General features: G+C 44.9%; 5 protein-coding genes, 3 long non-coding RNA genes and 3 pseudogenes across 30 annotated transcripts; 7 read left to right on the top strand and 4 right to left on the bottom strand.

Annotated features, from left to right (window-relative positions):
- The first annotated feature begins 6,430 nt into the window (after positions 1 to 6,430).
- Positions 6,431 to 7,362, top strand: LOC137211048 (nuclear receptor-binding factor 2 pseudogene; annotated as a pseudogene).
- Positions 7,363 to 112,044: 104,682 nt separating this feature from the next.
- Positions 112,045 to 125,027, top strand: POMP (proteasome maturation protein). Its single transcript, XM_067713586.1, has 6 exons — positions 112,045 to 112,172; positions 114,690 to 114,787; positions 116,510 to 116,570; positions 118,543 to 118,644; positions 120,349 to 120,442; positions 124,858 to 125,027. The coding sequence occupies exons 1-6, from the start codon at positions 112,170 to 112,172 to the stop codon at positions 124,923 to 124,925; spliced, it is 426 nt and encodes a 141-aa protein (XP_067569687.1). The 5' UTR covers positions 112,045 to 112,169; the 3' UTR covers positions 124,926 to 125,027.
- A 17,295-nt stretch (positions 125,028 to 142,322) lies between these two features.
- On the bottom strand, positions 142,323 to 158,455 carry SLC46A3 (solute carrier family 46 member 3). 2 transcript variants are annotated; one of them, XM_067713584.1, is made up of 6 exons: positions 158,316 to 158,455; positions 157,646 to 157,859; positions 151,456 to 152,326; positions 149,918 to 150,001; positions 145,613 to 145,769; positions 142,323 to 143,593 (listed from the first exon to the last, which is right to left on the bottom strand). In XM_067713584.1, exons 2-6 carry the CDS (start codon positions 157,832 to 157,834, stop codon positions 143,509 to 143,511), a joined length of 1,386 nt encoding a protein of 461 aa, XP_067569685.1. In that variant the 5' UTR covers positions 157,835 to 157,859; positions 158,316 to 158,455; the 3' UTR covers positions 142,323 to 143,508. The 2 variants fall into 2 exon arrangements, with proteins under 2 accessions (XP_067569685.1, XP_067569686.1); XM_067713585.1 differs by lacking the exon at positions 149,918 to 150,001.
- Positions 158,456 to 158,857: 402 nt separating this feature from the next.
- On the top strand, positions 158,858 to 167,914 carry LOC137211277 (uncharacterized). Its single transcript, XR_010937006.1, has 2 exons — positions 158,858 to 159,054; positions 159,237 to 167,914. It is a non-coding gene; the product is annotated as an uncharacterized lncRNA (long non-coding RNA).
- A 25,074-nt stretch (positions 167,915 to 192,988) lies between these two features.
- LOC137211452 (bolA-like protein 2 pseudogene) lies at positions 192,989 to 197,631 on the bottom strand (annotated as a pseudogene).
- A 9,165-nt stretch (positions 197,632 to 206,796) lies between these two features.
- Positions 206,797 to 701,166, top strand: MTUS2 (microtubule associated scaffold protein 2). Of its 10 annotated transcripts, none has more exons than XM_067713573.1 (18): positions 206,797 to 207,086; positions 222,912 to 222,999; positions 223,843 to 223,915; positions 305,543 to 305,676; positions 374,584 to 377,037; positions 381,873 to 382,113; positions 408,432 to 408,629; positions 541,746 to 541,907; positions 570,437 to 570,535; positions 590,659 to 590,870; positions 651,408 to 651,474; positions 679,599 to 679,813; positions 687,432 to 687,537; positions 690,786 to 690,859; positions 695,474 to 695,572; positions 696,665 to 696,784; positions 699,162 to 699,259; positions 700,366 to 701,166. In XM_067713573.1, exons 5-18 carry the CDS (start codon positions 374,827 to 374,829, stop codon positions 700,577 to 700,579), a joined length of 4,116 nt encoding a protein of 1,371 aa, XP_067569674.1. In that variant the 5' UTR covers positions 206,797 to 207,086; positions 222,912 to 222,999; positions 223,843 to 223,915; positions 305,543 to 305,676; positions 374,584 to 374,826; the 3' UTR covers positions 700,580 to 701,166. The 10 variants fall into 10 exon arrangements, 9 of the variants coding, with proteins under 9 accessions (XP_067569674.1, XP_067569675.1, XP_067569679.1 ...); XM_067713574.1 differs by lacking the exon at positions 305,543 to 305,676 and adding an exon at positions 252,354 to 252,386; XM_067713578.1 differs by lacking the exon at positions 305,543 to 305,676 and having other exon boundaries at positions 408,435 to 408,629.
- Positions 608,347 to 608,850, top strand: LOC137211044 (2-iminobutanoate/2-iminopropanoate deaminase pseudogene; annotated as a pseudogene).
- Positions 692,357 to 775,279, bottom strand: SLC7A1 (solute carrier family 7 member 1). 4 transcript variants are annotated; one of them, XM_067713582.1, is made up of 14 exons: positions 775,141 to 775,274; positions 767,391 to 767,723; positions 740,477 to 740,573; positions 726,904 to 727,287; positions 723,690 to 723,848; positions 721,859 to 722,033; positions 720,171 to 720,292; positions 719,444 to 719,666; positions 718,591 to 718,730; positions 715,775 to 715,877; positions 713,851 to 714,068; positions 713,464 to 713,630; positions 712,674 to 712,782; positions 706,691 to 711,412 (listed from the first exon to the last, which is right to left on the bottom strand). In XM_067713582.1, the coding sequence occupies exons 4-14, from the start codon at positions 727,271 to 727,273 to the stop codon at positions 711,309 to 711,311; spliced, it is 1,890 nt and encodes a 629-aa protein (XP_067569683.1). In that variant the 5' UTR covers positions 727,274 to 727,287; positions 740,477 to 740,573; positions 767,391 to 767,723; positions 775,141 to 775,274; the 3' UTR covers positions 706,691 to 711,308. The 4 variants fall into 4 exon arrangements, 3 of the variants coding, with proteins under 3 accessions (XP_067569683.1, XP_067569682.1, XP_067569684.1); XM_067713581.1 differs by lacking the exon at positions 767,391 to 767,723 and having other exon boundaries at positions 775,141 to 775,279; XR_010937005.1 differs by lacking the exons at positions 740,477 to 740,573; positions 767,391 to 767,723; positions 775,141 to 775,274 and adding an exon at positions 692,357 to 696,688 and having other exon boundaries at positions 709,704 to 711,412.
- A 253-nt stretch (positions 775,280 to 775,532) lies between these two features.
- On the top strand, positions 775,533 to 939,067 carry LOC137211263 (uncharacterized). 9 transcript variants are annotated; one of them, XR_010936995.1, is made up of 6 exons: positions 775,533 to 775,796; positions 775,906 to 776,119; positions 822,668 to 822,747; positions 854,799 to 854,884; positions 856,386 to 856,461; positions 939,054 to 939,067. It is a non-coding gene; the product is annotated as an uncharacterized lncRNA (long non-coding RNA). The 9 variants fall into 9 exon arrangements; XR_010936998.1 differs by lacking the exons at positions 856,386 to 856,461; positions 939,054 to 939,067 and adding an exon at positions 921,487 to 922,062; XR_010936996.1 differs by lacking the exons at positions 856,386 to 856,461; positions 939,054 to 939,067 and adding an exon at positions 876,528 to 879,718.
- Positions 845,795 to 916,602, bottom strand: UBL3 (ubiquitin like 3). 2 transcript variants are annotated; one of them, XM_067713556.1, is made up of 5 exons: positions 915,532 to 916,602; positions 858,908 to 859,016; positions 853,782 to 853,868; positions 849,638 to 849,715; positions 845,795 to 848,721 (listed from the first exon to the last, which is right to left on the bottom strand). In XM_067713556.1, exons 1-5 carry the CDS (start codon positions 915,556 to 915,558, stop codon positions 848,669 to 848,671), a joined length of 354 nt encoding a protein of 117 aa, XP_067569657.1. In that variant the 5' UTR covers positions 915,559 to 916,602; the 3' UTR covers positions 845,795 to 848,668. The 2 variants fall into 2 exon arrangements, with proteins under 2 accessions (XP_067569657.1, XP_067569656.1); XM_067713555.1 differs by lacking the exon at positions 915,532 to 916,602 and adding an exon at positions 914,129 to 914,197.
- Positions 939,068 to 1,107,435: 168,368 nt separating the features above from the next.
- On the top strand, positions 1,107,436 to 1,109,590 carry LOC137210896 (uncharacterized). The gene is made up of 3 exons (XR_010936774.1): positions 1,107,436 to 1,107,547; positions 1,107,999 to 1,108,097; positions 1,109,390 to 1,109,590. It is a non-coding gene; the product is annotated as an uncharacterized lncRNA (long non-coding RNA).
- Positions 1,109,591 to 1,153,433: the final 43,843 nt, after the last annotated feature.

Here is a 1,153,433-nt window from a genome sequence, read left to right as displayed (position 1 = left end):
CTTTAAGAAAATATGCCAATTTGTATGTACAGACCTGTTACTTTGCAACTTTTTTTTTCTCTACCAATATCACAGGATTCCTTTTTAAAATCATGTAAAACGGGCTTCCCTGGTGGCGCAGTGGTTGAGAATCTGCCTGCTAATGCAGGGGACACGGGTTGGAGCCCTGGTCTGGGAGGATCCCACATGCCGCGGAGCAACTAGGCCCGTGAGCCACAACTACCGAGCCTGCGCGTCTGGAGCCTGTGCTCTGCAACAAGAGAGGCCGCGATAGTGAGAGGCCCGCGCACCGCGATGAAGAGTGGCCCCCGCTTGCCACAACTAGAGAAAGCCCTCGCACAGAAACGAAGACCCAACACAGCAAAAATAATTAATTAATTAATTCCTACCCCCCAACATCTTCTTAAAAAAGAAAAAAATCATGTAAACCATTTTAAGCGTATGGTTCAGTAATGTTAGGTGCATTTCCTTTGATAGGCAACTAGCCTCCAGAACTCTAGCCATCTTGCAAAATTGAAACTCTGTCCCCATGAAATAGCAACTCCCCACTCCCTGCTCTTGCCCCAGCGCCTGGTAACCACCACTCCACTTTCTGTCTCTGTGAACTTGACAACTCTAGGTACTTCATGTAAGTGGGATCATATGGTATTTATCCTTTTGTGAATGGCTTAGTTCACTGAACACAATGTACTCAAGGTTCATCCATGTCATGGCGTGTGTCAGTATTTCCTTCCCTTAAGCCTCCATTATATTCAACGGCATGTATAGACCACGTTTTCTTTATCCATTCATCCATCGATAGACACTTGGGTTGCTTCCACCTTTTGGCTCTTGTGAATAATGCTGCTGGGAACATGGATGTGCAAACATCCCTTCAAGACCCTGCTTCCAATTCTGTTGAATATCTATACACCTATATACCTCCTATATCCAGAAATGGAACTGCTGGATCACACGGGAATACTATTTCTAATTACTTGAGGAACTGCCGAATAATGCTTTCCACAGTGGCTGCACCATTTTACATTCCTAGCAACGGTGCACAAGGGTTCCGATTTTTCCAAGTTCTTGCCAATACTTATTTTCTGGTTTTGTTTTTGTTTTGTTGAAGTGTTTTATAGTAGCCATCCTAATGGGTGTGAGGTGGCCTCTTCCTATGGTTTGATTGGCATTTCCCTCGTGATCAGTGACGCCAAGCATCTTTTCATGGGCTTATTGGCCATTTGTGTATCTTCTTTGGAGAAATGTCTGTTCAGTCCTTTGCTCACTTTTAAATTGGGTTGTTTTTGTTGTTGAGTTGTAGAAGTTTTTTTAATATATTCTGGATATTAACCCCTTATTAGATATACGATTTTCAATATTTCCTCCCATTCTGTGTTCTATTCGTCTTGCTTCAAAAGGAGACTTGGACCCCCTGCTTCAAGGAGGACAACTCGTTGCTGCCATTCATGTTCCAGAGCGTCTGTGGGGTGAGGCTGAGGTGAAACTTCAGCTGAAACCACATCTCTTCTTAGCTGCCCCCCTTCCCTCTCCTATTTCACTCACCTCCCTACAAATCCCTCCTCACAGCACTCTCCCAAGCTACCACTTGTACGAGAATTCCATCTGCTTGCAGGGAACCTGACCCAAGAAAGGTGGCTTGACTGACACATGTCAAGGGGAGAAAGCAGAGCTTGGAAAGTCCAACCACACACTAGCAAGGCCCTGGCAGCTGAAAGAATGTGAGCTGATCCCACAGAGCTTCTCTGCCAATGACCACTGTCCCCAGGGTCTCAGCCAAAGCCACCCCTCAAGGAATTGATGAAGAGACAAGACAGGAAATTTAAGATATTGATTTACTTTTTTTTTTCTTGCTGCGCCGCACGGCTTGTGGGATCCTAGCTCCCCGACCAGGAATCCAACCCAGGACCCCTGCAGTGGAATCGCGGACTCCTAACCACTGGACCGCCAGGGAAGTCCCTGATTTACTTTTAAAGAGAGATGATTTGCTGACTATTTGCCTATCTGCCCATGCTGCTCTACAGGACCCTCTTCCTGCCAGGCTTTTCTGGGAAGGTGGTGTGTATTTGGGATAAACCCTGAAAGATGAGATGCAGTCGGCAGAAGGTGGACGGGAACGTGTCCCTGGACAGAGGAAAGAGCTTGTGCAAAGGTCCTGAGGCAAAACCAAAACTCCCCACCACATCCACCACCACCACTAACCGGAAAAGTAGAGAGTGTCTCAGGGACCCAGAGGAAGCCAGTGTGCCTGGTGCCGGTGGAGTTCCAGAAGAAGGAGGACGGGATAAAGTTGAGAGGAAGGGAAAGGCCAGACCACGCAGGGCCTCGTAGGAAAGCCATGTGGATCTTATCTGAGATGTAATGAGAAGGTTTTAGGCATTGTGATAAAGCAATCTGTTTTCCATTTTTAAAAGATTATTTGGTTCTGGAGTCTCTCGTGTTAATAGGGAAACTTCTGCAAGTTCAAAAGAAAAATTAGTGACAATCGCAAGGGTAAGAGAATCACTTTTCCATGTATCCTTGAAACTGTTAAAAGCCATTTAAATTTCCAGGCTAGTACAGGAAAGGCTAAGGAGGGTAGCTGGTTTGTTTTTAAAAGTAAATTGACCCAAGTCCATAGGTATATGAAACCATTGTGAGATTTTAATTTTCTTTTTATATCCTAGCAAAGGATGAACATTAGCTGAACAATTTTTATTTGATTAGATCATTTCAGGCAGTTCTTTTACTCAGGAGCTTTATTTTGATAGCTTATATGCAAAAGGCTTTGGTGACCTTTGGCAAAAATCCTGTTAAGCTTTGAATCTGGAAATTCTGCTTGCATGTACTGCTGTTTTTAAAATGGCAGCTACAATTTCAAAGCCTAAGTTATTGTAACAGAAATTATTTCTTTAAATGAAAGGAGATAAAACCGTGCCTATGCAAATTCTATAAATTTAAAAGATGAATAATTTCCATCAAATGAATTTCCGTCCAAGTTTTCTGTTATATGTTCTCTCTTGAAATCTTTTTTTTTTTAATTGGAGTATAATTGCTTTACAATGTTGTGTTAGTTTCTGCTGTACAACAAAGTGAATATAGCTAGGGATATATGTATACATATATCCCCTCCCTCTCGAGCCTCCCTCCCACCCCCCTCCCTTGAAATCTTATATAAACTTGTTCATTTCTACGCAACTGAAAATATTGGGACTTCCCTGGTGGCACAGTGGTTAAGAGTCTGCCTGCCAATGCAGGGGAAACGGGTTCAAGCCCTGGTCCGGGAAGATCCCACATGCCGCAGAGCAACTAAGCCTGTGCGCCACAGCTTCGAGCTTGCGCTCTAGAGCCCGCGAGCCACAACTACTGAGCCTGCGCTCCAGAGCCCGTGAGACACAACCACTGAGCCCGCGTACCACAACTACTGAAGCCCGCGTGCCTAGAGCCCGTGCTCCTCAACAAGCCACCGCAATGAGAAGCCAGCGCATCACAACAAAGGGTAGACCCCGCTCGCCACAACTAGAGAAAGCCCGCGTACAGCAACGAAGACCCAACGCAGCCAAAAATAAATAAATAAAATAAATTTATTTTTTAAAAAATGTTGTATTTGTAGTTAATTTTGTATACTTTTGCAATTGACAATTTCCATAGTGAAATAATTATTTTTCCGTGTATCCCTGAAGTTGTTAAAAATCCATTTTATTATTTTAAGCATTTGAAATATGCTTATTTTATTTATTTTCTTTCCTTTCAACTTTTTTAAAATGTATTTTTATTGGAGTAGAGCTGCTTTACAACGTTGTGTTAGTTTCTGCTGTACAGCACAGTGAATCAGCCCTATGTATACATATATCCCCTCTTTTTTGGATTTCCTTCCCATTTAGGTCAAAAAGCCGTTTTAATTTCCAGGATTTTCTTTCTTAAAAGTTTACCCTGGCAGTTTTGCGGAGACGATGTTAAGCACGGGCAGCAGTGGAAATGAAGCCAGTAAGGACGTCACTGGGCACAGAGAGGCGAGGCGTGCGGGTGACTCAGAGCATTGTGTGGAGAGAGGCTGGGGCTGAGACGTATGTAGAAACAACAGTCCCTGCCTCGGGCGTGGGCGGTGAGCACGAGGGAGGGATCCTGGCTGGTGGCCACGCTTCCAGTTTGAGCAGATGGCTGAACCGTGCCACCAGTTACTGAGATGCAGAGACTGGGAGAGGCACTGGCTTACCAGGGCTGAAGGAATCCAGAGTTGCCCTTAGGACACATCACCTTTAAAGCAAAACATGCCTCCCGGTGGGGTCATCAATGGGCAGTTAGACGGAGGGGTCGGGAGGCTGGAGCGGTCTGAGGAATCCTTTTGGGAACGCTTAGCATGTAAGTCATGAGACAGGAGGGGGTCACGCGGGGAGAAAGGGCAGAGGAGAGGAGAGAGCCTAGAGTCACGCTGGAAGCCAGCATTTAGGAGGCATGCATGTGTCTAAGGGAAACAGGGAGAAGCCTGCAATCGATTCTGCAGATCAGCAAGAGAAGCTGGAGCAAAACTCAGCAAAGTGCAGCATCAGAGGAGCCGGGAGAAGCACGTGTTTGAAGATGAGGACTTGGGCGGGGAAGATGGATGCGAAGGTCAAGCAAGACAAAAACAGAGAAAGTATCCCCTGGATTGGTAACCTGGAGGAGCTCGGCAGCTCTGACAAGGACAGAAGCAAGGCTGGAGTGGGCTTGAGGAGTGAATGGCTGAGAGGAAGAGTCACACCGTGGGCAGCTCTCAAGAAGTTTTGCTCACACGAGGGCAAAAGTGTCGGGGGGAGAGGTGGGTAGCAGAGAAACGTGTCATCGGTAGCGGCAAGAGGATGCAGGATAAACCAGCGATGAGCTGATAGATGTTTAACAAAACCCCCTTTGGAAACCGAAACCTTCATTTGTATTGGTGTAAATCCTCTCCGCACAGCCAATTCCAAGTCACCGACACAATGTCCAAGAGTCTGCAGAATCCCTGAAAATACAACAACTGGCTCTGAGGAAGGAGGGTGACCCATCTCCAGCATAAACTGTACTGGGAGTGGTCCTGAGGAGGAGAAAGAGAGCATTGTTTCAAGACAAAAGGGAGGTGAGAGGGCGGGGGAGGGGGGTGAGTTGGGGGAAGGATGACAAGGTTCTGATTAGGAGGGAAGCCCCTTCCAAGTGCACGCCCAGGGGATGCTAGTGCTGGTGGAGTTAAAGGATCCTGTGGTGGCTTCTGAACAGGAGCAGAGGGCCAGGGAGGGGTGATGGGTGACAGGGATGTAGGGTTAGAGCCCAGAGGAAATATGCTGACCTAATCCGGGGGGGGGGTGGCTGCTCCCCAGACGCTTGGTCTGTTGAGGAATCAGGGTCTGAGAGGCCAGCGTCGTGGATGTGTCATCTCCACAAACCTTGAAAGAGGCCAAAAATGCTGAACGAGTTGAGTGGCCAGGCAGAGAGGCAGCCGGGAGGTAAAGCCTTCAGGATGTGAGGGGCGTGCGTGCGTGCGTGTGTGTGGAGTGGGGTGCTTTTCTGGAAGTCCGTGCATGACGGACATCAGAAGGAGGTGGCATGGAAGAGATGCAGGGACTTACTCAGCGGAGAGGGAGAGACATGGTCTGCATGTAGCACTGGTGACCCGGGAAAACACAACTTTTGCTTGTGGTCCTGAGGTCCGAGAGGTGAGAGAGAGAAACAGTCCCAGTTGCTAGGGCTGTACTGGAACATTCTCAGGGCGAGCCAGGTGCTTGTGAAGGAGCGGGGCGGGGCTGAGGGGTCTGCTGATGGCAAAGTGAGGCGGCGGCAGAAGCTTGGAGAGGAGGCCTGGCTGGGGACTGGGTCTGATGGGGGCTGCGCAGAGCAGTCTGTGGGTGTGATTCTGGGTGAGCAGAGGCTTGGGTTTCTGGCAGCGGCTGTGGTTAAGAGTGGCTTTGAGTCACGCGCCCTTGTTTGGGTACCACAAATTCCACACCAATATACCTGCAACATTATCAACAAGACGCCAGACTTGAGATCCTGTGAGGTGTTACCTGAGTTAACCTCTAAGCAGACTGAAATTCTCTCAAGTATCATTCAGCAGCCCCTAGTCACTGAGCCCTTAATTCCTTCACTTCGGACCTCCTGGGTTCTTGTCCAGATTCCTGGCACCCAGTTTAGATTTCTGGGCGAAAGACATTCCTGCCTTAGAGAGCTTTTCTCTCTGAAATTTCATTTCAAATACCTTTTGTATGTCCACTTTAGCTTCTCCTAAAGCTGTCCATTTGTGATCCGAAAGACTGTTTCTTTTATAGCATTTGTTTTCCCTTAGTTGTCAGATTAACTCAAAACATACTACTTCCAAGGGGGTTTTCTTTGATTCCTCCAACTTTTCTCCTAAACAAAAGGGAGGTTTAAAAACATTAGCCGGCTCCCTCTGCGCCCGCCGCTGGCTCCCGGGGCGCAGGGTGGGGCCACAGTCGCAGCCGCTGCGTCGCGCTCTCCAGCTGTTACCCTCCATGTGCCCGGGCTCCCTCTCTCCCCTTCCTCAGGCCGCTGTTTACCCCGGGGTCTATGGAAATAATGGAAGGACCCCTCAACCTGGCTCATCAGCAGAGCAGACGAGCAGATCGTTTAGTAGCTGCAGGGAAATACGAAGAGGCTATTTCTTGTCACAAAAAGGCTGCAGCGTATCTTTCTGAAGCTATGAAGCTGACACAGTCTGAGCAAGCTCATTTATCACCGGAACTGCAAAGGGATAGTCACATGAAACAGCTTCTCCTCATCCAGGAGAGGTGGAAGAGGGCAAAGCGGGAGGAAAGATTGAAAGCCCAGCAGAGCACAGACAAGGATGCCGCTGCCCAGCTTCAGGCATCTCACAGACCGTCTGCTGAGGACGCAGACAGCCAGAGCCCCCTGCTCTCTCAGAATTACAGCCCTTCCACAGAGAAACACTTGCCTGAGATTCAGGGGGTCTTTGACAGGGATCCAGACACACTACTATTTTTACCTCAGCAGAAGAGCGAGCCAACAGAGCTGTGCATTGGAAGCAAAGCCCCAAGAGATGATAAAACAATTGTAGAGGAGCAGGCAACCCAAATTGCAGATTCGAAGAGGCATGTGGAATTCCTCGTGGCTGAGAATGAAAGATTAAGGAGAGAAAATAAACAGCTAAAGGCTGAAAAGGCCAGACTTCTAAAAGGCCCGATAGAAAAGGAGCTTGATATAGATGCTGATTCTGTAGGAAAGTCAGAGTTACGGAGCTTACCACCACATGCAGAAACCGCTACAGCCTCTTCAGCCTGGCAGAGGCTCGCATCAAACACTGGGAAAGCCAAGGTATTCCAATACCCAATCTTCCTCCCTTGGATTTTCCATCTTCAGAACGTCCCCTCATGGAACTCTCTGAAGATACTCTGAAAGGACTTATGAATAATTAAAATGGAAGGTCAGGGCTTCCCTGGTGGCGCAGTGGTTGAGAGTCCGCCTTCCGATGCAGGGGACGTGGGTTCGTGCCCCGGTCCGGGAAGACCCCACATGCCGCGGAGCGGCTGGGCCCGTGAGCCATGGCCGCTGAGCCTGCGCGTCCGGAGCCTGTGCTCCGCAACGGGAGAGACCACAACAGTGAAAGGCCCGCGTACCGCAAAAAAACACAAATAAAATAAAATAAAATGGAAGGCCATAAAAGAGGTGAAAAAGAGGAAACAATACAGTAGTACAGTTAATCCAGCAAAAAAAAAGAAAAAAAAGGAAAACCACATGCAAGGGTGTCCCGGAGATGCCGCACCCAGCATCCTGCGGAGGAGAGGCATCGACAAGACTCGGAAACAGTCACTGTGAAGTATGTCGCGCATCGGATTTACTGACTCGAGCTAATGATTCCAGACTTGGCAGATACTAAACTCTTGGAGGTTCACTTTCTCCTGATACAAACCAAATGGCTACCTGGAATAATTTTTTTCAAGCAACGATTATTTTTCTTCAGGGTTAAAATGTATAAAAGTATGTTATGTGTAATTAATCTATAATGCCATAAATGATAATGCAAAACCCAAATAGTAATGGTCGCCTGAGGGGCTACCTTGTATTTGAAACATGCTTTCTATTCATGCATTGACTGTATGCATCTTGTTATGCATATTTCCTTTGTTTAATAAGGTGTGTAAGACACACCTTTCTAGAAGAAACTGTGTGCCACACTTTGCACTACTCGTAACATAATGATAACCTCAAGACTATCAGGAGAAATATTTAAATTTCCATTTTATGAAGAAAGGAACCAAATTATTAGTTATGCTTTTTTAAAAAATTACCAGTTTACATAATTAATCAGGGTGCATTTTAAGTTGTCACTTTTTTTGTTTAATGTATAATGCATCATTTGAAAACACCAAGGAAATATCCTTTTGTTTTTAATGATGCATGAGTGGAAGTAATGCTGGTTGGCAGTACTGATTGTAAGCAATCAGTAAAGTAATTGTATTAAAAAAAAATAGCCAATCGAAACCCTCCTACACTGTGGGTGGGAATGTAAATTGGTACAACTGCTATGGAGAACAGTATGGAGGTTCCTTCAAAAACTAAAAATAGAACTACCATATGACCCAGCAAAACCACTCCTAGGCATATATCTGGAGAAAACCATAATTTGAAAAGATACATGCACCCCTATGTTCACTGCAGCTCTATTTACAATAGCCAATACGTGGAAGCAACCTAAATGTCCATCGACAGAGGAATGGATAAAGAAGATGTGGTACATATATACAGTGGAATATTACTCAGCCATAGAAAGGAATGAAATAATGCCATTGACAGCAACATGGATGGACCTAGAGATTATTATACTAAGGGAAGTAAGTCAGACAGGGAAAGACAAATATCATATGATATCACTTATATGTGGAATCTAAAAGTATGATACAAATGAACTTATTTACAAAACAGAAACAGACTCACAGACATAGAAATCAAACTTATGGTTGCCAAAGGGGAAAGGGGGGGAGAGGGAGGGATAAATTAGGAGTTTGGGATTGACATATACATACTACTAAATATAAAATAGACAATCAACAAGGACCTACTGAATAGCACAGGGAACTCTACTCAATATTCTGTAATAACCTATATGGGAAAAGAATCTAAAAAAGAGTGGATATATGTATAACTGAATCACTTTGCTGTACACCTGAAACTAATACAACACTGTAAATCAACTATAATCCAATATAGAGTAAAAATTAAATTTAAAAAACCCAAAAAACAAAACATTAACCAATCAAATCTTCTTGATTCACGTACTGGTATTAGTCGGAATACGTCTAGCAGTAGTCCTACTGTTTCTATAAGTCTTTTGAAAGAGTACCAGAGGGAATACATCCACCACAAGTATTTTTCTGACTTAGAAGATTCTTTTTTTGGGGGGGGGGCAGTGCCGTGCAGCTTGTGGGATTTTAGTTCCCCGACCAGGGATTGAACCTGGGCCCTCGCCTGTGAAAGCGCTGAGTCCTAACCACTGGACCGCCAGGGAATTCCGGGACTTAGAAGACTCTTAGTAGTCAACCAAATACGATAATGCAATCTGTTTGTTGCACTAATATAATTGGTAACACGGCTGCCAACTCCTGTTTCAGAGGAAAAAATATATTATGTTGAAGACAGGATTTTAAATGCCCAATTTTATAACCTGGAATTTTCCATCTTTAGAACCTAGCCTCTAGAAACAAGAGAAACGCAATCTTGGGTTCCTGTTTTCCAAGGTGGTGGCATTTAGTGGAGTAATAATACAAATGAGAAATTCAAAAGGTTACAGGAACAGCTGATAGAAAAGAAGAGTCAATTTGGTGTGGGTGTCACTAGCAGTAACTTTTAGTTTTATTTTCCTTCAACACAGAGAGTCCTCTGACGAAATTCTCCACATGCTTTAGAATTTTTTTAAAAAAAAGCACACCAGGTCCCCAACCATTCTGTAAAAGGTGTCCAACAATTAGAGAATAATCATTTTAAATAACATGACCATGGGCATGGCTACTTCCTGACCCCACTTAACCATATTCAGAAATCTCTAAGAGCCTGAAAGATAAGGTATTTCTGGCTGTGGTGGACAGATTCCCTTGTTTTGATAATGTTTGAGGTCCACAATCTAAGCCTGTTTTGACGATCCATTTTTCTATTTACATTTATTGAGTGTCTGCACCATCAATGTTTTGGGGGAAGCCTTAATCCATGTAAATAAGTTACAAGTAGTTGTAACACAAAGCACATGTGATGAGATATAAGGAAGACTCCAAAACACCCTGGGGGTTTAGAGAAAGGGGCATTATTGCTTGCCAGGGAACAACAGAAGAAATCTTAGAGGCAGTGGAATTTGAATGATGTGTCACAGGAATAGTGAGTTTGTTTAATTTTTGTTTTACACTGGAGTGTAGTTGATTAACAATGCTGCATTAGTGTCAGATGTACAGCAAGTGATTCAGTTATACCTATACATATATCTGTTCTTTTTCAAATTCTTCTCCCATGTAGGTTATTACAGAGTACTGAGCAGAGTTCCCTGTGCTATACAGTAGGTCCTTGTTGGCTGTCTATTTTATATATAGCGGTGTGCACACGTCAATCCCAAAAGAGATGATGGGAAGAGCAGGCAGTGCAGAGGAATTAGGAGAGCAAAGATGCATGGCATGTTTGGGAAATGCCAACTACACTGGTTTGGGGAGCACACAGGACACAAAAAGAATAAAAATTAGTTTATGGCCAGACTCATACGGATACCAGGCTAAGAAGTATGGTCTCCATGGGAAAGGCAATGGGGAGCTATTTTAAGCTGAGAGCACGTGGTGCTCCCGGAAGTTAAATCTCCCAGCACGTGTCAGATGATTTGGAAAAGCAGAGATTGGTGCAGAGCTGACAGCTAAGACACTGCATGCATCCCATGTTTAAGATCTTTTCTGTTATTATTTCACTGTTATTACCATTATTATCTTTCACAGTCATTTATTCGACGCCTACCATGTACCATGCACACTTGTCAAGCCTTGAAGATACACAAGTGATCAAGACAGAATGTAAGGGAGGATAATCTTGTTGGAGTCCTCAGATAATAAGCAAGAGTAAGGAGGAAAACTTCAGATGAATCAATAGTACTATGAAACTCAAACAAGGTATCCTTCCTTTCCGGGAACAGGGTGGGATAGGTTACTTGAAAGAGCCCTCCCAGGGAAAACAACTAAAACTGCTGGGTAAAGTACATTTTTAAAAAAACCTTCTTAAGAGCTCAGATACAATAGTAAGGAATTTACTAGATTGAAATCTGTAGGAAAGAGGGGCCTGGAGAATTCAGGGAATCTTGCAGCTGCTTTTGCCCCGAGGACAAATGCAATCCGTGAGAGCTTGAATTTGGGGTTTGGTGGCCTAGAGGGGTAGAAGGGAAAATCCTAGCTCCTCGAACTGGGGGACTGGTAATGTGGCATCCTCGTCGCACCAAGCTCAATTAAGATATGAGTCAGTGTAAGGCTCAACCAGGAGTAAGGCTTCCCACCCCCATGATCTGAGACCTCATCTCTGCCAAAACCCTGCAGGACTTAGCCCTTCTCAAATATGCGATTCACTTTTTCTAGAAAGTTCTTCTGAACCATGAAGATCACGGAGACCATCTGAAGTGCACTACCAAGTTTCAGTTATTCAAATTCTCGTGTCTATTCAGAGCGCTTTGTGGACAGTGAAACAGAGCAGAACTGTGTGGGGCTCCTGGGCACAAAAGTCTTTTTGTGTCCCCATTTTCTTGTTTGCAGGAAATAGGCTTCATTCAGCCTCCCGGAGGGTAGGTTCAAACAGTTGCTAATCAGAGAAGGGAGGGGATTTGAGGAGCATCAAGAGACAATAGTGCAGCCTTGGGGCAGGGTCCCTCTTCCCCCTCAAGTGATACACAGAACAGTATCTTTGAGTTATTTTGCAGTTACTGAAACCCCACCAGGTGAAAGAAGTTAACTGTCTACTGCCCACAAGCGCATGACCCCAGACGTGTCGGAACCTGAAGGTTGACGATGCAGACTCCCACTAAGGTCACCACCAACCACTCAGAATGTCCACGAACTGATCACACCCTCTTTGAACCATTACTATAAAACTCCTCACTAATCCCTCCCAGTTGGGACACACAGTTTAGAAGGCATTAGCCCACTGTGGCACCCTTTGCCTGGCAAAGCAATAAAGCTATTCTTTTCTACTTCACCCAAACTCTGTCTCAGAGTCAATTCGGTACCAGGGTTCAGAGGCCGGATTTCGGCTGCAATAGGCAGGAGAAAAATCCACTGGAGACATTTGGTTACCCGACCAGCATGTAAGGCTCAGAAGACCCTACTCCATCCTGACAAGTAAAACACCGAACACACCGAAAAGTCAACTGCTTTGCTTAAATCTGAAAGAGAAGTGAGAATGCAGGGAAACTGCTACACTCCCCAAATGGTAAAGACACCGAGGCAGACACAGAGAATCACAACTTACCCGAGCAGAAACCCCCCAGCAAGACACTTTCTCGGGAACCCGAGCTGGGGTGGAAAACGTGAGCTGTAATGTACGAGCTGCTGGCGCCTCGGTGAAGACGAGTCTCAGGGATGAAAACTCCTGGGACACCCAGTCATCCGGGGGCCTCCACGCATTGGGGAGTTTTAGTCCCCAGAGCTCTATCCGGTTCTCCTAGTGAATATCAGAGAAAAGTTCCCAGCGCTGCTTCTGGCTGGAGGAGGTAGAAAGGAATGAGGTTGAAATACACCTGGAGCCCTCTGTTCTTTTTAACAAGGCCTGCCCTCAGGGGAAACTAGGTAACCAGAGCCTGAGCTGGTGGGTTGCAATCACAGCCTAATCAACCTGGGCAAGGGAAATACCCACCTCCAGCCCTCTTGAGCGATAAAACTGAGAAGCACCTGTGAAGTTCACAGGCTAGAGGCACAGCCTCAGAAAAGTCGATTGGAAAATGCATCTTCCGGGTCCTGAAGAGAGAACCAAGTCCCCCCATTAGACTCTGCAGCGATCACGGAATTGGGTTGGGAGTGGGGTGGGAACGAACAGTCGATATTTACATGATATGAAAGCCAAAGCCAGGAAGTGAAACCAGCAACCCCAGTGCGCTGTCCCGAAGGACGTGTGGTGTTAAATCATAGGAGCATCTTAACACCGCGGACCTAACACCGCGGCACCGTCCAGACCTGGGGGCAGCGCCTTCCTTCTGGGCGTGACCAGGCAGCACAGCGTCACGAGAGGCGGCCAGACTGGAGGGGTGGCCTTCGTTGTGGTCACGGAGGACGATTCCCACCCGCCCAACCCCCCGCCACAGTTATTCGTGCTGGAACGTCACCACACCTTCAGCGCAGGCAGAGAGAATCAAGGGTCCCGTCAGATACTTTTCCACCTGCTGGTCGTTAGCTACTTAATAAAGTGGAGGAGAAAAGCAGTTACGGGGCCTATTTTCTGAGCTATTCAGTGCGTTAGTTTACTGGCAGCCAGCACATATTACAAATGTTTACACTGTTTACTCAATGTAGCCTTTCTAATTCGCGAATAGATAAAAGGATTTTAAAAACTGGCTCTTACATAATAGTAAAGTTGATGGGCACTTGTTAGGTATTTTACACTCAGTAAGCATTACAAAAAACAAAACAAAACAAAAACCTACATACTCTGCAAGGGGCACATCATTTTGTCCACGGTATAAAAGAAACTCAGTGGGGGAACAGGGGCTTCATGGGATCCTTGTAGAGCACCCCGTCTTCCTAACAGCACCCTCCTCGTTCTCTAGTGTAATTGTTGTAATTAAGGTCCATCTCCCCTGCACACCATAAGCTCCATGAGTTCAGGAACCGTGTGAGACTTGTTCACACCTGTGCCTGCAGGGTTAAGCGAGGTATATACGTATCGGGGTGTTGGGTAAACATTGGTTGAATGGAAGAACAAATGAAGAAAAGGAAATTGAGTCCAAGGAAACAATTTGGGGGGGTAGAGATAGTTTGGTAAAGTCCTTTTTTGGGGGGAAACATCCTGGCACAATCCCTTAGCATCTCCGGGAGGTTGTAAACTGCTGATAAGGGAAGCAGATCTGAAGAGCACCAAGTGCCCTCAGTTATACTAACTCACAAGTTCATGGAACAAAATTTGCTTTAGGGTTGAGGACCTCCCGGTGGCCTCCCTCTTTCTCTCTGGTCCCAGGCACTTTGGACATCAGTGCAGACACGGCCAAGTCCAAGAACCACAGCACGCACAGCCCATCCTGGAAATGGCCCAGAAGCAGCATCGAGAAACCCCGACCATGAAGACGTGAAACTCTTAAGGGGCTGGGCCCCGAGTCCCGAGGAACACACGCTTTGCCAAGAAGCACAACAACGCGGGCCTGAGGAAGATGCAGGCCAACAAGGCCAAAGTCATGAGGGCAGGCGCTGAGGCTGTCAGGCGCTTGTAAAGCCCAAGGAGGCCAAGCTCCAGATCCCAAAAGGCATCAACCACAAGCTCAATCAACTTCCCTACCTTGCCCACCCCAAGCTCGGGAAGCATGCTTGTGCCTGCATCGGGGCTCAGGCTCTGCTGGAAAAGTGAAAGACCAAGGCTCAAACCAAGACCGGACTGCAGCTCCACCTCCAGCTCCAGCTCCTGCTCCAGCTCCTGCTCCTGCTCCAGCTCCTGCTCCTGCTCCTGCTCCTGCTCAGCTCCTGCTCCAGCTCCTGCTCCTGCTCCAGCTCCTGCTCCAGCTCCTCCACCAGCTCCTCCTCCAGCTCCTGCTCCTGCTCCTGCTACTGCTCCAGCTCCTGCTCCTGCTCCTGCTCCAGCTCCAGCTCCTGCTCCTGCTCAGCTCCAGCTCCAGCTCCTGCTCCTGCTCCTGCTCCAGCTCCTGCTCCTGCTCCAGCTCCAGCTCCTGCTCCTGCTCAGCTCCAGCTCCAGCTCCTGCTCCTGCTCCAGCTCCTGCTCCTGCTCCTGCTCCTGCTCCAGCTCCTGCTCCTGCTCCTGCTCCAGCTCCTGCTCCAGCTCCTGCTCCAGCTCCAGCTCCTGCTCCTGCTCCAGCTCCTGCTCCTGCTCCAGCTCCTGCTCAGCTCCTGCTCCTGCTCCAGCTCCTGCTCCAGCTCCAGCTCCAGCTCCTGCTCCTGCTCCAGCTCCTGCTCCTGCTCCAGCTCCTGCTCCAGCTCCAGCTCCTGCTCCTGCTCCAGCTCCTGCTCCTGCTCCAGCTCCAGCTCCTGCTCCAGCTCCTGCTCCTGCTCCAGCTCCTGCTCCAGCTCCAGCTCCTGCTCCAGCTCCTGCTCCTGCTCAGCTCCTGCTCCTGCTCCAGCTCCTGCTCCAGCTCCAGCTCCTGCTCCTGCTCCAGCTCCTGCTCCAGCTCCAGCTCCTGCTCCTGCTCCAGCTCCAGCTCCTGCTCCAGCTCCTGCTCCAGCTCCAGCTCCTGCTCCAGCTCCTGCTCCTGCTCCAGCTCCAGCTCCAGCTCCTGCTCCTGCTCCAGCTCCTGCTCCAGCTCCTGCTCCTGCTCCAGCTCCTCCTCCAGCTTCTGCTCCTGCTCCAGCTCCTCCTCCAGCTTCTGCTCCTGCTCCAGCTCCCAAAGGTGTCCAGAGCCCTACCAAGGCTCAGAGCAGAGGTGTTTTCTGCCACTGTGAGCATGGAAGGACTGGTTTGATCCCTGGGCTGCTGAGGGGGCTGGTCCTCTCCTGTGCTATTAGTATAAATAAACATGAGGCAGGATCGGTTTAAAAATAAAAAAGAGGATGGCAGGCCCCTGCTGCTGGGCGGTATGTAGCAAGGATGTGTTCTGACTGTTTTCATCTGCATCCCACCCTGTCACATCTGGTGAAGTACCATCCTGTGCAGGGTTGTATGTTTTAAATAAACAATTTCCCTGTATTTAGAGTATCGTTATTGTTACTTCTGTTGTTTTCCCCTAGAGAAAGAAGGTATTATGGTTTTCTGGTCTGTCTCCCACTCCTGCCTTCCCAGTTCATCAAATCTAAAAAACAAAAGAGGCTTTCATTCAATCACTGTTTATGGTGGGATTGGGTTCCCAAATGAACATGTCAGGCCAAAGTCATAAATAGTCAGAACTACACTAGAAAATCTTTCAAGTTGCCCATAAATTAGTGTTCTCTCCTCTCTTAGCCTAACAGCCAGTGCTGCCTTTGGCATTGGAAGGGATCACTGTGTCTTCTGTTGACACCAGAAAAGTAGTTGCCTTGTGTTTGGGGTCCATGACATAGAATCACACTCAGGAAAAACGCTCGCACCTTTAAAGGGTCAAGCAGGTGCGAATGGGCAGTAACGTGCTTCTCATCTCCCACCACGCAGGGTGGCTGCTCAGTGAGGGGCAGACTCACCAGGACTGCATGTGTCCTCCCTCCCCACCCCTCCCTCCCCGAGAAAATACGTCACCTCTTCCAGGAGCTGGTCCCTGTGCTAGGCCAGGGGACACAAAGAAAATGTACTGTCCTCACCCTTGAGGAGTCCACAACCTAGTGAGGTCACAGCCATGAACCAAAACTGCATTACAACGGATGAGGTGCAAAGAGAGACGTGCGAAAATGGTGCAGAGTAACCAGCTGAGTGGGGCTGGGGAGCTGCCCTAAAGAGCTGGCCTTTGACCTGGGTCTCAAGGGTTGACTTTGGCTTCTCTAGAAGAGGAGGAAAGCCTGGACGGCACAGCACATCCCAGTCACGGCAAGACCTGGGGGAAGAGGGATCCAGGCAGAAGATGAAGATGGAAAATACTCTGGGGGCCATACTGCACTTAGTACCAGCACATCCCCTGAGAAAAATACCGCCAGAATTGACCAGCTCCCCCCCCTCTGTACACCAGCCAGGGGAGCAGAGAATACTGAGCCTCCGGAACCCTTCCTCTGCAGGCAGCTACTGTGAGTAAAGGAAAAGACCACAGTAAACGTCTTCTCCAGACCCACCTCCCGGACAACCGCCTCTGGACAGAGTAACTGACAAGCATGGCCAGGGCCACGGGGTTCCCATCCCTCTGCCTGATCTTGTCTTCCTTTCAGCGACCTTGCTTGGGGGTGAGAAGCACAGCAGGGGCTTGACCTTTGAAAATGCCGGAAGCCTCTATATCTATTCGTCTCTCCTTAGCTGGACACCCTTCACGCTCAGACCCCAGCCATGGCCGCCCTGGCAGGTAAGAATCTCAGGCTCAATATAGTTCATGGTGTGGGAACTTGATCTAGACCAACATGTGATCTCCAGCCAGTAGGGATTTGGCAAGATCCCAGGAGAGAAAGAAATTTGTATTCTAAGCTGAAGCTAATCGTTCTGTATTATGTTGCACTTCCCTGTGACAGGCGCCCGTGTTCATGCTTGAGGCAAGATACAGCCTGAGTTAGAGCCAGTGTTAAAAGGAAGCAGGCCTGTGACATTTACAAGAAAGGTGAAAACCAAGGTTCCACAAAGAGGGGGGTGGGATCAGACACAAAGCTATTTTCTGACTCTGAGAATGTTCCAGGGAATCCTGGTGATGCCACGCCCTGCGAAATTAACGCTTCCTTTTCTTCATCCTCACAGTTGAGCCTTGTGCAAGGTCAATTGATGTCAACACTTCTCTGTTACAGGCAAATGTACAAATTCCCAGTATGTTAAATTCCCAGTATGTTAAAATCTTTGGGAAACATACAGAAAGAGTAAGGGAAGGGTCAGACAAAATGCTACCCCCTCCTCAGAACTGTTAAACAAGATTCAGGAAGAGATTTCAAAGAAAAATGTTCAAAACATCTGGCTCTTATCTGAAACATAATTAGAAATGTATCTTAACATACAAGGCATTTTTAAAAGCCGAGAGGAAGGACATTTCTGGGTGACCAAATGTCTTGGATGATGTCATAATCATGGCATGAAGAGGAATACCAAAGACTCTGGCAATATTTTGAGAGATGTGCTTTTTGTATTGTTTTGTTGTGTTTATAAAAAGTTGTTTACCAATGAAATAAGAAGGCAGAGAATGAGACTTTATCAAACGTCATTTGGAATCAAGGGATTCCTAAACCTAGGTGGTATAAAGAGAGAAGGTGGTAGATGAGATATGGTTTCAAAATGCTAATCAGTAGATGTTTTGAGACGTTTTCTTTGCATTCTCTGCCACTTCCCACTCCTGTTTGTTTTTATTTGGTCCATTTTCCACTCTGAGAATAATAAAGAAAAAGGAGCATGCATTTGGTTAGAGAACAGCAGAAGGATATAAATGGCTGTTGTCTGGCTCGTGGTCCCAGCTCACTCACCTGGCTCTCCTTGGCCAACTTTTGAAGTCCTGGCATCCAGACCTATTGCATTAGAACCCCTGGGGGCCAGACCCAGGGAACAGAATGTGCTTTTTTAAAAAAACAAAACCAAAAAACTCCCCAGATGATGCCGACTGTGCAGCTAGGTTGGGAACCACTGTCATCAACTCTGCAACATCATGAGTGAGAGACGCCCTCCCCGCTCCCGCCAGCAGCCAAGTATTCCCCAGGCTTTTGTACTCACAGACCGGGAACATTTCAAAACGCACTTGGGGGAGCCATATAGATTTTCGTTTGTCAAGATTGTAAAAACAACAGTTACCATTGACTATCATGATCATTTCATGAAATACAGGACATTTTAATATCAAAATGGCAGAAATGACATAGTCTCAGTATTAAAAATCTGATTACATATGTATTTACACACATACCTATGTACCTGCACACTTGTATATGTTTACATGTATATTTCATCATATTTCTTTCTCCCTTTTACTAAGAAGAGTTCTTCCTGGACTGCCTGGCTTTGGGACCAACTTGTATCCTATCTGCAACACCCCTTCCAAGAAACTGACACCAAAATGAGCATTTACTATATGCCAAGCCCTTGTCTTATTGGTTTACAGACATGAAATCGTTTAGTTCTCACAACCCTAAAAAATAGGTACTGTTATTATATTCATTTTTCAGATGAAGAGATCATCACAGCAGGTGAAGCAGTTTGCTCTGGGTCACACAGTAAGTGACAGAGCCTGATTTTGAACCCAGGCAATCAGATTTCAGAGCCCCACATTCTCAACCACTTTACCGTACAAGTAGCTATCTGTTCATGTATTATATTATTCAGCAAACACTTATTGAGCAACTACTATGTGCTAGGCAGCATGATGAACCCCAGGGATACAGAGATTAAGGAGGGTGAAATCTAGGCCCTGGGAACATAGGCGTGTTGGGGACACATTTATTCCTACTCCTCGTGTTTCCCCAGAAGAGTGGGCCTTCCCACTTGACTTTCCAGGAAGGAAATGAAGCAGGAACCCATCTGACTTCTCTCCGTCCCCCAACTCACTCCTGGGAAGGAGTGGCTTGGGATGGTTTACCAGATGAACCAGGAAGAAGAAACCCGGTTGGCCAAGCAGTGAGTTTCCCAGGCCAGGCTCTCCTCCCCGGAGGGGGGGGCGGGGGGACAGATGATTTGCATTGTTCTGAGGCTGCTGATGACCTGACTGAAGGGAAGTCTGACTAATTCACTGCCACCCTGGAAGCCCTACTGGCCACTCGGCTACAGAGGAGCCGGGCCCAAAGCCCAGTTCCTGCCGCAGCTGGACCTGTGGGCACTGGAGCAGCACCTGGGAGTGACTAAGGGTTTGTCTCCCAATGAAAAATGGTCATCAAGTAGAACGTAGTTTGTACTGGAGGGATCTGCGCTGAAAACACGTGCCTGGGCATCTGCACCAACATCCTCACATCCACAAGGGCCGCCAAAGGCCAAGGGTCTTGTGTATAATGCACGAGTGCCTGCAAAGGTAAACCAGGAGGCTGGGGAGCCCGGAGGAGGGGTTTCCAACCCAGACTGGGGGATGGGGCACACGAACGGAGTCCTGAAGGACCACAGGCATTTTAGACTGTGAGCAGTGGGGTGGGGGATGGAAAGACACCAGGCAGGGGTGAGAGCAAATGCAGAGGCAGGAGAGGACATGGCATACCGTTCAGAATGACCAGAGCATCCGCGGCAGAGAGGTAAGAAGTGAGCCTGGAGGGATAGGCAGGGATGGAATTGTGAAAAGCCTTGACCTCCACGCCGAGGCCTTGTGTATTTCACCCTGAAGGCAACGAGGAGCTTGCGAAGGGTTTAAGCCGCAGGGACATGATGATCACTTTCGGTAAGATTTCTCCAACGAGAGTGAGGTGAACTGGGGACCAGAGGACCTTCTGGGAAGCTGGGACAGTGGCCGGGCAAAAAATGATGAGGTCTGGAAAGAAGGGAGATGGCTGTGAGGCTGTGGAGGAGATTACAGAGATGTCGTGGATCATAGTGACTGACGAGCTACGGCAATCAGCAGAAAAGGAGACCTCTGCTTTCTGGCTTAGGGACTGAGGGTGCATAGCTGCAATTCCCAAGATACGGAACACGAGATCAGGAAGAGGATGACAGTTCCACCGCGGCCATGAGGTGCCCATGATGGGAGCTCTTGTCATGCTCTGTGGGGGCCCCTCCCGTGGGTCACTGAACTGAAGCGGTTCTGCCAGCATGCCCACAAGACTCTCCCACAATCGCCAGTGGCACCCATGAGGCTGTGCTGCCGTCCTGTCTTATGGCCTGGAATCCCGTCCGCTTGCTCTGGGCACTGACAGAGCATCCCCACCGGCTCCCAGGCGTGGTTTTGGCTTCCGCCTGCCTGGGAGTCACCAGAGGCCCCTCCTGAGCTCATTCTTCCTCTGATTAGGGAGGGAGAATACTTCCTCCTTCATCTCCACAGCAACTGGTTCCACCAGTTTTCCGGAGCATTTCTTCCTCTGCCGCTCCAGCTGAAAGCTTTCTTGATCAAATCACTTAGCCTCCTGGCAAACTCGCCCTTCCCTTCCTCGTGCAAGACACCCCAACCCCGCCAAGAAGCCACAGTCCTGCTCTCTTAAATCACGCTCCCTGCTGATCGATCTGTCTCATGGGGATGCATTCGGAGTCAGCCCTGCCTGGGGCTGGCAGATTTCCATCAAACATCTCAGTGGGTCTACTCTATTCTCAGGTCTGCCCTGACAGAAGGCACAGTTTAACGGGAAGTTCAGGTGAGTAGGGCTAACCTGGGGTCAACAGAAGTGCTTGGGGCCATGCCAGTGCGGCGTTAGAGCAACGCCAAGAATCTCCCCAGTGCCCCGGCTCAGACCCAGCTTTGACCAAGAAAGAGTCTTCAGGACCGTCCAGTTCCCCACCCTCTACCCTCCAGGATGGGGCCGAGTTTGCGAGAAGATGGCTGGAGTCTGGGTCAATCTGAAGGTCACAGAAGAAGCTTATTTTAGAACACGATAGAGAAGTTAAGTTCAGGACTGAATTTGATCTCAAACTTCCTCCTGGACCAAGCAGCTCGAGGAACTTGCCTACGTGGTTGATTGGTGTTGGTGAGGCCAGCACGGAGGAGGCCTCTGGACTGTCTCCTGGGCGCCTGGCTGTCCAGCTCCGTCTTCTATAACTTCATACTTTCCCATCCAGAAGGCTTCATGTTGGTGAGACTTGGAGTTCAAACATGGCTTGATTATAGATGGAGCCCTGGGAATGAAATGGAGTTGCTATAGGAGAGCTGGCACACAGAACCCAGACAAAGACAAGTGGCCCTACTGCCAAAATACAAAACTATCACTCTATCAACACTGCTGCTCTGGTGAGGCCGGCAGCCCGGCCAAGGGAATTACCCCAGCGTAATAACTTTCAACTCCGATCCAACTTTTCTTCCACCCCCCTCTGGGGGTGTGATGTCATGGGAGGGGTTCTGGATTGGGAAATTTTCTGGGTGCCTGTTCTCTCCCTCTTTTTTTAAAATGATTTTCAGTACTCACAATTTAGTAGATATGTTTGAGCTATCTTCTCATTTCCAGATTTTGCTTTTTTTTGTTTTTTTTCCTGAACCAAACGAATCCAGTAAAAAAAGTCCTTTGGGGTTGAATTAAATCCTTTAGGGAGAAAGTTGAAGTAAAACTAAACATTCCTGACTAGACAAAATGTATTAGATTTCTCAAAATGCTTTCGATAACATGCAGACAAATGATGTGTATGAAGATATGAAATAATATACAGCTCTTGGACAGAAGAGTAGAGGAAAACAATGCAAAGATTGGAGGCAGATGAGTTCTTCTGGCTTGAAGAGAGCCTTTTAACCTACATGCTTATCTCACACGGTTTCTCTTATCTACTGCTCTGCGCCAAACCACACCTGGTCCCTGTGGTTCCTCTGCCCCATAGGGTCCTTCGGGCAGGTTGTTTAACTTCTTTGGGCCTCAGTTTTCCCATCTAAAAATATTGGATTAAAAAAGAGATCTAAGGGGCTTCCCTGGTGGCGCAGTGGTTGAGAGTCCGCCTGCCGATGCAGGGGACACGGGTTCGTGCCCCGGTCCGGGAAGATCCCACATGCCGCGGAGCGGCTGGGCCCGTGAGCCATGGCCGCTGAGCCTGCGCCTCCGGAGCCTGTGCTCCGCAACGGGAGAGGCCACAGCAGTGAGAGGCCCGCGTACCGCAAAAAAAAAAAAAAAAAAAGAGAGAGATCTAAGGAGATTAAATGAGCAAACACAGGTGATAACTCTTGCATTTAGTACAAAACAGTCAAATTAGAATTTTTGGTAGAGCTTGCTTCAAAGCACTGTTGACCTTTCATATATTAATTTAAATGCTCCCTTTTGACTAGCATTCACTGCGTTCATCCAGCAGGCAGTTCTCAGCATCACTATGGCGTGAAGGCGCCATCTTGTTCAGTGGCTTCGTCTGTGTTTTTATCTCTCTGGTATTTTCTGTGACCCCCCCCTGCAATCCAATCAGACAATAATAAGAGGCTCTGTTTTCACCGTCCTCAGCGTCGAGAGGGTAGAGCAGAAATGTAGAGAGAACAAATACAGCCACATTCAGCTTTTATATTTCAAAATAGATCTTGAGTCTCATAGCAGAGATGAGATAAAAGGAAAAGGTTTTGAGTCTCAACAAAAACAAGATCTTGAAGGACTGAGGGCATATAGCATTTGTACCATAAATGACGTAGTTAGGAGAATGAATAATCAGATGCGAATGGGTTTTTACACTCCAAAGGAATCATCCAGACCAAATATGGGGGGGCAGGGGGAAGACATCAGAGGGAGGGGAGAGGCAGGGGATGAAAGAGTCCCTACGTATGTCAGGGGACTGTAGATACAGACGTCCTTCCGTATCGAGGATACTGGGTTTGGTGGTGAGGCTCTCTCATGCTGGTAGGGTAGGGCAGCAGTAAGGTAGAAACAGCAGCCTGGCCAGTCTGCATGGATAAGATTTAAGACAGCCCCACCAAGTGTCCTCTAGCCCTAGTGTGTCGCGTCCAAATATTTCCCATCTCTCCTTCCTGGAGAAAGGCAAAGAGATAACTGAGAGAATCAGTAACCCTGCATATGAGGGCTAAGCATGACCCACATGGACCCACTAACAGAGACCAGAAGAAACATGATTATCGCGGCCAATGCCAACGTTGGGAGATGACAACAACAGGGGACCTTGTGGAAGAGGGAGCATCTTGGTAGATGCCAGCATGAGGAGATGAGGATAACCAGGGGTCTGATTCCTTGAAGGCGTGGCATGTTAGCACCCTTGAACTCAGACCTATCCCCAGGTACATGGGGAGGGAGGGAACATTGAATCAATCAAGAAAATCCTGGGGCTTCCCTGGTGGCGCAGTGGTTAAGAGTCCACCTGCCGATGCAGGGGACACGGGTTCAAGCCCTGGTCCGGGAAGATCCCACATGCTCACGGAGCAACTAAGCCCGTGCGCCACAACTACTGAGCCTGCGCTCTAGAGTCCATGCTCCGCAACAGGAGAAGCCACCACAATGAGAAGCCCGCGCATCGCAACGAAGAGCCAACGCAGCCAGAAAGAAAGAAAGGAAGGGAGGGAGGAAAGAAGAAAGAAAGAAAGGAAATCCCAACTCGGTTTACTCTGAAGTGATTACATTTTTGCCACCAACAGAATAGGGGTGCAAGAAACAAAATTAAATTTAGTCTAAAATATTAAGTTATACAGACAGCTTTGCATCTCTGAGTTTTTGAACTGAAACTCCCATTCAATGGTCAGGTGATGGCCCTGGGACTACTGATGACCTTAAGAAAACTGAAGGTCAAATGAGCTTAAATGTACCCTAAGGCTAATGTTGGAGCAGCCACTGGGTTCCCCCCCCCCCCGGCCAGGTCCCAAGGCCAGAGTCAGGGTTCAGCTTTCCAAAGCTTCCTTTCCCTCCAGATCCCCTCCTACCCCGCCCTCCATGCACATATTCTCAGCCTCCTGTTCTCATCCCTGATAAAAGATATAAACAGAAACAAAAAAAAAGAGAACCATATGAGATGGGGAAAAAAGTACAGTACCTGAGAAGAGGGAGGGTAGAGGGACAGAAATGGAAATACAAAGAGGGAGAAAATAGAGGGATAGCATTTAAACTCTGCATGGACGCTGCTGCCATGACTACAAGGAAGGCAGCTATTAACTTTTCTTAAGGGGAGTCGCTCTCCTCTTGGTGAAAGGATGAAAATCTAAAATAATAATAATGAGAGCTACCTTGATTAATAACTGCTCTGCACTGTGCATATACATACATATATGTATAGAGAAATGTAGAGAAATGTATGGAGTATAAAGTTCAATAATTACAGAGTAAAGATTCTTAATGTCTTAAGAGACAATGTCAGCCAAAAAGAATACTCTTGTTGGGGCTAAAGAGGTATTTCCTCATGGGCGCGCGCACACACACACACACACACACACACACACACACACACAAGTATGTGTGTTGTACTGTGTATTAACGTGATTTACTTGCTTGGTTAATTTGAAAGTAGATACACACATACAAAATATGCATGTACGTTACATCGTAGATTAAAGTGATTTACTCGCTTGGGTAATTTGAAAGTAACCTTGTGACACTCCCTGAGGTAAGATGCAAAATCGGACCATAGGATGAGTGGAAATCTGGAACCCGTTCACTTTAGCTCTTCAGCATAACCTCCGGCACCATAAGTTCTGCTGCTTTCTAAAGAGAGCGGTGGTGATAAGACGTCTTCCTCGACAGAGGCTAGAGCCCTCTGATTCTCTTCCTCTGGATTTGTTACCCTCTGTATGCCTGTGTCTTAATTCCCCTGCTGGGTTGCTAGCTCCTTTTCTTTCTCCTCGTGTCCCTCCCTGACGCTGCTCTGAGACCTGGGGTGTAAGGAAGGCTCAGTAGATACTACTTGGTGGGTCGATTGCCAGCTGGGCGAGGTGACTTCCTTCAAAGCCAAGAGGATGACTTGTCTTGACACCTTATACCTTGGGGATGAAAGGCAAGCCAAAGACTGATTTAAAATGTAGGTCTGGCTGTCGGAGCAGACCAAGGTGGGGAGAGTCCAACTGTGTGGTCAGACCGCCACAAGGGCCCCCCTGCCTTGATTCCTTGGTACGTGAAGGCCTGGCGGTGTCCTCCTTTGAGAAGAGAACAGAGCCGTCGCTGAGGTGTGAAGTTCACATGTGATTTTTCTGTTGGATCAGTCACCTCAGATTCCCGTATTGCTTGCCCCCGCCCTTTCTCTGTGTCTCTTGCTGTCTCTCTTTCTCTGTCTCTCCCAACATACACCGAGTTCATTTGGGGCATGTAAAAAGGAAGAAAAGGTATGGCAGTTCCTATGAGAATGCCCCCTCCCAACTGAGCAGTTATTTTATTCAAAAGTGGAAAGATTCTTGTTTTTGAAGCAGGGTCCTTTCTACCTGAAATGTCTCTTCTCCCCCCACCTCCCTCCCCTATACATCTCTATGGCATTCCTTAATTCTGGGAATGCCACGGTTGTACGCCATTCTGTATCCTCTATTAAAATATAAATACACTCATTCAGATAGCCCATTCAAACAATGGTAGCAACCATTCACACTTTAGTATGAGTGAGTTTATCGTTACTCTACTGTTTCTAGATTTCACTAGACAAGGAGCAGAAGGGACTTCCCTGGTGGCGCAGTGGTTAAGAATCCACCTGCCAATGCGGAGGACATGGGTTCGATCCCTGGTCCGGGAAGATCCCACATGCTGCGGGGCAACCAAGCCCGTGTGCCACAACTACTGAGCCTGCGCTCTAGAGCCCGTGTGCCACAACTACTGAGCCTGCGCTCTAGAGCCCGTGTGCCACAACTACTGAGCCTGCGCTCTAGAGCCCGTGAGCCACAACTACTGAAGCCCGCGTGCCTAGAGCCCACGCTCCGCAACAAGAGAAGCCACCGCAGTGAGAAGCCTGCGCACCGCAATGAAGAGTAGCCCCCGCTCTCCGCAACTAGAGGAAGCCCGCACGCAGCAACGAAGACCCAACACAGCCAAAAATAAATAAATAAATAAAAAGAAAAGAAAAGAAGCAGAAGAAAGCATGGGCCCTGGGAAATGGGAGGCTAGAAAGAGATGTGGCTTTAGGGGAAGGAGAATTGGAGAAAAAAATGAAGCAAAAAGGTGAGGCTGAAAATACCAAAGAGAAAATTTTCTTCTTTCTGATTTTTCCCCAATGTCCTCCCCGCGCATCTATCCCTCCGATGTTGCTCCTTTTCTTTGTGTGTACGTGTAGGGTACTCCTGTGTGTACCCACAGGCGCACCAACATGATTTCCACAGTGCACAACGTTAACTGATCCTTTGAAACCCCTTAACCATTAGGCATGGAAACCATAGAAAACCTCCATTTTGAGCCAAATACCTTTCATTCATTCATTCTCACAAATATTGATTTAATGGTGCTCTGGGCATCAGTGTTACAGAAATGAACAAGACAGATCAATGGTTTTTACCTGTACTATAATGAACATGTGTGTGCCCTTTGTCTAATTAGACTGGGCTTGGGAAGAAAAAAGACACAAACGTGGCTGTTTGGCTTAGGTTGGTGGGAACGTGTGTGTGTGTGTGTGTGTGTGTGTGTGTGTTTGCATGTGTGAGACATTGAAGGTAAAGGAAATCAGTGAGTCTATTTCTATATTTATTTCTAATCATTTTGAAAGTTCAGATTACCTTGAATAGATGCCTTAATTGCTCATGCTGCAATTCAAGCCATTATCTCCTTTTCTTAAGGTCAAAATGTTGTAAATAGAGAATAAATTCCTAGCTTTAAATGCCAAAAGTTTAATAACAAAAAGCAGAGAAAAATAAAAGTATACTCCAATATATGCTTTTTATTTACTTAGTAAGTTTCACTTAAAAGAGACCGTGTTAATATTTCTTTGGGGGATTTTTTCTGCAAAGGATGTACTTACTGGCATTCTTAAAAATGACCCAGTCAAATCTAGACTGAAGGTGGATTCTACCATCAGCATAGTCATCCTTTACTGCCAGAAGGCCCTTGATATAACACAAAACTTTAAGCGGCATCTTTCTCAAGCATCTTTTTGCTAACTGAATGCTGCCCTTGAACTTGCTTGAACGGTAACCGCCGAGGAGCTCCCCTTTCCTGGCTCACCAGACAGATAGGAAGGAGGTCAGTCCCTGGCGAATCAGGGCTGTTTGTTCTGCCCCGTGCAGACAAAACCCTCAGTGTTCCCACCCAGGACTGGCTGTGTTGCTCGTGGGACGCAAAATAAAAACGACAGGCCCCTGGTTCAGAATTTCAAGGTGACAGCAGAGCATTAAACCAAATGCAGGCGCTTCTGAGTGCGGGACTCTGGGCAAATGCAGTCTGCCTGCCCTGCACCCAGCCAGAGAGAGACACAGCTTGGAGAGGCCCTGGCCACCTTCTCCTCCTTACTCCCCACCCCCAGCTCTGCAGCACTTCTGCTCTCTCCTACGCTCTGGCTCCACTCTCCTTGTCCCAGTGCATCCTTTTCCTACTTGAGCAATGTCCCTCTCTCAGCCTCCACCCCCTCCTCTCTCTCTTCCTTTCTTCCGAACTCCAGCATTTTCATCCTTCTAGATATGGCCTAGACAATCTCTAGATGCAGCTCCAAGGCCTCTTCCAAGATTAGTTCTAGCCTCAGATCCATGTGTGTCTTTCAAAACTTCCCCATTATTTCTGGGTCTTCCCCTCTTTGGTGCCCAAACAGGTTTTAATGACCAAGTCCTAACGTGTCATGCGTGTGTGATGAGGTGGGCACACAGAGGTGGGATGCAGGGTGTAATCTGGGCCTCGTTACAGGGCCAGGAAAGAATCAAAGGATGAAACGATGGTCCAACACGATCCTGGACCCACAAGACAGGGAACCACGAGGATGAAGGTGTAAACAATGGGCCCGGGAACAAGTGTTTCCCCACAGCGCCATGCACACCAGAGCTGTGAACTTCCTCTGACACATGTTCTAAAGGAAGAGGAAATGTTCAACGCATATCCCAGATCACCTTTGTGGAAACCGCTTTCAGATGGTTCTCGTCTAGTGACATGACTCACAAAACAGTCTTTATTCATTGACCCTTTCTTCAGGGCCCTCAATGAAGTGACTCACACCTCTATTTACTAGATTTTATTGGGAAGGTTAGGTGAAATCCTTTCCCCTGGGAACAGGAAGTTGTTGGTGTTTCTTATACAGATTAAACACCGCTGGGGGCACAGTAGCATACGCACTGTTGCTGGGCTGACTTCCTACCGGGGGTGCTGCGTCCTATCAGGGGCAGCAGAGTCACAGTTCTGGGGGAAGCAGAGCAGCTTTCAAAAGGCACAGTCAACATCAGTAAACACTCTTAATAACCCAAATGCCCAGAAGATAAGGCCCGACAAAATATTTCCTGTTTGCAATATTTAGAAGAGAGACCGAGGGTAAGAAAGGATTGTGGGAAGCATGGGCAAAAGGCTCAGTGACTGAGTTTTGGGAATTGCAACCCCTGATCTTGCCTATGGAGGATACTCAGGTGTCTGCAGTCAATGGGAAATACGGGGAGATCGAGTCCATTGGAGGTACCGCTAGGGTCACTGCCTGTAGCAAAAGGGCGGGTCAGGAATTCACCAGGCAGCAGCCTTCAGGCCCGGGGGTAAGCGGGGCAGGTGACAACTGCCCAAACGAAGGACTTTTTATTTTATTTTCACTTTTTAAATTAATTTATTCAATTACCCTCCTTTAGGAAGATTCACATTAGAAAGACAGGGGAATTCTCAGCTGCCTGATCCAGATCATTAATGGGAAGTAGCTATTTGAAGAGCATTAGAAATATTAAGACCAGGAACTCTTTCCTTGGATTTTTCATCCCACCCTTGCCTGCCCTGTCCACCGATGACGGCTGGTCCAGAGCAGGACTCCCCAGGGAGGATCCACTCTGCCTGTGTGCCCTGCTAACTAGAGAGGAAGCAGCAGCTAGCCAGGTCTCTGGAAAGTTCCTTGTCTGGCACGAGGGACCTTCTCTTTGTCAGTTGTAGAGAAAGGTTGCAACCTTGCCAGGTGCCACTGGAGGCTAAGAAGTATCTTCAGCTGACATCAAAGCAAGAGGCCAGCGCTACTCTCAAGACATCAGTCCTTCTGCATCCACCACCACCACCCCCACCCCCGCAGTTAATGCTACAGTCACGGAAAGGGCTCTTACACAGGTCAAGTCTGGAGACAGAGCCTGGAGTCTAATCCCACAGCTCCCAGACAGGCACTTCAACCACAGGCCAGTGGACGCCACAGTGTGTGTATCTCCAGGGATCCAGGCGACCCCCTCCCCCCAGTCCCATGGGACAAATAAGCCACACATCCCTCCCCCAAACAGCAGATACCATCTTGGGGAAAGAAGCCGGGGGAAGGGAAGGTGGTCTGAGACACTGAGCAAGAGAAGAAAAACATGACCTAAGGAAATAATTTAAATGAGCAGATGCACAAAGCCTTAACCCACATCAGGCATCCACTCAAAAATGTCCCCGTGGGCTTCCCTGGTGGCGCAGTGGTTGAGAATCTACCTGCCAATGCAGGGGACACGGGTTCGAGCCCTGGTCTGGGAAGATCCCACATGCCGCGGAGCAACTGGACCCGTGAGCCACAACTACTGAGCCTGCGCGTCTGGAGCCTGTGCTCCGCAACGAGAGGCCGCGACAGTGAGAGGCCAGCGCACTGCGATGAAGAGTGGCCCCCGCTCGCCGCAACTAGAGAAAGCCGTCGCACAGAAACGAAGACCCAACACAGCCAGCCAGCCATCCATCCACCCATAAATAAATAAATAAATAAATAAAATAAACAAAATTAAAAAAAAAAAAAGTCCCCGTAACCATTTGATGGCAGCACGAGAAAATAAGGCTATTTATAGACCAAAGTCGTTACGTTTTTGTCCACACATTAAAGGGTGCCAGGCATGAGTTAGCAACCCTGCCACACGTTTGATTATTTATCACCTACTATATGCCAGATGCTACATTTGATGTGGAGGGGACAAAACTAGCTTAAGAGAGAAGCAGACAGGTAAGTAATTATTACATAGCGCTGTTGGTGAGCTCTGTGACAGAGGGATACCTCAGTGACCCAGGAGCCCGGAAGGGAGGCATTTAACTCGGAGAAGGCTTCTGGATGGTTGAGACTCGAGCTGAATTTGGAAGGACAAGTAGGCGTCAAATGGAATTTAGGTTTTTTGTTTGTTTGTTTGTTTGTTTTTACATCTTTATTGGAGTATAATTGCTTTACAATGGTGTGTTAGTTTCTGCTTTATAACAAAGTGAATCAGCTATACATATACATATATCCCCATATCACTTCCCTCTTGCGTCTCCCTCCCTCCCACCCTCCCTATCCCACCCTTCCAGGCGGTCACAAAGCACCGAGCTGATCTCCCTGTGCTATGCGGCTGCTTCCCACTAGCTATCTACCTTACGTTTGGTAGTGTATATATGTCCATGACTCTCCCTTGCTTTGTCACAGCTTACCCTTCCCCCTCCCCATATCCTCAAGTCCATTCTCTAGTAGGTCTGTGTCTTTATTCCTGTCTTACCATGGAATTTAAGTTTTAGATGAAAAGCTGTGGGAAACACTTTCCAAGCCAGGAGGATCATAACAGACACAGAGGCAGGGAAGTGCATGACGAGGTCAGAGGACGGAGAGGATTCTATGTAGCTGAGGTGTGAGGAAAAGTCAAGAGACGATGCTAAAGTGTCCAATCAGGAAGAGATATGTGTGCTCAGCTAAGGCATCTGAATTTTGTCTTGAAAGCTATTAAAAAAAAAAAAAATCATTGAAAGATTCTAACCAGGGCAGGACAGAATCAGATTCTTATTTGAAACAAATAATTCGGGTGGCAGGGTGCAGGACAAGCACAGGAGGGCAGGGAGAGGAGAAAGGAAGGCGGAAGCCTGGTGAGAAGTGATGAGGGTCTGAACCAGGAGGGTGGAGCTGTGAACGAACAGGACTCTCCGATTTCAAACATGTTTGGGAGATGGAATCTACAGGATTTCATGACCCGTGAGATGAGGGGGGTGAATGAGGGGGACCCGCAGAGCTCTGATTGGATCGTGTTCCCGAGTGGGTACCTTGCTCCAAAGGGAATACAAGACAGCGGTGGGTTTGAGGAGGGAGGCGATGGGTTGGTTGGGACGTGGTGGATACATCTGTGGTGTTTTCCTCCAGTATCGGTCAGGGTGGCCAGTAAAAGTCAGTGCCCCCGAGAAGTGAAATCAGGACCCGGGCTTGCTGTCGGGCTGTCGTGTTGGCTGTTACTGGGGGCCTTGATAACAGCACACGCAGTGTGGTGGTGGAGATAAGACCCCACTGGCCGTGGATTGAGGAGAGACTGATGACGTGAAGCTGATATCCTTGCAGCCCTGTCTTGGTGACAAGCCCCCCACCCAGGCTGGGCACCTTCCCCGCGGACGCCCAGCTCTTTCTCATGTCAGGTACTCGGTCAGTCACTGGGGCCTGTTGATGCCGTTCCCCTAGGGTCTCCATCGCCCACCGCCCACCCCTGTTCTCCACACCACCTCCCACCTCCATTCAGTCTCTCCAGGATGCTGCCTGCCTTCCAAACAGAACCCAGGCATCCTTTAACAGCACAGATCTGATCATGTGCCCCAGGTGAGAACCTTCTGGATCGAGTCTGGACCTCAGGACTGGATCCCTGAGCTCCTGCCTAGCCCTCACTCTCCCGGGGCTCCTTCCAGCCCATTCCCCAGATACCCTCCCCACACTTCCCCGCTCAGATTGAAGTCACGTGGCCCCCTCTCTCCCCGTTCAGCTCTCATAGCCCCTGAGTTAGGGTGATGGGGAGCCGCCCACAGGGGTGGCGGCCGAAGTATCGCCGTCGCGAGGGGTTTCGGAGCTGTGAAAAAATCGGGGTATTGCGAGGCCAGAGGGCTGAGCGGATCATTTCCAAGAACGCAGGAGGTGGAGGTCACGCCACATATTCCTCATCATCCTCCGTACGCTGACGATGTCTAAACCTACGCTTCGACTTGGACCTCACTTCTGATTCACACGCCCCAAAGGCAGCTGCATGTTCACACACAACACAAACCCTTGGGTCCAAAACAGAATCCCCACCTTTCCCACCACGTCCCTTTCCCCCACTCACACCTTTTCCTGTCTTCCTCCTCGTGCGGGTGAATTACAGCATCCTCTCCTCGTTGCTCTAGTTGGAAGTCAGTCACCTGACTCCTTCCTCTCCATCGCTGCGGAACAGCAGTCATGTCATTGCACCGGGCACTCCTACCCTCCGGCGCTTCCCTGGCAGTGCGGTCGCTTCCCTGGCAGTGCTGTCACTCCCCTGCGGCTCCCGTGTTCTGGCCACTCTCCCGCTCCCTGGCTCCTTCCCACTGCACCTACAGCATTGACATGGCAGCTGGGTTAATCTTCACGAAACTAAAAGCTCTTGCTGGGCCCAGGGCAATGCAGGGCCCCAGCCTGGGGCTGGGAAGTTAATCTCCTCTTCCCACAGACTCTGCTGTCCCAACCGATGGCCCATGGTGACCCCCAATGGGTTGCGACGTCCACGCTGGGATGTACTTGGTACCCAGACCAAGGGCAAGCAAGACGCCCCATCTGGGCTGCCCACAGAGTCTCCATGGGGCTGCCAGCCCGAGGTGGGGTGCCAGTGCCTCGCTCTGCCCTGAAATGCTACGAACCTGCACCCAAGCTCTCACATGTGTGCAGCAAGGCCCCTGCCAGGGGTGGAGGGTGATGGTGGAAGAAGGGTCTCCTGCCCTCATCTCCCCAGGTGGAGGGCACAAGCCATGTGGGGGCAGGGACGGGGAAGGGGAGTCAGGCAGGGCGGGCCCACCAAGAGACAGGGAGCAGGTGGGCAAGAACTCATGCTGGGAGACAGGGAGGGGTGAAGAGGTGGGACCGCACGTGAGCAGAGGCTCCAAGCCCCCGACACGCTCTGTTGTCCCTTTATTTACAGAACACAAAGTCAAAGATAAAATTCTTAAGGATTCCAAGACAGCAACTGCAGAGCATTGAACCTCACCCTAAGTGCACATCCTGTGCAACCGCACTGGTCACACCTCTCCATGATTTCAGCCCTGCCTCTTCCATCCCCTCCTTAAAATCCTTCAGGGCTCACATCCTTTTTTTAGGGAATAAAAAAGCCCAAATGCTTTCACCTGGCTTTCACTGTTAGGACTTCTGACACACTGTTCTCACTGCCCAGAACACATTTACCCCCTCCCCATGTCCCTTGGTCTATGTTCATCAATGGGGTCTTGGTTTCACTTTCTCTGGGAAACTCCATGACCCCCCTTTTTTTTTTTTTTTTGCGGTATGTGGGCCTTTCACTGCTGTGGCCTCTCCCGTTGCGGAGCACAGGCTCTGGACGCGCAGGCTCAGCGGCCATGGCTCACGGGCCCAGCCGCTCTGCGGCATGTGGGATCTTCCCAGACCGGGGCACGAACCCGCGTCCCCTGCATCGGCAGGCGGACTTTCAACCACTGTGCCACCAGGGAAGCCCGACCCCCTTTTTTAAAAAACTTAAAAAAAATTTTTTTTTTGGCCGCACCCTGTGGCACACGGGATCCTAGTTCCCCCACCAGGGACTGAACCTGTGCCCCCTGCAGTGGAAGTGTGGAGTCTTAACCACTGGACCACCAGGGAAGTCCCTCCATGACCCTCTTGTTTGAGCGCCTCGTTTATCTGCCCCCGTGACACTAAGATCAAATGGAGAAGGAACCACACACACTCCAGAACGGGGGCTGCAATAAGCACAACTTTGAAGCTGGACCATCAGCTTCTACCTCCAAAGTAGGAGGAGCTGCCCCTTGGACTTGATAGGGCCCGGGGCGGAAGCGTTTGTGACTGCCTTTACTAACCTGCCCCTCTCCTGAGGCTGCGCTGACCGTGAGGGGTGTCATTGCCTGTGGGTCCACATCTCTGCTACTCGCCACATATGTGCCCACCGTGGAGGCTGGATTTTATCCTCAGTGCCTAACACGATGCTTGCCACATGCTAAGTGCTCAGGAAATATTTACTGACTAAATTGAATGAATGGGTTGAAATCAATCAGTGAATGAACGGAGTTGCATGCTCAGGTTATCGTAGCATTATCGTATCGTAGCTGCAGAGCCTGTGTCCTAACACCAGCGTTTCCCCCAATAAAACACCCAGCCTCTAAAGGAGAGGATCTTAACTGGAGGTCCACCGGGATTCCAAGGGAATCCATGGACTGGGTGGAAGAACTACACATTCCAAAAGTTGAACACACAATTTGATGGGTACGTGTAGTTTGGGGAGGGAGGTGATTAACAGTTTTCATCAGAAACTCCGAGATATCTTGAATCCCTAAAGTTAACAAATCTTTGCTCTGAAACAGTGGTTCTTAAAGGGAAAGCATCTTCAGCATTATTTGGAAACTTTATTAGAAATGCAAATTCTCAGGCCCCACCTCAGAGCTGCTGAGCCAGAAACTCTGGGTTCAGGAGCCCAGCGTGTGTATTGTTGGGAAGTTTTCTTGGACATTCGGTGCACACTCAAGGTTGAGAACCACTAAAGAATTAGAAATAGGATGCTGTATTTTTCCAATCAGTAGAGGTGAAAAAGAAAAATTAGAGAGAGCCCAGAAGTAAACCCTCACATTTATGATCAAATGATTTTCGACAAGGGTGTCAAGACCGTTTAATGGGGAAAGGACAGTCTTTTCAACAAACGGTGCTGGGAAAACTGGATATCCACAGGCAAAAGAATGAAATTGAACCCTTATCTAACTCCATATACAAAAATTAACTCAAGGGTCTTCCCTGGTGGCTCAGTGGTTAAGAATCCGCCTGCCAATGCAGGGGACACGGGTTCGAGCCCTGGTCCGGGAAGATCCCACATACTGTGGAGCAACTAAGCCCATGCGCCACAACTACTGAGCCTGTGCTCTAGAGCCGGTGAGCCGCAACTACTGAGCCCGCGTGCCACAACTACTGAAGCCCACACGCCTAGAGCCTGTGCTCCGCAACAAGAGAAGCCACGGCAATGAGAAGCCCGTGCACCTCAATGAAGAGTAGCAATCATTCTCTGCAACTAGAGAAAGCCCGCGCGCAGCAACGAAGACCCAACGCAGCCAAAAATAAATAATAAAATAAAATAAATTAAAAATAAATAAATAAATTTAAAAAATTAACTCAAGATGGATCAAGACCTATGTGTAAGACCTAAAACTCAGAAGAAAACATATGTCAAAAGCTTCTCGACAATGGATTTGGCAATGATTTCTTGGCGATGACACCAGAGGTCCAGGAACAAAAGTGTCGAAGTGATGAACCCCCACTAAGAACCCAGGACACCACGATTCCCGTGAGCTTCCCTGGTTAGCGACAAGCTCTGTTTGTCACATGCGCTGCGAGCAGTACTGGGCGCCACTGGCTTTCTGTCGCCATCCCTCTCCATGGTGCCGCTTGGTTAGGGAGTGTGGGCATGATTATTATGTTATCCCCAGGCCAGCATGTCAGCACTTATTATCCCATAAAATTAATTCCTTTTTTAATATGATTATTCATAAAAGGCATTTGCTTTACTCTAGGAGGTTTTTATATGGCTTCAAATTAGTGAGTCTCTTTTTTTTTTTGATAGCTTCACCCTCAAGATGCAAGAGAATTGGAGAAAGGTCAAGAGGCCATATGTGGGCTCCCCTGGTGGCTCAGTGGTTAAGAATCCGCCTGCCAATGCAGGGGCCACGGGTTTGAGCCCTGGCCCAGGAAGATCCCACATGCCGCGGAGCAACTAAGCCCGTGCGCCACAACTACTGAGCCTGCGCTCTAGAGCCCGCGAGCCACAGCTACTGAAGCCCGCGTGCCACAACTACTGAAGCCCACACACCTAGAGCCTATGCTCTGCAACAAGAGAAGCCGCCGCAATGAGAAGCCCACACACCGCAATGAAGAGTAGCCCCCGCTCACCGCAACTAGAGATAGCCCGCGCACAGCAACGAACACCCAACGCAGCCAAAAATTAATTAATTAAAAAAAGAGGCCACTTGTTAAAGAGCAGAAGATAAGAAGCAGGATATGCAAAATGAGGGTCCCACGGAGCCAGGAAAACATAGGGACGAACCTTCTGTGGGCCGACAGAGCCAGTCTGCTGGGGCTGGAAACACAGACTCACAAGCCGAGATCGCTTTGATAATCTCTTTGATAATGAAAAGAAAGCATTTGACCTAAGAGCAGAGGAGATTATATCCCCAAGAGACATTTTTTTAAATCTTTATTGGAGTAGAATTACTTTACAATGTTGTGTTAGTTTCTGCCGTATAACAAAGTGAATCAGCTTTACTATACATATATCCCCATATCCCCTCCCTCTTGAGCCAACCTCCCACCCTCCTTACCACCCCCCCCCACCAAGGGACTTTGAAGTCCTGTCTCTTTTCTGGGCTGAACTGAGTTTGGATTTCTTTAGCAGCTCCCAGGGATGGGCGGACAGCTGAAGGGAGCTTAAAGAGAGGAGCACGGAGCCATTTGAAGCCCGGCATACCAGACTTCACATTCAGTGATGCTGGGTAATGGTTCAATTTCTCTGAGACTAAACTGGCTTGTCTTTAAAATGAGAGTAACAAAATCACCTCCCCGAGTTATTAGGATGATATAAAGAGGCACAGGAGGGACTTCCCTGGCGGTCCAGTGGTTAGGACTCCGAGCTTCCACTGCGGGGGGCAAGGGTTCAATTCCTGGCTGGGGAGCTAAGATCCGCACGCTGTGCGGCGTGGCCAAAAGAAAAAAAAAAAAAAAAGAGGCACAGGAAAAGTCAGGGGTAAAATGGGAGCTCAAATATTACTTCCCCTTCACCCCAGTGTTGACTCATATGGCTTCAAACTCATTTTGTATTTCTAGGTCTCCAGCAAATGTGTTTAGTGCGGCACTAACTGAACTTCTCTAGAAAACGAAGCCTGTCCTTGCCCTGCAGCTGTCCTCTATTTGGAATCCTTCAAATCTAAAAATTCAGAAATGTTTGCATGTCCGTTCCCCTCTCTGAATCGTCCTGGGATGTCCTGACTCTTGTTTTCTCACCCGCTTTCCCTTCAGTGGTTCAGATATCCTCTCAATATTTGTGTTTGCAAAGTTCCCTCCCTGGGCCTGAACTCCCCCCAGAGTTCTCGTGGCCCAGATGCATACAGCCTGCAAGCATGTCCCTGTACCTCACCCGACACTCCAGTCTTGTTCTGCCAGCAAATATGTATGGAATGCCACTGAGTGCCAAATCCGGTGCCGGGACTGTGGTTTTCAGCTAAATTAGAAACAGTTCAGCCCTCAAGGAGCTCCCGTTCAGGGGGAGATGGATTACGCAGTGACGGTGGTACGGATGCGCTCTGTCCCAGCACCCAGGAGACGCAGCAGGCCAGGCGCTGCCTGAGGATAGAGAAGCCATCCAGGCACGAGGAGACATGCATCCCCCAAGCGGTGAGGGCCCGGCCACCTCAGAGGGCCCACCTGTGCGGGGGTCCACCAGGGGTTCCTGGCGGGCGCTGTCCACTCTGCAGACAGAAAGGGAAGCCCTCATACCCGTTGCAGCCTGGGAGTCAGAGCGGAGAGAAAAGAGCTTCTGCCAGGGTCCGGCAGCCAGGGCTCCAGCCTCATCAACACCCAGCGCTCAGCTCATGGGATGTGAGAACCGCGATGCGAAATCAGGGTGTGGAATCCGGGCACCCCAAGGCCTCCCGGGCTTGCTTGGGAAAAGACAGGAGGCGCATTGTGTGAGCTGCTGCTCACTGGGGATTCTCAGTTAAGCGAACATCAGCGTTGACTCAACACGGGGGCAGCTGCTCTATGCTCAGGCTGTTTGCCAGGCGAACTGCAGGACCCGGGACACCGAGATCCAGCAACACTGCAGAGACCAAATCGCTGGGCAGAATTCATAAACGGCTGAATAGACTGGCGTGTAAACCAACAGCCGTAACACAGGGCAGTGTCGCTCAGAAGCCACCACATGCACAGTCACTCGGCAGCGTGACATAGTGAAGAAGACACGGCCTTGGGTCAGACCTGCCAGGCTCAATCCCAGCTCAGACATGTAGTAGCCAGGAGACCAGGGCCTCAATGTCCCGATCTGTAAACTGGGGCTGCAGGAGGATTCACTTAGCCTTGATATACGGAAAGTGAAGTGCCTGGTACATAGGAAAGGTTCAATAAAGGGTCCTTGCGGGGCTTCCCTGGTGGCGCAGTGGTTGAGAGTCCGCCTGCCGATGCAAGGGACGCGGGTTCGTGCCCCGGTCCGGGAAGATCCCACATGCCGCGGAGCAGCTGGGCCCGTGAGCTATGGCCGCTGAGCCTGCGCGTCCGCAGCCTGTGCTCCGCAACGGGAGAGGCCACAGCAGTGAGAGGCCCGCGTACCGCAAAAAAAAAAAAAAAAAGGTCCTTGTTATTATTATTATTATTGCGAGCTGAGCCCAGTGAACTTTGCCCTCTCCCTCATCTTTGCGTTCTGCAACGGGTCACCAGACAAGTCCTGTGTCGGCTCTCCTGTCTGTGTTCCTCTCCCATCCCGCCCTCTCACCGGGCCCTCCCTCCAGCCTCACCTGAGGCCCGGCCTCGGCAGCCGTGGACCTCCTCTGCTCACCTCTCCGCTGCCTTCGGCCTGGACACGTGCCTCCTTAACCGCATAGCTGGTCCTCCTCACACCAGCTGAAGGGGGCCCCTCCCACCCCTGTCATTTACACAAGTCGCATTCTGCCTGGCATTGCGGTGTCTGAGCCCCTGGCGTTGACTCCATCCTGAATCAGGCACGTGAGTGCAGAGACCAGGACATTTGGATCGACTCCCGTTCAGGACCCAGCAGACTGCTCTGCATCGTAAGTGCTCACTAGGTACTAAATCTCTCTACAAAAAACAGCACGTATTAAATACGTTAACAAATAAATGAAAGTACCTTTTCCCTATACCGTTCCTTATACTAACCCACCAAGACGTGGGTGAATAAAGGTTATCTAAGCCAATTTCCCATGGACCGTATCCTCCAATAGCATGCATTTGCACCTAAGTGCCCGCGTCACTCTTCAAAGCAGGCCACCAAAACCACGTATTGTGGTCTTTGGTTTTCTGGAATCTACAGTAGAAAACAGTAGAAAACTTGATGCCACAAGTTCCATTCTGCCCTGGAATTAACAGAACTTAATTCCAGGGCGATTACAAGTCAAATCCCAATACCATAAACTCCAAGAGATCATAAAATACATCATAACAAACATTACTTCTGAGAGTCTGGCTGGCTAGGGTTTTGAAATCTCTTGGTTTGTCAGATGACACTCTGTTATAATCTAATTTCCCCTGTGGTATCATCAGCAAACTTCGTACATACTGACGATGTTGTTGGCAGGGAGAGGGGTAGAGTTGTTAGAAATGCCAGGGGGTGGAAAACATGCAAGAGATTAAGGAAAAACATACAAAGGAAATGAGAACAGAATACGCAAAATGGGGAATTGGATGAGGTTTTGGTGGCATGGTGCTCTATTCTGAGCCTGAGTTTCTTCTTCCTCTTGGTGTTTCTTTCTCCAGGCCTGGACAGACCCTAAAGATGAGAGGGTCAGCTAAGAAATCCAGGGAGCAGGGCAGGCTGACTGGGGAAATATTTGTGAACTATCCCTTACGAGGTTATTCTATTCTAAAGAACTTGAAAAAGGTAGAACCTGCTTATATGAAGGATGAACATTGGAAAATGGTTTTCTTTTCCTACCAGTTTCTACTAATCTCAATCTCTACGAATTGAGATTCCTCTGAATTGCAACTAATGATCTGCACATAGTAGTTTCTCAATAAAATACTTTTGAATTGATGTTGTGTGTGATGGCAGGTGGTTTCGGTTCTGATTCCTGCTATGGGAAGTTGTGTTTTGTACAACTGAGGGTAAGGTTCGTTTCACTTTTGAAATTGTTCTGAAACCTTCGGCTCTGTGGGGTCTGAACAGCTTTGTAATGGAGGAGCTCCAGCAGGTCCCTGTGTATCTCTTCCAGGAGTCCCGCTATGTGTCTGCTACAAGAGAAATACAAGCACTCAAAACATAGCTCATTTTACCTTGAGAAAAAAAGAAAGGCCACAGTGCCCCAGGGCACAAGCGACAGCCAATGAAATAGCAAATACCAACGAACAGCTGGAATTGGGTTTTTGCTGGGCCACAGGTGGAAACACGTTTATACCTAATGCACAGAGGCCGATGGGCTGGATTCTATAGGAAATGACAAGTAAAAGGAGGGAATGGAGCATGGACAGTGAATACTACCTGTGTTTTTAAATAATGCCTTGTGATTAAGGAAAGGTAGATTAATGACAAGTCTGGTGTTCTGAAGCACTGTTCCAGCTCCGCAGGTACACACTAGCCAATCCAACAAGAAGCCTAAAACAGCTGGATGTAGCGTGTTAACAGAATAGCGAGGACGGGGATTTATGTGGCATACTTGGCACATAGCAAACTTCAGCCTCTGCATAGCACACGCTTTTAATAAAACATGCATGTCGAGCATTTATGTCGCCCTGTTTATGAAGCACTGATGACTCTTGCTACACGCCTCAGGAAGGGAACCATATTTAGCCTAAGACCCTGCCCCCGAGGTGTTTTCATGCAGCTGAAAAGGCCACAGTCCCTCACCACACTAGGTCCCATCTTGCTGATGCCACCAGGTTTTCTGCCCTAGAAAGACCCCCGCCAAGTAGCCAGGGGTTCCCTGGAACGTCAGTGAGACCTCGGGGAGCAGAGGAAATCAGAATCTGACCTGGTGGAGTATCACTCTTGGGCCTTAGCTATTTATTTTCTCACATTCCTCCTGCCCGGCACCTTATACCTCGTCTTCTACCCCCTTCTGTGACACTCTTGACACAAAGCAGAACCAACAGACATGAATACAAGGTTACAAAGGGAGCGGGCCAGGGAGAGGTTTGGGAACGTAAGCCCTGGGCTGGGTGGGAAGGTCAAGGCTGCGGTAGCCTTCATTTAGTCCGCAGGTGGGACGGCTCAGAGGGGACTTAGTCCCAAGAGCTCAAAACAGGGCAGTGGGAGTGCTGTCCATGGGTGACAGGATGAGAGAGGGAGGTTTATACCCCAAGAGGAGTTTGACTGGAACAAGGAAAGGTTCACTTGTCTTCCAGAAGTTTTGGACACAAGATGGGCAGTGGGGGGGGCTTCCCTGGTGGCGCAGTTGTTGAGAGTCCACCTGCCGATGCAGGGGACACGGGTTCGTGCCCCGGTCTGGGAAGATCCCACATGCCGCGGAGCGGCTGGGCCCGTGAGCCATGGCCGCTGAGCCTGCGCGTCCGGAGCCTGTGCTCCGCAACGGGAGAGGCCACAACAGTGAGAGGCCCGCGTACCGCAAAAAAAAAAAAAAAAAAAAAATAGATGGGCAGTGGGGTTTAGCAATCATGCTACACAGAGAGGCTGCTTCACCTGGGTGAGGGACTTTCACTTCAGTATGTATTTATTGGAAAAGCATTTTATCAAAAATGATCATTTTTGGACTTTCCTGGCAGCACAGTGGTTAAGAATCCTCCTGCCAATGCAGGGGATGTAGGTTCAATCCTTGGTCCGGGAAGATCCCACATGCTGGGGAGCAACTGAGCCCGTTCGCCCTAGAGCCCACGTGTCACAACTAGACGATAAAGAAAGAAACAAACAAACAAAACAAACAAAAAAAGGACTTCCCTGGTGGCACAGTGGTTAAGAATCCACCTGCCAATGCAGGGGACACAGGTTTGAGCCCTGGTCTGGGAAGATCCCACATGCTGCAGAGCAGCTAAGCCCGTGCGCCACAACTACTGAGCCTCCCCTCTAGAGCCCGCGAGCCACAACTACTGAAGCCCATGTGCCACAACTACTGAAGCCCGCGCACCTAGAGCCCGTGCTCCGCAACAAGAGAAGCCACCACAATGAGAAGGCTGCACACCGCAACGAAGAGTAGCCCCCGCTCGCCACAACTAGAGAAAGCCCGCGTGCAGCAATGAAGACCCAACGCGGCCAAAAATAAATAAATAAATAAATTCATAAAAAAAAATGTTCATTAGGAGATGGAAGGTGATGTCCTCCCCTACACCCTTACACACACACACACACACACACACACACACACACACACACACATACACAAATATTTCTCACCAGGAACGTCTGCCCCCCAGATCTGGCCTCTAGTGCACATTGGCTTTATGAGAAGGCAAAGGAAGACTGCTTTATGGAAAAAAGTAAATAAGATAGTTAGGAAAAAAATTTTTTTAAATATCTACTCCTTGTTATTTCACCATTATAGCTTCATTCCCTGGGATCTTTAAGAGTTACTACTTTAAATTTTAAAAATCTTGGGTCAGAGGCAGAGGGTAGCCCATAAGCCCACCAGTAAGTAAACAGAGCAAGTTGTTCTAGAGGTTGTCCTGGGAAGCTTTCATCCTGAATTATTTCGACATGTCAGACTCCCTGGCCTGGCCTGGTGTTATCCAGGGACCCAGGCCTCCTAGGCTGGGACTTAGATATCACTGAGGTAAACTTTCCCTCCTGGCTGGCTTAGGTTCCAGGATATAAACCTAGCTAGAGATTTATATGGCCTCAGGCCCCAAATGAAAATTAGAAAGCAAGCAACATATTGGGAAAATATTTGTAATTTGTGACTAAGGTTAATTGCCTTAACATAAAAAGGTCTCTTGCAAATCAAAAGATGAACACTACAATAGAAAATCAGCAACAAGAACAACGAACTACCCTCCACCCCAACACACACACAAACGGTGCAACAATTCATACGGGAAGAAATACAACATGATAAAAAGGCAAAGAAAACCAGTTCAAACACTCAAGTAATTAAAGAAATGCAAACTAAAGCAACAGTGGGATACTTTTTTCACTTATCAAATTAGCAAACATTTTGTTTTGTTTTACTAGTGCTAAATTTAGTATTGGAAGGCGTTCAGGAAAATGGATCTCTTTTATACCTTTTGTAGGAATGTAAATTGGCACAGTCTTTCTGGGGGGAAACTTGGGATATTAGTCAGTGGCCCTTTAACCCAGCATTTCTCAATACGCGCACCACAGGGAATTGGTTAAATAAACTATGGTACATCCACATGTCACTGTGAAAAATGATGTTGTAAAAGAAACATTCAATGTCACTGATAAAAAAGTAGATTACAAATTAACATGTTTGGTACAAATATAATTGATTAAATATATATATATATATAGGCTTGAAGAATCAGATTCTTTGTGATATAAAATTATTAAGTTTGAAATGTATTTTGCTTCCATGAATGACACTACTTAGAAGTCTAAATAAAGAATTTCCCTAGCAGTAATTAGTTTGTCCTACAAATATTTATTAAAATCCTCCTATGGGCGAGGCACTATTCTAGATGAGAGATATAGAAGGCAAAGTTCTAGTCTTTACGTCCCTTTTGGTAGGGAACATAAATGATAAGTAAAACATACCTAAATAAGAGAGTGATCATTTCAAAAAGAAAATCGTTTACTGTGATAGAGACTGTCCACAGGTCAGGGGACAGCATTAGATATGATGACCGATCAGATGAAATTATATTTGAGTTGAGAGCAGACTGGGGAGGAGACTCGAGCCACAGGAAAAGCCTTCCAGGTGGGAGGGAGAGTACATGCAGAGGCCCTGAGGCAGCAACAATATTGGAATGACTAAGGAACAGAAGCCGGTTAGTTCAGTGTGGTGAGAATCTGTGTATGAAAGTGAGTAAGAGGGTGGTAAAGCATGAGGCCAGAGAACTAGGCAGGGGCCAAATCACATACACTCTTAGGCCAGGTAAGGAGGTTAAATCTTATTCTAGGGTGATGGGAAGCCATTGGAGGACTTTACTGATAATTTGATAAAATGTATTTTTTTAAGGATTAAAATAAAATCTAAACTTTTGGTAATACGCAGTTAATAAATTAACTTCACATATACAATTTCACTTGATAAAACAATTCTGTGGGATAGGTATTATTTATTTTCCTCATAGATGTTGAGTGACTTGGCCATGGCCATACAGCTAGTAGGTGGCATGATTGGGATGAGAAATTGGGTAAGTCGCTAGAAATGGAAAATTTTAAAAGTCTTGTAAAGTAAATAAGTCATGGGGATGGAATGAGTAGCATAAGGAATATAGTCAGTAATATTGTAATAACTCTGTATGGTGACGATTTTGAAATGTACATAAATATCGAATCAATATGATATACTAATCTGATACTGTATGTAAATTATTCTTCAATAAAAAAAAGAAAGAAAAAAACAGTCTGCAACACTGAGTGTTAGTCATTTGTTGTGGTGGCTAAAATTCATACATTAGCATTCCCATATGAGTACACAGAATGAACAAATGAATTCTCCTGTCGCCACCTCCCCTTAATACAGGATTTTAAGGAGGTAACCAAGGAACTCACTTGTGCTTCCCAGGTTATAGCACCAGGATTGGAAAATCTGAGACTTTGGTTGCAACACTGGGCACCTGCACTTCAGATAATCTTCAAGCCTTTTGAAAGACTGGCCTAAGTGTGCTGGATGCAGCCTTTCTTTTGAAAGGGTCACCCAGCCCCGCCTCCCTGGGTATCAGCTGTAGGAGGACCGAGATTACTCGCAAACAGAGGGACTGCCTCGAGCCATACCATCAGGCTCCAGCAATGTGTCCTCTTTCAAGTCAGGATGGGAAGAAACATTTGTCTTGGACATCGACCTGCTCTTTCACCATTCAGCCTCTGTTTGAATGGAAAGGCTGATTAAGCTGAGCCCTCTCAGCTGAGTCTTTTCCAGCTGCTGCTGAAGCCAGCCTGCGTCTCTCTGCTCCCTAATAGTGTTCCAACAGCCACTGGCTAGTTCTTCTCTGTGTGGGACATTGGAATCTAACTCCTCTCCCAGTCTGTCCTTGGCTTTCCCTGTCTCATTGTTGGGGCAGCTGCAAGCTGAAAGCATCCCATTTACTCAGTGGTCTCTGTTTTATCCCTGGATTCCCAAAATGCTGCTCTTGATTAGTTGGACGTCCCCTAGTCTACGTCTTGCCAGCCTGTGCTTACATATTCTCTGTGCAGCCTGGCTGTTCTTCTGTAGGATCCTTCACACATAAATCTCCTCTGGGATCTGAGTCCAGCCTTTTAAAATAAGAAAATGAGATGTCTAGAGTAGTCAAATTCATAGAGAGAGAAAGTGGAATGCTGATTGCCAGGGGCTGGGGGGAGGGGGGTGGAGAGTTGTAATTTAACGGGCATGAGGTTCAGTCTTGTAAGATAAAAAAATTCTGGAGATTGGCTGTGCACCAGTGTGAATGCACTTAACACTCCTAAACTGTACACTTAAAAATGGTTAAGATGGTAAGTTTCATATGTTAAAAAAAGAGAAAGAGACAATTGGATATTACATTCCTCCTGAGGAGGAATATACCATCACCTATGAAAAAGTCTTGCCAGAAAATCAAACCCATTTAAGTCTGATCAAGCCTCTGGGTTTAATGACCAATTTACAGAAAATGCAGGAACAGAGGAACATGATAAACAACATCACATGGAAGCAATCAGCAAAATCCAGACTGTGGGAAACTCTACAGGAAAAACAGTGGAGTTTCTTTAATAAATAAATTGCAAAGAAAAAAAAAGTAGAAGGAGGAGGAAACCATAGATTAAGAGAGTCTTAAAAGACAAAAAACCAGTTGCAATGCATGGAGTTATTTGGATGTTGATTCAAATAAACCATAAAAATGTATGACACAATCAGGGAATGTTTGAGAATGTTCAGGAATCTAATGGTTATTTTTAAGTCCTTATCTTCTGGAGACAGATACTAAAATATTTATGGGTGAAATAGTATAATAGCTGGGACTTGCTTCAAAATAATTTGGGGTGGGGAAGTTGGAAGGTATAAAGGAAATAAGATTGGCTGGGAGTTTATAGTTAATGAAGCTGGTTGATGGGAGCCATTACTCTATTCTTTTCCATTCTATCTTTATGTCTGACATTTTCCATAATTAAAAGTTTTCTTTTAAAAATATTAACCTTATAGTCCACTCAAAGCTTTTCTCCTCTTCCCCCAGCAGTACAGTGTAGGGGATGGGGCCACGGTCTGCAAACCCTCTCTCTCTCTCCTTCTCCCCTGCACCTGGCCTGTTGGGTCCAGACAGGGGATAGAGCAGGGTGGGCAGGGCAGCCTCCTCCGTCTCCATACAGCCTGGCCATCTGTGTGGCAGGGTCCACATGCTGGGCCTTCTCGAACACATCTGTGGGTTCTCCAGACGAGCCGTCAGCTGGCCTTCTCTGCTGCACCTTCCCTAGCATGGAGGTCAGGCTCCAGCTCAAGTGTGGGCTCTCCCAGCCACAGTCCCCACCACAGCCACCTTCAGGTACCCAGGTAGGTACCTGAAAAAAGCTTAAGTCTGGCCATCTACTGAGCTGCCTACAAAACCCATAGGTAATCCTTGTATCCTTTCTGTGTCAAATGGAGGAAATACAGCTTCCCAAGTGGCACACCTGCTCCCGGCCACCTCTCTTGCTCTTTTCTCCACATCCAGGCGGCATTAGACAATGTTTGGGCAACTTGTAGACAGAAGACAGAACTGGGGCTGTGGTTGGGATCAGGTTGGGCATATCCACTCTTTATCATTGATTATCTTGGTGTTTCTCTCCTTCATTTCTTGAATGAATAAATACATGATAAAAAGCTCCATGTAAGATATGGCCAGACTGAGCCTGCCAATAAGTTCTACCCGCCCAAGTATTCCCAGCAGGGAGAGTCTGGATTCCATGTGATGCATAGAACTGGCAACTAGGATAAGCTTGGATTTTTTTTAAATTAATTTATTTATTCATTTTTATTTTTGGCTGCATTGGGTCCTCGTTACTGTGTACGGGCTTTCTCTAGTTGCAGCGAGCGGGGCTACTATTCGTTGTGGTGCACGGGCTTCTCATTGTGGTGGCTTCTCTTGTTGCAGAGCACGGGCTCTAGGCACGTGGCCTTCAGGAGTTGTGGCACACGGGCTCAGTAGCTGTAGCTCGTGGGCTCTAGAGCGCAGGCTCAGTAGTTGTGGTGCACAGGCTTAGTTGCTCCGCAGCATGTGGGATCTTCCTGGACAAGGGCTCAAATCCATGTCCCCTGCATTGGCAGGTGGGTTCTTAACCAGTGTGCCACGTGGGAAGCCCCAAGCTTGTTTTTTTAAAATGACTATGTTTTATGAAAGAATCTCTAATTATTAAATATTTCAACTTGGGGGGCATGTTTTACAGATAGAAAGAGTTGGAATTGTGCCCAGGAGTATAAAGTTAGTATCAGGTCATCAGCACAATACCTGAATAAATTTCTTACTCTGAAAGTATCTTTCCTAGCACAAAACTAATGCACATGGAAGAGTCAAAAAACATAGCATAGCCAGCCAAGAAGAGAACGGCAGATACCACTGATTAGCACAGGTACAAAGCTAAGTACTTTGTAGATGTTACCTCACATAATCCCCACAACAATCCTGCATTGTCTGCATGATTATCTCCAACGAGAGATGAGGCAACCAAAACTCAGAGAAGTTACTTTAGTAAATGAAGGAACCAGGATTGAACACCACCTCCATTTGACTCTAAAAGTTGAGTTCTTAATCTCCATGTACTACTTATAATATAACACTAAAGGGGACTTCCCTGGTGGTCCAGTGGTTAAGGCTCCATGCTCCCAATGCAGGGGGCCCGGGTTTGATCTCTGGTCAGGGAACTAGATCCCGCATGCTGCAACTAACAGCCCACATGCCACAACTAAAGATCTTGCATGCCGCAACTAGAGTCCCTCATGCCTCAACTAAAAAGATCCCGCATGCTGCAACTAACAGCCCACATGCCACAACTAAAGATCTTGCATGCCGCAACTAGAGATCCCTCATGCCTCAACTAAAAAGATGCCGCACGCTGCAACGAAGATCCTGTGTGCCACAACTAAGACCCAAATAAATATTTAAAACAGACAAACAAACACTAAAAATATTTGCCAGGTTAGGAGACAGATGTGTACGTATATGCATACGGTAGATATGTATGTATATATATGATAAAGATAGATATGGGTATAGATGAAGACTATCTATATTTAATATTCAAGTTAAAATTGATTTCCCTTCTAAGATAAAGGATTTGTGAAAAGCTTAGTCTACATAGTTACTAAGTCCTTACATATTTAAAAAAAATTTTAGTGGGGTATGGTTGATTACTAAGGCCTTACATATTTAACACTGCTTCTAATCTATCCTAGGAACTACTTTCCAAAACCTGTGAATCACAGCTGAATTGAAGAGTATTTGGGAAATGTAGCAATGTTGTTTATATAAGTATACCATTTTATAAGTCTACTGGAGGTCCAGTGGGATTTGCCTTTGTGGAATTTGAAACAAAAGAACAAGCAGCAAAAGTTATTTAGGTAAGTCCAGATCTTAAAAAGAAAAAAACAAAAAACTTAGTGTTATACACAGTAACAAACTCTTGGGAACCATTTTAGTTTCTTAAGAATCTACCAGACGAGGCCCCGAGAAAACCTAGTAAATTCCCTGAGACACTGAAAAGAAGCCCATTCTAGTCGCAAGAATGGCCAGTAGTTATTTACTTAATATTTAAATAGATGTAGCTAAAGTAAAAGGGATGAGTGAGAGTGTAAAGTAACATGATAGATGAATGATAGAAAAGAAGAAAGGCTGAATGAAGAGTCCAATAAGGAAGCAGCCAGAGAACCTGTAAAACACAAAGACCCAGACCCACCTTACACCTGAGGGCTCCGACCTAGAGATTCCTGAACCCCAAGGCAGCCTCAAAGAAAAAAAAACAGGACAAAGTTGAAGTATCCAGCTTCCCTGAAGTCAGAACAGGGAAAAGAGGCAGAGAATAGCTCCGAAGATGCAGAACGTGTAGCTTCCAGACCAAAAGTAAAGAAAACGGCTCAGAAAAACAAAAACAAAAATAAACCAAAAAAAAAAGAAAAAACATTTAAAATGAAGCTTCAGAAGCTTAAAAAGAAAACACAGGTATGACTGTTGTAAAGTTAGGGTAAGATAATCAAGATTATATTTCATCTATATTACTTAGCCACAAATAATTGGATTTTTAATTTCTCAAGATTTAGAAGTCTCTACAGAAGAGGAGAAAGGATACTGGAGATACAAATGTGGATTTCTCTCAAAAGTGAAAAAGCAGCATAAGAAGAAACAGAAAGAGACGTAAAATGGGGGAAGAGGTTGTACCATTACTAGTACGATCAAAGTAAGTCTATGGTATAAATTCTGTTGTTGGCAATTAACATGCCCTCCAAGGTTAGGCTATGTTTTAATGGCTATGACAGTACTTGGAAGGAAGAGTTCAGGTGAATTGCATCTTGTTGTAGATGAAGAAGGTGAAACTATATGGTTCAGGTATTTGAAAGCCAAAGCTTTTGATGTAGGGGCAAGTTTTATCATTCTGAAGACCATTTTGCATTTGTATATGCATTTCCTGACACTGTAAAAGAAGGTGGAGACAGAGGAGGAGGGAAAAGCAGTACCACGCTGTAATGCCTAAAGCTCCAATGACTCAGCGCTATTTATTGAGAGCACATCATGTACTGAGCAGCGGAGTAGGATTTAGGCGATTTCCCAAGGGAATCCCCACAAGCCATATTTATATCTAGGATTTGTTTGAAGAAAGTTTAGAAGTCCCCATGGATACACTGTTTTAGCTAAATTCCTTAGCTCCCTATAATTTAAAATATATCTCTTTTGCATAAAAGTAAAGCAAAGTTTTGTTACTTTCATTTGCTAGAGGGAACTATACATTTCATGATGCTAGACATGTTTGGCACAAGATGTAAATTTCAGTTATTCATTTAATTTTTATTGAAAATATCCTTTATCTAAAAGGCAAATTATATTTCACCTTTAGGGAAGCTCGGTATCTAAGACAAATAAATTTAACTTTTCTATGTAATCAAAATACGACAGAGATTAATTCAGACCTTTTAACTCTTCTCTAAATAAAGCTAGCTGGTAATTGTATTAGTTAACTACTGCCACATTACAAATGATCCCCAAACTTAGTGGCTTAAAACAACAATGAATATTTATTATCTCACACTTGCCATGGGTCGGGAATTTGGGAAAGGCTTCACTGGTGGTTCTTGCTCAGGGTCTCTTGTAAGGTGGCAGCTGGGGCAGAGTCTAATCTGAATGCTTGAGTAGGGCCAGAGGCTCTGCTTCTAAGATACCTCACTCATGTGCCTGGCAAGTCAGTGTTGGGGGTTGGTAGGAGGCCTCAATTACTCATCACGTGGACCTCTTTACACGACTGATTGAGTGTCCTCACAACATGGTGAATGACTTTCCCGAAGCAAGTGACCCAAGTAAGCAAGACAGAGCTGCAATGTCTTTTCTGACCTTGCCTTCACAGTCACACACTGTCATTGCCACAATATCCTATTGGTTATGCAGGTCACTCTATTCAACGTGGGGAGTGCACAGGGACATCGAAACCAGGTAACAAGAATCACTGGAGACCATTTTCGAGGCTGGCTGCCACCGTCATCAAGGTACACTAAGAACCCACGATTCCAAAATAAAAAGGCGCTCATACAAAGAGCATGAAACACAATGTAGCAGATTCTGTAAAGCACGGTGTGGTAGATTGCTACAGAAATGACCCCAAAGGATTCACATCTTCCCGAACCCGTGGCCTTGCGTAGCTCCCTCTCGTATTGACTCTGAGTCTGGCCATGCAACTTGCTTTGACTAATGGGATACTGGCAATGTGATTCGAGCAATGGTTTGAAAAGCAAATGTACGTTGGGACCTGCCCTTTCGTGCTGCTGGGGATTCTTCCTCCACCGTGTAAACGAGCCCACACCCACATACACACATTATACGACCCTGTCCTTGGCCAATGTCCTCCTGTTTTCCTATCGAAACTTGCTATCAAGAAAAGGTCTAAATTCATTCATGCTGCATAGCTTAAGTGTTTTAGATCATTTTAACTTCAAAGTAACAAGTACATTCTTTAGAATTTGAAAATCTGAGGGTGAAATCATAAGGAATATGTCAGAAGAATTGTTATTGTTCCCTGCTCATGTCCTCCGACCCCTCACCTCTCCACCCTCCCAACTGGTGTTTGAGAGGGAAGTGGACCTGGGAGGAGAAGACATGACCAATGACAGAAATAGCCTCACCAGGAATAAAATACACTTCATCTACACGTCCTAAGTGTGCTCTCAGTTGCTAATACTCAGGAAGCCAAAATCCTTTCACTGTGGCCTTACTAGAATCTTTCCTAAAACGCTTTTCTCACCCCTGTACACTCCCTGGGTCCACTGCTCTAGGCTGCAAACAACGTGACAAGCCCAGCCGTGTGCAAAGAAAGGACCCTTTAAAGGCTCTTTAGTCCATACATGGTAGCCTGTTACCTTTCCCCAGAGCAACCCATTCTTACCATCGTGTAGGAAAGAACTGGGTCCTAAATGTGTTCTTAGGACCCATAGGGCCTTTTTTCTATGAAAATACTATTTAGAACTAACATATGGGAAAATGCAATCTCTATACACATTTCATTACACTTGCTCTCTTTCTTGCACCCGAATGAAACTATAACACTCACCCGTCATCAGCAGGGTATATATTTGGAATTAATTTTCTAGTAGAAGAGATGGATTTTCACTGTCCTCCTCTCTCCCTTGTGATCAACATATACATTTAGAGGACGTTCAGGGGCTCTGTATTCTAAGCAAGTAAGGTGAATAATAATACCTGCTATACATGCTTAGGGCGGCCACAGGAACAGAGAAATTCCAACAGATATGGATTTGCATATTGGTTCCAGAACTTAGGGTTTGATTTTAGGTGCACTGCTAGCCTCTCTGAGCCTCGTCTAAAGAATGAGCACGATGATACATCCCGTATTGGGTTCAGGTGAGAATCCCTAAGACGCTATGTTTAAAGCGCCAAACACAGGGCAGGGCACATGACAAAGGGTCTTGATAAATGCTGGCTTCACTCAGCTTTCCTTTTCCTTCCTTTAGTTAACATACGAACTATGGGAGGTAAAGGCATCACTTCAGTTCTGATGTTTCGTGTATTTGGCCCGAATCTGAATCAAGTATCTTTGACCTGAATCAAGCATCGTGGACCTGAAAGCAGAACATGATTATTAGCAGCTATAAACAAGGAGGCAAAGATCCCTTCGAAAAGCTTCCAGTGTCAGATGGAACTCACTGATTCAGACTAACAACTACGACTGGGCCAACCAGCCCAAGACAAATAACAAGTGTGTTAATTAGTGAAATGGGATGAATAAGGGAATGGTGCAAGAGTTTTCGGGTGGTTGTGTGCAGAGCAAGTCCAGACAAGATGGGTTTTGGATGGGGGGTGAGGAGTGGGATAGGAAATCATCACCTCGGTCCAGCTTATTGGGAAAGGCTTTGACAGAGAGGTCTGATTTTGGAATTATTTTAATAGTGGTAGGAGGGGGGTTTTGAGCTAGACGTGAAGCGGTGTTTCAGGTAAAGGGTGTGTCCTGAGAAAGAGTTCAAAGGGCAGAGAGGATCCTGCTGTAGAGGAAAGGAGACACCCAACCACAGCCAACATTATTCAAGATCAGTAGGGAAGGAGTAAATCACTGACCCATAACAAGAGACGGGTGGCATCCATGGGTGAGGCTCCTGAAATGCTGGTAGCAGTGTGAGCCTTTGCAGAGGTGCAAAAATGTTTCCATGGGCATTGGCTCATGTTTAGGGCCCTAACTTAGAGTGAGGGGCAGGGGACTTGGGGCCATTCCAAAGCCAAAGTGATTGGGACTTATTAACTTGGACAGCAGATGGCTTAAGGAGAGACCTAAATTCTCTTCATTTTTTAAACAACTCCTTTGGGAACTTCCCTGGTGGTCCAGTGGGTAAGACTCCATGCTCCCAATGCAGGGGGCCTGGGTTCAATTCCCAGTCGGGGAACTAGATCCCACATGCATGCCGCAGCTAAGAAGCCCATAAGACCCAGCGCAGCCAAAATAAATAATAAATAGTTTTAAAAAATAAAATAAAATACATGACTCCTTTGGGAGCAGTGTGGCTGCCTCTTCTTCATTTCCATTAATGGCAAAGTCACAGAAAGGTTTTGAGTTTCGGCAGAAGAATATAGTAGAGACAAGGAAAAAGTCGTGATTCATATGAATAGGAGAAAAAAGGACAGTTTGATCAGAGGACTATAAAATTGAATTCCCAGGAGTTCTTTCTGAAGAAGCGAAACCTCCTCTGTCTTCACACTACATTTGTTCATGAGCCCTCGGTCTGACATTTATGACATTCAATCAATGGACATTTGCTAGATCCAAGTTCATAAAGACAGAATGTAACCTTAGCATATCCAGTGCCCAAGGATTTGCCTTTATGTAGGTTTCAGATCCCCTTTAGCTCATGTTTCAGGAAATCAGCTCCCTCCCTCCTATACCTCAGTTCCTACTGCATCTCCCATCACTTCTGCTCCTCGCTTCTGCTCACACAGACCTTCACCTTTCTGCAAACCAGCAACTTCCCTCTACACAGGCTCACTGACTTGAATGTGAGCCTCCAGAGAGGAGAGATATTCCCCTATCACCAAAAGTGGAAGAAGGAGGTTGGAAGTGGATGGTTCTGGACAGAATTTAGAAGTAAACACACAGCTACACACAATTCTTAAAACTGATGGTATGGAAGACTGCTGTGTGTTCACCAAATTCTGTCTCCTTTTCCTCCCAGCAAACCGTAAGTCTGATTTCTGTTTCCCTTGCAGCCACTTGGGTGATATGACTGAATTTTGGGGAATGGAAAGTGGGCAGGAGTGATGCATATCACAAGTTCCCACAAGCTCCTCCAACCTGGAAAAGGATTAAGAGGCCACAGGGGCACAGAAGCACCAGATGGAAAGAACCTGGGCCCTGAGTGACTGTGTGGATGTCTCCCCCTGCCAGCAACTCACAATGGATGTGATGAGAGAGAGAGAGGGAAACCTTTATTGTGTTGGGCCACTGAGATGCAGGGGGGGCTGCTTGTTACAGTGCGTGGTCTATCTTGACTAATACACATGGAGATTAGAGGGTGGCTTCTCTTTGGGTTATAGATACACTAGTGCCCATGTTAAGACAGATCACCTGTGGGAGGGTCTGGTCATGGTGCCTGAACTATGGGGCCAGAAACGATAAAAGAAGATAAACAGATGTTTAAAGGAATTGGGGTAACATCAAGTGAAAATGTAAGATGACATCTAAAAATCTATTCCATGCCAAGTCTGTTCAACACAGAAAGAATATTCTTTTCAACAAATGGTGCTGGGACAGCTGGATATCCACATGCAAAAGAATGAAGCTGAACCCATTCCTTATACTGCACACAAAAATTAACTCCAAATGTATCAGAGATCTAAATGTAAGAGCTAAAACTATAAAACGCTTAGAAGAGAACATAGGAGTAACTCTTCATGGAGCTGGGTTAGGCAAAGCCTTCTTAGATATAACATCAAAAGCCCAACAACAAAAGAAAAAAAATAAATTGGACTTCATCAAAATTAAAAAAAAACTTTTGTGATTCAAGGGACATCAAGAAAGTGGAAGGACAACCCACACCGTGGAATAAAATATTTGCAAATCACATAGCTCATGTGGGACTTGTATCCAGAAATCTTACAACTCAATAATACAAAGACAAATAACTCAATTTAAAATGGGCAAAAAAATCTGAATAGAAATTTCTCCAAAGAAGATACACAAATGGCCGACAAGCAAGAAAATATGCTCAAAATCATTAGTCATTAGGGAAATGCAAGTGAAAACCACAACAAAATGCCATTTCACATCCACTAGGATGGCTGATATAAAAAAGACAGACAGTAATGTGTTAGGGAGGATGTGGAGAAGTGGAGCCCCCACACACTGCTGTTGAGAATGTAAAACGGCACAGCCTTTTTGGAAACCAGTTTGGCAGTCCCTCAAATTGTTAAATGGAGAGTTACCATACAACTCAGCAATTCCACTCCCTGGTATGTGTACACCCAAGAGAAAGGGAAACTTATGTCCACAAAAAATCTTGTACGCGAATGTTCATAGCAGCATTATTCAGAGGAGGTAAAAAGTGGAAACAACCCAAATAGCCAGTAACTGAGGAAAGTATAAATAGATGTAGTCTATCCACACAGTGGAATATTATTCAGCAATAAAAAGGAATGAAATACTGATATATGGTACTGCTTGGATAAACCTTGAAGACACTGTTATGTACAAAAAGCCAGTCTCAAAAGCCCACCTATTGTATAATGTCATTTATATGAAATGCCCAGATCTATAGAGAAAGAAAGGGAATTGGTGGTTGCTTAGGGCTAGGATGGGAGAGAGAAGACTGAGGTGGAATGGGACTCACCTCTAATGGACACAGAAGGTGACCAACATGTTCCTAAATTGATTGTGGTGATGGTTGCACAAGTCTGTGAATATGCTAAAAAAATCATTGACCCGTACACTTGACATGGGTGAATTGTATGGAATGTGAATTATATCTCAATAAAGCTGCTGAAAATTTATTCTGAATTATATTCTATTTGATTATATAATTGTATATGTCCATCCACAGAATGATATGATGTCCCAGTACAGAATAAGTGGGCTGCAAGTGATAGACCTCAGATTATGGTCCAGCAGGCATTGCTCAGGAAACCTGTCCTATCATCAGAGATCGCTGGGCTGGATTGCCCACAGCTCCCCAAGGCCTATGGAAACTTACGCCAGTCTATGCCTAAGAAACTTCAAAGGGTACCTTGCATTGGTGTGCTAGTAAATATTTATCAACTGACTCTCTGGTGGGGGGAAAAAAGCCCTGTTTTGCAGTGCTTTGCCAATTTCCCCGGTGTAAACACTCCCACCATGGACAATTTCTAGCTACCAACATGAGATCACTGAATGTAGCCTTGGAAAAGAGACAAGTGATAATATGTCATCATATGGTATTTCCACTATAGAGATATAATAGATGTAAATCATCTCAAAAGCTTAACAAATAGTAAAATGTAGTAAAATAACTAGGAAGTTACAAGTTTTGCACATTTCATATCTTTGTTTTTAATATAATTTATTTAATTGTAAGTTTTGTTGGCTTAATCGTAATAATGGATGGGTTTATCAACCAATTTGCAAAATTCCTGAACATGTAACCATTGGCTCTCGAGAGGTGGTAGAACTGGTCCAGGAGCCACCAGTCCCTTAGTTTATCTCAGCCTGTGATAGGTCAGAGCAAGAGAAGAGACCAATAGACAAAGTTTCTCTCTCCTCTCACCTCATCCATCCCCACCCTGCCCCACCGTTAACTGAACAGAATGCCCTGCCTCCCTAATGCAGAATCGGGCAATTCCTGGAAGACTGTAAATCTACTGGGAGTTTTGCTTTTCTTCCTATTTAAATAAAACGTCTGGCTTTATGGTTCTTTTCGCCATATTCACTTGCATCTCCGAATATTCTGTCCCACCCTCATCCCACTCCCAAAGAAAAATAACAAGGGAATAAGAAGCAGACAGGCATGGGACTTCCCTGGTGGTCCAGTGGTAAAAATCCACCTTCCAATGCAGGGGACGCAGGTTCGATCCCGGATTGGGGAACTAAGATCCCACATGCTGCGGGGCAACTAAGCCTATGAGCCAAAACTACTGAGCCTGAACACCTCAACTAGAGAGCCAGTGTGCCGCAAACTACAGAGCCCACATTCTCTGGAGCCTGCGTGTTACAACTAGGGAGAGAAAACCTGCACGCCACAACCAGAGAGAAGCCCGCGTGCCGCAACGAAGACCCGATGCTGCCCCCACACCCCCCCAAAAAAGAAGAAGAAGAAGAAGAGGGCAGGCAGGAACAGCAGCCGGTTTAGTACCTTCTCTGCTCTCTCCAGAAAGGTAACACTCTGGTCCCTTCCATTCACAATGAGTGAATTTTGAAGTTCTAAGAAAGGAGGCTTGAGTCTACCACTGCCACCCTAGAGTCAGGTGATACATGTCAAAGAGCAAAATTTACACGGAAAAGTGTAAAGACATTTTCAGGCTGTTATCTTGACAGCTTGAGGTAATATATTTAGAACAGAATCCGGGCTTGTTTTGTTTGCCTGTTTTGTTTGTCGAAATAAATAGAACCTTTTCTCTTGAGGATTTAAAAAATTATTTTACTTTATTCTATTTATTGACTGTGCCATGTGGCATGCGGGATCTTAGCTCCCTGACCAGGGATCAAACTTGTGCCCCCTGCATTGGGAACGCAGAGTCTTAACCACTGGACCACCAGGGAAGTCCCAGAACCTTTTTTTAAATTGAAGAATAGTTGACTTACAATATTACATTGTGATTCAGCAATTTCAGGAGTTTTAGGTGATTCAGCATCGTGATTCAGTATTCTTATAGATTACACTCCATTAAAAGTTATTACACACCCATTTATGGTAAAAACCCTCCAGAAAGTAGGCATAGAGGGAACTTACCTCAACATAATAAAGGCCATATATGACAAACCCACAGCCAACATTGTTCTCAATGGTGAAAAACTGAAACCATTTCCTCTAAGATCAGGAACAAGGCAAGGTTGCCCACTCTCACCACCATTATTCAACATAGTTTTGGAAGTTTTAGCCACAGCAATCAGAGAAGAAAAAGAAATAAAAGGAATCCAAATTGGAAAAGAAGAAGTAAAACTGTCACTGTTTGCAGATGACATGATACTATACATAGAGAATCCTAAAGATGCTACCAGAAAACTACTAGAGCTAATCAATGAATTTGGTAAAGTAGCAGGATACAAAATTAATGCACAGAAATCTCTTGCATTCCTATACACTAATGATTAAAAATCTGAAAGAGAAATTAAGGAAACGCTCCCATTTACCACTGCAACATAAAGAATAAAATACCTAGGAATAAACCTACCGAAGGAGACAAAAGGCCTGTATGCAGAAAACTATAAGACACTCATGAAAGAAATTAAAGATGATACAAACTGTTGGAGAGATATACCATGTTCTTTGATTGGAAGATTCAACATTGTGAAAATGACTATACTACACAAAGCAATCTACAGATTCAATGCAATCCCTATCAAACTACCAATGGCGTTTTTCACAGAACTAGACAAAAAAATTGCACAATTTGTATGGAAACACAAAAGACCCTGAATAGCCAAACAATCTTAAGAAAGAAAAACGGAGCTGGAGGAATCAGGCTCCCTGACTTCAGACTATACTACAAAGCTACAGTAATCAAGACAGTAAGGTACTGGCACAAAAACAGAAATATAGATCAATGGAACAGGATAGAAAGCCCAGAGATAAACCCACACACATATGGTCATCTTATTTTTGATAAAGGAGGCCAGAATATACAATGGAGAAAAGACAGCCTCTTCAATAAGTGGTGCTGGGAAAACTGGGCAGCTACATGTAAAAGAATGAAATTAGAACACTCCCTAACACCATACACAAAAATAAACTCAAAATGGATTAAAGACCTAAATGTAAGTCCAGACACTATAAAATTCTTAGAGGAAAACATAGGCAGAACACTCTATGACATAAATCACAGCAAGATCCTTTTTGACCCACCTCCTAGAGAAATGGAAATAAAAACAAAAATAAACAAATGGGACCTAATGAAATTTAAAAGCTTTTGCACAGAAAAGGAAACCATAAACAAGACGAAAATACAACCCTCAGAATGGGAGAACATATTTGCAAATGAAGCAACTGACAAAGGATTAATCTCCAAAATTTACAAGCAGCTCATGCAGCTCAATAACAAAAAAACAAACAACCCAATCCAAAAATGGGCAGAAGACCTAAATAGACATTTCTCCAAAGAAGATACACAGATTGCCAACAAACACATGAAAGGATGCTCAACATCACTAATCATTAGAGAAATGCAAATCAAAATAACGAGGTATCACCTCACACCAGTCAGAGTGGCCATAATCAAAAAATCTACAAACAATAAATGCTGGAGAGGGTGTGGAGAAAAGGAAACACTCTTGCACTATTGGTGGGAATGTAAATTGATACAGCCACTGTGGAGAGCAGTATGGAGGTTCCTTAGAAAACTAAAAATAGAACTACCATAGGACCCAGCAATCCCACTACTGGGCATATACCCTGAGAAAACCATAATTCAAAAAGGGTCATGTACCACAATGCTCATTGCAGCTCTATTTACAATAGCCAGGACATGGAAGCAACCTAAGTGTGCATTGACAGATGAATGGATAAAGAAGATGTGGCACATATATACAATGGAATATCACTCAGCCATAAAAAGAAATGAAATTGAGTTATTTGTAGTGAGGTGGATGGACCTAGAGACTGTCATACAGAGTGAAGTAAGTCAGAAAGAGAAAAACAAATACCATATGCTAACACATATATATGGACTCTAAAAAAAAAAATGGTTCTGAAGAACCTAGGGACAGGACAGGAATAAAGACACAGACGTAGAGAATGGACTTGAGGACACAGGGAGGGGGAAGGGTAAGCTGGGACAAAGTGAGAGATTGGCATGGACATATATACACTACCAAATGTAAAATAGATAGCTAGTGGGAAGCAGCTGCATGGCTAGTGGGAGATCAGCTCGGTGCTTTGTGACCACCTAGAGGGGTAGGATAGGGAAGGTGGGAGGGAGACGCAAGAGGGAGGGGACATGGGGAAATATGTATACATATAGCTGATTCACTTTGTTAACATTGTAAAGCAATTATACTCCAATAAAGATGTTAAAAAAAAAGTTATTACAAAACAGTGGATATGTTTCCCTGTGCTGTATAATATATCCTTGTTGCTTATCTACTTTATGCATAGTAGTTTGTATCTCTTAATCCCACACCCCTATCTTGCCCTTCCCACCTCCCTCTCCCCATTGGTAACCACTAGCTTGATGTCTATGTCTGTGAGTCTGTTTCTGTTTTGTTTTATACATCTGTTTGCTTTATTTTTAGATTCCACAAAAACAGACACATAGATCAGTGAAACAAAGTAGAGAAACCAGAAATAAACCCACACAGCGATGGTCCATGGCCAATTAATCTACAACAAAGGAGGCAAGAATATGCAATGGAGAAAAGACAGTCTCTTCAATAAGTAGTCCTGGGAAAACTGGACATATAAAAGAGTGAGATTAGATCATTTCCTCATACCATATGCAAAAATAAACTCGAGATGGATTAAAGACCTAAATATAAGACTTGAAGCCATAAACTCCTAGAAGAGAACATAGGCAGAACATTCTTTGACATAAATTGTAGCAATATTTCTTGGGATCTGTCTCCTAAGGCAAAAGAAATAAAAGCAAAAATAAACAAATGGACATAATTAAACTTAAAAGCTTTTACACAGTGAAGGAAACCATGGACAAAACGAAAAGACATCATGGGAATGGGAGGAAATATTTGCAGATGAAATGACCAACAAGGGGTTAATCTCTAAAATATATAAACGGCTCATACAACTCAACAACAAAAAAACAAAACACCCAATCAAAAAATGGGCAGAAGACCTGAACAGACATTTTTCCAAAGAAGACATACAGATGGCCAACAGGCACATGAAAAGATGCTCAACATCGCTAATCATCAAGAGAAATGCAAATCAAAACCACAGTGAGATACCACCTTACTCCTCTCAGAATGGCTGTCATCAAAAAGACCACAAATAACAAACGTTGGTGAGGATGTGGAGAAAAGGGAATCCTCCTACACTGTTGGTGGGAATGTAAATTGGAGCAGCCACTATGGAAAACAGTATGGAGGTTGCTCAAAAAACTAAAAATAGAACTACCAGATGATCCAGCAATTCCACTCTCGGGTATCTATCAAAAGAAAATGAAAACACTTATGTGAAAAGATACATGCACCCAAATGTTCATAGCAGCATTACTTACAATAGCCAAGGGATGGAAGCAAACCAAGTGTCCATCAACATACAGCTGGATAAAGAAGATGTGGTGTGTACACATATATACACAATGGAATATTACTCAGCCATAAAACAAATGAAATTCTGCCATTTGGAGCGACATGGATGGACCTAGAGAATGTTATACTTTGTGAAATAAGTCAGAGAAAGGCAGATACTGTATCACTTACGTGTGGAATCTAAAAAATAATACAAACAAGTGTATATAGCAAAATACAAACAGACTCACAGATATAGAAAATAAATAGAACATTTAAAGATAGAATGTGGGCTGCTCAAAGGCCTCCTAGGAAGCAGGGGTGAGGGTGTTCTTCTCCCTTCTCCTGATGAGCTGGGGTTCGTCCTGGACTCCTAGGCAGGATTCATCAGTACCTCCTCTGTGCTTCCACAGCTCTTGGTTTATTTTTCTATAACTGCACCCAGTCAGCACATATTTGTTGAGCACTCAGTATGTCCTAGGCAACTGGGGATATAGTTATGAAATGACCAACTCAGTCCCTTTCTGCAGGGACCTTCAAAGTCTATTGGATGTAAAGCAATTATACTCCAATAAAGATGTTAAAAAAAAAAGTCATCACCTTGTATTACGATCTGCACACACACATCTATGTCTGCTTCACCAGGAGCCCAAACAGCACAGCCAAACAGCCTTCCAGACCCAGTAGGTGCTCAATAAAATTTGCTGAATGCATGAAACAGGTTGGAGGGAAAGGTTATTCCCCAGGCCCAGGCCTCTGAAAGCTCCCAGGGAAAAATCTACCCTGAAAAAACCTGACACTCTTCTATTTGTCAGAATTGGGACACAAATTTCCCAACTGCCATCTTCCCCATGACTTACAAACGGATTGACTTCCTAACCACAAATGAGTGAATGAATACATGAATCAGTAATTTAAGAGCAGCTTAAATTTCTGGGTCAGAGACACCCTGAAAAGAGAGTAAAATGATTGTTCAAAAGATGAAGATGCCTGGAAGTGGCAGTTTCTAACTGCTGAGAAGGAGTCTATTTTTAACCAGCCATTGCATAAGAATTTAAGAAATGTCTTTTGAAAAACTGAATGAAGACAAAACGGGAACCCAGGAACAGATGGGAATGTTCCAGCCCCTTTCAGCCGTGCCCATCTATCATCTGCATGACTGCAACTATCCAGGACACAAAAACAAACACCCACAAGGAGACACGTAAACATTCAAGCACATACGTGTCTCACACGTGCAGGGCCACCTGTGACCAGGAGGACAACTGGTGTCTTTTGGTTTTAGCAAATTAGCTCTTGAAAAGAGAAAAGTATTTTATAGGCAAAATAGCGTACAGTAATTTCATAGGCAAAATTAGTACAAACTGACTGGGCTTTTGTTAAGTAGGTGCCTTCTCCTGCTATATTTAAAACGATCGCCTTGATCGTTTTACACAAATCAAACAGGGCCTCCCGACTTTGGAAGATAGTTTATCTGATGGAGTGAACAGCTCTTTTCATCTGTAAGGAAATATTGTGGAAAAGTCAAATGTTTACATCCTTTCCCAAACAGTGTTACATCCAACAGGAAAAACAAGTACGAAACATATGTAAGACTCCACCACACAACTCATCTCGCTCTCGGTGAACTGCACCCCACCACTAGACAGTCAATGGAGAGAGACACTGCTTCACCTGTAACAAGAGCAGTCTTCGCGGTCACCCAAAGAACGTGGACTCCGTTCTGCAGCCTGGCGTCCACGGGAGCACAGAATGCTCTAAAAGGGAGCGTCCAGATCTCTCTCACTTCATCGGCAAGGAAACGGAGGACTGCAAAGCTTGCAGACTTAACATGAGGTCCGGGAACACCTTTAACTACATTCAGCAAGTTGCTTGTCATCCCAGACACCTTCTCCACCTGCCTTCCTCCATTTGTTGCTGGAGGCCCACCTGTGTGGGCTTGTCTCCAATGTGGTCCCCAGATGAGCATTACCAGTAGCACCTGGGAACTTGTTAAACATGCAAATTCTCGAGCCCCACCTTAGACCTGCTGAACTAGAAGCTTTGGGGTGGGGTCCAGCAATCTGTGTGTTGCCAAGCCTTCCAGGAGATGCTGACATTTCTTAAGGTTAGAGAGACACATCCTCTAGATGTGTCTCTAACGGATACCGTTAGAGAGATGGGTTTCTTAACCTCTGGCTTCCAGCTGGGCCTCGGCTAAGGAGAAACCCTGGCAGGAGGTCCCCAGACTCACTTAAGAGGCGTGAGTTAAGGGTATTTTTTTCCCCAGGTTCCCTCCCTGTGAGATTGCCTAGGACTGGCTGCATCCATGCACCCAAGGTCACTGGACCTCTCAGGACAGTCTCTGAGCCGTGTGACCCATTCCTTCTTGACCCAGTAACTACCCGCTCCCCTGACTCTACAGGTCTAGGGGTGGCAACAATCCCTACTGCTTGCTCTAAAATGCTGCTCCATCCTTGGTGATTCCCCATCCACATCTATGTAAAGGCTTCCTTTACTCAGCCCTCCTCTAATTATCCTGATTTAGATGTGCTTCCTGGGATCCTCACCTGACACAGATAGAAAGATGCTTGCCTGGGGTGATGGGTAAGGAGCACAGCTTTTATGGGACTTTTCTAACTTGGAATAGACTCTTTCTGCTTCTCTCCAACTTCAATAACAGGAACGACTTTGGGAGAGTTCCAGATACCGTATTTACAGCAAACGAGCATAACATTTATTTATACTAAACGTGACCATTGATGTTTATTGTGTAATTTTCAAGACACAGCTGTTTCTCCCCAGAGATCACCTAGTCGGAATTTCTTCTTTTCATCCTCTCCCCTCTCACTGTTGTACAACACGGAGCTGACTCGGACCCGATTTGCTTTTACCTGCCGGTCCATCTCCTGGGGCCTCTGCTCCCAGACTCTTCCTTCCCTTTAAATTCACTCTGCCTCTTGTTTGTTGTTGTTGTTGTTTGGGGGCCTTTTGTTGAGGCGAAATACACATAACATAACACTTACCATCTTATAACCATTTTTAAGTGTATGGTTCAGTGGCATTAAGGACGTTCGCATTGTTGTGCAACCAACACCGCTGGCCATCTACACTTTTTATCTTGCAAAACTGAAACTCTGTACCCATGAAACAATAACTCCCCATTCCTGCCCCCAAGCCTCTGACAACCACCATCCTACTTTGTGAATTGACTACGGATGTCACATACGTCAAGTCTTACAGAATTTATCTTTCTGTGATTGGCTTATTTCACTTAGCATAACGTCCTCAAGATTTATTCGTGTTGTAGTATGTGTCAGGATTCCTTTCCTTTTTGGGGTTGAATACAGTTTCATTGTATGAATAGACCACATTTGTTTATCCATTCATCCATCAATAGATGCTTAGGTTTCTTCCACCTTTCGACTACTATGAATAATGCTACTATTAACAAGGATGTACAAATATCCATTCACGTCCCTCCTTTCAATCCTTTCAGGTATATACCTAGAAGCGGCACTGCTGCATCACACGGTAGTTCTATTTTTAATTTTCTGAAGAACCTCCATACTGTTTTCCATAGCAGCTGCACCATCTTACATTCCCACCAACAGTGCGCAAGGGTTCCCTTTTCTCCACACCCTCACCAGCTACTTTTTGACAGCAGCCACCCTAATGGGTGGGCGGTGGTACCTCACTGTGGGTTTTTAAAAAACGTTATCTCCTCCACCTAGAATGCCCTCCCTATATGCCCATCAAGCGCCTTGCTCAGTTGAAATTAATCTCCTCCTTCTTTGTATTATCTTAACACTTCGGACTGCATTTGAGCATCTATCACTCCCCCCTCCCTTTCTCCGGGTTTTTATCTGCCTGTCCCCTCAGGTTGGATGCAAGTTCCTTTAGGGCAGCTGCCCTGGCTTGTTCATCTTTATATCTTCCATGGTGTTTGGCCCAAGGCATTGCACAGGTTCATCCAGTTAGTGGCAAAACCAAAATCAGACCCAGGTTTCTCAACTCTCAACCAAATACTTTTTCTGCTGCTGAGGAACAGTGGAACCACATAAAACAAAAACAAACAAACAAAAACATTGTGCTGCCTTTGAAAAGGAGATCTGGCTTCCTGACATTAACGACTAGCCCCGTCAGTTTCTTACCAACATATTCCCAATAAGCATAACATCGTGCTCTCAAATACGTAGAGTTCATGCCGTGGTCCGTGAGGACCAGTGACAGGATTTCTGACAATCAGCCCTGAATTGTGGTGCACGCGAACCGACTCTCCCTTTGGACCAGATACAGGCAGGTCTTGTTTTCACCATTAGAGCTTGTCCTGATCTGTTTTAATCCTGATGTGTTTTCATGGGCTCTCTTTCCTCTGAGGGATTGATACTCCTGTGTCCTTCTTGCCTGATAAAGATGTCAGTGTTCTCACAGAAAATCCAGAAAGTAAGTTACAGGGCAGGAAGGATATCTAATCTGGTGTTGAAGTCTTTCATGATGCTGTAAGGGGACTGGCCCCAGCATCTCCCAGGCATCCGCTTGTTTTCCTCCAATCTGCGGGATGAATTCCTCAATTGTTTTGTCCTCATGTCAACTCTTTAGAGTTTTAGCCACAGGAGTCTCCGGGAGATTATGATTTAAGCCCCTGATCAAGCGGCCGACATCCTGCTGACAAGACCGCCTTAAGCTCCAACGGCCACTCAGATCTTCCAAAAAGCATCTTTCTTATCACTTCAGGGAAGAGGCCTCCCTTTGGGGCGCTGAAGCACCAAGTGGGATGTAGTGAGATCACAGGATAAAGGCGACTTCCTGCTTTCGGTCTCTTTGATTTCTTCTTTAGAGAATCTAAGAGGAAAAGAGAGAGAGATGGGAAAGCCCACGTTCCTCCTTTTCAAGGTCTTCTCGGGGAACCTGCCACCCTTAGCAGGCCTTGAGTTTGTCATCATGACGAGTTCCATATATCCCTGGAAGAGGGTTGCGAAAGTGTGAGAGGCCACACAGAGCTATCTGATGAGTTCCCACTGTAGGGCCTGGATGGTGAGGCCAGGCATTAACAGCCAAAACATCCCTGTGTGTCCTTCACGTTGCAAGTGAATGAATCATGACACGACCTGTTGTTTTTGGAGGCATATCTTGATCTCTGCGGCGGACGCTGCTGTTCTTCCTGCCGCCAGAATTCCCGTCACTACTTGTTTCAGCGGGAGCACTGAGCATCTCATCTGTGTCTTGGAGAGATGGAACGTGACACAGTTTTTCCAGGGGTGGGCTGCCATTTTTCATGAAAAATTCCAGACGTTCCCTTGTTAGACACAACTTCCTTTTATCGCCAGGCCCCCTCCTAGGGAGGCGCACTGCCCTCAGTCACTTTTGAGCCTCGTGGGACGTGGATTCCTTGTCAAAGACTTTCCTCCCACCGTAGTTGGTCCTTATACTCAAGTCTGGATTGATCCCAATCCAGGAGAAAAACATGGGCCAGTTGCTGTCATCTGATTTCAAAATACACTGATTTGGGGTCAAATCTAACTCAAATTTGAGCTTCAGTCTGTGCCTGCCTTCGGCTGCCACCGTGATGGGCTAGGAGGAGGGGGCGTTTACGGTACGGCGGTCAGGAGCGAAGCCTTCAGCATCCTACTGCTTTGTTTTCATGGCTTGTCTCTGCCGTTAGCTGTGTAACCTTGGCCCAGTTACTTGATCTCACTGAACGTCAGTTTGTTCATCTGTAAAATGGAGAGGTCATCGCATCCAATCTCCGTAACAGTCATGCCAAATGAATCCGCACAAAACATCTAGTGCAGTACCAGACACTACTAGTGAGTAGAGGATACTGGCTTTATCTGGTATGAAAGTAACTTCATAGAGTGAGCTTTTAACACAATGTAGTAATAAGAAGTCATTTCCAGGCTTCCCTGGTGGCGCAGTGGTGGAGAGTCCGCCTGCCGATGCAGGGGACGCAGGTTCGTGCCGCGGTCCGGGAAGATCCCACATGCCGTGGAGCGGCTGTGCCCGTGAGCCATGGCCGCTGAGCCTGCGCGTCTGGAGCCTGTGCTCCGCAACGGGAGAGGCCACAGCAGTGAGAGGCCCGCGTACTGCAAAAAAAAAAAAAAAAAAAAAAAAAAAGACGTCATTTCCAGGGACTTCCCTGGTGGTCCAGTGGGTAAGACTCTGTGCTCCCAATGCAGGGAGGCTGGGTTCGATCCCTGGTCGGGGAACTAAGATCCCGCATGCATGCGCAACTGGGAGAACATGCCATGACTGAGAGGTCCACATGTCGCAACTAAAGATCCCACACAGTGCGGCGAGGATCCCACGTGCAGCAGCTAAGACCCGGCACAGCCTAAATAAATAAATATTAAAAAAAAAAAGAGAGAGAGAAAGAAAATAACTCATTTCCAGAGCCCTCTGCCGTAATGAGCCTTGATCCCTGGAGCACCAGGCAGGACCCTCAGATTTATTCTCACCCCTTTACTGTTCTTACTTATTTACTCAGTTCCTCCATTGCCCAGACCTGCCCTTGTCCAAAGGCTCAGTGGCCTCCTCGCTGTCTATTTCATTCAGGACCTGATGGTGAAACTAGGCAAATGGGCAAGCTGTTTCAAGGTGTGAATTCCTTCAACACCTTCAGGGCATGTGCCAGCCCCGTGCTAGACATTAGGGATATACCTTGAGCCAGGGGAACGTGGTCTCTAACCTCATGGAGCGTACTTGGATTTGAGGTTAACGTGGTCACTCTGCTCTAGCCACACCACTTCTGCTTATTCAATGTCCTGAATATGTCAAGCACGTTCCTGCCTCAGGGCCTTTGCACTGGCTGTTTCTGCCACTTGAACACTAGGTGCCCAGACATCTTCATAGCTTGTTCCCCTAATTCCTTTGAGCCGATGATAAAACAAGCGTTCCCTTGTCGGATGCCTTTCCTAATCACTTTATCTAAAATAGGCTTCCGACCCCTATTCGTCTCTGCCTTCCCTGTTTTATTTCTTTATATCACTTATTAGCACATGACATATAACTGAGTCTCTATTTGTTAACTGCTTATCTCTTTCCACTAAAACGTAAGCTCCAGAGAGCAGAGACCTTGCCTATTTTGTTTACTACTGAATCCCCGGTACCCAGAGCCATGCCTAAGACATCCTGGGTGCTCAGATAATATTCAGTGATGAATGAGTAAATAAAAACAAATACTTAAACATGCAATTACAGGCTAATGAGCTAAGTGTGAGATTGGAGATACATAGGATGGTATAGGAGCCCATGTGAAGGGTGCTCAACTCAGAAGCAGAGGCCAAAGCAGGGGCAGGAGGAAGTTAGAAGGAACGGTCTGTGCAAAGACCCGGGGATGGAAGGGAGCGTGGTGCACTCGAGAGTCTGGGGGTCTTCAGGGAGGTCAGAACGCGTCATAAAGGGACAAGAAATAAGGCCAGAGGTACCAGTTCTCAGGGCAGGCTTTCTAGTCCCGGGGTCCCCCTGTCACCTCACACTCTCTTGGTGGCTGAAGCATGTACATAACAATCAGGTAGTGACCCAAGTGCTAGGATAGAAACTGCATATGCCTAAAACTAAAGGAAAGTAGAAGAAACCACAGGCCTGGGCTGGCATGGAGTGAAACAGGTAAAAACACGAGAACGACTAGTACTTTAATCGTATGTGACACTAGGTTCATAAATTCCATGTATTCATTTATTCTTGAATATTCTTTAAACTTATTCTTTTAACTTAGCAAATATTAACTACCTACTCTGTGCTAGGCACCGTCTAGCCACAGAGGTGATTAACCCAGACAGATGAAGTACTCCCCACCTTCATACAGCTTACTGTCCAGGGGGGTGAAAGAAGGAAAAACAAACAAACCAAGAAAACAAAGAAAGAAAATCACTGCAAGTTGTAATAAAATCTGAAGGAAATCAATAAGAAGCCAGACAGGACACCTGCCAGCGGCAGAATGGCATGAACTCTGTGAGCGGCTGACTTACCCAAAGATGACCAGGTGTGTGGTCGGGGATGCTTGAGGGAGCCGTGGAAATGGTCACAGTCATGCTTCCTGTCTTCCTTCCTGGCACGGGTGACAGTTACCTAGAAATGCTTCTGTGAGGACCTGACCAGAGAATCTTCACTGGTAGGTTATTTGGAGGGACATCCATTTTATTCCAAAACCTCTCCTTTGCATCTAATCACTGGCCATTTCTCCTTCCAAGAGGTACCAAGAACATCCCCTTCTGTCTCCAGGACCTTTGGGGCTGTCGAAAATGTCCCAGCCCACTCTTTTTTTCTTTTCCATTATGGTTTATTACAGGATATTGAATATAGTTCCCTTGCTCTACAGTAGGATCTTGTTGTTTATCCATCTTACATATCAATATAATAGTTTGCATCTGCTAATCCCAAACTCCCACTCCATCCCCCCCATGCCCCCTCCCTCTTTGCAACCACAAGTCTGTTCTCTATGTCTGTGAGTCTGTTTCTGCCTTGTAGATAAGTTCGTTTGTGTCATATTTTAGATTCCACATATAAGTGATATCATATGGTATGTGTCTGACTTACTTCGCTTAGTATGATAATCTCTAGGTCCATCCATGTAGCTGCAGATGCCAGCCCACTTTTCAGGGTCGTCACTCGGCTCCTTTGCCTCTAGTTCATTTAGGACAATAGGTATAAATGCACCCTCTTCACAGACTGTGTGGGGCATAGGGCCCCCCAAAATGCGGGAGCTCCCCTCTCCTGGAGTTAGATCAATGCAGTCAGTCAGCAACGTCTCCTGAGGCCTGCTGGGCCGACACTGTTCTAAACTCATCTTCCACTCCCCACAGGGTTCACTTTATGATGAACGGGCAAAGGGCCACTTCCTGGGGTTGTCAGACGTGGGACCCCAATATAAATGCACCCCTCATCGGGTGTGGGATTGCTCTGGTTGCGTTCGCTCTCAGGCTGCACCTGTGTCCTCCCCCTACACTCCACAAATGTCCTCCTGCCACAGAGACGACCTCGGAAACCTCCCTTCCTCCCCTGGAATCTCTAGCATCAGAAAGGTTCTTTTCCTCTCACCCCACTAAGTAGGTCTAAGTATGTTCCACCCATGACCCATTCCCTTCAATACACCTGCCTTGTGGCCCCAAGTCCAGCGAATTGTCTTGCTGTTTGTCCTTGGGTTCCTACGAATACCTGTGGGCAGAATTATCAGCAGCTTCGAAAGATCAAGACGTATCTGTGTATTTAGAACAATTGTTATGACAAGGCAAACGTGAATCCAGAAAACGAGAAAACTTACGTAAAGACACCCAAGACAGCACCTGTCCCAGAGAAGGGCTAATAGAAAGCAGTTATCAGTCAAGGATAGACTGTTCTTATATGTATAACTGAATCACTTTTCAGTGCGCCTGAAACTAACACAACATTGTAAATCAACTATACTTCAATTTCAAAAAAAGAAAAAAAATCATATTCCAGAAAAGAAGAATAGGTCGTTTTAAGCTCTGTGTTTGCTTTCTGGGGGAAGAAATATGTGAATATGGTCTGGAAGGGCGTAGGGTGACTTTTCTCCCCCAGCTACACGATTCCCCCTGGCGACAGCCACTGCCGACCGTTGCTTGTGACTTTTCCACAGGTTTTGTGAAGAGCTTCTTAATAAGTGAGGCTTTCACTGTGGAGAACAAATGACTCTAACCTGGCTTCACAGTGACTTGTGGAAACGATCGTCTTCTCTCTCCTCCTGACTCCAGCCAATCCCTGTCATCACCTGCACGTCTCCATTGCGTTATTCCATTCTGAAAGAGAAGATGAATAAAGGTAACAAAAAGGCTTTGAAGGAATGTGGCCGAGGTCAGCAGGAATCATACTTGGCTCGGAGCCCCTTCAGAGCTCTGAGCCCGAAGCCGGTTTCTCTATAATGGAATTGTTCCCTAATGAAAAGGAATTATAATGTTTGATATGATAATTATATATTGTAGAATCTATTTATAGAAAAAAATAAATGCACCATTGCTAGTACAATAGCAGAAATATATCTATATAAAGGTGGTGGGACTGTTTGTGAATTGCTTGTTTGCTTGCTTTTTTCTACTTTCTAAATATTCTTTAATGTGTTTTATAATAAAAATAGATATACTTTACAATTTGCAATACTTTGATTTAATTTTATCTGGTGTTCACTCTGCATGTGTATTTAAATATTAATTACACTCCACTGAAAGAGGAAAGGTAATAAACTCTTCCATGAACACAAACACATCGAGCAAATGAAATCCACTGTGTTCTGGCCTGTATGTTTATTTCGTGAGAGCATATACGGCATCACAGAAAGTGATGATTCTCTGCCAGGCTTGAGTGTTGGGCTTACCTGGGGATCTTTAGAAAAATCCAGAGGCATAGGTCCTGCCCACAGAGATTCTGATGTCGTTATGGGGTGTGGTCTGGTTTGGGGTTTTTATAAGCTTCCCAAGTAATTCTAACATGGAATCAAGGTTGAAAATCGCTGATTTAAAAAAAGAAAACAGGGCCTCCCTGGTGGCGCAGTGATTGAGAGTCCGCCTGCCGATGCAGGGGACACAGGTTCGTGCCCCGGTCCGGGAAGATCCCACGTGCCGCGGAGCGGCTGGGCCCGTGAGCCATGGCCGCTGAGCCTGCGCGTCCGGAGCCTGTGCTCCGCAACGGGAGAGGCCACAACAGTGAGAGGCCCGCGTACCGCAAAAAAAAAAAAAAGAAAAAAAAGAAAACAGGAGTGAACCCCACTGAGAATTTACTAAAATAAAACATCTAAGAGAGTGTCTTTATGAACTACAGCCAATCTTGCTCAAATTAGTAGAAAAATCTAGCATTGTGACAGTTCAAGAATGAAAAATACCCTAGAATTTAAAGTTTATTAGAAATAATCCTGATCTTCCATACTCAGCGTGTGCCTGGCATTTTACATATATCACCTCTAATCTGCATAAGAGCTCTAGACGTTAAATAGCATGGGACCTTAGTTCCCTGATCAGGGATCGAACCCTGACCCCCAGCAGTGGAAGCTCAGAGTCCTAACCACTGGACTGCCAGGGAAGTCCCCAGTACCCATTTTATTTTTTTTTATTTTTATTTTTTTGCGGTACACGGGCCTCTCACTGTTGTAGCCCCTCCCGTTGCGGAGCACAGGCTCCGGACACGCAGGCTCAGCGGCCATGGCTCACGGGCACAGCCGCTCCGCGGCATGTGGGATCTTCCCGGACCGGGGCACGAACCCGCGTCCCCTGCATCGGCAGGCGGACTCTCAACCACTGCGCCACCAGGGAAGCCCCCCAGTACCCATTTTAAAAGATGAGATTCAAAGAAGTTACGCAATTTGCCCCAAAACACGCAGCCAGTAACAGAAGGGGCTGGGGACTTACAACTCTGATGCAGAAGCCTGCGCTTACTTCCCACCCCACGTCACTTCCACTTAAGAATAAAAGACGCAACTGTCACGCAGAACAATGCACAGAGTATGATCTAACTTTCGTTAAAACAAACAGTTCTCAGTGTGCGTGCCTGGAAGAGACCCAGGTGATGGTCACCACCCTGCTGACCCCCTTCTGGGGAGGCAGGCCCAGAGATTTTTGCTTTACATACTTTAAATATTTCTGTTGTTTGGATGTTTTTACAAGGAGCATGAGTTCTATTTGTAAAGTATAATCTATAAAATACTAATACTGAAGTAACCATCACCAGTAGTTGGGGCTCGAGGGTGAACTTCTCAAGTCCAGTCCAGGGTTCCCTAAATCTTTGTCCTCTTCATTGTCAACCATGAGTCATAGCCCTGCCTTGGGGGGATTCACACAAAGGGAATAGTGTGTAAACTATACCTACATTATATTACCTAGAATCATGATACTAATCTATGTATCCCTGTGCCATAAAGCAGAAACTAACACAGCATTGTAAATCAACTATACTCTGATAAATAATTAATAAAAAATAATCTATGCAGTTCTTTACCCTGAAAGACCTTTAAATTTCTTCCTTATCTAAAAACCTGGCAGGACTTCCCTGATAGTGTAGAGGTTAAGAATCCGCCTGCCAATGCAGGGGACACGGGTTCGAGCCCTGGTCCGGGAAGATCCCACGTGCCGTGGAGCGACTAGAGAAAGCCCGCGTGCAGCAATGAAGACCCAACGCAGGCAAAAATAAATTTTAAAAAAAGATTAAAAAAAAACAACTGGCATTTTTGCGGATGGGGAACTGAGGTCCGACTCACGCAATACTTCCATGGCTGTTTACAGGGCTTCAAAGTTTCCGAATTCCAAATCTCCTTTCCTGGCACCAGCCCTGCTCCAACTCTGCATTCTGGGGAGGTTGGTGACTTCCCATGAAGTCACCCTGGACAACGATTAGGTCATTTTTAAAGCTTGTTTGCTCTTTTAACCGTGAGGGGGAAAAAAGTCCAAATCAGTGAAAACAAAACAGCAACCCTATGTGTCCAGAGATGTCCATGGAGAAAGTGGAGATAAACAGGCCGCACTCCTGCGTCTCCTCACAGCAGTGTGTCTCAGCTCACTCTTTAAAAGCTGCAGGGTGCCAGGCTCTGGGTTTTATCAGACCCCCTCAGCTATCCCCACAGCTCTACCAGGACTCGCTGCAGGGGACCAAGAGCCCATCGTGTGGTTTCCAAACATCAGAGCAGGCCTCGGTCACAAACAGTTCCATGTTTTTGTTTTTAGCATAAGATAGAACAAATAAACTCTGCAGACTGCTTGGTCCTCAACGGTATTGATGAGGAGAAATTGCAGATCACAGAGACACGCTTTAAATTAACAGGATGTACATGAGCCAGACGTAATTCACCGAGCAGGACCGAGGGAAAAGAACCTGCTTTGGAACACTTGTTGAAACCCTCCATGCAACTTCTCAAATAGAAACTCCAGGATTGAACTGCTACCTCTGACATAGTATAAAATCAGGAACAGCCACTTCCTGGAGAAAGTTGACTATAAGTTGAAGGGAAAGGAGAGATTGGTCTTCCCTCTGCAGGAAGCAGGGAGGTCCTTGTGGTCTCAACAGCCCTTTCATGTGAACACGTAGCCTTGAGACCGGGGTTCAGGCCGAGTTAATTAGCAGCGTCTGCTTGGGAGAAAGTTCCAAGCAGGATGCTGAGCTGGAAGGAGGGGCAGGCCAGAGCTCACGTAGGGGCCGACCTGTCCTGCTGGGCCTCTGACGACAAATGGGGTGCGGAGTCTGGGTGAAAAGGGGGTACGGGCATTGAAGAGAGAAAAGACACGTGCTCTCCCTCTCACACACACACACAGGATGGGAACACAAAACAAATGATGGGAAGTGTGATGAAAAAGATCTAGGTCCCAAGAGGGGCCAGATGAGAGAAACGCTGACGTGTCAGCAACGGGTCACATACTCGGAAGTGGGCACAGCCCGAAGTGAAGGGCCCGGTCAGCCTTCTTCTGAAGAGGGAGAAGTAACTGGTGAGGGGAGAGTGTGTGTAAAGAGAGGAGAGACGAACTTTTCGTGACTATTAGAGGCTGTTTATCAGGTAGTTGGAGCGTGTGGGGGGATGGGAGCGTCCAGGAATGAAAGTCTTCATCAGAGAAAGAGCTGAAGGCCTCAGGGCTGGTTCCGGGATTAGAAAGGATGAAACAAGATTCAGAATCAGGGGAAATGAGAGGGCAACATGGGTGGGGGGAGAGGGGGGCAGCAGCTAACACTCAGGGAGCAGCTCCTACGGACCAGGCAGCAGCCCTTACCCTTCAGCTACACCATCTCTCTTTTCTCCATAAACTTGAGGTAGCTTCTAGAAAATTCTACTCCACGGAGGAGGAATTCTGAGGCTACAAAAATTTAAGTAATAGGATCAGCTTACACAGCCATTGAAGGAGGTAGAGATGGGATCTCACCTCACTGCGGCCTTGATGCCAAAGCCCCTTGCTCTATCCCCTTCACCATGCTGTCACTCAAGGTGGGGACAAGCCATGGAATACCTTAAAAGAAAAAAGAAAGAAACAGCCTGAGAAAGTTGAGAGCAATAGGAAAGTATCAAATCAGTCTGACTGACCCTCTCAAGGGCTCTGACATCTTAAGATGCATGGCCTACGTGACATAGCGCCTGAGTAGGAGAGTTTAATATTTTGGCATATTGTTTTTCTGGGTGTGGTGCACTATTGTTACAGGCTGCACACCCAGACAACATTGTGTGAGGGTTACTGCTTACCTGGAAACTCCAGGCACCAGGATTTTAACTGCAAGATTCAGAAGGGGTCCACCCTGTGCAGGTATCTTGCTGTAATAACAGCTGGCAGCTGCCTGGGACCCAGGACTTTATGAAGATGACAGAAGGAAGTGTCGAGAATGCTTGAACCCACACTACGAATTAAGACCCATGCAGGTATTTCTAGATAACTTACAACTTGATGCAACAAACTGTGCATGATATAGAAAGGAGTTTTGGCATAAACTCCCAGATTCTTCTCCCTGAAGGGTAAGAAAAACTCTCTAGCCAGGGGTGGCTCAGAGAACGTTCTGGTCTGAAGTCCTCTACATCTCGGGTTTTCAGGTTCGGTGTTCTCCTAAGCTTATTCCACGTTGGTCTCACGTCTCTGCATGGGACTTGCTCAGATTTCACTTTATGCAGTAAATACTCAGTAATAATATTCCTAGGGAGATTTGTTCTCTGCCGTGGGCTCACCCAAATGCCTGCTACTACTGACTGCTGCTTTGCAAAGGGTTTCTCTACCAGAAAGTCTGAAAACCCATGGTTCTGGACAGTGGCATTTGGATTCTGCCCAGTTTGTGTCAGAAGAGATTGTATTCAGCGTCTTCTGATGGGAAGAGTGACCTCTTTATTTGGGACCCTCCTCTGATCGAGAACAGGGATGCTGGGACACTTGGTGTGTAGTGTATCACAAATCTTTAGGAATAAGAGTTCAGGGGGCTTCCTGTTAACTATTTCATCCTCAGTATTGTGGAGGCTGCACTACGATATGCCGCTAAAGGCCTAGACCTAGTAGGTCTAGGTCCTTAAAAGAAAACCATCCAGGTTTTGATAGTAGGGGAACTAATTTAATTTAAATGGAACGTGAACACCTTTGATGTGCTAGGTGCTACGTTCGGAGCTTCACATACATGCTTTTATTTAGTCCTAGAATGTCTTTATGAGGTGGGTGTTCTATGCCCATCTTACAGATGAGGAAACCGAGACTCTAAGAAATTAGCTGGCTTGTACAAGGTCAAGGTCACACAGCCACTAGGAGACCAGAAGATCTAGGATTTCAAAAATTTTATGGTTGGTGGTGCTAAAAACACGTAACATAAAATTTACCATCTTAACTATTTTTAAGGTATAGTCCAGTAGTGTTAACTCTGTTCATATACTGTGCAAAAGATTTCTGGAATGTTTTCACCTTGCAAAACTGAAACTCTGAATCCATTGAACAATAACTCCCCCTCCCCCCTCCCTGTAGTCCCTGGCAACCGCGAGTCTACTTTCTGTTTCTATGAGTTTGAGTACTCTGGATACCTCTTACAAGTGGAATCATACCTAGTATTTTCCTTTCTGTGACTGACTAGTTTCACTTAGCATAATGACCTCAAGATCCATCCGTGTTGTAGCATGAGTCAGAATTTCCTTTCTTCTTAAGGCTCCGCAATATTCCATTGTATGCATACACCACATTTTCTCTACAGAGCTAGGATTTTAATCCAAGTTCGGGAGGCTCCGGATCCCATGCTCCTCTCTTGTGCTGCGTAAACCACGGTCTCTGGTCAGTGCTTTAAAGAGAATTGTAAATTTCACGTTCTACATTAAATGCAAGAGAGGTGAGACAGTGGTGTCCCGGCTGCGCTCTCAGCACTGCAAGCCCAGAGGTGGAGTGGCAGAGGGCTGCCTGACTTACACGCTTTCACGGGAAGCACCCCGACCTTCTCCTCGCACCGAGCCCAGCTCGCCACTCCTCCCATCACTGCCTCCTGACACACGCCTGCTCCAGCACACGCCCGGGCCTCTCCTCTCCGGTATGTCACGTACCAAGGTCTCCAGGACGTCTCCGGCTGAATATAAATAGCCCTGAGACCTCAACCTCCCCACCCTTCCTCACCCAGCCTTCCCTGTTGCCCAACTTCCCCGTCCTGTGGGCTGTGCCAGTGTCCTGCTGCTTCTGCAAGTCTGCAGCCTGGTAATCTTTGCCGCCTCTCCGGTTTTCATCACTCACCAGCTACTGCCAAGGACAGCAGCTTCCTCCTCGGCAGCCCGAATCTTTCCCTTTCCCAGAATCCCATGCAAATTCCTCGACCAGACCCAGATGGCTTTGCACCTGCAACGTGGTTCTTCCTATTCGCCCCCAACACTCCCACCCTCCCCTCCCCCACCCCCGAAGACCGGTCTTGAATTACCTGTAACCGTTTCTCCACAGTCATCTAATCAAGGCGAGCTCAGCACCGTCCTGCTCAGGTCTTTCCCCCAGCTGCTCCTCCTTGCGTCCTCCATCTTCCCCTGACCCTCCTCGGTCAGCTTTGTTCTGCTCACGGGTATTTTCTGGGCCCGCCCCACCCCCAAGCCGTGCACCTGACCTTCACCTCCACCTCCAGCCTGTGGACAGGCACCTAAGCCACCTCGGTCCTGGGCCTCCTCTCCCGTACACTGCCAAGCGTCCCCACCCTCCTCTGCTCCCTCCTTCTCCTTGGATCGCAATCTGTGACCCAGATTCATTCCACCCCACTGTCTCGTCTGTCATTTCTGACCTTTCTCAGGTTTTGAGATAAGTAACCTGTGTCTTTATAAATATTTTAATCAACTAGATATGGATTTATCTTTCTTTTCACCTAAGTTCGCTTGAGCACGAACTTGGATGGCTCTTCATGTTCCCAAGTGGCTCCCTCGTCCTCCCAGCATGTATTATACCATAAATAAATTACGCCATAAATAAATCAGGGGCGAGGAGAGTCAGGATAACATCAGAACTGTTTTTCCAACCAAGATGAGTTCAGTGGGGTCAGGGCTGGGAAGGAGACTCAGAAGCAGTGGAGCTGGGGTCCAGATGCTGACGAGCTCCTGAGACGAGGGCAGCATCTTCCAGCAAAACAAGCCCTGATGGAGATCCCTGAGAAGTTTAGCGGGTGTCTCCGTTCAGGTCTGGCACCTAGGCATGAGGGAGGGCTCCCCGGGCCCTCAGCTAGAGCACGATCCCGAGGGAGACCACCAAAGTCTGCCAGCTACACCCGCCCCCCAGCATGGGATGCACAGAAGGACCAAAGGAAAGGGGAGCCACGTGCTGGGCACCACAACCGGGGAGGGGGCCGGGAGGAGCCTCGCCGTCGGCAAGGAACGAGGGCAACACTCTGGACCAGGGGGCGGGTCCCAGCTCATTGGAGGCCAAAGACAACCATGGAACAGACACAACCAGCTCTTGCTCTCCACCCTGTCACGGACGTAACAAAACCTTAAATAAGCCTCCCATAATCCCAATTTAATCCTGGGAGAAGGAAAGGGAAAGAGAGAAGTGGGAGGGTCCTGAGCTGACTGAGGGTTTGCCCCAAAGCAACAGAGTTTAAACCGGAAGTGACCCAGTTACTCAAATTGGCAAGAGCCAGGCTCCACCACCAGGAGGAAGCGGGGCTGAATTGCTGAGCTGGCTTCATGACGGTCTGTGGAATTCCTCTCCTCTGTACAAATGATGTGCCCAGCAAACAGCCTGCAGAAACGGACGACTTGTGAATTAGGCCCTCTGGGCTGGCAAGGGCTTTGGAGGTGACCTAGGTGGAGCCTGTCACTTCAGTGACAAGGACGCAGGACTTAAGGAGGAGCAGGGATGTGGCCAGCAGGTGGGGACCCAACACTGGCGCCTGCTTCCCCGCCTCCCCGGCCAGGCTTTCTATCACCTGCCACTGCTGCCCGGCTCTGTCCTCCTCTGAAAGCAGGAGACGTCACGCTGAGGGTTACAAGGACAGGCAAACTGAGTTAACATGACAGCATTGGTTTAAATGAAAGGACTCAGTAATGCCCAATATCCCACTGCCTGTATGTACATTAAGAATGTGAAATTGATGTGGGAGCAGGGGCGGGCAGAGTGGGAAAAAGTTTTTTTTTTTTTTTTTTTTTTTTTGCGGTACGCGGGCCTCTCACTGCTGTGGCCTCTCCCGTTGCGGAGCACAGGCTCCGGACGCGCAGGCTCAGCGGCCATGGCTCACGGGCCCAGCCGCTCTGCGGCACGTGGGATCTTCCCGGATCGGGGCACGAACCCGTGTCCCCTGCATCGGCAGGCGGACTCTCAACCACTGCGCCACCAGGGAAGCCCGGGAAGAAGCTTTTTAACATCAAAATCTAGGTGGGGCAGAGGACTTGGGGGAGTGGGCAGGTAGAGGTAGCTCTCTGCCAGGCCCCAGGTCGGGTGACTCGGGGTAAGAGATCGGGCACCTGGAGCGCCCATCCTGCCGGGTGTGAAGAGGGAGGGCCCAGGCTGGGCATCCCTGCAGCTAGAGGGTTAAACTTCAATCACTCCTCACTTGAAGAACATTTACTGTACCTTTTATAGGAAGGGTGTTTCCCCCCGCCCCAAATTATACCCATTCTCACAATTACCTAACACTTGTTCACAATTATGGAGAAGAAGCAAACCCAACTTCTTCTTACCTTTTTCCGAGTACAGTCCTGTCCCCAATCCCCCTACACTTCTAAGCCAAGGGTAGACTCTCTTAGGGATGAATTAGGGAGTCACGGATCATCATTCTGCGTGATTAAGGATTCATCTTCCCCATGTGAATGCTTCATTTCCCCCACAGAAGAACTACGTGTAGCACAGAAGCAGAGAAATGTAGTTAAAAGCTTATTATGAGTCATCTCATAAGCTTATTATGAGTACCTTTATTCCAAGTGATAAGTGAAAGCGAATACCTCTTTGGGTCTAGATGAGCACGCCTGATGTTTAAGACGCACTTGTTGAATGAAAAGTGTCTCAGCAATTATAGCTAAATGCCTCCTTCCATTTTGTTGGCTGGAATAAGCTGAAGCTAATTATGTTAATCACACCTGTCATTTATATCCAGAGTATTGCTGGTCTTACATTAGAAGGTAACAATTTTCAAGTTTGTGAAGCAAGTTTACCCCGTCAAATTGTTTCTTGCTGGCTTTTTTTTTTTTTTTTTTTTTGCGGTACGCAGGCCTCTCACTGCTGTGGCCTCTCCCGTTGCGGAGCACAGGCTCCGGACGCGCAGGCTCAGGGGCCATGGCTCACGGGCCCAGCCGCTCCGTGGCATGTGGGGTCTTCCCGGACCAGGGCACGAACCCATGTCCCCTGCGTCGGCAGGCGGACTCTCAACCACTGCGCCACCAGGGAAGCCCCCTTGCTGGCTTATAGGGGTGGGGAGAGAGAAGGGAAGGTGATAGAGAGACCCCTGGGGTCTTTGGCTCTGGGTTGATCATATGTTTGTGCTTATGTGCAAATAAACAGCCACAAATGAATCTTGAGTCACTGGGCCCAGGGAGCTAGGAAGGGGCGTGTGCTCGGTGTTGCTGTGGACTCAAGCATGAGTCTGGAGTCAAGTTGGAGGCCTGTAGGACTTTCTGCTTACAAACCCCCAGGTGATGTGACATTTACACAAGTGAGGGTACCCGGCACCACTTCCTTGCCCTGAATGTTAAAGAACAGCTAAGTTCTCTCAGGTTATTTTGTGCAAGGGAGTCAAAGGTGACAGTACTAATCATGACCATGTGACTAAGTACCATAGGAGGAAGGCATGGTGGACCCTGCTGCTTGTGAGCCACCCCCGCAAATCCATATGTTGAAGCCTAATCCCCAAGGTGATGGTATTAGGAGGTGGGGCCTTTGGGAGGTGGTTAGGTCATGAGGGTGGAGCCCTTGTAAACGGGATTCGTGCCCTTATAAAAGAGACCCCGGAAAGCTCCCTTGCCTTCCACCATGTGAGGACACAGCAAGAAGGCACCAGCTATGAACCACAAAGCGGCCTCTCACCTGACGCTGAATCTGCTGGTGCCTTGATCTAGGACTTCTCAGCCTCCAGAACTGGGAGAAATAAATGTCTGCTGTTTATAAGCCACCTAGCTGATGGTAGCTGCTATAGCAGCCCACATGGGTAAGGCAACCCCATTTGTGTGTGGTGGGTAAAACTGGAAGTGGGCAGCTGCACCCGTCAGTACATATCCTTGCTTTGTTTATTTATAATACTAACGTAATATTCACTGTGTGCTGGGCATTTTCCCTAACGCCTGACTCAGGCTCACGTTCATTCACGACAACCCTGAGCCTGGTCGCTCCCCCAGGGAGGTGGAGCTGGGCTGGGGACACTTCACGGCTGGTGGCAGTCTGTGCCCCCTGCCCCGCACTGTTCTGACCTTCCCTGAGGGTCAGCAGTGCCGGGTCACAGCATGCTCCTCTCCCTCTGGCCCTAATCACCTCGGTAACCACCTAATTATTTGTTCACTCCTTCAGCCCCGTGTACCCCGCAATGGCAGAGTCTAGACCTGTGACACTCACCAGTGTCTCCAGGACCCAACTCAGTACCTGGCACATCGCATAGGCCCTCGAAAACGAATGGCTAGATTCAAGCCTCGGTTCTATTCATCTGTAATATATGTAGAACTGAGCTGACAACAAGAACAGTCTTAGAATTAATCTTGTTTGGTTGAAACTGATACATTCCAAGTATATGAGACATTTCCAAAGTCTGAAATCGTCTAAAAACTATGGTTTTACAAAATAGCAATTTGAGATATCATCTATTTAAAATGTACTCTTTTCTAGGCAGTTATGTTAAGCATGTGACATGCATTTTCTCATTTAATTTTTATCACAACTCTATAAAGTAGATACTACTTTGTCTACTTCTTTTCTTTCTTTCTTCTTGCAATTTCAGATGCACTAGCACAACACTGGTTAATTGTAACGGGTTAACTGGTTAAGGACCACTGTCATTCCAGGCATGGCCCTCTCCTGCTCATCTTTTATTCATTTATTTATATTTTAATTAAAAAAATGAACTTGCCAATGAACTTGCCGCCCAACCCAAGAACCAGAACGTGAACAGTAACTCGCATCCATCTCTGTGCTCCTCCCAACCCATTCTCTTGTTCACCCCCCCACACAACCACTATCCAGAATGTTGCATTTCCTTGTTTTTTTCTACTGTATACCCAAATACCTGATTGCTTAGTTTTAGTTAGATTTGGACTTGAAGAAAAGGGTGGCAGGCTTTTGTTCACTGAGCATCACATTCCTTAGGTTCGTCCATGCTTTTCACAAGGGGCTGGAGTTCATTCATTTTCTCAGCTGTGTAATTTTTCCATACATTCTTCTGTTGATGGGCATTTCTGTTGCTTTCTATTCTTTGTTATTATGAAGGGCTGTTTCTCTTAGGTATAATGTCGATTCTACAGAGGAAGAAATGGAGGCACAGAGAAGTTAAATGACTTACCCAAGATCTCCCAGCCAATAAGTGGCTGAACCGGGATTTGAACCTAGGTCTCTCTAGCTCTGAAGCATGTCATCTTTCACCACTTTGTTCCACAGCCTCTATCAGCCTTCCCATAAGAAAAAGATAACAGGAAGTAAAGAACACATTTTCCTTCCTCATTTTACCGGTAGAAAGTGACCCCACCCTCGCTTTGTCCACAGGAGAAGAAAAACTTGTACGTTGAGTTAATTAGCCTTTCAAATAAAATCACTAACTCTCTTGAATGAAGCAGCTATCCACTCCTCCCCATTTCAAAAAGTGACATTGTTGGGTACAGTATTTATCTCAGAGACTACGTGTCCAAATAGCTTGGCTTTACACCTACAATCTGTTTAGCTCCTGGTTTGGAACCTAAATTCCCTTTACAGTAGAATCAATTGCATGTGCCTGTGTGTATTTCTTTTTGTTTTTAATCAAAAGTTTTAAAGTAGAAAATGATGGGAAAATAAAATGTTCGTTTCTACAGCCTGCTATAATGTTCCTAGAAGCAAGATAACTAAATTCAACTCTTTGGGTTAAAAATAGGTTTTACATGGAAAACATCTCAGTAAAATAAAAGAAGCTCTGATCATATAAACTGTAGATCACAATTTTTAAAACAGAACTGATTTTACTTACTTGTGAGGAAACTTTCCAAAGAAAATGCTTAGTTATTTGGAATTTAGAAAAAATAGGAATGAATGCAATATGTGTTTGTGTTTATACAGTTTGCTCTTTGAAAAAACAGACATTGCTGTACTTTGGGCACGAAACTGTGTAAACCTTGAATTTGTGTAGATGTTTGATGTGGACCAGATTGAGGTCTGGTTTCTACAAGGTCACATTCTGGCTCCAGAAACCTCACTGACCTGGTGCTGCCCTAAAACAGACCATCCTGTGGGCAACCCATTTCTTTTTTTTTTTAACCCATTTCTTTAAGAGATATTTCTCACTTCTATTTCCAACCTTTCTGTGTATGTGGATTTGAGGCACACAGATGTATTTACTGTTGCTTAAACATATAAAACAGAAAAGTTTCTACTCATATAACAACTTTACAGAAAGTTTAGAAAATAGAAGGAAAAAAAATCCGACATACTCTCACCATCTTCATTTAAACTCCTGTCATTGTTGTGCTTTTCCTTTTCATCCTGGCCTGTGTGTATATACATCCTCTATAGGACCAAACGGGATGTGTCTAGATTTCCCTATGCTGCCTGTCTTTGCCTGGGTTTTCCCAGCAGCCGACCCTGAGACGAGGTATTCATGCAAAGGTAGTTTATTTGGGAAGTGCAGGCAACACCACGGGGGGCATGGGTATCAACACAGGGGAGGGAGAGCAGCTGACAAAGAGCACCCTTATCAAGTGATAGAAGCTTAACCCCATAGGAAATTTGGGGACACAGTGCAAAACACGCAGCTCAAAGGGGTACTGAAGCTGGGGAACTTATACATCGACTCCCCACGGCCATTGCTTAAGGACTGCTCGGGGGTGGAGAAGGGGAGCCAATTCCTAATTAGCTAATTCCTAATTTCTGTGTGTGTGTCCATAATTGAGGGTGCTTGGGAACGACACCCCCCCTCCCCCCATCCAGAGGTGCTCAGTCTGGCGGCTGGAACTTGGTTAGAACAACTGAGAACGCTTGGTGGCACGGGTGGACCCAGAGTGTTTGCTCTACTGATTTGTTCACTTTACACTCATTACGGTACCTACCTACATGTCCTTGTTGTTACAAAGTCTTTACCCTAATGAGATTAATTTCTGCACAATATTTCATAATGGAATCATAATCTAACTATCCCTCTAATATTGGATACTTACATTGCTTCAAAATGGAACAAGTGGGTTGGCAACAAATAGCTAACTCATTTCTGTCCAAGCTCTAAAGGCTGGAGCTGTATGCCAGGGGATGGAAACATGTGTTCTTAAAGATATTGGAAGTTCTCTAGTCAAACAAGCCAAGCAGAACACCTCAGATGAAGACAGCCAAGAGAATCAGGACCAGGTAGCCCAGCAACATGTGCTCTGAATTGGATGTACTGTTATTTAGAATGACACTTGAATTGTTGGTGTGTGTTCACGTGATAGCTGTACTTTGTGCTTCAAAATGTCTAAAGGTCTACAAATTCTGTATATCAACACTTTGTATCCGGGCCATGATAGTTAGGAAGCACAAAGCTATCAAATCGTTTGGTACCAGAAAGTAACATTGAAACAAGAGACCTAGGTTTGGCTGTGGTTGGCTGCCATCTTGGGGCGGCCACGTGCATCTCTGTGTTTCACCTGGAAATCAAGGTGTGCAGCAGACACAGTCTGCAGCTTCTCCTACAGCCATATCACCCTCCCCCTTCTTCCTTGCTAACACTGCTCTGATTTTATGTAAATGCCAGGTGGAGAGTCCCTCTTCTCAGGGAAATCAGTCCTGACACAACCCCAGGGGAAAGTCATATTTGGTTTGAGTCACTTGCAGTAATTCCTTTCTCCTTAGCCACATACTCACTTTCCCAGCTTCCTCTGAGGTTCGGAAAGGCCAAGTTAAAATAATAATTCATACATGATACAACATTTTCCACGTGCCTTTAGGTACTTTGTGTATATTTAAACTCATTTACTTCTCAAAACAACCCTAGGGGCTAAGCATAGTATTACCATCCTATTTTACCAAGGAGGAAACTGTGCAACAGAGAAGCTAAGTAAATTTCCTAGGGTCACATGGCTAGCAAGGGTTGGAGCAAAGACTCTCACTCAGGCATGTTTCCAAGATCAATGCTCCTTTGTCATATGGGGAATACCCAGGCTTGTCTTTATGTAACCAGGAGTCCATCCAAGTATATGACTGAAGGAGCAAAGGTTGTCCTGTGGAGACATTGGCTTTCCTGTACCGCCTGCCTCATCACCAGTGATTCCCACAGGAGTTACCTCCTGGCTTTGAATGATCAAAATTCAGAGTTTCTCTCAAAGCCCTCACAATTAATCATAAACATTAGTCAGAATCACCTTACTGAAAGGTAGCAGGTAAGAATGTTTAAATCCCTCTTTTTCCTACCCTTTTGAGGTTAGGTTGTGTAGATTAGACTGCTTGCAGAATTGCTTTCCCTCCAGTTCCTCCCTGTGTCTCACACGAGTGCCTGCGCGCACGCACACACACACGCACGCACGCACGGCACCCATATTGGTGGTACTTCAGGACAGGCTCTCCTTCTCTTCCTGCTCTTTCAACTTCCTGTTCAGAGAAACTTTTCCTCACACCTCATCCCAACCTGCTCTCAGCTTTTTAGGTCACTGACTTGTATTTTTTCTTTAGTTTTTCTGTTGACTCTCACTTGTTGGCCCAAGGCACACCACATAATCTTTCAGGAGAGAAGGATGGGCTCTTTTCACAGAGTCCTTATGTTCTGTCTTAGCGACTGGCCAACACTGCTCCCAACTCCACAGGGCCTTTAGGTCCCACCTACCTTGACCCCAACCTCCAAAGTAGCAACTTGAGCTGGACCATCAAAGACTCAGGCAGTAACTTTCTAATTGTCAGTTGTCAGTGACATTGGGCCCTCCAGCAAGCACCACACATCCTTCATCTAGGTCCAGGTTAATAGAAATACAGTCCTGGGAAAAAAAATGATTTGAGGTTTTACTTGAAGAACCATTCTGAGTTCTCTTTGAGAAATCACATAGAATGATAGAGTGGCCAGAACATTGGTTATAGGAAAACATTGTCTCAGTGGTCAAATGGGAGAAGGCTACATCACAGAAACTCTAACCCTCTAGCTTAATCCACCCTGGACATGACCTAGAGCATTCTGAGAAGTCCAGGGAGAAGCCCCAAGAATCATCACGAATTCACGAAGAACGAATCAGGCCAGGCTGACCTTGCCTTCCCTTTTGAGAGGGCTGGTAAATGAGAAAAGCAAATCTTAACCTCAGCTCTCAATACAATCAGTGCAAGGAGGGTGGAGTTATACCTTGCCCTCCAGGGATTAGACATATATTCAGTCTATATCACTCTGTTTCTGGCTCTTAAAATATAAAAGAGGAAGCTTTAAACCGGGCAGTTGTTACTCTTAAATACTCAGAGGGCTGTTGTGTAGTAAAGGATTAGACATCAGAGGGCAGTACCAGGATGAGTGTGCACAAAACACAGGGAGGCTGTTGTGCACTCCGTATAGGGAAAAATTTTCTCACACTTAGAATGGGGTTTCTTAAACCTGACTCCTGTACAGACTCCCTCATAGAGAAAAATTATTCTTGAAAATCCCCAGGGTTTACAAATATTTTTTCTATAACTTTTTTTAAATTGAAGTATAGTTGATTTACAATATTATATTAGTTTCAGGTATACAACACAGTGATTCAATATTTTTATAGATTATACTCCACTTAAAGTTATTACAAAACAATGGCTATATTTCTCTGTGCTGTACCACGTATCCCTCGTTGCGTATCTATCTTATACAGAGTAGTTTGTATCTCTCAATTCCCTGCCCCTATCTTGCCTGTCACACCCTCCCCACTGGTAACCACTAGTTCGTTCTCTAGATCTGTGAGTCTGTTTCTGTTTTGTTATATACATTCGTTTGTTTTATTTTTTAGATTCCACATATAAGTGATAACATAGAGCATTTTTCTTTGTCTGACTTACTTCACTAAACATAATAGTCTCTAGGTCCATCCACGTTGTTGCAAATGGCAGAATTTCATTCTTTTTTTTTTTTTAAAGGCTGAGTAACACTCCATTGTATATACGTACATACCACATCTTCATTTGTCTGTTGAGGGACACGCAGGTGGCTTCCATATCTTGGCTATTGTAAATAATGCTACTGTGAACAATGGGGTGCACATATCTTTTCAGATTAGTGTTTTTATCTTCTTCAAACATATACCCAGGAGTGAAATCGCTGGATCATATAGTAGTTCTGTTTTTAGTTTTTTGAGGACCCTCCACACTATTTTCCATAGTGGCTGCTCCAATTTACATTCCCACCACAAAGTACAACTGTTTCCTTTTCTCCACATGGCTGCCAACGTTTTTTATTTGTGTTTTTTTGATGATGGCCAATCTGACAGGTGTGAGGTGGTACCTCGTGGTGGTTTTGATTTGCATTTCTTTGATGATTAGCGATATTGAGCATCTTTTCATGTGGTTGTTGGCCATCTGTATGCCTTCTTTGGAAAAATGTTTATACAGTTCTTGTGTATAAATGTTTGGAAACTTTGGAAAAATGTTTATACAGTTCTTTTAATCGGGTTGTTTGTTTTTTTTCGATATTGAGTTGTATGTATGAGCTGTTTATATATTTTGGATATTAACCTTTTATTAGTCATATCATTTGCAACTATTTTCTCTATAGCATTTCTTAATTATGGGGCGTACAACTAGGTATAAGTCCTTATGCCTACGGTTATACAAATCTGGAAATTAAGTTAACAAACCACATTTACAAATGTATAAATGAAAAGCAAACAAACTACAATATCAACAATATTGAAATAGCCTTATTTTAATGTGAGAGATGATATCATTTGCCAAAACAAAATCACCCTTCAGGACACGAATACGGTACCAATGATGGCTTTTGTCTTGGGGAGGTGTAGACCACTGCATAATTTGTGATAACTCAAACCAAACACATTTCTTTTTCTGAACCACAGACAAACCTTCATTTATGAGGCATACTATGATGTCACTTTCCTTCACTAAAATTAACATCATTTGTTGCCTGTCAGTCCAACTCTGTTCTTTACTTATTCGTCCCAAACAATTAAAGTAGAACTAGTCCCATAACACATAAACAAAAGTATGATTGAAAATATCTCTGGTGGTCCTCAGATAAAAAGTGGTCATTGCATTTGTCAAAACCCCTATGGGTAAGGGAGGGATGGATTAGGAGTTTGGGATTAGCAGATGCAAACTATTATACAGAGAATGGATAAGCAACAAGGTCTTACTGTACAGCACAGGGAACTATATTCAATATCCTATGATAAGCCATAATGGAAAAGAATATGAAAAAGAATGTATATATATAACTGAATCACTTTACTGTAGAGCGGAAGTTAACACAACATTGTAAATCAACTATACTTCAATAAAATAAAATTTAAAAAGTAAAATCCCTAGAATGTACAACACAAAAAATGAACCCTAGCAGTAAAGTATGGACTTTAATTAATAATAATGTATTGATATTGGCTCATCAACTGTAACAAACATGCTACACTGATATAAGATATTAATCATAGGGAAATTGGAGGTGGAGGGGTTAGGGGGTATGAGGTATGTCTAAACTTTTCACTCAATTTCTCTGTAAACCTAAAGGAGCTCATAAACAGAAAGTTTACTAATGAGAAAAAAGTGGTCACGGTGGCATGTTTACATATTAATTCTCTTTCAATTGTTGTCCAAATAAAACAACAAAAATTTGCAGATCTTGTTTAGAACACTTAGACCTCCAAAAATATGTCTGTGCGTTCTAGGTTCCTCACCATGGTTCAAAAAGTGCTGAAATCGGGGGTTTAGGAATGGAATGGGGTATTCTGAAAAGTTGCTAGAGCTCTTTCTTCAAAGTGTTCCAGAAAATGCCTGCAAGGTCACCTTTCAAAGACGTTCTTCTGGGGATATTTGCTTTGGGAGAGAGGTCGGAACACATGATCTCTAATTCCAAGATTATATAATTCCAGTTTTTATGAAGATTTAACCCCGAATTAATTTGCTTTTAGCTCTGCTTTTCACAGACTTCAGTGACCCAATGCCAGAGCTATAATATGCTTGAACCTGCAGCTTTCTAAGTCTTTCTCCTAATTCCCACAACCCTGTCGAAATAGCAGCAATTTCATTTAGGCCATCCAGTTGTCAACTTTTGGTCCTGGGAAAGAAAAACTAATAAACCCCACTTCATTCCAGCAAACCCAGATCACATTCCTTTCCGATGGCCTACCGCATTCCACTCCGAGCTAAGTACCATAGTTCTAGCTCTGCTTGACAACTTCGAGCAATTCATTTCCTAACTGTTCTCTTAGAGAAACCCTAGAAAACCTTTTTATTTCATGATTCCCTATGGAAAATATTTCCTTCCATGAATCTGAGGCTAGGATAGATCTGTAAAGGACTCCTGTAATTCTAAACTTTTTTTTTAAAAATCCACTTTTTATACTTTATTGAATTCACATGTGTACATCTTTGTTTAGTTTTAGCAAACGGCATTGGCATATTAGAAGTTGTAACATCATGGGCGCTGAGTAAGTAAAAACCCTTCTGCAAAGTGTTCATCGGGTCTGAATATTTAATTTCACTTGGGGTAGAATAGTTTTCCATTTGAAAGTAAGGAAGCTGGATCCTAGTCATAAAAGTGGGTGTCTAAGGGAGGAGTAGACACCCAGGTTTTCTGGTTCCCATCTGTCTCTCTCTCCCCTGCCCCATTACATCAGAGTTCTCACACTTCTGATTTGGGACTGCCAGAGAGGATGGCTGGCTGAGAGGCACGGCTTTTCATCGCCACCTACCGTCTACTCCAAGAACTGCATTAATATTTCAGACATCCCAGTCCCAAATCCATGAGTGGAGACAACTCTCCCAACCGCAGAAAGAAGAAATGTATTGGAATAGAAAGAAAGAATAAAATGCAAGAGCAAGTGAACAAAGATTCTGGGGAATCTGAAAAATGAGGCACCAAGGAAAACCTGTCTCTATCTCTATTTTGATACTTCCAAAAGGGAACCCTTATTTATAAAAGGTTACAATCAAACTCGAATAGGTTGGAATAAGGTGATGTTTCCAGTGCAATAAGATCTAGTAATTATTCTCACATTGACTTAAAAGCAGTTATTTGATAACATATTTATTGAGCGATGTAAACACCCCTGTTTTTATAATTGCTATCCCTGTGTGTTCCTTGTCCGAAAGCTATTACAAGGTTAGCATCAAGATATTTTTGAACACAGTAACAATCTAAAAAAAAACAAAACATGCCTCCCTGATGTGTTGAGATTCTTCTTTTTTCACTTCAGTGGTCATTTTTTTTTCAAACTTTCACCAGTTTCAGGAAAGGGTGGGTTAGAGTCAGGGGCTTCCTGAAACTTTTCAGAACAAGAATTCTAATTCAGTGTGTTTAGAGGGGCCCCCTGAGAACCGTGTTTTGGAACATACCAACCCCATGTGGTATTATCTTTGCCAATTTTGCAGTTTCGTGTGAGATTTATTTTTAATCTTTAACAAAGCATGCCCGTGTTTATCTTAAGTTATGAAAAAGTGTAATCGTTTAAAACAAAACTTTTAAAAATAATTAAATATACAATGAATGCTGAAACATAAAAGTCAGACAGAATGTTACCTTAACAAGAAAGAGCTTCCTAAAGATCAAAGGATTGTTGTTTGTTCTATTTGCTAAAGACAAGTAACAAGTACTTTCACTTTAAGGGATTCGGTGGCTATTTGAAGGAGGCTAGGAGAAGTCTCCATTGCCCGACCCCAACAAGATAAACGCTTCCCACCCCTCACATTCACAGAGCTGGAAAATTTACTTATTGACGCTAAAAATATATACTTCGTGTTTAGAATGGAATGCTGAGATTTGATTGAAGGCAGTACATGAATCAAGCCAATGGCATTTTGGGGGCACGTCTTTCAATCTTATTTAAAATTATGGGGGAGAGACAATACTTTGGGCTTTCCTTTATTTTGTGTATGGGCAATATGTAATCAGTGCAGCACTGAGTAGGAATTAATTGAATGGGCTTCTGTACCCATCATGGAATGCAGCTGCTTCCAAGTTCAATGCACCTCTCCTGTTGTGTTGATTCGATGCTACCTTTAATAAAGAAGGGAAGAAATGGGCTTTTAGAGCATGAAAGCCCCTTTTTCCTAAGTACCTACGGATCTGGGTTTTCTTTAAGTCAGTAATACTAGTTAAGTCACTTATGGACCGACATGTCAGAATAGGATAAGATGGAAATACACTCTCAGTTCACTTGGGGGTGGCCGGTAAGAGATGAGTGTGTATAATGGTGGTCCCTACTTTTATGAGGCCATTGTCATCAGCCGAAGCAACTTTAGATGGTGCAACATCAGGCTGTTTCCAATCTGCAGCTCTCAGGTGAGCCCTACCAAATGCTGCAAAAATACTCAAAGAGAAACGACGGTTCTTCTCATTTATCTCCTGTGTGTCCTCTCCAAAGAGCTTCAAAATATGCTCGCTATTTTTTATGAAAGCTTTCAACTAATATTTATTTTGCATGTGGCTAGATGGTGACTTCTGTTTTTTTATGGCATTGTGGCTGAATTTTCTACCCAGGAAGTAGAGCAAAATGCTAAGAACTTGAGCTCTAGAGCCTGACAAACTAATTCTGTCATCGGCTTAGGAGATCTGGGCAATGAAGTTTTCTAAGCCGTAATTTGCTCATTTGCAAAATGGCAAATGTTAACAGGAATGAACTTGAAAGGTTTGAACATAGGTCGGGGGCTCAGCACAGGGCCTGGCATTCTGTGGTAACTGTTGTTATAATCACTTGTAAGTGATTTAGGGGTCGTGTCCAAGACCCTAAATCACTTACAAGAAGCCTAAAAGATGTTAGAAGTAGTTGAGGGAAATCCCACACCACCTCTCTTTTTACCTCGGTTCCTTTCTGCTATAGTCTCACTGAACGATCTGGAAGTTCTTAGTAGAGTGCTCCTCAGGGGGCAGTCCACAGCCTCATGCTGTGAGGGGTCAAAGGAAGAAGGTCCTGCAGGGAAGAGAGTGACCCCGACAAAGGCAGACATGACAGAACATTCATACTGAAGAGGGTTTTGCTGGTCCAATCATTCTTCAGAACCCTACCTGGGACTGAATTTAACTGCAGTGTGTGATAAATATCCCATGACTCTGGGAAATCTTACAGAAAACAAACAAAAAAACCCTCTCATGGTTGGGAGAGCAGTAATGCAAATATTCCGAACACCAGACACTCCCCAAATCATGGTTTAGGAATGCGATGAATCAGCAAATTACTTTGTTTTGCTTAGTTTACTTTAATGGGCGGCATTATGGCAGAATGGTGAAGTCAGGAAGCTCGGTTGTTATTGTTGTTTTAAAAATTACTTCGTGGTATTGTTATTAGTAATTGTGATTGCTGATTGACAGTTTGTAATTATAAACCCATCAGAACAGCTGGAAAGGTAGTTCATATCTATAAGAGATAATGTTTTAAAAGTATTGAAGACAGGGCAGGGGACTAGTTACTTTAAAAGGGAGGAAATAGGATAAATTATTTGGGGTAGACTAATTCTGTTATATCAGGTTTCCAAGAGAGTTGTTTTTGGTTTGCAGAAAGACTTGAGCTTGGATCCTATCTATTAAATATGTTTCATACATAGTTTTCTATTTAGTTTCCAGTTGACTGAATAAGTGATTTTTTAAAACCCTTCCTTTCATCCACAGCATGATTAACCTTAATATTTGGACTAAGTCTACAATGCTTTTCCTCAAGTTGATTTCATAGTTCCTTTGCAATTCTGGATTCGGAAAAGCTTTGGCCTGAGTATGGCTGACTCAGTGAAGGTAGACTGTGCTATGAGATGGCCCTGCTGTATCTTTATTGGAATGCTTTTAATAGTCACATCCTGATCTGCAAATTATTGGTGAGTAGACACTTGTAGCCCCAATTCCATAACTCTACCACAAAAATAGAATTTCAGACTCTGTCAATATGAACATTATCTAGATAAAACTATATCTAGGTCTTCCCTGACAAGTTTTATGATTCAGTGCTTTGTTTCTATATACTAAAGTTAGAAACTCAGAGTGACTCACTTTTCTTTTTTGCATGCATCTAAGTGAACAAGGAAGTGAGACTGCTTCTGGTGGTGCTTTCTTTAAAAGAAAAAAAAAAAGACATGCTCGTTCTCAAGTATCCTTTTTAGGTCAGCAATTTTGAAGTGCAAGACTTATTGGTATCCCAGCGGAAAGGGCTGATGCCCTGATTTATCACGACTCCCTCTGAGTGGAGTTCTTCCATGGCTGGAGAAAGGAAGGCATTTGTTGTACTAATACTGAATCTGCTTCCTGTGTAAAATAACCTTTAACTCTGCGGAGATCCCCCATTTGAATGACCAGGACATAGTGGAAATAGAAGGAAATCCAAATAGCCCACTGGCAGCCCTTCTCTTCCCCAGCAGGTCAAGCTGCAACCCTCCTCAGGACAGAAATGGTTGCTTGGGGAGGGTTCGGCTGGGCTGCTGTTTCTTCTGTTTTAAGATGTGACCATTTTGATTGTTTAAAGATGTGTATGACACTCTGACCCATTAAGAAGCCTGGGCTCTGTCGATCAGGGATCATGAGGTGGGTGGGCCTGGAGAATCCGGGAGGGAATCTTGTCAACTATAGGAGCAGCTCTCAAACCCCAAGCCAGACTGCAGCTTCATATCTTCATTACAGAAACATGACTGAGTCTATGGTGACTGCCATGACCATTGGAACTTCTCTTTCTGTGTAGAACCTGAAGTGGGATTCCCTACACTGAACGAGGTGAAAACCCGGCAGTGTTCAACTAGAGAAACAAGCTTTTCAAGTACATTTGAATTTTTGCAGTAAAGTAGCCCAGCTCTTTAGATTCTGGGAGAGTATGCCTGCGTGATGGGGAAAGGAGGTTAATACATGCTTTCAGAGCTTCCCTGGAGCGCGGGCACTACGTGTCCTACTGCAGTACACAATCACGTTCTGTCTCAGGAAACCACACCTGAATAATGCGGTCGGTATTCCCAGAATGCAGTTAGCACTGGATGAACAGGAGAGCTTCCCACAGGTCAATCAATGGCATCTCTGCTTCCAGCTCACCTGCAGATTGCTCCTTCTCAAAAGACATGTCTACTTTCTAAAAGACAGCTGAGCTGATTGGGAGAAAGAAGAGTAAAGGGGACCAGATGTTTTGATCTCTTTCATCCTCTGTCTCACTCTCTCCTTCCTCCTCATCCCCACTTACACCTGCAACTCCCTCAAGCCAGATCTTCTGATTAATCTGGATTTTCATCTGTTTTGCCTCTTCCTCCCTAAGAATGAATGGTTTGTCTCAATGAGTACAGACCAAACCTGATGAAATAGGAGTCATGTATTTCACACGTCTTAGACTGCATTTCTGGTTCCTAAAACTCCAGCTAAGTCTGACAAGCTATGGTGTAGTAGAAGAAACACTGACTGGTACTTTAGCAGGTTATTTGATATTAGTTTGTCTTTTTTTAAAAAATTGATCTGTAGGTCAGCTATAGGTTTTTGATGAAAAATTCTTAAATATAATCAAATTTATCAATATTTTCAGAAATTTTCAAAGACAAAACACAGATTTCTCCACGTACATGATCCAAAGTGATCAGTAGTCATTTGAAAAATGTTACTGAGCACTTACTCTGTTACAATGTTTGTTGCACTTCACAGGAGAAATAAAGGATCATGTTTTAAGATTAATTTTGAATGTAACAGAATACCTGACTAAAGAGTATACATTAAGTAAAAAGGCAATTATTTTCCTACTATAGCATGAAGCCTAGAGATAGGCAATTCAGTGCTCAGTGAGGTTATCAAGGACATGGATTCTTTCTCTTCAATTTCTCCATTCTTGTGTTTGTAACCTCATAATTTGAAGATGATTCGCACAGCTCCAGATCTCATAACTGTGTTCAAAGGAGGTGGTGGCAGTGGGCGGAAGGATAGGCAAGGGTAAATGTGACTTTTTTTGAGTGTCTCCCCTGTTTTAGCATAGAAATATGCCTAACAAATTTCAGGCAGGATATATAAAAAGGCTTTCACACCAAGACACATTGTGGTCAAATGCAGACAAAGGGAAAATCTTAAAAGCAGTTAGAGAGAGAAATACAGACTATTCACAGGGGAATAACAGACTTTGGGCATACTTATCAAAAGCAATATGGATTCCAGAAAGTAGTGAAATAATATCTTCAAAATGCAGAGTGAAAATAACTGACAACCTAACTTTCTATACCCAGCAAAACTATCTTTCAAGAATGAGGGCAGGGCTTCCCTGGTGGCGCAGTGGTTAGGATCCGCCTGCCAGTGCAGGGGACACGGGTTCGAGCCCTGGTCCGGGAAGATCCCACATGCCGCGGAGCAACTAAGCCCGTGTGCCACAGCTACTGCGCCTGCACTCCAGAGCCCGTGAGCCACAACTACTGAAGCCCGTGCGCCTATAGCCCGTGCTCCGCAACAAGAGAAGACACTGCAATGAGAAGCCTGCGCACTGCAACGAAGAGCAGCCCCCACTCGACACAGCTAGAGAAAGCCTGCGTGCAGCAACCAAGACCCCATGCAGCCAAAAATAAACTAAAAAAAAAAGACCCAATGCAGCCATAAATAAATAAATAAATTGATTAAAAAAAAAAAAGAATGAGGGCAAAATAAAAACATTTTTTTACAAACTACAACATGAGAATTTACTATCACTCACCAGAGAAATTTCTATAGGATGTATGTCAGGATGAAGAAAACTCATCCCAGAAAGAAGGTCAGAGATCCAAAATAGCAAAGAAAATGATGAATACATGGGTAAATCTAAACAATCACTGGCTGTGTTAAATAACAGTAATAATAACTTAATTATGGGGTTAAGAAATAATATAGAATCAAAATGCTAGTAAAAAATGGCATATAAGTAGGAAGGAGATAATAGAAATAAGGCATTCAAACGTCTGTACTTTGCTCAAGAGGGTAAAACACTAACTTAAGACATTAAATTACACATTTGATTAGTTATACACTTTACTTAATTACACATACACATATGTATATTAAAAAGTCTAGGACATCCCGTAAAATATAAAAAAACCAAAGGTATAAGTGCTAAACAAATAAAGGGAAAAAACAGATTAAGAGAAAACAGATAAGACAAAAATAAAACATGAAACTTAATCCAAAAAAAAATTCAAGGAGATAATAAAAGAATATAGAAAAAGTAGAACAGAATTCATAAAATATGGTAGAAATGGAATCCAAATATATTAAAATAAGAATAAGGGTAAGTGGACCAAATTTTTTATCAGATTGGATAAAAAGCAAGGTCTTGCTACATGTTGTTTATGAGAGACATAAAACAAATAAGTTCATAAACGAGTTGAAAGTAAAAAGATAGAAAGACATTTAATAAATACTGACCAAAAGAAAACTTGTGTGAATATATTATCAGATAAGTAAAAAATACCTTAAGGTAAAAAGCAATACTAGAGATAGAGGTTCATTACCTATTGAGGAAGGTCCAATTCATTAGGGAGATGGAAACAATTCTACACTTGCATACTTCTAATAGCATAGCTTCAAAAAATATCTAGCAAAAAATGACAAAACAAGAAAAAGAAACGGACAAATACACCATTACTGAGGTAGAATTTAACAAGTCTTTGTCAGAAGTTGACAAGATAAAAATATCAGTAAGAATATGAATGATTTGACCATCACAAGAAACAAACCAGGTCTAATGAACATATGCAGATGCCTGTACCCAGTAACTAGAGAATACACTTCTGTTCACAGGAACAATTATAAAAACCGACAATATACTAGCACACAGAGAAAATCTCAACGAATGTCAAAGAATCACTATCTCATAGACCACAGTCTCTGACCATTACACAATTAATAACAAAAACAAAAACACTTGGAAATTTAAAAGCACAAATCTAAATTGTTCATGGGACAAAAGAAAAAGCAAAGGGAAATTAGAAAATACTTAGAACCAACAATAATGATTATATAGGAAAGCTTGTGAGATACAGCTCAAGTGGTAGATGGAGGAGGTGAATAGCTTTATAATACTTACATTAATAAAAAAGTTGAAATTACAAAAAGAACCCCCCAAATCTAAATAGAATTGAATAAAGGAAATAATTAAAAATAAGAGCAAAAATTAACAAAACAGAAAACACATTCAATAGAAAGGATCAACAAAGCAAAATGTTGGCTCATTGACAAAATTTTAATAAAACTGACAAACCTTTAGCAAATTAATGAAGAAAGAGAAAAAGCAGGTAAAATTTTAAGAATGGAAAAGGAAGTCAAAAATATAACAGAAATTACCCAGATAAAACATTACAAGCAATTTAGCAATAAATCTTAAAACTTAAGTAAAATGGAGAAATTCCTGGCAACATAAATTTAAAAAACTGACTTAAGAAGAAATTTTAAATCTGAAATTTAAAATATAAGGGCTGACACTTAGCTTATATGCAACTGTATGATCATACAGTTTGCTTAGGGCCAGGGTCATTTCTGATTGATTAGTGCAACCATCCTAATTGGTTAAGTAATTTGATTACCACCTAGCCTATAATCATTCATAAAATTTTATCAGTAGTTAAAATTTTTCCCACAGAGAAAATTTTTCCCACACCAGGGCCAGGCAGTTTTATAGGCAGACGTACCAAGATTCGAGGAATGGATAATTCCAATCTTAAACTCTTTCGGAGAATATAAAAGGAGGAACATCTCCTAACTAATTTTATGAGTCTAGTATAACTTTATACAAAAACAGACAAGAAAAAAGTTACAGTCCAACTTCATTCTTGATCATGGATGCAAAAATCTTAAACAAAACATTAGCAACTATATATATAAGAAAATAATGATCAGTTGGGTTTATTTCGAGGATGGAAAATTGTTGCACCATTAGAGAATTTATTAATGTAATTTACCATATTAACAGATTAAAAGAGGAGAACAACAAGGTCATTTCAAAAGAGGTTAAAAAAAGCATTCAAAAAAAATTTTACAAGGCATTTATAATAGAAACAAATGGAAAACTCATAGCTAAAAAGGAATAGAACATCCTTAGCCTACCTAACAAGGATATCTGCAAAAACATCTCCAGCAAATATAATACTCCACAGTAAAAACGTTAAAAGCATTTCCTTTAAAAATAAGGACTAAGACAAGGAGATAAGCTATTACCATTCCTGACAACTTTGTGCTGGAGTTCTAGTCACTGCAGAGCATCAAGAAAAATAACAAAGGGGTATTAAGGACTGGAAAGGAAGAAACCAAATTAGCATTATTTACAAGTTAAATGACTGCCTATGTAGAAAACTCAAAGAATCTTATTTATTATAAGAAATAAGAAAATTTATCAAGGTTGCTAGATATAGGGTCAAAGGCAAAAGTTAATTGCATTTCTTTGCATTTCTATATACCAGCAAAATAGCTGCAAATTTTAACTTTAAAAGGATACCATTTACAATAGCACAAAAAATAAGATATCTAGGAATAAATCCAACACAAATATTTAAGAAACTTCATGTTGAATGCTATAAAATCTTATGGAAGTATATGTAAAAACACCTAAGTAAATGAAGAATATACTGTATGAATGGAGAAGTTCCATCTTTTCCATTAAAGTTGTCAATCTTCCCCGAACTCTAAAGATTCAATAAAAATCCAAATAACCTCTTTAACTAACTCAACTTTAAATGAAAGAGCAAAGTGCCAAAGATAGACAAGTTACTTCTAAAGAAGGAAGTAGCAAGTCTTGTCCTATCATAGATCAAGGCATATCATAAAGCTATAGTTGGGACTTCCCTAGTGGTGCAGCGGTTAGGAATCCGCCTGCCAATGCAGGGGACATGGGTTCGATCCCTGGTCCAGGAAGATCCCACATGCCGTGGAGCAACTGAGCCCATGCGCCACCAACTATTGAGCCTGCGCTCTAGAGCCCACGAGCCACAACTACTGAGCCTGGGCACCACACCTACTGAAGCCCGCACGCCTAGAGCCCGTGCTCCGCAACAAGAGAAGCCACCACAATGAGAAGCCCGCGCACCGCAACGAAGAGTAGCCCCCACTCACCGCAACTAGAGAAAGCCTGTGCGCAGCAACGAAGACCCAACGCAGCCAAAAATAAATAAATAAATATAATTAATTAATTAATTTTTTAAAAAGCTATAGTTAAGACAATACAGAACTTGCAGAGATAGACAAACTAACAAATAGAACAGAAAAGAGAACCCAGAAACCCAGAAACAGATATTTGGCAAAGCTAGCATTGCAGATGAGTGGAGAAAATGATGGATTTCTCAATATGAAAAGAGCTGGGATAATACATAAGGGGAAAATAAAAGAAATTAGATCCTTATCTCACCCAATATGTGTTATGTATATTTCTGTATGTGTATACAATTACAGTTACATTAGGGACATGTAAAAAAAATGTGAAAGGTAACTGAAAATTTCTGAAGGAAAATATTGATAAGTTTAATTATATTTAAGAATGTTTATCAAAAACCTACAGCTGACCTACAGATCAATAAAAAAAGACAAACTAAACAGACAAATGAGCAGAAGATGTGAACAGGCATTTCATAGGAAAGAAAACATGAACTGGCCAATAATGTGAAAATACACTCAATTTCAAAAGTAGATATGAAAATGAAAATTATAACCACAATGAGATATAATTTTGTACCCAACAGACTGAGAAAAATGCAAAAGTTGATTAAGACCAAATACTGGCAAGAATGTGGAGAAACAGAAAGTTTATTAGCTGGAATGTAAATTACTTCAACCAGTTTGGTTAACATTTTGGTATTATCTAGTAGCTGTAAGTCTACAATGTAGCAATTCAGCTCCTGGTAGAGAAACTCTTGCACCAACAGACTTGTACAAAAAAATTATATTACCACTATTTATATTAGCAAAAAGTGGAAATAATCCAATGAACCAGTAGAACAGAGTTTTTAAAATGGTGTGTTTATACAATGAAATATTATACAATAATAAAAATGAATCAACTGTATATCAACATGGATGTATTCCAAAAACACTGCTGAGTAAAAACTGGAAGTCTCGGATGAATGATGAATATACCTTATGATTTTGTTATTACAAGGGTTAAAAACAGGCAAAACAAAATAATATATTTAAGTTACAGAGAAATTGAGTACAACTATAAATATAAGGGGATAATTTAAAACTTCTTTTTCATACATCAGGACCAGATAGTTCAAAGTTTTAAAAATTATTCTAAACCATAGAAAAAGACCTGAAAGCTACACATTTGATTGCATAAAGCCAGCAAAATCTTAATCTGATTTTTTAAAAAACAGTACAATGAAAGAAAATATAGAATGACCTCCCTTAAGATTACTAGTGCAAAAATTCTGAATAAAATCTTAGGAAATAGAGTATTTCGGAATAACAAAAGAAAAATGTATTACAACCAAGTATGGTTATTCCAGGGATACAGGGTTGGTTCAATATTAAGAAATCTGTCAACATAATTCATTGTACCAGCAAATTAATGGAGAAAATGCTTATATAAATAGATGATTAAAAGCCATCTGAAAAAGGTGAGCAGTCATTCCAAATATAAACTCTACCTAAAATCTTATTAGAAGATGTACTACTAGCATAGGCTAGCTTATCTTACAAAGAGCCCCAAACCTCAGTGGCTTCACATAATAAATTATTTCTCATCACATCATAATCCAGTGTGGGTCAGCAATGCAGCTCTCCTACAGACAGTTATTCAGAGACCCAGGATATTTCCATCAGTGGCTCTGCCATCTTCAAGGACCTCAGAATTCTCCACCAAGTCCTTTGCATCTGAATGGCAGAGAAGGGAAGACAGAGTGGAGAACCACATGGCAGGCTGAGGTAAGACCGGAAGTGTGGTAAATCTTTTCCACCCACATTCTTTTGAACAAAATTCAGTTAGACGGACCTGAATCATAATATGCACTATCACCATTATTTACACCATTATTTACTCGTTTTGGAGGTTGTAACAAGTGCAGTAAGAAAAGGAAACAACATAAATTTGAAAAAGAGATTAAATTATCTTTTGCTGATAACCTATTTAGAGACTGCAAGATAATGCTTTTAAAAAGAGCATACTACATTAGAATGGGCATCATCAGAAAATCTACAAACAACAAATGCTGGAGAGGGTGTGGAGAAAAGGGAGCCTTCTTGCACTGTTGGTGGGAATGTAAATTGATACAGCCACTATGGCGAACAGTATGGAGGTTCCTTAAAAAACTAAAAATAGAATTACCATATGACCCAGCAATCCCACTACTGGGCATACACCCAGAGAAAACCATAATTCAAGAAGACACATGCACCCCAATGTTCATTGCAGCACTATTTACAGTAGCCAGGTCATGGAAACAACCTAAATGCCCATCGACAGATGAATGGATAAAGAAGATGTGGTACATATATACAATGGAATATTACTCAGCCATAAAAAGGAACGAAATTGGGTCATTTGCAGAGACGTGGATGGACCTAGAGACTGTCATACAGAGTGAAGTAAGTCAGAAAGAGAAAAACAAATACCATATATTAACGCATATATGTGGAATCTAGAAAAATGGTACAGTTGAACCGGTTTGCAAGGCAGAAATAGAGACACAGATGTAGAGAACAAACATATGGACACCAAGGGGGAAAGCGGCGGGTGGTGGGGTGGTGGTGGTGGGATGCATTGGGAGACTGGGATTGACATGTACACACCAATATGTATAAAATAGTTAACTAATAAGAATCTGCTGTATAAAAAATAAAATTATTAAAAAGCTTTTTAAAAAGAGCATACTACAAAAAATTTTTAAAAAAGAAAAAAAAAGGGACTTCCCTGGCAGTCCAGTGGTTAAGACTCCACCCCACCTCCAATGCAGGGGTTGCGGGTTCGATTTCTGATTGATCTCACATGCCACGGGGCACGGCCAAACAAAGAAAAAAAGCATACTAGAATTAATAAGATAATTCAGTAATGTGGCTGGACACAAGATAAATAAAACAGACAGAGACACATACATATACAAATTAGTACCTGCATGCATAGAAATATAGTACAAAGAGTACAGAAGCTCTCTTAATTCACTTCTCTTTAAATGACCCTTGGGACTTATGAGGCTCTCAATTTCATCTGTAAAACCTACAGATTATTAGCTACAGCAAGATAAATGTTCTCACCTTGTGAAATAACCATTTATTCCACTTTCACCAGTTGACTGTACACTTACTAATATCCAGTTGTGCTTGCTCCTAAACATTTTTACGACAGTTGTACTATTATTACAAATAAGTAATTTAAAGAAATATTACTGAATCCAATAAACAATAATGTGAAAAGAATGAATTGTTTTTATGAAAACTAAGTTGTCTGCTTTAGAAAGATTAAACAAAGTTACAAAAAATGCTGTTGGTTTGGGTGTGACAATTATAAAAGATTGAGGGGAAGTTGTAAGATTCTGTATTTCTATTTTTCTACAAGTATTTTAAAGTTCTTGACCCATGGTAGAGAAATCCAAACTGGAAACTGTACAGGATGCATTATGAATGTAGTTTATGCCATATTATGGCATCCAAATCACTGGACCAATCCTTAAAGAACTTTGTCCTACATAACAATATGGATCAATGAATACACACACACACACGTTTTTTGTTAAAATATGTAAAATAGGTATGTTCTATTAGTCAGGATAGGCTAGGCTATGTTGCAGTAAAACAAACAAACCAAAAAACAAATAAAATCCCTTAAATCTCAGAACTTAAAATCATAAGCTCTTCACCTGGGTGGCATGCAAGGCAACTGTCTTCTATACGATGGCCCAGCATTCTAGCTACATTGGTCTTTTGGTACTTCCGCATCAACACATACTTCCACAACCAATATGGCAGGGAAGATAACGTGGGGAATCATGCTCCAACTCCTCAGTGCTTCCATGCAAAGTGAAACACATCAGTTCCACTCATATTTTCACTGGCCAGGATTAGTCAGATGGCTGTGTATAATTTTAAGAGACAAGAAAGTATAATCTTGCAAACTTGGAAGGAGACAGGGACTGGATATTGTTGAACAGTGATATCTATTACATAAGTTTCATTTTCTAGGATTTCTCAATCTTGCCAATGTAAAAACAAAACACTGTGATAGATTGTATTACTGATCAAAACATTTGCTGCCCTTCATGTTGGAATATTACTTATCTCCATCCCACTGACGTCAGGCTTGGTATTGTGACTTGAAGGGCCCTTCCCTGTGGGAGGATTATGCATCCTTGACACTTCAGTGTCAGATACGGGCTTGTGCTTTGCTCTGGCTTAAGAACGTAAGGGGGGGGAGGGGTGTGACATGGGGCACTTCTTTGTAGAAGCTTTATGAGCCAGAAGACGCTGTACCTTGATTCCTTTCTCTCTACGCCAAGGCTGCAATGTGCCTGACAGCAGTTACTCCATTAGCCTGGGTCCCAGGGTGAAGATGATGTGAAGGAGATGCTGCCAGCTTGTGGTGGGCACGTAGCGTGAGCAGAAGATTATTTGTTGTTCTATACTACCAAGAGTTCAGCTTGCCACTGCGGCATAATTGACCCTAAGCTGCATAACAGACACACTATTCTTACTGCATCAGTAAGAATGCTTATAGGAATAGCCAGAGAGAAGTGAAAATGAAAAAAACATATATTCCATTTCTAACAGTGATAAAAGTACAGAATACTTAAGGCTAAATTTGACAAGACAGGTTTATGACATATGATAAAATTTACAAAATATTATTGAGGATACAAAACATGTTAATTTCCCCAAAATTACTGTATAAATCTAATGTAATTCTAATCATAATCCCGATGGGTTTCTTTTTATTTGATAAAAGCATTTTAAAGTTCATGTGGAATAATAAAATTGACCTACAATGTTACTGCCAGGATTAAATGAGCTGAAATATGTAAAATGCTTAGGACAGTATTTGGCACAGATATGCCCAATGAATGTTACCTAACTTGGTTATTTGGAAAAATAATTAGATCATTAGAATGGAGAGTCTAAATGAGGAATGGAGAGTCTAAGAGTACTAAAATGTATCTTAGTACAAGCAAGATTTTAACATAGCCTCTAAAGGAAAATAAAATCAGACTCCTACCTTAATCCATATTCAAAAATAAATTCCATATGAATTAAAAGCAAAATGTGAAAAACTATTGTAGAATAAAATTTGAGAATAACTTTATACACTAGGAGTCAGGGAAACATTTTCAACTGACACAGTAAGCCAGAGAGTGTAAAGGAAAAGAGACATTTATTTAAAATGTTTAGGTCAAAGATACCATAAACAAAAGAAAAATATTACAACAGATTGTGGGAAATATTTCTAATGCATAAGACAAAGGTTAATTTCTATAGTATATAACAAGCACCTACAAATTTATAGGAAGAAGAAAAACTCGGTAGAAAAATGAGCAAAGACTGTGTGAACAAGCATTCCAGAAAAGCAAATCTAAATGATAAATAAACATGAAAAGTTGCTTAATCTTACTAGCAATCAGGAAGACACAAACTAAAGTGACAATGCGCCATCACTTCTAACCCATCAGATCAATTTTGTTGGCAGAAATACGAATTTATACATTCTGAATCACTGCTTTCTTTTAGAAAATGTCTCAGAACAACCCTTTAACAAATACAGTGGCAAAGGAATTACTTTGTATTCCAAGTAATCACACACAAACCACAGTATTTTGAAATTTCAGATTCTCAGGGGGTATATTTTGAAAAGACTGATTCCTGTTGCTCTTTGTATTTCCCACACTGTACGTCTCTCTCAGCTCCAAACAAAGAATTCTGCTACGACTTGTGGTCACTGGACAGTGTCTTTTGACTTCATTACCACTCTGAGCCAGGACCCCAATGAAGCCCCAGCAACACACCCCTGAACGCCCAACCCATGCAAGTTCCGGCTGTCTGCACCTGACTCCTCGCCTAGTTTCTCACAGCCCCTGGCGGTGCTAGGGTCAAGGCAACCTTGATATAGGAAATAAATTAGACCCATGTTAATCGTGCCCTGAGGCTAATTCCACCCAGTCCCCATCAGACCTTTGAAACACCAGCCATCATTTACTGAGCTTACAGTACTCTGGAGATGGCATGGAGAGCGAAATCAGGGAGCAGGTGAGCATGGAGGGGGGCAGGCAAGCTGAAAGGCTATTACAATGTTCCTAAAGAAAGATGAAAACTTCAAAAGGATATATCAGCTCCCAAAAGATGGTGAATGGGGTTTGCAGACTAAAAAGCTTTGAAAAAGACAAGGAGAGGCACATGTGCAAACAAGTGCAACAATGTGTTACAGATGCAGTGAAACAAGTATGTGTATGTGATGGGGCACAGAGTCCCCTCTCCCAGGAAGGGGGAGGGCGCTGGGGCAGAGCACCTCAGGCAAAATGTCACAGAGGAAGTGACGCTGAGCTGAGACAGTGCAATAGAGCATTCCAGAAAGAGGGGAAAACAGGAATAAAAGTGCAGGGGCATGAAAGCAGTGACATTTTCAGAGAATTGCAAGTAATTTAATATGACTAGTGTAAAGGATTTAAGAATAAGCTTGGCAGTCAGATCACTGAAGGCCTGTTTGCCATTGGACAGCGTCTGGAATTAATCCTGAAGGGCAGGAACCAGGAGCAAGTGAAGGGCTTTAAGGAGGGAAGCCACAGATTTGAATTTTAGGGGACAAAACATCCTTGGCAGCAGTAGAGAAGATGTTTTGGAATAAAGCAAGGAGTTCTTGTGGCTCAGGCGTCGGGTAATTACTTCCGTTAACTATGATACCCTATTTCTCAGGAGATTTCACTGAGATGTTTTAGAAGGAATACTTTCCTTTCTCGCTGATGTAAAGATACCTAACTAGAATGATAAACAAGGTCTTTCTTTTCCCATCTAAACTCCATTGTGTAAACTTAGTTGTACACTCTAATTTAATAAATGGAGTGAGGCTGAATGGCCTTTGGCATCGATCCCAGACACTAAAACAGTGAGAAAACAACAAAACATGGAACATAATATCTGTCCATAAATCCAATTGTATGGTTAGGGCTACGGAGCATTTTAAGAGTTATGATTTCCCTGGCCAAGTGCCAAAAAAACATACCTTCAAAAATCAGAACAGCCATTTGGCATCCAACCATGCTGACAGGATGAAAAATGTTGAGTAAATAGCCTACGTGTAATTCACCACTCTTGAAGAAGTAAAGGAAGGGTGTTTTCTAAGGCTTCAGAATGACATATTTTACTAAGTAATAACATGGTCATGAAAAAAGCCAAGAGAAAACTTCCCAGCTCACTTAGAAAATGGAGTCACTCAATTTTCTTCAAAATGATAAATATATTCTGTCATATAAAAGAATGTCTCAGATCTGGTGCATTCACAGTGGTTATCTCTGCTCTCCATTCCCTTCTTTTTGCCTTTTGTTGTTTTCTAATTTTCTGCAGTGAGCATGCATTGCTTCTAGAAAGAAAAACAGTGAAATAAACCAATCATACAATCAGAGTGACTTAGGCTGTCTTTTTCAGCTTTCTGATTCCAAAGAAGATTAATGTAAATTGCTTCTGAGATAACCTTCTAGTGTGCTTTGAATATAGGCAAATTTTCTCTCAAGTCTTTGTCTTCAAGGAATAAATTTTTGAATTTTCAAAAATACAAAAACTTCCCCTCTCAATTATTCATGCCAGTGGAGGGGAACACTGACACTAGTATTCGAAAACAGCGTCCAAGTAGAAAACAACAAGCATATGGCTATAATATACTAGGCTTTGTAAGGCACTGTACAATGTTTCTGGCAGATATGCCTTCTGAATTAAATTTTTAGTTAATATTAAAATGATTCTATGTTCCTACATGTGGGCTGGCAAATGAAGGGTGAAAGAAACAGGTCTAGAATTTAAAATTCATTGCATATAATCTACAAGATGCATGCTCCACAGGCAAATGAATAAAGACCCTCTATGCTGAAAATACAAACCGCTTCCTAAAAACACAGACCTGAAACAGGGCTATGAAAGCATGGAAAAATGGAACGCTAACCTCAGCTGTGTCTGATGCAACGCAGATGTAACACAAAACTCCTGGATTCAAAAGAGTCAACTTTCGTAAGTACTACCAAAACCCAGCTTTTCATAATCAGAGGACACTCTTTTAAAAGCAGCTCCAACTGAAATCATAGTCAGCAAAGTACTTCAGAAGAAATATGAAACATCTCTTAGGGTTAAAGAGAAGCGTCTGTCAAATAAACTCGATGTAATGTATTCCTCCATTTCTTAACACTTATAAAGGGACTTGCAAAGAAAAATGTGTAAACAGGATTTATCTTAAATGAAGCACATTGAACCTTTCCCAACACTGTAAGAATTCAGATAGTTTAAAGAGGATCTGGATGTACTCTTTATAATTTGTAGCTTCTTTTCAGGTCCTCTGAAACACAGTAACTTGCTTCCTAGTCGAGATTTGTACTCTATTGCCAAAGCTTGTAGGGGAGCAATTTCTGAAATTTACACTTAATACAACATTCTAAGTTTTAGGTAACTTGAAGAGAATATGTCTTACAAACTTTCCACACCCATTGAATTACTTTCCCTCCCATATCTCTCAGACAATGGGGCCCTCATTCTTCTACCCTGAATGCGGAGGGAAAACCATCACCACCGACCCTTGCCGCCAGCCCCTCTCCAAATCCCCCCATTCTGATTTCAAAGCTCTACAGAATCCATCTGGCTGAGAAGAAGTGCCCACAGAGGCTGGGAGGGAGAGAGGCCAAGTGGGCCTGGCCAGAAGTGGTAGCTGGCGGGGGAGAGGAAGGCTGGGCACATCACACACACACACACTCCTGATGTTAGAGGTTGTCAGAATTGTAGACTTTGTGGTGGGATGCCAGTTTTTGTTGAGTCTAGCCCTGGGGGAAACGGCATAACTGTAACCAGACAAGGATTTAGGGCCTTGGCTTACCGTCCTGAGCTTTCAGGTTGGGCTCCAGGCCCAGGAGGGTGCTTCTGGAAACTTCTCCAAATAAGTTATCTTGGATCGCCCATATCTACCTCCAGCCTATTTCCCAACCATATTAGTCAGTCTCACCTATTAGGCACAAGTATCCATTCATCCATTTTCCCCCCACTTTTCATTTAATAAACATTTATTGAGTGCTTTCTATGTGCAAGGTACAGATACGATAATGTGTAAGACATCGCCCCTGACTGTAGGAGCTTGTGGGAGAGAAACAGATAGATGTGGCCACAGATCAACACAACTGAGTGCTAGAGGTTATGGTAAAGGGCACATAGGTTGCATGAGGGCAAAAAGGAGAGAATTAACTTCTCTGCCCCATGTACTCCTCTGCTACTGTTACCTGCTCGGGCCCCGAACCCCCTGAACTCACTCGTCTTCCCTTCACAAACCCCTGCCACTGTGTCCCCTGGAACACGCAACCAAACTTCCCGGTATTTTTTACTTTGCTACAAGATCTTTGCACGTCTCAGCCCTGGCTAAAACCTAGCTTTCTCAAAGATGATGCCACTTTCCTCAAACGCTTGTCCAGTGGTATCTGCTCTTTCTCCCACTTTCGCTGACTCACGGGGCAAGAAAATGTCGACGCGACCTCTTGCTGCCGACAGTTACTGCTGATTCTTAACATTATCACTCAACTACCTCTTCTCGAAGTGCAGCACCTGCTCTGCTCCACCCTTTCTCTTCTTTTGGAGGGAAGAGGATTCAACCAAAGTCATGGGGATTTTTCAACTCGGCACGCTTTTACATCTCCTAATAACCAGCTCAGCTCGTTTGGCTGGACTCATTCGCATGCTTCTCAACCATGGTTCATCACCGGCCTGTAGTCTAGATGGGAGTTTTTTCTACATTCAACAACACACTTTCCACAAGTATTTCTGCCAGAGAGGCCTAAGAGTAAAGTCAAGAAAGACAACAAAAAGTAAAGTAAAATGGGGTACTTGTTCTCATACAAGGCACATAACAAGGCTTATTATTTAAAATGTGGGTATAGTAGGACCTACATCATACAGTAATTGAGGATTAACTGAAATGACATACGTAAAGAACTAAGAACAGGGCCTGACACATAACAGATGTTAACTATTATTATTGTATCCTCCAAACTATAATAACATACACAAAGCTTAAGCAATGATATCAAACCATTCTAGAATCAAATCTAATCTAATTCTTCACATTACTTTAGCATACTCAACACTGTCTTGTATTAACTGATGCTATAACGATGTGTGAGCTGCTCAAAACGAGGTGATCTTTCTCCTTGCTTTTGCCTTCACATTGGTCACCAAAGGCCCATTTTTAAGACTTCATGATTTTTTTAAGCTATTTTAAAACCACTTTCTAACCTCTCTTTGGAACTGCTTTCAACCCCTCAGCACTTTCTTCCCCTTTGGATTCTAAGACAGCAGTTTGCTTTTCCTTCTGCCTCTCTGACCATTTCTGTTTTGTCTCCGTGGCAGGCTCCCCTCCCTCTGGCTGCCCCTTGCAGTCTATGTTTCTCAGGGTCATCCCTCCTTTTTGCTGCTTCTCAAAGTCTTTCCAAGATGCTGTGCCACCTTCATTTATACCTTTATCGTCTCTGCCTTGAACTACTGCAATGCTCTAGGTGGTATTCTGGTGTCTGGTTTCTCCTGATTGCATATATCCCTCATTGCTGCCACCACAATAATTTTTTTTTTTAATGTCAAGTGTTTATGACAAGGCCTCCATCATCCCCTGTTCCCTGTAAGAAAAAGCCCCAAACCTCAGCACACCATCCAAGGGCCCTTCACATCAGCTCTGATCAGTCCCTCCAGTCTCATATCATCTTGGTCCACCTACTCACCCAGAACTCCAGCCACATGGAAACAGTCTTCAAACATGCCCTTCTTCAAATCCTCACCTTTCCACGTTTCTTCTTCAAGTGCCGTCTTTCCCTGTTCCCAATCTGATCCAGCTCCTTTCTCTATTAAGCATTGACCACAGCGCATTTTAAATACCTGTTTATGCGTCTATTGCCCCAGGAAAACAAAAGCATCTCAAGTACAGGGAAATGGCTTTTTCTTCTCTTTAGCTCCAGAATCTAGTATCAAGCCAATGCTCAACAAATATTTAATGACTGGGCTTCCCTGGTGGCGCAGTGGTTGAGAGTCTGCCTGCCGGTGAAGGGGACACGGGTTCGTGCCCCCGTCCGGAAAGATCTCACATGCCGCAGAGCGGCTGGGCCCGTGAGCCATGGCCGCTGAGCCTGCGCGTCCGGAGCCTGTGCTCCACAACGGGAGAGGCCACAACAGTGAGAGGACCGCGTACCAAAAAAAAAAAAAAAAAAATTAATGACTGAACTGTGAGCAATCAACAAACATTAAAAAAAACTTTTTAAAAAAGATGCAGTTTTAGAATGGATATATGTGTCTGTATAACTGAACCACTTTGCTGTACACCTGATACTAACACAACACTGTAAATCAACTACACCTCAACATAAAATAAAAATTAAATTAAAGAAATAAATAGAGATGCAGTTTTAAATTTCTCCTTAGGTGGAACTGAAAGGAAAAGGATGCAAATGAAACACTCGATCTCAAATCTCAAGGTAAACATGGATATTCTGAAGAGTGAGAAGGAAACACATAAGGACAGCAGTGCACAATACTCAAAATGTGGATTATCGCAGAAGTTCAAGGTTGTGGAATCCATGACAGTATCTACTGTCATGCGCTGCATAACACATACAACCTTATGACCTCCCTCCTTAAAATCCTTCAATGTCTTTTTAAAGATAAAGCCTCATCCTTAATCTGGCACACAAGGGCCTCCACGATAAATCTGCCTCCATCTCCTAAGCCTCATCTCACACTCCTCTCTATCTTACTCACTGAAATTTAGCCACACAGGCCTTCTTTCCCACTTGAGCTTTTGCACAAGCAAATCTACCAGCAATGTCTTTCATATTCTCTCCTCTCTAATTCACTCTTATACCTTGACTGCCAGCCCAAGGATTCCTTAAATTAGCTCCATTACATGGTGACAACGCGTGAGTCCGTTTTATCACATCACATATGGAAGGCAACAGAGTATAGTGTATGACTGTAACTATAATAGATTATGTGTCCTTGGTCATATCTATTTAAACTCTTTTATGTCTTGCTTTCAGCGCCTGTAAAACTGAGGTAAGTGTAGAACTCACTTCATAAGATTATTCAAAGAGTTAAAGGAGATAGTTCACGTACAGCACTTGGAATTGTGTTACTACATAGTAAAAGCCCTCAAAGGTCACTGATATCATACTTACTTAGCTGTCACCCTGCCCACCCCAAGAGTTCCTCTACGGCTGGAGCCCAGGAACCACACGAGCCTGTTCATTTCTGTATTCTTAGTCTCAGCCCGGAGTCCTGAACATAGCTGGCCTTCGATAAGTAATTTAAAAAAATAAAAGCAAACCGGCAAAAGCTTTGGCTTCCACATTTGCCTCACTAGCTGGATGACTGCACGCGAATCACTCATTCCACCTGGGCCTCGTTTGCCCTTATGAAAAACGTAATCTCGACCTCAAAGAGATTTTGGACGAACAGGGCGATGCATCCAGCAAAGTACACTGCCCATCTCCCAACGCCGCACAAGCGGTCGGGGCTGATAACGAACAGAGTGAACAACCGCGTCTCCCCTCCCCCGCCCTCCTCCAGCCCACACCCCCTTACGGCGCCCTCGGTCCCCGATCCCTCGGGACTTCAGGCGTGGGAGCTCCGGCCCCGTGCGGCTCCCTCCAGGTGCCCCGCACCCTCCTTCCTTCCTCGCCCGGACGGACGCACTTCCGGCGGATGTGGGTGGGGGCAACCCCGGAAACGGAAGTGAGCCGCGGGGTCGGCTGACGGTAACAGGCTGAGAAGCTGTTCGCAGAGCGAGTTGAAGATGGTGAGTGAGACCCTGGGCGACCCGAGTGGCCTGCGGGCTCGGGTCCGTGGCCGCAGGAGCAGGCCGCCGCTCCCCAGCCCGTTCCCCGGTGGCGGCGGCGGCGGGAGGAGGAGGCCGGCCTCGGGCGCCATGATTTGTCGAGTCACGGGGTCCGGGGGTTCGTGGCCGCCTCCTGGGCAGGGCTCCGGCGCTGGTCCCGCGAGCGGCGCCTCGGCTTCATCCTTTCCCACCGCCTCCTCTCTCCCATCCCCAAGTCCCCCAGTCGGCCCCGACCCCGGTCCCTTCCCGTAGTTGGCGCCGAGCCGGAAAGGACACCCCCAAAAGTGCAACGGTCTGGGGTGCGGCGCGGCCGACTACCCCTCCCCCGAGGGGAGGACCTTTGGGAGCCTAGTGCCCGACATCCTCACCCACCCCTGACCCTCGGAACTGCCTTGATAACAAACCCACAGCTGTGGGTCCCTTTTCCATCACTCAACTTTACCCCACAAACATTTTTGGGAGCTCATAGTATGGCAGGTGTTGGAGGGGGGAAAATTGGATAGTTGCTACTCCCCGTTTGTCAGTATTGTTATTGGGTCTCCTCCTGCCCCGCCCCTTCTCTCTTTTTAACTTAAAAGTTTGATGTTTGGGAGAGATTCTTGAATCGTCATTGCTCGCGACTCTGATACTACCAGTACTGCTGCTGGGCCATCCAAATCTAGAAAGTTTCTGTTGGTAAATACTGCTGAACATAGTAAAGAGGTTTAATAAACATCCTCAAGTAACCAGTGTTAATTAACTTTTCATAGATTTGTTTTCCTCTGCTACTTTATTAGAAATATCATGTACTGATTCTCATGTTTTACAGGAGGGAATTGGGAAAGTGATAACAGTAGATCCCAGAGATCAGGATCCCCCTTTCCTTTGTGTGTAGAGGAAACTTTTCTTCCGTTACTCTACAATAAAGCAGTCTGGGAGAAGGAGAACCTTTATGTAGGAAAGCAACAGAAGGTGTTTTTGGAAAGGTACAATCATACAACTCTGGTCCTGGAAAGAGTTCAGGCAGCTGGAAGGATGAGTAAACAGGGCCGGAGAGGTTCTGTGCCTTCGTCAGGTTAGTGGCCTCCACACTAGATTTCAGCTTCTTTTCCTAATTAACTGTGACTTCTATGTGGGAGAGTTGAAACCTGTTGTACAGCTTCTTGAGTTCCAGGCTTCGGACCTTGGACATTATTCAGGCAAGACATTGACAAACCAGTGAAAGGTTTTTGCTTTTCGTTTTGTTTTGTTTTTTTAACAGCTTTGGTGAGGAAAATTGCTTATCAGGCAAATCTTGCTGTGCAGAATTGGAAAATAGAACAGGCTAGAGGCAGTGCTGTTAACATTATCCAGGTGTGAGAGCCTGGACTGGGGTGGTAGATTGAGGAAACCCGGGACACTGTGCAGTACCTGACCTAGTAAAATATAAAAATAAAGTAAAACATCAATTTAAAAAGCTGGTTTCTCAGAATAGTTTCTCCTAGAAGAGTATAACACTCCAAACTACCTGCAGCTGTTTTACGGTTTTCTGCAGAATTGCAGGGAAGATGTATTTCAGCAACAAGTAACTTAAACTCAGCATCTTGTGTTTTAACTATGGTAACATGTATTACATTTTAATTGCATGTTTACTTTATCTTCATTAGATTAAGCCCTGGAAGACAGATATGTATCTTCAGTATCTAGTAGAGAACCTGCCACATAGTAGATATTTAATAAATATTTGGTGATTAAATTATAGTATAAATGAGTAGGGTGACCATACACTAGTACCAAATATACCGTGAGTCTTTGTTTTTATTTTTTTTTATTTATACCATCCTGATTAGGTACATTTATTTTTCATTGGTAGTACCCTCTTATGGGAACCAAAAACTTTCTGAAATTCCCTTTCTTTCTTAGCTCCTGTGACTACTCTCTTCTAGCTGTTCTCTCTGTTCTTAATCCCATTTTCCTTGTTCTTCCTTGTCCATAAGGAATGGTATTCCCCAGGATTCTGCCCTCAACATTTTTCATTCTGTGCCGATCATTCTAACCTAAGGGGGGATCTTTCCAATAAAAGTAAATCTGATCATGCCATAACCCTTCAGAGGCTCTCTGTCTATTTCAGAATAAAACAGAAGTTTCTTTGCATATTGAAGCCTTTTCATTTTTTCTTTTGGCCAGCCTTTACTGCTCTACTCAGACATGTAGTTAGCTGGTCATCTCAAACGACTTGTAGCTTGCTCATTTATATTTTTATACTTTTACCCATGTTCTTGTTTTACGTGAATGCCTTTCAATCTGACAGCACTCAGAGATCAACTCAGGAATCCTTCCTACCCCAAATTCGATTTTATTCACTGAACCATGTATATTCCTCTACCATAATGCTAAAGCTCATGATACTTGTCTAGACTGGGCCCTTTGAGGGCAAAGACCTTATCCTTTCTTTCCAGTGCTTAAACAGTGTTTTTTTGAACTGTTTATATTTAATAGTGTTTTTCCTTTCTGTTGTAGAATGCCAGAGGACTTGGATCTCAGCTAAAGGACAGTATTCCAGTTACTGAACTTTCAGCAAGTGGACCTTTTGAAAGTCATGATCTTCTTCGAAAAGGGTATATGGGGGAATTGGGACTTTGACTTTGTTATGGTAAAATGTGAATTATTTCTCACAGTATTCTTTAAATATTTTGATAGGCCATAAATGTATATTTAATTTAGGAGGTAGCAAGTAATACACTTTAGGGGAGGAGGGGGAGGGTAGGATTGGATGTGTTCTATAGTGGAAGAAGCATCTTATCAGAGTAGTAGGTTCCCAGGAAAGGGCATCTTCCTAGGAGATGTTACCCAGTAGCATGATTTGGTAGGATTCTTCTTTGTGCTGCTGATAACTTGGAGAGCCATTTGTCTCTTCATCTTATTAACTTTTGGAGTAATTGACTGTTCTTTGGGAGACACTAGAACATAGCAGTAAAGAGCATGGACTCTGGGTTTTGGTCCTGGCTCCGCCATTTACTAGATGTATGCCTGTGGGCAGGTTACTTAATTGTTCTACGTCTCAGTGTCCACACCTGTGAAATAAGGCTAGTAATAGCATATATGTTATTTTGAATGAGCTAACACATGGAAAGTACGTAGACCAGTACATGGCATTAGTAAGCACTGGGTAAGGCTTAGATGCTCTTATTTTTCTTTTCTAGTTTCAGTACAGTTATGCACCTTCCCTCTATTTTCTATATTTTTCTATATGTTTAGGTCTGAATTTCTAGTTCTGGTCCTTTTCCTTGGCAGATTGTTTTTCTGCTTAATCAAATAAGGATAATGCTTTCCTCCCCGCTTTGTATGTACTGTGTTTTGAATTTTTGAATTTTATATCTAATTTTCAGGTGTTTACTCTTACTGTCTTAGAATATCATTCTAATATTGGTCTCTGGGAGCAGACATAATACCTCACTATTGTCTTTTCATTCTGTAGTAAAAGATGCACTATATTGCCTTTGGAATTGGCAGTAGTATAGTATAGTCAGATTTATAAGCTAGCCAGTAACCAATCCGGGTGATTCGTTCTTGTTTTTTTTGTTTTCACATGAAATGCTTCTTTTCCTTCCCAGTTAGACTGTAAGATTGCCACGAGCAGAGCCATTATCAAATTCCACTTTGCGGATAATGTTCTGTACAAAGATAGTATTCAGTAAACGATTGTTGCAGGATTTCTAAGGTTTCCTTCAGCTCTCAGATCCTGGTTTGGACAATAAGATAGTCATCTTTGTATATCTAGGGTGATAAAGACCCGCGGCCTGGTTCTAGCTGTATATCACCTAATATGGTACTTTATACATAGTAGGTGTTTGGTAAATGTCAAACAGATCGTTCAACATGTGTTTACCAAAAATATATTAACTATTGAATATGCATTAGATCTGAACAAAAGAGGCTTAGATATTTTATATAATGCAAGAATCATGTCATCAGAGTAATAGTATTAAACATACTTTTTATTAAATTTCTTCTAGGTACAGGGCATCATTTAGCACCATTTTTGGGGGGGTTCTCCCCAGTGAATTGAAGTCTTGACCACCAGTATCTATAATAGATGCATTTAAAACAATATTCAGTAAATTTGACTTCTTGTCTTCCTTTTGGTATATAGTTCTATGAATTTTAAAACATGTGTTAATTCCCAGAACCATCACCACCACACTCAGGATACAGAATAGTTTACTCATCCCCCCAAAACTCCCTGTGCCATTTATTTATACTACAACAGTGATGGATGTGATTTTGAGCTCTAGGTATTCAGTAATATATAATCTTCCATCTTAAATGTTTATTTTCAGTTTTTCTTATGTGAAAAATGAACTTTTGCCCAGTCATCCTCTTGAATTATCAGAAAAAAATGTAAGTATGTTACCTGTGTTTTTATTTTTATCCTTTAGAAAAATATTTTTAATAATACTTGATTAAGACACTTCTGGTGTTGAGCATTTAACCATGAAAAACTTGAGGCCTTGTTTTCAATATCCTAATCTTTGAGTTATCATTGTATTGCTTCACTAAAGCTCCCTTTCTACACATTCTTCTTTGTCTTTTTTATAGACATTTCTAGAGGTTAGTCCACCTTTCCATTCCTTTCATATGTTCTCCTTTGATGATCCCATTTTCTTTTATATTTATTCCCCTGCCATTTTTGCTGTTGGTCTTCCCAAGCCCATATCTCTAGCCTTGACCTCTTTTTCAAGCCCTGCATCTCCAAGTTACTGCTGGGCACAGTAGGTGCACAGGTGAATATGACATAGTCCCCATCCTTAAGGGGCTGAAATTTTAATGGGAGGATAAGCAGTGGATAGGGGCTTCATAAAGTGTTGTAGAGGACCAGGGATGGAGCAAGCATCTGTGGAAAGCTTTCTAGAAGAGGGCATTTGAACAGTTTTAGAACAGTATTAACCAGATAAATAGGTGGGGAAAGGTTATTCCCCAGAGGGTATAGCTTGTACAGATGTCCTAAAGACAACATAAAGGATTTTTAAATAACACATTCAGAGCAAGAACAAGGAGGTGTCTTACTACTTGGGGATGATGGTGCAGTGTCACCCAGTTAAACAGGAAGCTGACCTATTCCGGTTTTTTTGTTTTGTTTTGTTTCCTCCCTCTTCAGCAAGGGGAAAGATTTTTCCTTAAGAAAGAGTAGAACAAATAATTTGATGATGAAATTGAAGTTCAAATTAGACGAGAAGATAAAGGGGCCCCTGGCTGCTTTAGCTGCATTCTGGTTTCATGCTCAGAAGATGAGAAGGTTGTTTTTCAGAGATTTCAGATTAGCCATAGAAAACATATAAATCAGGTTTATGGAAGAAAAAGCTGACACGGATAGCTCGTTTTGATGAATAAGTGAACTACATCATAGATGACGCAATAGACCAAAAGACTAGGCCAGAACTTCAAGAAAAACAAAGAGGTGAATGTGAAGTTCTGCATTTGGGTTCAAAGATAAATTATACATATTTAGATGGGGTAAACCTGACTTTTTTTTTTGCGCTACCCGGGCCTCTCACTGTTGTGGCCTCTCCCGTTGCGGAGCACAGGCTCCGGACACGCAGGCTCAGCGGCCATGGCTCACGGGCCCAGCCGCTCCGCGGCATGTGGGATCCTCCCAGGGTGGGGCACGAACCCGCGTCCCCTGCATCGGCAGGCGGACTCTAAACCACTGCACCACCAGGGAAACCCTGACTCGTTTTTTAGAAGTAGTATCAGTGCTTAGTAAGAGTATGATTCCAGAATAAAATTGCTTATTAGTACCCAACACAAATTGGACAGACTTCAGAGTTTGGGTTTCTTTTTTCCCCCAGACTCAATTACTCAGAAAGGTGGAGTTTAAGAGTTGTAATTTAATTAACAGGACCGTATAATGGGTCTGATTATTTCTTTTATGAAATCCTTTGAAGTAGATACTTTCATACTTAGAAATTTCTTACTAATTATTGTCCCTGTATAAAACTTCCTGGATCTGAGGTTATTTACACCTTTTTGCTCTACCAGTTTTGCAGTAATTCTAATCAAAAGCATTGAAATATGATTATGCTTTGTAAATACACTTTTGCAATGTGAAAAACATTCCCTTAATGTATTAGTTCTGTAAATCTAAATTTTAGGTGGTAATTTTACACCAGTGAAGGACACCTGCATGCCAGGTAAAATATAGACATACATATTCTAAAATTTGTCAAAGAAATTAGTAAAAATACTTCGTTTTTATTTCAGTTATGGTTATTGAAATCTTTCCTCTAAGTATTGTGTCACATGCGTATCAGTGCTAACTGTTTTGAAAGCAGAATGTTGAGTAACATTTAAAATTACATTGTTGTCTTTATAGTTCCAGCTCAATCAAGATAAAATGAACTTTTCCACACTGAGAAACATCCAGGGTCTATTTGCTCCATTAAAACTACAAATGGAATTCAAGGCAGTGCAGCAGGTGGGTTTATGAATGTCAATTTATATGCATCCCACCTGTGTGTTGATATCAATTGGAAGGAGCCTTCTATTTTAATAACAGCTGTACAAACCTTACCTTCTCTTCTCCCCTACAACCTATCCTACTTTCCCCCTTTTAGGATATGACCTTGATTTCTACTTCATAGAGAAAAGAAGCTTTGAAATGGAAAACTCTTTTAAATTATAGGCTCACTGTCTGAAAACTTACCTGTGTTCACTTTTCATGTTTTTCTCCTTTGGGGGGTTACACTGAATCTGAGATGCCTCTAGGAATATCCAGGTGGAGGTATCTAATAGGCAGGTTGTATATTGCTGAGTATACCTGTTGCTTAGGAAGAAGATCTTCGGAAAGGTTGTTCCAAGTGTGTAAGAACTGTCCCCCCATCTGTGCTCTGGATTCTGTCACATCCATTGATTCCAGTGATTGCTGGACAACTAACAAAGAACAGAAAAACTGAAAATTTGGTTTGGCTACATTACAGTTTGTTGGGTACAAACTATGTGCCATTGACTATATATGTATACTTTACACTGCACCATGCTACAGGTTTGAGAGGAAGGTGCTGTTATCCTAGTTCACAGATGGAAACAGGGTGACACAAGTCAGGTAACTTAGGCAAAGCCTAAGTAAGTATAAAAGCAGAATTTGAATCCAGATCTCTCTGACTGTACAGCCCATGCTTTCTCCACTGTACTTAGATACTAGTCTGCAGTATATGTATTTAATAATTGAAAAAAGTATATAACACTAGTTCACAATGGCATTGTGGTTTTTAAAGGCCCACAGGTGACTTTGATCTTCATTTCTAGTTACCACTACTGTTTTTTTTTTTTAAATTAATTATTAGTTTATTTTTTGCTGCGTTGGTCTTCGTTGCTGCATGGGCTTTCTCTAGTGGCGAGTGGCGGCTACTCTTCGTTGCGGTGCGTGGGCTTCTCATTGCGGTGGCTTCTCTTGTTGCGGAACATGGGCTCTAGGCATGCTGGCTTCAGCAGTTGTGGCACGCAGGCTCAGTAGTTGTAGTTCGTGGGCTCTAGAGCGCAGGCTCAGTAGTTGTGGCACGTGGGCTTAGTTGCTCCGCGGCATATGGGATCTTCCCAGACCAGGGATCAAACCCGTGTCCCCTGCATTGGCAGGCAGATTCTTAACCACTGTGCCACCAGGGAAGTCCCTATCGGTACTGTTTTAAAGGGTCATAACTTAAACATTTGTGTGAGCAATACAGAACAACATAAAAAATGAATAATTGGTTTACTAAATAGAATACTGCTCTCGCTGAGTTGGAATTTCTTCAGGAATTTGATCATCCCACGTTTATTAGGAACAAAGAATGGTGTTAGGCTCTAGGATTTTGCATTTCATCACGTGGTGTGTGCTTGGGTTTCCTGGACGGAAGCGAAACCCTCGAACGTGAGCAAGCCTAATGGGATTGTTAAGTGTCAGTGAGAAGCTCTCAGTTTCAGTGTATATATTTTGCATAAAGTGTTGAGGAATTTTTAAAATTTTGGTTTGGGTCTCAAATGTGAACTTGCATGTTAAATTGATTAACCCACATTGGTTAAATTGATATGTTACTTGGTTTTGTGAATTTTACAAATAAAGAATGAAGAATGTGAAATTTGGTCATGTATATTTTTTCCCCTTGGTTTTTTCTAATTTTGCCTTTTTATACTTTTCCTGAAGGTTCAGCGTCTTCCATTTCTTCCAAGCTCAAACCTTTCATTGGATATTTTGAGGGGTAATGATGAGACTATTGGATTTGAAGATATTCTTAATGGTAAGTGTCATTCCATACCTTTTTATAGAGCCCCAATAATGTACAAGACAACAGCAGCAGATGAAACGTACAGCGTCTTCATCCTCGTGGAGTTTATAGCTGATTGAATTCATTTGTGTTTATTCAGTGAAATAAGATAAACTTTAATGGTAATAACTGTTTAACTGGTTTTAAAAGTGAAAATTATTTATGGAGTTCTGAGATTATAGTCATTTCAGTCAATTAATGACAGTCATTCCTTTCATATCCTGAGGATAAAGTCTGTTGTGTGAGTCCAGTGCAATATTCTTAGGGTAGCTTAAACGAGGATTGTTGTTGCACTGTTCAGAATGTTTGTGGGATGTGACTAGTTTTAAAAACAACTAGAAAAAATCAGATCAAAGTTTTCTTTAAAAAATACCCACCCTTTCCTCCTAAGTAATTGTTGTGTTTCTATAGATGGTGAATAGTAAAGAAGAATCTGTCATTTTTAACAAAATTCTCTGGATGATTATATTATGTATGACATAAATGGCTTTTAAGTAAGAGCAATACATGCAGCATCCTTTATTTTTTTCTGGTTCTGAGGACGGTAAACAAATATAATTTTGTCCAGTATTACTTCTGTTCATTATGCCTCAGCAGTTTGGGAGAAACAGAAAAACCCAACAGGATTAAATTATATTACTTTTGCTTGGCTGCTAATGTCCGGTAACGAGATGCTGTGGATGCAACAAATCTCATGAGACTCCACTTTGAGAATCTTCCCTGAGGGAACTTTTTGAATGCAGGAAAATCTGGAATTCCTAAGCTTTTACATTGAATTTAGACCTCATTTAAAATTAGTAAGGTGATAGCTCAGGTTTATAATTATCTTTTAGTTATAAAAATGCACTCATTTAAAAATCAGGCTCTGTAAAGTCATGTGAAAAAAAGGGAGAGGGACTTACTGAGCATTTATTCAGTCAGTAAAATAATTGTTATACGTCAGGCACTGGGCTAGGCTTTGAATATACGATGGTGAAAAAAACAAAACATCCGTGCTTCCTAATGGGGGAGGTAAACATTAACAGTTAAAACACAAACATGTAGTTATAAACAGTGATTAAATTCTAAGAATAAAGGGGGTAGGTGTATAGTTTGTTGTTGGGTAGGAGGGCCAGGCACCTCTGGGAATATGACATATAAATTGATTCCTGAAAGATACATGAATTAGTTGAGCTAAAAGTAGAGGGAAGAATATTTCAGACAGAAGAAGCTGTATGCCCAGGGTCTCTAACCTGAGAACAGCCGAAGAGCTTTGAAGGGTTTATTCCACTTAAGAGCTAACAAGTTAGCCCTCTGTGGTTTCACAGATGCTGGCAGAGACAGACTCCTCGAGACAAAGGGCAGTTTGTTATTCACGGCAGTAGCAGAAGCCAGAGCATCAGCTTTTCTGTTGGGTCCCTAAGCCCCAGTTCCCACAGGGCAGCAAGAAGAGGGTTAGATGAAACCAGCATATAGAGTGTATTTTGTTACAGTAAGGGGAACCCCAAGTTCAGGGCACCTGAATCTTATAATGGGCAGTCAGCCTGCCTATTCTGTGCCCCAAGGGCAACATGATCTCTCTTTAGAAACAGCCTTGGAAAGAGAGTCCAGAACAAAGGCAGACAGTGCCTCTGCTTCCAAGACTTGTGGAATCAAGAAAGGCTCCTAGAGAATTGTCTCTCAACACACATAAGAACATGTTAAGAAGGCCCATGTAGCTGGAGTGTTTTGAGGGAAGTGGAAAGTAGAATAAGGTGAGGTTGAAAAGCCAGGCAGGTACAGAGGAGCCAGCGCCTTGCAGACCATAAAAAGTTTATTCAGAATGCAACAGAAAGCCATTGAGTGATTTTTTTTTTTCTTTTGACATCTGAAGACTGTAACTTTATTTTATTTTTTTCTTCAGCTCTTTTGTTTTCTTTCAATTTATAATCTTTTTTTTAATTTTATTTTTTCAAACGGGTTATTAGTTATCTATTTTATGCATATTAGTGTATATGTGTCAGTCGCAGTCTCCCAATTCATCCCACCACCACCCCTGCCCCCACTCGGACGTTCCCCCCGTGGTGTCCATACCCATCGAGTGATTTTAAGCCGTGACATGTGATAGAATTTCAGATTTAAAAAGATCACTAGCGGGGGCTTCCCTGGTGGCGCAGTGGTTGCGAGTCCGCCTGCCGATGCAGGGAACACGAGTTCGTGCCCCGGTCCAGGAAGATCCCACATGCCGCAGGGCGGCTAGGCCCGCGAGCCATGGCCGCTGAGCCTGCGCGTCCGGAGCCTGTGCTCCGCAACGGGAAAGGCCACAACAGTGAGAGAGGCCCGCGTACCACAAAAAAAAAAAAAAAAGATCACTGGCTATCTTATGGACATCTTTATATATTCATTCCTTGCATCTCTGTAAGGCAGCTAAGAACTAGAAAGATCCTCTGTTTAGGTAGGTGATTTTTGTCAGGATGAGATCACTGCACTGCACTTTGGGTAGTTTCCCCCTTGTGGGGACTGTGACTGTATAATTTATGGACAGTTTATGGCTTCACCTTAGGGCCTTGCCTTAGCTGTTCCTTCTGCTTAGAATACTTTCCCCCCCTCACTTTTCAGATCCCAGTTTAAATGTCACTCCTTCAGAGACTACCCAGTCTAAAGTAGTCCCAGTCACCCTGTCACCTCATTTTCATTCTTTGCTTATCACTTTTTCAGTATTTTTCTTGTCTCTTATTTGTTTTCCCCAACTTAAATACAGGCCTCGCGAGAGCTGGGGACTTTGTCTTGTTAACTCTTGTGTCTCCAGTGCCTCATAAGGTGCTTAATCCGTGATGAGTGTTGAAAGCTGTTGCTCACCACATTCTCCTCATCACATTTGACCCAGAAGGAATTTTAAAGTCTGTAATGAGGGAGTAGTGTGTTAATCTAAGCGTGATATGAAGACTAGTCAACTGTGATGAAAATCTGTATAATTCTCCAATTTACATTTTTTAAAGTGTTGGAGGTGATCAGAGTTTTGTTTGCTTGCTCATCAGGGAAGTGCTTGGCCAAGAAAAATCTGCACATTATATTTTAAGGAAGGGAAGAGAATGTGAGGAAGGCAGTAAGAAAGTCACAACTAGCCTTTTTCTTAATGCTGAAAGTGGCCTTCCGTTTACTCTAGTTCTGTCACTTTAAGATGAGGGAACTGAGACTGACCAAGAGGCCGGGTCCTCCCTGGGAGTCTCACGGGCCAGGGCCTTGCTTACATGGTGTGCTGTCTTCTGGTGCAAGTGATTTATTTAATAAGCATGTATTTTATTAAAGTCAAAAGCTTTAAAAAGCAGAGTTTAAAAGGGAAGTTGTTATTATATAAATAAGGATATTCTTTGTTTAAATATTGAAAACATTACAGCTGAGATTCAAGTCCTCCATGTTTACCCCAAACCCATTTCTCTCCCTGCTTCCCTGTTTGCCTGCTGCTTGCTTTTAGTTAGTGTATGTCCTTCCAGACTTTTTTCTGTGTGTCTTCATACAAATATATATAATCAGAAAATATCTGGCGTTGCTTTGTGTATATATTTTTTTATCACAATTGGTATCATACTGTGTGTATCTTACGGTAGTAGGTATGCTGCATCAATACATGTATTGAGTTTTCTCTCTTACTAACAAAACAGGGCTGCAGCAAACATCTTTGTTCTTTGTACTCATGTGCGGACATACTTTTTCTTAATTTGGGTTTTGGATGCCTGTTGTATACATAGCCATTTACTCTATTAATAATTGTAACAGTATCAGTTGTTGCTAAGGTTACTTTGTTGTGTGACAGATGTCAAAAGAGTAGAGATTGCTGAACTAATGTGACACAGTAATCTCCAGTCTCTTAGGAGATCCAGTGAGGAAACATCCAAATTGATGTTACTCTTGGTAATCATTATTTTAATGATTATTTATTTTTACAAACTGATTTTACAGTTTATTTCGTTGGGTATTTATTCTGTTTCTTGTCCTGTGTGGAGGAGAAGAGGCTTTGTTTGTTTGTAGGAAGCTTAATGTTGTTATTCATTTTAAAAACTCTTAGGTGCATTATTGCAGTTAAAGTAAGACTTTTGTCTGACTCGTCAATACAGACAAGAGAGTGAAGGTTTTTAAGGTTTTCTTGCTCTAGACTTCTGGTTTGTGTACATATATATTTGCAACAGAGCACAGAGTGATAGAAATAAAATGGGTTTTGCAAATTAGATTACGGATTGTTTAATCTCTTATTAGAGATCGTTCCTAGAGTCAACTGGAAAGCACTGGAAAACTTAAGAACTTTGAAAAAGAACTTATTCAATCTATATTTCTTTTACAATCACCTGAATTGAGGTATACTTGACATACAGTAGAATGCACCCATTCTAAGTGTCCAGTTCTTTAATATGTTTGTTTTTGTTTGTTTTCAGACCCGTCACAAAGTGAACTAATGGGAGAACCACATTTGATGGTTGAATATAAGCTCGGTTTACTATAATGCAGTGTGCTGTTCATGGAAGTAGAGGGGCTGCATCTTGTTTATAGTCGTTTTTTACTATAATTTGACGTGCACAACATTAAAATTACTGACACATGAGAATTTTTGCCTAAATAGTATCTGTGATCATTTGAAGTTATTTGGGTCTTTGGTTTATGTGATAATTGAAGGCACTAAAGGGAGATGGTTTAAAAACTTCTAATTTATATTAAAACAATAGCCTTCTACGTCTTTAAAAAAATGTTGCTAATTAATATCATAAAACTATGCACAGGTTCCAATTCAGCCTGTTTCCTAGTTATTTCATAAATTTAATTTTGAATAATCATTATTGGTATTTGAGCCTGCAAACTTCATAGTAGCATCTTTCAGAATAAACATCTGTTCAGTGGCAGCATTTCAAAGTAAGTACAAAATAAGACTATTATATTTTACCTTGTTTCAGTATAGTCCATTAATACTCATAAGAATAACACTTGCTTTATTGATGCTACTTAGGATTATAACTACATTCTTTGATTCTTTCAGGTTGAAAAGTATAAGTTCAGAGGTTTTGATTTTGGTCTTGTCTTTAAAGTGAAAAATTAAACAATCAGCAGATGTCAATTAAACTGTAGTACTGCATAGATTAATATATCATAAGATGCTTAAATTTAAAAAGGAAAACAGAACATTCATGTACACATACAACTATTCATGAACAAATTCAATAATAGTTTATTTAAAAATAAATCTTCCCTATGGTTGTTCTTTGTTAATAAGGTATTTTTTTATGGACCTAGTATACAAAATTAAAGATTATCAATTTCTCAGGAGTATTTTTATTGTCTAAGTCACTGATCTGTGACTGAAGGCAATGTTTTCTCCCCCCACTGGGAGTGGGGGGGGTCATTTAACAGTGTCTAGAGAAATTTCTGGTTGTCACAACTTTGGGGAGGGTTTCCAGCTGGCATCTAGTGCAAGGAGGCTAGGGATGCTGCTAAACATCCTACTGTAAAAATTGCTCCTGACCGTTGAGAATTGAGCTTAAAACTGTCTTTGCCAACACAATATTTGCCAACCCACTTTACACTTAAATTATGAGAAAATATAGAAATAATGAAGGTTCACTAATTGAACACTAATGGACGTGTTCTCTTTCAACTAATTAACAAAGTTGGATATTTCTGTACCTTAATTAGTTTTAGGAATAGTAGATACTCTTCCTGACCAGTAGAAGGTACTATGAATTAATGAACATAGTTTAAATGGAAAAACTGATGCTTTAAACACAGAAATTGGTAATCATGATTAGTGCTTATTCTCTGAAGGTCTTCATGCTTGCCCCTCTCTCCTTTTCCTCTTTTACCTCCTTTGTGTTTACACCCATGATCCTTATCCCTGGGTGCCTGTAAAATCACCTGGAAATCTTGTGAAAGAATTTTGGTGTCAGGGTCTGAATCTCAGAAATTCCAGAAGGACGAGTCTGGGGTGGATCCCAGGAAGTCTACTTTTGAAAAGCTCTCCAGGGATGAGAACCTTTGATTTATATGCTTGCTTTCGCCTTTATAGTAATATTTATTAGCATCAGTTAATTCTTCCCGTGTACCTCGGTGCTGGAACGTTTGCTAGTAGTCTCTGCAAACTGCAGTGTGTGCCTGGAGTTGGGATGATTTGGGTTCCTTCATGAGAGTAAATTTCAGGTTCCTCTGAGATACTTTGCCTAGGTGCCAGACTCTTCAGTTAGGCATTTTTTCTTTCAGATGCCGTGGGGTTTGTTTTAAGGAATTAGTTTAGTATTTTGAGGGTTTAAGAGATACTTCACAGGTTGGTGCCTGATTACAATTAATTTTACTAACACTAAAATGATAAAATTCACAATAAAAGAGATATAAACATAATTAATGGACTGTAATGTAGTTCTGTGTTACTTTTTTAAATATATATGTGAATAAAGGAATTTGTGGATTTTATTGTCTCAAAGCGGGTGGGTTTGCAAATAACTGAGCACTGTTTGGCACATCATGGGATGGCTCTTTCACTAGACATGTCTCTTCAGTCCTACCCTCTGTACAAAATATAAATGATAGGCTTATTTTTTATTAATTTTTCTTTTTGCAGTGGGTTTTATCCCTCTTTCAGGAGTACACATAAGTATAACCCAGTGCTTTCCTGCATTTTGTTACTCCTTTGAATGCAGACATTTCAAGAGTGTAGAAAATTGTCTGAACAGGTAGATTACTTTTGAAAAGCTGAAAGACTGTATAGTGTATAATCTTCCACTGGAGTCTACAATTGGATGAATCTAAGTTTAACCAAATTTTGACTTGATATTTCAATAAAGCAAAACCAAAAATGTGATACTTCATTGAACTTATTTATTTAGCTCATGATTTCAAAGTTGAAATTCAGGTTCCTTCAAGTACAACAAATCCTTAATTAAGAGCCCATACCTTGGTGGGGGCAGTGGCCAAGATGGCAGAGTAGAAAGTCCCTGAACTCACCTCCTCCCATGGGCATGTCCAAATGACAGCTGTTTAACAGCACACAGCTGTCTATGGAAACAACCTGAAGACTAACAGGAAAGATTTTCCATCATTAAAAACATAAAGAAGGGGCTTCCTTGGTGGTGCAGTGGTTGAGAGTCCGCCTGCCGATGCAGGGGACACGGGTTCGTGCCCCGGTGCAGGAAGATCCCACATGCCGCAGAGTGGCTGGGCCTGTGAGCCATGGCTGCTGAGCCTGCGCGTCTGGAGCCTGTGCTCCGCAACGGAAGAGGCCACAACAGTGAGAGGCCGGCGTACTGGAAAAAAAAAAACATGAAGGAAGCACGAGTCAGGTAGGAAGGACAGAGATACAGTATATCAGGACCCACAGCCACAGGTTGGTGAGGAAGTGGGAGGAATATCACAATTATAGAGATCCTCTCCAAGGAGCAAGGGGTTTGAGCCCATTGGACTCCCCAGCCTGGGGGTCCTCCACCAGGAAAATGAGCCCCCAGAACACCTGGCTTTGAAAACCAGTGGGGCTTATGTTCAGAAGAGCCAGAGGGCTACAGGAAACAGACTTCTCTCTGAAAGGGTAAATGCGATCTGACTCCCAGTGTAGACGTTAATTCGAAAGGACAGAGGGTCAAACCTGCTTGCTGATCTTGGATCCAGGGAGGCAGGAGGCACCTGGGACTCCCCCTGGGGAGAGATGCTGGCAGCATCCAGTTTGGGGAACTTGTTCTACCACAATAACACCAGCATTGTGAAGCACCATTTTGGAATTCTCATGTCCTGTTAGCGCCAGGGACCTATCAGTGGGCCAGCAGCAGCCCTGTGCCCCCCTGGGTCAAACACCCAACCACGTGGGAAGCCTACCCTGCCCTCCGGCAAGTACAAGCCACTGCACAAGGCACAACCTCACAACCAAATGGGCCAGGGTCCAGCCCCACTGCCAGCGCATCCACAGTGGTCAGTTCTGCCACAAGAAAAGGGCACACACAGCCTCCCTAGAGCATAAAGCTCTGGTGACCAGAGGGAAGCCTGCTGCTGGACCCCATAGAACATCTCCAACATAGGAACAGTTCTCCACGATTAGGAAAGTGGCTGACCTATGTAACATATAGAAATAAATTTGCCCGAGAATTGGGCACAATGAGGAGACAGAGGAATATGTTCCAAGAGAAGGAATAAGAACCTCAGAAGAAGAACTAAATGAAGTGGAGATAAACAACCTCCCTGATACAAAGTTCAAGGTAATGATCTTAAAGATACTCAACAAACTGGAGAGAAGAATGATTAACATAGTGAGACTTTCAACCAAAAGTTAGAAAATATAAAAAAGAACCAAACAGAGCTGAAGAATACAATAACAAAAAATACACCAGCAGGAATCAACAGTAGCTTAGATGATGCAGAGGAATGGATCAGTGATCTGGAAGGCAGAGTAGTGGAAATCACCTAAGCTGAACAGAAAAAAGTTTTAAAAAATGATAGTTTTAAAGAGACCTCTGAGACAATATCAAGCATACTAACATTTGCATTACAAGAGTACCAGAAGGAGAAGAGAGAGAAACAGGCAGAGAACTTATTTGAAGAAATAATAGATGAAAACCTTCCTAATCTGGGGAAGGAAACAGACATCCAGGTCCAGGAAGCACAGAGGGTCCTAAACAAGATGAATCCATAGAGGTTCACACCAAGACATATTATAATTAAAGTGGCAAAAAAAAAAATCTTAAAAGCAGCAAGAGAAAAGCAACTAGTTACATACAATGAAACTCCCATAAGACTGTCAGCTGACTCTGTAGCAGAAACTTTGCAGGCCAGAAGGGAGTGACACAATATATTCAAAGTGATGAAAGGAAAAAACTTAACAACCAAGAATATTCCACCTGGCAAGGTTATCATTCAGAATTGAAAGAGAGATAAAGAGTTTTACAGACAAGCAAAAGCTAGAGTTTGGTGTCACTAAACTGGCTTTACAAGAAAATGTTAAAGGGACTTCTCTAAGCAGAAAAGAAAAATCCACAACTAGAAAATGAAAATTATGAAAGGAAAATCTCACTGGTAAATGCAAACATACAGTAAAGGTAGTGGATCAGCCACTTATATAGCTAAGAGGAAGGTTAAAAGACAAAGATAGTAAAATCCCCTATATCCACAATAAGTAAAGGTTACAGAAGAAGATGTAAAATATGACGCCAGAAACATCAAACATGGGGTGGGGAGTAAAAATGTAGGTTAGTAATGCATCCGAACTTAAGAGAGAAAATAATCATATACATGTTGTTATATATGTCTCATGGTAACCAAAACCCTAAAGTCTATAATACACACACCCACACACACACACACACACAAAAAAAATTCAAACATAACACTACAGATAGTCATCAAATTACAAGGGAAGAGAGCAAAAGAAGAAAGGGACAAAAAAGAACTACAAAAACGACCAGAAAACAATTAACAAAATGGCAATAGGTACATATCTATCAATAATTACTTTAAATGTAAGCATAGGAAATTCTCCAATCAGAAGACAGAGTGGCCAAATAAAAAAAACAAGACCCATATATATGCTGCCTACAAGAGATACACACAGACTAAAAGTGGGGAATGGGAAAAGGTACAAATGAAATCTGTGGTGGAATGCTTATATCAGACAAAACAGACTTTCAAACAGACTGTAACATGAGACAAAGGGCTTTACCTAGTGATCAAGGGATCAATCCAACAAGAAGTTATAACAATTGTAAATATATAGGCGCCCAAAATAGGAGCACCTAAATACATAAAGCAAATATTAACAAACATAAAGGGAGAAATTGACAGTAACACAATAGTAGGGGACTGCATTTACATCATTGGACAGATCATGCAGAAAAGAAACATCAGCCTTAAACAATACCTTAGATGAGATGAACTTAACATGTATACATATATGAAACATCCCATCCAAAAACTACAGAATACAAATTCTTTTGAAGTATACATGGAACATTCTCTAGAATAGGTCATATGCTAGACCACAAAACAAATCTTAATACATTTAAGGAGATTAAAATCGTATCAAGCAATTTTCCTAACCACAACAGGATGAGACTAGAAATCAACTACAAGAAAAAAAAAAAGAAACCTACAAAAACACAAACGTGGAGGCTAAACAATATGCTACTAAACAACCAATGGGTCACTAAAGAAGTCAAAGGTGGAATAAAAAAAAAGATAATTTGGAGACAAATGAAAATGGAAACAACTAGCCAAAATCTATGGGATGCAGCAAAAGCAGTTCTAAGAAGGAAGTTTATAGCAATACAAGTCTGCCTGAGCAAAGCAGAAAAATCTCAATCTAACCAAACCCAAAGTTAGTAGAAGGAAAGAAATCATAAAGAGCAGAGTGAAATAAATGAAATGGAGACAAAAAACAAACAGTAGAAAAGATCAGTGAAGCTAAGAGTTAGTTCTTTGAAGAGATAAACAAAATTGTTAAACTTTTAACCAGGCTTATCAAGGAAGAAGAGAGGGGACCCAAATAAATAATCAGAAAAAAAGAAAAAAAATAAAGCTTTTGCACAGCAAACTATCAACAAAATGAGAAGGCCGCCTACTGAATGGGAGAAGATATTTGCAAGTGATATATCCGATAAGGGGCTAACATCCAAAATATACAAAGAACTCATACAACTCAACATCAAAAAAACAACCCAATTAAAAATGGGCAGAGGGGCTTCCCTGGTGGCACAGTGGTTAAGAATCTGCCTGCCAATGCCGGGGACATGGGTTCCATCTCTGGTCCGGGAAGATCCCACAATGCTGCAGAGCAGCTAAGCCCGTGCACCACAACTACTGAGCCTGCGCTCTAGGGCCCGCGTGCTGCAACTACTGAGCCCGCATGCTGCAACTACTGAAGCCCGAGTGCCTACAGCCCATGCTCCGCAACAAGAGAAGCCATTGCATTGAGAAGCCCGAGCACCACAATGAAGAGTAGCCCCCGCTCGCTGCAAAAATATCCCCCGCTCGCTGCAACTAGAGAAAGCCTGCTCACAGCAAAGACCCAAACGCAGCCAAAAATAAGTAAATAAAATTAAAAAAGAAAAAGGGCAGAGGATCTGAATAGACATTTTTCTAAGGAAGACTTACAGATGGCTAACAGACACAAGAAAAGATGCTTGACATCACAGATTATCAGGGAAATGCCAATCAGAACCACAATGAGATAACACCTCACATCTGTCAGAATGGCTATTATCAAAAAGACCACAAATAACAAGTGTTGGCGAGGATGTGGAGAAAAGGGAGTCTTGAATCCTGTTGGTGGGAATGTAAATTGGTCCAGCCACTGTGGAAAACAGAGTGGTTCCTCAAATTAACAATGGGACTACCATACAATCCAGCAATTTACTTCTGGGTATTTTTCTGAAGAAAACAAAAACACTAATTTGGAAAGATACATGCACTTCTATGTTCATTACAGCATTATTGACAATAGCCAAAATATGGAAGCAATATAAGTGCCCATCAACAGATGAATGGATAAAGAAGATGTGGTATATATATATCATGGAATAATACTCAGCCATAAAAAAGAATGAAATCTTGCCATTTGTGGCAACATGGGTGGACCGAGAGGGTGTTATGTTATGCTAAGTGAAATAAGTCAGAGAAAGACAAATACCATATGGTTTCACTTATTGTGGAATGTAAAAAACAAACCAAAGGAACACAACAAAACAGAAACAGACTCACAAATACAGAAAGCAAACTGGTGGTTGCCAAAGGGAGGAGGATGGGGGGTTGGGCAAAATCAGTAAAGGGGATTAAGAGGTAGAAAACTCTAGTTATAAAATAAATAAGCCGGGGCTTCCCTGGTGGCACAGTGGTTGAGAGTCCGCCTGCCGATGCAGGGGACACGGGTTCGTGCCCCGGTCTGGGAAGATCCCACATGCCGCGGAGCGGCTGGGCCCGTGAGCCATGGCTGCTGAGCCTGCACCTCCGGAGCCTGTGCTCTGCAATGGGAGAGGCCACAACAGTGAGAGGCCTGCGTACCACACACACACACACACACACACACACACAAATAATAATAATAAAAAATAAGCCACAGGGATGTAATATACAGCATAAGGAATACGTCAATAAAATTGTAATAACTTTGTACGGGGTCTGATGGTTACTAGAGTTATCATGACAATCATTTCATAACGTTATGCAAATGTCAAATCATTATATAGTACACCTGACACATAATATTGTAGTCAACTATATTTCAAGTTTTAAAAAACCTATACTTTTGTTGTATTATACATCCTTAAATATTGTTTAAGTATGAGAACATACTGTTAGGTTTGTTAATAGAATTTCAGCAGAGTTTTTTTTTTTTTTTTCTAGATCGAAAAAGTATAAGGGACTTCAAAATGTTTTTTCTTTTAAAGGTGAAAAATCAAGTTTTGAAAATTTAGAGTTTGCTCCGAGATCTTGAGTTTATTTCTAGAGCCAGTAGACATGCTTTGTCAGTTGTACTTTGTCTTTTTGCTTCTTTTCGGTGTCTCAACCTGGTGGAGACAAAAGCTATACTGTTCATCTCTGTGACGAAATAGAGGTCACATAGAGGATACAGCTTTGGATCAGCGAGGGACCAGAAGGAATTCAGCTTTCACTTTGGCTAGGCTTATTTACTTTGGGAGAGATGGATTGATTTTAACTCAAGACTTCAGCCACTCTTTTTATTTGTTTTCTGTATTGTATAGAAACCTTGCAAAACATAAACCAAATTATTTTTTTCACCAACTCTTATTAATTTGGAAACTTGGAGAAAAATAGAATAATACATAGAGGGGAATTGCTTGGCGGTCCACTGATAAGGACTCTGGGCTTTCACTGCCATGGTTCCGGGTTCAGTCCCTGGTCAAAGAGCTAAGATCACGTAAGCCACGCGGTGTGGCCAAAAGGAAAAAAAAAATACATAGAACACCCAGTATAACCTTCATGAGATCCACCAATTGTCAGCATACTGCCTTATTTCCTCATGAGTAGATTCAGGATAAATGTTTTTGGCAAGAAGTCTACAAAGATGATGTATGTACTTACTGTGTCATATCAAGAGCCATGTGAGGTCAGGTTGTCCCACTTACTGGTGTTGCTAAGTATGATCACTTGGTGGACAAGTGGTGGCCGTCAGAGCTCTCCATTGTAATAGTACAGTTTTCCTTTTGTAATTAATAATAATAATCTGTGAAGTAATAACTTGAGACCTTGTATACATCCTGTTCCCGAAGAACCTTTCACCCAGAGGTTTTAGCATCCATGAAAAATCTTTACCTCAGTCATTTACAACATGGTCATTGGAGACAGGAAAGGGCCGAAAAATTGTGATATTTTATTATTCCTTCTGCATTTATTGGTTGACAGATTTTTGTAAAGCCAGGTTCCCCCCCCATTTCTCTTCCTCTTTAAGGTATCCTTTGGACTCATGGATTCCTACTTAATGTTTTATAATCCATTCCTATCATTACTCTTCTTAATGCCCTAAATCTTATCATTTTAATGAATACATAGACGTTCCATTTGAACAGAAAATTACATTGGTTTTAAAGTGCTACATTTAATTTTTAGCATTACTAATTAATGTTTTTCACAGAATATTGAATATATTTGAGATACTTCAGTTATCATAATCGTAGTTATCATGGAAGTTATGACCGAAGAAATCCTATGTTAGCCATAGGGAAACACTGCTGCCCTTAATCTACTGATGTGTGGCCCGATCACATGAGAAAGTCACAAGACCAGGACAGGCAAGGGCAGCCAGAGCCTTCTCCATTTGGCACTGTGGCTTAAAAGTAGGCACTATATTATGAACATTGAAGAAAAGACAAAGGGAACTGATAAGGCCCAAGAAGCATTGCATTTTTCTTCTTTTTAAACTTTTTATCATGGAAAATTTCAAACACCTAAAAGTAGATGGAAAAATACAATATAATCTCATGTTTCCATCATCTAAGTTCCATAATTTATCCATGGCCAATCTTATTTCATCTATATTTTTTACCCACTTTCCCCCTCAATGTCATTTTGAAAGAAATTCCAAATATTATTTATAGGTGTAAATATTTCAGTTTATAAAGCTAACCTAACCACAATACTGTTATTATCATACCTAAGTTAACAATAATTCCTTATAATTAAATGTCCAGTCAGTATTCAGATTTCTGAAGGTCCAGTAATAGTTTTTAAGCTATTTTGTTTGAATCAGATCCAAGTAATTTACACGCATTGTGATTGGTTTTGTGCCAGCTGTTTCATAATTTATGGCTTCTACCTCCATTTCTTTCTCTTTTTCTTGCGAGTTGTTGAAGAAACCAAGTAGTTTCTTCCATAGAGTTTCCCACAGTCTAGTTTTTACTGTTTGCATCTTTGTGATACAGTTTAACATGTTCTTCTCACCCCTGGCTTCAGAGGCTCTCTCTTTCCTTAATAAAATGTAAACTCCAGGGTTTGGCTTTGGGTGAAAGATAGGCAAGGTCAGCACCCAGATTCCATTTCTCTTTATTTCACCTTGCACTTTGTAGGACTCATTTGTTTTATTTTGGCTGTCCAGCATCTACTCTGATAGACTCTGAGTTCTTTAGGGGAACCGCCTTTTCTCTGAGTTGTGTTGTCTTGGGGGAGGGCGTGCTGTTCCCTCTCTAGAATGCTAAGAGGGCCCACCTCTCTGCTCCTAATGCCTCCTGGGGAAGGCTTGTGACCCAGGTCAGCTGATCAAACTTCAGTCCTGGACTTGGATTCTAGAGCAAGGACAGGAGGAGAACAGTGAGGCGACCCATCACTGCCAGAGGCAGTGCCCTTCGCCCTTCGTGCTGCATGATCATTGCTGTGTCGCTGCCGCTTTATGTCTGGAGCTCCCCTGGCTCTTGATTGTTTTCTTAGGCTGTTCCTAAGCTTTTTATTGGAGCTGTGAGCTCCTACTTTTATTCCAGTAAATCCCCGTGGGCTTAAATAAACAGAAATAAACAGTACACATTGTTGCCTGCAATCGGGATCTCTGAATGATGCAGTAATAGGCATTAAACAGTTGGTGTTACAGGAAACACGTCCCCAGAGAAATTTGGGAACTGGGGCTGGTTATCTCACTGAGTCAGGTTAGGCAGTGAATCCAGGTAGGAAATCTAGCTGTCCCTGGCAGGCACTTGTAAAATAGCTACCCCATCTGGTCACATGAAGTCACACGTGCAATTTACAGCAAGGTTCTGGGCAACCAGAATGGGAAGAAGTCAGGATGGTGGGGTGGCTGCTTCTGACAGCAGTGAAAGTTTAAAGCAAGTAAATAACATATTCAAATCTCCAAACCAACCTACAGAAACCTAAAGAGTGTCATTTCTTACAGGTAGAGCACTTGGCAGAAGACAGATGTGAGTCTCCTGACTTAGTACAGCTGGTGCAGTTACTGCCCTACCAGGTTTAAAGTGTGAAAACTGGAGCACTGTGTAGGACCCCGAGAGCTAAGGGGGAATATGATTGAGGAAGGAAGCAGATTCTTCACTTAGAAGGAAGAATTCACTTCACTTAGAAGTCATCCTTTTTTTCCTTAAGACTTCCTTCACCTGAGGGGTCAGTGTATCAGGGAAGCCAGTAAGCCTCTTGCCCCAGTGCTCTTTATTTCCAAACCCAGAGCCAGTGGTTAGAGCCCAGCATGCCCCCTGGAGGCCAAACCCAAAGAAATTTAACATGTAGAAAGAATGTGGGGACCTTGCCAGTTTATGTCTACAGGAATTTCAGGGACATGTGAACGAAGAGATCTTGAATGTGCTTTTAGATTAACAATATGATGCCCTTACACAAGATAATTCCAGATTCATTTAACTCAAGAAGGTGGATGTGTTTTTAATAATTTCCCAAACTGGATTCAACACAGGCCTATACTGAATGAAGATGAGATGCCAGAAGTCCTTAGAGTAGTGCAGAGCAGTGGTTCTCAGACTTTTTTGTGCATTAGAATCACGGGGCAGCTTTTAGAATCACAGATGGCTGGGTCGCACCCCTCGAGTTTGTGATTCAGGAGGTTTGAGGTGAAGCCTGAGAATCTGTGTCTCCAGCAAGTTCTCAGGTGATGGTGATGCTGCTAATCCAGGGGCCACACTCTGAGAACTGCTGGTATAGAGGGAGGAGATCAAATACTTTGAGAGGAAGGAAGGTTGGAGTAGTTTGCCGGTGTAAATCCCCTATTCACTGGCCACCTAACTGTCTTTCGCAAGACAAGCTGGATAACATACCTTTACCAAGGCTTTCAAACATATATTAGTGCTGGCTTCAAAGCCCTGATATAGTCTTTCTTATTTAACACTATCGAGGTGTAATTTACATAGAACAGATGTACCCACTTAAAGTATACGGTTATACACATTTTGACAAATATACGTATACAACTGTATAACCACCACCAAACCACCCCTAAAAGTTCTGTCCTGTCCCTTTTTATCCCTGTCTTTCCTGATGCGAGCCCCAGGCAAACACTGACCTGCTTTCTGACATTGTAGATTAGTTTTTTGTTTTTCAAGAATTTCATATAGAGTCATGCAGTATGTAATTTTTTGTGTCTGGCTTGTTCTGCTTTGTATAATGTTTAAAAACTTATCAATGTTGTTGAGTAGTTTTGTTCTCTTTTATTGTTGATTAATATTTCATTATATGGATATAGCAATATTTTGTCTACTCATTCATGTATTGAAGGATATTTGGGTCATTTCCAGTTTGGGGCTATAATGGATGAAGCTTCTATGAACATTTATATACAAGCCTTCGTACGGACATCTGTTTTCATTTGTCTTGGTAAATAACCTAGGTGGCATTGCTGAGTCACGTGGTAAGTGCATGAACATTCCAGGTGCTGGCACCCTCATTAGTACTTGGTCTTGTCACACTTTTTAAACTTAGCCATTCTAGAGAGTACATGGTGGTATCTCATTGCAGTTTTAATTTGCATCTCTCTGATGACTAATGGTGTTGAGCATTACTGTATCTTTATTTTGTGAACTGGTTTCTCAAACCTTTTGCCCTTTCCTTCACCTTTTAAAAAGTACAGCCAGTCCCCAACTTACGATGGTCTGACTTCTGATTTTTCGACTTTTCCATCGTGCAAAAACAACTGGCATTCAGTAAAAACCGTACTTTGAATGTTGACTGTGGCTCTTTTTCTGGGCTAGCATAGATCCTCTCTTGTGCTGCCGGGCAGTGGCAGCGAGCAGAGCTCCCCGTCAGCCACGCCGTCACAAGAGTGAACAACCGGTGAACTTGCAACCATTCTGGACCCAGACAACTATTCTGTTTTCCCTTTCAGTACAGTATTTGATGAATTATGTGAGATATTCAGCACTTTATTTTGAAATAGGTTTTGTGTTAGATGATTTTGCCCAGCTGTAGGCTAATGTTAAGTGTTCTCAGCACGTTCAAGGTAGGCTGGGCTAAGCAGTGATGTTCGGTAGGTTCGGGGTATGAAATGCATTTTTGACTTATGATATTTTCAGTTTATGATGGGTTTATCTGGACGTAACCCCATCATAAGTTGAGGCAGATCTGTAGTTTGCTTACTTCGTTGAGTTGCAAGAGTTTTTTTTTTTTTAATGTATACTGGATATAAAGCATCTGTCAGATATATGTATTGCACATACCTTCTGGAATCTTGGCTTGCCTTTTCGTTTTCTTATTGGTGTGTTTCAAACAGCAGAAAATTTTAATTTACATGAAATCCAATTAATGTGAGTGTTGGTGTTTTGTGTCTTTGGCATCCTATCTAAGGAATTTTGCCTAACCCATGATTATAAAGATTTTCTTGACTGTTTTCTTCTGGAACTTTTATATCTTAACAGTGTTGTCTTCTAATACATAAGCACGTATCTTTCCATTTATTTAGGTTTTCCTTAATTTCTCTCAGCAGTGTTTTATAGTTTTCAGTGTACAGGTCTTAAACATATTTTTTAAATTTGTCCCTAGATATTTTGTGGGTTTTTTTCAATACTATTTTTAAGTGGTATTGGTTTTGATTTTGATTTTATCAGTTGCTTGTTGCTAGTATATAATCATAGAATTGATTCTTGTACATTGACTTTGTATTCTATGACATTGCTAAGTTCATTTATTAGTTCTAGTAGTTTTTTTTTTTAAATGAAGCTTTAGAATTTTCTGTGTCATGTCGTATGTAGATAAACAGCTTCACTTTGTCCTTCCCCATCTGTATGCCTTCTTGCCTTACAGCTAGGACTTCCAGTATAGTGTTGAATAGGAATTGTAAGATGGGGTATCCTTGTCTCATTTCCAATCTTAGGGGGAAAGTATCCAGTCTTTTTTACTATTAAATATCGTGTTAGCTGTATGGGGTTTTTTTGTTTGTTTTTGTTTTGTAGATGCCCTTTATTAGCTTGATCCTAGGTTCTTGAGAATTTTTATCGTGAATAGATGTTGAATTTTGTTAAATGTTTTTTCTGCATCTGTTGATATGACCATGTGGTTTATTTATCCTTAGTCTGTTAATATGATGCATTATTACATTAAGTGATTTTTAAATATTGAGTCAGCCTCACGGTTTCTGGATACCCTCACTTCGTCAGGATGTAGTATCTTTCTTATATATTACCTGATTTGTTAATATTTTGTTGTGAATTTTTTGTTTATGTTCATAAGGCATATTAGTGTGCAGTGTTGAAATACCTTTCTAGGCCCAAGATGGAGCTGCTCCTGCCTGGATGCCACATCAGCAAACCAAAACTTAGGTAACTTTCGTGTCCATAAATTCTTCCCTTGACCAGAAAGGCAGTATATCCAGTCAGCCCATCCCCAAATGCCAAACCAACTCTGGGCTTTATACAGTTGGTCCTTTGTATCCACAGATTCCACATCCTCAGATTCAACCAACCTCAGATCAAAAATATTTGAAAAAAAAATTCCAGAAAATTCCAAAAAGCAAAACTGGAATTTGCCATTCCAGCAACTATTGTATTAGGTATCATAAGTAATCTAGAGCTGATTTAAAGTGCACAAGAGGATGTGCATAGGTTATATGCAAGTACTGTGCCATTTTACATGGGGAACTTGAGCATCCGTGGATTTGGGTATCCTTAGGGGGAGGGGGAGGGAAGGGTCCTGGAACTGATCCTGAGCGATGACTTTTCTTGATCCGTGTTCTTTATCATATAAAAAGCTTCCTGCCTTCCACTCCGTTTTGCCGGTCTCCAAATGCAGATTGTCCCCTTCATGAAGTGTTAAAGTTTGTATCACCTAACTTGTCTTTTTAAATTATTTTTTTTTAGGAGTAGTTTGCTTTTCTTGTAGTTTCTTTATCTGGTTTTGTATCAGGATAATGCTGACCTCATAAAACAAGTTGGGAAATGTTCCTTGCTTCTATTTTATGGAAACACTTGTGTAGAATTGATCTGTTTGTTCCTTAAATGTTTGGCAATGAAACCATCTGGGCTGTGTCCCATCTTGATCACATTCTAGCTGCATATCATTCCCAAGAAAGCTGTCTCTAAGTAATGATCTGTAGCCATGTAAGTCCAGAAACTTCTGTCAAGTGCAACCAGAATCGATTTGACTCAAGGGACTGCCTCACGCTAATCAAATGAGACTGATTTTTTAAGCCTGAACTGAGCCAGGCGCTGTAACAAGTGTTTTATATTAACACTACTTTATGTATTCTGTAACCTAGAATCCCAGTAATTACCATGAGGGACATATCTCTCCAGTAACCAAAATATGTGTGTCCTCCATGGAGAGCAGGGGTTCAGCACAGTACTGCCCTGGGCCAGGTTCAGCTTGCCGCTTGTTTTGTTTATTGGAGCACAGCTATGCATGTTCGCTTATGCGCGGTCTAGGATGCTTTGTGCTACGACAGCAGGTAAGTGAGTAGCTGTGACAGACTGTGTAGCCCACGAAGCCTAAAATATTTACGTTCTGGCTCTCTGGCCACTTACAGACAAAGTTTGCTGACCCCTGATGTAGAGCAGTGATTCTCAACCCTGGCCACATACTGGAATCACCTGGAGAACATTTGAAAAACTACTGTTGTCCGCCTCCCACTCCCAGCAATTCTGACTTGGTTGGCCTGGGCTGGGACCTGGGCATTGGCGGTGTTTAAAACTCCCCAGCAGTTCTGCCCAGCAGCCAAGGCTGAGAACCACTGGCCTAAAGTAAGGCTTGGTATTTGTATGTGTTTAACTGCCCGCCCATGCTGATTGTCTGAGTGTGCATTTAGGAACGAGAAGCACTTACCTAGGGCAGTAGTTTCCAGATCTGAATGTGTGTCTGTCACCTGGGGAGATTTCTTTTCATAGATTCTAAGACCCCACTCCAGTCCAAGTGGATTAGAATCTCCAGAGATTTTTAAAAAATTCCTCAGGTGGTCCTGAGATACAGACATTTCTTTAAGAAAGACTGAACTTAGGGCACCTTATTGTTATTAGCAAGATTTTTGGATACTGAGTGAGTAACCAGAGGATTATTTAGTGAGCATAGGAGTGGAGAAAAGGGGTTCCTTGTGTTGTGCAGTACAGGCTATGGAGGATCCTACTGTATAGTCCAGCCTCATAGAAACGGAAATACACCCTCCTGAGTGATGAAAATATTTATTTCTGTTAGATATGGTATACCTAACTGCCCTTGTACAGTCCTAGATGAAAGGAACATGTTTTTCCTTTTGGTTCCTCTTTATATAGATGCCATAAAAACAAGTCATCCATTAATATTCTTTGTTCAGATAGTTAGATAATCAGGTCACATTACAGGAGGTTAGATAATAGCTTCCCCTCCACCCCTGCCACCCCATGTCTTGGCTAAATACCCCCATCAGCTTGCATGCTTCTCTAGGCTCCTGGCATCCCATTTGCTAATGATCTCTTAGGACAGACCCTTTGGAGATGGCTAAGCCCATTCATGCTGTGTTCTTACCCTGGGCTACCCCAGTCCAGTCCCCTTATACACTTACTGCATCTCAAATGGTCTTTGCTCAACTGAGAAACTATCTGTTAATCCTCCCACTGTATTAAACATTCCCATGTGTGTTCTCTTCACTTCAGGTGGAATGTGTAAAATCAGGGAAGGTTGAGCTGGAAGGGACTTTGTTATAGACCTTATCTAACCTCAAAAAAGTCAATCTTATGGGCAGTTAGTTGGGTACTGGTAGTGCTTATGTGTTTGGGGGGGCACTTTATACTCTTCTTGATACAATTCTCAATATTGGATTTATAATCTGTCACACCCTTCTGTGAAGAACCTCAGCAGTGCCAAATCCATCTCTGTGTAATCCTGTTGCTTAGTGGTAGCTGAATAACCATGGTCAGGTGAAGCCTGAGACTTGCCTTCCTTGTCCATAAAATGGGAAAAAGGAAGATCTGCTTTGCAGGGTTATTAAGAGGGTAAAATAACTTGACATAGCATTTTGTAAACCATAAAGTACTTTTTATTTTGTTCTGGGAAGAGCATTGTACAGGAAGTAAAACAAAAATCAATCCGTCAGTCAATCTGAGAATAGCCCAGAAGACATTAGCTAAACCTGAAGGGAATGGTCTTGGAAAAAAGAATTTCCAGTCTTTTAAATTGTGAGTGCTATTTGCTGGTCAAGCAATCATTGATTACCTTACAGGAAAAAGCCGTAAACAATGTTATGAAACAGAAGACTACCTACTTTCAAGAGATTACAAAGGAGTTAATCAGCTAGGTGTACTTCAAGACATTTGTGTTATTATATATGGAAACTTAGAAAATGGGAGATATTGAAGGACCTGTGAAAATGCCATAAAATATAAATGCATATGGGCTACATATTTTTCAATTTATTTGCAAGGCTGGCTTAATGACTATGGCATGGTATCAGTGGTTACTCTCATAATGCATTAAATATATAGCTTTAAATGATTTTTACAAGTGAAAACAAAACTCTGTGTTCATTTAATTCAAATTTTATTGTGGATATAATGAGGAATCAAAGATTGTCCCTGTCCTCAAGGTGCTCATTGTCAAGTAGGGGAACAAACATTACAAGACAAGGGAAAATGCTTGGATGGCAGTACCCAGAGAGCTGTGGGGGCCCTGCAGGGACGGGGGTGGGGGGGTGGAGGTGGGCAGGAGGGGAGGGTAGAAATGTTCGGAAGGGACACGGAGGAAGCGGAAGCAATGCCTTGGCTGAGATTTAAAAGTTTCAACGTAGGGAGGGAAGAAGGCCCAGTGGAACCTTGTGTGCAGACAGGAGGCAGGAGAGGATGCGGTGTTTTCAGGGACCATGGTGGTCCCAGGATGAGTATAAGGCAGTAAGAGATGGATACCCTTTGACAGAAAGAAGGAGTGAATATTGACTCTGTAAGTACTAGTTACTTTACATCATGATTGCCTGTTTACTCAGTTTTTACATTTCTGTAGGAACTATTTGTAATCTCTTTTTTCAGTCACCCCTGTGTTACTTATGGAAATATTATCATGCCTGTCACTGATGAAACATATTAGGAAAAGTGAAAATGTATTCATTAAAGTGCTTCCCTTTGAAGGATATTGCAGCTACTGAGAGCTTTGACTATCACTAACACCTTGATGGGCTCTAAAAAACAAAGCATTACCCAAGTAGAAGAAAATTACATTATGAATACTTGAAACTTCTATCATTCTCCTATAAGCGACTGACATCATAATTTTCAACAGTTATGCCTTCAAAATCTTTGAGAGGGGTCAAAAAGTCATTTTGCAGATGAAGAAACTGAGTCAGACAAAGAGTTCTTCTTGGTCTTAATGTGAGAGACTGGAGTATATCAGGGAGATTATTGCTTTTGATTGTATCAGATTTCTTAGTCCCATTTTATACCGATAAGTTTCAGTTTCTTTGGTAAATCCCAAAGTGGGAGGTGTCTTGAGATTTGTTCTTTTATCTACTGGGAATATGTCACGTGGTCTTCATAAAGTGCTCAAAGTGCACGGTGCTGTAAGAAGCTAGAGCAGCAACTATTTCTGACTGTTTAGTTTAGAAGAAAGGACTTGCAGCATTGATTATTCATGAAGTACTTATTGTGGAGCTAGTTTACATCCTTCAGAAGTCAAGAGTATATGATATGAGCATTTGGATTTTTTTTATTCACAATTAATCATCTGTCTGAAGTGTCTTCGCTGGATTCTTCTTGTATAAGAAGGACATAGCTTCCCGCATTCCTGCTGATGCACTTGACAGCACTGCCAAAGCAAATAAGACATCGATTAAGGCAATACATAAATAATAAATAATCTGTATTCCATCTTTTCCCTGGTTACATGGCTTTTAATAAATTACACAAAGAAGGAGGATACTGGTATTTTGAATCTAACAGGCTTGTTATGCATAGCTTTCTGAAAATAAAAATTAAAAAAATCTACATGAGTTCTTCCCCTTCCAGATCCCTAAAATGTCCATCTGTCCCATTGTCTCCACCACATAGTCCACATAAAATAGTTGTAACTAAAGCTATTACTGAAGTTCATGTTTAATACCTATAACTGAAGCTAGGATAGAAGACATCAGGAAATAATGAAAATAACCTGCAATTTTAATTTTAAAAATATTGAACAGATTAAAAAAAAATCTCAGAAGACCAGCTACATTTACACTAGATGCATTATTAAAAGCACAATGACCTTTAATCTCTCTGCACTGATTTTTCCAATTATAAAAGTTATATGTGTTCATAACAGAGTATTTATAAATATATGAAGAATAAAATTAACATGACCCATTATTCTACTTCCCATGTAATACAGTTCTTACTAAAGTCATTGTTCATGATACGGATGCACCATCCTTTACTTAACCATTTCCTGTTATTGGCCATTTTGGTCATTAAAATATTTTTTGCCATAATGAACTTGTTTATATGTAAATTTTTGACATTTCTGATCATTTCCTCAGGATAGGATTCTCAATGGGATCACTGGTTCAAATACCATGAATTTTTTTGGGAAGCTTTTGATACATGTTCATGAATTGCTTTCCAAGAACGATAATGCCGAATAACACTACTCCCAGCAAAGTATAAGGCTGATGGTCTCATCACGTGCTCACTAGCAAAGCATGGAGTTTTAATTTTGCCAATTCAATAGGTGATAGTCTCCTTTTCAAAAGATACCTAGTAAAAATAGCTTTTCATCACAGTTACAGAGGAACCGTAAATACTATTGTAGTCCTCCTAACACAGATCTAGGTATCAGCATCCCACTGAGACAGTATGTACTGAGGTCCTACTCTGAATAAGACGCAGGCCAGCCCTTTAAGGAGTTCACAGCCATGGCAGAGTTTAAAGCCTGTGTGGATAGATTCTGTTCTCCCTCCCACGCAGCCACAGCCCACAGTGCTTAGGGGAAGGCAGATGCCAGACCCTGTGCCCCACCTTCTACCCATCCCCATCACCCTGCTCTGCGGCAGCCGTGTGAAATGGGCAAGCCCAGCAGAGGCAGGTTAATGAGCTCTTAGCTCAATGCTTGGGCCCCAGAGAATGTGTCAAATATATTTGCTTGTGCGTTTTCACAACCACTTATCTAGTTGGCTTACACATTTTGTTCATTGAAAGGGACAGGGAGAATACATATTTCTTGTAAGTTTATGCCTCTGGTCTTTTTAGTCTATGTACTATTCACAAATAGAATTTTGTAGTTTGTATTTACTTGGATATTTACATTTGAAAAGGAAATCATCAAATAAGCCAACTCTCTGTAAAGGAAAGAGAATTCTTAATATCCAGTGCATGCTATCTGCTCTTGTCATTTACCCAAGGATCTGTATTAAAGTATATCTTCTTAGAGTAATCTGTGACCTTCAGGGGATATTATACTGTAGGAAGTCATTGTTTGAATGTATATATATGTATATACATATTCATAGAATATATGTGTATTGAATATACATATGAATATATATGTACTGATAATACATATATATTCTTAGACACTAAATTCATCAGTTGTTCATATTTAAAGATAAGGGGTAACTTCTCAGAGTCTCTGTCTAACCCAGTGTTTCTTTCTCTTAGTCCTGGTTGGCCACACCACTGTCTCTTTCTTTCTAAGTCTCCAAAATTATTGACAGATGTCTTCATGTCTAAAAGTTCTTGAGAAAAGTACATTCCAAGGCAAAACTTCAACAGATCTATGTAATTGCACTGGTGAGGTCAGGGAATTCAATCCATCTATCCTTTGATAAAAGGATAAAAAGTAATGACATACCATAGACTGATGGCTGGAATTAGTAATAAAACAGCGGAGAGCAGAAAGACGAAGCCTTTGTACCAAGCAACAGTGGCTGAATAAATTCCGTTGAAAGTAGAAACTGCAGTGATTCCGCCAAGTGTTTCTAAGAAAGCGAGACAAGCGAACATGGTGCCTGTTTGGGGTCAGGGTGTGGAGGGAGAGAGAGAAAAGGCTGAGTTACAAAACAACAAACAAAAATAATGCAGAAAATGGCTACTCAGTGAAAAGTGCAGCCCTGGGGGCACTGCTTGGTGAAGGAAAGCTACTCCCTCAAAATCCCTGAGAAGGCAGTCACCCGTTTTGTGGGTGAAGAAATGGAGCTCAGGAGTTCTCCCTGGACCTGGTGTGAGAGGAGCTGGAATCAGTACTTCCAGGGTCCGTGCGGCAAAGCTAAAAGGCACTGGAAGCTGAGACGTGTGGAATCTGCCGCATCTCCCGTCCCTGCTACAGCCTAAGACGCAGCCCCACCTGCCCCTGAGGTTCGTGGTGCCACCTTCCACTCTCAGTCCCTGCGCTAATCTGGGACACACCTGCAGGGGCAGGATGGCTCCCAGGCAAGCAACGTCCCACCCACCGGCCCTCTGAAAGGTCAAGTCAGATCTGGCAAGAGTGACAGGCAAGGCAGAGAGATAATCTTCTTACCATACATTCTGCAATTTGAATTTGCTCTCTTCCTCCAGAGTAACAAAAAGTTCAGTCACACGAGATTCCTGTGTGACTCATCAAGTAACTACATAAGTGCCCGGTGCTCTAGTGAAGGTTATGCCACAGTCTGACATTGAGTGATTCTTTAAAACGTATTTTTCTGTCTTACGTGCTTACAACTGGCTCCCCTCTGAGGGGACTCTGCTGTCCTTCCCGCTTGCCACATGCTGAGTGTGGGAAAGGGCAGGCCATGGAGCATTGCTTAAGAAGCCTGAAATGGCTGCATGGTCGGCCCAAGCTCACAATCAGAGAAATGGTCATTATTCTACAAGTTTTGAATTTAGTCTGGAATCCAAGACCATACTGACTGAAGAGTGAAACTTACGAAAGACAGCTGGTCATCTTGATGTGCTTTTTTTCCTCTTTGTCAAATTCTGCATCACTACAATTGTGGCTGTTCTCAGCTCTCTGTGGCTTCCGTGGCATAAGTTCCTACGTAGTTTCTGCAGACTCTTAAGCCATTGCTTGTTCCCTACTTTGCCAAGTTTACTTTTCCATGACAAATTGTAATATATTTTTCTTACAGACAGTGCAAATCCTCTAAATAATTGTGTTTGATTGGACTGATAGGAAGGAAAAGGGCAAGCTTGAGGATCTAGCTTGGTTATAGTTTACACGTCTAGACTTTAACTTTCCCCATGGTCTTGATCTTTTAGACTGTGTATTGATTTTTATCTATTTAAACTTTCACTTTATTATACATATTCTCCATACATTGCTTCAAAGTCTTCACTGAACAACGGGACACATGTTCATAAAACAAACATCTCTATGCAGAATGCTGGGTTATCAGAGATATGTCTTCTTTTGACCAAAATGAAAGTTCTGTCAATGTCAAGGGCACATATGCTTTTTTCACTGCTGTGTCCCCAGGGCGTAGCTGTGCTGGCACCTGGTAGACATTTAATATATATTTGTCAAATGAATGACTAAAAGCTTCATTCAAGGGCAATTACCAGTCATCAAGTAGCGTATGGACTTACTGCCGCTATGATTTATGACAATACAGGAAGTTAGTTTAATTGGAAAGAAGTTCTCCTAGTTATGTATCTACGTTATTGTTTCATTTTATTTCTGACCCCTTGCTACAGCCGGGGACAGGTGGTATGGTGCTAATCCTATTATGCAGCCGCTTGAGTCCTTTCTTGTTGGGAACTCGGTCAGGCCGTGCTGTGTTCTGACAAACAACCATCTCATGAAGTAGCTCTAGCTTGTTGCTGAACTTCCCTGAGCAGCACAACTTATGATTACTTCATTTCTTTTTAGTGCGAAATTATATTCCGTTGGACAGACACACCTCATTTTGTTTATTCATCAGTTCATGGACATTTGCATTGTTTATGCTTCTTGACTGTTACAGATAATGCTGCTGTGAACGTGTGTGTACAAGATTTTGTGTGGACATGTGTTTTCATTTCTCTTTGGTATATACCTAGGAGTGGAATTGCTGAGTCATAAGGTAACTCTGTTTAACTGTCTGAGGAGCTACCAAACTGTTTTGTAAGACGGCTGCACCATTTTACACTCCCACAGCAGCGTATGAGGGCTCCAGTTTCTCCACATCCTCGCCAACACTTCTTAGGGGCTTTTTCATCTTGGCCATCCTGGTGGGTCTCACTGTGGTTTTGATTTGCATTTCCCTGATGGCTAATGATGTTGAGCACTTTTTCATGTGTCTGTTGGCCATTTGTACATCTTTGGGGAGATATCAGTTCAAATCCTTTGCCCATGTTTTAATTGGATTTTCTTGTTATTGCTGAGTTTTAATAGTTTTTATATATTTTGGATACAAGTTCCTTATCAGACGTATAATTTGCAAATATAGTCTCCCATTCAGTGGGCTGTCTTTTCACTTTCTTGATGGTGTCCTTTGAAGCATAAAAGTTTTTAATTTTGATAAAGTCTAATTTATCTATGTTTTCTTTTTTTGTTGTGCTTTTGGTGTCGTATCTAAGAAACCATTGCATAATTCAAGGAAGCAGGTAGGTTTTCACATACTGTAGTTTTAATATTCCTAAGTGGTTTTCCAATTAATCCTCATCACACAATCTATAAACAGCTGTGTGAATATGTGCTACATCTTATGAGTGGAAAAGAATCAAGAAATGTATTTTCAACCTTATTGAATTATGCAGTCTTCTCCAGTGTTGACTAAAGGGCCATAAGTACAATAGCATAATTATGAATTATTCATAAACACTTGATATGAACATTTGCACCAGGCTAAGACATGGAACAAAAGAAAGCTCCAAGGTCTCATAATATTCATATGATCAAAGCAAAAGGAGGTCAACCACATATGCCTAGTATCTAACAAGTACCCAGTCCTAACTAGAGATTTAATTTTTGTTTTCCTTCTGTACTGGTCATTCTCTGTCCTCCCCTTCAGCTGTTGGATCTTCTGTGCCCTGCTCTGTGCTCGGGAGGCTGACCCCACAGATATTATGACTTGGACTTCCTTGGACTTGGTCAGTGGGGTCCCAGAGGAGAAGGCTATGCAGTTTCTTCTCTGCTCCCTCCCTCCTTGGGCCGTCCTCTCCTCTGTGCTGCCCTTCCCTGAAGTCTCTTGATTGAATCAGCTGAGTGGGATGCTGTTTTTTCTAGGACTCTGACTCAGGCCCAGCTCTGACATTTGGGGGATCCAGCGTAAGAATACAATTAGAGGCCTACAAGTTCTAAGTATTTAAAAGTTATAATTCTGGGAGTTCCCTAGTGGCCTAGTGGTTAGGATTCTGGGCCTTTACTGATGTGGCCTGGGTTCAATCCCTGGTCGGGGAACTGAGATCTCGTAAGACGTGTGGCACAGCCAAAAAAAAAAAAAGTTATAATTTTGACTAACGGACTGTTAACTAAGGTATGTTCTGTCTCCCTACTCTGAGAAAATACCTTCCTAATGATTTGGAGGTCAGACACAAACTTAGAATTCTCAGACGTTTTAGAGTTCCATGTGGAACATGACAGCCCTGGGAGAGCTGGCCCTCACCCTCCAGTCCCCAGCCTGCAGGCTGCAGCCACCCACATCGTATTCTACCTCTTGTTCTGCTCAGAAAGGGTCATTTACACGTGGGTGTAGACACCCCGCCCTGCGATTCCGAGGTTGGGCCAGACCCTCCTGTAAAGAGTCACCCTTTGGCTACCCCTTTGGTGTACAGGAGAGCACAGTGGGGTCACAGTCTACCCTCAGGAGAACAGGTCTGAGAAAGAGGATCATCAAGGCATTCACTGGATATGAGCTGTTCAGCTGGGAGTTATGGGGACCCACATACACGTACCCAGAGCGTAGCCTAGAAGGGGGGAGTGTTGTGGGCTCCCAGGGGGCATATCGCCTGGCCCTGAGGTCTCCTCTCCCCTTGGGGCGGGGCAGCTCCAGAGAAAACCCTCTAAAGCACCAGGCCCGGGGCAGGGGCTCCCTTGCTTGAATATAAGCTCTCCTAACACAGACCCTACCAATTCCAAAGGAGTTCTGTGCAGAAAAAGGGTTGTAGAATATCCTGAAGAATCAAACACTGATTGTACACAGATATGAGTTGGTACAGATCATAGATTCATTCTGTTCCTTAAGCAAATTAAACTCACCTTGTTCAGTAGAACGAACCACTTTTGATATCATGGACCGTAGAACAGAGAATGGCACAACAGTGAAAAGGAATGGCAGCCTGACTGTGAGAGGAATAGTCGCAAATTACTGGCTGAATCAGAAAACTAAGGGTCCATTTTAAAGGTGGAACACTTAATCTCTAAATACTTCATTTTCTATAAGCATCTTAACTCATTGCATCTAACGGCTGAATTAATTAATGGTAGAATTCTGTTTAATGAATTAAGATAGACTATAGACACGTCAGTTTAAGATTACTCTCAAGTTTAAGTTTACTCTTAAATTCTTATTCTAGTGCAGAGAACAAGAGTTCATGGAAGTTACAGGTCCAGATCTTTATAATCTGCCACTTGAAATGGATCTGTTTCCCTAGTTATTAGAGTAACGTCATGTTTAGCAGGTTGTGACTGTTAATAAATTTTTTGTTTTCTGTTTTTGCTCTTTCAGACTTGGCATTCTCATCGTTAAAATTCTTTTATTATATTGATCTACTTATTGGTAAATTGGTTTCTTCTTCATCTTTGTGGGTGAATAATTTCACGAACACAAGTTGCCTCTGCTCTTAAATTATGTCCCTTAATAGTAGCATTTTTAGTTATATGACAAAATGGTAAGATATTACATTTGCAGACCAATTTATGTTTTCATCATGTTTTCACATATATTAACTTACTTGGAGTTGGCAACTCCAAGGGAAACAGGGAGGGAGAACTGGCATTTACTGAACCCTTGGCATTGCACTAAGTGGTTTACAGTTATCTCTTCTAATATTCGTTATAACCCTCTGACTTAGGTACCACTATGCCCATTTTATAGATGAAAAAACAAGGGCTCAGAGTAGTTCAGTAACTTGCCCAAGGTCACCTAGTGCTGTAGATGGAAATTAAGCCCAATTCTGTTTGGTCACTCTGCTTCCCTGCAAGGTAGCAAGAGGTTAACACTGCCTTTGTAGAAAAAGACTAAATTGGATCTTTCTTGAGGTCCCACTTTAACAGATCCTTTAACCCTTTCAAACACAGTATCTCACTCAAGCCCTAGTTAAGGAAGCAGTCCTATTTGCCAGAAAGTGATTCCTCAAAAGCCAATTCATGAAATGACCAATTTGCTGAAAGATCAATTTGCAAAATCTTCTTGAATATATTCAATGAATTTTTTTAATGTATCTTTTGAGTATACTTTAGACACTTGTCTTAAAACTGTAGCCTTCTTAGCATCATTTTAAGAAATATTCAAGTTGGTGAATGCTATTTTGAAGGACTGATTCACAAGAAGAATGTTCCTCAAAACAATTTTTTGGCAAATGTGCAAATTTGGAAAATTGTGGTTATTCAACTTTTTTTTTTTCTTTAAAGTCAGTTGGTTTTCAGCTTCTGGAAAGCTAGCTTTAAACAAATTACCTTTACTTGAACTAAAATGCATTAAATAGAGAATTTTATATTAAAGTTTCTCACCCAACAGACTAAATTCATTTTATGTAAACATCAATACACAGTTCTAGGCTACATTTGTAACTTACCTAAAAACATCATCAATGTTGTTCTGGCAAAAGCAGTCATAGCCATTCCTACCATGGTGGTAAAAATTCCAATGAAGGCCATGTGAATATCTTCCATACAATAAGAAAAAAGCCATATTCCTAGGAAACTGCTGAAAAAAGAGACACTACCCAACGCTGATCCATAACCTATTAAAACTTCATCCCAGCAGAGCGGTGAATCCAATTCATAAAGGATAAAAATGGGGGAAATGCCAGCTGTCACGAAAAAATAAGTGATCATTGTAAAAAGCAACAAACAGAGCAAAGATCGTTGCTCACCAGAATTATTTTTAAAAAGCACGTAAGTTCGGTAAAATAAGTTTTTAAAGCCTTCAGTCCATGATACAGAAACATTCTGAGATGAAGGCTCTTTCATCGAATCCTCAAGAAAGAATAAAATATAAATCAAGTTAACAGTAAGAGCCATAGTAGCAATTAAAAACGACCACACAAAACCTAGTTCTCTAATAAAATAGCCAGAAGACAATCCTGTTAATCCAGTGACAATTCCAAGCAGGAAGTCAATTATAGCTATTCGAATTGTTCTTTGTTTCTTTTCTTTACATTGATCAACTATGTAGGCAAAAGAGGCTCCCAGAAGTGTGGTGTAATTGCCACAAAGTGCAACCAAAAATGTAGATGCAATCAAAAGCTGGATTGGAAAGGCAAAATAGGAAAGCAAACAGAGCCAAGCACTGTTTGCAAGAGCACCAACAGAAGACAAAATCAAAGGGAATTTTCGTCCTCCGTGGTCACTATGAGACAGAAGCATGAATGTAGACACGAGACCAGGAATTAACCCACTTATGTCCATCTGCAGATTAAAAAGAGACACTTTTTTCTGAACTTCCTGCAAATAAAGAAAAAGAAGACAAAGTGTTTACAGAGGCTTATACAATATGCCTAAAAATACCCTGGTACATACTTTTTCTTGATATTGCCAGTAGGTCAGGGATGGGGAATCTCTAGTGCATGGGTTTGATATAGCTTAAATCTTCATCCAGTTCACAAGGCAAATATCAAGAGGTGATACAATCATCAATGCTCAGTCACAATATTCAAGTACCACAGTGGAGACATTAATCCATAAAAATAAAAGTGTGTGTATTGGTGTATGTCTGCCTTATATAGAGGATCCGCAGAACCCAAGGCCTCAGGGACTGGTTATGTAATGACTTCTCCTTCTTCTGTGAACAGTTAGCACTAAGGGATCATGACCACTGTTCTAAAGCAAGAACGGTACCCTTTCCCATGATACACCTTTCTGTCTAAAGGGGAATGAATATCACATGTAAACATCGTATCTGATAGGCATTTAGATAGAGCTCATTGTCCTTTCCACGTGTCTCCACAAATATTCCTTTATTTACTAAAAATTAAGATAAAACTCGAAGAGGAGCTTTGTATTGACTAAAGATGGTAGCATGCCATGAACTAAGGAGTGAGCTAAACTCAACTTTCCTGAGGCCCCAAACAACTACGTACCACGTGGATTGGCAGATATAACAATCGTGACACTAGGTATATGATGGGAAGAACTTGGGGTGATTTAAAAGCATTTTCTTCTCACCACTTTTCTGTATTTTCCAAACTTTATATTAAAGGATATGTGCCGTTTCTATAATGGAGATTACTAAACTCATTTTAAAAAAGATTTATTCATGTAATATTTAGAAAGCACCCTAAAAACCACAAAAATATGATTAACCACAGAAATATCAGATACTGAATTAATGGCTTTTTAAAATAGTGAGCCTATTTTTATTTTTATATATTTATATAATTCAAGCCATTCCATGTTGCCAGGAGATGTTCTGGTCACTCAAACCCCAAACTTCAGTCATCTTTGCTTGTAGCCTTTCCCTTCGTCCATGCCCCCCAACACAATCTATCCTGTCCCACTAAAGTTGCTCACTTTACCTTCTTGATGGTCCCATAGTTGCCACTTGGATGACAACTCCCATTGGTTTTCACCTGGACCACCCTGGCATCTAACTGGTCTCTTCATTCAATTCAGAATATAATGTCAATCTTACCACTTTGCAGATCACAGACACTACTGCTGGGCACATGTTGCATAGCACCACAGCATACTATCGGCATGTCTCTCACCTGCTCAGAAGCTGCAGTGTCTCCCCACTGCCTGGGAAAGTCCACACTCCTTAGCCTGGTATTCAAGGCCCCTGAGACGTGGCCTGATCTCATCTTCAGCGTTATCCCCACTCTCCCCCCAGATACGGTCTATGCTCAGGCACAGTCCATAGTCAGGTCCCACTTAGATTTCCCTGAAATTCTCAAACGGGTCATCACTCCTTTTTCTGAACCTTCTCTGAACCTTCTCGTAGAACAGTTATCATTCCCCAGCTGTATTTTTTTGTGTATTGATTAAGAGCTTGAGCTCTGGAGTCAGAGGAATCTGGATTCAAATACAGTCAGTTCTGTACACCACAGTTTGAGTGGTCTTTAAAAACACACATCAGCTCGTGTCACTCCTCTGCCAACCCCCCAGTGGCTTTCCTTACACTGGAATAAATGCAAACTCCTTGCCACGGCGAGGGGCGACCCCACGTCACGGAGCCTCTGATTCATCTCCCCTTCCTCACTCCTCTCGGCCGACAAGCCATTCCACAAACCTCCATGCTACTTGCTGTTCCCTCTGCCTGATCGTTGCACAGCTCACTTCCTCAGTTCAAAACCACTTCCTCAGAAGGGCCTTCCCTGACCACTCAATCCAAAGCAACCCCACTAATCCCGCCCAGCGCTCCAGCCCCTTATCCTTGTTGTTCTTCTCCTTAGAGACTCACCGGCTCCTTGACAGGAAATTATATTTTATTCGATCTGTGCATTGTGTGACTTCCCTCCTACAATCTAAGCTCCCGGCTAGGGTGAAACCTTGTCCTCTTCACCATAGTATCACCAGCTCCAAGAACAGCGCTTCCAGGGAGGGTAGGTACTCAATAGACAGATTGATTAAATGAACAAACCATCGAGTAAAATAGGCCTCTGTAGCTTGCATGCTCTGTGTGATCCTGACCAAATGACTTGTCTCTGTAGCTTCTTCATCTGACCAGAGGGAACGTCAACAGTCCCAACCTTGCAGGCTGTCAGGAGACTTAAAGTCAATATAAGGTGCTCCACACAGGGCCCACATACAGTCAGTGCTGTTTCATTTTTACTAGGTTAGATCTTTTGAGCTCATCTTTGTATCTCCTACAGATATAGAAGCCATCAAGTAAATATTTATTGAATAAATAAATGAAACAGTTATCGTTTAATCAACTCCTCAGCAAGATGTTCCAGTGTGGGGTTCCTCCTCCCATTTCCACGTCTCCGCCTAAGTCCTGTCCCCTCCTTTTTTCCTACTGTCATCCCAACCCAGTCTGTTACACAGACTACTCACCTCATCTGCAAACCATGTTGTGAATTTCAGATCTTAACAAACTCAAAGCATATTTCAACCATAAATCAATGTTGAGACAGAAGAAATTGTGTTTGAACATTATAAACTCTGGAGAATTTTGTGTTACGTGTTATAGTAGGGTAGATGGGAGAAATCAGAGTAAAAAAAAAAAGCTATTTCCTATACAAGATTGAACAGAATGACAAGGTACTGAGACGGGGATAAACTAAGGAAAGTGCTATCAATTTTAAGGAAGGCACAATTTCATAGGCTAAAATGCATATATTCCAGTTGAGCAGAAGGTATTCCTTACCTGCTGGTAACCAGGGATTGTGTTATTAAAAGGTTTATAAATAAATTCCTGAGCGAGAACAACTTCATGATCTGTTGGGTGACCCGAAGTTGTCCCCTCCAGCGGCAGAGTCCCTATCTTGAAAGCTGCCTGAAGAGAACAGGCCACAGTGGCCAGTGTAACACTTCAAAACGAATCATTTACAAGGGAAGGAGAGGGCGGTAAGGGGCTTAAAAATTCCTTCCTCCACAAAAGTCAATAGACATCCCAGAATTCCCTACTCTCTGCCCTTTGCCAAGAGTTTGCTTCCACAGCCTTGCCACTTTGTTAAGAGGCCTTTTAGAGATTAATCTCATCGCCCAAGAGAAGTATGTAGTTGTACTTACAGTCACAGGGCTCAGAAAACTTGAAGATTTGAAAGATAGGTTAGATCCATATCCATATGAATATATATGTTATATATACCTTAACCCCAGATAGATTGAAAAATACGACTTTCATCCAAATAGACTTTCAAAATGTTAAATATAAGTGAAATCGCTCCGATTATTCTTATATTTGTACCCTGAAATTCATGACACTATCTTGCATACCAATACGTATGTAAGTGTGTATATTTGTTACGTGGGAAGGTTAAATAAAAACAGCGTAACAGAGGTTCAACACATTGTATTCTTACACACAACTGATCTTTTGGGAGAGATCTGAGAAAAATCTGAGCTGAAAAAATCATTTATTTATTTTATCAGGGGCTGACCCTGTACTATGACATCTCTTATTTTTAGGGTTACAAGAACAGTCCACAGATCTCTTAAGTGGAAGCTCACAGAACAGGGAACATTTGTTCTCGGATTTAAAGGGGGCAGAATATTCTCTGAGAAGCTGAGCAGGGACAGGATCCAGGGAAGGGGTCAGAAGGAGGTGTTCCTCTGTCCTAAGGAGCGAGTGGTGAGTGGGTCGCCACGCCCTGTCCCAGTTGTGGGTGGGATGGTTTCTGGTTCCCCAATCTTAGAAGAAGCACCTGTAGCTCTAGCACACCGACTGTAAGGCAAGGATCTAGGGCGGTATGTTCTCTTGAACATTAATCCAGTGAAACAGCAGGCAATCGATCAAAAAATTTGGCAGAAATCTTCAAAATGAGACCCCTGCTCTGGGCAGTGGGGGGCTTTCAGCAGCTGGGTTAGGCAGGGAGCGGGGCCAATACTCATCACCTGCACAGTCACAGAGGTCACCAAAGCAGCTGGACCAAGGCCCGTCTCCCGTCACTCTAGAGGGTGAGGACAGCCGACCTTTCCAGACACTCAAGTCCTCTCCTCTGTCCCTCCCACTGCTCCCAGGGGGCTGGTGAAGGAACTCACAGTATGAAATGGAGAAACTGATGAACCTCTGGAACCTTCTTACTCCCTGGAGATACATACATGTAACAGGAAACATTCTTAAAGGGAGACAAAACCAAGAGGCGAGCCCCTTGTTGGCCCTTCTGTTTTTATGACCTCACTCTAGGCCAGAACCTTGATATCTGCATGGCTGTTCAGAAATAATCTGTTCTTTTCTCCATGGGTGCAGATGACTCAGAGTCCCTTAGACTCTTTTCATCTTTTGACTGGGGAAGCAGCACCACTCTTTTGCCATCATAAAATATTCCCAAGGGGGAGAGTTCAAAGTTTACAAGTGTGGTTGTTTTTCAGGCATGGCGGTGGGGGGGGAATTTCCAAATCTGGATGCTCTCTCTGCTTTGCATTTGGACACTGGTAGACTGGTAAAGACTGCCTAAGGGAATGGAGACTGGCGCCCTACCTCCTGGGGGAGGAGGCTGGACCTGGGGAAGGAAGGGCTCTGGAGTATCTGGCTGAACATTTTCAGTGTCCTCAGAGCGCAAGTGGGTGCTCCCCACCCCCCATATCCTCACACAGATGCTCCTCAGCACTGGGGGGTCAAACTGATTTGATAACACCGAATGATGGATGACGAATGCCACCCTCACCCCATGACAGACCCTGGCGCCGGGCCCACAGTCTTCAGGGATGGTCCACTTTCTGGGGTCACTGAAAACTGGGTCATGCCCGTGAAGCGGAAGCGGGTAGGGAGGAAGTGGGCAAGGGAAAGGCAGGACCCATGCTTCACCCGCCCCCTGGCCACCAAGTACCATTCCAGCCTGCCCTGTCCCAACTGTCAGGCTTTCCGTGGGGAAGAAGAAAGGAGACAACCACGGAGGAGATGAGACTGCCCTGACATTTTCTGAGACAAAGGAGAAGAGCCAGTGTCACAGAAGAAGGGGGTTTTAAGTAGAAGAGGCAGATTAAAGGTGTCAGGAAGCTTCAGACAGAAAGGAGAATAAAGGCTTTTGGTTTGAGACTTAGGGGTTTTCGTGTGACCCTTAAGAGATCAATGTATGAGGAGTGCAGGATCCTCTTTCCTTTAAAATCCTGTTGCACATTCCCTTTTTAATACATGTTAGGAATATTTTAATTTCTTACCTCCTGGAATGTGAAAATTGGGCTGCTTTTGTTTTTTGCACACTCAGAAACATTGCTATCGGGTGCAATGCTGTAGTTGCCTGTTTCCTCCCATACTCTCCTGTACACGTATTGTGTTGTCAGTGGAGCAGTCAAAGTCATAGCAAATACACTGAAGCAGATGGCAGGTTCCACAAATGGAATCTTCATCTTGCTTGGGTAGGCAGCTGAAATTCTATTAAGAAGAAAAGGAGAGAGATAATCAGCTGCACTCTTATCTGAGAGGCTAGATTTTCAATGATGGGGAAGTTGGGGGAACTTTGTGGAGTACACAAGCAAACTAGGGAACAGAAAGCAGTAAGCACTTCCTAAGACAACAACAACCTCAGACTGTCATACTTAGCATTTTTAAGAGCTGGACCTTTAAGGACTCAACCCGCCCTTGAGATGATTCTTTAAGATAGTCTTAATAAGCTGTCTACCACTTTGGCTATCCAGTGGTCACACTACAATTCCCACACTGAATACTGCCAGCTGGTTTTCATAAGGGAAACAGTGAGGTTGCTCTGGGGACGAGACAATTACGTAATTGTTTATTATTGATTTTGCTGCTTGTGAACAGCGGACAGGAAGGGGGCCTTTAAAAAGCAGCTTCCAATCGTAAGGGTTTGTTTATGTTGTTTTAACTCACCCCACGGTCACAGTCTTCCTGCCGATCTAGGCGCGGGTCTGACCGTTTTCGGGGCCGGAGTCTCGGGGGCTGTCTCTTTTCAGGGGCTCCTGGGCAGCAAGTGCGCACGGAGGCTGGGTCTGCGCCGCCGCGCTGGGATGGGAAGGGGAATTGCCGCTGAATTCGACCAGATGCACAGGTCGGGAGACCGCAAGCCTGATTTTAAAGCAAAACAGGAGAGGGCACTTCCGCGTCCAGAGTGACAACGGTGACAGTTCACCGCGCAGCCCTCGCTCAGTTCCTGAGTGGCCCTGCGGGCTCCGCCCGGCGAGCTCCCGCGGGGCCCGCGCGCCGGGCAGCTGCTCCCTGAGCCGTCGGCGGGCTGTCGCTGGGTCCGCGGCCCGGCCTGCGCTCGCTGTGACTCAGCTGCGCCAACCGAGCATCGCCTCCGGCCCAGGAGACGGGCCTCGGGGGTGCTGGTCCCCCGCCGCCTGGGCGGTCGCTGTCCTGCTTTCCTGCGACTGGGCCCCTTGGCCGGCACCCCCGCGGGGATTGGTCCGCTCCGACGTCGCTCCCGAGCGCCCGCCCCCGGAGGCCCCAGTGGGGCCGCCGCAGCCGGCAGCCCCGGGGTTCGTGCAAGGACTCTGAGGTTAGAGAGCTTTTCTGGGTCCGAATATCACTTCTCACGGAGGCACACAGGAGATTTGTTGCAGAAGTAACATTTTGGGATGCAGGCCACTGTAGCATCCGTGCGGGCCAGGCAAGTGCTCTGAGAAACGCCGAAGAGGGGGACCGGGTAGGGACACCCGTGGAGGGTGCGGGAGAGAGAGTGCTTCTGGCAGGGTTAGCCGGGGTCTGGAATGTGGTCGCTGGCTCTTCTTGGTGATGCAACCTTGGGCTAATTATTTCATCGCTATGAACGTCCATTTCTTTATCTGTCAGGTGGTCATTAACAGCCGTACCGGATCATTGTGATGAAACCCTCGAGGTGTGCATACAGCACATCCCCGGGGCAAAGGAGGGACAGTACATTCCCCCCAGCAAGCCCACCAGGAACACACCTGAAGATGAACGAGCTGGATTCACTACTTCTTGTAAGGGGGAGGAATGCATTCACAGGGAACCACGGGATCAAAAGCTATATTTTCCAGGGCAGAGGTCTCCAGGAGAATTTTGAAATTTTATGTTTTCAGTTTAATGACCTAGAGATTTTAACGTAAGCATATTCTGAATTGTCTTGTAATCAAGTACCGGCACTTGATGTCACCTGTATTTGTATTTCCACTTATGATCACATTGGCTCCAAGTAGAAGTACTTTAGCAATGTCAGAGAAAAGAGGTGGACTAAATATATAAACGATACACCCAAGCTAAATGAAGACCAAGGATGTCATATCATGTTCAAAACGTTTTCATAGTATTCCAGTAAAACGTGTGGGAGAATTGAGTTACCACCTGACACATGAATAGACATACTGATCTCAAAAGAACCTGTGCTGTACCAGGCAGTGCTATATTCAAGTGGCAAAACCAAAACAGAATATAGTAGCTACTAGATTTTGTTAGTTTCAAGAAGAAATGGCTTTTAAGCTTCTGATAAAATCAGGAAAGTAAGATGTGGTGAAAAGATCTTAGTTACACTAAGCAATGACTGCTAAGTAGGTGATTGTCAATACTGTGCTCATAAGAGTTTAATCATACAGCTCCAAGCACAAGTTGTTGAAAGACAATATAATCTGATCATATGACCTTGGTCAATAATATGCCAAAACAGACCTGGATAGGTCTTATCTACCTGAGAAATTCATAACCTAACTTCAATGCTTGTCTTTCTTGACCTCTGTTGCCTTGGATGCCATTGAACAAATTCCTCCTTCTTGAAATATTATCTCTCTTTGGGTTCCATGACACAACTCGATCTTTCTGTCACCCTGAGAGCGCCTTAGCTTCCTCGGTGGGCTTGCTTCTCCAAGGGTACTGTTTCTCAGGTTCCGTCCCAGCTCCTCTTCTGCCCTGTCAGTCACATCCACACTTGTGATCAACCACCAGTATACCCATCACTCCCAAATCTCAAGCTCACCCAGTTCTCTTGAACTTGACACCCAGAGCTTCTACCCGAGTATTTTAAAAAAACACTGCACACTTTAAAATGTCCAAAACATATACCATCTTCCTTATAAATCCAATTCCCTCCTGAAAACCCTGTTTCAACTAATGACATCACCTGTCCAGTCAGCAAAGTCAGAGACCTGGGAATCATAACTGGCTTTTTTTGGGCTGCGTTGGGTCTTCGTTGCTGCCTGCCGGCTTTCTCTAGTTGCGGAGAGCAGGGGCTACTCTTCGTCGTGGTGCGCGGGCTTCTCCTTGTGGTGGCTTCTCTTGTTGCGGAGCACAGGCTCTAGGCACGCGGGCTTCAAGAGTTGTGGCACACGGGCTTAGTAGTTGTGGCTCGCGGGCTCTAGAGTGCAGCCTCAGTAGTTGTGGTGCATGGGATTAGTAGCTGTGGTGAACCTGTGGCATGTGAGATCTTCCCGGACCAGGGCTCAAACCCGTGTCCCCTGCATTGGCAGGCAGATTCTTAACCACTGTGGCACCAGGGAAGTCCTGTACCTGGCTTTTTGATCACCAAATGCTGTAGCTTTTATGTCATAAATATAACTGGTATGATTTATACCTCTTTTAGGTGTGTGGCTATAAGGCAAGTGGGCCCCTGGATCCAGAGCATTTGGGCTGAGCGGCAGTTTTTCGGCTTGTCCGAGGTTGGGGCTTTGTCTCGCCATCAGCCCACTGGTGAATGGAATCTGAAGGTTGCTGGGGAGGAGGTGGGCAAATCTGCAAAGAGCCCAAGGATTTCCCCCGTAAAGAGTCAGAAATCCTGACTCTTCCCCTTTGGAGTTTCAAGTTATTCTAATACTTGTGATGTGTTGGGACGGTCCTAGTAAGCCGAGTGGTGAGAAATGTACAATAATGGCCCGCAAGAAGGTGTCCACCACACTGCTGGTGCTGGTGCTGCTGGGGGTGCAGTAAAAGAGCGGGGCTGGTACGGCAGGCCCAGCACCAGAGCCTTTCCTGTCTCAGGGGAAGGCCAGTCAGGAACAGGGGAACGATGTTGCACCCTGTCCTCATCTGCCGCCTTGGGCCTTGGGGTTCCTTAAGAGAAATAACTGATTTTCTGTAAATAAAAATATCTGTATCTAAAGTTGTACTGGGAACCCAGTCTCCAATAGTGTGGGGTAACCGTTGCTAGCCTGGATTCTCCTCCCTCCCTGCAATCTGTGCCGCACTGTCTCAGTGGGTAGACTTTGAACCCTTACACCCGAGAGCCGGACTTCCTGTTTTCTGTGTCAGCCTCACCAGAGCAGCAGTTGGAAGCTTAAGCAGTCACACCAGACTTCTCAATTTCTTTTCTCCACAACAGAAATATTAAACCAGACTGACTCACCTGGATGAAGTAAGCACCTTGAGGGGGTCTTAATTTGCAAGGCGGGGAAAACTCAGAGAATGATGAATGGCCTTCTCTCAGTCAGGATGGAAGCTCAAATTTGATTTATTTGTGTAGTAACTTAAACGTGGCTTCATTTTCCACCACAGCAGGTGACATAGGATATATGTGAAAGCTCCTAGAACAGGGCCTGACACTTGGTGGGTATTCAGTAATCTTTGGATTGGAAGCTAAATCTTGCTTAATTAGACACACGTACTACTGTGTTTGAGCAGTTACAGAGAAGAACCTGACCTCTGCTTCAATTTGGCCTTTCCTTTTTTGATCCCACAGAGCGATCACTTTCCTCCTTAAGAGGAGTCAGTCCCCTTTTTACTGGGCTATGGGAGTAGGGAAGGATTTAAAGTCAGCAGAGTACGTGAAATTCAGGCACAAGTGACTCCATAATATAGGCCACGTTTAGAGGATTAGTCCTCTGCCTTCCATCCCCAGCTCCTTAGAAAGGCCATTAAACTATATTTTTACAGAATATTTAGTTACATGGAAAAATTTCCATGCTATGACAGTAAGTAAAAAAAAAAAAAAAAAAAAAAGGAAATAAAAAGTATATCGTATATCCCAATTTTGTTAAAAATACAAAAAAGTATACATATGAATGTGTAGAAAAAAGGCCATAAAGTAATGTATCAAATTTTAATAACAATTATCTCTGAGTGGTCGGATTACTAACAATTTTTGTGTTATTAAATACCATAGACAGTATAATTTTCTGTATTCTCCACATTTTCAGCAATAAACACGTATTAATTTATAATCAGAAAAAAGTTTATTTAAAAAGAAATGAGAAAAGGAATTGATAAAACAATTTCTTGTAAAATCATTATATTTGTTACAAAGCTTCAGGAAAAAAGCCCCAAAGGTTGATTCTTTTCCAAGTGGTTCTACAAGCTTTAAAGTTGAATCAGCAACCACATGGCAAACTGACATTCTTGGACTGTGACAGGTGGCCTGAGATAAGACAGGATGGATGCCAACGGCTGAAGGGGAATCAAGAGTCCTTTATCTAGAAAAGTTACTTAAGAATGGAGAAAGAACTGTTCTGAAATGGAGGGAGAACCAGGGTGAACTTTTGGGCAGCCTGGATCAACCTATTTAAAACCAGACTCACAAAACAGGGAGACTCATAGCGCATAGAAACCCTCTAGTCGGGGCCCCTAACTTTACCCGTAAGAAAACCAAACCCAAAGGGAGTTGCTGTGTTATTCTTCATGGAACGTAGTTGCCGTTTTATAGTCCTGTGCTCACAGAGATATGGAAAGGACCCTGCTTGGAATCCAGGCCCTGCTGCCGCCCATCTTTCCTCCTTCGTTTTCCTGACAGAAAATGAGTGGAGTTTTTAAGAAGGAGTTTAAGAAGGCAGTTTGGAAATTTAAGAAGAAGATTTTATAAAGGAGAAGCTCTGTGGTACGCAAGTGCCCTGGGAAGGTAAAATGTATTCTGTTATCTTTCCACTCAGCAGCTGCTCCCACCATTACCCAGTTTTTACTGCCGTGTCCTCCAGGCCACTGCACTCTCCAAGGTTATGAAAACAAGGCAGTCACGCCACCTTCTCTATGACACTGATGGGGAGCCGTGCCCGCGGGTATTTTTAAATGAAAGGAAATATAACTTGTGCTGTCAGCATTCACATCAGTCCCGACCAGATGGATTATTGTTTATTTTATTTCTCGTGTAACTCTGATCATAGATTTCTAATGCTCTGCAGAAAACCCTCAGGTTAAGGGGAAAAAGTAGGGCAAGAGAATTACCCTTGATACTGAGAAGAGAGAGGGGAAGAGGGAATAGGAAAAAAAGACAGAACACTAAGAGGGGAAAGTGTTATCACTTCACCTCTCTCCCCACACTTCCTGGAGTCTATAAGAGGGTCAATCCAATCATTGCTTCCTGGCAAGTGCCTCCCTCCTGTGACAGGCAGGATAGCGCCCCTGCTAAAGAGACCCATGTCCTACTCACTGGCACCTGAGAATAAATTACCTTGCATGGCCACAGGGACATTTCAGGTATGTGGAGTTTCTGGATGGACCCAGTGTAATCACAAGGGTCCTTACAAGTGAAAGAGGGAGGAAGTAGAGAAGTATTTGACTTTGCTACACTTCTTGCTTTGCATACAGAGAAAGGATCCATGAACAAAGGAAGGGAGGTGGCATCTAGAAGCTGGAAAAGACAAGGAGACAGATTATTCCCCTAAAGGCTCCAGGAGGAGTGCAACCCTGCTAGCACCTGGGTTTTAGCCCAATGAGACCCATTCCAGACTTCTGACCTCTAGAGCTTAAGTGAATAAATTTGTGTTGTTTCAAAAAAGAAAGAAAAAAGGAATACCTTCAGGTAATCAGAACAGGTAATCTATAGGTATTCAGGACAAAACTAAGTGGAACTCCTTATTAATGAGCTTTTTTGCTTGTTAGCTTTTCAGTTTGCTCCCTAAATATCTGCTCCCCACTGGATTCCTTCTCCCACTGTGTTCCACTCTCACCCCAGCCAGACCCCGGTTTCGTCCTGGACTTCTCCGTCTAGTGCATTCGCTCCACAAGTGCTCATTCAGACCTGATTATTCCACTTTATTCAGTCAACAGCAGCGTATCGAGGGACTGCTTTCAGCTCCAAGGCGTAAAGAGCTTGGGAGTCATCACTCTCATCCTTAGAGCAAAAAGAGCTGAAGGAGCTGAAAATCAGTGCTTCATCTTGCGCCCTTCAGAGCCTGAGGTCACAGGGCGCAGCTGCATCCCATGATCTGGAGGGACAGGCAAAGCCAGAGTCACAGCCGAGGTCTCCTTAGCTGGACAGGAGGCGCTAGAGACACATGCTGGCAGGAACATTTAACGGCAGTTTTGATGAGTTGCTGGAGGCTGAGCGTGGAGTAGCCCGAGAGTAAGAGGCTCCTGGGATCTGTCACCTAAGGGGGGCTCCATGCTTTTTTTTTTTTTTTTTTTTTTTTTGTCTACAGGACCCCCACTAGGTTCTCTTGCTGAAGAGCCCAGAATGATTTCCTTATGTCTGGCAGAGGGAGGGGAAGATTTTGAAATATGCCTAGAGCATCCTCGTAACAAAGGCCTACTCTGTCAGGGAAAAGACCTGTCCCACCTGGGGACGGGCACTTCCCTGACTCCAGCCACCTCTAGCCTTCCTATCTCACCTAAGGAGGAGAAACAAAGCTAGTAAATACTTGTGCAGGTCACAGTCCAAGGACATGGGTCCACTGAAAGACTGCTATTTAATCCCAAGATTATATAAGAATGCTTCCCCTCCGCCCACACCTGGCCACCAGCAACAGAGCTCCAGTAAAGAACAGTGGGTTACAGCTTGAAGAGCCGACCCTATTTACTGTGAAGCCTCTGGCACCCGCAGCTACAAAAGGTTAAACACAGCCTAAAACCCCAGCCAGACTGATAGCAAAGCTCAGGCTAGCGGCCTATTTAGCTCAGTTCCTATAACGTGACACGTCATGTCCAACTTTCAACAAAAAATTGCAAGGCATTTTAAAAGGCAAGCAAAAACACAATCTGAAAAGCATCAGAAGCAGACTCGGCAGATAGGGCAGAGATCTGGGCATTATTGGACAGACCATTTCAAATAGCTATGATTAATATTTTAAGAGTTCTTTTGGAAAAAGCAGACAACTTGCAAGAACAGATGGGTAATGTAAGCAGCAAGATGGAAACTTCAAGAAAGCATCAAAAAGAAATGCTAGAAATCAAAAACAAAGATCCCACAAGCCGAGTGATGCGGCCAAAAAGCAAACAAAAAAACCAAACCCCAGAAACCACTATAACAGAAATGAAGAATGTCTTTCGTGGGCTCAAGAGTAGATCGGACACAGCCAAGGAGAGAACCAGTGTGGGAGCTTCTTTGCCCTGCTGCTAAAACAAAATCCATCTCTAATATAAAACTGGCTGCTTCCTCTCTACTTCAGGGGTTACATGTTGCTATTAGGATAAAGTCCAGATTCCTGAGTGAGACCTACAGCACTGACCTCTACCTGCTTCTATAGCTTCGACTTTTACCACTCCCCACCCAGAAGGTTATGTACAGACACACTAAACTCTGGTTTAGTAACTTAATGTCCTGATGTGCTAAGTTCCCTCCTCTTAATGGAATGTCCCTCCCCTTTCCCTTCCTGCTTTTGCCATCCAGTTTATCCCTTAAGACACAATTCAGGGAGCAGTGGCCACAGGACGCCTCCCACCCTTCCCTAACATGTAAGTTAGGCGCCTTCTCTCTCAATCGTAGCAATTACACTCTGTAGCATAATCATCTGTGTTCTTGACTCTTCGGCCCTGGACTAGGCTGTGGGTTTTTAAAGGGTAGGGGCCATGTGTTAATAGGCCATGTATTCCAAGCACCTAGTACTTTGGCATAAAAGACAACCAGTGAATGTTAGACGGATGAGTGAATAAACGAATGAATGAATGCAGAAGGCTCATGGGAGGAAAGAAATGGGTAAATAAAACCAAACTAAACAGGCATTTGAATCAAAAACCAATTTCTAGTGTGTATTAGTCGGCATTCTTGGTTACAAATAACAGAAATTGACTCTGGTTCACTTAAGAGAGCAGTTTTCTGGAAGGGCATTAGGTAGTTCACAGAATCAACAGGAAGTCCGGGGAGTCATAGAAAAGAAAGACAAAGTGAAGAAGTTGCCACAGGACTGGTCACGGGGACGGGTCCTGGTCCCAGGACACTGGCCGCAGTGCTGTTCTATTGACTCCGCCGCTGTGAGAATCTCAGGGTGATAACTCAGTCGCTCTTCAAGGTTCAGAGTCTCAGAGGGAGACTCTAACTCGCCACGCTTGGGTGAGGCGTCTGTGGTGTAGTTGCCGGGGATGGGAAAGGGGAATAGCTTCTCTTCACCTTCCCAAATAGGAGTGCCATTCACATGCTCAGTAGCCGAGATGACAAAGACCTGTGGTTTCCCAGGGCTGCCGTGACAGAGGGCTACAAACTGGGAGACTGAGAACAACAGAAATTTATTTCCTCACAGTTCTAGAGGCCATAAGTCTGCAATCAAGGTGTGGGCAGGGCTGGTTCCTTCTGCGGAGGGCCTCTCTCTTAGCTCCTGGTGGCCCTGGCCGTCCTTGGCATCCTCTGACGGACAGCCGCCTCACTGCTATCTCGGCCTCCATCAGCCAGTGCACTCTCCCTGTGTCTCTGTGTCTCTGTCTCCTCTTCTTACAAGGACACAAGTCACATTGGATTAAGGGCCATCTACTCCAGTATGACCTCATCTTAACGAATTACGCCTTCAACGACACTATTTCCAAACAAGGTTTGGGGACACAATTCAACCTAGAACTCCCCGTATCTTCTACATTGGTGACTTCCTTCTAGTCCATGGGATACCAAGGGCAGGCAAGTGGGGTTCTGTCCCACGTGCAGATAGCAGGGGTGCATTGCCTGTGAAGGACGTAAAGACATGATAAAAATGACTAAAGGGTGGTTGCTTTTTATTAACAACTTGGGCCAGTGTTCTAAACAACATCAGAGATAAAATACGTCTCCCCACAAATGTGTGTTCGTTTTAAAGAATTGCTGTGTGTGGCAAAAATGTGTCCACAAATCCTTCATACTCCTCTTTTTAACAGGTGGAGCCCAATTCCCCTCTCCTGAATATGGGCTGGACTTAATATTTTTGTTTGCTAAATGCACATGTTAGTTCATTCATAATATATTTACAGTTTGAATTTAAAAAAATTTTTTTTACACAAACTTGGAAATTTTATTTTTTAAAAATTTTAAAGGTTATATTCCATTTGTAGTTATAAGGACTTCCCTGGTGGCTCAGAGGTTAAGAATCCGCCTGCCAATGCAGGGAACACGGGTTCAATCCCTGGTCTGGGAAGATCCCACATGCCGCGGAGCAACTAAGCCCGTGCGCCGCAACTACTGAGCCTGTGCTGTAGAGCCCGTGAGCCACAACTGCTGAGCCCCTGTGCCACAACTACTGAAGCCTGCACGCCTAGAGCCTGTGCTCTGCAACAAGAGAAGCCACCGCACTGAGAAGCCCGCGCACCGCAATGAAGAGTAGCCCCTGCTCGCCGCAACTAGAGAAAGCCCGCGCGCAGCAACAAAGACCCAACGCAGCCAAAAATATACTAACAAATAAATAAATATATTGGCTATATTCCATGTGTTGTACAATTTATCTTTGTAGCTTATAGCTTATTTATTTTATACCTAATAGTTTGTATCTCTTATTCCCCTACCCTAACTTGCCCCTCCCCCTTCCCTCTCCCCACCAGTCACCACTAGTTTGATCTCTATATCTGTGAGTCTGTTTCTTTTTTGTTATAGTCACTAGTTTATTTCTTAGATTCCATATATAAGTGATATCATACAGTATTTGTCTTCCTCTGTCTGACTTATTTCAGTAAGCATAATACCCTCCAAGTCCACCCATGTTGTTGAAAATGGCAAAATTTCATCCTTTTTAATGGCTGAGTATGATTTCATTGTACATATACATCACATCTGCTTCATCCATTTATCTGTTGATGGACACTTAGGTTGCTTCCGTTTTCTGGCAATTGTAAATAATACTGCTGTGAACATTGGGGTGCATGTATCTTTTTGAATTAGTGTATTTTTATTTTCTTTGGAAAACTCCTCCCCCCCCCCCTTTTTTAACATCTTTATTGGAGTATAATTGCTCTACAATGCTGTGTTAGTTTCTGCTTTATAACAAAGTGAATCAGCCCCATCACGTACACATTTTTTTTAACCTTGCTGTAAAAGCTTGAATTATGTTCAGATATTTGTCCTCCTCCACAAGCCCTCAGGTAGGTCTACCATCTCTTTTCCCATAAATAGAATCATTACTGATCTAATCCAGCCATTTCCCTCCCCTGTAATTACTTTAGCCATGGGTGTGTGATGTAATCCTGACACGTGAAGTGTCTGGAGAAGTCTGCGAGGTTGCTTCACTGTTCAAAGAGGCTACATGGAAGCACACCCTCCCTTTTCTTGTCTCAGGAAGTTGTGTGGTTGTGAACTCTGGAGTTGCTGCAGCCATCTTGTGACCATAACGAGAGCTAGTAGAGGATAAACAAGCTGCTGACAACAGTGGGCAAGGTGGAGAGATGGGAAGAATTCAGATCCCTGAATGAGTCATTGATTTGCTGAACTATTTCACAGTGGAGCAGCCTTTCCTCTGGACTTTTGCTTATTTCTTGAAACTGCAGCATAGTTGGTTTACAATTTACATCTGATGAGTTTTTCAAGGTTTGTGTAGGTCTACTGCTGCTGTTTCTTGTTTCTGTTGGTGTTTTCTCCTGGAGCTTTGTTTTCCTGAATGCCATTAGTCTTTATGCAGAGGCCATTGCCCTAGAAAAAGGGAATCTGAGGCTTCCCGGAGGCCTGGGAGAGAGGTGTTTCCTCCTTACAGGATTTGCACTTGCTACTGCCAGGTGCCCAGGGGCTCCACCAGTCAAGACCACCTTAAACCCCACACCTGGCTTGATATCCCAGAAGGGAACCTGGCCTGCAGATCTGCCCAAGGTAACCAAGGTGGGGCTGCAGCCAAGACTCCTCCCTGGCAGTTTTTTCTATTTCTTCTTTTCTCTTCCAGCCGTAGTCAACACCCAGCCTTCCTCGAGGTACGCTAGGATTGTGCGGAAAGGGAAGGTTCATCTCTGGTTCACAGTTACCTTGACGGCGGCGGGGGGGGCCCTTTGGAATATCAGCCTATAGGAGGGACTCCGGGAAGAGCCCCGCCTGGAATCCAAGCCCATGGGTTCTTGCTTTGCTTGTGCAGCAGATGCCCTGGGGCAAAGTGGCCGAGTCCCCTTGTTGCTCTGGATTCAGACTTTCCCTCAACTTTGGCCTGAGCTTTGGTGACCAGCTTATCAGCTCTTTGCTTTGTAAAGTGATGCCCTTCATATTTCGTCTAGGAAAGTGCTCTTTCGTTGAGAGGGTTACTCAGGCCCTGGAGTTATTTTTACGTTGGAAAATACATTCATTACTGTTTAAGTCACTTGAGTCGTGGTTTTCTGCTGCTTTCAGCCAACTGGGCCTGCTCATGACATCAGCACATTCTGTAGGAATTTCTGTGAGGAAGCCTGAAAGTTGGCCAGAGTCTCTAACATTAGGGTTTGGGATGCACTGATTTGGTAAGGATGTCTTAGTTATTCTGGGCAAATCTCTACAGAAGAAAAAAACCCATGTATTTATTTGATTTATTTATTTTTTAAATGTTTATTTTATTTTTATTTGGTTGTGCGGGGTCTTAGTTGCGGCTAATGGGCTCCTTAGTTGCGTCTCGTGGGCTCCTTAGTTGCGGCATGCAAACTCTTAGTTGCAGCATGCATGTGGAATCTAGTTCCCTGACCAGGGATTGAACCTGGGCCCCCTGCATTGGGAGCACGGAGTCTTAACCACTGCACCACCAGGGAAGTCCCAAAACCATCTATTTATAAAGGAGATGTTATGAAAATATTACAGCAAAATAGAAAATGAACATTTATTGAGGGCCACTAGGTATTTAGCACTTTCGTTTTGTTATCTCTGGACTGAAACTCCAGGCGCTTAGGTTAAACAGTGAGATCCTATCACTGAAGATACTACTCCAGGTAATGTGATAGAATAGAGAGGGAAAGGAAGGAAGCGGGGGGAGGGGCGGGGGGGCCGGTGAGACAAGCAAAGAAAGAGGTCTGTTCCATCCTGCTCCCACCTGGAGCAAACTCACCAAAAGCAGTTCACACCACGTTTCCTGCTGTTTGGGGCCAGTCAGAGCGTGTTGGGCCGTGAGCACGGAGGTCTCCTGGGTTTTCCTCACTGGGACACAGTCGTAGCTTGTGAATCACACTGCCAAGTTTACCGACAGTGCAGTTTACATTTGTCTTTATTTTCAAGCCGGGACCTTTAATTAAAAACCATATTTAGGGGACTTCCCTGGTGGTGCAGTGGTTAAGAATCCAGTGCAGGGGACACGGGTCCGAGCCCTGGTCTGGGAAGATTCCCACATGCCGTGGAGCAACTAAGCCCGCGAGCCACAACTACTGAGCCTGCGAGCCACAACTACTGAAGCCCGCACACATCTAGAGCCCATGCTCCGCAACAGGAGAAGCCACTGCGATGAGAAGCCCACGGACCGCAACAGAGAGTGGCCCCTGCTCGCCACAACTAGAGAAAGCCCACACGCAGCAATGAAGACCCAATACAGCCAAAAATAAATAATAAATACATAAATTTAAAATAATAATAATAATAAATAAATAAATAATGTATTTAGAGAGGCTTCCCTGGTGGTCCAGTGGCTAAGACTCCACACTCCCAATGCAGGGGGCCTGGGTTCGATCCCTGGTCAGGGAACGAGATCCCACGTGCCACAACTAAAGATCCCACGTGCTGCAACTGAGACCTGGTGAAGCCAAAAGAAACAAAAAAAACCCCCCAAACCCCCTGTATTTAGAGCCACTATAGTTGTGGGGACTATACAACTGGTTTTAGCTGGACCAGGCATGTTGGAGAGAGCCCTGGGAAGCCAGGGTCCTGGGTCCAGCTGGATTTTCCAGTGGCCTTCAGATCTTTGGAGAATCTCAACTTCTCTGAGCCTCTTTGCCCCCAGCTTTCAAGTACAGGGTTTGATGAGATGATCTTTACAATCTCTTGGATTCTGAAGTGCTGTTTTATGAATGCAAACTTATTCAAGATTTTAAAGGCTTGATATGACGGCAGGTCACTGAGATGATTCCTGTAATACTATCCTCATCCCCTGCACTGTTTTCCTCATAATCGTCCCAGGCCTTTACCTGCCTCATGGGACCGCCATGGGGCCTTGCTGTAGAGAGTGCCGTGGTGCACAGCCCAGAGCCCGCAGCACCCAGCCCTGCCTCTGAAATAAATGCCTCATGGAGAGGGAGCTCCTCACCCGACAGGCCACCCCTTCCCCGGGGACCACTCCCATCCATGCACTGGCCAAGGGGGTGTGTACCAGCCTGCTCGGGCTGCCAAAACAAAGTGCCACAGACTGGGTGACTTACAAACATGGAACAGGAGGGAAGGGGGCAGGGCCCACAGTCTCTAAATAAATCCACTTCTTACCTATCACTTTGTCTCTCGCCGAATTCTTTCTGCGATGAGACATCAAGAACCTGAGCTTCATTAAAGTGTGTGATCTCCGTTGGAAGACTGTGGGTTTCGGCCGAGTTCGAGTCCCAGCCGCGTGGGTTCAAGTCCCAATCTGAGGTGCACGGTTTCAGCATTGGCTTGTAGATGGATGTCTTCTTGCTGTGTCCTCACATGGGCTTTTCTCTAATCACCCACCCCTGGCATCTCTTCCTCTTCTTATAAGGACACCAATCATTGGATTAGAGCCCCACCGTTATGACCCCATTTAATCTTAATTACCTCTTCAGAGGTCCCATCTCCAAATACAGTTGTATTCTAAGGTTCTAGGGGTTAGGGCTTCAACATGTGAGTTGCGGGGGACACGATTCAGTCCATAAGAGGGACTGAACAACTCTGAAGGGCCGTCCAGGCTCCAGAGCTTCCTGGAGACTAGCTAAGGCCCCTGTTGCTCTGCTTCTCCCTCTGCCCAGTCCTCCACTCCCCCTCAGGGGTCCACCCAGAGCCCTTCCAGTAAACATCCTGCTCCCAGATCTCCATTGCATTCCCGTCTGTTTCGTGGGGAGCCAGCCCCAGGACACATGCCCTCCACCTTTCCTTTATTTCTCTTCTGGGGAAGACCACTTTGGTAGCATATCCAGAAGGCTGTCCTTATAGGTAAAGCTTCCTTGAAATGCTTGTCTTCTTACAATAAAGAGTGACCATCACTGGAGAGGCTTCAGTGGAGGCAAATGGTCTGACCCGGTGGGCTCTAAGGTCCCTCTTATGGGACTTACCTGTTCATTGTCACCTGATAGCTCTTCCTTAAATAGTCCACGGGCACAGAGGCTCAAATAAATGTGAAAGCTACATTTCTTGTGCCTGATTCTGTGGTTCTTAGGTCAAACTTAGCTCCCTGCCCAAGCTCCCAGCGGCCCCCAAACAGTTTCACTTTCTCTCTGCCTACCCTTCTTGTACAAATTAAGGAACGATTTCAGGTCATCAAAACTACAGAAATGAAAATTACACTGGAGTGAGTTTAATTGAGAATTGACTCTTTATTGAGCAACTGTCCTATGCGGGTCACTCCACCACGGAGAATAGGAAAAAAGTAGAAGAAAACCCTCACTCTAAAGTTGTTACAGGGAATTCCCTGGCAGTCCAGTGGTTAGGATTCGGTGCTTTCACTGCTGTGGGCCTGGGTTCGATCCCTGGTCGGGGAACTAAGATCCCTCAAGCTGCACACAGTGCAGCCAAAAAATAAAATAAATAAACTTGTTACAGAGCAGGTGGAGGGGTGAGTTATATTTGGACTGAAACTTGTCATTGTCATGGGCCACTTTGGGGAGGACTTGATGATGGAGGCCTTGGGAAATCTAGGTCCTATGACCAAAGATAACTCCAGCCACGAGAATCTCTTTATCTCTCTTCGCCTCATCGTTAAATGCAACACGCCATCCAAGAGGCACCAGTTAAAGATCTATGATAATTCTTCCGGATTTTGCAGGACAGTGACCTTGGGGGAAGATGTAGAGGAAGACTGGGTCTCCGGCTGCCTTGGACCAAGGTTTCCCACACTAACCTTGGCGCAGCTGGTGGCTTGGGAACCTCTTACAAACTCTCTGAAAAGCTTTTTGAGCTCTTTGGAAACAGATATGGAGAAAACATAAAGATTATGTTTGCAATATTTATACAAGAAGAGTAACACATTTCTCAGTTGTTCTGTTCATACTGGCAACCGCTATTGTTCACAGAACCTACAGCCTCAACAAAAAGTTAGTATATTTATGTCTGTCCTGTTTCCTCTAAGAGTCCTATATGTTTCCCTAAGAAAAAGATCCAAATACGCCACCTACACAGTGAGTACAGGAAGCTCTCAAAGGTTTAGAAGAAAACCTCTTCACATTCCAGTGCCGGACAGCGGCAGCGCATAGCTCTCGAATCCATCCCTTGCCTTCTGTCGCCTCACAGTGGAGCCTCGGCAGAGCGGTGCCTGTCTGCACTCTCCTCTGGGAGCGTTTATCTGCAGTAGACATCACAGGAGAATCTGCATCCTGCAGAGCTGGGTACCAAGTCTAATGAAAGCCCCCAGGGAGCCTTGGCCTGAATTCTGAGACGGCTGTGAAGCCCACACACTGGAGCTCTCGCCTGGCAAGACCAGGCTGCACTGTCATTTTCTCTGGGTTTGGTCAAGGTTCAAGGCTTCGGGGCATGAGGGGGTTCTGGAAGTCCACTGGGTGCTTCTTATGCGGACCTGGGGAGACCTGGGCTGAGTTGGGCTCTGTGCTCTGAAATCGGTTTAAAACAAAGAGATTCGACAGAGACTCATTTACCCTCTCTCCAGGAGTCCCTAAACTACTCCAAACCTGCCCTGGGCTTCAAGGTCTAAACTAGATTTGTCCCGCAAACCCAAGGCTGGCTGGTAGTAGCAGGTTCAGAACCCTCCTTGGGCAGCAGAACTGGTCTAGATCCTTCTGATCCACGTGCACTAGTTCAGGACATTTCCTAGATGGCTGCTAGGTCGAGTTTGGGTCTTTGCTTAGAATGTGTTTACCCCAGACTGTTAATGGTTTAATTCTCAGTTGAAGCTAATGTCAAATTACATTCATTTCTTTTTCATGACTTACATTTGTCTGTATGTCCTCTGTTGTTAGGAGTCATTTTCTTTAATTTTTTTTTTTTTTTTAGGAAAGCAGGCTCCTTTTAACCTCTGTGAGAAGGTGAGCTCTTTTGCATTTTGCAGTAAGTTCTGTGAGGAGGAAGGAGTCCAATTTGTTCACCCAGTGATGCGTAATGAAAATACATTGCATTCATATGTCAGGGTTTTCTTCCAAAGACCACTCCCAACCATCACCTCTTTGAAGTTATAGACATGAATAGACGTATATATAGATACACATATGAAACCAGATTAATTAAGGATGTAGTTATTAAATATGTGTGTTTATATATATATGTGGTATTAATACTGTGTATGTGGATGTATATATACATTGGTGGATATGTATAAGGGTGTGTGTGTGTGTGTTATGTAATTGTAAAACTTAAGCGAACTATGGTATAGGAACATTTTTGTCAATTTTGTCCAAGACCAAAAAAGAAAAAAAGAAAAATGTGTTTGTGACGTAACATGGAAATCTTTTAAAGATGAATTTAAAATATCAACTTGCATTTGAAGTTTGTGTGAGCTCCCCGGGACAAACACTTCTCTGAGGTCCACCTCTCCCCCTAGACCGTGGAATTGACTCTGACCATCCCAGAATACGGATCTCTAGCCTGTTTGAGAGGAGAAGCTGTTTTGCACTTTCCAAAGCCTTGTGCACTCCTCCCTCGGGGTGAAAGGGTTGAGGTGATAGAGGAAATCCCAACAAGCCAGGCCCACATCCTGGGAGCCTGACAGCTCAACTGCTTCCTCGCTGGGAATCTCTGGGAACTGAGTAGAGGAGCAGAAGGGAAGGGGTGGACCTGAGACCGTGGCCCTGCCTTTCACTCTGTGAGACCCTGCTTTCAACTCTTCAGGTGTCTACCCAGAAGTGGGATTGCTGGGTGATACGGTAATTTTTTGGGGGGGCCACACCTTGCAGCATGCGGAACATCCCCGACCAGGGATCTAACCCGTGACCCCTGCAGTGAAAGCGCAGCGTTTTAACCTCTGGACGCCAGGAAAGTCCGATCACATGGTGATTGTATGTCTGATTTTTTTGAGGAGCCTCCATGCTGTTTTCCACAGCAGCTGCACCTTCAACATTCCCACCAGCAGCGCACAAGTCTTCTAATTTCTCCACGTTCTCACCAACGCTTGTTATTTTCTGTTTTTTTAATACGGATTTTTTTTCTTAAAGATGAGGAACTAACTGGGTTGTAGTCAGCCTTTCTCTAAACTTGTTCTGAAGCTCACCTCCTCAGAACCATATTATAAAAATGCAGACTCCTAAGCCCACCCCAGACCAGGTGGGACCTCAGAGTGTGAGCTTTTAAGCAAACTCCTGTGAGCACCGCCTCCTGCACTCCCAGGAATGCCTCCTACACGTGGGACTGCAGAGGTTTCAGGGAGACACGACATTCAGCCCCCTAAAAACCACAGCGTGGAGGAGAACTCAAGCCACACCCATCAAGATAATCTTATCACATGGATTCACGTGGCAGCACAGATTAAAAAAAATCACAATCATTCATATTGTTTTTTCAAGTTCTCAGTCTTTTCAGCCGCGATCTACTAAAACATCAAATCGAGGTCTGGAAACATGACATTTTTAGCTAAGGAAATGCTCTTGATCAAAACCAGATTTTTACTGGTGATCCTCGAATGAAATAGCCCATTATCAGCTTCCTACAGAAATCTCCCCAGAGCTATTCTCAGGCAGCAGGGAAGCAATCTTCCCCAGGACCACTTCCCCGGCCATCACACCTACTGTGATCTGAGTCATGCCTTTTGTCTTGTGCCTGGAATTTGGGGATGTTTATGAAAATCTGTTGTAAATACTAGTCATAATTCCTCCTTTCACAAGATTCTTTATTTCAGAAAAATGAGTAGCCCATCACGTACAAACGTCATATCACTTCCAGCCCCATTGTCACCTGGAAATATTCCCTCTTCCGTTTTACTAGAGATTATTTAAAGGTTTTTGAGAACAGTGTGTCATAGAAATCCTCCAGCGAACTTAGTGTCTGGGTTGCCACCAATCATGTTAAAATACGCTTTTGCATCAGCTCTACCTACTTCAGCTTTTGAGGGCAGAAAATGGAGTTTTGTGTTGAGAAGTAAATGCTAATGAAAAGCAAAATATCCTTTTAATGCAGACTCCTTGAGTTTAACGTCTGTCTACTTGCTTCACTTAAGTTCCCAAAGCAGGTGGAGACATAATTAACACATACATCATGATGATATTTTCTTTAGCACAATAAAACCTTATTTTCAAATTAAACTGCTCTGATATTAAGCGTTAACATTTTAAGGTAAACATGTTGTGCTGGTTCAAAACTTTCAGAAAATAGAGAATAGGTCACTGGAGATTTCTTGCCAGGTGGTGTCTCTCAGCTTTCTACTGATGCCTTCAGATATGGATGTTCAACTAGACCAGATGAATATAGCAAAGCAGGACATAGTCCAGACTGCCCAGCTAGTCTCAAGCAAAACAAACAAAGCAAATGAAAAAGACAACATTCCATTGAATCCCTGTAAATAGAAATACCTGCGCACGTTGTGTAAACCGTCACTTATCCCTGTTTGTACTTGGCAGATGTTGGTGGAGGGGGAAGAGATAGTTAGAAATAAAATGGTCAGATGTGTGTGTCTAATTAATAGTGTGGGAGAAATAAGTGTACAGCTTATAGAAGCAAGTATTTAAAACTGATTTTTTAAAGAAAAAAATTATACTTTTAGTTTTTATAGGGACATACTGAAATGGAATTGTCCAAAGTAAGGGCAGTTCCATTCATGCAAATACCAGCTCTTTTGAAAGGCTCTGAGGCAGGTGAATTATTACCTGGGCATTTGGTGTCAATTTGACTGTTTGACAACAAGATGGGAAAGAAGGCAGGCTGGGAAAAGTTGGTCTTGATTTTTAGTTCTGTTCAATTGAAGATGGTAGCAAAGGCATCTTTCATGGGTAGTTTAAAACTCTGGAGAACAGAGCTTCTGAAACTAGGGTGCGTACGTATCACCCAGGGACTGTGTTAAAATGCAAATTCTGGTTTAGCAGGCCTGGGGCAGGGCCTGAGAGTCTGCATTTCGAGGAAGTTCCAGGTGAACCCTATATTGCTTGTGGGAGGAACACACCGAGTAGTCAGAGACTATAGCTCTTTGTCGTGCTGTCTTTTGGCCGTTCTGGAGCATGTTGGATCTGTACCCAAGTAACTGAGAGAAGCTTTGCATCTCTCACAGCTGCAGAGCAGAAAGCCCTGAACAACAGGAAGATGGGTCCAGCTAATAACCTTAGCCCTCTCAGCTGTCCACCTGCTTGACTCAAACCGAGTCCTTGTTTTGAGATTTAAAAGTGTGCTTTATACTTTCTAGAGGGGTTATAGAGTGCAAATGAGATTGGTATGGATGGCAGATGACTCGCCAGCTTCATCAGAGACAACAGTGTTCCCATTTTACAGAGAAATCCGGGCCCTACAGACAATATCCTCCTTTTGGGAGAAGCCCTTGGGGATGGACAGTGCCATGAACATTTACCTCTCAAGATGAGCTCCCATTTTTCTTCCCATATTCCTGGTCCTGCCTGTTCTTTTATTTCACAAAAAGTGTTAGTTAAATTTTATCAGGAATGAGAGGTCATTTTGTCCCAGTGTTCTGTCATAGAGAAATTTAGTGAGTCAAAGATCAAGGCCAAAGTCTGAAAGTCCTGTGTGGAGAGGTTGCCGCCTAATCCCGAAGTCTGCCAGGACTGAGTTTTTGCCTATTGCACGATTGCTTTCATTAAGAAACATGTTTCATTGAGTCACAGGGTTGTGGGTAAAATAGTTTCCAATTTCTCCCCTTCCTAACGTCCACATATGCCACTCCTCTGAGGCTGCAGGGCCTGCGTGCATCTGGTGACTTCAGGCTTCAGCTGTTAAGTTCTTAAACTGGTAGCTGCACAGTAGATTTTCGGTCCTTGTCTCTATATTCACTGGCCACACCAGCTCCATCCGGCCGTACCTCTTGTACACACCTACTTACCGAAACATTACCTGTCATCAGTCTTGAGTCATTCATCAAGCAGGCCTTTAGTTTGAGATCCACACAGTTAAAGGGGGCCTCCTTTTTTTTTTTTTTTTTATGATTACGAGCTCCTGTTTCTGACATTAAATTTCCTTTACTCAATGTCTTAGCCATTAGGACTGCACCTAAATAAAGAGTCCAATTTTCCTCCTCTCTGGGCACATGCTAAGTTTGTATTTTATTTTCTCTTTAAAAGTTAGGCTTATCGTGTGACTTGTGTTGGCCAATGAAATGTGGATGGAAGTTATATGTTACTTCCAGGAGGCAATATTAAATGCTTATGCACAATTCTGTTCCCATTCTTCTGGTATCACAGAAGCATTTCCCTAGAGGGATCTTCTAGCAACCCTGCAGCCGGGCCCCTGGATGGTTACGTTGAGAGGCACACCCCCATCACCAAATCCTGCACTCCACAGTACACATGTAGTATGAGCTGCAAATAAACCTTTATTGTATTAAGCCCCAGATGTGTGTGTGTGTGTGTGTGTGTGTGTGTGTATGTGTGTGTGTTGGGGGGTGTTTGTTACAGCAGCCTAACCTATTCTATCCTGACTGCTCCACTGGCATTCAGCTGGTGGTGTAACCCATCATTTGTAAGTACAGAACTGCTAGGAAACGGCCTTTAGATATCATCTTCATTTTCTTTCTTTCTTTAAAAAATATTTATTTATTTATTTATTTGGCTGCATTGGGTCTTAGTTGCAGCATGTGAGATCTTCATTGCCTTGTGTGGGATCTTTTAGTTGCGGCATCTGAACTCTTAGTTGCAGCATGTGGGAGCTAGTTCCCTGACCAGGGATCGAACCTGGGCCCCCTGCATTGGGATCGTGGAGTCTTAACCACTGGACCACCAGGGAATTCCCTTGTCTTCATTTTCTATTGTAGGATGGGGGTTGGGAAGGAGGGGACTAGTTCTTTCAAGCTTAAGAAGACAGTTATCGTAACCACCGTGAGGAATCACTTCCTCATCTCAAACAGCTGGCTGATAGGAACAGTAAGAGATGAAGTTCTTGTACGTTGTGAGGACTTCACAAATATTTATTTATTTAAAAAACACTTTAGGGCTTCCCTGGTGGCGCAGTGGTTGAGAGTCCGCCTGCCGATGCAGGGCACTCAGGTTCGTGCCCCGGTCCGGGAAGATCCCACATGCCGCGGAGCAGCTGGGCCCGTGAGCCATGGCCGCTGAGCCTGTGCGTCCGGAGCCTGTGCTCCGCAACGGGAGAGGCCACAACAGTGAGGGGCCCGCGTACTGCAAAAAAACCCACAACCCCCCCCCCGCCAAAAAAACACACTTTAATATGTGTACAGCATGTTCCTGATCATTCTTCCAACGCCCCCCTCAAGGGCACATCTATCCTGGATCTAGATATATCCAGTCTTCAATGAAAGCTGTTAAAAGAAAGACACATGTAGTAAACCAGCATCAGATTACACTCTCTCTAGAAGGAGGATTGACTCAAGTGCTCGGGGGTAATCCTTTTTGGGGGGGAGGCGAGGAATCAGGTACCAGGCCCACTTGGTTACTGTACTGTCTCTGCTCCATTTGGAAGTTAGTTCTGGAGCCCTGGCCGGCAGGTCCTGCTTGCTTCCTCCTGGCATGACCCGCCATTTCTTTGACTTGGTGACCAAAACCTTCCCCAAATCTTCCACTCGCCGTATCTCACCTCTGCTGACATGGCCAGTAGCTGATAATGAAACACTGGGTCATCCGTGGGCATTCCTTGTCATGATTTTCTCCAGTCCTTCCGGGGCTTGAAATTAATGCCAATAAAGAAAATATTAGTTCTCCCTGATGTTTTGAATGGCGGGCTTAATTGTTTAGGCTGCAACTCAGAAACCAAATATGTCAGACGGAAAAAAAATTTTTTTTAATCCTACATGAGAGGTAGTATTAGAAAGTGATGAGATTTTGGCTTCTGAGCTCAGACTGCCTGAGTCTGAGTTCCACTGTGGCACCTACTAGCTGGGTGGCCGTGGGCAGCTTCCTCAGCCTCTCTGTGCCCTAGTTTCCTCACCTGTAAAATGGGGCTATTGTTAGCGTATCTTTCGTTGGCTGCTGTTGTGAGCATTACACGAGTCAACACCTGCAAGAAGCGTGCTTGGGAAACAGCAAGTGCTTAGGAAGTGTTAGCCCAGAAAGGAGGAAAATAGCCCGACTGAGGGTACAGGCCCCGGTGTCCACTCCTCTGTGGCCTTAGGCAAGTTAATGACCTCTTTAAGCTTCAGTGTCATCGGCTGTCAAAGGAGGATAATGATAGTACCTACCTCACTGGAGTTTGGTGAGGTTGAAATGAAAGAGTATGTGTAAAGGTCTCAGCAAATAGCGCTGGGTCACCCAAAATGCTCAATAAATACCTGTTATTTTACTACTACTACTATTATTTAAAAATTTTTTTTAAAGTCTCAGCATTAAAGAAAACTCTGCTATACCTCCTTTCCAAACATCCTATGCTTTCCTCTTCTTTTGGCGGCATTTATCCAACAGTTTGAAAGATCGAATTCCTGGCGTTGTCCAGTTTTTCTTTGATGGGGTAGTTTCTTTGATCCCGGAGAATACAATGTTTATGTTGGCTGTCAACTGGGCAACGCCTAGGAATTATTTTTTAAAATGATCTCATGTAGTTTCCCAGAAATTCTCCGAAACACAAACGTTTTTAGGGGCAAAATAAATTTGAGGCTTCCATTAGTTCTTTAACCCACCTTGTAACCCATCTCCCAGAGGCTAACATCTGCCTACACACCCCGATCCTTTGCCAGAAACTGCATGGTTGTGGCATCTAAGATGAGAATTGTTTGGGTTCATTCAGCACGTTCTTTTCGGTTTGAAGTATGTTTTATACTGGAAGTTGAAAAGAATTACCTGTGTCATATTTAGACTACAGTGATTTGTCTTCCTATCCTATGTACTTACCCAGGTCTATTTCCTACTTTATTTGACAATTACTCAAAGAGCATTGATTTCAAGGCTTCTGTGAAATCTCCAAATATTTCAGAATTAGGTTATTTACTGTACCTTCACACTTCCAAGAAACACCACATTCATCTCCGTTCCTGAATCAGAAAGGTCTCTAAAAATATCTATAGGTATGGAAATAAATTTATGATGAGAAAAACAGCATCTCTTTTTATCTCTTAACTCTTAGAAACGTATAAGCAAATGTACTGGTTCAAGGCACGTATACTTCTCTCAAAATACTACCACCAAGTTTCTTCAGGAATAATGCTGTCTCACATACTTTCAGAAACAAGCACTCCTGCATGGAAAGCCTTTGCTCCTCATTCTTCTGGGGATGTTCCCCTTTTAGGAAAGTGCTGACCCATCACCTGGCTGCAGTCACACGCCTGCAGTTTCTAACAGAGCCACGTGCTGGCAAAGATCAGTGGGGACTCTGGCCGTTCTCAACGTCCCTTGTGACTGGACAGGGCTCTTTGCAAGACCAGCAATGTCTCTTCGGTTAAAAGAGTTTTTGAAGCTTCAACAAATACCAAATCACTAAAAAAGTTTGGTGGGTAGGGCTTGCCTGGTGGCGCAGTGGTTGAGAGTCCGCCTGACGATGCAGGGGACACGTGTTGGTGCCCCGGTCCTGGAAGATCCCACATGCCGCAGAGCGGCTGGGCCCGTGAGCCATGGCCGCTGAGCCTGCGCGTCCGGAGCCTGTGCTCCGCAACGGTGAGAGGCCCAACTCCGCCACAACAGTGAGAGGCCCGCGTACCACAAAAAAAAAAAAAAAAAAAAAGTTTGGTGGGATCCCCACACCACGTGGCGACCTGGCAGGATTCATCAGAAGGAGGCTGGCTAAGACAAAGTACCAGCGAAGTTGGGTTCATTCGGATCAGAACAGAAGAGGCAGCTGGGACTTCAAGGAGAACGATGAGCTGGGGAAGCGGCATCTAACGAAGGAGCATGTGAAAAAAGCAGGACATGCGAGTGCTGTGCATCCAGGGAAGGAAGGGCGGAGCCGGCTGAATGCGACGGGAAGTCCGCTTTAGTTGAACATGAAGGGATGGGGGAAAGTGATCTTCAGAAGGAAGCATGGCGCATGGATAGCCGCAGCCAGCGTATCGTAACTGAATAATTTGCTGTTTGGGAAGACGGAGAAATTGTGTGTGTAAAGGAAGCCACGATCCTGCAACTCGTTCAAAGTGTACCCCCTTTGCCCAGCCCCACGGCCCCGAGTGGGTGGCGGCTGGCGTGCACCTCCACCAGGGGTCACTGCGGTCTACGCAAATCTGGCCATTCCAGCCACGGTCCTTCCGGTGGAGCTGCGGACAGAACGGAATTATCTGAGAATGGCTTACTTGAAGGTCTCAGTTGCACAGGGCTCAGTGTGTTAAATGATGTCCTCCCCTCCGCCCCGAGGTACCATCCTCTGCATCATCTCTGCAGTGGGTGCGGTGCCCAGTTAGGCTCTTCCCAGGGGATGGAGCCCCGTCTCGCACATCCGTGCATAAACACCCTCAGCTACCTGTCCCTTACCTCCGCTTCTCCTTCTGGGCTCTGCTTACTTCTCCAGAAGGCTAGTCTGCACTGCAGCCTCTTCCTCAGACCCACTTCTCTCCCCTGCCCTTTCTTCAAAGTCTTCTTCCTTCGAGCTGATAACACTGAGTGGGGCAAACTCAGATTTCTGCAGCTAAATTTTACTGACTAGCTGATCCTCCACACTGTGACAGGGGGATGTTATCTATTTCTTCTCAGGAAACCTGAACACCTAGGTGGGAAAGGCCTGATTTCCTGGAAGAGCACTTCTGGAAAGACCACCCCCCCAGGAAATGAAATAAACTTTTTATCCAGGTACTTCCTGTTTCCTCAGTTTAAAGTACTCCCTCCCCTTGCCATACTCTTGTAAAAGAACTTCAAAGCAGGGCCTCCCAGGTTTGGGCTCCGATGCTTTTTCCTTTTAACTCTTTGTGGTTTACTCTAATTGGGCATTTAGTTATCCTACAGAATGGTCTGTGGCTATTCAAAGAACGCGATCATTAAATGCTATTCAACTAATTTCTGCTAATACTCTTGTGTGTATCCAATCTGAACACATCTGTTATATTATTCTTGTGGTTTGTGGCTTCAGAGGAGGATGCATGCCTTGTTGAGATGTCCTGTGAGATGAAAGGAACACAGTGGATGATACTATCACTTCCAAATGTAAATAGTTATATTTATTTATTACAATTTGCAAAAATGTATACCCATTACACCTTCACTTGCAAAACTATGATCATTTCTGTTTCTCCATGGCCCAGTTTCAGTTCTACATGTAATCATTCTCCTGGAGAGGCACAAACGATGATGACGTTTAAGAGTCTCAAGGTTAGGGAGTCATTTCATAGATACAAGTTTTTTTTTTTTTTTTTTAAACTTCATAAAGCTAATAGTTCTTGGAAGGAACATGTAAAGAAGCTATCCATCATGTAAACCTCCTTATAAATAAATCTGTTAGAGGTTGGAAAGATCTTAAGAAAAGGAGGCACAAGAAAGGTGAGCTATGTGAACTTGGGCAAATTCCCACCTCAAAGAGCCTCATTTTCCTTGCAGAATGGGAGAATGAAAAACTATTTCACAAAGTAGTTTGAAGATCAAAATCCAAAGGAGATGATGCATGGGGAAATGCCTCATAAAACTCAAATGCAAAGAACAAATGTCAGGTACTAATACTGTTTTGAGGGAGGCAGACGCAAAAATGCTGCAGGAGAGGAGCATGAGGATGGGTGGGGACAGGGTAGACATCTGGATGGTTGAGCACCCACAGTGTCAAAAAGAGGGACAAAGAAGTGAGGAGACCCTGAGACAGACTCATTTACTTCATGGCTTGGTACCAGGTATGGCTCTGGGGGTCAAGTCAATGATGGGTGGTGGTGAGAGGTGGTGTTTCCTAGTGCATGGGATTTGATGTCAGAAGAGCTGGCACTGCCAGTTGACAACTTGAAGACTTTGGGGAAGTTTCTCAGCTCTTATCCCTCAGTTTCTGGTCTGTAAATGGCAGATAATGATAAGTGGTATTGTCAGCATTAAATGGGAATAACAGAAAATTTGACTTTGTAAACTAAAAAGGGCTGTGGTTATTCGATTGTAGATCAGCAGTGATTGACCAGCTCAGTCTCTGAAGTGCAGCAGTGGTACCAGTCCACACCAGTAGCCATTGTGCTCCTCACCACCATGTGCTCCCTGTTTCACTTAAGAATGTCCTTAAGGACTTCCCTGGAAGTCCAGTGGTTAAGACTTCGCCTTCCAATGCAGGGGGTGCACGTTCAATCCCTGGTGGGGGAGATAAGATCCCACATGCCTTGCGGCCAAAAAACCAAAACATAAAACAGAAGCAATATTGTAACAAATTCAATAAAGACTTTAAAAATGGTCCATATCAAAAAAAAATCTTAAAAAATATAAGAATGTCCTTATGGAAGCAGAAAAATTAGGTTTATTAAATGTCAGCCCTTGAGTACCTGTCTTTTCAATATTCTCTGTTATGAAATGGAAGTACACTTAAAGTACTTCTGCTGTATGATGGTTACATGCATAAGGAAAAGTGCTCATTCAGTTGTTTGAGATGTGAGCTCAACTAGCCACTGCCTGCCCTCGCCCCCACGGAACAACAATTTTACTTAAAGAATGATTAACTGTCAAATTATTGTTATTCAGTCCTGGGTATTTGAATACCAGAATATTTCATATTGTTTCCCTTAACACAGAGGAGTTTTACACAGGGAACTATATTCAATATCTTGTAATAACCTAGAATGGAAAAGAATTTGAAAAAGAGTATATATATATATATATATATATGAATCACTGTACTGTACACCTGAAACTAATACAACATTATAAGTCAACTGTACTTCAATTAATATTTTTAATTAAAAAAATACATGGAAGTTTTAAAGTTTGATGTAGTCCCATGTATCTATTTTTGCTCTTTGTTTTATATCCAAGAAATCCTTGCCAAGTCCAATGTTATGAAGCTTTTCCCTATGTTTTACTCTAGGAGTGTTATAGTTTCAGGCATTATATTTAGCTTTTTAATCAATTTTGAGTTAATTTTTGTTCATAGTGTATGTAAGGATCCAACTTTGTGTATGTGTGTATGTGTGTGTGTGTGTGTGGTTGTCCAGTTTCCCCAACACCATTTGTTGAAGAGACTATCCTTTTCCTATTGTCAAAGATTATATATCTGAGGATTTATCTCTGGGCTTTCTAGTCTATCCTGTTGGTCTATATGTCTGTCTTTATGTCAGTACCATACTATTTTGATTACTGTAGTTTTGTAATATGTTTTGAAATCAGGACATGTAAGGCCTGTAGCTTTGTTTTTCTTTCTCAAGATTGTTTTGCCTATTTGGGATTCTTTGAGATTCCATATGAATTTTAGGATGTTTTTTCCTATTTCTGCAAAAAATGCCACTTCATAAGGATTTTGACTTTGATAGGGATTACACTGAATCTGTAGATTGCTTTGGGTAGTACAGACGTTTTAACAATATTAAGTCATCCAATCCATGAACATGAGATGTCTTTCCATTTATTTATGTCTTTTAAAATTTCTTCCAGTATTTTGTTTTCAGTGTACAAGTCTTTTGCCTCCTTGGTTAAATTTATTCCTAAATATTTCTTTTTTTTTTTTGATGCTATTGTAAATAGGATTCTTTTCTTAATTTCATTTTCAAGTTGTTCATTAGTATATAGAAGTGTTTAGAATTGTAAGTGTATAGAAATGCAACTAATTTTTGCATGTCAATTTTGTATCCTGCAAGTTTGCTTAATGTGTTTATTAGTTTCAACAGGGATGTATGTGTGTAATCTTTAAGGTTTCCTACAAATAAGATCATGTCATGCAAACAGAGATGAGTTTACTTCTTCCTTTGTAGTTTAGATGAAGTGGAAAGAGTAGACATCCTTGTCTTCTTCCTGATCTTAGAGAGAAAGCTTTCAGTTTTCCACTATTGAGTATGACATTACCTGTGGGATTTTCACATATGGCCTTTATTATGTTGAGGTAGTTTTCTCTTTCTAGTGTGTTGAGTGTTTTTATCATGAAAGGGTATTGAATTTTGTCAAACGCTTTTTCTGTATCAATTGAGATGACTGTGTGGTTTTCGTCCTTCATCCTGTTAACGTGATGCGTTACAGTGACTGATTTTACTGTCCTTGCATTCCAGGAATAAATCCCACCTGATCATGGTGTATAATCTTTTAAAAGTGTTGTTGAAGTTGCCTTGTTAGTATTTTGTTGAGGATTTTTGCATATTTTTCAGGGATATTAATCTGTAGTTTTCTTTTGCTATAGTATCTTTATCTGATTTTATTATCAAGGTAATGCTGGCCTTGTAAAATTAGTTAGGAAGTGTTCTCTCCTTTTCAACTTTTTGCAAGAGTTTGAGATGCTAGGTGTTAATTCTTCTTTAAATGTTTGGTAGAATTACTAGGAGTATAGCCTGTGGAAATAGAGTCTAAGGAATACTAAAAGACACAAAAAAAGGCAATTTGCACAAATATGTTTATCATAGCACAATTGCTGGTAGTGAAAAATTGGAGCGACCCAAGTAACCAATGCACAGCAAATGTTAAGCAAACAATAGTACATCAGTATAAAAAAAACTCTACGTAACCATTAATGTGACAAGTATATAGATTATATTCAATAAAAAATGAGCATACTCAATAGTTTAGAGTATAACTCACTGATTATAACTCTAAAAATTCAAGTTTCAATATTGATCAGAATGAGAAACATTTCAGTTGATTTTTTTTTTTTTTGGTAAAGTGGTTATGTGCACATTAACATTTATAAGTGATAGACAATCACTGCAGGACTATTCAGGTCTGGATACAAATAGGCCAGGACGAGCCATGTCAATGTTGGTGGAGGCCTCTCTGGGTACTCCCATCCACTCTCTGGCCTCCTATCTCCTCACGGTCTGGTCGGAGGGAGGAAGGTAGGGCAGGGCAGTTGTGGGGCTCCCATAGGCAAAGGCATTGACTGGGGGTCCATGAGGAGGGCCAGCAGAAATTGGGGTACCAGCTGGGGTTGCTTGGTTGACTTGGCGATATGTCACACGTCATCAGGTCCCTCTGGTTATTCCTGGATTGGCAGGGCTAAGGGTTTTGCAGTCCAATCCAACTATATTTACTCCACATTTCCTGAGTGCCTCTGTGTGCCAGGTGCTTCACGAGGCCTTGTGGCGGCTCGTGGGGCTGCATTAGCTAGGGGCCCTGCCCATAAACAGCTCTTATCTGAAGAGCATAAGCAGATACCAGGGAGTCTCCACCAGCCATGAAATGGACGGGCAGTGATATTTTAGATTCTTGAAGATAAAATGTACTGATAAACCCTACTGATTAATAAGTTGTCACGCTTTGGGGGCAATCGTTGACTAGGGCTGCTCTCGGGTGGCCTGACACCTGTGTTTCAGTGATTCATTGTGTCCCAGAGTAAGCTGGATTAAAAGGCTGGGGAGGCTCAGAAGGGAGGAAAAGTGACCAAAGCAAACCAAAACGGCAGCAACGCAAACAGGGCAACCTAGTCATAAATTGTATGACGTTTTGGAGGAAGACACGAATGAAAAGAATTCTTTTCCTGAAGGTAAATGTTTTGTTTTGTCTCCAAAGTATTGTTTCTTCCTGTAGCAAAAAAGTTAGGGCAAGATGCAACTGTCCTCAAGGTCAGCTTTAGACATTTTCCAATGCAAAAAAATTAATGAGAAGAACTGTGTTGTTTTGTTCTACATTTTTGTAAATCACTTTAATATCTGGCTTGATAGAAGACAGCTGGATTCTCATATCTGCTTCTGCATCCAGTCTGTTGTGATGTCACACATTAGGTACAACTCCAGGTACACCGGTGCGAGAATGAAAGGGAAAAAGGCAAATAAAATCATATTATTTTGAAAGTAGTTTTGACCTCTTCTATCCACTGAAATGGTCTTGGGGATGCCAGGGGGCAGTGTTTTGAGACCCGCTCTTTAGAGGATCCAACTCTTCCTGGGGCTGGAGGGGTCACACCCCCTCTTTCGCAAACCTTAGGGCACTTGAAAGACCTGTTCTTTCTTCTCTGGGTCAAGAATAAATGCAAGTTTCCAAGACTCAAAGCCACGATTGCTTTCTGAGAGGAGGGTAAGAAAACCACTTCTCATTATTTTTTAGTGAGACACCCGTGGAAATCACTCCTGCAAATCTCTCAGTTGGATTAGTTGCTACAAAGGGACTGCAGGTGGCGTTGGGTGGGGGTGGACGAGGAATGGTTTGGAAGGAACAGCACAGAGGGGGCGGGGGGTGGGAACTGAGCAGGGCCCCCGGGAGGGCTCAGGACACACGCAGGTCCCCATTAAAACTCGGCTGTCTGAATACTGTTACGCTGCCCTCTGGTTTTCTCCTTGCCTAATCTTTTCCTGAAATTTCTCTTTCACACCCACAATGGGGGCAGACACAGGGATCTCCCTGGCCTCTCTCCTTTATCCTATTCCATTTCCCTCTCTCTAGACTAGCATACCTTGCTATCCAGTTGAAATCTTAGTGCTTGTGTGGCCTTGAGCAAATTGTCAACTTCTCTAAACTTCACTTTCCTGATCTGTAAATGGGAGATTATAGCAGTATCTACCCCGGAATACTGTGCAATCACACAAGAAAATGCATGCAAATCACTTAGCACAGTCAGCATCTGGCATGCAACAGACACTCATTCACATTAGCCATTATTAAGAAGCATCTCTGGTAAGGCCCCTGTGAGGTGTAAGAACCAATTGACACTTCTTCTGTAATACAGGGCTTTACTTCATATCCCCTCCATAGTTTATTAAAGGCCTCCAAAGCAATAATAGTTCGAATTTTCTTTATATCCTACCTGGGGGTGGCAAGTCTGGGAGCATCCTCTTGTGCCAAAGGCTTCAGTATTCACCTAATTATCTTCAGCAGCAAACACTGGCCACAGTAATCCTATTGGCACAACTCCTCCCTTTCTTGCTGCTTCTCCTCATTCTTTTTAAACCAAGACCAGTCTTAGGCTCACCTGAAATTTATCATGGATCACACAGCAAGTGCAGAAATGCAGAGCCATTTCTCCATGGATCATTTCCACTCAGCTGCTTGCTTTTCTCCCTGGCTTGCTGGGCTGGGGGATGGGGGAGGGGGGTGATTGTGGCCACAGCAGCTGCAGTCCTTCCCTGGGGCTCCATTCCCCCGAGGCAGAAGGAGTTGAACCATCCACTTGGTCACAAGGTCCTCGCCACCCTTTGCCCAACTGCTCAATTCTGAGGCTAATTTGGCAGAAAACAGGACTTGCATTGAGTTAGTGAGGATCAGGTCTTACGTCCTCTCTTATAGACATTTTTCCTCATTTCTTTATGAGCTCAGGTTAATAAAGTAATAGACCTTTATTAAAAAAAGAAAAAAAACCCTTGGGGATTCCCTAGCGGTCCAGTGGTTAAGACTCTACACTTCCACTGCGGCGGGTGCGGGTTCAACACCTGGTCGCAGAAATAAGATCCCACGTGCCACTCAGCCAAAAAATTAAAAACAAAAACGAAAACAACAGCAACAAAACTTTTTTTTTTTTTCAGTTTATCATCCCAAGGTACTCAGATTTGACAACTGGATTATTTAGGGAGTTGTCTATCAGTCACTTATCCAACATATATTTCTTGAGAGTTTCCCATGTTACGGACATAATTCTCTGTTCTGGAGATCCAGCAATGAACAGGGCAGACAAGCTTCCATCTCTGATAGAAGAGGATGAGGGGCAGAAAACACACAAGGAAGCAAACCGGAAAATAGCCTGGAGGCCAGGTGTACCAGGTAGAGATTTTGGTTAATAGCAACAGAAACCGACTTTGTTTTAACAAATGTTGCAGGGGGTACTCATAGAATCGAAGGAAAGGCTGAAGAATCAAGATCTGGAAGCTCCCAAACCAGAATAACTTTGAGGATCTAGGAAACTAGAAGTGACTGACAGACGGACAGTATCTTTTCAGCACACCCACTCAAACCAGTCAGGTACTGCCTTCCCCCCCACCGCCCCTGCTTCTTTGTAGCTCCTTCTGAGTCAAGATCTTTGCCTGGAGAGAGGGCAGCTGGTTGGTCTAGCTTGACTCACATACCCACCTCTTGGGCAGGGGAGGGCAGGCCATCTGTATTGACAGTCCCTCCAAGATTCTCTCAGATGGTTAGAGTGGTAACTCCCCAAAGCAAACGTGGGGTGCTGTTGCAGAAGCAGGAGAGATGGCTCCCAAGCAGACAAAAAGAACAGCTGTGCCCCAGTTTAAAGCAGTTTCATAGGAGAAGCCTAGGTAGCGGTTTTAGCTTAGGCGGGCGTTCCAAAAATGGACGTGATTTTGGTTTGCATTAATTAGATCCATCTGGGTTTCAAGGTGGAACCAACCCCACAGTTCCCTATAATGGTGAGAATAGGATTGAGGATCTAAGTTTAGTCATTTTGAGAAGGACACTGACAATTTAAAATTTATCAGGATCGTGAAGGATCTGGGAAGCCTGATGTATGAAGAATAAAGAAGCTGCTGTAAATAGTCCAGAGCGCCTCAAAGAGAGGCTAGTGCCTCACTATTGTGCTGTAGCCTAGAGTTAAATAGGAAGTTTCATTCCCTCTCTAAACATAACTTATTATATAATCTTAGTCTATCAAAGGAAAGCTTTAAAACAGTGTCTCAAATTTGCTATTTCTGCACATTTTTGTTTATTCCTCTGTAAAATGAATTTGAGCCAGATAACCTTTGGAATCTCCTCCAGTTTTAAAATTCTGTGCTCTACAAATCTCATCATCTTTATCAAGCTGTTATGAGATAGCTATGTTATAAAAAAATTTATTATTGGTAATTTTGCTTGCCGAAATTTATTCTGTAATATTTTTGTTTTTTCCAAGAGTGTTCAATTAATCTTCATAATCTTCCTTTAAGTAGAGCAGAGTCAAATGGAACTTCTTCCATTTTAAAGATCAGGAAAGGAGAAATATAGTGGTTCATAGATATGGGTACAATACATGTCATCTTGTCTATTTACACTGATGTATTATTCTTGTCCCTTTTGTAATAATTATACATCAGACACTGTTAGAGAGTCACGTTGTGAGAAGATTATTGTCAAAGAGGAAATTTTATATTTATCCAAAAGTTATCTATGGGGCAAGGTCTATTTGGTTATTTAGTCATGCCAAAGTCTTAAAAATAGTTAAGATGATATGTGAGCATAGAACTCAATGATGAAACCTAAGATCTTTCAAGAGGAAGAAACAATTACAATTTGCAATTCAATTAGAAAAACACAATTAAAGGAATAAGAGTGTCTCTTCTCCAGCTGAATATTAAAGTTCACCACAAAGGAAAGCCTCGTGTGCAACACAGTTGTGGCTAGTTAACTACAGTATGTGGTCTGGAGTGAGTGCCAGCTCAGGGCCAGATCATGAACTCTACAGGAGCCAGAGGTCAAGGGTCACTTATGAAGCAATGCTTAGAATCACGTAACTTGTAAATGCCTGTCTATTGCAATATTTCACAACACACAATGCACTCCCTACCTTTTCCCTTGACATTCAATATGCAATTGCTCAGAAATGTCACATGCTTGGGCTTATTAATAAAGAATTATTGGGCTTCCCTGGTGGCGCAGTGGTTAAGAATCCACCTGCCAATGCAGGGGACACAGGTTGGAGCCCTGGTCTGGGAAGATCCCACATGCCACAGAGCAACTAAGCCTGTGAGCCACAACTACTGAGCCTGCACTCAAGAGCCCACGGGCCACAACTACTGAGCCCACCTGCTGCATCTACTGAAGCCCACGCACTCTGGAGCCCGTGCTCCACAACAAGAGAAGCCACCGCAATGAGAAGCCCACACACCGCAACGAAGAGTAGCCCCTGCTCGCTGCAACTAGAGGAAGCCCGCGCACAGCAACGAAGACCCAACACAGCCAAAAATAATAAATAAAAATGAATAAATTTATTTTTTAAAAAAAGAATTACTGATACGTTGACAATGAACTGAATCCAAGGCAAAGCTGACTGGTCTCTGCAAACAAGCTGAATCAATTCCCAAGGCGCTGGGCAACTAAGTTTATCTTCCTGACCCTGGGATAGAATGAAAAGGTCAGACTGCAGACCCCACGTCTGGAACAGCGTGACCTCAGAAAGAGCAGGAGGATAGACGTCAGTCTTGCTTGAGTTCTGGTCTTCTTGATTTGCCTCTGCCACGGGAGCTGTGTGACTCTGGAATCTTGTGTAAGATTCTGTACTTCTCTGGGCTTTATTATTTCACCTGTAAAAGGAGTGAAGCAGTCACTCCCCAAGGACGTTGTAAAAGTATCACAGATTAGGTGATGGGAAAATATGATGGTTCTATGCACAGTCGGCGTTCTGCTTTCAGAGCAAATCTGCATTCAGGTAAAGGGATAGTCTTTCCCATCCCATCTGCTGATCTGACAGGTATGCCCTGCAGGCCTTGCCCTGGTTATTCTTTTGTTGTGTTTTGTTTTCCTCTTTTTTTTTTTGGCCCTGATCCATAATTGAATAGGTGTGCAGGTCTGGGTCCCTTATTTCTGCTGCTCACGGGCCCACTGCGCCGGGGTCAGGGTTTTCTGCTCTAAGGCATGGATGTGCAGGAGCTCTTCTGCTGGGCAAGTGTTCACAAGCCCGTGTCTCTGAAGCAGCGGCTTCCCCTTGAACTTGGCCGACACCACAAGGACGCGGAGGCTGGACGCGCAACAGTTGGGAGTCCTGTCCCCCACTTCCACGTGCTCCATCTCCAGGTGCCTGTGCAGCTTCTCCCTGGAGGTGCTGGGCGCTGAGTTCCACTGTGGCCCCAAGCGGGGACGAACTGCAACTCGGACCCCTGCCGCACTGATATTCTTTGGTTTTTACTTTTGTCTCATCAGTGGTTGTCAAGACATATCCTCATTTCAACAGTCCAGTGTTTACACATTCTGGGCACCGTTCCAGAAGCTGGGGATACAGTCATGGACCGAAAACTCTAGAAAATTCCTGCTCCCGTGGACATTCTAGTAAGTGCAGACTAATATAATACATCAGGTGTTGGCGGTAAGTGCTTGGAGGAAAAATAAAGCTGGTTACAGGGTCAGGTCCCACTTAGAGGGGGATGGGGATGCTGTTTTAGCTGGGGAGGGTCTCCTTGAGAAGGTGACATCTAAAGAGCTGTGCGTGAATGAAGGGGGGCGTCCCCACAGTCTCCGGGCAAGACCAGTCCGGGGAGTGGGCTTGAGGTGCTTTTGGACAAGGCACCCATCTTTCCATTCTGCACTGGCCCTGGTGCTCCTTGTGGCCGGGAGGAGTGTCATCCTCCTTGGCCCTGGCCTTGGGTGGCCCCTCCTGGGGAGCCTGAGTTTAAAACCCTGCTGATACTCTTGCTGCTTTTCCTCGGGTCCTGTTGCCCTCTGCTGGGCAGACCAGGTGTTAGCGCTCCCTCAAAGTCAGTGAAGAGAGTGCTCCCAAATCACGAATTTCAAAACCCAATTTGAGGGGATAGTTGAATCATCAACGTTCTCCCTCTGGGCTTTGAAGCCTGCTGCAACTTTCAGTAACCGATTCCAAAGTGAATTGCCTTGTAGGTAGATGGGTTTTGTTTCAAAACAAGCAATCACAAACCTTAGTATCCAGACCTAAGATGTAAAGTACAGCAGAAACATAACATTTGGAACTGTTGGCAATACTGTTTTATTGCGCCATCTTGTAATATTGCTTACTGTGTATGAAATATTCTTTATAATTAAAAAGTTATTGGAAGGGACCCACAGTTTAATGGTATCTGTGTCCAGGATTTAAAGAACCTAATAACTCCAGTTTCCAAGTTCCATATATCTGGTGATTTTTCATTTTATTGGACATAGGGGGAATTACCTAGGGACTATTTATTTAATGCTTGTAAGACATCAAGAATTTAACATTTAACCATTAAATCACTGCCTGTAAGATAGCCTCTCCTTTTGGCAATGATGGTACCAGAACCATGGGAAAAAAGTCATTAAAATTGGACTTCTGCTGTCTTTAACTATTCCACCGTGTGTGTGTGTGTGTGTGTGTGTGTGTGTGCATGCACGTGTGTGTGCAGTGTATGTGAGCATCAGTGAAAGGTGAAAGATGAGCTTCCTCTGTGTGCAAGGACAGGGGTGTGACGAACACAACTAAGGTTCCTGTCTAGACTCTACTGCAGTCTAAGCGCAGTGCCACAGGCTTCATCTGCCTTATCTCATTTAAATTTCACAGCAGCTTTGCAAGAGAGGTATTATACGTCCCACAGAAAACTGAGCATCAGTGAAGCTAAATATCTTGCCCAAGGTTGTTAATCTAGTAACTGACAGTCTGGATACAATGCCCCAACCACCTGACTCCAAAGCCCCATGTCCTTCCACTATGCAGTGTGGCTGCCTGATGAATGGCTCTCATCCTGAGTAGTTCTGTACAGAACTAAAGTCCTAAGGACCTAACAGATTGTGCAATGCAGTGGCACATTTCAATTTGCAGATGGCAAAATTGCAGCCCCGGGGAATGAAGTGACCTGTTCTAAGCTGGGTATTAAGAGGAAGAGCTGGACTTGGACCCTAAGTCTCCCTACCCCTAGTTCAGTGCTCCTTCCAATATATCAATGTGCTAGGATAACTTAGCTATAGAAACTGGGGAGAAGTTTTTAATCCCCACTTTCCTATCTCCTTTGTGGTCTTTGGGCACTCCAATAACTACCTAGCGTGGGAGATATAAAAGAATGACCTGGTATAAGAGTTTAAATGAATTATATATTGGTCGTGGTCTCACAGAAAGGAAAGAGAAAGGAAGCTACCCAAATAGGCTGCCCACCATCACTTTACTATCACCCAGTGCAACCTTCCAATCAGTTGATCAATCAAGCAATAGGTACTGAGCATCTTCTATGAGCCAAGTACCAAGATGGGTGCTAGACAACTAGAAATGAGTAACTGCCAATGGGGGACTCACAGTCAAATGGGGTGAACAAACATGTAAACAAAAGTACGTTGCAATGCAAGTCCCATACATACTGTGCTACGGGACCACAGGGAGAACAGCAGCAAATTCCCCTTACAGAATCCAGGAAGGCTCCACCGAGGGACACACCTTCACTCACAGCAGGATACCTTCAATACAGTGATGCTATTCACACAGCGTTTTTCTAGTCCTTCTAACAGTGCAGTATGCCTCCTTCAATTTCAACTTGTATAGATAAGAGGATTGTAAGATTATCTAGGAAAAAATAGTAAAAAATTTTGTGAGTGATTGAATTATTTTGGTTAATAAGGAACAGAGCTGTGGGTTACTAAAAGATTGTGGTGAATTTGAATTCTCTAGAGGAATTGGACAGCAAATGAAAGTGTAATTTCAGCTTGGTTAAACACAAAGTAATTGGGATAGTTAAATTGGTATGCCAATTTAATTAAAAATTTAAAGCAAAAACAAAGCTGTTAGCTAAAAGGGTGACTATTATATAATCTTAATGAGTTTTCAATTTATACATTTTTCCAATTAGAATTGGGATTAATTTTTAGGGGTCCTAGATATATCACACTGAACTCAGGAAAAAAAATAAGAGGGTCTAGGAATGATTAATACACCTCTCTTATTCCAGATAGATTAGAGAATTACACACTTTTAAAGTTTTATAAAACAGAAAATGGAATTGATTATTTATTAAATCTCAGAATTGGGAAAGACTGTTTAGGTTCAAAAGGAATAGAAGAGCAACAGGGGGAAAAAATGTACAAACTTAACTAAAAATGAGTAAAATTTCCCTATGTGTAAGATTAAGAAACACCATCAAAATACAAGACAAACTCTAGCGGGGGCGGGGTGATAGTTACAGCAATAAACTAATAATTATATAAATTATGTGAATATTAATTTAAGTTATCTATTAAAATTATATAAGCTAATGATTACAAAAAATGATAAGAAATTCTCTAACACGCTGATAGATAATAGATGTGTTAGTCAGCTATTATTACAATATTACTGCATAACAAGTCCCCTTAAAACTCACTGGCTTTTAACAACAGCATCTATTCTCACACAAGTCTGCTGTTTGGCTGACTTAGATTGCACTGAGCTGGGTGACTCTGCTTCTTCAGGCTCCAAGTTTGCTGGGCTTGGCTCCAGGATGCAGTTTGGGTACAGGTCTGTTCCAAGTGTGCTCATCACTCTAAGGCCAGTGATTACCCAGGGCTAGTTGTCATGGTGACAGCACTAGTGCAAGAGATGCACCAATCTGAGCAAGCATAATTAAAGCCTTTTGCTTGTGTCATGTCTGCTATTGTTCTATTGGCCAAAGCAAGTCATATGGCCAAGCCCAACATCATTGGGGTGGAGAATGGTACTCCATCCACACTGGGAGGGGAAGCTGAATTAATCTAAATGATCCCAATGGGAAAAAGAAATAAACTGGCAACCCACAAAATAGGAAACCCACAATTAATAGACATATGGAAAGATGAGCAACTCTATTAGTAATATAAAACGGAAATTAAAACTGCATTGAGGTAGCACTCATTACTTATTTATAAAGAAAGTGTTAAAATGAAATCACTCACAGTAAAAATTCTTCCCAACAAGAACTACATGAAATCCAGATGGTTTTACGGATGAGTTCAATTAAATTTTCTAGAAACAAATTATTTCATCTTATGTAAATTCCTCCAGAGGACTGAAAGGGTGGAAATATTCCTAATGCACTTTAGGGCATCAAAACAAGGAAAGAACACAAGAATAAGGAAAATTGCGGTTCAATCTCACTCTTAAGCGTAGATATAAAAATTCCAGGTAAAACATTACTAAACAGAATCTAACTGTGTAAAAAACATAGCATAACATAACGAACCCCTGAATAGCATGGCTTAAATAAAAGAGAAGTTTCTAGTGTGGTTGGTCTAGGCTGGCAGACAGCTCTGCTTCAACAGGTCATCCAGAGACCTGGGTTCCTTTTACTTTGTTGCTAGGTCATTCCCGAGAGTCCTGTACTCATCTGAATCATCAGAACTGGGTCACTTCCACATCAGTGTCGTGGTCAGCACAGGAGAGGAAAAGCTGAGTCCAGGGAAAGCAGTGATTCTTTCAGTAGGCGCTACCTGGAGGCTGCACCATCACTCCTGGGGTGAGTAGAATCTCTTTGGGTGGCTGTGTGCCCAGGAAGAGATGGATGGATTTTTGGAGACAACTGGCAACCTGCTACACTAGGAATACTTTTAACAAAAGATGTGCAAGATCTATATGCAGAATATCATAAGGTCTTATTGGAGGACATTGAAGAACGCCCAAGAAAATGGAATAATATTCATGTTTTTGGAAAGGAACACTCAGTATCATGAAGTTGTTTATTCTCTCCAAATTCCAAAGAAAATCTGAAATGGAATCTTCATTAAAATTGACAGGTTCGGGCTGCCCTGGTGGCTCAGTGGTTGAGAATCCGCCTGCCAATGCAGGGGACACGGGTTCGAGCCCTGGTCTGGGAAGATCCCATGTGCCGCAGAGCAACTAGGCCCGTGCGCCACAACTACCGAGCCTGCGCGTCTGGAGCCTGTGCTCCGCAACAAGAGAGGCCACAACAGTGAGAGGCCTGCACACCGCGATGAAGAGCGGCCCCCACTCGCCGCAGCTAGAGAAAGCCCTCGCACAGAAACGAAGACCCAACACAGCCAAATATAAATAAATTAATTAAAAAAAATTTGACAGGTTCGTTCTAAAGAGTCAAGAAGCATAAGGTAGAAGAACTTGCTCTAGCTGATATAAAGACTTACAACTTTGTAGCCCTGTGCCGCCAGGGAAGTTCCTTGACTATTTTAAAATTAAGACTTCTTCAAAAAATACCATAATGTAAATGTAAATTAAGTCATTCATTGGGAGAACATATTTGTAATATATACAATCAACAGAATTAGAATCCAGAATATGCTATGAACTTCTATAAATCTATAAGATAAATCACTAAATAGAAATGAAAAAATGTGCAAAAGAGGTGGACTGGTATTTCACAGAAGAGAAAATATGTAACCATATTTTCGTAACCATGAGAAGACGTGTTCTATTTCATTAGTAATCAGGGCAATATCAAGTCAGACCACAGCAAGATGTTATTTTATACCCACAACAATTGCTTGCCAACAGTGAAGAAGTCTGACCATGTCAAGTGTTGGAGAGAATGAGGATAAATGGTATATATTGCTGGTGGAAATGTACATTGGTACAGCTGATGTTTCCGTTGGTACATTGCAAAAATATTTAGCATTATATTGAATGCTTTTTTTTTTGTGGTACGCGGGCCTCTCACTGTTGTGGCCTCTCCCGTTGCGGAGCACAGGCTCCGGACGCGCAGGCTCAGCGGCCATGGCTCACGGGCCCAGCCGCTCCGCGGCATGTGGGATCTTCCCGGACCGGGGCACGAACCTGCGTCCCCTGCATCGGCAGGCGGACTCTCAACCACTGCGCCACCAGGGAAGCCCTTGAATGCTTTTTGATACACAAGATGATTTTTATGAGATGTTCATATGGATTTATAATTTAAAAAAACCCTGAAAACAACCCAACAGGAAAATGATGGATATTATATAGCAGTGAAAAAACAAATGAATTTAAATTATGTGCCATAACATAGGTGAATCTTAGAAACATAATGTTGAGTGAACTAGCAAGTTGCAGAACTCCATTAGGTATGATATCATTTTTATAAGGCTAAAAAACCAAATTCACTAATACGTTATTCAGTTATATATACATATATGATAAAGTTATTTTAAAAGAAAGATAAGAGAATAATGGGCATAAAATACAGGATACAGGTTCTCCTGGGGATGGAGTGAGGAAGAGGCAAGAGGATAGAGGAGTTATTCAGGATGGATGCAAGTTACTGGCTGAGTTATGGGTTCACCTGTGTTATTTTGTTCTGTAACGTATGTACATGTCACATATTCTTCTGTATTTTCCAATATTATATTTAAAAACATGATAAAAACGAAAGAACTTGGATACTATTTATATTTATCAAATTTGCAAGCATTTTAAAGGAGATTAAAAGAAATGTGAAATAGCTTTTCTTGTACATTCATGATAGGAGTATAAACTGGTGCAGGATTTTTTATTTGGATCTCTCTCTATTTATGTGTATATATATATGTTGTGTGGCATATATGATATATATATGCCACACAAATATTTGATATAAGTATATACAAACACCTGTATACAATATATACACATACACACATATATAATTTGTTATATATATATGTAGTCATTAGTTAATATTCTCTAACCCAATAATTCAATTTTGGGAAAATAAAAGCTAAAAAAACCCCTGAAATTAAAAAAAAAAACACCTCAAAATTAGTTGTTAAAATTAGAAAAAAAGTTATGAACACAAAGATGTAGTTAGAAGTTCTTTTCTACCTGGGCACTTTGTCACTTTCCTTCCCTCAGAGGCACAGCCAGGCATACACAGTACCAGTGGAGGACACGCTCATGTCCAGAGTTGAGACCCACCCCCTCCAAGTTTCCATCGTGTTGTCCCATTTATTTCTTCCGCAGTCCTCGCACCAGCTGTCATTACCCAGAATGTAAATTCCCTGAGAGGAGGGACCTCACACTGCGCTGGGGTGAAGTAGGTGCCCAGTAAGCACCTGTGGAGGAATGAACACCTAGCGAAAGAGGAAAAGACCTTTCCTGGAGCAAACTGGTCAAGATATGGGAGGCCTGGAGGAATATAAGTACTTCGTGTACCAGTACTGTGCAAATTTTATAACCGTGTCTGATTTTTTTGGTCAGTATTCACTGCTCTCCAGAGAAATGACTTTCTGAGATCCTAGGTAAAATGCTAGGGGATTTCCATTCTCCTAAAAAAAGCCTCTTGCAACGTCTTCTGTGATTTGGTTTTTAGACACTATAGCATAAAATAACAATTAGGGAATCTGGGATGTTAGGAAAACTGGTTTGACTATATCAGATCTCCTGAAGAAGATTCTTTGTATGCTATAGATTGTGTTAAAATCGATGTATACATTTTTCAATAGGCTTTGCCATAATAACTGAAGCTTATTTCGCTGTAAGTACACAAAATAAGCAAAGGGAAGCAAAGAACATGTCTTTCAATATGCAGTATTTGTTATAGCCCTAAATTAACGTCACATTGTCAAGAGAGTCAAAACGCATTAAAATTCAAGTAGCATCAGGAGGATTGCAGCCATTTTTATTCTCCTGATGTTTCAGCCACGTCAATAATTGCCTGGGGGAATTTATCTGAGGTCTAGGGACAGAAATTATGATTTTTGTACCACTTGTATCATTTGAGCAGCCTCAAATCGGAGGAAAGACTGACCTTCAGGGCAAACAGGGAAAGACAGTGTGCATATGTGAGGCAAAACCCAGTCGACCCAGTTTGTGCCAGGGTCTTTCAGGCTATTAACTACAGTACTCTAAACCGTAATCAAACTTCAGGAGAAAAAAAGATCTTTAAACTCTTGGACATTAGAGCCAGGTTTCAAGAACGGGAACCAAACGTGTAATCTACATCGGAGGTGGTGCTGACAGTATTTAATAACTGAAGCCAGTGTTCAATGAACATGTTGAGGAAAGAAAGACGGACAGCTAAGTCCAGCTCCCAGCGACACTGTCAGAAGCCTGAGAAGTCTGCCTTTGGTCCTCGTCTTCCAGCTCTGCTTTCCCTGCTCTGGGTGAAAGGCTTTCCGTTCTCCCCGAAGCCAGGTTGGCGGGCCCAGAGCCGCAGTAGAGGGATGAGGAGTAGCTGGGATTCCGGAGCCTCTTGTGCGGGGCCCAGGGCTTAGGTGAAACATGCTTTCGGGCTTTGTGTGTTCCACTCGCCTGGAAGCCTGGCAGTGTTCAGACTGGGGAGGTGTGGCTCCCTGTCACTGGCTGGGGAACGCCCACACGCGACACCCGAGCCTTACACAGGACAGGCCCCAGAGCCTGGCAGTCTTGTGTCACCTGGCCTGGGAAGGAGGCAGGGAGGATCCCACTGATCCTTGAGGCAGAGGCTGTAGTTGTTATGAAAACCATCCTTTGCTTCCTGTATTATTTTGATTGTTGGTTACATTTGTTACAAATTGTGGTAAAATATACATAACATAAAATCTGCCACCTTAATCATTTTAAGTGTACAGTTCCAAGGCATATATTCCCATCGTTGTGCAGCCGTCACCACCATCCCTCTCCAGAGCTCTTTCCATCTTGCAAAACTGAAACTCTGTCCCCGTTAAACAATAACTTCTCATCCTCCCCTCCTCCAGCCCCGGCAGTCACCATTCTACTTTCTTTCTTTTTTAAAAAAATTAATTAATTAATTAATTTATTTAGGCTGCATTGGGTCTTCGTTGCTGCACGTGGGCTTTCTCTAGTTGCGGTGAGCGGGGGCTACTCTTTGTTGCGGTGCGTGGGCTTCTCACTGCGGTGGCTTCTCTTGTTGCGGAGCATGGGCTCTAGGCGCATGGGCTTCAGTAGCTGTGGCACGTGGGCTCAGTAGTTGTGGCTCGCGGGCTCTAGAGCTCAGGCTCAGTAGTTGTGGTGCACGGCCTTAGTTGCTTGCAGCATGTGGGATCTTCCCAGACGAGGGCTCGAACCCGTGTCCCCTGCCCTGGCAGGCGGATTCTTAACCACTGCGCCACCAGGGAAATGCCAACCAGCACTCTACTTTCTGTCTTGATGAATCTGACTGCTCTAGGTACCTCATATGAGTGGACTCTTATAATATTTGTCCTTTTGTGTCTGGCTTATTTCACTTAGCATATTGTCCTCAGGGTTCATCCATGTTGTTGCATTTTTTTAAATTTAATTATTTTATTTTGGAGTATAGTTGATTAACAATGTTGTGTTAGTCTCAGGTGTTCAGCAAAGTGATTCAGTTATATATATATATTCTTTTTCAGGTTCTTTTCCCATATAGGTTATTGCAGAATATTGGGTAGCGTTCCCTGTGCTCTACAGTAGGTCCTTGTTGATCATCTGTCGTATATATAGTAGTGTGTATCCATGTTGTTACATTTATCAGAACTGCCTCTTTTTAAAGCTGAATAACATACCATTATATGTACCACATTTTGTTTATCCATTTATCTGTCAGTGGATACTTGGGCTGTTGCCACCTTTTTGCTATTGTGAATACTGTTCCTATGAACAGGGGCATACAGATATCTCTTTGAGTCTCTGCTTTCAATTCTTTGGGTATATATCTAGAAGTACAGTTGCTAAATCATATTGTAATTCTATTTTTTTTTTTTTGAGGAGCTGCCATATGTTTTCTATAGCAGCTGCCCCATTTTACATCCCCACCAATAGTGCACAAGCGTCCAGTTTTTCCACATCCCTGCCCCTAGTTACATTTTAGGTGACAGAGCATATACCACTGCAACATATCTGCTTCATTTTCAAACTGCCATCATAGCTGCTTTATTGTTTTCTTTCCTTCTCTCAAGCATTTATCTCACATCGACTTTTTGCTTACCAAAAGCCCAGAACTTGGTATAGTTCTGGCTTGGGGCCTGGGGTGCAGAGAGTAGCCAGGACACCAAAATAAGCCTTAATGTTTACAATTACCATAAATTATATTGTTAGGGCATTTTGCAGCTTATAAAATGCTTTTATATTCGTTACCACTTTGATTCCTGTCCTATAAGGTAAGTAATGCATTTGTTATTATCCCCCCTCATAGATGGAGAAACCAGGGCTCACAGAAGCTCAGTGACCTGCTTAGATTACACGGCCAACGTCACATCTTCTGATTTCTGACACACTTGGTGCTTTTCTCTTCATATCGTGAGATTTCTCCAGTCCACTCCACAGGCACATGCACAGAGACCAGTGTGATTATTCTCCCTTATGGGAGGACTGGTCATTCTAAGAAAACAGTAACTTCTGACTCAAACACTTAAAACTGCAGTAAAACATGCAGTCAGTATCTGTGCTGGCCACTGCTTGTGGACCCCTGTAAATCCCCCTGGTCCCACCATTTGCTCCAGCCGCTGCTGCAGCAACCAGTTTCAAGAGGCTTAGACCAGCTTCTCTTCGGTAGAACCAGACAGAACCTCACTTTGATTCCGTCCTGGATCTCTTGTTCTCTTCCCTGAAGAAACATCTGATGTCATAACATGGAATACCTGTGGGAACGCCTCATTGCTCACGCCTGCACGCTCTGGACGGGTGGGTGAGTTACGGCTTATGGCGCCACCGCTGACCAATAGGAAGTGGAAGTTAGTGGATAAAGAGATTCTCCCTTTCATCTCCAAAGGACATGTCTGAGATGCATTCCACAAAAGGTCCTTCAAAAAGACCTGGCAGGAGAGAGAGAGACAGAGAGAGAGAGAGAGAGAGAGAGAGAGAGAGAAAACAGGAAATGGAAAATAAACAAAACAGACTGAAACACAGGATAGAATAAGAAAGTATAATATGCATTTGATTGGAATTCAGAAGGACAGAATGGGAGAAAACAATATTAGAAGATAGTGTTGGAGAATTTTCTAAAATTGGTAAAAGACAAGAATTCTTAGATGCAGGAAGCACAGTAAACCACAAAAAAGAGAAATAAAATGAAATCCACACCTAGACATAGAGAAGCAAACTGCAAAACAACAAAGATGATGAGAAGATGGTAAAAGCAGACAGAGGAGATGGGTCGCTCCTGAAGGGATAACAACTAAAACTGGCAGCTGACGTCACAGCAGCAGCAACAGAAGCCCAAAGAGAAAGTAATTGTTAACCTAGAACTGTAGACCTGGGTAACTATCGTGCAAAGATGGAAGTGACATAAGGACATCTTTAGGAAACCAAACTGGAGAGTGTTTATCACCAAAAAGCATTCACAAAGGAATTTTTGATGATGTATTCCAGAAAGAAGGATATTGATTCCAGAAGGAAGATCTGAGATTCAAGAAGGAATGGTAAGCAAACATTGACTATAAAATAATAATAACACTGTCTAATTTGCAGAGGAAAAAAATCAAGTAAAGTTTTGCATGATGTCACGTAAGATGGGCAGGGGACAATTGAAGTTTAAGTGCTCAAAAGTCCTTCATCGTTCAGGAGAAGCACAGAGATGTAAAAACTTAGACTTTCCAGTTACCTACACATGTTAGAACTTTAAGAATAATTACTGGAAGAAAATACAGAATGTATAATTTCTGTAACAGGAAATATAAAACAACGGAAATTTTCCCTCAGTCATCTAAGGGAGGCAGAAAAGATCCAAAAAAAAGCAGGACCAGTAGAAAGCTCACAGATATATGGCAGAAGTAGGTTCAATTACACAAGTAATGGATATAGTTACATAATAATTACTAAGTAATTAAATGAGGTATATTTACAGATGAAAAGGTGGATGTTGTCAGATTGAATAAAAATGACCAGATAGTGCACATTTACAGACTGGGGCCAGTTCTGAGAAGGTCTTGTCAGGACAATGGGAACTTTCAGAACAAAGGCTGCCCAGTAAATGGGTCCTGCGAAATGGCTCAGCCCCAGTACTGCCCCCGTGCTCAGTCATGGGCAGGGAACAGCTGGGGGGATGTGTGACCTGGGTGTGAGCACCGTGGTGGATCCAAAGATGTGACGGCTGGAGGCCATCAGTTAGTTATCCTCTCGAGAATTGAGAAGAACACGACATGGCCACCACAGAGAGAGGTGTCTTCACATTTTAAATAGAGGCATTGGTCCATCTTTGTAGGATTTGATGAGTAAGGGTTTAGGCAGAGGAGAGAGTGATCAGGGAGGAGGCTGGTAGCAAGAATTACAGGGTGCTGTGAGGGAGAGGGGGCAGGACCAGCCCCTTCATCCAAAGAAAGGCTTCTGGAGAACTACCTGGAGAGCTTGGCATGGATCACCCAGAGTTTGGGGACATACATGAACCCAGAGCCTCCGAACTCCTACGAGACAAGCTGTGAAGAGCAAGGCTGGTCAGAGCTACCTGTGACCGGGGAACGGGGAGGGCGTGCTGCTGTGGCCGTGACCTGGATGGACAGGGTGGAAGGCGGCTGGGTCTGCCTGCCAGGGCACGTGACCCCTGCGGAGATGCACCACCAGTGGAGAAGCTGACTCGGAAGCCTGGTGCTGGGCAAGCTCCCCACCGTGCCATTCTGGATGAGCCAGTCTGCACAGAGTTAGCCCGGGATGTAGAACAAGGCAGGAAAAGGCCTTTCCCTTCCCCATGCAGGCTTCTGAGCTTGGGTCCTGCTGGGAGCTGGTGGGTGGCGAGAGGGGAGTGGGGTAGGCTTAGGTGGAATGAGACGGAAGTTTTGACTTGGACTGGACTGGACTTTTTAATACCAGAGGATCAGACTGTTTATTAACAGCTGAAAGTGACAGGAAAACTTGAAATCTGCCCTAGATTCGTCCAGAGGAGAAGGGAGAGCTGTTAGAATATTTTTAAAAGACAGTGGTGTGATTTCCCTTCACTAAGTAGTCCAGTAATGATTCAAAAATTAACTGCTGTAAAATATTGCTTAACATGGTACTTTGGAAAAACACCTCCCCACCGCCCTTAAAAAAACCCCACCTAAATAGTGCGAGGACCAGCACCCACATTTCATTTTTATAACGGCAAAAGCTTATTCCATTGACATTTGAACCGGAGGCAGCGGAAGTTCTCTGATCTCGCTTACCTTCCACGTGCACTGCTTAGGGAAGCCGGGAGCATTTCTTTGAGACATAAATTAATATACTTATTCCTAAGAGGTCCTCTAGAACCCCTCGACCGGTGTTAGGCACATTTGGTGCTTATTAAACACAGAAATAAACCTGGTTCTAGAAAGAAACGTGTGCCTTTTCCGCAAACCTTTCCACAGGTCATCTTCGGGCTCCTCGTGCACCAGGAATCCCACCGCCGGGGCCGGAGCGGGACGCACGGCGGCCCCGCGGCCGGCAGAGGGCGCTGCGGCTCCCCGGCAGGGCTGCGGGGCGCGGGGCTCGGGTCCCGGCGTGTGCGTCTCGGGGAGGCCGGGAGGTGGTGCGCGCCTCTCCGCCCCGCGCCGTCCTCCCGCGCGGGCCCGCTCGCCGCCCGGCCGCTGTCAACGCCGCCCGCACCTCGCCGGCGAGGCGCGCGGGCTGCGCGGCGCTCTCCGAGGCCCGGTCTTCGCCGCCGCCCGCGCCGCCGCTTCTCTTTGTCCGGGCGAGGCGGCCGGAGGGGCGGCTGCTGCGGCCGGGGGGCGCCTCGGCGTCCGGTCGACGGGTCCGGCCGTCGCCACCGCGGCCGCCGCGCGCTCGGAGCGGGGGCGGCGGCCTGGGCGGTGCCGGCGCGAGGTGAGCGCGGGGCGCGAGCTGGCGTGGGCGGGCGGCGGGGACCAGGCTGGGGAGCCGGCTCCGCGCGCGGGGGCGTCCCTGCCCCCTCCGCCTGCACCACCTCTGCTGGCTTCTCCCGGCAAGTTTGTCGCCCCCGCTTTGCGGACCTCCTCGGAGGATCAGCCGAGTCCAGACCTGTGGCCAAATAGAAAACTCGAGCTGGAGGCGGAGGAGGCAGAGGAGGCGTTTGGGAAGCCGGTCCGGGATGAGAGTCTCTTGAAGGGCAGCGCTGGCTTCTTGGACATCTTCCTTGGCTCTTTCCCACCCAGGTGAGCGAATCCTCTTCTGCTCAGTTCTGCACAGGGGCGGGCTGGGCTCCGCTGCCGGCGTTCTGGGAACCCGCGCCGAGTCGGGGAGTGATTGCCGCCGGGGCTCCGGGCAGCGCAGTGTTTATTTTGGCTTCTCGGTCATCACAGCCCTTGTTCTCTCCTGCCTGCATCCATCACCTGCTCGGACTGAGGTATTGCAGCTCGTCCGGCACCTTCGCGTGCTGCCAGGTTAAACATCCTCTGTTTTAGAAGGGCTGGTAGGTGAGTTCAACCGAATCCCTCCCCGCCCCACACCCCCGGCTTTGGATAATTTGTTCTGTGTCTTCGTCTTAATTTAGTACGAATGTGTTATTTCCTTTGAGCTTTATAATGGTAAAGCAGTGAAGCGGTTTGCTACATCCATTTTTTTCATTCTGAGCCTGTGCACAGAAGGAATTTCAGGCACATAAGTGATGTTACTACCATTCTATTTTAAATACAAACACGGAAAGAAGTACTCTTGGCAGGATACCAAAGGCGCCTGTACTCTTGTTATATAAGTGCTTTTAAAAAATATTTGCTCATTGTTAAAGTTATAAAAGGGATTACCAGAGCATCTAAGAAGAGAGGGTGAAGATAAGTCAGAGCCATAATTTCTTCTTTAAACCAAAACTTTACTGGAAGATAAGCATGGTCTTAGCTGGAGATACCCTTTAAGATGATATAGGGCCGTTTCTTTGACCTCATTAGGTACAATTGTAAAACATAAAAAAAAAGAGTAGGTTTTGTAAGGGCTGTTAAGAAACTTGGTGAAAATTCTTTGGCTACTTATTGATAGTAATAAAAAAGATCCCACAGATATCCTTTATGGCTTTTAAACTAGTGAATGATTTTATTTCTTATAGCTGATGGAAACTTTGTAATTATGAACTGCCAGTTATTAAAGATTTAAATAACCTTTAATATCTCTACTTGTATTTATGGGTTTTTTCAGAGAAGAAGAAGACAGAAGTAGAAATATCAGGTATACTGAAGTCTGGGCACCTCCTCTTGTGACCCACATCTCAGGAATCTGTTCCAAGTGGTTTTTGGTGATGCTGTGACATTTGTAATGTTAAAAACTCCCTTGTGATTCTAATGTGTAGCCAGGGGTGAGACCCCTAGGATGGCTTGTTTTTTTTCAATTTGTCACTTTGTAGCCTAAGGTGTGGCTCCAGTGGTCTAAGGAAGGTAAAAAATAAGTGGTTAGAAATACGGAGAGAGAATGGTATTGAAAAGAAGATGTGTTGAGGAATTATAGCATGTACACTTTTGTATTTTGTATATCTTTCTCGATTTTTTTTAAACCTGCAGGGAATAGTTGATGTTTATTGGGGACCCATGGTTCCATGTAGACTATGTCAGGGAGTCCTGAGTGGGACATTTCTTTGTGCACAGGTAACAGTGAAGTTGAGTAGCGGTGTCAGGATATTCCTTTTTGTTTACATGAAAAGACAATCACGTCTTATTAAAGATTGTTTGCTCCATGAAATTCAAAACTCATTATGTTAATATAGACTAGCAAATTAAGTGCAAAAAAGCTTTTATTGTCTTTAAGGTCGGAAATTAACGTGGCTGCTGAATCAATGTTTTCTGTCTACTTCATGTAATTCCAAATACCCAAATCTGGGGGCAGATCTTAGGGTTGGTTTGCGAAGGCTTATGTAAGTGCTACGACTATTGCATTAAACTCTCTGTTTTGGCTATTACATAATTGACACAGTACTGGATTGTTAAAGCCAAAACAGGGGAAGGATGCACAGCCCCAGCTCAGCACATGCGCTTTTATAATGAATTGCTGCGGCCAAATTAGAGGGAACAGCAGGGACGGAGGTTTGTGAAAGAGAGATGAGAATAGCGTCTAGAGGATTGATGTAAGAGAAGACTGTTATGCTTAGCGGTTTTCTAGAGATTTTAATGCTGCGGTATAAACCTCTCTAGTCTTTCGTATCTCCCAGCAGAGGCGCATTGACTGGGAAGCTAATGATCTTAAGCTTCAGGGCCCCTCACTCCGGCTTCGTCCAAGCCCCTGGGAGGGCCACTAGCAGTGTGCTCACATGGTCACAGAAGTTTGTATTTGTAATTGTGGATTTTTTTAAAATAAGGAGGACACTCTCTCCTCCCTCCCGCGTCCCATCATAAGAATGTAAGGCTCCATAAACCCTGAATCTGCTGTCTCCTGATTATGTTCAAATGTTAACTTTGAAAAATGCTTTTTCTTATTTTAACATCTGTAGTCTCATGAAAAGACAAAAAAAGAAATCTGGCCAATATTGTAGTTGAGCTGCTGAGAAAATGCAAACTGCTATCACCCAGGGCTCAGGTGGTTACCCGGTGAATCAGCTGTGCCTTGTGATCGCACACAAACCGGGACTTTTTTGGAGCCGAGCCGAGCCGGAGGCAGAGAGAAGCTGAGACGGGGGCGGGGAAGGGAGGAAAGTGGGTTAAACCCCTTCCACATCTCAGAGACGGCTGCCGAGGGGAAAGGGAGAGAGAAGTGAACTACCCAAAGATGCTTCATTAGTAAAAAGTTAATAGGAACAGATAGCATCAGCTCCATAGGAGACTTTCCTGTAAACTCCTAGGATCTGTCTTCAATATGAATTCTAAACAGGGAGCAAACTCAGGCCTGGAAAATATCTTGCAGGAAACAAGTGCAGGCTGGGAAGGGCTAGGATAAACTATTGACTGTTCCCGTTTAGCAGTTTTATGGGTAAATGGGAGCCTTATTATGTCTGCCGCAGGAATGTTGGAGAGGGGGGTTATTGAGAAGAGTGGAGGATTTTCCCTTTTTCTCGGAAGCAATTTCTGCTTCATATCTGAATTTGGATGCTTCAGATCTTACCATCTTGACCCCTTTCCCACCGGTCCTTATACCCCCTCCGCCCACCCACCCATTCACCAAGACACTCCGCTTGACCAAACTTTAGTCAGACTCCTCTGAGCCCTCTTCTTGACTAGGCCTCAACCTTGGCCTATAGGAACTGCAACTTTCAACACAATCTTGTCGGTGTAGTGTTGTCCCCCGCCCCCCCCAGAAGACTTGAGAAAACTCTAACTTGGCTTCCAGCCCCCTGAGGTCATGTCCCGGGATGACCCATCCCCCCTTGAGTTTCTGTTTGGAAAAGCTCAAGTCTGCCACAAGGATTTACCCTTTGTTCCAGCCAACACCTGAGGATGGGCCCGATTTCCCTTTTATTCAGCATTTAGTATAAAAACAGTACAATTACAATGCATTCTCTGTCTCTTTGAGATGTATACGTGTCTCCTACAACCCAGGAGTATCCTTCTCAAGGACCTGAAAGCCGTTCCTTTGACATGTAATCAGGAAGGATAGGGCCTCCGTCTCCCGTCTCTAGGAGACGGGGACAAACTGACACGTAACATCGTTGACGATGACCAACCACCCTGCCTGCTTTTTGTAATTGCCCGCTTCCGTGACTGCTTTAGCCCTGTCTGCTCTCTCGTTCCTCCTTTAAAACGCCTGGCCGCCTCCTTGTGGATTGAAGTTGAGCTAAGTTTTATACTGAAGTCTTTCTTTCCTCTTGCAGTATATACTGAATAAATTCTGTCTTTACTGCCTTTAACTAGCGTCTAGCTTTGTTTTTCTTTAATAACATCCAACGGATACTTTTGAGTGTCTGTTTGTGCCAAGCGCTGTTCTAGATATTAGGTATCTTAGAGCAGTGAACACAACAGACAAAAACTGTGCCCCAGAGGAGCTTACGGGGCCATGGATAAATTTATGTAAAATGTGTATCGAATCAGGTCGGGATAGTGCTGTGGAGAAAAGTAAATCAGAGAAGGAGGAGCGTAGGGTGGGGAGTGAGTGTTGCTGGGACATGTAGGTCAGGGAACGCCTCCCTGAGAGTGGACTCCGAGTACAACCCTGAAGGAGATGAAGAGGGAGCCCTGTGGATGTCCGGGGAGAGCATTTCCCTTGTTGGGGAATAGCCAGTGCAGAGCCCTGGGAGGACGGAGCTGGGCTGGCGCTTATGGGGAGCAGCGGGGGGCTGGTGCCCCAGGCAGGCTCGCGGCCAGTGCTTCCCTGCAACAGCAACCCACCCCTCTAATTCTCTTGTGGTTTCTTGGGCCTACCCTGGGACCCTCCTCTCCAGCGCCGTGAGGTTGTGTCAGCGAGAGATGGTGTTACTCTTGGGCTTTAGGTGGTGTATTGGTTTGGGATCAGGTACAGCTGAGGGCCTCTCAGGGCTACTGGAATCCAGTCCAGACCATTACATAAACCAGGAGTAGGGGGAAGAGTTGGGTGTCTTCGTTGATGGTTCCTACTGGCTTGCTGGAGGAAAGGGGCCAACAGGAAAGCCTTATTTCAGCCCGGATTCCCTGCCGTCCCCTAGGAACAGATAGAACTGTGGTGAATAAAGGATGCCAACAGTGGGAACCACACTGCTCTTTCTTGGGGAATATCAAGATGTCAAGAGCCTACAGCAACTCCTGGCGTGAGACTGAGCCAGCGAGAACCCCGCGGCCTAAAGGTGTTTGGGTTGGTTAGGGTTTAGGAGGGGAGTTTGCTCATTGGTTGACGAGGCTCCTCTGTGCCTGGATGGCTGCCCTACGTGTACTAGCCAGAAAGCACGTGTGTGGACCTGGTAGCAGGTGGTCACGGATCCCTCAGTGGAAAAGGTGAGAAGCCAGTGGGGAGCAGCAGCACGTCTGCTGGAGAAAGGGATAGCCTTCCGGGCGCATGGGGATGGGTTGGGGGACAGGATACTTAGCTGTTTACTTTGTCAAGCTATGAGCTTATAACCATTTCTATCCCTGACACAGACAAAGAAATCTTCCGTATAGATTACGATTCTCTGGGTTGTTTGCTAGCAGGTTGGAGCATAACAGCAGGCTGAATGAGCACAAAAGCAGGTGGCATTAGGCGGGTGGCATGTATAGGAGATTGCAGGCGGCATTAGGAATGTGGCGTGTATAGGAGATTGGCAGGTGGCATTAGGAAGGTGGCATACGTAGGAGGTTGGCAGGTGGCATTAGGAAGGTGGCGTGTATAGGAGATTGGCAGGTAGCATTAGGAAGGTGGCATACGTAGGAGATTGGCAGGTGGCATTAGGAAGGTGGCATACACAGGAGATTGGCAGGTGGCATTAGGAAGGTGGCATACGTAGGAGATTGGCAGGTGGCATAGGAAGGTGGCGTACACAGGAGATTGGCAGGTGGCATAGGAAGGTGGCATACACAGGAGATTGGCACGTGGCATAGGAAGGTGGCATACGTAGGAGGTTGGCAGGTGGCATAGGAAGGTGGCGTACGCAGGAGATTGGTGTCCTTGCCTTTTCTCTGTGCCTGTCATTGCTTTGTGTGGTCTCTCACTTTGCAGGCTTCCTTCACGTGCCCTACCATGTTTGGAAAATGGAGGATTTAGGTTATTCCTGGGTATGTTATACTCTTCTTTAACTTTTGTGAATGAGCCCTCTTCTAATTGGCTGTTGTTATATAATCAGTCGGTTATAGACATTATGCATAGTGGTCATATTACATTGTCTTAGTCCTTTGGGGCTGCTGTAACAACATACATAAAAAACAAAACAAAACAAAACAATATACATGAGACTGGTGGCTTATAAACAGCAGATATTTATTCTCACCATTCTGGAGGCTGGGAAGTCCAGGATCGTGTTGCCAGCAGACTTGGTAAGGGCCTGCTTTTTGGTTCACAAACGACACCTTTCTGCTCTGTCCTCACTTGGTGGAAGGGGCAAGCAAGAAGCTCTCTGGGGCTCCGTTTATTAAGGCACTAATCTCACTCATGAGGGTTCTGCCCTCATGACCCAGCCACCTCCCAAAGCCCCACCTCCTAATACCATCACCTTGGGCATTAGGTTTTCAACATATGAAGTTTGGGGGGACTCAAACATTCAGATTGTAGCATATATATAACCAGTAATTTATATTTAGAAAGCTGTTGATTTTAAGATATAATCGTGTAACTGGGCACTTTTCAAGCTCTTATCAATTCTAACCTCTTTTTGGTTAATTTTCCTTGAATATTCTAGGTAGACAGTGATATCATCTGTAGGTGATGATTATTTTTTTCTTTTCTTATTTCTATTTCATGTTTTATTACCAGAGTTTAGACTAGATAGGAGAAGATATCGTTAACTCAATCTGTTGAGTGATTTTTTTTTAAACATAAGATTGAGTATTGTCCTTCAGGTAGATGTACTTTCCCTGTCCTATAGGGCAGGGGTCCCCAGCCCCTGGGCCTCGGACCGGTAGCAGTCCCTGGCCTGTTAGGAACCAGCTGCACAGCAGGAGGTGAGTGGCGGGCGAGCGAGTGAAGCTTCATCTGCCACTCCCCATTGCTTGCATCACCGCCTGAACCATCGCTCGCATCACTGCCTGAACCATCCCCTACCCGCCCCTCCCCATCCATGGAAAAACTGTCCTCCACAAAACTGGTCCCTGGTGCCAAAAAGGTTGGGGACAGCTGCTATAGGGGGTAGGTTGTATGACCCTTTAAGATTTCTCCTTATTAGTCTTGCCACTCTTTGTGCAGCTACAGACCCATTGCACCAGTAGGTTCAGTTCCCGTAGAAAAACAAAGCAGTGTGTATGCATAGTCATTAAAGGTGAGCCAGCAGTGTATACGATGGGGGCTAAGCCAGTATTAATGACAGGTTGATGTTGACTTTGGGAACTTTGACTCACCCACAGAAATGGAAAGCCAACATAGTATATTAGCTTCTATAAAGACTGTAATTAGGCAAATAAATTTGTCCAGACACAGACTAATATTGATATAGTGATTTTAAACGCTTTTCAAAAGTATTGTGGAATATAGCGCCGTGGATTACAAGAAATGGCAATAAAACAGCAGAAGCAAATAATGAACACTTAATAGGGAAGTTAAATTTTCACACTTGACCAGACTTACTGCAAAGGACTAATCTAAAAACTTAATATGAGCACTATCTCTGTTAAATGACAGTATAAGAGAAGTAATCTCAAATCATCCAGAATTAATTTTTTACCAGGCTGTTTGAAATTACTCAAAATAGCTTCTGAAGACAGGCAGTCTTCCTTTACGCACAAATAATTGTCTTCTCAGGTTGGAAATGTTGCCACATATTAAGCCAAACATATTTTTATACCAAATTCTTATATTTCTATCAGTTTATTTTCAGGAGAAGCCAATTTGAGAACTGAAATCATGCAAGAGAATAATTTTGATTGAAATGAATATTTCTAAGCTTGATGCATTTTCTATTAGTGTTGCATAATATTTTAGGAAGTATGTATGGCAGGCATGACAAAAATTACAGTTAGTTTCCTAAAGACTCTAGAAAGTAATAAAAAAAATTATATTAGTTTGATCGGTAGCTAGTAATGAGTTTAATACTGAGAGAGCTAATTTGCCTCTACTAGCAGTTTTAAGAGGTTAGTCTAATATAAGTAACTACTTTGTGCTCTACCCCCAAACGTCATACTGAATTTTTTCTGCTAGATTTTAGAGTTATCATTTTGACAACAACCCAAGATATTGTAATGGAATATAAATGTGAGTTAGAACTAATATCTCAGTTTGGAGCATGAAGAAAAGAAAGGAGATATGTGATCTGAAAATCCCCCTTCTCCAAGGTTGGGACTAGAAGGATACTTGTCAGGCAGTTGCCTCAAGCACAGAATTTAAGGGGGTACTAAAAAACTACGCAATAAAATAAATAATATTTTCATATGGTTAAAAAATTAAAATTAGTGCAAAAATTCGTAAACAAAATATCAAAAATTTAAGAAAGACAAGATCAGTGTCTGATTTTTCCTTTTGTGTAAGGCTCAGTATGTCATAGCCTGACTGATCATGTTACTGATTGTGTTTTAATTTAAAATTTTGATATTTTGTTCACCACGGATTTTGATATTTTATTCACCATGGATTTTTTTTGCATTAATTTTTATGTTTTAAAAATATCATTTATCTTGGAACCACCTCTGGAATGTTGGAATAAGGACATTGTGTAAATTCTCTTTTCCAAAACAGCAGTGAGAACAAAATTTCACTGAGTGAGGCAAAAATTGTCAAAATAAACTATTTTAGAACTCTGGAAATTGATCAAAGACTTGCAACAATCCAGGGGGTGTTTATTCAAGAAAAAAGACTGAATTGTGGTAAGAATAGTGACCTTTGTGGCATTTAAATTTATTCCCATTACCTCTTCCCAGCACCAGGGTAGCCTTGAAAGCTAAAAGCTGCTGGAGGGGACAGAATAGGTTCAGAGCTCTTCAAATGCCCCATTCTTAGAAAACTGTCACTGTATGACCTGTCTGGCAGCTCCCTGAAAAGCTCAGAACTTGTTTTTACTTCTTCTGACTCAGAACTCATTCTTTGTAAACATCCTTAGGGGATTTGTTAGAAACGATCAGTGGCAATTGTTTAACAACACAGCTTCCTAAGGTGGCTACACCTGTAGGGGTTAACAAGAGGTTGACCAAAAAACTGAAAAGGAATAATTGGGAAAAGAGATATCTGTAGAGGGCTGTGAAAAACTTTGACATATTCCTTAGAATCTAGAAGGCCCATATGCATATTCAAGTCTGTACATATGCCTAAGTAAGACTTGAGAAGGCCTTAGTCTGTCACCTCTGACTGACATTGAGGCTGTACACTAGAGTTGTAAACTGTCATCAGGGCATAGAAAGCCCATGTCAACATACAAACAGAGCCCACAGCAAAGGCTGTGAGACATATTGGTTCAAAGCATTTAAGGAAATCTGTCCCATCATTAGCTGACTAATGAAGCAAATTGGGCAGAGACTTAAGTGGCTGCACATGGTAAAGAAAATAGACTTTATAGAATTAGTACAGGAAATGGACAGATAGCATTAGGAACAACAAAAGCAAACAGCAACAACAATAAACCTCTGGTTGGAGTGGCGGAATCTGATTTCTGGAGTTGCCATATTATATTATTTAAAATCAAATTTCAGCACACAATTGCAAAACACAAAGAAACAGGAACGTATGACCACGTCACAGGGACAAAACAATTAAAAATGTCCCTGAAAAAGTTCAGATGTTGGACTTACTAGACAAATGTTTTAAGTCAGCAATCATAAATGTGTTCAAAGAATGAAAGGAAGTCATGTCTAAAGAATTAAAGGATGAGAATGATGTCTCACCAAATAGAGAATATAAATAAAGGGATAGAAATAACTTTAAAAGAACCAAATAGAAATTCTGGAGTTGAAAAGTACAGTAATGGGGGCTGAAAAATAGTTTTGAATTGGCAGAAGAAAGAATCAGTGAACTTGAAAGTAGGTCAATTGAAATTATACAGTTTGAGGAACAGAAAGCCAAATGAATGAAGAAAAATGAGCAGAACTTCAGATGATTCATTGTAAGTACCAATACAGGCATCATAGAAGTCCCAGAAGGAGAAAAGAGAGAGAAAGAAGACTTGAAGAAACAATGGCCCAAAACTTGCCAAATTTCATTTAAAAGATTAATCTGCACATCCAAGAAGGTCAGTACATTTCAGGATAAATGCAGAGCTCCACAGCCAGACACACAACAGTCAAGCTGTTAAAAGCCAAAACAAAGAAAGCAGCAAGAGAGAATGAAGTATTATGTATGAGGAATCCTCAGTAAGATTAACATCTGACTTCTCATCAGAAATCATGGAAGCCTGAAGCTAGTTGCTTCAAAGTGCTGAAAGAACAACCAGCCATATTGTTTTGCTATATCCAGCAAAACTATCCTTCAACAAAGAAAAAAAAAATAAGACATCTCAGAAAAAGAAAAACAGAGAAATTGTCACTACCAGACTTGCCCTATAAGAAATATTAAAGGGGAGCCCTCAGATTGTAATGAAAGAACACTAGACAGCAACTCAAATCCATGGAAGAAATAAGGAGTATCAGTAAAAGTAACTGATTATGTAAATATCAAGGCAGTATAAACTCCTAAGAAAATAACTAAGACATAGAAAAGAAACAACAAGGGAATTAAAATGCTATAGAAAAATATCTATTTAACACAAAAGAAGGAATGGAGGAATAGAGGGACAAAAAGACATAAGACGTTCAGAAAACAGAGGAAAATGGCAAATGTAAATACTATCAGTAATTACATTAAATGTAAATGAACTAAACATGCCAGTAAAAAGTCAGAGATGGGCAGAATGAATTAAATAAATATGATCTGACTATATTCTCACTACAGCAGACCCATTTTATATTCAAACACAAATAGTTTGAAAGTAAAAGAATAGAATAAGGTATACCATGCAAATAGTAACCAAAAGAGTGCTGGGAGTGGCTATACTAATATTAGACAAAATAGATTTTAAGTAAAAAATTATCACAAGAGACAAAGAAGGTCATTATATATTGATAAAAGGGTCAATCCATCAGGAAGACATAACAATTACACACATATGTGCATCTAACAACGGTTTCCCAAAATACATGAAGCAAAAACTGACAATTGATGGGAGAAATAGAAAATACAACAATAATAGTTGGAGATTTCAATATCCTGCTTTCAATAACAAGTCGAAACTAGGCAGAAGTTTAGCTAGGCAGCTAGGCAGAAGATCAACAAGGAAATAGAAGACCTGAACAACATTATAAACCAGCTAGAACTAAGAGACATCCAAAGAACAACCCACCCAACCATAGTAGAATACACATTGTTTTCAGGTGCATGTAGAAAATTCTTCAGAATAGACTATATTAGGCCACAGAACATACATTATGCCATAGATCATGTTTCAGTAACTTTAAAAGCATTGAAATCACACAAGGTATGTTTTTTTTTTATCATACTGGAGTGATATTAGAAATCAGTAGCAGAAGGAGATTTCAGAAATTCATAAAATGTGGAAATTAAACAATATACTCTTTAATAACCAGTGGGTCAAAGAAGAGATCACAAGGGAAATTAGAAAATGCTTTGAGGTGAATGAAAACAAAGCGTACTAAAACTTATGCCGGCAAATCAGTGCTTAGAGGGATATTTATAGTTAAGAATGCCTCTATTAACACAAGAAGAAGGATCACAAATCAATAACCTAATCTTTCACCTTAAGAAGGTAGAAAAAGAAGAGCAAACTGAACCCTAAGCAAGCAGAAGGAAGGAAATAATAAAGACCAGAGTAGAAGTAAGTGAACTAGAGAATAGAAAAGCAATAGAGAAAATCAATAAGACCTAAAATTAATCCTTTTAAAAGATCAACAAAATTGACAAACCCTTAGCTGACTAACCAACAGAAAAAGAAGGAAGGCTCAATTACCAAAACCAGGAATGAAAGAGGGAGCTTTCCATACTACACATGGTAGAGAAAGAAAAAAGACCATAAGGGAATATGATGAATAACTTTATGTCAACAGATTAGATAACCTAGATGAAATGGATAAACTTCTAGGAAGACACAGACTACCCAACTGACCCAAGAAGAAATAGAAAATCTGAAATGACCTGTTACAAGTAAAGAAATTGAATTAGTTAAAATTTCCTGCAAAGAAAATCCCAGACCAAGATGACTTCACTGGTAAATTATATCAAACAGTGAAGAATTAATAACAATTCAGCACAGTCTCTTCCAGAAAATGGAAAAGGAGGGAATATTTCCCAACTCATTTTTTTAAAAAAATATTTATTTATTTACTTATTTTTGGCTGTGTTGGGTCTTCGTTTCTGTGCGAGGGCTTTCTCTAGTTGCAGCAAGCGGGGGCCACTCTTCATCGCGGTGTGCGGGCCTCTCACTATCGTGACCTCTCTTGTTGCGGAGCACAGGCTCCAGATGCGCAGGCTCAGTAGTTGTGGCTCACGGGCCTAGTTGCTCCACGGCATGTGGGATCTTCCCAGACCAGGGCTCGAACCCGTGTTCCCTGCATTGGGAGGCAGATCTCAACCACTGCGCCACCAGGGAAGCCCCCAACTCATTTTTGAGGCCATTAATATTTTGATACTAAAACCAGAAGAAAAAAACATAAGAAAGCACAGACCAGTATTCCTTATGAATATAGATACAAAAATTTGCAACAAGATACTAGCAAACCAAATCCAGCAACATATAGAAAGGTTTATACATCATGACCAAGTGGGATTTCTCTAAGGAATGCAGGGGTGGCTTAATATATGAAAATCAGTGTAATACACCATATTAATAGAATAAAGTACATGCAAGACTTCTACACTGAAAACATCATTGAAAGAAAGTAAAGATAAGCTAAATAAATGGAAAGACATCCCCTATTCATGGACTGAAAGACAATATTGTTAAGATGGCAGTGCTTCCCAAATTGACCTACAGACTCCATGTAATCCCAACTGCTCTTTTAGCAGACTGATCCTAAAATTCATATGGAAATGCAAGGGACACAGAATAGCCAAAGCAATCCTGAAAAAGGAGAACAAAGATGAAGGACTCACACTTCCTGATTTTAAAACTTATTACAAAACTACGGTGATTAGATGGTGTGGTACTGGCATAAGTATAGACTTTTATAGATCAGTGGTATAAAATTGAGAGTCCAGAAATAAGCGCTTACATTTACGATTTTTCAACAAGGGTGATAAGACAATTCAAAGAGAAAGAATAGTCTTTTTAACAAATGGTGCTGGAGTAACTGTATGTCCACATGCAGAAGAATGAAGTTGCACCTTTGCACTGTATACAAAAATTAACTCAAAATGGATCACTGATTTGAACGTCAAAGCTAAAATAAAAAGACCTTTAGAAGAAAACATAGAAGTAAATTTTCATGCTCTTGGAGTAGGCAGTGGTTTCTTGAATATGATACCAAAAGCATAAGTAACAAAAGAAAGCATATATAAGTTGGGCTTCACAAAAATTAAAAACTTTTGTGTTTTAGAGAGTATCATCAAGAAAAAGATAGCCCATATAAGGGGAGCAAATTTTTACAAATTATGTATCTAATAAGAACTTGTATCCAAAATGTACTAAGAATGGTTGCAACTCAATTATATAAATAACCCAATTAAAAATTGAAGGCTTCAACTTGATATTTCTCCAAAGAAGATATACTAATGACAAACCTATTAAAAGATGGTCAGCATTAGTTATTAGGGCGATACAAATCAAAAGTACAATGAGATATCACTACATACCCACTAAGATGGCTAACATAAAAAATATAATACCAAGTGTTGGTGAAGATTGGAACCCTCATATATTGATGGTGGGACTGTGAAATGGTACACTTTGGAAAATTGTTGCTAGTTACTCAGATTATAAACATAGAGTTATAATATAACCCAGCAATTCCATTCCTAAGCATATACCTAAGAGAGTGGAAAATATATCCATATAAAAACTGTACACCAATTTGTACATAATAGCCAAAAACTGGAAACAATTCAGCTGTCCGGCAACTGATGAATGGATAAAATGTGGCATATTCGTACAATAGAATATTATTCATTCATAAAAAGGAATGAAGTACTGACATGTGTGAACTTTGGAAACATTTTAAGTGGAAGAAGCCAGACATAAAAGGCCACACATTGTGTGGTTCCATTTATATCAAATACCCAGAATAGGTAGATTTATAGAGACAAAATAGATTAGTGGTTGTCAGAGGCTGGGCGTAGGGAGAGTGATGGGGTATCTGCTAATTGGGATGGAGTTTCTTTGTGGGGTAATGAAAATGTTTTCAAATTGGATAGTGACAATGGTTGTACAATTTTGTGAGTATATTAAAACCACTGAATTGCACCCTTGAAAATGGTGCATTTTATGGTATGTGAGTTACATATCAGTAAAGCTGTTATTTAAAAATTTATTCATCTTGTTTACAGAGTGTTTTGGTTCCACTTAAATTTCATGCCTGAGGCAGATGCTTTGTCTCATCGTAGTCCTGACCCTGTCCTTCCCTACAGGGCTGCTGCCTCAGAATTCAGTAAAATATCTAGACTGGAAGATCAGAAACCTCAGGAAAGTTGGTGGTTACGTGTGAAGCAACAACTGATATTAGGGAAGGAGACTCTAGTGAGTTGCTCGAACTTTGAATGCAACATTCTGTGAGCTTTTAACATGTGACCAGAGTCTGTACGTCCAGCAGGGCCATGCTGTATATCACCGCGGTGCAGTCTTTGGTGTCCGTGGCTCTCTTAGCGTTGGGAAGAGTTAAGAGCATCTTCACAGATTTCTTAATAAGGAAGAGCCAGGCTATACTTTATAGAGCAGTGCTGTCTAATAGAAATACAATGTGAGCCACGATGTAATTTTAACTTTTCTAGTAACCACATAAACAAGGAAAAAAGAAACAGATGGAATTAATTTTAATATATTTTATTTAACCTAATATATTCAAAATATTATCTTCAGATAATTAATTTTAAAAATAGGGAATGGGAGATGAATGGTATAAAAAGAGATCAAAAAGTTTATTTTGCAACTGGCTGCATGTTCATACAAAAAACAAAGCAGAACGATTTATGGTAGGCAGCTCATTTAACTGGTCTCCTGGTAGGAGGGACAGTTATTTAAGCCCTTCCTGTTCATCTCAGAAGAAAACACACTTCGTGAACATGTAGACTTTTGTATCCAGGGCACTCACATGGCCTCTAGGCTGTTGGTTTTAGTCCCAGTGGCGTTGGGCGCGCCCCATGTTGCATCGATAGCCGTGGGTCTGGTTGTGGCGGTGTTTGCTGTGCTGCTGGTGGTGCTTGTAGCAGTGGGGGGATGGGTGGGAGTGGTGGTTAGGGAAGGTCCTCAGATAGATGGGTTCCTAAGTACATTAGACAGAAGTAAACCTCTCCTTCATCCCATCTGGACTTGGAGGTGTTTGATTTTCTCAGTGTGGTGTGATCTCTGCCCCCCAGCCCACCATATAAGGACAGGCAGCCCTTCTGCTTTCTTCCCCTGCATCTAACCCTTCATCCATCTGCCCTCTGCACCTTGCTCCTCACTCACTTCGTTGTTGTTGTTTTTTTGCATTGTTTACAACATTTTATTAAAGTACAGAATTGTTGGAATTAAGCTAAATAGAAAAACATAGTAAATATTTACAAAAACCTTGATAACACCACTCATCTCACACACATGTAACGAATGCAGGAAGGGCTTAACAAGTTTACAAGCTGAGGGCTTCCCTGGTGGCGCAGTGGTTGAGACTCCGCCTGCCGATGCAGGGGACACGGGTTCGTGCCCCGGTCCGGGAAGATCCCACATGCCGCGGAGCGGCTCGGCCCGTGAGCCATGGCCGCTGAGCCTGCGCGTCCGGAGCCTGTGCTTGCAACGGGAGAGGCCAACAGCAGTGAGAGGCCCGCGTAACGCAAAAAAAAAAAAAAAAAAAAGTTTACAAGTTGAAAAGTATGGGGATTTCCTCAAATTGGATGTAACAGCTCGCTGCTGAATATGGCATCAATATAATATGTAAGATCTTTGAGAGAATGCTGTCCCCGACTCTTCTGCAATCGAGTGCCTCCTAGAAATTTGTTCCTTGGGAGATTGACTCGCAGGCAGCCAGAGGGGACAAGTCAAGAGTTGAGATAATCACAATTTAGGGTCTAATTTTCTTCATCTGATTGACTGTGTTGAGGTTATATAGACACAGCCATGGTCCTCACTCTGACATGCTGTCCCTTGCGCCTGCCCTTCTTAGAGATCTGCGTTCTTCCTGTCAGCTCTTTGCCTTCCAGCCCTCAGTTTTTCTCTCTGCCACATTTATGCTCTTGGAAAAGACTCTCTATTGTTTCAAGGAGGAAGCCTAGAGGGAGTTGGCAGTAAATAGGGACCAGGTGGGAAGAAAGAGTAGAAAAGGTATTCTCAAGCCCTTCCAAATGCTGGAGGCAATTCATTCATTGTCTTTCAGGTGCCCTGAAGATGTGTTGGCTTGGAATGGAAACATTAACACCCAAACCCCTGATGCTGCTCAGAAAATGACGTGCGCACAGCGATAGGTAGTTTTGGAGATTTAATTGGTTCATAATCACTGGGTTTTCCAATTCTGTCTATTTCCTCGCTTGGAAAAATGATAAAATAGGTTTTTTTGCAGGTAAAAAATGCAGGTTGCCTATCAGTAATTTTATATGACTCAACCTAATACTAGCAGGCTTTCTGTGGTATCTATTGCAGTAGCATTTGGGAGGAAAATTTGTCTCTTTTCTACCACTGAGCAACTAATCTCCTTGCTGGACAATTTAGAGGAGAAAGTAATTTTTGCTGATTTATTTTGAAATACAGTTTTATTAAGGATTTAATTAATATTAATATTGTTAATATTGTAGGATTTACAGTTGCTCTGGCTTTTTATTTCTTCTGAATTGTAGGAGAGTCAGAAGCATAACAAGTATAAATTTGGTGCAGTTTAAGACAATTAAGATCTACAAAGTGGACATGTTTATTCATGTATCAGTGGTATTCTTCCCCTGATAAAAGCCAAGTCTTAAGTTCTTAAGATACTTCATTTATATGGTGTATTTAAGAATCAGTTTTCAGATCATTAACTACTTGAGGGATTAAAACAGAAAGAAAATTGAAGTCATGTAATCCATTGAGGATTAATCTGAATATAAGATTAAGTAGCTCTAAAATCCTAGACACAGCCAATGGAAAAGCAGTGAGTTTGTTGAAACAACTCCCATTATGAAGAGCTTACTTGTGTCACAACTACTGCCTAGATTCAAGAACTCCTGCACTAACTTTATTTTCATCGAGAAGTAGTAGTGTAATGAAGTACCTGTTTATGTTTCCCTGAAGCTTGCTCCTGTCTTCTGAATTCTCCTGTGCCTTCTCTTTTTAAGGTTTCTGCACCTGGATTGTCAACTAGGGCAAATTGTCACCAATGGCAGTAAAACTTGTTTTCTGGGGGTCAAGGTGAGTTTATGTGGATTTCTGTTCAATTTATGATTCCATTTGACTGGGGCTCATAGTTGCCTCTTAAATGTTGTATGATACTTCTTGGTAGTCAAAGTAAATAGCTGGTGGTAATTTTGGGTAAATATTATTAATGATGCAAGCAAATAAAAATGAATTCTCATACGAAAGCTTAATTCAGTTCTGCTGTTTTTAAGATGTGAGGATTATATTCAGACGTTGACTGGAACTCAAGTTCAAGCAACGTGTTTTGTTAATGATTTTAAATTCGAGGAGTGTGTATATGAGGACATCTCTTTCCTGGTGGTGATTAATCTTCTCCTGCAACAAAAGGTTATGGTGTGATGGTGAACATGTGTTTAATGATATCAGTTGACGGAAGTAGAACAAGAGGATGCAGTCGTATTTAGGGGCTTGTCTTGATTAGAGGATGTGCTTCTTGAGAGAAAAAGACCAGATTGGGAGGGAAAAAGTTAATGCAGTGCAAACAGAGTTTATTAAATGATGCATAGAAGCTTTAGTGAACGGCCAAGACCATGGAAAGTTTAAAACATTTGAGACGTTTGAGAGAAGCTTTTCTGGGGGCTGGTGCTAGTCTGTGTGGCATTCTGTGCAAATTAGGCAAAGCCATCCCTTCCACACACCTTTTACGTCCATCTGATGGAGAACGGTTGGACTGTACTGAGTTTTAGAACAAGACACTTTATTGCCATATGCTGGAAACTTGTAAGATAAATAAATTACCCATCTTTAAGTCATCAAAGTTGTAATAAAAATACAATTTTTAAGATGATGTGGATGGCGCCCCCTTGAATGTGGTGTCCTTGCACAGTTTGCAACCTGAACAACTGCCAGGCTGGCTTTGCTCTTTTATAAATTAAGTTCTGGTCCTTGAGGACAAGAGAGAAATAATAGTTTGGGGTATGGCTTTGATTGGACACTTGGATTGTTTGAAAGACACTTATCAGAGGGACAGTAGCTTCTGTAGGTTTGGAGGCCAGAGGGCTGGCCTGCATTTTCTAGGGGTAAAACTAGGGAGGGAAAACCTAAACCATGTTTTAAAGCAAATTAATGACTCAGTTCCTGCAATTGAGTGATAGTGTGTACTTTCAGATTCCCAGCACTTCTAAAGTGGTTTTATTCTGTAGATCACCACCTCTGTAACGTTCTTGTTCTTAAGGACTATTTATTTAAAAGCAGGTGTTTTTTTTGTTGTTGTTTATTTATTTATTTATGGGTGCGTTGGGTCTTCGTTACTGCACATGGGCTTTCTCTAGTTGCGGAGACCGGGGGCTACTCTTCGTTGCCGTGCGCGGGCTTATCATTGCAGTGGCTTCTCTTGTTGCGGAGCACAGGCTCCAGGTGCGCAGGCTTCAGTAGTTGTGGCATGCGGGCTCAGTAGTTGTGGCTCGCAGACTCTAGAGCACAGGCTTAGTAGTTGTGGCGCATGGGCTTATTTGCTCCGCAGCCTGTGGGATCTTCCCAGACCGGGGCTCGAACCCGTGTCCCCTGCATTGGCAGGCAGATTCTTAACCACTGCGCCACCAGGGAAGTCCCTTAAGGACTATTTAAACTTGAGTTTTTCCCCTGTAAAAAGGAGTTGCTTTCAAAATGTTGAGTGTGTCTGTAATGGCTGGCTCTTCTCTACTGATGAATTTTTGTAATTAATCTTCTGATGAGACAAAAAGCTGTTATGTTGTTGTTAGCGGGTGGATAGTGATTGATAAATACAGGGTAAGAGAGATGCACCAGTATGTTGGGTCCAGAGATAGGGCTGCAGGTGGAGAATGTGACTGATGACTGATGTATTATTGAGATTTAAAAAAATAACAGATATGGGAGAAAACAATGTAGTGCGGGTAGGTGATGGTGGTGGTGGTCGCGGTAGCTGGGGTCATGGGTGGAGGTCGTGGTGACTGTAGGGGTGGTCAGGATGGTGGCGGCACCGGGGGTACCGTGTGGGGGTGGGCGGCAGTAGCCACTGGGACATCAATGACTCACGAGAGGGAAGGGGATGGGAGATGGAAAAGATGCCAGGCCATAGAAACCAAATCTACGGCCTGGGAAAAAGGTCTTGCTTCTTGGGTGCTGGTGACAGAATTCATTGGAGGGAAATCCAAGGGGCTTCTCTTCGGGGAATGATAAACACGTTTTGTTTCTGTATCATTTGTCCATCTCTTCCTCCCCTGGAGGATACCCCTTTCCCTTAAGAATAACTACAAAGAGATCTCAGAGAATAGTTGTAACTCCAGTGAACGTTGGTGTTTATTTCCCTTACCCCTGCCACGGCCTGCATTTCTCTCCTGGGTGTGGGGGTGTGTGTGTGTGTGTGTGTGTGTGTGTGTGTGTGTGTGTGTGTGTAGTAGGGTGGGGGGTTGGTCCTCTGAATACAGAAGTAGAGGAATACATGATCAGTTATTTAATTATTTATGGTTTGGCCGTGCCACGCGACATGTGGAATCTTAATTTCCCGACCAGGGATCGAACCCGTGCCCCCTGCAGTGGAAGCGTGGAGTCTTAACCACTGGACCTCCAGGGAAGTCCCTACATGACCAATTAAGAGAACCATTTATGTGATTTATGGGAAGAGGCCTTGGTGTTATTTACCTCTGAAACCTCTCTCACCCACCCCCACCACACATACATGATTTGTGTTTTGAAGAGAGAAATGATGTGGGTTTGAAAAAGATGAGTTTAGGGGCAGAAGGAAAAGGGGAAAGAGGATTAGGGAGGTTTACATGGATTAATTCCCTCATGGATAATTGCTTAGCTGTCTGTTTCACTTTGTTTGTATCTTTATGTCTGATTTTTTTTCTTTGCCTTTGGAATACCAAGGAAAGACTGAGAATATGGAGATGTTTTGGGTCTAATATTTGGTATCTGTGGTATTGAGCTGGTAATTTCGTGTTCCATTTTTCCTTACCTTTCATTGGGAGAATGATATTTGCTACTAGAAAAGATTTGTGAAAACACTAGCTTCATAAATGTTAAAATGAAACAATGGTGTTTAAGAACAATCCAGCACTCTCATTGTCATTAATCTTCATAAATTTGGGGTTGACATATTTTATCACTCTGTGATCCCAGTAATTGTTTTCATTACTTTTAATAAGAGATCCTTTCTGCTGATTATGTAAAGATGTAGGTACGCTGCAGCAGGAGTGATGTAGACATAAAGAATAGCTTTTTAAAAGGCGGTGGTTAGTGGGTTCTCATATGGTGGAGGGTGTTAGGTTAGGTGCATAGTGCCATGTACATCACCCATTGCTGAATGGCATGGCTTTGCAGTGTTTAAATGCCAGCTCTGTCTACCATCTAGTGAGTGCTGTCTCGCTTCAGTGCTGCGTGAGCCCGTAACACTCATTGTCTCGTTTGCTCCTTGAACGCTCTGAGGTAGGTGCTGACATTACCCTCATTTTCCAGCCCGGAAGTGGTGAGGGTTGGAGCTGGACCTTGCAGCCAGCTGCACCCTTAACCATTGGGCTCTACTGCCTCGCTGGACACCCACCTGGATCCACTCCTCAAAGTCTTTCTCGTCTCTCAAATTCTGTGTGTTCCAGACTAGCCTTCCTCATCCCCCATCATATGAAGCATGATAGCATTGTAGACAGAACTGCTTTAAAATGGAGCAGATAATTCTATTATTAGCACCAGCTGAACAAGGTCAGAGGAATCCTAGATAGAAATTTGCACCCTGTAATGAGATGTGAGGGAATTGTTGGTTACAGTTTGTTTCCTAGAGACCTTAGGGGTTTTTAAAGACTATATATTTTTTTCCCACCAGAGAAGGTCCTGTGATTCTGAAATATCTAAATGTCAAATAGGACTGAAACATACTCATATTCTGAGTATGTGAAGAAACTCAGCAGTGCGTGGGCTTTATTTTCTGCTTTAAAATGGTCCTCAGGAGTAGATTAGAAGCACCAGGGTCTCAGAATCCATTATTTCAGGGATAGTGAGGTTAATCTTTTTCCTAATCCATCTTTCCCTTAGGCAGAAGACGTAGAAGTAGAGACCGGCCACATTTCAATATTTAAATCCATAGACCCAGAGCCCCGAATTTTAGGAAATTGGTTGTTGGGGGTGAGGGAGGAAGAGTGAATAAAAGTCCACGGACGATCGCATTGAGATGATGAGAAATCACTTAGACTTTTTTGTTGTTTGTTTCTAAACGGTGCATAAGACAGCTCAGTTTTCCCTGCACCACTCTCTCAAACTGTTAGACATACTGTCATCCAGCCCCTCGAGCTAGGAATTAAACCTGTGTTCTGTTGGATGCGAGGCCAGATTTCATTCAACTGGGTCATCGGGGCACACACACGGGCGTGGATCCCACTGGCACTGTGTCATCTTTGGTAATTAATGGGTAAGCCCGCCAGTAGGCAAATGAAATGGCTTCAGTCTGGCTATTAGAGGCAGATAGCAGGGAACTGTGTAAATTTGAACAGGCGTCCAGTTAGTGATGAATTACAACGGGAGTCTTGGAAGAGTTCCTGTGATACTCACATTATGTCAGATGAGTTCATCGTATTTAAATTGATCACAGAAATTACAGAAGAATTAAAAATGAATGGGTTATTCAAATGTTTTAGGACATGGCTTTAACTTGCACATTTTTCATACAATGTATACTTCCACCCCCTTCTTTCCCCCTTTTAGAAACACTGAGAACCTGCACTGACATCAGCCAGTTGGCAGTCATTTCCTGGGGCAGAAGCTTGGGACTTTGTGTAGAGAGGTCACTTGGAGAACCATTTCTAGTTCTCCTTTTGAAGGTTTAGTTTGGTTCTATGTAACAATAGGAGAATGAACTAAATGGCTTTTTAAGATCTGCTTTGGCCTGCAAAGGATTTTGTATTTAATTTGTCCTCATAGTTTTATGGTTGTTATTTATTTTATTTAGCATCCTGATCGTTAAAAATGCTATGTGTGTTTAATGTCCAGGTGCTAAGATGGGGACGTTCCTCTAGATGCCAGGATAGGCTGAACGGCCTTTTCAAAAGTTGCTGTTACCCCGTGTGGATTGGGGAGCGGCCTTGGCGCATGGGGGAGGGAAGTGGGGGTCTGTGCATTTTCTAACCTTGCTCCTGTAGGTCCAGTTCGTCACCAGAATGTGCGCTCCATGAGGGCTGGCATCCTGTTTATTCACTGCTTTTTTCCTGGCAGCTGGACCACTGAACACCTGACACATGCCGGGCGCTCAGTGAATGTTTGTGGAATGAATGAGGCAACTTGGAAGCATGTGGCTTTGTGGGGGGGGGGGTCCTTTTTCTTTCATCTCCATTGGAGGACAGGAAGACTCACACAGTCCTTCTTTCCACCGCAGAGACATATCGAGAGACCGTGGCAAGACTTATACTTCTTTTAAGAAACGGGAAAGAGAAAAAAGTCCTTTATGCATGGCATATAACTTACTCAGTGGAAGCACTGGCTTTGCACTGGAGTCCCTCCTAAGTTAGGTTCCTCTTTATGCTTTTTTTTTTTTTTAAATTGAAGTATAGTTGATTTACAATGTTGTGTTAGTTTCTCGTGTATAGCAAAGTGATTCAGTTATTCATACATATATATCTATCTTTTTCAGATTCCTTTTCCTTATAGGTTATTACAAAATATTGAGTACAGTTCCCTGTGCTATACAGTAGGTCTTTGTTTATTTATTTTACATATAGTAGTGTGTATCTGTTACTCCCAAATTCCTAATTTATCCCTCCTCCCCCATCTTTCCCCTTTGGCAACCGTAAGTTTGATTTCTATGTGTGTGAGCCTGTTTCTGTTTTGTAAATAAGTTCATTTGTATCATCTTTTTAGATTCCACATATAGGTAAATGTGTCTTTCTCTGTCTGACTTACTTCACTTGGTATGTTAATCTCTAGGTCCGTCCATGCTGCTGCTAATGGCATTATTTTATTCTGTTTTTATGGCTGAGTAGTATTCCATTGTATAAATACACCACATCTTCTTTATATAGACAACTTACCTTGGTCACTCAGGACCGGACAGGTCATCTGCAGGTGAGCACGCAGGATGATGTGGAATTTGGTGACGCTCTGGCTCGTGTCCAGGCTCTGGCATTTTGGAGTGTGTGACCGGACTTGGGTCACAGTGTCCTTACCTTGCGATGGGGTGGCGCCTGTCCTGTGGTTCCGTTAGGACCCGGTGAGGTTACGAGGGAGAGAGCACCCAGTAATGTTACAGGGCCGGTGCTTTTCCCTTCCAGAGCAGGCCTTGTTTAAAAGTCTCCTTGAAGAAGTTGACATTTCTAGACTGGCTAAATTACTTAAAAAAAAAAAACATATGTGCAGTTTGTTTTTTAAACTCCTCTCTCAGAATAAGGCATACAGGCACACCTCGGAGATACTGGGGGTTTGGTTCCAGACCACTGCAGTCCACGGAATATCACAGCAAAGCGAGCCGCAGGACGTTTTTAGTTTCCCGGTGCATATCAAAGTTATGTTTGCACTCTACAGTAGTCTGTGAAGTGTGCAATAGCATTATGTCTAAAAACAAAATTACAATGTACATACCTTAGTTAAAAAATACTTGATTACTAAAATAATGCTAACCCTCGTGGGTCTTCGTGGAGTGGCAATCTTTCTGCAGTAGTAACATCAAAAGTCACTGATCACAGATCACCGAAACAAATGTGATGATACAGTAAACCTTTGAGATGTTGCGAGATTGACCAAAATGTGACCCAGAGACATGAAGTGAGCAGTGCTGTTGGAAAAATGGTGCTGGTAGGTTTGCTCCATGCGGGGTTGCTGCAAACCTTCAGTTGGTAGAAAACACAGTTGTTTGCAAAGCACAATAGAGCGAAATGCAGTAAAATGGGGCCTGCCTGTCTTAAAGGGAGTCCTCACGGGAGTGGGCTGCTCAAGTTATGCTTTGCAGGTTAGGCGTTTACATAACCGCATGGGTCTGAACTGGTTTGCTAATGAACCGACATTCTTAAGCCTGTGTGGGAGCCGCTTGAAGGAAGACCACGGGGAAATCTCAACTGAGTTTTCGAGGTCTGCCAATCCAGGGCAGCTTTCTCCTCCGAGTTTAATTTAAAGGAATAGTAATGCTGTGTGATAACCAAAATGCATGAAAGAATTCGATTGGAAACACCTGGCTAGTTACAGGTTCTAAGATGCCTTTTGGCTCACTCAAGCATCTTAACATCACCCAGAACGTACAGATGCGCTCTGAGTCCATCAAGGCAGAAGCTGTGCATGTCCTTTAGAGATCTTAGGTCTGTTTTCCGTTTTTCTCTTCAGAAGAAATTAAATTATCCAGGCGGGTTAATCTCCAAAGACTATTATTATAAATGTGCAAATAATATGCCACTGATGAGGGAGTTTTAATAGACCACTTCTCAGAAGAACTCATGTTTTCTTCTGCTTCATGTAGAAGCAGTTCTTGTTCTGCATTCAGAAAACAAAGCCGTCTTTCAGTTATTAGGAAAATGCACACTTCACAAAACCGATGAGTTTTAATAGGAGAAGGGTATTAGGACTCATCGTCTTCCTGAAAGACAGACATCGGGAAAATGATAAGTCTGTAGGCCCCTCGCTCTATAGCATCAGTACCCTGTGTGTGATGCCGCCCCTTCCCTTCCTTTACAGGTATTCACGAGCACGTGCTCTTTCCTTACTGGACACTGTGCTGCTTCAGTGGCATGAACCATGTCTCATTCACTCCCAGCGTTACTAGACAAAAGGCCTTACATGTAAGGGGGCTCAGGAAATATTTGGTGAATGGAAATCTTGTCCCAGCAAAGCACAGAGGGCCCGATTTGTTGTTTGTGGTTCCCGTTGTCTGAGGTGGGAATGGTGTGGACGAGTTCGTGCCCCTCTTAGGTCCTGGTTGAGCCGTGGCACTGCCCTGTATCTAGGATGTGAGAGAAGCCTGCCAGACGGTCACCTAAGGTGGCTTTCTTTGTAGAGTGGGAATATGTTGAAATAAGCATGAGCGGTTTGGAGCGTCTGCTAATAAGGTCAGCAGCACTTGCGTTGGCTGGTGGCGCTTTGGTTCTCCTTGTCGGATTTAGTGCAGAGGAGAGGGTGGAATTGCCCATCTCAGAGGGAAGGGACGGGGGCATAGGAGCTCTGGGAGGGAGGAGGGACAATGGACAGTGAGTGGTCTGGAAGAAAAGGATGCCCTGCCATGGGGGAGTCAGGAGAGGCGCTCTGTGGGGTATCAGGCGTAGATTAGGTTCCAGAGGCCAGTAAGTGACTTTTGGGACTTGCAAGACGTCTTTCTATCTCGTGGCTCCTCCTCTGTTATTTGCACTGCGTCTCCTGTCTTGTCATTGCTCTGGCACATGATAGGGAATTGATGAGGAACTGGTAGGTGGTTTTGCAGGGCAGACCTCCTTTCCTCCCCGACATGGCCTAAGTCCTCCCTCCGTAACTCTTGTTAGCATCTCTGCAGACTTCCTTTCATCCTTGGCTGATTCAGCACCTGCCAGGCCCATCTCCCCCGGGGCACCATCCGCGGAACCCAGGCTGCAGCCCTGAAGAAGGCTACCACCCTGGAGTTATGCTCTCTAAGGCCAGCTGGGCCTTGTGTGGCTCCAAGCAGCTGGGCGTTCATAGTTGGCAAAGCTTGACCTCGGGTGGAGAGACGGAGGGAAGAGCAGAGCTAGGCCTGCCCCGCTGGTGGGCAGGCATTTACTGGGGCCCCCTGCCTCTGCCAGGCTAAGCCCTCGTGTTATCTGACCACTCCATATATTTACCTACAGGCTAACACCTGGATTCCTTAGCAGAAATACGGGGCTCTTCACACACGCCATGGTTCCATGTTTTATTAGTGTTTCCTAGTACATACTTCTTTTTTAGTTGAGGTGCATAAGTGTTTATCGAATGTCTGACTTGTAATATTTCCTGTGCCAGATGCTGAGGACATAAAAAGGAATAAAATTAGGTTTTTACCTTCCAAGAATTTACGATCTAACGAGATAGCCCAGTATGTAAACAATATCAAAAGATTGGTTTAAAGGAAGGTCACGGCGGGGGGGGGGGGGGGGGCGGCGTCGGGGGAGCACGGAGATGGGATTCCCGGACACTGCTTTCTCCATCCTTTCTAAGCCACTTGCAGTTATTATGTTTGCGGGTCCATCAGTATTGGTTTGATATTGGAGTTTTATATTTGCAGTACCATTTGACGACAGTTGTACTGAAAAATAATTTTAGGTACTGTAAGAACTCTAATAGTCAAAAGAATTGAACTGTACTCAGTTAACGGCACCTAGTGTGGCAGGAAAAGAGAGGAATATTTAGGAAATATTTTCAATAACGCGTTTATTGAAAACCACCTACCAGTTCCTCACCAATTCCCCATCATTTCCAGAGCCATGACAAGACAAGGAGACGCAGTGCAAATAACAAGTTTAAAAGAAAATTATATTAGTCAGAAGAGTCTTCCAGTGAGCATGCCTGTGAATTACCATTTTACAATCTCCTAGCCCTTCCGTCTCCACCGATCTCCCCGCTATTGATGAAAGAATTCTTTTGGCCTTAATGGGCTAGATCTCAATGGAGGTGATGTTGCCGTCTCTCCCAGAGGACGTTTGGCACTGTCTGGGCACATTTCTGGTTGTCACACCTGCTATTGGGATCTAACGGGCGAGGGACGCTGCTCAGCATTCTGTAATGCGCGGCACAGTCCCTCCAAGAGAATTTTCTGACCCCAAAGGTCAGTTGTGCCGAAGTTGAGATTCTCTGGGCTGGATGAATAGCCTATATTTCCTGTCTTCACTAGAAAAATTTATAAGATCCCCACTCAAGTAAGTGCCCATAAGGCTGTAAAAAAAATGATGATTTTGAACAAGAGGGGCTTGGAGACGACGTGGGAGGTGGGGAGGTGGCAGCGATGTTTCACTATTGGCCTCTTTATGGCTTTTGCTGCATATCTTTTTTTTTTTTGGTAACAAGTTTGTTTTTATTAATTAATCCATAAGATAAATTGTTTGATTATTGCTTAGCACGTTTTGGAGAACACTGCTAGTGCGTCTGGTGCGTAGCACAGACCCCGTAACAAAGTCCACCATTAACACGCATTCATCGGATGACTGCACGGGAAGCGTGTTCCTGGAGAGAGGAGCATTTTGTTTGTTTTCTCTAAACCCCTCTTGTACGTTCACGTCTAGCTAAATGGAAAATGTGCTTCCAGAGCTGATGAAAGTCATTCCAGAGATCCAAAGAGAGTGTTAGGACAGTAAAGAGAGGACACCTGGCTCTCCAAAAGGGAGACGCTTTGGACTCTAATAGCAGCTGGTTTGGAAAGCTGAACAGGCAGAAGTTCAGAAAAGCCCACTTGGTCCAGAGCCACAGAGGAATACGCTACCAGCAAACAGCTGTACCAGAAAGTAAACTCAGCACAGACCTGGAACAGGAAGGCGAGCAGGCATGATACAGAATCCTTAGAGGAAAGAGAAACCCAGCTTAGCGGTCGCACTGCCATCGGCCCCTGGCGCAGATGGAAGGAATGAGAGCGACACAGGACCTGCCTCATGGACCCAACAGTGCGGGTTCTGTTGGGAAAAGCTCTTCCCGGTTTCCCTCTCACTGTTTCCCTCTATGGACCTTTTGTTCCAGCCACGTTTCCCTGCGGATTCTGTAAACACGGCTCTTGTTGCCTCTCCCTGTGTGCTCACCGTGTTCCTCTGTCCGGATGCCGTTTGCTCTCTCTCCTCTCTGCCTTTGAGTTTTCTTTTACAAGATCCAACTCAAGTTCTCGGCCCTTTGTGAAACCCTCCCTGAGTTTTTCTGCATCAGAAATCTTTAACCATCTGAGTCCTCCCTCCCTCCACTCCTCCGAATTCAGGAGACAGCTTGCAGGCCTGGTTTATCACCAGGGCTTCTAGGGGGCAGCCGTCAGTACGTTGCATCTGGAATGTGAGGCCCAGAGTCGGGCGGGGGGCAGGGGTAGAGATAAGGAGAAAACCAGGAGGACTCACTCTATAGAAACCTCAGGTGTTTAGAAAACCCATCTGGGGAGGAATTCATCTTTTTATGGTCGTTGAAGCCGGTGATAGGAACAGAACAGCGTCCCCCTTCTGTCCAGCAGGAGCTGATTGGACGGACGCCCACCAGGCGAGAGGTTTTAGCCAGAGCCCGCACACAGCCCTCTGCCTGTTGGCTTAAGATTTGAGTGAAGGTTCTGACAGTCCCTTCAGACAAAGGGGGACAAAGAAGGGATGTGAAGGAGGCCTTATAACTTGTCCGCAAACCCCAGACCCAGAGGCAGACAAAAATGTACCTGCCATCCTAACATTAAGACAGGGTAAGTCCCCGCTGTACAGGACCCCATCCCAGTTTTTGGACCCAGGTAGAGTACAGCCAGTGCTTGTTTTCTCGGGGTCCAGGTTCAGCATGGAAGATGCGTGGGTCTCTTGCTGTGCCCTGGCCTTGGCTGCAAGCTCGGGAGAGAGGACATGCTTGCTCATTGGCTGGAGGCCACCCCATCGGGCCAGGCACTCCTGTCGGTCTCACCAGGGACTCTGTCCACATTCAGCCTGGAACTTTGCAATATTGTGCAGAATTCCCAACAGCAGTAGCTTAGAAGAACAGTGTTAAAAAGATAAATTGCCCAGAAGGTATGCTTAACATTAAAGTGTCAAGCAGTAGAAGGGAGAAGAGACTTGTGAAAATGAAGTTTAATTTTGCTACAGAGAACTTTCATTCCTTGTGCTGCATTTTTTGAGGATGTCTCTAAACCATCCCCGAGGTTGGTCTTTAGACAGTTGATTAATTTTACAGCAAAAACTCAGACAGATCCGTTAAAATTTAAGCCTCCTGCTGGGTGTTAAAATTTCATGATCATACCTGTCCTCATTACAAATATTTGTTTTCTCTTGACATGAGACCACTGGGAAGAGAAGATTTACCTTGATTTTTGTATTCCGAATATTCAGTTACCTATTTACCATGGTTTCATTTATTTCTAGATGAAAATTTCCCTTTTTTGTGTGCAGCCGAGTATGTCTCTAAGTTGCCAGAGAGGAATATCACTATTAAATGCGGACGATCATTTATTTGCAAGTTAAAGTATCTTCTGAAAAGGATGAAGGCTTCTTCTTGCCTGAAACTTGTTTGTTCCGTGAGAGCTGTGAGGTGTCTGAGGGCTGTTTCTATGCTGTGCTTTTTCCTGTGTCTTAGCCGTGAGGTATATTCCAGTTCCAGAGAAAACTTATACATATGTTGGTAGAGAAAGGTGAGGAAATGTGTCTGGACTGGACCTACGAGGAATAAAAAACCCATGACGTGTGCATAGTTTAAATGCAGGGCTAGTGATTCTGAGTCTAAATCGTATTTTTTAATGCCATCGTGTAAGCACATGCATTTGTACATTGACATTGATGGAATTCATCTTGAATGACCACGTGTACCTGAAGCGTTAGGGAATCTGATCTACAGAAAAAAGGAAATTAGAGTACTCGTTTCAAAAACGTTGTCCTACGTATGTGTGTGTGTCTGTATTTTGGGTTGGCCAAAAAGTTCGTTTGGATTTTTCCGTAACATCTTTGGGTAAACCTGAACAAACGTTTTGGCTAACCCAGTATGTGTGTGTGTGTGTACACATACACACACACAAGTGTATATATATATACACACACACGCATATAGACACGTATATTATGTTAAATAGTTCAGGAGGTATTTATTATGTGTTGGGTACTATGCAGACGTCGTGGATGCAAAGGTAAATGTGACATGGTCCTTGCCTTCCAGAAACCTGGAGTCTAGGAAGAGACAGAGACAGGTGAGTAAGCAGTTCAGGTACAGGTGGAGGGGCTCTCACCCGCGTCTTGAAGTGTGTGCAATTCTGTAGGCCCTTCTTAAAAATCGTACGAAACTACAAAAGGAGCATCAGGTAGAGAAACGAATGTTTATTTAGGCAGTGTCAGCTCCCACACCTGGGCCTTGGGAGCCGCTTCCCAGAGGAGGTGGTACTGGGGTGTGTCTGGTCTCCACGCTTGCCCCCCGCGCCTGTTCTCCCGCCAGCAGCCAGAGGGAGCCTTTGACACCCGTTGCAGGTGACATCGCTTCCTGCTCCCGGGTCTCCACTTGCTCTCCCTCCGCGCAGAACAAACCCCATGCCCTTCCTCCTTCGCCCCCTGGCTCCTAATGCGCCACCTGCCCGCCTTGCCGTTCATCTTCTTCCTGAGCCCGGTTCGCCTGGGCCACCCCTCCGCTCGCATGGTTCCTGCCCCGTGCGTGGCCTGTGGCCTGCTCCTATGCTGCGTGCCGGCTGCCCCAGCGTGGCCCTGGGAAGGGCCTTCCTGGCCACGCCCTGCATCCTCTGCCCTCTTCCTTCCGAGTTCTCTTCCTCAGAGCACCGTCACGGTGCCGCATACTCACTTGTTCCTCTGTCTCCCCCGCTGGAACGTAGGCTCTGGGAGGAGATCTGGTTCTCCGCTGCTCTCTCAGCACCTGGAGTGGGGTCTGGCACACAGGAGACCCCGGTTAACTATCTGTTAGATGACCAGGTGAATGAGGGTAACGGGGACGGTACTTGGGGGCTTTGTTCTCAGCGGCTTGCCAGAAGAGAAGTTAATGGTCTTCCAGGGCTCGAAATATTTTCAAAGGTTGAAATCGTGTTTGTTTCTGAGCAACATAAAATTTACAGAATTTCTAAATTCTTTGGAAAAAGATTTCCCTGCCAGATGTCCTCTGGGCGGACAGCATCTGATTACCTGAAATAGGTCTGATACTGTGTTGTCATGAACACCTCTAGTTTTGCTGTTTCTAATGCTTCCTTTGGATGTGATTGGAGGAGATTTAAGGTAAAGAAGTGGGAGAGGGAGGGAAAAGTTAGTGTGTGTGTGGTGGGGATGCAAGTGTAAAGAGCTGCAAAAATCCCATATAAAATGTCTCCTTCTAATTAAGCATTTGTTAAACTATCTGAAAACGGGTTTGATCGTGAAAACAGTGGCACGCTGACCGGGAAGGTGGTCTCTGTTCTTCATGATCCTGCAGGACACACAAGCCTCTTCGCTAGGTTGGCAGTTTCCAGAGTGGGCAGTGTCCTGAGTGGGTGCCGTGGGGAGGCTCCTGACACTCCTTTGTGGGTGGAGGATGAGGCAGAAACTAAGCCTTATTATGTTTTGCTCTAAGGACGGACACAGGCAGCTTCGCTTGGTCACCTGTAATGTTCCGAACTGAGGTGTCCGGAGGGCGTGATGGGAGGTCACGCCTGGAAGGAAAAAGCGACAACCTCACACCTCTGTCGCCTTTGCAGGGTGAAGTAGCTTTACAAATCACATTATCTGGTTTTAACTAAATTAACCTAGAAATTGACTATCATAGTAGCCAGTGAAAGTGCAAATGAACATCCAGAAACAGGCAGAATGGACATGGTTTCTGCTGCTCCTTGTAGGAGAATTTCCGTAGCCGAGTAAAAATTAAAATGATAACCTAAGCCTATTGGACAAGAAGTTGGCTGGAAATTCAACATCACCAAGATTATCTGAAATGTGGATTTAGAGCTGTGATTGTAACACTGTATCTTCTCCTAACTGGGTGGTAAGTCTTGTTATATTAGTTACTGGTCAGAATACAGGTATATACAATTTATAAATGAACAAGTTCACACATGTTGGGGGATGTATGCTTGAAGTGTCTTACCGTTCGGGGGCGTCCACTCAGGAAAGCTCAGTGCCCACTGCTCACAGGTCCTGCTATTCAAAAGTGTGGTCCCCAGACGTGGGACCCTTTTAGAAATGAAGACTCTCGGGCTCCCACCTCAGACCCCCAGAGTCAGCATCTGCATCTCACCAGGCTCCCAGGTGGTTTGTGGGCACATCACAGTTTGGGAAATGCTGCTCTAGGACGCATTTTATAACATACCGCTTCTGGGCTTTTGACGTCAGGGAGTGATTTCCCCACACAAGAAATCGTAGAATTAAACAAGTTTGGTTTTGAGTCTTCCTTGTGTCACTTACAAACTTGACCTCAGGCAGTTCAGTGAACATCCGAGACCCTGTTTCCACGTCTGTAAAGTAGAGAGAGCAGTACCTGCCTCCTGGGTGTGTGTAGGAACCGCCTGTACGGGAAGCTGGAAGAGGAGGGGGTCGGTGAGCCTGGATTTAGTCCCTCCTTCCTCGCCTCGGCCTCCTTAGCCTGTGAACCCACAGAAGGGGGGATGGCTTATCTTACAATTTCAGAGCACAGAGGTCTTTAAGCTTTTTGCTCAGGTACCTCCTAAAAGAGTTTGGAAACATCGCGTACACTTTTTAAAGTTAACATCGAAAAATTTCACCACAAGTTTAAAGAGTTGCAAAATAATCCCTAGGTTATTGGGAATATGGGTAATTTAAAATAAAACTGGTGGTGTCACTCTTTCCAATCTAGCCAAGGGTCTAAAAAGCCAGGAGAGTTGCTAGACTCTCAGTGGGGGGTTGTGGAGTGGGGAGGAGCCAGAGTTCACCGGCCCCTGACCTTGAACTTTGGTGGTGTCTCCAGAAGCGGCTGAGTCCCCTGGCGGCGCCAGCTCCTACCGGCGGCCCGGGCCAGGCTCACGGGGGTCCTGGCTTCTTCCTGGGGTTGCTGCCCCCGGGGCTCTGGTCACACTGGGGGGCTGCCGTTGACCCCCGGCACTTGCTCCTCCGCCTGGCTCCCTGGTTCCCAGCGGGTTTCTCAGCTCTTCGTGCATTTGCGTGACCAGTTCCCTGCATGAATGCCCTCTGTGACAGATGCTTAAAGTGGATTCTGTTTTCCCTGGTAAGAGTCTGACTGACACCCCAGTCTTTATCTCTATACCAGTATTTGGAATTGTCCCATTGTCACCTGAAGAGTTTAAAGCCTGAATCAACGCCCTAGAGAAAGATTCAGGGGGTGTGAAGGGTGTGTTTTCCTTGAAAACTGCAAGACAGGCAGATGCGAGGAGGAAGGATACTCCCAGCAGCAGGATTTGGGGGAAAAGTACATACAGGAGGTAAGGCTCTATAAACTGATTCCCTTTAAAACGGGCACCCCTGAAAAGCCTTTGTGTGCTCTGGTGTGAGGTTGGCTGCCTCGCAAAGGCACATGGGATGCTGCTTTGAGTAAATGCGGGACCGCGTGTGTCCCAAAGTCCCAGATATCCAGGGAGCCTTCTCTAGCACTCGTGGGGCCCAAACGCAGGCCAGCTCGGTGAAACGGGTGCCGAGTCTGCTGCATCCTGAGGCTGCACCTGATGGTTGCCAGGACCGGGCTTCTCCAAGGACCGGCCCTGGCCGAGCAGGGAGAGCTGCCAGGAGCCAGGGCTGGGGGCAGGTAGGAAGCCCATCGGAAGCGCCAGCAGTCACGCTGTCAGCTGGGAGCTGGGAGCGGGCTGCTCCTCTCACTGCGCCGCCAAGCGTGCTGAGGTCTGCACTTGTGTGCACCTGCCGCCTGGCTTCGGAGCTCTGCCACTTACCTGGGGACATCTCTTTGACAAATTTGGTTACAGAATGTCAAGGGCATTTATGGGCTAGCCACCTAATCTGGAAATAGCCTAAGGACGATTTATAAAACAACCGCCTTCACTGGCCATGGGACAGAGTCCTTCCCCCCAGAAGAGTACTGTTTAGCACCTCTGTGGGCTTTTTGCTGTGTTTTTTTGTGAAGTTGCAAATATATTCTGAACTTCAGTCCATATTAAAATGGAACGAGAGGGGTAGACTGAAAAATACCAAACAACAACAACAACAAAAACAATGAAAGAACTCAAAACAAACCTCAAAACCGAAAGAGGCGCTTACGCAGAGAGAGACTGTGTCCTGTGTGGAGTGCTGGCTGGGCTGGGCTGGGTGCTGTCCCCGGGGCGCGTGTTCTCCAAAATTCCTAGTTCTCACCATGAACTTATTGGGTGGATGTTGTCACTGAGTCCGTTTCATTGATGGGGGAGCTGAGAGTCGCTTGCCTAGAGCCACCCAGGTAACAGGAGGTGTAGCTGAAGTTGAACCAGGCATCCTGGCTCCAGAACCCAACTTCTCAGGCACTGAATCAACCTCTGAGCCCATTAGCCGCTCACCCTGTAAGGAGCTGTGGACATTTCCCGAGGAGGCTGCTTGCCCTCTGCCTGGCTCCCCTGGGAAGGGAGGACCTTGGTTGTTGAGGGTATTGAGACAAGGTTCAACTTACATTTGAGCAATGAATGCTGTTTCAGAGAGCCATCCTGGGTACCGATTCCGCACTTTCTCCTAGGGAATGCTGCACCATCTGAGAAAATCTGGGAAGATAATAGTTCTGAGAGACAAAGGCAGGCCTTCTTAAACTTAGAAATTTGACCTTCCAATTAATGATTCTTCTTTTTAAAAATCCAAAAGATTAAAGTCATACGGTCTGTGGGCTTTCTGGAGGGATTAAAGATCAGAGATCAGTGTTTTGGAAGCTGTTACCTGGGGAATGGGAGAGAGATCCAGAAAAGAACAAAGTTGGCTCTTGAAAGAGAAGGTAAAGCATTAAATAATGTTGGGGGTGGCCGGGTGGTGGTGGAAGCCAGGAAGCGAGAGGGCTTTAGACCAGTACCAGGAGGCAGCAAGACCAGGGAGCAGGCTGCCTTTCGGGAAAGTGGGAAGCAGATAATAGTTTTGGAAGTCAAATTACAGAACGGCCCTTTTCAAGTTTTTACATAAATAAAGAAGGAGTGAAAATAGACTTGACGCGGTGATGTGGAAGTAACAGCTAAGGGCTTGTTGGTGGAGCTTGGATGACCAGTACCTAAGGTGTTCAGGGAAAGAGAACATACACACACATGGGGCAGAGGGGATGCCTCCTTAAGTTCAAGTTTGCACAGTCTAACCTTATCATTTCACTTCGGTATTTCCAGTGTAGTAGTCATCAGTCAGTCCATCCGTCCGTCCATCCATCCATCCATCCATCCGTCCATCCATCCATCATTTACATAGATACCTTCGAGCTTCTGCTACATGCCAGGCCCTGGGCTGGGTGCTAAGTGCACTGTGGAGAACAAAGCCACACGTGGCCCCTGCTGTGTTAATGCCATTAAAAAGCCCCAGTATAGGTGATGATAGCCGCTGTGCTCAGCACTGTGCAGGGCAGCTCCGTGCTCTGGATGTCAGATGATCCGACCTAATAAAAGAACGAGAAGAAGGAGGCCATCTCGTGAGGTCGAGCCACTTCCCTGGGAGGCAGGGCACGCACATCTTCCCCAAGATGGAAATTCTTTTACAGGAAGGGTTCTCAAGTGACGTGATCCAGGGATCCAGGGCCCTTTCTACCTTGTGTTCTTTTTTACATTTATACCATGTCAGTTATACTAGGGTTGTAGCTCAGGAATGAAACCCATGGCAATGGCAGCAGCGCTGAATTGCAGACCCGCCTTTTTCACTGACCTGCTGTATAAAATAAAATTAAGACTAACATGTGCATAGCAATTAGTAGCTGGCCAAGTGCTTTCATGTGCTTACTTCAACTTGTATCTCTGCTTTATCCCAGCCCTCCTTCCTCTCTCTCTTCATCCGGGTCGGTAGGACAGGAAGGACCTTATTATCATCCCAGCAACATCAAGTGCATGTTGAAGACTTGCTGCATTGGAGATTAAAAACAAAATTATCACGTGTGCCCACCCTCTCCCCCTCTCAACCTCAGCAGCAAGAGAGGGGGACAGATACTTTCAGATACAATGTGTGAGTTTCTGTGCGGCAGACAGAGGGTTCTGGGAGTGTGGGGAGGGAACCCCTACCTCGTGGGTGTGCGGGGGTGGAGGTTTCTTCAGAGTTTTAAAGAGTGAGTAAGATTCAGTTGGAAAAGGACCCTGGGTGAGGGCAGGTTGAGACAGAGGGTGGACTTTGCTGGAGGAGGAGGTAGGAAGGCTGCAGTTGGAGAGCGTGTGCTCTAGAGCGTGAGTTCAATCCTCTGCATTCTTTGATTAAAGGATAAAACTTCCCTTTGCTTCTGGGGGAAAAAAAAAAAAAGCTGCTGTTGAAGCCAGGTCCTCCCTTTGCATCTCCAGGGCTCACTCCCTGAACTAAGCCGCATTCGGATGGGGGAGGGAGGGGAGAAGGTAGGAGAAGGTTAAGACACCGCATGTCGGGAGGGGTAGGGCAAGAGGGCTTTGAACGGGCCTCGACGGGCAGCAAATACAAGGGAACGGGCTACCTTTGGGGGAGGGGGAAGTCGATAATCGTAGGGGATTTTTTAAGGTGTCATTTTGGGCGCCTTTATCAGGCTGAAGTGCAGGGCTAAGCCCTGTTCAGTTGTCACATGTGCCCTTTACACCGACCCCCTGAATTAGGTGTCGCCGTCTCCACTGTACCTTACAAGCATCTGAGGGCCAGTGGGGTTGGAACCAGGGTGGACCTCACCCTGCCCTGCCCTGCCCTGCTGCCGTCGTCAGGCCTGCAAGGCTTGGGTGAGGGCTGTGAGCTGCCGGCGGCACTGTCCTGGGCTGGACATCTGCAGACAGTCCCCAAGCTTGTCTGGCATGGCTGGATTCTTCAGAGACACAATGAACAAAAGGACTTGGGGGACTGCTTGAGGACCTCACCCCTGCAGTATGGTCCTTTCTGTGGAAAAACATGTTTTTAGACCCATTTGTGAGCTGGGCCTGTCTGTGCGATGCTTTGCTTTCTAGGACTCGGAGTCCGTGAGCCATATGCTGGCTTCCTCAGGCCTGTGGCCATCTGCCAGCTTCCAAACTATAGTAATTAAGGCGTTTATGAGTTAGCAGCGCTCGCTGTAATACGGAGGACAAGTAGCTACTATTAAACTTAACTACTGAGGTAAAGCTTTATTTTCATAAAACATCTTGACTTTTTAAAGGCACGGGGTAAATCATCCTGTAACTGATTTAAGAAAGACCGTTTATTTACGGAGCTTCGCAGAGGAACATCATACAGAGAGGAGAGATCTAGTATGGGGAATGCGTGTGTTGCCCAAGAAAAATGTTTCTGTAGGAAAACAGCCTGCTGGTCAGCTGGGGGAGGAACGCAAGCCTTCCTGATCACTTGCTTCCCCTGGAACTTGACGGGAGACAGACTGGGGGGTTTTATTTCAGAATGAACCTTGCTGATCAATAAACTTTATTCTGCTTACTTTTGTTGTAAAACCTTGAGCCTGGGGGGAGGTGGAATTAGGGGGAGGGATTTAAATTGTATGTAGTTGTGATCAGTTAGACAAAGCGGCAGATATCTTGGACAAGATGGATTTAGAATTTGCTTAACTGCTCTTTGCTACAATGTTCTGCCATCTGTAAGGAAAGCTCCCATTTGGAGATATAATCAAAATAATATTTCTAGATTTTACTGAGCGTTCTCCTCCCTTAAACAAATACTGTTGTTTCTTCTTTCCAGGTAACTGTCTTCATTTTCTGTAAAACAAGCAAACGACTTGTTTTTTAGAGGAGAAGTGAGTCAGCATTCCTAGCAGGCAGCCCTTTGTTGGCTTTTTGTGGGAATCCAGGAATTTGATTTTCTTCCTCCTAAAAGGACAGTGTCTGAAAAGGCGTGAGCAGAGAACATCTGAGGACTCAGTGGGTACCATCACTTGAGCTGAGAGGTTGGAAGGAGAGATTTGGACTAGGAGCTAGGTCTTGACATTTTCAGACGTCGCGTGTGAAGGCAGTAGAGAGACCCAGTGTATTTAGAAGAGCAGGGAAATTAGATCGGGGCTGGGCTGTCTTGCCTTCCGTCCTAGGGAGAAGGCAGGCAGCAGAGCACATCCTGACGCTGCACTACCTGGCTCCCCATTTTAGCTTGCGATAGATGCGTACTGGGCGTAGCCCTTCATCTGGAAGTGAAGGTTTGCTGTCTGTCTGCTCCCTCCTCTGTCCTGTCTTCTCACTGCTTCTCTCTGTGTGCTGGACACTGGAGAAATTGGGACAAGTTCTTTTGGTGCTGCTTTTAGAGAAATGCACTAAGTCTATATGTGAAATCCGCCCCCCCCCCCACGCGCACTGTCTTTGCAGACGTTGTCGTTATGCACGGGGTGAAGTGTGACCGGCATTCGCTCACGTTTTGTGTCCGCCTGTGTAGCTCCCTGCTGGACAGCTCTAGTGTAGCCTCACAACAGGAACCCTCCTGGCCAGTGCCAGGTGCCTCGCTAGTTCTGTCAGCTACAAAGGCTGTTCTTATCCAAGAATCAGTCTGTTAGGGAATCTTATCAGGCCCAGAGAGCCAGCGGACAGAGGTGGTTGAGCCTCTGCCACTCATGGACGGGGCTGATCAGGGGTGGTGCTCCCTGATGGAGTGACTCCGCTGGCCCTGACGGGTGGGGGGAGGTTGGTTTCCCCAGTGCCCTGGCGTGAGCGGAGAAAGTGTCCGCCGGCCTGAGGATGGCGAGTAAAATGAGAAGTAGTAGGCGGTGGAGTGGAGCGCATTCGGACGCTGAAGTGTGTGTGAGATTGTGTAGATCAATTGCCTGTTGGATAAATGATGGTCAGCATTGTGCGGGAGGATTAATTGCGGGCAGCCTGCACACCCACGTAAAGCCCTACCAGATTATTGTTCTGCGTGTAGTTGGGGGACTAGGAGGCCAGACAGGCCTGTGTGGGTACGGTTCTGCCCCTTACTAGCTTTTCTGAGCCTCAGTTTCTCTTATTCTAAAATGAGAACAGCCAGCCCAAGGGCTGCTTTGAAGAGTAAATTAAATGGGTGTGTTTGTGTTCATAAATTGAAAACTCCCCGGCACTTAATAGGTAGTTGGCAGGCAGCAGCTGCTATTATATCAAGGCCGAAATATGATCTTTGGGAATAGTCTTCAGAAGTCAGGAGTCCTGGAGCTCTGCCCGTGTTGTTTTTGCTGAGCCGAGAACAGTGCCTGGCACGTCATGGGTACTCAGTCCCGCGGGCCCTTGGTACCCACAGGTTCTGCATCCTCAGATTCAACTAACTGGGGATTCAGCCAACTGTGGGTTGAAAATATTTGGGGGGCTTCCCTGGTGGCGCAGTGGTTGGGAGTCCGCCTGCCGATGCAGGGGACGCGGGTTCGTGCGCCGGTCCGGGAGGGTCCCACATGCCGCGGAGCGGCTGGGCCCGTGAGCCATGGCCGCTGGGCCTGCGCGTCCAGAGCCTGTGCTCCGCAGCGGATGAGGCCACAGCAGTGAGAGGCCCGCGTACCGCAAAAAAAAAAAAAAAAAAGAACAGAAAATATTTGGGGAAAAAATTCCAGAAAATTTCAAAAAGTGGAACTTGAATTTGCCACGCCTGCAACTACATACATAGCATTTACATTGTACTTACAACTAGGTACGTACATTACATTGTATAGGTATGATAAGTAATCGAGATGATTTAAAGTATACGAGAACCTGTGCCTAGGTTGTATGCAGATACCACCTCACTTTATAGAAGGGACTTGAGCATCCACGGATTTGAGTGTCCAGGGGAGTCCCGGAACCAGTCCCCTGCAGATACCAAGGGACAACTGTACTTACCGGAATGTGGAAGAATCTGGATAGGAGGCAGATTTCTGTGTGTTCAGCGACTGAGGAGTGCATGTGTGAAAGGGAGATGTGGCCACTTGGGAGACTTGCGTTGGGAAAGGCAGCCTGGGCCTGGTTTCCCTGACCCTGTTCCCAGAGATTCCCAGAGGACTCCCCATGGGTTCCCCCCTTAGATTTTTTGGGCAGCCCTCCTCCCCCTACACACCCAGCTCCCAAAAGTATGTGGGAAGGAAAACCTTTTTTATTTTCATCCTTAACATAGGAGGGAGAGTCTAACATTTACAAAAGGACTTAATCAGAAATAGACTCTGCCATACACACACACACCACACACACACACCCCACACCCCTTCCCCACCCCACACTTGACTTCAATGTACACGTGTGACAAGAAAAGTAACACTAATCAATCTGAATGGGATTATTCAACAATATTGGTGGCATAGCTGGTTTGAAATTTGGAAATCATTCATTTGGGGTGACACCTGGTAAGATATATGCCCACTCCAGGTGATTAAATAGTAAGATGACCACCAACAATACAATCAAACAGCAGAAAAACTAGAAGAAAATAGAATGTGATATTCATGAGGTCCCTGGAGGGTAGATGACTTTCAAGGATGAGAAGTGATCCAGGGATTTCACTACATGAAAGCGAAATCATCTGATGTGAAAACAAAACGTAGCCAGAGTGGAAAGTGTATTGGCTGCACATATGGTCAAGTATTAATGTTTGTTATATATACAAAGAGCTTTTCTAGGTTGATAAATAGTAGATACGCGGGAAAAAAGCAAACAATTGGGAAGAAGTGGAGCTGATAAACGTGGAAATAGGTCAGTTTCAGTGGAATCAAATAAATGCCAATGGAAGAAGCTACCCCTTTTATCTACTACACTTGAAAAACTCAATGAAAACAATACTTGGGCTGGCAAGGGTAAGCTCTCGTACGTTTTTGGTTGTGTTGGAAGTCAGTGTAAAATTTTTAGAAAGCAGTTTGACAGGCAATCCCCAAATCAATAAAGGCATAAATATCTAGTGATTTAGTGTTCTGGGAATTTATCCTAAGGAGATAGTACAAAAAAGAAAACCATCTATACACAGGATGTTTGCTGGAGTTTCATTTGTAATAGCAGAAAATTGGAAACATCTTAAAAGCTAAGGGAGTGGGACACGTCTCGTGGATGAATTCTGAAGTCATTAAAAGTGATTTTGAAGCTGATCATAATATGGAAAAAATTTATGATGTTGACTGAAAAATAGGAATACCATTTGACGTACAAAATGACTTCAGCTCAACATGTATGAAAAGAGAAGAAATATGTACTAATAGATATTTCCCATTGGAGTGATGGTGCTAACGTTTTGTTTTATAGTTTCAAACCGTATGTATTTAAGTAATTATCGTTAGGGGTGAGCAATAAGAAGAAATTAAAGAATTTCTATGAACATATAAAAGTCATTTACATGGTACTTGGCCTCCTGTTTCTGCACATTCCAGTTCTTTGTAGGCGAGAGTTTTGATAATAAGCCCCATCTTTATCCACAGATAGTTAAAGCAGAGCCCCAGGCTCATCAAATTCAAATCCTCTTCTGCTTTTCCCCCTTCCTCCAGCTTCCCTCCCTTCTCATAAGCAATTGGTTTCCTTGACTCTCAGGAACTAGCCTAGAGGCTGTTTTGTCCCCCAGACAAATAGTTGATTCCGTATTAAAATTCACTCCCTTTTCTGATTAACAAGTTCAAGTCCCATACAGCCGTCCCACTCAGTTACCATTCGTTGGTTTGAGAACACACCTCGCCCCCTGGAAAACTGCTGAGATGGACACAATCACCATCTAGCCCAGTGGTTCCGCCCTGGGTTATTATGCAGGAACCCGCAGTGCCATTAGAGGTGTGTGTGCCCCAGGGTTTGCAAGCCTTCTAACATAGCCCAGGGCTGAGGGACTTTGACCTTGGACAGGAGAGGTTAATACTAACCGCCTCAGCACTTCTGCTCCTCCGCGGTGGCTGCAAAGTGAGCTTTGTGCACCTGTCTCTGTGTTCGCCTGGAGCAGGCTTTCCAGTGAGGAAAAGAGAACTCATTTTAGCAGAAGAAGAATGTTTCACAGGTGCCACAAGGGTTTTAGGTTCTGCTGAAAACAGATATGCTTTAATATAAAGTTGATTTTCAGGCTCCAGCCCCCATACAGTTCTTCTTTGGAGTTCAGAAGTCATGGGTTAGGAGTCACTAATTATATCCCTGAGACTCTGGCTTTCTTCTCCTGCCACTTTGCCCACTTCTGAGAATCTGTGGAGATGAATTTAGGCGACCTAACCATCCTCGCCTCTCCCCCTATATATTCACAGATGCAGGAAGTTTTCTTACAAACATCTCCCTGTTGTGAGTTCCCAGTGTAACAAATGTTAACTACATAGTAACCATAGCAGGTATTTTATTATAAGGGTCATCGTTTCCTACACTATTTTATGGAGAAGACAAGGTTAACCTGACTTCCAGTTATTGGGCCAAACTACATAGATCAAAATTTGAGCTGTGCTCGTGTCCAGACGGGAGAGCTCTGGGCTTTAAGAATTTATCAAGGCAAGTGCTTGGCACCTGTAGCTACTGAAATTCCCAGGCTTCCTGGCTCATCAGGGGTTGTACTAATGGGTCAGGTGAGGAGTGTCTGCTGTAATTTACTACGTTTCTGCCGCTGCCGTTGTCACTGCTCACAGGGCCCAACTCGGCGTCTGGGTGGCTTAGTGGAACTGAAAGGCTGAAGGGGTGGATGTGGGTATAGGAGGTGCTCTGATTTCTGAGGCACTGACTTCATTCATTTATTCAATATATACTTCTTGAGTCCTTATTATTTGTCATCACTAATCTTTTTTTGTTTGTTTCTAGAAGTTTTTTTTAACAGCTTTATTGAAATATAATTGCTTTACAATGGTGTGTTAGTTTCTGCTTTATAACAGAGTGAATCAGCTATACATATACATATATTCCCATATCTCCTCCCTCTTGCGTCTCCCTCCCTCCCACCCTCCCTATCCCACCCCTCTAGGTGGTCACAAAGCACCGAGCTGATCTCCCTGTGCTATGTGGCTGCTTCCCACTAGCTATCGGTTTTACATTTAGTAGTGTATATATGTCCATGTCATCTGTAATCTTGTGTTTCTTTCCCACTCTCTTGAACCTAGCTATAAGCAGGCCAACCAAATTGTTAGAGAAGGGGGTGGATTGAGGATTAGTGGATTGAGCATAGTTCCACTATGTTCACAAACGTTGCACGTAAGACACTGTGTTATGTTTCCTGGCAGTAGTACCCTTGACTCCGGCGGGCTGTCTTGCCAGTGAATACTGTTGGTCACCAAGAGATTCAAGTCAGATGGTGGGTGGCTTGGTCAGTTCATCACCATCTCTGGAAAGCACACTTCAAGTTCCTGTAGCTTTGTTTGTTTGTTTGTTTTTTTGGTCAAGGAAGGGCAGCAACTTGGTTTAGTATTCCATTTCACACTAATAGAATGGAATAAGGGCTTTATGTTCTGTTGGGTTCATTTCTCTAAGAGTTTATCCTCTGAGTGATTAAAAGCCAAAGTGTCTGATGGAGAGTGTTGCATGAAAACATTGAAGGGAATAAGCAATCCTTTGTAGTGTCCTCAGAGCTAAACAAAACGACTGGAGACTGCCAGCCATCACCACAGCAGGGTCTTCAGTACAGAAGGATATGGGGAAAGGTGTTCACTTCTTCTTAAAACAGCTTTTCAAAATAGAACTGAGTTTCCTGCAATGCTCTGTGTAGGAGGACAGGAATTAGAGGCAACGGAATATTCTAGGGGTTCAGTAAAATATTTTGAGCCAGAATAAACCTGAGAGCTCTGGACTTCATATGAGCTTACTGTCTACTTGAGGCGGTCGTGTTTATAATGACCTTATGTAAGCTACCTCCGTCCCTCTTTTGGAGCGAGATAAAAAATTGATAAATAGTGAAGGTGACAATGCCAGGTTGTAAATGTGTCCAAATGAGTGTATGGTGTCCCGTGCACTCCTAGGAGGAGTTTGGGGTAGGGGGTGGTAGGAGGGAGGTGAGAAAGCTTTCTGGGGGAGGCTCAACTGATGTGCCAGGACCAGCAGCATGGATTCCTGAATCCAGTTTCTTAGAATAAAGCCTAAACTATTTTATAACTTATAATCCAGTTTTTTTGGTTACCTGCAAAGAATTAGGGGACTTTGGCTCTCAGTCTTATGTGAAAAGCGTAATAACAAGCAGGTGAGCAAAACAAAAATCTTTAAAAAGGCTATTCTGGTGTTTTTTTTCACCATTTAATAAATTTTAAACAAGTCATGATTGGTAGAACAGCAGTTAATGTTCATTGAATTAGTGGCTAAAGCCCGTGACTTTTAAAACCCTACAGTGGTAGCTTGATGGTGACCAAACTAAATCAAAAGATTTAAAAGGTGTGGGCCTGAAATTTTGCTTGGTCAAGAAGTTGTGGGGTTTTAAACTCACTAAGCAGAAACACCCCACTCAGATTCTTCACACCTAAGATGCCAGTTCCTTTAGGACCATTGGGCATTTTCAGCCTCTTCTGGGGAAAAATTGGGTGATTCCCAAGAGAGAGAGAAGTTGATGGACAAATAAGAACCGTGGTTATAAGTCTGTGGTCAACAGTTTATTTTCATTGTATTGTCCTTTTATTTTAAACATTTGTTTGTTTTTGCCCCCCTGTATGTAGTTGACGACTACTAGTAACTGAATTTTTTGGTTAGCATAGACACAGCTGCTCTTGGAGAATATGAAATCATAGTTGCACTCTTCACTTAAAATTTGAAATAAAATATAAGGAACTTTCAAGTGAATACAGCAAAGGAGCATGAGTGTGCATGTATGTATATGTATGTGTGTGCGTGTGAGTGTGTCTGTTTAGCCGCTCAGCCTGTCTGTGAAGCAGTTGGTAGCTTAGGAAGCAAACTGTAACAAGCTTAAGAATCACAGGTAAAGCTTCCAGGATCCAGCCTCTGAGATTCTGGCCGAGTAGCTCTGGGTTGGCATTCAGGAATCTGCATTTCTGATAAATATATATATATGTGTATATATATATATATATATATATATATATATTTTTTTTTTTTTGCGGTACGCGGGCCTCTCACTGCTGTGGCCTCTCCCGCTGCGGAGCACAGGCTCCGGACGCGCAGGCTCAGCGGCCATGGCCCACGGGCCCAGCCGCTCCGCCGCATGTGGGATCTTCCCGGACTGGGGCACGAACCCGCGTCCCCTGCATCGGCAGGCGGACTCCCAACCACCGCGCCACCAGGGAAGCCCCATTTCTGATAAATATTGATAAAGCCTGGGCTTCGGCTGTCACAAAGGCCCGTGATTTAGAGAAGCACTGCTTTAGAGGCATGAACTTGGAGCTGATGGAGCCCCTTCCATTTTCACTCTGGTTCTAGCTCCTTTCCCAGTCCTCTGGGTCAGACGCTCACTCATGTGTCAAGAGTCAAATTAAAGTGATGAAATACCCAGAAAATATGAAATGTTCATATTCAGTTGGCTAAGTGCCCAGCTGTTCTCAGCCGTTTGTGCTTCCCGGCGTGACTCTGGATTCCCCTGTAAGTGCTGGTAATGAGAGGCTGGGCGTGGTTATGCAAATTGTTTCAGCACCAAGTCTCCACTGGCTGCACGTCTTAAACTGGGAGAAAATATACCCTGTGGTGTGTGATAGTCAGGATTTCGGCTGTTGGGGGAATCTCCTGTACCGTGTGATGGATTGTGGTATTTCTAGCGTGTTCCACCCCAAATTAGCCCGTTGATTGGGCTGGCTCGGAAAGAGCAGTGTCATCGGCAACAGAGCCTCCGGTTTTCCCCGTGGGGACATCTTAGGGAAGACGGGGTACCCTAGAGTGATGGTCCCTGGGATGCTCAGCTGCTATGCTCTTTGTAATTGCTTTTCTCTTGTGATTTCCTTGATGAATGAGCCAAACTGTTTTCTTGAACACAAAACTGGAAACAAAACCATCTGAGGCTGTGGGAGAACTGCGCTTCGAACTCCTACTTTCCTTCATTTCAAAAGCTAATACATTGTTTCTGGGGGTTTCTTACAGGAGTAAACACTGGAGGAGCAGCGTCCGCGGATGGTATGTTTAAGTTTTCACGGGGAGTGCATTTGAGTGCTTCCCGAGCTAGGTGGTTCTGATGCTAATGAGCGTCTGCACGGGAGCACATGTGTGCGCTGCATTTCGCACCTGCATACGAGACGGTGGCCACTGTTACTGGTGGTGTTTACTGCACCGTCTCATTGTTTTGATCCTGTTTCAGCTTAAGTGTTAATTTATCCATAGCTCACCTGAAGCTGTGTGAATTTTTTTTTTTCTTCTGGTGAAATTCAGGCGACTGGAGTATCATTTTCCTGAACTTGAAGTAGTTGGTAAGCATAGATAATGGTAGAAGTGTGCAGGTAAGGGTGTGGCAGGAACAAAGAAGCGCTGGGGCCACCTCCTGCTTCCCGGCACATGGCCTTTGACGGTCCTGTTATTCATCTCCGTGGCATCTGTGCTTCTGCGCTGCCTAGAACTGTGGGTTAGGAATGTGCCGTGTGAAAATACTAACATGACTGATTCTTGCTTTTCAGCTAGGTTTTCACGTTTGTTTTCAGATGGTTTGAAGTAAATAGTGAGATTTATTATAAACTCTCTGCACAGAATTCTTATATTAAAAATAGTTTACATAAGATTTAAGCGGTGGTTTGCAAATAATGGTTTTAGGACAAACTATTGAATTTTCATTTTAACTTGTAGAATTTTGATTTAGCTTTTATTTTTGGTTGAGAACTAGGCAGGTAGGTTTCTCTGTCTTGTATAATTTGATAGGATTTGATAGGAGGAGGATTGGATATCCTCCTGTGTATGACTTCCAGGCCTGCATTTTCAAGTTGCTGCATCCTGCTTTTAAAAATGTATTTAATGATGGAGGGTTGATTGACGTTTTAAAATGAATTTTAAAACGCTAAGTTTTTGAGGACAGTAAGAGATCATGAATGCATCGAAATGCAGCATTTTATACCTGCTATCTGAAGCAAACATTGAAGTTACAGAAATAATCCCTAACCTCTGCAAGTCTGTGAAAATGTAAGCAAAAGTCTTAAATCGTATCTACTGTCCTGCAGTGGCAGGTGGGGGAGGGCAGAATGGTGGTGAAAGAATGTGCTGGTCTAGTCTTGTGTAAGACAGATGCCAAGAATGGGAAAATGTTTAGCTTCTAAAAGACCTTTGCCTCTTTGTATTAAGCAAACCCTCCTCTCTCTGTTACTACTCAGTAAACTTGCTTGTGGCTGTCACCCATTGGGGTATGTAATCATAGCTCTTTCTCGTCTTCCCACTTTCCCCCTCATATTTGATTTAATATTGATTAAAAACTTAAGGAAAAAAATTATAAGAAAAAAATGGAGGCGGGGCACTGTATTGACCAATAACGCAGAGTGACAGTTCTAGACCTCCTGCCTGTGCCAGGGACTTCGGAGGAGGAGAAATGTTATCCAGAACTTGGTGAAAATCTCCTGTGCAAAGTCAAAGGTTTGCTACTTTTCTGCCAAACATCACTTTGGATTGCTTAAAATATATCCAGTGGGAGGAAAGGTTAATACGAGAAGACTCACGTTGTATCAGTATTTAAATTCTCTGGTAACGCTTCAACAGGGCATTGGGGTTTCCTTCAATACTAAGGTGAAGCATATTGGCAGTTCCTGCATCAGGTGGAGAGCGTGAGTCCAGCAGCTGTGCTGAGGATGTCTCACCTAGACCCCGTCGTTGCTGTTTTGCCCCCGTGACTGACGGTGGCAGCTTCTCATCTTTCTCCTGAAATCCTGGTGCAGGGACCCAGGGGAGCGATTGCCAGCGCTGAGCCTCTTCTGCACCGCTGTCATAACCAAGATGTGTGATGTTGGCTCCGACTCCAGGGTCCTGGGACAGCTAACAGTCCTTTGAAGGGAATCCCGAAAAGACCCACGCAAATAATTCGACGACCACATAATCTTCATGCCTACTTCTAAGGAATTCAAAGCACTTTCTGTTCAAATCATTCATTTTTGTCTACCTGTAGCAGACGTGAGGGGGGCACAGGGCTGCTTTAAGGAAAATAGGAGGAGGAAATGGAAGTCGGAAGGATGGCATTTTCTCTCAAATTAAGAACCTAGTCAGTTTTGGATGTGCAGTTTAGCCGACTCAGGTGAAAATTCACACTGCAGTATAGTGATGTGTGATTTGCTACCTTATGGTAGTGTTGTCCTCTATGACAAATTCATCTGTTTCTTGCCTTGGAACCTGTATTTCTGTGGTGGTTTAACTCTCTCCCAGAGTCATCAGTAAGCAGTGACAATACTGGTGGTTTTCTGTTCGTTTATGCCGGAGTTCTAGGAAGCTCTCTATCATCCTTCTGGGTTGGGCTGTAGGGGGAGGAACAGGGTGGCCCTTCTGGTGTTAGACTGTGGGTCCTGGGTTCCATCTGCCCAGGGTATCCCTTCCATGCGGTTTGCTACTGCTTATATTTCTCCTTGTGCTAGAGTTTCATCCATTAGCAGGACTCAGGCCTTATAAAGGGAAAAATTGGGTTTAAATTAGTGCATTCTTAGCTTTTTGGATTTCAGGGACTAGAGAGCTATGGGAAAAATCTTCCAAATTTTTATTTTGCCAACGAAGTAGTTAAAAAAATCTTCAGTCACCTACCACCATCACTGTCATTCTTTTCTTGCTTTTGTTGCCTATAGAGAGTTCATGAAGGAAAGGATATTTTAACTCCAAAAAGGTAGGAAAGCTATAGTCTCAGACTATCGATCCTTTAGAGACAGAGTAAATTCAGCTTCATAAAGAGTTCACTATATGTCATCCTTTTTTTTTTAAATTTCACTGTAGGCTGACTGGTTAGAACTTTATTTCAGACCAGAGTCTGGGAAGCACTGGGCTGGGTGATCTCTAGGACTCCTCTCAGCATCCCCCTTCTGTAACTTGAGTGGGTGTAGGGTGCTCTTGGTTTCTCTTTAGCTCTTGGGTGCAGGCAGAAAGGAGGAGGTTGGTAAACATGAGTGCAGTACAGGACAATTGCCAGCAACTTCTCTTTCAAAACCACCCAGCTGTAATGTTTACACAGTGTTGATTTGCTCGTCTGCAAATCAGCTGCAGATCCTTTTCAAAGGGAAGAAATATTTAGAGCCATTGAAGAGCTCTGTAGAATCTTGACCTTGGCTTCAACTGCTACCCTAGTTGGACCTAACTCTCTTAAGTTGCTCTGGCTTTCTATGTCCTCAAAGCTAAGTAATTAAAGCTTCCAGTGAGTTTAACTGGGTAGCTCATTGTTCAGATGACTTCACATTGGTGTTGATCATAGAGCCCTTTCAAAGCTAGTAAATTCCAGTTCATTTTAACTGGAAAGTGATTTAAAAGTAATTTTACAATGGCTGTAATTTAAAAGTAATTTTACAATGGCTGGAGTTTCATTGGTCCATCTGTAAATTGCTTATCATTGTGAAGAAGGGCTCTTTTTCCGTTTTGTTAAAGGGTTTTGTTGAAAAGAGCTAGTGTCAAAAAAATTAAGGGAGCAGATCCCTGTATGTTTTGTGTCTGTTTTCTGTGCAATACAGAATCTGTTTTGGTTATCATCAGGTTTTTGAATTACTTTAAAATGTTCACCCTTGGGCCAACACAGACTCTGATTTCTTCATACACATTGGAAAAAAGTATATGGACTATGATTAGATTGAAAGTTTTACTTAAAAAAAAAAACTTAGGTCTTAGGAGGAGTCCAAATGAAATACCTCTTCTTGTTTGAGTTGTAAAACAAAAACAATCTTGATAATATTTCCATTCTCCAAATGATGACAAGTGGCCTCAGCTGGAGAAGCAGGCAGATGACGGGATAGGGGAGGAGCGGGGAAGGACCACTGGACTGGATGGCCCCGTCCCAGCCTCTCCCATCTCTTTTTCAGTGAAGATCTCTGCCGGACTGTTTCCCATCTCCTCGCAGTGGTTGCCATGGCTGTTGACGTCCATGCCCCTCATAGCAATTAAGCTTGTGGACTTGTTGGGATTTCTCAAGTTTGGTTAGATTTGCAATTGGTCAAGGATAGTGGCTAGAAAGACATAGGGGTTTGTAGGAGCAGCTCATGAGAGAGAGTAGGGTGACAAGACATTGGAGGTTTTCAGGAAGGGAAGGAAGCATGTGACCTGATTCATGGTTTAAAAAGATGACTGTGCTTATTCGTGGAGAGTAGCCTGCAGAGAGCCAAGTCGGGAGGCGTCTGCATAAGAGACAAATGGTGTGGACTCTGGTGATGGTGGGCAGCTGAGGAAGAATGGGTAAGTTTAGAATATGTTTCAAAAGTTGTGTTGATAGGGAATTCCCTGGCAGTCCGGTGGTTAGGACTCCGTGCTTCCAGTGCAGAGGGCCTGGGTTCTATCCCTGGTTGGGGAACTAAGATCCTGCGAGACATGCAGCACAGCCAAAAAAAAAAAAAAACTTAAAAAAAAAAGTTGTGGTGATGGATGTGATGGGGGAGTGGAGGAAAGAGAGGACTAGAGGAACACTCTTAGGTATTGGGAGATGTGATGCTCTTTACTTAGTTGGGGTAGTCTTGGAGAATAGTGGATTTGGCAGAGAAAAGCAAAAGTTTTGGATATGGTAACTTTGAGATTCATATTAGGCATCCAAAGGAAGGTCTGAGGGGCATAACCAATATGTGAAGAGTTAATGGCTGAGACTTTTCCAAATCTGATGAAAGACATCATAGACACAAGAAATCTCACAAACTCCAAATACACAGTCCCTTCCACAGAGTAACGATAAAACTGACAGCTGACTTTTTTGATAGAATCAATGAAAGTCAGAAGACAATGCAATTACGTGTTTAAAAAGCTAAAGGAAAATAAATACCTGCCAACCTAAAATTTTATATCTAGTGAGAATGTCTTTCTAAGACAAAGGCAAAATAAAAACATTTTCAGGCAAAATAAAACTTAAAAAAAATGTATTGCCAGCAGACCACAATGGAAGCATGGAGATATAAGAAGGAATAATTAGTGGTCCAAGAGGCCAAGGTTGAAGCTGCAGTGCTTTTTATGACCTTATGATCAGGGGTCACATACTGTTACTTCCACCAGATTAGTCACAGAGGAGCAACCCTGGTTCACTGTGGGATGGAACTGCACAGGGGCAAGAATACCAGGAGTCACGGTTCATTGTAGGCAATTTTGGGGGCTGGCTACCATGTCAATTATTTTTTTTTACATACTATAAAAAATGTTTTGTTTTGGGCTTCCCTGGTGGCGCAGTGGTTGAGAGTCCGCCTGCCGATGCAGGGGACACGGGTTCGTGCCCCGGTCTGGGAAGATCCCACATGCCGCGGAGCGGCTGGGTCCGTGAGCCATGGCCACTGAGCCTACGTGTCCGGAGGCTGTGCTCTGCAAAGGCAGGGGCCACAACAGTGAGAGGCCCGTGTACCGCAAAAAAAAAAAAAAAAAAGTTTTGTTTTAAGTGGGTTCACTCTGAGGGGTCTTGATTTGGTATCAATTATCTTAAGATAAGTAGGACCTCTCAAATCATTCTTTTATAGATGTTCTTATCATAATTGTAATTTACATGTATTTGTGAGGTTTACTTTGTTGTCTCCACCTCAAGACAATATTTTTTGAGGGAAGGAGCCAGTGTATTCCCACCAAGTAGCACAGTACATGGCACATAATAGGTGCTCAGTAAAAATATATTAAATAAATGAATTCAGTAGAAGTTATTTGTTCTTTGTTAGGGAAACTCAAAACTTAGGTTAAATAGATTCATTTTTTGGTTTTGTTTTTATTATTCTGGGTATGCCCTTACATTGCTGCTTTATTAAGCCTGTGTTTTGAGGGCTCTGTATTCATGTGATTGTTCTATTTTAAAGGATTAACTTAAGTCTATGCTATTGTGGAAGGAAAAAATATCCCATAGGTAAGTATATGCTGTTGGATTGATAAGAATTTAACTTCTTCCCAGGGAGAAAATTGTTCAGCTGAATTCTATAATTGAGCACTTGGTGTCCCTCAAAAATGTTGATGATCATTTCAACAACTTGGAGTAAGAAAGATAAAATTGTATCTTTATTTTTTTTATTTTTTATTTTTTTGCGGTACGCGGGCCTCTCACTGTCGTGGCCTCTCCCGTTGCAGAGCACAGGCTCCGGACGCGCAGGCTCAGCGGCCATGGCTCACGGGCCCAGCCGCTCCGCGGCATGTGGGATCTTCCTGGACCGGGGCACGAACCCGTGTCCCCTGCATCGGCAGGCGGACTCTCAACCACTGCGCCACCAGGGAAGCCCAAAATTGTATCTTTAAATGAAAAAAATTGGTTTCTGTTCATAGATATTAAGAATGTATCAGTAAGTAAGAATTATTCTTATTAAAAAGATTTATAGCAATTTTAAAGTGATTATTTTGTAGGTTTCCTATTTGTAATGTTCTAGAATTTGTTTTATTCATCACTTGTTTTGCCTACTAAAACCCAAACTAAAAAACTAAAGTGTTTTTAAATTCAAAAATTGATGAGACTTGCATAGGTGGCAGAATGCCGGGAAGGACCAGATTCTTAGCTGCCTACACACTATTATCCTGAGATGCTGTTATTTATTTATTTTTAAAATTATTTTTTAAAAATTTATTTTATTGAAGTATAGTTGATTTACAGTGTTGTGTTAATTTCTGCTATACAGCAGAGTGACTCAGTTATGTGTATATACGTATGTATCTATTCTTTTTCATATTATTTTCTATTATGGTTTATCACAGGATGTTGAATACAGTTCCCTGTGCTGTACACAGTAGGACCTTGTTGTTTATCCATTCTCTATATAATAGTCTGTGTGAGATGCTGTTATTTAAATGATTTCGCTAACAGCTGAAACCTGACTTCCTTTGAGGGGGTTTTAGCCTTTCTCATCTCTTCTCTGCCTTCCTTCAGAATTAAGGAGCCTCATCTTGGACATTGGATCAGTGTTTTGTTCCCCCACAGATAATAAATTCTGAAGCAGAGAGACTCTGTCCTTGAAGAGTTGCCTTCATATGCTTGTGCAGAACACCTAGTTGAGATTAGTTAAGTAATGACATTTATTAGCACACGTAAATATGGAAACCAGAAGGTGGTGTAGGATTCAATGTGACATCATCTAGAGGTGCCAGTTCCATTCCCATGTGAATGTCTTGGCTCTCCCCTTCTCCATATCCTCAAGCCATCGTAGAGAAGGCTGCAGCATCTCCAAGCTTCTCAACTCAACACACAGTCTAGAGGAAGAGAAAACGACTTCCTGGAGGTCCCACAAAGTAGGGGAAAGGCTTTTCCAAAAGGTTCCAGGGAAGCAGTCTTTGTGGATCTTTGACTTCGGTGGAGTCACAGACCCATTCCTGATCCCGTCTTTGGTGATGGGAATGGAATTGTCCTTGGAACAGTCAGGGTGAACCGTGGAGCCAGGGATGTGGCCAGCTTCTCCTGGGGGGATGCCTTGGAGGAAAAGTGAATACCTGAACAAAGTCAAGTTTATCAGGAAGGAGGGTGGATGACCGACACAGTATCCCCTACACTCCCTGTTGTGTCCCTGGTACCTAGAACAGTGCCTGGCACATAATAGGTTGTCTGTAAATGTTTATTAAATTAATTTGTCCTTTCATCTTCTGGCATCATTTCTCAGACTCTTTGTTTTCTTTTCTTTCCTGGGACATAAACATTTATACCTTGCTTATTATTATCTTACTTTTAAAAGCTATTTTAAAAACACTTATGTAAATAGCCTGTTGCTATTTCACAATTAATAGAATTATTAAAAATAACTTACAACTAAAACAACTTGAGAGGTATGTGTTTAGACAACTTTGCTAGCGTATCCCAGTCTAAGGGCTCATCTTGAATGAAACTAAAAAAGCAAATTTGATCTATTACTTATAACTTGTAAGCCAGTGGAAGTGTAACAGAGAATGTCATCTTATAATGATGGCATATGGTAGGAACCGTAAAATCTCACATTACTTGTCGATACTTGTTCAGTTAAACGAGGTGAATTTAGTGTGAGATTACTATAAATCCTGTAACTAAGGCGGTGATGATGTTGCTTTAGTAAAAGAATCTGTTAAGAAGATGCTCAGAAGCTTCCCCACTGATCTGTAGTAATATGGGTACATGTGTATTTTACCTGTTGATGTAATAAACTGTAATTCCGTTCTGATATTTAATTAAGTATGTTTAGCCTCCAGATAACGGATGCCCTGGCTGATTCTCTGCCCTGGTGCTTGTTGCCTCACAGGCAGCACAGGCCTTAGAGGTACTGGCTCCTGTGTTTCACCACATCCCAACATGTGATCCTTTGCACTTGGAAATGAAGCTACTGACCTGCTGAGTATAGAGCGTGGTCTGTGTGTTTTCTCTAGTTATGGTGCAAGGTTTGTACTTAATCATTTGAGTCATGGCTGGTGTATTAGGGTGCATGCTTTGTGGCTCCGAAAGACTTGCATTGATGTATATGAGGATCAAACCTACTTTTTGATGGCCTTTAGTCTAATGGTTCAGAATACTTTGAAACATTGAGTTTTGTGGCTTACAAAATGATGTATTTTCGTCAAGTGCCTGGTGGTGGATAGGAAAACTCAGGTGAGAATGGGCTTTTCCCCAGGACATCTCTGGAACCAGGGAGAAACAAAGTTTAATTACTATTTAAGACTTCCTTTTCTTCCCCCCGCCATTTTCATATTCCTCTGTGAGGTTAATTCCAAGTAGGAAGTTCACATTTTAGACCTGAATGCAGGGTCATGGCGTTGAGGGTAGGGTTTACTTCCTGGAATGTTTGTTTCATTGGTTGCCATGAGACTTCTCCAGGCCCATTGTTTTATGTACTAGTCGTATGAAACCTTGATGGGGGGCTCCCCTTGCTTGAGTTCCCTCTTGAAACATCCTTGCTGCAAATTTGAGAGATGCATATCTCTTGGGTAGGTATATTGCTATGTGTGTTTTAAGAGAGAGTTTTAAATGATTTTCATCGAACAGTAGAGTCCCTTGATGATCCAGCAGAGGTTGAAAATTGATGTGAGTGAGAAATTCTAAAGTGAGGAGAGAATTTCCCTTTAGTGTTGAGTGGCCAGTTGACATTGATACTTGGGATGTATCCAGGCACCATGAGCATGATAAGTGGTTTTCAGGGTCAGCGCTCTACAACCTGTGAGGAGAACAGAGATGGTAAAGGTGGATGGATTGACTCGGGTCAGTGAGCCAAGGGGGGCAAGAAGTTGAAGTTGTTTGTACTAATAATTTCTGAAGTGATAGCTCACGGGGTTGAGGCAAAGAAATGGTGCTAGGAAGGATCCGACATAGTGAAAAAAGACCGAGGTTCAGCTACTAGAAGACTCTATTCACCATTTCATTAAACATTTAGGCAACCTTTGCTGAAACTTTATTTCACCAACACTTTGTCTTACATTTCTGTTCAACACATTCTGGTTAATACTGTGATTTAAGGAAGAAATCAGTGTTCATTGTGCTTAGCTCACACCCATTCTGAAGAATTATGAAAAAAGCATTTGCTCTTGGTGAAATTGAAATCTCATTTCCTTCCTGTCTGTTCCTTGTTGTTTCTCACTACAGATCACTCAGGCTAATGAGAAAAAATTAAATGTATTTTATCAAGAACAGAATAAATATAGCAAGGTGGATCCCTGAATATTTATGAAACATAGCAGTAAATGAATAAAGGAAGGCATTAATAAATAAAGTTTGTTGTTCTCTCTTGGATTTTGTGAAATGGAAAAGCAGAGTCCAGGAATCCTGGTAAATACTCTGACATATCCTGCTAATATTTTATTAGCATGCTAATAATTTAGATCATAGCACTGTATTTCTCCACCAAAAAGCAAAGGTTAGAAGAAAAGGAAAATTAAATATTGAAAAAAATCTATGGATTTTGTAATAGGAAAAATAAATTTTGATGTAACATGCATAATTTGGAAAACTTGGGAATATATATAAAAAGGAAAAGAAAAACTGAATGTTAGTCATACTAGTCAGCAATAATCCCAGATAATGTTTTGAGTATTTTATTCCAGATTTTGTTTTCCTGTGTATAGCTTTTTTTTTAAAAAATTATTATTGTGGTTGGGGTTATTTTTAGTAAGTTTCAAGCATTTATGTTACATGAAAAGATAAGGTGGACAGTTGGAGAGAAAGATGACTGTTTCACCCATGGTTAAGAGTACAGTATGGTCTATTGTTGAGAGAAATTTTATAAAATTTGGAGTTCTAGGGCTTCCCTGGTGGCGCAGTGGTTGAGAGTCCGCCTGCCGATGCACGGGACACGGGTTCGTGCCCCGGTCTGGGGAGATCCCACATGCCGCGGAGCTGCTGGGCCCGTGAGCCATGGCCGCTGAACCTGCGTATCCGGAGCCTGTGCTCCGCAATGGGAGAGGCCACAGCAGTGAGAGGCCCGCGTACTGCAAAAAAAAAAAAAAAAAAAAAAAAAAAGAAATAAAATAAAATATGGAGTTCTAGAAAAGACTATAGTTATCTATTTGGCTTTTTGATTTAATATATTTTTATAGGACTATGCCTGTAAAAACGAAAGATGAAAGACCTAGAATAGCCAAGAGAATTTTGTCAAAGATTATAGTTGGAGGACTTAATGTTACTGAATTTGGTATCGGCCTAAGGACAGACAAAGGTCAATGGAACAGAATAAAGAGCCCAGAAATAAACCCGCACATTTAAGGTCAATTGATTTTTGACAGAGGCGCCGAAGTATTTCAGACGGGGAAGGGTAGTCTTTTCAACGCATGTTGCTGGAACAATTGAACATCTACAGGCAAAACAGTGAATTTAGACTCTTATCGCACATCAAATGCAAAAATTATCTCAAAGTGAATCGTGGACCTAAATTTAAGAATTAAAACTGTAAAACTCCTAGCAGTTTGATTTTTGTGTGTGACTTTGCACGGAAAAGATTTCTTAGGTATGACATCAAAAGCGTGACCCATGAAAACCTTAGTAAATCAGACTTCACTAAAATTAAAAACTTCTGCTTTTCAAAAAACAACACGAGAAAATGGAAAGACAAGCCACAATTTAAAACTTTCGTTCTGCAAAAGGTCTTCTTAAGAGGATGAAAAGACAAGCTCCAGACTGGAGAAAATATTTCTAAACTACATATCAAAAAAATGGACACTATCTAGAATATATAAAGAGCTCTCAAAACTTCAATAGTGGGCTTTTCTGGTGGCGCAGTGGTTGAGAGTCTGCCTGCTGGTGCGGGGGACACGGGTTCGAGCCCTGGTCTGGGAGGATCCCACATGCCGCGGAGCGACTGGGCCCGTGAGCCACAACTACTGAGCCTGTGCGTCTGGAGCCTGTGCTGCACAGCCAGAGAGGCTGTGATAGTGAGAGGCCCGCACACCGCGATGAAGAGTGGCTCCCGCTTGCCACAACTAGGGAAAGCCCACACACAGAAACGAAGACCCAACACAGCCAAAATAAGTAAATTAATTAATAGAAACTCGTACCCCCAACATCTTCAAAAAACAAAACAAAACAAAACTTCAATAGTAAAGAACAAAATATCCAGTTGGAAAATGGGCAGAGGACATAAGCATGAACAGACTTTATGGATATTTCACTGAAGAAGGATACGCAGATGGCAAATAAGCACGTGAAAAGATGTTCAGATCATTAGCCATCAGGGAAATGCACATTAAAACCACAATAAAATATTGCCACACATCTATCAGAATGGCTAAAATAAAATATAGTGACTTTGAAGGTAAAAATGGTGAGCTTAATTTAAAAAAATAGTGACACTAGCAAATGCTGCTGAAGATGCAGAAAACCTGGATCATTGATATATTTTCTGGTCAGAATGTAAAATGCTACAGCCACTCTGGAATCCAGTTTGGTAGTTTCCTATAAATCTAAACATGTCTTTACCAGCAATTGCACTATTGGGTGTATATCCCAGAGAAATGAAAAGGTACATTCACACGTAAACTTGTACACAAATGTTCATAGCAGCTTTATTCAGAATATAGAAGAAGTGAAAACTGTCCAGATGTCCTTTAATGAGTGAATGTTTAAACAGCTGTGGTATAGCCATACCATGGAATATGCTGTAGTGGTAAAAAGGATCAATACATGTGACAACTTAGATGCATCTCCAGGGAGTTATGTTGCATGAAAAAAAGCCAATATCAAAAGGTTAAATAATCTATTAATACAACATTCTTAAAGGAACAGAAGTATGCAGATGGAGAACAGATTAGTGGTTGCCAGGGGTTTGAAATGGGGGACAGTGTAGCTGTTGGGGGGTAGCACAGAGGAGCCCCATGGTGCTCAAACGGTTCTGTATTGCAGTGATAGTGATGAGATTTAGACTGTGGTTCCACAAATCTAAACATGTTATAAATTGCATTGAAGAGATGCTCACCATTACTAATCATTAGGGAGAGTAAATCAAAACCACCCATTAGGATAACTATTATTAAAATAACAGGAATAATAAGTGTTGGCCAGCATATGGACGAATTGGAACCCTTGTGCATTGCTGATGAGAATGTAAATTGCTGCAGCCATTATGGAAAAGAGTATGAAGTTCCTCAACAAATTAAAAATAGAACTACCATATGATCCAGCAGTCCCACTTCTGGGTATATATCCCAAAGAATTGAAAGCAGAGACTCGAACACATACTTGTACACCCATGTTCACAGCCACATCATTCACAGTAAGCAAAAGGTGGAAGCAATCCAAATGTCCATTGCCAAATGGGTGGATAAGTGGATGTGGTGTATCCATCCAGCGGACTATCACTCATCCTTAAAAAGGCCGGACGTTCTGAGATGCTACAGTATGGATGGACCTTGAAGACATTACGCTAAGTGAAATAAGCTGGAAATAAGAGGACAAAGGTATGATTCCGCGTATAGGAGGTACCTTCAGTAGTCAAATTCATAGAGACAAAAAGTAGAATGGAGGTTGCCAGGGGCTAGGAGGAGGGAGGATTGAGGGGTTATTACCTGATGGGCACAGAGTTTCAGTCTGGGAATATAAGAGTTTTGGTTGGTGGTGACGGGTGCACACAGCATGTGTGTACTTAATGCCGCCTGAAAATGGTTGAGGTGGTACATTTTCCGTTACGCATATTTTACCGTAATAAAGAGAAATGCGTGGAACTGCACCGCTCACGCACACACAGAAATGTGTGCATTTAACTGGTTAAATCTGCATTAAGTTTGTAGGTTGTACCAATTTTCTGGTTTGATATTTTCCTGTAGTTTAGCAAGATGTTCCAGTGAGGGAAACTGGGTGACGAATACATGGGACCTCTGTATTTTTTTGGCTACTTCCTATGAATTTATAATTATCTCAAAATAAAAAGTTCTTTTATTTTTTAAATACAAGCCCCAGATTTCCCTGGTGTACAGGAATTGGACAAAACTGGCTGTAATTATTGGAAGAGTTTGCCATTTTGTTAGGTTCTTCACCCATATGTAATTTAAGAATTAAAATTCTAAGGTCTAATAGAATTTTCCATTTGCACCTTTTTTTTAATGTAAGAGACCACTTGGAATGACTGTACTGAAATTTATCAGTGATTGATTTTTTTTTTTTTTTGGTATGTGGGCCTCTCACTGTTGTGGCCTCTCCCGTTGCGGAGCACAGGCTCCGGACGTGCAGGCTCAGCGGCCATGGCTCACGGGCCCAGCCGCTCCGCGGCATGTGGGATCCTCCCTGGACCGGGGCACGAACCCGCATCCCCTGCATCAGCAGGCGGACTCTCAACCACTGCGCCACTAGGGAAGCCCTCAGTGATTGATTTTGACTTCAGGTTATTATATTTTCCAGACGAAAGAACGAAAAAAAGAACAAATGAATGAATGGATGAATGAATGAATGAATGAATGAATAAATAAATAAATTTCTGTATAGTTGACTTTCTCTTAATAGATTTGGTTTGGGTGTTTTAAGAAAAGCATCATTCATGTTTTGCTTTTTATCTTGCTTTACAGTGATTCTTTTTTTTTTTTTTTTGGATACATCATCTGGTAAACATTAGAGAGAATTTGGTGAAAATACAGACTTTTGTGTTCAACTAGGTTGAAGACTGTTCTTGGCCCCTGAGTGATGCCAGAAGGCCAACAAGGAGGAGAGTGTCAGCAGTGTTTATTTACCTCTGTGGATAGAAAGGAGGAAAAGGAGCTGACATTGATGGTCAACATTTATGGAAGCCTGTGCTCCCACTACTGTGCAGATGCTTTTCTACGTGCCCTACTTAGGGGGGTTAAGTGTTCTCCAAAAGAGGATACTGAAGCCCAGAAAGAAACGTGCTGTTCCCAAGTTGCGCAGCTGATGAGTGCCTGAACTGGGGTCCAGACTCGCTTGGGAGAGGCAGTGACGTGCGGAGCGTGCGCAGGCTTTGGGTCAGGTTTAGGAGTGTGTCCGTCGTAACCATCCTCACTCACCTTTCGCCCTGGATGGCCCTGCCTTACAGGCAGGAGGTGTTGACAGCACACATTTGCATGGATCAGTCCTAGAGATGAATATTAAATATTATATTTCAAAAGAGTAGCTACATTACCTGTTGATTTGTTATATATTCAGTAGATATTATTGAGTCCTTCACTGGTTCCAGGCACTATTTCAGGCACTGGGCATATAGCAGTGGACAAACCAAACCAAAATCAAGGAAAATAAGTAAGAAATATATGTATGCTACGTGGTCGTGAGGGTTGTGAAAACACGTTCGGAAGGAAGGGTGATGGCTGTGCTGGGATAGCTGATGTTTTGAATAAGGTCATTAGGGAGAACCTCACAGGGTCCCCTGAAGGTGAGGAGGAGTGAGGCTGCAGACCTCTGGGGGAAGGACACTCCAGACTGAGGGAATGGCAAGTCTTACAGCCCTGAGATGCGAATCTCTCTGTGCACTTGGAGCAGCAAAGTGGCCGGTGCATCTGGAGCACGGTGGCTGCGTGGGGGCTGGGATGGTCCGGTGTGAGGTCGAGGAATGTAGGGACCACACTGGGCAGGGCCTTGTAGGCCATCATTAGGAATTTTGCTTTATTGTGTGAGATTGGAGGAGGCTGGAGGGTCTTTTTTTTTTTAATTTTAATTTTTTTTATTGAACTATAGTTGATTGACAATGTTTCAGGTGTACAGCAAAGTGATTCAGTTATACATACATATGTATCTGTTTTCTTCAGATTGTGTTCCATTATAGTTTAATACAAGATATTGAATATAGTTCCCTGTGCTATAAGTAGGTCCTTGTTTATTTTATATATAGTGGTGTGTATCTGCTAATCTCAAATCCCAAATTTATCCCCCCCCCCATTTCCCCTTTGGTAATCATAAGTTTATTCTCTATGTCTGTGAGTCTGTTTCTGTTTTGTAAATAAATAAGTTCATTTGTATCATTTTTTTAGATTTCACACGTAAGTGATATCATATGATACAGTATTTGTCTTTCTCTGTCTTACTTCACTTAGTGTTATAATCTCTAGGTCCATCCATGTTGCTGTGAATCGCATTTTATTCTTTTTTATGGCTGAGTAGTATGAGGCTGGAGGGTTTTGAGCAGAGGAGTGTTATCTTAATTGACTTAATTTTGAAAGCATCACTTGGGGGCTTTGTGGAGAAGAGGCAGAAGGGAGACAGTTCTGGAAGCAGGTGGGTGGAAGGTGGTTGCTGTAACACAGGTGGGACATTACAGAGGCTTGGAGCGGGGTGGTCGTGGTAGAGATGCTAGGTGGTCGGATTCTGCTTATGTTTTTCACATTGGGCCCACGGGATTTACTGTTGGATTAGATGTGAGGTAGGAGAGAAAGAGAGGCATCAAAAAGACTCCCAGTCCTTCGGCCCGAGTGGGAAAGAGATGGAGTTGTGAGTGCCATTGGCTGAGACAGGGTAGAGCCTGGAGGGGCAGGTCAGGAGCTCAGTTTGGGGTTAAGAATGAGCTTCATCTTTGGGTGCTGAAGATGAAATGAGCGTCGCCTGTGTGCAGATCGTCGCTGCAGCTCTTCTGAGTAGGCACAAGTAAGTGTAAGATGTGGTTCTGGCTCTCAAGGAACTTGCTGATAAATCAGGGGAGATAAAGTGCACACAACTGTAAAAAGTATGTGAAGTTTGTGAGTGACTTTAGGACTTCAGCTGAAGGGTCACCATGGGCTAGAACAGTCCAGGATTATCAGGTTGACTCTTGTGAGGAGCTGGCATTTTCCCTGGGCTTTCCAGTATTTGCTGGGCTTTGTTAGGTTAGCAAGCTGGGAAGCCAGCCTGTCTGGAGTGGTCCAGGGCACAGAGTCAGAGCATCCAGTAACAGGGCACGTTGGCCAACAGGGGGGGTTGAATTGGAGATCAGTGGGGGCTGAGGTTGAGGAAGGCCCTGGTCTGCTGGCTGGGGAGTTTGCCTTCATTTTGTAGGTAATAAGCCATGATTGAAGGGCTTTGATTCATGTAGTTGAGCTGATTGAATTACGGCCTTAGGACGTTTCATCTCTCCCATTAGGTTGCCTAGAACTCGGCCTCTTTGGTGTTTTAATTGTGCTTGTTCTCTGGTAGCTTCCTCCTTGTCAACTACGTTCCTCCTGACGCACTTGCCCCTTTGGCCCCCTGGACCCTCCTAATTCTTGAGTCACTTCCAGTCTCTGACCACGGGGCCTCCCTCATTTACTCAGGAAACATTTATTGAGAGCCTGCTCTGTGCCAGACCTCGTGCGGGACGTAGAGGACAAAGCAGGCGAGTCTAGAGGGGAACAGATATTGAATGAATGATTGTAGGTACCACTGCATCATTCCAACCTTGCGATGCCCTCTGAAGGAGGGAGCACTGGGGAAGGGGTTTAGGGTGGGCCCCCTGAGGAAGAGGCCTTTACGGTGAGGCCTGAGACCTGAATAATGTGGGGCAGAAGGAAGTGGGGAAGCATTTCAGACCACGGCGGCCTGTGCCGAGGCCCTGGGTGGGATGAGCTTCCTGCGCTCTGGAAAGAGAGCAAAGGCTGGTGTGACTGCAGGGTCATGACGGGGTGTCCTCTGAGGTCTGTCCTTGGACCTCTTCTCTCACACCGCCCCCTCTCAGGGAATCTCGTCTCTTCCTTTGGCCTCAGTCGTCACCTGGGTGATTATTTCCACCTCTTACCTCCCTCAGGACATTCAGACTTCCCTGCCAGGCATCTCCACCTGCGTGTCCTAAACGCGTGATACACTTAACGTGTTCTAAACCCTAGGAAGGATCTTCTCACTTCGCTATTTCTCTCGTACAGTCTGTGTTCTTGGGGCTCTGCTTTTCTTCATGCATTTCTCCTTGTTGCTTTTCTACCCTCTCTTTCCTATCAAAACACAGCTCAAATGTTACTCTTCTGCAAAACCTTTCCTACCGATTTATCCCTACCCCTGTCTACTGCAGCAGAATGAATGAATCCTGCGGCCCTATAAAATGCTGTCCGTTTCTTTATTAACATGATTGGTTCGTACTACTGACCATTGCATATTTCTCTGTGCTCTTAATGGGTTGAGTCCTTCTAGACCTTATTTCCTTGGTGCCTTGTATGTTATCTGGAACTTAGAGTTTTACTAAATAACTGTTTCATGAGCAGAATAAAAATAGATATTGAAACACGGATGGAAACGCTTTAAATAGGCCATTGAAAGTAGAGAGAGTCATGTCCCGTACAGAATGAGAATGTATCAAATGAAGAAAACCCATCCCTCTGATTTTGCCCTTGGCATCTTAATAAGGGGGTACTGTGGGTTATTATTCTGGTTGAAGGCCCTGCACAGGCCTTGTGAAATCTGAAAAGCAAGAGATATATATATTTTTAAACATCTTTATTGGAGTATAATTGCTTTACAATGGTGTGTTAGTTTCTGCTGTATAACAAAGTGAATCAGTTATACCTATATATATGTCCCCATATCTCTTCCCTCAGCAAGAGATATTTTGAGAGAGAATTGCTTCAACCTTTGGCTCTCATCCTTCACTTTTACAATTGCATTGTCAATGTCTAGGGCAAAGGGTAAGGGATCACCACATCCTTTGATTAAAGAAAAGATTTGGAAAGATTGATTAAAGAAAAAGAAATAAAATTGAGTGATAAATGGACATCCCCTCCCCCAAGAAAAAATGTAATTGATAGTGAAGTCTGATAACCAAGAATCTACTTGGAAGTAGTTAGTGTTTACCAACGGTGCTTCATAGAATCCATTTATTTTAATTTCTTTTAAATTCTTTGTGATGATGGAGGTGACAGGCTCATTGTTCACTTGTTTTCGGCTCTTCCTTACGGGGGTAGCTCTTCACATGCTCCCCGTTCTGTGTGACAGGCTTCAGCAAGAAAAGAAAGGATCGCATGTCGGTGGCTTTCCAGTCAAGGGGGAAAAGTCAGGGGCATTTAGGGGGTCCCTTGGCTTGCAGAGATGATTGAATTAAGACACCATCGCCTACCCCAGAGTACTTAAGCTCATTTGTACCTTAACATTTTCTCTTCCGTGCCAGCATCAGCCTTGCAGGTAGATGCTCATTATTTCTGACTTTCGAACGGTAGCCAAGTCCTCACAGGTTTGGGTGAGCCGCCTGGTTATCAGTAATTGCTCTCTCTCTGTGGTAGGGCAGCCGATTTTGTCATAAAGCTGTCGTGCGCCCTGAACGCGGGCGTGTCTTGTCTGCAAGGCTTCCCTGTTTCCTTCAGTTTAGGTCTGTGCTGCAAACGCCTGTGAAACACAGAACGGTGCCCTGTGCTTCGTGCTGGGCTTTGCATTTCAAAGGAAAGGATGCAGGAGGTTTCCTCTTGGAGAGAGGGATGCCTGGTGCCTGGGGAGACATGGGGAAAACATTACACTCTAAGATGCTCTGATTTGTGATTTTCAGCATTTGCATGATAAACAACCAGTAGTATGGAGGAAAAGCGCCCCAAAGAGAAGCAGATGGAAACCTGGCAGGACCTCACTGAAGCCCTCCTTTAGTGTGTACATGTGTTTTCTGCCCTTAAGTGGAGTTTGAGTGTGAGAAGGCATATATATTCGACTGCGGTGGGTGGGAGATGTTGGAGGAGGTTGGGTGAGGGGATGCAGGATGCTAGAGATGGTCTGATGGTACTTAACTAGGGTCTTGGCTACACTTGTCCACACCTGCATTCCAGTGTTTGTTTCGGAGGACTTAGCAAAGCAACAAAGTGTCTATGCAACGTAGCAGCTTTTTATTAGACTATAAAGCATGGCATTGTCCCTGGAACATCCTTTATTTTTGCCATGCAGCTTCACTTCTAATTTGTTCTCTGTAAGCATAGTATGGCCTAAGTTATAGGAGCTCTTGGTGGTTATAATTCTAGGAGATGGGTTGGAAGGGACCGTGTTGAAACATCTAGGCAAGTGTATTTCCAATGTCAGTGATTTGAGCGCTGGATTCATGATTTTTGCCATATTTGAGGACTACCTGTACTATTACTTAATAGGTTTTCTCTAGATTATATCCTCTGTTTGGCGTAGCTTCATCTTAAGCATAATATCTGGGTTTCGTGAAGTTGCAGTCTGGATGCTGGAGCCGGACTGTCTGGGTTCAGTCCCAGCTCCACCTTTCACGGGTTCGGTGACTGGAGCAGGGCATGCCATCTCTCCGCATCTATGTTTCCCAAGTACAAAATGGGGATAATAATAGTATGTGTCTCATCGGGGTTTTGTGGGGATTAAATGAAAAAAAAAAAAGGAGAAGACTTGCAGTAGTATCTTACACATAGTAAGTGCTCACAAAACGCTTTATTCATAGTTATATGTTTTTCTAATAAACCTGAAAATACTTAACCGTTAAAAAAATCCCTTTTATGCCAGCTAAAATTAGATTACATTCTACCAGCAGGATAGGGATCTTGCTTTGAGTAGCATTAATCTTGTCATCTGGTCTCATCCTTCTTTTTCTGCTTGATTCTTTCCTACATCACCGGGGACTAAGGCTCCGGGGATTTCAGTGCATCTTAGCCCCTGACACTCTTAAGAGCCTGCCTTAATGGGGCCCAAAACTTCCTCCCATCAGTCCTCGTTTGCCCTTTGACATCACGGGAGCAAATCTAATCTGTCTTCTCCATCACAGTCCTTTACATCATTGAGGAAAGCTGTTGTGTCTCCCGGAATCTTCTCTTTCTTTCAGCCCTGAAAGTGTCAGCTTTTCTTCTGAAGCAGCCCCCTCCCCGCTGCCTTGCTTGTCTAATGTCATCTTTTCCATGGAAGGAAGCTGTGGGAGAAGAGACTTGTCCTAGGACACCTGGGATATGTTTTGCTGGTACTAATGAGTGTTGTAAACCCTGGGAGCACCTGAGCCTGGAAACAGCCAATGTCTTTTCAGATGCAAAAGTTGCAGATGGGAAGCAGATACGCCAGTATTTCTATTAAGAGCCAGGAACATTCATCTCGAGAAGTCTTGGAAGACACATTGTTGCCTCCCTGGAAGGGAACCAGGTGGCAGGTGAACTTGCTTTTCACTGTGTACTCTTATCTTTCAAGCTGTGTACTGTGAAGCTTTCCTCAAGCTTCGTACCTGTTTAAAAAAACCTCACATGCACATACGAGAAAAGCAGAATTATAGACTCCTGGAATTGGAAGGTATTTTAAAAAAATAATAGGGAGTTCATCAATAGTAAGTTCCTGACTAAGGGAACAAAAAGATAACAGGTGCAGTGCTCAAAGGAGAAGACAAAATAAATAAAAATAACAACAAACCTTGTCTCTAGCCTCCCTCCCCTGTCTGCAGGTTCCATTTGGTCTGGCTGGTTCCTGCTTCTCTTTTAAGATCCAGCTTGGGTGTTATTCCCGCCCGCCCCCCCCCCCCCCCGGGAAGCCTTCCTTAACCCCTGAACCCTCTCCACTGGGCTGGAACCAGGATCTCCTGTCCCATTTCCGGAGCATCCTGTGCAAACTTCTAGACACATATGATTCTGCTTACCGTAGCCTAGTATCTATTTACCCCTCAAACTCCACACCCCAGACTCCTTGAGGAGGGGCTGTCTCGTTAATATTTATATTCCCAGCATCTGTGATGATGCCCGCCTAGAGAATGCATGGGCTGTGCGTTTACAGAGTGGTGTGGAGGCTGTGAAGGCTTCGTGGGGCAGCTGGTGCTTGAGCCGCCCTGAGGTCTCACGAAACACTTGCCAGGCTGAGAGGAAAGGGACAGCCCTCCAGGCAGAAGGACCAGCAAGTTCAAGGGCACAGAGGCACCGCTGAACATCCTTTTAGAACAACGGCGCACTGTAAAGAAATATTTTAATCCAAGACACATCTAATATTTTATAGCAAAGCATATCTAATGTTTACCCAAATTAGTTGAAAGCTTTGTGCTTTTTAATCTTTATTTCAGAATGAAGATGATTCTGAGTTCATTCGTTAGTTAATTTATTTGAGATTGTATTTTGAATCATCTGATGTGGATGGATGGGGGGTGTCCACAGGATTGGTTATTCTCCTTCCTGACCCACCTCTTTCCCTCCCTTCTCGCCTTCTTTTCCTTTTCTCCTCATTTCTGTAAGAATCTACAATGTAAAAGGTGTTGTCCAGACAGTTGGGGGACCTGAGTGAGGAGTTTATGGCCTTGAGATGAACAGGACTGTGTTACAAGGCAGAAGGGGATGAGCTGCCGGAGAATGCTCGCTGGGTTCTGTAGGAATGCGCAGGAAGGAGAACTTCCATCTAGGGAAGAGCAGAGGAGGCTTCTTGGCGGGGACCACATGTATTCAGCATGTGGGATTTAGGTGGGCGGGTACTTGGGCTGGTGGATGTGAAGGAGGGGGTTGAACGCGGTGGGCATTCCCAGGGGGAGAACACAGCAGAAGCAAAAGTCTGCAGGCCGCACAGCCTGGAGTGGACTCAGGAAATGACGGCGATCCACGTGGCTGGAGAGGACAGTAAGGAGGTTGATTAGCAGGTGGTTGTGGAGGTCCCTAAATGCCAGGGGGGAAGTTGGGACTTTCTTCTTTAGGCAGTGAAGGAGGGGGCTCACTGAAGATGTTTAGCCTGCAATTGGTGTATCAGAGTGGAGTCAGAGTCAAGTATCCTAAAAACCAGATAAAAACCAGTTGGAAAAGCTACTTGCTAAGTCTAAGAACCTACAGAAGCAGGAAGAAAATGATTCTTGGTCACCTGGTACTTTGAGATCTTCCAGGATCCCTTCTGGGCACAGTTTAATACAGGGAATGGCATAGGGCAGATACAGATTGGAAGTGACCAAAGGAAACAATCAGAATGGTCATCTCTTCCTGAGAGTCAAAGGTAAAGCCACTCGTCAACTAATTTGATCTGTGGTTGGAAGAGTCATGTTGCTGCCTGGTGTGAGCTGAGTTACAAGTTCATTATATCCATTTCTATTAGCGTTGGGGTGCCTGGTAATTTTTCTACGGTTTTGGTTTTGATAATGAGGAATTCTGAACCTCTTTCTGAAATATAGGAATAGAAGCGCCCCATGAAGCACAGGGCTTCCCGAGACACTGTGTTTTGCTGTTCCCTAGAGGAGCTTCGATTTCAGGAACATCGGAGAGAGACTGTATGCTTATGGAGATACCCTCCAAATGGCTTTTAAAGCTACAGCTGGCTAAATGAGAAGATAGGTTAAACAGACTTTCCATGTGAATAGAACATGATTATAGTTATTTTTATCCTCGAGTTGTGAGGCATAGTTTCTGCCATGTGCAGATTTGCAAATTTTTATGACTCAAAGAAATTTATTGTCAAGCGAGGATCCAGAGAGACATCATTTTGCCTCAAGACTTGGGATTTTGCACTTATAGCAAGTAAGTCACACTTTGTTTTTCAGTGATGGGGAGAAGGCACGTAGAGTGAGAGGTTGTCGAGAGCTTTTAAGGTTGTATCATTTGCTTCTTTGGGGCCACTCTTCACTATTTAACTTCCCTCTTTATTACTGTCCCTTCTATGGACTGAATTGTGTCATTCCCCCCTCCCCCCCAATTAATTTGTTGAAAGCTCAAACCCCCCAGTGTGATGGTATTTTAAAATGGGACCTTTGGGAGGTAGTGAGGTTTAGATGAGATCATGAGGATGGGGTCCTCATGATGGAATTAGTGCCCTTATAAAAAGAGGCACCAGAGAGCTTATTCTCTCTATCTGGCTTGTGAGGACATAGTGAGAAGGAGGCCCATCTGCAAGTCAGGAGGAGAGCTCTTAACAGAAACCAGATTTTCTGGTGCATTGATCTGGAACTTCCCAGCCTCCAGAACTGTGAGAAAATACCTTTCTGGTGTTGAAGCTCCCCAGTCTGTGATATTTTGTTGTGGTGACTTCAGCTGACTAATACAGCCCCACTAGGACAAAGACTTGTAAAAGTACACCTGAGGGTTCAAGAACATGTGATTACTACATAGGAATGCTGTGCCAGTCCCTTCTGAGGTTGGTTCTGACATGCATTTTTGGCGTGTAAGTGTCTGATAGAGACAGGCTGAGGTGAAACTGGGGTCTGCTTGTATGACAGATTCTAGTAAAGGGGAGGACACACTTTGCTTAAGAATAATAAAAACTCTTGGAGCCTGGGACATTGTACGTCCTATGTATGGAAACTTGGAGCCATTTGGGTTTTTAACTAGCTTAACATTTAAATACAAAAATTCTTGGATACCTGGAGAGATGAGCGAATTGGTTAGTTTATGATTAATATCAATTTTGGAGGCCAGAGTCCTGTAGCAATAAAGGAAGTTCCTAAGACAGAACAGTTTAAAACAGAGAAAAGGTCAAGAACAGTATGGAAGCATTTCAAAGAGCTAGAAATCCATCTGTCAGTTTTGGCTCTCCTAGAAATCACCCATGCGCAGCGGCTGAAGGCCAGCCTCGCGTGGGCCAAGGTGTGTTTAGAAAAACAAAGGAGGAAGGAGAAAGAAGCCCATATCTGTATGTGGAGGTGGTCCCAGTGAGGTTCTCGTACCTCTCAGGTCTGAAATACAGTGGGATCCCCCGAGTATGTGGTTCATGGGTCTCTGAGGCTGCAGCCCCATCAGAAGAGCATTTTACTGTGCTGAGCTAAGAGTCCTAGGCAATATTTCATGGGTTTATTTGGCTTGTTTCTTTTCTCATTTGTGCAATAATGAGCTGTGCTTCTGTTAAAGTTTTAGGATACAGAAAGATATTTTGAAGAGGTCTGTAATCCAAAAAAAATTATACACAGATATCTTAAATTTGAAACCACATAACTCCCCAGTATTAATTCAAGCAGTTAGAGCATTACATTCATTCCTTTAGATTAAATAATATTAATAGACTGTGTTTACCTACCAGGAATAGTTTAAGCAGCAGGGAGATTTAGTATATAACTCACTGAAAACTTCTTTCCTTAAAAAAGTTGATTGACCTTCTATAGGTCCATGAAGGTGAGTGTTAAGTTCTTGAAAAATCAAATCAACTAGCTAGGAAAATCAAATAACTAGCTAGGAAACTAGCTAGTTAAGCTAGTTTCCGGTCTGTGTACCGGAAAGCTACGTAGCAGCATTGGACCTGTACTGTCTAAGGCACTAGCCACTAGCGCACGTGTAAATTCAAATTTAAATGAATTAAAGTGAAACACAATAAAACATTCAGTTCCTTAGCTGCACCAGACACATTTCAGGTGATCACGGCTACGATAGCTGTGGTTACCCTGTGAGGCAGCAGGGACACAGAACATTTCTAACCACCGTAGGCATTTCCATCAGACAGGGCCGTGTGAGACCGTGTTCTCTGCCCCCACTGACTTTTACTCTGTTTCGAATCCAGGACAAAAACATGCGTGAAAGGAGATGACAAAAGAAAACGTAATCAATGTGTTATCAGCAGTGTCGCAGTGCAGCATATGATTGATTACTGGAATAATTTTGTAGGTAATAAGTGATACAAGACGTTAGGCTGAGATGGTTAGGGAAGAGGTGTGATTTTTATTTGATATTCAGGTAAGTGGTAGGATTCTGAGAGGCAGTGATGAAGTGGGAGGCATTCTGTAAGAATGTCCTGACAGTTTTGTGGGGAAGGGAGGTGAGGGGGTAGTATAAGATGTGTTTGAAGCAGGAACAGCTATATAGTTAGCAGGACCGAGGGCAAAATAAAAAGGTGGGGTCTCTCGTTAAAAAACTATTGACAATTTCCAGACCATGACAGCAGAGCATGGGGCCCCGGTGTAGGTTGCCTTCCCTGGTCTCGGGGATGGTGAATAAGCCAAACTGACTAGGTTCTACTGAGTTCTACAGATGAGTAGTAAGAGGTATGACCAGAAGCATTATCAAAACTTCAACACTTTTCTCTGTCTCACTTTTGCCATCCCAAGGCATCCCGGGTTGTTGTTTGGGGCCAGAGCCCTTCTCATCACCCGGTGACTTGTCCTCCATCCTGAGCGTGACACCGAAGACAGTGTGTTATTCTTCTGGACACAATGCAAAGCGTTGTGCACGGCCAACTCCTTCATCTCTACTGATGGCAGGCATTAGCTCTCCAAGGAAAACAAATGATGCAGTTTAGAAAGTACCAGCTGATGCCGTGCCAGCTGGGGACGTGGCGCTCATTAGCATGTTAGTCCACGGTTGTACCAGAACTGCCCTCTTCGGCTGAAATGCCTCGAAGGGATTTATCACTCCAAATAAAAAAGCAAAATAGAAATCACTGTGGAGGTAAAGGCAATGCACATACCTTAAATAAAAAATAATGCTGTCGGGAAAATAGCGCCGATAGACTTGCTTGATGCAGGGTTGACACACACCTTCACTTTGTAAAAAATGTAGTATCTCTGAAGCACAATAGAGCAAAGTGCAATAAAATGAGGTATATGCCTGTCTTTGCCTACTACGTGGGTGGTTACAGAGAATAGTAATAAAATAATACAGACTTGATGAAGATGTACACCTTTTCTTTGGCGAAGAGTTCAGATTCCCTTTATTCACACTTCTTTAATCCTTACCGCACCCACCCTGGTCCAGCGGGGTAATGTCTCAGTTTTACTTCTCTGGGCAATAAACACATTTCCTCTTGGCATGATTTAGCTTTTTAGTTTGAGACGATTGTAGACTCACAGGCAGTTGTAAGAAATAATAGAGATCTTATGTACCCTTTATCCAGTTTTCCTCAACGATAACGTCTTGCAAAGCTATAGTACAACATCCCAACCAAGACGTTGGCATTGGTGCAGCCCCCTGATCTGGTTCAGATCTCTCCACTTTCACCTGTATTTATTTGTGTCTGTATGTCCAGTTCTGTGAAATTTTATCAAATGTGTAGATTCATGTATCACGACCACAGTCAAGATTCTGAAGTCCCGTCACCACAAGGATCCCTCATGTTGACCTTTTATAACCACTCACCACCCCCCCCGCCCCCATCATCCTTAACGCTTGGCAACCATTAATCTGTTCTCCATTTCCATAATTTTGTTATTTCAAGACACATAATGTGATCATACAGTATGTAACCTTTTAGGATTGGCTTTTTTTTTCACTCAGCTAAATTCCCTGCTTATTAATCCAGATTGTTGTATCAGTAGGTTGTTCCTGTATACTGCTGAGTAGTGTTCCATGGTGGTGATGTACCACAGTTTGTTTAAAAGGTACCTGGGTAGTTTTCATTTTGGGGCTATTACAAATAAAGCTGAATGTTCATTGCTAGGCTACCATAACAAAGTACCACAGACTGGATGGCTTAAATAACAGAAATTTATTTTATTGTAATTCTGGAAGTTAGAAGTCTGAGATCAAGGTGTTGGTGGGGTTGGTTTCTTCTTTCTGTCTCTTTGGCTTGTAAATTTCCATCTTCTCCCTGTGTCATCACATGGTCTTCCCTCTGTGTGTATCTGTGTCCAAATTTCTCTTCTTATTAGAGCAGCAGTCACATTGGATTAAGGCCCACCCCAATAACTTAATGTAACCTTAATTACCTCTTTAAGGACACCATCTCCAAATATAGTCATATATTGAGATGTTGGGGCTTAGAACTTCAACATATGAATTTAGAAATAGGTAGAACTCAAGACAGCCCGTAACATTCATGTACAGGTTTTTCTGTGAATGTCAGTTTTCATTTCACTGAGATAAATGCCCAAGAGTACAATTTCTGGGTTGTATGGTAATTGCATATTTATTTATTTATTTTTTTAACTACCCAGCTGTGCCACAGCGTGGCTGGTTTATATTCCCACCAGCAAGGTATGAACGATTCAGTTTCTCTGCATTCTCAGCAGCATTTGGTATTGTCACTATTTTCCATTTTAGCCATTCTGATAAATGTGTTGTGATATCTCATTGTGGTTTTAATGTGCATTTCCCTTATTGTGAATGATGTTGAACATCTTTGCATGTGCTTGTTTGCCATCTTTTATTTCCTCTTTGGAGAAAAGTCTGTTCATGTCTCTTGCCCATTTTAAAATTGTGGCTTGTTTGTTTTCTTACCATGGACTTTGGGAAGTTCTTTACATATTCTAGATACTAATTCATTTTCAAATATGTGGTTTGCAAATCACAGACATGTAGCTTATCCTGTTATGCTCTTAACAGAGTCTTTCACAGAACAAATGTTTTAATTTTGATAAAGTCCAATTTATCAGTTTTTTTCTCCTATGTGACTATGCTTTTAGTTTAAGCCTAGGAACTCTGCCCAGCCCTAGACCCCAAAGATTTTATTCTATTTTAAAAAAAAGGAAACCCTTATAGTTCTATGTTTCACATTTAAACGTATGGTCCATCTTAACTTAATTTTGGTATAAGATGTGAGGTTTAGGATAAAGTTGATTTTTCTGCCTATGGATGTCCAATTATTCCAGCATCATTTGTTGAAAAGGCTCCCCTTCCTCCGTCAAATTACTTTTACAGGCATCCCTTGTCTTATTGCACTTTGCTTTATTGTGCTTCACAGATACTGGGTTTTTTACAGATTGAAGCTTTATATCAGTCCTGCATTGTCAGATGATTTTTTAGCAATAAAGTATTTTGAAATTAAGGTATATACACTGTGTTTTTAGAACTAATGCTATTGCACACTGTAGACTACAGTATAGTGTGAACATAACTTTTATATGCACTGGGAAACCAAAAAATGTGTGTGACTCGCTTTATTGTGATGTTTGCTTTATTGCAGTGGTCTGGAACTGAATCTGCACTATCTCCGAGGTCTGCCTGTGCACTGTTGTCCGGTCCCTGCTGGACATATTTTTGTGTCTATTTCTGGATGTATTTTTGCGTTTCTACTCTGTTCCTTTGATGAATGTGTGTGTTCCTCTGCTGCTATCATACTGTCTTGATTACTGTAGCAGTATAGTAAGTCTTGATAACCAGTAGAGTGATTCCTCCTATTACATTATTCTTTTTTTCCTAAGATTGTCTTAGCTATGGTAGATCCTATGCCTTTTAATGAAAATTTTAGAATAAGCTTATTTATGTCTACAAAAAAAAACTTGTGAGGGTTTTGATGGTAGTTGAATTAGATCAATTTGGAGAGAATTGACATCTTTACTATGTTGAGTCTTCCAGCCCATGAAAATGATATGTCTCTTTATTTACTTAGATCTTCTTTGATTTCTTTCACCAGCATTTTGTAATTTTCAGCATAAAAATCCCATACATGTTTTGTTAGGTACATACCTAAATATGTCATTTGCTCTGGAGAGATTATAAATGGTATTGTGTTTTTAATTTTGGTTACTACAAGCTCTTTGTTACCATATAGAAATGCAATTGATATTTGTGTGTTGATCTTGCTTCTAGCTTTGTTGAATTTATTTCCAAGAGGTGTTTTGTGTGTGTGTGTGTGTGTGTGTGTGTGTGTGTGTAGTTTCCTTGGGAATTTTTACATAGTAAATCATGTCATATGTAAATTGGGAGAGTTTTATTTTTTCCTTTCCAATCCAGATTTATTTCCTTTTCTTGCCATATTAAGCTGGCTAGAACTTCAACTACTATGTTGAGTAAAAGTGCTGAGGGCAGACCTCCTTGACTTCTTCCTGGTCTCAGAGGGAAAGCATCTAGATTTTCACCATTAAGTATGATGTTTGCTGTAGATTTTTTGTAGGTACTCGTTATCAGTTTGAGGAAGTTTCTCTTTGCTTCTAACATGCTGAGAGTTTTTGTCGTGAGTGGGTGTTGGATTTTGTCAAATGCTGTTTTTTGCATCAATTTATATGATTTTTCTTCTTTTGTCTGTTTATATAGTGGATTACATTGATTGATTTTTCAAATGTCAGACTAGCTTTGTACACCTGGAATAAATCCTACTTGGTCATGGTGTATAATTCTTTCTATACACTGTTGGATTCAGTTTGCTAATATTTTCCTGATGATTTTTGTGACTAAATTCACAGGAGATATTGGTCTATATTATTTTTTCTTTTTTGTACTATCATTGTCTGGTTTTGGTAACAGGATAATACTGGCCTCTTAAAATGAGCTGAGAGTTGTTCCCTCAATTTCTATTTTTTTGGAAGAGATTGTATAAAATCAGTGTTAATTCTTTAAACATTTGGTAGAATTCTCCAGTGAAACCATCTGGGCCGGGTGATTCCTTTTTGGGGAGGTTTTTACCTTATGAATTAAATTCTTCAATAGTTATAGAGCTATTCAGATTCTCTCTTTTGTATTGGTTGAGTTGTGGTAGTTTGTGGTTTTTGAAGAACTGGTCCATTTCATCTAAGATTCCTTTTTTTTTTATGACATCATGACTTCTCTGTATTTGAAGAACTTCCTTTAGCCATTTTTTAAGGGTAGGTCTTCTAGCAACACATTGTTTTAGTTTTCCTTCATGTGAGAATGTCTTTATTTATCTATCATTCCTGAAGGATAGTTTTGCTGGATAAAAAATTTGCAGTTGACAGTTCTTTTCTTTCAACACTTTTTTCTGGCCTCCATGGTTTCAGATGAGTATCCAAATTGGTGTTTCCTTATAGGTAATCTATTGTTTCTCTCTAGCTACTTTCAAGATTTTTCTTGGTATTCAGTTTTGAGAAGTTTATGATGTGTTTTGGTGTGGATTTCTTTGAGTTTATCTTCTTGGGAAATCATTGGTTTTTCGATTCTGTAAATTTATGTCTTTCACCAAATTTGGGATGTTTTCAGCCATTATTTCTTAAAATACTCCTTCAGTCCACTCTCTTTCTCCTGTTCTTCTAGGACTCCAAAAAATACAATGGTTGGACCTTTTCTTATTGTCCCACAGGTGCTTGAGGCTCTGTTAATTTTTTTTTTCAGTTTATTTTTCTCTCTCTTGTTCAGACTGGGTAAATTTTATTGTTCTGTCCTTGTGTTCGCTGATTCTTTCCTCTGTCATCCCCACTTTATTACTGAGCCCATCCACTGCGATTTTTATTTCTGTTATTATATTTTTCAGTTCATTTAAGAAAAATTTTAGTTGCTTGTTGAAGCATTTTTATCACGGCTGCTTTAAAATCCTTGTCAGATAATCCCAGCGTCTTATTTATCTCACTGTGGGTTGGTGCCAGTTGATAGTTTTTTCTCACCCAGGTTGTGATTTTCTTGGCTCTTGGTCTGACGAGTGATTTTTTCCATTGTATTCTGGATATTTTGGCTATTATGTTAAGAGTTTCTAAATTCTGTTTAAATCTTTTATTCTGGAAGGCAGTCATACTGTTTAGGTTTAGAACACAGATCCTGGCCTACTTTTGTGGGCTGTGGTTCCATTGGTCATTTAATTTTGAAGCCTGCTTAATGATCTGGTGCCACTGGGGCTCACATTGGTCCCTGCTGGTGCTGCCTGAGGGGGCGGAAGTAGCTTCTGGGCCTCAGGCCAGGACCCCTTGCACCTCTAGATGGGGGAGGAGTATCTCTGGCTCGTAGGGACAGTGACTCTTCTTGTGTCTGGCTGTTTGTTGTGTTGAGATTCACGTTACTGGTATTGCCCAGATGCCCAATGTCTCTTGACGGGGAAGGGAGTCTCCAGTCCATGGAAACAGAGGCTCGATGTTGTTGTGGGGAAGGTCCCTCTAACCTGTGCTGCCTGGCTCCGTGGTCCCTCTAGGTGGAGAGGGGAATCTTGGGGGTGTTCCAGGTACTTTTGTGGTGGAATTGCCCTTGTTGGAGCCATCTCCCCCTTCCCCCTATGTTTCTCTGTGGAGGTTGGTATTCTCACTTGACTGGGAGGAGAAGGCTTCCACCGGCCGCTTACTGTCAGCAAGGGTTCCCATCAGTACCCCTTGCTTGGCTCACGTGGTGTTGTCAGCAGTACTCCCTTTCGATTCAGGGGAGGAATGCGCCTACCTGCGCTGCCTTCTGTTGCTATGTGAGAATCAGGAAATGCCAGGCCTGGGCCGCCTTCTGCTTTTGGGAGGAGATCCTAAGGCACCGTGCTGCTCTGTTGTTCCTTCAGTCCTAGGGTCCCTAACCATGAGCCTTCCTCTGCCTTACACCTTTCAGAATTCTGCCTTGGTTGACTTTTGCTTTGTTTCCAGGGTTTATAGTTGTACTTCAGTAGAAGGGGCACAGAGAAAAGAGTCCATGCCATGTTGACCAGACTCATATATTTTTTGTTTAGCTTTCATTCGCTTTCTGTACTTGCTTTTCCCCCCTTTTGCTTGAAAAGCTTTGAGAGTTACCCTGCAAGCAAGCAGTATCCTTTAGCTCTTGGGTACAGATGTATCTGACCAAGGTAAAAACTCCAGTAGAATTTATTTTGCTGGTGTGGATTCATTTAATTCTAAAACTATGGAGACAAAAGTCTAAGCTCACATGCATAGAGAATAAAGGGGAGGGAGCTGCTGCGGCCCCTCTGTGGGGACGTGGGGCTAAGCTAGTGTGCCCTTTGCTCTGTGGCACCATGCCTGTGGTCAGTGCTTGTCCTGCCTGAAGGGGAGGGTTGTGGCCATCTGGTCTCCCAGTTTCAATCACTTGCAGCAGTGCCCAGTAGCCCTCAGCCAGGGAACTATCTTTGGATTATCTCAAAGTAATTCTTTGGGCACTGAAAAAGAATGGAAAAAGTGTGGAAATCACTTTAAGATTAGTGGGAATTAGTGGAGAAGTAGATGAGATCTCTACCTGATGGCCTTTTTTTTTTTCTTCTTTTTTTTCAAAAAAGGGTACTTGTATCGCTTTCTGCTCAGAAAGATAAACCAGCACCAAATTTGTCTTCTCAGGCAAGATGTGTTCCATTAGTAAGACCGGTTCCATTATATACTGTGCTATAAAGGAAATAATTTCATTCATTGTCCTTATCTCAGATTCTTTTTTAAAAAAAATAAATTTATTTTATTTATTTATTTTTGGCTGCATTGGGTCTTCGTTGCTGTGGTGGGCTTTCTCTAGTTGCGGCGAATGGGGGCCACTCTTCGTTGTGGTGTGTGGGCTTCTCATCGTGGTGGCTTCTCTTGTTGCGGAGCACGGGCTGTAGGCGTGCGGGCTTCAGTAGTTGTGGCTCGTGGCTCTAGAACACAGGCTCAGTAGTTGCAGCACATGGGCTTAGTTGCTCTGCAGCATGTGCGATCTTCCTGGACCAGGGCTTGAACCCATGTCCCCTGCATTGGCAGGCGGATTCTCAACCACTGCGCCACCAGGGAAGCCCCAGATTCTTTCTCTAATGATGAGAGGACAGGGAGATGAGAGAGGCCTGGATTGCCTCTGGGTCCTGGAATGGTTTGGGTCAGGTAAGGCACTTTTGGATCATTTTTGCATTGTACCCAGAATTGGAATGTTGTGCTTAATTATTCTGACCTAAGAAGCTGTTGACCATCCCTAACTTTGCAGAAGTCAATGGAACTGAAGATTCCTTAAGGAAAGAATTTGAAATATATTGATTCTGGTTCTATGCATTTAATGACTAAACAATTAATGAATTCCTGGTTAAGTTCCTGTATTTTCTGTTTTTTTTTTTTTTTTGCGGTACGTGGGCCTCTCACTGCTGTGGCCTCTCCCGTTGCGGAGCACAGGCTCTGGACTCGCAGGCTCAGCGGCCATGGCTCACGGGCCCAGCCGCTCCGCCGCATGTGGGATCTTCCCAGACCGGGGCACGAACCCGTGTCCCCTGCATCGGCAGGTGGACTCTCAACCGCTGCGCCACCAGGGAAGCCCTATTTTCTGTTTTAGATGACTCATATTTTCATTGGACAAATGAAAATGTGTTTGATACTAACACACAGTGGGTGAACATATAGTCAATTTAAATGTTTTACAAACTAACATTTGGTTGTCCTTCATGAAGACATACTAAATATCAGCTACTTTTAAGCTGCTTAAACATTTTCTAAATATCTAGCACTATGTTTTCAAAATCTTAACTGCCATCTGAGTGATCCCCTGGGCCTCCCATTTCTCTCTGGGGTGGGTCTTGTTTGTCCCACACTGAGGGCCCCTCACACTTTGGGGGAAACTACCTTTTCCATAGGACCTGGGTCTGAGTCCACGGGTCGGTTTTGAATCCAGTTCCACTGTTGACAAACCTGGGGCCTTGGCTAAGTGACCTCACCTCTGCACCTCGGTTGTCTCGTTTACACACTGGGGGAATAGAGCGCTTCTGTGGCGAGGTCCTGTGAGTATGAAATGGAACAGTGGATGCAAAGCACTGAGAACGGTATCTTGCTGCTAGCAAACACGTAGGAAGTGTTAGCTTTTCCTGTGGTGGGTGGTTATTGTTATGGTGAAACCAAAAGAAAGTAGGTATGACTGCGGGAATGCAAATAAAGACTTGAAGGTATGACCGGGCTTCCCTGGTGGCGCAGTGGTTGAGAGTCCGCCTGCCGAAGTAGGGGACACGGGTTCGTGCCCCAGTCCTGGAGGATCCCACATGCCGCGGAGCAGGGGGGCCCGTGAGCCGTGGCCGCTGAGCCTGCGCGTCCGGGGCCTGTGCTCCGCAACGGGAGAGGCCACAGCGGTGAGAGGCCCGCGTACCGCCCCCCCCCACCAAAAAAAAACAAGGTCTGACCACCTTGGAATTGTTATTCGTCACCAGGATCTTGATGCTCCGGATGCCTAATAAAATGGCGCGCATTGATATTTAGTTTGATGCTGTGTTGTTCGGGGGGGGGGGGGGGGGGGTGGTTAAACAGTCTTGCTCTGTTTGCTGTTTTCTGCCACATCTGATGCTACCCCCTTCCCCCTCCCTCCCCAAGGTGGGAATTCTCTTCAGCCTCTCGTTATTATGCTCTTCATAATAACAGTCAAATTAGCTATTGAACACACAAATCCCCATCTAATCTGTTTCTAAAAGGTATGGCTTTAAAAATAGTGAGATTTTATGATGGTGAATTTTGTTGTACTTTGTTATGAAGAGAAGATGATAATACCTAATGAGTAATGAAAAATCAGTGAAATGCATTTAGGGAAATTAAAGTGCTGACAAATTTATAATGGCTCTTCTGGTTGTTAAATGGGATTGACATGGGTTCAGAATTGGTGGTGGACGGAAATTTGTTGAATGTACTGAAATCTGTTTCCATTAAAATGACAGCTGTGTCGAAGAGCCGTCGTCACCAGGGCATTTAGTTACGGGGCCCAGGAGTGTGAAGGAGAGAGCTAATCACGTAAGACAACTTGTACTTAATTTTAATTAGGTAAATTCCCCTTCATGTTTTAATCACGTCACCTCAGTCACAGATGGTGTGGAAGCCAGTGGCAGGCGTCTTGTTGTCTCACTCTGGTTTCTTTTTCTAAGTTACTTAAAAACAAAATTAGTTCTAGACTTGACTTTTGTACTTGATTCATGCATTCTGCATTAACCTCGTTCATGAAAATAGTTTGTCAGCCATCTTTTCAGTATTTGAGATTTCGTCTAGTAACCCCCTACAAATCATGTTTACAAAAGTATACTGAAAAATCATAGTACAATTTGCAATGAAAAACAGAATCTGATGTGAGAGACTTATATCAGCGAAGTTGTTTAGTTGATAAAATAACAGTAGATCTAGAATATGATTTCCGAAGACCATTAAGGCCTTTTTAGTTTTGTGTGTGCTGTTTGTTGTATATTCATTTGTTTTTGCAGTGTGGATGTAAATGGGATTTTGATCTTTGTTGGTTTATTAGTTTCTTGTTTTACTAAGATATTGGGGGAAGGTACCAGATAATCGAGGTTTTGTTATACTTGTGGGATATAACTAGGTGTTATAGTGTTTATATGAGATTTTCTTCTACTTAAATGTGCAGCAAGTATAGCATAAAATTATTTTTTAGTTGATGCAAATAGAAGAATAATTTATGAATTTTGCAGCAGCCTGAGATTTTATGTAGTAAATATTTTTTATGTATTACTGTCTGAAAAATATTGTGCTATATCAGCACAAGGAAGATACAAAGATGTATTTTTTTTAAGACTCTACTTTTAAGTTCTCTGTAATGGAGAGACAGACAGATAAACAGTAACACAAAGCACTTGGAATAGGAAATCAGTTCCAAACAGAGATAAAATGATTTCAAGAGAAAAATCTGAGAAGTCCTGAAACTTGACATTTGAGCTTGGCCTGAAATAAGGATTTTGATGAGTAGAAAATAGATGGAATGGTCATTCCAGGCTGAGATTCAGCCCGACATGAGCAGAGGTGTGGAGAGAGAGAGTCCATACTGCTTTCGAGGAGCAGTGGGAGAACTTGGTAAATATAGGTGATGGGAGAGAGCTTTATTTAGTAGGAAATGAGTCTGGACACTCACATTTATTCACTCGACAACAAACACTTGCGTATCTTCTGGGTGCCAGGTGTGTGCCAGCTGCTTGGGCTACAAAGGTGGCCACGGTGGGAGCTGAGTCTGGAGGAGAAGCGCAGGATCTGGGGAGGTGAGGGCAGTGCCGTGGAGCGCGTACGTTTTTGGGAGCCGTCGTGTGCTTTGAGGAGGAGAGTTCTATGCTCTGACGAGAGCTTATGAAGAAATGTCTGGTGAGCTGTGGAGGGGAAGGTGGGATGGAGGAGGGGGAAGCAGAGGCAGCGAGGATGTAGCAGGGCAGGGCGTGGAGGGGACACAGCACCACCCAGGATGCACTGAGATTGCGAAGGTCCAGCTCAGCCATGAGCCGCCTCTTTTTTCTATGCGAACCTTTCCAAGAAAAAAATGATTATGGGCTGTGATCTTTAATTTTTCTTCTTTAGAATAACTTGTTTAGCCTGATGTAGTAAAAATAGGTGGGTTTATAACTGAAATTATGTATGAAATAGAAGATTGTCTTTGAGAAAACTGATGTGGTGTTTTATCCAGTAAAATGTGGTTGTCCAGGGGTAATTGACCAGCAGTTTTCTCATCATTTAGCCTGAAGGCAGACTGAGGGCTGGGTGCGTTGACTTAGCGCATGGAGAATATTGGGTGGTGGGTGGAGCCTCGCCTGCCTTGCTCTCTCCCTTTGGGGCCAGGAATGGGAGCCAGGCACAGTTCTCCATAGCACTTCTGGTTTCCTTCCTGGTGAGATTCAGTGTTGGGTCTCTCCGTTTTCATATGAACCAAAGGTAGAGTGGAAGTGCATAGAAGAACTCAGTGTACAGAGAAATGGTTGGCAACTTCACTAAGAAGAACATCTCACATATCTAAGATTATTTTAGTCCCTCAGGCATTCATAGGTTTTAATAAGACCAGCGATTTTTACTTTAGTTCAACCGCTGGTTTTTGAGTACCTGCTTTGTTCCCCTGGTGGAATTCCACCTGGAACATTGACTGTAGTGGAGTGGGATCTGGAACACCTTAAACTGGCTGGACACAGTTAACGGTGGCCAGTGTTAACTCCAGTGCCCCTGGCGGGGGGCACTCTTGTTGGGAACCATAAGGTACTTACGGGATTGGGGTGGGGTGCACCTCGGGGGCTATAGTTGACTGAAAAAAGTATAAAGGTAATTGCAGTAACTCCTGCTAGTACGGCTGAGACTCACTGCCTTTTTATAGCTGTTTGTTTTAGAAGAATTAGAACAGTCAGGTCGGCAGACCTGGAGTCCAGTGGACCTGGTCCTAGTTTTAACTGGCTGTTCTGTGACTTCGGACAAGGTATTCACGGTAGATTGAATACTTGAGTCCCCTTTTTCGCCCCCTGTTATGGCATCATACTTCACACTGTGGCCGTGGCGCCTGGTTGGGGAGCACACTCCTCCTGGCCTTGATGCTGGGCGTGGCCGTGTGACTCGCCACATGACTCGCCGTGTGACTCACCACGTGGTGAGTCTGAACATCAGCGAAGGGGACACAGGTGGAGGGCATGCAGGTGGAGGCTTGAACGGGCTGTGTGCTGGGCTCAAGCTCATGGGGGCCTCACTGAGAAGAAGTGCCCTGGAGTTGCCACCCCCATGGCCGTGGCCCCAGAGTGAGACCCGGAACAGACCCGAACCCACCTGGACTCGGTGCCTCAGTGAACGTGCAGACGTGTGCCCTGGACGATGAATGGGGTCATGAGCCACTGGGATCTGGGGTTTCGTTCTGTAGTGTTGGTGTGGCAATAGGGAACCAACACTCTGTGCTACGTCCTCTCCTGTAATCTGGTCAGTACAGTGCTGGACTCCTAGTAAGCAGGCAATACATATATTATAGCTGGTTTTAATACTTAAAGTATGAGATACACACAAATCAGTGCATATCTTCAGCACAGTGGGAAATTAACCAAGTAAAGAGGAAGGAGGTAAGGCTGTAACATTGTTTCGTGCGTTTACTGTAAACTCCTTATGGTTCCGGGTGCTTTATGTTTACTAATTTTTACTCATTACTCAATGTATGTATTAGCGTTCTGCAGAGAAATGGGCTAGCAGGATGTGTGTGTGTGTGTGTGTGTGTGTGTGTGTGTGTGTGTGTGTGTGTGTGAGAGTATGTCTTCTCTCTCCCTCCCTCCCTCCCTCTCTCTCTTTCGACTGATTGACTTATTTCGTGGGATTGGCTCAGGATAGACGGGACTGGCAGGTCTGAAATCTGTAGGGCAGGCTGTCCGGCTGGAAACTCCGGCAGCGTTTCTATGTTGCAGTCTTGAGACAGAATTCCTTCCTTCTTGGGAAACCTCATTCTTTGCCCTGAAGTCCTTCAACTGATTGGGTGAGGCCCACCCACATTACTGCTTTACTTAAAATCACTGATTATGAATGTTAATCACATCTAAGAAAGGCCTTTACAGCAACATCTAGACTGACTTGTATTTGACCAAACATCTGGGCACCATAGCCCAGCCAAGGTGACACACAAGATTAACCACCACAGACATGTGTTTATGGTATTTCTGCTGTGTGATTGGGCTGGGCACACAGAGATGAAACAGAATAGACCTGGTGGCCGCCCACATGGCATCCACCATCCAATGACTGTTACCTTGTTTTTACTGTTGCAGTAACTCTGTAAAGATGTGCCCTATTTTCCACCATATAGCAAATGAGGAAGCCAAGGTTCAGGTGATAAGTCATTTAAGGATCTTACTATGTCCATTCCCTATGCTGCCCCTCGCGGGAGATGTTTCCCAGATGATGATGGCCACGGTTCTGGGAGATGCAGCTTATTTATACGGGGCTTCTCTGCAGAAAGTAACTCATGATTCCTTGACTTCAGGCCTGGATGGCTGTTAGTCAGTTGGACTAATGAAATGGGAATTTATCGATGTAAACTTTAACCGCAGCAAACACTGAAGGCTTTTATGAGTGCACATTTTATATTAACAGATGACACTTCCCAGGAGTGGAATTAACAGAATTAGACCCCAAATTCTACCAAATACCATGATTGAGTTAAGATGCGTGCTGGAAAATGAAATAAATCTGTCACACATGCCTGTAAACGATAGATTAATTGCACACAAAAGTCAGCCTGACGTTGTCCCTGATGGAGGTGTTGACTGTTGGTGTTTATTCCATGTCGCTCTACTGTCGCATCCTGTTTTTGTGTGTTTCCTCCCTCTGCGTACTCATTAATTGGTTGTCTGTGTTAGTGTTCTTGTGTCTGTTTTCCAGTTTATGCTTCTAAAGAGAAGGGTCCTTTCTGTTTCACTCACCATTGTACCCTAAGGATACAGGGAGGGGCTGTTTAATGCTGACAATAACAGGCCAATCCTTGTGGTGAATGTGTTATGTGATTTGCTTAAAGTTTACTTTTATATTGAGTTATAACTTACATACACAGATCTTAAATGTATAGCGCAGTGAATTTGCACATATGTATGTCTGTGTAACCACAGTCCACCTCAAGGTATCGAATATTTCCAGGACTCCAGTGGGTGTGCTTCTGCCCAGCCCTCCCATACTCCAAGGTAACACTGTTCTATCACCATAGAAGCTTTTCGCCTGTGCTTGAACTTTGTGTAAATGGAATCACAGGGTTTGTTCTCCTGTGTGGCTTCTTTAGCTGCGCATTATCTCTGTAGCGTATGACGTTCGGAGTTTTTTCTTCGTTGCTGTGAGATATTCTATTGGACGGATAATCTGCACTTTATCCATTCTGCTGTTGAGGGACATTTGGACCATTTACAGTTTTTTTGGCTATTATGGATAATACTGTTACGAACATTTCTGTACATAATTTTTTGTACTCATTTGTCTTCATATATACTCAGGAGTGAAGTTGCTGAGTTGTAGGGTTTAGTTTTAGGAGAGCCTGCCAAATAGGTTTTGAAAGTGGTGACACCAACTCATCCTCCCGCTGACGGTGCGCGATCGTTCCAGTTGCTCTGCATCCTCACCAACACTTGCTCTGTATTTGGTTTCAAAATCCTTCAAGTTTTGGTTTTAAAATACTCTTCAAGTTCTCTCGAAGACATCTATGGAGTTGTGTAAGCAACTCTGCTGACAGCAGTGATGATCACGTGCTTGATTAGCTTATTGAATTTTGTGCTGTTCCTGGCAAGCCCTTTGTGTAAATTCCCACAGATTATTCTCCGATGACCTCTTGTAACGTTCCAGATGTTCGGATGCTGAGGCCGAGGTGACGTGCTTATAATTGCATTTGCTTTTCTTCTGGGCGGTGCCTCAAGACCAGACATGATTGCTGAGGTCGGATTTTGTATTAGGGAAATAAAGAGAGCTGCTCCGACTCGGCATTGCTTCTCCCTGTGTTCCTTAAGCCCCCGAGGGAGACTTTGTTAGGTGTTCTGCTGTTCCCTAATTCTGCGCTGTTGGCAGGAAAACAGGTGGAGCACACGGCACCCCTGTCAGCTCCAGCCCCGCTTGCGAGCCTGAAAGTCAACTTGATTTTTTGTAGGTGATTTTTTTCCCCGTTTACAATTGTAATATGGGTTTCCCTTGGCTACGTGTTTTACTTGGAGATAAAAAAGATTTTTCTGACTTCTGTCCTGACCTAGTTTTTGCCTCCAAATGCGCTTGTTATCTCTAGGAGTCTTTAGGGATGTCTGACTCACAGCTGAGAAAGTGGTGGTGTGGCTTTCTCCCTTTCCTGGGCGCCCGTGCCTTTTGATGAGCTGCTGCTGGAGGCCTTGGGTGCCCAGTGTGGCCCGCGCGAAGGGAGAGAGCAATGTCCTGGGGACCAGGGTACCGACCCACGCCTGGCTTTCCCTTCGCCTCCCTCCGTGCTGAGACTCTGTCCCGCCCCGCAACGTTGGTGGAGGGGGTATGCCGAGTGCTAGGCTAATCTTTCCGTCATCAGATGTCCACCTGTGGCCCCGGAGGCTTTGGAAACCCCAAGGCCAAGGATTGACCCGGTTGTCTCTGCTTTCTTCTGGGACACCGATCCTGAGGTGGTGCTGAACGCCCAGCTGCCTGAGTGGGGACCCTGTGCCGGAGGGAAGAGTGGAGAAGGAAGAGGGGGCCCATCTGTTAATATTTCAGGGTGGCATGTGACTTCACCTGCTTGGTAGTTCTAGTTCGCTCCTTTGTGCTATAAGAATATGACATGACTTTCTATATCTATATGGTATATAGATGTATATATTTCCCCGTAAGGGGGGCTGTTATAGGAGCAGAGTTTGAGTTGAGGGAGAATTGAGGGGATCAGATTCTTGTGGCTTTAGACCAGAGGAACAGGGTGGGTGCCCAGGAGGAGGAAGGCGGTCAAACCACTGGATGGACTCCCAGGCTCACATCACCATGGCGCCAAGCTGCATGTTCTGGCCGTTCGGGGCAGTGAAGGCGGATGCCGCGTGCCCTGGGAGAGCAGCCTAGAGTGAGCCTGGGTGCAGGAGGCAGCTGCCTTCTCCGTGGCTGCAGGGTTTGGCTTCGATTGAGGGGCAGCAGAGGCTCCTGTGGCCTATGGGGCCAGTACTTGGGTCGGCTAATCCCTAGGACAGAAGGCAAGGGCTTGGACTGTGTTCCGGGGAGAAGGCATCGAGTTGGGATGGCCTGGGGCCTTAGCCACCTTATTCCCTGAAAAGAAAAGCAACTTTGGTGGATGCCTAACCACTGACCCACACCTCCCTGTTTATCCAATGGTCCCGTATTCCCAGGAGTAAGGATGTTTCCCTAATCCAACCCCGTGTGCACGCAGGCTTCTGAGAATATGAAAATTAAAGCTTGATTTACTGTTAAACATGCCTGACTTCATTAAAAATGTATTTATGTTTTCCTAAAGGATTTAGTAAAAGAAGGATATCTCTATCCTCTGGTTTTTATGATATTAGTCAGAACAATAAGAATGTTTTCTTTCCCTTTTTTGTTCTTAAATTAATTAATTAATTTATTTTTGGCTGCATTGAGTCTTCGTTGCTGTGCGAGGGCTTTCTTTTTAGTTGCGGTGAGCAGGGGCTACTCTTCATTGCCACGCACGGGCCTCTCATTGCGGTGGCCTCTCTCGTCTTGGGGCACCGGCTCTGGGTGTGCGGGCTCTAGAGCGCACTCTCAGTAGTTGTGGCGCACGGGCCTAGCTGCTCTGCAGCATGTGGGATCTTCCTGAACCAGGGCTCGAACCCATGTCCCCTGCATTGGCAGGCGGATTCCTAACCACTGCGCCACCAGGGAAGCCCGTTACCCTTTTTAAAGCCAGTAGTTGGTATATCACAAAGAAGGTTAGAGTTTTTCGGGGATATAGTGTGGAGGAAACAAAAACACTGACATTTTATATTAAAAATAATTTTGCTCATTTCTCTTTCTTACTAGCATATGTAGTACACAACTGCGAGTTTCTCCCAAACATCCTGTATGGGGTCTTCAGTTCCAGAAATTAAAAGGAATTTATTATTGGAGAAATCGAGGCACAGAAAGCCACAAAAAGGCCAAGGGTTTTGCTTAATCCCTGTTACCTTTCTCACTAGAGACTAAATAAGCAGTGGGTTTCTTGGGCTACTAAAACTTTCAGTTTAAGATGTTGAAAAGCATCTGAGATAGTTTTATTTACTTTAAAATGGGAATCCATATAAGTGATCATAGTTTAATATTGTGTTTTTCAAATGAACCTGGCACTTGTTTCAATAGTGTGGGTGTAGAGTAATAAGATAAGCTGTGAAATCTCAGATTTCTACACTTGTAATTTCTTTATTCTATTTTCACATTTCTAGACTTTTCAGGAATTAACCAAAGTCATCTGGCACAGTCTTATAACCATCTTTCTCTTCTTTGTTGGGCAAGTCTGTTTTCATAGTTCTATTTCATATTCCTCTTAAACTTTATAGTCTTTTATAAAGTTTACATTTAGCTTTCATCATTCTTATGCATAAGCTTCTCAGTTGGGCCGGGAATCTAGGTTACTTGTGCCCAATTAATATTCCTTGTGTTAAGATGTTATTTCTTTTCTGTCAAATGTTAATTTTTAAACGTCAGTGTCCTTATAGCCACTGTAGTACTTTTTAAATGTAGGAGTAACATAGAGCTGAAAACTAGGCATTTTTAGCTTGAGAAATAAAGGGGGAACTACTTAAGATTATCTTTTTATTTTTTGTGTAAAAGGGAATTTTCATATTTTAATTTGTATAGCATATGTATCTAGGGCTGAGTTGGTTTTTACACTACTAATTGTTTCCGTATTTAGCCCTAAGGAAAGCTTATAGTCTTAAAAAAGCACCAACAAAGCAGTTTCCAAATGTTTGTCGAATTATTTGAAGTTGAGTATTTGTTTTATACTCTAAAGAATAAGCCTTCCAGTTAGTAACTAGTTCAGGATCAATTTTTTCTATATTGTATTTTTTCAAGTATAAATTTAAATTTGAGCTCTTCTGGCAGTGGTGGACTGATTTGTTGTAAAAGAATTCACCTGCTGAAAATAGAAAAACTAAAAAAAAAAAAAGCCAAAGCAAAACAAAAACCTGTGTTTATACGTGCATGTTCGGAGTGGTGCTATTAACAACAGCCAAAAGGTGAAAACAATTCAAGTGTCCATCAGCAGATGAATAGATAAACAAGTTATGATATATATGTAATATGGAATATTATTCAACCATAAAAAGGAATGAAGTACTGATACCTGCTGCAGTGTGTATGAATTTCAAAAACATTATGCTAAGCAAAAGAAGCCAGATACAAAAAGTCGCATATTTTATGATTCCGTTTCTATGAAATATCCAAAATTGGTAAATCCATAGAAATAGAAGATTAGTGATTTCCAGGGGCTGGGGGAGGGGGCAGTGAGGTTACTGGTTAATGGGTATGAGATTTCCTCTTGCACACATGGAAATGTTTCTGAAGTAGATAGAGGTGGTGGTTGCACAACATGGTGAATGTACTGAATGCCACTAAATTGTTTACTTTAAAACAGTTCATTTCATTTTATGTGAATTTCACCTCAATAATAATTTAAAAAAACGACTGTTTTCAAAGTGCACTGGAGAGCTACCAATGCAATAAGGGCTGTGGATCCCAGATCCCAGAGGAGTGAGCCTGACTGTTGGCACCACATTTCCCCTTGAAGCATATGCTTGTTCCAGCTGAGCCAAGCTTCTAGAAGACTCATGGGTGGCAGAGAATAAAAACGCAGTTCAGAGCCCACCAAAAAAAGAGGGGCGCTAATAAACACATCATGATTTTATTTGGAATACCTTAAGCTTATAATCTAGGAATATGATTGAGCTGGAAATAGGCCAGCCCTTGCAAAGACAGAAGCCTAGCACAATCTCATATTAAATTAAGCAATCTTCCGTACTCTAACTGCCTGCTAGAAGCAAAAGTAAAATCCCTTCTGGAGAAAGATAGCATTCTTCAGAGTCTCAAGTTATCTTTAACAGTTTTCATGCATAGTTTCTAGCCTTCAATTAAAAAAAAATTAAGTATAAAAAGACACAAGAATTGACTGAACACCAAGAGACAAAACAGACAAAAGAAATGGAACATGTAGTGGGGTTACCCTGTTATTGGAGTTATCAAACGCAGACTTTAAAATAACTGTGATTACTATATTCAGGCATAAGTTGGAGAATTGGACTGGAGCTAGAACTATAAAGGAGTAGAACTGGAAACTATAAGAAAGTATAAAAAAAACCCAGATCTAAAAAATTAACTGCAATTAAGAACTCAAGAGTAGGCATAAGTGCAGATTAGATACAGCTAAAGAGAGAAATAGTGAATTAGAAAATAGATTAAAATAATGTCCAGGCTGAGGCATGGAAATTAAAAGCAATTAGAAAAAAATGCCAAACAGAAAGGAGCATAAGAGACATTGTAAGACAATCTAGTGTACGTGTATTTAGAGTCCCAGAAAATGAGGGAAGGTAGTAGGGAGAAAGGTGCAATATTTGAACAATAATGGCTGAAAATGTATACCATGAAAACATTAACCAAAAGAAAGCTAGTGTGACTATGTCACTATTATCTAAGTAGACCTAGAGATAAGGATCATTGCTAGAGGTAAAGAGAGAATGGTAGCTATTCTAAATATATAGGTAACTAAAAAAGACAGCTATAAAGAAAAAAGTGACATAACTAAAAGTAGAAATTTCATCATATGATATTAAAAAGTCACTATCAGTCTCTTTAGAAAATACTGGGCTACATTAAAATGAGGAAATTATGCTTATTAGGAAAAGATGATTGAGTTTGAAATGGCAAGCCACAGAGTGAGAGAAGATATTTGTAAAATGCAGGTGATAAAGGTCTTTATATCCAGATATTTAAATAACTAAACATTTAAAAAGCAGTAACAACAACTCAGTAGAAATGTAGGCAAAAGGCTTGACATATCCTTCACAAAAAAAGAGTATCCAAATGGCCAATAAATAAAGAAAAGATATTCAATCCCATTTGTCCTCAGGAAAATGCAACAAGACCACAATGAAGTACCAATAAACATACCCCACAAATACTAGAATTAAAAAGACAAAAATATCAGTATTGACAACATTGGAGGTTATTAGAACTCTCATACTCTGGTGGGAGTGTAAATGGGTACACCAATTTGTAAAACTGTTAGTCAAAATTTAAATATTTGCAGGTCCTATAGTCCAATAATTCCTTTCTTAGGAATATAACCAGCAGAAGTGTGGCACATACATGCATCAAAAGACATACCAGGATGTTCGTGGCACCATTATTATTTTTTTAATTGAATAAGAGCTACCATGTATTTATTCCCTCTTACATGCTCAGTATTTTGTGTTATCTTTTTAAAAAAATTGAGGTATAATTAACATATAACATATTAGTTTCAGGTGTACAACATAATGATTTGACACTTGTATACACTGAAAAATGATTACCACAATAAGTCACCATACACAATTACAGAATGTTTTTCCCTGTGATGTGAACTCTTTAGATCTACCCTCTTGGTGACTTTCAAGTACACGATATAGTATTGTTAACTATAGTCATAGTCACCATGCTATACATTACATTCCCATGACTTGTTTATTTTGTAACTGGAAGTGTGTACCTTTTGACTCCCTTCACCCCCCTTGCCCACCCTGTGTGTTATCCTGATCAATACTTTAAGCGACACTTTGGTGTAAATCATATCTCCATTTTAAAGACATGAAAACTAGAGTCTAGAAAGATTAAGTGGATGGCACCATTATTCTTAATAGCCCCAGGTGTCCTTCAGTAAGAGAACAGATGAGCAGCCCGTGGTGTATTCTTACAGTGGAATCCTGTACGGTAATCAGTAGAGCTGCTGCTGAATACAATGACAGGGACACACCTCACAGTGTTGAGTGAATGAAGCCAGACAGACAAGAGTACACAGTGTATGAGTTCACTTGTTATCAAGGTCAAAAATAGGCAAGACAAATCTCTTGTGTAAAATGTCAGAGGAGAGCTTGTCTGTAGGGAAGATGGTTGGGGGTGTGTGGGAGGGCACTGGAGGAGGCTTCCAGAGTGCTGGTTCTGATTTGGGTGGTAGTTCTTTGGGGTTCACTTTGTGTTGTCTCATTTAACTATCTAATTCACTTTTCTGTATGTATGTTATACTTTAATATAAAAAAGTTAATATAAAGATACTTAAGAAAGAAATGTAAATTAGAAAGTTCCCACATCTGTATCACAAAAAGCTTGGAAGCATAGTGAAATCAACATAATATCCACAATTATTCTTTCGGCTTATTGCTTAGAATCCCTTCCCAAATTTACTAGCTGTGTGATTGGGGCAAGTTAGTTGTCTTGGTCAGCTTAGGTTGCTACAACAAAATACCATAGACTGGGGGGTGCTTACACAACAAACATTGACTTCTCACAGTCGAGAGGCTGGGAAGTCCAGGATCAAGGCACCAGCAGTTTCATTTCCCTGGAGAGGGCTCTCTTCTTGGCTTGCAGACGGCCACCTTCTTGCTGTGTCATCACATGATGGAGGGAGGGAGAGCTCAGTCTCTTCCTTTTCTTAGAAGGGCACTAATACCATCATGGGAGCCCCACCCTCATGTCCTCATCTAAGCCTAATCACCTCCAACAGCCTCATCTCCAAACACCATTACATTGGGGTTAGGGCTTCAAGATATGAATGTGGCAGGAGAGGGGACACATTTAGCCCACACCTTGCTCAGCCCTCTTAGTTCCTTCATTTCCTCATTGGTAAAGCAGAGGTTATAAAGTGGTATTTCATACTGTCATCTTAAGGGTCAGGTAGATGATACATTGAATGTACTCAGAGTGTTTGGTTCATAATTGATAACCTAAAATTATTCATTTCAAAAACATTTACCAAGTTTCCACTCATGTACCTGCCATTGGGCTGGTGATGGTGACACAGAGATAAATAAGACAAAGTTAGGGAACTCCTGAAGGCCTCAGTCTAGATGGCTGTGCTGTCTAATGTGGGGAGCCACCACCCAATATAGACATTGAAATGGAAGTAAAATTAAAAATAAAATTAAAATAAACTTTCTCAGTTTCACTGGCTACTGAGAAGTGCTCCATAGCCACATGTGGCTAGTGGCTGCCATGCTGGACAGCACAGATACGGGACATCTTCGTCACCATAGAAAGCCCTTCTGGACAGTGCTGGACAGGGCAGGTCAGCATATGGGGATACAGGTAGGCATTGGCAGGTGTCCTGGTACCGGTGAGGCTTGCACTGTTTTGAAAGATGAATTTTCCGGTGGGAGAATGGGGAGCTTGGCCACTCCACTACAGTGAAAGCACAAAGACATAGGGCTTTTGGAAGCTTTGACTCACCTGGAGATAGTCAGGAGCTTTAAGTAGTTCGGTGTGGCAGGAATCCCGGCTGCAAGAGATGAGACTGGAAGGGAAAGCATAGCCTGGGCCCTAAGGGCGGACGATGGCCAATTAAGGAGCTTTTTCTACAGGACACTCGAGAGGGCTTTTTATCTATGACTTGCTTATTTCTTGAGTTAATGCTTCTTTTACCAATTTACCTACAAAAACTCATATTTAGCAAAAATATTTTTCGTAGTCTTTTTTTTTTCAAACATGCAGTGGTGTTACTTTTTTTTTTGTTTTTTGTTTTTGCTGTATGCGGGCCTCTCACTGTCGTGGCCTCTCCCGTTGCAGAGCACAGGCTCCGGACGCGCAGGCTCAGTGGCCATGGCTCACGGGCCCAGCCGCCCCATGGCATGTGGGGTCTTCCCGGACCAGGGCACGAACATGTGTCCCCTGCATCGGCAGGCGGACCCTCAACCACTGCGCCACCAGGGAAGCCGAGGTGTTACATTTTTATGTAGGTGCCTGTGCCTCTTTTCCTTTGTAGTTTCTAAGCATAGAAAGTGTCACCTCTAGAGCCTGAGATATTTTCAATTTTGATTTATTTTTATATTTTTTAGTATAAAATGGTGTCAGAAATTAATTTTGTATATCTAGAATGGGGTGCCTGAATTTTACACATCCACGTAACAGATATTTGTTACAGATATATTTGTGTGTAAAACACATATATACATCCATACGTGTGTGTGCGTGTGTGTGTGTACATGCACACGCACACACACACAAATTACTAGCTAGTACTTGCCAAACCATTTATTAATGTTTTCCTTCCTGCTGATGGATTCTTTGTCACGTATTACATTTTTATATATAATGAGGTTTATTTCTGAGTCATCAGTTCTGTTCTGTTGCTCTTTCTTTTCTTATGTCCGATATAACATTGTTTATTTATGCCACAAACATTTTAAGTATCTTTCTGTGTTTGTAAATCAAAACTCATGATTACTTAGTTCTCTTTCTATATTTGTTTGAAAAATGAATTCTATGTTTGTTTCGAAGTGGAAACTCATGATTCCATAGGTCTCCCCAGTGGTCTGACACAGCTTGTCACTGAGGTCCGGGCTGGCATGGTATTTACTGAAAACACCGCTCACTTAGGAGATGTGTATCTTTAGGAAATGTATGTGCTGGCCTTGTAGTGCTTTGAAAGCCTGCTGTATACGTCATGGATGATGACTGATTCAGGGGTGCGTTCAGTACACAGCCACCGAGAGTGGGAAGGATCTTCTGTAGCAGTGTTATCATCCTTTGAGGTTCATGTTTGTGTACTTTAATATTGCCATGTTCATCTACAAGTATCAGCTCTAAGAAAAAGTTCTGTTATGGACATTTTATTGATTGGAAGACTCAGAAAGCTAGAAATAACTTGCAGGTGGAAGATGCTTTCAATTAACTGGCCTAGCTAGAATTGCTTTTCCTTTTCCTGACATTTCTGTGTGTGTGTGTGTGTGTATACACATGTGTGCACAGGCACACGCTGAGGAGTGGGGTTGAGGGTACAAGGGGATAGGACTTTTGTACGCGGTGGTAATTCACAAACGTAACCCTACAGTGGACCATAAGGAGGTGGTGGCTGGGTTTTGAGGAGATGACTTGCCTGGCGTTTGAAGTGTTCCTTGAATATATCCAGTAGCATCACCTGCTGTGTCTCATGTTCTGGCATTTTGCCTTTAGGCGGATCATTTATGTAACCAGAAAATGGTTCCGTTTTGGGGAGGTTGCTGTAAAGAATAATTAGCAATTTTCTCAAACATTTCGAAATTCAGATATTATCACTTAGTTTAAGTGGAATAGCATTTACAGAAATTAGTCAGCAGTTTTAAATTGTTGCCCTTCATTCATTCCATGTGAACTATTCCCCTGTGGAAACGACTCTCTTTGTAGAGAGCTTTACTATTCCAGGGCACCTTTGTCATGTCTCATCTTATTTGATGCTTACGACATTCCTGTGAGGTAGGTATTAATATTAACTACATTTTACATGAGGAAACCCAGGTTTACAGGGCGTAAGAAACATCCCTCATAGAGAGTAAGCCCCTTTTCAATCTACCATGTGTCGCAGATTGTCAGAGGTCTCCCAACCTATTCCTCAGGGTTTTCTATAAAATGAAAACAAACAGAATCACTCTAATAATAATGGCCATCCATCTGTCCATGATTATTCATGTTTATAAAGACTGCAGTATAACTGTGTTTAAAATTGCCCCATTGAGGAACATATTTATTTATTTTAATTATTTATTAGTTATAAGTGCATTACAAATATACAACTATAATGAAAACTGCACAAGCCATTTTATTCATACAGCTAATCATTTCCCCTTAAGTTCTGTCCTGAGGCCAGCCTATGAGTTTTGCCATATATATTTTTCCTATTGCTGTCTGCTCATGGGTTATGTGGTTTATTATAGGAGGCAACGGAAAAGGAACTCCATGCCTATTTGAATCAGCTCTGCTAAAGAAAACACATGTTTTCATAGATCAGGCTGCTTATTTCCCTCTTGTTTAGAAAGTTTCGGGCTACTCTCACTTATATTACTGCCCTTACTGAATTTCTCCTTCCCATTGGGGCTGCATTTGCCATGGGCCTCGCATGACCGATTGCTTCTCCTCCTGCCTGAGTATCCACTTTGATGCTCTTGTATTGAGTCATTGTGGAATTTACTTATGAACTTTGCAAAGTGGGTCTCAAGGTAAATTAAGATATCTTCTTGATATTCAAGCCTGTCATTTTACCCTTAGCCTTAGTTAAACAACCTCCCTCCCTCACTCTTCCTCCCTCCCTCCCTCCCTCTCTCCCTCCCTCCCTCCCTCTCTCCCTCCCTTCCTCCCTCTCTCCCTTCCTCCTTCCCTCCCTTCTCCTTCCCTCCCTCCCTCCCTCCCTCCTTCCCTCCCTCCCTCCTTCCCTCCCTTCTCCTTCCCTCCCTCCTTCCCTCCCTCCTTCCCTCCCTCCCTCCCTCCCTCCTTCCCTCCCTCCTTCCCTCCCCTCCCTTCTCCCTCCCTTGCTCCCTTCCTTCTTTTTCAACTAGGACCTAGGAAATACTAATGCCCTAACAAATCATGGCTCTTCAATTAGCCGCCAGTCGGAATAAATAATTCTGATTTTGTTTTTTACTTTGTGCTTTCTGTACATTATTGTCACTTCATTCCATCACTGCATTCTGAGATTATGAAAAGTCTTCCTAAAGACCATGCTTATTTGGACCTGATGAAAGTAGCTGGATTTCCCACATACGACGTCTTTCCCTCTCCATCCACTGCGCAATGGTTGGGTTGAGTTGGGATTAACGCAAGGATTTGTGGAAGAAGATGGTCTCTAACCCACGCTGTATCAAAGAATGATCCCTCTGCATTTTCCCTTGAAGGCTGTGGCAAGATCTTACCAAAGTTCAGCGTCCTTTCCTGAGTGCCAAGAATCACCCGAGCGGGATGTGGGTCCCGTGAGCCCCAAGGATTCCTACCTGAAAGGAAGTTTTGTTAAAGCGTTGACAATAACTAAAGTGTCAATAATGGTAGCTGCTGCTGCTGTTTCTATAGTAATTTTATATTGTTTTCATGAAATAAAAATCATTTCAGAAAATATGCAAGTCACCATTACTATGTCCCTCTGCTAGGGGACTAAACGTGTTGAAGAAATATGAGTGAGATATTCCTATGCTCAAGAAGCTTATCATTTAGTGCAGGGTATAAAAAAATCTACAAATAAGGAATAGAATGTGATAATCAGGAGAACAGAAACACAAGGACAGACTGCAGAGGGATTCATTGTAGCTGGAGGATTGGGAGTGCTCCTTCGAGGACTTGTGTTTGTGCCGGACAGCAAGGAATGAGCAGGTTTTGGACACACGGGGCTTGGGGAGCAGGGCCTTCCTAATGGGGAGAGAGTGGGGGAGATCTGCGGTTTGGGAACAGAGGGCGGTTACATTCATTTGGGGCACGGGGTTTTAGGAAGAGGTAGTAGATAAGATCAGCAAGATTAGAAAGGTGGGCTGGACCCCGATCGTGGACACCTTTGGATTGCTTCATTTGCTTTTCTCCCTCCCTTGAACATTTATAATTAAGTTTTTCAAAGCTCACAAGTATTATTATACTTTCTCAACAGAATCTCACTTTATTTCCTGAGCATTATTAGTATGGGGAATTGGTATCCCCTCCTCAGCTAGGCTGTTTCTACAAAATTACAGGATGTGTTTGAAATGTTGCTGTTTTGCTGAGAGGCTAGGTTGCTTTAGGGCTCTGATTTGCGTTGATCCTGGGGCCGTGACCTTAAGGACTCCTGTGGGCCGGGAAAGGAGGGCAGTGGGAACTGGGGAGAATCATCTCACCTCTAAAGCAGGGGCTGCTGAAATAGAGCCCACGGGTCAGTTTCGGTCACCGCTTGGCTTTGTATGCATCGTGAGCCCAGAATGGCTTTACATTTTTAAATGATTTTTAAAAACCAAGAGAAGAATGTTTCATGACACGTGAAAATTATATACGATTCAAACTCCAGAGTCCGTAAGTAAAGATCTCTTGGAACACGGCCAAGCTCATTTGTTTATGTTTTGTCCACGACTGCTTTAGTGCTACGGCTGCGTGATTTAGTGCTTGCGACAGAGACCATATGGCCGCAGAGACTAAATTTACTATCTGGTCCTTCACCTGGAGGGCTTGTAAAAAACATGAATTGCTGGACCCCACCTCCAGGGTTTTCTTTTTTTAATTGAAGTATAGTTGATTCACAATGTTATATTAGTTTCAGGCGTACAGCATTAGTGATTCAGTATTTTTGCAGCTTATACTCCATTGTTACGTAATTATAAGATAATGGCTACAATTCCCTGTGCTGTACAATATATCCTTGTTGCTTATCTATTTTATATATAGTAGTTTGTGTCTGTTAATCCCATACCCGCAACTTGTCCCTCCGCCCTTCCCTCTCCCACTTTGGTAACCACTACTGAGTTTTCTATATCTGTGAGTCTGTTCTGTTTTGCATATCCATTTATTTGTATTATTTTTAGACTCCACATATAAGTGATTTCATACAGTATTTGTTTGCTTTATTTCACTAAGCATAATATTCTTTAGGTCTGTCCATGTTGCTGCAAATGGTAGTATTTCATTCTTTTGTAAGGCTGAGTAGTATTCCATTGTGTGTGTGTGTGTGTGTGTGTATATATATATATATATATATATATATACCACATCTTCCTTTTCCATTTGTCTGTTGATGGGCACCTGGATTACTTCTATGTTTTGGGTGTTGTAAATAATACCGCTATAAACACAGGGGTGCATGTATCTTTTTGACTTAGTATTTTCATTTTCTTTGGTTATATACCCAGAGTGGAATCACTGGGTCATGTAGTAGTTCTATTTTTAGTTTTTAGGGGAACCTCATACTATTTTCCACAGTGGCTGCACCAACATTCCCACCAACCGTGTACAAGGGTTCTATTTTCTCCATATCCTCTCCAGAATTTATTATTTGTCGATGTTTTGATGATAGCCGTTCTGACAAGTGTGAGGTGATATCTTGTTGTTTGGATCTGCATTTCTCTAATAATTAAGGATGTTGAGAGTCTTTTCATGTGCCTGTTGGCCATCTGTATGTGTTCTTTGGAAAAATGTCTGTTCAGGTCTTCTGTCCATTTTTCTGATTGGGTGTTTTTTTTGTTTTTATATTGAGTTGTATGTGAGGATTGAGAATTTGCATTTCCCATTTGATGCTGCTGCCGCCGGTCCTGGGGCCACCTTTTGAGAACCACCGGTCTGTAGCAGTGCTGCTCAAACTATAGTATGCTTGGAAATCACTTGGGGAGCTTGTTAAAATGTAGGGTCTGATTCATCAGGTCTGGGGTAGAGTCTAAGAGTCTGCATTTCTAACAGGCCCCTGGATGAAGCCACGTATCCAATGTCCAAAACTGAAGCCCTTGGGCAAGTATGACTCGCATGGTCCTTTTTGCCTGGGATGCTGATACAGCCAAAGGAGCCGACTTCTTTTGAGATGGAGAAAAATTTATGTGAGTAGGTTGTGAGCGACTGTTTGGGGAAATAAAATTAATTGGAACTATAGGATGTTAAGCAAAGAAGTATGCTGGGGCTGTTTACAGTTAGTTTTCATTTTATGGGGATATTTAATTGCGTTTGCCACTTATATACATCTCTGAATAGGCAATAATAAAAATATTTTTATTTAACTAAATGTTTCTTTATTGTGATTGAGTTCACTCTCATACCTGTGGCTTACATGAGGTTTTATATTACTTTATGTGAGCCTCCTAATTGAGCCTTGAATGTGTTAATTAAAATTTCACTGGAATTTTATGTTTTGGGCATTAAGGAATATGGCTGAAAGGAATGTCTGCTTCTCAAAAGCCAGGGATGCTTTCAAAGTCCTGGCGCTCTGCTTGGTAGCTGCTTATTGATGGTTATATATCCTGAACAGAATTCAGGATCAGGGGCCAGACTGTTGCTTTGGGATGCATGGGCCAGTGTTGATTTTATAGAAGGTACTGTGGACGAAAAAATTTTGTCCGTGTAATTTTATAATTTTATTTTGATGAAGTACCAAAAAAGTTAATATCCAATGTGTTTGTGAGTGATTTATTCACTTAGAAAAGGAGTCTTCCAAGTATCTACCAGAGTTACAAGAGATCTTTTGGGCTTTGCAAAAAACTGTTTGTGCCTGTTGATGGAAACAAGTTATGAGTGAGCTCTTCTTGTGGACCTGAAGCAGCCTCCTACTTAAAAACATTTTCAAAGTATATTCTTCACATGTAAAGAATCTGGTGCCTCAGCACTAGTATCACCAACACCTCCTGGGTCTTGCCACTGTTAGTTAATTGACAATTTAAATGTTCTATTTAAGGAAAAGATGAGAAGTCAGTTTTTTGTTTCATTTTACTTTTTGTATCTTTCATCAGAGAAAGGAAAATAATAAATAATTGTACGTATGCCACTGTTTTTTCAAGAAAGTACTAGAACCTATTACTTTTTTTTTTTTAAGCAAATGGCATGTATTGGCCACATGGTTAAATTTTTATACAGAATTTAAAGACAACTTTCGAATATTAATTTGTGGAGGGTAATGGGAGATAGGGACAATTTATGATTCTTGGCAACTCGAAATTTCAGTGGGTTGGTTGAGAGTACAGTTAGTTTTAAGTGTACTGTTTATGCCTAGAGGGAAATTTTCTTTAGAAATTCAAACAGAATTTACAGGCCATCTTTTTCTTGTTCAAAGATGACAGATCATTTTCACAGTTAGCATATTTATGCAATCAAAATTATTGAGCATAATGTTAACTAATTTTCTTTAACAAAATAATTGTACTGTTGCCCTGTTGTCCAGGATTTAAGCTTTTTTTCAGAGCTGGAAATTTGTGCCCAACTCGCGGAACAACTGTTTATTTACTGGCTTGTGTGGCTTACGTTTACCTCTAAGCAAGTAATGTGTTACTGCATGGTGGGTAGGAGTGTTTCCAAATGATCCTCAGTTTCCTGAATCATTTGAAATCATCTCTCTATTTTAAGAAGATAAGGCTCAGGTCTAGAGGGAGAAGTTACAGGGAGGCAGTTTTTGGTTCTGTATAGGAAGGCATTTCATAATTCTGTAGGGCTGTTCAAAATAGCATGGGCTTGTCTCGTTAGGTAGTGACATTCCCTACAATTAGAAGTGTTCCTACCTGCCGGAGAATCTGTGGGTGGGATTCCTCTGTTAGGTGAGAAATTAGTCTTATTGGTTCCTAAGGTTTTTTCCTCATCTCAAGATGGCTTATTTCTGTAATCATAAAATTGCTGCTTCCCATGTGTTTAAATGTCAGAGGAGGAGGCTTTATGACTTTGTTGGCAACGTATTTCAGAGCACCATGGTAGACACGTAGCTTTCACTGTGATAATGTCAGCCATCGCTCGTTTCACAGGTGTGGCGGGGAGGACAGGGACCAACTTTTCCTGGGCCTGCGCTTGACTCTGTATTATAACAGATGCCACTGTCCGCTGCCCCAGCTGGAGCTTTCACATCACAAACTCAGTGCAGGTCCCGAGTACAGGTTGGTCGGGGGGTGGATCTCCTCCCCACTACCCCTTTGGGCGACCAACTTGTAAATCTTGGAAGTCACTTAACATCTCTGAGCTTCGTTTTTCTTTCACCTTATAGGTTATATGTATATTTTAAAGGGTATAAAAGAGAACATGTGTAGGTATGTTTTGCTGAAAGCTTGCTTTCAGTTTTAGGGCTTGTTGGATTCGCTGGCAAAATAAGCGCTCATCTCACACAAATAAACAGCTTTAATCAACCCTTTAATGAAAGGTGATTTAACTGAATTTTAATATGCAATCATTAGAAGGAAAGGAGTAAGATTATTAGAGAAACATAACAAGGTATACATCACCGCATTGGGCCCACCCCTACTTCCAAATCCAAACGGCAGCTGGGAAGTCCCGGGTAACAGCTCTCTGGAGCCCCAGTTGGGAAGGGCCCTGGGCCGTGCGTCCACCCCACAGGTGAGATTTCAGAATGGAGTCCTGGGGGCTTCCGTTTATAATTCCAGGCTGCAAACTGATATTATCAGTTTGCACACAACAATGCAGCTCTCGTTCAATTGTAACAATGCTGTTAATTTCACCAGGTGAGTCACAAGATTTTCCAGACCCTGGGGGACTAGCCAGGTCCCCAGGGCTCAAGAAATTCCAAGACCCACTCCCTTTCTTATGGTAAGTGCCGCTTGACTTGCTAGCAGCAATTGTTAGGTGTGCAAGCAGGCCGCGCAGTCCAGGCAGGGTCACAGGTCGGGCAGAGGCCTGCGTCTGCCTCTGAAGCCTGAACAAGACTGCTTTATTAACTTTCCCAACAAGGTAGTAGGATATGTATGTTCAAACTTTTTTTTAAAATGAGGCAAACAACTTGTTTTTCAATCTTGGCTGCATAGGACGGGGCTCTTCTCTCCATTTTATGGGAAGACTGGCCTTCCCCAGGATGGAATATTGACATCCCTTCTCCCATCCACTGAGTATGACCAGGCTTTCACGTTGAGTAGCAGGAATGTTTTTCTGTTGCATATGATTTGGGCATGAGTTTAATGTGCACCTCGGTTATTCCAAATGGGACCTACTCTCCTGCCTGGGGGCCCTGGATTTTAGTATACTTTTGGGTTTTCTCAGCCTCTCTCAGTTTCTAGCCCCACTTCTTACCAATACCTCACTCACCTTGTTATCTTTTAATTACAATATCCCATTCTCTTAATGTTTTAAAATTTTTTAATTGTGGTAAAATACACATAACATAAAATTTACCATCTTGACCATTTTTAAGTGTACTGTTCAGTAGTGTTAAGTACATTCACGTTGTCGTGCAACCAAACTCTAGAACTCTTTTCATCTTGCAAAACCGAAACTCTATCCCCATTAAACAACAGTGCCTCATTTCCCCCTCCCTCCAGCCTCTGGCAACCACCATTCTATTTTCTGTCTCTATGAATGTGACTAATCTACACATCTCATACAAGTGAAATCACACAGTATTTGCCTTTCAACACCTGGCTTATTTAACTTAGTATAATGTACTCAAGGTTCATCCATGTTGCAGACTATGTCAAAATTTCCTTCCTTTTTTCTTCACTCCCAATCACTAAATGCTTTATTTTATGTTTTAACATCTTTATTGGAGTATAATTGCTTTACAATCGTGTGTTAGTTTCTGCTTTATAACAAAGTGAATCAGTTATACATATACCTATGTCCCCATATTTCTTCCCTTTTGCGTCTCCCTCCCTCCCACCCTCCCTATCCCACCCCTCTAGGTGGTCACAGAGCACCGAGCTGATCTCCCTGTGCTATGCGGCTGCTTCCCACTAGCTATCTACTTTACATTTGGTAGTGTATATATGTCCATGCCTTTCTCTACTTTGTCCCAGCTTACCCTTCCCCCTCTACGTATCCTCAAGTCCATTCTCTAGTAGGCCTGCATCTTTATTCCCGTCTTGCCCCTAGATTCTTCATGACCATTTTTTTTTTTAAGATTCCATATATATGTGTTAACATACAGTATTTGATTTTCTCTTTCTGACTTACTTCACTCTGTATGACAGACTCTAGGTCCATCCACCTCACTACAAATAACTCAATTTCGTTTCTTTTTATAGCTGCGTAATATTCCATTGTATATATGTGCCACATCTTCTTTATCCGTTCATCTGTTGATGGACACTTAGGTTGCTTCCATGTCCTGGCTATTGTAAATAGAGCTGCAGTGAACATTTTGGTACATGACTCTTTTTGGATTATGGTTTTCTCAGGGTATATGCCCAGTAGTGGGATTGCTGGATCCTATGGTAGTTCTGTTTTTAGTTTTTTAAGGAACCTCCATACTGCTCTCCATAGTGGCTGTATCAATTTACATTCCCACCAACAGTGCAAGAGGGTTCCCTTTTCTCCACACCCTCTCCAGCATTTATTGTTTTTAGGTTTTTTGATGATGGCCATTCTGACTGGTATGAGATGATATCTCCTTGTAGTTTTGATTTGCGTTTCTCTAATGATTAATGATGTTGAGCATTCTTTCATGTGTTTCTTGGCAATCTGTATATCTTCTTTGGAGAAATGTCTATTTAGGTCTTCTGTGCATTTTTGGATTGGGTTGTTTGTTTTTTTGATATTCAGCTGCATGGGCTGCTTATAAATTTTGGAGATTAATCCTTTGTCCGTTGCTTCATTTGCAAATATTTTCTCCCATTCTGAAGGTTGTCTTTTGGTCTTGTTTATGGTTTCCTTTACTGTGCAAAAGCTTTTAAGTTTCATTAGATCCCATTTGTTTATTTTTGTTTTTATTTCCATTTCTCTAGGAGGTGGGTCAAAAAGGATGTTGCTGTGATTTATGTCATGGAGTGTTCTGCCTATGTTTTCCTCTAAGAGTTTAATAGTGTCTGACCTTACATTTAGATCTTTAATCCATTTTGAGTTTATTTTTGTGTATGGTGTTAGGGAGTGTTCCAATTTCATTTTTTTACATGTAGCTGTCCAGTTTTCCCAGCACCACTTATTGAAGAGGCTGTCTTTTCTCCACTGTATATTCTTTCCTCCTTTATCAAAGATAAGGTGACCATATATGCATGGGTTTATCTCTGTGCTTTCTATCCTGTTCTATTGATCTGTATTTCTGTTTTTGTGCCAGTACCATACTGTCTTGATTACTGTAGCTTTGTAGTACAGTCTGAAGTCAGGGAGCCTGATTCCTCCAGCTCCTTTTTTCTTTCTCAAGATTGCTTTGGCTGTTCGGGGTCTTTTGTGTTTCCATACAAATTGTGAAATTTTTTGTTCTAGTTCTGTGAAAAATGCCAGTGGTAGTTTGATAGGGATTGCATTGAATCTGTAGATTGCTTTGGGTAGTAGAGTCATTTTCACAATGTTGATTCTTCCAATCCAAGAACATGGTATATCTCTCCATCTGTTTGTATTATCTTTAATTTCTTTCATCAGTGTCTTATAGTTTTCTGCATACAGGTCTTTTATCTCTGTACGTAGTTTTATTCCTAGGTATTTTATTCTTTTTGTTGCAGTGGTAAATGGGAGTGTTTCCTAATTTCTCTTTCAGATTTTTCATTATTAGTGTATAGGAATGCCAGAAATTTCTGTGCATTAATTTTGTATCCTGCAACTTTACCAAATTCATGGATTAGCTCTAGTAGTTTTCTGGTAGCATCTTTAGGATTCTCTATGTATAGTACCATGTCATCTGCAAACAGTGACAGCTTTACTTCTTCTTTTCCAATTTGGATTACTTTTATTTCCTTTTCTTCTCTGATTGCTGTGGCTAAAACTTCCAAAACTATGTTGGATAATAGTGGTGAGAGTGGACATCTTTGTCTTATTCCTGATCTTAGTGGAAATGGTTTCAGTTTTTCACCATTGAGGATGATGTTGGCTGTGGGTTTGTCATGTATGGCCTTTATTATGTTGAGGTAAGTTCCCTTTATGCCAGTTTCTGCGGGTTTTTATCATAAATGGGTGTTGAATTTTGTCAAAAGCTTTCTCTGCATCTATTGAGATGATCATATGGTTTTTCTCCATCAATTTGTTAATATGGTGTATCACATTGATTGATTTGCGTATACTGAAGAATCCTTGCATCCCTGGGATAAACCCCACTTGATTGTGGTGTATGATCCTTTTAATGTGCTGTTGGATTCTGTTTGCTAGTATTTTGTTGAGAATTTTCTGCATCTATGTTCATCAGTGATATTGGCCTATAGTTTTCTTTCTTTGTGACATCTTTGTCTGGTTTTGGTATCAGGGTGATGGTAGCCTCATAGAATGAGTTTGGATGTGTTCCTCCCTCTGCTATATTTTGGAAGAGTTTGAGAAGGTTGGGTGTTAGCTCTTCTCTAAATGTTTGATAGAATTCACCTGTGAAGCCATCTGGTGCTGGACTTTTGTTTGTTGGAAGATTTTTAATCACAGTTTCAATTTTATTACTTGTGATTGGTCTGTTTATATTTTCTATTTCTTCCTGGTTCTGTCTCGGAACATTGTGCATTTCTAAGAATTTGTCCATTTCTTCCAGGTTGTCCATTTTATTGGGATGTAGTTGCTTGTAGTAATCTCTCATGATCCTTTATATTTCTGCAGTGTCAGTTGTTTCTTCTTTTTCATTTCTAATTCTATTGATTTGAGTCTTCTCCCTTTTTTCCTTCTTGAGTCTGGCTAATGGTTTATCAATTTTGTTTATCTTCTCAAAGAACTGCTTTTAGTTTTATTGATCTTTGCTATCATTTCCTTCATTTCTTTTTCATTTATTTCTGATCTGATCTTTATGATTTCTTTCCTTCTGCTAACTTTGAGGGTTTTTTTGTTCTTCTTTCTCTAATTGCTTTAGGTATACGGTTAGGTTGTTTATTTGAGGTGTTTCTTAAGGTAGGTTTGTATTGCTAAAAACTTCCCTCTTAGAACTGCTTTTGCTGCATCCCATAGATTTTGGGTCGTCTTGTTTTCATTGTCATTTGTTTCTAGGTAGTTTTTGATTTCTTCTTTGATTTCTTCAGTGATCTCTTGGTTATTAAGTAGTGTATTGTTTAGCCTCTATGTGTTTGTATTTGTTACAGATTTGTTCCTGTGATTGATATCTAGTCTCATAGCATTGTGGTCCGAAAAGATACTTAATATGATTTCAATTTTCTTAAATTTACCAAGGCTTGATTTGTGACCCAAGATATGATCTATCCTGGAGAATTTTCTATGAGCACTTGAGAAGAAAGTGTATTCTGTTGTTTTTGGATGGAATGTACTATAAATATCAGTTAAATATCAATTAAGAGTGCTCGCACACAGGCTCCTTGGTGGCGGCAGCAGTAGCCTTAGCATCTCATGCCCGTCTCTCGGCTCCGGGCTGATAGCCACAGCTCGTGCCCGTCTCTGGAGCTCTTTTAAGCAGCACTCTTAATCCCCTTCTCCTTGCGGACCCAGAAACAGAGGCCTCTTGCCTCTTTGGCAGCTCCAGACATTTTCCCGGACTCCCTCCTGGCTAGCCGTGGCGCACTAGCCCCCTTCAGGCTGTGTTCACGCTGCCAACCCCCGTCCTCTCCCTGCGATCCGACCGAAACCCGAGCCTCAGCTCCCAGCCCCGCCCGCCCCGGTGGGGGAGCAGACAAGCCTCTCGGGCTGGTGAGTGCTGGTCAGCACGATCCTCTGTGCGGGAATCTCCCCGCTTTGCCCCCCGCACCCCTGTGGCTGCGCTTTCCTCCGCGGCTCCGAAGCTTCCCCCCTCCGCCACCCGCAGTCTCCTCCCGTGAAGGAGCTCCTAGTGTGTGGAAACCTTGCCTCCTTCACAGCTCTCTCCCACTGGTGCAGGTCCCGTCCCTGTTCTTTTGTCTCTGTTTATTCTTTTTTCTTTTGCCCTACCCAGGTACGTGGGGGGTTTCTTGCCTTTTGGGAGGTCTGAGGTCTTCTGCCAGTGTCCAGTAGGTGTTCTGTAGGAGTTGTTCCACATGTAGATGTATTTCTGATGTATTTGTGGGGAGGAGGGTGATCTCCACGTCTTACTCTTCAGTCATCTTGAAGCTCCTCTTTCCTTCCTTTTTGAGACTGAATGATATTCCATTGTATGTATACATGTTTTTTTAATCTGTTCATCCATTGATGGACGCTTGGATTGCTTCCACCTTTTGACTATTGTGAATAATGCTGTAGTAAACATGGGTGTGCAAATATCTCTTTGAGACCCTGCTTTCAATTCTTTTAGACACATACCCAGAAGTGGAATTGCTGTGTCATATGTTAACTCTATTTTTAATTTCTTGAGGAACTGCTACACTCTTTTCCATAGCAGGTGTTCCATTTTACTTTCCCATCAGCAGTGCACAAGGGTTCCAATTTCTCCACATCCTTGTCAACAGTTGTTTTCTGTTTTGACAGTAGCCATCCTGATGAGTGTGAGATGATATCTCATGGGTTTGATTTTCATTTCCCTAATGACTAGTGATGTTGAGCATCTTTTTGTATGCTTGTTGGCCATTTGTTTATCTTCTTTGGAGAAATGTCTATTCAAATCCTTTGCCCATTTTTTTTTTTTTTTTTTTTTTTTTTTGCGGTACGTGGGCCTCTCACCGTTGTAGCCTCTCCCGTTGTGGAGCGCAGGCTCAGCGGCCATGGCTTATGGGCCCAGCCGCTCTGCGGCATGTGGGATCTTCCCGGACTGGGGCACGAACCTGTGTCCCCTGCATCGGGAGGCAGACTCTCAACCACTGCGCCACCAGGGAAGCCCATTTGCCCATTTTTTAATTGGATTATTTGTTTTTTTGTTGTTGAATTATAAGAATTCTTTAGATATTCTGGATATCAACCCCTTATCAGCTATATGATTTGCAAATATTTTCTCCCATTCTGAAGGTTACCTTTTCACTTCATTGGTTGTGTTCTTTGGTGCACAGAAGTTTTAAATTTTAATGTAGTACAAATTATCTACCCTGTTGCCTTGCTTTTGGTGTCATATTCAAGAAATTCTTGCTAAGATCAATATCATGAAGCTATCTCCCATGTTGTGTTCTGTTTTATAGTTTTAGGTCTTAGGTTTATTTATTTGATCTATTTCAAATCAATTTTTGTATATGGTTTAAGGTAAGGGTCCAACTTCATTATTTAGCCTGTGGATATCCAGTTTTCCCAGCACCATTTGTTGAAGAGATGGCCTTTCCCTCATCGAGTGTTCTTGTACTCTTGTCAGAAGTCATTTGACCATATATGCAAGGGTTTATTTCTGGACTCTACATTCTGTGACAGTGATCCATATGGTCTTTATGCCAGTAACACACTGTTTTGATTACTATACCTTGTAATAAGTGTTGAAATTGGGAAGCGTGAGACCTCCAACTTTGTTCTTCATTTTGAAGATCATTTTGGCTATTGTCATCTTTGGGATTCATCTTTGGGATTCCATATGAATTTTAGGATGGAGTTTTCTATTTTCTGCAAAAAATGTCCCTGGGATTTTGATAGGGATTGAGATTGCTTCCAGTCGTATTGGCATCTTAACAGTATTGTCTTCCAGTCCATGAACATGGGATGTGTTTCCATTCATTTGTGTCTTCTTTAATTTTGTTCAGCATCATTTTGCAGTTTTTTATGAACAAGTCTTTTGCCTCCTTGGTCAAGTTAATATTTAAGTATTTTATTTTTTGATGCGATTGTAAATGGAATTGTTTTCTTAACTTCCTTTTCTGATTTTCTTTTCTTTTCTGACATTGTTAATGTGCAGAAATGCAACTGGTTTTTGTGTGACTTTGAATTCTGCACCTTTGCTGAACTTGTTCATTCTAACAGGTCTTTTTTGTTTGTCTGTTTGCTTGTTTTGTGTGTGGAATCTTTGGGGTTTTCTACATATAAGAGCGTGTTGTCTGAAAACAGAGATAATTTTACTTTTTCCTTTCTGATTTGGAAGCTTTGTTTCTCTCCCTTGCCTAATCGTTCCATCTAGGACTTCCAGTACTATGTTGAATAGAATTGGTGAAAACAGGCATCCTTAAATTATCCTTAATTTTGAAGGAAAGCTTTCATTCTTTCACCGCTGAGTGTGATGTTCGCTGTGGGCTTTTCATATATGGCCTTTATTATGTTAAGGTAGTTTCCTTCCATTCCTAGTCTGTTGAGTACATTCTCTTAATTAAAAAAAAATTAAAGCCAGGCACCATGATTAGGAAACCAAGATGAAGGATCTGACCTGGAGATAATATCGACAAACAAATGATAACAGTTGATAGAGCCTCTGCTACTGGCTAGGGTGGAGTGGTGTTTATTGAAGGGCAGGGCGTAGTGATGGAGTGTGTATGTGCAGCACAAGCAGGTAATGCAACTTTTATGTGGGTATGCACCAGTGGTAGATGCTAGGATGGAATTCGAAAAAGAATTCCATGAAGTACTTCTTATTCCCTGTCACTGTTACACTTGTTTTTCCTTTTGTAGAAAACAAAATTTCTGTATTTATTTTTAGTTATAGACGTGAAACATATTTGCTTTAGTATCTGAAGCAATTCTGTACAAAGATCATATATGGGCAAAGTTACTGATCTAATGTTCTTTCTGAACCAACACAACCTTCCTGAGATAATCACTGTTAATAGCCTGGTGTATAGCCTCCCAAATCTTTCTCCTTGCTCCAACAAATGTGTCAGCTTATTTATAAATATAGTGATATTTTGTCTTTATCCAAACAGAATATTTTTACACATTATTATGCAGTTTGTTCTTTTAATTTAACAGCAGTTCGTGTATATCCCTGCAAATTGCTAGATACAGATCTAATCCGATCTCTTTTTAAAAATTTTCTTTTTAAATAAATATATAGGTATGAGATCATATACACATTGGGTGTTCTTTGGGATTTTTTCTCTTTCTGTTTTCACTTACTTTTCCTCTGTCACCCTAAATAACCCACGTGAATTACCCTGTGTGTATCCTCCTGTGCTTTCCTCTTTGCCCAGATAACCATATATGAACATATAAACATACGAATATATAAGGATTTGGGGGTAATTGTTTGCTTTATTAACTGGTGTCATATTAAACACACTTTTCTGTGTTAATTTTCCCGTTCAGCAACGCCTCATAGAAGTACCTCCGACTCCATTAGTATAGTTCCCATTCATTCAGTTTATGGCTGTAGTCCATGGTATGGGTATGGACTCATCTTTATTTATTCAACTGTTACCCTATTAATAAACATTCATTTTGTTTCCTTTTTTGCCGTTAGGAATAGCAGTGCAGTAAACGTATTTGTACATCTCTTCTTTTGCACTTTTTTTTTTTTTAAGAAAATGTTATAGTAGTTGAAATCTCATCAGTGTATTTTTAGCAATAGACATTGCTGGATTGCTTCCAAAATTTCTGTAACAATTACACTGCCACCAGCAATTTATGAATGTCTTTTTTTGACATTTCTGTTAGCAATAGGTGTTAATCATCTTTATAACTTTTGCTAGTCTGAATGGAAAGAGTGCATTTGAGTCGTTTTTCCTATGTTTGGTCTTTTGGAGCATGGCTTTTCTGCAAATTTCCTATTCATATGTTTTGGCACATATTTCTATTGAATTATTTTTCTTTTTTGTATCTGTTTCTAAGAGGGCTTTCTACATGTTATTGATATTAGCACTTTATTTTAAACATTTTATCGCAAATATATTTTCCAAATCTATTGTTTTTATGTACACCTTGCTTATGATACCTTTTGCTCTATAAAAGTTTTAGAAGTTCATATAGCAAAATACATCTTTTATATTTCTTTGTTTTCAGAGGGAGATAAGGTGTCCACGCGTCTTTAGGTTGCACACATAGTCCCCTAGATTTTCTCTGAAGAGTTTCTGAGTTTATTGTTGGCATCTAGCCTTTACTTTATCTGTAATTTATTTTTACATGTGGTGTAAGAAAATTATTTTGTTCCAAATAGACAGCTGACATTGCCAGCACTGTTTTTAAACTCAAAAAAATATTGAAGGGAGAGTTGAGACTTCCCTCATCAGAGAAGAAAACATACCATAACGGCTACTAGAGTGAGACAGAATGGAGACTCCAGAAATATCCAGGTGCAAGTAAAATTTTAATATACGACAAAGTGACATTTAAGGTTCATTGGTAGAGAGCAGTCTATTTGTTTTACCCATTTCCTTAAAATTTCAGGGGAAGAAAGAACTTTCAGAGCACATGCATTTTTGCTAACAATGTGGAAGAATTTTTGTGCCACTTGCCAGTAAGTTCTGCAGAAAAATGTGTAATCTTGACTCAAATTCCCAGTGGCTTGTCTTCAGTGTAGTTCCGTGAATGTGACAGTGAAAGCTCGTTTCCTGGCTTCACTGTGTGTGCTGACACGTCTGAGTTAAGATCCCAGTGAGTCATTTCTTTTCTTTTTTTTTTTTTTTTGCTACGTTGGGTCTTCATTGCTGCGTGCGGGCTTTCTCTAGTTATGGTGAGCGGGGGCCACTCTTTGTTGCGGTGCGCGGGCTTCTCATTGTGGTGGCTTCTCTTGTTGCGGAGCACGGGCTCTAGGCACACGGGCTTCAGTAGTTGCAGCACACGGGCTCAGTAGCTGCAGCGCATGGGCTTAGTTGCTCCATGCCATGTGAAATCTTCCCAGACCAGGGATCAAGTGTTGTCCCCTGCATTGGCAGGCGGATTCTTAACCACTGCGCTTCTTAATTTCAAAGCATTGCAGATGATACAGACTGCCCAAGCTTTCTGTCCTGAAAGCCAAAATCACGTTGCTGCCTTCCGTTAGTTTCTCTCCCGTTATCCCGTGCACCCGAAGCCTTTGGCAGCGTGTTCTAAATGAACGTACCTGGACTGGATCAGGAGGGGGAGGTGCTCACGCGTGCATTGATGTTCTCACTGTGGCCACCCTGGCAGGTGGCCAGTGCCGAGAGATTCTGGGTGGGGAGGTATCGGGCTGGGCATCTCCTTGAAGACAGCAGATCTCGTTTGAGTAGGGCCAGGAAGCACAGGTATGATTTTGAGCAGGTAGATATTTGGGGCCTGGGTTGGGGAGCGGCCTTCCAGGACCTCGAGCCACGGACGCAGACGTGTATGCGTGATGGTTTGGAGGAGCGGATGTGTGAGGAGAGGGAGGGAGTGGTCAGGTTTAGGCAGGAGTGAGCCGAGTAGGGTCCTAGCACGAGGGACCCACACAGGGGGCTGAGTTGTCTCTGGAAGTGTCCCTCGACGGTGGTGGAGTATATCCAGAAGTCTCTTCGTAGCCCTGACTTCATTTCTCATGTGCCCTGTTGACTGTCCCTAAAACAGCTCCCATTTCCTGAGCATCGCCAGGTACCCGAATTCATTAGGCACTTTCTATACAAAAGGGCTCTAAAGTCAGTTGATAGGTCCTGGTTTTGCAGGTAAGAAAGCTGAGGTTTGAGAGGCTGACTTTCCCTGTGTAATGGTTTCTGTGCAGCCGTGCGATTCTGACTCTGGTCTGCTTGGGTCCAAAGACTGTGCCCCCCATGCCCCCCCACACCGTCTCCTACCCCCATGTTACGTCCACGTGCCCGCCTCCTGCCGGGCATTGAACAGTTTTTGTGACGTTTCCCACAGTGTAGCTCCCATTATGGAGACTGCATCCCATGAATAATTAAATTGCCTTTAAAAATAACATACGAATACGAACGAAAGGCAGACTTCTAAGCATCTAGAGAAGGCTTTTGTGTAGCATGGCATTTAGAGAAAGGCTTCATCTTGTTCGCATTACCCCACACCAGCCAGAGCCAGCCAGATCGGAGTGTGGTGGCCCACTTAGGCTGTCTTTAATTGCTCACTATAAATAGCCTAATGATGCTGCCATAAAAGGACTCTGATATGACTGAGGGGCTCAGTGTGACCCACATATATGATGGTTTTCTAGGTGTCCGTGTCCGGGAACACTGATGCTCCTGTACGAGATGGTTTTCACTGCTGAAACGTGGGCTTAATTTCCAAGCCAGTCATTTCTTACCTCCCTCCCTCCAGATGCCATTGTCCCCATCATTCCTGTGTGCCTGCATCTGTGGTCAGGTTGTAGTTGGCACTCTGTCACTCTCTCATCCCAACCACATTTCCACCACTCACTTGGCCTGACACGGACAGACAAGTGCCTACTGCAGCCCAGTCCGATGCCTTAAGAGGACCCGCACAGGCATGGGTGGCATGCTCCCTTGCTGCCTGGGGAAGCCATGGGAGCCTGGACGCCTTGCTGTGCTCTGGGCATTGATGAGTTTTCTTGATTCCAGAACCAGACCATCTCTGCCACAGTCCTCACCAGCCTTTGCCACCTCCACTCCCAGCCCCCCTTGGGGTTCTCTCTCTCCCCAGGTTGGATGTCTTCCATGTCAGTGCAGTGTGGCTGCAGCACCAGTGGTCCTCTGGTTTTCTTTCTGCCCCACCCCTGCGTCAAGGCTGGGCTCCCACCTTTGTGTGGAGCATTCCAACAAGACCTGGCGTCTCCCCACCAAGACCTGTAGTTTAACTACCAAAGTCTCCCTTTTCAAAGACAGTGGACTCCAGTAGAACTGGAGATTTGAAAGGTCAGGAGGATGGCACCGAAAGGAGAGGGACTGGTGGGTAGCAAACATATAGAATAAAGACCCAGAGTCTAGGGGATTGTGTATGGCTAGAAAAAGAAGAAAACCAACACCAACAAACCAGACACCATAACCTAGAATATTAAAGGGAGAGCGAGGCAGTGGGTGACGGAGTGTGGGCGGCAGTCATGGGGAGACTGGTTAGAGCTGGTGGGGACAGAGGGGAAGTGACCTTCTCTGCTCACCACCCCAGAGAAGATGCAGGTAACTTTTAAGACCTGGACTCTGCAACTACCTTTCCACATGTGCTAAAAACTGTACCACATCACACAAAGAACTCTGGATTCAGAGACACCGAGTTGTCTAGACCGAAAATCAACTCAGTACTTTGGTTTACAGGTGGCGGTAACTTGAGGGTAGTATCTGGTATCCTGTCCCTTCATAGAGAGGCCGTCTTTTCCTTGTAATAATAAAAATCAGTAACAGTCATGGTATTTGGAATTCATTGAATATATTTATTTTTGGGGGGCTGCCTTGGGTCTTTGTTGCTGCGCACGGGCTTTCTCTAGTTGCGGCGAGCGGGGGCTACTCTTCATTGTGGTGCACGGGCTTCTCATTGCGGTGGCTTCTCTTGTAGAGCACAGGCTCTAGGTGCGCGGGCTTCAGTAGTTGCAGCACTTGGGCCCTAGAGCACACAGGCTCAGTAGTTATGGCTCATGGGCCTAGAGCACAGGCTTAGTAGTTGCAGCACACGGGCTCAGTGTTTGTGGCACACTGGCTTAGCTGCTCTGCAGCACGTGGGGTCTTCCCAGACCAGGGATCAAACTCGTGTCCCCTACATTGGCAGGCGGATTCTTAACCGTTGAGCCACCGGGGAAGTCCCTGCATTCATTAAATATTTATGTCTCTTTTGCACTGTGGTTTTTCCTCTCTAGAGTTCATCAAAACTCAGTAATGCAGAGGATATTTTCCTTATACTTTACACTTTCCTTATACCTTATACTTTCCTTCAGATAACTTTCCAAGGCCACAGAGGTGAGTTTAGAACGTACAGTCTCTCTTGGGACCAAGTATTCTCTCTCAGGAGCGTAGCTGGGCATGAGGTCTACAGTCTGATGTCAGGCACTGATTATGAATGCCATGGAGTTCAGGAACGTCGTGTTCTGTATTTTGTGATATGCGTGTGGGAGAAGGTGTGAGACTGAGCCCTGATGTCAGCCTTTAACCAATTATTAGCCTCGGCATCTTGGAAAAACATGCCTCTGGGACGTGTTCCCTGAGCACAGCACACTTCGTGAAACCAACAGGTGCTAGGACTGCTGTGTTAGAAGTGTCAGTTTTGGTTATACTCAAACAGTAATGAAGTAAGAAAAATTTCAAAGTGCTTATTAGGTATCTGCATTTAACTTGTTCTTGTGCTTAATTATCCCAGTAGTGCAGCATCCTCAGTTTCCAGCTTGCCTGTGAACTCAGGCGTCCTTCCTGGGTAGTGGGTTTGTCAGAGGCACCAGAAGAACATTTCCCCGGTGGTCTGTACTTGGCCTGCGTCGCCTGTTTTCCCGCAGGCTTCTGCTTGCTTGATCTGACCTTGAGGAAGGTGAAATGAATGTTACATATACAGCAGCACTTCATGTTATTGGAGACCATTTGCCGCCCAATTTCAGCTAACTGGGATATGATGAGGAAACAGCCAAAGGGACGTCGGAGTAGCCCAAGTAGCTGTCGGCAAATTTGCTGTTAAAGTGGAGAGTCTATTATTCTTAGTCTGTTTACTATGGTTTAAAAATATCTCTGAAAGAACCGTCTGATTGCTCAGCCTGCACACTGTTAGAAGTAGCGGATTAAAAGGTGTGGGGACTCTGGAGGCAGCCACACTGACAAGAGTGAGAAGTAGAAAAAGGAGCAGGCTATCACAGGAACTTCCAAAACCGGGTCAGCAGGACCCGTTTAATGTGACGGAGGAGTGCTCATCACGTAGTAAACGCGAAACGAGTCTTGTGGAATAAATAAATGTACAACGGTGGAGGTTGTATTGTTGAACCTTGTCAAAAAGGTTAAATTAATTTTAGTGGCTTACGTTTCAGAAGGATAAGGACATACATTTTTCACTTTGAAACTATTTCTATGTTTAAGATGTAATTTAAAAATTAAAAAAATTTTTTTTGTTTAAAAAGACAAGCTGGACTTCTGTCTCTGGGAAGATGTTGTAGGCATACTTTCCCCTGTTCTTCTCAAACGCAACTACAAACTTTGTACTTTATACATAAAACAAACATGAAGTGGGTCTCAAAGGTGGAGAGAAGGAGGCAGGCCAGCTAGGGACCTTGAGGAATGACTCTGTGGTGAGTTTTCTGGGCTTTCTTCTTGCCTAATCTATCCTGGACTTGGAGCAGAAGAAGCCAGCAACCCAGAACAGTCATGGGCAGAGATTAAAAGCTCTCCCTCACCCCCCGCGATGCCTGGTTTCTCTCACCAAAGGGCCACGGAAGAAGCAGGTTCGCAAGACAGAAAACTTTTAGACAGTAACCACTCTGCTCTAGTCAAGCACCATTAAAAGGTTGTGGTCCCATTCCCACCCATGCCAGCAAAGACTTGGTGGGGAATCTAGACTTTCCCTTGTGAGCCAGTAATGAGGTGCCCTGACATCCCTGCCAGGGTGGTGGCTCTGGGTAAGGAGCCTGGGATTCTGCCCCAACTTGGTAGTAACAAGACCCCCTCCCCCTCCCCAGTGTGGTGGTGTCAGAGGAGGTCTAGTGGGGTGTCATGACTTTTCCCACCCTTAATGGTAATAAGGCCACACACCCTTCCATGGTTCATTGGGGGCCATGTGGGGAACCTGGACTTCCAGCTCCACCGGTCAATAATGAGGCAGTGTCCCTACCCTCATCCTTTTCTGCCAGAGCAATGCCAGAAGGTTTAAATAAGAGGTTCTCATATCATAATACCCGAAATGTCCAGATTTCAATAAAAAAGCTTTTGTCATACCAAGAACCAAGAAGATCTCAAATCAAAAGGAAAAAGACAACAGATGCCACACTGAGATGACACAGATGTTAGAATTATCTGACAAACATTTTAAAGCAGCCATCGTCAAATATGCTTCAACAACACATGGAGGTTGTTAATGTCATTAGGGAAATGCAAACCCAAACCACAGTGAGATACCACTTCACACCCACCAGGATGGCTATAATCAAAAAGACAGACAATAAGAACCGTTGGCGAGGATGTGGAGAAACTGCAACCCTCATACATGGTGGTAGGGATGTAAAATGGTGCAGCCAGTTTGGAAAGCAGTCTGGCAGTCCCTCAGAAAGTTAAATACAATGTTACCACGTGACCAGTAATTCTGCTAGAGGTATATACCCAAGAGAATTGAAAACATATGTCCACAAAAAAGTCTGTACATGGATGTTCACAGCAGCATTATTCATAATAACTAAAAAGTGGAAGCAGTATGAATGGATAAACAAAATGTCCTATGTCCATTTAATGGAATATTATTAAGCCGTGAAAAAGAATGAAGTAGTGATTCATGCTACAACATGGATAAACTTTGAAAACATTATGTTAAGTGAAAGAAACCAGTCGCAGAAAGCCACATATTGTTTGATTCCATTTATGTGAAATGTACAGATTAGACTACTCTACAGAGACAGAAAGTGGATTAATGGTTTCTGGAGATTAGGGAGAAAGGAGCATGGGGAGTGATTGCTAAGGGGCACGGTGTTTCATTTTGGAGTGATACAAAGTTCTGGAATTATTTAGTGGTGATGAATTTTATGGTATGTGAATTACATCTCAATAAGCACAGTGTTTCAAAGAGCAATTACAAACGCACTTAAAATGAATGAAAGAAATAGGAAGTCTCAACAAAGACATAGGAGATATAAAAAAGAACAAAATGGAGATTTTTAGAACTGAAACATGTAACTGAAATAAAAAAACAGTGGATGGACTCAACAGTAGAGTGGATGCGCTCAACAGAAGAATGAAAAATCAGGGAAATGGAAGACGGAATGATAGAAATTATCCAATCTGAACAACAGAGAGAAAAGAGATTAAAAAAAATTAGCAGAACCTCAGGGACCTGTGGAACATTAACAAAAGATCTAACAATTGTGTCATCAGAGTCCTGGAAAGAAAGGAAAAAAAAAGAGAGGGTAGGCTGAAAAAGTACTTAAAGAAGTAATGGCTGAAAACTTCCTAAATTTGTCAGACATAAACCTACAAATCTAAGAAGCCTAAGGAATGCTGCATAGAATAAGGCAAATAAATCCACACCGAATATATCCTAGTCAAACTTTTGAAAATCAGACAGAAAATCTTGAAAGTAACATTAGAGAAATGACATCTTATCTATAGAGGAAAAGCAGTTAGAATGACGTTGAATTTCTCATCAGAAACTATGGAAGTGAAATCTGGACATTCTGTTTAATTCCACTGTAATTACTTTCACTGACTCTCCTCTCCCACAGTTCTGTTAAAACTTAAAAGTTCAAATTATAAAACCTCCAATTATAAAAGTATTCATTGTTGATAAATTGGGAAATACAAATTAACATAGAGAAAATGCAAATGTCCCATAATCCCACCACGTGGAAAATCATTGTTAATTTTTGTTATGTTTGTTTCCAGTCTTTCTACTGTGCACTTTACAAAACTGAGATCATCTAAGACACACAGTTTTGTGGTATACCTTTTTACTTATCTTTGTGTCATGAGAGTTTGACCACTTGGTTAAATAGTGTTCATGAATGTGATTTTTAATGGCTGTATTACCTTCCATACTATGAGGGTAAAATGACTTACGTTTGGTCATTTTGGTGGTCTGCGAATTTTTGTTATTTTAAATAACACTCCCATGCACATCATTGAATATAGATCTCTGACTGCAGTACTGAATGTTTTCTTAGGTTAAGGTCTGAGAAGTAGAATTCTTAGATTAATGAGAATAAACTTAAAATCTCTTGATATATTTTGTCAATTTGCTGTCCAAGAAAAATAATACTAGTTTATGTGATGGTAATATATGTGTATGTGTGTGTGTGTGCGCGCGTGTATTCCTAAAAAACTATCAAATGCAGCCTTCCACAGTCAAGAATCTTGACATGCCTTCTTCTCTCTTCTCTCCTCATATCCCACACTGTTCCTGGCCCCAACTTTGTGATATTTCCCACGTTATGATTTTCTGGGATAGTAGTTTTAGAATGTCCCTAATGTTTTCTCAAATAATAAAATTACTTAGACTTAATTATCTGCTTTTCTGGCTCTCTATTATTTTTTGAGTTAACATCTTCCTTTTGCCACCATTTCTATTTTTATATATCTTCCAGTATATCTTTAATATAATGTTACGGATGGCAGGACATTCTGAGGAATTAGGGGAAATGCTACTTTTTTGAAAGGAAACAACAAGAAAAACATAGTTTTCTGTTTCCAGCCAGTTTACGCCATTGATCACTATAGCTTTCGAATCTCTGGAGATTTCTTTGATGACATCTCTTGGTCTCCTTTTGCCTCAGTCTTATATTTATTATTATTTCATAGAATAGATCCACAGTTACTGGTCTTATCAGCCAGATTGGGGGAGGAGTGTTTGAGGAAAGGATTCAGAGTCCTCTCTACCCAAGCCTCACCCTGACCTCCTCAGATGTGCTGCATGGAGGGCTACGTGGGAACTGGTAGAGCGTCATGGACACAGGGTCTGTGTGTCCTGCATCCCAACCATCCTGGTCAGTGTTGCCCCAGGGAGTGTGGGGTCCAGCTTGCAGATGGAATGTCCTGAGCATCCCGTGGGGTTCTCTCTCCTGCACCATCAATTCTCCCTTTTTACTGTATCACTCCCAAAGAGCACATAGACGTGCTGTAATGCATCCTTCCTTAACAAACAAGAAAAACCCTTTCTCCTCCCTGCTCTTTCTTCTGTCCATTTCACATCCCCTTTTTGCAGGAGGGCTTTTTGAGAGTCATCTGCGGACATTGTCCTTACCTTCTCATCGCCCCCTGCTCTTCTGATCTCACTCCAGTCAGGCCCCGCCCCATCGCTCCATGGGTACTGCTCTTGCCAGCCTCGCCAGCCACTTTCATCTGGCGTCCCCAGCGGTCGGTTGTCGTCATCTTACTTATTCATTCAGGAACCTTTGCACAAACGCCGACTCCCTCCCCCTTGGAACGCTCTTTCTTGCCTTCTTTGTCACCTGTGGTTTTGCTGCGTCTTCGTGGCCACGTGTCTCATTCTCTTCCTCAGCTCGACTTCTGAATGATGGAGTGAGCCAGGGCTCAGCTGTGGGCTTGCTGGCCTTCATTTCCACTTCTCCCACATGGTCTCACCCAAGTTCTTAACTGTAAAAGCCATGATCTCTCTGAAATTTTCGTCTCTAGCCCCAGCCATTCCACAGAACTCTATACTTGCTTGGCTAATTGTTTACTTGATACCCACACTTGGATGTCTGATGGATATCTCGAAATTAACATTTCCAAAGCAGTAATCCTAAATCTTTTTTACCAAATCTGTTCCTCCGCAGTCATCCCCGTTCTAGCAAATGCCAATACCCTCCACTCTGTTCCCTAAGCCAACAGCCTTATTTAGTCCTATTGCCTCTATTTTCAAAGAAATATGTCCCCTACTTTCTTTCTTCACTGATATTACTCTAGTCCAACTACTTACTCTCCCTTATACCTGTTCCTGTAAACTGGTCTTTATTCTGCGATTAAGAGGGCTTTTGAAAATGTGAATTGGATTGTATCGTTCCCCATACGACTATGAATAGAATCCCAAGCCCTTAACAAGACCACAGTGCCTCTTCATGTTTCTTCTTCTTTCTTTCATTGCGGTAAGGACATTTAACATGAGATCTACCCTCTTACATTTAAGTGTACACATCAGTACTATTAACTCTAGGCACGGTGTTGTCCAGCAGATCTCGAGACCTTATTCCTCTTGCATAACTGAAACTGTTTGTTTTGCTTTTCAGTTATTCGAAGCTATTGATCTACATGTTAAGCTCAGAGGTTCTTTCCTCAGCCGTGACCAGTCTACTAACAAGCCCATCAAAGCATTCTTTTATTTCCATTACAGTGTTTTTGTTTTGTTTTGCTTTTGGTTTTTTTTTTTTGGTACGCGGGCCTCTCACTGTTGTGGCCTCTCCCATTGCGGAGCACAGGCTCCAGACGCGCAGGCTCAGCGGCCATGGCTCATGGGCCCAGCCGCTCCGCGGCATGTGGGATCTTCCCGGAGCAGGGCACAAACCCGCGTCCCCTGCATCGGCAGGCGGACTCTCAACCACTGAGCCACCAGGGAAGCCCCCGTTACAGTGTTTTTGATCTCCAGCATTTCTTTTTGGTTCTCTTAGGAGTTCCATCTCTCTGCTGGCATTGTCCATCTGTCCTGTGTGCCATCTGCTTTATCCATTAGAGTCCTTAGCACATTAGTCAGAGTTATTTTAGATTCCCAGCCCCTTGCATGTCTGGTTCTGATGCTTGCACTGTCTCTTCCAATTATGTTTTTTGCCTTTTGGTATGCTTTGGGATTTGTTTTTTGATGGCTGGACATGAGGTACCAGGTAAAAGGAACTGCTGTAACTAGGCCTTGAATTATGTGGTGGTGAGGCGTGAGAGGCTGGGGAATGTCCTGTGGTCCTATGATTGGGTCACTGTGTTTCCAGGAGCTGTGCCTCTGGCCTGTGAGCTTCACAAGTGTTTCTCAGTTTTTTTTCCTCCTCTTTTAGGTGGGACAGGATGGCTAGGGCGGGCTGGAGGTGGCTGTGTCCCTTCCCCAGTCAGTCTGTCTCTGAGCACATCCCAGCAGGCCAGGCTCTGGTTACCTTGTTTCCCCCGAGGGCAGACCTTGTTAGGAACAGAGGGCTCCGGTGTATTTCAGTAAGGTGCCTTTCACCTCCAGCTGCTGGGAGCAGGGGGCGCCTTTTCTCTGATATTTACTGTGGGAACCTGGTTGAGCTCCTGGCGGTAAATCTCACAATGCTGTGGGCCCCCCAGGACCGGGTCCCCCACGGCCTCTGATTCTCAGCATTGTCTGCGCCGATCCTCCAGCAGCATCAGGCACAGTTCAGGTTTTCCTGCCCCGGCACCGGCTCCTGCCGTGGCTTCTGCTGGGGAAGCCGTATGTGCCTGGCTGTCTCTCCAACCTCGGGGGCTGAGTTGTGCCCTGTGTTGCTTCCCCATCTCTTCAGGATCCAAGGAGAGTTTGTGCTTTTTCAGACTATTTGATTTTACTTGTTAGGACAGAGTGGTAACTTGCAAGCTTCTTATATGTGGAGCCAGAAACTGGAAGTCCCTAACTGAAGCTTTATACCCATCGATTAGCAAACCCACATTTCCTGCTCCCCTCCAGCTCCTGGGACTTCTAAGCGCACTTCTGTTCTCTGCTTCTGTGAGTGTGATTATTTGGGGTTTGGGTACCTGATGTCAGTGTAATCGTGGTATTTATTCTTCTGTGACTGTCTTATTTCAATGATCATAATGTCCTTAAGGTTCACCCATGTTGTCTTATGGTGCAGAATTTCCTCTCTCTAAAGGCTGAATGACATTCCATTGTATATATACACACCACATTTTCTTTGTCCATTCATCCATTGATAGACAGACGCTTAGGTTGCTTCTGCGTCTTGGCTCTTGTGAATAGCGCTGCAGTGAACGTGGGGGTGCTAATCTCTCTTCAAGATCCTGCTTTCAGTTCTTTTGCATAAATATGTGGAAGTGGGCTTGCTGGATCATATGCGAGTTCTGTTTTCAATCTGATGAGGGGCCTCCATACTGTTTGCCACAGAGGCTGCTGCGTTTTACATTCGTACCGACAGGGTTCTGACTTCTCCACATCCTTAGCAATACTTGTCTGTTGGTTTTATTTATTTATTTTTTTGACAATACCCATCCTAACAGGTGTCAGATGAATAGACAATTTCAGCAAATGCCTTCCTCCCCCCCCCTTATAAACAGGAGCATATTGAACATGTGATAGGAATACACGTGTGTTAGATGTGAAGAAATAAGCTGCTTCTTTCCCGCCAGGGGGGACTTCCCTGGCGGCCCAGTGATTAGGACTCGGAGCTTCCATTGCAGGGGGCATGGGTTCGATCCCTGGTTGGGGAACTAAGATCCCACATGCCGCAAGGTGTGGCCTAAAGAAAGAAAAGAAAAAGAAACTGGGTGTCTGTTCTCTCAAGCTGAGAAAGAAGTTGTGATGAAAAATTCAGATTAATAGTTGAGAGAAACATGCAACCCATTAGGATTTTAGCAAAAGGGGCTATAGAAAAATTGAATGGGCTGCAGTGTACCGAAATAGCATTCCCGGGTGTTTATTTGCATTATATAATGGGGTTCAGACATTACATGTATTGCTTTTGCCTCTAATAACAGCTCCACCTCATGTTTTCGTGATGCCTCTTTTATATGGAACTTCCCAGGTGCTTCACCTCATTTAGTTCTCATTTAAACATGTGAGAAAATAGAGACAGAAACTGAGGTCCCAAACAGCGAAGGGACCTGCCCGAGGTCTGAAAGCTTCCGTGACACCAAAATGGGACACAGATTTAGGTGTTCTTATCCCGTATGCCATGTTCTTTCTGTGATGGCAAAGCTTCTCTTGTCAGTAAAGTAATGGATAAAGTCCTTGGGCTGCACTCAAACAGCCACACTGGACCAGTCATGGTAGCACTGCTGCCAGGTGTTAATAGCCAAGGGTGAAGTCCCACCTATGAATTGTGACTTTAACGAGAACTTCCAATTTCGCAAGGTATAGACAGGATTGAGTCAGAGGGTGTTAAAACTGTACGTTCGGAGCGACTACTGCAGAGAAAGAAATATTTGCTTAGCTGAAACTGCTTTTTTTTTTGTGGTACACGGGCCTCTCACGGCTGTGGCCTCTCCCGTTGCGGAGCACAGGCTCCAGACGCGCAGGCTCAGCAGCCACGGCTCACGGGCCCAGCCGCTCTGCGGCATGTGGGATCTTCCCGGACCGGGGCACGAACCCGTGTCCCCTGCGTCGGCAGGCGGACTCTCAACCACTGCGCCACCAGGGAAGCCCTCAAACAGCTTTTGAAAAAAATCTCAGCATCTTAGATGTGCATAAGGAAAGCTGCCTCTGGAGGGTGTGAGAATGTGTCTGCAGGTGCGGCTATGGTGGGGGCATGGGGGACACCAGCCCTCCGAGCATCACAGCGTCACAGGCGCGGTAATGGCTGGCTTCTCTGATGCAGCGCCGCTCTGTTCTTCCAGGGCCCTCCACCACAGAGCTAGTCAGCATTATTAATCCATAGAGTAATTGGTCCCCACAGAGTCCTTCCGCGTTATTTTAGCAGGTGGCCTTGCGAGGAGTCAGCTAAAATCATGCCTGTTCAGCACCAGGCAGCGTTTCAACCACCAGAGCTTCAGAAAAAGCAGTATGTGTTTGGGAGCAGAACATTTCGATGTTTAAAAATCCCAAATGATCTTGGTGTTTTAATGTGTCCAGTTGTCAAAAATTCCAGAAGCACAGCCACGTAGGTTAGTCTCACCTTCTGGTGCACAGTGTAGTGCACACCTCCCACTGACACCCCACCTTCTAAGAGCTGCAGGCACGTTCATTTCCTGTCTTATGGGAGAAGTGTGTACCTTGAAAAGGTAACTCTATAAACTAGTTTTAAATTTTGTGAATTTTTTCAGACATACAAAAACACAGAAAATAATTCATCTTGTATGAACATCCACGTTTAAGAGATGCTGCGTTTTTGCATTTGCTGAAGGTTTTTTTTAAAGAAATGTTGTTTCAGATGCAGCTACAGCTTCACACCCCTACCTTAATCCCTTCCCTATGCGTCCCTCCCCAGGAAAACTTCTGTGCAGAAGTAGGTGTGACTCCTTTCCTTGTGTGGTGTTATCCCTTTACTATGTGTGTGTGTATCCAAAGAAATATATAGCTCATTTGTTGGTGTTTTAAGTCTACATACACTCTGCGTATGTATTGATAACTTGCTTTTTTTTAGAAGAAAATGTAACATTAATTTTAAGCTTTATCAAAATGAAGACCTGGATTTAGTTTACTCAGTTTTCACGGTTCTGTGATACGAACATGAAATTTTATTTTTCCCATCTGCTTTGATGGACATTGAGATTATGTAAACATTTTCAGTCTTAGCAAAAGCAATGCAACAGGATTTCTGATGGATAAGTCCATAGACACAGGGGAGAGGTATCCTCTAACACTCAAAGGTATCCTCTTTGAGCATTTTTCAAAGCTGTCACAGATTTATGTGTCATGAAATCAGTTTAATGGATTGCAACCCATTAAACCCATTTAACCCATTAAAAACTAATAAAGGTTCATTATGTTATATGTTATATAAATAATATCAAAATGCACTGCACATTACGTGGGTGGGTTTTGTTAGGCTTTTCTTTTAGTTAGATGTGTATGTGTGTGGGTTCACTGGGTTGTGAAGTCAAGTGTATTTCTTACTGAGGGTCCTAGTAAAGGAAGGTAAGGATTCACCACTCAGAGCACACGCTGGGTCCTGCTGCTGGGTCCTGGGCCACGTGCATCTTCAGCTCTGTTGATTGCTGCCAAATTGCTCTTCAAAGTGGCTGTATCTTAATTGCAGTGTTCCTTCCTGTTTCGCTACTTTCGCTATTTTAGCCCTGGGATTTTGTGACCAGGATTTCGTTTCTTTTTAATTAATTAATTAATTATATTTAATTTTGGCTGCGTTGGGTCTTCGTTGCGCGCGGGCTTTCTCTAGTTGCATCGAGCAGGGGCTACTCTTCATTGTGGTGTGCGGGCTTCTCAATGCAGTAGTTTCTCTAGTTGCAGAGCACGGGCTCTAGGCGTATGGGCTTCAGTAGTTGTGGCATGTGGGCTCAGTAGTTGGGGCGCACGGGCTTAGTTGTTCCGCGGCATGTGGGATCTTCCCGGACCAGGGCTCGAACTCGTGTCCCCTGCCTTGGCAGGTGGATTCTTAACCACTGCGCCACCAGGGAAGTCCGTGACCGGGGTTTCTAATTGTAAATTTAGTTTGCTTTTCCTGATTATTAGTGAGGCTGATAATAAGTCATTTCGAAGTGTTGAAAATGAATGGGGGGAAAATTTGTATTTTTTATTTTAGCACAGTCCTGGACAGTCATGAGAAAAATGACTAAGGAAAGTGAAAAGTAGAGGCTGGGGTCCTTACTAGGTTGATAGGGAAGAAGGAAGGTGAGAAATATCTAATATTTTGGTATCTGATTTTTAGGACTTTAGCCTTAGAAAGGGACTGGAATTATGTTGCTCTCTGCTGTCTAGTATGTGAGGGGAATGGTATTGCTAAGTGTAAACAGTGGTTACGCTTGGGCAGAGAGTGAAAATAGATGCCTTCCATAGCTGCAGTTTTATAAAATGCTTTACATAAAGTGTGCTGGGTGTGGTGTATTTGCATGTTTAACATGTAGGACTGTTCTTCACTGATTCAAAGAGTTCTTCTCCCCCCTAGTTTTCTTGAGTCAGGCCTCCCTCTTAGTCTGTCTTTTATTCTCCACCTTTGATCCCTGTGTGGGTGCAGAGCACTCTTGGGGCTGGTGAGTGGTACCTGCCAGGGCGTGTCCGGACTGAGAGGTGATGGACAGGGGCATGTCCTGGAGGGGGCGGGGCCCATCTCACGGGACAGCTGTGTCTCCGCTTTGGAGGATTTTTGTTTTGAGGGACTGTGCCTCCAGTGTTGCTAGATATTTTCATGTGTTTTCCAAGAGAAATTAGAAATATTTTTTAAAAAAATTAATTCTGTGAATCTGTTGATTTTGTTTTTAAAATACTGACCCACCTTTGAAAAAAACCAAAACAGTTTTGGACAAACAACCCTATCTGAATTTAGTCTTCAGGCCACTGATTTGCACTGATTTTCTGTTAGGAGAATTGAATTGTGAAATGGCTTCAGTTTTAAAAAATCGTGAACACTAAGGTTGATTCCTTATGACCTACTTTGTCATTTTGCTTGTCTCCTCCTAGGTGCATGAGTGGGTGTTGAAGGAGCTGTGAGATACAGAATTACATCCCTTTTTCCTTTTCCTTAGTACCTCCTACAGAGCTTGTTTAGTAGGTTCCTAATAAACATTTGTTAAATGAGTGAACACATGAATGATGAAAACGTACAGTTCCGGGGCTCCTTTAGAACTGACGGTCTTAAAAATTGTGGTTACTCTTTGTCAGATTTGTATTATTTCCTTAGACTTGTAGCAAACGGAGATTTCTAACAAGACTCTCCCCATAAGCAGCCGCGTAGCACAGGGAGATCAGCTCGGTGCTTTGTGACCACCTAGAGGGGTGGGATAGGGAGGGTGGGAGGGAGACGCAAGAGGGAGGAGATATGGGGACGTATGTGTATGTATAGCTGATTCACTTTGTTATAAAGCAGAAACTAACACACCATTGTAAAGCAATTATACTCCAATAAAGATGTTAAAAAAAAAAAAAGACCCTCCCCGTGTCACTCCCCGACAGTTTTGCTGTTCACCAAAATGCCACATAGCTAATTCATGATTCATAAAGAAAGCTCAGCACATTAATAGATTAGATAGTCGGTAGAATGAATAATAAATGGCAGAGCTATGTATACAAAGCAAATATGCATTGCTCTTGGAGAATCACGTAACGGGGGTTGGCCCATCTGGAGCCTTTGCTTCCCTGGGGGAAATGAGAGGACGGAGTGATAATCCTTCAGTCATTAAAGAAGAAAATGAAGTTCCATGTTGGGCATGTGATGGAGCCCAGAAAACTGCAGTGCTGACGGAATTCGGGAACAATTAACACTCTTCCGCCCTTAACTCCGTAGGCAGCCCGACTGGATTGGCAGCAGGACGACATTGAAATTGTCCGTGTTGAGTGGGTTGGAATTTTAGCCACAGCCCTTTCCAACCCTGGTGGCCAGTCATCAAGGCATGATAGTTATTTAAGTGTCTCGATTCTAAAAGCTGACTCAGAGCCATTCTTAGCTCTGCTTCCTCCCTGATCCTCAGGCCCCACCTGAAGACCTGACCCTCCTCGTGGGCGGTTTCTGGCTGCTCCCCCTGTTGGCTCGCTTCCCCCCCGCCCCGGGCCTGGGCCACAGAGGTGCACGTGTGGTCCGTGGGACTCTCGTGGTCCTTTCAGTCTCCGGGCTCCCCTCCAGCACTCCACAGTGGGTCTTCAGGCTGGTTTCTCAGCGGGAGTTTCCGGTCCCCAGGCCAGCATCACGGCCATGCCTTCCAGCCTTACCTTTGCACTGTAGGAAGGCTCTTCAGACCACCATGGCCACGGCTGGTCAGCCAACTGGAAGGTCTTTTCCGCAGTCCTTATCCTCCTTCCTCGCACTGTAATAACATCTGCTGAGTGCGTTCCATACGTTGGCACTGTTCTAAGTATTCGATGCATATTACCTCGTTTAGTCTTGACCACAGCTACATGGGGAATATACTGTAATCTCTCATTTCTGTGGTGGGAAAACTGAGGCACGGTAACATCTTGACCACCTGCGCCATTTCTTAAAATTTATTTTTTATTGGAGTACAGTTGATTTAAAACGTTGTGTTAATTTCTGCTGTACCTTTGCCATTTTGAAACTCAGCTTCTCTCTTTTTTCCATACCGGTTCCTTGCAATGAACATTTAAGTGCCTGCTGTATTTCAGTCGGAGAGGTGCAGGACTCTCTCCGTCCTGAGTTTACAGCAGAGCGGGAGAGCGTTCTAGGGTGTGGCTTCACTGTGAGTTGCACAAGGGAAAGTTGAAGTAGGTACAGGCAGCTGTGGAAGCTCAGTGTCTATCCTGAGGGTCAGGGACGTCTTCTGGGGAAGGGGCACTACAGCCGTCTGGAAGCCTGTTGAGATAAGATGGGAGCATGTTCCAGGATGAGGGCACAGCACGGCCAAAGGCAGAGGGTACAGAGCAGCCTGATGTCTGAGGATACAGACAGTGTGGCATTACTACGTCGATAGGACTGCACTAGGTGAACATTGGAGGAGGCCTTGTGTGAGGTGCTAATGAACTTGGCCTTCACTAAGTAACGTTGTGGCAGCTGTTGAAGAATTTTAAGCTTGGGATAGACGTGGACAGAATTGTAGTTCAGTAGATTGCGGTGAATTTTAGAGGAAGGATAGTGGGGGGAGGGTTCAGATCAAGGGGGATCAGTTACCCGGCTGTGGTGGCAGTCCAGGGGAGGGATAGTGAGGTACAGACTAGAGTCAGTGAAAGTATCTCTAGTAGGAGGATACTAGAGAGAGTGCATATGAGAAACATTAGAAGTTAAAATCAGCAGAGCATTTTAATAATGGCAGAAGATTGGAAGTAATCTGAATGACTGCTGGTGAAGGATGATTAAATCAGGTTCATAGATACAATGGAAAACGATCAGCTGTTACAAAGAAAAAGGGCAGCTTTGTGTGGACTGGAAGGACCAGCTTCCAAGAGAGTGGAGGTGGGTGGGAGGAGAGAGGTGCAAAAACTGTTTGCATACTGTGCTAACCCGGACTGGAAAAAAAAGAATGTGCGTACACTAACTCTGGAAGGAGGTAATTGGCTCTTCCAGGACAGATAGGTAGTTGGGGGAAGGGATGGAGTAAGGGATGTGGATTTCACCAGCACCAGGTGGGTCCTTCCATCTTTTGAACTTGGTGCCGTGGGTACAGATGACCTGAGCTTTACAGTCCTCTTGTGAATTGGGTCTGAGGAGTGAGGGAGAGGAGAGAGCCGTCCGTGACCCCAGGTTTGGGAATGTAGGTGAAGAGTCAGGTGGGGTCCAGGCTGGAGGAATGGTGACGAGATGATGAGTTGTACATACAGCTGTATATATTTTTCTCACAGTGGGATTAAGAAATTTATGATCGATCAATCTCATTACCATATCGCTTTTCCGTTTAAAATTGCCCAAAGTGTTGTTTTAAGGTATTTCAACCCAACTGGCCTTCGTTTAGACCAGTTTTTTTTGTGTGTGTGTGGTACGCGGGCCTCTCACTGTTGCGGCCTCTCCCGTTGCGGAGCACAGGCTCCGGACGCTCAGGCTCAGCGGCCATGGCTCACGGGCCCAGCCGCTCCGCGGCTTGCGGGATCTTCCCAGACCAGGGCACGAACCCGTGTCCCCTGCATCGGCAGGTGGACTCTCAACCACTGCGCCACCAGGGAAGCCCTAGACCAATTTTAAGAGAGGAGGAATTTTAGCTTAGGGAGATCCCTTTCAGCTGCTAGAGCTGTTCCTTTAGCTCCAGTGACAGAAGCAGCACTCCCTCGCAGCCCCCTGCGCGGCCGCCACCATAAACTGCAGAACTAAGTGCACATGGCTGCCCCGCCCCCTACCTCCCTGCCCTGGCCCCATCCTTCCAGAGGTTCTGTGGAAGCTCTTAGAGGGCGTCCACAAGTGGAGGAGGCTAGAAGCTGTGAAAAGCAGCGCCAGCTTAGAAGGGTTGACCCTGGGGGCAGACCTAAGATGGTGTCAGCCTGCTCTTGTGGGTGTCCTGGGTTCAGGATATCCTCAGGTAGATGGCTTAGATGTCTTCATGTTTACTGCGTATGCTTCCCGGAATTCTATACCTTATGTAACCCTTTGGGTTACTGGCCAACTTTTACTGCATGCAGATGTCTTTGGATAGGCTATGGTGCAGTTAGGCATTCTTACATTGGTCTGGGTTACCTCCAGGAGCGCTCGGTGGCGACGGGGCGGCAGGCGGGAGTGGATCAGAGGACCTCTGTGTCCCTCCAGCTCCAAGGTTCTGTGAATCAGGTTCCTGGCGTTGGGATTAAGAAGTTTGACAGATGGGCCATTTGGAACGCGGACCAGTTTGGGGAAAATGGACAGGCCTGGTGGGAGGCCATGGTGGGAGGTGTAGGACAGTTCTAGAAGTGGAGAGTTGGACTTACAAAGTGATCCCAGAGGAAAGCAGAGAACCTTTATGTGTTTCTAAAAGTCTTGTCCAAGGCTGCCACTCTTCTTAGGAGAAGGAAAGGAAAGTCTTAATGACCAGAACTTTAGCACTTATTATAATCAGTCATTCATGAGTTAAATCGACTCTGGGGAATTCACCTGGACATTTAAAGACTATAATATTTTTTGATTAAAAATTTAAATTAAACACTACTGTAAGGTAAACACTTAGTTTACAGTTTAGAGGAAACACTATTGTATTTTTTATGGGATAATGTTTTCTTAGTCCCTGACAATTTACTTATCCCTAAACTTTTAGAATATAACCGATTTGGTAAGAGGCGAGCTATGTTTACTTGCTCTCTCTTCATCGGTTTCTCGACAGAACAGAGCTGTTTGAGTTATAGGCATTTATAGCCCGTTAACAGCCTCACATGTTCACCCGCCATCATAATGTTACTTTGCGGTATTATCAGGTAAGAGATGGAAGCCTTTATTATAATCAAAATGATACAGAAGTGTTTCTCTTCACTGGGAAGCAGGCAGGGAAAAAGAGAATTAAACAAAGCAGCACTGTGCTAACTCAGTTTCTGAGCTGGCGGAGTTCAGGGTTTACTTATTTTCTTAATGGGAAATTCAAGCATTATGCATGCAGAAAGTTACCATTTTTGCCTGTTTACTGTTTTCAGTTTAAAAAGTACTGTTTTCAGTTTAAAAATTTACAGGGAATTCCCTGGTGGTCCAGTGGTTAGAGCTGTTCTTTTAGCTCTGCGCTTCCACTGCAGGGGGCACAGGTTCAATCCCTGGTCGGGGATCTAAGATCACGCATGCCACGTTGCATGGCCAAAAAAAATTAAAAAAAAGAAAAAATACTAATTTACAAAACTGACCCCTGTCAGCAACACACTTTGATGTGGGTTATAATCCATTTTCTATCTCTTTCTCAGACCAGCACGGCCCTCTGCAAGAGATTCATAGCCCAGCAATGGTCAAGAAGATAGGAAAATGACTTCTTAATCACAGTTGCACAAAGTGTGGTGACACTGCTCCATGAAATAGCATTTCTCTGCCAAGTTCAGAAAACTGTCTTTTCTCGACTACATTTCTCTTGTCACGTGCTCTTTCTTTTCTTTGAGCATTCTTCTTGCACTTGACATTTATTAGAGTATGCTAAGAACATAGAACGTTTAGTGAAATAGGCGAATGTCTGCTGGTGAAAACTTTCCCCATAGTTTAAAGAACTTGCAGCAGAGGGATTTTCCTAGTTTCATAAAACAGTTCAGACAAGGATGAACTAGATGGAGCCCTGACCCCTCACTTTGTAGATCCAGTCTTGCTTAGTGAATAGCATACAATATCCAAGGAAGCCGACTCAGAAATGCAAACTTTGTTGGATTAGGCAACACAGAAGAGTTTAAATAACATCATTTGCAAGAAGAAGAGTGGGAAAGGGAGCATCGTTTATGTCTTTGTTTTCTCATTAGAATGTAGAAATCGTATACCTGGACTTGTGTGAATTCTTACAGCATTCTTGTCCACTTAGAATCATGTCGTTCTCGTATTGGAACTCGACTGAGAGAGTGATTGCTCGTGTCTGTTGGAAATTACTGTGATATGAAGATTGTGAGTATAGTCTGTTTTAAAATAGAGACTCAGAAGAATTACAGGAATGTGTGTCCTGTGGCATGTAATTACTTGTGATCATGTCCTTTGGTTCTAAGACAGCAGCACGTCCTTGGCGCCGTGACCCAGTGGGCTCCGTGCCTGGCCCTCCAGCCTTCCCTCTCTCATGACTGGCCACTCGGACCCTGCACCATCTGCCCAGGTCATTGTCAGGGGCACTAGTGACTATTTTTTGGCTTTAAAACGATTCCAATTATCAAACATTTCTCCCTCAAAAGAATTGAACATGGCATCCAGAAGAGAACCAAGGAGGCCTTTGCTTTTGTGATGACGGGTTTAAATTGAAAAGCACATCATCAGGGCTTCCCTGGTGGCGCAGTGGTTGAGAGTCCGCCTGCTGATGCAGGGGACGCGGGTTCGTGCCCTGGTCCGGAAAGATCCCACATGCTGCGGAGCGGCTGAGCCAGTGAGCCATGGCCGCTGAGCCTGCGCGTCCGGAGCCTGTGCTCCGCAACGCGAGAGGCCACAACAGTGAGAGGCCCGCGTACCGCAAAAAAGGACATCATCAGAAGGAACTTTCTCTTGCTTCGCCAAACTACATGATGAATTTTGAAAAGGACATCACTTTCTAGATAATTTGAGGGCTTTGGGGTACGTTCAGTGTTTGAAGGGTACATTGATTGTTTTATCGATTTTGTGGATATTGGAAAGAAATTGATTATAATAAAGAGTCCATGCCATCAAATGGAGCAGTTCTTTTCCCAGGGAACATTTTACACTCTGGCCTTTTCAATTTATTTAATTATTATTTTAACCAGTAATACGCTTACGCTGTTGAAAACATTTTAAAAGACGTTTAGAGACCTTACTGCCACCTCCATTCTCATCCCACCCCTCACCCCACAGATAGACAGGTTAGTTAGGATCTGTGGGAGTGTTCCTTTATGCATATGCAAGCAAATGTACAGATATATTGTCTGCCCCCTCACCTTCTTACACAAAAGGTAGCCCTTCATACATACTGTTCTTCCTTGCTTTCTTCACTTAAGGGTGTGTCCTAGAGCTCCGTCCATATCAGAACACAGAGAGCTTCTCCGTTTCCTTTAGAGCTGCACATTAATTCTTTGGGGGAGGGGGAGGTAGGTGCACCTCATTTATGTGACCTGCTTCTATGGACGGCCACTTGGATGGTTTCTGATGTTTTTCTTCTGCGGACACTGCTGTGATCTTTTACGCGCATGTGCAGGTGTCTCCATCTTTAAGATAAAATCTCAGAAATGAGTTTGTTGGGTCAAAGGTAAATGTATCTGTAATTGTGACAGCTGTAACTTGATAGACCATAAGGTTTTTATTTAAACATTTAGGAAAAAAATTGGTCTTTCACCAGGAATGTCAGAGAGAAACTCTTTCCCTGTGGCAAAGTGTGACCAAAGCTTATCGTCCAAACCAGGACACTCTTAAGAGTGAAAGTGGCTCTAAAAATAGTGGGGCAGCAGGCAGGGGCCAGGGCTTTGCTGGCAGCCTGGACATATCTTGACTTACTCGTGGTCTCGCCAACAGAATGTGCTGTCAAACTTTCACATTGTTCTCAAGGGACCTTGAGTGGAATTAAAGTTCAAACGTAAGCATTTAATGAGGCCAGCCTTTAAAAGTAAAATTACCAAAGATGGTTGCACGACAGTGTGAATATACTTAATGCCATTGAGCTGGGCACTTAAACGTGGTTAAAATGGTAAATTTTATGTTACGTGTATTTTGCCACAATTAAAAAATAAAAATTAAGAAAAGGAATAAACTATGGATACATGAAACTGTATGGATCAGTCTCAAATTATGCAAAATGAAAGAAAGTCTCAAAAGGCTACATCTTGTATGATTCTGTTCATAAGATACTCTGGAAAAGGTGCAGCTATAGAAACAGAAGATAGATGAGTGGTTTCCAGGAGCTGGGGTATGGGGGAGAGTTGAGTGTAAAGAGCAGGGGGAAATCTTGGGAGTGCTGGAATGGTTCTATGTATTGGTTGCGGTAATCATCACACGCATGCTGTATGTGTTTGTCAAAACTTGCTGAACTACACACGCAAAGGGGTGCATGTTACTGTATGCAGGTTATACCTTAATAAAAAAAATTAAAAAGAAATGGAATAAACAAGTAAAGCCACCCAGGATTGTTTCCCTGGGCCTCCGGGAAGTTGCCCTGACTGACGGTGTTCTTTCCTGCACAAGTGCAGGTGCCCTGAGTGGCACTTGCCCGTGGGCCTCCTGCCTGGTGACCACTTGTGTCACTTGCATTTGTCTAGCTGTTGTCGGTGGCCCTGCTGCTTCAAGACATCTGGGTCTGTGAGCATCTGTCTGGCCCGCCTCAGGGACCTTGCAGATGCCAATGTCAGGGTCCCAGGCTCGTCTGCCCCCCGAGGGCATCATCACAAGGTCAACTGGGTACAAATAGGTCTGGTTCTCTGTCTACCTGGAAGGAAGGAGCAAGCCAGGGGACCGGTTCCCAGTGCCCGGACTTTCTTTGCCTGCCCTGAGTGTTCGATGTCATCTCTTCCTGGAGTCGGGAAAGGATTCTGATGAATCCTGATTCTGATGATCAGTCTTGGTGGTGACAGAAGGTGCCGGTTTTGATGGCCAAGGTGAATATCTGCTGCATCTGGACCAAGTAATTAGAACCTTTAGATGAGCAAGAACAGAAGGTCCCACAGGTTAAGTAGAGTCCAGGGTCATGAAGACAGGGAAGTGGAAAGGGTTCTGGGGGCCCTCGGAAGCAGTCAAGAGTCACAATGAGAGGAACGCTCAACATCACTAATGACGAGAGAAATGCCAATCCAATCACGGTGAGGTACCACTTCACATCCATTGGGATAGTTATCATAGAAACAGAAACAAAAACAAGTGCTGGTGAGAAGGTGGAGAAATTGGAACCCTTGTGCACAGTTGGTAAAATGGTCCAGCTGCTATGGAAAACAGTATGGCAGTTCCTCAAAACATTAAACAAAACTACCATATGATCCAGCAATTCCTCTTCTGGATATATTCCCCAAAGAATTGAAAACAAGGACTCAAACAGATATTTGTACACCCATGTTCATAGCAGCACTATTCACAAAAGCCACAAGGTGGAAGCAACCCAATGTTTATTGACGGATGAATAGACAAACAAGATGTGGTCCATCCATACAGTGGAATATCGTTCAGCCTTGAAAAGGAAGCAGATCCGGACACGCTACAGCATGGGTGAACCGTGAGGACATTCCAGTAAGTGGAATAAGCCAGTCACAAAAAAGACTGTGTGATCCACTTATATGAGGCATGGGAAGGAGTCAAACTCACAGACACAGAAAGTAGACTGTGGGGTTAAGGGGTGGGGGGAGGGAAGGTGGTGAGTTGGTGTTTAATGGGTACAGTTTCAGCTGGAGAAGGTGAAAAAGTTCTGGAGGTGGATGGTGGTATGTGAGTTTACTCAATGCCACAGAACCGTGCCCTGGAAAATGGTTAAAATGGTACGTTTTATGTTACATATATTTTACCGTAAGAAAAGTCATCTTAAAAAACAAATCAGGGCTTCCCTGGTGGTGCAGTGGTTGAGCGTCTGCCTGCCGATGCAGGGGACACGGGTTCGTGCCCCGGTCCGGGAAGATCCCACATGCCACGGAGCGGCTGGGCCCGTGAGCCATGGCCTCTGAGCCTGCGCGTCCGGAGCCTGTGCTCCGCAACGGGAGAGGCCACGGCAGTGAGAGGCCCGCGCACCGCAAAAAAAACCAAACCAAAACAAAACACAAATCAGAGGGGAGTGAGCCGAATCAAGTGAGCCTCACCTGAAAAGCCGGATGCGGGGGGGATCCTGCAGTCTCCCCAGGTGGGTGAGGCGGGGACGTGGGTGCAGAGTGTGTGCTCTGCCCGCTCGCGGAGGGTCGTGGTCATCGCAGGCAATGCACTGTCACTCCTTTGTCTCCTGCGTGCCCTCCTGGGAGTCGGGATGATACAGGTGCTGACCTGAGATGAGCAGGGACCCAGTGGTCAGGGTCTGCTGGCACACCTGGCCTTGTCCCTTCCTCCAGAGAGCCGTGGTTGTCACCTGGTCCTGCTCAGTCCTCCCAGGGAGTGTCTCGTGAGTGGCAGGGGGCCTTCCTGCTCAGCCCTGCTCCCAGCTGGCTGCAGCCGTGGGTCCTGCTGCCCAGGCCCTGAGTCTGGACGGAGGCTAGAATGGTGGGTGGGAAACTCTGTTCCCACCCCACAGACGTCCGGGGCAGGACACCCCCTGGACTTTCTTGGCCTTGGTGCCTGGGTGGCGGCAAGGCAGCAGGAAGTGGGTTTGGTGTCTTTTGGCTACAGGTATTACGTAGGGGGGCTTTGTTGAGCTCCTGAGGCTGTATAAGAAGGCCGTTCTTTTAGGGTTTAGTCATCCTGTAGCTTAATAATCTTTCTACCTAGAACGTGGGCAGAGGCCATGGGCTGGACAGAGGACACTCTGAGCTGTGGGCTGCCTGAGGGCCCAGGTCCCCCCTCCTGCCTCACTGACTGGAGTATGAGGGCCTCCACTCTCACATCCTTTAGGGTGTATTTTCCCAGGGGGCCCTGAGATCTCTCACGTGGAGATCCCACCTCTTCAGCCCTCCACAGATGCCCAGCTTCTCTCAGATACCCCATAACTGTCACTTGGGCTCAGTCTAATCGCCTGCTACACACACTCCTATTCACATGCAGTGGTCGTCAGCCTCAGCTGTGCTGTCCAAGACAGCAGCCGGAAGCCACGTGTGCGATGGAGGGCTTTCAAGGTGGCCAGTCCAAATGGAGATTTGCTGTGAATGTAAAACGCACACCAGATTTGGAAGACTGAGCATGAAAAAAAACACGTCGAAAGACCTCATCGATTATTTTATATCCATATGTTGAAATGATAACAGGTTATATTGGGTAAAATAAAATACATTATTAAAGTTCATTTTGCGTGTTGGATTTACTTTTTAAAATGTGGCTACTAGGAGATCTGAAGTTACATGTGCAGCTGTCATTCTCTCAGTCAGCACTTTACTAGAGCGGCAGCATCACCTGGAAGCTGGTTAGAAATGCAGGTTCTTGGGCTCCACCCCAGGCCCAGGGAAGCAGAGACTCTGGGGTGGGGCCCAGCGAGCTGTGGGGGCTCCACCCCAGGCCTCCAGGTGATTCTGACGCAGATCAAGTTTGAGCGACTCTCTCTCAATCAGTTTCCAAGTCGCTAGTGATTTTATGGAAAGCATGTACAGCGAAAGGCAATGAATAAGAAGGGGAGAGCCAACTGGTATCAGTGAATGAGGCGGGGGTATTCGTGAACCCGTGGCCACAGCTGAGACGCTGCTGGCCCTTGGATCTCAGCGCGTGCAGGATGGGCTGCAGGGCCCTGGGTGGCACCCTCACGAGGCGGCCGTGGTTTGGACTCTTGCTTTGCCCCGGGCTCTCTCCACTCTCTTGCCTGCCTGGCCTCTGACCCACTTTGTTTCTTTTCCCATTTCCAGCCCCAAGTCCCGTGGACCTGACAACAGAGGTTGGCTTTTTCCCTTTTCATCATTCCGTGGGACGGAGGCTTGCGCTCATCCGGGGCTGTTTCTGCTACGCGGTGCCCTTAACTTGACGCTGATGGCTGAGTGTAGTCACGTGCACTGTGCTGGGTTCTGAATGCTGTCTTCGTTCTGCTTAGAAGGGAGGGAAAGACGTTCAGAAGAGTAAGTCAGGGCAAAGGTGCTGAAGCAGCAGGGGTTTTGAAATCTCACGTAGTTGAAAGTCTCGTAGGGAAAAGTCAGAATCCAAGTGTGTCCCTCCCTTAATTTCTTTTGGGGGAAATTTTGGTTTCTTTCTAGTATAAACCAAAGGGATCTTTAGGAGAGCTCTGCATCTGTTTTTGTTTTAAAATTTTATTTATTTATTTATTGGCTGTGTTGGGTCTTCGTTGCTGCGCGCGGGCTCTCTCTAGTTGAGGTGAGCAGGGACTACTCTTCGTTGTGGTGCGTGGGCTTCTCACTGCGGTGGCTTCTCTTGTTGTGGAGCACGGGCTCTAGGCGTGCGGGCTTCAGTAGTTGTGGCTTGCGGGCTCTAGAGCGCAGGCTCAGTAGTTGTGGCGCACGGGCTTAGTTGCTCCGCGGCATGTGGGATCTTCCCAGACCAGGGCTCGAACCCGTGTCCCCTGCATTGGCCGGCGGACTCTTAACCACTGCGCCACCAGGGAGGTCCCTCTGCATCTGGTTTTGATGAGACCAAATGTATTGCATCTAACTCCCGGTCCGCAAAACAGAGTTAATGGTTTCCAATGTCACTTAAAGCTTTGCAGCTCACATTCTGTCATTGAGGGTGGGAGTGCCTTACAGATATGGGACAGTGGTTAAGAATCCCCATACCGGCTTTGACATCTAAGGAAGCTATATTTGGGTTCTTTTTGAACCTTGGTGGCCTCATTTGTAAAATGAGGATAATGTAGGTCCTTAATACTTTCTTTAAAACCCTTGGGGCCAAATACATGCAGGGATTTGCATCTTTTTCAGAATTCTGGTTTGTGCCTCTACCATGTAGAGCATGGCATTCCTACTAGGGTCTGAGGCAACATCCTGCAATCAAATACATTAATGTTTCTGAAATAAAACATTCTCACTAAGTGGGATATTGAAAAAATACTATATATAGCTTCCTATCAGTTTAGGTAACATGTTACCATCAAATGAATTATGAAAACAACCTTTAGTTTTGACACCTTTTGGTGTTCAGTATTGTGGATAAGGGGTTGTGGACTTTGGTATTGACTGTGTTGTCTGAAATAATGGAAAAAAACCCAGATTAGCAACTGTGCAGCGTTGGTTTGCTTTGGAATGGCTGAGGAATGCCCTGGGTTGGTAGGAGATTCCAAAGAGCTGATACATCGTCAACCTCTCATAGTTGATATTGACACCAGCAACCTAAGAGTACTGGACTTTGCTGTTCAGAAGGATAGAGGGGCTTTCCCAGATATTGGTGCCTAACGTAGTGGTTTTGATTTTTAGACAGAAAATAAATTATCCCAATTCAGCTGCATCCTTGAATCTGGCTATACGCATGCTACACACATTTCGCACAATTTTATTTGTGTGAAAATAAAACCCAGAGTTGATGCAAACTTACACCACAGTGTCATAGGTTTGTTTGATGATTGAATGTGACATTGTATATAAAGCAGGCAGCACAGAGCGCGGTCCTTGGTAACTCAGTAAATGTTAGCTGCGTGTTACGTTGTTATTATGATTGTACATGTTAATAATAAGTAGCACTGCCTGTTGTGCCAGATAAAATGGTTTTTATCTAAATTTGCTTCTTGTGTTTTAAAATACTTATAACAATGGAGGAAATTATATTCTTGTATTTTAAAAAGCTTATCTTAGATTTTCCCTGGATTTTAACTCAGTGACCTTGGTCAAGTCAGTTACCCTCTATGATGGTTAATTTTGTGTGTGCAGTTGGCCGGGCCATGGTGTGCAAATACTTGATCAAACATCATTCTGGATGTTTCTGTGAGGGTGTTTTTGAATCAGACTGATATTTACATTAGTGGACTTTGGGTGAAGCAGCTTGCCTTCCCTAACGTGAGTGGGCCTCATCCAATCAGTTGAAGGTCTGGACAGAAGAAAAGAGGGCCCCCTCCCCTTTCCCCACCACACCCTTCCACCGCAGCAAGAAAGAATTCAGCCTGCAGATGGCCTTGGGATTTATGGCTGCATCAGCTCTTCCCCAGCCTTCTGGTCTACCCTGCAGAGTTTGGACTTGCCAGCCTCCAGGATTGTATGAGCCAATTCATTGAAATAAATCTCCCTCTCCCTCTCTCTCCACACACACATATACACACACACACACGCATGCACACACACATCCTGTTGGTTCTGCTTCTCTAGAGACTCTGAAAAATACACCTTCTCTTGACCTCATTTAGTTTCTTAATTTATAAGATAAGAGGATGGAAGAAGATGATTTCCAAGGCTTCTTTTTAGCAGTGTGAGAAGTTATTTGGGTTGCAAGCAGCTCAGTTCGGGCTTGGGGAGTTGTCTAAGATGACTCAGGCTATCCTTTGGGAGGATGGGGTAGGAAGGGAACTGGGCTTTTGCGAAGGGGCTGGAGACACGGGGCTCAGTTCAGAGCCGGTGATGGCCCGAGGGGAAACCACGTGGAGGTGTCCACGGGCACTTGGACTGTGGGTGTCACGGGATGAGGGTGAGTCACAGAGGGATGTCAATAGGTGCAGGATATGAGAACCTACCTGCTGGGTCTCTGGGGTGCTACTCCAGGAGGGAGGAACCCACTTCTCAGGCTCAGGCCCCAGACGGGTGCCCTGCAGCTGGGGCCTCCACCCGACTGAAGTGACGATGCCGTCCTGAGTGTCCCGGAGACAGTGGCCCCAGCCTGCCTCCTCACCAGATGCAAATAGCTGGACAGAACAATTCCTGAATGTTTACCGTGTCCCCGGATGAATTTTGGTCACTGTCCCGAACGTAGGATTTTCTAACGGGACCAGCTCTCGACTTGACTGAGGTCTATTCCTGCAGAGCCTGAGCCTCAGGTGGGAAGTTTGAGCTGGAGGAGTTTATTGTTATTGTTCCCTTTGTTCCTAGTAACAGTAATAATAGCTGTGTTTACTGATGCTGGTTTAGCGTTTGTCCATCCAGTAGGGAGCCACTGGCCCCATGTAACTATTAAATTTACAATTAATTAATATTAAATAAAATTAAAAGTCTAATTCTTCAGTCACACTAGGTACCTTTCAAGTACTCGGGAGCCACATGGAGCTCGTGGCCTCCGTATTGGGCAGCGCGGGTGTGGACCATTTCCATCACCACAGAAAGTGATGCTCTAGTCTCCAGCTTTGTACACGTCCTCTTACGTACTCCTACAGTGTTTTGGAGTGGGAATTATTATCCCCATTTTTTAGGTGAAGATATTGGGGCTTAGGCTGAATACTTGACCCAAATCACAGCTCCTAAGTGCCAGAGACAGGAACTCAAAACCTGTCTCTCAGACTCTCGTGGAGTCCCGAGGAACCCGCTGTTTGGATTTGCCAGCCGGCGGGTCCTGGTGAGTCTTCCGCCACTGTGGGCCAAGGATAGAAGCCTGGGTGAGAAGGAGGGAAGAGGGGAGAGAGTGGGGAGGGGAACACAGGATTTCCAGAAGGACGCAGCATCCGAGACCATCCAGTGCAGCACAGGGAGCTAGGGGCGATGACACCATGTCCCTGGGGTTTGGTGACGTGAGGGCAGTGATCTTTGCTAGGGTGGGCTCAGTGTAGAGGAAGGGAGAAAGCTGGATTTCAGGGCTTTGGGGAGTGAATGGGAGGTGAAGGAGAGAAGGGAAAGAGACAGAGAGGGATGCTAGAAAGAGAAGTGGAATCAGAAGACAGAGGACGTTTTCAGGGTTGAGGGGGCTTGAGCCTGTTGCTGAACTAAGATAACGCCTGTCTGTGGGAACCAGGCTGGGAGTAACTTTGGGGCAGTGGTGGGGGAGTGGCGAGATGCCGGCAGCCCTGAGACACGCGCTCTGCCTGCAGGGGCAGCTGTCATGCTGTCCCAGGGGGCTGTGGCTGGGAGGTCGTGTTAATTTTCTGTTGCCAGGTTCCAGACACGTGCATTTTTTGGTGAAATGTCCCTGATTTATAAACATTTAAAAAATAGCATGGTTACTCCTTCCGTAAGAAGTATATATCCACTCAGAGAAATGTGAATGGATTTGACGCCACAGAACTATACACTTAAGAACGGTCGAAACGGTGAATTTTACATTCTGTGGATTTGAGCTACACAGAAGCACACGCACGCACACATATGTCTCTAGGCCATTTGGGCACCCAGGCTGTAAATCTGTGCTCCTGGGCTGGGGGATAGACCCTTACAGTTGGCCGTGCAGTAGAGTCCTACAGCCCAGGCACCCCTGGAACAGCTAAGTTGGAATGTGGGGCGCTGGGAAGGACCCAGGCATCAGCGTTGTTGCAGATGAATGGGTGATTCCCATGTGCAAGCGACGCTGAGAGCCTCTGGTGTAGAAGATGAGATCATTGGAGGATAAAGACCCTGAAGAGATAGGAAGGAATCACATTAAGACCCCAGATGTAGGGAACCCCTCTGCTTCTGGGACTGGAGGGACCAAGTAAGGATATGTGCAGATTCTGTTTATTTTATTTTTTTATTTTATATTGGACTATAGTTGACTTACAATCCACAATATATTAAAAAAAGAAACCCCTATACAACTTAATAGAGAAGCAAACGAACAACCTAATTAAAAAGTGGGGAGAGGCTCTGAATAGGCACTTTTCCAAAAAAGACATATAAGTGGCCAACAGGCACAGGAAAAGGTGCTCAACATCACCAGTCATCAGGGAAATGCAAATCAAAACCACAATAAAATATCACCTCACACCTGTAAGAATGGCCATTACCAAACAGACAAGAAATAACAAGTGTTGGCAAGGATGTGGAGAAAAGGGAGGGAATGCTGGAGGGAATGCTGGAGGGAATGCAAACCGGTGCAGGTACCATGCAAAACACTATGGAGGTTCCTCAAAAAATTAAAACTAGAGCTACCATATAACCCAGCAGTTCCACTTCTTGGTATTTATCCAAAGAAAACAAAATCACTATCTTGAAAATATATCTGCACCCCAGTGTTCAATGCAGCATTATTTACAATAGCCAAGACATGGAAACAAGTTCATGGATTTTTAAAAATGTGGCACATATGCCCTCAAGATCCATGCATGTTGTCACAAATGGCAGGATTTCCTTCTTTTTATGACTGAATGATATTCGATTGTATACGTGCCAGAGTCTGTTTAAAATAAAGGGCACGAGGCTGTTGCCACCGGAAGAACAGAGACTCAGCTCCTCCAGTTGTGAAGTGGAAGGAGCTGTGTGCCTGCCCGGCTGCATCACCATGTGTCTTCATGTTCCTCGTGTGTGTGCAAATCTGTCTGCTCCTTAGGAACTGGTTTGGGACAAATGTGTTATAAAGCAAACGTGTCGTAGGTGGGAGTGACCACCTTTTAGGAATCGCTTTACCTTTCGATACCTATCCCCACTCCACCACCGAAGAAGTCACAGATTATCATTTTGGAGAAAACAGCAAATTATAGAAATGGATTTGTGAGCAAAGAGATCCATCAGGAAAAAGATGAAAGTCTAACTCTACAAAGCCACTAACAAAGCTTTCAGTGAGCTGAACAAGTCCAAAATATTTACTGAATATGGACGGTTATTTCCAAAAATATAATTATCACTTTTGGTACAAAAATGTTAAAAGTCCATTAATGATCAGCTATTCAAAGAGGGAGACAAAGACCAGAGGTGTTCCTCGGAGGAGCATTTTTATTAAAGGGGAGTATATTTATGCGTACTGAAAATTAGAGAAGGTTTTGAATAATTCAGGGGGGAAATGCAATTGCATTTCCCCCCTGAACTGAATGTAGTTTCAAGTGATGGAAGCTCCGTGCCTAAAATATTAGTTTAATATGAGAACAAGCCCCTTTCCAGCACAGAGATGTTGCTCATGCAGCTTCCCTTGTAATCAAAAGCAATTGTTTGTAAAATAGCTTTGCGGTACTTGGTTTCAATTGGTTTTGGACCAGATTCTCATCAAGAGATGCAAATGCTTTCTTGTCAACAGTTTCCTCGGCTTAGATGTGTTTGCTGAGGGAGATTTGTATTGATTCCCTGTCATTTAAGATGCTCTGCCGGGCATGTGTTACACAGTTCTCGAGGCTGGGAGAGCACCGGGGACTGCGATTCAGCATGCTGGGTCAGCTGTTGGTTTGAGAAGGAGCCAGAGAATCGAGGCTGCCACGGAAAAATCGTTGCTTGGTAATCGGGGGCCTTTGGGGATGCATTCTCTTCCTGCCTCAAAGCTAAACAGTGGAAGAAGCTTATGGAAATGAGGCCGGGATAGTGACACCTTTTCAGAAAAGGGATAAACGTATAAGGACACGTTAGGGAAGCACATTAGTTCAGATATTCGGCTAAAACATTTAAAAAACATTGGCCTCATTAACGGAGTCCATCACCAGCTTCCCTCACCCAGGAAGATATCCCCCAGCAAACTCCAGGAAGCGGGAGGGGGAAACAGACGTGGAAGAGGCTTGGATTCGGCTTGTGGGTGATGGGAATAGAGGAGTCGCTGGATCCCGGTCGCCATGTGATGGGGTTGGGTCTTCTAATCCAGAGGCGTCTCTTTGGGTGCCCACAGTGGCCGGACAGGGGGTCCCAGTGCGGGAGTCTGGTGTGTGGCTGGGAGGGCGAGGATGGGCGGCAGCCACCTTGGGCCTCGTGTCGGGGTGCCTGTGAGGGGCGGGGTTGAGGTGAACAGGAGCCGGTGCCGCTGCGGTAAAGGGCTGCCGCGTGGGGATGCTGGGCCCTCACTGCCAGGTTGCCTGCTTTTCCACCTGAAGTCAGGAATCCGGATGATTTCCGGAGGATTCCCTGATTTATGTGTGATGGTACTGAGGGTAAATCATTTCATGGTGAGTCGCATAAAATGCCTCTGTGGGACAGAATGGGCCCATGCGTCTGCGGCCTCTGCCCCCTGCCCTTCTGTCTTCACCGGGGCTTGTGTGTGTGCGGGGGCACCAGAACCTTCTCCTGCCTGCGAGGCTTCACTGAGTCATTCATTCATTCGATGCTATCCGAACCAGCACAAGGTGGGTTGGGGGCCTGGGGCATTCCAGGTGGGAAGACGTTAGCGGCCTGGGACTTTGAGAGGAGCTGCGATGTTCCTGGGAGGATGTCTTTCTGTGTGATTAGAGAAGTCCATGTGGGCAAAAGGGTGTGATAATAATAAGTTCAATCGTAGTTAAGAGAATGAAGGGCTTCATGGTTGCTGGAGAAATCGGGTTGTGCCCTGGCGGCAGAAAGGAGCTCTTAGCGGAGAAGTAGCTTGGCCACGTTCGCATGTTTACAAGATGCCACCTGCTGCTGCGGGAGGGCCTGGCGAAGGGCACCTGTGGGCCGGGGCACGTTTAATTTGAGGGCGAGACTTTTAAAAATGAGACTTTGGGGGCTTCCCTGGTGGCGCAGTGGTTGAGAGTCTGCCTGCCGATACAGGGGACACAGGTTCGTGCCCCAGTCCAGGAAGATCCCACATGCCGCGGAGCGGCTGGGCCCGTGAACCATGGCCGCTGAGCCTGCGCGTCCGGAGCCTGTGCTCCGCAACGGGAGAGGCCACAGCAGTGAGAGGCCCGCGTACCACAAAAAAAAAAAAAAAAAAAAAAGGAGACTTTTTTGGTTCATTGAAGGCTGCAGCCATGTTAATGCGGGCGGTTGGGTCTGTGCTGCTGTTGGTCGTCGGGAAGCATGTACACGAGCACCGTGGGGCCGCACGTGTGCGTTAGAGACTCGCCAGTGCTGCCCAGCTCGTGCTGGACAAATGCTTTGCCTGCCTTATGAGCACGTTTTCTCTGGTTTATTTCTGTTGAGGTGGTGGAGTAGTTATGAAACTCAGGTGTGACTCTTCATTTTCTAGAACGAATTTAATTTTTTTTTTTTTTTTGCGGTACGCGGGCCTCTCACTGTTGTGGCCTCTCCCGTTGCGGAGCACAGGCTCCGGATGCGCAGGCTCAGCGGCCATGGCTCACGGGCCCAGCCGCTCCGCGGCACGTGGGATCTTCCTGGACCAGGGCACGAACCCGCGTCCCCTGCATCAGTAGGCGGACTCTCAACCACTGTGCCACCAGGGAAGCCCAAACGAATTGAATTTTGACTCTGAGCTTTTTTCCTGCTCTGGGCTGGCAGGAGATTTAATCTTAGCTTTTTTTTTTTTTTTTTTTTCCGCTTCCTCCCTTATAACTTTTTGTGCAAATGTCCTGGGGTTGGAGGCGACTCTGGCCGGCCAGGCTCTTCCTTCCCAGGCTTTGCTGCTGTGGAGCAAGGCCAGCACAGTCCCAGCTGCCATGGGGCACTGCAGCCCTCTCTCCTTTTCAGGCCTCAGAGCCTTGCGGGGGAAACCTTTCAGTTGCCCACACCCCCTCTCTGTAGTTCTCATGGGGCTCCTCCACTGGCCTGGAAACCCTTTTCTCCTCCGTGGGTTTAAGGATTTGGAAACAAAAGCCAGGAAGGGAGTACCTCACCTGCAGCATCTGTTCACCTGAGTCAAACCCCTCCTGAGGTCGAGAAGCTGACAGCCAGCTACCTGCTTGCGCGGAGAAAGGGAGAGCAGAGGGAAGAAATTCATATTTCAACAAATGCTTTCCCACAGTGGCACTTTGATGTAACTGTTTGGTTTTAGGGCCAAAAGGGAGCAGATATGAGGGCTGTGGGGGAGGAGGGGAGGAGGAGGGGGGATCAGGACCCCCCTGATCTCAGTCCCCCTGTGGGACTGAGAGCAGCCTTTACCAGATGGTGAGAGGGAGAGTGGGGGGTGGGCAGGGGACGGGGAGGGGCAGAGGGGACGGGGATGGGTGGGGGATGGGCAGGGGAGGGCAGGGAGGACAGGGGAGGGGCAGGGGGGACAGGGGAGTGGCAGGGAGGACAGGGGAGGGTCAGGGGGGACAGGGGAGGGGCAGGGGAGACAGGGGAGGGGCAGGGGAGGAGCAGTGGAGGGGCAGAGGGGATGGGGAGGGGCAGGGGGATGGGAGGGGCAGGGGGACAGGGGATGGGCAGGGGAGGGGCAGGGGGAAGGGGAGGGACAGGGGGGACAGGGGAGGGGCAGGGGAGGGGCAGAGGAGAGGCAGAGGGGCAGGAGTTGGTTTGTGCCAGCTGCAGGTGACCAGAACCCAGGAGAAGATTTGGTATTGGGTCCTGGGCTTCCTGGCCCCTGTGAGAAGACTTTCTCTGGCCCTGGACCTGGGGCTCTGGGAGCGGATGCCCAGCTCTGAGGGATGGTGTTCACAGCTCTCAACTGGGAAAGGAAGAGAGTCTTCGCCCTCCTGGGGTTAGCTGCCCGGCTGTCTTCCTGAGGGTGATCAGAGCTGTCGCTGCGTGCTCTCGATGGAGGACCTCACGGGAGGCAAGGGAGGAAAGTGGGGCCCCGCCTCGGCCTCCCCTGTGCACGGATGTCAGCAGCATTGAGACTTGTAGGCAGATTCCACTCCTGACACATTTCCAGCAAGGTGCTAAGAGTGTGTCTTTTGTAATTTGTATTTTTGGCAGTTCACAGCCTCCCCCGTAGCTCGGTTTGTGCTGGACGTTTCCAGGACTCCGTTTGGCTGTCCCTCGCTGCCCCTCTGGGCCTTTAGAAGACTGCAGTCCTGGCTGCTTCTATTGGCACCTGTGTTACCAGGCAGACACCGCAGTGTCTGAAATGCCAGTGTGGCTTGGCTAGTGGCCTCCTCTCCCCTTACTGGCTGGGAGCTCGTTAAGTGTAGGGACCATCCTATTGTCCATTTGACCCCCAGCACCTTGCACGGAGGCAGGAGAGCTGTTCTGCAGCGTCGGGGAATGGCTTTCTGACAAGGGGGCACTGTGGTAGAGACCCGAAGGTGACCTTGCTCGCCTGTGTTCTGGGTCCCGTCTTTTCTTCTGAGACCTCACATGTCGATAACCTCCTGTTTCTCTCCTTGAAAGCTTCTTCCCATCAGAGTTTAACTATGTGATAGACACTGAGAAGCAAGTAAAGAAGAAGGAAAGGAAAAAAGAAGTTGGGAGGCTGATGCCCCCTGTCACTGCGGCCACGCCCTGTGGACGCTTCTCCTCTTACGCATCCTTCCCTTCTCACTCCATAGGCACCTGGCGTGAACTCTCCTGCAGCAGCCCCTGTTGGGGTCTCTCACCACTTGTTTGACATGAAACCGACAGAACATTTTTCGCCTTTTCGCTTAGCCGGTCGGCAGCATCTGACTCTAGTGAACGCGCCTCTTACAAACGCTGGGTTCTTTTGCATTCTGTCCACAACACCAGATTCTACTGCTTGTTCTCGAACCCTCTAGCTGTTCTTTCTCCGTCTCCTTGGTAGACTTCTCTCCCCCTAAAAGGGTTCAGTCCTGAGCCCTCTTTGCTTTTCCTTCTATCTGCTCACCCTGGGTGTTTTTTTTCCTTATCTGTTTCTGTGGCGTAAATGACCATTGGCAAACTGAAGACTTCCAAATACACATTTCCAGCCAGCATCTCTTAACTTATCATCCGATTCCGTATGGCCAACCGCCTTCCAACATTCTGACTTGAAAATCTCCCACATGTAAGGTCGGCGTGTCACAGCCCGACATTCTTCCTGCTGACTTGTTCTGTCTTAGAGACCCGTTCGCTAAGTCAGTGCTGGGGGTCGTCCTTGACCTCAAATCTTAGCCACCACCAACTATTGCCATTTGACCTCCTAAGTGGCCATGAACCTGCCCACTCCCCGTTGTCTCTGCTGCCCCTTCCAGCATCCTCCCCATGCTTCTTCCCCTTCCCGCCTGCTGCATTGTATCCCATCTTTGCTCAGGACATACCGAGTGGCTTTCAGTTCCTGGCAAACTGCACTTTCTTACCCTCCAGGCCCATCCATGTTGTCCCAAACGACAAGATTTCACTCTTTTTTTATGGCTGAGTAATATTCCATTGTATATATAGACCACATCTTCTTTGTCCATTCATCTGTTGATGGACACTTCGGTTGCTTCCACATGTTGGTTATGGTAAATAGTGCTGCCGTGAACATTGGGGTGCATGTATCTTTTCCAATTAGCGTTTTCATTTTCTTCTGATGAATACCCAGGAGTGGAACTGCTGAGTCATATGGCAGTTCTATTTTTAATTTTTGAGGGACCTCCGTACTGTTTTCCCCAGTGGTTGCCCCAATTTACATTCTCACCGACAGTGCACGAGGGCTCGCTTTCTACACATCCTCGCCATCAGCTGTGCTCTGGGATTGCCTTTCACAGGCGCCTGGTCCTCTGCAGTGTAGCCTGCACAGAAGGTATTAATGAGATTTCTCTTTAACACTTCTTGTCCTGGTTCAGTCCTCATCTTTTGTCTGGTCTGGGCCAACTGTTTATTCTGCTGCCGTGGTTTCTGGTCTCCAGTCCAAGTTACCTAGGACTGCCTGACCTGTTGTCATCCTTCTTGTTCACAATTAAGCATGGGTTTCCCGTGTCCTAGAGTAGAGGCCAAACTCCTTAGCCTGACATTTGCATCATTCAAGATCTTGGTTGTGAGCAAGAGAAACCCACTCTGAAAAGGAAGCAGAAGAGGAAGGCTGTGGCTGATGCCTAGGTGATGGGCAACAGCCGGGGGGTGCGCGTTGGTGCCGGGACAAGTGAGGCAGACTGCCCTGCTGTTGCCCAACACACAGTCCCTGCTGCGCGGGTACAGCTGCTACAGCTCCTGCTCACGTGGGCGGCTCACGTCTGATCTTTCCATCGTCTCGGTCTTTGTGTCGTGTGCTCAAGGTTCAGAGTCCCAAGTGAGAGCATCCACCTGACCAAGTCAGGTTCACTTCCCTAGAGGGACGAGGGGGTAAGGGGCTCCTGTCTTTTTTTTCTTCAATGGGTGGCGATTCCCTGCCTCCACCAAGGCCGACAGCATTGAGAATTGCCCCCAAATAGGAAGTTGGTTGCGTTCCTGGCGGCCAAAAACAAAGACAAACGTCCCTACAGCAATGTCACTTAAACATTTTTGTCTGCAACCTAGAAAGGATATGTGTGCACATATACACACACACACCTGCACACACACTCATGCACACACATGCTTAACTGAAAAAAGTTCCAGGAAACAATACTTACCCATGAAAATGTGATTAAACTGATCTTCTCTATTATATTCTCATTTTTAAAAGTGCAGGTCATGTGGCACTGAATTGATTTCAGTTTGAAAATCTTGCCCTACAGCGTTCTCCGTGTGGTATATTCAAAATACTCGCAGTGATAGTTTTATGCATGAAAAGCTTATTTATACACTAGACACACCTTTTCACAGTTCCAGTCTTTAAACAAATGTTTGCAAAGTAGATCCTTGAAGAAAGGCACTTATTACTTTGACAATGAAGGGGGCAAAAAAAGAACAAGAGAAAGGAGAAGGGGGAGGACAAAACGCGAATTTGTTGTGTAATAAAAGCAGCAATCTGGGCTTCCCTGGTGACGCAGTGGTTGAGGGTCCGCCTGCTGATGCAGGGGACACGGGTTCGTGCTCCGGTCCGGGAGGATCCCACATGCCGCGGAGCGGCTGGGCCCGTGAGCCATGGCCGCTGAGCCTGCGTGTCCGGAGCCTGTGCTCCGCAACGGGAGAGGCCACAACAGTGAGAGGCCCTCGTACCGCAAAAAAAAAAAAAAAAAAAAAAAAAAGCAGCACTTTGTAGTTTCCAAACAGAATATCCAATCATATAATCAAAAAGTACCCAGTATAATAGTTCAGCATGTTTATATAGCTTTCCAGGAAAATTTAAATCAGTGATATTGCTAGAAAGCAATGGGATTTCAATTTTTGGTGTCATTTAACCAGACATGTTTCATCCAGCAAATATGAACTGAGAACCTGCCCCGGGTGAGGCCCTTTGCTGGGTGTTAGGAATGGTACAGAGGTGCCTGGGCTGGGCTCCTGGGCTCAAATTCTAGTCGAGAAGAGAAGACAAGGATGTAGAAAATAGTTGTGCCGGGTGGAGAGCGATAAGGATCCTGAGAAAGGAACAAAGGAAATGCAGAGAAATGTGGATGCGCAGTTCCTGAGGAGCAGGTTCTGTGGAACGAAGGAGGATGTCAGAGGCTGTGAGCCGGATTCCCCTGTGACCTGGTGTCCGCCCCGGTGCAGCCCACGGGGCCGTGCGGATCGACCCAGGCTGTGGACCGGAAGGGCTTTCGTGCAGTCAGGATGCCCGTTTTAGTCCCTCTCTGTTCCTAGCACTGGGCCACGTTGGCACAAAGTAGATGCTCGGTAGGTATGCAGTGAATGAATTAACCTGGTTTTGGCAACAGAGTTCCTGTGGACAGTGGTGAGAGCTCAGCCACGAGCATAATGGCAGAGGGACCCTGCACAGCCCTCCGTGGGGTCCACATGCCTGTGGGAGCTCATGGAGGGGGAAGCAGCCAGAGAGGGGCGAGGATTCCCAAACATGGCTTTGACGGCAGTGCTTGCCCATTCCCGCATCAGAAATCACAAGTGTTATCTGTGATCCAGCAAAGTTTTCTTGAGCACTTGTTAGGCAGAAGGTCTGGAAAAGGGATCTACAGATGCTAAAAGGCAAGGGCCATGCCTTAAAGAGCAGCCAGGCTTTGTGAATGAAGCAGGGTAAAGCTGGGTGGGAGACAGACATCTATAGAAATGACTGAACCGTCAGGACAGAAAGGGCGGAAGTGAGGCTCCTTTGGAGAAAGTGTTGGCCAGCGCCCTCTGGCTGCAATGAGGTGGGAAACTTGGCTTTGGCAGGTGTGAACTGCGCATGTTATGGTCTGCGTGTTACGGCTCTCTGGTAGTGATACCAGTGTCTTGTAACCCTGCTTCTTCCTATCCCAGATTAACCTGGTCCTGTTAAGCTAGTACATCGTATTCATCCATCCAAGTACCTCTCTGGACTCTTGAGACTCTGCTGAGCACAGAATCTTCTCTCCAGGAACTTGCAGCACGGAGATGGTGTTGGAAAGGAATCGTGCTGTGTCATCTGTTCTTCCAAAATGAAACTATTTCTGTGTCCTGGCACATGGCCTATAGTAACGATTTCTTTTTTTATCTGATTATAGCCAATTCTTTTAAAGATGAGATTCTGCCCAGGGGATGCTTTCACCAGTCCCTTCCTAGATAGGGAGTCAGTCTCCGGAACACAGGCTAAATATTTATTCAGTGTTGATGAGCTGTGCAAATTCTAGAATGGAGAGAAGGGTGACGACTAACCAGAGGGGAGGCGTGGCTGGGGCTCAGAATGGACAGAGTAGAGAGCAGGGAAAAGTGGAGGATGCTCAGAGCTGAGTCAGGTACAGCAGAATTCGTTCTTACGTCTGCAGGCATGACCCCCTCTGTGGCCCCCTCAAGCATGTAGCGATGAGTCTGTGCACATGTTTTTACTGCAGTGATGCAATACTACTACCATTTATTTAAGCCCCACCACGTGATAGGTGTGCTACAGACCTTCAAGCCCTCACAGCAACCCTACAAGCTGCTACTATTTTTAGCTGCATTAAAATGCAGTTGAGGAAACAGGGTGAAATTGGTGAGTGACAGCACAGCAGAGGACGGCAGGACGGGATTCAAAGCAAAGGATGCCACATTTCTGTCCCTTACTCCAGGGGACCTGCTTTATGTTTAGGGTGGCCGTGTGGCATTCTGAGAGGCCCAGAGATAGGCAGACTTTTATTAGCTCTTTCAGTGGTGATGCAGGGGGGCTGTGTCTTCTGGTAGCATGTGCTGGATAATTCGGAAATGTCCTGAGTTGCTACTCCAAAGGCAGCTGGAGAATCTTAAAATTTCATTCATATGCATCCACCACTCTCTTCTGAAATTGTCACTTCATTTTCCTAACAAGCTCTCCATTCCTTTAGAACCCTCCTGTTGAGTTCAGAATGCTGTCTGCTTTACCTGCTCAGGCCACTGGTGAATCTAGGGTCTGTTCTCCTCTGAGCAAACCAGAAATACGGTGCTTTTCCTCCTGCTGATTCAGCCACAGCTTCAGGTGTCCTGTCATCTCAATGCGAACAGCCAGTCTGTTGAGTTTCAGTGCATCTGATACCACGATCTCCTCAGATCTCATAAATTTTATTTATTTATTTAGGTATTGATTCATTCATTTATTATTTCTGTCTATATTTTGTTAATTATACTTTTTTATTGAAGTATAGTTGACTTACAGTATTGTGTTAGTTTCAGGTGTACAGCAAAGTGAATCAGTTATATATATATGACTGATTCTTCAGTCTTTTCCATTATAGATTATTACAAGGTATTGACTGTAGTTCCCTGTGCTTTGCAGTAGGTCTTTGTCGTTTATCTGTTTTATATATACTAGTGTTGAACTGTTAATCCCAGCTCTTGTAAATTTTAAATTTAAGCCAAGGAATCACTCCATAGATTTTTTTCGATGAGTTTGTAGCTTTAGATCTTCATTAAAATGATAAAAAAAATTCACACTTTGCTTCAGTTTTCTTTAAATATTCCATAAGAAACAGTGGTTTTAAAATGTTTAACTTTTACTTTACTGTAATGGTAAAAGGCTTAGAAGAAGAAGCTGCAGTCCTCTGCCCACCCGTCCCCATTCCAAATCCTACCCATCGGAGCAACCAATTTCAAATCATTTTGCTGTTTTCTCCCGCTAACTCGGCTTCTGTTTCCCTTTTGGACATCAGCACTTGGTTTTTCATCACACAGTGGAGAGGTCAGCTCTGACTGCACACTCCCTTCCCAGCCTTCCCAAATATGGGTTTCTGCATCAGCAGAAACGTTTTACATTATTACATTACATGACATTTACTGATGAGCCCACTAGTGTACTATGCAGCTTTCTCTCCTTTGGGGTTTTCCCTAAGGTTAGTGAACACCGCATGGGACATCGCTGGGTACTGCCCAGAAGTCCCTTCCTCTTCCTCTTTGCTGGTGCAGCCTGATTTTGTTCTGATGTCCACCCCTTGGCCACTTGACTCAGTAACTCCTGATGATGCCAAGCTAGTCACCAGGGCCCCGTTCCCCTGCCCTGCGAGGGGTGGCCTCAGGGGTGCTTCTGGGAAGGTTTCTTTGTTCTTAGAGAGACAAGCAAGGAAGAAACAGCCTTCCCTATCACCTGGCGAAGAGAGTGCCAAGGGCCTGCAGGACACTCTCGCTCAGCGCAACTGTCCCAGCTCAGCAGGACCACCAGCTGCCTCTTTTTACTGGGTCTGCCTTCCACGCCTACCGTTCTGCTCCTGTCTGAACCGGTGCATCTCTGGGCCTGGGCCCCACCCTTGTTTTCTTGGGATTTTCTTTCGGTCCCCTGTCCTGGATCCCCTGTCTTCTTCATTTATGTATTCATTTTGCAGAAGCATATTCTTCAGAGGTTTGGGAAACAGATGTGTTTGAATTACTGTGTGTTTGAAAATGAATTTATTCTCACGCTTGATTTGATAGTTTAGCAGGGTATGGAATTCTAGGTGAAAATCATTATTTCTTGAAGTGTTAGGATTGCTCCCTGACTTCATATATTTGTTATTACTGTTCGGGGATCTGTTGCCAGTGATTCCGTTTATTTCCCTGGAGCTTCTCTTTATTCCTGGTGCGTTCGGGGTACATAATGCTGTGCTTTGCCGTAGGCGCCATTTTATTTTCTGGGCCCTCAATGGGCCCTTATAATCTGGACACTTATGTTCTTCAGTGTTGAGAATTTTCTTGTTTTATTTGTTTGGTAATTTTCTCTTGTTTTTTCTGTCCTCTCTTTTTCCCCCTGCATTTCTATTAGAATTTAGAGCGCCTGCATTGATACACTAATTATTCTGTCTTTCTTAGTTTCTCCTTTTGGAGGATTCTAATTTCTGAGACTAATCGAATTTCTAGATTTTATCTTTAAAACCTTCTATTGATGGTTGCATTTTGTCATATTTTTAATTCCTATGAGCTCTTATATATTCCCAGACTGCCCCTTTCTATAGCATCTTATTCTTGTTTTATGGACACTCTTCTCTCTCTGAGGGAATTGATTAGAATTTTAAAATGTTTTCTTCTGTCCTTCAGCTGGTGATGGGTAAACAGACTGTGGTCCAGCCATGCAGTGGAATACCAGTCAGCAATAAAAAGGAATGAACTGTTGATACAAGTGCTAATATGAGTGAATCTAGAATGCAATATGCATTCTATATTCATATTAACAATGTTAATATAACTAACTATATTAATAAAATAATAATAATATGGTGTTATTATCTAGATTCATCTATATTAAAAGTGAAAGAAGCCAGATTTAAATGGCTACATGTACAAGGATGTAATAATGCATGGCACAGGGAATGCAGTGAATATTTCATAATAAACTTGTATGCAGTGTAATCTATAAAATATTGAATTACTGTGTTATACACCTGAAACTAATGTAAGGTTGATTGTAAGTCAGCTATACTTCAATTTTAAAAAAGGCTACATGCTGTATAATTATATTTGTAAAACATTTTGGAAAAGGCAAACTGTAGGGATGGAGAATAGATCAGTATTTGCTAGTGGGTCGTGGTGGGGGAGGAGCTGATTATGAGAGATGACGGGAGAGAAATCTGGGGGGTGATGCAGCTCTTCTGCATCTTGATTGGTGGTTACCCTATGCATTTGTCAAAACTCAGAACTGTACAGTAAAAAGAGTGGATTGTATTGTATGCAAGTTAGAACATACATTTTAAAAAGGTTTCTTCTGTTTTCTGTATTTTCTTTAATGCCTTGTCTCTTTTTCATCTGAGGCCTTCCTTATGAATCTTGTAGTTCTTAGCTGTCCATTCCTACCTGTGAGTGGGATTGGAATCCAGAGCCATGTGTTGTGCTGTGTATGCCTTTGCTCTTGTGGAGGTGTTGAGAGTGTGTAGGCTGAAGAGCTATACAACGTGCTCTCACACACACTTGTACACACACACACTCGCGCAGGTGGAATTCCAGGCAAAGGAGTAGTAGTAATTCCAGTACAAAGAAGTAGTAAATTCTTTTCCTCTTTTCTGAATCAGTTGTCTTTTTCTACTTCAATGCATCCTTGGGTTTCCTCTCCTTTTCTCGTTTCTTCTCTGGCCTCCTAGCTTCTGGTGGGGAGCGGAGAGTTTGCAATTACTTTTCCAGTATCACTTTATTCCTTTCACGTTAATCAGAGGGCCTGGCACAGGTCTCCCCGCTCCCTTGCCAGGCTCTCAGGCTGCAGGCCTTGGTCTTTCCAGGCTGGTGCGACTCTACCTGCCTTCCCGTGGGGTTGAGCAGACCATTTCCCTCACCCCAGACGCTCCCAGGACCCCTGGCCAGGCCTGTCTGCCTGGAGAGAGGTTTTCTCCTGATTTATTCACTGCATCACGACTCTATTGACACCAGCCTGCTCCCTGGAGATTTCTTTGTCTCCACCCCTTCTGAGCCTTGCTCATACTTAGTTCGGAAGAGGCCCGAAGGGTAAACCTGGATCCTATTTCTCTGGTCGGGAGGGGGACAGTCAGTGTGTAAACGTGCTCCTGCAGCCTCGGAGAGCTGCCCAGTTAGAGGAGCAGTCCCCAGACACGGGTCAGGAGCCTTCCTGGACGCTGTCAGGACCGCGCGTTGGGGGGCCAGTTAGCTTCATGGCTCCCTTTCCCATGCCTGAAACTGATGCACACATGTCCTGCATGTACGAGGTTGTGATTGTGAATCACTAAATGAAAGTGACTAATTAGCTTTTCGGCTGTTTTATTGAAAAGATGAGAAGCATGAGACTTCATGGTATTTCTTTTGATTAAAATGGATGTTTGAGCATCTCATGTTATTTAAGAGTGAATTTCTAAACTGTGCTTTTAAATATTTAAAGCATGACCATTAAAATGCATCCTTACTCAGGTTTGTGCTTTCTGGGAGTGTTTGATTTTTGTTGCTTATGGAAGTTGTCAGGTTTGATGATTAAGGTGGAATGTGTGAAGCCCCTGACCTATCCCGAAAATGCTAGCAAGCCGGCTTTCCACCCTGGGATTGTAGACTGAGTGCTGTGCAAATACTCATCGCCATGTTGCTCTTTAAGGAAGCATTCTTGAATTTTGTTGGGAATCTTACGGGTTTTTTTTTTTTTTCTATTCAAGTTTTGGTGAAATGTTGGAGGAATCACACAAGTTCACTAAAGCAATATTACTCATTCAGCTTGATTGTATAGAAGAACCAGTCATTCTCCCCAGCATAGATCATTTATTTTTCTTGTGTGTTTCTAGGCCAAGTTGGTTCCTAACTAAGGAATATATTTTTTCTTTTTCTATTTATCTTCATTTCTTTATCTCTCCCATAGAGATAAAGACATTCCAAACATGGTGCTCAAAAATGCCTTATTCATTACATAGTATAACTAATGAAAATACAGAGACTCTTAACAAAAGGCCCTGGGCCATGAACGTATATCCTTTTCCATTTAATTGTAGTTTTTTTGCAGTCACCGTGAAGTTTATTTATTTGCTGTCTGGTTGTTACAAACTTTTTTGCCTGGACTGCATCATGGTGTTAAATATTTAGCTTTATCCTTCTAGGTATCTGGCTCATTTGACAGAAGAAAGGTTATATGCTTCTGATGAAAGATAAAGGAAATGCACCTTCCGGAAAAAAGTGGTTTGAAAGAGCCCTGTTTGTAGTGACCCAGCGCAGGCTTTTGAGCTGAAGGTGATTCTCACCTTATCCCTGATGGTGTGAGAGAGACTTCTCTCTTCCTTTCAGATAGCAGACAATCCCTGAGATTTACAGCCTGCAGTCCCGCAGATCAACGAGGGTCATGTGTCACACCCACCATGAATGCTGAAGTCCATTGCCAGGGTCTGAGGCACACGGAAGAGAGTCAAGGTGTGCAGCTCGAGCACGCCTACTGCTTTGAAATAAACGCACTTGGAGAAGCGAGCTCGAGCGGGGCCTGGCAGAGGAGTTTGAGAAGGTGTTGGTCCTGCCTCTCAGCTTGTACAAAGCCACCCCCCAGGCCCAGCCCCAGCCCCCAAGAAGCAGCCTCCCTCCCCACCTGCTCGAGCAGACTTCAGGATTCTCCCGTAACTGCCTGACCCAGCGTCCGCATTGCAGAGCAGATTGGGCCATAGGTCTAGTGGGGAAGAAAGGGGGAGGGTGGATTTGTTGGGAATATTCACATAAGCCATTTGTGGTTAGAAATGAAGAAGAAGGGAATAAACTCATGAATATTACAGTGTTATATTAACACTTGGGCAGGTAAATGCATGGGAGGAGATGCTCTTTTAAGACGCTCTTTAGAGTGTGTCCTCAATTGCCTTCAGGTGCCAGGCAGGTGACATAGGCTGTGAAGCAACCAGGTGTGAGTTCACAGGCCAGATAGCCACTGGAGAAGGAGGCAGGACATGCCTTTCAAACGAACATTGGAGCTCAGTCTTTTAAAAAGTGCTCCTCACTCCTCCGTAACTCTATAACCAAAACCTCGCCTGACTCAGCACTTGGGATGCCAGTGGAACCGCTTGTGTGTGAATACACTTCCTTTCCTGTAAGTCAAGAAGGATCTGCTTTTATCTGGGTGTGAAGCCTGTCTCTCTTTTCAGTCTCCTGTTAATAAACACAAGCCCATGCTAATGGTATTGGAAGAGTTTGGGTCTCCTCTGGTATTTTGTAGATGGAGTATTAGTCTTCAATAGATTAGCTTTTCTGACTTGTCTCATGACGTAATGGCAGGGAATTTATCACCAAGTCTTGGTGGTCAAATTCAGCTGTTCTTGCTACCTTTTGAAACTGCCAGTCTTTTAAACTGGATGATGACATTTTCTTCCTTCACCAGAACGGATAACTCTTTGAGTTTTCTTCTGCTAAGAATATAGGGATTGCAAGGAGAAATGAGATCCACAGATAGTCCCATGCCTCATTTTAGCAATTATTTTGCCCCCTTTTGTCAGAAATGCTTTTGAGAGCAAGCGGTGTTTGACAGATTGAATCTTCCAAGTGGCTTCTTTCCCTTAGCCCTTCCCCACTGGGGGAGTAAGAGGTCAAGGGATCATGGGGAAGAAAGGGGGACCTGTGACCGCAGCATCACACACCCAGTACCCAGACCTTGAACGACGCAGTACTTCTGGTGTACATGCGTGTAAGGTGGCCAGCTGGAATCCTTGTAAAACTACACACACACACACACACACACACACACACAGACACACACACACACCCCTTCATCAATTGCAAGAAGGGGCGAAGACCTCATTTTCTCCAGCCTCTCAGCTGCAGTTCCTGCCCCCCTCCTTGTCATCATGTGGTCCTGAGTATTTCTCTTTAACAGCATATTCGAGTACACCCTGCCTGGCCTTTATTACCGTTGTTATTAGTTGCATCTGCATCATATCCCTTTTCCCTCAGCAGATTACCGTTTCTCCGAGGCTCAGGACCTTTCATTTATGGATTTATTTCCCACTGTTCCTCGCACTGTGTTTTTTATTGGCTGATGGTTATAAGTTGGCTCCATCTCAGAGCCCTTTCGAGTCCTGTGTCCACGAGCCCTTGTTTCCCTGGCCTTCCCGATGCCTGAGGCTGTCAGGTCCTTGAAGGGATATGAGGGGCCTGCCCTCCTCCCCCTGCTGTGACAGGTCGTGGCTGGGTGACTTTGAGTCAGTCCTGAAGCTTCTCTAGGCTGCAGTCTCCTCATAGAAAATGAGAGGGTTAAACTCATTAATGTCTCAGTTCCTTCCCACTCAGTGATTCTGTGATGAATATGTGCTCGGTGAGGCAATTACCCAGAGAGCCAAACACATTAGGAAGGGTTCAGTTACGCTACCATATTCATGCATTCAACAAAGATTTGTTGGGGTTTATTGAGGACCTACAGTGTGTAGCAGAGCCTTCTGGTCACGGGGGACCAGTGGTGAGGGGGGCTTATATGATCTTCATCCTTGTGGAGAGTATGTTTTACTGGGAGTGGAGGACAGTGAACGAATAAACACATGGAATAGCTGGGACAGACTGGGAAGGAAGCCGTGGGGGCTGTGACAGGGGACAGAGGATGAACCTCAGGAGAGCCTGAGGGGGGCGCAGCCATGCAGAGAGCCTGGCATTGGGTGCCAGGGAGCGACAGTGGCAGTGCAAAGCCCGTGGGGAGGCTGAAGGGGATGGTGAGGAAGGAGAGTGTGCGGGAGGGGAGAGGGGACCACGCAGGTCAGAGCAAGAAAGCCATGGAGTGTGTTTGTGGTGGGGAAGGGACCCCATCTGACTGATGTGTCAGGATGTTACTCTGGACACCTTGTGAAGGGAGAACGGCTCTTCAGAGAAGCAAGAATGGAGGTCGGGAGATCTGGTGGGAGATTTGTAAGTAGCTTATATGGGAGATGATGGTGGCAGTGAGGATGGAGAAAAGTGAATGGCTGGGATGAGCCGTGGAAGTCCATCTGATACACTCTTGCTGATGGATGGAGCTACAGGAAAGGGCCAAGGAAGCTCCAGGTTTCCAGCTTTGGTCATGAAGTGGGTGATGGTACCAGTAATCCAGGTAGAAGAGACCTGGGGGGGGGGGCAGGGAGACCTGGGAGGTCTCTCATCTGGCCCTAATTGCCTCGAACAGTCCTTAAAATTCTAATACCTCATTTTCTCTTGATAAAATCTATATTCTGGAAATAGCTTGTCTCTCACGTTTGCCATTAAAAATAATGGTTAAAAAGAATTTCCCTTTGGAGATACACACACAGCATGAAAGAAGAGATACAGATAGCTAAACATCATATGAAATGGCCTGTAACTTCCGTAGACGTAAAGTAATAACAAAATAAAGTAACAAGATTTTGTTAACCTGTTAACTTTAAAAATTGAGGATTTCAGGGAAGCTTAGCCTGGTGGCTTAAGAGCATGGACTGTGGATTTAAATTCTGGCTCTTCCACTTACTTTCAGAAGTTCTTTAACATCTCTCTGCTTTAGTTTCTTCATCTGTAAAAACAAGATAGTAAATTCTAGCCATAGGGTTGTTATATGGATTCAGTGCAGTAAAGCACTGACAACAGCACCTGGTAATGGTAAATGCTATTCAGGTGTGGAAAGTAAGTTCCTAGTGTTGAGTGAACTTCATTCCATTAAAAAATGTTTTTGAATCCTTGCCATGTGCCAGCTACTGTTCTGGACTTGAGAATAGAGTGGTGAACAGGGATTTCCCTGGCGGTCCAGTGGTTAAGACGCCATGCTTCCAATGCAGGGGGCGCGGGTTCGATCCCTGGTCAGGGAATTAAGATCCCACATGCCGTGTGGTACAGCCAAAAAAAAAAGAATAGAGTGGTGAACAGAGGGTGGAGAGGGGGTCGCCTGCTCTCCTGGAGTTTATACAGGAGGAGTGGAGGCAGATAATAAACAGGCAGATAAGCGCCAGAACCAGATCATCTGGGGTGGTGAGAAGTGTATTCTAAAGAGGGCGCCCATATGTCCGGTTTGTACTTGGTGTCTTGGCATTCTGTCTGGCTTAGCATTTTTGAACTCTCAGAAGCATTCCAGTTTTATACAAAAACTTGTACATGAATGTATTTAGCAGCTTTATTTATAATTGCCCGAACCTGGAAATAACCCAAATGTCCCTCAACTGGGGAAGGCATGAACAAACTGTGGTACGTAGCACAGAATCATATTTAGCTGTAGAAATGAGCAAGCTACCGATAGACCCCAGGTCATGGTGAATCTCCGATGCACGGTGCAGTGCTGCACTGTACGTAGCACAGAATCATATTTAGCCGTAGAAATGAGCGAGCTACCGATAGACCCCAGGTCATGGTGAATCTCCGATGCACGGTGCAGTGCTGCACTGTACGTAGCACAGAATCATATTTAGCCGTAGAAATGAGCAAGCTACCGATAGACCCCCGGTCATGGTGAATCTCGGATGCACGGTGCAGTGCTGCACTGTACGTAGCACAGAATCATATTTAGCCGTAGAAATGAGCGAGCTACCGATAGACCCCCGGTCCTGGTGAATCTCCGATGCCCTGTGCTGTGTGAGAAGCCAGGCACAGAGCCTGCACACGGTATAGTGACATTTCAGTGACGTTCTGGAAAAGGCATAATTGTAGGAACAGAAATCATATCTTGGTTGCCAGGGCCTGGGGGTCAGGGAAGGGTTGACTTACAAAAGGGGGGATTTTGGAACTCGTGGAACTGTTCTGTATCTTGATTGTGGTCATGGTGGTCACAAGACTGACTACTTTTGCCAAAACTTGCAGAACTGTACAGCAAAGAGGGTGAAATTTACATATGTAAATTATACTTTAATAAAACATGGAAAAAATTCCTAAGCAAGAAAGGAAACAGTTTCGCTATTTGAATGGCAGACGATCTGGTCATTGGAGTTATGAAGAGTTTTGGGAGAGCAGTGATGGAGCAGGAAGCAGGGAAATAGAGGGATAGAAGGAAGATTGACACCTTTTTTCTTGAGGGCAATATGTATTCATTCAACAAATAATTATGAGGCACCCATTATGTGCCAGGTCCTGGCATATAGTCTGGGCACAGATTGTGCCTGTAAAGAAAACAAAAACCCCTCATGGGGCTTAGAGTTGTGTATTAAAATGCAAATGTGCATTCCTGTTTATATAGTGAGTCTACCTTCAGGAATATATTGTAAGGAGGTAAGGGAGGGGCCGTAAAGATATGCATTCAGCAGTGTTCTGTGAAGAATTATTTTAAAAGGCAAAAGCTGAAAACAACCTAAAGTCTGACAATGGGGGATTGGTGGGTAAATTATGGTAAAAGTGGTCATTAAAAATGATAAAGTATTTATTACATGTATTTATGTGGGAGGTGTCTGTGATACGCAGAGTATAAAACTGAAGGTAAAATACTCATTTCCTAAGTATTAAAAACATCTGGGATGCTACACATTAATCTCTGTTTCTTGGGATGGGAGTAGGGGACTTTGATATATTTTTTACTTTTTTTTTACACAATGAAGATCCGTTGTTTTTCAAATAATTGGCAATCTAAGTATTTCCATTTGGGGAAAAAATCATTTAAGACAAACACAAAACAAAATAAATATTAAACATAATAGGCAAGGAATGAATACCCTATATTTTCTGAGTGAAACTCCGTTCTAGAAGGAAGGATTTGTTTTTTTGTTTTGTTTTGTTTTTTTAGGATTTGTTTTTTAAAGGAGGAAACAAATGCTTTTTTGTTGGCAAATGCGAATGAGGCTGTTTTTGGAGAAACATGCGACATTTTTATTGGAGAAACTTAAAATATCAGTTAGTTTAATATTTTGCTTAAATGTCAGATTAGTCTAACCGTTGAAAAGTCAGGTTACCTCTTTTCCTGGCCCTTTATAAAGGGGGAAAGAGAGCATTTCGTTTATGTGTATATTCTTCTTCACTCTTTTTACTCAAGGTAAAATAAAATAGCCTCTACTAGCTAAAAAAGAAGAAAAAAAGATTTTTTCTGAGCACAGTTCTGATTATACATTAAAAGAAAATGTGATGTACTACTCATGATATGTACATAGATAAGGAGAGTGAAGCAGGCTCCATGGAGCGGTTATATTTTTAACATAATTTGGCACGTTTTCACAGGATTCAGCACCACGGATAGCTACAGAGTCCCAGAACATTTCGTTATCATCCCCCAACCAGTGATTCAACTTTTAATCATATTGCAGTGAAACTGAACTTGTAAAGTTCATTCAGTCTGTGGTGCATCAAGTTTTAAACTATACCTATACCTGTTGAGAATAAATATATATAACATTATGAAACATATAAACATTATGAAATAGGACCCAGAACCCAGCTATTCCTAAATAATATGAATAAATAATATGAAATAGGACCAAGAGCCCGGCTATTCCTAAATGGTTACCATGGCCGAAAGCATAGAAGAGTGATAACCACAAAACTTTCTAAAGCAGGTGAATCGATTGACTTGTGTGTAAATGTTTGCAAGTCACTTCACATAAAACTATCCTTTTAAATGTGGTGGAACATCATAGACCTCAATATACGCTCATTAAAAATGTCAACTAAACTTTGAAAGTTGGGATTTTGACTTTTTTGCATCATTATTATATTTACCATTACATTTTGGGTTCATAGCCTATACATTTCTCTGTATCCCAGAGTTCTTCTGAAGGATTATTTATTGCATGGTAGGAATTGTAGCTGGAGCTTCTTTGGCAACTAAATTTTATTAAGTCAGATGGAATTGCCTTTACATTCAAAGGCACAGGGCTTGAATATTTATGTGAAAATTCACAGCTGATAAAGCATTCCACAGCAGACCTGGCAGCTCAGGAAGGCTGTATGCAGTAATTTTTCAATCTTTTAAAACCCATACCTCTTTTTTTCTTTTGCGGTACACGGGCCTCTCACTGCTGTGGCCTCTCCCATTGTGGAGCACAGGCTCCGGACGCGCAGGCTCAGCGGCCATGGCTCACGGGACCAGCCGCTCCGCGGCATGTGGGATCTTCCCGGACAGGGGCACGAACCCACGTCCCCTGCATCGGCAGGCGGACTCTCAACCACTGTGCCACCAGGGAAGCCCTATAAGTCTGGATTTTTATGATCATGTTTGTGCTGGGGTGGGAGGGATGTTTATCTCAGTAGAGTACCCTGGAGTGAAATCCAGATCCAGAGAAAACCTCTTGCCCGTGTAGATTCTGTGACTGTCTTCTGGTGAAACAGTGGTGCTCTAGGGGGGAGGAGTGAATCTGTGCAAGAAGGGAAGGAAACAGGAAACATTACCTCCTGTATATAATTTTGCCTTTTATAATTGAAGAAGGTTTTAAAATTTGCTTTTCCTGTCTTGTGTGAGCTTCCTATCCTTTTTTGGTTTCTGGTTTTGCTTTTCTCTCCTTGTTCTTACGATAGTGACTTCTCCTTTTATTCTCCCCTGTGATCTGTATAATTTCACCAATAGGCAGCTTTCCTTTTACGGCTTCCACTTTCTGCATGGATTTTCCTTTCCTGCCTCTGTCCCTGCTCTGTCACATCTTAGCTGTGTGACTTTGGGAATGTTACCCTCTCTGTGTTGTCATTTTCTTACCTGGAGAGAGAGAGAAAAAAAGCAAGGAGATGTGAAGATCTGTTTCTGGAGGCCATTACAAATATTAAATAGTTTAACTTAAATTAAAATTAAAAATTAAATAAAAGTAATTATAATTTAAAACTTAAAATTTACAAACATGTATTAGTGCTGAGAGTAATACTTGGCCCCTAGAAGGTTCTAGCTTTCCATCCTCTTTCCAATGAGCAATGTTTACTGTTTACTGACAGAGAGCACCTGTTATGTAATTCTTAAATATTAAGGTACAACTCTTTCTAGCAAGATTTTACACCTGCTTGTCACTCTCTAGCAATCACATTGTGGATTGCGGTGTCTGAATGCTCCGGTTTGGTTTGTCACTGCTGAGAAGAATGCATTTATTTCCTTCTTCCAGCCTCGATAGTTCAAACCCAAGAGGGCTCTTGGCTTCATGCTTATAATTCTGCCCACAGAGAATTAGAGATGCTTCCTTTGCCTGGTTGGCTCACATTTATGGAATGTCTTGCTCTCCATGACTTTCCAGGACGCCCATTTCCCGACCCAGAGAGCACGGTGTTCTTTTAAACTGCTGTCTTAATGATTTGCCTACATGCTTTTTGTATTTCTGTCCAGAGGCACAAGGAAAGCACCTTGAAAACTGAATAATGAAAGAAATATGGATGCTTTGAGACTCCCCTCTGTATCAGGGAATGGAGGCTGGGATCAGAGTGTCAGCACCTTGGTTAGGCTTGAGGCTGGACCTGGGGGTACCACTGGCCTACTGAAGACAGGCCTGGAAGAAGGCAGAGAAGGAGAAAAAGAAAGCAGGGTCCAGGGCTGAAGGGGGTGGGAGGATGAGGACCTGAGTGCGACAGGGACAGAACGGAAGTGCGGCATAGCAGGGAGATGCAAGTGCAAACCTGTGCACAGGTGTGTGTATTTGGACAGGATTCTACGAACATGGGGAAAGGAATGGAAAGACCTAGATCAGGATGTCACTGTGCCTTGTGTGGGGGGCGGGGGAGGAGGAAGAAGGGGGAAATAAAAAATAACTGACCAAAACCCAGCTTATAGGAAGTGATGTCATTTATGGAAGACGTACATGCTTATGTACAGATGCAAACAAGTGAAAGGAAAAGAGAGCTCCATCAGCTGAGTTCTTAGGGGTGCCCATGGGAGGCTGTCAAGTGAAAAGTTAAGTTGGGAAGATGGGGGCTGGCATGGAGAGGAGCGTGAGGGTGGCTGCAAGTTATTGGTGATTTTTCAGTCCTTTGCTTTTCTTGTTTATTATGTTATTTTGTTTTATAATAGATACATACAAATGTACATATATGTAGATATACATATATGGTATATATACACAAGTACATATTTAGTATATGTACAAATATACATGCATGTGTGGATATATACACACACACACTCTTTTGAATGTGTGAAGTAGCATATGAAACAATGATGAGGGGAAGACAACTGGGTTGCCACGTAACCTATTTTGGTAGAAACGTAGCAGTCTCCCGTGTAATGTGCGTGCGCACTCGTGCATGTTTGCACGAAGCAGAGGAAGGCGTGGAAGGCGGCTGTTCACTTTGATTCCCCACTGGGGGAATTGGGTACGAGGCAGAACCTTGGTACTCTTAAAGTCTCCCATCCCCAGGGCCTAATGAATGCATTCATCGTAGTGGATAAAACAGTGTTAGCCTTGAGTGGTTTACTGATGATCTGTGAGGCTACTTTGGTAGAAATTTAAATACTTTATTAGAGTTTAATCTCCATCAGGGCAGAAATAACATTGATCTTCATCATTCATCTTGTCATGGATTCATTCGCTCATGCTAAGAGTACATATTAAGTTCCATATAGATAGATAGATAGATGTGCCAGGTATTTCACAGTATTTTCTTCGATGCCTAGCACATTTGAAGTTTTCTTTTTAAAGTAAAAATATAGGGTTTTTGAAAGTTCATCATAGAAGGGCCTGATCTAGTGGATCAGGAAGGCTTCCTGGAGGAAGTGGCATTTAAGCTGCAAACTGAAGACTAAACGGGAGTTTGTTGGGTGAGGTCAGGGGAGGATTCCATATTCCATGCAGATGGAAGGGTATGTGCAAAGGCCCTGAAGCAGGGAGAAAGGAACATGGTAACGTGAGGAATGAGGAGTGTGGCTGCAGCCTAGTAAAGGAAAGGATGAGAGGAGATGAGGCTAGAAAGGTATGTAGGGGCTGGCTCATCCAGGACTCGCAGGCTACTAGAATTTCCTCCAGCTTTTTATTTTGAAAAGTGTCAAACCTGTACAAAGGTTGCAGGTGTAGTCGAGTGGATCTCCTGGATTTTCAAATTGCTAACATTTTTCCATGTTTGTGTGCTCTCTCTCTCTTTCACACACACACACACACACACACACACACACACACACACATTTTTCTCTTTGCTGACCGTTTGAGAGTAAGTTACAGACAACATGTCATGTTAACAAGCATGTCATGTTGAATATCATGTATCTTCCAAGAACACAGATTATCTCTGGTATAATTGTGATACTGTTACACACCCAAGAAAGTTAACATTGATTAAATACCTTTACCCAATAGATTGTCCACATTTAAATCTTGAATTGTTCCAATGTTCTCTGCTAACTTTTTTAAAGCTCCAGGATCCAGCAAGGATCATGCATTGTGTGCAGATGTCCGTTGGTGTTTGGGGGGCACGTGTAGCCCGGCTATTTTGTAGAATGCCCACCCATTTAAATTTGCCTGATTATTTCCTCATGATTAAACTCAGGTTGAACATTTACAGCAGGGATACTCTCATAGGGGATGTGAGGCCTGAGAACTCCCTAACATCCGGAGCACATGATTGCACTTTCCATAATGATGATGTTACATTTGATGGTGTCTACCAGCTTTCTCCATTGTACACATGAAATTTTCCTTTGTAAGAAATAAAATAATCTGGAGGGTGGTGCTTTAAGATTCTGTAAATATCCTGTTCCCCAACAATTTTGCACTCAGTGATTTTAGCAACTATTGGCATCCCTCGTCCAAGATAATTGTTACTCTGGTGAATGCAAAGTGGTGATTTTTCTAATTGTCTAATTTTTTGTATATTAGTTGGTATTCTGTGAAGAAGAGCCTTCCTTTCTCCTCCGCTCTTTTTAATCCGTATCAGTATGAACCTGTGAATTTTTAAAATACAAATTTAAGATTTACTGTGTATTTATAATCCACTTCTAACATGAATCGTTTTGATGTTACAGTTTCCCATATTTGGCCAGCAGGAGCCCCTGTCTAAAAGGCTTTTGAGAAGTAGTACCTGGATTGAGTGAATGAAGTAATAGTAGGAAAGTGATGAATAAATCTGTGTTTACCATGCTTCTCTTTTCTCCCGAGACTCTATATCTGTCAATCTAGCGAGCTTTTCTTTTTATTTCTCTCTAGGTCTCATGGGCTAATTGGCTCTCGTTCAGCTGGAACCTAACAGAGAAGTCATCCTGCTGTGTATCAAGACAATGCCCAGTTTTAAAACTGCTCTGAAAATGATGAAGACAGGATCGCCCAGTGATGCTGTCAGGGGGCAACAAGCAGCTTGAGAATTCCCTGTTCACCAGGTAGCAGCTTGAAGGAAGCCCCTTTCCATTAAGGAGGACTGCATGGCAGGCAGCCCCCACTGAAGGCTGGAAAATGAGCGTCCCAGTGGCTCCTAAGAAATCATGTTACACTGAGTTACGGGATGACAGAAATGGAGTGAAAAACAACAACGAGAGCGTCATAAGTCTGGGAGACACCAATGCCAACCCCGTCATGTTGGAGGTCAGCTCCTCTCCTGATGAGCCTGTGACGTGTGCCCTGACAGATGAAATTGGAAATGCAAATTCAAGGGGGCCAGAAAGTAGTACCCGTGTCCAGAAGGAGTTTCACCCCCTTCAGGGCTTTTCGAAGGCATCTCAGGTTGGCCCTGCCAGCCTGAAGGATTTTAAATTTTCTCCGATGGCTCAGAGAGAACGGAATGAAGAGCCCATGCTGGAGAGAGGCACAGATCCCCTGCAGGCCCCTCGGGGTCTTCAGGGACAATGTCAGTCAAGTTGGAGGACTGTCACAGGTGAGGCCAGCCCAGAGGTTTCGGCTCAGAGGGAGGTTGACGTTCCCCGGCATGTTCCCAAGGATAAGTTGGCCAAGACCCTTGACAATGCGGAACTGAGGAGGCATTCTCTGGAGAGAGCCGGCAGCTCTGCCGTAGCAGTGGACATGCTTACCAAGGAGTGGGCTGGGGGTCTGGCCTGGCCGCTTCCACAGCCTGCAGTGCTGGGGTCCCCAGAAGCCCCCCGTCCGGTACCCAGTGGTGGGGAGGGGCCGCAGAAGATGGGGGCAGCCCCTTCTCCAGGGCTGGCTTGTCTTCCAGCTGATGGTACCTCAGAGGGAAAGAGCTCACGTCATCCTAAACCATCTACCTCAGTAATCAAGGAGACCACCCCCTTAGAGACCCAGCCGGATGGGGGACAGATACCCAAAGTTAGCACCCAGAGCACAGAGCCTTCCGCCCACCCAGAGTGTGCTCCCAGTTCCTCTCCTGCCTCGAGAGACGTCCTGAGGAAGCCAGAAGCACAGCCAGGTCAGGGAAAGCCCGAGCCCGAGACGGAGCTGAAACGTGTGCAGCTCAGGGCCGCGCAGGAGCTCCCGTCCACCCAGGCGGACGGGCTGGGATGCCCTCAGGAGGATGGCGTGTCATCCCCAGGGAGAAAGGAGCCGTGTACAGAGGGAGCACAGCAGGAAGCCTCGGCTGCGGCGCACAGCGGGCCCCACCCGCCGGCCATGGGAAGAGGCAGGGGCGAGCAGGAAAAGAGCGGTGAGGAGGGGTCTCTCCAGCCCACCCCCAAGCCGAGCCCCGCTTCCTCGGGAGCTGCTGGGCATCAGCCCGCGGGCAGAAGTTCACCAAGTGCAGCTAGGAAACCGGGTGAAGCCCCATCCAGCAGCGTTTCACCCAGGGATGGTCACGTCGCTTTTGTTCCTGGTGATCTGACTGACAGCAGGCCCTCAGGTGCCAGAGAGGAGAGAGGGGTTCTGGGCGGTGGGAACGGGGACGGCGCTACGGTTTTTAACTCAGATCGTTCTGTTGGAGAGAGCGGAACTGGGGTCCCTGAGCCCCCCGACCCTCCAAGCAGCAGCTCAGAAGCCGGGGAAAGCACAGAGATCGCTACATCCGTTGCTGAGACTAGGAACCGTCTAGAGACTGCAGTGAAGACTGAAAGCACCCCCCAAGTAAGGGCAGATTCTCTTCCCGGAGTCCCAGCGCCCCTCCACCCAGAGACAACCGTGAATGTGGCCCGGCAGCCCGTGCAACCCAGCAGCCGTTTTCCGGACTTGGGTGCCTTGAATGTGGACGCGGGGGTCCCCCCGGCCGCCCCGCCTTCTGCCAACAGCTCCAGGTTGTCACACGCTTCCCTGAAAGTGCCTGACAAGAACCCCTGCCCTGGTGGGATCCCCAAGCCTGGCCTCACCCGTCCCGAGGACACACCCGCCTCACAGGAGGGAACGGAGGGCCCCCAGGTTGAAAAGACGGAAGAAAGGGCGGATCCCCGGCCCCTCGTTATGCCCAAGCCCAAGCACGTGAGGCCCAAGATCATCACCTACATCCGGAGGAGCCCTCAGGCCCTCGGCCAGGTGGACGCGTCTCTGGTTCCCGTGGGGCTACCTTACGCCCCGCCCTCGTGTAACATGCCTCTCCCCAAAGAGGAGAAGGCGGCAGGTGGAGACCTGAAGCCGGCCGCCAGCCTCTATGACAAGTTCAAGCCAGACCTGCAGCGGCCCCGGGTGTTCAGCTCCGGACTGGTCGTGTCTGGGATCAAGCCACCGGGACACCCCTTCAGTCAAATGAGTGAGAAGTTTTTACAGGAGGTAAGAGAATGCCACTGTGATACGGGCTATAAGCTGAACGTCCTAAAGTTTGTTGTGTATTTTCTATGAATGGTGAAAACAGAATTTCCTCTCTTAGCAAATTGCAGACTCTGATGCATGCGCTTGTACAGAAATGGACGGTTTTAGCTAGAGGAGGTCGTAGGCAAATGGACACTTCCGATGAGAAGAGTTTGATGATCAGATGAGATGGAGCTAACGTCTGAAGAGAGTCATTTAAATTCTTCCTGACATAATGCACAAAAGTTAGATAGGTGTGCATTCAAACCGGCTTCCTTGTTTAAATAAGGGAGCATAATTCTTCTAGGTCAATGGAAAAAAATCCAAAATAAATATATTGTTCAAATTAGTCAGACTTCATCCTGTGAGGGGGAGTATTTCCCTTCTGGGAGAATCTTGTATTCGTCCATGTCAAGAGCACAGTGAGTAGAAAATAATGTGTTAGGCACGGGCTCTGTTTTAAGTCAAAACAGTAATTACAACTAGCATTTAGTTGAGTGTCTACTATGCATTGGGCCCACAGAACATCACATTTAATCTTTGCCGGTCTTCACTAATCCTTGCAGTGATTCTCTGGAGGGTGGGATTGCGGTTCTTATCATTGTTCAGATGAGGAAGCAGCCTTGGAGAGCTCTGAGTCACTCATCCAAGGCAGCAAAACAAGGACAGCACTGAGATGCTCACCCACACCCACCCAGTCTCCTCACTCTGTGGCCCCTCTCAGCACTGGGGCGCTATGGCGAGTTGTGCTCCCAGAGCTCAGAAAGAAGGTTTTCTCTGGATGCAGTCTCACGGCAGCCAGAGGTCAATTAAGAGGAAAGCAGCGTCAGATCGTTTCTCTCCCCGACACCCTCCACGTCTGCTCAGGCCACTCAGAACACGGGCTGGAGCCTCTCGGATGCTCAGCTGTTAGGATGCACTCGATCTGGCTCCTTTACTTCCCGACCACCTCTCCTTCCTTCACTCTCTCTCTCCCTCTGCTGCCTCAGGGCCTTTGCACTTCCCTCTGCTCAGAATATTCTTCTCCCAGATATCTGAATGTCTTTCTCCTTCATGTTCTTTAGGTCTCTGTTCAATGATCACTTCATTGGAGACTTTCATTTGTAACAGTTCGTTAAATAAAGTAATTTTCTACCGTTCCCCCGCCCCCAAACAAAAAGATACCCTAGATTTTTCTCTGCAAAACACAATTGTGAAAGAAACTTTATTTGGAGATGTAGGCAAAAATCCTGTTACTGTTCTATCTCTTTGACCCTTCTTAATTTTTTTATGTATGTGTCCTTTCTTTGTTGCTTCCACTGTCTCCATAAAATATACAGTAATGTCTATATTAGATGCACATCCCCCCAGATATTCTCTATTCTTAATCCTGTAGAAACCACCCCAAGTCTCCAGGAAGTAGGATAGTATGAGTGTTTGTGCGGCTTTAGTAGTGCTGAGGGATTTGGGGAGACCCCGTTGGTGTGGGGACAGCAGTGCCACTGTGCACCAGCCGCTCTGAGGACCATTTTCTGCTGTAATCGGAGCATTCGAGGCCCAGGTCCTTTCCTCAGGCTACAGGATAGAGCAGAGAAGCCCCAGGGGTTGTGCTGGGCTCATTTCTGCGGTAGTCTCTAATCACAAGTGGAGAATGGGCTGGCCTTTGCCCTTTGCTCCTGTAGCTGTGACTTGGTGTAACCCAGAGAGTCCCCCTCCTGTGTTCAGCCCCCAGAAGTGGCTCTGAAGGTCATCGTGGGTCTGGTCATGCCAGGAGGATAAAATACGCTGACTTGTTTAGACTGCTTTCTGCTCTCAGCTATCCTGAGGCCTCTGGGACACTCCCTCCTATTGACTTCTTGGGGGAATCCTTTTTATTTTTTTTTAAATTAATTAATTAATTAATTTATTTTTGGCTGCGTTGGGTCTTCGTTTCTGTGCGAGGGCTTTCTCTAGTTGCGGCGAGCGGGGGCCACTCTTCATCGCAGTGCGCGGGCCTCTCACTATCGCGGCCTCTCTTGTTGCGGAGCATGGGCTCCAGACGCGCAGGCTCAGTAGTTGTGGCTCACGGGCCTAGTTGCTCCGCGGCATGTGGGATCCTCCCAGACCAGGGCTCGAACCCATGTCCCCTGCATCGGCAGGTGGATTCTCAACCACTGCGCCACCAGGGAAGCCCTGGAATCCTTTTAATTACTGGTGTAAGTGGGGGGAAGGGAGCAAGAGGGAGAGGACCCGGTGAGCTTGTGTGCTTACAGCATACAGGTGTGTGATTAGGGCTGAACCCTGCTGCTCCTCCCTGGTACCACCTCATCACTGTAGGACACTGTGCCTGTCAGAGTTCTCCAGAGAAACAGATTGTACATACAGGTACGTATATGTATGTATCTTTCTATCTGTTGAGACTTTAAGGAATTGGTGCATGCAGTTGTGAAGACTGGCAAGTCCAAAATACGCAGGGTGGGCTGGCAGGCTGGAGACCTAGGGAAGAGTTGATGCTACAGTTTAAATTCAAAAGCCATCTGCTGGGAGATTTCCGTCTTCTTTAGGGGAGGTCTTTTTCTATTAAGGCCTTCAACTGATTGGACGAGGCCCACCCACATGATGAAGAGTAATCTGCTTTATTCAAGGTCTACTGAATTAAATGTTGATCTCATCCGAAAAACAGCACTAGAGAAACATCTAGGATAATCTTTAACCACATATCTGGGTGACGTGGCCTATCACGTTGACAAAGTGAGCCGTCACAAGCCCTCTCCTTGCCGTAGCTTCTCAGTGAAGCCTCTGCATCTGCCCCATTGTCTCCCCAGCCTGCCGTCCCCTGAGAACAGGACAGGGCAGATAGGAAGAGGGACAGTCCAGTAAGGACTTAGTTGCTTGTGGTGTGTGCCTTGATGGGTTTTAGGAGTTTGTTTGAAATCACAAGGATTCTTTAGTTTCAGAATTATTTCTCTAAAACTACTGCATTAGAGAAAGAGGGAAAAAACCCATTTGGGGTTAATCTCACTGTGTTTATGACTGTACGGTGATACCTGCTGGGTTCTGTCAATAAAGATGAAAGAAAAGAGTGTGAAGCTTTTTGTAGATTCTCTTCTTTTATTAAAAATGCGTAGATTAGGCATCTAAGGAGTACTTTTCACCTTTTCAAAGAATCTTTTATCTTACCAGAGACAAATTACCCAACAAAATGGCAGGCATTGAGGTTCCTGAAATTGTTAAGGTCGTTTTCAGATGATGCAATGATGGATTTTGACCCCTGAAACCTATACAGTTTGAAAGAACAGAATAATTACTGAGATAAGACATGGCAATCCTAAAACCCTGACAGATGTAGGTTAGAAATGATAATAATTTCTTCATGGGAGCACCTGCTAAAAGCAGTGAGCAGTGACACCAAACACTTAGACACTAAAATAAAAAAAAATTGAGCAAATATGAGTATAATAGAAAAACCAAAGATTGACAGTAAGAAAGTAGAAACTGGTAAAAATTTTTATCAGCGAGCAGATGTAGAATGTTCTTTCACAGGAATATAATTTGCTGGGGCCTGAGTCCCATCTACTACTATAGCAATCATGCATATTTTACAGTGTGATTATGATAAAACTTTCAAGGCCTCATCTTCTGTTTCAATAACGTCAATTTAAGGAGAACTTCATATCTATTTCATCAGTAAAAGAGTATTAAATTAAGGGTTTATCTCTTCAACAGCCTGGATCAAAGCTTTATAGCCGCTGTAAAGAATATTGTTAGATGCCTGTGATTCCTGCATAGAGGTTTGACACGTGACATGTATTATGATTTAGAGCAGAGTTAGTTGACATCTAGGTCTTTTCATACATAGCCTCTGGCACTTTTTTTTTGAACTTAAAGGAAATAAGATTATTTCGTTGTCTTTTTTTTTTTTTTTTTCCCACTTTTAACATGAAGAAACACTGATACTATGAACAGGCTTTGTGAGTACAGAATTGCATATATAAAAGGTAGCCATCAGTTGTATTCTAATCCAAACTGTTAATCACAGGCAACAGTAACATGATGTTATGTTGTTAGATTCACCAAAGAACGAAACATGATTCCTTCATTTAATAGATGTTTGTTGATTTCAGCTCTGTGCTAGGCATTGTTCTAGGTGCTCTGAATTCAGCAGTCAGCAAGACTCTGCCCCAAAACTTCCCTTCTAGTGAAACTTGCTCAGACATTCCTGGAGGCAGCACCTTACTAGGGAAGACAATCAGAGGTAATTCACAGTCTCTCATTTTTAATTATGTAAAAAGAATGTAGAAGCCTGAAAACACATCTTTCCATTAACTTCTCTGTTCTTCCAAATAACCTTTTCCCCCTCATTAACAATGCATATTTTATTTCCTAAGTAGCCTAACACCTAACATAAATTGATAAGGTTCATCAACTTATTGTAAGACTAGGTCACCAGGAAAACTGTGCCTTTTCTCCTTAGGAATAATGAGACTGTCATAGTTCTGTGAACATTTGCTCAATTCTTTCCTTGCGTCATTGACATTTTTCGTTTATAGATTAACTCCTTGCACAAATTCCAATGATTTTGTAGTGATCAAATTTAAAAATCTGATGGAGGGAATTCTTTCTCCTCCCAGCGAAATGTAGATTCATAGAGTATTAAAACCAGCATAGACCTAAGGGATCATCCAGTTGTTGTCAACTTAGAGATGAAGACATTGGGCCCAGAGAAGGTAAGAGATGGGTGATGAAGCAGCTCAGTGGTTCCAGAGTGGTCACTGTCGGAGCCTTGGTCTCCGGACCAGGTTCCGCACTCGTCCCGTGATGTGCGGTTCTCTGAATGAGCTTCTTGTCATTTACCATAGGTTACAGAACGCCCTGGAAAAGAAGAATTTTGTTCTCCTCCCTATACTCACTACGAAGTTCCTCCAACGTTCTATCGATCGGCCATGCTCCTTAAGCCCCAGTTGGGATTGGGTGCAATGTCACGTTTACCATCTGCCAAGAGCAGGATCCTGATCGCGAGCCAGAGGTCTTCAGCGAGTGCCATTCACCCACCAGGAACCATAGCGGCAGCTGCCAGCCTCTACAGTTCCGACCCTGCAGGTAACCAGTGCCACAGGGGCTGCTTTTTCCTGCTGTACTTGTAAATAGGAATCGCGTAAAGTGATGGTAACCGCCTAAAGTATGAATGCCTCTCCTTCTTTAAAAGAGCCTTTTTTCTGTTCTTCCATCCGATTGTAGATACAGACATTTGTCAAGACTCATCTATCTGCAACTGTCATTCTCCATGTCACCCTCAAAACGATGGCCCTTGTGACCACCACCTCATTTCTTGTAGTTTCTCCTATACATGTGGTTTCTCTGATACATCCTATAGACTAGGGCTCAGAAAGGGCCAGATAGTAAATATTTTACGCCTCGGGGCCATAATGGTCTGTATTGTAATTACTTAGCATGAAAGTAGCCATAGACAGTCCGTGAATGCGTGGGTGCAGCTGTGTTTCAACACAACTTATTTTACAAAAAGAGATACAGGCACACCTTGGGTGTGCCTGCAGTTCCGGTTCCAGACCACTGCAGTGGAGCAAATATTGCAATAAAGAGAGTCATACGAGTTTTTGGTTTCCCAGCGCATGTAAAAGTTTTGTTCACGCTATACTGGAGTCTATTAAGTGTGCCGTAGCATTATGTCTACAAAAACAATGTATCCACCTTAATTAAAAAATACTTTATTTATAAAAAATCCTAACCATCATCTGAGCCTTCAGCAAGTCGTGGGAATAACATTAGAGATGACTGATCACAGATCGGTATGACAAGCATAATAATAATTTAAAAGTTTGAAATATCATGAGAATTACCAAAATGTGACACCAGCAACACAACGTGAGCAAATGCTGTTGGAAAAATGGTGCCGACAGACTCGCTGGAGGCAGGGTTGCCTCAAACCTTCAATTTGTAAAAAACGCAGTACCTGCGAAGTGCGGTAAAATGAGGTATACCTGTAGTGGGCTGGGTTTGGCATCCAGGCTGTAGTGTGTCAGGGAGACCTTTCTGCAGTACAGCGGTGACCGTATCTCTTTTTTCAGCTGTTCACACGTCTTGAGCGCCCCATCCCAGCCCCATTCTCCTGCTCTGCAGTGGCTGGCCCGTGTCCTCTCCTGATGCTCTCTGCACTCCTCTGTTTTCCTCTCTCCATCCCTTCTTCTGCTCATGTGGTTTCCTCTAGGTTTTATGTCTTATTTTATTATAGAAATAATATATACCCTTTGTCAAAAACTTTGAATATAGAAAAATATGAAGAAGAAAGTAATTGTACTTATATTTTTAGCATCCAGCCCAGAGTTAATATTATGGAAATTTTTCTTCCCGTGTGTTTCTTCATATGCATTTTTAAATAGTTGAGTTAATACTGGACGTGAATTTTGTTTTTTCCTAGTAATATCATATTGTAGGCATTTCCTATGCCATCAGTGTTTCAGAAATATTTTAATGGCCACGTAAGATTCTGTTTTGTTCATTTATTCATTGATTTAACAAATTCTGGATACTTACCAGGTGCCAGAAGGTGTAACTCGAGGACTGCAGCAGTGAACAGAGAACTCCTGCCTTTGTGCAACATAGTCTAATGGATGAAATAGACAATAAAAAGATACATGCATAATTGGAAATTGTGATAAGTGTCAGCAAAGCAAGAAGCACAGTGTTTTGAGAAATTGCAACCAGGAGAGTGCTCTATGGGTGGGACAGAGGTGCTTCGGGGCAGCCTCTCTGAGGAAGTGGGAAGAATGCACGGGGAATAACACCAGAAGTCATTCATGGAAGTTGGGTTCTGCTTATTCTACACTATCTTCAATAATGTTGCAATTTGAATCTCTGTACTTATTTGTCTTCTTTCATATTGTTTTCTCAGAATAGATTATTTGAAGTTTAATTATTGGATAAATACATATCCAAACATTTTTTAAGACTGACTTATTTTCCAGAAAATGTGTAGTCATTATTTTCACACTAGAGTTTCTGGAAGGTGCTTCTCTTTGCCACACCCTTGCCGGGATTGAGTACTACCATTATTATTACTCCTCCTCCTATTATTATCATTGCATTTCTTGTACTATTAGTGGAAGGGAACTTTTTTTTTACCTGTTTGCCATTTTGTGACTTGTCATTTACTCAGGTAATAACTGGTGGTCTTAATGGCTGGTTGTTTTCTTGGTAAGCCCTTCTATAAAAACAAATTATTTTTTAATGGTTCCCATGGTATATGTTTATTATGATGGATCTACCTGCTGCTACATAGCTGCTACAGGTCAATTATGAGTTCAGTCACTCATTCAACAATGAGTACTGTGGGACTGTTACATGTCAGCATTGTTCTAGGTGTGGGCAGAAAGCAGTGACAACAGGCAAAAATCCTTGCCCCTGTTTTAGAATTTTAGGATGGAGGTAGGCAAACTTTTTTTTTTTTTTTTTTAGTGAATAAATAAAGCACATGGTCTATTGAGAGAAATCACTAGTATTGAAGAAAATGAGACATTAGAGAAGGGGGAATTTGGGATTTGGGCCAAGAAGGAGGGAGATTCCAATTTTAAATAGGATGGCTGGAAAAGGCCTCCCTGGGCGATGACCTTTAAGCCAGTCCCCAAAGATGGGAGGGAGGGAAGAGCCAGTGCAAAGGCCCTGGGGTGGCAAGAAGGCCAGGGAGGCTGGAGCAGAGTAAGTAGCGGGAAGAGTGGTTGGGGAGGAGAGTAGAGGGGTGGCTGGCATTGAGGGAACTTGCAGAAGGCCTAAGAAGGTCATAAGGATGTGACTGTTAGTCTGAGTGAGAAGACCATTGGAGGCTTTGGAAGTAGGGCAGTGTGATCTGAGTTTTGTGGCGGGTTGAGAGCACGCTCTAAGGGGACAGTTTGTCTGCATATCTCCCTTCCCTTTGCCCCACACATTCTCACTGCCTCTGACTCTCCAAACTTTGATCTCTGTGTCTTCAACTCACTGTGACGGACAGACTGTCTTTGAGTTCCTCCCTCCTGGGCGGTTGTTGTATAGTTTCTGAAAACATTAGTTTTATATATTTTGTTTCATTTTGTAATTGTTTATGGCAGTTTCCATATCAATTAAATCTTTATGGGTGAAGTTGCTTTTACATATTCATCAGAGATTGTTGACGTCAGATGATGTTTGTTGTAGCTAATGAGAAAACTTTCTCTTTTGTGTTTGCTCTTTTAGTTTCAGACTATAATGGTTGTTTGGGGTTTTTTTGTTATTACTTTAAGAATACTTTTAAAATGTTTCTGTATATGGTTGTATTTTGTTTGCAGTTTGTGTTTAATTTTGTGCCTGGCATCACATATTCAGCACGTTGGGATTCTCTGTCACTCTTACCTTGGTTATTCTTAGATCTTTATTTTACGTGGTCACTCGAGGCTCTAAGCAACATCACACTGGCAATGAGAACAGGAGGTAGGAACAGCCCTCAATGCTGCAGCCCGTAATTTAGCGTTCACATTTCCAGACTCAGGTGATGTCCCTCATTCTGAATCCTAAGATCTGGTTTGATATGTGAACTGCATACACTGTATTTTTTTCAGGTCTTAGGTAGGAAAACACTTAGGTCTCCTATAGACAAGTAAACCTGTGACTTAAACTTCGGGAAGAATTCCTGTTGTTTCCACTCCTGTGTTGGCTCTGTGAGTACCATTATGTGTATCATGGCTTTAAAGTGGCTTAGAAGAACCAGATGTGCAATAAGTACATGCTACCCCACAAAGCATATTCTTACACAGTTTCTTTGCTATAAATGAATACTCTTTCCTAAGACCCTTAAAGTCTTACAGATCCTTTTGGTGTTTTTGGCCGTGCCACGCAGCATGTGGGATCTTAGTTCCCCGACCAGGGATCGAACCCGTGCCCCCTGCAGTGGAAGCACGGAGTCTTAACCACTGGACTGGCAGGGAAGTTCCAAAGTCTTACAGATCTTAATGTGATTCTGTCTGCTGAAAAATAAATAAACCTAAGCACTTGCTTACTTCTTAGATAATTTCTGTGTTTTTGTATACAGTGTCTTCTGACTCCACAGTCATGCGTAAACCTATGAAGTTTTACTGTCATCAGGCCTGGGTATGAAACTCAGGATGCTATTTAAGTACTCAAAGTACAACAGCAGGACGGTTACCTCCCTTTAGGTGGACGTAAAATCTGAACTAGTGAAACCTAAGATTGTATATAAAAACAATTCATTATTAGAGCCTTCACATCTAAAGAGTTAAAAAGATAGTTCTTTTCTGTACTGCCTTTTTAGTAGATTTATATGTTTTATGTTCCTTTTTCTGAAAAACATCTCTCACAGCATTATGTAATACATTATGTAAAAAATGTTAACTGGTATACAACATATCAGGATGTAATTTGTTTTCATGAAAATAACTGTACCCAGTGTTGCTGAAAGCGTGACGTTTTTGTGTCAGCCAGTGCACCCTGAAAGAACTATAATATTTTTTGATAGGGATAAAGTGTCAGAATAGAAGTTTTTTAAAGACTAGATGAGAAATACTTTATTCTATAAATAACCAGAGAAGTTCAATCAGGTAGGTTGAGACAGTTTTTCTCAACTTATATTCAGTTTTGTTATGAATTCTGCTTATTAAAATAAATTTTATTTTAGAGTTCAACATACCTCTTTGGTAATTTTTTTCAAAAGGCAGGTTGAATCCTGCCAAATTTTAAAATGTAGGCTATTAAGTTAATGTAATATATATTGAAGAACAAGTAAACTTGATTGGAACAATTTAAAAACACAAGCACAGTAGTGATTGTGGAGAACTCTGAGTGGTCATGATGATGTCAGAAATTTAGCAAATTGTGAGCATATATTCAATATTTCTAAAGGAAGAATTCTGAGGTGAGAGCATTATCCCCACTTTGTGGGGACACAGAGAGTTAAACCAGTGATTACAACAGGAAGAGAGACATACTTGATAGAGACATGCAGAATGCACGTGAGGGGGCTATCCAACTCAGCTCGGGCAGGTTGGGACTCTGGAAAGATTTTCCAAGTGAGGTGAGTTGAATTGAATTTTGCAGGATAAACAGGAGTTTACCAGAAGGGGTAATGGTAGAATGTGTATCTGTCAGAGAAAGGGGTCATCAGTTTGGGCGATTCAGATCCCTCACAGGGACCGATTACTCAGTAGGGAGGACTGGAGGATGCTTGGTAGGGGGGGGCTAGTGATGGACAGTTAGTCATTGGACACATGCGGAGTTTGAGGTTCCTTGGGAACATTCAGGTAGAAATTTCCAAAGGGCAGAAATGGGGACTGGAGAGAAGTTGGAGCCAAAGGTCAGTGTAGGAGTCATTGCCACCTAGATGTGAGTCGAAGCCGTGCAAATGGATGAGCAGGGTCAGGGCGGGAGAGGGAGGACAGAGTAAGGAAGGGGTCAAGAAGAGGACTTTGTGTCCACATTTAAGGAGTAACTGAAGAAAGACGCCTGCAAGAGGCAGGAGACTGCAGGGTGGGTGGGTGGAGGCCATTGGGAAAATGTAGCATTGGAGTCTAAGGAAGGGGGAGCTTCCAAGGTAGAAAATGGTCAAGTCTGTCTCACAGAAGACAGGACAAGGAAAAATGCAAAGAGGCTGGGATCGGAAATTAGGAAGCAGTTGGTGACCTAGTTCTGAATGAGCAATTTTAGTAAAACGTGGGGTGGAAGTCACGTCTTAGTAAGGCTGAGAAGTGAATGAAAAGTGAGGAAGTGGAAGCAATGAGAATAGACCGCTGTTTCTAAAAGTGCACCGGCGGAGGAGAGCCCCGGGTGCTCGCTGCAGGGGAAGCAGGGCTGTGTGTTGTTTTGTTTTTCAGAGCCTGTGTGAGAGGTCGGACTTAGTCGGAATTGTGAGCGAGAGGGAGTGGCCTGGGGAGAGAGGCTGAAGGGTGTGGTGGTATTAACTGTTGGAACATGGTGCCCAGGTGGGTGGCAGACAATGAGATCGCAATCCCATGTGGAGGGTGGACCTTGGAACAGAAGCAGAGCATTGATTCTTGTAAGACAAAGGAAGAGAGAAAGAGAAGAAACACAGAGTGGGTGAGGTGTTGGTTCCTGTGTTAAGAATGAGAGTAAAGAATGAAATATGCCATTTGCAGCAACATGGATGGACCTAGAGATGATCATACTAAGAGCAGTAAGTCAGACAAAGACAAACGCCATGATATCACTTACATGTGGAATCTAAAATATGACACGAATGAACTTATCTGCGAAACAGAAACAGACTCAAAGACGTAGAAATCAAATTTATGGTTACCAAAGGGCAAAGGGGGCAGGGGGAGAGATAAATTAGGAGTTTGGGATTAACAGATACAAACTACTATATATATAAAGAACAAGGTCCTACTATTATAGCGAAGGGAACTATATTCAATATCCTATAATAAACCATAATGAAAAAGAATATGAAAAAATGTGTGTGTGTATATAAGTATAACTGAATCACGTTGCTGTACACCAGAAACTAACACAACATTGTAAATCAACTATACTTCAATTTCAAAAAAAAAATAACAAGTTTTTTGGCATTGCTTAAGTGCCACATTACTATTTTTATCACAGTTTTACTTACTTTCATGACAACTATAGCATCTACCAAGAAAAATTTAAATCAGGTGGGAAAACATCCCTGTAAGACAAACTGATGAATTCCTGAGATGGTCCAAGAGAACATGGCATAACTATGGTTCCTTTGGTGTCTTAATAACACTGGATGACCTTGGGACGAATCTTGGAGGCTTCGGAGGAACCATTAAGTTTGTACTGGTGTTTGTCTTAGTATATCTCTCAATGTCACCCATTTCTACATACTGTTGAAATGGACATTGACAGTGACTATTTTTTTTATTGTGCATTCGGCCAACTAAGCCATCCCATCTTTGACTTACTTTCATTGCAACTGAGCATGCCTAAAATGCCCTGCAGAAACTTATTAAAAATGTAAGTTTCCTTGGCCCAGACCCAGAGAGTCAGCTTCAGGGGCCCTGGGGTGCATCACAGGCGTAACAACTATTCTTCTATTTATTTGGACAAACACTATTAGTATATGTAATGAATACTGAGCACCTACTATGTGTCAAGTTGTTTCAGCACTGAGGATACAACCATGAACAAGATAGAAGAGATCCCACAGGCCGTTATGATGCAGTGTGACTTAGTGCTGGGATGGCAAAGTCTTCTGGGCTCAGAAGAACATAGGAGGGGATCTAACCCCAAGTTGGGGTCCAGGAAAGTTTCTTAGGTGAAGTATGGTACGAAGGAGCAAAGGATTTGAGGTATGGGGGTCAGGGATGAGGAGGTGATGGGAGTGGATGGGTATTCCAGGCAGAGGGAATGCTACATGTGAAGATTGGTATGCTTGGGACATAGGATGTCAAAGAGGGATGAGAAAAAAGACAGAAGATTGTAATGACGTGGTAAGCTGTGTTAAGGAATTGGCCTTTTCTCCTAAGAACAAGATGGTGCTGTTAAAGGATATTAAGCAAGGGACTGATAGGATCACATTTCACTTAAAAAATATCTGTTAGACTGAAGTTTGGAGAATGGATTGAGGTGTATTGAGGTCCTGAGGGACAGGAGTGGGATGGGGTAACAAGGATGGAGACAGGGACCTTTTAAGAGACTGATGCAGGATACCCTAAATGATAGCCAAGGTGGTGGTAGGGTATAGAGAGAAGTAGATAGGTTCTAGGGGGTGACTTTGACTAACCCCCGACCCTGTGAGTCGAGTTCACATCAGAATAGATTGTGGGAAAATCCTTCAAGGATAAAAAGCAAGGAAGAGTAATGGCAGCCCTAACTCAACTCTACAGGCAAAAATCCACTACTAATTCTAACGGGACACAGCTGAAGGGGACGGACCTTGCAATTAGCTGCTCCGTTTATTTGCTTTTTAAAGTGACAGTAAAGGATGAGGATGAATCATCTAGATTTTTTTGTTTTGCCATTTTGACCTTGTTTGATATGGAATCTCAAGACTTCTGTCTGATTTCTCCTTGTATATGAGCACTCATCACAAAGCTTGTCTTCCCGGATTTTTCTATACCATGGAAAGGGGCTGTATCCTTATCTTTATACGTTCTTGTCCTTCCTTAATCCAAAACCATATAAAAACATGATTTCAAAGCATAGGTTCAGAAGTTGGAGAGTATTGAGTGGTTTGGGCAGGTAAAGTCTCAAACCGAAGTGAGGAATGGAATCATGCAGTATGTATTTACTGGACACCCACTGTGTCCCGGGCTTTTGGTTTCAAGATGCCTTTTGCTTTCTCCTGGTGCCTGCCTCTGGGACTTGCAGTCCTACAGCTTCTGTTTGCCTCCTCAGCTTAGATGTTGTTCTTCTGGAACTTCTCTTCGTTCTTTCTCCTGGGATGGATCCACGTGTTTCCTGGTTCATTTTGCTGGAGTACATCCTCGGTAATTTTCTCAGAGAGGGTTCAGGGAAAGCAAACTCACAGAGTTTTTGCCTTTCTGAGACAGCCTTTAGTGTGCATTCACTAGATCAAATATCATTTTCTAGGTTGAAAATGATTTTCTTTCAAAACATGCAGACTTCCACTGTTGCTCTAAAGAAACCTGGTGCCAGTCTGAGAAATATATATATATATATATATATATATATATTTTTTTTTTTTTTTTTTTTGGTAGGAGACCTGCTTTTGTTTCCCTCTGGAAGCTTTAGAATCATCTGTATCCCTGGTGTTTTAATTCTCTGTTTCCTGGAATTTCTATTATTTGATTTTTGGATCTCCCAAAGTGATTACTTGTGTCTCGTTTTTCTCACATGTTTTCTGTTACTTCATTCTTTACATTTTTCATTGTAGACCATCTGACTGGACTTTATTTTCTAACACTTCTCTTGAATTGTTGTTTGGATATTTTTAATTTCCAAGGATGCCGTCTTGGTTTCTGATTGCGTCTTTTCATAGCAGATTGCACTTTCTTTTTTTTTTTTTTTTTTTTTTGCGATACGCAGGCCTCTCACTGTTGTGGCCTCTCCCGTTGCGGAGCACAGGCTCCGGACGCGCAGGCTCAGCGGCCATGGCTCACGGGCCCAGCCACTCTGCGGCATGTGGGATCTTCCCGGACCGGGGCACGAACCCGGGTCCCCTGCATCGGCAGGCGGACTCTCAACCACTGCGCCACCAGGGAAGCCCCGCACTTTCTTTTATTGTTGCCATATCTTCCCAAATTTCTCTAGGGATAATTAGATTTTTTTAAAGGTAGCTTTTTTTTTTTTAACATCTTTATTGGAGTATAATTGCTTTACAATAGTGTGTAGTTTCTGCTGTATAACAAAGTGAATCAGCTATACGTATACATATATCCCCATAGCCTCTCCCTCTTGCGTCTCCCTCCCATCCTAAAGATAGCTTTTGTTTCCTGAATTCTCTCTATATGCTCAGGGGCAGATTTTCTCTTTGTTTTTCTCAATTTTTTTGTTGTTTGTGTTATGCCGGCAGCTTTTCTCGAAGTCTTTGTGATCATTCATGCTTACTATTGAGTTGGATGGGCATCAAGTCCATTTGTTCGGACTCTTTAGGAGTCTGTTTCCCCTAACCCTGGGGCTTGGCACGGGGTAGCCAGGTAGGGGTAAATTCCTGGCTGCTGGACACTGCAGGACCTGATGTGGGAGACAGTGGGGTGGAGGCTACAGTGTCTCCCTCATCATTTCAGCCTCTCGCTCCTCCTTCCTGGGATCGGAGGCTCTGCGGCCCTGGCTGTCCGGCTGGAGGTCAGCACTCGTTTTTCCAGGGCAGCGCGGCTCTCCCGTCTGCTGCAGGCTGCGCTTTCCTCTGCCTGCCAGTCGGGGGCCTCCGTCTCTGTTCCAGAAACTTTCGAAATATCTGGCTCGGTAAGTACCTGTCTCTTGTTCTAGGTTTAAATAGGTAAAGTGCTTAATAGAAGGAAGTCGGTAAATATTAGCTGTTATTACGAATTGTACCTCGTAGAATTGAATTACTCTCACTTTAAGGCACCTTTGGTAAGAAAGGGACAAAGTGCCTGCGTTCTGTCCACCACCGCGAGCTGGCGGCCTCCTTTTCTACTTACCTCTAGTCACCAGCGCCTCTTAGGGCTCTGCTCAGTAGTGTAACATGGTTGTTCCGTCAGTATTGCAAAAGCAGTGTGAGAACTGTGCTTTACATGCGCTCCATGGAAAAGACATGCTAGGTCATCAGAATCTTCTGAGTCTTTTCCTTAGCAAAGAGAGCAAGTGCTTTGCTTTTCCTCTGTTTTGCAGTGCTGAAACCATTATCAGAAAACAGATGATTCAAGTGCATTTGCTCATAAAGATATTGTTCCTTTCGATGAGCCCTGAGCCTCTGATGATTTCCCCGAGAACTACAAATACATATAGGATCCAGGAACGTTCTCCATCCTCACGTGTACCCACAGCAGTTTAGAAGCATTGGTAGGTTTAGAGTCAGTTAAAAGTAATTGACTAACGCTTCTAATTCTGTAAGATGCGCTAATACAAGGTCACCTGTATTTGACGTCTCTTTTTAAACAGCTTCTATTTATAAGCAGATCTGTCCAGCAGAAGTATGACATTGGCAGTATTTACATTACTTGTCCCTGCTGCGAATGTCCTTCTGTTTGTAGCACTCTCTCATGCCTGCTCCCCCACCGACCCTTTCCAGTTCCCTTCTCTTACACAAAGGCTTTGACTAATTTATACACCGACCAATTATGTATAGAGAGGCCAACTCTCCCAAGGCGGGGTTTTTTACTCTAATACAGTGGAAAATATGTCACTGGATATTTGTGAATCTCTGGATTAAATCCAGTCGCTTTAGGTGAGATAACAAGATCTAAACAGAAATGCAAATGCAGATGCTCAGATCCCGGTTATACTCCGATAACGCAAAAATGCTTAGTCTCAATTTTTTAGATAATTATAAGGAAGTAAAACTCAAGATTTGGGCCTCCATTAAAGACACACTGCATACATAGGTTTATTTGGTTTTGCAGATGATTTATTGCTCATTTAGCACAGAGTTCTGTTTTTACCTTTAGACCCATCTCTTTGCAACTCCAGAAACATTAACAAAACCAAACCAAAACAAAAAACTTTCACTAGTTCCCTTTCCAGCCTGGATATTAAATAATGCCAGTGAGCCAGCAATCTCAGTTAAGTTTTTCCCCTGATCATCATTCCCGGATTGTGGACAGACACACCTGTAATGAAGGGAGCAAAAGCACGGGGTCTAAGCCCCCTGCGTCCCTCTGCAGCCTCACCCGTTGAGGTGCCGCGCATCCACCCTGGGCCTTGCTGGGGTTTGCTTTGCTGCTCACAGGGAGTGGCCCACAGGCGGTGCAGCCGCTCTGCAGGAGAGCCTTCCGCGGGGCTCTTCTGACCACAGCGTGCTTCTGTTGTTTCTGCAGTGAGAAGGATCTTCCTAGAGTCCCTACACATTGCTGTGTCTTCAGGTGTGCATGACCCCAGTGGGGCATGGCTTAACCACAGTGGTTCCCTTGGAGGTTTCTCAGGGATGTCGGCCTTTTCTTATTCCTACAACAAAGAAGATTTCTCTTTACTCACCCTCCCACCTTCCTACCACTCCCCCAGCTAATCAGTCAGCCAGACCTGCTGATTTTGTAACTTGAATACATCTACTCCATCCCTGCTCCCAGAATGTCCGGACTTCTCTCCTGATCTGCTGCCCCCCAGCTGACTTCCATACCTCTAGTCCTGACATATCCCAACTCATCCTCTGCTCAGCAGATCAGTCCCTGTCCTCCTTCCTTTAACAGTCTTTTTTTTTTTTTTTAACATCTTTACTGGAGTATAATTGCTTTACAATGGTGTGTTAGTTTCTGCATTATAACAAAGTGAATCAGTTATACATATACATATGTTCCCATATCTCTTCCCTCTTGTGTCTCCCTCCCTCTCACTCTCCCTATCCCACCCCTCTAGGTGGTCACAGAGCACCGAGCTGATCTCCCTGTGCTACGCGGCTGCTTCCCACTAGCTATCTACTTTACATTTGGTAGTGTGTATATGTCCATGTCACTCTTTACTTTGTCACAGCTGACCCTTCCCCCTCCCCATATCCTCAAGTCCATGCTCTAGTAGGTCTGTGTCTTTATTCCCGTCTTACCCTTAGGTTCTTCATGACCTTTTTTTTTTTTCTTCACAGATTCCATATATATGTGTTAGCATATGGTATTTGTTTTTCTCTTTCTGACTTACTTCACTCTGTATGACAGTCTCTAGGTCCATCCACCTCACTAAAAATAACTCAATTTCGTTTCTTTTTATGGCTGAGTAATATTCCATTGTATATATGTGCCACATCTTCTTTATCCATTCATCTGTCAATGCACACTTAGGTGGCTTCCATATCCTGGCTATGGTAAGTAGTGCTGCAGTGAACACTGTGGTACATGACTCTTTTTGAATTATGGTTTTCTCAGGGTATATGCCCAATAGCGGGATTGCTGGGTCATATGGTAGTTCTATTTTTAGAATTTTAAGGAACCTGCATACTGTTCTCCTTAGTGGCTGTATCAATTTACATTCCCACCAACAGTGCAAGAGGGTTCCCTTTTCTCCACACCCTCTCCAACATTTATCGTTTCTAGATTTTTTGATAATAGCCATTCTGACTGGCATGAGGTAATACCTCATTGTAGTTTTGATTTGCATTTCTCTAATCATTAGTGATGTTGAGCATCTTTTCATGTGCCTCTTGGCCATCTGTATGTCTTCCTTGGTAAAATGTCTATTTACGTCTTCCACCCATTTTTTAATTGGATTGTTTGGGTTTTTTTGATGTTGAGCTCCATGAGCTGTTTGTATATTTTGGAGATTAATTCTTTGACTGTTGTTTCATTTGCAAATATTTTCTCCCATTCTTAGGGTTGTCTTTTTCTCTTGTTTATGGTTTCCTTTGCTGTGCAAAAGCTTTTAAGTTTCATTAAGTCCCACTTGTTTATTTTTGTTTTTATTTTCATTACTGTAGAAAGTGGGTCAAAAAAGATGATTTTGCTGTGATTTATGTCAAAGAGTGTTCTACCTATGTTTTCCTCTAAGAGTTCTATAGTGTCTGGTCTTACATTTAGGTCTTTAATCCATTTGGAGTTTATTTTTGTGTATGGTGTTAGGGAGTGTTCTAATTTCATTCTTTTACATGTAGCTGTCCAGTTTTCCCAGCACCACTTAATGAAGAGGCTGTCTTTTCTCCATTGTATGTTCTTGCCTCCTTTGTCATAAATTAGGTGACTGTATGTGTGTGGGTTTATCTCTGGGCATTCTATCCTGTACCATTGATCTATATTTCTGTTTTTGTGCCAGTGCCATACTGTCTTGATTACTGTAGTTTTATGGTATAGTTTTAAGTCAGGGAGCCTGATTCCTCCAACTCCGTTTTTCTTTCTCAAGATTGCTTTGGCTATTTGGGGTATTTTGTGTTTCCATACAAATTGTAAAATTTTTTGCTCTAATTCTGTAAAGAATGCCACTGGTAGTTTGATAGGGCTTGCATTGAATCTGTAGATTGCTTTGGGTAGTACAGTCATTTTCACAATATTGATTCTTCCAATCCAGGAACATGGTATATTTCTCCATCTGTTTGCGTCATCTTTGATTTCTTTCATCCATGTTTTATAGTTTTCTGAGTACAAGTCTTTTGCCTCCTTAGGCAGGTTTATCCCTAGGTATTTTATTCTTTTTGTTGCATTGGTAAATAGGATTGTTTCCTTAATTTCTCTTTCTGATTTTTCGTTGTTGATGTATAGCAGTGCCAGAGATCTGTGCATTAATTTTCTATTCTGCAACCTTACCAAATTCATTGATTAGTTCCAGTAGTTTTCTGGAGGCATCTTTAGGATTTTCTTTGTATAGTATCATGTCATCGACAAACAGTGACAGTTTTACTTCTTCTTTTCCAATTTGTATTCCTTTTATTTCTTTTTCTTCTCTGATTGCTGTGGGTAGGACTACCAAATCTATGTAGAATAAGAGTGGTGAGAGTGGACATCCTTGTCTTGTTCCTGATCTTAGTGGAAATGCTTTCAGTTTTTCACCATTGAGTATGATGCTTGCTGTGGGTTTGTCATATATGGCCTTTATTATGTTGAGGTAGGTTCCATCTATGCCCACTTTCTGGAGAGTTTTTATCATAGATGGGTGTTGAATTTTGTGAAAATCTTTTTCTGCATCTACTGAGATGATCATATGGTTTTTATTCCTTAATTTGTTAATGTGGTGTATCACATTGATTGATTTGCATATATTGAAGAATCCTTGCATACCTGGGATAAATCCCACTTGATCATGGTGTTTAACATGATCCTTTTAATATGTTGTTGGATTCTGTTTTTCTAGTATTTTGTTCAGGAGTTTTGCATCTATGTTCATCAGTGATATTGGTTTATAATTTTCTTTTTTTGTGATATCTTTTTCTGGTTTTGGTATCAGGGTGATGGTGGCTTCGTAGAATGAATTTGGGAGTGTTTCTCCCTCTGCAATTTTTTGCAAGTGTTCGAGAAGGATGGGTGTCAGCTCTTCTCAAAATGTTTGATGGACTTCGCCTGTGAAGCCATCTGGTCCTGGACTTTTGTTTGTTGGAAGATTTTTAATTAATGGTTTCAGTTTCAGTACTTGTGATAGGTCTGTTTATATTTTCTAATTCTTTTGGTTCAGTCTTGGAAAATTGTACCCTTGCAAGAATTTGTCCATTCTTCATCGTTGTCCATTTTATTGGCATATAGTTGTTTGTAGTAGTCTCTCATAATCCTTTGTACTTCTGTGGTGTCAGTTGTGATTTCTTCTTGTTCATTTCTAATTTTATTGATTTGTGCCCTCTCCCTTTTTTTCTTGATGAGTCTGGCTAAGGGTTTAGCAATTTTGTTTATCTTCTCAAAGAACCAGCTTTTAGTTATTGTTTTCTTCATTTCTGTTAAATTTATTTCTGCTCTGATCTTTATGATTTCCTTCCTTCTACTGACGTTTGGTTTTCTTCGTTCTTTTTTCTGTAGTTGTTTTAAGTATAGGGTTAGATTGTTTATTTGAGACTTTTCTTGTTTCTTGAGGTGAGATTGAATTACTATAAACTTTCCTCTTAGAACTGCTTTTGCTGCATCCCATAGTTTTAGATTGTCGTGTTTTCATTGTCATTTGTTTCTATGTATTTTGTCATTTCTTGTTTGATTTCTTCAGTGATCTCTTGGCTGTTTAGTAGTGCGCTGTTTAGCCTCCATGTATTTGTGTTTTTTTACAGTTTTTTCCTGTAATTGATTTCCAATCTCATAGCGTTGTGGTCAGAAAATATGCTTGATACGATTTCAGTTTTCTTAAATTTACCGAGGCTTGATTTGTGATCCAAGATATGGGCTATCCTGGAGAATGTTCCATGAGCACTTGAGAAGAAAGTGTATTCTGTTGTTTTTGGATGGAATGTCCTATAAATATCAATTAAGTCCATCTTGTTTAATGTGTCATTTAAAGCTTGTGTTTCCTTATTTATTTTCATTTTTGATGATCTGTCCATTGGTGAAAGTGGGGTGTTAAAAGTCCCCTACTATTATTGTGTTATTGTCGATTTCCCCTTTTGTGGCTGTTAGCATTTGCCTTATGTATTGAGGTGCTCCTCTGTTAGGTAAACAATATTTACATTTGTTATATATGCATCTTGGATTGATCCCTTGATCATTATGTAGTGTCCTTCTTTGTCTCTTATAATAGTCTTTATTTTAAAGTCTATTTTGTCTGATATGAGAATTGCTACTCCAGCTTTCTTTTGATTTCCATTTGCACGGAATATCTTTTTCCATCCCCTCACTTTCAGTCTGTATGTGTCCCTAGGTCTGAAGTGGGTCTCTTGACTGCATACGTACGGGTCTTGTTTTTGTATGCATTCAGCCAGTCTGTTTCTTTTGGTTGGAGCATTTAATCCACTTACATTTAAGGTAATTATCGATATGTATGTTCCTATTACCATTTTCTTAATTGTTTTGGGTTTGTTATTGTAGGTCTTTTCCTTCTCTTGTGTTTCTTGCCTAGAGAAGTTCCTTTACCATTTGTTGTAAAGCTGGTTTGGTGGTGCTGAATTATGTTAACTTTTGCTTGTCTGTAATGGTTTTAATTTCTCTGTCGAATTTGAATGAGATCCTTGCTGGCTAGAGTAATCTTGGTTGTAGGTTTTTCCCTTTCATCAGTTTAAATATGTCCTGTCACTCCCTTCTGGCTTGCAGAGTTTCTGCTGAAAGATCAGCTGTTAACCTTATGGGGATTCCCTTGTATGTTATTTGTTGCTTTTCCGTTGGTGCTTTCAGTATTTTTTCTTTGTATTTAATTTTTGATAGTTTGAGTACTATGTGTCTTGGCATGCTTCTTTTTGGTTTTATCCTGAATGGTACTCTCTGTGCTTCCTGGACTGGATTGACTATTTCCTTTCGCACCTTAGGGAAGTTTTCGACTATAATCTCTTCAAATATTTTCTCAGACCCTCTCGTTTTCTCTTCTTCTTCTGGGACCCCTATAATTCGCATGCTGGTGTGTTTAATGTTGTTCCAGAGGTCTCTGAGTCTGTCCTCAGTTCTTTTCATTCTTTGTTCTTTATTCTGCTCCCCAGCAGTTATTTCCACTATTTTATCTTCCAGCTCACTTATCCGTTCTTCTGCCTCCGTTATTCTGCTATTGATTCCTTTTAGAGTATTTTTAATTTTAGTAATTGTGCTGTTCATCACCGTTTGCTCTTTAGTTCCTCTAGATCCTTGTTAAATGTTTCTTGTGTTTTCCCCATTCTGTTTCCAAGAATTTGGATCATCTTTACTATCATTACTCTGAATCCTTTTTCAGGTAGGTTGCCTATTTCATCTTCATTTATTTGGTCTTGTAGGTTTTTACCTTGCTCCTTCATCTGTAACAAAGTGTTTTTTTGTTTCTTTTTTTTTTTTTTTTAATGGGTGGTGCTGTATTCCTGTCTTACCGGTTGTTTGGTCTGAGACGTCCAGCAGTGGAGTTTGCAGGTAGTTGGATAGAGCTGGGTCTTGTTGCTGAGATGAGGACCTCCAGGAGGCCTCAGTCTGATTGATATTCCCTGGGATCTGAGGTTCTCTGTTATTCCAGCGGTTTGGACTCAGAGCTCCCACCACAGGAGCTCAGGTCCAACCTCTGGCCTGGGAACCAAGATCCCACAAGCTTTGTGGCGCATTAAAAAAAAAAAAAAAAAGGAAGGAAGAGAGCTTCCCTGGTGGCGCAGTGGTTGAGAGTCTGCCTGCCGAGGCAGGGGACATGGGTTCGTGCCCCGGTCCGGGAAGATCCCACATGCCGCGGAGCGGCTGGGCCCGTGAGCCATGGCCGCTGAGCCTGCGCGTCCAGAGCCTGTGCTCCGCAACGGGAGAGGCCACAACAGTGAGAGGCCCGCATACCGCAAAAAAAAAAGAAGGAAGAAAGAAAAAAAGTAGCAGTATGATATGAAAGAATAAAAATCAAAATAAGATTAGAAAGATCAGGAAAAATAAAACTATTTGAAACAACTGCAACAAGGTAAAATAAAACCACAACAGAAAAAAGAAAAAAAAAAAGAGAGGGTGGGGAACAAGCCAAAAGGAGAGATCACTGGTCGCTGGGGTTTCCTCCCATCGCCTTAGGTGTCCGTGGTCCCCCCCCCCCGGTGCATGGTAGGTGCCCTCATTGTGAGGAGACGCGAATTCTGTGTCCTCCTAGTACACCATCTTGACTCCCCATTTACATTCTTAAAGTTTTTATCTTACTGCCTCAGATGTCAAGAATGTTGGACAATGATGGATGGACCTTTATCAATACAGTATTGAACCATAAGGCACTGTAATCTGATTTTAGTTGATTGAGGTATTCTAGCATTACAAAGTCATTTTTAAAGGAGAATCAATACAAAAGGAAAAGCGGTGAGAATAAATACAGCTTTTCATGTTTCCTCTAAATGTGAAGATGTGCATTCTTCAGAGGATTCATCTTTCAAAAGAAAAACGGTATTACTCTGAAAGAGCAACACATCTTTTAAGCACTTAATAGCAGCAAAATCCCTTTTGTTGTTCACACAGGAATTTGTATCTTTTTTTGGGCAAAATCTTGACAGAATACAGAGCCTTGATAAAAATAAAAGAAGTGAGCCACGTAAGCTCCTTTGCATGGGATTTGAATATTTGATCCTAGAGGTTTTTTGTTAAAATCTTCATTAATTTTCAAAGTTATTTAATTTCCCCATTATGGTCATATTCATCTGGAAGGGTCTTTGATCTGCTGTAGAGAACATTTCTTCCATCTGCCGGTTAGAAGGGGTTTTTGTGGAGGACTCACGACGACAGACCGAGTCCTCTGTCTGTCACAGGCCCTTTGGAAGTTGAAGATACTGATAGAGATTGGGAATGTCATCATTGCTCCAGCTCAGTGTAAGCCTGTTCCTGAACTGAAGACAAGATTTATTCTTTTTAAAAAAAGTTTTGTTTTAATATGACAGCTGTGTTGACACAATTCATATAGTAGATAGAATTCACCCTTTTAAAGGATACAGTTCAGTGGTTTTTAGTCTGTTCACACAATTGTGTGACCATCACCACTATCAGTTTTAGAACATTTTCATAGAAACCCTATGCCTGTTGTCAGGCCCTCCCCATTTCCTCAAACTCCAGCCCCTGGCAAGCACTAACCTACTTTCTGTCTCTATAGATTTGCCTATTCTGGACATTTCATATAATTGAATCATACTGTGTGCAGCCTTTTGTGTCTGGCTTCTTTCACTTGCCTTAATGTTTTCAGGGTTCATCCATGTTATAACGTGTATCAGTAGTTCCTTTCTTTTTGTAGCGGAAAAATATTGCAGTGTATTGACCCTCCACATCTTGTTTATCCATTCATCAGTTGATGCACATTTGTATTGTTTCTACCTTGTGTCTCATGAATAATGCGGGTTTCTTTCTCTCTCTCTTTCCCCCTCCACCCACCCGCAGTCATTTTTTCCTTTATTGTTTTTACTGGGGGCGGGGTGTCTCTCTAATCTGCTTGTATTGATGACGTTCTTCCAGAGAGCTTCAGCTCAGCATCGTCTGGGGTGGGGCCTCCCCGTGGCAGTGGTTGCTTTATAAGATTTCAGGACCCTGGGCTTCAGTAGGGTTTGAATTAACTCCTTTGCTGTCCCCAGAGACGCCGTGGGTGTTTTTCTGTATAACCCTGAGATCAGGATTTCTGACAGAGGTACAGGCGGCAGCAGAGACATTTCAGGGTCCTGCTGAGACATCTGCTCTTGGGAATGTAGACCTCAGCGCTCACATGATGGCTTTTTTTTTTGGTCTTGTTTTCCCCTTAGTGACTGCTTTTTCATGAGTGACCACCCAGTGGGCCTGCATATAGGACAGGGTAGTCTTTCCCCTGAACCAGGGATCAGTCACAACTCCATTCCAAGATGTACACATAGGTCCAGGCGAAGCTACGTGACCCAAGGCCCACTCCAATCCCATAATCCTGCTCCTAAAAGCCAATTGATGACTGACACTTCCACCTTAGGTCGGGGAAGTCTGTGTAACGGAGGTTCTGTAGGACTCATTAATGCAGCACAGAGCCCCACGGCTCAAAGCACCAGCTAACCAGCCAGCAGCAGCATGAAGCGCGTGCTCGCTATTAGTCAGCAGAGCTAGTTAGTAAGCAAGGCGAGAAGAAAGACTCCCTGTGGTGGTGGTCACTGTCTCAGTATCCTGATCACAGCACCTATTGTCGTGGCCACCCTGGAGAGGCAGTGATACCGACCAGGGTCCTTGGCCTTCCACAATCAGTAGAAATTGACTAGAGCCCAGGCAAGAAATTCAGGCAAGGCTTTATTGGGGCCCCTGCTGCAGCAGAGGGGAGCGAGAACACCACAGGTTCCCTTGCTCGCTCCCTGAAGAGGGACTGGCTGGTTCCTTATATGGGGTAAGAGCAGGGGTGTGTCAGGCTGGAGGGGTGACTTAGGGGTTTTGCCCGTCCCTTTGGTGGTGTCGAGTGCAGGAGGGCATGCACAGTCCCGTGCTTTGGCTCCCGACACCCTGTTTTTGCTCCCAGCTCTTCAGAAGTGGCAGTTGGGTTTTTTGGGTCTTTCTGTGTCTTCTTGTCTATGATTTGCCCCAAGTGCACATGCACACAGTTATTTTTAGTCCCTTATCGTTTCTTTGTATTGTTACCTGAGGAATGTGTGTCCAGGTACAAGCCCTGCAGCAAAGGGCCCCAGGTCCCAGCCTGTCTCAGTAGGAGGGACCCCCACCCCCAATTTGTTTTGGATGTCAAGACTGATGATGCCATACACAAAGCAAGAGGGTATGAGGAAGTTCATTACTCACATAATTGAGGTCTCTGGGGAGAGATCGGCAGGCCTCTCAAACATGCCTGGCATGGCTTGAGAGAGCCAGGAAAGGACACTGGCTCAGCTCTTTTTTACTGTTGTTAGAGGTTAGAGGTGGGATGGGGCAGGGTTCAGTGGAAGTGGTAGGGGCCTGTGTAGTTTGAATCTCCTCCCAGCGGCAAAGGAGGGAGCACTGGGCTTAAGTTCTTTCCAGCTTTCTCAGACGTGGGACAGAGGGGCATGGGGAGCACAGAAGTGGGTGCAGCGTTTGAAAGTTGACAGCTGTGATCAATCAAACATTGAAAAAAGAGAGTCTGACCCTTTATTACAGTTCCTGAGTATTTTATTCTTTTTGTTACTATAGTAAGTGAAATTTTCTTAACTTCGTTTTGGGATTATTCATTGCAAGTGTATAGAAATACAATTGATTTTCATGTATTGAATCATGTATTAGTTCTAATAGTTTTTTAGTAGATTTTATAGGATTTTTTTTTTAATATACAAGTTCGTGTCGTCTATAGCTAGAGAAAGTTTTGCTTTTGTTTCCCATCTGTGTGCCTTTTATTTTATTTTCTTGCCCAATTGCCTTGGCTAGAAACTTCCATAAAATGTTGAATAGAAGTGGTGAGAGCAGACATCCTTGTCTTGTTCCTGATTTGGGGGGGAAGCATTCAGTCTGTTTTCCTTGAGTATGATGTTAGCTGTGAGTTTTTCCTAGATACCCTTATTAGGTTGAGATTATTTTCATTTTTTCCTAGTTTGTTAGGTGTTTTATCATGAAGTACTGTTGGAATTTGTCAAGTGATTTTTCTGCATCTATTGAGATAATTGTGTGGGGTTTTTTTTTATTCTATTAATGTAAGTACATTGACTGATTTCCATGTTAAACCAGTCTTTCATTTTGGGGATAAATCTCACTTGGTCATGGCATATAATCCTTTTTATAGGTGGCTGGTTTCAGTTTGCTGTATATATATATATATATATATTTTTTTTTTTTTTTTTTTCTTTTTGCGGTATGCGGGCCTCTCACTGTCGAGGCCTCTCCCGTTGCGGAGCACAGGCTCCGGACGCGCAGGCTCAGCGGCCATGGCTCACGGGCCCAGCCGCTCCGCGGCATGTGGGATCTTCCCGGACCGGGGCACGAACCCGCGTCCCCTGCGTCGGCAGGCGGACTCCCAACCGCTGCGCCACCAGGGAAGCCCCAATGTACCCTACATTTTTTTTTTTTCTTGGCGGTACGCGGGCCTCTCACTGTTGTGGCCTCTCCCGTTGCAGAGCACAGGCTCCAGACGCGCAGGCTCAGCGGCCACGGCTCACGGGCCCAGCCGCCCCGCGGCATGTGGGATCTTCCCGGACCGGGACACGAACCCGCGTCCCCTGCGTCGGCAGGCGGGCTCCCAACCGCTGCGCCACCAGGGAAGCCCTGCAGGTGTATTTTGATGAGGATTTTGCATCTACAGTAGATATCAGTCTGTAGTTTTCTTTTCTCTTGATATTTTTGTCTGGTTTTGGTATCAAGGTAATATTGTCCTCACAGAATGAGTTTGGAAGTGTTCTCTTCACCCCTCCCCCCATTTTTGGATAACTTGTGAAGAATTGGTATAAATTTTTCTTTAAATGTCCGACATGATTCACTAGGGAAGACATTTGGGCCTGGACTTTTCTTTCTGGGAAGTTTTTGAATTATGAATTCCATCTTTTTGTTATAGGTGTATTTTCTATTTCTTCTTGAGTAAGTCTTCATAGTTTGTGTCTTTCTGGAACTTTTCAGTCTCACTAGATTATCTAATTTGTTGAGATATAGTTGTTCATTAATATTCCCTTATAATTATTTTTGTTTCTGAAGAATGAGCTGTGATGTCCCCTCTTCCATTCCTAATTTAAAAATTTGTCTTCCCTTTCTCTTGTTTAGTCTAGCTAGAGGTTTGTCAACTTTGTTGATCTTTGTAAGAACCAACTTTTGATTTCATTGATTCTCTCTATTGTTTTTCCATTCAGTTTCATTTATTTCCATTGTCTTATTTATTATATCCTGCTTTCTGCTTGGTTTAGGTTTAGTTTGCTCTTTTCTTTCTTCAATGTCTTTAGGTGGAAGGTTGCTTTATTGATTTGACATCTTTCTCCTTTTTTAATGTAGGCATTTATAGATATAACTTTCCTTCTAAGTACTGCTTTAGTTGCTTCCCATAAGCAACAAAAATTTTAAAAAAAGGAATAAAAACCCCAGGAGATTAATATTGGGACAATACGATTAACTAGACTACAGAACTTAGTCTGATTTCACTCATTTTTACAGGCACTCCTCTGTGTGTGTGTGTGTGTGTGTGTGTGTGTGTTTGTACATGTATATTTACTTCTATGAAATTTTATCGTGTGTTTAGAGTTGTGTTAACACCACTTAAATCCATTAACATTTCACTTCTGGAGAGAATTAGAGCTTGTACTTAGAAACTAATTCAGTCCTGTGTAACCCAAGCATGGAAATAAATCATAGATAACCCTTGTAAGGCTAAAGTCAACTTGACTAGGCTGAACAGGCTTGATATCAGGCATCTACAGAGAAGGGGGTCTACAGAGCTGAGTCAACCATAGTCCTTTGAGAAGGGATAGGGAGTATCAGGGAATCACAGGTGACATGTTTAAGGAGACAGGGGCAGGATTCAAAAATGGGCAGAAATCCAGGGAGCAGGAATTTGCCGAATGTAGTTGATGGTAGTGCAACCCACAAGGATCTTAATATGTTGTCAAATGGAGGTGAATTTCTTATGGCTTTTCTTTCCAGTTGCTGTGCATAATGAATGTGAATGGGTAGGACTAGCTCAGAGGAGCAGAGTTGTGATGGACAATTTTGATTTCAAATATACAGTACAGTCAATAGCAATGTGTTCCAAAACCAGGTACAAGAAAAATGGTGTCATTACTTTGTTACAGAGTCTCATCTCCTATGTATTCAGACCTTGATGCTACTCGATTATGTCACCAGCACCTGTCTCTGCCAAGGTATTGCTGGGCCCTAATTCTGCTGTTAAAGGTCAGGGAGGGTAAGTTGGACAATGGTAGATTGGCAATGACCATAAACTGTCTCAGCAATGAAAGTACTGAATCTGTGTGTATTGCAGGGCTGAACGTTCGTTGGAACGTTAGATGAAAAAACAGAAACAAGCAAAAAACAGAAAAGAAACAGGAAAGGAATGCACTTGTATCATTTCAATCTTTTTAAATTTAATGATGCTTATTTTATAGCCTAATATTTAGTTTATCCTGGAGAAGGTTCTGTGTACACTTGAGAAGCATGTATATTCTGCTGCTGTTGGGTGGAGTGTTTTATACATGTCTGTAGGTCTCGTTGGTTTATAGTGTTTGTCTTCTGTTGCCTTGTTGATCTTCTGCTTAGTTGTTCCATCATTGAAAGTGGGGTATTAAAGTCTCCAAATATTATTTTGAATTGTTTATTTCTCCTGTCAATTCTGTAAGCTTTTGCTTTGTGTATTTTGGGACCCTGTTTTAGATGTATATATATTTACAGCCGCTGTATCTGCCTGATTTACTGACTTTGGATCATGATAAAATATCCCTCTTTATCTCTTTCTTGTTGTGAAATGTGTTTTTTCTGCCATCAGTATAGCCACTCCAGCTTTCTGCTGGTTGTTCTTTGCATGATATGTCTTTTCCCATCCTTCTGCTTTTAAACTAATTGTATGTTTGAATCTAAAATGTCTGTCCAGCAGACAGCATATGTTTCAGTCTTGTTTTTCATCCAGTCTGTCACTCTCTGCCTTATGACTGGATTGGTTGGTACATTCACGTTTAATGTTACTGTTGATGTAGTTGGATTTACATGCGCTATTTTGCTATTTGTTTTCTGTCTGCCTCATGTCTTTTTTGTTTCTCTACTCATTACTGCTTTCTCTTGCACTGAGTAAGTATTTTCCAAGGTAGCATTTTAATTCCTGTAGTGATTTTTTTCAGTATATTTTTTTGAGTTATCTTCTTACTGATTGCTCTTGGGCTTACCATGTCATCTTAAATTATCAGAATCTACGTAATATTTATACTAATGTCAGTGGGATACAGAAATGTTACTCCTATTTAGCTCTATTCCATCTTTCTCCTTTTTACATCCATGTCTGTTACAAACCCAGTAATACATATTTTTAGTTATTACTTCATATAACTTTATGTCTTTTAGAGAAGCAGAGAACAATAATTCTAAGGCATTGACATGACATTTACTTTCTGATACAGAGGGGCCAATATTACTCGTTAAACAGTGATTATTTCTTCTTTGTCCTAGTTGAACATTTTTTTTCCAAGCGTTAGAACAGACCTGAGTTGGGAATATTCGCAGCACCAGCTCCCTGTCCCCTCTTCCCTTTGCACTCACCTGATTCCTCCCCTTCCTAGTCCTGACCTAGACGTCAGGAAACCACAGTTGTACAGATTCTGCCATCACCTGGACATACGAGTGACCATGGCCTCACTCTCGGGGGAGCTGCTGCTAGAGGAAAGGGCACTGCAGGCCCAGCCTGGCATCTGTTGGTTCTTGATGTATTTCCACACGTAGATGCTTTCTAATATGTAGACTCTTCACTGATTTTTTAGACCTTGAATTTTTTTTACAGATAGCCCATTTTAATTTTAATCTGCAACCTGGTGGAGCTTTCAGTAGATAATGAAGAGTTGCCTGACTGTAGTGTAAGAACAAGCACTCACAGTAGATGTGGCTGCAGTGAAAGTTGTTAAATGGCTCGACTAGGACAATTATACAGAATAGCAGGACGCTTGGCCCTTTTTCCTTTTAAATGTCATATTAAAGAGCATTTGTGGGCTTCCCTGGTGGCGCAGTGGTTAAGTAAGAATCCACCTGCCAATGCAGGGGACATGGGTTTGAGCCCTGGTCCACGAAGATCCCACATGCCGCAGAGCAACTAAGCCCGTGTGTCACGACTACTGAGCCCGCGCTCTACAGCCCGTGAGCCACAACTACTGAGCCCGTGCACCACAGCTAGTGAAACCCACGTGCCTAGAGCCTGTGCTCCGCAACAAGAGGAGCCACCGCAATGAGAAGCCCGCACACTGCAACGAAAAGTAGCCCCCGCTCGCCGCAACTAGAGAAGGCCCGCGTGCAGCAACGAAGACCCAACGCAGCCAAAAATAAATAAATAAATGAATGAATTTATAAAAAACGAGCATTTGCGTGTTGATAATGTTCTGGTTCTATCTGATATTGAGAGAATTCTCATAGGGTTGGGACGATCGTCACAGTAGCTATGCATGGAGCCCGGCTCAGACACGGGAGTGCTGAGATCATGCACTTATAATAATGTTCTATTATTTCAAATTAGCTGGCTTTGCACGTATCTGGGAACTAATTTTGAAGTTTAGACTAACATAAAAACAGATAATGGAAAAAGGAGAGAATGAAACCTAGCCTCAGTTTAAGCACCTATCAAGTTCTGTGTTACAAGCAGTAGTACTTACACTAACACTTCCAGGCCAGTTTTATCAACCCTGTTCCTTCCACGGGAGGAAACTGTGGTTCTTAGTGTTAGGTCAAGTGCCTGAGATTACACAGTAGTAATTGGTAGAGACTAGATTTCAGCCAGCTACACAGTTTGTGCTCTTTCACCTCGTTCCTGCCACCACTCAATGATTCTTTGTATGTGTCTCCGTGACTTACTACATAGAGTTTATAATTGCTGATGTTTGGCCACAAGGGTTCTTCACTCATCATATGTCAGAAGCAAGGTATATCTCAGCTTCACAATTCTAGGGTGACCTGCAACAGTATGTGTCCTCATTCCATTCAGCCCCTAAGCACTTTATACCTTTCTTTATGGCCATATTGTAGGGTGAGTTGTCTGTTCTGGTCTCGTCTGCCTGCTGTCTCTCCTCCTCTTAGCACCTGGCCCGCAGTGAGGGGCCTTTCTCATAAAGACGCCTTTGTGAATGCGTTGAATCAGACGGTGCAAGAGTAATTGTGGTCTGTTTATGCTGGATCTGGGTTAATATTCACAATCTGTGTCTTCTCTATCTTGCTATCAACTGAGATTTTTTTTCTGGCTTGGGCTCATTTTAGCAGATTTAAAGAAACCTTCCGGTTCACATGCTGCAAAACCCAGCCTACCCAAATCTGGACTTCGTCCCCCTGGCTACTCGCGCCTCCCGGCAGCCAAGCTGGCGGCCTTTGGCTTCGTCCGGAGCTCCAGCGTGTCCTCGGTGTCCAGCACCCAGCCAGCGGACAGCGCCCAGCCCGAGCCCAGCCGGCTGGCCAACCGTAAGTGGGGCGGACGGGTGGGCGGGCTTGCATCCCAGACAGGCAGGGCCAGCAGAGGGCGAATCAGCGTGTGGGTACAACAGGGTTGCATTTTCTTTGCGTTTAACTACGAATTTGGGTTGACTACCTTAATCTCCCATTGTTGGGACTTTAAAGATAATCTGCTGAAGAAAAATAAAAGCCTGTTTGGCACTACCGTTTTCTAAGTTATGGGGAGTTAATGTGCCAGAAAAAGACATGAAATATTAGTGGGAAAATCATTTTAGTCACCTGTGATTACCTGTCATGCCTTCATATTGGTGGAGCTCTTGATTTCTAAAAGTTCATTAAACGATGTTAAAAATAGGGAAGCCCAGCGGAGCTTCTTCTAGTCTGTGCCCAGGAAGGTCCCTGTTAGCTGAGATGGTGTCACTCCAGGCCTGGTTCCTGACACTGGTGTTGTAAGCTGCATTTTAAGGTATGAATTAATAGCGTCCGAGCACGTCGTATCAGCTGCTGTCCCTAAAGAAGACCCAAGGCTGCCCCATTTGGGCTGAGCCTTTGAGGACCAAACCCCATCTCAGCCTCATCGACTTCAAAGTCATTGTTACTGGATCTGAAGCCATGACACCTCAGATGTTGGGTAGTAAGAATTTGCCAGGGAAATCTAAGCAGTTTTCATGTGGAAAGCTGTTTTGAAGGGTTTATAGTAGTTGAATAAAGTTGGAATAAGAGACAGAGTGAAAGACGGGAAGGGGGAAGGGGAAGGGGAAGAGAGATTGAGAATAAGATTGATTTTGTATTACTTTTTTCAATTTCCTCTCTCCAAGCTTGTTTTTTCCCTATCCTTTCTCGGCTTTATAGAGCTCGTGGGTGGAACATTTGTACCTCTGTAGTTCTAAATTTTAGTCTACCTGGTTATTCCTAAAAGTAATGCATCTCGACGTGTTTGTAAGCATTTCTGAGAGGTTCTTGGTTCACTTGATTTCCTGAAGGTGCTGTGTCTCAGACCTACTTTCATATGGGGATCATTTTAGAAACCCCACTGGAATTAGGGATTGCATCATAGCACAGTGCCAGTCTCAAATTTGCAAACGCGTAACTCTTAATTTTTCGATATGTGTGTGCGTTGTTAACAGTCTGGAGGTTTTGAAATAGAGGAGTGACGATTTGTCATTTTTAGGAGTGAAATTCTCAGCGGCATGTTTCTGTTTCAGATGGAGCATGAATGATAAAAAATCTCATGGTATGTATCTTTCCAAGGAAGGAGTTAAGATTCTGATTTCTTAAAAAAAATGAACCTCAAGGTGACCTGAGGCATGTCCCCATGGCAGCCACTTTTTCAAAAGGAGAGCTGACAGGTGTGGACGGAATAATTCCAGGTGTGCTTAGGGCATTTCTTCTCACCTGTGCTTCAAAGCATACTAGCTAGGGACTCCCTGAGCAGTCGAGATAAGAGCTGTTACGTGCCAGAGAAAGTAACTCCTGGTTTAAAGATTTCATAGGAAAAGAAATATTTACTCTATTCAGAACTGTTTTCTGTTTCTAAAATGCAATATGTTAGAATTGATCTGTAATTATTTGCCACCTAACTGTATATAAAATTTGTCCTTCACCAGTAAATCACAGAAAAACTTGGCCCATGTTTGAATCGATGTCTTAGTGCCATTAACCATTATGCTTATGCCTGTTATCAGACTTAAGGTCAAGAAAACTCCTGTTCCTGTTCTTTAGCAAATAAATGATGCTTTGATGACAAGGACCAAGTAAAATACGAAGCTCTTGCAAGAGCTGAAAGTTCTTAGACAAATCCTAGGAGCAAATGTTGCCAGTTTAGCTCATGGAAACAGCTAACATGATGTCAGAGTTGGTTCCTTTTTTGTTCCTTGTCTTGTCTTTCTTTAGACACTACTTAGGGTTCATTTTAGGAATATTACTATAAAAAGGGATTGCACCACAGTAAGTAGATGCCTCAAAATCTGAAACATGATTACAATGAGGAACTATTCGCAAATGTGCGACTCATGATTTTAGACACTCACGTGCCTATAAACAGTCTGACAGCGCCCACGTGACTGTGAATGCTGTGTGGGGGACACTTTTAAGTGATTCATTGTGAACCTACTAGTGTTTTGTGGGCCACCTTGGCTTAGCTGCGACTTTTCTGTGCTGTTTTCCTGGGTCCAGATGGGCAAGTGATGCTGTAGAGGGGGGCCTGGGAGCCCCCTGAGTGCGGGTCTCAGCTGTTCCATTTGGAGTCTACCCTCCACCCCGGGCTCAGGCTCTGCACCGTTCATTCAACCCCGCTGGGCAAGGGCTTCCCAAGGCGAGTGCCCTGCTGTGTTTTCTGACCTTTTCCACGAGGCTTTGGCAAATGGGGCCGACACAGGGAAAGGAATCGTCTGTAGGTCCTTAGAACCTGAGGGTATTTTAGCATCCTGTCCACCCCTGCATTTTATAGCTGAGCGAACTGAGATCAGAATGACCTGCTCCCATCCTGGGAGCAGGAGGGAGTATTCCTCTTCCTCTGTTTAGTTCTCAAAGCTGCCATGTGTGGTAAAGACACACCCATGATGTGAAGTCCTTTCTTTCTATTAGTGAAGCAAATCTTAGAGTTGAGTTGCCTTGAGAGTCCCCTCAGGCCCAACCCACCTGTCCCTGCCCCACCCCTTCCCAGGTGTGTACTCGCTTCAGGTGATGGGGAACCTTCCATCATGTGAAGAAGCCAGCTGTTTGGTGAGCAGTTCGCATGGTGAGGCCGTGCTCCTTGTGGGTTCAGGCTGCCTCCCTGTAATTTCTTGCTAGCAGCTCAGTTTCTCTGGATTAACACGCGACCTTTATCCTCATTGTGCTGCAGGACATCACCCTCCCTTCACTCCTGTACAGGTTCATCACGTAGAGGTTATGAGGTTGGCCCATTTCGAACCTCAAATAAAATTTCAAATGACATTACGTCGTGACCCACAGCTTTTTTAAGATTGAAAGTGAACAGGAAAAAAGTAATTCTCTACCTTAAAACTTAAATTTAAGCTTAAAATCACAGTATTTGAGCAGGTCTGACCTAATATGTAGCTCATCATTTTAAAAATTCTCCAATATGCTTCAGGCAATAGAAATTTGGAGAAAAACAATTACAGTGTAATTTAGTGTTGGTAACAAACCATAGCCCAAAGTATACCTAGTTGTCAAATTAACCAGCAGTTAGGCTTATAGACTTGATTTTTCTGGTGGGTAAGGAGGTATAATTTAAAGTTAAAACCTTTGGGGGAGTGTGTGTGTGGGAAGGGAAATAGGAAGACTTAGGGTTTCATGAATTAATCATTAGTGAAAATAGATCATATCACACAAGGATAGAATAATTTATGTGGAGGATCATCTCTCATTGTGGACTCTGAATAACACCTAACCTATTGGTGCTCAAGAAACAGAAAATATCTATCAGAAAATAACATGAAGAAGGTGGCCTTTGCAGCTGTCCTTTCCAGTTTCTCCTCCTCTTTTTCTCCCTGCAGTATTCTCCTGTTTTCTTTGTGCGGTGAACTGAGACCAGAAATCATGAGACAAAGAATTTGAAAGGAGAAATAAAAAAGAAATCTGAAGGATTTTCTGTTGTTTCTTGTTCTGGTGCAGGAAAGTAGTAGAATGTTTAGAGATGTAGGGATAGAGCTGGATGTGGACAGAGAGACTGACATCGGTATAAATAATCATGTTGCATGGATATATGTGCCGACAGCCTTCTAAATGAGTTGGGGTGGAGGCTTCATTTCTGATTAGGGTGATCAGGGAGTTTCTCAGAGGGGGTTGTTTGCTGGGCGGTATTTGGGGAGGTAGAGGTGGGCTCTACCTAGGAGATCCTTTGGGAGGAGCTGTTGGTACATCCAGAAAACCTCCGGAAGCCAAGGGGTTGCCATTTCTGATGCAGCCTTGCTGGTTCATCATGGTGGGGTCTGTCTCCTTGGTGCTGAAGTCCAGTGTTTGAGGTCCCCAGGGTCTGTCCTCAGAATGCATCTATCCCAATGCTGCCATCTTCCCCTTGGTCCTCTTTTCCACAGTTTCAGCTCTTAGCACTTCGGACGCGGTACCAAATCCATATCTCCAGCCCCAACTTCTCTCCAGAACTTCTCATCTACATTTCAAATGACCTGTCAGATATCTCCAGCTGGGTGACTCAAGTCACCTCAAACTAAACGTTTCCCTCAAAATGAATCTTCCGTTATCTTTTCCAAAGTGACGCCGCCTCTCAAAGTTGCTCTATGATGTAATGACATCTATGATCTCCTGTCTACGGAGGCTGGAAATTTTAAAATCAGCCGTTACCGCTCACCATTTTTTTTTTTCTTTTTTGCCTTCCTTTGTATTCAGTGATCAAATCTGATCAGTTCTTTCTTACATTTACTCTATCCTCTTTCTTTTCTCCTCCTCATCTTTGTTTAAATCTATGTCACCTGAACTATTCCCAGTACATCCTCACTCTCTAATCCACAGGCACATGGTCCTATAGACAATTTTCTTTTGAGCCTGTTGGGAATGCTCCATGTGTCCCTGTACTCACTTCCACTGCTTTCCAGAAGTTACAGGCCCTCCGTGGCTTGCTTAGCCCCCTTCTCACCTTTCTCTCACCCAGTCCCCTGACATACACCCTCAACCAGACAACGAGAGCTGTTCACATTTTTCTCTGAGGGCTTTGTGCTTTTCTGCCTTTGGGTCTTGGTTTAAACTATTCATTTCTAGAATGCTCTCCCCTCCCACAGATCTCTCTGTGGATTCAGTCATTTTCAGTGTGATTCAAATACCATTTCCTCTAAGAAGCCTTCCTTCATCTGTGAACCTGAAGTGGTCCTTCCTCCTAGGAACTCCCACTGCCCCTTGCTTGTATCACTTTTGTGGCTTATCACGTACCATCTTGGTATAGTTATTTGTTTTTATGTCCTGTCTCCCCTGTGGACTGTCAGCTCTTTGAGGATACAGGGTATGTCTCTTAATAATTTTAGTATACCTCACACTACCTAGCATGGGCTTTCCACTAGTAGAATTTCAAGAGAAATTCTCTCCCAGTGGAAAGATTTTCTCATATGTGAGGGTATAGAACAAGAGAGACTTTTCTTTTTTTTTTTTTTTTTTTTGCGGTACGCGGTCCTCTCACTGTTGTGGCCTCTCCCGTTGCGGCATGTGGGATCCTCCCGGACCGGGGCACGAACCCGTGTCCCCTGCATCGGCAGGTGGACTCTCAACCACTGCGCCACCAGGGAAGCCCAAGAGAGACTTTTGAGAGAGGAACTTGGGCAACTTTCAGAAGTATTTTGTACCAGGAACACATTTTCAGTCTACTAGGACTTTCATACGTCTTGATAGTTGAAGTTCCATCACTGTGGTTCTCACACTTTTCTAAATTACCTCAATTATCTCTAAAATGTTGCTTCCATTGACTGTGGTGTACCCATAGATAATTTATACAACTCAAAGCATGGAAGAGATAATAGGTTATTTGTAGTATAATTATATTCAGAGCTAAATCGTTATGTGGACTGACCTACTAGTCTCACAGATGTCTAAGATCTTATATATCTCCTTGCATGTAATTAGCCATTTTAAAAGAATTAGGCTAAAACCCAACTGTTGAGGCTTTTCATGAGAGAATTTCAAAGTTTCCAATTAGTTTCCAATTAGACATCTCAATTTAGAGAGACTGGATATTCTCATTAAATTCTAGAGCTATAGTTCTTATTTTCATACTTAAAATAAATAGGTAGGTGGTCTTTTAATTATTGAATAAAATTTGGGTTCTGGAGATAATGATCTGAAGTGGAAATCACTAACCATTTTGGAAGTTAGTCAGTGAAAGTAAAGGTTAATATGAAAGCTTTTTGCATGTTCATTTCAGCGTTTATGCTTACGAACACTATAGAATTCTTCTACATACATGACGTGTTTGATTTTCTGTAACTGACATGCATTCTAAATGAGATAAGAGGGCTTCCCGGGTGGTGCAGTGGTTAGGAATCCACCTGCCAATGCAGGAGACACGGGTTCCGGCCCTGGTCCAGGAGGATCCCACATGCCGGGGAGCAACTAAGCCCCTGCGCCACAACTACTGAAGCCTGTGTGCCTAGAGCCTGTGCTCCGCAACAAGAGAAGCCACAGCAAAGAGAAGCCCGCGCACCGCAGCGAAGAGTAGCCCCCGCGTGCAGCAATGAAGACCCAATGCAGCCAAAAATAAATAAATAAAAATAAACAAATGAGAGTCGACAAGAAGCATTATTAATAACTCCTACCGAAACAGCCATCAACCTGTCTCATGTTCCATTGGCGAAGAGGGAGTCATTTTTTATTCATGGAAAAAGGAGCTGAATGGGACCTGTGAGGTTAAATTTCAGAGAAGCTATTGCCTATTTGAGATTGAGCCTTATTGATGTCCTTGTACATTCCTTTTCAAAACACTCGGACACCGATCACGTCTACCCAGAGATAAGGTTAGAGCGTAAATGTGTTTTGTTTTGTTTCAAAGAAAACTGACCATTAAACGGTTGAAAGTAAGATAAACTGGAATTGGGATGATAATAGTTTTGTATGTAGTAAACGTAATGTCTAATTGAACTGCCTCATTTGGGGGGCTTGTGTTGTTTTGTGAAGATCGGGTTGTCTACTTGCCCTTCCCCAGTCCTGAAGTCTTGCAGCATCTGTTATGGGGTGAGCATGGAACTCAGTGCTGGGGCCAGGACACCCTGTGTAGTTGTCTGGTGGGGAGATGGGGTATCCAAGTGCATCCTGCAGGGAGCTGTGAGGGGGCTGTGGCTGGAGATGGCACAGCGTTGGGGAGGGGTAAGGGGAGGAGGAACCCGAAGGACGGAGCACCTGCCCGTCCTGACCCCACGCCCCTCAAGTCCCCTTGGGCTGTCTCAGCCCTACTGCGTTATACCTTCAGATCTAATTATTCCACTCTGCGTCTAGGTAATGACAGATGGTCTGGATTTGCTGTAAAATAATCCAGCAAAGAAAAGAACAAAACAAAACTGGAGGGGGGGCAGTATAGATAAGGAAAGTTAGGCAAAAGTTTGATAATCCTTGAAGCTGGATGATGGAACTCTGAGGGTTCATTGCACTATTTACTTCCCGGTTTTGGGGTTTTTTTTTTTTTTTTTTTTGGTATGTTTGAAAATTTCCATTTTTATTTAACCTTCCGTGGAAGAAGGTTAAAATCCCATCTTCTCTCTGTATTGGTTTTCCTTTCTTAAGAGTCAGTCTATTCTTGTCCTGCCCCTAGGTTCTCCAGAACCATTTTTTTTTTTTTTTTTTACATTCCAAGCATAGCACAGGGAGATCAGCACCGAACCTAGAGGGGTGGAATAGGGAGGGTGGGAGAGAGATGCAAGAGGGAGGAGATATGGGGATATATGTATATGTATAGCTGATTGACTTTGTTGTAAGGCAGAAACCAACACGCCATTGTAAAGCAATTACACGCCAATGAAGATGTTACAAAATATAAATAAATAAAATAAAGTGACATCCTTAAAAATAAAAAGAGTCAGTATAGCATAGTGGTGAAGAATGTGGTCTCTGCAAGTGCACTGCTGGGTTTGCATCCTGCCTCTGCCACTAGCTAGTTCTGTGACTTTGGGCAAGTTACTTCCTCTCTCTGTGCCTCTACTTTCTCATTGTAAAATAATAATAATATTACTACTAATAAATAATGTCAAAAGCCACTGTAGGATTGATGAGAACATTAAATGGAATTAATGTATGCAAACAGGGCCTTGCACAATAATAATAATAACGTTCCAGTGGCTGTTTCCATCCGTTTCCCACATGCAGAAAGTTCTCTGTTGGGAGGGATTTAAAAGCTCAGACGGAAAAATTCCGTGGTGGATTAACCATGTCTGGTGTGGGTTGAAGAAACTGGTATTGATAACATCTAGGTCAGGGAGTCGACGTTCACTCCATTTCACAGTTGTTATCATCAACTCTCTCATGTACGGTGAATGCCTTTCTGAGCGTTAAACTAAAACATGCATCATTCATGAAACCGTAAGGTGGCAGTTCTAGAAGTTCATCTCTTGATTTTCATGGGCGTCTCTTACTTTTGGGCTACAAGCTTCTGGTTGTTTGGCTATTTATAAAACATAGGCAGGGAAAGTCATGTTTTTATCTCTTTATCTAAAAGGGCTCTGCCATGCCCTTAGCATGTTATCATTTAAGAGAGTACATTCAGTTGGGCTCCCTTTAAATGAAATGTATTTATGCAAGGTGACTAATACATAGCACATTAATCTAAGCTGATGGCTTTTAAAACCTCTGCTCAAAATAGAAACTGAGAGTTGGATCTGATTTTTATTTCTGTGCCTCTAATGTCTGCAGGAAACAAATGGGAACATTTGATTTTGCAGTGTGAAAAGGGCTTCACACAGCTTCTCATTTTGCTAGAGTCTAATTTCCATTGTACTAGGGTTTTACTCTGTTGGATATCTCAACCCGATTTGGGTATGTGGGGAAAAGAGAATAGTGAGAACAAAACCCAAAATAAGCTCCTGATTTTCTCTGGAAATGAGGAAGTCAAACACGTGCCACTGGTGGATTTAAATACCTATTTCCCTGGTATCTGTAATTAGGTAAAGTATTCTTTGTAAGGAAAAAAACAGAATCATTTTCACTGAATCTCGCTGTTAATTTTCCCAGTGATTCCCACACATTCAATTCCTTCTTTTTTCCCTTTCTTTGCTTCCTTCATACACTCACATCAGAATGAGTTCTTCTGGGTGTTATTCGGTGTTGCCTGTAAGTGAAAATATTTTCTTTATTGCTTAAGTAACACCTAGTTTATCCATTTTGAATCAGATATGTGAGCAAAACTGTTAGAAGTCACATAGCCCTTCAAAAGGTTAATAGTGCCGTATTCTTGCATGTTTTAGCATATTCAAGGTATTTTATGAAGAAAGGATGCTTTGAACTATGAACTGAGATAAGAAATATGCCACATTTGCATGCATAATATGTAATAAAATCAGCATTTATGGTAATAGAATAATCTTTGGGAAAGTCAGTTAACCTCAGTGGACTCAGATTTTTATTATAAAAGTTGGAAGGTATCGAATTAAATGAATTGACCACTTTTGGCTCTCAGAGCTGGGACCTTGTGGCTGAATTCTATCAATGTGTGGAATCATGTATGGTTCTTCAGTGGTGAATAATCAGAATCGTATTTGAGAAACATTAATATGGTAAAATGCAAGTTAATTAGTTTGGAGAAGAGAGACAGAGGGTGAGAGGTCTCAGTTCTGCCAAAATTAGGGATTCTTCCCGTCTTGGCCTGGCCTTATTTTGTTATTCTTCTCCTGTCATATGAGATGGACCTTTCAGGACACTAACAGACAGAGAACAGCTCAAAAGTTTTACTGCCCTGATTTTTTCCTATGAAATATAGAAAGTCACACCTTAGAAGTCACCTTGCTCCGGCCCTTTGCCTAATGCTGAGCATCTTGGATTATTGGTCCAGCATCAGAACAGAGACAGGGAGGTGCATGACTCCCAGACTCATACTGACTTCTCCTGGGAACTTGACCAACAGTACGTGCTTTCTTATATTGCTGTAATACGCACAGTCTATCATCTGGGAAGGTTCATAGAGATCCTTGCAGGGTCTTCCTTAAGGCAGCAGATGGGGCAGCACAGATCAGTAATCCCTTTTGCTTTTGATGAGAAAGAAAATCAATTAATGGTGATGTCAGAGGGTTCTTTGGCTCCCATAACAGGCAGCAACTGGGAGGCGAGGGTTGGTGGGAGCCTGAAGTAGGTGTCAGCAGTGGGCACGGAAAGAAAGGACCAGATGGAAAAGTGTCAGAACCGAGAGGGCAAGAGTGCCTGAGAGGGTGGGGTGACAGGAAGGGTGAGGGGGCCACTCACAGAACTGGGGGAGCACACTCAGGCGTAGGTAAACGTGAGCCCACCTCCCTCAAGCCCACCTCCACACCTGGCTGGCTGACCCCAGTGTCGCTACGTGGGGGGCTGCATGGGGTTCAGTTCAGAGATCTGCTTGTCAAGCAGGTCAGGACTTCGTGAAGACGATAGGGGTACGTGAGAATAATTAAACCCATGTGATAGAATTAGATACACTTACTGTGTATTATTTTTACCCTAAATATATGCAGTCAGTTTAGATTGTAAGTGGTAGGTTCTGATCTAAAGGTCTAGTTCTTCCTCCCTAAGGAACTGGTGAGAACCTTCTCCCAGTACAGCTAAGATGCTGCGATGTCACTTTCGTATAACAGGCCTTAGTCTATGGTTCCATTTATGTGCTAATTTCAAGTTGACCCCAAGGGAGGAGTTTTGTCACAGTCTTGGTAAGGAGGGTTACTTCTTCCCATAAGTTCCAGAAAATTCCCTCAGTCCCCTTTCTTTTCCACATGAGAGCACTTCCTCACTGTGCCCGTGATGTTTTCCCTAATTTGAGTGCTTTGTTCTTTTTTTAATCCTTATCAGAGTATAGTTGATTTACAATGTTGTATTAGTTTCAGGTGCACAGCAAAGTGAATCAGCTATGCATATACATATGTATAGATTCTCTTCCCATATAGATCATTACAGAGCATTGAGTAGAGTTCCCTGTGCTATGTGGTAGGTTCTTATTAGTTATCTTTTTTATATATAGTAGTGTGTATACGTCAATCCCAGTCTCCCAGTTTATCCCTCCCCGCTTCCGCCCTGGTAGCCATGTTAGTTTTCTACATCTGTGTGGAGTGCTTTGTCCTTTTTCTGTGTATTGGGGTTCCTGAGGGCAAAGAATGAGATACTTCACAGCGCTTTTTCTTAGGTAGCGTCTTAACATGGGTCGTGGATTTCTCCAGCAGAAACGCGGATGCTGTACACACAGATTTTGCATCTCCCTGCCTGCTGCCCTGGGAGGGACTTGGGTTGAGCACACGCAGCCCTGGCCTGAGCAGGCAAGGGCCATCATTGTTGCCACTGGTGTGGCAGCGGAGGGCCACCTGCAGCTCTCAGAGCCGCAGGAGGGTTGCCCTGCTCTCTTCCACCTCTGCTGGTCCCTCTGCCACACCCTCTCGTCAGCCTTTAGGGTTGGCTCCTAAATTGTGACAGCAGCAACGCAGGGATCCTCACTCCATTCCTGTACGTGTGACGTGTGTGTGTGTGTGTGTGTGTGTGTGTGTGTGTTTTGGACGTATGTGTGTATGCATACGACCTTACTACAACTTCGCCAAAAGTCACAATGAAGTGTCCCCACCTCGACCTCTTGCCCTTGCCACAAATAAATGTGATGGGAAACGGCCACCCCAGAATCTCCTACCATGGCCCCTGTCACAGAAATCCAAGGCTCGAATCTTTTCCCTAGACCTCTTTATTAGAAACTGTGTGTGGCAGGGAGATGACAAGCAGACAGCCTCAGCTGTTAACTGCCAACACCCATTTACTCTCACCTCTTTGAATAGAAAATGAAAAATGCCAACACATCTCGGGTGCCGTTAGCCCCGAGGTTTGCCTCTAAAGTCGGTGCCTACACAGGAGACTTCTGTTGCCACCAGTGAGGTTTTTTTTTGTTTGTTTGTTTTGTTTTTGTTTTTGCTGTACGCGGGCCTCTCACTGTTGCAGCATCCCTGCTGCAGAGCACAGGCTCCGGACGCGCAGGCTCAGCGGCCATGGCTCATGGGCGCAGCCGCTCCGCGGCACGTGGGATCCTCCCGGACCGGGGCACGAGCCCGTGTCCTCTGCCTCGGCAGGTGGACTCTCAACCACTGTGCCACCAGGGAAGCCCCGCCAGTGAGGTTTGCTAATGAAAGCAAATGAGCCTGGATGGACCTGTCACAGTGGTTTCACTGAACAGATATGCCAATTAAGCCAGAGGTCAAGGAGCAGGTGTTGTTTCAAGCAGGTGTTATTAGTTTGTGTCCAACAGTGGCTCTGAAAGAACACAAGAAACAGTCCAGTTCTTCCTAGTTTTTATTTCAGTTGAGGAATATATGTGCTCACTGGCTGGTGACTGATTACCTGTCCAGGAAATGTCAGTTCCCTCCGGCTGGTCCTTTCTATGCCTTGGGCATCTTCGTGCTTGCACCGTCTTCCTTCTTCCTGTATCCTTAGCTGTCTGTTGCTGCCAGAAGCCTTGCTTTACCATCACGGAAGCCTACAGTGTCCACACCGGCACCTCAGGTGTCATCCAAGTGATCGTGACCGTTCTACAAAAAAGGAGAGGATGTAAGGAAAGTCGAGGTGACATCACCACCCCAGGTTAAGTTAGTGATGAACCCAGGGCTGGAGCATCAGTCCGACGCCTCATCCCATGATGCCCGCCAGGGTGAGAGGCACTGAGTGTCGCTCCAGGAGGGTTTATTGGAGAAATGGATGCTTGTTCCACGTGTAGCTCGATTCCATCAATGAGCTCCTACGATGCAAATTGGCAGCAACTGGAATCTAGCAGTTTCCCGTGACGTTCCCTCTGCTGAGGATCTGCGGGAAGCCTAGTCCAGCTGCCTGCAGTACACGGGAGCCTGTTAGCCGTGGGTCGGTACTGGTTGCGGTTCTGTGTGAGCGATCCCCAGAGACAGGGAGGGTGGAGGTGCGAGTGTTGTGTGCTGAGCACAGAGACTGGCAGGACCCTGTGCTCATTCCCAGACTCCAAGAGAGGTGGTGGGGGCAGTGAAGGGTAGCTGGGGGTTCAGAGGACGCGGATCTAGATGCTGCCCTGGGCTGTCATCTTGGACGAGTCACACATATCTGTGGGCCTGCGGTGTCCTCCCTTTTAAGTGAGGGGTGGGACCATGGTTTCTGACATGCCTTCTATGGATCCTGTGTCTTTGGTCCCAAGACTCTTGAGCAGAAGATTCTCAGGGGGTCCAGGGCCCCGAGGGCACAAGTTTGTTGCTTCTTACATTTTCATTCGGAAACTGTAAGGAAAGACCCCTTCCGTTTCCCATATATTTTTCCTTTGTTATGATTGAAGGACATACAAATTATGCTGTCTCTATATATTGCTAAGAGAGTTGATCTTACAGGTTCTCATCAGAAGAAAAAAATCTCTAGGGGTTTGGGATTAACACACTATTACACACACTATTCTATATATACACACTATTCTATATATAAAATAGATAAACAACAGGGACCTACTGAATAGCACAGAGAGTATGCTCAATATCTTGTGATAACCTATAATGGAAAAGAATTTGAAAAAGAATACGTGTGTGTGTGTGTGTGTGTGTGTGTGTGTGCGCGCGCATATATATATATATTCAGTTACTATATATATATATAGTAACTGAATCACTTTGCTGTACACCAGAAACTAACACAACATTGTAAACCAACGACACTTCAGTAAAAAAACAAAACAAAACTCTATGAGACTTTTGATGGATCTAACTACATTTATTGTGATGATCATTTCACAGTGTATACATATATCAAATTATTATGCTGTACACCTAAAACTTGTACAATGTTATATGTCAGTTATATCTCAATGAAAAAACAAAGATCAATGCCTAGATTTCTTTCTACATTAACGTTAATAATTAGAATTATTGGAGACTTTTAAATATGTTTGCTCACTTATATTTTCTAAGCATGGGGAGCGAAGTGAGAAGAAAAGAAAAAGAGAGAAGAAAAAAGAAGATGGAAATATATCACATTTTTAAGAGAAGAGAAGAATAAAAAGAAAGGGAACAAATGGCTAATGGTCCCATTGTTATCAGAGACCAGAGGAGGAGTTTAAATTTCAGTAGGAAGTGACTGGGGAGTTCCCCACCTAAGGATGGCCTGGTGCCCCTGGGGTCTGGTGTGCATTACAGTCCCCTCCACGACTGAATTCAGTTACTTCTGGCAACGAGATCAATGTGGGGCAGCAGTAATCTCTACAACATTCTGACGAAAATTAAAAGATGAAAGGAGGCTGTATAAAATAATTAATATAGCAAGAAAAAGCAGAACCTGCTTGTCTTTGGGAAAGACTGATAACAGCCTCTTTTATAAGTTATGTCAGGTTATGGGACAGACAATACGTGGAACAAAACGCCGGATCACTTCCCGAACCGTGTGAGAACGTTTGCAGTTTCCCATCTTTCGCTCTTTCTCGAGGGAGTGTTCTTTCAGTGATGATAAAATTCCCCGTAATTCCTTATTACTTCTCAAGAGGTAACCATATAGATGTTCTATGAGACAGCTATAAGGAATAACTTGCACTCATCCCTAAGAAAACGGTGTCAGTATAAGTTGGACAGATGTTGTCAGGCGTGTATCTCTGACCATGCTCACATTCAAAAAACTCCAGAAATACCTTAAAAATTTATATTGAAATATTGTTGATTTACAATGTTGTATTAGTTTCAGGTGTACAGCAAAGTGATTCAGTTATACATATAGATAGATAGATAGATAGATAGGTATTCTTTTTTTTACATTCTCTTCCATTATGGGTTATTACAGGATACTGAGTTACGTGCCCTGTGCTATACAGTAGGTCCTTGTTGGTGATCTATATTATATATAGTAGTGAAAAAACTCCAGAGATATTCATTAATAGCCCATTGCTTTTGTCCTGTGCTGGGCGCTGGAGGAGCAAGGGAGAAATACGTGCTAAAGATGAGGGTCTGGGCATTAAGGAGCTTATACTTCTGTTATTCTTTTTTTAAAAAAAGACTTCTCTCTAGAAAACTAATTTTATATAAGGAATTATATATATATTGATTTTGGACAGGCAATATCATATAGATAAATATGGGGAATTTTTTAAAGAACTACGGTAATAAAATGAAGTTCTGTACAAGGTGTATTTAGGCTAAAGCAGGGGTGTGGAAAGAGCCCAGAAATTCATGGAGAAGGTCGTAGTTCAAGGCCCCACTCACGCTTGCACTTCTCCAAACCTCGTTCCCCACTGTATTGTGAGAATGAGAGCATGTAATTGAGGCTTGCAATAGGCTGAAGGCTATAAAATGTAGTATGAATAGGACTACTTATTATGTAACCCAGTGCGGAGCAGAAATTTGTGCTCTACTGTTGCCCCTGGGTTGGGCCCCTGCCCCTGAGTTTGGGACAGTCATCCTAGGTGAGCAGATGAGGTTCATTGGAGGGAGAGGGAGGGGCTGAGATGCAGTAGGTCTTGAAGGACAGAAGGCTTTGTGTTGGTGGAAGTGAGCGGGGGCACATTTCCCCAGAAGGAGTGATGAGTAAGGGGACTGTTAGATCAGCCCTCACCCCTGTGGGTCCTGTCACTGCCTGGGCTACATTATCTTCTCTACCAGCCACACTCACTTTTTGCTGATGACTAAAAAGGAGAATATGTTTTCCTGCTATTTCGTGCAAGGCATAGCTTTTCCCCACCCGTATTCACAGCTCCTTTGGGAGGATCTAGGTTACTTTTCTTTCCCTCCTCAGTGGCATCTGTTAATAGAGACAAAAAGACGTGTTTTTGCAATGTTGTCTAGAGTGGCTTCTCGTGCTTGCACTCATGTTAATCTCTGTCTAGCTGAGGAAGGGACATGGGTAGATTGGTAAAGAATCAGGCTGAAAACAAGAGCTATTTAATTACTTGTAGAGGCTCTTACAGGAGTTGAACTTTACATCGGCCCAATGATCAGAAACAGAAAAGAAACTAAACAATGTGACTTTCAACAAATTCCTGTCTCCACTCATATCACTGTTTCTTTCCTTCAGTCCCTTTAAGCTCTGTCAGAGGGACATACCATATAGCAAAGGAATAAAAAAATGTAGCTTTTGTGACCGGTACCTGATTGTCCTCCAGCTAGACCATCAGCTTTTCCATTGCTGGGTCTGCAGTGTTCCCAGTGCCTAGTTCTGTGCCTGCTCTATTTTAGGTGCTAAGTAAAGGTTTAAAAATTGGAAATAAGTTTAAAACTGGTAAAGATAAAATTTACTATAATTTCTAACATACGTATTTCCTTTTCTTTATCCTTGATCTTTGGATGGGTCATTTTTTTAAAGCCTATCATTTTATATTCTCTTATCAGTTCTTGGAACATTTTATTCAAGCTTACAATCACTATTCATTGATTTAACTTCTCTAATAAGTATCTCTTTAGCTTCCTTTCACCATACTTAGATTTAATGATTATGTTTCTTATTAACAACATTTACTGATGGTTACTATTAAAAGTAATATAAAATAAGTGTTGGTGGGGATGTGTAGAAACTGGAATCCCTGTGCATTGCTATTAGGAATGTAAAATGGTGCAGTCATTATGAAAAACGGTATGGCTGTTCCGCAAAAAAAATTAAAAACAGAATTACCATATGATTCAGCAGTCCATTTCTGGGTATATACCCCACAGAATTGAAAGCATGGTCTTGAAGAGATATTTGTATACTCATGTTCATAGAACCACTCATCATTCACAATAGTCAAAAGGTGGAAGCAACCCAAATGTCCATTGACGGATGAATGGATAAGCAAAGTGTGGTATATACATATAATGGAATATTAATCAGCCTTAAAAAGGAATTCTGGCGTATGCTACAACATGGGAAAACCTTGAGGACATTATACTAAGTGAAATACGCCAGACAAGACAGGACAAATATTGTATGATTCCATATATATGACTACCTAGAATACTCAAAAATCAGAGTCAGAATAGAATGTGGTTTGCCAGGGACTGGGGGAGGGGGAGTGGAGAGTTAGTGTTGAATGGGTGTGGAGTTTCATTTTTGCAAGACGAGAAAAGTTCTGGAGATGAATGGGTGATGGTTGCACCAGCTGAATGTACTGATGCCGCAGAACTGTAGACCTGAAGACTATTAAGATGGTAAGTTTTATGTTATATATATTTGACCACAATTTAAAAATAAATTTAAAAGAATCTGGTGAGAGCCAGTGATACAGTAGCCACGAAGGAAATAGAAAACTGGATCAAGTGGGCCAGGATGTCATTTTGATGACTTCAGGAAAGCTTGTAGGTCCAGTGGGGCATCTGGTGTTACATCCAATTGTGGGGGCGTCTTACGTGTAAATATCCTGTATCATTGTGAGGTCTGGGTGTGGTAGGCACCACATTCAGTTTCTTGAGCAGCTTCATCGGTTTAAAAATGAGTAGCTTCTCCAGTAGTTTGCAGTTCAACCCGAGAGACACTTGGGGTTGCCAAGCAACATGTGACTGCCGTCAACAGGAGCACATCTAACATTAATTTTATAATCGCTTAAAATGATAGAAGAAATGTTCAATCTAAATGTTTTCATTTCCACCTACTCCAACGAAAAATATAAACACCCGGATTGTCACACGCCATGCCGTTTCCACAAGGACAGCGTTTCATGCGTCAGCTCCCGCGTCTTGCCTTTTTTGTCGAAGTGTCTTCCAGGAGACCAGGGGACACCAGTGGGTATCTGGTGCCGGATTCACACTGTGAGGGCTGAGCTTTGTACATCCGAGATGTTCTGAAGTCACTCAACAAAGTAACGCCTCACAGTGGCAAACGTTTTCTTTAATGATGATTTTTTTCCCCCAATCCAGAGGACTTCCTTTGGTTAAGCTTAGGAAAAAAAAAGAAAAAGAAAAAGATAGAAGTTAAATTACTCATTGTACTTCCTGCACGGAGCATCACAACAGACCTAAACGAGAAAGCTTTTTGTTTGAAGCATTCTCGTTTTCATGCCTGAGATCCACAGAAATGGAGTCAGTAGGAAATGTTCAAAACTGAAGTGATTCAACTGGATTGGCCAAAGGTTACATATGGAAGAAAGGGGATTCTTTTTCCTTCTAAAGCCAGAGCTTTGTGTTCTACTTGGACTGCAGCCTTCACCGTATTTGACTGACTGTATCTGGGGCAGACCAAGGAGGAATATGGTTAAGCACGTGAATTATTCTGACACTCCGTTGCTTTCTCCAAATGCCCCCATCAGGTTGGTGGGGAGTCCTGGCACCCGGACTTGTTGTTTGCCTAAACTCTACTCGTGCGGCTGAGGCATCTGGTACCCGGTCATCTCAGCTTCTTGCCTCTGTGACTCCAGTGAACCTCAGTTGCACGCCGACAGCCCATCTGCTCCATCCTTCCCACCCTTTCCCCTCCTGCCCTGTTTCCTACCGTGGCTGCTCCAAAGCTCCCTGGTTCTCTGGAGTTCCTGCTTATCCACCTGCCTCTCCATGCTCACCTTGAGCTCTTTCTTTCCTATTTCTGTCCAAAGCTAAAGTAACTTCTCCATGTGTGCCCTTGACCCCAGCTCATCCCACAACCTGCAGACCCCACCTCTGGTGAGCAGGCCTGGGTTGGGATCCTGCCTGTGTGCCTAGGAGCAGTGGGGCCTTGGGAAGCTAGCTGGCCTTGCTATGCACCAGCTTCTCATCAGCAGACTGTGGTTAGCGGGCCCTGGGTCACAGGGTACCTATGAGGATTAGGAGGTGATGCATGGGAAGCACTGTGATGCCTGGCTCCAGCATCTTCACTTCTCTGCCACGGATGCTGGCTCTGGGGCCTCCACCTGGGCTCCTGGGAGCCCATTCCTGTGCCCACCAGCTTCCTGCCTGCCTGCTCCCCCCGGTGGTCCGGCTTCTCCCACAGCCCTTCTTTCCAGGCTTTCAGTCTTTATTAACATTTCCTCCAGGAGACTTACTTGATTCCCCGTCTCCCCGCCCCACTCCAGGCCCAAGTGTGAGTGAGGGTCTCCCCGGACCTCCGCTCCGTGACAGTCAGTTTTATGTGTCAGCGTGGCTGGGCTGTAGTCTCCCGAGTTCCGTCAGACACCAATCCTGGCATTGCTATAGGGGCGTTTGGTAGACGTGGTTAACATCTGTAATCAGTCCACTCTACGTAAAGGAGATTGATTATCCCCTATAATCTGGGTGGGCCTCATCCAATCATTGCAAAGGCCCTAAGTGCAAAACAGGCTTCCCTGAAGAGGACAAAATTCTGCCCCAAGACTGCAACATCGGCTCCTGCCTGGGAGATTCTTCCCCACAGGCTTGCGGTATGGATTTTGGACTCACCAGCCCCCATCATTGTGTAAGGCAGTGTCTTGAAATAGCTCTGTGTGTGTGTGTGTATGAAAATATATTTATTCCCACACTCACACATACATACGCGTGTTCATATTCTGCTGGCTCTGTTTCCCTGGAGAAGCCGCCTGGCTCAGCATTCCCTGCACGCACACTGCATCACACCCCGTTTGCTTTCTGAATCTCCTCTGCTCTGACAGCTACGTGCAGGCAGGACCCACGTTTCTCCATGTGCCAATCCCACAACTCAGTTTGTCCTGAATGAATGAATACTGGGGAAGTCCGTCAGAACGTATCATGCCATATCCTTGAGCATAATAAAAACAATTATGTAGAGAAGAATAACTCTCCTAATTGGCAGGTGATTTCCCGTCACCCCTGTAGACGGAGTCCACAAAGAGCGCTGTCTCCCTTAACCCCTGGCTCAGCCATTAAGGGACTTGGCTGTTGTCCTCACCTCCTACGTCACCCACTGGCCTCAGCGATAGAATCAGTCATTTATTTGGGTCATGATTGATTTATTCTTTCCACTTCTGTGACCCACTTTGGGATTTAGCTCTTTCATTTTCCTGCGCATGCAGCATTTAGATGAAAATAGTTCATAAACAGCTGTTCGGGGCTGAGTAACTTTTTTTCCCCACTTCACCCTTCATTAGTATTTTTCTCTTTCTATAATCGGATTCTTTGAAAGTTCTGGCAAGAGGTTTGTTCTGAAACGCAGGCTGAGGCTGCGTGTGAAGATGCTGGTATAGATACATGATGCGTTATTTACTCCAAAGTCCAGGTTTCTCTCTAACGTTATTGTGCAACATTTTTATTTTCAGTTTGGAAGCTGTCCTGCACTGATCACTGTTTCCACTCTTTCTTCGTGCGGCTGATCTGCCCAGCACAAACCCAATCCCTGCTTTTCTTCCGTATACTGCTGAGAGGGTCACCAGTCCTCAGAAATCATGTCTGGACGCCGCCAGCGTTGATGAGGACCCTGTTTCTGAGCGGGCGCCGTGGGTCTGTGATGCAGTTAGGCTGCCTGGCTCTCCTTCCACATGACATAATGTATTCTGTCAAAGTTGGAACATGCTGAAACTACGAACTCAGGCAGTTCCCTGGTTTGCTTGGATTCAGAGACACTTGAAGGAACTAAAAATAGCTTTACAGGGAGAGAAGTGTATTGGGCATTTCCCCTTTTGGAAGGACTTCTATTCACTCTGTCTCCTGATTCTTGGGAAACAGTGTCTCTGGTTCCAGTCCCAGGGGAGCCACAGTATAATCAGACAGTGGAGGTCAGTGTCCTGTGCCCTCCGAGGATCCTGTTCAGTCTTTGTGCCTCCCCAGCCCCTAAGAAAGAAGAGCTCAGCACCAAAAAGGGGGGTGGGGACTGAACCACAGGGATTTGTCAGAGCTTCGGAGAGATAGCCTCGATCCAGACTGAGAGAGCAGGAGGTGGGGTTGTAGCTACAGGGATGAGGGCAAAGAGAGGCTCAGGATGGGAAGGTGGTCTGCAATTTGAACTTAGGTCATTGACTGGGACGTTCAGCAAGGTTGTCCTCACTAGAAGATGAGCTTTGTGCGCTAATTGCTCCATGCAGGTTGACAAGGGATAGATACATGGTTGCCACACAAATTCTGTAAGAGAGTCGGGCTATTAAGCTGAGTTTCCCCATCCTGGCAGCAGCTCAGGCTGGCTTTAGTCTTACAGAAGGAATGTGAACTTAGAGCTGGACAGTGTAGGTGTGAACCCCAACCATGTCACTCAAGTTGTGAAATCACCTGTGCTTTAGTTTCCCCACGTGGTAAAATGGGATTAATAATTCCATCCTTCCTGCTGCACAGTGTGGCTTTAAAGATGGCCATTGCAAGGAAAGAAAATTACAGGCCAATATTGCTGATGAACCTAGATGCAAAAATTCTCAACAACATACCAGCAAGTGGAATTCAAGAGCATGCTAAAATGATCATACACCATTATTATCCATCACTGGGATGCAAGGATGGTTCAACAAGCCCATATCAATAAGTGTGATACATCACATTGACTGAATGAAGGGTAAAAATCATACGCTGATTTCAATAGATGCAGAAAAAGCACTTCACAAAATTCAACATCCATTTGTGATAAAAAAAATCTCATCACATTAGGTATAGAAGTAATGTACCTAAACATAATAAAGGCCACATTCAAAAAACCCACAGCTAACATCACAGTGACAAAAAGTTAAAAGCCTTTCCTCTCCGATCAGGAACAAGACAGGGATGCTCAAAATTGCCATTTCTACTCAAGAGAGTACTGGAAGTCCTAACTATAGTAAAAGAAAAAGAAATAAAAAGCATCCAAATCAGAATGGAAGAAGTAAAATCGTCTCTGTTTGCAGGTGATATGATATTAAATATAGAAAACCCTAAAGGCTCCACCAAAAAATGATTAGAACTAATGAATGAATTCAGTAAAATTGCAGGATGCAAAATCAACGTACAAAAATAAGTTGTGTTTCTGTACACTAACAATGAACTATCTGAAAGAGATTTTAAGAAAGCAGTCCCATTTACAAAAAATAATAAAAAAGCTTTTTATTAAATTTAATCAATGTATTTAACCAATAAATTAAACCAAGGAGGTGTACACTATACACTATTCTTTCAGTGTATAAAACCTGTATGCTAAAAACTATAAGACAGTGGTGAAAGAAATTGAAGAAGAAGACACAAATAAATGGAAAACTATTCCATTCTCATGGGTTGGAAGAATTAATATTGTGAAAATGTCCTTAGTACCCAAAGCAATCTACTGATTCAGTGCAATCCCTATCAAAATTCAATGGCATTTTTGTCAGAAATAGAAAAACACTGGGGGGCAGGGGTGGTGGTGGTGGGATGAATTGGGAGACTGGGGTTGACATATATACACTAATGTGTATAAAATAGATAACTAATAAGAACCTGCTGTATAAAAAGATAAATAAAATTGAAAAATAAGAATAAAACTAACCTAAAATTTGTGTGGAACCACAGAAGATTCTGATTAGCTAAAACAATACGGAGAAAGAAGAACAGAACTGGAGGCATTATGCTTCTTGATTTCAAGCTATATTACAAAGATATAGTAATCAAAACAGTATGCTAATGGCATAAGAACAGACACTCATGCATATGGGGTCAATTAATTTATGACAAAGAAACCAAGAATACAAAGTGGGGAAAGAAGAGTCACTTCAGGAAACGGTGCTGGGAAAATTGGACAGCCACATGCAGAAGAATGGAACTGGACAGTATCTTACACCATACCCCCAAATGAACTCAAACTGTATTAAAGACTTAAATTCAAGAACTGAAGCTATAAAAGTTCGAGAAGAAAACACAGGGGGGTCCTGTCTTTGGCACTGGTCTCAGCAATGATTTTTGTGGATTTGACACCAACAGCACAGGCAACAAAAGAAAAATAAGTGAGACTGCACACATCAAACCAAAAAGCTTCTGCACAGCAAAGGAAACCATCAAGAAAATGAAAAAGCAGCATATGGAATGGGAGAAAATATTTGCAAACCACATATCTGATGGGAGATTAATATCCAAAATATACATGAACTCATACAACTCAATAACAAAAACCCAAATAACCCAATTAAAAATGAGCAAAGGATCTGAATCGACATTTTTTTCTAAAGACGTACAAATGACCAACAGGCACATGAAAATGTACTCAACATCACTAATCAGGGAAATGCAAATCAAGATCATGAGGTATCACCTCACACCTGTTAGGTTATCTTTTATCGAGAAGACAAGAAATAACAAAAGCGTGAGGGTAAAGGGAACCCTTGTGTACCGTCCAGCAATTCTACTTCTGGGTGTACATCCAAAGGAAATGAAAACAGAATATCACAGAAATATTGCACTCTCACGTTCATTGCAGCATTATTTACAATAGGTGAGATACGGAAACAACCTATGTGTCCATCAACAGATGAAGAGTTGAAGAAAATGTGAGAAAAAATATATATATAACTGAGATATATATATATGTATACATATATATATGTATATATAAATTCATCCATTAAAAAAGAAGGAAGTCCTGCCTTTTGTGACAGCGTGGATGAACCTGGATGGCATTACACTAAGTGAGATAATCTAGACAGAGAAAGACAGATACTGCATGGTGTCACTTATTTGTGGAATCTAAGGGGGGAAAAAAGCCAAATTCATGGCAACAGAATAGAAGGGGCCAGGGGGAGGGGGCCAGGGGGCGGGGGAAATGGGAGGATGTAGGTCCAAGGGTACAAATGTTCAGTTGTAAGAATAAGTTCTGAGGATCTAATGGTGACTATAGTTACTAATATGGTATCATATACTGGAAAGTTGCTGAAAGTAGATCTTAAGCATTCTCATCTCAAAATAAAAAAAGGAAGAAAGAAAGTTAATTGTGTGAGATGATGCATGTGTGATTATCTTGATCTTGGTAGTTATTCCACAGTGTATACATATATCAGATCGTCACGTTGTACACTTTAAATATAGACAATTATATTTGTCAATTAAGTTGGGGAAAAATTAATGTATTCAGGTAATGCTTTAATTGACTATTTGCTGCACGCCGCATACCTTGTAAAGTGCTATACATACCAACCTGTAAAGACCCCACATCCCTTCTTTCCAAGAGCTGCAGTCGGGTGGGGAGAGCAACACTGAAGCAGATGTTTGTAAGATGCTATGACGGAGGCGTGTAGAGAGAAAGTGAGCCTCTGGGGCAAATGTATAGTTTGCTTGGGACATCAGAAAGGTGGTGGAGGAAGAGAAGACAGACCGGAAGGCACAGCAGAGTTCATGAGGGGGGACAGACAGAGAGGGAATAGCAGTGTGAATTCAGAGGCCTGATGTGCAGGAAGCCAGCAGGAATAGGTCCTCCGGGGCCCACTGCCAGGCAAGCATTTGGGCCTAAGGAAATGCATGGCCGGGAATGACTCAGATTTGTGAGTTAAATAGGAGTGCCCGAGAGGCAGTGCGGAGAGTGGGTGTGAGTGCGGAGAGGGGGAACTCAAGGAGACCAGGGAGGAGTGGTCCGGGGAGAGATTGTCGGGGCCTGTACCTGGACAGAGGCAGGGTGGAGAGGAAGGGCTGGGTGTGAGAGGTCTTCGGGATGACCTCCCTTTCTAAATTGCGGAGTGCCATAAAACGTAGGGACAAAACCAAATATCAATGCATGGAAATTAAATCTCACTACTCTTAACTTAAAAAAAAGAACTGGGACTTCCCTGGTGGTCCAGTGGTTAAGACTCTGCACTTTCAATGCAGGGGGCACGGGATCGATCCCTGGTTGGAGAACTAAGATCCCACATGCCGTGCAGTGCGGCCACAAAAAAAATAAAAAAAAATTAAAAAAAGAACTATCTTATATGTGAACTATATGTCAATAAAAAGAAAAAAAAAAGAACTGTCGATGCCTACAAGAGCAAGGATGAAGAAACATATCACTTCCCAAATCAGCAGTGAATATCTCTGAATGGTGGCATTTGAGGCAGTTTCGGTTTTATTTTGTTTTGTTTTTTCTTTTCCTTGCCACTACTTAAAATTTTGATGACAGCCATGTAGTACTTGTGCAGTTAGTACATGTTAAGGGAATGCCAGGTTGCCTTCATCTGTGTTTATCAAAAAGGACCATCTTAACAGCTTTGAGTCTTTCTGAGCCTTGACGTTTTGCTCACATATAAAAATGAACAAGGACTGAATATATTCAGTGATTAAATGGGAAATAAGAAAAAGAGGAAACCTTTCATCTTTGATGCTTTTATTTTCTAAATCAAACGATGACCCCAGTTGGAAGGAAATTGTAAATGATAAAACTGTGACTGTATTCCAACCGTGGCCCTAATCATGGGGCCGAGTAGAGCATTTCTTTAGCTTTTCTCAATGTTTTGGCAGGCACAGTTTTACAGAATGATGGACACTCTGCACACTTCCCCTGCTTTATAAATATTTAGTACCATGATTACTCATAAATCCAGGCATCGCTGTGGAACTTTTTTTTCCTGGCAGTCTGTTTTTTCATCTGGAATGACATTAAGATTCAGAAAGGACTGGCTGTCGTTTAGCTCTGTTATTTGGGAGATCTGTAGTTCTGTTTTTCTGTCCTTGTGCCAGGGCCCAGAACTTGTGGAATAGTATATTGATGTTCTTTTCACAATTGGAGTTATAACACTGAAAATTTCGGTTCCTAGTGGGGAACTTTTCTTTCTCCTTTTTTAACATCTTTATTGGAGTATAATTGCTTTACAATGGTGTGTTAGTTTCTGCTTTATAACAAAGTGAATCACCTATACATATACATACATCCGCATATCCCCTCCCTCTTGTGTCTCCCTCCCACCCTCCCTATCCCACCCCTCTAGGTGGTCACAAAGCACGAGCTGATCTCCCTGTGCTATGTGGCTGCTTCCCACTAGCTATCTGTTTTACGTTTGGTAGTGTATATATGTCCATGCCACTCTCTCACTTCGTCCCAGCTTACCCTTCCTCCTCCCCATGTCCTCAAATCCATTCTCTATGTCTGCGTCTTTATTCCTGTCCTGCCCCTAGGTTCTTCATAACCTTTTTTTTTTTTTTTTTAGATTCCATATATATGTGTTAGCATATGGTATTTGTCTTTCTCTTTCTGACTACTTCACTCTGTATGACAGACTCTAGGTCCATCCACTTCACTACAAATGACTCAATTTCGTTTCTTTTTATGGCTGAGTAATATTCCATTGTATATATGTGCCACATCTTCTTTATCCATTCACCTGTCGATGGACACTTAGGTTGCTTCTGTGTCCTGGCTATTGTAAATAGAGCTGCAATGAATACTGTGGTACATGACTCTTTTTGAATTATGGTTTTCTCAGGGTATATGCCCAGTAGTGGAATTGCTGGGTCGTATGATAGTTCTATTTTTAGTTTTTGAAGGAACCTCCATACCAACAGTGCAAGAGGATTCTCACACCCTGTCCAGTATTTATTGTTTATAGAGTTTTTGATGATGGCCATTCTGACTGGTGTGAGGTGATACCTCATTGTAGTTCTGATTTGCATTTCTCTAATGATTAGTGATGTTGAGCATCCTTTCATGTGTTTGTTGGCAGTCTGTATATCTTCTTTGGAGAAATGTCTATTTAGGTCTTCTGCCCATTTTTGGATTGGGTTGTTTATTTTTTGCATATTGAGCTGCATGAGCTGCTTGTAAATTTTGGAGATTAATCCTTTGTCAGTTGCTTCATTTGCAAATATTTTCTCCTATTCTGAGGGTTGTCTTTTCGTCTTGTTTATGTTTTTCTTTGCTGTGCAAAAGCTTTTAAGTTTCATTAGGTCCCACTTGCTTTTTTTGTTTTTATATCCATTATTTTAGGAGGTGGGTCAAAAAGGATCTTGCTGTGATTTATGTCATGGAGTGTTCTGCCTGTGTTTTCCTCTAAGAGTTTTACAGTGTCTGGCCTTAAATTTAGGTCTTTAATCCATTTTGAGTTTATTTTTGTGTACGGTGTTAGGGAGTGTTCTAATTTCATTCTTTTACATGTAGCTGTCCAGTTTTCCCAGCACCACGTATTGAAGAGGCTGTCTTTTCTCCGTTGTATATCCTTGCCTTCTTTGTCATAGATTAGTTGACCATAGGTGTGTGTGTTTACCTCTGGGCTTTCTATCCTGTTCCATTGATCTATGTTTCTGTTTTTGTGCCAGTACCATATTGTCTTGATTACTGTAGCTTTGTAGAGTAGTCTGAAGTCAGGGAGTCTGATTCCTCCAGCTCCGTTTTTTTCCCTCAAGACGGCTTTGGCTATTCGGGGTCTATTGTGTTTCCATACAGACTTTAAGATTTTTTTGTTCTAGTTCTGTAAAAGATGCCACTGGTAATTTGATAGGGATTGCATTGAATCTGTAGATTGCTTTGGGTAGTGGAGTCATTTTCACAGTATTGATTCTTCCAATCCAAAAACATGGTATATCTCTCCATCTGTTTGTATCATCTTTAATTTCTTTCATCAATGTCTTATAGTTTTCTGCATACAGGTCTTTTATCTCCCTAGGTAGTTTTATTCCTAGGTATTTTATTCTTTTTGTTGCAGTGGTAAATGAGAGTGTTTCCTTAATTTCTCTTTCAGATTTTTCATCATTAGTGTATAGGAATGCAAGAGATTTCTGTGCATTAATTTTGTATCCTTCTGCTTTACCAAATTCATGGATTAGCTCTAGTAGTTTTCTGGTGGCATCTTTAGGATTGTCTATGTATTGTACCATGTCATCTGCAAACAGTGACAGTTTTACTTCTTCTTTTCCAATTTGTATTCCTTTTCTTTCTTTTTCTTCCCTGATTGCCGTGGCTAGGTCTTCCAAAACTATGTTGAATAATGGTGAGAGTGGACATCCTTGTCTTGTTCCTGATCTTAGAGGAAATGCTTTCAGTTTCTCACCATTGAGAATGATGTTTGCTGTGGGTGTGTCATATATGGCCTTTATTATGTTGAAATATGTTCCCTCTATGCCCACTTTCTGGAGAGTTTTTATGATAAATGGGTGTTGAATTTTGTCAAAAGCTTTTTCTGCATCTATTGAGATGATCATATGGTGTTTATTCTTCAATTTGTTAATATGGTTTATCACATTGATTGATTTGCATATATTGAAGAATCCTTGCATCCCTGGGATGAATCCCACTTGATTATGGTGTATGATCTTTTTAATGTGTTGTTGGATTCTGTTTGCTAGTATTTTGTTGAGGATTTTTGCATCTGTTTTCATCAGTGATATTGGTCTATAATTTTCATTTTTGTAGTATCTTTGTGTCGTTTTGGTATCAGGGTGATGGTGGCCTCATAGAATGAGTTTGGGAGTGTTCCTTCCTCTGTAATGTTTTGGAGGAGTTTGAGAAGGATGGGTGTTAGCTCTTCTCTAAATGTTTGATAGAATTCACCTGTGAAGCAATCTGGTCCTGGGCTTTTTTTTGTTGGAAGATTTTTAATCACAGTTTCAATTTCATTACTTGTGATTGGTCTGTTCGTATTTTCTGTTTCTTCCTGGTTCAGTCTTGGAAGGTTATACCTTTCTAAGAATTTTTCCATTTCTTCCAGATTGTCCATTTTATTGGCATAGAGTTGCTTGTAGTTGTCTCTTATGATGCTTTGTATTTCTGTGGTGTCTGTCGTAACTTCTCCCTTTTCATTTCTAATTTTATTGATTTGAGTCCCGTTCCTCTTTTTCTTGATGAGTCTGGCTAATGGTTTATCAATTTTGTTTATCTTCTCAAAGAACCAGCTTTTACTTTTATTGATCTTTTCTATTGTTTCCTTCATTTCTTTTCCATTTATTTCTGATCTGATCCTTATGATTTCTTTCCTTCTGCTAACTTTGGGGTTTTTTTTGTTCTTCTTTCTCTTATTGCTTTAGGTGTAAGGTTATGTTGTTTATTTGAGACGATTCTTTTTTCTTGAGGTAGGATTGTATTGCTATATACTTCCTTCTGAACTGCTTTTGCTGCGTCCCATAGGTTTAGGGTCCTCGTGTTTTCATTGTCATTTGTTTCTAGGTATTTTTTGGTTTCCTCAGGAATCTCTTGGTTATTAAGTAGTGTATTGGTTAGCCTCCATGTGTTTGTATTTTTTAGAGATTTTTTTCCTGTAATTGATATCTTGTCTCACAGCGTTGTGGTCGGAAAAGATGCTTTATTCGATTTCAATTTTCTTAAATTTACCAAGGCTTGACTTGTGATCCAAGATATGGGCTATCCTGGAGAATGTTCCATGAGCACTTGAGAAGAAAGTGTATTCTGTTGTTTTTGGATGGAATGTCCTATAAATATCAATGAAGCCCATCTTGTTTAATGTATCATTTAAAGCTTGTGTTTCCTTATTTATTTCATTTTGGATGATCTGTCCATTGGTGAAAGTGGGGTGTTAAAATCCCCTACTATGAATGTGTTACCGTCGATTTCCCGTTTTATGGCTGTTAGCATTTGCCTTATGTATTGAGGTGCTCCTATGTTGGGTGCATAAATATTTAGATTTGTTATATCTTCTTCTTGGATCGATCCCTTGATCGTTATGTAGTGTCCTTCTTTGTCTCTTCTAATAGTCTTTATTTTAAAGTCTATTTTGTCTGATATGAGAATTGCTACTCCAGCTTTCTTTTGATTTCCATTTGTATGGAATATCTTTTTCCATCCCCTCACTTTCAGTCTGTATGTGTCCCTAGGTCTGAAGTGGGTCTCTTGTAGACAGCATATATACGGGTCTTGTTTTCCTTACCATGTAAGGAAAGCTGCCCCATTTTGCAAATAATGGTACAACCATTCTTTAGATTCATATCTATTCTCATTGGTTTTGATACTTAGCTCTAGTCCTTTTGGGTCATGACTTCCTCACTCTTGTGCTGTTAAATTTCTGACTTGTGCAGGTCTTGGGTCCCTGAGACAGAGGTGTCTGGGGCCAGAGGAGTAGCTATCCTCCCCTTCCTCTGCCATCTTCCATCAGCCAGCATTTCCTAGGTTGGATTCTCTCCACCAAGCATCACCTGTCCAGTGATTAGCAACTGTTTCCCCAAACATCCCATTGAAATGTTAGGGTGCCTGTAGTCATGGTTGTCAGCCGGGAGGGTTTTCTTCTTCCTCTGAGTTTTCACGGATGAGGAACTGCACTGGGGGCTGCTAACCAGATGCCATTTTAAACCCTCATTTTAGCTTTCCTCCCCTCACAACTGAGAGACAGAATATGTTTATGAATATATGCAGAAAATCTCTCCTGATTTCATCAAGATAAGCAGTTTCTTAAACGAGGAGAATATCTTCATTTAAGAATACGTGAGGAAAAATGTTAAATTTGGAATCTTCAGACGCTTAGGAACAAGCTATGAGGAGACGGATGCCCACAGGATGGGAAGGTCATCTTCTCAGAGGGATGACAGTTCCTAAGGAATCTCTGGGCTGTTCCCAGCGCCACTATATTTCCTGGCACTGCACACAGCTCTTGGGGTCCCGTGCCTACATGGCTTTGCCATGAGGCTGCCCTCTCTGCAGCCTTGTGTCCTGTAGGACAGGATGCCAGAGACCGTGAAGGAGAACAGGAATTAGCTCTAAATGCTGCAGCAATTATGGGATGGTTTCCTTTTGTAGGCAACCAAGTCGCTAGTGCTTGGTGGTGTCCTGAACAAATTGTTCTCTGTCCTGAGCAGTGGAGTGGGGTTCACCGGCCCGGAAGATGATCACCCAAAGGTATTTGTTTGTCTTTTCTCCTCTGCATGCCCCAGTGCCCTGTTAGGTGATTAGGAAGCACCAATCACAAGAAAATGAGCTTTTCCTCCCCGGAGCGCAGTGACCCATCACCTGCATAGATTTGAGTGGAGCCCATGCAGTGCACAGTCAAGGAGACTGTCCTCATGGGAAGCAGCCCTGTGCAAACTTGCCCACGGGAGCTGCAGGTCGTGCTTGAAAATGCAACACAGCCTGTGCCGGAGCTTCTCCCGAGTCTGACATTTATGCTTCTGGATCACTGGTGTAGCTGCTGGAGAAAGGCGGTGGCAGTGTCCCCTGGACATCAGGAGGGGAACCGAAACTGCCTCGGGGATCCCCGATCCCTTCAGGGACCAGCAGAGATGAGCTGCATTCTAATTCTGAACTACATAGGTTGCTGGCATAAAATACATTCATGTTTGCTTGTTGAGGAAATTAAAGCATAGAAAACTGAATTACATCTAATATCAAATCTTAGCCATTTTTTTTCCTGGTCAACAACTTACATGACAAGCAGAATAGAATACCTCCGTGAGACCTGTCTGTCTTCAGGTGCTTACTATGCAGTGTTGTGGAGCAGACAGACAGACAGACAGGTGGAGGTGATTTTGTAATATAGTGTAGTGAGTGCCAGGGTAGGGATAAATAGAGGGTACCCCGGGAGCATGAGGGAGGGGTGTCTCACTATGATGGAATGGGGGGCAGAGAAGCTTCTTGAAGGTGAACCTTGAAGGATACAGAGGAGTTATGCAGGCAGGTAAGGAACAGAGGGCATCCCAGGTAGAAGGTACAGCTTAGAGATACTGCTGGGGAGACACAAATAGCTCAGTTTGACTGGAACCTTTTGAAGAAGGTATAGCTATAGAAGGTACACAGGAGCCCCAGGGCAAGAGCTCTGTGTGCAGAACTAATTTTGGTTTTCCTAGACTTAATCAGAGCTGCAAATACATACTTAATAAGAATAATGTGCTTCATTTATTTTCTTCCCTTTGTACCCTTTTGGTCGAATACGCGTTGTTAATAAGCCAGGGTGGGATAAAGGAACAAGTGGCATTTAGCTAAACATGTAGTTAAGTACAAAATATGTGCAAAATCCTGCTCTAGGTGCTACGGGTGTTAGAAAAACACTCGTAATACTAGTGAAATCTTATCATATGCTTCCTGCCATCTGAAATAGCTTACGATCTAAATGGGGATCTGATTTTTTTCAGTGACATACCCTTTTGGAAATTTGTGTTTGTGTGTGTGTGTGTATGTTTGTATGTGTTTTTACTTATATTTACACATATCAGTCATTTGCTCTCAGACTTTAAAGGGCATCAGAGTCACATGGAGGGTTTTTTAAAATGGTTTTCTGGGATCTACCCTCAGTACTTGTGATGCAGTATATTCGAGGTGGGGTCCAAGAATGTGTGTTTCTAGGTGATGCTAATCCTGCTGGTTGAGGGACCACTGGTATAAATGCAGCAAAATGAAAAAGTTCAGGCGTATGAGAGGCAAAGAGTTAAGGCCTAATTGAGGAGGAAAAGGTGAATCAGAGGTTAATGTTGTACCCGCTTTTATAGGAGGAGAGAGAAGTCAGGTTGTCCTGCGTGATCCAGGAGGGCGTGTTGGCTTGAAGAGATGGTGTATAGAAAACAAGTGGAGGAGAAGTTTTGCTTAAAGGGGTGATAAGCTAGTCATCACAGTTGATGTAGAGAATTCCTGATTACGAAATAAGGAAGACATTAACAGAGGATATTAGATTGGGAAGGAAGGGTGAATGAAATGTCTAAAAGGGTCTTTAACCAAGCAAGAATGATTGTATCTTAAATATTTGTCACAGGAAATCACTGTAGGAACCTCAGAAGCAATAAGATCGAGCTTAACAAAATATTCTCCAAATCCTCAGTTGGATAAACAGAGGCTGGGAAAACCCAGAAGCACTAAGACAAGCAGAAGTCTGCTGTATTTTTCTAGCTGTAAGGTGATGAAGCCTTATGCCAGCTTTTCTTGTGGAATTACTAGTAGAAGAAGTAAAATTGAAAAAACACAGATGAAACTATGGAGAACTTATAATTTAATAAGGCAGGCAAGACACATCTTCCTCCCTCCCTCCCTCCCTCCCTCCCTTCCTTCCTTCCTTCCTTCCTTCCCTATTTCCTTCCTCCCTCCCTCCCTCCCTCCCTTCCTTCCCTCTTTCCTTCCTTCCTCCCTCTCTCCCTCCCTCCCTCCCTCCCTTCCTTCCTTCCTTCCTTCCCTCTTTCCTTCCTTCCTCCCTCCCTTTCTTCCTTCCTTTCATTTTTTCTAAATACCATTCTCCACATACTCTCAGTGCTTAATAAATTGTTGATTGAGAAAATAAATAACCTACAGGTTACTTCCAAAAACATTTTCAGCCTCTCTTTTCTTATCCAAAAAATGGGGATTACGTAGCAAGCCTACCTCTGGGCATAACACAGATAAAATAATTGGTATAAAGTGCTTTCATCATCTAAAAGTCTGAATATAATTATTATTGCTAACGACAGGATAAGAGATCAAGTTCTCGTCGTGTGGATTTAAATTGGTTCAGAGAAAGGAAATTTGTGCAGATTCCCTTCATAGAAAGGAGTTAATGGGGAGCCTCAGGAATTGGCGCCTAGCGTTTGAAGTAATTAGTTGGAGAAAACTAGCTATAGCTCATCGAAGTAGCTGATGGCACAGAATTATGTAGGCTAGTGAAAACCACGGAGAATTCTACAAGATATTCCAGAAGGGTCTAATCAAACAGTATGACCGGAAAATAGGACAGCAGCTCCATTTTAACGAAGACAAACGACTTGCCTAGAAAAGGCAATAGTTTCAGTTTCCTCAGCACGTTGATTAACCAAAAGATATTAGAGGAAACAGCGGCGTGTGGTTGATACAGACACCGGAATGCTAAGGTACCATATTCATTCATTTGTCCGTTCACTGGATTATTCACTCAGCGCACACTTCCTGACTGTCTGTCACGTAAGTGTGCTAAACACCAGGGGGAGTGGGGAACAAAAGTAAACCAAGACACAGTCCAGTCCCATTCTGTAAGCTAGCTCACAGCCCAATGAGGGGGATGGAAAGGTAAACACATGAGGCTGCGAAACCACCAGATGGGTACTTAGGTTAGTTTTTTTAATTGCTGTGTAACTAATCACAGAAATGACTTAGAACAACACACCTCTCTCCCAGTTTCCATGGCTTGGGAGTCTGGGCACAAGACTCAGAGTCAGGTCTTGGCTAGCTGCATCCTCATCTGGGGGCTCAGCTGGGGGTGGGGGGAGAATCCGTTTCCACGCTCACTTAGGTTGTTGGCAGGATTTATTTCCTGGGGCTATTTGCTGAGGGTCCCAGCTTTTGGCTCGCTGTTGTCTGGAGGTCACCTTCAGCTTCTAGATGCCACCTGCATTCCCTTGACACACGGGCTTGTCCAGCATGACCACTTACCTCCTCAGATTAGCAAGGAGAGTCTCTTCTTCCAGTCAAGGATAGAGATTTACATAACATAACCTAACCTTGAAAGTGATATGTCATCACCTTTGCCATCTTCTGTGGCTTATAAGCCAGTCCCAGGCGCCACCTGCACTCAAAGATGAAGGGGTTACACAGGGCATAAGCAATAGGAGGTGGAAATTATGGGGGTGAGGTCGCCCTGTGGACCTGTCTGCCAAGTAACACACTACAGGCTTCCTCGCAGAGAACACATCTGAGACAAATACATTCGAAGAGTCATCAAACACCTATTAACCCGCTTTTCTTGGCACTTGAGTTACATCCATGGCGTGCATGTTCAATTTAAGAAAAAAGTGGAGAATTAAATCTTTGAGAAGTGGTTACTATAATTTAAAACAGATTTACACTCCCATTTCTTGATCCAAAGATTTCAGCTCTTTACACAGATATTTTAAAACAAAAATGACCAGACAATTCATATTATAGACCATCATGTAGCCAACCTTAGCAGCTGTCTTTATTTTAGAATTGCACAGTGTTTGCCATTTCTGAACCAAGAACCATTAAGCTTTGGTAGACATGCCAGGAGAAAAATGTTTACTTGGAAACTTGAGATAAATAAATTATCCAACAAGAAAGGCTAGTTACCTCCTATGCAGATATGGCTAAATGTCCATATGGAGCTAATAGTATTTGGCTTGTCGTGTTCGCATTTCTTGGGGTAGCAGACTGGAGTGCCCTGACTGTACACAGGCCTGAGTTCCTTGGTCTCCTGTCTGTACTATGGGAAACACAAAAATCTCTGTGTCGCAGGATTGTTTTAAGGGTGAAAGATCATTTATGCAGAGTGCCTAGCACTGTATAGGATATTTCAAGTATGCAGTGCATGTTTGGTGAATGAATGGATGGATGAACAAATAACTTGATGAATTATTATTGTGGGGCAGTTTTCACTCAGGGTGGAAAAACCAATGAGATAGCAAACCAAGGACTAGCAGGTAACAACAGTTGTTGCGAATACTCTTGTTAACTTTAGCAAGGTGGCTCTAAGACCCATTATATGTTAAAAAAATCCAAATAAAGCCTATATATCATGAGGTCAAAGCTGAATCTATTACTCAGCTGATTCTAAGCCACATTCATTAACCATCAATGAAGTACATTCAAGAAAGAAGTAATGTGGGCTTCCCTGGTGGCGCGGTGGTTGGGGGTCCGCCTGCCGGTGCAGGGGACACGGGTTCGTGCCCCAGTCCAGGGGGATCCCACATGCCGTGGAGCGGTTGGGCCCGTGGGCCATGGCTGCTGAGCCTGCGCGTCCGGAGCCTGTGCTCCGCGGCGGGACAGGCCGCCGCGGTGAGAGGCCCGCGTACCGCAAAAAAAAAAAAAGAAAGAAGTAATGTTCATCTAAGAAGCCTGTGATATCATTTATGTTAAAGTCATGGTTGTCACCTTACAATAGACATCAGCTCCTCTCCTTGGAGAACTCCTATAGCTGATAAAATAGAGGCTACCAGCTAGCTGATGGTGTGTGATTTCTGCAGTCACAGTTATCTGTCAGAGCCACAATCTGAAATCAGACACTTCCTGTCTTCCCGGTCATCTAGTTGTAAAAGGAGAATTTTATATGCATAATTCTGATATTCACCATGTCTCAGTTGTCACCAATGAATCTTCCTTAAAGACTCGTGCGAAATAATCGCCACAGAATAAATAACTTCTGAGCTGTTAGGATAGGAGTTTCCTGAAAGTATGACCGGGGTGCTTTCATTTTTCTTATCTGGGAGCCTTCACGTGTGAAGGGAAAGTACCTTATATGCTTCGGAGGCTGATCATTTGTGTGACCTTGGAAGCATCCCCTAACCCTCTGCATTTCAAGTCTACACACACAGAGTGTGAGTTGTACCAGATGAGCCCCATAGTGCCTTGCACTTCAATAGTCCAAAGTTCTTTCTAAGTTGGCTGATTTGGACCAGTCGGCGGTTCCGGTGGGTCTTGCCGCTTCAGTGTACTGCAGTAGCGCAGGCCAAACGGAAGCTCAGTTGTCTGGTTAGACAGGGCAGGCTCATTGCCTTGTCATTACCATTCACCTGTTAACAGCCTAAAGACATAGTTTAAAAACTCACATTTCTGGGTTATTTGTGGTGAGGTGGATGGACCTAGGGTGTGTCATACAGAGTGAAGTAAGTCAGAAAGAGAAAAACAAATACCGTATGCTAACACATATATATGGAATCTAAGAAAAAAGAAAAAAGGTTCTGAAGAACCTAGGGGCAGGACAGGAATAAACACACAGACATAGAGAAAGGACTTGAGGACACGGGGAGGGGGAAGGGTAAGCTGGGACGAAGTGAGAGAGAGGCATGGACGTATATACACTACCAAACGTAAAATAGATAGCTAGTGGGAAGCAGCCGCATAGCACAGGGAGATCAGCTCGGTGCTTTGTGACCACCTGGAGGGGTGGGATAGGGAGGGTGGGAGGGAGACGCAAGAGGGAGGAGATATAGGAATGTATGTATATGTATAGCTGATTCACTTTGTTATACAGCAGAAACTAACACACCATTGTAAAGCAACTATACACCAATAAAGATGTTAAAAAATAAAATAAAATAAAAGCTCACATTTCCAGTTCTGCATGACAGACTCTAACTGCTAAGTTTAACTAACTGCCCTCAAACGCACAGTCATTTATTTTCCTCGGAAACAAATGAGCCGGTTCAACTCCTACCCCGTCCTGGTTCCATCCTGGCTGCCGGGCACACCGTCTCTCAGCCTCCCTACCTGAGCCCCTTCTTGCCCAACGTTACAACTGCAAATGCTCTGAAAGGGAATCCGGGGACTCCCGGTGCACAGCGCTTTCCTGCTGCGGGCTTCCATCTCCTGGAGGGGAAGGTGGCGGGCACTAGGCTCCCTCCGTCCCAGCACTGTCTCCAGCTCTACTGCTGCCCTGATGCCAGGGCCTTGGTCCCATCTTGCCCATTCTCTAGTTTTCCCCTGGCTCTTGCTGAGTGAGCATGGTCTCCCCCTGCCCACCCATCCCGCCACTTCTCCCTCCCGCTTACTTCCTCTTCTTCCTCCTCCCCTTCTTCCTTTTTGGTTTTCTTTAACAGCCTTTCACCTGAGTTGGAAAAGGATCAGGTGACGACACTGTGTCTTTTAACATTTTGGAGACTCTGGGTTTTACTTGGTAGGAAGGAAAATAGAAGGTTGTCATGCCAATCTGTACTCTCGGTTGCTCAGTCAAGGAGTTTTAAGAGCAAAAAGAGTATCAAGGTGGCTGGAAGAAGACCCAGCCATGGGCACCTAAAAGAATCGAATCTTCCCCGTTCAAAAGGCATTGAAGGGTGGCAAATAGAGGCACATTCAGATGTTGGAGGTCAGATTATTATTATTGTTTCTTCCAACCCTGGCTTTGCTCTCCCATTGTTCACTGGATCTGGCTAGAAAAATTAGGGAGAAACAATATCACTGAGTTTTGTAGACCCTCTTAATAGAAAATAAACTCTTAGTTGTGAGCATTTAAGGTTTATGGAGAACTAAGTTTTCAGCATGGATTTCCATCATGAAGTACATCGCTGTTAAATATCTGAGCTCATTTGTTTGGTTACTCTTGAATTTGCAAATGCTTCCAGTGTTTGAAAACATGAACTAATCCGTACAATCATTTTACATATCTTTCTCATAATATTGCAGAAGTTTATAGTCTTACTGGAAATATAAACGAATCAAAAGGCCGTCATCTCATGCATTATTAAACATAGGAAATCCTACCACTGGCTAAATTAATTAACCATTAACCTTCTTACAACACCATGTGTCAGGAATCAATTTCATAAGTGATACACTTTTGCAATGATAGTGCAAAATGGGATTTCTGCACAGCTAATGCCAGATAAAAAGCCAAGTGTTGGGATGTTGCTAGATACTTGTGCAGGAAAAGCAGTGCATGAAAAGAATTCAAATTACCTACCATCCTGCCATATGCTACAGCTGTTGCTTACATAATATATTTAATTGACGTCCAACTTGAAATCACTTAATATGGCTGAGCTGGATTGGATTTTATGTGTTAACTATTACATATAGTGAAATATTCCGCTGTTTTGGTGTTTCTGCTTCTTAATTCGTAACCTCATGGCTACCCCTTATATTTTGAATCTCTAATTTCTTAAGAAACTGATCATTTCAAAAAGAGAGAAAGTAGCTATTGGTATAAAGATGTAAGTCACTTTCAAATAGCCCCTTTCATCAGGGTAAGTGGAAAAGAAGGTAAGTTTAACTGATGTCAACTCCTGTTGATGGAATGAAGTCCCAAGAGTGAGCATTCGGAACACATGGATGTGTAACAAAAGACCTGGACCTATTTTTTAAAATTCCGGTTTCATCCCTCTGAATTGTAAGGATGAATTCTCGTGGTTAGGAAGGTTGAGAAACATAAAATATAATACCATCACAAGGGTTTATAAGATTTGAAAGGTTTACCTATATTTGATGAAACTGTACTTCATCTGATAGTACTAAGCATGCGTTTTCAGCCTTGAAGTGATGTGGGGGTGTCTGTAACATCCCAATAGGAAAAAGAAGACTTGAGAGAACTGTGGGGTTTGAGGATCAGACTTTCATTACGAGGAGCTGATAGCATTTGGTCTTTCCATATGTCTATATAATTTGTAGTACCCTTGGCAAAATAGAAGCACATAAAATAAGTCCAGTGCATTTGATCTTATCTGAAAACAAAGCAGAGCCATCGTGTCTCCTTTTTCAGCCAGGAATTACACTTCACTGCCTCGGCACATAAACTGTGCCCTCCTGGGAAGAGCAGAATTGAGTGAAAAGTCTAGGATAGGGTCGTAAAGTGGCTGACTCAGGACAGATGTACTCTAAGAACAGATTCCAATATTTGATCTTCAAATTATAAAATCAGTATTGAATTGTGGAAAACGTGTGTGATAGAGGAAGACCCACCAGTAATTCTAGCTGCGTAAGTCGGTTATGTGTGCGTGTGCATATATGGGGTTTTTGTGTATACATATCTCTATGATTGTAATCATAGTGTAATATAACTTGATTTCTGCTATTACCCACTTAATGGTGCATTGTAAGAAGGGCATTATTAAAGATACTTAACAACTGGTACAGCACAGGCGTTGACACAGGAGTCATGGGCAGTAGCTAATCAGAATGGACACCAGCCATAAACAGCCACTCACCCGGACCCGTGCACACTGGCTAAGTACCGTTCTTATCCGTTGCTGAAGAGTCTTCACGACGCAAACGTTAATGACTGAATTAACCACAGTTACCTAGCCCTTGCCCTACTGTTAATAATTTAGGGGCCTACCATGTTTTAATGTTATAATCATGCAATGAACAAATTATGTTAAAGTATTTATAAGAATTGGATTATAAACGGTTATAAACTTGATTAGTTTGTGGCTGAAAAGAATAAATCCTACATGAATTAGGAGTTCATGGGTGGCAGTATAGGTTCCAACACTGCTTTACCCTATGCTCCTGAATATGTCACTTTAATATATTAATATATCTTGAAATAGCTGTCTATGTTGACGTTTCAGTCTACCAAATGAAAGTGATTCCTGTTATTGAAAAAAGGCTCTCAGAGTTATACAATACAGGGCACTGAAGCGCTCATTACAAACAAAGAGATCTAGAAAGGTGTCAGATGATGGGGGGTTGGGGCAGGGGAAGAGCACGGATTTGGAACCTGGGTCTGAATCCTGGCTTTACCTCTTACTGGCTGTGTGACGTTGAGCTGGTCACTAGCTGCTCTGAGCTTCCCTCTCTTCAAATGGAACCAGCACTTCCCCTGCCTACTTTGGGGTTACTCTGATGACACAAGCAGAGAGTCTTATAAACTCCCAAGTTTGGAATGAGAAGGATTATTATTTAGTTGATGCAGAACATCTGTACTGATATCTTCTAAAAATGATTCTGAAGTTCTGTGAACCTAGAAAACTATAGAAGAACAAAAACAAACATCCATCTGCTCGGCACGCAGAATGAGAAAATCTGAAGTTTTGCCAAATTTCAGATCGCTTTTGAAAGAAATAAATCAGTCCCAATCCACACCCCTCTCCCCTCCCCACCGAGGCACCCTGGAGTCTGATACTGACAAATACACTTCTAAGACTTTCATCCCTGAGCTAACGTGTGCCTGTGAGGAACATCAAGTATTGTGTCTTTAAATACTAGGTAATGATATCAAAATGCTCTGCGTTCTGTGACTTACTCATCGTCCGTGAGGTTCACTCACGTTCACACGCACAGCCCTGCATCACTCATTTTCATGACTGCAGTGGAACTCCGCCTTGAACTCCACTGTGTGTGCTCTGTCCCACTGCTCTTGGGCGTTTGGGCTTATTCCTAGTGCAGAGCTATGATAGCCCATACTGTCCTGAGCGTGCCTGCGCACGTGTCCTGGTGCACGTGTGTGAATGTCTCTCTAGCTCAGGAGGTGGAATTGTTCGGTCACACACACACCTCCGTATCTCCACCCTTACTAAATTAGAGCAAAATACCCTCAGATACCTTGTTCTAACAATTTGCATCCTCCCTTCGTCAGTGTATAAGAGTTCCAGTGTCAGAAGTTCCCTGGTGGTCCAGTGGTTAGGACTCCAGTCTCCTAATGCAGGGGACCCGGGTTCGATCCCTGGTCGGGGAACTAAGATCCCACACGCTGCACGGTGTGGCCAAAAAAAAAAAAGAAGTTCCAGTTTCTCCACATACTCACTCATACTTGGTGTTTTTCCCTTTTTAATTTTAATAGTATCTTGAAGTGAAAAACGGGTCCACAAATAAATATTGGGGTTTTATTTGATTTAGAAAATGATAATATTTTGGTTTCAATATTGAACTGTGGTAACCAAACTAAATACCTGCCGTGAAACGATAGCAAGTGCCCACGACCTTGGGTTCTGAGGCTGATGGAAGCCCCAGCTGCAATGCCTCTCCCGGCCATGAGTGCCGCAGGCTTCAGACATCTCTTCCGGTCCTGGAGGGACTGACTTTCCCAGATCAGGAGGAATACATGAAATACTGTGTGTGGCCGCTAGTCAAAATCACCAGAGTTAGAGGCAGAAATCTGCATTTCCGACGGACCCCCAGGGGGAATCTTCACACCTAGGTTTGCTCTTCAAATGAGGTAGGAAAGATCAGTGTTGGACATAGGTCCATCACCATTAATTCAGAAAGTTTGTTAAAGGGTCTAAGAGACAAGATAAAAACAGAGAAAGAAGTTCCAAGGAAACATGAAAAGCCAGGTTAAGTGTCTCTGACTTTTAGAAACTGAACTCTGACTCATGGCGTGAGTGCCTCCGCATGGTGGATTCTAACCTCTCTGCCTTGCTGAGGACAGCACATGCCAGCACCCAGGCACAAGCAAAACCCTTCACTCCCTCACATGTCTCTGCTCCCGGGAAGCGGGACACTGATCCCTGGGAGGGACCCCCTACAAATGGATCGAAAGGCTACCAATTCTAGAGGACCTGCTAAACAGCAGGCACTGGTGCTTTTCACGTATTTTCTTATTTAATCCTCAGGATGATTCCACAAGGTAAGTTATTCCTTCCTTTTTGCCAGTTAGAAAGCAGGAAATGGCAGAGCCAGGGCTGAGCCTACGTCGGTCTGGGAAGCTTGAAATCACTGCTGTCTTTCCATACCCTGGCAGCATCAGGACCACAGAGGCAACTAGATCAGGAAAGAAAAGTCTGTAGCAGTTCAGGAGAGCTGTTCTTTGTCAAGCAAGGAAACCACAGAAGAAAAAATACCTCTTTGACTTCTGTCACACTCAGGGAGTCTCAAAGAAGTGAGGGGGGCTTCTGCGTCTTCTTCCTCTCTCTGTCCGCTGGTTCACACACACACTGTGCCCACCTCTCGAGAAAGGATGACGCAGGGCAAAGAGAAAAATAAGTCATTCCAGCTGGCTGGCTCCCATATCTGCCCTGGCCTCCTCACCCCCAAACTTCCTCATGTTTTGCCCTGGGTCTTTGCCAGATGATTTTTGAATTCTTTAAATTTCAAGACGCTCAGGAAACTCACTGTCCGAGGGTGGCAGTAATGAGAAGGAACGATGGGTCCAGGTCTGTTCTTCAGTGCATCCGGCCCATCCTCCATGCTGCCACCTCCAGAGGAGACACACTAGCCAGAGGACACAAGAGGAACCAGCAGACCCCAGATAATGTGGAAAGCTCCATTTGATAGAGCAGCAGTTTGCAAATAACCAAAATGACCGATGATACGAGATGTATTAAACAAAATTAATGCACAGAAATCTCTTGCATTCCTATACACTCAACATCAAAAAGAGAAATTAAGGAAACAATCCCATTCACCACTGCAACAAAAAGAATAAAATACCTAGGAATAAACCTACCTAAGGAGGTAAAAGACCTGTACTCAGAAAACTATAAGACACTGATGAAAGAAGTTAAAGATGATACAAACAGATGGAGAGATATACCATGTTCTTGGATTGGAAGAATCAACATTGTGAAAATGACTCTACTACCCAAAGCAATCTACAGATTCAATGCAATCCCTATCAAATTACCAATGGCATTTTTTACAGAACTAGAACAAAAAATCTTAAAATTTGTATGGAGACACCAAAGACCCCGAATAGCCAAAACAGTCTTGAGGGAAGAAAACGGAGCTGGAGGAATCAGACTCCCTGACTTCAGACTACTCTACAAAGCTACAGTAATCAAGACAATATGGTACTGGTACAAAAGCAGAAATATAGATCAATGGAACAGGATAGAAAGCCCAGAGATAAACCCACAAAACATATGGTCACCTTATCTTTGATAGAGGAGGCAAGAATATACAATGGAGAAAAGACAGCCTCTTCAATAAGTGGTGCTGGGAAAGCTGGACAGCTACATGTAAAAGAATGAAATTAGAACACTCCCTAACACCGTACACAAAAATAAACTCAAAATGGATTAAAGACCTAAATGTAAGACTGGACACTATAAAAGTGTTAGAGGAAAACATAGGAAGAACACTGTTTGACATAAGTCACAGCAAGATCTTTATTGACCCACCTCCTAGAGTAATGGAAATAAAAACAAAAAGAAACAAATGGGACTTAACGAAACTTAAAAGCTTTTGCACAGCAAAGGAAACTACAAACAAGACGAAAAGACAACCCTCAGAATGGGAGAAAATATTTGCAAACGAATCAACGGACAAAGGATTAGTCTCCAAAATTTACAAGCAGCTCATGCAGCTCAATATTAAAAAAAACAAACAACTCAATCCAAAAATGGGCAGAAACCTAAATAGACATTTCTCCAAAGAAGACATACAGATGGCCAAGAGGCACATGAAAAGCTGCTCAACATCACTAATTATTAGAGAAATGCAAATCGAAACTACAGTGAGGTATCATCTCACACCGGTTAGAATGGCCATCATCAGAAAATCTACAAACAACAAATGCTGGAGAGGGTGTGGAGAAAAGGGAACCCTCTTACCCTGTTGGTGGGAATGTAAATTGATACAGCCACTGTGGAGAACAGTATGGAGGTTCCTTAAAAAACTAAAAATAGAATTACCATATGACCCAGCAATGCCACTACTGGGCATATACCCAGAGAAAACCATAATTCAAAAGACACATGCACCCCAATGTTCATTGCAGCATTATTTACGATAGCCAGGTCATGGAAGCAACCTAAATGCCCATAGACAGACGAGTGGATAAAGAAGATGTGGTACATATATACAATGGAATATTACTCAGCCATAAAAAGGAACAAAATTGGGTCATTTGTGGAGGTGTGGATGGATCTAGGGACTGTCATACAGAGTGAAGTAAGTCAGAAAGAGAAAAACAAATATCGTATATTAATGCATATATGTGGAATCTAGAAAAATGGTACAGATGAACCGGTTTGCAGGGCAGAAGTTGAGACACACACGTAGAGAACAAACATATGGACACCAAGGGGGGAAAGTGGTGGGGGGGTGGGCGTTGGGGTGGGATGACTTGGGAGATTGGGATTGACATGTATACAGTGATGGGTATAAAATTGATAACTAATAAGAACCTGCTGTATAAAAAATAAATACAATTCAAAAATTCAAAAAAAAAAAAAAAAAAACAGATTGTGTGATGGAATACTGCATAGCTTTAAAAATGATGTTACAGAGCATTACCGTGGAGAAGGTTCATGATTGTTACTGAAAAGTTCAGGTGATACAATCCTAATTTTGTGTTTTAAAAGTTTATGTATACATGTGTTATATATGTGTGTGTGTGTAAACTTTAAAATACACATCTATAAATGTAAACTTTTTTACACAAAAACAAGACTGGACGGACATATAGCAAAAATCAGTGAGTAGTTTTATAGTAAGTTTTGGATTTATTTTAATAGTCTGTATATACCTAAGGAGCATGTATGGGTACACACATACATACTCCAAACTTAAATGTAAAACCTAAAACTATAAAACTTTTAGGAAAAAAATAGGAAAAAATCTTTAAGACCTAGGACTAAGCAAAGAATTTTTAGAGTAGACATCAAAAGCATGGTCCATCAAGGAAAAAGTAGGTAACATGCAAGTTAAAACAACAGTGTGGTCACTTTACACACCTATCAGAATGACTAAAATGAAAAATAGTGACACCACCAAATGCTGATGAATGCAGGAAAAACTAGGCAACTCATACCTTGCTGGAGGGAAGATAAAATGGTACAGCCACTCTGGAAAAGGTTGGCAATTCCATGTACAACTAGCCTTTCGATTACCATACAATCCAGCAGTTGTACTCCTGGGCATTTATCCCACAGCAATGAAGTTTTATGTTCACACAAAAAAAACTGTACATGAACGTTCATGGCAGCTTTCTGTGTAATAGCCACAAACTGGAAACAACCCACAAGTCCTTCAGTAAACAATTAAATAACTTTGGTCTGTCCATACTGTGGAATACTACTCAGCAGCTGAGAACACATTGTTGATACACAATACATATCAACCTGTGAATCTTCCGAGGTGTTGCTGAGTGAGAAAAGCCAAGCCCAAAAGGTTATATATTGTATGATTCCATTTGTATAACCTTCTTGAGAAGACAAAATTATAGAAATGGAGAACAGATTTGTAAACAGTCCAAGGGGTTGTGGCTGGAAGATGAGGAGGTGGGAGGAAGATGGGTGTGGTTATGAGAGGCCAACACGAGGGATGCTGTGGTCTCTCTCTCTCTCACACACACACACACACACACACACACGAATGAATATAGGTAAAACTAGGGAAATCTGAACAAGATTGTCTCAGTGTCCATATCCTGGTTGTTATATTGTATTAGAATTTCCCAAGACATTATTCTTGGGGGAAACTGGGTGTAGGGTATGCAGGATCTCTCTGTGTTATTTCTTATGAGTGCATGTGAGCCTACAATGATCTCAAAATAAACAGTTTGATTGAAAACATTATATAATGTTTTTTTCAACTGAGTAATTTTGTCTTTTTTTTTTTATTGGAGTATAATTGCTTTACAATGTTGTGTTAGTTTCTGCCACACAGCAAAGTGAATCAGCCGTACACATATACACATCGCCTCCATCTTGGACCTCCCTCACCGCCCCCCATCCCACCCAACTAGGCCATCACAGAGCACCGAGCTGAGCTCCCTGTGCTGTGTAGCACAGTGCTGTACAGCAGGTTCCCACTAGCTATCTATTTCACACATGGTAGTGTATTTATGTCAAACCTTATCTCCCAATTCATCCCACCCTCCCCTCCCCACCCCATGTCCACACGTCCATTCTCTGCATCTGCCTTTCTATTCCTGACCTACAAATAGGTTCATCTTTCTAGATTCCACGTGTATGTGTTAATATACCATATTTGTTTTTCTCTTTGACTTACATTTACATAATTACATAACATGTATTGTTTGTGTCTAACATTGTAGTATATATATTATAGTTTGGTATTTATAAGAAATAGATTAATTACTAATACATCACTGAAGAACTTGACCAATTGGAATACGTATATCGTTGCAAAATAAAATTAATAATTTGCTCCTCTTTTCAGCAAAACGCTATGAAAGGGTTATCGGTACTCATCGTACCCAGTTCTCCCATTCTCTTTCAAACCCATTTTCATTAAGGTTTCACCTATGCATTTTATCCAAAGGTACTGAACACACAGGGTTAACTGCAGACTCCTTCCCTGTCCCCACATCTCTTAACCCAGCAGCCTCATTTGTCCTGCTGGATGAAGTCCTCCTTGACAACTTGCTGCATGTGGCTTCCCGGTTCCTTAGAGCGACGTGGCCTGGGATCAGTGGCTGGGCCTCCTCTCTGCCTGCATGCTCTTGGTGATCTCACCTGGTTTATGGTTTTAAATTCCATTTACGTGCCTATGACTCAGTTTTATACTCCAGCTCACTCCTTCCTCTTGAACCGTGGATTCATACACCCAGCCGCAAGCCTGACATCTCCACTTGGATACCTACCAGGCGTCTTAAAATTTAGCAGGCGGCAAACCAAGCCTCTGACTTCCAGCACTGCCCCCCACCCCCGCCACAACAGAGCCTTCTGCACCCACAGCTTCCCCCTCTCAGCTGTTGCATTTTCGCTCTTCCAGCTGCTCAGGCCCAAACCCCTGACATCTGAGGCTGCCTCTGGCTCCTGTTTCTCTCACACGCCAACACGTCGTCGGTCGGCAAATCCTGGCGAAGCACATTCAGGATTAAACTACATCGTTCCACTTAGATCGCTGCCTCTGCGCTCCAAGCCTCCATTGTCTCTGAATGGGTTTCTCCAGTAGACCTATCCCTAAAGTCACCGGAGCTTCTGCAGTGATCCTTTTAGAACCAGATTAGATGATGTCAATCCTCTGCTCAAAACTGTAGGAGTACCCACCGCGAGACGCAGTCAGCCGATCTACCGTGATGGTCCCGTGTCCCCGGTCAACTCCATAAACTTCTTGGACTCTCCCCACCCTCACTCGTTCCAGCCACACGAGCCTCCTTGCTCTTCCTCGGGTCTGCCAGGCTCACTCCCACTTCTGCCTGGAGGGCTCCTCACCCGGGATCCACATCACCAGTTCTCCCAACTCCAAATCTTCACTCTACTCTCACCTTCCCAGTGAAGCCTACATTGAATCTCCTATTTAACGGTGAAAACCCTCCCCCCATTTAGCATGCCCAGTCCCTTACTTTCCAAGACACTTAACCGCCTCTTAACCTCCTGCATTAGTTTCCTAGGACTGCTGTAAGAAGGTCCCACAAACTGAACAACAGAAATCTACTCTCTCACAGTTTTGGCGACCGGAAGTCCAAAATCAAGGTGTCAGCAGGGCCGTGCGCACTCTGCAGGCTCTTGGGAAGAATCCTTCCTTGACTTTCCTACTCTTCTAGCATCCGGTGCTTGCCAGAAATCCTTGGATTCTTTGCCTCCGGCAGTATACCTCCAATCTCCGCCTCTGTCTCCATGTGGCCGTCTTTCCTCTGTGTGTCTCTCTGTGTACAGATTCCCTCTTCTTCTTAGGACACTATTGATACTGGATTCAGCGCCCACACGAATCCAGTGTGACCTCAGCTTAACTGGATTACATCTGCCACGACCCAAATAAGGTCACCTTCCCAGGTTCCTAGTGGACATACATTTTGGGAGGACACTATTCAAACAGTACCCATACCATATGATTATACAGTTGATGTATTTTGTTATTGGGTGGCTGCCTGTTCTAGAATGTAACTTTCTTAGAGGCAGAGACTTGTCTGTTTGGTCCTGAATGTATCCCAAGTTCCTAGAATGTTTCATAGCAAAGAGTAGGATCTCAGTAAATTAAACAGTACCCTTACATATCACAGAATGAACTTCAGGGGTTTACTGACACACTTCTGTGGTATTCTACACGTGAGCAACGTCATTCAACCCCCTAGACAAATGTTTATTCAACAAACAGACTACCAAGTGATTGAGTTAAAACAGAGACCTTAGTTGGCCCTTTAAAATGTTATGTTTTCTAAATCATATAATTCTGGCTCTTTTTTTTAAATTATTTATTTATTTTAAAAAAAATTTTAACTTTTAATTTTATATCGGAGTAGAGTTGATTAACAATGTTGTGTTAGTTTCAGGTGTACAGCAAAGTGATTCAGTTATACACATACATGCATCTATTGTTTTTCAAATTCTTTTCCCATTTAGGTTGTTACAAAGTATTGAGCAGAATTGTTCGCTGTGCTATAAGTAGGTCCATGTTGGATATCCATTTTATTTTATTTTTAAAAATTTATTTATTATTTATTTTTTTTGGTGAGGTGATAGCTCGTTGTGTTTTTTTTTTTTTTAACATCTTTATTGGAGTATAAATGCTTTACAATGGTGTGTTAGTTTCTGCTTTACAACAAAATGAATCGGTTATATATATACATATGTTCCCATATCTCTTCCCTCTTGCGTCTCCCTCCCTCCCATCCTCCCTATCCCACCCCTCCAGGCGGTCACAAAGCACCAAGCTGATCTCCCTGTGCTATGCGGCTGCTTCCCACTATCTATCTACCTTACGTTTGGTAGTGTATATATGTCCATGACTCTCCCTTGCTTTGTCACAGCTTACCCTTCCCCCCTCCCCATATCCTCAAGTCCATTCTTTAGTAGGTCTGTGTCTTTTTTCCTGTCTTACCCCTAGGTTCTTCATGACATTTTTTTTTTCTTAAATTCCATATATATGTGTTAGCATACGGTATTTGTGTCTCTCTTTCTGACTTACTTCACTCTGTATGACAGACTCTAGGCCATCCACCTCATTACAAATAGCTCAATTTCGTTTCTTTTTATGGCTGATTAATATTCCATTGTATATATGTGCCACATCTTCTTTATCCATTCAACCGATGATGGACACTTAGGTTGTTTCCATCTCTGGGCTATTGTAAATAGAGCTGCAATGAACATTTTGGTACGTGACTCTTTTTGAATTATGGTTTTCTCAGGGTATATGCCCAGTAGTGGGATTGCTGGGTCATATGGTAATTCTATTTTTAGTTTTTGAAGGAACCTCCATACTGTTCTCCACAGTGGCTGTATCAATTTACATTGCCACCAACAGTGCAAGAGGGTTCCCTTTTCTCCACACCCTCTCCAGCATTTATTGTTTCTAGATTTTTTGATGATGGCCATTCTGACTGGTGTGAGATGATATCTCATTGTAGTTTTGATTTGCATTTCTCTAATGATTAATGATGTCGAGCATTCTTTCATGTGTTTGTTGCCAGTCTGTATATCTTCTTTGGAGAAATGTCTATTTAGGTCTTCTGCCCATTTTTGGATTGGGTTGTTTGTTTTTTTAATATTGAGCTGCATGAGCTGCTTATAAATTTTGGAGATTAATCCTCTGTCCGTTGCTTCATTTGCAAATATTTTCTCCCATTCTGAGGGTTGTCTTTTGGTCTCGTTTATGGTTTCCTTTGCTGTGCAAAAGCTTTGAAGTTTCATTAGGTCCCATTTGTTTATTTTTGTTTTTATTTCCATTTCTCTAGGAGGTGGGTCAAAAAGGATCTTGCTGTGATTTATGTAATAGAGTGTCCTGCCTATGTTTTCCTCTAAGAGTTTGATAGTTTCTGGCGTTACATTTAGGTCTTTAATCCATTTTGAGCTTATTTTTGTGTTTGGTGTTAGGGAGTGATCTAATCTCATACTTTTACATGTACCTGTCCAGTTTTCCCAGCACCATTTATTGAAGAGGCTGTCCTTTCTCCACTGTACATTCCTGCCTCCTTTATCAAAGATAAGGTGACCATATGTGCGTGGGTTTATCTCTGGGATTTCTATCCTGTTCCATTGATCTAGATTTCTGTTTTTGTGCCAGTACCAAAGTGTCTTGATTACTGTAGCTTTGTAGTATAGTCTGAAGTCAGGGAGCCTGATTCCTCTAGATTCGTTTTTCATTCTCAAGATTGCTTTGGCTATTCAGGGTCTTTTGTGTTTCCATACAAATTGTGAAATTTTTTGTTCTAGTTCTGTGAAAAATACCAGTGGTAGTTTGATAGGGATTGCATTGAATCTGTAGATTGCTTTGGGTAGTAGAGTCATTTTCACAATGTTGATTCTTCCAATCCAAGAACATGGTATATCTCTCCATCTATTTGTATCATCTTTAATTTCTTTCATCAGTGTCTTATAATTTTCTGCATACAGGTGTTTTGTCTCCTTAGGTAGGTTTATTCCTAGATATTTTATTCTTTTTGTTGCAATCGTAACTGGGAGTGTTTTCTTGATTTCACTTTCAGATTTTTCATCATTAGTGTATAGGAATGCCAGAGATTTCTGTGCATTAATTTTGTATCCTGCTACTTTACCAAATTCATTGATTAGCTCTAGTAGTTTTCTGGTAGCATCTTTAGGATTCTCTATGTATAGTATCATGTCATCTGCAAACAGTGACAGCTTTTACTTCTTTTCCAATTTGGATTCCTTTTATTTCCTTTTCTTCTCTGATTGCTGTGGCTAAAACTTCCATAACTATGTTGAATAAGAGTGGTGAGAGTGGGCAACCTTGTCTTGTTCCTGATCTTAGTGGAAATGCTTTCAGTTTTTCACCACTGAGGACGATATTGGCTGTGGGTTTGTCATATATGGCCTTTATTATGTTGAGGAAAGTTCCCTCTATTTTTACTTTCTGCAGGGTTTTTATCATAAATGGGTGTTGAATTTTGTTGAAAGCTTTCTCTGCATCTATTGAGATGATCATATGGTTTTTCTCCTTCAATTTGTTAATATGGTGTATCACGTTGATTGATTTGCATATATTGAAGAATCCTTGCATTCCTGGAATAAACCCCAGTTGATCATGGTGTATGATCCGTTTAATGTGCAGTTGGATTCTGTTTGCTAGTATTTTTTGAGGATTTTTGCATCTATTTTCATCAGTGATATTGGCCTTTAGTTTTCTTTCTTTGTGACATCTTTGTCTGGTTTTGGTATCAGGGTGATGGTGGCCTCGTAGAATGAGTTTGGGAGTGTTCCTTCCTCTGCTATATTTTGGAAGAGTTTGAGAAGGATAGGTGTTAGCTCTTCTGTAAATGTTTGATGGAATTCGCCTGTGAAGCCATCTGGTCCTGGGCTTTTTTTTGTTGGAAGATTTGTAATCACAGTTTCAATTTCAGTGCTTGTGATTGGTCTGTTCATATTTTCTATTTCTTCCTGATTCAGTCTTGGCAGGTTGTGCATTTCTAAGAATTTGTCCATTTCTTCCAGGTTGTCCATTTTATTGGCATAGAGTTGCTTGTAATAATCTCTCATGATCTTTTATATTTCTGCAGTGTCAGTTGTTACTTCTCCTTTTTCATTTCTAATTTTATTGATTTGAGTCTCCTCCCTTTTTTCTTGATGAGTCTGGCTAATGGTTTATCGATTTTGTTTATCTTCTCAAAGAACCATTTTTTAGTTTTATTGATCTTGGCTAACGTTTCCTTCATTTCTTTTTCATTTATTTCTGATCTGAGTTTTATGATTTCTTTCCTTCTGCTAACTTTGGGGTTTTTTTGTTCTTCTTTCTCTAATTGCTTTAGGTGCAAGGTTAGGTTGTTTATTCGAGATGTTTCCTGTTTCTTAAGGTAGGATTGTATTGCTATAAACTTCCCTTTTAGAACTGCTTTTGCTGCAGCCTATAGATTTTGGGTCGTCGTGTCTCCATTGTCATTTGTTTCTAGGTATTTTTTAATTTCCTGTTTGATTTCTTCAGTGATCATTTCGTTATTAAGTAGTGTACTGTTTAGCCTCCATGTGTTTGTGTTTTTTATAGATCTTTTCCTGTAATTGATATCTAGTCTCATAGTGTTGTGGTCAGAAAATACACTTGATACAATTTCAATTTTCTTAAATTTACCAAGGCTTGATTTGTGACCCAAGATATGATCTATCCTGGAGAATGTTCCATGAGCAGTTGAGAAAAATATGTATGCTGTTGTTTTTGGATGGAATGTCCTATAAATATCAATTAAGTCCATCTTGTTTAATATGTCATTTAAAGCTTGTGTTTCCTTATTTATTTTCATTTTGGATGATCTGTCCATTGGTGAAAGTGGGGTGTTAAAGTCCCCTACTATGAATGTGTTACTGTCGATTTCCCCTTTTATGGCTGTTAGTATTTGCCTTATGTATTGAGGTGCTCCTATGTTGGGTGCATAAGTATTTACAATTGTTATATCTTCTTCTTGGATCGATCCCTTGATCATTATGTAGTGTCCTTCTTTGACTCTTCTAATCGTCTTTATTTTAAAGTCTATTTTGTCTGATATGAGAATTGCTACTCCAGCTTTCTTTTGGTTTCCATTTGCATGAAATATCTTTTTCCATCCCCTTACTTTCATTCTGTATGTGTCTCTAGGTCTGAAGTGGGTCTCTTGTAGACAGCAAATATGTGGGTCTTGTTTTTGTATCCATTCAGCCAATCTGTGTCTTTTGGTGGGAGCATTTAGTCCATTTACATTTAAGGTAATTATTGATATGTATGTTCCTATTCCCATTTTCTTAATTGTTTTGGGTTCGTTATTGTAAGTCTTTTCCTTCTCTTGTGTTTCTTGCCTAGAGAAGTTCCTTTAGCAGTTGTTGTAGAGCTGGTTTGGTGGTGCTGAACTCTCTCAGCTTTTGCTTGTCTGTAAAGGTTTTAATTTCTCCATCAAATCTTAATGAGATCCTTGCTGGGTAGAGTAATCTTGGTTGCAGGTTTTTCTCCTTCATCACTTTAAATATGTCCTGCCAGTCCCTTCTGGCTTGAAGAGTTTCTGCTGAAAGATCAGCTGTTAACCTTATGGGGATTCCCTTGTGTGTTATTTGTTGTTTTTCCCTTGCTGCTTTTAATATGCTTTCTTTGTATTTAATTTTTGACAGTTTCATTAATATGTGTCTTGGCGTATTTCTCCTTGGATTTATCCTGTATGGGACTCTCTGTGCTTCCTAGACTTGATTAACTATTTCCTTTCCCGTATTAGGGAAGTTTTCAACTATAATCTTTTCAAATATTTTCTCAGTTCCTTTCTTTTTCTCTTCGTCTTCTGGAACCCCTATAATTCGAATGTTGGTGCATTTAATGTTGTCCCAGAGGGCTCTGAGACTGTCTTCAGTTCTTTTCATTCTTTTTTCTTTATTCTGCCCTGCAGTAGTTATTTCCACTATTTTATCTTCCAGGTCACTTATCCGTTCTTCTGCCTTAGTTATTCTGCTATTGATCCCATCTACAGTATTTTTAATTTCATTTATTGTGTTGTTCATTGTTGTTTGTTTCATCTTTAGTTCTTCTAGGTCCTTGTTAAATGTTTCTTGCATTTTCTCTATTCTATTTCCAAGATTTTGGATCATCTTTACTATCATTATTCTGAATTATTTTTCAGGTAGACTGCCTATTTCCTTTTAATTTGTTAGGTCTGGTGGGTTTTTATCTTGCTCCTTCATCTGCTGTGTGTTTTTCTGTGTTCTCATTTTGCTTATCTTACTGTGTTTGGGGTCTCCTTTTTGCAGGCTGCAGGTTTGTAGTTCCCGTTGTTTTTGGTGTCTGTCCCCAGTGGCTAAGGTTGGTTCAGTGGGCTGTGTAGGCTTCCTGGTGGAGGGGACTAGTGCCTTTGTTCTGGTGGATGAGGCTGGATCTTGTCTTTCTGGTGGGCAGGTCCATGTCTGGTGGTGTGTTTTGGGGTGTCTATGGACTTATTATCATTTTAGGCAGCCTCTCTGCTAATGGGTGGGGTTGTGTTCCTGTCTTGCTAGTTGTTTGGAATAGGATGTCCAGCACTGTAGCTTGCTGGTCGTTGGGTGAAGGTGGCTGCTGGTGTTGAGATGGAGATCTCTGGGAGATTTTCGCCGTTTGATATTATGTGGAGCTGGGAGGTCTCTTGTGGACTAGTGTCCTGAAGTTGGCTCTCCCACCTCAGAGGCACAGCAGTGACTCCTGGCTGTAGCACCAAGAGCCTTTCATCCACAGGGCTCAGAATAAAAGGGAGAAAAAGTAGAAAGAAAGAATTAGTAGAAGTAGAAAGAAAGAAAGAAAGAAAGAAAAAAACAAGGGAGGGAGGGAGGGAGGAAGGAAGGAGGGAAGGAAGGAAAAAAAGAAAGAAAGAAGATAAAGTAAAATAAAATAAAGTAAGATAAATATAATAAAGTTATTAAAATAGAAAATTATTAAGAGAAAAAACAAAACAAAAGAAAATGGACGGATAGAGCCCTAGGACAAATGGTGGAAGCAAAGCTATACAGACAAAATATCACATAGAAGCATCCACATACACACTCACAAAAAGAGGAAAAGGGGAAAAAATCATAAATCTTGCTCTCAAAGTCCACCTTCTCAATTTGTGATGATTCGTTGTCTAAAGGAGGGAAGGAAGGAAAGAAAGAACGAAGATAAATTAAAATAAAATAGTTATTAAAATAAAAAGTAATTATTAAGATAAACAAAAAACGGACGTATAGAACCCTCGGACAAATGGTGGAAACAAAGCTATACAGACAAAAGCTCACACAGAAGCATACACATACACACTCAGAAAAAATGGAAAAGGGGAAAAAATCATAAATTTTGCTCTCGAAGTCCACCTCCTCAATTTGGGATGATTAGTTGTCGATTCAGGTATTCCACAGGTGCAGGTACATCAAGTTGATTGTGGAGATTTAATCCGCTCCTCCTGAGGCAGCTGGGAGAGATTTCCCTTTCTCTTCTTTGTTCGCACAGCTCCCGGGGCTCAGCTTTGGATTGGCCCCGCCTCTGCGTGTAGGTCGCTGGAGGGCGTCTGTTCTTCGCTCAGACAGGACGGAGTTAAAGGAGCAGCTGATTGGGGGCTCTGGCTCACTCAGGCCGCGGGGAGGGAGGGGCATGGAGGGCGGGGCGCGCCTGCGGCGGCAGAGGCTAGCGTGACGTTGCGCCGGCGTGACGTTGCACCAGCCTGAGGCGCGCCGTGCGTCCTTCCGGGGAAGTTGTCCCTGGATTCCGGGACCCTGGCAGTGGCGGGCTGCACAGGCTCCCCGGAAGGGGGGTGTGGAGAGTGACCTGTGCTCACACACAGGCTTCTTGGTGGCGGCAGCAGCAGCCTTAGCGTCTCCCGCCCGTCTCTGGGTTCCGCGCTTTTAGCCGCGGCTCGCGCCCGTCTCTGGAGCTCCTTTAAGCAGCGCTCGTAATCCCCTCTCCTCGCGCACCAGGAAACAAAGAGGTAAGAAAAAGTCTCTTGCCTCTTCGGCAGGTCCAGACTTTTCCCTGGACTCCCTCCCGGCTAGCTGTGGTGCACTAGCCCCCTTCAGGCTGTGTTCGAGCCGCCAACCCCAGTCCTCTCCCTGCGCTCCGACCGTAGCCCGAGCCTCAGCTCGCAGCCCCGCCCGCCCCGGCGGGGGAGCAGACAAGCCTCTCGGGCTGGTGAGTGATGGTTGGCACCGATCCTCTGTGCGGGAATCTCCCCGCTTTGCCCCCCGCACCCCTGTGGCTGCGCTCTCCTCCGCGGCTCCGAAGCTTCCCCCCTCCGCCACCCACCGTCTCCGCCGGCGAAGGGGCTTCGTAGTGTGTAGAAACCTTTCGTCCTTCACGGCTCCCTCCCACTGGTGCAGGCCCCGTCCCTATCTTTTTGTCTCTGTTTATTCATTTTTCTTTTGCCCTACCCAGGTACGTGGGGGGGGGGTTCTTGCCTTTTGGGAGGTCTGAGGTCTTCTGCCAGCGTTCAGTAGGTGTCCTGTAGGAGTTGTTCCACGTGTAGATGTATTTCTGGTGTATCTGTGGGGAGGACGGTGCTCTCCGCGTCTTACTCTTCCGCCATCTTCCCGGAAGCCTGGCTCTTTTTAAGTGAAAATTTCACTCTTGCTTGATAAGATTCTTGGTGATAAGATCCAGAGTGTATACGTACTTGTAAACAAAGTGTTTTAAGGGAAAGATGCTTCCTTTCTTGCTTTCTGATGGACTTGGAGTAACTAGAGTCAGATCAGACCCCTGAGGATCTAAAACTCGGTGTGTCTGAGGCTGGCTGTTGTTCCTTGATGCTGCCCAGGGGTTTGATCCTTGTCTGCTGGGGGTCACGGATGAGTGTAGAGAGCTGAGTGGATTCTGAAGGACTTGAAGAAAATACTTTGTGTCTTGTCTCTCCCACTCCGTACAAGTCAGATCTTGTCCAGTCCAGCCTTTGTGTGTGTGGGGTGTGTGTGTCGTGTGTGTGTCACAGGACCAGAATTAGGGTGATGTGAGTGAAACCTTCACCTTAGATGCCAAAGAACTCATCGATAAAGTAAAATAATATTTTTACGCAATATTCTTAAAAAATAATGTTAAAAATCCACAGCAAACAAAATACTGAATGTAAAAATAAAACAGGCTGTTGCTACTTTGTTTTATGACCCTAGATTATCATGCATGAGGCCAGAGAGCTGTTCTGGGTCCATGTGGCCAGTCCTTCCGTCCCCGTTGAATGGGTTCACAAGGGCTGACCATTGTGTGGGCACAGATGGAGCAAAGTGGGTACCACACACAGTCATTTTTTATTGTAGAGGAGTTTTTAATAAGTGTTTCCTCACACTCCAATATGAGTCGCATGCCAGGCTGCATGTGTGTTCACGCATGTTTGTGCATGGATGTGTTTGTATGTTCAATTTCTGTTCTGGGGTTTGGCTCTAGAACAGCTACAGCTGGTTATGTGGTGCTTGGTCAAATTCAGTTAAGACAGCCCCCAGAGTTTGACTTCATTTCAGCACCACTAGAAGGGTAGGCCCAGCCAGGCTGACCCCAGGGTGGGCAAGGTTGTTCCTGAGCCCACAGAGGACGGTGCAGCACAGTCTGTCCTGCCTACCAGAACCAACATTGTAGTCCACCCGTGGGGCACTTCTGAACTTCACGATGAATGTCGGCACACATCAGGGAAAGCATTTCAGAATAGCCTCCGTGATCTTTCCTCCACTCCAGGCATCATGAGTCCTGAATCCCTAAATGGATGAAGACACCTTTTTTTTTTTTAACATCTTTATTGGGGTATTGCTTTACAATGGTGTGTTAGTTTCTGCTTTATAACAAAGTGAATCAGCTATACATAAACATATGTTCCCATATCTCTTCCCTCTTGCGTCTCCCTCCCTCCCACCCTCCCTATCCCACCCCTCCAGGTGGTCGCAAAGCACTGAGCTGATCTCCCTGTGCTATGCGGCTGCTTCCCACTAGCTATCTACCTTACGTTTGGTAGTGTATATACGTCCGTGCCTCTCTCTCGCTTTGTCACAGCTCACCCTTCCCCCTCCCCATATCCTCAAGTCCGTTCTCTAGTAGGTCTGTGTCTTGATTCCTGTCTTACCCCTAGGTTCTTGATGACATTTTTTTTCTTAAATTCCATATATATGTGTTAGCATACGGTATTTGTCTTTCCCTTTCTGACTCACTTCACTCTGCATGACAGACTCTAGGTCTATCCACCTCCTTACAAATAGCTCAATTTCGTTTCTTTTTATGGCTGAGTAATATTCCATTGTATATATGTGCCACATCTTCTTTATCCATTCATCCGATGATGGGCACTTAGGTTGTTTCCGACACCTTTTTCTTGATCTCATGTGTCCTGTGATTGAACTCTGCTGAAAACTCCAGTTCCCATCCTTTCTTACCTGCCCCGAAAGAAGCTCAGAAAAGCCGGAGCAAGGCTGTCGGGCCGGTCCCCACTGCCGCGGGGAGAACAGAAGATCCCGAAAAAAGAATCGTTAGGCGGCATCTCCCCTTCCCGACGCTGTAAAATCTACCCAGCTCTGCCTGTAGGTGGCGAGGCAAGATTAGTGGCAGACAGAATGGGGGGCAGCTTGAACAATCCCAGACGCCTGCCCTGTGGTCCAGCTCGGAAGTGACCCTGTGCCCGCGCTGGGCTGAAATACACAGGCCCTTCTTCCTTTGCCTTCCAGGCTCCATGCAGCATTGTTTTATCTGGTGACATTTCTTCTGTCTGCTCATTTTATTTGCACCATTATTTCTGTCCTAAATTTAGCAGCCCTGGGCATTGAGCCTATATTTTTGACAGCAATTTTGGCTAAGGTGAACTGTGGTGGGAAGACAGGTGCCTTACATAAATCTTAATGATGTCAGTGATTATAAACCGCCTGAGTGCTCAGAGATGATCTCTTTATAATTGGCTATTGACAGGGTTCTTGGAGAAAAGCCTTTCTATTAGGTAATATGGTTTGAGGTATTACCATCCTTTGTTTAGGGATAACAGATATGTGGACTTAATTCGTAGCATTTTTGCACTGGAGTGGGAACCCACAAAGAGAAATGACTGCAGATAAGATCCTTTTATGGAATATTTAGTATAAAGAGTGCTTTCATGAAAAAATTTTCTGAGAAAATCCTGACACCACATGTAATTATGTATTGGTCTTATGAAATAATTTCAAAGAGGAAATAATTTTTTCCACCTTAGTACAAATAATTTAAAATCAGGTGCTCTACTACTAGTCATAAATGAAACAAATTAAAATAATTATGTGGTTTTTTTCTACTTAGGCATTGAAATTATGGAAAAGGCATTTCATTTAAGGCAGAAATGTATCATTATGAAATATTGAAAAATATTCTTAAAGGTTTAACTTTAGGAACAGGGATGAATTTCTCTGTAATCAGGAAAATGTTGGAAAGCTTGAGTCTAGGGTTTGCCATGGCTCTTAGGATAAAATCTGCGCTGCTCGGCGGGAGCTGTGAGATGACCCTCTCCTCCCTCTGGTGTCATCACATACAAGCTGCCCTCACTCTTTCCACTGACACAGCCCTGACCATCCTTCAGGTGCTTGCATACTTCCTCCTGCCCCAGGACCTTTTCATATTCTGCTCCCACCCTGGGCCTGTCCTCCCCTTTTTTTTTCGCACTAAGTAAGAGATCTCAGCTAAAGCATCTCATCTTCAGGGGAGCCTGTCCTTTCCTTCTTGACCACATTAATCCTCACCCTCCACAACCAGACACACAATACCCACTTCAGATTCCTCTCCTTCATAGCTCTTATCAGAGCTGCACTTCCATAGTTACATTTAAGGTTGTTTAATCATCTCCCTCAACCTCTGTATAGCCCGTGAGTTGCTTAAGAGCTTGTTTTGCTTGGTGTGATATCCCTTCTGTCTACCCTGATGCCTTAATAAACATTTTGGAAGGAAGAGAAGACAGTCAATGTGAGATTGGTCCTTTTTAATGGCTCTTTTATTTAACATTAAAAAAATTTCTTTTAAAACGCTTGCTGTATTTCCGATAGAAGTTTTGTGTTTTCACGAGTAGACAATGTTGCAGAGAATCTCTTTTGAGATATAGTCGACGTATAACGTTGTGTATGTTTAAAGTGTACAACGTGTTGATTTGATACAGCTAACACCTCCATCAGGTCACAGAACTATCATTTCTTTTTGTGGTGGGAACATTTCAGATGTAGTCTCTAAGCAATCTGAAGTATATAAACCAGTATTGTTGACTATAATCACTATGCTGTGCATTAGATCTCCAGAACTTATTCATCTTTTAATTTCCAATTATTCTCTTCCATATTTATTTGGCCGTCATTACATTTCCGCTAGCAATACAACGTTAACCTGTCCACTGTGCTCTGGCTGGAAGCAAACTGTTTGAGATGCAGTTCCTGCTGTTCTGAAGCATTTTTTCTTTTCTACTAAGGACAGTGGGGGATAGTTAAATGCCATGAGAAGTTGAATTTCCACAAAACTGATGCAGTGAGAAAGCATGTTTCTTACCAAAACACTCGTGTCAGGGTACAGCTACCGGGGAAAGGTGAACTCTGCTCTTACTGTCAAAAGAATGGCCTCCCACTCATCCTAATTGGAGTGAGGACACAGGATTTTAAATTTCGTAGAATATCTGTTTCTCTAGGACTAGGATTTTTATCTGTAAATATCAGTACTTTTGGATTGGAAACTTACGTTGCAGGAGCTTTGAGACACAATTTTATGGATCCATAGAATTGAAGAGAAAAATAGACTGACGTAGAAAACCAGAAAAGGTTGTAGTAGAATTTCTTGTAGGATTCTTCCAACAAATGAACCCTTCGGCAAACCTTCTTGAGATGTCATTTCTTCCTAAATATAAAGTGGGCTTCCTTGTACCCCCATTTCTAGACACAGAACAACCCATGAGTCTTCTTGCTACTGTTGATGGGTGTCTGCTCCAGGCCCGTTATCTACCTCTACCTTTCTGAAAGTTTCTTCATCCTCCAGGAATTCTCAGCAATAAATGTCCGGGATTTAAGTGAATATGGTTTATTTTTTCTATGTTTGTAACATACTTAAATACATAGGTTTTTATTTGGGAACGCAGACTAGTAGCTCTTTGAAGTGGTGGTTTTTATATGTATTTACATATAGATGTTCAAAACAAATAGATTTTATACAGACATCTTTTTAGACTTTCGCTTCTGAAAATGTTTTTTAAGGATTTGGCATTTAAATGCTTACCAGGTCAGTAGCCTACCATTATTAACAATAATATTTAATTTACTTTTAAAGTAATACAGCTCAATTGATGATTTGAAGAAAGTAACTGAATTTCAACTGCCTTTCAGTACACGTCTGTGTAATTAATTCAGTTTTTCCAACAATGTAATTTGGAAGAACAGGGGCATCTATCAAGCCGGATGTTTTACGTTTAATGTCACATATAGGTTCTTGTGTTCTTCAGATTTAATTCTCAAGTATTCTCTAGAACCAATTATTAGGGTTTTTAAAAATAAAGTACTTCTAATAATACAATCATTTTTTAAAAGCAACTCCTTTCTAAATAAAAGTAGCTTAGTGCTTTATGTAAGTTGAACTGTAATACAGTCTTCCCATATTGATAACTCAGAACCATCTGCATGGCTTCTAAATTTGACCATTAGAAAATAATTAGATTTTTTTAATTGTCTTATTTAACCAGAAAAGTTAAAATCAGAATATATTTTAGGAATGAGCCACAATAAAGAACCTAATTAATATTATACTTGCCCTTTCAAAGTCACGTGTGTATAATACCGAAAGAAATAGAAAGGGTACCTGAACAGAGAAACAAAGAGGGAAGCAAACCAACGCTTTTGTGTCCTTTTAACCAAAGTACAGAGGGACAGGTGAGATGTATAATCTTGTTGAGCTTAATCTCATTTTAAATGATATCAGCTGACATTTAGTGTATCTAGTATGACAAATTTATTTAAAGTTTACATTGATGAGCAAACTTGGAAAAAAGCCAGAACAACTCACTAAATCCCAGAAAATTTAGAGGAGGGTTTATTCTGAATGTTTTTTATGTTACCCAAATGACTGCCCTTGACTGTTGGTCATTAAACAAGAAACAATTGGACTTTCCAGACTCACGTTAGCCCTGAGCGTGACTTGTGCTTGTTATGTACGTTGATGATGTTTCACATTTTAGCTGAGCTCCACACGTTCGGGCGCTTAGAAAAGCACCTCACTCAATAAATTAGATGAGATGATAGCCCTGTTCTTATAAAACGTGTTGGATTTGACAGTGTAGCAGTCAGTGTTCTTTTGTGAATTCTCTCAGCACTCTTGCAAGGAGGGTAGTTGCCCTTCGCCTCGTCTTATAGTTGAACAGATTAAATAACCTACCAATGCCTAGGCAGTGCCAGAGCGGGGGTCAGAATGCACAGGTCAGAAATTTCTGTCTGTGCCTTTGCTTTACTTAATTTTACCCAAACAAGGAAGCACAAATTTTCAAGCAGGAAGATGGGCGAGGCCTTCAAATATGACACTACTGTCAGCCAGAGTATTTTATTTGCAGCCTCGTGAGCAAATTGCCCCTTCGTCATTCCTCCCTGAGTCTTTATTACCATTATTCCAGGATCACTATAGTAAAGTTCAAAGCAGGAGGAGAGTCAAGCTGGGAAATGCTGATTCTGCTATTTAAGCCTCGCCTCGGGGCGCGGGGATAATGCTAATGTTTTGCATACAACATCACACACGACTCCTTTCACTTTATGAATCCATGTGTGTATATGTGAAAAGAATACGTTGTACCGTGTATCATTTCTAGGTCATGCACACGTCAGTCCTGCCCATATATTAACAGTGGAATTAGCTGTGGAGTAGTCACCAGTGAGGTAACTTTCCTTTTAGGTTTGTGACCTGCCCCGGCTTTTAGTGGGACAGCTGCCTCAGTTCTCACTTCTGTGCCCCAGGCTTGTTGGGGCAAGACAGCAAGTGAAATCTAAAACAGATCTCACTAATTCTCATGAAACTGCAGAGTGAAACACAGTGGTTCGCGTTTATAAAAGCGGGATTTAAAAGGAAAGTGGAATATTAGCCCAAGGATGGGGTGCTTTTTAGGTCCTTTGGTGAAATGGCCTTTCATTTCACAGAAAAAAAAAAGAGTGAAACGGATAGCATGCGTGTGTCTAGGTAACACAGTTTCTAAGCATTTAAAAGTAAAATAAAAATAGTTGTTTGGAAAATAAAATGGTTTCGAGTGTGTGATTCATCCTTTTGCATTGGAAAATAAGAGGAGGTGCTTGCAGCAGTGAGCTTATATCAGAATAAGGCAGACTTTTAATTTATATGTGTGTCAGAAGCATTAGGTATCTGCATTGTACACAGGAGATTATGCTGGGACAGGGCAAAATTTCAGATAGGTAGATAGATAGATAGATATCTATAGATAGATAATTATGTGTATGTATTTTATACACATAAATATAATTATATATTTCATTCTCAATTTAAAGATATCCTCATTTTATCTACCTATTTGCTCTACAAGTATTTAATTTTCTGTTGTTCTCCTGAATTTGGGCCAGCAGCTGAGGACATTTCCAGCCAGTTCTCATGTGATAAACATAAGGGTTGTTCTCTTCCATCACAAGGACTGTCTAGCCAAATCTGCAGAAAGTAAAGGTGATGACAAGGAAGTTGCAGATGTGCCTGGAACAAAGATTTGATGATTTGCATGTGCCTTTCATATTGTCTCACCTCTAGCTAAATCCTCCAGACCTGTCAATTCAGAGTGTTTCCCTGTCAAGAGACCCCTGGATCCTTCACTGTGAAGAGCATGTTGATATATTAGAAAAGGTTCAAAGAAGAGGTACAGCAGGGGCTACTAAGGGCGTGGAGAAGGAAGTAAAGGCCTGATATGAATTGTCTGTGGAAGTGAAAACTAGGAAGCAGGGACAGAGAGCCTAGGGGAGGAAGATGCTCAGGTATGAGGGACCAACTGACTTAGACCAGGTGGAGGAAAATGTACAAGGATGCAGTGAATCTGAGAAGAGGAAATCTTAGCATAAGTGCAGAAAGAGCCTTTCTTAATGAGAGCTTCTAAAAAGCAAGGAAGCTTGCATTATTACCCTATTGCTATTATTATTACTATTATTACTGCATTGCTATTAACTCTGCTCCCGTGAGCACTGACACCGGAAACAAAATTGAGCACTAATGAATTGGAGCTGAATTCCCACTCGAGGTTCGTCAACCCCGCCCCTAATACTCATGCCACTCCTTATCAGCTTCTACTTCCAAGAGACCTAGAGAGCCAAGGAGACTCTGGGGCTGAATTATTTAAATCAAATGACAGATTGTGTATAAAGATGCTCGTGCACCGTAAAACTGGACACAAATGCTACTAACATAAGCGCGTTTCCGACGGAGCCCACCTATCTGGTTTCCTTACTGCCCCTCCACCCTGAGGTCCCTCAAATGGGGCAGGTATCTGCTCTCAGGTCCTGGGTGAGGCTCACACCTTGTATCAGGGCTGACAGGCAGCTTGGAGAAACGGCTGTGAAACCCAGTTGGTCCTCCAGCCCCGGACGGTGATGGCGGTTCTCTTTCCCATTAAGTGTGTGTCTCTTGTGGTTGTTGTTCGTGGTTCTTTGAAACAGCTTTCTATGTTTAGAGACCATTGATTAAAAAGAAAAAAAAGAAAAATCTTTCTAAAACGTGGCAGCCATCCCAGGCTTGCATTTGAGGGAGCAAGGCTTTCTATCTCACTCGTCTTTGCATCAGGAAATAAGATGTTCACTGACTGGTGTTTGACTTTTAGAAATTTGCTGTACCTTCTCCAGTTTCCTCTTCTCCGTGTTTAAACTGTGGATTGTGGTGCATATTCTTACAAGGAAATTTGTAAACACAGTCTCTTCATTTAGCCGCAAGACTTGGTCAGTGGGGATGGAGGGTTCTAGCGAATTAAATTTTGGGGTTAACGTAGAGCTCTTTTTGTTCAGGTTCTAGGCAAAAACCTTTCTCCAATGTTTCATTGTACTCCTTTGCCTTATAAATATAGAGCATTGGATACAATTAAATCCTGGTTGAGTGAATAAGAATCGTATTGACATAAAAAGCACAGGTAATTGGGCAGAAGTATGATCTGTTTGAGACCTTCCTCTTCTAAGTGAGCAGTGATGAGACTTGGAGGGTGGGAGGGGGAAGACAGTGTAGACCTGATATTCACAGTAGTGGAGGTGAGATCTACAAGTGGCGAGAGTCAAATGGAGGAAAGATAGGGCAGATGGGTTATATCAGTCAGGATTACGTTTGCCTGCATATGACAGAAAATCTAAAATAATTGTGACTTAAGCAAGGCAGAATTAATCTTTCTCTCATGTGAAAGGAATCTGGAGAAATCTGGAGGGCCTGTATGACTTGGTGTTAGGGACTCAAGCTCCTTCTACTATATTTCTCTGCCAACTTCAGTTCAATGCTTTTGCCTCATGGTCCAAGAAGGCTGCTTGAAATCCAGCCATTCTGTCAGCATTCCAGTCCGTAGGAAGGAAGAGGAGCCAAACACAGGCTAGTCCCTTTCTTTTCAAAGCAGTTTCTGAAAGATGCACACTTTAGTTCTGCTTACATTTCAGGCATCAGAATTTAGCTACTTGGTCCTACCTAGCTACAAGGGAGGCTGGGAAGCGTCTTTCTTCTTCCAGGTGACCACATACTCCACTAAAATTATGGGGTTCTAGTACTAAGATGGAAGGAGAAATGCACATGGGGAGACAGCCAGCGGTCTTTGCCATGAGGTTTGGAGACAATGGATGATTGTGGTATCGTGGAAACAACACCCGTTAGTAGGAATCTGTGTCTGGAATCTCATGACTGCTTTGCTAGTGCCTCCCTGTGTGACACGGCTGGGCCACTTGACTTTACTGAGCTTCAGCTCTGTCATTTTTAAAGTATAGGTGCAGAACCTGATGCTCTGTAAGGTCACTGCCCCTCAAACATGCTCTGTCTCCTCTCCTCCCGAAAGTGTTTGGTCAAAACAAGACCAAAGTGATTTACGATTCTAGGTATTTAGGGTTTAATACATCAAGGATTTACTCTTGTCCATGTGAATGCTCTTTGGCCTGTGAAGAGAAAAGGCATCCAGCAAATCAAAGCATTTAATAAACTGAATAAAGTGGCGTCATGAATTAAAAGATTAGTCAGACCTGATGTTTCACGGGGAATTAAATGTTGGCAGTGTCCCGTTCAGCATCTTCTTTGGTGCAAGATTCTTGGCTCTGACGGAATTTAACATTCTAATTTATTATAATAAGATTCAATTGCACACTCAAGCTTGAAATCGTTCAAGGAGGTAAAATTACAAAAAGAACGCTAGGCTGGGGGATTGTTTATCTCAACAAAAATTTGAGTGTCTACCTACCGCCAGGCACTGCATTAGGGACATTTCCAGCCTAGTGCAGGGTCCCACACAAGCACAGGAGATCAGGTTAAGCTGTGTACAAAGTGGAAGAGGGAAACGGAGGAGGGAGCAGAGTTGTGAGTTCAGATTGGGGCGGGCTGGGTGTGGGATGCGTGTGGGCCACCTACGTGAAAATGTGCAGCAGGGGAGTCGATATGCAGGCAGAGAACTTTGGGGTCGAGTTCAGGGTAAATATGTAGGTTGCGAAATCATCACTGTGTGAGTGGTGGACACGAGCTCACCTAGGAAGAGGGCCTGGGCTAGGGACTCAGGATGACAACGTTTAGGGTAGAGAAGAATTAGCGGAGAGAGTTGGGAGGAGCTGACAGGTAGGAGGAAACTCAGGAGATCAGTGCTTCTTAGAAGTCGCTCTATGAGGAGCAGCCCTTGTGTGTGTGTGTGTGTGTGCGTGTGTGTGCGTGCATGCGTGCACACACGCGAACAATGGTTTTGTTGACCACTGTAAACACTGTAAAGTGACTAGCATAAAATTGGGGTCATTGCAGCCCTTCATAAGTATGTGTTGACTAAAAGGATTAATGCATAGTGAACAGATGAATGTGTACAAATATAAGTAAGGAATAGAAAGTGTCCATTGGGTTTAGGTACTGAAGGGTACTGTAGGTGCGGGGTGGGGCTAGACACCACTTTGGAGTAGGTGAGCTATGAACAGGGTGTGGGGTGGAGATGCTCTGGGGCAAGAAGGGAAGGTGAGAGATTTAAGGGTCAAACGTGAAGGAGCACATTAGGAAATGAAGCCCTTGTGTGTGCTCAGAACCTGAGGGCAAGGAAGAGGGAAGAGCGTGTTTGAACTCAGAACCACGGTGACCTGCAAGCATTGGCGAGCCTGGGATAGGATGCCGTGGACAGGAGCAGGGCCAGCTCTGGGGGTGAACGAGCCATGCAGCCACACAGAGCCCGGCTCTCAGCAGGGCCTCACACTTGCTTTCATGTTCTGTTGTCACCATCTTGAAATTTTTAATAATTTTGAAACAAGGGGCCTGGTTTAAAATTTTGCTTTGGGATTGCAAGTGCTGTCCCAGCCCTAAGGAAGATCATAGAAATCGTCGAATCACATTTTTCATAGGTTCTCATCCTCATTCTTTCATTCATTCTTTCCTCTAACATACATGGGATTTGTGCCTACTGCATGCCAGACACCCTTCCGGGCAGTTCATTCTTTGATCCGGGATTTTGTCTGTGTTGGTTGCAAAATAATTGCACCTGTTGATTTTTTATTATAGATTTTTTCCCATGACTTATCTTTCTTTTCTTTACTGATATTTGGTAGAATGTGTTAAAATCAGTATCTCTCTATCCTCGATCTTTACTTCTTAGAGTCAGCCATTCTGCTGTACGGATTTGTCTGTTTGCAAATAAACATCGAGAAAGGATGCTGCTCCTTGGTAAGTTTGAACCTCAGGAAATGTAAGTAGCTGAGCTGCTTGCTTCAGTTTTCGAGTTTATTTTGTTTCCTCCTTAGGCCTAAATGTTAAGGATCTTAAGGAAATAAATTAAAATTTAAGCACCTATGTGACGCTAAACGTTTTACATATTGGTTTTACCCTCACATTTTAATTTATTTGCTTATAAAGCTCCAGTTTTTGGTCTATTGCCTATCTATAATTTTCACATGTGAGTGGAAGGGCTTAGTAATTGGAGATATTAGGGCCTTCAGTACTGTGTTAAATGTCTTCCATTTCCTTAGGAAAAAATTGTAGTTCAGCGTGAATGATTAGGATGGAAATAGCATATTGATTCTCTCCCGAAGAAGGTCAAGATGATGAATTATTCGAACCTTCTGAGAAGGTTATGGTTGCGTCGGTACTGCATTCAAAGAAATGACGTGGCTCTTTCCACTCTTATTTTGTGGCTCAAGTACACACACACATAAACGTCTTAAACTCCCCTTTGTCTGTTTCCTGAAACGGAAGTTGCAAAAAGCATATCTTTTGCATATATTACTGTCTGCTAGCCTCTGAGACTTAGACTTAGATTTGAATTGAGCTGTTTTTACCCCTCCCCCCTTAGGATGATACTTTCCTGCTCTCTTCAGGGAGTACCGCCTTCTGCACTCCCTTCCCTTTAAGGCAGACTGTAAACTGTGACGTTGTCCTTGCAAAGGCAGCCTGATTTTATTTGATTTTATATTAATTGGAAACATCACACTTACAAGTTAACAGCTGTTTCACTGTCATTTTCCCCTTAAATGAGGCTTTCTTTACTTTATTGGAAAATGTGCTTCATCGATCCCAGATGTTTCCATGCTACCTGGACATACAGTGATATGCCTGCACCATTTATTTTGCATAATGTGACATCTTGCATGTTTGGTGCACTCTTAATGTATTCTGTTTACCTCTGAGCTTATCAAGAAACCAATTTCCTGACAACAAATGAAGGAGGGTCCAATGGTAGTTTGCACATTTCTATTTACTGTTTTACCCTTGAGAAATCCTTCACACTGCTTAAGCCTCAACATTTAAAATAACCAGTGAGCCATCAGAGGCAGAACAGTAGCTGGCATGCTCTATTCATTAGTGTTTCATGGTTGTCCATATTAAATTATGGAATTTGAAAGCATTTTATTCCATGGAAACAAGGTTAGGTTTGAACTGTAAAAAGGAGTGGTACACGAATAAAAGGTTAGCCAAACTTCATTCTGTTTTGCATTCTAAAATTACTCTCGATTTGCCTAATAAATATATTGCCCTCCACTGACTAGGGACTTTGTTGTCCAACTTGGTTTGCAGCAAATTACAGTTTTCTCCTAACACCCCCATGGTCACGTGCACAGGAATTTCCCTTCTGCATAGTATTGCAGACCTTGGGTGGAATAAATTGAAGGGCTGATTCCTTTGTCCCAGGGGGGCAGATGGTGATTATTTATGGTCAGTATTTCATGAAAATTAAATTCCCTGCTGTTTATGTTTTATAAAGATTAACTATTTGCAGAGTAAATGTGAAATGCTGAACTGTGTCTGGCCAGCCTCTTTCTAGCCCCTAAATTGAAGCAGCTCACTCTTCCTCTGCTGACAGTCATTCAGCCTCTTCATACCTCAATTATATTTTCAGCCAATAATATGTTCATAAATCAAATGGATAGTTTGAATCTGAGTAGAATGTTTAAGTCTTATGTATATCCATGACCTGAGAATCGTATTTTTGAGGTTCTTAACATATCGTTGTTTAGTGCTGTTTTTAGAAAATTTACATTCTTTTATTACAAGCTGAAAAGAATTTGAAACAGAAAAATTGACACTGAAGTCCAGTATTACTTATACATCGTAAAGATAAAGTCTAAATCCTTTCTTTGAATGATGAACGCCGATTATAAGACTATGCCTCTTATTTTCAGGATGCAAAGACTAATGGACAGTAAAGCATAATTATTTATGGTTTATTGTAAAGGAAAGGGGTTTGATTCCACTGACCCCCAGGGGAGGTGGATATGCTGTCCCTCCCTCCATAATTATAGTTATTTCCACTTGAAACTTCCATAGGCAGTAACAGAGGAGAAAATGACAATACCCCATTGCAATAGCCATTAGACAAGATGTGTTCTCCACTTGATATATGTGCTAGAAAAAAAATCGCTTTAGGATGATAACAAAGAAAGCAGCCTGTGTAGGTATCTGTCATGTGTACAGACTGTCGATGACCTTGGGTAGCATTTTGGCTTGGAGGGCTACAGTATTTTGAGTGCTTGGTTAGATTGCTGCATATATTGAATTCACTAATGATTGCCTTTGAGCAAGACAGTTGAGTGTAGCTAACAGAAATAGACCTTTGGCTTTACGTGCCCATGGCCACCAATTGCTGTCTGGAAGTACAAAGCTCAATTATGCAGGGTCTCAAAAATATGCTTTTTTGGTTTTTTTTCTTGAAACTTACAACAGAGATTTGCTTGAATCCTGGTGTGGCTGATGAGCATTTACTTAAATATCATACATATTTTAAATATAAATTTATATAAACATTCAGGTACAACTGTACCAGAGACAGAGTCACCCAACAGCCTCATGTATTTGTATGTTCTCTTTATATATTTAGTGGGTTTCAATTTACAATCCCAACTTGGTCATGAAGAGAGTCATATTTTTCTTCATTTTTCCATAGCTGAACTGTGTCATTCATTGTCTGTTGGTGCAAGTGGTACATAGTACTGTTTCCAGGGCTGGGCGAGCTCTCGAGTTGGCTGGGCCATCTCCATATCTCAGCTTTCATTGGCACTACTGCTTTCCTGAGGTCCTCCTTACCTATTTTCTCTCCGAGCTTCTGCTAACGGGTCCCCATGCCCTGCATCGTGGCTGTCCCCAGTAGGCATGTGGCTCTTGACTCTCAGCTGTCTTCTGTTTACCTTACCTTACCTTAAATTGTGGGAGGACTTTCAGATCTCTTCCATGCCCAAATACCTGGGCAGGGAGCCATGATGGGTCCTCTCACCTTAAGATTTGCCCAGATGTCTTCCTCACTCTCCTTATGGCCACCATGTTGGGGCAGGGAGCAGGTTTGAGGGGAAAACCAGAAGTTCACTTTTAGACATCTTACATTTGGGATGCTAATAGACATGCAGGCAGAGTTGGCAGTTGAATATGCACATCTGGAGTTCAGGGAAGAGGTCTGGACTCTAGATAAGAATTTGGAAGCCATTAGCCTTTAGGTCATACTGACAGCTATGAGCCTGGATAAGACCACAAAGAGAGTAAATGTAGATAGAAAAGTGAGGAGAGAAGGTGGATTCATCTAAAGGAAGGAAGAAACCTGAAAAGCTACTGTAAATAATGATCATAATTTAAAGGAAATCATTACAGGCTCTAAGGCTGGGTGGGATGTTAATGCAAGGGATTGTTTAACATGGGCTCATGTAGTAAGTTACAAAGAAATGGTATGGAAGTGGAAAGAAACCTGTAAACTTAAATGTAAAGGGGGTTACGATTTTAATAGATCAATTACTGGCCTGAATTTTGTCAAAAGGTATTGTTTGAGGCAATGCCACTGGAAATACTTAGCAGGAACTGTGATAATAACCATGGAGAGGTTCTTCCTTAGAGGAGAGAGACAGAAACCCCCATCTGGATGGCTGAAGAAGGGGTTTTTCAGTTGCGTCTCCTAAAATTCTTATACCTACTCTCAGCAAACTAAATACTATACAGTGATGCTAGGCGTCCTCAACCCAGGGGGAAAAAAGCACAGAAAGTAAATATCTTTCTCAAACAATTAAAAGCAAACTTTGAAAATTTGATTATTTTTAAAATTTTTATTTGGAAAATCTGAAAGTACATTTGATTTGCGCTGTGATTCCAGTAGGTACGTTGTTGCTTCACATTGTACCTATGATTTCTGATTTCATTTAGGTTTCCAGATTTTCTGGTTTATCTCACTTTTATATAAAAACAGCTAGGTCCTTTCCTTTGAAAATACCTGTAGGACTTTTTTCCTCAGACTGAGGAGAAATTTTATGGGTGGACCATAAATAAACTCTTTAAAAATTAGTCAACAGTTGCTGTGTTCTTAGGCATCCATACTGGGTAGGTCTGTGAGGTGAACATACTTTATCCAAAAATAGGAACATAAAATATGTTACATGAAGAGAACGCTTTCTCAGTCCTAAATTTGGTTGATGCACTATTTTGTCTTTGGTTGGTTTCCAAATGAAGATGTTCTTTTAAAAAGAAAAGTGGTGTTTAATGACTTTGAATACTTCTCTGTAAAACCCTCTTCCAAGGGGGTTGAATAATTTATGAGTCTTTAATATTGGAGAGGGAGGTTATTCCTCGAAGGCTAGCTTTTCATAACCACTTTGCCATGGCTGATTGATCTCTCTACTCACAAGGCTACAGCCGCACGAAGCACACAACCCCGTGGTCACTGAACTCCAGTACTGAGCACATAAGAAGAGGCTCACAGTGACACAGACACAGACACAACATTAATTTTAGTGTATTAGAAAAAAACAAACATCCCTAAGATAAAGAAAGAGAAGTGGGATGTAGGGCAAAGGCAGAAGTTGTGTTTCACTAAAAGCAGATTAAGTTGCAGCCCTACTGTGGTAAGTCTGCAGGTGTTTAAGTTCACTCATTTTGGAATTGAAATGCCTGAAATGTTTCCTGAGAGGTTGGACTTGCATGGGTATCCATGGCCATACGTCTGTATCTTCAGATAAATCTGCAGCATTTCACACGGTAGTTCATGATCTATTTTCTGTTTTCTTTAAGCTTTTGATTATACCAACTCATCATTTTGCTCCAGGTCAGGGGTCACTGACCAGCCTGTGTACTGGCTTCCCTTGAGTCCAGTGGCCTTCTCTGGTTCAGTCCATTATGAACAGGGATACTGGGTTGTTCACATAATATTAGATTTGGCTACTGTTGGTGGGACAGTGCCCTGTGAGATGTCTCAGGGTAGGTCTTCTGACCTTATTGGTACACTCATGTCCTGGTCTTCTGATTAAAGTATAATTTTCCATAAATGATGTTCTCCTCAATATACAGATATTCATAACAGGACTTGTGAGCCTGATTGAAAAGAGACTTTACTTATATCCACTTGATTTTAAGCCTACCCATTTTAGTATCTCCTCGAAAAAATTGTTGCCTGTCCTAGGATTGAACTCTCTTCCCTCTTGTATAGGCCAGATCTGGAAGGTCCTAAAATCTTCCAGGCACTTTGATTCCAAAATGGAAAAGTGATTTGAGGCAGAGGATAACAGTTGTGCAAACAATGGGCTAACCAGAAAGTTTAAAAAAGTTGGGGAATGAGGTATCCATGGGGGGCTTGGAAAAGCTCTGATATGTTCCTGGTAATCTAGAAGGCCATGCTCATACTTAGGTCTGTGTATATTCCCAGGGCTGTGTGCATGCTCATGGAAGACCTGAGGAGGCCGTAAGCTCTCACCTCTGGCTGAACTTGAGGCGTTAGGCAAGCAGGAAGCAAAGGCTGAGGTGGAGTGTAAACTGCCTGGCTGAGTATTGAAGGCCTGTGCCAACAGCACAGAGCCACTCAGCAAAGACAGGAGACTTCTTAGTTCCAGGCATTTAAGGCAACCTCTGTTCAATCATTAGCTGTCTGCTAAGATAATAGACCCGAGACTTCAGTGGCTATACCTGACAAATGAATATAGACTTTACAGAATTCATTCGGAAAAGTCACTAAACAAACAACAACAAAAATAAACCTTGGGGAAAGAGGAAAGTCTGATTTCCAAAATTGCCAAATTATATCATTTGAGATGCTCAGTTTTCAACAAAAATTAATGAGATACACAAAGAATTAAGAAAGTATGGCCAAACACAGGATGGAGGGGGCTGCACAGAGGAGGAGGCAGTCAATAGAAACTGTCCCAGGGAAAGCCCGTACCTTGGATATATTAGCAAAAACTGTAAAGCAGATGTTTTAAATATATTCAGAGAATGAAGGGAAACCATGTCTAAATAAGTAAAGTATGAGAAAAATGCCTTGACCAAATATAAAATACCAAAAAAGAGATAGCAGTTACAAAAAAGAATTAAATAGAAATTCTGGAATTGAAAAAGTACAATAACTGAAATGAAAAATTCACTAGAGGGGCTCAACAGCAGATTTGAGCAAGCAGAAGAATCACATAACCCAAAGATAGATCATTAAGATCATCCAGTTGGAGGAACACAGAGAAAAAAGAATGAAAATAAACGAAGAGTCTCAGAAACCTGTGAGACATCATGAAACATAATGACATATGCATAATGGAAGTTCCAAAAAGAGAGGAGAAGAAGGGCAAGAAAAAACACTGATGAAATAATGGCTGAAAACTTCCCAAATTTGATTAAAAGTTTGAATCTACACATCAAAGAAACCCAACAAACTCCCAGTAGGGTAAACTCAAAGAGAATTATCTTAGACACATCAGAATTAAACTGTCAAAATCCAAAGATAAAGAGAGAATCTTGAATAGAGAAGAAAGTTGTCAGAAATTCAAGCAATCCTCAGAAATATTAACAGCTTATTTCTCATCAAAAACTGTAGAGGCCAGAAAGCAGTGGATGACATAGTCAAAGTGCTCAAAGAAAAAAAAAATAAACCAAAAATTCTATGTCCAGCAAAACTGTCCTCCAATAATGAGGGAGAAATTAAACATCCCCACCTTAACAAAATCATCACTATCAGATCTTCCCTATAAGAAATACTAAAAAGAGTCCTTCAGTAAAATAAATGACAAGGGGATTAATATAGTAAACTAGGCAATAGCTATATATTTAACACAAAAGAAAGCAGTCAGTAATGGAGGAAGAAAGGAATAAAAAGGATATAAGTAATATAGAAAGCAAATAGCAAAATGGCAAACACAAATTCTGCCTTATCAATAATCATATTAAATCAAATGAATTAAACATTCCAATTAAAGGGCAGAGAGTTGAACAGGATTTAAAAAAAAACTGTATCCAATTGTACGCTATGTACAGGAGACACACTTTAGATTTAATTTAGACACAAATAGGTGAAAATAAAAGAATGGAAAAAGATATACTGTACAAACAATATACAAAAGGGAACTAGAATCTGTATGTTAATATCGGACAAAATAGATTTGAAGATAAAAATTGTTACTAGAAACAAAGAAGAATAACATGATAAAAGATTAATCTATTGAGATTACATAGCAATTATAAACATACATGCACCGAACAACTGAGACCCAAAATACATGAAGCAAAAATTGAAAGAATTGAAGAGAGAAATAGAGAATTCAACAATAATAGTTAAAAACTTCAGCACTCCACTTTGAATAATATATAGAGCACCTAGGGAGAAGATCAATAAGAAAATGGAAAACTTTAACAATATTATAAGTCAACTAGACCTAATAGACTTTTTTTTTTTTTTTTTTTTGCGGTGCATGGGTCTCTCACTGTTGTGGCCTCTCCCGTTGCGGAGCACAGGCTCTGGACGTGCAGGCTCAGCAGCCGTGGCATGTGGGATCTTCCTGGACCGGGGCACGAACCCGTGTCCCCTGCATCAGCAGGCGGACTCTCAACCACTGTGCCACCAGGGAAGCCCAGACCTAATAGACTTCTGTGGGACACTCAACTTACTAGTAGCAGAACATACATTCTTCCCAAGTGCACATGAAACATTCTCCAGGACAGGCCATATATTAGGCCATAAAACAAGCCTCAGTGAACTTAAAAGGATTGAAATTATACAAACTATGTTATTCAATGGCAGTGGAATAAAATTAGGAATAAGCAAGTGAAAGAAATTTGGGAAATAAAAAACACACACCAAAATAACCCATGAATCAAAGAAGAATCCCAAGAGAAAAATTGAAAAATACTTTGAGATGAATGAACATGAAAACATAACATGCCAGAACTTATGGGCTACAACGAAAGTGGTGCCTAGACGGGCATTTATAGCTGTGGATGCATATGTTAAATTACATGAGAGACCTCAAATAAGAATCTTCCATGCTTAGAAATTAGAAAAAGAATATGAGACAAAACCCAGTGCAAGCATAAGGAAGGAAACAAGATTAGAGAGGAAGTAAATAAATAGAGAACAGAAAAATAATAGAGAAACTCAATGAAACCACAAGTTAGTTCTTAAAAAAGAATCAACAAAATTGAAAAATAAGAAAAAAGACTGGACTCAAATTACTAAAGTCAGTAATGAGAGAGGGGAGGGACATTACTACCAACTTTAGAGAAATAAAAAGGATTGTAAGGGGATACTATGACCATTTGTATACCAAGAAATTAGATGATGTGGATGAAAGGGACACATTCCTAGAAATAAAACTGCTTTGAGCATTAAATGGGATGTTTGTAGAGCTATTATTATAGGTATTGGCCGATAGTTATTGCTAAATAGATGTTAGCTACTGTTAAACACATAGACTTATTCATTCCTATCCATCCTTGTGTCATAAATTCAGAAAAATTTCCGTAAAGATACCTCACTTTCCATTGCAGATTACTTTACCTGTTACCAAAATTAATGTAATTTAGTTTAATTTTTGGACCAGGGTAGGTTCTGACCTGTGTTTGGAGACTCAGTTCCATAGGCTGCAGCATCGTCATTTTCTTGCTTCTGGTGTCTGCCCCGTTGTGGGTGAGGCTGGTCTAGAGGCTTGTGCAGGCTTCCTGGTGGGAGGGGCTGATGCCTGCCCACTGGTGGGTGGAGCTGGGTCTTGGCCCTCTGGTGGGCAGGGCCGTGCCACGGGGCATGTCTGGAGGTGACTGTGGGCTCGGGAAATCTCTAGGCAGTCTGTCTGTTGATGCGTGGGGCTGTGTTCCCGCCCTGTGGGTTGCTTGGCCTGAGGTGTCCCCGTGCTGGAGCGTGCAGGCTGTTCGGTGGGCCCAGGTCTCAGCGCCAAGGACCCAAGCTGTCTGCCTCCAGCCTGAGTTCACTCACCGCTAGATGGACACTCCCCAGTATGTCCAGCACCAGCTTTATGACCCCAGAGAGAGCCACAGCTACCCCCCACCTCCCCAGGAGACCCTCCAAGACCAGCAGGTAGGTCTGGCCCAGGCTCCCGTGGAGTCACTGCTTCTGCCCCGGGTCCTGGTGCCTGTGAGACCTTGTGTGCGCCCTCCGAGAGTGGAGTCTCTGTTTCCTCTAGTCCTGTGCAGTTCCTGTGATCAAGCACCACTGGCCTTCAAAGCCAAGTGCTCTGAGGGCTTCTCCTCCTGAGGCCGGACCCCTAGGCTGAGACTTACGAGCTCAGAAGCCCACGAACGCCATACTCAAGTTTTTATACCTCCAACTGTTTTAAACATAGCCCAGATAAACAGACTTTTAGCCATTTATAGCCTGCCTGCTTTCCATACACGGTAAAACTGGACCCAGCATCTGCAAGCCACAGGTAAGATAAGCCATGGGCTATAAGGACCCCAAGCTGCTGCTGCCCTTTGGAGCACTCAGACCCAGAGACTCCTGCCACACTGCTGAGCAACGTCACCAAGTGTCCTCTCCTGTTCCTCTCTCCCCCAGGAGTCCCCTGGCCTTCCTTTCCTTCTGAGTAGCAAGCCAGTGTGGTAGCCTCTGGACCAGCCTAGGCTGTGAGGGACTTGCCCTGCACGCAAGCCGTCAGAGCATCATCCAGTAACGCTTATGTGTGCTACTGCCACCTGTGGTCATATCTTTCCTTGCTCAGCCCTGAAATTCCTCGAATCCCCTACACAGGCACCATGGGGGTAAACAGACAACATGTAGATTCTGGAAGTCAGAAAACATTAGAAAGAGAAGCACCGCTGGCCAGATCAGATGCAGGTCAGCTCTGAGCCTGGGAAGCACCTGAGTCTGGCAGCCCGGAACTCAGGATCCTGCTCGGGATGCGGGTAGTGTGGAGGTCCTGGAGTCCCCAGCGGCCCTCACACCAGCCTGGGGTGCTCGGCTGACTTGTCAATTACAGGTTCACCTCATCTCTAGAAGGTGTGGCACTCGGGATCACGGGAAAGAATGTTCAGGACTTTCACAAGCGTTAGGTTCAAGAAGTTCATCATTGGGAACTTCTTAGAAACTTCTTCAGAGGATAGAAAGCCAAAAGTAATTTGTTTTGTTACGGAGATCTTTCTTGTTCCTAAGGAAGAGACGATTACAATTTTTAGTATTTATCTCACTCCGTGGAGAGACAGCCTCCATGTGTTAAATTCTCATAACAGTTCTTCATGTTATCTTCACAATATTAAGGCTATAAAGCTATCTTTGTTTTAGTTAAGTCATTAAAACTGGCAATACCCACTTAGGATAAAAATCATTTTCTCTAGCCCAGGCAAGGGGACCCTTAAAGAAATTCACTGGAGGGGGAAAAAAAAAAAGAGATTTTTTTTCTCCTGTAATTACTTAACTTGCCAATTTACTTGATTAATCTTTTGCTCTTTTATGTAGCCCAACCACATGTCTTTTTGTTTGTTTTCCTTTATTACACTTAAAATATAATTTATTGCCCATTGGATTAAGTTGGGAAGCACCATCTTACAGCTGAAGTGGACCCCAAGCAGTCGCTCTTATGGAAGGAGGGGACAGTGTCTTCAGTGATTAATCCTCGAGGGTCCACCTATTTTTTCTTCTCCCATGTGCTCTAGTAATAAGAAAAGTAACATCGTGACGGCTGACACAGTATGGCACTACGTTAATATGTGCTTTTCACATATTAACTCAATGTTTATGCCACCCATGAGTTAAGTACTTCTTTTAAAATTGAAGGATAGTTGATTTACAATATTGTGTTAGTTTCAGGTGTACAGCAAAGTGATTTGGTGATACATATATGTGTGTGTGTGTGTGTGTGTGTGTGTATCTATATTCTTTTTCTTCTATGCTTTTCCATTATAGGTTACTACAAGGTATTGAATATATTTCCCTGTGCTGTACAGTAAACTCCTGTTGTTTATCTATTGAGTTAAATACTCTTTTAACCCCATTATTCAGGTGGGAAAACCAAGGCAAAGAAAAATGCCTAGATTTATAAAGCTAGCAAATGGTAGAGTTGGGATTCAAACCCAGGTCATCTGGCTCCAGAATCCATGGTCCACATGCTCGGCCACCTCTGCTAAGCCCCAGGCTGTGGAGGTGGTCGGAACACTCATGTGTCTTGGAATTGGTTTGACCTCACTGTGGCCTTGACAGACTCCCAGGAGAGCTCAGGGGCCTGTGGGTAGTAGGCACAGGCGAGCATGAGAAGCTGCATTGATTGGACACAGCAGTTCAGTGCTGCTGGATAGAGAGGATGAACTTGCTTGGCATTTTAGTTAACTGTGCTCTCGTTCTCAAGCTAGAGCACTTCGTGTGTGTAACTTAGTGCCTTGTCATTCCAGCACTTTGGAGGTTATCAGAGTAACAGTGTCGTGACACTCTATCAGCCAAGGGCTGCTTCCCAGGCATTTCTGGACCGTGAAACCTCGCCCACAGTTAGCCTGGGGGCATTTACATCATCACCATAGTGGACGCTGGTGACTACATGTTTTCCCCTTTTAATTCAAACAGCCAGGTGTGAGCGATTTGCTCTGAGAATATATCGGCATAGCCACGTCATTACAGAAGGGCTCTCTGGAACCCTGTGCAGAGAAGCGGGAGCATATCTACAGCTGCCGCGTGGCCGGATGTCGGGGCCTAGAGGTTTCGGTCCTGGGCATCCTCAGACCCATTGCTCCGGAGTCTCAGGGTGCCTCAGCTTGTCCAAGTCGTAATCATTGTTAGTCGTACTGTTGCTGGAGGTTCAGAAATCCAGTCTGCGTTTGAGCGTGACTCTTCAGACAGTGATGAGCAGTAGGAAATGGGAAAACGTCACAGGGAATCTCAGTCTCTTGCTGGCTTCAACATTCTGTGGCTGGCACTAGGAGTTCCAAGATATCAATGTGTTTTTGTTTTTGCCTCGTTTGCATAATTGGCTCAGAGGGAATCTGATTTATGAGGAGAAGTACAGGTATAAGAACAGTGATGAGGGCTTCCCTGGTGGCGCAGTGGTTGAGAGTCTGCCTGCCGATGCAGGGGACACGGGTTCATGCCCCGGTCCGGGAAGATCCCACATGCTGGGCCCGTGAGCCATGGCCGCTGAGCCTGCGCGTCCGGAGCCTGTGCTCCGCAACGGGAGAGGCCACAACAGTGAGAGGCCCACGTACCGCAAAAAAACCCACAAAAAACAATAAAAAGAAAGAAGAGTGATGAGAAGCAGTTGTTAAGGAGAAAGGTGATAATTAACTCTTGTCTCCCTGGGTACCAGCCTAACTGAGATTTTGACATCCTGGCAGCTAGGGAATGAGCCTGTGTTCTCTATGCTTCTGGAAGCTCTTTTGCAGTGTTTGTGAAGAAGGCTAACTAATGTGCAAATGGTGGGGTGAGGACTGTGGGGTATCTGGGCTGCTGTGCCCAAGAGACCACAGCTGGACTGAGCCAGCGCTGAACATCAGACCACTCAGTGGATGATGATCCTGGGAAATCTTGGGGGTGGGGCTAAGTGTCAACCTACTGCTCCCTGATCATGAGAGCCTTCATATTCAGACCTGAAAAGAAAGAGCAGTAGCTCAGGGTACATTTTCCCCAGTGTCTCTCTGACTTTTTTGAATGGGTGTGGTTGTACAGTAATGACTGTGAAATCACATAATCAGTTTCTTATACCGGCCCCTTTACCATAGCGAAGTCTCCAGGACCTTGCAGAGTAGGACTTTGTACGGTATCTGCAAAGAAATATGTCAGTGATGTGGTGAGTATAATGCAGTGAGTTATTTCCCAAGTAGTAAATAAAGCTGGGAAGAGCTGTTAACAGCCTGCAAGTCCATAAGGATGTCATAAATCTCAGAATTTGCTTTGTGTCAAAATATTTTATTGAAGCATTGATGGTACTTGGGCAGAATTTAATGAGTAGTAAATCAGTCAAATTAAGTGATTACAGTTTGTGTGTATACGCTCATAAACTTCATCTAGGTCTTAAATGTTTTGTTCAAGTTTTCTGAGACTGGGATTTAGTGGAGGTCATGCTTGGGAAAAGGTCGAGGTTAGTAAGTATACGGAATAATAGGTGTGTAATTGTGTTCAAGGCATGAAACCTGCTTGTTAAAAAAGCTAGCCATGTCTCATTTCCCATACTCCACTTGAAATTTCAGTCGTTTGTTTTTAAACCCAAACTGGTGCATTATCTCTGAGGCCATAGTCCAGCTGCCTACAGAATACTTAGGAACGGCACTCTGTGTTTTAAATTTATTAATCCCAGAGTGGTTGAAAAGCAGAGATGGTAAATTAAGATGTAAGACAGACAGTAGGATGCCTTCGGTGTGAGAGGCAGAGGTGGGGGAGAAGATATCATCGAAGTACTGGAAGAGAAGATATAACCAAAAGATGCATTTCGTATTTTCATCCGGGATTAATTCATTGGGGAGACTGAATCAATAGCATAAGTTTACATATTAGACCAATGAGCAGAACATTGAAAATGGATTATTTCCAGCCTTGTGACTGCAGAAGTCATGTTAATATAACTTGAAGATGTAAATTAACAAACAGAAACCTCAATTAAATGGAGTTGGGGGCCCAGAAGAGGGAGCTCTCAGGACCTGTGAAACTCCTCTGCTTTCCTTTTCCCTTTTCAGCCAACGAAAAGCCATGGACTGTTTGACTTTAGCCCTCCCAATTTCCTTTCCCCTCTATAAAATTCTTCTCCTTCCCTTGCCATGTGGGGACTTGCACATGACTCGCCATGGTTGCAGACCCTGAATTGCAGTTCTCTTCTGATCCTGAATAAACCCATCTTTGCTCTAGAGATATCTGGCAGTCAGTTTGTTTCAGGTCAGCAGAGATCCCTCTGCGGTTGCTAAACAATGCAGGAGCTGATAGGAGACTGATACTCCTTGGGTGTAATTCTTGTTTTCTCAGGCAGTGATGTGGAGTACTGAGTCAGGGAAAACTAGAAAGGGGGAGAGTAGTAGAGCTCACCATGCAGTTCCATTAAGCACTTCTGGGCCAGGCATTGTGTTAAGTCTTAAGAGGTACAATAGTTAATAGGTCACAGCTCTTGGATTGGTGTTGAAAGATACACAGAGTGTCATCTTCCAAAAGAGAGAAGATTTGAAAGCCCTATGGGGGGGGAAAGCCCTATGGAAGGGCTCTCAGCTCAGCCTGGCCCGGTCAGGAGGGTCATCCCGGTGAAGGTGGGGCCTGAGCAGTTGTCGGGGGAGTGCTTCATGAGGGGAAGCAACCTAAGCAAAAAAAACAGAAGCAAAAAGCAGTGTAACGTGTTCAAGGAACTAAAAGAAATGCGTATTTTGGAAGCATCAAAGGGGGCGGGGCACTGAGAGGTAAGCCTGGCAATGGCTTCCTGGGCTGCATCAAGGAAGGCCTGTGCACTTGCTCCGGAGCCTGAAGGTGGCGCCTTTGAAGGTGACTGACGTGAACAGTGGGTGTTTTACAGAGATGGCTCTGGCAGCAGGGAAGGGAGGAAGATGAATTTGAGAATCACAGAGGCTGTCCAGATAACCCAGCTGAGATGACGCAGGCTTCACGTCCTGCAGGTGTTACAGAAAGATGTGCACACCTACATTTTGTGGATTTCTTTAGGCTATTTTTAAAAGTATTTCTTTCTTTATTTATCTTGGCTGTGTGGGGTCTTGTTTGGGCTCCTCTCTCTCTAGTTATGGCACACGCGGGCTTCAGAGCACGTGGGCTCTGTAGTTGCCGTGCACGGGCTCTCTAGTTGAGGTGCATGGGCTCAGTAGTTGTGGCTCGCGGGCTTAGTTGCCCTGCAGCATGCAGGATCTTAGTTCCCGACCAGGGATCGAACCCGTGTCCCCTGCACTGGAAGGTGGACTCTTAACCACTGGACCATCAGGGAAGTCCCTAGTCTATTTATTTATTTATTTTTTAAAGTAAGAGCTGTTGTAAACACGGAGAAAAGCATAGGAGGTAATACAAACACCCATCTCCCAACCACAAAGGTTTAACAGGTATTAATGTTTAACGTAATTTGATCGTTAAGGAGTTAAAACATTACAGTTTAGTTAGATTTTCCTGTGAACCTCTCCTCAGTCTCAGTCTCCTCCCCATATGAATTTGGTACTTATTATTCCCTTGCGTGTGTTTTATATTTTGCTACACATATTTGTACCTACACTTAAAATATAGTATGTTTTTACATATCTTACATTTTTACGTCAGTGTTATGAAACTGTATGTAATATTCCATAACTTACTTTTTCCATTCTCCTTTTTTTTAGTTTAAGGTGTACAGCATGATGATTTTTCCCCCTTTATTTACTTATTTTTAATTAAAGTTTAGTTGATTTACAGTGTTGTGTTAGTTTCAGGTGTACAGCAAAGTGATTCAGTTACACACACACACACACACACACATATATATATATATAAATCTGTTCTTTTTCAGATTCTTTTCCTTTATAGGTTATTATAAGATATTGAATATAGTTCCCTGTGCTTTATACATAGACCGTTGTTGGTTATCTGTTTTATATGTAGTAGTGTGTATGTGTTAATCCCAAACTCCTATTTTATCCCTTCCCCCTTTCCACGTTGGGAACCATCAGTTTGTCTTCTATGTCTGTGAGTCTGTTTCTGTTTAATAAATAAGTTCATTAGTATCAGTTTTCTAGATTCCACATATAACTGATATCACATGATATTTGTCTTTCTCTGTCTGACTTACTTCACTGCCATTATTTTTTAAGTATATCCATGTTGATACATCATTTAGCTTGAGCTTTTCCTGACTGTTATACAGTGTTGTGGTGTGTACTGCAGTGTGTATATTTGTACTGTGGATGAACACATAGTTTATTTCACTTTAGACTGTTTCTAGCAGCGGGCTCTGAGCAGCTGTCACAGCCTACCTCACTGAGAGTCCCCTGGAGAATTAAGCCCTAATGCCCCAAATCACCCATTATTTGTATGAATTAATTTCTTGCCTACGCATCCAGAACTGTGCTAGTTTTGTAACCTGTGCCCCCAGCAATGGAAGCGTGGAGTCTTAACCACTGGACTGCTCCTTGGGAGTTTTGAGAAGATAATCCTCCAGTCATTACGGTTCAGATGAGAACCACTTGTTGAGAAAATCTCTGAGTAGAATTGCTGGGTATGTCATAAGGTATGTGCATAGTTCTTCTTTCAACCGGGTGTGGGCAAAGGCCCTTCAAAGTGATGCTCCAATTCGCTGTATAAAAAGACTGTTCCCCATCTTTGCCAATAGTTGTTGCTGTCAGAGTTTTCTGTCTTTGCCAACTGAGGGGCGTTAATAGTATTGTAGCGTTTTAATTTTCATTTTCCTAATTATTAGTCTGTGTGAGCACCTTTTTTGAATATAATTTTTGTGACTGGATTTCTTCTACTAGTTGCTGATTTATATGCTTTCCATTTTTCTATTCAGGTATTGCCTTTTCCTTACTTATCTTATTCTTATACATTCTGGTTACCAATCCTTGGTTCATTATACGAATATCAGATATATTTTAAATTTACTTGTGGCATCTGTTTTGGACACAGGTTTTTCACTTTAATTTAATTTTAAACAGATTTATCAATCTTTTCCTTTATGGTTTGTGCTCTTTGTGTTTCATGAGAAATTCTTTCCTACCCATGCTTTTCCCCCAGTATATTTCTCTAAAGATTTAAAAATTCACTTTTCATACTATAGTTTTTATTCCTCCTGCAACTGATCAGTTGATTTTTTTTGTTTTTTTGGGTGTATGCGGGCCTCTCACTGTCGTGGCCTCTCCTGTTGCGGAGCACAGGCTCTGGACGCGCAGGCTCAGCGGCCATGGCTCACGGGCCCAGCCGCTCCGCGGCATGTGGGATCTTCCCGGACCGGGGCATGAACCCACGTCCCCTGCATCGGCAGGTGGACTCTCAACTACTGCGCCACCAGGGAAGCCCCTGATCAGTTGATTTTTATGTCTAGCATGAGGTAGAGGTCTCATTTCATTTTGTTCTTCAGAGATAACCAGGGGCCCAGGAACTGCTTATTAAACAGTCTTTGCACATGGCCAGGGTTCACCCCCATCTCCTTGCTTTTAAATGTGTCTAGGATTGTTTCTGAGCTCTCTGCTCTGCTGCATTCTGTTTGTCTCTGTGTCAGCACTGCACTGTCTTAATTACAATAGCTTTACCCTACGTTTTGAGATGTGGCAGGGAAATTTCTCTCTTTATCATTATCTTGCCTATTCTTGGACCTTTGTTCTTACATATGAAGTCTAAAGTCAGTTTGTTTAGCTAAAAAGTAAAATTCTTAGGATTTTTTATTATAATTATTCTTTGAGTTAATAGAATAATTTGGGGAGAACTAATATTTATAGTATTGTTTTCTTTTCATGAATATGCTCTATCTTTGCATATATTCAAGTGTTCTTTTGTGTCTCTCAGTAGCACTTTGTAATTTATTGATACTTCAAAAAGACCCGTCGCATCTTCTGTATGATTTAGTCCTGGGTGCCTTGTAACTTCCTAGCTGTTACCTCTTCAAATGTTTCTCCTGCTCTTCATCTGTCTCCTGGGTCGCTTAACTGTTATCTTACGTTGCTGCTTCGTGGGTGAATTCTGCAGAGCCCTCTTCTAATTCACTAAATCTTGCTTCCACCATCCAGTCTAGAGTTCATCCCACCTGGACTGTTTTTATTTATTTAAATGACTGTATCTTCCATTTCCAGACATTCTAGTTATTTCTCTTCTGGATCTATATGTTGTTACATTTCTTCCTGTTTTCATTCCGTAAAGTCTTGGTGGTTTGTTTTTTTTTAATGGGTGTATTTTATTTCTCTAAGTATGCTAAACATACTTAGTTTAAAATCTTTGTCAGACTAGTCCATGAAATGAATTCGTTCACGGTAAATTCATGTAGATTTTGCTGGCTGTGTTTCTTAGCATTAGCTGTATTAATATTTTGAGGCTTTGACTTACTCATTTTGTTATTACTGTTTCTCTTTTTCCCCCTCCACGTTTGCCTTCCCTGCTTAATGGTTGTGTCTGCCAGGCCCTGAGTTGTCCAGTCAAAACGAGGTCCTCATAGGTGACTTGAGCTCCTGTGCCATGATGACTCTGATCCGGTCCAGTGCAGTGGGATGTAGTGAGAGGTGGGACGGTGGGGGTGGGGGGGGCGGGGAGAGGCGGGCAGAGGCTGCCACGGTTCCCGTCACCAGGCTGTGTCTGCTTCCTTTAACCTCGCTAGGTCTGCAGTGAACAGCAGACTTGTTCAGCGTCCTTCACAAGGCTGGCCGCCATCTCTGATGGCCACTCTGGGCAGTGCAGTGCAGTGCAGTGTATCCCTGCCCCCATGGGAATCTGTCTCCAGACTGGGAGCCTCGTGGACCCTTCCCACGGCTTCATGTTCTGTTCCAGTCCTGATTCACAAATCTATCTCCGTTTGGAAGACGACCATGGCTACTTCTATTTATATTTTAAATCTGTCATGGGCGTATGTTTGGAGCGGAGGATATACATCAAGATGTGATCATATTTTGCCATCTTGACTAGTCCTCAAACCTGATTTTAGAAAAGATAATTTGCAGAGTGGTGTGGTGTTACCTTCACATTTGCCTATCACAACAGTGCAATTCTGCATCCTTTCAATCCCTGCTCCCATCAGTCTTTATGATCATAGAATTGAGGGTGACATTCTTTCAGTGAATCATATCATGATCCACCAGCTGAAAGATTAATTCAGAAAACATGATTAGAAAGAGACATCTGAATAGTTTATCTGAGACATAAGGCGTGGACATCAGTGACAGGATTTAAATAACTACAATGAATTCTCTTTAGTTTTCTTGTCTTACCCAATTAGCATCAAAATGTTTTTACCAGTTTAGGTAAGGCAGTGTCAGAAAGTCTAACTGCTTTGCTGGTCATAAATTATCACAGTTCGTGTGCTGACTGAAAGAATACTTTCTGTCACTAAAATACCCAGTTTCCCTTTTGGAACAAGAATGATAATACAACATTAATATTGTTCTGGGATGTACCATACTCTGTGTAATTTTTTCAACAATTTGTCAGCAGTCTAAGTAAATAAGAAATTGTGCCTCCTCTTTAATAAACTCTCTCTGTTCATTACTTCATGCTTCTAGCATACAATGTCCTGTAGAATTAGGGCTGTGTCTCCCAAGATGCCATATTAAATTTAAGTTAGTGCCGGCCGTATTTTTCCAGTGTTGCACGGAGTTAATATTAGCCTGTATCTCATCTTCTTCAGCCATCAATCTTAGAACGTGCTGATGAAGCAACCTCCTTCAGATTAAAAAGATAACATTACAGATTCTAAGTGGACCTTTCAGATTTGCCCTCATTTTTATCTCAAATTAAAATGAAAATGGTATAAAGTACTCGCGGGATAGTTCATTTTTGGTTCTGCCAAATAATATTTGACGTTATGGCCAAATTTAACGCTCAGCGTCTAAGTGGCTTTTTATGTTCTCATTTACACTATGGAGAGAAGATGTTGGCATTAGATTTTTTTTTAATTAAGTAGTTTTTTGGCTATAATCGAGACATGACAATTTTGGACATATTGTAAAAAAGAATTATTCATTTAACAAACGATTAATGTGTTTATATTATATGTAAACTTTCATTCATTAACGCTTTTTGGTTTGTTTTTATGTATTGATTGATTGGCATTAGATTTTTTTTAAAAACCCTGTCAGTATCGGTCATTTGTTTATTTATTTATTTGGCCGCACCATGCAGCATGCGGGATCTTAGTTCCCTGACCAGGGATGGAACATGCGCCCCTTGCAGGGGAAGCGTGGAGTCCTAACCACTGGACCTCTGGGGAAGTCCCGGCATTAGATTTTAAATGTTTGTAATAGCAAAGCTTTTCATGTGAAGAATTCAGAGAGCTGGACACCCTCGCTCCATCAGAGGCCACATCACTTGATACTTCGTGGAAACTCCATTTGAATTCTCAAAACAAGACCGAGATTCATTCTTTAAATGTTAAACACGACATAAACATTTTTTCCCCTACAAATCTTTAAGACTGTGGAATTCAGTAGGGATCATCAAAATCCATAGAATGTGGAAATAAATTCTTAAAAACTTGAATTGCTTTTATTTACACTTGGAACCTTTTTAATTGGTTTTTAAATAAATTTATTTATTTTAGGCTGCATTGGGTCTTTCTTGCTGCACGCGGGCTTTCTCTAGTTGTGGCGAGCGGGGGCTACTCTTTGTTGCAGTGCGCGGGTTACTCTTCGTTGCACACGGGCTTCTCGTTGCGGTGGCTTCTCTTGCTGTAGAGCACGGGCTCTAACGCGGGCTTCAGTAGTTCCAGCACACGGACGGGCTCAGTAGTTGTGGCTCACAGGCTGTAGAGCGCAGGCTCAGTAGTTGTGGCGCACGGCCTTCGTTGCTCCGCGGCATGTGGGATCTTCCCGGACCAGGGCTCGAACCCGTGTCCCCTGCATTGGCAGGTGGATTCTTAACCACTGTATCACCAGGGAAGCCCCTGGAGCCTTTTTAATATTAAAATCTTTGCTGAGGAAAGGGGATCTCTTTATGCCTTTTTAGCCAAAGAAAGAAATTCGTGTAACTAGAGATAACCACACAGATAAGCTTTGTGACTTGTCAAGCTTCGCTTAAGTGCCGCAGTTAAACCATTGTGAAGATGATGTTTGATTTTAGAGTTGTTTCAAGAAGATTACAGGTTTTAGAATGACAGCAGGATTCCTGGGTCTTCTTTCTTTTCTGCACTGTGCCTGGAACCCTAATCTGGAGGTGAGAGAGGTGGCCCCATCTCACACAGAAAAACCCCTGTTAGGTCATGAAAAGTTGAGAGAGCCCCGCCTCTGGCTGGGGGTGTCGGCCATCATTGAAGGTCTCCTTGCCGTGATGGATGGCTCTGTAACCTGGGCGCATGTGACCCAAGGCCCATTTCCTGGAGCTGTAGCAAGAGACCGAGCTTGGTGGCTTCTCTTCTAGCTGGGGAGGAACGAAGAAGCCCATCATGTCAACTTCTTCAGGCTGTCCCTAGACAGCGTCCTCTCCGGCATGCTGAGGAGACTCTGAGAACACTCTATTGCCACTTGGGCTGGGATGCTTTCCTTCTGTGAAAAACAGAGGAGGATAAAATTACAGTCAGGCTGATACTCTCATAGCCTCTGGGAGGGAAGTTACTTTATCCTTGGAATGAACTGGTGTCAGGCTTTGCTGTTGTAACTCCACCAGATAAGAGTTACGCACTATTCCTATAGGTTACGTACTGCTTCTCTCATGTGATCTAGGACATCTCAAACTTGGCAGAGAAGAGAAAACCCACAGCCTAGAGAATATTAGAGTGTAGATAGCTGAAGGTCTCATGTTTCATTGAAGCCTTATGTGTTTTCCAAAAAAATCATGCGAACTTTGCATCTTATTCCAAAATATATCCAGTTTTACATTCATAGAATTATAGTGTCACTTTTGTGAATTATTACAGCCTTTTTGAAATGCAATTTGGCATTATCTGTTAATATTAAAAATACATGTACCCTTTCACTCAGCAATCTTCTGGTAATTGGTCTCATAGAAATAAAAGCATCAGTACATCAAGATACATGTATAACGATACATATGACCACTTGTCATGGCAAAAATTGGAATAGAATGAATGGCACTCAACAGGGAAGTCATTGAATATAAACTGTGGAGCCACCACATTGTGGAATTGTGCTGCCATTAAAGAGGATGAATTGGAATTCTGCTGGGCGACTTGAAGGGATTTCTGCGAGTAAAGCAAAATGCAAGGAATACATCTAAGAGCCCATGTTTATAAAACAATGCCAGAATAACGGTATATGTTTCTGTATGTTTTGTAAATAATATTAGCATGAGGAAACAGGTAGCTCACCAGGTTACCTGTGGTAGGAGGGATGAAAGAAGGAGGAGGGAGGGGGCAAAGAAAATACTGCATTTATATAATCATGTGAAGTTAGATATGTATGTGTGATCTGTGCAATACAAATTTTAAATAAACAAATTGCCCCTCTCTTGTAAATTCGGAAGCCGACAGGCTCGTGCTAAGTGGCTTTGCCCTCTCCCTGTCTCATCACAGCATAGCCCTGGGAGCAGTGGTGTTCTCACTTGAGATACATGACCTGACAACATCCATAGTGCGAAGGTCCGAGAGGTACAAGCCACCGTGCTGCCTCCATCTGCTGGAGTGCCTGCCCTCTGGGGAGGTTCTGTTGGTCCTGCCATGACGTGAACGTGAAGGGGCTTCCTGACTGAGGCAGGCTCTGGACATTTTTAAGGTTCCCTAGACATTGGTACCTTGATTCTGAGGCTTGATTTCTGCTGGCTCTTTAAGCCTTTAAGTCATCATCTGATTTGACCTCTAGCTTTCTGCAGTGATTCCTGGTTGTTTCTCTGGTTCCACCTTTGGTTATAGGCTTTGCTCTTGTTTTGACCTCTAACTTTCATGTAATGTCTACATTTGAACCATCCCTTTACTATAAAGTACTTTATTCTCTTTTTCCTTCATTCTCTTCTTTTTTTTTTTTTTTCCGGTACACGGGCCTCTCACTGCTGCGGCCTCTCCGGTCGCGGAGCACAGGCTCTAGACGTGCAGGCCCAGCAGCCATGGCTCACGGGCCCAGCCGCTCTGCGGCATGTGGGATCTTCCCAGACCAGGGCACGAACCCGTGTCCCCTGCATCGGCAGGCGGACTCCCAACCACTGCACCACCAGGGAAGCCCAAGGATAGTTTTAAGATAAACTATATTAAGTGTTATTTCCTTTCATTGACTTTTCATGGAACATTCTGGAACAACTGTGTTATTGATAACAGCAGAGAGTCAGGTGGATCTGTTCATGTTGCTTTAAAAGCATGAATCCTGTAAGTGAATTTGGATGTTTGGGTTGGACTCTGGCTCATTTTAGCTTACTAGTTCCTTTGCCTTGAAAACAGATGCATGGGATCTTTTTGGAAGGGAATCTTAAAGGTCATCTAATCTAACCATACTTCAAGTACAATAATACTTTCTAAAACATCTCCACAGAGAGCGTGGCCAAATTTCTAAACATTTTCTTGTCACTATAAGACACTCACTGTCTCCAGAGGTAAGTCATGTTCATCTGTGGGCATTTCTTCCTTAGTTATATTAAATTTGAATCTGACCAGGGATCTTTCTCTACTCTTACTGGCAGCCAGGTGAAAATCAGATCCTTTCTTGCTGATGATAACATCATCAAGAGCCTCTAAAATGTTCCATACACAATGAGTAGCATTATGGCAAAAACTACCAGGCATCCCAGAAGAGAGGACCAAATAACTGAAAACCAAGAGGAAAAAACCCTGATAACATCACCTTGTGAGATGCTGGAAGGTTAGATTGCTGCTTCCTACTCTGCATAGTGGCCTGCACTGCAAGTCACTGAAAGCTTCAGGGAGAAAGCAGAGGGAAGGTCTGGCTCACATCTTACTATGTTTTGCTTCGTGCTGGTATGTTGGCTGCTTTGGTTGCTCTCTGATGTCTTCAAGCGGCTAAATTCTGTATTTTTGTGTGTGGGTGGTTGTCACTATTTTCTGTAGGAAGGTTGATGCACTACAAGCTATTCCTTCATAGTCAGAAGCAGACTGAACATACACGATAATGAAAAGTGTCAGTTAAACATGGGTAATTTAGTTTCATAAACTTTAAAATCAGATAACATTTTGGAGGAATTGAGGTTTCAGCTTCACAATCTGGGGACTAGAATTTGGGCCTTCATTTTCATTTCTAGAGACTAATTTAAGTATAGGAAAATGAGTTGAATTATTCATGCATATGACTTCACTAATAGTTCCTATATTTGTGTACCGCTTGTGAGTATCTCAACAAAAGAGGATCCAAATTATCTAGATGAGTTGCAGCAGCATCCAAGGATGCCAAGTCTTTGATCCACTTTTTTACCCTCAGGATTCTGCTTGCATGATGAGGACGAATTGACTTCTCAACACAAAAAAATATCTTCAGCACCACCACCTGACTTTATATAGTATTGCTAAACACCATATTATAGATCTGGTCCATCCAGCCAAGCTTTGAATTGCTGTGGTTCAAGCTGTAGGAGTGTATCTAGTTCATAATTTTATTATGTTCTGTTTTTAACTTTTCAGTGCAAAGCCTTTCTTGGTGAATGATTCAATGAACTGACTCAGATTATTCTTATACATGTTGTTGTTGAATGTTATGTAACATAACACGAACGTGTTATATTTTATGTCGTGTGATTTTACCACACATGGGAGGACTATCTTTAGACATGCTTATTACTACATTAAATTACAAAAAAAACCCAAAACCCACTTATATGCTTTTCCCAACCCATCAATATAAATAATTTCCTGCTGCTGTCTATCTCATGGGCACCATGTCCAACACTTCTTCAATCCCACCAATGTTCTCTTCAACCCACAAGTAAATGTAGTTTACAGTGCTCTCATCAGCTGCAAGAGAAGATGTCACAATTTATCTTTTTCATGCAACTTCTCCTGCAAGTTTTCCACTAATTCCTCAACACCCTGAACAACAGTGTTTCCAATCACACTTAGATTTCCACAAGGCTATTTCTGTCTGGTCAGGATACATAGTTACAGCTGTGTTCAATTAGCATTTTTATAAACTCACCATCCCTAAAAGGTTGACTGCTCAGCAGTTGTTTCACTTAATTCATTATTTCACAGTTGCAGCTATTTCATTCACTTTGTTTCTATTAGAAACAAATCTGATAGTTTTTAATAGAAACAAAGTAGAATTTTTTCCTCATTTTATTGTTTTTCTTACAAATCTTTCCTTATGCCAGCATTTATTGTGGCTTATTTAAAAATGGCATCTTATGCCGTACTCTTTCAGTGCAGACACGCATGTTTGTGTATTAAACACCTAGTATATTTCTGTGTGGAAGTGAAGAATATTACTTTCTCAGGTTTTTTATGGCACATTCAGCTTTTTGGATCTGTCTTGTGTTTTCCTGCTTTTAATATGGATAAAGAAATATTTCACTTCCTTCCATTCAAGTGTAAGAGAAACAGTGGCACAGCTTGATGACTGATGGCGGCTGACATTGCATGTTAGAGTTGGGTGGATGTTGGAGTTGGGTAGACGTTAGAGAACAGTGGAGACTGTGGCAAACTGAAGAGTCAGTGCCCTGTCTGAAGGTGGAAGCCACTACCCAACTCCAGCCAGGTGTCATTTAGTATATTTCCATATCTTCTGATTTTTTTAAAATTAAAGCAGAAATTCATATTTTTGGTGAAATCCCTCCATTTTGAATATGATGAATTCCATGATTTCCAAAAACAACGTGTGGGCCAAACATTGTGTCTGTTGAGCTGTCTTGGCTTGCAGGTGTCCGTTTGGAATCTCTGCTTTATATCCTCATAGACTCCAAGAATGTTAGAGCTGGAAGAAACTTTAGAGCGTATCAGAAATAAACTGCTGTTGAGGGGGAAGAATTCAGAACCCAGACTCCTGACTCCCATTTCAGGGCACTGCAGGTTTCTAATCTGTTGAGTTTTTGATCTGCACTGTTACTGTGAAACCCTGCTATAACCAGATAGTCAAAGCAGAAAGAGTTCAGGGAGTGGTGGGTGGTTGGTGGGTTGTAAATTTCCTTGTTTTGACCTGAATTAACTGAGCAATTCCATCCATGTTTTTCTCATTTTTACCTCAATAGATATGATGGTGGGGGGCAGGAGGGAATTAGTATTGTCTGGGTTTCTCCACATTATCTGTGACTCAGAATTAATTAATATGCTTCTGTTTTCTTTCAAGTAGGTAGAAAATTCTTCTTTCACAACATTGGGTATTCACTATTCCACAAGAAATGTCCATATTAAATGCTGTGGGAGTGAAAGCGTTCCTCACAAGAGTTAAAGTGTTTGAATTTAGGGTTGCTTTTTTTTTTTTTAAACCAAACTAGAAAGGATTTTTTTTTAAACATCTTTATTGGAGTATAATTGCTTTACAATGGTGTGTTAGTTTCTGCTTTATAACAAAGTGAATCAGCTATACATATACATACATCCCCATGTCCCATGCCTCTTGCGTCTCCCTCCCACCCTCCCTATCCCACCCCTCTAGGTGGTCACAAAGCACCGAGCTGATCTCCCTGTGCTATGCGGCTGCTTCCCACTAGCTATCTAATTTACGTTTGGTAGTGTATATATTTGACAGTGAATGTCTCTAAAAGTTCAGAGTCTCCTGTCCAGAGGGGACATGAAAGCATTGGGCCTGGGTATGAAGAAAAAGAACATCACAATTACTTTGAATAAACACCATATGAAATGTGGGCTCAGTCACATGCTGGCCTTGCTGTTGCCTTTTTAGAATCTACGTTAACAAGTTTTCACCTTTCTTTCCACTCTATTCCTTCCAGTTGTGATGTGGTTCCACCACTGTCTGGGGCCATTTATTGAGGGTTTTGGCTTTTGCATTTTGTGTGTGTTCATGTGTGTCTGGTTTATTTCACTTGCATAATATCCTCCAGGTTCATCCATGTTGTAGTAAATGGCAGGATTTCCTTCTTTTTTTAAAGTTAATTTTTATTGGGAGTACAGTGTTTTTTTTCATTGGAGTATAGTTGCTTTACAGTGTTGTGTTAGTTTCCACTGTACAGTAAAGTGAATCAGTTATACAGATACATTTATCCACTCTTTTTTAGTTTCTATTTCCACATAGGTCATTATAGAGTATTGAGTAGAGTTCCCTGTGCTCTACAGTAGGTCCTTATTAGTTATCTATTTTATATATAGTAGTGTGTATATGTCAATCCCAGTGTCCCAATTTATCTCCCCCCTCCCCTTTCCCCCTTGGTAACTATAAGTATGTTTAAAAATGTATTTGGCAATGTGGAAACACCCTGAGCCTGGCATGGTGGGGGGTAGGTAACCAAGATGTGAACTCTGCTCAGGCAGGACAGAGGAGGACAGACATGATGCCCCTAGGGGGACAGTGACGCAGAGCCCACTGGCTTCTTGGGACCGAGTCAGTGAGTGTGCTGGCATAAATGTACCCAGAAGTGTAATAGGTCAAATTGCAGTCAATGTGGATGTCATTTTAGACTTCTTTTTATGTAAGTTTGATCATCTGAAGCACAAAACTGAACAGCTTTATTACCACCAATGGTTAACAGCCATCAGCTGGTATGCCATGACAAACCGTAATTCAGAGTGTGCTGGGAGAGACGTAACTTTGTTCTTCCACCCACCCACAGACATTTTGTATTTGCAGTGATCCAATCTCAGCTTTTTAGTTCTAAGAAGTTGCTATTTCCAGGGAAACATTTCTGCCGTGATTTGGAAAGGGAGAGGTAAATCTGCCATATCGCCTGGAGGTTGATAGGAAAAGAAGGAAAACAACTTTTTTTAATGCTTTTTGGGAAGAGGAAAAAAACTGAGCCATTTTAGGCATTCCCATTTCAGAAGGTTATTCTCATCTGAGAAAGACATTTGAGAGGTTGAAATGGAATATTGCTACTGCTGTGCCTCACATATTGAAGAGAAGTAATAGGCAATTATTTTTGTAGGTTCTTCTCATAAGAAAAGCTATGTAGGACTGGGCCGACCTTCATAAGGTAAAATGGGGAATTGAGCAGTTATTCAATGAATTTCAAACAGTGTCAAGAACCCAGCATGATTTTTGCCGTAAAGTATGTAGATGGACTTTTCTAGAGTGAAAATAGCTTCCAGTCTCTGTCCCATTATGATGATAGTATGGTTTCATGTGAAGAAAAAATTCAGGCAATAGAGAAAACCACACAAAAGAATTGATTTCAATTTTTCACTTCAGAAGTATCTGTTGAGTACCTACTGTGTGCAGGTTGGGTGCTGGGCTTTCATCAGTATTCAGACAGGCACAGTTCTTGCCCCTTCTCACCATTGCCTGAGTGTTTCACTGGAAATGGTTCTTCCAGACATTGCTTGATATACATGCATGTTGTTGATGGATAATTTTGTAAGAGATCATCTCATATGATGTGAGTAGTTCTGCTGCATAATGTGATCTATTGTAAACGGCAATTCATTACTGAGGACTACATAACTGTATCACACTCTTTAAAGACTGCATAGTGTTCAGTTCTGTGTTTCCACCATTATTTAAGTAAAACATCTCCTACTGAAAAACATTTAGATTGTTTCTAAGTTATTTAATTTTTATTTAATTTAATTTTTTTGCTATTTTTTTAAATTAATGGGTTTTATTTTTTAACAGATCTGGGTTAACAGAAAAATGAGCAGAAAGTACAGACAGTTCCCATATACCCCTTTACCCTTGTCCCAGTTTACTCTATTAATAATAGGGTAAAACATCTGGTATTAGTGTGATACGCTGGTTACAGTTGATAAGCCAATATTGACAGATTATTATTAATTAAATTCAGTAGTTTGCATTAGGGTTCACTCTTTGTGCTGTATACTCTGTGGATTTTGCAAAATGTATAATGACAAGTGTCCACTGTTACAGTGTCATACAGAGTAGTTTCACTGCCCTAAAAATCCCCTGTGCTCCAACTGTTCATCCCTCTCTCCTCCCTGACACCTGAACAACTGGCAACCACTGAACTTATTGCCGTCTTCATAATTTTGCTTTTCCCAGTGTGCCAAACAGTTGGAAACATACATTATGTAACCTTTTCAGATTGGCTTCTTTAAATTAGGAATATGCATTTAAGGTCCCCCCCTTTTATTTTTCCTTAAAAATCTCATTTCCTTTTATTGCACAACAATATTCCATTGTATGGATGTACCACAGTTTGTTTATCCCTTCACTTATTGAAAGACATCTCGATTGCTTACAAGTTTTAGCAATTGTGAATAATTTGCTTTAAACATCCATGTGCAGCTTTTTGTGTAGATGTAAGTTTTCAACTCATTTGGATAAACGACAAGGAGCATGATTGCTGGATCGTGTGTGTGTGTGTGTGTGTGTGTGTGTGTGTGTGTGTGTGTGTGTGTATTTTAAGAGTATGTTTAATTTTGAAAGAAACTGTCAAACTCTCTCTTCCAAAATGGCTGTACCATTTTGCGTTCTCACCAGTGATGAGTGAGAGTTCCTGTTGCTCCACATCCTCTCTAGCATTTGGTGTTGTCAGTGTTTTGAATTTTTCCCGTTTCAGTAGATTTGTAGTGGTATCTCATTGTTGTTTTAACTTGCAATTCCCTAATGACATATGATGTTGAACATCTTTTCATATGCTTATTTGTCATCTGTGTATCTTCTTTGGTAAGGTGTCTGTTTAGATCTCATGCCCATTTTTAAATTGGGTTGTTCTCTTACTGTTGAGTTTTAAGAGTTCTTTGTATATTTTGGATACCAGTACTTTATGAAATATATATTTTCAAATATTTTCTCCCAGGCTATGGCTTGTTCTTTTATTCTGTGAACATTGTCTTTCATAGAGCATACATTTTGTTTGTTTTATTTAATTTTGGTTGCATTGGGTCTTAGTTGTTTCATGCGGGATCTTCATTGAGGCATGCGGGATCTTCATTGAGGCATGTGGGATCTTTCATTGTGGCGTGCGGTCTTCTCTCTAATCATGGTGTGCGGGCTTCTCTCTAGTTGTGGCGTGTGGGTTTTCTCTCTCTAGTTGTGGCACACAGGCTCCAGAGCACGTGGGTTCTATAGTTTACAGCATGCGGGCTCTCTCGTTTAGGCGAGTGAGCTCAGTAGTGGTGGTGTGTGGGCATAATTGCCCTGTGGCATGTGGGATCTTAGTTCCCTGGCCAGGGATCGAACCCACGTCCCCTGCACTGGAAGGCAGATTCTTTACCACTGAACCACCAGGGAAGTCCCTGAGCATATATTTTAAATTTTGATGAAAACAAACTTATTAAATTTTTCATTCATATATTTTGATTTTGGTGTTATATCAAAAATGTCATTGCCAAACCCAAGATCACCTGATTGTTAACCTTTATCCTATGTCACCGTCTAGGAATTTTAGAGTTTCGCACTTTACATTTAGGTTTATGATCCATTTTGGATTAATTTTTTTTTAAAGATGGAAGGCCTGTGTCTAGATTCAGCTTTTTGCATGTGAATGTCCAGTTGTTCCAGCACCATTTGCTGAAAAGACTATCCTTTCTCTGATGAGTCAGCCTTGCTCTTTTGTCAAAGATCAGATGACTATATTTATGTAGGTCTGTTACTGGGCTCTGTGTTATATTGTCTGTTCTTTCTCCAGTACCACACTGTCTTGATTACTGTAGTATTAGAGTACGTCTTAAAGTGGAGTAATGTCAGTCATCTCTTTTTCTCCTGTAATATTGGGATGACTTCTGGATCTTTAGCTGTTTCATGTAAGCTTCAAGATCAGTTTGTCAATATCCACGAAATAACTTGCTGGGGTTTTGATTGGTATTGCATTGAATATATAGATCAAGTTGACAAGAACTGGCATTTTGACAACATTGAGCCTTCCTATCCATATTTATAGAATGCCTCTCTGTGTTTTTTTTAGATCTTCTTTGATTTCTTTCATCAGTGTTTTACATTTTCCTCATTATAGATCTTGTACATTTTTTTTGTTAGATTTATATCAAAATATTTCACTTTTGGGGTGCCAATATAAATGGTATTATGTTTTTCACTTCAAATTCTAGTTGTTCATTGGTGGTATATAATAAAGCAATTGACTTTTGTATATTAACATTGTATCCTGCAACTTTGATATAAACACTTATTCCAGGATTTCCAGGAATTTTTTGTTGATTCTTTGGGATTTTCTACGTCATCTGTGAACAAAGACAGCTTCACTTTTTTCTTTCCAATCTCTATATCTTTTATTCCTTTTCCTGACTTATTGCATTGGCTAGGACTTCCAGTATGGTGTTGGACAAGAGTGGTGAAAGTGGACATCTTACCGTGTTCCTGATCTTATTAGGAAAGCACCTGTTTTCGCTGCATTAAGTATGATGTTAGCTGTAGTTTTCTGTAGATGTTCTTTATCGAATTGAGGAAGCTTCTCTTTATTTTTAGTTTGCTGAGAGTTTTTATCATGAATGGGTGTTGGATTTTGTCAAACGCTTTTCTGAATTTATGGATACGATCATATGATTTTTCTTTGTTAGTATGTTAAGCAGTAGACTCCATTAATTGATTGATTTTTCTAATGTTGGACCAGCCTTGTATAACTTGAATAAATCCCACTTGATGGTTAAATTAGATTTCTAGGGGTACTACCTTAAAGTACCACAATGAGTGACTTAACATAAATTTACTATTCATAGTTTTGAAGGCTAGATGTCTGAGATCCAGGTGTCAGCAGGGTTGGCTCCTTCTGAGGGCTCTGAGAGCAAGAATCTATCCCATGCCGTTCCCCTAGCTTTGGGTGGTTTGCTGACAGTCTTTGGCACTTTCTTTGTTTTGTAGACACATCACTCCTATATCTAATTTACTTTATCTCTGTCCTCTTGCGTTTTACTATAAGCAGCAAAGAGAAACCAGGCCTCACGTTCAACACTTTGCTTAGAAATCACCTCAACTAAATATCGGGTTCATTACTTACAAGGTCTACTTTCCACAGCACAGCAGAATGCAATTCAGCCAAGTTCTCTGTCACTTTTTAGCATCATTTTTCCTCCACTTTCTAATAACATGTTCCTCGTTTCCATCTGAGACCTACCAGAAGCGCCTTTAACGTTCATATTTCTAGTAACAGTTGGTGAGTCTCTGGTGAGATAGTTTCTCTTAAGGGCAGGCCTCTTTGAGAACAGAATGGGCACTGGACTTATTTCAGAATGCCCACTTTTCCCCTCCCTCTGCCGGAAGCATGGGATTTTTCTCTGATCTTCACTGTGGAAGCTGGTCGGGCATCTGGAGGTAATACTCAACAAAAGTGTGAGTCACCCACTAAGACTGGGCCCCCCTGGAGTTTTTAACTTTCGGAAATGCCCCTACTCAGCCCCTAGCAGCTCCTCAATTACGATTAAGTTTTCATGCCCCCAGTACTGGTTCCTGCAGAGATTCCTGCCTGTGGGTTTCTCCAGGAAGTTGTGATTCTCTGTATCTGCCTGTCTGTCTTTCTCTCCAACTTTGGGGGCAGCAGTTTGCCCTGTGTCCTCAGTTTTCTGATGGATCTAAGAAGATTTATTGATTTTAAGTTTTTGAGCTTTTTTCTTACTGTGTGGATGTGAGTGATGACTTCTAAGTTTCTTACATTCCGGACTAGAAACTGAAGTCTGTAAGTCTGTGTTTAATTTAGCCTTTTTTTGATTTTGTGTGTATGTGGGCTGAGTGTTTTTGTTTTTGCTTTTGTTTTGCACAATTATTAGCAATACTGCAACCTTGCATATATGACAAGTTGCCTTCTGTAGACTGACTCTTCAAAGTGGATTGAAGGTTATACAAAATACTAATTGATGTGTATTGGGCCAAATTTCCTTATGGTGAAATCACTGTACTCCCAGCAGCATGGATGACTTTGCCTGCTTCCACAGACTCTCACCAACATTGACTATTGCCAGACTTTTGTATCCTTGCCAGTTAGATAAGCAGAAAGAGAGGTCTTCTAGTTTTACCTGCATTTTTTTTCACCGTAAGTCTATCTTCTCACATATACTGGTCTCTTGTATTGCTTCTTTTGTTAATTACCTGTGTGTGTTTCATCAGTTTCTCTGTGTGGATGTTCATCTTTTTCCTATTAATTAATAAAAAGTTTACTTTAAGTTAGTAAACTTTTGTCTATCTTATATTTTGTAAATGTTTTTTCCACATGTATGTTGTTTATATTTTTAACTTTATAATAGGATTTTTGTTAAGTTTTTTACTTTTTTAATAAAGTGTGTATACCTTTACCGTTAATTCTGTTGTTCTTGTTTTTAATGTTTCTAACGAAGATTTTCCCCATTCCTGACATATTCGGTTGTTTATTTTGATTTTGGTCTTGGATTTTGCTCAGCCATATTTTCCTCTAGTCTTTAAAATATGTATCTTTGATTCACCTGGAATGGGTTTTCATGGAAAGCCTGAGAATGGGGTCAAGCTTGATTTGTAGCCAAACATCATCTAGCCAGTTGTACAAACACTTAGAAAATAGCTCCTTTTTTTTTTTTTAACTGATATAAATACCACCTTTATCACTGGCTGGGATTTCCTTCTGGACTCTCCATTTATGGATTCGTCTGTTTCATACCGTGTAATTCTATAGCATTAGCGCTGGTATTTATATAGCGTTTATCTCTGGTGAGTGTTACAACCTCTTTACTTCTTCCTTTTCTGTTTCTTACACCTCCAGCTAGTCTCACAAATTCATTCTTCAGGGTGGCCTTTCAAAGTCATTTTTTCAGGATCACCTCCCCACAAAATAGGAGTTAGTACTTCTTTTTATTATTAGCCTCACACATTTTCAGGTAAGTTTGTATATAAGTTTTTAATTGATTTGTCAGTAATTTGAATGGGATCTTTTGTGTGCTTCCTTAAACCAGTGAAACTCTTGCTGTTTATACTTTTAACTGGTCCTTTGATTGAACGCTTACTGATTGTATTTTCAGTTGATATATTTTTACCAGGTATGTCAGTAATGATATGCTAACAAAGAATTCAAATAATGATGATTATTTTTCATTTATAATGTTAAAACTTTGCTTTTACTCTCTTGTTTAGATGCAGTTTTTAAATAATATTAAATAATAATGGTGTTAATGAATACTTTTATCTCATTTTGGGCTTTGTTGGGAGTGTTTCTAGTGTTTGTTAATCTTAGTGGTTCAGCTGATGGTGTGAAATACATGCTTTTATCATTTTAAGGAATTATCTCTATTCTATTTTTATTCAGTCTTTTTTTTTCAATCAGGAATAGATGGTCAGTTTTGTCATTGTTTAAATCAATAATTAACAGACTCCTGTGATTTTCCTCCTTAAGTTTTTGATACACTCAATTATTTAAATAGATTTTTCTGATACTGAGTTATTTTCTCTGTACTAATTAATTGGCATACTAATTCATTCATGAAACCATTTTGGCCTGGAGCTTATTATAAATCAGTAATTGGCAACTTTCTCAGTGATTTCTTTGTTTTTTGGCCTATTTAGGTGTTCCAGTTAATTTCTGTAACATGTTTTCCTGCAAAACTATCCACTCTCCCTAATTTCCTAAAACATTAGCATACAGTTCTTTAAGTTTTACTTGTATCTCTGTCTTCCCCTCTTATATCCACTATTATATATTTACCTAATTTTTGACTAGGTAGAGGTTTGTGTGGTATATTGAGGTTGTTGTCTCAAAATACAATTTCTAATTTATTTATCTACCATGACTTCTTTTTCCTAATTTATTACTTTTTAAAATCTTTAGGACAATCTTTTGCCTTTCCATGGGCATATTTATTTGTATTTTTTATAACCTCTTCCATTGATTGCTTACTTCGTTTATTTTATTTTGTATTAGCACAGAAGGTGTATTTACTCTGAATATACATCTGACTGTATTCTGAAGGTTTTATTAAATAACTAGGGTGAGATTGGTCCTATTTGATTATATTATTGGCCGGAACTACAAGGATACAGAATCCTGACCTCATTCATTCACCTTTTCCCGTAAGGTCCCTAAGACTTAAGCCCCAGTATACAGAACCTAGAAAGCTGGGATGAACAGTGTAAAACACTTAATTTTTCCTAGCCAGAATAGACCTAAATAGCTTCTGATAAATAGCACTAGTTTCTAGAGACTTGTTCTATTCCATCGCTTTCAGTATGCAAGCCCAAACTCGATATAGTATTAGAAAAGCATAGTCCATGCCCATCAGCATAATGAGAAAGGGAAATAGAGGAAGATATTGTTGAGCCAGAAGAGGCACATTAGCTCAGAATGTCTGGTGTTGGACTGGTCTGGGCCATGGCAGCGCCTTTACAGTGGAGGAAGAGGAGAGAGAGAACCAGATGTTCCTTCCTCCTTTCGTGCAGGAGCAGGTGCTGTGTCATCACCCCAGCTTTCAGAAAGGGAGGTGCAGAGCAGTCACACCTAGGCTCTGTTTTTACTATTGGTCGCTAGCAGATTTGTCCCCATCAGGTCCTGGAGTGTGACCAGTTGCCAATTCTTATTCTTTGTTGTGAAGACCAGGAGGAAGGTAGAAAGATGAACACACACACAGGAAATAAGCTTAACCCTAGAGGCCAACTGTTTTCATTTGTATCCTTTGAATTTTTGTGACTTTCTGCCATTGTGACTTTGATACCTTATTTGATCCAAGACTTGTTTAAAAAAAACCATTTTAAAAAATTTCCAGTGGATCTGGTTTGCTTCTGTTTTAGGTATTTACGTTGAGTGATATAGAACCGTGAGCACCGGAAGTGATTTTAAAGGTTTTTGACATTTTGGAATTGATTGACTGTGAGCTCACGTTCTGTGCTGTGGCTTTCCAGGGCAGTCCTGTGTGCTCCGGGTCGTAGAAGCATCCTTTAGATGACTCTGTGTCTCTAACAGGGCCCAGGGGCTTGCACCAGTTCTGGGTCCTTTTTTTTTTTTTTTTTTTAAATAAATTTATTTATCTATTTATTTATCTATTTCTCTTTGTCTGCGTTGGGTCTTGGTTGCTGCACGTGGCCATTCTCTAGTCGTGGCGAGTGGGGGCTACTCTTCATTGCAGTGCGCGGCCTTCTCATTGCGGTGGCTTCTCTTGTTGTGGAGCACGGGCTCTAGGCGCCGCGGGCTCAGTAGTTGTGGCATGTGGGCTCAGTAGTTGTGGCTCGTGGGCTCTAGAGTGCGGGCTCAGTAGTTGTGGCATGTGGGCTCAGTAGTTGTGGCTCGTGGGCTCTAGAGTGCAGGCTCAGTAGCTGTGGCTCATGGGCTTGGTTGCTCCGCGGCATGTGGGATCTTCCCGGACCAGGGCTCCAACCCATGTACCCTGCATTGGCAGGTGGATTCTTAACCACTGCGCCACCAGGGAAGCCCCTGTGTCCATTTTATGGTCATTTCTCAGCCTGGGTTTCCTGTGCCCTGATATCCATCCCATCTCAGGCCAAGGAGGCTCCCATTTCTTTGGGTGACCCTGTACCAGTCCCCTGGCAAGTGGGGAGCTTCTTTGCTACTTCTCCAGGCCAAAGGCGGAATACTCTGGTCCCTGAATGTCATGATTTGGGGCAGGTAGCTCAGTCTCCAGCTCCCTGTGGTTCGTGGTCTGGACTCGGTGCCCACAGGGCTGTCAGAACCCTGGATGTTCAGGGAACGTCCAGGGAGTCATTTGGCTTCGACTCCTATTTCTGTGACTTTGATTCCTTCTTGACTTTTTATAGCTGGTGATTTATTTCCCTTTCTTGGTTTCAGCTCAACTATGCAATTAAAAATTATCTGGCTCTGTTTTATCCAGAATTTCCCCATGAGAAACAAAGGGGCAAAGGTAGAAAAGGATCCCTGTGTGCCAGTCGTGTGCACACCATTGCCTGGGAATCTGGAGTGATGATTACACTGACCATGCTTCGTGGTGCAGTTAGGGGCCTCAATTTATACAGTTATATGGCCTATACACATCTCCTTCTTCAATTAATTCACTTCAATTAAACTCAGCGAATACTCACTGAGAAGCTGTTACCGGGGTAGTTACTGTGTTGGGTGCTGTACAAGACAGAAGTAGTCTTAATCACCAGTGATTCATGGTCCAGTGGGAGGGACGGACAGAGCATGGAATGGACGGAACTTGCATTTTCTTCTGTGGTGCTTGCGGTACCTCAGGGGTCAGGCCACTTGTTGGATTCTGGGGGTAGATCTCACCAGAGTAGACAGATGTGGGAACAGTCCAAGAGGTTCTTACATTTGGGAGGAGCTCAGACTCCTTTGAAAATCTGAAAAAAAAAACCTATGGACCTTGTTCTCAGAAAAATATTCATTTTGCACATGGTTTCTGGGTTCCAGTAGCCCCTCTGTAAGACCTCATAGGGTTAGAAACTGCTGAAGTCAACGTAAGACAAAGCTGCTCGGGTTTCCATCGCAAGTCCTTCGGGAAAGAGAAGTAATTTTGTTTCAGCCCCGCAGTCAGTAAACAGAGACCACAGATGCCATGAGAACTGCAGATAATGTGGCCAGTGTTTCATCAGGATGTACGTTATTATTCCTAGTGCTGTCTAATACGATCACCAGCATCATCCCTAACAAACTATGGAGATGTTTAAAAACTCAGTGCCCGCACGGGAGAGTGTGCTGACAGCTCTGGCCTAATTAGCCATCTTCTAACTGTAAGAATCCTAGCATATAAAATCCCAACTACCTGATGTGCCGTGGTAGTGGCCATCGGCAGATTTACTGCTGTTGTAATGATGTTGGAAACACTCTTAGCGTGAGATCGAATATCTGATCTTTGTTTGCCAAGTCGAGGACACTTCCTCCCGCTTTTGCTATCTTTCAGTTGCCTTTGCGCTGCATGAATCACAAATGTAATGCTAGAAACATGAGCTTTTGCCAGTGCAAGGTAAAAAAATAAAATATTAATTTTTCTTCAGTGGGATTCTCGATGCACAGTGAACATTTCCCTGCATTATCATCTGTAGATGATTTGGTTCTGAGTGACCGCATATGATTAAAATCCCCAGGTGTGGGGAAGTTCTGATTGTGGGATGAATGTTCTCAGCAAACAAATGCAATTTTTACCTTTCTTAGAATTTTATGTTATGAAGAGTGTTTTCCATGAACTGCATTTGTTTTTATCTCGAATCTATCCTTTGATTTGCTTTCTTTTTTTTTTTTTTGAGTTTGTAGGTATGACAGTTTCATGAAAACTTTAGACATAAAATCCAACCTTACAGAAAAGAAAAATTATAATTCTTCTAAATGACCAAAGGTGCCTCATTCTTTCATTCTGCCTACCAGCTTCTTTAAAGATGTTATGTATTTGTTTTTATATTGTAATTATTGATAAAGGAGAGAAGAAAAAGCTCAAATATATTTTAAATTTGGCATGAATCAAATGCAGGTTGCTCTAATCTGAAATTACAAAGAGGAGAAGAACTTTGGACATAGTTTGAAGAGCCCCAGACCTGGGTTAGAATATCGAGGGGCTGTTCCCAGCTCTGACCTTGCCACTTTCTGTGTGACCTTGAGCAGACCACTTCCCTCTGTCAGTTTCTCTTTTCTTGTCTATAAAATTGACATATTTCTAGAGTAACTTTACTTTTGTTTAACTTTTATTATTTTTTAAAATAAACTTATTTATTTATTTTTGGCTGTGTTGGGTCTTCGTTGCTGCGCGCGGGCTTTCTCTAGTTGCGGCGAGCAGGGGCTATTCTTCGTTGCGGTGCGTGGGCTTCTCATTGCGGTGGCTTCTCTTGTTGTGGAGCATGGGCTCTAGGCACGCAGGCTCAGTAGTTGTGGCTCACGGGCTCTAGAGCTCAGGCTCAGTAGTTGTGGCTCATGGGCTTCGTTGCTCCGCGGCATGTGGGATCTTCCCAGACCAAGGCTCAAACCTGTGTCCCCTGCATTGGCAGGTGGATTCTTAACCACTGCACCACCAGGGAAGCCCCCTAGAGTGACTTTAAATGAAGATCAAATGCCTAATAGCTCAGTATAGGACAGCCCCCCAACACTTTAATCTTTTCCTGTCTTAGCCATTGTCTTATTTGTTAAGATGTATTAATTTGTTGTTTTCTTGTGTGTTACCTTTTACCTTCATGCGGACAGGGATTTACATGCCCAGTACCTAGCACAGTGCCTGGCATATGCTAGCCGACCCTCTCCTTCTTCTAGAGTCACATCCCCTTCGAAGCCTTTACTGCTCTGCCTTCTCCCTGATAGGTGGAATTAACACTCAGTCTCTCTTCAAACGCCCACCTACCCAGTACTTATTTCTGAAAAATAAAAGCACGTCATACATTTAACTGCATTTGTTTTAAGTCTCTTTCTTCCTGCAAGTCATTTAACCTCTGTAAGACAAGGATCCTTTCTCACTCATCTTCTCATCCCTGGCATCTAGGATGGTGCCCAGTATATAGTAGATGCTTAATTTTTAGGTGGATGAAAAACGTTAACATGTGGGTGTTGGCCTAGCACAGTAGGCAAATTGACTTATTCTCTGGCACTCTGTCCTTTTAGCCCCAGAAATGAGCCCATTTCTGGGTTAGCAGGGGATATGTTGGTCTGAGAGGTGTGCTGTGGCTGGGATTACTGTCCATCCTGCCTCGCTTGTACCAGCCCCATTTCAGGTCTGCTTACCCCAGCGTCCCGTTCAGTTTAGTAGTCATCTCAGATGTATGTTATTTTGATGTTTAAGAAATAATTTTCATTTTGAATGTAGTTTTAAATAAAACTGTATTATAATTTTTTTATAAATATAAATGTGTATCATTTTAATAGCTTTGTTAGCTACTAAAATTAATAGCTATGAATTTTAATAGCTCTGTATAATTTTAATAGCTTTGTACATAGCATAGAATCACCCATTTCAAGTGTAAAGTCAGTGATCTTTCGTACATTTACTGAGTGGTTCATCCATCAACATGTCCAGCTTTAGGACATTTTCATCACCCCAATAAGATCCCTCATGCCCACTTTTACTCCCAGCCAGGAATCTACTTTCTGTCTATAAGTTTTCCTTTTCTGGAAATTTCCCATAAACGAAACCGTGCAGCATATGGTCTCTTGCGTCTGTCTTCTTTCAATAAGGATTGCGGTTCGTCCATGTCATATCTTGTATTGGTAGTTCATTCCTTTTTTTTTGCTGAATAGTATTCAAGTTTATGGATGCAACTCATTTTATCTATCTGCTTAGTAGAACTGTATTATCATTTAAAACCAATATTTTGATAATATGTATTTCAAAAATTGTATAATTTAATTATTTTAGTGCCCCCTTTCCCCTCTGAATTGTGTGTTAGGATGATATCATTACCCTGGCTATAGGCCAACCTGTCTATGTGTGGTTTCCGGGGTAGAGAACCCTTGGAAGCCACACTGGTTCAACTTCTGTTCATATCAACATGTACTGAGCACCCTTGCGCTCAGTACAAGTACAGATTCAGAAACAAGTACAAGTACAGATTCAGAAACAAGTAAGACATCATCCCTGCCTTTGAAGACCTTACAGTCTGACAATAACAGCTAACGTTAATTGAGCACCTACTATTGCTGCAGATGGTTCTGAGTACATTACGTGTATTGTCTTATTAAATCCTTGCTGTAATATCTGAGGAGGAGAGTATCCTTATCATCCTCCTTTTGTATGTGAAACTGGGCCCAGAGAGGTTAAGTAACTTGCTCTGGCTTAGGAGACTGGCTAGATGGTAGTGCCTGTAACTGAGATTGGAAATGCAGAAAGAGGAACACTTAGTGGGGGCAAAACCAGAAAAGTTTGAGATAGTTTGAATTTGAGGCACTCAAGGAGAGTTGTCCACCAAGTATTTGTATGTACTCGTGTAACGCCGCAGCAGGAAGTCAAGGCTAGAGATGGAAATCGGGTATCATCAGCGTGTAAGGGGAGGAGAAATCATGAGAGGGATGAGGTCACCCTGGGAGAATGTGTAGTTTGAGAAGAGCCTTAGCTGAATCTTGGGGAGCACCTCTGTGCAGGGGGGCAGCAAGAGGCAGGCAGCTCTGCATTAGGGGGAAACGCTGATGGACGTGGGAGGAGGGACTAAAAAAGGGTGGAGCCACAGAAGCCCATGGGCGGAATGTCAAGGCAGCAGGTGCAGCTGGAAGACCCAGGAAGATGAGACCAGAAGTGTCTCCTGATACGGGAATGTGGAGGCTGTTGATTACATCTGCTTTCGGGGCATTGGAGAGCTTGGAAGCCAGTTAGCAGTGGCTTTCGATATCAAAGGGCCATGATTAGTAGGGTCACACTGGCGGCTGCTCTTTGAAGACATTCAAGAACTAAAGCCTTGGAGGCTCGGAGCATCAAGGGAGATTGTCTTTTCAATGTCACAGCCTTGAGACTCTTTATAAGCGTGAGGCAGGGAACCGAGAAAGGAAGTTTTGAAGACGTAAGAATAAGGGAACAATTCTGTGGTCCTCAACCAATAGAACCATCCGGGTTGAGGGCAGTGGGGAGGGATGCTACTTAAGAAGAACAGAAATGCTCATCCGGTTGACCTGGTAGTGGGGCTCAGACACTCATAATATACTGTTTAGCTCCCTAGATGATCCTGATTTATAGCCAGGGTTGAAAAAGCACTGGAATAATCGATGGAATGGTATTCCAGAGGAGATGGTAGGAGATGGGATTAATACGACATGGAAGAGTTGGCCTTGACCAAGAGGAAGAGTCAAGGACAGGTATATTCGTAGATGGGTTTCCAGATGTGGAAGTAGGAAGATAAAGTAGTCTCTGCCTGTTGACCTCAACTTTCTCAATTAAAGTGTGAGGCTCATAGTAAGATGAGAGGAGCTGAGGCTAGACGGCTTGAGAAGAAGGTAAAACTTTGGGATACCTGCTGAAGGGACCGGGAGCGGCAGATGACAGTGGTCCGCTGGGTGCTGCTGGCCTATCAGTAGTTAGAGACGCACAGCGCTAACACGGTTCTGATGCAAATACAAACACGGAAGGGCCGTTTCCTCTGCCAGCCTGAGAGCAGAGAGCGAGAATTGGATTCCTGACGCGGGGCTGGGATTTTGCCAAGAAGGGGCTCAGTAAGGAAGGGGTAGTGCATACGGGAGACCCTACTGATGGAAAATTTCAGGATGAGTAAGAAGCAAGTGAAAGCAGGAGGAAGCTGATTAGGAGCAAAGGAAGGATATGGAGGCTGAATGGCCGCCTCAGGTCCAAGGGAAGTGCCAGTGAGGTCAGGGGCGTGAGAAAACTGACAGGATGGGGACTCGTGCTTGGCGATGATATGGGAGTTTATGGTGTCGAATGTGGATCGGCTCCGAAGTGCGGTGCTTGGCTATGGTTAAGGTTGAATGAGGTGGATGGAAAGTAAAAGGCAGTTGAATTGAAGGTGTAAAGGAATTATTAGGCAAGAGTGTTGGACGTATCATTCATTTGGATGTTGACAACATCCTGGTAAGGGCTTCAATGGGATTGTAAAAACATGAGCCAGATGCCAAGGATTTTGATGAATAAGAGGGAATAATCATGGTACTGGAACAGGATTATGAGGACAAGGGGAGGTCGAGCCTCAGGCATGAGCCTCAAATAACGGGCAAGTTTCACAGGAATGTGGTGGCTGATTAATGGTTTTCCTGGGAATGAGGCGAGCAGAGATGGCAAAACTTCCTTCCAACTCAACTCCATAGTATTTGGCCCATGGAAGGATAAGAATTTGGTCTGGAGAAGGGTGCAGGGGAAAAGGAAGCCTTGGAAGAGATCAGTTTGGGGGAGGCAAGGAAGTCCAGAGTGTGTTCCAAGCAGAGGCTGGTGTGGAAAGGAAGAGTTTCTCAAAGCCTGACATTGAGTTAGGGGCACCTGTGTCAGGTCCTGGGGACTCGCCACGTGAGAGCTTGATTCAGTTCCCCTTCCACCCTATCACTCACCAAGGAGAAAATCTTTAAAGACCCTCTAACACTTGCTCACCTTTCTTTTCCCCAGAGAGAGAGTGGCCTCAGGTGTAGAGCTAGATTTTAACATGGTCTTGCGGGCATTCCATTGAATAGTTACCTTGTATTTACGGAAAATGTTACTGGTGTGTTTATGTTTGATATAAAATCCATTATTAAAAACGTTTTAAAGTTTTTTTTAAAAAAGAGTTCATTTTCTAAATATTCAGTAAATAATAGCAGAGTGGTGAGCAGATGTGGCAAGAATAGCCAAGGTGGTACAGGAATGACTGAGGCTTTGGAGGTATTGACCCAGTGGACAGTTTGTGAAGGACAAGAGGCAGGGGGAGAATTGGGAAGGGAGGGCAGTAGTGGCAGAGGCAAGAGGCTGAGAATGAAAACCGTGGGAAGAGAAAAGGACCTGACGTGGGGGCACCCTGAGACTGACCTGGCAGAGTTCTAGATCATTCCGATCCTCCAGAGTCCTCCAAAGAGTCTCCAGAACCAGAGAGACCCCCAGAGCTCCTCCAGTTCAGATCTCACACTGCCGCCAGACATGAGACCAGAAACAAGGCAGAGGGATGGCCAATCCAGGACATCCTTTTCCCGTCTGTGCTCCCCAGCAGCAAGCGTCCCTCGTGTTCACTGTGAAGGTCCCTATTGAAACTGTAGAGAGCCTCAGATGTAACCAGCTGAACCCAAAGAGCCCCTGCTTGGGCTTCCTCATCCCCCCTCCCTCCACCCCAGCTCTTACTCCACTAGGACCAAGGTTCCAAGCAAGTGTTGCTGAAGGGCGCTTGGGCTTTTAGGCAATGAAATCAGGCAAAGGCAACATTAAGAGGTTTTTACAGAAGTGGATAGGGGGAAACGGCTGGCGAACTAGTACTCCAGTGAACAAGGAGGAAAATAAAATATTTACGTTGAAGTGTTTGGATTATGTGGTGGAGACATTGGCTCTTACAGTTCTGCTATGAGCAGGGAACATTTCATTCTGTCACCAGAGTCCCAAAGAATTTGGTTGTGGGATTTTGGACAGGAAAATTAATGAGCTTCAATGTCAGCATCTCTTCTTAATGGCCTCAGAACAGCGCTATTGATTACAGCTGCTCAGGACAGTACGCTTCTCGTTCACTTGAAAAATGAAGAGTTGCTCTGTTGTCCTAATCCATCTTCGGAAATAATGCATTCTCTCCTGCACGGCTGAGTTCTCCATGCTAGATCATCTCTGAGCCTCACTCCCCAGGGAAGCACGTGGAGGGAGAGAATGAAGACATTTATTGTCCCTGTGACATGAAGGGTCTCACTTTCCCTCATGCTTTCACAGAGAGGAGGGAAGGATTTGGATTTTAGGCTTTCAGAAATTTCAGTTTAAATTTAATTCAAATAGGTCTTCTCAATTTGAAAAGATATTGATCAGCTCTTCCGATAAACTACAAGTTTAATATATGTTGGAAAATTTCTTAGCTAAGTACCAAGAATTTCCAGTGTTTTATTGCCCATAAATTCCAGTTTGAACACCTGTATGGGGAAAACAAAAATGATCTTCAGTGCTCAGAAGATGTGAGATTCCTACAGATCTGTGCCAACCGAGCTTTAAACCCAGGGCAGCAGGGATGCCTGGTCATCCTGGCACTCAGGCTGTGTTTTCTTCATCCGGTCACCAACTCTCTTGAACTTCATGAAAGCATCCCTCTTTTCAGTGACAGTTCAAAGTGAAGAAGAAGAAGGAGGTGACTAGATGCTGATTTCAGATTTAAAGTTGTGAGTGAGGCTGTGGTGGAAATTGGAGAAGGAACATAAGATGTTCCACCCAAGTTCATATGAGCAACACTATTTAGCATAAATTAAGAGCCAAGTTCTGTACTCACTCAGGTAGTATCACTCAGCCTCGCCTTCCTTGCCTGTGAGGTTGGGATAGAATGCCTGACATCTGGGGTGTCAGGAGGGCTTTTGGTTTGTTTGCTTCCTTGTTTGTCTTTAATTGTGGTAAAACATGCATTAACATAGAACTTACCAATTTAGCCTTTTCTGAGAGTACAGTTCAGTAAAATTAAGTACATTCACCGTGTTCTACAACCATCACCACCATCCATCTCCAGAACATTTTTATCTTCCCAAACTGAAACTCTGCACCCAGTAAACACTAACTCCTCATTTGTTCCTCCCTCCAGCCCCAGGCAATCACCAGGGCTTCTCCTTTCAGTCTCAGTGATTTTTTTTTTTTTTTTCTTTTTTTTTTTGCGGTACGCGGGCCTCTCACTGTTGTGGCCTCTCCCGTTGCGGAGCACAGGCTCCGGACGCGCAGGCTCAGCGGCCATGGCTCACGGGCCCAGCCGCTCCGCGGCACGTGGGATCTTCCCGGACCGGGGCACGAACCCGTGTCCCCTGCATCGGCAGGCAGACTCTGAACCACTGCGCCACCAGGGAAGCCCCGGTCTCGGTGAATTTGACTGTTACAGACACTCCACATAAGTACAGTTACACTCTCTGTTTTCTTTCGTGTCTGACTTATTTCACTTAGCAAAATGACTTCAAGGTTCCTCCATGCTGTGGCACATATCAAATTTCCATTACTTTTTGTGGCAGGATAATGTTGCGTTGTAAAGTATAGACCATATTTTGTTTATCCGTTCATCTGTCCATGGGTGTTTGGGGTGTTCACACATTTGGCTATTATGAACAACACTGCTATGAACATGGGTGTACCAATATCTGTTTAGCTCCCCACTTTTCATTCAATTGGGTATATACGCCCAGGTGGATTACTGGATCATACGGTAATTTTATGTTTAATTTTCTGAGGACCCACCATACCGTTTTGAAGTTCTAGTAAGAAGTTAGAACGAAGCATTTGGAATCCTCTGAACCTGGCAGTTCAAGCTTGGAATGGAAATAAAACTGGTTTGTCTTTCAGGCTCTAGGGTCCCACCTCTTGTCCAAACTAATTTTACAGGTGAAGTAATCCCCTTTCTCCAAATCAGTGGAGAAGTACTTCCAAGCGAGGGCTCTAGTTAGAGCATGAAATAACTTGTTCCCATGGACACATTGTCTTTTCTGACTGAGTTCTTAAACTAGGTCTAGCTAAAACATAAGGTAACCAAACGATAATAATAATGTATACCTTTGGGACTCGTCCTGTTAACTAGCCCTTTCTAGGAGCCAGGATAAGAGTGTCCTGGCCACACTGAGCAAGGGATGTGTGGGGACTGTGTGTTGAGAAAAGGTAAGTGGCTGGAGGGGACAGATTGGTTTAAAATTGGAGAAAATTTTAGGTGTCACAAGGACATTTCTTGATGAGATAAAGCAGGAAGAACATTCTGCCAGAAGGGCAACCTAGAGAGAGAATTGGATATTTATACTAGATGTGCTTCTTTGGGACTTTCCTGTCTTTAACACCTCATTTTACATTTTGAGTTTTTTCCCTTTCTTCTGAGGGCTTCACCCTAAGTCCTTTTCTCTTCTCCCTCCAACAATCACATCCATCCAGTGGCTTCACAGTTTACGCTGTCCACTCCCCGTTTTCCACCTCCAGCCTAGTGTCTGTTCTGGGCTTCTTTATTTGTTCAGCAGATTTTATGGAGTCCTCACTATGGGCCAGGCAGTATTCTAGATGCTGGTCTAGATGCAGATGTGGTCCTTGTTCTTGGATGTTGATGTGGAAGTGGGGATGACAGTGCAGGGAGGATGCTTCAGTAGGATGGTCCAGCTGTCCCTGAGAGCTAACATCTGAACAGACATCTAATGTCTGTTCAACATCTCTATCTGGATGACACCAAGCTCTGAAACTCAGTTTGCCCAAAGCTGAATTCATGACCTGCCTCCTTTCCCTCCAATCTGTCCCCACTCTAGAATATTCTAGAATATTCTATCAAAGTAAGTGATGCTACCATCCTCCTCCTGGGAGTCATCTGTAAGAACTTCCTCTGCCACCGCTTCCAGTCAACCACCAACTCCTGTCCATTTTACCCACTGTGTATTTCCTGGATCTGTCCTCCTGTCTGTCTTTACCACCATCTCTGTCATCTCATGCCTGGACTACCACAAAAGCATACCCCTCACTCGATAACCACTCTTGCTGTCTCCTCACTGCAGCCAGAGGGATCTTTGAAAAAAGTACATCAGATCATGAGCTCCCCTGTGAGGGCCTTTTAGTGACTTCCAGTAGCTCTTTGGTTAAAAGCCGGATATGTGATCCAGGCTCCGCCTTCTTACCGGATTCAGATTCACCAAGCATCACCGCCACCCTTTGTGCCCCTGTTTCTTGACTTCACCATCCTTCAGACCACCGACAAGTTCATCCTTCCTTCCCATCTCAGGGCCTTTGCACGGGCCGCTCCATTTCCCCAAACACTCCCCACCCCATTCACCTAACTAACCTCATCCTTCAGGTTTTAGTTTACATACGACTTTGTGGATGAGTCTTTCCAGACCTTCCCCACCCCCAGATTAAGTTAGAACTTATTCTTTTCTTGTACTTTTCTTCGGTCAGCTTGAGGATATTCATCCATCTACTAAAGAGCTATCTATCAGATAGCTTCTCTGAGCCAGGCGCTCGTAGGTGTTGGGATATATCAGTGAACAAAAGAGACAAAATCCCTGTAGACTTACATTCTAACAGGTGAGACTAAATAAATAAACAAACATAATAAACCCAGAAATGGGATAGTTTGTTAGAAGGTGACCTGGGCTCTGGAAAAAAAAAGAGAGCAAGTTGGAAAGTTGGGCAACACTGATGGTGGGGGGTTTGGTTGCCATTATGTCTAACTGTGGATAATTTTAAGTGTTATATATGCTTTTCTTTTTTTAAAGATTTCAAATGACTTTATTATTTCTTTTAAAATATTTATTTATTTATTTGTTTGTTTATGCCTGCGTCGGGTCTTAGTTGCGGCATGCGGGATCTTTTGTTGCGGTGCGCAGGGTTCTCTAGCTGTGGTGCGCGGGCTCCAAAGTGCGTGGGCTCAGTAGTTGCGGCGCACAGGCTTAGTTACCCCGCGGCGTGTGGGATCTTAGTTCCCCGACCAGGGATTGAACCCAAGTCTCCTGCATTGGAAGGCAGATTCTTAACCACTGGACCACCAGAGAAGTCCCAAGTGTGATTATATGCTTAATGTCTTCCTTGCTAAATGTTTCATTCCACTGGGGCTTACATGGTGTAGTCTTCTCCAGGCACAGAGGAGGGTCTTTTGAATGAGATGAATGAATGAATAAGTGAATGAACAAAGAAATGTGAAGACAGAGAAAAGAATGGCCTGGACCTGGACCCAGGCACTGGCATAGGAATGGAAGAGTAGATTTAAGAAATACTTCACGCAAGAGCAGGCAGTGGTGTTTGGCCACCCGGTTGACTGGATGTGCCCTAGTGCAGGGCAGCAGTGCGTCTTACTGGCAGGAGGTTGCTTACTGGGAAGATGGGTGCCATGTGACCATGAGCCGCTGCTTTAGGGCAGCTGGACATGTCCAGCGAGCTTAGCCTTCTCAGTGCTTCACTTGCATAGCAGTGGGGTCTCCATTCCAAGAAACACAACTTCAGGTCACTCAAGGAAGAACCCCACCTCAGTTTAAAAGTGTCTCTTGCCTTTGCTAAGCTTCCAATCCATTTAGCTTTCTCCCTGTGCCCCAGTGATTCCTTCCCTGTGACAGGAAAATCGAGTAGCACTTGATAGAAATATGAAAACACTGTCAGCTCAGATCCTCCACCTCCCTCGTTCTGCACGTTCTCAACTATTTGTACTCTTGATCGGGAAACACGTAACTGCCAGCTGAGCTAGTAGTCGGACTATATAATCATGGACCACTTGCTGCCTTGCTCTCCCCTCTCTCTCCCTCTCTCTCCGCTGTTCGGTAGTTTTAAAGTTACAATACCCGTGCCACCACTTAAATTTTTTTTTCACAAAATTGCTGACTTGAACTAAACGTGCCCTGTGATTTTTTTCTGAAAGATGCCAAGTTCTGAGTATCCCCTAGCTCACAAGCAAAATGATTTTTGCCCACGGTGCACACTTGCATCAGCACGAAGTCATTCCCAGGTGAATATGTTACGACTGCAGCCACTGTAATTGCACCCCATGTAGCTGGAGGCACGTGTGAGCAGAACTGGCTAAGGGAGTAGGGATGGAAGCATCCAGATGAGGGTGGGGCACGGGAGGCGGATCAGCCTTGGGCTTTGTTTTTGAGACCAATCCTGGTGCTTTTCCATTTCAGATGAGATTAAGTGAGGATCTCTTCCTCTGTTACGTGATTTTTCTGTTAGGATTGCTTGCAGCCCCCTCTGGTCCATCTGTCAAACTGTCATTACCCCAGAATTAAAATTCTGACTATTTATACACGAAGGTAAAGGATCTCGCCCATATTCAATGTTGGTTCTGAATTTCTTCTGGCTCATTTGGGGACCTTGTTCTGTGATGGTCTTACATCTGTCTAGAAAATGCCATCAAAGGCTAATTAACAGTGTCAGAAATATACCAGATTGAAGACTTCTCTTAGGACCACACTTTGAAAATCCCAGGCTCTACCCTTTGGGATTTGAGGAAGCCAGGAGAGCGCAGTTCTGTGGTTCATGGACTCGTAACTGCTGTGTGAAGCAGAGCTGTCAGCCAGAGCCTGGGGGCGGCGGGGTAGAAGGTAATGGGCGCTCCAGGTGCAGGGACACTGATTTCTAGAAGATGGATCGATCCCCAGGCATCACTCACCCCTCCAGGCCGCCAGACAGCTGAGGTTCCGGAACAGCCTTCAGTTTCTTGGCAGGTTGTGTTGAATTGTTGAAAGGACTGGGATTTTGGAATCAGACTCGAATTTGAATGCTGACTATGCATTTATTGCCTTTGTAATCTGTCCTGGCTCAAATTACTCAGCCTTAGTTTCTGCTTTTGCAAAATGAGCAGCAGATTGCACAGATGAAATGAGGGCATCTGTGTAGGTGTTTAGTAAAAGTCATTTGTCTGGTATTAGCCCTCCGCCAGTGTTAGTTTCTGTTTCCTGCAGGCCTGGGCAGTGACAGAGGTCTACTCTAGCATTAGCATCATAGGAAGCAGTAAATCAGAGGCAAAGGTCCTTGTTGGGGATTCCAGCTGTGAGGCTGTGGTTTGTAAAATGACAGGGCAGTGAGCCAGGGGGGAGCCCCAGTGACCAGCACGGGTGTATCACTGTGTCTGCCAGATAGCAACTTGGGGAGCAGGAATCTGGTGGCCAACACTGGACAGCTTGTCCTGGCATTGAAATGGGCCCCGTTGCCACCTCCTCTAAGGGAGGTTGGTGAGCCTGAGCCCCCATGCTGACTGTTCAGGGCAGGAAGGGCCCCAGTGAGGGGCATGGGCTGAGCCTGGACAGAGGGACGAGGAAGGCAAAGCACCAACAAAGGGAAGAGGGCATCATTACATTTTATTGTCATCACTGTATTTTCATGTCCTATTTTCTTTAAGGTCTGCAAATGCATGTGGCTTTGAGAACGATCGTCAACAGAATAGACGGGTATTTCACTTCCTAAAAACAGGGAAGGAAGGAAACAGAAGACTTAATTCTGGTGTTTAAAAATGTTTGACATTTTGCAAGAAACAAGCAGCATCTCTACTACTGTGGGACTCTTAAGTGGTTTGTAGTCACCATGACTTTTCTCACTCTTAATTGATCATAAACCAGCTTTATCTGCTTTGGAATGAACTTTCCTCACACCTCATTCAGGACCCTCCCAGGCTTGGAGTTGGTCCAGATCAGGGCTCATTAGCACATCTTAGCTCATTAAAGACTTGTCCAAGCAGGTATTCTCAACCCAGTCAGTGATGGCTCACCAACAGTAATGTTGGCCCCTCCCCTGCTTCTAAATGCTTCCTCTGCAGTTGCCTTCTTCTGGTCAGACCTTCACTGTTGCAGAACAGTTGGTGTACCCAGTACTGTTGACAATACATATTACTTAGGACCCTTACTTTGTCTTATTGAGCTACTGAAACAGCTTTGGCTTGCATCTTTGTTTCCAGCCTTGCCCCATTCTAATCCGTTTTCCCCATTCCACAGCCATGGCCGTCTTTCTAAAATGTATACATGACCATGTCATTCCTTATTGAAACCCCTCGGTGGCCTTTTGTTGCCTTCAGGATCAAGTCCAAACTCCTTCATGCTACCATGGGGCAAGTAGATGTACATGCAGAGGACTTGGGAACCTCAGAGCAAAATGTTATTACCATTATCTGCAGCCTTCCCAGAAGAGTCTACTATGGTTGTAACGCTTACGCTGAGTTTTAAAGAATGAAACAGAGTTCACCTGGCAGGAGGGGCATGGGAAAGGCACTCCAGATAGAGAGAACCACATGCTTAAAGGCAACAAAGCAAGAAACATCATGGTATATTCATAGCATGATAAATAGTCTAATATCAGACTTTAAGATCCAGGGAGGGAGTGGCCTTCCTTGGTCTAGTAAGGAGCTTGGATTTACTTTATAAGAAGTGAGGGAAAGCGGCGGGGGTGGTAGTGGTGGTGGTGGGATCAATTGGGAGACTGGGATTGACATGTATACACTGATGTGTATAAAATGGATGACTAATAAGAGCCTACTGTATAAAAAAATAAATTAAAAGAAGATGAAGTAAGGGATCATTGAAAATAATTCGTTTTGTTTTTGAGAAAGAGGAGGATGTGAAAGAGACTGGAGAAAGAAGGTAACATTCAGTGAATATCTACTGTGTGTCAGGAACCCTGCTAGATGCTTCATCTAGGTTATTTCTTCTGATTTGCACCAGAGCCCATTTTATAGATGAGGAAATGTAGATTCAGAAGGACTCAGCCTTTTTTCTGAATCACTCCAGCTTATATGTGGTGGATCCATGTGCTTTTCACTAGGGTAGCCAGCTCAGGGGATCAGGGCGACAGCTGGGGTGTCCTGGCCTGTCCTCGCCTCTGCTGCAGCCTCCCTTGCCCTGGGGCCCATCTCCGTGCAGCACTGTGCTGGACCAGCTCATCACGTCTGCTTGCCCTGGGGCCCATCTCCGTGCAGCACTGTGCTGGACCAGGTCGTCACGTCTGCTTGCCCTGGGGCCCATCTCCGTGCAGCACTGTGCTGGACCAGCTCGTCACGTCTACTTGCCCTGGGGCCCATCTCCACGCCGCACTGTGCTGGACCAGCTTCTCACGCCTACTCGGCTGATGCACTAGCTAGTAGTCTGTGGGAGTTTGCTAGTGTCACCTGACAAGCTACCACCAACTTATCCACTTAAAACAATACCTGTTTATTTGCTCACATATGGCAGAGCTGAGTTCTCTGCTCAAGGTCTCAAAGGCTGAAGTCAAGGTGTTGGTTGGGCTGAAATTCTCCCCTCCAGGCTCTGGGGAAGAATCCACTTCCTAGCTCATTCAGCTGTTGGCAGAATTTACTTCCTTGTGGTTGTAGGACTGAGGTCCCCTTTTCTTTCCAGCTGTCAGGGGGGAACTACCCTCAGCAACCAGAGGCTGCCCACACTCCCTGCTGCTGGTGCCCTCAACCTGCAAGCTGGGGATGGGGCGTTGAATCCCTCGAGTGCTTTGAATCTCTGACTTGCTCTTCTGCCTCCAGCCAGAGAAAATGCTGTGCTTCTAAAAGGCTAGTGTGGGGCTCCCCTGGTGGCGCAGTGGTTGGGAGTCCGCCTGCCGTTGCAGGGGACGCGGCTTCGTGCCCCGGCCCGGGAAGATCCCACGTGCCGCGGAGCGGCTGGGCCCGTGAGCCATGGCCGCTGAGCCTGCGCGTCCGGAGCCTGTGCTCCGCAACCGGAGAGGCCCGCGTACCACCAAAAAAAAAAAAAAATGGCGGCTACTGTGATTAGGTCAGGCACACCCAGGTAACTCCCTTTCCTAATATCCAGTGTGCTGTATAATGCAGCTTACTCGCTGGAGTCAAATCCCTCAGATTCACCTTCCTGCGGATAATGCAGGGCATGTACACCGGGGAGCAGGACTCTTGGAAGACATTTTAGCATCCAGCTCACACACATATCTTGATTACACTTATGTTTAGAATTTGCCTTTATTTAAAATAAAAATTTTCCTCCTTGGAATAGCCCAGGATTTCGTTCCTATCTGTTGCCTAACACTTTGCCAGAAGTCCCCTTAGGGAAGGAGACCTTAGCAGATGTTCCATTTCATTGATATTTTAGGAAACAATTTATTCCACTTCTCCTTAAGCCCCTAGGCAGCAGGCTGGCCCATTCTTTGCTTTCTGTGCACACAGCCTTAGGTGCTGTGTTCACGGCAGAACACAAAGAAGGTTCCAGTCCCCATTCCCTGTACCTACCTGGCCCAGAGCTACTGCCACTTAGTTAAGGCGAGGCTTTCTTGGAATTCTGTGCCCTTCAGACACATGTTCTGACTAATGCAGAATTCAGATTCTGCTACTGATTGAAATGCTTCTGCTTATGCACCTTAATTTATGAATTTTCAGCTCTATGAGTAATATTTATACTTATTTTTTATTTACAAACATTTTTCAACTTTATGAATTTCTAACAACGACAAAAACAAGAAGTGAAAGAGAATTCATGAGCCGTCAGTTCCTCAGCTTGTGGGAGAGCAGGCAGGAACGGATGCTGAACATGGCCCAGTGCAGACATGGGACTCCCTGCCCTCTGGGGTTGCGGGGTGACCCCAGGTGTTCACCCGTGCCTGGTTTGCACCTCATGGTTACCCAGCATAAGACATCGCCATTGTTGGAGGAATGGAGAGGAAAGCCCTTGGAGAGAGGAGATGCAGAAGAGTTGAAACTCACAAGCATGAGCTTGGGATCAGAGATTCCTAAAATCCAGAAGCCAAGAGACAGGCGTGGCTTCACTGCTTCAGGCTTAGTGTGGAGGCTGCTAGCAGCATCCTTGAGAAATTTCCCTAAGGGAAGCGGTCAGCTGAAGCCTTTGCTTACATATCATGAAATCTGAAGCATTTAAAGGGGTTGTAAGGTTCATTTACGAGTCTGTTGACGATAATTTGCAAAAACCAGTTTGAATAATGTTTGCCTGAGTGATTTTATGATAGGTTTTTCAATATTTGTGATTTTATTTTGCATAGATGATGGTTGAACAGCAGGTACCAGTCATACCTTTACCCATAACAATGAATGGAAATAGGAATTTCGATTTTGAAATTTATATTGGGAAAGACTTTGAGGAAAAGGATTGTGTCCATAAACTAAGGAAGAGCAAATGGTTTTCAGAGGCCAGGAGAGGGGAGCCTACCATTTATTTAGTGCTTACTGCATATGAGATACTCTAGACATGATTTTGTGGTCCCAGCGGTGCTTGCTCTTCTAATGTTACAAATGAAGATGCAGGGGAGGAAAAGTTAGTGACTGTCGCAGGGTTGCCGTGTTCTCAGTGTGCAGCGCTTACCACGGGCCTCAGCGACCACAGTACTCTTTCACTGGAGCCAGAAGGGCATAGCCAAAGCAAAGCAAAGGATTCTCTTTGTTTTGTTTTGATTCATAAGTCCAGTAATTATAATGCTTCAAAAACTGTTTATTTCTCTCTATAACCCTAGGATTCTTCCAAGGAATGACGTATTTGCCATTAAACCATGATGATTTAAACTGCTTGAAGAGCTTACCATCTGTTTTCTACTGAGGTTTCCCCATACAATTTCAGTTGAAAACAGTTGCTATTTATGTTATTTGGACATTAGTACAGCTCCTGGGGGTTCATGGTTTTGGACCAAGGCTGTCAGAATCAGGAGGATTTCAGTACCTTTTCCCAGTTTCTGATTGAGACAGATGAGGGTGTTACATATGGAAAGCAGGAAAGGTCCATTACTTGACAGGCATTAAAGCATTGTTGAATACTGAAGGTATTTTTTGTAGAGCCCTAGTTTAGCTAAAGAAGTAACCAAAAGTTAGCTATCAAGAATTATTAAAGAATTAGCTACAAAGCTAACCCAGCAGAATTTTAGATGTTACCAGTCTCGTTTTCCACTAAGACGAGTAAGTACTGTCTTTTCACTAAATCTTTCAGTCTTTCATTCAACTAGAGCAGTGGTTCTCACTGGAGATGGTTTTTGCCCGTAGAGGGCATGTGACAATATCTGGAGACATTTTTTGATTGTCACAACAAATCAGATTGGGGATGGGCAGGGAGAGCGGGTGCTACCGGCATCCACTGGGTAGAGGCCGCCAGGGACGCTGCTAAACATCCTACGACGCTCAGGGCAGCCTCCACAGCAAAGACGTATCCAGTCCAAGATGTAGATAGTGCCCTTTGGAAAGCTCTGGGCCAAAGGGAAAAAATAATGAAGTTGTCACTGAGGAGCAAAACCAATACTATGTTGAAAGAGAGAAAAAAAGAAAAGGAAGATAACTACCCTCTTGGACCCTAAAGGAAAAGGGAGAGTTTTCTAGCTCTCTGGAGGGGAGAGAAAATTCTTAGAGTTCAAGGGATGAATATTATTTGGATTTACAAGTTGGCGAACCTCCTAAAGCCAATAGGCTGTTCTTTTTTTTTTTTTTTTTTTTTTTTTGCGGTACGCGGGCCTCTCACTGCTGTGGCCTCTCCCCTTGCGGAGCACAGGCTCCGGACCTGGGGCACGAACCCGCGTCCCCTGCATCGACAGGCAGACTCTCAACCACTGCTCCACCAGGGAAGCCCGGCTGTTCATTTTTTAACAGGCTGTTCAGTTTCTTCTCTCTTAAAGGTTTCATATTCTCCAGAAACTACTAAGTAGAAAGGGTTCTTTTTCAGAGGGCAAGAAATCCCGGCTAGCGGTACAATTCTGACTTCTTCTAGCAGCCCCTGAAGGGTTTATAAATATATAGGAAAGAAGGTTAGGGCTCAGTTGCAACGACCCACTTTTCAACATTTGACTTGGTTTCTCAGGATTTGGACTTGGTTTGCTGCCAGACTGTGGCTTACAGAAGCAGTGTTTGATGTGGAGTAACTCATGCATTCCTCGGATGCTTCAAAACAATTAATTAAACAGATCTGTGACACAAATAGCAAACTATATTAGAGCCCCAAATCCAAGCTATGGAAGTGGAACACCTAACCTTTCTTATTGCTCTATTAATAAAAGCCAGTAGATAAGCTCTTGATCATTTCTGTAATTTCTTATACCTTATTAATAACTTCAGCAGAATTTAAATTGAGTTCAGATCAGTTGCTCTTATCTTTTAACAACTCCCATATTAAGCATATAATTAAAATGCTCCAGTTTAACTGTTTTCCCCAAGGTATTAACTACTAAAAGATTCACACAGTGATGAACCAGAGTATTCATGGATGAGGCCTCAAGCTTTTAAGTACTTCAGATAAGGAAAAGGGATTTATTACAACTGGTCTAATTGATATAAAAGAGGAATGGTAAGAAGTGGCTTTTAATTACTCGAAAGTCTCTTGAAATACCGTGTTAGCCCTTGGTCTTTTAAGTCACTAACCTGCATCAGTATTTGACCATGGTCTCTCCTTTGGGAATGTGACTTGGTAAATATTAAAGAGAATTTCTCAAGTCAAAAAGAAGCTTTAAGTCACAAATGTCCTGGGCTGGGTGATGTTGGTTTTTATCTTCCATGATTACATCTATGATTTTAAGAGAGATGGTATGATCACCCCTGGCCTTTGCTCTCTTTGTTAACCAGCTTGGTTTTTCTTAGAGTAGCTCTGTTCCCTAGAGGGGAACTAAGAGAAGATGTTATAGAGAAGGTGGCATTTAATGAGGCTACGAAAGACAGGAAGGCCTGCCCACGTTGTAGGATGTCACAGATGGGAGGGAAGGGCACCACTCATACAGGCCCACTCACTCTCCTTTTAACCTTTGTGTTCCTGGACTGTGAATCTCACCTTACCAGTTCAACTGCACCCATATTCCCCCTGTTTCCTGAGCAGACATAAAAAAAAAAAAGAGGACCCTCTTTGCTATGTATTAGAATGAACTCCAGGAAGAGATGAGGAAGCTTTTCTGGAGAGTCTGGATGGGGAGGGGTGGGTAGAGAGTAGGGGGACAAAGGTGGGGATTTTTTTCTAATCCTCTGTGATGATTTCATTGTGATCATTATTAAAAGAAGGAAATTTTGGGAAAGTATGCCTAGCCCTGGGGCCCTGTGAAAACTACCTATTGAAGCAGTGGGAACGTGTGAAGGTAGAGATGGCTGTCAGTGTTGGCATCGTCCGCTAATCTGCTTCCCTTATTGATCTGGTGGAGTTAGGGATGTCTTGAGGGTATTTCCGTAGGGCTTGCATGGGACAGGATTTCATAAAACAAGGTGCCATTAGGAGTCACATGGGACAGATGGGGCACTTGACAGAATGACAGCTGATGGTACTTGTGATGACAGCTAACATTTATTGAGTACCAGGCACTTTGCAAAGTGATCTATATGTATTTTCTCATTTAATTCTCAGGTTGGGAATTCCCTGGTGGTCCAATGGTTAGGGCTCTGCACTTCCACTGCAAGGGGTACAGGTTCGATCCCTAGTGGGGGAACGAAAATCCCGCATGCCACGTGGCACAGCCAGAACAAAACAAAACAAAAAACAATTGAAAAAGGAACATAATTCTCAGGTTAACCTAATGACAGAGGGTAAATAAATAAGCTATTTCATAAAAGAGGCTTAATTAATTAACTCTTTAAAGAGAATATTACTAGTAGGTTTCACATCAGGTATTGAATTTAGGCAGAGCCTGTGGTGTCTGTGACTCTGCTATATGGCACTATTACTATTATTATTCTTAAGACCTTGCTGTCAAAGTCCAGCCAGCAGAGCTCAGGAGGGGAGGCCCTGCAGCAGGAATCCAGAGAGTTTCCGTGGACCTAGAGGAGCCCTCTTCTACCCAGTACCTGACCTAGAGAAGTGTGTCCTGCTGCCTGATTAGGATGCTGTGTAATCCAGCATCCTGATCAGGATGCCATGATGGTTAGGATGCCATGATGTCCTCTGGTCCAGGGCTGGAATCATTTACCAGATTCCTGGAGTACTGTGTTGAGGAAGATGCTAAGGCCAGCCCTGGATTAGTGAGAAGTTAACATTCACTCTAGGTGAAGTGGGAGTAGTGAAACGCATGCCATGTGTTTCTCCTTCTTTCACTAGGACTTAGGCTACTGGGGAAAGGTGGATAGAGGAAGAACCATGATCCTTTAGAGCTGCCTCTTCAGAGCCAGACTCCAGTTACTGCCTTGGAAAGATGTGAAGCCATGAGATGTTGGTGGTTGGAAGAAAAGACAAGAGACAGTAGGCTGACAAGGCTGATGGGCTTTGAATGAGGCTCAGTGTTGGGTTAGTGGCATAAGGTCAATGTTGCCTTTACTAAGGGCTTATAGGTGCCTCATACTGTCGTAAGCACTTTATTCTAAATGTGTAATAACCCTTTTAATACAACAACTCTAATGAGTAGATACCACTGTTATCCTCATTTTACAGTTGAAGAAATGAGGCTCAGAGAGAATGAACAACTTGTCCAGGACTTGAACCCAGGCAGTCTTAACCACTTAACTGTTATCCTCTCAAACTTTACGAAACCCAGAGATGAATGTGTGAGATGAGACTAAAGCAAGTACTGAAATGATATAGAGGAAAAGTAGTAGGTAAGTGGTACCCTCTCTTGGGGAGAGGGGTAGGGGTGCTTGGGCAAAAAGACCCCGAAACCATTAAATTCTGTTTATCTTTCTGTGTGCTGTTTTTAAAAATGTTTGAAAACCACCGCACTACCATAGACAGTCCCCACCTTTTAGGCAACCGATGCCCCACCTTGGCCGTGCTCAGTGACTGCATTCGTGGGAGCTGTTGAGGAAAGTGTGAAGCTTTTAGTGTCTCTGGGCTCAGAAATTGAGAAGAAGAGTTGACTATTAAAGGAAGCACTGACCCCACGGGACAGGTTTGCACTCAGTACTTTGTTCATACAGCATATACTTCTGAAGCGTAGCCTTGTTTATGGCGGGGCAGGAATTCACAGGGTAGAATCCTGCCTGCCTGGAGTTTGTATGGTTCTTGATGTGATGGTGGGAATTGAGGTGGGAAAAATACGTTGGGACCAGATAATGCAAGAATTCGAGGGCCACAAAGAAGAGTTTGGAGTTTATGTGGAAGACCACACAGAGGTATAGGGAGGCGGATTCACTGAATGAGGGAATAGGGGAGGACGGGGGAAGACTGGGGTCCATGCCATGGTGTCCCCTGCAGGTGCTAAGGGGCTGACCTGGGTGCCCGCAGGAGCAGACAGGGATTTCAATTTGGAGTCTGTAACAGAAATGGAAGCCCACTGACTTGCACTGGTCGACAGAAGGGAGAGAGTCAGGAGGATTCTGACGCTTTAATTCTGAGTTTCCAGAACAATGATGGTCATTAATAATCAAGAATAAAGGAGGGCGGGGGCCAGTGTGCAGCTGAGAGAAATGTTTGCTTTAGACGTTACCTTTTCCCCAACCTCTCCACTTAAAGTACCCCTTTCACCCTGAGTTTGTCCTGCTCCTGTGTTTCTTTTGTAATTGGTCGCAGTTTGAGATGATTTTGTCCGTCCCTGTCTGTGCTCCAGGTGTCCCCCCACTGGAATGTAAGTGCTGTGAAGACAGGACCACGTCTGTCCTGTGCCTCCTGCCTGGGGCAGAGCGTGGCACAGAGAAGGCTTAGTCTCCTTCATTTTGACAAAGATATTTCTTTGCCGAAATGGTAAGCTAGCAGGTTTACTTTAGCTCTTTAGTGAGAAATAAAGCATCCACCTGGATTAAAATATGCAGGAGGTGGTAAATAAAACATCCAGTTGGTACCTTAATAATTAAACTAAATTTTGCTGCCAGGTGATAAATGCTGCTAAATCAATGAAATATGCATCAATTAGGCAGTCGCGCAGCCAGAACATTATACAACTTGATTGCCTGGGATTGTTTTAAAAAATCAGTGAAGAGACTAGTTTAATCATTGTAATATGGATAAATACTCAGAATCAGGAAAACATGTTTCTTCCAGTTTGGCTGTAATGCCTTCACAGTATTAATAACTGATTTGCTTTTCTTCTGCAACCTTCCCCTTAAGAGCCTCATCCTGGTCTGGTTAGTGTTCATTCCTCCTTGCCATTCTTTCTTCTTTTAAAGTTCAGTTTCACATAGAGAGTGGACTTGAGGACACGGGGAGGGGGAAGGGTAAGCTGGGTCGAAGTGAGAGAGTGGCATGGACATATATGCACTACCAAACGTAAAATAGATAGCTAGTGGGAAGCAGCCGCATAGCACAGGGAGATCAGCTCGGTGCTTTGTGACCACCTAGAGGGGTGGGATAGGGAGGGTGGGAGGGAGACGCAAGAGGGAGGGGACATGGGGATGTATGTATGTATATGTATAGCTGATTCACTTTGGTATAAAGCAGAAACTAACACACCATTGTAAAGCAATTATACTCCAATAAAGATGTTAAAAAAAAAGAATAGATAAAATTTCTGTGTATACTTACAAAAAAATAATAAAGTTCAGTCTTAGTTATTGGCCTTCCCAGTAAATGAAGTGGTAACAAGAGCATTGGGATGTGCATCGCAAACCCTAACATCTCGTCCTGTCTGCAGTCTTGGTCAGAATGATCCTTTCGAGCAGGTTGGGTAGATCCCACTCATCGCTTTGTAGGGGGCTATCAGGGCTCCTATAAATCTACACTTCCTCCGCCCAGTGCCTCAGGTCCTGTGAGGGACTTTCATTCCTTTAGTGCAGCCTTGTCTGGCCTGAATTTGCACGTGGCCTCCTCTGTCTGTGGCGTAGGACCAGAGCCGCTGAGACCCACACCTGATTTGGTGGGAGTAGATGAGAAAAGTGAAGGAGTTAGCGATGCCATCCTTCCACTTGGGAGCTTGGTCCTTCTGCTGCAGTGGATGGGATGCAGTAGTGGGTTCCAGGGGTGTTCTTTTTTGTGTTATTCGAGAGTGTGCCACCAGGAGACAGAAGCACCCTGGGACGGACGGGTTGGGATCTGCTGTAGCCACAGTGCAGGGACGCTGGATGGGAAGTAGGAATAATCACTCCTGCGTGAGAACAGGAGTTCTCAGGGGAGAGGTGAGAGCTGAATCCCAATTCGAGGAACCTGTTCCAACCAGGGGATCCAGGAAAGAAAACTGATGCATGAGAATTTTTTAATTGATTGATTTTGTAGATAATTCAAATACCATAAGATTCACCCTTGTATGCATAGATCTGGTAGTTGTTAGTATATTCACGAGGTTATACACCATCACTCCTAATGCCAGAACATTTTCATTACCCCCGGAAAGAAACCCTTTACCCATTAGCAGTCAGTCCTCTCTCCCCTGGCCCCCTCGCCTCTGACAGTCTCTAATCTACTCTTGCTTCTGTGCTTTGTCTATTCTGGACATTCCATATAAATGGAATTGTATAATACGTCGCCTTTCATGCCTGGCTTCTTTTATTTAGCATAACATTTTCAGGGTTCATCTATGTTGTGGCTTCTATCAATAATTCATTCCTTGTTATGGCTGAGTACTATTTTGTTGTATGAGTAAACCACATTTTATGTACCATTCATCTCTTGATGGACATTTGGGCGGTTCTCCCTTTTAAATTATTATGCATAATGCTGCTATGAATATTTGTGTACAAGGCTTTGTGTGGACATATGTTTTCAAGTCTCTTGGGCATATACCCAAGAGTAGTACCGCTAGGTCATATGGTAGCTCTGTGTTTAACATTTTGAGGAACTGTCAAACTGTTTTCCAAAGAGACTACTCTGTATTACAGTCCCACCAGCAATGTATGAAGATTCCAATTTTTCCACATCTCTACCAACACTTCTTATTGTCTGTGTTTTAATTATACCCATTCTACTGGGTTGAAAGTGGTATTTAATGGCTTTGATTTGCATTTCCCTAGTGACTAGTGACGTTGGCATCTTTTCATGTGCTTATTGGCCATTTGTATCAATATCTCTCTTTGGAGAAATGTCTGTTCAAATCCTGCATTCATTTTTAATTGGGTTACTTGTCTTTTTATTGTTGAGCTATAAAATTCTTTATGTATTCTGGATACTAGACCCTTATCAGATATATGATTTGTAAATATTTTCTTCTATTCTGTCAGTTGTCTTTGCACTTTATTAATAGTGCCCTCTGAAGGACAAATGTTTTTATTTTGATGAAGTCTGATTTATCTGTTTTTCTCTTTAGTTACTTGTGCTTTAGGTGTCATATCTGAGAAACCATAATCTCAGTTTTCTTCTAAGAGTTTTATAATTTTAGCCCTTCCATTTATGTCTTTGATTCATTTTTAATTAGTTTTTTTTTTTTTTTTTTTTTTTTGCGGTACGCAGGCCTCTCACTGCTGTGGCCTCTCCCGTTGCAGAGCACAGGCTCCGGACGCGCAGGCTCAGCGGCCATGGCTCACGGGCTCAGCCACTCCGCGGCATGTGGGATCTTCCCAGACCGGGGCACGAACCCGTGTCCCCTGCATTGGCAGGCGGACTCTCAACCACTGCGCCACCAGGGAAGCCCTTTAATTAGTTTTTGAATATGGTCTGAAATTCATGACTTCATGAAGTTTTTTTCTTCTTCTGCACCACACGGCTTTCAGGATCTTAGTTCCCCGACCAGGGATTGAACCCGGGGCCATGGCAGTGAAAGCGCCAACCACTTGAATACCAGTCCTAACCAGTGGACCGCCAGTGAAAATTTGAAAGACTCAATTGATCAGCTCAGGGTGTTCAGGCATGTGGGGAATGAACTGTAGGAGCTGTCCCTGGAGGAAGAATAAGAAGCTGGTTTTCTCCTAGGATTTGGTGCTGAACAAGCATCGTTGTCCTGACAGTTTGAAGAGAAAAAGGTAAAGAGATCAGGTTTATGTATAGAAATGGACCCAGATGAATTCTATAACCGTGCAGAATATAGGCCTTGCAAATTCTCACACTCTAATGAAGGAGATCTTACTTTCCAAATAGCAAGTCAATGATATGGTGATTTGGATATCTACAAAAGATGGCCCCTATCCGGCAGTGAAGCAGGACGCTGTAGTCCTTTGGTTATTATGAGCAGAGGAATCCCTTCATACTTTGGTGATGATGATGTGACATCTGATATTAATCCTTGAATACTTTCCAGGTTCCTATGAAAAGCTCATTTGCTGTGTTGCTAGCCTATAAGTGTTCATAACTAACACATAAGAGCATACCATGCACCGGACACCACTCTAAACGTGTGTTTTTTTTTTTTTTGACTAACTCTTGCATCACCTTTTTAAAAATCCACTTGCATTAGCTCTTTTAATTCTCACAGCAGCTCTGTGGAGTCAATTATCGTTATCGTCACTTACAGATGAAGAAACGAGGAGCAGGGAGGTGGGAGGGAGAGGAGGCCTGGTTGTCTTTCCCCCGAGTCTGCACCATTTATCATGTGGATGGCTCGGGACACAGTAGGTTCTGGCTGGTTGGGAATGGGATGACTGATCAGATGCGTGGACCACTCTCACTAGCTGTATCCTCCAGAGCATCTTTCCGGCTCACACAGGCACGGTGTATTTCCGGTTGTTTTCTCCTCTTACCATGCCGTGGTTTGATGTCGTCTGCATTGTTGTGAAGTCTCCGAGCAGTTACAGAATTCAGCAGCCGTTTCCAAATTCAGAGTACTTGTCATTTACTGAATCATGTGTCTTTAAGTACTGGCTGACTTAAGCTGGTTTTCAGTGAGGGGTACTGTTCACTGCTGAGCTGTCTCCCACAATAAGGGACAAGAGCAGGGTTCAGTTTTATTTTATTGTATTGTATTATTTTGTTTTGTTTTACTTTTCGGTATTCAAGACCTCTCTCAGAGGGGAGTACAGAGCTTCCTTGATGCTTCCTTCTTCAAACAGATGAATTACTTCCCAGCCTGGAGAGCAGCCGGATCTCCAAATTGACATGTTCACTGAATTATAAATTTCACGTAAGAGAATAATGCCAGGCACAAGAGCATTTGATAAAAGGGCATTTGAACTCCACAAATGCTACAAAATATTCCCCTTCTTAAGAAACTTTAATAGTTAAATAGAAGGCTCTGTGTGGAAGATTTTATGTTCAGTTCAACTTCCACTACACATTCCAGTGAATAGATGATTCTGGCAGTATGTCAGCAGGGGGCTGAACATTAGATAATTCCATGTGAAATATTTCTAGTGGCCGAGCCATTGCCATCCCCTCTCAAAATGTCCTACAACCCCCAGAGATTCTCTGAGTCCTAGGATGGGACTGGTGAGCCTGTGCTGTGATTCAGAAGCTAAGACTCACTGTTCTGCAGGTGCCCGGTGTCCCTTTTCTTGATGAGGTTTCGATCAGACACGTGCTTACTTTATTTTTCTGTTGAGGTAACACTGATGTATAACATATAGGTTTCATGTGTGCACCATTATATTTCTACCTCTGTATGCCCTACAACATGCTCACCACCAAAATTTTCGTTTCCATCCATCACCATACAGTTGATCCTTTTTACCCATTTCACTCTCCTGCCGCCAGCCTCCAACCCAGAGCCCTCTCCTATGGGAACCGCTGTTCTCTGTATCTATGTGTTTGTTTGTTTGGTTTAGTTTTTTCATTTATTTTGGCTTGGGGGGTATTTGCTTTTTATAATTTCACATATGAGTGAAATCATACAGTATTTTTCTTCGTCTGACTTATTTCACTTAGCGTAATCCCGTTGAGGTATATCCATGTTGTCTCAAATGGCAAGAGTTTATCTTTTTATGGCTGGGTAGTATTACATGGTGTGTGTGTAGGTATGTGTTTATGTAGCACATCTTCTTTGTCCATTCATCCACTGATGGGCATTTAGGTTGTTTCCATGTCTTGGTTATTGTGAATAGTGCTGCAGTGAACACGGGGGTGCAGGTATCTTTTTGGATTAGTGTTTTTGTTTTCTTTGGACAAATACCCAGAAGTGGAGTTGCTGGATCAAATGGTAGTTCTATCATTAATTTTTTGAGGAACCTCCATACTATCTTCCATAGTAGCTGCCTCGATTTCCACTCCCACCAATGGTGCCTGACGGCCCCCTTTTCTCCACTTTGTCCCCAACACTTGTTACCTCTTGTCTTATTGATAACAGCCATTCTGACAGTTGTGAGGTGATGTCTCGTGGTTTTAATTTGCATTTCCCTAATAATTTAGTGATGTTGGACATCTTTTCATGTGCCTGTTGGCCATCTGTATGTCTTATTTGGAAAAATTGAGCTCCTCTGCCCTTTCTTTAATATGGTTGTTTGGGTTGTTGTTAAGTTGTGTGAGTTCTTTATATATTTTGGATGTTAACCCATTATCAGATATATTATTTGCAAATATCTCCTTGCATTTGCCAGGTTGTCCCCTGATTTTGTCGATGGTTTCCTTTGCTATACAGAAGCTTTTTAGTTTTCTATATATAGAAAACTATATATAGTTTTTTTTCTATATATAGAAAACTATATATAGTTTTCTATATATAGTTTTTGTTCATGTTTGCTTTTACTTCCTTTGCCTGAAGAGACACATCTAGAAAGATATTGCTAAGACCAATGTCAAAGAGTGTACTGCCTATGTTTTCTTCTAGGAGTTTTATGGTTTCTGGTCTTACATTCAAGTCTCTAATCCATTTTGAGTTAATTTCTGTGCACTGTGTGAGATAGCGGTCGTTTCATTTTTCTGCATATGGCTGTCCTGTGCTTGCTTTTTAATCTGAAATTCAGGATACAGTGTACATCCTTTCAGCGGAGTTTCATCATTTTTATTCTGTTTGTGTGGAGCAAATGCATTCTCCTAGCCCTGTTTAAAACTATTTAAAACCTTGCACGGGACCTTCAAAGAACTATAGGGCATAGGTTCTCTGTTAGGAAATCACACGTTCTTTAGTTTTCCTTCCTAAATACACTTTTCTTTAGAAACCAAACAGATCTTACCCATTTTAAACAGACTTTCAGAGGGAGGAGAGCAGCCATCTCTTACTCTAAGGGGTTGAATAAAACTCCTGAGTATTTTAACACTAAAGCCACTTAATAATGTTATCATTTTGATGCAGGCCCTATCTAAATAGAATGTTATGACTATCCTTTTAAAATGATGAAAACAAAACAATTTAATCTTTCACTAAAATTCTGTATACTTCTTCCACCTGTCATTGCCTGTTTTCCACAGTAGATGGTCATGTTCCTAACTGGATAGTTTTATCCCCAACAAGTGGTAATCTCAGTATATTCAGGCTCTCTGTTTAATTTAGTAGATTAGTCCTTGCAGCTGTACCCAGAGGTACATTTAGAAGATTTATCCTTTAATAGGAATAGATGGTGGTGTCATTGTCTTTAAGAGATTACAAATGTATAAACCATAATAGGTTTGAAAAGATATAGAGGAAAAAATTAGACCACGGCCATTCCGGGCATTTAAATCTGACACAAATCCCAGGATGCCCTATCTTCAGAGCAGTCCATTGTAAACAAGCTGTCCTATAGACGCAGAGCCTGTTCTGTGTTGAATAGGAAACCGAAATGATGAATAAATATCTGCCTTCGCAGTAAACTGGACTCTAATGCAAGGTCCTCTTAGTTTGATGAGGCCTCAGCTTTTCAGACAAAAAGCTTCGTGAGTTTCAAAGGGATTCTCTGTCTCCATATTCTCACCCATCTACCTTCATCCCAAGCCTCTTCTTCTCAAGGTAAAATCAGCTGGGTTTCAGGGAGCGCCGAATACACTTCCTGGACCAGTGGTGCACATGTGCGTTCTTACTCTCGTCTCCCCTGGGTCACTCACACTGTTTCTCACTGTTGCTCATCCCCTGTGAGTCACAAAATAAATGCTTACCGTGTGTGTCTGCAGCTCCACATCCACACAAGCAGATTGTGTGTGCGTGAGCACATGTGTAAAATCTTCAGAGAAGTGAGGCTGCTCGTGGCCTTGGTGGAGCCCCTGGCGTGGGGATTTGGATGACAGACTTCCCTGCGGTGGCTAAAGGGAGCTCTTTTCCACATCTGGTCCCAGAGAAATGCTTTTCAGGGCCACTCACTAGGAGTCGGGTCAGGTTCTAAAGCAGGTGGCAGCGGTAGGATGGTCGACAGTGGCACACGGCAAGGGGGTCCATCCATTTTTCATGAACTTGTATGCTTCCACAGGTTCAGCCTTCGGGACTGAAGACCAGCCGGCTCTGAAGGCAGCTCTGCCTTCCAAAGACACACCCAAAGGGGCTGCCCGGGCGGCCCCTCCAGCGTCCTCCAGTGTGACAACACCTCGCAGGAGTTTGCTTCCAGCGCCAAAATCCACGACCACACCGGCGGGTAAGACTTGCGCTGTGGAGAAGCTCCGCAGTGGAGAGCCTCTTCTGCATTAAAGTCTTTTGAAAGTCCTTGGGTAAATCAGTTGTCTAGATGGGATGACAGATGAGTTTCAGATGGCATTTAAAATTAATAATAATAACACTACCACAATTTTCAAGGCACTTTCATATATTCCTGTGTTTAAATTCTCACAACTCCCTCTCACTCCTCTCTGTGACTGGTAGCCCATCAGACCACACAGTTTTCATTGCAAAGAAAAAAGGATCAAGCTGTTTTAGGCAAATTTGGTTCAGGGAAGCAGGCGCTGATGAAATCACTGGAAGGCCAGTAGGAGTGAGCTGCAGACTGTGCCCCCGGGAGTGGGTCCCTGATCCCTGGGGGCAACTGCTGCCTCTACAGGGATTCAGGGGCTCCATCCCCCTGCTGGTCCCAGGCCCGCACCACCCATGCTGGGATGCAGGGATCAGCGGCTACCGCAGAAAGCCTTGCTCCCGAGCTCACACCGTGCCTGCTCTATCCACACCCACAAAGCCAGTGCCCCGAGCCCTGCGCCTCCACACCCAGGAAGCTAGTGAGGGACACAGGGAATTCAGCTGACGCAAAGGTGTGACAAACGAAGGTGCTGGTCAGCAGCCCGGTGCGGCCCCCGCCCCGTCTTCTCCTCCCAGATCGCAAGCGTACACGTTTGCCCGCGGGATGTCCAAGCACGCGGCATGTGGCTTAGCTTTCCATCTTCCATGCTGTAGGAAGACACACTAAGAGGAAGGAAGCTTGGATGTTGAGCCTGAATCCATGGTAGATGGCTCACCCCTGTGGCTATTCATTGCTCCAGGTTATTCTTCTGTGCTCTTATACTCATGTACCAGTGCATATACATACACACGCAGATGGGCTTGCGTGAGTTCCTAAAAGTAAGATTGGATTGTACCCAGTTTTCTACATGTTACTTTCCTTACTCAAAGTATGTCATAGAGCTGCCCTCAGGTCAGTGTATGGCTCCTTTTTCAATGGCTGCCTGGTGTGGATATACCATGATCTATTGAACCATTCCCCCACTGGTGGACATTCACTTTGTAAACTGGTGTTTGCTGCTATAAACAATGCTGCAGTACGTGTCCTTGGTGGCATTCTTTCTACGGGATTGGTCCCCAGCAGTGGGATGGCTGTGTTTGATGCATTAATAGATATGATTAGATTCCTTTTCAAAGAGGCTGCCGTGCTTCACCTTTCCACCCATATCCCTGCTAAGAATAGATAGCATTTTAAAAATTTTTCGTCCATTTGGTGGAAGTGTTATTTTAAATTTGCATTTCCCTGACCACTTGCCCTTCAATGGAGTACCACCTTGTAATCCCCTTTGGTAAGACTTAAATTGACTTGTTTGGTTTTGCCCTTCCTCAGTGGAGGAGAAGCTCCTGGGGACAGTGACTTGTCCATTTTATTGAGCACAGTATCCCCGCTGCTGCAGTGTCCCCAGTGACTGACACGCAGTGGCTACTTAGCATCTACTTGTTAACGGTTGGATACATCAACGAATCAATGAATGAATGTCACATGGCCTTTGACTCTTGGTTCCAGTTTAACGGTTTGGCCTTGGTTTAAATAGAAAATAACGAGACAAGCCTGCACTGAGTTAAAATACAGTTGTTGAATCAATCGTATAGACCAGTGTTTGTCAAATTTTAGTGCATCAGAATCACCTGAAGTGGTTGTTAAAACACTGATTACTGGGCCTCATCCTAGCATCTCATTAGTAGGTCTGAGGTGGGGCCTGAGAATTTGCGTTTCTAATGATTCCCAGGTGGCGCTGCATATCCTGCTGGTCTAGAGATCACACTTGTGAAACCACTGTTACAGAAAAATGGACTAGGAATTTGAACAGACAGTTCTTAGAAAAAGAACTGCACATAGCTCCTAGCCATATGAAAAGAGAATCAGCATCGCTCATAATAAGAAAAACATAAAGTAAAGCTACAATAGACTATAGTATCTTACCTGTGAGATGGGCAAACATCCAGATGTTTGAAAACATACACTGTCGTGAATCTGCAGGAAAAGAGGCATTCTCATACGTGTACTGGCTGGAATATAAAATAGCTCAACTCCTATGAAAGGAAATGGGCAATATCTAATAATAAAATCACATGTGCATTTTTTCTTTGACTTAGCAGTCCCACCTCCAGAAATCTTTCCCAAAGGTAGACTGGCAAAAGCAGAATGCACTAAGTGATTCATTGCAGTGCCATTTGAAATGGCAAAATACTGAAACGACTCAGCTGTCCATCCACAGGGGACCAGCTGAATGGATTGTCATACATCCATGGAATAAGAAGACTTATTCCAAGTGACTTTAAAAGAGTAATTTGGTTGTTCCACCCTAATAGCATGTACTCTATGTTCAAAAAGAATTGCAAAAAAAAATCTTAAACTGTTTTTAGTAATTACATTATTGGTGGTAGCGTGGCTATTGCGATTCCAAATCTGCTGTTATTCTGAATGTGTGTATTATGGGAAAAATAGGATATGGGCATAATGGGATAAAGTATGAACTTATCTGAAATTTATCATTAAACAGTATTGCCGGGCTTCCCTGGTGGCGCAGTGGTTGGGAGTCTGCCTGCCGATGCAGGGGACACGGGTTCGGGCCCCGGTCTGGGAAGATCCCATATGCCGTGGAGCGGCTGGGCCCCTGAGCCATGGCCACTGGGCCTGCGCATCCGGAGCCTGTGCTCCGCAACGGGAGAGGCCACAACAGTGAGAGGCCCGTGTACCGCAAAAAAAAAAAGTATTGCCAGCTCTGTCCACTGAAAAGTTATAAACAGTGACTAGACCAATAGCATAGCGTACCCCCAGTGCCCAGACTGTGATCTCTCAATACATTTTGCATTAACAGGAGATAAGGGTCTTTGAAGAAATGGCTGGTTCCAGGTCTAGGGCAGGAACTGTAGACCCCAGAACAGACAGCCAAGAGGAATTCAAAGACTACTAGGATTCTATCAACTCGAGAGTCAGACTGAATAAGCTCCTACTGGAAGAAAGAAAGAGAGAGAGGGAGGGAGGGAGGGAGGGAGGGAGGGGGGAGGGAGGGGAGAGGGAGGGAGGGAGGGAGAGGAAGGAAGGAAGGAAGGAAGGAAGGAAGAGATTGAATATCAATAAGATTCATAATTGCAGTAGAATAATATTCATCAAATCAAAATATATGTGTATCCATGAGGTCATAATGATACAAAATAAGATAAAAACTAGTCACTTTGGTTGATGCTAAGAAACGTTTTTTGAAATTTGGTAAAGAAAGAAAAGAATAAAATATTTAAGCCACTTCTCCTATTCAGTCTGTATCTCATGATAACCAAATAGTTGGTGAGGGGAAAGTTCTCTTTTAGTGTTTAAAAGCATTCTAGTTAATAAATAAGGTATGATAGAATATCATCTTTTCAAAGCTTTAGTGTATCAGTAGGTAAAGGCAATGATCATCAATGGAAAGGGAAAACCAGACGTTACGAACTAATACTGATCTACAACATTACATGTGAGTTAGTCTCGGGGGAAAAATGAATCCGCCCTAGCCTTTAGATTTACTAATTTACTAGAAGTAGAAAGGACAAAGAAGCATATTAAATAACACCATGGGAATAAAATCAACCAACCAGACTGAAAAACTCTATAAAACAAACCATCCAACTTACTCAAAAGTAGAAATAACAACAAAAATTGCAAAAAAAAAAGGGCAGATAAACAAACATTCTGGGAGGGGGACAAAGGACATAGAGGGAGAACCTGTAGATTATAAAAAACTTAGACTTATCATCCAGTTGCAAAGTACGGATCTTGTTTTGTATCCCAATTCAAACAAACACACCAAAAAAAATTTTTTTTAAAGATAACTGAGGAAATGTGAACCAACATTGGCTCTTCGATGACATTAAGAAACTATTATTGCTATTCTGAGTATGATGGTAGTATTTGTGGTTATGTTTTTGTTTCTGTTTAATCGAAGTATAGTTGCTTTACAATGTTGTGTTAATTTCAGGTGTACAGCAAAGTGATTCATTTGTACATATACACATATTCTATTCTTTTTCAGATTCTTTTCCTTTAGAGGTTATTACAAAATGCTGAGTAGAGTTCCCTGTGCTCTACAGCAGGTCCTTGTTGGTTGTCTGTTTTATATATAGTAGTGTGTGTATGCTAATCCCGAACTCCTCATTTATCCCTCCCTGTGGGTATGTTTTCTTAAAAAGCCGTCTTTTAGAAACGCACAAATATGAAGTGATACGCTTTCTGGGATTTGCTTCAGCATAACCCAGGATGGTGGCACGTGGAGTCAACATGTTACAGAAGATGAAACATGGGTATTGCTTGTTGTTGAAGTTGGGTGATAGAGTACATAGTTAACTAGACTAGTCTCTCTGCTTCAGTACATGTTTAAAGTGTTCCATTGAAAACTGTGCAGAGAGAGTGGCTGTTTTAGCTGTTTTAGTGGAGGTAGAGCTAAGTGGAAATAAGGTATTTCAGGTGCGAAGAATAGAGGGCAAGGCAGCAACAGTGTTTAAGACCATAAAAATTTCATTATTTTTTCAAATACTTCTGCTCTGTAGCCGGATTTTGGAAAGCCATGTGATCTTGATAACAAGAATTCTCTTCCACTTTGTATTACTTTATAAAACACTTTAATGTGCTAAATATGATTTGGTCCTCACAAAAACCTAGAGTGGTGGACAAGGAAAGTATTAGTTTGCAGATGGGAAATCAAGATTCAGAGGTGAAAGGACTTGCCCCAAGTCATGTGGTGGTGTCAGGAAATCACATAGGTTGTGTATGTGTCCTGTGCTTTTTCCACAATAATATAAGTATCCCGCTGTGGAGTATAAGAATTCCATCTGTGGTCCCCCATTACCATTAGATTTCACATGTGTGAACTGGGGATGGTGGTAAACAGAAATGGTACACAGGATTCCTTGCCTCAGGCCAGGCTCTCCTTGAGACGTCTTGGTTAGAATTCGGTTGGTGATGCCATGAAAAGTAGGTGTTTAACCAGAAGGAAGAGAGGGGAAGGAATGATACTGTGTGAGGAGGGATTGTGCGTTCATGGGGGGTAAGGGATGTTCCCAGCAGAGAAAGGGTCACCATGATGTTACCATGATGTTACCAGTTTCCACGCCGAGTGCTCAGAAAGTACTTGTGACTTGGGCAGGTTGTTACATAATGAAGCAATAGACCAGTTCCTGAGGACAAGTGAGAGTCCTGCCTTTCCCCGTGTCCTAGAACAGGCTCGAGCAGATGCTCGGAGACTCCCACCTGTTTCACATCCCTTATGCAGCTGCCCCGAGGTCAGCTTCTTAGGCTCTGATGGCAAATTCCACAGGCCTCGTCCGGTAGAAGCAGCTGGCAGCTGCCCCCAGTCACATCTCTCTTTCCCTTCTCTCTCTCCCCCAGTTTTTCCTCTCTGTAACTGTGAGCTCTGCCAGCCTTGCTCTGTTACTTGCAGCCTCCTTCTCCAGGGTCTGCAGGGGTGGGAGTGGGGGGCAGAGGGGGTAGCCCCAGACTCTGGAGGACTGGGTGAGACAGGCAGTGGACAGAGCTCCCGAGCCTTAGTCAAGGTCTGCTCGGAAGCCTATTTCAATGACGCCCTAAGGCTCTGTGTTCGATTTTTCCAAAGACATAAAGCTTCTTAGATATTTTCCCATTATTGACATAAGGAGGAGGTGCTAGGGTGTTTGTTTTTTTTAAGATTTATTTTTTGGATGTGGACCATTTTTAAAGCCTTTATTGAATTTGTTACAATATTGCTTCTGTTTTCTATGTTTTGGTTTTTTGGCCGTGAGACATGTGGGATCTTAGCCCTCTGACCGGGGATTGAACCTGCACCCCCTGCATTGGAAGGCATTGGACTGCCAAGGATGCCCCAAGGGTGTTTTAGAACGAGGATTAAGCACCACCCTTTACTAGACGGAGGACCCCAGGCCAGCCGCTGTGTAGACTATGGCTGTGACCCCTGTGACATGCAGTCATCAGGGGAAGGCACGGATTGGGAAAATGAAGCAGAAGTCTCCCTTGAGAGATTTCAGGATGTTCTCTTCTAACTTGCATCCCACTCCAACACCTAATTTAACAACAAGTATAAAATTGTGGTTAAAAGATAAATTTTATTACCGGATTTTAGGTTTGCATTTGTTCCACTGCTATGAATTTTTCATTTAAATAAAATCTAGTTCCTGCTACCAAATCAACTTTCACATCACCTTGTTCTGTCATCAAGCTAATTAAAAAGCAGAAGGCAGGCGTGCAAATGACAGTTAAATTCCAAATAATTGTATTTCCTGGGACTGTGAGGTGTTCGGGTTATTTTAATTACTTAGGTAACACCAACCCTTGTTTTAAGGGCATGCTGTTGGAAACATTTCTAAACTGTGATGCTTTGCTTCTGTCCCTTGGTGATTCCAGAATCAAGATTCAAGAATAATTAGAACAGTCCTTAACCTTGAGGGGCTCAAAATAAGGTAAACAGATTTGTACACTGATAATTAGAGTGAGAGCAAGAGATCTATAATCCGATCAGCTGGCTGCCAGGAATTCATAGTAAGATGGATTAAGAAACAAATGACCTGAAGATGTTTAAATTAAATATAATAGGCTTTTAAAATTATTTAATCACTTTCTATTTATTATGTTTAATCATTTTCTAATTTATGCGTTATGTTTTCACTTTCTGATTTCAGAAAAGATACAAGGCAGCATGTAGTAAAGGGCACAGAATAACAGAGATACAAGGATAAAAATCCAAATAATAAAAAAGAGAAGAGCCTGATAAAACTGGGCTCAGAGCTTCCTGACTGCAAGGGCAAAAGAAGAAACACAATCAGGGGGAAAAAAAAAAGAGTGCGCCACTTTATCAGAAGAGAGAAACTTATTTTTTAAGCACAAATATGTAAAATTTTAACTCTGTGAATTAAAAAAAATCATATTGAACAACATAATGGACAATAATTTTAATTGTATGGTTTAAACATATCTTTTCTGATAGGAAAATAATTGGATAATATTTTAAAATTTTGGAATAGGGAAGGCCTTTCTAAACATGATGTGAAACCTGGAAACCTTTAAAAAATGATAGATTTAACTACATACAAATTTTAAATTGTCTGCAATAAAGGACATCCTAGAGGTTAGAAGGATGGTAAACTGAATGAAAATGCTTCAACAAAGTGTTATTATGAAAATCAATAGAAAAAGTACAATTTCATTTGAAAAGTAGGTAAAATATATGAATGGGTGACTTATACAATACAAGTACAAAGAGGTCAGTGGCCATAAACATGAAGAGATGTTCGAATTCACTAATGACTAGATACGTTCAGTTTTTTTTAATAAGATACCATCTTTTTCATATTGGATTAGAAAAAATAAAAAGGTTTATTACATGCCGGTGTTGGTAAGAACATGGCAAAAAAACACTCTTGTAGCATTAGTAGGAATGTAATTTGGGACAGTCTTTTGGAGGTCAGTTTGTTAATATCTATGAAAATGTAACTATCTTTACCGTGTAATCCAGTATTTCTACATCTGGGACTCTCTTTTACAAAAATACTTGCTCAAGCAGCAATGATATATGTATAGGAACATTCTCTGCAACACTGATTATAGTACTAAACAATTAGAAACAATCTAAATATCCATCAATATGGACATATTTAAATAGGTTACAATATGTATCCATTCAATAGACGCTTATTTAGTTATTGAAAAGATTGAGCTAGATCGATAGGAATTATTCAGAAACTGTCCATAATATATTGTTAAAGCAAGAAAAGCTACAGAACATGATCTCATTTTTTCAAAACCCGAAATGAAAATAAATCTTTTTTTAACGTATACCTTTTTGTATATTTATAGAAAAAAGGTGGAAAGTATCATTTAAATAGTTAATAGCTATTATCAGTGTGGTGTCCAATTGGAGAAAAATTGTGATTAGGAAAAAGAACTTGCATTTTTAAGTTTTGTATTCCTTCTATAGTTAGAATTTTTCCAAATGTTTCAGTTTTTACAATGAAATACATAAAAACAACTCAGTAAAAAATGGGATAATAATTTGCTCCCAGAAAAATGCATGAAGAATATAGAAAAAAATGAAACAATAAAATATCTCATAATCTCAGTCCATGAATAGCTACCAATAATACATATTGGCATATTTCCTTTCACTCTTTTTTCTAAACAGGTATGGATTTTTTCCCCATAATTGAGCTGATGCTTTATAGATACTTCTGTATCTTGCTTTTTCACTTAACATTATATCCTAAGCATTTTCCAATGTCATGATAAACATGTGAAAATTTAACTTTTAGTCCTGTCGTAAGAACTTCATATTGATTTACCCCAATTTGTAGGACTCTTTATCCCTTGTTCAGCATTTAGGTTGTTTTCAGTGTTTTATTACCACAAAGCAAGGAATTGCAATAAGCTTATTTTGCAAAAACATATTTTGCTGGGGTTGTCCAGACTACCCTCAGGCTTGATGATTTCCCTAGAAGTGCTCACAGGACTCAGAAGTTGTTATATTCATCATTACAGTTTGTGAAAGTGGAAGAATCCAGAGTAAAAAGTCAAAGGAAGAAAGCTCACGGGGCGAAGTTCAGAGAAAACCAGACACCAGGTCCCAAGGGTCCCCTCCCAGTGGAGTCATACAGGTGTGCTTAATTCCTTCAGCAGCAATATGCAACAGCACATCACCTGAGTCTGGTTGTCCAGGGTTTTTATTATGGGTCAGTTACATTGGCATATAGCACCTGCTGGACTGTCTAGGCAAACTGGTACCATGTGACCCAAGACCTCAGGTAGGCAGAACGCTTTCCTCAGTCAGAACATGCCAGAAGCTCAGCTCCCAGGAGCTGGCCAAAGGCCAGTCAGGAAAACAAGCCCTTCCTGGGAATGGGCAGGGCTTGAGCAATGCAGGGTGTTTTTATGATGGATTCCTAAAGGCAGAAATATGGAGTCACATTGAAATATGGCTTTACAAATAACGCAGACATATTTTGACTGTAGCTATTTCTTATAGCCATAAATCAACTAAATCAAGGAAACAATATTAAATGAGTTGTTTGGAGAGATGTTTTACTGGAGCTAAAGTATAATCTAGGAGTACATCCTTTATGAAATTTAACTCTATAATCGAGAGTTTAGAGGACCCTTAGAAGGAAATGATTGGCATGTGTTCTCAGCTGTCCCTCTAAAGTAAGAGTTGTCTTAGTTCAGTTTATGATGGCAAATAAGTCAATATTAATTTGTCTTAAGTGTAATATTCTATGTTGGATAATTGGAAGGATGCTTAAATGTTTTAGATATCAGGAATATAAATAACAAAACTATTTTGTTCAGGTCTTTTCCTTTTTTCTTTTCTTCTTTTCAAAGGTATGTTTACTGAGCATTCTCTGTGTACCATGCAGTATGCTTGGGGATTTCTATATTCTACCTAATTTAGCTCTAGGGGAAACTGGGGTTTAGAGAAATTAAGTAAACCCCCCTCCCACCCACGGTCATACAGCTTCTATGCAGCAGAACGTGAAATCAACCTAGATCTGTCTGACTTTAAAAGGTATATACCTAACCTTTGTGCTGTGCCACTTACAGATTCCTACACAGATGGAGGCCAGTTAATTACATTTTATTGAAATAACTATCATTGATAGTTAGAGGTTAGAGGTTGAATCCTCTTTCTGGGACAATGCTAGTTACTGCACGTACAGCGCCCAGAACCCCTATAATAATTCTGTATTCTGTCCATGCCCCTCTTTCCCCAGGTTTCCAGACACAGGTTGAAAACTAATGCACTGTGCTAAGCATGATCCACTCCTATAATATCATCTTCCTGTAAGTTAATAATGATCATTGCCTTCTCATTTATTTATTTATTTGGCCACACCCCTCGGCTTGTGGGATTTTAGTTCCCCGACCGACCAGGGATTGAACCCATCCCCCCTGCAGTGGAAGCGCGGAGTCCTAACTACTGGACTGCCAGGGAATTCCCTTTATTTATTTATTTATTATTATTTTTCTTTTCATTGCCTTCTTTTTTTGTGTGTGTGGTATGCGGGCCTCTCACTGTTGCGGCCTCTCCCGTTGCGGAGCACAGGCTCCGGACGCGCAGGCTCAGCGGCCATGGCTCACGGGCCCAGCCGCTCCGTGGCATGTGGGATCTTCCCGGACCGGGGCACGAACCCGTGTCCCCTGCATCGGCAGGCGGACTCTCAACCACTGCGCCACCAGGGAAGCCCCATTGCCTTCTTGACATCAGTGTGACGACAAAGGAAACTGCTGTGGATTTAGTGCTAATGGTTAAAAAAAAAGTACTGAACATCCTCTCTGTGGCTGTGTAAAGGGAAGAATTCTAGAAACGTAACCTGGGTCTTTTGGTGACTCTTTTTCTCAGAATTGTCATGAAAAGTTGTTCTGTTGTTCGTATGTCAAATACAAAATTTCACCAGGGTTTTGATCCGTATAATTTTACACAAATAATCAGGCTTTACCGATTGACTTTTCCAACTGGTTTTCAGTTGTTGTAGCAAAAGGGAAAATATTTTCAGTTGAAGTATTGATCTGATGATAGACTACTTCTAGGTCAGTATGCCTTCTGGTACTGTCATGCTGACATGATGTATAACAGAAAATAAAATTCCTTTATTCAGACTAAGCTGTAGAAGGATTTCCCATGGTTATATAGCAGATGAACAGCTGATGTCTTATTGTTTGGGTTCCTCTCGCCCTAAGGAAAATATTCTCTGGAAATAATGAGGCTGTTATTTTATGGGCTACAGAAACTCCACTTGTATCATAAAACTTAATTTTACTTCTTGAACAGGGGATTATTATTTCTGCATTAAATTCCACACATTTAGGTATTTCTGGGCATACTATAATTTAAAAAGACAAGTAGCTTGTCAACACCATCAGAATGTGTTTCCCGAGCACTTTAAGGTGCAGGCTTCCGGAAACAGCTGCTCTAGCACGTTCTCCCCTGCCTCTCTTCAGTTTGGCCAAGCATCATCTCCCCTCTCCGGGCACATCTTCAATGAAGAGATTGAGTAAGAGCTTGCTGAAATAAAATATTCTGCTCTAGGAAAGGACAGGACAGGTAAAGGGATCACTGTGCCACTGGAATCTTGGGTCTGGATGGTTTGAGAGGTTCTCCTTGCCATCGCATATGCTCTTTTAACATAAACAGCTCTAAGAGCCTATCATTTCTCTGACAGTGAGGGGATCACGGCACCTCACTATGTGGAAGCCCACGTTGACCCGGGAGTGGGACCTGAAGGAGGCAAGTTCAAAGCAGTTAGGCTGTGCTGGGCTTTTCAGTGCAGATGGTGTTATCACTTGGTGTTGGCTGTGTTCTCCCTGAGGCTGGGTCCCCGTGGCTAGCCCAACTTTAGCCCATTTGTCATTGTGAAGCCAAAGGGGAACCTGCAATGGGTTGGGGATTGAGGAGAGTAGAAGTGTTAGAAAGAACTTTTGTGGGAGAAAAATCGATACATTTGAGACCCATTCCTTTGCATGAGGTCATAGAGACAGGAAAATATGGCGGGATGATGGATGGAGTGACTGTCCATTTCATCGTTCAGAGGGTGGCATTCGTGGGTGTCCTGGAAGGCCTGTTTGCTGTTCTTTCTGGCCAGCAGTGGGGAGGTTCCTCGCAGCGGCCAGGAGGCGCTGTGAGTCACACGCTGTGACCCCAGGGTCCAGCTCAGTCACCCCGGGGAGTGACGGGCATCTGTTCATTCCACGGACGTTACAGGGCACCTTCTTTGAGTTGAGCTCCGTGCTGGATGCTTGGGGAAATCATGATGAATGAGACAGAAACAGTCTCTGTTGCTACAGAGCCCATGGTGTAACAGGAGAGAGGAACATAAAACTTGTACTTACACACGTAATTATTTAATTACAGTTATGCTTGAGTGCACAGTGGAGGCGTATCATACAGACCTACTGTAGTGAAAAACTGCGCAGGCAGAGACCTAACAGGTCAGTCGAAGTTGCCAGGCACCAATGGTGGGGAACAGCATTTCGTGCAGGTGAACACATGGATTCCCTCTTTGTAAATCTTAGAGGTTCCCAAGCTTCCCTCGCCTTAAAATCTTGGGCTAGGACTGCTAAAAACTAGACTCCTTATTAATTTTAAAATAAACACCCTCCTTTCCCCTTCCGTCCCTTTTATGGAGAAACTTGCAAGCTGTGAAGTGGTAAAAAGACAGACAGCGTGAAAAAAATGTACAGAAAATTTACAGCTGCTTCATCAGTGTCTGATTTTCCTGGTGAGTCCACCCTGGCCTTAATCATTACACAAACATTGCCCTTTAAGCAGTTCTTTGGGACAGTTTGATTTTGTGTGTGTGTGTGTGGACACTTGAGTTTAAAGCTCTGATACCCTCATCCTCTATTGCCAGTTTAGTGGCCTAGAGGGCTGTTTAACAATTATCGTGAAATGCCACAGGAGGATCCAAGTAAGGGACAGGATACATTTCCCTTTCTCTGCTTTGCCTTTCAAATTCTTCCATGGAAACAGCGGCATGGATAATATTTTGGGAAGCACTGGGGGACGCGCTCACTGTACCAGAGAGAATTCATAAAATGCCGTGACCCTCCTTGCTGTTAGGCCCCCTGCAGGCTGATGTGAAACCTTTTATGGTGTGGTGGTCCCTCCAAGGTAAGGCGCAAAACCCTAGCTCTCACTTAAGAGTGTACGCACGCGTTGCATCTCAGAGGTTACACGCCTGGTATTTTTGCCCACTCTGCTTGTCAGCCTCGAAGAGCTATGGGAGCTGGTCCAGAAGTAATTAATGCAAATGGTCCTGGAGAGCCGGTTTTCCATTGTGATTTCTGACATTTATATGCTTCAGAACTCTGCCTCCTGTACTATAAATGCATTGTTATGCAAAGTGCTACCATGGTGTAGCCCCATCTCTTAGCCTGAGGATCATGGAACTTTTAATTACATGTCAGTGTTTAAAACTTTCCAATTCATTCCAGATTTATATGTTTTACTAGCTACCTTACACTGATGAAATACCAAATACTAATTACTGTCTTCAAGCAGGGATGGGGGGAGCTAGAATAAATGCAAATATAATAAGAAAGAGACAAATGCCAGCCATCCGTTTTCTAAGATAAGTGGCAAAGAATAACACGTTTCTTGGACATTGCAGAGTCTTCATATTGTCCGTCTTCAATCCATCAATCAGCATATTTGTGTGGAGAACCGCTTTGGGCCCCAAAGCAGCCTCACTGGTAGGAGTCTAAAGCCCATGCTGAAAATGAGAAGCCTGCACACGACCACCAGACGCAGGACCCTGAAATACAGAGTCCCCCAGCCTAGCAGTAGCTCTGATTGTTGAACAGTCCACATGGCAGGTAGATGGGGAATGAATGAAAGCCGAATGCCTCACTCATTAAGTATATGCAGCTTTAAGTGATGTGACAGTACCATGCTGTGTATCCGAGCTGGGACAATGGGATAAATATTAAACAGGACAAACAGATGTGATGGTTCATTGATGAGCAACTGTAATAATAATAATGGTCAGCATTTATTGAGTACTTACTGTATGCTTAGTCATACCCACCTTTTCATTTCATCCTCACTTAAAAACCTTATGATGTGTAGGTACTATTCTTAAGACTATTTTATAGATTAGGAAACTGTGGATTAGAGAGATCAAGTAGTTTTCCCAGGATAACAAAACGAGGAGATTTACGGGTTGGGTGTAAGCCCCGGCATCCAGCTGCAGAGCCCGTACTTGCACCCGGTGCCGGTGCCCTTTCTGTAGCCCTGACAGTGACGGGCCTCTTCACACAGCTGCTGTGACCAACATCACCCAGCAGAGAACCCACCTGCTTGGGCTGCCAGCCTGCAGTGCTTCTGTGCCCATGACCTGGGAAAATATAACAGCAAGGTTACGGGACCCTTTTCTTATTCATTGGCTACATCTTTTTAGGTTTAAAAAAACAAAGATACCTTGGACATATTTCTGTCTCCACATGATTTTTGTTCCAATGAGTGGAATAACTTTACTAGTAAGCCACTGTTAATTGAGAGTTTCTACCACACAGACTTCGGATGGCAGAGGAAACAGGGAGTGAGCTTTGAAGTTAGACCCAGCAACAGCTGGGTGACTTTAATTCAGTTACCTGACTTCTCTAATCTTCAATTCCTTATTGGAAAGAGAAGAATGTGTAATTCTTGTCACCCTGATTCAGAAATGATTTAATACACTGGCACTGCACTTATAATCCATAGGTTCTAAACAAACATTTATAACAATTAAGTTAATATTGCTAATAAGTACCATGTTTGTAGGTGCCTGGCATTATGCTAAGCATTTTTAATATTTGCCTGGTGCAGCTGGAGGTCGTAGAGGGCTAGAGACCAGGAAGGTGGGACTCGAGCAAACCCTCACGTCTCATACCCCACCCTGCTGCCCCTGAACGTGCTGTACCTTTGCACACGGTCCCACGCCTGTTGTGTCCTGTCCTTCGTGGTGATTGTCCTTCATAGTTCACACCTCAGCTCAAACATAACATTCTTCGGTGAGGCCCTACCTGACTCTTCCTCTGAGCTCCCTGAGAAATCTTTAGCCAGACCACTGGGCTGGCACCTGATGCATCATCTTGTCACTACTTACATGTCCCACTAGTTAGTGAATTTCTGGACGTAAGGATTTTGTCTTTCACCTTGGACTCTCCAACAGCTAACACCCCATCAAGTACGGTAGACCCACCCAATAAATACATGATGAACAAATGAATAAGGGAATGCTTTGGATTTTTCAAGGAATGAATAGTTCAGAAAATAAGAAAGGGATGATGCAGCCTTTGGAATAAAACTACAGGGAACTAACGTGTGGGCACTCATTTAATACTAAGTAGACCATATTTATATGGGGAAAACGTTAGCTGTGAAAAGCACAATTTTATTGTGTTCTTGAATTAATGTGAAAGTAAATTATTGGATGGAATGAGACAAATAATCCCAGTCCATTTCTTTCATTTGGGCTTACCTAACTAAAACTGCCACAATGCATAAAGCCCCAGTATCTATTTGGGTAGTTTCAAAAATACAAAGTACTTTTTGCACCACGACTTACTTATTCACATTTTCTCAGTGCCTAATGGATCACGCAGTGTCTTGATTCCCCAGAACTGGATTATTTTCCACCCACAGATCCATCATATGCAGAGCTTTACTTATTTTTCTTCTAAGAGTGTGTAAGGGGATTTCTCATTACTCACTTAGGATGTGCCTGTTTATTAGGTGGGGAGAGAGAGGTACTGCAGAAGAAATGAAAAAGAGAAAGAAAATAACAAGAGGTTTCAGAATATCAGGAATTTACCTAATCTCAAGGTTGACTTCATTTTCCACAAAGGAAGAACATGATTAGTTAGTAATGATAACCAGCTCTGTTTATTTACAAATATTTACTGAGTGGGCAATTTTCATGTGATGCATTGTCTAATGGGGAACACGGACAGGTGAAGGGCTTTCAACCTATAGTGCAATAAGCTTGTAGCCACAGAGCATATTAGCAGTATCCAGAGACCTCTAGGTTGAGGTCTGGAGGATGAGTTGGAGCAGAGTTCACTGGAGAGAAGAGAAGGTAGGAGGTGGTGTGCAGTTCTGCAAGAGAAGTGACAGTGATCTGAATTAAGGAGTTGCAGTGACTACGAAAAAAAGAGGTGGACTAAATTTAAGAGAGATACAAGATGTATGTTTCATAGGATTTGGCATCTTATTGCATATAAGAAGTAAGAATGAGGGAGGGGATAAGGATGCGATCAACATTACTGGCTCAGGCAAAAGACACATCTACCGGGACAGAGAAAATAGGACTGAGAGGAAGTTTCGTTAGGTGACAGAGTTCATTGTTGGGAGTACTGAGTGTCATCTGCACCAGGAGAGATCCAAAAAGAGATATTTATATATAGGTTGTATATATAAATATACACACACAATAATAGGCATTCCATAAAAACAAAACAGAGAAATCAGAGGGGAGGAAATTAGCAAAGCAACCTTTCAAGAAAATTTCCCAGAACTGTAGGACTAGAAAAGCCTGCCAAATGCCCAGCATAATGAATGAAAAAAGACGCACACGAGGCACATCGCGAAATTTCACAACACTGGGGAAAAAAGAGGTACCAAGAGAGTAAACAGATCACATACAAAAGATTAAAATTTAGAGTGGCATCAGACTTTCCAGTAGCAAACCTGGAAGCTAAAAGAGAAATGCCTTCACAGTTCTGGGGGAAAATGATTGCCACGTCGGAATTCTGTGTGAAGCCAGTCAACTGTAAGAAGAAGTTTTCGGCCATGGAAGATGTGAAATAATTTATTTCTCATGTACATTTCTCTGGAAACTCAAAAAAAAAAAGGTACTCTACCGAAATAAGGAAGCAGACCAAGAAAAAGGAATACATGAGAGGTCCAGAAAAAAGGGATCCAGTATGGGAAAGAGACAAAGGTATTACGCGGAATGATGACGAAGGGAGATTCTGGGATGACAGCTGTGCAACAGTGCAAGAAGTTATGAGTCCAGAAGAAAATGGAGAATTGAAGCCTCCAGGGAAACAAAAATGAAACCTTTTACATAATTGTGAGAGGAGAGTTGTGACTGATAAAGAGCTCTGGGGAGAATTAGCAAAATGCATAGATATAAACAATCTAAACAAACAACAACCAAGGCTCCTGTTAAATCCAGGGAAAACAAAAAGTCATACAAGTAAGGAAATTGCTCAGTTGTGAATAATATTTATGTAATTGTAACAAAATGAACAATGAATTTTGACTTAAACAAAAATTATCGTACAGCTGTATTGAAGAGGGAGGTAGTGCCTATAGAGAGCCTATAGAGAGAAAATTTGTCATTTTCGGTAGTAGAGAGCTATTAAAATGTCTAAAATGTAAGTATCAAGAACTAGTAGTATATGGGACATCCCTGGTGGCACAGTGGTTAATAATCCACCTGCCAGTGCAGGGAACACGGGTTTGATCCCTGGCGCGGGAAGATCCCACATGCTGTGGAGCAGCTGGGCCCGTGCGCCACAACTACTAAGCCTGCGCTCTAGAGCCCGCGTGCTGCAACTACTGAAGCCCACATGCCTAGAGCCTGTGCTCCATAACAAGAGAAGCCACCGCAACGAGAAGCCCACGCACTGCAACGAAGAGTAGCCCCCGCTTGCCACAACTAGAGAAAGCCCTCACGCAGCAACGAAGACCCAGTGCAGCCAAAAATAAATAAATAAAATAAACTTATTTTAAAAAAACTAGCAGTATAGACATGTTACTTACATGTATGGAGATAAATACTAGGAAAAACAGCTTAAAAAGTTGAAAGTGATGATTATGAATTGGGCATATGGAGGGTGGGACAAGATACTGCTCTTTTTTGTTTTGCCATGTGGAATAATCTTTTAGAAAGGTACAGGTGTAGAACTATGATTTAAAAAAAATAGGTTAGAAAAAGAATGCAAAAGATGAAAAGAAAACAATAGGAGAATTGCTGGACTGGGTTGTGGCCGCAGTTATGGCTACCGACTGTAAACTTGGCACCTCCATCTGTGGTGGCGTGTGCTCAGCTGGACTAGGGGAGGGCGACAGCTGGGTTAAGGGAGGGTTGGATTCTGCAGACGGTTGTGACCAAGTGGTTCTGCTGCCTCTGTGATATTAGAGCAAGAGTGCAGACAAGAGGATAGTAGAGGTGAAGGACACTGGGGGCAACTTCAGGTTGGATAAGAAAGGAGGCAAAGACAGGAGGAGCCTGTTCAGGGTAAAGGGATTTGTTGTTTAGATTCATGAACTGATGGAGCGGCAGTAACACAGCTGGAGGATACAAGGTTGTGCTCAGAAGGTGTGGTGTGTGATTTTCAGAGGTGAAGTTCTAGGTGATGACACGGTCCAGGGTGATACCCAGGTGTCCCGATTAAAGGTGCCCGGCAAGAGTAGCAGATGTCTAAGTACTGAAAGGCTGGGATGTCAGATGAGTTATGCAGGGGTCATCGACGTTTACCCGGATGATGGCAGGACCTGGGGTAAGAGGAAGACCATGCCTAAGGGTAAGTGAGGGATGGTGACTATAATGGAGGTGACAGCAGGGAGCAGTGTTACGACACATGAGCCAGAAGTTTGGAACCTCAGGGGGAAGGGAGTTTTACGCGAGCCTGGGGGCTTCAGGTTCTGCTGCGGTGTTGGATCGTTTGAAAGAAATCTCCTGACTCAAAGATAAGTTTAATGAGCAGGATGGGGACCATTTGAGAAGCTTTGCTCTGAAAGATGAAGCATGGAAGTGGGAGAGGGAGGTTATTTACCAAAGGAGTAAGTCGTTCCACACAGTGCAGACTGAGTGAAAGAGAGGAACGTTGGGGCCAGGGATGGAAAGAATGCTGGGATTTATTGGCCTCCAGCTTTAGAGAACAAATGGCTTGAGCATTCCCTGGTCTCCTGGTCACACCCCCAAACAGAAGACCTTCAGCGTCTATGTTCCCCTGCTCCATCCCCGCTCTCTGCTCCGAGCATTCTCCCCCATACACCCTCCTGCTTCCCTTTAAACCTTCCTGTGGAGTCAGACTCACCTGGATTCATTGCGTTGCGTACTGCAGGCAGGCAGTAGGGCTCATTACGTTCAGGACTCACCGAGGCCTCTGTGGGGCAGTGAAATGTGAGCTAAAGTGAGGGCAGGAAGGCGCAAGCTTAGATCTTGCTCAGCCACCTAGTAAACGGGAACATGTCACTACCTCCACACCTTCAGTTTCTTCATCTACAAAGTAATAATACCAATAATAATACCAGCAGAGATGAGAGAGGGTTAAAGGGAGGTGATATACCTAGAAGCAACTGCGGGGTGCTGCCTGGCGTTTATAAATGCTTGTGTTAATAAACACACTCCTTGAGATGTGACTTCCGTGACAGCTCTCACCTTCTCTTCCACTGGGACAGTGCTTGGCGCCTCCTTGGTGCTTAATAATGAATGAATAAGAATATACTTGGGGGGGTTACAAAGCTTTTAAACAGATATAATATTTTCCCCCCAAACCCACTTCTTCATTCTCTTATCCTTACCTTTTCATAACAATCTTCAGAATTAAATCATCCCTGCTTTTATCCCAGGAAGTAATTAGGTCTCTGTTGTGAGTCTGATTTTTTTGTAGGTCTCTATTTGAGGACAGAGACCTCCTTTATTTTACTTTAAATTTCCAGCTACAAGGTCTGCCCTCGTGCGTGCAATAAATGGAGTTGACATGGAATGAACCTTAAACAGGTTAAATCCAGCATTTTCTCGAGTGTATTCAGATTGTTCCCTCATTAACTCCATTCTCCACCAACATCAGATATTCCTGTTGATTTTTTTTAAAAGCAGCTAAAACCTGTTTCCTCCTTTTATCCCTGCAAGCCCTCCTGAATCCTCTCTTACGCACTCTGTCTCTCATTTATACCTCATCCAGGTTCCTCTTTTATTTGATGTATTCGTATCTAGATAACATTTCCTTTCTTCATCCTATTCAACCCCTGTAAATCTTCCCTTGAAATGTTCCCTCATTCTGTTTGTCTCGTAAGTGACATCAGAATCCCTACTTCCTGATGACATAGTTCATTTTTTCCTAATCACCTCCTCCAATTCCCTTCCTGATGCTCATAGCACTCGTTGTTGCCACGCTGACCTTTCTTTTTTCTTCTTGCTCCCCTTCATCTTCCTAACATGGCTTTTCATGTTGTTTGGGTGGGGTCTGTAGGGCTGGGGGAAGAATTAGCCCTGTTACCTGTGCTTTCACAGGTGGATGGAGTGAGAAGGTTAGACGGTTGGGGGATAAAGTCAGTTACTGTGCATATTTCTTTATCCTTTTTTTCTTATCTTTTCTTACTTCTACCAAGATTGATTTGCAGGGATTTGTGGCCTATTGTGGGTGAGGTTAAGAGCCTCTGCAAATTCCCTTTGATTTTTTTTTGATGTGCATATTGTAAAAAAAAGTATATAGCATTCTTCTAACCGTTATCTTAAATTGAATTTTTCTTTCCATTTTGATGTGCTCAGTGAGGATCCTGACTTAGCCATTGACACTTGTCGTCATTTTTTTTTTTTTTTTGTGGTACGCGGGCCTCTCACTGCTGTGGCCTCTCCCGTTGCGGAGCACAGGCTCCGGACGCGCAGGCTCAGCGGCCATGGCTCATGGGCTCAGCTGCTCCGCGGCATGTGGGATCCTCCCGGACCGGGGCACGAACCCACGTCCCCTGCATCGGCAGGCGGACTCCCAACCACTGTGCCACCAGGGAAGCCCATCATATTGTTTTAAGAGGACAGCCTCGTGCTCATCCATCGCTCTTGATTGGGCAGCTTTAGTCACATTCTCACGGGTCCCACACAGGTGGGCTTGGCCTTAAGCATCGTGATGAACAGGTTGTAATAAAACACAAGGTGGGTCTTGGAATAAAACACAAACACTTGTCAGGGTCACTCAGATCACCGTGGAAGACCTTGTCCGCATGAGAAGCTGAGCTTGCACGCTATTCTTCCCTCTTCCAAGGAGCTCTGTACACTTTGCCAGGGAGCACCTTCCAGCTTAGGCCTTAGGGTGGCGTTCTGCTGCTCTATTTATGGTGAAACGCTTTAGGGCCATTTGACTGTGTAGGGATCGTCTGGAAATGGCTGACTACCATCTGTGACCATGTTTCAAATGAAACTCTATGACTTCTTGTCTGAGACCAGAGTGAGGCTGGCATTTCTTTCCCCACCTGCCGCCTTCTTCCTTCCACCCCAATGATAGGGCTCTGGATCTTGTATATACACATTCGTTTATATAGCTCTGAATCTCAGCCTGTGTAAGGTACACAAGGAGTAGTTTTGGCCAATATACAGCCCCATGAGAGATGAGTGTGTATATGTATTCATTAAGGAGCTATTTCCACTGGCTGGCATCCTGTAATTCAGGTCTTGTTTGGTTGCAAGTTACAGAAACCCAATTCAAACTGCCTTAGCAAAAAAGAAAGCAAAAGATCAGAGAGATTTTGGCTCATATAACTGATAAGTTCAGGAGATGATGCTAATGTAAGGTGAGGCTGTACACGGTACTTAAACAAGGTCATCATCAATGTTTTCCAACTCTTGCCCCTTCTTTCCCCTTGGTTAGCTTCTTGTTCACAAAGGCTCTCCCCTTTGGTCAAAGATGGTCAAAGGCAGTTCAGATTTACGTCCCACCAGCCTAGGTGTCTATCAGAAAAAGAATTATTTTCTATTGGTCAAAGGCAGTTCGGATTTACATCCCACCAGCCTAGGTATCTATCAGAAAAAGAATTCTTTTCTAGTAATTCCAGCAAAGTTCTCAAGGTAGGGTTCTCATTATCCCAGGTTGGATCTTTTTATTTCTAAGCCAAGATGCTCTGTCACACTGGCGTGATGCAGAGCTCTGATTGGCCAGGCCTAGGTCACATGCCCACCTCCAGATCCAGGCAGGTCAGCCCCACCCAACCACATGGACCAAGAGCAGGGAAGAATTGGTTCCTCAAAGGTCAGCAATGGGTTCAGTAAATAGAAGCTGGTCAGGCCAGATAAGAGACATCCATCCACTAGAGGCATACAGTCTACGCTGGGTGAAAGAAAACAGGGAAAGCTGAATGGGCTCTAAGGAAAGACTGCTATTCAAGAGGAGTTGATGAAATTAGGAAAAGCTTCATAAATGAGTGACAGGGATTCAGGGTGCTAATATAGGCCAAGTACTGAGTACCTTTTTGGTGAGCAAAAAGAGTTTCTTCATTTTTTCATTCAGGTAGACAGAGAAGGTGTGATAGGCTGAATAATGGCCCCCAAATACGTCCATGTACTAGTCACTGGAACCTATGAATGTTACGTTGCAAGGCCACAGGGACTTTGCTGATGCGATTAAGTTAAGGCTCTTGAGATGGGGACAGTGTGCTGAGTGATCCAGATAGAGCCAGTGTAATCACAAGGTCCTTATAAGAGGAAGGAGGGAGGAGGTGGAGGAGAAGGAGGTGTAATGATGGAAGCAGAGCCCGGAGTGAAGTGCCTTGAAGGTGGAGGAAGGACCACAGCCAAGGAAGGCTGGAAGCGGATTCTCCACCAGAACCTCCAGAAGGAACCAGCCCTGCTGACACATTGACAGTAGCCCAGTGAGACTGATTTCATACTTCTGACAACCCCCCACCCCAGAGCTGTAGGAGAATAAATGTGTGTTGTTTTTAACCACCAAGATCATGGTAATTTGTACCAGGGGCAAACCAGAAACTCATACAGAAGGGCTTAAGAGAGGGGATGAGCTGAATTTGAGGATGATGAGGTGGGCCAAGCAGCTGAGGGAGAGACTGAGCCCTCCAGACTACGAGACAGCACAGTGGGAGCACAGAGCATCGTAGGGGACCACGGTGTCACAGCAGGGGACACGCAGCAGAGGAAGTGCAATCCTGGAGCTTGCCTGTTCCACAACACAGAACTGGGGCTTCCTACTGAAGACCAGGGAAAGCTTTGGAAAGCTTTTATTTTATTTTATTTATTTATTTTTGCTGTGTTGGGTCTTTGCTTCTCTGCGAGGGCCTTCTCCAGCCGCGGCGAGTGGGGGCCACCCACTTCATCGCGGTGCGCGGGCCTCCCACTATCACGGCCCCTCCCGTTGCGGAGCACAGGCTCCAGATGCGCAGGCCCAGCAGTTGTGGCTCACGGGCCCAGTTGCTCCGCGGCATGTGGGATCCTCCCAGACCAGGGCTCGAACCCGTGTCCCCTGCATTAGCAGGCAGACTCTCAACCACTGCGCCACCAGGGAAGCCCCTGGAAAGCGTTTAAAAGTAAAATCACGTAATTTGAAAGGTCGTCCTGGCAGCTGTAAGGAGGGTGAATTGACTAAAGATGAATGTGAGACACAGACTGAGAAATCACTTAGGAGACTTTCCTAGTTGTCCCAGCAAGAAATGAGGAGGACTTAGCTAAGGGAAACCGTGAGGGTGGATAAAGGGGCAGAATTAGAGAGACTTAGTAACCGATTAGATTTGGGAGGATAAGGCCGAGGACTCACTAGCTTCTGGTCTCAGTGACTAGGGGGACAGGTGGCCAGGAAAGCAGATATTGGAAGAGGAGTGGATTGGAGAGGAAGATAATTAGCTCCGTGTAGGGTGTGATGATCTGGTCATCCAGTAGGTAAGTGGTCATGTCTAGTTGACACCTTGAAACGGGTCTGGATCTCAGGAGAGGTGTCTGGGCCCATCTGGATTGGAAATAACAGATTTCTATAGTCATCAGTGGGTATAATTCAGTGGTATAAGCACGCCGAATGGACAGGCTCATCCAGAAGAGTGGCCTGGAGAAGGTCGAGGCAGAATCCTGGGGCAGCTTTACTAGGCGTAGGGAAAGGACTAAGGGAGAGTGGCCAGAGGGGCAGCAGGAAAACCGTGAGACCAAAACTGGCATTGCTGGGTACTCTGGGATCTTACAGAGTAAAACGAAAGCTGACGGTATACTCAAAAAACATTTAAGCTGAGTCCAGATTGCAAGAAAACTGCAAGAACAGCTGTAAGTCTTGACTAATCGCCTTAATTTTCTGTGCCGTCAAGAGCTCCCAGAACCACACAGGAATTCTCCAGGCAGCGCTGTGTTCCTGGGGGAAGGGTCGTGGAACTTCCGATCAAAGTGATTCTCGTAGAATTGGTTGCACTAGGCTGGTTTCCTTCCTTATCCTTTCAGAGAGCTGATAGATTATTTTCATTTTGGTTTTGGTTTCAGGCCTTTTATTTTTTATTATAAAAGTAATGTGTGTGCTCATCATTAAAAGTGGAGATAATGCAGAAGCATATTAAAATAAAAAGTAAAATTCCCTTGATCCTGCTTCTCAGAAGTAACCATTATTAAAAACATTTAAAAACTAGTAAATGGAAAAAAAAAACTAGTAAATGGCCTTTCAGTTATTTTTATATATTTACAACTATAATACAGGTAACATTTTTGCATCATAAATATGGGATAATACCGTGCATACTGTTCAACAGCTAGCTTTTTAATTTATTTCTCATGGACATCTTTCCATGCCAGTATAATACAGAACAACCTCATTCTTTTTAATGGTGGCGTAGTGCTACATCATATGGTTATACAGTAGTTTATTTAATCATTCCCCTGTGTGCATTTTTGGTTATTTATACATCTCTGTTGTTGTGAATAATGTATGAAATGTCTTTAAATGTGCATCTTTTCACACTTGCAGAAGTATTCCAAAGAGAGATCTGTAGAAGCAGAATTGCTGGGTCAAGTCTGTCACTGTTTAAATTTTTGATGGAAGCTGCCAGATAGCACTCCATGAAGGCTGGATGGAAACTCTTGAGACTCTGAATAAATACTTACGTTTAGTTACCCCTTAAAGTGTGGTGTTTAGCACACACTTTGGCCTTTAACTCTTCCCTTCTGAGTTCCTAGGAGTCTGGCTGACTTTCTGTGTTCGTTGAAACCTAAAATCTGAGCAGAGGGAGGCAATAGAAGAGTGAGATGATCCATAAGTGGGATACTCTGCAGAGTGGGCGTGGCTTCAGTGGAGTGGAGTCAGGGCTGGGCTTTCAGGACCCCGCCGGTCCAGCCTTCTGTAACCCCCAAATGCCTGGACATGGCCTGCCTTGAAAAGAGCCCGGTAGGAGATGGGCGGACAGTGGGGCATAGACTGAATGGCCACGCTGTCCAGGGCAGGGTGTGTCCTCTGCTTGAAGTTTATGTCCTAGTGGGGAGGGTGGACAGTAAACAAACAGATGTGTGGATGTTTTGGGCGGTGACGAGTGCTGTGAAGAAGAATGAAGCAGGTGAGGGGCAGAGTGGCAGGTGGCAGGAGGGCTGTTTTACCTGGAGTGTCAGGCACAGCCTCCCTGAAGATTGCCATCTGCGCAGAGACCTGAATGAGCAGATGAGTGAACCAAGCCTAAGGTCTCGGGGAAGCATATTCCACGCAGAAGGAGCTCAAGCTAACGTGACCAGAATGGGAGGAAGTACAACGAGTCTGAGCACCAGCAAGGCTGGCAGTGTGGCTGGAGTGTGTGAGCAGGTGCAGAGGTGTGTGTGTGTGTGTGTGTGTGTGTGTGTGTGTGTGTGTGTGTGTCAGAGACACAGAACCAGTAGGAGATATATACGTACATACATAGCATATTTTATATAGGAAAATAATATATATTTATGTATTAATACATTTATAATACAGAATATCCTATTATATTTATTATGAATAACATATATACTATTACATATATACTTTATATAATATATTTTAATATATAATTATAATAAATATATAAATATATTTTTAAATATATAGATTTTAATATATTTATAAATATATATAATATATAAAAATATATTATATATTTTAAATATGTAATTATGTCTATGCTTTATATATACTCTTATATATAGTATATATATAATTACAGAATATAGTATAGAGTACATATATAGTATAGTATAGTATATATTATATATATTATAGAATATAGAATACATATATATAAAAAGAGATTTATTGTGAGGAATTGGCTCACATGATTATGGAGGCTGAGAAGTCTCAAGACCTGCAGTCAGTGAGCCCATGGTGTAGGTTCCAGTCCAAGGGCAGAAGACTGATGTCCCAGATCAACCAGTCAGGCAGCTGAAGTTCCATCTTACCCAACCTTCTGTTCTACTCAGGCCTTCAACAGATTGTATGAGGCCCCCTCACACTGGGGAGGACAGTCTGCTTTACTCAGTCTACCAGTTCAAATGTTACTCTCATCTAGAATAAGGTATGACCAAATGTCTGGGCAACCGTAGCCCCATCAGGTTGACACATAAAATGAACTCCCACAGGTGTCTGATGTAGCCTAGGGACCAGCACTTCTGGGCTGTGCTGTTCACTGGCCCACAATCAGTCAGTGAGCCCTTGAAATATGACCAGTGCTGGACACTGAAGTGATGTTCAGCACGTTGGTTTAAATAAAACATATTATTACAGGTAATCGCACTGGACTTTGTACATTTTACATGTTGTTGGTAGAAAATTTGAAATTACATAAGTGGCTCACATTGTATTTCTGTTGGGTAGCGCTGGTCTGTAGGGCCTTGTTAGTGTGGCGAGGAGTCTGCATTTCACTCTGAGTAGCTTGGGAGGTGAGAGGAGGGTTTTGAGATTGGGAATGACTTGCTCTAAGTTGGGTTGAAGTTCATTCACCTGCTGCCCTGGGGGCATATGCAGTAGAGGGGCGGCGGTGGTGGCAGCAGAGCCGGTGGGAGGCCTTGAAGAAGGAGGAAGGGGCAATGGTGACCTGGGCTCTGCAGGGGCAGTGGGGAGGGGGAAGAAGTGGTCAGACCTGGGAGATGTTCACCGAGGAGATCCAGCAGGCTTTGCTGATGGACTGAATGGGGGCTGGGAGCCAAACAAGGTGACTCCTTGTGTGTTCGGCCTGAGCACAGTGAGTGAAGGGTGGAGCCGTTTGCTGAGACGGGAAAGGCTTGGGGTATGTTCGCTAAATGCGTGAAGCACCTTTTTTGAGAGTAGGAAGAAAAAAGCAGTGGCTAGACATGCAAAGAAGAGGTAAACCAACGAGACCCAAACAGTTTGTCCAAAGGCGGTGAAACAGAGGAGGTGCTCACAGGTGTGTGGGAAGAGCCGCAGGAGACAGGTGGACAAGGATAGAGAGGGCTGAGGCAGGTCCGGTGGCGTCGGGAGAAGCAGTAGCCCAGTCAGGCGGCCAGAAAAGGAGACAGGGACAGAGAGCTTGGCTCCAGATACCTGCCTCCCTCTCCAAAGCCTGGAAATGATCTCTCTCCAGTCATCCACACACACACACACGCACACGCACTTGCACGCACACATACGTATAAATGATCTGTAATAGTGCTTTTAAAGCTGTAAGGGAAAAGTTGACATATTTGAACATTTAAATATTTTAAAACTACTGTACAAGGAAAGGTACTCTAAATAAGTTGTAAAAAGTGAAAGGCTGGAAAATACAATTTGTATAGCAGGCAAGGGATTAATATCCAGCATAAATGAAGAGTTCCTACACACCAGTAAGAAAAATGGGCAGAGGGTTTAATTAGGCAATTTTCAAATAAAGAGATGCACATGACCAATGTGAAAAGATTCTAAGTGTCTGGCAGAAATTGAAATGATGAGACTTCAGTGTCGGTAGGGCATGGGGCGTGTAGGAAGAACTGGCCTCCTACACGTGGTTGGGAGTGTAAATTTAGTAGCTTTTTATGGAGGACAGTTGGGCTGTGTCTGGTAACGTTGCAAATGAGCAAGATCTTAATCCAGCAAAAGTGTATCTGTGCATTTATCCTGTAAAGATACTGGTACATGCGTACAAAGAAACAAGTAGAAGTATGTTTATTATAGCACATTTAGCTATTTTAATAGCTAACACGTGCAGACACTCTAAACGTTCGTCAACAGGAGGATGGGTAAATTATGGTACATCTTTGCCCATTAATATGATGTGGCAGTTTTTTAAAGACCTATGAATACATGATATGAAAAAGATCTTCAGAAGTGTGGGTACGTAAAAAGAAATTGCAGTATGGGATGCATTTAGCTAATTAATAGCTGTATTTGTATTTGGGTAGATATACTTAGAAATACCTAGAAGAAGGTTTGGAAGCGTAAACGCCAAATTGCTAGCTGGTTACCTCTGGAAGAGGAGTAAGGGTGCAGGGCGTGGGGCAAAGTGGGAAGTTTGTGTTCCGCTTCTAAGGAGCCATCACCATCTCGAGGGTTTATTTCTGAAACGACATAATAAACTGTGCTGAGGCGGAGACGGGTCTAGGTACACCCAGGTCGGCGTTATTCCTGATCTTCCATCCATCATTCTTGGACTTTCTGATGAAGGGGATGTGACGGGGAGGGTCTGTGCCCAGCACACAAGGGAGAAACGGTGCTGTGTCCTGAGTGCCTGGTCTTAGACATGGCCCGAGCTCAGGCTGTCCCGTGCTGCTGCAGCCAGCTCTGCCAGCAGGTTCTACAAAGGCTCAGCTGCAGCAGAGAGAGAGCTCAGAGGCTGTCCAGGTCACCTCGGTGGACCAGCTGCGTGGAAATTAATTAGAGGCAGACTGTGTCCCCCGCGGCTCGACTGTCATGATGGTGGAGTCGTCAGCAGTTAGATTCGGCTGCAGCTTCCTTCTCCATGTCATGAAAATTTGTTTTGGCAGAAGGAGGCAGGCAGACTGAGGACAGCACAATTTTAATTCCCAGATAGTTTGTCAGGGTCTTTGGGGTGCGGTGACCTCCAGAGATAGGGGTGGTTTTCATCAAATCAGAGACAGCAGTGTACTTATTCCTCTGACCACTCAAAACGAAATTCCCTCTGCTATAAACAAGTGTGTCATTCCTGAAGCGCAGGGGGTGGTGACCATAGCAACAAATCACCCAAATATTATTTGTTCTCTGTGCCTTTTGTTAAGCCTCCCTTTGCACAAACAGTCTGTGTTTGTTTCAATTGTAATGAACTCTCTTTGTTTCTTTTTCTCTTTTTAAACTGTATATAGGAACAAAGAAAGAAGTACAGAAAGATCAAGATGCTAATAAACCTGCAGTTTCATCTCCTAAGAGAATGTCGGCTTCAGCCGCCAAGCTTCATTCGCCAGGTATTTAAGAAACGTGAACTGTGTTATCTGCGGAGACTTGAACTTGGAGTTTACTGTGTTCAAATGTCATTAGTGGAGCAGTGCCAGCCCATGCGGTATGAGTGATGGTTCCAGGGCTTGACACACACGTATGGATGTGTTCTGAGTCTAGCTGAAATGAACCAGCTGTTGGCATCATTTTGTCCTAAAACACAAAATGTTATGCTACGTTTAAGTGGTAGAATCTTCTCTGTGTAGGAGTATCTGCTATTCCAACAGAATATAAAATAATTTATAATTGAAAAATAGGCTTTGGAGATCTAACTTCAAGAGAGAATATTTCCCAAAAAGAAGAAAAACAGAGAAATAAATGGTAGATATCAAATACTTGTTATTTTGTTTATTTACATCCTGATGTGAATAGGCTATGTAATGTCACATGAAAGCTGAAAATGGTTTATTAAGAAAACTCATGCTGTAAGGTATCAACCCCTTTGTAGAATAGAGTGCGATATAACCTCAGAACATTTTCTTTAAGCACACAAGTAGTAGCAGTAATAGCAGCTAATGTTTGAGTTCTTACCGTCTACCACGCACAGTCCTAAGCTCTTTAGATAGATCCATGTATTTAAGGCCCACAGTAACTGGGAGACAGGTACTATTATTGCCTCTCCCTTTACACGTGAGGAAATTGAGGTACAGAGATTTCTGTTAATTTGCCCAGAGCCACAGGAAGTAAGTAGTAGAGTATTGGTTTGAATGCAGACACTCTGAATCCCAAAACTGCACTCTTAGTTGCCACACTGTTAACCAGAAAGCTTGGAGAATAGTGAACTTTTTAATATTTCTGGTAAATTAAAAATGTATAGGAAGTAATCCAAAGCCGCACACGAGAGGGTCAGGAGACAAAACCTGTTACCAATCGAAAGTTCGTGTGCGTGATGCCCAGCGAGGCCAAACAAACGGGAATTTCGGAGTTTGGAGTAGAGAAAGGTTTATTGCAGGGCCATGCAAGGAGATGGGTGGCTTGTGCCCACAAAACCCCCAACTGCTCAAAGGGTTTCAGCAAAGCATTCTTAAAGGCAAGGTAAGGGAGGGGCGTGGTTAGTTGTTGCAAACTTCTTGGTGTCGAAATCCTTTGTTCTTGCAGCTGTGGGTGTAGGTCAGGTTAGGCTGTTCCTGTAAACCTCCAACAAGACAAATGCTTTTCTCTATTCTGCAACATTTTTTCTTTATAAGAATGACCTTCTTAAAGGTCAGCGCCTTGAGAATAGGCTATCCTGTATAGTTCAGGCTATAGGCAACATTCTTTTACAAAAGGTGCAGAGCCAGCATGACTAAGCACAGGCAGCAAAGCAAAAGAAACAGATCTAATATGGAGTCAGATTTGTTCTTCCCTATTACAAGCCCAGTGCCTAAAGAGGGTGGGAGATGAGATCGGAGAACCCTTCATAAATCTGGAATTTCTGAAGGGCAACACCCTCACTAGACAAATTAGGAAGGGAAAAAAGCTCACCCTGCAGGAGGAGTCTGGCCTGTTGTGCTTTGGCTCTGAGAGAAGGTGGGAAGGGAACCAGTCCTCCCTTAGGAAATCCTCACCTCAATCCGCCCTGCCTCAATCAGGGAGCTGGAATGCCTGCTACTGCTACAGTCTGAAAATTCAACTTAAAATGCTACAGTACTTGTGTCCACTTGGTGAATAAAATGTGAAACTGCTACACACACAAGGAAATAAGCCACTGTGAGTGAGGTCCTTATATTGTAAGTAGATGGATAAATTGTGGTATTTATACAGTGGAATTCTATTCACCAATAATTAATTGTATAATTTCAGACTTGGTTAAGTTAAACTATACATGTTAACATTTTTAGAATTACCAATAAAATAGAGTTCTGAACCAGTAAGGGGAAAAGTTGAAAAGAGGGGTTAAGAAAAATTTAAATCTATATAAATGAAAGCAAAAGAGGGAGAAAGGAAAAAGAAAACAGGGAGAGGGAGAGAGAGGAAAGAAGGAAGGGAGGAGGTAGGGATATGGAAGAAATTGAAAGAATAAAATAAGGTATTAGAAATGAATTCAGGGACTTCCCTGGTGGCGCAGTGGTTAAGAATCTGCCTGCCAGTGCAGGGGACACGGGTTCCAGCCCTGGTCCGGGAAGATCCCACATGCCACTGTGCATCTAAGCCTGTGCGCCACAACTACTGAGCCCGCGTCCACAACTACTGAAGCCTGCGTGCCTAGAGCCCATGCTCTGCAGCAAGAGAAGCCACTGCAATGAGAAGCCCACACACCACAATGAAGAGTAGCCGAGCTGCCGCTCGCCGCAACTAGAGAAAGCCCGCGCGCAGCAACACAGCCAAAAATAAATAAATAAATTTTTTTAAAAAAAGAAATGAATTTAAATATGTCATAATGAATGTATATGAACTAAACTCTTAGACTAAATCACAGATTTAGATTACCAGCCTGGATTCATTTATTGAACAGTCACACAGGATTTATTAAGTGCACATTGTATGATGTAAAATCTAGCTTTAGACTGTTTTACAAAGTACACACCTAAAATATAAGAATACTAGGGAATTCCCTGGTGGTCCAGTGGCTAGGGCTCCACACTTCCATTGCAGGGATCTTAGTTCCTCAACGGGTTCAATCCCTGGTCGGGGAACTAAGATCCCTCATGACACGTGGCAAAAAAAAAAAAAAAAAATCCTAAAAGGTCGAAAATAAAAGGACTGAAATATTTATGCCAAGAAAATACGAAACAAAAAAAAGTGTGTGGTATTCTGTATTGAAACATCTTTATTTGGTATAATTAATAAAGATTAAACTACACATATTGAAAGTGTACAGTTTGGTGAGTTTCGACATGTGTATGCACATGTGAAACCATCACCACAGTCAAGACGGCAAACGTGTCCACCATCCCCTGGAGTTTCCTGGTGCCCCTTTGTCATCCCCTCCACCTAGGCCTCTGCACCCACACCCCAGTCCCCACTCTGTCCCTAAAGATTAGTTTGTATTTGCTAAAGGTTGATACAGATGGAATCATATATACTCTACTTTTATCTGACTTCTTTTACTGAGCATGGCTTTTTTGAGATCTATCCAACATGGCAATAGTCCATTCCTTTTTATTGGTGAATAGAATTCCACTGTGTAAATACCACAGTTCATCCATTTACCTATTGAGAGACTTCGGGGTTTTTTCCCCAAGGCTTTGGCTGTTATAAATTAAGCTACTATGCCCATTTGTACAAGTCTTGGTATGGCCTTCTGCTTTTAGTCCTCTCGGCACATAGCTAGGAGTGGAATGCCTGAGTCATGTGGTAGCTATGTGTTTAACTTTTTAAAACTGTTTAAACGTTTTCCAAACTGTTTTCCAAAGTGGTTTTACCATTTTATATTCCCATCGGTGGTGTCTTAGAGATCCAGTTTCTCCACATCCTTGCCAACCCTTGGTATGGTCAGTTTTTTTAATAGTATACATTATAGTAGGTACACAGTGGTATCTCGTGGTTTTAATTTGCATTTCCCTAATAACTAATGATGTTATAATGTTGAGCATCTTTTTGTTTATTTGACATCTGTGTATATTCTTTGATAAAATATATATTCCAGTCTTTCATCATTTGGGTTTTTTTGGTCTTCTTTTTATTGAATTTTGAGACTTTTTATATATTCTGGATACAGTTTTTTCAGCTATGTGATTTGCAATTTTTTCTTCACAACTTGTGGCTTATTTTGCTTCTCTTAACAATGTCTTTTGAATATTAGATGTTCTTAATTTTCATGAAGTCCAATTCATACTTTTTTTCTTTTATGGACCATATTGTGAGTGTTATCTAAAAAATCTTTGCATAACCCAAGGTCACAAAGATTCTCTCTTACATTTTATTCTAAAAAGATTTATAGTTGTAGGGTTTATATTTAAGTCTATGATCCATTTAATTTAATTTTTGTATATAGTGTGAGGTATGGCTTGACTCTCTTTTTGCAGAAGGATATACAATTGATTTCTACTCTGACCATTATTATTTCTCTTCTGCTTACACTGGATTTAATTAGTTAATGTCATTAATTTGAAGTCTTTCTGCTTTTCTAGTGTGCACTTAGTACAGTAAATTTTCCTTTATATACTGCTTTTAGATATATAATTTACAAATTTTGATATATTGGGTTTTCATCTTCATTGAGTTCACAATATTTTCAAGTTTCCCTTTTTGATTTCTTATGTCCCCTTGATTATTTAGAAATGTGTTTTTTTAGTTTGCAAGTATTTGGGACTTTCCAGAGATCTTTCTGATTTTATTTCTAATTTAATTCCATTGTGGTTGGAGAACATACTTCGGATGACTTGAATCCTTTCACATTTATTGAGACTTCGTCTTATGACCCACACCAAGGGCTGTCTTGGTGAATCTCTCATATGTGCTTAAAAAGAATGCCTTTTCTGCCGTTTCTGTGTGGAATATTCTACAGTGTCATAGTTCAAGTTTGTTGATAGCATTGTTCAAGTATGCTATAGCCTTACTGATTTTCTGTCTACTGTTCTATCAGTAATTGAGAGAAGGTTATTGAAATCTCAGAGTGTAATTGGGGACTTGTCTTTCTCCTTTCAGCTCTATCATCATTTTGCTTTGTGTATTTTGAAGCTCTGTTATTAGGTACATAAATGTTTAGGATTGTTTATCATTTTGATGAATTTTCCACTATCGTTATGAAATGAACCTCTATCCCTGGTAATATTCTTTTCCCTGAAGTCTACTTTATTCAGTATTAATAGTGCCACTCAGCCTTCTATTCATTTCAGCATGGAATACCTCTTTCCATACTTCTCCTTTTCATCTATTTGTCTCTTTATATTTAAGTTGGTTTTTTATAGGCAGTTTATCATTGGCTCTTCCATTTTTATCCAGTCTCAAATCTCTACCTTTGATGTACATTTAATGTTATTGGTTTGATTGGGAGTAAATCTACCATCTTGCTATTATTTTCTATTTATCCCACATGTTCTTTTTTCCCCCTATTTTACTACCTTCTTTTACATTACTTATTTTTTATGATTCCATTCCTCCCCTTGGTTGATGTATTAGCTACCTATATCTCGTTGTCGTGTTATTTTAGTGGTGATTTTAAGGTTCAGAGTCTACATCTTTACACATTCTAGCTTCACGTGTATTATTATATCACTTCACAAATAGTATAAGAGTTACAACAGTATGCTGCCATCTCTCTCCTCCTGGCATTTGTGCTACTGTTAGCAAACATTTTCCTTCTACGTATGTTCTGTGTATAAACCCACACTACAGTGTTATTTTTGATTATCAGCACTCAGTTTTCTTCTTGAGCAAAAGTCTTTTAGATTTACTCAATTAGTTCTCACTGCTGGTGCTCTTCATTCCTTTATGTGGATCCAGATTTCTATCTGGTATCATCTTTCTTCTACCCGAAGGACTTCCTTTAAAATTTCTTATAGTGGAGGTTTCCTGGTGATAAAATCTTCCTGTTTTTGTTTACCTTCATCTTTGAGAGATACTTTTATTTGGTTCAGAATTCAAGTTGGCATTATTTTTTTCTTGAGGTATTTAAAGATGTTGTTCCACTGTCTTTTGGTTTGAATGGTTCCCAATTTAAAATGGACTGTCATCCTTATCTTTATTTCTCTGTGCCTGTGTGTCTTTTTCTTCTCTGACTGCTTTAAAGATGTTCTCTTTATCACTGGTTTGGAGCAAATTGATTACACTATACTTTGGTGTCATTTTCTTTGTGGGATTTTTTTGTGTGTGCTTGAATTTTCTTGAGATTCTTTGATCTGTGGGTATGTACGTTTTATCAAATTTGAAAATTTTTGCCCATTATTTCTTCAAAAATTTTCCACCCTAACAGCCTTATCTCCAGGGACTCCAATTATGCATATGTTAGGCCCCTGGTAGTTGCCCCACACCTGTCCAAACTGATACTCTGTTCATTTCTTTCAGTCTTCTTTCTCTGTGTGTTTAATTTTGGCTAGTTTCTCCTGCTATATGTTTGCTAATCTTTGCCTTTCCCTTTTCTTTTTAAAAAATAACACCCAGGCTTCACTGGTGGTGCAGTGGTTGAGAATCTGCCTGCCAATGCAGGGGACATGGGTTCAAGCCCTGGTCTGGGAAGATCCCACATGCCGCGGAGCAACTAGGCCCGTGAGCCACAACTACTGAGCCTGCACGTCTGGAGCCTGTGCTCCACAACAAGAGAGGCCGCAACAGTGAGAGGCCCGTGCACTGCGATGAAGAGTGGCCCCTGCTCGCTGCAACTAGAGAAAGCCCTCACACAGAAACGAAGACCCAACACAGCTAGTGTTGGTGTTGAATGCTTCTCAGGCCTCAAATCTCTGACTTCCCACTCTGCAACCAGTTGGAGAAAACTCTGCTTTTAACAGGCTCACCTGATTAGGTCAGGCTCACCAAGGATAATCTCCCCCTTTGTATATAATGTTACATAATCGTCCTATTCACAGATTCCACTCACACTCAAGGGCGTTCTGCAGGTGTCTTAGTCAGCTCAGGGTGCTATAACAAATACCATACCGGTGGCTTAAACAACAGAAATGTATTTCTCACAGTCCTGGAACCTGGGAGGTCCAAGGTCCAAGTACTGGCTGATTTAGCTACTGGTGAGAACCCTCTTTCTGGTTTTCAGGTGGATGCCTTCTTGCTGTGTCATCATTTGGGGGAAAGAGGTAATCTCTCTCGTGTCTCTTCTCTTAAGACCCCTAATTCCATTCATGAAGGCTTCACCCTCATGACCTAGTTACTTCCCCAAAGCACCACCTCAGAATACCATCACATTGGGTATTAGAGATTTAACATATGAATTTTGGGAGAACCCAAACATTCAGTTCAAAACAGCAGGATATGCATGCAAGGGAGCAGAAACACGAGTCCAGATTACCACAGGGGAATTTCAAGCCAGCTTTGGTGAATAGAAACCTATGTAATGGATAATGGACAGACCTGGGGGCATAGTATTTTGGTTCCAGCCTCCCCTCCTTGCTTCCTTCATCCCTCTCTGAGGGTGACTCTCCTTTCTTCAGATTACTGGATACCAAAGAAGAAAGGGAACTGGACCAGTGATGCCTATATCAGGCCTTGAGCCTTCTACTGTCATCTGGGTGAGGAGTGACTGGTGAAGTTGAGGTGTGCTCCCCTCCCCTGCTGATCTGTAGATTAGCTGAGGATGGTCACTGTGTTTTATGTCATCAGTCCCATCCCCAAAACAAAACAAGCCATAACAACAAAATTCCCCTGACCTGCGTATTTCTGACCCACTTCTCTCCCCACCTTTGTAGCCAGGCTTGGGAAAGAGTCTTCCATGATCCCCGTCTTTGTCCCTTTGCTTACAAGGGACTCCTCCCGTCGCTGCCGGCTAGCGCCACACCCCACCCCGCCCAGTCCACTGCCCTGCAAAGGCCACAAGTGACCTCCTGGTTACTAGGTCTAAGTGGACATGTCCTGTTCTTTATCACATCTCTGTGGCATTTGGCATTATTGATCACTCCCTTCCTGAAACTTTCCTTCCTTCAACTCTGTGACAGCAATTCCTACTGGCTCTCTTCCTGCATCTGAAAATGCTTACACTGAGTTGCCTTCACTCGATACTCTTCTCCAAATTCTAAAGGTTGCCAGGTTGCTTGGCCCAAAAGAATAGACTGAACCAGGTTCAAATCCTGGCTCAGTAGCTCACGTGATATATGACTTTGGACAAATAACGTAACTTCTCTGAGTCTCAACTGCTTCTTTGGTAAAATAGGAATTATGTCTGTGCTGCAGGTCATGGTCATGTGCTGCACCAACGTATCAGACCTGTTACCCTTCCATGACTCTAAGCTTCTTGATAACAGAAAGCATATTTTAAAGGGACACAGGACATTCTGAGGCAGCTGTTTTGACCCTGGCATTTTGATAAAACGGCAGCAAAGCGCCCCGAGTCCCCGTGTCCAGACTGGTCTGTCAGAACATTCTGATTGAGTTTTTTTGTTAGCTGAACTGTAGTTCACATACTGTACGTTCCACTTTTTTAAAGTGTACAATTCAGTGGTTTTTAGTATATTCACAGAATTGTGCAGCTGACACCACTACTTCCAGAGCATTTTCACTTACCCCCAAAAGAAACCCACACCCCTCAGCAGTCACTCCCATCCCCTGCTTTCCGCAACCCCTGACAACCACTAGTCTACTCTGTGTTTCAGGGATTTGCCTATTCTGGACATTTCATATAAGTGGAATCATACAGTATGTGCCCTTTTCTATCAGTTTCTTTCATTTAGCATGTTTTCGAGGTTCATGCATGTCAAAACATGGATCAATATCTCATTCCTGATTTTGTCTAGATAATATTCCGCCACATGGAGATATCAGATTTTGTTTATCCACCCATCAGTTGATGGGCGTTTGAGTTGTTTCCAACATTTGTCAACTGTGGGTAATGCTGCTATGAAAATCCATGTCATTAATCTTTTCTTATGCAGTGTCTAATCTACTCTTAATCCCATCCAGTGTATTTTTCATCTCAGACATTTGAGGTTTTAATCTCTAGAATTTTTATTTAGATCTTTTTTTTTTTGTCTTCTTTGTTTCTACTTGACGTGTTCAATTGTTCCTCCAGCTTCTTGATATATGGCATATAGTTATAATGACTGTTAATCACAGGTGTCATTTCTTGGCGGGCTTCAATTGATTGCATTTCCTCCCAATTATGCGTTGCACATTTGCATGTCTGAATATTTTTTTAGCTGACAGACGTTGTGAATTTTTCCTTTTTGGGTACTGGATGTTTTTTAATCCTGTAAATATTCTTAAGCTTTGTTCTTGGGTGAAACTATGTGACTTGGAAAGAGTTTGAGCATCTTGGGTCTTTCTCATCAGCCTTGTTACGTGGTCCCGACTAGCGATCAGTCTAAGGCTGATTTTAGCACAGCACCAGGGCATGACCCTCCCGGGTGTTCAGATGCCCTGGGAATCGTGAGGTTTTCCACTCTACCAGTGGGAACAAGAACTAATCCTGGCCTCCTGTGAGCTCTTGGGAGTGTTCCCTCTAATCCTGCTTGGAATGCTTTCCCTGGCCTTGGACACTGTCCTCACAGGCTACACTGATCAGACTTGTCCAGATACTCGAGGGGTCCCTCTGTGTGTCTCTGTCTGTCTCTGTCCTCTTGACTACTCTGACCTGTAACCTCTGACCTCTGAACTTCCCGAGCCCGCAGCTCCACCTTCCCGACTTGGGGAAGCCACCAGGCTCCCCGTGGGTTTCCTCTCTGTGCCATGGCCTGGAAGGCCACCCAGGCCATACGGTCAGGTGATTGTAGGGATTGTGGGGAGCACCTCATTTGTTTTCTGACTCTGGGGCTCACTGTGCTTCATTTCCTAATATTTAATGTCTTGAAATCCACTGACTTATATATTTTGGTCAAGTGTTTTGGGTAGTTTCAGATGAGAAGGGAAATCCCATCCTTCATCTTGGCCAGAAGTAGCTATAATTTTTAATATAAAAATTAAGCAATTGCTATAATACTATTAAACCACGATTTTTCACCCTCAAAGAAAGGAGATTTACCTTCATAAATAGCACTTGTACTTCTGGTAAATAATAAGAAACTTCCTGAAGATGAGAATATTTTACATCAATTTTTGTCTAGAGCGTGGATTATAGTAACAGATTTTTCATAGTTGTCTTTGGAAACTCTGCTTGTAACATCCTTTTTTTTTTTCTCTCTCTTTTTCTATACATCGAAATAGAAAAGTCTGCTCTTTCATTGGAGTGGGAAAGGTAAACCTCTTCTTTCTAGGGTACTTATTATACGGCCGGGCGCTGCCCAATTTAGTAATTCCTGCCCTCACCCGTGCTCGGAACTGGCCGGAAGGAAATTTCCTACCGTGCTGCCGTCTGCCCTTCACCTCTCCCCACCACTAACCACGTGCAGGCAAACGAGTGCCAGTGCTAAGTAGAAGGGAGTGTGCCGCTGGGCAAATTTTTCTGAAATAAATTTAGATCCGTTTAAGAAAAAGCCTGTCCAGGACCACAAAGAATTTGGCCTGGGGTGCTCCCCGGGGTGTCATGCTGGTGCTAGCCTGCAAGAAACAGACCCCCTCCCTGTTAGGATGTGGACCAAACTCATGACGTGCTTTTCCTTAAGCTGGAGGGCTGTCAAAGTTGTGTCCTTTCATTCTTTTCTTTCTCGTTTACAAGTATTAAGATCATGGGCCTTCTCTGAGATTATAAATATGCAGGTCCCAATGCTGCACAGTTTGCTTGTTATAATGTCAGTTAAGCTTCCAGCTTTAAAATTAAACCAGGCTTTTCCCTCCATTAGAATCCTCTGGATAGTGACCAGATGACTGCAGATGAATTTTTCATGTTCTCTTTCCATTTTGAAGGGTTGTGTTCTTGCTGGCGCTCAGCCTTTGCACGCAAACTGTTTGCATTCACCTTTGTAACAATATAAGGTTACTAGCTCTTTCCTCTGGGTTGTCAGCTGTCACTGGGACCATCGTAGATTCTCTCTGCCCCTAATCAGAGTAATGCAACCAGTAGGATGTGATTGGGGCAAGACCGAGATAATGGGAGAATGTTCTGGATTTAGGGTATGCCCCCAAACCCGTGAGATCTGTCAGAGATGTTGCAGAGTGGATCAGCAGTGCGCTTGAGTGGTGAGAGCCCCGGTGAGGAATCAATACTAGAAACCCAGACGTGTCCGGGCCCCTCCTGACGCTTGCTTACTTGCATATCCACTGGGACGTGCGTGTGTCATTCACAGAGCAGGTGCTTGGTAAAAGTCGTCAGATATTTTGGTCCCCACAAAACACATGACATGAAGTGCACACGTGAAATCGTCTGTCTGAAGGTCACCGCGAGACACTGGTCTAGGTATTTCTGTTCATATATTTCACATCGAACACTTGCATTGGGGATAAGCCTCATTAACAGTTGGGAAGTTTACAAGGGTCAGAGAGTAAAAAACTAGTACTTTTACTCTTTCATTTAACGACTCCCAAACCATCACTAAGCCCCATTTTGAAGGTCTGTGTTTGTTTTGTTGTTTTGTTTGTTTTTTGAATTTTATTTATTTTTTTATAAAATAGGTTCTTATTAGTTATCTATTTTATACATATTAGTGTGTATATGTCAATCCCAATCTTCCAATTCATCCCCCCAGCCCCCCCCACACTTCCTCCCTTGGTGTCCATACGTTTGTTCTCTACATCTGTGTCTCTATTTCTGCCTTGCAAACTGGTACATCTGTGCCATTTTTCTAGATTCGAAATATATGTGTTAATATTCGATATTTGTTTTTCTCTTTCTGACTTACTTCACTTTGTATGACAGTCTCTAGGTCCATCCACGTCTCTACAAATGACCCAGTTTCGTTCCTTTTTATGGCTGAGTAATATTCCATTGTATATATGTACCACATCTTCTTTATCCATTCGTCTGTCTATGGGCATTTAGGTTGCTTCCATGGCCTGGCTACTGTAAATAGTGCTGCAGTGAACATTGAAGTGCATGTGTGTTTTTTGTTTTTTGTTTTTTGTTTTTTCTTTTGCATGTGTGTTTTTGAATTATGGTTTTCTCTGGGTATATGCCCAGTGGTGGGATTGCTGGGTCATATGGTAATTCTATTTTTCGTTTTTTAAGGAATCTCCATACTGTTCTCCATAGTGGCTGTATCAATTTACATTCCCACCAACAGTGCAAGAGGGTTCCCTTTTCTCCACATCTTCTCCAGCATTTGTTGTTTGTAGATTTTCTGATGATGCCCATTCTAACTGGTGTGAGGTGATACCTCATTGTAGTTTTGACTTGCATTTCTCTAATAATTAGTGATGTTGAGCAGCTTTTCATGTGCCTCTTGGCCATCTGTATGTCTTCTTTGGCAAAATGTCTATTTAGGTTGTTCTGCCCATTTTTGGATTGGGTTGTTTGTTTTTTTGTTTGTTTGTTTTTTTAATATTGAGCTGCATGAGCTGTTTATATATTTTGGAGATTGATCCTTTGTCCGTTGATTCGTTTGCAAATATTTTCTCCCATTCTGAGGGTTGTCTTTTCATCTTGTTTATAGTTTCCTTTGCTGTGCAAAAGCTTTTAAGTTTCATTAGATCCCATTTGTTTATTTTTGGTTTTTTTTCCATTACTCTAGGAGGTGGGTCAAAAAAGATCTTGCTGTGACTTATGTCAAACAGTGTTCTTCCTACGTTTTCCTCTAAGAGTTTTATAGTGTCTGGTGTTACATTTAGGTCTTTAATCCATTTTGAGTTTATTTTTGTGTTTGGTGTTAGGGAGTGTTCTAATTTCATTCTTTTACATGTAGCTGTCTAGTTTTCCCAGCACCACTTATTGAAGAGGCTGTCTTTTCTCTATTGTATATCCTTGCCTCCTTTGTCATAGATTAGGTGACCATAGATTAGGTGTGGGTTTATCTCTGGGCTTTCTATCCTGTTCCATTGATCTATATTTCTGTTTTTGTGCTAGTACCATACTGTCTTGATTACTGTCGCCTTGTAGTGTAGTTTGAAGTCAGGGAGTCTGATTCCTCCAGCTCCGTTTCTTTCCCTCAAGACTGCTTTGGCTATTCAGGGTCTTTTGTGTCTCCATACAAATTTTAAGATTTTTTGTTCTAGTTTTATAAAAAATGCCATTGGTAATTTGATAGGGATTGCATTGAATCTGTAGATTGCTTTGGGTGGTATAGTCATTTTCACAATATTGATTCTTCCAAACCAAGAACATGGTATATCTTTTCATCTGTTTGTGTCATCTTTGATTCCTTTCATTAGTGTCTTATAGTTTTCTGAGTACAGGTCTTTTATCTCCTTAGGGAGGTTTATTCCTAGGTATTTTATTCTTTTTGTTGCAGTGGTGAATGGGATTGTTTCCTTAATTTCTCTTCTGATCTTTCGTTGTTAGTGTATAGGAATGCGTGAGATTTCTGTGCATTAATTTTGTATCCTGCAGCTTTACCAGATTCATTGATTAGCTCTAGTAGTTTTCTGCTGGCATCTTTAGGATTATCTATGTATAGTATCATGTCATCTGCAAACAGTGATAGTTTTACTTTTTCTTTTCCAATTTGTATTCCTTTTATTTCTCTAGTTCTAGAGAAGAACTTCCCAAACTAGAACTTCCAAAACTATGTCGAATAATAGTGGCGAGAGTGGACATCCTTTGTCTTGTTCCTATCTTAGAGTGCTTTAATTTTTTCACCATTGAGAATGATGTTTGCTGTGGGTTTGTCGTATATGGCCTTTATTATGTTGAGGTAGTTTCCCTCTATGTCCGCTTTCTGGAGAGTTTTTATCATAAATGGATGTTGAATTTTGTCAAGAGCTTTTTCTGCATCTATTGAGATGATCATATGGTTTTTATCCTTCAATTTGTTAATATGGTGTATCACATTCATTGATTTGCATATATTGAAGAATCCTTGCATCCCTGGGATAAATCCCACTTGATCATGTTGTATGATCCTTTTAATGTGTTGTTGGATTCTGTTTGCTAGTATTTTGTTGAGGATTTTTGCATCTATATTCATCAGTGATATTTGTGTGTAGCTTTATTTTTTTTTGTAGTATCTGTTTCTGGTTTTGAAATCAGGGTGATGGCAACTTTGTAGAATGAGATTGGGAGTTTTCCTTCCTCTGCAATTTTTTGGAAGAGTTTGAGAAGGATGGGTGTTAGCTATTCTCTCGATGTTTGATAGAATTCACTTGTGAAGCCATCTGGCCCCTGGACTTTTGTTTTTTGGAAGATTTTAAATCACAGATTACTTGTGATTGCTTCATTCATATTTTCTATTTCTTCCTGGTTCAGTCTTGGAAGATTATACCTTTCTAAGAATTTGTCCATTTCTTCCAGGTTGTCCATTTTATTGGCATAGAGTTGCTTGTAGTAGTCTCTTATGATGCTTTGTATTTCTGTGGTATCCATTGTAACTTCTCCTTTTTCATTTCTAATTTTATTGATTTGAGTTCTCTCCCTCTTTTTCTTGATGAGTTTGGCAAAAGGTTTATCAATCTTCTCAAAGAACCAGCTTTTAGTTTTATTGATCTTTGCTATTGTTTTCTTTGTTTCTTTTTCATTTATTTGTGCTCTGATCTTTATGGTTTCTTTCCTTCTACTAACTTTGGGTTTTGTTTGCTCTTCTTTCTCTACTTCCTTTTGGTGTAAGGTTAGATTGTTTATTTGAGATTTTTCTTGTTTCTTGAGGTAGGATTGTATTGCTTTAAGCTTCCCTCTTAGAACTGCCTTTGCTGCATCCCATAAGTTTTGGATCATTGTGTTTTCATTGTCATTTGTCTCTAGGTAATTTTTGCTTTCCTCTTTGAATTCTTCAGTGATCTCTTGGTTATTTAGTAATGTATTGTTTAGCCTCCACGTGTTTGTGTTTTTTTTACGATTTTTTTCCCTGTAATTCATTTCTAATCTCATAGCGTTGTGGTCAGAAAAGATGCTTGATATGATTTCAGTTTTCTTAAATTTACCAAGGCTTGATTTGTGACCGAAGATATGATCTATCCTGGAGAATGTTCCATGTGCAGTTGAGAAGAAAGTGTAATCAGCTGTTTTCGGATGGAATGTCCTGTAAATATCAATTAAATCTATCTGGTCTATTGGCTAGTGTTTCCTTATTAATTTTCTGTCTGGATGATCTGTCCGTTGGTGTAAGTGAGGTGTTAAAGTCCCCCACTATTATTGTCTTTCTGTCGATTTCTTCTTTTATTGCTGTTAGCATTTGCCTTATTTATTGAGGTGCTCCTATGTTGGGTGCATATATATTTATAATTGTTATATCTTCTTCTTGGATTGATTCCTTGATCATTATGTAGTGTCCTTCCTTGTCTCTCGTAACATTCTTTATTTTAAAGTTGATCTTATCTGATATGAGTATTGCTACTACAGGTTTCTTTTGATTTCCATTTGCATGGAATATCTTTTTCCATCCCCTCACTTTCAATCTGTATGTGTCCCTAGGTTTGAAGTCAGTCTCTTGTAGACAGCATATATACTGATCTTGTTTTTGTGTCCATTCAGCGAGCCTGTGTTTTCTGGTTGGAGCATTTAATCCATTCACATTTAAGGTGATTATCGATATGTATATTTCTATTATCATTTTCTTAATTGTTATGGGTTTGTTTTTGTAGGTCCTTTTCTTCTCTTGTGTTTCCCACTTAGAGAAGTTCCTTTAGCATTTGTTGTAGAGCTGGTTTGGTGGTGCTGAATTCTCTTAGCTTTTGCTTGTCTGTAAAGCTTTTGATTTCTCCATTGAACCTGAATGAGATCCTTGCCGGGTAGAGTAATCTTGGTTGTAGGTTCTTCCCTTTCAGCACTTTAAATATATCGTGCCCCTCCCTTCTGGCTTATAGAGTTTCTGCTGAGAAATCAGCTGTTTACTGTATGGGAGTTCCCTTGTATGTTATTTGTCGTTTTTCCCTTGTTGCTTTTAATAATTTTTCTTTGTCTTTAACTTTTGTCAGTTTGATTACTGTGTGTCTCGGTGTGTTTCTCCTTGGGTTTATCCTGCCTGGGACTCACTGTGCTTCTTGGACTTGGGTGGCTATTTCCTTTCCTATGTTAGGGAAGTTTTCAACTATAATCTCTTTAAATATTTTCTCCGGTCCTTTCTCTCTCTCTTCTCTTTCTGGGACCCCTATAATGCGAATATTGGTGTGTTTAATGTTGTCCCAGAGGTCTCTTAGGCTGTCTTCATTTCTTTTCATTTTTTTTCCTTTATTCTATTCCGTGGCAGTGAATTCCATCCTTCTGTCTTCCAAGTCACTTATCCGTTCTTCTCCCTTAGTTATCCTGCTATTGATTCCTTCTAGTGTGTTTTTCATTTCAGTTATTGTATTGTTCATCTCTGTCTGTTTTTTCTTTAATTCTTCTAGGTGTTTGTTCTTTAATTCTTCTAGGTCTCTGTTAAACATTTCTTGCATCTTCTCAATCTTTGCCTCCATTCTTTTTCCGAGCTCCTGGATCATCTTCACTATCATTATTCTGAATTCTTTTTCTGGAAGGTTGCCTATCTCCACTTCATTTAGTTGTTTTTCTGAGGTTTTATCTTGTTCCTTCATCTGGTACACAGTCCTCTGCCTTTTCATTTTGTCTATCTTTCTGTGAATGTGGTTTTTGTTCCACAGGCTGCCGTATTGTAGTTCTTCTTGCTTCTGCTGTCTGCCCTCTGGTGGATGAGGCTATCTCAGTTTCCTAGTTTAACTGGATGGAAATCAGAATATTCTAGGCGACCAGAGTTTTGATTTTTTTTGGAAAGAGACTAAACACACGTAACTTGACTCCACCTGGCTGCAGACAGAGGTCAGTGGCATGTCTGCCTGCCTTGAACCTTTGACCTCCCCAGAAGCAATATAAGTACCACAAAGAACAGGGAAGGAGGTAATAAAATCTTCCAGCGCATGGAAATGTCCTCAGGGGATGTGGCACGGCCCTCATTTGAAGCATGTATGGTGGCTTTTCCAGAGAAGTTTGGGTGTAAGAGGTCAGAAGTGGGTCACCGTCATCACAGTCATTCCAGTGCCGACCGTGTGCTCCATGAGCTGCCTGTGATCACTGGCTCACAACTTTTCTGTCCCGTGTTCCCATTTACCCTTTACTTCCTAAGCAGGTTTGTATTTAAACTTCATCATGTGCTGGCTTTTAAGAAAAGACAGCAGAAGGAAGCAAAATCCTTTTTAATTTTTAATGAACCAGGTGAAGCTGGCTGAGTGTCATTCATCTTCTTTCAACATAAGCTCTCTGTCCCCAGGACGGTGGGTGAGGCTGTGAGGCCGTCCTTCCGTACCGTCCTGGGGATGGTCGGACATATGGGCGGACAGGAAAGTGAGTGACAGAACGATACTTCAGGGAATAACTGTAGACATATTTGACAAAATCCACAGCACAGGAAAAGAATGCTGTTTTTAGCGAGGATCAGAGCTATGCTGACGACAGTCAAATGATTATTAGTCACAGGCAAAGTTATATTTGATATATTGGGTTGGCCAAAAAATTCATTTGGGTTTTTCTATAACATCTTGCAGAAAAATCCAAATGAACTTTTTGGCCAACCCAATTTTTAAAAAGATGGCAGTTCCCTTTTCTTTTTTTTTTTACATCTTTATTGGAGTATAATTGCTTTACAATGGTGTGTTAGTTTCTGCTTTATAACAAAGTGAATCAGTTATACATATACATATGTTCCCATATCTCCTCCCTCTTGCGTCTCCCTCCCACCCTCCCTATCCCACCCCTCCAGGCAGTCACAAAGCACCGAGCTGATCTCCCTGTGCTATGCGGCTGCTTCCCACTAGCTATCTACCTTACGTTTGGTAGTGTATATATGTCCATGCCACTCTCTTGCTTTGTCACAGCTTACCCTTCCCCCTCCCCATATCCCTTTTCAACTAAAAGCGATAGAGAACTTCACATGCAACCTTGTTTCTCCACGTTTCCTTCCAGTAGTCTTAGCACTGAGGCCTGAGCATTGGTCTGTGCTGTGAAGTGCAGCCAGCCTGGAGTCCCACGCAAGGACTGGTTTCATCAGGCGGTGTGGTGTCACAGTACGGCTAAACATTGGCTTGATATGTTCATGTCAAAAGCTGATGTTAACAGGGGAGCCAACGTCCTGGCTCAGAACATCGGTTTGGTGGCCCCAGGAGTAGAAACGTGGACTGAGTATACCGGTGTTCAGTAGAACCCTCGAATATTGAGTGTGTGAATAAAACCGGTTTAATAACAACACCAGTATCAAAGTAAACACCAAGAATAGGATTTCACCAAATCCTTTCATATCGGCTGTTTACAATATAATTGCTAACCTAAAAACAATGATGATGATGGTAATAATAACAGAGGATAAATCTGACAGCCAGAAACACAGGGCAACGTGAACATTTACTAATATCCACAAGTGCAGAGGTAACTCTGTATGCTATAGATTGCAATTAGCTTTAATTGGCTGAGCTGGAAGGATGTTTTATTATTATTTTGGATTTCTAAAAGAAGTACCTTCTGTTGTAATGGTGTCAGGCCCCCGGTACCTCAACACATTACAAACACTGGAGTGTTTATAAAATCACCAGCCGCAGCGATAAAACGGCAAACGGTAACCCTGAGGAAAGTGTGCCTTGGGTCTTAGACTGTGCCTTAGAATTTAATGCAGGCAGTGAAATTTCTCACACTTTGTCAGTAGTTATTTTTCTTTTGTTTTCAGTATTGAGAAGGTGGGGATTAAGTATATATTAAGATTGATTTGCCTTCTGGAATGCTGTATACTCTTATGCCGCAAAGACAGTTTTAAAGAAGCAATAATTTCACATTCTACTATTCCATTAAGCCGTACTAGTTGAAGATATGTCATATTCCAGTCTCTGATGATTTCCTCTTTTTTATAATTAATTAATTTTTGGCTGCGTTGGGTCCTCGTTGCTGCATGCGAGCTTTCTCTAGTTGCGGTGAGCAGGGCTACCCTTCGTTGCGGTGCGCGGGCTTCTCATTGCGGTGGCTTCTCTTGTTGCGGAGCACGGGCTCTAGGAGTGCGGGTTTCAGTAGTTGTGGCACGCAGGCTTCAGTAGTTGTGGCTCATGGGCTCTAGAGCACAGGCCCAGTAGTTGTGGCGCACAGACTTAGTTGCTACGCAGCATGTGGGATCTTCCCGGACTAGGACTCAAACCCACGTCCCCTGCATTGGCAGGCGGACTCCTAACCACTGTGCCACCAGGGAAGCCCTCTGATGATTTCTTAAAAGGAGGAAGATTTGATTAAAATTAGCATGGTTACCATTAAATTAACAATCAGAAGTATTTAGATCAGTTAACAATCTTTTCCCCTTAAAAGGTGAGGCCATTGTGTGTTCTCAGGCCCATGACTCTGCTGCAGCTCACGGTATCAGGTACCGAAGAGGCCACTGCTTTCCGATTTGTTCTATATGTTACGCCCTGATGTTTTGGAGGCAGAGCGGGGAGACGAAAGAACGGTGGAAACATTAAAGTTTATTCATGATTGTGTGGTCCGTGTCCCTGTCATGTCCTCTAGGACGTGACCTGTTGGAGCCAAGGAAAGAATATTCTTGGGAACGTAAGTCCACTGGCCACCGCAGGGCTCTCTGGGGGTGTCAGGTCTGCCTGAGCCTCATGCTAGAAGTACAGCCGATCCGAGGAAGACTCTTGCTTACCCGAGGGTCTGGGACCGTGATGCAGTGCTTGTCTCTGAGCTCTTTCCTGGGCCTTTACGCCTTAATGCTTCAGCCTAATAATCTTCTTAAAGCCTCCCCAACCCCAGGCAGAGTTTCTGGTTCTTCCCTCTGTGCACCCTCCTCAACACACACCCCTAACATTTGCCCGGCAGGAACCAGATCTCAGAGGCTTTGTGGGCCGTGTAAGGAACGAGCACTTTCTTCTTACTGCAGCGGAGCGTAAGGAGTGGAGGGAGGGGTCCATGCGGGCCGTGGGCTCTTTTCTGTTTATAGAGATCATTCTGGCTTCTGTACAGTGAAAGATGAGAAAAAGCAGGGCTCCCGTTAGAAGGTGAGGGGTTATGGTGGCTGGGACTGGACCTTCAGCCGTGGAGGTGGTGTGAATGCTCACATGCAGGGCATGGGTGCTGTAGGAATTTAAAGCCAGAAATCCCTGCAGCAGAGGTCATCAGACACGTGACTTGAACCTGACCTTAAAGAAAGGGTTGAAGGGAGGGGAGGGCGTGTAGGCGTTACTCCCCGATGCCCAGTGAAAGAGTTGCTAGGTGTTAACTCTGACTTCGACCTGGATTGACTGATTGATTTCCCATTAGACATTTTCAAAGAGGAATCCCCTTGAAGAAAACAAAAACAAAAACAAAAACACAACTGCTCCAGTCTCTCTAAGCAGACCCAGAAGAATGAAGGCAGCTAGAAGGAATTGGGCCGTTTTGTCTGGTACTCTTTTTTCCAGGCCTGAAACCTTGCACTTCAGACCACATCAACAGAGCCATATTTAAAGTCCCTGTTTTTCATTTGTAACACCTAAAATGACAAATGATGGGCAATTCCTTGTCAGCTACTTGATGGAATCCTTCGGTCATAAGGAGCGGTTGTCACATTCGGGCTGAATGTGACTCACAGGTGACTGTTTTTCTTTCTAGGATACCCCAAGCAGAGGCCCACGGCCCCCCGCAACGGGGCCTCCCCCAAGCCGGACCCGCAGGCCCGAGAGGCCGAGCGGCAGCTGGTGCAGCGGCTGAAGGAGAGGTACGAACAGCAGGCGCGGCAGCTGGGCCTCGTGCAGGGGGAGCTGAGGAAGGCCGTCCGGGGCTTTGAGGCACTCGCCGTGTCCACTCAGCTTTTCTTCAGGAAGGTGAGTCCACATCTGGTGAATGTTGAAGGGCTTTCGGTTTGCGGGGAGGATGGCGGTGGTGACGGTTGTTGTGTGTGTGTGTTTCAGTTCGAGTTTGGGGTTAGAGACCAGTTTGATTTTCAGGTCATACAGCATCTCCGCCAGCACCGCGTAATGTTTTGGGTGCCCAGTTTAGACTTGAGCGTGGAAGACGTTAGTCTGGGAGGAAGGATCCATAACCTGGACTGCAGAAGGGAAAATGGTGTAAAAAAGAAGGGAAAGGGCATAAATGAACGCTTTGAAGGTGAGGTCTTGGAAGAGAATGGAGCACGTGAATGTTTGCATTTTAGACCTGAGACGGCCAGGGTCTGAACTGTCTACACCTTCAGTACAGAGGGAGCCAGGGCCACAGGGCGGTGCCACTTTGGCTGTTGAGGGGACCCGGAAGGTGCCGGGCTGGGGCCTCTCCTCGGGGCCACGCTCACAGTGCACGCGGGACAGCATGGGGTAGGGGCGTCCTCCCTGCCCCCTCGGTTCTTCTGACAGTGCAGAGAGGCTTGGTTTCCTCAGCCTGAGTGTCCAGAGGCTCCTGGGCCATCCGGACTCCGAGTCTGTTACCAGCCATGGTGTAGTTTGGCTTTCCTGCCTCTGAATGTGAAAGGGCGGCGGTGGGAGCGCGGGTCTGTCTGACTTTGTGCGTTCGTGCTCCACCCTGAGGTGGCCAAGCCCTGTTTGGGGGAGAAGTTGAACATTTACCTTTGAGGTTTAAACATTATCAGTTAGCACATCAATAACCCGTAAGGCATTAGTTTCATGTATGGACCTTCCGGTATCTGTAAATGAAAGTAAAAATGCTATATAAATGCCCCCCAACTAAGAAAATGAACTAACTAAATTTCTAACTGATTTAAAGAAGAAAATCAGAAGAATATTAACCAGCACCATGTCCGCTGGTTTTCTTTATTATCTGTACCGTGAAGTGTGGAGGGCTCTCTGACCTTTGACGATAGCCTGCAGCCTCTCTTGCCCTACAGTGTGGAAGCCTGAGCTGACCTGTTCTGTTGTTTCCTTTCTTGCTTAAAGCTTTTGGCCCAAAGAGCTAATTACCAAGTTATTGTTGTGATGGAAGACAAGACAAACAGGTTTCAGTTTTACCAATAGTTTCTGCCTCTTCCCTGGTCAAAGTGTTAACAGCAGCAGTAAATGGCCAATTTGAATTTTATGTCTTCCCTTCTGGTCTAGTACCACTGGGGTCAACCTTAAAGAGCTGCAGTTGCTGCGTTCTCACCCCTGTAAGAATTAAAGTTACAAACACATTTTTGAGGTGCCAAAGGGGCCAGACTTGCCATGGTAAATATTGAGCATTTTTCTTATTAGACAAAGAGTGACGTGTTTTCCGTTCTTCAGCTGGATGTGTATTTTCCACTGACTGTGAAGTCTTTAATAAAGAGAGGAAAACAGCGTTGTTCGTTGCAGTTCAGTGATAACATTTACTTTGTAACTCTGCCCGCTCTGGGATTGCACCTTCCATACATCATCCAGCTTCGTGATAAATCCTTGATAAAGGTTTCGTGTGGATAGATATGCCAGCAGACATCGAATTAACACATTGGTCACATGCGCTGTGTTTTCAAGTTAGAACTTTTGGACCCCATTTATGGCGTCATGGCAGAGAAGAGAGTTCCTGTGTTGAATAAGGGTCGGTTCCCTGTAGTGATGCATTTCTAGGCCCCAGGAAAATTCCTTTTGGCCCATGGACCACGAGTTTTATTTCACTGCAGCATACACATGGCTCTTCAAGCAGAGACCCAAGGGCAGGTGATTTGTAGCCATCTCCATGAGACCCCCCTACTGGCTGGAGCCGCACTCGGCATGACATTTCAGCAGGATGGATGGTGGGCACGAATTTCATTTTCTTTGCAGTAAGTCACAGCCAGCAGCTCCAGACAGGCCTCCCCAATGGCCATGGCATTTCACTTCCCACACGGTGTGCTCTTTTTTCCGTCCTTCTGATCTCAACTCTTTCTCCAGAGACACCTCAGAAGAAAAAATGGACATTTTTAAAGTCTGCAGTTGAACGTAAGTGGCTTCCACTCAGGCTGGCATGTGTTCTACATGGTTTAAGATGATTGATTTGAGAGTTTTCCAGGAATACCAGACTAGACCAGGGGGTGTGACCAGAGTGGAGCACGCGGGGAAGTGGAGGCCAGGCAACCTGGGAATTCTGATGATGGGGCCCCTACTACAAGGGCTCAGGATCCTGAGATGCTCTCATGACCCGTGTCCCTCTTGGGGGAAGCCAATGCATTATTATTATTATTGTTATATATGGGGCAATGGTCACAGCCCAGCATGGCAGCTGTGCAGGGCGTGGCCTCCATAGCCAGCCCGAAAAAGCAGTATCTCTTTGCTCTTCTGCTTAGAAGACCCTGCTGGAACTCTACACCTGTATCTTTTCTACGCTGTAGCATATTCGTCTACAAAGCAGGCGTAGTGGAGAGAGGGGACCGTGCCAGCAAGGAGCCGGTCCCACCTCCACCTCCATCTTGCATGAGACCTTGAGCGAGTTGCGGCCCCTCTTTGAGCCGTGACAGCATCACCAACGGGAGTACATCCTTGCTCCCCTCGGCTTCCCGCTGCAGAATCACCTCTGATGAGAGTCATCTTTGACTCTCAGTTTCCTCAATTTCAAGTAGGTTTGATAATAACTCTTTACAAGGTTATTGTGAGAATGGAGTGAATTAATGGGCAAAGGTGCTTTGAACAAATATTCAATAAAACATTCTTTTTGAGGACAAGGAAAATGTGACAAATGTTTTACTCTCCGGCGGATTGAATAAGACATATGTGAGGAATGTAAAGCTGAAACACAGACCACACCCCTCTTATTTCGTGTTATGTATATAAAGGATTTGGCTTGGGGTGAACTTCAAGAATAGAATTAATCTTCTAGTCCAGCTGTTCAGCTGCTGCTGCTGTATATTTTTTCCAGAATGTGCTGATGCTATTAAGTATGGGAGGTCACTAGAAAAAGGAATTTGGAGCCCGGATAGGGATCTTTCATTTCTGCCCCATGTTTCACAGCTCCTGGCAGGGCGGCTGTGAAAGCTGTCAGCTGTGGTACAGCCTGAGCCCAGCGTCCAGGGATGCTAAGATGCCACATTTAGGTGCCAACACCTACCTCACGCTTGTGCTCGTTCCAGGCAGCTCCGTTCCCCCTAACAAGGCACGGTCCTCACCACAGGCCGGACAGCTGTGCTGAAATCCGTGGTCCCAGACCTCTGGGGGGACTGTACTAATAAGTGTGATTCTCAGGGACTCTCACTTCTCAGGGTCAAGTTAAAAGACTTTTACCTTTTGCTGCCTGGTTCCCGGGAACGCTACTCTTTGGCAGCCCCTGGCGGCTAATCCAGGAGGTGGTCCTGCCTCGCCCTGTAGCATCAGGTTTTACACAGGTTACATCTGCGGGTGTATTTATTTTCGTTTTAGTTTTAATCAGATTTATTATATTTATTCTATATTTTTTCATATTGGTTTGTGTCATTTTTATCATTAACTTTATGAATGGGATAGACGATGGTTTTTAACTATTTCTTATTTCTTATTAAATAGTTTAGGCCCACAAGGCATGAAAATTTATGTCAAGCATTTGTGTACTTTCTAAGCTTAATCAAAATTAATGATGCATCAGCCTCCTTCTCCCTAAAGTGTATATATATGAATGTATATTTTTTTCTTTTACTCTTTGACGTTTTATCACAAAAATATATTGAATAATTGTGGAGAAGTATGGCAAGAATAACACCCAAATACTCACCATTTAGGTTTAATACTTAATGACATGTTTCCTTATTCACTTTATCTATGTTTTTTTAAATATTTACTTATTTCTTTATTTGGTCGTGCTGGGTCTTAGTTGTGGCAGGCAGGCTCCTTAGTTGCGTCTTGCCAGCTCTTTAGTTGCAGCTTTAGTCCCATTTTATCTATGTTTTTGTTGTTAGTTAGGGATACATATTTTTAAATATAGTTCATATACTTAACTTTTCATCTTTAATTCACTTACGTTAGTAGATTTTTATCAACCCTGCCCCGACCGTATGAAAGGTTCTGTGGAGGGTTCAAAAAAGTAGAAGGCAAAGCACCTTAATAACAATATCGCTCCTGTTTATTGACCATCTCCTATGTCCTGGACACTTTCCATATAGTATTTTAACCCGCCCTGGTGTGGACACTATTCTCATGTGACAGTCGGGGAGACCGAGGCTGAGGGAGGTTATGTAGCCTTCCGAAGACAACAGAATTGAAAGCAATGGAGCCACGATACAAATGCAGGTCAGCCCGTATCCACCTCATATTTTTCCCACAATATTGTGGTCGTTTCTCTCTCTCCACCCAGCCTTCAAGGTTTTGATGTAGTTAAGGGGGAAGAACAAAATGTGAAACAATAATCTAAAAGTTAAACACATGTAGAGGATGCTTAGAGAAAATGATCTAAGGTAATAGTCAACCTGAAGCCAGAAACAAAAATGGTGTATGTTCTGGTAGAAGCCCACCACTGTGAGTGGGAAGGGACGCCCTGGGAAGGAGACTGGCAGGGGCCGGGACGGAGAGCTGGGAGGGATTATTGTGAGTAAAGAGGAGGGGGAGCGTGTGTACGGGCAGAGGACAGTCCAACCTGGTTGTCTGCAGAGTGGTGGCCCCTCCCTATCTTGAAGCCCAGGGTAGATTAGTTAATGATTTGCGGATGGAGATCCAGGGACTCAGAACTGTTTTTGGAAGTGCGAAGGTTCCTCTGTAACAGACGGCGGCTCCTCTTGGTCAAGGTGGCCCAGATTCACCTTCCGGGCTCCATAGCTGGCTGCTTCCATCCGAGCAGGCTGTGTAGAATCCTTTTGGAAAATAAATGCATGCTTGCTTGCTTTTGCCATTTGATAACATTCGCATGGATCATCGGATGAAAGTCTGCCCTAGGACCCCAAAACAGCAGAGAAGCTGTTGTATCCGGCTGCCAGGGGAGTTTATGTGTCAGGACACTTTCCCACCGTCGGGAGCTTCAGGGCAATGATTACACCTGATCAAACCTGAAAACCGAGGGGCTTCCCTGGTGGCGCAGTGGTTAAGAATCCACCTGCCAATGCAGGGGACACAGGTTCGAGCCCTGGTCCGGGAAGATCCCACGTGCCGCGCAGCAACTAAGCCCGTGCACCACAACTACTGATCCTGCGCTCTAGAGCCTGCGAGCCACAACCGTTGAAGCCCGCGCGCCTAGAGCCTGTGTTCCGCAACAAGAGAGGCCACCGCAATGAGACACCTGCGCACCACAACGAAGAGTAGACCCCGCTCACCGCAACTAGAGAAAGCCTGCACACGGTAATGAAGACCCAATGCAACCAAAAAAAGAAAAAAGAAAAAAAAAAACCTGAAAACCGTACGCTCTCTGTTGCTCCCTAAATCCTAAAAATGTCCATTTAAATATAGTATTTTGTGCTTCTCCCCCTTATAAACAGTGCCCTGTGATTATCTTTTCTTCCTTAATTTTACCTTGAATAACTAAAGCCTTAGAGAAAAAGTGAGCACCTAGGTTGGCATTTCTGACAGTTCAGTATATGACCTGATGGGAATGTTGATGAAATAGTAAATTGGCTATTCCAACGATTGTTGTTCTAAAAGAACTTTTGTGTCCCAAAGGTCATTGTGACCACATTCCTTTGCTGGGAGAACCATGAGTGTTAGCTTTTACCCTTAGGACTTGAGCTTAAGGAAATGCTTAGCGTAACCCCCAAATATCAAAATATTCCCAATATCAAGGGATAGAACACCCCCTCCCCGCCCCAGCTATGCCAAGCAGCTCTTTGAAGTAATAAGAATCCCTGGCCTGGGGTGTCAGTTATGGAAGCCATCCCACATTCCAGGAGCATCCTCCCTATCTCCCATCCTCTCAGGAATTTCAGGTGGGATGAGCTTATTTTTGTATAGTTACTTGTGGCTCTGAATTTCTGCTTCTCTTAAATTAGCTCAGCTGATGGGTTCCGGCCATCCCACAGGCAGCATCCCTGCCTACCTGGTGTGGCTCCCCTTTGCTGGTTTCCAAGATTCTTTGTGCTTTGTGATGCTGGGAGCTCCATTAGGGAGTTAAACATGGGTTTAGATGTCAGGGGAGGAAACAGGAAGCTGTAGAAAGGAAGCTGTAGACTTGGGAGACATTTGTATAGAAGTGACATTATAGAGGGAGGAAATTGACAAGAGCATGTGTACAGAAGAGGAAGGCAGACACAGGACAGCCCCTCAGCCCAAGGAGGAGCAGGAGAGAAAGGAAACGCAGGAGATGGTGAGAAAGGCTGTTGAAAACAGGGGAAGTCCCACCTCAAAGAAGCCAAACGAGGGAGGAGTTTCTGTAGGTTGGAGTGATTTGTAATACCAGGTACCAGACAGTGGATGAAAATGACACAGAATGAGGATATATCCCAGAGTTTGGCACGCTCACAGGAGTATCTGTGAACAGGTCAGGACGACCAGATTCTCCTGGTTCCTTGACAACCAAATGGTTTAGCAAGTTTGGCCTCTGTCAGCCCGCGGTGAACGTTTCCCTGTGAGAAGTGGCAATGGTGACATCTACAGGGCATTGGCTGGAAATGAAATCTGTGCCCCCAGAAGAGTGCTTGCCAAATATTCCCTTAAATTCCAGGGCGTTTTACAAAAAGCAGGTGCCACTCTCCGCCCCTTGTTCACTAAAGTGCGAACTGCAGACCTGCCTGTTCCACAGACGTAATTGAAATTAGGTTTGATACTAAAATCACACAACTGCTTTCATTTTTCATTTTATTCCTGACAATCAAAGTACTAAGAAAGAATAAGATAGATGTCACACACTGCAAGCAGCTTCCCTATGAGATAATTCATAAAAGCAATTATATATTGCACAAACCTGAGAGTCAAACAATCTATATCTGTAATTCAGTCCCTGGAGAGCGTGAAGGCCCGTGACATCTGCTTTACCAGGAACAGAGGAAGAAACATTTAAAATTCAAATGTACTGAGCCTCTATGACATGACAGTACTCTCTTGAAAACAGAGACAACATGCGAACTGTGCTGACAAAATAAATAGGAAGTGATATCATTTCTCAAACTTTTCTGCAACAGTATTTCCCCATTATTTTTTCAGTTTGAAAGAAATGCAGGGCCATAATTTTATATCTATTTTACAGGCAGAAAGGAGGCCGAAGAAGAGGGGGAAAAAGAAACGAAGAATAAATGCAATGATCAGAAAAGTTACAAAGATATTAATCCAACTAGAATAATAATCACATTAAATGTGAGTGGTCTAAACATACCAATTAAAAGACAGAGATAGAAAGGATTTTTTTTAACCCAACTATATACTGTCCACAAGGAACCCGATTTAAATATAAAGACTCTCCTGTGTACCTGAAACTAGCCCAATACTGTAAATCAACTATACTCCAATTAAAAGAAAAAGAAAAATAAATAAAAATAAAGATACAAAAGTAAAGGGATGGAGAAAGATATACCATGCTAACTCTAATCCAAAGAAAGTTGGAATAGCAATATTAATTTCAGACAAAGCAGACTTTGGAACAAAGTGGATCATCAGAGATAAAGAGGACACTGCATTATGTATAAAGGGGTCAGTTCTCCAAAAGACATAAAAGCATGGGGCTTCCCTGGTGGCGCAGTGGTTGAGAGTCTGCCTGCCGATGCAGGGGACACAGGTTCGTGCCCTGGTCTGGGAAGATCCCACATGCCGCGGAGCATCTAGGCCCATGAGCCATGGCTGCTGAGCCTGCGCGTCCGGAGCCTGTGCTCCGCAATGGGAGAGGCCACAACAGTGAGAGGCCCGCGTACCGCAAAAAATAATAATAATAATAAATAAATAAATAAATAATTAGAATCATACAAAATATGTTGTCTGACCTTGATGAAATTAGACAAAAATCAGTAGGAGAAAGATAACAGGAAAATCTTTAAACATTTGGAAATTAAATAACATACTACCAAATAACCCGTGTATCAGAAAGAAGTTTCAAGGGAAATTAGAAAATACTTTAAACTGAAGGAAAATAAAATTACAACATTTAGAACTTTGTGGAACATGGCTAACATAGTGCCTAGGATGATATTTATAGTATTAGAAACTCAGGAAAGACAAAAAGTCTGAATCAGTGATCTAAGCTTCTACCTCAAGACACTAGAAAAAGAATTACGCTTGTAGCATGTATCATAGGGTACAGTATAGCACAAAAATAACCCCAGAGCAAGCAAAAGAAAGGAAATAATAAAGATAGGAGGAAAAATCAATGAAATTGAAAACAGAAGAATAATAGAATCAATGAAACTGAAAGCTGGTTCTTTGAGACAGTCAGTAAAATCGATAAACCTATTGTAAGTCTGACAAACAAAAAGACAAACTTACCAGCATCAGGAATGAAAGAGGGGAAATCGCCACAGACCCCACAGGTGTTAAAAAGGAATGAACTATTGATACACGTGAGACCTCGCGTGATTCTCAAAGGCATTATGCTGCGTTGAAGAAGCTACACTCGAGAATTTGCATATACTCTCTGATTCTATGTATATGATATTTTCCAAAAGGCAAAACCATAGTGATGGAGAACAGATTGGTAGTTGCCAGGGTTCAGGGATGTGGGGTGTGCAAAGGTAGATTTTTGGAGTAGTGTAGCTGTTCTATATTCTGGTTGTGGTGGTAGTTACATAAATCTATACATGTTTTTAAATTCATAGAACCGTACACGTAAAAGTCTCCCACACACACAACACAGTCAATGATACTATTTTTTAATTTTTTAAGTAAATTTTTTTGAAAAGAAAAAGTCACAGTCCATATGGTCATTTTCTTATTATCCTTTGGGTCTTATTCTTTTGAAGCTTATAGGAAAGGCAAATAGATTTAGTGTTTGGTGAGACAGATTCTCACTTCTTCACGGCAACAAGTTACATCTATAGCAGGACAGTGTGTAAAGTGTCAGTTTGTGGTGAGTCATCTTCAAAGCATCCGTCGATGTGCTCTGGCCCAGCCTCTAACTTGGTTGGCCTCTGACAGGGTAACCACTCGAAACAGTACAGCCTCGTAGTTCAACAAGGACTCAGATTCTCAGCTTCACCCTGAAAAGCCTGAGAGCCAGAAGATTTGAAGAGGGCCGTTAATCTGGGCAGCTGTTAATCTCCAGCCTCCCACTCTTCCTCAATTAGAGGGAAATTATCCAAGCTGGGAAGGGGGAAGAGTGTTCCAGAAGCATCTCAAGATGCAATCTTAGTCTGTATGCACCTGCCTCAGGATAAGTCCAAGAGGAGAGACTAAAACCCAGTGGAACCCCCATAATTTGGGGGATCCCAGGGTGATGGGGAGCTTTGCCTTGTTCGTCTCACTTGGACTCCTGGTGGTGACAGACCTCCCTGACCTCCCTCAAGCTGCAGTGGATTGAGGGTGACAGAGCAGAGGCGGGTGGAGAGCGGGGAGGGCAGAATAAGACTCCCGAGAGCTTCAAAGGATGGAGAACACCACCAACATGAGGTGGAACAGGGGATGGGCGTGGACGTGACAACGAGAGGCCACAGTGAGGACGTTGTGAGGACAGAGCCAGGGATCACAGCCCTTAAGGCATGGTTATACACAGCAGTGGGTGTGATGTGAAAGACGACACTCAGAATCCTTCCAGATGAGTCACAGCTCAAAGGCTGCCAGCCCAGGAGCATGATGGAAGGAGAAACAGAGGCCACCCGCCCCTGCCCACGCCAGGACCCACTTGGAATCAAGCTGGGGTGGCATAGGAGAGAAGAAAACCCAGGAGAGGGGGGTTTCGAACTGGAAAGTGGCTGATTTCTGTCAATCTAAATTGAGAAATTATGCGATTTAACTTTCGCCTAAAAGCAAATAGACTACCTTTCCCCAAACTGAGGAAAATCAGAGGCTTGAGGTAGAGATTACGGGCAGTCAGAGAAAAAGAAAACTGTACTTGGGAGTACTTGAATTTTTGAAGTTCATATATATAACATACCTTTAAAGAATTGTTATAACTGAAAATAGGGAGGAATGGTGCAAGTCGTGTGTTTTGACCTGGTAATATGTTCTAGCCGCCAGATGAGGCCCCCCAGGGCTATAACAACCACCCAGAGACTATACATGAGACAGTCTCTTTTTTTCAGATGGAACACTGGAGCTCAGAGAGGCTAAGTCGCAAAGGCTGCAAAGCACAGCCAGGATTTGAAGGCATCTGACTCTCAACCTGTCCTGTTTCCCTGGTGTTTCACAAGCCTCTCACAACAGGAAGAAACACAAGGGTAACCAGTCGTTCAGATCCCAGGGTACCCCTGTCCCATAGCCGGGGACATAGAGAGGCTTAGGGGACACAGTCGTGCTGGCATCAGAGTGGCCATCATCAGTCCTGACATTGGGCAGCTGTGAATCTCAGCTGACCCCGGAGAACAGTCTCAGACCGTGAACTCACCCGTACTCCGTGAGTTTGTATTGTTATTTCAAGTAACACATGTTAGCGCTTGCTTTAAAGATAACAGGGTTTAAAGTGGGGAGTTCCCAGGAGACGGGGGACTCATTTCTCCGTGGGGTGGATTTGGCGTAGCCAGTGAGCTGTCCCGTGTTGGTAGTCTCAGTCATTAACCTCTATCTGCAATAGGTAAGTTGTTCTGCTAGAAGAAGGAATGCACCCGAGATGGATGGACAGAGTACGCTTCTCAGCAAAGCAGAAGCAGGTCAGCTTAGGCTGCCCCAGAGCAAGTGCCTGCCCGGGCACAGCCGTGGCCGCCTGCTCCTGCATTCCCTTCTAGGAAAATCTACACTGATCTTAGGAGGATTGGGCCTAGCCAGGGAAGAAGGAGGTAGAACAACCCAAATGAGAATCTGTGGCTGGCTAGAATCCTTCCTGCCCCTGGGAGTCTATAGCCGGGGGACCAAAGGGGCAGATTTCTGGGCTTCTGCCCGGATACAGGTGGTCCCGGAGTTGAGGAAGAGAGGGGAAGCTCTGGGGCATATAAAGTAGGCTAGCCAGAGTGAGGAGGAAGTTTGCATCTGTAGCAAGCAAAGAAGGGCTAAAATTCCTAACACGACGAAGCAAAAGGGTTTGATGCTATATAATCAGAAGCTGTAGCGCTTATGGCATTTAGCGTAGTTACAGTGTAGAAAGTAACCTGCTAGCGTAGGGGAATTACGTAGAGGTACTGGAAGTAAGACTGCTTATCCCTCCTTGTTACTAGCTAACACTTATGTATCTTACTGTGGACCAAGCCCTTGGCAGGGGCCCACCACCCCTTGTCCCGTTTAATTCTCTCCGCAGCCCTGTGGATGGGCACTGTTGGGACCTAGAGAGAAGCGTCACTTTGCCTGAAGTCACACAGTGACGCAGAGCCAGGCTGGAGTCTGACCCAGGGGCAGGGTCCTTCAGACTTCATCACTACATTCATACTTGGTACAGTAAAGTGAGAAAGCGCCATGTAGAGAAAGCACAGAACTGGGCATCAGAAAACGGATCCAGCCCGATCCTTGTCAGCACTGCGGTCTGCAAAGTCCACAGACCCTCTGTCTGTTTCACTTTCCTCATCTGTGAAAGGAGACCGTTCTGAGGGTGAACCGAGCTAGTGTCCACGAAAGTGGTTGGGAGATGCTACCACTTGGTGACGATGACTGTGGAATCAGGAAGTAATCCTCAAGTCAAGTGCCTGCTCTGGACCAGCAGCTGTGCTCGGGACTGGGAATACAACAGAGGGCAAAGCAGACGTGCTCTGTGCCCTCGTGGAGCTTGGTGGAGGGATTGGGCACGTCTTTTAAATACAAGAAACGGTATTGGAGGGTGCAACCTCGTCTCGGAGCTCCGGGGTGCAGGCTCTGAAATGGAAGAAAGAGGGGACACGATGGCAGCAGGTGTGGCGGGGAGAGGGGCCTGTGTGGAAAATCACTGTGGAGGGGAGGGGACGTGCGAGTCCATGGAGTTGAGGGGGCGCCGATAGAGCCCTAGGCTGGGGAGCTGGTTGACAGGCCCGACCTTGCAGGGCCTCCTAAACAGTGCGAGGGAGCCCGCTCCTTACGGAGGAGCAAAAGGAAGACCCTGTGTGGACGGTGATCTGAGCAGACTCACGTTTCCAGAACAGACGGGCAGGGAGACCAAATGGGAAGCTAAGGCTGTGGTCCACACGGGCGTGGATGGTGGTGGCTTGGACCAGCGTGATGGATGTGGAGATGGAGAGATGTCCATGGTGGTGGGAGAGATGTTAGGAGGTAAGTCAGGTAAGAGTGGTGATGTGTTGGAATAAGGGGTGAGGAAAAGGTAGCTGCCAGGGCTGAGGTCAAGGTCTCTGGCTGGGGAACCACATGAATGGGGTACCACTCACTGAGATGGAAGATGTGATGGGTGGGCCCCACGGAGGTTCCTGGACTGAGTTCTCAGACATGAAGAGTTTGAGATCCTTTGAGACATCCACTGAAGATCTCCAGTAGGCTAAATAGAACTGGTGCTCTTGACGCCAGTAGCTGGTACGTGTTGTCTGACTTTTAAGAGGAAGTGGCAGAGCATCTCCTGGGGGCCTTCATGGTCTGGGTCCAAAGAGATTCTTCTTTGGTATAAAACACAGTGCTTTTCCTTCCGGAGTTGGCCTCGTTTGTGAGATCAGATGACCACGTGACACAATGAGAAATTATAAGTCAGTGTGAGACTGATGAGCAGAGCTCGGGGTGTGCTGGAAGTGAGTGCAGAGGCTTCCTGGGAAAACTGATACACGGGACACACCTGGCAGGCTGAGGGACAGGTGGGAGGGAAGACAGTGAGGCGTTTGTCTAACTTCTGACTGTCCACTTTTTTCAGTAATAGGGAAACTGACTCATGCGAAACATACAAAGTAGTTCAGGGACAACCACTTTGGGGCCTATTTAAAATAACTTGACCTATATTGTCTATAATTAAACCTGGAGTGGGATTGCGTTTTGAAAAATTCTCTTAAGCGGATTTATCCTTTTTCAGTGCACCACAGCAGAATCCCCAAAGAAAGGGAGAAAAAATATCTGTGTGTATTTATAAGACATCCTCTTTGGATGAATATATTTTGTGAGAGGAAGAGAGCAAGGGGAAATATCACAGCCAAAAGGATTATCTTCTCTTCTGTTGGAAGAGACTTTTTTATAATGAAACAAAGTCCTGATGGGTTCATTCCATTTACTTGTCCAAGTCCAGTGGAGATCCTGTGTTCATTGGACTCTTGGTATTATCCGAAACTTCTGATATAGTCAGGATTTATGCTCCCACTCAATAACAATACCAGCTTTCTGCAGTCCAGGGTCTGGTCTGTTATATTCTGTCCAGGAGAAAGTAGTTTCAGATGCAGAAGCACGTGTGTTCATGCTCTGGGTGCTCTTTCAGCACGTAGGGTGGGAACCCAAACAGTCCAGGAGAAGGGCTCGGCCCAAACTATAGAATTCCCACATCCTTGAACAGTCTGGGCCCCTGGAGAGCAACAGGACTGAAACAAGGGCCTCTGCTACTTGGGATCGCCGAGGCGCGTATTCTGTGTGGTTTGTTTCTCTCATCTTCGGTCCCGACAACAGCTCGGATACATGAGAGCTGTGCGGCCACAGCTGCCGACCTCACTCCGGGCCACACACTGCAGACAGCCAGTGCCGCCACGAGTACAGCCTGGGAATCATTCAAACGCGGCAGCGCCAGCCAGCAGTGTCCCCTCCCCACTCCTGTGTCCAGACTGCCTTAGTGTAAGCCCCTTCACCTGAGACAGTTATTCCCAGCTGAAAACGGACCACAGCTGCTGCTCAGATAGTACTGGTGACCTGAAAACATCTAACTACAGTTTTCAAAATACGATTAGGGGGAACCACCGTATCAGTTTATAACACTAGTGTTGGGACCAGATTTTAATTCCAATCCCAGTTAGATTCATCCATTCATTTCATTTTTCTTCTGGGTCTCTGGTGTGCCAGCCATGCTGCTGGGCCCCCAGGGTCCCTCAGGGAACAAGAGGCACCCTGACTTCTGGGCTGCAGTGGGTGAGCGTGAGGTAAGGTATCAGGAGCGTCGTAAGGCAGGCTGAAGATGTGTCATCATTTGTAAGAAATACAGGATGATTCTACCAAAATACTCTCCCAGCACATGTTCTTTTATGGTCTGACCAGATCATTTCCGGTTTCATTGTCCCAGTGGCGCCGAGAGTAACTCTTTCAGCCTGTCCCTGTTCTCTGAGGAGCGATGCTTGGAGCACCCCTGGGTGCTGCGCACCCCACACCCACAGGTCACTGAGTTGCCGCCCTTGTTGCCCAAATGCCCAGGCAGAGAGGGGCTAGGAAGTTTAGAGATGGCAGAGACAGCCAAGAAGGTCCCAATTGCTTCCTTCCAGAGCCTTTTCTTTACTGGTCTTGCGCTTCCCGTCAGAAAAGGGGGCTAGAGAATTCCTTTAGCCCCCTGCCCCATCACACCCACACTGGGCAGGGGCCCCGGTGTTCCCCAGCGCTGAAGTCTTTAGTGCAGGTGTCCTACTGCCTGGCATTACTGGAGCCCTCCCTCCACTGGTGGCCATCTGTCCTGTCACCCCAGCTTAGGGGCAGATGAACGCAGGATGGAGCGGCCATGTGTCAAGTCAATCAGTGACAGAATCGCCAGCACCTACACCACCATCTCATCCGGACGTGAAACGAAGTGAGACATTTTCTTGTTTGCCAGAAGAGGAGAAAGATTCTCACCCACTGGGAGAAAGACATGATTATTTTAGCTTTCTGATCAAACCTTTCCTTGCATCTTCCCATACTGGGAAAGGTAAACGGTAGGAGTGGGTGAAGGGTTGGCTGTGAGATGTGGGGTGCTTAGGAAAGGTGTTTAGGGAGAGCTTGGTTTCCAGTTGCTTAGCTGGGTGGACGGTGATGCCATTTTGCTGAGACTGATGTGGTACCTTCCACAATCTGAGGAACTGAGGTCCTATCAGTGGCAGTTAGCATTTTAAAATCCTCTTAGTGATATTTACAGCTATCATTATAAAAACCAGAAGCTCCGTTAGCCTGTCCCACCTAGAAATAGAGCACATAACCCCTATGTTTGTAGCAGCACTATTCATAATAGCCAACGCTTGGAGACAACCTAAATGTCCATCGACAGATGTATGGAAAAAGAAGATGTGGTACCTATATACGATGGAATACTACTCAGCCATTAAAAAAGAATGAAATAATGCCATTTGCAGCAACATGGATGCAACTAGAGATGATCATACTAAGTGAAGTAAGTCAGAAAGAGAAAGACAAATACCACATGGTATCACTTATATGTGGAATCTAAGATATGACACAAATGAACATATTCACAAAACAGAAACAGACTCATGGATATAGAGAACAGACTTGTGGTTGCCAAGGGGGAGGGGGAGGGATGGACTGGGAGTTTGGGATTAGCAGGTGCAAACTATGAGATATAGAATAGATAAACAACAAGGTCCTCCTGTAGAGCACAGGGAACTATATTCCATATCCTATGATAAACACAATGGAAAAGAATCTAAAAAAGGGTGGATATATGTCTATGTATAACTGATACACTTTGCTGTACAGCAGAAATTAACACAACATTGTAAATCAACTATACTTCATGTAAAATAATCAAAAAGAAAGAAAGAAAGAAAGAAGGAAACACAGTGCATATATGGTGGTGGCAGCGCTTCGCCCTGTGCACCGTTTGCTGGAGCTCAGAACTTTGTTGTGCTGCCCTGTGAAACCACAGCTGTGTGGCTCTGAGGACCCAGCACAGCCCCTGCCCCAGAGCCAAGGTGGGTTGTCCCCAGCTCTACCAGCCTACAAGAAATCACCCCGTGGTTGGGCAGCAACCAGGATGAGGGGGCTGCGGCACATCCCGGGCCTGCTCACAACCCCAGCGTGTCCCCGGGATTGGCCTTCAGTCTGCTCTCAACCCCAGCGTATATGCCCAGGGTTGGCATTCAGTCCGCCGGTGCCAGGCCCTGGGGAGCTGCGGATCTCAACAGTGGAAGAATCAAGGTGCAACCCAGAAGGCTGGCTTTGTCCTCTTCTCTTCATCTTTTACACTTTCCCTGATTCATTTTGTGGGTAAATGAGGTGACATTTGATGAAATGCAGCACTCCGAGCTTTCTAAACAGAAGAGTCCTCTGCCATCTCCCCAAACGGAAAGAATGCTCAGACTAAACTTGGTTCTCTAGGATCCAAAGTCCGGCTTCTGTCTGCACACGCAGAGCTTGGATTTCATTCTTTATTTTGGCTTCCTAGCTATCAAGACAGCTAAAAGCCACGTTCATAGCTTACAATAATCAAGTCAATTTTGACTTTCCTACTACACATCATTTTATCTTCAAACTGAGAAGTAATTAAGCCACCTTTGCAGGCATTGCAAATTGGGCTAAAAACGAGGGAAATGCCCTATGATACATGGTCTGTGAATGACTTATATCGGATTATCACCTCTGAGTAGAATTTGAGTTTGACTCTGTTAGTATATGATTTTTGATGGGCACGTTTTCGCCTTTTGTCTCCATCTGAACTGAAAAGACAGGTTCATACTTTGTGTCTCACTGTATATATCTTGCCCAAGGCTGTTGTCTTGCCCTCAGCTGTCTGTCCTAGTGGAACTGCCATCACAAAGTGCCATTGCATTTGTTTATCCATCCCTTCTTTTTCTTGTAACAGTGACGATCTGTAAATTACGCTTGTCAACATCTCCTAGACGCTGTTACATTCTGGATGGCTGTGTGCTCCTGGGCACAGCTGTTTCAATCATTGTTTCCTTTTACTGACAGAAAGGAGAAACCAAAGGTTGTTTTGACAATAATCTTTTTTTTTTTTATTAAAGAGAAACTACTAGAAGGAAGGAAGAGTAAGGAAGCATGAGGCCCAAATTATTTGTAGGAGAGGGATGTACAAGAGGGTCAAGAGTGGCTTATGAGTCAAATCAATTGATGCGTTGGACAAACAGTGCGTTTGTAAGATGCATTTACATTGAATCTGAAAAGATGTTTTGAACTGAAAGAGGCATTGGCTGGGAGCAGAGTCACTGCAAATGATGCCGTTGAAAAGGTGGGGTCTCCTTGCTCCAAGGGCACGTAGAGAGTCAGGCTGAGTTTTGCCTTATTAAGAAAATCCATAGGGCGTCCCTGGTGGCACAGTGGTTGAGAGTTCACCTGCCGAGGCAGGGGACGCGGGTTCGTGCCCCGGTCCGGGAAGATCCCACATGCCGCGGAGGGCTGGGCCCGTGAGCCATGGCCGCTGAGCCTGTGCGTCCGGAGACTGTGCTCTGCAACGGGAGAGGCCACAACAGTGAGAGGCCCGCGTACCGCAAAAAAAAAAAGAAAAGGAAAATCCATAGCGTTTATGCACAGCAGGGCCAAGATTTTTTATTAGAATGCCTAAAATCCATATTTATCATCTGTTCACTAGGCTATGCTGTACTTCCACTTAACAAACCCTTCTGGGGATGCTACCTGTTTTGCTTAAATGGCAATTTTAAGAAGACCAGAACAGACCCGTGAGACGCGTGTAGGAGCAGTATACGGGGTAGTTGTCTCCAAGGGAAAAGCATTAGCCATGTCGTCTTTGATCAGAAAGGTGATCAGCACCGCGAAAGCCCCAGCGGCCATTGGTCCCTACAGTCAGGCTGTGTTAGTCGACGGGACCATTTACATTTCAGGACAGCTAGCCGTGGGTCCTGCAAGTGGATAGCTTGTGCCAGGAGGGGTGGCAGAAGAGACTAAACAAGCTCTTACAAACATGGGTGAAATCCTGAAAGCAGCGGGCTGTGACTTCACGAACGTGGTAAGAACAGCTGTTCTGCCGGCTGACATAAACGACTTCAATACTGTCAATGACATCTACAAGCAGTATTTCCAGAGTAGTTTTCCCGCGAGAGCTGCTCAGGTTGCTGCTTTGCCCAGAGGAGGGCAAAGTGTTGAGACTGAAGCAGTAGCTGTGCAAGGACCTCTCATGACAGCATCGCTCTGAGTGGGCCCAGTGTTATTTAGTCTGGAATCTTAATAATGTTTTTAAATTAACATCTTAATTTTTACAATCTTTGTTGGGAAGCGTAAGGTTGACTGAAATATCTGAAGTTATTTTGGAAACACCATATAATAAGGGGAATTGAATGTGAATTGAAGGTTAATGATGAATCTAGTTACTGATGTTATAAATTACACCTCTATAACACTCATATTACTGGATGTGGGAGAAGAGACACGCATTACATAGTTACTCAGAAAAATAAAAGTAAAGGGAAGTGCCATGTAGGAAAGATGAGTTCCTATTCCTGAGAAATACTAAAGAGCACACCTAATTCAGTTAAACCCTGTTAATTTAATGGTGTGAAGTATTTAGTTCTCGTGTCAGATAACATGATTCTGCTTTTAGTTGAGTAAAATTAAAGCACTTAAGTTTGAATGGTAGAGGTAAAGGAGAAGAAGCTGACCAAATTTTATATAGATAATATTTTTCTAATGGAAATAAAATAGCATGCAGATTTAAAAAAAAAAAAAAGACCAGAATATAACTCTTTGTGTCAGAATTCATTAATACATTCATTATGTTGGGGGAACACTGTCATGTCATGTTTCCAAAACATAATGTCTTTTGGATTGTTTTAAAATTGCTGTCCTGCAAAATTCATCAGCAGTACACTGAGAAAAGGAGAAGAAGTCCTGGTCTGTCCCTCATGCTGTCAGAATTGAAGTGAAGTACATAACACCCATCCAGGACTCCTACACTGACACAGTTTGGGGGTCTTGCTTTCCGAGCTTCATGAAACTAATTACAGTTGTTTGTGGACTAATGAACTTGTATTTTTGTGGTCTTGTGCTCATCTGTGGGAAGGATGTCACTCAGTCACCTCCTGTGGGAGAACACTGCCAGACATTGATGAAAGACTCCTTAAAAGAACAGTCACATAGTTTGCGTCACTTAGAAGCTTATACTCCAAAGAATGAAAGAGGACCACATCTCAAAACACCAGGAAACACAAACAAAGGGAACCTATAATGAGTGTGTAAAAAGTCCTGGTCTATATGTTTCAGTTCTCTGGCATTTGAATCTATATAGGTAAATGATGTGTTGAAAAAAATCCCAGAGTCACTATTAGCTTAGCCTGGAATAATGCCTGGTATATAGTAAGCATTCAATCATATTTGTGTTTTTTTTAAATTTTTTAAAATTAAAAAAAATTAAATTTGTTTTAATTGAAGTATAGTTGATTTACAATATCATGTTAGTTTCAGTGTACAACATAACAATTCAGTTTTATATATATATAAAATATATGTATTATGTATATATTATATATATATATATTCTTTTTCAGATTCTTTTCCCTTATAGTTTATTACAAAATATAGAGTATAGTTCCCTATGCTATTATACAGTAGGTCCTTGCTGGTTATCTATTTTATATATAGTAGTGTATATATGTTAATCCCAACCTACTAATTTATCCCTCCCTCCAGCCCCCTCTCCCTTTGGTAACCATAAAAGTTTGTTTTCTATGTCTGTGAATCTCTTTTTGTTTTGGAAATAAGTTCATTCGTATCTTTTTTTTTTTTTTTTTTTTTTTTTACATTCCACATATAAGTGATACCATAGGACACTTATCTTTCTCTGTCTGGCTTACTTCACTTAGTGTGATCATCTTCAGATCCATCAGTCATATTTGCTGGATGAAATAATGACATGAAAAGGATTATTACGAAGTGCCGTACAATTTGTAACCTTTGAAAATGTAATGTTAGGAGTGGAGGTTGTGACTATCACAGTGCTTGGTACAGATTTGCTGTTTTAATAAAATTAAATTCAGGAAGGATTTCCTGTGTAGCTACCATCGTGCCTGCATGGAATCCAAAGAAGGAATCCAAGTCAGCCACGTTCTTAGTGGGTTTGGGGGGCTTGCTTGTAGCGCCTCTCGGCAAAATATTTTCTCCACATATGTCTGGAGAATTGGGACATGGGAACCACATGTCTGCAATTCCCCCAAATCAAACGTTTCTGGGGAGATGCTAGGCCAGTGACGAGGGAGTGGAGCAAGGTTTTCGTTCTTGTTCACTCACTGCCCAGGGGGCAGCCTCTGTCTGAGACCTACATCCAGTTAGGATACTTGAGGCCGACCACACTTAATTATGGTTTGTTTTCATCCTTGTACTCCTTAGCCATCACATAAAAGCCAGCCCTGCTCCCTCGTCCATGACTACCTCATCCCTTTTATGAACTTGTCTTCGGTTCAGTTTCCTAGAAGCAGAGCTTGAGACAGGGATCTCGGTGCCTATGAGTTACAGGGAATTGTGCTCTAAGAACACCCATGAGGGAGTCAGGGTAGGGAAATGGCAGGGCTGCTAGGATCATGCTGAAACCTGATGAATGGGCCACAGCAGTGTTTCCGAGAGAGGGATATGCTGCCCCCTCAACGCACAGCAGCCTCCAAGGCCATGTTTCTCTCCTGGTGTCAGGAAGTTCAAAGTACAGTAGTTGGTCCTTTACTTTGGAGGAAATGTTCTCCCTTGCCACAGACTACCGGACTCCTAAAAACTTGATTGACGTGCTGGCCCCTGTATCTTTGAAGAGTTCTTCCCTTACCTTCGGGAGCACATGATTCTGACCAAGACCTTCAAAGTACTTGTCATTCTTTGCTCATCCAAGTGGAGTAACACAGTTTCATCAATGTCCTGGACCAGTGTGATCTTCTGCAAATGTTCAGATGGCCTAAGTCCTTTCAGACTTTACTGTGACAGAGAGCAGAAGTATTAACCCAGCCCTGGGACGAGGCTTCCATGAGTAATGGTCATTCCCTGTGGCGTTAGCTGCTTCAGATCCTCTGTTTTGATCGGGGTGGAGGATGCATCCGCCAACTCAGTAGCCACAAACCACACACCAAGGTCCGTGTCCACCTGCTCTAGAAAGTATTACCACATCAGGCACGTTGAAGCTGGTGGGTTAGGTTTGTGGTGGAGCTGTATCTCTCACCATGTCCATCTGGGTTTTTCTAGGGGCCAGGCTAGTGAATTGAGTGGGGTATGATGAGGACCACCAGCCCTGCATCTGTTAAGCCTTTGGAAGCGGCACTAACCTCTGCCATGCCTTCTAGGATACAGTCGTGCTCGTAATGTCCTGTCTTACCTGGGATGGGAGGGGACGGTTTCGTGGACTGCTGCTTTGACTTTCCTATTACAGTAGTTCTTACTCCATAAGTCAAGGAACCAACGTGAGGGTTCTGCTAAGAATGTCTATTCTGATCATGTATTTAGGAATTAAGGAAATATCACTGAAGTCCATGGACTTGATGGCTACAGCATGACTTGAACCTGGTCTAGGACTCCATCAGTTACCTGGGTCCCATGTGCGCCTATTCTAGCAGGGGTGCCTGATAGTGCTTAGTACCAGGCCACTGGGTGCCAGTGTCTGCCACGGCCCTGGATCCAACATCCCTCAGGAGGTCTGGGTATTCCCCTTTCTACAATACACAGTTAGCCAAGTCAAGACTGTAGTTTCTTTGCTGAAGGACTAGAGGAATCACTATACATATGTGTGTCGTGGTGTTTCAGAGTCTTGGGGACCCAGTTTCTTCTTCAGTAAATGGGTTTTGTGTCTGAGAACTGATTTCAGTCTGGAAGCTGGACAAGGCATCCTGGCTTTCCACTGGGGTGACTCACCTCAGTCTTTGGCTTGCCCACTCCTGGTTTCTTTTGGTTGTATGTCAAGCAGTGCCCTGTTGGGTGCCCATATGTCTTGTCTCCAGGAACACTGTGTTCTCTTCTGTAGGTCTTGCAGCTCACCCAGCATACTGTCCTCAGAGTCTGGCTGATGGCTGAGTGCTGCCACATGGCCTTGGGCATCCTGGGGTCCTCTTATTCCCATGGATACTGGAAAGTCCTGTTTTGTGACAGCATCTCCTGCTATCAGCTGGGGCTTACAGAGGAGAGCCTCTGCTGAGCTTCTTGGTGACAGCGGTGTAACCCCTGTCACCTTAGTAAAAGGTCCTCCTGAGGACCATAGTCAGCTGGTGGGTCTTCCAGTCTCCCAGCTTGCCCAGTTCTCCAGCTTTGTGTCCCTTCCTCCGTGGGCTGCTGTGGCAATTCTGAGGTCCCTTCTTCATTTCTTGTGGGCTCTCGCTTTTTCCAGGCTTCTCTGGGCCGGATCCCAAACCCTTGCAGGGAATGAAATCTTTGTCATGGAGAGTGCCATATCAACAGTCTCCCCGTCATCCAGCTTCACACTCTGCTCTTCCCCTCGACCCGCACCCTTGGGATCCACTCCCAGGCGTATTCTCCTGTTCCTGCCGGTCCTTTGGTTTTTAATCTCTCTCCTCCCTCTGCAGGCCCAGGACTTTCTGGTTGGCTCCTGCTGAGATCTGACCCTAGTTATTAGTGTGGTCACCACCAGTGGAGGTGGGGCAGACCTGAGGAGGACAAGCGTGGTCCTCTAAGGCACCCGCTTCATTTGGGAGAGGTGTGTGTGTGGGGGTTCTGTTCACCAACAAAGCGGGGATAATCACTTCTGCAGCCCGCAGCATTTAGGGAAATATGAGCACATCTACCCAGATACCTTCATACTGAGTGTCGAGATCCCACCCCTTCCCCCTCAGGGCTTTGCCTGTGATGTAGGAGACTTACCAGAGCTGAGAGTCTTCCTTCTCTGAAAGGACATGCCTCTACTCTTAGATTAGATCCTGAGTCTAGTTGACGGGGATGAAGGGTTCCTTATGTGCTGCCATGGAGACCTCTGGCTCTCATACTTAGCTTCGATTGATGCTTCGTTGCCCCAGTCTGTCCTTTTCTCTTCAAAGCATCAGCAGTAGCCACCCAGTTTCGTGGTCCCCCAAATCCCTGTATCCCTTCAGATCTCACAAAGCCAGAGACAACGCACGAGCCAGTGTGTCCTTCCCCCCACACGTCCTTTCCCAGTTCAGCACACGTGCTGTAGAATTCCAGGGACCATCGCTACTCCTCCTGCCCCATCATCGCCAGGGGCTGGTGGATGGTTCACCTCCAGAATCCATCCTGAGGGTCTGCTTCCCAGCACTACTTCTGGGACCACCTGCTTTACATCAGGCTCCCCAGAGGCAGAGCTGAGATAGAGACTCAGGTGCTTGCATTTATTGAGGGTGTAATCGTCAGGAAAAAGCCATTAGGGAAGCAGCGCAAGAAAAGGGAAGCAGCTGAGCAAGGGTGTGGCCTGGGTGAGGTCTAGTCATGCCTGATCCACAAAGAGCCTCAAGGACATAAATTGCCCCCAGCGTTCTCCTGTCCAGAGGTTACAAGCTTTAGGACAACCACATTGACCTTCTTCTAAAATGTTCTCTCCATTTCCTTGCCTTAACTAAGGCTCTTAACTGTGCACATACCAACTATTTCTTGTGTTTCCCACCCAAACCTCAAACTTCATCCTAGTCTGAGGCTGTGTCTGCCTGCTACCCCTCCTTGCCAGGCTCAGCTACCAACTTCTCAGATGCTCTCATGACCACCCCATCAAGCCCCATTCATCAAAGACCGTCAGGCAGGCTCCCCATCTTTGCTACCCCGACTCCTCCCACAATTACTGTAGATTTTACCAACAGCTAACAACTAAACCTCCAATTCTTGGGCCTTCTTAACTCCCGATACCTTTACAATTCCACTTCAGCTATCTGCTCCATGAATAGGTCCTGGATTCCGCCTTCAGCCAGATCCACTTTATACCCTAAAGTGTCATATCTCGTTCTGACCAGTCTGCTTTCTCTGCCCAGCTCTCATCTCTGACTCCTGCTAATCCTCTTCTTCAACACACAAAGACCTCCCTCCAATTGCTAGGGCCGTCTGGTTTCTTCCACTGTGTCAGGACCCTTCCTATCTCCATTCCCTCCATGACCCAGGGCCCCTTGGCTGAAAGGTGAGTCCCTAGACCAGCAGCATTAACAATGCCTGGGAACTTTGGAAATGTTTAGTCTCCGGCCCCGTCCCAGACCCCCTGAATCAGAATCTGCATTTTAACAAGATACCCAGGTGATCTATATGCACAGTAAATCTAAGCAGCACTTCTGTAAGCTGCTCTACCTGCAGGTTCCCTAACTGTTGTCCTTCTGCCAGATCCACCCAGCAGAACTCCGGTCCTACGAGGACACTGCAGTGTGGATACTCCCAGTTACGAGCCATGGCTGATCTGTGCCTCCAGTCACGGTGGAGCGGTCAGGCTGTTGTTTATCAACCCTTTTATTTGTTTTTGTCATCTGCAGTTTCTCTCAACAGCTTTTCCACATGCTTACCATTTCCTTCAAGCCCTGATTCAAACCCCGACTCCTCTTTATAAATTAAACTAGTTTTGTTTAATATGTATTAGAGTAAAATATTTGCTCATGTTTTTAATCTCTTTGAATGTAATTGTTATATTTTGTTAATACAAATTTTTTCCAAGAAAGAAAGAGAACTGTGGAACAATTAGGAATTAGAAAGAAAAAAAAAGCGAACAAATGGAACAAAAACCACCTGTTTGCTTGTGTTACCGTTGCAGATATCTGTTCTATTACTGTACTTCTCTGTGAGTTTGATGTTTTATATTTTCAAAGGAAATTTAAAGATCATGCTGGTGCAAAGAGAATTTAAAAGTTTCCCTTGATAATATGTACACTGGCCAGCCCACGTGTCTCTCATTATACCCTTTGCCTAATCTGAAAAACTGCAAATCAAGAATTTAAATTTGAAATGACCTTGGGTCTGAATAAAAGAAAAATCTCCTGAGAGGAATGCATTCTCAACCCAGACCTCAAAGAATTCTTGCAGACAGAGTTCCAAAAAGAGGAGCACACAATTTTTTAAAAAATCACGAAACATGCACACAAGAAGTCCCACGTTAGAGCCAGCAGAAAACAACAAACAACAGAACCACATACAGAAGATTTCATTATTAAAATTATCATAAACAGTGTTCAAAACAAAAGCATGCATAGAGGGAAGTCCAAGAAGGAGGGGATATAGGTATACATATAGCTGATTCACTTCATTGTACAGGAGAAACTAACACAACATTGTAAAGCAACTTTACTCCAATTAAAAAAAAAAGTCTGCTTAAAAAAAAAGTGTGCGTAATATGTGGGACTTTTAAATTTTTATTTTGTTTTGGAGTATAGTTGATTAACAATGTTGTGTTAGTTTCAGGTGCACAGCAGAGTGATTTAGTTATAGATATACACGTATCTGTTCTTTTTCAAATTCTTTTCCCATTTAGGTTATTACAGAGTATAGAGCAGAGTTCTCTGTACTATACAGTAGGTCCTTGTTGGTTATCTGTTTTAAATATAGCAGTGTGTACATGTCAATCGCCAACTCCCAATCTATCCCCTCCCACCCTTCCCCACTGGTAACCGTAAGTTCATTCTCTAAGTCTGTGAGTCTGTTTCTGTTTTGTAAATAAGTTCATTTTTATCATTTTTTTTTTTTTAGATTTCACATATAAGCAATATCATATGATATTTGTCTTTCTCTGTCTGACTTACTTCACTTAGTATGATAATCTCCAGGTCTATCCCTAATGCTTCAAATGGCATTATTTCATTCTTTTTAATGGCTGAGTAATATTCCATTGTATATATGGAATCACATATATCACATCTTCTTTATCCATTCATCTGTTGATGGACATTTAGGTTGCTTCCAGGTCTTGGCTATTGTAAACAGCGCTGCAATGAACATTGGGGTGCATGTATCCTTTCAAACCATGTTTTTCTCCAGTTATATGCCCAGGAGTGGGATTGCTGGATCATATGTTAACTCTGTTTTTAGTTTCTTAAGGAACCTCCATACGGTTCTCCATAGTGGCTGTACCAACTTACATTCCCACCAACAGTGTAGGAGGATTCCCTTTTCTCCATACCCTCTCCAGCATTTATTGTTTGTAGACTTTTTGATGATGGCCATTCTGGTGCTGGGAAAACTGGACTGCTACATGTAACACAGTAAAATTAGAACATTCTTTAACACCATACACAAAACTCAACTCAAAATAGATCAAAGACCTAAATGTAAGGCCAGACACTATGAAACTCTTAGAGGAAAATATAAGCAGAACACTCTTTGACATAAATCACAGCAGTATCTTTTTGGATCCACCTCCTAGAATAATGGAAATAAAAACAAAAATAAACAAATGGGACCTAATCAAACTCAAAGGCTTTTGCACAGCAAAGGAAACCATAAACAAAATGAAAAGATAACCCACAGAATGGGAGAAAGTATTTGCAAACAATGAGACCAACAAGGGATTAATCTCCAAAATTTACAAATAGCTCATGCAGCACAATATCAAAAAAACAAACAACCCAATCAAAAGATGAGCAGAAGACCTAAATAGATATTTTTCCAAAGAAGACATACAGATGGCCAAGAGGCACATGAAAGGATGCTCAACTTCGCTAATTATTAGAGAAATGCAAATCAAAACTACAATGTGATATCACCTCACACCAGTCAGAATGGCCATCCTCAAAAGGTCTACGAGCAATATGTGGTTTTAGAAGAGAGTCAATCCAAAGTATGACTCAAAGACGGTAAAAAAAAATCACCAAAGAATCAAGTAGAAATTCTCGAACTTGAAAAATAATTAATTGAAATTTAAAACTTTATGGTTCAGCTACAGAAGAGATAATTCATGAAATTGAAGATTTGAAGAAATTACAGCGTGTAGCCCAGGAAGACAAAGACAAAGAAATGGAAAATAGCAAAGGTTAAGAGACATGAGGTGGTGGGGGTAAGAATGAAATAGGCCGACATATGTAATGAGACTTCCAGAAAGAAAGAAGAGAGAGAATTAGAAGAATCATCATTAAAAACTATCATGACCAAGACTTTTTTCAGAATTAATAAATGACACGAACCCTCAGACTTAAAAAGAACAATGAATCAAAATAAATAAAAAGAAATTCACACGCACATACTGTGTGGCATAATTGCAGAACACAAAAAACAGACAAAGATTTTTATAGCAATCATAGGGGCCAAAAAAAAAAAAAGAGTATCTACAAAAGGAGCAACACAAACTGGGGAGAAACTCCATAGCAACAAGAGTGGGGAGGAAACAGTGGGGTAAAGTTCTGGGGAGAAATGACTGGCATTCCATGTTAATAAAACTTACTCCCAAAATGTGGACAAAATAAGGACATTTGTAAACAAGATTTACCGGGGGGTCGGAGTCAAGATGGCAGACTAGGAGGACGTGGAATTCGTGTCTCCGCACAGCTAGGGCCCCTACCAGGCACTAGTGGGGCACCACGGACACCTAAGGGGACAGGAGGAACCCCCAGTGACCAGTTTGCAGGCTCTTGGTTCCCAGGCTGGACGTTGGGCCTGAGCTCCTGTGGTGGGAGCTCCAAGTCCAAACCGCTGGACTAACAGAGAACCTCAGACCTCAGGGAAGATTAATCGGAGTGAGGCCTCCCAGAGGTCCTCAGCTCAGGACCAAGACCCGGCTCTATGCAACTGCCTGCAAATGCCAGTGCTGGATGCCTCAGGCCAAACAACCAGTAAGACAGGAATACAGCCCCAGCCATCAAAGACAAACAAACAAACAAAAAAATATGTTACAGACGAGGGAGCAAGGTAAAACCTGGAAGACCAAATAAATGAAGACGAAATAGGCAACCTACCTGAAAAAGAATTCAGAGCAATGATAGTAAAGAAGATCCAGAATCTCAGAAACAGAATGGAGAAAACACAAGAAACATTTCACAAGGACCTAGAGGAACTAAAGAGCAAACACACAGTGAGGAACAGCACAGTAACTGAAATTAAAAACACTCTAGAAGGAACCAACAGCAGAATAACGGAGGCAGAAGAACGGATAAGTGAGCTGGAAGATAAAATGGTGGAAATAAGTGCCAGGGAGCAGAATAAAGAAAAAAGAATGAGAAGAACTGAGGACAGACTCAGAGACTCTAGGACAACATTAAACACACCAGCATGCGAATTACAGGGCTCCCAGAAGAAGAAGAGAATAAGAAAGGGTCTGAGAAAATATTTGATGAGATTATAGTCGAAAACTTCCCTAATATGGGAAAGGAAATAGTCAATCAAGCCCAGGAAGTGCAGAGAGTCCCATACAGGATAAACCCAAACAGAAACACCAAGACATATATTAATCAAACTATCAAAAATTAAATACAAAAAAAAATCAAAAGTAGCAAGGTAAAAGCAACAAATAACATACAAGGGAATCCCCATAAGGTTAACAGCTGATGTTTCAGCAGAAACTCTGTAAGCCAGAAGGGAGTGGAAGGACATATTTAAACTGATGAAAGGGAAAAACCTACAAGCAAGATTACCCAGCAAGGATCTCATTCAGGTTCAACGAAGAAATTAAAACCTTAACTTCTCTAGGCAGGAAACACAAGAGAAGCAAAAGACCTACAAAAACAAACCCAAAACAATTAAGAAAATGATAATAGGAACATACATATTGATAATTACCTTAAATGTAAATGGATTAAATGCTCCAAACAAAAGACATAGACTGGCTGAATGGATACAAAAACAAGGCCCATAAATACACTGTCTACAAGAGACCCACTTCAGACCTAGGGACACATACAGACTGAAAGTGAGGGGATGGAAAAAGATATTCCATGCAAATGGAAACCAAAGAAAGCTGGAGTAGCAATTCTCATATCAGACAAAATAGACTTTAAAATAAAGACTATTACAGGAGACAAAGAAGGACACTACATAATGATCAAGGGATCGATCCAAGAGGAAGATATAACAAATGTAAATATTTTTGCACCCAACACAGGAGCACCTCAATATATAAGGCAAATGCTAACAGCCATAAAAGGAGAAATCGACAGTAACACAATCATAGGAGGGGACTTTAACACCCCACTTTCACCAGTGGACAGATCAACCAAGATGAAAATAAATAAGGAAACACAAGCTTTAAATGATACATTAAACAAGATGGGCTTCATTGATATTTATAGGACATTCCATCCAAAACCAACAGAATACACCTTCTTCTCAAGTGCACATGGAACATTCTCCAGGGTAGACCATATCTTGGGTAACAAATCAAGCCTTGGTAAATTTAAGAAAATTGAAATCATATCAACAATCTTCTCCAGCCACAACACTATGAGACTAGATATCAATTACAGTAAAAAAAAAAAACTGTAAAAAATACAAACATGGAGGCTAAGCAATACACTACTAAATAACCAAGAGATCGCTGAAGAAATCAAAGAGGAAATCAAAAAATACCCAGAAACAAATGACAGTGAGAATAGGACAGCCCAAACCTATGGGATGCAGCAAAAGCAGTTCTAAGAGGGAAGTTTATAGCAATACAATCCTACCTCAAGAAACAAGAAAAATCTCAAATAAACAACCTAACCTTACACCTAAAGCAATTAGATAAAGAAGAACAAACAAAACCCAAAGTTAGCAGAAGGAAAGAAATCATAAAGATCAGATCAGAAATAAATGAAAAATAAAAGAAGGAAACAATTTATAAAGATTAATAAATCTAAAAGCTGGTTCTTTGAGAAGATAAACAAAATCGATAAAGCATTAGCCAGACTCATCAAGAAAAAAAGGGAGAAGACTCAGATCACCAGAAATAGAAATGAAAAAGGAGAAGTAACAACTGACACTGCAGAAATACAAAGGATCATGAGAGATTACTGCAAGCAACTCTATGCCAATAAAATAGACAACCTGGAAGAAACGGACAAATTCTTAGAAAAGCACCACCTTCTGAGACTGAACCAGGAAGAAATAGAAAATATAAACAGGCCAATCACAAGCACTGAAATTGAAACTGTGATTAAAAATCTTGCAACAAACAAAAGCCCAGCACCAGATGGCTTCACAGGCGAATTCTATCAAACATCTAGAGAAGAGCTAACACCTATCGTTCTCAAACTCTTCCAAAATATAGCAGAGGGAGGAACACTCCCAAGCTCATTCTACGAAGCCACCATCACCCTGCTACCAAAACCAGACAAAGATGTCACAAAAAAAGAAAACTACAGGCCAATATCTCTGATGAACCTAGATGCAAAAATCATCAACAAAATACAAGCAAACAGAATCCAATAGCACATTAAAAGGATCATACACCACGATCAAGTGGGCTTTATCCCAGGAATGCAAGGATTCTTCAATATATGCAGATCAATCAATGTGATACACCATATTAACAAACTGAAGGAGAAAAACCATATGATCATCTCAGTAGATGCAGAAAAAGCTTTTGACAAAATTCAACACCCATTTATGATAAAAACTCTCCAGAAAGTAGGCATAGAGAGAACCTACCTCAAAATAATAAAGGTCGTATATGATAAGCCCACAGCCAACATCATTTTCAGTGGTGAAAAACTGAAACCATTTCCTCTAAGATCAGGAACAAGACAAGGTTGCCCACTCTCACTACTATTATTCAACATAGTTTTGGAAGTTTTAGTCACAGCAATCAGAGAAGAAAAATAAATAAAAGGAATCCAAATTGGAAAAGAAAAAGTAAAACTGTCACTGTTTGTAGACGACATGATACTATACATAGAGAATCCTAAAGATGCTACCAGAAGACTACTAGAGCTAATCAGTGAATTTGGTAGAGTAGTAGGATATAAAATTAATGCACAGAAATCTCTTGCATTCCTATACACTAATGACGAAAAATCTGGAAGAGAAATTAAGGAAACACTCCCATTTACCATTGCAACAAAAAGAATAAAATACCTAGGAATAAACCTACCTAAGGAGAAAAAAGACCTGTATGCATAAAACTATAAGACACTGAAGAAATACAAACAGATGGAGAGATATGCCATGTTCTTGGATTGGAAGAATCAACATTGTGAAAATGACTCTACTACCCAAAGCAATCTACAGATTCAGTGCAATCCCAATCAAAGAACCAGTGGCATTTTTCACAGAACAAGAGCAAAGAATTTCACAATTTGTATGGAAACACAAAAGACCCCGAATAGCCAAAGCAATCTTGAGAAAGAAAAATGGAGCTGGAGGAATCAGGCTCCCTGACTTCAGACTATGCTACAAATCTATAGTAATCAAGACAATATGGTACTGGCACAAAAACAGAAATATAGATCAATGGAACAGGATAGAAAGCCCGGAGATAAACCTACACATATATGGTCACCTTATCTTTGATAAAAGAGCCAAGAGTATATACAATGGAGAAAACACAGCCTCTTCAATAAGTGGTGCTGGGAAAACTGGACAGCTCCCTGTAAAACAATGAAATTAGACAGCCCTCAGAATGGGAGAAAATATTTGCAAACCAAGCAACTGACATCGGTTTAATCTCCAAAATATACAAGCAGCTCATGCAGCTCAATATCAAAAAAACAAACAACCCAATCCAAAAATGGGCAGAAGACCTAAATAGACATTTCTCCAAAGAAGATATACAGATTGCCAACAAACACATGAAAGAATGCTCAACATCGTTAATCATTAGAGAAATGCAAATCAAAACTACAATGAGATACCATCTCACACCAGTCAGAATGGCCATCATTAAAAAATCTGCAAAGAGTAAATGCTGGAGAGGGTGTGGAGAAAGGGCACCCTCTTGCACTGTTGGTGGGAATGTAAATTGATACAGCCACTATGGAGAACAGGATGGAGGTTCCTTAAAAAACTAAAAATAGAACTACCGTACGACCCAGCAATCCCACTAGTGGGCATATACCCTGAGAAAACCATAATTCAAAAAGAGTCATGTACCACAGTGTTCATTGCAGCTCTGTTTACAATAGCCAGGACATGGAAGCAACCTGAGTGTCCATTGACAGATGAACGGATAAAGAAGATGTGGCACATATATACAATGGAATACTACTCAGCCATAAAAAGAAATGAAATTGAGTTATTTGTAGTGAGGTGGATGGACCTAGAGTCTGTCATACAGAGTGAAGTAAGAAAGCGAAAAACAAATACTGTATGCTAACACATATATATGGAATCTAAAAAATAGTTCTGAAAAACCTAGGGGCAGGAAAGGAATAAAGACGCAGATGTAGAGAATAGACTTGAGGACATGGGGAGAGGGAAGGATAAGCTGGGAAGAAGTGAGAGAGTGGCATTGACATACATACACTACCAAACGTATAATAGCTAGCTAGTGGGAAGCAGCAGCATAGCACAGGGAGATCAGCTCGGTGCTTTGTGACCCCCTGGAGGTGTGGGATAGGCAGGTTGGAAGGGAGATACAAGAGGGAGGGGATATGGGGATATACGTATGCATATAGCTGATTCACTTTGTTGTACAGCAGAGACTAACACACATTGTAAAGGAATTATACTCCAGTAAAAATGTTAAAAAAAAGATTTACCCGCCTACAGACTCTCATTAAAGGAACTTACAAATAACAAAAATGAGAAAAAATAATCTCAGAAAGAAGGTCTGATTTGGAAGAAGAGATGTTATGTCTGGAAATGGATGTGTTATAAGCAGTCAGCACTTAATGAGGAATGAAGGAAGAACCCCAGTAAAACAGTGGGCGGCAATAAAGAAGAAATAAGGATACAGACTGCCTTGGAAGAGCTTATGAATTGATTGAGACCTTAAGAACATCTCCGAGTGGCACAGAAATGATGAAATGATAAAGACCCAAGGTTCTGGAAAAGAGGAGATTGTGTGATGTTATTACTGCGGCATATGTTTAATAAACTGAAAAGACCTAATATCTAATCAGAGAAGATAGTAATCTCTCCTGGAATCTCTGAAATCTGGCCTTTTTTCTTCCATGGACTGAATAGAGGGTCGTAGGATGGCCCTTTGTCAACAACAGCCAGAGTTAATGCTGAAACGTCATCATTAGTTATTCATTCCTACGAGTTAAACAAACCCTCTCCCTAGGATATAGTATGCATAGCAGTTCAGAGGTGCACCTGGTGCTTTAGCAGAGTGGGCCTGGGTATCGTTTTTAAAATTTCAAATCTTATGCTCTTTGCTATTACTCAGAAGAGATGGGGCAAGCCCACTTTCCACATCTCCTACTTATCTTTTTTCCCTTTGGTTGTTTGTCTTTTGCATGTTGATTTATGATAAATTATATATTAGAGACGTTAGCATTTTATCTATCATAAGCGTTGCAAAAATGTTCTTTGATCTGTAGATTTCTTTTTACTTGGTTATGCTGTCTTTTAACATATATAAGATTGCTTTGCTCTGTAGTCAAGTCTATGACTATTCCCTTTATGTCTTATGGGTTTGATTTCATACTTAGGAAGACCTTCCATCCCCAAGATGATAAAGATACTCATATATATTTGCCACCAATACCGTGATAGTTTTAATTTCAATGTTTAGATCTTAAATCCATATGAAATTTGCTTTGGTATGTGGTTTGAGGTAGTGGGTTCACCTTTTTGTTTTTCCACGTAAGTAGTCTATTGTCTTAACACCACTGATGGATACTCCGTTACTTCCCATGGATTTGAAATGCCACCTTTATTATATTATGAGTTCCAAAAGGTACATTGTTCTGTTTCTGCCTCCTTTTGTTCCATTGATCAACTTACCTGGGCCAGACCAAACTGTTTTAATTACTGTAGTTTAGTTGATAGAGATAGAGATATCAAGCATTTCCTCATCACTATTTAAAAATAAATTTCATGGCTATTCTCAGGCATTTTTCTCTTTCAGTTGAATTATTAAAACAACTTGTCAATTTTAATAAAAAATGGCTCATTGGGATTTAAATTTTAATTGCCCCGGATTTGGAGATTAATTTGAAAAGAATTGACATCTTTACAATATAGGATCATTTAATCAAGAGCAAAAAATGGTATTACCTCATTTATTCAGGAATTAAGTTGTGTGTGTGTGTGTGTGTGTGTGTGTGCATGCGTGTGCACACACGCACATGTGTCTGTGTCGATATCCATACGTTTTCGTATTGGTACTGTACATTTCTGAATATGAAATGTGTGCATGGGTTTGTTCCTCCTTTCAACTTTCCGCCCACAACCACCTATATAAGAATCACCAGTGATATGCGAGTGCCTTTTGATTATGTCACTGTGCTGGGTACCCAAACCCCAGCACCTTGGCCCCGACAAATTTGACCATCAACAGACAAGAACTCTGCCCAGTGGCATGTTTTGTCCTGGAGAGTGTCTGCTTGAACCAGTCAGAGCCTCTCTCTTAGGGATTTTGTTTTGAGATATAGCAATAGAATCCGCAGGGGTAGTGGAGTCAAGAAGCTGAAAAAGAGAAAGCAGTGAGCAAAAGCCAAGAGGCAGTATGAGTAAGCATAAAGCACGTGATAAAGAAAAGCATTTAGAGGTGATAGTGGGCATCAGCTGCAGTAAAGCAAATACAAAATATAGGAAAAGCTGAATCATGCGTATGGCAGAGTTGCGAGTGTGGGAAGCAGGGAACACCTGTTACTGAAGGATGAGACGATCACTGGGGCAGCCTCTTGAATCGTCGTATTATCGAGCCACCCAGAGCTGTTTTGTCTCTTGTGTATTCCAGTCTTCTATGAAGTTGGTCTGTGATATTGTTTTTCACTTCTCTGTATTTCTTTCCAATAAATGCCCATAAACTTAAAGCTCAGCTTTGGGAGGGAGGGCAGGGAGTTAGATGCATGTCCTCAAGCTACCATCTTAAATGAAAAACCTATTTCTCCTACTTAGCAGAAAACCTTCTTCGTCATGAAGAATAAGACTAATAAGCACGATCTCCCTCACTTTCTCCCACCCCTGCTCTCCTGCAAACATACCTCTCTATTACTCCTCCCTTGTTTCTCACCAGTCTCAGGATGAGTAGCCCCTTCGTCTGATTCAAGTTCAGTGTCTTCTCCCCCCACCTCTTGACCCCATGCACACAGGCTTGTGCTCTTGATTATAATCCCTGGCCTCTACTCTGGGGGCTTTGCTCGTCAACCACCCTCCCTACTTATTTCTTTAGTTCCTCCTTCCTTCCTGACCCCTCTCACCCTATAACAGGTACAGCTCCTGTCACGCCCCCTCTCTATCTGTGGTCTGATCTTTCTGCTCCTTCACCCATCTTAATCAGCTTCCTGTGGGTGCTGCATTCATGGAGGGCATCCCCAATGATGTCCGAGTTGCCGGTGGTAAAGGGTATTTTTCAATCCCTATCTAGACTCTCTTTGCTGATCATTTTGGTTGTGCCTTAATTCTAGAAACTTCACTTCCTTAGCCTCTGATATCACACTCTTCTGATTTTCCTTGTTTTCTACCACTTCTTACCATTTCTTTTCTCTCTTTCTTTTTAAACTGAGCTCCTCTTTTTTATCCCATCCCTGGATAATCCTGTCCTGGTTACTAGGCTACTACTAAGGGCTGCCCAGACTCTAGCCCTGAGCATCCCAATGTGTACATCCAGCTTCCTGCTTGTTTCCGCCCAGCTGCCAAGAACATCAATTCAGCAGATCTCAAACAGTGTTCCCGGGCTTCCTGTAATACCTTCTCCTACCCTTGTTCACTCTATTTCATTTTGGCACCACCATCACCTAAACTAGGAAACTGGTAGTCTTCTCTGTTGGTGAATTCCACGTGTCACCTTGACTAGGCCATGGGGTGCCCAGGCATTTGTTCAAACGTTATCTTGGTGTATGTGTGAGGATGTTTATGGATGAGATTAACATTTGAAATGGTAGACTGAATACAGCAGATTGCCCTGTCCGCTAAGGGTGGGCCACATCCAATCAGTTGATCCAGAACAGACTTTTACTCAGAAAGGCTGAGTAAGAGAGCATTCTTTTGCCTAACTGCCTTCAAGCTGGCACATTGGCTTTTTCGTGCCTTCAGACTCGATCTGAAACATGGGCTATTCCTTGGTCTTGAGTAAGCCCGCTTTCCAACTGGACCTGCACCACTGGCTCAGGCCTTTGAACTCAGATTGGGAGCTACACCATCTGCTCTCCTGGGACTCCAGCTTGCAGGCGGCTGACTGTGAGACTTCTCAGCCTCCATGACTGCATCAACCAATTCCTCAAAATAAATCTCTTCTTATATTTAAAACATACGTATATATACACATGCATATGTATATACACATGTATATACATTATACATGTCATACATTTTCTGTGTAACTGTGCAGATGCATATATATAGGATATGTAACTGGAGATATGTATATATCTGTTGGTTCTTTTTCTCTGGAGAACCTGGACTGATACACCCTCCTTGCCTTATGCTCTCCAGTTTTTTCTCATGAATATGTATACTTACATCTATATACCTTTCTTACGTCTACTTATCTTGTCTCTCCAGGACACTCCATCCACAGTCAGTCTATCTAGTACTTCACCTGTCTCAAGTCTTGATTGCTTGAGAAGGAGCTACCTGAAATACCAGTCACCATGTCCCTTCCCTATTAAGAACCTTCCAGCAGCCCTCCAGGGTCACAGGGTCAACAAAATAGAGCCAAGCTCCTTGATTTGAGCGTCTAGGCCATTACCTGTCCCCTGCCTGCCTCCCTGGCTTTATTTCTTTCCACAGAAATCCCATTTTAACATTGTCCTTGGAGCCACCGGAGGCTTCCCTGGCTTACTTACCCCAGACGGAGACCACCGAACGGATAGATTCAATTCTGTGCTAATGCCTGAGTCAGCCCCGTGTCCTATCAGACTCCCTGAACCACCTCTAGACTTTAAACCTACATCATGGACAGAATGAGGAAGGGGAAGAGGTTGGGTAGAAAAAAGATGTGCTTCATTCTTTTTCCCTTGGGACTTGTCCTCATGACAAATCAGAATGTGTAAAGCAAATAGCTGCCCCGTCACCAAAAAGGAGATGTGCTCAAAGTTGTGCTTGTGGCTAAACTTCTGATAAACGTGAAATCCGGGTTTCCTTCTGCCTTCCTGAAATCTTTCTGCCCTGTCTCCTGGAATCCTTACTTAACTCCAAATAAGAGGTCACTGGAGATTCAGTAATAGCATGTTTTGTTTTTAAATGTTACATTGAGTTACTAAGCTTCAAGAAGCTTTTCTTGTTGTTCACCATTGCTATATTGATTGTGGAACTAAATTTTTTATCTTTTTTAAATACTGACCAGTAAATCTTCAATTGTTTTTCATATTTTCAGGAAAATAAAATAATCCAGCTTATAGTCAATGACGGAGGAAAAGTGCCTGGTTTTTTTGCCACTGAGGAGTAGTTTAATGTTCTTGGGGGAATTTGTGATTAATTTCATTTGAGTAATCAGCACTTATAATCATGTTAAATAGCATGGCTTAAGCATTTTGATTTGCTGCTTAAATAATCTTATCAGAATCCCGACAGATTTTTTTTCAGCTTTAAATCATATTGACAACCTGTTCTTGACTTTATTATCCAAATATGAGGGTGAGGGCTTTTAATATTTATTTATTTGGTTGGGCCAGGTCTTAGTTGCAGCAAGCAGGCTCCTTAGTTGCGGCTCCAGGGCCCTTAGTTGTGGCTCACTAGCTCCTTAGTTGCAGCCCGCAGGCTCCTTAGTTGTGGCGTGTGAACTCTTAGTTGCAGCATGTATGTGGGATCTAGTTCCCTGACCAGGGATCGAACCCGGGTCCCCTGCATTGGGAGCACGGAGTCTTATCCACTGTGCCACCAGGGAAGTCCTGAAGGTAAGGGTTTTTAGAAATTTTATAAGCAGCAAAAATTTTTAAATGAAAGTGTCCAGTTTAATACTGTTTCTTATTTATTGGAACAGAAACCCAAATTACATAGCACAGCCCACCCAAAAAAGTTAGCTTCTGAGGTTCTGTATTTTAATCCTGCAGAGTATAAGTGACTTATAAAACCTTTCAGAAAAGAATTGGCATATTTAGTAGTGAGAGAGCAGAATCGTCATCTCTGCAGGTTTGCCATGACACTGGAGAATGTCTTGCTACAGGTGAGGTTCTTACGCATGTGAAGTACTCCAAACATACAGAAAAGTATAAGGAATTATTTAATGACAGGTATGTGCTCGTTATCTAAGTTTTGTTTTTTGGTTTTTTTTTTTGCGGTACGCGGGCCTCTCACTGTTGTGGCCTCTCCCATTGCGGAGCACAGGCTCCGGACGTGCAGGCTCAGCGGCTGTGGCTCACGGGCCCAGCCGCTCCGCGGCATGTGGGATCTTCCCGGACCGGGGCACGAACCCGTGTCCCCTGCATCGGCAGGCGGACTCTCAACCACTGCGCCACCAGGGAAGCCCGTGTTAAGGTGTTTTATCATGTCAAGAAAGGGTCCTTCAACTCCTGTTTTCTTGAGTGCTGTTAACAGGAATGGGTATTGAATTTTTGTCAAAGTCTTCTTTCAGCATCTATGGAGATAATTATATTTTTTCCCTTTGATCTATCAATATTGATTTCCTAATATTGAAATGACCTTAAATTATTGGAATAAATCTCAACTGGTCATGGTGTATTATTTTCTTTATATGCTATTGGATTCTGTTTGCTAATATTTTTTTTTCAGTCCTTTTGTATCAATATTCACGAGTGACGATGATCGGCAAGTTTTTTTCTACTTTCTTTGGAGTCTTCATCAGGTTTAGGTATCAAAATACTCAATTTATTAAAAGAATTAGGAAATTTTCCTTTATTTTTGCCTCAGTATTTTGAGCCAGTTTTCTATTTGCTGCTGTAACAGATCACCACAAGCTTAGTGCTTTAAAATAAAACAGATTTGTTATCTAACTGTTGTAAAAGTCAGAAGTCCAGAGTGGGTCCCCCTGAGCTAAGATTGAATGCAGGCTGCATTCATTTCTGGGGGTTCTAAAGGAAAATCCACTTTCTTGCCTGTACCGGCTTCTAGAGGCTGCCTCTAATCCTCAGTTCACGGTCTTCCACCTTCAGAGCCAGCAATGGTTTTTCTCTTATCGCGTTTCTCTGACATTGACTCTCCTACCTCCCTCTCCCACCTTTAGAAGTGCCTGTGATTACTTTGGGTCTTCTGGATAATGCAGGGTAATCTCCCTATTTTAAGGTCAGCTGATCAGCAACCTTAATTCTGCCTGCAACTTTAATTCCTCCTTGCCATGGAGCATAACATAGTCATAAGTTCTGGGGATTCTGACATAGACATCCTTCTGGCGAAGGGAGGCATTATTCTGCCTGCCACAGTCTTCAGTGCTCTAGATCAATTTATAGAACACCGGAACAGTCATATCTTTGAAGGTTTGATAGAAGACCACGGTGAAAATATCTGGGCCTGTTGTTTTTGTGTGTGTGTGGTAGTGCTTTAATCTGTGGAAATTTGCTCTGTTTAAACTTTTTCTGATGGGCTCAATTTTGGTTATCTGTATTTCTTTAGAAAATTATCCATTTAATAAAGGATTTCAAATTTATTTGTATAGCGGCCTGTTACAACTTTTAATTCTTGTTTCTGTTTTCTTGTCATTTCTTATTTTGTTTGTACATTCTCTCTTTTTCCTTGCTCAGGTTAGCTAGTGGCTTGCAATTTTGTTAACTTCTTTCAATTAAATCTACTGGTTTCCTATTCTCTACTTCATTAATTTCTGCTTTTGCCTTTACTCTTTCATTCCCAGGGCTTTCTTTTGGATTACTTTGTTGTTGTTTTCAGTTTTTTCAGCTAGGTATATGAGTCATTTATTTGCATCCTTTCATTTTTCACTTATGAAAGCATTTCCAGCTATGAGTTGTCCTCTCATAACTGCTTTAAATGTATCCCATGTGTTAGGGGTTTGGTGATTTGTTTTTAAAACTTTAAAAAATTTCAATTTGTATTTTCTCTTTCACCCAAGAGTTGTTTAATGGGATTGTTTTTAGTTTTGGGTTTTTTTTTTTGCGGTACGTGGGCCTCTCACTGTTGTGGCCTCTTCCGTTGTGGAGCACAGGCTCCGGACGCGCAGGCTCAGTGGCCATGGCTAATGGGCCCAGCCGCTCTGTGGCATGTCGGATTTCCCGGACTGGGGCACAAACCCATGTCCCCTGCATTGGCAGGCGGACTCTCAACCACTGCGCCACCAGGGAAGCCCTGTTTTTAGTTTTGATTAACGATTTCTCTTTTCATTTCATTGGTTAATAATCTCTACGTTTATTGCGCTGTGATCAGAGTATTGCTTGTAATATTTCTCATTCATGGAACTTACTGATGTTTCTTTATGATCAGTTTTTATGCGTGGTTCAAAGGCTCTTGACAAGGTATATTTGCTTAAATTATCAAAATATAAAGTTCAGTATATATCCAAAAGGCCTACCTAATTGATTCTGCTTTGTTTGTTTATCCACTTGATCTGTCTTGAGCTGGGAGTGGTAAATCTGCTTCATAAAGTTGGTTACTTTGTTATTTGGAGCATAGATATTCATAAGTATTTTATTTTCATTGTAAATTTGGCTTTTAGCATTAAAAGGTGCCCTTCTTTGCTGTGTTTAACACTTTTAGGCTTGAATTCTTATTTGTTAGATATCAAGATTGCTGCTTCTGCTTTCTTATTGTTTTCATTTTCCTGGAATACCTTTATCCATCCATTTATATTTTGCCGTGCTGAATCATTTTGTATTATATATCACATGAATACAGCATATAGTTGGGTCTTACGTTGTGAGCTGAATTGAGAATCTTTTTCTTATAATTGGTGAAATTAGCCCATTACACGCATCGATATGGCTGATACGTTTGGTCTCAATTCTATCATAATGTTTTATAATTACATCTATTATGTTCTGTTGATGTGTTTCTTTTTCTAAAGCTGTATATTCTTTGCCCTTTAAGGTTAAAGAATGGAATTTAGGAACATTTTATTTTTATTTTAGTGGTTACCTTTACACTTACACCTTTTTCAGTGTTCCCAGTCCTGTTTTCTTATCTAACCTTTGACCATCTGGTTTGCCAGTTTTTAATTGTATCCTTTAACTCCTACCTATTGCCTTCACAGCAGCCAAGGAGCTTAACTTAACCTTCTTTATCCTCTTCCTATTTTCTAGTTTTCCTCTTCCTAGTTTTCTTTCTTACTAGTTTTTTAGTTGCATTATTTCTTTTTAGTTGTCACGACATATAGAATTTGTACATTAGTCTTCCATCCTCGTACTCACGTTTGGTTTTGTCTTAGATCTACAATTCTGTGCATAAATCCTTACGTCAGTCCTTTTGATGAAAATTTCCCAGTCATCTCTCAGTTGAATGACACACAAACTCTAGGCTATTCCTTCAGAAAGACTCATAGGTACAAAATTCCCTACGTCCTTGTGTTTTAAACTTTCTCTATAGCCTTGATACTTGGGGAGCTTGACTTTTTAGAAAGTCCTTGTTTTATATGTTCTTTCATTAAGTTGTTCTTTGTTCGTCTTTAAATACTGCTCCATTGTTGTCTTACTTTGAATATCTAACATTTCTGCCCTTGTAATTAGGTGATCTTTTTGCCTAGAGATCTTGATTTTTTTTCTAATCTCTAAATTCTAACAGACTTAGTAGAAGTTAAACATCTTAGCGTTGTTTAAATCTGGGCTACTTTTCCCAGGTACCCAGTGTGTTTTTTCAAAATGAAGATTCAATTCTCTGAAAAGCTTTCTTACAGTGTTTTTTTTAACATCTTTATTGGAGTATAATTGCTTTACAGTGGTGTGTTTGTTTCTGCTTTATAACAAAGGGAATCAGCTGTACGTATACATATATCTCCTCCCTCTTGTGTCTCCCTCCCACCCTCCCTATCCCACTCCTCTAGGTGGTCACAAAGCACCAAGCTGATCTCCCTGTGCTATGAGGCTGCTTCCCACTAGCTATCTATTTTACATTTGGTAGTGTATATATGTCCATGCCACTCTCTCATTTTGTCTCAGCTTACCCTTCCCCCTCCCTGTGTCCTCAAGTCCATTCTCTACATCTGCATCTTTATTCCTGTCCTACAGTATGTTTTTTAAGTATCATACCTGTTCCATTATTTTGTTTTTTCTCTTCAGGAGTCTAATAATATGAGTATTAATCCCTCTTTATCTGTTTTTCATTTCCCGTATTTTCTCCATGGCCCTTTTTTAATTCTTTCTTTTTCTCATTTTTATTTTCTTGTTTGCTTTTCTGCCTTTTAAAGTGCCTTTTATTAAATTTTCATTTTAATTTATCTTGCTTTGAGTACTTTGTAATTTAATCTTTATCTTTGAGATCACTGTCTTTTTCTTCCATTTCAAAATTCAATCAATAGCAGAGGTGTAAGAGGTGGTCAGATTCTTGGGCTATTTTTCAGGGAGAGCTGACAGGATTTGCTGCTGGACTGTATGTAGGATTAGAGTTCATTATATTATTTTCAAAGAATTGTGGTCACCTTCACTGCAAGTGCAGACTTTTTGCAAACATCATGTATACTCACTAGTTGTGAGGCACCTACCATTTCCTTCCCTGAAGTGGTCGCATATTTGAGAATCTGGGCATATGATGTAGCATAGAAGCTATGGAGCCGAGCCGTTGGTTGGAGGCCATGTGGCAATCTCCAGTGAGCATTGCTGATAACGTTTAGCGACAGACCCACACAGGTAAATGGCCAGGGTCTTCTCATCAGTGGAAAAAGAGAAAGAGGAAAATAGTAGGGGGGTTGGGAGAGTCAGCTTTCTCCCACGCTTAGGCAGTAAAGATAACAACGCGCAGTGGCACGCTTAATGTCTTGTACTTCTTCAGAGCTGCAAATCGAAAGAAAGGTCCAGGCGGATGTCAGAGCGGTTTCTCTGTCTTTGCTTGATGATATCTATGCAGTTGGGCCTGAGGATTAATGTTCTGCAGGGGTCGTAAACACCCCCCACCAAACATTAGAGCAACAGCTGTGTTGTTCCCTATTAGCAGGTCTCTATGTCTTGAAGTTCTTCAACTTTAACTAGGATGAGTCTGCTCAACGTTTAATGTATTTATTCAACGTGTACCGGTACTTACTGTGTGCCTGGTGCCGTGCTGAGTGATAAGGATGCTGTCAGGTCCTTAGAGGCTCTCTCGGAGCTGGTGACCTTATACAGGAAGGCAAACAGGTCAGAGAACTGTTTGATTGCCATGGTGAGAGGTGCTACAAAGGAAGAGTAGAGGTTTCTGGGAAAACCTTCACCTAACTGAGGTGCTGGGGACTAGTCTTAACAAAAGGAAGAAGCCATATGCCGAGTTCAGTGAGTTACACATCATTCCCATTCCTGCAGTGATCCCGTCTGTCCTTGGAGAGGCTGCTGCTTCATCATGGTATAGTAAGAAGGGCTAGGGCACTGGGATAGACACCTAGGTTGGTCACAGACACCATTCCAGTGTCCAAGTCCTTTCACCCTTTCTTTATAATGGCCAGTCAGTCGCACTGCTGATGGATATTCAGCTTGTGGTCCACAGTGACCACCCTTCTTATCTAATGTATGTCAAATAGACAGATGCACTTTGCAGCTTTGCCAACTGTTGCCCATCTCTGTATCTGATTCTATCAGTTATCCAGTCTTGTCCAGCCTCTTTATCCAGCTAGTAAAGGTCATTTTGAATTTCACGGCTCTTACAAGAGTAGACAGCTCTTCTGAATATAATGCAGAAACTTAAGGAGGATACCTCTCCTGCAGTCATCCTAGTCACTGACTTAAAAGGAAAAAAAATAAAGGTACTGTCAAAGACTAACAGATTCAAAACAAAAAAGATTGTCATACCTAAATAGCAGCCTTCCGACTTGGGTATTACAGAAAAGTGACAGCTCTTTTGACAAGTATCTAAGAACAGAATAGTATATATGTCATTTGTTTCTTTTTTTTAATACTCTTAATATTCTAGATCCTGGTTATTACGTGAAAGGTGTTTCAGAGCATCTATTGTCTGTATGCAAATGATTGTAACCATCAATTACTTCCAGTTTCAAAATTTCTGTTTCATATTTTCGCTTTCCAGCCCGTTCCCACCTCATTAAAATCTCTAGATGGCTTGTGTCTGGTAAATGCTGTGCCTATTTTCCTGGCGTCCCCTTTGCTGAAATCCAGTGCAAGAGCTGCAGCCCATATTTTAGATGCATGGAGACAGGAGGGGCATGGGCGGCGGAACCACAATAAACAGATGGTTGCCTTGACAGTCTGTAAGAGGCTCTCTCATGATCGTTTTTCATGGTTTTTCTTTTGAAATAAGTAGTGAGACAGACATACAGTTCTGATCTCGTTGACCTCCTGCACATGGCCCATGGCTGACAAACGCACGAAACAACAAAACGCTTCTGCCAGGAAGCCACGATCACTGGGTTCCACTCCTGCGAGGTCCTTCCCGCGTCCCTTGAGGCAGTGGTCACGGAGACCAAGTCCCGAGGCAGACTCCTGGTGCCGTGGGTGTGAACTGAGGGAGGCACAGCAAGGGGGCGGGATATTTTGGGGAAGGCAGATGTAAACAATTATGATTACATGGAGCAGAATGTCATGAGCAAGAGCAAGTACACACAGTGATGTGAAATCAGAGAGAAGGAGAAAATTCACTGCAGTGGAAGGATCAGGCAGAAGAGGTGAAGCGGCACCGAGGGGACAGCGCAGTCGGGTTTGAGCCGAGGGAGCCTTGCGTCTGATGGGTGATTGGGGCTGGGGGATAGGTCAGGAACTCCAAGTTCAAGGAAGACAGAGAAACAAGAATCATAAAACTGACTATTTTAACGTTGACTTATGCCCAAGGTTTCTACTGTGTCAGTTTAAAGTTATTCGTACATTGGTTTGTAAATGTACCTTAAAAAAAAAAAAAAAACACTACAGTAGAGGCTCTTGCTCCAAATTCTGAAAATGTGGGGCAATTTCATAAGTATGTTTGAATTTCTTTTATATTTTTATATACTCACATCCCTCATCCAGATTATAACACAGACTTACAATTATGTAGGCCTTACAGATAAAAGCACAGTGGTAAAGACACAGCTTCGGAGTCAGATCTGAGTTCAGGACCCCACTCCATCTTTTCCTCGCTTGATGTTTGCATGGCAGGATGTCCGATCTCTGAGCCTCATTTTCCTCATCTGCAAAATGAAGACGATAATAGGGCTGATTTCGCGTTGCTCTTTGAGGGTTACATGAGCTGTTTGCATGCAAGCCCTAAGCACAGTGCCTGGCATCTACTAATGATCAGTTAATGTTCATCATTATTTATTGCTCTAAAACATCACGTGTTTATGAGGTTTTCTCTGAAGAGGTATCCCAGTAGACCTTCTTATAACTTTTCTGAATGTTTGTTCCTACTCCCATGCAAAAAAATATATACCAGGAATAAAACTCATCTCAAGCTTTTTTTAAATATTAGGAACTAAAATGTCCCAGATTTCATCAGGCTGCGAGGTCACAGCTTCCTTTGTGCTAAATTACAATAGTCTAATCCCCCATTCTATATGCCTTCAAGAAGTTCAGCCTTTTCTTCAGATATCTATGCATTTGGGGAACTCTTTAGAAAATTCCTATGCCGGCCCTTGGCTTGGGCATGTTGTATAGGCCAGTTGATCTCCCCCAAATTGAGTTTCATTGAGCACTTTTTCTCATGTAAAGGCCCCAAGAGAAGGAGCTGTTACTGTCTCATTCCATCCTAAGGCCCCATCTTGATTTCTTCATGACATCTTCCAAGGACATTTTGTCTGAGGGAAGGACTACTTCCTTCAAGGGAAATCTCAGTCCAAACAGGTGGCCCTCAAAAGACAACGAACAACACGGGATTTGTGATGTGTAACTCCCATCCCCAACTAGAAGGAACCAGGGCACCTGGAGGGGAGGGATGGCTGGTCCCAGATCTGTAGCAGGAAACATCCCAGGTGAGCCTAAGATACCGTGTTGTGTCAGAAAGCAAGAAAGGGAGACGAATGAGTTGTGTCAACAGGACACAGGGGCTATTAAGAAGGTGCTCCCATTGGTCAGAGATGAGATAAACTGAGCATCTAAAAAGGGTAATAAATGCAATCGACTAAAACACATTGCGTATATTAACATAAAAACATGAATTTATAATGATGTTTGGAAGAAGTGAGAGAAAGCAAATAACCTCATTGGGTACCATTACAACCCCAAGTCTTTATTCAGAAAATTGGCACTTAAAGGGAAAGGAGTGAGCATTTATCCCATCTTTCCTGTACATCCTGTATTGCTGGGAATTGAAATCGCCCTAGTTGATGAAGAAAACTTCTTTTCTTATATAAAAATTCTAGCCAAGAAATGCAAAAGGATGATAGAGTCAGAACATCATGTTGTAACTCCTAATGAAATAATCGATTCAGGTAATAATCATTAATGAAAGCATTAGATGAGCTGATGATGGGGAACTTTCTAATGGAAGAGATGAAGCCATCACATCTGATTCACTGTAGTGTCACTGACGATGGAACCCCCAGTCATTGTGTGCTTCCCGATGGGTTGCAGGGTCATGTCCACAGTATCACATCCGAGGTATTGTTGCCCAGGTACATTCAACCTCGAATCTCATCGAGCCGCAAGAACTGAATTTTATTTACAGGGTTGTAAGAACAAGGGAAATGACACTACACGGAAGCAAAGAGGCAAGTCCAGAATGTGGGACATTCTATAAGCCAAACAACCCAGTTTCTGAACAAATCAATGGCGGCAGGGAGATAGGAAGGGGAGGGTGGGCCCTACTGGTTGATAAAAGAGGCCTAGGAGACTTAACACCTAATGTAATATGTGAACCTAGTTTGGGTCAAGAAAACCAACTGTAAAATAATTTTGTTTCAGAGAAGCCAGGGAAATGTTATTACAGACTAAGTGTTAGATGCCAAGGATATATTGTCAGTTTTGTTCGGGGTTTTAACGGCATTGTGATTATGTGAAAATGCTCAGAATTTTCAGCAATGCATACTAAAATATGTAGGGCTTGACTTTAAAATACTTTAACAAAAAAAAAAAAAGAAAAGGGACAAGTGAAAATAAAGTTTCAAATCTTGATAATTGCTGAATCTGGGTGATGGACGTATGAAAAAAAGTTTAAATAAAAAAGGGATAGATGTAACATATGCGCCAACATCTTGGTAACTGTTGAAACTGGGTATATGAAGGTCCTTCATATTTATCCCTCTGTTTTTGAGTACATTTGAAGTTTTTTCACTGACAAAATAAAGACGGTGTAACTCTAGGACACTGGTACATTTCTCAAAATCTGGGTTGTTTGCTCTGAGATCTCACCATGTGTGCGATTTGAGCACAGCCAGTCCCGGGCCCCTTGGCGCCCTCTGTGCACAGGAAGAGAAGCTGAATCCATCTTTCTTTGGGCAGCCTCGCCTCTCACCCTCTCTCCTGTGGGCAGCAGCGGGAGCAAGCATGCTCAGACCTTGCACAAGAACAAGCAGTCATTTTCTAGGACGGTGCAATCTAAATCCTAATTTAGAAGGAAAGGGTGTCCTCAGGTGCAGAAAAGCAATTCTGCCTGAAGAAAGCCTTCTGCACGCGGCGCTGGCCAGCTTCTTAGAGCCCCCCTGCCCTGCTGCTCCACCCACAAGAAAGGCTTTGCTCTGTTTTCATGTGATCAGAAACTTACTGTGCAAGGACTGCCTACGCCCAGGGGAGTGCACGCCACCACTTCTTTATTTTTATCTATCGTAAAATGCACATGACATAACATTTACCACTTCAGCCACTTAAGTGTACAGTTCAGTACCATTCAGTGCAGTCACATTATGAGGCTCCAGCCTCTAGAGCTCTTTCCATCTTGCAAAACTGAAGCTCTGTCCCCAGTAAGTATCTCCCCATTCCCGCCTTTCCCACAGCCCCTGGCAACCACCGTTCTACTATCTGTGTCTAGGAATTCGACGACTCTAGGGACCTCATGTAAGTAGGATCATACCGTATTTGTCTTTTTGTGACTGGCTTATCTCACGTAGCGTGAGGTCTTCCAGGTTCATCCGTTGTAGCATGTGACAGGATTTCCTTCCTTTTTAAGGCAGAATAATATTGCGTTGTATGGATGGGTACATTTTGTTTATCCCTTCATCCATCGATGGACACTTGGGTTGCTTCCCAAGTGTCCTGGTTTGTGATCAGTGCTGCTATGAACATGGGTGTACCAAGGCATCGCTTCTTGCAATATCAAGTTTTTCTCCCATGGTGTCAAAAGCCTCCAGCAACAGCTCTCAGCCCAGGTTGAAGCTCAAGGTCCTGTCAGCTCTTCTCTCTCCGAGAGGTCTGCCTGAGCTCACTGCCAGAGAGGGCAAGCCTGTGTGAGAGGGAGGCACCTGTGTACCTCCTGACATCAAAGAGCCCAGGCGGTGGCCACTGCCTTCCCCTGATACACTTTGTCTGAAAACAATAAAAGTAATACATTCTGGCAAGATGGTAAACAGTGGAAATTCACTCCCTCACCCCTATTTTCCATTCCCCAAGGATCAGCTGCTGTTGGATGAACGGTGGGATTTTTTCCAACAGATTTATTGTAGACATATACAAACGCATATGTGTGTATAGTTCTGCTTCATTTTTCATAAAAGTTTCCATACACTGGAAAGGTGCTAGATATCGAGGGTGTTCCCATTTTTATGCTGTTACAAGTGATGCTAAACTGAATATGCTTATGCATACACTCTCGTATATATGTGTTACCGTAGGATAGAAGTCGATCTGTTGGGTCAAAGTGTATGTACATTTAAAATTTTGATAGAAACAGCCTAAAGAATTATACCAGTTTACCTGTTAGTGCTAAAGAAAGATTTGAGTTTATTCTTTCAAGTTCGGGACAAACATTCTGGTCTGTTGTTATTTAATCACCAAATACCCTTGACCTCTCTGCAAGCAATCTAAGTCGCCTGTGCTACTTAATTAAAATCGGCTTGGAAAAATCTCAAGTTAGTAAGATTACCTAATTTTTACTATTGTCTGCTTCCAGTCTTAGGTAAATTTAATGGGCAAAAATGTAATTGTATACTTCTGCAGACAGTAAATTTCAGGATTTCTCCCCTGAGATATCAGGAAGTATAAAGTTAATTTCATAAATATTTGCATCTCTCTCAGGATTACACAAACATATTTTTAAATACCACGTTTCTTTTGAAATTAAAAAAAAAAAACCCTTCGCTCCCACCCCTGTCCCTTTTTGATTTTGAACTTTTTGAAAAATTACAAATCGTCCAGAAAGATCCAGTCCGCTAAGACTTTTATGCTGATATGCCCACGAGATATAGCTGCCCACACCCCAATTTTAATTACTTAAGCCACTTGAATGGTTTGGTCTGTCAAATAAGACAAGCGATTTCACGATTGTATTTCAAATATAAAGATTTCCTCCAATGGGGCAAAACTGTTTGTGGCACACAAATTTGAAAAGGAGCAATGGGTGGTCCCCTCCGCGCCGCCCCCCTCCGCCCAGGCAACGATGCCCTGAGAGGCGGGTTACATGGAGGAAAGGCCGTGTATTATGCATCACGTTTATAAGCGTCTTTACTTCTCGGGAAAATAGAAAGCCAGTATTTGAGCAGAGCCACGTCTCTCGCAGTCCTCTCTGTGGTCCTCAGCCCAAGCATCCCTGGAAAACCAGCCCTTTTGTGTTTCCTGCGTCCTCTCCAGGCGTGGCTGCGTCGCGCTGGGGCGCGACCGCGCGAGGGGGAGGGCCGGGAGCGGCGCGCCGGCTGTCCCCTCCGGGAGGTGGCATTGGTAAATGCTCGATTGTTACGCGACGATTGATTTGCCTCACTCTGAGGATTCCAGTGGCAAAGTGACCCTCCCTCCAACTGTCCCCTCCCTTCCTGGCTCCCGCCCTGCCTCTCCCCGCAGCGGGAACCCAACGCGGCCGCCCCGCGTTCCTCCTCCTCCTCTCCTTCCTCTGGTTCCCGGATTCCAGAAGTTATTAGGAGAAATAAGGTAGCCGAGGGGACCACATGGAAGTTGTGACAGCTCCCAGCGGCGCGCCCCTCTCGCTGGAGCCATCACCTCGCCTTAGCGATTACCCGCCGACACACTGAATGAAGGAGGTCCCCTTGCCAGCCAGCCTGCCGAGATGGGCCACTGCTGCTGCAAGCCTTATAACTGCCTTCAGTGCCTGGACAAGACGGTACTTTGCCTTCCCTGTCTCTCTCTCCCTCCCCTCCTCCTTCCAAAGGGCAGAGAGAAGGCCAGAGCCAGCGCCTCTGTCCCTGTCCCCGGCATGCGTGTGCACTTGTCTTGTGGGTGAGCATGAGGCCGCCCTGACTGGCTCCCGGTGCCGAATGGGAGCGGTGTTGGCAGAAACACCAGGGTCTCCCATACTCTGCAGTGCCTTACATAATTGCCTTCCTGCAGTCTCAGATGTAACTGTTGCATTCTCCTGAAACAGGAGGGCTCTGCTCCAACATCTTGAAATTCAAACTGCCAAGAAATCCTTGGAATATTCTTACTGCATTTTAATGTACCTGCGAAATCTAAGACGGTCCAGTGGGGAATTTAGATTAGCTAGACGTGTTTCCCTTGGCCAACTGGTAACTTTGAAAGTTTGCCACTCTTTTTGACAAACAGCACCCATCCTTGTAATTTCTGTTCTTAAGGTCAGAGAAGCAAGCACCGGCCCAGTTATTCTCTCTGTACGTGTTTGCCTCACGTAGGGGTGAAGAACATAGAGGTGAAAACTTAAGAAGCTGGAGAGCCTGAGGGTGTGTTCCAGTTTTCACTGGAAGGAAAATTCACAGCCAGGGAATGGAGAACAGAGTGTGAGCAAGCATTGTATGACAATTCCGACACAAAGCCTCTTTGCTTTTGACATTTGCCTGTGAGCTTGCAGAGGGATTAAGATATGCTTTGAATTTCACTATTAGAAATGTGCTGGCATTCCTAGTAGTGATATAAAATAAAATATATCACTCTTGTCTCTGTGGTATATTTTATTATCACACACATCTGGATTTCTCCAAATGCATGAAATGGAGTTTAACGAGAGGTTGAAGTTGCCTCCTTTCTACTCATGGGCGTCAGCTGTATGGCTTGAGGTATAGTATGTGACCAGGTGAAGGGAAGTGAATGGCTTAATATAAAACACATTACGAGGAGGTCACTTGGGAACATCTTAGTTATCAGTTGTGTCTATGAACCTTGACGTAAAGGAGGGTTACGTACCACCTAGGAAAGTTAAACTGATGCCTTACAAGTCCCCTGGTCCTTCTCTTCCAGTAGAAATAACTATCTCAGTGGGATTGGCTTTTGCTACCATGACTAAGAACTGAGATATTTATGTACGCATTTATGTGCTTTTGACAAGTAGAAATATGCAACATTTGCACTCAGTTATCTGCAGATCCAACGTGGAAGTGATTAAGCCCTTTTTTCAAGAGAAATGGTCACCAAAAGGTGTTGAAGGAAGCCTTGTAACAGTGATTATTATAAAAGGGAAGGATTTGCTACAAGTACAACAATATTATAATGTTCATATTTCTAAGCTCTGGTACAAAAGTTTTCGAAATAGTAGCCGATTAAAGGTCTTTTTAGAGAAAATATATTTTGAAGTGAATCCATCCTCCTCTTTTGTTTCAAATCAAGTTGTTGAAAACTATTATCCCTGTGTCAATCTTTAAATTGGAGATTTTAGGAAGATAATTAAATGTTATTTCATCGCAGTGTGATGTTTAAGTGACTTGCAAATGTTTTAGCTTTGAAACTTCAAACTTAAGGCAAATTATTCTTTCCTGATGCAAACTTAAAAGCTTACACAGCATTTATAAACTTTCTCATTAAGTTTACACCCTCATTTCTTGATGTTTCTTGGTATATTTTAGAATGGTATTCCCATTGGTGGTTTTATAGATGTATGTTCATAGGTGCTCATTTTAGGAATTAAGGGCTTTCCTTTTTTCATTAAAAAATTTGTTGTTTTATTTAGTTACCCACCTTTCAGCGTAACTTCGCAGGCAGTATGCCAAAATCATTTGTTTATTCAATAGTTACCTATTGGGCCAGGCATGGTCTACTAGGACTATTATGGGATTCCATTCCAAACTCTGGAAATCAGTTTACTCTTTAAGTCCCACAATAAAATCCTTCAGTTTGCTGATCAGCTCTGACAATCCCAGCATCAACCTGGTTTGAAAGAGACCTGATATAATGGTCGATAAAGTTGTTTCTGATTACTTTAGCCCATTTTAATAAACCATAAAAAAAGAAAAGAAACATTCCCTTCGAACTCTGTATAGATACAAAATAGAAAACTTTATTTTGTGAAGTAAAAATGTCTTTAACAGTTTGATCGTAGTGCGGCTAAAGATGTTTTGAAAAGAGTGGGGAGACAATTGTAGATAAGTCATCAGTTCAGAGATTCGCCAAGAAATGTTAGTCTTTTTTTTTTTTTTTTTTTTTTTTTTTGCGGTACGCAGGCCTCTCACTGCCGCGGCCTCTCCCGTCGCAGAGCACAGGCTCCGGACGCGCAGGCCCAGCGGCCATGGCTCACGGGCCCAGCAGCTCCGCGGCACGTGGGGTCTTCCCGGACCAGGGCATGAACCCATGTCCTCTGCATCGGCAGGTGGACTCTCAACCACTGCACCACCAGGGAAGCCCCAAGAAATGTTAGTCTTAAGATGCTTCTTTAACATGAATTTATTGGGGGGGGGGGCGGAAAGTAAGGAATCTTACCTAGAGTATAAAATGCATAAAAAGTTGTTAAGTGAACAAATAGTTTTTAAAAGCTGATCATGCCTAGGCATTTTAACGTTAAAAACACCTGTAAAAACATCGACGGTATTTCTTACTCGTTTGCTCTATGCCCAGTTATTATGGGGACTAGCAAAGAATTCTTAAAAGGCACAGCCTGTCCTATGGAGTTTACCAGTTATTTGTTTGGTTGTATTTCCACTTTTCCAGAGAAATTGCAAGTGAGGTAGGCAACAGTAACACATACAGGGCAATTCAAGCATTAGTACAAGACTGGAGTATCATTAAGTGAAAGTCATGTGGTACTGATCCTGCCTGTTTCTGGCATCCAGTGAAAGGAGAAGTCAGTGCTGGAATCAAAGGCGAGGTTTCTTGGAAGGAGTGGATCCTGACTTGCACGTTGAGGAATGGGGTAGAGTTTTGAGAAGGACTGTACCTCTAAGCAAAGAGTGCAGGGGTGAAGATGTTTTAGCCCACTTTGGTGAAAGATGAGAGTCAACATGGGGACACAGAAGCACATAAGGAGTGTGGGGAAATGTTTTCTAGGCTGAAAACCAGACCCAGTTTTTTTAACTTGAGTTAAGAAGTAGGGATCCATCTTGGGATTTGAGGGGCGGTCTGTAGAAAGACTCGTTCTCTACAGTTATTTGGAAGGGACAAGTATGACCCAGGAAGGCCCCTGGGACACCCAGATGGATCCCCAAGAGTCCATTCACCAGCGGACTCAGTGTGGTCCAGGCCCAAGCCAGCAGCTCTGCACATGCAGACACTTCCCAGAGTTGGTCACTCTTAGGAACGTTGAGGTACTAAGAGAAATCAAGTAGATGTACAATTAGAACGCCAACTTGTTTTTTAACAATGAGTAATACACCTGACAAGCAAGCGAATGATTACAAGCCCGATAAACATGGGGTTTCTTTTTAGAGTCAAAGTCTAGCCTCATAAGAAGCTTTGATGAGGATGGAATGTTATTTAGGCATCCAGTGACCTCATGTCCCATCCCCACTTCAGCCTGAAATCACGTGGGAGGCTGTGCGATTGTTACTCACCCTGGTGACTGCCTCTTCCAGTCTCCCTTTGCTTTGCTCCCATTTCTATGACCCGCTCTTGTCTTACTGCTTTAGGTCCGGTCCTTTCCCTTTAGGGGTTACTTTGCATATCTCTACCCTAACCTTTTCTGTGTTGCTTATCATCTCAGAGGCTAATCTTACTTACCTTTTCTCTAAATTCTTGGTAGGGGTGTGAGTTGGGGGAAGGCACCTCACTGCTTCTCCCAGGTATGCACGGGTGATGGGACAGTAATAAATTTGGGAAGGTCACTCAAAGACGATAGAATCCAGAAAGGTCAAGAGACTTCTTCGGTGAGACGTAAGTGGATTAAAAATCATGGTTCTGGCTAATTTTCCTTTCTTTTGCTTGCTCTGGGATCCAGAATTTTCCAGCCTTACTTCTTTCGATTCACATTTCTTCTCCTTGGGCCCCACAAGTCTCTGTCCTTCCTAAATGTTCCTAGGTTATCCAGGTTTGTTCTGATGCCCCCCTATTAACTACCGCCTCTTAGGTAAGCTAGATGTTTTGCGGTCGTCAACACCCAAGCATGCACAAAGGCAAAGGCTGGAATGATGCATCTTAAAATTTAGTCTGGTTTCTTTTGAAACCAGTTATGGCTTTGCTCATTTTCCACGCGACTAGACACTGACACGTATTTAAGAATATTAAATGTGAATGATGCTTTCCCTTTGACCAGTCTATATTAGATTTCATTTCCGAGTAGAAAAGCAGACATAAAATACAGTGGGCTGTGTTAATTATATGTGAAAGAAATAATACTTATTGATTAAGTCAAAGCATGGCCTCAATGCTGCCTTAAAGCCATAATAACTGAAATGAATAAAAGGTCAGTTCACCTCCCAAAGGAATTTTCCACAGAGCTGTATTATGAATCTGGCCAATCTTCACAATAATACTAATATTGAAAATGAATGCAGTATTCACAAAGGGTGAAAAGAGAGCAACACTGAAGACTTAGGTGTTCTGTTGATGTCACCTGGTGGCTGGTTCATTTTGAAATACAAAAGAAAATGTTTCCCTATTAAGACAAGTTCTGCCGTGTAGAATTAAACCCTCAGCTGTAAACTCATGAGTGAGAAGCAATATTGTTTCTGGGAAGAATGAAAAAAATCCCTTAACCTCTTTGTCATTTCATGTGTAGGTATATGACTTAGGATTTCAACAGTTCATAATAAAAAGGATCTGGATGTTTCCTCAAATACCAGAATTCTGTAGATATTTTAATTTTTCACTCCCCGTTAGGGTTCTTTTGTTTAGCCTGGGAAAAAGTGGCCCAGCTCACATGATTGAATTTTCCTGATCTGCACCGATTTCAGGGCAGGCTAAAAAGATAGGAAAGATTAGTTGGGAGACTTTAAGCTTACATATATATATATTTTTTTAATGTACATACATATGTCTCTCTTTAAAAATATATATCAGGGCTTCCCTGGTGGCGCAGTGGTTGAGAGTCCGCCTGCGGATGCAGGGGATATGGGTTCGTGCCCTGGTCTGGGAAGATCCCACATGCCGCGGAGCGGCTGGGTCCCTGAACCATGGCCAGGCTCCACAACGGGAGAGGCCACAACAGTGAGAGGCCCCGTGTACTGCAAAAAAAAAAAAAAAAAAAATCAGATGGGGAAGAGGGAGCTGATAAAAACACTCAGAACTACAGTGAATTTTATGAAGTTGTCATCAGTACGCTTGTAGCTGATCGAGCATTCTTTCAGGGACAGTCAGAGACCAGAAGCAGACACTTGGCAAGAAAAGGCAAAGGGCCCCTCTGATGGGGGTGACAGAGGTTCCCAGAAATAGCCCCAGGTGCTGTCTTGTGTCGATGGCCCTTCTGGCCTTTGCCTGGGCTGCTCCCTTCCTGGGCCCCCTGCTTACGCATCCTCCGGTCTCAGGAAATCTCCAAGCCAGCCCTGCCTGGTTGAGTTGTATCACATTGTTTTGTAATTGCTTATTTATTTACTGACTCTCTGGGAGACTCTTAAGCGTCTTGAAGGCAGAAGTATCCTGCCTGGCCTGTCTGCCTGCCACATAGTAGACACTAAGTAAGTATGTGTAGTGTTGGATACATTCCTGTTTCTGGATCATTTGGGGTGAAAGCACCTCAGATTCACGCAGCGTTTTATGTGTTGATTATCATTCAAAACAGATCTGTTCAATTTTAATCAAAACCAGGCTGTCCTGTCGATTTCTAATTGGGGGAGGGGCTTAGGTGGCTGATGCCTAAGTAGGGTCACGTGGATGATGATAACACAGATGGGCGTTTTCCCTTCCGCCACCACCAGTCACACAGGCAGCAGCAGCCCCAGAACAGACAGCCCCCCGTTGACCAAGCATGTTAGGATGACAGAGTGTGGCAGGCTTGCTTGGGGCTTGGCCACACATCCAGTTGCTCGAAGTTAATGGGCTGATGAGCGGGTTGTACCCTTTGCCAGGCTTCTGTAGCTAGGAAAGATCAAAGGCAGCGTTTCTCCAGAGTTTGCAGCGCCATGTCTAAGAAGAAATGTGGGCTTCACTGTAGCAGACCTGGTAGGACAAGAGGTGGAGGGGAGACTCGGATGTTCCGTGGGGAGAGCACATCTGGGATTCCGTCTGTGAGCACAGCGGACCACACCAGAGACACTAGAGGACTCGGACTGCAAAGGAGAGGTGCGTGACAACATAAAAGAGGCGGCTAAGAAACACAGCTGCTGGTGAGGGGCCGAGATGAATGTTCTCCAAGTGTCCGTTTCTAGTTAAGCCCGTCCTGGAGTAAACAGTAATTTTAGAGAAACGGGCGTCTTCGACTTGACAGTTTCTGGACTGTATCACTAGGGGAGTTGGGATGCCTAATGCTGAGTTCTATTTTTAGCCCATCGGACTGAACGCAGGGGCTCATGTGCTTGGCACCAGCGAGGAATTTTCCACTCATTCCCCATGTAGGGAAGCACTGATCTGACACTGAGGCCTCGAGGAGGCCCTGCTTGTATTTCAGCCCTCCCACTGCATCATGACTCCGGACCTGGCTTGGGGTGGGGGAGGGGGGATGGTGCATGAGAGCCCTCGGAAGGGAGCCTTTGGGGCAGCCTCACTCCAGACATTGAGCAGAACCTCAGGGCCCGGCAGGAAGGCTGCTGGGCTCCGTTGAGCCACAGTGGCTGGAAAGGTGACTCTCGGAGGCAGGGAGTGGAGAGTGGAAATTCCCTTTAGGTCCCTTTCTTGCCTAAGGAGCAGTGTCCCTGAAGTCTCAGTTGTTGACTCATTCCGTTGCAGGGCAGCATCGCATCATTCTGCTTTGGTTTGCAGGAAACAAAACGTAACGTAATTGATGCAGAGAATTCACAGATTAGAAGAGTTGATATCATTTCAAAATCAAGCACTTAAGGAAGGAGGGCTGCAGCCAGACTGCTCCGGCTGGCCTCCGTGAGCAGAGCCGTGCCAGCGCCTGCAGGAGGAGCACGTTGGGAGGCCATCGGGAAGGGCTTGAGAAAGCTGACTGAGGAAAAGCGAAGTAGCTGCCCTCTCCGATGTTACCGCCACACAGAGGCTAGAATGGAAATGAAGTGCAACTGACAAATCCACACCAAGGACACACACAGCGAGGGCCTGGGGCGGGTGGGGTGTGAATGCAGCCAGGCAACACTTCCATTGGAGCAGTCATGGGGGTGGCGCTGCCTCTCCTCCAGTTAGACGGGGAGAGCTTCGTGGTAATGAGAGCTCGGATCCAAGCTGAGGATGGGTGCAATTGGGATCTCGGTGTTGGGTCTAGGTAAGCACGGGACAGAGGGGAGCTTCTCCTTGTGTTAGTGTTTGATAAAGAGTGTGGAGCCTGGGTGAAAACTCCTGCTTGGCCACTTCCTGGCTGGTTGTGCAGGTTACTTGGCCAGTTACCTAACCACAGAACCCCAGTCCCGTCCTCCAGAATGGGAAATAAAACCCAGGACCTGCTTGACAGTATTTGGGGGAGTAAGTGAGCAAAAGGGCTTACCCAGCACTGTGCCTTGGCATCTAGGAAGTGTTTGGTCAAGGTTGGTGTTAATACTGACGTAGTGATCAGCAAACCTTACCCAAGCTCGTTTTCCGTGACATTTTAGCCACCAGGTTTGTTGCTTGTCTTTGTCTATTTGATGACTCTGAGATCAGTTGGTTTTGTCATCTGTGCCTGCAGAAGGTTGGGGGTGAGGGGGGCCTGGGTCTTCATGGATCGTCTTCCTCTCTGCCTCTCAAAAGGGAGAAGGTGCAGGGTCTCTCACCTCCCTGGTTTCCCTCCTATTTCCCCTGCATCTCTTCTCCCTTCCCATCCTCTTCCCTTTCCTCTCTTGCGTCTTCTCTTTCATTCTCTCACTTACGTTTCTCCTAAAGCAAAGATGGGTGGGCAGGCCTGGCCACAGATACCAGCGGTGGCTTTTCATCTAAGTGACTCGAGTCTGAAGATCTTCATGAGCATCATTACCATCTCCAACTGAGGCCTGTCCTCCTCGCTGGACCTTCAAGCCACTCCGTCCCCAAATGCCTGATTCTTCCGTGGCTGGAAAGCGGGGTGTGATGGGTTGTGACGCAGGATCCCTCTGCACGGGTAACATCCACCCAGGGCTTCGTCCCAGGGCTTCTGCAGGCGCTGAGGGAAACGTTGGCTTTGGGTGAAAGATTAGAGTCAGTTTGTTGTTTTTTGTTACATTCTAGTCGATCCCTGCCTAACCTCGTCTAAGTCTTTGCAACTCTCAGCGGCCCAAGAGTGAATCCTTGGTGATGCTATTTCTGGACCAATGAGGACAATATTTCAATTTTCTGGCTGTGCTTTGGAAATTGAGGATAGGAGCGTTCAGAATTATTCTTTTATTTATTTATTTATTTATTTTTAATTTTATTTATTTATTTATGGCTGTGTTGGGTCTTCGTTTCTGTGCGAGGGCTTTCTCTAGTTGTGGCAAGCGGGGGCCACTCTTCATCGTGGTGCGCGGGCCTCTCACTATCGCGGCCTCTCTTGTTGCGGAGCACAGGCTCCAGACGCGCAGGCTCAGTAATTGTGGCTCATGGGCCTAGTTGCTCCGTGGCATGTGGGATCTTCCCAGACCAGGGCTCGAACCCGTGTCCCCTGCATTGGCAGGCAGATTCTCAACCACTGCGCCACCAGGGAAGCCCCAGAATTATTCTTGATAGTAGAAACAAGTTAGTTTTTTCACTAGTTTGAGATTATTTCAGGGTAAATACTGAAACTTACCCTCTCAGGAATACCAGGTTTTCTTAATTTGTAGTAACAAGTCAGCCGGCTGTATTACGCTGCTGTTAGACCGAGCACCTGTGCCTGTGATCAGTCTGACTAGACACTTTGCCTGTTCTGAGTTCTCTAGTCTTTGAACTTAGAGTAGAATCAAGACAGAGTCAGGAAGTTGCTTTAAAAAAAAAAAAAAAAGCAGAGAACAAGACATATGCCAACTCTAAACACATTCAGGCACTCAACGTGGAAAAGCACCTGTCATCTATAGGATGTCATCCAGTGGCAAACAAAATCAAAGGAAACAACAGAGTTGTAGTAACAGCTAGCACTTGTATAGCGCTTGTAAGTGCCAGGCACCGTTCTAACTGCTTCACGTACGTTAATTTATTTAACCCTCAGGACAGCCCTGTGCCGTGGGCGTGGCATCGAGGCAGTGTCACGTAGTGATTAGGAGAATGTACACTTTCAGGGTGATTTCCAGCCTTCAAACTCAGGGAAGGCGAGGATGCTATGGGCTGGGGTGAGGAGGGAGCTCCATGAGTGGGATGGGGGTCCACTGTCCCTCAAGTAGTGTATGGTTGCTACATTAGTCTTAAGAGAAGCATGACTTACTCATTGTTAATGCCTGTGACTAAAATAGCTCGCAGCTTATTATGCAAGTAGAGTTTTACCTAGGCATGACATTCTAACATTGCTTAGCAAATGCCCTTTGGATAACCTGCGACCCTGCCATCAAGCCAAAGTAGCACACGTGTCACCGGGGTCTAAACGCAGCAGACACAGAGACAAGATCGTGACAGCTGTCTGTTCCCATTCGGCACAGGTTGTCCAGAGGTGCTGACATCGAAGTCAAAGCAAGTTTAAGAAAGGAAGAGCATTCACGAGGCCCTGAGGATGGCTGTGCTAGATACTTGGTACCCATTTTGGCCAAAATTCCCTCTTTGGAAACGTTTGCTTTGGGAGTACATTCTACATGATGAAGGAGCCTTTCCTTGAGGGCCTGTACTTTTGGCATCTGTCACTTGAAGAGAATTTATGTACCACATCTTTCCTAGTTATTTTTAGTAGTGATAAAAATCACAACAAATGTAAATATTGGTGCTGACTCATGCCTCCAACTCATCTATTTTATGTCATAGTATGTGTTTGATTTGAAAACAGCTAAGCAATCACTTAGTGACAAATGGCGTTCTTCACAGTAAGTAACACTTCGAGTGTGAGTTTTCTTCGTCTTCCTTCTACCGATGCAGAGAATGGAACAAAAAACCTTGGACACTTAAGTTTTGGTGTTGGTCTTATTACAAAGAGAAATGTTTCATGTTAGGTTTTCTGCCCATTATTCATTAGGTAGGTAACAGTGCATGTATGGACAAAAGGGTAAGTTTAAGGGGACAGCTGGGAAAATAAGCATCTGTCCCTCAGAGAAATATGGTATTTTCATGGTCAGAAATCTCGTAATAGTGACAATAATTAAAAATATATAATAATATATAACAGCAGATTAATGTGTAGGACATAGACATGCAAAGAATTACTGTAGGTTGAGGTATACAGAGTGCAGTACAGGTATACAGAGTGCAGAAATAATACATGGGTATTATTAATATTATTATACGGCAAGCTTTGCGATTTGAATGTGATACAAATGAGTGAGTCAGACATGGCTTTGTACGTTTTTTATATGCTTATATAATGAGAAAATTATCTCCTTAAGGGCTCAACTTATAAATATTTGCTTAATATGATTCATCAATTGAACATGTGAAAGTGCTTACTTAGCCTAAAACGAGGGGACTCTCGGTATCCATTTTGTTTTTTCAGAATGAAAGTGCCCTTGTGAAAGAAAAAGAGCTGTCAATCGAACTTGCAAACATCAGGGATGAAGTTGGTAAGTAGGGCATTGACAATGAGGAACGTAAAAAGTGTTTTTCTGCTATCTGTGAATGTATAACAAAAGCAGTTATGTCTCAGGTAATGACCAGAGCACACCTGCCTGGACAAAAGGAAGTATCATCCCCAGCACAGTGGTGGGTTCTTGTAGCCTTGCGGGGAGCTATGATTTCTATGTCATGTCTCCGTTGTTATACGGGCAGCTTCCTAACAGTTCACGGTGGAACTAATCAGGCTTGAGTCTGCTCCTCCCAGATGGCAGCACATCTCTCTGTCTGCCTTGTGTGGGGTGACAAGCACCCCTCCGTGTCACGCCCCACCCCTGGACAGGCACAGCTCCAGCAGAAGCAGCTCAGCTTTGGTGGGTAACTGAGGTGCTCCCTGTAACTTGCTTCCTGCCACTGTACACCCTGCCGTGAAATACTCTGTGATCTAGAACACGGATCTGGATGGCTTAGAAAATGCTAGGGTTCATGTTGAAACTCCTTCTCTTTGATACGATGGTGTAGTTCTGGCTGACCCGCAGGACACCTTGCCAATGACAGGAAGATCCCCAGAGCCTGGGATGTGGTAACCAGCGCCCCTCCCTCTGTGCTTTCCCGAAGCTTCTGAGTACGGCAGGAACCACACGGGGATCACGCTGGGATTTTGTGTTTAAGCCTTACTTGATTTCTGCATTAGTGCTAAGAACAGAACAAGAATTCATCTGCCAAATGAAAAAGCCATGGGGGGAGGGGAAGGCAGCACCACGGCCTGGGCCCTTCAGCCCAGCATTCGGCCCCAGAGGACACTTTAGCAGCGAGTTCCTGAACCACTGGAGAGGCTGCATTTGTGAGAGGGAAAGACGGGAATATCAGGATCGTCTGTTAACCGTAAAGTCATAAATTCCAGTGTCTTGACCTGCAGGGTATTCCCTTGAAGGGAAAGGGGTATTGAGCTTACAAACCAGACTTCCCAGTGATCCTGTAGAGAGATGATGAGTCCTGTCTTCTTACCCCCCAGCCTTATTTGGACCTCTTATAAGCTGAGTCTGGGGGGGCGGGGTCACTGGAGGGGAGGGGCCAGGGGTGCGGTTCTGACGGGGAGATGGAATTTCTAAAGATTGTAAATTTGACATAGAAGAAAACAAAGAAGCTGCGAAAAGTCAGAATCCTTTAGGGGCACTTCTACAGATCCCAGAACAGGGCTGGCCTGTCCCCCACATTCAAAAATCGCTGCTTAAAATTCTTCACGACCATTAAAATGCTGCCCTAAATTCTACCGATACCTGCTCGTAAGTACCCGTCAGCTTTCTGCACCCTTGATGTGAAGAAATTCAATCAAAGGTCTTCAGCCTCCAGCCAGAATCAGCTTTGCTGGTGGTTCCCAGCCCTGGTGCGTGTTCGAATCACCTGGAATGCTTTTTAGAACATCGATTCCCGGGACCTTCCCGAGGGCAACAGAATCAAAATCTTTGAGGGTGAGGCTGAGGCATTGCTTCATTCCCCAGGTGTTCCTTAGGTGCAGTTTGAGAATCACTGAATTGCATTGAAGGAAGAGGGGTTTTGATTTGGATCGGGAACGAGGCCGGGGAGTGGGAGGCTCCCGCAGGCCAGGGCTCCGGGCAGCAGGAGGGGCCCAGGCAGAGGAGCCAGGCGGGTGAGGGAGGGTGCCGAAAGAAGACAGATTCCACCTGCTTTGATCTCACCCTTAGGGTTGGCCTGGCTCCCGGGAAAGGGGAGGGAGGTCCCCTTCCCTTCTCATCCTCCTTCCCTCGCCTTTGCCGGTCAGGCTGGGTGTCCATCCTCTGAGTCCGCTCCCATCTGGATTAGATGAGCTTCCGGGAACTAAACACAAAAAGGAACCCCCTAGTGTGTTCGCTGACACAGTTCACATTTACAATACATTTCCATCTGTGACTTCTCTGGGGGAGCTACCACAGAATCTTCTAGAAGGCGTGTAGTTAGAATCCCTCTCAGAGATTTTGAGATGTGTCATCCCACACTGATGGAATCTCTGACCATAGTAGTTTTTAAGTAGGAAACTTCTGGCAATTGACTTACAAGTAAACTTTGAGGACATCTCCAAATAAGTGGTGTTTTCTTTTTTTTTTTAATTAATTTATTTTTATTTATTCTTGGCTGCGTCGGGTCTCTGTTGCTGCGCATGGACTTTCTCTAGTTGCGGCAAGCAAGGGCTACTCTTAGTTGTGGTGTGCAGCCTTCTCATTGTGGTGGCTTCTCTTGTTGCGGAGCACGGGCTCTAGGCATGTGCGCCTCAGTAGTTGTGGCTCATGGGCTCAGTAGTTGTGGCTCACGGGCTCTAAAGCGCAGGCTCAGTAGTTGTAGCGCACAGTCTGAGTTGCTCTGCGGCGTGTGTGATCTTCCCAGACCAGGGCTCAAACTCGTGTCCCTTGCATTGGTAGGCGGATTCTTAACCACGGCGCCACCAGGGAAGCCCAAGTGGTGTTTTCTGAGCCCACTTCGGGCATCAGGTGTGTAGGAGATTTTTCCACATGGAGAACACTTGCTGGGTGTTCAACAGTTCAGTTCAGTTTTGACACTAACTCTCCGAGTGAGTGCAGACCCCACAGGTGAAGGGCCAGTCCCACTAGACTGCAGGTGCCAGTCCTAAGTCCCAGGAGCCTCTTATACTTCTGACCAACTGGCTATAAATTCAGGGGTTCCCATTCCCATCCTAGAATGACTTGTACAACTCAGGAAAACACTTTACTTACGTTTACCAGTTCATCATAAAGGATACAACTCAGGAACAGCCAAGTGGAAGAGACGCACAGGACAAGGTGTTTGGGGGGAGGGGGAGGTACGGAGCTTCCACACCCTCCCAGGACAGGTCCCTCCCCCAGGAGCTAGCTGTGTTCACTGACCTGGGAGCTCTCTGAATCAAGAGATTTTATAACCCCTTCTCCAGCGTCTCCTTTCCCTAGAGGTTGGTGAGTGGGGCTGAAAATTCCATCCCTCTAATCACCTGGTCTGTCCTGTGACCAGCCCCATCCTGAGGCTCTCTAGGGGCCCCCCAGTAAGTTACCTCGTTAGCATAAACTCAGAGAAGGAGCTCATCGTAAATACAAAGGCACTCCTGTCACTCAGGAAATCCAAAGGGTTTTAGGAGCTCCAGGGACAAAAAGCAACGTATTGTTCTACCACACCTAGCCCAGGTACCTCGCCAAGGCTCTGCCCAGTTCCTTCATTTAACAAGCTTCTGAGCACCTTGATGCAGCAGGCAGCTTCATAGCATTTCAGAGGTGATCCAGGTCTTAATGACTATAGTCTATACACCGCATTTGTGAGATCGGTAAACTGAGACATGGTCAAAGATCTTGGCTAAAGTTGGGACGTCTGTAAGAAGTACCAAGAAGAAGACCTTAGTTCTCCTTAATCTCAGTCCATTCGTTCATTCAACAGATATTTATTAGGTGCCTAGTATGTGCCAGGCACAGGCTAGGCAGGGTCCCCATGGATAGTGAAGTGGTCATAGCTTGCAGGGGGCACCCCTCTGAGTGGGGGCTGAAAGGCACCCACATTGCAGCCGCTCACCAAGCCCTGGACCCCAGCCTGCGGTTGCTGCCACCCACAGGAAGGGATCTTTTTTTCTGGTTTGCACAAAGGCACCGTGTGGACTAGCTATGACCTGGTGCCGTATACGGACAAGTCAGTGGTGGATAAGACACAGCTCATGTCCTCGAGGAGCTTACGACCCAGGACTCCGTGCAGGAGGGGCCATCTGAGAGGGGCCTGTACAGTGACTGAGGCTCGGGTAGATGCACGTGGGAAGGGAAAGAGCACAATTACTGAGCACCAGCTGTGCCTGCTGCCCCCAGTGAATGTGCCCTGGACCTATAGGCGCCATGACCATTTGGGGGCATTACCCATCCTGTGTACCTTTGGAAAGGAAAACCCATTCCTCCTTCCATGGATTAAAAACACTTATCGCACTTGTCACTTAAGAGTTATAAAACACTCTGTCGTAAACTAGAATCAGCTACTCTTCGCCTTTGAGTGTTTGGGGTTTTACCAGTTTTTGCTATTACGCTACAGTGAGTGTACTGTTTGCAAATTACTTTTCTCCTCTTGTGTTATTTTGTTGGAATATAATCTCAAAAGTGTGGACCAATAATTTGGGTAGGATTTCACATTTGATTTAAACTCATCTATATGTGCAGTGTCCTGGATATTTATTCTGTAAATCACTGCACAAGATTATGGTGGATTTAATCTCAGTGTAGCTAGGGTTGCCTTATAAGAAGGGAATTAAATCAATTTCTCTCTCTCTCTCCCTCTCCCTCTCTCCCTCCCTCCCTCCCTCCCTCTCCCTCTTCCTCTTCCTCTCCTTCCCCTCCCCTCCCCTCCCCCTCCCCTCCCCCTCCCCTCCCCTCTCTCTCTCCCTCCCTCCCTCCCTCTCCCTCTCCCTCTCCTTCCCCTCCCCTCCCCTCCCCTCCCCTCCCCTCCCCTCCCCTCTCCCTCCCCCTCCCCTCCCCCCTCCCCCTCCCCTCCCCTCCCCTCCCCTCCCCTCCCCCTCCCCTCCCCCTCCCCTCCCCCTCCCCTCCCCCTCCCCCTCCCCCTCCCCTCCCCTCCCCCTCCCCTCCCCTCTCCCTCCCCCTCCCCCTCCCCCCCTTCCTCCCTCTCTCTCTCACACACACCTGAGAAGGGACACGTAATTGCCAGTCATATGCCAAGATGTAGTTTGGGATGGAGCTTTTTGTGGTCCAAGGGTAGAGTCCCTGTGGAGTGGCTGAAATTTCTGTCATCTGTGGTATTTGTATCTCCTATGAAGACAGGGATCTCTAGTAATCCTCCTGAAAGCTTCTCATCTCAGGTCACCCTCCAGGGTTGATGGCTCTTGCCTTGTCTTTGGAGTTGGCCTGAATTGGGTCTATCCTTGGAAAAGCCTTCCTCTAGCTGTATTGGTTGTGGGATGAAGGGGCATTTCGGATCTCCAGGAAACCAGAATCCAGCATCACATCCAGGGAAGGAGGAGTAAAGATGCTAGAAACATATTTAATATATGATTTTTTAATAACATCTTAAAATTTCCCCAAAAGTACAGTTATTAAAATATGAGCCCTGATTTTTGGATAAAGTGGCATTCTCCAGATTTGGAAGTCAAATACTGGATCCTTGAAGGTTCATCCTTTACATTTGTAGATGCCGAGATAGATTTGTGAGATGTTCTTCCCGGAAGCAGATTACTTCCTTTTGAGACGTTACGCTTCAGGTTGTTGACCACCATCAGGTAGATATTTATGGTCTTCTCTCCAGCAAAGCTGCCTTATTAGAAAACCTGAGCTATAAGAAATGCGAATTAAAAAAATATGAATTAGATGAACTCCACAGAAAAACATGCAATAAATAGCTAGGTTCAAATGAGGCCTCTGGCTCACACTCCTTACTTAGCCCCAGTGCTCTCACAGGCAGACCAGAGCCCTGCTGAGATGTACGTGCAGACACAAGTTGGACCAACGCTAACAGCACTGCACATCTCCCACCAGATTCCTTCCTCGAGGCCGCTCAGAACTGTGACTGTCTGAATGTGCTGTGAAATTGCCTCTCATCTTTGAAGCTCTCAGTCACCCAGCCGCCCTCCTCCTAGCCTTCTTTACCTGCCACTGCCCCAGTCCCACTGCTGATGGACAAAGCTTCTCTCTGCACCCACGTGTGGCTCTGTCACCCCTTCCTCTCTTGAACTTGTTAGCTCTGCTCTGGCGCTTCCCGAGCCAAGGCCATGGGCTTTTAGCTTTCTGGCAGCCTCAGACTTAAGATGGACTTTGCTTTTTCGTCTCTACTGAAAACTTTAAAAACACTTAACATGAAATACAGTTTTAAAACAGAAAGCGGTAATTAACAAAGCAATCCTTCTGTTAAAGTTTCTCAGGTATTGTACAGGAAGCTAAATGGTTAAATCCCCGTTTAGATTAAAGTTAGCTTATTGAAACAAAACATCATACCTGAATGTTTTCTATAACATGAAATAAAGTCATACTAAAGACCTCTGAGAGCTTGATATAAAGGTATGATAGAAATCTCAGTTTATGACAGTAAACACTGACTTGTTATTACGTTCTTAAGTTACTAAATAGAATGAACTTTTCAACTTATTCTCATTTATAACTAGCAACCTAAATATGTTTACACACACCATTGTAAGTGTATCTGTGAGATGACCTTCCAGGGTTTATGCATAAAATGTGTCTTCCAATTTATGATCATAATCCCTTGGATTTACAAAGCACTTAGTACTTACCAAGCTCTGTCATATGGTATGTTTTATTTATTCATTCAAACAGCTCTGTGAAGTAGGTGCTGGTGTCTTTTATAGGAAATTGAGGCTCAGAAAGGTTAAGTGACTTCCATAAGAGCACACAGCTGGGATGGGACAGAGTCAGGTCTTAACCCAAGTCTAGAATTCTTCTACACATCGTATGTAACTTTACACATCGTGAGTAACTTTACACATGGTGCGTGACTTTACACATCATGCGTAACTTTACCACGGCATCCCCAGCTCCCCCACCACCTTTTTTTGGTAACTTTTAATTTAATAGATTGAAAAATCAGATAAACAAAATAGTTTTGTATCCCAGTTCTCTATGACTCCCACCCAAAACCATGATAGATGCCAGTATGAATCTGTCCAAACGTAGATTAAATTATATAACAGTTAATTCATCCCTAAGCTATAGCCATTAGGATCGGATTCAGGAACAAATAACAAACTCCCTAAACAATGGTAGCTTAATCAAGCTAGATGTTTATTCCTCCCTTATATGAAAGTCAGGAGGTAAGCACCCAGAAGCAGGTGTGGTTCTGTTCCACAGAGTCCACAGGGGGCCCAGGCTTCCAACAGCTCAGTGTTCACCCATCCCCAAGACAGTGGTACTTCTCCTTGTGGTCCCGGGTGGCAGTGGTCAGCACTGGGTGCCACGTGGTCATCATATCTCTAGTCCAGTAGTAGGATGGAGGAGGGAACGAACGAAGAAGCAGAAACAGTGAGTCAGCTCCTCTTGGGGAAAAGTTTCCCGGAACTTATATCTCCTTGGCCAGACCTAAGTCACAGGGCAAACCTAGTCACAAGGGGACTGGGAAATGTGCTCTTTTTTCTTGGTGACCTTGCCCAGATATTTTGTTACTGTGGAGGAAGGGGAGAGCTGTGCTGTGGAGCCTCACTTGCCTCCGTCAGTAAGATGGAGGGAATAGTCCTGTCGCACGAGCTGAATGAGAGCAAAGGATCTAGCAGGATGTTTGGCAGAAAATTGAGGGCACAGCATATGCTAATTCCCTTAAGTTTCAGATTAGATTCTGTTGTATTCCTTCCCCTCACAGCTTTAAAAAAGATGAGTTAAAATGCAAAACCCAAGAGGACACCTCAGAAAAAATAACTAATCTTGGGATCACAAAAATAATGTACATTTTCTGATTTATAAAAATATCTCTTCGAAGCACGCCAATTAAAAGACAGTTTGCCAGATTGGATAAAAAAGCAAGATGCAGCTATGGGCTGCCGAAGAGAAATCCACTTCATATATAAAGATATAGATATTTAAAAGTAAAAGGATAGAAAAAAGATATACTATGCTACCACCAATCCAAAGAAAATTGAAGTGTCTATGTTAATATCACAGAGTAAACTTCAGACCAGGAGTGTTACTAAGGATGAAGATGGCCATTACATAATGATCAAGGAGTCAGTTCACCAAAAAGACATAATAATACTAAATATCTGTGCGCCTAAAAATAGAGCTTCAAGTCACATGAAGCGAAAACTGGTGGAACTGAAAGGAGAAATAGACAATTCCACTATTACAGTTGGAGACTTCAGCCCTCCTCTCTCAGTACTGAGAGAACGAACAGGCAGAAAATCAGTTGGATTTAAAAGACCCAAACAACAGTATCAACCAATAGGACCTAACTGACATTCATAGAAGATTGCATCCAACAAGCAGAATGTACATCCTTTTCAAATACACGTGGAACATTGACCTCCATGGACCATATGCTGAGCCATAAAACGAACCTCAACAAATATAAAAGAATTGAACCATACAGACTGCTTTGGACTCTAACAGAATCTGACTATACAGCAGTAGCACAAAAATACCTGGAAAACTCCAAACACTTGGAAATTAAACAACACACAACTAACACATGGGTCAAAGAGAAAACCACAAAGTAAATTAGACATTTATGTTGAATTGAATGAAAAAAAAAAAACACAACCTCTCTGGAATGCGAAATTCTCTCTGATCAGCAGAGTTGAATCTTCTTAATCTTCTCAACAACTTTGGCAGGGGGGACCCAAATACATATTTACTATTTAACTATCACTGTCCTAGGTTCTATGGTGGGGTGCAAATAGTGTTATTTAGAAGATTTGATCTAGAAGGTTTGGTCTGCTGTCAGAAATTTGAGTGTGACAGTAGAGATTCAAATATACTGCTTTCTTTGCAAGATGGACCACTCAGCGTGACGAGGTCTGGGAGTTACCTGTCCCTCCTATAGGAAAATGATGTTCTGAGCTGGGAAAAATTCAAGCCAGTGATGTCAACTGCCATGATTAGATTTTATCCCAGTAAATGTAATTTTTAAAAGTCATTTTAGTTTCTATCTCAAACAGGTGCTTACCCATGCACAGTAATATCAAAACCACAAACTCCCTTAGATGTACCAGAGACTGGGTTTGGTTGCCATGGAAAGTACATCATCAGCTACAGTTCCACAAAGCTGCTACTTTCTTTGAGACAATGATTTATTCTAACTGGCAGCAACACATTTTTTGATATTTATAAAATTCTTTGAAGTCTATAGGTATAGCACCTTTTAGTTATTTTATATGGAGATGTCTGTTTTGTGATGCTCTGAAATATTTACTCCTTTATGAATAATGTTAATATTTTTAAATCTGGGGGTTTAATCCTTAACCTGAATTGACCGAAAAAAATAAGGATACCAAGGGCTGCCCGTAAACTACCCTGCGGACAAGCAGTGTCTTGAAACTTGGAGTCAGCAGCTTCCATACAATTGTGACTTCATAATAAATCCAATATCTACAGTGGTGTATGGTTTACAAAGCTCTTTCACATATTATTTCATTTAATCCTGACAACAACCCTAGGAGACAGACAGGTAAGGTAGATAATACCACCACCGTTGTAAAGGTGACTAAATTGTGGCTATAGAGAATGAAAGCAAACCCCAAATCACGTAGCTACTAAGGATAATGGAGCTGGGTCCTTACCTTGTTCCAGCATGACCATAGCATGCTGCCTTTGTGTTGTAAGATTTCAGGTGGTGTCTTGGGGAAGATAAGAAAAAGCAGAAAAAGACGTGACCTGCTATGTAGATTTAACCTGAAAATTGCTGAAGAGCATCTTGCAAAACACAGTGCTTTAAATGACAATCACATACAAATTATGCAAATGTAATCACCGCCCACTTGTGAGTTTCCCGTGCACTTGGATCCCTCTTATTTTTCTTTGTATCTTGAGCCCCATCCCAGGGCTTAGCGCATTAAATGGGAACCATTCATTGCTTCATTGTATAAACTTGACTGAACCCAGGAGATGCACCTGTTAGTGTACCAGGAGTGGAAGATGGATGCGACATGGTCGCTGACTTCAGGGGACACCTGGGCACTGGGGAGGCAGATGCAGAAGCAGGTACTTAAGACCCAGGGTACTGAGTAAGGTGCTGGAGATCTGGGAGTTCAGAGGATGGTTTGTAACCCAGTCAGGGGTCCAGGAAGGGCTTTTAGGGGTAAAACAGCTGAGCTTGAAGGCAATGGAGGAGTCATTGAGGAAGTGCTTCTTCTACACTTGAGCAATTATATCAACAGCGTTAATGACGTCATTGACTCAATTTCTCCTTTGGGAGATGGGAAAAATAGTAAAGACTGGTTTTCCATGGGGTGACCCCTAAACCAGAGGAATAGGGCAAATGAATTTATCTGTGAAACTCTTTAAACTACTTGCATACAAAGCAGGGCAGTGTTTGGGATGTTAGACTCCAGTGAATCTCTCTTCATAGATTTTTTAGACCTTTGGTTTTTCTTGTCTAATGCCATTATGAAATTACTCTCACTCATTCAGGTAACCACAGATACCAGGTCCAGCTTCAAGAGTACTGGCAATCTGTTTCCTTAATTTGGCAGTTAATTTGAATCAAGTAATATATAAATTGCAGTATATGCTTATGTTATGTTCAGATCACTCTTTTTGATTAAAATTGCAGTTTTTCAGCCAAATGTCAGGTCTTCAGGAGGTTAATTCTGGTGAAGATGATAACTAGACCAGCTCTGCATTGCAAGGAACCGTGTAAAGACTTACTAGGTTTTGGTGATAATGCATCTGATTCTGATCTCAGGGCCCCTTAACACAGCTGTTTTCTTAAAAAAAAAGGAAAAGCTAGTGCTGAAGAACTTGGTCAGAATTTAGCTAATCAGAATGATGGTTCCAGATGGACAGACCAGGCTGGCACCTAAGTGTGGGCATCGGTAGTGCCCCAAGAATGGCTCTGACTTCCAATGAAACGCCTTTTAAGTAAGTTTACTAGAGCCTGATATAGAAAACGAAAATCCCAATTTATTAATTTACAATAAGTAATGATATGTCTCCTTATAGGCACATCTACCTAGAAAGCTAAAATTGTAATCAGAGGACAGCTTAGTGGACCAGAATCAATCATGTGCTATTATAATAATGGCATCTCACTGAGATAGCCTTGGGCAGCCATCTGCATACCTCTTTTGTTCCTGGGACCTGAGTTCTTAGCCAGGGATCCCCATGGGAGGAGATGGAAGCCTATTAGGATCACCTGGGAGCTTCTACCAAGTACCCATGCCTGTCCTGCTTCCAGCTATTATAGAGTAACTAGTACTGGACTTAACATCCCACTGTACACAGCTATAAGACACAAAATATATAAGGCAGCTGTTTCCAAGCAATAGACAGCACAGGCCCGTGATCCTTGAAGAAAAGGGATCACACTGAGTCCCCTGTTGGCCCCAGCTTTCTGCCTGGAGTCACTTACCAGACCACAGCACAGAGAGGTGCTCCAGCAGTGACCGCCATGTTGCTGAGCTGAAGAAGCAGTTACCAGAGATCCAGTGATTAAAGCAGCTAAAAATCGTGAGGCCATCGGGACTTCCCTGGCGGTCCAGTGGTTAAGATTCCGTGCTTCCAGTGCAGGGGGCGCCGGTTCAATCCCTGGTCGGGGAACTAAGATACCACATGCCACGTGGCCAAAAAATTTTTTAAAAAAAGAAACAAATCATGGGGCCGAGCAGTGGAGAGCAGTAACCTATGCAGAGGAGGCCCCAGGAGTTTGCACAGGGGGTTCCCGGGTGGTCTTAGATGAAGCATGGGCATCACATGTCTGGGGAGACCTGGCAGAGGGCAGCTGCTGCAGGACTGACATGGGTGAGGGCAACAGAGGCTGCATTGTGCTGGGAGACGTTGGATTCCAGCCCAGCCAGGGTGGAGAGACCTCACTGAGCACCTCGAGACAAGACCTGAGAAAGGCCAGGCTTTAGGAGTAAGGACCATGACCGAGAGTAAGGGTCTCTCTAGGAAACTCAAGTGGACCCACCCTAACAAAGACTAAAACCAAGTGTGGTGGAGTCAAAGGCATCCAGTAATTCACCTGCCTGCCTACAAAACTCAACACCTGCTAAAGGAAGACAAAATAGTACACGCTTCCTGCAGTATACCATCCATGATGTTGAACACTTATTTTTAAAACTTAGACCTGCAAAAAGCAGGGCCCATAGTCAAGGGGAAAAGTAGTCAATAGACATGCGTGTTGAAATAACCCAGATGTCAGAACTAGCAGATGTGAAATTTTTAAAAACTGTCATAAACGTGTTCAGGCACTTCCAGAAACAGAGGAATGTAGTGAGTAACCAGGTGGGGAAGCACAACAGAGAAACAGAAACTACAAGAGAACCAAACGGAAATGTTAGAGCCCAAGAGTCGAATCTGAAATGAAAGACTCACTGGCTGGGCTTTACAGCAGGTTGGAGACCGCAGGAAAAGGGGTCAGTGAATTGGAGACAATCAACTGATACTATCCAATCTAAAGAACAGAGAGAAAAAAAAGATTAAAAGAAAATGAACAGAGTGTCAGGGACCTGTGGCAGTGTAAGAGATGTGTAATTGGCTTGTCAGAAGGAGAAGAGTGAGTGATTGGGGGAAACCTTTTTGGAAAAAATGATGTGCAAAGACATCCCAAATTTGGTTTTTTAAAAGAGCAACCTGCAGACCCAAGAAGCAGTGAACCCCAAACAGGATAAATGCAAATACACACATCACACCAAAGACAGCCTAGCTAAAGACACACATCACATACAGAGGACAGGGCTGTGAGTGACAGTTAACCTCGCCAGAAACAGACCGAGGCAGTGGAATGACGTTTGAACTGCTTAAAGAATAATAAAAAAAACAAAAGCAGAAGTCAGTATCCAGAGAAAACATCTTTTAAAAATGATAGAAACTTGGAATTATAGGAAAGAAATAAGATTGTCAAAATGGTAAATGTGTGGATAAATATAAAAGATTACTCATTTTGTTTTAAGGTGATTATTCTTTTTTTTTTTTTTTTTTGCGGTACGCAGGCCTCTCACTGTTGTGGCCTCTCCCCTTGCGGAGCACAGGCTCCGGATGCACAGGCCCAGCGGCCATGGCTCACGGGCCCAGCCGCTCCGCGGCATGTGGGATCTTCCCGGACCGGGGCCCGAACCTGCATCCCCTGCACCGGCAGGCGGACTCTCAACCACTGCGCCACCAGGGAAGCCCTGATTATTCATTTTGTTTTAAGTGTTCAGCTTGATGATCTTTGTCTGTGAATACATCCATATAATCACCACCCAAGACAAGACCTAAGATGTTTACATCACTCCCGAAAGTTCCCCCAGGCCTCTTTCTCCAGTCAGTTCCACCCCCTCCCTACCTCTGAAGCCACCACTTCCGTATTTCTGTCACCATAGATTAGTTTTGCCTGGTCTTGGATTTCCTACAAATGGGATCAGACAGTGTATGGTCCTTTGCGTCTGGGTGTCTGGGTGCTTTTGCCCTGCATGAGAGATTCATCCACGTCGCTGAGCATGTCAGTAGTTTGTTCCTTTTCATTGAGTCGCGTTCCACTGGCATGCATATGCCAACATGAATTATCCACTCTTCCGCTAATGGACATTTGGGTTGTGTCCACATTTTGCTGTTATAAATAAGGCTGTTACGAATATCGTCGCACAGGTCTTCTTGTGGACAGAGATGCTTTTCATTTCTCTCAGTTAAATTCCTACACGAGAAATGACTGGCTCATAGGACAGATGTGAGTTTCACGTTAGGAGAAGCTTCCAGTTCTGGAAATGGCTGTTCCATTCTTGCGCCGTCCCCCAGAGTGTTTGAGGGTTCCAGTCTCTCCACATGCTTGCCAACATTCGGTGTTGTCAGTTATGTTGTTGTTGTTTTTGCCGTTAGAGCAGGTGTGAACAGTATCTCATCGTGGTTTTAATTTGCATTTCCCTGACCACTAAGGAAGTTGAGCACTTTTATGTGCTAATTAGCTATTGGATATCTTCCATGAGCCGTCTGTCGCCCACTTTTTCTTGCGCGGTTTGTCTTTTTGCTGAACGGCAGACGCCCCCTTCACCTGGGCACGCAGGTGCTCTCAAGGCTGCCACACTCCCACCTGGCCCACCCTCTTCGTGCTCATGATTTGTCTTCTGATTCCCAGCACTTAAAGACTGACTCAGGATGGCCTCAGTCTACAGCCTCGAATATCAAGAATAGAAAGCAAACCTATTCCTGAAATATGAAGCATTTTAAGTGTCGTTCTTAAGATCAATTTGAGTGCCTGTTTTGCATAAACATGTTCTCAGTGTTTTGTCCCGAGATCAGTAAGCTATAATCCAAGAACTCAAAGAGTTTGTAACTAGTTGGAAAAGCAGACATGGCAGTGAATGATTATAGCATGAAATAAAGTTAGTGGCTCTCTCCTTAAAAATCCCTTTTTGCCCCTGATGCTGTCCTAAGCCCCCTTTCCTCGCTCTCCGTGGTCTCCCTGGTGATCTCATCTACCCCTATGGCTTCAACTACCCCCTAAGCAGTGCCCTCCCGAGACCATGGCTCCAATCCTGGTCTCTCCTGAGTTCACCTCTTGGTGAACCACAGGCAGTACAGCTCTTCAGGAGCAATTAATTTCGTCTCCACGTACCCCACGCTCCCCACTTCAAAGCAGAACCAAATCGCCACTTCTCCTGTCACAGTCCTAATTTATTTCAGGTACAAGCTAAGCTGCTGTAACAAAAAGGCACCCAGATTCAATGGAATAAATAAGAAACAGGGGTATTTTTCTCTCGTGTAATTGTCCGCAGACAAGAAGCCCCAGGTTTCAGCCTGAGGGAAGGAGAAGGAGGGAAAGTCAAGGGCAAGCAGCTCCCTCGTAAGAATCTGGTCTAGAAGTTGCCACATCACTTCTTCACATCCCTTGACCCAAGGACAGTCATGTGGCCCCATGGAGCTGCAAGGGAGGCTGGAAGATGGCGTGTCCAGCAGGGCATCCGTTTCTGCTAACACTTAGAGAGTATTTTGAATAAAAGAAAGAAAGGGAGATGGGGGACAGGTAGGCTCAACCACAGTTTGAAGCTCAGTTACTGACACCACAGTTTGCAGAGGAAACCGGTACAGAAATGAGGGGCATCGCCGACTCTGCCTCTGCGTCTGCTTCATGCTTGATGTCCAGGAAGTCCCAGGTTCTGTTGATTCTAGCTCGGAGGTCCGTCCTACTTCTGTCCTCTCCTTTTCATTCCTGTAGTGACCTCATCTCTCCTTTTGCAAATGCCTTCTCACTCATTCCCTTCCTTTCCTTCCTGCCCCTAGCGTCCATCCCCTGTCACTTCCCCGATTAAAAACCATCAGTAACCAGAAATGCTTGTGACAAAAACAGCACTCGCCTCTAGCTAGAGCGTCTAACATGCCTCCCAGACCTACTCTGAGACAGCGTTTTTGTTTGGTTCTGTTTTCATGTCTGCCTCTCTATTCTTCTTCTTCTTCTTTTTTTTTTTTTTTTGGCTTTTTAAAGCATTGAAGCATAGTTGATTTACAGTGTTGTTAGTTTCAGGTGTACAAAAGGCTCCTGGGTGATGGAGACACAAAGAGCTTACAATCTCCAGCAATAAATAAGGAACCAGTCGGGCAGTGCTTACTGTACATGACAGGCTGGGGTGGGAGGCAGCTGTTAGATGGAGGTGAGACCCTGTAAGAGAGGCAGAGTCACCGCGCACACAGGCATGAGTATGGAGAGGTTGGGCTTGGCTCTGGACCAGCAGGATCCCGGCTGTGCTGGTGGGGGGCCTGAGTAAGACTGTGGGTATCCCCAGTAGGGGACATCTGGGGACCATATCAGAGGTCCATGTTATAGCTTTTAAGAAAGGTTATAACGTATTTCAGTGAAGTAAAATCCTCGGTTATTTCAGAAGAGGTTCAGTCATTCTTGGTCAGTCCTGTTATTGTCTTTACACAGTGCTGAGTTAAAGACCTCCTTCCTCCAAGTGCTGTGGCAGGAGCATGGGCTGCAGGGTCCAACAGACTTGGTCTTAGTCAATGCTCCTGTGCAGGAGATTAAGCCCTCTTAGCCTCAGTTTCCTCATCTGTGAAATGGGGGTTGCATTAGGACTTACCTCCCAGCTTCTAGTGTGAGGTTGAAATGGGATAATTCAGAGTAAGTGCCAGGCTCAGCATCGTGCCTGGCCTCTATTATTAGCTGTTTATTGTTTTTGGGGGGGGGGGTACATAGAATCACTGAAATATTACAGTAAGAATATTTCCCACCCTTCATGAATGCTAGGGTGGGACCTAGCATAAAGAAACAGCCATGGGCTTCCCTGGTGGCGCAGTGGTTAAGAATCTGCCTGCCAATGCAAGGGACAGGGGTTCGAGCCCTGGTCCAGGAAGATCCCACATGCTGCGGAGCAACTAAGCCCATGTGCCACAGCTACTGAGCCCGTGCTCTAGAGCCCGTGCTCTGCAGCAAGAGAAGCCACCGCAATGAGAAGCCTGCACACCGCAACGAACAGTAGCCCCTGCTCGCTGCAACTGGAGAAGGCCCTGGGTAACTCAAAAGGGGTGTGGCTTGCCCAGGCCGCTGTCTCCTCTGAGGGAAGTGATCCCCTGGTACTCTTCAAGCCAGCATGTATTTATGGAAATCTGCCCGGGCCTGGCATTGTGCTGAGATGGGCGTCCATAGAGGAAGGCTGCACGGGGTCTAGCTAGAGTAATAGACAAGTATTAATGCTCATCATAAACATACTCTTGAGCTATCATTAATTGCCTAAAAATTTAACTTCTTCTGTGTCTATGCTTAAAACTGGTGGGTAGAAATAATTCGAGGTGGTCCATTTTGTTCCTTGGAGTCGACTTGATGTATTTGGAAGTAGTATAGCAAAAGGATGGGAAGAGTTCATGGGGAAATGCACATGGGAAGAGTTCATGGGGAAATGCACATGGGAAGAGTTCATGGGGAAATGCACATGGGAAGAGTTCATGGGGAAATGCACATGGGAAGAGTTCATGGGGAAATGCACATGGGAAGAGTTCATGGGGAAATGCACATGGGAAGAGTTCATGGGGAAATGCACATGGGAAGAGTTCATGGGGAAATGCACATGGGAAGAGTGCATGGGGAAATGCACATGGGACGAGTTCATGGGGAAATGCACATGGGAAGAGTGCATGGGGAAATGCACATGGGACGAGTTCATGGGGAAATGCACATGGGACGAGTTCATGGGGAAATGCACATGGGACGAGTTCATGGGGAAATGCACATGGGAAGAGTTCATGGGGAAATGCACATGGGAAGAGTTCATGGGGAAATGCACATGGGACGAGTTCATGGGGAAATGCACATGGGACGAGTTCATGGGGAAATGCACATGGGAAGAGTTCATGGGGAAATGCACATGGGACGAGTTCATGGGGAAATGCACATGGGACGAGTTCATGGGGAAATGCACATGGGACGAGTTCATGGGGAAATGCACATGGGACGAGTTCATGGGGAAATGCACATGGGACGAGTTCATGGGGAAATGCACATGGGACGAGTTCATGGGGAAATGCACATGGGAAGAGTGCATGGGGAAATGCACATGGGACGAGTTCATGGGGAAATGTACATGGGAAGAGTTCATGGGGAAATGCACATGGGACGAGTTCATGGGGAAATGCACATGGGAAGAGTGCATGGGGAAATGCACACCTCTTTAAAAACTAGATTCTGTAGATTTCAAACATCAACCCTTCATCGATAAACCCTCGAACAACAAGTAAAGAGTCATAAGTCTGGGAAAACCTCCGAGAAAATGTCCCAAATCCCATGGAGAACACGGAATATCCAGGCCATGCATTTGACATCCTAAAGGAGGGAATGACAGTATTTTAACTCACCACCATCAAATGGACTGAAATGTATTATCTAGCAGCCCCTTGGTCTCCATCCCCTCCAAAAGCAAATAAGGGGAATGGGGCCCCCAAACTGGGATAGAGGGTGGAGGTCAGCAACACGCCGTGGAATCCCCGCCAGCTAGGAAGCTAAGGAAGGGACAGGGTCACAGGAGTTCACTGGTTAGAACCCTGTAGGGTGGGTTCTAGCCAGTGAGAAGGGGTCCAAAATCTCAACTGAAGCCTCTGTTTAAACATTTTTCAGGAACTTATTGAAAGCGCCTTCTAAAAAGGATGTCCAACTTAGAGATAATGTTCACTGTTCAATTTATGTAACAAATATTAATTTGAGGTAAAATTAAAGGGTCATTTTTCAGTACCATTTTGGACAGGACAAAAAAATATTAAAAATATTAAAAGCAGTAAATGCTCACTGGACCCACTATCTGGCCTGTTCAAAGCCAGCCGTCAGAGCGGCTCCCATGGTGTGTTAGATGAGCCGGCACCGGCTTTGCAGCCCAAATTAACCTGGAGGAGAGGAAAGAGCAGATTCTGTGCAGAATCATCTCCCCAGAAAGCCGCTTCCTGTTTACGGGCAGTGGTGTTATTAGTTCTTATGTAGATGGCATTGGTTTCTCTTTTCAAAACTCATCATTATAACCATCCTCTTACATCCATTTCCTCTTTCCTCCTTTGCCCCCATACTTGCATTTTTCTCCTCTCAGACCGAGAAGGTTACTTCTAAGCATTGCAGTTACATTCACACACAGGATCGGTCATTATCCGTTTGTTGAAAGGCTCATCCTTTATCTTAAGGAACACATAGAAATGGCACAAAGTAATTTATGACTCGAAAAGCACCTTAAACTAATTGGGATTTTTGTATCTGTTTCTCCTTATATTTCTTTGTTTCCATTCTCCCAAAACATAAGAGCAGTATTACTATTACTATTCGAAAGAGCACTGCTGAGATTCAGAGCACCTGGAGGGACTTCCACCTCCCGAGTTCTCGCTGTGTCAGCTTGGACAAGTGATTTAACCCCTCTGAGCCTCCATTTTCTCTTCTATAAAATCAGAGCAAAAATGCTGGCTTCCCCCAGCTTTGAAATTTGTTGCAAAGATTTAAACAAGTTAATATTGTGTGTTAAAGAGCTTCATAAATGAAGACACAGAAACGTCAGTCGTTGATATTGCTACTAATGTCTCCTGTCGCTGGGCACTGAGTCATTCTGCAAAGCACATTTTCTCTGCAGGTGAAGCTTCTCTCTTTAGGGCTCCATTTTGGAGGGAGATCATCATAAAAATGGTATACCCTTCCCTGTCTTCTTCAAGAGAGGACAGTGGGCAAATATAAACTCTTCTTGATGACCCTTGGTCACCATTCCAATATCCATAGAATTCTAGCATGCCAGGGCGGAAGGGGGCTTAACACTAAAGGTGCCTATCTTCATCCGCTCGGGCTGCTATAACAAAATACCATACGTTGGGTGGCTTAAACAGTGAACATTTGTTTTCCCACAGTTCTGGAGGCTGAAGTCCAGATCGGGGGCTGGCTGGTTTCTGCTGCGGCCTCTGTCCTTGGCCTTTGGGAGGACATCTTCCGCCTGTGTCCTCACCTGGCCTCTGAGACATCCCTGGTGGCTTTTCTTCTTGTACGGACACCAGTCATGTTGGACTAGGGCCCCACTGTAATGGCCTCATTCTAACTTAATCACCCCTTCAAAGACCCCATCTCCAAATAGGGTTGCACTCTGAGGTCCTGGGGATGGGGGCTTCAACATGTGACTTTAAGGCGAATACACTTCAGCCTGTAACAGTGCCTGACCTCCTCATTTTACGGATAAGGATGTGGAGACCCAGAGAGGTTGAGTGAGTTGCCAAAATTCCCACAGCTCGTGTCCGCAGAGCCTGGGACAGAGGCTGGCCTGGAGACCAGGGCTCCTTCTGCCTCCCCCGCCTTACTGAGTCTTGCCTTTGTCTCCTGTCCCTTCCGGGTGTCATCTGACCACTTCTGTTCTGGGCTCTCACTCCCCAACCCCTCCCCACTCCTTCTAAATCTGTTGGAAACTCTGACAGTCCGGATTCAGTGTGCAGGAAGGGTTTCTTACTGTGTGGAAGTTTAAGTTGTAAAGGGGTGGGGTGTAAGTGGGCACTTCAGGACACATATTTGGGGATCTTGAGGCTCCTATATATATATAGTCATCCAGTTTGGAGGCCGTGTTCCCAAAATTTGACCCCCAGGTAAATGTTAATGCACTCTAAAAAGCCACCTTGATGAGAAACCTTTCCGTATTTGTTCCATAGCATTGGAAACGCCTAGCAGCTAGAAAGTGCCCTTCATCTTACTGCATCCCATGCCTCTCGTGTTCTCCCCCGAACCATTTACACACCCTCAGGTAGGGAAGCACATCTGTCAACCTGTGCCCGCCTCACTGGGGGAGATTTAATAATGAGAGTTTATCCTGAGGTCTCATGCTTTTAAGACTTCAACACTTATAAAATAGGCCACAGCATATGCCCACGCGAAATGAAATATTATCGTTAATGATTGAAGTGTCGCAAGGCTTGTCAAAATTCAGCAGTCCTGAATTTCACATTTTTCATACTAATTGACAGCATCCAGAAGGGCCCTTCTTGAGTACCGCGAACCAGAGGTGAATTTCACCATAACGTTTGTGAACCATGGGCCCTTATATGTACATGAATCCGGCTATTAGTTCAGTAGAGATTTATTTGGTGCTTAATGTGTGCCTTTCTCCCCGGTTCGACTCCTTCTCTGATGTTTGCCTCTCCTTAAACGGCACCACCGTCCCCAGTCGCTCAGACCAATAGCCTGAGTCATCCTCGATGCCGATTCCTGGCTTTCCCTCACCTCCCTCGTCCAATCCAGGAGCAGATGAAGGTGGCTTTGCCTCCCAAATGCCTCGCACACCCATCCAGCCCTCACCAGTCTGCATCCCCAGTCCCGGGCACCGTTATATCCGCCTGGACCCCAGATATGTCCTCCGCGCGGCTTTCCTTGCCTCTGTCGGGCAATTCTCCATGCAACCACCAGGGGGCTCTTGTAAAAGCTTCATGAGCTCTTGTTTTCCCCAGTTTAAGACTGGCGGGGGCGGGGGAGGGCGGTCTTCCAGTTAGAGGACTACAATCCCCACTCCTCTCCGGGGACCACGGGCCCCCGCGTGATCTGACCCCGCCTCTCTCCATTTTCACCTCCCCCCACTGGCTCCATCACGGGTCCTCGAGCCCCGTGTTGTCTTCCTGTTCCTTAAGTGAGCCGAGTGTTCCCACCTCCGGACCTTTGCTGTGGCGGTCCCTGCGCCTCGAAACCCCTACCTCTAGCTCTCTGGACGCCGCCCCTTCCCCGTCGTTCACATCCACCTGGGTGGTGTTTTCTACGGCACCTCCTTCATCCGCCGGTCGCCGGAATCTGACCCCGGCCCTAGCCCTTCCCTAGCGTTGCTCTCATTTAACGTCCTTCACTACAGTTGTCTCAGGTTTTCACGATCTAACTTTTTGCCGTTTAAAATTTTTGCTCGCGTCTGTCTTTGCCCACCTGACAGCGTGTCTGATTCACCATGGAACTGGGCGTGGCCCGTAGCAGGTGCTCAGTAAATTCAATTACTGTCTACTGATGTTCCACCTGCCTCTCTGACCGGGCCCTGGGGATACCGCACGGACCTGCAAAGATGCCAGGAGACCCAGGACTCTCCGCCTGGCTCTTTCACTCCCATTTCTACTCCTAGTCTCTGAACCTTTCCTCCATCTCAGCCCCTCCTTTTCTCTCTTGTTGACATTTTCATCAAAAAGAAGGTCCTAAAGAAAGAGAAAGAGAGAGCGGGGCAGTAGAGGGCAGTGTGGCCAGGATCTCAGGCAGCGCGTTTCATGGACTGAGCCTGCGGCCTCCTGTGGGTCATTGTGATTTGACAAGTGTGGACAGAGACCTTCGCCACCAGAGGGCTTTCCCAGGCATTATAGCTCCCCCTGGTGGGCACTGATTTGTTACAGGATCACTGCCATCAAAAAAAAAAAAAAAAAAAAACCCCAAAAAAGCTTCACAAAGACGCTCACAGTCTTTAACCCCACGTAACTCTGCTCCTAGAAATGTGCCCTGATGAACAAAGCAGAACAGTATATGAGTGACACAAGACAAATGTCCGACAATAAGGACATGTAAATTACGGTGCGTCCACATGAAAGTACAAGGTAGCCGTAAAAATATTAACTAGGAAGACATGGAAACTTCCTAACAGAATATTCAGAAGTCATACCACTGCAACAGCTATGAAGGGACAACACAAAGGGAAAATTTCATTTTCTCTTTGTGTAGTGAGTTGCGGGTAATTTTTAAATTACATTTTTTCCTTGAAAGTTATTTTGTCTTTTCAATTACTCCCCATCTCTCAAAGAAACAACTTAATCTTTTATCTACTGTGAGATGTCCTGTCACTATGTAACGATACTATTATTTTACTAGGGCTACCGTACAAAGTACTGCAGGCTGGGGGACTTAAACAACAGAAATTAATTTTCTCATAGTTCTGGAGGCTGGAAATTGAGATCAAGATGCCAGCAGGGTTAGTTTCTTCTGAGGCTTCTCCTCTTGGCTTATAGATGGCTACCTTGCCTTCCCTCTACAGGTGTCTGTGTCCTGTAGACTCCAGTCATATTGGATTAGGGCTGACCCTAGTGACCTCATTTTAACTTAATGACCTCTGTAAAAATCCTGTCTCCAAACATGGTCACATTCTGAGGTACTGGCGGTTAGGACATATAAATATAACATATAAATAAATATAATATATATAATAATATAATATATATTATATAATATATATAATTATATAATATATAATATATATTATATATAATATATCTATTCTAATATATATAATAATATAATAAATATACCATATAGATTCTGGGGCACACAGTTGAGCCCATAACAGTGACTGTTACAGTAGTACTACGTATTTGTATACAGTCTCATTCCTTCATATTTAGATGGCTTATTTTATGATTGTTATATCTAAAGCACTTCCTGTGACATAAAAGGCAGTATAGTATCATTCCTTATGCTTTATCATGAGTTAGAGCCAGATAATTTTCTCCAGTTTAAGTCTAGTGCTGTAATTACTAATGTTTGCTGCCTCTTTGGTAAACCAATAACAAGTTGTAATTATTCAAGGGACATTTGGGGCAATTGTTTAAAGAAAATTGATCTTACTCACTGGGTTTTTTTCTCTCTCATTTGATTTATGAACTGTGGTATATATGTATATACTGGGTACACACACTCTCTATTCATGCATACGTACATCTGTGTGTTCCATGATTTAAAACTGTACAACAGACTAATAATCTTGTTTTTGCTTTTCAAACTCACGCTTATGAATTAGAAATGTCATAATACTCCTGGCCTGTCATAATCCTGTTCTTTTAGAAATTATTTTCTCAGCTTCTCAGTTTCTAGGGATTTATTATTGTGGTGTTTGCCTCTCACACTATAAAGTACCAAATGTTTTCTCATGAATAGAAATAATGAAAGCAAGACTCCAGATGTTACCCATTAAATTAGCCTACGTTAATCCCTATCTGCCCCAATAGATACATTTTTCAAGATTTACCAGAGGCAAGAGGATGTTTATTTCTTTAGGGACTCTGTTACTGGAGCTCTTTCCCTGGTGCCTCAGCTGCGCTTCTTATCCAATATCTTCTGCAGGCCTGGGGCTTATGACATGGGGTCATTTCAAGAATAGAAGTGTCACCTCTCATATATAATAGCGCTTGGGAATTTGGGGGTTGGTGCTATATGTGGGAAAGTGATTACGTTGCCACTTCATAGACAGCAAAACTGAGGCCTGCCAAGCTCATGATTTGTTTAAGGCAACAGTACAGTTCAGGGACAGCAGTCGGATGAAAATCAGTCATTTCTGACCCCTCAAAAGAGTGCCAGGCCCATGAATCATCCTGCCACGAACACAAATAAAATCGCACGTTAGATGGAAAAGTCCTGTCCTTTCTGACCACAGGCTACATAACCTTTTAAAACCTAGTCTTCTCCTTAGTCATGGTAGTAATTTTTAAAAATGTTTTAACTCATAAGATATGAAAACACGTAATAGGATTTTCTCAAATACATACTGTTGCAGGTGTTTTGTTGGGCAGTGATCCCTGTAACTGAAACGCACAGCCTCTAAGGGAGGGTCAGAAATACAGATGCATTTCCATTCCAAGTAGAAGTACACAGTCATACTCTTTCTGCATCTGGCCTTTTTTGTTTAACGGTGTATTACAGATCATTCCACGATAACATGAAAAGATTCACCTTATTTTTTTACTGGTTACCCGTATCCCATGGCACGTAGGATTTGTCCTATGTGAATAGTGGATTTATCATCATTTATTTAACTAGCCCTCCACTATTTCCTGAACGCAAATCGTGCTGTAGTAGTCATCCTTGACCAAATTTTTTGTGCCCTTGGGAAATTGTTAGGTTAAAAGATAGGTGTCATTTAATTTTTCCTCCAATGTAACTGATTTGTTATTATTCGTTTCTTTACCTTTTTGTTTTATTCCATCTATGCGATCTATATAGTCAACTTACTGTTCTGATTTCCTAAAGATACTGATATTAGTATATGACAAATACATTTTACCCATACAAAATAGTACTTGTTAAAGAAAAATACATGATGAGCATTTTTTATTATCTTCATTTGAGTCTTATTTGCTATTTCTAGTTAAGAAACAGTAAGAGTGGTTCTCAGGTTCCCTTAGCCTCCACAGATATCCGTGTGTGCGTGTGTGTGCACGCGTATAAAACAGTGTAGTGGTGGAATTTTTATTTTGTCAGCAAACATCGTCATCATTGTTACACAGAATCTCAAAATTCAAACGTGAACTTTTCCTCTACAAAAACATCTAAATTTATCCCCTGAGATATTTTTCCTGTCATGTTATTTTGCAGATTTTCTTTCCATATTTGGTAAGAACTTTATTGAGGTATAATTCACGTACCATAAAATTCACTCATTTAAAATGTGAATTGAAAACAATTCAGTGGTTTTTAGTATAGTCACAGTTATGCAGCTGTAACTATAATCTGTTTTAGAACATTTTCATCACCCCAAAAAGAAATCCTTTGGCTGTCACCCTTCTCAAGCTCCCATCCCTAGCTTTTAAATTTTGAAAGATACTTGTGCCCCCCAAAGCAGCTCTCAGTTATACCCCCCCATCGGTCCCTCGAAGGCCGGTTTCCTCAGACCCTCCCTGTATTATCAGAATATTTCATTTGATCAGCCTCATAGGTGGACAACATCTCCTGCTTCGATCTGCACGTATTGAATCATGGATGGTGCCGACCATCTGTTCTCATGTTTCTGGGCTGTTTATGCTTCATCTCTGCACCGCTTTGTGGACCTATTTTAAATACAAACAAACATGTTGTTGTCACTGCTTCATTTTGATCCCATCCACCGGGGCAGGATGCATGGGGCAAAGACGGCTAGGAAGTTAGTTCTACGGAAACAAGAGCACCCTCCAAAGAGGCCCCCCATGCACCCAGAAACCCGCCCCGGGGCTCGCTGCCCGGGACTTACCCGTCATTACCCTGTGCCCGCCCCCCGCCATTCTTGTGTTTTGGATGACACTCCACCCTCCCCCAATGTAGGTAAAATAATTGCTCCTTGGCGGGGTGGGGGAGGGATGGACTGGGAGTTTGGGGTTAGTAGATGCGAACCATTACATATAGGATGGGCAGAGCACAGGGAACTATATCCAGTCTCCTGTGATAAACCATGATGGAAACGAATAGGAAAAAGAGTGTCTGTGTGTGTAACTAAGTGCTTCTCCGTTGGCCTCAATCTGGCTTTGTCTCAATCCATGAAACACTGTTTTTTAATGGACGTTCCATGGTGTTTGTTCTGTTAAAACCCAGTCACCCTAGGATAAACCTGTCTTTATATATGCACCTCTTCCCTAGTCTGTGGATCCTGATAGCTTTTTCACTAGCTAGGGTCCCTGGTGAAATTCTAATAACTTCCCCAAGTTGGAGGGTCTTTGGGGAAAGCTGGAGCTCTGTTTCAGCCGGGGCTCAGACTCCTGGGAACAGGTGATTCCTCACCACCACCTCCAGGCCTGAGCCACTGTGACCTTTAGCTCCTGGTAGGTTCTTTCTGTGGGGACTGTAGCCTCCCGTGACCTCACTACCAGGGACCAGAAAGCCTCAGCCCGAGTCTGCTGTTCCTGCTGTATTTGTTAGCGATTGAGCAAAACGCCCTTTCACTACTTGTGGTGGGAAGCCCGGTGCACGCCCAGCCATTCGTCCTGAGGTACCTATACCTGACCGGAAGGATTTACTCACAGCAGGTGTGACAATAAGATATATGTTCAAGGGAATCCCTAGCATATTTGACACCCAGGATTTGTGACACTCCCTCCTCTGTACCACAAAATCATTTTCAGGATAACGCCGTGATGATCAGTCAGAAGCCTAACTTTCCTGACTCACTCTATAAACAATTAGAAAAAAGAAATTTCAATTTAAAGATGATTCGATTGATATTCACATGAGAAGCACACAGTGCCAAGTCTGTGATATTCCTGCCAGGCCTACCTGACCTGAATGTAACAATGAGGAAAGCTCAGAGAGGCCAAATGGAAAGACTGGCCTGTCATCTTCAAAAGTGTCCAGGTCCTGAAAATCCAGGGAAGACTGAGGAAGTATCCCAGACAAAAGGAGACTGGGGATAGTTAAATGCAGCTCGTGATTCAGAACGAGATCCTTTTTCTAGAAAGGACATTATTAGGACAACTGGTGAAATTTTAATGGGTCTGAGCATTGGAGGGCACTGTTGGATCAGTGTTGATTCCTGACTTTGATGACTGCATTGTGGTTACGTAAGAGAATGTCCTTGTTTGTAGGGAATATATGCTAAGGAATTCGGGGTTGATGAGACAGCAGTCAGCCTCTGATTCTCAAATGGTTCAGGGGGAAAACGTCATTTGGACAATAATGTCCTTGTACCGTACTTCCGACTTTTCTCTGTTTGTGATTTTTTTTTAAATACAAAAATTGCTTTGAAAAACCTCGACGGTAATTGTAGCAATTGCTTAGAATGTAGACCAACCAAAAACTTCGGAGGAGTATTTTTTCACCAACATGCTTTAGAGTTGCTGGCACAGGTGACAGCAAAAAGCAGAGGGCTTTTCAAGTCAGTGTGGTTATTGCTTTAAAATTCCCTGCAGACGGTGCGTCCTTTATGGGGGTTCCCCCCACCCACCCTCAGTACACCCTGATTACACTGGCACATCCTAACAACTCTTCACGGTTGTGTGTCAGAATCCTCCAAACAATGATGGGACACAGGACACAGGGCCAGGTGAAGCCCTGGACCAAGAAGGCCTTTGGGGACAGCGTTAGGCTGCTGGGCTGGCCAGACTGTTACACGCTGTGCACACAGGGCAAGATCCAGCCCGTCCACAGCTCATTTCGCCAGGGAACAAATGTCTTTAAACATCCCCTGTGCTAATTAACAAACCTTTTGAGAGCCGAGTGTGGCAAAGAAACCGTTGAATTAGCTGCACCTTTAGGGTGGGACTTCTGATTAGGGTGTTTCAAACGCCATGTAACTACCTTGGATGAATGGTCCTGATCATAACAGCCACCCCTAGTGTGCAGATTATCCTGAACCAGTACCGATACTGCTCACTCAACTTCAGAGTAAGCGACAAGCCTCCCCAGACTGCAGCACAGAGCAGGGAGCGTAGAGGCCCCAGTCTTTGTGGAGCGAGTGAGGTGTCCGTCCACTTTGACGTCTGCGTGCGTGGGCATCGTCACCTCCACGGGACCTAAACAGACTAGCTTGTCAGGGAAGGCTTTCTCCTTCTTGGAAGCAGTTTGCAGTTGAGGAAGAGACTTTGAAATGAGAGCAGTCCGCTCTGGCCCAGGGGAGGCACGAGCTCTAAGTGCTGTCGCAGCCCCTCCCCGCGAAGCAAACCAGAACTGCGGCAGGGCGACCCACCCGTGCAAAGGGGCGTTGAGTGGTTACCCGTCCTTCCTCCAGTGGGGAAGGATGCTGCTGGTGAGGTCTCGGTCACTGAAAGGACCCGCACGCACACTTCCTCTGCGATTGTCCCATGCGGCATGTCAGCCTGCAGAGAATCCCGTGCATCCCGTCTTGTCTCCAGCCTCCAGGCGTGCCCGGGTCTCAAGCCTTGATGGGTGTAAGAGACCGTGGCCCTTGTGAAGAGTTGACGTGCTGGGCTCCCGTCTGGGGTTTCTGATCCACCAGGGTGTGCCTAGGAGCGTACATTTGTAACAAGCACCCAGTATCTGTGATGCCCATGGTCTGTGGACCCTCAGCGAGCCCTGATCTAGCGGCAGAAACATGCGGCTTGTGGTCAGAAAGCCCAGATTTGCCTTCGCAGCTCATGCTTCACACGCTGAGTGGGGACCTTGGGCCGGTTGCCGGAGCTCCCCAGGGCCCAGGTTCACCCCCAGCACCCAGGGTCTGTGTTGGGGATCAAATGTGGTAGGGAGGAAAGCACTTGACAAACGGTGAAGCTCTGCAGAAGGATGGCGACCTGGCCTTGGTCCTTACGTCCACCTTGATGTGGTACTCGTGGGGGCTGCAGCGCTTTCGGTGCGTCCTGGCCAGTTTTTAAAGTGTCACTCTCCCTGTCCCCAGCCTTCCATGCAGCGAAGTGCGAGAAGCTGCAGAGAGAGAAGGCGGAGCTGGAGCGGCGCTGTGAGGATGAGGTGCGCAGGCTGGGCTGGCGGCAGCAGGCCGAGCTGCGCGACCTGGAGCGGCGGCTGCAGCTGCAGTTCGAGACCGAGGTGGCCCAGCTCCAGGAGGAGCACCGCGCACAGCTGCTGCGGATCGGGTGTCAGCACCAGCGGCAGGTCAGTCTGCGCCCCGGCCCGGGCCCTGTCCTTGCCGTCGTCGGGAGACGTGGGTGGGAGGTGGAGGGGAGCCGGTTTGGCCAGGAGTCCGTGCAGCAAGCAGGTGAGCTTCCGGTCAAGCCCGCTCTCCCCACCTCGTTTCTCTCCTCTGTCCCCTCCCGTCGTCCCCCGCAGCCACTCTGGTCTCCCCGCCTTGTGCTCCCAGGCACACTCCCACCTCCGAGATTTTGCTCGCTGTGCCCTCTGCCTGGAATGCTCTCCCTCTAGAAACCCCATGGCTCCCTCTCTCCCTCCCTTGCAGACTTTTCTCAGTGAGGCCTTTCCTGATCCAAAATCACAGCTCCTTCCCCACGTTGTGCACACTTTTCCTGTTTAGTTTTTCCTCGGCACTTACTACTACCTAATGTATGAGAACTTTTACTTTGTACCCTATTGATCTTCTGCGTATTCCATAAGGACAGTGATGATGACAGACACATGTGTATCTAGCACGTGCTGTGTGCCAGGCCCTGCTCTTCCCTCTTTACATGTACTAACTCATTTAACCCCCACGATAACTCTTAGAGGGAGTACCATTATTGTCCCCATTTTACAGGTGAGAAAACTGAGACCCGGAGGTTAAATAACTTGCCAGCATTCACGCTTATGAAAGAGCCAGGGTTGGACCCAGTCTGATCCCAGGGTCCGTGCTCTCGAGCACTGAACTAGAGTTTTCTGCCGGGTTTACTGCTAAACCTCTGGCGCAGGACTGCCTGCCTGCGCAGAGCGAGCCTTCAGTGTGTGTTTGCTGAATGAAAGAAGGATTCCGCTCATTAACCTTAGCCCAGCAGTCTTCCTAGAGAGGGTCATTCATCCTGGCATAGCTGGGGAAGAATTCCCAGGGAGCCTGTCAGCCTGAAAGCAGGTAGGAGCCTGGCGTGCCCATCCCCACGGCCAGCTGCCGTGTCCGTTACCGTGTTGGCGCCGGTGTGACAGGCAGGTTAAGACGAGACCACCCTGCTTCCGAGAGAGCTCGTTTGCCCCTCCCTCTTCTCTTCCTCCTAAGTCCCCAAGGCTCCGACGCCTTAATGCCCACCTTCTAATTGTGTATCGTTACTCCTGGTCTGCTCATGGTATCCCTAAGGTAAACTGGCATTTGTGAAGAGCTCACTTTACATCTCAGGCTGGTGCCGAGTGGCCCTTCACTATCATGAACGTTTGGGCTGCCTCCCCGGTAGGTAATCTGGATGGCGCTGGTCCCCAGAGGCTTGTGAATCATGGCGGGCATGGGAGAAATCTCAGAGTAATAATAAGTGCTATTGTTGGGATAAACGGTCTCCTGTTTGACAACACTTTCTTCTATTCAGCATCTTGGGTTAGTCATCCCCCTTTTTCTAGAGGCCTGTGGAAACCAGACGCATCTGCCTGCTTGAGGTGGTACAGACTTAGAGGCTGGGAGACAGATAGGTTACAGCTAAGGTTACCTGCTGGGCTAAGATTAGAAGACTAGATTCAGCACCTTGGCTTCTCAGCTGGCTTTAAGTGGACATTTGCACGGCTGCCGTCTTTAGTCTTACCTGCTTCGTGGTCCCTTGATACAGCTCAGACCTGGTGCAGATACTGGCTTGTTCTGTGCCCTGTATCCTGGGGCTATTCATTCCCAATTTTACACAAAGAATGTATTTATACCCATATTCACTGACTTTGGGTCCAAAGTTCTGGGCTGGTTGAGAAGATGCCAAGAGATGGAAGGAAGGGCAGGAGGTGGTCCCCTGGCAGAAGGATGAGCCTCTGAACAAACGCTCATGCTGGGGTGTCGTGTGTGGGAAACCGGGAGGCCAGGGCCACTGCCGAGCGGAGCCCGTCCGCCAGTGGAGGGAGCCGGGGCAGAACCTCGCTAAGTTTTGTCGGTGCAGGAGCCTGTGCTGGGGGGTTGTGGCCTCATCTGCCTTTGAGCTGGGACAGCGGCCTTTTAAAGATTTCATACCGGGAGAGATTGGAGGCCCTGACTTTCCCACTTGAGAGTGAGTTACATGAGCCACTTATGTATATTTTAAAAGTGCTCCGTCTCCTGAGAGCTCTGATCCTGTTCTCCCTGATCCTTTACAGCTAAAGTGATTCATTTGCTTGTTCATCCATCTAAGCAAAGAATAGTCAGTGAAGGTCCGCCGCACACGCGGCCTCATGACGTCACACTGCAAGGGATGCCAACATTTATAAAACGTGGACTTGCTTGTTCCGTAGCCTCGGGTTATAGATCCAGGGAAGTTCTGAGGCACTTTCTCCAGAAACTGTAATACTGGGTGGGAAATGCAGATTCTGTGTTTAGGAACTGAGAGTTTCCTTCCAGATGGGAGGATGAGGGAAAGCTTTATGGTGGAAAGAGCATCTGCACGCTTTACATTCGAGTAAATCATTCCTATAGAAACCCACTGGTTTGGGGGCAGGGGGAGGGATGGATGGTTGAAATCTACGTATCACTCAGGCTCCTGATTCTGGATGTTGGCTCCTGCTGCTGGATGTTGGCTGTTGTCTTGACCTTCAGCTTCTCCAGCAGGGAGCGCGCAGGCAACCCGGAAGAAGGTGAAGTGCGCATCAAGCCATATTCTAATTTCCAGGTAGAGTAAATGCTCATGTATTTGGTCCAGGAGGGGGCTCGGTGCCTGGCCGCAGTGGGGGTCTGGAACGTCCGTGGTTCCAGCGATCTGTGCCGACCCTGCACACTCAGGGCCTCTTTGTGGGGGACAGTCGGCGTTCGGCAAGGCTGACCCATAGATCCTGCCATCTCGAGCCTTAAAACTCAAGTTCACCAATGGGGCCTCTCCTGGCGCCCCGGTGCCCCGGCCGGCAGCGCGGAGGCTGCTTCCGTTCTGACGCAGGAAGTTCTGAGGCTTTTCTCTGATCAGGAACTCCCTCGAGAAGGCCGGCTGACCTCTGACCTTACCGCAGGATGCCCCTAGGAAGATCCAGCCGTCCACTTGCCTCGAGCGGCAAAGACCATCTCTCTCTCTCTCTGTCTCCACATGGGAGTCACTGGGGAGCTTCTGGCAAAGCACTGCTCCTGCCTGCACCCCGCGCTGATGGAATCAGAGTCACGGACTGGGGCTTCCCGGGGCCCAGAGCTGCAGCTGTCTGGTGTCGGGGGATGTGCAGGGCCTCCTTCTTTAGCCCTGCAGGGGTATGAGCAGGGGCGTGGCCTGGCCTCCTGGCTTTCTTACGTGCCTTTAAAGACATGCTAGGACTCTTATCTTTAAAGTCGGATTATAAAGGTGTTTCATCAGATCAGTGCTCATTCTAGAGCTGGCCGCACACTAACAGAAGCCAGGTTTCCCAAGCTTCCCTATCTCAGGGCACACGAAACAGATTTTTCAACGTAAACACAAATGCTTTTCCTTTTCTGCTCCAAAGGTACTCGCCCACGGGGCCTGGTGTTCAGTGATCAGACTTGTGACCTTTGACCCTCTCCCTCCAAGACCCTATGGTAGTTTGTCTCTCTCCCTGACCCGGCCCGGAAGCCCCTCGTGCAGGGCCCCCTGGTTCCTAAAGGCATTCTGGATTCTGCATTTTGAGCAGAGACTCCTTTCCAGAGGAGCAGTAGTGTTCAGCCTTTGGCGTTTACGTTGGCTTTGTCTCATATCCGGGACACACTTTGTAACCTTTCCTAAAGAAATCATCCTTTTAGACTTAACTGGGAGGCCCAGCGTGCCCACACTTAATCAGACCGTGCAGAGGCCACTTCGGCCATCATCTCGCATTCTGTCCCATATCCGTCCCGCACGGCAGGTGCACAGCTGCCATCAGCGAAACCACACTCTCTGATCAAATAGAATGAGGTCCCGAGGGCCCCTCTGTTTTCCGGCGCCAGAGCCCCGCCCATCGCAGCCCAGAGCCTCCGGACACTGGAAAGAGGCAGAGCCGGGAGATAGAAGCCTCTGTGAACACCTGCCCACGTGGTGGGCGGCAAAGGGGCAAAGGCACAGCCCGGAGGGGCATGAGGTCAGCCCAGGAGCTCTGGCAGGGCTGGCTGCCTGCTCGGAGTCGGTACCCGGGATGATGTAGCAGGGATGCAGGGACAGAAGGGATGGTGAGTCGTCTTGTTATCCGGAAAGAGAGTCGTTCAGAGAGCCCTGGAGAGAAAAGACAGGGGCAGCTCCCTCTGTCTCATCAGATAGGAAGACGCGTCGCAGATGGGGGCAAATGGGAGTTTAATCTGGTTTTCTTTAATGAGGAAAGCCGAGACAATGTAAAGGCCATGCGTCTTCATTCTAAATGGAAGTCTTCTCTCAGTGAATTGCCGAAGGCTCCCATAATTGCATTTTGCAAATGGCTGAATGAAGTAAGCCCACAGCTCTATTCTTACCCATCGGAGAGGGCGGCTTCCCAGCCCTTTGCTTTGCTGGAACTCAGCTAAACAGCAAACAGCTGCAGGAACAGAGCCTGGTGCAGGGACCAGCTGCTGCTCTGTACCCCTGGGACTACTTGATGGGCACATGGACAGACCTCCGCAGCCAGCTCAGAACTTTGTCCTCCTGGAAGAGGGAGGAGGCTGGCCCAGCAGAGATTTTGGGGGGACGGGGGCACCCAGGGTTCTAAAAGGAAGAAGATGAAGGTTCACCCAGCATAAGTTTGCTGTGGCCGGATAATGGCTTAGCGCCTCTGTCTCGTTTTCGGTGATCTACAACGCAAAACATATCTTGTGTGTCCCTTGGGTCAACTTGTCTGAATCCCCTCAAATGCCTGCCGACCTGGAGGTCTTCTCAGGCTGAGAGCTCGGACGGGCTGCTGCCCCGTGCTCTGGAAAGAAGCCTAGAGCCATAGAGGAGAAGCCATGGGGATTGAAACTGGGATAAGAAAGGGGACGGCCAACAGTGCACGGCCCCTTCCTTGTAGAGGGAACAGTCTTTAAAAACCATACGCATGTCTAGAAACCTCAATCACTCGAGAGTAAGGACCATGATGCCCAGATTTTGGCTCACTGACTCTCACTGGTTTCCTTCAGAACATCCTGGGCTTTCCTCTCATTGCATGTGGAGGAATTCGGGGATCAGTATTTCATCCCCAGAAGCCCCTCTGAGAGGCTGTAACAGACAGATCACACCCTTACATCATCCTTGGTATATTGGGTGTGGTATTCCATCACCACTAAATCAAAGACCTGACTCCACCAAGGCAGGAGGGCATGCGATGAAGCGCCACCCTTGCTGATCAGAGCAGACCCACCGCCAGGACGAAAGGGACTCTTCTGGAACGTAGTCCCGGCATCCATCTCTCTTTTCTGAAACCACCCGTGGCAATTTGGGTAAGAACCCAATAAATTAGAATCATACTAAGGACGGATGAAAGATTCTTCTTTCTACTGAACTAACATACCTCCAAACAATGTGTGGGTACTTGTTTCTAACGGAAGTCACCAGCGGAGCATAAGGAAAACCAGTTCCATTTTTTTTAACCGATGATTTGTTTTTCCAAGAGACTGAAAGTCTTTGGACAAAGATTCCATAAAAAACCTTCATATAAACAGGATTTGGGCAATTAAAAACTGCAGTAATCGGCCTTTCTGCTGAGTGGATTCATAGCTCTGAGCCTCGAGTGAAGTATTGTTTAATCAAGAATGGCCAGTAGGTAAAAGTGAACCATCGCATACCATGTCCATTTTCATGGCGTAATGCAGCTTTCCGAACGCTGTCAAGTTCGTTGTTGGTCTTGGCAGTGATATTTCTGTTTTAGTGGATGACACTTCCTTTTACCATAGGAGACAGAAGTCGGGCCAACTTTCCCAAGCAATGATGGTATCCAGAATGGGAATCTATCCCATTTTAAAATACAAACACTCCCATGCATCCCCTTCACAAGCGGGCTTCCTTTCTTGTGAAGAGTTCTTCCTCCTTTTACAGATCAAAGATCAGCCTGTGAATTATCCCCAGAGAAATGAGACCCTCTGAGAGGTGGCTGGACAGTGTTCTGAGCCGGTCCGCCACAGAGCTTCAGGGCATGGGCAGGTGCGCTGGTTCAGTGTTGTTCAAATGCTAGGTTTTGACACCTTAGTACGTTGTGAAATGAATTTAGTGGTTTGTAACTGCATTTTGAAAAACAACAAAGGAACATAGAATAAAAATTTAAAAACGAGATTACTGCAGGTAAGAGGGGAAAGTGTCATTTTGTGAAACTTTGGTTTCACACACACGCCCCGTGTATGCATGTGTGTGTGTGTGTGTGTGTGTGTGTGTGTGTAACAATGTACAATGGTGTTTTTACAGTGGGTCACCGACAGAGAATTTGGAAAAACATTGTTCTGGTTTGCTATCACAGGGAGAGGTCGTCTTATGCAATGAGTCCTGTAAGTCATACATTTGAAGTTAAAATAACAGCTGCAACAACAAAAGTAACAAAAGCAGTAAAGATGGAAGGTGTGTGGTGGGGCCAGAGATCAGGAAGGGGGAAAATAAAAAATCCTGGGCTGGCGTAGCACAGGGAGATCAGCTCGGTACTTTGTGACTACCTGGGGGAGGCGGTGGATAGGGAGGGCGGGAGGGAGGGAGATGCAAGAGGGAAGAGATATGGGGTATATGTATATGTATAACTGATTCACTTTGTTATAAAGCAGAAACTAACACGCCACTGTAAAGCAATTATACTCCAATAAAGATGTTAAAAATATATCTATATAATGAAAAACAGTCAAAAACAAAAAAAAAATCCTGGGCTGGCTGCACTACCTGTGATTAAACTCCTGGAAATGTACCATCAGCCAGAGAAACAGCAGCTTCTTGGGAGCAGGTCCCACAGCCTGGGCAGGGGGAGGTCTGCACCGTGATCCGGGGGGCAGGTTCACGGCTGGAACAGGGGTGGCGAGCACACACACACACCTGCCCACTTGCCTTGGGGCTGGTGAGAGGGTCCCTGGGCACTGGTTGCTGGTCTTGCGGGGGGAGGCAAGGGCAGTGCGTTTCAGAGCTTCGCCATGGATGTCAGACAGCCCTGTGCTGACTGCTGGCTCTGCCATTTACTAGCCTTTGGGCAAAACACTTCAAGCCTCTCTGAACCTCAGTTTCCTCGTCTGGGAAATGAACATGAAAACATTTACTTTATCATATTGCTGTGAGGCTTGAGTGGAGAAGCCGAGAGTGTAGCTTAATGAATGTTAGCTCCCTCCAGATACCTCGCGTGCGGTAGCTCCCACCTGCTGCCAGGAAGCAGAACGGACCTTCTGGTAGGGGAGGACCGTCTTCTGTCCCTTATTACCTCACGGAATGCTTGGTGGAAGGGGAAGGAATGGGGTGGAAGGAAATGGTCCAGAGGGGGCGCAGGGCAGTAAAGAGGTGGCTTCGGCAGCTACCCACCCCACCCCGGGAGCTGCTTCCCGTTGCATGAGCGGCAGGGCTGTGGCAGTGACTTCCCTGTGACATCCCCTGCCCCGCCGCCCCTGACTCCGGGACTCCCGCGTCACCAACAAATCCTGGCTCTGCTGCCTCGGCACAAGGCTGGAGGTAGCCGCCATCACAGTAGAGTGTCCTGCCCTTGATGTTTGGGCCACTGACATTTCCCCTCGTTGCAGTCCACCTCAGTCCTCCAAGCAGCGAGGCCATTGGAGCCCCCGGTCCCCGGCTCTCTGTGTAACCAGAGCTGTGATCTCCTGCAGGTGGAAGACATCACCGCCAGCCATGAGGCGGCTCTCCTAGAGATGGAAAACAGCCACACGGTCGCCATCTCGCTCCTGCAGGATGACCACGACCACAAGGTGCAAGGTAGCTACGAGGCTTGGTGCGCGCAGTGGGCGGGCAGGGTGGGCTGTGCGCACTGACCCTCTCCGGCTGCAGACATGGGGAGCCCTCCCTTTCCCTCTTGCTTCCCTTTCCCTTCTTCCTTCCTTTCCTTCCTGGTGTGTCCTTTGTGTTGCTTCTTGGGTTCAGAAAAGACAGAAATCCAGGACCCGGGTAACTACAGTAAGTCCCCTACGTATGAATGAGTTCCATTCCGAGAGCGCGTTCGTAAGTCCAATTCGTTCGTAAGTCCAACAAAGTTAGCCTAGGTACCAACTAACACAATCAGCCATATAGTAAGTACTGTCCTGTAATAGGTTCATAATACTTTTCACACAAATAATACATAAAAAACAAACAACACAAAAGTAAAGAAAACATGTTTAATCTTACAGTCCAGTACCTTGAAAAGTACAGTAGTCCAGTACAACAGCTGGCATCCAGGGGCTGGCATTGCCCGAACAGGCAAGAAGAGTTACTGACTGGAGGGGAGAGAGGAGGTGGGAGATGGTAGAGCTGAAGGATCGTCAGCAATAGGGGACGGAGGGCCAGCTGCAATGTCACTCACGCCTGACGTTGATGGAATGCACATTCGCATCTTTGAAAGTTCGCAGCTTGAAGGTTCTTTTGTAGGGGACTTACTGTACTTTCCTCTGAAGCCAATCCTCTCAACCCTGCCTGAATACTGGAGCCTTGGTCCCAGAGCAGGGTTTGGTAGCTGGTCTGGGTTACAGCCTGGGCTTGTTAAAGCTCATAGGTGAATGTAACAGGTAGCCAAGCTTGAGACCTACTGTTCTACAGTAAGTGTAGAAATCCTAGGCTTTGTCTTGTTTTGTGGCCTTATAACCATCCCACAGGTGTGGTGTTGTCACGGCCACGCCAGCATCTGATTGGGCCTGGCTCTCCACACCTTGCACTCAGACCACATTCACCATGGATGTAAGTGGACTCTCAGGATCTTTCTTTTTACATTTTTTATAACTTTGACTTATCTTTGGATACGTAGGATTTTATGTGGGTTGTAACAATAGCGACAGCGTTTAAGTACTACTAAGATTTTGACTGTGAAAGAAGCTTTTTACACGTTAACGTGCATTTACGTCATATAGAGAATTTGTTTTTCAATTTCCCCTTTCCTCATTTTTTCCTCCCCAGTCAGCTGATTGTTCAAGTATATGAAACACAGTTAATTTAACAATAGATTAATAAATTCCAAAAATTTGAGAATTAATATCAGAGTTTTAAAATTATTTTAAAATGTTCTTTGTAAACAGCAAGGCCCACTGTGCAGTAGTCAATACTCATGTGATTGCCCCCTCGAGCACCAACCCCACCGCCTCTGGGAACTACCCATACGTGGAAAAGTCCAAGCTGGACGCAAGGGAGAGGAATTTCCTGAGAACTAGTTAAATGCATTACCTGTTCCTGAGAGCGTGTCTCATGCTTAGAGTACCAGCTCCCACCCCTGGATGCACATTGGAACCACCTGGAGAGTTTTTTAAAAATACTGATGTGTAGCTCCCCTTACAGAGGTTCCGATCTAATTGCTCTGGGGTGCAGCCCAGGCATCGGGATTTTTTAAAGCTCCCCAGGTGATTCTAATATGTAGCAAAATTGGAGAAGCACTCTCTTAGAGCACAGTCTTAAGCATGGGACAGAGTGTCAGGACCTTAAAATAATGAAATACATTATGAGTACATAGATAGTCGCCATGGTTTATGCCACCTAATAGATACGGACTTTTCTTTGCTTGTGAGGTATAGGGTATCTGAAAATGCCCTAAAGCCCATCACTACACTGTAGGAAAATGGTCTCAGGAAAGGGAACAGGAACGGAAATGTTACAATGAGTGTTGCCTTTTGTTTCCGGATTTTCGTATAAATAGACTTGGTAGATTTTTCTGACTAATGAAGTCTCGCTTAGACGCCACATCCAGGGCCTTTGAATTACATATAATGTGATACAATGTAGGCGTGTGTAATGGTAGCTAAAACCTTCATTATTATGGATGGTGCTCTCAATGCCTATTAAAAGTAATCATCTAGACAAAGGCAGGTAGACCAGAAACCCACATGGTTTTATGTCAATAAAATAAGCACAAACTTTTTTCTTTTTTCCCAAATGTAAATTTCAGCTATAACAACTGGATTTCTAAGAGACCTTTAACCATCATTAGTTAAAAGATTGGGTCAATGGAAACCACAAAGTTTTTCTTAATTGCAGCTTATGCCAGCCGGAATGATAATTATTGGTCTCCAATACTCTCCTGTGCTAAGCATATGATCCAGGTTGATTAATGAGACCTTTCCTCTCTCCAGTTATAACATGAAAACAAATTGCTTGTGTAGCTAGAATGAGACGGGCTTCACCCAGCTAATAAGACTGTTCCCATCTGGAGGAAAATAGAATCCATTTGCTTAATAACTCTTACATGACATCTCTTGCTGCCTATCTTGCAAATTATCACTGGAATGACACTTTTCACGGAATAGAATTGCTCCAAACTCCCCAAGAGGAACCAGTCCAATGAGTCCTTCCTTCTGAGTGGCTTAACATCGACTCTTTGCTCAAGCAAATCCTAGCATCTGTGGTTTCCAGAGTGTGGCCCAGAGGCCACCAAGGTGACTTCGCAGGCACAGCACTGGTCCCGTTCACCTGTCCATTCTCCAGCCCATGCCCCGCTCTCCTTGGAAAGGTCCCTGCTTCAGCCCGAGATTGCGGCTTCGTGGTAGAAAAGAAGAGTGATCCTGGGAGGGAAGAAAAGGGAGATTTAACATTAATTACCTAGTGGTTTTACCATTAGGAATAGTTGGAGAATTCAGTGAGTGCTGTGAATGGAGAATCTGACTTGGCCAGGGTGTTGGTAGAGCTGGGTATAAAAGTGAGAGAGAGAGAGAGAGAGAGAGAGAGAGAGAGAGTGTGTGTGTGTGTGTGTGTGTGTGTGTGTGTGTGTGCGCGCGCGCGCGCGCGCGCGCTCTGTTTGCTTCCCTCCCTCCTTTCTTTCCTCTTAACCCTCGCCCTTTCTCCTATTTCCTTCCTCATCCTTTCTCCCTCTCTCCTAAATAACATTGCATACAATTTCAAACTAATGGAGAGGTCTCCTTAGGCTTAAGTCCGCTATATACTGGTGTCCCTTACTCACCTACGTCACTAGTCTTAGCGTGGCAAAAGAATCTTGTTTGATCCCTTTTCAAAAGAAAGATCAACCTAACAATTTGATGTCTTCTCAACAGAACTGATATCTACCCACGAGCTTGAAAAGAAAGAATTGGAAGAAAATTTTGAAAAGCTGCGGCTGTCATTACAGGTTAGTGTTTCCTTAACTCCAACATCAAGGTAATGACAGCATTGTTATTCCTGTCCACAGACATTTATCCAGCACCTACCGTGTACTGGATCCTGTACTAAGCATTGGAATACAGGGGTAAATAAGACCTACTCCCTGCTCTTAAGGAGTTTACTGTCTACTCAGAGCTGTGATACAAATAGTGGCAGACCAGCACGGAAGGTAACACATACTTGCACAGAATGAATAATACCGTTAGCGCCACAGGGGTTCCAAGAGACGGCCCATGTGCTTGCGGTCAGAGTCATGTTTGGGGAAAGGGGAGGATTAGGGAGCAGAGCATTCTAGGCAGAGGTAACGGGGTAAGGAGACTCATGTAGGGCAGAAATCACAGGACATGTTCTGGGAATTGTAAAAGCAACTTCAATCCCCTGGAGATGTAACGAAGCTTCTTGGCGTCCCGCTTGAAACCTACACAGAGTGTGGGTCTCAGATGCCAGGGGCGCTGCCTGGCTTCCTTCTGATCTCGGAGGGGAGAATGGAGGTCTCTGCCTTCCAGAGACCCCAATCAGCTGCTTCTGTGAAAAGATGTTGACCGCCCCCAGCCCTAGAGAGGGGCTGCCTGGGAAGCCAGGGGGAGGCTGGTGGCCCTGCTTCCATTGCCAGCTGTGGACGTCCCAGTCATAGAAAGATTACCTTTTAAATATCAGGGACATTCACATCTGGAAATTTGGGAGGTGATTACCATAATTCTAATACAAAGGCAGGAGTTTTGTTTCTTCAGTGGCTCACTTTCCCCAGGCAGTGTTTCTCCCACAGAGCCTGCCCTGCCGAGAAAAGAATCTAGGATTATGGAGTGTCGCACTATTGAGTGTACTATTCAAAAGTTTTTAAATGGGAAACCACCTGCTGCAAACCCACCCCCGGTCCGTCGATCCATGGACCCATCGGGGGGCCTCACATGCCCACGTGCTCCCTGTGTGGCTTGTCCTTGGCAAATTAACCCCAAACTTCTTTGTGTACCCCACATCCCACACCACCCAGATACATTACCCTTAAGGAACACAACCCAGGAAGGTAACAGCCATACTGTGATGTATCAGAAAACCCCAAACGGTCCAAAACCAAAAGAAGGGAGAGTTCTGCTTCATCCATGAGTCTTCACTTTGCCACTCACATCACACAGTCATGAATTGTGCACATTTTAGTGGTAACTCATGGGCAGAATGCATTTGAGCTGGAGATTTTCTGGTGTGAGGTGGGTACAGTTGCTTAGGCCAGTCTCCTTGGGCTGCTGGCAGCTAGAGAAACAGGTTTGGGGTAAAAGATCTGAGTTTGAGGTTTAAATCCCCACTGTACCTTCTCTTAATAGCTTTGAAATCTTGGACAGCTACATAAGCTGTAAACCTTAGTTTACCCATCTGTAAAATGGGGATAATGCCAATTCCTTCCTCAAAGTGTGAGCAGCTTAAGGGAAATAATATGTGTGTCAATGAAAACATTAATCAATAGTCAATCCAAGAAAGAAATGGAGAATTTTATTTGAACCAACCTGAGGATTAGAACCCAGGAGACAGTCTTTATGTGGTATACAATGGAATACTACTCAGCCATAGAAAAGAACGAAATTTTGCCATTTGAAGCAACATGGATAGACTTGGAGGGCATTCTGCTAAGTGAAATACGTCAGAGAAAGACAAACACTGTATGATGTCACTTATATGTGGAATATAAAAAACACAACAAACTAGTGAATGTAACATAAAAGAAGCAGACTCACAGATACAGAGAACAAACTAGTGGTTACCAGTGGGGGGAGGGCACGTAGGGATGGGGGAGGGGAGGTGCAAATTGCTGGGTGTAAATAGGCTCGAGGATGTGTTGTACAACACGGGGAATATTTTGTAATTGCAATATTTTGTAATAACTGTAAATAGTAACCTTTAAAAATTGTATTAACTTTTTTTTAAAGATTAAAAGACAAAAGCGCTAAGGACTGTCCCTTAGAGGTCAATGCACAGTTATATAAATTTTTGAGGCAAAGGGTCTTACATCAAAGTAACATATTGACAGTGTACGTAGTCCAACAGGGCAAGTAGTGGGTCATCGTGACCCCTTACAGGATTGAGAAAGGAATGTTATCTCCTAAGGAGTTACCTTGCTGGCTCCAGGAGAAAATTGCTTTTTTTTTTTCCGGTGAGCAGGCATTCCTGTGTCTTCTAAGGGGATCTAGTTAATGTATAATGCAGATGCACCGTGCACACTAAAGAGGGGTAGTGGCCCAGATGGGCAGAGAGAGAATTTTCTGTTTAAAAATTTTCTGATCCTGCCTTAAAAATAAATTGATTTCATCGTGTGTAAAGGGCATAGAGCACTAGGCAGCAGCTAGTGCTATTATAATAGTTTCAGGCGTTGTTACATTTGCCATCATCATCATTATTATGGGGCCGTTGGTTAACTCCAAGTGGTCCCTGCCGGGCCAGGTCACCAGCTGGGTCTTGGTGCTCTTACCTTGGCATAAAGTAGCCAATCCAAGTTGAAGAACAGCACGTCCTGTCTGATTGCTGGGGCACCATTGTGTGCCTGAGGATCTGTTTTGAATAATGGCGAAGAAAGCAGAAAAAACACTGTGATAGTTTAGATGCCGCCTAGATGGTACTTGCCTGAGTGTTGCACTGTTTCACATTTTAATGGAGGACAAGAGGCTCGAGAGGAATGCTTGCTCTGACGAGGCTTGTATAGGAGGTGGGTAGCACTCCAGTCATTTTAATTTTTGCAATAAAATAATAGCTAATATTTATAGAGCACTTACTGTATGCCAGGTACTGTTCTAAGTGTTAACTCACCACCATCCTCTGGGTTAGGTATTATTATTACCGTACCCATTTTACAGATGGGGAAACCTGGACACAGTGGTTAAACTACGGAGCGCTCCAGTCATTTTATAGTCACGTTCTACGCATGCGTGCTGCGGCCCAGCCGGCTGTCCTGAGCCCTGATTTACACTTGCTGGCTCATGTGCCTTCCAGCTCCACTGACACTGTCTTGCCCTCATGCAGCAGCAAGTGCACTTAATGGCACTGTGGGGGGCTTTTATTTCTTAAAAATGAAATGGAAGTAACTGGAAACAAAAAAGGAGAGAAGGAAAAGGAACCCGCCAAGGCTGGGTTCTCTGTGATGACGAGAAAGCGGTCGAGCCAGCACGTGCTATGTGGCAGTGCTCTCGTGTGCAGTTCTATCGTTGACCGCACCCAGTTGCTCACATGTGGTGAGCGGGGCCATCTCTCTTGCCAGAAGTGTTCACGGGAAGACCTCAGTCCCTGGGTTTTAATGTTACAGAAGTGGTGATGGGGGTGGAGAATTTTGGAACACGTGGCACCAGCAAGGCACCGTCTCTTCCCTCTGCTTGGGCGTCAAGGCTCTGCCCGGCTCCCTTTGCTGCCCGCCGCCATCGGTCAGGGCCGGGGCTGCGGGGAGAGGGCTCAGCGTGGTGGCACCTGCGCTGGCAGCAGGGCTGGGGCCCCGGGCCTCCCCACACACGCCTCCATTCTCTCCACCTTCACACACAGAGCAGCCCCGTGGCGGGCACGTGCTGGGATGGGGGTCAGGAGGGCCCTCCGGGTCGGGGGGGAGCGTCTGAACGGGACAGATTTCACTCACGTGGCAGCTCAGGCCAGGGGCCTGCCACCCAGGGGCGCCGAGCGGAGGCCAGAAGAGGGCCGGGGGTGAGCGGGAGCTGGCTGTGGGGGAAGAGCGGATGTAAGGTGGGTTGGGGGCAGCGAGATGAGAAAGGCGGATGCGGAGGGTGCAGATGCTGCGTCAGCGGCACTTGGTCCCGAGGGCACGGGGTTTTACGTAGGGGGGTGAGGGGCTCAGGCTTGCGCTTTAGAAAGCTCCCCCTCCCCCGCGCCCCGACCCTGACTCCCCCTTGAGGACAAACGAGTTGCCGGGTCCGGGACAAAGTCAGCGAGTGGCTCCACCCGGTGGAGGGAGTAGGATCAGGAGTGTGTGTGGATCCGGGGACGTGACGCGGGAGGCCGCATCCTCCGGGCCCTGCCATTGCTGTGTTTAGTGTGGGGGGAGGGGCTCGGGCAGAGCCAGAAGTCAAGGTTGGTTCGACAGCTTCTGGCTTGAACTTGACAGATGAGCACAGTTCTTCTCTGAGATGGATTAACCGTCCTTCCTGAAGCGGGGGGCTAGAGCCCCCCCAGACTAAGATGCCTCTCTGCTGATGGGCTGCTTTTGTGAAGTCAGATGATAAATTATTAAACGCCTCCGCTCCGCAAGCTCCTTGCTTTCCTGGGGGTGGGGGGCGAGGACAGCTCTCTGATCTCAGGAGGCGCTGAGTCGGGCCACCTGCTTCGAGTGCCCCACCAGTGTGCGTGCACTTTCCGTGGGACAGAAACATGCATCTGTCAGTGTTCTGTGGTCCATTCTGGACAAGGCACGGAGGCAGGGAGACTGGGGGCCTCTCCCTGCTGCATGCGAAGGCCTTTTGGTGGAGCCCGGTGGGGGGGACCTCTGATCTGGACGCCCTGTGAAGAGCCCCCAGGGCAGGGTGGTGGCCGTCATCACCGCCTCCCAGGTGCCACGTCTGCAGGGGACCGGGCTGGACGTTTCGTGTGTTACCTGCAGGACCAGGTGGACACGCTGACCTTCCAGAGCCAGTCTCTGCGGGACCGAGCCAGACGCTTCGAGGAAGCTTTGAGGAAAAACACTGAGGAGCAGCTGGAGGTATCATGCGCTTCCGGTCTCCCAGCACCCGCAGGGCCCTTGCAAGGCAGTTCTGTTGGACTCCAGGAAACCCGGGGCTCCCCCAGCAGTCACCCCAAAGGCAGGGCCCCTGTGCTGATCTGACGCCAGAGCGACAGCGGTCAGGGCCTCCCGGGATTTTAAGCATGTGCCTGTCAGCACCTGTGCTGAGTCGGGATGGCCCTGGGTTCTCCATCTAAGTGTTATTCTTGCCTCATTGCACACGGCTCCCCAGCCCCTGTCCCTGGGCTGCTGTGACGAGCTGGAAACACCCCACCCTGGCCAGGCCCCATTCCAGCCCCACGTCCCGTTCCCTCCCAGTGCCGCCTGCAAGGGAGGCATCCCTGAAGCCCCAGTTGGTAGGGTGAGGGGTTTTTCCTCAGGCTGGCACAATTCCTTCCCTCTGATGTAAGGTGCCAGATAAAACACACGAGGCAAAATACACAACAGCCAGTTACACGTGAATTACAGATCAGTGAGTTTCTTAGTAACAAGTATGTCTCATGCAATACTTACGTGAAATTCCAACATAGTTGAACATCCTGTCTTTTTATTTGTCACATCTGGCAACCTTATTCTCACATTTACTTTTCTACAACAGCCTTTTCTGCTTCTTAAACCACTTTGCTCATTTGCTATGCATGGCAGGGGGCGGGGCCTTCCATGGGCACAGTTGGGACCTTTCAATCCCCACCTGTCTGTTGAATCAAGTACTCTGCGTGAATGTTAAAAGCCAATGTTGAATGTACTGGTTTTGCCCGCTGAATTCCCTTGGGGCGATAGGCTGGTAGTATCCGGCCACCCCAGGATCCGACGTTTCAGGGAACGACGGCTTCATCTCTCCTGCTCCCCAAGGAGCTGGATTTTCAGTCGCTCCCCCAGTGGAAACTCGTGGGCATCGTTATCAGGAAGGCTGTGAGCACTGTCTCCCTCTCGCCCTCTCGCTCTCATTCTCCAGTGCCCGTTAGGAAGCTTGTTAACGGATGACTAGATTGCACTGAATTCATGGTGCTGGTGGATACTGGGCTTCGCCGGGCTGCCTGGTAAACAGCCCCTTGCTCTCTGCCCCTGTAGATTGCATTGGCTCCTTATCAGCACCTGGAAGAAGACATGAAGAGTCTGAAGCAGGTATTAGAGATGAAGAATCAGCAAATACACCAGCAGGAAAAGAAGATCATTGAGCTGGAAAAGCTGGTGAGTCGGCCTCTTACCTTGGGAGGCCCCAGTAACCTGCATGATATCCCTGCTGCCACGGTGGATGTCAATATTAACAGCACCCACGGCCCCATCCAGGTGGGGGCCCTTACATGTCCGTTGCTCACAAGTGAGCAGAAAACGCCTTTCTTAGGAAGCCAGGAGTTCCGAAGTCTCAGAGGTGGCCTCATTTGTAGAAACCCGGAGGCCGTCTGATGCCCCGCCCGGCTCCGCATCCACCTCTGTGACGTGCCAGTTCCTCCCCCGCCCCGGGGCAGGTGTGCGGTGAGCCTGCATCTGTGGAGCGTCGCTTTTGTGCACCAGGCACGGCGCAGACACGCTGTGCGCGTTTGTTCTTTAACCCTGACAGCAATCCACTGCGTAGGTGCTGTCAGGAGCCTCCTTTCACAGATGCGGAGACGGAGGCTTAGGATGAGGTCCTGTCTCACCCAGGGCCAAACAGTGGTCCAGCCCAGGCGTGAGCCCTGGGCCAGAGCTCCAGGCCCCGGCTTTCAGCACACGCTCTGCCTCGCCTTTCAGCCTGGCTCCCGCAGAACTAGCAAAGGGCACCCCTGTGGGGGAGTAGAGCAGCCAGAGTTCACTCCCCGCCCCTGTGGGTGCGAGGGCTGAAGCCGAGACAGTCATCCAGAGTCAGCAGCAGAGAAGCCTGCCTCCAGGGAGATGCCATTCTGAGGGGAAGGTTGGCCCAAGGGTCGCAGGTAGATTAATTTTTTCTTTTTTATTGTTATATTTAAAATAAATTTTTGATACTCTAAAAGGAAATATAATTTCCTCTAAAAGGAAATTATAAGATATAGATAAGAAAATTTAAATGACATATTTCTACACTGTTAATATTTCCAGAGCCTTTCTTCTGTACAAGTGTACACACCCTAATATACGACCCACACATACATACGAGTGTTTTGTATCCTGCTTTCTTTCAGTTAGCAAACCCTCAGCTTACCATCTCAGTAACTGATCACCTCCTCTAACTTTTCAAGTTCTCCGTATGTCTCGGAAATGTCCTTGAAGCCGCTATATCCAAACCAGGAGCTGGTCCCAGACCACCTGTTGCATTCACTCGGCACGTCCCCTCTCCTGATCTAGCACCATCCCTCTCTGGGGACATCTCTCGCTGCACGGATGCCTGTCAGTCAGGATAAGGGCAGACGGGGGTGTGAGTGCCTATTGCCAGCATCAGAGGCAATGCTGGCGTCCTGGCGCCCTCCAGCAGCCCAGAGCTTCCCAGCAAGGCCAGAGCTAAGGCCAGCGGGGGGCTCGCGAACAGAGTCCTCCCGTCTCAGCCCTGCAGCCCTCCTCCTCCAGGCAGGGCCACCTGCATCGTTATCTGGTCAGCCACAAGCCTCCGGGCTGCTTTGGCTGTATTTAGCCATGCTCCGGGCCTTCTGCAGGTACACAAGAGTTCTCATTCCTGAAATCTTTCCAGGCAGAGGGGTGGGTGGGGGTGGGGGGAAGAACTGATTTAATCACTTCCCATTTCCTAGGAGGGCCTTGCTGAAGGGCAGGGGCAGAGCCCAGTCCTTTGGCTCTGATGCCTAAGCCTGAGTCATGGAGAAGCGGCGGTTTTCTTTAAAGATTCCTCTAGCATTTATTTCTCAGTGCATCTTAGAATGGAGCTCTGCTTCGGCTAGGTCTCAGGCCCTGGGGACACACCGACAGAGAGAGCGGGGCGTGAGTTGCAGAGGAGTGGCAACCACAGAGGATGTTCTCTTCTGATCGTGTGCCACGCTGGGCTCGCGCTGCACGTTCCCGGCTGCCCAGAGCCTCAGAAGGAAAAGAGCGTGTCCATGCTGTTTGCATTTCCAGCCCTCCATTAATTCAGAATGTCGTAGAGTGCACACAGGCCTGGCCAGAGATGCCAGTGCAGGGCAGACGGCCTGATGGGAAGAACCGGGGGACCCATCAGCCACACGGGGTCCAGGTGGTGCTCGCAGCTCGTTTCCGACAATGGCAGGGGTCTGGGGACACTCACTGTGAGAGATATATTCTACATAGGAATCCAGTACAGGCACACACGTAAGTTGTAGATATACAGTACATACGATCCACTATATACACTAATATATACACACATAATACACCTAAGAGGGAAATATATACTGTATCTAAAATACATACAACAATACTTCTACTACACACGGTGCACTCTGGTATTTTCTATTCTGTTTTGTTTAAAAAAGAAATGCTGGTCACGTCCCTCTAACCTGATTTTACAACCGACTGATGCATTGCAAACCGCGGTTTGGAAAACACTGTTCTTGATAAAGTTCCAAAGCCCAGAAGCCGAGGGCATTGGTCTGCCATCTGTCCATAGGGCCTTGCTGAGCAGCTCTTGACACTGCATCTTTTATAGGCAGAGAAGAACATTATCCTGGAGGAAAAGATCCAAGTTCTCCAACAGCAGAATGAAGACCTCAAAGCCAGGATCGACCAGAACACCGTCGTCACGAGGTAGGTGGGCCTGGGCGTCGGAGCTTCCAAAGCATGTGTCGCCGACAGGATGGCTTTGCTCTTGACCTTGGAGCGCTCTGCTTTTATCCTCACCCCTCCGAGCCCCAAGGCTTCCCCACACAGGCTCTTGGCACTCCCCGCGCCGAGGGCAGCATAGAACACACCGCTCTGAGCACCCAGCCGATGCCCGGGCTCCGCAGAGCGGTGGGTCCCACCTTGGTGGAAATGAGTGACACCAGCCAAAGCCTGGGGCACAGCTGGGAGGTGACGGGGATGTTTCTGGAGGAGGTTTTGGAGAGGCTGCCAGCTGGGGGTTCCTAGGCTAAAGAGAACCACCGTGTGAGCCGACGCCGAGCTCCGTTGCGGGGGCCTGCGGCTGCTGCGCCAGCGCTGGGCCAGGTGGTCATGGCAGAGGAGAGCTGGCCTGGCCAAAGGGCAGCAGGGAGGGGATGCACCAATGCAGCTGCTCCCCAGGGACACTGCTTCCATCTTGGTGCTGCCTTCCTTGCTCGGAGGGCCCCAGGAAGGGAGATGGGGGGGGGGCAGACCCACTGCTGTCACGACAGAGGCACAGAACGCCTCGGTTCCTTTTTCATTTAGCATCCATTAGCCGCAAACATCAACTAAGCATCCGTTACGCACCAGGCCTCAGACTGGGTGCCGGGCACTCGAGGAGGACCGCTCTGGGGCCTGTTCTCCAGGGCTCCCGGTCCAGCAGGCGGCCAGATGCACAGACCAGAGGTGATGGCTGCCAGGGAGGCCTGAGCCAGGGGCAGGGCGTCCCACACCAAGCTGCACTTCCCGCTCTCTCTCCCGGCGGCTTCTGCTCTCTCCCCTGGCCCCCAGCGCCTCCCCTGACCCGGGCAGAGGGGCTGTGGGCAGATCGGCTGTTGGCGGAGGGTCTCTGGGAACGGATGTGTGGCTGGGATGAGTAGCAATCGCGTTTCAACCCCGCTTCTTGGTCCCTGGGGTCTGGCAGGACCCTGTTCTCCCCGCGGGCACCCACCACCTACCCCCTTTCCCTGCAACCCTCGGCCTTGCAGACCTCAGGTTAAGTGCCTTCCGGCGTGACTGCTGCTCGACAGTTGCTTGTTCTCCCCGTGCAGACAGCTGTCAGAGGAGAATGCTAACCTCCAGGAATACGTGGAGAAAGAAACACAGGAGAAGAAAAGATTGAGCCGAACCAACGAAGAGCTGCTTTGGAAGCTGCAAACGGGGGACCCAACCAGCCCGATTAAACTGTCCCCCACGTCCCCCGTTTACCGAGGCTCCTCCTCCGGGCCCTCCTCTCCCGCCAGAGTCAGCATGACGCCCAGATGACGCCACCATGCTGCGGGTCGAGCTGCGGCGCCTGGTCCACGAGGGTTTCCGCCTCGAGGGAGTGGTGACCGTGGACCGGCCCGACTGACCCTGCGCGCATGCCCAGTAGCTGTATAGCTGCATCCTAGGCAGAGTCCTTTTCTGATCCTCGTGTAAGACTGTCCTGGTACTGGCACTTCGGAAAGTGTAAATGGTAGCGTCTGATGTGCAAACGTTTGACAGTAGTTAGAGCCAAAAGAAAGAAACGCCAACTGTTCTTGAGCAATGAACTTTCACTGCAGAATATCAGGTTAGTTACAAATAGCTCAGTTTTGAATATCCATTGAATAATCATTGTGTACTGCACCGATATGTGTGTATATTTAGATATACGTATATACACATGCAGCGGTTCTGAATTGCATTTTTTATAACATGAAGTGCTGACATATTTTGGTGAAGGTCAGCAGTTTTCTAACTCGTGCCTAAGAATTATTGGGAAATGAAAATGCATTTCTATCTACCTTCCCGGGAATATTTCTACCCAAAATAGAAAAAGGAAAAAAAAAAAAGATACAGAGAAGCAGCGCCTTCCGACCTACCACCACGTGGTACTCTGTTCAACACCAGCACCGGCCGTTCACGAACGGTACCTGCCTTCGGAACAATCGGCTTCTTAGTCCACATGATGTGAGGTCACCATTACTCCGTCCGCGAGTTTCAATCATTAATACTTCTGTCATGAGCGGATAAGGGGCAGCAGTGGGAAACCCGGAGGGGGTGAGGAGTTTGGCAGGTGTCTCTCATGACAGTGGATCATCTATAGTCTTGTAAACACAAGTTCTGCTTTTTTTCCCTAAATGGCATCTTGGAATCCATCATTAAGCTCTTTCATCTTTGGGAAAATATGGAAGCACATGACCTTATAGGTTGAGGGTGAGAGTGACCTTGGAGTTGGCCAAGACCATTCACGCTCCGTCCTCAAGAAGGAAGACCGCTGATAGGGTCTGTGTTCTGACTAGGCGTAGGGTAGGAAAGCGTACTCTGCCATCCTAGTTGCTTTACTCTGATGTGATGCTGAAAATGGTCAACCCACCAAAATGTGACCCTCAGCCCCACTTCACTGGCGCCCCCTTCGGCCTGGTTCCGTAACCCAACCTCATTCCTGTACCTTGAGAAGCTCAGGGGTTCCAGCAGGGGCTTCCAGAAATCCTGGGGGTCAGTTCCAAGCTGTGCTAGACCATCCCGTGGCCTCCCAGAAACCCAGGTGCATTTTCTGCCGGGTGATCGAGCAGTGCCACAGCTGACAGAGGTCCCGTCCCTGGCCCAGGAGGTTCTTCCACACAGAGGAAGGAGCCCGGGAAACAGCCAGCCAGCGGTGGCTGGCTTCTGGACTGGCGTTTGGCTCTGAAACGGTAGAATTAGAACCTGAGAGGTATTCCTGTAGTGCTGTGGACGATTAGAAGCAAGACACACAAAAGAAAGAAGCGGTTTCAACAGTTGATATGGTGATGACAAGGATGCCTTTGTTCACTGTTTGTGACGAAGACCCTGCGCTTTTCTCCCTAAGGCCCCTCAAAATGGTCCTGAGCACAGGACTGGCTCTGAGCTTACCCGAGGCGGGCGGCCTCATGTAGGGTTGCTTCGTGGGCCAGAGCCACAGAGCAGGGAAGAAACGGCCCACGCAAGGGCTTGGCTGGCCCAGAGCCCTGCCTGCTCTGTGAATACGGGGCCGGCGTAAAGACAGACCTGGTCTGTGTTCCTTGCGTGAGTCAAGGTTGGGCTTCCCGGCCTCGTGTACATCTCATTTCTAGCAAACCTCCAGGTGTTTGCCCATCCTGGGGACATACGCAGGAGTATCCACTGAAGAAACATTTTTTTCCTTTAGTGGCTCTGCATGATGCTGTGATGTTGAGTTGGGCCTCCCATTAGAGTAGATCATGCCACGTTGACGAGACACACACGTGTTTATTCTTCTAGCAGGCACACCTGCAGACACGATCGCTCAGCCCTCTGAACTAGGAGCTGCTTCCCTAACGGCACTTGCTAAATGCAGTTACGCAGCAATACAGACACCAGTGTTATGTTAGAATGGGGTCCAGTGTGTTAGCCTGTTGCAGTCAAAGTTGTAGTGGTGTTAGAACGAAGCAGTCCCTCACCAGGCGACTAGAGTGTGGCTCTAACCAGCCCTGACCTTGGGTGCTTGAGCTAATTCCCCCCTTGCCCTGGCTTCATTTCCCTGTCATGGACGCCCATCATATACGGCTCCTATCCCAGAACACGAGAGGTGGCGGCCACCGGGCCCCTTCTGTGCCTCTCCAGCCCCCACACTGTTAGGACTTGGACCTCTGTCTCCCTGGCGTCCACCTCCCAGGCCAGAGCTGCTGCCACGCGGAGATGCCGCAGTCTCCCCGCCTGCCACTCACAGACCCGCGAAACCGCACCAACCTCTTCCTGGCGCGTGGGACCCCGTCGGCGCCCTGCCCTCCCGCCGCCCAGCACACACCCGGCGAGGTTCTGGCGGGGTGGGACACCTGGTGGCCATCTGAATGGGGTCGCTCGTTCCTCTTACGGCCCCTGCGGGTTCTGTGTTGCCGATTTGTGTTTGAAGCATATTAAAATGAACCTGAGGGACCTCTGTGACATGCACTTGATGTGACCGTTGGCCTGGCCCTCCCAGGCTGCAGGAGGTCCGGTGGGGTCAGGCAGGGAGGTCAGAAGGCCGGGCTCCCCTTGTGGGTGCGCCGGCTGGCCGTCACTGAGTCTCCCCCCGCTTGTGTGTGCGCCGGCTGCCGTCACTGAGTCTCCCGCTGCTTGTGTGTGCGCCGGCTGCCGTCACTGAGTCTCCCCCCGCGTTGTGTGTGCGCCGGCTGCCATCACTGAGTCTCCCCCTGCCCTTGTGTGTGCGCCGGCTGCCGTCACTGAGTCTCCCCCCCCCAACCCTTGTGTGTGCGCCGGCTGGTCATCACTGAGTCTCCCCCCGCGTTGTGTGTGCGCCGGCTGCCATCACTGAGTCTCCCCCGCCTTGTGTGTGCGCCGGCTGGCCGTCACTGAGTCTCCCCCCGCCTTGTGTGTGCGCCGGCTGGCCGTCACTGAGTCTCCCCCCGCGTTGTGTGTGCGCCGGCTGCCGTCACTGAGTCTCCCCCGACTCGGCGGACTCAGGATCCCTGCACCCATCTTCCAGCCCGGATCCTTCAGCAGCCTTGCCCAGGCTTTGGGGGCTCAGCGGCTCTGCTCCGTCTCCCCCGTCCTGGGGAGGCCCGGGTGGGTTGGAGGAGGTTGGAAAAAGGACACGAGATTGAGGCCAGTCCCCTCACCATCAGCGTCGAATTCAGACGTGGACCTATTGCTTCTACCCCAGAGTGAGCTCGGTCTGTCCTCAAGCCCGTCCCTTTGCACCCGGCTGGTCACAGAGCTCTCCTCTCAGAGCACTGGGAAAAGGCCCACCCGGCTTAGGGGCCCCGTGGGCACAGCACTGCCTTGTCATGCGCTTTCTCATGCCCTCGGGGTTCTCGGGGACCAGGCCACTCCCTGAACCTAAACACGCTCACTTCCCCCACCAGGGCCTTCAGCCTCGGGGCCTGCCCTGCCTGGGGTCGCAGGCTGGTTCCCTGTGGGGTTTGCAGGGACCTCCGGAGACTCCAGCCACTCTGCCCTCCCGAACCACTGCCGGACAGGAGCCCCTTGGCAGGTGATAGAGCCCCTTGAGTTACTCCGGACCCGCCAGCACCACTGCCGGACCCCCTGGGTCACCCACGTGTCCAGGTTATCGGCGACGGCTGCTATTCATGATCTGCTTGTCGACCCGTCCCCACCTGTTCGTTTTTTCTGGGGTCTTGTGCCACCACCTTTATCATACCCACCCTGCGTTGTCCTCCCCGTCAGCACAGCTGCTTAACAGAGGGGCGCTGGCGCCCGGCCCACGGAGGAAACCAGGGTGGAGGGGCCTCGCATCCGTGGAGAGCTGTGTCCCGCACAGCTGTCTTGCCGTGGCAGAGAGCCCTTTGAAGTCAGCGCTCGGTCCCCGCTGTGCCAAGGGAGGCCACGGCCGGCTCTCCCTGCCTGTGAGGCTGGAAGGAGTTGAGGAGAGCGAAGCTCAGGTAGAAACCGGGGGGGCAGGGCGTCCCACCCGCTGCTGGAGGCTGTTCTCACTCCGTGGCTGCATCCTCGAACGGGCACCCTCGCATCGCGTCCCTGCATCCCTTGTAGGCAAGAGGCAGGGTCCTGCCCGCTGGGGCGTTTGGGTCAAATGCTCTAAACAGTCACCACCACCATCACAGGCTAGAGCTCATTCGCTTAAGTTTGCTAAATTTTTTTTTTTTTTTTTTGAACCTGTCTGCTTTTCTCAAACCTCTTTAAAAACAAAAGCAGGACACCTCGGGTTTCTTGAACGCCCAGCTCTGTTCCTTCCCCCTCAGCATGGGGGACATGCAGGCGAATTTGCCTCCCTCACCAAGTCTGGGCGAGTTTTCCAGAGACAGCACCACGCGGGATAAAGTGCGGTGCAGCCTAAGCTGGGCCCTCCCGTCCCTGCGGGATGCCCGGGTCCCTCCCCACAGACCACCCGGACAGGCTCAGCTGCTGCTGTCTTTCACCTGCACCCAAATCCACGTAGCAAGGGCTGCGTTAGCAGACGCTCAACAAGTAACCGCACGGCTTCAAGGAGTAAAGATGTAAAGCGTCCGTGGGAAAGTCCGACCGCGCAGCTTCTCCCGGCTCCGCACCTCAGTCCTGAGTGCCCGCGGATCGATGATGAGAAGGAGGCCAGAGCTCACGTCATCAGCGGACGTACCACCTGCTTTATTCCCGAAGCCTCTCTCACATCGCATTTTTTCTGGACGTATTTATGGCTTGGTGGACAGGCTTATACAGTAAAGCGAAACGATGCCCCTTGGAAGAGGGGCGGACAGGGCTACCCCGGGGAGGTGTCCCCACCCTCCCGGCCGTCTGGTGGCTGAACAGCACCCCCCCCCCACAAGGAGTCCGTGAGATTCCTCCCCTTTGCGGAGGCTGGGCTGTCCGTCTGACTCACCAGACGTGTTTCATCACCAACTTGTGCTCCAGGTAACTCCCCACCCCCAGGCCTCCGCCCCCGCCCCGTCAGGGTTTCCTAGGAAACTGCCCGGAAGCCTGGCGGGGGCGCTTCAGGCGCCCGCCCGCACCGGCCGCTAGGCGGCAGTGTGGCGCCACGGGACTGGCCGCACCGCGCCGAGGCGGGCTCCCGGGAAGACTTGCTCGGGGGCGCCCGGGGAAGCCGGCCCGTCTACAAGTCGGGGTCTGGGCTCACGGGCGCCTGCCAGTTGTCACAGATCGCCTTGGGGGCGGGGGAGGGCGGGGCGGCTGAGGGCAGGAAGGGGCACCCTGCTTGCGTTCGTCCCCGCAGAGCCCTGGGGAAAAGGAGGGAAAGCGTCCACGCGGTCCAGGCCTGGTGGGTGGTTCACCGCGCGGCCGACAGATGCCCCTCACGTCCCTGATGCTGAGCGTGCGGGGCCGGCAGCAGACCTCCCAGCGTGATCACGCCAAGCCTCAGGGCCTGGGAATTCAGGCCCCCTTGACTGCGTGTGCCTCCTGTGTAAGCAAGCGCTTCCTTTCTCAAGCGGGGCGGGGGGTGGTGAGAGATCAAGGATTATGAGAAGAGCTACAGCTACAGCCCTCCCCATACCCTCCCGCTCCTGCGCGCACCCCACCCTCCAGATGGGTGGCGGGCGTGTGGCGGGCAACACAAGGCCAGTGCCCAAGGCAGAGGGGTTTGCTGCACTGACACCCAAGTCCTGCAAACGAGCAGCGTCATGCCCCGCAGACCCACTGGCAGGGAGACCTCTGGGCCCAAACCCAAGCCAAGTCCGGAAAAGAGTGCAAGGTGGGGAGACAGCATCAGAGGATCCTAAATGAGGGTCGAGGGGTTCCCTGGCAGAGGCGCTAAAGCCGGAATGAGGATTTCCACCAAACGGCTGAAGGAGAACGAGGCAACGCGACATCCTTCCGGTTGTGGGGAAGCAGGCAGATTCTCAAGAAGCAAAGAGCAGGATCTGAACTCCCTGCGGGGCACCCACCCCGGGGCACCCCCCCCGCCCCCCCCCGCCCCCCCCCCCAGAGCTGCCGGAATTCCTGAGCTCACACTGAGCACGCCCAGGCCATAGACGGAATTTATTAGGATTTGCGGAAGCATGAGAGGATGTACCACAAAACAGCCTGACTTTACAACATGAAGTACGGCATCAGTGCACAGTGTTGCCAGCAAAACTGGGATACAGAGCAGAGGTTCACATTTTTTAAAGGCGATGGACAACATCTACTCTTGTCCTTAAAATAAAAACGGGGGGGGGGGACCAGCAGAGGCCAATCTGATTTGCAGTTAGCGTCAGAATCTAAATCTAGTATCACAATTATAAGAAACTATAAGAAAACTATTAGAAAAATAGAACATCAAACAAGCAAAAATATTATACAATTTACATAATAAAAAACACAATTCTCTTAATAATGGCTCCACGTTCAGTAGAAGAAAGAGTACTGAAGAAACCACAGCTCTTCAGGTTTGATTATAAACCAACCCTCAAGAAGACCATCACCCTTTGTGCTCCTTAGACCCATCAATGCTGAAAGGCACAACGTAAGCAGGAAACTTATCTTAAATATATAACTTCTCCAATGGGAAAATAAGTCCCAAACTTAAAAAGTTTGTCATCAAGAAACACAAAATCATACACCTTGTTAATAATTTAACAAAGCCTGAATGCATCTCCCCAGCCCTCCTCCGCGACTCCGGAGAAATCCCATTTGGACTTCAAGCCAAGGTCTTCCATCTCACGGGGGTTTTCAGCAGTTCAACACACTTACAAGGTGGCCCGGGGGGCTCGGAGAACTGCGCCCCCAGACCCTTGGCCAGTCCACGCCCCTCTTGGAAGAGCACTGCCACCCAGCGAAGCAGCGGGCACGGAAAGACTGGGCCATAGTGATGAACGGGAAGGTCAGTTGCCTTTTTTTTTCTGACTTAACCTCCCATTAGGTATTGTAACTACGATGACGAGATACAGAATGTATGTAGCTTCTTGCACCACTGGGCCAATAAAGCATTTCATTACCCAAAAAAGTCCACAAGAGTCTGATAAAATGTACATCTTGCTCTCCCTAAGGAGCCTCACATACAATTCTCTCATTCCCAAGGCAAACATGCATTTTAAATTACACCTAACAATTATGCACAACATATATTCAGTTCCGTCTGAAGTTAACTCACACAAGCGTCACACACCTGCGCCCAGAGTGCGGCCATGCCGGCCATGCCTCTCCATCCATCCTACAACACTCGGGCCACTGGGCCCAGCACCAAGTCCCCTCCCGCCTGTCTCCAGGGGGCTGGTTCTCGGGTGCCAACAGAACAAGCGGCTCTGAATGTGTCAAGGCGGGGCGTCCAGGTCAGGAGAGACAGGTCCCAGCGTGAAGCCAGGCAGCTTTTCTCCAGCAGCGAGGCCCCGTCAAACGCCCGTGGGCTCGCCGACAGTCTGGGTGGCGCCGTTAGGAGACGTGTCCACACACCCGATGCTGACAGCTCTGCCTACAACGTCAGGCTAGACGCCATCCTAAGCGGGACGGCAAGACCTGTCAAATCACCCTGCCTGCCTGGAGGACGAGGTGGAGGAGAGGAGGCCAGGTACAGCCCCGTTCCCCCCCCCCCCCGCCCCCCGCCTCCCGCTGTCCGCCCCCCTGACGCCATGCACAAAGCACAGCAAACACGTCGTGAGGCTCCTGCTGGGCCCGCGCCCCTCTCAGGTGTGAACAGATGTGTCAGAGGTGTAGAAGGGAGCGCCGCGGGCCCAGGGGCTCTGGGTGGGCACAGAAGCCTCCGCAGTGCTGCTGCAGTCGCCAGTGGACACGGCAGGGCAAGGCCCGTGGTGTCCAAACTACACGGAACCAGGAAGCCGACCACCTGATGGACACGGACTCAACGGAACAAAACCTAGCGTGGGGGAGACGCACGTGACCCTGACGACAGTGTAAACTCTGCAGCTTCTGCAAGCCGGCCTGGAAAGGTGCTCCGTCCCGCGGCCCTCTGGGTTTGTAAAAGCAAAGCCGGCCCAAAGTCGGGCAGAGGAGATGCGAGCAGGTGAGCCGGGGGCCGTGCGGAGGCTCGAGCTCCTGCCCGAGGCCCCCATCCCCCACCCCAGGGCGGGGGGTGGCTCGGGGCCCACTGCCTCTCCGGAGACCCCGCACCCCTCACTCTTTGGCACAGGTCCCGGGGACCCCGCGTGGGTTTTCACAAGGCCGTGGACACGCAGGGAGGGGACCGCGGGCGGCAGGAAGGGGCGCTTCCCCATCACAAGCGGGTCTTTCCAATGTGACCGTTTGGGATTGGTGCACAGATAAAAAGAGACGCGGTATCCCCGAAGGGCGCGTCACTGGAAATGTGGAACTTCTGACTCTGCAGGAAAACGTAGCCAAGCCGTGGAACCGAGTGCGGGAGGGGCTGGGATGTGAAACCGTCGGGAACTTCCGGCAGTTACTTTTGGCCGTGTGTCTGTGTCCGTGTGTCTGTCTGGCAGGTCTCTGTGTGTACGTGTTTGTGCGCGTGTCCAGCTCAGGGCCAGGAAGGAGGGGTGTGATCAGAAGGCCCACTGACTTCGGAGGCGCCGCCCCACGCACAGAAGAGAAAACCCTCGGCAACGGCATGAAGACCCGCTCTCAACAGGCCCCGTCCCGGGACCCCAGGTGCTCTTTCCGGGGGGGAGCGCGGGGGCCTTCTCAAGGCAGCCACTGCCCTTCTGCGCGGCGCCTCGCGGCTCTGGGTGAGGAAGGGGACCACGTGTCAGGACGCGCTCGCCCCGTGAGACGCTGAGACACACCTTCTTGGCTGGAGAGCCACGAGCGCTGCTGGCGGAAACATCAGTCGTGCAGTCTGCTGGGGGGCGTCGCACGGGGAAACGTCAGCCAGAACGAAAAAGGGAAAGAACACCTCAACCTGCCACCTTTCTGGGACACCCTCTCTCCCTCGCGCTCTCTGCCTCTGTGGAAAAACAGCAGACACATCACGCAAACCAACGGCCAAGAGGCCCCAGAGGACGGCAGACACCAAACCCCACAAAATACGTTACTATTTATCACAATGTTGTACCAAGCAAAGCACCAAGCTACATAAATTAAATACCTTTCTTTGGAAATCCAAGCTTTGGGCTCTTACAGTCCTCCCGCTGGAAGATTCACAAGTGACACTGAGAATAAAGCTACCATGAGCGACCAGAGCGGCCACCAGAGCCTAGAACGAAGGCCGACCCTGCCAACTGGCTGCTTCACTCATTCTTGCATTTTCCTCCAAGAACTTTTTGGGGCAGAGGGAGAAAAGCCGAGTGCCATCAGTTCATCAGGCTTCTTTCTACCAGGTTTGTGACAAAGGCCAGAGGGAGAGGATATGGGGAGAGAAGCTTCCAAAGCAGCGTTTACACTTCCCGTGGAGTCCAACACGCCTGCCCCTCACCTGCCAACACGGGCCCTTCCGTCTACTGAACTACACTCTCTCGGGAAGGCAGACTTGGCCCGGCTACCAGAAGAGTCCCCAGGGCCTCGGGAGGGAGCGCCGTGTGCACAGGGACACACAGACACCGAGGCAGGGGTGCGGGGCAGGGTCACCGACCCGCACACAAACCCGCAGCGTCTGGACGACACACACCCACACGAGAGGCACAGTAACGTGACCCCAAACCGTGTCACGTGCAGACCCCGCACCCTGGACAGTTCGGGGTGATCGCTCGGCCGTGTGCCGCGCCACTGTTAAGCGCCTGCTGAGTTCAGTGGAGTGACCGATTCACAGCGGCAGACAGGAGGACTCCACGTGAGGATAAGACACGAGAGGGGCCAGAAGCAGCTGCAGGGCCACGCCGTCACTCAGGATGAGCGGACGCCGGCCTCGGAGACCTTGAGACCCAAGAAACCGACCTCCGAGCGGCAGAGGAGGACTCAGGGCGGAGCCAGGACCACAGAAAGCGCTGTTCTCCGCTCGGCTCACTCGAGGCAGGTCCTACAGAAATAGTGTCACATTCCAGTTACTCAGGACTCGGCCGGCGCTGAGAGGCACCAGAGCAGCAGGAACCGGCCCGGGGCCTGGGCTGGTGGCCGCAGGAGGTCCGGGTGGAGTGGCCACTGCCCTGGCCCCGCGCAGAGCCCGGTCCCGTGGCCCGAGTGTGCAGTGTGCGAGGGGGGCCGGAGCCCCTGCCTGGAAGGAGGGGGGGGTGGTCACAGTCCTCACGGGCCCTCCGGAGACAGCTCAGCAGAAGCAGGAGAAGGAGACCGTCTAGTTTTCCTTCCTAAGTACACGCTGTCCTCAGGCTGGGGGCGGCACAGCTGGGCACAGACCGTGTCGCGGTGCTCAGCTGGCATCTGGGGCGGCTGTTCGGGGCTGGGCGGGGAGGCGGGGACTGGAGTGTCCAGCACAGTCCCTGGAAGGGAGGCCGGACCGCTCAGGTGATGAGAGGAGGTGACCTCCATTCTGCCCAAGGCCACAGCAGCAGGGGCGCCCGGCCGGCGAGGAGAAGGACTGCTGTCTTGCTCAGAGAGAGGCTCAGAGGCAGGTGGGCAGCCTCGGCCCCGTGGCCCCAGCTGGGAGCTGCCAGGTGATGGGCCCAGCGAGCCGGCCTGAGCAGGACACGCAGGCCGCGGGCCGCCCCATCGCGGCACTGTGCTCTCTGGGTGCGGGCGGGTCCCGTGCATGCGCAGGGGGAGCGAGGTGCTGCCGGGGCCTTGGGGGCAGGGCTGTGCGTCACTTGCAATGATCCAAGTGACCGTCAGGAGTCCTTGCTGGGTCGGCGGCCAGGGACGCCTCCTCGCTGTGCCAGAGACCATAGCCAAAGTAGATGAAGAAGCCTGCGGGCCGAGGGCAGAGACCAGGTGTGAGTGGGCACCGTCGGGTCCCGGGAAGCAGTCCCCGCAGCAGCCTCTGCAGGCGGCCCCGCCAGGAGGCCTCGGCAGGTGGCGGCCCCAGGCAGGGCCCCCGTGGAGGAGGGCGCGACTCATCGTGCAGGGTCGCCTCTACGCTCAGCAAAGGCGCATCCTTCTGGGCAGCCTCAGGTCGGGGGAGCGGCTGGGCTCGGGGCCCCGGGGGCAGGGTGGGCGCTGGTTCCACAGCCTCATCTGCTGCCCACCTGGCGGGGTACCCCGCGGCCGCTGGTGGGGGGCCAGGACAGACCCTGCAGGAGTCACGCTGTCCCCGCCACGGCGGACTTCCCAGGGCACTAGGGCTCCCCAGGCTCTTCGCGCCATCTGTACAGCCCTCGTTCTCCCTACCTGAGTGACTTAGACATTCAGGTAGCCTGGGACTGCGTGCAACCCGTGAATTTAGTCATTCCAGTGAGTGTCAGGGGCCACAGAGGTCCGTGCTCCTAACTGTCCCCCCACCCCGGGGCCACCTTTGTGCCAGTGACACAGGAGAGCAGGCCTTGAAGGAAGGACCCAGCCACCAAAAGCCCTGGGACCCAGGAGCGTGTCGGGGATGCTTGGAAGCGGGCGTCATCCGCCTCTGCCGCCTCCACTCCCTCAGTCACTGGGGCTGGGAGGTTTGGCCGCAACACGGCCTGGAGGTCACTGCTCTCGTCAGTGGCCCCGACCGGTCAAGGCCAGTCTCCCGGGCCTCGGCCCCCGGCCTCCGACACTACACAAGGAACCCGGGTCCACCTCTGCAGCGCCTGCTGTCAGAGGCCCAGAGAGGGGCCACGGTTGGTGCTAAATGGGGCCAGCACCCAAAGGGTGACCCCCCTGCTTCCCACAGGCCCAGCCAGTCCCCACGGCCCAGTGTTTGGGATGGACAGCAGACTCACGGGCTCGTTCTGAGAATGTTAAGCTCTGGCCCGAGATAACTAGTTCAGACAAAGGCTTTAAAGTTATCTAAAACGGAAGGGAGGACCCACAGCCTACCAGGAGCTCCTCACTGTCAGAGAGGAAACCGCTGACTACGCGTGTTTTCGCTGTGTTTTGAAATCTGAAACGGGGGCGGCTGGAGGGCACAAGCCATCCAGCCAGTAGCAGGGAGGACGAATGAGCAGCTCAGCATAGGCTGGCGGGGCTGGGGGCCTCCAAGAGTCGCTGGGACATCACGTGCTGGTCACCTCGAAACCCACAAGTCACGTACCTATCAGCATCCACACTGCAAACCGGACCCACGTGCCTCGGTCCAGCTGCATCATGAGATAGACGTTCACGAAGATGCTCAGGACCGGCAGCACCGGCAAGAAGGGCACCTGCGGAGACAGGAGGCGGGGCGTCAGGTGTGACGCGATGGAGAGGGCGGGACAGACGGCTCTGCTCCACTCATTTAGGGAAACTACCCAAGAAAGGAGCGCACCCGAGGCTGATACGGACGGCCAGGTCTACGTGGCGAGGGGCTGAGTGCCAGTCCCCAGTCCCGTACCCACACCCCGTACCCCCAGCACCCCCCAAGTACACCCCCGCAGGCAAATCCTAGTAGGTGGGAGTTTGTCCTACGCTACTAATCGCCAAAGTGAGCTGTCGTCTAACTTCCCCGCTTACTCCTCCCCTGAAGGGGCCGGAAGAGGGGCTTCTGCTTTATTTCTAAGGCTGAACTGCCTTATTATGCGTAGAATCTAAAAATGCAGAAGCCCTGGTCATCCCCAAGGCTTGGTGATGACATGCGATCCACCAGGGCCAACGCTTATTTATGAGAAGCCCAGAGAACGCAGGGCGCTACCCCACCTGAGAGCCAGGGCCCAGCCTCTCTCAGCAGGCGCCGTCTGTGCCCGGGAGCCCCAGGCTCACATCCCTCGAGGCCGGCCAGCGAGCACCTCCCTCCGCCCACCCAGGCCTCGCAGAGCCCAGGCAGGCAGGGCGGCCTCCCGGCAGGAGCGCCAGCCTCACAGCCTCCCGGGGGGTTCCCTCCAGCCCGGTCAGGCCGAGCTGCTCACCTTGAACGAGAGCTTGGTCTTGCTCTCGGGCTGCCGCCAGATGATGGCTGTGACCACGCAGCAGAGGAAGGCGGAGCCCACGAGCACGAAGACTGCCCACAGCTCCCCATTTACCAGGGCCCCGTTGCCAAGCACAGCCACCATGCAGAAGGTGATGACCAGCAGGGCTAAGAGGGGGAGAGAGACGCACTTCAGTCATTTCCCAAGTTCCCACACACAGACATCCTCAGCTCTCCCCAGAACCCGTGGAGAGCGAGGCTCCACTTCTGCAGGCACCCACCCCAGTTAGGACAGAATGACGTCACGGTCCAGGGCAAGTGCGGCTCTTCCCCACCCGCGAGGATAAGCAAGACCCCAAACACCGCACAGGGAAGGGCAGGCTCTTACCTATGAGGCTGGTTGAGATGTTCACAATTAGCCCAGAGAATTTGGAAGGCTCTGTATTTTGCGGTGAGAGTACGGTTTTCAGAGAAAATTTTTCTGCTTCTGGTAAAAAGCCCATCTGGGAATCGCTGGTGCTCACCAACTCGTTCTGGTAGACTGGGTCGAGCTCGTCACTAGTCCTGGCCATCTGGTATACCATGTTAGGCTGCTCCGGCTGGTACCTGTGAAGCAGCAGTTTGCTTGACCGTCGTAATGTGCTTTAATTAACAAGCAAAAGGACACACACTAACTCAAGTTCTTAGTAAGCCTTCAGAGGTAAGCTGCCCAGGACACAGGGCATAAAACGGGAAGAGGGTGATCAGAATGGTACATTTTCCCGCAAACAGAAAGAGAGGAGGAGACCCAGGCCTCACCTTCTGCTCCTACCTCTCTGGGCAACACCCTCCTTGGTGTCTCTGTTATGAGGCAACTTGACCTCCACCATGACCCAGCCCAGAGGAAGGTCCCAAGAGTGTCTCTTGCTCTGAGAAGTAGCACTGGCCCTTGGACGCTTAAGATATTAGGCCACTTCCAACCAAACTATGGCTGTAAGGGGGCTAACAGCACAGACAGAAATAGAAAGCAATTACGTTAGGACCCTGTCTGGTGCAGAGAGCCAGAGAACTATGTCTGCAGCCTGATGAATTCGAGAAACTCTGTTTGTAAGACTTCACTGGATCACTTTATTTTAAAACTCCCAGTGCCTTGGAATAAATAACTCTCTAGAGCTGGGTGAAGGACCATGACTTTCAAGACACGAGCCACCTGCAAGTGAGATACTCATTTTAAATGAGGCTCCGTATCTTCCCAGCCAAGATGACCAAAGGTCGGATCCTTCCCACCCGCTTTGCAAAACGGAGCGCTTTACGAATTATTCTGCATATAATCTAAGAGCGAATATAAAGATACTTAACCGCTTTTTTCACTGACTCACTCATACAATACCATTCGGTCTGTTAAGACAGTGGGGTGGACCTCAGAGATTTTAGCACTGAGCTCTTGGGAAGGAAGAAGGGGTGGGAAACTAGCAAACTAGCTCTAGCTGACTCTCCAGAGCCAGGTAATTAGCTGTAGAGCACGTTAGGGATGGAATCAGTGTCCTGGCAAGTGTAAAGCCCTGAGAAAGTGGGGGGCTCTCCCCAGGTGACCACACTGAGCACCTGCACAGGTATCTGTTCCCATCATGTACCCTCACCTGGGGTCGTTCCTGGGAGTGAGAAAGCAGAGCCCTGTCTCCCAGAGCAAAGGGAAACTGGAGCAGGGGTGTGCTTGAAAGGAGGGGCACCGAGGCAGCGGAGGACCCCAGGACACCAAGCCTCGGCCCAGAACTGCTTTATTAGGGCCCTCCACGGGGCTGGCCCGGTCCAGACAGGACTCCAAGCCAGAACCGGGAGAGTCTTCCTGAACACTGTCAGCTACTCCGGGACCTGTAACGGCACTCACTCCTCTGGGGCCGGTGCACTGCTGCCACGGGAGCACCACACTGACCCACGTTTCACAGGTCCTGGATTCTCCCAGTTCCCACCAGGGCCTGACCCCAGTCCTCTCTGTCCCAGAACCTGGACCAAATTGAAATCGTTACCCTAAGCCTTCAAAAATTCTGATCCAAGGATCCAGGCCCAACAGTCGGGTTGATAACCTGTCTCTACCCTCCCAACATCTAACCAGGAAAATCAGGGCCCATGAGAGAGACAGGTGGGGCCACCCCGGACTCTTCAGGGATATTCTCTGTAACCAGGCTTTCAACCACCAGATGCCACCCTCTCCCAGGCGGGTCCCAAAGGAGCTGTCCGCAGCCTAAAGTTTACACTGTATAAACCATTGACACAAACTACTAAAAAGAAGGCTGGCAGTGTGCCTGTCCTGGAACCCAGAAAGCCGTACCTACCGTAAGACCAACACACAGGCAGCCACCAGAGAGTAGGCCAGGAGGGTGCCAATGGACATGAGGTCCACCAGGTCCTTCAGGTCGAAGAGGAAGGCCATCACCCCTGGGGAGGAGACGAACGTCAGGACCGAGCACGACCCTCCACAGCCGGCCAGAACCACAACCCCACCTGCGACCCAGGCTGTGTGAGGCGTGCCGCTTCTACTTTCCCCCTTGCTCTCCCCGGCCCTTTCCATGGAAAAACACTTAAAGGGGAGAAAAGCTCAGGATTAACCATATACGCAGCTCTCAACAGACAGTAATAGTAATTAACATTTATGTGGAGAGTACTTTTATCAACATGATCCTTTCTGACCCTCATGGCAATTTTGCCAGCCATCCCTACACTAAAAATGGAGAAAGTGAAGTTGAGACATGTTAACAGACTTACCTAAGGTCACACAGCTATTAAGTGGAAGAGTCAGGCTCTAAGCTAGCTTCTTATGGCTCTGAGTCCAATGTGTCTTCCCCTACACCATGCAGACGTATAGACAGACATGTATATCTATCCATCACCCCATCCACCACCCATCCACCATCCATCCATCCATCACCTACCCATCATCTACCCACCCATCATCCATCCATCAACTACCCACCCATCATCCACCCCTCCATCATCCAGCCATACACCATCCACCCATGATCCATCCACCCATCCACCCATCATCCACCCACCCATCCATCCATCCATCCTCCATCCACCCACCCATCCACCACCCATCCACCACCCATCCATCCGTCATCCACCCATCATCCATCCATCCATCCTTCCATCCGTCATCCACCCATCCATCCCTCATCCCTCATCCAATGGCACTCGTGAGCACGCCAGTCCCTGGGTGCTAGGTATGTGCCACTGAACAAGGCAGACCAGACAGCCGCTGGCCTCCCCAAGCATTCACCGGAGACTCGCATCAGCAGGCAACAGTGGTGAGGAGGCGGCTGGGGGCAAGTCCACTGCCCTCAACAGAGGATTCTAACCCAGAAGATGGGCGTGGAAAGCAGTGTTATTCCCAGACAATACAGTCCCTTCACCATGACCCCACTTCCAGCAAAACAAAACATGCATGCTTCTTTGAAAATCTTCTGTAGGTCTTTATGAGAATATGCATGGCTGTTCACGTGGGTGTATGTGTCGAGTTTCCCATTTAAAAAATAACTTGGCTGCATCTACTTTGGGATATTTTCAAATCACATGCAATCAACACAAGTTGAAACATAAACACTAAGCCGTAACTTTCCCACAAATATTTCTCAAGCCCACACAGACCACTGCAAGTAAAACAAATTCAAATTGAGGCTAAAAAACAGAATTAAAGAGCAGTGAGGCCCTTCTGGATAATTAGAAGAGGAGCCCCCTGTGTGAGCTACAAATGCCTACGCTCCCACTCAGAGGAACTCGAGCCAAACTTTTTCCATGTGAGGTGATTTTAGAAAACTAAATACTTACCACCCCCGCCAAACGAAAAGAAAAAGCAAACCCTTGGTTTGGCGATGTGAGTCACTTTAAACATTATAGTTTGATGTCCCTTAATCAGCACAGGAAGGAAATTAAGGCCAGTCTTCAATACAATCAAATTACAAGTAAATACTGAAAAAACACTATTTCCAATTCCTTAATCCCTTAAACATACTGGTCACATTTTGACACATGGTGCCCCTTAATCTGCCCACGGCAATCACCCTCAAGAATGCAGACTCACATAACGAACGTGTAAAATAAGAAAAACTGGCTTTCCTTCATTAGGTAATGTTAATCCAAAAAACTATACGCACACGTTGCTAAGGGCGTAAACGCTACTGACGACAATTCACTCTGTAAGATGGTCATGCGCCTCACTCAAGGCTATTTGACAAGTTCCTGTGATGCAACTGTCACTGGTATCCTGTGTCGTCATTTACCAAGAAGACCCACTGCTCTACTCATGGGCTGGAAGGAACCAGCCATTTTGGCCCCAAAACAAACCAGGAACCAAGAGGCAAGCTCTGCACTCACCGGGCAAGAGCATCCTCACTTTACCTCTCTGAGCCTCCGCTTCTCATCTGTGTGCACCTGCCTCCTGGGCTATGAAACGCAATTCAATGAGGAAACATAAAAAAAAAGCACAGTCTCCTTGCGGGGCTGCCATGGCTTTCATGGCACACACAGAGCTCCGAGGGTTCTCTAGCCCCCGGCTCTCCTCTCTCGGAACTGTCCTCTTGGCGAGGGACCCGATATGCGGTCAGATCAGCCTCCTCTGGACCTGCCATTGTTTACAAACTCAGGGCGAATGGCTTCACCAGCCACACCCTCAATGTCCCCTGGGGAATAGGTGACACGCTTTATAAAGCATCGATCATAAGGGATTCTTACTTCCCAGAGAATTCACAAGCTAAGACGCACGGATGGTGAATTTCCAGTACCAACAAAAAGTCACCCGGTTTGTACCGTGTAAAATGTCACCCCACCAAGGTCTGCTCGGGGACATTCAGAAAAGGGGAAAGACGCCGGGCTTTGAAGGGACAGCGTGTATTCTAAGCTCTGTCCAATGAAACGATAACAATTTAAAAATTCAAATTGTTTGAGAATTCCATCACATGCTCTGTAAAACTGGCTTCTGCCTTTTGTCAAAAAGGCACTTAGTTACCTTGAAATAAACCAGGTACAAGAGTAAAAACCCAAAGTTAAAAAAGACCAGTTATAGCGTCTCTCAGACCAGCACAAGTCAAGATATTTCCCTAGGGAGTAATGACTCCACTGTTAAAATACTGGCACGTGAAATTCCAGTTCTTACCGGCAATGGCACCTGAGGTTAACGTGGCGATTATTGGTGTTTTGGTCCTATCGTTGATCTGGGCCAAAAATTTAAACAGCAGCCCATCTTCAGCCATGGCATAGATAACTCGAGGCATGGGAAACATGGACCCTAAAAGGCTAGATGGGAAGAAAAGCAGAATGCATCCGTAAGATATCTCATGGGAATAAAGGCACCGTAACGCGCCATGCGTGTTTACCACCGAGGAGAGGCAGCTGTCTCCAACCTGTGAAGCCCGCACCTAAAAGACGGACTCAACACACCAGCCCCCGGAAAAGCACTCACTGCAAAGGCTAACAGGAACGGGAGATGTGTGACGTAAACTAGCGTGGCAGCTAGACAGTTTTATGGAAGAGAAATTTTGTATTTATTCCCGTGATTATTTCTAGCTGAATCAAGCAGAAAATAAAAGCATCGCTGCGTTCATGAGGATTTCTCTGTGGTCAATCCGTTTTTAGCAAATACTTCCTGTGTGTCCAGGCCAGCAGAAAACATCAAAGTGTTTCTCATTAAAAGGCACGTGCTCCCCTTTTCAAGGTAGCCTCTGCTTTATGGCCAAACTAAGGGCCAAAAGACAGCGTTCACAGAGGCGGCCTGGTCCAGTGGCCACAGATGGGGACAGAGAACCAGGACCTTGCTGAGTAGACAGTGCTAAAATGTGGGCTTCAGGTTCTTCGAGATGAAATGTCAGTAACACCAACAGCCCTTGGGGTGACCGACAGCAGCACGAGGGGAGAAGCCACACGATCAGGGCTGGGGTTTGGCTCTATTTCAAGGGACAAGAGGAATATTCACAGCAGACCCGCCTTCCCGGGAGTTTCCGCTTCCTCACCTGGTGGAAAGGGCACAGAGGGAGCCGATGGCCACTGCGTACTTGGCGCCCTCCCAGCCCACGTGCTTGAAGGCGTCTGGCAGGGGGCTGTCCTTGTCCAGGCAGAAATAGGGCATCATGAGCGTGAGGGCGGCCGACACCCCGAAGTAGGCGACGAAGCAGATGAGAAGGGACGCGACGATGCCCACGGGGATGGCCTTCTGGGGGTTCTTGACCTCCTCCCCTGCAAGGAGCAAGGGGTCAGCTGGGGGGCTCGGGACCACCCCATGGCATGCGGCCCTGTGGGGACCAGGGCCTTCCCCCGGCACCACAGACCACGACACCCACAAGCCCAGGGACAGTGTTCTCGGCCTTCACACTGATGGTCGGCAAGGAAGACTCGCCGCCTTTAGCAGAGAACACGCGGGAGGCCCGGGAGCCCGGCCTGTTCAGTCACCAGGACGACAGTGTTTTTAGCGGCCCTATGTCTCCCGGAGGGTGCACAGGTCTGCAATCAGCCGCAGCTAATGCCATCCTCCCGGCCCGCAGGGGACTGGTGGTCTCGTTCAGGGTGCCACTTCCCGTCAGGCCTGCCACTCGGGGAGTGATGAAGCGGAAGATTAGCAGGAAGGTGCGCACGCACACGGTACCCAGGAGGGAGAGAGCGGCAACGGGCACGCACGCGCCCGGGAAGGGAAGCAGCGACCTGGCCAGGTGGGCCCGGGTGGGCCGAGGGGGGCGGGCGTACCTGTGGTGGCGATGCAGTCGAAGCCCACGAACGCGTAGAAGCAGGTGGCTGCCCCCGACAGGACACCGGAGAACCCGAAGGGCATGAACCCCCCGACGCCAGGTTTCCCCTCCTCCGTGTCACTGGAAGAGAGAGCCACGGTCAAGAGGCCAGCACCCGCTCCGTGGTCCCCAACAGGAACCATCCCAGCTGCCCCCCTGCGGCCGGGCCCCCCCCACGGTGAACGGTCCTGGGACAGCGGTCACAGCCGCCATACTCCTGGGCGACGGGCCTCCCTGCTTTTCACAGCCAGGGCTGCAAGGGGCCACCAAGCCCTCTCCAGACGCCCCGGCTAAACACTGATTTGTGTGGGGCAGGGACCGCAAGGCAGGGTGCCCGTCAGGAAGGGGAGGAACCGGCGACCGCAGCCTCTCCCCCGGGACCCCCAGAGCATGGCTCAGCTGCCCGCCAGGCGCGGCGGTCCCCGCCCGCCCAGGACCAAAATGCAAAGTCCTGCACGTTTACCAGCAGCTCGTGTCTGAAAACAAGCATTTCCAGAGATGCCGCGGTTAGAAAGGGTGAACTGTCTCGGTGGAGAAAAGCCGCCCCTGCCTCCCGTGCACCAGGTGAAGGGCGCGGGTGCCTGTGCGGGTGGGGTGGGTTTTCCGGATCTGAGCGCACTGTCCTCACGCTCTGTCCCCTCGTGGGAGAGCTGGGCCATGCCTGTGCCCACAGCCCAGATGCAACCAGGCGCACGAAGACGGCGACCTCAAGGCTGACGGGACAGCCGGGCGGATGATCTGGTCCCTGAAAGCCACCGTGTGGTCTCGCTGGCCAGCCCCGCCCCCCGACTGTTCATTCCAGGACCTGAGACATCATTTTAAAGCCACTGCACTGTTAGGAAGGTCTCTTCATCAGAGCCGTTTAACCTTCAGCCACAATTAAAACAAAATGAAAACTCCCCACTCTCCATCCTAGGACCCTAAAATTTACCCAAAAATCTGACAAAAGAGATCAGAAAGGCCCGCTTCCACGTTTGGCTTTTGTTTCCTGGATAAGATGAGCCTGTCGGTAAGGGTGCACCCAGAGGCCTGGGGAGCTGGCCAGGCACCTGCCTCCAGCCCTGGGTGTCCTGAGCCCCAGATACGGAAGGGAGATGGGGCCACGGTCTCTCAGGGCTGACGCAACACAAGCTGAGTGAGAGTGAAAGAGATTATCATAATCACATTCTGATACTTCAGTAATTCTGAAAACCTCTGAAAAAAGCCTGTGAGGAAAGTTCCACGTATTACTTCTTTGTTCTAGGGCATCAAATAGGAAGGAATTTCCAGATAAAGTGGCTCCCGCCACGGTGCTGCAAGAAAATCTTTTCTGAAAGCAAAATTCAGAGCTTGATCATGAGAGAAACATGAGGGGAAAGGGATTCCTGAGTGAGTCTGACCATGGGCCCCAACCACGCACAGTCCTGGAATTAGAACGAGGATGCTGTTTCCCCGACACCTTCCTTAGTCAAGTACAAGGAAAGAAAACTTAACCCAAACTTCAAACAAATCAAACACCCTCAGCTACCTGACTGCCAAAAAAACAAACAATAACAAAACATTCTAGTTCAAATTACACTAAAAAAAAAAAAAAGACTCGTATTGTCACAGCCGACAGCATCACCAACCTCATGACTGTCACGCACCCAGACACAGAGCAACACTCACTTGTTCAGGCAGAGGTGGCCAGATGTGTTCTGGAAATCCTCCTCCGTGAGCTGCCAGTTTTTAATGGATCCTTTCACGAATCCCGACACCATGATGAAGCCCAGGACCAGAACGTTGACACACGTGAAGACCTTGTTGACCATGGCCGACTCCTTCACGCCCAGGGTTAGCAGTCCTGTAAAGCGCGTCAAGAGAAACTCTCTCAGTGTGAACCTCACGCCAGGCACGTCCTTCTGGGACGGGGACGGGGACGGGGACGAGAGGGTGACTTAGGAAGAATCCAAGCAGCGTCAGACCTCCGAGGAGGAAATGGGGCTGAATTCATTCTCATTCTAGAGGCAGGGATCAAAATAACCAAGGTCTGCGGGGGTGCTGAACAAGGCCATCAAGGCTGGCCTTCCAGATCCCCTCTGGACTCGAGACGCCGGGCCAGGGGCACCAGCAGAGGCGGCGACGTGTCAGCCAACGGCCCCCGAGAGCAAGGCCCGCCCTCCCCGAGGAGGAAGAGAGCCCTCCCTCTTCCTGAACCTCCATCCCCCAGAGCCACCCTCGGGGGCAGGATTTCATTTCCTCCAAGAGACACTTTGCTCGGATTCTCGGGAGGGTGAGAGTTTCCCAGAAGACGAGTCATGCGCTCACTGCTAGGGGGCGCTAGCAGTGACAGCCACCTGGGCTGTGGGACCCCTGCCGCGTACGGGTCCTCCTGGGACTCAGCGCACAGAGAACAACGTATAAGCTAGACTAGTGCCAGCTTGTAAACTCCGGATAAAGACGACACCGAATGATAAAAACCCACGGGAGCCACATGACACCACTGCCACAGGGCACGCTTCTGTGGTGAACTCTCGGCTGGGCAAGAAAGAGGCAGCGAAGGTGCCTGGTGACACGTGACCACTGACCTGATTGGAAACTACTGCCCTGCCGTGTAGGTCTCTCATACGTTTTAAAACAAAAGACGCTCTACGTAATAGACTGAATTCTGAAAAACAGGCATTAGGACAGAATTGAGCAATTCGTCACAGGGAACACTTCTCCGCCGTGTTTGTTCTTCAGCGTCCCTCCCTCTCGTGTTTATGAAAATCTCACTCGTGCAGACTTAATTTCTGATACATGTTCCTGCCAGCTGGACCAGAAATACTGCTGAGACTGGCCTGTGCGGAATGATTTCAATTATGTGGTGTGTAAAATACGGCACGTTGTTTTTAAAACCCATCCAAGATTTTCTAACCTCAAAGGAGAATTTATCTGCGTTTCAGCTTAATGTTTACGTAAACAAAACTCCCATCCTAGTGGCTGACTCGGATAAGTGTCACTAAGAAGCTGCCGTCAGCTGTGTTCAAGCCATGTCTGCGATTTTAAAATCCCGTACCGGCAACTTCGTGGTGAAGCTTATTTATTTGAAGGGTGTTCTGCCGGCCGTTGGGTGTAAACCACCCGAGCCTTCGCCAACACTGAGGCCCTCATTCCTCCCCATCGCCCTGGCTGACCAACGCCAACTTTCCTTTTCCAAGTAGTCATCCACTGACTGCAAAAACTTGTATTTCTGTATCAAAAAGCCTGCAGCATTAACAAACTCTTATTCCACAGTTACGCAAACACCTGAGATTCTCTTTTAATTAAATGACACGTAACTCGACCGATTCAAGAGGTCAATCCTACGTGAATCTCTAAGAAGCCATTTTGACAAAAAAGATGTCTGTATCAATTACAAAAAGGAGAAGAAAATGGGGGGATGGGAGAAAGAGAAAAGGAAGAAAGCAACTTAATGGGAGCCTGTCCTACACCTTGGACCCCTCGCTCCAACCCAGTGCCTTCCGGTGTGTGGCTTTACCTGTTAAGATGAGAATTATGATCACGGCAAATATGTCCGGGTTTTCGGCCAGCACCCCGGGCGCGTTCAGGGCCATGTGCGTCCGCGAGAACTCCCCGATGGGTTTGCCAATCAGCTCGTCAAACGTTGCGCTCCAGGCTCTGGCTACGCTCGAAGTACCTGCCACGAAACACACCGTCAGACGAAACTGAAGGGAAACAGTTAACGGAGCACCTGTCACCAAGCTCGGCACCGGCGGCACTCACGTAGGGATCGCAGCCGGCGCACGGGGGTCCAGCGGCAGCCGCCGGACCCCGGGATGTGCTGACTCGGAAGTGAGGGTCAGTTAGTGTTTGCAGAGACGTGAGAAGTGGAGCCTGGCAAGAAACCCGTTTTCCATCACAATCAATACGACGTGTATAGCATGCGTTTCGAACGTACATGTAACTCAATTACAATAAAAGTCTAACAAACTAATGTTACCCTGAGCACAGAGAGGCACTCTGACAGTACTGACTTCTACTTATTTGATCTCATCCGACAAGAACTCCTGAGGGCGAACCGTTCAGGTGACTTCACGACCCACTCCTGGGCTGCAGTGAGCAGGGGCCACGCTCCTCAGGAAGCGCCTCCCCTAAGACCCCAGCAGCAGAGCCGAGAGGCCTGCCTCCCGCTGCGGGGGACTAAGGGTGGCGGCTCGGGGCTGGCTCCACGCCAGCAGCGAAGTCCCCGCTCACCCCTGCCTCTGCTGCTCCGGGCCCGGGCGGGCACCACTGACGCGGGCCGTGGCCCCGAGGGTCTGCCCGACGTGCTGGGTGCGGCGTCCAGCACCCCAAAGGCCAAGAGCAGCTGACTGCTCGCTGTCTCTGTCTCTTAATCTGAATAACGGCACTGCTCTTCCAGCAATGCTTCCCGGGAAATGTCGCTAAAGTTCCAATATCCACAAAAAGTTTCTTTATCTTCAAAGGGGGCCCTGCTGGTGACCGTGGTCTGGATCTTCCACAGAACTTGGCCAGAGTGACCTGCAGGACTCCATTTCACCGTCTGGTCTCACGCTAAGTGTTCTTCCAACAACTCAAAAAGGAAACCACATTTCTTCATCCCGAGTAGCCAGCCTATGACGAGTTCTGTCCTTCGAGGCCACAACCCAGTGAAGCAACAGGTCACTACCTCTCCTGCCCCAGAGGCCAGCTCGCTGCCAACAGGGCTGCCCAGCGTTTCCTGCCAGCCTACCCCCTCCCCACCCTTGAATCGTGGCTTTTAAAAGAAACACATTTGATAGAAAAGCTGCCCTTGCTCAGGAGGTGAGGCCGAGAGCTGCCTGCAGTAGCACGGGGGTGCGTCTCACACGACACCACCACTCTGGCCAAGACCCCGTCGCCACCTGCTGGTCCAGAAGCTGCAGGTGCTTCACGTTCACCATTCTGTTTTATTCGCAGGTAAATCCTCTGGAAACATAACGGCCCCTTTAAAATAGCTGCGTTCCCACCGAGAGGCTGCAGCTTGTAAGGACGTGTATGGTTGCAAGTTTTGGTGCTGCACTGAGAAAAACGTGATTAGGAATTTTATTTTCCAACCCAGAAGAGTAAGCTCTCGGCAGGTGCTGGAAAGAAAGGGAGGGTGTCGCCCAGGGAGCCTGGCGGAGCCCAGGCGGAGGCCCAGCACCACACACGGCTTCCCAGAGGGCAGGCACGGGAGCCAGCGGGGCCCACGGGGTTCAACGCATCCCACGCCCCGGTTTTCTGATATTACTTCAAAGAGCTAAAGCAGAACTGGAACAGTTAGTGGCCATTTGTATTATTTCTGTTTGCGAACCGGCCACTCGTATCCTTCAGTTATTCTGACATTCAGCCGTTTGTTTCTTTTAAGTGGATGTATTCAGCTTCGGCTGTAATCAAAATACAAATAACATAAAGAGAATAACACTGAAACCTATCGAACAGAAAAGACTATGTTTTTGGTGTTTTCGTTTGTTGGTTGGTTGTTTCTAACGCTGACGCCAAGTCCAGAGTCAGCAAGGACGTGAGGAAAAGGGGCCCTTGGCCGTCAGGAGGATCGCAGGCAACACAGGCCTTGAAGATACGCAGGCCCGCTGACCCAGACATTCTGCTTCTTAGACCATTTTAAAGGAAAAAGCACAGCTTTTTCTTTTTTATGCCAAAGTCATTAAGTTACTATTTATAACAACAACACAGCTGGAAACAATCTAAATACCCCACAAAGGCACCCAATCAATTATCTGTATATAAATCTATATAATGGTACATCATCAAGAATATTACTGTGGGGCTTCCCTGGTGGCACAGTGGTTAAGAATCCACCTGTCAAGGCAGGGGACACGGGTTCGAGCCCTGGTCCGGGACGATCCCACATGCCGCGGAGCAACTAAGCCTGTGCGCCACAACTACCGAGCCTGTGCTCTAGAGCCCGCAAGCCACAACTACTGAGCCCGTGTGACACAACTACTGAAGCCTGCGCACAGCAATGAAGACCCAACGCAGCCAAAAATAAAATAAATAAACGTACAGAAAGAAAAAAAAGAATATTACTATGGAAAAATAACTAACGCTATGAAAAATGTACACTATATATTGTTTTACAAGTACAGAGACACGCTAGACAGAAAAATATACATTCAGGTTCACAAAAATATTAACCGTGTTACATCCCTAAACTCTGTGAACGGAGGTCACCCTGCTCCTCCACAGGGTCTAACATTGAGCGGGATGCCGGGCACAGAGGAGGTACCTGATAAACGTTCGCTGAAAGGATGAATGAATAAGAGAATTAATTTCTCCAGGCTGTCAGAGTGGGTAATTTCCACTTTCTTCTTTGCGCTCTTCTTCATTTCCTAAATTTTTCTGTATCAGTGATGTATTTACTCAAGTAATCAGAAAAAAAATACTGAAAGAGACTACGTCCTTTTTAACTAGATACAAACACCCTACTGATTCTGTGTCTGTCGTGCTAACAGGACTGCCCTCCTTGCTGGCCTGGCTTGTCCCCACTAAGGTCATCCCATGTACTTGATCATTAAAAAGCAAGGGCAGTGATGCCCGAGGGTGGCCTCCGCCTTGCGTTAGAGGAAAAGGGAAAGTGTGTAGCAGTTCAGCGAGGCGCAGGTGCCGGGGAGGCGCCAGACTGTGTGTCTAGGGAGCCGAGCGGGGCGCGGCCCACGGCTGGGGTGGGAACAGCCGAGGCGGCAGGGGGCAGGCTCCGGGCCTCCCGGACCTACCGATGATGTAGGAGAGGATGAGGTTCCAGCCGGTGATGAAAGCCCAGAGCTCACCCACGGTGACGTAGCTGTAGAGGTAGGCCGAGCCTGTCTTGGGGACCCGAGCGCCAAACTCGCCGTAGCAGAGGCCGGCCAGCACGGAGGCCAGCGCGGCCACCAGGAAGGAGATGACGATGGCGGGCCCCGCGTTCTCCCGGGCCACGGCCCCGGCCAGCACGTAGACGCCGGCCCCCAGCGTGCTGCCCACCCCCAGCGCCACCAGGTCGAACGTGTTGAGGCAGCGGGACAGCCGGCTCTCCTCCCAGCTGCAGTCCACCACCTTCCGCCGCAGCATCTGCTGCCCGACGCCCACCAGCGCCTTGCACCCCATCCTGCGGCTCAAACCTGCCGAGAGAAAGAACAAAGTGTGTGTCAGCGTCGCCCCGCTCTCACCATCAACCCTTCATCACAGCCGGACGGCGAGGTGCGCCCGTGCCGTCATCTACAGCTAAGGCCTCGCACGTCACGATTCCACGGCCCGCGGTCACAACACCCACCCACGGCTTCCCGGTCTCAGGCGTAACCAGCGGGAGAAACGCCCGGAGGCCCACGCGCCGGCCGACTGGGCTCCGGTCACTGAGCCTCCACACTGATTTCAGTTCTTAACCAAGAGCCTCCTACGGGCAGAAGGAGCACGAGAGGCACACATTGAGGACGTCGTCCCTGCCCTCAATAACCGTGCGATTTGCCAGGAAAGGCAAGACGCCATTCCAAGTGGGCTGCTGGGGAAAGAAAACCAAACCACATTTTAATTTAATTATTAGGACCCAGAGGCCTTGAGTAGCAATGACAACGCCGTTTAGAGACCTTCCTGGGATCCTCTGAGACGGCAGGGGTCAGGCCGCCTCCACTGTAACACAGAGTTAGGTCCAGAGCAGAAAAGCGCTGAATTGCTAACAAGTTAGGGCTCCTTGTAACCGTCACTACCCGGGGAAGCACTTCCCTGGACCAAAATGTTGGCCCCAAGTGCTGTGTGATGCACTCCTGATCACACGCCAAGAGGGGGCCCCCGTGCACACACGGCTCCCGGCCTCCGACTCTCACACGGGACACACCCAGTGGGGGTCCCAGGAGGCCACCCACACCGTGAACAGCATCCCAGGACAGTGATTTAAACGCTGACAGACACGGCCCCGGCCAGGTGGCCAAGGTCGACATCAACAGTGACAAGTTATAGTTGACCATATGATGTGATAAGAAGGGCCTTTACCTCTGACAGCCTCCTCCCCAAACCCATAAGCCCAGGCTAACCCTGAGAAAAAGATCAGACAAATCACAGGCGAGACGAACTCTCTTCGAAACACCTGACCAATCGTCAGGAGTCATCGAAAACAAGGAAGGTCGGAGAACCGTCTCGAGCAGGGGGAGCCCAAGGAGACAGGACGCCACACGTCACGTGGGAGGGGATGGGATCCCGGAACAGAAGGAGGATGGCAGGGAAAACTAAGACGGTCTGAATAAAGTGTGGACTTCGCTGTATCAATATCGGCTCGTTAATCGTAACTAAAATACCACACTAGTGTAAGATGTTAACCAGAGAGAAAAGTGGGTGCGGGGCACGTGGGCACTCTCTGTACTAGCTTCAGGCCTTCCTATAAATCTGTAAACGTGTGCTAAGATAGTTTTCAGACAACAGCATCCGCAGAGATAAGCTATCACCATGACTTTTAGCTCCTAAAAATTCATCTTTATGATCCATTGGTATTTACTGACCTACCTTTGCTGTAAGCAAGTCACTGGAAAGCAAAACGGTCTGAATGGAGACAGCAGGTCCAGCCAAGTCCACACCCAACCACCTGGCGCCCTGGACCGCCCGCCCACACCCTTGTGGCCCCGCCCCCTCCCAGCCTCAGGCCAGGCCCCCGTGGGTCATGTCACTGGCCGGCTCCCGGTCACAGAGGGACCAGTGGATGGTCCTCTCTGCCAGGCCAAGAGGAGAGATAAAGTTTCTCAAGACTCAGTTTTTAGCTAGAGTGGGCAATCAACTCATCCGATCCGACCTCCTTCTCGTAAAGACGAGGGAAAACAACTCAGACACCCAGTGTCAGACAGGGTCACGAGCTCGGAAGGTGCGGGGGTGGCTCCACATCTGGGTCTGGCGTTGGCGGGGGTGGGGGGCGGGAAATGATATCACCGTCAGTGAGGTGGGGAGGAAGTGGGAGGAAATGAGGGAAAAAGACCTTGTTAGTGGAACAGCAGTGGAGCAGGAAAATCACAGACACAGGGGCTGATAAGAGCTGAGAGGGCAGGGACAGACCAGGAGACACGCAAAGGAGCAATGGCGCCCGGGGGGTTTCCGGCCACTCACGGGCCAGCTGCCGATGCTCGGTCGGGCAGTGAGGACCTGCCGGGGCTCCGGTGCTGTCCGGGGAGCCCAGGGCGCGAGTCCTCCCGGGCCTGCCTTTCCCTTTCTTCCTCCCAGGATTTACCTGGATTCATTCAGGTCAGGCTGTGAACAACAGCAAAGCCTTTACTAAACCACTGCTTGGATAACAAGTCAAAAGGGCAGATGCACCATTTCAACACAACCCTTAGCAGAAGAGGAATGTGTGAAGATGCGGCACACAACTGCTCAGCATCATCTTGGGGAGGGAGGGGAGTATTTTAAGAAGCCAGGAACCTTCAAGGGGAGCGGAGTGTGAAAGCTCCCGGTTACTGGCATTGTTTCCAACTTGCCTGGTAAATGGGACTGACATTTGGAGAGAGCGCTGACCTGCTCGCGTCCTCTCCTAGATGTAGTCGTTGGTTCATAACAGACGGATTCTCTCCCCTAAACCAAGTGCAAAGCAAAGACAGTGCAGTTAAATAGCGTTTTCTTTCCTCAGCTTCACAGAGGAAAGTAACCCCAGGGCCCAGGAGGCACCTGCCTCCCTCTGAACGACCAGACACGCTGTGCCCTGGGCTCTTTGCAAGGGCTGGGTCCACAGCGCACACGCCTTTCCAGATGTGCTGCCGTCTGGAGCAGAAGCAAGAGCTGCCGGAGTGACCCGACTGGGACGCCTGGCGAGGGGCACACTAGAGCCTGGGGATACTTTACCGAGAGCCCGGTGACCTCACTTTAGGCCGGAATGACCCCCCTGGACGCGCAGCTGCAGTGCGTGTGCCACATGCCCCTGGGTGGTATCACCGGCACAGGCGGACACCCTCTCCAAGAACCCACTCACTAACCCTGGGGGGCCCCCGCACCATCTTCAAAATAAAGGGGGCGGGGCATCAAATTCTGTAAATTTAGATACCGATTTTAGACGCAGGTTTTCAACCGTATGTGAACGGGACTTCTTGGTGGAGCCCACAAACCGAGACTCCAGGGAGGCAGTGGACTTCTAAGCAGGGACACAGCGCCCCCGTTCCTCACGAAGGGTCCTGGGCTGTTCCTCCCTCACAGGAGCCGGAGGGAAGTGCTCCGGGTGCCAGTGGACGGGAGCACAGGAGGGCCCGTTAGTTCCACCTTGGTTACTTCCTCGGAGCTCCCTGCTGTCTGGGGAAAGGGCAAACCCAACTTCCTTGGAAGCCACTGGCACAGAAACGCAGCTGCTGAGGCCCAGCGCTGAGAACGAGGAAAATGCAAGTACGCTGTTTCTACTTTCCAGGGTGGGAGAAAATGAGATGCTCGCTAACCTTGTTCAGGTTTATTTTAAAGAAATGTCCTTTCTGTCTCCTTGGGAGTCGTGCAAAAACTGTTCTCCGGGTGGCATCGCCTGGCGGCATTTTGTACACATTACGGCACGACTCATTCACGCCTGGACTCCTAAGGTGGGCACTCAGCCAGCAGTGAGACCAAATGAAACTTCTCCGTGTGAAACCCATCTAAGCACGTCAACACCGGCAACGTCAGGGTCACGCGGACTTCCTGCTGCTGGGATTTACGCAGTCACCAAATACTTGGAAAGGATTATCTGGAAATTACGTTACCCTCTCACGTGGGGAGGAATTTGTGCAACAGTCGACACCTACACTTTCAGTTTTTGACAGAAATCCTGTAACAGCAAGAGCCTCAGCTCTGTCTTCCTCCCGATTCATTTATTATTAAAGAGCACTTACCTTATGTGTTATCCTCTCAGAAAAGCAAAGAAAATCTGCCCCTTTCCCACAGAATTTCTAACCCCAAGTTTTATTCTGGTGATCACTATATAGCAATAGGAGCCAAGTGACCAATGGTCCCGACTGCAGAGATAAAGATGCTGTGTTCAAGGCGTCTGACAAAGGTGGGCAAGTGGGAACTGGATGATTTTTTTTTACTCTCAAACGTCATGACAGTCCCATCACTGAAAAAGTCCGCTTAATGGCTCGTGGGAGGGAGGGGAAGAGGTCAGACGTAGGCTGCGGTAGACACTAAGTTCATAAATCCTTTGGGGAAAGTCTTAATATTGAAATTTTATTGCCCATACTTGTGCTTTTCCTTTAAGCGATCTTTACAACGGTCCCAGACATGGGAGCCACCTAGAGTGACATCTGCCCTTCCCGTGGGAGAATGATGCACCGTGGTCCACACGTGTCCCGGGCTAGAGAAAGTAGGTCCTCGCTAGGGCGCTCACCTGTGGGACACACAGACCGGGGGGCCGACGAGTCAGCAAACTCACTTCAGCGCTCCTACGGCCACGTGGGGGACTCCCCCCAGGAGCCCACAAGGCTCTAGAGCGCATGCAGGTTTCACAAGGAAGGGAGCAGAGGGCCCACGACAGGGCCCTCTCAACCAGATGTGGTCCAAGGGGGTCCAAAAAAAGCGTTTCGGGACATGGGCCATCATGGGGACGGAGACTCACGGCAAGGAACAAAATCTGAGTTGAAGGAAGTTCTTCTCCAAGCCAGATTCACAGCCCCCAGATGTCAGGAGGACCAGGTGCAAGAGCTTAAAGTTAAAAAAAAAACTGTGGCGTGGAGGGGACCAGCCAATGCTGATGGAGACCCAACGTGTGGGCACGTGGAAGGAGGGAAGGAAACAACAGAAGGGAACGAAAAGCACAGGGGGGATGGGGGGGAGGGGACAACACAGCGGGGAAGGTCTGCGGTGGGTGACAGGGGCCGGCCGGCTCACACCCCACGTCCTCAATGGGCAGCAGGAGCCTGTCTGCCTCCAGGACCCAGAGTCTCTCTTAAAGTCCCTCAAGATCTACACTTGTCTGACCCCAGGCAGCACGGCCATGCTGAGGATAAAACTGAATTCCTCCAAAATTCGCAGATCTCACAGCTGTTAAGATGCCCTGTGCTGACACGGCCAGGTTTAGGGAAAAGCATAAACCCGGTCCCAGCCCAGGAAGCAGAGCGTCAGGGCCGGGCCGAGGGGTGATGGGGCTCCTGAAGAGGGGTGTGGGACCAGGCTTAACGGTCCGTCTCAAAGACCACCACCTCCACGGGGAAGAAAAGGTCCACTCCACCCAGCGAGGACAGAGGCCTAAAGCCCGCAAGGCGCTTGGGCCTGTCTCTGCTTCCACTGAAGACACTTTGTGCTTGGCTGAAATCCACAACCAATAGGTAATGTGGTCTCCACCGGCATGGGGGGCACAAGGCCCACCATCCTCGGCCTTACCAGAAAGCCAATCCCCAGGACCCCTGCCCCCGGGCTGACCCTTCCTACCGATTCAACAGAACGAACTGCAGGACGCGCCAGAGGCCTCTGAGGTCCCGTAAACTACGGCAGGTATGTTCTGCACCTCAGTCCTAACTCCCAGCCACCAGGCCCAGGAGGGCGGCCCTGGGGTCCAGCTCAGGCACGCACCCACCCCGCAGAGCAGCTTCCAGGGGCAGATTCCAATGCAGGGATGCCACAGGGAACTGGAACCGCTGACCACGGGCACAGCGCCCCCTGTGGGCCAGGCACCAAGCCACTGAGGGGCAGGGAACCCCGTGTGGCCCGGGGGCCGAAGCGGTCCCATCTCCCGCGATCGCGCCTTGCAGAGGCCCAAGCAGACAATCCCAGGCTGGGAGCAAGGATGCGGCACCAGCTCGGGGCCTAGAGCGAGATCGTCCAGGTACGAATCCGCTACCAGATGGGGTGCAGACAGTGAGTGTCTTCAGTAGTTCTCGTACCGTGGGAAAACGTCAAATTAAAAACTACATGGTATGATCCCGATGAGGATAAGTGGAGGTGGGGTGTAAATACCAAGATATTAACTGAGACTACCTTCCGGATCTTTTCTATACTTGCCATGTCATCTATGGCAGTGAGATGCGTTACTTCCTAAAGCGAAAAACAACAGCAACAGCTAACACGTGGGGGCACCAGCCAAAGGGAAGCTCCTTTACATAAATGACCTTATTTAATTCTCACATCACCATATCCAGCAGGCAATACTTTGCATTCTGGAAATAGGGGGACCCAGGCAGACTAGAACTCAGTCATTCCCAACCCTGGCCGCCCATCAGAGTCCCGTGGGGACAGTTTTTAAACTAACGATGCCGGCCCAGCACAGATCAAGTGACTTCTGTGAAGTTCTCCCAGGTCACCTGGTGGAGGGCAAGCAAGCCAATCAAAGATGGAGTCGGGGCTCAGACCCACATCTTACTGCCTCCAGAGCTTTGAGCTGTCCTCTGAATTAGGATCTCCTGGGTCCTGGGGGTGTGCTGGGGGGGAGAGAGGCTGTGTAAGAAAGAAAGGGGGGGCTTCCCTGGTGGCGCAGTGGTTGAGAGGCCGCCTGCCGATGCAGGGGATACGGGTTCGTGCCCCGGTCCGGGAAGATCCCACATGCCACGGAGCGGCTGGGCCCGTGAGCCGTGGCCGCTGAGCCTGCGCGTCCGGAGCCTGTGCTCCGCAACGGGAGAGGCCACAACAGTGAGGGGCCCGCGTACCGGAAAAAAAAAAAAAAAAAAAAAAAGAAAGAAAGAAAGAAGGGGGGACAGATGGCACAGCTAATGGCCAGGGGGAGCGGTCCCCCATCGTGGGGTGGAGCATCCACACGTCCCACTGCAGGGCCCCATCTAGTCACCCTCCGTCCCCCCAGCAGTGCTTATGGGACCGGTAACACGTAGAGTGCCCACAGCACACACGCAGTCCTATCGCTGACTTAAATTCAGGAAACTAACAGGACACGGGCTGTTTTTCCGTCCTTCATCTTAGGTCATACACTCGGCGTGACCATCAACGACTAACGAGGGTCTGTCCATCGAAGGAGATCTTATTAGCTGGATATTTAAGGGTGTGATTCACCAAGGAGCTCGGTTCTGTTTCTCTAAATGAACACACAGGCAAGAAGATGCTAGTTGGGTTAAAATCTAACCCAAGCGGCGTAGTCTGGTCTATGAAGCCTTGAAATAGTTCCGGACGGCCCCTCCCATCATGGGGGGTGTCCCACCCCCAGCCCACCCCGCTCCACTGTGGGGACAGCTGGAGTCCCTGTCCCCTCTGCCCAGGGCTTTCGTGAGGCTCAGGTTCCTTGTGTTAAACTAGTCCGCGTGGCTGGGGCCTCAGTTTCCACATCTGAAAGATGGGGTGGCCCTGCGGCCCTGCCCGTGCAGGAGCTCACGAGGACTAAATGAGGTAACGATAAGCACGCTGAGAGGAAAATCCCTCCAGTGCCGAGCCAGCACTGCTCCTTCCCTTTTCAGTCTCAGCACCTGCCCGTCGCCTCTGCCTCACAGAAGCAGGGGGCACACACTCCCGGCAGCTCTGCGTTCCCGCCACAAGGCAGTCACGAACTAACACCTCGCCAGACGCTGTGAATGCTGCCTACTTAACCACACTACTTTCCAACACTGTTTACCCAAATCCAAGAATGACAAGCGCCGAGCAGCCGGCGGAAGATCCAGCAAGTCCTTCTTCATGAAAACCAGACACAATCTGGAAACGTTTCCTCCTCAAGCCAGCAGGATGTGTGTGATTAGAGAGTCTTTATGTCTCTGGACGGCATTTCCATCACTAGGGAGGCCACGCTTTATCAGGACACATGCCCGGTGTTGTGTGCAGAAACACGTTACAACAGAAATGCGAGTCCCGTCAGGAGCTCCGAGCTCCTCTGACACATGCCTTAGCCAGACTTATTCTCCAGGATGTAAAGAAAACAAAGTTCTCTCCCTGGTTCACAGCGACGTGAAACCGAGCGACGTACAAACTCTGGGGGGAGGGTCCAGGGGGAGACTCGTCGCCTCGGCCCTCCAGCGCAGGGTCCACAGGGGCCCGGCCCTGAGCTTCATCAGGTCGTGCGCCTGTGAACTGTGAGCACTTCACCTGGGCCTTGACGACCATTACCGAACTGGCTCTCCAATCTCAAATGGAAAAGAAATGTCTGAAATACATTTCCCCTAAGACAGGACTCAGACTAACTCTCAGAACATTGCCTCTTCAATTCTCTAGGCCTCTGAGGCATCCTGAAAGGTCAATTAGTTTTCAGTGGCTCCTTCTAGAAACGTCCTCTTTCAAAATGCCCCAGGACACCTGGCATCTGGAACCAGAGCAGGCAGGGGGTTCCTGCCAGGCTGATCTAATTCCGCTGCACAGTCAGACCGTTCTTCTTCCATGTACTCAGTTACTCACTCAACAAACCCTAACACACCCAGGCAGCACACCGATTTACCCGTAAGCCTGCGCCTACCTTAATCCCCAAACGCCTGTAATTTCCTCCCTTCCCCCAGTCTTCCCACCGTCACAAGCAACTCTGAAAAAACTCGGCATTTCCAGAAAATGCACTGGTTCAAAAGTAAAGAAGGTGTGAAAAATCAGGGACAGTTTCCCAAAACTGAGCTGGAGAAGAGACTCTTGGGGAGCTGGGGTCCACTGGAAACCAGCACTGCTCTACACACACCAGCTCTTCGCCAGACACACACACGAGGTCATTTCGTCCTCACCAGAAACCAGCACAGGTTTAGGAAAAACCAAGTGGTTCATAGGTTATTCCAAAGCTGGGAGAGAGGAACTTGTAGATCCGTGTTTCTGTGCTATGCACTGTGCGGGACATACGTGAATTTTAAGGTTCACCTCCCACCTTTCAGCAGGTCACACCCTGACCTGCCTGGGAGACGAAGCTCAGGCCCACTGCGCCGCAGGTGACCCTGGCCAGACTGCACAGGTGAGGCTGGGCCGGGGTGTGGGGAGCTGGACCGGCCAGGGCCGTGCACCTAGGAAAGTCACGGGTGGGCAGCTGAGGGATTCACACTCGAGATGCAGAGGAAGGGCATCAACAACATACACCGGGAGGATTAATCAGGTCTCGTGCAGGACAGACTAGAGGGTAGCGGCCTTCTGTACCTGGGTAGCAAATCGATGTGTTACCTTTGAGCAGGTATTTTAATCCAACTAACGAAGCCCCTTGCGCAAGCAAACGCTATATTCTCTCATATGCACCAGCATTTGTTCCCCGTCCCTGCTTTCTCCCCGAAGAGCCCTGAACTATTCCCAGCACCCACGCCCTGGTTACCATGGGGATTATCTGCGCGGGGTGGGGTGCGCCCTGCAGGAATAACCCTAGTAGGAAATGCATGTTTTATGATGGGTCTTGCTGGCGTACTGGCAACCTACTTTCACTGGTGGCCAAAACTTCAGACACTCACCCCCAAGAGAAAAGCATTTACGATTTGAAAGAAACACCACGGCCTCCCTCGTGGCTCGCCACCTCACCTGTTTTCCTGCCACAAGGTTTTCTCTCACGTCACACACCTAGAGGACACGTCCAGTGGGTGGTAACAGAACGCCTCCGTTACAGAGAACGTGATGCCGTTTAGCCCAAGTCACTGTGAGGCATCGGAAGCAAAGGGCCAGTTGCACGAGGGCCTGTGAATACGGGAATGCAGGACCGAGTGATCAAGGGCCAGGAGAGAGTGGACCAGAGGATAAGGCTGAGCCCGAGACGGAGAGAGCAGCCCAGAGCGCTGGACACGAGACCAGAGCTGGCCGGTGGTGCTGAGTGTGAAGCGGCTGTTTTCCTGCACGTCGGATGGACCGTGTGTACACCATACGTCACAGGCAGAGCCCCCAGCTCTGCTGTAATGGACGCTCCAGTGCAATAACCTTAAGGACAGGCTGTCCCCCCAGAATGTCACCCGAACGGGACCCCAGGGCCTCGCCATAAGCCAACGTTCAATATCCGGACTGCAGTGACCTGAAATTCTCCCTTCTCTGGTCCCACTTAGTGACACTTAGAACCCACATCATCAGAGAACGAGGAAACACAGCACAGACTTCTCCTATCGTCTTTAAGGAAGTCTTAAAGGCTGAAAATAGAAGTTGCAACTTATGCCCCAAGTAATGCTCTCTACATGCCCCACTGCACAGAAAGCCCCACGAAGAGGGCGCCTGCCTTCTTCCTAGAAGTTCACAGCCGCATCAGTCACCTGAGACTCAGGGTCACATTTTCCTATACAAAAATGGGACAAAGCCACCACTGGGCTCAAAGCAGCTCACAAAAGGCAGCTTAACCCGAAACGTTCCTGAAGTGCATCCGAGCTCTCTGGAGCTGCCCACTGCCCAGCGGGGCCAGTGAGGGCACGAGGACACCGACGTGGGTTGGGAGGATAAATGGATCCTGCAGAAGTTGTGATCCTTTAATAGATGTAAAGTCATGGGTCATTGTGGAAAAAAGAAAGGAGCAAAACAATTTTTCACCAAAATGAATATCGGGTGGGAGCACATTTACTCCCTCCTCTCGGGGCAAGGAAAGGTGATCTGCGGTGGACGGTGTCTAAGGTGGCCCGTGACCCACTCCCCCTGGTGGGAGCGGGAGTGGGGTGGGAGCTGGGGCTTGCCTCTCCCAACAGAACCTGGCAAAGGGGAGGGATGTCACCCCACAATTATGTGACACTATTTAAGGCTCTGTCTTACCAGCTTGAGGAAGTGAGTGGCCACATTGGGAAAACCCAAGCGGCAGTCAATGTGGCCTCCAAGTCAGCCAGCGAGAGACTGGGGCCCTAAGTCCCAAAACCATGAGGACGTGGATTTGGCCAACAACCCAAGGAAGCCCGGACACAGATCCCATCCCCAGCTGAGCCTTCAGCTGAGAACCAGGTCCTGGTCCACAGCCCGACTGCAGCTTCGCGGTGCTCCAGGCACCTCGCTAGCTAAGCCACGCTCTGACTCCCGACCAGATGAACCACGAGAAGACAGATGTCTTAGGCCCCTAAGTCTGCGGTGTGTGTGCAGTGACAGCTGACTAATCCATGGTCCAGACGGCCATGAGGTAACAAGTGAGTCTGCATTCACTTTCTCTTTAAACCTTCAAGGACCCAAAAACCAGAGCCCAACGTTTCTTTAACTTTCTCTGCTTCAGTGATGGAGTTAACCTTTAATTCACCTGAAACTATTGTTTCTTGGTTAAGGCGGAATGATTTGAAAGGAATTTCCTCTTTCTGCAAGAATGGTGTACATTAAATAGCTATTATTTTCACTTTTAAAAAATGGTGTTTCTACCCTGTGCCCCTCTTTTAGGACTTGCAGGAGCTACAAAGATAAGCACTATGCTGTCCCTGCTCTCAGGGTGCTTGCAGCCTGGAAAAAAGGCCAAATTAGCCATCCATCCATCCAACAAGTATTTATCTGACGGACACCTACTATATGCCTCTCCCTTCCCTGTGCTGTAGGGAAAGAACAAAGTTCCCTGCTCTCCTGGCAGGAGAAGACAATACAACAAACCAAAGAGCACAAACAGGCGGCAGAGACCCGAGCCCTCCGGAGACACGTCACCTCCGCCACCACCTGGCACCTGGCCTCTTCACTCAGGAAGGGCGCCGTCACGGTGTGGCCGGTGGGCTGTGAAGTCCCCTGATTTAGACACGGTTCAGGATCTGCCCAAGCACTAGGAACCATCCAGGGCCTCCCCAGACACCTCATCACGGCCCTGCCGACCCGAGAAGCCAGCAACCTGAGGCTCTTCACTCAAATGTGAACACTCCCCGCAGCCTGGGTACCAGGTAACAGAGGAAGGGGCTCTAGGAGAGGCTGAGCAGCAGAGAGGAGGAGATGCAGCGTCAACAACTCTCACTTAAGCACTTCTACTAAACAGGTGCTGAAGAGGAGGAGGAGACCAGGCTACTCAAGGCTCACGATGGGCCGCGCTCCCCCTTCCCTGCTGCACGGATCTAACCTGACTCTTCGGGGAAGCGCGCCCGGGAACCTTTGCTTCTGACATTTACAAGCTGCAACAGCCTCGTAAACAAGGTGCTCACTCAGAGCGTGGACCTCTCGGGAAGGAGGAGCTGGGGAGCCCCGCCCGTCCCTGCGAGGCGCCTCCGTGAGGCAAAGGTCCCGGCAACACGTCCGCCAAGCCGCCTGACGAAGGACTCAGAGGGCTGCAGATCCTGATCGCGTGTGCGCTCTTAGCACGGCTCCACACTCGGAAGGAACAACATGAACGGCCCCAAACGACTGGAAGATCGCAGGGCGGCGGGGGAGCCAGGTGCAGAGCTGAAAACCCCTTGTGATAAATGAAACAGTGACGAAAATGACCGTCTCCACACTCAGCGAACCTGTTTTCTTAACCAAAACCTAAGCAGAGCAACAGCCTTCCAGCATTTTTCTAGTAGAATCCCTTCCCCAAACTACACCCTAGGCTAAGCCCAAATACAAGCATCAGGGGAAGGGGGACCCGCTCTTATGTAAAGGGACAAGGGGTGAGCAGCCCCCCTGCTGGCCTTGACCTTCCCCGCCCTCCATGCCTGCTCCTGTGCCCCGCCCCTGCCCAGGACTCCAGGGCTGCAAGGACCAGCCCGAAATACACCGACCTACAGCGGGTCGTTATAGCCCCTAAACCCAAGAATGAGCTACAGGAGAATTCTTAAGGACAAGAGTGACAAGCAGAGGAGTGAGAGGCACAGGAGCAAGACAAGAAGCTTGGGAGCAGAATGGAAAGTGGAGCTGGCCCTTGACCTTGAGAAACCGCAAAGTCTCCCAGAGTCAAAGGCAGACACGGAGCAGATGCATCACGGCCGAGGCTCTGTGGCCGCCCACGGGGCACAGTCCCTCCAAGGGCTGCAGACCAGGCGGTGCCCGGAGTGAGGGGACACCTTCTCCCCACGGAGCCCTGCACCGAACGCCTTGCTGTCGCAGGATGTTAAGAGGTCTGTACGAAGCAGAAGTGCAGGTGAGAATTCAAGAACCCATTAGAGTGAAAAGACAAACCTTTCCTGGTGAGTCAATGGGACGGAAGAGCTGGATGGGCGCGGCAGTGAGACATTAAAAAGACAACTTAGGGGGGCTTCCCTGGTGGCGCAGTGGTTGAGAGTCCGCCTGCCGATGCAGGGGACACAGGTTCGAGCCCTGGTCCGGGAAGATCCCACATGCCGCGGAGCAACTGGGCCCGTGAGCCGCAACTACTGAGCCTGCGCGTCTGGAGCCTGTGCTCCACAACAAGAGAGGCCGAGATAGTGAGAGGCCCGTGCACCGCAATGAAGAGTGGCCCCCGCTCGCCACAACTAGAGAAAGCCCTCGCACAGAAACGAAGACCCAACACAGTCAAAAATGAATAAATAAATTAATTAAAAAAAAAAAAAGACAACTTAGGGCTTAGTTATCAGTTAACTTAAAAAGCCAGCGGCCAGCGAAAGCCCTAAATGAGTAACATTCCAGCAAAAAAGAGCAGACTCCCCTGCCGGGGTGCTGACAGGCAGACCGTACCTGGACTATGGCGTGAGGACTGTCACCTTGTCACCCGAGGATCCCTGGGTCCTGGAGCGAAGACGTCTCAGGAGGGACGAGACGGGGCTGCAGGCTCCTGGGAGGCAAGGAAGAGACGTTAGACTCCATCTGTTTTGACCCCAGAACCTCCAAGCCTGCGGCCATCGCAGGGAGGAAAGATTCTGTTTAGCTCAGCATCCGGAAGGCAGACGAGGTCCCACCACGTGGACAGAGCAGCACGCAGGGAGCACCGCTGGGGAGAAGATGGGAAACCAGACCAGACGGCCTCCAAACCAGAGGTTCTACCCCGCCACCGCTACAAACGTGGGGTCATATCTAAGTAAGGACGACAGCAAAGCATCTTCCAGACAGGCTACGCCCACACATCCAGGACACAGAGGTGGAGCTGTGCGCGCTCTGCGGCCCTGCGAGGGGCCAGCCCGGGGAGCGAGCGCTCTCCTGACGCTGGCACTGAGAACTGAGGTCAGCAGGGGCAGAAAGCCTCAGCTGCGTCCTCCAGGGAACGCGGGGCTCCAGTCGGTGTGACCGGCCGCTCTCCTGTCCTTGCCGGCGCTTGCAGTGTCAGGGCACCAGCGCAGAGCACACGGCACTAGTGCACCACCCTTGCGGGCCCTGGGCAGCCACCTGCCCGTGACTTCAGGTGGGCCACACGCTGCTCTGACGCGGGGCGTGCTCTGTCACCACGTGCCGGGGGAGCGGCCTGCAGTCCCAGAAGGAATGAATGCGGTGACGGTCACTCCTTACAGGGGCATCCAGGAAGAACCTCCTGGACGAGTGGCATATAAAGTCCTCTGTTTTCCCAACTGCGGGGTTCCTACTCTACACAGGCTCACGCGCTCACCCACCCAGGAGCTGGCGTGCTTTAGCCAAGCTTCCTGCATATGACTCTGCACCGATGTGAACCCAGGTGCGGATTATTGCTGAGCCAAAAGCTCACGTGAAGATGCTCATCAACAGCTCAAGCTGCATCACTTCAACGCAGCAAAGCAGGTTTCCAGCGGCTGCAGCCAACCGTTCCACCCCACCAACACCTTCTGTATATTCATTCTGTGCTAATGTTTCAGTCTTTGCCACTTCCCACTTTGAAAATGTCCAAACCTACATGAAAGTTAACGCACATATTTACACACTTTTCATCTACATTTGCCAATATTTAACATTTTGCCACATCTGCTCTATCGTTATGTAAATATACACTTTTCTCACGAACCATTTGATACTGAGCTGTAATAGCTAACATGACACTTGACCTCTAAGTACTTTGGTAACTCCCAAGGATGAAACTCACCCACATAACTGTAACGTCACTTGTTAGAAACCGAATATTCAGTAGCCTCTAAAACACAGCCCACGATCAAACGTCCAAAACCAACAACATACTGGCATTTGTCTGTCATGGGCCAAGTACCACAAGGGCAGTGAGAGAAACGAAGATGAGTTAAGGCCCAGGTTCACAGCCCAGGGGGAGACGGACACACAGATCCTTCCTGGGAGCTGGGCACAAAGGGGGAGCTGTCTCACACGCGAGTCTCTGTCTTGGCAGAAGAGAAAGTGGTCACTCCACCTGAAGACCTCAGGACAGGTCTCTGCAATCTGGGGCTTTGCAGAGCACGAGGTTACCCAACCTACACGCAGAGAGTGGGAACGGAACACAAAAACGGAGAGGCTAGAATATGACAGCCAGAACAATGCCGCCCAACCCCAAAATGTCCAAATCCTACCTCTGGGAACTTGTGACTACGTCAGGTTACATGACAGAGAGGTTGCAGAAGGAACGAAGGTGCTCATCAGCTGACCTTGGACGAGACGCTCCCGGGGTGGGTCTGATATGTAATCCCCAGGGTCCCTGAAGGATGGGGGAGGGAGCGGGCAGCCTCCAGAAGCCCACAAAGGCAAGGAACTGGATTCTCTCGAGAGCCCTAAGAAAGGCACACACCCTCCCAACACCTGGACGCGAGCCCAGTGAGACCTATTCTGGACTTCTGACCTGCAGAACTGAAGACTAACATTAGGTTGGCCAAAAAGTAATGTGTCACGGAACATCCCGAACGAACTTTTTGGCCAACCCAGTAAATTTGCGTTGTTTTAAAGTCTTTTTTTTTTTAACGTAGAGGCTTGAAACAAGGCTGGAAACTGTCAAAGTGCCAGGGGCTGGGGCCAAGTCATCGAGTCCAGCTGCCGAGAACCATGATAGGATCTGTATTTTAGGAAGAAAGCCCCGGAATGAACGGAACAGAATCCGGAAGGAAAACAACTGGCGATGTTTGTTGCCAAGGACAGAATTTGAGCTTTCAAGCAAGAATCCTAGAACTGTGGAAAACCGGTACCTGTCACCAAGATCTCAGTCGACAGCTTCCCCAAACTTAGAGTTTTCTGAAGACTTCGGTGGTGATGTTAACAGATGTGTTTCTAGTAAACACATACGATGAAATCTGTCAACGCTTAGATCTGGGTCATTCAGTGAAACAGTCACATCCACCAAAACAGAATCACAGATGGGTAAAAGATTGATTAAGTACAAAACAGACCCATTTCAGAGTACAAAAAGCTCACGGACATGGTTTCAGACTCCACGGGGTACCAGCTACCACCTGTCGAGCTTCTGTGCGGTACCAAAAACTCTCCACAATCACCTGAAAAGGCTACTGAAGTACGCTTCCGCTTCCAAGTACAGATCTGCGGCCACATTTTCTTTATGTATTTCAACTAAAACAACACATCAAAACTGAATGAGGTATAATCAGACATAAGAACCAAGTGGCCTTCTGTCAGGCCGAACATTAAAGAGATTTGTAAACATGGAAAACAACACCACTCTTATTAAACTTTTTTTGTTTTGGAAACTAGTTTTCCATAAAAATGTTTTCCATAACCAATGTTACTTGTTAATGTAAAATCGTTTATTGTTATTGTTACTTTTTGCAGGACTAATACGTAAATATTTTAAGTTGTTCTGACTTTTAATTTGTAACATGATACCTACAACCCACATAAGCGAAAGTTCTCAACGATTTTTTAAAAAATTTTATTTATTTACTTACTTACTTATTTACACTTATTTATTTTATTTTTTGCCACGTTGGGTCTCCGTTGCTGCGCGCGGGCTTTCTCTAGCTGCGGCGAGCGGGGGCCACTCTTCGTTGTGGTGCGCAGGCTTCTCATTGCGGTGGCTTCTCTTGCTGCGGAGCAGGGGCTCTAGGTGCCCGGGCTTCAGTACTTGTCGCACGTGGGCTCAGCAGTTGTGGCTCGCGGGCTCTAGAGCGCAGGCTTCGTTGTCCCGCGGCATGTGGGATCTTGCCGGACCAGGGCTCGAACCCTCGTCCCCTGCACTGGCAGGCGGACTCTCAACCACTGAGCCACCAGGGAAGCCCCTCAATAATCTTTGAGAGTGAAAAGGGTCCTGAGATCAAACAGCTTGAGGACCGCTGCTTCAGGGATGCCGTACGGCGTGGACCCAGCCAGGCTGACACAGGCCCCACCAGCGGAGCTGCCCTCCTGCTTCCTCAGGCAGGACGAGGCAGCCTGAGAGGGGGCCTCACTCTGCTCATTTCCCTGTCATGGTATCAAAGCAGTTAATGCCAAACTTCAGTGCTAAAGAAAGGCCTGCCGTACGTTACACCAGGCTGAACCCACCAGGATTAATGGGATTGGAATGCATAGTCATAAAACTCATTAGCACTGCTTTTCTTTAATCCAAGAATGTTTCAACCGATTTGTTCTACTTCGGATTTGAAATCTCACTTGTTATAAACAGGGTAGTGAGAATGCTACAACCACCTCATACCTAAAGAATGTGATTTCACTCCGTTCATAAGTACAGCAAGCAGCATTCCAACACCACCCTTGCTGGGCTTCCAAGGGCACAGACACTGCACAGGTGTGACCAATGACACCACGTGGCTCTGCGTAACAGGCGACACCCACACACTGATGGGAAATACATACATAAAATAACCCGAAAACATCAGCCAACGTACTTCCACTGAATAATTTATAAACCCAAAGGAATCAGGGCTTCCCATCAAGTACATTGATAGCAACTACTAAACAGGTTTTTGGCTTTATTAAACACAGTGCCCAACTTTGGGGCGGCTTAAATAGCTGCTTTGCCTTTGAATGAGTTTGTGTATTGTTCTTCATGCCACAAATGTCTTTGAGTGCCAGATACACTTCTAGAAACCAGAGATGCAGCGGTGAACTAACTAGACCAAAATCCTGCCTCGGCAGAATTTACATTCTGCGACTAGGAACACGTCTTTGAAAAATAAGGATGCATGAACTATCAACAGGAGGTAGCACGCTTCTGAGCTCCTAAAGCAATTCCATGAAATTATTAGAAATAAGATGAGCCCCCCCATTATACGAGCGACTGCTCCAGCCCATGAGAAGGTCAGATATGAAGGTCATTGTAAGGAATGAAACTACAAGAAGAGTTCAACGCAGTTAGGGGAATTCTGTTAAGTCTTCTGACTGCAACCAAGCACTGTGGCAAGAACAGAGCTCCCTGGCTGGCCTCAAGCCCCTGGAACAGACAAGGACCTCCCAAGGGGATGCATGGGGGGTTGGAAGCCTGGAAGGAGGGCATCTGTAGTTTGAAAAAACAAGTATTTTAATTAAATTTTTTCTTTGGTATGAATAGTTTTGAAATTTCAGCACGAGATTTTTGTTTGTTAAAAGGGAGCATGGACTCAGAGGCTGACGAGTACCGCGAAGAAGTTAATATCCTTCCTGTTCAAGGAAAGAGAGGGATGATGGACTCAAAGCCTGAGTGGGGGAGAGAGGCCTCCAGGCGTCACCCAAGGATCCAAAACTGTCCTCAGAGACGCTCGCACTTTGTTCCCCTTTCCGTTATGACCCTGCAGGACGGGCGCCATGGGGCTGCTTCAAGAACTGACATCACGGCAGCTGCTCCTGCCATGCGCCGAGAGCTGGTGACTCCGACATGGCCTTCCAGACCACCAGAACCTGGGAGCGATCCCCTCTGTCCTGAGCCTTCCAGTCCTGAAGCTCTGCATTTGGCATTTATCCAGAAAGGAGCCGACTGTCGTAGACTGAAATAATACACTCACGAGGGGCTGACCTGGCCGGTACCAGAAACCACAGTACTTTTACACGTCGTGTCCCCAGCCTTCCCCGTGACCCACACCTCCTGCCGCCCAGGGCTCTATGACGGCAGGCCATGCTCTTGTTCACAGGTGGTCAGTGAGAAAGGGCTGGCTTCCACCTGAGGACAGGGGGCTCGTGATGACGGGAGGTCTTACAGCTATTACTAAATCCGTTCCCCAGAATGGATTCCAGCGTCCACTGAGAATGTGACTGTATCACCTCTTCCCGCAATTTCCACTGTCCACCCTGTTTCCACCTTTACTGGGGACCAACACCAGTTTCTGTCCACCCGCTAAGGCAGCAATAACATTTAAACATAAAAGCTGTTTGAAAGACCTCACAATATATATAGCCACCTGTGGTTCCACAATGCTTATTAGGGGGGAAAATGTTACAAACTCTAAAGGAAATGTGGTCAAAGAAGTAACAGCAAGATATTAATCCCACTCCCAACCCTTCAATAATTAACATTACTCCCGCCAGTTCTGCACCAAGGAAAAGACCACAATTTGATAGATCATCCTTCCTTTGAGACGCAAGATACTCCACGACAAGGACACTGAATCCTCCTCGGCTGTGTGCTGCGGCAGGCCAGGCGAGGCCGTGCTGCCCACGGGCGTAAATCTCCCGGGGAGGAGGAAGGGGGCATCCAGAGAGCCTAGGGGGCTGGGGGCACCGAGTCGGGGGCTGTAGGGTAGTGGTTCTCAACTGGGGGTGATTTTGCCCCCCAAGGACCACTTGGCCATGTCTGAAGACAGCTTTGTCGTCACAGCTGACGGAGGGTGGTGCTGGCATGTAGCGGGCAGAGGCGAGGGACGCTGCTGGACATCCTCCAGCGCCAGCACAGTCCCCACCAACAGAAGGGTGCAGAGCGCCGAGGTGGGGGGAACCTGCCGCGCTGTGTAGAGCTGTGAGTGAAGTGCTCCACAGATGCAGTTTTTTAATAAGCGAAGTGGTTTTTAAAATATTTTAAAGTAATGTTTTACTCTTAAAAAACCTACAAATAATGCCTGCGATTAAACATGTATTCACAAGAAAGCAAAACGTTGTCACCACGTCGCTGGAAAACCCTCGATGTCCCCAAACCAGGGCTGAGAATTACCAAGAGGCAAGCAGACAAAGGAAGAAGTACAAGATGAAAAAAACATGCCGAGGACTAAGACGAGCTGTGCTTCTTAATCCAGGTTTTTAGAGTGAACCGGACCCTGAAGTTCTGCGCGAGCTCGTTCATCCTGCGTCACATGGACATGCTCAAAAGTCCGTGGGGACGGGACCGCTGGCGGGGGCCCCCTGAGAGAGAAGGGAACCAGGCACCCGCCACGCGGTCCCGTCAACGCTTCACAGGTGCGGTGCGGGGCTCAGAACAGGTTAAGTACCTCGAGCGGCTGTCAGGCTCCACCGCCGCCCTTGTTATACCGTGTCAGTGTCTGAGAGGGGAGGACGCCCAGGCTCTGCGGTTCTGGAGGAGCACAAAGAGGGGGCGCGGTCCGCACGCGAGGACCGCGGCTTCCGTCCCAGAAACGCTCCGCCTGCCAGTGAGCAGCCAACCTCTATTTTTAACACCTGACAATCTGAGAGGCGAAATCTTACCTTCTAAGAGTTGGGCAGGACCACCTGGCCACCTAACTCAGAAATCGCCGCAGACTGTAAAAGGGAAAACTGAGCAGGGCAGGAAAGCGGTGGGGAGAGAGAGGAGGGGGAGCCACGGAGGGCTCGCTGACTTTCCATTCAGTCATTTCCCTCCGACACGGCCACCCAACTCCATCTCCGGTCCAGCAGTAACCGGCAGGCATCTGCCGTCAGGTGTCTCCGCAAGGACGGCAGCAGCGATCGTGGCGGCTGGCGTTTACTCTAGGCGCCTACTCGGTCCCGCCCAGACCGAGCTCTGACGTTTACACAGCTAGCACAACCCACTGCTCTACGGAAAAGCAGCTTCCTAAAGCAGGTAGAAAGCAGAGCCCCGGCTCAAACCTCAGCGCGTCTACCACCACTCTGAGGCTCCTGAATTACCTTTCGCGCTACTGAAACTCTGCATGAGGCTTCTAGTAGGTCCCCGAGGACAACGGGCCATGTGATTACAGTAAAACTTTAATTAGACACAAAGATGACCCTCCCACTTCGCAAGCACAGTCAGAGGCAGTGGAATGAGGAGAAATCGTTTTCCGAAGACGACCTGGCTTTCAACCCCTGACTACCTGAATGAGCTTCTGCAGATTACTCTGAACCCCAATTTCCCCACTTCTGCAATGAGGAAACGACTGTCAAACTCACAGAACTGCTTAAAAATCATTGGAAGTTGAGATTATGCCTATAAATACATCAAGCACTTCTTAAAATCAATTCATTGTTGAAGGCTTTCTCTGAGTAAGTGACGTAACTTCAGAAATACTTTCTCTTCATTTCATACTGTTTCCCAACTGTGCTGGCTCCTGACTGGCATTTTGTTTGTTTGGGGGTTTCTTTTGGCCTCACCGTGTGGCATGCGGAATCTTAGCTCCCCGACCAGGGACTGAACCGGCGCCCCCTGCGTTGGGAGCATGGAGTCTTAACCACTGGACCGCCAGGAAGTCCCCTGGCTGGCATTTTGGAATCTCTCTGCCAAAGAGCTAATGGGCGACACCAACAGATAGCATGCAGCCAAGGGGAGCTGTTATCTACAGAAATCCTCCCACTTAAGCGAAGAATTGTTTGACCCGTGACTGTCAGCCCTTAATTACATGGTGCGTCAGTATTTTAAAAGAACTGTCTCACGAACCAGCGGTTGGGGTCCACGATGCTGCCTGCCCTGGATGTGGACATTTGAGGCTTCTGTCTGCCAGTGACTTAACCCAAAGAGTTTAATAAAGGAGAGTCTTTGCCAGTGAGGAAGTGACGTTACTATTGCTGGGAAGGTGAAAGAGCTACTCTACAACACAAAAACTGCAGGGTTTTCTCCAAAACAGCAGCAGAGAGAGGAAGCCGAGGGGAATTTCAGGATGGAGTCATCAGGGGGGCAGTGGTCAAGGTGGAGGCGTGGCCGGGCTAAGGCAGGAAGGCGGGCGCCCATCGGACAGGACAGGGGGGTGGGGGTGGGCAGGGAGGAGCACAGCGGTCCCAGGAGAGTGGGGCCCAGCCTGCCAGGAGGCCGGCAGAGGGAGCCGAGGTCAGGGTGCTGCTGCCCACGGTCCAGGCTGAGCTTCTGCAAGATCTCTTCCGGCTCAACGATGGTTTCCCTGGAAACACACATTCTGGCCTCACACCGATGCATTCTCCTGAGACTCAGAAAATATAATCCACGGCCCTTTGTGCTCAGGATCCCCTCAGGCCACCTGCCAGGGCCCAGGCAGATCTGTCGATCACCAGGCAAATAAGCCTGTGTGCTGGGAGAGGATGATGTCCCTCTGCCACGCCCAGTGGGCGCCCCCCAGGAGGCAGACTGCAGCCCCCCTCTATTTCCCTGCTCCCGGTTCCTGGGCAGCCTCATCAAGTTACCCCTCCTGCCCCTCTTAACCAACACTTTCTATTTTTAAAGCCATAGCATCAATGCAGAGACAGACCCTATGGTCTGGGGCCAAGGACCCCTCACCCGTTCTCACTCTCAGAGGGCAGTGAGTGGGCTCATTACTAACCCACCGCTTTGCCAAGTCCAAGTCTAAGCCACTTTCCCTTCCTGGGGCCCGAGCGATGGTGTCTACTGTGTCATCAAAGTCTACGAGGAGGAACGTGATGATTACACAACAAGGTGAATGGACTTAATGTCACCGAAGTGTATACTTCAAAATGTACAATAAAAAATAAGTAACAGGGCTTCCCTGGTGGCGCAGTAGTTAAGAATATGCCTGCCAATGCAGGGGATACGGGTTCGAGCCCTGGTCCGGGAAGATCCCACATGCCGCGGGCAACCAACCCCGCGAGCCACAACTACTGAAGCCCACGCGCCTACAGCCCGTGCTCTGTAACAAGAGAAGCCACCGCAGTGAGAAGCCCGTGCACCACAACAAAGAACAAAAGCAGCCAAAATAAATAGATAAAATGAATTTGTGTATATATATAAAAAAGTAACATTCAAAAACTAAAAAGAGGGCTTCCTCGGTGGCGCAGTGGTTGAGAGTCCGCCTGTCGATGCAGGGGACACAAGTTCGTGCCCCGGTCCGGGAAGATCCCACATGCCGCGGAGCGGCTGGGCCCGTGAGCCATGGCCGCTGAGCCTGCGCGTCCGGAGCCTGTGCTCCGCAACGGGAGAGGCCACAACAGTGAGAGGCCCGCGTACTGCAAAAAAAAAACTAAAAGGATTCCTCAAAAATCTGAAGTTACTGCTATAGGACCCAACCACTCCTAGATATATAACCAAGGTAGATGTAAAAAAACTTGTATACAAACACTTGCATACAGATGTTCACTGCAGCATTATTCATAATAGCCCCAAAGTGGTTAAACAACCCAAATGCCCATCAACAAAATGCAGTCTACCCATACAAGGGAATATTATTCCGCCATAAAAAGGAATGAAGTACTCATTCATGCTACAGCGTGGATGAACCTTGAAATCATTACGCTAATGTCACAAAAGGCCATGTACTGTGTTAGTTCAGGTATATGAAATGTCCAGAATAGAGACAGAAAGTAGATGAGTGGTTGCCTGGGCGGGTGGGTGGGTGATGAAAATGTTCCAAAATTGTGGGAATGGGTTGCCTAACTGTGGATCTAATAAAAACCACTGAATTTATACTTCAAATGGATGAACTTTATGGTATTAAATTATATTCAGTAAAGCTGTTTTTTTTAAAAAAAAAAAAAAGCCGAGAGGCACCCAACCCACAAGGAACTGCCCAGTAACGGCTTTTCTGTTAAAGGTGCCCAGGCAGACTCTACAACTTCTATCCAAGTTCAGCTGCGAAAGCAGCACTTTGTCCCCCATATTTTAATTCTGCTTCAAGTCAAAACTCTGCCATTCCCCACCCCACCCAATCAATAATTACAGCTCTGGCTGCAGCTGATAAGACGATCTCCACTCTATCTGCACAAGCCATTTAATATACGTAACAGTCTTTCTGCTTTGAGAGTTTCACGAACGTGAAATCAGCTCCTGTTTAATAAGCCCTAACTACACGCACTGCCTCCGCTTTTGTCCCGTTACACTGAACGCAGGCTCCAGTTTCAATACACAGCTTGAATTTCCACGGTGACAGGGCACAGAATAGCAAAACTGAGGAAGGCTGCAGCAGGTGTTGGCTTAAATGATACTTAGTTTAAGCTTCCAGCTCACACAGGGCCCGGGGGAGGCGTATCCCTCTCGCTCTGCGTGTGCCTACGGTCCAGGACCTCAGAGGAAAGTGAATCAGAAGAAAAGATCATCAGGCAGCGAAAAAATTAACAAAATTAACAAAGTCTCTTAGCACCAGCACAGTATCTTCTAAGACTGTCACGGCGCACTAACAGGACGAATAAATCACCGGTGAGGCAGGGGAAAGCCAGGCCCAGCTTGGGAAGCTACAAGGAAAAGTGCACAGGAGGCGATTTCTGGGGGGCGCTTCCCGTACCGAATGTTCAGAACACTCCCAAGGCTCAGCTGCAGACCTCTGTCTGCCAAGGCACACCTGGCAGGTGAGTTCACACCACCCTCCTGGGCGTTCACAGGCTCCGGGTACATCTCCCTGCGGGCAGGTGTCTGCCTGCCCCTCTCCTCCCACGATGTGGCCGTTGACAGCACGGTGGCTCTGGAGAAGCCTGAGCAGACAAATGAGCCTTGGCTGTGGCCAGGAGAGCAGCCCGGGTCCGGGAACGAGAAGCCTGCCTGTGCAGCCCTGCCATTACCGAAGGGTATCAGGCAAGCACCTCTGAATTTCTGTACTCCGATAGACTCAATTCGTCCTCCTGGGGCTAACCACTGGCTGTGTCGCTGCAATTCTACACACGAAGGCAGGCAGAGCAACGTTAACTACAAAGAGTGGATGGTGCCTCCCAGAGGCTCCCGCTCAGGGGGCCCTGCTCCCCGGGAGGGGCACCGCACACCTGCCATCGATCAGCCGGGACTCAAGTCAAAAATGGCTCTGTTCTCGTTTTCTCCACCAAACTTACACAAAATTTCTTCTCGAGGAGCTTCTTGAGAACATTTTCATCTGTGTGAAGTGGTCCCAACGCGCTGCACATGAAGTAGGAAACAGGAAGGCCGGCGCTGGGAAGGAATTACGAGATGATCTACAACATTCCGAACCAGGCTCCCAGCACACCACCCTCAAGAGTCTCTGCTGGATCTGCGTGCCTCATACTGTTGTCATACTGTTCCTTAAAGGAATCCACCTTTTCATAATTAAAATGTTTTCAGAAAACCTGTATTCTTCTCATAAATGGAGCACCACCAAAAGATCTGAAATCAGATACGAAACTCAGCTCCGTCATCCCACGGGAGCGCCGTCTGCTTCCTGCGGGGACCCTGAAGGGTAGGGCCTGACATGTAGTGAGCGCCGGGCGTGTCAGCATCTAACAGACGTTAGAATTTAACGCACTATTACGATAAAAATGTTCGCGTTCTCCCTGAAATCATCTTGCACGCAGAGCACACCCAGCACGCTCTGGCCCACGAGCTGACGAACTGTGGCACCTTGGGCCCATTTTTGTGTTGACCCTGAGTTCAGAGTGGTTTCTGTTAAGTTGGTTGAAAACAAAAAAATAAAAAAGAGGAAGAGGAAGACGCAGATCATTATTCAACAGAGACCACGTGCAGCCCAAAAAGCCAAAAATATTTGCTACCCAGCCCTCTTCAGCTCGTTCTCATTACACCCCTACTTCGCCAATGAGGCGACCCGAGACCAATTCCGCTGAATGACTCAGATCCACGGCACACAGGTCTTCAGGCTTTTGACAAAGGAATTGCACCCAAGAGGCCATCAGTTAAACGCTTTCAAAACGGGCCTCCGTCCAACCACTTCAACGTCATTATAAGGAGTGAGTCTCGTCTACAGCAAACCAGATGGGGGTGGGAGCAGGGCCGGGACACAATTCCTCCACCTGTTCTCGCCCACCTCCTCAGCCCCCACCACTCCACCCCTCCCACCAGGCACTGAGGCTCACCTGTGTGCATCCTGATCCCTCCGGCACCAGCAGGTGAGGGAGGAGACCCCCGGGATGGAAGACCCCTCCGCACCGCCAGCTGCAGCCCCCTGGTTACCCGAGACAGGCCGCTAACACGCCGGACCACCCCTGCCCTGTCCCCGCCTCTGTAAGCAGGTACCAAACTCACTTCACACGACCCGGTCTGAGAGTGCCCTGCTGCCCGCAGGGGCCCTGATGGCTGCGGCCTCGCAGGCAGTGAGCTCTGGATGTCTGCAGCTGCTGATGTCCCGTCAAGAACGCGGGCAGCCAGGCCACCCCACCGACAAGGCCTCTATTATAGAGCTGCACAGCTGGACGGGCCTTGAAGCCTCTGGTGGCCCCTCCTCCCCCTAAAGGGCGCAGCTCCGGGGCCAGCCTAGACCCCCCCTCACTCTCAAAACTGCCCAGAGTCTAGTGATTCGTTATAACAACACACTGCATTATAAGAAGGCATTTTTAAAAAATCTTCAATTTAATGAAATCTGAGCAGCTGGTATGTCACAGACATGTCCCAGTCACATTACACAAAGTAGGTTAATAGAAAGAAGAGGTCAGGACGGGGGGCAGGTTTCCTGACATAACGCGGAAGCTCTCTCACAGCCTCATTCTCGCACTGCGTGGCCTGGCCCACGGAGTGAAAACACCTGGTAGCTCCTGCCTGAGCGTGAACCCCTGGGCAGGTGTGGTCACAATGTCCTTATGGCACAGAATGAAGTGGCCACCGTGCCCGGCGGTGCCTCTTCTGAAGGTCCTCTGCCCTGACCTCAGCATGAAGAGACCACAGGGATCCGGGCACCCGGGGGAGCTGGAAGCTCGGCTCACGTTACTATCTGTTGAACCAAGCACATGCGAGATGGACACACCTTTCCTACACCCCATTTTATCAGAAGTCCCAGCGCCCCCGAGCTGGGTGCGCTCGGGCACGCGTCACTACCCGGTTTTCTGATGGAAAGACTGCTCCGTTTCAGCCTCACCACCTGAAAACCGGGTAGTGAGTCTTGCCTCCCCTACGCCTCCCCACCCGACCCCTGCCTGCTCCCGGCTGTGGAGGTCAAAGAGCAGAGAGGGAAGAGCGAGGTCAACGTCTCAGACACAACCAGATTCAGAATATGGCGGGCAAGTGACTTACCTTCCCCGGGCTCCCTCTCCCTTCGCATAGATACCTCCCGGCCTGGGGCAGGGCCAAGCGGATTAACACGTGCAGGGCCCTGAGGAGCAGCTGGCACACAGGAAGCACTGATTAGTACTAGTTTCTTAATCTGTAAGAGATCTTACTATCAACCAGCATGTAAAGTGCTTTGAAGATTAAGCAGGTACTTCAAATGACAACTGTTTTTAATTACATGAAGGTATCCTGTAATTGACCGTGCACTACGCAAGCATACAGTTTAAAAAGTACTGGGTTGGCCAAAAAGTTTGTCATCTTATGCGAAAACCCGGACGAACTTTTTGGCCAAACCAATAAAAATAAGCTTACTGTTTGACTTATTTCCATCCGTACCAGTTCAGATGGTTGAAGGTTTGAGGGCTACTGCCTCAAAATACTTAAATTGACTTAAAACTGTTAAAAATATTAAGTATATGAAATGTACAAAGAAATAGACATACACATTACAACTAATATTGAGTTTCTGACCACTGATTTTTGTTTCTGAATCTGTAAACATTCCGGTTTCTGTAGCGCTGACGGCCGCCGTCGTCTGCCGTCATCCGCGGTGCGTGGGTCGGGGGCTGGCGGTGACCGTGGCCGTCCTGGTGTCCGCTGTCATTTAGGAGCCAGGGTGGGGGGGCTGCTCTGGGAGCCTGCTTCGCAGGCGAGCAGGTCAGATGGTGCGGGCTGCGGGCTGACACCACTCCACCCAGGGGCCTCTTCACCTGTTTGGCTCTCGGGCCAAATCCGGCCACTTTAGGAAATGAAATGCTCTGTTTCACCTGCCCTGCCGCGGGGACGGCTGCTTCCACTGCGAAACCCCTGGCGGAAAGCGATGCCCAGTCGAGAGGCCACCTTCCTCCCGCCAGGAGGTCTGGACGCGCACAAAGCCCAGTTATTTGTTTTGCCAAACTGTATATACACTGAATGGAAATGTTTGTTTTCTGTGTCCCACTCTACGTCTCAAGAGACAAATGATTAAAGAAGAAATTCAAGGGCATCTTTTTTCCGCTCATCGCCTCCAACCTGGTTATATTAAGAGCCCCACTTCCTGCCTTTTAACTTACGTTTCTGTCGGCCTATCATCCACTCTTCTTTGTTGACCTTCACGTGTACAATGTTGCTTCAAAACCCTTCTTCAAAGGAAAGGTCAGAGTGAAATGTCACCGGGAACGATGCCAGATGGCCAGCAGCCAGGGGCACCCGCTCCCAGAGCTGAGCTTACCTGTGGGGTGTGTGACCCGGGGACCAAAGGCAGGAGGGACAGCCCGCGGCTGGACCCCCTGACCTACTGCCGGCCACGCCCACAGCGGAGAAGCCCAGTTCACCAGCCCGGACCCCCAGGAGCCCCCATCCAAGAGCTGCTTACGGTGCGTCCACCGCACGCACACGCTCTGTTGGAACTGTAGGTGACAGAGAAAGCTCCGTGCTCCTTGCCCTGGAGGCTGGTCATGTAACAGGAGAAAGGACATTAAAAAAAAACACAGAGTGAACATGTAAGAGGATTCCCAAAAGGTGGAGGGTTGGGAAGCTGAAAGAAACCTCTAAGGTTACTGCACAGGACAAAAGATGGCTGTGACAGATGGGGAAGGAAGGACCGACAGGATGCAATAAGTGACAACAGTAGAAGCAAGAGATGGGAACGAGTCAAAGGTAACCTAAGCTCTCAAGCCTGGGAGACTGGAAGACTGAGGACTCGTAAAGAGGCAACGCCAAGAACACACGTTCGGGTGAAGAATGCAAGTCCAGGTTTGGAAGCACTGAGTTCGAGGTGAGGGTGAGACCAAGGGAGACGCTGTGACCTGTCATTCTGACTCCACCACTCACTCTCTCAGCTCTGGTTTACAAAATACAAGTGATCCCAGGCTCACAAAAGCAGCGCGTTAGCAGCATGGAAGGCCAGCGCTGGCTCACGCTAGAGAACTAAACTAACCAACATACCAACTAGAGACAAGCAACACATACGCACAACTGGCAAAGGCCAACTGAGTACGTTAACAATTCAAATCTGCAAAACCTGATCTAGAAAAACTGCACTCGGAAGGAATAAATGGCACAAAAGAAACAGTGGCTGAAGCTAAATTCACCAGAATCTGCTGTGGACACACGGCTGACAAACGCTGGCAATTTAAATGCAATGTAATTTACCCTGACGAGAATAATTTCAGAAAAAAGCAAAATTTGAATGGTTTGTCTGTGCTCTAAAAACTTAATGACTTAAACTGAAGTTCACTCAGGGAAACGTTTTCATCCAAAATTCATCTGTGATGATATTTCTGACAAAGTATTTATATTCACAAACAGAGTCAAAACATCCTCAGAACAGAACCGTGTGTCAAAATGCCCTGTGTTCAGCAGCACAGACACCCGGCACACAGCGGGGCACGCGAGCCGCTGAAGCAAAGGCTCCAGGTGGGGCTTGTGCAGGGGTCAGTGCTGACAGGGGGCTCGGGGGGGAGCTGGCTGCTAAGAGCCCTGTGGGGAGCAGGCCCACGCTTTGAGCCCAAGGAGGAAGCATCGCTCAAGGGAAGGGGCAAGAGCAACCTTAGAAAGAGTCCAAAGCAGGACTTGCCTGGGGGTCCAGCAGTTAAGACTCCGCGCTTCCAATGCAGGAGGCACGGGCTCAATCCCTGGTCAGGGAACTAAGATCCCACAAGCCGTGTGTGCAACCAAAAAGTCCAAAGCAGCTGGACTTTCCTGAAGTGGAGAAAGGGGCGTGACTCCATGTTTCTCCCTGAGGCCCACACCCTCACCTCTCAACGTGAGCCAGGAGCCAAAACAAGGCCAGAGGAAATACAGGACGCCCACCTGAATCAGAATTTCACATGAACAACGAATAACGGCTTAGTGTATCATAATTACGTCCCAAATATTGCCAATAGATATCTTTTCAGTATAAAAAAAGTTGTACTAAAAAAGTATCCATTGCTTACCTACAATTCAAATTTAACTGCATGTCCAAATTTAACTAGTCATCCGTCCAGCATTTTTAGTTGCTCAACCTGGGAACCCTCGCCTGGTGTCCACGGCCCAGGCCTGAGCACCTCACCTCCACCCACACCCTCCGTGCCCCTGATCACCAGCCCTGAGTTCCGACGGCCTCTCTGCAAAGGCCTTTCCGCAGACGAAGCAGCAAGTAAAGACCCCCCCCCAGCATCCGTATCTACCGAGCCTCCCCCCACACACCCATACTGTGCATGGAGGAAGCTGCCACCACAGACGCAGAAAAGGAGAGAGTCTGCGGGAAGAAGGGAATGGCCAGGCGTGTGAAACATTTCAGAGACAACGGGGGTGCGGGCTGATGACAGACCACTAGAGGGTCTAATGAGAAAAGGCTGTCTAAAAGCGAGCAGTTCCAGTAGCAGCTTAGCTTCCAGAGGGGTGAAAACAGGTGCTAGCTAAGAGCCTGGCGTCCTCTCTAGTCAGCTGAAGCATAAAGACACGGCTTCTCACCAACGGCTTGCATCTTCACGGTGCCTGCAGAGAATGCCACAGAATGTGCCCTGGAAGGACCAGCCAGCACTTGGGTAACTCAGGCAAGTGCCTGTGGGCAGCCAATCGATGCTGCTGCGTGAATGAATGAATCCACACTTCCTCGAAGAACTTGTTCTGAAATTTGAAATCGTACATAATTATTGAAATATAATATAAGTCCAGGGCCAATCTTCCATTCCCTGGCACGCACCGCGGGAGCTGACGTTCTCTGCTCTTCCACTAGTCATGCTGAGGATTATTTGTAGGGCGGGTCACGAGCATCTGTGCTGGGCCCGAACCAAACAAATGAACCAAAAACACCTGCCATTCCACGTGATGACGCACACGTTAAGATTCACAGGCACAAAGCCGAGAAGCAAGGCCACCACTTCCCAAACAGAAGTCAATCTAGTTCCGAACCCGTTACTTTCTACGCCCCTTTGTGGAACTGCCGTGGTCGGTATTTAGTTACGGGAGCGCTTAATCAAACAAACATCCAAGAACACCGCAATTTTCTTATTTATACATAAAAGTATTATTCAACCCCACGCCAATTTCCCTTGCTCTGTGCTCGAAGAAATCCCAAGGACGCCTTATCACAGCAAAAAACTTCAAAAAAAAGAGGACGACATATATTTTTAAAAAGAGAGTACTGCATATTGCTTCTAACTTAGGATAAATCCCCAGCATACTTTGAGTTTTTATAAAGGAACTTTTATTTGCTTTGCTACTATGAAGTTTCCATTCTGCTAAAAGCCCCTAATTTAGAATTTACAAACAGATCGAGCCTGGACAAAGTGAACTGTGCTGAGCTTTGGGACACAGTATCCCCTGGCATCGAGCAAACGTGCTCCACGGCTCTGCTGCTAAACGTTTAGGTATTTTACGATGGAGTAAAAAACCTAAGCTAAGAGCGGGTTTAATGCTCAAATTAAACCAAAGGCTTTTCATACCAATGCCTGAAACGTTTAAATTCAAATGGAGTCTGTGTTCTTAGTACTTGTTTTTTTCAAACCTGGCCCAAGGGAATGTATCTCTGTCCTCATGCGGGGGGGCGCTGGTGCCAGCTCCGGTTATCTGCCGCTGCCTTGCAACTTCTAAGGAAGGACCTATCCACCCACAGCTCACCGTTCAGTGCTGGAGATACACGTTTTATTATTAATTTTCAGCAAACGTCATTAATGCTCAGGGTTGCCTAGCGCTCCTGTGAACAAGAGCAAACACTCACAGGACCGGCAGAGTCAAGGAAGACCATGCCTTCTGCAGGTGGAAAGAACCACACGACTGTCTCAGCTGAGACCCACCAATGTTCTAACAGCAGGGAGACAGTTACTCTACTGACACAGTCCTAACACTGGGGGTTGGTCACTGCACCATATCTTTGGTTTCTTGGGACCCCAATTCGCCCTAAAGGCTGACACCAACAATACCAATCTCAAATGAGACCTACAGTACTTCGTGGGGCTGGGGAATGTCAGACTTGGAAGGAAGGTGTTCCGGGTCACCTGCTCCTCCTGTGCCGATGGCCTTACCTGAGGCCATCCGCTGAGGACCCCTGTCAGATGAGGGCACTGTGGTCTTTCCAGACGACAAATGTGCCGTGTCTACCGACGTTAAAAGTCAACAGAAGAACGAAAAGTACAGACAAGGGGAAGGAACACCCACTGGCCAAGCACTGAGTGCAGCCCCGGGCTGAGGGCCCCGGTCGGCCACGCCCCCTCGGTTCCCAGACGGCCCAGTGGGCAGCGCCCATCCGAAGGACGCAGGCCCTGGGCTGGAACCCAGGTCTGTCTGGCACCTGGTGCTCCCACTTCCCATTCCGGCGGCCCAGGTGAGAGGAGCCCTCACCGTGGCTGGTCGTCTCCACTGCTGATTTTCATTATCGATTACCTACATTTAAATGCCAATATGAAACTTTACAAACTCTCAACAGAGAAACACAAGGCCAATTCTAGAATTCAACTACAATTCCCTACATAATGTGGTCTGCCGTCACTGGGGTCTGACGTGGCTAAGGTACGGTGACCTTGACAGTCAGATGGGGCTGAAGGCGCCCTCGCCGGGCGCCTCTCCTCCGTGCCACCTTCTCTGTGGCTGACTTTGCTCCTGGCAGCGTCCTGTTGGCCCTGACACCGTGCTCCCACCCAAGTGGGTCAGGGTCTGCAGAAGCAGGGCACCACGCTCAACCGGCCCCCGTGAGCCAAATGCGCCCCACCGGCTGGGAGAGGCTGAGGGGGACACGGGATGGCCAGGGAAGTGAGGACGGGGCACTGGCTGGAGGGGAGTGGACGGGAGGGAGAGCGCCCTGCAGAGGGCAGAGCAATACTGCAGAATTCGGTTCCAAGAGGGGGCTCCTAATTCAGACGAGAAGGCTGTGCCCATCCTGGGCTGTGTCTCACTTCACAAGGACCACAGAGCGTAAACAAGACAATGCAGACGGCGTCTTAGGCACCAAGCTCGCCCTGCTCCTCTGAAAGGCCACGCAGGCCAGACTCAGAGAGCCAAGAACAGAAGAAATTATATCTCGGTCAAACCTGGTCTACTCTGGCCGAGAGTCCTGTCTGTGGAGAAGCTCACAAAGCAAACTTTGTACGTAGGCATATCCCACGATAGCATCTCCAAAGATTCGTGATAAACGCCAGCTCCACGTGCCAGCCAGCCGGGGATAATGCCATCCTTCTTGCGTCCACTTCCCTTTTCGGCCTCTGCTCCTCTGGTTCTGTCATTGAGCAGCTGCGGAAAGCACTATGTGGTTTTTCTTTATGCTGAGGGAGTTGAAAGTCCTGACCAGGGCCGAGCTGACCGCCAGGGCTGGTGGGGAAATCCACGGCTCGCCACGCCATGGTCTACGGGAGTTTCAAACTCGGGTCGCATCTCTTTCTGCCGGTGCTGCCAGACTGGGGGCGGGGGGGTCCCAAACCTTCCACGTGGCCCTTGTACGAGCTGAGCTCTCCTCCATCCCCAAACAAAAGCCAAGGCTTCGCTGGGATTTGCAGACTAGAAACTTCCCCTCTCCTGTAATACAACCCTTATCGGATTTCTGTCCAGAGAGCAGATATTTAAGACATCTGAATCGTGGCTGTACAGTCGAAGTCTTTTTTGCAGATCTGACCGTTTGCCATCCTTTGTCTGCCACTGACCCTTACATGAACTCGGTGGCACAGCTGAGTGTGCACTGCCCAATACAAGGGCAGGTTATTTTCATATACACACATCTGCATATCTAAATAGGAAAGCTCTGTCATCTCCGATCCTGTCCACTAAGGCAAACCCAAAGGACCTTGGGCAGAACGCCCTTCCTTAAGGGGCTCCTTGAAATAGAGGCCCAGGAAAGGCACCTGGTGTCTCAGGGTCTGTCTCCAGGCTGGTCCACCCCAGATGCAGCGAAGGATGCCTGGATGCAGAGACAAACCCAAGTCTGGGACATCCGCTCTGGTCTGCTATTTCTTCCTGGAAGACAGGGCACCATGAGGACCCACCAATGCTAGAAAAGCAGTGACCCTTCAGTATCGCCCGCATCGGCTCCCTGTCTCAGCCTGTCGAAAGCAGCGAACCTTAAAGAGCCACGTTTGCCCTTTTCTCTGCCTGCGGGGCCTGGTGGCAGGCAGGGAGCCTCTGTTCTCTCTCACATCTTCGAGACCACCTTCGTCTTTATTCCACTGCCAAGAAGTATGTCTCTTGGAGGAGGCGGGGAAGAAGCAGAAACAAGGACCCTGAGAAGGATTTTCCAAAAGAAGTGTTTCCAGTGAAAGACAGCTCTTTCCAGAATCACAGGCCCAGAGCTTCAGCTGGGCTCTGCGGCTGACGTGGCTCCATCCGTACTCGAGCTGGGCGGGTTAACAAGGGCAAAGCTCGCTTTCTTTCTCCTTTGACGGCGCCTGTGTATATTTTGGTGTGTGTGGCCGCCTAATCCTTTTGAAAGATAACCTCTCTCAAGCTTCCTCTCTGGTGAGATAGCTTGGAAATGAAACTTCTCATGGCCTATCCCGACATTCCAAAACCCGCAGGAGACGCCCCCCACACACATCAGCACCCGGCTGCCCCTGCTAGGAAGTCCTTGCCCAGGACTACGGGTAAGCGGCCGGCAGTGTTGCATCAGACCGTGAAATCCTTGGTCCAAGGCTGCTGCTCGCTCTTGCCAGAGATGCGCTGAGGAAACACACTGCTCTGACCAGCCTGGGCTCTTCTGGGGGGCTCCTAGGAGGGGGTGCGAATCTGATGGACCACGTGGAGGCCCGCGACCAGGTGCTTTTTTTTTTTATAACAGCCACTCTTCTCCTTCTGGTTGCAACAGGTCACGCCACTCGACATTTCTGGGCTCATACAGGCCAAGTGACACTTCTCAGTCAAAATCTTTGTCAGCGTCCTAACACCGGAGCTTCTGGTTTCTACTACCTTGGATCTCTACTGTTCCTACTCAACAACAATTCTTACAGTCTGGACACCAAACTGCTGCACGGAGCTCTTCAGAGGCTCCATAGTCACAGAATGTCACCACTTCCCGCTTAGGGCTGGAAACCCCAAAGCGAGTATCCTAGTGCCACCTCTTCGGACTCCAGAAGCAGAAAGCGTGGCCCTGAGGGCTCGGCCCCGCCCAGGGTCACTCGGTCCGAGGCTGGGCTGGCAGCAAGGAGGTCTCTGGACTTCCAGGCCAGTCTAACCGGTGGGGGGGGGTGGGGGGGAGCGGAGAGGCCTGCCTGGGGCACTTGCTGGGGAGGGGGTGGTGAATCCACAGGGGGACATCAGGGCTGGGCAGCAGGGGATGAAGGACTCCAGCTCTAGCCCCCGTCCATCCATCCCGGCTCCCCTGACGCCACCATGCCTGACTCCCGGCTCATTCAAGAGCTGGGAGGGACCGCATCCCTCTTCCGAAAGTCACCCCTTGTCACCTCGAGACGACCCACAAGCAGGCGGGGAGCACGTCTCCTGGGCTGGACGGCACTACCTTCCCCTTTACAGACATTCCCCACACCTTCACACACACACACACGTCTCAACTTCCCCACTGGCTGCTTTGCTGAGCTATCAAGACTAATGCCCTTCGGCTGACGGCCTTCCCCTCTGCCAAGGGGACGAGCGCGGAAAAGCTAAGGGATTCCTCACGGCCCGACCACAAGGTCTCACCCATGCAACACACCGCTCATCCTGCCACCCGGTGAGACAGATAACGGGCAAGTCTCTAGAGACTGAAAAGTGTACGAAAGGTGATTATAAGACACTCTGCACGAGACGCCATGAATTAAATCTGATTTTCCCCAAGAAAATGCCGTGGTGGGATTTCATAAAGCAATACATGCAGGAGGCAAAATGCAGACACTACCAAAGGCCACAGAGTCAAGGACAGGGTCAGCCCCACCCCGACCCCTCAGACCCCACCATCACCACCGCCGTGCACAGCCCTCCAAGAACGAGCGGTCTTGGCTCACGGTTTTTACAGAAGTGATCACAAATCCCAGATTTTAAAGAAAAACGTAAATGATGTTTCCATATACTACTTAACAGAGAGCCTTCCCGTGAGCATATGAATGAACGAGCCAGATAACACGGCAAAAAGAAAAATCAAGTACGACTGAGTGTAGTAATACTCCGCTCCCATCACTTCTTCCCTCATTATTTCCCCTGTGACAAGGAACATTTAGATCAATTCAAAGGTCAGGGGCCGAGGCCACACCTCTGGGGCCTCTGGGCTGCGGGAGGAGGATGGACCCACACCTGAGCACCCGACCGTTCCCGAAACTTCCTCAGAGGCAAACGGAAGGAAACTGCAAGGGGCTTAACACCTGCAAGTCCGCCCAAACCCACACCCTCCCTCGCCAAGCAGCATCCTGGTCTAGGGTCTTGGAAGCAGGGAACCCCGGCACCCCCAGGCCCCATCCCTCCACACGGCTCCCCTTTAATTAAAGGTCCTGACACCCCCTCTTCCATTAAGAGCTTCCTGACCAAGAGAGAACAAGTAGCAACCTCTCCTTAGCCCCTTCCACCACCCCGCAGTCTCTGAAGCCTCCGCAGCTAATTCACACCTACTGCATTACAGCAGTCACCACCTCAGGTGGGCTCTTCACTGGGCAGAAACCTCCAGAGGCTGAAGCTTAACCCTTTCCACACCAACCCTAACTAGAGCTCATGGTTTCTGAACACCAGGCAACGTTCTAAACTCATTTTACATATCTAGTCATCAGCACAGCCTACAGCATAGGGACTGCAGCTCTCCCCATTTTCTAAATGGGGAAACTGGGAGCTGCAGGTGTTCCCACACACGGACTCCTAAGACGGGAGCTGCCAAGTTCTGGTGCCTCCTTCTACGTACGCGATTCCTATCGCCTCTGCCCCTGCTGGGAGCTCTGCCCCTGCAGCCTGAGTTTCCACTCCCTATCTGCAGTTGGTGGCAAACAGAAAACCCGGCTGGTCAGGGATGAATGCGCCCCACGCCCCTCCCACCCCGAGGGCCCGGGGAAAGCAAGCGCTTGGGTTCCTGAAAAGACATCTTTTGAGCATCTACTCAACAGCAGGCACTGGTGGGTCCAGGAGCCTGGCCTCAAGGGGCTTGCGGTCCGACAGCAGCTGAGGTCTCCTTGACGAGGTCCAGTTGCCAGTAGTTTGACAGGTGCCGGCTACTCCCAGAGAACCCAGGAGCTGGTTAGAAACTCTGCCCCAGACCTTCGGAAACAGATCTGCAGGTCGGCGAAATGCCCAGAGGGGATCTGTGCGCAGGCACCTGTGAGCCTGTGAGATGGGTTAGACACCTGAGGTCTGACTTTAGGATGTGAAAGGCACTAGGACATCATGCAAATTGAACTTACATACTTATGCAAAATGTATTCCTCTTCTCCATCCTGCCCCTGCTGCCACATCTGTCCAATCCTACCTATGCGCGTTTTAGATGTGGATGGAGGGGTAGCTGTCCTAACGAAGAGGCAGTATGCACAGTGCCATGGAAGCGTCTCCTGTTTTGTGCGCTACCTTCCCAGCCATGGTTAGTCTTGCCCCTCGGTTTACAGTTTTATATTTATTAGCGCACACTTTGCATCTGTAGGTCCAGGTACTAAGGCGAGGTCTAGACGAGCAGGGCTGTGGCCCTTAGGCCACACGCACGATAAAGTCGGCCCGGAAGTCCTGCTGGCTGGGGGCAGTGTAGCGCGCCGGCCCTCGTGAGCTGGGGACAGCGCTGCTCGCTCCCACGCAGCGTCAGACTGGAGGGAGGGCTCTTCTGCCTCTATCCCTGCTGCCAGGGCCACACACCTTGCTGGAAAGAGACACCCTGTGAGGGCTCGGGTCAGAGCCAGCAGCCCCCGAAGAGGCTGCGAATCTCCCAGTAACCGGGGGGCTCTCCAGGGCGACTCAGCAAGAGCTGCCTTGCGGATGCTCAAGGCAGGACAGTTCACAGGCAGCCAGGAACTGCAGGGAAGCCTGAGGAATTCAAGGTGGCAGAGCCCTTGCCGTGACTCATCAGACCACAGACCTGAGAGCCTTTCAGTAACTAGGCCTGAGTCCTAGCACAAGTTACAGCTGGTATTCTCCAAATTCTGACTGCATCCAATTCTGAGGCTAGCAAGACATTCTTCCCAGTTCAATGTGCATTACTCAAAGAATTAGTGAATATTGTTGCCTAATATCTCCCAAGGTTGCCCTCTAGGGAGAAAGAAAGGTCTTCCAACAAAAGATTTCCTTTTAAAACCAAACTTGCTGCTAAAAATTTGAGGTTATAGACTTATGGGGGACATGTTATACCATTACAATTGCAGATAATCCCCTATTTCACATAATATTAACATATATAACAGCATAAAATCAAGTTCATGAGGATTCTTCTCAAATACTAACAACAGTGGTAATATTTGTAATTTATAAATGAATTTTTAAAAGACTACAAGTTAAGCACTCTGAACTCTTACAATAAACTTACTGAGAAGCACAGCAAATAAAAGAAGTTACAAGAAACAAGCCCAGATATTTGTACAGTTTCAATAAACTAGGTGATTTATCTCGTTCTAGTTCTGTTGTCACTGTGCTTTTGTTCCACAGAATCAATTCCCTTGATTTACAATTGTTCTAGGAATTATATACAAAGACTTATTAAAGAATATTAATTTTCTAAGCAAAAAAAAAAAATTCAAACGCTTCTCAAAAAAGAGAACAAAATGCATTCAACCTTTTCCAGAAGAACTATTTAATGGTACAATTGCTATTGCTAATATTATAATCTCAATGCCCTGTTCAATTCTAATCCATCAGACCTCAGAGTCTAAAAATTAATATTTCTGTAAGACTGACTTTTCTCCCTCTTCTTCCTACAAATCCTCAACTCTGAAAGAGAAGGCTCACCTTTCAGGTGGACTCTTCCTCAAATCACACTGAAAAAAGTAAACACACACAAAAAAGGTCAAAGTGCTGAAATTAACAAATGTTTGGGCCATCCCTGAAAAAAAACACACAGCCTGACCAGGCCACCTTCAAAACATCAGAGTGTGAGGTCAGCTTAGGACAGAGCTACCCGGGTTTGCATCAGCAGCAAACCACACTGGGAATTCACACAGGTCTTGCCTTGTGTCCCTATTTGCCTTCTAGGGAATCATCATAGATAATAATGTCCACTTCGGTCAGAAGCCCTTAAATCACCGCAAAAAGAAAAAACCTCTACCCTCTGACTGTCTTTGTCTAAATCGGTGTGGACAGAGAATTCCTCCCAGGCCCTAGTCCAGTGAGTGTAAAACTCAGGACACCACAGAGGAGGGGAGGGTGGGCATGGAGGCCAGCACGCCCACGCCCAGCAGTGTCTGCAAACTGCAAGTCGCCACCAGGATTTTTTGCGATGCGATAGAAAAGAGTAAAAATCATCAGCGTGCAGCGCAAGTACGAGAATGAGTACTGTTTGGTGGGAAGTTTCATTTTAATCTGCATATAAATACGTACTTCCCTGTGTGTGCACCTGAGCAGCGTTTCCGTTATTTCCTCTTGTAGACTGCAGCCAAAGAAGCTGACAGCCGCCACCCTCGGGAGAACCGGGGTGTGGGCCCCAGCAGCCCTACCCCAGGCCGAAGGGAGCCTCCCCAAGGGGCTTCCAGAACCCTGTGCAGATCGGGCTCTGAAACCTAAGTGCCTGTGTCCTTCTGAAGGAGGAACGAAACGATCTCACCAGGGGGAAGCACGGGCGGCTGTGACACGCAATCGCTGAGACCAGGGCCATCCTCAAAGCCAACCTGAGATGCTGTGTTACTAAAGAACCTTCTGAATCAGAAACAGGGCGATGTACGGCCTACTAGGATATCTTGGTGGTACTGATACTAGAAAATGAGAAACTCTCCCCGGGCAAATCAGGCAAAATTCTCAACAACAGGACAGGTCAAGCCGGTGAAATGGTACACCAGCCACCAGCACCTGAGAAGTTGTCTCCTTACCCCATCTGTGAAGGAGCCTAGCAGCCAACCCAGGAAAAACTTATCCCAATACCCTAATTTCAACAAGACCCGATTACTCCAAAAGCAGAAACATCACAGTCACTCATTCATAGGGTGATGTGTATCAAAGTACAAAATGTGGTACATGTTTGTAGCCAAAACCCTCCAAAATAAACCCCAAATCGAGATGCCAGGACAGAATTACAATAGAAAATCAAAATAATTTATTGTTCTTTCCACTTGCCAAAATGTTACTACTTAGCTCAAAGACACCCCGCCTTTAAACTATACTGCTGTTTCACTAATTATAAAAATAATCCATACAACGAATATTTGCTGAGCACTAATTCAGGTGCTACACACCTAGCAGTGAACAAAACAGAGCCTGATTTTCAGTGTTTTCTTTCTGTACAAATACATGTATCTCATTAAGAGAACACTGATTATGGAAAATTGTGTCCAGATTTTTTTCACTTTTAATAGTAAAGTTTTTCCCTTAAGATCAAATGTTCCTTGAAAACATCACTTTTATTGGCTACGTGGTATTCCACCGTGGATGGTGTCATAATTTACCAAAGGACATTTCTAAATGCTGACCACAGGATAAAAACACAAATGAGAGAGAGAGACACAGTCAAACACAGCATGTTAGATCCAGATTTAGGACCTTAAGGGGGTAAAAGAGGGAAGATACAACCTTACCGATCACGGACCCCGGGCAGTGGACATGTACACGGTCACGGCTTCCCCGTGCGCCACGTTAAGGCCTAACTTGTGAATCTCCCTTTTTTATAAGCCCCACTCCCTCTTTGATCCAAGAGAACATTGTCTGCACAGAACAATACGTTTTCATTTCAATTTCCCTTCTTCTCAGGAAAGGAAATGTTTGCACTTCAAAGGGTTTCTTTGAAGAGCAGCCTCCGGTGCTGGCCCGTCCAGGTTAGGAGTTCCGTGGCCCCAGCGGGTGTGCAGAGTCTGGGCGGCTGCCCACCGCAGTCCCTCTCCAGGCCACCTCCTTCAAGGAGAGGGTCTAGTGCGGGAGAAGAGAAAACAAACATGGAAAAATACTTGGGGCTTTTGATCATGGCTTTCAGAGGCCCTGTTCACACACAGTGTAGGTTTCACAGCTCAGGGAAACTGAGGTACGAACCATGGGGAGCCGGGTTCTAAGAACGAAACCCTTCCAGAAACCAGCCCCACCCAGCGAGGGCCCCTTCCAGAGCCGGGGAAAGAGCGGAGTCTCAGGGGTACTGCTGGTGATGACAAAGGGGACGGCTTTGATAAACGAAACACAGAAAGAAGAGCCACACCTCCCCCAACAGTCTGGAACCTTCCCCCAGGAACTTCTGGGCTAGCACAGAACACAACTCACCATTTAGAATCTCTCCTCTTATCGCGCCCCTGGCCCGCTCGCGGCGGCCGGGAGGCTCAACAACCCTATGAAATAACCGCAAGCTACAGGCCAGGAGGCCAGGACCATTCCTCCCCATCAGGGCCCCTGCCCATCCCTACCCTCTGCTTCGTCTGGGCGGCCAGGGCTACACAGCAGGCAAGCGAGGGCCTGCCACGTTTCTTTTCAAGGCTTGAACAAGTTCTGGGGATTTAATAATCATCTCCACCCTTCCCCACCCCGAGGGGGTTACTTTTGCCTGCTCAGGTGGGCCGACGGCCAGGTGGTGGGCAGGGGCTTGAAAGGCATCCGCTCCAGACAGGGCGCCTGCTGCTCCGGCAGCCCGAGGCCTTGCTCCGGGCCCCCGCCCTGTGTGTTCAGGCTGCGGGTCTGCGGGACCACGTCACCCTGAGCTGAAGTCTTCCGACCAAGCGCCTTCCTGCGAGCCCTCTACCCTGGCCGGGCGCTCAGCCGCTCTGCCGAACTATGGGTGCTGTTTATTTTCCTTTATTTTACTTTTCTGTAGTTTCCAAATTCTTCACAATACACATTCTAACTTTTAGGGACATTTTTTTTCTTAAAGAGGCTTATAAGGTAGAAAATTAGACCACAGTTCCATTGAAGGAGCCTCTCCTGAAAACAAACGAAAAAACCCAAGAAAACGAAAAACAAAAAACCAGCTACCTACATGCATATGTAAAGGACATTATTTGGACAACTGGAAGTTGAATATGGACTGTGGACTTGATGATGTCACAAATGTTAAATTTCCTGATTTTGATGTCGTACGGTGGTCACGTAAGAGAATGAATGTCCTTATTCTTAGGAAACACACTGAAGCATGCCGGGGTAAATAAAAGGACATGATGTCTTCCACTTACTCTCAGATGGTTCAGGAAAAAATGCATCCGTGTGTGTAGACAGATTAACTGATTGACAGATAAACAGAAAGAAGGAATGAAATGTAGACAACCAGTGAATCTGAGAAAATTGAGGCGCTCCTTGTAACCCCTGCAACTTCTCTTTAAGTTTGAAATGCTATCCACAAAAAGTTGAAAGAGCAAAGGAAGAAAGAAGAGAGGCAGGAAGGGACGGGCACGAGTTTCCCCACTCCACCTGCCAGCACCCACGGCCTCCCCATGGGGCCACGGGGGCCCTGCCAGCACACAGTCTCTCCAGCGTAGACAGTGCCTGCTGCTACCCTGGCTCGGACAGCCCCCAGCCCCGGCTTCCTGAGGGCGTCAGGGAAGCACCTTCCAAGAAAGAAGACCCCTTCCCACCTCCCGACACTACAGAAGTCAGCAAAGTGAAGATCCTGGGAGAACGGCTACCGCCACTGGCCTTGAGAAGGAGGGAGAACCGAGAAGGGAGCCACTTATCCCTACAAACCAGACGACCCCCTGCAAAGGGCCCTCCCCCCAGCGGCGGAGGAGAGGGAGCAGAGACGACCGATGGAGATCAGTGAGGCTGGGCTCCCATGGCCCGGGCAGGAAGCCCCTCGTCCAGCCAGCTCCGGCAATGCCAATGTCAGACTACTGACCCAGGAGGAACGCAGCCCAGCTTCTGTCACACTTCGGCACAGCTGTGTCAAGGACCCCAGGGCTCAGAGAGGAAAGATCGGCGCTCAGAGGAACCGGGGCAGCTAGAGAGAAACAGCAGGCTGCCGCCCAGTAGTGGCACAGCCGGCTCCCGCGCCTCCAGGACTTACTTGGAACCAAGAGGCGCGTGGCAGCCCGGCATCTCCAGGTCCGTGTGCTAACCTCAGGGCCCGGCGTGGCCCCGCGCACACGCGTGCCAGACCACGGTTCCCAGAGCGAGCAGCCGGAGCCCCAGGCACAGGCTGATGCCCACAGCCCAAAGCACGTGGGTGTTAGGGCCCTGGAGCCAGGCCCCAGGTGCAAATCCTAGCTCTGCCACTTAAGACCCACCCCTGTGCCCATCGGCAACTTGTGTCACTTCTCAGGGCCTCCATCGCCCCATCAGCCAAACAGCAGGACCAACCTCAGGGGGCGGCTGTGAGGATTTAATGACAACAAAGAAAGTGCGGAGCGAGCCCCACGGTGAGCACTAACAAGGGCTTGGAGTCTGGATCTTACTCAGCCCCAGGGCCTCTCCCTTCCTTCCTATTTGGTGTAAGAGACTTTGGTTAATGGTACTTGGTAGGCAGATAAGAAGATACAGAGGAAGAGAGCATTTCCAAGCCGACCTTAAAAGGTCACCCCCAGCATCTTCATGGGCAGGAAGACGACGGTGACAACAGTGTGATGAGACGCCGGTAAGACGTTTGCTCCCTTCCCCTCGCCGCTGCCCCGTGATGGGGCCCCCATCCCACGCCAATGCACTGGGGCATCTACCTCAGCCCTCAAAGGAAGGGATGAAAAAAGGTGGGAAAGACTTGGCCCCAGTTTTTAAACCCAAAGCGCTCGGGGTAATTTGGACCAAATGTCTGGGGTCAGGATGGACGAGGGCAGACACCCCCAAAACACACAGACGCACACACTCACACGCACGTGCACACAGACACAGGCAGGCCACCCCTGAGGATGGGACCGTGAGCTCTGCTTCCCAGAGGCGTGAGGAGGGGACAAACCCAAGGCTGTGGACCTGAGACCTGCGGGGACTGGCCTCCCCAACACCCCGGTGCCACGCCACCCTCTGCAAGGCAGACACAACTCCAAGGAGAAGGGACGACCTTTTGACACCTTGGCAAAATGGGAGGGCAAATAAAGTTGTTACAGATTTTCTTCTCCACGCCAAAATCAAAGAACTGTGCTTTGTTTCCAGTAAAACAGCTAACGTTTATACGAAGCACCTGGTATGCGCCAGAAGCTGTGTTAAGTGCGGAACCTGGACGATTGCCTCATTTAAATCCTCTCAATCCTGTAAGGTAGGCACTAGAAGCCAATTATTATGCAGGCAATATGGAAAAGGATTCAAACGTGGCTCCAAGAAATATCTTAGAAAAGGCACTGATCCTGTAAGCGGAGCCCACTCCGGGGCGGGGGGAGGCCCACGGCACCTCCTTCGTCCCCGCAGTGCGTGGCCCGTCAGGGAGAGCAGGGGGCCGCCCGGAGTCGGCACGGCGAGCGGGTCTCCGCGATGCGGGGCTCCCTGTGCGCCCAGCACGTGCGGAGAATCAGGACCCACTCCTACGCACGTGGCAAAGTACCTGGCTGTTCTCACAGGCAAGAACCTTATCTGCATGGGTCTTCTGAAGAAAGCACTACGGCAGGAAGACAGAATGTTTCAGAAACAACTGCCTCCAGAGGGGAAAGGTGACTCAGGAAGAAGGGAGACGGTGTGGAAACACACGCTGTCCTACCGGACGAAGGACATTCTTTCTCCCTCCTCAGTATAAATCCGCCTCTTGGTAGCCCCTGAAGGCTGAACGGAGCTTGATTTCTGGTTGCCTTTATCAGAAGAGAAGGCTGGCAATGGAAAGAACCTATTTTCTGAAAGAATCTAAATGGACTGATCTTTATTCTTTCAAAGAATATTCTGCACTTCATGTTTACTGGCTTCATCATTATGAGGCTGAGAGGGCGGGCTTCCCCAAGCTACAGGCAGGGCAAGAGCACGTCTGCAGGGTTCCGACAGCCCAAAGGACATACTGGAGGCTGCACAGAGACGGCCGCAAACCTGCACCGAAGACGCCTCGGATGGCGCCCTTCCCGGCACTGGACCACCCGCCCCGGCTCCTAGAAGCGGCGTCTGCATTTCAGGGCGATGACCTCAGGCTGCACTGAAGCTGGCCTCTAACTCCACACAGCTCTACCCTCAGCTGACGTGGTCTGTCCACCAAATCTACCGCCTGGAGGTCCCCAGTGCTAATGACAACAACCAGAGGAAAAGCCAAATGGAAGACTCGGGTGTGGCATGACGAGGGAACCCCGTGCCAGAACCTATCCCGACGTGCAGAGATGTCTCTCCTGCAGCCTGTGTCCCCGGGTGAGCGAATCCTGACCGATGGGTGAAGCAAACAGCTTCGGCCGCTGCTCTGCCGAGGCCAAAGGTCTGAAGGAACGTCTTCGGAGCCCAATGAAGACAGCAGTCCACCAAGTCCTCTTACCAACGTGCTGCCCGTCCTTCTAGCAGATTCACAGGTGGCAAATGCACTAACCCCCCCCCATGATAAACCGGGGCTTGCTTTGAACAAGTGCAGGGGTAGTTGCTGTCAAAGCGGCTTTGCAGTTGGGGGTGGGGACATGATTACAGAGAAAGAGAAGCCACTGAAGTTCCCACAGGGCCCACAACCTGCCACCAAAGCTGCTACTCTTCTCTTGACTGGAACAGACCTAAAACCTTGGGCAGATACAACCTTGGCCTGGGGTCCAACGCCAGGGGCCTCTGGCCCAAGAAACCCCCGGCAGGCAGGCCTCCTGAAGGCCAGGAATGAAAAAGTAGGCGCGCCCCAGGGCTGCAGACCCCAAGCGGGCCACGGGACAAACCCACGGCCAAGATGCCCACTGGAGGGCGCAGGGGAGATCAGGGAGGCCGCAGGCTTGCCGGGCGGAGGGGAAGGAGGCCCCACGCTGCGGCGGCACGTGGGCGCAACAAGGCAGCTCCGGCTCAGCCCCGGCCCGTGAGGATGGAAATGTCTGGAAAAAGCCGGTTGTGACTTTCACCGAGTCCTTCCCGACACGATCTCCTCAGCCTTCCCCACCTCACTAGCACAGTGGCTCCGCTCTACGTGGAACCTCATCCGGCCTTTCGCACCTCACATGGAATCTTCCTTTAAAATCCACAGACAGAGCAAGGACACCAGCCTGCAGACTGAGCAGAACTCAACCAGCTCACATTCCTACCGTGTCCAAGCTGCCACCATCTCTCTCTCTCACAGAAACGACATATGGACACTCTCTCTCGTGCAGAAATAAGCTGGGCTTGGGGTTTTTTCCAGACCTAAGTTACCAGTCTCTGCTCTGGCCTCCCCCCTTCTGCGCCTGCCCGTCCCCCATCTCTTCTCCACCCAGGAGCTGAAGTGGCCCTTCCACTCCCTGACAGCCACCCAGCACTCCCCGCTTCTCTGAGAAAAACAGCCTGCCAGCAACAGGAGCAGACAGGGGTGAGGGCCCCAGGCTGGAGAAGAGCACCAGGGCCCGCCCGTCCGCAGGTCCCACCTGGAGTGAGGACCCGGCCCCAGGTGGAAGGATGGCCATCTCAGAAGATGCCTGTGGCCTAGACACCTCCAGGGTCAGAGGAAAATGTTTCTCCCCATAACAAGGACACACCCATTCCTGTTTCAAATTCCTCTCTGGGATTAATAAACCAATACCTTCAAATACATAATTAATAATGTAAGGGAATAATTTAATAAGACATAATGCTGGGCCCTCCAACGTAATTACATATTTTTACTGGCCTGAGTAGACAAGAAACGACAGACTAGAACACTCAGTAAACATGTGTTTAAGCCCATCAAAGAATGGAAGCCCCAACCCAATACAATTAACGTGTGTCCTAAAATGCAAGCTCCTCGAGGTCAGCAATCTCGTCTTTCAAGCCTTTCTTCCTTTAAAGCAAATAATTATATGCATAAGAGCACCCATGTGGTTCAATCCAGATTTAAACAACTGAGTACATTTCTGATCTCTATTAATTCTCATCCTGTTTCTTTAGTCAAAACCCCTTTGGCACTCTTTAAATTTTACCTGTAATAATTAAACATGAACTTAATATGCTAAACCTTTAAAAACTATTTTAATCCATTGTTGATTTTGTCCCCTAAGTTTCTATTCTGACTGTGACGTAAACAAGACTTTTTTGTTTTAATCACAGAAGGGTGTGTGCATATAAAAATAATAATTTCCACTGAGATCAACTAAAAACATCAGGGGATATTTTTGTAGGTATCACGGTTTCCCATTATCGGAACCAAACCTAAGTGGCAACAAACGTTAAGATGAATCCCGAGTAAATTATAATTCAAATGAAACACAATTAGGAAATTCAGCCAGAGGCCAAAACACAGTCCTGGTCACAGTTTTAAGAGCTCATTTAGGGAAATACACCTGGGATTGAAACCCTCACCCCCTCCTCTGTTTACAAATCTGGAGTAAAACCTACTCCAGGTTACTTCTACACGTGAGAGCCTGAGGGCGGGTACTGGGCAGTGTTCCGTTTCTTCCGGAAGGCACTTGTCTGGCTGTCCTAATCATACAAGTCAAGCACCACTCGTCTCGGGTTCTCACAGCCACTGAAAAGGGGAAGGTAGTAGTACTACAGCGCCCTGCTGCCGTGTACACACTGGTCTTAGAATGACTGCGGGACCCGCCTGGCCCGGGAAGTTTCCTACTACGTAGAAAGGAACACACTGAGAATAGGTTGTCTCGGTGAAGCCGGAAAAACTGCCTCCTGCTCGAAACCATCTGGAAGCGTTGAGCACCGGCCTCTACGGGCCAGATTGGGTCACAAGGAAGCCCCCGGCGGGGGGGACTTCCCCGAAACAACTCCGGGGACCCGGAAGAGAGGTGGAGGCGGGCCAGGGAGTGTGCAGGGTTCCAGAGAGGAAGAAACGTGGGCGCCGCGGCCAGCTTGCGGGTGCGCGACGCCGTCCTCGGCCGGCCACCTGCCGCGGGACCACCCTCAGCCGCCCGGCGGGCTCCCCACCCGCGGCCGATAACACGTCGTGGACCTCGCGGCGGGGCGGCGTGCTCCGCTCCGCGCCATGTAAGGGAAGGTCTCGGGACGCCTGCCGGGCCCAGTGCCCGCTCCCCGTCCCCACGCCCCCGCGACCACCCGCGCGTCCCGGCGCCCGGTGCCCCGCAGGGAGCGCTGGGCCAGCACCCCGGAGGCGCCAGGTCGCCCACGCTTCCTCACGGGGTGTTGCATCATGCACCACGCCGCGCCTTCAGCGAACCAAAATGGACTCCGTGGCGGAGACAGCCTCATGGGCACCGGCCGCGTACACCCCCGTCCGCCCTGCCCGCGCCCACCCGGAGGATGCCAGGGCTCCCCGCGCGGGCTCCGCGCCCCTCCCCGCGCCGCCGGAGTCAGCCCCCCAAGGTGACCCGGACCCGGGCAGCTGCCCCGGCGCCGGCGGAGGACGGGGACTCACCGGGCCGGCGGGTGGCGGGATGCAGGCAAGACCGCGGCTGGACTGACGGACGATCGACCAAGGCTCGGCGAGACTGACGGACGTCGGGCGGAGGCGCGGCGCGCGGGGAGCCGGAGCGGGAGACTCGGGTAACGGACGCCGGGTGGCCGCGCGCCCCGCCGGCAGCTGACCTGCCGCTCACACCTGCCGGCGCTGAGTGAATGGAGCGTTGAGGGCGGGAGCGATCGGGAGCCGGTTTCATCAGCCGCGCCCCGCTCCCTGCGCCCGCCCCCAGCGCCCCGCCGTCCGGCCCGCTCGCCAGCGTCACCGCCTGGCACCAATGGCAGCGCGGCGCGGCGGCGGCTCCGGGAGCGGGCGGCGGCGGGGGCGGGGCGGGGGGCGGGGCGCGGCGTCTTCGCGCGCCCCGCGCCCTAACCTGGGATTCCCCCGCGGGTGGGCGGCGCCTGCCGACGCGCTGGTGGTCGCCCCGCCTGCGTGCGGCCATCCTTCGGGCAGCGGGAGCCAGCCTGTATCCTCGGGTCGCCGCAGCCCCCCGCGCGGGCCCGACTGGCGCGGCCGCCGGACTGTCCACCCGACCGCGGGCCCCGGCGAGCGGACCCCGCGCTCGCGGCCAGTTTGCCTCCCCCAAAATGAGAAGATTGGGGAGGCACTTCAAGGTTGGTTTTTTTTTAATTATGATAAATTTTCATTTCTTTGTCATTGGAATATTTTATTGCTGTTCTCTTACTTTCAACAAATAATGTATCCTCGCCCCTTGTCCGGAAGGGCCGGAAGCCTGAATCTGCCTGTGCCCCTGGCGGTAGGACGAGCACCTGGCCGGCGGGCCTGTCTCCGCGGCTACTTCCGGAGCTACTCTCCCCGAGATGGCAGAAACTAGACCCGGGTCCCACCGCGCTCACCTCACAGGCTCCCTCTTGGCGCCCCAAACCAAGCAGAAGCCACAGTCTATAGAGATCCAGTAACCTGTGACATGAGAGAGGTAAGTAGGTCATAGATTAACCCCGCCAGCCTCCTCTCTAACTTTGCAGGAAAACAGGAAAAACGATAGCACTGTGTCCACGGCCTTTGAGTCCTTTCCACGCTTCCTACCCAACCCCCCTCCCCCCGCAATGTCCTTGGTCAGTGATGGGGCCTCATTATCAGCCACAGGGTGCGATACTCTTGGAATTACACTAGCAATTTATAAAGCATATAACTGCAGGGTGCTACTAGCTTCAGGAGCGTTTTCGTGAACACATAGCAATGGGCTAGTATTTGCAAGGCACTTTGGAGTGTTTGGTATCATAATCAGTGACTACATACACGTTGTTTTAAAACAGAAAATTTCAGTTTCAACTGTTCGTTGGTGAAAGGATGCTCTCAAGTTGCATTAAGGAGGTCTCCTGTGCTGGGGCTCTTCCTGAATCCCACACAGCCTCCTTAACCCGCTGACGCTGCCATCATAGGATTTCACAGAGGGAAGCCTGGTGTGATTCAAGGACCACCCGCTTTGCCTTTGCACTCGATTTGGATTTGAATCTGAATTCTACTCTTTCATTCCTTTATGGTTTTCCACAAGCTATTTCACTTCTGTTTGGAGCTTATAAACCTTTTATTCTTAGCAGAATATCCCTTAGTACTTGAAATATGATTGTGGGATTTTTTTTTTTTTACTCTTGGCAGGAAAATAGAATTTAATAGATTGTAGAGATGCTCTGCTCGGGCAACAAGCAGACGGATCATAGAGTTAGTATCTGTAAATTCTGAGAGCAAGTGTTCCAGGCCCTGATGGGTGTATGGGTAGAACTCAACCAAGATAATTGTCAGCACTGTGGTCCGTTTAGCAGCCTCACCCAGCAGACTTCGTCTTCAGTAAAACTGTAGGAGACCGTCCATGACAAGGCCTGTAAGCAAGCAACTTGCTGGCAGAAAAGATTCAGTGTGAACCAGGGGAAGAATAATGATGCTCAAAGCCTCAGCAAAAAGTTAGGGGAAAATGTCGAAAAAACTGGCTGAATTTATAAATAAAGCGAAATCAGGCAGGTTAGGATCACACGCAGGTCCAGAGGGATCATGAGTGACAGGCCACCCTGATGATACTCAAAGAACAGCGGATCCAAGATTCCAAAGACTGTTAAGGAAAGGAAATGCTAGAATTTAAGCCCTAGGAACACCATCCAGGGTGAAGGTGGACAGACCAAGTCCCGGGCCAGCACCGTTAGGCAGGATGGGGTCCAGAAAACGTAGAGAATCAGAGTCAGACAGATGTGGTTTTGGGACTAAACTCTTACCTCCTGCTAGCTGCTGGCCTAGGGGAATTGTGTTTGTCCTCTTTTAACAACATACTTTATGATGCCAACTTCTGGAAAAAGCTAAATTATGAAGACATTAAAAAGATCAGTGGTTGCCAGAGGCTTGTCGGGGGAAGAAGTGGGAGGGATGAATAAGTAGCGCACGGGGATGTTTAGGGCAGTGAAACTACTCTTAACGATACTGTAAGGGGGCTACACGTCATTATACGGTTGTCAAAAACCACAGAATGTCCAACACAGACAGTAAACCTTTATATTAACTACAGAATTTAGCTAATAATAATGTGTCCACATTGGCTCATCAGTCATAGCAAATGCACCACAACAATTCAAGATGTTAATAATAGGGGAGGGCTTCCCTGATGGCGCAGTGGTTGAGAGTCCGCCTGCCGACACAGGGGATGCGGGTTCGTGCCCCGGTCCAGGAAGATCCCACATGTTGGTTTCCCTCCCCCTCATCCCGTACTGGAGGACTCCTCTGGGCACAGATCAGATGCCAGTGGCAACACTTCTGGATGGCTTTCATTTTAATAACAGGTGGCCAGCCCCACTGCAAGCACTCTGGGACCCCAGGTCCAAAACCATCCTCTAGAGAAACATGGTATGCGTGCCTCAGTCCAGAGCCTAAGGATACATCATCAGAAGTGGTGTATTTCTTTTCTTTTTCTTTTTCTTTTTTTTGCGGTACGCGGTCCTCTCGCTGTTGTGGCCTCTCTGGTTGCAGAGCACAGGCTCCGGACGTGCAGGCTCAGCGGCCATGGCTCACGGGCCCAGCCGCTCCGCGGCATGTGGGATCCTCCCGGACCGGGGCACGAACCTGCGTGCCCTGCATCGGCAGGCGGACTCTCAACCACTGCGCCACCAGGGAAGCCCTAATTAATTGTTTAATTGTCTGTCTTCCCCCAACTAGGCTGAAACTCCATAAAGGCAAAGCCCTTTTCTACCTGTGCACTGCTGTGTGCTAAGCAGAGTGCCTGCACAGAAGAGGCATTGACACATTAGTTAAATGATGAATAACCAGAGGGGATTCCAGATGAGAGGCAGAGATTCTTCATGAAGCAGTGATGGGAAGGATAAAGCCCCACTATCTTTTCTCAGCGCCTCCCCAACTGGCTACAGATTGGAAATCTTATTACCCTCAAAGACAGCTCCCCGTTTCCTTGTCTCCTATCCTCCTCATTTCTCAGAGACAGATGCTATGAGATCATTGCAGTCTTTTGGAGATCCAGGTCCCCAATCCCATAATATAAGGCTCTATTCAGGAGAGGAGAGATATGAATACTTCCAAGGAAGTACTCTTGGGCACATCATTTTAGTTAATTATCATCATCTCATCAAACCATCACCTTATTGAATACTCCCAAAGATAAATCTTTGTGTTCTTATTAACCATTTCCCTAAAATAGTAGGAGACCAAGGATAATCTGTCCCTGACTTCTTCCTTGGAGATTCGTGTTTCCACAAGTCACAGCCAACCATAGTTTTAAATGGTCAAAAACAGAAACAACGACTTCTCTGTGTTAAGAATCACTCAATTGCAGGTAATCCATACCTGATTCAAACAACTCTAGGAAATCTTTTAAATTTATTGTTACATAACTGCGAAGTTTAGGATTTGCCAGGTGTACGTATGTCTGGAGCTAGGTTTTCAAAATATATCTCAGTCTCTCTATCTCGCAGTTTTCCTGATGGCTGTATTCTTTGCCAAATCTCTCCATTGGTAAAAGCAGTGGTTTTTGAAGTGCGGCGAAGAAGGAAACCCCTTCCAGCATCCATTTCAATCCTACAAAAGGACCCCAGTAGGCTCTGCTTGGGTCGCATGCCCAAGCTTACATACCTCTCCCTGATTCCTGCAGAGTGGTGTTCTCTTGTGGGCTAGCCTGGGTCACATACCCACCTCTGTGGGGCAGGGGGACAGTGCAGAGAGGAGGTTGATTGGCAGTTCCACTAGTATCACAGAAGTAGAGGAAGAGGTAGTCCCCACAGGGAAGGAATGTGAGGAGACAAGAAAGAAACTGGTGTCCACTCTATTTCCACTCCCCTGCTCGTTCAGATGTCCCCCAGCCCATCCTAGAGGCATCTGGACCACGTGTTTTTCGTGTGTTACCACCATCCAGCTGCAGCGACCACTCCAGGCACATCTGCCCTGTCTCTGAGGCACATATGCCCTTGAAATAGTGATTTCATTTCCTTTGGATAAATACCCAGAAGTGAAATTACTGGATCCTATTTTAGCTCTATTTTTGATTTCTTGATGAATCTCCATACCGTTTTCCTTAGTGGCTATACCAATTTACAATCCCACCAACAGTGCACAAGTTTCTTCTCTTTGATAATAACCATTCTGTGTCATTGCTTGCTCTTCTCTTGTAGACAGCATATAATTGGACTTTTTAAAATTCATTCTCCCAATTTCTACTTCTTAATTGGAATGTTTAATCCATTTACATTTAACATAATTACTAGTAGGTTAGGGCTTTTGTATGTCATTTAAAATTTTCTTTATGTCATGTCTTTTTCCCTTTATTTCTTCATTACTGCCTTCTTTTGTGTTAGATAAAATTTCCTAGCATACCATTTAAATTATCTATTGTTTCTTTACTATATATTTTTGAGATTTTTTTATTGGGTGCCCTGGCAATTAAAATGAAATTGTAACTTAGAACAATCTAGTTTGGATTAATAGCAATTTAAACCGTCTGCTAAACTTTTGCTTCTTTATATTCCATTCCCTCCCTTTTCTTTATACTTTTATTGTCATACAAATTACATCTTTACACACCGTAAGCCCAACAAGATAGTTTTATAATTGTTGCTTTGTACAGTTGTCCTTAAATCCAAAAGAAGAAAAAAAACTACAAATGAAGACACATTTGTACTGTCTTTGTAAAACCCATGTATTGACCTCCTCTGGTGTTCTTCATTGTTCATTTGGATTTTAGTTACCGTCCCATCATTTCAGCCTGGAGGACTCTGTTTAGTATTTCTTGTAGGTCAGGTCTGATAGTGATGAAGCCTCTCATTTTTTCGTCTCCTTCATTTTTGAAGGACTAGATTTCCTAGATGTAGGATCTTAGTTGACAGTGTTTTTCTTTTAGTACTTTGACTATGTCATCCCACTGCCTGCTGGCAACCATGGTTTTGAATGAGAAGTTAGTTGTTAACCTCATTGAGATCCCTTGTGCAGGACGGGTTTGCTTTCCTCTTGCTGCTTTCATCAGTGTCACCTTTTCTTTGGCTTTTTAGCAATTCGATTATGGTGTATTTGGTATAGATCTCTTTAAAATGATCTACTTGGAGTTCATTGAGCTTCCTTGGTGAGCAGATCGTTTTTCATCACTTAGGAAGTTTTGGGCCATTGTTTCTTCAAATATTCTTTTTTCTCCTTTCTTTTCTTTCTTTCTTGGACTCCCCTTATGTGTAGGCTGGATAGTGTCCCACAGGTTTCTGAGGCTCTGTTTATTATTCTTTATTCTTTTTCTTTTTGTTCTTCAGACTGGATAATCTCAATTAGTCTATTGGTGGTTTTGTCTGCCTGTTCAAATCTTCTGTTGAGCCCCTCTAGTGAAGTTTTCATTACAGTTTTTATACTTTTCGACTCCAGAATTTTCATTTAAAAATAATTTATATCTCTTTATTGACATATTCTATTTTGTGAGATGTCATTCTCATACTTTATTTCTTTCAACATGGTTTCCTACATGATTGATGACTTTAAGTCTTCGTCTAGTAAATCTAACATGTGCCCTTTCTCGTGCACAGTTTCTTTTGTGTGCTTTTTCTCTTGTGAAAAGATATTCTTCCTGGTTTTTTTTTTTTTTCATGTCTTGTGATTTTTTGCTGAAAGCTGTACATTCTAGATAAATAATGTGCCCACCCTAGAAATAAGATTCTCTCCTTCCCAAGGTTTTTTTGCTGTTGTTCTTGCTGTTTTCTGTTTATTTGTTCAGTGACTTTCCTAGACAAATTTTATAAAGTCTGTATTCTTTGTCATATATAGCCACTGAAGTCTCTGCTACTTTGCTTAGTGTTCAGCGAATGATTGCACTAAGATTTCCTTATGTGTCTTGAACCAATGAGTCTCTCATCCTTTCTCTGGGGCTTCTGTGTGTGTGTTGGGGCATGCTTGCCAAGTTCCCACAGGTAGCTTACAGCTCTGCATTAGCCTACACTTCTTGCTTGTGCAGACCCTCAGGGTCAGCCAGAATTGAGAGCTTAGGGTCTTCTCAGTTGTTTCTTAGGCATAGACACAGCTCTAGGTATGCACACAGCCCTGTGTGTGTGCTTGTGGTCTTCTAGATTCCCAGGAATATATAGAAACTTTTGAAAGCACCCTGTGGATATCACGTGTCCAGTGTTTCCTTTTAAGTTTTTTTTTCATAGCCTTTTGTTAGCCTCAACTTGTAACACTTCCTTAAGCAACTGCAGTGTTAAACAATTAATGCTGATTGTTTTGACAAATACCCTGTCAGTAGGGCTGTTCTCACAGAGGGAGTTCTAAGTCACATCAAAGAAAGAGATGCCCTGAAAATGGAACTTTTCAGCAGGCTGTCAGACAGGTCAAATATTGACAGTTCTTTGGGAATGGCCCTTTTGGGAGCTCTGCACTCATTCTGCCCCCTCTAGCGGCTGCTAGGCTGCTAGCTCTCAGGCATATTCTCTTTGATCTTCAAGGTTACTGAGAGGGAAAGCATCATCTCTGCAAAGCTTGGCAGTGTCTCTTGATTGATGAATGTTACTAGACTAAAATTAGGACTTCTGTCTATTAAAGACACCACTAGGAAAATGAAAATGGAAGCCAAAGAGTGGAAGATGGTATTTGTAATACATATGACTGACAAAGGATTGTCACAAATCTGTAAGAGCAGGTTAGACACAGCTGAATTTTTTTAAAAAATTGTGAACAGAAGGAATTATTTGGAACACCATCTAAAAAGACAGAGATGCAAAATATAAAACTATACCGAAAATAAGGAAGTAAGAGTAATAAGTCCTAACATATACAAAGAGACGATTTTCAAAGACATGTAACTAGGATATTTTCAGAAATATTGCTAAGATTTAAATTCTAAAATATCAGAATGCAAATGAACTTCAAGTAGGGGAAAAAGTCCACAACTAGAAACAACATAGAGAAACTATAGGACATGAAAGACAAAAGACCTTAAAAGCATCCAAGAAAAACCAGATTACCTATGAAGAAATGGCAATGAGAGTAAAATTTTATTTTTCAGTGACCATGATATCAGAGCCAGTGAATTATTTTCACTGTGCTCAGAGACACTGAAGAGTTACCCACAGTTCTCTACCCACTGACACCATCTTTAAGAACAAAGGTTAAATAAAAACATTTTCTGACTTAATAACTAAGAATGTTTTTCTCTAAAAGACACTCATTGAAGGAAATACTAAAAATATGTGGAAAAAATACCTCAGATGGAATGTCTGAGGGACAAGAAGAAATGGTGAGCAAAGATATTGCTAAATATAGATACAGATGGTATAAAGTAAATAAAGTAGCGTCTAACTTAGGGGTAGGGATAATAGAGTAGAACTAAAATAGTGAACAACTGGATGTGTGGTCAGATTTGAATGGTGCTTCGTGATTAAGAGATGCTAAATCCAGATTTCTTTGGTTTGAATTCTGACTTTGGTACTAATTATCTTGTGGTACCTATTACCTTGCTTTAGGCAAGTTAATTAACACCTCTGTACGTCTATTTACTTCTCTTAATATGAGGATAGTAATAGTATCACTCATAGGGTTACTGGGATGCTTAAATTTGTTAATATATGTGAACCACTTAGAACAGTGCTTGATACATGGCAAGTGCTTCATAAGTGTGAGCTATGATTATCAATAAAGCATTCTCAGGTCCTTGTGTTGCCAGGTGAAATACAGAATCATGGTGAGAGGCTTTATCAAACTTCTTTTGACAGCAGTGATTGAGAAAATAAAAATACTATTAGCAAGTTCGTTTTCATTGACTCATAAACTTTGTACCACACTAACTTAAACTACATAGACTTTTCAAAAATCTATTTATTGATCTACACGATAATTCCAAGAAGTAAAAACCTGACAGGTTGTGGCAGACACTGCTAGCGGCCTTCGTGATGTTCAGCCTGCCTTTCTTACACACAGAACACTGGTTTCCTGTAGAGTGTGAATGTGTCCAGCTAAGACACTGACTCTCCCAGATGTCTTTACAATTATATGGCCGTAGCCCCTAGTTCAGATCGTTGAGATTTAAGTGAAAGTCATTGGGTTGGATTTCTGGAAAGGCCATGTCATGCTTTATGCCTTTAAAGCTAATGTGCCTTGAACCAGTATGTTTCTGTCCTTTCACTCTGTGTGTGTGCTCCTCATGCCTTCAAAGCTCCCGTAAGAAGTTGACAACTCTGCCTTAGCTCTCACTTCTTATTTGTACATAGCGTGAAGGTCAGCCAGAGGTGAAAACTTACAGCCTTCTCAGGTTTTCCTGGGCATGTGCACAACCCTTGGCATGAACACAGCCCTGCACATGCATGTGGCCTTTTAGATTCCCAGGAACGTACAGGAGATTTCAAATGTCCCTTGTGAACTTTTTTCCAAATAATCTATTTACTCAGAGAGAATTCGCTAAAAATTTCTGGGAATTTAAAAGTGGACTTTGACAGATTGTTTCCTAAAATCGGCCAAGAAGAACAATAAAGTGGAATCTTCTATGTCATCAAAATGACAGTAATGATAATAGGGTGGCATTATTCAGAAATATATAGCATGATGGGAAAAGAAGTCCATAAATAGACACAACACACACGCACACACTTTGCGTATGATATAGGCTGCACTTGAAATTAGTAGGGAAAGGATGAATTATTCCATAAATAGGTTGGAATGATTGGCAGTTCATTTAGGAGAATAATAGATCTTTATGTCATTCCTTACACAGGAATAAATTCCAAATGGTTTAAAGATATAGATAGATAGATAAATGTGTTAATAATCTTAACGTGAGGAAAGATTTTTTTTAGGACAAAGGAAAACGAGAAAACAAAGGCAAATCTTGACAAATTTGACTATCGACGAGTTAAATACGTCCTCATAGTGAAAGTCCCCACAAATAAAAGTAAAGGCAAACAACAGGCTGATTGACAGTTCTTATCAAATATGTAACAGAAAAAGAAAAAACTAAATAATGGGATCCTGTTTTTAACCAATTAAATTGGCCAAAGAGAAGAAGCTTTTAGGAGGTTGATCGTATACCATGTTAATGTGGAGGTGAAGATACAGTCATACTCTCCTTCACTGTTAGTAAGAGTACAAAGTGGTAGAGCTGTTTTGAGAGAGGCAATTTGACAGGTTCTAACAAAATTTTAAATGTGCGTCACTCAAATACAATATTCTCACCTCTAGGAATCTGTACTGCAGAATATTCACACGCTCCCAAAGGGGTGTTTGCGTGAGGCTGTTCACTGCCCTACTGTCTGTGGCAGGACCAGGAACCTGAATGCCCTTCACTCCTCTGTGTGTGTGGGGGTGGGTGGGTGTGTGTGTATATGTGTGTGTGGGGTGTGTGTGTGTATGGGTGTGGGTATGTGTATATGTGTGTGGGGTGTGTGTATGTGTGTGTGTGGATGTGTGTATGTGTGTGGGGGGGTGTATGTGTGTGTCGGCGGTGTGTGTGTGTGTGTGTGTGTGTGTGTGTGTCAAAAGAGGGAAGGGGGTTACAGAGAGAAAAAGTCTACAGTAAAGATTCAAATTACTTCACAATTATTTTGGATGGTGAACTTCTTTCTTTAACTGTTTTTGGTGACCCAGAGTGATGACAGGACAGCTTGGCTTTGTGGGTAAATATACCACAAGAGGGACTTTAATGTTTCATCACATATGCTTCTGTATTGTTTACATTTTTCAAGTGATTTTTTAAAATAACAGAAAAGAAAAAGAAAAAAGCAAACTACAGAGCTCTGTACTATGCTCCAGTTAGGGTTGAGGAACTCCACAGAAATAGCTGTGTGTTTGTTTATATGTCACGGACGTCTGATACAGGTGCACACCCAACTGTTAACAGCTGAGTGAAGGGGAGGCAGGGAGAGGGCGGATGGGGGCCTTTTACGTTCAGTACGCTTCCGTTCTGTTTGATGTTTTTACAAGTTTGTTTTCTGCTCTTGAAATTTTTAAAAAATGAACAAATAAATAAAACATGTCAATAAAGGGAAGGGGAAAGAAAGCCAGTTGCTTTCCAGCAGAAGGAAAGAAGGAAGGAAGGAAGAGGTGGTGTTTTCAAGACTGGGGAAGCGCAAGGAGACAGGAGTGACTCAGAGGCGAGAGAGGACGTGGGTCAGCCATGCTGTGACGTCCCGGGGGGTGCGGGGAGGGGGCGCGCCACATGCATGGTGTACACCTCCCTGCAGTGGGGGAGAGACGCAGGGGACCGGGAGGGAGAAGAAACAGAGATTTTGAGCTTGGCCGTCTGTGTGAAGGGAGACAAAAGGAGGGGTCCAGCCAGAAAAGCAGGGACCAGAGCGCATCCTGAATAAATACCAGAGGGAACGGCCGTGTTCTCATTTTTAGACGTGTGCTCCTCAGCTTTACCAGCAATTGTATTTCTGTGCAAACCAAAACCGTTTTCTTCAGTTAATGTCCTTTAAACCATGGCCACAGGCTGCCTGCGCCTTACTAAGGTGATTCATAAAGAAGGACCCTTCAAAGCAATTGGCTGTCTTATCTCTATCATCTTGTATTTCTGCAGCAGGACTTGGGAATTAGCTTTCACCATAGAAGGGAGTGAATAGTATTAGAGAAGAGAAAAATGTTATCTGTGACAAATGCACGTGGGATAATAATACGATTTTAATTGAAGGAAGACTGGCCTGAGAAAATGCACAGGAAGCGTGCTGTTTGTGTAAAGTGTCCCTAAAACCCGGGCAAAAGCTCTAGTCTTTGTGGCTGTGATGCATAAAGAAATCTTCAGGGTGCAGGCTGAGTTAAAACCAGCTAAACTGGGATGAATTTGTGTTGTGGGAGAGAAACATAATATACAGGGGACTTAAGAACCACCAAAGCTCTTGCTGAAGGAGACACCTATGGTATCTCTTGTTGTGTTCTGCTGCTTATTCCCTTTGAGCAAGAATAAAATTACTGTATTTTTTGCTCTTCAAAAATCTTCTCTGGGCTTCCCTGGTGGCGCAGTGGTTGAGAGTCCGCCTGCCGATGCAGGGGACGCGGGTTCATGCCCCGGTCCGGGAAGATCCCACATGCCACGGAGCGGCTGGGCCCGTGAGCCATGGCCGCTGAGCCTGCGCGTCCGGAGCCTGTGCTCCGCAACGGGAGAGGCCACAACGGTGAGAGGCCCGCGTACCGCAAAAAAAAAAAGAAAAAGTCTTCTCTGCTTGCCGTTTCTCTGGTGCGATTGGCCAGCATATTCTGATCCACGGAAAGAGGAAGGCAGTGGGGCCACCCCTTCCCCTCCCACTGCACAGGGGAAGGGCTATTGAAAGCGTGCAACGCGAGGCTGTAAGACTCGCTAAGCTACATATATCAGTAGTTTCTGGAAAGTGTGTGTGTGATGGTAGCTTCTCATGTAGCTGGCTTTTTTCCAAAGCCATGCACCTCGGGGGGTCATTCTGTTCTCAAAGCGTGTCACGTGTCCAACCGCAAACAGGGCTAACTTGATTCTCAAAGACAAGTGGACAATTTGAGGTTTTCAAATAGGGAAAGCTAAAAAATAAAACCCATGAGAAGTAGTCTGTGAGATGCCATTAAATAGACCTGGATGCTAGTGGCCACCAAGCGCCAAGTATTTGAGAGGCGGTCCTATAACCACCCAGTATAATGGTCTGGATAAGAACGAGATCGTATTGCCGGAAATTTCAGGGTCGTAGCAGATCATCTTGCCTCTTAAAAGGTGAACTTTCGTGAAGAATTTTGCCTGTAACGGATGGCACGGAGCTGAGAACTGTCCTACCGAAGGGTCATCACAGTTCACTCTGGGGTTTTGACACGTCCTCTGTCTCTCGAGGCTGCGGGAATTGCTGACGTCCAGTCCAGCTTCCAAGCACTGAACTCCCAGGACGAACTTGATCTTGTTCGTGAACCGAGGGTGGCAAATTAACACAACATAATTTTATTCAGCAGAGTTGCAGGAGTTAAAACAAGCAGAACTGGCAAAGATTCAGATGAAGAAGCGTTCCTGTGTTCGCTGGTAGGTGTGTGAGTTGCTACGGCTCGTTTTGGCAAGCAGTCTGGCAATGCTCGTGCCTCGATTAACTCATCTCTCCCCAGCAGTGAAGAAGCAAGGCTCCAACGGGGGCAGAGGCAGAAAGCAATTTTCTCTCCTCTCCTTTATGGTTTCTTCCTTGTTCCCAGCTAAAGTCTCCAGCAGCTTACATAACCTTTTCTGTTGCTTTTAGATTTTAAAAAAAAGCCTCTGGTCACTTCTGTTCACAACATTGAAAGTGTCCAGCCCCGTGTAAAAGTCAGAACTGTGGATTTTACGTCAATCTTTTCCCTGGGCCTGGCCTGGTGGCGGCTTCTCAGCTGCTTCCCTCCATGGCTCCACGCCTGCAACCTGGCCCAGGTTTCTGACCCCGCCAGGCTTGGAGGCCGGGAAGGACAGGAAAGGGCTAGGATTCATGAACATTGAGCTCACGGCCAACAGCACTGTAACTCATGCCTGAACAGAGCTTCTCTGATACATGTGACATGTGGCACACACAGTCATCCTGTGCTTAGGATACTAGACAGCACTTCATGCTGTGCTTGGGGGCGATTTTAAACAGCAAAATCATCAACAGAAGCACAAAAATATGAAAAGTGTGTCACTGAGTAGACAGTGAAGAGGACAGTGTTTACGATATGAGAGCTGGTGCTCCACCGAGTATCACCTCGGCCATCCTCAGCTGTGAAGGTGCATGTCAGTGACAAGTATTTTGCCACTCTGCTCTTGACTGTGAGTAACTGCAGAAGCCCCACAAGCACTGATTTTAGGGTTACAAGTAAATGTTAGCAAGTAAGCAAATTTCCAAGTACAGAATCACGAACAGTGATTCTAGTTCCATCGTAAACAAATGCTTCTCAGATCATGCTCTTCCAAAATGTCATCAGTTTCTTACTGGGAATCTGATTTTATAGGAGCATATGCCAGAAATCTACTGCAAATATCATACTGAATGATGAAAAATTAGAAGCATTATTATTAAAGGAGCAAGAAAAGGCTCCCGTCCCATTCATTGTGCTGGAGATCTTTAGTCAGAGTGATAAGAAAAAGAAAAAAGATATGAATACTGGGAAGGAAAGACAAAAATGTCTTTGATTTAGGATGATGCGATTATCCGTCCATAAAATCCAAGAGAATAAATTAAGACCTAGTTAACCAATAAGAGTGCATCAGGGTGGACAGGTATAAAATCACATATGAAAAGTAATAGCTTCCCTATATGCCAACCAAAAGCAATTAGGAAATATAATTGAAAAAACGAATTCCATTCATAACACCAACAAAATCTAGGAATAAACCCAACAAGAGAAATGTAACACTTATGAGCACAAAAAAAATAAGACTTATTAAAGGACAAAAAAGAACCTGAAAAAATGGAGAATTAACCATATTCCAAGTTCAGATAAGTCAACATTTTTTAAATGTCTGTTGTTCCCAAATTAAACTGTAAATTTGTTGCAATGCCAGTCAAAACTCCTTTCCCCAACCCAAATCTTACAGCCCATGTCAAATGTTTTCAAAACTTCATCTGAAATTTTTGAGAGTATGCACCAGACCAGCAAAGCCTACTTTGAAATAGGAGGCCAATGAGGGTATCAAAGCACATTATAAGTTATAGTATTTAAAAATGTAACTTAAAGGGAATTAATAAACAGATCAATAGAACATAATATATAGAGTCCACAAACAGACCTATGTATATATAGGAATTTAGTAAATAACAAAAGTTATACTTTGGACCAGTCAGTAAAAAATTTACTAAATGATGTTGGAAAATAAATGATGCAAAAAGGTCTTTGCAACATACAATAAAAGACAAGGGATGAATAGACAGAATATACAAGTAATTCTTACAAAGCAGTAATGCAAAGTGCAAAAGAAAAGTGGGCAAAGGACGTGAAAAGACATTTCAGAGGAAATCATGCCAATGACCAGCAACTAAATGAAGAGAGAGATCCTCAATTTCAATAGCAATCAGAGAAATGCAAATTAAACAGGATTGAGACATCGTCTCCAGCCGTAGTTTGGCAAAATTGAAGAGACTGATAATAGCAAGTGTTGATGAAGAAGTGGAGAAATGGTATTTTCCTGCATTAAAGGTGGTTCAGCTCTTTTGGAGAGCAACATGGCAGCGTGAATTAAAATGTTAAATATACATACTTGGTGAGCCAAAGATGCCTTTCTAGGTATCTAATATAGAGACACACTCTCACATATGCTCAAAGAGATATTGATGGTAACAATGAAAAATTGGAAGCCAACTTAAGCGTTTGTTAGAAGCGGAATGCTTAAATAATCTATCATACTTTGATGCTGTGGAGCATTGTAGCAATTTTTAAGGAAACCCATATCAATATATACCAGCATTATAATATCTCAGACATATATCGTCAAGTGAAAAAAGCATGTTGCCGAAAATACATGCAGTGCTATGTAATATATGTTAAATTAAAAATCTGCACAAACTGTTCATTTCTATCTTTATCTGCATAGGTATGCATGTAAACACATGGAAAAATGTCTGTAAGCACACATGCCAGATTAATAAGCAGATGCTACCTCTAAAGAGGTGAATGGGATCAAAAGTGGTCATCAAAGAGACTCTTGCTTTGTTTTTTAATTTTTAAAAATTTCGTTTGTGGTAAAAAAAAAAAACCCACATAACATAAAGTTCAGCATCTTAATCATTTTCAAGTATACAGTTCACTAGTGTTAAGTATATTCACATTGTTGGGTAACAGATCACCAGAAATTTTTTAGCTTGCAAAACTGAAACTCTGTACCCATTAAACAATTGCCCATTTCCCTCTGCACGCCGTCCTGGTACCCACCATTCTGCCTTCTATCTCTATGAATTTGAGTACTTTGCATACTTCACGTATGAGGAGTCATACAGTATTTGTCTTTTTGTGACTGCCTTATTTCACTTAGCATGTCTTCAGCGTTCATTTATATTGTAGCAAGTGTCAGATTTTCTTTCCTCTTTAAGGCTGAATAATATTCCGTTCTCTATATAGACCACATTTTATTTATTCATTCATCTGTAGATGGACACTTGGATTGCTTCCACCATTTGGCTATTGTAAATAGTGCTGCTGTGAACATGGGTGTACAAATATCTCTTCAAGACCCTGCTTTCCTTTCTTGTGGGTATATACCCAGAAGTGGGATTGCTGAATCATAATGGTAGTTCTGTTTTTAACTTTCTGAGCAGCTGCCACACTGTTCTTGTTTTTATTATCTAAGTATTTCACAACAAGAATGTACTTACGTGTTCTTCATGAAATTAAGGGTAAAGGAAAAAATTAGTCTGGATAAGTGTGGTTCAAAGGACACCGTGCATAAGTAAATGGTGGTTTTGGTGAAACTAAGAACGGGCAAATGTGGTGGTCTCTGTCTTAGCAAAACGCCTGTGAGCTGGGAGTGTTGAAAACTATGGGTCTAGCGTTGACTTAGCATGCCTGATAGTTTCATTGTTCTCAAGTATCTGCTAGCCTCGCCTGGGGAGGCTTATGCCTCCCCACCCTACAGATAACCCTCCGGCCATCTGACTTGCGTTGGCCAATGAAACGTGAGCAGAAGCGCGGAGAGCCAAAGCGAGGTTTTCTGTGTCCTCTTCCCGTGTCCTCTTCCTGCTGTGACCACCATCACCATCCCAGCCCAGGTTGTAAAAGCAGTCGGGGTCCCAACGGGAGGTCGTGTGCAGCAGAGCTTCAGCCACACTTTGATGCAAGTCAAGCACGAGTGAGAAGTACATCTTGGGGGTTGAAAATGACTGGATTGATTTATTTATTTATTATTGACGTATAGTTAATTTACAGTGTTGTGTTAGTTTCTGTTGTACAGCAAAGTGATTCAGTTATGTGTATATATATATAAAACTGAATATATATATATATATCTTCTTTTTTATTTTCTTTTCCTTTATGGTTTATTACAGGATATTGAATATAGTTCCCTGTGCTATACAGTAAGACCTTGTTGTTTATCCATCCTATATATAATAGTTTGCATCTGCTGATCCCAAACTCCCAGTACATCCCTCCCCCAACCTCCTCCCCCTTGGCAACCACAAGTCTATTCTCTATGTCTGTGAGTCCGTTTCTGTTTTGTAGATATGTTCATTTGTGTCATATTTTACATTCCGCATATAAGTGATATCATATGATATTTGTCTGGCTTACTTCACTTACTATGGTAACCTCTGGGTTTATCCATGTTGCTGCAAATGGCATTATTTCATTTTTTATGGCTGAGTAGTACTCCATCGTGTATGTATGTGTGTATATATATAATATACATATTTGTGCGTATATATACATATTTGTGTGTGTGTGTGTATATATATTATATATATATATATATATATCTCACATCTTCTTTTTCCATTTCTGTCAAAGGACATTAGGTTGCTTCCATGTCTTGGCTATTGTGAATAGTGTTGCTGTGAACATTGGGGTGCATATATCTTTCTGAATTAGAGTTTTCCCCCAATAATGCCCAAGGGTGGGATGCGTGGATCATATGGCAACTCTGTTTTTAGTTTTTTGAGAAACCTCCAACACTGTTTTCCATCGACTGGATTTATTTTTGGTATCACAGGACAACATGGTCTGTCTGCCTCATGCAAGACGTTTATTTAACACTCCTTGTCTGCACGAGGACTGTGGACTCCTAGTGGGAACAGGAATCTGTAAATCAAGGCCCCTTCTGAAGACATGTATGCACCGCTGCAAAGCCAGGGAGAAGGCCAGCGCCATGCGTGCATGTCGCATTTCAGGGCAGGGGCTGAGATCCACAGAACTCCAGGGTTTCTGGGATTCTTTGGAACAGTTGTTTCAAGTAAGCATCAATCCTCAACTCTGAGTAATAATGACCTAAGAGTATGGTTTCACTGTCTCTAAGAAGACACACAATGTCAAGATGAGGTCTGTGAAGTGCACATTTTCTCTTGAACTTGCTACGTGTAATGCTGAGAGTTCCCCCGGAGTGCGCTGGTTAATTAGCATTTTCTTAATTAGCTTAATTAAGAATTAATTAGCTTAATCTTTCAATCTTCTTTATGAGCCAGAAAGCATTGTGGATAAAGCATGGTACACCGCCGGCTAGGAATATGGGATTCTAGGTCTGACTCCACCAGTGACTAACAGGATCTAGGCAAGTCCTAGCTTCTCTGACCTCATTTTTTTCTGTTTATAAAATAATTCTGGCTCATCTATATTATCAGATTTGTTAGGACAAATTTCATGACCACATCGGCATGAAATCTGCATGAGGTTGATACTGAAATGGATTAGGCACACTTAATCAAGATGGTGAAAGAGGAGGCTGGAACCAGGACAGAAAACCCATTCCCACCCCAGCCAAGGGTTTCCCCGTGTGCCGGGTTTGCTGGGGAGGTCAGGGAGAGAGGCTGGCAGCCAAGGCATTTTGAAAACATAGCTTTTATTTGAAATTCACGGTACATTTGGTTAAATTTAACTTTTAGTAAATTACGTAACATATTATGATCTATGTAATTATATATCATATATTACGATTTTGGATGGATAGATAGATAACGTTTTAGTTCTTAATGGATTTTTTGGTCTTTTTAAATTTTCTGAGTTAGAGGAACTCTCTGGATGGTGTTAAAGAGAGAGATATGAACCAGATGGGGCTAATTCTGATATTTGGAGCAGTGAACCATTTCTGGTCTTTACCCTGCTCTATGGTAGATGGGTGGGCTAGACCCAGTGAGCACCTCTCTTTAATCGTGGAGCCATAGAGGGACTATTGTGGCCTGAGGATGCCATCCCTTCACACCTAACCCTTTTCACGTTGACGTGTGGAGCTGATGCTGCCGATTGGCAGGGCACTGGGTACTTTTTTAGATACTATACGTGTCATATTCTCGGTACAATTTTTAAATTGAGGGGAGCTGCAAACCTTATCACCTGGTACTAACATACAGGTAAGTGGACATACTGAGCATTATTTAAATTACATTTCTTTCAGGCAAACAAACAGCAACAGCAAAAACTCGAAACAATAATTGATTTAAAAAAAGGGGGAGGGGTTGGAATGATCGGAAATGGAATCGTCACCATTGGGAAAAAGTTCAACTTGTGATTCTTATTTATATCCAACCTTTGTGAGCATCCTTTCGTTTATTTACATAAAATCAACTTGGGCTTCATCAACTCTGCTGAGAAAAAAAAGATGACATGTACCTGTAACCACCAGCAAGCGCTCTGGAGAGGACAGGTTCTTAAATTACGTCATTAATTTCCAAGATATATGCATCACATTTGTGTTTGCAGAGCATAAAAATGTATTAGAGGAAGCCCAATTTCACGTGCTAATAAAAAAGAACACAGAAGATCTCATTCACTAGCAATCTCTCTTCCTTTTGATTTACAACTTTTAGGGAGCAACGGTGTCATTCAGCTGCAGGGTCACAGGGCCGCCTTCTGGTGGAAATACAGAGTAGAAGTGAGGAGGGAGGGGCATGGGGGGCACTTTTGCTCTACTGACAGTGTTTGATGCCTTAAGCTAGGGGATGAGGACATGGGCATCTTAATTATTCTTTATTCCTTTTCTTGGCATATCTTAAATATCGCGATAGTATATTATTTTTAAGAAAAGAAGACCCAATTCTGAGGGCTTTGGGAACTAATTCAGTCATCTTAAGTTACTTAGGTCTGTGTACCTTTTTGGCTCCAGTGAGAATTATTTTATACAATTAGGGATAGGAATGTCGGAGAAGAAAACTTGAATTGATTAGGGGGACAGCTATGATCTTAGAGAAGGGAACCATGGCTTGTTAATCTTGCCCTAGACTGTGTGCCCAGAGACTTGTCTAAGATCTTCAGAGCGAGGGAGCTGAGGGGCAACAGTCCCCAGCTGCGGACCTGGAACACCAGCATGTCCCTTGCTGTAAGGGCTGGTGGCTGAGAGGTGGAGCCTGAATGACCCGGGCACGAAAAGGACAAAGCCCAGCAAAGAAGCTGGTTTTAGAACCAACGCTGACTCCCAAGAGGCCTATCGGTCACACCTGAGATGAAATAGTTTCTGCCCCGGCCGTGGGTTGGGTGACTCGCTGCTAAGGGTCAGCATGGATGACACAGGAAGGACAAGGCAAGGCTGTGGTCCTAGGCACAGCCTAGAGACAGGTCCCCCTTTACCCCAGGGGCAGTAGTGGGAGGTGTAAGTGTTAAATCTTGGGGAGCCTGCCTTTCTGTGGCTGCTTTGGGGACAAAACCTCTTCCTCCTCGGACCCCTCGGGAAGGGGAATCTCTTAAAGCGAGACCCGTGACCTGGGACAGCAGATGTGTGAACTGAGACTCCACGCAAACAGGGGTATCACAGCCAGGTGCCCTGTCCTCAGACCGTGGCGGCCTGCTATCTCTGGGTGCTTCCAGGGTCCTCTTTGGGAGTGCGTTTGCTTTCTCTTCCTTCTTAATGTATCTAAACCAGAATCCCTCCGTGGGGATTTTCTTCTCGCACAACTTCTTTAAACTGGGTGTAATAATCCGCACCCCGAAAAACTCACCCTTTTCAAGTGGACGGTCTGGTGGCCCTGGGGTAGACTGGCTCCTTCAGTTCTTCCTCTGCGGGCTAGTCTCTGTCGAGCCTGTTTGGGGGAGCGGCTTCTTCCTGTGCGTTTCCCCCGGCAGAGAGGGAGGCAGGCCTGCCATTCACCGTGGCTGCCTGCGGCCTGTGGTCCCGCGTTGGCTGGGGCTCTGCCCACCGGCTCCCCATGTGCTGAGAGCACAGGCTCGCGACGTCTGAGGCAGGGAGAGAGCTAACCCACGCACACTCTATCGATTTTTCCCATCGTCTGGGTTCCTTTGACTCCCTCTTTTCCCCTAGGGGAACAGTTAGGAAATAGCCAACAACCCTTGCAGGCAAACTGAGTTTCTGAATTTATTGCATTCCGAAAACAGTGGAAAAGAAATCAAGCATCGGGCCTCAGAAGGATCAGGCAGAAGCAAGTTATGTTCCCGTTTGATGGTGAAGCAGCCCGGCAGTCCATGCCTTTGGGGATAGGACGTACACTGAGAAGGGTGTTCCCTGATGTTAGGAAAATAATAGGCTGGCATGCGCGCGTATCTTCCTCCTTGAGACTAATTAGAAAGTTCAGGAAACCTAGTCAAGGAAGGAATATCTGGTATTTGCCTGGTTCTCTGCACAAAATGGTAATCCGATGGTCAGGAATAACTATGGGTGTACATATTTTCTGAGAATACAATAAACAGAACTCTAAATTTACAAAACATTAAGAAGTAAAGAGTAGTCATTAGCTTTCCAAAACCAATTGGCGTTTTTATCCTGCTGAAATTCTGTTGTAAGGGATGAAGCTAACAATAAATGGGTCAGAGACTACAGAGCTTTCCGTGCTAAAAATTCTGAGATTCACATGTCAATACCTCAGAATGTAGAGCAAGACAGACCCTCAGAAACTAAAGGCTCTCAATCAGGGTTATATGATTACCCAGGATCATGTGCCAAAATGTATCTTAAATTGATGTTGTTGGAAATTTCCCCCATAAAAGCTAATGAAAATGATAGCTCCTGGAGTTCTAATAAAGTTGAGAGGTTAAGAAAGATCCTAAATTAGCTTTCCTAGTCTTAAGACACTGCTTGTCTACCATGGAACGGTGAAAAACCACCAGCCTCGTGAACCAGGGCATTAGTGTGAACCCACATCCCCTGGGAACTTGTTAAACATACAGAGGCCCAAAAAACAAAAACAACAACAGCAAAAACAATAACAAAAACCAAAATACAGAGGCCCAGGTCCCAGGCCACAAGCTCAGTCGGTAGATCTGGCGCCCTCGAGCGTTCGGAAGCACACCAGATCTGAGAAGCCTAACATAGTGGCAACAGTTGGAGTTTGAAATCAAGTAGACAGTTGAGACTCAGAGGCCACCATTCCGTGACCTTGAGCAAGCTGCCGCTCTCTCTGAACCTTAGTTCTCTCAACTATTACGAACTTCCTGGGTTGTTGTGAGGATTAAGTTAACGGCCTGTTTATCTCCGTGTTTGCCACCTAGTGGATGATTAATAAATGTTTCTTCCTGCATGAGTTTACTAGGACTGCCATAGCAAAATACCACAGACCGGGTGACCTAAACAACCGTCATTTATTTTCTTACAGTTCTGGAGGCTGGAAGTCCAAGGTCAAGGTATCAGCAGGGTTGGTTCTCCTGAGGCCTCTCTCCTTGGCTTGCAGACAGCCATCTTCTCGCCGTGACCTCTCGTGGCCTCTTCTCTATGTGAGGGTGCCCGCATCTCTTCCTCTTCTTATAAGGTCATCAGTCCTGTAGTCCCCTTGGATTAGGGCCCCACCCTTAGGCCATCATTTAACAGCTCTGTAAAGCCCTTATCTCCAAATACAGCCACACTGGGGGCTAGAGCTTCAACACGCGCGTTTTGGGGGAGACACAATTCAGTCCCGAACACTTCCCTTCACCCTATCTTTTTACCTGTGCTCTTGCCTTTTTCCTTTCCCATCACCGTCAGCAGTAGTTTACGTTTGAATCACCTGTAACTCAAAAGAATCATTTTACAATACTTATGAAAGCGCTGGTTGAAGGTGAGGTGAGGACGGGGTGAGGTATTCTGCCGAAGGCATTGGCTTCATGGGAATCCAGGCCCCAGAGCCCTGGTCCAAGAATATAACAGGGGCTCTACTCTTAGCTAAAGGGTCTGGTTACTCTCACTAGCTCGGTTTCATTTTTTTTTTTTTAAAGTGACCTAGATGGAGAAGGCGCAGAGTCCCCCCTGTCTAAATTCTCAGTCCTCAATTTCCAAATTCTGAAGGGCTGTTTTTTTCTTCTTCTCCTTCTTAAGATAGATCACAGCAGAGAAGAAGAAAAGTCTTTTCAGATTTCATAAGCGAAAGCTTAACTTTGTGACATATCATTTCCTGACAGAGTGGTTATTTAGCGCCTATGTTTAGAGTCCATAATATTCAGTTTCAGATGTGTGAGGCCTCGTTCCAAGCAAGCTGCCTCGCCCTTCCCTGCTGCTCAAATGTCTCCTTCATGGTTGCACACAAGGCTCCACAGAGGCTGGCAGCCTCCTAATAGAATCTGTGATGTGAACTGCATTCATGCTGATGTTACAAGGCAGCACCTGGCCGCCTCAGATCCTCCCTGATGTAACTGGCAACACACTGAAATGAGTCAGTCTGTGAGTCACTCAAGAAACCTTCAGCGACTGCATTGTTCTCTTATTCATACTCCAGTGAATTAAGTCTTCTGACCTGGACTATGAATTTTAGCTCTTTCCCAATTAAGTTCCTTGGCTCTATGTTGGTTTTTCTTCCGTGAAACTGAAGCAGCCTTCTAAAAATGTGTGCATTTATTATGTATGTTCCTCTGCCTGATTTAAAATGCGCCACTCTGATTACTCTGAACTGTGATTGAATGGAGAAGCCTGGGAATAGGTATGTATTCATAATGAATTTTTCCTTTGCTACCTCGGGCGGAGATTAAGGCCTCCATTGAGGGGCACTTCTGATGCGATATTGACAGGACCGTCCTGACCACCGCAGTGGGCTGAGGCAGCCCAGAGATCCTCACTTTCTACCCTTCTCACTTCTTGTTTGTCCAACGCTTGGGAAAGGCACTGTATGGTTCAGTTCTAAAATGTCCGAGCCCAAGGAGATCCTGGCATCTCTGAATTCAGTCCCCTCTCTCTTCCTCAACTTCTGATTAACCAAAGTCAGACTACATAGTTTTCCAGTGTCCTCCATCCTGAGGCAAGGTGGGCTTTCCTGGGCCTGGGCTCAGCCATGTGACTTACGTTGGCCAACTGGATGTTGACAGAGTCGATGCAAGGAGAACCGTAGACAGTGCTCGTGCGATGGGGCCAGCTCTCTGGCGCTTCTGCTGTTGCTGGGAGAGGAACGTGTCTGGTAGCTGCGGGTCCAGGAGGAGGGAAGACACGGCACGTGTGACCAGCTTAGTCTCAGCTAAGCTTTTCCTCTGCAAAGCCTGGAGCGGCGCTCCCAGCTGCTCTGGGCGGACAGTTCATTCAGGACTTTAAAAGTGTTGCTTTGCTGTTACTGTAGTTGCCTCTAGTGCTTTACATCCTTCAAAGTAAGCAGGTGAAGCCATCTGTACTTAGTGTGGGACTGGGCTGCCGCGTCTGTTCTGCACCCCTGGACCATGGAAACCTCTCCCCCGTCGCTCCCCCCCCCCTTAGGGGTACGTGAATGCTGCTTATTACTCAGTGAGATGAATGGTGAGCAAAGGGGAACGTTCTTGGACTACCTGATGTCTTTTTTTTTATATAAATTTATTTTATTTTTGGCTGCGTTGGGTCTTTGTTGGTATGCGTGGGCTCTCGTTGCGGAACACAGGCTCTAGGGGCGTGGGCTTCAGTAGTCATGCCTCGCGGGCTCTACAGCCTGTGCTCTGCAACGAGAGAAGCCACCGCAGTGAGAAGCCCGCGCACCGCCATGAAGAGTAGCCCCCGCTCGCCGCAACTAGAGAAAGCCCGTGCGCAGCAATGAAGACCCAATGCAGCCATAAATAAATAAATGTATTTAAAAAAAAAAAAAAGAATTCCTCTTAGAAGTCTTCATTCGGTATTAATAATTCAGCTTCTGGTCTGTTTTTGCTTGTATTTGCAAAACATATTTTGTTCATTTCTGTCACATTTCCCAGTCGGTAGGTCTGGTAACGGGCCTTTCGGTCAGTATCTGGTTGGCTTTTATTGTTTGCCGCTTGTAACCTCTTGTGTTCCTGGGACTTTGGCTCCTGTGTCGTCGTCAAGCTCTGCCTTGAGGTCTTGTCTGTGCTCTCGCCAGGCCTCCTCACCTGTCCTCAAGTGCACTCCCTCCAGCCATGACCACTTCAGATTGCGTCACCTCCACCCGTACGTGGCGCCGTCACTACCTGCTCATTCCAAACTGCGTCCCCAGAGCCTCTCACATGCCGGCACACGGGAGTTCTCAAGAAGTATTTTTTTAGTGACTGATGATAGGTGTAGGATCAGTTAGGTTCATCCGTAAGGAATAGAAAACCCAAATACCAGTGGCCTAAAAGGAGTTTCTCTCTCCCTTATTTAAAAGTCCTTAGGCCTTTAGGCATTCAGGCCAGAGCTGGTGAGCCTTTGCATCCGTACAGTCTCAGGGACACAGGTTCCTCCCACATCGTCATGCTGCACGTCCAGGGCACGCTCCTTGTCCTCATGGTGCCAGACGGCCCACGTCTCGGGCCACAGGATGGGAGAAGGGACAAAGAAGAGCCGGCAGGGTCTCTGAGAGAAGGTTTCTGGAATTGCCAAGCAGACAAGCACTTCTTATGTAGCGTTAGCCAGAAGTTAGTGTCAGGGCCACGCTGCCTACAGAGGAAGCTGGGGTGTGTTGTCATAATGTGGATAACTTGGTGCCCAGCTGAAAAATTCTACCACTGTGGAAGAAGAGGAAAACACGCTGCGGAACCTTTAGCAATTGCAGAACGCTAACGACCTGAAAAGGCATAGCGTATTCGTGGAAACAAGGGGACTGGTGGAGCGAGCGGGTCGTAGTATGAGCAAGGTAGCATGGTGGGCCAGCTACAGAGACCAGGAGGGCTAACCTGGGAAGTAAGGCCAAGACTTCGTATATTATCCTGTAGTCTGTTTATCAGTGAGGGTCCGGAGAGGAAGCAGGCACTCCTCAAAGGGGTGAAGTGAGTTTAATGAAGGACTGTCAAAAGGGTTAGAAAGCTCAATTAGGAGGCTATTATGGTAGTTCTGTAGTTGCTTTCCTTTTTTAAAAAAATCAAAACTCACAGTAAGAAGTATATATTTATATTGTTATTTTTATATTGTTCATCAGGTAACACACACACACACATAAAATCTGAAGCCCATGAAACAATACTTAACCTTACTAAAAGCAAAGCACTCTGCTTTCACTTAGAAATACTGGTTCTATATTGTAATCATTTCACAATACGTGTACATCAAACCCTCACGATGCACACCTTAAACTTATACAGTGATGTGTGTCAGTTATTCTTGAATAAAACTGGGGAGGAGGGCTTCCCTGGTGGCGCAGTGGTTGAGAGTCCGCCTGCCGATGCAGGGGACACGGGTTCGTGCCCCGGTCCGGGAAGATCCCACATGCCACGGAGCGGCTGGGCCCGTGAGCCATGGCCGCTGAGCCTGCGTGTCCGGAGCTTGTGCTCTGCAACGGGAGAGGCCACAGCAGTGAGAGGCCCGCGTACCGCAAAAAAAAAAACAAAAACAAAACAACTGGGGGGGAATGCTCATTCCGAACCATTTTGTTGATTTTATGAGTCACTAATGAGTCACAACTTTCAGTTTCAACAACATTAGTCTAAGAGTGTAGTAGGCAGAATAATGCCCCAAAGACGCCCACGTCCTTTGATTTTGATTGAGGACCCTGAGATGGGAGGTTATCCTGCACGCCCCGGGGATGGGGGCCCCGCGTTATCACAGGGGTGTTTATAAGGGGAAAAGGGAGCAAAAAGAGATGTGAGGAAGGAGACAGTGTCCTAGTGGGGCAGCTGGCCGTCGCTGGCTTGGAGGACGGAAGAAGGGGGCCACGAGCCAAGGAATGCCTGCCGCCAGAATGTGGAAAATGTGAGGAAACACACTCTCCCCTGGAGGCTGCATGAGGAACGCTGTCCTGTTAACACCTTGATTTTAGCCACTTTTGACCTCCGGAGCTGTGAGGTGATGAATGTGTGTTGCTTTAAGCTGTCAGGTTTGTGGTGATTCATGACAGCAACGGCAAGAAACTAGTACGAGGAGGGAGGTGAAGGGAGTCGGAGTGAAGGCAGTGTGGGTGTGGGGAGGGAGGAGAGATGTGGCGTCCAGCTTCTCTCTCAGGGTGGAGGGCCACTGCCCTGAGACGAATCACAGTTTTCCTTCGTCTCATGTGTTATAATCCTGGGAAAGTTAAAATGAATATCAAAGACTTAGAGGAGGATAGAAGTCTGGTTTAAAACGCTTTGTTTTAGCGACATGACCATATGAATTCAGGGCAGATAAATAGTGTGCCGTAAACCTGTGAGCGGATCTGGAAGACGGATGGGGCCACCCAGATGGTTTCTTCATTTAGTCCCGGCTGCCCTAGGAGGTTAACCTGTGACCAAGTGGCTCTACACCTCAGAGGGAGAGGATGGACTAGTCAATAAATGGTCATGGACAGCTGTCAACATGAGAAAACAAAGTTGGACTCAAATGTGGAAAGCAAGACGGTAAAACTTTTAGAAGTATAGTAGGATAGCTTTATAACATCAAGGAACAGCATAAAGTCCAAGCTATACACCCAAAACAAAAGGGGAAACAGATTCATTCGATTATATTAAAATTTAAAAACTTGAATACAACAGAAGTCTCCGTAACAACGTGATAAAGCCAACCAGAGCTGGAGGGGACTTGTAAATACAGATATCTAATAAAGCAGCAGAGCCTAGAATATCTTAATACCTCTACACATCAATGAGAGTCAGCCAACCCAGTAGGTAAGCAGGCAATGGATGTTAGCTGACAGTTCACAGAGGAGGAAACCTGAGTAGCCCATAAATATACAATGACACGTCCTACTTCACTGGCCATTGAAGAAATGAAAACGAAAATGAGAGGCCTTCCCACTGTCATCAAATTAGCCAAAATTTTTAAATGTGACAATGTCAAGTGTTGGAGAGGATGTGGAGAAACAGGAACTTTCATACTTTCCTGGGAGGAGTGTAAATGGGTCCAAGCATTTTAGAGAACAATCTGATGGTGTCTGGTGAAGATGAAGATTCCTAGAGATGTTCCCTTGAGAAACCCAAGCACGTGCACAAGGAGACCCACAAACTCCTCTCATTTAAGCATTGTTTAACCTGGAAACAAAATACCCATCGTTACAAGACTAGACAGATAAATAGTGATATATTCCCCCAAAGAAGTAATATATCATAGCTGAAAATGAATTAACTAGAGCCTTGTTGTGTTACCATAGAGAAATCTCAAAAAACATAACACTGAGCCAGAAGATCAGGTTGTAGTAAAATACATACAGTAACATCGCATGCAAAACAGTATTGTTTATGCACAGAAACATCAGTGTAAAAATCACAGAAACAGACACGAGAATGGTAAGCACCGAACTTAGAATAGTAGGTCCAGGAAGGAGGGAGGAGAACGGAGTCAGGGAGGGTGGGAACACACAGGAGGCTGTAGCTGTAATGTCTGATTCATACTTTACACTCATTATTTTATACTTTATACTTTTTGTGTGCTTGAAAAGTTTTATTTAAAAAATCAAACCCTTCACCATGGCAAAAAAGCCGCCTACAATACTGCCCCCTCTGTGGCCTACAATACTGCCCCCTCTGTGGCTGTCTTTGCCAACCTTTTCAATCTCCCCATCCATCACTCCCACGTGCTGTCCTACTGAGCTCTCGGTAGACCAAAGTTTGTGTTGTTTCCCGAGCATATTTCTTTTCACAGCTCCGTGCCTTTACTTATGCTGTCCCCTCCCTCTGGACCCCACCTGGAAGACCATTCATCCTTCCAGATTCATTTCATGTTTCATCTCTGGTGTTCTCCAAGGTATGCTTCTCAAACCCTGATGTGCAGAGGAGTCATCCTTAGATCTTGTTAGAGTGCAGGGTCTGATTCTTCTGGTCCACGAGGATCGCACTGAGTACCGGGCCCTCATGACCCCATCCTCTTCCAGCAACATTAGGAGCTCCCCACTCTAGAGTCCCATAGCTTCCCCTACATTCCCTTCTGACAGTATTCCTTGCATTGTTCTGCGTCTGCTTTCTTTTTTAAAAATAGATATCCATCTTTTTCGTGAAACCCTTAAGGGTAGTAATCTCCTAAGAGTATTTATCCTGCCCTGGACTTCACTGTACTGCCAGCACCTAGCATTCATTGGCTGAATATTTGAAGCATTCCCACGTTGAAAGTATAATTGTCTTTTGCACCTCAGGTGAAGCCTTATTAAATCTTTTCAAGCGTGTCTGTTTAAATTGTGTTTTATGTCTCAGGCCAGTAGCAACAGGTATGTAGGGCAGTAAATGCATACCGTGTGCAGATCAGGTCTGAAGAAGTTCCTAATTACAGTGCTCATCGGAGAGGGGAGCTGGGCGCTGGGAACCCTTAAAGATGTTCAGATCCCTTCGGGCAGAGAGAGCTTTGGAGATGCGGGGGATTTAGTTACTTGGTCACAGGGCATGGATTTTGCTCTAATCATTAAGATGGCTTAGGGGAGCTTTGCAGACCTGTCCTAAGAAAACAGGCTCTCTGAGAACAGGATGAGTGGAGGGGCAAACCAAGGGCTGCCCGCTGATTAACTCTAACGGCCTGACCACGGCTCGCCCTCTGCGCTGCCCGTCCCGTCCGTGGGCAGGGAGCCCGCCTGGGTGCGCCCGCGCGGCAGAAGCAGGCCACTGAGCGGAGGCGGGTGGAGCCTAGCCAGCTGGCACCTGCCCACCCGATTCCAGTGCTGGCGGTGCCACTTGGTGGCCATGCCACCTTGAGCAACTTCCTTCACCTTTCAGGGCCCGGGGGTGCCGGATTTAACAAATAAAATATTGCGTGGGAGGTATGTAGACTAAAAAAGCATTCCTTGTTTATCTGAAATTCACATGTAATGGGGCATCCGTATTTCATCTGGCAGCCTCCTCTGGGCCTCGCTTTCTTCATTTCTAACATGGGGATGGTAACCTTATGATCCTTATAAGGTGGTGAAGATGAAAGGATTTAATTTACGGAAAGTGCTCAGAACGGAGCCTGGCTCAGTGTACGTACTCACTGCGGCGACTTTATCGTTACTCTTTTGCAAGTTCTAACTGGTCTAACCCTGACTCCGGTTCCTTTTCCCACCTTCCTTCCATGTGACGGCCGGAGATATCACTCTAAAATATTGGGATGGCCAAAATGTTCGTTCGGGTTTTTCCATAACATCTTCTAGAACTCTGAGCATGCATTTTCAATTCTACTGCACATCTCATGGCTTCCAAATCCACGTTCGTCTCTCTGGGGTGACCTTTGTGAAACGAAAATCAGAATGGAGTTGGTGTTGCTAAGAGAGCTGTCTACAGTGTGGCCGCTGAGGCTTACGCACGTCTCAGCCGGGGTGGAATCTGAACTTTTGACCGCTTGTCCTAACGAAGACATCCAGAACATCCGCCAGAAACTCAAGATACGTATCAGACCCTTACCCTCCTCATGATAGCCTATCTGCTTATCAGGCCCCTACCCGGTCCCTTATGAGCAAATATTCATTTCTTGGGTCGGAGAACAGCCTCGTGGCTTTTGCCTTTATAAGCCCCTGACTCTTCGGTTTACCCGAATCTGTGTCTCCCGAATTGCAGTTCTTAAGACCCCCAAATGAAGCTCTTTGTTGTTAAAGGCCTTGAGATTGGTTAGTGTCCAACGCCTTCAAGACTTGCACTCCCTCACCTTTCCGGTCCCTGTTTCCACCAGCCCTGCCCTCTGTGCTCCCTGATGCCCGGCCTCTCCCTGACCCCGTTCCTCCCTCTGTGTCCTTCCACGGCTGCCCCCTCGACCTGGAATCCCTGTCTCCCCTCGGCCCCTGATCAGTGGCCTCTTATCCTCTGGAGATCTGCTGAAGAGTGCCTTCTCTGGAAACTTCTCTAAGCCCCCATCGTGAGCCTCCCCCAGTCGTCATCCACCTACGTATTTGGGTTCTCCTGCCATACTATATTATAGTTATTTCCTTTTCCATGTCATATTTTCTCTAACAGGATAACATCTGTGTGTAAATAAATTTTAATCCACAGCCTAGAGCTTTTAGTTAGTATCTGAAGTATCTTGGTCAGGAACTCACTCATCTAGGGTGGTGATCAAACATGAAAAGTTCACCACCCAGAGGGGCTGCAGCAACTTCCAGCATCCTTGTTGCCGTCTACGCCAGAGGCCTTGCTCTTTGGCTAAGGGATGTGGAAGCAATTTTTCACTTCTAGAACGGTCAGTATCCAAAGACTTGTACAGGCACTGCTGTCCTGTCACGGGCAGAAGCGAGGGAGCCTGAGGTCTCACTCCCCCTTGGCTGGGGTCTTCCATTTCCTGGAGGCTTCTGCCATCTGATTTGATTGAGCTGACTTATTGTCGGGATACAGTTGCATTTGCCTCTAGTGAAGCTTTCATGCAAGGTGTCCGTTAGAGAGCCTGAAAGAACAGAGTGCAGGGACTTCACCAAAATTACGCCAGAGAGACTGGTTGGAGTTCTACCTGCTTGCTGACAGAAGTTGCTTCACGTTTGGGAATATGGCTCTTATTGCAACACACCACCTGGTGGGGGTGGGGTGGGGGTTGGCAGGAGGCACCTGCATCCTTCCATGCATCCTGGGTCATTGAAGCCACCGTCATCCACCAGAAAGGACCCGACCAACATGAAACCAAGTTGGTTCAGTCTGCAGTACCTCGTCTCTCCAACTAAAGGTGAGCTTGAGAGCAGGGGCCTGTATTCATCTCCTTGGAGACTCCGGCCCCTCCCTCTGCAGCTAGCACCACAGGGGGTGCTTGTACCGAAGGAGCAGGAAAAGGCCAAGACCCTTCATTGCTGAGCCAGCTTTAAAAACGTTGAGGACAGACTCAGACATCAGTCAGCAAATAGGGTTGAGATGAAAACATATAGGAAAACAAAGAATACACAAGAAAGGTACCTTTTTTTTTTTTTTTTTTTTTTTTTTGCGGTACGCGGGCCTCTCACTGTTGTGGACTCTCCCGTTGCGGAGCACAGGCTCCGGACGCACAGGATCAGCGGCCATGGCTCACGGGCCCAGCCACTCCGCGGCATGTGGGATCTTCCCGGACCGGGACACGAACCCGTGTCCCTGCATCGGCAGGCGGACTCTCAACCACTGTGCCACCAGGGAAGCCCTTGATGTTTATTTTAATCTTTATTAGAAGGACCAGTTCTGACTCTGTGATGTTTGTGATTCTCTGTGGCTTTAGTTCTGTAGCCTCAACCCTGAAGAAGTTATTCCACTTTTCCAAAAGCCTCACTTTTTCACTTTTAATTTTATTATTATCAAGAAAATGATTCCTCTCTATTTCTAAAAGAAATCCAGACAGTCAAATATTTATCTTTATTTTAAAAACACCTTTTTAAATAAACTTTTATATTTTGTAATAATTCTAGTTTTAAAGACAAGTTGCAATACAGAATTCCTATATTTCCTCCATGTGGTTTCCACTAATATTAGCATCTTTCATGATCGTAGTAGGTTTGTCAAAGCTAAGGAATTAACATTGGTCAGTACCACCGATTAGACTCCAACCATGTTTGAATTTCATCAGTTTGTCCATTAATGTCCTTCTTCAGTTCCAGGATCCAGCCCAGGATCCCACCTGGCACTTAGTCTTCGCGTCCCCATAGTCTCTCCAGTCTTTGACAGTTTCTCAGTCTCTCCTTGTTTTATCACGACCTTGACAGTTCTGAAGAGTGCTGTCCAGATATTTTGTAGAATGTTCCTTAATTTGGGTTTGTCTGATGTTTCCTCATGATTAGACTAAGGATCTGGGTTTTGAGGAAGAATACCGACTGGCAAAGTGCCTGAGAGGGATTTTTTTAGATTCCTCAATGCCTTTAATGCTAACGGGGTGATGGGTGTGATGAATTCTCAAGAGGGCAAGCTATTTCTTACAGAAAAAGTTTCAAGGAAAAGATATCAAAAGGTACCTTTCTGCTGTTATAAACATTACCACAGTAAATATCTTGGAACGAGACAATATAGTGAATAATTAAGACTTGTCAAAAATTAATAAACAGAAACCTCAATGAAAAAGAGTCAGGAGCCCAGAGGGGGAGCTCTCACATCCTGTGAGAACAGCAGAACCCAACAGGAAGAAGGAAGACTCCGCTTCTTCCCAGGCCAGGGCTCAGCCAATGAAAAGCCGTGGACTCTGTTTACTTTAGCCCTCCCAGCTCCCTCTTCCTCTTGATAAAAGCATTTTCATTCCCTTGCTGTGCAGGGACTTGCCCCCGTAGCTCACCATGGTTGCAGACCCCAAATTGCCATCCTCTGCTGATCTCAGATAAACCCACTTTTGCTGGAGAAATATATCTGGCAGTCTTTTTGTTTCAGGTCAACAGACAGTAGACTTTGAACTCGCTCTGTGTGCAAATTCTGGTTCTGGCCACCCCCCCCCCCCAGTACAACTTTGAGCAAGTTCCTTGGTATCTGTGCTGTTTCTTTCTATAAAAGAAGGAATGCGGTACTTATTATTTATTATTGTAAAATATACGTAACATAAAACTTACCATTTACCATTTTAAAGTGTATAGTTCAGTGGCATTAAGTACATTCACACTTTTGAGTAATTATCATTACCATCCATCTCCAGAACTTTTTCATCATCCCAAACTGAAATTCTGTATCCATTAAACAGTTCCCCGTTCTGTCTTCCGTCCAGGCTGTGGTAACCACTATTCTACATTTTGTCTCTATGGATTCGACTCTTCTAGGTATAATACTTGTCCTTTTGTGTCTGGTTTATTTCACTTAGCATAGTGTCTTCAGAGTTCATCTATGTTGTAGCATGTATCAGAATCGAATTCCTTTTTAAGGCTAAATAACATTACTTTGTATGTGTACCACATTTTGTTTGTTCAGTCATCCGACAATGCCCTTTTGACTTGTTTCCACCTTTTGGCTGTTGTGGATAATGTTGCTGTAAACATTGGTGTACAAATATCTGTTCCAGTCCCTGCTTTCAGTTCTTTGGGGTTTATAACTAGAAGTGGAGTTGTTGGATCATGTCACAATTTTGTGTTTAATTTTGGGGGAAACTGCTCTACAGTCTTCCACAGTGGTTGGACCATTTTACATTTCCACCAGCAACGTGTGAGAGTTCGAATTTCTCCACATCCTTGCCAATATTTATTCTCTGGGTTTTTTTGGAGGGGGACATGGGGTGGATAATAGCCATTGTAATTACTGTGAAGTGGTATCTTCATTGTGATTTTGATTTGCATGTGTCTAATCGTTAGTGGTGTTGAGCCTCTTTTCATGTGCATATGGGCCATTTGTATGTCCTTGGAGAAATGTCTATTCAAGTCACCTCTTGACCACCAACCACCTCTGTCTTGAGACTCTTGTCTGCCTTTACTTCCAACACCCTGCTTTCCTCCGGTTCTCCCTCCAGCCCTCTGATCAGTCCTCCTTTCTTCTCACGCATTGTGGCAGAGCGTCTTACTGTTAGTCCCCTAGAGGTCCCTGACTCTTCCTGTACTAGTTTAGCTCATGCCACCTTCTCAGAGAATCTCATGGCCGATGTGAGATTTGAGGAACTTATTTCCAATGAAGACATCGGGTATTTAATTAATACGTTATAAATAAATAAATAAAGAGGTTCAGTTAAAAAGCCAATTAAAAAAGAAAAACTGAATACTAAGAAATACTCAGGTAATCAAAAGAAATCAGGAAGGGCAACAAAGAGAGAGAGAGGTATCAGATGGGACCAACAGAAAAAAATAGGAAGGTATTAGACTTAAACACAAAGATCTCAAAAGTTACACTAAGTTTAAGTGGACTAAATACTTCAATTGAAGGGGACTGTCAGGCTGGATAAAGAAAGCAAGATCAAATTTTATTCTATTTATAAGAGATGTATTTTAAATATAAAGGTATAAATAGGTTAAAATTATGGGAAAATATATAACATATACACCAATCATAAGAAAGCTTGAGTGTCTATATTAATATCTGGATTTCAGACTTGCCTCACCTGCTCCCACAATCACATATTCCTTGCAATAAATCTCTTAATGTATCTCCTCCTAATTCTGTTTCTCTGATTCAACCTTGAATGACAGACACTGATACCAAAACTAGTTAACAACAGGCAGTGCACCCGGCGGACCCACAGATCTGCTCTTGCTTCAGTGGTGTTTGGACGGAACAGACCCAGGGATGCCCCTTCTTCCAGCCTCCGACCACCTTCCAACCTCTCTTCTGAGAGAAATTAAAGAAGATCCAAATAAGTAGGTTGTCCACAGGTTGGAAGGCGATATTGTTATGATGTCATTTCTCCCCATATTGTTCTATAGATTCAATGCAAAATCCCATTCACATCCAAGAAGGCTTTTATTGTAGAAATTTACAAGCTGATTCTAAAACTTATAAATAAAGGGGACTTCCCTGGAGGTCCATTGGTTGGGACTTTGCCTTCCAGTGCAGGGGGTGTGGATTCGATCCCTGGTCCAGGAGCTAAGATCCCACATGCTTCATGGCCAAAAAACCAAGGCATAGAACAGAGGCAATACTGTAACAAATTCTATAAAGACTTTAAAAATGGTCCACATCAAAAAAAAAATCTTAAAAAAAATAAAATTTATAGAGAACAGGGAACTTAGAATAGCCAAACAATTTTGAATGAGATTCAAAGTTACTATAAATTAACTATAAACTGTCAAGTAGTAACAATTCTGAACAAAATGTCAAGTGTTACTATAAAGGTGCGTTAATCAAGAAAGTATGGTATTGGCGTAAGGATATACCTAGACATCAGTGGGATTAATAGACCCTCAATGGTACATGGTTAGCTTGTATTCAGTATAGCTGCCAAAGCAATTCCATGGGGTAAAGTCTCTTCCGTACATGGTGCTGGAACAGCTGGATGTCCATATGGAAAAAAATAAATCTTGACCTTACTTCACACCATACCCCAAACTAATTATGAAACCTGAATGTAAAAGCCAAAACTATAAAGGTTTTAGAAGTATGCATAGGAGAGTATCTTTGCAAGCTTAGGATAGGCAAAATTTACTCAGATGAGACACAGAGAACACTAACCAATGTTTTCTTTTATGAAGCATTGACTTCATAAAATTCAAATGTCCGCCCATCAAAAGCCACTGTGAGAAAATTAATAGGTAAGCCATAGATTGGGGAAAAAATTGTGATAGGTAGATAGGGATATCTATAAATAGATCATAGATATGATAGGTAGGTAATAGATAGGTAGGTAGGTAGATAGATAATAGATAGGTAGATAGATAGATGATAGATAGGGACATCTGTAGGTAGATACACAGATAGATACCTGACAAAGGATTTGTATTTAGAACATATCAAGAACTTGTGCAACTGAATAATAAAAAGATTTGCAACCCAGTAATTGAATAAATGATCCCGATTAAGATATTGAGTTCAGAGTTCACTTTATATATAGTCTCTGGAGGCAAAGAAATGAAAGTTGAATTATACTATGAGAAAATCCACTCCCTCATCAATAAGGCTCTCCAGGCTTTCAAAATAACCACATAAATTCAAGATACAGTATCACAATTCCAGTCACCTTTGGTGCATTCTGTACAGAGGGTCTACACAGACCTTTGGAAAGATTAGCCGGATAACCCTCGCGGTTTCCTTAAAGCACAGGTGAGGGAGTGAACAGTTCAGCTTAATCCCATAAAGAGAGGAAACTGCGGAAGATCTGCTCCTGAGCGGCAGCAACCTTGACTCCAGGCAGACACACAGATGTGCGCTGTCGCCAAGGTGGGACCAGCTCTGCCAGAGCTCGCCTTTCCCACCCTTTCTGATTGACTCACCCGCCCGCCCACTCAGCACTTAATCATGCCCCCCTCTATGTGGAAGTCAGGGCTTGTAGCTTGACTGTGGGCTCTCCTTCGAGGAGCCTCTGGTGACTCATTTCCTGCTCCAGCACAGGCTGGGAGCCCAGGGTCTCCACGCCTGCCGTCTCCTGCGCTCCCCTCCACCTTGCCCGCGGCTGCCCTTGACGTTGCTATAGAGTAACAGTAGTAACGTCTCTCTGCGAAACCCCAGTGTGGACTTCTGGGCCCCAAAGCTTCACCTTCGTGCCGCCCTCGGAGCCGTCGCGTGTGCTGGTGCCTCACCCGCAATGCCGTTCCCATCCTTCAGCTACCCAAACAGCAGCGCCGTTGGTAGCCACCATGTCCATGAGGTCCCCCCCGCATCCTCTCTCCTCCCAGCGCGTCATCCTCTGCGCTCGGGAACTTTACAGTGTGTACCACTCAACAGCTTTGTCCTCCTCGGAGAATACAGACAAGAAACTTGTAAACACATAAATAAGACAATTCAAAGTACAGAGAGGCGTTGTGAAGACAAGAAAACAGGCTGCTTGACTTGCAAATGAAGTGTGGTGGCATAACCTCTGAGGAGGTGACTTCTGAGGACAGACCTGAGGGATGAAAGGGAGCCAGCCTTGCACAGATCCCGGGGAGAATGCCTCTGCCGGGCAGGCACAGCAAGTTCAAAGGCCCTGGGGCGGAATCCTTGGGGCATTTGAGGGAAAGAAAGAAAAGCAGCGTGACCGGGGTGGGGGGAGGGTGAGTGGGGGTCAGTTGCGGGTAGGTGGACCAGGTCCGTCCAGGCGGGGCTGGGGGAGGTGAGGAGAGGCAGGTTGCAACCTAACTGTGGAACAAGGACAGGAGTGAAGGGTGGTGTGCTGGGCCGTCTCTTGAGGTCGCCGGGACCCTACTTGTGAGAGGCATTTGGTCTTTTCTTCCACGGCCTCAGGAGTGGAGCTTTATCTGCCAGGCCTTCTGCCGGAAGTTCCACAGGCCACCCTGTTGGAAAGAAATTAGTTCCCATTCAGAGGACGCCGAGAGGGAGCTGCGGATTGAGAAGGCGGTAGACAGAAATCCTTCCCGATAGCCAGGACGGCGGTTAGGAGACAAGGCAGAGGATTTTCTAATAGCTTCCTTCCTCTTGGCTTCTTAGAACTAGAAAACCAACCTTGCAATTTACCTAAATCAGACCGTCAGGAGAAACTCTCAGTGTCTCTGGGTGCTTGAAAAGAAAGAAAAAAAATCTCTAATGGCAAATAGGTGAGAAAGTGGAAGAATTCCTGGGTTGGAAGTGAGTGGTTCACAATTCAGTTTCCAGTCCATTAGCACTGAGCTTTGAGAGGCCAGATAAAGGGGTGTGATCGGTGAATTTCCCCTCTCTTTATAATCGTAACCAGAACAACAAGCATGTTTTGAACACACCCTGGGAGCCAGGCACACGTAACGTTAAGTAGCTTACCTGGAAAATTTACAATCTTCATTTTTCAGGTGAAGGTCGGGAGGTTGAGGAATGTGCCCATGATCGTGTGCCTGGGCAGCAGAACAGCTAGGACCCAAACCCTGATTCTCGACTCTGGGGTCTTAACCCCTGCCTCTGGGTGGCTGTGCACTTTCAGCATCTGCTCCTGGCCTGCCGGGCGCTGGCAGAGCTGCTCCCTGGGCCCGGCAGCTGCCCCGAGGCTGGTCCTGTTGAGGCAGAAGCCGCCACCCCTTGGGGAGCTGGCCGCCACCATCAGGGCTGAAGGCCGAAGCAGAAGGGAGACCCAGGATTGGCAGAGTCAGGCCGATCCCTATTTATGCTCCCCTTAGGGGAAAAGGTGGGGAAATTGTGGTTTTTATGAAAGCGTTCACCCTGGCCTCTCGTTGGCTGCACACCTGAGCGCACCCAGCCCTCTCCAGGAGCTCCTTCCTAGGGGGTGGCTGAGATGTGAGCCGTGGAGGAGAAATTCCTCACACTGTTTGTTAAAGTAGGTTCCATCTCTTAGGTGGTGTGACCCTCAAGGCTGAGCGTGTAGTCCGAGCAGAGGCCCTAGACACGTGCTTTTCTAGATCCAAAGGTGGAACTGAACTGGCCAGCAAAATCAGTTTAAAATAAGAGCCAGATGTGACAGGGAGGGGCACCCTTGGCGAAGGCAGTTTGCCCCCAGACAGTCCCATGGGTTGGCGCTCCTCCAGGTGTGCCCCCTCCAGATGCTGGCATCCCATGGCAGGCCCGGGACCCTGATGTGCCTCTGTGTGGTGGGTGGAACTGAGGCCCCCAAAACGTACGCCCAAGTCCCAACTCCCAGAACCTGTGACTGTAGACTTAACCTGGGAAAGATGCCTTTGCAGATGTATTTAAGCTTAAGATCTAGAGATGAAATCACTTTGGATTTAGAGTGGGTCCGAAGTCCCATGACAGGTGTCCTTATAAGAGCAGAGGGAGGTCTGGGACACGGACACACGGGGGAGAAAAGGCGCGAGAAGATGAAGCAGAGGCTGGAGTGGTCAGCCCAAGGCAGGGCAGCTGGGAGAGGAAGGCAGGGGTCCTCCTCTGGGGCCTCCAGCAGCTGCAGGGTCTGGCCAGCACCTTGAGTTTGGACTTTCGGCCTCCAGAATCATGGTGGAGAGGGGAATCTCTGTCGTTCTAAGCTGCCAGTTTGTGGTCATTAGTAAAGCATCCCTAGAAACTGACAGAAGGTTCTACTGCCCCTCATCATGAGGCCTGACTCACTAGCTACACTGCACCCGCTCCATCCCCAGGGCAAGGGGTTCCCTATTTCCAGGGAGAAATGCAACCGAGAAGGGGAGGCCACCTCTGTCCAGTGTGCTGTCCCTTGTAGCAGAGCCCTGGGCCGGAGACGGACGCTGGCCGTGGTCCAGCTTCAGAAAGGCCCCCGCTCGGCACTGGGGTGGACCCCTCCTCCCGCCGCACTCTGGGCAGCTTCTGGGGGTCCAGCCAGGCCCCTCGACCCTGCTGGCGGGTGCGGAGAGGTGGGGCGCAGGTCGGTGTGTCTTCGCTGCTTCCCTCTCTCCTCTTCTTCCCTCTCTTCTGGAGCTCTAGGCTCCGGAGTCACCCGGGGGTTCTCCCGGCCCTTCTCCGAACGGGCCCTGATGGAGCCGCTGCGTCCACGTCGCACAGGCCCGTTTTCCTCGTTGACCCGCCTTGAGTGTTGAGTGATTCCAGTTTCTTTAGTCACATGTCTACCAGCAAGTCCCACAGAGGGCTAATCCCATCTTTTCCGTGTGGATTTTTCTAGTTTCGCTCTAAGCACAGTTTCCAGGTTCTCGAGGGGTGGGAGGCACCGCATGGTTGGGGCTCCATGGGGACACCCACCAGGGGACAAGCTGGTCCTCTGAGCTGAGTAGCCACAGCGAGATGCCAGAGGGATGGGCAGGTTCGTCCTTACTGCTCTTTTTCTCCTGTGTCTGTGTGTCTGTGTGCGGGCGTGCGTGTGTGTGAGACTGAAAGTGCGTGTGTGTGACTGAATGTGTGCGTGTGTGTGAGACTGAATGTGCGTGTGTGTGCATGTGTGTGAGACTGAACGTGTGTGTGTGAGACTGACGTGTGTGTGAGACTGAAAGTGCATGTGTGTGAGACTGAATGTGTGTGCGCGTGTGTACACGTGTGTGTGAGACTGAACGTGTGTGTGTGAGGGACTGTGTGTGTGTGTGTGTGTGGAGGTAGGAGCCAGTCACTCGCCACCACAGTTTCTTCTCACTAAATGAAGGGAGACTTTGAAGTTCTTACTCTTTTTCCTGTCGGTGCTAAAGCCTTGAGATTCTGTGGAGCTCGTCCCAGGAGAATTTAAAACCAGAAACAGCGAGCCCGCGAGTGCTTTCAGCAGCTCCAGCTTACAGAGCGCTCCAAACCCACAAGAGAAAAAAGAACGCTTTCAGGTCCTCTTCCTCTTCCACTGGCGTCTGCAGCAGCCAGCGCCTTCGGCACAATCTCCTGCTCCCTGGGAGGCACCACTCTTGTGGTTTGGTTTCACATCTGTCCTTGAGCCGCCCTCCAGCGGGTGAGGCTGCCGCCTGCAGCGCGGGCCTGAGGCCGGTGTGAGCTTCGCCCTCGGCCCGGGAGGCGAGTTCCCAGGCGGCCCCCTCGCGGCTCAGTGCCCCCTTTCCTTGACCACGGTAAAGAAGGACAGTAAAGCCAAGGACTTGCGTTGCAGAAGGAAATAGACCCAGGGGCGTGCAAGAGCAGGGAACGCCGTGATGAGGGCTCCGCAGCACATCTGCGCAGCTCCGTTTCATTCACTCCTGGATCCCCAGTGGTCCCACCATCCCAGACTCGCAGGATGTCGGAGGAATTGGGATCGCTCACGTGAAGATGTTGTGGCCTCACGTGCCAGCCCTCACGGGAGGGCTTTGCGCTGCTTTCCCTGCCGTTCCTCCTTTGCTTTGTCTGCCCTGTCTCTGTGGATGTGGTTCAGGGAGCGGGGAGGGCGGATGAGTAGGGATTGATCGCCCAGAAACGGTCCTTCTTATGACGCTGGGCCCCCCTTGGTCTTGTCAAGCTCCATCCAGTGGAAAGACCAGCCCAGGTACAGACCCCACCCAGTGGTTTATGGGGGTTGATGTGTAACTCTGGTACACAAGGCACACAAGGTTTTACGGAAACACCCGAAGGAACTTTTTGGCCAGCCCACTACACTCAGATACAGTCTAAGAACAGTATGGTCCAGCTGCGATCTCGTCCTCCTAGGCGCCTTCATTAATTCATTACACTTGAGAAACAGTGACTGTGTGCCTTCCGTGTGCCGGCCCTCGTTCAGGATGCTGGGGGGCGCACAGGTGAACAGACCCGCCGTGGATCCTGCTCTGGGCCCAGGCGGTTGGCTTCCTTTCCTAATGCTGAGGAAGTGCCCAGGGAGGAGAACGCGTCTGTCTCCTCCCCGCCCCAAGTGTGTGGATATTGGGGTTCAGTGCCTGCCCCAGCTCCCACGTTTGAGCGCCCCATCTCCACCTTTGGTCTGCAGGGAGCCAGAGCTCCACCACCCCTGCGCCCAGCAGGCTTCTGGCCCCGGGCCTGGCCTTGCTCTTTCAGGCGTACAGCGCCCTCTGTTGGTGACCCACATGTAATACCCTGGCCTTCAGCTGGGACACCGTGCAGCCCTGGTAGCCTTTTCTGCTCATCTGAGCCCGGTGTGTGCTGTTCACCCATCCAGCCATCTATCTGTCCGTCCAAACAGCCACTGCTGAGTGCCAGACCCTGTCCGAGGGGGTGAGGATATAAAAATGTAAAGATAAATTTTCTGTCTTCATCACAAGGTAAATTTTCAGTCTTCTCCCAAGTTTCAAGTTCAGCTCCGTTCCCCTGAATGAGGATCCCAGTGCTGGTGGCTGGATGGGGCCTGGGATGCATTCCAGGTCCCATTATCTCTTTCAGAGGATGTGGCCTGAGGGTCCTCTCGTCAAGTGGACCCTTCGTGGTTGTCCTGTGCATCCTACAGTTTCCCAACCTAACTGGGCAGATCTGTCCCCACTCTGACTCTGTGCTACATGTAGAATAATGGGCTTAATTCCCCTGGGGGGACAAACTCCTATCCCCCAAAACTACCTCCCCCACCCCCGCCGCCCTGGAACTCCTCCCTTCCCCTCCCTAATGGGAGCCCACTGGCCATGGGCGTGAGCAAAGCCGGGCAGGTCCCAATCAGGATCTCCTGCCACCTTCCCTGCAGCCACCCGCTGCCGCTGGGCTCTGTGCGCCTGCCATCCCCACCTTCAGGTTGCTGGTTCGCCACCAACCCCTCCATCTTCTAAAGGCAAATGCACACACCTTGACTCTCAGCGGTGACCGTGGGGAAGCTCACACTCCCTTTCTTGCACCAGCAAGCCTCAGAAAAACGCAGGCGTTGTGACTTGGGGCCCCCCAGAGGCCAGCAGGGGTTACCACATGCCCTCAAAGTGAAGACAACCTCTCCTCAGAGGGACCAGCCTTTCAAGTACAGAGTGTTTCTCGCCGGCAGAAACACAGGGCCCAAGACTTTTTCTGTCTTTCTCTTCCGGTATTTCTGCGGTTTAACTCTTTTTAAAAAATATTTTATTATGGTTGATTTACAATGTTGTGTTAGTTTCAGGTGTACAGCAAAGTGGATCAGTTATACATATATATATATATCCACTCTTTTCAGATTCTTTTCCCATGTAGGTTATTACAGAATATTGAGTAGAGTTCCCCGTGCTATACAGTAGGTCCTTGTTGATTGTCTATTTTATATATAGTAGTGTGTATATGTTCACCCCAATCTCCTGATTTATTCCTCCCTCCACCCCGGTTTAACTCTTTTTAAGCTTTTGTTTCAATATAGCGGCTTGAATTCATATATTATACAATATATTATACATATAATTATACATATATTATACAATATATTCATATATTCCTTGTATGAATATATACAATTCATATGTTTATATATTACATGAATTGTATAATATATGAATTATACATACATTATACAATTCATACATTCATACATTATACAATATATAATATATGAATTCATATGTGATATAATTCACCCATTTAAAGTGTATGATTCCATGGTTTTAGTATATTCAGAGTCTTGTAACCATCACCACAATCAACTTTAGAACCTTTTCCTCCCCCCAAAAAGAAGCCTGTCGCCCCCATTAGCTGTCACCCCCCACTTCCCCCCAGCATGCCGAGCCCCTGGCAACCACACACCTCCTTTCGCTCTCTGTGATTTGCCTGTTAGGGATAACTCGTGTGATTGGAATCACATAATATGTGGCCTTTTGTGTCTGCCTGGCTTCTGTCACAAAACAAGCTCTTTCTCCTTATTTCATCTGCAATTTAATTAGACTGATAATATCAACCTAAACGGGACACTTGTAGAGTGAGAGCGGTGCCCTTGATAATTACCCTGTGACATCAGGCACGCACATGGGCCACCCCTAGTCAAAGCGGCAGAGGCGTGAACGTCCTGCCTTCAACTGGAAATGGTTGCACCTCACATCCACTGTGAAGCCACCTGCCTCCCCTTCCCTAAATCAAAATTCCCCAATCACCCTCAGCAACCTCGGGTCTCACCAGGAAGTGAAGTTAATTTAGTTGTAGAGTTGCTAATGCTCTGTTCACAGCTGAAGCGTGCTCGTGATTTATGGGAGAAATAAGACTCATTTCCCCCAGAGATGAAAACTGGCAGTTGTATTTTTCATTTTGGAAGCATGGAATTTGACTGCACAGGGTGCAAACTGCAAAGGAAAGCGGGCGCAGAAAACACAGCTTTGTCATGACAAACATGAAAGGGATGGCACGAACTGTGGGCCTTCAGGATGAGCCTCTCGGAGGCCTAATCGGGTGGGTCACACGTCGCAGCTCTGAAAAGGGCAGCATGACTATTCATTGTTGGGCTGTTAAAGGCGCCTGGCTTGGAGTCATCTCTCGCCGTGCCTGTCCCTCCCAGGTTCTTTTATGTACTCTCAGAAAATGGTTTCAGTGTTCGTAAACCAATGAAAAATTTATTATTTTTACATCATAAGTATCTGCTGGGTGGAGATAGAAGTGATGCCTTTAGGACAACAGCTTCTCACGGTCGCTGCTGACTCATGAGCACGCGGTACGGTTCAGAAGTAGATGTGTTTAACTATCGATGCCTGCCCCTCACCCCGCCTTGCTGCAGTAAGGCGTTATGAAATAAGGCGATCTCTACCACCAGACACCTGCATCACTGTCATCAAACGAGCATTGATGGTCCCCCCACATGCAGGATGCTCTGCACCATGCTGACGGGGCTGCAAACAAAATACACTTGGGCTGCCCTGGAACGCTACACACACAGACACGATTATATATAGTAACCAAGAAGCCATCTTCTCCAAATCTCTGGCTCCCATCATGCCCCTGCCTCAGCCTCGAGCCTGAATTCTCTAAGGAACCGAGTGATGGTTCTGTGATTTGTGTTCTGAATTCACTACCCAGGTCGATTGAGGGCCACCTGTCAGTGTGGCCAGGGATCACCCCCTGTGGAAGCTGGTTTTGATTCCCGCTCTTCAGATGCAGGGAACGTCCTTGGAGCCAGACGTTGCGTCTAGACGCTTCCAAGCCAAGGAGGACCCTCATACCAGTGCGGTTCTGGGCCCCAGATGCCCACGTGCTCCTCTGGTGTCCCAAGCAGCTTTTGTTTGTGTGTGTTTTGTGTCTGAGCTCATCCATCTGGCTCCCCTTCTGCCACCTTTTCTTCTGTTTACACCCACAATCTCAATTTGTCTTCCAGCTCTTTCCAAACCAATTAGGCTATGGACAGATTTAGTCCATTTCTAGGCCAGATGCTCAAATACATCCTTTTCTGCATTAAAAATAATCTAAGTAGGCTCCCAGCCAGCGCAGGATTTACAGACCCTGGAAATTCTAGGAGAAATCCGCAGAAATCTTTCTGATTCTGGCGCAATCCCCACATTCATTCAGCAGGGGGAAAAAAGGCATTGATTTCATGGGAGCATGGAAAGCATCTTAAGTGTTGGTCAGAGCACCCAGTCTCTCACAGTGAGAAGATCTGGCCTGGACCACCTGGTACCTTTCTTTCCCGATGCGATATTCCTCTCCAGTGAGGTCACGCACCGCTCCTGGGCAGGGCAAGCCGCTTCTCCCAGCATTTGTGTATCCATCCCCTCCAGCCGGGGAAGCTGGGGTTTTCTTGTCAGCACTATGCTCTCCACTTTGTTGCTTATTCGGGTGCTGTTTATACAGATACGTCATATTCTCTATGTGTGTCGCGTGTTTAAGCTAGGACCATCATTTCTCACCTCATCTTAAAGCTTCAGGAAAGGGTTTGCTGATGAAATGGGTATGGTGTTCCAAGGAGAAAGAGCTCACGTCATCATGCCCAGGGGAGGAAAACAATTCCTTAGCTGGAGCCCAGCGGAGAGCTTGCAGAGCAGGTGTTTGTGCCTCTGGGAAAAAATCATACGATGCTGCGGGTTTCCTTGCTGACGGGAGAGCTGCCCACAGGCAGATACCTCCTGGCCATTCATGCTCACACAGAGGCCTCCCTCGGCTTCCCAGGGAGAAAAGCCAGTGTCAGAATCCAGTGTGCGAAAGACTCCAGCCTACTTCCAGGAACCTCAATTAGGTGTCGTAGGTGAGGCCCCGGAATCTGCAGGTGAACTGGATGCAGGAGTTGCCAGCTGCAGAATCTGGCCACGCTGTACCATGGCCTCCCTGGATCCCCCAGGATGCTGAGCTCCAAACACAGGTGCTGTCGTGCTGCCTGGAGGTCCAGTTGGGAGCCTCAAGGGTTAGAGCAGAGGGGGGACACATCATACCTGGGGGCCAGGTGGAGCACCCTGCGTGCAGCCCATGGGCACCGTGAAGGGCCCCTCATCAAACGTACAGGCAGAGAAACGCTGTCCCAAGTCACCCCACAGGAGCCATGGGTCCAAGCGTCGGAGGAAAAGAGAGGGGTCAAATGTCACCCACGATTGTCCCAACACCATAGGTTAACCCCGAAGGTCAAGGCTTCTCAAACAAAACCAGCTCTCATTTATAGATTGAGACTGACATTGCCCCTAACTGCATTCTATACTGTATGTATGAGCCGCGTGGTGTCATTTACTGAGCATTTACTCTGGGCCACAAGGTGGGGCATCCTTCCTGTGGGAGGCGATGGCGTGTGAAGACCCTGAAGAGGACGGTGCTCCCCCCGCCAACCCCACCATCGCTCTCTCCTCGAAGTGTGGTCTGAGGCTGGCAGCGTCAGCATCACCTGGGGGGAGCGTGTTCGAAATGCAGGCTCTCAGGCCCCCAGCCCCCCTGAGTCAGAGTCTGCCTTCTAACCAGACCCGCAGGTGATTTGAAAGCAAGTTAACAATTGAGACGCACCGTTCCGCTCCTCCGAGGACCCGTGGAGGCTCCCATCTCCCCATCAGTGATGCTTTTTCTTGTTTCTGTCTGAACAAATAAATGTGCCTCAGCCCATACTTTTTTTTTTCTTTTAAAGGCACAAGCCCAGATTCCTATTAATAAATAAATTCCCAGTGAGTGATTTCCAAAGCCAGAGGGGACACGGCATGGCTGAGCTCCAGGGGGAACGGGTGTCGACTGCAGCAAATGGCACCGTCCCCAGCACCGCCCAGGGTGTTTTATAAACGGCCAAGTCTATCCCCTTATTAAACAGCCGCCCCCGAGCCCCCAGCCATAGAAACACAAGGCCCGCATTTCCTGACGCTGTGGACTTGGACGGGGCCTCCTCTGCGGCGGGGAAGCCAGTGGCAACGGGAGCCTGCAGGGACCCGGCTCTGTGCCCTGCTCTGAACACAGGCATGTTGGAGGCCGATGGGGGTGTGCCCAGGATGGGGCCATCGGCCGGGCTGTGACAGGCCTCCGCTGGTCTCACGCTCCATCCAGGATAAAGCAGGCTTGAGCTTTACCAGCTCCCCTGGGTGACAGATTAAGTGTGACCCGTTGGACGGAGTGCTCGTCTCAGGCTGGCGGGGAGAAGGCTTCCGTGCCGGCCTCAGGGCTGGAGCTACTGTGCCTTAACCATCTGTCTACAGCGGTGGCATCGTCCTCACCTCCCACCTGTTCTACCAAAGAGTCAAGGACCCTAGGGACCGGATTTCAAACACTTCCCTGTGGCCCGGGCCACATCCAGAAGTTCTAAGGATGTCATCTAGTCCTGATACAGACTTGCTTGGTATGGGTCTCCTGCGGTTGCTATAATCAGTATTAGAATCAAGGTTAGAAGTCGTTGCTGAGAAGTGGCGGCAAGGCAGGAGGCTCGTCAACGAGCCCGTCAGCGTCAGATGCAGAAACTGCTGCGAAGAAAACGTCTTTGCTGAGTCCTCAGCCTCAAAGTGGTGACAGTGTTAACTCTCTCGCAAGGCTTTTCAGAGGAACAGAGGAGGAGATATCAATGCAATTGCCTCGTGCGTATTAGGGATGTGGTAAATGCTTGTAGGATCTGGAACCTTCCTCTTTACCACTGAGTAGAACATGGAATAGGGAAAATCCATTTTGGAGTCAATCCCCAAGGCTCGGTTTCCGGCACACGACGTGGGTATCACGTGAAGGCGATTTGACCCAAAGGTATTAGTGTTCATGGCGGAGCTGTGCTGTGTTTACAGGGGGCCCTGATGCAAGGCAGAGGCTCAGCTCCGTCACAGCCTCATCAGGAGACAGTGGAAACTCAAACACTATGGATTCTTTCCTGCCAGGCTTTTTTTTTTTTTTTTTTTTTTGGAGTGTAGTCACTTTACAATGTTGTGTTAGTTTCTGTTGTACAGCAAAGTGAATCAGCTATACGTATACATATATCCCCTCTTTTCTGGATTTCCTTCCCATTTAGGTCACCACACAGAGCATTGAGGGGAGTTCCCTGTGCTATACGTAGGTTCTCATTAGCTATCTATTGTATACATAGTTGTGTATATATGTCAGTCCCGATCTCCCAATTCATCTCATTCCCTCATCCCCCCTTGGTATCCATACATTTGTTCTCTACATCTGTGTCTCTGTTTCTGCTTTGCAAATAAGTTCATCTGTATCATTTTTCTAGACTACTCAGCCATAAAAAGGAACGAAGTTGGGCCATTTGCAGAGACGTGGCTGGACCTAGAGACTGTCATGCAGAGTGAGGTAAGTCAGAAAGAGAAAAACAAATGCCGTAAAATACCGCTCATATGTGCAATCTGCCAGGCTTTTCTGGAACACCGAACCCCCTTGATCTGTCTACCTTCCCACCTGTGGGCTCACATAAGCCAGTAGAGGGCAACCTTCCCCACGGGAGGTGTTACCTAAGGCAGGGCCAGCTGTGTGGACAACTTGCGATTTTCCCGCGGGCAGGTTAGTACCACATCCTGTCAGCCAGGCCTGTTCTGCTTTTTACAGGGAAACAGCTGCCTTCTTGTGCCCAGCCTCTCCCAACAGTGTGTCATCACAGGCCACTCCTGGGCCGCTAGGTTCTGTGTGGTGGTCAGAGGCAACCAGCGGCCCCGCTCAAGAGAATTTAATTCTCACCGTATGTGTAAGGGCCGACGCAGTAATTTTGCAAACATTGTTTAAGTATTTGGGAACGTTTTGTTCATTAGACAACCAAAGTGCTTAAAAAGAAAATTAAACATATTTTCATTATAAAAGCACTATGAAATGTCCAAGGGAATTTAATTAGCCAAAAGTTCTAAAGTCCTTTTGTAAACAATTACTTGAATTTAAATAGATTTCTAAGTGAAATCATAAGATTTGTTAAGTTCGACTGAAAAGCTTGAGAAAACCTGGGTTTTACAATGCGTTACTTTAAAAAAAAATTGAACACTGTATTCATTTTTAACACCAAAGTCGCCTGCTTTGGTACTCAGTCTCCTTTCAGGACCACAAAAAACATGCAACAGCAAAGGTGCATAGGAGAAACCGGGTGATGTGTTTCCCCAGGGAAACATGATTTTTCTTACCTGTTCTGAGTCTTATTCTTTTCCCACTGGATCTGGTTTTGCCCTTTGAGGGAGAGAAGAAAAGTGTGAATTCAGTGTGTTGTCAGAGACGGACGATTTCACACGCTGAGCTCTATTTTTCTGCTAGAAAGTAATTCCTTCCTCCCTATCTCCTCCTAATAAATGATCTTCCATCTTGATTCTGTCTCCCTGAGATATGTCATCTACTTCTGGATCCGAAAGCTCTATGACTTCTCTTCCAAACACCGGTCCCCTGACTCAGATACTAGCCGTCCCTAGGATGGGATGCTGTCATCTCGAATTCAACACATCTCTGTGATCTCCTGTGCCTCCTTTTTCATGTCACCCGGCTCAGAACCTCAGGCATCTTTAATGTCTTTGCCGTGGACCACTTTTATTTAATAAGATCATTCGTTCTTAGAATTTCCTTACCACCGCCATTACCGTTAGAGGCCAAGTCCTTACTTCCAGACCACAAGAACTTTTTTTTGGAGGGAGGGGGATTTTTTTTGATTGATAAATAATTCACATCCCATTGAAATTCACTTGCTTAAAGTATACAGTTCTGTGTGTGGTTTTTACTATATCCTCAGATATGTACAAATATAACCACCACCCACCCCCAGAACACGTTCATCAGCCCCCAGGGAAATCCTGAACAATGACTTTTGAATGAGCTGTATTGCTGCTGGTCTTTGCACTCAATTAAATACACCTAGAGGTGGTTTGAGGATTAAGCCATGTTCGGTTCAAATTCCGAGAGCGCCATGTTGTCCTTAGCCGAGGTGACTGTGGTGTCATGTCTCTGAACCCCAGCAATACGACATTACTATTTTTGTGGCCTTAATATTTCCCGTGCCCAGTTTTATCATCTGTAAAATAGGATAACAATGGTACAGTATGAGAATAAGATAAACTGGCATGACGTGAGCAATCAATGGACATAAGTTGTTATTTTATAAACTTCTCATCCAACCATATAACTTTAATGCATCTTCTTAGAATTTTAATTTTGAGATGACTGTAAATTCACATGCCATTGCAAGAAATCATACAGAGAGATTACTCAGTTTTCCCCAGTGATACCATCTTGAAAAACGATTGTCCAAATCACCACCAGAAAATTGACATTGATGCGCACAAGATACAGCATTTCTGCCATGACAAGGATGCTTCATGTTGCCCTTTCATAGCCCCCCACTCACTCCTTAGCCCCTGGAAATTCTGAATCTGCTCTCTGTTTTATCATTTCAATCATGTTAAGTCAATGCGACCATAGGGTGGTTGGGATTGACTTTCTTCACTCAGCGCAGTTCCCTTGAGTTCCATCCAAGTTGCCGTTTGTAGACGCTGGGTTCACTTTCCTTGCCGAGTAGTGCCCTTCGCTGTGGATGGACCACACGTTGTTTGACCATCTGCCCCAGGTTTCCAGATTTTCACCATGACAATAATGCGTATTTATTCAGACTTCACTGCTGAGAAAGAACTCTTTCGTAGATCTCACCTGTCCAATACAATAGCCCTGGGAGACAGACCAGGCCATGTTAGCCTCACTTTATAGTGAGAAAACAGATTTGCCCAGTGTCACATAGGTTGTGCATGACAGAGCTGTCCCTCAGATCACCCGAATAAATACCCTGTGCTTTTTTTCACCATATCACTCTGCTTCCTTTATAAACTCATTCATTCAACAAACGTTTCCAGAGTGCCTGAGCTCCAGGAACACAAAAATGACAAGACACTGTCCTTCCAGAGCGTATGTTAGAGGGCAGTCAGGAATTCAGATAACAAAATAACAACCCAGAAAGGTAATGACTGTGATGCTCAAGGTGGGAAAAGAGAAGATGTGTTTGAATATGTGTTTGGGGGCAGCCTCACCAGGTCCCTGCACGTTGTGGGCATGGGAGCTGGTGACAGTATCATGCAGTTGAAGGCAGTGGTATGTGTGTGCTGCTGTATAGAAGGTTCCACTGAAATTTCCCATGGAGTGTGACAGTTCCCTGAAGGTCATTGGCTGAGGACAGATGCAGCCTGGGGCCAGATATGCTAATTTCTGTGACTATGCGAGTCCCCAGAATAAGCAGAGCCTTGTACGCAGAGACCCAGAGAAATACAACTTTCCTCGGGTGGCTTCCGCAAGAGGAGGAGAGACGTTCGCATTTGCCGAGAGACCCGGACCTCAGACCCTGGAGAAAAAGGGACCCTAAGGAAAGCACTGGGTCCACACAGGAAGCGAGCCCCAGGGCTTCTCAGACCCACACCGCGTCTCCAGGACAGCACACAGCAGTGGAATTCCCGCCACCAGTTTCAGAAATGACGCTGAGAGCAAGCCTGTCTTCACAAAGCTAGTCATCGTGTTGGGGAGACAGACCAACAGACACACGCGGCGTACCCAGTGTGACGGGTGCCATTCCAGGGCCCACAGGGTGAGCGCTGAGGACATGTGACAGCCCAGCAGAACGGTGCTGCAGGGCAGGCGGGACATTTGAAGGAATGTGGGAAGAGTTAAGAGCTAAGGCATAGCACCCCTCATCAAGTTTGTTGCCCACGGCCTCCCACCCCGTTCCTATCCGGGCAACACTAAAGAGAAAGCAAGAGCCCTGGATTTCTCAGCTGGGCAGGACCAGCTACTTCAGGTCACAGCCCTGCCCTCGGGGGCTTATTCTCCACAGTTATTGGCCGGCCTCGGAAGCATCCTTCCTCTGCTGCAAGAAAGGGCTCTTGTTCGCTGCTGAATGGCTTCGTCAGCCTGCTTCCTGCCCACATCAGCTTGGAAGCCCAGAGGCTTCTTTTCGTTTTTGAACCACCTCCACCCCTTTAAGTTCAAACTGATGACGCCGCCGTCAATTCAAACCTTATAAACATGGTATGGGTTTCCCCGGAATCAGGAGTTTATAAAAGTCACACTCACAAATATTTTGAGATGGGTCCCTGTCTGGCTTGGGATTAGATTTAGGATGCTGTAGGGTAACACCCTTAAGAGGCTTAGAAGTCCTTTGACCAGCTGAGAGGTCTCGGAGACATGCCATTAAATATTCCTGAAATCGTAAAAGAGAACCACATCCTTGAGAGGACCCTTTTTTTTTTTTTAATTTATTTATTTATGGCTGCGTTGGGTCTTCGTTGCTGCGTGCAGCCTTTCTCTAGTTGCAGCGAGGGGGGCTACTCTTCGTTGCGGTGCGCGGGCTTCTCATTGTGGTGGCTTTTGTTGCAGAGCGTGGGCTCTAGGCACGTGGGCTTCAGTAGTTGTGGCTCACGGGCTCAGTAGTCGTGGCTCACGGGCTCTAGAGCGCAGGCTCAGTAGTTGTGGCGTACGGGCTTAGTTGCTCCGCGGCATGTGGGATCTTCCCAGACCAGGGCTCGAACCCGTGTCCCCTGCATTGGCAGGTGGATTCCTAACCACTGGGCCACCAGGGAAGCCCGAGAGGAACTTTTACCCTAAGGCCGTCTTACTTTGAGAACAACTTGCCTTCTGGAAAGGCTGGGAGTGTGAAGCAGTTTAATTTTGAACCCAGAAAATCCTGGCTTCTTTATATATTCTCTAAATTATATTTGAAAACTGAAAAATTCTTCTTCTAGTTCATTTCTCTTTATCTGTCCCTTATCTGCTGAAAGAAATCAGTTGACACTTTCAACCTTCTGCCCAAAACTTTCTTGGCCAAATCGCTATCCATTAGCTATGGCTGGTTTTATTTTCCACATTTCCACACTTGTCACAGTTGAGCAGGTGACAGCTTTGCTAAACTTCCCACCACTACATCACACGGATTTTTTTTCCTCCAGCTTCCGATAGCAATTTCCTCTCTGCTTTTACAGGCCCGACAACGATCTTCCTAAAACTCTTTTAAGCCAGTGCCGTACGGTTTACGTTTTTAAATGTCAACACGCCGTTCCTGGTACCAGTTTCCATTCTGGTTATCTGTCGCTGTGTGGCACACTGCCCGAAAACCTGGTGCCGTAAAACAGCAATATTTTCTTCTCTCTCACGGTGCTGTGGGCTGACTGGTCCCAGGTGAGCGGTGCTCATGGGGGTCTTTCCTGTGATCGCAGGCAGATGTTGCTGGGGGCTGACGTCGAGGATGTGAGACCAGAGAAGAAGGTCAGGGTTAGACCGTGACAGATCAGTGTGCCTGGTTAAGGAATGTTAACTTTAAAACATAGTCAGTAGGGATTCCTGGAAGAATTCTGAGCAAGGAAGTGAGGTTATTAGCCCTTTCCTAAGAAAATAATGAGAAGCCGAGTGGGAGTGGAGGGAGGGAGAGGCCGGAGAGGCGCAGGTTGTTAGAAGGCCTGGGGGTGGGCAGAGGCGGTGGGGTGGGGGGAGAGATGAAGTTTAAGGGTAAAAGTGATGTCCAGGCTCGTCTGCTTCTCTCCATCAGTCCTGGCAGCTTCTGCTGGGGGCTGCACCCAAGTTCTCCTCTTCAAGACTCTAGGAGTGTGCTCAGGGTGGAGAGTGCTTCCAGAGGGCACTTCGTGGGGCTCAAAGACCACGCTACCCCCGTGTCCTTGTCACGGGCTGAACTTAACTCACGCCCTCTGCTGTCATCTCACTTGTCAGCTTGATTCCAACTTTTGACGACTCTTTCCTCCCCGAGATACTCTCTTCCTTGCATGCCGTGTCCAAGACACCCCATTCTCCTTCTTCTTCTGCCCCCTGCCTGCTTCTTCTCTGTCTCTCTGCGGATGTGGCATCCTCTACTTGGCTATTCCATGTCAGAGCCCCTCAAGCTCAGCCCTGGGCTCTCCTTACCCTTGTCTTGGAAACTTGACTCTGAACTCAAACGACTTCCAGTACTTCTTTGCTCTCATGACTCTTGTAACAGTTAGGATTGGGTTTGACTGTAGATGAGAGAAAACTCCAAGTATCAGTAGCCTAAATGCTATAAAAGTATTTCTTTTCAGGGATCTAGTCTTCTTGTCGCTCTGCCATCCTCAACCTAGGACTTTTACCTCATGGTCCAAGATGACTTCTTGGGTTCCAGCCATCACAACCACATTTCTGTCAGCAGTCAGGAATAAGTCAGGAGGAAGGACACACCCTTTCCTTTAAGGATACTTGACAGAAGTCATACCTGGCACTGCTTATACTTCATTGGTTAAAGTTTAGTCAGGTGACCACCCTGGCTCAAGGGAGGTTTGGAAATGTATGGCCAGCTAAAAATTAGATGTTCTAAAACTAAAGAAGAAGGAGTAAGTGGATGGACAGCAGGTTCCAGCTAGTCTTTGCTACATCTCCCAGATACATACCTCCAAGCCAGACTTTTCTATAGCCCCTGCCACTTTGGTACTCAAATCTCAGGACCAAATATCCAAGACTGAACTCATGATCTCTCTCAAATGTGTTCCACTTCTGGTATTTCCTTTCTCGGTGAAGGGCACCCCAGTCTCTCCAGCCGTGCAAGCCAGACACCTAGGCGCCGTCGCTGGCTCCTAGGATGGGTAGCGTTAATCGTTCACGGTTCATCCTTGCCGTGGCTTCCCTGGGCAGAGTCCGATCCGCTGGCCCACTGCCTTTGGGCTTTGCCGTTCGGCATCCTGGGGCTGGTGGTATATGAGCAGACACTTATTAGGCCTTGTCCAGCCAGAGGCTTGAAATGTGCTTCTGTGTTTTGGCCTGGCCTCTTGCCCTTCTGACATCCACCGTGGAAGAGCTTGGCCCCAGGTAACTGCAGATTCTAGAACGAGAAATACATGGATTGCCTGCAACCCGAAGCAGAAATGCCCCCAACCAACCTGCAGACCTATAACAAGAAAAATGAGTATTGTAACCACTGAGAATTTGGGGTTGTTCGTTATCCAACATTACAGTGGAAAACCACTGTAACTGTGTGTTATTCTACTGCAGTGGAAACCTAATTAGTAGAGTTACCTTGTACTTCCATATCTGCTCCTCCATTTAGTCCTGTCAGTTTATCTCGGTAATATCTCTAGAATCTCATCACATCTCTCCAGCTCCAGGACCACCATTACCTTAGCCCAAGCTATGGCCACTTTGCCTGGGCCACTGCAAAGCCTCCCGCCTGGTCCCACACCTCTGCTCTGGCCCCTTGGCGTACAGCTCTCCACCCTGCAGCCAGACACCCTTTGGAAAAGGTCAATCTTAGTTATTTCTTTATTTGCTTGTTTGCTTGGTTTAGGTCACGCCTTGCGGCTTGCAGGACCTTAACTCCCTGACCAGGGATCAAACCTGGGCCCACGGCAGTGAAAGCGCCTTGTCGTAACCGCTGCACCGGCAGGGAATTCCCGCCAGTCTCATTTTACAGAGGGATGGGGCTCTCCGCTTTCTTGTCCCAGGCGATTCTTTTATTCTCATTCATTTACAGATAACAGGGGGTTTCCCTATCCACGGGGCCACTGTTCCCCATACCCAGGTTACTATTTCACCATTATCTCTTGGGGGAAGAACTTTTTTAAAGTTTATTTTATTGAAGTATAGTTGATTTACAATGTTGTGTTAATTTCTTCTATACAGCAGGGTGACTCAGTTATACATATATGTGTGTGTGTGTATATATATATATTCTTTTTCACATTCTTTTCTATTATGGTTTATAACAGGGTGTTGAATATAGTTCCTGGTGCTCCGCAGTAGGACCTCGTTGTGTTTCCATTCTCTATATAATAGTTTGCATCTGCTAATCCCAAACTCCCAATCCTTCCCTCCCCCACCCCCCTCCCCCATGGCAACCACAGGTCTGTTCTCTACGTCTGTGAGCCTGTTTCTGATTCATAGGTAGGTTCATTTGTGTCATATTTTAGATTCCACATATAAGTGATACCATATGGTATATGTCTGACTTACTTCACTTCGTATGATAATCTCTGGGTCCATCCATGTTGCTACAGATGGCATTATTTCATTCTGCGTTATGGCTGAGTGAAATTCCATGGTATGTATGTACCACGTCTTCTTTAGCCATTCATCTGTCAGTGGACATTTAGGTTGCTTCCATGTCCTGGCTATTGTAAATGGTGCTGCTATGAACATTGGGGTGCATGTATCTTTTTGAATTAGAGTTTTCTCCAGATGTATGCCCAGGAGTGGGATTGCAGGCTCATCTGGCAACTCTATTTTTAGTTTTTTGAGGAACCTCCATACTGTTTTCCATAGTGGCTGCACCAATTTACATTCTCTTGGGGGGGAGAACTTACATGTGTCACGAGCCTTTGAACCGAGGGCGACAGTCTGAGTGGGCTGAACAAAGGATGATGTCACCCTTGCTGGGCTCATGATGAGGGGAGAGCGGGCTGTGAGGAAGATGACCCCTCAGCCCAGGCCGCCTCCTGGCAGCGTGCTTTCCCGGGTGTAGACAGGCTGCCACGTGGGCTAGGGTCCCACCCGGCCCTCTGGCGCTTCTGGGGCAGAGGTTGGGCAGTCCGTCCATGCCCTTCTCTCTGCGTGGTTCCTACAGGCTGGCCAGTCCTTCTGGCCTCGTGCGCACGGTCCCCACCCACCCCCGCCCCCATACCGTCCAGGTTATGATCTACTCACTTTGGATGAACTTCATCCCCCGATCTCTTCGGGACTTTGCCTTTTGGTTCACTGGACGCTCTGCTCTTACAAATCAGAGCTCTGGCTCTCGCAGCTATTATCTCTGGACTGGAAGCCAGTGGCCAAACCTTGACCCCGTGTTTGTCTTTGCCATCCAGGAAAGCACAGTTTTACTCCTCCCCAGGAAGAGCCGTGCTGATTTAGGAGTGCAGAAAAGAAAAGCACAGGAAGACATGAAGCTATTTGAAACATATTTCAATGCATGATAACGTCACTGTCTGTCTCCACTTAAAACTACTCGATAGCTTCCTGCTGATCTTAACACAAAGAATAAAATCTTAAACATGGCCCAAAGAGCCTAAGTGGTCTGGCTTTGGCCTTCCTCTCCAGCTAACCGTCCACTCCAGCCCCTCCAGCCTGCTGTCTGTACCTTGGGAGAGCCACGTTCCCTCCCCCGTTGAGGCCTCCTTCCTCTGGGAAGCCCCTCTAGACGCCCGCAGTCCCTGTGACAAACTCCCGTAGCCTCACTCCTTTAATTTCAGGAACTTCTTTCGTTTGCTGGATTATTTGGTTGCCCTCTCTCTCTCTCCCTGATTCTCTGAGCTGTGAGAGAACTGGCACGTAGTTGTCTTTTTCGTCACTATTTTCATTCTTTTCTGGCTGCGCCATACGGCTTGCGGGGTCTTAGTTCCCCGACCAGGGATCGAACCGGGCCCCCCCTGCAATGGAAGCTCGGAGTCCTTAGCACTGGACCGCCGGGGAATTCATTATTTTCATTCTTCAGTGAATGAGTGAATGGGATAGATGGATAAATGGATGGATGCAGGGATGGTAGTTACTGGTTAAAGACAATCGTGCAACTCTGGGTCCTAATCCAGATTGGTCTGTCAGAGTATCAAGGAGCAGACACAGCCTGATGAATGGTCGGAGTATATATAGCTGCCTATTTGAAATAGAAAAATTAAGTCCTCCCAAATCACCTGGTCCCACCTCCTGGAAATTTTACCAGTCAGGGTTATCCCTTTGTGCTGGTCCTCAAGAAACTTGTACTAAAATTCCAATAATTCTAGGAGAGTTCAGTCCTCACGAGCTGTATTTTAGGCAGCAGAATTCACGGCTGAGCCCTGAAGATCAGGGAGAAAGAGGATGGGGAAAGAAGAGAAAGGGGGAGGTGGGGAGGGAGACACACCGTGAGTGAGGCCCTGAGACGGAGTCAAGCCCGCGAAGGCGTCATCAGCTTCACACATTTGCCAAGATCCCACCCTTTTATGCTTCACCATCCAGCAAAAAGTCATTTCGCTGTTTTGAGTTTTTCCCCCGAGGCACAAGGATACAAAAACAAACCAGGGAAACTTCTTTAGAGGTAATTGGAAGCACATGGGTATGAGATGTTTAGCATTTGAATATATCCTCTTGGAAAACTCACTCATTCATCCGTTTACTCATTAAAGAAATACTATTGTCGATCACGTGCCTGGCCCCGGGGAAACTGGAAATAGAGAAAGAACCAAACAGACTGCGTTTCTACCCCCATAGGATAGAGGGAACTTCCCACAAGGGCTTTTAGAGAAAAAGACATGCGTTCTTCTGGGTCCACCCAGACTACCCTGGGCTTGTAACTGCCTGGGAGCCGTGGGACAGGGGGGATCTGGGGAAGGTTGGGAACTGGATGACATTGTTGAGAGGCACGAGAGCATCGAAAGGGAAAGGAAAGAATATTCTCTTTTCCCATCTTTGTAAATCTTTGGTGCCAGGACCTGGGCAGATGAGGGGAGAGAGGGATGTGGTTAGAAGCTGGACTCCAGGAAGTGTCACCAGTGTGGTTTGAATTACGCTAATGGCCTGATGCCAGCCTGTAGCTTTGAAGCTTTGCTGCAAATAGAGGAAAGATGTCTGATCTGCAAAGGAGAGTTTAACTGGCTGGTGATGCGAGAATCAGATCTGCGGCATCTTATTTCACTTTACTTATTTCCTTTTGTTCCCGGTATTCAATTTCTACCCTTCTGCAGTTACGTAAGAGCTGGACTCTTCATGTTCCAGCATCCTGCCCTTAATGAAATTCCTTCTCTTCCTTTTCTTACTTTTCTTACACATTCTTCCCCCCAGGCCATTACAGAGGGCACGTACAAAATACAGCGATTCTGCGATTTCAATAAAAAGCCATGTAATCTCTTCCTAAAGCACCGCTCTGCTTTGGAAAAGTCAGTATTCCTCCATTGGCAATTTCCCATAATGTGGTTAGTTTAACAAAATTTGAAAAAGCCAAAATGTTGTGAGAACAATTGCATTCTTCCAAATTCTCCTTAATTTCCTACCCTCCAGTGTTTCTTAGACTGTTTCACGTCTTACCTCATTGTTGGCTAAGGGAGAAGGTCAAAAAAAGCTGGCCTTGAACCATTTCAGAAGAAAGGGTGTATCAGTCAGGGTGGCTTGGTTGTAAGGGATAGAAACTTTCCGTGAGTGAGCCCAAGTGGAAAAGGCATGGACGGAGGGTGTGGGGCTTGTTAGCAGAGGGACGGGAGGGCGCCTAGGCAACAAAAGGAGCAGATGTCCCCCGTAGAGGCCCAAAGCAAGCGGTCCCTTCCCATCCCACACGCAGCTGGACAATCATGAGGATGGTGGGGACGCAGCTGCAAGAAGAGGTTCTCCTGTTCGGAGAAGGTGCCTGGGCTGAGGGCTTGAGTGTGCTTAATGGGCAGAATGCTCGTCTTCTTGCCCCACGGTGCGGGGCCCCGTTCTGGACTCCCCTGCTTGGCAAAAAGGGAAAGCTTTCAGCAGAGCTGTCTACAAGAGCTGTATGCACTTCCTCCCCAATGGAGCTTCCAGCCACCCGTCTCTGCCCTGGAACTGTGCATGGCTGGATTCCCCACAGCCTCCATACTGCCAACTCCAGTGGACTTTCTGGTCCTCCTGTTGCTCTACTGGACACTATTCCCTCGGCATCTCTGATACGCCCCGTCCTTGCCCTGTCCTTGCCCCGTCCTGCGCTGGCCTCTCCTTCGTGCTCTTCTGCCAGCTTCTCCTCCTCCTCTGGCCCCCTAGTTGTGGGAGTTGCTCAAGGCTTGGCCCTGGGCCCTCTTCTGGTCTCTGTGTTCTCCCGTTAAGCGGGTCCATCAGTAACATTCCCGCTTAGGGGTGCCCCGGGCACCTCAGTCTTAACATACAAAACATTTATTTTCCCACAGTTGTGGAGGCAGGAAGTGCAAGGTCAAGGTGTCCGTAGGGCTGGTTTCCTGCCCCCCCCACCCCGTTTGCAGACGCCTTCTCCCTTTGTCTTCATGTGGCCTCTTCTCTGTGTGCACGCGCGAATCGCAGACATCTCTCCCTGTGTGTCCTAATCCCTCTTCATATAAGGACAGCAGTCATCTTGGATTAGGGCTCCAGCCTAGAGACTTCAGTTTAGCTTTAATCACCTCTTTGAAGACCCTATGTGTGTACAGTCGCACTGTGGTCCTGGGGGTTAGGACTTCAACGTAGGAATTTGGGGATGGACACAATTCAGCCAAAACACGGTATTTTTATGATCTTATTTTATTTTATGGGAATTGATGCTGCCTGCCTTAAACACAACACAATTTTAATGAACCCCACTTGGACAATAATTTTTCATGACCATTTGAACACTGATTACAGACTTAATTGGATACATTTTCTAAACAATTTAAACTAAAATTATAGTCTTACCATGACTGACCGTTTGAAACTTTCAGTATTTTCATTTTAAATTCTAGAGCGGACGGCTTACGTACCACAGTATGTTAGTTTTAACAACTACATGGTTTTACACTATAGAAAGGCTACAGACACACTGAAGATGGCTTTGACAATCTGGTGATATCACCTGCATCTTCACTAGGACACAGTTTAAAGGTTGTACCCAGTACTCGAAGGTTTCCTCTGAGGCTCCTTCCTTCCTGCTCCCATGGAGCTTGTCTCGTGTTTCCACTGCCTCCTCAACTGTGCCCAGCTTGCAGAATACTGTATGTGTTCCAGTCTGGATTGTGGGTTAATCAAACAAAGACTGTGTATCCACACGTCTTTCCATCCCTCGGCATCTAGCGAAGGTGCCCCCTAGCAGGTGTTATGGTTTGAATTGTGTCCCCCACAGATTTGTGTGTTGAAGCCCTAACTGCTGGTCCCTCAAAATGTGACCTTTTTTTGGGAACAGGGTCATTACAGATGTAACTGGTTCAGATGAGGTCCTACTGGAGTAGGTTGGGTGGGTCCCTGACACAATATGACTGGTGCCCTTATAAAAAGAGAAGTTTAGACACGGACATAAGATAAGGACAGACATTGGGACTCTGTTACAAGCCACGGGACATCTGGGCCGGAGGCATGGAACAGATTCTCCCTCCAGCCAACCCTGCTGAATGCTTGAACTTGGACTTCTAGCCTCCAGAACCGTGAGGTAATCTCTGTGTTTAAGGCACCCAGTTTGTGGTACTATGTTATGGCAGCTCTAGAAAGTTGAAAAAGTGAGTATCAATAAACACAGTGAAAAGGAGCCTTATTAAAAGTGTACTGGGGGAATTCCCTGGCGGTCCAGTGGTTAGGACTCAGAGCTTTCACTGCCTGGGGCATGGGTTCAATCCCCGGTCCGGGAACTAGGATCCTGCCTGCCACGCCAAAAAAAAGTGTACCCAGTACAGCATAAATTAACACAGCATTGTAAATCAACTATGCTTCAATAAAAGTTTTTTAAAAAGAAGAAAAGAAAAAAAGTGTACCCAGACAATAGGCATCACTGGGCCATTTGGGTCCCCTTCCTAGAAATACTTGTTGACTTGATTCTCTTTGGTTTCTTTGTCCCTTTTGTGCTCTCTCTCCTCCTGACAAGGCTGCATGGGCTCTTTTTTTTTTTTTTTTTAACATCTTTATTGGGGTATAATTGCTTTACAATGGTGTGTTAGTTTCTGCTTTATAACAAAGTGAATCAGTTATACATATACATATGTTCCCATATCTCTTCCCTCTTGCGTCTCCCTCCCTCCCACCCTCCCTATCCCACCCCTGCAGGCGGTCACAAGAGCTGATCTCCCTGTGCTATGCGGCTGCTTCCCACTAGCTATCTAGAGGCATGGACATATATGCATGGGCTCTTACGTGACGGGCAGGAGGCCTGTTTCTTGCACTGCACAGGGTGCCTCAATCTCTCTCCGACGAATCAAATATTCTTTGAGCGCCTCTGAGGCACATTTGCCTAGAGTAATGCACACCCAAAATAAAGGCTCAGATGAGAAGAGCTTTATGACCCAAGCTCACCAGCACAAACTTATTTGCAGACACATATTTTTAACCAGCTCAGCAGCTGTCCCTGGGCCGGGCACAAACTGTACAGCGATGCTGCGTTTCTGGCTTTCACATTTGTGTACGATCTTGGAGACCATTCTCGACTGTTTACAGCTACAGCTACATTTCTTACTTGGGAGCCCGTTGTGGGGATCCCCACAGCAGTTTTGGGGAACTGAGACAGAGAACCAATTTGCATTTGCACTCATGCACATACCCCCTCCTGTCAAGTGCTAGGTTCTGAGTGTCCTGTTGCTTAAAATTCAGGTGTCCTAGCAGCTAGGGGCCAGGATCCACAAAGCTGCCACCTTCACATTGATTTCTTTGTTCAGTAGGGATGCCTTGCCTCCCAATGCGTCCAGAAGAAAGAAAGCAGCTGAGATGGGTCCGTGAAAAAAAAAAAGGAAAAGGAAAGAGGAAAGGAGGGTCACATCTTTTGAGCCCTTACGTGTGTGAGTTCTGGGCAGATAGTAGCTCATTAAATCTCAACACTGATCGAACCACTGGGACACTGGGGATGGTACGTCTATTTCACATGGAGCGGTGGATGTTAGAGGAGTTAAACGATGTGCCCACACCCATTAGACTGGTTTATGGGGGCGCTGGGATTAAAAGCACATCTGTCTGACTCTTGGGCTTGTGTTTTTCCACATTACCGACAGAGGTTATGTCAAGGCTGGGCAGCTGGGTAGACAGTAAACAGAAAAGGAGGCTAAGGGTTATTAACGGCTGTGAGTAGGTGTAAAACAGAGCTAAGAGTTTTAGGACAACCAAGGAACAGGTTGCTGAGCTCTCGTCCTATAAATAGGTCAAAGCAATTCATCAAGACGAAAAACGTTTTGAGAAATTTGCTACAAAGATCTTTTGTCAAAAATTAAAAAAAAGATCATGAAGAACCTAGGGGCAGGACAGGAATAAAGACGCAGACGTAGAGAATGGACTTGAGGACACGGGGAGGGGGAAGGGTAAGCTGGGACGAAGTGAGAGAGTGGCATGGACATATATACACTACCAAATGTAAAACAGCTAGTGGGAAACAGTTGCATAGCACAGGGAGATCAGCTCAGTGCTTTGTGACCACCTAGAGGGGTGGGATAGGGAGGGTGGGAGGGAGGGAGATGCAAGAGGGAGGAGATATGGGAACATATGTATATGTATAGCTGATTCACTTTGTTATACAGCAGAAACTGACACACCATTGTAAAGCAATTCTACTCCAAGAAAGATGTTAAAAAAAAAAAAAGATCTTTTTTCATTATGCTGTCAATGTAATGATGTATAAGGCCTTCCACCATTCAGGAACTGTCTAATCGCTCCCTTGGAGAGCGGGGCCACGCTGGTGTGGGTTCAGCTGGGGATGTGTCTAGGGGTGTGGGCAGTGTTGGGAGGTGAGTGGCATTTACTAGAAGCAGGGCCTGGACACCAATGAGATGCCAGGCCAGAGTCAGAAGGAACAGGCCAGTGCTGGGTCTCCAAGCCCCGTGAGGCTGGGCCCAAGGGGGTGTGTGTGTGTATGAAAGATGGAAGCAGTGCTTGAACGGGTCAAGAAGGTGGAAATAGAGTGCGTCCGGGTCATTCCCGACCCAAAGGCCATCTGCTCCTGTGCTTTGTTTCTTTTTAAAGTAGCACCCGTGGCCTCTGGGGCGCACGTGTAAGGCACGCACGGAGAACAGGCAGGAGTCGTTTCCAACTGGCCGTTTTTGACATCCACCCTTGATTAGAAGTGAGAGCACAGTTGAGCTCCAGGAAGGCTCCCTGCGGGTGGTTCAAGTGATGGGATGTAGCCCCTGGACGCAGGGGATGCTGAGAACAGCTGGGACAAGTGGGCGTAAAGCAGCTGAGGGTCTCCAGCCTTCCCATGCCCTGGGATGGCTGCAGACCTGCCTGGGACAGGACCTGGGAGCCAGAGCGGCCTGTTAGTCTGAAGAAGGGCCATGTGTGACGTCACACAGATGATGTCACCCTGCCCTAAGGGTTCTGTCTGGTCCGTCTCCCCAGGCTCAATGAGCAGACGCCCCCTGGCGCTGACTCCAGAGCCTGCGATGTGACCCAGCACGGGGACTGCTCTGTTCTCGGGGCCTGGTCGTCAGCCTCCGTGGGAATGTGTACTGAGACCCTGTCATGGACCCTCACCCATCAGGCCTGCGCTGCAGCCTGAGGCGTCGGCAGACAGGTTGGGTAACGGAATATAGGCAAGCTGTGTACTTTGTCCATGAAACAGGGCCCACACTCTAAGGGGGACCCGCCTTCTTGGAAAAGAATTCTTCTCCCCATCCCTCGGGGCCTGGCCTTGCCAGCTGCAGGGATTTCTTCTTCTTCTTCTTCTTCTTTTTTTTTTTTTTGAAGCTTTATATCTGTTAGAAGTTCCAGAGTCAGGAGAATCACCACCAATATTACACAGGCTACCAGGAAACTGCTGACACTCGCACTGAGCAGAGATACCTGCCACACAGCTGCTCCCTTCCCACGGCACGGCTTCAGCCAGGTAGACCCTCCCTTTGGAAATCTTCGTCCAGATTTGACAGGAGCTGCGAGCCCGCCGTGGAGAGGTCAGCCACAGCCAGGGGCATTGCTCCCGTGCAGCTGGTGAACGTTGCCTGTCGGCACCAGCTGCAGGGATTTCTCTCCAGCAGTTCAAATACACAGTCCACACGTGCATGGCCAACCTTGGAGGAGAGGTGTCAGGAAGCAAAGAGGCCACAGGATTTGAAGTCAAATGTTTCTGAGAGCAGCTCGGCTCTCTTGGCTTGGGAAGTAGCTTGTCTTTGAGTTTTAGAATCTTAACTTTTGAATTGGAGGTCAAGGTGGTGCTCACGTGGTGCAACCTCCACATTTTATGGCAAAGGAAACTGAGGACAAGTCCATCCGGGATCGCCATTGGATGGGAGAGCTGAGGCCCTAAGCCTACTCTGACCCTCAGGGCTGGGCTTCTCTGTCCCGTAAAGAGGACCAGTGGGGACACGGGGTCAGAGAAGCCCCAGGGGAGACAGATGTGCTCTGGATCTGGAATTAGAGGACCCAGGGAGACAGTTACATCGCAGGGGAAAGCAAGAGGGCGGGTGAAGGGGTAAGTGCATGAAGGACAGACGTGAAGGGTATCTTCCCAGAGCCAGTGAGGGCACCAGGCTGATAGGTTTGGGGGGAAAGTGAGAAGTAAAGCTGGGTAGCGTATTGGTCAGAGCGAAGGATTGCAGAAACCAGGGTCCCTCCCAGCTAGTTAAAGCAGAAAGGACTTCATGGTATATATCACCTAGAGAATGGAACAGATAGACAAACAGGCTCTAAGCTGAGCCTCCAAGAGTGAGTCCCTTTCCCACGCGGAAGAACTGGGCTGCCGGGAGGGCTGAGGCCTCCGTCATGATCAGAAAGCTGCCACACTAAGATGCTGCCTGCAAACTAGAAGTCACTGCCTCCAAGCCAGAGTGCACGGCCCCTGTGCCATTTGTACCAGCAAAGCGGATGCTTTGTGCCCGGCTCCTCTTCCGACACACCCCAGCTGTGAATCAATCTCCCCGGGATGCCTCCGAGAGGAGGAACTTAAAACTGGACCTCTAGCTGCAAGAGAGTCAGGAGAATGGATCTTAGCTTTCACTTGTGCAGCTAATGCAAAAGGGTTTGGAATGAGTGTTGAATAAGCCAGTCCCCGGGATTCGCTGCAGGTGGAGAGCCCAGAGCCGCAGGAAGGAGACCTGTGCCAGGGAGCTGGGATTTTTGTGGTCAGAAGTGAGGAGTCACTGAGAAGTTGTGGGCCCCAGAAGCGTCATGAAAAAAGTGATTTTGAAAAGATTTATCTAAAAACATTATTCCAACCAGATTTGTCACCAGGAAGTCTTAGGTAAAAAAGAAGATATAGGAGATGGTTGCTGTGATCTGCTAATAATCTCAGAGATAAAGAAGGCCTGGAGCAGGGACAGCAGGAGCAAGAAAATAATAACTAACAGTAAATTGAGACTATTCAGTGACTAATGAGACAGGTAACAAAATGAACCACAAACTCTGTGAGCAGAGACTGTCTCACTTGTCCTTGAACTCTTAGTGCCTCCCCCAGTGCATGGCTTACAGTAGATGCCCAATGAATGGATCTCAGGTGAGCGAGAAAGACAAGTCAAGATGGTAAATGATCATCAAAAGGCAGGTGATTAAATAACTTTAAAACAGTGAGACAACAGATTTTGCTATTTTTCCCTCTTTTTTTTTTTTTTTTTTTTTTTGCGGTACGCGGGCCTCTCACTGTTGTGGCCTCTCCCGCTGCGGAGCACAGGCTCCGGACGCACAGGCTCAGCGGCCATGGCTCACGGGCCCAGCCGCTCCACGGCATGTGGGATCTTCCCGGACCGGGGCACGAACCCGTGTCCCCTGTATTGGCAGGCGGACTCCCAACCACTGCGCCACCAGGGAAGCACCTATTTTTCCCTCTGTGACCGGCAACTAGAAAAGCACTTTACACAGAGTGTGTGGGGGGAGAGACGGAGGGGTGGAGGAATATGGGAGAAAGTGAAAAATAGAGCTGATTCTCTGGCAGAAGTGAGGGACTAAGACGGTGCCTGAGTTGGGAGAATAATCCGACCCTGAGGGTCACCCCAGGTGGGAATGCACAACACCCTCAGCCGGGCGGGGGGACACCAGCTCCAGACCCTCAGTGACGCATCAGCAGAGCGAGCAGGGGAAGCTTCTCCAACAGAGCCTGCACACCCCGCAGCTGAGTTTTCTTTCTTTTCCTTCCATCCCCCTCCCCCCCACCCATTTCCACAAACTCCACAACATCATACTTAGAGAACTAAAGTATAAATTTCTTAAAAAGCAAAGGACTGGACCCAGCTGAGAATCAAAGTGCTGACATCAGAAGAAAGATGGAGGTCATCTCAGTGACTGCACACGGAAAAGACACCAATGTTAAAGCAGAGAAGATAACACATCCGGCCCGTGAATGGTGAGAATCCAATAGAAGCACAGTTGGTGTCCCTGAAGCAGAGGATTGACAAGAGGACCAGAAGATGTCCTGAGAGATACGTATGAAAAATTTCCCAGGCAGAACTGAATCTGCAGGTTAAAAGCACACTCCACATTCTTGGAGATTTTGACACCGAAAGCTCTTTGCCAAGGCATAGCCTGGAGAAGCTGTTGAACTTGAGGCTTAAACAAAGAAATCTCCAGGCATCTAGAAAAACACAAATCAACTACAAGAGAGACAAATTAGACTGGCCTCAGAATTGTTCACAACAGTCAGAGCCTGAGAACATTGGAGTAATGTCTACCAAGTTCTGAAAGAACGTGCAGCCTGAGATCATTCCACCCCATCAAGGTGTCATTCAAACGTAAAGGTAACAGACAGACATCTTTAGGCAGTGCTGTGAATTTTCTTAAAAAGATATTTTACAATAACAACTTAACCCACTGATAGATGACTCATGATTTAAAACCATCAGGACTCGGGAAGCTTTGATGAAAGATTGGTAAGTGAATATGGAATCCATTTAAATGTAGAGTTAAAACTGAATAATTATGATACCACATAATTAGAGAGCAGTGTATGTGTTAGAAATATGGGAAGTATTAAAATAATCATATAACTTAACAAAATTCAGAGGGGGTCAGACGGAAGAAGTAATACCTCTTTCATCTTTCAGAGAAAGGAATCAATTAGTATTGTCTGAAACTGAAACATGAAGTACTAAAGATAAATAGTAACCCCTTCTTTTTCTTCATAATCACTTTCTTTAATCCTAGAGGGATATTTAGGAAAAAACCCTCTGGTGGTGAAGAAACTTTTATGTGACAGTGATTCTTTGAGTTTCATTTCCATGTCTTTTGTTGAATGCAACTAAAATTCAAAACAGCTTCTGTTGTATGACCCCAGGTTTATAAAGCAGTTTTGCTTACGAACCGTCTCTGCTGTCAACATGAACCGAGAACATTCAGATCATGTTCTTATTTGTGTGTGATGGGCTTGGGGTGAAACTAAAGTGAAAACACTTTTCACCTCTTCATGTTTAAGACTCTGAATTCTTTATAATAAGCATTTTTAAAAATACAGAAACAGTGCATTTTATTTTATTATATAATTTATTACCGTAGAAAGGCTGGAGGGAAATCGCCAAGTCCCTTCTGGGGGTGTGTGAATGTGCGTGACAGTCAGTGGTGCAGCCCCACCTGCAGGAAACGTCCAGATTTCGGAGTTACGGGTGGGGTTTCTGAGCTTCCTCGCGTCGTGGCCCCGGCTCGCTTTGCAAGCCTCCACTTTCTCATTGCCTCCCTGTCAAAGTCAAGTCCTCCGTGCTCCAGCCACACCGAGCTACTCACAATTTCCTCGCCAGCGTGCCCGCTTTCATTTCTGGGCCTTTGCATTTCTGTTTGCTCTGCTTGCATCGCCCTCTGCCCATTTTCTCTGAAGCTCTGCCGGGCTCCTTTTCCTGGGTAAGTCCTACTCATGTGTTTGAAAAAAAGTTTTATTTTTCTTTTACTGTGGTAAAATATATATAACATAGAATTTACCATTTTAATCATTCTTAAGCATACAAGCCGGGGCATTAAGTGCATTCACGATGTGCAGCCATCCCCACTGTCCACCTCCAGAGCTCTTTTCATCTTCCCAGACTGAAACTGTGTCCCCGCGTCCCCATCCTTGCCTTCCCCCAGCCTCTGGTCACTTCTCTTCTACTTTCCATCGCTATGATGCCTATTCAAGGTACTTCGTATAAGTGGAATCATACAATATTTGTCCTCTTGTGGCCTCTTATTTCACTTAGAATAGTGTCTTCAAGGCTCATCCGTGTTGTAGCATGTGTCAGAATTTCCATCCTTTTTAAAGTTGAATAATAGTCCATTGTCTGACGATACCACATTTTGCTTTTCTATTCATCTGTTTGGGTAGTTGCCACCTTTTGGGTACTGTGAATAATGTTGCTGTGAACACTGATGTACAAATCCTTCTCATTTTTATGGATTCCACTTCGACATTATTTCTTCCCGTGGGTATCGCGGCTGGGATGCTGGGGGTCTGGCCTCGTGGTCTGGGAGCGGGTGGTGGTGGTGAGCATGCGCAAAGGCACGCAGGGAGGAGGGGGTCTAGGGCGATGCGGCGGGAGGGGCGCAGGGGCAGTACTACTCGGCGTGCGCAAGGTCTCCTAGAATCCAAAGCGGCTGGGACCCGTATTCCCCGTCTCCATCCTCTCGCCCGGTTTCCATTTCTACTTTAACTCCACTTACTGCAGTCTTTCCACCGTATTGTGTTCTCGGTATTTAAGTGGTTCTGGTTTTGGTCATTGGCAAGAATTAAGGAGACCATTCCGAGCCACGAGTGTTCTGATTTAGTTCAGCTGATGTGAGCAACCCAGGCGTCAATAGGAAAAAGTAAAAAATTAAAATAATGAAAACTCCCCCGGTGGTTTCCGGCATGCAGCCAGGGTCGGCACCCAGCAGTGTATCCCTGCCATGTTCTTTTTGTTTTGAGCACAGCAATCCTGTACTTTCTATTTCCGTTCAACCCCCATTCATTCCAGACCTTTCTAACACCATTCTCAGAGGTGTCTGACACTTACTAGATTTCTCCTTGATTTACATAGCCAAACACCCGGTTCTGCTCATGCTGTTTAAATTACAATGGGAGAGCTGACTTGTGGCCACAGTGATCTCTTCAGTGTCTTTTTTCCTTCCTCATCGGGATAATTTGTGACTACATAGTGATTTACTTGTGAGAGATCTGCACGCAGAATCTTCCTATTTTTTCTCCTTTTCGTAAGCTACTTCTTCATGATGTCTAGAACACACATGCGTGCTGGGCCCTCCATTTCCGACATAAGGCCCTCTGACAGCTCTGATGGGCGGTCAGATGAGTTCTTGGGCCAGTCAGTGCTAAAAATGTTTATTTTAAAATAATCCCTACAACCCTACAAAATAGGTATTATCCTTACTCTATATATGAAAAAACGGAAGCCCAAAGATTAAGTAACTGGACCTCGAAGCCAGGCCTGATTCCAAAGCCCTGCTGGTCTCGGGCATGGCATCCCGCAGTCTGAGGGCTGAATGGCAGTTATCAGTCAAAATGGAGATGTGTTCATCAAATTTTTAAAAACGCTTAAGAAACACTGGTGGAAGGTCGCACGCTAATTAGTGGAACTCAGTTAAGCAAAGCCCCGGAGAGAAAACCTCGTGATGCAGAAGGGGACCATGAGAAGGGCCAGGCTCCAGAACGCCGGAAAAGCCATCTTATCCAGCAGACAATTGAGAACGGAATAAATCCCCCTCTTTTATTATCACATGGAACATGTGGACAGTCTAAAAAGCAGCACCGATTAAAACCTTGAGGTTCCAGTTCCGTGTGTGGTCAGGCACTATTCCCCTCTAGATCCTGTTCCCTCCTTGTTATTTAAAAGGAGCAAAGTGTCTTCTACTACAACGTAGACTCCCCTTACACCAAAATAAGGCTTGAGAAATGTCTGTAGAAAATAAAAATCAGATACTGAACAATGTCTGAATGTGTAATAACTACACTCTAGAATCAGTTGAGTCTCTGCCTCAGACTCTTTTGGTTTTAAAACAAATCACTTCCAGAGCCACGTTAAGAAATATACGTTTGTTTACCCAATTCCTTTTCTCCCCCCGCCCCCCGCCGTGCCACGCGGCATGCAGTGGAAGTGCAGTCTTAACCACTGGATCACCAGGGAAGTCCCCCAGTTCCTTTTTTTATTGGTTGAATCAAAGGAGAGATTGACATCCCCTTTCCCCAAGTATTGATTTACCATGCCTACTGTATACTTCTTGAAAGTTGGCATTTTGAAAAAGAGGCAGAATAAAAAAAATTGAAGGACATTTGATGTCATTGTCAAGGGCCACAAAATAATAAATGAAGTATGTTTTCATATTGTAGTACTGGCTTAAACTTCACCGAGACTTGGACGTTTATTTACTTTTGTCCACGAACTCTTTCGGAAGCCAGTCCCCACCCCATCCCCCGGTCTGTGAAAGGGCTTCACACACGCTGTATTCTTCCGAAGAAAGCGCGCTCGGAGCCGCAGAGGGGAGCCGCAGCCAACCACCCGCTGCCCACGTCCGAGAAGCCCACTCTGCTAGGTCAGGGAAACCGTGCCTAGGAGACAGCCAGCAGCCTGCAGTTTTGTTTCAACCACAAGTATAGGTTACACGTCCTTCTTCAAGCCCTCCTCCCACCCCTAGTCACTCTGTTTGGCTAACCAGTGGCTATATTGCAAAATAATAATGGGAAAAAAATTAAAGAGATGCCTGCAACAGTTACCAGTAAGGATGGTGTGAAGGTACACAAAATTTTGGTTGATCACTTCTCTTTGGTTTCGGTAACAGAGAAGAAAAAAAGGCTGACATAATGCTGATTTTACTGAGGAATGTAATAAAATAAATGGAAGGAAAAAAGAGAAAAATAGTAGAGACAAAGAATATTTCTACACCAAAATTATGAAGTCATTTAAAAGAAGGGAAATATTCTACAACAGATGAAGAAAGTTTTAATTTCTTTTCACATTAAACATTGTTCACCACAGTCAGCTAACAGAAATTATTGTAACATTGGTCAAGATGACATAAAACAAAGGATAGATGTTTGTCATGAGAAAACCTCATGTAATGTGCGTGATGATGTTAAATACTACATTTTTCATGACAAGATACAACTTATCTTGAAGAGGAACCAAATAAGTCAGATCAAGGAGACATGCTGAGGTTTTAATAAAGAAGGAAAGCTTTGCCTTTTCCAGAATACTTCAAGTCTAGGACAATTTAGGTGAAAGACATGAGTTAAATACCAAGTGCTGGGCAGGGTCACAGGCCCGTAGCTCAGGTTTTATTTACAGGACTGGACCTCTGCGGCTCTCGCCTTTCAGCAAGCAAGCTGTTTGCGGCAGAGGGACCGTCAATGGGATATGATCGATCCGTTTTAACCGGCAGGCAGTCCAAGGAGCTATTTTCAAAGGGATGGTTGAGTATCTTCATGTACACACTATTAAGGCATCTACACTTTTGGTGTTTCCTGTATGTAATTTTACTGCAATTTTCAAATTCTTCTTTGCATTTTGCACAACAATGATATCAGGTATTGCGAGACATAATCCTCTACTGATGAACCAGTTCATCCATTTTGCAAACTCCAAGTTGAGGTCTTGTGAAGGGAAATTTATAATGTGGGAACACACAGAAAGATATATTGAAAACCAATAGAGAATATGGTTAACCATAAAATTTCAATCACAATTAAATGTAGTCTTTAACTTTGGAGAAACAGAAGAATAATTAGAATTAAAATAGGTATTAAAAATAATTACCAGTAGTTTGTATTAGGAAAGAATATAGCCATAAATGGCTTAATTGCCCAATTAAGTAACTACCAGATTCTTCTTTAGTCCACACTAACAGAATTCACATGTGAGTTAGTCAGCAAAGCATATAAATGTTCGACATCTCTTGAATAGAACATCTTAGTGATAACAGGGACTACATAATTCTACCCATTGTCGTGACTGTGCACAAATTAACCAGGTTAAATACCAGAGATACATTGGGATTCGTCCCAAACCTAACAGTAGAATATTAAACAAATTTTTTAAAGATTCAGAAATAAAAACTGAACAATTTTAACATGGATGAGACAGTGCTTAAACAATTATCAACCTAATCAAGACCTTTAAAATTACCACCAAAATGCACTACAATATTTTTTTTATTTAGTTTACAGAAAGGATCTATAAGTCCAGGTTGCAGAAGGAAAATGTTCAGTGCTATTTACATTCATTTTAAAACTCTGCTCTATACAAATTTAATTCTGATCAGTATGAACAATATTTTCGTAGATCTACTGCAATATAAAGCCTTTTCGTCAAAGCATTAACAATGAATAAAATAACCTGATTACCTTTAAACAAAGCTGACCGTTTGAAACGATTTACACTTACTATTTGTAAGGGCCGTGGACACTCATTTCAGTACAGAACATAACGTCAGCCTGCAAGTTCATTTTTATAAAGGCTAAAGTTATTTATATGGAACATTGTTCTATATACTACACGCCAATCTATATTTAAGTTCTATAGTTAGGTATTTTATAAGTTTTTTATTAAATATATTCTACACGTATTTGTAATTTCATCCAGGAAGAATTTCTTCCCAGTGAAAAAATATAAAATCTTTTATATTTTTTACAGGTTTAGATGAAACTAGCTCATGCTTTAGTGCTGTGCAAATTGTTTTTAGCATATCAATTTTTAAATTATTGGTACAAAACAAAACAATGGCATCCCTAATCAAGTGTGCCTTGAAAATCAGCTTTTGACTTTAATACAATTGCAAGCACTAATACCCAATGCAAACTACATAAAGAAACAAAATTAGTCCTATGGAGAATTTTTTAATTTTAAGAATTCATCTGAGGTCTCTAATGAGTAACTGTGACACTGGACACAGAGATGAGCAATAATTATGGAAAAATTCAATTTGCTGATATTCAAATACACAAAAGTGATGAATAAATGAGGTTTTCTAATATTTCTGTGCAATCACGGAGGTCTACGAGTGACTGGAATTTACCCCTGCGTTAAGGCTAGGACGCGAGCTCTCACCCATCTTGTGCTATGTGAACCAGCCCTCCGTCACTGTCTGACTAGAGTGCACATGTTAAAGGAAAAACAACTAGTCTCATCAGCCCTCTGCTGAGTAATTTCAACAAGAGGCACGTTTTGTTTCTTCACTTGTTGCAGTGAGAACAGTCGCACTCAGTGTAGGATTCTGTGCCAGTGCAGCCGCCACGGCTGACTTTGGTAGCATTCACCCAACATTTCAGTTTCTTTTCCATTTTTTACTCTCATGTTAGCCCAGTAATTAACTTCATTAACTGCTGTGTCTTCCAGTGTGGATTGTATATGTGAGTATATTTCTAGGTACCATAAACCATGTTATAAATTCTGCTGATGAAGAAAATAACCGTCAGTCTTTTTTAGTGCACACTGTATCTGGAACACTTGATTTTGTTAGTTCTGGTAATGAAAATTTTTGTGGCAGCAAAATCGTTTCTGCTATGAAAGATAACTTGTTAACTTTTCCCCTGGAGATTGACTTGCATTCAAAAATCAATACATTTTAAAACTGCTCAACATAAACAAAAATACTGGACATAAAAAATCATAGTGAAAAATGTTCTTGGTTCTTTTTACTTTCATGAGAAAAGATGACAGTGTTCATGTGATAGTTCAGGTCCACGTATTTATAGGCAGACTCTTCCTAAAGGTTCTGAAGCGACGTTGGGTCTCCTCTGGCCCAGCAGCATGAAAGACAAAGACTACATCACACCACACCTGGCAGACACTGTTTACAGGATCACACAGCAATTACTCTCTCCAGTCTTTTCGCGATTCCTCTGACCTAGGGAAGATGAAGAGAAGCCTTGTTTATAAAAATGCATGGGGGGACTCCCCGGGGGGGGGCTTCCCTGGTGGTGCAGTGGTTGAGAGTCCGCCTGCCAATGCAGGGGACACGGGTTCGTGCCCCGGTCCGGGAAGATCCCACATGCCACGGAGCGGCTGGGCCCGTGAGCCATGGCCGCTGAGCCTGCGCGTCCGGAGCCTGTGCTCCACATAATGGGAGAGGCCGCAGCAGTGAGAGGCCTGCATACCGCAAAAAAAAAAAAAAGCATGGGGAAAGGGGCATAATAAGAAACAGCAAGCATAGTGAGAAACAGGATTTTTCTGCTTAATGTTTGCATTATTTTAAATTAAAAAGCTATAGTAAATACCCTTTTAATTTTAGCCTGTTTCCAAAATGTCTGGTTATTTGCTTACTAACAAGTTCCATCCATAAACTATGAATAGTTTCTGGTGACTCGTTAGGTCTTAGCAATCGTCCACAAAGTCACCTTCCCTCTCCACTGAGACCCAGCTCCAGGATGGATGGTAGCACCTCATCCTGCACTATCCTCCACAAGCCTTCCCGGAAGCAGAAGGCTTCCACAAGGCAAGCAGATGGCTGGGCGGCGGGCGGGGTGGTGATACCTGTCTTCACCCCCAAAAGAGGCCCGCAGAGGTTTTTAACATAAGGGCCCACTTACCTACCCAGACACCCTAGAGATTCCACAGTCCTGCCCCTCCCTCTCCTCTCCCCCAAACCAAGATACACACATAAACACAGAGGAGAATCAACGGACACGCTGATTTGGTTTGACTGCTAAGGACCAGTCACCATAAACTATGAGAACTTCTTCCCCTCAGAATTTCCGAGAAACGCGGAGCCACTTCTGAATGGCTGTGGCTCGAGTGAGAACCTTCTCGAGCGCACGGCTCACCTTGAGAGTTGGGCTCTGGCAGTGTCTCTCTGGCCACCAAGTGCATCACTGTTGTTTTGCCAAAAGGAAGTTTTAATGCTATGTGAAAAGCAGAAGACAACTTGTTACATATACACCAACCTGTTGAAATCACTAACCAAAATTGAAACCATTTTAAAAATTGATTGCTTTTTGTATGACTTCCTCAACAGATGGCATTTCTTACCAGAGAGAGCATCTCTTACAAAATGAAATTAGGTTCATATTATCAGAAACAATTTTTATAATTCAGAAATTATTTAGCTATGGCTATCAGCTTGACACATATATACACATTGTTTAAGGAAGGGGACAAGAGAAAATGCATAACTGGTTAATATTGGATAATCTTTAAAGGAGAGAAGGAATTTCAAAAAGGTTTTAAAGAATACTTTTTCTAAATTAGGGGGAAGTTTAGATTAAGAGACATTTGTTTCTAAACCTAATTATGTTTAGTCACATAATAAAATTCCTGCACCAGACAGGCCACTATAATGTAGAAGCAGAAGAAATGACAAACATAATTTTAAACATAATAATAATATAATAATTTTATTATTTTTAACCTTATATGCTTCAATTAGAAAATAATTTTCTTAAAAAGGTTACTTTAAAAGAATCACTGTCTTGGCATTATTAGTAATCACTGTTTTCTAATCAAGTCTTTAAAAGGTTTTTCTCATTTATAAGTAATAGTTTTTATTATGAAATATTTCAGACACAGACCAATATAACGCACCCATGAACCACTGAGCAAAAGTTTCATGGCAAATCCCTTTGTCATTCTGTGTATAAAATTAGAAGCAGCCGGTAGCTCTAACATCTGGAGTTGTTTCCATAGCCGTGATGTTTTAGTTCTGACGTTTCAAGCTAGTCTCTTCACTACAAGCTTAAGGCAGGCTTAGATCATTACTTAGCAAGCACTACCCTCCTACCACTTGCTCTTTAAACCTGCTCTATAGGATGATGGTTAAAAAGAGCCCTAATTATCTTCAATATTCCTAATATTTCATGTAATCAAGGTGAGTTTCCATCTTACTTAAAGCTAGCCAGCCACTACTTGGTCTGTTCTCTTAATTTCTGAAGTTAAAATGAAGCATCGTGGCCCCAAAATACACACTAGGCTGAAGAAAAAGGAGGGCCTTTATTGGATAATCTCCTGGGCCTGACTTAACACTGAAATGCAAACAGGACTTTATATGATGAAACATTTCACTAAATGTATTGGGAGAGCCTGACTGAATTTAAAATGTCCACATACCAAGCTGTGTTCCACTCTCACACCACCTTCTTGACTCCAGTAAGCCAGACCTGGGTTACAATTGCACCCTGCTACTTACTGACTGTAAGATGAGTTTTGAGAGTTCTGTTGACCCCTCCCTACGCCTCAGCTTCCTCCACCTAAATTGGAGATAGTAATTCTATCACCTGCCCCCTACCACTGTATTGATTAAAAGAAACAATCCAAGGAAAGTGCTTACCTCGGGGCTTGGCACAAAAAACATTCCATAAATATTACCATGATCATCATCTTTTTGAGCAGCCAGGAAAACAGATCTCAGAGAACAGGTAAGTGAACTGAGATGTAAATGTGGAGAAATGTGGGACAGGCCTAGAAAGCTGCTGAGGGGCTTACTGTTTGAAGCCACAAATTTGATTGACGGGGACTTAGTTTTCTTCTCCATCTGAATTTTAACTAGAAATTGTAGACATTGATACTAAGAGAAGGTAAAGGAAGAGGGATACCAGATCCAAGATGCTTTCTCTCCTTCACTGTGCTGCTTCTGCTTTCTACTGGGGCACTGCACAGTACCCAGAAGAGAGATTCTCACCCTTTACAGAAAAATGACCAGGGACGGCAAATCGGTAGTAGATTGGGAGACAGGGCGGGGGAGAGTGGGCATGCAGAAATCTGCATTTAAAAATAAGTATCCGATGCCCACAGAGCAAGTCTCAAGCCGTGCAAAGCAAGCCTAGGCCTTCTCCACACTAGCCATTCAACTGTATGACCCTGTGTGCCGTCTCCTCCTTATCCACATTCAACAATACAGGGAGACAGAGCCTTCCCTGGTGGCGCAATGGTTGAGAGTCTGCCTGCCGATGCAGGGGACACGGGTTCGTGTCCCGGCCCGGGAAGATCCCACATGCCGCGGAGCGGCTGGGCCCGTGAGCCATGGCCGCTGAGCCTGCGCGTCCGGAGCCTGTGCTCCGCAACGGGAGAGGCCACAGCAGTGAGAGGCCTGCGTACCTCAAAAAACAAAAACAAAAACAAAAAACAGGGAGACAAAGAAAAACAGCGACCAAAAAGCCACAAATAGTTCAATGTTATTACCCAGATTTACTGATCAACTTAAAAGGTCTAGGTTATATTCCTATGCTCTTTGTCTAAATCACTAAGACCAGAGATGGTTTGTTCTTGAAAAGATTGACAGCAACATAGAATGAGAGTAATAACGTAAGTCAATCTGTTAATCGGTCAAAAACAAATTCAAAAAAAAAGTCAATAGTTTGATTTTAACACAAATTCTATTATCTTTAATATGAAGTTGGAACTTTGGGGCCACAACAGAGAGGTAGTTAAAGAATTAAGTTGATAAGAAATTGCTCATGTAGATCAATACTCAAAGGGAAATGGAGTCTCAAGAGTCATTCGTGGAGTCAATAGATTAATTCAATCAACATTGACCCATCAACACTACAAGAGCTTATGTGAGGCACAGACAATCAAAAAAAGACTAAAATATGGTCCCATCCTTAATGAATGTAAAATATAGCCATAGACAACACATTAAGAATTGGTCCATGTAACTACACAAAGAGCTATAAAGAAGTAATAATAACAATAACTACAAACCAAAAAAAGCTATATTTTAAACGGCAGATACCTCTCAGTAGATAGCAGCACTTTTTAGACCAGTGTTATCAATGCCTCCAAAACTTGGCTGTGTGTAAAATTACATACTGAAACACTCCATCTACTTGATATTGTCATAATAATCATTTGCATTCATCTGCTCCAAGTCACATAGTATTTTAACAGTGAATTGTATGTGTTTCTACTATGTAATACCAGAGCACCTTGAAGGAAGAGATTCTTTTTCAACCCTGTATCTTTAATTGTTTAGCAGTGTTGGCACATAAGAAATAAATACATGCTGAATAAATGAATGAATGAACGAAAATATTCTACCTTTAAGGAAGAACAGATTAAACATTTCGATTATTAGGTTTAGAGGAAAAAAGTCATGACTATATGTAAACAAAGATATATTACAGTAGATCACTTCCTTTGCCTACCTATTTCTAATTCTCATAATATATTTGAAATACTTGTACTTAAATAAAAACAAATCCTGCTGATGGTAGACAATGTTCCACCCAGAAGGGGGCACTATTGAGCTACATTTCCCCATTCACATATAAAGAGCAGTAATAGCTAACAATTAAAGTGTTTACTATGTGCCAAGCACTGTTCTATGTGCTTTGAATTTATAAACTAATTCAACCCTCCCAACCTATGAGGTAGGCACTATGGTTATCCTAATTTACTGATGAGGAAACTAAGACAGAAAGCAGTGAAGTAACTTGTTCAAGGTTACAGAGCCAGTAAGTAGTGGAGCTAAGATGCAGTGTAGACAATCTTGCTCTAAAATCTGCTCTTTCAGTCACTACACTACAGTTTCTCTAATGTTACTCACGTACCTTTATTCCTGCATGATTAGCAATTACATCAGTTAGAGTCAAACTGAAAACATACCTTCAGTATTCTATTTGAAAATTCATTACCATAAACTTTTCCTAGTTTGTGTGTCTCGCTTTAACTTAAAAATATTACATCTAAATTATATTATCCAGAAGTACACTTAAATTACATTTATAAAATATAGGTATGGACTCCCATCTGTAATGGCTTAGAGTTTATTCTACAAGGCAGTAAACACTTAATCATAGTGCTAAAATTAAACGGAATGAAAAATGTAAAGAAGTAGACATATCAAAAATTAGGCAAAATTCACAGTTTGAAATTATATATTTTTAGTAAGATAAGACATTAGCATTTAAACAAACAAATGAATAATGCTGCCATGAGACAGGCATTAAATCCCATTACAAAGGTAACTGTTACCTCCTAATGTGACATTTCCATGTAGAAATCGTCCTTGATAAATAAGGCGTAGAATGTTTGGACTGCTGACCTGCTCTTCTTCCCAGTCTGAAAAGAACCAGGGAATTGTTAGGTGCATTTCAACATAAAATTAAGGTATTAGTGCATTGTTCTAAAATTCGGCTCCAAATCAGATAGAATACATCAGAGAAGACGCTTGGCGCTTCCTTATAATTGGAACAGTCACGACCCACTTAATCACTGTTCTTGCTGTTCTCGTTAAATAGCAAGAGCTGCTTAAGGCTAGTTTTTGCTTCCTAAAGAACACTAAACTGTGCCAAAATATGGTCCTGAAGTTTAAAAATGAAAACAAATGAGTTGGGGAAAATCTAATCCTAGTTTAAAAAATGTCAGCTGAAAATGTTAATAACCAGTAATTAACAGAAAATATTATAATATTACCTTTTAAAATATACATTTGAGGCTGGAAACAATAGGTTTAACAAAGATTTTTAAAAGAATTAATATATTGATATAGAGCATAACAAAAAATTATACCTCAATAACTGGAAAACAAACATTTAAAAAACCAGAACAACAAAAAAATTAGGTGTTTACTTTTGGGTAATGTTGATAACTTTATCGTTTTTTTGAAGCCAATTGATAAACATTACAGAAGACACAACTTTAGTTGACTTTACCCAAAATTCTCAGTATAAACTTGAAAAATAACATATTAGAAGGTGCTATATAAGTATGAAAGCTAGGATAATGTACAAAGAAAATCAAAAGAGAAACTGGTAGGTAGAATGAATAACAGAATATTTCATTTTAGTGTATAACTTACATTATAGTAAAATATGGAATATGATTCTGTTAAAATAATGGTTTGAGAACAGTAGTATCATGACAAGGTATGGGGTTAGTAATTTTCACTAGCTTGTAGATACAGAATTTGAAGCTCTGATTTTGAAAGGTTTGAGAATTTCATCATCATCTTCCTCAAGAATTCTAGTATCATGTGTTTGTTTCCTATAGAAGCTCCTGTTCTCAGGAGATGATAACTGTCAACACACAAACTAGTTTAAAGTAGCCTGAAGAGCAAGGGACAGAAGAGAAAGGAGGTAAGTAGAGCACTTTTCTTCTTGTCTTTTTTTGAGTGTTCAAAATGATGAATATGAATTTGATAAAACCAGTGCCTGTCAGTGACTCAGCACAACAGGAATGGGTAAGGAGAAGTGAAACTCATTCATTCTCCCCCAGGCCCCCGTCTCGTCCCTCCCCCTGGGGGTGTCTCTGTTGCCTTCTGACTCCAGGGCTCCCAGGTCCCTCTTCTCCAGAAGAAAGAATAAGTTGTCAGTTGTTAACACTTTCGTATGGATTACTTTGAATTCATCACACCCAAAATTATTGTTTAATAGAATATTTCTTTTTCCTTTCCTTTAGCATTGTTCATTTTATTCTGTCACGATAATTTCTACCTAATCTAATTTTACATGGGTCAAATTGTATTTTGTGTTAAATGTCCTCAATGTCAAAATGCCAGGGTTAAAATATTCTCCTATAATTTTTCTTTTTAAAATAATTTTCATTCAGTTTATTCAAACTAAAAAAAAACGTTTACCCATCTCTCCCCTCCCCACACCTTGTGCAACCACCAATCTGCTCTCTGTTATCTATGAGCTTGGCTTTTTTTGTTTGTTTTTTTTTAAGATTCTACATATAAGAGATATCATCCGGTATTCATCTTTCTCTCTCTGACTTATCTCACTTTGCATAATTGCCCTCCAGGTCCATCCATGTTGTTGCAAATGGCAAGATTTCACTCTTTTTCTAATGGCTGAGTAATATTCCATTGTGTATGTGTGTGTCTCTCACAATCTCACTATGCATTCATCCACTGATGGAAACTCAGGTTGTTTCCATATCTTGGCTATTGTAAATAAAGCTGCAGTGGGCATAAGGATGCATATATCATTTCGAATTAAGTGTTTTCATTTTCTTCAGATAAATACCCAGAAGCAGAATTGCTAGACCATATAGTAGTTCTATTTTTCATTTTTTGAGGAATCGCCATACTGTTTTCCAAAGTGGCCGCACCAATTTACATTCCCACCACTGTGGCTGGGAATGTAAATTGGCCTCCTTTTCTCCACATCGTCACCAACACTTGTTATTCCTTGTCTTTTTGATAACAGTCATTGTAATAGGCGTGAGGTAACATGTTGTTATGGTTTTGATTTGCATTTCCCAGATGATTAATGATGTTGAGCATCTCTTCTTGTGCCTGTTGCCCATCTGTATGTCTTCTTTGGAAAAATGTCTATTCAGATCTCCTACCCATTTTAAAACTGGATTGTTTGTTTTTTTTGCTGTTGAGTTGTATGAGTTCCTTGTATATTTTAGATTTTAGACCCTTATCAGATATATGAATATTTCTGGTCAAGATAGAAAGACAAATGACAGTAATTGTCTAATTTACACAGAAAAAAAAATTCTAAAAATGTTTGAAGTATTTTTTTGAGATGCAGAAACCTGACGCCACGTATTTCTTTGTCCTACACAGAGTGTCATGATTCTCATGTGCTTCTGTGGTTTAATATGCTATCTTCCTTTCCTTCTCAGAGGATCTGAAATTTAAAAAGACCTGTAGAAGAATAATGCTTACAGGAGGAATTTCAGCTACTAGCAACATATATCAGTGGGTTATTTTTTGGAACTCTGACCCAATAACACTATGTGCCTGACTATTCCATCTATTAACAATATTCCACTAAGCTGCACAAGAATATACCAGAGGAAACCAACTCCTTCCAAAAATACATTGCACAAAGTGCTTCCTCCTACTGATTTAATATTCACTACGCTTTTATTACCAGCACCAATAAATATTTACATCTGCTGACCTTTAGTGCATTATGTGATACAAAGCAGACCTAGATTTTTTAATGTTTTATATAAAATAAAAATTATTTATTTTTATTCCCTGCAGTGTCTAAAACTGCTGAGTAGAACTGGCAAACTGAGGAAAAGATTGGGTTCAAAAACCTTTTCTATGAAAATAAGTAACGTAGAATTGATACAATTTCCAACACTGGTAGATGGTTTGGGAAACTATGTTACAGACCTGCACGTGAATCTCACCTTTGTTTACCATTAATCAGGATACTTTAAGGAATTGAAACTACTTTTAATGTCTAAGTCAAACAATCACGAAGGTGAAACTATTTCCTTTACCTCAAGTTATGGCGTAACCCTTGCAGCCAGGGTTGTAGTGTCCTTTTCTACAACACGCCCACAGATGTCAAAAGCCTATCTTCACCCTCCACCCCACAAAAGTCACAAAAGGCATCTTTACACTTAGTACAACATCACCACCACACAGGTATTTAAAAACGCTTTCCATACTCTTACTTATCTACCCTGTCCGGCTATGAAGAAAATCCAGTATTCTAAGAACGCAAGTTTAGTTTACTTCAGCTCTTCTGAAATTCCTTCTTATCTATGACCTCTAGCTTCAGTCTCTTCCTGATTTAGGAGCTAGTGTTGACGTGTTCCTTGGTTATCAGTGAGAAGAAAGATCCAGTCATTTGAAAGTGTTTGTCTAAAGCAGAGTATTTCTTAAACTCAGGTCTATGAATCCACAAAGACAGGTTCTTAGGGTCTCAAAGTCCTCTTCAATAAGTTCTAGATTCTGTTTTCATTTTAATGATAATCTGCAAGAGATTATCTAGATAATTCAAATAATTACCTTACAACCAAGTACAGCCTTGGGATTTTAGTGCCCATGTATGCATTTAAGTTTATGATTGTACTGGTGCCAAGCAGTACTTCTTTGTCAAGAGGTTAACAAGAAAAGAACAGAGGTTGACTTAATACATAAACGATGCATTCTTGTTAAGTGAAGGCTGAATGACAATTTGGTACACTGTGTGAATGAAGGTTTTGTGGTGAATCTGCAGATAACTGGGTTCTCATACAGCAAGCAGTAGCAGAGGCATGCCACACTCAACAGTACCATATTCATGGTGCAAGCAGTGAGTTAGTTTTAGCAAAATATATCATGTGGCACACTGAAGTTGTTAATTTGAACATTACCGGTTTTAGAGTTATATTTGCATTTTCTTTGTAGATCTGTTTTAGTTTTATGGTTGTATGCAAGTTAATAAGGATAAAGAGTTAATTGAGTTATATGTCTCTATCCTTAAAAATAAACATTATAACAAAAATAAGTCAGCACTAGGGAATCTACAAGAATTTTCTTCCTGTAAGGAGTTCCATATATATTTTTTAGGTTGAGAAACACTGACCTAATTGATTCATTTTGTATACACTGTGTTCTTTGTTAAAACAAGTCTTGTGATTTAAAAGTCCAAGCTGCTTTGGTAGTAAAATTAAGTGAAATCAGCTGAAACAGTCATATCACTATGGTACATGCCATTAAAAGGGTCAAGATGACTTGGGTTAAGTTTAAAGGAAGAACATAAGCTAAAGACTCACTTGAGGATGGCAAGCCAGTCTTATTACATAGAAAAGAACCAGAGGAAGGAATAAGACATACACACACCCTGCCCCCGTGCCCAAATTCTGTTTGTCATGGATACTGGCTTGAAAATGCAACGTATAAATGGATTTTATACCTCCTTGACCTTGTAGTAGTTCAGAGAACACAGGAAGTGACATGAATTAGAAATTAACTTTGTGTCAAGCTCAATTTTAAATAGGCTATGTATAGAATAGACCAAAGAGAACGTATTATAATTTGTTAAAGACAGTTTTTCTTTCCTTTTATGTGTGTTTTGTTATTAATAGGGTTACTGATATGAAAGTGTGTATGTGTGTGTGTGTGTGTGTGTGTTAGCTACCTTGTGTATTCTTTAAAAAAAATAATTTTCTTTTATCAATACATTAAAACAGCTCTAAAGCCAACCAGGGACTTGATGCACTGGCTCCATTATCATTCTGCAGTGAGGGAGCTGAAAAGCAAAACCCAGGAAGGATGCAGCAACCCCCTTAACTTTAAGCCTTACCCTCAATCATTTGTTTGTTCTCTTTTATTTACTTACAACTTTTTCAAAATGTTTGTGAAACAAGGTAGGGCATGAAGAATTAACATTATTCATTCCCAAGAGAAAAATACCACTTACCCATTGGCCAATTGTCATACACATGCTTTGCAATGTCAGAAGCAGAATCATTAGGAGAAAACAGGAACTCTTTTGTTTTCCCGCTTACCAAGATGAGGCGCAAGTTTATCTGAAAGAAGACAATGATTCTTTTAATATAAATCTTGCAATTTTTAAAATAAAATAATCTTTTCATTTCAATAACATTCTCAGTTATTACTAATGCCATTTTCTGGTTTTTATTAAATTATAAAAAGATTCTTTTTAAAGAATGGGAATTTGAGACATGATTTTATTTCCATTATTTAATATATATATGTGGGGGGGGTAATTTACCATAATAAACGAACAAAGGAAAACCAAAATTCATTATACTTAACTACTCCAGCAATGCTCAGAATTGGACGTTTACAGGTTATCACTATAACTATAAAATACACATTTTCCATTGAAAAGCTAATAGAAGTGGTTACCCTGCAGATCACATCACTAAACAGGAAAAATAGTTACTTGCTAATCTGCTTCTTAGGAAAAAGAAAGAGACAAGAATTATATACAACTGTTTATCCTATAAAAAATTTTCAAACCTAAACAAATGAACCAGCAACTATAATTTTAAAGAACTTTATTAGAGTTAATAGAGGAGTCAATAATTGTAATTACTTTAATCCCAATTACATGATCGCTCATTTCTGTGGGAAGGGGAGGAGGCGCCATGTGTGACAAAGAACACAGATTCACCCTCACCGGAAAACCTAATCTGGACGAGAGAGCTACAAATTTTGAGATCCACTGGATTTACAATTCCAAGTCAATGTATTTTGCAAAAAGTTCACTTTTTCACTTTTGTCTTTATCCATAATTAATGATATTATTTAAAACCACGATATTCATTAATTTCCCCTATAAGTTCCAGGAATACAAGTGCGGTTTTCTATACCTCCAGGCGTCTGTTAAGAGACCAAATAACACCTTCCTAAAACTTCCAGTCCTGAGCTCAGCGCTGGGACTAGCCTAGCTTCTTTATATAGAGAGAACAGAGAATGTCATTGTACCAGTTTGAATTGCGCCAGGTCCTAGGTTACCCAAGCTCTCCTCCTCAGTTACTAACATTTTTTTTTTCTTAGAAAAAAAAAACCCAGAAAATCTTTAAGATGACAAAGCCTACAGTGAAAACACTGGTGCCTACTGCAGCAACACCAGGATACCAGGTCACTGATTTACTATCTGCCACAACAGTGGCCATTGCCACTCCCAGTGCCTCACCACTTTGAAAATGTACTGAAAGTTATAAAATGCTATACATGGGCTTCCCTGGTGGCGCGGTGGTTGAGAGTCCGCCTGCTGATGCAGAGGACACGGGTTCGTGCCCCAGTCTGGGAAGATCCCACATGCCGCAGAGCGGCTAGGCCCATGAGCCATGGCCGCTGAGCCTGCGCATCCGGATCCTGTGCTCCGCAACGGGAGAGGCCACAACGGTAAGAGGCCCGCGTACCGCAAAAAAAAAAAAAAAAAAAAATGCTATACACAAACAATTCTGCATTCAATGGAATGCAACTGGATTCCATAGTAGATGGAATAGAACTGGGTTCTATATTAGAAACTGTATTCTAACTGTATGTACACTATATCTCAATTTTTAAAGTATTTTAAAAGATAAAAGAAAAAGAAATCTACATTTCAGGTGAAAAGCCCTTTCGATATGTCCAATATGAATTTTTGCTGCCTTTTCTAATTAAAATGAACTTAGACCAAAGAACTTAATACAGGAAGAGATCTGATGAAATCACACTGCTATAAAGAAGTAATTTGATTCAGAAACTCTAAGTTCCATTAGAAAAAAATTCAAGTAATAGTTTGCAAACATGATTTTATTGTAAGAAAGCACCACCTTATTCATCTCCTATAACAAGTAATGAGTGATTCCCAAAGCAAGAAACCTAACATCTACACAATACAATGTGAATTTTAGTTCTCACACATATATCACTATTCAAGGCTGTCTCTTTACGTGTGAATATTGGTAAATATATATTTGCTCTGAACTTATATGGAATCTTTTAATAGCTTCAAACTACTATGTAACATCCCTTCAGTTATTAATGCCCAAGAAATTATGCCCTTCATAATGGTTCAGCCACATGTGTCTGCTTAACCAGAAAGAAATATAATTAAATTCAGGCTTCAGAATATTTAATATAATTAAATTATAAATATATATAAATTAATTTAAATATATAATTTAAATATATATAAATATATATATATTTTATATATATATAAATTTAATATATATATAATATATATAATATATATTTATTTATATAAATATATATAAATTTAATATATATATAAAAATTAAATTATAAATATATATAAATTAAATTATTAAATATAATATAATATAATTTAATATAATTAAATTCAGTTATGTAAGTGATATGAACCTACTATTTCCTGGAATCAGCTTTTAAGTTTAACGTTCATTTCTATTGAGCTTTTCTTCAAATTATATTTTAAAATAGCAAAGAAAAGAGGGAAGGAGGACCTAATCCTTATCTTCTGTAAAGGTTACACTAATGCATACTTTAGATTTTCCCTAATATCCATCAATATGGAAATGGAAAAGTAAATGATAGCACATCCTTACTATGGAAATTTCCCACAGTCATTAAACGACATAAGAGATAGATCTGTATGATTTGACATGGCAAGACATCCACAATATATTAAACAAAAACAAAATAATCCACATACCTCCACCCCATAAATACATAACACTAAGTGCATTCATGCTGCAAAGTTCTTGGCATTTCCTATTTTAAAACTGATATAATCACTGTCACTAATAAACTGATATTTCACTTTCATATTTAAAAGTCAACGGTCTAACAAATTTATGTTTATCTAGATGTTCAGAATGTTGAAAACTTTTGGCCTGTAGATGTGTTTGACACAGGTTAAAAAATATTTTTTAAAATGTTTACAGGTGGGCATGAACTTTTCAGTTTGACACATACCCTACTAATCTCAATATACGCACACTGGTCTGCTTCATACACTTATACCTGGCTGGCCCCAGAAAACATTTAAGTTTATAATTCGTGGTAAAGTTTGAAAGTGGCTTTGGGCTACAAAATGAGAACAGAAAGCAGAGTAAGACTTTAAAACCTACTTAGAGGGAAACTAATCACCCCTTTGGGTGGGGAAAGGGGAGAACATGACAACTGCAAGAATAAGTCTAAAAGTACATCAACCTAAGAATTTATCAAATCTTACCGTTAAACTATCTATAACTGACAGTAGCAGTTAAAGACTGCATTTGGAAAGAAGCTTAAGTCCAAAATTAAAACTAACAGCAATAAACCCACAAAATTAAGTGGCTGAGTAAAGTTAACACATTGCCTGAAACACTTCCACTGCCTGGAACAGTGCCTGGCACATAGTAGGTGTTCAACCAGTATTTGTTGACTCACTAATGTTTCAGTTTCTTCAGTTTGAAGACTCAAGTAGAGATGTAGACTAGATAGGTCAGCACCAAGATCAAAATCCAGGCTTCCACATTCTGGGCATTTTATTAAATGACAAGTGTAGTAAGTAGAATGAGAATGGATAGTAATTTTGTGGTAGTGACACGGACATGTGGCTATTTCACTGTGTAGAACCCTCAGTGTTTAATTTGTCAGGGTCTGGATCTTAGTGTCAGCAATATGCCACAATTTATATAAATGCTATTATTTAGTAAGGTGCTCTGAAAAGTGAAGTTAATCTTGAGCTACCATATTAACATGTATATTGTGCCTAGTTTTCAAATGAAGATAAAGACTGGGTTTATTGATACGTTAGATTAACAGATGAGTCTGGACTTGTTCCTATGCTTACATCTATGTGACAGCCTTGTCCCTAGACTAGAAGCATGACTCCATCTGCCTCAGTATGCAGTCAAGTGTATCTTAGGACTGTAACACCAAGGGAGGAAAACACTGAATTCCCATCATTTCCTTTAGAAGAAATCCTGAAAGCAATCACCCAGACAAACATCTAGCTACACAGGCTGGTCAGCAGTTAATTGTTCTTATATTATAGTTAGAATCTCTCAGGCTTATTCAGATAAGTGATGTCAATTATAGCTCCCCTCAGTAAATGTATAGCAATTCCTACAAATTTCTTTGTAGGAATTTTCTTTTAGAAGATTATGTATTAATTATTTAAATACTCATTAATGAAAGACCTTTTTACTTCTTTGAAGCCAAATCAATCTATAAAATACCTTAAAAGAACCTCTGCTCATGAGGTAGTGGGATTCTCAACACATCGACGGATTACAACACTCTTATTTACAGCTTAAAATGTGATATACTGATATACATACTTATCTAAAAACAAAACTGTTAATTAGGACTCAATGACTTGGTATGAGACGGAGCTCCTATTATGTAATGAAATCCCCAAGGGATGGCACTTAGGTCATCCAAATGAATTATATATTTTATAATTACTTTTGAGGCAAAACAAATCAAAACAAGACTATTAGTGTGGCAGAACTACCATGATAATTTCCCGTAAGGCCAATGGAAACAACAGAAGCTCTTCCATGCATGTAATTTCAAGTTAAAAAAAAAGTTTTCGGTCAAATTGATTGCCATTCCTATTTGTGACATTATATCAATTTGGAGAAATCTCATCTAGAGCTTAATTCACTCAACAATTTGTTTTCAACTGGTCAGGATGGAAAAATTTAGAGGAAGGAAAGAGGGGGCATGGAAGATGGGACTAACTGGAATATAAACGGGCAATAGGAGATGGACCATGCCCTGTAAAAGAAATATGAAAATATGACTGTTTTCTACAAAAAGATCAACATGTTGATCAAAAAAGGAACTCCTGACTTCCCTGAGAGTCTCTGAGGAGTAAACTGAGTCCTGGGGCACGCTACTCCACTTCCTAGGGAAGCACCTTTGCCTCTGCAGTGCTCATTCCTGCCTTTTTTGCTAAAGGATGAATAAGTGGCCGGTGGGAAAGATGTTAGACTTTCTTTGAAAATCACTTTTTAAAAGCTCTCAATTTATCTCAAGGGGATTATACCCAGTTAAAAAAAAAAAAAAAGTCAATCCAAAAGGCTACATACTGTATGATTCCACTGATATAATGTTCTTGAAATGACTACGGTAGAGATGGAGAAGAGACGAGTGGTGGCCAGGTTTTAGGAAGAAGGGAAGGCAGTGGCTGTGTTTGTAAAGGAAGCACAGGGATCCCGGGCGTGGAACTGCAATGTGTGCTGCTGTGTAAGTGGCACATGAATCTGCACGTGTGATACAACTGCACAGAACTAAGACACAGACATGAATGAGTGCACGCAAAACTGGAGAAATCCGAATAAAGTCTGTGGATTTTATTAGCGTCAATTTCCGGTTGAGCTACTGTACTAGTTATAAGATACTACCATTAGGGAAAAGTAGGTGAAGGGTGTATGGGATTTTTCTGTACTATTTCTTACAGTTGCATGTGAATCCATAATTACCTTGAAATAAAAAGATGTAAAAACAAGCGCTCAACTTGCTAAAAATTGATATGGTATTATGTTTGTCTCTACTTATTTTTCTTATTTTCATTTGAAGATGAAAAGCGCTTTTTAAAACAGAATCTTGTATTAAAATAGCTACTTGATCTAGAGGAAAAAATATAAACCGACCATTGACTTAAGACAAGGTATGAAGTTGAAAACAGATAAGCATTTCTTTTCTAGAGTTACGGATTTTTATAAATGGCATATTTTGAATTTTTGTTAACTGTATGTTAAAGAAAAATGGAATGAAGGAGGAATGTGTTCATGTTTCTACACAGGACTGATTTAAAACAAATTATTCAAGTAACTGCAGTGCTTAAATATGATAATTATGTATTTCAGAAACTTTCTTTTAGTTGTTTTATTCAAACTTTTCTGAAACAGACACTATGTTCGGTGCCTGGATTACGAAACATTTAATATGAAACCCCTGGAGGATTTCACACCCTTGAAGCTATGAGACATGCAAACATGATTATGGAGGACAGGCGTGGCTACAAAATGCTCAACAGATATTTGCTGAATGAACATAAAAGGGGACAGAAAGGAGAGCCTGTGAGCTGGAGACTCCAGGGTCGGGTAAAGAAGTAAAAATGCTACCAGCTTGCCATCTTTTGCGTGGCTTACTACACAGGCACCTAGTTAGCACTAGTCTAGCCAGGCTCTGATGCAGCTGTTCCTACCCACATTTCAGAGCTGTGGGAAGCAGTGTAGAGACCTTAGCAAGTGGGAAGCTGAGAGCTGAACCCAGTGCACTAACAACCCAGAACCCGCTGTCTGCCATTCTGCTCAAGCAAACCAGGTGGTCCTGGCGAATTCCTCACCATGGTCTCCATGATTATTCTCTGTCATCTAGATCACACTTGCCCCCACTATGCCCCAATGACAGGTACCTTCTTTCAGTTCCTCAAAATCGCCCAGTTCTTCCCTGCCTCAAGGCCTTTACCCAGGTTGTTCCTTCTGGTCAGAGCGCTCGGTGCCCCATGCTCCCTACCCGAGTCCACACACACTCTGGGCTTATATGTTTGAGAGGGGATGGCATAAAAAATTCTCCCAAGCCTAACCATCCTGGATGAAACGATAAAACTAAATTTTTGAAAGAAGAGCAGGAAAAGAATTTCAAAATAGAACTGAAGAAGCCAAGACAGCATTCCTACATTCTACTGGAATGAAGGAGCAGTCCTGTTTGTGAAGAAGTTAATATAAGGTCAGGCATTCATGAAAACAGATTTTAACTTCTAAGAAAATACACCTGAATTCTTGTCTCGGAATTTACTTGTATTATGTAGTCATAAACTCAGGTACACTGAGACTTGCTAAATGGATTAAAACTATGGGATCTGTTTCTATCTTCCTTTTAACACTTAAAATGATGTAGAGTCTAATATACATGAAATATGAAATCTTTAGAGGTAAAAACTCAGTGGGATTCCTTATTTTTAATTGTAGAAACACTTACCTACCCTGAAAAATAGGTAAAGGGGAGGTCAGAGAGTTCTCTAGCTTAAGTCCCAAGTAAAACTTTTACAACATCTCATGTTACGTGGAATGTTAATTTCCAGAACTTGACTCATTTAAAAACGTAGGAGAACTACATCCCAAAGCAACACTTAACGCTTTTTGAATTACATGAACCCATCAACTGTTTATATTCATTATTTTTTGACCACTGAACATGAATAAGAAGCTGCTGGACAATAAAAATGAATTGATAATAATAGTGAATTAGCCTACTTGCTTTCTATATAGATTGACTTTTTTTTCCATCAGTGAAGAAACAAAGAAAATGCTGAGTTCTTATAAGTACAATTTAAAATCAAACAATGTAGCTTAAAATTTGTGCAGCATTTAGTGCCTGGCACATCTTATCACAAGTCACCTATTACCATCGTCATCACAACCATCATCAGTTTAGTAAGTCATGTAACACTAACCACATGGTGCTCTTTCTTTAGATACTTTATAATGTACATTTACTTTAAAATAAGTTTGGGAAACTTGGATAAAATTAAAATTCCATGAGAAAACTGGATAACATATTGAGAATTCTTGAAAATTATTCTTAACATTATAATTTTTCCTTCAAGTTCTAAATCCTATAAACTTATAAAACATGGTAGTAATGGAATTAAATTATGATTTTGCATCACTTTAAAACCTGACTATAGGATATGCCTTTAAAGCTTGCCCCTAAATAGGATACAAACTAGCTGCTTTAACAAGATTTCAATATGAAATAGTAGCAGTCTGATTTCCTATACATACTATCAACTAAACAGCAACTCTGAATGAAAGTAAAGCACTCTCTTTGGGACACTGGGTTTGTATACAGGGAAACCCTTGTTTTGAGGATTTTTAGGTCTTATAACTCACTTTAATAAGAACAACAGTTCAGTACAATTGTTTCTGTCAACCAAGCACTTAATATATTAAATTACAGACAGGAGAAAGGGAAATGGCAAAAGCAAAGCAATAAAGGACACTGGGGAAGGGAGAGAACTTTTTCTATATTCATAATATATATTTTCATGTATTTCAGGAAGGTGACAGGTTTTTTCTGTGCCCATCTCTCCTTAGTGGAAATACAATGGTGTTAAGTTTTTTGGCTAACAGCCTAAAATCATGAGAGAAGAAACTAATATTTATTGAATACCAACTAAGTACTAGAACTTTTCCTTACATACATTGTATTTTGGCACCTACTATATAGCACTGTCTCTTCTCTCTAATCACCTAGCTACTCCGATAAATCCAGGTATGACACAGCATGAATCTTTCAGACATCTATACTTCTTACACTTGTCTTGGCTTTGCCATTATTTGAGGTGTGTGCCAGGTTACATTTGAGGTTCCTGTGGGTGTCAACTCCCAGATGCTCTTCCTCCTACTTCTTCTAAGCTATTATCAAATTCTCGGTACTATAAATCCTATGCCTTTTACAGTATTCCTCAATCATTCAACTTTTAAGATTGCAGGGAGTCTCAGGATTCATCCAGCTCTTAGGAAACAGACAAGGCAAAAGGCCCTGGAAGCCTAGCTAGTTAGTGGCAAAGCAGAACAGGAACACAAGCCTCTCTCCTAGGTCAGGGTTTGCTCCAGCATAACTTCAATGCCTCCCTAAACCACCCTCCCAGTCTCCTCTAGAGCTTTCAAAATATTGGACTTACGTCTTATTCAGATAGGCACTCCAGAAGGGCTTGCTTTTCTCTTCGGAGTCAGGCAACTTTTGAGGCAAAAATACTCCTTATCTGCTACATACTAGCTGAAAACTAATCCTGCATTTCTCTGAATGATGGAACTTCTAGAGAATATAAGTAAATGTCAAGAGGAAAAGAGTTTTCATTTACCGTAAAATAAGTCTGGAAGTGCCAGGTTAAAAAATTCAAACAAGGTATCTGCCAGGAGCTTGGGGAAGGAGGAATGTGGAGTTACTGTTTAATGAGTAAAGAGTTTCAGTTCTTCAAGACAAAAAGAGTTCTGGAGGTGGATGGTGGTGATGGTTGCAGAACACTAGGAATGCCTTTAATACCACTGGACTGCACATTTAAAAATGGTTAAGATGGTAAATATTATATGTATTTTACTACAATCTAAACACACACACAAAATTTATAAAACAAAATTCAAAGTTTCCTCACTGCAAAACTTCTCAGAATCTTTCATGTGCCAAAATGAATTTGTGAATTTCCAAGGGGAACAGGGGTCTATATCAGAGTATTCAAGACTTCTACTTTCAGCTGATATTCCCAGAGACTGAACACACAAATGTCTGTTAAACAAGCAACTAGGCTAGATGCTGCAGAAGATACAAAGATGACCAGTAGCTCTCCAGTACTCTGAGTTTGCTCTCAAGCATTCACCCACCTCCACAGACAGTGAGGCTAAGGCAGGAAGGTCACTGAAATTCAAGTTTGTTTCCTTGAATGGCACACAGGAGTAGTTTGTGTGACCACTCCAGCCTACCTCGCTCAGTACGGATTTTCAAATTTGTCGGGCGTGCTGTGTTGATGCAGAGCCTGATTTGCATGGAACAGAAAATCAGACATCAGTTCTATGGCATATTTTATCACCAAAAAATGCTGAAACAGTTTTAATTAAAATTATCTACACCTGCTGTTAGAGGATGTCAAAATGACTTTCCTCTTTACAGCGTAACTGTGAATTAAATATCTGCATCACTGTCAAATGAAAGGACAGTACATATCCAAAATGGTCTTTAATATTAGAGTAAAATTCACATAAGATGGACCCATTAAAAACACACAATTGATAAATCTTATCTTTCCCATATACTTTTTTAAAAAATTAATTAATTAATTTTTGGCTGTATTGGGTCTTCGTTGCTGCATGTGGACTTTCTCTAGTTGCAGCGAGCAGGGGCTACTCTTCGTTGTGGTGCGTGGGCTTCTCACTGCGGTGGCTTCTCTTGTCGCAGAGCATGGGCTCTAGGTGCACGGGGTTCAGTAATTGTGGCTCGTGGGCTCAACAGTTGTGGCTCGCGGGCTCTAGAGCGCAGGCTCAGCAGTTGTGGCGCACAGGCTTAGTTGCTCCATGGTATGTGGGATCTTCCCGGACCACGGCTCGAACCCGTGTCCCCTGCATCGGCAGGCAGATTCTTAACCACTGTGCCACGAGGGAAGTCCCTCCCACTTTTTAAAAAACATGAGGAAAATGGTTTAGACTTGATGGTCTGGCTGTGGCTAGAAAAGAAAATAATTTTAATGGGTGCCTTTGCCCTAAGAAAGAAAAACTTAATAGTTCTCTGAGGGATTGTCCCAGATGACTGTTAAAGTCCCTTCCAGCTCTAATATATGATTAACATTAAACAAAAAGGGCATGTTATTTAGAAATATAACCATTTTATTATGCATAATAAAAATGCATAGGATATATAAACATTCACTAATGACCAAGTTATTCCTATCCGTCACACTTCATATTTGAATTAACAGAGATGTAATGATGTAAACCCACTGCCTTGATTTCCTCGTCACATCACTAACTCTTATCTTTAATTCCCTATAAACCAGTGCCTATTGAAGTCACACTAGTGAACTGTACTCGTGAAGGTCACCGAGGGCCATCTAATAAAAAACATCAAGTATAGATAGCTTCCTCTCATTTCTCATGTTCCTTAGTCTTTCTGCAACATTTGGCACAGTTTAACTCCTTCCTTCTTGAAAATCTTTCCTTGTTAGGCTTCTATAATTCCCAGAATGTGTTTTCTGGAACACTAGCATCCATTAAGTATTCTGGGGGAGAAAAGGGTTCAAGTGATCGGATAAATCTGTAAAACATTACTTCATATATTCCCCTCTTGGAGATTTGCCAGGTATGCTAACATATTAAAAACCCAGAGAATTCGTGCAATGAACAAATTCATTTAACTTTCAAACAGTTGTAGTTTTTAACCACAGAACCAATTTTCTTTCCCATATTACCTGTTACCATCCCACAGATCTAGTGTTCAGTAAAACATACTTTGGAGAATACTTTTCCTGTTCCTTTGAACCTCTTTTTAGTTGTTCTCTTTCCTCTTGCACTTACTCCAAATACGGGCTTTCCAATGTTCCCTCATCAATCTTTTCTTTCCAACACCCTATCCAGGAGACATCCTCATCCACACCCAAGGCCTCAGCTGCCCCTGCTTGGGACACCCCCATTCTCCATGGAGGACCACTTTCACTTCTCCAACTGTCGGCCACCATTTCTAATTAGAGAGCCTGCTGTCCCCTCAAAATCATATGTTTAAATTTGAACTTATCCCTTCCTAAACAACAGGTTTCCCTCCCAACTTATTTATTTCTGCTCAGCTCTCCCGGTCTCCCAGTCACTCAGGCTTGAAAGCTCAGAGTCATCATTTACTCTGCCCTGTTTTCTCCTCTCCCCTCTCTGTTACTAAATCCTTTCAGGTTCTCTCTGCTGCCTCTCTCACCCCCAATCCACCCTGCACATTCCCAAACATTTTTGGCAATTAAAATTGTCAGTGTGCTACAGGTAGCTAACATTTACTTATCACTGGAACGTGCTACACAGTACTTTGCATGAAAGTATGCAGCTCGTGAACGTACAACCCTGTGAGACAGGTACTACTGTCTCCATCTTATAGATGGTAAATGGGGACACGGAGGTGAAGTAACTTCTCAAGATCACATAGTCACGGTCGAAACTTCTCAGTCCAATCCAACCACAGCTGTCCCTCGGTATCCACCGGATTGGGGTTCCAGGGCCGTGGCGGATACCCATATCCCTTACACAAAATGACATAGTACAGTAAGTAGGCTTAGGGTCTCTGTACCCACGGATGCGGAACCCACAGATATGGAGGGCTGACTGTAATACTATTTCCCTAGGCAAATTTCTACTCCAGCCAAATTGATATATTCATTATGAATCCTATCCTGGCGAGAATCACAAGAATGACTTCCTGATTCCTCTCTTTCAGTTCTAACGTCTCCTTTGAAGCCTATGTGACAACTTCAGCCTACACTGCTCATTCCTACCTCAGAGTTTCTACCCAATCATGGGTGTGTACTGGGGTGGCCCTATGTGTCCACGTTTGCCTGGAAGAATTGTGATCGTTGTTGTATAATTGTTGTCTCGCTATTATGATGCACAGTGCCCCCTTTTACTCGCAGAAATATCTCAATCTAGACAATAAATAATAAGGTCATCCTACATATATCATATCATTTATTGTAGGAAGATACAGTTTATGTCGTGTCTTAACTCTCCAATTAAATCATGGTCCTTGAGGGTGGCAAAATCAATCTTAAAACTTCATAGTTCTCTTCTTTCATAAGTTGCTAACTTAACATACACAAGCACAGTTGCTTATGTGTGTGCGACAAAACAATTTTGGAGATGAGCCTTTGGCTGGGTTTTGTTTCCCAACTAAATCCTACTTTTAGCTCTAAAGACGAAAATTGCATTTTAAATTAATTCATATAGTTAACCTCAGTCACCGTGCCTGAAAAATACTATGTATTTAATATACTGGAAGATGAATGAATAATGTACCAGAATATGCCAGACTACAGCCAACATTCCTAAAATATTTCAATAATGTAACGTAACAGGATACTTCAAGTATAACCAGGAAGTGGATCTACCAAGAAAACAATACCAAGAAAAATATGTATTCTAATGTTTTTACTATTATACACAGTTAGGTGATGATAGACTCACTGTTTTCCACACACAACTATCATGGACTACGTGCCCTGAAACAGCCCATAGTGATAATAAAAAACAGTTACCCTGAAGAGGGAAAAAAGAAAAAGACATTTTAAAAAATCATCCTATTCTTTACAGTATGTTTGTAGTCAACTCATTATTCAAAAGTGATAGCAAACTCTCCTGTTTAAGAAGAATACATTCTGTCTGGCTATGAAGACGACGATTGTTCCAGGCTGCCTGTGCTTCACAGGCCTATTCAGCTCACACAGACAATTTGCATCAACCTGTGCCTAGTGATACTGTCACTCAGTGGTGCCCCAGATAGCCACAACCTCATGTGCTCTTAACATTGAGGTTCTCATTTATAAATTAATGTCTCTGGAATACTCATGAATTCTTCCTTGAATATAACTGTTTTATTCATTATTATTTATTAAATTTTAAAACCATAATAAATGATTTTACGTAGGTTTAGTGTGACAAAATTATTTAGCAGCAGAACTCTACAAAACAAGCAGGAAATGAAAAAGGCAGACATGTAAATGCATCAACGTCAGCATATAATATTAAGTACAATTATGAGGAAAATATAGCACAAAATTCTGCATCTATGCAGGGTGTACCATCTACGCTAAGAACGTTATTAATTAACGCAATCACTAAGTGTTCATCATTGGGGGTGAAGGCATCGTGCTAGTCATTTAAAAAAACACAAGAACTGTATGTTCATAAAAGTTGTTACTGAATATAAATATAAATCCAGCAGCATCAAAACATTTAGCATTACAATACAGAGAGCAAATGCAGTGGCAGCAGATGGTTTCAAAGAGGGGAAATAAAGAAGAAAACTACACAGTAGTAAAGTACAAATTAAAACTAAAAGGAAAAATTTTACAAAGAAATAGTTAAGGAAAAGGGCAGATGAACTCCTGGGAAAAAGTAAATGACTAACAGAGAGCAAAAGAAGGAATATTTATAAAGAGGAAAGACTGTTATGAGCAGATTAGACAATTGTCTAGAAACATGGACATGAAAAGAGTAGAATGCATCTTTGCCAGAGAAACAATTCAAGAACTAAAGAACCCCTGGCACTGAGCTAGAAAATATCACTTACGCTTTCTGCAAATTTAGAAACTTAGGTTCAGAGTTAAAGAAAAATTGTCTAAGGTATAAAAAAACAGAAGATAGTTAGAAATCCAAATAAATTGGCGCAGGTCAGTTAAGTATGACTATCTTCTGACTTGGACTATATGCTATACGCTGAGCAATGCTCTATTTTTTAAATCAATAAAATAGCCTACGCTCATGTCTATTAAACAAAATCCACAAGAATAAGTGAGGAATTTCAGAAGTTTCTAACATATATCAACAATAGCTCAGAGTAACGAACACCATAAAATAGATACAAAAGTCTGGGAAAGATATATAATGAGTCTCTTGATCTCTCATTGTAAGAACTTAATAACAGTGTTCCTATCACTTTGATTTCTTATATTAGAGCTTATTTTCAGAAGATTCTTGACGTTAATGTTTGAACAATTACCAATCCCTAACATACTGTCCTTACTCTATCTTCCGTTTTAGAAAGTACTAATAGGGCATAAAAATTGCTTTCTTAGGGAATATAAAAAAATTATTTTTTCCGTTTTCTTCAAAAGTAATTCCACAATGCTATGCATTTGATTATGCTTTCTTGCAGCAGTTGTGGGGAAGAACTAAATGCATCAGGACTACAACTAACAAAGGCAGAATTCTACCCAAAGTTACTGTTATGATTATTACCTCCTGGAGCCCAAACAGTCTTTCTTGGCACTCCTAAATGATAAGACTGCAAACACTCATTTCACATTCAAGTATTCAGGCTACTCACTCATGAATGGAATTAGTGGTTTTGATCACATATACATAAATTTTTATGTGCACAGGACCTCATGCCTTCGAGGAACAACTCTCCTGGTAGTGACTTTAATCTAGCAAATACTAAGTCATCTGGATCCTAACCACCTCTCATTTATAAGCTTTGATGTCCCAAGGCTTCACGTGTAAATCCACTGTTTGAAACCTGGATTACATTTCTATAGAAAAAAGGCTATTTACGGCAGTTAGTTTCCCAGCGAATTCCTAAGTCTATTTAATCTATTGTAATAATATGACTAAAATACACCTAATATGCAGTGAAAAGCAGTAACATTATTAGTAACCGCAAACACCCATAACTCTTACTGTGTGCCAGATCATCTTTTAGGTGTTTTTCCTATGTTGACTCATTTGATCCTCACACCAACCCTACGGGAAAGTTACTATTACTACGCCCGTGTCTACAGAGGAGGAAACTAAGCAGAGACTAAATAACCTACCCAAACCTGGTTAAGAAGTACCAGAGCTGGGTTTCAATCCAACCCTGGTTCCAGGGCCTGCACTTTCAGCCACTAGGCTAAATTTCCTATAATTATTGACAAGTTTTAGTTAGTTCAGCCTGCAGAGCATCCAAAGTTTTAAAAGTACATCATGGTTTTTTACTTCAAATGACTCATCTGACACTTTAAAAGATTCTTCTGAGGCTGGTTTCGTTACTTCACTCAGTCACTATTATTTAATGAATTATTCACATATGTGCACGTAGAATTTACTTCAGGATAAGTGTTCGTGGTCAGAGCCCCTGGTCCCTGGCTGAAGCCCCTGGACTACTCCATTTGTCTCCAAAATGTATGCTTCCTAAATAAACAAATCTGAGTTGTCCTGCTTTTTAAAAATAAAAGTAAAAACAAATCAATAAATAATCTCTATCAGGAAGTTAAACGGAGGAACAATTACGATGACTTCTACTAACCACTCCAGAAATACACTAAATTGAATAACTCTGATTCCTGTTCTTAATGTTGTCTTCTATGTTGTATTTACTGGGGGCTTGATAGCATCATCTGTTCATTTTCTGTCAATTTCCCCCTCCACTGCTCTTGGCAACACCAATCTTGGAGCACCATCTCCTCACCCCAGGAAACAAAGGAACTACTAACAGAGGTTCAAATCCAGAAGATTCACTGGTGCGCATACAGGACTAGTTCTGGACTAGCTGTTCTGTGAAGACAAGAAGGCAGGGGCAGGGGCGAAGGGCTGGAGGATGGAGAGAGCGCTCAGCGATGACTCAAACTACAGAGAAAGAAATGAAGAGACAGGGTCTCCAAGTTAGTTCTAGCTTCTAAAATTACCTTTAATTTTTATTCAATTTACAAATCTGTCAAAATGTATCACTTGACTTTTGATTAACTTCTTAAATTTTAAACTGCAATTATAAATTCAATAGATTTTTTTCCTTTTTACATATTTCAACTACCTGATAGCAAATCTTCCCAATTACTTAATAATTTCTATAAAACTAATAAAATAAACTTATAAAAACATGAACCTTAAATTCTTGTCAATGTCACAGTAATGTAAATACTTATAAGTGTTTATCTTAGAAATCACAAGCAAAAAAACATCATATCAATTACATATTTTACATTGTAAGTACATTGACTTCAGCATCATTTAGTCAGCCATCAGAGAAATCAAAATCAAAACCACAATAAGATATCATTTCAAACCCACTAGGATGGTTATAACCAAAACAATAGACAATGAGTGTTGGCAAAGATGTGGTGAAACTGGAATCCTCAAATATTGCTGAGGGGAATGTAAAATGGTACAGCCGCTCTGGAAAACAGTTTGGCAGGTCCTCAAAACGTTAAACACAGAGCTGTCCTATAATCCAGCAATTCCAGTCCTAGGTATGGTGATTCTCATTATACGCGGTAGTTCTGTTCTACACAGTTTCATGAACACTGAGTAAGAGGATACTGAGCCACTACTATTAGGGTTAGGTTGTGAGCCTCTGGTAACAATTTCATCAACCAATGAATACATAACCTGATTTTATATGTGTTTCTGTTTAAAGATACCTTAAAAAGATGTTTACACAACTCTGTGAACATTCGAAAAAATCCACTGAACTGTACACTTTTTAAAAGGGTGAATATTATGGTATGTGAATTATTTCTCAATTTTTAAGAATTGGAATTACATTGAACCTCAATCTAATTGAGTCTCTAGACTTCAATACCAGTTTACAGGAAAACTGAGGAATAGAGGAAGAAATAAAATAACACTATGAAAAAGCAAAACTTAAACCAAACCCAAAATGCAGTACATTGTACAAGACATATGTCCAGCTCTTCCAACAAGTCAATGGCATAGGAAGAGAGAGAGAAAGGGGGTTAAAGAGGGAGGGAACTAAGAGAATAAAAGATACTCAAATGACATAATCATATGCAACGTGCAAACCCTTTTAGATCTTAATTTGAACAAACCAACTCTTAAGTAAAATAAGGGAGATCTCAATACGGACTGCAGAGTAAATGTTATTAAGGAATTACTGTGCTAATGAAGTCATGATTATATAGATTCTTATCTGTTAGAGATTCATACTTAAGAATTTAAGGAAAAATGACCAAAAACCTGGGATTTGTTTTAAAATACTCTATTAAAAACAACTTGTTGGGGGAGGATGGTGGTGAATAGGTATAATAAGAATGGTATACATGTTCTTAATTGTTGAAGCATGGTAATAGGTACATAGGAGTCCTTTAGACTATATTTTCCACTTCTATGAATGTCTGAAACTTTCTATGATGAAAAGTTTTTTAAATTATAATTATAAGGCAGTCTTATTATTCAAAGACGTCTAATTCTCTTAACTATGAAAACTACACAAACTGCCAAATATGGAGAGATTGCTTATTTGTGTATTCTTTTTAAACTTAATTCAAAATCTTCCAGGAAGTAAAAGACATTTGTCTAATAAAAAAATATACCGTCACAACCAATTTTGGGATAACTTTCCCATGAAACTTTTAGGGCTACCATCTCAGCTGTTAAGATTTCTTCAAGATCAGAGAGGCCCAGGGACAGACCCTTGCCTGCAACCACAACTGCCCACTGAACCTGCAGGATAGCTGCTGCATCAATGACGCCAGAACTTAGAGAAGGAGACAGGTCCCTCAGCAGCCTGCCTCCAACCTAAAGGATGTCTTCCTGACCTCCAAACGAGACACTGACCGTTACCTGCCAGAAAGTTGTCAAACATATACATACAAATCATCTGCCTCTGCAGTCAACAATTATAATAAAAAATGAAAAAAACTCAAAATAATCAACGATCCGTTCAATATGAATAGTGCCGCTACCTTGAGTGGGACGACTCTGACCCTTAGATTCAGGTTTACTATTAATGTATATATGCTTAATTTTTCTGTTTACTCAAAGAAATCTATAACTCTACTCGGGTGGCTACAATACTGATTAGATGTGGCATTTATCTGAATTTTAAGATATGTGAATGTCTTCCCATGTAAATATATAAGAACCCTGAACTTGGTTTGTATGTATTCCATATATTTTCTACCTTTTGGAGCCACAGTTCTTTTAGGTGATAAACTAACAAGGATATAATCTTGGCTCTTTTTCATGACTTGGTCTGAATTCTGATCACAACTGGTAAGGCCATTCTCCTAAAAGGTATTATTTGCAGATTCCTTCAGCTTTTTAATTAGGTACTGTTCTAAATTCAGCGGCTGTTCCCCAAGGGTTTCCTATTCTAGATTTAAGGAAATGACAGGAAAATTTTAGGAAAAAACTTGAGGGCAGGAAGTCCCTGCCACGTAAAGAGAACATGTAAGTGTCTCTTTTCTTTAACAACTGACATTTCAATTACAGTGCCATGGAAGAAGCAGTTCATGTACTTACACATTAATCATTTACATATTTATTAGTAGAAATACCTTACGAAAACACCACCTAATCAAATAGGCTCTAAAGACAAAAAAAATCTTAACGTGTTTTTCTTATTCCCCATATGCTGTGTTCTGTGCACCCGTGTGTTCTGTGCACCCATGTGCTCTGTGCACCCGTGTTCTGTGCACCCGTGTGTTCTGTGCACCCGTGTGTTCTGTGCACCCGTGTTCTGTGCACCCGTGTGTTCTGTGCACCCGTGTGTTCTGTGCACCCGTGTTCTGTGCACCCGTGTGTTCTGTGCACCCGTGTTCTGTGCACCCGTGTGTTCTGTGCACCCGTGTGTTCTGTGCACCCGTGCTCTGTTGGTTGGTCTTTGTTTTGTCTCCCCAACAAAACTGTACATTTCTTCAGGTCACAAAAAAGGAAAGGAAGGAGGAAGAGTATATGCTAGATGCTTTGTTATTTTGTGAATGAGATGTAATACAGTCAACACAAGCTTAGTTGGTGAGTAAAATATGTTTTAGGAGTACAGACAGAATCTTAGAATTAAAGGAGGGTAATGTCTCCACAGGACGTTTTCATCAACATATGGTTCTCTGGTGAATACCCCTCATCTTCTTTAAGGTCTCCTAACACGTTTACGTTAGGCCAGGATAGTGCTGGAGACTACTACTCTCCTAATTCCCTCCTGACGTTCCCCAATATGTTTTCAAATCTGTTATTTAATTCACATTACATACATTACCTACATGCATCAGGGAGGCACTTTAATGACTGTTACTTTACCTGTAATGGCTACTGCAAAGATCAGATAAAATAAGTATGAACATTTACTCTAAATTCTAAGACCTTAAAGTGCTGTTAGTCTCGTATTTATATATAAGGAATAATTCGCTTCAGTCGAATAAAATGGCTATCCTTCATTTGTCCTTTTCCTAACCTTGCTCAGTGATTTCCTGCCTTGTATATGAGGTTTGCCATACATTTAGGCCTATTAATCCTTTGAGCATCAATTAAACATGTAACTCCTATTTAGACTATAAACTCCTTAAGGACAGGAAACACAAGAACTTCAATTCCTTCTGTGTCTGTACTTCCTTCTACTTCCTCTCACCATTGGCCAGTTTTTTACAGAGTGGGTATTTGTGGCAGCATTATTAAATATCCTTAATGAAGGCATGGTACAAGTACGGAACCAGCTAATCATTCTCCCTAAAGTGCGTCAATAAAATCATTAGGGGGCCATTAGAGAGGAAGAGGAAAATACCATGATTACCAGGATCACGATGCTGTCTCTAACAAGCCATAGCAACCACTGAAGAGGTAACCCTAAAAAGCAGCAGCTGCATTCCACATGCTTGCTAACAATCCTTATTCCAAAGACTCAAGGTCCTCTGAATGTCTGCAATCACTCTACAAATGTTTCAGTCTTTAAACCATTATTATTTTCATAATTTAAATCTGAATAAGGTAGCCTGAAGCATGTACAATTAGAAAATAACGTGGAAAACAAACCACTTCTAAGTGGTCTTACTATGCTGCAGCACAGCTATTATACAACATATATGTGAATTACTTCTGAAATGAGGGAATTCAGCAAAGAATTAAAAAACCTGTAAGACTTATCAAACTACCATTCTAGTAATTTTTGACATGCTTGATATTATTGTTGGTGGTGATAACAATAGGATTTACTACTTACCATGTGTCAGAAAGTGTGCTAACTATAATTATATAAAGCAGATATTATCTTTATTTTCCAGATGAGCAGACTGAGGCTTAACTGAGGTTAAATATCTTGCCAAAGTTAAGTGGAAGGTTTTTCCAGTTCACTGTACAGCCTGGGTTTGGTTATCAGACCTAGCACTTAATAGCTGTGACATCCCAGACATATTACTTGACTGTTCTGGGAGCTAAGTTTCTTAGTTGTAACATCACTACTATCAACAACTGTTTCATACTGCAGAGTCTGAAAAATGTTTTGATATATATTAAGTTACTGGATATTCACACCACCCTCATTTTCTCGTTCTGCAGATGACTTACCCAAGGTCACATGCCTGGTGGCTAGATCAGGGCTTACATACAGAGAATACCCTAACTACTCACAACCTATTCTGAAGCTCAAATGAGACAGTATGTGAATGTATTTTGTAAACTCTATATCTGTTTGTAAAAATGTAAACTAGCATCTATTGTCCATGTTCTCTGATTAGGGAGGTACTGATTGTATTCAATGATCTCGAAAGTTATATCTAGATGTAAAACTGCAAGTTAGAAGAGTTTTTTTCTTTTGCTATTAAAAAAAAACAGATTCCCACCATCTAAAGACTATTAACATTTTTTTTACACAGTATGATCACGCTCAATAGAATATAAATTTTTTCTTTTCCTCAAGATAATGTTAAGAATCTCTCCATGGTATTAATCATGCATTCAGCCAAAAAAAAAAAAAAATAGCACCTACTGTGGACACACTGGGTATGTAAACAAGCAAACAAACAAAAGATAACCTGTAAGAAAGTGCTATAAAGGAGACAAGGCTCTAGAACAGGGAGCTTTAGGCAGGTTTCATTGAAGGGCTCTCTGAGGAGATGATACTTACACTGAGACCTAAACTAGCAGCCAGAAACACAAAGAATAGGCAGTAGGACACTCCAGGCAGTGGGAACAGCGTTTATGAAGACTTCAAGGAAGAAAAGGAAAAACCTGTGCATTTCAGGAAAGAGAACACGAACGCTAAGGGCAGCCTAGCAGCCGAGGAAGGCTGGTACAGATGAGGCTGAAGGGCACACGGGCCAGATCCCACACAGGCCGGGAGGAGTCTGAGTAGTGCTCAGAATGTACTGTGAAACCATTTAAAAGTTTTAAACAGGGAGGCACATGATCCAAGTTCCACTGCAGATCACCTTGGCTGTTGTAGGATAAAGTAGCTAATAAGATAAGAAGAGAGCCCAGCCCGAGCCCTGAAGAAGGCTAACATTCAGAAGGCAGATCAGAGCTGGCAAAGGAAACTGAGAGGGAGGGGCTGATGAGAGAGCAAGACAGCTCTGTGTGGGGTCATGGGAACCAAAAGAAAGTGTTTAAAGGAAGACCAGATGCTATACTACTTTAAGTTCTGCTGAGAGGTCGAGTAAGATGAAGACAGAGAAGCGTCTTCTGGATTTGTAACCTAGAGATCACTAATGACCTAGAACAGTTTCAGTGGCGTGCAGTCTATTCTGTGCACAACCTTTGTAAATATTTAATGACTTCTTATATCCCACTGAGTGAAAACACAGCCATTTTTCCTACAAAAGTGAGTTTTCTCCATAGGAATTAGATGTTTTAAATTCAATTAAAGAACATGATTTACCTTATTTGAACCAATATTGTTTATAATACAAACTATGATGAAGAACTAGCACTCTGTAGGAAAAACCAGCTGCACACAGGACACACGGGGACACAAAGCTACTCTGTTTGAAAGGCTGGCTACTATGCTGGTGGTGTGTTTTTTTGCTCACCGTTAACAGTTATGAATTTCCAGCCTCTACAATAAAGGCCTGAAAGAGATACTCAAATTTCCAGCACCAATGTACGCATGGGCCCTTGACAACTTCAGGTTAATGGGGTACAGGTTAAAGTACCTGGGGAGGAAGGGCTCTTTCTCAAATAAAGTGCTGCTCAGGAAAAGCCTTTTGTCCTTCCACCTTTTCACCACCTGGAACATAATGTGATGTTCGGAATTACAGTAATCTTTAGACCACGGGAAGGAAATCCACAGGCTAAGGAGAGTAGAGTGGAGTGACAGGAGGAGCCTGGTTCCTTGAGGGCAGTCTCAGGCCACTGTATTAGCCCTAAAAAGCCACCTTCCAGATTTCTTGCTGGAGGAGGCATGTAAACCCCTCACTTGTTTTAAGCCATAATAGCTAAACACGATGCTAGCAGGTACATGATATGTTCATTTCATTCCTTCCTCAGTAAGAGTATTTTGAAAAGAAGCAATGTTTAATACAAGAAGACATCAGAACTATAGCAAATTCCACTGCAACTAGGAGTGGCATGTGATCTAGTTGTGAACAATGAGGTACAAGGAAGACTGGTGGGGGCTCCTAGGAAATGAAACCCTTTGCTGATAAGAAGAAAGTGCTGAAGGAAAGTGGTAGCTGGGCTGTCCCTGCCATGCCCTCCACACCACGCTTGCCCTCTGCCCTTCCTGCCTTTTGAACTGGTTGTGATATCTGGAGCCACATGTGATCCTGAAGCCACAGGACAACAAGCACAAGGATGAAAAGCCCATCTCCAATAATGGGAAACCCTGGCTGCTGGACGGTACCACCAACTGCTAAACCAGACTGCCCTTCTCCAGATTTAAGATAGTTAAGCGTCTTTATTGATAAAGTCATTTATTATTTACTATTTTTTTAAGTTTTTTTTCTTTTTTCCCCCCAGCAAAAAGCATTCCTACCTCCTTTCAAATAGCCAAGTGTAGCATTTCCTCCTTTACTCTGGCTTTGCATCTCCTTTCCAAGTTTCTTCTCCAGTATAGGTTGAAATTGTACTAATGTGCCTGTCCTTGGAATGCTCTCCCTTCTAAATCTTATCAATTCTTAAAGGGCCTAACTGAATTCCTGTGTTCCTCAAGAACTGTTCCAAAGGAGCCACAGGGACCATGTCCTGATGCCCACAATTCTCTCCAGTCATTTACTGACAGTCACTCACCATTCTCCACCCCCTTTACTTTATTCCCCACATAAACCCTCCCGTTCAAATCAGCGCAGCAATTAGCCAATTCAAAATTCAATCTAAGAATTTTCAGGCTGCAAATGCAGAATACCTTCACTGTGGCTCTTTTGCTACTCTTAACTGAAAGCCTAGTTGTAAACTCATGGTTACGTTACTTTAAGTATATGCAACTTATTTTCTCTTCTGGATCAGTAATTCTTAAGTATAAATCTGAATGTATCTGTGAAACTTTTCCAAAATACATACACCAAGAACCATCCCAAACCTACTGACTCATTTCCGAGAGCACATGTTGAAGGTCCCAGGTGACGCTGATATGTACCCCTGGGTAAGATTTTTCTGCTGTAGGTATCCTACAGCTGCACTGTTCAACAAGGTAGCTGCTGGCCATACGTGGCTATTGAAGACTTGAAATTAATTTAAATTTAAAATCTGATGTGAGATTCAGTTATAGGAAAACTTTATGTCTGGAATGTGGGTGTGTGAATTTACTTTTGAAATGTAGATTTTATGAAATCTAAATACAGACGGTATTTCCAATGAAAATTTAACATCTGAATTGAAATGTTTTATAAGTAGATTACAAAGACTTGGTACAAAAAATGTAAAATACTATTAATAATTTTATACTAGTTACATGTTAAGATGATAAATTTTGGATATACTAAGTGAAAATATATTTAAATAATTGATTTCCCCCATTTCTTTTACTTTTTTAATATGACCACTAGAAAATTTTAAACTATCTGTATTGCTGCATTCTATTTCTGTTGGACAGTACTGTTCTTTAAAGAATCATTTTTACCCAATTGTGACCAAGAGTTATGCTATTTAAAACTCTCTATTACATTTACTTGGAGAGAGCTACTCACTGTGCTACCCAATGTCTCCTTTAGAAAGGCATGTGTAAGTCTGAAATTTCTCTCAGACTTCAGTGTCAGGAAGAAAATTCCTTTTCCTAAGCAACTGGTATAGTTTTATTTTAGGAACAATGCTAATCTTATTACAACTGAGGCACCTCTTCTTGCTCTGCCCACAGGAAGCTCAGAGCCAAATAAGAGGCAAACTTTATTAATTGTATAGACTCTTCAGGAACACTTCTCTACCTAGTGCCCAGATTTTATTTTTCTTTTAGAAAGTCACAAATTTTTTTTTTTTTTTGGCAGTGAGGCAGGAAATAACCTTCAATAAGCATCAAAGCTTAGATAAACACTAAAAACAAAACTTAGTTAAATTAAATATAGAAAATTGTATTCAATTCTTTAAACTGTTATTTCTCATTTTCTAATTTACTCTGCATAATTCATTCTTTTCAATGAAAATAAAGCAACCTTTAAACAACACATCACAATACAGCTGATCCTAGAACAACATGGGGGGATAGGGGTCTGGACCCTCTGAGCAGTTGAAAATCCGAGTGTAACTTACAGTCGGCCCTCCATAGATACAGTACCTCCGTATCCATGGTTCTGTACCCATAGATTCAACCAACTGCAGATCGTGTAGTACTGTGGTTTTTACTATTTTTAAAAAATCCATGTGCAAGTGGACCCATGCAGTCCAAACCCATGTTGTTCAAGGCACTCTCATATACTTTGGAGAAGGAGAAACAGAGTCACTTGTGAAATAAGATGAAAATCGTTAGAGGACAAAGGTGCCATTAGTGAATATTAGTGACACCGTTCTGCTTTATCTAATGAAATAATGTTCAGAGTCACAAAAGAAGGAACCCAAATCAGGCTCCTTGAATTCACTCATGGGAATTCACTCCTATTAAGCCTAACCAAAAAGGAAACAGCAGTTTCAGGTCTAACTTAGAAGGTTTAAAAAAAAAAATTATGTGTTATTTGACTAAAGATTTTGTGAAATTCTCTCATTCATTTACAGCCAGTATGATAAGTATAGATTGTTTAATTACCTCAGATATCATAAGCGCAAAAAGATCTTTCGGCAGATACCTATTTTACTAAGTCCTTAACTAAACTGCGCATACCAACTGGCTTACAGATGTTACCAAGAAGAACAAATTTATATTCTACCAAACAGAAAACTTAATCTAGAAATGAAACTCATGGTAACAATCTGAAAGCCTGCTAAAAGCTTCTATTCTTCACATGAATAGATCATTTCATATAGGTATACACCAACTATGTAATAAGAAACAATAATAAAGATTTTAATTCTGACTTTCCAAGCCAAATTTTCCACATGGGTAAAGGGGAGAAAAACTAATACTTTTTCAACAATCCATCAGAGTCACTGAACACCTACTCTTTTTCAAGCACCATAACAGGCCCAAGATACAAGGCTGAATAAGATGCACAGGTCTCATGCTCTCACTGGGGAAACCAGAGTGGGATTAAGCAGGGCCGAGGGGGGCTGCTGTCTAGGAATTCAGGTCTATAAGGGACACTAAAGCACCGCTGGACTATACGGTCCATGTATGGCTAAGGTCAGCTCAAGCTCTAAAACTGAACAGTATAGAGATTTTTATCAGGAATAATAAATGTTATCATCTAAATTTTAAATGCCCTTTAAGAAGCTCTCTGCTTTAGAAAATTCATGAATTAAAACTACCAAAACTTGGGAAATGTTTTGTCTAATTCTTTTTTAGAAAATTGACCTTGCTTTAGCAAGCAGAAATGAAGCCGTAACGTATTTGTTTCTATGTGGAAATGTTATGAAAATAAAATTAGTTTATCCTTATTCCATTAAATACATGTTGAGCAAACATTTAAAAAATATTATTATTAGTTCCTAACCCACATGAACTGACCCAACCCCAGGCAAAACAAAGTAGCAAGTGAAATGTCAATCCAGTGTAACTCAGCACTACAAGAAATCCTGTGTCATTCACAGGCACAGAGCCAACAAGCACCAACACAGACCTAAAAGGCCTAGAACAGCATCCCAGAGAAAAGGGGCTCCTACACCGAGATCTCAAATAGGAGTTAGTCAAGTGGAAAGTAGATGGGGGAAATACGTCTTATAATACATGGGCTTCAAACCTCTGAGATCCTCTAGTCTGGAGGCTATAGAATTGTAAATACACATACTTTGAGAAGTTACCATGAATTACCAATCTGCCACGGAAAAAGGAATCAAAGAGATTAAAATTACTTTACCAAGTTAGAAGTTTGCTGAATAAATTTGGGAGGGCCAGAAGTCAAGGCATATATTTAACCCACTGCAAAGCTAAAAACATCCTTGTTTTATTCTCAGTCTTCTGAATACTATTTAATCCCCAAATATGTACTATCTTCTCAATTCAGAACCACAAAACAAAAATTCAGGCAACATTACTGGCATTTTGTGGAAATTTTCAGGAAGCTGTGCTTCCTGTACTGCATAGAGATCTAACTCTAAGTTACTAGATGAGTTCCACACCTGGGCAAACAATTGGCTTTATCATTCACAGGTTGGTTACATGGATTCCAGTCCAAACAGAAAAGCACGCAGCGGAAGATGTCTGGAAAACTCTCTTAATGCAATAAAGGAAAACCCATACAGTCCTTTCTTAACTTTATCTTCTGGGGCCAACTAATCTATACATTTCTAATGGAGATAAGCTTTCAATATTTATCAAATAACCAGTCCCTGCATGGAGCCATTATAAATTTCATTTATCACACACTGATGCCTTTAGGACCTATTAGGTAGGTGCTCAGGGACATTTTCCCCTAAACTTTCAGAATGCTTGCTAGGAATTCTCTTTTCAGTATTATTTAATTATGTTAATGTTACTATTATTATGTTACTTTTTTTCTTTTTTTTTGTGAGGTACGCGGGCCTCTCACTGCTGGGGCCCCTCCCGTTGGGGAGCACAGGCTCCGGACGCGCAAGCCCAGCGGCCATGGCCCACGGGTCCAGCCGCTCCGCGGCATGCGGAATCCTATTATGTTACTTTGCATAGAGTCCCTTCTTCTCCTCAGTTAAAGCACTGAAGGTATTGAACTTACTAGATTATGAAATATAATCACAGAATTTAGGGAATTTACTTTTAGAACCAACTAATAGTAAAGAGTTTTTTATAATAGAAGCTGCCTGTTGTGGCTACCCAGAGAGCTTCTCTCTTGCTATGGGCTAAGATAATCAGCTTTAAACTGTGTCTAAAATAAGAGCAACTATGCCATCAATGTTGACCTCTGGAAATCTTGTAATCAAAATCAATTTGGTTATAAGAATTTGATTATAAAAATTGCTGTCTAGAGGCCTTCATTGTTATTTTCTTGGTCTTGGCTAAACTCTGCACAGCAGAGATTGCTATATAGCCACTAGGTAAATTAGGGGTTATCTATCCTATGTTGTATTATATCTTGATTCAAGACATGGAACATGAATTACCTTGGCTGCATGTAACGATCCTCAAGAGCAGGACAAAACTGTGGCAATGCTGCTATGCTGTGTCCTCTTTATCCCTGGACATTTTGTGCTGAGGACTGTTCAATTCCAAGCTACAGTGCTAAATGCTAAACCACTTCGATTTTTAAAATCATACGTAGAAGGTGAATACATGAATTTAATTTCTTGTCTGCTTTATTTTATTCATTCTGGAATAAAGGAACGGAAGCATTTTCTAGTTTAGACTTTGGATGTCAACACGGGGAAAGGCTACTACTACATAGCTCAGTATGCTATAATGTTTAAAATAAAAATATAAATTTCAATAAATAAATTTCAGTTCCTCTGTTTACTTTGCCTCCTGTTTGACAGATCTGCAGAAGCAGCAGAAACCTTGAATTTTTAAAAATATGATTTCAGTTGTCCAGGCTTGCTCTTGTGATTTAATCACTGCCACAGTCCCCTCCCCACTCTTGGGGGTTGGGGATGTGTGATGAGGAGGATAGTTGCAGTAATTGTAATGGCAGAATGGGTCAGGGGAGGCACAAGGAAAGGGCCATAAACAAAAGAGCTTAAATGTATTAGAAAAAAACAGGGTTTCTAGAGGCTTGTGATGTTTTGAATGTCAACCTGTAATCCAACTCTAAAAGCAGAAAGTAATCATAGGAGAAAAAAAAATCGCCAGCCAACGGAAGGTCATCAAGGTTGTTAAAAGGGATATTCAAGTGCAAATTCACAGGTACACATGTACATGTACGGATACACTTGCACATGTGGCCAATCCCTACTCGGATCCAGAACTGGGTCAGGGTTTTGAGAGATGGGAGAGCAGAGAGCTGCATGAGTGGCAACCAGACATAAAGAAATGCCTTCTCTGTAAGCCAAGGATTCCAAATGAAACTTGATTCAGAGAATTTTTTTAAACTTTTGCTTTTATTCAGTTCAAGGGTTATAGAAAAATAACCTCTAGCTTGAACTGTTTGCAAATGTTTATTTTTAGCTCTCCATTCACCCTTAACTGCATAAAGGAGTGAAGAAAAGGAAGAAGCAAAATAAAGCTAAAAAATAAGAAAATAGCCATACTTTACCTCTAGTTCAGATATACTCACAAGCTTTCTAATTCATGATCAAGAAGTCTAAATTTGGACTAAGGAAAAAAGATACTATCACACACATCCTCTTCAGTCAGGAAGAGAAAGTTAATAGTATCTGCAAAGCCTTCAAACCACAGGAATTCAGAGACACTTAACACCAATTATTTAAATGACTACTAACCTATTGCAGAGCAAAGGAAAAAGAGAACAAACTGTTTAGGTCACTGACCAGACATATAAACACTATTTTCTTCCTTTTCCTTCCGATAAAAAAGGAAGATAGCAACCTAATGATTTCCCAGATTAAAGCCAATCAATCACCTGAAAGCTATTGCTCTGTCCAAGAACTATTTTTAAATCTTTAGGCAATTTTTTTAGCTTTCAAAAATAGTTTCTTACTTACTGAAAAAAGTCTTACTTCACATAATATGTATGTCACAAGTGCGCTTGTGCTCAACGTTAGTGGCCAATGTTTAAGTTTTTATATGCTGACACCAAAGTCAGAATACATTTTACTTCTTTTAGAGGTAAGAGAGAAAAACTGAGAACTCTAAGAATATTGCCTAAAGTAGGATTAGAAAAGAACTTTGCTATACTATGCCTTCAACATTTCTCAATGTTCGTAAGACAAAAATCACTTTAATGCTAAACAGATTTTGAAATGTTAAATTTTTCAGTGCCTTCAGTTCAAAATTACTAAAAGGTAGCATAAAAACTTGTCTTTATATGCTTTTATATCTGTATGATTGATAATATTAGGTAATTATTGCTAATTGTGAAGCTGTGATGATTACTGTGGTTGTTTTAAAAGTCATTATCATATATTTCATATATACCAAATATCACATGTAACATGATAATTGGGATTTGTTTCAAAATCATTCAAGAAAAGCAAGTAAACATGACTGACTATGAGCTGATAATTGTTGAAGCTGGAATATGGATACATGGGGGTTTCATTATACTCCTCTCTCCATTTCTGTAAATATCTGAAATTTTTCATAAAACTTAAAATAAGTGTTTACAAAATCCCACCTAAGGGACTCTTAATGTTGTCATCTAAAGGAGTTGAGTCAAACTGTAAAGCTGGTCATTTAGCTTTGGGACAGAAAATGAGAAATATTCATAGTGTAACACGGAAGAGAAAGGCCAAGTAAGGTGTTTTGTTGCAGTATGCATCCATACCAGAAATCCGGGAATAAAGAAACGTGATTATAGAGTTTAAAAGAAATACAGCCACCAGTGAATAAAAGATTCCACCAAGTCCATGAACTACGGTGGGTGTTATAATGGTACTTTTACAAATCCGGAAGAAATTAACCTACCTATCCACAGAATTAGAAGACTTAATATAATAAAACAGTTATATATTTTCTGTAATCCATCCTGGATAATTACTGTTTATTTACAATAATGAATTAAACTACTAGGGCACTGCAAATTATACAGATTTATTTTTTATGAGCAGTTTTCCAAAATAAAATAAAATGTACTCTTCTTTCAACCAGAAAGAACATCATTTAAAAAAAAGGAAAGTTAGAAGAGAATTATATTAAGTAATTTAGAGAGAAACAATTTAGAAAGAATTCAAGAACCCCCCCACCCCCACCAAAGAATTAATGAGCAACATTCATTAATGTTAAAGGCTGATTAAAAGGCCAGAGACCTCCATCACAAGGAATAACTCAAGGGTAATAATCCCTTTTCCCCACTCCCTACCCCCCAAGTTTTTCTATAGACAACTGCAAGGATAAAATGTCAACCACTTCAGAAATGTGAAAGATTCTACAAATAAGCTTAATAGAATGATTTACGGTATTTGGATAAGCCTAACAACGTCTCCTAAACTTATAGTATTCCCCTTACATGGTATTTTCTTTGTTTTCTGGAAAGAAGCTTCTCTAATGAAGATAGCGGTATGTTAGTGACCCTGCAAAAAAGATGTACCAGAGATAAGCAGGATCTCACTGAGAGGTCCTTAGACTTTTTATAGTAACATAGAATGAATTCTGGATTTAGACTACTCCCAGATTCCTTGCAGTCTTAGAGTTTATTTTACATTCATGGTTCCTATATTTGAAATAGTATTAGACATTTAAAAATATTAAATTCAAGGTTGTTTTTTTTCCCTTGCGTTATCTTCCACTCCTTTGTTCTTTCAATCTAAAGAATCAGATATGGACACTGTTCAAATCAACATGCTAGGCTACAACCATGATATAAACAATAAACTCAACTGCATAATAAAGATATTAAAGGAGACCCTTTACCTGATTTGCTATTATTTGTTAAATAAATGCTCCCTTTTTGCTCTGCAATCTTACTACATGTGTACATAAAAGAAACTGGCTCATTTCTAATGTACATAGTAGTACTGAATAATACAGTACACCTTCCCAGAATTCCAGAGATGTTATACTCACATAACAGGCTCTGGAGACAGAATACCTGGATTTGAATCCTGGTTCCATCAGTCACCAACAAATTGCTTAATTTCTCCATGTTTCAGTTTCCATATTTTTAAAATGGGGATAATAATAATTCCTAGCTCATAGCATTGTGGGGAAGTTTTATTGAATTAATGTGTGTGAAACACTTGGAATACTGCCCACCTGGGCACTCAATACTAACTAAGCTAAACTGTATTTACATATTGGAAACAACAGAAACTAGACAAGAAGGCTTATTGACTTAGGCTCCAAAAGGACCTTGTTATAAAAGACTGAAATCTGAGCAATGTTTCAGTATATCTGATACTACTTGTGGGTTTTTTTTTTAAACCTATTGTTTGTAGTACCTGATTTATTACACTAAATTCATCAGAGAAAAGTGAAATACCTCCCTTGTGACGTAACAAAGCTGTAACACGTATCAGGACTGAAACTGTGTTTATTATTTATAACTGTACAAAGTCATCTCATAGTAGTCACGGTTCTTGGTAACTAATCAAATTGCTCAGGAAGCTATTCTGACAAAGTTTCTTGGTAGGTCCAACTTTAAAACCTTTAAAATGAAGTAAGAGATGGTGCTACTATTGCTTTGCAGATATTAAATTTCACCTGGGGCTTGAAGACTCAGTCCTTTCCAAAAGAACACGCTAATTTCTTTGGCTGAATTCTCTACCATTTTCTATTGTGAATATGTATTCCACAGATAGCAAAGTTTAGTATTCCAATAAAAATCTTTCAGAAAAATTAATATTTCTCTAATACAACGCCATAATATAAACTTTGACTTTCCTTAAACCTACTTTCAGTTTATAGTATTGTGTACTGACTTTGTAAAGAAATACATATTCTGAATTTTCTGATTGCACATAAAAATCCCCAAAATAGAATCATCAACAGTGGCTCTCAAGGAATTCAGATGAAATTAAGAGTTTTATAAATAGTTGCCAGGTGATTGCAACTGGTCTTCTAAAGTCCTTTGTTAAATTACTTAAATTAGAAGATCTAGAAATCTAATCTCATTCAGGACTGTTGAGAAATAGTGTTGATGTTCTTAATTGTGATATAATTAACAATAACATCACTGTAATATGCTGTGTTGGTTGAATATATCTGGCAGACAAAGTAGCTTATGAACTGGCAGAGACGGAACTCAATAAGTCAATGACCTTTACACAAATGTGATTTCTAAAGAGTAAACAGAACGTATAAATTTTGTAAATCATACACTCAGAGACTTGTTTTTATTTTATTTACTTTTGACAGGTGGACTGGAGAGTAAACTATAAATAGAATTTAAAGTATACTATTCTTTTAAAAAATCTTGCATACCATAAACATGTATATAGACGTTATCTTTATATCATATATGTACTTCCAAACCTAGAACAGGATAAAGCAAAGTACTAATTGGAGAAGGGAAAAACTTAAAAAAAAAAAAAAGGTTGAGTCCTTTTGTAAGATCAGAAAGCCTTTAAGCATTCTTGCAAAACTCAAATATAAATAAACTCAAACTCCTCCTTCTTTGATTCTACTGAGATAAAGTGCTCTGATTTAGGTGAGTTTTTGTTTTGCTTTGACTTTAGGGGAGCTACCAAATAAAATTAGCAAAATATTTCTAGTCAATGGCACTCCATATTAGACTCCACAGAATCCCCAGAAAGACGACTGCATTTTAAAAAGCAAAAATGGGGACTTCCCTGGTGGCACAGTGGTTAAGAATCCACCTGCCAATGCAGGGGACACGGGTTAGAGCCCTGGTCGGGGAAGATCCCACATGCCGCGGAGCAACTAAGCCCATGCGCCACAACTACTGAGCCTGCGCTCTAGAGCCCCCGCGGCACAACTACTGAAGCCTGCGCACCTAGAGCCCATGCTCCGCAACGAGAGGCCACCGCAGTGAGAAGCCCACGCACCGCAACAAAGAGTAGACCCCGCTCGCTGCAACTAGAGAAAGCCCAGTGTGCAGCAACGAAGACCCAACGCAGCCAAAAATAAATAAATTTATAAAAAAATAAAAAGCATAAATATACACCCCTAAGTTCATAGCAGCACTATTTACAATAGCCAAGACATGGAAACTACCTAAATGTCCATCGACAGATGAATGGATAAAGATGTGGTGTAATGTATGTGTGTATGTATGTGTACACACACACACACACACACACACACACACCACAGCCATAGAAAAGAATGAAATGATACCATCTGCAGCAACATGGATGAACCTACGGATTATCATACTACGTGAAGTAAGCCAGAAAGAGAAAGACAAATACCATATGGTATCACTTATATGTGGAATCTAAAATATGACGCAAATGAACTTATCTATGAAACAGAAACAGACTCACAGACATAGAGAACAGACCTGTGGTTGCCGGTGGTGGGTGAGGAGGGGGTTGGGGGAGGGATGGAGTGGGAGGTTGGGATCAGCAGATGCAAACTATTACATAGAGAATGGATAAACAACAAGGTCCTGCTGTATAGCACAGGGAACTATATTCAATACCCTGTGATAAACTGTCATGGAAAAGAATATGAAAAAGAATACATATATTTGTACAACTGAATCACTGTGCTGTACACCAGAAACCAACACAGCATTGTAAATCAACTATACTTAAATAAAATAATTTTTAAAAATATAAATATAAAGCAAAAGTGGTACCCATTAAAATATAAAGCTATTTTATTCTTTGGAAAAAACCGGAGACTTAAAGGTTTCTTAAGAGTAAACATAACCTTATGAGTGAATGTGTAAGACTACACATAGCTAAATTTGATCTTTAAGACCTCCCCAAATCAGAACATTTCAAAGTGAATCATCAACTGTATACATACACACATTTACATATACCACACAGAGAAAAAGTCTAGAGGGTAGAGAGCAAAAACATTAACAGTATTTATATTAAGTAAAAGAATTTTATAAACGGTATTGTTTTCTTTAAAATGTTTTACAAGTTTTTCAATAATCCTATTGCTTTCTAATCAGTTACGGAATTAGAATAAAACAATAACAAACAAAACAATGAAGTTTACATTTTTAAAACTAAATACATAAAATAAATAGACTACGGCCAAGAAAGGGCAAATAAGACAAGCTAGATAAACACCTGCTTTTAGAAAACACTGGTCAAGTACATGGAGACATCACAGAAAGGATAAATGTCATTCATCTTACTGTGGAAGATCAGTTATATTTCATTGATTGCTAAGTGGCAATCACACTAACCTACTTGATAATGCACAATTATGATTACCTTTCTAAGTAGTTTATCTTAAAAAAAAAGTTACGCCTTAGCTAAAATTAATACTATAGGACCACATAGGTAACGACTATGTTTTCAAACAGATAAGAGTAGAAGTGGGTACTACTGTTCCTGCCTTTGTACTACCTGATGTACCTATTCTGGAACATCTCCCTTCTGTACTTTTGATTATCTTTGGTGTTATGTCTCAGGTAACTATAACTTACTAAGTTATTCAAGTCATCTGGGAAACAAGAAAGGGTTTTACAGTTTCAGGGTAGACTGCCCTCCCTTTTGTCCAACTGAGATGGCCACTTGAACTAGTCCGGGAAGACTTCAGCTATATAGCTAGTGGTTCTACTTGAGAAAGGAGATTTCAGATATGACTCGTGTGTTGGAATAATTTGAAAATAAAAATACAATAATAAGCTTACATCTGCACTCTGCACTATAAACAACCTAAGAGTGAACCCATCTCTACTTCAGAATAATGATATTTATGGAAAAAGTTTTCCCAGTTTCTTATTTCTCTTGGCTGCCTGTCCTAAGTCCCAAAGGAGTAAGGCAGACAGCACTCTGGGAAATGAAAGAGCTGTTTGCTTGCTTCCTATGCCAGCTAGGAGTCTGACAGTACCTCTGCGAGGCGAGATGTCTCAATTTTTTAGTAAACCTGTCTTTCTCTGGGTATGAAGAATTAAACAAGAAACATCAAAGCATGAACTGAATGGCGGCTACTGAACCAACAACCCTACTACTAGGTAATAAAGAATATCCCTGTGCAGGATTAAAAAGGATCAATTTCAGAGCAAAAAGCAAGTATTATTAATGTTTGTCCAGATTATATATAATAGCAAAGCAAAATACTGTGAAAAACAGAAAGGTTGAGAAAAGGTAGATATGGACACAAAACTGAAAAATAGTAATGACTTCAAAAAAAAGTGGACATGTTGAATTCTTCTATGTCTAGCACTTCAATATGGAAGAAAACTCTGTGAATTATAACAAAAGCACTGTTTTGTCCACATTAAAATATTTGACAATGAATTAAGATCCACACAACCTTCACCAAATTACACAAAATGGACTTTAGTTGGTCCTCATCCAATCCTCCTGAAACCTCTGCTGTTGTCCACCCCTACTCCTCCTTGGGTTTTCTCCTTGCATGGCTTTCATGAGCGTCAAACTTTTAAAAAAGTTTATTTTTCCAATAACTCTGTTCCTTTTCCCATTTTAAAAACTCTCCTATCTCTAAATAGAGGCATTGTACGTTTGGGTTGTTCCCCATCTCAATGAATTCACGTAACCTCATATCGGTATTTTTCTTCAATTTAATGCACACTAATTTCTATTTTTAGCCCTCTCTTCTTTCGTGAGGGCTATTCCAGTAAGAATGTGGAACAGCCCTCACGAAAGAAGGCTCACATTCTTAAGTAAGAGGGCTATTCCTCTTACTTAAGGAGAGGTCAAAGATGACTCCCAGGTACCTATACTATTTGCTCTTTCTAAAAGAATTCCATTAGCTTGATCGTATGTCTTTCTATGTCATGTAGACTAAAACCCAGAAAGTTAAAAGAAAGGCTGATGACAGTATACACAATGACAGTAGCAAAAAATGAATGCTGACACTGAGAGAACAAAAATCACAAAAAGTAAAAGCAAAAGCTTAGCAATTTGGGACCATTTGAAATACAAGCCAAAGAAAAAACTGTCAGAGATGTCTTTAGTCCAGTGAGAGAAATAATTATGTAAACTATATAACTGCACTGTCCAATACAGTAACCATTAGCCACATGTAACTACATTTAAATTAATTAAATAAAATTTAAAATTCCATTCCTCAGTCACACACCACTTCGCAAGTGCTCAATCGCCACATGTAGCTAATGGCTACCTTACTGGACAGCACAGATGAAGAATACTTCGATCACTGCAGAAAGTTCTATTGGACAAAGCTGCAGTGCTCATTCAACATTCACTGAGTATTCCCTATACAACAGGCACATGCTAGGGACAGAAGTATAGAAAGATGAGTAAGATAAGGCCTCTCTCTGCCCTCAAGGAGCACACAGTCTGTCTAGTGGAAGAAACAAAAAATATTTACAAGTGCTAGAATAGAGGTAATAACATTTATGAGAGAGTAATTGATTAAGAGGCTCAGCTCTGAACTCCAGACCAATTAGCTGGAATTCCAATCCTTTTATCTGGGTTCTCTGTGGACCGGGCCTTATTCACCTGGTGTTATGAGGATACAGCAAATAATGCTGAGACTCATCACTACCTAGCATTCCTAGGCTCATCGGAACCAAGATGCTGAAACCTAAACAGGATTTACGTTAGCTTTGTCCCCCTGGACTTGGTGCTTCACACTGCTGGCAACGCTTGAAGGAGAAAACCGTCCTGCTACTCTGCTTTTTTCCCTTGGTCCCTCCCAGGAAACAGCTTTGCCTCAACTGTCCCTTTGGTTTGGAGCTCCTAGCACGTGCTATACTTATAATGATGAAGTCCTTGACCAAGTAATTAAGGCATTACCAAGGAATTAACACTGCAGTCGAGAACAAGTATTCAGTGGAAATGAAGCAAGAAGGGAGGGGAGAGGTGCTCCTAAGCAGAAAGGGCAGGCTAAGCAAGGATGAAAGAGAGAAGCATAAATGTTAACTGAAAGATCTGTGGGCAAGCAGAGGACTGATTCATTACAACCCAAACACAGGGCACACACAGCAGGCAACAGCAGGAGATGAGGCTGGATTGAAACCCAACTGCTAAGAGCCTTAATGCCACCACCCAAGGAGCCTGGCCTGTGAGTGATAACCAAGCGTTATTAAGTAGAACAGTTACATGATGAGATCTGTGTTTTCAAAAGACAAACCTGGGAAAAGGGTGAAAGGCAGATAAATAGCAGTAGATAAAGAGGAACGATACCTGTATGAAGACCTGGCTGAAGGTAGTGGAGATAAAGAACAGGAAATTCATCCGAGAGACATTAGAGAAAACTGGTTAGCTCTGACTACTGACAGGATGGATCTGGTACACTGGCATCCGATGTTTGTTGCACAAGTTAGTGGGAAAGATACTGATCTCTTAGATGACAGAGAAGGACAGAAAACGAAAACCATGAGAAACACAAAAATTTAAGGGAAGGACTGGCAGTGAGAGAAACTGAAAAGGAACAAAGAAATCAAACGAGGCCATAATCCTTCTGCCTGGAATGTGATTCCCCAAGATAACTGGATGGCTGTAGCTCCTTCAGACCCTTGTGCAGATGTCGACATCTTAGTGAGTTCTCCCCTGATGGCATGATTTAAAACTGAACTGCACAGGAGTTCTCTCTCAGCACTCTCCAACCCCCTCTCCTGCTTTATTTTTCTCTGGGGAAAAATACCAACATCTATTATACTATATATTTTACTTATTTATTGTGTTTAATGTCTGTCTCCCTACTACTTAAATGTAAGCTCCATTAGGGGAGGAAATTTGTCTGCTTCATTCACCACTGTACACCAGAGCCTAAAACAGTGCCTGGCATATAGCACCTGCTCAACAAACACTTGCTGATTGACTGAATGATGCGAAGAAATAAAAATAGCAGGATTACTACGCATATACTGATAAGTATGGAAGTAAACTGATATCTAACTTGGAAATTATATTGATTATATTGAGTGCTAAAAGTAAAAATCTATATAACAGTCCTTTAAGTACAAAAGGCTCAAACATATTTTCTTCAAATATGTGTTTCATATATACTATATTCAAATATATGTAATTAATTTTAACATAGGCTTTCTGTTTACTCACAAAGTAATGAGAGAGACTTTATAGCTTGAAAAATCACTCACAATACTCGACAGCCACACTGCAAATCCACCACTTCAAGTATTTAAATCCTATTAATACCTTTTCAACTTCCATTACAAATTTCTAATTTCCTTTCTGAAATTTTGGCTATTTTAAAACATTAAGCAAATGCAAGAAGCTGAAGTTGAAATACCAGAATGTCAGTATAAGCACAGTCATTAGCTTTAAGATATAATGAAAAGGATATGACATTAAAAAGGTAAAGAATGGTCAAAAGTTAGAAATGCAAAAATATCCAAGAATACAAAAAGGCCCACCTAGCTGGCTGGCTTCAGGAAAAAGACCAAATATCATTAAGTCTCACTTTCCTCATCAATAAAATGCAGCTAATACTAGCACCTACCTACCTGATAAGCTTGTTCTGAGAGTTTTTGTTGGATTAAATCTGTTTCAAGTAATTAACTTGGCACAGTGTAAATGTAATTTACACAGAGTAAATGTAATTTACTCCTTTAACCCACAAATATTTATGAAGAATACAGAAGGCATCATACTTACTGGCTACAGTGGCCAGTGAAAGAGATATACCTATCCTCGTAGAATCTAGGACAACTAAAATAAATCTAAAGACAAACAAACGAATTACCAAGTGTGACAAGTGTCACAGAGGAAGCCTATGGGGTCCTGAGTCAGAAACCAAGGGAGTGAGAGAATTCAACCTTAGATGTGGGCAGAAAAAGTATCTCTGAGGACAGGCAAGCTAAGAAGTCATTACCCATACATGTAGGGCACAAAAGTACACGGATAAGGATTCCCGGCAAAGGGACTGATACGTACAAAGACTCAGCCCAAGTGTGGGAAAGAGCTTGTGGCCTCTGAGGAGCTGAGAGGACGCAGTGTAACTGAAGCACAGGAAGCCAAAGGAGGTAAGATCATAGAGACAGGCAAAAGCCAGATGATGCAGGACTCTGAAGGGCCACTGTAAGGATCTGTGACTTGATTCTATGGGACTTTATTCTTCAGTGGAAAGCTGCTGAAGTTCTCTGGTTTTCTTCAGAGGGACAGATGATCCAATTTACACCTCATAAAAATCACTAGAGCTATTTTTGGAAAGTGTAATACAGGGGAATGTGAAAAGAGGTAGAATAATTAGTTCCAAGACTAATGCCATAATCCAGGAGACAGCGATGGTACTTGCAATATGGTGGTAGCAAGGAGATGAAGAGGACTTGATGGATTCCAGATACAGTTTGAAATGGATTGAATTTGGGGGATGAGGGAACGGAAGAAATCAAAGATGACTCCTAGATGTCTGACTTAAGCAAATGCTTGGCTGATGGTGCCATGGTAAGTAACACAGTTAAGAATTTAATTAATTTTAGCTATTCATAGCTACTATTAGGATAGAAGCGAGAGGAAAAAAACCTGGTGATCCTACAGCCAAAATAGAGGGAGGGAGGGAGGGGACACTAAAGCACAGACAGAAAGGACAATTAGGTCAAGCTGTGAGGGAAGAGCAATATCAGACCAAACTTCCCACTGAAAACAACTATAAAAGTGACATAAAATACCAAACAAACTGAGCTATCTAAAGGAACAGAGAGAACAACCGAGAGAGCCAGGACGTCAGGAGCCTTGAGGAGGGAGACACATAGAAGGTCCCCACTTCTCCCTTGAGGTATTTGCCGATTACCACTACGGGGTATACAGGCCAAGCAGAAAGCAGCATCTCGGAGCTTCTGTCAGTCCCACGGGGCTGGGAAGACAAGAATCGGAATTCTGTACCACACCAAAGCAGCTAGGAATTGAGGATCCCAGATAAAAAGGAACCACAAAGCATGAGCCCATCATTCTGCTCAATTTTTGCCCTCCAGGAATGTGCTGAACATGGAATGAAGTGCAGGAAAACTCCTCAAAAAGATGTTGCAAAGAGGCTAAAAGCTGAGCAGAACTTTCATCAGCCTCACAATACTTAAAATTCAGGGCTTGCCAAGGAAGAGGCATCTTGGTAAATACTTCAGACTTTTAAATGAGACCTCAAAAGAGCTACGTGCTAAGAGGCTGTTTGAATTTCCTGATTACCCGGAATTCAGGCTTATGTCTTATCAATCACTGATGAATCAAAGTGATCAATGTTGTCCTAACTGCCTGCCAGAGAATATTAATAACATTTTTCTGGGACTTCCCTGGCGGTCCAGTGGTTAAGACTCCACACTTCCACTGCAGCGGGCACAAGTTCGATCCCTGGAAGGGGAACTAAGATCCTGCGTGCCACACGGTGCAGCCAAAAAAATAAATTTAAAAATTTTTTAAGAAATAATATTTTTCTATCTGAAGAAAGATAACATCATTCTGATCCTCATAATTTTTCATCACAACGTTAATAAAACATTACCAGGCATACTGGAAAAAAGGATCAAATGATAAAAAGGCAGACAACAGAAATAAGCTCATGGGTGATGCAGGTATTAGAGTTATCAGACAGAAACATTACAACAATGTTTATATGCTCAAGAAAATAGGTAAAACACTGTGAGAACTTGAATCTGTATAAGGTTTTGGACTGAAAATACAAAAACTGAAATTAAGAACTCAATAATTGGGTATAACTGGATATTGGACAGAGGAGATATGATAGGTAAACTTGAAGATAGTTCAGCAAAAATATCCAGATACACAGAGGGGGTAAAAATAGTATGAAAACTGTGAAATGACCTAACATACGTGAATTCATAGTCCAAGAAAGAAAGGAAAGAATTAGGGCTTCCCTGGTGGCACAGTGGTTGAGAATCCACCTGCCAATGCAGGGGACACGGGTTCGATCCCTGCTCCGGGAAGATCCCACATGGCTCAGAGCAACTAAGCCCGTGTGCCACAACTACTGAGCCTGCACTCTAGAGCCTATGCACCGCAACTACTGAGCCCATGTGTCACAACTACTGAAGCCCATGTGCCTAGAGCCCGTGCTCCGCAACAAGAGAAGCTACCGCAATGAGAAGCCCGCATACCGCAACGAAGAGTAGCCCCCACTCGCCGCAACTAGAGAAAGCCCACGCATAGCAACAAAGACCCAAAGCAGCCAAAAATAAATAAATAAACTTATTTAAAAATAAAAAAGAATCCCAGCTTATGAAGAGGGTGTGTAGAAAAGGGAACCCTCCTACATTGTTGGTGGGAATGGAAGCTGGTGCAGCAACTGTGGAAAACAGTATGGAGGTTCCTCAAAAAACTAAAAATAGAACTACCATATGACCCAGCAATCCCACTACTGGGCATATACCCTGAGAAAACTGTAATTCAAAAGGACACACATGTACTGTAATTCAAAAGGACACACATGTACTGTTCATTGCTGCACTATTTACAATAGCCAGGATATGGAACAACCTAAATGTCCAATGACAGACGAATGGATAAAGAAGATGTGGTACGTATTTACAATGGAATATTACTCAGCCATAAAAAGGAACAAAACTGGGTCATCTGTAGAGATGTGAATGGACCTAGAGTCTGTCATACAGAGTGAAGTGAGACAGAAAGAGAAAAACAAATATCGTATATGTGGAATCTAGAAAAATGGTACATATGAACCTATTTGCAGGGTAGGAACAGACAAAAAGACGTAGAGAACGGACATGTGGACACAGTGGGGAAAGGGGAAGGTGGGACGAATTGGGAGGTTAGGAGTGACATATATACACTACCATGCGTAAAATAAGTACCTAGTGGGAACACGCTATAAAGCACAGGAAATTCAGCTCAGTGCTCTGTGATGACCTAGATGGATGGGATGGGTGGGGGGTGGGAGGGACGTCCAAGAGGGAGGGGATTATAGGTATACATGTAGCTGATTCACTTCATTGCACAGCAGAAACTAATACAACATTGCAAAGCATTTATACTCCAATAAAAAAAATAAAAACTATGATGCATAAAGAGATTCATCTTAAGCTATAAGGACAAAGAAAGGTTTTAAAGAAATAGCTGGAAAGAGAAGTTAAAAAAAAAAGGTACTATATAATATCCAAAAAAACCAGACTTTAAGGCAAAAATTATTACTAGAGATAATGATAAAAGGATCAATCCAACAGGAAGATACAACAAATTTATTTGTAAATTTATTTGCAACCAAGAACTTGGCCTCAAAATATATAAGGCAAAAATTTGAGAGAACTAAAAAGACATATAGATGAATCCTCACACAGTTGGAGATTTTAACACATTTCTCTCAATGAAGTGATAAAAAAGACAAAGAAGTTGGTAGTGATACAGTCGATTTGAACATGATTAATAAACTTGACTTACATGATATTAATCACACCACACTTAATTTGCTAACACTGACCAGAAAGCAAGTGTCAACAAATTACCAACAACTGAAATCAGAGAAAGAATGATCCTAGACCACAGTACTATTAAACTAGATATCAACAATAAGAATATAGCTAGAAAATCCCCAAATGCTTAGACATTATGCAATATACTTCTAAATAACCAATGCATCAAAGAAACCACAATGGAAAATTTAAAACAATTCTAATTGAGTAATAAAAATATGATATATCAGACTCGTGAGATCCAGCTGAAGTTGCACTTATAGGGAAATTTCATAGACTTAAACGCATACATTAAAAAGAGAAGACTGATCACTACTGATTTGAGTATCCATCTCAAGAAACTTTAAAAAGAACAGCAAATTAATTTTTTTAAGAAATAGAAGGAAAGAAATGAAAGTAAAAGCAGAACCTAATAGAAAATAAAGAACTTTTTAAATCTGAAAATTGGCTCTTTGAAAATCAATGGTGATCAAGAAGCAGCACAAATTACCAACAATCAGATTTTAAAAGCACATATCATTACAGATACTACAAACATTAAAAAGATAATGAAATGATACTGTAAAAAAATGTAAGCCACATTGGAAAATTTAGATAAAACAGACAAATGCCTTAAAAGCAAATCTTGTCAAAATTGACAAAGAAGTAATAGAAAACGTGAATAGTCCTACATGAACTGAAGAAACAGAATCAATAATTCCCACAAGAAAACTCCAAATGGCTTCACCAGTGAATTCTTCCAAACATTTATGGATGCAATAAAATCAATTTTCACAAACTCAGAGAACAGAAAACATTTCCCAGGTCACTTTATGAAGTCAGCATAACCTTGATACCTAAAAGTGTCAAAGACTTTACAAGAAGTTAAAAATTACTCGTCAATCCTTTTCATGAACAAAAATGCAATGTAAACGAAATATATTCTAGCATATTAAGAAGATAATGTATAGTGAAAAAGTTAGGTTTATCCAGAAATTCAAGGATGCTTTAAAATTAGTAAATGTGTACCCTCCCCCACCCCCCCAATTTTAAACACATATCTAAACACACAGCAACTCCATTCAAGCATTTTATCCTAAGACAATAATCAGACAAGGCACAGAGATATACTCTAAGATATGTATTATGACACTGTTTATAATAGCTTTTAAATGCTATATGAATATGGAATAGCTAAACAATTTATGTACACTTATCAGAATCAGTTCAAAATTATAATATGGTTCTATAACTTGTTTGTATGGGTAACCGTTAATGATATATGACTAAATGAAAAAAGCAGGATACAAAAGCAGGAGTATTTCTAAGGCAAAAACACTAATTTTATATGAAAGTGAAGAAAATTAAACATATCATGAGAGAACATTTTGTCTAGGCATAATGAGTTGCCATCTTAATTTATGTTCATTAACAAAAGATATAATGAGTAACTTAAGACAATTTTCTTCAGCAGAAAGAACACTTTCTTCTCAAAATCTAGTCAAAGAAAATTGCCCAAGTATATATTTTATTTAGACCATAAAAAAATGCTACTAGATTTGAATCTATCAACAGAGATCTGCATCATACATAAGCAGTTATACTAGTATGAAGACAAAAACAAAATACCCTAAAAGCACTAAATCAATCTATGTGTTGTGTGTGTGTGTGTGTGTGTATATATATGTGTATATATATATGTATATATATATAACAATAATAGTCTGCATTCAAAGTGGTAAGTTTATAGGAAAAAGTTCTATTGTATAATATAAATATAAGAGGACTCAAAATTCCAACAAGTTTAAAGAAAACTCCCTTTAATTTTAGCAACTAATAAGAAAATCCACCTGCATTAAAATCATTCCAACCCAGAGGTTACATAGTATTTTGCAAGGATACCTGGAACACGGTTTTGGGAGGGAACCTGAGGTATTTTGCTTAGGAAGGAGTGCCTAAGGGATTTAGCACTGTCTGCTCAGGTATGGTAGGGGGCAAGGGCTTAGTGTGTTTATCACTATTGCCATGAGACCCAAATTCCTACCCTAGCTCTGCATTTTCCTAGCTACTACTGATTCCAAAGAAGTTCCTTACCCTCTCTGAACCTAAGTTGTGAGAAAGTAAAAACAGCTCTGCTGACAATCACACTGTGATGCCTCTAAAAGACAGAGACAGACAAAGCCAACAGAAGACCAACAGGTAATAAACTCTCCCAGGGCCACTCCACAGCTCCAAAATGACTAACACTCTCCCCCAGCCCCCTTCCTTTCTCCTGACTCCTGAACAAAGACAGCTGAAAGATCTGATTACCAACCCACTTCCACTTTGTGTACGCAGCATTCAGTCCAGAGCTAGTCCCCACTTCCCTGCTCTCTCATCAGAATCATTAGGCACAGTGCAAACTCCAGCAAGAACCTCTCCGGACACCCTTTCAGGAGATTGCGTGGCCGCTCAGGCACAGGCTCCTCCTCGCCGCAGCAAGTCAATAAACCTGACTCGTTCCACTACAGATGTATTCCTGGTGGTCTTCTCCTGGTGGGTAAATAGCTGCTTCTTTTTCTATATACCAACCTATTTATCCAGGGTCACTGAGAGGATTAAACTAAATGTTATCCTGTAAAATGTCAGCATCTGCCTGGGAAACTGCTAGTACACAACAAATGTTAGCATCTCTCCCCTATGAGCTCAAAATAAAGCTACACATGTAATTTTATTTTTTTAATCATCTACCTAGTTCATCCCTGCAAGAATCTGCATCTCTGCAAAACACAGCTAACAGCCAAAAAAGATAAGCCCTGAAGTAAACAGAACTCTAAGCAACCAAAACAGACATGATCGAGTCCATGAAATAAAGATTATGCACTTTACCGTAAGAACTCCTAAAAATCTCACTTGGACACCATTTGCTCATTTTTAACACACTTTATTCTAATAAACTTTGAAAATCTGGTTTCCACACCCACAGCAAATTAGAATCAGCAACTGTAAAAAGTTAGAGAGGAATAGGTACTTACCACAGAAAAATGTAATTGCTTAACAAGGCAGGAGATGGGAAAACTATAAATATCAAACAGAACTTAAAATACTTAGAAATCTTAAGTCATCTTACACACAACTTCTAAAATTTTTTGACTGAACATCCCAACTATAAAATACTTCAGCATATACTCCCGATATATATATTCATTTATAAACCATATATTTTATGTCTATTATAAAACGTATACTAAAACAGAATTAAAATATTAAAATATTGTTTTAATTATTAACTATTTTAAACATTATCTGTTTTAATATTGCAATCACTAAAAATACTATTACTGTCAACATACTAAGTAAGAGCACTGTTACTGAATACGCCTCTTTATTTTTTAAAATCTTGCTTTCCCCTTTTGTAAAGTTCAATGTACTCTGAAACTTGGTTTTAAGAGAAGTCAAGTCATAACTGAAAAACCTAGCTCACAAATGCATAGATCCATGTAGAACACTATGTCACTTACTGTTTCACAAAATCATATCACTTTTCTACTGTATCACTAAATGTGCACAAGTCTCTGTTAAAAGTCAGTTTCTTGATGTCAATGTTATCACAATTTTATTTTACCTGATGTCAGTCAGATATTTTTGCAAACTAAGGAAAATGTGTTGCTTTTTACGTTTCTAATAAACGGGTCTAAAGCCCACTGAAATTTTCTATGAGGAAGATTTTTCAACAGACTGGAAAAATCGAAACATGTTTTCAAATGTTCTCTCCATAACACTTCTGAAAAGCAGGTATTTTTTTCACTTACTGGTTAAAAATATCAATTTTGCCTTAAAGAGACAACTAATTGTTTTCTAAAAATTATTTGCTGGGCTTCCCTGGTGGCGCAGAGGTTGAGAGTCCGCCTGCCGATGCAAGGGACACAGGTTCGTGCCCCGGTCCGGGAAGATCCCACATGCCGCGGAGCGGCTGGGCCCGTGAGCCGTGGCCGCTGAGCCTGCACGTCCGGAGTCTGTGCTCCGCAACCTGAGAGTCCACAACAGTGACAGGCCCGCGTACCGCAAAAAAAAAAAAAAAAAAAATTATCTGCCAGGTAGCATACTATTGATAGCTTCTTGCCATCATGGAAAAGATCAGTATCTAAAATGTTCATCTTTTGTAAAATAAAAATGTGTAATTCAGCTTTGAGTTCTACAATTCTTTAAGTACTTTGACAGTGAACCTCTGCTCCCCTATTTTTAAAAGTAACTATATAATACACTATGACAGAAAAGCTGTAGAAACTTTGAGAAACTCATGGTGCTGCTTTTGTTCTCCACATTACAAAATTCCCACACCTTCTCCCAGCAAACCATGCTCATGAGAACGTGGACCTAGAAAAGCCTCGAGGCTTTTTCAGATCCTATCCATATTTTAATTCAAAACCTCAATTCTTCCCTCTTTTTGGAGCACAAAGTAACAACTAGAAGTTCTAATATTTTTATTCTCACATCGCAACTGACTTGCCTCATCTCACTTTGTAAATTACTAGTAGTGAAGGGGCATAAGGCTTCACAATCTATATTAGATGCTGAGGGTATGACAGCTATGGTTTATAGAATAATGATTACACAGTGAAGGAGTCAATGAACTTCATTGAAGTGAATCAATATTATTCAAATGATGGCTCTAAGTCACGGAAAGTAAATTATGCGTAGCATATTACACGTAAGCAAATAGGACAGTAATCCAAAATAAATTGGGATATTCCCCAAAACAACCTTTAGGTATTCAAAAAATTTACTGATTCAAAAAAATGTATTACCCAGGGTTTTTAGTTACCATGAATTCTAGTCACTTTCAGTTTTTCCCCCCTCAGAATGAGAGGAATTCTTAGAGCATATTTAAGAAGTATATACTTCAGTCTCCTAAATCATATTTACTGTTCCATGTTATGAAAACCAGTAGAGCCATCAGTACTTTATCGATCATTTAAAATAACGTCAAGCCTTACACTAAAAATATATTTTTCATATTCCAAGTAGTAATAGAAGCAGACATCACAGACTTCATATTTAACACCATTATTATAAATAGTAGTAGTATGGGACAATATTTACCTTTCCCATAAGTAACAGAGAGAGTAATGCTTTAGGAGTCAAGAAAACTCTCAACAGTTTTTTTTTTGTTTTTTTTTTTTTGCGGTACGCAGGCCTCCCACTGCCGCGGCCCCTCCCGCTGTGGAGCACAGGCTCCTGACGTGCAGGCCCAGGGGCCATGGCTCACGGGCCCAGCAGCTCCGCGGCACGTGGGATCTTCCCGGACCGAGGCACGAACCCGTAGTTGTCCCCCGCATCGGCAGGCGCACTCCCATCCACTGCGCCACCAGGGAAGCCCCTCAACAGTTTTTAAATGTCTATTCTGTTTTAGAAATTACAGGAGATCTAATAAAGGTAAGACACATATTCATGTAAATTTGACATCACGTAAGAATCTGAAATACACTGACAGAAAATGGTTCACAGGAAGGAAAGATCACTGTGGAGTAGAATGAACTAAAAACCGTTTTCACAGGAGAGGGACATGAGCTGGAGTAGGATTCAGAGCTAGAAAGGAAAAGGCATTCAAAGCAGAGGGAAATAATGTGTCATTTGTTTTCTCAATAAAAATGCCTAATTCAGAACACCACATTTAAGACACATTCAAGTAAAACAATTTAGAGAAACACTCCATAAGAGATATGTTAATTAATAAGCCGTTCATCAAGTCACCTACGTGTGTGTGTGTGTGTGTGTGTGTATAAGTATATATACATAAATGGTACTATCTACCCTTTAGCTTCATAGAACCCCCCAACTTATACTGGGAATAAGAAGTTCCACCAAGAGAACGAAAAATTAAGAAGAGCTGTAAGTAAAGAGAAAATCTGTGCATTACATCTTTTGGGGGGGGGATTTTTTTTTTTAACATCTTTATTGGAGTATAATTGCTTCACAATGGTGTGTCAGTTTCTGCTTTACAACAAAGTGAATCAGCTATACACATACACACAACCCCGTATCTCCTCCCTCTTGTGTCTCCCTCCCACCTTCCCTATCCCACCCCTCTAGGTGGTCACAAAGCACCGAGCTGATCTCCCTGTGCTATGTGGCTGCTTCCCACTAGCTATCTATTTTACATTTGGTAGCGTATATATGTCCATGCCATTTTCTCAGTTCATCCCAGCTTACCCTTCCCCCTCCCTGTGTCCTCAAGTCCATTCTTTACATCTGCGCCTTTATTCCTGTCCTGCTCCTAGGTTCTTCAGAAGCTTTTTTTATTATTATTTTTAAGATTCCATATATATGTGTTAGTATACGGTATTTGTTTTTCTCTTTCTGACTTACTTCACTCTGTATGAGTTTCTAGGTCCATCCACCTGACTACAAATAACTCAATTTCGTTTCTTTTTATGGCTGAGTAATATTCCATTGTGTATATGTGCCACATCTTCTTTATCCATTCATCTGTCGATGGACACGTAGATGAATGGATATTGTAAATAGAGCTGCAATGAACATTGTGGTACATGACTCTTTTTGAATTATGGTTTTCGTCCTGGCTATTGTAAATAGAGCTGCAATGAACATTGTGGTACATGACTCTTTTTGAATTATGGTTTTCTCAGGGTATATGCCCAGTAGTGGGATGGCTGGGTCATATGGTAGTTCTATTTTTAGCTTTTTAAGGAACCTCCACACTGTTCTCCGTAGTGGCTGTATCAATTTACATTCCCACCAACAGTGAAAGAGGGTTCCCTTTTCTCCACACCCTCTCCAGCATTTATTCTTCATAGATTTTTTGATGATGCCCATTCTGACTGGTATGAGGTGATACCTCATTGTAGTTTTGATTTGCATTTCTCAGTGATTAGTGATGTTGAGCATCCTTTCATGTGTTTGTTGGCAATCTGTATATCTTCTTTGGAGAAATGTCTATTTAGGTCTTCTGCCTATTTTAGGATTGGGTTTTTTTGGTTTTTTGATATTGAGCTGCATGAGCTACGTGTAAATTTTGGAGATTAATCCTTTATCAGTTGCTTCATTTGCAAATATTTTCTCCCATTCTGAGGGTTGTATTTTCGTCTTGTCTATGGTTTCCTTTGCTGTGCAAAAGCTTTTAAGTTTCATTAGGTCCCATTTGTTTATTTTTGTTTTTATTTCCATTTATCTAGGAGGTGGGTCAAAAAGGATCTTGCTGTGATTTATGTCATAGAGTGTTCAGCCTATGTTTTCCTCTAAGAGTTTTATAGTGTCTGGCCTTACATTTAGGTCCTTAATCCATCTGGAGTTTATTTTTGTGTATGGTGTTAGGGAGTGTTCTAATTTCATTCTTTTACTTGTAGCTGTGCAGTTTTCCCAGCACCACTTATCAAAGAGGCTGTCTTTTCTCCATTGTATATTCTTGCCTCCTTTATCAAAAATAAGGTGACCATATGTGTGTGGGTTTATCTCTGGGCTTTCTATCCTGTTCCATTGATCTAGATTTCTGTTTTTGTGCCAGTACCAAAGTGTCTTGATTACTGTAGCTTTGTAGTATAGTCTGAAGTCTGGGAGCCTGATTCCTCCAGCTCCGTTCTCAAGATTGCTTTGACTATTCGGAGTCTTTTGTGTTTCCATACAAATTGTGCAATTTTTCTTCTAGTTCTCTGAAAAATGCCATTGGTAGTTTGATAGGGATTGCATTGAATCTGTAGATTGCTTTGGGTAGTATAGTCATTTCCACAGTGTTCATTCTTCCAATCCAAGAACATGGTATATCTCTCCATCTATTTGTATCATCTTTAATTTCTTTCATCAGTGTCTTACAGTTTTCTGCATACAGGTCTTTTGTCTCCTTAGGTAGGTTTATTCCTAGGTATTTTATTCTTTTTGTTGCAATGGTAAATGGGAGTGTTTCCTTAATTTCTCTTTCAGATTTTTCATCATTAGTGTATAGGAATGCAAGAGATTTCTGTGCATTAATTTTGTATCCTGCTACTTTACCAAATTCATTGATTAGCTCTAGGAGTTTTCTGGTAGCATCTTTAGGATTCTCTATGTATAGTATCATGTCATCTGCAAACAGTGACAGCTTTACTTCTTCTTTCCGATTTGGATTCCTTTTATTTCTTTTTCTTCTCTGACTGCTGTGGCTAAAACTTCCAAAACTGTGTTGAATAACAGTGGTGAGAGTGGACAACCTTGTCTTATTCCCGATCTTAGAGGAAATGGTTTCAGCTTTTCACCACTGAGAATGATGTTGGCTGTGGGTTTGTCATATATGGCCTTTATTATGTTGAGGTAAGTTCCCTCTATGCCTACTTTCTGGAGGGTTTTTATCATACATGGGTGTTGAATTTTGTCAAGAGCTTTTTCTGCATCTATTGAGATGATCATATGGTTTTTCTCCTTCAATTTGTTAATATGGTTTATCACATTGATTGATTTGCGTATACTGAAGAATTCTTGCATTCCAGGGATAAACCCCACTTGATCATGGTGTATGATCCTTTTAATGTGCTGTTGGATTCTGTTTGCTAGTATTTTGTTGAGGACTTTTTGCATCTATGTTCATTAGGGATATTGGCCTGTAGTTTTCTTTCTTTGTGACATCTTTGTCTGGTTTTGGTATCGCTGATGGTGGCCTCGTAGAATGAGTTTGGGAGTGTTCCTCCCTCTGCTATAGTTTGGAAGAGTTTGAGAAGGATAGATGTTAGCTCTTCTCTAAATGTTTGATAGAATTCACCTGTGAAGCCATCTGGTCCTGGGCTTTTGTTTGCTGGAAGATTTTTAATCACAGTCTCAATTTCAGTGCTGGTGATTGGTCTGTTTATATTTTCTATTTCTTCCTGGTTCAGTCTCAGAAGGTTGTACTTTTCTAAGAATTTATCCATTTCTTCCAGGTTGTCTATTCTATTGGCATATAGTTGCTTGTAGTAATCGCCCATGATCCTTTGTATTTTGCAGTGTCAGCTGTTACTTCTCCTTTTTCATTTCTAATTCTGTTGAGTCTTCTCCCTTTTCTTCTTGATGAGTCTGGCTAATGGTTTATCAATTTTGTTTATCTTCTCAAAGAACCAGCTTTTAGTTTTATTGATCTTTGCTATCATTTCCTTCATTTCTTTTTCATTTATTTCTGATCTGATCTTTATGATTTCTTTCCTTCTGCTAACTTTGGGGGTTTTTTGTTCTTCTTTCTCGAATTGCTTTAGGTGTAAGGTTAGGTTGTTTATTTGAGATGTTTCTTGTTTCTTGAGGTAGGACTGTATTGCTATAAACTTCCCTCTTAGAACTGCTTCTGCTGCATCCTATAGGTTTTTGGGTTGTCACGTTTTCATTGTCATTTGTTTCTAGGTATTTTTTGATTTCCTCTTTGAGTTCTTCAGTGATCTCTTGGTTATTTAGTAGTGTATTGTTTAGCCTCCATGTGTTTGTATTTTTTACAGATGTTTTCCTGTAATTGATATCTAGTCTCATAGCATTGTGGTCGGAAAAGATACTTGATACGATTTCAATTTTCTTAAATTTACCAAGGCTTGATTTGTGGCCCAAGATATGATCCTGGAGAATGTTCCATGAGCACTTGAGAAGAAAGTGTATTCTGTTGTCTTTGGATGGAATGTCCTATAAATATCAATTAAGTCCATCTTGTTTAATGTATCACTTAAAGCTTGTGTTTCCTTATTTATTTTCATCTTGGATGATCTGTCCATTGGTGAAAGTGGGATGTTAAAGTCCCCTACTATGACTGTGTTACTGTCGATTTCCCCTTTTATGGCTGTTAGCATTTGCCTTATGTATTGAGGTCCTCCTATGTTGGGTGCATAAATATTTAGAATTGTCATATCTTCTTCTTGGATTGATCCCTTGATCATTATGTAGTGTCCTTCTTTGTCTCTTGTAATAGGTTTTATTCTGAAGTCTATTTTGTCTGAGATGAGAACTGCTAGTCCAGCTTTCTTTTGATTTCCATTTGCATGGAATATCTTTTTCCATCCCCTCATTTTCAGTCTGTAGGTGTCCCTAGGTCTGAAGTGGGTCTCTTATGGACAGCATATATACGGGTCTTGCTTCTGTATCCATTCGGCCAGTCTATGTCTTTTGGTTGGAGCATTTAATCCATTTAAATTTAAGGTAGTTATCAATATGTATGTTCCTATTACCATTTTCTTAACTGTTTTGGGTTCGTTATTGTAGGTCTTTCCCTTCTCTTGTGTTTCCTGCCTAGAGAAGTTCCTTTAGCATTTGTTGTAAAGCTGGTTTGGTGGTATTGAATTCTCCTAGCTTTTGCTAGTCTGTAAAGGTTTTAATTTCTCCATCGAATCTGAATGAGATCCTTGCTGGGTAATCTTGGTTGTAGGTTTTTCCCTTTCATCACTTTAAATAGGTCCTGCCACTCCCTTCTGGCTTGCACAGTTTCTGCTGAAAGATCAGCTGTTAACCTTATGGGGAGTCCCTTGTATGTTATTTGTTGTTTTTGCCTTGCTTGGGCATTAAATCTTAATACACCCTTTCTTCAAAGTTAAAATTTTTCTATTCTCTAGACCTTTAACAAGCATGACATTTTCCCCTGGCATAATCTATATCTGTCATTTTAACTTGGAAAAGTGATAAAACTTCAGTTTGAAAAGAAATTCATTTTAATAATTTCCTGTCCACTAGAGGGCTCCCACATTTCTTCCACAAATGTTACAGATATGACATTACAATAAAAATATTCATTAAGCACTGAAAAAACTCAAATTATCATTAGCTCACTTAACCCCAGACTAAAAATGGTTACATCTGCTACAATTTTACATTAATAGTTTTAAAAGATACACGGTTTTCCTGTATTTTATCATCTAAAACATTTTGAATAACCAAAATTGCTTTGCCATTATTCTCACACTAATTGTCAATGTCTCTCCTAGGTAGGGTTTTCAATTTTACAGATATCATAAAGTATACTTTCAGTCCAAAGCTCTAAATTGTAGTTCAAATGTCTTATATAATAGTTTTATAAATACAATAATTTATTTCTTGATAACTTTCCAAATCCAGAAAATTACCAGCTTATCCACCCAGCCTTAGGCTTTATTACTAACAGAAAGAGTAAACATTTTCTTTCAGAAAAACCTAAGTCATTAACATAATTCATGCTACAACTATAAACAGTGAATATTGCCCATCATAAACTATGATTTGCGCTGAGGCGAAAAAAATGAATCATTTAAACACAATGTATTATAATGATATTCTGTTCAGATATTTTCAGATTTTTCTCACAAATAAGTTATTACACTGGAATGTTAGTAAATCTCCTAGTTAAAACTCAATCACTCTTAGCAAAGGAAAAGCCAACATTTTAAGTAAACACATTTATATAATTTATAGGACATCTTTACAGAATGTTCATTGGAAAAGTATCAACTGCAAATTATTCTTTGTAAAGAATATAGCAAATCCATTCACGGGGGGTACCACTCCCACCCATCCTCAAAAGACTGACTTGCTAAATTTGGATTGTAAGAAAAAGAGACTACTTATGGTAAACAAAAAAATTTACTGAATGTTTAAAAATAAATTTTAAATGTTATATTTACAAAATAAAAAAGTGATGCTAAAAAACCGATTTTAGAGTCAAAATAATTGCCGTAAGAAGACTTTACCAAAAACATCAAATGATTTAGCAATTATTATAGCTCATTTATGAACTATCTCCAATGAAAACATGACAGGGGTTATAACTTCACTGCCCCACCTCGTCTCCTAAACAGGATTTTCCTATACAACTGACAGGCACCGTTAACACGTGAAACAGCGTAACATTCGTTTCTAAATAGCACATACGAACTGTCGCCACTGAGAAACTTGACATTTTTACTGCATCTAGCAAAAATGTATGTATTCGTACTTGCAAGAGTGTGTATCCTGATCACTTTAGAGTTGTACTTCAAGGGAAATGTCAGAGTGTGGAAAGAGGTGGGAGTGGACCGGCTGACGCTCTCCAAGAGTGGTAAAAGTCTTCTCACTTTAAGTCACAGATGTAAATGCAGATTGTCAATTACAGATAATAAAAAGTTGAACAAATATGAAGCATTTAATCGACAACTTTCAACCAGTATTTATCATGTCATATTTCAAAAAGTTGAGGATTCTAGGTACATATCAAATAAAGGCACTTCTTAAGCAAAAATGCAATGTAAGTACTAGCAAATGAAGGTTTAAAAGGTTTTAACGCTGGAAAAAGCCCTCAAGACCTCCAACAAGTTGGACAGCTAGAAAATGACACATAAAAAATATTCAGAACCATCTCATCTGAGCTGTACCTTAGATACACTCTGAAATAGCATCACCAGGGCATTATATGTTTATTACATAATACTGCTTTGCCCTTGCATATCACCTTTAATCACGGGATCTCAAAGCACCAAAGAATCATCAAGGCCTTAAAATACAGTCTGAAACGGAAATAGTTGTATTTTATAACTGCAGCTATTAATAAAACCTTGCACTACTTCCCGGTCCCCTGATGCGAACACTAGCTTCCAAACCTTCTCTCTGACTTGGAAACAGTATTCCCCAAATCATCTCAATTTGTGACTGATGCTACCCGCATTCCAGCTTTTCTTCATCACTGGGCCTAAATAAAGTTGTGGCACTGTTTTAATGACACAAATCTATTTCACGACAACTTCTGTGACAGATAAATAGTACGAAGGGTGATCATATCTCACAGTGCGCATGATGATATAAGATGGAGGCTTTAGAGAGAGAGCCAACCTTTGCTGGAGGTGATGAGCCCACAGAGCAATTATCCAACAGAGGAAAGAGCATTTTCCAGCTCCGTCCAGAGACCTCTCCAGGCAACTTCGCGAGTAGGGTGGAGGAAATCAAGTCCAGCTATCCTTAAGCAGGCCGGAGACTATTCTCCGGTGTGCACACCAGGAGGGAAGGGAAAACTAAAAGTACAGTGCTCGAGTTTTAAGAATCAGGAAGGAGAGTGTAAGGTTGCTATGTGGCCACCCTAGAGACAGAACACTGTGGTTCCTTTGCATTTAAATAGTGCACTAAAAGGGAAATCAAACGCTAGCAAAATGTCTTTAAACCAAGGTCAAATTATGCCAGTTAGAGCCATTTAATTTTTATTTTACAGCCTGTAAATGAGGTTCACTCTTATTGAAACATCTGTCATTTTAAAATTTAATCACCAGGAAAGTTCAATTTTTTTTCGCTGAAATATACAAACACTCAAATGTTAACTTCATGTAAGTGAGCATAACTATGTTAACTTCAATTCTTTCATAAACAAGATTATGCACCTTCCTGTTAATTGCATTACGTTTGTCCCTAGGACAGCAAAGTGTAATTTCACACTCATACAAACCCACCTCCCAGCACTGTAAACCTACACAGTTCCTGTTAGTCAACAGTCTCATATCCTTAACCTTTATGCAGAGTACTTTTTGTTTCAGGTTCTTAACATTCCAGTATGAAGGCTCAATCAATAATATGTTTTATGAGCTTTTAAAAGTCCAGTGATGTAATACTACTAAATATTTGGTACTAAAAGTCCTGGAATATTCATTCAAAGTACCAAAATACAGCCAGCCTAGATTTGTGAAAATTCCAAAACGTCTTAATATTTCTGTTGCCATACTTGCTCACCCATACGTTTCAAAAAGCTCACAGCAAATTCTGGTCAAGTTTCTCTCCAAGAGATAACACGTCCCTGTTTTTGGAAATATCAAGCTTGTACCTACTGCGTTAATGATCAGTGCCACCGAGCACGATCCCCGTTTTCCTGTCCACCTCTGTATCTAGCAGGGACACCCGTCCTGAGCTCTGCCCACTGCCACTGACGTTTTCAGAAGCTTTAAAGACACAAGTGTTCAGAGGCTTCTAGCAAAGAAGAAGAGATTTTCTCCACTTCAGGCTACCTTGCTACATGTTCCCAACTTCTCCATTGTCTTTAATCATTTAGAAAACACAAATGAGAAAAATCTGCATTAAAAGCAGTACTTTCTCAAGAGGGACACCAGACCCTCCAACTTCTCCAGATCTCCCAGCACCGTGGCTTTTCAACAGTCCCCCGCAAACCTTCACCCCACGCCTGTATCCTGATTTAATAAGACTGGAAACCACAATTAAATCAAAGGGTGTCGTAACTCTTATCCTTCACTTACCATATCCGCCGGGACATTACTGGACATCTTGCCGCTTGATATATATACCCAGATGTTTACGCCGAAAAAAAAAAATCAAGAAGAGACAACAACAAACAAAAAAGAGAAATCTTCGAGCTACAGAAATCAACCTTCACGATCTTGACTGGTTCGAGATGTGCTTCCCCCTAAAATAAGTTCTTTTGCAGCCAAAGTGCCGGCCGGGCCGAGGTTCCGAGAGAAGAGGAACAATCGCCGGGAGCGGTGTGGCCAGACCAGGAGGGAACTCCTGGGGTAGCAGCCCCGTCGTCGTCGTCAGCAGCAGCAGCCCCAGGACCGGCCGCGCCAGGTGGACCGAGCCGAGTGACACACGGACATGGAGCGGGGTGGGAGGGGGTTAAATCGTCTTCCTCCTTTCCCAGCCCGGCAGTGATTCACACTTGCTCCCAAGTCGAGTCTTCATTAAGCAGGAGGAGAATGCCCCGGCGCCGCGGTACACAGATAACTATGTGGCTACACATGGACGCGTCCCCCGGCGGACGGCGCGGGGAAACGGCTCAACTCGCGCGGCCGGGGTTGCCAGCCGGGCCGCGGAAACCCGCGCTCAAGGGCATTTAACTCGTTGGCAGCCGAAGCGCAAGCCCGGGCCGGAGAGCCGGGGCGGCGAGCGGGGAAAGCGGGGCGCTCGGCCCGGCAGGAGACCCCACGGCCCGTCGGGGCTCAGGCCGCGGGCGCCTCCGGGCAGCCGCGGGGCTCAGGACACATAGTCTCCGGCTTCCCGGCGCTCCTCTCTCGCCTCCGCCTCCCCCGGCTCCGCCTTCCCCTCCCCTCCCCGGCCTCGCGAGCTCCCCGCGACGCCGACTTCGGCTGGGCTCCGGAAGAGCCCGGGTCCTTCCTCTCCTCAGCCCGGGAACCGCTTCCTCTCAGAGCTCTGTCTCTCCTCCTCCTCCTCCTCCTCCTCCACTTTTCAGTACCCAACGCCGCAGCCGCCTCCTGTCATCGCCCCTCAAGCCAACATGGCGGCGGCGGCGGCGGCGGCGGCGGCGGCAGCTGCCGAAGCGCGAGTCGCGGACATGGGAAGAGCACGGCCCCCCCCCTTCGCAGCCACCGCCCCCGCCTTCCTTCTCCCCCTCCCCCTCCGCGAACACCAAAGGCGTCACTACGGAGACCACCCTCGAGCATCACGGGAAGTGTAGTCTACACCGGGGGGGGCGGTGCGGAGGGAGCGGGCCGCCTAACGCGTCCTCGCCCGACTCCGAAGCCACGCCCCTCCTAGCAACAGTTGCTAGGAGAGGAAAGCTCGCTTTAGCCAAGCTGCTGCAGGGAAGTTAGAAGATACCTGCTACCAGAAGTGCTGTGATCGTGCGAATTATTGGGCGAAAATTATTCTGCACAGGGAAATTCCCTCGTGCACAATATACACGCAGAGTTAAAACATGGTTTACCTCCAAGCAGAACCATTCATTTTTAAGGATAGCACGCTCTCCACATCCTGCAATCTCAAAGCATTTTGTATAGTGATTTCGTCTAGGTCTCTCCTCAACAATACATTTGGAAGATCAGAAGCATTGATTTCCAATAAGGTCATAGAAGTTCAACAAGAGTAAGGATATAGTTAAGCAGGGAGAATGTTGGAACATATGTTTCTTGAAGACCCAGGCCCATAAAGCTACAATCTAGTTAATTGAAATTACCAAAAACTGCATTAGATGCAATAGTGTATGAACCAAAAAGTGTATTAGATACGATAGTGTATGAGGCTAAATCTCTATCAGGAAATAGCTACTACAAACTACATGAGGATTCGCCAGTTTACCAGGCTAGCCCTGAAATTCTATTTAACTCAAGATGTAATTGAAAATTTATACACCTGCAGTGATTAGCAAACAGCAGAAAATAATACCATTAATGAGAGACTTAGATGAAGAATACATCTAGCCCAGATTTAGGAACAAAATGCAGAGACCACAAATGTCTATCTGACTCCCTATACATACCTCTCTTAGGGTATTTTAGGAAGGGTCGTCTCAATGAGACACCTGTATAAAAATGCCAACAAGGTAAGAGTCTGACAGCCACCTCTCCAACCTACAGTTATGTGACCGCATCTGTGAAACAGTCTTGTCTTCCTTCCAGGGGTAAAGTAGGGGCACTTGTGAGGATAAATTCATGTAGGGAAAATAAATCACTTTGTGAATAACAATGCATCATTTGATGTGAAACGTTACTACTTATTCATTCAGCAAACAAACACACCAGGCACTCTGCTAGGCACCAGGAGTTCAAAAATGAATAATCCAGGCAGTGTCCCCCATTGTCTAGGAGCCTGTGTCATTCCCCACAGCAATCTCTCCAGTCAGGTGTGTCTCATCATGATGGAAACTCACAGGACGTTTAGAGTACCTGCGTCTTGATTAGCCCTGCTGGAGAAATTCCAAGCCCTCCTGGAGGCCTATATCATCCTGGGGTGAGTTAGCGTAGTAACCAGGGAGGAGGAGGGTAGATTGAATTCCCAGAGAGACCAAAGGACAGAAGAAAAAAGAGGCCTGAATCTTGCCCTGATTAGGCTTCAGGACTTGGTATAGATATTTCTGAGTCCATAGCTACACGATTTTCCTTGGCCTCATTCTCCATGTTTAGCAACCACAGAGGCCTCTCTAGCAGCCCTCCAGGAAATAAGGGCAGCTGAAGATGTTTCAGTGAGTTCAGAAGGAATATTGAAGGCTGTTGCTCACAAAGTTAGTCCTCCACCCTACTCCAAACCCCAACTTTCATCCAACTACTGCCCTGGCCAAGGCTCTGCAAGAAGCAGAAGGTGGCAGGATGTATAGAAGCCTCAACTCACTTCCTCTGCTGTTTCCCAGCAATCGTGCGACGACAGGAGACATAATGACCACCACTGCCAGCCCAAGACCTTGGCATCTCTGATACATGGTGTTGCTGTTTGACACTGGTTACCCCAGCCACCTCCACAAAAGGCAGCATCTTTCAAAAGTAAAGTCCCTGCACCTGGCTGTATTTCCAGTCTCTCTTCTAAGAGAGGCTGCGACATTATTCTCCATAAGACTCATTATAGCTCTTGCCTAATAGAGTTAAGGCACAAGGGAGCATGACTGGACACAGTTGCAGACTTTTCCACTCTCCTCTCTTTCCTCTGTACTTCCCGACTCAGGTGGGTGAGAAGAGAGACTGGAAAAAGAGCCCATCTGTTCCCGGCAGGAAAGGATAACATCTTCTTAATACCTTCAATCTACTCTCAGCATCAATTTGAAGGAAGCAAGTGACACGGCATTTTTGTATTACAAAAAGTAACTCTATGGGAAATCAAAAGACCTGGCTTTGGGGATGAATTTGCTGTGTGACCTTTGACAAGACACTTTGCTTCTCTGAGTCTCAATTTGTTCATCTGAGGAGGTGGGACTAAAATCTCTAAGGCCCCTTCTAAGAGTCTGTGAAGTCAAGTCCTGGAAGAATAACACATGACACCCATGACCTGTTAAAAATATCTCCCCCAAGTGACTGCTCATGGGTATGAGGGGTTTTTGGGGGGTGGAGGGCAGAGTGTGATGGAAATGTTCTAAAATTAGATTATGGTGATGGCAGCATAACTCTGTAAATATACTAAAAACTATTGAATTGTACATGTGAAATGGGAGAATTTATATTTTTTTAAATTATAAATACACATAATTTAAAATTTACCATCTTTACTTTTTGGGGTGCACAATTCAGGGGCATTAAGTACATTTACTCCATTGTACTACCATCACCACCATCCATCTGCAGAACTCTTGCATCTTGTGAAACTGAAACTCCAAACCCAATACACAACTTCCCATTCCCCCTCCCCCTCCCCCCAGCCCCCGGCAACCACCAGAATACTTTCTGTCTCTATTAATTTGACAACTCTAGGTACATAATATAATTAGAATCATACAGTACTTGTCCTTTCGTAATTGGTTTATTTCACTTAATGTCTTCAAGGCTCATCCATGTTGTAGCATGTGTCAGAATTTCCTCCCTCTTTAAGAGGAAATAAATACTCCACTGTATGTATGTACATAGTACATTTTGCCTATCCATTCATCCATCGATGGACACTTGGATTGCTTCTACATTTTGGTTATTTTGAGGTGGATGATTTTTATGATATGTAAATTGTATGTCAGTGAAGCTGTTAAAAATATAATCTCCCCTATCTGCCATGTAAGGGGTCTGAAATGATTTCCATCTTAGGATCATTCCTTAAGGGTCTTCACAAAAAACTCTGGAATTTAAACTAGAGAGAAGCATTATTTTCTATAAGACCAGTAACCTTTAATCAGGTATTACTTTGCTTGATTATCTCATTATGCCATCCATTGTCATTTATTAAAGATCTGGGGGTAGGAAAATGCCACAAGGGGCAGAGAAATGTTTGCAACAATGCCTGGGGGGTGGAGACAAGGGTTGTGGATATACCATACTCTGTGGGCAAAGTGGAAGTAAGAACTTTGAGAACCTCCTTTGCCCTCTATGTCCGGTTTTACCCAAGACTGGCCTGGTCCCCTTTGGTCCCAGTGTAAGAGACACATCAAGGTTTTGCTTTGTAAAATTATACTACATTTCTTTCTCATGAGAAAATCTATATGAAGCCCCCTAAAACCAGTGTGAAGACTCCCATCATAGAAGGGTTCTCAAGAAATGTCCATTTCCTACCACAAAAAAGGTCGAGGTCTTTTCTCTGAAACTAGATGTAATTTGCTAGTTACTGGTTTAGTAATGGACTTTCCCCCTTTAGTCTTTACTCTTGCTGCAGCAGAATAAATGGACTATGTGTGTTTGTAGATTTGAGAATCGTGCTCTGAAGGCGTTTGGGAGATGAAGAAAAGAATTATATTGTGTAAGGCAAGGGAACAGGCCGGACACGTTGGCTGACCTATTTTCACTCCTGAGGAGCACCCCTACACACGTTGCAAATATGTCCAGCCTTTTAACCGTACACTCCCCTAACCAGACATTCTCAACCCAGTTCCCATAAAAATCACTAGGAACCACTTAAAGAGACAGATGCCCCAGCCCTTCCCCAGAACAACTAAATCACACTCTCCTGGACCGGACCTGACACCGGTATTTTTCAAACCTCCCCTAAGTGTTTTGATTGTGCAGCCACAACTGAGAAACACTGTGTATGTCAAATTCCTTCAAGTTCAGCTTCCTTCCTTTGCCTCAGTCTTGTCTTAGTAATAAGAGTGATAACCTGTAGGTACTGTGATTGGTAAAGGTGGACACAGTCACAGAGATGTAAGGAATAATCATAAGCCCACTGCTCTCCCCTCCCCCGCCCCACTGTGTTCATTTACTCACCCAGACCTTGACCTCTCCTCTGACGCAGCCCAAGTCTCTTTATCTCAAGACATTTCCCTCTGCTTAGAGTCCATGGGAACCAGCACTGGGCAGTTCGAAAGCACAGAGGAAATGAGGCAAATTCAGCCTGGAGGTATCTGGAGTTGAACCAGGTGAAGGCCAGGTGAACAGCCGGGGTGTTCAGGAAGAGCATACACACACACACACACACACACACACACACACACACACACACACACACACACACGGGTTGAGACGCAGACTGGAAGCCAAGGAGTCAAGGAGGGGAGGTGGCTGAAGCCCAGATTGCTGCTTGGGAATGGGGGAGGGGTGAGGCAAGAAAAGGGCAGGAGAGAGAAAGTGGAAGCCAGTCACCAAGCACTTTGCAACTGAGGCTAAGCAGTTTGGATTTACTCTGATAGCAAATGGAAGCCATTGAAAGGTTGTAGATGGGGGAATGCCATGATGAGATTTGTTTTTATAGGAGGATGGAAAAGGGCCTCTGAACTCCAACAGTACCTTTTATCTGTATGTTTTGGGTTAGTTGTCATGGACCCACGTAATCTAAAAACTCTTAGGCGGTCCTGAAGATGATCAAAGCCCAACTCTTTTTTTCTTTTTTTTTTCCAGATCAGAAAGACCAGTTTTATAGGAGACCAGGACTGACTCCTAATACAGTGCTTGTTACTCTCTCTTCTGCTAACAAAGTTCCACAAAAACAAGGAGTCATTCTACTACATAATACATAATCAACCCAGTATGTACTTTTCTCTTTTATTTTTAAAATAAAGAGCAATGCCAATATTATAGAAACTTTGGAAATTAGAAAAACTATTTTTGTTTTTTGTATATTTCCTTCCAGGTTGTTTTATGTACATAATTTCACATATTTGTGGTATGCATAACATTTTCTTTTCAATATTAAATGAAAATTCATTTTTTTTTTGGCGGTACATGGGCCTCTCTCTGTTGTGGCCTCTCCCGCTGCGGAGCACAGGCTCCGGACGCACAGGCTCAGCGGCCATGGCTCACGGGCCCAGCCGCTCCGCGGCATGTGGGATCCTCCCGGACCGGGGCACGAACCCGTGTCCCCTGCATCGGCAGGTGGACTCTCAACCACTGCGCCACCAGGGAAGCCCTGAAAATTCATTTTTTAAACGTTAAAATGTTTTAATGCTACAAATGGCTACCTAATCTTCCTACTCATTTGTAACGGTTGCATACTATTCCACTGTGTCCATGTACTATAATTTATACAATCATTTTCTGTTTGGGGGACATAAAGGTTGCTTGCAATTGTATGCTCTTTGTGCAAATAAGTCTTTCTGCATTTTGAATTACTTGTCTAGGGGAGAGTCCAGAAACTGTTATCATGGAGTCAAGTCTATAAGCCTCCCCATGGCTCTTGAACTGTGCCTTCAAGTTATTCTCCAAAGGGTTTGCCTGCTTAGAATGCTGTCTGTGAATATGAATACCAACTTTACCATCATCACCACCCCAGCCCTTATGTGTATCTGTAGCTGTACTACCTGTTTATAATACGCACGTATACCTTGCGCACAACAGCAGTGCACAGTGGTGACTGGGCAGTCAGAGCTCCACCCCGCTACCCCATCAGCCCTCCTCTCCTCCGATTAAAGACACAATCCAAGGAAAAACAGGTATTTTCTATGTAAGCACAGCTTCAACAACACACCCACACCCATATCCATACACACACACACACACACACACACACACACAACCCCAACCAGATAGGAGACCCCTCATATTTAGAAATTTTGGATATGTCCCTGACTGTATATGCTATTTATTAGGTTAAAAAAACAAATCCTGTTCCTTGTGGCTTTTCATTTTGCATTGAGATGATTTCTATCTGGTTGAGCCTTTTTCTGTGTGTAAGAAATAAACATTTTTGAACGTTCATTTCTTACACACAGAGAGCAAGCAGAAACAGGACAGCAAGCACAGTACAGTCTGGGGCCAGTGTGGATAAAGCCCAGGAGGCTTACCTGGTGCATAGCTGGGGCGATCCCTCACGTGGGGAGGATGCATCTTCCCTCCAGCTGGGCATGGGTGACATGACCGTGGAGTTTTAAGGGTCATTTTGGTATAGATATCAATCAGATAACATAAAGAAATTAGTTTCTTATTTACAAATAATTTATCGACATAAGACAGCTCCTGGGCCACCACATCATGAGTGAAGGAGGTAACACCCAGTTTTGCTACAGGTTGGCAGCTTTATTTCTCCCTTGGGCTGCAGCCGCCTTTCTACCTGTTTGGATCGTGGGTCTTCAACTATCTGTAGCCTCCTTAAGGGCCTGAACTGGGTTTTATTCATCTTTGTAGCCTCAACGCTTAACATAGTGAATGAATAACACCCAACACCCTTGCCAGTAAGTGCACGGAAGAGATGAACCTTTATGTTCTCTTCCCAGTTCCATGATTTTGTAAAGTCGGGGATTACCTTTTGATGTTCTATTCAGACCTAGAAGTATGCCTCATTAACGCAGAAATGATATTCAGGCTCAGCTCAATTGCTTTCCCACGACTAAGAGAATATGCCAACAGAAAGACAATTTTTGTGTGAAGGCTGGAATTCGCTTTTGAAAAAACGAGAGTTATGTTTTTTAATGGTCACATAGTTCTAGCAAGCTTTTGCAAACATTACAGCCACGGGAGTTGGGCAGTCTGAGTTCATAGGCCACTAGAAAAGTAATACCCGTGTTTGACCTCTCGCTGATGTCCCACAATGCCTTTCTTCCTGATCTGACCCCATGTTTGCCCACACTATTGAATATCTAAAGCTAAAGTTGGAAGGAACCTTAGTGATGGCATCATCTTCAACTCTTTTAACAAGTGAGGAAATAGAAACTTTTTGAGAAGCACGCACATTTTCTCTGTACTTTTCAAATGTACATGAGAATGAGTTTCCTCTAAGATGTTCCAAGAAACAAAAAGGCAGAATAGTTCCTAGTGGCATTATGTAATTGTTGAATTATTATATAACTCTGTGTTAAGTCATGACAAATATACCAAATGAATATAAAATGTATCATCAAATTGGTATCCTAAAATACAATCATTATTCTTGGTTTCCACTGTCACAGAAATCAGCCCACCATCACAGGATTATTCAATGAAGAAAAAAAAATTTTTAACGCCAAAAGTAATAAAACTCTATTCAATTAAAAAAAAATTTTAAATCCTGCATTAGCATTACACTCCCATCAGTGTAGGCAAAACAACTGTCCTTAACACTAATCTTGTGGCATGTGGCATGAACTGGAAATTCTGTTGCTTTTGTACCCCAGTAACCTCCACCATAGTCACTGGGCTTTTGTTTGTTCATTTTTATTTTTTTATGGAAGTTGCTTTACAGTGCTGTATTAGTTTCAGATAGTCATTGTTTTTGACACGAGTTTTTTGATTGATTGATCCATAATTATTCCACGCTGTTCAAATTGTGTTTTTCTCTTTTCACCAAGGCAGATAGTGACCCTGTCCATCATTAATGCATTGCACATTATCTTACTATCTAAGAGAGCAGAATGAAGAATCAAAGAAAGATTTCTCCAAAGCCTTGTGTACGCCCTTGAAGGCTTCCAGTGTATCACACTGACAGGGAGGTTGCCAGTCGGAATGGCTGGGCCAAAGAATGGCCTCTGTCATGACTGATTCAGTCCTTGAGTCAGGCCTTGTTGGACAACTGCCCTTGTGGTTGAATTTCACGACCGTGTTTCCTACACTGAATAACCATCAGTCTCATCCTCCATGCCGATCGGGGACTTCACAGAGGGGCCGGGACCTAACCGTCTCACAAGGGGCAGCAGCGGAGAAAGAACTGCCATGTTTAACTGCACATCTCATCCAGCAGGCCGGGAACCTTCATGCCACATCACCATCTCACCTTTGAGGGTGACTCATGTGTCATTAATTTATCACACAACCTTTGACTTAATACCACAGATAAAAGAGAAAACCTAAAATGAACTTAAATCAACAGATTATAGTGAAAGAGACAGGGGAAAATAACATATTGGTTGTGAGTGTGGGCCCTGGGTTTAAATCCTGGCTCTGCCTTTTACCAGATGTGTAAACGTGGGTGAGTTACTTGATTTTCTCATCTAAAAAAGATTATGAAAGTAAAAAAGTGCATACACAATATATAAATTTAAAAGAGAACTCTTTCTAGCACATAATAAGCTCTCAGTACTAATCTACGATTATAATTATCATAATGAAATGGGATACAGTGATAGAGGCTTCAAGTGTTAGTGCTACAGGTTTGTCTCAGTCTACTTTTTCTGCTATGCTAGGATTTTCACATGTGATAGTAACTCGACTAAACCAACTTCTCTTAGGGCGAGTGTTCTCAGCTATTTGTTCATGCTCAGCTCGGATCCAGCAACACTGTCGGCCTCTTGTTATAGAGACCAATGGAACCACATTTATGAAAAGGTCGGCCTCATGACTAGCAGAATAAAGCAAGTTGAACCTGGAATTTGAACCCTAAACTGTGACCTCATGGCATCTTCCTTCACAGACAAAAGGAGTCAAGTAAGAAATCTCACAAATTTGTATCCAGCCCTTAACCTGTAGCATCCATACTCTTCCCTCATCAGCTTGGGGGAAGCCCTAAGCCTCTCCTTCTAAGAATCAGCCCTCTACCCACCCAGGAGCCACTCCTTCTGTCCCCAGAACACTGTTCCAACAAACAACCCTTCTCTTGTCTTCCATCTTCCGTCTCTCCCTCTCCCAAGGTTCTTCTGCCCAGGGTGACCATATAACATGTTGTCCCAAATCAGAAAAGTTAAAGAAAAGGGGGCATTGTTGATACTTGCACAGGGAAGCTGGGACTACCCCAGGCAAACTTCTCCTTACCATGGAAATATGCTCAAATCTCTCCTATCTTTAAAAAGAAAAAAAAAACAGGCTCTCCCATTTCTCAGAATTCTTTCTAATTCCTCCTATATCTTGTTCCTCCTTTAATATCAACTTCTTTAAAGTATTGAGCATGTCCCATACACTCCTTTTTTTTTTTTTTTTTGCGGTACGCGGACCTCTCACTGTTGTGTCCTCTCCCGTTGCGGAGCACAGGCTCTGGACGCGCAGGCTCAGCGGCCATGGCTCACAGGCGCAGCCGCTCCGTGTCATGTGAGATCTTCCCGGACCGGGGCACGAACCCGTGTCCCCTGCATCGGCAGGCGGACTCTCAACCACTGCGCCACCAGGGAAGCCCCCATACACTCCATTTAACCCTCACTCAGGGCTGCTGCCAAGAAAGCCAATCAAGTGAAGGACTACGGGGCAGATGGTTCTAGATATCTCTCACTTAAGGGACGTATCGTGCATACACATCTAAAATCCTAACCTTCCCTGTATGCCATCAGAGCACATGGTAGTTGCTCAGTAAATGCTGTGAGTCGGATAGTTAAGCTGCAGATACTAGGAAAGTTCAGCGGCCGGGCTCTGCATCTCTTAGGACTCTCCTACTATCCCCCTGTTAAGAAGACATTGCTTTACAAGATTGGTCAGATTGTCATGGGGAAGCAAGGAAAACAGAGTCAGCAGGGAATGACCGTGTTTCTGATTTGTAACCAAAGCTGCCACTGGCTCCTGGGTATGGCCAGTTCTGACAGTTTCAACGTTCTATGGGGATTTAGAGAGGAATTTTCTGGTTTGACCTCGTGGTTAGCTTTTTCATGAAATATTCCTCTGTATGTTTCCTACAATTATTTTCACCTTCATCACTTTTCCATCCCTGATCTTATACCCACGTGACATTGAAGTAGGAACGTAAGTCTTCGGTGAGATCAGGATCCCAGGAAGAGAGAGTAACATGGTAATTTTGTTAAAGCCCCGGAAGCACATTTCCCAATTCTACTTAGTGAATTTGTGTCTTGCCATCTTTAAGCACACTGAAATCACAAGCATTTGGATTTAGCTTGAAAATGAAAACACACGTGAGTTCTAAACCAGCTTCAAAACTGAGGAAAAAAAAAAGGTTATTTCCTACTTATAGAAAATCTAACATGAGAGATATCCCTAAAACACGTTACTTTGTAAGTTCTTCAAAACCCTGCAGCAATTTGCACAAAAGTGTGCTTGGTGATGCTTACGATGCACACAATGGTAGCCTGAGGATTTGAGAAGTGAAGCCCAGCCATTTCCATTATCACTGAAAAATCTCCGTATTTCATTACATTTTAGCAAAGTCATCTTTTCCCTAAATCCTAGAAGCTCCAAACACACTTCACCCCCAAATATTTCTATGTGCTACAGAGAATGCATGGAGAACATAAACAGAAGAGAAGGGGAAGAGACAGAAGCAGTACACCCAGGCATAACATTTGCAAAAGAGTTAGCAGAAAACTAGGCAACAAGCACAGATGCCACGCGTGCCCCCAGGCGAGAGGCGGAGGAGAGTAACTACTCCCTTTGCCAGCTCTGCTTCTTCCCTGAGGGGCCCAGGGCAAGGTCCTTGACCCCCTCCGTCTCCTCCTAGCTTTCAACACTTGCATTTGTGGATTATGCCTAGGCTGTTTAGTTAACTTGCCCAAGGGGAATTACACCAATTACAAAGTCATGGATGGGAATGATTTTCCCTTGCAATTTTTCATACTGCACGGGGTTTTAACCAGGTAACAGAATGGGCAAAGAACATGGAATGTTCCTCCACAAACTTTCCAGACTCTATCCTGTGTCTGCCTGTTTTCAGGATACAGAAAGTGAGGACAAGAGACCTCACACCAATCAGAATGGCATCATTAAAAAGTCTACAAGTAACAAACGCTGGAGAGGATGTGGAGAAAAGGGAACCCTCCTACACTGTTGGTGGGAATGTGAATTGATACAGCTACTATGGAGAACAGTAGGGAGGTTCCTTAAAAAACAAAAAATAGAGCTACCATACGATCCTGCAGTCCCACTCCTGGGCATATATCTGGAGAAAACTCTAATTCAAAAAGATACATGCACCCCTATGTTCAAAGCAGCACTATTTACAATAGCCAAGACATGAAGCAACCTAAATGTCCATCGACAGATGAATGGAGAAAGAAGAAGTGGTACATATATACAATGGAATATTACTCAGCCATAAAAAAGAATGAAATAATGCCATTTGCAGCAACATGGATGGACCCAGAGATTATCATACTAAGTGAAGTAAGTCAGACAGAGAAAGACAAATATCATATGATATCACTTATATGTGGAATCTAAAAAAAATGATATAAATGAACTTATTTACAAAACAGAATAGACTAACAGATATAGAAAACAAACTTATGGTTACCAGAGGGGATAGTGGGGTGGGTAGATAAATTAGGGGTTTGGGATTAACGTATACACACTGTTATGTATAAAACAGATAAACAACAAGGACATACTGTATAGCACAGGGAACTATATTCAATGTCTTGTAATAAGCTATAATGAAAAAGAATCTGAAAAAGAATCTGTATATGTATGTATAACTGAATCACTTTGCTGTATACCTGAAGCTAACACAGCATTGTAAATTAACTACACTTCAATTTAAAAAATGGTTTAAAAGAGAGAGAGAGAAGGAAAAGACAAGAGAAGAATATAAAGAAAAGGAGGGGGCAGCAGAAGGCGAACTGAATGGTACCAGCTCTCCTAGGCAACCTCCACGTGTCAGGCACCATTTGGGACTTTACATCCTTTATTTCATGTAAGCTTTATAACAACCCCGTGAGGTCACATCGTTTTGCCCAATTTTACAGATGGAGAAGAGACTCAGGAGATAGATAACTTTCTCAAGGTCCCTGGGATTCAGACTCAGATCTGTTTAATTCCGAGAAGGATTAAGGAGAAGGGCAGAGAACAATTAGAAAAAGTACCATGTGGCAGAGTTGAGTTAAAACCTTAGAAGGGGGCTTCCCTGGTGGCGCAGTGGTTGAGAGTCCGCCTGCCAATGCAGGGGACACGGGTTCGTGCCCCAGTCTGGGAGGATCCCGCGTGCCGCGGAGTGGCTGGGCCCGTGAGCCATGGTCGCTGAGCCTGCGCGTCCGGAGCCTGTGCTCCGCAACCAGAGAGGCCAAAACAGCGAGAGGCCCGCGTACCACACACACACACAAAAAAACCTTAGAAGGACATTCACTCTCTTTAGCTCATGCATATACACTTTTCTTCCATAAAGAACAAAAACAGATAAATAGCTTTAGGGACCCAGAAATAAGTTATTGGAGTCATAAAATGCTGGCTTTTGAGTTTAGTTTCTTCTATGGATATAATTTATCCATTAAATCCACTCCTGGGGTTCTCTTATTCCTGGAAGGGTGTTCCTACTTTCTGTACAAATACGATTCCAGGTAGCTGTGCATCATGACATAGTCAAAGAAATCAAATAAAACTTTGCCATTTATTTAAAATCAAATCACACGACTCACATTTATTAGTATAAAACGGTGGCAAGCTTAAATGCATCTCCTGACACTATAACATGCTTGGAGGCCTGAACAGATCTTGTGCCTTTTTGCTATTCTTTTTCTTGCAGGCTCCATCCCTTTAGGACATGAGCAAGTGGCCCAAAGCTCATTTTTTAAAGTGTTTTAAGAAGCACTTGTCAAATTTCAAATTCAGATTTCCTTGCAGGCTGCACGTGGAACAAATGAAAGATGGTTCTCTTGAAACTTGAGTGTGCTTCCCCTACACCTAGTGGTTCTTTGGGGCTTATCGTGTACAGTCGTTAAATTAAAAAACCAGTTTCCTGTGAATAAGGCTATTCCTTTGGAATATGCTAAATAACAGTTATAAAAATATTTTGGAAAAAAAAGGGCCTCCCTGGTGGCGCAGTGGGTGAGAGTCCGCCTGCCGATGCAGGGGACACGGGTTCGTGCCCCGGTCCGGGAGGATCCCACATGCCGCGGAGTGGCTGGGCCCGTGAGCCATGGCCGCTGAGCCTGCGCGTCCGGAGCCTGTGCTCCGCAACGGGAGAGGCCACAACAGTGAGAGGCCCGCGTACTGCAAAAAAAAAAAAAAAAAAAATTTTGGGGAGGGTTTTGTTGGCATTGGAGGCTGCTTTTTTTTTCCCCCAAAAGTTAAACTCCAATTATATTTCAGCATACGTGCATTCTTTTCATGGGCATGTGCTGTTTTGTTCTAGTTTCTGTGGTAAATCATATGTGCGAAGTCTCAAGTTTATGAATAAATCATATTAACAATAATTCTTATGAGGCTAAGTACAAAATTAAAAGTCTTGATTAAAAACCATCAGTACCTCCATTGTCGGGGGGGGCACTGTGGTTCTCAGAACAGCTGCCTGGTGCTCCCCGCGCTTTACTAGGTTGGGATGCCTTCGAGCCGGCAACCTTATTCACCCTTTATTTATAGCACTATGGGTGTGTTTATTTCCATTCTTGTAAAAACTTTCTGCTGATGGCAAGATACACAAAGCTTTCAGATCAAGGACAGGGACCTACCATTTTTGGAACCGATCATGTTTGGGATGATTCATTATGGATTCTTTAGCTAAAGTGGATGGTCTTTTTTCAGCCTTTGTTTTCAGCACAACTAACCTAACTGGCTGTGGGTCTGGAATTCACTTTATCCGCACTGACGAGTAAATGAATACATGGTCCTGGGTGGAGGGTTGACATTTCTAGGTTCTGATCAGCCCATGTATTCTAGTCTGATTCTAGAATCAGAGGAAAACTTAGGCACATCCTGGAAGGGTTAATCCACTAGGTCTCCAGCTTGAGTTCCTTCATGTCAGGGAATCTGAAAAGATGGTGATGGGGGAGAGAGGAGGGAAGAATCCTTGAAATAATTTCAACTCTTTAAAAAGGTTAATAGAAGTTGTATATTTGTCACTGATAAGGCTGCTCAGGAGACTCAAATGTCACATTTCTGGGATTTTTGGCTGGAACATGATGGCATTGATCATCCCATGGAAAAATCTATTAATAAAAACTTAATAAATGCAGTTTAGGAGATGAAAATCTTTCAGGAAAATGGGGTGCATTGGGGAAAGATAACAAAATTATGCAAAACCACTAACTGGGGCTTCCCTGGTGGCGCAGTGATTGAGAGTCCACCTGCCAATGCAGGGGACGCGGGTTCGTGACCTGGTCCGGGAGGATCCCACGTGCCACGGAGCGGCTGGGCCCGTGAGCCATGGCCGCTGAGCCTGCGCGTCCGGAGCCTGTGCTCCGCAACGGGAGAGGCCACAACAGTGAGAGGCCCGCGTACCACCAAAAAAAAAAAAAAAAAAAAGATAACACTTAATAATCATGAGAGCCATTCAACAGATACATACACTGTACCATGTACTGTTCAAGATGAATCCTGCCTGAATTAGCTTTCTGACCCATTCTCACATGAAACTAGATCATCACTACAACGGTACTTTGGAATATCTATTTGTATCAATACATAAAATCAATGCCTAATCAGTATCAATACTTAAAAGGCTTCTTTTACTCTAATCTTTGCAAAAATAACAAAAGGATTAATTAAGAATGACTGAGTTCAGAAAAGGCATATAAATGAATTTGTCTTTTAAAACTTGTCAAAAATCACAAATACAAATGTAATACATCTTCATTAGAAAAATGTGAAAGGACATAAAGACGGAAAAATAAACTCCATCCACAATCCTAACCCTAAATCTTCTCCTACCCCACACCATTTGTCTTGTTTTCTACATTTCTTGTAAATATTTGTACTCAACCTATATATAAAAATTTCGAATCTTGCTCTTCTTTTTTTAACTACCATAAACACTTTGCAAGCGTCACAACTCTTTGTAAATATCATAGTGAGTGACTGCATATCATCCCATCATAAGGTCATGTAACAACATATATATTTATATATATATATATATTTACATTTATTATTTTTACCTGAGCTGGAACAGGTCCTTGAATATGACTTTTATATCCTCTCTCTTGCTAAACCCAGCATCTTGGGAAGATCCTAAGGAACAATTGTCCAAGGTCCAGTTATAATTAAGAACAAAAATTAAAAGTCCTTAAATTGTATCATTAACTCTTAGTCAAAGTTGAATGTATTTCAAATGTGCATTGATTTTCTTTCTTTTTGATATTTATAGCTCAATCTAGCATCCTTTAGACCCAGGTCTTTGGGCTCTTGGCAATTGGTAGAGATTTATATTTCGACTATGTACACAGTAGAATAAATATATTCATATAATTGGTGATCGATGTTTCCACCTCCAAAAGTCTTTAATGCCAGCTATATCTTTTTTCAGTTGAACTGTATTAGACTTTATTTAGTTTTTCTTTTTTTTAAAGAGATTTCACAATATCCTTGAGTTGCCCTGGAATATTACATAACTAGGGTCTTGGAGTCAGGATGAAAGTTATGTTAATATCACATCTTACGTGACAGGAACAACATTCTTCTGGTGTTTTGATGAAGCAATAGTTTTGAGGAATGAAAAGGGAAAAAAAGATGATCTCTGGTGCCCACAGAGCATCTGGGGGGTGTGGCGGGGTTCTGAAGGGTGGGGGGAGTCCGGGGCAAGCGAGGAGCAAACTAAAGCATTGTGGGCGCAGGAGGCAGAGTGTCCGCACACCAAAGGACCGAGAAAAAAAAAAAAAGAAGAAGAAAAGGAAAAAAAAAATGCCATTGTTTGCCTGGCTGATTTTAAAGTCTCATTTTCATGGAATGAAATTCATTTAAAAGTCATTATAAAGCAGTTTTTAGTTATTACATTCTAGTGATGGAGGAGTTTGTAATGTATTCATAGAAATAATTAAATGTTCATAATAGTGCTCTTGTTCACCATTTCTGAAGACAGCATTCTTTTAAACTATAAAAGCTCAGAACCCACCTATTATCTTTGATTGATCCCCTGAAATGTCCTCTCGTTCAGTTTCAAGTAGTAAAACGCAGTGAGGATTTGGAGAACCCAAAAGGGAAGTTCATAGAGGTTGACTGAGCTGAACAGTCAGAATTAGAGGTTTTCTTTTTAAAATGCATTACCTTGAACAACATTCAATTAAAAATCTTGAGAAAAAATTAGGTAGATGGAGAGGCACAGCCTTTAGGTGGGATAGATTTCTTTTTTCCCCCTAATTCCCATGTTGCTTGGGCTAAAGTTCCAGAAAGGAACCCTTAAAGGCATGAAGGGTCTAGGCCACCCGCCCAGCCGTCTTTATGGCAGGGGACATGACTTTAAATTTCTCCTGTCTTGGTTGCAGGAAGGAAAATTCTTTCTCTGCAAAACCTACTCCCACTTCCACCATCAGATTTCCTCCGATTTGTAGAAACTGTATCAGCATTTTGTGAAGGTGAAAGAGCTCTGAAATAAAGGGCTACGTTTGCTTTGAAGGTCCGGCGGGGACAAAGCAAGATTCTTTTTCTCCCTGGAGGATTGGATGGCACAATAAAAGACAAGAATGTGAGTGAGGGGCACCAAGGAGAAATATAAAGGACACAGTCCGGCCCTTCTTGATAGAGCTAGCTTCCTATTCTCCTGGTTAGAAAAACATGCTTCGCCAACTAAGTTTGTCCTTTTCCATCTCCGTGGTTTTGTTTTACATCAATTTACAGATTTCCTTGCTCTGCCCTCATATCTCTTTGTGCTGGATTCTCCCACTCTTGTGACTGCCACTCTGTGAACAGAATCAGTTGTAAATTTATTCCTACTTTTTCAGCTCTGTGGAATATCAGGGGTTTCTTTGTTTGCTTGTGTGTTTTTGTAGGATGTAATCTCCCAAATAGCCTGGTAAATTTTAAAAGAAAATCAAAGATATTCAAACTTCAGCCAGGCAAGGATCTCGACCACCCTTTTCTGTGGCACAGTGGCTCCCAGGCCACATCTGTACCTTGCGTTCCCCTCCATTTACAGCAAATTACCCTTTACACACTAATCATCAGCACTGCCAAAACCAGAGTGTGATTGGAGCAATTGACTCTTTTATTGTTTAAATTAAAATTAAGCCAAAAGACCAATGCTCAGAGTAGCAAATAAAGCAAGGTCTACCTGTTTTAAGAGAGTCTGAAGGATTACATTCCAGATCTGCAAACCCCATGCATTTGGGAGTGATTATTTGCTTTGTAAAAGAATTTTTGACTTTGCAAAGGAGCCACTAGAGGATTTGCTTGAAAGCTCTATTGCGCTGAAAATCATTTGGTTTACTTACCTTTAATTTACACCAAGGGCTCTTCTCTTGGGTAAAGGCAGAGATATCCTGCAAATGGCCAAGGATGCCAACCACTTACTAGAGAAAGTCTGACAGGTATTACCTGTTAAAACTGCTGACTGGGTTGGTGGGAGTTTTTAAAGAATGAATGACAGGCAGACATCCATACATTGCACTAAACTTTGGAGAAGTCCCCACTCTGGAGAAGCAGAATGGTCTTGTCTGTCAATGGAGACCTGTTTGACTTGGTGAGGTAATTGTAAGTTGCTGACCTTAGATCTTGGCTGAGATAATCAGGTTACTAAAGTACACAAAGGAGAATTAGCTCTAATACAGAAACTTGAGACAAGAGTTTAAGGGAGGGTCCAGAATAATTTAAAAACTGTGAATATTTTCAAAGAGTTCCCATTGTGCATCTTAAACTCATCTAAATGGAAAAACACGAGGTGAGTTAATGAAAAATGTGGAATGCTGGGATCATAGCTTAATTGTACAGTTTTGTTCAAAATAATAGATTAACAGTTACCGAGCACCACACACCATGGCCAGCCAGTGTGCTGCGCATTTTCTATTTCATTGAACACAAAGTCATAAATTGATGAACCCAGCAATTTAAACCATGTTTAAAGGCAACGTTTCTTTAAATCTGGAATTAGAAGCAAAATCTTACTCACTTTAGACTGGGCTTTTCCTCCTAATGGCAAGAATTTTACATTTGCAGAGGGCCAAATTATGTTGAACTCATGGGTAATTAAATATTGACTTTAGTGCATCTAAATTATTGCTCATTTTATAAAAAGATTAGAATTAGGCATTATATATGCGTGATATGGCTTAGAAGTAAGATTAAAACCTAGTTTCTTTTTCATTTATTTCCTCAAATAGCTTTTTAGTGGAAGGGTTTCTCTTTCCTTCGTCTCCTTGCATCCCAAAAGATTTTGCTGAAGAAGGAAACCCCAGGCTCTCTGGTAGGCAGCAACAGAAGAGAGCTACGGGTCATTCCTGCCCAGTGATGGGACTGGCTTTCCCACTGTAGAGAAGAAAGGGCACCCATTCGAGTCCTTTTCCTCCTAACCAGTGCCGAATGCCTCAAAACTGAAATTTCACAAAAGACGTTAACGGGAGTAAGTTCTGGCCAAACAATTGCCTTTGGTAGTTCTGAAAACTCTCTCTGAAGTTGGCATGGCTCACACTGCCCTCACTGGACCTTTCCGGTCCTCATACCTCTCTACCCACCTAGTTCCTTACTCACCTCGGCTCTATTTTTAGGCATCTACATTGTTATTTCAAGGACTGATTTATAGCATGACATCATTGTTAGTTACCTTCAGTTGATGTTGTTCCTAATTGTTGCGCTCATTCAGTCTTGTCTCCCCCGACAAGACAGTCATGTCACCAGGTGACTCACACTCCCCTACGGCGCCCAGGAAATCACGAGTGCAGCACATGTGCTCCGGCTCTCGGCTCTGCGTCAGGGGCTTGGATCTCTGACTTGGTGAGCTTAGGTGGTAAGGGCCTGAAACAATAACAATTGTATAGTAAGGGACTATTTTTTAATACTCACATATTTACTTATTCAGTATTAGACCTTTCCTGATGGTTTCTTCCTTGATAGGCAAAAATTACATTTCTTTCTCCTCTTTCATCTTCTCAATATACTTGAAAGGTCATAATTCTACCAATATGTCATAATTCTACGAATATCATATACTGCAGAGCCAAGACTTATACACCATAACTGCAGTTTCTTTAGAGCACAGCGTTATACTGTTGAAGTTTCAAACAGCCTCATCTCTTCCCTGGTTATAATCCCCAATGCTGCATCTGGTCGTTCACATTTTTGAATTTCTGCTTTTTCCTGGTTGCCTCCCTCTCAGAACTCTCTGCCCTGCTCCAACCTGATTTCCAGCCTCGTCAACCTGCTTTATAGTTATTAGTCAGGCTTCCCTTCCACCCCATCGACACTGGATCCGCTTCTCCCAAATCCCTTCTAATTTTAGTCCCTAGTTTTGCCTGAGTCCATCCTCCAAAATCTGGGCACATTGCTTGTATGAAGTAATGGCTTTATTTTACACTTGAGTTGGAATTGATAGTTTTGCTGGGTGGGGGACATTTCTTCACGTGAAAAGAAGGTGTTTTGATAGTTGTGGGGTTTTTTGGTAGTATTTTTTTTTTAACTCGTTTCCTGCCGGGGGTCCATTGTTGCAGCAGTGGGATGAAAGAGAGAGGGAGAAGGAAGAGGATGGCAAGATAAGGGCGCTGAAAGGAAAGATAAAAGGTCACCGTGAGGTTACTTGCTCCCTGCTCTCCAAGGCCCGCCTTGCATTTCAAGGCACTGCTGTCTTCAAGGAAATTGGTTTTCAATTACACGTCTGTCATAGCTGTTGCTTCGGGGTCCAGGACACAGGCTCAGATTACTGTATTTGTTCTGGAAGCGATGCCAACGGAGGCTCAGAAAAGTGATGTTTATTCAGGCGGTATTCGGGGACCCAGGTGGGCTCCTGTACTTCCTCATTGCCTATTTCCCTGGCTGTTAGCCAGCTCTGAGTTATAATAATTTAGAGAGAAGCTATATATAAGCCACCGAAATAACAACAACTTATTACCGTTTCACAAATAATTATTAAAGTTGGCTTTGATGGTTTCAAGAAGTAAAAAACATAACGTTGTGTCAATTCGTGGTAGCCCCATAATTTCCAAATGGAAGGATATTGAGGGGTCACAGTTTTGTTGGAAGGACCAGAGCTAAGGGACTTATCTAGAAGCAGTGTTTCCATGTGGCACGCACTGTTTTTACTTAGATTGTCTACTTATTTGGGGTAGCAGAGGAATAGCTGGTGGAGAATTTAGGGAGAGTCTAAGACTTTCCAACACATATTGTTATGTTGGACGCGGGGGTCTTTTTCAAACATTGTTTCCAATGTCCGTGGTAGGAAAATCAAAAGAATACCATGTCTGAAATTTTAAAAGTTTTCAAACTGCAAACTTCCACATTCCCTCTCACCCAGGCTCCATGTATCTTATTTTGAACACCATTGGCATAGTTTTACACAAGTGATCAATATGAGGGGAAAGTTGAGATAAGTATCTGGGAATCCTAATTGAATCTGATGTGCTATGCGTGTAAACTTGGGGCTGCCTGACAGTTTGCAGAACTATATTTCTTGTATCAGATGTCAAGAAGCCTGCCTGCCTGAAAATACCTACCATAATTACCTGCTAGGGTACGCCTGTTAGTCATTCCTTGAGTCTAGTCACCCAAGACCTTACTAGAATGTTATAGTAGAATAAAAACACTCATTACGTCCCATGAATAATTTAGTATAAATTTAATTCTTGCATTACCTAGTCGGTCACCTGCCTGATCCCAAGGGAATGGGATGTAGGATTGGTAAATCTGGATAAATGAAGAGTGACTAGAAAAATTGCAAAGCATGGGTGCTTCAGTGGAGGACATCAGTGCAGAGGCAGACAGAGGGCATCAGAGGACAGTGGGTTCTGGGAGAAGATTCATAGAAGAGGGCCCAGAAGATGAAAAATCAATTCACCTAGTCACTATTTTAACTATGGCTAGTTCTGTATTTGTGGCATATAGTTAGGATTAAATTTGGTTGTAAGTAATATGTTACAGTGACTTAAGCAAGAAAGATTGTTTTTCTCTTATGTTCTGTAAGTCCAGAGACCATTATTTCCGAGCTAGATTGTACTTCATAGTTTCAGGAGAACCCAAACTCTTTGGTTGGTTGGTTGCTTGCTTGTTTTTGCATGTATAGTTTCCATTTTCCACGTCCGTCACCTCATGGCTCAAGATTGCTGCTAGAGCTCCAGCCATTGCCTCTACATTCTCATCAACAGAAAGATTGAAGGAGAAAAGAGGGGTATAACCCCTCTCTTCCATTTTCACTTATATCTCTTGGGCCGGAACTTAGACATATGTGGTCTCTATTTTGTATCGTGAGCAATGTATTCTATTACTGTGGGGAAAGAGGAGAGAATCCTGAGTCCCTGCCACAGGTTTACAGCTCCCATCTATGCTGGTTCCACTGCTGGGTTTCAGTCACACCTCAGCATTTCTACCAATTTTGTAGGCAGTGCTGGCTAGAAGTCTGCTGTGTGTCAGTGAAGTAGGAGACTGGAGAGGCTGTCAGTGAGCAGCAGAGATGGCAGGGTGCTGAGGGAGCCATCACTCAGGGACATGGCCACCAGTCACTGGGCCTGTGGATGTGGCACTCTGTCGGGGAGGAAAGAGCCGGGTCACCAGCAAGAGGGAGCCTGAGGAAAAAACAGAAAAAAGAAACAACGCCACAGCTGCCCCTGTGAAATTCAGCTCGGCTTTTTCACAAGCACATGGAGCACATCAGGAACTCTCAGAAACACTGGGAGACAGGGAGGCGGACCTTGCTTTGGACCAGGATCCGACATTAACTATCAGCGCAAAAGGAAGTGAAGCACCGGCTACAGTTAAAACCTTCGATAACTCACAACTGAAAGCAAAGTTCTTTCTGTGAGTTTAGGTTATGATTTGGGTAGAACTTCGAGAAACTCGTTTCTTCACATGTCTCTTTTCCTGCTTGGGAAACCTGATGGTGGTTTAATTAACCCCAACTGAATATCAGCATCAGGTAAGGTCTGATCTGGTCCTTTTATTAACTCTGTCAGATACTAACATCAAAGCCTCCATGGGCTTTGTGATTGTGAGTATTACATTCTGCTCTGTTTCTTCCTCTTATGCATTAAAAACTAAAGACAGTTATTTCAAAGTTATGGTCTAAAAATTAGGGTTTTCATGGTAATATTAATTTATTTCCCCATTTTCCATGTCCTGTTCTAAGATTTTGCAATGATCAGGATAATTGGAAGTTTAAAATACCACGGTCAATAGGACCGGTTTAATGTTTTGTTTTGTTTTTTTATAAGAACTTAGATGTTCTAATTTTGTAGCTTTCAGTGTTTTATGGCTTTTTTATTGCCTCTGCAAAGGTTCTGTCTTAATATATATGAAAGTTTTTAATAGCTGCATCCGCTGACATCTATTTTATTCCTATCTTACAGAAACAAGTAAGCATGCAAAAGATGAGATTAGAACCTTGCAATATACACAATTGAAAGAACACTGGTGATGTGAATAACACCATTCAAGCTTAATGGCCTTTCTTTCCCTTACCAGAGGGCATGGATCATTATATTTGCATCTGAAGGTTGTGTACTTAGAATAGCTCACTGCTTGGGCACAGAGCGTGGCAGGTGACAGACATTGCTAGATGTCTACCGTATCATTCCTTCTAGACTTGCTTTTTTGGATAGAAACCTGATGGGAAGATGAAATTTCTCATCCTCTTTTGTATGGAGGTGCAGCCATGGGACTAAATTCTGCCCAACGAGGTTAAGAGGGAACCTCCTAAAAGGATGAAGGATGCCCTCCTTTGATTTCCCTTCTTTCTGTCACTTGGAATGTAGATTTTTAGATCATGAAATGATGGAGTAAGGTTGTTGAAACAAGAGGACAGAAGGAGCCTGGATCCCAGAAGAGCCCTCATATTAATCCTGGAGGCAAATTCTGTTTTTTTACCTAAAAGAGAAAGTTCGATCTGGTGTAAACACTACTATTTAGGATTCCCTCAATTAGGCACCTAAGATGAATTCTAGTGGATGGACTGGGATTCTGAAACATGGGATGGAGGATACAGATGAGAGATAGCAAAGGCAAGAATCTTGTATTCTACAAGTTGTGGGTCCTAGTTGGGACTCACAGTCACCTGTCAAGCTTCTAGACCAAGGAAGATTCGTCAACTTTTCTATCCTTTGCAGAGACCGGACAATGCTAGAGCAGGTACACGAAATAGCTGTTGAATAATGAATCAATAACCCAATGAGTGAAGAAAAGGAAGTCTTGTTGGGGGTGGGGAACGTGGAAGGGACGATTTTTGCTCATGAGGCCAAAAATACATGAGAAAACTTGCTTTGTGCACTTAAAAAATTAATTTTAAATTCATGATGGATGAATATGCTTCAGAGTGATTCAAATGCTAAGGTAGTCTTAAAACTATTCTTAAAATTGATTATCTATAATTAGCCCATCAGGTATGTGTTGAATATCTATGGGTCCAGCACTGTGCTGGGTATATAATACTGTAGTTTGTATTTTAAAATGATTTCTCATTTGTGATATATGATATACGATGAGGCGCTCCGGAGCCTCATCCTTGCTCTCTCTCACCTGTAGGGTTATTTCGAGGCAGTGGTAAGTCAAGGGAGAGCATCAACAAATACTCTAATTACCCTACAGATCTGTCTTTTTCTCTCCTGCCCACCTGTGTAGCCCATGCACCTTGTCCCAGTATGGAGACTAAAGAAGATACCTGTAAAGGCCAAAGGAATGAAGCTCTAATGGTGGAATGTCAGGCATCTTGCCAAATAAAGAAACTAATATAGTCTCGCTCTGTCCAAATGTGTTGTAATGAAGGTGGAATTCTACTGTTTCTAGACTCCTCTTTTCCATGCTGCTCTGAGTTCCTCAACCTAAATCTTCGCTGATGACCCAGTTCCCAGTGTTTGTGACTTTTTGGAGACCCAGATAGTCAAAGTTGCACTATAGGTACTCTGGAGTCATCTGAAAGAACTGTGAACCACTCCTGGAATTATCTCCAGAGAATACTAACAGGATTATTCCAGATTCAGTGATTTCAGTTTCACATTACTTGGATTGGGGGAATTTGGGGAAGATGCCAAAGTCAGGTTGGTCACGCCTTAGGGTTGGGATATGAGTAGGAATGTCTCTAAATCAACCCTGTTCGGTAGAATTTTATGCAGTAAAAGGAATGTGGCTCTTGTGACTGAGGAATTGGATGTTTGTATTTTATTTAGTTTTAAATGATTTAAATAGCCACATGTGGCTAGCAGCGACCACATTGGAGTCCATAGTTCTAGAATTTTGTATTCCTAGTTGTTATAAATGTGTCTAGAGAGCAAGGATTTAAAATCTTATCCAAAGGAGAATGCTAAGGTCGGCCAAGAAAAATGCTGCCAGGACGGGTGGTCAGGCTCGAGAGGCGATTGCAAGGCACCAGATCTGAGTGCAGAGGACCAACTGGGGCCAGAGACGGACAAGGCCAGGTGGAGACAATGAGGGTGTGGGACACACAGGCAGCTTCCCCTCAGCCCCCAGCTTGGGACACTTTGCCTACAGCTGTATTTTTTCTTTATTTATTTACTTTTCAAATTTTCATTGGAGTTGATTTACGATGTTGTGTTAGTTTCAGGTGTACAGAAAAGTGAATCAGTTATACATATACATGTATCCACTCTTTTTTTTTTTTTTTTTTTTTTGCGGTACGCGGGCCTCTCACTGTTGTGGACTCTCAGGTTGCGGAGCACAGGCTCCGGACGCGCAGGCTCAGCGGCCATGGCTCACGGGCCCAGCCGCTCCGCGGCATGTGGGATCTTCCCAGACCGGGGCACGAACCCGCGTCCCCTGCATCGGCAGGCGGACTCCCAACCACTGCGCCACCAGGGAAGCCCTCCACTCTTTTTTGTTTAGATTCTTTTCCCATATAGGCCATTACAGAGTATTGAGTAGAGTTCCCTGTGCTCTACAGCAGGCTCTTATTAGTTATCTCTTTTATATATGGTAGTGTGTATATGTCAATCCTAATCTCCCAATTTATCCCTCCGCCCCATCCCCTGGTAACCATGAGTTTGTTTTCTCCATCCCTGACTCTACTTCTGTTTTGTAAATAAGTTCATTTGAACCCTTTTTTCTTTAGATTCCACCTAAGAACCCTTAACTTGCATTTGATTGCCTCAGCCTTCTTAGAAGGTTCAGGCCTGACGTCCAAGCAAAGTTTGGCCATAGAGAGAAATTTGAAGATCACATGTCAGAAGCCCGCAGATTATACTGTGTTGCCATATTTAAATACTAAGCTAGATTTTTTTTAGGTAAAATTTTCTTTTGCTAATATGTTACTTTGGGGTTCTCCATGGGGTCTTTTTTTCTCCTGATATGAGAAACCTTCTTTTGTCGCAAATCAACCAAATACCAAAAGAGAAAATCTGGGATGAAAGCAAAGGTATATCGATATTTTTCTGTTCAAGGTGTTTGTAATTTTATCTAAATACTTATAAGTTAACTTTCCCATCTTTAATTAAGAAAGTATGTGAAACTCTCTTTGAAAAATTCATCAGAAAGCCCACCTGACTGTGACTGGCATTTTCAGTTGCTCTGGAAACAGGCTCAAGACTGTTGCATTGTTTCAACTTAATGGGACAATACAATAGTCCAGTGTCTTTCAGATCCGCTGTTTCGTGTGTCTTTAAATTTATCACTATAGATACCGGGTACAATTAACAAAGACTTTGGAAGGAGGGATCCTGAGAGCATTGACAACACTGAATCATGCCTTTCTAGTTTTTCTCAATGTGAGGCTTTCTTTGGAATTGTAGAAAAAAGTCAGGAGGAAACGGAACCCCACAGGGAACTGGTCTTTGAAAATCCTTAAAGCGAAAGGACTCTTCTTAAAGAGTTCTTCTTTCTCAACCAAGGCTCAGAAGGGTTAGACTACTGGGCTCAGGACGTTTGGGGAGAGAGAAAAACATCGACGCTCCTTCAGTCTTATACTTGTGAGAACAGAAGTGATCAGGCTCAGATTCGTGCTTGCTAGCCAAGCAGACAAGTAGCAGGAGAATGAACGCTGTGGTTAGGAAGTTGCGTCACTGGGGTTGGGGTGGAGGCAGGAGAGCCAATCCCGTGCATGGACACTGTGTGATTGGCAGAGAAGTCAACCTATCCAGGTGTGTTGGGGAAGAACAAATTTTCAGGATAAGTATTCACCATCCAGGAGAACTCTGATTTTGCTAGCCCATTTTCCTGGGTCTCGTTATGTAGATTCCTTCGGTGTTGGTAAAAGAAAGGATGGACTGATTTATACAGGAAGGGGCAGAGAACAACTCTGTGCTAACCCTTGCCCCACTCCTGACACACTGAATTAGAAGGTCTGCAACTGAGGTGAGAGCATTGTGTTGAAAGAGATTCCCAAGTGATTGTTTTCTTCATGCTTGCTAAAGGACCATTGTTCTAATCGATGCACCCATAGAATAGGTCAGATCTGAAGAAAAAGGTACATTTAGGAGTAGGCATGGCAGTAGTGTATATGGGAGGAGGTCATGGATTATGGTATCACAGATAAATAAATGGATTTTGGCAGGCGGATAATAAGCGGTGGCTGTAGTGCAGAGCGTCGTTACTCACGGCGGGGTCTGCGCGTCAGCAGCATCAATGTCATCTGAGAACTTGTTAAAAAATGCAGAACCTTGGACCATATCCTAGACCTGTGGGATCAGAATCTGCATTTCAACGAGGTCCCCGGTGTCGTGGGAAAGGTGGTCTAGGATTCTGGTGGTGGGAGCAGCAAAATACCGTGGGATGAAGAGGCAAGGCTTGGGAGCCAGACTGCCTAATTCACATGATCCTGACATCCCATGCAGGCTGAGCCCATGGGCAAGGTGCACGAGGACTCTGTGTGCCTCAGCTTCCCCATCTGTAAACTGGGTGCAGTAATATCCTCGCAACTCTGGGCTGTTACAAGGAAGAAATCATAAATCCAAGTAAAGCACTTATCTAGAAGGTAGTAGGTGCTCAGTAAATGCTAGATCCTAGTCATCTTTCCTTAGATGGAATGATGTTGGACCAGTCTCTTCACCTCTCTGGACCTCAGTTTCCACGTTGAGGACATGAGGGCAATAATCAGTAGTCACTGGGCTGCAGTGAGGGCTATCAGAGACATACGTGTTCTGTGGTCTGTAAACACATCTCCAGATGTGAGGATGCTGTCGTCGACCGCCTGTCAGAGGGAGAAGGGCAGGTACGAAGGCGAAGCTTTCAGCCAATCCCAGCAAGAAGGCAAGACCTCCCGAGGGGAAGGGGACCACCGAGGTTTTTCTGAAGCCCATTGAGAACCAGACCACCCTCAAATATGTGATAAGGTAAAAGGTCATTGGGCTCAAGTCATCCTGTCCTCTGTCTTATTCTCTCCCCCTCCACCCATGGACCGGATCGGACCACCCATGAAGAGATGTTTGTGCAGTGGCTGGAGGGTAAATGACATCTTTGTGCAACCCTGGCTGGAGTGTGGCAAGGAACAGCGGGGGTGACCATCCCCAGTTCTGTCCTAGAGTCCTCCGGACTTCCCTCTTTCTTTCTTGTCCTAGACAATCCTTGGGCAAGCTGACAACTCAGACTTTGACACTTTGGGTCCTCTTTTTATTTTTTTTATATATTTATTATTTATTTATTTATGGCTGCGTTGGGTCTTCGTTGTGGCGCACGGGCTTTCTCTAGTTGCGGCGAGCGGGGGCTACTCTTCATTGCGGTGTGCGGGCTTCTCATTGCGGTGGCTTCTCTTCTTGCAGAGCATGGGCTCTAGGCGCACGGGCTTCAGTAGTCGTCACACGTGGGCTCAGTAGTTGTGACACACGGGCTTCACGGCATGCGGGATCGTCCTGGACCGGGGCTCAAACCCGTGTCTCCTGCATTGGCAGGTGGATTCTTAACCACTGCGCCACCAGGGAAGCCCTGGGTCCTCTTTTTAATCTTGACTTTCTTCTGAGGGTGCAGCCCAGCAGATCTGGGATACATTCCATCATTTGCAGAACCGAGAGACATAAAATCTTTTACACTCACTTCCTGTAGCTGGCTTAGGGCCTAAGGGGCAGAAAAGCTGACCCTGGATTTATTGCTGCTGCTGGGAGACTTGGGAGGTTTCGGCAGCAACATCACATTTTTTTCCCATCATGGCTCAGCTGGATGGAAGCACTGTGAGTGTGGCTCAGTCCCAAGTGCCTCGGGACACTGTCAGGGCCAAGGAGTTAATGCAGCCACTACAGGGGCCCCTAGAGGCCTCCAAAAAGGTCTGTGTGAGAATATGTACCAGTTGGGAAGGAGCAGAATGCACGGCGAGTCATCGGGTGCTGACTGCTTCTTCCTCGTGCGATCCCCGCCTCAGCACTTGCCTTCTGCTCGGAGGACCGCGTCCACAGCACCTCTTTCTGTGTCTTCCTTGTCCTCGAAGGCAGCCTCTACAATTACAGTTGCAAAACCTAAAGCCCAAGTGAACACCTGAGGAATGTAAGCTGTGCCGAGCAAGTCTTTGCTTTTCCCTTTCATCATCCGTTGCCCCATCTAGAACCATCTGTCAAGGCTTTGACAGCAGAATGCCCCCCCCTCACAGAGACAGCATAAAACTTGAGTTTAACCAGAGCAGAAATGCTGGTTCTGACCCTCTCAGTCATCCGATCTCCTGAAGGAAACCCCCAGCCCGGCCCTGCCCGGCCTGAGCTATCCCATTGTGTCTTTCTAGTTGGGGAAAGGACTCTTTCTGTCTCAGGAACAATGTTAGTCGCTGTTCAGAAGAAAGCACATTTGTGATGGTCCAAGATATTAGATAAGAATGGCCTGATTCTCCCGAGGCTCTCTGGGAAGACAGAGTTCTGAAGACTGACTCAACTATTTACGACTTAACATGGAAAGGACTGGATGGTTTGCCAGAGAGAAGCAGGCACCTGCTGGTCTCAGCACAGGGCAACTGCAGACCCTCTTACTTGACAGAAGACAGATGGCCCGGTGAGAGGGTTGGTTGTGTAGCAGGGCATCCGCGCGCATGCGCGTGCGCGTGGGTGTGCGTGTGTGTGTGTGTGTGTGTGTGTGTGTGTGTGAAGGTCCTCTCCCCATTACCCTCTGAGAGGGTCCCACGTCAGGAGGTGAGTTCTCAGAAGGAAGGAGGGCACCTGGGACATCGTGCCCATTCACTGGCCCAGAGCGGCTGACTGGACCCCACTTCCTAGGGCGGTGCAGCTTCTGGGTCCTTCCGGGGTGTTGGGGTCCCTGACCCTGGCCAGTGTGGAGGGGAGGTCCTGCAGTCCTGCTCGGAATGGAGCAGGTGGTGAGGCCCCTTCCCCGGGGAGCATCAGGCTGCTCTGAGACAGTTTTGTCCTTCAAAACAAAAGGGTCCCTTGATGTAAAAGAAAACGCTGGTCCTAACTTCTTCGTTTACTCTTGGTGGGTAACAAGCCTCCCATTCACTTTCCAGAGGGTCTCTTTCTCTGGGGCCTCAGAGAAGGCGCATTGTTAGGAGACTGGAGGATGGAAATGTGGGCCAGTGAGGGCCGTGCTGTGAGCTCTCAGGGCGCTTAAATACTTGGAAACCAGCCCCTCCCTCCCCTTTCAGAGAGAAGCTTATTCAGGTTGGAGATTCGGAGACTTTCTCTTTTGTGAGGTAGACTCTTTTGATCCATCAACCGTGGCATTAGTTTCTTCTCAAACCAGGTGAAAAAATGACTGTAATAAAAACAAGTCTGGGTTTTCCTGGTTTATGATACATCCCGTCACTTGGACGCATGCAATTAAGTCTTCAAACCCCCTAGACATCGTTCTCTAAAGAATAGGGGAATCATTTGAGGACAGGTGATGAGTTCCTCGAAACAGAAAGGAATGTGTTCTTTGGGTACGAGCAAAACTTCAACTCGTCCTTTTTTTTCTGGAGGAAAAAAAGTCTCTGGTTTAAGGTCTCCTTAAATCACTTCGGCAGAAAACCAGTTACATTGGCACAAAAAAGAAACCAATTTTCAAAAGGAATGAAAACACTTAAGATTGAACTACACCCTCCCAGTCCTATTTTTTCAACTCTCATCTGTCTGTGGGTGACTCTAACACCTGTGTCTGGATGCTTCTCTCTGGACTCCAGATCTACCTTTCCAACACCTGCTGGATTTGTCCACCAGTGGGTATCTTGCTGTCCCCCAACTTGAATGTGTCCCACTCTGGACTCCACCCTCCCCTTTGGAATACCACCTCCTCTTGATTCCCTTGTTTCTGCTGATGGCATCAACTCTTGTAACCAAGCAGGACCCTATGGGAAAGAGAGCCCCTCATGTCCTCTGCCTGCCTCTTGCTTGTAGGAAAACTCTAGCCTCCCAGGCTTTTCCCAAATTCCAAAGAGTAAATTTAATCAGAGAAGTGGGAAAGTGCAAAAAGAAAGGAAAACAGTCAAACAAGACAAAATAATAATACATTAGCCATTAAACAAAGTCAAAGACCTTTAGTTCCACCTCAAGGACTGTAGATAATATTCTGAGCCATGTCCTTTGAGCTCTTTTGCAGATACTAGAATCTCCACCATGTGGAAGAAGTTAACTGTGTGCTGCCCACAAGCATGTAGACCCCAGACTGGTTGGAACCAGAAGGTTGATGACGTTGACTCCCGATTACCTCCCCACCAACCAATCAGAAGAATGTCCACGAGCTGTTCACACACCCCACAACCCTCCTGCCTCACCCTGTCTTTAAAAACCTTTCCCTGAAAGCCTTCAGGGAGTTCAGGTCTTTTAAGTCCTGCCTGGACTCCTTGCTTGGCACCTGCGATAAACGCTTCACTTTCCTTTACCACACTGGGTGTCAGTAGATGGGCTTTACTGTGTAATGTCAAGAGGACCCAAGTTTGGTTCAGTAACATTATCATTGTGAATGTTGTCAATTCTCTCTCTTTAGTGATTCAGAACCCCCACCCCCACCCCCCGGTTCCCACCACTAACAAACATGATAGTGAAAGACCTTATCACTGCTTCCTTTGACAATTGCTGCAGGCTTCTCCCTTGTCCAGCCTTTTCCCATGCCAATCCTTGTCCACAAATCATGCAGAATTAATTTTCCTAAAGCACAGCTATAGTCATCTCCTTGCTGTAGTGGACATTTGTCAGTAGAAGCTGCCCAATGTCACTGAACATCCTCCCATATTTTGGGCTAACGTCTTCCTAATGTAGAAACCGCACATCCCAGACTCCCTTGCAGCTAAGGCTCAGGTTTATGATTTCAGGAATCCATTCTCCTGTAAATGCATGTGGGGGGTTGGATCTTCAGGAGTGAAGGTGGGATGTGTTTTCATGACAGTACCTCCTGTTTCCTGGCTTCAGAGCCAAAATGTTTAGCTCACCTGAAGTTTCTATAAGCTACCTAATCTTGTGTGGAAATTCCCAGCTCGGACTAGGCAGAGTGGATTCTGTTGTTGGCAACTAATAAGCAAAAAATTAAAAATAAATATTGATGGCTCCTCAGTGCCTAATCAAATAAATAGCTGCTCCCCAGCCTGGCATCCACATTTCTCTGCAATGTCTCAGAGCAACAGGACTTTCAAGGCCATCAGACTTGTGTTTCTATTTTCCTACTTGTGCTGCCTTTGTTAAGTGCATTTCCTCAGATTTTATGATTTTCCCCCTGTAATCATAGTTTCCCTGCATTAGCTTCTACTTTGGTTTAACAACCGAAATAAAATAACCACCAGGAACAAGCTTTTTATGATGAGGACATTCCAAAACTTAGTGTGTGGCTGTCTCCTCTTTGATTTTTAGACACTGAGATCAACAGCTCCCAAAGGCCCCAAATTATGCTAATATATGTCCTGTATAAATATAAAACCCATCAAGTCTTGCTTGGGAGAAAACTCTACAACATTAAAGGGGAACTTTATTAGCATCAAAAAAGCATTTTTGACGATGTCTTTCTACACACCTTTCATTTTTTTCTCATATTTTCCTATCTTTGACTCTGTCTATACAACATCAAATGAAAGTGAAAAATTCAATCAAAGAAGTTTTTCATGTTACGCAGATAAAACATCTGGAAGATTTAATTTCTTCTTTTCCATCCTGTGGATGGTCTGGTAGAGATTTAGTCTGTGTCATTTACCAAGACAGCTACTTCCTCATCTCAGTCCATCCTTCACCTTCACATGAATTTTTAAAAATCTTTAATTTTTGAGAAGCTCTTTTCCACTTTAGAAAGACAAAGGCTTCACCAGACCTTTGAGGATGCCCATAGAAAGGGATGCAATATTCATTGCTAACCCGCCTCTTCCCAGTCTTGCTTTGATAATGTTGGAGATGATGAATTGAAGAAAAGCATATTTGGATCAGAACAGGAAGGTCCTGACTTTATTAAGCCCTATGAATATGGAAGTAATTGTCAAAATCAGTCCTGGACCCTCCGCTGGACATGGTTCACGTGAAGCCTCCATAGGCATCATTGTTCACTGACTGCTGGAAGGGCCTACTGCTGCCTGTGACTGTGGCCTTGGATCTGATACCATGTTGCTGACATTGACTCTGAGCTATATTGTTCTCATTAGTAGTGACCACCTTGGTTTCCCAACTGATTGGAGCTGCACTGCCCTGCTTCAGTGTTGATGGTCGACGCTCTATATGAGATCTAGTCACAGTTTAATAGCTTCCCTTTCCTTGGCAAAGAAAACATTTTTCTAAGATCTACAATTATCATTGAAGCCAAGTTCATTTAGACTCATTGTCCTTCTTCTTCTCCCATTCTCACTCCCCATGCATGCTACAAACATCACTGTGAACTGACAGTGTCAACCATGCCACTGAAAACCAAAGTGTTGCAAGGTAAGAATGATGAGAACCCAGAACCTTTACATGATCAGATGACAGCCTTTTGGATTACATTCTTAAAAGATTTTAACGATATCAGCCTAGTTTTAAGAATGGCAAACACCACGAAATTCTACTGTCAACAGTTTGCATGATAAGTCTTTACTGATTGAATTTTAAAGAGGGAATGAAAAGCTTTGAGGGGGTTTGTTTTACCTAAATGAATTCAAGTTTTCTTTGTTCTGCATAGTTTAACTGCCATTACCATAAATAGGTCATTGGTTTTGACTTCATGAAGCTATTGCAAGTTCCCATGATAAATCCCTGTGCTGACATTTTATATCATTATATAATAATAATATATAATATAGTATATATGTAAGAGCGTTTATATATTTAAATATTTATAAAGATATAAATTAAATTATACTGAATTAAGATGTTTAATTATGAATTAAGTATATTTAAATATATAAATATTTAAAGATATATATTTAAAGCTTCCCCTCTAGTGTGGTGAATGAAATATTTAACGCCAATTATTATGGAACAGTTACTTATTGGCTAAGAGGGAGTAATGTTTGCATTCACTCCCAGCTTTGTTAATCATCTGTCTCGTGATCGCCAGTTTGCTGGATGTGATGATTTAGGGCCTGTTGGAGTCTGTGAGATTTTACAAAACACGTGTTCACCGTCTTTCAACACATTTCAGGAAGGTCAGGCTTGACCATACAACCTGGACAACCGTGTTGCTGGGGCAGATTTAATTTGTCTCCTGGTAAATTATCTACCCCATACGTTGAACAAAACTGGAAAATCTTGTCATCTGGTTGCCAGATGCTTTAGAGAAAATTGAGATGAAAACACTGAAGTTCAGTCAGTACTTTAACAATTTCAGTTTTATTATTTTACAAAGCTTTTCAGATAGGGATCAAGCCTATATATATGCTTGATATCTATCTATGTATCTATCTATATTCTGACTCCCTTTTCAAAAGTTTATTAAAATCCACTGTCTTTCAATTTAAGGGACTAGAATACTACTCAAGTTGCCATCTCTTGGAAGCCCAAGACACTCAGCAGGCGTGAAGTGATCCTAAACATAACCCTTTAATATTACAGATTCTGTGGGGCTGATCTCAAAAGACTGAGGAATAACCTGGGGTGAACTTTATGTATCTAACCATTTGTATCCTTAACAAGAAGATGAAATACATCAGAGATTTACCGTTTGGGCTGAGAGCCATGCTCAGGACGGGCCCACACTGATTACACTCTGGGAGTAATTGTAAGCTGTCTTCACACTTGAACTCTTAGTGAGGTGAATGCATTTTCTCTTTCCTTTATGAGGCTATCATGAGCTTTGTAGTGTCTGGTAATTAAGGACCATGATGACATAGTGGAGGCCCCTCAAATGGACACCCCACGTGAAGCTGAGCAACATGGTGGAATGGGCTGGGAACTTACGGCTGGAGATCCTGGACTTGAATGCCAATCCTGCCACTTATGAGTGGTTTGACGTTGGACAGGTCTCTCAGTCTCTCTTCTTTATCATCTGCAAAAGGAGGATAATCACACGTGCTTTCCAGGCTCTTGGACGAATGAAACGAGATAATACCTGTGAGTACATCCGGCACCTGGTGGGTCTTAATAAGCCTTAGTTGAACCCGAATCTGGACTCAAAAATCACCAAACACTGGACAATGTCAGTGTTGCCAGCACTGGACCAAATTAGTGCGCCTCCACCCTGGAAGAAGCAGGGACTCTCTTGGTTCCTTGTTTACCTTGGAAATTCCAGTGAACGATGGGAGGTTCGAGGCATCAAGGTTTAAGGAGACACGATTCGGTTTGGAAGTCTCCGGGAAACCTTGGCAGAAGAACTTGCTCCGCCTTCCTGGGTACCCTTCAGGATGGACGGGGAACTTCTCAGACCACTCTCCCAGAGACCCTTCCACATTGAACAGGACTCTCAGGCCTATTTGTAGTGCTCTAGAATCCTTTGGGATGTTTGGGGGCTAGAATGAGCTTCCAGGGGCCGAGAAATCGTCTTTGGTCTGAAGTTGCTGGAGTAACAATCTTTTGATCACCCTGAGCAACACAAGATCATGTCTTGTCACCCAAACATAATGGAGCTTGTCTTACTCTTTAAAGAATCACCACTTCCCTAGTGCAAAGGCTTCCTTGTGATCTGAGGAGGCAGGGCTGGAAGGAGAGGGTCCGGGGAGGAGACGGTCACTGCTTTGGCCGGAGGGTCGCTCACTTAATAGAGTGGAAGGAGCATGGACTTCACAACTGCACAGCATCAGTTGTCTTAGCTGTGCAACTTGGCCAAGTTCTCCAGCATAAATAAGCCTCAACTTCCTCATCTGTATAGGGGGTAGAATGCCACCTATCCACAGGGTGGCTGTGAGGATTAAATGAGATCACAAGTGTTAAAGAATCCACACACAGTAGGCATTCAATAAATCTCAGTTCTCCTCACTGACCCCCAACTATCTCCCTCATTTTTTCATGTGGTCTCAGACCGTGTGCATGTGCCCAAACCCCTCTCCCATTCACGGCTCAGTCCCGTTTTCCTGGGGCTCCATTCCTACAAGTCTCCCATATCCCACCTAGTTTCCACATCCCAGCTTCTTTTCCCTTTGGTCCTTGAGATGCTCCCCTGCTAGTTGCTATGTCCTCTCCGGCACATCCCATCCCAGTATCTTCTCGGGCAACCCCTTTGTGGCATTTCTGCTCTGGCTTCTCCAGGTGGCCGTGTGCCTTTCGTAGCACTGGGGTATCCCGTCTCATTGGTCCTCAGTAAGCAAGTGGGCGGTGCCAGGCAGAACACCAGCTATTAGGCCAGGGTGGTGCAGAACCCCTGCCCCTCTGGCTCGGTGGAGAGGACAGCGTTTCCTGCCACTAGCCGGGTGTGTCTGCGGGTGTGTGTGGGTGAGGGCACTCACTGTCTGCACGTGAGTGGCCTTCTCCTGGCAACAGGGAGAGGAGAAGGGGAAATAAAATGCTGGGTCATGACTACAGAGCACCTTTCTTATTGCTGCATTTACCTCCTTGATTCTCACCATGGCATCCAGGGACCATGCAAACAGATAAAGGCGGGGGAAGCAGAACAGAGGGACCAGATACAATAAAGAGGGAGAGGCGTGCGGGTAATGGGTGAATTGATATGATTTCATATACATTTATATCAGCTCTTCTACCCAAACCCAGAAAGATGTCAAAATGTGGGAACAACCAGAGCCTGGGAGAAAACTGAAAGAAATCCAGGCTGGAATAAGAAAACACCCTTTAATACTCCTGCCCTTCCTTTCTGTGGGGGGATACTGTGCTAGAGAGGGCTGCCAGGTACATCTGTGTCAGCACTGTTCTTCAAACTGTAGGTCCTGACCCAGCAGAGGATCAAGAGATCAACTTAGGCTGAGAACCAGCATTCTTTAAAACTTTTTGATTGAAGTCTAATGTATACAAGCACATACATAAATCTTAAATGTATAGCTCAGAAATTTAAAAATATATGTATATATGCATAAAGCCAATACCCAAATCAAGACATAGAACATCTCCTGCAACCCGGGAGGTTCCCTCCTGTGACATCCAAGTAAATACTCACCCACTTCCCTAGAGACAACCACTGTTTTGACTTCTATGACCACAGCTTAGTCTTGGCTATTCTTAGTCCTCATATAAGTAGAATCATACAATTATACTCTTTTATCTGTCTTCTCTCACCCGAATGTTATGCTCTTATGGCAGTAGTTCATTTTTTATAGCCGTGCGGTAGTTTATTGTATGAATACACTGCACTTTAAGGAATTAATTCTACAGTTGCACATTTGGTTTATTTCCAGTTTTGTGCTGTGACTTTACAAGTCCTTTGGTGGACATGTTCACTCATTTTTCCGTGGGTAGATTCCTAGGACTGGAATCGCTGGGTCTGAGGGTTGAGGCATGTTTATTTTTAGAAAATACTACCCAACAGTTTTCTAAAGCTGAACTATCCAGTGTGATAGCCGTTGGATGTAAGCTCTCCTTATGGCTATTTAAATTTAACTTCAAACAAAACTTTAAGTTGAGTCCTACAGTTACATCAGCACAGTTCAAGTGCTCAGTAGCCCCTGGTGGCTCGTGGTCACTGTTTGCACAGTGTAGACAGAGCCCATTTCCATGCTCAGAGAACTTTCTCTGATGTTCCAAACTGACTTCCAGCATTTCTCAAAACACGAAGTCAGGTAGAACACATGAGAGTGCATTCTATCAAGTAAGGGTTACTATTGTTTCATGAGTCTTTTGTTTCAGCAATATTTTTGTGGATGTGTGTACTCGGTTGTGGTGTGAAGTGTATTTCTCACCATGGGTCATAGTAAAGGCTCTGTCGAGAGGCAGGTTTTTGTGACCTTTGGCTAGAAACGTGGAGGGAAGATAAAGAGGAAAGGAGAGGTTGTGAGGGAGGGGGATACATAAGGACTTTTGTGGACCAAGTGGGATTTTTGTCAGCCTCATGCTTCTTGGTTATGTCGTACAAGACTGCATAGGGTACGGATTAATTTCTGGAAGTATATGTACTTCCTGTAAGTTTATTCTTCCGAATGAGTAGGAGAGACAGGCGCTGTTTAGCGATGGATGGTCTCAGCTTTCCATACTTCCCAGCCTGAGGCATCTACTCGCTCCATGAGACTTGACTGGCCCTGCGTGGCGCTGGCTCACAGGGTTACTTCAGTGACCCACTGGGTACATGCAGGATGTTATGAACCACCGCTGCTGCCCAGAAGAGAGCTGCTTCTGTCAAGTCAATGCCAATGAGAATGAAATGTCAGATTAGCTTTGCAGGCCTTCAAACTCTGATGTGTGCCATTTGGTCACCTCGTCTTCTGGTGGTAAAGTACATTGCAGATGTCCTTTGAAAGCTCATTAAATAGAAGCAGTGCCCCAAATTATGGTGATTGTACAAGATGTTCTCAATATGACATTATTTCTTTAATCAGGGAACAGTGACTCCTGCATAGTTTTAACAGTGGAAAGTGTTCAATCACCAGAAACAGAAAATCAAGCAATTATTTCAGACTTCTGAGCAAAGTCACAGAAAACTCTTGTCAGTTCCAGTACCCTTGTATAGGTAGCATCAAATTCTAGTCTGGTCCCCAAGAGCCCATCTCAGGCGATGACCCCACGTGGGTCTAGGAGGTACCCGTGGTCTTCAGAAAGCCTTCGACCCTGGGTCACCCTTGGTCCTAATGTCCCTGGAGTGATGATTTGATTCCAGAGGCAGGTTGTTCCACGTGTGTCAAAGCTGCCTGGAGATGCCAGGTTACACTGAGAACACAGCATCACGCCATCTGAGCATATGTTGTGAAATCAGCCTCACTGAATGGACTGTGAAAATTGGGTATAAAGATCTTTCCCCGTCCACTGGCATCTTCCTTCTCTTCAAGGATATCAATAGCTAAGCCTTTTTTTTTTTTTTTTTTTTTTTCGGTACGCGGGCCTCTCACTGTTGTGGCCTCTCCCGTTGCGGAGCACAGGCTCCGGATGCGCAGGCTCAGCGGCCATGGCTCACGGGCCCAGCCGCTCCGCAGCATGTGGGATCTTCCCGGACCGGGGCACGAACCCGTGTCTCCTGCATCGGCAGACGGACTCTCAACCACTGCGCCACCAGGGAAGCCCACTAAGCCTTATTTTCATAGACGTGTTCTTGAAAAGTCATGTACGTTAAATTTGGATACACTGAATCCTAGTTCCCCTGGTCTTCTACTCCAGCATCAGTTTTATAAATGCTCACACCTGCCTGCTCTTCAGTGAAGAACGGCTCCAGCAGGTATGCTTCTCAGCCTGCCTCCGCCTGCTGCCACACAGGGGATGGTAAACAACCCCTTGCAAGTGCTGGGTGTGTATGGGCTGGTGGTGAGATGCCACTATTTAAAAGCATCTTATCATTAATTATTTTATGAGTTTGGGTTTTCAAAGTCGTTTCCTTAAAATGAGGCATGCCTGTATCATTAATTCCAGTCTGATCAATCATGTGTCCCATTGTCCCCACATCACATAGAACTGGTGGATCCCACTGCATTTTATTGAGCCCATCATCCTAATACTTCATTTTCAATGGCAACTGTTGACTCAACATATGATCTAAATTCAAGGTCTGAGCCTACAGCTTAAGACTCCTGGCATCCAGGATACATCAGAGGTAGGGAGTATGTTGCAGCAGATCCTTTGCTGCCTCTCTCTCGAGGCCAGCCCAGGTATCCCCCACGCATCACAGCCCTCCTCGCTCCTGGGCTCCCATGTGGCTTCAGAATCGTTCTCAACACAGCAGTTCAGGCCTCCACTAATCAACATTCAGAATTCATGAGATGAAACTTACTTGCCTGCTCTGGAATCTATCATTTATGGGTGAATTCTCCTTCAATGAATCTTAGGCTGAAAAGAAATCTGATTGGTTTAGACTGCTTTGTCTGAGCCCTGGCCAGAGCACATTTATAGAAGATAGAATCATGTGTTCTTTAGTCGGATGGATTGTCACAGTTTTATCCCTTCGCTGTTGGTGGATCAGAGGGGCACCAGAGCATGAGAGAGTCAGAGGGACCTGAATTCAAATCCCGGTCCTGCAGCTTACTTGCTGCATCACCCTGAACAAATGACTTAACCTCTCTGAGCTTCAGTTTCCACAGGTGCAAAATGGGATAAAATCTACCGCAGAGAGTTGTTGCGAGGTTCTATCAGGAAGTATTAGTATAAAGCTTAGCATAGTGCAAGCGCTGAATACACGGTAATAATTATATTATTTTCGACTGCTGTGACTAGTTGTAGGTCTTAGGTTCTCCTGTGTTGGAATTTAAATAAAGACATGCGTTAGTCATAGGAAACATAACCTCAGTCCTCCAGTTGGGACCTACAAGGAGGGTGCCACAGTAAAGGCAACGAAAGCAACCTCAGCTGGATTGTTTTTGCACTTTCTCTCCAAAACATGGCTATTCGGATGGGATCCAAAATTAAACCCTTAGGAGACAGTAAAGTAAGCAGACAGCTGTTGCTGCAGAGCTGCATTAACCTCTCAGCCACGCCCCTTGGATCAGCCTCTCCAGAGAAGTAGAAAACATGTGAGACGCCGCAGATTCTGCAGCAGAACAAGAATATGACCTGGGAAATCCTGGAGGTGGCTCATATCACGGGCAGACCTCTTCCCACACAGCTGTGCCCAGGCCTGTTAAATTTGATAGGAGGGCTGGCTCATAGAATTACTATTTTCTCCGCTAAGTATAATGCTGTGAGGAAAAGAGAAGGGAACTCAATAAAAGAAACGAGTTGATGTCCTTGCTAAGTAGGAAGTGTTGGTTCTAAGTGAGCCGTGTGGCTCTAGCTACCTGTCGGATGGCATCTCCCACAGCCATCCAGAATACCTTTTGGCAAGCTTACGCTGGGCCATGAGGACCGGAGTATAGCCATGTCATGAGAGCACAAGCCATTCTGATCAGAGAACGTCAGCAAGAAAGAGGAGAGATATTTTTACTTGGGTCCTTTCAGTTGAGTTCATCCTAGAAGCCAATGGAAACAATTCTTCAAATCACCACCATATTGGACTGAGAACACATATTGTCTGACATCCTAAGAGAGTAATATGACTGAATCTCACGGAGGTAAACACTGCAACTACCACAGAATCAGGTGTTTGGTGCAAGGAAATAGCTTCTGGAAAGCCCTGTCCACGTGGTAAGGGGCTGCCTCACACTCTGTGCTTCCCTAGAACGATGAGCTCCTTCCACACACTGTTCTTACCTCTTTTACTTGAAACGCTTGTCAGTAATCCTCCCCACTCTCCTGTAACACACGCATACACGAGCTCAGTGGTTCTCAAACTACAGCAGCCCTGGGAGCCGCGCAGAGGGCTTGTTCAAACACAAATTGCTGGGCCCCGCCTCTGGAGACTGTAATTCAGTACTTTTGGGGTTGATCTGAGAATTTGCATTTCTAACAAGTGCTCAGGGGATGCTGATTTGCTGGTTCCTGGCCCACATTCTAAGAACCACTGCTTTAAGGGCTCGTGCACAGAGCTGGGGTTAATGGTTGGCTGTGTGAATGAATGAGTGAGTGAGTGATGAATGAATGAATGAATGGATGGATGGATGAAAGTCCTCCTTAGCTACCTCTTTAATGTCCTCAGGATTCATATTTTTGTCCTATAGGGATCTCCTCTGCAAAGTGTACTTCCTACAGTAAAGGAAGGCTATTTTTTTTTTTTTCTATTTGAAGACAGTCTTTTTCATCCTACCAGGCCAAATATCCCGTGATAAGTAGTTTAGTCTCTCTTGCTAATTCCAGGGCACACGGAGTTCTCAACTGTGAAGGTGCCAAAAGTTCTCTGGATTCAAAGTGTGTCTGTACAGATGGACAGATTGGGGAGCCAGACTCTTCATTGCTTTCTCTGCTCTAAAAATTCTCAGCGTTTCATTTGAACACATCAAAGCGAGCTGGGATGAAAGACAAAATGAGCTTGACACTACAAAAATGGTGCCCGCTTGGGCGCCATGACACGTGAGCACGACAAGGGCTGGTCTTGGGCCATTAACCAGCTGGGGCTTCACCTGGAGAGCCTGCTGCTGCTGGCCTGACTTTTGGCCTTGGTGTGAGCATTTTTCACCCAAATTGGGCCACTTCTTATCCTTGGTAACAGGGTAAGAGCAGGTTCCGTCAACCGTGGTTGTTTCCCAGCTGTCTGTAGACGTGTTCCACGGCACCAGATTTGCTCTTTGATCATTTTAACAATTAATTATATTACATTTTGCCATTGTAATCGACTGACATATTTCTAGAGAAGAGTAGAAAAAAGGGATAAATCACTTCCTACCACTGTAAAAATAACCCTGTTGACATTGACATTTTGTGTATTTCTTTTCAGTTCAGTTTCTATGCTCAGGATTATTTGTTTTTAATATATATGTGATGAGTCTGTATCTGTATCTTCTGCCAAACACACTTTCTGCAGAAAAGGAAGCCTTTTTGTCTTTAAAGACTTTGCTTTTTATTCTCCCTCACCAACTGACCTGCAGTGGGTAGTTTAGTCTCTCTTGTTAATTCGGGGCACATAAAGTTCTCAACCGTAAAGGTGCCAGAAGTTCTCTCTTTCTAGCTTAAAAAATGATTTTATAAAGTAGATTTGCAATTTTCCCACTTTAAAAAGCTGATTTTGAAAACGTGATTACTTAGAATCTTAAGCTGATTTTGTATTCTTTTTCCATTTAAAGGGAATGTGATATATATTTCCCAGTGATAATATAAACTCCTATAGAATTACTTTAAAAGTCTCCTTTTGACCCTCCTTACTTAGATCAGCTGTAGCCAGAAAACAAAACTAAACTAAAACCCAAAACCAAGACAATGGTAGGACAGGAAGTGTGAAAGGCAGCACTGAATTCTATTCAGTGTACACCACCAAGGCTGTTCCAATGAGCCAAGGAAAAACGGCATCATGACTGTGAAAAACAGACTAATTGGTTAAAAGTTAATCCTGAAGCCTGATCATTAAGTCTAAAATAAAATCAACTTTGAGGCTCAAGTTATCAAGTTTAGTGAGTCTTCATTTATGCAGATGCCTAGATGCCTACTTCCTTTTGGGTAGCAGAAACCAAGATGGCAGGATGTGTTCTCTCGTTCAGGTGGAGACGTGTGATTTCCAGTAGATCTGAGTTCAAGTCTTAATTTTCACATGCAGGGGATGATTCCTCTTCCTTAGATTGCCTTCAGGTAGCATGGCACTGCTAGAGGGCAATTTCGCTTCCCATCAAGGGCTGGTAAGCAGACATTTCTGATAGCACAGGGTACCAGCTAGGGGTTGGCTGGCGCTCTTAAAGGAGACAGTAACACTGCACCAGAGCTATTAAATATGATGATAAAAATGTAAACAAGGGTCCCCTTTTTGTGGAAAAATATGAATTATTTAATTCACTTCCAAAAATTAAAAAAAAAACAAACCCAAAGATTTTTAAAAATGAAAGACAACTTACTGGATGAATATACACATACACATAACATGTATGCTTAATGTTTTTAGAACATGGAAAGAATATGCATCCCTCAGACAGTTATGAAGATAATAGTCCTATCAAAATAAAGTTGCCATCACTGAGACCAAAAAAAGATTCCTTTGGCACGTAAAGGGTCTAATAAAGTTTGTTCCAGTTATGCTGGCCTAGCGTGAGCTGACCGCTGTGGTAGTTTGCTAGGGCTCCATAACACGGTACCACAGACGGGGCAGCTTGAATAACAGAAATCTATTCTCTCCCAGTCTTGGAGGCCGGAAGTCTGACCGTCTGGTTTCTACTCCCAAACACATTTCACTCCCATTCCAACATCCCTCGGCAGTGGTACCACCCAAATCAAATCCTGTGTTGAATATGAGGGGCAATTCCTACAGCGGTCCAAGTGGGACGGATTTGCATTCATCCTACTGTTTGACTTTGCTTTAGACCGACGGACTTGAGAGGCTCGTATTCACTGACTCTACTTTATCTCTGATTTCTTAATTTTTTGAATATTTTGTGATACTTCACCAATGTATTCTTGGTATGTAGAATGAAGAGTATATCTCTGTCTGACCCATCTCTCTAACGAGATACACGTTATCTGTCTGACGTGAGTGTGCCTTGGAGGTGATGGTGGATGCTTCGTTACTAGCTTCTGAGATTTATTTGGAGAATAGAAGTCGTTATCCTTTCAAAATGACCCTCTGAGAAAAGAAGGCTTTCTGTAGGCTGAGACTGAATCACCTGCATTTCTAACTAATCCTCGAAGGTAGCTTCTTACACCCTCGCATCTGACTGTGGGCAAGGGCAGCCCTAGAAACTTCCATCTCTTGTTCCCAGAGTTGTGGTCAGAGGCCATGGGAAGATCACATCCAGTATTATAACAAAATGAGTAAGGACATATGTGTAAAAAGTGGGGCGGGCTTCCCTGGTGGCGCAGTGGTTGGGAGTCCGCCTGCCGATGCGGGGGACACGGGTTCGTGCCCCGGTCCGAGAAGATCCCACATGCTGCGGAGCGGCTGGGCCCATGAGCCATGGCCGCTGAGCCTGCGCGTCCGGAGCCTGTGCTCCACAACAGGAGAGGCCACAACAGTGAGAGGCCCGAGTACCGCAAAAAAAAAAAAAAAAAAAAAAAAAAAAAAACGGGGCGAAATTTCCTTGAGCTAAAGTAATAAACACTCTGAACTGTCAGAGTTAGCCAAACCAAACCAAACCAAAATAGCTTCAGGTGAGAAAGATAAATTCTCAAAATCTGCATATGTCTAAAAGCTGCAAGCTCAGTACACACCATCAGGAGGAGATTTCCCTAGGGAAATAATATCTTATTGGTACTACCTCTGAACAAGTCAGAATCGTTAAATGTGAAAAAACCTGCCACCTTGTCCAAATGCTTTCCTGCTACCAGGATGCGTGCAATTGAATTATGCAGAGAGACTATCAATCATGTATTTATTCGGCCTTTCATGATCAAGTCTGAGTTTGGGGTAAATCAAAGTGACATCATGACCCCCAGGGTTTCGTGATGGAGGTGATTGAGTGACCCAGTCGTTGGGGGTTTTCTGAGTCCCAGTGTGAGACGGAGTCTCCCGTTTTACATTCAGAGTCACAAATGCTCCCACAGAGCCATGCTGGGAACATACAGACATTTAAACGGTTGGCCTGGTGTTCAAAAGTTAAGCGGCTGAAAGCACAAAGCAAAGACTTAACAGCAGGAAGCTGAGTGAAAGTGTTCGCTTGGCCGGGCGTTGAGAAATGCGTCCCGATAGGGGGAGATGCAGAGATTTTGGACAGGAAGCCCTGCGCCTCCCCACAGTGTCACTCAGGGGAGCGGGTCCCCCACCTCCACCCAGGCCACCTGCCACCTGTCACCTTATGGCTGGCTTCTTGCATCCAGTGTGGAGGAGAGGCACCCGGGCGGGTGATTCTCGGCTCCAGCCTGGCATCCTGTTGGAAGGCAGAGGCAGACGGCTTTTGAATGGTCACTGCCATACATTTCCATTCACCTGTTCTCATAGCTGCTTCTTTCTGCGTTTCACACATCTGCTCTCGGTGAACCCTTGGAACACCCTGGCCAGGGGCATTTCAGGGTTAACAGCCTCACGAGGAATCAGGGGAGAAGTCAAGCTCTGTGTCGGGCCAGTGCAGGACTGACCAGGGAGACCTGAGCTCTCTTATCAACGGGGCCATCACATCGTTCCAGCTTCAGGAGCCGATGGTAGATGTGGGGCTCGCCGCAGGCCAAGGTGTGAGAGCACGTTTATTCCTAATGCCCTTGTTTCTCTTTGGCTCTCCTCCCCTGTCTTCGTGAGCCCCGGTGAGTACAACTATCACCCTTGGGCTACCCCCTGGTTCTCTCCAAACAGCAGCATAAACCCCTGCCGTGTTCCACATTCCAGACTTCCCCTGATTTCCTGTCCCTGTTAAAACGCGCTTCCTCTACCATGTGACGGTGCTGTTCCGCAGCGCCACCGCCCTATAACATGGGTGTGCTTCTTCGGGCCTCTTCATTCTCTGGAGGTGGGCAGGGGGACCAAAAACTATGCCTTCTGTATGCTTTGTGAGATCTTTATATATAGTATCTCACTGAGTACTTTTGACCATCCTGGAAGGCAGGGGATGTTAGCCCCATATTCCAGAAAAAGCTCAGAGAGATCAAGAAATTTGCTGAAAATTTCCCAGCCAGTCCGGAGGGGAACCAGGATTCCAGCTCAGCTGGCTCAGAAGAAGCCTGTGTTCTTTCCCCACTGGCGCTGGTGGGGTCATGGCTGACATTCCCCCGTGTCACACCTCGGGGGGGGGGGCGGGTCTGCTGATATGGTGCAATGGTTCCGGGCCTCTGCAGAGGTAGCTAAGACCCCAGCCCTGCGCCTTCCCCTGTTTCCTTCGGCTCCAGTTATTGCTGGTAGCCGCCTTCTCTCCACCCAGGGAGTCTTCAGATATCACAGTTGCGGGATTTGTGAGGCTGGCACGTGTTTCTGGGATCAATAAATTCAGTCTAATGGGTTTTAATGCATTGCCGTGAAACGCACCTACCAACAGCGTGGTTCTGGGAAGACTGTGTCCGTGGCCTCATCACCGGAAGAAGGCTGGGTTCCATCCTGTCACCTCGGCGCACGTGTGAGCAGGGCCTCTGACCTGCACAGCCGGGGCCGGAGCACCTGAGCGACTTTGGGGGGCAATGTTCTTCCTTATTTCTGTGGACTAATCAACACTGAGAGTTAAAAGGCAAAGTGAAAACACACCTGTCTGGTTGATGATGCAAGAGATCCAAGTTTTTAAAGAAATGTCACTTCAAATGTGAAAAGCCTGAAAATTATTCTTACTCTTCTGATCCATGATAGGGATTTTAAAACACTTTTTTTTTTTTTACTTTCACCGAAAAACTAATTAGCAAAGTTAGTTTTAAAGTGAATGCTCAGTTGCTGCAAGAGCAAGAAATAGATTTAGCATCCATGCCACGTTCCCCAAACGTCACTTCCACCGTAAGTTTCGACCTTCTTGCCCATTAATAATTTAACCAGAGTTGCTAGTAGCATAAGCAGTGGATTATTTCTTTCTGTCTCTGCCCAAGAATATGATCTAGAGGCGGTGACCATTCTAACCTGAGGACTGAGAAGGAGGTGGCTAGCTTCGATAATCTAGACTGTTGATCATGAATTATGGAACCCATGTATTGAACAGATATTTATTTGGCGTCTACCACGTGGCCCTTGCTCTGTTACGATTTCTCTTTCATCACGGCTGTGCTGCAAAATGACCCGAGGACCTGGTGATGCACTTGGCCCTCGAGGAGCTCCCAGGGAGGGGCTCATGAAAGAAGGAATAAAGCATGGAAGGAAGGAGAGGTAGTAAGAATGTGGGACTTCTGCTCCTTCTGAGGCCACAGTTACGAGCTTGGGATGTGGGATGAGGACTTCTCCAGGCTCTTCTAGGAAAGGTAAACAGAAAACCATAGTGAAAAAGAGTAACTCAAATGGCTACTTGTGATGGCCCTTGCCTGGTGTCGGAGCAAGCATAGGATATGCTGACCGTGTGTAGCTGAGGGGGAGGGGACGAATCGGAAGCGGGGAACACGTAGGAGTGGGCAACGTCAGCTGGTTTTTGTTCCCTCCCAACATCCTGGTCCCCACTCTGCCCGGCCGGGCTAATGCTCACTACTTCCTGGATGAGTGCGGTTTGGTACCCTCTGGGCTGCTCCTAGGCTGGCCGACCTGGAGTCCCGGAGGTGCCTGCACCGGGAAGTGTCCCAGGGAGGGACCAGACTGCCCAGTCTGGAGGCTCTGTGGACGGGCGTGGCCCCCGCAGGCTGGCTCAGGGGTGACAAGTGCTGACCGAGCCTCACCCCATTCTGCCCCGTCCGTCGTCTGGAAGGAACGGCTGGGCGAACTTTACCTCCCGAGGTTTCTGGTCATGACTGTCTTGCTACCAGCTGCTCCCACCTGGAACCACCCATTTATTCCCAAGCCAAGAACACCACACTGGCATTGTTTCTAATAGAAACAGGGTATAACGTCATGCCTTCATTTGATCATTCCACCAACAGGCACAGGGCACCACTGTGGACCACACACCATGCTTAGTTCTGGGGAAGATGGCTAAGAGAGGTCCCCGATATTAAGGGCTCAAATTTACAAGAAGGGACAGACATACAAATTTTTAAAAATCACAGTAGACTGTTACATGCTTGTTGATTTCATTTATATGACATTCTGGAAAAGGTCAAACTAGAGAGACCAAAAACAGAATAGAGATTGTCAGGGGCTGGCGGAGGGGTAGGAGTTAGGGGGTTGAGAGTGTCATGTGACTACGTTGGTGTTGGTTACAGTTAAATACTAACTGTACTTGTTAAAACTTGCAGAAATGTACACTAAAAAGCGTGAATCTTTCTGCATGTACTGTAACAATATTTTTAAAAATAAAAGAAATCTCAGTAGAACACGGTAAGTGCTGCGATAAATAGGGTGATGTGTGAAAGGTGCAAAGGAAGAAGACAGCAGCTCTTCCTGGGAGGTAGGGGAGGTGGTCAGAGAAGCCTGGACAGAGAAAGGGGGCAATTGACTTGCGGTTTCTGAAGATGGCATGAGTTTCCAGAGAGACGGGAGGAAGAGGGCATTCCAGGTAGGGGAACAGCATATGTGAAGGTACAGAGGCCGGACAGCAAGCCCCCTGTGTCCCGTGAGCTGCTGGTCCTTTGGTGCCCCCGATGCATGGGCGGGAGTCCAAGTGCGCCATTCTAAATGTGATGCTGAGGTTTCGGGACGAGGACTTTCGCCTTTCAACATTTTAAAAATTGTGCTAAAACATATCTAACATGGAATTTGCCATTTTCATCATCATTAAGTGTGCAGTTCACTGACACTAATTACCTTCACAATGGTGCGCCGCTATCACCACCATCTATTTTCAAAACCCTTTCATCACATTACCCCAAGCAGACTCTCTGTTCCCATTAAACAGTAATTCCACACTCCTTCCTGCCCCAGGCCCTGGGAACCTCTAATCTACTTTCTGTCTCTAGGAATTTGCCTACTCTAGATACTTAACATGAGTGGAATCATATAATATTTGTCCTTTTGTGTCTGGCTTATTTCACTTAGCATACTTTTTTGTTGTTGTTCATGAAGTCTTTGGAAGACACTCAGGTGGTGGAAGTCTCCACCACCTCTGAAAAGGAGGGACTCAGGACAGGGCTGGCATTCCTGTCTGTGCGGTCCTGCACATACTTTAGCTCCACTTGTCAGTTCAAGGTCAGACGCGGTCAGTGACACTCCTGCACACCTACAGCTCCCCTGCACCTCCATGGGGCCCTGGTGTCTGCCGAGGGCCCCCTCCACACTGATCTGTGGCACCCAGCCTTCTCACCCTCTACCAAACTGCAAAAGGAATTTTTTTTAAAGTCTTAAGAAAATAAGTGACCAAGAATTGCAAATGAGGCAACCCAAGGAGAAGGGTTTGGAGTTAATTAGCCCTTGAACTGTCAAACCCAATTGCTTCCAGTGAGTTCTGACATTTCTAAGAATAATTAAGGGCTTGGCTGTCACATTTCACAAAGGCCCAATCACGACGCAGGCAAGTTCCACCTGCTGTCCCCGCACGATGTCCGATGTCCAGAGACACACAGAGGAGAATTAGATGCAGTGCACATTGCAGATCTTTGGGCAGAAGTGTCATGTTTTTGAAGAACTTTTCATATTTTTGGCCCCGAAATTTAATGATCACCATTTAAGGGCTAGATATGAGTGGCAGAAGGGGCAGCACTTTAAAAATGTCTGAAATCACGGATGATAATAACAGCTACCACTTACCAAGTACACTCTTCCAGGTACCACAGGAGCCTCGGAGGTAGAGACAGATATATTATCCTCAATTCATAGGTGAGGAAGCTGAGGCCCAGAGAGGTTACAGGGTCACAGGGTCAAGATCTAACCCAGGCAGTCTAGCTCCAGAGCTGGCGTTCTCAACAGTGGGACTCACATCTCCTGTCTCCAAGCCATCCTGAGTTACGCTGTCAGGGGACCCACCAGCCTTGCTGGCATGCATAATTAGCCTTGTCAGAAAGTATTTATTAATCACAAACTGACATGTGATTCTGGTTCCTTGCCCACTAAGCACTCTTTTTCAAGCAAGACACAATTCATCGATAATCTAACTCGTCTCGTACTCAAGTGACCGCCTCATCGTTATCTCCCACCACTTTCATTCACTCATCCACTATGATTTTGCCTTTATGTTCAAGGCACTGTATCAAGTCATGTGAGAGAGACTTGTTAGAAATAGGGTCTGTCCGGGAGGGCCTTACTGTGAGGAAATAACACACATATAATACTTATAATAAAAGGTAGTATAATACAAGATAAAATATAGCACAGGGTACTATGGTGCAAGGTAAAAAGTGCTCGATTCCACAAGGAAAAACCTGTAGCATTGCTATGGCTGTTTGGAGGAGAGAAATAACCTCTTGGATGTGTGTGTGTGTGTGTATGTGTGTGTGTGTGTGTGTTGTTCAAGGTGGGGAGAAGTTGGTGGAGAGAAGGTGGGGGGAGGAAAGGAGGGAAATCAGACAAGATTTTAGGAAGAAAGTAATGAGACAAGCCTTTGATATAGGCTGAATTGTGTTCCCCAAATTCACATGTTCAAGTCCTAATCTGCAGTGCCTTAGGATCAGGCTGTATTTGGAGAAGGGGTCTTTAAAGGGGGAATTAAGTTAAAGTGAGGCTGCGGGGTGTGTGTGTGTGTCCTAACTTAAAATGACTGGTGACCTTATAAGATGAGCAAATCTGGACACAGACAGACACAGAGAGAAGACAGCCGTCTACAAGCCAAGGAGGGGCCTCAGCAGAAACCAGCCCGGCTGACACCCTGACATTTGACTTCCAGGCTCTAGAACCGTGAGAAAATACATTTCTGCTGTTAAAGACACTCATTCTCTGGTACTTTATTATGGCAGCTGGAGCAGATGAATATAAACTGGAAAAAGAGGATTTGGACATGGGACGGATGGAAAGGAATGGGGGGGACATGTGGGGGGACAACTGGACTTTATTCAGTGGTTAATGGGGACCCTAGGCAGGTTTCTGTGCAGACACGACATGACCCGCAGTCCTTCGCTCCATTCAACAAACACTGACTGAGGCCCTGCCCCATGCCAGGCGTCGCCAATAGCAACCTGAAGGCTGCAGCTGTGAGAAGATGCCTTGGCACCTGGCTCTTCATAGGCTGCACGGCTGGGTGGAGACAACTGGAAAATGGGTTAAATTGGGGAGCGTGTGGTGGAGGGAGACTAGTTAGAAGTCTTTTATCCTGGCCTGACTCAGTGCCTTTCAATCTTCTTTTGAAAGAGTCCAACTGACACCCTCCCCGCACCCTCCCCGGGAGGTGTCCACTCCTCCCACCCCTGGCCTGTTCCCAGTCATAAGTAGCAGTGTCAGCACGTCTGCATAGCTCCACCGGCCAAGAAAATGTGGTTAAACTCTACCGTCTGCATTATGGGAACATGACTTTTTACAATTTCTTTCAAATATAAACATAAAATTGTTATCTTTTCCAAACTCCACGTTCCGCCAGGAGATTCTGAAACAACCCTCCCCTTAGCTCCACTCAGTGTATCGCTGCATCCACCACCACAGAAAATGGTCTTTTGATGTCAAACAGCATCTCCAAGGGATGGTGATTGGGAAAACAGAAATACAGAGGCAATCCCAAACAAAATGCATCTGCGGCGTGTCTACAGTGACAAGTCTTTCCTCAGCGTGGTAGGCAAAAGGATGGCGTCCCCAAGGATGCCCGTGTCCTAACCCCTAGAACCTGTGACTCTATAACTTTGTATTGCAGATGGGATCAAGTTTACAGCCTTGAGATGGTGAGCGTAGCCTGCATTGTTCAGGTGGGCTTAATCTAATCACATGGGGTTTTAAAAAGAGAGACCCTTTCCCAGCTATGGCCAGAGGGAGAACGACCATGGAGGAATGGTCAGAGAGATGCAGTGTTGCTTGCCTTGAAGATGGAGGCGTGAGGCCCCGAGACAAGGAATGTGGGCAGCCTCTGGAAACTGAAAAGGGCAAGGAAACGGAGTGTTTCCTAGACTCTCCAAAACAGGAACATGGCAGGGCCAACAGCCTGATTTTTTTGCCCGTTGAGACTCACGTTGGAATTCTAACCTACAGAGCGGTAGGTGTAACTTCGTTTTGTTTTAAGCCACTGACCGTTGTGGTGATGTGTTATAACAGCAATAGGAAAGGAATGCATTCTGTTTGCTGGGACTGGACCTGCTTATTTAAACAGTGTATCTTTTCGGGGTTGACCTTTTAGTGTCTTCCAATTCATGGATGCCCTTACCTAGTTGGTTTCATTTTTCCCACCAGATTCTAAACTCCCTAAGGGCAGGGACTGAGTTATTCATCCTAGCATCTCTAGTGCCAGGACAGTAGATGCCACATCGCAGATTTCAATAATGAAATGAATTAAGTGATTGTCTGAAAGCCCAAAGCAGCCTAGGGCTTCCTAATGCCCTAATGGGACCTCCAAAGTGAGGCATCAGTGCTTCTTTTCAGACATAAAGGGGTCAGATCTGATGTCTCCATTGATGTATATGTATGTCATTATGGTGAAATGAATTCCTGTGAGCTGTAACCAAGACAACAAGAAATCCCATTCACGTGGAGACACTGGTGAGTCATTCAGACAAGCGTCAGTGAAGGCCTGGCTTCCCAAGACAATCTTTGTACAATGTCACTCCAGGCCCCTTTTCATGAAGAGCGTTTATCAACAGGGCCTGTTCTAAATGGCTCTGCCTATGTGACTCATTTCACTGGTCCATCCAGCAAAGGCATGGAACTCAGAAACAAAGCTTTTGTCAGTTTGGATACACGCCTCATGAAATTATGTTTATTTTTGGAAAGAAATGACCATTCACAATTTTTCACTGTTGGGTAGAAAACTCCGTAGTTGCTTTCTAGAAAAGCTGATGGTGGCCAGTTACAGTATAAAGAACGCAGCCTCCTCCCCATGTCGTCGGTAATTCTTCTCAACTGTCATTAGCAGAAACTGGGAATCAGTGGGGAAGGGAGTCCAGAGGAAGCCCTGCTGGCCAGGACCTGGTCTGCTACTGCTCCCGCCAGGGAAGGCCACCCGCCTTCCCTGCTGCGCTCTGCACACTCCCTGCTGTCCTTGAAGCTCACAGCCTGGGCCGGCGCTGAGATGCTCCTGCTAGGGTGGCTTCTGCCCCTGCTGCAGGAAGCTGAAGGGCATGGTGAGGGTACAGCGTCAGACCTCGACCCACCCAAGACTGGGAACTTTGAGTTGATCTGGAGATTTTATTTCTCCTCTTCTTCTCCCCAGACCCACTGGAGACCAGAGTTTTCCCTCCTGCTTCCAGCCCCTCTTCTGAACCATTCTATACCCAGCCCTGATGTCAGGTAATAGGTCCAACTATGGCTTCAGCTGTCCCCAAAGTGGCCGTCTGAAAGTGTCCCTTTGAGGACCTTGTCTTCCAGCCAATGACAACTCCCTTGAGCAATACTTCCTTGGCTGTCAGCTTCAGGGTTGAGAGATTGCTCGTGCTTATGTTTGCGGCCCGGGTGTGCCTTCTCCTGGCCTTCCTTCCAGCTGCTTCTCAACTGCTCGGTGCAGGCGGTGACTCTGGCAGGTGAGGGTCCTAAATTTGTCCTCAGGTTCTGAGAGCACAAATTCTCTCCTGACCACATCACGGCAGTCATCCAGCAGGGATTTTGGTGACTCCCATGTGCCCGGCGACCTGAACATGCAGGTTCAGGTCATGAGCAGTGAACAGGAAGTGGATGGTAGGATATTAGCGCTGGGCACTTGCCACGCGATTTATTTTCCTTGGCTCGTGTTTGCATGTGTCTATGACTACGGTTCTCTGATAGGAGCCTATCAGAATCAAGCAATATTTAATGAGTGATTAATGCATTTTATCTGCTGGAACATAGGTTGGCCAGGAAAGAAAGTGGATGGGCTGACATTTGGAACAAGGGTATTTAGAAGGAACCATTACCTAAATCATTCCAAATCCTAAACTATTCCCAACCACGGTGGTCCCACGCTATTGGGTCACTGGAGAGCTGTATGGAGATCAGAGCAGGTGCTCTAGAGCAGGTTGTGAGGCAGGAAGAGCCTGCAGGTGAGGAGTCTTAGGATCCCCCAGGTAAGGTGAGCCCCGCAAGCACAACCTTGCCACGGAGAGGCGAGCCAGGTGCCGAGGACTGGCAAGGACAAAAGCCCTCATTCAGTCCAGGTGTACAAAAGGGTCAGGACTTAGGGGGAAACCTGACATGAATATTCCACTAAAGAGGCAACATCTCGGGAGAAAACCAGGAAGTGATAGATGGGAGAAGATGGGAAGACGGAATCTCTTAACTCCATCAAGATGGGGTAAAGGTGACTGAGCGGTAGAACCCCCAAGAGGAGGAAAATAATAGAAATGCTCACCCAAAAAGAGCATGTTAGAGATCAGAAGTCAAGGATTTGAGAGGAAGCCAGGAGTTTGGGAAGCAGAGAAGCAGCTTGGAGTGTATGTGGGATGTCCCGTGAAGCGAGAGTGTTATCGTGTGTGAGGTTTTTCACAATGAGTCAAGGATAGCTTCCTGCTGTCGACCTGGATCAGCCACGTGACCAAGACCCCCTCTTCTCGCCCAAACTCCTCTTCCCTCCTCAGTTTGCCCCCGTGTAGGTTTCACACTATGGAGAAGTTGGCAATTAGACTTTAATATCCATCTATCTCTATGGACCTTGTTGTCAACAGAAGGATCTTTATCTGAAGAGCGTTTTCCCATGGGTCATATGTTAAAACCTGCCAACTCTAATCTATGCAGTTCAAAAACACAGAAAAAAACAAGATGTACAAGCTGTTTTCTTTGAGCATAGTGAAATAGAGAGCTTAAAGGTGTCTTTCAAGTGACCCAGGTCCAAACCAATAATCCAGTCCTAGACAGAGAAATCACGATGGCATCTTGTTAAAGGGGGTACATGACGGTGAGCCAGAGGTCCGCAAAGTCACAGGATAAACCTGGGACATCATAACAGGGAGGGGTGGCTAGATTATGGGAATGCAGAAGTTACGTGAAATTTTAAGATAAAACACAAAACTGCAAAGAAATGCAGGCATTTCATTGGCCACGTGGGCCGCACCCCAGAATCCTGAGTCCCGGTAGAGGGTCTCCTTTAGAAAGTCTGGAAAGTTCTGCCCTCTGGAAACATAAGGAAGTCACACCTAGCCCAGCTTCCTGTGTCCTCATTCTCTTCACTCCTGCCTTGGTGGGAAAGTTTGATACCCTATGTCGTCATAGCCATTGAGAAAACATACAATATTTAAACACATACGTGAGCAACAACCCCAAATGTGCAGGAAATATACCAGACTCTCTTTCATGTGAAACACCTATAACAACAATCACAGCTCACACAGAATAACTGACACATTGGGACACTGGTGTGGCCCCACCCAGCTAGGGGTGCAGCTCCTGACAGTAAAGGTAGGTTTTGTGGAAGAGAACAGAGTAGCTCAATGATGGTGAGACAAAACATTGGGGCTGTGTTTGCTAAATATCTTCCCAGGCGTCTTAGGCATGTTGTCCTTCTTCTTGGGTCCACGGATTGCCCAGTGTCTTAGATCTGCTTCTTTCCCTGTAGATGACATTTCCAAGGCTCCCATGACACTGCGCCATCACATACCCTCTGCGGATACCTGTGGGGGTGCCCTGTTTCCTCCTAGATCTTACTTAAGATACCACAGTTTAGGGCAACTTATCTTCTTAGCCTTCTACTGCTTCTTCTTTTTTAACCTTAATCAGACTGGGCTCTGTCCCAGCTCTCAGCTGCTTTCTCAGATTTCCGGGCTCTGTGCTTTCTCCCTGAGTTCTCCTCTTGCTGCTACAAACCCCAGGCATCACTGGCCCTCGGCATCCGGGGCTCATTCTTCAAAGCTCAGTTTATCTCCTCTATGAAGCCTTTACGAGTCCTCTCTTTCCCATCGTTCCATCATGCTTTGCAGCTCTGAGACAGCTGTCATCATTTGTGTATGTCTTTGCTCCTCTACTGGAAGGTAGCAACTGGAGGGTCATTGACTATGTCTTACCCATCTTTGCATTTTCCATGCTACTTAGGTACCCGTGGCTTCCACATATTAGAGCTCAGTGTGTTGGCCTTGGACAAGTGGCTGCATCTCCCTGAGCCTTGGTGCCCTTATCTGTGAAATGGGGCTAATAACAATGTGTCCTTCACAGGGATGAGTGTCAGAATGAAGTGAGCTCATTGGCACATAGCACGTGCTCCTTGCTACTACTGTCAATAGTATATCAGTTGTACCTTATTCATTTCATACTGAAATGATCTCTTTTCAGTGCTTGGGGTCTCTCCCAACTTCCTCATTTCATGAAGAAAATAGTGCCTACGAGATTTCGGTGTTCTCAGCCCTGCCTATGTACCAACACCATCTGGGGAGCCTTTAAAAAATACCGAAGCCTGGATTCTACCTTCCAGAAATTCTGCTTCAGTGGGTGGAGCCCAGCCACCAGTGATTTTTATTCCCTGAGTGTTTCTCACGTAGGGCCGGGATCGAGAAACCCTGAAAATCATTAGAGAGTTTACCACTTCTGTAACAGATCCTTTCAGTCCTATTTCTAGAGCAAAGAGCTGGAATCTTAAGGGAGCCAATCTCCTGACTACGCCACTATTAACACCCAGAGACGTACATTTCTCCTTGTTCTAGAAATCTTCCACTGTTCATTCTCTCTAAGATCCCGTGATGACTCAGCGTTTTAATATTTCTTTGGTGTCCCTCTCCAATCCCAAAACAGTCAAGTGCTGGTTCAAGATAACTTAGTGCATAAAGTGCTAGGTGATAAAAACACAGGGTAGTGACACATAGGAGAGGAGGAGGGATATACAAAATCCTTCCAACCCTCCAGCTCTCATTTTTCCTCTCTGGCTTGTTATGAGAGATGGGCTCCGTCCCAGCAGCCACGAGTGGGCAGGGCCTCGGAGAGGGCACGGGAGGCCACGGTCTGCCAGCCTGTGCCAGTGTGAGCAGAGGCTACACGGACAATTGGGCCATTATAGCAATAAGGAGAGGGCAACTGCCGATAGAGAGATGCAGATTTCTGTTTCTTGCTCTCCAGCCTTTTAAAAGCCTTTGTGCATAATTATATGTATAAACCTTGTCGTTCTTACTGGGCATTGAATTTCAACGGGAATTAGGCCAAAATCAGGACTGGAGAAGTGTCCCCACTGTGGCCAACCTGGGAATGCTTCGTCAGTCCCGTCCTGCTGACTCAATTCTCTCTCTGAACTGCAGGACTTATGTAACTTTAGTATAAGAGTCCAGCCCCGTGGTTCTATTGCCAAGATGGAGAAAAAGAAAAAAAAAAAAAAAAGGCTGATTAAATTCGAGACGTGGAGGATAATGCCAAAAGGCAGAGGAAATGTGATCTCTGAGGAGAGAGAAAGAGAAATGTGTGTATGTTGGAGACAGGAGATACGGATATTGGGAAAATGAATTCTGAGGGTCAGATGACTTCTGTGAAGCAATCGCTCTGAGGAATTTATACTGTTTCCCTGACCCCTGGTCCTGGATGGCCTAGTGATCGCTGTTGTTTTTCCAATAGACCCAGAATGTGACTTAAAACCTACATGAAAGGCCCATGAAATTGTTCAGGTGATTCTGAGGACAGGCCCCATTCGCCCCAGAGCCTGAGTTCCAGCTGACATAGAGGACACAGCACACCCACTCCCAAGAGGACCCACACCCCAGATCAGACTTGGAGCTGATGCCACAACCCCGAAATGCCCTGGGCCTCAGTCCAGACGTGTTCAAGCTTAAAGGTGCAGTTGGATGGGACCTTGGACGTAAGTTTTACTGGTCAGGAAACTAATGCCTGCAGAGGGGGAAGCAAGTCACCCAGCTCACATATCGTGCTTGTGGCAGAGACGCAACCAGCCGCTGAATCTTCCAACAGCTCTGTGTCTGCCCGCTCTAGCTCTGAGCTGGAGAACACTGGCTTAGCAGCAGAATGGCACAAGGTGCTGGAGATGAAGACTCTTCCTGGGCTATAACCCCCCGGCCCTTCCATTTTGGGGGGACACTTTTGGAAATTCTGTCTGGGCACTAACTGCACAAACAAAACAGAAGAGCAAATAGAGACGGAGGATACCAGCCAGGGAGGACATTGTTAATGCATGAGGTCACCGGCTCCAAGTGCAAACCACCTATGGAAACAAGGTTCTTGTGTTGCTTGCAGCCAACAAGGCTCTCCGAGGCTTCGAGTGGCAGCAGAGAAGACGTGTAGAATCTACAAAACATTCTGCAGCTCTGCTCAGCTCTTCAAACTCAAATATTTGTGTTCTATCGGGAAGTGGCTCAGAGCACAGGCACAAACCCGCTAAGTACGTGATTCTGGCACCAGCTAAGCGCCCCAGCGTGATTCAGGGTGTCCCCGGTCTTAGGCACGCCTCTAATCAACACCGTTCAACAACAACAGCACCTGCGTCAGAACCAGTCTAAAGCTCTTCATGGGGCTCTGAGCCCAACCCTCCCGTTTACTTACTCCCTTTGCCCCTGGAGCCAAGAGTGGTCCAGCGCCCCCTGCTGGTGACCTGTCTTGCTCCTCTTCTGCTAGGTTTAGGAGCCTGGGCTGCCTTACCCCGCAGTGAGTCAAAGACTTTCTGTTCCCCATTTTACAAGCCACCTCTCTCTGCTTAAATGCCCAGTGCCTGGGGATGCCATATCTTTTCTGCTTCCCTCTGCCTTCCTCTCAAAAGGAAAAAGAATTTCATTTGGGAGTCGTTGGGGCGTGGATTATGAAATCCTTCCCTCACATCCCGGGTGCCATGGGGATGCATGAATTCGTGGCTGGCGGCAGGCGATGCTGCCGTGAGCTCCATGTCCATGCCATCGCCTCTGAGCACATTAGAGCCTTTAGTCAGTGTGCTCACCATGCAGCTGAGACTTGGACAGGTTTGCCAGCTGTCTCCTCAGATGGAAGGCAAACAAACAGAGTGGAGAGAGCCTGGCCTGCTCCTGAGGCTCTTGGCTATTCCAGTGGGGGGTTGGGTGGGGGGGGGTGGAGGCTGCCCTCCACCCAGCAGGGCTCCCTGATGCCTCTCTCAGGGAGGAAGAGCCTTGAAGCTGCTTTACTTCCCCAGGCCACTCCTTCATGCCTGCAATTCCTGCTACAGGAGAGGGAAAAAGCCTTTCACTTCACAACTGAAAATAAGACTTAAATTCCCATACTCCTTTGATGAAAAAACAGTGACACTGGCCTTCCCTGGTGGCGCAGCGGTTGAGAGTCCGCCTGCCGACGCAGGGCACTCGGGTTCGTGCCCCGGTCCGGGAAGATCCCACATGCCGCGGAGCGGCTGGGCCCGTGAGCCATGGCCGCTGAGCCTGTGCGAACGGAGCCTGTGCTCCGCAACGGGAGAGGCCACAGCAGTCAGAGGCCCGCATACCGCAAAAAAAAAAAAAAAAAAGGCACTCAAACCCATCTAAATTGGAAGTTGCTGATTTTAAATCCTTTACTCAGATTGATAAGAAAAAAGGATTATGTAAGAGCTGGACATAAACTCTGGCTCTTTCATAATTTTGCTCAGGGCTTAGCCTTCTTGCATTAAAAAAATCTATTCACCACACTGACAGGGGTAGATTTTCCCCTCTCCTCTCTGGATTGTCTGTTGTCTTCCTTAGCTATGCCATGCGGCTTTCTCAATCCCACCGCCAAGTTGTCTGTGAGCCCAGCTTTCCAATGGGCACTCCTTAGTACTGACCAAATAGTGATGAACTTTAAGGCGTCCCCTAATCTGTGAGCCAGTGGAGATCTAGCGGTCAAGTCCAACGCCCTGCTTTTACAGACAAGGAAGTTAGGGCTGCTCCTGTAAGTGAGAGGTTGGCAGGGCTGAGACCACAGTCGGTTTTGCTCGGGGATTTAGTCCAGGTTTCACAACTCCTTCTCTGGTTCTCTCAGGAACCACCAACAAAACTGCACGTCCATATTCTGCTCTGTCTCAGGCTTCTGGGTTCTGACTCAGGAATAGCCAAAAGGTTTCCTTTCCAGCGTTCTGTGTAATGGAAACCCTGCTTGACGAATTACGATCCACCTCTCTGGGATTCCTGAGTCTCTGGCATTAATTAAACATAGAGAGCATTTTCCTTCCATAAAGTAGGAGAACTGTGCCATATAGATGAGTCACACGTTGATATTCGGTAAAGGCGAAATTCTCTCACTGTCAGAGAATTAAAGAACCCGGAAGGGCAGGTTGAAATCTAGAACTAACTCCTGTCCTTGGGTCTGACTGTGGAGAGGGACCTTGACGCAAGGGTTTATTTACGCTCTAGTTCCCTGTACAGGGTGGGGTGGGGAGACGGGATGTGGGTTCTGTTTTAGAAAGTGTGCGTGGCATTGGCGGACGGGCTGGAGGAGGAGACTAGAGGAAAAGTGTACATATGCACACACACACACATGCATACACACACACATGCACGCATACACGCACACATACATGCATACACGCACGCCTGCGGTTGCCATGGGCCTGGTGTTTGTTCCCACTGGCTGGCTCAGCAGAAAATATGGCTGAGTTGCAAGACCATGTTTTGAAGGTGGGCGCTGGAAAGAGCAAATACATTTTTCAGGTTCAGGAAAACACCAGCCAGGGAGAGCCAAGGGAGGAGAGGAGAACAGATTTTTTTTTTCTAGTAATAACATTTAAAGTCAGAGCTCAAGTTCACCTGTTAACCTTGGTGATGTTGACTTACCCTGCTGGCTCTCAACGCCCAATGACCGAGGTGAACCCAACTCCAGCCCTGGAGGCACACCCTCAGCTGGCAGCTGTGACGTAACTCTTTGTTTTCAACACATGTTCTGAATACCCCAGGACTGACCAAGCAGGACTGGATTGAGAGCAAAAATCTCCAACCTGACAGTCACTGTGATATCAGGAACGTTTAGGAAAGCCATAACTCAGGGCTGGTTCATAACTTCTTGGAATAAGTGTGCTTGCTTCAGATGATATGTAATCAGCAGACGGCAGCTACGGATGCGGGAATAATTCAGGGGTAACCAGGGATCCTTAGATCTGGAAGAAGGAAGAAGCAAAGTCAAGGTTTTCTTCAAAGGTTTCACAATTTCCTTAGATTTTAATGCAGCTTAAATTCCCAAAGTGTAACCAAGGACATTGCCATAGGAAATAAATTAATTCGATATTGGCCAATTTAAACAGAATGAATTCACAAGCTGCAGAACCACAGATGGAATTAGATTTGATTATTCTGACTTAAGAAAACACATTTGGAGAGAAAAATAATATGGGTTTATTGTGAAATTAGAGTTGTATAAATCAGATAGGTATTGAAAGATTTAGGGAAAGATGGTACTTTTTAGAAACAGAGTCCTAGGATCCCCAGTCCATATTTTACAAATACCAGCGTTGTTTCAATTTTGTCAGTGGGTTTAAAGAACTTATTTTTTAAATTCTTGAAACAACATTAGATCTTTTAAGTTTTTTTTTTTTTTTTTGGTAAGATGCCATGGCGCCTTTGTAGAAAAGAGAGAAGGGGTGATTACAACATCAGACCCAATCATCGTTGTTGAATTGGATTTGTGAACTTCCAACTCAGAACAGGTCTGGATTTGCTTTATCACTTCCGCTGGCTCCAAACAGTGGGGCCTCCTCCATGGGGGAGGAGGGTGGTCACAGAGATTAGAGATAATTGTTCCCTCAAGTCCCTTTAAGTTGGGCTACTCTTTAGAAAAGTTCTCATTTAGCGTAATCTCTGTAAAATAACCACCATTTCATTATTAAACTCATTTTCTTTTGGCCAGATGCCCCCCAAATGCTTTCAAATCACAAGTAGGTTGGTGAAGGAGAATATGGGGAAGGAATCAGTGCCTAATATTTTTAAATTTTTATGGATTTTTCTCCTTCAAGAATTAAGAATATTGGAGTTGAATTGGAGTTGTGTTGAGAATTAGCTCATAGTGAAAAATGGTGAATATTCCCATAAGCCCTGGGTCACAGGTGCGGAAGCCCAGACCTGACCAGGAGAACCCAAATAAGGAGCCCAGCAAAGGGTGGACCCTGAATGCATGGGGCAGGGCAGGGCAGGGAAATGGGAATGAGGTGTTTGGGAAAACTGTCTAGATTTTATCCCTATATTTCTTCATGTATTCAATTCAGTCTATTAAAAAGGAGTTCTGCAAATGAATTTTTTTCATAAAGAAGCTGATTAGAAATAACCATTTTTTAAATTTTCGAAGCTATTTTTTTTAACCTGATATAACCAGAAAGCTTGTTAAACTGGGGATGCTGAGTTTGTCTGGGATGACAAGATTGGGAAACGTTAGATAAAGCACCACTTTGCACCCGCCAGAAGACTGATTTTTGTTCTCTAATAATAGTGTTCACATTCCTAAGACAGATGCACTCAGTCCAGCTGGCCGAGAGGAAGTGGGGAAGAGGAGGGCAAAGCCCAGATGCAAGGGAGCTCTCCGTCGGCACACTAGCTTTGTCTTAGCCTGATTTCCCTAGAAAGCAGTGCCTGATGCAAAAGCATGTGTGCTTCCACTCCACGGGGAAGTGTCATCCCGAGGAGAGAAGTGTCAAGGGTCAATTATCAGTTGTGGAGGAGGGTGTATCCTGGTGCGGCCATCTTCGGGAAAAACAGAGCTTGCGTCTTTAGCCATGGAACCATCCTACGCCCACGTGGGACGCTCCGTACCCAAAACCTGTTCTGGTTGGTGTTGCTTTCGGCCGTTTCTGCTGTCACTAAGCTGCAAGAACTCTTACCACATCCTCGGCATCTTTTGCAAAGGAGCATCAATTATCAGTGATAATAGAATGCAAAGAAAGCCATTGATTTTGAGCTTCTAATGTATGATGTGGTTTGTTCTTCCTGAGAAGATAGATCCTGCTTGCGCTCAAGAATCCCCCTCACCCCAAAGCCTTGTCTCTCTTACTTCAGGGCTGCTGCGCCAGCCACTTCCCTGAATTGGAGCATCTGATTGGCTACTCCGTGTTATAAAATAGGCGGAATCTGGACTCACCGCTTTATGCAGAGTTCTGCCCCACTTTCTCTGGGATCCCACCCTGCCCCCCGAGTCAGCCAAGGCGTGGGTTTGGGTGGAAACATCTCTTCCAACTGTGAGGGACCATGGTGACACAAAGGTGGCCACAGTGCAGATTGAATGTCTGGGCTTCTTTTGAGCTGGATGTGTGAGTTTTTAAATTTTATTTATTTATTTATTCGTTTATTTATTTTTATTTTTTAGCTGCACCGTGCGGCATGTGAGATCTTAGTTCCCGGACCAGGGATTGAACCCGCACCCCATGTATTGGAAGCTTGGAGTCTTAACCACTGGGCCTCCAGGAAAGTCTGGTTGTGTGAGTTTTTTTTTAAAGAACTTTTTTGGTTTTCTGATGGTTACATTTGCCTACAGATTTAAGGTTTTGCTTATGAACTGATTTGCTTTATTTATTTATTTATTTTTATCGATTTATTTGTTTATTTTTGGCTGCATTGGGTCTCGTTGCTGCGCACGGGCTTTCTCTAGCTGCGGCAAGCGGGGGTTGGCTGCTCTTTGTTGCGGTGCGCGGGCTTCTCACTGAGGTGGCTTCTCTTGTTGCGGAGCACGGGCTCTAGGCGCGCGGGCTTCAGTAGCTGTGGCTCGCGGGCTCAGTAGTTGTGGCGCAGAGGCTTAGCTGCTCCGTGGGATGTGGGATCTTCCCAGACCAGAGATCGAACCTATGTCCCCTGCATTGGCAGGCAGATTCTTAACCACCGTGCCACCAGGGAAGTCCCTGGATGTGTGAGTTTTAAAGCCAAGTTTCCAATGTTTCCGGGCACGGGGACGTGTGTGTGAGCAGAGGACTGTTCCTGTAGTGGGGAGAGAGGACAACTCTGGGAGCTGCAGGCTCTGACAGCTCAGGAAGGGGTGCATCTGATGAGAACCTCAGGGGAGCAGCCCTGGTCCTTTTCGGCCTCCTGACTCACTAGTAATACTTGGCCTGTTCCTTCCACCCCCAGGGAGCTGTGCTAGGGTGTGTTTTCAAAATGCACGGGGTTCCTCTGATAAAAGGAGTACCCTGAGTACAAAGTATTATTGTCACGTATTACACAATGCGACTAAAAATAGGATGTGCCGATCGGCAGGAGGGCAGGATGTCTCTTCAGCGTTTGCCTGGGACAAACAAGTGGCCCAGTGGACGCAGCAGCCAGGAGCTGGTGTGCAGCTGAGTGGCCTGAGAATAGGTGAGGAGACAGAGGGAGAGGGGGGCCTCAGCTGGGGCTCCTGGTGGGGCACCCCCGGGTGACAGGGCGACATGTGAGCCTTGAGCCAACCAGGGAGTCTTGCCATGAAGGACACGTGCCCACAATTGCCACCAGCCCGGCCAGGGATGGGGCAGGGATCAAATACTGCAGATTACAGGGCACCCGAGGAGCTCAGCTGCAAAGCGCAGGGTGGCAGAGCTGGGCACTGAGGGCGTCCCAGTTGGGAGGTGTCACTCAAGGCCAGAGGGCCGGAGTCTCCTTTGGGTTTTTTTCACAAAGCCCCAGGGCAGGTCGTGGTACTCTGCCATGCCCACCGTGCCCTGGCTGTTCTTCACCGTGTAGGAGACAGAGCAGTGAGAGCAGAGCATCCCCATCCCAGACCCTGTGGTCCCCAAACCACTTGTACTGAGTGGGGGCTGGTGTAGCCCCACCCCGCTGCTCCGGCCCCTCCCTCTTCCCCCCCCAACCCCGCAGCTGACTGTATAGGTGTTTGGAGGTGTTGGCTCTGAAGTGTTAAAAATAAAACCGGGCTTTGCACACTGGGGCTTCTCATTATTGTGCTGACAAACGAGCCCTGCAGCAGTTTTCCACCTATCCGGCTAAGGAGCTCTCATTTGAGCGTTTCGGCTGGACCTGGGTGGGGTGGAGCAGATGCCTCCTGGGACCGCCTGTTTTGGGAGCTGATCACGTTTCCACTCTGGAAACCTTTCCAGCCTCCCTGCCTAGGGAAGCCCCAGCGGGGGGTGGGCGGCGGGCGTGGAGAGAGGCTGGCAGGTGCCAGGGGAGAGCGCAAGCTGAGTTAAGGTCTAGGTGTGGAGGGAGGATCGGGACCTTCCTTCAGCAGCTTCTGACCCCTGTGAAATGTTCCCACTGGAAAGGGGGAAGCTCTGATGGGTGCTAAGCTCAAGATGCCTTGCGTGCTAACGTGGCTTTCTCCAGCACTGTCCCGGTGACATCAGAGGTGGTTCTGGGCCATGAAGCAAACTCTTCGGGGTTTGGCCAGTTCTTTTTCGGCCGGGTTGAGTGGTCTGGCTTTCGTGAACCTCAAAAAAGGAAGGGAGGGGAACAGCTCAGTTTCTCAGTGGAATAAGATGACATTGGTGGCTGGTACCCAACTCCTCACCCCTAACTGCCTGGTCTGGCCTCCTGGGTAAAAGGATCAAGGAGTGACTAGAAGCTGTATCAGGGGCTGAATGGAGGAGGTGGGATCCCCCAAACCCAGCTGAGAGACTCCGTGGAACATCCCTGAAGTCCTGCCCCCTCTCTGGAATGTCAGTGCCGTGAGGGCAAAGATGCTGGATTCAGGGCCTGGAACGAAACTGAAGCACAGAAGTGAAAGAATGAATGAGTCTGGTATTCTTCTCGTAGTTTCTTTCATTCTCACGGGCCCTCAGGGCCCCCCAGGTGTCTACTCCGGAATCTCTCCTGCTCACTGAGATTCTCTCGTCTTCTTAGCGTTTTTGCTACCCTTCTGTTCCACTTCTAATTAATTACTGGTCTCCAGCCAATACAGTTAGCCCTTCCCTATCATGCTCAATGCAAACCCACTAACAAGGTCAAACTTTGCTCCAATAAAATATGGAAGTGTAGCTTTTCTTCTCTTTCCTCTGCCTTCCCCACCACTTAAAAACCGTTATCAGGGAAATTTCCAAACATACAAGAAACTAGAAAGGCTAGGGCAGTGACCCCACCCTCCATCATATACTCAACATTCATCAACATTTTGCCAATCTCGTTTCACCTCCCCTCTGCCCTTTTCCGTTTGGGGGAATATTTAATCCTCTAACTTTCTGAGTGCAATTAGAGAGCCTCCCTTACCTTCATGCCCACCATTAACGTTTCAGCCCCATCAGGACGGGGCCCATACTTGCTCCGTTATGTCTGCATCCCATGTCACTCAGTCCTACTTCTGTGTTGAGAGCTGTTTGAATTACACAGTGTTTACTGCATGAAGTGCTGTGGTTTAGAATCCAGTTTGGCTCACTTTAGATGAGCTATAGGGTCTATATTTTTTCTCCTTTCCCGTTTTCCTTCTTAAGCGGAATATTAGAGTTGCCCAATTCCCACCCCCATCCCATAGCACGTTGCCTTTTCTTCCTTTCTTTTTCTCTAATCATATCCTGAAGCATTTTACCAGCACACTTTATTATCTAACCACATGTCGCCAGCCCAGGAGACATTCTGAATATTGACAGCAATAATGAAATAGCCCAGGTCCAGACTAGCTCTTCTCTGTGAGATGCTCATGTACTAAGACAGACCTACTAGGCTCTGTCAGGAACGTTCTCTGTCTCCTTCATGGCTGGAGGGACAGAGGCAGATGGAAGGACAGATGGGGATAAAGAACTCCCTGGCAGCATCTGGAAGGTCCGCCTACACACGGAATGGACAATTACTCCTTGGGTCAGAAATGTAAAACTTGTTACATATATATATACACATATAAACATGCATACAGTATATATATATATACATATATACATACTATATATATATTATATATCTTTCTTATTTCTCACACTGTGTACAAGCTCAGTCCTGGGATGCTTTTGTTGACCTTTTTTTCTTAGCCAGAGAAGAAGATTGATCCCCTCCTTGCCAGTGCCCAGCAGGTGTGTGTGTGGCATTATTTGGGGGTTCCACGTGTGCCCTTCCCTATAGCTAACCAGAGCCAGGGGCAGACAGGTGGGGCCCAGGGAGTTGGGTTCTTCGCTTTCTTAAGTCAGAACCGAATCATCCAAACCATCACCTCTCAACCCAGATGGTGGCTGGTGTTCTGTGAATTTCGATCAGCACAAAAAGCACATCAGCCCGTTGGGTTCCAGCGTCCGTTTTCCCTTTAATAACCCAGCCCAGCTCAGCTAGGGAATGTTCTCCAGTCTCATCCTGTCTGTGCCCAGACCTTCCCCACCCTCCCCAATCCCCCTAAATGTGAATAATTCCAGGAATGGGAGCCAGTTGTCAGGGCCAGCGGACACGAGGGTACCAAGGGGGCGGAGCTGGCCCTGCCCTCCCCTAGGTCCTCTCTTTAATGGCTCCACCTCCTTTAGTTTCCCCTCCTTCCTGCTGCTTGGAGGCTTGGGGAGATACCTCAGCCGGGCCCAGACCTCAGCCCCTTCCCACGCCTTTCCCTTCCCTGGGCTTCCTCACTTGCACTGCGTGTTTAGTGCCCCAGATCCTCAGGGCAACGTTCAGTCACAGGGCTGCTCGGACACAGCAGTCACTACAACGACACAAACCTACGTTCATTTGTCAACCCTGCCCAGGTACCCTGTCTTTCCTCGTCATAACAGCCGACATTTTTTTGAGTGCTCACTACCTGTCAGGTACTTTATCTGTATTAACTCACAATAACCCTAAGAGGTAGGACTACTGTTGTCCCCATTTTACAGATGAGGAAACTGAGGCACAGAGCAGTTCAGTCATTTGCCCAAAGTCACACAGCTAATAGTTATCAGGGTGGGGATTCAAATCTGAGATTCAAGTCTGACTCAAGAACCCAAAGTTCTTTCAAAGTAAACCTGAAACTGTGTAGAATTACATATGACATGGAAATAATTGAATAAGGTTCTGGCTCAGGTGGTGGCATTCTGAGGTTTTCCTTTCCCCTTTTTCTTTTTCTGTTTCTATTTTTTTAATTATAGGATTGTTCACACAGTGACCATGTCGAGAGTAAATATGATGGTGGATCTGTAGATAACGTGGAAATGGAGGTGACAGTTTTGGTTAGGTTGCTTTGCTGTGACCTACTAACCTCAGGTAGGCAGGCACCCTTAGGTCTGGTTGAAGATCTTGCTTAAGTCCTGTAAAGGAAGACCAGAACTCCTGGAATCACCCAATGTGTAACTGTTATGGAAATACGATGTGCAAAATCTCTAAAAAGAGAGGATCCATCTTTAGGGATCTGAGGATCAACTAAAATCGTAAGAGAAGGTAATTAAGAGGGAGAAAGATCTGTGACTATGAGTTGGCCGGGAACCAAAAAAATGAAAATATCTGCAAACTCCCCACAATGGATGAGGCATTGTGAGTGGAAAAGGGCATCCTTCCTGCCTTTACAATAGCTCAGAGGATGTCCTAAGCAGGAGAAATTCATTAAAGACGGAACTGCCAAGGAGTATCTGGCACCGGGCGTTGTGCTTTGGGAGTTTTCAGGGAGCATCAGTTAAATCAGTGAGGGATGAACAGACGGATGAAGGTGGGGCTTTGAGGGAGGACTCAGGATGGTAGAACTAGGATGTCACCGGTGAGACCTCGCCCAAACCCACGCGGTCACTGCCTCCGCTGTCCTTCCAAGATGTTCTGGGCATAAACTGAGGGCAGGGACTGTGTCCATGCCCCTTGGTACCCTACCCTCTAGGTACAGTACCTGGCGCATAGCTGGTGCTCACTATACATTTGTTGGGAAAAATCAATGAATAAATGAATGAAGGTGGCCACTGAGTTCTCCGGCTAAGTCACTCAGGCGTATGAAGCTCGACGAGCCGCTTATTCCTCTCCCATCGAATTCCCCCAATTGTTTTGCCAACGTCTCCATCTTCCTTCATTGCGTTGCTCGGATCTCTCAGCACGGCCTTCCTGCACGGTGTCACCAGCTGCCTCAGCTCTAGGGGAGAAATAGCTTCAAAAGAGTGGTAACCCTTACTCATAAGCATTACACAATGTCTCAGCTGCCTCCCATGGGGCTTCTGGTCTCCATCTTGGTTCCGTCTAAGAATACCTTTGGTAGGGGTGGGGGAAGTGGGATGGGTGGGATCATGGCGCTGAGCCATGGCGGTACTGGCAAGAAGATGGGCACATTTCTGGTTCTGCTACTACTTCCCTCTGGGCTCTGGGACAAGCTCCCTCAGCCCTCTCTGCCCCAGTCCCCTCAACCACAGAACAGGGGTGGCTGCACCTGGCCACCTGCCAGGGTTCCCATGAGCCAGACAGATGGAGAAGCTCTTTGAAAACTTGAATCTTCTCTTTAGAAATGCTCTCTAGCAAATGAAAATCTCCTAGGGATAATTCTTTTAGCTTTTCTTATAACTCCCTTCTTTTTAAGGCTTTTTTTTTTTTTTAATGGGAGGGGAAACAAAAAAAACAACTGTGTACTATCTCCCCTTCCACATTTTTCTAGTTATGATTTTTTTTTAAAAAAAGCAGCATTGGGGGCTTCCCTGGTGGCGCAGTGGTTGAGAGTCCACCTGCTGATGCAGGGGACGCGGGTTCGTGCCCCGGTCCGGGAGGATCCCACATGCCGTGGAGCGGCTGGGCCCGTGAGCCATGGCCGCTGAGCCTGCGCGTCTGGAGCCTGTGCTCCTCAATGGGAGAGGCCACAACAGTGAGAGACCTGCGTACTGCCAAAAAAAAAAAAAAAAAAGCAGCATTGTTCTCTGAATTTCTCAGCAACTGAACTTTACACAGTAGGTGATTCTCAATTCACAGTTAAAATTCACATGCAAACCGATTTTCTGAACCTAATGGCTGTTCACACATTCAAAAAGGCTTCGTTTTTCTGTCTTCATGTCACTGTTCACTCTCCACGTCCTCCGTACTTGCTCATCAGTCTCTGAGCAAATCTCTGGGCAACTCCTCCCCACAAGGAGCTCCTCCAAATCAGTGTGAAACCCTTAATTTAATTAACACCATTACAGTTTCCCAACAAGGATAAATGAGATCAACCACATTTACACCAGGAAGGAAGGAAATTAATTTTACCCAAATGAAAAAAGAGAGAAGACCTTGCAAACCTGGCAAATTAACAGTTGTCTTAGAGGAGATCACGGAAGACCCTGAATCCAGAGGTCGGGAGGTCACGTATCCTGGGTGGGCTTCAAGATAACTGCAGAAATCCCAACGGCAACAGTTCAGAAAAGACCCAACGGGCAAGATATTCCTTAAGGAAGGGAAAAGGATGGGAGCATGAAAAGAGGGAATTACATCATTATCAGAAATGATTAAGTTTGGCGCTGGTGATTCACATGTTAATAAGGCATCCCCAGAGCTTGTCTCTCAGCTGCTTCAGACTTTTAGTTAATGTGTCGTGCAAATCATGATCAAAAGAAGATACCCAGTATTTTCTATTTTCTATCTTTTCTATTTTTAAAACCAGATTTTTAGGGGACAGAAGGGAAGGGATCCAGGACTTACAAGAGATTTAATGTAAAATATAAACTAAGGTGATTAAAACAAAATGGATCCTGTCTCATAACGCTGAGGGGTACACTTGGACCGAAATGTGCCGATTCATGTGCAGGCTGGCTGGAGGCTAGCAGGTAAAAATCTGGGGGAAAGAGGCCTAGAACTCATCCCTGACCCCAAGCTGGGAAATATGCCAACTGCATTGTGTTACTGTGGGGGAAATACCCCACCGTGATTCTAGAATTCAGTAAAAAGAAAATTGTATTCAAGGGAAGGAGAAACAGTCATCTTGTTATGCTTCCCCGCTAGACCTCAGGCAACCACATGCCATCTTGATTACTGTACTTTTCAAAAGATACAGAAAAACTTGACACAATCTGGAAAGAGTGACACAAGGGAAAACACAGAACGTGTGATGGAAAAGAGGTCCCAGAAGCGAAGGTTAAAGAATCAGGACTATTTAACCTAAAGAGGAAAGATCCAGTGGTGAAATACCATTGTTTTCAAACATAGGACAGTTTTTTGGCAGGAGGAGGCTGATCATATGTTTCCTGAGTGTGTGGAGGCCAGGACAAAAAAAATGCAGATGAAAATCAGAAGAGTAAATAGATCCTCTGATGGCTTTCTGTTTTCCGCAGACCAAGGCAAAGCTCCGGGATCTCAGTGCACCTAGGGTCCTATCTTGTGTCACTGCTGCCCCTCACTGCAAACCCACGCCGAGCACAGCCTCTGCCCCTGCTTCGCATGTCTTCCATGTGTTTTCACTAGTAGCCAGCAACCGTGAATCTCCTCTGGGGGGTACCCACTCCTGTATCTGGCTCCGCCACAATACCGGGAGCTCTCAGCACAGCGCTGGATCAGAGTTCGAATCCCACAGAGTGTTGTTAAATCAGTGAAGAATTTAAGGAAGTAATCCTTAAGGCCACGAACAAAGACAAGGAGAGAGATGTCTAATAAGGAATTTCAAAGTGAAAGGCTGGCTGTTGTGTTCCAGAAATTCCTCTTCGTCTCCTGAACAGAGTCTTCAGTAAAATCTACAGTGCTCACTAATACTTTGTGAAGTGGATGTTTCTCTTTGGGGACGTATTTCAGTCATAATCCTGCTTCAAGGTTGATAGGGAGTGAAAACTCGTAGATATTCAGCATCCGGGTAACACTGGAAAACCCATTATGCCTTCTCTGAGAAAATCCTGCTGTTTATATGTAGATTCTAATCCCTCCACAGGAACTTTCTTGATCTCCTGTTCTCGCTGATCCAAAAAAGGATTCAGCAGAAAATTAGGTTCTACTTAGTATAGCTCTTTTCCTGTAGTCGGTTTACAATAAATTCTTGAGATCTTATGGTAATTAAACAACATGCCTATTCTGGGGTAGTAGCAACTCAATTACAGGGGGCCCCTCTGTATCTTCGGGTTCCACATCCATAGATTCAACCAACTGCAGATGGAAAATATTTTTTTAAAAATTCCAGAAAGTTCCAAAAAGCAAAACTTGAATTTGCTGTGCACTGGCCCCTACTTACAAAGCATTTACATTGCATTAGGTATTGTAAGTAATCCAGGGATGATTTAAAGTCTGTGGGAGGAAGCACATAGGGAGGATGCTAATACTACAACTTTTTTTTTTTTTTTTGTGGTACACGGGCCTCTCACTGTTGTGGCCTCTCCCGTTGCGGAGCACAGGCTCCGGACGCGCAGGCTCAGCGGCCATGGCTCACGGGCCCAGCCGCTCCGCGGCACGCGGGATCCTCCCGGACCGGGGCACGAACCCGCGTCCCCTGCATCGGCAGGCGGACTCTCAACCACTGCGCCACCAGGGAAGCCCTACACCTTTTTATATAAGGGTCTTGAGCATCTGTGGATTTTGGTATCCCCAGGGTCCTGGAACCAATCTCCTGAGGATACCAAGGGATAACTGTATTCTGTTACACTGACCATCCATGTGTTGGCCTACACAGCTGTCTGGACTTTTTATTTAGAACATATTGTCCTGGGAGCCACATAGCTTCCTGGGAGGGTGAGGATGGAGAGTCTCCAACAGCTATTCAGCATCTCCACTTGGACTTCATTCACAAAGACCTACAGAGTAGACAGTGCTAAGCTAGCCCCTCTGCCACCATCGAACTCTTTCAGTAAACTCTATTTTCCTGAAACCACACTGCATTCTGTGAGGCTGGAAGGGATCACAGGTAATTTTACCTAGTTCATGCTTCTTTGTCTGGGAAGAACGGAGCTCAGCCTTGGTAAAGAGCTGGGCTGTTCTCTCTCTATAAAATCCCCACGTGCTCCTTTTACATCTTACCTTTTTATTTGTTTCCAAACCACATTCCTCTCTAAAGCAAGCCTTCGCTGTGTTTACTTAAAGATACATTAGAACGCCGTGGTTTCCCATGGTGTCTCTTACCCATTTGCCAAAATTATGCAAATTAAGAATAACCCCAATCTGGCTGGAGTTGCTTGGGATTAAGAAGTAATTGGATTGTAATATGCTAATCTGTATGCTAATATCTCTCCCAGAAGATAAAGAGACCCCAAAATGCTAATGTGAGATCCTTTCCAGGAAAGAGGATTGTGAGCTGGGGGCAGGAGGAGGGAGGGGAGCCCAATGGGCCAGGGAAACTGTGTGAGGGTTTTTGTTTATTTGCTTCTTTTAAAATTTTTTTTAATTTTTTAATTGAAGTATTGTTAATTTCCAATGTGATGTTAGTTTCAAGCGTACAGCAACGTGATTCAGTTATACATACATATATCTATGCTGGGTGATTAGGTGCTTTGGAGAGGGGCCAGAGCAGGGCTGGGACCTCGCTTTGCAAAACTTAAGAAAGAAATAAGGGGGTGACCATGCAAAGTGCCTGGAACTGTGACCCTCTGTTTGGGAGCTGCCTCGGGTCCTGTTCCATCCACCCTCGTGCAATCCTTCCAACACGTGATTCCGCCAGCGGGAAGCTCTGAACTTCTGTTAAAAGCTACACATTGTTCTTTCCTGATCACCCATGTCTTTTTCTCAGACACCTCTGAAGCCCTTTCATGTCTGCTCAGAGACGTGAAGGGCTGCTTTAGCTCCTTTTCTCGCCCTCCCTCCACCCGGAAGTCATACGTCATTACTGTCAGTGGATGGACCCCACATACACCACAGAGGTCAAAGGCTCCAGCCAGTGAGTTTCAAAGGCTATCAACAAAAACCGCCGCCCATTAGGAAATAATGTCAACCTGGACCAAAGGAAGCCATCTTCAAGGCATGCTCTGCTGATGCCCCGGCTTCCGGTTCCCAACTCCCTGGTCTCATTTGTTCTGAGGCAAAGTACATTAAGGCTGGTGCTGTTTAGTTGCACTAATGTAATGAAAAGGTGGCAGAAATGTTGGGAAACCTCTGAAGTCCCGTTAACTGGATTGAGACTAGAACCCTGCTTCCTACTCTGGAAGCTGGATCTAAAGCCAGTAAAGTAAAATCACCCCAAAATGTAGATAATGTGCCGTGTGGTTACTGTGGGTGTCAATGATCAATGCTCAGTTTCCTTCCCAGGGGCAAGGTTTCCAGACGCCTTTCAACAAAGGGAATGGGCTGTTCCCTGGTTGTAGGAAAAGAGGGCGTTTGTTGATCACACATCTTTTTAATCAGTTATAGACACAGATGCTTCCCCAATTTTTTTCTGACATAAAATTACTCCTCTAGGGATTCCCTGGTGGCGCAGTGGTTGGGAGTCCACCTGCCGATGCAGGGGACGCGGGTTCGTGCCCCGGTCCGGGAAGATCCCACATGCCGCGGAGCGGCTGGGCCCGTGAGCCATGGCCGCTGAGCCTGCGCGTCCGGAGCCTGTGCTCCGCAACGGGAGAGGCCACAACAGTGAGAGGCCCGCGTACCACAAAAAAAAAAAAAAATTACTCCTCTAAACAAAAGTGTTCAGCATATAAATTCAGGAGACAGATTTCCTTACCCAGGAGTGTTTTCTTCCTACTTTCTGTATTGTTGGTTCAATGTGAATTACCCTGAAAAAGACCACCTCCAAAGCCCTGAAAGTTCTCCTTAAATCATTTCACCCTGACAGGTTCTCTTAGTTTCAGACAAACACAATACCCAGTGAGGTGCTATAGGTGGGCAAAACGCCACAGGCGTTAAGCAAGGCTCGTGTTAGTGCGTGTTCTTCCTGTTCATACCAGGGCTTTGCATGACTCCATGCTTCTCTCCAGCAGCAGCCAGCCAGCCGTCCTCAGGAAATCCATTGCCCTTCCCTGGCCCCAGCTTGCCTGTCTGTAAAAGGATGGCTGAGCTAAGTGTGTTCCCAGGTCCCCTCTGGTCTAAGCTCCCAGGTTGATGACGTGTACCCAGCAGGACTACTGAGAAGTAACAGAAAGGCCTCCCCTTTCCCGCCTGACGACCCTGCTGGGCGCTCTTGGCTTCAGAATTTGATGTTTCTATCTCCTCTCTTTTCTGACTGGTAAAACCCTACTCTTGCTTCAAGGCCTAGTCAGTCCCAGGCAGCTGTTGAGGGAAAGCGACTTTCCTCGTTCTTACCAGCCCTTTCCCTGTCAGGAGGGGAGCTCAGAGGGGCGATGCACAGGCAGGAAGCGGAAACGCCGAGACGGTGGTGTACCGAAATTCCGAAAGGCTCGAGGGACTGTTTGAGAGCTAAGGGCAGTCTGGAAGCTGGGAGTAAATGACGGGTGTTATTTTCAGCTTCTGGGTTAAATGGTTCATGTTCTCTGGTTGGTCGTTACCCTGAGCTCTGAAGTTATAGCCTTGGTCTCTCGATGATCTGTCTCTGCCCGACTGAACAGGTGCAGGCAAGGGGGTCTGGTGTTCTCTGAGGGCCCTTGACTTGGGACACCCCAAGTATTCCTGTGGATTTCTCCACGTGCTGACGTACCCGGGACTGGCCAGTGGCGTGTGTCTATCCCACCTGGCTCTGCAAGCCTCACGATGGGTGGTTTATGACCACAGGAAACGGGTATTTGCAACTCAAGATGAACCTATTTCAGTGGATCCTAGGTCTAGAGAAAAAGGCTTTAACTATTAAAGAAAGGGAGATGCTGAATTCCCCCCACCCACACCGTGGCTCTTTCCCCCTTTCCTTTAACCACTTTGGCCTGATGTCCTAAAGGGACCAGACATGGGTTCCTGGGAGGGGTCTCTCTCTCTCTGCCTGTCTCTGTCTCTGTTTCTCTCTTTCTCTCTCTCTTACACCCCTCCACTCCTCTCCCCACACAATCCAGTCTCATGCATAATATTTTTTTCAGTTGCTCTTAAAAATGTACTCAGCTACTGAAAATAAACTCCTACAATTTGCTGCAAGTTTTCAGACTTCTTTAGCTCCCAAGCAGACACGAGAGCCTTCAGGAATCTGCACGCGGCTGCCCTGCTTGTTCTTAGAGCCTCACATTCTCCATCCACCCCCCACCCCCCTGCAGAGGTGAACAGTCGGCGACGTGTGGAATATTTAGGTCTTTCCTTTCCTTTTTACTCAGTGCCGCCCCGCAGTGTGTCATCTCCTTGGGCTTAGTATCTCTCCAGAAAGTGGACAAGATCAAGGAGAAAGGGAGCGTGTAAAGCCAAGGCCTTCCTGCCCCAGCTCTTACAAAAATGCCTCAGTGCTGGAGGATTTTGAAAGTCATAACAGAAATATGATATTGTGGGCTCCTTTCTAGATTTCATTAACTTGTGTAAGAGTGTTTCATGGTAGTCCAGAAAAAGAGCATCTGTTCATACCTTCAATTTCCTAATGAATGGAGTGTCGTGAATAAAGAAAGTCCAGAGGAAATCTGTTGATAAAAAAACGCTTCTTCCCTTTATGTCTTGCACTGATGCTCGGTGCAGGGTCGAGGACATAGCAGTAGCTCACTAAATACATTCCGCTCTTTTGGGAATAGCTTCTCATCAAAAGTATATTTTATCTCATCACTTATACGTGGAATCTAAAATATGACACAAATGAACTTATCTACAAAACAGAAACTGACTCACAGACATAGAAAACAAACTTTTATTTACCAGAGGGGAAAGGGTTTGTCCATCCCAAATGCACAAGATGTCAAGAATCCCCATTCCAGGATTTGGAATCGCCTGGACAGCTAAAGTAAAATGAAAACTCATTTCCTTTTTGATTTCTTCTGGGACCTAAACATATCCATTTTCTTGCTTTCTGAAGGTTTCCTCTCCTCTGTTTATTTAAGGGACTACCCTGTTGCCTTTTCAGTACGAGGTGAGGCACAGCCCTTGCAGATTTCTACAGACAAGCGGTCTCAGTGTGCAGACCACTGTGCTAGCTGTAGGCATCTAAGGGAAATGACTTGGGCAGCCCAGTACGAACCTGGCTGAGGGACCAAATTAGCACAACCGTTACTCCACCCGGTAATTACCAACCTTTCCTTGAATACTTCTTGGGTTCAGAGTCACTAACGGCTGGAGCAGACTCCAGGACTCCCTAAATATCAGTAATTCCAGCTCCCTCCATGGTGTGGGCCTGGGGAGAGGGGCGGAGGGCTGTTAGAAGTCACATGACCTTGGAAAAAGAAGTGCTTTGACAATCATGGATACAGGGGTGGACAATAAAATCTGCCTCCCTCTTCTCTTTTGGAGCAAATAGTTGCTAGTTTAGATAACTTGCAAGCATTTTCCCAAGGCCTGGTTTGTGATAAACAGGACAGAAACACCCCTGGAAATGGCTCTCCCCATAACCCGTTCCCATTGCTGGTGCCCGGGTTACCGTTAAGTTCAATGGGCTTCTCTCTACATCCGTTCTTTTGTGCCAACATATTGGAATGATAATAATCCCACTCTTGTGCTTGGAGAGTAGTTCTACCAACTAGATTACAATAACAAGCATGGTCACCCAATTCCTTTCTTTAGAGGGAAAATTCCTCAAAGTCCTCTGGGAAATGTAGGGGTTTTCCATGATTGGAATGAATTCATGGTCATCTAAAGAAACAGGACACAAGACATGTGAGGGGTTTATGTATCAAGCAACAACCTTGACTTGTCCTGGGAAGAAACTCATATAACGCATTCGTTCTGCCGTCCAACAGACATGAACTGGGAGTTGACTTCTCCCACAGTCTGTGCTTGGTACTTGGTAGAATTAAAAAGTAGAGATGTCTCAGCCCAGGTGGGACCACTGAGGCTGGAGACCTCACATTCCAGGTGGCAGGTAGGGGGAGAGGGGAGGGGCTGGGGTTAGAGGAAGAGGCCAGAAACGAGCTTGGGATGCATTTGAAGAAAACAGTTCCCTTATGTCGATATAGCTGGTATTGTGACCACACATTTAGGTCCAGAAATAGAGGCACATTAGCATAACAGGGGAGACCTGGTTTACCTGCATTTCCTTTAAAAAAAATACCTCGAGTCTTCCTTTGGCCAAGAGCTTAATGGGATACAGTAGAGTGATGTGGTACCTTTGAAAAGCTAATATAATTGTAGGCTCTATTCAATAGAAATACAGTGTCCATATCATAAGTAATAGCAACAATGTATGTTGGTCAGATAACAATTGAAAAGCACGTTCCATTCAAGGCGCTGCAATTTAAGATGAATCATAAGGTGCAATAATGTAACTAGAGAAGAAAGGTATAGATGCTGGGCTCTGGAAATGCCAGGCATAAACTTGGGGGGGGAGGCTCTGAGTGTTTAGCTTGGAAGGGAGAAAACCAAGAAATAATAACTGTTTCCAAATATTGGAGGAGTTGTGGTGAGGGAGAAGGAATGGATGGGTTTTATTTTCGTGAAAGACAGAATTAGAACAAAGAGTGAATAAATGTCAAGGGAAGGGCTGAGGAAGTAAATAAGGAAGGAAGTGGCCTGGAGGAGACTTTAACTCAGTATAGGAAATCAACTTTCTAAAAAAAGCTTTCTCTCAAACTAAAGTGCTGGGTGTGGGAAATGACACTCTCCAGAGATAGAGAGCTCTTTGCTGCCCACGAGAGCATAAGCAAATGGACATTTGTCAGTACTTTGAGGAGAGAGTTCCAGGGTCTGGCAAGATGTTTGCTGTCTAAGGTCTTATTCATCTCCAAGATGCCAGGTTTCCATGATGGGCCAGACCTGAAGTGGTCCTGCTAAGAACCACCGGAAGCCTAACCACGTGGAGCCCAAGTCCATACGCTTATCGATCAAAGTACTTTTAAGCAGACGGACCACTCTAGACTCTTTAGTGAAAGCCCCAGCCTTTTTCTCAGGGCTAGTTCTAGAGCAGCGACCTTTCCCTAAAGTAACAACGAGGCCACGAGTAAGATTGGCAAGGTCTTCACGAGATGCCTGCTCCTTCTGAGACAAATATGAATGAGAAGCGTTGCTAGGTTACCAGTGACAGCTCCCATCTACGATTCTAGGTGCAGTTGGGGAGAAATGATGCCGAGATATGCAAAAGACAAAGAGCGAACAATCAAAGAGAAAAAGGAAATATGGACTCCATCCAAATAGAGTGTTTCCTCCAGGTGCCGTCTATGAGAACAGGCTGTCGTTCTTGTGCTAGTCCAGAGCAAAGATTTAGGAAACAGAGACACACACAGAATGGTAATTCAAACTGGTTTATCAGATTTTCTAATAATAAAACGATTCATTTCAGTACAAAATTTAATACGTGGGAGTATAACATTTTCAACAAAATGATTCATTTGCTTGCTATACCAAGAGCTCTTTGAGGATTGGGACAATCTTCTATGTATCTTGGTACCCCTGGAGTTCAGCACAGTGTGTGGCACAGAGTAAAAGTTGCTATAAATGTTTAGTGTACTCTACAGAAATGTGTTTTTTGGGTGGTCGATAGGTTGAAGTATCTGAACAAGACCACAATGATTTCTGCTTTCCCTGGTCTTCTGTTGCTCTAGCAAAACCGTCCTCTGCTCTCGGTGGAAAATTAGGCTCCGAAGCACTTGGTTCCAGCACCTTCCATGGCAACCTCAGTTTACTTGTTCACTAATGCACTCATCAAATATTTATTGAACCCCTACTTTGTGTGAGGCACCGTGCTGGGGCTGAGGTACAGATAAACAAGCCCACGAAGACCCCTGCTTCCAGAAACTCCCCTCCCGTGTCTGCGGCTGGGAGAGTCATGGCACTGGGAGTGAGTTCCTAGTGTCAGTTCAACAGAAGAAAAGTTTCTTTTTCAAATGACCAGTTGAGATACATCGATGTGGTAAATGGAAACAACATTTAAAAAAAAATTTTATTGGAGAAGAGTTGATTTACAATGTTAGTTTCAGGTGTAGGGCAAAGTGAATCGGTTATACATATACATATATCCACTCTTTTTTTTAGACTCTTTTCCCATATAGGCCATTACAGAGTATTGAATAGAGTTCCCTGTGCTATACAGTAGGTCCTTATTAGTCATCTATTTTATATATAGTAGTGTGTATCTGTCAATCCCAGTCTCCCAATTTATCCTTCCCCCTGCTTACCCCCCGGGTAACCATAAGTTTGTTTTCTACATCCATGACTCTACTTCTGTTTTGTAAATAAGTTCATTTTTACCCTTTTTTTAGATTCCACATATAAGCGATACCATACGATATTTGTCTTTCTCTGTCTGACTTACATCACTCAGTCTGACAATCTCTAGGACCATCCATGTTGCTGCAGATGGCATTATTTTGTTCTTTTTTATGGCTGAGTAATATTCCACTGTATATATGTACCACATCTTCTTTATCCATTCATCTGCCGATGGACACTTAGGTTGCTTCCACATCCTGGCTATTGTAAATAGAGCTGCAATGAACATTGTGGTACACGGCTCTTTTTGAATTATGGTTTTCTCAGGGTATACGCCCAGGAGTGGGATTGCTGGGTCGTATGGTAGTTCTAGTTTTAGTTTTTTGAGGAACCTCCATACTGTTCTCCATAGTGGCTGTATCAATTTACATTCCCACCAACAGTGCAAGAGGGTACCCTTTTCTCCACACCCTCTCCAGCATTTATTGTTTGTAGATATTTTGATGATGCCCATTCTGACTGGGAAACAACTTTTAAAAGAACTTTGTCCAAGAATCTCTGTGATTTGTTTTCCCTTTGATCCAAAAATATGTTAACAAGTACAGCTGACCCTTGAACAACGTTGGGGGGTGGTAACCCATGTATAATTTACGGTTGGCCCTCCGTATCCACAGCTCCTCCTGCATCCGAAGATTCAACCAACCATGGACCATGTAATGCTGTAGTATTTACTATCGAAAACAATCTACATATAAGTGGATCCTTGCAGTGAAAACTGTGTTGTTCAAGGGTCAGCTGTATAAACATAAAAAACACCCTGCCCAGGAAGGCTGAGTAATCCTGACAGGACTCAATCCAAGCTTTAACCATTTTTTATGTCAAAAAGTAAAAATGATTACAATCAAATACTATTCACGATTGACTTGACCAAATACACTGCTATGAAGAGAAATTGTTCTAACTCTCAGACCTTCAGAAGCAGAAGCATTCTCTCTGGACCTGCCACCTGGAGGCTCATCAGTGGTTTCAAACAGATCAGCAAATAAGGAGAGATTTGAAAGGATCACTGCAGCCACACGGTCACAAATCTGAATGTAAACTGGGTCATCTTTTTTTAAAAAAAATAAATTTATTTATTTATTTATTTTTGGCTGTGTTGGGTCTTCGTTGCTGCGTGGGGGCTTTCTCTAGTTGCGGCGAGCGGGGGCTACTCTTTGTTGCACTGCATGGGCTTCTCATTGTGGTGCCTTTTCTTTGTTGCAGAACACAGGCTCTAGGCACGCGAGCTTCAGTAGTTGTGGCACAAGGGCTCAGTAGTTGTGGCGCACGGGCTTAGTTGCTCCGCGGCATGTGGAATCTTCCCGGACCAGGGCTCGAACCCGTGTCCCCTGCATTGGCAGGCGGATTCTTAACCACTGCGCCACCAGGGAAGTCCTGGGTCGTCTTCTTAAAGGGTTCGATTCTTCGCTCATATCCTCGGACAAGAATGGTAAAAAGATGATTAGAGGAACAGAAAAGGAAGAGTTGAGAAGAGAAAGCATGAAGAAGAGAAAAGCCAGCAGAACTTGAAGGTCAATTAAAATAAGAAAAGCCTGGAAGAAAGGGCACGTTGGATAAGAAAGGAGCGGAGGAAGTGAGAAATAAAGAAAAAGAGGAGTTAAAATTTTTCAGAATCACTAGACTCTGGCTCGAACTTGATGGAAAACAGGCATTTCTTTGCTGTTGATCTGCGGGGGTCCCTGCTGTCAGGCTGCAGCGGCCCCTGATGTTGGAGGCCAGTGATGGATTGAATGTCACCAGTAGGATGATGCCCAGCACACGGCAGGCATCGACGCTGGGGTAGCCTGAGTGCAAAGGAGACCTAAATACAGAAGCAGATGTCCGAGATGCACTTAGTGTCTTTAACGTATTCAGTCCCTCTGAGATGCATCCCTGGGAAACATTTTGTTTCCTCTTTCTGGATGGGTAAAGCAAGGCATAATATGACCTAATTATTCCCCCCCACACGCACATTGTGTATTTTTATATAAAGGCAGCATGAAGAATGAACTGGGCAAGGTTTAGCCCAAGTGCTGCTGAGGCAGGAGGGCTCTTCAGAAACCCATACCCCCTCCCTCTATATAGGGGCTGGAGGAGTCCACAGAGAGGAGAGGCATCAGAGCCTCCCGCCTGCCTTACATAAATATTGAAAAGACTGATATGATCATGTTGGCAAACCGTTCTGCGCTCCTGAGAGCGAGAGAGTTACGAGGCTGTGATTTTATTATGCATAACACGGCATGTGCTTACTGCTGGTGAGCTCAGATGCAAACTGCCTGTGGGTTGTAATTTCACTCTGCTCCTTCCCGCTCCTTCTGTGTTAGGGACCAGCAGCTTAGGTTTCTATATTGGAAAAATCAGTTTCTTCATCACCAACAACTCTAATACATCAGAGGAGAATGATGGAGGAGAGAAAGTTCGATAACAGCGGGTCTGTTGCCCCAGTGAGATTTGCCCAAATGGGACGGTTCAGCCCGTTGAGCAGGAAATCAGACCGACAACGGACCTGGTCTCCACTGAGTCGGGATTCTCTCTAAGCAAGACACCACTGAGCAAAAAAATCAATAGCAGGAAAAACGAGATCAAACCATGCTCAGGTTTCAACACCGTGGGGAAATAACTGGGAGAAGGAAACTTTATTAAGACTGCTCCTCCAACCCTACCCATTCCTTTGAGGCATCTCTGCTTTAAACATTCCAGTCCGTTCTGGGGAGTGGAGGACATTGTAGGGCAGATTGATCCTGCACTGAATAGCCATTTAGTTACGTATTAGATGTGTAACAAGAGACGGAATTTCTTGGCGAAGTGCGTCAAAGGGTAACCCCTCCAACTCACACCCTCCAGACAGGTCCAAGACTGACTGGGCTGCTTCCGAGATTGAGAAGAAACTAGACTATTATCCACAGTGGAACAGGGACTCACCAGAAGAAAGGAAGAGCAGTCACAAGTGACTTGGAGACATGATGCAAGATGGGCATTGTTTTTTATGTATTGTACTTAAATCAACCACAAACCAATGACTGCAACTACTCGGTGCTATGCAAGGAAAAAAAAAAGGTTTTCTGGTCTTTCTCCTCTGTCTCACTCTTAATACGCCTCGGACAGCTGTGAGCCCCTCCCTTGTGCTCTAACACTTTACTGCAAAGCTCCAAATGGGATCAGAGATGCACCGTATTCAAGGCGACGCAATTCAGCAAGTCCTTATTTTTACTTATTTAAAATGAGTGGCTGTTATAAGCCCAATGCTTTCCTGAGTACTGTGGGGTTAGAAAGGAAAAATACTCTGCCCCTGTATGTACTGGAACTTACAGACTCGCCGACACGCATGAAGGTATTAGAGACTATATCACAAAGTAATAGCAACCCAGTGCTGAAACGCATACGCTGTCTCTCCAATCTGGAAAGATGGCCCTGAGACTGACACGCCTCCCTTGGTGCCCTCCCCCACCCTTATCACAGTCCCATGAATCCCACTGGGCCCAGTGCCCACCCAGTCGAAGGGATGGTCTCACCTCTGTTCTTAACACCTGGACTTGAGGTAGGGAGTGTGTACACAGCCTGCATTTCAGTGGAGCCCGAAGGAGAGTCAAAGAAGCTCATTTGGTAGCAGCGAAAGCCCCAAATCGGTTAAAACGCTACCATTTATTTTACGTAAAAAAAAAGTCATTTTTTACCTAAAGAGGCAAAAGCCCGTACATCTTCGTGCCTGTTCTACCAGCTGTCCAGGTCCTCACCTGTCAAGGAACTGCAATAGCACTCAGCACCCAACTCCAGCAAGGCTGCACGATGGGGGCCCGTGAGGAAGACTGAGACGAACTGACCATCAAACACTCACACAGACTGGGTAAAACAAGCGCCAAGAACCACCGGGCAGTTAGTCAGGAAGGGATGCAATACCCTGCCTCCCGCTCACCACGCAGACCCTTTCATTGGTGCTCTGCTGAGTACTCCCCGGCCTCTAGGAACCTGACCCGCCACCTGCCAGGTCCTGGAACCTGCTCCAGGTTACAGAGCAGGGCCATTCAGTCCTATAAAAACAAGGCCTCCAAGCCCACATAGGCACAAAAATCGAGTCACGAAAACACGGCACTGAGAAGATGAGAAGGACACAGTGCCGACAAAGATCTGGCAGCTCTTAGTGGACCACACACAGCAGGGGAGTCAGCTCAGCCTGCACCACGATTTTAAGAGGAGTTAATGAGCTCCAGGTGAGCTGCCTCTAAGGGCTTCTGTGGCCCGGAGGAAGATTCTGTTATGCATCCCCAGACTCTGCCCTTCTCACCTCACAAATGCATGTCCCTGGTGTCAAGGGACGGGTGATGGGAAGTGATGGACAGACTGGACAAGGCAGCATCTCTGATTATTGAAAGTGGCAAGAGGGACCCGACGGCTCTCAGCTAAAGCACGCAGTTGGATCACGGGTTCCCCTGGGGCTTCTTCTCAAGTCGCCCCCTGAGCTCTGCCCCCAGCTCTTGCCCTAACTGCGGTCCGGGGGGATAAAAGCTCCTCCCTTCAATGCCCGCCCCCTTCCCCTCCCCCAGCCTGCAGGCCCCACCCAGCAGCCATCGCGAGTGGTACGGAATCACTGAGGCCCTGCCCAGGGACCTCTGGTAGGGCTTTCTAGCAAACAGGCCACTTCGGACGAAAGCAGCCCAAACAGCTGAGCAGTTAGAAGTGACAGCAGTCACCAACGATGTGTGGACCCTGTAGGAAACGGCAGGTCGGTAAATACTCGGCAGCCACACTGCACACTCTCAATGCAGCCCCGATCTCTAACAGTGGGTGCTTGCTCGTGTATAAACGGGTCCTTCTCCCACTCGGCACCCAGCTGCCTTGAGCTAAGATGCTGATCGGCTCCACGAAAGACAAGTTCAAAGCAGCACCGAGCCCAGGAGCCTGGAGAGCAAGGGCCAGAGCCTGGGGTCCTGCGGAGTCACCCGGGGCCTTTGAAAACCCCAGACCAGTTAAACCAGAACCTCTGGGGGGTGGAACTGGGGAATTAGGATTAAAAACATTTTTTAAACTTTTACTTGGAAATAATTGCAAACACTGAAAAGTTGCAAGACTAAGACATACTCCAAAGAATACCCACATGCCCTTTATGCTTGTGAACATTTTAGCCTTTTTGCTCTGTCATTTCCCTGTCTCTCTTTACACACACACACACACTGTTAAAAAAAATTTTCCTGAACCATTTGAAAGTGAGCTACATCACGTCCCTTTGTCCCTCAACGCCTCAGCGCATCCTTCCTACAACTGGGGCCATTCTTCCACACAACCACAGTACAGGTTCAACAGCAATAAATAGAACATTGACACAATACTTTTGGAATCAGTCTGTGTTTTACTGTCAGGTGAGTTCCGTGTAGCCAAGTGAGAACCCCTGGGGCCACTACCACTCACCCCAGGATCTTGGTTCCTCGTAAAGGAAGCAGAGAAGAGGTTGATGGCCCAGGTCTCCCAGTCACTCAGATTTATTTATTTTTTGAAGGTTATTTATTTAATTAACAGTGGAAGACTACAAAGTAAATGTTCCTCATTAGTTAACTGGTTAAATAATTTTTTTTTTTCTATTCTCATGTCCTTATTTTTTCACTCAGATTTATTAACAGAGCAAACTGGCCACCGCACTATTGGGACCCAGTGGACACCTGGGTCTGGGGGTTGCATCTGGAAAGCTCTGACTCCCCTTTTTTTTGTTGTTTTTTGTTTTGCGGTACGCGGGCCTCTCACTGTTGCGGCCTCTCCCGTTGTGGAGCACAGGCTCCGGACGCACAGGCTCAGCGGCCATGGCTCACAGGCCCAGCCGCTCCGTGGCACGTGGGATCCTCCCGGACCGGGTCACGAACCCGCGTCCCCTGCATCGGCAGGCGGACTCTCAACCACTGCGCCACCAGGGAAGCCCCCGACTCCCCTTTTTTCTTCCATCTCCCCCCTTACTCCATTTCCCCCTGAGGGACGTCTCTTGTGACCCGGCTTGTTTCATAACCAGCTGGTGATTTACTAACAATCTAATATGGCACGACGGCCTCTCAAGGAATGACCCTGGGCTTTGTTCAGACTGCTTCGGGACTTTTAAAACTAAGATGATCTCTCTGCTTTCTGGTAATTCAGGCTCACAGCCTTTGAAGGCGAGTGTGGTGCCTGATTTTCTGTGTCAACTTGACTGGGCCCTGGGGTGCCCAGATACTGGGTTAAACATTATTCAGGGTGTGTTCTTGAGGGAGTTTCTGGATGAGGTTAACATTTGAATCGGCAGGCTGAGTAAAGCAGGGTCATCCACCCATTTCTGGCCTGAGTAGAACCAAAGACTCAGTCTCTCTGCCTGACCGTCCTCCAGCTGGGACACCCGTCTCCTCCTGCCTTCAGACTTCAACTTGGACTGGAGCGACACATGGGCTCTCCTGGGCCTCCAGCTTGCAGACTGCAGACCTTGGGACTCAGCCTCTGCCACCACATGAGCCAATTCCTTATAATAAATCAGATACATCTGTTTCTCTGGAAAACCCAGACTAATACAAAGAGTGAGCTGGATTTTTCCAGAAGGGAAAGGAATGGGACAGAGAACGTTGAAGAGTTAATTTCCAAACTGGAAGGAGGTAGTTGGGTACTCAGAGACGGGGAAAGAGGATGGTGGGCTGCAGGTTCTCCAGGGACCTGACCCCTCAAGGTGTCCCCTCTACGGTGGCACATCCTTAGGTGGGTGGGTTGTAAAAGGTCCAGGTGAGGCTCCCCTAGGGCTGAGCCTGGTCCAGGGTGGGTGGAGCTGCCAGCAGACCGCCAGCCCTTGAAGGACCACTCTGACCTGGCTGGGGACCAGCAACTGCAGCTACTGTGCCAGGCCGGCAATGCAGGACCAGCTCCACGGGCAGCCTAGGTGCCCTCCAAGAGACGTGGCAGAACGAAACACCCTTAAAACCCCAGGAATCTTATATGGCCTTGGGAAGGGAAGGAGGCCAGAGAATGACTGATACTGAGTTTCCAGCCATGTTAGTCGGAGGATACCCTGCTTTCCGTAAGTGTCACAAGGCAGTTGACACCTGGAACATGCATATAAGGCCAAACTCCATCTCCGTTTCCCAGTATTTGCCTAGGACACATATTTCCCATGTAGAAAATTCTCTCTTCCTCATAACATTCCTTTAGATATCAGGACGTCATCAGGAGGGTTTCATAGACTGTTCCCTGGAGGAGGGGGGAGGGAGGCTCTGAATCCTCTGCAGTTGATTGGATTCGAAAATGTGCATTTTTCTGGGGAGGGAACCCGTACACCTGATCAGATCCTCAAAAGAGGTTGGACCTGAAATAAAACCACACACCACTGTAGCAGAGTGAAAAGGTCCTTTAGGGCAAATTGCCTTCTTTCTGGTCCATCTTCCCTGAATTGGTCACTCATTCATGCATTCATTATTTTTATTTATTTCATTTTTTGCCACACGGCGCGGTCTATGGGATCTTAGTTTCCCGACCAGGGATCGAACCGATGCCCCCTGCAGTGGGAGCGCAGAGTCTTAACCACTGGACCGCCAGGGAAGTCCTTCATTCAGTATTCTTAGAAGCCCTCCCGTTCCGCAAGTCCTGTAGCTCCAAGTAGAATAGTCTGCACAAGGCTCTTGCTTCTGGTCTTTGCTCTGCCCTTGTCCTTTGACATGGGGCTGGCTCTGGCTTGGCCTTACCATGTCCTCCTGCCATGTAGCCTGGTGACCAGAGCTTCACCTTGGTTCCCTCAGCCTCATTTCCTGGTTCTCTCCCCTGCAAGCTCTCTGTGTGCCACCTTCCTCTCTGGAACTCCCCACACCACCTGTCGCAGCTTCCCTGGACATGCTCTCTGCCTGCCGCCTGCCCCTGAGCCTCCCTCCAGAACATCTGCTCCCACAGCACTCTGCACTTTCATTGCCAGAACACGCCTCACATGTTAGCGTTTCGTTGTCTGCTCTATGCGCTAGATTAAATTCCATGAGGGTAAGAGCCGTGTCCTGTTCATTGCTATATGCCCAGTACCTATTAGCACCTAGTCCCAAGTCCATAACTGGTACCTGGGACGTATTTGTGGAATGAATGAATGAATGTCCAGTATCCAGGTCCTGCCTGGCTGTCCTTAGCAAGATGGATCCCATCACCAAGTAAATAGCATCACTTGCACGGGCCTGGACACAAAGCATGCTGGGATCACAGCAAGGTCAGCAGCTGGAGAGCCCAGCGTTCTGTTCCCAAAAAGGCCAGGAGCATGCTGATTTCTCAGGCAGGCATGGTGGGCCAGTCTTTTGGCAGGAGCACTGCAGGGGGCTTTCAAAAAGCTCTCTTCTTGAAATCAAGAAGAGCAACATCACTGCAGTGAAGGAGTGTCCCACCACAGACAGCTGTAGGATCCTCAAAGGGGGCCTCAGGGATCTTCATTGAAATGCAGATTTTAGAGTCCTGCCCAAGACCCCTTGAATCAGTGTTTGGGCCCGTGGTCCAAGGCTGTGGCCTCTCCCGTTGCAGAGCACAGGCTCCGGACGCGCAGGCTCAGCGGCCATGACTCATGGGCCCAGCTGCTCCACGGCATGTGGGATCCTCCCAGACCGGGGCACGAACCCGTGTCCCATGCATCGGCAGGTGGACTCTCAACCACTGAGCCACCAGGGAAGCCCCAAGGCTGTGCTTTTAAACAAGCTTTATGAAGATTGCACTTGGAAAAGCTCAGAGCTGTAGAGTGGAAGCAGGACCCCACCTTCTCCAGCATTCTGGCATGAGCAAAGTTGGAAAGCCAGACCCCAGCCAAGCTAAGTGGGATTTGAGGTTGTTTGTAGAAAGCATGGTTAAAATTTTGGAAGCAGGCAGACCGTTTTTTTGTTTTTGTTTTGTTTTGTTTAGTTGTATCTGTAGTTGATTTTATTGAATGCTTTTATTAATTTTCTCCTTGATCCTTTTTTACTTTAAAAATTAATAGACTTAATTTTTTAGAGCAGTATTAGATTTACAGAACAATGGAGCAAATAGTATAGAGTTCCCAAATACTCTCCTTCTCCGTACTCGGTTTCCCCTTATTTTTTTAACATCTTGCATTAGTGTGGTATGCTAATTATAACTAATAGTTACAATTAATGAACCAATGTTAATACATTATTATTAACTAAACTCTATAGTTTATGTTAAGGTTCATTCTTGGTGTTGTACATTCTGTAGGTTTTGACAAATGCATATCAGGTATTCGCAATTATAGTATCCTACGGAATTGTTTCACTGCCCTAAAAATGCCCTGTGCTCCACCTGTTTGCTCCCATTCCCTCCCCCAAAGCCTCTGGCAACCACTGATCTTTTTACTGTCTCTACAGTTTTGCCTTTTCCAGAATGCCATGTAGTTGGAATCCTACAGCATATAGCCTTTCACATTGGCTTCTTTCAGTGAGCAGTGTGCATGTAAGTTTCCTCCTTGTCTTTTTGTGTTGATAGCTCTTTCCTTTTTATTGCTGAATAACATCCCATTGTATGTATGTAGCAGTTGATTATCCATTCACTTATTTGAGGACATCTTGGTTGTTTCCAGTTTTGGGTAATTATGAATAAAGCCGCTATAAACATTCTTGTGCAAATTTTTGTATGGACACGCTTTCAACTATAGTGGGTAAATACCAAGGAGAGTGATTGCTGGATTGTGTGCTAAGACTGTTTCACTTTGTAAGAAAGTGGCTGGACCATTTTGTATTCCCACCAGCAAAGTATGAGAGTTCCTGTTGCTCCACACCCTCATCAGCACTTGGTATTGTCATGTTTTTAGATTTTAGCCATTTTAATGTGTGTGGCGGTAGCTCATTATTTAATGTGCAATTCCCTAATGACATGTGATGTTGAGCATCTTTGCATAGGCTTATTTGTCATCTGTATATCTTCTTTGGTGAGGTGTCCATTTTTCATTTGTTTTAAGAGTTCATTGTATATTTTAGATAAAAGTCCTTTATCAGATATGTGATTTGCAAATGTTTTCTCCCAGACTGTGACTTGTCTTTTCATTCTCTGAGCTGCGTCTTTTGTAGAGCAGAAGTTTGAAATTTTAATAAAGTCCAACTTACCAATTTTTTCTTTCATGTATTGTGCTTTTCATATTGCTAAAAACTAAAACTCACTGTGCTTTTAATTCATCACCAAACCTAAGGTTATCTAGATTTCCTCCTAGGTCTTCTAGAAGTTTCATAGTTTTGCATTTTAAATTCATATCTATGATCCATTTTGAGTTAAACTTCATGAAAGTTACAAGGTCTATGTTTAGACTCCTTCTTACCATAGAGTTTGGCAAACTCAGCGTATGATTTTCTTTCTTTCTTTATTAAGTCCAGAACTTTCCCCTTTTCACTTCGCGCTTCTCTTTGGCGTATCCGAATTGAGCTTTGGGGACATTAAGCAAAATAAGTGTTACCTGAACACAAGTACTGTGACATTGTGGCAGTTGATCTGATAACCACCATGGCTGCTAAATGCTGGACCAGATGTGCTGGACAAAAGGACTCCTGGGTGGGATGCTGCAGGACAGTTTGAGATTTCATCACACTACTCAGAAAGGCACGCAATTTAAAACATGTGAATTGTTTATTTCTGGAATTTTCCATTTAATATTTTTGGACTGCAGTTGGCCCTGGGTAACTGAAACCGTGGAAAGTGAAACCCCAGATAAGGGAGAACTAGTGTAGGTAAGATTTTTTTCTCCCTCTGGCTTTTTTCAAGAAGTTCTTTCTGACTTTGATTTTCTGTGGTTTGACTATGATATACCTAGGTGTGGTTTTTAGGTATTTACCCTGCCTGGTGCACTCTGAGATTCCTGAATCTTTGGTTCGGTGCCTATCTTCACTTTGGAAAATTCTCAGCCATTATTATTTCAGACTGGGTTTTAAATCCTGCCTCTGCCATTACTAGAGAAGTGATCCTAAGTGAGCTATTTAACCTTTCTGAGCCCTAGTTTCCTTAACTCTGTAACGGGAGTAACAGCTATGTGTTACAGGATACGGTGGGGCGGAAATGAGGTCCGGCTTCGCACGGTGTCTGGCATAGAGTGGAGGGGAGCTGGTGGTTAGTGAGCGCCATGCAATAAAGGGAACTGTCGCTGAGCGGGCAGGGTGACGGACCTTGAACATCAGGCCCACAGACAAAGTCCCTGGTTGGTACTGAAGCCACTCATATGCTTCTTAGACTGATTAGGAATTCACTGAAGGGGAGGTGGGGGGCCCAGAGTGAGCCCCAGAATTGACAGAACTTCCTGGAATCTAGGCATCTTGGAATCGCCCCAGTCAGTTGCCAGGCCCACTAGTAAACCCCAGATATTGATATTTTCTCTAGCTGTAATTATGGGCTTGGGTGTCCAGAGCAGTCTCACAAAATAAAAGTTTTATGAGGGCGGAAGTCAGGCTACCCCAGCCCAGGCTCAGAGCTGGCTTCATGAAGACTATAGCTCTGCATCCAGCAATGGTCTAGTGAGGTCTAGCCTGGAGGTCCTGGGGGACCCTGCCTGAAGCTTCCAGCCTGGCACACCTCAACTCCCACCCCTAGACTGTAAAATTCCTGAGGTTGAAGGCTGCTACTCCAAGGGTCCTTGCAAGCCTTCCTCTGCAAGGACAATAACTGAATATTCTTGCGTGGGAAGAAGAGGGATTCAATTCAAATGGAGGCAAAGAAAGAGATGGAATACAAATGTAAAGAGTTTTTAAATGTTCAGCATGAGAGCCAAGGCAACCTACCTTTGATTTACCTGACTTCAAAACATGCACTCTGGGGCTCCCCTGGTGGCGCAGTGGTTGAGAGTCCGCCTGCCAACGCAGGGGACACGGGTTCGTGCCCCGGTCCGGGAAGATCCCACATGCCGCGGAGCGGCTGGGCCCGTGAGCCATGGCCGCTGAGCCTGTGCATCCGGAGCCTGTGCTCCGCAACGGGAGAGGCCGCAAGAGTGAGAGGCCCGCTTACCGCAAAACACAAAAAAACAAAAAAAAAAAACCAGGCACTCTGAAAAACACTCAAATAGGCTTCTGGCCAAGATGGAATAATGGAGACCAGATTTATTTTACGACCTGAAATAATGAAAACCATATGACACAGGCATGTCACTCTGTTTACCCAAGAGAAATGAAATCATATGTCCACACACATTCTGGAGCACGGATACTTATATTAGCTTTATTAGCAAAAGCCAAAGGATGGAAGCCACCCAAATGTCCATCAAGAGATGAACGGAAAAACAAATGATGGTGCTTCCATACAGTGGAATACTACTCAGCAATAAAAAGGAATGAACTATTGACCCATGCAGCAACATGGATGAATTTTAACATATTTATGTGGAGTGAAAGAAACTAGACAAAAGTAGAGTTCATACTGAATTATTTCTTTTATATAAAATACTTGAAAATCGAAACTAATCAATAGTGACAGGAAGCAGATCAGTGGTTGCCTGGGGAGTTGTGGGCAAGATGGGAGTGGGGAATGAGAAGGTGGGATTACAAGAGGGTCGGGGGGAAACTTTAGGGGGTCATGAGTATGTTTATCATCTTGATTATGGTGGTGGTCTCATAGGTATATCCAAATGTCAAAACTTACCCCATTGCACACTTTAAATAAGTGCAGTTTATTAAGGTCAACAGAGCTGTTAAAAAAATCTTTTCTTGTTCCAACATTATCTTTTGCTGTTTTCCCTCTTTAAAAAAATGTTCAATTTGCTAAATAATCAAAGAAATGAAAATTAAAGCTAACATAACCATCTCCAGTATATGGAAAAACTTTATAAACATAAAACATGGACTCAGAGAAATAGACTCTCTCCTATGCCCTTGTAAAGGAAAACGACTTCATTTATTCACTGCTTACTGAATACTTCACTTCTGGTCACATAATGCGGCAGTTTTCCCATGCCAAGCAATTCTGTGACATCAGCTGAGTGTCCTGCAGTTTAACCCAATTCTGGTGCTATCTACCTGTAGATGCCACAGATGAAGGGCTCGGTCCCACAAGACTGGCTTCCCTTCCCCAATTCAAACATCAATCGCAAATCCAGGTTGTCCCCTGGGATTCTGACCAATTGGCTATAAATCAGACATTCTCATGACCCCATCCTCAGGTTGATTAATTTGTTAGAACGGCTCACAGATCTCATGAAACAGTTTACTTACTAGATTTCTGGTTTATTATAAAAGGATGTATCACAGGAACAGTCAGATGGAAGAAATGCACAGGGCAAGGTATGCGGGGAGAGGCATGGAGCTTCCACGCCCTGTCCGGATGGACCAACCTCCCAGCACCTCTATGCATTCAGCACCCTGGAAGTTCTCCAAACCCTACAGTCCGGTTCAAGTATTTTTTTTTTTTTTTTTTTTGTGGTACGCGGGCCTCTCACTGCTGTGGCCTCTCCCGTTGCGGAGCACAGGCTCCGGACGCGCAGGCTCAGCAGCCATGGCTCACAGGCCCAGCCGCCCCCGCGGCATGTGGGATCTTCCCAGACCGGGGCACGAACCCGCGTCCCCTGCATCGGCAGGCGGACTCTCAACCACTGCACCACCAGGGAAGCTCCGGTTCAAGGATTATTAAGGAGACTCCATGACTCAGGCAAGATTGATTAAATCATTGGCCATTGGCCAATTGAACCTCCAGCCCCTCTCCTGTCTCCCAGTGTTGAGGGGTGAGGCTGAATGTTTCATGAAGTCCCAAGGTTGGCTCTGCTGGCAACCGGCCCACTCTCTGGCCTTTCCAATAGCCGCCTCTTTAACATAAACTCAGGTGTGCTTGAAATTTCTTATGAATAACAAAAGGGACCCACTTCACCTTTATTCCTCTGGAGCTATTTCAGGAACTGGAAGCAAAATTAAATATTATACGAAAGATGCCCCTATAGCTCTTTGATAGGAAATGACAAGGGTTTTAGGTGTTATTGCCGGCAGAATATGCATGTCTTATTATGTCACAATATCACAGCCCTCATGCATTTTTGGTGGGAGTGGTGGTAGGCTCAACACTGCTGAGGGCAATTTACCAACATATATTAAAAGCCGTAAACTGTGCCTAACATTTTAAAATGTGCCAGCCAATTTTAGGGATTAGCTCCGAGGTTACCTCTTGTCTCAGGATGTGAGAAAGACATAGTTTCAAGGATATAAATTACAGTCCTGTTTATATTTGCAAAATATTTGCAAATAATCTATATATCAAACAATTTGAGATTGACTAAGTAATAATATAGTCACACAAAAATAGGTGCTCCACTATTTACAATAGCCAGGTCATGGAAGCAACCTAAATACCCATAGACAGACGAATGGATAAAGAAGATGTGGTACATATATACAGTGGAATATTAGCCATAAAAAGGAACAAAACTGGGTCATTTGTAGAAACGTGGATGGACCTAGAGACTGTCACACAGAGTGAAGTAAGTCAGAAAGAGAAAAACAAATATTGTATATTAACACATATATGTGGAATCCAGAAACATGGTACAGATTGCAAGACGGAAATAGAGACACAGATGTAGCGAACAAACGAATGAACACCAAGGGGGGTGCAGGGGTGGTGCAGGGGGGATGAACTGGGAGATTGGGATTGACATATATACACTAATGTGTATAAAATAGATAACTAATAAGAACCTGCTGTATAAAAAAAATAAAATTGAAAAAAAAGGTGCTCCGGAAACAGACATAGAAACAGTTGGGGGTGCAAGATGTTGACTTGGGTCACTGTCTGTGAGACAGGACGGGAGGAAGCAGGATTGGTCAAGAAAACAGCCAGGCGAAGGCTGGGCCGACCCAAGGGGGCTCAGGCTGAAATGGCCAGGCTCTCAGAACCGCCACGTACTCAGTCACTGGGAGCAAGTAAGACGGCAGGCTGGGTGGTCCTCGGCAGCCGAGGCCACCCCGCAGGAGCTGGGAACGGGACGGGGTGTGCTGACTGCACTCAGCTGGACAGCACGTCCTTCTTCCAGGAGCATCTGGACCGGCGTGTCCTTCCTTGTCCACCACCATCCTCAAAGCCTCTGCTTCCCGGCCCCTCTCATCCCTTGTGCTTGCTGTTCTACTTCTATTGTCTCCACTGACTTTCAGAGTCAGTTTCTTTATGAAATGTTTACTGTACAGTTATTTGCAGAACTCTCCGGAGGAAAGAAATGCTATCGAAATTTAATTAATGGGAGAGACAGTAAGTAAATAAAATGAGATTCTGAGAGAATTCAGTGCACGGGAATGACGAGTACATTCATTGTCGCTTAATTTGATGGGCTGGGCAGAAGAGGGGGAAGAGTTCCCTCCTCTCCCAGCGTCCACAGGATGAGCCTCTGCAAACCAAGAGCAGGGTTTTCCTCTCTGGGTTGGAAGTCAACGAAGGAGCTTCCTGCGCTGTCATCCTCCGTGTGGATGCAGCCAGAGGGCCAGGGGATGAACGTGTCTGTGTGTATGTGTGTGTGTGGTGGGGGGAGTGTTTATTACCAGGACGAGGACACAGGACAACCTCTCTCTGCTCTCCATCTGGGGCCAGCCAGTAGACAAGCACAGAACCCATAAGGGAAGGAAGAACAGTGGTAACAACAGTAACATCATTCTGGGTCAGCAAAGCAAAGGCTAGAACTACTACAGAGGAGAACTGACACTTATGGAAGGAGACATCGGCAGGTGGCTATTTCTGTCTGAATCTCCATTAGCATCTTATTATCAGGCAATGAGTCAAATGCAGAGCTGTGGTCTGACTGCTAAAAAAGAATAAAATAAAATAAATTAAAAGTAAAATAAAATAAGATAAATGATCAATGACAACCTTTTCAAAATCCAGAAATTCTGCCCACGGCAAATAGTAGCAAGGATGTTGGTCAATAAGATCTTTTATTTTGCTGGTACGTGATCATAGCATTTGGGAAGCAATTTGGCCTTCTCTTGTAGTGTTGAACATTTGCCTTCCCTATATTTCAAGCCATCCACCCCAAGATTATACCCCCGAGAAACTCTTGCACATGTGCCCAGGAAATACTGTGGTATAGTGTTCATAACACTGTTAGTAGGAGCAAAAAACTATGAACAAAGAACCCAAAGGCCCATAAACCAGTGAATAGATAAATAAACTATGGAATATTTTTTGGCAATAAAGTGAAGCCCCCGATACGTGCTACAAATGTGGATGAACCTTGAAAAGATTTTGCCAAATGAACGAAGCCAGTCGCAAATTATATGACTCCATGTACATGAAATGTTCAGAACAGGCCAGTCTATAGAGACAGAAAGTAGGTTAGGGGTTGCCAGGGACTATAGAGGGATTGGAGAAACTAGTGAGTAGTGACGCCCCCGGTGAAGCAGCAGCAATGCCAGTGGTCTCTGCCCGCCCAGGACATCCTCTCCTCGCTGGTCTTCATGGCCCAAACAGTCTGCATTTCTCACCCACGAGGGGGAGGCATCTTTGGAGAAGCTTCGGGGAGCTTTTGCGCCCCCCTGAACCACAGTTTGGGGCTTTGTCAGACAAAGCACTCAGACCAGATTAGAACGTCTTTTAGGGAAGGGTAGCGGGGAGCTGGGTTGAGTTCAATAGTCTTTCCAGGCACTTGTCTTCCATCAATTCTCCTTGAATAAGTTCAGTGTTCACAATGGTTCTCAACCCAAACACCTCTTAATCTAGTTTAATTTCTGTTTTGGAAGGAGAGCAGGAGGAAATGCTTCAAAAAGTAGGCACTAATAGACCCTGAGGGCACAGTCCCTGCGGTGGCTGCCTAGCACTTTCACGCTGTGTCCTGAAAGCAGTCCACACTCTCTGAGAGCAAAGGAGGCTCTGTGGACAGAGACACCGAGTCCTCAAAGACACCGGGACATCAGGATCACAGTCTCGGAAGGGAAGAACATGACCCTGAGTCTGACCCACATGCCACTGAGTGTATGGACCAATGTGTTTCCAATATGAAATAGTACTTATGAGCGAAATAAAGGACCCGTTCCTTTTCCTCCAGAAACCTGTGTTGCAGCTGGTGAAATGACACCTTTAGACGAGGTTCGCTTCCATATCACCACTCAGGATTTGTCAAGGACCCCGCCCTCCACCCTGAGAGCAGATACTCCGGCTTCAGAGTTCAGGAAACGTTCTCATGAATCGCAAGGCCGTGTTTTCTTCCTCGATACCATCCTGCACTGTTTTCACTATTGTTTCTGTCTTTGGCACCTGAGTTTCAGAAGACGCAGTTCAGGCAGAGCTCGGGGTAGGTCTTCATGGTTTAGAAAAGATTCACTCAACTAGACGTGCAATTATTAGCATCGCGATGCCCCCTGTGAAGGAGCAGCAACGCCAGTGGTCTTGTTATTCGGGCTTTTGTTACGAGCAGACACAGGCGCTGGACGAAGGCCTGGGAGCCCCTCCCGCTGGTCTGGAATTTGCAGTGTGGACAGAGTTGGAGCAGCCCTCTGAAGGCCAAGGCCTGCCCACCAGAGCCAGATGGGGGTTGGACTGGCTCACATATGTGAAAACTTTGAAATGGAGAGGATTTGACCTTAGGGAGACAGATGCTGCTTCCCTTGCCTAATTAGCCATTTTGGAAGAGAATCTAGCATCTTCGGTTCTGGAAGAGTTTCCAGGATGAGGGAACTCTCCAAGCCGCCCCCAGACATGCACAGGCACTGCCCAGAGCCCACAGCTGCGGCGGCGCAGGACCAGCCGTCTACCTGGCGGAATTCAAGGAGGCAGATGTGCTCTTAAGCCGTACACTCGTACCCAGGCACAGGTCTCCATGGCAACCTCTCACACTAAAAGAAGGACATTTGTAAATGTGCATTTTGCAAGCCTTCTTTTTTGATTCGAAATATCAGCCTTTTGAGAACAATTTGCTTTGCCAGCTGTGTCCCGCTGTGGGAAGAGAGGGGGCACGGGCCGTCTCACCTGCCCCTCTATTTCCTCAAGGTCCTTTCCTTCTGGGCTCACTGAAATCAAGTGGCAAATGCACACTGTGCTTCCTTTCTGGGCCCAGTGCCCTGCGAGGAGCTGGGGACACAGAAGGAGGGAGGACACACCGTGCCCAGGGTCCCCTGGCACATTGCATCCCCACCACCTGGTCACAGACCCTCAGGGGACCTGAGCTCCGCGTGTCTGAGCCTTGGAGATTCACCAGGGTGTGTATGAGGCTCACCTGTGGACCTTTAAAACGCACAGCGGGCTGATCCGGCACGCTAGTCCTTTGGTATTTACCCAAAGGAGTGAAAAACTTATGTCCACACAAATACCTGCACATGTACGTTTGTAGCCGCTTTATTAATCATTGTCAGAACTTGGAAGCAACCCAGACGTCCTTCAGTAGGGGAACGGATAAACGAACTGTGGTACGTTCGGACAATGGGATATTATTCAGTACTAAAAAGAAATGAGGAGCAAACCATAGAAAGACATGGAAGAAACTTAAATGCATGTTGTTAAGTGAAAGAAGCCAGTCTGAAAAGGCTACATACTGTATGCTTCCAACTGTATGATATTCGAGAAGACGCAAAGCGAGAGAGACAATAAAAAGATCAGTGGTTGCCAGGCCTTTTGGGGGGCTGGGGATGGAGGTGGAAAGGGATGACTAGGCGGGGCACAGACGGTTTTTAGGGCAGTGACAATACTTTGTACGATACCGTAATGGTAGATACGTGTCATTATTATACATTTCTCCAAAACCACAGAGTGTATAACACCAAGAGGGAACCCAAGTGTAAACTGTGAACTATGACTGATGATGATGTATCAGTGCAGGTTCATCAGTTGTAACAGATGTGCCCCTCTGGTGGCGGATGCTCACAGTTTGGGAGGCTGTGCACGTGTGGGGACAGAGGATATATGGGACATCTCTGTACTCTCCTCTCAATTTTGCTGTGAACCTAAAACTACCCTAAAAAATAGTCTGAAACAAAATAAAGGACCACATAGTATATGCTCAATAAATAAATAAAGGAAGGACAGAAGGATGCAGTGAGAGACAAAACAGGCATTTCCTCTTGATCTCTCTCAGCGATTAACCTGTTGGTATTTAATTTCCGATGCTATGGCCAGCTGGTTCTTTGAGTCTCTAATCGATTTGGTCAAAGTCACTTAACTTCACTCTGTCATTGACAATGAATAAAGAACTTAAAAGCAAGCAAACACACACACACACAAAACAAAAACTGCAGCTGCCCTTGTCCTATTCCCAGGACTTCCTAGACCCGAGGTATGTTTAAAAGTTCTTGCGATGACTGTGACATTCACCCCTAGGCAAAAGCCATCAACTACGTGTTTCCTAGAAGACAGGCTTAGCCCCTCCAACGAAGACCTAAAGTCACAGAGGCTCAAAGAGATGGAATTTCATCTTTCTCTCATTTAACGGTCCAAAGGCAGGCAGGCAGGCAGCCCAGGGCAGGGGGATCGCTACTCCTCAGGCGGCCCTGCAATGCAGGCTCGTCTTCGTTGCTGCTCCAACACCTAGAGAGAGGCTCTTGCCCGCGTGGCTGAAGCTGGAGCCCCTCTTACGTGCCCACTCTCCAGCCTTTGGGGCGGGGAAGGGAAGAGAGGTGGCTGGGACCTGAAAGAGTGACAGGTCAGCGCACACAGAAACAAATCCCGCCCTTCCGGCAAGCGAGGTGAGGAAACGCAGTCTTTGGCTGGGGTCCATGAGCCAGCCCTGCCGGAGGTTAGGAAGGGGAGAATGGACACAGGGACACACCTCCACGTGCTGTTAGAGGATGGCTCAGACTTTGCTGCATATTCGAACCATGTGGAGAACTGTGACAAATGTTGACGCCCAGGCCACACCCCAGGCCAGCTACATCACAATCGCTGGGGGTTGGACCCAGGTGTCGGTACTTGTAAAATCATTTCCACAAATAACATTTTTGAGACCTGGAGCCGACAGAGAAACATCATTCCTAGGAGAGCATAAGGAAGTTTCTGGAGAGCTGCACAGACCATTGGGTTCTGGAGGGCGTAGCTGTCCTGAGTGGTCTGCAGATGCAGGAACGTTAGGCTCTGCACTGCCCAGTCGGGCCGGGACACAGCTCCACCTCCGGCCATACCTCTCAGACTGGGTCTCCGTGAGTGGCGATGAGTCCACAGCCCACAACGGGGAACCTCATTCAGACGAGTCACCTGCTGGTGGTCTAAGGTGACCAGCAAATTCTGCACACATCGTAGAAGAGGTCATACTGATGGTAACCCCGTGGACAACACACTCTTTGGGATAAACCTGCCTAGAGCTATCGAAGTGTGATGTGCAAGGGAGCCCTGACCCACAGCCCAGCTCCCACCACGGGCTTTACCTCCCTGGGCCTATTTCCTCAACAACAAAATGTGGATGATGATAATACTAAGGCAACATTTATGCGGCACTTACTGTATGCCGACCGCTTTCTGGATGCTTAATATATATTAGTGAATTTAATCTTCTCTGCAATCTTATAAGACAGACACTATCATCATTCCTATTGTATAGACGAAGAAACTGAGCCATGGACAGGTTACATGGTTTTTTTTAGTTTAATAATACATTTATCAAAAGCAGTTCTTTTCACAGAAAAACCATTATCATCTGGTTTGGGTGTGCTATAAAAGAGAAACGCCATTGTTCCCATCAGCGGCTACTTACAGTACTCCCCATAAGCAGGTGTCAGAGTCCACCTGGTGTTCAAATCCAAATTATAAGCACAGTGCTGAGAACTCCCAAGACTCCTGCAAACCTCAACCTTCATAAAAGGGATGGAGCAGCAGAGACAGTGCCCAGGCGTGGCACAGACGGTGATGAAGATTCTCTACTGTGAAGCATCTCTGGTACTTTCCAGAGCTTTGCTGTTTTCAGAATCTTTTTTTTTTAATGTTTATAAATATCTGTAGCCATATTCTTCACTGTCAATGTGAGTTATCAAATGTATCCAGCAGGGTATGTGGATACCCTGCAGATGAGTGGCCAAGGCAGGATTTGAACCCTGGGGACCTGGCTTCAATGTCCACGCTCCCAGGTCCACGGATCCACTGCCCCGTGCAGCTTAGTTCAAGGCCTTGTTGTGGGGATGAAATGGCGTGACGACTGCCTGGTAAAGCATGGGTGAGGCCCCTAGTACATGTCCGTTATAGGGTTTATTATTAGTAAAGTCAAAAGTTGATCCTTAGCTGTCACAATGAGCATGTCTACTGTCCCGGGATCTAGCAGAGTGTCTAGGACCTGGTGGGCACTCAGTAAAAATGAGTACAATGTAGAGTTCTTTTCAGAATCCCTCTTTCCCTCTGCCTCCGACTCTTTCCATCTGTCTCTGTCTCTCTCTCTCCTCTGCCGTCCTTAGTGTTTAGAGCCAAAGATGTTTCCTTTGTGCTTATGGCCTGGAGAGGCAGCGTCAGGGGCCCGGGGACGCGCTGATGACCACAGCCTGTGCTCCAGGGCGAAGTTCCTCTCCCTTCGGCCACGCCAACCATTTCTGGGCGCTGCCTTTGGATGCAGTCATTTCTTTGTTGCTTCTGTCTGAAACTTCACAAAATTACTCCCTTCGATTCACCCCAAATACTATTTCTTGTCCTGAAATAGCATCTTAACAGACTCACCGGTGTTTTTATCCCCCTGGGCTGTAAATTCCCCAAAAGCCACAGCATCATGAGAGTGAGGGTGTTCTTAGATCTCGTGGAGGCCGGGCCCCTGGAGCCAGAGGCAGAGAACCAGTCTCAGTTCACACAGAGGTGACGCAGGATCAAAGCCAAGCTCAGGTCAGGGGACAGGCTCAGCCCAAGGGAAGTCCTGTCCTCACAGCTGTGGGGTCCTTCTCCTCGACGTGCTCACCTCCCATCCCATCTGAGGTACTCAAGTCCTCTGTGGACACTTTCCCGGCCTCAGAGAAAAGCATGGCTCCTCCGCTGCAGAGGTGGTCAGGGAAAAGGAAGGAGGTGAATGAAATCGGTTTTCAATTAAGATGCTCGGGGAGGGTGAACCTCACATCAGGGCCTTGATCTGGGGCTTCCAACATCTTTTCTACGAGCCCACAGTGAGTGGTGTGGAGAGAGGCTCTCACCCACCCCAAAGCCAGGAATCAAGCCGCCACCTCCTGCAGCTATTTTTATCTTTGGAGTTTTTCTGAGCCTGACATCTTACTCAGGGTTAGTCAGAGCCCTGAGAACGCAGCTGTGCGCCCCGTGCTGCCTCAGCGCTCGGGGGCAAAGCCAGGGGAGCTGGGGTGGGTCCGGGACCCGGGGACAGCTGTGACCCGAGGCCTCGTGATCCTGTGGGCTCAGAGAGAAGCCTCCTCAGCGTGTGTGAAGTGTTGTCTCCTACACTTTAGTTCACCTTCTCCCCTCCCAAAGCCATTGCTCTGTGGGTTCAGAAGAGCGAGGTCAGATAGAACGCAGGTGAGAAAATGAGGGATCAGAGGGGATATGTCCGAACCAAAGTCAAATCCGAGCCTTCCGACCCACCAACAGGGCCCAGTACGGTCCCACGTGGACAGATCCGGCACCGTCCTGTCGCCCCCCTGGATGTGATCAGGGCTGACTATGGGCCCAGCAAAGGCTCTGGGAAAGTTTTGATCCGTCGGGAACCAAGTTTAGTTGAAATTCACAGGATTGAAGTCCTCCATAGGGCCTTTTCTTATTTCTCTAAAATGAACAGTTGCTATGTCTCAACAGACACACGATACATGCTTGGCTTCAACAGGAAAAGAATTGCTTAAACTAGAACATAAAAGCGTAAGAAACGATGTTCTGTCGGAGGGAGAGAGAGGCCCCTGCGTCGTGGGGATGGGTTCTCCTGTGCACGTGGTGATTCGGTGAGCTCTTCTCCAAGGCGGGGAGAAACCTGCACTGTTCCAGAAAGTGCCGGGCCATTGTGCAGGCTCCTAAGAAATTCAAATTACATTGAAATATAGTTAATATCCCAACGTCCTCTGACCCTCTTTCTTCCTGTTTTGATCAGAGGGTTTCAGACCCATCCCTGTTTGTGGAAGAATTTTTTTAGTTCTTTCTCTGTCTCACCCATGCCTCCAAATGATTCCATCAGTTTAACGAACAGAAAAAAACAAACCAGTAATGATACACAGAACCCCTCACTACAACAGTGCCCCCTGGAAAAAAAAAGTTTATTGGGCTTTTTATTTTAAACCATTTATCCAGTGGTTGCTTTACTGCGAATTAGAATCACCTGGGGAATTTAAAATACTCTCTGCACCCTGGGCACTGGACTCAAACATCAGAATTGTTTTTTTTTAACTCTTCAGATGATCCCAAAATGCCACTGAGTTGAGGACCAGTGATCTGAACCAGTACGGCTCAAGTTCATGGTTCTAACGAGCTCCCAGGAGACGCCAGCGCTGCTGGTCCACAGACCACACCTTGAACAGATGCGGCCAAGGTGTATTTCTTGCTCCCTGATGCCAAGTGACTCGTGGAGAAATAGAAAATGTTGAAGGCAGCTTAGGCAAAATGGACATGGGGAAGCGAGAAAGCTCCTTTGATTGTAGAATATCCCCCAGGTTGTTAAGAAATGACTTCTAGACTTCCTACATAGATGGGGTTGACAGCTCCAGTTTAGGGGAGGACCTGGACTTCCATAACCTAGAATGTTCCAAACCGAAAGGACCTGGTAGGTCATGGGGTCCAGTGATCCCCAATCCTGGCTGATTTTCAGAATCACCCAGGAACTTTCTAAAAATTTATATAGTCCTGGACTCCACCCGAGTAGCTACTCATTCAGCATATTTTATTTTATTTTATCTTTTAATATTTATTTATTATTTGTTTTATTTATTTTGGCTGCATCGCGTCTTAGTTGCGGCGTGTGGGATCTAGTTCCCCAACCAGGGATCGAACCCTGGCCCCCTTCATTGGGTGTGCAGAGTCTTACCCACTGGACCACCAGGGAAGTCCCTCATTCAGCTTCTTTAAAAATAGCCGATTTGAGTTCAGACAGATTTGGGAACCACTGGTCTAGTCCACCCCCAGCCTCACCTCCTGCCCCTCACACGTACATATTTTATGGAAGAGGAACCCCGGGCATGGGATTCTCTCTGACAAATTGGCATTTTTCTGCTATGAGAACTGACCAAGCCAGAAGGAAAAAAGAAGCCTGAGTGAGCAATAGGGAGACCTCCTTCCGGGTCACAGCGTTTGGGGAGCTGGATTCTGCCTAATAAATTCAGGCGACGTGTCTGCCTTGGCTTTCGCGGGCTGACAGGCTAATTTTATGAGACAGTAAAGACAACGGCCAGGTACATGGTGAGCTGCTAAATAAGGAGGCTTGGCCCAGCTGGAAGGGAAGATTTTGTGTTTGCCCAGAACGCACGCCCACACGCAGGAGAGGGCAGCGATGGCCCCCCTGGGCTGCCCACCCCTCCAGCGGAGCTGGGCGTGGGCGCTGGTCATGGCTTTCCCTCCTCCTATGATTCTCCTGTGTCCTTTCAAAGACAGAGGGGGACGGTTTTTAAAGCCTCACGACAAGTCCCAGCCCCAATCCAACCTATGAGTAGAAATACTTCTGCCTGCTCCCCTGGGACTTGCGGCAGCCCCACCAGCCCCCGTCTCGTCAGGATGCTCCCATTCTACCTGCCTGTGTCCATCCAACTCTGCTCACAATGAACGTACGAGGGACATGGGCTACTTCCAGGTCTGTCTGACGCTCCACACCCAGACCTGGGGCCTGCGTGTCCCCAACCCTGCCCAAGATCCACTGAAAACTCCACCCGAGTAGCCCTTAGAGGCCATAATTATTCATGTGATTTTGTAAAACCACTAGACTCTTCCCTCTTTGAATGTTTGATTGTTTTGTTAAGTTAGGCATAAATATTCAATTTGAAGTCTGAACCCATATTTAATCATTCATCCATATGTTTATTTCTTGAACACATGCATCAGTAAACACCATATTGGTGTATCTTAACGCCGCAGTCCTGTTGGGTAGGTATGATGGCTGCGTTTTACACAGAAAGAATCTGAAGTTCAGAGACTATGAGCTATTCCTTCAAGATTGCACATCTCGAAAGCCATTTAACTGAGGTTTGAGCCCAGACCTCTCTGGCTTCAAAACACCTTCTCCTTCCCCCAAATTCGCCTCCGAAATGACCGTCCCTCTCCTTTCAGAGACAGAGGAAGGCTGCTAATTGTAATTTTGTTTTGAATTTTATTTTACTTTATTTTTATACAGCACGTTCTTATTAATTATCTATTTTATACATATTAATATATATATGTCAATCCCAATCTCCCAATTCATTAATTTTTTTAATGAACGATTTTTTACGGCAAAGACAGGAGAAAGCCGAAAGACCTACGCCAACAGAAAGTGGTTTCATCACATAACAACTTACTATTCATAACTGGCTAGCAGACCCATAAGTGGGTAAGCTAAAATGTATACATCTGAATTTCTCTGAGACGCTTCCTGTGACTCTCCAGTCTAATGAGGGCGCGAGGTCGAACACTTCATAGACCCCGAATTTCTCCTCTTCTGCATATACCTGCCTCCCTTGTGCTGTGACAAGGGCTCGTTCTGCACAGGCTGCGCGGCTGTTTTGGGAAGGACGGAAGAGCAGAATGACGAGAGCGATCTGCATTGCATCCCTTTTGGAAGGGCTTATACTTCCAGGCTGTGGCCTATTTCTTGAAAATAAGCTTCGTATTTGGCAAGCGTTGTAGATTTCCGGAGAAGCTGCAAAGAGAGTACGGAGTTCTCACTCTGTTTCCCCTCATGTTAGCATCTGCATTACCATGGCGAATTATAATGTCCGGTGATTTTTAAAGTGATTATGTTCTGTCTCCCTGTGCAGTATGGATAAACAACTGCTGGTCACGCAGCCACGAGGGGTCTTGGGAGTCATGGCCTCAGTGACCTTGATCCCCCGGGTCTGAAGTCTCAGGGCGGGGTGGGGAGGGGTGAATAATCGGATGGCTTTGCAGGGGTTCCTTGGGAGGATTAAATGAGGCCATAACAGTGAAAGTCCCCAGCATGGTGCCTGGCACACTTGTTGAATATGAGCCTTGTACTGTGCCTTGAAGCAGCGGTTTCCATCAGGCTGTGTGGTTCCCTGTTTTGACCGTGTCATTCCCCAGCACCGCTGAGCCATAGCCTAACTTGTGTTTACTTAATATACTCTGAATATTTGTCTCCTCCCTGCTTCTGTCCCTCGTCCTTTCCCCATAAATCCTGTTTGACAAATTCAGGCCAAGGGCAGTTATCCTCAACGGAGAGATGGCTTCCTCTTCTGGAATTGCATATTTCAGAGCCGCTGGCCGGGCCAGGTGGTCCCAGCCAGGCTGACGAGCAGCCCTGATGCACAGCTCATGCCTGTTGAATTCTCAAGCCGTGGGGGAAGAACACGGACACTGTAGAGATTACCAAGGAGGTACAGAGTGGAAAACATTTCCGCATCGGTCATGTTACTGGCGGCCAGAGGAAGGTGGGGACAGAGAGGGGTTGGCCTTGGGGGGAGAGAAGGGGAGAAAACAGACATAATTAGAAAATGTGGGTTCTAGACATTTTCCTCCCCTTCCTGATTTATTTTATGTCCCCTGAGCTGGATGCCAAAGCTGGCACACGTTTCCAGAAATGAATGGGGTGCTTGAAGGCTTCAGAATGAAAGTGACAGTCTTCACGTGCATACTTGCTGACGGAGGCTGCCTGCGTCTGCTGTCTGAACAAGGAGCCTCCTCTGTGCACATCTTACCTCGCCCACGATGTCTTGGAAGCCAGCAGATGCCCGGAGGGAACCCGCTTGGGGCTGTGCCTGTATAATGAGCCTTCTCTTTAAGGCGTTCTTTCTTGTTCATCCCATTCCATTAAGAAGATTCCACTCAACATGAGTAGTTGCTAAAGCCTATTAAAAACAACTGTCCATATTCCTTAATTAGCACAAGAGAATGTGAAATTTTAAAAATGTACATGTGTTATTTTTTTCTTTTCTCTCTCTCTCTTTTTTTTTTTAGCGAACAGGGTTGTCCTTTGATGTGCGTCTCTCCTTGCATGCCCAGTTTTTTAACTGAGCGTGTAAGGAGATCCCACTCCCTGCGTTTTGGGCAGGAGGACCATGCGGGTGGAGGGAGTCTGGGCTGTCTGCTCCTCAGCCAGGCAGAGCAGACGGCCAGGAGAAGCAGGAGAGGGATCTTTCTGAGGCGGGAGAAACAAGACAGAGAACTGTCAAGCTCCCACTGACAGCTGCTGCTCAAGTCGGATGCGGAAGGGATCACACACAGCCAGCATCGGAAGCCATCAGGGAGCCAGAGGTTACACACCAGGATTCTGAAGGGAATTATGGCTATCTTGAAAATGATCACGTATAGAAGGTTCTAGAAATCTAGGTCTTCTTTTTTTTTTCCCTGCATTGGACATCGCTTGAAAGAAGTCATTGTTTATCGTGACCAAGGTGTTTCTATCTGCTACCTGTTGAAATCAGGGTTGACCTACACTCCAAAGTGAGATACAGAAAATATAGATGTTTCTTGGCACACAGAATCATCGGTATGTGGGGAAGGGCTTGGAGTTTTACCTGTAAGTTGCAAAACAGTGATTTTGCTGCCTGCGTCTCCATTCCTTCCAGGCAGATGCAAACTTTTGCAGATGGGATCTCCTGTCTTCATTATTTTCTTTCCTTCCTCTTTTATTTTGCATTTTCTCTCCTTTTGCCCTTTCTCCTCTGAAAGGTCCAGAGCCCTGAAGAGAAGGGTGAGAAAGGAGGGAATGGTCAAGGGTTACGTTTCAAAGGAAGGACACAGAAGGGAAAAGAGAGTAAGAACAGCTTTGGCCCAGGAGTTAAGAAAGCTGAACTTGAGTCTGAGGTCTGACACCAAACAAGAACAACAACAACAACAACAATTTAAAATAATAATAGCGCTTATTGCATACCAAGCACTTGCTACCACCAGCATTATCTGGACTTTGAATTTAACCTGCCAATTGAATGAGTGAAGTGGGCGCACTCCTGGTGCCCACGTTGCAGACGAGCAGACAGTTCTAGATCTCTAAGTGGCCGCCTATGGTCACGCAGACCTCAGAGGCCGAGCTGGAATTTGTGATCACGATACTGCGTCGCCTCCCTGGGGCACGGGGGCAATTAATGTCCATCCCCTCAGTCTCTGCACAACGAGACGTTCTTAACAGATGCTTTAAATCTCCTTCCAGGCCTTCCTTCAATCAATGCCAGTGCTACCTTCTTCCACTAGCCATCGTCTCAAGACTTGATACAAGAATGTGGCACCCCTGGCTACTTGAAGCCATTGGAGGCAAAGGGGGAGGTGAGCGTTTCACACCCAGTGTTGCCTCGTCACACCGCTTCCTGGGCCCTTTGAGAGGAGCCTTCACATTTCAAGCAAAATATTCGTGTTCAGCAGGTCCCAAGCAGAAGACCTTGCTGAAGATCCCTGCAGATGAGCGCTGCCGCTTAACGGAGTGTAGGAACGACACCAAGGTGCCTGGAGAATAAAGCAACCATGGATGAACCTTGAAGACATGACGATAAGGGAAATAAACCAGACGCAAAAAGGCAAATGCTGGACGATTCCACTCATAGGAGGTACCTAGAGAAGCTGAATTCACAGAGACAGAGCGCAGAATGGCGGTTACCAGGGGCTGGGGGAGGGGGACGGGGGTGGTGGTTAGCGTTTAACGGATGCAGAGTTTCGGTTTGAGAAGATGAAAATGCTCTGGAGATGCAGAGTGGTGACGCTTGTGCATGTGCTTAATACCACTGAACTCTCTGCTCAAAAACGGTAAAATGGTACATTTTATGCTGTGTCTATTTTCCCACAATCAAAAGAAAATAAATGACTATATCAAAAAGTGTCTTATTGTTTGTTTATGACTGTATAATAGGCATTTGTTGAAAATTAAATGCAGAGAAGTATAAAAATCAGATTAAAATTACACAATTTTCACCAACTAGATTTAACGATAATTAGGACTTCTATCCAGTCTTTTCCCTTTGCAGCTATCTAATATATATACAGAAACTCAAATATTTGAGTTCATACTGTATAAACATTATTTGTTCATTCCTTTTCACTTAACATTACATTCTGAGCATTTTCTAAACAATTAACGTTTATTTGTGAACATGATTTTATAATGGCTGCATCCTAGTTCAGGCATGCTGTAATTTATGTAGCACTCCCTCTGTTTTTGGACTTTTAGGTTTTGTTGATTTCTTACTTTGTAAATAGCATTAAAGCAATCGTCCCAGGACACCCATCTTTGCCTGCCTCTGATCATTTCCTTAGGACACGTTCCTAGAAATAGAGTTACTGGGTCAAAGGACAGGTTATATATTTGAAAAATTTGTTTCACTATTTCTGTGTGTGTGTGTGTGTGTGTGTGTGTGTGTGTGTGTGCGCGCGTGTGTGTGAACTAGTTTCAGAAGCCCTTTCCCTGCCCTTTGTTTGTCTGGGGACTGTTTGAAGCCCTTGGAATCTCATCCTCTTTTAGATGATGCTGGCTGAGTGGTCCTCACATTCCTGATCCCTGAAAACCGCCTTTAGGGAAGATGTGTTTGAATTCTGATCAGACTTTAAACCAAACCTACAGATCTGAGCAGAGGAGTCCTGTTGGGCAAAAACTGAAAGAGACGGGGTCTGAGGTTTTGTTTGTGCAAACATGGCTCGTTTCTCACAGGAAGGTGTGAGATTAGGGCAAAGCTCAGCTGCCCAAGCTCTGTCCTGGCTGCTCACTAACGTATTCGGTGCACTTCCTGCTCTGAAGGAGAAGGAAAGTGAAAACTTGCTGGAGCTCCTTGGCTGCTGGTCCACAAGGGGTTAAAGGTAGCCTGGACCACATCGACCTCTGGGCTTCCCTGCATTCTGTCACTTACTCCCAAGGGACGCACACAGACCCACCCTAGAAGGGGAAACAGCAAATCTCTGATCCCCAGGCGATTTTTGGTTTCAAAAGTCCTCCTTGCATCTTTTCATCAGGGTCTGCTGACTCTTTTCTCACCGTTTCCCGACTTCTCTGTAATTCCCTTCCATTCTTCAGAGCTCAGCTCAAATGCGATTTTCACGTAGAAGCTTCTGTGACCCTTTTAAACTAGATCAATACCCTAACGCACTTTTTTCATAGAGCTTTTCACAATTTGTAATTATCCTGATTTGGGTAATCATTAGGTTGATGTATCATTTAATGTCTTCATTCAACAAATATTTTTTAAGTGCCTCTGTGCGCCAGGAACTGTACTATTTGCTGGGATTACAGAGCTGAGCAAAATAGATTTGGTTCCTTTTCTTGGGGAGCTTACAGTCCAGTGGGAAATACACAAGTAAAAATCTGAGTGCAGTTTTCAATAAGGGCTATAAAGGGAATGAAGTTGGTGCAGCGACAAAGACTGGTGGACGGACCCCATCAATGGTGTCATCCTGAAGCCCAGACGGAAGACGGAAGGATAGGAGGAACCAGGAGTGGGAAGAGTCAGGAGGAAGGAGGGAAGCAGCAAAGTGTGCCCGGGAGCTGGTGACATGTAGGATGGTGGTGGCCCTGACAGTGTTTCCCAGAGTGCAGTTTGTTGAGAAGTGAATGGATGGTGAGGAATTAGGAAGTATGTGCATAGGAAGAGCAGTGTGGGCTGTACAGGGGGATAGAAAAATCAGGTGGATGGAGAGAGATAAGAAGGGCCAAGGGAGGAATTGAAGTTGGTTTTCCAGAGTTTCTTTCTTTCTTTTTTCAAATGGGAGGTAGTAGAAGGTGTTGATAAGCTGTGGGATGACTCAGGGGGAGAGAGGGAGAGATGGTGCTCAGAGAGGCAATAAATGGAGAGCTAAGTCCTTGAGGAGATAAGATGGGATGGAACCCAGAGCAGAGATAAATAGATAGGGCGTTTATAGGAGGAGAGTCACCTCATCAATTTTTAACACTTTATTATGGAAAATTTCAAACATATAAAAGTAGAGAGAACAGTATAATGAAACCCCATATACCCATCACCCCAGCTTCAACACATAGCCAATCACATGTCATCTGTATCCCATTCAATTTATCACCCCTTTCCCAGGTTATTTTGAAACAAATCCAAGACACTTTAACTTTTCATCTACAGAGACCTTAGTAGTATCCCTAAAAATAAGGACTTAAAAAAATTACAACAAAACTATTATCACACTTAAAAAATAGTGATTTCTTAATGTCACCAAGTACCCAGGGTTCAAACTTCCCTGACTGTCTGTTATATGTTTTTTATTTTTTACACATGACTTGTTCAAATCAAAACCAAACAAGGCGCACACGCTGAATTCCGTTGATATGGTTTTTTTTTTTTTTTTTTTTTTGCGGTACGCGGGCCTCTCACTGTTGTGGCCTCTCCCGTTGCGGAGCACAGGCTCCGGACGCGCAGGCTCAGCGGCCATGGCTCACGGGCCCAGCCGCTCCGCGGCATGTGGGATCTTCCCGGACTGGGGCACGAACCCGTGTTCCCTGAATCGGCAGGCGGACTCTCACCCACTGCGCCACCAGGGAAGCCCATTTTACTAGTTTTAAAGGGAGACAAAAGGAAAAGGTCAGGTAAAAGTGTGAGTGTGTTTGTAGATTTGATATTAACCAGATGTTTGCCCCTCCAGACTCTACCGCCACGAGGGCAGGATGACGGCTCTTTGTTTCCCACTTGTATTTCCAATGCTGAGCTGGGCTTGACACTGAGAAGGCACTCGCCAGTGTACAACGAAAAGGATGAATGAATGAATGAATGAAAGGGTGAATAAAATACAAAAACTGCCCTTTTGCCCATCTTATGACTGCACTGGGGTATATTCAACCTCTTACCTTCATTCCGTCCTTCACCTCTCTCCAGGCTCAGACCTATACTTAGGGGAGCCATTTGGAAGTCGAAATTAAACTGTGAGTTGGAAACAAAAGAAAAAGAAGTCACAGAAAGGGCTTGTCTACTGCCACGTCCGGAAGGTTAATGAGCTGTGCTTGTCAGTAAGGGGTAGGGGTAGGGGCAGCAAGAAAACGTTAGCATTTGTTGACAGCTGCTGGGAAGACTGGCTTCGCTGGTGGGCATTAGCGCAGGAATGATGATGTGCTAGTTTAAGGGAGAGAACAGCCTCCATGTTAAGTCCCTCCCTCTCCATTCCGCCCCATTCACAGACTCAGCTGACGGCAAGTTCAGGCTCATTGACTAGAGTCCCCCGGTCAAGGCCACAGTTCCCTAGAGCATTCCTGGCTCCAGCCAGCCCATGCTCACCTGGCTCATAGAAACAGTCCCGCCCCACTGCGCAGGACCATCTCCGTACTTGGGCATGGACTCAGCGGAGAGGCTTTTTGACTTACAACCCTCCCCGCGTTGTTGGACTCTCACTTCTCCAGGAGGGACCCCTGAGGGAAGGAACTCTGTCTTTCCTTTCTGGATACTAGGCTCCTAGCACCGTGTCTGGCATATTTTATTTAGTTGCGTTCATTCATTCATTTATTCCGCTACCTCATTTCAAAAAGGATTCAAGGCACTGTCAGCTACTGCTGAAGGTGTGTGCTAAATGAATAAATGCAGGTACATCGGAAAGAACAAATGAATGGGTGATTCCTAGACATTTCCATCACACTCTGAACTCCTCCTCAGGATAAACTCCAGTATTACAAAAGGGGGTGGCCAGTGCAGAGCACAGGGAGCTCTTCTGTCCCCGGAACGAGGCATTCCCCAGCTTATAATACGAACCAGCACTGCAATGGCTCTTTGGACCTCTACTGATGACCCACGGCCTGCCGTAAACCAAACCTCCCGTGGCTTTTTCATATGAACCACATCTCTGCCTTGCATTTGTGTGGTCAACTTTTTCTTAACCTGCTGAATATTATTCTTTTAGATATAAAATAGATAGATAGATAGATAGAAAGATAGATAGATAGATAGATGATAGATAGATAGATTTAGCAATAAACTGTCAATTCAGAATATTAAGTTGGTTTGAATCTAGTTTGGGTCTTCCAATGTGTTGGCCATTCCTCCTAGTTCTGTGTCATCTGAAAGTTGGTAAGAACGTCTTCACTTACTCTGAGTTGTTGGTAAAGCCTTATGACCAGCCACATCTCACCTTTAGGATTTCCGGCCTCTGAATTCTTACAGACATGTTGCGCTAATCTTCTGTCACTTACATGGAATTTCTCTTTCTCCATTTGTCACGTCCCTCCTAAAAGATATCATGAGAACTTTGCAAAATACCCCCTGAAACCCAGCTGTCCTTTCTCTACGCCAACCCTGGATCTATCAAAATGATTTTGGATCATTGAACCATGGGGTTGGAAACATATGTTAGAGGTCGCACAACCCAGTTCTTCACTGATGGGGAAACAGAAGGCGGGAGTACCTGCATAAGTACTCACGCTGAGCACTCACACAAGTACCTGCACTAGTACTCATAATGAGTACTCAGTACTCACATGAGTACTCCTTCATTCAGGTCAGGGAGGTGCTCAGTGACAATGTCTTGACTTGAAGCCTGGGCTCCTGACTCCACATACAAGTGACTTTACAAAATGTCCTGCCACTTCAAGGGAGACCATGCAGACTCCTAGTGACTGCCCCTTGCTTTTGCTCACAATCTGTGAAATAAAACTCCTCCATAATGTTAGGAGGCTTTGTGTTGATACCAAGAGAATTGAAGCCAAGGGAACATCCAGGGCTTTAATAAACTAAGTCTCTGGATCAGACATGTTGCATTCCAGAATACAAAAACAACCTATGTGATCCTGAAAACGTGGCAGGCAGTGTTTGGGAAAGTCTGAGAACAGTTTCTGGAGAGGATTGGAATTGAGTGGACTTTGAAGAATAGGAAAGATTTTGATAGAAACAAAGTGCCTTAACATTGGGGAAACTGGAGCCACAGCAGCTGGAATGCACGTTCCGGACAATTACAAGAAACAAAGGGATGGTATCAGCTCACCTAACTGGAGAGGACAGGGGTCCACCAGGACCGCCAGATCCACGGGCTCTAAAGACATGATGTGGGTGTTTCTTTCCATCTCTCAGCTCTGCTTCGTGCGCTAGCTCCTTTCTCAGGGAGGCTGCCCCAGCGGCTGGTGACAGCGGCTATCACAATCCTAGTGGGGAAAGGGCATCCTTTTGCCAAGAATCCCAGAAATGTCCCAGGGAGGGCTCTCATTGGCTCCCCTGAACAGGGTTGCCAGATTTAGCCAGTAAAACTACAGATGCCCCATTACCTTTGAATTTCAGGTAAATAATGAATAATTTCTTAGTGTAAGTATATTCCATGTAATATTTGGGAAATTATTTATTTTCCAAATACCCAAATTTAAATTTGAATCAAATTTAATAACAGCCTCTATTTTATCTGGCACCAATCCACATGGCCAGGCAGGTGAGGAGCTTAGCTCGTCCACCCTGGGTCGTGTGCCTGTACCAGGGATCGCAGGAGTGAGGTCACCCTGGGGCAGGGGACAGATGGGCCCCAGGGTAAGCAGCTTAGTTCATTCCCTGTGGACAGAAACTCCAATATATCAATAGTAGGACAATCGAGAGAGGAGGCTGGGCCCTGCCCAGATAAGAGATAAAAGACGACAAATTCCTCATTCTCGAAATCAAGGAGACCTCCCTGACTACACATGCACAGAAAGGGTCCTTGGAGATCAAAAAGGGAGGGGGCGCCACCCCATAGTAAGTGATGTCAACTACCCATAGGCCTCTTCGCTAGAATCCATCTTGGATAAGAGACATGGGAGGACCCTGACATGGGACGTACACATGGGAGGACCCTGAGGTATACGAAATACAGGCTCAGAACCAGGCAAAGCAAGATGATTGGCCAAAGGAAACCCAGAAGAAATGCCCCATAAAAGTTATTCAAACTACCACGAGGGTGCAACTCCCTCTGAGTCCACCCGTATGTCTATCCACACATACTCTCTTTCCTCCTAATAAACACTTTGTTTCACTACTTTCCACCTCTGCGTGGAAACTCATTTCTACGCAGCTGACGGGCCAGGGCCTTGTCACTGGCCGCTGGTCCCTGGTGGTCTAGTGGCTAGGTTTCAGCACTCTCACGGCCGCTGCCTGACCTCGGTTCTGGCCGGGAACCGAAATCCTGCTTCAAGCCGTTGTAGGCCGAGGCCATCGGAGATGAGCCCCATCCTCACTCCATGGACCGGGAGTGGGGAGTGGTCAGCAATCAGATGCTTTCCCACAGAGGCCCTGCTTGTGGGGCAGACAAAACAGCAGATGCTCACTGTACTCAACTCCATGGACAGTAACAAGAGCAAGATAAAAGGGCGAATGGGACTCAAGCAAAAGAGTCTTGCTTCTCTGTTACCCCACAGTAATGCTGGGACTTCACCACCTGGTTTTTCTGGGTCCCATGACTCATGCCCACTAGTCTGTAAGCTCCTAGAGAAAAGGCCTATGCGTCTGTTGTGCATCACTGCAGTCCTGTTGCTAGGCACATAGTAGACTCTCAATTAAAGGTTATTGAATGCCAGATGAATGAAGCATTACAAGTCCTTTATACTTCCTTGGGCAAATTTAATTATTCACACTAGATGCAGTTCTTCAAAAGAGACCTTCAAAATGTTTTCACGCGAGCAAGGACGAATGCTTTGATAACAATAGCAATGCTAACATGCTGTCCTTCCATGGGACCGTATACCTCTGGCTCTCTCTCGATGTTCTCTGAAAAGCTCATAAATTTCATGTGATAGTATCTCTGCAAGACAGATGAGTATTTTTCCATTTTCCATATAAGGGAGCTGAATCACCAGAGGCTGGGTCATTCCATCAAGACCACAGATAGGGTGGATAGAATCTGACAGAGTTTGGGATCCCCATTTTGGGCTGTTTCTCCATCTTCCTGAGAACTGTGTTTTCGGAACCATAATATTTTCTCTCCATACTGTAGCATTTCAGCTTGGAGAAAGCAGGCCAATTCCTGTGGAAAGTTAAAGTGTCTCTACAAGTTTGTTTCTGGCAAAATGCACAGTGGGTGTTCTTTCACAGGTGGACTTAGAACGTGAAGCAGGGGGAGCTGGAGGAGAAGTCGGCAGACCTGGGGTTCAGTCCTGGCCCTACCAATCAGCCCAGGTCCCCTCCTGAGACAGACTGGGGACAAAGGCTGCTCTGCCTGGTGACCGCTGAGAGCTTTCATGTACCAGATGCTTTGCAGAGTCCCTCCCTGGAGCAAGGGGGGGGGCCCATCTCAGGGACAGTTTACATACCACAGTCATCACAGTTTCCAATAATTTTCTGACAAATGGAAATAAAATGTCTTGAGGAAAAGCCTTCTTGTTCTAATTTGCCCAAAAGTTTCACATGTGCCCCCAAAGCCTTCCTCGTCCTGTTATAATCCCCGTCTTCCAGAGGAAGAAGCTTTGGCTCAGTTTTTACCCAAAGTAAAATACAGTAGCTGACAGGGACTTCCCTGGTGGTCCAGTGGTTAAGAATCCGCCTTCCAATGCAGGGGACGCAGGTTTGATCCCTGGTCAGGGAACTAAGATCCTACATACTGTGGGGCAACTAAGTCCCTGCGCCACAACTAGAGAGCCCGCATGCTGCAACTACAGAGCCCGCACGCTCTGGAGCCCTCGTGCCACAACTAGAGAGAAGCCCATGCGCCCCAACGAAAGATCCCACGTGCTGCAACTAAGACCCGATGCAGCCAAAAATAAATAAATAAATATTTTAAAAAGATATATACAAAAAAAAAGATATATACAGTAACTGACGGAGCTGGGATTTAAAGCCAGAGTGTCTGACTCCAAAGCACTGTGCTGTTTCTGCTACACCAGCACTGCCTCTCAGAGGGGTGGTAGGGCAGGAATGAGATGGTGAGTGTTAAAAAGGGGCGTGCCCCCCAGAGCACCATAAAACACAAGGAATCACTGTTCAGATTCGCCTTTGAGCAGGACGGTTCATGTTACCGCTGGGCTTTTCCTGGCGGGGGAGAAGCCATCGTGCTATGTGGCCTTTGAAGAGCATCCCACATTCTACCGGGACAGGAGCGCCCAGAGACTGGAGCCGCATCTGAATCAGACGATGCTGACGGGAGAGAGCAGTAATGGCCATGGCTCACAGTGGGTGCGGGTACCATATCTCCCACCATCGTGTGCACAGGCACCTCTCGTGCACACGCTCCCCTCTTTGCGGACAACAAAGGGCTTAGGTGAAAGTTACATTGGCTTTCAGCGCCCAGCCCCATGCTCAGTTTTGCTTGCCCTGTTCCTCGTGGGCTCTTCCTCGTGGCCTGTGCTTCGTGGCCTGTCCTTCGTGGCCTCTCCTCCGTGGCTGCTCTTGTTCTCGCTCCTCTGTCCTGGCCGCCCACCCCCTAGCGCTCCTACCATGGATGTGCTCTGTCTGCCACAGGGGCCCCCCAGCCTGTCCCCTATATGATTCTGGCCTTTCAGATGAAGCTCAGAAGCTCCACGGGCCTTTGGCATTTCTTTTATGTGTGAGGAGTTCAAGAATGTAAGCAATATTCACTTACGTTACCCCCAAGTGACTCAGAGACAGCGTGGAGGAAGATGCCAGCTTCCACCACGCGGCTGCACTGGGCGGCCCAAAGAGGGTTTAGATGGTGTAAGGCCTCCCTCCCCTAGAAAGTTCCATCCGGTGCGCCCCAGAACTAGCCCCAGAAATATAAGATCTGAGCAGAAACCAGGCGCTTGCTGTGCACACCCAGAACCCCTTCCTTGCTGCCTCTGTAGGCGCTTTGCTGCCCTACGCCCTCCAAGTTACGATTCCTGGAGCTGCCACCGTCATGCAGGCGGCTGCCAAAGCCCCTCCCCCAAGTATGTGTCAGCTGCCCGGATTGAAGGCCGGGCGCGGCTTTACCTGTTTTCTGTACTAGCCCAAGGCGAGTTCCCCCAAGCCCCACTCCTGAATGCCAGAGATATGACATCTAAGCCTAGAAACTAAAATGATTTTCCCTCCCCTGGTTCTGGTCGACAGAATCCGGCTGACCATGGCTCGGAAGTGTAGAGCAGAGCAAGGGGCAGGGCTGAGGGCGGGCCTGAGCATCGCCCACAGTTTGAGAGGGGGCCCTGCACCTGGCCGTGAGCGGACAAAGCCGCTGACCAGCCTCTGAGCCGTGAACTTCCAGCAGCGGCCGGGCCCCGCACACCGTGGGCGCGTGGCGAGCAGCTGTGGACTTGAAGGCTCCAGATGCGTGAAAAGCGGGCTATTGTCGAAGCAAATCTACCTCATCTAAGATGTCCTGCTCATACAACAAAAAAGGGGACCTATTCTGACTTTTAAGGGCTATTTTCAGGAGCCAGCGAAGTGGAGAACTTCAGGGGTGTGCAGCCATGGCTTCACTCTGGGTCCGACCAGTCACTCGTCTCCTTTGTAACTCAGAGGAACTGGAGCCCACAGTCCCTAAGCGAACCCAGCCCTGCCGCGCTGTGACACTGATTCTAAAGTCGTTTAGGAAACACGTGCACACCTATGTACCTAAGTACGTACATATTTTTTTTCTTCGTAAAGTAGGCTAATTAGTACTTTTCAAACTCTTAGAGAAAGTACAAAAAAAAAAAATGTTTTAAGTGACCAAAGGGCTTTTGTGTTAGCACATTGTGGGGAGGCCCTGTGGCCTGGTGGAAAGAGCTGTAAGTAAGAACCCAGAGAGCTGGATTCGAGCACTATCTCTTAGACCAAGCAGTTCTGAGTGATTGGACATGTGACCTAACGTCGCTGAGTCTCATATTCCTCATCTCCAAAGTTTTTAAAAGCTGGATTACGAGAGCTCTGAGGTTAGTCACTAGTGGTTTTATCCACACATAGGATCTGCTACAACCTTCTCCGTAGCCCTTTCTCCAAGATGAGTGAGGGGTGACCCACCGGTTGAGCACCTGAGCCATGCAGGTGCCAAGGGTTGCAGGCGGGGACGAACCAGGACCTAAGGGTGGTGCAGAATTGGAGGTCCCTACCCACCTCTAGGAGCATTTCTTTTGATTTTATTAATTGTCTTTTATTTAGCTCATATAAGAGCCAATTCCTGCCTCAGAGTCAAGACACAAAAAAGAAAACAGTGCTAGATGGGGTGAAAGACGGGAGAAGCCCAGCATCCCTTGGGGCTCCCAGTGCCTCCTGCCCAGTGTCATGGAGGTTGTTCCCAGGACAAGCCCCAGAGAGTCTGCTTTCTTGGATGGAGCTGAAATTCTTTTTAAAATGCCCTACTCCAATGAGGAAGATGGTGCCACTGAGCATAAAACATACAGAAGTGTGCAAACTAGCAAGAAGGGAATTGAACGAAAAGTTTTGGAATTCTTAAGTAAAATGTAGAGGAGGATAAACAGGACCAGAAAGAGGGAAGAAGCAAGGGAGCAGAGAATCCAGAAAGCGACAGGAGGCGGCGGGGAGCTAGCTTGGAGGCAGGCTGAGCCTCGAACAGTCAGCCCAGCATCCTCCGCCTGCCTCCAGGGAAAGGCCCTGAGCCAGCGGACTGTCTTGAAATCGGAAAAGCAGGTGACAGGAGAAGGAGGTGGGAATCTTGTGCTCACTCCCCAGGCACTGCTGCGGAGGGAATCCAGGGCAGGGGGAGATGCCTAGAACAGGGTCTTCAGAGGGAGTGTCAGCCTTTCCCACATCACTCACTCTCCGGGTACCACCCAGGGGAAACAGCTCCCTTGTCATCAGCTCTGATGTGTATCAGTATTTTTTAAAAGATTTTAAAATACTATTTTTACCCAGAGCACTTTTTTTTCTTCCAAAGGAACAAAAGGATCACAGCCCACATGCTCCTCAAACTGGCAGCCCTGAGAAAAGGCAGGGCTGGGATTTGCATATGGAGGGAGCTTGTACCCCCGCCTTCCCACCCCCTCCTCATTCCCACAGAAATGAAACCAAAAGGAACGCCATGGGCTTGCTACCGTCACCCATCCTGAGATACACGAGCAAAAATAGTATGAAAAGGTGAATGATGGGGCTTCACAGCTAATGTGATCATCTGTAGTAGTTTTGGTCATTAATAGTATGATGGTTCTAAGAATGGAAGGGGGTCTCTCTCTCTCTCTCTCTCTCTCTCTCTCTCTCTCTCTCACACACACACACACACACACACACACACACAGCCTGGTAGCCTGGGTTTTTCCACCACAAAGGAGTTATGTTCTGCTCTTTCGTATTTCAGATTTCCAACGTCCCTTAAAATTTCAGCTAATTAAGTATTAGTGGGTCATTTGCTAGTTTAGGAAAGGCTGACACTTCCACTCCCTGTTTTTCTTGTCTTTCTTTACTTCAAAATCACTAGCACTTAGGGATCTTGTTCAGAAACTTCCACACGGGGTTCTCCTCCTTGTTCTCCCGTGCGACTAGCTCAGCGTTTGATAGTGAAGGACTCACCTCTGATGTGTGTGTGTGGGAGAGCCATGTTTACATATATATATGAGGATTGTTTTTAAAGAAAAAAATCTCGTGAAAGCCACACAAGAGCCCCCGGTCTATCTTAGCTTCTGACTTTCTCTTAAAGTGGAAAATATGAAGAATATTACTCATACACTCGTTTTAGAAGTGGAAGACAAAGGGAAAGCAGATGATTCATTCCAACACCAGAGACAAAGAACAAACAAACGCTAGAGTGACTTTTCTCAGGCCTCTGAACTTTGGGTGAAGGACTTGGTGGTGTCTGCATGTGGGAGCTGCACGGGGCACCCCCCAGAGCCACTCAGCCTCGCTGCCCTCCCACCCGGAGCCCGTATTCATCTGGGAGATCTTGGATGGTATCTGCCTGGGACCTTGCACACGACCAATGGGGCATCTTGGCTCTGTGTGGGGTGGGTGTTCCTTGGGTACCTGCTTCCTGGCGCGCTGGGAGTTCCTCCCAAAGGTCACAGGAACCCGGGGTCTTCCCCTGCTGAAGGTAATGCTCTTCATTACCACTTTCCTCCTGGCATCATCCCTGATGCTCTGGAAACGGTCTCGCCCATCAGAGGCCGAGGGGCCAGGTGGACAGGGCCTGGCTTAGCTCCTGAGACTTCCTGGGCCCCCAATCCACACAGCACTTAAGGCACAGAGAAACAAGAGAGGCACTGAAAATTCATGACCAAAAAAAGTACAGATATGACTTAAGGAACACCCATTATTGGATATTTGCTGCAGAGGAAACAATAAATCAAAGTAATGATCCTTAGAGCAGGCACCTGATAACATTTTTTGTAAAGATAAGCCAGTCTGTCTTAAAGAAGGATATTAAACAGATCCGTCAACCCCAGGCAAAGCTATTGCTAAATAAACTGACAATTAATAGATAGCCTGGAAGATAAACACTGTTCAGGGAAGAGTCGCTAAAAGGCCGGTATTTTAAAGGGGGGTGTTTACTTTAGGAAACAGAAAATGAAGTTAAAAGATTAAGTACCAGATAGAAAACGCTCCTTCCAGGCCCCAGCCCCAAGTGTCTGGTTCTGAACTGATGCTCTGCCTCTTAGAGCTGAAATCTTACCTTGTGAATCGCTTTACCAGAAAAATCACCTCTCTTTAAAGGTCTGATTTTTTTTTTTTTTTTTTTTTTGCTGTACGCGGGCCTCTCACTGTTGTGGCCTCCCCCATTGTGGAGCACAGGCTCCAGACGCGCAGGCTCAGCGGCCATGGCTCACGGGCCCAACCGCTCCGCGGCATGTGGGATCTTCCCGGACCGGGGCACGAACCCGTGTCCCCTGCATCGGCAGGTGGACTCTCAACCACTGCGCCACCAGGGAAGCCCAAAGGTCTGCTTTTTAAAAGGTTAAGCCACTCTTCAGTGTTTTTCTTTTAAATGCAATAAGGTCTTTTTTTTTTTTAAGTTGAGATAACTTTCCAAAACACATAATAGACACCTGGAAAGATGGTATATTACTATAAAATAACATGATTTAAAGCAGTCTCCTAGGAACACACCCGAGCCCGTACATCTGAAGACTTGTTTATTGTTATTTGTTCACAGCCAAGACAGAAGGTCAACCTGAGGTCAAACTCAGGTTCATCAGCACATTCATTAACTGTGGCTGCCGGTTGTAAATCTATTCCAGATGTTAACTGTTTAAGTGGGAGCTTCCTCGTGATGATTTCTGATCGGGAATTGCTGTTTCACAGCCATGTTCTGATTTCTACAAGTGTCTCTTTTTCCAGTTTGCTGGCGAGCGGGGACCGGGCAGGTGGAGTGCATCCTGGCGCGGCAGGGCGATCGCCCCATCTCTCCACCGGCCGAACCTCCCCGTCGCCACAGCACGGCCTCCCGTTCCTTTCCTAGGAGTGCTCTTTTTTTTTCTTTTAACATCTTTATTGGGGTATAATTGCTTCACAATGGTGTGTTAGTTTCTGCTTTATAACAAAGTGAATCAGTTATACATATACATATGTACCCATATCTCCTCCCTCTTGCGTCTCCCTCCCTCCCACCCTCCCTATCCCACCCCTCTAGGTGGTCACAAAGCACCGAGCTGATCTCCCTGTGCTATGCGGCTGCTTCCCACTAGCTATCTGTTTTACGTTTGGTAGTGTATACATGGCCATGCCTCTCTCTCGCTTTGTCACATCTTACTAGGAATGCTCCTGACATGAAATTACTCCTCGTCACCGCAGCGCAGCTAAAACGGTCTCCACGCCAACTCGGGGCCCCGCGGACCCCTGGGAGGGCCTCGAGGACGCAGCGGAAGGCTGGTGGGCCGCATCTTTAGCCGCCTGGGCCTTCTGCATCCCTCTTCCCCAGCAGTCAAGTGATAGCTGCTCTCCTCTGCCCCGCGAGCATCTTTCTTTCCTGCAGGATTAGACAGCAGGAGTGAGTCAGGGAAGGGAGCCTCTCCCCTTCGCAGCTTCAGTCTCTTCCCAAGTCCCTGGGACCTTTGCTTTCTCCAGGTCCTGTACACACACCGTGCACGCCTGAGTCCGGGACCCGGAAGGGGTTCCCTGTTTCTTCCACTTCTGCACCCAGTAGAGCCAAGGCGCGGTTTCCTGTGGTGTTACAGACAAGCCGTGTTCTGTTGCCACTCCCTCTTTAGGCCTTTGCTCTGCCTTTGGGTGTTTTTTTGTTTGTTTGTTTGTTTGCGGTAGGCGGGCCTCTCACTGTTGTAGCCTCTCCCGTTGCGGAGCACAGGCTCCGGACGCGCAGGCTCAGCGGCCATGGCTCACAGGCCCAGCCGCTCCGCGGCATGTGGGATCTTCCCAGACCGGGGCACGAACCCGTGTCCCCTGCATCGGCAGGCGGACTCTCAACCACTGCGCCACCAGGGAAGCCCTGCCTTTGGGGTTTGGATGGCTGTCCCTATCGTCACCGCGATCCTCGATCCCGGCAGCTACACTCTCTGCCTGACTGCCACCCCGAGCCCGTGCCCTCCGCCCTCCGGCCTTGTTGCTAACCTAATCCCCTTCCTGAGAGCACAGCACTGCCTCCCTGTGGGCGCCCTTGCAAATTGTCCCAGGATGCCCCTGCCTGACATCCAGGTCTTGAATTAGGCTTGGGGTCCTTGGCCCTGGGCTCTTCCCTTTGAGGGGACTCTTCTCCTTCATTCCGGAATTCCCAAGGTTAAATATTTGTCAGAACTACCCAGAGGATGTGATGTCTCCTGCCAGCTCTGTCTCTGGTACCAGCTGTTTCTCTGAAGCTGGATGGGTTCCCCTGACTCAGCCCGACAGGTGGGCTGCCTCCTTGCTCCCTGCCTGCCCAGTGGTGTGAGAAGTCACAGGGCTGGACCCATGGCCACCCCCGGCCTTCAGGGAGAACATCACACATGAGGACACATCCGTGCAGCCTGGGACTGGGCAGTAACGGCCCAGCCATCTGACCATTTGGGAGATTGGGCTCCTGCCTCATCTCCTGGAGATGAGCCCTTCCCCCCACCCCCACCGGTTTCTGCAGTAGTGTTGCACCGGGATGTTCCCAGATCCGCTGACAAGGGACTGCAGACGTGGGCACCAGGTCAGCGCGGACCGCTGGCCAAGCTTCTCCAAATGTGCTTCCTCTTGCAGCGTCAGCATTCAGATTTGGTCTTTGGGGTGTCCTGATACCGTTGAACTTTTTCGTACCCTCTCCTCACTCGAAGATGTTCTTTCTATTGGGAGAGAGAGACTATAGCAGTGTTCTGAATAATAGTGGGACAGTCACCGTTGTCCATGGCAACACAGCTGCATTAGAACGCGCTGTGTGGTAAACAGAGTGAGTCTGAATCCTGTGGATGTGGGCTTATCGCACCTGGGGCAGGGGTGGCCGGGTTGGGGCGGGGGGTGGTACGGCCTCTCGTGGAATCTCTGCTAGATCTCTTCTGCCAGTGGACCTGAACCTCTACGTGAGATCTTGACCTACATTATAGAGAAAGAACCCGGAATAGATGCCCGGAGAGCATTTGTCATGATGAAGGAAGGAAGGGAACCGGCTAAGGGCCAAGTTCAGGCCTTATGTGCGTCCTCCGTGTCATCATTTCATCCTCCCAACAGCCCTGCATGGTGGATAAGTTTAGCCCATCTCACAGATGAGGAACCCAAGGCTTAGGGAGAATCCAGCCACGGGCCCAAGGGCTTGAGCACCGGCTGTGCACTTCACAGCTCTGTGGCCCGGGACAGCCCCGTGGGTGGGACAGCAGCTTCCGCTGCTAATCCCAGTGGGGATTAGAACTAGGCCCATCTGACTCCAATGGCTGTGCCATCCCACTGCGTCCTGAGCCAATATGCTTTCAGGACCCGGCATCTTCTGTCCTTCCCTCTCCTGCAGGCGCCAATGCTCTAAACAGCCCAGGGTTTTCCGAAGGCACCTGGCTTCAAGCCCAGCGAGTCTCAGGGGTGAGAAGATACTTGGGTTCAGCGTGTTGCTTGCTGACACTGTAACTTATAGCAGGACGTGGAGTGGGGAGTATCTACGGACAAGCGTTTGGTAAAAATAGACTTTGATCATAAACAGAGACTTCTAACCCCAGGTGTGGCCAAGAGGAGGTTTAAAGATGGGAAAGTGGACACGGCCGTAGACCCTGTGAACCTGGGAGAACATGACAGGCTGCTGGGGACAGCCCCAGGGTCACATGGGAGAACGTCCCCATAGGGCCTGGCCACTTGGGTCCAGGACCAAAGCAATCAGGTCGGAGATGGCAGGACCCCGAGCAGGAGAAACGCGATGGTTTCATCCCACCCGCAGGGCTCAGCTTTGCCTGTTTTCAGGCGGAGTGACTGCGCACAGATTTTACACAGGGGGGGGCGGTGGGAAGGGGCCGGGGGGCGGACGGAGCGCCAGAGTCAGCGGCCGAGCTCCCGCGGGGGTTTCTCAGCACCGGGAGCCCAGTGCGAGCTCACAGGAGCCTGAGAGGTGTGGGACCCACGATGGGCTTCACCGCAGTTTGGAACCGTCTCCCAGTGCCTTCCACGCTGAGGGTCACGGGAAGGGGGCTTGTGCGGCAGCGAAGAGCACGCGGGCTTTGACAGTCACAGCCATGGCTTGAGCTGAGCTCACTCACGACCACCAGTGAGAGCTGAGCCTCGGCTTCCTCGAGTGCAATGGCGGGGGTGGGTGGGCAGTGGACGTTTTCATCAGGGTCTTGGCGGGAACCAGATGGCACTCCGCGAGTGGGATGGGGGAGGGTGCTGGAGCACCCAGCTCTGGGCCTGGCAAGCGAGGGAGGCCAAGGTCAGCTGTGTTGGAACTCGGTGAGAGACAGAGGTGGGAGAGGACACCCCCCCACCCCCCCAGCCTGCGGGGAGGGGAGCAGACGCCCTGGTCCCTCTTCCTGCCCTGCTGGCTCCTATCTGTACCTCCCAGGGGCCAAACCCGGTCAGAGCCAGAGCACGAGAGGCCTGAGTGAGGCAGCCCGTTGGGAGCAGCCCCCAGGACATGGGAGAGTTGGGAGGGAAGCGGGGAGGACGGAGCCTCGGGTCCAGCGCAGACGAAGCAGGACTTTGAACTGTAACTCACGGAGTGTCCCACACTCTGTGCCACACCTGAAGCTGCAGACGTGAGGGCTCACAGGCACCGTGGTTGTGGCCTGGTTGGGGAGCCAGTTAGTTGTTCAAAAAAGTGGAAATCATCACATAATTGCAAACGATAAGAGGTCATGTGAAGAAAAAGTCTAAGCAATAAAGAGAGTCCCATAGTAGCCCCAGACGGAGGGAATCCGGAAAAGATGTGTCCAGACGCCACTCTCAGGACGAGGTTGGAAGGAGACGGGGAGGTCATTTCAGGAGAAGGGACGGAGGGTGAGTTGGGGAGGAGAACGTCCCGAGCACAGGCTCTGAGACGGGGGTGGGGCTGTGCCTACCTGACTTTGCGGCCGGTGAGGAATATGGTCGATAACATGAGCCCTGGGAGGCCGCTGGGTGGGAGAGTGAGTCGTGCACGTTTGTGAAGAATCAAGCTGGCTACAGAGACAGAACTAATTGGAAGGTCCAGAGTGGATGTAGGGGGACCAGTCAAGAGGCTGCGGCAGGGACCCAAGCAAGGGTGACAGCAGCTTGGCTTGAAGCCGTGGCGATCGCGCCTTCGTCCCGCCATCCATCCAGTTAGGACTGTCTGTGCTCCGGGCACTGTCAAGGCCTGTGGATGGAGCAATGAACAAGACGATGAGGCTTCCATCCTCACGAAGCTTAGATTCGAGTGGGGAAAGATGTGACAACGGCTGGGAACAACGAGAAGATGGAATCAGGACATACTTAGGGGATGCAGCCAATGGATCTCAGGTACTGGGTCAGGGAATGGGAAGTATGGAGGAACACCCGGGTTTCTGACTTACACCCCTGGGAGAACAGTTGGGCCATTCCCGACCTAAGGGACTGCGATGGAGAAGCGGACTTTGGGGAACGAGTTCTGTTCTGGACGTGCTGGGCTGGAGCTGGCTTTGCTGCATACTGCATTGCAGAGCAGCCAGGGTACCTGAATGATGGAGGGTCTTGGAGGGCACTGCGCAGAGTCTGGTATTAGGTGCTCAGTGAGTGTTAGCAACTCTCACCCTGTCTGTGAAAAGCTCAAGTAAGAAACGTCTGTTGGAGGATGTCAGTGGAGGTGTCTGAAACAGTTGGACCCAGTGGCTTCTGTTCTGCTGGCGTGGACCAACGAAACCTCCCTAGAGCAGCGTCTGACATGCTGGAGGACTTGGCCCTGAGGGGGACGTGAATTATATCCCCCTGGCCCTGGCAGTCGGCAGCTAGGTCGGTTCTGAGACAGACCTGAATTCCACAGAATCTTTGAAACTCTCAGATGTCTTAGGATCCCCCCAGAACGATCGCAGTGGGAGAAGTCCCAGGGGTCGGTTCATCTTGGAGTTGTTCCTGGTGGGCAGCTGGAAGAAGTTCCAGGTGGCTTCAGGTCAGTCTGTGCAGCTCCAGAGCCTGGAATGGCTGGAGTCCCTGGCAATTTCCTGGGTCTGTTCTAAAATCAGGGACTTCTCAGGGGAGTTTGGGGCCCGACAAAACACGCAGGGTAAGTCACTGCCCAGCCAACTGCGCTAAAACAAAGTCTGCTTAAGATAAAAATCAAAGAGAGCCTTGGAGCGAGAAAAACAGGGAGAGGGCCTCAGAGGAGAGCAACACACAGCCTAGGGGCATCTCCGGAAGTGCGCAAGGCTGGACCCATTGATTGCCTTGTGCCTTGTTTTGGGTAAGCACTGTTATGGCCTTTTTTTTTTTTTTTTTTTCCCTTGCAGCATCTGATGGAATCAGCTTCTGCTCACAGGCTGCCAATCCCAGCTTCTGGGTTAAAATAGGACAGGCCCCTAGACCCTGTGAAGCCTGGTTTATCACATCTCCAGTTGTAGCGGCCACTGGGGATTCCTTGCGAAGGAGTGGCTTGGGCTGGCATATCTGTGCTTTGTTCAACACCGAGCTCGTCGCGTTCTCCAAGGCTCATTTGTCAGCATTTATTGAGCATCTGCTATGTGCCAGAAAACATGCTCAATAGTGAGGCTACCACAGAACGAACGAACCCGCAGGTGCAGGAGTGGGAGAGGAAGGTGCAGAGGAAGGGTGGAGAAGAGAAGGGAGGGAGAATTTTACCCATTGTCTTTGCTGCTCTATTGATTCAAACCTCAAAAAGGAAAGAGGAAAAACACCTGAGGCCATAATAGCCCAGAGCAGTATCAGTATTGATGTCAGTTTTATTTTTAAATACGCATAAATAGAATCAAGGATGCTTGCTTCTGGAATTTTCTAGGTGAGCCGTCAGAGATGATAGCATCTAGGGCATGGTTGATACCCAGCAAGCCTTAGATGAGAGTCAGTCCTGAAAACATTTTTCTGCCTTTAGCACAGGCAGGCTGAAGGGATACATTGGCTGTAGCTAGAATTCTTTTTTTCCCCTCCTTTCTTTTATAGTGATTTTTAAAATTTGACTTCAGAATTGGCCAGAAAAAGCATCTCAACCAATGTTGTGTATTTGAAAAAGATGGCAAATCACTCGACGGAGAGATGTATAATTCAGGCCACTACTGAATTATATGCCTAGAAGCCAACAAAGTAAGTACTTTGTTGCTAAGGGGATTAATTAGTTAATGTCTATAAAGGGCTTTAAAGGTGAAAAATACTCTATACATGTAAAGTATTATTAATGTCACCAGTAGTTCTACTGCTTTATATTAGGTAGGAAGGCTTGTTCTTTAGTCTGGTTATGGGTTCTTATGGTGAAAATGAAAAGGAGAAAAGAGAACAGCAAGAACTTACAAAAGACCGCGACCCGCTGGCTTTTGTTTATTTTAAAGGAACTTCCATAACGGAAGAAGGCTTTCTTGACATGAATGTGTGCTTACAATTCTTTTCATTTTACGTGCTGGCATCACATCCCCCTGCCTCCTGAATCTCTCCTGCTTTCTTGGGCAAGTGGGTGGAGTTTTGGAAAACTGGGTCTTGCAGAAGGAGAGGTGGCTGTCGTCTCCCACGCAGTGTCAGGCTGAGAGGACGAACAAACGGTCCAGCCTGCCGGGGGGGGTCTTTTTGGTGTGCGAGTGAGATCTTGGGGGCTGGCCAGTGGCAGTGATTTTCCTCACTGTGACCTGTAAGGCACTGCGGGGTTTGGTGACAGCACAGCCAGGTGTGACCCAGGTAATTCCTAAGGGCTTTGGAACGTGAATCATTTTTATTAACATAGTAGCTAAGGTGGGTGAACTAGAGGGGGGTGGCCTTCCCAGAGGCCTTCCTCTGGGAGCCTCTGGTTACGCCTTGTGCCAGTTTAGATGCTAAAGCGCTGAGTCAAGGGGCCTAGGGACCTAAGGTGGCACCGATGGGGAGGAGGCAGATCCCTGGAAGGTTCTCAATGTTCAGCAGTAGGTGCCGACCACCTGGAATTCTGGAGGAAGCCCTGGAATAGAGGACAAAACAGGATCGGCCAGGCCGGCGGTGACCGCTAACACTGGATCCCTTTGCCACGTGTCCAGGCCCTTCTTCCTTCTCAAGCGCATATGATGGGCCTCCCCAGGTGTTGTTGCAAAGTTACACACTTTGTGAGGCTCAGAGGAAGTTAGGAGAAAGGCATGCGTGTAAAGAAGATGAGGAAGAAAGCAAGGCGGGCAGGATGATGGAAAGCAGAGACATGCCAGAGGATGGGACGGGGTCTCGCGTGGAGCTAACCACTCCAGTCTCCAAGTGAGGTCTCGGCCAATAAGGGGCCTGTGCACATATTTCATAGACCAGGGGCTGAGGATCCGTTTTTGCAGCTGGAAAACAAATGCACGCAAGAAATCACACGGCAGAGAGCTAGCGGTTTAACCCATGTTTTGTGAACTCGGCTGCACTTCTGAGTCCCTCTCTTCTGGGTTTTACACGGGCCCAACGAAAGGTGCTGTTTGGGGAAATGTGGCGGAGCCTCAGGCATCTTCACAAATAAAACCATTTTTCAAAATACCAGGATCGTTCCCCTAGTTTGACCGCTGCAGGGCAGCCATTCCACCCGTGACACCCCTGCCAAAGGTAGAACCCTCCAGCTGTCTTTTGTTCTGGGCTTGGTATTGAAGCTTCTCCAGTGACTGTTTCTTCCCCGTCATTCTCCAAGGCTCCCGCATTTCCTTAACAGCCAGAAAGACCCACAGAATGACGCCTGCAATCTCCTTGTCTTAGAATATTTAACCATCACTCCTGACATGCAGTATCTGTGTCATTTTAACACCTGCCTCATGGCGGGAATACTAGAGTCAGGGAGAAGCCCGGGTACCAAGATGCTGAACCGAGTGTCAGGAGGAGATGGGAAGGGATTGCCAGAGGCAAGCGCCTCCCAGAGGAAGGAGAGTGGTGGCAAACCAATGGCTCCCTCCACTGTCGATGGGACTCTGCACCCCCCGTCATGGGAAGGTGGTCCGTAGGGTGCTGGGGTGGCAGAAACTGGGAGGAAATCACTAGACGGAGGTGTATAAGCCTCCTTCAGGATGCCCATTTTGGAGTCAGGCTGGAACCATCTATGCTCTAGTTCCCTGATTGCTATAGCGTTCAGTTGGGTATCATAATACCAATAAAATGATCATGAATCCAGCAAGGCAGACAGACCTTTGTTTTCTTCTAAGATTGCCCAGAACCCAAAAGGGACCTGGCTGCTGAAAAAGGAGCCCCGCCGCCAGCGACAATGCCAATCTATCACTCTCCCATCACGCCTGCATCTCTTCCTCCTGTTTCCATGGGTGCATTTCAGCAAAGCTGCCAGGAGTGACCGTGTAGCAGTGGAAACAGAGCTTGTGTTGTGCATGTGTGTACGTGGGTGTGTGCTTGTGTGTCTGCATGCATGCCTGTGCACGCGCATGTGCCTCTAGAGTGTGCGTGTGTGCACTTGTGTGCGTGTGTGTGCACACATGCCTGTACCAAGGGCGGCAGGCACCAAGGGCAGCGTGGAAGGCTGAGCAGCTGTGCACTGGTGTCCGCCTCACCTGCCCACGAGGCAGAGAACAAGCTGCGTCCGCTGCTGGTAACCTGCTTGCTTCTGGGCCTCCGCCTTGACTCCTTTCTATTTGCACTGTCTTCGTTGTCATTGTTTCATATTTTTCTGTCTAGGTTTGCTCTCCCAAGTGAGTTTATAAATTGCTCGAGAACAAAGGCCATGTCATATTCTGTGTGTGATTGCAAGACAGCTCCTCTGGACCTTTGCTCAGACTCTCCCGACCGCCAGGTGATGCACCACGGCTGCCTGCCTTTTGGCTCCTGGAGTAATAAACGGGCCTGTCTGCAGACCATCACGGAGGGTCCAGACCCCAGCAGCCCGCCCTCAGTAGGAGGGCAGTCTCTGGCAGCGATGCCCGGCAGGCGGGACACACCAAGCCCCCCACTCTGTGCTCTGGGCACAGGGGCTGGGACTTCAGTGTGAGCATGTTCGATCCTTTCACCCCGTCCCACCCCCCAGGGGACACACGAGGGCACTGTGCTGCCCCCTCTCATTGCCCCCAGCTCCATTCTCCCCCTTTCCCTGCTGCTCCGTGCCTGGATGCGATCCCTGAGGTCTGCAGCCTATAGGTGCTCTGGCCCTCTTGCTACCAAGTGGGTTCAGCCCTGGGAGACCAAAGGTGGGAGGGGAGAAGAGGTCAAGGCGTTTGTCAAACGCACTCCCTTGCCCTCCCCCTCCCCCTGCCGTCCTGTCCCGCCAGATGAGATTCCTCCTCCTCCGGGTCCAGCTCCTATAGGGTGACCCTGTCAGCAGAATTCTCTTGTGGGCTCTACTACTTCCTCTCTCGCCCCTTCGGGCTGGGGCAGCAGCGGCTTCTCCTCTGACTGCCCTAGGAGTCTGAGCCCCCGCAATGGTCCCCTTAAGCCCGCCCACCCTCAGTGAAGAGTCTCCTCCTTAAACTCCCCTCCGACGAATCCTTTTAATGTGCCCTCTTTTGTCCTCACCCACCCTGCAACTTAACAATAAAGCCACAAACTGCGAGCACCCCGGGGGCGGGGCTCTGCCTGCTGCCTTGTTGCTCCCCAAGCTTAGCAGGTAGGTCACCGATGGATGTTTGTTAAATGAACACGGAATGGGTGATGCACGGATGAATCGCACGTATGAATGTCTGGTAACCACAGGGGAGTCAGTGGTGTCTTAAAGCAAAAGAACAGAATGCAGAGGGGACGAGAAGGGCCTTCAGCAGGAAGGGCGGTGGAATTCTTGACTATGATGGCCGCGGCATGTCACTCGGCCAAACCATGTACGGTGTAACGCAGTTTGTAGCTGGAGCTCCCCGTTCCAGCCTCAGGAATGGCTGCGCAATTGTTGGAAACGTCCTCGGGCTTCCTGGCAGGTAGAGGCCACACGATGTTTCTCTGGAATGCTGACGTGGCCTTCAAACGCACCTGGAGAGGGGATCGCTTCCCTTCTGAAGCCGGAGCAGGCTAGAAAGAGGAAGAGGGACAGCAGCCGCAGAGCCACGAGGGCGGAGGAGGGGAGGAGGCTGTCCAAGTGGAACGGCCCGCGGACATTTCTCTGGCCTCCACGAGAGCTGCTGAGCGTAGCCCATCGGAGAGAGGGCGGATTTGGAGAAGGAATGGACCACGTTCATGACGGGAAACTTTTCCTAAGCATGCTGCACATTCCCTGTGGAAGAGCAGAAATGCTTTTCAAGCAAGGCTCCCTTTGGGTAACTCCTTTTGCATTACTGCCTAGGAAAGAATTGCAAACGTAGAGGTAATGAATAAACACGTCCTGTCATTGGAGGGTTTCAGGGCAGGTGGTGGAAGGGACTCTATCCGACAGTCATCCCGGAAGGAGGTTCCAGGCTCTTACTCTCTACTACAGGAAGTGAACTCACTCACGGGATAAATCGGGTCGGATCCCCACAGTGTCCCTCCAGGTGCCCGTAAAGCCACGCCCTCCCTCCGCTCCAACCAGACAGTGTTCCCATCACTGGGGGGAGGTGCGGTACGTGTTAAGACAGCCCCACGAACAGCAAAGGCAATGAATGTTGATCACAATGGACTAGGCTCTGGCAAGGATCTGTTTTGTCTGGATGATTTAAAGCTCTTTCCTGGTCAGAGGGCATCCTCAGCTCCACCAAAGTCTCAGGGGAACTTGGACTCATGATAGTGGTGCGCGTGGCCGTATTTATTACCCATTCACTTACCCTTTAGGGAACCCTTTTGTGGCCTCTGTGAGTCATGATATTTTCTCCTCTAGAAGAATCTCATCTCTATTGAGCTGGACATCTACGATGGGAACCAATTCTATTATAGGTATATTTAAGGAAGATGATTTCCTTATCTCTCTGAATAGCACACATCATATGAAAGCTCTTTGTTACAGCATCTATCTCATTCTTAACCTACTTATTAATCAATTGATCAATTTGCCAGGCACTATTCTAAATGTTCTGTGTGGTTTAACTCATTTAATCCTCTACAACCATGGTTTGGGTATTATGATCACCTACATTTTTAGACTGAGACTCTCTGAGGCTCAGAGAAGTTAAGCCACTTGCCCCAGGTCACACAGCTAGGAAGTGTCAGTGATGGTTTTCATACTCAGGCATTCTAATTTCACAGCCAATAAATACTCATCCACTACATTCCCCTGAGTTTTTGAAAACATCTTTTATATAATATGGTTTAACTGGGAATAGAGACTACCTGGGCACTGTCCCTGAACAATGTCTTTCTACACTACTTTGGTTTAGTATAATATCTTTAGAAAAAGTGATCAAGTATGGGGTTAAAAGATGCAGCAGTCCATTCCAGCAGGGAATCCATTCCTATCAACGGGAAGGGTGCTCAATTCTCCCAGTAATCCCCCCTGAAGAATGTGAAGGATACCTTTGACTAGACTTTATAGGGTCTTTGCCTTGGATTCCTGTCACTGAATACCTCCTGTGCATTTTAAATTACAATTTGTTCTAAATATTTTGTAAAAGCTTTCAACCAGGGCTTCCCTGGTGGCGCAGTGGTTGAGAGTCCGCCTGCCAATGCAGGGGACACGGGTTCGTGCCCCGGTCCGGGAAGATCCCACGTGCCGCGGAGCGGCTGGGCCCGTGAGCCATGGCCGCTGAGCCTGCGCGTCCGGAGCCTGTGCTCCGCAACGGGAGAGGCCACAACAGTGAGAGGCCCGTGTACCACAAAAAAAATAAAAAAGCTTTCAACCAGTTTCCAATACTTTTCTTTTGAGTATATATAATTTCCATACAGTTTAAACAAATGAAGAGAAACAGAAACAAATTGTTAATGATTTATTTATATATTGCTCACAAGGGTTCTCTTTTGGTCAGTTTAATGATGAACTGTCTCCAATATTTATGAAAATCTGATGCTCAATCTTTGGGGTTTTCCTCTTGTATTATCTACAGAGATAGAAATCCTATATGGGCAATAAGAGTTATAAAGAATTTCCTTGCCATGGAGTGAGCTGTACATAACGAATTGAGTTTGAAATGTACCAATGTGAAATCAATTGGATTAGAAACTTTATTTCATTTGCGTTCAGATTCACTATGAAGTCAGAACATTGCTGGCTTGATCTATTATGGCTTCTAAGACCACACCCTCCTGTGGTCCCTCATAAGCTCAACGCCATGGCTCGGGGCTCAGTAGGGGCTGTCTCCCCTACACCCCACCCCCACTGTCCCCTGCAGTCTGTGGCAAATGACATCGACAGTTCTTTCAATTCAGTTGAACCAGCCTTTATGGAGTGTCAGGCTGTATGCTTGGTGGGTTTGGGGATGTTTTTGGTGGTATATAGTGAGAGATGTGTCTTATAGAACTAGGAGTTACTAAACTCCAATATGTTACTAAATTTATTGATTGTTATTATTAATAATTTATTGTTTACAAAGCAGTCTACATATATGTCATTGTCCCATCACATCTGTCTTTCCAGGTCTATTGCCCTAATCTTATTATATGGAAAGGAAACGGAAGCTGGAGAGGTCAAGGAACTTGCCCCGAGTCGTCGTGCAAGTCCTAACATCAACAGCAAAGTCCACGGAGTCTCTGATGCTGCACCTGGCACAATAGATGCTTGGTAAGTATCTGTTGAAAAAATCTATGAAGCAGTGGATTGGTGGGAGGTGGGCTGAGAGGATGATTTTTACTTTGTTTCCACGTCCATTGAAGGGAAGAGATAGCTGCCCGAGACGGGAGAAGGGATTTCCTCTCTTCAATGCCAACCACCCCTAGGCTATTGCCCAGAATGAGTGCAGGCGCCATGTATTCAATAACGACGCAGGATGCTGTCTGTGCAGACTGATCAAGGAAGTGGAGTACAAGGTAGGTTAAAAAAACAAAAAAAAAAGAAATCAAAAGAAATGAAATGGGCTCCAAAGGCCTTGCAAACAGGACTCAGTCCGTATTTAAAAACCAATGACACAAAAAACCATTGCTCGTGGAAATGATGGAGGACGATTGTCTCCTGGCCAGGACGGCACAGACCACCCTCCCCACGTGGCCCCAGAAATGTAGTCTTCTTTCTGCCCAGCTGCAGGCAGCTTCAGCGGACCCTGGCTTTCTCAGGATACCTGCAACCTTGGTGAAGTCAACAGATATAAGCTGGAAACCAGAGGCCAAGCCCAATCACGCAGAAGCCTTTCACAAGCGATAGGTCTGAAAGCCAGACCTCTGTTTTCAGTACTGTCACGTGACCACTTATGAATGGAACCTCCTTGGAAAATGCCAGGGAATGCCTTGCTTCCACACTATCAAAGGACCAAAATGACAATATAGCATTTGGGATCTAGGTGAGAAGTTTCCCATGTTGGAACCCTCTTCCTGAACTGGGTGACAAGGCAAGATCCCTTTAACCTTGTGGACAAAAGGTAATATGCACCTAAAAGGTTTTTTCTTTTTAATTTTTCTTTTGAATTTCACACCATCATCAGAGTTATTTCCTAAAATTTAGCTCATTCCCTCCTTTCAAAACCTCACCACTGTCCATGGGATAAAGACCAAACTCTTGGGTGTGGCCTTCAAGTCTGTCTGTTCCAGCTCTTTACTCTCCCAGTGTCATCTCCCTGCCACATCTACCCTCGGTCTACTTTGCTTCCAAAAAGAGCCCAAACAAACCCACATGGCCACATGGCTGTGTCTCTGCTCATGCTGTTTCCTCAGCCTTGGGTCTCTTTCCTCTTTTCCAGTTACCCAAATCCCCCATTCATCTTTAAAAAGTGATCCCAGTTGCCACCTCTTCTGGGAGCATTTATCCATTGCTGACCCATCATAAATTATTTCTGCTTCCAAACCCCCTCCACCCTTTGCTGCAACCTCTGACTTATTACCTATTTCGTTTGGCCTTAGGTTCCCATGAATAGCGCTGTCTCAAATTAGAGGTCAGTTCTTTAAGGTTAGAGTCAATACCCCGTTTTCACTCTTTCCTGCTCCAAAACTTCCCCGGGCTTTGCAAATGGCGGCTGCCCAGCGCATGTCTGTTGAATGAACTTTGTTGAATTTTCACACACTCAGTCCAGAATGGAAGAGGCAGCGCCCACTGGGATAGGTCGCCAGGGATGTTTCCAGACTCACATGATGGGGAAGGATGCTGAGAGGTTACCTCATCTATCTCTGCCTTTAGGCAAGCTCAGCAAAGCCCGCCGAGAAAGATGAGCCTCGTTCTGCTTGCTAAGGAAGGGGAGAGAGCCTGAGGTGAATCCTTAATATTCCTTGTCAGGAAATCCTCCCCACGATCCATCCTCAAGCCTGTAAGTTGGTCATTATTGTTACAACAGCATTTTAGCTGCTGGTTGTTATTATTATGGGATTAACTGAGTTTGCTGTGCATCCCCCCAGAGGCTCTTTAAAGTAACTGCTTTAAAAATTGAAAGCACCGTCAGTGAGCAGAGCTTATAAAATGTGCTTGGTGGGGACATCCTCTTCAGCAAACTTTCATACCTCCAGCCCCCAGGACTGGTAAAAATTAAAGATTTCCCCGTATTTCAGCATTTGAAAAAAAACTAGCTGTGATTTTATCTTCCACGTTGGTTTGGAATCACCCTGTCATTGCGAAAGTGGGGCGGGGAAGGGAGGCTGTACGGCCCCATTTTCTTTTACATCATTAGCGGAGCCATTTCTTGTAAAATGGCTTTTTTTCAGCGCTAACTCCCAAGCGATGGAGCTTTACTGAGACGTCTGAGTGCTGGTGGCTGGATTCATTTAGTGAATCTTTACACTATTAATTTAAATCATTGCCAAGCTAAATCCAATGCGTACTTGACGCAGGGGGTGTGGACCACCCAGTGGGGAAGTCAGAGGGTGGTCTGGCCCTGGGCTCCCAACAGGCAGGAAATATTCCCACCCCCATCTCCAGCACCCCCCCCCCGACTACTCACCCCCTTTTCCTGAACCCCCAAGACCCTTCCTGCCAAACAAGCTCATTCTCTGCCCCTGGGGGATTCCAAATGGGCCTGTCAGGTAGAAAACACCTGACCACTAACCCTAGCCCTAGCGCTGACCTTGTCTAACCCCATGAAACGGTCATGATATTCATGGTGGATGCTGGTGACATAGTCTAGAGAGAAGGGTGTGAAGAATGTCGGCTCCGGTATCAGAAAGTCCAGGGTTTGAATCCCTCTCAGTAAACTGATTAGCCTTGTGACCCTGGGTAAACTGCTTACCCACTGAGCCTCCATTTTCTCATCTGTAAAATGGGGATAAAAATAATGACCTCGGGACTTCCCTGGTGGTGCAGTGGTTAAACCTCAGGGCTTCCACTGCACGGGGCACAGGTTTGATCCCCATTTGAGGAACTAAGGTTGTGCATGCCACGCCGCATGGCCCAAAGAAAGAAAGAAAGAAAAGAAAAAAAGGAATGAGCTGTTGATATATGCAACATGGATCTCAAAAGAATTAAAATAATAATAATAAAGACCTCATGGGAGGTCAATCCCACATGGGATTGCTGAGCTGACAGGATGAACCCTGTGAACAAAGCACTGAACAGGGTACTTGGGTTTCCATGGTACAGGTTTGCGTGTGGACGCCACGGGCAATGCTATGATTCAAAAGGGTGAGAGGTGATGGTTGCAGTTCCACGGGAGGTCGCCAGTGGGCTGTCTTTGGGGAACTGAAGACTGCACCTTGATTGCCACCGATACCCTCCGCCTCAGGGCTTTGCAAATACCCCTCCTCTTTGCTGACCCACTATTTCAAATGGCAGTTGACTACCCCACCTTCACTTTATTTTTCTCCATCGAATATCTCCCCATCTGCTGCTCAGGACATCCCTCTAAATTCATATTCTAACGGTATGATCCCTCTGGTTTTTAATTCCCTAACTTCAAAGAATATACACATCTCAAAGCAACATTTTCTTCAGCTGATGCTTATATAAGAAAAATGTCTACTTCCATCCCACTGGCTCAGCGTGACGTCTTTAATAAAACGATGCACAGTAGAATCTTGAATTAGAGTCCAGATACGGTTGGTAGAATGTTGGAGGCGTGTGTAGGTGTTTTGAAAGACTTTCTGGGTGACAGCAAAGGGCTGTGCATCTAGACGTTTCTCCACCCCTCCAGCTTCAAAATTCTTCACTTGGGGAATAACAGTTCATTTTAGGAAATTGCTTTGTGCTTTTTACGGGAAAAATAAAAATTTACTGTAAATATTATCTGTGTTTTTGTCTACAGATGGTTCATGACTGACATTTGCCTTGTTTATTTGCCACGACTCACCTTAAAGGTAATGCTTGTGACGCGGCATGCAAACCATGTGTGTCACTGCACACAGGTGACTGTCAGCAACCTTATTAATTGGTTAGGGACCAAGAAGTGATGATGTAAGCATTCATAATTATGTACTCTATGGGTGTTAGCTGAGTTGGGTTACACATTAGGAAACCGACTGGAGGTTTTGATAGATGTGTAACATCGTGATTTTCCCATTTAATATAAGCATCGAATTATATTATTTATCTTTTTTTATTTTCTATTTGTCCTCACTAAAGCGTGAGCTCCGTGTGAGCCGGACCTTCAGTCTGTTTTTTCCCTGTCACCTCCCAGCACGAACTAGGAGCTCAGTAAGGACTTGGAGGAAATCTGTTTCTGGTCTCCTTGGGCTGCAGCAGGAGTTACCTCATAAGGACCTGCTCGCCTCGGTCCAGCCCTGCACCCTGTTCTAGGCTCACTCCTCTCCCCCAACAGAAGGCTGCCGTGTGGGGAGGGGGTTCCACCTCAGGGAAGATTGAAAAATCTGTGCAGCTCTGGATGGCTTGTGGCCAATGCCCACGGTCCATAGACTGTACCCTATCCAAGTGGGGATGTCATTGCAGCACTAAGGCTCTAGATGTCTGGCAACTAGAGGGAGAAGGCCGTGATGCCGAAAGCTCGGCTTCTCTGTGCACTGGTGCTGATTCGAGTCTCGGAGACAGAGTTTTGGGTAGAGTAGAAAAGGATAGTGGGCTCCTGCCTCGAAAAACGATGTGTCCCCCTTTGGAGAGGACAGTGAGAAGTTTTATAGTGATGGAGCAAAGAGGGTGTGATTGGCTTATGGACATTCTTCTGATAGGTTGGTGGTGAGGTCAGTAGGAGTCAGCATCGTCAACCTTCAGGTTCCAACCGGTCTGGGGTCTACATACTTGTGGGCAGCACACCATTGATAATCATAATTTCCCCCACCTGGAGGGGGTTTCAGGATCTGCAAAACAGCCAAAGATATTGTTGTGTATATCCGTTGACGGGGAACCAAGACCTTGCCCCAAGGCTCCTCTATGGTTTCTCTTGACTGTGTCTCCCTGGTCTCGCATCTCCTCCCTTCCCTAATCAGCAACTGCTTGAATCTGCCCTTTGGAACTCGGGGAAGGTCATGGAGGCTGAATGCAGGCTATGTCCTGTAATCAAAGGAGTGGGGGACACAGAAAGGCTTTGTGCCCAGGAGCCCCTCAGGGCCCTGCTCAGTATCAGCTGCTGCATTCGCTGAGCACCAAGGAGGGAAGCAATGATAGGCACTTTGTGTACGTGCCACGGGGTAGACTGCTTCTGAAGCGTCTCCCAGTGATCCCGCCTTCTGGTATCCAGACCCCGCATAACCTCTCCCTTTGGGGGGTATGCAGATCTAGTGTCTCACTTTTAACAAATAGAATACAGCGGAAGTGATGGGATGTCCTTTCCAAGATGAGGCTATGAGAAACCGTGACTTCCTTCTTTCTCCCTCTGACTCTGCTCCCTGACTTGCTCTGGTGAAGCAAGCTTCTGAGTTGTGAGCTGCCCTATGGACAGACCCACACGGCAAAGAACTGAGAGAGGCCCCCAGCCAGCAGGGCGTGAGGACCTGGGGCCTCAGTCTGACAGCCCACGAGAAACCACAGCCTGCCAACAGCCACGTGAGTGAGCCCGGAAGTGACGCCGTCCACCGAGCCTTCAGATGACCTCAGCCTGGCTGACAGCCTGGATTGTCCTCTTATGAGACCCTGAGTTAGAGGACCCAGCTGAGCAGATCCACAGAAACTGTGACATAACACATGTTGTTGCTTTAAGTTAGTAAGTTTTGGGGTAATTTGTTACGCAGCAGCAATCGGTCACTAATACACATTATTTCATTTACTCTTCACTACAGCTCATTTTACAGGTCTGGACGCAGAGGCTCAGAGAAATAAGGCAAATCGCCAAAGGTCACTACTATTGCCAGACCAGAAATCAAACCACAGATTGTCTTGGGTCCAACCGTCTTGTACTTTCCCACAGTCTGGTTCTTCCTCTGGAGGCCCACCACAGGCCTACCAGGGGTCTGCTCTCTGGGACAGCTGTGCTTTCCCAACACTCACTTTCACAGATTTCTGATTGTCTGTCTCACTGCAATATGCAACATAAAACCACATGGACGGGGCTTCCCTGGTGGCGCAGTGGTTGAGAGTCCGCCTGCCGATGCAGGGGACGTGGGTTCGTGACCCGGTCCGGGAGGATCCCACGTGCCACGGAGCGGCTGGGCCCGTGAGCCATGGCTGCTGAGCCTGCGCGTCCGGAGCCTGTGCTCCGCAACGGGAGGCCACAACGGTGAGAGGCCTGCGTACGGCAAAAAACCCAAAAAACCACACGGACATCTTCAGAGAGGATCCTTCAAACACTGGATCCAGCTACTTCCTCTCAAACAGGCTGCAAAACTTCAGGGGATAAAATCTATTTTTACTTTCAGGAAGCCATCTGCCTCCCTTCCAGTTTAGAAATTTGACCAGAGCTGGAAAATAATAACGAGATATTTGAGGTCAGTGCGCAGTTGGGCTAATTTCTCTCACACCCCTCTGTAATCTCTTATTTTGTCAAAGGGCCAGTACCAAGGACAAAGGAGGATTGAAGGATTGGTGTATTACTTATTATCAATACCTGAAGTGTGGGCTAAGTGAACCAGATGTTAATCTGGGCTACACGCCCCTCAGAAAACATGCAGGGGGCCTGATTAGACCGAATGAAGTAGAAGAGACCCTCCCCGGCCTCCCTGGGCGCTCTGCCTCCCCCACCCCCCACACTTTTCAGGGTGCCTATTCCCCACGACATGGCTACAGAGCTCCCCTTCCAGGGATGGTACCCCATTCAGCATCCCCTAAGCAGAGGGCAAGGCCGGCCAGCCTTTTGCAGAGCTCTTCAGGGATGACTGGTGATGAAGAGGCTTCCATCTGTGCTAATCAGAGGCTGCGTCCGCAGGCTGGTTCCTCATCCTAGAATAAAATGCTGAGCTGCGTGGCTTTTATTGTTTCTTCAGGGAGAATCTACACTAACAAGTGAAATGAACTAATGCAAACCTGACCAATATCAGTCACAGTATAGACTCAAAAAGGTTTCTTCCCATAACAGTCGAAGCGTGGACCAGAATCACCCAGAGAACACGTCCGCTCTGCGTTCTGTCTGGGGGCTGCCTTTCCTCTTCTACTTTCACTTCTGCACATTCCTTCTGGTTGCAGAGAAGGAGAAATCTTCCTCCCTCTGACTCACTCTCGGGGTCATGAACTCTCTCTGGAAAGTTCCCCAGCAAAACACCGATTGGTTGGTTCAGAACAACATTACCTGGCTGGGTTTGGCTCTGGCTGAATAAATATGGTTAATCAATATCTAACCAGGAAGCAGGAGGTTATATACGGTAGAGATTAGGGCTGTACATAAATAAAAATGAAAATTAGTCTAACAAGACTAATGTGCTGTTTTACTCAGGGACACATTTTTTGTTCACTATTTTTATTGCAGTATGTTATTGCACATGGTAATTAGGCAGAAATTCAATTTATAAAAGTGATGGGTGTACTAACAAATATGGGATCCACCTGCTTCGAGTGTTCTTATGAATTTGTAATGAAAAATGGTGGTCCCCATTCTCTACTGTAATATACCCTCTCATAATTAAACAAAAGACAAAGGTAGAGATGAACACTCTGGACCTGGGTGCCATGTCCCCACTCTCTCTCCATGGTCCTGTCTGCTGGGCACAGAGACCTTATTTCATCAAAAGAGCACATCTTCAGGTTTTGCACTGGGAAAGAGATACTGCTCTGGTGGGACGTGGTGAGGTCATGATCAGGGAACTTGGGGATGATGGAGAGGGAAGAGGGGAGTTTGGGCTGACCGGGAGCGTGGAGAAGGAGGCCAGGATGAGTGCAAATAGAAAAATGTTGAGCAGAGGAGCACAGGTGCAAAAGTCTTGGAGGCGTGACTCGGGCAGCGAAGAAAGGTCCAGCTGGAAGAACAAACACCGGGACGAGGGCAAGTCAGGACCTGACCCGGGTGATCGGCAGAGGCCAGAGCAGAGACTGTCCCCAAGCAAGTCACGCAGGGGGTGGAGCCTGAAGAAACAGCGGGACTGAGTATCTTAGAGAGGCATCTCAGGTCCAGAAATATAGGTTCCACTACAAAAAAAATCCCAGCAACCAGCAGGCAGTGGAATTATCAGGAAGTAGTATGTGCAGTGATCCCAAGCTTGGGCTGCCATGAGCCAAACATTAGTTAACTAATTAGCTCAGTGACCTTAATTAACCTTAAACTAGTCGGCTCCCTTGCCCTCCATTTCCTCGGCTGTAAAAGGAAGATAATAACAGTAGCTAACTTACTGGTTTGTTGTGAGGATCAAAGAATATAATACACGAATGAATGTGCTTAGCACAGCTTCCAGGGTAGCTGGTGCTCAATAAATGGAAACAATGTCTACTGTTACTGTTAACAATAAGCTTGAGTGTGACTTCCAACGCTGGTCCACCTTAAGGGACGAGAGGAAGCCCAGTCAGACATCTCTTGCCAGGTGCCAGGCGATGCCTTTAAGATGCTGTAGGCGGGAATCTTTTACAAGCAACCCTGAGACTTCCCACGAGGCGGAATTAAGTAATTCATCTGGCCATGTGTCCAACAGCCCTCACCCTGGTTATGATGCCTGCAGTTTCAGACTCCGAATCTCCAGCTCCTGCTCTGAGGTGAAGCTTCCAGAACCTCAAAATAGCTATGAAAAGGAATATTCTCTGCACTGTATAGAGGAGGAAACCGAGGCTGAAGAGGTTAAATAAATTGCCCAAAGTTCACAGTGGATGAAGTGGGAGAGCTGAGATGAAGATCAATCCAGATTCGACTCCAGAGCTCTCGTCTGGTACCCAGCACCTCCCTGCCTCCCAGATGCGTGGGACTGCGTCAGACAGGGAGAGGGCTGGAGGTGGCCTGGATGGTGAGTGCCTAAAGGGAGAGGGAACAGAGAAGGAAGGCTCGAATGCCCAGGATAAAGTCTCCAGCTTTACCCACTGCTCAGACCTCCTGAGTGCTTCCAGCGGGGTGCGTCCTGGCAGAGAAAGTACCCAGACATGGTTTGTGCTGGGGGCAGCCAGACACTTGTACGCCAGGCCAGGGTCCACACCGAGGCCAACAATTACACCCAGGGCCAACAAAATATCCCTAGCCAGGCCTCCTCCCACCTAGATAAACTGAGTCAGCAAGTTGGTACCACAAGGGCTGCAGAGATAGCATCTTGCCTATCAAGGAGGTATTCCCGTGCCCAGGGATGATGGGCTTTCTAATTTTTAAAAAAGTATCAGACAAACAAGTAATCATCTCACTTAGGGTTTGACAGCCTCATCAGATTTAGTCCTCCACATATAGGCCAAACATAGCATCTTACTCTTGTAAGCCCCCGCAAGCACTACCTCTAATTAAGGATTATTGGAAGCCCAACTGCCCATCTTTGCTGACTGCATGGGAACATCGCACTAGTCACTTTAAGAGCAACCGATGTAGTTCAAAGTAAGGCATCCTCAACCTAACAAGAGGCTGTGCTTCCCATTTGTAAATAGAGCGCCTGAGATGAGGGCAGCATTTCTGCAAACACACAGCGCTGTTAGACACCTGCTAGCGCACAATTAGCCCACAACTTAACCCTAGCACACAAACATCCGAAGAACCCATGGTAAACATTCTGTAGGGCTTGGCGTAGCCATGGAGTTTGGGCTCTGCTCTGAATCTCTTGGGGAGCTGTGAGTGAATTTTCTTCCTGGGAGTTACCTGATGAACGTGAAGCTTCGAGACAGTGAATCTGGATGAGTTACGCAGTGTCAGCTGAGGCAGAGAGACCAGTAAGGAGCGCGTGGCAAAATTCCAGTTGTGAGTCGCTAGAGGCCTGAATTGAAGTAAGGTGATTGCAATTGAAACAGAAATTTATTTATAGTCATTCATTCAACCAGTTCTTATCGGGCATCTCCTATGTACCCCGGCGATTCGTTCATTCGTTCTTCAATTATTAGACCAAAGTATTATTGAGCATCTTTTATGTGTGGAGGACTGTGTGGACTTTATGAAAGTCTGCAGTCTAGAAAGGAATATATATGTGAAAAGTAATAGTTACCGGCGTGGTGCCCGAGAGGAAGAGGGAGGGAGAGGTGTGATGAAGCTGCATCCCAGGGGAAGAGTAAGTGGTGAGGGTGAGTAGGAAAAGTCTGGCCAAGGAAGTGGGACTTATAAACTGAGACTGGAAGATTGAGCTGGGGTCAGTCAGATCAAGACACGAGAGAGGACTATTCCAGGCAGAAGGAACAGTGTGTACAAGACTCAGGAGGGAAGAGAGAGTAAAGCACGTTTAAAGAACGAAAGGAAGTTGTTTTTACTGCTGCGGCCTCTCCCGTTGCGGAGCACAGGCTCCGGACGTGCAGGCTCAGCGGCCATGGCTCACGGGCCCAGCCGCTCCGCGGCATGTGGGATCTTCCCAGACCGGGGCACGAACCCGCGTCCCCTGCATCGGCAGGCGGACTCTCAACCACTGCGCCACCAGGGAAGCCCCATGAAAGGAAGTTTTAATGTGGTGGGAACAGAGTACACGGGAGAAACCGGAAGCAGGTGCCAGGTTGCCGGTGGCTTTGTAAACCGCAGAAAGGCGCTCCGCCTCGATGCTTAGAGTCACTGTAGTTTTAAACAGTGTAGTTATGCGATCAGATTGAGGTGGGCTGATTTTTTTCCCCTAAATCACTCTTGGTATAACCTAGGGAAGGGATGGCAGAGGGGCAAGATGGGAGGCAAGAAAAGCAGATAGGAGGTGCAAGAGGGTAGAGTCACTTACTGAAGTAGGAATTATTCGGGGAAGAGCAGGTTGTCAGAGAAAATGACAAGATCAGGGCTTTCCTGGTGGCGCAGTGGTTGAGAGTCCACCTGCCGATGCAGGGGATACGGGCTCGAGCCCTGGTCTGGGAGGATCCCACATGCCGCAGAGCGGCTGGGCCCGTGAGCCATGGCTGCTGGGCCTGCGCATCTGGAGCCTGTGCTCCGCAACGGGAGGGGCCGTGATAGTGGGAGGCCTGCGCACCGCAAAAAAAAAAAAAAAGAAAAAAGATCAGTGTGGACAGGGTTTGCCCAGCACTTCCAAGATAAACGAGTGGAGATTTAAGTAGGGGGTTGAAGAGCTGAGTCTGGAACTCAGGTCATCCGAGCCCATGATAAGGATCTGGAAGTGATCAGCATAAAACTGGAAATTGTAGTCACCGAGGAGAATGGAGTCATGGCGGTTGGCGGGGGAGTGACAGGGGAGGATGTTTGGAGCAAGAAAGAGTTATAGAGACAAGTCAGAGAAGACTGGGCAGAAACTGATGTCCAGCTAGCTGCAAAGGACAGAGAGAGGAAGGAGGTAAAGATGACCAGTGCATCCTGGGTGACGAGGAGAATTTCAACCTGGAGAATTTACCAGGCTCCTCTCCCTGTGAAGACAGAGCAGTAATGAATAGACAGATGATTGACTGATCATTCGATAGATAGAGTCTGTCCATATTTAGGGAACACCTGCCCTAAGTGTGTTAGCCACTTTCTCTTGCTCTGGAGACACTAAATAAAGACACTAACCCACTAGAGAAATCCCATCTCGAGGAGGAGATAGACATGAAAACAGGTAATGATCCACATTGTGACTTGGTCAATTATGTGCCAGGAACTTCACTAAAGGTGCGAAGGAAGGAGTGGCCCTTCCAGTTCCCAGAAGGGGTTCAACCCAGGATCTGTATTGGTTTCCTAGGGCTGCCATCACAAAATACCACTAACTTGGTGGTGATAAGAAATCTGTTCATAAGCAACAGAATTTGTTCTATAAGCAACAGACATTTATTCTCTCGTGGTTCTGGAAGCTAGAAGTCTGAACTCAAGGTGAGGGCAGCACCATGGTCTCTCTGAAGTCTCTAAGGAGGAACCCTCCCTGGCTTCTTTCTAGACCCTGGTGGCTCGTGGCAATCTTTGGTTTTCCCTGGTTTGTGGCAGCTTCTTGGCCTCTGTCTCCACGTGTCCTTCTTCCCTGTGTCTCTGTGTTCAAATCTTCGTTCTCCTATAAAGATGCCAGTCATTGGGCTTAGGCCAACCCTTGTCCAGTATGACCGCATCTGAACTTGATTACATCTGCAAAGACTCTGTTTCCAAATCAGGTCCCGTTCACAGGCACCGGGCACTGTACAGAGTAATTGTACATATGTTGTATGTACAGGATTTGAACATATCTCTTGGGGGACACAAGTCAACCTACTAATAGTATTCTTCTCTTTCTAGCGCCAAGCTTGGTGCCTGATACCCAGCAGATGCTCAGACTATGTTTGTTTAATTGCATCTGTGGCCCTATCATGTCAGAAGAGAAGAGATGAGTGCCTTTGCTGAAATGGTTGGCAATTTGTATCTGATATGCAGTTCTACGGTCAATTCTGGGAAAGGATTTTCAGCTCACGAACGTCAGCATTTCTTTGCTGAACCCCTCTCAATTAATAAATGAATCTTACAGTACCTTGTATCCAGTTATAGGGTCTATTGAAGCATTTCTCCTTCCAAAGGAGAAAAACCAATTACTTCACCAAGAAATATTCTAAAATGGAGTTGAGCTTTTGATCATGTATATACTGAAGGCTTAATATGGATGACTTCTCGCCAGCACATTAAGAATTCTCCAAGAGTTGGTACCACTTCGTGGAGACATATCAGCAATATCTATCAAAGGTAAAAATGTATGTACCCTTTGACCCAGTGATTCTAGTTCTAGGAATTTACTCTGTGGATATACTCTCATGCATGGAAAACTACAAATTTTTCTTTTTTAAATCACAGTATTTTTCATCTAGAGAAGACTAGTTAAATAAATAATGATCTATCCAGACAATGAACTAGTATCACATCATTTAGGGTTGGATTCTACTGCACGTAACAGAAATTGGACAACTCTGGATTTAACAGTTAAGAAGTTTCTTTTCCCAGATAAGGAGAAGTCCGGAGGTTGGTGGCCCAGAGCAGATATGATGGACCCATCCCATCCCTTAGGTCAGGATGGCATATAAGTCCAAGCTTCACAACTTGCCCTGGGGTCTCATATCCTTACTGGGCTCCTGTATGTACGTAATTAAATTTTTCTCTTGCTAATCCGTCTGATGTTAATTTGATTATTAAGCCAGACAAAGAACCAAGAAGGACAGAGGAAAAAATTTTCCTCCTCTACGGTATGTATACTTGGTATTTATAATGCTAGTCACATTTATGAGAAGTTGGTATATAAGAGCAACTAACAGATTAGACTTGTGATTCCAACTTGATATGTAATGGAGTGATTGATTTAAATTTAAGATTTTAAGCTGAAAAGTATAAGAGAATAAAGCTAGTAAACAAGGTTGAAATGCCTAAGAGAATTTGAGTCACCATACTTATAAGTTTAACTTATATTTATAAAAATCACCGAATTTTAGGGAAGGTTCTGTTATTCTACTTGAAGTACTAAGGAAACAAACCAAAGTATTTATACATGTTTAAGGAAATTTAATTAACTAAATTGTAAACAGCTTTGGAAAGTAATTGTTAAATTTTACTAATTTTTAAAACAGAATTATAAGAGTTATACTTTCAAAGCCCAAGGAAAGAGTTTTTTTAAAAATGTGTAACTTAAATTAAATATTAGATGAAGTAACAAAATAACCATAAACCTTTTTTTTTCCGTTTCTCAGAGTTGCTTTCAAGGATCTAAGAAATTCTCCATGACATCTTTGAGGCCTAACTAGCAGAGAAGCTTCTCAAATTCCCCTGTGACAACCTTGCTGGTGGCTGGGTTTCCACCAGGATGGCTTTCCCTGGCGCCTGTACAGAGCATCACAGGGGGCCCACCTGCACAGACACTGTCCTACCCCCTTACCCTGCTGTGCCCGTTCTTCTCCATAGCACTAATCACCTTCAAACATACTTTATAATTTACTTTTAAAAAGTTATTTATTTGGAGGTTTTGGGGGTGGATGGTAGAATATAAAACTTACCATCTTAACCAGGTGTAAGGGTAGATTCAGCAGTGTTCAGTACGTTCACACGTGACGGGACCACCAGGTTGCCCAAGGAGGGTTGAACCAGCTCAGGTCGGAAACGGAGCAGGTCAAAATTCCCGTGCTGATCAGGTTGCCTTTTTATTGTGCTTATTGTTTACTGTGACCGTCCCCTCAAAACGTAAGCACGTGGAGGGCAGGGGTCTGGTTGCTCACTGATGTCTTCAAGCACCTGGCCTAGCATGGGATCCCACCTGACCTGAGTGGGATCCGACCAGTTGCCCTGCACTCAGCTGCTGATGTGCTGGGGGGCGGAGCTGAGAGATGCAGGCTGCTGGTGTCTTCTGTAAACCCCGGCTGACAGCAGCTCCCCTTGACTGTGATCTTGCAATCTTACTATTAGGCCCCAACATCCTCATTTTTCTATCCTTCATGCCCACTCGTCTACTGTTAAAAATAGAAGTACCCTTGAACAAGCTCCTGTTAACACCCCACCCTTGACTTACAGCATCAGTATCGAGTGTTCACCACTTGTTAACCCTGAAACTGGTGGCACCAAAGGAATTGATTAAGGCAGCGCTGCTCAAAGTGTGGTCTGCGGGTCTGTAGCTGTCTGCAAGCTGTTACCACCCCATGACAAGAGACTGAGAGCAATCAGGAGAAACTTTTCTAGCCATCTGACAGAATATTTTTATGTTGTCGAATTAATAGTAAAAACTGGTACTTACATTTTGCACGTTTGGAGGGATTTGCTGTTTCATTTTTATACTGATTTTTCCAGTAATTCACGTTTATTATATTTTCTGAAAGTACCAGTCCATGATGGGTTGGACATTTTTAAATGAACTGAGTGACATGGGGAAGCTCAGAGATTCTCGCACGGGCTGTGAAGCCGTGAATCAAGCTGGGAGGCTGCCAGCCCGGAAGAAGGCTGGAGACATACCAGGCCCCTCCCGCCTTCGGACACCGGGCCCCAGCTCTCAGTCACAGACACCCCCATCATATTAACTATCAACTAACATCACCTCCTTACTTCTTTCCACCATCTACTTCCTGAGCGAGGCTAGTGGAGCAAGGCCACTGCTGAGAACCCAAAAGGCAAATTCTTAAAAACTACTTGAATCAGTCGGAGAGTTTGGTAACGTGGCCAGACACAAAAAGAAAGTAGAAGGAAGGCCCCCAAGACACTAATATTAGTAAGAGAGTTTTGGTATTAGTAAGGGAGTTATATATGTAATAGCTTTTCTCTTTACAGTAATAAGCACATAAAACAGAAATATGGGGCTCCATTCATAATAATAACAAAATCTGTATAATGTCTTATTGAAGAGCCTTAAAACAAGATCTGAATAAAGGAAAAGATGTACTATGTATTCACATAGAAAGGCTAAACAACAAAAATAAAAAGTCTCCAAAAAATTATCACATATATTTAATGAAACTCAAATTTGGAATAACAACTGTGTTAGTGTTTTATTTGAAGTAAGTAATCTTGACTTTATTCAGAAGAATAAATGCCTGAGAATAGCCCAGAAATGTACTTAAACATGGTAAGGAAGGTTTTTGTTTTTAACCAGATATTAGAACATACTAGAAGATCAGGGTAGTCAAATTAATATTGTAACAGCATATAGAAAAATGAGAGTTTAGTAGAACAGATGAAATAATCCTGAAATTATAGATTTTATAATCTATATAGATTTTATATATAGATTTTAGGATCTATAGAAATAGATCCTAAAAGATAAGGAATTTAATATAAGCAAAGGTGATATTTAATCCAACAGGAAATTTTGATAAATGATGCTATCACAACTGATTAGTCATCCAAAAGAAAAGTGGGACTCCAATTTCAGACCAAAAATAAACCCCACTTGAATCGATGGCTTAAATGTGAAAACGAAAGCAAAATGGTTTTAAAGGAAATCTAGGAGACTTAGTAAAATCCAGGAGAGAAGCCCCTCTCAGCCATGTCATAAAACCCAGAAAAAAAGACAGAAAAAAAAATTAGACATATTTGACTCCATACAAAAAAAGAAATTTTCTTAAATGACAAAAAAAAAAAGAAAAATTATAAAGGAGGTCAGTAGAGGAACAATTGATTTGTAAAAACATTTTCAATGCAAGTAACAAAGGACCAGTATCTATAACATATAAAAGACATTTACAAATGGACAAAGCAAACAAGCTGATGTAAAAGCGGGCAGAGGATGTATCACTGCAGTTGATAGAATACAACAGCTAACTTCCTTCTAGCATTTCTGCAGGCTAGGCACTGCTCTGCAAGCTTTGCATGCATTAATTCATTTAATTTTTATAACAGTCCTGTGAGATAGGTCTTGTTTCTATATTTTATATATGGGAAAACTGAGGCACAGAGAGTTTAAGTAACTTGCTTGAGGTCACACAGCTAGTGAGTGGCAGAGCTATGATTTTAACCCAAGCGTCTTGGATCTAGAATACCTGTTAAATTGCCAATTCAGATGACCCAAAACATGAAATAATGTTCAAATCTGATTGACGTCAGGGAAGTCCAAATTAAAGTTACAGTAAACAATGAGTTACCCCTTGAAATCTACCAAACTGGAAAAAAAAAGTATAAAAAACATTAATACCCATGGGTCTCAGAGATGCTGGGAGAAAGAGTACTCTCTTACATTACTGGTAGAAATGTGAATTGTAGCTGCCTTTCAAGGAAGCTGTTTGAAAAACAATCTGGCAACATTTATTACAATTTTTGAAAATCCACATTCATTTTTGAGCCAACAGTCTCACTCGCTGGGAATCTAGCCCATAGAAGCCCATAAAAGAACCAACTTGAAGAATGTAGTTATAAGGTTATTTAATGCGTCACTGTTCGTACCAGGGAGGGAAACTTGGAAACAAACGAAGGCTCATCAGTGGAGAGGGGCTGGACTCATTGTAGAACCTTCTCCCAGTACTTTGCTGGAATCAGCTCCCCACACAATGCACACACCTCTTCCCAGAGTCACTATAGCCCACCAGCATGTCACTCAGGTTGGAAATGAACCAGGGTGGGATATTTAGGGCACGATATCAGCAAACACTGCCCATCAGGGTTTTCCCTGAGACAGCTGTTGTTAAACATTTACCAGCACAAAAAACTGCTTCCACTGCATAAGGTGATATATAGCCGTTAAAAATCGGGCACAAAAACTGTTCCATTGTAGGTATTTTCATGAGGTTTTAACTGGGTGGAAGAGGAGAAGTACGCATACAATCCAGTTTTGATACAAATAATGAAAAAAACCTCACGGAAATATGTGTGTGTTAACAGTTTACGTGATGATATCAACTTGGAGGAAAGTATGAAAGATATGTAGGGAAGAGGCAATATCTTTAGGGGCAGTGGCGGAAGGGAAGATTTTTTTTTAAATGATTCCATACACAACTCACACACACATATGTTTGTAGGTGTGTGTTCATAAAGAAGTTAAGGAACAAATACCAAGTAAGTTCATACCCACAGAGCGGTAGGGGTGTCTACGATATACCATCAAATGAGAAAGCAAGTTGCAGAGCCATCCACTTGGTGAGATTCTACTTCAGTAAAAAGAAATAAACCCAAACCCCAATAGAGGTATGTAGTTGCCTGTATGAACAGCATAAAAGCTTGTAAGTGCATAGACTCTGGATAGCCCGGAGAGTAGGATTGGAAGTTAGTAACGGGGGGCTTTTCTTCATCCAACTTTTTTTTTTTTTTTTTTTGCGGTACGCGGGCCTGTCACTGTTGTGGCCTCTCCCGTCGCGGAGCACAGGCTCCGGACGCGCAGGCTCAGCGGCCATGGCTCACGGGCCCAGCCGCTCCGCGGCATGTGGGATCTTCCCAGACCGGGGCACGAACCCGTGTCCCCTGCATCGGCAGGCGGACTCTCAACCACTGTGCCACCAGGGAAGCCCTCTTCATCTATCTTTAAACTGTTTCACATGTTACAACCAACAGGTATTTGGTTGAAAAAAATCAAATCCAAAAAAGTTCCAGAAAAAAAAATCATCCTTTGTAATTGTCAGTGCTCTTTCACCCACTGTATCACCTTTGCACCTCCTAAATGTGTGAAAAGAACAAACACTGTTATCGCCATTTTACTGTTAAGGAAACAGAGCTCAGAGATGCAAACTGCCTTGCCCAAGACCACACTACTGTTCATGGTGGAACCCGTCTCCCACCCAGGCCTCTGATCCACAGTACAGCGGTCTGAGCAGATACCCCCATGGATACAGGGGGAGAAAAGCAGTAGCAACACCAGAAAGGAATCAGTGGTGTCTTTCCAGGTCAGGACAATTATGCAGGCAAGAATGAAGTCTGCTATGAAATAAAACACCCCTGAATACGTAATTATCAACATTTACCATGTATGACTAAGAAGTTTGTCTAACCTTTCTTGAAGCAGTCAGCGTTTGCTAGCAATCTGATTGCATCATCTGGAGCCTTCCGTGCTCGTTTCACAGGGTTGCGTGAGGTCATGTGGCCCAAAGGATATTCAGAAACATCACCTACTGGGGGATCAGGGAGCTGCTGTCCGAGGCCCCGGCTGCTGGCTCCACAACAAGGGGACCAAGTTGGAAACCTGGCCAGTTCTTAACCTGCTAGAAGCCTCCTCGGGGCACGGATCTGTGTACTGTTCCTTTGCCATATCAGCGTCTTTAAAAACACACCTGTGCTTGTTTAAGAGATCTCCGAGTCCCTGAAAATTGATGCGTGTGCACCGTGACGTGGCCAAATGAATCACAGTGGGAGCCCTGGGCGGCACCAGGCCGGCTGGCACTGCCACACCCGTCTTATCTTCCTCAGTGGCAGTGAGCACATTCTTGTCTCTACGGGCAATGCTGGTCTTTTGAAAATGGAATGGGAATTATCCTCAGAGGTTCAGATATGCTGTTTCCACGTCTCCATCGCTCAGGGTGTGTTTGACCAAGACCAGTGAGTTCTGGTGGATCTGGTTGCAATGAGTTGAGGACCTGCAGACAGGTTCAGCTCTGCTACCAGCTGTGGGATTTCAAGCAAGTCAGAACCTCTTCCTGGGTCAATGTCTTCATCTCTAATATAAGGGCTGTGAAATCCTTACAATCCTGTCTTGTGGCCCATTGTGAAAATCGAACTAGGAAATGTATGAGAAGATGCTTTGCAGATCAAAAAGCACTTCATTGCTTCGCCATGTCATAAGAAATGAGAGAGCTCCTCCATAGGGCCCCTATTCTCAGGTACATATTTTTAAAATATGTATCTATATATCTATACAGATCGCTATCTATCTATCCATCATCCATCCATCTTCAATTTGAAATCACTCATGGTTAATCCAAGTTCCGTGGGAAATCATTCTGTAATGTTGAATGAAATTCCCTTAAGAGATTCTGTTGATGTAAGTGCAAGAACAAAAAAAAGCAATGTTTGCCATCAACAAATAGGAATTTTTAAAAGATGCTTTTTTCTTGGCTGTAGTGATTTCTGCTTGGCGCTATACAAATGCCTTTATTTCAACAATGTTTTCTCCTTGTTGCTGAGACGGGAGCTTTGGGAACAGGCTTAGTACAATGTGTTGCTTGAGACTTTTAAAATGCAAATAAGTCTTTCAATTCAAAGTTCAGAATATTCTTCTAAATTTAAACGATATCTACTGTAAAATTTTGGAAAGCAATCTGGCAAAGACTGTTAAAATTAAAAATAATAATCTCTTTGGCTATGAATATGACAGAGCATGTCGTGACGCTAACATCCGTCGACTGTTTCCTACGCGCCGGGCACAAGGCTAAGTGTTTGGTGAGGGATGGTCTCATTTAATCCTCACAACTCAGTGAGGAGGTGTGTTTTTATCCCCCATTTTGCCAACCAGGAAAGACTCCACTTTTCCCCAAACATATGCATGGAAACGTCACTGCTGAAGTGGATATCGGTTGCATTTAGAACATCACCAAGCCCTGACAGATGGGCTAGGAGCACAGGAAGAGCCACCCTTTCTGTACGCCAGCCACTGTGCGAGACCCTTGTCACAAAGCATTTCCTTCCAGCTCCCGCCCCCCACAATTCCCAGAGAAGGAAACGAGGCTCAGAAGGGGCGCAAACTCCTATTTGCTGAGCTTGCTCTTGCCTGCGGGGCCTTATCCTAGGCACCTTCCAGCAGTTTTCCCAATTAAACACATAAGGAAAGGCAGAAAATACAGACAATACACAAACATGGGGGAAATGATCAACATCTCTGGTGGTTCAAAATTACAACTTTAAACATCAGCGAGGTATCAAGGATGCCTATCACGTTAGCCAAAGTTAAACGCCAATGGCAGTGACGTCATAGTGAAGCTAACATGTATATATTGCTGGTGGTGCTTTTATGACGAAGTACTAAATGAAGAAGCAGATTACAAGGGCATGGGTGCTCTCTCTAAGGGGATCCACGTGCATGACGGGGACCTGGCAAAATGAAAACAGCTGTTGTGTCACAGGGAATGAAAATTTTAATCTCTTAAATTGTCTCTACTATTTTCTAATATTGTTTTTACAAGAAATAAAACTGGGAAGGAAAGAGATCTTATCTTCCCATTGCACCATTTTACGGCCGAGGGTTGCCTTCCTGACTTAAATAAATCAGGGATATCACCCATAAATGACGGAAAAGCCAAGATTCAGTCATTCTGAACTTCTGCCTTCACCTGAATTATTGAAAGTGTACTTTAAAGTGGCAAATTTTATGATCGTTATTCAACCCCTTCATTTTCTTGATGAGGAAATGGAGGCCCAGAGACTTGGATTCCCTGGTCAGGGTCATGTAGTTGCCTGTAAAGCTGAGGCTAGTGCCTGTCGTTTCATTTTATAAAAATCCTATAAGATGAAAATGCATACATTATGTATAAGAAAGCACCTTGAGGTGTTTTACGACCAGCATTTCTGACACCTCATGTGTGTTGCTTTGCCCAGCACCAGCAAATTCTCCAATTCTCTGACACCAGCTGGGTGTCCAGCGATCCGATTCTGACGCTAGCTCCATGGAGTTGGTATAGACCCCACTGGTTAAGGGCTCAGTCCCACAAGACTGTCCCCACTTCAGGCACCCAGTCACAAGCCCCAGCTTGTCATCTGTACTTCTGACCCACTGGCCATAAATCTGGAGTGCCCCCTCAGCTTCGATAATGTGTTAGAACAGCTCACAGAACTCAGGGAAATGACTTATTTATTATTACTGGTAGATGGTAAAGGAGCTTATAAAGGATAAAAGTGAACTGCCAGGTGAAGAGGTACATAGGATGAGGTCCCGCCGAGCGTGGAGCTTCTGTTCCCATGGAGTTTGGGGTGTGCGCCCTCCCACCACATGGACGCATTCGCCAACCTGGAAGCTCTCAGAGTCCCATCATTTCGGGAGGTTTGTGCAGATTTCGTGAGGGAAATAATTGACCACTGGTGACTGAACTCACCTTCCAGGCTCTCTTCACCCCCTGGAGGCTGGGGGTGGGTCTGAAGCTCTCAGTTCTCTAATCCTGCCTCGCTCTTTCTGGCCACCAGTCCCCGACCTGAGGCTATGAAGGAGCCCCTTGTTATCTCATGCAAAAGACACTCATACAAAACCAAACATCTATATCTATATCTATATCTATATATATTTTTTCTTACCGTATCACACCAAAAATTCCTCACTGAAGAAAATGGGTAAGACCTCAGAATCCAAACACTGGAGTGAGCATGATCCTAGGGTTCATTCTAGAACTTGTGGCTGGGTATGTTGGCCACCGGTCTTGAGGTCTGGGATCGCTCTAGGGCAGTGTTCTCACTGTGGGGTCCCCGGACCAGCTGCATCACGTCATCTGGGGACCTGTTAGAGATGCACACGCTCAGGACCTGTCCACAATGTAGGGAATCATGAACTCAGAGGGGAACCCAGCAATCCGTCTCTTCTTGAGCTCTCCAGGAGCTTCCGATGCATGCGAAAGGCTGAGAACCAAGCTCAAAGACAGTGCTTCTCCAAACGCCATGGGCATCAGAATCCCCTGAGGGTCCAGTTAAAATGCAGGTTCTGATTCTGTAGGCCTGGGGGAATGGGTTCAGAGAAAAAGCCTTTCTAACAGGCTCAGGATATGTCAGTGCTGCTTCTTTGGGGACCACAGTCTGAGGAACAAGATTCCACTACAGCTGCACGCCCACAGGCAAAAGCTGTGAATGGGTTCCAGCTGCTCAGATACTGAACGTCCGCCCTCCGTGTCCTCGAGACTCAGCGTGGTGCAGGGCTAGCAGCTCGGGCATCCACTGAAGCTTGTTGGAAAGGAAGAATCTCAGCACCTCCCCAGACCCACTCAATAAATCTGCATTTAAATAAGATCCTCAGATGTGTTTGTAATATGCATGTTTGAGAAGTGCTTCTGGAAGCTGCTGGATGCCTAAGCTGCTGAGCCAGCCTCCTCCAGCCCAGGCAGACTCAGACGCTACCCCAACGTGACTTACAAACGTTAGCATCTTCCACTTTCGGAAAAGGCTGGGGGCTCAGGTGTAAGAGGTGAAAACCTAGGGTTTCACCAGACACAAGAGCCAAAGTGGGGATGCGGGGGTGAAAGAATGGGGAACAGGCATCATGCAGAACTATTTTTAAATGTGAAAGCTTTGAGAAATGTCCCCACCAAAAAAAAAAATTGATCTTGATAGTTTTTCCCAAGCAGTACAACTCCATCCCAGGGGGGTGGGTAACCACCGGGGTTACCTTTACCCCCTCTGAACCTTCCCTCCCACCCGACCCTGCTCCTGACCCTTCCAGAAACAAAGGAAGCGAGAAAGAAACGCACGATGAAGAAGGGGTTCCATTTGGAAGCATTTTAGAGCACTTGTCTACAGTATTAGCTTCCTGCTGCCGCTGTAACAAGTGACCGCACGCTTAGTGGCTTGAAACACCCCAGATTTACTAACGTACAGCTCTGGAGGTCAGAAGTCAGGAACTAGTTTCACTGGACTGAGTCAAGGGGTAGGAAGGCTCGCATGCCTTCTGCAAGCTCCAGGAGAAAATATATTCCCTTGCCTTTTCCAGTGTCTAGAGGCCACCGGCATTCCTTGACCTGTGGTCGCTCCTCCATCTTCGAAGCCAGACCCAGAGCAGGTTTAAATCTTTCTCCTCTCTCCAACTTCTGCTTCTGTCACCACATCTGCTTCTCTGATTCCGACTCTGCTGTCTCCCTCTTTCCCTTGCAAGGACCCTGTGATGACTCGGGCCGACCCAGATAATTCAGGATCACCTCCGCCCCAAGGTCTTTAACCTGATCACATCTGCAAAGTCCCTTTTGCCATGTAAGGTGATATATTCGCAGGTGCCAGGGATTAGGAAATGAACCTCTTTGGGGAACATTATTCTGCCCACCCCAGCTCCTTTTTGAAGTTCCTCTGAAGGGTCTAGGGTGAAGGATGCCACCTTGCCAGGGGCTCTGCTAGGCTCCAGTGGGCCCTGTCTTGGAATTGGTGATGGTAATGGATGTGTCACTGCCTCATTCAGAGCTGGGAACAGTGCAGGAGTTCAGTGTCAGACTTCCCACTCTCAGCAGGACTCAGCTTAAGTTATTTATAGTGTCAATGGCTTGCCTTTTGCATTAAGTAACCGTTTGCATTAAATGAATTTTTAAAATAGGAGCCGCTCGGTGCCAAGCTGGAGAGTGTCTTCTGTTCGTGGGGCTCACAGTGAGAGCTGAAAGATGCTGAATGAGTACTTTTATGTATCAGGCCCAGCTGCCCACACGCCAACCACAGTTACATCTGAAATACACTTATCTCATGACGTCTCCGTGGAGGACCGGCTCGTCTTTCGTGCTCTAAGTGACCAGATCCAGTGATGGGCGTGGTATAGGAGCTGGTCATCAAGGCCTTCTCCTGCTCAGAGGGCCGTGACCTTGAGCAGGAAGCCTGTGGATTCAGAGGCCCCTCAGCCCCTGGCCGTTGTGAACTGATGCTCACACGTTTCCTTCTGGGAAGCAGAAGTAATGAAACAGGTGCTCACTGCAGCTGGGGCTAGGGGAACCCGTATTCCTTCAGCCGCCCTGAGCACCCAGGGACACGACAGGAAAAGGCCCAGTGCCCACCCCGCGGGAGCTTCCTTAGAATGAGGAGGAAGGAGTAATCATGCAGAGTGGCAGGTGTCACACTAACATTAAGTAAGGGGCATCATGGGGAAACAGGAGGAGCCCGCGTCCAGCCTGGGAGACAAGAGCAGGGGCTTGAAGAATGGGGAGTTAATAGGCACAGAGAGAAGCGGGATGCCTGGAGAGCACTAGGTAGGTGTCACCTATTAGTACGTATGTTACTGTTGTTGTTGTTATTATTATTATCAACTTACTGTTGCACTCATGCTACACACGAAGGCTGCTGTGATCATAATAACACCTAACACTTAACCCAGCACTTACCACATGCTGTGAGCCAGGGGTGCTCCATCTCGTGACTTCTGTAATGCTCACAACCACCTTCTGAAGCAGCGGCCATCATTGTACTGGAAGGAAACTGAGGCACAGGGAGCTGAAAGCAGGGATGACACACCTGGAAGTGTTGCCCTTCCTCAGAGTCTGACTCCCAGAGCCCTGGCTCTGGGACTCACGATGCTTCGAGTTCTGGGTACCAGGTATCACGGCAGACACAGGCGAGGTGGAGTGAGTAGCAGCGTGGTACTGGCTAAAGGGTTCTAGAATCTTCCAGTCGAGAGCTCTGTGTCTTGAAGAAGGTGAATAGGGTCCAGCCTCCATGTGCCGAGTGTGGAAGCTGTAAGAGGAGAAGGAGTAGGTGGGGACAGGTGGGGGGTAGGGGCAGGACAAGCAGGCCTTCCAGGGACAGGGCGAGGGTGTCCCCGAGTTTGCCGCTCCCCGCTGCAGTTGGTGCGTGGCTCCTGGGCCCCCAGCAGAGACCACAGCCCACACATTGGCTCTCAAACCTTTGAACCTGGGAGGACACTGCCCTTCGTGAGGCCGCCCCCGTGTAGCACAGCAGGTGCCTTGGCCACAGGGGAGGAGCGGGGACTCCCTAGGCTCTGTGGCTGACAAGCCCACGACAGATGGCCCTGGAGTGGCCGATTCGAGGTGGTGGAACAGACCAGCGCCAGGGCCTGGGTCCAGGGAAACATCCGTGGGTGCTCACAGAACGAGTCCCAGAGACCCCACTCCTGCACGCTCTCCCTCTGCCCCCTCTGTCACAGCCCCTCTTTCAGCCCCGGCAGGAATGGGCTCTTCAGGGTCTAATACAACTTAGCAACAACTCGGTTCTTCCGATGACCCACCTGAGGCCTCCAGAACTCCGTCTCAGCCCTGAAGCTTCTTCACTGGGAGGTGATGGGCCATGCAAAGGCTCTTTGGGCGGGCTTCCCATCCACATATTCGGTTAACTCAACCTTGTCAGCAGGCGATCTGTGGAGACCCTCGCTCTGAAGACCTGGGTGCAGCCAGCCTGGAGGGGCATGGGGAGAGCCTCAGGCCATTTCAAGGAATCTCCCATCATCACGTTCTTCTCTTTAAACGCCCTAAAAAAAAGAGTCTTGATATCGGAGGGAAAAATTGGGTGTCTTGGGCAAATTATTTCAAGTGCCCTGCCAAGCATTACTGGCTTTTATTGTATTCTCTTAGTTGTTTTTAGTTGTCCTGATTATACTTTAAGAATAGAGTTTTGTTTTGTTTTGTTTTTTTACTTTTGAGCTGTACCATGTGGCACGTGGGAGGTTAGCTCCCCGACCAGAGAGCGAACCTGCACTCCCTGCAGCGGAGGCGTGGAGTCTTAACCGCTGGACCACCAGGGAAGTCGCCAGGGAATTCTGAGTTAGTCAGATTCCTCTGTTCTTAACTGTCACCAGCGGCCACGGTGAAGAGCTGGCAGGTTCCAATCCTGGCGCCACCACTTGGTGACCACGTGGCCTGGGCCGTGTGCTCAATCTTTCTGTTAACTATGGATCAAAACGAGACCTGTCACCAGAGCCCGTCGTGAGGATAAAATGAGTAATTGCTCGTAAAACACTGAGAGCTGAGGCTGTGCCTAGTAGGTGCTATGTATGTGTTTCTAATATTGTTATTATTATTGTTTATCTAAATTTCCTCCTTCTTCCCTGGTCCCTGCTCACCTTCTGCTCTCCAGGAAACCAGTCTAAAGTGTTTGACATGTGACCTGCTTTCCTTGTGGACAGGCTTTTCAAAGTCAGAGTTAATTCCAGGCCACAAGTCACAGCTAACAGCCCATGATGCTGTGGTAACAGTTCCCACAGGGCCGTGTGAATTATGACCAGCTACAGTGATCGCCATACTCTGGCCTAACGATGCAATTTACCCATAAAGTAAATTCCTTATAGGCAGATAATTTTTACTGACATTGTATATGTCTGGATTCTTAGTGACAAGCAACAGAAATTGATCCTGGCTGAGAACGTCGCAGAATGACCAGCAGGTGGTGAGAGCTGGGGAGGTGCTCCTTTAGTGGCGCCCTCTTACGGGAACCTGGCCTGAAAAAGATTCTGTCATCTTCAGCATCAGTCTTCTAAGGCTGCCCTGGGCATCAATATCCAGAAAGTGGGAAGAGAAAGTGGAAGAAATGTGGGGGTCATGCAGGGGACGTCTCATTGGCCAGGCCTGGAAGTAGCTCCAAGCCATTGGCTAGAATTCAGTCACATGGTCTAACCACAAAGGAGGCTGGGAATATCTTCTGGCCACGTGCCTCGGAGAGAAAAGGAAACAGGTTTAGTGACTAGCTAGCAGTCTCTGCAACAGAAAGCAAGCATGTGGTCCTTTCAGTTACCGGCCCCTCCTCCAAGCTCCCACTACATAGGCTGCTCCAGACACCGAGACCCCCCTGTGACAGGAGACCGTGATAAATTGCCCTGTTACTTCACTCATTAAAACACCTTTCTTCTCTTAGGCAAGGGCAAGTCCCATTTGCTACACAAGTCACATAGCTCTTCCTTTCGTTTTACAATCCGGCCCAAAGGGCAGACGCACAGCCGGGTTCTAACAGTGGCAGGAGCTGGGGGGCAGCGGTAGGGAAGCAACGTACCCGCTTCCCTACCTGCCTATCATGCTGTCGCAGTGCTGCCTCGAAGACCTTTCTTCTCAAGCCTACCAAGCACCTTGTCACGGCCTGCTCAAAAGTTGTTGATAAGAGGGCTGGGGGCAGGGCTGCGGGGATAGTGGGTGAGCGTTTCATGGGGACAGAGTTCCACTTGGGGAAGATAAGAAAGCTCTGGAGATGGATGGTGGCGAGGGTGGCACAGCAGTGTGAATGTGCTTAATGCCACGGAACTGTGCCCTTGAAAATGGTTAAAATGGTAAAATTGTGTATTTTACCACATTTTTTTTTAACAGAAAGAGCTATTGATAAAAAACAACAGCCTGGATGACCCTCAAAGGGCATTATGCTGAAAGAAAAAAGCCAAACACACAGGGCTAAACGCTGGATGGTTCCATAGATAAGAAGTTCTGGAAATGTCAAAACTACAGGGGAAAAAATCCAATCAGTCATTTGCAGGAGCCAGGGTTACAGGAAGGCTGCTCATTGCAGAGGGCCCTGGGGGAGCCTTTGGGGGTTCCATATGGTGATTGGGTACAACTGTCTACACCCGTCGAAACACACCATATGTACGCTTAAAATGGATTTTTATTTTATGTAAATTATACTTCAATAAGCTGATAGAAGAAACTGTTACCTCAAAATTGTGGGCTTCCTCCCCCCATTTCCCAGGGACTGGAGGGACTTCCCACACCCATAGTTTCCCAAATTGAGAGAGAAAACAACAGGGATTCCCAAGAAGTGGCAGAGCCACTGGCGAGGTGGGGCTGGGGAGATGGGTGAGGACAGGTAATGGGACGTCGCAGGGCCTGCCCGGCCCTGGCTCTGCTGCAGCCTTACTGCCCCCCCCACCCCGCCCCACCGGTGAGGTGCAGGCTGTCGGGGTCTCCGTGTGGGAAGCCGTTGGGTCTCCTCGGGGGCCGTACTCTGTGCTCAGCCCAGTGGCCCACTGCTTGTACCTGAGGGCACCTTGGGCAGGCTGCCTAAAACACCGCCCTTCCCATTCCACACTCTGCTGCTGGTGAGTCTGAAAAAGCAATGCAGGCTCAAGTGAACATTTCATTTCTCTTCGCTCTACACGCCTGCTGTTCTCTCAGCTCCGGCCCTTGTCCTGGGTAACGTGCTCCAGTGCGATACCTATCCGGAGGCGTCTGTAGGTGTGGGAAGCAGAGCACCAACGTGCAGTTAAAGGGTCTGCGCTGGGTTAGGCCCCCTGCAGCCCAGCACCTCCCTCAAGGGCCCAGCCCCCAGGCCCAGCTCACTGCTTACGAACGCTCCTCTCCTCTGCAGCCCCTTAGGGGTCCCTGTCCGACCAGAGGTCAGAAGGAACCTGGCTCACGAAAGTGAGTTCCTCAGTCACAAAGACAAATCGCTGCTAAAGGCAAAGACCTGGTGGGGAGAAATGGCTCCCTTCTGATGGGCTCCATCCCCTGCTGGCTGCGGATTCTGTAAACTGGGTGACCGACTGCAGGGCTTGGTTATGTCCCCCAAAGATACGTCCAGGTCCTATAATCCCCACTACCTGTGAGTGTGTCTGTATTTGGAAACAGTGTCTTTGCCAATGTCAGGAAGCTAAGGCTCTCGAGATGAGATCATCTGGTGGCCTTATAAGAGGAAGGGGAGGGGGATTTGAGACTCAGAGGCACAGGGGAGAAGGCCCGGAGGCCATGAGAAGATAGAGGCAGAGCCTGGAGGGAAGCGTCCACAAGCCAAGGAATGAAGGGAGCCTCCGCAAGTTAGGAGAGAGGTGAAGAGCAGATTCCCTCAGAGCCTCCAGAAGGAATGGCCCTGCCGACACTTTGATTTTGGACTTGTGGCCTCCACAGCCGTAAGAAAATTAATTTCTGTTGTTTTGTGTTCGTTTTTTAAGGCAGCCCTGGGAAACTAAGCCACCACCTCTCCTGGAGCTCAGGGTCCGCCTTGGGGAAGCCCCGACGGGGGTGCAGAGAGCAGGCCCTTATCCCAGCCCCCACAGACGACTAGCAGCTCTGGGCCGGCCTCCAGCTGTTCTCAATGACATTTTGTTTTGTTTTTTTCTCAGTGACATTTTGATGGCAGTCTGGAAGATGAATTTGATGGTCTTTGGGGTTCCTTCCAGTTCTCAGATATATGATGGCTTACCAATTTAATGAGCCAGCAGAGCAAACTAAAGTGGTGTTCAAACTTTTCTAAGCAGTGGAACCCTTCAGGTATCAAAGGGAATCGTATGCCAAACCTTAACCTACGAAGTGCAGCCATCTGCCTGGAGCACGACGGCAGGGCTGTCCTGGCAGACCCGGTGAGAGGCCTCAAGCCCCATCCCACCCGCCGCCAGCCTCTCCCTCCCCACAGTCGCCTCCAGATAGCCACTCCAGCCCCGAAGCACCTCCAAGGTCCTGGGAATTCCGGAACACAGCCTGAAGCCACAGGTGCTGGGGAATCTGCGTCCACCCTGGAATCAGACCCTGGGGCCTCAATGCCAGCTCCACCAATGGCCACCAGGTGGCCTCAGACAAGTAGTTGCTTCTCTGAGCCTCAGTCTCCTCATCTGTAAAATGGGGATTCCTCATTCCCACTTCCTCTGATATTTGGGGGGTTAAGTGACAAACATAGGTGCCTGCAGCAGCCCACAACAGACATAACATGACTTCCTGTCTCTCTTTTCTCACTCCGCTGTTCCTGGCCCTCCCCTGTCCTACCTGGGCCTCGACCTGCAGCTTCATTCTGAGCTGCCCCACTCCACGCACACTCCTGATAAACTCACAGCCGTGCCTTCGCACAGGCAGGTCCTTCAGTGTAGCCTGCTTCTCCCCTTACTTTCCCTTCACACACACACACACACACACACACACACACACACACACACACGCCCTCCAGGCCCACCTGACAAACCTCTGCTCATCTTTCAAGACCACCCCAACTGGCTGGGCAGAGGTAGTCACCCCACATGTCCCCATGCAGGGCTGCCCTGCTGCTCTGTAATTTTTCACGACCCTCCTCTCACACTTCCTCCCCTTGTTGCTCCACTGAACTGTGCCCATTTCCAGAGCATGACTGCACGGCAGGCCCTGCGGGTTGACTGTGGGCACCCGTGCCCGTCCCTCCCTCACAGAGCCCCGGTTGTATGTGAATCTCACCTGGTCTGAGCCCCTCGTGGAAATTCCCTTCCCTGTGCCAGTTGTTGGTCCGGGGTGTCATGTGACCCAACCTGCCCAATGAGCTGTAAGGGGCGGTGAGCTTCCCCTCCCCGCCCACGCACCCCTCCCCACCGCCCGGGGAGAGAAGGATGCTGTCCTGTGAAGATGGGATGCTTGGTCCTGCTGCAGTCACAATGTCACCAGGGGGGACCAGAAGAATCTCAGAGACACCAACACATTGTGGAGCCCCTGACACAACTCTGGAATCAAGTACTTCCAAGCTTCTTCCGAAGCTGGGTAATAAATATCTGTATTGTCTGACTCTAAGTCAGGAATTGTTAAACACAGTGCGCACCTCACTGGGTTGGTCCGGTGATTAAGTGGATTAATTCATGCCGACCACTTGACGCCTAAAGCAGTCCAGTCAGCCTTGACCTCCCACCATGTGTCCCCATGCCCCGCGCTGCGGCTGCCCACGGACCCTCCACATCCATCTGAGGAAAGAGCACACGGGTTCTTATTGCTGACGGCCGGGAGGAAGCACCGAGCTTGGGGCCGCTTCCCAGCACGCGCCTGGGACCGAGTAGCCTAACGTCTCATCACTGGCAAAACCCACGTGCAGGTGCGTCAAGCGCCCGGTGGGTGAGGGTCACCACGTTTGGCCTGGGTCAAAGGTTACTGACTTGAGTAGAAGGTAGTCTTACAAACGTTTGTCCCTTCTCACATGATCACTCTTCTGCTCTCGTGCTCTTTTTTGTAAACCCAGCTCACCTTAAACCAGTTGCCATCAGAGCCCAGGGCCGCGTGGCCCCCACAGCATAGCCAAAAGCCCCGAGGCTCCAGCCCCTGAGGCACTTTCCAGGGGGAGACTCTGCCTCCCGGCCTAGGGGGCCTGGCGTTCCACAGGCTCCTGGACGAACGTCCACTTGTTCCCCAGAGCACCTGACCTTGCGTGGTAGACATACAGCTAACCTTGGAAAGGTAAGGGGATCGTGGACAAACGCACGTTAGGCCACAGGGCAGAGGACAGAACTGGTCTCAGAATCACGAGCCCCAGGTTTTGGTTCTGATTTTGTCACTGGCAAACTGGGGCACTTCGGAAGGTTCCCACAACATCACTGAAGCCCCTCCCTTCCCTGTACAATAGGAGCCTGAGCTAGCTGGCCACTGGTAGCCTGTGAACTTGAAAACTGACTGCACCGCTTGCTAATTGTATAACTTTGGGCTAGTTCTATGTTTGACCTCCCAAAGTTCCAATTTTTCTTCCCTGTAACATAGTAGGGCGTGATACCCCGATTTTGTAGGCTTTACAAATAAGACGTGTAAAGTACCCAACACACGGCGAGCCACACGATAGGCACGCACATAGATATTCTCATCATCGTCACTTCTGGCTTTAGGAGTCTTAACCTCGTGACAGAATTGTGAGCCAGGCCAACACCGTCACTTTTTAGACTCAAGGATCACAGGAGGCCTTGCCCCGTGGGGCTGGTGAGTACATCAGGGATGAAGCCGGCACAGAGCCAGGGCAGCACGTCCCGGCCCCTGCAATGTCGCCCAGACCAACTGCCTCCCGAGTACGGGAACTTAAAAAAGACGTCTAGGTCAGAGTCATAATTAGAAGTGGCCGAGGGTCTTCCATGAAAACAGCAGGCTTTCGCTGATCGACAGCTACCATTTATTTCAGAGAGGAAGGGAGAATTCCGAAAGGAGTCTGGGATTGGAAATGTGTCTGGAGTCCTCAGCCTGAGGGCTGAGTGGGCGCTGAATGGCAGCCCAGCCTCAGAACGGGAAGGATCCTTCTTCCCTCCCCACCAACCAGCCCCACTGAGGAGCAGTCCCCAACAGTAAAGTCCCTCTACGCCCACTGACTCGCTGAATTGGGAACACCCGGGCTCTGGTCAGCGGGCCACCCTGGGACCAGCTTTCTGAAGATTTCCAACGTCTCAATAGTAAACCATCCTTCTGCTTTTCTGTTCTGGAAACCAAGCCCCTCTGACATGACATAGAACTTTTTTATCTTCTCACTCCTTCCTCCTAGACAGCCACTTTGCAACCAAACAAATGTTCACGTACTATCCTCAGACCCTAAATGAAGCCCCTGTGGGATTAAAAAAAAGTTGTCAGAAGCCCCAAAATCAGAGCCTTAGGAGCTCCTGATACTAAACTCATGGACACGCCAACCCAGCCACATGTGGGCATGCGCCCTCTCAACGTGGCCTATGTACTATCCAAGCACCTCCACATATGCGTGAATATTTTTGTTTGTTTTTTGCATTCTGGTTCAATTCTGGTTTTTAGTTGGCCAATGGTTTCAGTTCACTTATCTCCGTATCTGTGCTCCAAAAAAGGAACAAGAGAGTTGTTTCTAAGGGGGCTTTCGAATCCAAGCTATGGAAACTCTGCAAGGCTACTTTTAAACAGATTTTCATTAGGAGCAACCTTGCGCGCGCGCACATACGCTCCTCTGGCCGGTTGCTTTTCAGCAAAACTGTGGCAGAGACGATGCTCATTTGCATTCCTCTGTCTCTTGTAGTGCCGCCCCCCATCCAGGTTGGTGTCATGTGACCAGTGCTAGCCAATGAAATGTGAGCAGAAGTCACTCCTTCCATTCCAGGCTGAGGTAGTTAAGAACTGGTATGACCCTCCAGTTCCTCTTTTCCAGCCCCAGTGGCCTCCATCTTCCTCATCTTCTGCAGATAGTGTAGCTACAAGAAGGAGAAGGGCTGCCTGACACACCCTGTAAGTGAGATTCAAGCCTGACACTGAGGGATGTGGCTACTGTGTCAGCATCAGTAACTTGGACTAATGTAGGATTAGTTTTCCGACTGACTTCACCTTCATTCAAAGTAGATCGTTCCCTTCCAGTCCATTTCCTGTTCTCAGAAGTAGGTCATTGGTGTAATTCATTACCCCACGCTCATTTCTTGAGCTTTTATGGAGTCCTACCATGGGCCAGGCACTTGTGGGCCTGGGGCTGGGGAGCTGAGTAAATCCTTCCCCACATCTTCCCTAAAGGATTGTACAGTCTATTGAGGCAAGACAGACACGGTCAACGAGCAGTCCTGAACACATCTGTCTAGATGGTGTGAGCAAAATAATTATCTTCAGAGAATGGTCTCAAAGCTGTCATAGGTGCTGACAGGAGATACAGGAATCAAAGCGTATACTTTCTTTGATCAGACTTAATTGGACAGATGTTCCACTGAACGATATTCAGTTAGGCTATTGATTCTTTAATTCCTCATCTATTAAGTACATAATGACCCAGACCCATCTCGTGTGTGAGAAAGATACTGCCCCCCAGGAAACAGGTAAAAATATGACAATCAAACAAACTCATGGCAAAGTGTTCCTTCTCTCAAATTATAAAAATTTAAAGCATGCCTGAGGGCTCAGTTTGTACCCACTAGGTTGTAAAAAAATAAAGTTTTTATATGAAACGTCTATATTAGTTTGCTCAAGCTGCTGTAACAAAGTTCCACAAACTGGACGGCTTAAACAATAGAAACTGATTATTCCACACTCTGGAGGCCAGAAGGCCAAGGTCGAGGTGTCAGCAGGGTTGGATCCTTCTACAGAGTGTGAGGGAGAATCTGTTCAGCCCGCTGTCCCAGCTTCTGGAGACTGGCTGAAGCCCTTGCTGCTCCTCGGATGTGCTACCTTGATACCTGCCTGCATCTTCACATGACATTCTCCCTGTGTGTGTACCTATCTCTGTGTCCAAATTTCTCCTTTTTATAAGGACACCAGTCATATTGGATTAAGGGCCACCTTCTCCAATATGACCTCACCTTAAGTTGATCATCTACAACAACCCTATTTCCAAATAAGGTCACATTCACAGGTCCTGGGGAGTTAGGACTTCAGCATTATTTTATTTTTTAATTTTATTTTATTTGTATTCAACCCATAAGAATACCCAGCACTGGCAAGGTTGGGGTAAACTGGTCTGCTTATACTGTGATGTTTCTAGCAATAACAGTAGCTATAAAATGTTAGGAACCTCTAAATTAAACCAGTGCCTGGAACACAGAAGGCCCTCAAGATATACGTTAAATATATAACGATGGATCTGGGGACCACATGCCATGTAGATAAGATTGCCAGTTTCGCCCTTTACTCGCTGTGTGACCTCAGGCAAGTGGCTTCCCCTCTCTGGGCCGTAGCTTTCAACTATGAACTTGGGATGGTCATGCTTGCTGCTTTGTAGGGCTAATGTAAAGAGCTAATGAGGTCGTATCTGTCAAATGCTTAGCAGAGAGATATGCAAACAAGTGCTTAATAAACATTTGATATTATTGTTAAAAAATGTTAGGGAAGTAACGTGCATCAGTAACTCTCAAGATGAATACCCTTTGGCCCACAGATCTCACGCTCAGGAATGTATCTTATACCTGCTGTGCGGGTCAAATCTGGGTGTTAGCTTTTCCAGGGCCATACAGAGATGAACAGAAAGAGTCAAAGCAATAGCTTACAAAAATTATCCTAGACCCAAGTCACTGTAATTATACTTAAATATACTTATATATTATAGTCACGAAGGTTCATTTGCTACTGCTGTTAGAACTTTGATGGGAAAGTCTGAAAATATCTGTCTTCAGGAAATAATCCAACTGAAGCTGAAGCTGCTAGATACAAAGATGACTGTTGGGCATAATTGCTGTTCCCAAACTGGAAGCAGAGAGACATTATTTATTCAGCTAACATTTACTGAGCACTTTCTATCTGCAGGGCTTTCTGCTAGGGGCTGGGGATGCAGTGGTGAAGAATCATTCTAGTCCCTACTTGCAAAGAGCCTACAGTCCCAACTGGTGAATGTTTTCATGAATTTTATTCTTAACATGTTGGCATAACATGCAGGCATTTAATGGTAATTAAGAAAGATGCAAATACCATTTGAAATTCACAAGGATTAACTTAGAATGGCATCTACGCTATACTAGAACTATTTGAAATATGCATGCTCATTGACTTTGCTCTATTTGGTTCACTTCTGTAGGCTCCATAAGAACTTGCTGAACTGAATGAATGCATTGAGGACTGTCAGGTTATATGAAAAATCAAAAAATCATTGTTGGGCAATAGAATCATGAATATGTTTTCCAAAAATTTCCTTGATACAGTTGCTACAATAGTTTGTTGAAAAGTAAGTTAATAAATTAAAAAAGAGAGTCCTAGCTGCCTCTAGAACTCATATGTCAAGGGAATGGAAATCTTAAAGAAATTAAAAATAAAAGAACTTTGAGTCTGGGATGTCCCCAGGGCTGAGAGGCTGTGAACCTGGACCTTGGTCATTCTTCAATCCTCCCCAGGGCAGACAAGTACAGGGCTGTTGCGAAGGTCCGAGGGAGACGTGCTGAGGGTCTGAAGTAAGAAAGTGACAGGGGTGGCGAGGGGGATCCAACAGGAGAGGATTGCTCGTCTTCTGTGCGAGACTCTCCACTCCAACTTCCCGAACGCTGCACGGCTCTGTTCCCCTTCCTCGCTGTGCTTTTCTAGAAGGAGTGAGACTTGTTATCCCGCATTTGGATGACTTCTAGATACGTTTAGAAAAGCTTATTTGGACAACGTTCTGGTATGGTCAGCCAGTTGAGACAGGAAGACAAAATTTCTGCCTGTTTTGACAAAATACGTGCATGCAAATAAAACGCAGAATGAACTCTTAACATCCAGTGGGCCTTGCAAGTCCCTTGACGGATGTGACTTGACAGCTCCCTCTCTCTCACTGCCCCCAACATACACACAAGCGATCCATCCCCAAACCCGATAGAGTCTACCTAAAACCACATCTCAAGTCCTTCCACTCTCTCCACCCCACAGCCCCCGAGTCCAAGGCCCCAGAAACTCTCGCCTGGATTCCTGCAACACCCCCTACTGGTCTCACGGCTTCTACCCTTGGCCTCCCTGGTCCATTCTATGCACAGGAGCCAAAGAGATCTTTTTTTTTTTTTTTTTTTTTTTGCGGTACGCAGGCCTCTCACTTTTGTGGCCTCTCCCGTTGCGGAGCACAGGCTCCGGACGCGCAGGCTCAGCGGCCATGGCTCACGGGCCCAGCCGCTCTGCGGCACGTGGGATCCTCCCGGACCGGGGCACGAACCCGCGTCCCCTGCATCGACAGGCGGACTCTCAACCACGGCACCACCAGGGAAGCCCCCCAAAGAGATCTTTTTAAAAACACAACTCAGAGTATGTCACTCCTGCTTCAAGTGACCTTCAGTAGCTCCCATTTCACTTAGGCTACGATATAGAATCCTTAACACGGACTGCAAGGCTCCCCACGTGCAGCTTCTGTCCGCCTCTCCAGCCCTTCTTCTTGCTGGACACTCACTCATTTCACTGACCACATTGCCCTCTTTCAAGCTCCCAAATGAGTCAAGCTCTTTCATGCCTCAGGACCTTTGCACGTGCTGTTCTTCCCGCCTGGAATGTCCTCTCCACTCTCTGCCTAACGAACAGATACTCACTTTTTAGCTCTCAGCTTAAAGTCATCTCCTTCAAAGGATCTTTTCTCACCTCTTCATATGGATTAGAAACCCCTGCTACTGCTCCGTACTTAACTTTCATACAATTATCTAAATACATAAATTTCTTGTTTATCTGTGCGATTATTGGTTTAATGTCTGTCTCTCCCATTAGCTTATAAGTTCTACGAGGGCAAAGACCATGTCTGTTTTGCTTCTCATTGTATACCCACCCAGTGCCTAGCAAGGTTCATGGTGAGCCCTCAACATAGGATTTACCGAATGAATGATTCAATGAACCAACCCAGACATCAGTTCAATCACAAGAAATATTTCCTGGCTGTGTCCTTCATCTGTTGAATGCAAATTTATTCAACAGTTACACAATGAAGAGTAACAGAAACACATAATAATTCTTTTGCTAACATGGAGGATGTATTCCAAGGACATTACTTCTTGGTCTGACAGTTTATTGCTAGAGATAGAAGTGCAGCAGGCAATGAGATTTGGCCCAGGGTGCCAGATGAAGAATTGTCTTGGAAACATCATTAAATACTTTATAAATTAGGCAATTTCAGGCTGTGAGGGATAAAGACATACTCGGTTTGTCTCAGTAAATGGAAGTCTATCAGTTAGACTCAATATTGTATGTGACAGAGGACCCATCTCAAACCGCCTTGAACAACAGAGAGGATTTATTGGCTTCATAATGGAAACGTCTAGAGACAAGTCTGTCTTTCTTAGGGAGAGGCTTGACGCCGGGGCCTAATGATGTCACCAGGACCGTTTCTCTCTGCCTCTGCCCTGCTCTCCACCCAAGGCTTTGTCCTGAGGCTGCACAAAGTCACCTAGGTTCTCATTTCATAAAAGCAAAAGGGTTGCAGCTGTCCAGACTTCACGTCCTCACACCCCCTGAGCTACAGAAGAGAACGCCTTTCTTCTAGAAGCTTCTACAGAACCTGACAGATCAGCAGAATCACATGACAAGCTGATTCCTGACACCACTCCCCCCAGCACCTCCCCGCACAAACGTAGTATAGCTGGTGGACAGCCTGAGAATCTGTAATTTTTGAATTTTTTTTTTACAGAAAACTATAAAGGAGAAACCAAAATTGCTCCATCATTCCACCATCCAGAAGACACAAAGTTTTCCAGTAAAAGTAACCAATGCACAAAGTAAGAAAATCAAACAGTACAGAATGGAGTGTTAAACCTTCTCTTCCCATCCCTTCCCTCAAAGGTGTTGCCGTTATCACTTTCTTGTATATTTTCCATTAAAAAAAAGAATGTGTGCATTTACCAAAATACATAGTGTATCATTTTTTAAATTTTATGGAAAACAGATCCCACTATTTGTACCCTCCTGCTTCTTACTTTTTTCACTACACAATGTAACTCAGAGTCTGTGCTATCTCAGCAAATGGAGTTCCTCTTCAACCTTTTAAAAAGATGTAAGAATGTAACCCTAGTTTATTTAACTGGTTCTCTATTGATGGACATTTAGGTTGTTTATTACATGAACAATGCTGCGGTAGACCTCCTTCCTTATCTGTCTTGACCTTCTCCGTGGGTGATGGCACAGAGCCAGCTCCTAGCGGTGGGATCACTGGGTCAAAAGTTATCCACATTTTAAAAATGTTAACAAGATCCTACTGTATAGCACAGGAAACTATATTCAATATTCTATGATAAACCATAATGGAAAAGAATATATGTAATATATTCTTAATATACATATTGAGTCCCCTACACACGAACCTTCATGTTGTGAACTTTCAAAGATGAGAATGCTTGTTCGCATGTCCAATCACGTAAGGCGTGAGTGAAATTGCAGCTTGCCCTCCGTCCCCTATTGCTGACGATCCTTCAGCTCTACCATCCCCCACCTCCTCTCTCCCCTCCAGTCAGTAACTCTTCTTGCCTGTTTGGGCAATGCCAGTCCCTGGATGCCAGCTGTTGTACTGTACTACTGTACATTTCAAGGTACTGTACTATAAGATTAAAAATGTTTTATTTTTATTTATTATTTGTGTGAAAAGTATTATAAAACTATTACAGTACAGTACTATATAGCCGATTGTGTTGGGTGGGTACCTAGGCTAACTCTGTTGGACTTACGAACAAATTGGACTTAAGAATGCACTCTCGGAACGGAACTCGTTCGTATGTAGGGGACTTACTGTATATAGCTGAATCAATTTGCTTTACAATAGAAATTAACACAATATTGAGACTTCCCTGGCCATCCAGTGGTTAAGACTCCATGCTTCATGCAGGGGGCACGGGTTCCATCCCTGGTCGGGGAACTAAGATCCCACATGCCGCGCAGCATGGCCAGAAAAAAAAAAAAATTAACACAACATTGTAAATCAACCATACTTCAGTAAAATAATTTTTTTTAAAAATGTTGATGTACGTTGAGGTTCACTAATGAAGTCTCTATTACCATTTGAACTTCACAATTGTTGCCCTTAACTACACGTGGGTGAATATGATGATACTGGAGTGGAGGGTTCTGGGAATCTGTGCTGTTCAAAGCCCATTATGTGATTCTGGAGCTCATCCAGCTGTGAGGACCACTGCCCCGCCAGGCTTCCCAGGTGCCACCGAAGTTGCATTCGTTGTCACTCCCTCTGAGCTGTTAAAAGCTGGTCCTTCCCCGGTATTCTCACCAGCCTGCGCATTATGAAATTTTATGATTTTTATCAATCAGATTCATGAAGAATGGTCATGCACCGCTCTGATTTGCATCTCCTTACTTCCGAATGATTGATTCTTCCTATGTTCATTGGTCTTTGGTATTTCTTCTTGCTTTGCCAGTTTGGATCTTCTGCCCAGCAGTTAGTAGGGAGTTTGTATTATGTACAGGAGCCCGTTGCAAATTAAAGAGAGTAATGCTTGTTCATCTGTGTTCCAAATAGTTTCTCCCTTGTTTATGATTTCTTCTGACTGATTCATGGGTCTGTTTGCTTGGTTTTTTAGCTATAAAGATTTCGTTTTGTTCTGTTCTAATGTGGTCAAAATTTAAAATCTTTTGCCTTTATGGTTTCTGGAGGAATTTATTTTTTAAACACCTCCCCCCCCCCAGGTGATTTGCCAAGTTTGTGAATTACTGCCTTACAGGACATAAATAAGGAACAGAATACAGCTCCTGCCCTTAGGGAGTTTACAACCGCTTGGGAGAGAGAAGTCCACACAGAAAAGAGCAGGAGTGAAAAAAGCGAGATCTGAGAACTTTCAAATGAGCCATATCTGACCTGCCTCCAAAGACCTGCTTGGTCTCGGTCCTCTCCTGGGGGCTCCCACCCGCAGACCCCGCTGTGGCGAATGGGAGACCCTGTGAGGTAGCCGAAGGCACAGAAGCGCCAGCCACACAGAGTGAAGGGGGAGGTGACGGGGTGACAGCGCAAGGCAGTAGAAGCAAGGCCTGGGGGCCGACTCAACACAGCAGGGTCTCAGAGCGCCTGGTGGGGGGCTGGCCCTGCCTTCCTCTGGATGTGCAGCGGGGAGCAGACTTCTTTCCTCCTTTGTCTTGTCTAACCTTCAACCATCAAGTAAACAAGTCAGCACTTGAGTCAGGCTCTGTTTCTCGCCACCCAAAGATCCTGACTCAAGTGGGGCTGTAGGAATTTGGAAAAAAGCTAGATCTCCACGGGCGGGGTGAAGAATATAAAGTTTTGTGGGAAAAAAACAGAGATTTCTAGCCAGGGGCGGGGGGGCGGTCTCTGGAGGGAAAGAACTAGTTTTCACTCAACTCTATAGCCCTCATAGCTTCTAGAACAGGGTCCTAGTTTAGATATATTATGAATGGTTGAGTCAATTAATGAATGAGTCAGTTGATCAATCAACATGAAACGATCTGAGTTGGGCCTGCAAAGGCCAAGGGTGAGCACCGCTTCTTTCTCTTCCCAGGGAAAAGAACACCTGAGCCGTAGCACCTGCTCCGCGGCGCTGGTCTGAACCGCGGGGAGGTGGAGGTGACAGCTCAGAGGTGAGAACCCGAGGATAACATTCACAGGGCAGGGGGAGCAGCCTATTTGACGACCAAGGATCCTATGAGGATGTGCAAATGGAAGAGCAAGTTGAGGGTCTGGAACGCCAGGCTGTGGGTCTCAGTTTGTCCACAGTATGGAGTCACTGACCATTCAGTTCAGGCGCAGACATGGCTCAAATCAGCGTTTCAGGAAGACTTGCCCTATGACGTAAGTGGGACGGATTCCAAGTCAGGAAGAAATTGGAAAACATTCAGATAAGAGGGGCTTAGTATCTGGGCTACGGTTGGGACAGTGAAAACGGAAAAGTAGGGACGGATTCGAGAAACTTCACCAAGGGAGAACTGAGGGGACTCAGTGACTGATCTGTCCTGGATGGGGAAGCAGGGGGAGGGGGCATGGACAGGCCGGAGAACGCAGCTCACCCGCTCTCCCCACGACAGCTGGGCCTCCCTGTATTTCCCAGTCCCTGGAATCTATCACTAGATTCTTCTTAACCCCACTCTAGCCTCACACTTTGTCTTCTTAGAACATCTAGAATGTCAAAGGGAAAAGCATCAGGAAGACAAAGACAGAGACAATTGCCAGGCGGAAGCTACGCTCTGGGCCTGGGCCTGTGCTTGCGATCAGGGAGGGGACGGGACCCGCTGGGCAGGAGGGCCCATACTAGGGGGCTGTATTTCCATAACGCTGCCCAGGGAGGGTGGAGCCCCATCAGGAAAGGTCTCGAATACCAGGCTGCCTTGGGACTCTTTCCTGCAGGGAACAGGGGAGACCCTGGAGTGTTCCAGGCCAGGGAACGAAATTGGCTGCCAGCTCTGGGTGTCACAGATTGAGGCACAGAACCCAGAGGCAGAGGAGCTGTTGCACTAACCAGGGCAGGAACTGATAAGAAGTGACACTAGGGCAGCGGCAGCAGGAAGGAGGGGGCACAGTGAGGGAAGGAGGGATGGGACCGCGGCCAGGCAACGAGGATGAAGCGGAAGGAGACCTGGAGCTGGCCCAGGGCCCCCTTCTCCTCTCTTCTGTCACCTTCAAGCCTTTGGCATGGCAACCCCTGAGGTGCAGGGGCCCTGCCGGTCAGGCACTGGAGGGAGGAGGGTAAAGGCTGCCGGCTGGTCCCTCTCCATCCTGCGTCCCAGCACAGCTCTCTGGGCTGACACTACCGATGGCTTAAATCCCAGAGCCTGTTGCCAAGGGGAGAACCTCAGCTCTCGCAAGGTTGGCGTCGCTGCAGGGGCAGGTGGTCCCTGAAGGAGGATGCTACCCGGGCTTCATTACGTATACAGAGTCACCTGAACTGATGATTCTTCCAGAAGCCTCGTAAAAAATACGTCCAAATTCTGACGTTCAGCTTTCCACACACCTGAAAGGTACCTTTTCAATTAATTAGTAATTAATTGGCTGTGCCGCGCGGCTCATGGGATCTTCCTCCCCCGAGCAGGGACTGAACCTGGGCCCTGGCAGTGAAAGCGCCGACTGCACCGCCAGGGAATTCCCGAAAGGTAACTCTTTAGAATTCCGTATTCTCAAGAAAATGGGGCTCCTCATGACGAAGAAAGGTCAACAGATCTCCCAAGTTTAAGTGCACGGAGAAGAAAGGTTGATCTCACAGCACCAGCCTGTGCCAGGGTCTCTGCTCCTGACTTTGGGTCACGCCCATCTGCATCAGAGTTGCTCAAGCCTATTTCCTTCTTGAATAAAAAATGGAGTAATATTCCGTACATCCCAAAGAATTAATATATTTACACAATTATAAATCCAATAATATTATATGATGATGAAGCCTATTAATAAAACCCACCATCCAGGAAGATTCTAGTCTTCCAGAGGTTGGAGAATGACTTTAAATTCCAACTTCACAGCACTAAGGATGTAATAAAAGCATGAGAATGAGTGTGCAGTACTTGAAACCAGTAAGGAAAATTATTGTACAGTTTTAGTCATGGCAACTCATGCACTTTTGGTGTAATTAGCCTTTTCTTCTTACTCATATTTTAATTTTGAAACAAATATGCAGATTTATGCTAATAGTATAGCTCAGCAAATTATCCATTGCATTTGAGGAAGCACTCCAGCAAATTATAAAATGGGATCATCTTTCTGACAAAGCGATCCAGAAACAGATTTAGGAGCAGTGGACAAAATGCACGGTGAACTTGGCCCTAGAGACAGCTCTCGGGAGAGCTTTCGTGAACATGTATGGAGGGGTTCAGAGAGAAACGAATGTCCCCCGCCCTCAGTTCCTTCTGACACTTCTGAATTCAGAGCCTGGATCTGCCCAGGATCCAAGAGGGGCTTGTGTGCTAAAGCTTCCAAGGGTGTGGAATTATGACGTGCCTCCTTACACAGTTACTTCCATAATCCCATTGAAGCCGTGATCCACGTGGTCAGTCTCAGACCAGCATTAGAGTCAAGAAACACCATGCATCAACCCCAGAGCAACTCAAAATAATCGACATTGTTTCTATGCATTTCCTAAACAGAGTAACAGACACTCGGGCCACGGCAATACTTCTTTAAATCTCTTTCCCATTTCCATCCAGTTCCCTCGCATCTCTTTCCTCAGGTCTACCTGAAAAATCTCTCCCTGGCCACTGGCTGAGCAGGCAAAGCCGCCCTCTGACAATGGCAGACCCTTCCCAGTGGACAGGGTGGGGAAGGAGAGCCTCCCCAGGTGCAAAGTCCTCCTGATGGGCAGGAAGGGAAGCCTGGAGTACTCATGCCTCACTCATTTCAGCCCATCGTCACTGTCTACTTTTGAATACGTTAGACCATGAGCCTCTGCAGCAGGGGGACCATCACCTGCAGAGGGAAATCCAGCCACAGATGAACAGCTTGGTGAGACCTGTGTTGCCTTGGATGCAACAAGCAGGATGCTGGTGGGGGCTCCCCGGGCGCAGCTCCGGTGATGAAATCTTTCTGTTACCAGAGGCGTAAAGAATCATCAGATCAAGTGAACAACAAGGTTGGAAACACAAGCATCACCAGCAGATACCATTTTAATAGATCTGGAGAATACACCCCTCCTTCCCTAGCTCGGGGTCTTAACCGAGCTTCCTTCAGCCGCTGACGGCTCCTTTCACCAGCCACGCCCCTGCTGCCATCTCCTACCTGGTGCCCGCCTCCCTCCCCATCATGCCCTGGGAAAACCGTTGTCTACTGAGCCACCAAGGGAGGGCTCAGAAGAAACCCTTGAATCCACCTTTTAAATGCATGGGTTGGTCTTAAACCCAGGGCTTGTCTCTTACTATCACTCCCCCAAGCTGAATAGTTCTTACCCTCTGCCAGTGTTTCCTGGGCCCATTTTAAGAGCTGGGTGCCCAGAGGAAAGCTTCAAGGAGATAGTAAGGTAAAGGGGGCTATAAAAAGAGGCTTCCTCCTTCATACCAGGGATCTGATCTTCCCCACCTTGTTTTTCCCTCAAAGACAAACTGCTGTAGCCCGGCTTCCCACATTGATCTAATCAAAAGTCCAAACACAATTTCGGGACTGTCAAAACAAGCCCTGAAGACCTGACACAGACAATTAACAGAAGTCAAGGCCACCCACCCTCCTCCTCCTGGCTCTCCGTGTCTCATCCAGACGCCTGCTCCAGGCCCCGCCATCGCCGCCAGCAGGTGGTTGCGCTGGGATCTCCTGACTTGGGCTGGGAGCTATAATTACCCGGTGTGTAATTTGGCTGCTAAATGGATTGTTTACAAAGGTGCACGTGATGAAATCACAGGCGTGGCGGCGCATAGCGATGAGGCTGGCTGGGAGGGGCCAGCTCCACCTGCCACCACGGCTGCTGCAGACTCTGAGCGCCCAAGTCACCTGGGCCCGGGCCCCGTGACATAGGGAAATACCTGGCCTTCCTCCCTCAGGTGTCATCAGGTAATGAACCCCGGGCAGAAGCAGACTCCCCTTGGCACGGGACAGGAGATGGAGCTCTGCCGAACCACTGGCTCCCAGCCTGGAAGGAAAACGGGCCCAGCGGGAGACTCAGGGGTCCAATGGAAAGGTCAAGGTCACAGGGCTCATTCCGGGCAGGTCATGGAACTGGGGACTGTCCTGTCAAAGTTGCAGGGAACCACAGGCCATCAACCTCTCTGCACAGTGGCTGAGATGTCAGAAAGCCTTTCTGAGATCAGGGAAATGACTTGTCAAACAGAAGATGACATCCCATAGGGACAAGGATGAAGCCAAGGCCTCATTTGGGAATCTGGAACGAGCCAGAGACCCAAAATATGAATAAGGGGTTAAACACAATACAACCTGCAGGGTCTGATCAGCTCTCAGGTCCAACATGCTTTTGTAATGAAATGCTAGTTTAAAACAAAACAAAAGAAACAGACTCACAGACACAGAAAATAAACATGGTTACCAAAGGGGAAAGGGGGTGGGGGAGGGATAAATTAGGGGTTTGGGATTAGCAGATACAAACTCCTATATATAAAATAGATAAACAGCAAGGTCCTTCTGTATCGCACAGGGAACTATATTCAATATCTTATAATAAACCACAATGGAAAAGAATATATATATATCTATATAACTGAATCCCTTTGTTGTACACCAGAAACTAACACAACATTGTAAATCAACTCTACTTCAATAAAAAATAAATAAATAAAACAAAGAAAAGTCCCAAGATAATCAATGGGTATTTACCTCAAAAGAATTTAAGAGTAAAAGAATTTAAGAATTTGAAAGAAATGATGTTTCTAGTGCTAAAAACGGAAGTTTTGGAAAGGCATGGGAAAATTAGAGAGGGTCGGTGAAGAGGAAATAAATAACTAAAGGGATGGAAAACTGGACCAATGAAGAAAGGGTAAAGAATTCAACGGTATTCACTCCACACAGAAGCAGGTGAGGGGGGTTATACCCTCACGGCACTAGGTGGTCTCAGAAATTCTAGGCACAGTGGTGCTGAATTCCATCTAACACGGGTCTTTTTGGACCATGTCCCAGGAGAGTGAGTTTATAATGCACTGCGATAATAATAACATGAGTTTCATCTGCAAAGCGGTCCCGCTCTTCCTACCAGAAACCCAGAGACAGGCTGGTGGCTGGAAAACCAGGAACCAAGTCTTCTTTCTCTGCAATGGCGACACTTACAGAATATATGGGGCACCCACTTGACACCAGGCATGCTGGGAAGCCTGGGCATCCTTGCTCAGCAACACGTCAGGCTCCATCTTCACTGGCAAAGGGAGTCACAGTGAAGGAAGCGCTTCCCAGGGGTATAGTGATAAAATCCACGGTAAATTCCAATCAATTTTAGGGGCCTAAAGAATGGAGAAGACAACTTTACATTTTGGCAGGGGGACAAAATCTGACTAAGGGACTTCCCTGGTGGTCCAGCGGTTAAAACTCTGCACTTCTAATACAAGGGGCGAGGGTTCGATCCCTGGTCGGGGAACTAAGATCCCACATGCCACACGGTGTGGCAAAAACAAAAAAAAAAAATTCTGACCCGAGGACCCTTCCATCTCCACCAAGCAGCCAGTGCAGGAGGCTGAGGTTGCTCAGAAGCCCTCTGTGCTCAGGGAACTGCCTCTCCTCTTCCCAGGCTGAATGGTGTTTCCAGGCAGCAAGCAGGAGTGACGACCGTCTAGTCGTATCATCTGTCTGTTCCGTCTGGCCTGTGTGCTGACTCTGAGATTGGGGTCCAGAACCTCCCAGGCTGCTTTCTGATGAGGTGGACAGTTTGGGTCTAGTCTAGCCCCTAACAAGAGCTGGGGTCCCCCACTGCCAGCAGGGAAGGAGCAGAGGAATAAACACCCTGACTCTTCTCTCCTCCAGCCAACGGCCAAGCCTAGCTGGAAGAGAGAGGGCAGGAGAGCTGGGGGGACACAGCGCCTCGGGCGCTGAGCAGGGTGGAGAAGGTCGGAGAACGAATGGGGATTTGGGGGACAATTGGGGACCGGCCAGCACAGACGCTAAAACATGCAGCCAGGACTGAGAATGACTGCAGCATCCAGCTTTTCCCTGTGAAGAGGAGAATGAACGCTGAGCATTTGATGTGGAAAAGTCAGCTCCAGCAGGACTTCAGAACCAGCAGCCTCTGGGCAGTCCAGGAGAGCATTTTCAGCAGATAAGCCACCTATTTTCCTGCCCTTGCCATTGCCCACCAGGACCCGAGGAGACAGGGCTGCAATCTTGAGTCCCCCGCCTATCCTCCCACAAGAGCTGAGGAGGGTGCTATGTGAGCATCTCGGGAGTCACTTCTGCAGCTGCACAGCATTTGCAGCTCCGCAGCACAGGGCCCGGAGGGAGAGTGGAACAAAATAAGCTTCCTGTTTCACAAACACCTTCTCATCTCCTTCTGTAAGGATGCCCTCTCTTTTCCTGCCATTATGCTGTAAAACCCAGTGGATTCAGTCCTCTGTGTTCAGGTGAGCCAGGATCTTCAGCAGAACCAGGAGTCTGTGCTCAGCTACGCTGGGGGACGAGACAGGGTGCCCGGGGGGGGGGGTGGGAGCCGCATGGGAACGAGATCTGGAAGATTCTGTACAATCCCAATTAGAACAGCCACTGAAGATGCCTCACATTTCTGACAGAGAAGCAACAGCTCCTGAAAATAATAACCATTTCCGCTTTGCTCAGTTATGATCCCTAGATTACAGGCGTCTTGTTACCGCCCCCAAACAAACAAGCAAACAACTGACTTTATTCCATTAGAGTCAGAGCCGGCGGTTTCTTTTTGATTGAAGAAAGCCTCCTTCAAGAATGACTGAACGCCTTCTTCATTCAAACCCAATCCAGAGCCTGGGCTGGGGCTGCAGTCATTTTGTCTCCTCCTTGCCTCTGCCCGGGGCTCCATCTAGTGTCCTCTGGCAGGTACTACACTCTCCGTCCCGCTTCTTAAAAATGCCTTTTCTCCTAATGAGCTGGCTTCATAGAAAATCATGAGACTTGAGAGGGGGAAAAAAAATTGGCCTCTATGACAGACATTTTTCAAAAGTGGTTGAGCAATAAAGACTTCCCATTTATTGGATTTCACACATGATTTTGCTTGAGCCAAACCAAAGACTCATGACTCTTAAAAAACAATGAATAGGCAGAGTACAGAGTTTGGGCAATTTTCTCATGACTGTCTTGTTTTTAGGAACAATGTCTGTGTGGACACATAAAAAGCTGACTGATTTGCACATGGAACACGCACAGTTTTCAGGGTCAGGCTTCATACGGCTAAGACTTATCTGAGCCCCTCTTTTGGGCTGAATTGTGTCCCAACACCCAAATTCAAATAAGTCCTACCCCCACTACCTCAGAATGGAACCACACTGGAAATGAGGCAGTTAAAAGGAGGTCTTTAAGGTGACGTGACCGGTGTCCTAATCCAACGTGACCGGTGTCCTTCCCTATAAGAAGAGGAAATTTACGCACAGACCTGCAGGCACAGGCGGAAAGCCAGGTGAGGACAGAGTGAGAAGGTAGCCACCCACCAGCCAGGGGGAGAGGCCTCAGGAGAAACCAACCCCGCCGGCACCTTGATCTTGGACCTCTAGCCTCCAGAGCTGTGAGACAATAAATTTCTCTTGTTTAAGGCCCCAAGTCTGTGCTGTTTTGTTACGGTGGACCGAGCAAACGAATACAGCCCCTAAACGTTTTTTCCCCCCGCAAGCTGGGCAAATGTTGGGATACCAGAGGAAACATTGGTCACACTGAGTTATGAGTGACCAATGCAAGTTTGTGTCCCTGCATTTCATACCCAGTGAGTCCTGAACCTTGCAATATTGGGCAGTAGCTCTGGGAGTCCCCCTTTGCCCACTCCTCCCTTCTATGTACAGGGGAACTAATAAGGGTTAAACCTATTCCGGAACTAGGTTCCTGGATGGAGGTTTAAAGGAATCAGGATCCTCCCTGGGGGTGGGGGGCGGCAGCTGGGTGACAGATCTGCCTTTGACCACGACTAGGTGTGTAAGCTTCGGGAGTTCCTGCACCCCTCCCAACCCCGTCCTCTGTAAAATGAGGGTGATCAGGTCGCTAGGAAAAGTAAAGGTGCCCATTTAGTTTGCGGCTTAGCAGGGCATCTGGCCTGTGCCTGCTCGGGACACTTCCGCCAGCCACACCTAAGCCAGGACGTGAAAATCAGAATCCCCAGACTTCCCAAGGTGAAGGGGCGCAGAACCCCGCCCGAGCGGGGAGATGAGCTGTTTGCGCAGGTGTAGACATTAAACACCCGTGTCCTCCCCCGACACACACACACACTGCAGTGCCCAGTGGACTCCCGGATAAAAGCCAATTTCAGAAAATTGCTTCCAGTGACCTCTGATTTCAAGTGATCTCCTATAAGGATAGGAGCCTTTGGCCAGAAATTTAGAGACACGATTTTTTAAGGCACAGAAGCATGATGGCTGCAGCGGGTGCACGAGGCAAGGGCATCCGGAGCGAGGAGCGGACTCCGGGAACCGCAGCGCCGACTCAGCCGTTTCCAAGCGAGACCAATCTCCGTCCGGCAGGGCCATTTCCTCCGCCGGCGGCTCCGGGCCTGCGGCCGCGCGGCCCATTAGTGACTCTGGGACCCGATCGCGCAGCGCACTGCCCGGCGCCGCGCCCTCGCCACCCGGCCCAAGCGCCACCCGCCCCGCCGCCCGGTCCGCGGCGGACGCCGCAGGGCCGGGCAGGGACAGCCCCCCTTATTCCCGCAGCCCGAGTCCCCGCGCAACGGGCGGTGCACACCGTGCGTCCCCGCGCGGCCGCGCCCTGCAGGTGTGGATGCCCTGGGGTCCTCCCGACGGGACCCCCGGCTCCCCCTGGCGGACTCCAGCTCCCTCTAGCCGTTTTAGAGGTTCAATTTCAGCCATCTGGGGGGTGGTTTTCCAGCTAACACACACACACACACACACACACACACACACACACACAACTAAAGTTGGGTGCATCAGCGATCTCGGTGTCAAGATTCACACAGGTTAAGGAGTCAAAGCACAGAAATGCAATAAAATTGAAAAGTGGGTTAGGCCAGAAGAGTGCTGAGAACGCTCTGTAACTGAACGCTATGTGCCGAACAGCCGCAGAACACTCAGTGTTCCGTCTGCATTTATCTGCCCCGGGAAATAGAGGCGTGTTGGATTTCTCTCCTGGAACCACTGTATACTTGGCAAGGAATGAATTCCTTACAAAGGCAACATTTTTAAAATATATATATTGAATGTATAACACTGAGTGTGAAGGCTTCTGTCAGAAAGGGGAATGCATCCTGTAGGCCCAATGAAGAAGAGAGTTAAAGCACCATAAACTTTAGGGGTTCCATTTGTTGGTTTGATGGAAACAAAAATGATAAATGTGTTTCCATGAACATCTGAACAAGCTTGTAACTTTCAGCGGCAACCCGAATCCAGCCTTGTGTTTTATTCCCTTAATAAAACATATGAATGTGGGAAATGTCTAGGAGTTTCGGCCATCTAAGTTGGGCAGTCAGCCCCCGTGACGTAGACCCTCTTCTGTCATTTGTTCTGTGCGTGGACAGCTGTGTGGTCAGTCATGCAGTGGGACCTCACATAAGGCCCAGCAGCCGTGACACGCTGACACTTCTGAACGAAGCTGCTGGTGATGGAAAGAGAAAAAAAAAGGAGGAAGGGGAGTGAAAGGGGAGAGAGAGAGATTCTTGTTTACTCTGCAAACTACACTAGCAGCCATATGCCTTTTGGACCAAACTGACAAGGTGGGGATGTGTCCCTCTGGGCCTGGCATCCTCAACCCTAGGGAAACCAGAGAGGCAGAGAAGCTGAGAGGGATGAAGGTTCTCCTGGGCGGCCCAAGGCCCAGCCTGACTTCGCAGACGTCTCTTGGCCGGCACTTGGCCACATGGAGACCATCTTCGGCCACTGAGAAAAGCCAAAGTGATGGTCTAGCCTTTGTACCCATCACTCTGCCTGACCAAGACAGGACTGTACTTCCTGTCTGGAGGAGGCCTGCCATTACTGTTTCGGAGAAACAGAAGAGCCCAGGGCACTGGAGGTTGAAATGGATCTAGGGAGAGGAGACTTTCAGAAGTGGGGGACAGGAGTGGTCTTAAATTTACATAATTTGGATAAAAATGGTACATGTTCTGCTTTAAGCCTTCAACTCAAGTCATCATGTGTTTACAAATGCTTTTTAATTGGAGACGACAGGAATAATTGGAAAACAAAGAAGTAAGGAATGAAGGTAACTTGATGTCCGTGTACTGGTGAAAGAATAACTTTTCCTGTCTAATCGAGACTACTTAACACCAAAGAGAGCCAGCATCACTCCATTACTGTGTAGCAAATATGTGACACCTGTCGTGGCCAAACATGCTGGTGAGGAAAGTCCTGACATCTCTGTTTATCTGCAGATGGAATGGAACTCTGCATACTTCACGTCTGTGATTCCCAAAAAGCATCACCTTGGAACATATGAGAAATGCAGATTCTCAGGTCTCTCCCTAGACCTACTGAATCAGAAACTCTGAAGGTGGCCCCAGCAATCTGTATTTTAACAAGCCTTCCAGGCAATTCTGAGGCACCCTAAAGTTCGAGAACCTCTGCTCTGCGTTATAGCTTCCTTGTGGTATCAAATATTTAACTTTGATTTAAAAGTCAGAGTAAATCCATGAGCGATGGGTTTAAAATAGGGTTTGGAATATGGGAAATGAAGCTTGATAAATACGAAATCATCACTCCCAGCTCCTACTCAGTGCAAGACACTACATATATCGGCAGAGAGCCTATGAGAAGAGACAGATGAGATGAGAGGGCAGGGGAACAGGCTTCATGGAACCTGGAGGGAGGTTTCTAGTGATGTGCCACAGGGCTCTGCTTCCACCAGGCCCACGAACATCTTGATCACTGACTGATAAAGCTGCTTACCAACTTTAAAATTTACAGATTTAATTAAGTCCGTAGAAATCCCAAGTGTTTCATTGATAGGTCTGAGAAGACAGCAACAAAATTGGGACGATGGCTTAAAGCTAATAGCATGTCATTTATCTGGGATAATGTACTGTGTAGTCAGGGTCAAGCAACCAACAGCACCGATGCAAATTAATTACGGTCTGTAGAGACGATATACTCAGTGTAAAGTCAATGGTGTGAGGTGACCACCAGAGGAAGTTTGTGGGTTTTTTCGGCTGCACCTCACGGCTCGCGGGATCTTAGTTCCCCAACCGGGGATTGAACCCGGGCCCTGGCAGTGAGTGCGCAGAGTCCCAACTGCTAGACCACCAGGGAATTCCCAAGGAAGTCTCGTCTTTTAAGAGGAGTGTGGTAGACTGGAAAAATTCCCTCCGAAGATATCCACATCCTTATCTATGGAACCTGTGAATGCCACCTTATACGGGGAGAAGGGGCTTTGCAGGTGTGAGGGAGTTATGGGTCTTGAGATGCGGAGATGAGCCCAAATTCTCCAGGTGGGCCCTAAATGCAATCAGATACGTTCTTCTAAGAGGGAGGCAAAGGGAGAGTTGACTAAACACAAAAGGGACAGTGATGTGAAGACAGACAGAGGGATGTGAAAGTGCTGGCCTTGAAGACTGAAGCAATGCAGCCACCAACCAAGGACCGCCAGCAGCCACCAGGAGCTAGAAGAGGCAAAAGTCTCCCTTAGAGTCTCTGGACGGGGCACCATCCTGCCGACATCTTGATTTTGGCCCAGGGATACTGATTTTGGAATTCTGGCTCCCAGAACTGTGAGAGAATAAATTTCTGTAGTTTCAAGCCACCACGTTTGTGGTAGTTTGTTACAGGAGCCGCAGGGACAGAGAAGAGAGTTCCGTTCCATCTTCCCTCGGCAGCACTTTTGGGTTCTGAGCACCGCACTTGGGAGACGTATCTACCAAAAGTGGCATTAAGAGTTGTTCTGAACGGTCCCAAGAGGGAAAGTTAAGACCAACAGTTGTAAACTACAAGGTGACAAAGTTCAGCTTAACATAAGGAGGCGCCCTCTGGGCAAAGAGGGAATCAACAGCCTCAAAAGGTAGTGACTCCCCCATGACTGAAGGCATTCAAGCAGGGACAGAGCAGCATTTGTTAGGAAGGTGAATATCATAAAGGGAGCTCCAGCTCCAGAGGCAAGGTGGATTGGAGGCTAGATAAGGTGCCCTCGAACCCGGGGTGTGGGGTGGGGGTGGGGGTGGAGGAGTGATTTTACAGCCCTGCTCTGCTCTCACTGGAGTGGAGACAGACAGGAAGAAGACACAAACGGTTGTAAAAGTCTGAACATGCAATGATTAAACCCAGGCACGGATGTGGCTTTGGAGTGGAAAGGAAGGAATGCATTTTTTAAAAGGTTTTGGAGGCTTAAGTAATCAGTCTTTGGCAGCAGCTTGAATTTGGAGAGAGAAGAGTATTTATTAGGTGTCTACTAAGAGCACTGACCCGGGAGCTGTGGGCAAAATAAATATAGGATGGACGCTTATCCCCGGGAGAGAGAGAGACTAGGGGAAATAATTAGGGAATCGGGTTCAGTAAGGAAGTTGCTGTGCTGTGCGTGGTGTAGAATGGAACGAATCAGAGAAGGCTAGAGCCATCCGAGTTTGGGGTTTGGTTTTTGAGGAAGTGGGCGTTGAAAGGGGGAGGAGGGGAGTGGGGCTGGGCTTGGAGCTGCAGTGCCAACAGTGACAAAGGTTGTGAAGATGCAAAACACCGTCGTTCAGTTGTTGTCATGTTCAATTTGAATGTGGTTGCAGCGCCTCCAGAGAGGATCTTGGTGGCCCCGAAGAGGGAAAGCACTTCTTAAACAAAACCTCCAAAGTGCAAAGCCTACAGCAAGCGCTTAATGGATTTGAATACATCAAAATTAAAGGATTTTAATCAGAGGAAGGACAAGGTCATCAGACAGATGACAGATTGGGAGAAGATACCTGCAATGTCAAAACCGACTAGGGACCAGTATCTAGAATATGAAAGAACCCTGTGTATCCACAAAAGGTGTGGAAGTCCCCTCTCCTCAATGAACAAAGGATCAGAAGAGGCAAGTCACAGAAGAGGAAACCATTCCGAATAACCGGCATGTGAAGAGATGCTCAAACTCATCAGTAGTTAGAAAAATACAAATTACAGTGGGGTACCACTTAAACCCATTTGATTGGCCAAAATTGGGAAGCTGGATATTGCCAGGTGGTGGCCAGGATGGGGGAACACTGAAATTCCCGGGCTCTGCGGGAGGCTTGTAGAACAATGCAGCCATTCCCGAGAGCAGCATTTAAGTCAAAGTCAATATACGGATCTGTAACCCAACACCACCACCCCACACGTGTACCCTAGGGACATTCTCCTCTACCTCCTAAGGGCCAAGCACGAAGATGCTTACTGCAGTTCTGTTTGTGGCTGAGGGGGGCGTCCATCCATGGGTCGGGGGATGGGAACAAGTGGAGAAGACGCTCTCTGAAATACTCTGCCGGGGTCGGAAGGAACGGAGGAAATGAATAGAACTTTGAAAACAGTGTGTGTCGGGAAGTGAGAAAGCAGGAGAGCTGCCAGATATTTGCATGCATTTCATAGCGCGTGCATATGAAACAGCACAGGTTTGACAAGCACATTAGGGTGGATGCCTGGAGGGGAACGGGAAAGGAAGTGGGAAATGAAAACCGAAAAAATAAACGCATGCGTGCATGCCTGGATGCATGAAGGAGTGAGATGGGGCTGTGCGGGAACCAGGGATAAAGTGCAGTTATGACCTGAGGACCGTCATTACCCCAACCCTCCGCTTCTGAGAGCGAAATGAGAGCTCTTAGGCATCATATCAATTACTAGTACAATTCTAGACCTGAATAGTGAACAGATGACTTCTGAGATGGGCTATAAAGTTGAAGTCATGGCACACACAAAATATTTTTTAATGTAGAGAGCGACCAAACTAGTAGATCAAGGAATGTCGTTTAGACGTGACATTGCATTTTTCCGCAAAACGTCGGCATGGTCTCTGTCAAAGGAGCAAAGAAAGGTGGCCAGGAAAAGAAGTAACGGGTATGTTGTTTGCAGTTAAGCACCTAATTCCAATAACGCTTGGTTAATAATTTAATTCTGCCTAGAGCTGTGATTCTTAAGAGTTTTCAGGTTTGTAGTTTTCGAGACTCTTATCAAAGTGTTGGCCCCTCTTCCCAGAAAAATACACACAGGCATTTACAAAAGTATGTGTTCAAATTGGGAGTGGGGTCAGTGTGAGCCCTTGAGCCATGGGTCTCAGGCTAAGAACCAAGTTCAAGGACCAAGTTTGTAACCAGTGACATTCACCATTGAGACTTGAATAGGAATCTCTAAGGGTGACATTTGTGTTAAAAATGTCCCCAGGTTGTCTTGATATGTATCCATAGCTAAAGTGGTAGCTCAAACCTGCCGACCAACAGACTCACCCCAGGACCTTTCGTAAAGAGATTTTCAGGCCTCATCACCAGAGGGTTCTTCTATATTAGGGCCTAGGAGTCTGTGTGTTTCTCCTTTTCCCCAAGTTGATACAAGGGTAGGACCTAAGCTGGGCCAATCACAGCCCTTCCTTGGGATGTTTCTAATTATAAGCAGTGTGGGAGACGCAATCTATAATCAACCTCAGAGACTTGCCTTTGCTGGGAACTCCTGGGGGCGCATGTATCCTTCACTTACTAGCTCTGTGATCTTGGGCAGCCCTACTTAACTTCTCTGCTTGGACGTTGTTAGTAGTAAATCTGAGAGAAAAGCAAAGTAACTCAGAGGGGAGAATTCAGCACACCAAATGTTTGTTACAGAGCCTTGGCACCAAGGAGGAACTGCTCCCAGACTCTCCCAGCAGACAGAGCTGGGGAAGGTAGGTATAGCTACAGATATAGACACAGATGTAGATGCATACATACACAGCTATATTTACCTCTATATCTATCTATTGAAAAATGGGTCCAGACAAATACCTCTAATTGCAGTCTAACTAGGGATTCTCCTTTTCTCCCTCAGTGACAGTGACAAACTTCCTCCTCATCGCCCTTAATATATTCACTTATTTGGCCAATCCCCCTGTGAGTGGCCCATCTCCTGCCTCCACCATCACCCCCTTCTCCCCCCGCTAGGGCTCTGACCCCCCAACTTTGCCAGCACGCTGCCCCTCCCCCTCGAGGATTTCCCTAATTGAGTTGTCTGCTCCTAAGCTAAGAGACCTTAAAACTATAAATAGCTGGAAAAACGTTCAACGTATTTTTACTTTACCTCCTATTTTAAAACCACAGTTCCTCCCACCTCTGTGCATAAGATGATGAGAAATCCACCACCTCTGCTCGCACGCCTACAGATCGGCACAGAACCTACACACAGCAGGTAAGCCCAGGGCAGGTAACCCTGCATCGCCAACGCCGACGGCCTCGGAGCCCCAGCTCATGTCCTGCTGCCTCCTGGACGTCCCCGCACGGAAGCTTCATCAGCACCCGGACAGAACACGGCCGAGCAGACCTTCAGTGCCCGACCTGTCCTTCCACGACCTCCTCGGCTCGGGACTGGAACTCCCTCCACTCAGTTACTCTGCAAACCCGTAAGTTACTCTTGATTCTCCTCTTTCCCCAATACCCACCTCCACACCTAACACGGAGACCCTTCCTCCCAAACGTAGCCCAAATCCGTCCCTTTCCGTCCACTCCACACCCATCACCCTGACCTGTCGCCTCCACCAGCCCTTGAACTATCCCAGTGACTCCTCACTGGTCTCCTGGCGCCACGTCCTCCCTGGTGGGTGGCGCCATCGCCACCCCTCCTGCCCCATCAGCTTCGGCCGGTGCGCCTGTCCGCGTGATGGGATGTGAGCAGGGCTGGGCTCCACCTCTGCCTGCTAGTGTCGGCTGCAGGCGACGGTCCCTGTGTGCCCGCACCGCCTGGTCCTGGTGAGAAGGCGCGGGGGCAGGGCAGCGGGCTCCGGAAACGTGAGCCGCAACTAAATGTTGCCATCGGAAGCGTAGGCAATTTGGCGGGGTCGTATCTTACCGCGGGAAAGCTTACTAGTAAGTCCTGGGCAGTCTATTCTGTGAGCAGCCATAAGTCATCCTTCAAAAAAAATAAATGGGACTTCCCTGGCGGTCCAGTGGTTAAGACTCCGCGTTTCCACTGCAAGGGGCGCGGGTTCGATCCCTGGGCAGGGAAGTTCCGCATGCCGCGCGGTGGGCCGAAACACAAAAGAATCACTCCCAGTGACCTCACCCAGTCCCTGCACTGTCCCGTGGCGCCCCGAGTCCTGCAGGGGAAACGCCCAGCCCCTGAGGCTGCTCTGCAAAGGCCCTGAGCTCTGGGCCTCCTTCCCCACCACGTGGTTACAGTGACCTGTCCCGGGCCCCGCCGCTGGGCAGCTGTAATCGCAGGACTCCTGTCACTCATCTTCCTGAGCAGGAAACTCGCCTGCTTCTCCATTCGCCGATGTGATGGTACCAGCCATGCTAGGCAGTGGGCAACACACCCTCCATAAATATTCATTCCTTACTTCTCGTGCACTTTTCAGCAGTGCATTAACTTGGTCCTGCAAAGAAACGCTTTTCTGCCTTCTGTAAATTAATGCCAGTAGCCAACAGCCTTGGAGGGTTGTTTTGCTCCAAGCTCTGGATTGGGTGTGTGTTGAATTTCTAACAGTGCTCTGTGGTCAGCGGCCTCTACCACCTCGGGTTCCAGCATCGGGCTGTAGCGCCCTGTACACACACAGCTTGGAAAGGCTCTGTGGGATACATGCAGGGTGTTGGCTGGACGTGAGTCACTGTCATAGGTGCGGCAAGGATTAAGTCGGAGCCAAGTGAGGCTACAGACAGAACACTCAGAACAACTTCTGAAAGCACGCAGAAATGCATCTTGCCCTTGAGCCTGTGGGCTGTGATGAACAGTGCTCCCAGAGCTCAAGAACTGTAAGAATCTGATTTTATATATATATATATTTATTTATTTATTTATTTATTTTTTTTTTTTGGCTGCACATGGCTTGTGGGATCTTAGTTCCCCGACCAGGGATTGAACCCGAGCACTCAGCAGCGGAATCGTGGAGTCCTAACCGCTGGACCACCAGGGAGTTCCCAGGACCTGATACATATGTAAAAATTCTAATCTTTCATTAAAAAAAATAATTTTGGTAGCATCAAGGCTAGGAATGTAAACAACTTTGCTGAAATGTTTTATTGATTATTCTAAAAATTAATTACCTAAAGTTTTTCTTTTTTTTTCAATTAAAAAGCTCAGGGAGAAATACTGGATTCTTCTGTGATTCTTTTTTTTTTTCCCTAGGCTCTTACACACAATCATGAGACTTGTGAGCTGTGAGGAACTGTAGAAATCATTCACTTCAATCCTTTCCTGTTGTAGTGAGCGAACTGGGACCTGGAGACGTTACGACGTGGTTAAAGGCACTTGGCGAGTTAAAAGGAACCCAGTTTCTAGGTGTCCTTAATCAGAGCCTCTCAGGTTAGGACTTTAAGGACCAAATGAGTCCAACTCCCCAGCCAGAAAATGTGTGTCTCTTTTACAACCTGACCATCCTCTGTGCTTGAGTCTGTCTCGTCTGGCAGCCCTCAAGGGGGCCTGTCCATCTTTAAGGAGTTCTGAGTGTTAAAAACGCTTGTTATTGATCAGGGTGTGATCTCACGTGACTCCCACCTGTACTGACCTGCTGCTGGAACTCGCGATTCAGAATCTAGAGTTTCTGAGTCCACTCCTGGCTCTGGACTACACGCAAACTACACATGCAGTTTGCCTGTACATTGCCGGATGCCTGTACACTTCCCCGTGGATAATGACCATCGAAAATAATATCACGGCTTGAGCTTATCCCTAGTTTCTGCTCTGGATGAAATTTTTCTAAACCTGGGCAGAGGGTTCAGCCCTGGAGGAGACCCCTCTGCCCTGGGCATCAATGCCGCTTTCACGGGTGTCATGGTCAGGCTTGCGGCACTGACGGTGCTCCCGTAAGAGAGCTCCCTGGGGGGTCTCTTCCAGTTCGGCCACCAGCTAAGAATCCACCCAGCCCATAAATCACAGCCAGCAAAGTGCTACAAAACCTGCCCAGGGCTTCTGTGCTGCATTCAAGTCAAGAACACCTTGTCAAGGTCTTGAATCAGAACCTACCAGGTGCTGAAGGCTAGCTGGCCTTTTCTGGGCAGAAAGTGGAGGAGCCAGAGTTTACACAGGGGTCCTGGCCAGCCGTCAGGTGGTGGAGAAGCAAAGCCAGGTGGAGGGGCACAGATTAATGAGGAGAAGGAAAGTCATCAAGTACACCGCATCTTAGAGAAGTCAGTAAGAGGTACCATTTGTTAATTACTGGATGTCAGCCTCTATGCTAAACATCTATGTATGTTATCTCATTAAATTGCAATTAACTTCACTACACATAGTAAGGAAGTGATTGTCATTCTATTCTGCAGAGACTAAAGGGAGGCACGGGGGAGGTGGGATCATTAGTAAAAGTCCTTCTTTAATAAACAGCAGAGAGAGGATTCAAACCTAGATTCTCCAAATTGAGACTCTGAACCCCTACCTTATTTGCCTCCTTCCTGTGCAGACCCTCCCTGAAGCCAAGGGAAGGTGTCCCCACCCCCCAGACACCTTGGCCTGGAAGCGCCCAGATCTTCAGTGTCTGGCTGTCTCCCACCCCCAGCCTGAGTGTCAGATGTTGCTGCAGGATTCAGTTTTTTGAGCGAAACGCCAAGTCACATGGCAGACCTAACTCACTTCCTCTCTCAACGCTTTACCCTCCCCAGAAACCAAGTGGCCACTCAGCGGTCAGAAAGGCCATTCTCTTCAGTGGAACGAGAGATCTGATGGAAGGCTCCAGTCGCATCCGGAGACTCTAGGTACTTCAAGGGCTTCCAGTACGAAAGCGTCTGGAGGCCTCCTCCAAGCAAACCCCTGAAGTGCTAGCAATTATGGTGGGGCTGCCCCCAGCTGAAATCCAACCAAACTTCCTGAACACGGATAACCAGAGACTGGAGCCCAAAGCGACGCCAGTCCAACCAGGGAAGCTGCGGCGGCCCCACCTGCCTGGGGGGCAAGACTCTGCATTCCGAAGCTGGCCGACGCTCAGGGCGAGCCTGTTCTCACCCTGCTAAGGATCGCCAGCATCGCTCCGTCTTGCCAGCAGGGGCAGCCGGGGTCTGAAGGCTGTCGCACAGCACGCACGGCCTTTACAAGCTCCTTTACTAGTGCCACGTGCTATCTGACACACACTCCCCCTTCCGCACTCTCACACTCCGTGACTGCCAAGGTCTTCCTCGATCTGATCCTGAGCGCACGCCGCTCCCTCTCCCTGGAATGAACTCCTGCTTATTCTTCAAGACACAGCTCAAAGGTCCCATCTTCTCCAGACCCTTCCCTGATCCCCAAGCGATATTTCCTCTTATGTATCACATGGTCGATTATTTGAACATCTGTTATGCTAACGAATGTCCTGGACTCTTATTACGCATTTGTGTATGTCTTCTCTATCAGACCCCAAACTGCTCATAGCCGTTGTCATAGTAACAACAGCACTAGCTCTACCCGGTATGGCATGTCATCTGGTAGGACACTGCCGTGATGATCAGTAAAGAATCACCATATCTATTCAATAGGTGTCAGGTTCTCCCCAACGCCGCACTTTGCTTATACGAATGGTCCTTATTTCCTGTCTTGGAATCTTAAGTCCATATGGCTTGTTGGTGACTCCCCACCTGGTCCTGCAATTTGATCAGCCCTGCAGTTTTCACTTTTCTCCTTTCTAACCATTCCCCTTTTCCTCCAGGCTGTGGGTCCATATTCATGAAGTTGTCATTCGGCTCTCGTGTCCTGTTTTATCTCTCTTCCAGTGTTTGATTACCATTTCTGCATCTCTTAGACTTGTTATACACAAGTCAGCCATTTTTAATTGCCTAAAACTTTTAAACCTTGGATTAAGTAAAATCTAGAAATGCATACAATTCTTCCAAAGAATCGCTAATAGTTACTATATAGTGATATCAAAAGTTCAATCAGCACCAATGCGGTCACCGCTGCTTGAATGTTACTGGCTAGTGTGGTCACAGCACCTCACACCCAGTGGTCCTTGGAGACACGCCCTAGAGCCACTGGTGCAGGCAGGTATTGAAATTGGTATCCAGTTCCGTAGAGAGATGAAGACATGGCATGCAGAGGTGGTGATGACACTTACAGGGCCCTCGCCGCGTGCCGCCAGCTCCACCTAAGAGCTTATATGCTCAAGAGCTGCTGAGCCTTGTAACAACTTCTGAGGAAGCTGTCAGGACAAGCAAGTCAGAGGGGCTGTCTGCACACTCTTTCCCCTCCGTTTACCCTAGAGCCCAACATGGTGTTTCTTCAATAGATCATCCCTATACATGTTAGGAGGATTAATGATCAGGTAAGAGTAAATGAACGGATGGCAGCCTCATACATGTCATCAAGACATGGCCACCTCAGGAACTAATGGAAACATCGCGTCCACTGGGATATAAGACGCTGGTGACGGTGTTGATGGTAGGATGATAGGAGTAATGGTGCCTAAGAGTCTGGGTAATTTCACCCTTCCAAGAGATGTGGTCTCTTAAGCAGGTGACGAAGCAAATCTACTCAGATGTGGGAACAGGAAACTAAAAGTTCTATATATAATCATTTTGTTTAAAAATAAGAATTTGAGTTCTTAGTTGATAATATAAATATTTGATATGTAGACTGAGAGCAACAATATTTAAGTGTGCACGTATATATAATCTAAAATAAACATATGTACACTGGGGGTATATGCTCAGAAGTTTTTAATGATGGGGAGCAGAGTCAGAAGAGCTTGCAGACCACTTATTTAGGGAGGGAGCAGCCAGTCCGATTTGATTTACCTACGGGAGCTTGGAAGGCCTGGAGGAAGGCTCCCATCCCCCTAAAAGGGCCACAGACCGCCTTGAAGCAGAGGAGATACAAGTTTCTTTCCAGAAGGGTGGAAGTGTCTCTCTGAGGAGCCCAACCGCCTATAGCCATTAGGAAGCTATTCTAGATTCTTCGGCCCACAATAGCCTACTCCTCCTGTGCGCTGCCATCTCTGACACACAGAGCGGATCGCGGTCAGCGTTTCGAAGATCGCGCACCACTTACCGAGGTGACCCTTGCCTTTTCAAAAGCTACACCGGATTCTCACCACCTCGAGATAGTTCCAGCTAGTGAGTGGCAAAGCCGAGATCCCCACCGAGGCCTGTCCAGCTCTGACCCCCACGCTCTTTCCCCGCTAAGGCTCGGATGACGCCTGCGCTGGCCGCGTGGAAGGCATCCTCTCCCAGGATTGCCGGGACCCCCTCCGGGCTTAGGTTGCTCTGTTCGCAGAAGCGACTTTGCAGTCCCTCACCTCAGCTGGGCATATGTCTGGGCGCCCTCTGTGGTGTAAGTTACTTAATATAATCAGGATAAAAGCCAGACATTAGAAACCTTGATCGGAGCTCGGAACTGCGCACGAGGAATAAAATAACTCAAGGACGCCCTCAGGCCATGCCAAGGGCTATGCCGAGTGGGCCCAAACCACGAGCAGACTCTTACCAGAAGACTAAACTTTAACCAAACATACCCACAAATAGGGACGCCCACGCCTTCCTGTCAAATACCAGTGATTAATAAGCACTTTCACTTGTGTGTTAAAGAAGCAATATGCCCATGCCTCCCAGGGGATAATTATTTCCCTGTTACACTGAAATAAATGTTCAGTTCTAAAAATCCACAATCCTGGTGCTGAGTTTGAGTTTTGAGAGTTTAATGATTACCTTCTATTTCCTTTCCTATAACTATTAACCTTTTTCTTGTCTTTTGAGATGAAATTATATCCAACACACATTGTCGACTTTCAACGGGCATTCAGTGTCAACAGCTGGAACTGGCAGGAGGAACGGCACTAGGAAAGAAAATGAGTAAAAGAGGAAAAGGGTGACGGAAAACCGCAGCTTTTAAAACTTTTAACAATTGCCTGCAATCTGCCAGGTCGGCCTCTCCCTTTGGTGGGAGGAGTTGGGGGCGGGGGGAGCAGGGAGGGGGCGGTCCTAGTTCTCTCAGCCCGTGTGTGGTATTACCAAGTGTGACCAGCAGAGGGCGGCTTCTCCCTGTTTAAGGCAGAAAGCTGGGCACCTGGAGATGCTGTTCTCCCCGAAGGATGCAGGTTTAAAGGAGCTTGCATAAGCAGAGATCTTCCCAACCACGACTTGAAAATACATCTCCTCTCAGCCTTTGCCTCTGTTGAAAGGGCAAGAAAGGGCTGGCGAAGAAACAAACCTGTTGGCAAGGTCGTCAGCCCACACGCACACGTGTTCATTCATCGTCCAGCTCTGGCTGAATAAGGGTTTGGAGGTGGGGCTGGGTGTGAGGACAGCGAAGCGGGTCGAGACCCACACTGCTTGGAAGGAGTTCAGTCTTCGGGAAGGGGTCCGAGGTCCATGGACGAGCAAGGGGAGCCCAGAGGCCGGCCAGACAGCCCTGGGGAGGCGGGGGCACGCGTACCCACCCCTCCTTGGGTGAGCCGTGCGGGGGCAAGACCCCCGTGGTCTCTCCTCCCAGGTCCCCAGAGAAGCCTCCCCTCCCATCCCTTCCCCTAGATTTCTGCTTCTCCCTGACCAACCCTCACCCCATGTCCTCGCTGCCATCAGAACCTTTAATAGAACCTTTTTAGTAGAGCAGTGGGTGGGGTTTCTTGGGTACCTTTCCCTCCTCTGCCCTCCTGTCCTGTAGCTTCCTTCCCACCCGGAGGTGTTGGCCATCCACTCCTGGCACAGGTCGGCACCTCGTGCATGGCTGTCACCAGTCCAGGCCACAGCCTAGCCACGAGGGGAGCTCTCCCACTTGCAGAGTAGGGCATCTGAGTCCAGAAAATATCCCTGGACAACGGGGACTATTGTAACCTAGGAGGTCCACTAACTCCTCAGATCACCAGGCTGTAAGTGATGTGATTATACCCAGACTTTTTTGGCCTCAGATCCTGGGCCCACCTCATCACACGATTCCATCTCTGGTGGGTTATTTATTCAATGTTTTAGGTTGACTTGTCCTCTTTTACATAAACAAATAAAGGGAAAGTGGGAGAAAACAGGAAGTAGCACCAAGGTTATTAGGAAGCCAGAAATCTAAAACTAGCTTCTGTAAAGAGCAGCAGACTCAACTGTGGTTTCTCTTTACCTTGAAGAAGCCACAGCTAATGACCAACACAGGCCTGCTTCATCTAGGCGGTAACTAGCCACCGGCGGCAAGGTAACCAGGATCACAGCCTCCTGAAGGACAGGGCGCCTGCCGGCAGCAGGGGGTCAGAGCAGGGCACCTGCAGCAGCATCCTGGGCTTCTCTGGGGACCTCAGCGTGCTCAGCATCAGCGGAGAGGGCTGGGACAAAGCTCAACCAGTGAGGATATTTTAAAGTAATGACCACAGGGCTTCCCTGGTGGCGCAGTGGTTGAGAGTCCGCCTGCCGACGCAGCGGACGCGGGTTCGTGGCCCAGTCCGGGAAGATCCCACATGCCGCGGAGCGACTGGGCCCGTGAGCCACAGCCGCTGAGCCTGCGCGTCCGGAGCCTGTGCTCCGCAACGGGAGGGGCCACAGCAGTGAGAGGCCCGCGTACCGCAAAGGAAAAAGAAGTACAACAGGAGCCAACCTGGAGGAGCCGCCACTGACCAAATTTGGGACAATGAGGTCATCGAAATCAATAATGATGGCACCTGATTAGAACACACTGAATTAGTAACTTATAATCCATAGTGATACCAAGAACAAATCGAAGGGATTGAACTTTGCAACCCACCAACGTAGGAAGTAACTCAGGCAAGGATCATCAATGGGTCCCTGGATGCTAAGACCATCAATGAAGTTTGCTGGGGAACAGGATATTCCCATGATCTTACAGTAACACCCGAAGCTTCTCATTAACTACAGAATGTAAAAGGTGCCTTTCCTGTGGAAAGATCTGGCTGTCGTTACTTGTTATTAAAGTTAGCATTACCAGTAATGGGGTTAGGCTCGTTGAAACAGCCTCCCAGGGTGCTTCTCTGGGAAGAGACAGGGAGATGGCAAATGTGGTAGAATGTCAGTTGGTGAATCAAGGTGAAGGATATATTCGTTGTACTATTCTTTCAAATTTTCTGTAGCTTTAACACCTTTCAAAATAAAATGTGTGTGTGAGTATGTGATGGAAATGGGGGGGCGGGGGGGAGCATTGGGATGGGGTGAGATTTGGGGCTGTGTTGGCCTGAGTCTTCCTCAACTTTGTCCCAAGCACAAGGCTCAGCTCCGGCTGCTTGAAGCTTGATGCTCTAAGAGAGGCAAGAATTTCAACACAGGAGAGCTCAAGCACGGCATCGTAGTAGTAGGAGGGAATCTTTCCTAGCTGTCCATAGGGAGATGGGAGCAGAACGAGAGCTCTCTGGGCTAAAGGACCAGGGGAAGATGAAAGATGAGGCCTGGCAGATGTGTAGGAGCTGGTGCAGAAGACCTGGCATTCGTTCAGCCTTCTGATGTGACGGCACTGGGGCTGGAGACATTCACATCATCCCAGCGGAAGTCAACACCCTCCCCTTCTCTTTCCTCTTCTCTTTCTCACTCTGCCCATCACTCAACTCAGCTACCACTGCTGGACCCTCTCTCTCCTGAACCAGGATCTTCCGTTGTACGTCTCTGCTTTTCCCTTCTTCCTCTAGGCTTCACCTTCTCGGTCTCCTTTGCTCACTGCTCTTCAAACTGCTCCTCCAATCCGGACATTTTCCAAGGATCAGACCTGGGGTGTCTTAGTCTCACTCTGCACACTCCGCCCTCTGTGTTCTGTCTGCCCCTAAATCTGTGTCTTTCTCCCCAGTCGGTGGCCCAGTATCCAGGCACGAGCTCTCCACTCTCTGCTGGACACCTCCATGTGCACAGCCTCCAGTCACCTTAAACCCGACAGACCCCAAATCAATGAGGCGTGTTGCCCATACCCCAAACCCACTCTTCTCCTCTGTATCTTTTCCAGGTTAACGGTGACTCTCTCTCCATTCTTCTGAAATCTAGGCAACCTCCTGACTTCACCTCGCCCATCCCCTGAATCCCATCAGCCACCCAGATCCTGCAGATTCGACCTTCTGAGTACATCTCGCATCTACCCCTTCCTTCCACGCTCACTGCCTTTGCGCGGATCTCACCAGTTTCCCTATTGATTAACTGAAAGAACGTTCAATCGGTCGCCAGGTTTTCAGCCTTGCTTCCCTCAGAACAGCTCCCACGCTGCCCACACAGCAATCTGAGATACAAACCTGACCCTGTCACTTTGCTGTGGAGCATGAAGCCCTACTATAATTAGCCTCGGGTTCTGGTATTTCCCTCATTCTGGTCTTAGTGGACTATTCTCAGAACCCCAACGTGTTGCTGTGATTTATAATAAGAAATATATATTTGGTCTCAGTCTGTCAAGTTACCTTGTCCCCACTTTCCTGGCAGAGTTCTTAAACGCTGGGAATTTCCTAAGTGTTGAGAGAGATAAAGGTGGTTTTTGTTATGGTAACGAGGTGAGCTTTGGAAAGCCCCTAAGTCACCGAGGGGTGGGGGCTCCTCAGCAGAAGAACCAACCACAGGATTAGACGGTTGGAAATTTCAGGCCCACCCCCAAACCTCCCTGGAGGAGAGAGGGGCTGGAGGTGGAATCCATCACCCACAGCCAGTGACGTCGGCAATCCTGTCCACGTAATGAAGCCTCCATAAAAACCCAAAAGGAAGGCGTTTGTTTGCAGAGCTTCCAAGTTGGGGGGCGTATCCACGAGCTGCCGTGCTAGGCCCCAGACTCCACGGGGACCACAGCTCCTCTGAGGGAAACCTCACCTATGTATCTCTTCATGTGGCTGTTGACTCTTATCCTTTGTAATAAACCAGCAGTCTAGTGAGTAAGCTGGTTTCCTGACCTCTGCGAGCCCCTCTAGAAAATTAACCGAACCACAGATGGGGGTCGGGAGAATCTCTGGTTTACAGTCAGGCGGTCAGAAGCACAGGGCTAGTGAGTGGCGTCTGAAGTGGAGGGTCTTGTAGGGCTGAACCCTTGACTCGTGGCATCTGATGCTCCCCCTGGGTAGAGAGTTTCAGAATCGGGTTGAATTGTGGGATACCCAGCTGGTGTCGGAGAACTGGCTGGTGCAGGGAAACCCTCTACGCTGGACCTGGTGTCGGGATTTCACCCAGACGCCCCTTGCTGGTTCCCACCTCTAGGCTCTACCCCGGTTTCCCTCCGTCTACAGTGCTCACCACTTCAAGGACGCCTGACGTCCTGCCAGACTCAGCACTGACGGCAGGATCCCTTTCAGGGCTCCCGCAGCAACTCGGAGGTGAGTCTAGCACCTCCGGTTGTGCACTGTGTTCTAAGAATTCACTTCTACATGTGTGACCCGCTGGGCTCGCGAGAGGCAGGGACATCTTACTCCCCGTATCTCCTCAATGCCCATCACTGCGCTTGGCCTTGTCAATATCTGACTGTTCCAAGAAATCAATCTGAGAAAATCCTCGAGTCATGCAACATTTAGAATTGGAAGGGAAGCCACAGAACACCTAGTCAAACACCCTCATTTTCACCTGAAGAAGTTGAGGATTACAGGTAGGTGGCTGGCTTATTGTTGCTAGAGCTGAGATTTATGTTTCCCTTTAGTCCGTGTGAAATCAGGTGTGTAGATGAATAAGAGAACGTGCGTGTGGGTGTGAGGGGACTCCAGGCGCCCGCATGCCATACCCGGGAACATCTCCCAGTTTGGGAGATCCTTGGAATTACAAAAGACATGCAGGTACACCGCGTATCCTCACTAGCGTCCTGACTGCATTCAGGACTCTGACTCCTGGCCTGGCCTGGTTTCTGTCACACCCTCCCTCCCAGCGCGAGGCTGCCTCATGTGAGGGATGAATCTTCTGCCTGGCTCAGAGGGCATCTCCAGGGCCCTTGTTCCTTTTGTTATCATTTTATACTCATCAGGGTTGTTAAGCCATTTGGTATCCCAGGCAACCTGAAAACAGCTCCTGGACGTTTTAACCCCCAAAAAAGACAGTTCCAAGGGAAGAAAGAGGAACCCTCACCAGGTGTTACGGTCACACGCTTGGAAAAGCTACTGTATAACCTTTCAAGGGACTCCTCTCTGGGGACTGGAAGGTCTTGGGCTTTGGGGGGTGGAAGGGAAGGACTGAGAGAAGAAGACCAGTTATGTAGGAACAGATCTTTTGTTTCTAGCCATGAAAATAGATTTCTGGGGTGTGAAACCCCAGCTGAGTGTTTCTGCAGGGGAATCCACAAGTTTCTCCATCAGCCCAAATGCAGGTTCCTCTTGAAATCGCTCAGCCCGAGTCACGAGGTGTAGCTAGTGGTTTCCTGAAACGTCCAGAGAACCCCCAACTCCCTTCCAGAGGGCTTCATCCAGCGCACTGCCCCTCACACAGCCACAAAAGTGCTACCAAGCCAGCCTGCTCGCGAAGCTCGCCGCGCCTGCCCCCTGCTCCACGTAACAACCTCTTGCGCGGCTTCCTTTGAAACCTTGCCCTTGAACTCAGCTTCAGGATTCCTGTGACTCCCCAGATAGAGAACATCAGGTGTGATGAGTCTACAGGGCCTCCATTCATAAAACGCTGCGGCCTCCGTCTCCATGAGTCGTTAAACCCTCCCGCTGGAGGACCGCGGGCCTCTGCTGCCCCGAGGTCTGTACACTCGCAGTGGGGAAAGCAAAAGGATGTTTGCTCTGAGCCTCCAGGGCAAGGAGAGCCTTTGATAAACACACATGTTCTTCGGGCCGGAGGGAGGCCTGGGAACTCTTTGCTGTGCTTTAACTGTATGGTCGGCAGGGAGGCGCGGGGTGTCCACGCTGCGCAGCGCGCTGAGGGTAACAGAGCCTGGCGCGGTGCGCCGTAGCCCGCCCTCCCCAGGCCGTCCGCGAGGGGTGCGGGTGTTTGTCTCGCCCGATATTTTGCAGAACCTGGCTCCTCTTCACTCTGTTACTTCTGGGGTCTCCAAGGCCATGCGACACGCTCACCATGAGCCTGCGGGCGGCCTGGAGCCCACCCTGCCCCTTCTCCACCCCGCTCTGCTCCCGTGGTTTCTGATGCCCTGGTTACGCAGGGGCTGTGGTCCTGAGGCTACCACCGATCGTCAAGGGCACAGGCCCCCGCTGGATCTTCGAAGGGCACTGACCCCCACTAGCACAGGAAGCTCGCACCCTGCTAACGCGTCAAAGCTTCGCCACTTCCTGAGCCAAGGCTGGAAGAGCTCTCCCCCAACCCCTTCCTTCTGGCTTGTTTTCTTATCTGGGCATCCACCTCCCCCCTACCCCCCACCCCCCAGCCACCCTGCCCCCCCAGAGCTCTGACTCAGCCCTAAGGTGTGTAAGGGTGGGGGAGAGTAGAGGTGTGGCCAAGGGACCCTGTGGAGCAGATGCTCTTCCCCACTAAGATGTTGGTGAGGACTCCAGTTCTTTCTTCCTTTAAAAGAGCTCATTGCCTAGAAGGAAACTCAGCCCCTCCCGGCAGGGCCATTCTCCTGACAGGGCTAGATCCCAGGCTGAATGCTGCTTCATCTTAAACTGAGACCCCGTATTAGTAAACATTAGCCTCCACCATGAATAACGGAAAAAACCCAAACAATAGTAGCTTAAACAAGACAGATGTTTGTGTCTCTCTTTCATCCCCACAAAGCCTGGAGTTGGTTAGTCCCAGGCAGTTATAGGGACCCTGAGGGGCCTAGGCTGCTTCCATCTTGCAGCTCTGCTATATGTGCTTCAGTTCCCAAGGGCTCCTTGGGTGTCGGCATCCCTGTCCCAGCAAACAGGGAAGAGAAAAGCCAGAAAGGGTACAGCCCCTCTTTTTGAGGGCGCTTCCTGGAAGCTGTAGCCACCACTTCTGCTGACATTCCACTGGCCAGAATGTGGCCACTTAGCCATACTGACCTGCAAGGAAGGCTGGGAAACGTAGTCTTTATCCCCAGTAGACTGTGCTCAGCAAAAACTTGGAGTAAGTTCTAAAAGGAGGGGACAATGGATAGAAGTCTCTGCCACAGGGGACTTCCTGGTGGTCCAGTGCTTAAGACTCCACGCTCCCAATGCAGGAGGCCTAGGTTCAACCCCTGGTTGGGGGAACTATGATCCCACATACTGCGACTAAGCCCACGCGCTGCAACTAGAGAAGCCCGTGAGCCGCAACGAAGATTGAGCACAGCCAAAATGAATTAATTAATTATTATTTTTTAATTAATTAATTTTTTAAAATTTAGAAGTCTCTGCCACAGACGCCACTCCTTGTTCATGTGAGTATTAATGCCCCAGAGAAAGTGTCAGACCCTAAATGGACACCCATTTTGGGAATCCTTAACTATCACGCTGGGCCCCTCACTTTCCTTTGTTGATGAAGACCCTTGCCACTTCCACACCCGCCACACACACACACCAGGCAGCTTCTCCAAGTGCAGTCTGCAATCCACCTGCCTCAGAACCCCTGAGCTGCTTGTTGAAATTGCAGATTCCTGAGTCCTCCAGGCTCATTGGATTTGAATCTTGGGGTAAGCCCTACGAACCTGCAATTTATAGACACTTTTTAGGTCATTCTTATACACACTAAAATTCCACGTCCACAATTTAGTCCATCTTGGAGAAATCAGGAAATGTCTGAGACTGCTAAACATAAGAATACCAGAACTAACAATAATACTTAGTGAGTTGGGGGAGAAGGCGTTTAGGAGATTACAAGTTGTGACGTCTGGTGATGCCACTGGAAAATCATCTGACCCTGCCTCGAGGACTTGGTCCCGGATGTTCAAGGGCAGGCTTGCTATCTTCTGATCACCAAATAAAAATCAGTAATCATTGGAGGTAAAAGAGCCTTCTCCCGTGCAGTGGAGGCAGGGGGGCAGCCTCAATGGTGAGGCCATGGGAGAGAGGCGAGGGGTCCGACATCAGGTAAGCACAAGCCAGCCCCACGGGAGCGCAGAGCTGCTGGGAGCCTCTGAGAAATGGAAAGTTTAAACACCAGGGCTGTCACAGGGTTGAGGTTTAGGAAGCAAAGACTTGACATCTGGGTGAGCTAGTCCCCGATGGGGACAGAGCTATCATTTGCAGGGAGTGGGTGGGCATTTTTATGGTCACAGTGATGGGGGAGGGGGATGTTACTGGCATTTAGAGACCAGTGATGCTAGACATTCTGAAATGGGAAGGACATTCCCACACCGTGAAGAGTTTTCTCAAGTCCCATGGGATATTAAGGTTTCTATAATAATTATCTAAGCTTAGAAATGAACTCCATTTGACATAATTTACGAAAAACTACATGTGATATTTTCTGTACTTAAATATATATTGAAATCTTCAAGCATGCAACTGTCAAGGTTTTTTTCAGAACTCTATGAAGAGCTGTTCCCAGTTTCAGAAATATATGTCAACTGCCACAGCTCCATTCATAGTAACTGACTTGCCATTGGAACAATTCAGCCTACTTCTGGTGTCAAATTCAGAGGGATTTACATATATGTGCAAACTTGTGAGTCCCTTCTTAGGTCTTGTAGAAGAGACATGACCGAGCACTTACAAGTTTTTAAGTGTACTATTTTGTTATAAGTTATTTTCCCTCTAGTTTTTCTTTAGAGTAATATATGGATTTTCCCCTTAATTCTATGGATTTAATTTCAGGAGGATAAAGGAAAGTTACACAACATTTGTCATCAAAGGGGCCGCTGGGCGTGATGGGGAGACTCTGCCGGATGCTGGCCTGGGCGTAGCCTCAGAGCAAATGAAGGCTGACCATGACCTCTATGTGCTTCCTGAGCATCTCCACCTCTTCTCATTTACAAAGGCTCCTGCCAACCAGCTGGCTGCTCTCAGTTGACTGTGGGTCTGCGGCAAAGACCCAGCTCTCCAAACCCTCCCCCTTCAGTACAGACCACGTGGTTTCCCGTGTTGCTGGCACAGACTCCTCCAGGAGGGTTTGTGACAATTCAACACAGTCATTTTGTGGCCAGGGACATTCCAACATACTTGCTTTACTCTTGCTTTGACCCAAGAACATTTCGGTAGGACAGAAATCAAGCTTTCAGCTATTTTTATTACCAAGTAACAAATGAAACAGACATTCTGCCTCCACGCCTCGGCCTCACCTATGCCTCCCGCCATGTCAAGCCCCCCACCTCCTGGGAAATGGGGTGCTTACGGCTCAGAGATGGGCTGAAGGTCAGGAAGGTCTGCTGCACCAACTTCTTGGTAATAAGAATCTGCTTTATACATTTTGCCATGGGTCTTTCTGGTATAGAACAGCCACCCAAAATGGCCTCATCAAAAGGACTTTCTCAAAATTCCCTGCTTCTCCCCAACACCAGAGGAAATAGGGTTAAGAAATGGGGCACACCAATAAGGACCACCTTGGCTGACCCCAGATGAGGAGAAAGCACCCAGAAAGCTCAGCAGAGGTGACACGATGGGCTCTTCCTACCCCACCTGTCTCTGCCTCTTCCCTGCCTTTGGACAGGGGTGACAGCCGAGGGGCCCTGGATGGGAGTCTATAGCCCTGGGTTTCTCAACCTGTTGGAATCAGCTAGACTGCTTTAGACAAGTACGGACACCTGGGTCCCACCCCAAAAGGTTCACCTTTCATTGGTCTGGGGTGCACCCTGGGCACTGGTATTTCTCAACCCACCCCTGCCCTCGGTGATTTGAAACCTGTACCATCAGGAACCTGCACTATAGCTGCCCTCAACAGCTCTCTCCAACATGCCTTTATTTTGGCATTTCCCATTTCTTCTAGCTCCAGGGAGAAGGCTTTGGTGATTAACTGCAAAGCAAAACTGTTCATTACTCCTTAATAAGATGAATTTGTGTCACCCACGATATGTCATCCTGTCTCTGCCCTGATTCCACTCCTGACAAGTCTGTGTGCCAGCCCTCTCTTCTCTTCAAACTGATATTCAGATAAGTCCCTATATTTTGAAAGGCATCCTGGTCACCAAAGGGCTTTTTTGCAGGGGAGGAGAGAGGATGCTGTTACGGGGAGAGCTAATAGCCAATACAACAAATTTAACCCAAGGAGATTTTGCAGAACTGGGAGCTTTGAGACAGCTCTAGAGGTTCCCGGTCCAGGCGGAGGGCTGGCACTGGAGTGGGTAAATTCTGGGAAGGGGCTGACTCAGCTCTTTTAACAAGTTGCCACTCATGAGTGGGCAGCTTATATGTCTTTTCTTTAGAGTCATGTGCGCCCACCCACCTATAAATCAAAGTCACTTCCCCCTTGTTTTATGTTCAATGTCAATTAAAAATAATTACAGCACCTGTTATGGAGGGAATTATGTCCCCCCAAAATAGATATGCTCTAGTCCTAATCCCCAGTGCTTCTGAATGCGACCTTATTTGGAAATAGGATCGTTAGAAAAGTAATTTGTTAAGTTACAATACGGTCACAGGAGTAATCTGATATGACTTGTGTCCTTATAAGAAGACAGCCTTGTGAAGACAGACACGCACATGAAAAACGTCACGTGGAGATGGCGGGTTGGAGTGATGTGGCCTCAAGCCAAGGGACACCCAGGATTGCTGGCAACCCCAGAAGCTAAGAAAAAGGCACAGAACAGATTTTCCCCTAGAGCCCTTGAGCAAGCACTGCCCTGCCGACACCTCGATCTTGGACTTCTGGTCTCCAGAACCATGAGAGAAAAAACTTCTGTCATTTTAAGCTACCTGCCTCTTGGTACTTTGTTGCAGCAGCTGCCGGAAACGAATACAAACCAAGTTATAGGGGCTCCCTGGTAGCGCAGTGGTAAAGAATCCACCTGCCGACGCAGGGGACACGGGTTCGAGCCCTGGTCTGGGAAGATCCCACATGCCGCAGAGCAACTAAGCCCGTGCGCCACCACTACTGAGCCTGCGCTCTAGAGCCCACGAGCCACAACTACTGAGCCCACATGCCACAGCTATTGAAGCCCACGTGCCTACAGCCTGTGCTCCACAACAAGAGAAGCCACTGCAATGAGAAGATGGTACACTGCAATGAAGAGGAGCCCCTGCTTAACGCAACTCAAAGCAACCAAAAATAAACAAACAGATAATTAAAAAAAAACAAGTTATAATGCCCACTGTTGTTTGTTTAAAAGAGGCGGTAGATTGTGATGGTTGAGAGCACGGGCTTTTGTGTCAAGCAGACCTGGGTTCTGCTCCCTCCCAGGACTACCTGTGTGACTTTTCTCAGCTGGCAAATGAGGACACCGACACCCTAATGCATAGAGCTGTTTAGGAAACTTGAAACAGATGATGTCTAAGAAGTACCCAGGCCCAGCACTCAGAGAGGCCCTCCCAAAGCACAGGGGCAAGAGATGGACAGGGCCTTGAGCAGGGAGCCAGGCTGTCTGTCTGGATAATGGAGGGCAGAGGGCCAGGCCCAGTGCCTGACCTCCCGGGATGCTGTCAGGGTGAGGGAGGGGACATGCGGGAGCCCTTGGAGTGAGCTGCGGCCTTAGCGTCATATCACCATCATTATTTTTCCAAATATTCATCACTGACTGTTTCAGACTTTCAGCAAGACGGTTTTCAGTGCAACGCAGAGAGCTGTGTGTCGGGCCTTGGTTCACACCCCAGGCATCTGGCTGTCACGCAGCAACAGCAAACCCATTCACTTGGGTCTTACTGCTTAATTATTGCAAATTGGCACGGCTTTGGGGGCCTTGAGAGCCCGTGGGCGTTTTGGGCAGGAAGGCTCTCCTGGCACAGGGAAGTGCCTGTCTCGCCTGCAGCTCTGCTCTGCTAAGTGGTGGATCCTCTCCAAACGCTCGGCCCCAAATGCACAGGAAGCGAGGCACCAGTGCCATGCTCACCCAGGACCAGTCTTTCAGCCGTGCCATCCAGCATTTGTCACCAGTGGCAGTTTCCAGCCTGGCAGTGGAAAGAGGCGAGGGGAGGGGAGTCGGGCAGTCGGTCTGATGTTTCATGTGTGCGCAGGACTCACACAGGACACGTAGAACCCAAAAGCCCCTCCCCGCCGGCCCGAGTGAAGAGCTATGTCCCTGCCCATCTTGGGTGGCCCTTGGCTATGGGCACAGAGCAGAGGAGAGCTTGTCCGGAACCTACATCACTCATTCATTCATTCCTTCAATCAATCAACCAATATTTACCGAGCATCTACTGTGTGTCAGGGCTGTGCTCAGCCCTGGTGACACAGAAATGATGTAGAAAGGGGGCTTCCCGAAGCTCAGTGGGGAAAGGGCAGGACCTGGGTGTGGCCTCCGTGCGTTCCAGGAGGAGCCTTGGCTAGAGCGCCCTCGGCAGGCTGGAGGGAGTCGGCCCAGTCACTAAGCCTGGTAATGACACTCATTTCCTCATTTCTGCCTCTGTGATGCGCTGGGCGCGGGCCTGGGAGCCTGAGTTTCACTGATGAATTTTACAAAGGTCTCAGCCCTCAGAGTTTTACATTAAGGCCCCGGGAATGTGAAATCTGCAACCTGAATATTTTCTAATCCTTCTTGATCTGAGAACATTCCAGTGAAACTGGGCTCCTGGGAGACCCAGTCTCTGCCCCACCCACATCAGCCATGAGGCAGAGCGCTTGGTCTGCGCCCCCCTTAGGACGCGGAAGCCTCTCCTTCCCTACTCTGCCGGCAGCGCTGTAGTGGAACGACGCTGGTGGCAGGGAAGAGCGAGGGGCGGGGGGGGGGGGGGGGCTGTTTTCTAAGGCCTGATGCCAGGAAGACTTGCCCCAAGCATTTCCTAGAGAACTAGGAAGATATCCTGACTTCTCAAGCTCCCAGCGTAGCGAAAGGGTAAACACAAAACACTCTCTCTCAGAGAGCTGGACGCCGAAGCCAGAGCCCACGGGCCATCTCAGCACTTCCTGCTGGACAAGGCAGGCCTCTCGCAAAGGGGGGTCCAGCTCCTGCCTGAGGCCGCAGCAAAGCCACCGGCTCCTGGGAAGACTGACATGGAGGTGACCTACACAGTCCTCCTGGGAGGCAGGAAGAGGGTCTGGCGGTGGTCAGGCAGAGGCACAGGGAGAGGGGCCCAGCAAGGAGGCTGTGCTGGCCTGTCTGGGTTGGCACGTCCCATCCTTGTGCGGAGGCAGGGACAGCGGGGGCACATTCTGAAGGAAGAGAGGACAAGGCCTTTATCTTTAGAGACTATTAGAGGGATATTCCTCCCCCAGGAATTGACATGGAAGCCAAAGGCAAGTGAAATTTCAGAAGGGATTCAGGACCAAGAATCTAGCCCAGGGTATCTCAGCCATGATGGACATTTGGGGCCAGGAACTTAATTCTCTGTCGTGTGTGGGGGTGTCCTGTGCACGGTGGAATGTCTAGCAGTGTCCTTGGCCTCTGCCCGCTAGATGCAGTGGCATCCCCTACCCCCAGCTTTGGCGACCACAAATGTCTCCAGATACTGCCAGGTGTCCCCTGGGGACAAAATCACTCCCGGCTGAGAGCCGCTGGTCTAGCCGTCTACCTGGACCAAGCTTCCCCCCACGTCAGCCCAGCCAGCTCTTAGGCTCCGCCTCCTCTTCCCACGGTGCCAGGACTTCGGTACTGAAACTCCCGCATCCTCTCCGGCGCAGGCGGACTGGGGCGGGTGCCCATCTCCAGGCCCCTCCCCTTCGTGCGCGGAGCCCCAGCCTCACCATGCCCAAATCCGCGCTCGCTGCAACGCCGCACCAACCTCCCCTGCGTTCTCTGGCTCTCTTATTCTGCTCTCCACTCTCTTTACTCCATAGCACTTACCACCTTCTAACATACTATTTCATTTAGTGTCTCGTTTACTGTCTGTCCCTCCTCCTGCCCTCCCTCCACCGCCCCCATAAAAGCTACTTCAGGGCTGGGATCTTTGCTTATTCCACAGATGTGTCCCAAGTGCCCAGGACAGCGTCAGGCCCATGGGAGATGCTGAACAAACATTGTTTCGTGAAGGATCAGGACTCTACAAACATTATGAGCATCTGTGACCTTTGTCATCACTCCGCTGTTAGTTGCTTTCACTTTCCCAGCATGTTGCTTGGCAGTGCTTAGCAGGAAACCCTTCCCAGGAGCAGGGCCTGGGGTGCATCTTTGGGACGGCTGAGACTCTTGTCTTTCTTCAGCTGGTGGGGTCAGGGGTGAGCAGAGAGAGTCCCAAGGCGTGGGCAGCCCAGGGTCCGGGGGAGGCCACAGGTGAGTTCCCCGGCATGCTATGAGGATGGCGGGCGCGCGGGCCTGAAGCCAGCACTGGGGAGGCCAGTGCTACACCGATGCTGCCAGGGCCCACCTCCCAGCGTCCTGGGGCAGGATCTGTCCTCTAAGGCCTGGCAGTGTGCTGGGCACAAAGCAGGATCTCAATAAATGTTTTCCGGATTGAGCATTTACAAGGAAATATAATGTAGCGTTGTAAGTAAGAGTTTGGGCTTTGGGGCTGGGGGCTTTGAGTTCCAACCCTGGCATTGCCACCTCATGTCTGTCTGACCTTGGGCAAATCCCTTCCCCTGCCTGGGCCCTCACGCCTTCATCTGTTAGATGGAAATAAAAACAATACTCATCTCACGAGCATCACTCTGTATAAGTGGGAGCTAGTACAGGGTTCCTTCCGAAGAGAACAGCAGGAGGTACTGTACTTATTATCTAATTCTACAGAGCAGATCATCCTAAACTTTGTGGCTTAAGACCAGCAATGAGCCTTTCTTGACATCTCTCACAGTTTCTGTGTTTCAGGCGTTCAGGAGCAGCTTGGCTGTAGGTTCTGGCTCAGGCTATGCCGTGAGCCTGCGGTCAGATGTCAGTCAGGGCTGTGGTCTCATCTGAAGGCTCCACCGGGACTACAGGCCCTGCTCCCAGGCAGCTCCCTCACGTGATGGCTTGCTGGCAAGAGGCTTCAGTTCTTCTTCACGTGGGCCTCTCCACCAGGCTACCTGAGTGTCCACAAGACATGCTGGTGGCTTTCACCAGAGTGAGTGGTCCAGGAGAACAAGGTGAAGTTCAGCGCCCCTTCGGTCTAGCCTTGGAAGATGCATATCATCAGCGCTGTCGTGCTCTGTCTGCTGAGGGCTCCCAGACGAGCCCTGGCCCCGTGTGGGAAGAGACTACGCAGGTGTGAGGACCAGGTGGTGAGGCCACTGGGGCCACCTTGGAGGCTGGCTCCCACGGATACACCTGACAGTCAATCTCGAAACTGGGAGCGGCTCCATCCAGCCCCTGGCGACTGCATTGCCTTTCCACCTTCGTCTGCTCATCTGCAAAATGACATACATTGCTGAGCACCGTCTGCCTGGTTGGTTTAAGCATCTGTTTCCAGGCGAGTCTGTGAGCTTTTTAAGAAAGGGGCCTGCAGCGTCTTTGCATCCCTGCGCTCACAGTGCCTCAGTAAATGCCGGAAGAAATGAACGTCACCTCACATCTCACTTTCGTGCAGTTTCCACTTTGTCCCCGAGTTCTAACCAGTGAGAGCCCAGGAACACTCAGAGCCTCAAAGGTCCAACACGGCTCAACACAGGGCAGAGGTGTGGAGCTGAGCGGGCGTGGATGTGACCCTGCAGGGATCTGCCAGCACCCAGCAAGGGCCACTAAGACACAGCTGTGCCCAGGCCGGCCCTCAAGCCACCTCTGGACGCCTCCTCCCTGATCACATCCATTGCCAAGCCTGGGTGGGCAAGGATGAAGCAATTATAAATCAGAACCTTCCTTCCTCAGTTTTGGGATTCAATCCAGGCATTAGGATTGTGGACGATCTCGCCTTTTCTGTAGTTTTTCAGATTTACCACAATGAAATTGCATTTGTTTAATGATGAGAAAAAAAAACCAGGGAAAAATATAAACCTTACTCGGCTTGTGATTTTCACCACGACTGGTCCCAGTAGGGCCTGGGATGTGGTTCCTCTGCAGGACACGCTGAGGTCTGCCTGGTCCCAGTAGGGCCTGGGATGTGGTTCCTCTGCAGGACACGCTGAGGTCTGCCTGAGGGTCACTTCCCCTGAGTCCCCACTGTTTGCTGGAGGACTCAGTGACTGATCTGTGAAATGGGCTGTTGAGTTTTACTTTTCATTTTGCAGATTGTTTGCAAGGATTAGTGGGTCACCCTGGACACATGGTTGATGGAGGCCAGATGGCCAGTGACAGAGGGTCAGGTGATGGGCTCGTTGTCAGGATAACTCTGACCACCCCCTACAAGTGAGCTGTGGCCTATATGGCCTGAACAGTTACACCGTCTCTCCAAGGGATCATGCCAGAAGAAACCTGACTTTGAGACTCACATTCAATCATTATCACCATTATAATGGTAATTAACAATGTCTGGTGGATTCTGGACTTCCTGCTTTGCTACAACATAACAGCTGAGTTCCCAGTTTGGCGCTGGGAGAAGACAGACATTCCGGGGTCTCATGAGAGATCTGCGTGACATGTATTAACAGCACTGACATCCTGAGATCCACCAGGCCTGACGTTAATAAGCCTTTTTTCCCTGTTTCTTTTCCGCTCCCTTTCCAGAAACAGCTCCTCAGTGAAAATTGTCATGACAACCTGAGCGCGGGCACTTCAGCGGGTGGAGCAGGGCCAGAGGGTCTGGGCGTAGGGATGAAAGAGCCTGATGACGGTGGCAGCCCGGCCGCAGGAAGCTTGGCAGTGCAAAATCAAAGCGAGTGTTGAAGGTCACGCTCGGTTTCATGAATGGAAAGCTAGGTTAGGGGCTTCTCCACGCAGAGGCTCCAGGCCCCCAACATGGTCTGGAGGATGCCCGGAGCCTGCACGGGGCTGGTCCTGCCCGCCGGCGCCCGCCCGCCCCGCCCTGGGGATCAGGGTCTCATCGTGCCTTCAGCCTGGGTAACCTTTGTGCAAAGAGCGGAGTGGCACCCCTTTGATTCCTCTGACCCAGAGCCGTTGGGGAAAGCAGGTTGTTTATCACAGCAGAGCTGTAAGAGCTCTGTACAAAGCCTGGTGGGCTATTGGGGGCAGTGAGTTCTCCGCAGCCTGGAACAGAGAGCAAGGCCCGAGTCTCCTCTCTCTGGCTGCGCAGGCAAACCTTAGCCTCTGGGTCCCTGGCGTGTCCCTAAGATGGAGCTTCTCCTGCCCGAAAGCAGACGGCTCCCCGGGTGCTTTCCCTGGTCCCTCTCACCAGAAGATCTGAGATCCTAGAAAACTGGCTTGTGCCGTGGCTTCGGTTGTCAGGACGACCTGGATGGAATCCTAGCTCTGCCACCCCCCCTGTGTGACCTTGGAAGTTACAGAAACTTCTCCAAAATGCAGTCTCCTGACACTCCGGGTTCTCAAGCCCAAGGGGAGCTACGCTAACCTCTCCGCAGACACCGCTCTAAACGCTGTACACACGTCAACTCAGAGCAGCCCTACAATTACCATACACTTCCACCTTATAGATGAGGAAGCTGAGGCCCAGAGAGGTTAGGGTTCTTGCCCCAAATCACAGACTAGTGAGAGGCAGAGCCCAGAATTAGACCCAGGCGGTCTGCCCCCAGATCCATACACTTAGCCCCACGCCGGATTGTTCCAGACCCTACACCACCTCCTGCAAGACCCTCACCAGTCTCAGTTTTCACCACACTCCACCGTCCCTACATTCCACGCACCCAGGCCTTCGTGGGCTGAGCCCACGCTGACCTCAGGGCCTTTGTGCATGCTGACCCTCTGCCCGTGTCTTCATCCCACTCGCTACCTGGCTGCATCCTCCCCCTTTGCCTCCCCGCCTACACATCCCCTCCTCAAAGGGACACCCTGACCACCTAGTCCAGGGACAGCACAACTGTCCTGGAAGGAGGGGGTTTGTTCATTTCCCACGGTCTGTGAGACCCGTGAGGACGCGCCCGGGTCCACTCCCTTCACCGTGGTCCACGCTGGCACAGAGAGCTCGATGTCCATCTCTACTCAGGGTGGGGTACCTGTCAGAGGTGCCTGGGAGGGGACTTCAAGGTTGAAGTGAGACCTAGAAGAGGTCGTGCTGGAGGGCTAGCTGTCCAGCCGGCGAGGGCCTCGGGTGTGGGCACGGCAAAGGCGAGGCTGAAAGGAACGCGGCCCACCCTGCCTGCAGCGGTGGCACCTTGCCTCGAACCCACCACCTTCTCCCCACAAAGGTCCGGGGACGTTCCGGGTCAGAGCTCGTAGGCAGTGTGCCATGGGGCCAACCCGTGCAGAGGAAGGGAACCGCCTAGACTTCCATCCGGGCCCCCTGTTAAAATGGACGTGTAACTAGATGGTCCTTATCCACCAAGGGGCCTCATTGTCACCCACTCCTGTCTGCTGGGGAGGACCCTCCATTCTGTCCTCTGGGCTCAATGTCACCACACTGTCCAGTTCATAATCCCACCTTTACGGGACCCGGCACAGTACAGGGGCGACACACCAGCCGGGCCGTCGGGAAACCAGGTTTGTGGTCTGCCGTTACCTCCCTGATCTTGGACACGTCAGTTACCCTCTCTGGGCAAGAAAATTTTCATCTTTCAAGTAAGAGGCTTAGATTAGAAAGGCGGTCTTTCAACCTTTTTTTAAACAGTTGGATACTTTTTTAAATTAAAAAAATTGAACAAATATCTTAAAAACTGAAATCTTTACGGAACTTCAATATCAAGAGCGGATAATGGTAAAACACCGCTGCTGTCATAGGGATGGGCAGGCCCACCTATTCACTGTCCCCCCGACTCCCTTGCCCCTTGGCTCCGAAGAACTGCCAGGGCCCCGAGGAGCACAGTTTGAAACCTCCTGATGCAGGTGCTCACCAGGAACGTCCCTGCGGTGTCCCCCGTGCTCCCTGGAGGCAAGAGGCCTGAGATAGGGCTGGACCCCAGAGCTGCCAGAAGATGTCCGTGGGCCCTAAGGGCGTGGTGGCAGCACCGTCATTTTCCATGCAGCTGGGAGGCCACGGAATTCCTTCCACGCTGGGGCAGCTGTCACCAGGCATTAACGGTTGGGTTTTCTAAGAGCGAACGCTGGGGAGTCCCAACCAGAGGTGTGATGCGTTGCCTCGGCAGGTACATGTGCTTGTGCTGCTGCAATAAAGGTGCTGTCAGCCCATACACGGGGCCTGATGAATGTCGGCTTTGGCAAGTCCTAACCCAGGCACTGATGCTAAATCACAGACAACATCCACTGAGCCCATCATCCCACAAACATCCACATCCGCGAATGAGAACGCCTCAGGGCTGCGACCAATCAATGCTGATCAAGAACAATTAAATATTAAATGTCAAAAAAAAAAAGAACACCTCAAGGGAACGGTACCACTTTGGGGTTCACAGTCCAGGCTGTGCAGGCAGCTAGATTTAGGTCAAATCCCCCAGCTCGTTTTCTCATCTGTAAAATGGGAAAAATAGTATCAACATCCTAGGGTTGTTGCTTGGAGTAAACGAGAAAGCGTGTGTACAGCTCACAGCATGCTCAGATACCATTATTATTAACGTCACGGGGGCCTGTTTCCAAAGAGCCGGCAGGAGTCATCACACACAAAGTGAACACAAAACTTCAGAAACCCTGGACAGCACCCCAGCCATCACTTAACCTGGATCTTAGAGTTATCTGTCTGCCTGTTTTGAATGCTAGATATGCTGCATATAAAATTATAGAGATAATCTGAGGGGTTTTTTAAAACTAATTAATTAACTTATTTTTGGCTGCGTTGGGTCTTCGTTGCTGCGCGCGGGCTTTCTCTAGTTGCAGGGAGCGGGGGCTACTCTTCGTTGCGGTGCATGGGCTTCTCATTGCAGTGGCTTCTCTTGTTGCGGAGCATGGGCTCTAGGCACACAGGTTTCAGTAGTTGTGGCATATGGGCTCAGTAGTTGTGGCTCGCGGGCTCTAGAGCATAGACTCAGTAGTTGTGGCGCACAGGCTTAGTTGCTCCGCGGCATGTGGGATCTTCCGGGACCAGGGTTCAAACCCGTGTCCCCTGCATTGGCAGGCGGATTCTCAACCACTGCGCCACCAGGGAAGTCCTAATCTGAGGTTTTAAATGATGTTATCTGCCTGCCTCCACAGAAGATTTACTTTTATTTTCAGTAGGCACTTGGGCAGATTATCTTAACCCATCCTACATGAGCTGATTCAAAGCTGGTTTCAGTCTGTGAAGGCTGGTCCATTCGTGATTCACCCTTATGCTTGGGGGTGACCCCTCTGTTGCTCCACTCAAAAGCCTGGAGTGTTTACTAAGCCCCCTCATCCTTGGCAGGACCCAAGCTCAAATGTTTGTTCCTCTGGCCTCATGGGACTGAAAGTTCTACTCAGTTTCTCAGCCCCTCAGCTGGCACTTAGGAATTAGCAAATGCCTCATGGGGTAGGGGAACGGAAGGCTCCCCTCTCTGTAACTCCCTCTTCTCCCTGATTTTGGCCCCTCAAGTCCTGGCTGCCTTGGGAGCTCTCTGATAGCTTCAACAGAGTTTGTAAAAATAGTTCATCTGGTTTTTCTAGTTGTTCTCAAGGTGGGAGTTGATATGGTTATTAGGTAGTCCACCATATTGGAAGTGAAAGTCTCTATTTGAGTTAATGCTCATTTAGGTTTTTTGTGTTTTTTTTAATTGTTCTGTTTTCCCGTGCTTTGTTAATTTAAAGGTCTCACCAGGATGGTTGGGGGAAGTGAGAATCCATCTCTTTCATTCCAGTCTAGGATCAAATTCCTCAGGTGGCAGAAAGGTAGGATATGAGGAGGGTGTCTGGTCATGGACCCAGATGGCACCTGGTCGTAACCCAAAGTCAAAGAAGGCATGTTGACTGCAGGTTTCCTCAGCAGCTGAATTCTGGAGGCATTTTTCCTCAGCAAGTCCACACACTAGTTTGATTAATGCTAACTTTTCCTCCAAATAATACAGCTTAGAAACAAGGTAAGAGAGCCATCTCCTGGTAAGAAATATGGTGATGTTGAGACTTACAGAGATTCTCAAACTGTGTGGGACCCTGAGGGTCCTGGGAAGACGGGGTTTGGGAAGGTGTTCAGAGTGAGTGCATTCCTGTCTCTGTCTTCACATCACCTTCAACCAGGGCAGCTCCCACTTTCTCCATTTTATGCATGGGATTTCTGATCCAGGTTTCCACCATGTGGAATCTGAGAAATTGTTCCATCAAACAAGTCTGAAACAGTTTCATCTTATCAATAATCTGAGTTCTCCGGACATAAGTGACTTTCCTAGGGCCGTACAAACGATTCCTGGTAACGCCAGGACAAAACCCAGCTGCTCTGACCCCAGTTCAAGCACTTTCCACCACCCCACACTCTGTCACTTGGAGATTCAGTTTCCCAAAGGTTCTTTGCTTTAGAAAAATGTTTCTCTTAAAGAGCACTCTTCCTTGCTTTTTGTAGAGCTTTGTGGGCTCCTCTCACGAGCTCCCCCTGGAGGACATGGAGTGAACAAGGGTGCTGTCTTTCCACTGATGGGACCAGAGGCAGCAAAGCTCCCGGGAAGCACAGTAGTGCTTTGCAGCAGATGCCCCGGGAGACCGCGCCATCCTAGCTCTCGTGACTCACCATGTGACCTTGACAAGTCAGGCCGCCTCGCTGGTCCCAGTTTTCTCCTCCATAAAATTAGAAAACCAGGAAGCTGAAGATCTTTGCACTTTGTTGTGGGGGGTCCTTCAGAGAATCCCCCAAGAAGGCCTGATGCACCCCGACATGGGCATGTGATTCCTCCTTCTCTTGGGAAGCCAAAGATGTCAACAAACCCAGATGACTGGTCCGTTCCAAGAGAGGAGCTACACCTCTGCCTCAAGGGAGGAGGATATATAACCTCAGAGTTCTGGGCTAACCTGTGTCCCCCCGCAAATTCCTATATTGAAGTCCTAACCCCTAGTACCTCAGAAAGTGACTGTATTTGGAGGAAGGGCCTTTAAAGGGGTTAATTAAGGTAATAAGATCACTAGTTTGGGTCCCAATCCAATATGACTGGTGCCCTTATAAGAAGCCAAGGAGAGAGGCCTCAGGAAAACCCAAATCTGCCGACACCTTGATCTTGGACTTCCAGCCTCCAGAACTGTGAGCAAATAAATTCCTGTTGTTCAAGCCCCCCAGTCCGTGGTAGCTTGTACGGCAGCCCTAGCAATCTAAAACAATCGGCAAATTCCCTGCTCAATGACCGACCCTCCCCTTTGGGAATCATCCCTGTTTGCTCTTTTAACAATCTCTCTGTCAATAAATTGGAGAGAAATGCATCCCTTAGAATGAGTAAGATAAATAAAGTTATGATGAGATGTTCCAACGGACCTACGATTTCGGCCTTGGGGGAGAAGTCACAGCAACTCGCACACAGCCTTTTGCTGGAAGAGGCACTGGCTGTCCTTGCAAGGGCTGGGCTGAGATGGGCCAGCAAATCCTCTGTTTGCCCTCATCACTACAGGATCAGTGCCAGCTCAAAGGTCCTGGACTGCTGGGATCACTGAAGAATCCCACGCTTGGCAGAGGGCTGGAGCCAGGCACGTATGACCTGGGTGGTACTTGGCATTGCATTTAGCAGGAAAAAATGGAACATGAAGCCCATAGCTTGTCTCTGCCTTTTGGCATCCTGCAATTCCCATCTCATTGGAGTAAAATGAACCCAAGTACCATCTGGTACAGGAAGGTGAAGTCCGTGTCTGTCAGACCCTAAAACACACCTGATGGGGTTTACTGACTTGGGGCCAGGTGGATGGAAGCTTCATCCACTGAGGAAAGAACAAAACAATGGCTCCCAATACAGAGATATGTATAAAAAGCTAAAATAAAGTCCTCTGCTTAGCCAAGAAATGGCCTGTCAATCCAGGATTAACAAGCAACAGCGTGGCTGGCCTCTGTGCCCCGTCACCACACAAAGGTCATACATTCTCTTGAGTTCAAAGGCTGAGGAAAGAGCACGAGCTTTGGAGTCAGGCCTGAGTTCAGACCCTGGCTTTTCTGCCAACAACGGTATAGCTTGGTCTCTGATCCTCGGCTTCCCGATCTGTGAAACAGGAATAACAAGGCCTTTCTCGTGGCTGTGAAGAGCACATGAAATAACGGTGTTAAGGTCCAAGTGCTCGGAGCCTAGGGCCCTGCTATTTTTCAGTGTTGACGTCGCATCTCCCACTGTCCATCACTGAGCCCACGGCGGGACCGGCACACACAAAGGCACGCCCGGCATGATCAACAACTTGAAAATTTGACCAGGTTTGTTAAGACTGAATGGGGCTCGAAAGAGTGGAGAGACTATTTTTCCTTTGACTTAGAAAGACCCGAGGGCAGCTTTCAGACAGGATGTCCAAATGCCCAAGGCCCCCTCCTGTGACGAGGTGTGCAGTTTTGATGAGGTATATTGAGCCCCATCAGTCGCTTGGCCCTAGAAGCTGAGTCTGTTGGCAAATAAACCTAAAGGAAGTCTTTGGTCTGGTCAGTGAGCAGAGTTCACCAAGAACGTACTCAAGAGCACAACCAACCCCAATAATTAACTCTCTAATTAACCAGGAAGGGAGGACCAGCACAAGGAGAAAGACTCTTTTTTTTTTTTTTTTTTTTTTTTGCAGTACGCGGGCCTCTCACTGTTGTGGCCTCTCCCGTTGCAGAGCACAGGCTCCGGACGCGCAGGCTCAGCGGCCATGGCTCACGGGCCCAGCCGCTCCGCGGCACGTGGGATCTTCCCGGACTGGGGCATGAACCCGTGTCCCCTGCATCGGCAGGCAGACCCTCAACCACTGAGCCACCAGGGAAGCCCTCACCAAATTACTTTGATCATTACTTTTCTGCTCCACAGCAATGACACATTTTGAGTGTGAAATCACAAAGAACCTATTTAATTATTTACAAATCATATTCTTCTGGACTAGTATATTTTGCACATTAGAAAGCATACCCAGGAAGGGACTTCCCTGGTGATCCAGTGGCTAAGACTCCACACTCCCAATGCAGGGGGCCTGGGTTCGATCCCTGGTCAGGGAATTAAGATCCCACATGCATGCCACAACTAAGAGTTTGCATGCCACAACTAAAGATCCCGCATGCCACAAGTAAAAATATCCCACACGCCACAACTAACACCCAGTGCAGCCAAATAAATAAATAAATATAAAAAAAAAAACATATCCGGGGAATTCTCTGGCGGTTCAGTGGTTAGGACTTGGCACTTTCACTGCCGTGGGCCCAGGTTCAATCCCTGGTTGGGGGAGCTAAGATCTCGCAAGCCACGTGGTGTGGCAAAAAGACAACCCTCAGAATGGGAGAAAATATTTGCAAATGAAGCAGCTGGCAAAGGATTAATCTCCAAAATATACAAGCAGCTCATGCAGCTCAATATCAAAAAAACAAACAACCCAATCCAAAAATGGGCAGAAGACCTAAACAGACATTTCTCCAAAGAAGATATACAGACTGCCAACAAACACATGAAAGGATGCTCAACATCACTAATCATTAGAGAAATGCAAATCAGAACTACAATGAGGTATCACCTCACACCAGTCAGAATGGCCATCATCAAAATTAATACTCCAATAAAGATGTTAAAAATAAATAAATAAAGGATATAGGAAAGCAAAAAAAAAAAAATCTACAAACAATACATGCTGGAGAGGGTGTGGAGGAAAGGGAACACTCTTGCACAGTTGGTGGGAATGTAAATTGACACAGCCACTATGGAGAACAGTATGAAGGTTCCTTAAAAAACTAAAAATAGAAATACCATATGACCCAGCAATCCCACTACTAGGCATATACCCTGAGAAAACCATAATTAAAAGAGACACATGCACCCCAATGTTCATTGCAGCACTATTTACAACAGCCACGTCATGAGAGCAACCTAAGTGTCCATCAACAGATGCATGGATAAAGATGTGACACAAATATACAATGGAATATTACTCAGCCATAAAAAGAAATGAAATTGAGTTATTTGTAGTGAGGTGGATGGATCTAGAGTCTGTCATACAGAGTGAGGTAAGTCAGAAAGAGAAAAACAAATACCGTATGCTAACACATATATATGGAACCTAAAAAAATGGTTCTGATGAACCTAGGAGCAGAACAGGAATAAAGACACAGATGTAGGGAATGGACTTGAGGACACGGGGAGGGGGAACGGTAAGCTGGGACGAAGTGAGAGAGTGGCATGGACATATATACACTACCAAATGTAAAACAGATAGCTAGTGGGAAGCAGCCGCATAGCATAGGGAGATCAGCTCGGTGCTTTGTGACCACCTAGAGGGGTGGGATAGGGAGGGTGGGAGGGAGGGAGACACAAGAGGGAGGAGATATGGGGATATATGTATATGTATAGCTGATTCACTTCGTTATACAGCAGAAACTAACACAACAATGTAAAGCAATTATACTCCAATAAAGATGTTTTAAAAAAAAAAAGCATACCCACATATAGAGATTTTAAAGGATAAACAAGATGTACAGAGAAGTTCTAGTTTTTGTCCCATTACCCAGTGGATCATTTTGGTACCCCCTGGGATGGAGGCCCCCTGCTTTGGGGGGACCATTGCCTTTGTGGTTACCATGTCTGTCTCTCCAGATTGCCACATTTATTCCTCAGCTTTGAATACCTTCTATAAGATTACAGCCAAGGCTCCCTTCCACCCTCTCTTTAAAGACACTTTCCCTACCTCCTGTCCTGTGTAGATTTATAGTTGCCTCAGCAATCGGATTTCCTCCAGTTCTAAGTCCCAAGGGCACGTCAGTCTCCTATCAGGCTCACCACCTGCCTTTCCCATTTACTACCTAACCATTTTCTCTTTGATACACTTTTCATTCTTCTTATACATAATTTCCATTTCCTCACCTAGGCTGTGAATGCCAAGAGGGTACGGATTAGTCTCAAATCTGTTTTCCTAGTGCCCGGCATGCTGCTGGGGAACAGCACGGGCTTCCTAGACTGTTGACATTATAACTGTGCACAGCATCACGTGGTGAAATAGAAAATTAACAACTCACTATTGATTCAGAGGTGAAAAATGCAAGTCTTGCAATTAAGCCTAAAGGTAGATCTGATTGTAACACAATAAAAAAATTAATAGCCGTCTGAGTTGCCCTTGTAGATAGTCCTTGGGGAGTGAAAAAGACATAAAAGTCATTATATTTGGCCTTTGTTAGTGTTTCCAGTGTGCGCGGCTCACGGCTGCAGGTAAGGGGGCATCCACTTGCAACTTCAGCCCAGAGCTGCTGCAGGTGAATTGACCCTTAGTGTTGCCTGAACTGTCACTAGAGGAAAAGCAAAGGCAAGATGGGGGAGATTTGGGAGAGGGTACCCTGAGGAAGAGGCCAAAGGACCACGAGGAAGAGGAAGCTGCCACAGTCCTGCCCACAGAGGAGAGGAAGCCATAGTTAGTGAGCCAGGCACTGTTTAGTCTTCCCCACGGGAGCTCCTTTAGGCCTCCAACACCACGGAGTAGAAAATATCTGCATTTTCTAGATGCTGTTACTTAGAGAAGTTACATAATCTTCTCAATATCACAGAGCTAGTAGGTGAGTGGAGGCGCTGGATTGGAACCCAGGGCTGTCTCACTCGGGGGACACTGCGGCTTCACCTAGCATCTCATTGAGACCTGGTGATCCCAGGTGATGATCCCAGGTGATACCCTGTTACTAGCATCTTTCCCTGACTCTCCTACTTCTATCAGAGTGTCTGTGTCCTATTCCCCCGTAGAGCTCTCTTCTCATTAAGGTGGGCTGGCAGTACGAAGGTGGTGATTACTAATCATGGGCCAACTTCCCTCTCTGGCGACCTGTGTCCATTCTGACATGGGTCTCATGGGGACTGTGCCTGACACAGACTGGAAGAGATATTTGAGAGTGGGCCAGCCTGTGGGACTTTCCCAGATCATGTCACGCAAGCAGTCGTCTCTTGTGGGTCCTATCGAGGCATGTTGGGTTTTGTCTGGTTTTAGTTCCGATGACAGTGGGGGACTAATTATGGGATGTTAGATTCTCAGCAGCCCTTACCTTGGGCTATGATGTAAAGACCACCAATGCACATAAGGACAGACTCTGTTCCTTAATCAGAATGGAGAGGGAGTGAGTTCTGTTTAAGAGTCTTTCTCGGGCTTCCCAGGTGGCGCAGTGGTTGAGAGTCCACCTGCCAATGCAGGGGACACGGGTTCGTGCCCCAGTCCGGGAAGATCCCACATGCCGCAGAGCGGTTGGGCCCATGAGCCATGGCCGCTGAGCCTGCGTGTCCGGAGCCTGTGCTCCGCAACGGGAGAGGCCACAACAGTGAGAGGCCCGCATACCACACACACACACAAAAAAGTAATCTGGTGACCACTGTAAAATCATTGGGGCTGGATTCTGTCCCCCACCTCCCCATATTCATATGAAATCCTAACCCTCACTACCTCAGAATGTGACTGTATTTAGAGAGGGGGTCTTTAAAGTGGTAATTAAGTTAAAATGAGGTCACTGGGGGGGGGGGTCCTAACCCAATATGACCAGTGTCCTTATAAGAAGAGGAAATTTAGACACAAACAGGCAGAGGGCAGACCACCTGAGGGAGAGGACGGCCGTCTGCAAGCCAAGGAGAGAGGCCTCAGAGGAAACCAACCCTCCTGACGTCTTCGTCTTGGACTTCCAGCCTCCAGAACTGTGAGAAAATGCACTTCTGTTGTTTAAGCCCCCCAGTCTGTGGCACTTTGTGAAGGTAGCTCTAGCAGACTAAGACAACGGCCCTCATTCTGACCCCTGCTGGAAGGAGACTGGAAATCTCTCCCATCTGAGTCGAATCTTTCCCTCTTCGTGTAGAGTCCTGTGGGTTCTCCATCTCCTGGCCTCACTATTCTAAGTGTACCTCATGGTGGAGTCCTTTGTAAGCAGCAAAGACATATCAGGAAATACCTCTCCTGCCTGGTCCCACACTACCGCCAGCCCAGCCTTCCGCTTGCCCACCCCCTCTTATACACCTGGCCGTGGAGACCCTTATTCCAGCCCCACCAGGACTGAGGCCACTGCTGGGTCAGTGACTTGCCCAATTTCACTAAATAAGTTGTTGGCTAAGAATGGTGTCAAAATCCATCCCTAATTATTCAGTTGATAACCTTGGCAAACGTGTTCCCAATGTGTGCCAAGTGACTTCAAAACATTTTTGACCAGCTTCCCCTCTCCTAGAATAAGTATCCACTAATAGCCTGAAAAAAAACCCCTAAGATTTAATTAAAATTATTAGTTGCCAGTGTGAATGTCTTTCTTTCACCTGAGCCCTCTTGGCTGGAGTTAATTTGTCATGATACTGTAACCCAAATTTTATAATTACTGGTTGTGGCACAGTCAAAAATTTTCAAGTGGTATAAAATGTCTGTTCTAAAGCAGGGTTACAGGTTTGGAAAATAAACCATTTAAAAGAAGTTCTAAGTCTAGCCATCCTACTTAAACCTGTTATTCTTAGTGTAACTGGTCACGTGCATCTGTGCAGTTTTGGGGGTTTTTTGTTTTTTAATTTATTTTTGGCTGCGTTAGGTCTTTGTTGCTGTGCGTGGGCTTTCTCTAGTTGCAGTGAGCGGGGGCTACTCCTCGCTGTGGTGTGCGGGCTTCTCATTGCGGTGGCTTCTCTTGTTGCAGAGCACAGGCTCTAGGTGCACGGGCTTCAGGAGTTGTGGCGTGCAGGCTCAGTAGTTGTGGCGCATGGGCTTAGCTGCTTGGCGGCATGTGGGATCTTCCCGGACCAGGGCTTGAACCCGTGTCCCCTGCATTGGCAGGCGGATTCTTAACCACTGCGCCACCAGGGAAACCCTGTGCAGTATTTTTCTAGTAGCTGACACACAATGTGTTAGAATATTTGGCAAAAAAGAAGCATGAGATATTTTTATTCAGATTGTGATTCCTATGCAAAAATGCACAAACGTAAAAAGAAATTCTTCCTGGGAGGTGATATTGATCTCATGAGGGGCAGTAGACACTGTTGTGAAGGAAACTCACTGGCTTTAAGCAAGGTGTTTACGTTCTTTGGCCTCAATTGTCCCATCAATAAAGTGGGATTAAAATAGTTTCTTCGCCTGGGTGCTATAAGCATTGTGTTTGGTACCTAGTTAAGCTCAGGAATAGCCAAGAAATAACTTCTGGGGAAAAAAAAAAAAAAGTAAAGTTGCATGACATACAGGCATACACATTTCTATTTCATTAATATCCTGTGACAAAGTGAGATGCAGAAATCTAATGAAAGGATACAATAGTAGCTGATTTTTCATTGAGAGGGGAAAAGTGGTTTCTTTCTCCATCCCAGAGCCAAGGGCTGGTCAGAGGAAAGAATGGGGACAATTTCAACAGAAAATAACCAAATATCGGAAGAAAATTTGCAAAAACAATTGATTTCCTTCCCAAGGACTGGAAGTGGCATAGGCAGTTGGGCAACAAAGGAGCTGCAGTCATTTTCTGTCCCATTTCTACAAATGGCAACAAAAACATGATGGCGGAGAACAACGCCAAGTGACAAGCTTCATTTCATTCCTCGGGGATAGAAAACACATCCGTTTATTAAGTCTTTAAAAGCTATAACCACAGATTGCAGCAACAAGACGCTACAGGGAAAAGAGTGCTTGGGTTGAGCCAACCGTATGTGGCAACCAAATGAAAAGATGGTTCCCGTATGGAGGCGCAGCGGGCCAGTCCCCGGGAAGAGCATGAACAGAGAGTTCTCATTTACAGCGGAGATGCTGACGTACCGCGTGTTTTCCTCCGCAGACAGGCAAGCTCCCTGGAAAAGGAAGATTAATGCAAGCAGAGAACGTGAACTCTCTCTAGCAAACCATGTCCATTTTCTGCCTGGGGAGACCTCTAAGAAATGGATGGCCCTGATCCTGGATTAGGAGGATGTGAATGAGTTCTGCCCCAAGTACTGCCCCTGCTTCCCAACTCTGCCCAGCTGGACTTTCGCAGAGAAGTCTCACTTGCCCCATCATCCCTGGGCGAGAGCCTGTCCACCATTTTACCAAAAACAGAGCCTTTCCCATTTAAATTGCAAAGGTTTGTTTATGTCAAGTTTAACATATTTTTGCAGAAATCTTTTCAAAATGAATGTCAGACCCCCGATCTCTCAGCATACACTGAACATTAGTGAGATGGCACGTGAGTAAGTACAGAGAGCGTGGCACAGAACACGCACTAGGCGGTGCCCTATGCCTGTTGCTCTGTTTATTCCTTTTTATAATTCAAGGTCATCAGTGTGACTACTGCTGATGGAGGGGTGCCTCTGCAGAGGTGGACAAGGTGCAAGAAGAAGTTGGAGAGATACAGAGGACTACGCTTTTTGAGTATTTGTTCTGTGGTTTCTCTCCCCTCCCCCCTTTCACCATTAGGCTATTCATGGTCATTTCTTGGTCCCCTTCTCTACACTGTTTCGCTTACGCAGGCTCAGTACCTTCCCTGAACAACAGATGTGTTCATAAAACTCTCTACGTGCAAACTCCACGAGGGCACTGACTAGGTAACGCAACCAGACACGCCCTGACACGGCAGCTGTTCTGGTTCCCCAGCCTCTGTCTCCCACTCTTGCCCCTCTCAGCAAGGGAAACTCCACCCTTCCAGCTGCTGCGCCTCCATTCGGGAACCATCTTTTCATTTGGTTGCCACATACGGTTGGCTCAACCCAAGCACTCCTTTCTCTGCAGCGTCTTGTTGCTGCAATCTGTGGAGTCATTCTTGACAAGCCTCCTTCCTCGCTCCCCACCCCCAGGCAATCAGCAGATCCTGTAACCTCTCCTTTCAGAACAGGGACGGAAGCGGATCACGCCTCACCTCATCCTCTGCTACCACCTTGGCCCGAGGCACCGCCTCCTCTCCCCCAGATTCCTGGCCTTGCCTTCCTATTCTCAGCTCATGAGCAGAGGCCATCCTTTTAATCACGTCACTCCTTTTAGTGGCCTGCGAGGCCCACTCACCTGGATCCTCATGACCGCGCTGCCCTTGTCTCCGTATCCTCCTCCTCCTGGCTGACTCAGCTGCACCCAGCGCCCTGGCCCCCTTGCTGTGCTTCGCATAAGCCAGACAGTTTCCCGCCTCGGGGCCTCTGCACTGGCCCTTCCTTCTGTCTACAATGCTACTCACCTAGATGTGGACATGATTCTTCTCCCAGCTTCAGATCCCTGCTCAAACATCACTTTCTAGCAAGGCCCTCTCTCTTCCTCTCCTTATTCTGCTTTAACACTTATCACTTCCCAACATAGAGTTTGCTTGTATATCTTGTTTATTGCTTCCACCAACTAGAATGTGAGCTCCACGAGAACAGGGATTTTTTTTTTTCATATCTTGTTCACTACTATATCCCTAACTCCTAAAACAGTACCTGGCACACAGCTGGTCATCAATAAATATCTGCTGAGTGAAGATTTTTTTTACTGTAGTCATTGAGCCTGCTCCTAGACATATAGGGTAGTGATTATGAGCAAGGATTTTAAAGTCAGACTAATGAAGATTCAAAAACCTGCTCTAACCCCATTTTAGCTGCGTGACCTTAGGCAAGGAGTTGAACTTCTCTAAATGTAGTTTTATCCTCTTTAAAATAGGCATGGTGGTGTACAAAAAAGCATGTAAAGCACTGAGCACAGAACCTAGCAAACTCAGCATGCAGTACATATGCCTTGTTATGAGTATTATTCCCATGGCCACCCCTCAGTGCAGGTGGCTATCATGTGTCCCCTGTTGACCACAAAACCCCCAGCTCATCTCCTTGACTCCAGCGTTTCCCCACACCCCAGCATCTTCTACACACTAGGACCAGAGTGATCTTCCAGAACACAAATCTAATTGGTAATACAGAGATCCAAAGAATCTCTCTTCCAAGGGTGAGCTGTGACAAAGCGAGAGAGTGGCATGGACATATAAACACTACCAAACGTAAGGTAGATAGCTAGTGGGAAGCAGCCGCATAGCACAGGGAGATCGGCTCGGTGCTTTGTGACCACCTAGAGGGGTGGGATAGGGAGGGTGGGAGGGAGACGCAAGAGGGAAGGGATATGGGTATAAATGTATACATATAGCTGATTCACTTTGTTATACAGCAGAAACTAACACACCATTGTAAAGCAATTATACCCTAATAAAGATGTTAAAAAAAAAAAAAACAATCTCTCTTCCAAAAAAGCTGACAATAAATTGTCAAAACCACCCTGGGCAGAAGTCCCGAAGTTACCCGAAGGCCTGCAGTAATCTGGGAAGCTTTATCCAACCCAAATGGCTAAATCTTGGTAAGAACAGTGAGGCTTATGGTGTTTTAACTTGCCCTGTTCCAATCTACCCACCTCCAGCTCCATGGTTGCCCTGAAAACCAGGCCTAGTAAAACCAGTAGCCCGAGAGCCATCAGACAGGTGGAAATGCAGTCGGAGCTCCTCTAAAGCTTCATTCCTGGGGAACTGTCAGTACTTGACCTCTCTGGTAGCTCCCTGGAAGACTCCACTTGCAAAGTCATCCTTGTTTCACCTGACTTGGCGTTCACTCCATCAAAATGCCTTTTTCCCCCGGGGGTGATTGTCAAAAAAAAAAAACATTAAAGGCAACGGTTTAACTTTGCGGCGGGGAGCTTTGTGGCTGCCTGAGGCAGTGAACAACAGTTGGGACAAACAATTAGCCAAAAAGCTTCAGAGGAAAAGCTGAGGAATGAATCTCCAAAGGGGCTTTGAAAAGCTTCCACACATTCATGGGAATCTCGAAGGCCATGTGCGTGTGCAGGGCTATGAGCGTGCCTAGGGCTGTGCCTATGCTCACAAAAGACCTCAGAAGGCCCTACGTTCTCACCTCTAGCTGACCTTGACGGTCTGCACACCACGGAGTGAACGCTGAGGCATGGTTGTCGACGGCCTGGCTCAGTGCTGAAGAGGAGCCCCGCCAAGCACACAGAGCCCTTGGCAAAGGCTGCGAGATCTACTGGTTATAGAAATTTAAGGAAATATCTGCCCGCTCATTAACTGACCACTGAGCTAACTGAGCACAGCGTATAATGACTAAACATGAAAAAGATTACAGACTCTACAGAATTAGTTCAGAAAAGCTATTAAAAAAACCCAAACAACAAACACTGGAGACAGGGCAGAATCTGATTTCCAGAGTTACCCTATTACCGGTTTGCCCAAAAAGTTCACTCGGGTTTTTCCATAAGATCTTATGAAAAACCCGAACGAACTTTTTAGCCAACCCAATACGTTATTTAAAATTTCTACTTTTCAGGACGGAGTCAAGATGGCGGACTAGGAGGACGCGGAATTCGCGTCTCCTCACAACGAGGGCACCTACCAGGCGCCGGTGGGGGACCACGGACACCTAAGGGGACGGGAGGAACCCCCAGCTACCGGGTAGGACGTGGGGCGTGGGGGGAGTGAGGGGGGAGGAGAAGTGGAGGCGGGACGGGGCTGGCGCCCCTGAGGGGCGGCTGGGGGAGGGGAAGGGATCCCACGCCCGAAGGGGAAATTGGGGGACCATCGAGAGGGCAGAGGATCAAAAGGGAGCGTGGCCAGGTTTCCCCTGCCCACATGGGCCCCCAGGAGCCTGCTGAGATCCCGGGCCTGATCCTCTGCCCACCGAGGCCCCCTCCAGCCGCGGGTCCTGAGGGAGTGGGAGGGAGGGAAGGGAGAGCAAAGTAAAGGCCGGACCACCGGGACCGGCACCACTGGGGGCGGCTGGGGGAGGGGAGGAGTTCCTACACCCAGCGGGACCCACCCACGGTTAGGGGTCCAGGGGCGACGGGGGAGACCCTGGGGTACACAGTGGGGGGGGGGGCGGGGAGGGGTGGCACGAAAGAACATAAGGGAACGGGAACAGTGCTTTCCCTGTCCACTCAGGCACTGGGGAGCCAGCTGGGCTCCTGGGCCTAATCCCGCGGAGCCTCCCTCCTGCCGCGCAGAGCCCAAGTCCCGCCCCTGCACCCCCAGCCAGGGCCCCCTCTCTACACTCGGAGACCCCCTCTGAGACCCCCTCCAACGCGCTGGGCCTAAACCCCACCCACACATCCCCACTGAGGGCCCTACCTCCAAACTCCGGAACTCCACACTCCACAGGCCCTCCTTCCACGTGCTGCCTCTCCCCTTCTGAGCAAGTCCTAAGCAGAGGCTCCGCCCCACGCTTGAACGTCGCCCATCTAGGACCCGCCCCATGCTCAAACGTCACCACCCCCACCCCCACGCCCCCCTCACCCGCCTAGGTCCCGCCCCACCCTAAACCCCGCCCCTGCCTAAGTTCCACGCACACACACCCCAACCCCCCACCCCCGCCTAAACTCCGGCCCCATAGCCAAGCCCTTTTTATTTCTTTTTTCCTCTTTTAGATTGGGGTTCTGTTTTACCTTGCTGATTCATTGTTGTTGATTCTTTTATATTTTTATTTTTCCTAATAAATCTTTTATTTTTCTAATTTTATTTTAATCTTTATACTTTGTTATTGTTCTCTCCTTTTGGCTTGTTCCCCCCCCCCCCCCGCTTTCTTCTTTTGCAGTTTTATTTTACCTTGTTGCAGTTGTTTCAATTATAGTTTTATTTTTCCTAATATAATTTTTATCTAATTTTATTTTGTTTTTTATTCTTTGATATTGTACTGCTTTTCTTCTTCTTTTTTTTTTTTTTTTTATGGTGCCACGAAGTTTGCGGGATCTTGGTTCTCAGTCTGGAGGTGTGGGAGCTCCGAGTCCAAATCACTGGACTAACAGAGAACCTCAGACCCCAGGGAATATCAATTGGAGTGAGGCCTCCCGGAAGTCCTCATCTCAGCACCAAGACCCAGCTCTATCCAGCTGCCTACAAACCCCAGTGCTGGACGTCTCAGGCCAAACAACCAGTAAGACAGGAATATAGCACCACCCACCAAAAAAAAGAAACAACAAAAAAATATGTTAAAGATGAAGGAGCAAGGTAAAAACCTACAAGACCAAATAAATGAAGACAAAATAGGCAACCTACCTGAAAAAGAATTCAGAGCAGTGATAGTAAAGATAACCCCAAATCTCGGAAACAAAATGGAGAAAATGCAAGAAACATTTAACAAGGAACTAGAAGAACTAAAGAGCAAACAAACAGTGATGAACAACACAAATACTGAAATTAAAAATACTCTAGAGGGAATCAATAGAATAACGGAGGCAGAAGAACGGATAAGTGAGCTGGAAGATAAAATGGCGGAAATAAGTGCCAGGGTGCAGAATAAAGAAAAAAGAATGAGAAGAACTGAGGACAGACTCAGAGACTCTAGGACAACATTAAACACACCAGCATTCGAATTACAGGGGTCCCAGAAGAAGAAGAGAAAAAGAAAGGGTCTGAGAAAATATTTCAAGAGATTATAGTCGAAAACTTCCCTAAGGTGCGAAACGAAATAGTCAATCAAGTCTAGGAAGCACAGAGAATACCATTCAGGATAAAACCAAAAAGAAACATGCAGAGAAACATATTAATCAAACTATCAAAAATTAAATACAAAGAAAAAATACTGAAAGCAGCAAGGGAAAAGCAACAAATAACACACAAGGGAATCCCCATAAGGTGAACAGCTGATCTTTCAGCAGAAACTGTGTAAGCCAGAAGGGAGTGGCAGGACATATTTAAAGTGATGAAAGGGAAAAGCCTACAACCAAGATTACTCTACCCATCAAGGATCTCATTCAGATTTGATTGAGAAATTAAAACCTTTACAGATAAGCAAAAGTTAAGAGAATTCAGCACCACCAAACCAGCTTTACAATAAATTCTAAAGGAACTTCTCTAGGCAGGAAACACAAGAGTAGGAAAAGACCTTCAAAAACAAACTCAAAACAATTAAGAAAATGGCAATAGGAACATACATATCGATAATTACCTTAAATATAAATGGATTAAATGCTCCAACCAAAAGACATAGACTGGCTGAATGGATACAAAAACAAGACCTGTACATGTGCTGTCTACAAGACACCCACTTCAGACCTAGGGACACATACAGACTGAAAGTGAAGGTATGGAAAAAGATATTCCATGCACATGGAAATCAGAAGAAAGCAGGAGTAGCAATTCTCATATCAGACAAAATAGACTTTAAAATAAAGACTATTACAAGAGACAAAGAAGGACACTACATAATAATCAGGGATCAATCCAAGAAGAAGATATAACAATTGTAAATATTTATGCACCCAACATAGGAGCACCTCAATACATAAGGCAAATGCTAACAGCCATAAAAGGGGAAATCGACAGTAACACAATCATAGGAGGGGACTTTAACACCCCACTTTCACCAATGGACAGATCATCCAAAATGAAAATAAATAAGGAAACACAAGCTTTAAATGATACATTAAACAAGATGGACTTAATTGATATTTACAGCACATTCCATCCAAAAGCAACAGAATACACTTTCTTCTTAAGTGCTCATGGAACATTCTCCAGGATAGATCATATCTTGGGATACAAATCAAGCCTTGGCAAATTTAAGAAAACTGAAATTGTATCAAGTATCTTTTCCGACCACAATGCTATGAGACTAGATATCAATTACAGGAAATAAATCTGTAAAAAGTACAAACACATGGAGGCTAAACAATACACTACTAAATAACCAAGAGATCACTGAAGAGGAAATTTAAAAATACCTAGAAACAAATGACAGTGAAAACACGATGACCCACAACCTATGGGATGCAGCAAAAGCAGTTCTAAGAGAGAAGTTTAGAGCAATACAATCCTACCTTAAGAAACAAGAAAATCTCAAATAAACAACCTAACCTTACACCTAAAGCAATTAGAGAATGAAGGACAACAACAAAAAAATCCCAAAGTTAGCAGAAGGAAAGAAATCATAAAGATCAGATCAGAAATAAATGAAAAAGAAATGAAGGAAACAGTAGCAAAGATCAATAACACTAAAAGCTGGTTCTTTGAGAAGATAAACAAAATTGATAAACCATTAGCCAGACTCATCAAGAAAAAAAGGGAGAAGACTCAAATCAATAGAATTAGAAATGAAAAAGGAGAACTAACAACTGACACTGTAGAAACACAAAGGATCATGAGAGATTACTACAAGCAACTATATGCCAATAAAATGGACAACCTGGAAGAAATGGACAAATTCTCAGAAATCTACAACCTGCCAAAACTGAATCAGGAAGAAATAGAAAGTATGAACAGACCAATCACAAGCACTGAAATTGAGACTGTGATTAAAAATCTTTCAACAAGCAAAAGCCCAGGACCAGATGGCTTCACAGGCGAATTCTATCAAACATTTAGAGAAGAGCTGACACCTATCCTTCTCAAACTCTTCCAAAATATAGCAGAGGGAGGAACACTCCCAAACTCATTCTACGAGGCCACCATCACCCTACAACAATAGTTAAAATCCATGTTGTTGAGCACACAATTGTATAAAGGTATAATTTGTATGGCAATAACAGCACATAGAAGGGGGAAGTGAATGAAACTATTTAGAAGCAAAGTTTTTGTTTACTATTTAAGTTAATTGGTATTAATCCAAACTAGATTGTTGTTAAGTCAAGAGTTAATTGTAACCCCCAGAGCAACCACTAAGAAATTAATTTAAATATACATAGTAAAATAAATGGCAAAGGAATTAAAATAATACACTAGAAAATAACATAAAAGGAGACAGTAATGGAGGAATAGAGGAATGAAAAAACCATGAGATATATAAAGAAAACAAATAGCAAGATGACAGACATAAATGCTACCTTATCAGTAATTATGTTAAGTGTAAATGGATTAATCACTCCCATTAAAAGAAAGAGATTGGTAGATTAAAAAAATGATCCAACTATATGCTGTCTATAAGAGGTTCACTTTAGATTCAAAGACATGAATAGCTTGAAAGTAAAAGGATAGAAAAAAGATATACCACACAAAAACAGTAACAAAAGGAAAGCAGGAGTAGCTATATTAATATCAGACAGAAGAGACCTTAAAACAAAATTTGTTGCTAGATATAAAGGAGGCCATTTTTTAATGATAAAAGGGTCAGTCCATCAAAAAGGTATTTTCTAGTGTATCATTTAAATTCCTTTGTCATTTATGCTACTACAAATATAGTCAGGGAAGTGAGACCAGCAGTCACAGCTTTGGGGTGCAGGGTTGTGCTCAAGGTAACAGAGGAAGTGCTGAAGGAGATCATGAAAAGGGGGTGAGAACTGCCCCCTGTAGGAGAAACTGTGAAAGGCTTGGAAGTGAGAACAAATACAGTGTCTTGGAGAAAAATGAGGCACATAAGGTCCACTTGGGAGGGTTTTACATATCATGTCAGTGAGTTCAGTGTTTTTTCCTGTCGACAATAGGGAGTCACTGAACACTTTTGAGCCAAGGAGAAAGTGATGTCATGCCGAGTGGTGTTTTTGAAGATTAACCGGTCAGGGGTTTGTAGGACGGTTAGAGAGGTTGAGGAAGGAAGCCCAGCAGTCCGGTCACCAAGCAGGGTGGCCCTATCAAGAAAGGAGGAGAGGGACTTCCCTGGTGGTCCAGTGGGTAAGACTCCGTGCTCCCAGTGCAGGGGGCCTGGGTTCAATCCCTGGTCAGGGAACTCAATCCCGCATGCATGCCGCAACTAAGAAGTCCACATGCCGCAGCTAAGAAGTCCGCATGCCGCCACTAAGACCTGGCGCAGCCAAAATAAATAAATAAATATTTTTTAAAAAAGAAAGGAGGAGATAATGAGACACAGGTGGGAGGGGAAGTTGCTGAGCACCATGCAAAATGCTCTGCATGTGCCAGCTCAGGTGACCTTCACACCCACCTGCGAAGGCATTGTTCTTAGCTTACAGATGGTTCAAAACCAGTCCCAGTGCTTGGTCACTTGCTGTGGTCATACAGCCAGGAAGTGGCAGGGGAGGCGGGGCGTGGCCCCTGAGAATCTGATGTGCCTTTAAAACACCTGCGAACTGTTTGAAGTAGTCATTAGCTGAATAAATGCTTTCTCAGCAAGGGATAATAATTTTATCAATAATCAGGTTCATCACGTATTGGGTGCTACACTTATAAGCACTACCAGAGCAGAATTGGTCTCTATCCTTCTCACACGCACCAGGTAGTTTGACACAGTCCTCGAGCCTCACTGGATATTCGTAAGTACTTATTGACTGAAAGTCCTGGGGCCACTTGGAAAGTCACTGGAGCGAAGTTATCAGAGTCCACGTGTTTTCAAGCATCATTTCAATAGGTTTCCATCTGGAGGCAGCATGACGTTGGCGTCACCCTCAGTTCTGTCACCCACAGGCTACAGGCTGTTTTTAATGGACATGTTTAACACCAAACCGGTAGGTGGGGTCCGAGTGGCCATTTTTTTAAACGGCTCAGCTCTGAACTGGTTAATTTTTGCTCGTGTTCAATAACTTTTAAAAACTAGAATATGCTCAGGGTTGAAAGACTTTCTCAATATCCCTGCCTCACAACTAAGAGGGAGCGTAGAATTAGAATCCACTGCGTGTCATAACCTTAAGGTGACATTCTGACCCGACTTTGGAATAAACAGACTTAAAACAGTATTTCACAAGAAGAAACAATTCTGTTATCTCCTAAATTTTAAGAGCTTTTAACTTTGCCTGTTTTCTCCTCTTGTAACTATTAATGTAGATGGAGCATGGAAATCATCTTGCAGGAAGAATAGCTTCCTTTGTTGGCTAATGTTTTTTCCTTTTACTCACTTGTGAAATGGAATTCTTTCATAGATGATGCTTAATGTTCTGTGTTAACCTCTCGTAAGGCTCTGTTGAGCATGACAAATGTGTGAATGATTACTTTTCGTTTTCATTGAGAAGATAAAACATTAATATATTAAATTTGTATTTTAAGCAAGTTCTTCTACATGAGGCCTTTAATTGTTTAGCCTTGTCGTTGACACATGAGTTGAGTTGCCCAGTTTCCAACCGATGCTGCCCTTTCCCTTCAAGGTGCCGGGTGCTGTCTGGCTTCTTCACAGCCTTCTCCATCTGGCTTTCCCAGGAGGTAGAGCTGGTGTCCAGAGCAGTTCCATTGTGTGCTCACTTCTAACTCTGAGAACTACAGAGCAGTGGGGTGTCCCTCACAATTCGGGGGAGTAAGGGGTACTGCTTTTGAATCGCACACTTCTCTCTAGCATGAGCTCAATCCAACACATGAAGGATTGCAGATTCACTTCCTGTCTCATCAACTTGTCATGGAAAGTTTCGAGCTGCAAAACAGCCTGTCCTTTTACCTTCAAAGCTTGAAAGCTCTTGGATCTAAGAAGGAAATAGCTTATTTGGGTTGAAAAAAGACAGTTTGATTTTAGGATGGTTAAACACAGGGTTACTGAAACACTAAACCCAAACAACGTTTAGCCTAATAAGAGATTCGGGTGGTTCTGCTGGTACCTCATTAATGCCACCTAGAACCAGGCATCCTTCCATTGGAGATGTGCAGTGCTGAGGGGCTTACTGGGTGAGGGGAGAGGAAGCTGACTTAGAGGTTCTGATGAGACAGGTTAGGAGGGCATATTTTGGAACAGGACTGTGAGCCGTGAGACAACAACCACATGGTCCAAAGTTATCTTATGCACAGACACACACGTGTGCACGTGAACAGACGCCCCCTCCCCTCCACATGCACACAGCCTACAAGCCTGTGGGTGTTTGCAAAAGTCACTTGCCCGCAAAGCCAACAGGACTCTCACTAACCACGTGGTCTGGCAGGACTCTGACAGATTAGGTTCGACCATAGTGATTTAAAACCTTTTTATTACCGGGTTATTAAATTACTCACTGTGTGATTAGACAAAGTACCCAAGCTTTCTGAGCCTCAGTTTCTTAATCTATGAAATTGATTAAATAATTCCTTTTAGGCAGGCTTGTTGGTGAGGATTAGCCGTAACAGCTGAAACATCCAGCACAGTAAGTGGAACACAGCCAGTGCCCAATACACAGTACTAATTGCTATGACTTTTATTCTTATTTTTAATCAGGGGATGAAGATCAGGGATTTGAGGAAAATGAATGTCAATTGTCTTTTTAAAAGAAATG

The sequence above is a fragment of the Pseudorca crassidens genome, chromosome 18 (assembly GCF_039906515.1).
Source record: "Pseudorca crassidens isolate mPseCra1 chromosome 18, mPseCra1.hap1, whole genome shotgun sequence".
Classification (NCBI taxonomy): Eukaryota; Metazoa; Chordata; class Mammalia; order Artiodactyla; family Delphinidae; genus Pseudorca; species Pseudorca crassidens.
Note: the sequence above shows the minus strand (reverse complement) of the source record. Positions and strands in the feature narration are given on the sequence as shown.

Bases quoted from the DNA above. Each gene is read 5' to 3' on its own strand.
- POMP (XM_067713586.1), top strand. The intron at 114,788-116,509 runs GTATATGGGGGA...GTTTATTTTCAG, and splicing joins CATGATCTTCTTCGAAAAGG to TTTTTCTTATGTGAAAAATG. The intron at 118,645-120,348 runs GTGGGTTTATGA...CTTTTCCTGAAG, and splicing joins AATTCAAGGCAGTGCAGCAG to GTTCAGCGTCTTCCATTTCT.
- SLC46A3 (XM_067713584.1), bottom strand. From the start codon at position 157,834: ATGAAGATTCCATTTGTGGAACCTGCCATCTGCTTCAGTGTATTTGCT. The intron at 150,002-151,455 runs GTAAGTTACAAA...TTCCTCTCACAG, and splicing joins AACATTGATGATGTTTTTAG to TCAGGCTGCCATTCCTTTTC. The intron at 145,770-149,917 runs GTGAGTTTAATT...GACCCCAAACAG, and splicing joins GGTTCGTTCTACTGAACAAG to GCACCATGTTCGCTTGTCTC.
- MTUS2 (XM_067713577.1), top strand. From the start codon at position 374,827: ATGAGCGTCCCAGTGGCTCCTAAGAAATCATGTTACACTGAGTTACGG. The intron at 382,114-408,431 runs GTAACCAGTGCC...GGCTCATTTTAG, and splicing joins CTACAGTTCCGACCCTGCAG to CAGATTTAAAGAAACCTTCC. The intron at 590,871-651,407 runs GTGAGTCCACAT...TTGTTTTTTCAG, and splicing joins CTCAGCTTTTCTTCAGGAAG to AATGAAAGTGCCCTTGTGAA.
- SLC7A1 (XM_067713581.1), bottom strand. From the start codon at position 727,273: ATGGGGTGCAAGGCGCTGGTGGGCGTCGGGCAGCAGATGCTGCGGCGG. The intron at 722,034-723,689 runs GTAAAGCCACAC...CGCGCTTTACAG, and splicing joins CATAATTCTCATCTTAACAG to GACTGCTAACCCTGGGCGTG. The intron at 711,413-712,673 runs GTACGTGACTTG...CTCGGCCCGCAG, and splicing joins TGCAGTGTGGATGCTGATAG to GCTTCTTCATCTACTTTGGC.
- UBL3 (XM_067713555.1), bottom strand. From the start codon at position 914,182: ATGCTCTTTCCTCTGTTGGATAATTGCTCTGTGGGCTCATCACCTCCA. The intron at 849,716-853,781 runs GTAACAGTTACC...CTTTTCACATAG, and splicing joins TGGAAATGTCACATTAGGAG to CATTAAAACTTCCTTTTGGC. The intron at 848,722-849,637 runs GTGAGCCGTGCG...CATCTTCCCTAG, and splicing joins GCCAGAGCCCAACTCTCAAG to GTCAGAGGAATCGCGAAAAG.